We start from the raw sequence: 1,153,433 nt of genomic DNA, 5'->3' as shown, positions 1-1,153,433 counted from the left end.
TTTTTTAATTATTGTGTCTGTTGTTTTTGTCCACCGTTATGTTCTGTTAATTCTGTGGCTTCATTGTTTTCTCCTTGTACTACCTGTGGCTGAAGAGCGGCGTAATGTTGCCGCTGCCGGCCCACCTTGTGTAAGATGTAAAATGATAATAAAGAAAAAAAAAAAAGAAGCAGAGCTGCCATTTGTACTCAGGCGATTCGTGTGAAAAAGTGTCCGACGTGACTGTGTCCGCACGGCGGGAATTTGGAGACTCTGAATGTGGAATGGTAGTCGGAGCTAAGAGCATGGGACATCCATTTTGGAAATCTTTAGGCAATTCAATATTCCGAGATCCACAGTGTCAATAATGTACCGAGAATACCACGGACAACGAAGTGGCCAATGGCTTTCACTAGAGCAGCGGCACTTGTGTGGAGTTGTCAGTGCTAACAGACAAGCAACACTAAGTGAAATAGCCGCAGAAATCAATTTGGGACGAACAACGAACGTATCCGTTAACACCGTGTGGCGAAATCTGGCGTTAATGGGTTATTGCAGCAGACGACCGACGCGAGTGCCTTTGCTAACAGTACATCATCTACGGCGCCTCTCCTCGACAATGTTGGTTAGACCCTAGGCAACTCGAAAACCGTGCCCTGGTCACATGAAACCCGATTTCGGTTGGTAAGAGCTGATGGCAGATCCTACGAACCATGGACTCAGATTGTCAATAAGGCACAGTGCAAGCTAGTAGTGGCTCCATAATTGTGCTGAGCACTATGCGACTTAATTTCTGAGGTCATCAGTCGCCTAGAACTTAGAACTAATTAAATCTAACTAACCTAAGGACATCACACACATCCATGCCCGAGGCAGGATTCGAACCTGCGACCGTAGCGGTCGCTCGGTTCCAGACAGTAGCGCCTAGAACCGCACGGCCACTCCTGCAGGCGTGTGGGTTGTGTTTACATGGAATCGACGGGATCCTCTGGTCCAACTGAAGCGATCATTGAGTGGTAATGGTATTGTTCGGCTACCTTGAGATCATTTGCAAACATTTACGGACTTTATGTTCCCAAATAACAGTGCGCCATGTCTGTTCACTATTGGGCAATTCGAGCGAATGATTTGGCCACCCAGATCGCCAGAAATGAATCCCATCGAACTTTCATGGGACATAATCAAGAGGTCAGTTCGTGCACAAAACCCTGCATCGGCAACACTTTCGCAGGTTTTGGACGGCGTTAGAGGCAGCATGGCTCAATATTTCTGCAGGGGGCTTTCAACGACTTATTGAGTCCATGCGACCTTTAATTGCTGCACGGAGCCGGGCAAAAGGAGGTCCGACACGGTATTAGGAAATACTCCATGACTTTCGTTACCTCAGTGTATAATTCATGCCTGTATCTTTCAGATATGCTGCAATAATGTAATACATCCTTGTATCATCCTTAGTTAATAACACTGTAATGAATGTAGTCAGCGCGGGCCCTCCCGCCGGAGGTTCGAGTCCTCCCTCGGGCATGGGTGTGTGTGTTGTTCTTAGGATAAGTTAGTTTTAGTAGTGTGTAAGTCTAGGGACCGATGACCTCAGCAGTTGGTCCCTTAGGAATTCACACATATTTGAACATTTTGAATGTCGTCAGGGGAATCTACGGCTAGCTCAACTTTTGATATAATTTCGTTTGCTGTGACCGGTATTTGGTGCACGCTATAATTACATAATTTAAGTTGGCTGTTTCTTCGCTGTCTTGGGTGTACGTTGGGCAATCAACAACTTTAATGTTATAAAGGTGACTGCAATAACATCACGTCCTAATCGCAATCTTATTATGGGGCTCTGATGCAGTTTGCTCGTTCTGACTCCGTTAAACCACGGTTTTCTCGGCAGTTCGTGTTGAATATGAGCACAGGATCTTGCTATGTTCCCTTGAGAAATTGGCCATTCACTGTTCCATCGATTCTGTGCTTGGTGCTACATTTTCCGTACAAAATCACTACCGGGTAATCTAATTCCTTGGAATATGCCTTGAGTTTAACTTTTTTCAGCATATCTCCCGGCCATTTCGTTCTCTTAGATACCCGTATGTCCTCTGATCCACAAGAAGTTTACATCGTGATCAACTTTTGTTGCAGCGTATTTCTTGGATATAATCAGGTGTGGTCGCGTTCGGACCTGAATTTTCTATCCACTGGAGAGTGCTTTTTGAGTGTATTAAGATTAAAACTTTTGGAAATACTTTCCTTATTCCGTAGGTAGCAACTTCGTGAACTGCTATTCCCGCAGTAAGCTTCATCTCGTTAGGAATTGCAAATCACCTCGTAGTGTGATAGCATGTTCCTTCTTGTGTCTTGGAGCCATCCGCGTTGATTTGAACGTAATTTGCTCACTTATTTGCTATACCTTGTTACACAGGTAAACTTATTCATATGGGCAGTTGTTCTCCGTTATACTGTTCTCCTGTAATAATGGTAATGATGATCTGATCCGATGACAGCTTGTTATATGGTAAGAAGAGGAGTTTTGTGAGAGTGTTTCTTTTTTGTTTCTGTGCCACATGATTTAATATAACTACTGTTTTTCCTTGATCGTCATGTTATAAGGGTCCGTGTGCCAACTTAGCAAGTATTTCTGTACTAGTAATTACGATCGTCCGCAGCTCGTGGTCGTGCGGTAGCGTTCTCGCTTCCCGCGCCCGGGTTCCCGGGTTCGATTCTCGGCGGGGTCAGGGATTTTCTCTGCCTCGTGATGACTGGGTGTTGTGTGCTGTCCTTAGGTCAGTTAGGTTTAAGTAGTTCTAAGTTCTAGGGGACTGATGACCATAGCTGTTAAGTCCCATAGTGCTCAGAGCCATTTGAACCAATTACGGTCGTCGAGTGTTGAGAGACATTTATTTTCCTTCTACTAGAAGTGCGTTGTTCGGTGATGTCGACATGGCCCCCACACATGTTTTCATTGCTCTGTACCACAATCCGTCCAGTTTCTTTAATACGTATAAGGCTGGTGCACAAGTTAGTAGCGTTTTTATTTTGCATGTTTGTATCCGAGTTACTGTGGGTTTACTCATCGATTGTCATTTTTTATTTGTAATTCGCTGTTGCTAGTTGAGTTTACATATTCTGATTTTGTCATTTGTAGATAGGAGTAGAGGTGTGGACGATAGAAAATGGAGTGACAAGTGGAGAAAGCGTAACAATTCCCACATATCCCTCTGTCTGAGTTCAACCGACGGGTGACAGCAGCGGAGGCAGCCAGAAACATTTAAGCCGTGCATGGGGATAATGCCGTTGGACAGAGCACGGCAAGAGAATGATTTTCTTATTTTAAGAAGGATCGTTTTGACATTAGTGACTCTCCACGTCCAGGAAAACGTTCAGGGTTTGATTCAGAGAGTTTAAACGCATTAATCCACAATGATTCACCTCAGTGTACTCGAGAGCTGGCAAATGTGATCATTCCACCATCGCGCAACATTTGCATGCAATGGGGAATGTTCAAAAATCGGATGTATGGGTACCGCATGTTCCAAGTCAAAATCACAGAAACCAGCGGGTGGCCATATGTACATCTCTGCTTGCTCGTCATCAGTTGGCTCGTGAACAACACCGACCATTCCTATCTTGTATCGTTACTGGTGACGAGAAATGGTGTCTTCATGTTGACGTAAGAAAAAGAAAAAAATAGCTAAGGCCAAAGAAAGCATCAAGTCTCCGTACGAAGTCCTACGAGTACAAAAGGTAACGTTATGCATCTGGTGGAGCAGCGACAGTGTGGTGTACTACCAATTGCTTTCCCGAGGTGTAACCATCACTACTGACATTTATAAACAATTGAGTCGTCTTGCAGACGTAGTCTAAGAACAACGACCAGGAAGGCTGCGTGAAGTGATACTGCCCCGCGATAACGCGCGCCCGCATTCTGCCAGTCTAACAAAAAAACGCTGTACAAGAGTTGGGTTGGGCAGTCATTCCGTTCTCTCTCCAACAACCTTCAAGGAACCTCCTTTTCTGATGGAAGTGCGCCCCGAACATGGCTCGACGAGTTCTTATTCTCAAAACCACGTGATTTCTACAGTCGCAGAATCGAAGAGCTACCCCAGCATTGGCAGACTGTTGTAAATAGTGAAGGAGAATATAATATTGATGACTAAAGTCCCTGATATCTGTATGTGTTGTGCTTTTTAAAACTATGGAAAAACGCTACGAATTTATGCACCAATCCAATATTTTGGTATGTTCTCGTAGAACACGACTATATACCCACAATCTAGTACAGAGCGCATCAATGACATGTAGGGCACCGGAAGTGTCTCTGGCTTAGTTTGCCACCACGTCCGTGTGGTAGATCGAAGAAGTTCAAACTTTGATTAATTTTTAATGTTATTTTTAGTCGATGCGTCTGTACTGTGATAACTTGCTGCCTAGATATAGCCCCAACAACCTGACTGATGGCTTATTAGGTAAAACTTACGTACCCAATTGTATATTATCTTACGTCAGCAGTAACCTTTTCTTTGTAACTATAACTACCTGTGATCTATGTGCTGATAGCGTGAGCCCGATCTCTAGTGACTATGCATGTATTGCTCTCATGGCATCGTTAAGCCAAAACCGATTTTCCTTTAAAGATGCTCAGTTAAATGCATAGATCATCGGCATATTATAACACTTTGATACGGGGGAAAACATATTTCCAAAGTCAACAGCATACAACATACTCTGAGGGGATAAAAGTCATGGGGATAAATCCCAGGTTCGAGTCCCGGTCAGGGCACACATGTTCACCTGTCCCCATCGATATATATCAACGCCCGTCAGCAGCTGAAGGTATTAATATATAATTCTAATTACTTCCTAATATCGTGTCGGACCTCCTTTTGCCTGGCATATAACAGCAACTCGACATGCGATGGACACAACAAGACGTTGGAATCCCTCTGCAGAAATAATGAGCTAAGCTGCCTCTACAGCCGTCCATAATTGCGAAAGTGTTATCGAAGCAGAATTTTGTACACAAACTGACCTCTCGATTAGGTCCCATAAATGTTCAACGGGATTCATGTCGGGCGATCTGGCTGGCCAAATCTTTCGCTGGAACTGTCCACAATGTTTTTCAAACCAATCGCGAACAATTCTGGAACAATGACACTACGCATTGTCATCCATAAAAATTCCATCGTTGTTTGCGAGCATGAAGTCCACGAATGGCTGCAAATGGTTTCCAAGAAGCCGAACATAACCATTTCCCGTCAGAGATCGGTTCAATTGAACCAGAGGACCCAGTCCATTCCATATAAACACAGCCCACACCATCAGAGATCCACCACCAACTTGCACAGTGCTTTGCTGACAACTTGGATCAATGGCTTCGTGGGGGGTGCGCCACAGTCGAATCCTACCATCAGCTTTTACCAAATGAAATCGGGACTCATGTGATTAGGCCACGGTTTTCTAGTCGTCTCGCGTCCAACCAGTACAGTCACGATACCAGGAGAAGCTCTGCAGACGATGTCACGTTGTTAGCAAAGGCACTCGCATCGATCGTCTGCGGCTATAGCCCATTAACGCCAAATTTCGCACTTGGTGGTAACGGGTAAGTTCGTCGTACGTCCCAGATTGATTTCTGCCGTTATTTCACGCAGTATTGCTTGTCTGTTAGCACTGACAACTCTACTCAAACGCCGCTGCTCTCGGTCGTTAACTGAATGCCGTCGGTCACCGCGTTGTACGTGGTGGGAGATAACGCCTGAAATTTGCTATTCTCCGCACTCTTGATACTGTGGATCTCGGATTATTGAATTCCCTGACGATTTTTGACATGGAATGTCGTACGCATCTAACTCCAACTACCATTCCACACCGAAAGTCTGTTAATGCCCGTCGCGCGACCGTATTAACGTAGGGGACCTTATCACATGAATCACCTGAATACAAATGAGTTCCGTCAATGCACTGCCCTTTTGTACCTTGTGTACGCAATACTGCCGCCATATGTATATGTGCATATCGCTATCCCACGACTTTTGCCACCTTATTGTACACAATGTAGGGCTCAGACTGGCCTACCGAGGTAGTCCTTTAATTGCAATGCATGGGTCAAAAAGTGTGTTATCCTGCTATATAAAGTATTCGTTCGGAGAGCATGGCATAAACACCTAGGATCTATATTAATGGTAGCTCTATAATTCGTAGTTTTTGCATCACGACTGCTATCTGCTATCCACACGTTGTCATATGCTCTGTTTACATCATGGAAAGCCGCTTTTAGATGTCCTTGAACTAGAAATGCGTACTCGATGTTCAGTGATAGGCTACTGAGATTATTCATGGTACTTCTATTTCCCAGAAATCTAAATTGTGACTGTGGTAACAAGGTGTGTTTTTCTAACCACCACTTGCCAGGTTAAATAAATAAATAAATAAATTTCATCGATATATCGTAATCCATTCAAATGTCTCACAAACGCACGACGACAGTGAAATGGGCCGATTGGACAAGGCCAAGAATCGATCCTTTCGCTGTTTAAGGCGCTTCAGTCCGAACTACGCGGCTGCTACGGTCGCAGGTTCGAATCCTGCCTCGGGCATGGATGTGTGTGATGTCCTTAGGTTAATTAGGTTTAAGTAGTTCTAAGTCTAGGGGACTGATGGTTCAAATGGTTCAAATGGCTCTGAGCACTATGGGACTCAACTGCTGTGGTCATAAGTCCCCTAGAACTTAGAACTACTTAAACCTAACTAACCTAAGGACAGCACACAACACCCAGCCATCACGAGGCAGAGAAAATCCCTGACCCCGCCGGGAATCGAACCCGGGAACCCGGGCGTGGGAAGCGAGAACGCTACCGCACGACCACGAGATGCGGGCGGGGACTGATGACCTCAGATGTTAAGTCCCATCATATGATTGGAGCCATTTTTGAACTGTTTAAGGATAGGGATGCCTATATGTGTGCTCCATTCAGTCACAAATGTAGCGGTACTCCACGGTGCATTAAAAATTTCGATGAGCTTTTTTTTTTTTTTTTTTTTTTTTTTTTTTTTTTTTTTTTTTTTCTCGGCAGTTTTAGGATCATTGAGTAGGTTAGGTGAGCGACTCTTGGTGCAGCATTAGTCCTTGGCTTCAGAGCTTGTATCGACTTGGCAGTAGGAAATGGTTTATCCAATATCTGTGCCGGTCGTCCCTGGGTGTTAGATGGCTCAAAAATAGGTATCCTATAGGCAATCACTGCGGGCGCTAGTCTATCCGCGAATTCATCTATCCAGCATCTTAAAGAACAGTGTTTATTTGGTTTCTTCTTCAGACGATTGATCGTAGACCAAATGTGAGACAAAGGAGTGTCATTATTGATCTTCTCACAATAATCACACCAACCGTTTCTTTTTAGTTGCTTAAATGGGCGTTTTGATTTAATATCTTCTTGTTTATATTTAATAAAGTTTTCTCATGCGGTATTTGTTTGAATATTTTAAAGGCTTCTTTCCACTTTCTAATAAAGAAGTTGCAATATTCATTCTACCAGGGAGCCAATTTTCTTCTTGGTATGTAGGCTGGATTAATTGTAGGAACTGATGCAGTCACTTGATAATACTAAACAGTTTGTAGTAATTTTCCACCGACGAGATCGATTCTCTATTATTCTTTGATATTTCACCCAGTCTGCTTTGTTAACTTTTCGCTTTCTTGGTGGATAGTGAGACTCGAGTGACGATCTTGAGTTTTCTGTATTTCTGTAGAGTAATGGTGTAATCCGTTAGCATAATCAATGACATTCCATTGAAGATATGTAGTGAGGCTTGATGAACACATAGTTATGTCTATCACGGATAGTCGTTTTTCCCATTTCGGAATCAATGTTGGCGAACCATCGTTCAAAACATAAAGACCAGAGTCATTCACAATTTCAAGTAAAGCTGCTCCGTAACTGTCTTGAGAGTCACAGCCCCAAGCATGACCGCGGGCATTAAAATCTCCACAGATAGTTAATGGTGCTTCTACCTGGCTCAATAAATTGTGCCATTCCCTTCTTGAAATGATAGTTCTCGGTTGGCAGTACAATGATACTGTCAATATTTCTTTGTAGACTTCTCTGGTACTAATAGCCACTGCCTGAAGACCATTTATTTCCTCATAAGACAAATTTGAACATAGTAATATTGCTACTCCCCGTCTTGTATCTACCCGCCTAAAAACACGATAACCTCTTAAATATATTTAAGATCTTACTCTGAACCATGTTTCATAGATACATGACAAGGAAATATCTCTTGCAGTTAATTCACGATGACGGGCATCTTTATTTGCCCAGGCTGAGCGAGCATTCGACTGCAATTTGGTTTTTCCACATTTGATGCGCTCTGTTGTTTGTAGATAACAAGCCAGCAAAGTAACTGTCATATCGGTTCTATAAGAATGGGTCCTGCAGGCATGGACTTAGCTTCAATTATATTTACTCAGTATTTTTTTCTGCCAAGAATTCGTTCCAACTCGGAGAGATCGTGTGATTATAGGGTTGGGGGTGGGGGGGATATGGTAAAATATGACCCACCTAAACGCACCTTTAGCCAAATGTTTGAGCGGAGCGAAGGCAACACACCCCGGAAATTACGCAATGGATTTTTGTAGAATTTTCAAGAACAAACGAAAAGTGCAAAATGGACATCTGGGAGATCAAATTGCCCAGCATGATGTCTAGTTTTGCGAAGAAAGATTTAATTGGTTGAAATAAATCAGGGTAATTAAAAAAATCTTAATTACTGAGTGAAAGGAAAATTTTTGTTGGAATTTTCAGAGCCAAACGAAGGGTTGCAAGCGGACAAATGGGTTATCAAACTAATCAGCACGAGGTCTACTTTTGCAAAAACATACAGTACTGGCCATTGAAATTGCTACACCAAGAGGAAATGCAGATGATAAACGGGTATTCATTGGACAAATATATTATACTAGAACTGACATGTGATTACATTTTTACGCAATTTGGGTGCATAGATCCTGAGAAATCAGTACCCAGAACAACCACCTCTGGCCGTATTAACGGGCTTCATACGCCAGGGCATTGAGTCAAACAGAGCTTGGATGGCGTGTACAGGTACAGCTGCCCATGCAGCTTCAACACAATACCACAGTCCATCAAGAATAGTGACTGGCGTATTGTGATGAGCCAGTTGCTCGGCCGCAATTGACCAGACGTTTTCAATTGGTGAGAGATCTGGAGAATGTGCTGGCCAGGGCAGCAGTCGAACATTTTTTGTATCCAGAAAGGCCCGTACAGGACCTGCAACATGCGGTCGTGCACTATCCTGCTGAAATGTAGAGTTTCGCAGGGATCGAATGAAGGGTAAAGCCACGGGTCGTAACACATCTGAAATGTAACGTCCACTGTTCAAAGTGCCGCACAATGCGAAAGAGAGGTGACCGAGACGTGTAACCAATGGCACCCCATACCATCAAGCCGGGTGATACGCCAGTATGGCGATGACGAATGCACGCTTCCAATTTGCGTTCACCGCGATGTCCCCAAACAGGGATGCGACAATCATGATGGTGTAAACAGAACCTGGATTCATCCGAAAAAATCACGTTTTGCCATTCGTGTACCCAGATTCGTCATTAAGTACACCATCGCAGGTGCTCCTGTCTGTGATGCAGCGTCGAGGGTAACCGCAGCCATGGTCTCCGAGCTGGTAGTCCATGCTGCTGCAAACGTCGTCGAACTGTTCGTGCAGATGGTAGTCGTCTTGCAAACGTCCCCATCTGTTGACTCAGGGATCGAGACGTGGCTGCACGATCCGTTACAGCCATGCGGATAAGATGCCTGTCATCCCGACTGATAATGATACGAGGCCGTTGGGATCCAGCACGGCGTTCTGTATTACCCTCCTGAACCCACCGATTCCATATTCTCCTAACAATCATTGGAAGTCGACCAACGCGAGCAGTAATGTCGCTATACGATAAACCGCAATCGCGATAGGCTACAATCCGACCTTTATCAAAGTCGGAAACGTGATGGTACGCATGGCTCCACCTTACACGAGGCATCACAACAACATTTCACCAGGCAACGCCGGTCAACTGCTCTTTGTGTATGAGAAATCGGTTGGAAACTTTCCTCATGTCAGCACGTTGTAGGTGTCGCCACCGGCGCCAACCTTGTGTGAATGCTCTGAAAAGGTAATCATTTGCATATCATAGCATCTTCTTCCTGTCGGTTAAATTTCGCGTCTGTAGTACGTCATCTTCATGGTGTAGCAATTATAATGGCCAGTAGTGTATTTCATCGCTCTAAAGTAAACAGGGAAACGCATTACATTTCGTGGTTTCTGAACAAAATTTGAAAATAAAAAAGACTGAAAAAATGATCAAATGATCTGTGAAATCCTTTGTCTAAAAGTAAGACACAAAAAGACTAGAGAAATGTTTGACGCACCTTTTAAGGCGTTGACTGCCGCGTGGCTGCGGAGCTGAAACGCTCACCTTGCGCCCTACGGGGCTGATGTGGCATGGCGGTGAAATATCTACCATCAATAAGCTAGGCTTTCGTAGGTGCAGAAATTAATCGCAGCGTGCTGCGGAATATGCTTACATCTTCCGCTGTGCGATGCGGGCCGAAGGACGCTGCGTGTAACGTTTTCAGCGTTTTCCTAAGCGCGGCAGATTATAAAAAGGGAAAGTGGTAGTTTTTTAATTTGGCCTCTGTGCACTATAGAGTGATATAAGAACTACCGTCTGACACACTTTTCTTAATTCAATGAAGTTTTTTGATCTTGAAGTAGAAAAAGTTTAAGTTTTTAAGAAAAGTTGAGTTTCAATATTTCCAATATTTATCATGCCATATCTCTTAAACTGTGTGTCATATAACAACACAACTTTATAATTGCCTTCAGAAGCATAGTATGGTGATGATTTCTGCAGACTTCCTGGCCGATAGTCAATAATAGTGAAGTAATGTATCAAATTCTGACGTCTTACGCGGTATCTTTTGCAAAATCAGCATCCGAAATGTAGTAAGCGACAAACTTTTACCCTTTTCGTTTTTTGTGACGGGTGGTAGCGAGAGTAAAATTCGGAAAGGTTTGAATTTAATTTTACAGTTTGTTGGAAGTCGATGGGTGCTACAGTTTCTCCTGGACGAGAACAGTATTGTGTGGTTCACAGGCGCGACAAGAGTTCTAGCGCAGTGCGAGGAACATTTTGCTAGACGCGGCACAGTAGCGGAGACAGCGGAGGCCATACTTGCAGCACAGTACTTGATCGATTTTGGCACTACGCAACTACATGGAAGTTAGTGAAGAGGAGGAATGCTGTATATGATTGGGAAGAGTGCTTAGGAAGCGCAAAGCAATCAGACGAATGCTCTCACATCATGAAGAAGAAAGAGTGTATAACATTTTACTAACAAAACGTTTGCTCTACGATGCGGACAAGTTTAAGACATTTTCAGATTCACAGCCATCATGTTTCCATATCTTCTTACATTCATTGAAGACAAAGTAAGAAGTAATCAATGTAGCCGAGTGGTGAAACCAATTACACCAGCAGGAAAACTCAGAATTATATTAAGGTATGTTTGTCATTAATAAGTAACTTTAAAGTCAGGTGACGTAGAGTAGTACCTATTGTCGTAGGTACTGCTGGGCCATTGTTCCAGTAAAATGAATACAAATTTGCCGAACTTGTGCTATGGATAGCAAAAGTGTTGACCTTAATGGATCGTATTGGGTTGCTTTCTTTCGACATTAATTAATTTGTTTATACATGCAGTTTTTAATGTTTCCGACGGCAGGGAATGGTACTGAGAACAGTCCAAAAATTCCGCAGTTTGAATGAAATACTTTGCAGCAGAAAGAAAGAAAATAATATTATATGGCCTTAAACAGAAAGCATGCTTCATTTATTGTAGGTGGCGAAGTCTGCAGTAGTGACATTATTGTCATAGTATGTAAAATGCAGGGCCTTATTCACTGTGAACACTGGAGACAGAAGCAGGAAGACAAGATGCCATGTGCCGCTGCAGGTTTCGTGCTGGAACGTGAAGTGGTTGGTATATCCTTGATCTCTCCGGTTTATGATTTCCAGGTCCATATCAACGTTGCAGATTTATTTTTTGGCTTCACATATAAGGTCGTGTCTACATTTTTTGACTGCTGCTGCCATGGATTTGAAGGAGAAATCAGTTTCGTCCTCAATTTCGAAAATGTCCGTCGGTCCACACGTCTTTCTTTGAGGAGTTCCGGTAGTAAATTGTTACTGACCATGTCCGTCGGTCCTCACGTCTTTCTTTAAGGAGTTCCCGTGGTAAATTGTTACTGACGAGTTGTTCTTTTTTTTTTTTTTTTTTTTTTTTTTACCCGACCACGCAAACCGCTGCGACGTCTGGACAGACTCCTCCGGAAGCACGCAAGCGTTTCCCGAGATAGAGCGCGCAGCTGCACTGCTTTGTCCGCACCCAAGGAAAACGGTTTCTATGTTTGTGAGATGTGAGTGCGGCCTCCCACGCGTTTTACGCAGCAAGTTGCGGGAAAATTATCCCGGCTAGGAAAACGTAGCTTAAGCATGCAGCAGTCAATGTGGTGTTAGAAATCGTATACGGCGAAAGAGGTTTCAACAGTGAATTTAGAGTTCAGTGTTTAGCTCAGAATTTTAAAGAGTAGTAGAGGATATTTTTCTGTGCGTCCACATTAGCAACCAGACAAATATCCTCCAGTACTCTTCAAAATTCTAAGTTAAACATTAAATTTTTAGCCAAACCTCACTTGCTGTACCTGCTTTCGAGCATCATACAAAGGTACATTAAATTTTATCTAAGCTATTCTATTTCTTGTCATTTCACAAAATATTTGACTTTTAAATTTAAAATTTTTGATTTCTACTGTTCTGTTGCCGGCAGGTGTGGCGGAGCGGCCCTACGCGCTTCAGTCTGGAACCGCGCGACTGCTACGGTCGCAGGTTCGAATCCTGCCTCGGGCATGGATGTGTGTGATGTTCTTAGGTTAGTTAGTTTTAAGTAGTTCTAAGTTCTAGGGGACTGATCACCTCAGATGTTAAGTCCCATAGTGCTCAGAACCATTTGAACTGTTCTGTCACTCTAGTACATCTGTGTGTAACTATGTGGTGTTATATACAGGGTGAAAATTATTGAACTATATGAAATAGAATCGTCGTAACTTCTGAACTGACTGTATTAGTATATTCAAACTGCACGGTTGGCCGCGGGCAATGATGGGAAATAGTTTGGCTTAGAGACGAAGACCACTTTCATTTGGATGGGTTCGTCAATGAGCAAAATTGGCGCATTTGGGGGACTCTGAATCCGCGTTTCGCAACCGAGAAGTCTCTTTACCCTCAACTGCTGACTGTGTTGTGTGCAATGTCCAATCACCGAATAATCTGTGCGATATTCCTTGATGGCACGGTGACCACCGAATGGTACGTAAAGGTTTTGGAAGATGATTTCATCTCCATTATCCAAAGTGATCCTGATTTCGACAAGTTGTGGTTCATGCAAGACGGAGCTCGAACCCATCGAAGCAGGAGAGTGTTTCATGTCCTGGAGGAGCACTTTGGGGACCGCATTCTTTCTCTAGCTCGGATCTGTACACACGCAACTCCTTTTTGTGGGGCTATATTAAAGACAAGCTATACAGCAACAACCTCAAAACCATGGCTGAGCTTGAAATAGCCATTGAGGAAGTCATTGACAGCTTCTATGTTCCGACAATTCAGTGGATCATGCAGAATTTCTCTATTAGTCTGCGTCACACCATCGCCAATGATAGAAGGCATATCGAACATGTCATAACCTAAATCCAAATATCTGAAGTGACAATCAAAATATCCACGGGTATGCTGCCGGTCTATAGTGTCCAACGGGCACAATATTTCGGCGATCATACATGTAGCCATCATCAGGTGAACTGACGGACTGAGCTCCTGTGAACGTGCCGGCACGGAGATCCGTACGCTATGGCTGCTCAGAGGGAACTGGGTTCGGTCGCGGCGGCGGCCGATTTAAATACCCTCCGCCCGCGGCGCGCTCCCTCCGCCGTCCGCGCCCCGCGCCACGGTCGCGCGGTGGAACAGATTGCGACGGCGTCTGAGATGAATTCGGTGTGATGGCTCTGTCCGCCGTGGTCGTCACAACTATATGTTTGCTCGATTTACTCTTGATTAACCCGATCGCTGGTTCCCAAGCCTTGCTAAGATTATAGCCACAGTCACGGTTTATGAGGTCGTCATTGGTGCTAATTTCGATGGCCTCTATAACAACGCTGTCCCAGTATCTAGACGTCTGTACCAGAATCCTCGTGCGGTCATACTCCATGGCGTGATTTTCCGACAAACAATGTTCAGCGACCGCCGACTTGCTCGGATACATCAGTCGAGTGTGCCTCTGGTGTTCACGGCATCGATCCTCGACGGTACGCATCGTCTGACCAATATACGACTTGCCACATTGACATCTGGTACACGCCGGCCTTCCTCAAACCGAGGTCATCTTTGGCGCTCCCCACCAGTGCACGAGTTTTATTTGGAGGACAAAACACAGTTCCGACCCGGTGTTTCATCAGAATGCAGGCGATTTTCCCCGAGAGTGCGCCTGTGTATGGAATAAATGCAGTGCCTACCTACTTCCTACCTCCTTGCCGGCACGTTCACAGGAGCTCAGTCCGTCAGTTCACCTGATAATGGCGACATGTATGATCGCCGAAATATTGTGCCCGTTGGACACTATAGACCGACAGCATACCCGTGGATATTTTGATTATCAAATACGCCGGGAGAAACTCAAGAATCACATCTGAAGTGACGTTTATATGTCGACTAAAGTGTGTGCACGTTGAACATTGTAACTAATTTAGGTTTTTTTCATATAGTTCAATAATTTCCACTCTATACATCCACGTTTCTTCTAACAACTGGCGAGAGTCATTGAAACTTGTCAGAGAGCTTCACTATGGCATTAATTTTGATTGCTACCTATTTGTTCAACTGATATTCCCGTTGATGACTGAGGTTAGGTTCGGAAGAGAATTTAAGTTGTGTAGACACTCACCTTGACTTTACAGCTGATGGGCGCAGTTCTGCACTTCGTCATCCTGTAAACTTACCGTTCTCGTCCGTGAGTTTCCAGGACTGTGGTTCAACTATAGATAAGAACATACATCAGCGGTAAATTCACAAAAGCCTTTCTACAAAAAATAATTTACTCTAGCATACAATGCGTATCTGTTTTATTATTATTATTATGCCCAGTGTAAGCTCCCCCACTACATGTATCTATATGAAACTGAGCCCAAGTTTAACTCCAGCTCTATAAAAAGTCTACGTATTACCAAAACTATGTACCCACAAACTGTTATTCAACTTGAACTCGTATGCTAACCTTTGACTAAACAAAAGCTAATTTGAATTGAACTGTAACTGGTCTGAATACATCTGGTCTTTATACTAATTGCGCAAGTGCAGCAAAACAGTTATCTGACCCTAATCACAGTTTCCAGTTACCTCGCATCTTGATAACATTGTTGTAGATTTTTCGAAAGCACAAAAGCAAAAGGAAGCAGGCAGCGCCTAATCTAGATTTCTATTTTTAAATTAAATTTCCAAACAATATTCGGACTGTTGCATTCCATACGGTGTAATGTGCTGATGCCTAATGATAAACTTTCTTTAAACAGTGGGACGGGGACAGTAACTATTCCTATGAAATGATATTCCGAGATAACGATTTTAGATTTCAGCATGTATCCAAAAAGACAGAGTAAAATTTCGCTTGATCTTCGCACATAACTTTAATCAGAACGCTTATCATAGTGAACAGTGATTCGAAAAGGGTACACTGTTAACAGAGCATTTCTATAACAACCGCATAAATTAATCACTTGATATCTTAATGTACGACTTAGGGAAGTGGGGTGGGCTTTCTCTCACCTCTGAGCAAGTTAGCTAGCTGACAATAATCACTCCGACAAACTAGCTGCGCAGTCTTATCTCAAACTTCTTCTCTTCAAAAATAATAACATTATTCAAAATTTCCTCCCCTCATGAACCATGGACCTTGCCGTTGGTGGGAAGGCATGCGTGCCTCAACGATACAGATAGCCGTATCGTAGGTGCAGCCACAACGGAGGGGTATCTGTTGAGAGGCCAGACAAACGTGTGGTTCCTGAAGAGGGGCAGCAGCCTTTTCAGTAGTTGCAGGGGCAACAGTCTGGATGATTCACTGATCTGGCCTTGCAACACCAACCAAAACGGCCTTGCTGTGCTGGTACTGCGAACGACTGAAAGCAAGGGGAAACTACAGCCATAATTTTTCCCGAGGGCATGCAGTTTTACTGTATGGTTAAATGATGATGGCGTCCTCTTGGGTAAAATATTCCGGAGGTAAAATAGTCCCCCATTCGGATCTCCGGGCGGGGACTACTCAGGAGGACGTCGTTATCAGGAGAAATAAAACTGGCGTTCTACGGATCGGAGCGTGAAATGTCAGATCCCTTAATCAGACAGGTAGGTTAGAAAATTTAAAAAAGGAAATGGATAGGTTAAAGTTAGATGTAGTGGGAATTAGTGAAGTTCGGTGCCAGGAGGAACAAGACTTCTGGTCATGTGAATACAGGGTTATAAATATAAAATCAAATAGGGGTAATGCAGGAGTAGGTTTAATAATGAATAAAAAAAATAGGAGTGCGGGTAAGCTACTACAAACAGCATAGTGAACGTATTATAGTGGCCAAGATAGACACGAAGCCCATGCCTACTACAGTAGTACAAGTTTATATGCCAACTAGCTCTGCAGATGACGAAGAAATTGATGAAATGTAGCTGGCCGAGGTGGCCGTGCGGTTAAAGGCGCTGCAGTCTGGAACCGCAAGCCCGCTACGGTCGCAGGTTCGAATCCTGCCTCGGGCATGGATGTTTGTGATGTCCTTAGGTTAGTTAGGTTTAACTAGTTCTAAGTTCTAGGGGATTAATGACCTCAGCAGTTGAGTCCCATAGTGCTCAGAGCCATTTGAACCATTTTGATGAAATGTATGATGAGATAAAAGAAATTATTCAGGTAGTGAAGGGAGACGAAAATTTAATAGACATGGGTGACTGAAATTCGACAGTAGGAAAAGGGAGAGAAGGAAACATAGTAGGTGAATATGGATTGGGGCTAAGAGATGAAAGAGGAAGCCGTCTGGTAGAATTTTGCACAGAGCATAACTTAATCATAGCTAACACTTGGTTCAAGAATCATAAAAGAAGGCTGTGTACATGGAAGAATCCTGGAGATACTAAAAGGTATCAGATAGATTATATAATGGTAAGACAGAGACTTTGGAACCAGGTTTTAAATTGTAGGACATTTCCAGGGGCAGATGTGGACTCTGACCACAATCTATTGGTTGTGAACTGTAGATTAAAACTGAAGAAATTGCAAAAAGGTGGGAAATTAAGGAGATGGGACCTGGATAAATTGACTAAACCGGACGTTGTACAGAGTTTCAGGGACAGCATAAGGGAACAGTTGACAGGAATGGGGGAAAGAAATACAGTAGAAGAAGAATGGGTAGCTTTGAGGGATGAAGTAGTGAAGGCAGCAGAGGATCAAGTAGATAAAAAGACGAGGACTAGTAGAAATCCTTGGCTAACAGAAGAAATATTGAATTTAATTGATGAAAGGAGAAAATATAAAAATGCAGTAAATAAAGCAGGGAAAAAGGAATACAAATGTATCAAAAATGGGATTGACAGGAAGTGCAAAATGGCTAAGCAAGCATGGCTAGAGGACAAATGTAAGGATGTAGAGGCTTATCTCACTAGGGGTAAGATGGATACAGCCTACAGGAAAATTAAGGAGACCTTTGGAGAAAAGAGAGCCACTTGTATGAATATCAAGAGCTCAGATGGAAACCCAGTTCTAAGCAAAGAGGGGAAAGCAGAATGGTGGAAGGAGTATACAGAGGGTCTATACAAGGGCGATGTACTTGAGGACAATATTATGGAAATGGAAAAGGATGTAGATGAAGATGAAATGGGAGATACGATATTGCGTGAAGAGTCTGACAGAGCTCTCAAAGACCTGAATCGAAACAAGGCCCCGGGAGTAGACAACATTCCATTAGAACTACTGATGGCCTTGGGAGAGCCAGTCCTGACAAAACTCTACCATCTGGTGAGCAAGATGTACGAGACAGGCGAAATGCCCTCAGACTTCAAGAAGAATATAATAATTCCAATCCCAAAGAAAGCAGGTGTTTTCAGATGTGAAAATTACCGAACTATCAGTTTAATAAGTCACAGCCTCAAAATACTAACGCGAATTATTTTCAGACAAATGGAAAAGCTGGTAGAAGCCGACCTCGGGGAAGATCAGTTTGGATTCCGTAGATATGTTGGAACACGTGAGGGAATTCTGACCTTACGACTTACTTTAGAAGAAAGAATAAGGAAAGGCATACCTACATTTCTAGCGTTTGTAGACTTAGAGAAAGCTTTTGACAATGTTGACTGGAATACTCTCTTTCAAATTCTGAAGTTTGCAGAGGTAAAATACAGGGAGCGAAAGGCTATTTACAATTTGTACAGAAACCAGATGGCAGTTATAAGAGTCGAGGGGCATGAAAGGGAAGCAGTGGTTGGGAAGGGAGTGAGACAGGGTTGTAGCCTCTCCCCGATGTTATTCAATCTGTATATTGAGCAAGCAGTAAAGGAAACAAAAGAAAAATTCGGAGTAGGTATTAAAATCCCGGGAGAAGAAATAAAAACTTTGAGGTTCGCCGATGACAATGTAATTATGTCAGAGACAGCAAAGGACTTGGAAGAGCAGCTGAACAGAATGGACAGTGTCTTGAAAGGAGGATATAAGATGAACATCAACAGAAGTAAAACGAGGATAATGGAATGTAGTCGAATTAAGTCGGGTGATGCTGAGGGAATTAGATTAGGAAATGAGACACTTAAAGTAGTAAAGGAGTTTTGCTATTTGGGGAGCAAAATAAGTGATGATGGTCGAAGTAGAGAGGATATAAAATGTAGACTGGCAATGGCAAGGAAAGCGTTTATGAAGATGATAAATTTGTTAACATCGAGTATAGATTTAAGTGTCAGGAAGTCGTTTCTGAAAGTATTTGTATGGAGTGTAGCCATGTATGGAAGTGAAACATGGACAATAAATAGTTTGGACAAGAAGAGAATAGAAGCTTTCGAAATGTGGTGCTACAGAAGAATGTTGAAGATTAGGTGGGTAGATCACGTAACTAATGAGGAGGTATTGAATAGGATTGGGGAGAAGAGAAGTTTGTGGCACAACTTGACTAGAAGAAGGGATCGGTTGGTAGGACATGTTCTGAGGCATCAAGGGATCACAAATTTTGCATTGGAGGGCAGCGCGGAGGGTAAAAATCGTAGAGGGAGACCAAGAGATGAATACACTAAGCAGATTCAGAAGGATGTAGGTTGCAGTAGGTACTGGGAGATGAAGGAGTTTGCACAGGATAGATTAGCATGGAGAGCTGCATCAAACCAGTCTCAGGACTGAAGACCACAACAACAACAACAACATCATTCAAAATTTATATCCTTCTCACCTTCCAGTATATACACCATATTCATCCTTGTTATCTTTTATAATAAATCTTCCTTCATCTAACAGATACAGTCACAGGTCAACACAGCACTATTGAATACGTCCATCATCTACCACACTTCAGCTAACAATGTATCAGACTGCAGAGAGGCAAAGCCATGCCACAACAAGACCAAAGATTGGTTAAGAATAACATAACTTTCTCTCTACTCTCTCTCTCTCTCTCTCTCTCTCTCTCACACACACACACACACACACACACACACACACGCGCGCGTGCATGTCGATAACTTACAAAGTCAAGGAGACCGTAGACATCTCAACTGAGCGAGTGCGTAATATCCTGCACCGAAACTGTCTATGAAGGAGCTGTGTGCGAGGTGGTTGTTGGTGACAGTAGACCAAAACCGCATCTGGAACATTTCAGTACAATGTCTAGCGACATTTAATCGTAATCCGTAAGACTGTTTGCACCGATTTCTGACTGTTGATGAAACCTGGATCAATCGTTACATACCAGAGTCAAAACGGCAGCCAAAACAATGGATAACGTTTGGTGAAAGTCCACCGAAGAAGGCAAGGATCATTTGCTAGCTCGTAAAGCGATGGTCACTGTTTTTTCGGGATTCCCAAAGAGTAATTCTCACAGATTGCTTGGAAAAAGGCAAAACCATAACTGGATCCTATTGTGCTTCGGTGTTGGATCGTCTGAAAATTGCGTTAGGTGAATAAAGACCATGGTTGGCACCCAAAAATGTTCTCTTTCACCAAGATAATGGATCGTCCCACACATCAGTGATAACAATAGTGAAAGTTCATGAATTGGGCTTCGAATTGGTTTCTTATACATCCTATTCACCAGACATAGCATTGAGGGACTTTTTCCTGTTCCCTAACTTGAAAATTTTTCTTGGGAAGAAATTTTCATCAAATGAGGAAGTGATAGTTGCAGTCAACGATATTGCAGAGTTTGACAGAAGTAATTGTCCCGAAGGGATAAAAAAGCTGGAGGATCGATGGACCAAGTGTATATACCTCAAAGGAGGCTATGTCGAAAACTGAGGTCAGTTGTTCGCGAAGCAAACATTTTTCCTTGCTTTTTTTCGCAGATTTATGAACTACTCTCGTATAATGATTACAGTAGCAAGTGGTGCCAGAGCCACGTGCCACTTTTCGAGAATATTTCGAAAGCATTTCGGTGGTTACGAAGCTAATAGAAGTAGCCCCTTTCCAAATCAATTTTTGGATACGCTGTTGAACGTCACCTAACACTGGTGACACTATCGTAGAAATACGATTATTTCTGTGTCCATGATATCAGTATGTCATCAGTCCAAGCTTCTCTCTGTTCAACTGCCTAGCGTTCCATTTTTATTTTTTCATTTTTTCAACAGTTTTCTGACTGGTTCTATTCGGCTCAGTAGTAATTCCTCTCTTCTGCCAACCTGTTCACCTCATAGTAGCAGTTGCACCCTACGTCCTCAATTATTTGTTGGATGTATTCCAATCTCTATCTTCCTCTATAGTTTTTACCGTCTGCAGCTCCCTCCAGCTCCTTGGAAGTTATTCCCCGATGTCTTAACACATGTCCTATCATTGAGTTCCTACTTCTTCTCTATGTGTTCCCCATGTTCCTCGTTTATTTCTTTTCGTATCAGATCACCCAATTTTCAACATCCTTCTATAGAATCATATCTGAAACACTTCAATACTGTTCTGCTCCGGTTTTCCCATAGTCCATTTTTCATAGCCATTCAGTACTGCGCTCCAAAAATACATTCTCAGAAACTTTTTCTTAAAATAAAACCGATGTTTGATACTAGCAGATTTGTTTGGCCAAGAATTCTCTTTTCGACTGTGCAATTCTACTTTTCATGTCATTCTTTCTTCATTTGTCGTGTTATTTTGGATCCAAAGTAGAAGAATTCTTTTACTTCATCTACTTTATGGTCACCGTTTTGATGTTAGGTTTATCGGTAATCTCATCTCCGCTACTCCTCATTATTTTCGTCTTTCTTCGGTTTACCCACAATCCATTTTCTGTACTCATAAGATTGTTAATATCTTCCAACGCGTTCTGTAATTTTTCTTCCTCAGATTGAGGATAGCAATTTCATCAGCTAACCTTGATAACACTTCACCCCGAATTTTAATCCCTTTCCTGAAGTTTTTTGTTATTTCTGTCATAGCTTCTTCGATGTATGGATGGGCGAAAGACTATATCCCTGTCTTATACTATTTTTAACTGCGTTCTATTACATAGGGAAAAATCACGAAAAACAACAAACCAGTGATGCTCAGTTCTGTGGCGTCATCTGTGTAGTCATCTTTAATGTTGCCGACCTGCCAGTCCCCAGCTGCTAGCAAAATTATATTACTGATGTTGGGGTTATGTGCGTATGTAACTGAAGAAGCGTCATTCATGTCTTGGTATACGTGTTCAAGCATGATTTATTTGAAGCATTTTCAATGACTTACATTGGTGTTCTTGATATTCTGCTAGTGAAGCTATGCTTCTACCTCCAGCACTATAAATACTTGCTGGCACAGAACATATGCCTTATGCAGGTCAAGAGAAAAACAAAATAACATGGGGAGAAGTGTGTATTCTGTGCTGACAAAGGTATTGTTCTGAATGCAGAAGCCGTCACCAACAGTAAAGTAAATATCACTTTTTTTATTCACTCGAAGACTAGCTTCGGACCGGGACCCATTTTCAAATCATCATAACGTAATCCATGTCAAAAACGAAAAATGTGCAAACGAGTAGTTGCAGCGCATACTGTAACTGTTACAGTTATCTGTATGCGCTGTAACTGTTCGTTTTCACATCATTCATTTTTGACATAGTTTTTCCACTTTCGGAAATACCATTTTTGACTATGTTATTATGATTTGAAAATGGGTCCCGTGACCGAAACTAGTCATCGAGTGAATAAAAAAAAGTGAAATTCGCAATTTTGGTTGGTTTTTCGTTGAACTGATTAACAGAAGTTGCTGGCTCACAGCTAGTCAAGGATTCTAGAAGTTCGTACTTTCCATGGTACTTGAACAATACGCACTGTCACATAAGATGCTTGACATAAACGCTAGGCGAAACGCGTGTGGCAAAACGTAAATGGCATTTATGCAGTTGCACACAGACGTGACCTCAGAATTATTACCATGAAGGGGATTCGACAAGTCTCAAAATTTCTGGAACGAATTTTCACTGTACGACGGAGTGTGCATTGTTCTGAAACATCGTCTTAGATTAAAACTGTGTGGCAGACTAGGACTCAAACCTAGGACGTCTGCCCAATCGCGTGCAGGTGTTCTAGCGACTGAGCCATCCAACAACGATGTACAGCACGCACTCACAGTTTTTCTTTCACCAGTACCCCATCTCGTACGCCTCAGACTTCACAGACGTTCTGCATATCGTATCTTGCAGGATGGTAATGTTACAGAGACACGGCTTAGCCACAGCCAAGGAGACTGTTTCAGGGAATGAATTTTCATTCTGCAGCGGAGTGTACGCTGATACGAAACTTACAAAAAGGACACTATGCATGTCTTTTGGTGTGAACCTCGTAATAACTTGCTTACGTCAATGTTAAGTACACCGCTTTAGCATCTATATACACTCCTGGAAATTGAAATAAGAACACCGTGAATTCATTGTCCCAGGAAGGGGAAACTTTATTGACACATTCCTGGGGTCAGATACATCACATGATCACACTGACAGAACCACAGGCACATAGACACAGGCAACAGAGCATGCACAATGTCGGCACTAGTACAGTGTATATCCACCTTTCGCAGCAATGCAGGCTGCTATTCTCCCATGGAGACGATCGTAGAGATGCTGGATGTAGTCCTGTGGAACGGCTTGCCATGCCATTTCCACCTGGCGCCTCAGATGGACCAGCGTTCGTGCTGGACGTGCAGACCGCGTGAGACGACGCTTCATCCAGTCCCAAACATGCTCAATGGGGGACAGATCCGGAGATCTTGCTGGCCAGGGTAGTTGACTTACACCTTCTAGAGCACGTTGGGTGGCACGGGATACATGCGGACGTGCATTGTCCTGTTGGAACAGCAAGTTCCCTTGCCGGTCTAGGAATGGTAGAACGATGGGTTCGATGACGGTTTGGATGTACCGTGCACTATTCGGTGTCCCCTCGACGATCACCAGTGGTGTATGGCCAGTGTAGGAGATCGCTCCCCACACCATGATGCCGGGTGTTGGCCCTGTGTGCCTCGGTCGTATGCAGTCCTGATTGTGGCGCTCACCTGCACGACGCCAAACACGCATACGACCATCATTGGCACCAAGGCAGAAGCGACTCTCATCGCTGAAGACGACACGTCTCCATTCGTCCCTCCATTCACGCCTGTCGCGACACCACTGGAGGCGGGCTGCACGATGTTGGGGCGTGAGCGGAAAACGGCCTAACAGTGTGCGGGACCGTAGCCCAGCTTCATGGAGACGGTTGCGAATGGTCCTCGCCGATACGCCAGGAGCAACAGTGTCCCTAATTTGCTGGGAAGTGGCGGTGCGGTCCCCTACGGCACTGCGTAGGATCCTACGGTCTTGGCGTGCATCCGTGCGTCGCTGCGGTCCGGTCCCAGGTCGACGGGCACGTGCACCTTCCGCCGACCACTGGCGACAACATCGATGTACTGTGGAGACCTCACGCCCCACGTGTTGAGCAATTCGGCGGTACGTCCACCCGGCCTCCCGCATGCCCACTATACGCCCTCGCTCAAAGTCCGCCAACTGCACATACGGTTCACGTCCACGCTGTCGCGGCATGCTACCAGTGTTAAAGACTGCGATGGAGCTCCGTATGCCACGGCAAACTGGCTGACACTGACGGCGGCGGTGCACAAATGCTGCGCAGCTAGCGCCATTCGACGGCCAACACCGCGGTTCCTGAGGTGTCCGCTGTGCCGTGCGTGTGATCATTGCTTGTACAGCCCTCTCGCAGTGTCCGGAGCAAGTATGGTGGGTCTGACACACCGGTGTCAATGTGTTCTTTTTTCCATTTCCAGGAGTGTATATATCTATTATTCCTCTGTCTATGTGTCTACCTACTTCCTGTACATACACTGACGAACAAAATCGCAACACCACGGAGTTGTGCAACATAAACGAAAGTTGGTAAGCGAGTTCCTACACATGAAAGCTGATGTTTACTCACATTTCGCACCAGTCACATAAGAGTGGCGCTAATAGAGTCGCTATGAGAGTGCATATCGGGTTTGCTTTAAACACACGCTGTAACGGTCGTGAGCGTTAGGTAGCTTTGAGATTGGACGTGGTGAGTTGATTTTAGTTAGGAATGCTTTTAAGGAGAAAAAGATGCCATTATCAGTAGCTCAGCGAGTTCGAGCGAGGTTGCGTAACAGGGCTACGAGAAGCTGGACGTTCCTTCTGCAATACTGTAGAAAGTCTTGGTAGGAATGTAGCTACTGTACACGATGGCTGGCAGCGGTGGTCACGAGAATGTACAGGGTTATTACAAATGATTGAAGCGATTTCACAGCTCTACAATAACTTTGAGATATTTTCACAGTGCTTTGCACACACATACAAAAACTCAAAAAGTTTTTTTAGACATTCACAAATGTTCGATATGTGCCCCTTTAGTGATTCGGCAGACATCAAGCCGATAATCAAGTTCCTCCCACACTCGGCGCAGCATGTCCCCGTCAATGAGTTCGAAAGCATCGTTGATGCGAGCTCGCAGTTCTGGCACGTTTCTTGGTAGAGGAGGTTTAAACACTGAATCTTTCACATAACCCCACAGAAAGAAATCGCATGGGGTTAAGTCGGGAGAGCTTGGAGGCCATGACATGAATTGCTGATCATGATCTCCACCACGACCGATCCATCGGTCTTCCAATCTCCTGTTTAAGAAATGCCGAACATCATGATGGAAGTGCGGTGGAGCACCATCCTGTTGAAAGATGAAGTCGGCGCTGTCGGTCTCCAGTTGTGGCATGAGCCAATTTTCCAGCATGTCCAGATACACGTGTCCTGTACCGTTTTTTTCGCAGAAGAAAAAGGGGCCGTAAACTTTAAACCGTGAGATTGCACAAAACACGTTAACTTTTGGTGAATTGCGAATTTGCTGCACGAATACGTGAGGATTCGCTACCGCCCAGATTCGCACATTGTGTCTGTTCACTTCACCATTAAGAAAAAATGTTGCTTCATCACTGAAAACAAGTTTCGCACTGAACGCATCCTCTTCCATGAGCTGTTGCAACCGCGCCAAAATTTCAAAGCGTTTGACTTTGTCATCGGCTGTCAGGGCTTGTAGCAATTGTAAACGGTAAGGCTTCTGCTTTAGCCTTTTCCGTGAGATTTTCCAAACCGTCGGCTGTGGTACGTTTAGTTCCCTGCTTGCTTTATTCGTCGACTTTCGCGGGCTACGCGTGAAACTTGCCAGCACGCGTTCAACCGTTTCTTCGCTCACTGCAGGCCGACCCGTTGATTTCCCCTTACAGAGGCATCCAGAAGCTTTAAACTGCGCATACCATCGCCGAATGGAGTTAGCAGTTGGTGGATCTTTGTTGAACTTCGTCCTGAAGTGTCGTTGCACTGTTATGACTGACTGATGTGAGTGCATTTCAAGCACGGCATACGCTTTCTCGGCTCCTGTCGCCATTTTGTCTCACTGCGCTCTCGAGCGCTCTGGCGGCAGTAAACTGAAGTGTGGCTTCAGCCGAATAAAACTTTATGAGTTTTTCTACGTATCTGTAGAGTGTCGTGACCATATGTCAATGAATGGAGCTACAGTGAATTTATGAAATCGCTTCAATCATTTGTAATAGCCGTGTACGGTCACAAGAATACCGGGCTCCGGACAGCCACGTGGCACTACCAAGAGGAAAGACAACTGTGATCGGCGTATGGCTCTGGCGTGTCGTACTACATCTGCAGCAGCAATCTAAGCAGCAGTTGGCACCAAACTGATACAACGAACTGTTACAAGTCGGTTACTTCAAGGGCAGGTCTGAAACATACGCTATGTAGCATACATTCCACTGAGCCCAAACCAGCGCCGTTTTGCGACATTAGTGGTGTCTATCGACAGCTCATTGGAGGGCAGGGTGGAGGTCTGTTGTGTTTTCTGATGAAAGTTGGTTCTACCCTGGTGCCAGCAGTGGCTGTGTGGTGGTTAGAAGGAGGCTAGTTCAGGACCTGCAACTAACCTGTCTGCGTGCTAGACACAATGGACCTATGTCAGGGATTATGGTCTGGAGTGTGATTTCGTATGACATCAGGAGCACTCTAGTGGTTATCCCACGCATCCTGACTGCAAAACTAAACGTTTGTCTGGTGTTTCGACCCTTTGTACTGCCGTTCTTGAACAGCATTTTAGGGGCTGTTTTCCAGCAGATAACGGTCGCCCACATACGGGTGTTGTAACCCAACAAGCTCTACATAGTGTCGACATGTTGCCTTGGCTTGCTCGATCACCAAATGTGTCTCCAATCGAGTACATATGGGACATCACCGGACGACAACTCTAGCGTCGTTCACAAACAGCATTAACCGTCCCTGTATCGACCGACCAACTGCAACAGGCAGGGAACACTATCTCACAAACTGACATCCGGCACCTGTACAACACAATGGATGCACGTTTGCATACTTGCATTCAATATTCTGGCGGTCACAATGGTTATATGTATGAGCATTTCACATTTGCATTAGCTTATCTCGCGCTTACATTAACCTGTGATCTTGCAATGTTAAACACGTCACCTAGAGAAATATATTCCCGAAATTTCGCTACTCTACATTATTTTTTGGTGTCGCGATTTTCTTTCCGTCAGTGTATACAAATGGATGTCCGGTGCCGCGGTTCTGTCTGTATGTTTGTGCTAATTTAAGGAACTACTGCAGAAATTTTGATACTGGTTTACTAATAGATAAACTTATTTGCGAGGAATAACCGTGGATACAATCTGGGTAAACGATGCCATTGCGATCTAGCTGTGAATGACAGAACTCCCTGGAATCGCGTAACTGAGACGGCGTGGCGCTGCTGTTGGCCGGGTACCAGTGTTACGTAGCAGAGGATGCTTTGCATTGAAGTTACGTGGTGAAGGATGCTCCGTACCGATGTTGCACGACATAGGGTGCTTCTACCAAATTTGTGTGGCAGAGATTGTTTTGCACACATGTTGCGTGGCAAAGGGTGCTTCGTGCCAATGTTTCATGGCACAGGCTGCATCCTACCTATGTTACGTGGCAGAGGGTGCTGCGTAGTGGTGTAACATTTGGAAAAGCGGGAGCAGCTCACAAAGTTCCGGCGAACTGACACGTGTCTGTAGTTCGCACTGGAATTTTAATAATAACTCTACCCAGTGGCCCATAAACGAAATTGCCGATTTACTAGAAAAGCCATCTAGCCGTCGATACTTAGAAGTACCCGTGTGAAGCAGGGGTAGGTCGCTAGTAACTTATAAAAATCGTAAATTTACACGTTATAAAAACGTGGTATTCACTCACTCACTCAGTATTTCACTTAGAAATACAGTTGTAGACTATGGCTAAGTGGAAAACCTAACCTACTAATCATCCAACATAAGGCCCACGGTGGACTAACACTACTAACAGGCCGAACGTTAGTACTACAACCCCCTCCCCCACGCCCCCCCCCCCCCCCCCCCCGTCCCCAACCACCTCATTCGCCACACCTACAAAATCCTGATCCGACCCATTCTCTGCTACGCAAATGTTGCGTGGGTATCCGCCCCACCGAAGTGCTGTAGGTTCCTCCTGATCCTCGAGCGCCATGCACTTCGTCTCACTTTCCGTACCCGTTTAATCTCCCACATGGATCATCTACCATCTTATCAAATTCCTATTTCTGCTCACAAATATCAAACACTTCCGCATCTCCTATACTACACGCAAACTACACTGAATGGCCAAGGAAGCTGGTACACCTGCCTACATCGTGTAGAGCCCCCGCGAGCACGCATAAGTGCCGCAACACGACGTGGCGTGGACTCGACGAATGTCTCAAATAGTGCTGGAGGGAATTCACATCATGAATCCTGCAGGGCTGTCCATAACTCAGTAAGAGTACGAGGGGGTGCAGATCTCATCTGAACAGCAAGACATCCCAGATATGCTTAGTAATATTCATGTCTGGGGAGACTGATGGCCAGTGGAAGTGTTTAAACTCAGAAGACTGTTCTTGGAGCCAATCTGTATCAATTCTGGACGTGTGGGGTGTCGCATTGTCCTGCTGGAGTTGCCCAAGTCCGTCAAAATACACGATGGGCATGAATGGATGCAGGTGATCAGACAGGATACTTACGTATGTGTCACCTGTCAGAGTCGTGTCTAGACGTATCAAGGGTCCCATATCGCTCCAACTGCACATGCCCCACACCACTACAGAGCCTCCACCAGCTTGAACAGTCCCCTGCTGACATGCAGGGTCCATGGATTCATGAGGTTGTCTCCATACCCGTACACTTCCATTCGCTCGATACAATTTGAAACGAGCTTCCTCCGACCAGGTAACATGTTTCAAGTCATCAACAGACCAGTGTCGTCGTTGACGGGCCCAGGCGAGGTGTCGTGCAGTCACCAAGCCTACACGAGTGGGCCTTCGGCTCCGAAAGCCCATATCGATGGTGTTTCGTAGAATGGTTCGCACGCTGACACTTGTTGATGGCCCAGCATTGAAATCTACAGGAATTTGCGAAAGGGCTGCACTTCTGTCATACTGAAAGATTCTCCTCTGACGTCGATAGTACAGTTCTTGCAGGATCTTTTTCCGTCCGCAGCGATGTCGGAGATTTGATGTTTTACCGGATTCCTGATGTTCGCGGCACTCTCGTGGAATGGTCGTGCGGAAAAATTCCCAGTTCATTGCTACCTCGGAGATGCTGTGTCCCATCACTGGTGCGCCGACTATAACACCACGTTGAAACTCACTTAAATCTTGATAAAGTGCCACTGTTCCAGGAGTAACCGATCTAACAACTGCGTCAGACGCTATTGGTCTTATACAGACGCTGCCGACCGCAGCGTCGTATTTTGCCTGTTTAGCTTGTATTTGAATACGCCTGCCTATACCAATTTCTTCGGCGCTTCAGCATAGATTCCAATGACCTCAGTGTCTCTTCTCTGGTCACCAACCCTTGTATGCTGCCGGGCATTCACAAACACGCCTCTCCGTCCTACATCTAAATACACTCCATATGCTACCTTAACGCAGCTTCAACTAGCTTCCCCTGCCAAGAAATGAGATCCAATCCTGTATTTGTCCCTCCTGCGAACTTTAACCCTTCCATTGACATCCCATTCCACATAAGTTCTCCTCACTTAAAAAAAAAAAGCTCAAATGTGTGTGAAATCTTATGGCACTTAACTGCTAAGGTCAGCAGTCCCTAAGCTTACACACTACTGAACCTAAATTATGCTAATGACACACACCCGTGCCCGAGGGAGGACTCGAACCTTCGCCGGGACTAGCCGCACAGTCCATGACTGCAGCGCCTGAGACCGCTCGGCTAATCCCGCGCGGCCCTCCTCACTTCTTTTCCCTCTGCACCCATCTTCTTCCTGTCACTACCCTCCCCACTCAGCATTACCTTCCTCTCCCTCTGTCCTTCCCACCGTCTGTATTTCCATCATCCGCTTCACCTCCTACCTATCATCTCCATAGTTTCCCCACGTAACAGATCCCTATCTCTTTATCCACACCTCTCAACCTCTATGGAGTATATTCTCTGCTGCCACAACACTTCTCGCCCAGTGCAAGTCCTTCAGATGTTAAGTGAAAGTGCAATTCTCCAGTGCTTTTTTCGTAGAGGAATATGGTCTTATCGAAATTGTGTGTTTTTTTAAATTTTTTCGTCCGTTTTGCTGTCCACCATTAATCTTTTTAACTTAGAACGTAACCAATCCTCGTATTTTTTTCTTTATCATCTTTGTTATATCTTTTTGAATGCTCTTGGCTGAAGAACGGAGTACTGTACTGCTGACCGTCCCCCCCCCCCCCCCCCCCCCCCTCATCCCACACCCATATAGGGTGTGGAGGATGAAATGGCAATAAAGAAAAAAAATGTCCATCCGAGCGTGTAAATGACATGATTACTGCCTTCTTTTCGGGTATTTCCGCCGACGCTCAGAAAAGTCAGTGTTTCTGTTACTTCCTTAGTGGAGTACGTGTCCCTCCCTCTCTTGCGTTACTCAACTTCCTGTGGTTTGCCGCTGCTTCCTGTGCACTCACAAACCGTGTCGGATTTGCTGTTGGCAGCAGGTTTGGCTGGTCTGTGAATGGCCGTCGTTATCTCGCCGACACGCTCTCTGCAGCCGGCCGCTCACAAACTTATTCATGAGGGCACGCCCTCAAGCGAGCAACTGAAAAATGTAATTGTCTAGAAATCTTTGCCATATTTAGACTGTTTTCGTGTTACTTTGTTTTCCGAAAATTATCTAACAAACTTCGAAATTAGCACACGCAAAAATATCAAAGCTTGCAGAAAAAAGTTGTTGCGGGGGGGGGGGGGGGGGGCGGGGGGGGGGGATGACGACAATGTTCATGACTCCCATCCTATGCCCCCCTCTCCCTTGGATTACCTCCTGGCAAGTGCCTAATATTTAATATTGCATAGTATACCATAGTGGAACAGAAAATGTAAATTAAACTCTAGTACGGATTTGTAATGTGTAAACCATGATAGAATTATGGCAAATAGAGCTTCAAACGTTCGAGAAGGCACAGTTTTATACGTCTATTTAGTAGGTAAACGCAAGCGTAGCGTCCATGAAGAGCAGGAATATGTGAACACTGAGCAAGATACACTCTAATACAAACTAGCCCGCATCTCGTGGTCGTGCGGTAGCGTTCTCGCTTCCCATGCCCGGGTTCCCGGGTTCGATTCCCGGCGGGGTCAGGGATTTTCTCTGCCTCGTGATGGCTGGGTGTTGTGTGCTGTCCTTAGGTTAGTTAGGTTTAAGTAGTTCTAAGTTCTAGGGGACTTACGACCACAGCAGTTGAGTCCCATAGTGCTCAGAGCCATTTGAACCATTTGAACTAAGACAAACTAAAATAAGACGAACCACGAAGAAGTTTCGCAAATCGTCACAAATTGATATTCGTACTGGTATCGACAGAGTACGCAAAACTGTAAAATTTGGCGGCCAATGGGTGAATGTGTGACGCTGCAGCGCTATTTCACCGTCCAGCTGACAAGGATAGTAAACAGGGGGAATGTCGATACCAGGACATACAGTTTTTGCGAATTTCGTTCTGTCTACTCAGCTGGACAGTAGCTATGCCTCATAGACGGGCGCCTGAACAATATACGCAGGTGTCAGCATCTGAGAGAGGATGAGTAGTCGGGCTCAATGAAGCCAGTTAGAGTAATAGGCGAATCGCTCGACATTTCAATAGGAGCGATACTACTATTCGACGATGTTGGAAGGAATGGGTGAACCGTGGCCGAACGCAGCATCAAGAAGAAAGCGATCGACCTAGAGCAGCGGTTCCCAAACTGGGGATAATTACCCCCTGAGGGGTAAAATGAAATTTTCTGAGGGGTAAAAACTAAACGATTCGATTCTGTTCCAACCACTAAACTAAATTATCTTCAAAATATCATTACTATAAACACAATTTTGTAACATACTAATATTGATTATAGAAGTAATTAATAATTACTTTTTCTCAAATGGTTTAAATGGCTCTAAGCACTATGAGACTTAACATCTGACGTCATCAGTCCCCTAGACTTAAAACTAATTAAATCTCACTAACTTAAGGACATCACACACATCCATGCCCGAGGCAGGATTCGAACCTGCCACCGTAGTGGTCGCGCGGTTCCAGACTGTAGCGCCTAGAACCGTACTTTTTCTCAATTAGTAACATTAATGCGCTGGGGGTTACAGGTTCCTCGCATACTCCACCCACTACACACATATGTTGTGCTTTCCCCCATACATTGTTTATGATAAAAGTGAGACATATATGTAACAAATGCTAAATATCTGAAGAAAATATCCTCCAAGTTGTTGATACCAAAGGCAGTAGTCCAGAAATTGCTTCATTAATCGCTTCGAGACAGATGAATGAATTAATTGACAGAATGACACAGCGGACACAGCAGTAATTACATAAGGACTACTATAGTACTGTATACAGTGTTATTATTATTATTAGAGTGGATGGACACAAGGCATTAACAGCCTGAAGTTCAATCTCTGCCAGTTCAGAAGTAAGGAGAGCAGCAATCAAGTGGTTTACAAAAAGTAAGTATTGTGCCCACTTCTAAATCTGTTTCATTTTAAATGGAATTGCCGTGTGCAGATCAAGAGAGTGCCACAATGGAGAGGAGTAACGCAGAGTTCAATATGGTTCAAATGGCTCTGAGTACTACGGGACTTAACTTCTGAGGTCATCAGTCCCCTAGAACTTAGAACTACTTAAACCTAACGAACCTAAGAACATCACACACATCCATGCCCGAGGCAGGATTCGAACCTGCGAACGTCGCGGTCGCGAGGTTCCAGACTGAATCGCCTAGAACCGCTCGGCCACATCGGCCGGCAACGCAGGGGAAGTATGTCTTGCAACAAGAGCCTAGCCTGACTGTGGATAGTTAGCTTTCTTATGTGAGAACGAAGTGTGGGTACAACTTGCGATGCACCATGAATTCCTTCGTCATTTCATTCTAGCAACCCCCTCCCTCACACACACACACACACACACACACACACACACACACACACACACACACACACAAAGTATTTTCCGTTAATGGTTCTTCATTTTAAAATTAAAGGTGTTCCAAGAAAACTCTTTCAAAAAATCAAATGGTTCAAATGGCTCTGAGCACTATGGGACTTAACTGCTAAGGTCATCAGTCCCCTAGAACTTAGAACTACTTAAACCGAACTAACCTAAGGACATCACACACATTCATGCCCGAGGCTGGATTCGAACCTGCGACCTTAGCAGTCGCGCGGTTCCAGACTGAAGCGCCTAGAACCGCTCGGTTATAACGGCCGGTCAAAAGTCTTTCATTCTACAGTTTAGTTAGTTTATAACGTTGGTGATAATGTGGGGCACGGGTGGAAGGGGGGAGGGTGGTGGTAGTGCGAGAGTACTGTCTGATGTCTGATTGCACTCAGGCGTAACGGTTTAAGAAAGATTGGGAACCACTGACCTAGAGAGACGGAAGAGAACGTGATCTCCAGGCAATCGTCAGAGAGGCACTCAAAGCCCTTGATTCATCATTATCATCGATTCAGCGTGCAACCAGTGCTTCAGTGACCACAAGGTCCATTGATACAGGGTGACAATTCTTGAACTATATGAAATAAAATGGTCATAACTTCCGAACAGTTTGCGTTAGTTCGTTCAAACTGAACGGTTGGCAGCGCGGCATGAAGGGAATTAGTATGCGCATGTATGGTTTAGTTTAGCAACGAAGCCCACATTCATTTGGACGGTTTGGTCAATGAGCAAAGCTGGCGTATTTGAGGGACTGACAATCCACATTTCGCGGTCTTAAAGTCTCTTCACTTTCAACAGGTGACTGTGTAGTGTGCAATGTCCAGTCATGGAATAACTGGTGCGTTATCCTTGATGCCACGTTGACTACCGAACGGTACGTGAAGGTTTTGGAAGATGATTCCATACCCATTGTCCAAAGAGACCCTGATTTCGACAAGATGTGGTTCATTCAAGATGGAGCTCGGCCCCATCGAAGAAAGAGAGTGTTCTATGCCCTGGAGGAGCACCTTGGCGACCGCATTGTGGCATGGGCGTCGAATGGCCGCCATATCCTCCGGATCTGAACATACGTGGCTCCTTTTTGTGGGGCTGTATTAACTACAAGGTGTACAGCAATAGCCCCAAAGCCGTTGCTGAGTTGAAAACAGCCATTCAGGAGGTCATCGACAGCATCGATGGTCCGACACTTCAACGGGTCACAAAGAATTTCGCTGTTCGTCTGCGCCACACCATCGCCAATGATGACAGCTATATCGAACATGTCATAACCTAAATCTGAATATCTGTAGTGACGTTTACATGTTGAGTAAAGTCCGTGTACGACGTAGTTGGTAAATAATTTACGTTTTTTTCATATAGACTCATGCTCATAAATTAAAGATAATGCTGATACATGGTGAAACACGAACTGGTGGGCGGTTTTCAGGTTTAAATCACCTCGGGGTATGACCATGCGGTGCATTTGACCTGCGGTCGTCGCACGGTGGCGCTGGCAGCAGTCCACATACGCAGAGGTGTGTTGATGCATGTCAGAGTACGGTGCAGCGGGAAAGTGTGCAGACGTTCTCAGACGTGCTAATGGTGACCTTGTGTTGAAAATGGCTCAAAGAACACATATTGATGACGTTAAGAGGGGTAGAATATTAGGGCGACTGGAGGCTGGTCAAACACAGCAGGTCGTAGCACGGGCCCTCCGTGTGCCACAATGTTTGATTTCAAGATTATGGCAACAAGTCCAGCAGACAGGAAACGTGTCTAGACGCTACAGTACGGGACGTCCACAGTGTACAAAACCACAAGAAGACCGATATCTCACCATCAGCGCCCGCAGACGGCCACTAAGTACTGCAGGTAGCCTTGCTCAGACACTTACCACAACCACTGGAACAGTTGTCTTCAGACACACAGTCTACAGACGACTGAACAGACATGGTTTATTCGCCCAGAGACCTGTAAGGTGCATTCCACTGACCCCTGGTCACAGGAGAGCCCGTAAAGCCTGGTGTCGAGAACATAGTACATGGTCATTGGAATAATGGTCCTAGGTTATGTTCACAGACGAGTTCAGGTATAGTCTGAACAGTGATTATCGCCGGGTTTTCATCTGGCGTGAACCAGGAACGAGATACCAACCCCTTAATGTCCTTGAAAGGGACCTGTGTGGAGGTCGTGGTTTGATGGTGTGGGATGGGATTATGATTGGTGCATGTACACCCCTGCATGTCTTGTACAGAGGAGCTGTAACAGGTTAGGTGCATCGGGACGTCATTTTCCACAAGTATGTCCGCCTTTTCATGGGTGCAGTGGGTCCCACCTTCCTCCTGATGGATGATAATACACGGCCCCACCGAGCTGCCATCGTGGAGGAGTACCTTGAAACAGAAGATATCAGGCGAATGGAGTGGCCTGCCGGTTCTCCAGACCTAAATCCCTTCGAGCACGTCTGGGATGCTCTCGTTCGACGTATCGCTGCATGTCTTCAAACCCCTACGACACTTCAGGAGCTCCGACAGGAACTGGTGCACGAATGGGAGGCTATACCCCAGCAGCTGCTCGACCACCTGATCCAGAGTATGCCAACTCGTTGTGCGGCCTGTGTACGTGTGCATGGTGATCATATCCCATATTGATGTCGGGGTACATGCGCAGGAAACGGCGGCGTTTTGTAGCACATGTGTTTCGGGATGGTTTTCTCACTTTATCACCAATGCCGTGGACTTACAGATCTGTGTCTTGTGTGTTCCCTATGTGCCTATGCTACTAGCGCCAGTTTTGTGTAGTGCCACGTTGTGTGGCACCACATTCTGCAATTATCCTTAATTTATGAGCATGAATGTAGTTCAATAATTGTCACCCTGTAGGTTCACAGGAAAGGGGAGTGAGGCCTGACCTCTGTACACTAACGGGCTCGTTTACAGTGGTGTCGGGCACACTCGGCTTGGAATCTCATTGAATGGAGTATAACTATTTTCAGTTATGAGTCCCGCTTCGAACTGAGCCCAGATGAGCAGCGACATCATGCCTGGAGACGCTCCAGACGGCAGTGTGATACCAACCTGACTGTCACCGTCATGTGGCCTGACAATTACGAGTGCTGGTCTGGGGTGGCATTTCATTTTATAACAGTACCCCCTTGGTCGTCATCCGCGGCATCCTTAAAGCACAGTGGTAGGTTGACGGTATTCTGCGCTCCGTTTTGTTGCCATTCATGGCAAGCTATACTGGGCTTACATTTCAGCAAAATAATGCCCACCCGCACACGGTGAGACTTCCTGCTGCTTAGCTTCGTGCTTGCCAAACCCTACCCTGGTCAGCAAAGTCTCTGGACCTCTCCACAATCGTGAACGTTTTGAGCATTATCGGCAGGCCCTCCAGCCAGTTCGGGATCTTGACGATCTGATGCACCAGTTGGACAGAATTTGGCACGATGTCCCTCAGGAGTATAAGCAACAGTTCCACCAGTCAGTGCCAAGCCGAATAATTGGTTGAGACAGATGTGGGCCAACTGGTTATTGACTTGCTCAATTTGTGGAGCTCTTTCTCTCGAATAAATCATCCAAATTTTCTGAAATTGTAATCGTTTAATTGTCTGTACGTGTACACCACACTACGGATTTCCATTCGTGGTGCATCGTTTTTTTGTCTTAGCGTTTTTTCACTAGTTTATTCCCAAACACAGGTTACAGTCACACGCGCGCTACACCAAACCGCCATCACTGTGATATGTTTATCACCAACATTTGCAATAATCCTAATAGCATAACTGCCTGAAACTAACCGTTTCGGCAGATTACCAATGTGCTTTTTCCAATTCAATTTCTCATCAATGCACACACCCAGAAATTTTGAACATTCTGCCATAGCAACACACATCTGTTCAAAGTCTATATTCATCAATGGTGTTATGCTACTTGCTATACAGAGCTGTATATTCTGCGTTTTCTCCAAATTCAGGTAGAGTCCATTTGCAGAGAACCGCTTAGTAATTTTCTGAAAGACATTATTTGCAATTTCTTCAGCTAAGTTTTGTTTGTTGGGTGTGATGTTCAAATGGCTCTAAGCACTATGGGACTTAACATCTGAGGTCGTCAGTCCCCTACACTTAGAACTACTTAAACCTAACTAACCTAAGGACCTCACACTCATCCATATCCATGCCCGAGGCAGGATTCGAACCTGCGACTGTAGCAGCAGCGCGATTCCGGACCGAAGCGCCTAGAACCACTCGGCCACAGCGGCCGGCGTTGGGTGTGATTACTACACTTCTATCACCAGCATAAAGAACTAATTTTGCATCTTCATGAATATAGAGTGGCAAGTAATTAATAAATATTAAGATTAGTGAGGGACCCAAGACTATGACACCATTCTTGATATCTCCCCAGTTAGAGTGCTGATTTTTGCTGGCTATTTGTACTGTTAATTCAACCTTTTCCATTCTCCCAGTTAAACATGAATTAAACCCTTTGTGCACTGTCCCACTCATACCACAATACTCACGCTTATCTAGAAGAATTTCATGATTCACACAGTCAAAAGCTTTCAGAGATCACAAAATATGCCAATGGGTGATGTTAGGTTATTCAGAATATTTAATATTTGATCAGTGAGTCGAGAAAGACTGAAGCTCAGTTAGTCAAACAGCTTTTCCGCTGGCGGTCTACCACGTGCACGCGGTCAGCGACCCAACTACCGAGGCATTCTTCAAGGTCACCCACCTGTACTGCCGCGAACAGTTATGTCAATGGTTCCGCGATCGTGGCAGCTTTGGGCGCCCAGGATTTGTGGCCTGTTGCCTTTAATACTTCCGCGGGCAGCGGGAAGTATACTTTTCACCAACTGTATTTCTTTACTGTTTTCTTAGGAATGCGTCGTAGCATCTCTGTTCCCTCATAGCGCCTTGTGGTAATTCGCTCCTTCGCTACACCTACTGTAATTTCTGTTTCTGGTGAGGTATAGCTTCTAATTGTCATCCATTGTGTGCCTTTCAAAGCAAAATAAGGTTGTTTTTAAGACCAGTGGTTGGTATGCTTACCACCCAAGTAATTTTTTCACTGTTCAAATGAACGTAAAATCATTGCTCCAATTAAATTTCAAACTGGATAATTTCTCTTCCAAACAATCATCGCTATAGGCTCAGAAATGATGTTTTACAAGATTGTGAATAACAAAAAAGATACAGAGAGAGCACGGTGATAATCGTACAAGGGATGTCTTACTGTAAACGAAAAATAGTCTTGAATGCACACTGTGATCAGAAAGACGTTTTAGAGCACTTATTTCCACAAAAAGTGAAAATTACCGGATAATGAATTGACGCAAGAAGTTATCCCTCAAATGAGACAAAGCTTAGCAAAAATGTTAAGCAGATGAGTAACCACTAATAAAAATGAGAAAGCTCAGTTGCACACAAAAGAAATTAGCGACCTTCCCCACCTTCCCATAGGTAGCACTAACATTCTGCTGCCGAATGACTTGTCTGGCGTAGTAGTAATAAATTGTATACACAAACCTCCCAACTGGATCAGTTTATCTGCTGGTGAAAAAGAAGCACTCCGTCTTCAGGCCACAAATGGCCCATCGGGACCATCCGACCACCGTGTCACCCTCAGTTGAGGATGCGGATAAGAGGGGTGTGTGGTCAGCATACCGCTCTCCCGGTCGTTATGATGGTTTTCTTTGACCGGAGCCGCTACTATTCGTTCGAGTAGCTCCTCAGTTGGTATCAACTGGGATATACCCAGAAAAATGGCAACAGCACATGGCAGCCCGGATGGTCACCCATCCAAGTGCTGGCCACGCCCGATAACGCTTGATTTCGGTGCTCTGAAGGAAACCAGTGTATCCACCGCAGCAGGGCCGTTGCCCTGGTCGTGGAAACCTTCACATACAGACAGAAAAGTGTAGCGAGGAACTTTAAGTTGGTAATATGTAGAGATTTATGTCCGAAATTACAACAAAGCACAATATAGCTGCTAATTTGATATAGAACAGACATGGTTTATTCGCCCGGAGACCTGCAAGGTGATCTGGCCGCTGTGGCCGAGCGGTTCTAGGCGCTTCAGTCCGGAACCGCGCTGCAGCTACGGTCGCAGGTTCGAATCCTGCCTCGGACATGGATGTGTGTGCTGTCCTTAGGTTAGTTAGGTTTAAGTAGTTCTAAGCCTAGGGGATTGATAACCTGAGATGTTAAGTTCCATAGTGCTTATTAGAGCCATTTGAACCATTTGAAAGATTCGTGCCCAAAAACTGGAAAGTGGCACAGGTTGCACCAATATTCAAGAAAGGTAATAGGAGTAATTCCCTTAATTACAAGCCCATATCCTTAACGTCTATATGCAGCAGGATTTTGGAACATATATTGTGTTCGAACATTACGAATTACCTCGAAGAGAACGGTCTGTTGATGCACAGTCAACAAGAATTTAGAAAACATCGTTCTTGCGAAACACAGTTAGCTCTTTCTCGCACGAAGTGTTGGGTGCTATTGACAAAGGATTTCAAATTGATTCCAGTTTCTAGATTTCCAAAAGACCTTTGACTCATTACCACACAAGCGGCTTGTAGTGAAACTGCGTGCTTGTGGAATGTTGTCTTAGTTTTGAGACTGAATCGTGATTTCCTATCAGAGAGGCCAGAGTTCGTAGTAGTTGACGGGAAGTCATGGAATAAAACACAACTGATTTCTAGCGTTCCCCAAGGCAGTGTTATAGGCCCTCTGCTGTTCCTTGTCTGTATAAACGATTTAGCAGACAATCTGAGCAGCCGTCTATTGTTTCCAGATAATACTGTCGTGTATCGTCTAGTAAACTCATCAGAAAACCAAAGCAAATTGCAAAACGATTTAGAACAGATATCTAAATGGTGCGAAAATTGGCAATTGACCCTAAATAATGAAAAGTGTGAGGTCAGCCACATGAGTGCTACAAGGTATCCGTTAAACTTCGGTTGCACGATAAATCAGTCTGATCTAAATGCCGTAAATTCAACTAAATACTTAGAAATTAAAATTACGAAAAAATTAAATTGGAAAGAACACATAGAAAATGTTGTGGGGAAGGGAAAGCAAAGACTGCCTTTTATTGGCAGAACATAAAAAAATGTAACAGATCTACTAAAGAGACTGCCTACACTACGCCTGTCCGTCCTCTTTTGGAGTACTCCTGCGCGATCTGGGATCCTTACCATATACGATTAACGGAGTACAACGAGAAAGTCCAAAGCACGTTTTGCATCATCTCGAAATAGGGGAGAGATTGTTACGGACATGATACAGGATTTGGGATGGACACCATCAAAAAAATGTGTTTTTCGTTGCGGCGGGATCTTCTCACGAAATTTCATTCACCAACTTTCTCCTCTGAATGCGAGAATACTCTGTTGACGCCGACCTACAGAGGGAGAAACGATCATCATAATAAAATAGGGAAATCAGCGCTCGCACGGAAAGATATAGGTGTTCGTTTTTTCCGTGCGCTGTTTGAGAGTGGAATAATAGAGAATTATTGTAAAGGCGGTTCGATGAATCCTCTGCCAGGCACTTAAGTGTGATTTGCAGAGTATCCACGTAGATGTAAATGTAGATGTGCTGTAACAATTTCATAGTTCAAATGCGTTTTCTTTTTATGATACTTCGACGCCGTCTACAGTGTCATTGAAACGTAATTAATGACAACAGAGATTTGACAATATCAATAAGTCAATAGAAAACCTAAAAAAATAGTTGGCTGTCACTTCTTATCCCATTACTGAAAAATCGTAAACGAAGTGTAACGTGAGCTGTCACACCGTGGCGAAGAAACGCAATACCATTGCTCTTCACATCATTAAGCCAATTTCAGTTCTTGTTATCAAATTGTTAACATGGCTGTAAGACGCGTATGCAAAGTTTCACGGTACTTCTGAAGGTGAGCAGCGAAGTAATAACACTCAAAATACGCTAAACGCTATAGGCCTAAAACGCGCCGTCCCGAAATCACCTGATTTGGGCTGCAGGAATTGTTGCGGACAGAATTGTCGTTCTGCGCAGCCGAATGCTCACTTTATAGATACACTACTGGCCATTAAAATTGCTACACCACGAAGATGACGTGCTACAGACGCGAAATTTAACCGACAGGAAGAACATGCTGTGGTATGCAAATGATAAGTTTTTCAGAGCATTCATCCAATGGTGGCGCCGGTGGCGACACCTACAACGTACTGACATGAGGAAAGTTTCCAACTTTCTGTCAAATAGCTTTGTCAAAGAAATTTGTTGGTGTAATAGAGAACTTTGTCAAATGTCGTCAAATATTTGATCAAATCTAAGGCCTCCTGTAGATATGATCAAAGAAGTCGCTTGTCTTCTGTTAACTGCAATGTGACATGTTACCACGTGGAGCGCTAGCATCGCTGCAGCGTCCTGTCATCTGTAGTGTTTTTATAAACATTGCCGGTAAATACAATCGGTGTGTACCAACAAATATGAAATTAATAGAGATGTATGAAGCTGATGAGGCGCTTTACAGCGTGAGGCACCCTGAATACAAAAATAGAATAAGAAGATTGGAGACCTGACCTAACATAGCCTAAGCTAATTCTCTCCTGTAGCAAGGAATCGGAGTGTTGCAGTGAGCCTGTCTTCTGCAGATACAGCAGTTCTTAAGTGAGTATTGTGCTTTGTGATATATTCTTAAGTAATTGATGTACAACTTGACGTCCTCCACTATAAGCTCACGTGACAAGTTTTGTTGAATGCTTTTATTGTGTCGTAAAACCCACGGCTTCACCCACGTGGGTTCCCCCCCCCCCCCCCCCTCCCCCCCTCCGCTTCTGTTATGCATGCGCACACAGTGCAGTTGTGATACATGCAACTGCTGCGGTTAATAACAAGTTGTTATTGTCAGCCATCTTGAACTTTGACGAAAAATATGATGACAATGTAGTACCCCTTTTTAGAGCCACGTCAAGGATCTTTGTCAAATATATTTGACGAATATTTGATGAAATCTTTGACAAAGAAATTTGATAGTGTAATACTGACCTATGGCAACAGCAGTGAATACAGCAGCTCCAGACAGGCTAGCAAGAGTTTGAAAATCGTTTGGGTGTTTGTCGTGCGTCCGGACGGGAGTATATTGAACATTTGTGAAAGAAAAGAGAAAAGTCTGATCCTGTGACCGTAAAAAGTACTGTAGGATTGTATGGGCATGCGTACAAAAGATAAACCTTTGTAAAGTCGGATGCATATTTTCGAAATTTATCCCAAGTTTCCGTCTCCATTCAAGTGTAAGAAATAGTCTTGAAAAATCGAGTGAACCTTTATCAAACACCATTTTTATTGATCAAGAGTCATTTTAAAATCGATACATTAGAAGCTTCTGCTGCAGCGTTAACTAAATCTGAAAAAGTTAACACGACCTCAGGTTCACAAAATCGAGGGGCGTTCAATAAGTAACGCAACATTTTTTTTTCTCAAAGCAGGTTGCTATTATTCAGGATTCTAGTACACCACATTATACCCCACTCCTTTGGCTACAAAATGCTATTTTTCAACAAAATTGCCGCTTCGTGCGGCGTCCTTACACCACCACACTTGGAATGCCTGCATGCCGCATGGTACCAGTCTTCTGGTCGACGTCGGAGCCAACGTCTTACTGCATCAATAGCGGTGGTGGTGGTTAGAGTTTAACGTCCCGTCGACAACGAGGTCATTAGAGACGGAGCTCATGCTCGGGGTAGGGAAGGATCGGGAAGGAAATCGGCCGTGCCCTTTCAAAGGAACCATCCCGGCATTTGCCTGAAGCGATTTAGGGAAATCACGGAAAACCTAAATCAGGATGGCTGGAGACGGGATTGAACCGTCATCCTCCCGAATGCGAGTCCAGTGTGCTAACCACTGCGCCACCTCGCTCGGTACATCAATAGCCCCACCATCATCCACGTACTGGTCCCCGTGCAGTACATCCTTCATTGTGCTAAACAGATAAAAGTGGTAACCTGCAAGACCAGGGCTGTATGGTGGATGAGGAAGAGCAATCCAGTTTTGTGCGCTCCTCTCGGGTGCGCAAACTTGTGCGGGGCCTTGCGTTGTCATCGAGAGCGAGAAGTTCGTTTGCATTTTTGTGGAGACGAACCCGCTAAAGTCGTTTCTTCAGTTTCCGGTGCGTAGCACAATACATTCAGAGTTGATCGTTGCACCGTGAGGGAATGTATCGAACAGAACAACCTCTTCAGTGTCGCCTTGACTTTACTGGCAGAGAGTGCGGGCTTGAACTTTTTCTTCGGAGGAGTGGCGGTGTGGCGTCACTCCATAAATTGCCGTTTTGTTTCCGGTTCGACGTGATGAACCCATGTTCCATCACCTGTGACGATGTTCGACAAAAAATTGTCACGATCAGCCTCGTAATGCATAAGCAACTCCGTACAGATGGTCCTTCGTTGCTCTTTATGGTCTTCTGTTAGGCGAGGAGGTACCCAGCGGGCAAACGCCTTTGAGTACACCAACTGTTGGATCAATGTGTTAGCACTCGAAACAGAGACGTCCAGTTGTGCAACGAGGTGTTCGATTGTGATCCGCCGACCACCTCGAATGAGTGTGTCTGCACGTTCCGACATTGCAGAAGTGACAGTTGTGTGCGGCTGGCCGGCACACACGAGATAGGACAGATTTGCACGATCTTATTTTTGTGGCGGTGTTCGTAGCGACAAACAATTCGCGGTAGAAACGGCTTACGAAGTCACCGCCACACTTTTAATAGCGGGCCGACCGGTCCGCTGGAACAGTGAACAGAAAGATGAATACCCAAACACTCTGATTAAATAAAAGTCGGTACTTATCTTTATTAATGAAGATACAGTAACACAGTAGTGAACTCGGTGTCTACAGAAATCTGTCTAGTTCGAGTCGGAGCGGCTAGGTCAGCGTCGGCTGACGACAAACAACAACTCGGCTGCGATGAACACACAACTGACGAGCAAGTACACAATTCGGTGGCGAGTATACAACTGAGCGGCGAATACAGAACTGTCCTAGCGCTCGGGACTCCAGCGCTTAAGAAGCCAGAAGCCAGCGGTGGCGCGCGCAGACTTGCGGCGATTTCCTGTCTCGCTGGCGCTGCTTATGCGGACGGCGTCCGGACTTTGATGCTGCCAACCTTTTGGCAGCGGGCTCGGGTGGCATTACTGGCTAGGATATAACACTTATTGCGATCATGACAGACGCCTCGCCTAACGACTCATCGTGCTTTTGTTCACTGCCAGGTCTGCGCAGACATTCCTCAAACGCCTATGAATGTCCGTGGTGCTCTGCTTTTCCGCCAAAACAAACTCAGCGACAGCTCTCGTCTTGGAACGCATCTCCGTTGAGGACACCACTTTGAAGGCTATGTATTGCGCCACCACCTATCGAAAATTCATGAAACTATGGCGACTGAAGCGGTAATATTCCATCCATTTTTCCCCATCTTTTCATCCGAAATTGGTCTCGAGAAAAAAGGTTTTGCATTACTTATTGAACGCCTCTCGTAGCTCCACTATCTAATACAAAAGCCTCAATCAACCAATTACGTGTGCAACACTCGCCAACACAAAAAACATTAACAAACTGACCAGAACGCCACGACGGCGCATGGCAATCAACTGTAAATTCTTGTAAGCTTTCCGTGCTAGAAGATTAACTTTGTCAACGAGTGCGAATCATTAACTCCTGCCTTCAGAAACGTGAAACACACACGAACATCACTCTGTCTCAGAAAATCCAATACTCATGTTTCACAACCAGGAGATCGCGTTACCAGCTCCCAAACTACACAAGCTCCAACCGAAAGCAACTGTTTAAACATTATGACCCTCCAGATAATCAACCCTCAAGATGCAGAAAGATTAGCTTTTGGCTCAAAAGCGATCGTTCTCATTGCTAACCCCTTCTGTTAATACCACTTCTGTGGTAAGAAGTACGTGCTGGATGGACTTCCCATTTACTTCTATTCGTTTAATTTACATCTACATCAAGTGCAAACCACTCTGAGTGCATGGCAGTGGGTACTTCCCATTTCACCCTATACTAAGAAAACCACTTTGAGTGCGTGACAGACGGTACTCCCATTTTATCAGGCATTAAAACTTCTTCCCGTCGCACCATTTCCATTTCCACATAGACTCTATGCTTGATGGGTTGTGCTGAGGCATCAGTCAAGCTTGATAATATTATGTGGAGACACGTATCAATAATTTCCTCAATTCTTATTTGTTTACTTGAGACCACAGACCGACAGTATTTTAGAAATGATATCTTCTGTCTGACAGTTATTTAATTTATTTATTTACGACTGTTGTTTTGGCTGTCCTGCCTTGCTTCTACAAAATGTTTTTGAGAACAGAATGTATCACTCAGATTGACTTTTTAATTACTGTTTTATATCTGCAGTTGCTGTTCTATTGACCTGCTCTGACTTCGCTTGGGGCCGGCCGGTGTGGCCGAGCGGTTCTAGGCGTTTCAGTCTGGAACCGCGCGACCACTACGGTCGCAGGTTCGAATCCTGCCTCGGGCATGGATGTATGTGATGTCCTTAGGTTAGTTAGGTTTAAGTGGCGACTGATGACCTCAGATGTTAAGTCCCATAGTGCTCGGAGCTATTTGAAACATTTTTTTGAACTTCGCTTGGGCGCAAAATGGTATTTACTGCCAGACGACATGTATCGCTTTTACACACAAACCTTGCCCGTGAATCAGTCCATATATTAGTGAAAACCGCATCAAAATCCCTACAACGGTTTCTGAAATTAGCCTTCACATACAGACAGAAAAAACGCGGCGGGTTAATTTAATTTAGTAATACGTATGTTTGTTGTTTCGGCTATTACTCGAGGACGGCACAACAGCGGAAACCTTGATCATAAATGAGCATCCCAGGCAGAACATGTTACCATTTCCGAATCGCCTCCAGTGCTTTTGCGCCGCTTTTTAGTTCGACATCTATAGCGCGAGTTACGCTGCAAGAGGGATCCAACATGTACACCAGTGCTCAAGACCACAGTGGACTGCGGTTCAAGGCAAAGTGCGAAGTTCGCTGCCCATCTCTCTCCTGATAGGAATCTCACTCGCTTTAGCTTTCCCTTTTCTTGGACTATTAACTACTCATATCTGAACATGACGTAACACAGTCAAGTATGCGTGTTTTGAGTGTGTCTGTGTGTGTGTGTGTGTGTGTGTGTGTGTGTGTGTGTGTGTGTGTGTGTGTCTGTGTCTGTGTCTTGATCAGTTGCTCTGGTGCTTGACGTTTAATTTCATTGCAATAACTAACTATAAGTCATTCATATTATTTTTTATCGTGTATCTTTTTCCTAGTTAAGTCTAATTAGGACCCTTCTTTGAATTTATTTATTTGCAATAACGTGTTGTCCTGCAGGGGCTATATACAGGTTGTTTCGCAATGTTTTGGCGATTTTAAATTTGAATAACACACAAACTAATCGTGAAACAGAGTTGAACATTTTACACAAGGTATATTAGTTGTTCAGTTCTGCCCCTGAAATGCTAAATCGGGTAAATGATGACCATTCGCGACTACATATTACTCAAGGCGTTCCACCCAGTTTTTGAACACATCTTTCGTAACAGCTGGAGGAATTCTGGAAATTTCATCGTGAATGCTATCTTTTAATTATTGCAAACTTCTCGGCCCGTCGTTTGGACACGTTTCTTAACGAATTTGTCGCAGTAGATAAGAAACTTAAATTCACCGAGATACAAATTGAAGCTGCAAGTGAGATTGTTGGGGCAAGACTCAGTATCAAAGATGACCATAAAATGATAATGGGATCCTCCTATCGCCCACCAGACTCATTTCCTGAAGTAAACGAAAACCTTAGAGAAACTCTCAGTTCACTTGTACGTAAGTTCCCTAACCATACTGTAATCGTTGGTGGGAACTTTAAGCATCCAACAATTAATTGGGAAAATTACTGTTTTGTTAGCGGTGGGCGTGATAAGACATCCTATGAAACATTGCTAAACGCCTTCTCTGAAAACTACCTAGAACAGATACTTAGGAACCCCACTCATGATGGAAATATATTGGTTCCATTGGCAACGAATAGATCTTACCTCTTTGAGGATGTCCGCATCGAAATTTGTATCAGTGACAATGACGCATTTGTGACAACAGTGATTACCAAAGTGCAAAGGACAACAATAGCAAGCAGAAAGATGTGTATTTTCAGTAAACTAGATAAAAAATCAATAATGGCATATCTCAATGAGGATCTTGAAGCTTTCAGCACAGGTCAGGAGCATGTAGAGGAACTCTCGCTTCTTAAGTTTAAAAGAATAGTTGACCACGCACTGGATAGATACGTACGCAGTAGAACAGTCCATATTGGGAGGGCACCTCCATGGTGTACAGTCACTGTGAAGAAACCTCTAAAGAAACAAAGATTGCTGCGTAATAGATGTAAAACAAAGAGTAGGGCTATATAGAGAGAGAGATGCTGAATGAAACGCGTTTAGCTATCAAGAGAACAAAGCGTGATGCCTCCAACGATTACTGTGGCAGAACATCGTCAAATGATCTTTCACAGAACCCAAAGAAACTCTGGTCGTAAGTAAAGGCTGTTAGTGGTACCAAAGTTAGTGTCCAGTCCCTGACGAATGAGACAGGAAGTAAAATTGCTGGCAGCAAAGCAAAAGCTCAAATTCTTAACTCAAACGTTCCTTTACAAAGGCTTACTAGGATTACTGACCAAGCTTAATTCTTGTACCACTGAAAAGATGAATCAAATAAGTATTAGTGTCAGTGATGTAGAGAAACAGCTGAAATCGTTAAAATTGAACAAATTTCCATGTCCCGGTGGAGTCCCTATCAGATTCTATACTGAATTTGCGGCTCAGTTAGCTCGTCTTCTAACTGTAACGTACCGTAGGTCTCTTAAACAAAGCACCGTGCACAGTTTCTGGAAAACGACACAGGTCACACCCGTCTACAAGAAGAGTAGTAAAAGTGTTCCACAAAACTACCTTCCAATATCCTTAATATCGATTTGTTATAGAATCTTAGAACGGATTCTGAGCTCAAACATAATGAGTTATCTTGAACAGGATGACATCCTCAATATCAGCCTGCATGGATTCTGAAATCATCGATCTTGTGAAGCCCAACTCGCACTCTTCTCACATGACATACTGAAAGCTTTAGATCAAAGCAGTCCGGTAGATGCAGTATTTTTGATTTCCGAAAAGCATTTAACTCAGTACCACACCTACGCTTATTGTCCATAGTACGATCATATGGGGTATCAAGTGAAATTTGTGATTGGATCGAGGAATTTTTGGCAGGGAGCAGGCAACATGTTATATTGGATGGACAGTCATCGTCAGATGTAGAAGTAAATCCGGGTGCACCCCAGGGAAGTGTGTTGGAACCGTTGCGGTTCATGTTGTATATTAATGAACTTGCAGACATCAGAAATAGTAAAATCAGGATTTTTGCAGGTGATGCAGTTATCTAAAATGAAGTGCTATCTGAAAAAATATCCAGTCAGATCTTGATAAGATTTCAAGCTGGTGAAAAGACTGACAGCTTCCTTTAACTGATCAGAAATGTAAAACTGTGCGCTTCACAAAACGAAAAAAACGTAGTATCCTGTGACTATAATACTAGTGAGTTATTGTTGGAATCGGCCAACTCATACAAACACCTGGGTTTAACACTTTGTAGCGATATATAGGTTCAGTTCTGGGTAAAGCAAGTATAATAATAATAATGGCGTGTGGCTAGGGCCTCCCGTCGGGTAGACCGTTCGCCTGGTGCAGGTCTTTCGAGTTGACGCCACTTCGGCGACCTGAGCGTCGATAGGGATGAAATGATGATGATTAGGACAACACAACACCCAGTCCCCGAGTGGAGAAAATCTCCGATCCAGCCGGGAATCGAACCCGGGCCCTTAGGATTGACAGTCTGTCAGGCTGACCACTTTTTTTTAAAATCCCATTTTGTTCATTTTCGTTCGTTGTATCTGCTAGGGGCGGACGTCGTAAGACACCCGTTTCAGTTCGTCGTTGATCCATTAACTCAGTTTTTTTTTTATTACAGAGGGCAGCTAACCCTCTGACCGAACACGCTGAGTTACCGTGCCGGCACCACTCAGCTACAGGGGGCGGACGGTAAAGCAGATGGTAAACTTCTGTTTATTGGTAGAATACTGGGGAAGTGCAACCAGTCTACAAGGGAGATTGCATACAAATCACTCGTGCGACCTATCCTAGAATATTGCTTACGTGTGTGTGTCCCGCACCACATAGGACTAACAGGGGATATTGAATTTATACAGAGAAGGGCAGCACGAATGGTCACAGGTTTGTTTGATCTGTGGCAGCGTGTCACAGAGATACTGAAGGAGCTGAACTGGAAGACTCTTGAAAATAAACGGAAACTACCCCGAGAAAAAGTCTATTAACAAAGTTTCAAGAACCGGCCTCAAATGATGACTCTAGGTATATACTGCAATCCCCTACGTATTGCTCACATAGTGATCGCGAGGATAAGATCAGAATAATTACTGCACGCACAGAGGCATTCAAACAGCCATTATTCCTGCACTCCATACGTGAATGGAACAGGAAGAAACCCTAATAACTGGTGCAATGGAACGTACTGTTTGCCATGCAGCTCACGATGGTTTGTAGAGTATAGATGTAGATGTAGATGTAGATGTAGGACGACTAGCGCTTTCCTGTGAATTGCTACGTGCCGTTCCATATTCTCGTGAGTTAGGACGGTTTCCCGAGGGCCGGTTGACTTTCGATTCGATGCACTAGCAGCTGCACATAAATACGTATATTACCCAAGTCAACATTATTCCACGAGCAGGAGTTGGATGTCGCGGCTCGAAAGGCACGTTGCACGCGCATGGCATATTACCGCGAACGCACGATGTTGCTTCGACCAGTGCGACATGATTACCGACTGTATATGGGGTGAAACTTGACACTGTGCCCTGCCAATAGACTGCCCCGTCGTCGCTGCATATTGTTTTTAGTGCGTGTTATTCAAATTTGGAATAGTCAAAACTTTGCGAAACATCCTGCACAATGTATGTGAACAAAAATTGTCAAGAATAAAAAATTATAACTATATAAGCAAAAATATCTTGTCGACTGTAGACGCCAAAATTATGCCTTCTGATTACCCTTTTCCAGTAGCTTTTTCACTTTGACAGCGAGACTCTAGTCGTTAGGCTGTACAGAGACGATGTACACTGTATAGAGCATGTCTTACCAGTAGCTCTTCGTCTTTGACATCTTCGGATTGGCGTTCAGTATTGTGCTTCGTCAGAGCTAATTCGGCGGGAAATACACAAGCTGTTCCAGAAGTCTTTCCCTAACTACATTAATAAGGCATAAAATATGACACATAGAGAAATAATTTTTATCTGAATTGAGTGTGACGTATTCAAGTTTTTGCGAACATACATACTTACTATTACTTTCTTTGTTACAGGGCCCAGTGACGTAACAACAGCGGAATCGGATACCATTTGCAAAAAAACGTGTACTCCGACTAGGAGAAAGTCCAGTGTTTCATCTAGCATCAGAAACAGTCCACAGAAAATTCCAGACGGCATACCATAGACAGCCACCAGGTCTTAAAGGCATCAAGGTTTGGTATGCGAAGTTTAAGGAAACAGGAAGCATTTGTGATCACGCTAGAGCAGGCAGTCCTGAACCTAGCGCGCACACAGTTCAGACAGTGAGAGATGCCTTCGTGAGAAGTCCAGTGAAGTCAGCCCGCAGAGCCTCACGTGAGTTGCAGATTCCGAAGACATCAATGCACCGCATGCTTCATAAACAACTTCTTTTCCGTGCGTACAAAGTCCAGATAGTGCAGTCCTTCCAACCAAAAAAACAAAACAAAAAAACAAAAACAAAAAACGGATTACAGTGCTCGAAACGACTGTGCTGTTGCCAAGCCTGCTGAGACTGAGGAAGACGAAGACTATCTGAAACATGTCGTTTTATCAGACGACCCCATACTTCATTGGAACGATGTTGTCAGCCGACACTATACTAGGATCTGGGGCTCTGAAAATCCCCACGCTGTGTTTGAGACCGTCAGAAATAGCTCTAAGGTGAACGTTTGGTATGGTCTTAGGCACAATAAAATCGTAGCACCTTTTTTCTTCAGAGAAACGAGAATTACAGACAACACCTCTCATGATATTTTGCAGTTATTCGTTGTGCCATAGGTTCAGGACATTCAGGACTTAATTTTCCAACAAGATGATGGGCCACCTCATTGAGAGTTAGATGTTCGTGCCTATTTTGGTACAACATTTCCAGGAAGATCGGGCGTGATGGTAGCATCAACTGGCCTCCGCGATATAACAGTGCATTTCTTCCTTTGGGATTTTGTCAAGGACCAGGCTTACTCGTATCAAACATCAGTGAACGACAGCCCAGAATTCGAATGACAATTACTGACATTATAACACACATCTCTCACGAAATATTGAGCAACGCGTGGGTAAAATTGTAATATCGCCTGGATATCCTTCGGCCAACGAAAGGAGCACACATCGTAATTTGTTAATTGTGTGTGTCTACTCAGTGACTTGAATATATTACATGAAATTCAAGATAAAAGATATGAGCCCACTTGCTATATTTTCTGACTTATAGATGTTTGTAATCAGGAAAATTCAGTGACACCCTGTATAACGGAACAGTCTTTGTCCCCAGAAGCATCCTCCACGATCTAAGCTCAGGAGGCAAGGACTTGCAGGAAACAAGATCCTGGGTGTGAGACAGCAGAGATCTTCGTCGTGCTACATTTAACTTCCTGCAGACTACTCAGTTTTTCAGGTGATGTCCTATACTACGCCAGGTTCTTACTCCAGATCTACAAACCAAAGCTGTCTTTTCAAATCCTGCTGTGGTAACAGTGCATGCTTTGTCATTCGGCCACCTTCCTTTGTAAGAACGTCAGCTCTGTCAATGAATATCTTATACATTGTATTGGCTGTAGCTCTTAGACGGACCCTTTGCGATTACAAAGGAGGCTATTCTTAACCTCTTCGAAGCATGGAAATGCAGTTTATATGGAAGAGTAGAAACACGCAACAATGGTATATAATTACGCATCGTCAATTACATTAAGGTTTGTAACTGCAAAGTAAAATTCCTGATGGTGAATAGTACAGTGTGTACTTGCCGCTTCTCATTTCTGATGTTCCGCATCATTCATCATTCTCACAAGGGAAACTTCCCATTGCACCCCTCTAAGATTTAGTAGTAAGATGGGGCACTGAATAGCCTGTCAAAAACTGAACACAGATCAAGCATGAAAACAGGAAGAAGGTGAACTGAACCGTGAAAAAAAAGCAAAATAGGAAAAGTGAACGTCGAAGAACAAGAACTGCAATAAAGAACAAACTGAAACACCAAATCCATTCTGGCGCAGCCGAGACGGTAGTTCAGCGTGTTCGGTCAGACTGCTAATTGCACTCCGTAAAACTGAATGAATGAATCAGTAATGAACTTAAACAACCATCGTGGGACGCCCGCCACCGAAAACTAAGGCAACCAGTAACGAATAAAAATGAGATTTAAAAATAAAATAAAAAAAGACGTGGTCATGGTGTTGGACTGCAAACCGCACGAACCCTGTTCAAAACTCTCTCGTGTCTTTTTTTCACATCATTAGGCCTATGAACTGTCCGTCCAGTCATTGAAACTATTGTTCTCTTTCTGTAGACTCGGCAGTACATTGGTTATAGAATATGAGACATGTGGTAAGACTACTTTACCGTCGCGAAGTAAATGTAATGAATAGTGAGAGCAGGCGAGATACCACATAGACGTCTCACAGAAATGAAGTATGAACTACGTTACAACAAAGGAATACAAGAGTCAAGACTTCCAAAACGGAACACAACTTCAAAAACGTCAAAACATATGTTCTGACGGAGCATAGAAAAACTGTGTGATTGTGTAACTGTTGTGTTCATTTGTTGCAGCTTCTGTGACGAGCTACTATATTTTCATCATTTCCTCGGGAGTGATCAGATTCACAGTCAAACACCTATATGGGGCAATGAGGCATATACCGCTCACTTACCAGGTTTACAAATTAGGTGGGGTAAGAGATTCCTATCATATGACACGCGTACTGTCACTAATGCCGTGTATGACACACTAGCCATCTTTTCCAGTCGAGGATTCGGTTGACTTCTCGCCTTGTCATCAAACGTTTGCGCTTCCCATTCGAAAGCCACTTCCTTTGGGCTGCTAACAGAGTAGTTGTGCAGAATCAATGCCATTATAGGTCCCTCGCTTACACCTCGCTGTTGCAAACGGACGCTACTCTACGGCCCAGACACAAATCTGAATAAAGAAAAGAGAGAAAAAAATCGGCAGGAGGAAGGTGTGAACACGGTTATTGCGCTTGGTACCCACCACCGCAACCACTTATCCACGACACCACATGTCTTGATTGGTGCTCTGCATTGCACTGCTTGTTCTTGGATCGTTCACTGTTTTTATTTTGCTTTATTTATCACAGTTCATTACTCCTTCTTCCTGTTTTCATGCTTGATATGTGTTCAGTTTTTGACGCGCTGTCCACTGTTCCCTCTTGGGGAGTTTCCCTTGTAAGCATGAAGCCGATATACCACAATGTTCATCACGCGTTTTAAATTCAGATACTTTTCTCACCTTTGAGAATTTGTCCATGCAACCGGGGAACCATTGCGAAACTTTCACACTTGTATCCTCTTAAATAATGACAGTATTTGGAATTAGCTAAGGATAGTTGTGGGAATGAAGAAAAGCATCTTGAAAAAATTAATAGAATGGTGTGAAATAATAATCATGAGTTTATGATACGTCCTTGTATATGTATATTTCCATGCACGTAATTTTGAACAAAATCCTTTACAGAGTATTACAATACCTCGACATGAACAACATTTGACGTAAGAATGTAATCTTCGTTGCTTTTGTTTTTCATTTTCTTTAAGGGATGCAAAAATGATAGTGGATTTATTTACCACTGAAAAGGCTATATACAATTGTCCGTGAGAAAAGACGGGATTTGGTGAATACCATCCTGCTCTTTGAAGCGTTTGTCACTGCTACTTGTGTATAGTGATCACAAATGCACTTTTAATAGGCAACCGTCTTCCTGTCGGTTCAGAAACCATGCTTGGATCAGATCCCGTTAAGTGTATCTGTGTTATTACAACAGTTTTCTCGGCGTCCATCGGCTGAGCATTAATTGCAAATTCATTAAATTTTGTTAGAACCAAGCGTGCTCCATTGATTAAGCCCTGGTTGGCGTTCAGCTTCAGCCTTCGTATATCAACATGGCAATAGCGTTTTTCTTTAGAATAAGTTTATGTGGCTGTAAACCTGACGGATCTAATGAATATAAGAATTCTACAGGATGGTTGTCGTTTCGGAAAATATATTCGTTTAGAAAAGTCAGCTTGTAGAGCAGAGATAATAGACTACCGCAGTGGTTACGGTTATTACCTATGAGAATGCTGTATACAAATTATCCAATTTATAAGTACTGTAAAACAAATGAAAAGGTATTTGTATTAAGATAATATGAAAAGGAAATCCGTTATTCGTTGTTAATAAACTAGCTTCGTAAAATGTAGATATGAAGCTTGGCATCCATTAAAGTCTTTTATGTTAAAATTTCCCACAACAGTATGTTCTAACGCAAAATCAGTATGGAACATCAGAAGCCGGTTAAGAAACCTTTCTAGCGATACTTCATTCATCCCTGTACGATTAGTATGTGCTGAGGAAAAGGGAAGAATTTAGAAATAATACGCAGTACGTATTGATCGGTGTCGGCTAAAAATATAAGAAGGTAAATTTCAATAAGTATAAGAAAATAAGACAAGGTAGATGCACTGTATAATTAGGTAAACGACAATAACAATAAATAATTAAGCAATAGATGACTTAGAAGATAAATTCCCTATATAATTAGGTAAATGACAAAGGAAACAAGTAGTCAAATGATTAGATACATGACAATAAGTAGAAAAAATAATAAAACAGATACACAGTTTGACTTATGGTTGTACAAAACACTTTTGTTTGTTTATGGTTCTTTTGCATAAGAAATTTAGTTCATTTCCTGAGCTGGAATCTTTATTTTCACCCGTTTTGCAATGCTGGTTTTAAATATATTTATTGCCACTGTGTATGCTGTTTCGGTTAGTTAGGTGAAGCGGACAAGACCAAGATAGTTGTAGCAGTTATGGGTGCTCTGTCGCTGTTGCCATTACATGACTGTATAGCAAACTTGCTGGGTCCAGAGATTCTGCAATAGCTCTGAGATGTATTCTAGTCCGAACCATTCGCAAAATGCTGCGGGCAAAATTCACTACCATACACGCCAGTGTAAGGCTGTTCCCACGTTTTAGAGAATGTGTGGAGCTGCTGTATCGGTAGGATGGAAAAATTTTGTGTTAAAAACATTCGGGGATACCGTTAATGAACGAAAGTGTTTATGGCTTAGTTCTCCAGCCTAATGATGTTTACGGCTCCCTAATTGTCCAACTACGACATTATACTTGCTTCCCACTTTACAGTGGCAGCGCGCACTGTTGTCACACCTGAAGAAGAAAGGAAATGTAGTGCCTCCGCGCGATTTCGTACAATGGGCTCTTTTCAGGTGCCTAGCATGAAAATTCAACACTTCCTTCACAGTTGCTCTGTAGTGCAAATTCTTACTGGAGATGGAGGTACTATTGTCTACTAAATGTTTTTAACACACTTCTCGGTGGAATTATGTTCTTGAATTAGTTATTTCAGATTTACTATGCACAAGTCCTCTACATTCTCTAATTGTTTTGGTATTATTGTAATACAAACATTCCTTTCTAAATGTGGTCCTCCAGAGCCCGCGAACGTTACTGTATATGTAACCTGTAAAAGTTGTCTGGTAAGTTACTTTAGGTAAAGTTCAATCATTAAATTGCCCGCCTTAAGTGAGTTCATCAGTCAGCTAAAACAGGCTAATTCAGAACATCACACGTAAATGCTCAACTTGTAAAGTGGTCTGTCTTTAACATGCACGGCATTACAGAAGACAGCCAATAATAGTTCACATTGCCTTAATCGATTGTCACTACACAGTTCCGCAAATCAAAGCCCCTTACAAGCGTCATCGAAGATTTGTCCAAGTTTTATCACATGTGAGGCAGAGCGCAAGGAGACGCGGAGACTGTGTCTAGTAACATGTGTGACTTCTTCATGGCTCTAACTTCGAAGTCCCTTACAAATCAGATCAAAAATCGAAGTTGCAGCACGTAAGAGAGAGACGTGGAAACTACGTTGAGAAACATGGACGATTCCTGTTGCGATCCACCGGGCCAAACTCCATTCGTAACTGTGGACGCAGCTGCCTTGCCATCAACTGTCTCTGGTAGTTGATCATTAGATTTTGTCATTGCCTTCTGATTTTGGACGCTGAAGTGAACAGAGTTTTTTCTTTTTTTTAGTGAAAGCGGATTCTTCTTGATTAAAGCCTAGTAAAAACTATCACCCTAACTGGCAAGGTTAAACTAAGACAGAGTTTAGCAATAGTGTTGACTCGGGCCACTTTGTGGACAAAGAGGTTAGTGAAGGACGGCACCTTTTAAAATAACTGTATGCATTAGTTAAGTTTACATTTCTGAAAACGTGTAAATTGTTCCACAAAATGACTGACAGTTTTGGGAGGCAGCATAAAAATCATTAGCTGGCCGCATGCGACCCAAGGGCCGCTATTTGGCCACATCTGACATGAGAGAATATTTTAAATACATGGCTCGAACACCAACGATGAAAAAATCCAGGCTGTGCGGAGGATGCTGCAGTATTTCCCAACCATATCGCAAAAGCGTAGCCCTCATGCCATTGGCAGTGCGAGAGCTGGCTGGCTCTGAGCACTATGGGACTTAACTTCTGTGGTCATCAGTCCCCTAGAACTTAGAACTACCTAAACCTAACTAACCTAAAGACATCACACACATCCATGCCCGAGGCAGGATTCGAACCTGCGACCGTAGCAGTCGCGCGGTTCCGGACTGAGCGCCTTACCGCGAGACCACCGCGGCCGGCAGTGCGAGAGCGGGAGCTGTCGTGAAACAGGATGATTCCGTCCGAAAGCATTCATAAAGCCCGAGGGCTAACGGCAAGGCCAACGGTGGAAACATCACACACCTCCCACGCCAAAGAAATCCAAAGCTATTACAAGTTCCAGTACGGTCATGGTGACCACCTCTTGTGACTGAGGGGTCCTCTGCTCGTCGAGTTCCACGAGTATGGAACCACAATCAGTGGGCAGCACAATGAAGACACTTTGCAGAAACTGCGGCGCGCCATAAAGCCAAAACGTCCAGAAATGCTGTCGGACGGATTCATCCAGTTACACGATAACAGCCGCCCCCACACTGCCAGTCGGACGAAAGCTGCGCTTCAGTGATTTGGTTCGCAAACTCTGCAACATCGTCCGTACGGTTCGGATCGTTCACCATGTCATTTACACATCCTTGGCGAGCTGAAGAAAGACAAGCACGGCCTTCAGTTTCAGTCGGACGAGTACGCCCATTAGTGGGTACGGTTCTGGATCCGTCAGCGGCCGACTGCGTTCAACTAAACACGATTTAATCGTCTCGTCTCGCACTGGGATAAATCTCGTAACCGTGTGGTGATTGCTTTTGAATGGATACATTTCATAGTCCCGTTGCGGCGAGTGCTCGGTTTTCATTTGACAGCCCCTTATAATTTCTGGATTAAGAAAGTTATTCGGAAAGTGAGGTCCGACGGATCGCGAAATGGAAACCGTAGTGAGAATGGGATGAAGCTTTGAACAGATGTGTTGGGCAATGTCTGTAGCATGCCCACCGATTGCATCAGGTCGCTTTTTTCCGTTTTGAGGGCACAGTGAGCGCTTAAAGATGCCTAGAAAATAGTGTCTCCCACCAAGTACGGGTGCGTGGCGAGAGATTTCGCCTGATTTCGTGCAACCTACATAACGTAACTGTCGTGCATTTCCTTTTTCAGGGCAGTTCTCAGCCACACACGGCAGCTGCAAAGAGGACACTACTGCAGCGTTTTCGGTGAGAGGTGTTTGATCACCCACCAAACGGCCCGGTCTTGGCTCTCTTTAATTTTCGTCTCTGCTCACGTGAACTGCTAGCTATGAAGACAACATTTTGGCACGAACAACGAGCTGCATACGAGCACAGAGAGTTGGCGGAACCCAAAAAATGTTCAAACGTGTGTGAAATCTTATGGGACTCAACTGCTAAGGTCATCAGTCCCTAAGCTTACACACTACTTAACCTAAATTATCCTAAGGACAAACACACACACCCAAGCCCGAGGGAGGACTCGAACCTGCGCCGGGATCAGCCGCACAGTCCATCAATGCAGCGCCTTAGGCCGCTCGGCGGAACCCACAGGGCAGCTGTCTTCCATGACGAGGATACTGAAAAGTTGTTACACTGCTATGACAAATGTTTAAGTCGGAGTGGCGACTACGTAGAGAAGTAGTTGAAGATGTAGATAACTGTTGCAAATAGAACATTTTTTATTTTCACTGTGGTTTACATTATGTGACGAATCAGACCTTATTTTCCGAATAACACTCGTATTATGACAGGTCAACTAACTTTTAATGAATGCTGCTTTATATTTCAAAGAGAGACAGATACGTCACACTATTTTGCAGCATATTCACCCACGTATCTGCAAACAACGGTCGGAACGTTCTATTAATCGCTCAGTTCCTCGACGACAGAGCTCGGCTCCTTTGTTACGGAGCCACTCGAGAAAAGCCGTGTGAACGTACTCATCATTGGGAATATATGAATATGGTGTCTGTTCTTTCGGACACCATATCCATATAAGTATATAGTTCTGGCAGCACCGGCCATGACCTTCTTCTTCTCTGCAGATGCACACATATTCCCCGAACTCTTACGGAACTTGGTAAGAATGTCTTCCACGAGTAATGAGTGTGTTGGGGTGGGACACTACAAATGTAGTGTGTGGACATACACGGTGAGAATGTGGGTCTCGCGGGAGGCGTGGCCAGATAGTCCCTGCAGTCGCGTTATCCTCTGTGTCCTCGGTGGCTCAGATGGATAGAGCGTCTGCCATGTAAGCAGGAGATCCCGGTCGGGGCACACATTTTCACCTGTCTCCATTGATGTATATCAACGCCCGTTAGCAGCTGAAGGTATTAATATAATTCTAATTTCGTCATTGGAAAATCGCTCACCCCCATATGTTGTCTCAGCTTGCCAAAAAGATCGAAATCGCATGGCGCAAGATCTGGACTTTCCGATCAACATCAAATATTTCGGTGTGGCCTTGGTCTAATTGTTGTCACCATTTCACTACAGCTGGACGCGTCATTAGATTTCTCCATACACCGCCAGAGTTTCACGGCGAGTTTATGTGCAATTTAGACATTTTGCGCACAAGAATCGTACTGTGGTCCCTCGTACTTTAACTCTGCAAAACCTTTGCAGTGGCCGCAACATTTCACTTCCACACTGTGAAGTACCTTTCATCTGTACCGCAGCAGAACTGCGCCTGCAGGAAACCCGGAACATGTACTCTCTTCTGACAATGCGCCACATTTGTCGCGCGATGGTACAGCGTGCGAAACTTTACTTTCTGAAGTTGCTACGTATATGCCAGTTTACATGTCTCTCGCCTATTCGAACTTTCCACCTTATTTTCATGTCAGCCGTAAAAACAATGGAAAACGTAACAATAATTCCAAAACTCCTTACTTGACCTACTTTAAACTTTGGAAAATATTATTTCTTTCTCTCTATCATCACTTACTGATAAAACAGTTGCAATAAAACCAGTTGTTATTAACGTCGGATGACTGCTTGATAACCATGACTTAATACAGTATCGCGGTATGTGGACGGCATTAGAAAGCACTCGTTATTGTAATCAGAACCCTTCGGCGGCGCAGACCGGATACACAGTGCTCTGTAAAAAGATATCAGAGTGTTAAGCAGGGAAGTCTATTCCTGCTTCCCCACAAAAGGAAACTTTTTGCTGGTGGCGGAGCCCCAGCCGTTAGCGATAGGTAGCTGGGCACAAAAACTCAGAACCGGAGACTTGAAAGTTGTAAGTCCTCTAGTTAGTCAGCCTAACTGTAACCACACTGACATGTTTGCGCTGGCCGCTGTGACCGAGCGGTTCTAGGCGCTTCAGTGCGGAACCACGCTGCTGCTATGGTCACAGGTTCGAATCCTGCCTCGGGCATGGATGTGTGTGATGTCCTTAGGTTAGTTAGGTTTAAGTAGTTCTAAGTCTAGCCGACTGATGACCTCAGATGTTAAGTCCCATAGCGCTTAGAACCTTTTTTTTTTTTGCATGTTTGCGACTGACACCATGCACGTACTTGGAAAGAACCCACAACATAAAGGAATGTAACGTTTTGCGCATAAATAGACAAAAATACCTATTGCTGTACGATTGTAGGACAGCAGAACATTCGCTGGAAGCAGTTGCGGCCATTAAACCTCTAGAAATACGCGTACGGAGCAATTTAAAATGTAACGACCACATTAAACTAACAGCGGTAAAGCAGTTGCCAGAGTGAGACTCATTGGAAGGATCCTCAGCAACACAAAGGAGGTATACTATGTGATAAAAAGCGTCAAGACACCCCCCAAAACATATGTTTTTCATATTAGATGCACTGTGCTGCCACCTACTGTCAGGTACTCCATATCAGCGACCTCAGCAGTTATTAAGACGTCGTGAGAGAGCAGAAGGGGGCGCTCCGCGGAACTCACGGACTTCGAACGCGGCTAGGTGATTGGGTGTCATTTGTGTCATACGTCTGTACGCGAGATTTCCGTACTCCTAAAGATCCCTAGGTCCACTGTTCCCGATGTGCGTAGTGAATTGGCAACGTGAAGGGACACGTACAGCACAAAAGTGTACGGACCGACCTCCTCCGTTGACTGACAGAGACCGCCGACAGTTGAAGAGGTTCGTAATGTGTAAGGCAGACATCGATCCAGACCATCACACAGGAATTCCAGACTGCATCAGGATCCACTGCAAATATTATGACAGTTAGGCGGGAGGTGAGAAAACTTGGATTTCACGGTTGAGCGGCTGCTCATAAACCACACATCACGCCGGTAAATGTCAAACGACGCCTCGCTTGGTGTTAGGAGCGTAAACATTGGACGACTGAATAGTGAAAAAACGTTGTGTGGAGTGACAAATCACGGCACACAATGTGGCAATCCGATGGCAGGTTGTGGGTATGACGAATGCCCGATGAACGTCATCTGCCAGCGTGTGTAATGCCAACAGTAAAATTCTGAGGCGGTGGTGTTACGGTGTGGTCGTGTTTTTCATGGAGGGGGCTTGCACCCCTTGTTGGTTTGCGTGACACAATCACAGCACAGGCCTACATTGATATTTTAAACACCTTTCCACAGTCGAAGAACAATTCGGGGATGGCGACTGCATCTTTAAACACGATCGAGCATCTGTTCATAATGCACGGCCTGTGGCGGAGTGGTTACACGACAATAAAATCCCTGTAATGGACTGGCCTGCACAGAGTCCTGACCTGAATCCTATAGGACACGTTTGGAATGTTTTGGAACGCCGACTTAGTGCCAGGCCTCATCGACAGACAACATACCTCTCCTCAGTGCAGCACTCCGTGAAGAATGGGCTGCCGTGCCCCAACAAAACTTGTAAGAGGTCCATGATTAAGGAATTTGTTGCTAGCACACTCGAGCAGATGTAATTTAGATGGATTGCTCACGCGCTGCCTGCGATATGTAAGCTGTAAGAGAATCTCAGACCAGAGAGCAGTGTTGTCAGCAGTAGGAACTGTGTAGCAGTTGTAGTAGTCGTAGCTAGCAGTTTGGTGTATGGAGTTGGCTGGGCCGGTCGTGTGGAGCGATGGCGGTGCCTGAGAGTTGTAGTATAAGGTAAAAGCAGCCTCGCGCATATGTAGTACTGTTACATCAAGTCCTATGTAAATGTTTTTAAAAAGAAATCTCTTAATAATAATCTTTCATATAAAAATTAACTTTTGACAACCATTCATCTCAATTTAAAGAATTTACCAATTTCTCCAATCCATGGTGACAACCATTCATCTCAATTTAAAGAATTTACTAATTTCTCCAATCCATGGTCATCCCGATTATTGTAAAGAAAAATCAGTTGTTCCTTTATACATGACAAATCTATCGGCCAGCATTGCACTGCGCTGTGCCAGAAAAATTTCTTATAGGAGCAGATAGATACGCGTTGTCCGGCGACCCTATTGAGGTAAGAATTTCAATTTATTCAGAATGATCTTTCAGGGCCATGACGCAGCACTGCTGACGTCCAAATTTACCAGTTTAAATTCACAGTCAATTATTGAAAGGTTAACCACGTCGGTCGCAGGTTCGAATCCTGCCTGGGCCATGGATGTGTGTGTTGTCCTTACGTTAGTTAGGTTTAAGTAGTTCTAAGTTCTAGGGGACTGATGACCTCAGAAGTTAAGTCCCATAGTGCTCAGAGCCATTTGAAGCATTTTTTATTGAAAGGTTATAAGTGACCCACAATTTTATTGAGAGGTTGTAAATATTTTTTATCTGTGGAGAGGTTACACTAAATTTAAGTGCCATATACATATTTTTATTGTGGGGAGGTTACTCTAAATGTGAATGTTATATTTATTTTATTTTAATGTTGGGAGGTTACAACCTTCCAGCAGCTGTCTGAACTGTGCCTGCGAGAGTGGAAGCTGTCATCAAGGCTAAGGGTGGGCCAACGCCATATTGAATTCCAGCATTACCGATGGGGCGTGCCACGAACTTGTAAATCATTTTCTGTCAGGTGTCCGGATACTTTCTATCACATAGTGTATCTTACAATACCATCGTTCCACCAATACTTGACTATTGATCGTCATTCTGGGACCTGTATCCGATGGAATTGATAAAGAGCACTGCGTTTCGTTACTGTTTCATTTCGTAAGCACGAAAGTGTCACGGAGACGCTCAGCCAAGTTCAGTGGTAGATGCTACAAGAGAGGTGTTCTGCATTACGGCGTGATTTACTATTAAAATTTGGAAAGAGTGTACTTTTCTAGAAGAACGAAACAATATATTGCTTCCTCCTACGTTTTCATAGCTAGAAGTCCATGTATGCAGAATTAGGGAAATTCGAGCTTACACGCAAGTTTATCAACAATCGTTATTCCTCGGACCATTCTCGACTTCGACAGGAAAAAGGAGAAGTGACAATGATACACGAAGAACTCTTCGCCACACATTATAAGATAGCTTGTGCAGTATAGAAGTAGATATAGAAAGCCACAAGAAAAGAACAGGCAGAAATGAGCCTGACCTCTGGCGCCAGTCCTAGGAGACGAAGAAAGGTGTGGAAAGCCGATTGATCGGGGATTTTCCTTGAATATCTTACTACGCTGTTAAGTGAGGAGCCATCCGCCGCCGCGCAACGGAGCTATGACGTCATATTTCGCCTCAAGCTTCGTGAGCAGCGACAATGTTTTATATGGGCGGGAAGATATCGCCGCTCGCTCATTACGTGAAAACACCAAAGTATCATATTTTTCTAGTGAGTGAATTTATGCCGAGTCTTTCTGGTCCATCAGATTTTAGATGACTGGAGAAAAATATAAAAATACAAGACAGGAAGTGTACTTTACAATCACTACTCAGATGAAGCCATATTTAGACTTATATATGTATATATATATATATATATATATATATATGCTAATGTACAGAAAGTTGAAGCAACGGGATTGAATAAGAAGTTCGGCAGATAAATATTAACAATCCCGTTTAGCCGGCCGCTGTGGCCGAGCGGTTCTAGGCACTTCAGTCTGGAACCGCGTTGCTGCTACAGGCATGGATGCCTCGGGCATGGATGTCCTTAGGTTAGATAGGTTTAAATAGTTCTCGGTCTCGGGGACTGATGACCTCAGATGTTAAGTCCCATAGTGCTTAGAGCCATTTTTTAACCCTTTTAGGTAGCGCTTTGGAGCGCTGTAGATCGTCTAAAATGGGTCCTGGCACTCATGCGAGCCTCCTCCGTACATGTGAGTGACGACAGTGAAGTGGTGTGTACATGGTAGTCAGTTATACGGATCAAGGCAATAAAATAGGCCAAAGTGGACACGTGAATACTGGCAGAAAGAAGCTATTAGGGTCAGAAGTGTCCGTCACCACATCGTCAATAAAGTTGTTCGATTTCTCGGTTTATGAAAGCGGACTTTCCAAAGGGTCTACAAGAAATGGTGTACCACTCGCACTCACGCAGTAAGGCAACGAGCAGCGGCCGTAAGAAGGTCCTAATTGACAAGAACCGAAGACGAGAACCACGCCCTGTGAGTGACAATCAGTTCTAAATCCTACAGGGAGTTGCTGCTGTCAACGTACGCCCATCCCGATCAGTTTGAGTGAACATTGCATGCGGTGGACATTTGGAGTCAGGTACCTAGTGAATGGCCGTTGCTCAAAGCGGCATGTAACTCCCGACAGCATTTGGAATATGTTAATCGGTGACCTACAATGCACCAAGCGCTAGTTGTCACAAAACTGCCTTCCCTTTTTCTGCAAGTCGCAGTAACATTATGGATATCGGATGTCTTTAGATTTACCGTATTTACTCACATTCGTTATTCTAATACCTCCTTGTCAAAGTAAAAGATATCGACGACAGAAGAGCGCACGATAAAGGGCCAGCTGGCAACACTCTGCCTCTGCTGCTCTCAAAGCCACAAGCTCGGCCACAAAAATGCTCCACCTCTGGGAATCTGACGCCAGTAGCCTTGGCTACTACCAATCTCTGCCGCACACGTGGTTGTAGCGGACTCGCCATGAAATAAAAATTTCTGCGTTAAAACCACTACTCCGGTTCGATCGACCTGAGCTCTGAACACAAATCGCTGGAAAACAAAACTGAAAACCGACTCTCGACTTCATGGAAAGCATCAAACCACATATATTAGGGCCAGTCAAATGAATGGATTGGATTTGGATTGTTTGGGGGAAGAGACCAAACAGCGAGGTCATCGGTCTCATCGGATTAGGGAAGGACAGGGAAGGAAGTCGGCCGTGCCCTTTCAAAGGAACCATCCCGGCATTTGCCTGGAGCGATTTAGGGAAATAACGGAAAACCTAAATCAGGACGGCCGGACGCGGGATTGAACCGTCGTCCTCCCGAATGCGAGTCCAGTGTGCTAACCACTGCGCCACCTCGCTCGGTGTGCCAGTAAAATGAAAAGCAAACATCCACCACTATGGGACCGCGGAATGGTTCCATTCAAAAGTAATCACCACATGAGTTAAGACATTTATCCAACTGCGAGACGAGACGATCTATTCCTGTTTCGTAGAACGTGCTCGGCCGCTGACAGATCCACAATCACACCCACTCTTGGACTTCCTCATTCGACCGAAAGCGACTTCCACACATGTCTTTCTTCAAGATACGACAATCACACGGTGAAAGATTCGATGTTGCAGTGTTTCCCAACCAAACTGCTGAAGCGTAACCTTCATCCGATCAGAAGTGTGGGGGCAGAAGTTATCGTGCGACAGTATGAATCTGTCCGACAGCATTCCTGGGCATTTTGACTCTGGCGTGTCGCAGTTTCTGCAGAGTGCCCTCATAGTGCTGCACATTGATTGTGGTTCCACGCTCGAGCAACTCGACGAGCAGAGGGCCCCTGCAGTCGAAGGAGCAGCTCATTACGACCCTACCGGAACTTCTGTGAACAGCTTTGGATCTCCTTGGCGGTTCAAATGGTTCAAATGGCTCTGAGCACTATGGGACTTAACTGCTGAAGTCATCAGTCCCCTAGAACTCAGAACTGCTTAAACCTAACTAACCTAAGGACATCACACACATCCATACCCGAGGCAGGATTCGAACATGCGACCGTAGTGGTCGCGCGGTTCCAGACTGTAGCGCCTAGAACCGCTCGGTCACTCCGGCCGGGTTCCTTGGCGGGGTAGCGGCAGGATGTTTCCACTGTTGGCTTTGCCGTTAGCCAATGTGGTGGGTGTTCGGGTTTCATTCGACTGCCCATTATACAAGAAGAAGAAAGTAAAATGGTAAATGTAATATTAAAATTGCTAATGAAACCCTGTTGAGAGAATTTATCTTTCATGGCTCCAGCAATAAGCCACAATAGCGACGTAATTAATCAAGTGCACGCATTACGAATTACAAAGTTATGAGTAGCCATAAAGTTCACTTTCTTGCGATCTACACGTTGCTTCTTTCAGTGAAATGATCTCAAGCAGCTCCCCAGCTGATTTGATTCTGTTTCACCTTGAAAGTTTTGGGGGAAGTTTATAACCCACAGTCAAAGTTTTGGGAGATGACGAATAAATGGTTTGAATGTTATATTCCCAGAAATGATAAAAAAGCAATTCGGAACCATCGTTACAGAGCTATTGTCGCTTACTAAGAGTTTATTCAGTAAGTCAATGAATTTACAGATCGTTTCACAACATGATGCCGAACCCTTTCTTCACCTGATGCACTGAATGATAGTCATCTTTACGTTTGAGGTGGCCTTACAATGTAGACGTTACGAGCCAACAGCCCGTAATTCTAGCTGGAGTCTCCAAAAAGTAAGGCAGCATGGGGCCGTGCCAGGGCAGTGTCGTATGTTATCAATTCTCGTTGAAGAGCCTCCTACTATCGGCTTCTACAGTCACAAGGTAAACGCTTTCTCTCTCTCTCTCTCTCTCTCGCACACAAACACACATACACACACACACACACACACACACACACACACACACACACATACGCATAGTATCGTGCTTTCGTTTCTGGCCGCTTTCGCTTTCGCCGTCTTATCTGTTACAAAGAACGCACTCTCGTGTTTCTTTCAGCACACCTGCCTCCACCAAGAACCGTTCTGATTGGTTGGCTCTTACAGCCTTGCGTGGTTCAGAATAGTATATGAACGTGGTGTGTACTTTATGTGTTTAAAATGGAGTGTTATATTTTTACTCAGCTATAAACCTAACAGCTTAAGAATTTATAAAATAACGTAAAGAGGTACTGTTTGCATCTGCCTCTCACATTTTCCACCAGTGACCGATTTCTCTTGCGATCTTTGGGACTCTCGATCCTCTGCTTCTTTATTCGCTAAATGAAAGGTGTAAAGATGTCCACCACCGTACCCTGAATGCAGTACTGTATCACATTAGGTGACTTAGATAAAAATGTGATACCAATATATGACAGACGTTACGAATGCCCCCACATTCATTCACGTTATTATGAAGCAATAGCAAGGGGAAGTATGTCGTGCACCAATAACCAATTTTATTCAAAAAAGCATTATTCCAACGGGACAAGGCGCCTTATTAAGGTTTTTTTATTTTCTTGAATTAATTGAGTCTACCTTGCACAAGTTTCCAAACCTTATATGAACAATATATTATCCTTTTCCGCAAAATATTAACTTACTTAATAATACGAAAATTTGTACATGTATTGTGCACATTTTACACACTGATTATTAGAAAAAGTCAGGTACTGATTAAATCTATAAAAGAGAGACGCACACTGGGCAATACTTGAACCAAAAATTAGAAAAATCTGGGTATTAATTTAGCCTAAAAAAGTTAATTACATACAATGCAAATACATTATTCCTCTTAATTTGGACTGATTCAAGCAGTACTTAATACTACTCTTAGCTGGAGAAGAAAAAAGAAATTAATCATCTTAATTTGGGGAAGAAAAGAAAATACAAAACATGATGTACTTGCTTGTCAGCTTATATATCATTCTGTTAAAATTGTTTAAACCTATTACAGTGAGTACTTTTATACACAATTCCTTTAAAAAAAAAATCTCTTCCAAAACTTCCAACAACAGTGGGTGATCGCCTCCATAGTCACTGTCACTTCCTAAAAGCTTGTTATCATCACACTGGAAAGAGTGTTGCCACCGCCACCGCCACCACACTTTCTAGTTACAACTGTAACACCTCCTTTCTCTTAATTATCTTAATTATATGCTCTACTCCCCCTTGATTGCTGTAATGTTTACGCTGATCTTTATTCTGAGTCATAAGAACTGAACCTTAATCCTTGTATAAGATGAAAATATGAATTGGGTCTTCGGATTTGGGATGACAATATGAGTCGATCTTTGCAATTACCAGACTGTAATCGAAGATGAATTAACACAAATCTATGTCTGTTTTGTGGTTTAAAATGCCATTTTGGGTAAGTGTAGTACTTCTCAGCTCGCCAGTCAGTGGTTTGCTACCATGACTTTGAAAGACTCATTGTCTACTTTGTAGCATAAGTACTCACTGCCTATTATGGATAAGCTGTAGGAGACTCTTAAATTATTCCTTGTCTCTCTCTGGACTAAGCATATTAGAACTTCTAACTACTTCATATTCAATAAACTTTTCTGACTTGACCAAAATATTATCTCCTAACCAAATGGTACGTAATTTTCTCCTTACATCATCTCTTTTCTCCACGATTTGACTGTTGTTTCTCACTTTTTCTTTTTCAGTCATTCTATTAATGTTTCAGCGGCTTCCCATTTCATTTTACTGGCAAATGCCTTCTATTTAAAATCTTCGTTTTCATCGCACAGTTCTTTTTTGTCTTCTTATGACTCTTTTGGAGGTTCCTAGACAAGTTTCGAAAGTGATCAATGTATTCTTTAATAGCAAAATCTATTCTGTTATATACCGGTGTAGAGTTTAAAATGGAGATATCAGTGTAGGCTTGAATCGTACTTTGGGAAACAGCCACATCTTCTGATAACTCTTGTTCTTCTGCCACGTCTTCAGCTCCTCCATTCTGAGGTCTTTTCACTTTCTTTTTTATTGTATAGGCTTTCTTATCACTATCTTTAACCAAATCGGTTATCTCCTAAAGTTATGTGAAGTGGAAGCGTGCAGTTCTCATCTCACTCTGTTCTGTTATCAGATTTCCCCCTTCCTCTCTCCTTCTTCCCCTCGCCTTCACCAACTTGATCTTGGCCAGTTGGGTGGCTTAAAAATTATGGGAAATTCAAAACGCGTGTTCTTTTGGCTGGGAAAGTGAACTCATTATTCATGGTAGTCAAATTTAACCCCCCTGGTCCACTTCTCTTGGCCAGATGGGTAACTTAAAAATAGCAGAAACGTTGCAGTTGAATTACCCCCTCTGCTAAAACAGCACATTAGCCATCACTTGTGTTTTGTATACCATAATGAAAGATGTAGAGACCATCCCTCCATTGGGAAAGCCTTATTTTATTTCGTATCTACAACTGCCACAGTCAGACATGAGACATGTATTACGTTAAATTACATAGCCACCAGTCCAAAAATATTTATTCCTAGTTTAAAATGGCATGAAATTTTAAAATAAGCAAGATAGCCTCCTGATTTGTAAAACAACTGTCTACAATCACTACAACCAGTCATTAAGTAAAGACTTTAAACATTGTCTATGCACACTAAACTCCATGTAACATATCAAGTACATCCTCACCATGGAACATGTGCAATATTGATCACAAATGAGAGATCATTAAAATTACGCAGATAGCCCCTATTTATATGTTTTACAATTATTGTGATGTTTCTTATCCAGTTGCTCTGTATCGTTCAGTACTGTAGGAAGGAAGGAATGGCTCAGATGCAATGATTTTAATAGAAGACAAGCACAGCACAACTAAGAGCCACAGTGACTCAGCCTCTACTGCTGCTCTGCAGGGTTGGCAGTGTGAACTAGACCCTAACCCACCAAGTACGTTGACACGAGTCAACACGCCTCTGCCATAAGACAGTGTCTCAATGAACAGAAGAGCGCTCATGCTGTCTCCTTCTCTGCCTCCACCTACCGCCACCAGCCCTCCCGGGCCCCTATATATGCAGCAATTTATCAGCCAACTGACCGATCAATTTCGTGGCTGCCTACACACATCCCGACCAACTGTGCTCAGTGATTACAGACTTGCCCTGTTGCTGTGGTTTGTTTATCTTAAGTTCATTGAGCTTATGTTCTTCGAGATCCTGCTTGGTTTTGCACAGAAACAAAAACAGGGTTTGCCTTGGCTGTTTTTGAGGTGACAAGACCAAAAAGAGGTGAGAGAAAGCTCAGGGCTTAGAAGGATCACGAAAGGAAAGAGATTTACCAACGTTCTGTTACATAATAACGTGGGAGCTAATGATTTTCGTAATTATCTAAGAATGACTGAATTACGCATTTAAGAGTTACTGAACATCATCATTTAATCATTCTTAATGAAAAAGGGGGAGAAGGAGAGGGGAAGGGGGAAATCTGATAACAGAACAGAGTGAGCTGAAAACTGCACTGTTCCACTACACATTCTTACTGAGGAGACGCTGCATTACGATTTCCAGTCAGTGGCAGAAGTTAAAAGGACCTCAGATATCAGTGCAGGTTTATCCCCACAATTATTTACAAAAATGATTCCTGAAACCAGCAACCTGATTTATAGTCGACTGAAGAAATATATCAGGGTAAAATAAAATAAATTAAACAAAAGACGTTCATGTAAACGTTGTCAATGGCCGTGCCAAGGCAGATCCACTGGTCCCTGTTAGATCACTGAAGTTAGGCACGGTTCGTCGTGACTATTACTTGGATGGTTGACTGTCCAAGTACACCTCACACTGTTGACAATTTTCACTTTGTCTTTACGGTGGAGGGGACATGAGGAATGATGGTGTGGAGTCCCTGATCACCAGTCTTTGTGCCAAGTGTCCTAAATTCAATCCCAAACCTCTTTGCAATGTGTCATGGAGCAAGGGCATGTTGAAACGTCCCCTTAGACAAATTATAAACGACTGTTCTTAAACTGACACACAATATTTTTAGCGCCACGCAATCTGACTTTCAATAATCCCTACAAAAGAATGGCCCTGACTAACAATAACCTATACCTTTCATGAATAACTTACCTCACAAAAATCTTCGTTACTCAAACTACTGCAATACAGCGAGCGCCACTACTGCCAGCTAAATAAAAGATTCAAACTACTGAGGGCACTAACTACTGATAGGCATACTTAGAAAATGAAAGATTTTGATATAGAACAAACAATGTATTTACCTTAATAGTGCTCAAAAGTCATAAAATATATATGTATCAGTTCATGATAAACAGAATCACAAATTTACTCTTTCTGGCGGACACACGTCCAGATCGTCCGCTCTTAAAATTCTGCCATCTCTCTCCCCACATCCACCACTGCTGGCGGCTCACCTCCAACTGGGCAATGCTACACGCTGTTAACATTTGTTCCCACATGAGAATCCTATCTAAGCATGCTTTCTGTATTTATATGTTCACTTATTTTTGCCCAAATCTTTTTCATATAACTTCTCAGTGCATTATTTCCCTATTTTTCACAGTTAGTTTCTTATGTAGTATACCCCCTCTTAAGCTAACTTAAATCTACTGAGCTCAGATATATATACTAAGGGACGAGGCAATGCAGCAGCATATAACAAATTAACACAAACAGCAATGACAAAAAATGCAAATTGGCAAAGCAAGCAGCAGTATATCTAAATTAGAAAAGCAAATACAACATTACAACTAATATGAGCCAATATGCAGCAACAAGAAAAATAAATCAGTAGTAAAACTGGCTTAACAGAGTAATACAAAGTGAAATTCAACAAACAGCAGCAGCAAATGCAATAACTTATCTCTAAACATGACAAAGCTCAAGCAGAAAAAATATTACAGTGAAGATATGAAATGTCTAATACCTATGTCAGATCTTAACACTAGAGCGATGCATCACCTTAACTTACACTACTAAAAAGTTACCAAATCATTGAAAAACTTATATATGCAGTTCCTGTGAAGGGAAATGTCTTTTCGTTCTCCCTCGTTTTTTTATATAGAACAAACAATATATTTACCTTAATAGTGTTCAAAAGTCATTATATATATATATATATATATATATATATATATATATATATATATATATATATATATATATACTCCTGGAAATTGAAATAAGAACACCGTGAATTCATTGTCCCAGGAAGGGGAAACTTTATTGACACATTCCTGGGGTCAGATACATCACATGATCACACTGACAGAACCACAGGCACATAGTCACAGGCAACAAAGCATGCACAATGTCGGCACTAGTACAGTGTATATCCACCTTTCGCAGCAATGCAGGCTGCTATTCTCCCATGGAGACGATCGTAGAGATGCTGGATGTAGTCCTGTGGAACGGCTTGCCATGCCATTTCCACCTGGCGCCTCAGTTGGACCAGCGTTCGTGCTGGACGTGCAGACCGCGTGAGACGACGCTTCATCCAGTCCCAAACATGCTCAATGGGGGACAAATCCGGAGATCTTGCTGGCCAGGGTAGTTGACTTACACCTTCTAGAGCACGTTGGGTGGCACGGGATACATGCGGACGTGCATTGTACTGTTGGGACAGCAAGTTCCCTTGCCGGTCTAGGAATGGTAGAACGATGGGTTCGATGACGGTTTGGATGTACCGTGCACTATTCAGTGTCCCCTCGACGATCACCAGTGGTGTACGGCCAGTGTAGGAGATTGCTCCCCACACCATGATGCCGGGTGTTGGCCCTGTGTGCCTCGGTCGTATGCAGTCCTGATTGTGGCGCTCACCTGCACGGCGCCAAACACGCATACGACCATCATTGGCACCAAGGCAGAAGCGACTCTCATCGCTGAAGACGACACGTCTCCATTCGTCCCTCCATTCACGCCTGTCGCGACACCACTGGAGGCGGGCTGCACGATGTTGGGGCGTGAGCGGAAGACGGCCTAACGGTGTGCGGGACCGTAGCCCAGATTCATGGAGACCGTTGCGAATGGTCCTCGCCGATACTCCAGGAGCAACAGTGTCCCTAATTTGCTGGGAAGTGGCGGTGCAGTCCCCTACGGCACTGCGTAGGATCCTACGGTCTTGGCGTGCATCCGTGCGTCGCTGCGGTCTGGTCCCAGGTCGACGGGCACGTGCACCTTTCGCCGACCACTGGCGACAACATCGATGTACTGTGGAGACCTCACGCCCCACGTGTTGAGCAATTCGGCGGTACGTCCACCCGGCCTCCCGCATGCCCACAATACGCCCTCGCTCAAAGTCCGTCAACTGCACATACGGTTCACGTCCACGCTGTCGCGGCATGCTACCAGTGTTAAAGACTGCGATGGAGCTCCGTATGCCACGGCAAACTGACGGCGGCGGTGCACAAATGCTGCGCAGCTAGCGCCATTCGATGGCCAACACCGCGGTTCCTGGTGTGTCCGCTGTGCCGTGCGTGTGATCATTGCTTGTACAGCCCTCTCGCAGTGTCCGGAGCAAGTGTGGTGGGTCTGACACACCGGTGTCAATGTGTTCTTTTTTCCATTTCCAGGAGTGTATATATCAGTTCATGATAAACAGTATCACAAATTTACCCTTTCTGGCAGACACACGTCCAGATCGTCCGCTCTTAAAATTCTGCCATCTCTCTCCCCACATCCACCACTGCTGGCGGCTCACCTCCAACTGCACAATGCTACGCGCTGTTGACAGCCAACTGCCCAACACTACAATAGCAAATTCCAACAATGCAAACCAGCCACAGGCTGCACACAGCACAGTCAGTGATTTTCATATAGAGTGCTACATGGCGTTACCAACATAAAAACCTAGACAGCCTACTTACAATGTGACACTGTTGAGGGTGATCTTGTCAGTTAGATGGGAACGTTAAGCTTGGCAGCTCCCTTGGTGCTCTTTGAGAGGAGTAAGCCACATGCCGACTTCAGGTTTCTCTCTCTCCCTTCTTTCATCATCTCCAACACAAACATCAGACTACACTCCACACACACGTCTTCCAGTGACCTACACTTAACAGATACACTTATATCCACAGTTCCCATACTTCATGCAGGAAAGGTGCCTATGGGCGCAAAGGATGGGGGGAACCTTTCCAATTGTGCAGCTGAACTTGCCCTTTGGGATCTCCCAACTATTCTTGCCATACGACTTTAGTTTACTTTTTATGTATGTGTTATTAATTTATTTATGTATGTAGCACATAAGATAACGTGTAAGTTTCAGATACTCATTTAAAATTCGGAGAAGGACTATGCATGGTGCTGGCAATGTCATCTACCTATACAGCAACAGATACGTACGAAATATAGCATTAAGTAACTGTTAGAACTATAAAAAAAAACCTACACTTTGCTCTTCATAAATGAGTGCTTGGATACAGACTTGAATTTTTTGATACTTATAACAATGAAAGAAGTATATTTTATGACTAATCGTCCTTTGGATGTCGATACTTCAGTTTCTCAGATTTCACTTCCGATAAATATCGGATATAAACCCCAAAAACAGACTTTTATTCTCTCTACGTGCCACATGAAACCATTATGGATTCGTTAAAAATGAGAAAGCTCATTTATTACATCTATATGGCTATAATCCTTGCATGACGTGTCCCGAAAGCAACTGCAGTCTTTAAATTTCTCAAGAAATTGTGTCCTTAAAGTTTCGCTCACTTCTATACTCATACATAGAAAAAAGTTTTGCATCATCTCGGTTCCGAGAGTTGCTCATGAAAACCACACATTGCATGTTGTACCACCATACAGCGAGAACTCCAGAGGTGGTGGTCCCGATTTCTGTACACACCGATACCTCTAATACACAGAAGCACCGTCCTCTTGCATTGATGCATGCCTGTATTCGTCGTGGCATACTATCCGCAAGTTCATCAAGGCACTGTTGGTCCAGATTGTCCCACTCCTCAACGGCGATTCGGTGTAGCTCCCTCAGAGTGGTTGCTGGGTCACGTCGTCCATAAACGGCGCTTTTCAATCTGTCCCAGGTATGTCGATATGGTTCACGTCTGGAGAACATGCTGGCCACTCTAGTCGAGCGATGTCGTTACCCTGAAGGTAACATGTACACGATGGGGGCGCGAATTGTCGTCCATGAAAACGAATGCCTCGCCAATATGCTGCCGATATGGTTGCATTATCGGTCGGAGGATTGCATTCACGCACCGTACAGCCGTTACGACGCCTTCCATGACCACCAGCGGTGTACGTCGGCTCCACATAATGCCACCCCAAAACGGCAGGGAACCTCCACCTTGCTGCACTCGCTGGACAGTGTGTCTTAGGCGTTCAGCCTGACCGGGTTGCCTCCAGACACGTCTCCGACGATTGTTTGGTTGAAGGCATATGGGTGAAGAGAACGTGATGCCAATCCTGAGCGGTCGATTCGGCATGTTGTTGGGCTCATCTGTACCACGCTGCATAGCGTCGTGGTTGTAAAGATGGACCTCGCCATGGATGTCGGGAGTTAATTTTCGTATCATGCACCTTATTGCGCACAGTTTGAATCGTAACACAACGTCCTGTGGCTGCACGAAAAGCATTATTCAACATGGTGACGTTGCTGTCAGGGTTCCCGGCCCATAATCCGTAGGTAGAGATCATCCACTGAAGTAGTAGCCTTTGGACAGCCTGAGCGAGGCATGTCATCGATAGTTCCTGTCTCTCTGTATCTCCTCCATGTCCGAACAACATCGCTTTGGTTCACTCCGAGATGCCTGGACACTTCCCTTATTGAGAGCCCTTCCTGGCACAAAGTAACAACGCGGACGCGATCGAACCGAGGTATTGACCGTCTAGGCATGTTTGAACTACAGACAACACGAGCCATGTACCTCCTTCCTGGTGGAATGACTGGAACTGATCGGCTGTCAGACCCCCTTCGTCTAATAGGCGCTGCTCATGCATGGTTGTTTACATCTTTGGGCGGGTTTAGTGATACAATATCCACAGTCAATGTCTATCTTCAGGAGTTCTGGGAACCGGGGTGATGCAAAACTTTTTTTGATGTGTGTATATTAGAACATCATTTAATGCTGCGCACAGTGACAATAGACGAAATCCTGTCAGTCGGTTGGCAAGAAAGCACTTCACAGGTCACAGTTTGTTGGATGAAGTGTGTGGGGGGGGGGGGGGGTCAACAGCCAAGTGGTCCTACCTGCCCAACAACCCAACAAAGAAAGCTCATCAGTCGTTTGGACAAAACGTCTACACATGTCTAATTTGTCAGTCGGTCAGTCAGTTGATGCATATGGAGGCATGAGTTGCATGCCTGCCACAGCCTTCAAGCAACAAAAAAACCACTTCCTCACATTCTAGTATGGTGCCCTCACTTAAAGGATGTATAGTTAGAATGCCATACTGGCAACAGACTTTGTCACTCTAACGGTTTTGTTTCCACTTTGATGACTCTGCGAGAAGCAGCATGAACATTGACATCATAATTTATTAAATGTTTCACAGTTTTTCACTTTCAAAGTTTCCTTGACTATCATCATTATTTACCGCCCCTCCCCTACAGGCATCAAGCAGGCTCAAACCGCCTGCCACCCTTGTCAGCCGAGTACATACACCCAAGTTTGCTTTGAAAATGCTGAATGGCCACAGCTACTACTGCACAGTAGTGGGACGAGGCTGTTTCTAGTGCAATTTGTTAGTGCAGGTTGCCTACATCGGGGAAAGGGATACATTCAGGGGCAAACCTATTATTCTCTTTTCATTGCAGTTTCTTAACCTATTAATCTGCTAAGAGGATTATGACCCCTGGGGATAATCTGCCTTTTGATTCACAGGTACTTAACCTATTGATCGGTTATGTGGTTTTCCAAGAAATGTCTACCCCTCCCTCTCTCCCTCTTCCTTCCCCTCTCTCTCCCCCTTTTCCTCCAACACTTCCTCCCCCACCCCTCTGGGAACTCCCCTCGCAGACACAAGCACACTTTTGATATACAGGGTGATTCAAAAAGAATTCCACAACTTTAAAAATGTGTATTTAATTAAAGAAACATAATATAACCTTCTGTTATACATCATTACAAAGAGTATTTAAAAAGGTTTTTTTTCACTCAAAAACAAGTTCAGATATGTTCAATATGGCCCCCTCCAGACACACGAGCAATATCAACCTGATACTCCAACTCGTTCCACACTCTCTGTAGCATATCAGGTGTAACAGTTTGGATAGCTGCTGTTATATCTCCTTTCAAATCATCAGTGGTGGCTGGCAGAGGTGGCCAAAACACCATATCCTTAACATTCCCCCATAAGAAAAAATCGCAGGGGGTAAGATCAGGGCTTCTTGGAGGCCAGTGATGAAGTGCTCTGTCACAGGCTGCCTGGCGGCCGATCCATCGCCTCGGGTAGTTGACGTTCAGGTAGTTACGGACAGATAAGTGCCAATGTGGTGGCGCTCCATCCTTCTGAAATATGAATTGTTGTGCTTCTTGTTCGAGCTGAGGGAACAGCCAATTCTCTAACATCTCCAGATACTTTGGTCCAGTTACAGTAGCACCTTCGAAGAAAAAGGGACCAAAAACTTTATTGGCTGAAATGGCACAGAAAACGTTCACCTTAGGCGAGTCACGTTCATACTGAGTTGTTTCCCGCGCATTCTCAGTGCCCCATATACAGACATTGTGACGGTTGACTTTCCCGTTAGTGTGGAAAGTTGCTTCATCACTAAACACAATCTTTGAAACGAAAGATTCATCTGTTTCCATTTGAGCAAGGATAAAATCACAGAAATCGATTCTTTTAATCTTATCAGCTGCAGACAGTGCTTGAACCAATTTCAGACGATAAGGTTTCATAACTAACCTTTTTCGTAGGACTCTCCATACAGTTGATTGTGGAATTTGCAGCTCTCTGCTAGCTCTGCGAGTCGATTTTCCTGGGCTGCGAACAAATGCTTGCTGGATTCGTGCTACATTTTCATCACTCGTTCTTGGCCGTCCAGAACTTTTCCCTTTGCACAAACACCCATTCTCTGTAAACTGTTTATACCAACGTTTAATACACCACCTATCAGGAGGTTTAACACCATACTTCGTTCGAAATGCACGCTGAACAACTGTCGGCGATTCACTTCTGTCGTACTCAATAACACAAAAAGCTTTCTGTTGAGCGGTCGCCATCTTAGCATCAACTGACGCTGACGCCTAGTCAACAGCACCTCAAGCGAACAAATGTACAACTAAATGAAACTTTATAGCTCCCTTAATTTGCCGACAGATAGTGCTTAGCTCTGCCTTTTGTCGTTGCAGAGTTTTAAATTCCTAAAGTTGTGGTACTCTTTTTGAATCACCCTGTATATTTTATTGACTAATTAATTAAATCGATCACTTAATTCACCCCTCCCTCTGTGGGAAAAACCCAGCCCTCCCTCTCACCTCTCACACCTTGAAATTGGCTGGACAAAGATTCAGCTGATTCACCAGTTGGTGGGAAATCAATTGCAGGATATGGAATATTGTTTAAACAATTTATATAATGTGCAGAATATTGTTTATTTAAATAATTTATAGGATACAACGATTTACAGGTCACAGGGTGGTGTATAGAATTTAGCTTATTTAAAGAATGTCATTAAATCGAGTGCACTGTATGAAGTATTTACAAATTGTGGAGCATTTTCATTTGAGTTGCATAAGGAAACCTGTAATTACATCATCACAGATAGCTTAAACATACGTGAAAAACTTTCTCGTGTCTCATCGTCGTGCCCCAGCTGTGCACCCCAGGGCCCATGGCGGCTGTCGGCTGCCTCACCATGCAGGCCTGTGCAGCAGCGCACTCAGCTTATGTGCCAGGAATTGCAACGGACAGTGTCCATCCCAGCCACTACAAGCTAAGCCCTCCTCAAACAAAAGCACACTTCCTGTCAGCATCCGCCGCCATCTCAAGTCATCTGTATACATGAACCAACTTGTGGGATATTGGTGCATGCAAAACGCCTTCCTTCCAAAGCAAATGCCTGGCTGGGAATCAATCCAGAAATACCGCTGAAGTTAATAAATAATTAATTTCTGATCACATGATCGTGATGTAGGGGATATAAGACGGACGAGGTAGCTATTTCACACACAAATTGACAATGTCACAAAACTAGTAGCAGACTGATTTGAAATAAACTTTGAAAAGAGATTGTTGCATGCAAAGAGAGAGGGAGGACTCTAAACTGTCCCCAGCCTTCCTGGAGCATTTTTCTTGTGGTACACTTCACAGAATGCTTCAGAAGTTATTCCATCTGGTGTTTAAGCAATGTGCAGAATATTGTCACGTTTCTCATTTCTACCAGAAAGCAAATTATTATCAGCGACTCTTCTGTGTGGCTATAGAACTAAGACCGTTTTTATGCAGGGTGACAATAATATAGTCATTGTGATCTTGTTTTTAATAGTGTGGTCCTTATGTGAAATGTATGTTGCCAGTGGTCAGCTTCTAATTTTGGTTCCCAATGGTGTTCCTCAAAAAGAACGTTGTCTTCTTTCCAGGTGAGTGTAATACGACTGCTTAAAAAAAATTACTCGCTATGCAAAGTGACTTTCATGACCGACTGTTCCGATTTGTCGCGTAATAAACTGCATAAACAGCCAATCATATTTGATAACAAAAAACTAAACACACTAATAACAAAACTTTGTACACTCAACAAAAAGTACACAATCAAAAATTCATGTACTCTGGCAAGAGATATAGAAGACATACAGATACCACTTAATGGTAAGTTTGTTTCATTTGATGTCACTAATCTATACACCAATGTACCAACAAAGGAAACAATCCAAATAATAAAATATAACTTGATACAATGTAGGAAAATATCCATGGCTGGGACACTTGAAATTATAAATCTTTTGGAAATAGTATTAGCATAAAATTATTTTGAATGTAACAAAAAAATTTATACTCAAGCAGATGGAGTAGCCATGGGTAATAGTGCAGCAGGCACATTAACCGATATATTCCTACATTCTCTAGAAGATAAATTCTTAAACTCAGATTGGCCTACTCTCAACCAAATAGTATACGATTTTACGTACGTAGATGACACCCTCATGCTGGTAGATGGCAGCCACGCAGATATCGAAAATATCCACCAAAAACTCAACCAACTGCACCATAAAATTAAATTCACTATGGAAACTGAGAGAGATAATACCATTAACCATCTAGACCTCAGAATTGGCAAAAATTATAATCACCACACATTTGATATCTATAGAAGAATACCACTTCTGACAATATTGTAAATGCCAATTCCTATTACCCAATGTTTCCAAAACTAGCATTTTTCCATTCAGTGATTAATAGATTAAATAACCTCTCATTAGAATAGCCAGCAATTCAAAAAGAACTTCACACACTTCGTTATACAGCCTATACAAATGATTTTGTCCCCAGCATAATAACAAAATTATATTACAAGCGTAAAACACTAAAGCAGAACACAATACATAGAGAGATATGCCTAACTCGAGAAACATTACAGACACAGAAAATAAGATATGTACCAGTAGTCTACCTTCGTAGAATCTCCAACAGAATTAATGCACTAAGCCACAAATATTCAACTAGCCTTTCTAACCAATAACAACCTTTCAATAAAATTATTTTCCGCCACCACTAGAAAGTCGAAATATGGTAACCCAGGCATATATAAAATCGCATGTGGCAGCTGTAATAGCTTTTCTTTGGCCAAGCAGGAAGAAATTTTAACGTGACATATAAAGAACACACTAGAGAGAGCGAATATAATCAGTCGAGCTTGTTTCTACTCTTGAAAAATCAAAATCACACTGCTGATACAATCGAAAATGCACTACAGATTCTGCACAGAATACCAAAAGGTTTTCGATGAACATTCTTGAGGAATTAGAAATTTGTATGTACACGTGAAAATATCCACAAAAAACATTAAACGACAATACAGAATTTACCACCTTAGAAACTTTATTGAACTTTTAGAACACGAAAATGGATAAATCGGAAGTAATATACGCAACAACCAAAGATAACCGTAACAAATTTTAGTTAATAAAATATTATCGAGTGTTCATCTGAACAGTTCTTGTAAACATATAGCGTCATAAGAGTGGAACTGTCAAACTACTGTCACATCGTAATTAACATTTAATTTCAACATCTTGACAACATTTACACTAACGACGCAATGTGGACGTCAAATCAATCGCCGGCCGCGGTGGTCTCGCGGTTCTAGGCGCGCAGTCCGGAACCGCGTGACTGCTACGGTCGCAGGTTCGAATCCTGCCTCGGGCATGGATGCATGTGATGTCCTTAGGTTAGTTAGGTTTAAGTAGTTCTAAGTTCTAGGGGACTGATGACCACAGCTGTTAAGTCCCATAGTGCTCAGAGCCATTTGAACCATTTTTTTTTTTTTTTCAAATCAATCTAGACGCGAGTACAAGACAGCTACTTTAATATGAATGAATATTGCCATCGATAACTGTTCTCACCAAAATTGTAATTGCAGGTACTTGGAAATGGCGATTAAGCCGAAACAGTCTGTCATAAATAAAGATTACTTATTATAAGCATCTATTTGGTGTATCTACTTTAATAAGCATGTCGTTATCAGACATATATTATGCTGCTGGACCTTAAGAAGAAAAATTAATTAGTTAGCCTATCGATATGATATCAGTGACATGCCACCTGATGGGTGGAAGTGCTGGCTGGGGTGCAATGGCTATGATTTGATAGTGGAAGCGGTAAACAGGCTTTTTTTCGTTGTAACAATATCTTTTAACGATCTTCTAATCTCCCACCTACACAGGGAGAGACGATCATCGTAATAAAATCAGATGTATTACCGAATTTAGGAAGTGATACATATATAAACCTGATATTTACAATTTCTCTGTGCTGTTACCTTAAGAGACTTCGTATGTGGCGAGGCACTTGGTTACATTAAGAGGGATTTCGAAGGTGAGGAGGCGTCATGTGACAGTGGTAAATCTTATCACTCTGTCATGAATTAAAAATGAGTTTAATATTCTAGTCCTGTGATGCATGACGTAACAAATGAGAAAAGGTTTCTTCCTACCTAATGAGAGATGAAATGTAACATATACCATATTGTTACAGAATTTTCACAAGAATTCAAGATACTTTAGCGGTGCGAAAATGCGTATATGCCTCAATTTCTTCTTTCTTCTAAAATAGCACATATGAAAGGGAGAAATTTGCATTGTACATAAGATATTAGAGGTATATGGTCAACAACATCGCTATCTCAGAATGTATTTTTTAAACTGGTGTGTCTATGACAGATCGGGAGTGTTCAGAACTCCTGTATGCATCCAAGTTGCAGCTGTTTGTTTCGCACTGCACCACAGGTGGTGGTATTTGTTTCTCTCCCTCTCGCGGCTGTCAGCAAAACTGGTCAGGAGGCTTCAGCAATCGGACGTTGTGGATTAGCTCAGCCTGTGACAGGCAGTTTGGTACAAAGACTGCTCCTACTTATCTGATCTTGCCCGTGGCAGCGAGGGTTGGCGTAGTGACCAGTGTGAGTGCCACAGAAGCAGATGTGTGTGTTGCATGAGAGAAGATTCAAAATTACGGGTGTTTCCACTGGATGTATTGATAACATGTGAATTGCTACCACTCCAATCATCCCCGAATGTCCTCCATGGGTGGAGGTGGTGCAGTCTGGCATACACGCAAGTCCTCTACTGTGACTGTGGACGCAGCGGTAGTTTTCGCTGACCTCTGAGCGTTAGCGCTGAGGAATTAGCGTGATGCAAGTGAGTAGTGGAGCTACCTTTGTACGGCCCCACCCTCCATTGTTGCTAGATGTGTCCAAGATGGCGGCGATGACGTCATCCAAGATAGCGGCCTGTGAACTTGGAAACAGAGCAGGACAGCCAGCTTGTGTGGCCGAGCAGTTCTAGGCGCTTCAGTCTGGAACTGCGCGACCACTACGGTCGCAGGTTCGAATCCTGCCTCGAGCATGGATATGTGTGATGTCCTTAGGTTAGTTAGGTTTAAGTAGTTCTAAGTTCTAGGGGACTGATGGACTCAGATGTTAAATCCCATAGTGCTCAGAGCCATTTGAACCATTTTTGAACAGAGCATGACATCATCCAAGATGGTGGCTGTGACGTCATCCAAGATGGTGGATTTTTGCGGGAAGATAGGTCAATTGGGCTACCTCCACTAACCTAACCCCCTTCCCCATCCCACCTCCAGAAAATGGCGGGGAGTTCAAATTCTATCAGGACAATGCAACAAACCTCTACAAACCTATGAAGATGGCGGGAAAATAGATTACTTGGGGTACCTCCACTAACCTAAGTCACCTGAGTGCCACCTCTTACTAGGGACTGGTGGGAAAAGGACCCTGCCTGTACTGAACATTAGTCTTTACTTTGCATGCAGTCTTTAATTTAAAAATTTGATCCAGTACAGTCATCCAGTGTCACGAGATCTGGATCTAGTACACAGTGCGCTGTCATCCCTCCCATTACATAATCCAAGATGGGGAAATGGCAGGAACCAATAGGAACCTTTAATACAGTCACGTGTTAGACTTCAGCCATTAGGATGGCACTATCTGGTAACGTCATGGGAGGGGATATAGGGCTGGCTCAGCAGCTCTGGGACATCAGTCTTGCTCAGTCAGTCAGCAGAAGCAGAACCAGGAGAACCATGAAGCATCAACAGCAGTCGCAATCCAACACGGCACTGTAGAACAGGAGGAAACACAAAATTAAGTATCCCATATCACATCTTTCTCTGTGGTTAGCATTATTTTTTTTATTATTCATTGTTTCCATGTATCGGTCCATGTGTAATGCTTCCTCGTCTTTGTTCAGCAGTAGCCCTCAACGCGTCCAAGCCAGGAGGGTCGAGCGCCGACATGCCAATCTCTGCCACGTCCGGACCTGTAGCAACCTCGGCTGAAATCTTGTCGAGACCTGCAACGACCTTTAGACCTGCGACAGCAACAACCTCCAGTACATCTGAACCTGTAGCAACCACGTGGGATCCTGTAGCATACATAACCCACTTGCTGGAACAGGACAAGGAGCTGCTGTAGTCCGTCCCACTGATCAATTTGTGTGATGAGGACATGCGACCTGCCCCCAACACATCGAAAGCTGCTAATGGTTCCAAACAATATCAAGATGGAGGACAGTACTGGTCACCAACATATGACCCATCCCAGCAGAACACACCTGTGATACTGCAGCCACAGAGTGTAGATGCTGTGGATAAGAAAGTATCGAGTGTACCCATCCTTTTCACTTCCACGTACAATTTAGCTCCCAGTGAAACGAAACGTGTAAATGATGGTATAGAAGCACATCATGTCTGGGGCTTGCATGCGAGAATGGAAATTGAAAATGTATCGAAGGGTGTTAAAGTGCCAATTTCCGAGTTCGACTGGGACCAAATATGTCGTGCAGATGGCTACATCAATCAGCAGATGACTACAGAATATTATACCACTCTTTCTCCACCAGACATTTGCCTTACTGGTGTGACACTTTCTATTACAACAACGTATGATGACTGTGCATTACATGTGAAATCGGGTGATAACTGTGTTTATCTAAGGCACGCCTCAGTTATAAAGTTATACGATCTGGATGCTGCCCTACGTCGTGCATTGGAGAGACTGAACCTTTGGTTGCATAGACTCTGCATACAATGGTGTTGTAAACTCCCTATGTGTGCATAGTGTCCATGTTGATGATTTGAAGCAGCACCTTTGTTTGCACATGAACGCCGAACCTAAAGAGAAACAGATTAAATGTGCAGGTGAAAAACGTGAGTACTGTGAGGCATCTATTGGCCTGAGTGAGATACACGCGGAATTTATTGTATGTCAAAAAACTTTGTTTGGGAAATACTGCACAGGTGCGAAGAAGAAGATACATAAAGAGTGTAACTACTTTCCTGAAATACTACATCCTATGTATGATATTTAAATACATAAATAATGTATGTATGTATAATCTCAAACCACGTTTGTGTTTTATTTCATACCTCACTCATTATAGACAAAGTAATTCGCTTATTAATATTTTTTTTCATTCCTATACCAGTTATTGACATAATGAATCATCAAGCTGTTTCCTTTGTGTAGCCAATATAGCCCAGTCAGTTACGTGATGGTGCTATAGTGGTTACACATTCTATTACTGTCTGCTCAAGTGTATATTTCTATATATGTCAACTACTTGTCAATACCTGACGTAGTTATTATCATGGCAGGGAGGGTGAAACATCCTCATCACAAGGACTTTGTTTTCGGTGACTGGTCCTATGAAGATGAAAAATAAGACCTGAAGAAGAAGAAGAACAGAATCCTCCTTCCTGATAATATATGAGCAATTATTGTAGGGTCCGCAGCTCGTGGTCGTGCGGTAGCGTTCTCGCTTCCCACGCCCGGGTTCCCGGGTTCGATTCCCGGCGGGGTCAGGGATTTTCTCTGCCTCGTGATGACTGGGTGTTGTGTGATGTCCTTAGGTTAGTTAGGTTTAAGTAGTTCTAAGTTCTAGGGGACTGATGACCATAGATGTAAGTCCCATAGTGCTCAGAGCCATTTGAACCAATTATTGTAGGTCCATCCAATTGTGAACAGACTAACGTCCTCATGACGCTGCTAACACATGTAGGTGGAGTCCGATTTGAGCATGTTAGTGTACTCTCGAACACACTGTTTCAACCCAAGTATCAGCTATTGCAGGAGATATTACGCGGTGTAGATGGTGTTAAATACACGACATTCAGTGAAAGTGGTGATATCCCTCCACCTGAAAAAAAGCAAAGCCAAACACTGTCTTCATATTTGACGATGTAGTTGTGGAAAACCAAGATCAAATTCGAAAATATTTCTGTTTCGGTCGTCATATGGGTGCTGATGTATTTTATCTAAGCCAGACATATTCCAGAATCCCGAAACAGTTGGTTAGGGATAATGCAAACCTCATTATAGCCTTGTAACAAGACAATCTGAATTTAAAACACATTTACCAGGCACATGTCGGAACTGACATGTCGTTCAATGCTTTTGTAAAGATATGTGCTGATTGCTGGAATCACTCACAATATGGGTTTCTCGTTATTGATAAAACAAGAAAACTGAGTGATGGTAGGTTTAGGCGAAACTTTCAAGAGTTTCTGCATGTATAACACGGTAAGTGGGGTTAGTACATCAGTATACGCTGCACCATGGACAAATTCGGGCTCATGTCTAGCTATCAACCCGAGAGAATGGGTGTACACAGACAGAACATTCGCCTGTACATGGATGCGAAAATTCAGGCTAATGTGCATAAAGTTGGACGTATGCGCAGGGACCTAGAAATGTGTTACCAGACACTTCTGAATGAGTTAGTTAATGAAGTCAGTAAGAAAGTTGCCGACTTAACTGAAAAGGTCGAGGCTGTTGAGGGGAAAATAGATCTAGTGTTCCTTGTTGTTGAGAAATGAAATGAAATGTCGTGTGGCTAGGGCCTCCCGTCGGGTAGACCGTTCGCCTGGTGCAGGTCTTTCGAGTGGACGCCACTTGGGCGACTTGCGCGTCGATGAGGATGAAATGATGATGATTTGGACAACACAACACCCAATCCCTGAGCGGAGAAAATCTCCGACCCGGCCGGGAATCGAACCCGGGCCCTTAGAATTGACAGTCTGTCACGCTGACCACTCAGCTACCGGGGGCGGACTCTTGTTGTTGAGAAGGTGCAGCAGGTACATAGTAAGAGGAAGAAGAAAATGAGCAGATATATAAAGCCTCACGCTGCGAAGATGTCTGATTAGTATACACCGAGTTGTCAACGAAGCAGAAAGTGATTCAAGCGCGGAAAGCAGTTCGTGAGAAATTACGGTTGCTGACATTAGGGCATATGGATCGACAGCAAATACTAAGAGTGACCTTTAAGCCGGTTACTGAATCTCTACGACAGCTCTCAGCAAAAACAAAAACACACGATAACGATGGTGTTGCCATTGACGAATACATCATCCGTCACGCCCCTGGTCAGATAGAATATTCGGCGTTAGCAGGCGAAGACCGTACATGTTGGGTACGCATCCTATAACTGTAACTGATGACACGATACAGATTGGTGATAGGTGGTTTGAGAGAACACCTGGCTTAATGAATCTTATTTTCCTAAGACCTACCAATAAACCTATAAGTTATTCAGTTAATGATAAGGAAACGTACCGTGAAATACTGCACGTGACTGGTATACATAAGATCACGAAAAGCCTAAGCAACAAGAAATATAAAACCATTACAAAACCAATACTTGAAGGTGAAGACAACAACAACAACAGCAGCAGCAGCGGTGATGGTACTGACATTGAGCATAAAGCAGGGAACGATCGAATCCCGCAGTATACATATTATGACGACCCCAACGAGCTAATAGATAGACTACGGCTGCTCATGGTATCAGCTGCTGCAGATGATACAGATCATTAGAATGAAGTTGTTCCAATAATCTCTGAGCTTAGAGAGAGAGGTGTCATCGAATAAGTATGGAGACAGTAGTTCGAGAACTGCACAAACCAGCACACAAAACATACCCTCGTAGGCATATTATGATTAAAGGTTTGGATGACTTATGGCGAGCTGATCTTGTAGCTATGAGGGAATATTCACATGAGAATAATAGATTCAAATATACTTTAATGGTTATTGATACATACTCCAAATTTTCCTGGGCATTCCCTGTCAAAACAAAAACGGGTAGAAATGTCACAGATATTTTTGAGCGTTTGCTACAGACAGGGACGAATCGATGCCCAGAAAGCCTCCAAACCGATCACGGTGGGGAGTTTTACAATAGGTATATCAAGACCGTGATGCAGCGGTACGGAATACATCACTACTCAACATTCACTCACCTGAAGGCAAGTATCATGGAGTGTGTGTGTGTGTGTGTGTTCAAATGTGTGTGTGAAATCTTATGGGACTTAACTGCTAAGGTCATCAGTCCCCAAGCTTACACACTACTTAACCTAAATTATCCTAAGGACAAACACACATACCCAAGCCCGAGGGAGGACTCGAACCTCCGCCGGGACCAGCTGCACAGTCTATGACTGCAACGCCTCAGACCACTCGGCTAATCCCGCGCGGCGTTGTGGTGTGTCTGAACAGAACAATAAAAGGTCGAATGTGGATGCGTTTTAACCTTCGCGGCTCATACAAGTGGACAGATATCCTCCCAGAAATAATTACTCAGTATAATCGAACCAAACATATCACAATAAAAATGAGACCAATCGATGTTCATGATAATGGACTCATGGATACGGTGGACTATCGCATTAAAATGCTGGATCCACGCGGGCAGAAATTTAATGTAGGTGATTTGGTACATATCTCAAAAAACAAGGCGGTATTTGAGAAATCATACCTACCGAACTGGTCAACAGAGATATTTACAGTTTCAAAGGGGCAGAGAACGAATCCTAGAACTTATATATTGAAGGATAGTAAAGGTGAAGAAATTGCAGGCTTCTTCTACACCGAGGAGTTGCAGAAAAGCTCAGAACCGGATGTTTTTCTCGTGGAGAGAGTCATAAGACGTCGTGGAAATAAAGCACTAGTCAAATGGCTTGGCTTTCCTGCTACACAAAACAGTTGGATTGATGCCCACAATTTGCTATATATTGGGCTCACATAGCCCACAACCACCGTAGTGGCATAACATGCGTGCTAGGAGACGTACTAGAGGAAGTGGTGGTATTCTAGATAAGCTGCCAGTGGAAATACACATCCATGGGTATAACTACTGTGGACCTGGGACAAAACTTCAGAAACGCTTGGCACGAGATGATGAGGGGATTAATCTGCTCGACAAAGCGGGTATCGATCATGACATTGCATATGCTGCAAATAAAGATCTATCAAGTCGTCACATAGCAGATACGGTTTTAGCTGATAAGGCTAAGGCGATACGGGAAAGAAAGGGTATTGGTATAGGTCAACGGATCGCAGCATTTGCAGTTGATAAAACCAAGTGAGGAAAAATTAAGTTGGGTTTAGGGGTGATGAATTTCAAGCGAGTTATGAATGCTGCACATTGTGCACTAAACAAGAAGAAGGACAAGGACGGGAAGCAGAGCTGATTGGAGCACTGTATCCTGACAGCGGTGTATGCGGCTAAAAGCCGGCCGCGGTGGCTGAGCGCTTCTAGGAGCTTCAGTCCAGAACCGCACGACTGCTACAGTCGCAGGTTCGAATCCTGCCTCGGGCATGGATGTGTGTGATGTCCTTAGGTTAGTTAGGTTTAAGTAGTTCTAAGTTGGGGGACTGATGACCTCAGATGTTAAGTCCCATAATGCTCAGAGCCATTTGAACCATATGCGGCTAAAAACGCGTGCAGGAAGAAGATGCACCTCGAGTTCTACCAATACCCAAGACATTGGTGGTTTTCTTCCATTTCTCATTCCACCCCTCTCCGTGCTCTCTACGGTAGGGTCACTCGCTGGTGGTGCTGCAGCTATCGCTCAAACGGTCAAGAACGCGCAAAACTCCCAAGCACAGTTAGAAGGAGCGAGAAGACATAACCGCATGATGGAAGCCGCAGCAATCAGAAAAGGACTATACTTGAAGCCATATAGGAAAGGGCTTGGTCTATTCATAAATTTAAAAAAAAATCCCATTAGCGGTCCTACCTGATCGACCACTCACAAATACTGAAACTCTTAAGTTTGTTAGAAACAAATTCAACATACCAAGATTCCGTGGAGTGTTTATGCAGAATACATTACCGAAAACTATGAGGAAAACTGGTGAATCTGGCATTGTGAATTTAGATGTTGCTGGAGGACCTGACACCCACTGGGTATCATATGTTATGAAAAGTGCGGATACCGTCTACTATCTCGACTCATTTTGTAACCTGCAACCATAGAGAAGAATTAAAACGATACTTCACTCATATAAGACGTGTGTTCCACGATTATCGGCGCTATCAGGACTTTAATACACACCTCTGTGAACTTCAATGCATCATGTTTCTCTTGACGTTTACAAAGAAGAAGAAGCACGTTGTATAAGGAGGAGCTTTAAACATTCTTTCATCAGTTGAGGGTCAGATGCAGTGTCGTACACTTTGACGTTAAAAGAATGATCATCTGTATTGCGTGCAAATTACTTCCCGCCAATTTATTTGAGTGTTGATGAATGGAGTATTGCATTGATTGGACTGGAGACGTACAACAGCATCCCAAATATCACTGAGACGAACAGCAAACTTCATCTGGATATTAATGGTGAAAAAGATACTGTGGAAATAGAACCAGGTGCATGCGATATCGACGATTTAAACGAAGTCTTTAAACAGACTGGAAAAGGTATTGAACTGCGTGCAATCATCAATACACTTAAATCTGAAATAAGTATTGTAAATGCAACGATTCACTTTAACCAGAAAGGTTCAATAGGGCGCCTACTGGGTTCCATAAAAGGGCAGATTTTGAAGAAGGATCTAAGCAAATTTTACAAGTTAGATCAGACTGTGACATACTTCCCGTCAGCATAATCCGAGTCGAGTGTAACATTGCAACGAACTCCTATCTCAACGATAGTTTGATTCACACTATTCATGGATTCTTCTCCTCAGTTGCAACGGGGTATAAGATTGTTGACACCCCTGCCAATGTAACATACCTTCCGGTGACAGCTCAGACATTGGACTATTGGAGCTGTGTATTGTGGACCAAAATAACCAACTTGTCGACTTTCGTGGTGAGGAAATCATTGTATGATTACATCTAAGCAGGATGGGCGTACAGTATAAAACAAGTGCAAGCAATCCACAGCACGTCACTTCACTACCGAACAGCAAAGTGAGAACACGTGCGAACTAGGAGTTTTTTAAATCAATTGGTTTTAAGCCGCACAGTGACGTCCTCACTCAATATAACCAGTCCAGTAGAGTATGATGAGAGAATTATATGTCAGGAATACTTCTCTCCTAAACCTTATGCTTCAACCACATTTAACAAGAACGATGAAATTAGGATTGTCATCCAGCACCAAGATGCACTCATGCTCCCATGCAGGAGTTTCATATATCTAGAGGGGTCATTCAAAAAAACCGAGGGCAACAATATAGTGGGATCCAAGCTTAGATGTAACGCTTTAGCATTCCTGTTCCAAGAGATATGCTATGAACTCAATGGGTCTGAGGTCGAGCGTACACGCAATGTCAGCCATAACATCAACCCTTAAAACATACGTCTCTGCATCACCCACAGATTTGCATAATTTAGAAAATGCAGGGTGGTTCATAGACGATCCAGAGGATAGAACAGTTGCAGAATACAAGCGATTTACTGCATGCATACCTCTAAAAATGCTTATGGGGTACTTTGACATGAGACAGATTATTATGAACGCTAAACAGGAACTCATTCTGGTGCAGAGTGCGACTGACAATAACTCATACATTCAAGGAGCTCATGATGAGGAGAATATGATCATAATCAGCAAGATAATATGGAAAATGCCTCACATCAGTGTATCAGACGAGGAGCGTTTGAAGCTTTTAAAAGTCCTGAATTCCGGTATATATCTGTCACTAACATTTCGGTCGTGGGAGGTTTTTGAATACCCAGTGTTACCGACTGTGAGCAGACAAACATGGGCTATTAAAACTTCCTCCCATCTAGAAACACCTAGATTCATCATACTTGCGTTTCAGACTGATAGAAGAGGTAATATAGGAAATGATTCCTCCATGTTCGACAACTGCAAGTTAACTAATCCCAAAGTCTACCTCATTTCAGAATTCAAGCGATATGACTCTTTACATCTGCAGTGGAATCAAAATGTATACAGTCTAGCATATGACATGTATGCAAGGTTTCATGCTTCTTACTATAAAATTGCCGAAGGAGAGGGAGGAGGGTGTCTACGCAGTCCACATAAGTTCAAGGAGCTTTCACGAATCATCGTAATAGATTGCTCAAAACAAAACGGAATAATTCAGTCTGGATCTATAGACGTGCAAATTGAATTTGAATCTTCGACAAATTTCCCAGAACACACTGCCGTGTATGCTCTTGTTCTACATGACCCGTGTTATCAACTACTGCCCACTCACCGGTGCTGTGCAATGAGCTGTATAAATGAGTAGGTGCTGCACCATACCTAGAGCATTTCACAATGGCATCTCAAGGTGTGAACATCATTGCGAATGTAATGATGGTGAGCGTAGACAGTTCATATTTAAAGATGCTGCATTTGTACCGTACACACAAGATGCTGGAATAATAGAGGCATTCTCAGCAAACACTGCATCACCAAGGTCTTTCAACTATGTGAGGTGCAAAGTGGTTTACACATTTCTACCACGGAATTCACTGGGATGATACCGGCATACCCTATAGAGACATGGTGACTGAACTTGAATTATTCGATCACACAGATACCATCATCTATGTGAAGGGGAAGGAGATCTCACAGATGCGTCGAATCTTTAAGTTTGCTGCTATTCAAGACCTGGAATTCTACAGATGTCCTTTTCTCCATCGACTCAAGAACATGTATGAAAGAAGTGTTGCTGCATTTGCTTATGAAAATGTAAAATTACTTTTAAGTTGGATGAGAAAGAAATTAATTTTTACCTCACAACCTCTATGTTCTTCTTTCTCAACCCTGTTCCCACTGTGACAATGCACAGTTTTTCAACCACATGCTATGTCTATGCTCTTCTACAAGCACAGGAGATATAATTTTAGACACATCTGCTGTATACCTTTGGAAGCGGTCACAGTCATGTACCTCCTGCTCCCATAGCCCAATTCGTGCTGTATCATAGGCGTAATTCCATGTCATCATAATCAGTTTTCTGCAATATTAGCAGGTCCTTTGCCTCTCCATATCCTGTGATCCACTGCTTCCTTCTTAAGGCTGCTGTATGTTGTACCGTCCATCACATCATCCAGTATCTGATATCTCTTCTTTCCTCACTTCCTTTTCCCTTCTACATAACCTTCTAAAACTATTTTTATCAGTCCGTCATTCTATCTTAATATATGACCAATCCAATTTCTTTTTCTTCTTTTTATTACATCTAGTAACTGACTTTTCTCTCCCACTCTTCTCAATACCTCTTCGTGTTTTACTCTGTCCATCCTACTTATTCTTTCCATCTTCCACCATGTCCACATCTCAAAAGCCTCCAGCCTTTCTCTGTCTTTCCTCCTCAAAGTCCATGTTTCAGCGCCATACAGAACACTCCATACGAGACATTTTATGAGTTTTTTCTGGGTTCTCTGTCCAGACTGCTGCAGAAAATTCTCCTTTTCTTATAAAATCCATCTTTTGCCACTGCTATCCTTGTTTTAATTTCTGTGCTGCACTTCGAGTCAGTTTCTATCCTGCTTCCAAGATACTTAAAATTTTGCATTTCTCCATTCATAATAATTTTTATTTCTTTATTTCCTCCTAGTGCCAATACTTTTGTTTTCTTTGTGTTACTTTTCATTCCATAATTTTTTCCATTAGCTTCAATGGTGTCCACTAAGTACTGTAATTCTTTTTCCCATGTAGGTAGAAGGACTATGTCATCAGCAAACCTCAAACACCCTACTCTTCTTCTTCCAATTTCTACACCATTTTCATGTAACCATTCTATATATTTTGTTATCTCTCATGTTAAACTTCATCTCCTTAATAGCACTCATCTTCAGCAAAACTAATGTCACTTGAGACATGTACAGTCTTTATATATACATAATCCAAAATAACAACAAAGATGTACGGTAACTAATTTTTTTCTTGATTTATTCAATTCACACAAATACAATATAGTTATTGAGGTACAATATAATTCTTGAGGTACAATATAGGATTCTTGAGGTATGATACAGTATTCTTGAGGTACAAATTCACTCTGCTATTCCAATGCAGAAATACTTTTAACTTACACACTACAACAGTACAACTGGTAGGAATTTTTTTAAAATAAATCTATGCTAAAAAGTAAAGTGGAAGTACTTCCTTTACTACTATAACTAAATTCGACAGCCACAGTAGCATAGCTTTTACAATAATTCTGATGGACTGCGCACGCTTAGAATATAATTAGAAGAGTCCACAATAGCAAAGGTTTTTACAATAACAGTTCTGATGGACTGTGAGCTATATACACTTAAAAAGTATTCTGACTTGGATGGCTAGTGGCAGGTGAAAAATTTAAAAGCTATTCTATTTAAAATACACACATGGTGCATAGATATATTTGCAGCATAGAAATAGTTGTGTATCAACAAATAAATCAGTACATAATTTTCTATTTTTCAAATATTTTTTGTGCTTTTTCTTTCTTTCACATACATGGTGTGCATATATAAAGATAAAAATTTTACTCTTTTTTTTCCGTTTTACCCTTTGTTTTCCACACATTCTCTCTCTCTATGATAGATGTGTACATAGTACACAAAAATAGTCCTTTCTCCACTCTCTCTCTCTCTCTCTCTCTCTCTCTTTATATATATATATATATATATATATATATATATATATATATATATATATATATACACACACATTCCATTCTGCACAAAAATATTTACACGACACACACACACACACACACACACACACACACACACACAAAATAATTGCACTGTGATAAAAGGGTCATACTACTACTCATTGAATACTGGTCTGCCGTACCATATGTGGTGGCTGCAGTGCAGCACCATGAACACCACTGCATAGGCACTGCAAATAGTCTTCAATAGAGAAGGCTCTCGATGCTATGCAACACACACCCTTAGCCTGCCTCTGGGTGGCACCTTTCAATGTGCAATACACATACATTTTTGAGCGTAGACCTACAAACTCCACAATCAGCAATCCATTCAACTCGTCCTTCATAAGACCAATAACCTTCTTGTTCTGTGAAATAATAGCATAAGGATTAACGACCATGTATGAGGACGTGTCAAATTCATTACCATGGCATCTAATTACTTCATATGGATAGCAGTTCTTCACCCAGTAGATGAAGCTATCTGTATCCACATAAAGTAATTTAGGATCTGCGAAATGAGTTTTTGCAAACTCATAATGAAAGCGGTACATGTGGAGTTTGGAAAGGTCTAGTATGCACATCCCCACATAAATAGGTTTCGTAAACTGTACTGCAGTCTTTCCATCTCCACATCAACAAAGTTCTTATTTAATATGGTGGCCCGCTTAAAATTTGGTCTAGAAATGTATTCTCTTATGCCATAACGCCTATCCCATTCGATTCTAATCAAAATTTCACGTCGTTACCTCAAATTCTCCATTGTTTTACCGAAAATTGAATTACTCATTAATTTATAAAAATCTTTCTCAAAGTCACACGTCTTCATCGCCATCTTGGATACATTTGGCAACAATGGACAGTGGGGCCATATGAGTGTTTCAGCAGTCTCTGACAACTACTGCTATGGACTGAATCGTGGTTTAAGTGTGTTCTGTTTAGTGCTTCTCAATATGTCAAAGTGGTATTTGTTATTGTTATTGTTGTTGCCGTTATTACTATCCTATCATGTAATAGACCCTTCCACCTCCTCCTCCTCCTCGTCCTCCTCGTCCTCCTTCCGAAAGTAGTGGAGAGAATCAATTCAGGAATTCTATAGTGGTTCAAAAACCCAATCATTGCAAAAGTGTGTGAAGTGTCTCAGTGAGTCTTCACTTAAAACTTCCGGGCTGATAGGCCATGGTCGAAGTATAAAACTCTCTCCTGACGTTTCGTCTCCGACTGCGGGAGACATCCTCGGAGGTAAAGCGCCGCTTTACCTCCGAGGATGTCTCCTGCAGTCGGAGACGAAACGTCAGGAGAGAGTTTTATACTTCGACCACGGCCTATCAGCCCGGAAGTTTTAAGTGAAGACAATATCGGCCGTGAAAGCTTACATTGTATGTCTCAGTGAGGTTTCACAAGTGTGCCGTGATCTTTTTAGAGCCTGTGTTCAACTATGGTGGTATACATCGCAAAATTGAAATAGAGTATGGTGCTGCGATCATTCTGAAAGTGTATTTAGAGAGATGTTCAATTGGATTTAGTAACTCCTAAAGCGACATGCACTCAAAGACAAGGGAAGCATGTGGTATTTCCCACAAAAGCGAAATGCCGCAGGGAGGTTTCACAAGCGTGCCACGATCTTTTCAGAGTCTTTGTTTAACTATGACGGTATACATAGCAAAATTGAGGCAAAGTATAGTGCAGCGATCTTTTTGAACATGAATTTAAAGACATATTCAGCTGGATTTAGTAACTCTTGAAGTAGCTCATTCTCAAAGACAAGGAAAGGATGATGCATTTCCCACAAAAGTGCACAAAGTGTGTCAGGGGTGCTTCACAAGTGTGCCGCGATCTCTTTTTTAGAGTCCGTCTTCAAGTGTGATGGTGGTATTCCTCGGAACCAAACGTGTAATGACACTCAAATAATTAAAAATATTCTTGCATCATCTGCATAGCTTACTCTCTTTGTGCAATGGTACATTTAATTCCTGTAACATCTTCAAGTTACTTCTGTGACAATATTCCATGTATCCTCCCCCCATGAACCATGGACCTTGCCGTTGGTGGGAGGGCTTGCGTGCCTCTGCGATACAGATAGCAGTACCGTAGGTGCAACCACAACAGAGGGGTATCTGTTGAGAGGCCAGACAAACATGGGGTTCCTGAAGAGGGGCAGCAGCCTTTTCAGTAGTTGCAGGGGCAACAGTCTGGATGATTGACTGATGTGGCCTTGTAACACAAACCAAAACGGCCTTGCTGTGCTGGTAGTGCAAAGGGCTGAAAGCAAGGGGAAACTACGGCCGCAATTTTTCCCGCGGGCATGCAGCTTTACTGTAGGGATAAATGACGATGGCGTCCTCTTGGGTAAAATATTCCGGAGGTAAAATAGTACCCCATTCGGATTTCCGGGCGGGGACTACTCAGGAGGACGTTGTTATCAGGAGAAAGAAAACTGGCGTTCTATGGATCGGATCGTGGAATGTCAGATACCTTAATCGGGCAGGTTGGTTAGAAAATTTGAAAAGGGAAGTCGATAGGTTAAAGTTAGATATAGTGGGAATTAGTGAAGTTCGGTGGCAGGAAGAACAAGACTTCTGGTCAGGTGAATACAGGGTCATAAATACAAAATCAAATAGGGCTAATGCAGGAGTAGGTTTAATAATGAATAGGAAAATAGGAATGCGAGTAAGCTGCTACAAACAACGCAGTGAATGCATTATTCTGGCCAAGATAGATATGAAGCCCACACCTACCACAATAGTACAAGTAATTAAGCCAACTAGCTGCACAGATGACGAAGAGATTGATGAAGTGTATGATGAGATAAAAGAAATTATTCAGGTGGTGAAGGGAGACGAAAATTTAATAGTCATGGGTGACTGCAACTCAATAGTAGGAAAAGGATGAGAAGGAAACGTAGTAGCTGAATATGGAATGGGAGTAAGGAATGAAAGAGGAAGCCGCCTGGTAGAATCTTGCACAGAGCATAACTTAATCATAGCTAACACTTGGTTCAGGAATCATAAAAGAAGGTTGTATACATGGAAGAAGCCTGGAGATACTGTAACGTATCAGATAGATTACATAATGCTAAGACAGAGATTCAAGAACCAGGTTTTAAATTGTAAGACATTTCCAGGGGCAGATGTGGACTCTGGCCACAATCTATTGGTTATGAACTGTAGATTAAAACTGAAGAAATTGCAAAAAGGTGGGTAATTGAGGAAATGAGACATGGATAATCTGAAAGAACCAGAGGTTGTAGACAGCTTCAGGGAGAGCATTAGGGAACGATTGGCAAGAATGGGAGAAAGAAATACAGTAGAAGAAGAATGGGTAGCTTTGACAGATGAAGTAGTGAAGGTAGCAGAGGATCAAGTAGGTAAAAAGACGAGGGCTAATAGAAACCCTTGAGTAACAGAAGAGATATTGAATTTAACTGATGAAAGGAGAAAGTATAAAAGTGCAGTAAATGAGGCAGGCAAAAAGGAATACAAACGTCTCAAAAATGAGATCGACAGGCAGTGCAAAATGGCTAAGCAGGGATGGCTAGAGGACAAATGTAAGGATGTAGAGGCTTATCTCACTAGGGGTAAGATAGATACAGCTTACAGAAAAATTAAAGAGACCTTTTGAGAAAAGAGGACGACTTGCATGAATATCAATAGCACAGATGGGAACCCAGTACTAAGCAAAGAAGAGGAAGCAGGAAGGTGGAAGGAGTATATAGAGGGTCTATACAAGGGCGATGTTCTTGAGGACAATATTATAGAAATGGAAGAGAATGTAGATGAAGGTGAAATGGGAGATATGATATTTCGTGAACAGTTTGACAGAGCAGTGAAAGATCTGAGTCGAAACAAGGCCCCAGGAGTAGACAACATCCCGTTAGAACTAATGACAGCCTTGGGAGAGCCAGGCCTAACAAAACTCTACCATTTAGTGAGCAAGATGTATGAGACAGGCGAAATACCCTCAGACTTCAAGAAGAATATAATAATTCCAATCCGAAAGAAAACAGGTGTTGACAGATGTGAAAATTACCGAACTATCAATTTAATAAGCCACAGCTGCAAAATACTAACGCGAATTCTTTACAGACGAATGGAAAACCTGGTAGAAGCCGACCTCGGGGAAGATCAGTTTGGATTCTGCAGAAATGTTGGAACACGTGAGGCAATACTGAGCCTACGACTTATCTTAGAAAATAGATTAAGGAAAGGCAAACCTACGTTTCTAGCATTTGTAGACTTATCGAAAGCTTTTGACTATGTTGACTGGAATACTCTCTTTCAAATTCTGAAGGTGGCAGGGGCAGGGAGCGAAAGGCTATTTACAATTTGTACAGAAACCAGATGGCAGTTATAAGAGTCGAGAGGCACGAAAGGGAAGCAGTGGTTGGGAAGGGAGTGAGACAGGGTTGTAGCCTATCCCCAAAGTTATTCAATCTGTATATTGAGCGACCAGTAAAGGAAACAAAAGAAAAAGTCGGAGTAGGTATTAAAATCCATGGAGAAGAAATAAAAACTTTGAGGTTCGCCGATAACATTGTAATTCTGTCGGAAACAGTAAAGGACTTGGAAGAGCATTGAACGGAATGGACAGTGTCTTGAAAGGAGGGTATAAGATGAACATCAACAAAAGCAAAACGAGGATAATGGAATGTAGTCGAATTAAATCGGGTGATGCTACCGGTATTAGATTAGGAAATGAGACATTTAAAGTAGTGAAGGAGTTTTGCTATTTGGGGAGCAAAGTAACTGATGATGGTCGAAGTAGAGAGGATATAAAATGTAGACTGGCAATGGCAAGGAAAGCGTTTCTGAATAAGAGAAATTTGTTAACATCGAGTTTAGATTTAAATGTCAGGAAGTCGTTTCTGAAAGTACTTGTATGCAGTGTAGCCATGTATGGAAGTGAAGTGTGGACGATAAATAGTTTAGACAAGAAGAGAATAGAAGCTTTCGAAATGTGGTGCTACAGAAGAATGCTGAAGATTAGATGGGTAGATCACATAACTAATGAGGAGGTATTGAATAGAATTGGGGAGAAGAGAAATTTGTGGCACAACTTGACTAGAAGAAGGGATCGGTTGGTAGGGCATATTCTGAGGCACCAAGGGATCACCAATTTAGTATTGCAGGGCAGCTTGGAGGGTAAAAATCGTAGAGGGAGACCAAGGGATGAGTACACTAAACAGATTCAGATGGATGTAGGTTGCAGTAGGTACTGGGAGATGAAGAAGCTTGCACAGGATAGATTAGCGTGGAGAGGTGCATCAAACCAGTCTCTGGACTGAAGACCACAACAACAACAACATTCCGTGTATTGCTTAAACACAAGATGTAATGACTCCTGAAGCATTCCGTGAAGTGTACCGCAAGAAAAGTGCACCAGGAAGCCTGGAGGCAGTTTAGAGTTCATGACAGAATGAAATAGCTCATGCTAGTTCATATGTCTCTCTCTCTCTCTTTGTATGCAACGATCTCTTTTTAAAGTTTATTTTAAGTCAGCCTGCAATTAGTTTTGTGACATCGTCAATTTGTGTGTGTGAAATAGCTACCTCGTCCACCTTATATCGCCTACATCACGATCATGTGACCAGAAATCAATTATTTATTAACTTCAGCAATATTTCTGGATTGATTCCCAGCCAGGCATTTGCTTTAGAAGGAAGGTGTTTAGCATGCACCAATATCTGATAAGTTGGTGCATGCATACAGACCACTTGAGATGGCAGTGGATGCCGACAGGAAGTTTGCTTTTGTCTGAGGATGGCTTAGCTTGGTACCACTTGTAGCGGCTTGGATGGACACTGTCCGTTGAAATCCCTGGCGCATAAGCTAGAGTGCATGCTGCTACCCAGGCCTGCGCAGTGAGGCACGTCGAAGAAACACGAAAGAACTTTGCACATGTGTTTAAGATATCTGTGACGATGTAATTACATGTTTCCTTATGCAATTGCAATCCAAAAGCACCGACATTGTTTAAATATTTCATACAGTGCAATCGGTTTCCTGACATTCTTGAAATAAACTGTATTCCATACACCACCCTGCATCCAGTAAATTATTTAAATAAACAGTATTCCATACACTGCAGTCAATTTTCCGACTAAATCTTTAAATAAAAGCATTAATTACACTCCAAACACTGTCTTGCATTCCATGAATTGTTTAAATAAACAATATACGTGGTGCGACAATAAAGTAATGAGACTCATGTGAAAAAAATGTTGCTTACTGTTTTAGTCAAGTTTAGAGTCGTCTCCTTCAAAGTAGTACCGTTTTTCCAGCGCTTCTGCCATTGATGGTAACATTTCTGGAACTCATCTTCTGTAATATCCTCCAAGACCCTCGTCACAGCTTTTTGGGCATCTTATGTTGTTTGAAAATGGTGTCCCTTGATCGCCGTTTTGACTCTTGGAAATAGAAAAAAGTCGCACAGAGCGATACCTGGCGAATAAGGTGGCAGTGGTAGTACTGAAATTTGTTTTGAAGTTAAAAATTGCTGTACTGACAGAGCAGTATGGGACGGCGCACCATCGTGATGCACAATTCAATGTTGGCACGGACACGAAGAACTCTTTTATGAAGTCTTTCTAAAATTTCTTTGTAGTAATATTGGTTAACTCTTTGTCCAGGAGGCACCCACTCTTTATGAACAACTCCCTTGGAATCAAAGAAGCACACAAGCATGCATTTCACTTTTGACTTTGACATGCAGCTTTTTTTTGGTCTGTGTGATCGCTTTGAGCACCATTGCGAACTTTGGTGTTTTGTCTCTGGATCGTACTGAAAAAAACAACTTTCATCACCAGTGATAGTATGGCTCGACAATTCAAGGATTGTTTTCCGTTTGCTCTAACAGATTGGCTGCCACATTTTTCTGTGTTTCCCGCTGTTGTGGTGTGAGATTTTTGGGGACCATTTTTGCACAAATAAACCAAGATCTTCAGTTATTATCAAATGAATCGTTTCTCGATTGATGTTCAGTTCTTCTGCAACTATTTTCATGGATAATCTTCGATCAGCTCGTACGAGTTCACACACCCTGGCCAAGTTGACATCTGTCCGTGAGGTTGATTGTCGTCCACTGCAGTCTTCATCTTCAACATTCGTTCTGCCTTCACTAAACATTTTATGCCAACCAAAAACTTGAGCTCTTGACATAACCTCCTCTCCAGAAACCTTCTGAAGCTTACTGTAAATGGTCATCGCCTTTTCACCCAATTTAATGCAAAAAGAAATGGCATACCATTGCGCAATATTATTGGGTTCCATTTCCGTGACGAGAGACACAAACATGTGTTAACTTATTACAGCACAACTCACAACTGAGCAGTTGCATTGATGTGTTGCTTGGACTACAAGCAGATTACAGACCAGGGTCAAAGATATTGTGCCTATGCAAGCCTGCAGGGTTGCCACATCTTGCAAAGAAAATCAGTCTCATTACTTTATTATCGCACCTTATATAAATTGTTTAAACAATATTCCACATGCTATAATCGATTTGCCAACAAATTCTTCAAATAAATAAATAAGCTATATTCTATACATCGCCAATATCCCATAATATGTTTAAATGAACAATATTCCACATATTGTCTAAATTGTTTAAATAATATTCCATACACTGCAATCGATTTCCCGCCAAACAGTCAGTCAACTGAGTCTTTTTCCACCAATTTCAAGTTGGGCGAGGGGGAGGGGCGGGGGTTTCTCAAAGTGGAAGGCGTTAATTAAGTGATTTATTTAATTAATTACTCAATAAAATAGATATCGAAAGTGTGATTGTGGTTGCAAGGGGAGTTCCCAGACGGGTGGGGAGGAGGATGGAGAGGGGAGGAGAGGTGGAGTGGGAGGGGGAGTGGAGGAGCTTTCTTGGAAGACCACTTAATCAAGCAATAGGTTAAGGACCTGTGAATCAAAAGTACAGATTATCACCAGGGGTTCAAAATCCTCTTAGCAGAACACCAGGTTAAGAAACTGTCAGTCAAAAGAGAATAATAGATTTCTCCCTGAATGTATACATCCTCCTGATGTAGGCAACTCGCACTAACAAATTGCACCTGAAATCGCCTTGTCATACTACTCTGCACATCTGTGATGTGAAGCTGTGCCAAACACCCATGCAGAAACATGATATCTTGGTGCAGACATATTTCCCCCGCATTTTATTATGGGGCATATTGTAAGGAACCCGGTCAAATAGTACTAATTGTTTCTTAGAGTGGGAGAAGTACCTCCCTAGTGAAGCCTTGGGTTTGCAGCTTGAGGCAAGAGTTCCAGACCACTATGAGCAGCATCAGAAGATACACAAAACAACATCCCATGACTCCCTAACACAGGACAGACAGCCATGGTTTATCACCGAGCTCTACCCTCTGTGAATAGCTTCCACCAGAGTTACATAGGGTGAGTCACAAACTATTGTCACCAAGAATAACTCCGAAAGTATGATAGGGGCTGAAAAGTTGGTGGGACAAAAGTTGCATGGGACAATGGGGGCCATAATATGACGTTGGTTTTTTGTTGCTAGGTGGGGTCGCTTCACAGATACGAAGATCAATTTTGTTTCTTTTTAATGGGATGCCATAGTTTGGTACTTATTTTCTGATAGCGGCTGTCAGGATGAATCCAATGATGTGTAACAGTAAGATCTTTGAAGGTCAACAAAGGTCACAAAGGCGGCATGAACGTCCATTTACAGAAGGCGTTCGAAGTGATGACCATCAGTATGAATGCAGTGCAGCAATCTTCTTATCATGGATTGAGTGGTATTCTTTATCACACCGGAGCTTATCGAGGCACATGCTCTGACAATTCTCTCTTGCTTATCTTCAAATGCGGTTGGAACGTCTTTATATACAATGTCTTTTTTGAATCCACACAATAAAAAATCCAGAGTCATGACACATCTCCTCCGAGTCCAATCCAACAATTTGGCATTTGTCTTTACAACTCATTTCTAGCCATCACCGAAAAATGTGCCGGACACCCATCGTGTTGCTACCACATTCTGTTCCTTGTTCCTAAAGGTATTTCTTTCAACAACAGATTTAATGTTTCTTGAAGGAATGTGCTGTACTTCCTGCCATTAAGATTTCCTTCGATGAAATAGGGGGCTATAATTCTGTCCTCCAGAATCCCACACCATACATTCACCAACTGCGGTTTTTGGTGTGCAACTTGCCACAGCCAACATGGATTTTCAGTTGCCCAGTAATGCATGTTTTGACAGTTAACATTACCATGGTTCGTGGACGTAGCCTCGTCAGTAAATAAAATCAAATTAATAAATGTGTCATCCCTCTGAATCTGAAGTTGAGCCCTTTGGCAGATTCAGTGCGAAGCATACAATCGGTACCAGTTAATTCTTGGTGGAGACTGATATGATAAGGATGATATTTATGGCGATGCAGAACACGAACAACACTAGTTTGGCTCATGCCAGATTCCCTTGCAATTTGACGCGAACTAGCACGAGGATCTCGAGCCACAGTGGCAAGAGTGCCAATTTCCATTTCCTCGTTAGTAGCTTTACTTTGCCAAATATGTTTCCGATGCGATAAAGATCCAGTTATTCTCAATTTACCATACACGTTTTTAAATGTACGACGTGTAGGGTGAGTACATTGAGGATATCTTTCAGGGTATAAGTCTATAGCTCTCACTGAATTTCGTTGGCATTCGCCGTAAATGAGAAGCATATCGACTTGTTCTTCGAAGGAATACATCATTCACATTAGCTTGATTCGACGATACTAGTCTTACGGCTCCTCTAGTGCTGTCAGCAAAACCGTCGAACGGTGTTTCAATGTCAAATGCACGTCAGATGGATTCGCCGTATTTGGCGAATATTTACTATTTTCACGATATATGGGAGAGAATTGTCAGAGCATGTGCTTGATAAGTGCCGAAGTAATAAGGAATACCACTCAATCCCTGATAAGAAGTTTGCAGCACTGCATTGATACCAATGGTCATCACACCTTTTTGACCTTCGTTGACCTTCAAAGACCTTACTGTTACACATCACTGGATTCGTACCGATAGCCATTATCAGAAAATAAGTACCAAACTGTAGCATCCCATTTAAAAAAAAAAAAAAAAAAAAAAACGAAGTTGACCTTCATATCTCTAACGCGACCCCACCCAGCAACAACTAACCAATGTCATATTGTGGCCCCCCTTGACCCACGCAGCATTTGTCCCTTAAACTTTAAAGCTACTATTATACTTTCGGAGTTATTCTAGGTGGCAGTAGTTAGTGAGTCACCCTATATAGAAAGAAAATCTCCGCTCGATGCCAGCCATAATGTAGAAAGACCATCATGATGCTCAATCCTGTGTCGAAGATGTTTGCAGTTTTGTTTTTGCAATGTGTTGCTAGATTCCGCCCAAGGAAGTACTGCTCACCACGAATTTATTTAGTTTTTCAACAGCAAACTTTATAATATGGGCATCGCAACTAAAAGTATGCATTCTTCAAAATAAACCCAAAGCAGCTGTTGTATGGTCCTTTAATAGTACTACCGGTTTCATAACGGTGGAGTTGCATCTTCAGGTACAACTAAATAAAGAAGAATAACACATTAGGGAATTAAAATTATAATTATTTTATTAGAAGTGACAAGACTCTAGGAAAAAGGAAAAAGAATAACCTGATGTACAATTTGTATCCCACAAAAGCAAGTTTAAACATAGTAGTCAACTTACTTACTTTCAGATCATTTACAGGAAAAGTTGAACCCACTGGACAGGGCACACGCTCAGTATTCTGTTTGCAGCCGCCCGTGACGTTTCTTACAGGAATGCATCAAATGCGTTTCGGTAAGACTTTATTTAATTGTTTTGCATTTCTTTACCATTCTTTTAGTGATTCTGATTTTATTCGACGGCCCCTTTTTTGGTCATTTTCTCAGCGTCCCTTTTTTATGATAACTACTATTTAATATCTCTGTTGTTCCTTAAGTCCCTTTTTCCTGATTTTACAACTTTATTAATCTTGTCGTAACCGACGTGGCTCGCGACATACTTTAGAAGCTCACGCTCATATCAGAGGCGAAGCGGAATTTTGAGGTCATTTCTTGGTACGCAAGCGGCTGCGCACAGGGGTGAAACAGCTACGGGTTCAAGTTCAGATTTTTCAGGTCTCTTTGGTGGGAGACAGTACAAAATGATTCGGATTGCTTCTTCGCATGATAGCGAGGAACATGCAGAAAAGCACAGACACTGGTTTTATTAAAACATAGATGAGGCTTACTAGATTCTGCAAATAAAATAGGGTATACACGGTAATGCAACGTACTACAGACCATGCACCATGGAAGTGCAAGACTATTGTTCTAACCGAACCTTTTATGTTCAAATATTCTTCACAATGTAAGTTACATACAGACGAAAAAAAGAAGCAATGGAAACCAATAACCGTAGTCCAGAGATACATACAGACAAGCTTTTGCGAATCCTCCTTAGTGCACACAGTTAAATGAGTCTGACTGCTCAGCTTACATAACAAATGCTGTACGCTCGTTCCTCCTACGCCATTGTAGCTAGATTTCTCTAATTCTGCCGAACTCTTGAAATCTGCCTCGTTTGGCGTTTAAGTGCATCTACATTTGGCGTTCGATGCTGTTTGCTTGTAGCCGATACTTGACTGAGTCTATTTTTATCTCCAATTCGAATTCCGTGCGCGTCAATTGATCTGTTTCTCAATGCGTGTGACCTCTTAATGGACTGACGCAAGCTAGCACACTGCGTGCGCTACCTAAGTTACAGAACTTACAGCTAATATCCGTACTTGCATGATATTTTTTCTGGCAAATCTTCATGATTCGGTCATTACATTCTTTTTAGAGCTGGTCTTTTTATGGCCGTCTTCTTCTCTCGGCCTGTTTTAAATTTTGCCTTTCGTCACTATTTCGACAAATTTATTAAAACCTGACTGAGAATGATGGGACGTCCAACGCACACAACTTGTTCCCGAAAATGTTCTGAAAATAAGTAAGTAAACTACTAGGTTTAAATTTTCTTTTGTCAGTTACGAATTTTATGTTGTTGTTGTAGTCTTCAGTCCTGAGACTGGTTTGATGCAGCTCTCCATGCTACTCTATCCTGTGCAAGCTTCTTCATCCCCCAGTACCTACTGCAACCTACATCCTTCTGAATCTGCTTAGTGTATTCATCTCTTGGTCTCCCTCTACGATTTTTACCCTCCAATGCTAAATTTATGATCCCCTGATGCCTCAGAACATGTCCTACCAACCGGTCCCTTCTTCTTGTGAAGTTGTGCCACAAACTCCTCTTCTCCCCAATTCTAATCAATACCTCCTCATTAGTTACGTGATCTACCCATCTAATCTTCAGCATTCTTCTGTAGCACCACATTTCGAAAGCGTCTATTCTCTTCTTGTCCAAAGTATTTATCGTCCATGTTTCACTTCTATACTTGGCTACACTCCATACAAATACTTTCAGAAACGACATCTTGACACTTAAATCTATACTCGATGTCAACAATTTTCTCTTCTTCAGAAGCGCTTTCCTTGCCATTGCCAGTCTACATTTTATATCCTCTCTACTTCGACCATCATCAGTTAATTTGCTCCCCAAATAGCAAAACTCCTTTACTACTTTAAGTGTGTTATTTCCTAATCTAATGCCCTCAGCATCACCCGACTTAATTCGACTACACTCCATTATCCTCGGCCGGCCGAAGTGGCCGTGCGGTTAAAGGCGCTGCAGTCTGGAACCGCAAGACCGCTACGGTCGCAGGTTCGAATCCTGCCTCGGGCATGGATGTTTGTGATGTCCTTAGGTTAGTTAGGTTTAACTAGTTCTAAGTTCTAGGGGACTAATGACCTCAGCAGTTGAGTCCCATAGTGCTCAGAGCCATTTGAACCATTATCCTCGTTTTGCTTTTGTTGATGTTCATCTTATACTCTCCTTTCAAGACACTGTCCATTCCGTTCAACTGCTCTTCCAAGTCCTTTGCTGTCTCTGACAGAATTACAATGTCATTGGCGAACCTCAAAGTTTTTATTTCTTCTCCATGGCTTTTAATACCTTCTCCGAATTTTTCTTTTGTTTCCTTTACTGCTTGCTCAATATACAGATTTAATAACATCAGGGAGAGGTTACAACCCTGTCTCAGTCCCTTCCCAACCACTGCTTCCCTTTCGTGCCCCTCGACTCTTATAACTGCCATCTGGTTTATGTGCGAATTTTATACCACGTTACATTTTCTTTTCCCTAGATTCTTCCATTTCTGGAAAAATAAATAATTTTATTGCTCTCGTGAATTATTCTCCTTTATTTAGTTGTACTTGAAGGTGCAACTCTATCGTTTTGAAACCATTAGTGCTACTAAAGTATCATACAATAGCTGTGCACGGTTTATTTTCAAGACTATAGCTTTTTGTCGGCTAGAGATTACCCATAGGTACAGCAAATAGCTACCGACAGATAAAAAAAGGCAACATTGCATTGACACCGACAGCAAACACTTCTCACAGTGTCAGTGTGTTTAGGATGCGTCCACAGCAGTACATCAGTCTTCTCTCGCCAGCAGTCTGTGAGTCGCCTTGTCTCGTCAGACTATGCATGTGCTGCAGTGTCCCCTCTCTTAAATGTACTGCTTAAATTAAGTAAACTGATACCGACAGCCTTTAATACCCACTCCCCCAACATCGCTAACCCCATTTTGGGTCGCCAGCTTCACTATAAATAGTTCGTCCCGTGAGACAAGGGAAGTCATTCTAAACGGGAATCATTGGTGCCTCTGTCAGTCCCGAAGACCCATCGTTCGTTCATAAGGATCGTCGAATCTTGGAGAACCAGCTCAGAAATGTAGACACTATACAAGTGTAGCGTCTGTATTTCCGACTGTACAAGTATAGCGTATCATCATGCAAAGATTACAGCGGACACTGTAAAAGATACAACGGCACGTAGGACACATAACACCTACGAATAGAGAGACTAACTGTTAAGGGGACATGGCAATATGAAAATGAAAAGGGCTTTATTTACATCCTTTAATAACCGTCTCCATCCTTTTACACTTTAGTATATATTGAGATAAACCGCTTCGGTTATTAAAAGGCCTTTATTTTTCCAATATCACGACCGATTTCGGGTAAACAGATGCCCCTTACCAGGTATAACATTACTGGAAACTAGTGTACTACGAAATGATGTAACTGATGGCGAAGGTGCATTAAAATTAAAAAAAAAAAAAAAAAAAAAACATATGGTGAGACAAACATCACATTGACTGTTTTAAAAACTACAAATTTGAAAAAGTGTACTATAAAGTAAATCACGGTGTGGTACGTCGCATTGTATCAGTTATTAGGCTTTCTTCCTGTTCCATTCACGTATGGAGCGCGGGAAGAATGATTGTTTGAATGCCTCAGTCCATGTTGTAATTACTCGTATTCTAATCTTATCCTCACATCCAAATGTGAGCGATACTTGGGGGTTGTAATATATTCCTAAAGTCATCATTTAAAGCCAGTTCTTGAAACTTTGTTAACAGACCTTCTCGGGGTAGTTAACGCTTATCTTCAAGAGCCTTCAGTTCAGTTCCTTCAGTATCTCTGTGACCCCTGCCACGGGTCAAGCAAACCTGTGGCCATTCGTGCTGCCCTTATCTGTATGCGTTCAATACACCTGTTAGTCCTATTTGATATGGGTCCCACACACTTGAGCAATGTTCTACAGCTGGTCTCACGAAAGATTTTTAGGCAATCTCCTTTATAGACTGATTGCACTTCCTCAGTATTTTACCAATAAACCTAAGTCTGTCACCTGCTTTGCCCACAACTGTTCCTATGTGATCATTTCATTTCATATCTGTACAAAGTTTTACACCCAGTTATTTGTATGATTTGACTGATTCCGGTAGTGACTCGCTGATATTACAATGATAGGATACTATGTTCTTTTGTTTTATGAAGTGCAAAATTTTACATTTCTGAATATTTGAAGCAAGTTGCCAATCTTTTTTCAATCTTTGCACCACTCTGAAATCTTATCAAGATCTGACTGAATATTCACGCAGCTTCTTTCAAGCAGTACTTCATCACACATAACTGCATCATCTGCAAGAAGTCTGAGCTTACTATTAATGTTGTCTGGAAGGTCACTGGTATACAACAAGAACAGCCAGGGTCCCAGCCCACTTCCCTGAGACACGCCTGAAGTTGCTTCTACATCTGACAATGTCTCTCCTCCCAAGATAATACGATGCGTCCTCCATACCAAAAAGTCCTCAATCCAGTCCCAAATTTCAGTTGATACCCCATATGACCGCACTTTAGACAGTAAGCATGGATGTGGTACTGAGTCAAATGCTTTTCCGAAATCAAGAAAACTGCATCTGCCTGACTGGCTTGATCCAAAGCTTTCAGTACGTCATGAGAAAAGTGCGAGTTGGGTTTCACATGATCGATGTTTTCGGAGTCCATGCTGGCTGGCACCGTGGAGATCGTTCTATTGAAGATACCTCATTACATTTGAGCTCAGACTATGTCAAGGATATTTGACGATAGTTTTGTGCATCATTTCTACTACTATTCTTGTAGAAGGGTGTGACCTGTGCTTTTTTCCGAGAAATGGTCACGGTTTTTTGTACGGCGGATCTACGATATATTATAGTTAGAAGGGGGACTAACTCAGCTGAAAATTCAGTATAGAATCTGATAGGAATGCCATAGGACCCTGGAGCTTTGTTCAATTTGATCGTTTTCAGCTGTTTCTCAACACCACCGACACTGATACTTATTTCATTCATCTTTTCATTGGTACGAGGGTTAAATTTGGGCAGTTCTCCTGGATTTTTCTTTATAAAAGAACATTTGAAAACGGAGTTACGCATTTCACGTTTTGCTTTGTTATTCTCAGTTTCAGTGCCTGTCTCATTCGATAGGGACTGGACACTAACTTTGGTGTTACTCACAGTCTCGTCGCTGCCCGCTACGGTAAACAGCAAGTTAGTAACACATATTTCGTATCTGAGGAATACGCACGACCTTCCGTGTAAGTTTTTAACTTTTCATTTGTATTATTTATTGTTAAATATTTAATAGTTATTAGTAATTTAAAGTAGTGTACATGGTGAATTTACATGTGTCTCGAATCGACAATGAAATTAAACTAAATTGTATGTGTCAGAGACGCGCGATCTTCAATGCTTGTATCACGTTATTTATTCAGCTTCGTTTCATATTTATTTCTTAGGTACTATGGGAGGCAAAGAGATGTATAATTTAAACAATCCTTAGGATGTTGAAGTTGTGATAAATGCAATTCTGTGCGATACCGACAATTGGGATGATCAGGACAACAGATTTATAGAGGGCAGTGACACTGATGAAGAGGAGCACGTATTGGAAAGAGATGGAAATTCTGATAAGGAACTGAGTGCTCAGTCCAGCTCGGAAGACGACGAAGATGAGAGCACCAAATCGACATTTCAAGCTGTTCAAAGGAAAAATAAAAAAAATAATCGAGGTTTGGTTATGGCAAAAAAAGCTAAGGAACAAGCAAAGACGAGGCAAACAAAATATTTTACTTCATCTGTCCAGAGTAATTGGACCTGCGAAAATCTTGATTAATATTCTAGATTCATGGAAATGTCTTATCTCTGACACAATGTATTGTAGAAAATACAAATAAATTTATTCTGACAATACAAGATAACTATTCTCGTTCAAATGACGTTCAACATACAGAGACAGTGGAAATGAAAGCCTTATTCAGACTACTTTATCTCGCTGGGATGTACCACGCGAATCGTCTGAATCTCGACGACATATGGCGGATGGATGACTTCCTAAGAGTAATGAGTATAAAAAGATTTCAGTTTTTAAGATTTATTCGGTTTGATGATGTGGAAACAAGAGGAGAACAAAGATAAACTGGCCGCCTAGCTCCTATAAGAATTATTTTTGAAGATTTCGTTGTGAACTGCCAAAAATGACATTCACTTGGTGAAAAAGGTCACAATCGATGAAAACTCGAGGCTCTTCGAGGTAGATGCGGTTTCATACAATATATGCCAAACAAACAAGCAAATATGGCTTAAAAAATTTGTGCTATAGTCGACTTTCGGCTATTTTATACATACACAATGAAAATAGACGCTGGAACCCAACCTGAAGGACCATTTAGTGTAAGTAATAAACCTTCCGACGTTGTGAAACGGTTAGCCACACCCATTTTTTACAGTGGGAGAAATATCACGGCCGTCAGTTAGTTTACGGATTACTATTTGGGAAATGAATTGGCATTAAAAAAATTTCATACGTTGGCACTTACGTAAAAATCAGCCTCAAATTCCTCCAGAGTTCACAGCGACCAGAAAACGAGAGCCCCACTCAAGTCTGTTTGGTTTTCGCAAAGAGGCAACACTTGTTTCAGACGTGCCAAAAAGTACAAGAATGTTTTGTTGATATCCAGCCTTCTCAACGATGGAAAAATCGATAAAGGAACAGGTGATTTCAGGGAACCAGAAATTATTACTTTTTATAATCACACAAAAGGAGGCGTTGGTACTGTCAACAAACTTCGTGGGTCTTGCGAGAAACACAGAGCGATGGCCTCTGGTGGAGTTTTTTTCGATGATGAACGTTGCTGCCATAAATTCGTTTATAATCTGGAAAGGAAACACCAGCAATAATCTCAAGAGAAGAAAATATCTCAGATGTCTTTCGAACGAACTTGTGCAGGAACATTAAAAGGAGAAGTACTGAAGTAACTGGAGACCTCCGTGCAGAAGTTTTAAATGTGCCGCACACAGAAGATGAGCACCAACAGCAACAAAGAAGAGGAAAAGATTATCAACCTCAGGAGCTTCTGAAGAAAAGATGTAGGCCATGTTTAGTCAGCAAGAAAACGAGAATCACCCGTTTCAAACGTGAAATATGTGGAGAGTTTAGTTGTTTACAGTATTCAAGAAATGTTTGCAATTATTGTATTTCAGATTCTAAATCATCACTCGTTTCAAATGTGAGGTATATAGATGGTATGTTTTGTTTACACCATTCAAGAAATGATGCATTCATTGTATTTCAACTTCCAAATAACTTTAGTATATTGAGAAACCAAAATTTCAAGCACAATCCTGTATAAATTTGACATTCGTGCACGGAAAGTAAGTATTAGTACCTCGATAGGCTGTGGGAAGAATATGTGTGTTTTGAAACATAACTTTTGTTTAAATATTTTTTACCTTGCTTTTGTTTGTATAACCCGTTAATAATACCTAATATTACTTTTAAGATAAAAATTTAATTTTTAAAAAGACATAAAGTTTATTAACAACAAGTGGTATCAGCAAGATACGCGTGACCACCTTTGTCCGACTAGAAGGTGCGCCTATCGGAAGGTTAATAATTCTGGGTGCAATTTTATATAAACAATGAAGAATTGGTGCTTTGATATTCTATTTTAATGTGTGTGAAATTCCCCTTCTGTACCAAGCAATGACATCATTTTTCAGATCCACCCTCTTTTTTGCATTGTTTTCCAGTTCTGTTCAAAAAATGGTTCAAATGGCTCTGAGCACTATGGGACTCAACTGCTGTGGTCATCAGTCCCCTAGAACTCAGGACTAATTAAACCTAACTAACCTAAGGACATCACACACATCCATGCCCGAGGCAGGATTCGAACCTGCGACCACAGTAGCAGCGCGGCTCCGGACTGGAGCGCCTAGAACCGCACGACCACCGCGGCCGGCTCCACTTCTGTCTTTCTCCTCTAGTATACAAGCTATTCCTACAAGCTGTAAACCACATGAGTCCAATAAATGTCATTTTCACAAAAATGCGGATTCCAGCATCCATTTATATAAGCTACCAAGTTGTGTATGTGCACTTCCTGTGTAAAAACATTTGAGAATATAAGACCATAATCCCCGCAAGAAAACGATTGAAAACGGTCGTTGCCTACGACATTTTTAAAAGTCTCTGCATGCCTGCATCCACACCCTTGCTATTTGTTGTAGTTCAAATTCTGCCAATAGTTGTCACATTAAACCACTGTAGTTTAAAGCTGGGATTATATGATTCCTGTGTATGCTGCGAATCTTATAAGTGATATTTTTCTGGTGGGTGTTTAATTTTGCACTTGAACAGTTGTGAAAAGACAAGAAGATTATTAGTAAGAAAGTTCTTATATAACAATCGATTTCAGAATTCACAATACATTTTTAATATGAATTACTATTACTGTCATCACAAAAAGAATATGGGGCCAAATGTATGTATTTCTCACAAGAAATCCAACATTAAACACTTTAAGTATACATTAAATATATTAACTGAAAAATGCAAATAGTGAGGTAAGGTACAATTTACTGAATGCCAGAAAGTGTCTTAGTTCCAACTTGTCACCTGCTAGTTGAATAAAATGGTTTCTGTCAAAAATCACAGCATCTGTCCTCCATGTGTGTCATGCGAATAAAAACGTATTCTTACAAGACAATATACTACGTGTATCTAGATATTTAATAAGGTTGGAACTACATCGCTCATTGTAGAATCACAAGTCTTCCTTTTCTGTACATTTATTGCATAACAATACTAACACATACAGCCATTAAACGACTGATCAGGAAAGAATAAGTAGTGGTCTATTTTTGAGTTACACTGTGTAAAAAGGAAGACTCAGAAGTGCTCGAAATTTCATTCCATAAATTTCCAGCAAATGACGACTTGCTTGAAAAATGAGTGAAGGCAATATCACCACAGGGACCAGAAGAAAACAGTATTTGCCAGCCTTCCAAAACATCGACAACATGTATACAGCACTTTGAAGATAGCTGCTTTAGTATTTCTACCAAGACTAGGAAACTTCTTTCCAACTATATCTCAACAATGTTCCCTGGATACTCACCAAGAAAATTCACACAGAAAGCAAAATTGCTTCAAGGCTTTCTTCGATGTGCACAAAAGTAGTCTCGGGCATTTCCCCCAAGCTGCACCTGATCACGTGACAATGAAAATTGCAGGTGACATCACCAGCCATGTTCCCAATAAAGTAGAGGTGGGAATTCAAGTAGATATGTCTTGTAAGAGTCACCACTTTTGTAATAGGAATATGGGGAAGTATTATTCATGAGTCATTGCAAGAAAAAACATAATCATAGCTACACAGCATGTACAAAATATAACACTAATGGTAAAACTCCAAGCTATAAACAAAAATCAAAAGCTTATGAAACGTATCATGTTCTACTACGATCCACTGAAGGAAAGAACATGAAACCTATATTTCTATTAGAACAGTTAAAAGCATTTGGAAAAAAGAAAGTCTAGAATAGCAAAGAAGTTATATCGAGTTTTGTTCTCTGCCAAAGAAAGTCTCCAAAAAGATCTGCATCTGACAGAGAAATGGAAATCTTGCACCTGCCCCATAAAAACGCTTTGAAATAAAGTGCCTTGACTGATTTTATGTCAGACAGGAATTACCGAGAACATGCGGAAGAGATTGAAAACTGAAATTGAGGTAGGCCCCTAGTGTCTAATGGACAAGAGAAAGTAGGTTCATTAAGAATTCACAGAATGTCTATTCAAGCAAAATTAAGCAACTTGACCAATGACACAGTAAAGATGAACTTAATGATGAACCTCTCAGGATGGTGAAAAGGTGTAAAACAGTCTGCTACATTTTGTTTTCAGAGCGTTCTCAACTAAATACTGATTACCTATGCCATTCTACTACTGCAGCAACTTAAATGGGCTTCAGTCACATGCAAAAAAGCTGCAGGTACTCGTTGCGGTTGAAGACACAGGATTTCATGTTTTGAGTATTGTGATAGACAATTCAAGAGTTAATGTAGCAGAGTTTGAGAGGATGTGTAATGGCTCAATTAGACCAGAAATAACTCATCCTTTAGATCAGAATCGTAATTTGTTTTTATGTTATGCTGAAAGCTAAATATAATAAAAATATTTGCTCATAATATCTAGACAGAACAGTCAGAATAGATAGGAGACACATATGTGAAAAAAATGTTATAGGTCTCAACAAACTACAAAGTAACCTCGTGTTCAGATCAGTATGTAATTTAATCAGAGAAGTGGTGTATCCATCTAATTTGCAAAAAACTGATGTCAAATGGGCAAAGTTGATGTTTTCAGAATTCATTAGAGTTGCTCATGAACCCTGCACTTCTGTTGCAAGTGAATATTGTCCTGATAACCAAAGTCCTCAACCTACTGTGGAATTCTTGAAAATAATACACAGATGGTATGACTTTCACTATATATACGGTACTATATATCCATATACTGCTTCATACAACCACGACAAACTGCTCTTCTTTGCAGTAACTGATGACCGAAGTTCAGCACTCACCAAAACGTTTCTTGCTTGCATGAAGAAATACAGGAATCTGGATGAAGCAGATAACAGGATTTTAGTTTGGAGACGTGTAATGTCATTATCATCACAACAGAATCGGCAGTAGGATACATGCAATATTAACTGAAAATAGGATTCCACAAAGTGTTGACAAGCAACTTTGCGAGTGATGACACTGAGCTGCTTTTTTAGTCATCTCAGGCAACTTAGAGGCTTCAATAATATGACAGATGCGTGTTCCTGTATGCAAGCAGTAGAGACATCGGCCAAATCTGGTCTGTTATGAACATCTTTGCATGCAAGTGTGGAAACCCCCCCCCCATTCATTCTTCTGAAAAAATGCTTCATAGGGTATCGTCTTCAACACTGATATCGGTGCAACAATTGTCCGAGTCTGTGTTGGAAATACTTAGTCGACCATAGAGTAGTGAGTAAGAACTCTTTATTTTGCATACTTTTTAGATATTGTTTCCAATATTTTAGAGTCATGAAAAGAAAAAAAAAAACATTGTCTAGTCCTAATACATGAGGAAATTATTTTCAGATTAACATAAGTGTGATATTTATAGTATTGATACTAAATTTGTCATCAGCATATTGCTCAGTTGTTTCTTCCACTTTGTGATACACTTTATTTATTCATTTCTTTATTTCAGCTTTCCACATGACGACAAAATCAGCCTCTGTCACCTTTGAATGTGGCTGTCTCGTAAAAGTTGTAGAAGAAAAAACGACGTATTATGCCTGTAGTGACATGTTAACTACAGTTAATAATTGTTCACCACTGAAGATGGGAATAAAAACACGAGATCATGGTGGGCTATGATATTTGTCTCACTTGTGCAGCTGGTAGTGGATTTCTGCACAAGTACTATAAGGTACCTTATCTGCCTAAAGAAAATCGCTAAGCTCACTTTTAGTTAATGTTGGAAGAAAAGTAACACAGAACCATCTTTGCGCAAAACGACTTGTTGCAAGCAATTAACTAGGAACATCCTGAAGATATAAACACATGAGTGCCTACTCAGATTTTTGTTTCATTTGCTTTATGATTGTAATACTGTGCACTATCAGCAGTTTAAAAATAAAGAGTGAACTCATATGGAGCAGCAAAGATAGGGTTTCAAATTATAGTCAGTGTTATGTAGGAAGGTGGAACAATTTTCAGCCGTTCTGCACATCTCATTCCATTAACTGTTTGCAACCAATAAAATTAATTTTCCTTTTGGGCTGCTAGCTGCATGTTACAATTATAATCCATTTCACATATGAAGGCGCTTCTCCACAAAGAGATAGAACAACATGGTAAAGTTTGTGTGTGGCGGCATAGGCCTTGCAAATAATTTCCAGGTTGCCAGACCAGATTGCTACTGACAATAATCAGATTCGTTTGTCTATAATACATCGTATCATGTGTTCAACTGTATGAGGGGATTCATAAATTATAAAAACGACTTCGATCAATCATCTACATAAGAGACATGCTAACGTCATTTCTTCCCCTGCTCCACAGCTACTGTGACCTGTCAGAAGGTGAGAACAGATGATGCAACATTGTTAACATGTCAAATACAATTTTTCTCAAACAGGCGAAAATTTAAAGACGCGGTAATCGAAAGTGGCTACAATATTTGTTATTTTAGTGCAAATTGGAGTGTGTTAAATGTAATACACAACAAAATTAACTTCAAACCCAAACTGAAATCATTATATTTGCTTAACTTCTGCTTCTATTCGATAGAATTTTTAAAAATATGTAGTTTTATAATGCTCATGAATGGGTGTGTTTGAGTGTAGTTGTATGCGAATCACTGTGCTAAAAATGAATTACTGCTAGCAAAGACTAAAGCAAAAGACTATCGTGTAAATTGTGTGATGTGATATTTTAACGACAATTATAGCGTAAACTAACTCAGTCAATATTATGGAGAGACCGCATTTATGATCCATGAAACAAGCAGGCAACTAACTATCTTTTTGAGAAAATCTCGAGTGAACGTTGCCCGATAATGCCAAAACAACCAATGTCTCGAGTGGTAACCCCCCCTCTCTCCCCCCCCCCCCCCCCCCCATCATTTTAAGTAATTTTTCAGTTTGTGCAATGAAAATGACGGTGGGTTGTCAGAGATATTTATGAACGCAACCAGACGAATTATCGCTACTTATTGGAGGGTAGTGCACTCTGAATAAGGCTTAAATATCAGAACTACCTAGCTGATTCTCCTTGGACAATATGTCGCCAATTATAGTTATATCACTCTTAACAAGTTAATGTCTGCATACTTCTTAGCAAGGCGCCTGTATCCATAGGGAAAGGGGCCCCCCTACCCCAGTCTCAGGGAAAGACAAAAAATGTAGGGCGCGATTTAAAAGTCCATATATTCAGACTTTCAACAGGGTCGGCACTGAGAGTTTTCTTATTGCTGCTTAAGTCGCCATGCGTCGTACAATCCCCCTCCCCTCATCTGGACCCCCCCCCCCCACTAACTATTGTATGGGCACTCTTGCTTCTTAGGGTACAAATTTCCAATCAATGAAGGCTAGATAGTTCTCATATACTATTTAGGCAACTGATATGTTCACAAACAAAAACATTCTTTTAAACCATGAATTTCGAAAACGATGAACTGTTATTACCTCACATTGTTCCAAAGTTTACAATGTAACACCATCAGCAATGTACTCGAATCTGTGTCTGAACTTTATGATTACAAATTAACAATGACAGCTCCAAGGTCTGTATCCATCTTCATTTCCAGTTAAGTTTATACGTTTTGTTGCATGACTTGTGTAAATTAACGAGCTCCAGGAGTTCGGCACATGTCTGGTTTATGATGTGCGGAATATTTTTTTATATTTTTAAACCAGAGTACAATATTCGCTTTTCTCATTTTTGTATTTGGTGTTGTCACTGCAGCAGCTGAGTGATAACGCATTGTCCATTACAATGACCGACTTTAGAGTAAGGTATGTCAACAACTGTACAGTTAACCGCTTTATGAAACCGACAGTGCTCATTACCGAATGGCAGTCACTGCTGTTTTCTTACATTTAATGCAAGTTTTGTCAGGAAAAAAAGCAGAAGAAAAGCCAGCATACACAATAATTACCAAGAACTTTTTCGTACGAGAGCTTTAGAACCACCAGCACCATTACTCATTTTCCAGCACATTCTCTTCAACAGACTGTGATCCATCCATGTTTCATCAATATAACGCAGTGTTAAACTACCTTTTTCTCTTATTTCCTGCATCTTTCTCATCAATCGTGGCTCGTGCCACAGCTATGTCACTTCTTTTCATTAAAAACTTTCTTCCATCATTACTTCTAACATATATGAAACCAACAACTTTTAAATTTCGTTACATTGATGGAGCATTTGCTTTGAAGCCCATTTTCTCGTACAAGTTTTTGTGACGTCGCATATTCATCATACTATGCATTTCAAACATGGAGTGCTTTAAAATATTCTTGCCAAAGCCACCCATTTGTGGTATAAGATTTTTGAGACAAGAAACCAACTTTTCTGACATTTCTACAGCTCTGTCACTTTTGTTTACTATTTGTTTATACTACATTTGGCGATTCATCCTTCTGCAACTTGTTCTTGTCATCAAAATGTTAACCATAAGAGTTCCGCTTTCAGTTTCACGTGTGAGAAAATTATAAACACTGTAAATAAAGCTCTTCACCAGCTTGTGAAGCACTTCACATATATTGCAGTCACCTGACGTATTTATGTGGAAGTCAAACTAACACAATTACGACACACTTTCACCGCTACACCGTTACAAGAAAATAATGTCGATCTCTGAATTAATAATTCAGTTAGACTGTGAATGAAACTGAATCGTCGAGAAATCGAAATCATGTAGGAGAGAGATTCTTGACATCTATAGTCTGTGTCATGTAGGAGGGCAGCCCAATTATTAGCCATTCTGTGCATTGCCACCCATTAACTGTTTGCAGTCAATAAAATTCATTCTTTTTTTGAGCACCTAGCCACACATTAAAACTAAATGGCTAGGATCTCTCTCCCACATACTGTGTTGGTTTCAAATATGTTAGAGTAATGATAGAAGAAAGTTTTTGATGAAAAGTAGAGACATAGCTGTAGAATGAGCCCCACTAGTGAGAAAGATGCAGGAAATAAAAGAAGAAAGAACTTCAACAGTGTATGACCTTGATAAAGCATGGGTGAATCACAATCAGCTCAGGAAAACCTGCTGGAAAATGAGTGATGGTACTGGTAGCTTCAAATTTCTCAATGGAAAAAATTCTCGGTAATTGTTGTGTATGCTGGTTTTTCTTCTGCTTTTGTTCCTGACAGATAACTTGAATTTAAGTGTAAGAAAACAGCAGCGACTGCCATTCAGTAATCAGCACTTTCAGTTTCAAGAAGCGGTTCACTGAACAGTTCTTGCCAGAGCTTACCCTAAAGTCGGTCATTGTAATGGACAATGTCGTTTATCATTCAATTGTTACAGTGATAACACCAAGTACAAACATCAGAAAAGCGGATATTGTGCTCTGGCTTAAAAATAAAAAATATTCTGCACATTATGAATCTTGCAGTTTGTTAATTTATACAAGTCATGCAACAAAACATATGAACTTAACTTTGTTGCGCATGATGTGGCACATAATTTTACGTTTACCCCCTCGCCACTGCCATTATAATCCGATTGAATTAGTTTGGACACTGTTTGAAGATAATGTGGCAGGAAAGAGCAAAAGAGAGACACTTTAGCGTCAAACAACAGACAACATTTCCCATTCAGCACTGGCAGACTTCTGGCGGCACACTGAAAGAGGACTTCAATAGGAAGGTGAAGATGGATATAAGCCTTGAACCTATCATCATAAATCTGTAATCATAAACTCGGACGTAGACTCCGACGGCAGTGCAGACAGCATTACACTGTAGACTTTTGAACAAAGTACGTAATAATAGTTCAGCCTTTTCAAGATTCACGGTTAAAAAATGTTTTTGTTTGTGAACATATCAGTTGTATGTATATATATGTATATATGAAAAATTTCTAGCTTTTATTGATTAGGAATTTGTAGCCTAGGAAGCAAGAGAGTCCAAATGATAATTTGTAGGAGGGGATGGTCAAACTGGGGAGGGGAGGGGATATGAAATATGTTTAATACTTTGGAAGTCCAATGACGACTTGTAAATAGCCATAAAAACACTTTGTAGTACCGACTTTTAAATCACACGCTACATTTTTTCCTTTCCATGAGAGCTGGGTGGTGGGGAGAGGGGGAGGGGGGGTGGACCTTGCTAAGAAGGATGCAGACATTAACTTGATATGTGTGACATAACTATAATTTTCAACATATTGTCCAAGGAGAAGCAGCTAGGTAGTTCTGAAATTTTAGCCTTTCCCAATGTGCACTATACCCTGATAATTTGATATTTCGCGAGAATGTGGCCACATACATTTATAAAGATCTCTGATGTTTCGACAGGTAACCACCAGCCATTTTCAGCGCATAAGTTAGCAAATGTCTTAAAATGACAAAAGGGGGGGGGGGGGGGGGGGAGTGCGTTACCTTTTGAGATATCGATGGTTTTAGACGTTATCAAGCAGAATTCCCTCGAGAAGATATTCGCAGGAGATGGTTAGTTGCTTGCTTGTTTCATGGATCATAAATGCGGTCTCACACTGTAATGTCGACTGAGTTAGTTTACACTATAATACACATTAAAAATATGACATGCTCACCGTTTACGCAACACAGTTTTGCATTAGTCTTTGCTAACAGTAATTCTTTTTCATACGCAGTGACTTACATGTAACTACGCTCAAACATGCCCACACATGTGTATTATAAAATTACAGTTCTTTTTTTAAGTATTCTGTTGAGCAGAAGCAGTTGTTAAGCAAATATAGTGATTTCAGTTTATGTTTGAAGTAAAGTTTGTTGTCTATTACGTTTTTACATTGAATAAAGTCCAATTTGCGCTAAAATGACAAATATGTAACCAGTTTCGATAACATTGTCGTTAGACAATCGTCTTTTTGAGAAAAAATTTGTTTGATATCTTAACAAAGCTGTATCATCTGTTCTTAGTGTACGTTTACACTGCCTGCGATGCGATGCGACGCGAGGCGACGCGATGCGAGGCATCATGGCCAGCAGTTGAGTAGTCTCGGCACGATGTCGTGTTTCCTCGACCCAGTAAATTCTTTTTTATTAGAAAACAGTGCTCTGAGAATTCAACGCAGTCGTGAATGGCTGCATGAAATCAACAAGGAGAGTAGGGCTTTAGGAGAATTTCATGATTTGTACAGTGACTTGAGAAAAGATGAGGATAAATTTTGGAGTTATTTCAGAATGAGTACAGAGACATTTGATTATATAGTGTCGTCTGTTTCAAATAGATTACAGAAGCAAAACACAAATTTCAGAATGGCTATTACCCCTGAAGAGAAAGTTATGATCACCATCAGGTAAGTACAATATTAAGTTTACAGCAATCATTTTATTATGAAAAATTTACAAATTGTGTTAGATTCAAACTTTCTTTTAATAAATTTTGACATAGTTGACAATGAGAAGTAAAATACATCACAGTTCACTCACTTAAGTATCAAAGTTTTCAGAATCTTGGTGGCTTGAAATAACAATGTCATCAGGTTGAATTTCAGAAATGACTATTTCATTCTGCGGATTTCCAGCAATTACGATTTCAACTGGATTTTCAGGTGCATAGGGTGACATCAACGAATGTGCAGTGGAAGTGGTTGATTGTTCCAATTCTTCCAAAAGAACCTGCTGAATTTTTATCCTGGCTCTCAACTGAGCTGCTGGTGATAGTTTTCGCATTGCTGACAGCAAACTCACTACAAAATGATAGCTGTCATCTTGCGTTTCTGATTTCGACATTTGTTGCTGAATTAGCTTCAACTTTTGCTTCTCTATATTTAGCAACTCAGAGATTGTCGATTTCTTGGATCTCTTGTTTTAGTTTGTGTGTAGGGTGGGTGAGGGAGGAGGCATCGAAACGCTACCCTCTGAACTTACAGTCTTGAAGAGCTGGCTTGGTTGGTTTCATCAGGTGAAACACTCTCTCTCTCTCTCTGTAAGAGCTGATGAAAATGGTACGTCGTGTTGCGATGCTGTTCTTTTACTGTGATGAACATTAGTCTTCGTCTTCCGTGGCGTCATTATGTCAATCAGGAAGGTCATTAGCTCGTACCAAGGCCAATTGGATTGGAAAGGCGGCATGCCACCTCCGTCTCCTGAACGTTCAGCACGAGTTTTTTTGAGTTCAGAGCGGAAAGTGTCACGTAGGTTCTTCCATTTATTCTTCAGTACCTTGCCTGAAAATATAGACGCGAAATTCCAAAATGACAGAGCAAACAGTAGTGCTTCAAGAGAGCAAGGAGTGTCAGAGAGGCCTTAAAAAACTATGTCAACAGTCATTAACGCAAATATATTTCATGTCGAAATTATCAAATACTGTAACTATTGTGAACGTCATTTCATTATCAAAATATTGTAATAGTATCTATACACAATTAAAATTAGAAAATAAACGAAGTTATTTGTGTTACTTATTTCTTGGAGTCTTGTAGCTACACTCCTGGAAATGGAAAAAAGAACACATTGACACCGGTGTGTCAGACCCACCATACTTGCTCCCGACACTGCGAGAGGGCTGTACAAGCAATGATCACACGCACGGCACAGCGGACACACCAGGAACCGCGGTGTTGGCCGTCGAATGGCGCTAGCTGCGCAGCATTTGTGCACCGCCGCCGTCAGTGTCAGCCAGTTTGCCGTGGCATACGGAGCTCCATCGCAGTCTTTAACACTGGTAGCATGCCGCGACAGCGTGGACGTGAGCCGTGTGTGCAGTTGACGGACTTTGAGCGAGGGCGTATAGTGGGCATGCGGGAGGCCGGGTGGACGTACCGCCGAATTGCTCAACACGTGGGACGTGAGGTCTCCACAGTACATCGATGTTGTCGCCAGTGGTCGGCGGAAGGTGCACGTGCCCGTCGACCTGGGACCGGACCGCAGCGACGCACGGATGCACGCCAAGACCGTAGGATCCTACGCAGTGCCGTAGGGGACCACACCGCCACTTCCCAGCAAATTAGGGACACTGTTGCTCCTGGGGTATCGGCGAGGACCATTCGCAACCGTCTCCATGAAGCTGGGCTACGGTCCCGCACACCGTTAGGCCGTCTTCCGCTCACGCCCCAACATCGTGCAGCCCGCCTCCAGTGGTGTCGCGACAGGCGTGAATGGAGGGACGAATGGAGACGTGTCGTCTTCAGCGATGAGAGTCGCTTCTGCCTTGGTGCCAATGATGGTCGTATGCGTGTTTGGCACAGTGCAGGTGAGCGCCACAATCAGGACTGCATACGACCGAGGCACACAGGGCCAACACCCGGCATCATGGTGTGGGGAGCGATCTCCTACACTGGCCGTACACCACTGGTGATCGTCGAGGGGACACTGAATAGTGCACGGTACATCCAAACCGTCATCGAACCCATCGTTCTACCATTCCTAGACCGGCAAGGGAACTAGCTGTTCCAACAGGACAATGCACGTCCGCATGTATCCCGTGCCACCCAACGTGCTCTAGAAGGTGTAAGTCAACTACCCTGGCCAGCAAGATCTCCGGATCTGTCCCCCATTGAGCATGTTTGGGACTGGATGAAGCGTCGTCTCACGCGGTCTGCACGTCCAGCACGAACGCTGGTCCAACTGAGGCGCCAGGTGGAAATGGCGTGGCAAGCCGTTCCACAGGACTACATCCAGCATCTCTACGATCGTCTCCATGGGAGAATAGCAGCCTGCATTGCTGCGAAAGGTGGATATACACTGTACTAGTGCCGACATTGTGCATGCTCTGTTGCCTGTGTCTATGTGTCTGTGGTCCTGTCAGTGTGATCATGTGATGTATCTGACCCCAGGTATGTGTCAATAAAGTTTCCCCTTCCTGGGACAATGAATTCACGGTGTTCTTATTTCAATTTCCAGGAGTGTATTTATTTTACTTTTTTGTACTTACTTACTGTCTGTTCCACAATCTTCAGCTATTTCATTCCATTCTTGACGAACAAAATCCCTGTTGTGGTAATATTTATTTTTCTGGTCCCACAACACGGGGCGTTCACGCACACTGTTAATTAGTCTTTCGATGTCCATTGCACGCAAGCAATTACTTCAAACGCAAGCGCAAACAAGCAATCGCTACAAACACTCGCGCGAAACGCAAACTCGGTTGCGACTACAGCGGAGTCATCGCATCGCACCGCATCACATCGCTCGGCCCAACCTGCAGTCTAAACGGGCACCGCTCTGTTGCCACTGTTAAACCAAGCCTGCCCATTGTCACGCGATTTCAGCGCTTCATCGCTCCGCTCGGCTCGGCATCGCATCGCATCGCGGGCAGTGTAAATTTAGCCTTATGTTCCGACATGATGCAGAAGTTGTGGAACAGCGGAAGGAACGTCGTCAGTACGTCTCTCATGTAGACGACTGATTGAAATTGGTTCTAAAATGTATTATCACCTAACAGATTTGAATATATAATATGACTTTTTGTAGGCAAACGAACGTGATTTTTGTCAGCAACAACGCGGTTTGGTGACCCAGACATTGTTTTTGGCTGCTATATGCTGCCACACTCACGCAAACATCGTCACCTCCACAATACCCTGTTGATTCATCTCTCTGTAAGGGAGTGTCTTCCTACGTGGCATGGACTACAGTTCAATATTATCCTGCAGTTTTTCTGTATTTCATATTAAACTAGTCTCAGTGAAATACTATACAAACTGTAATGCTAGTGCCTCTGTCGAAATAACAGAGATTTCCAATATTATGCCATTTAGACGCATAATAAAGCACAGGGAAATAAAGTGATATGTAGCGGTCGTATCGGAACTACAGGGGCAGTGCCAACTACGACTCCAAAAATCAGCTCGATACGGAGGCCTTAGGCCAAGGTAACATTGAAATGGCGGGACCACAGACGTCTGTTTCGCGCAACGTACATGTCAACAAACTGAGCAATTCACACAGAGATAGCGTGTGGGGCCGCGTCGCTTAGTCGTCCACACCACGACCTTTTGTAGCCCCGAATGGTGCATTTGGTGCGTTTTAGGACTTAAGTTGCTGCATACGAAATACGGCTAACATACCGTTTGTAGCCTCGAGTGGCGCATTTGGTGGCTTTTAGGACTTAAGTTGCTGCATACGAAATATGACTAACATTTAGCAACTGTTTTTAACGGTGGAAGGAGAGCGCTACACCTTTCTAGCTCCACGTAAATAAGTGATATATTTCGACGTTTGGCCGTAACGCGCAACATTCGACGTTATGGCCGCCTGAAAGCGGATTTATGGCTCATGTTTCTCTATCTTATGTGATTTATGAAGTCAGTTAAAATCCCATTTTAAGTTAATATTGCATCAGGTGCAGAAGATACGGAAAAATTTAACACTAGTCCTATTGAAATTAGGCTAAACATTTACTGTCAGCATTACGTCTTCCATCCTCAGTCAAAGGGGTTTGCCAAACATGTGTAAATCCACTATTCACTTGTACTTGCTCACAGAAATTCTGCTTCTCAGTTGAGTCACACTGTCACAGTCCACGTATGGATTTCTTCTTGGCACTTTTAACTTATCATATGAGATAGTGAAAACTGTAATTTTATCTATCGGTAGAGTTCATTTCCAGCAGCTCTCGGATTCTTCAATGCTTTGAAAAATTCACGGTTACAAAAGAACCATTGCAACAATATTTTCGTCTGATTAAGACTACGTATTCTGATCCATTCATACCGCGACCGTCCCGCGTCTTTGACAGCGTCACTTCAGTGTGAATTTTTCACGTCCTGTCCGTGCCATGTCCCGAACTCGCCACCGCCATGCGTCCGCGACACGCCTTTTCTGTTGTTTTTTTTTTTTTTTTTCTTTATTGAATTTCGATTTCCCCCCTCCCCTCCCCCCTACCGGAGGATGGCGAAAAAGTTGTGAAGAAAAATAAAAAACAAAGAGGTCAGTGATCCTGATTAAAAACACTTAGGAAATAGGCAGGCACAATTAAAAAACACGGCGACAGTGTGGTTTTTGTTCGCAGCAGCGTAAAAAGGGGACGCACAACACTGAACACTCACGGAAAACACTGCACTATATAGTACGAAGGCATATGGATATGGGGAGGGGGGGAAGGGGCCTTTTCTGTGTGAACTGGCGCTTCCGTATTTCATTGAAGGAAGTGGGCGCAATAGACGATCGAGGTCTCCATGTGACGGACTATGTGAATACACTCTGACGTGACGATCAATGTGATTTGACCTTAACATGGTACTTTCAGATTAACTTTGTTTTATAGAGAAATTTTACAGTCTATACAGCATACAACGTGAGTTTTGAAAATGATTAATCTTGATTAACCTTTAAAATCCAAATTGCTAATATCTGATTTTACTGAAAATGCTTCAATTCCGAAGCAATGATTTCATCTTTAATAATGCGTCATCTATGTGAAGTCCGCAGTTAAGCCACAGAGGATATAGTTACAGACTAAGTCTTTACTGTACTGAAAAAATATGGATTACATGAAGAGCAGTGATCCAGACACATTTCTCTGAAGAAAATTTAAAATTATTTGTTCCTTGTATTTTGTATTCTGTACATTTATGTTTCTAACTCGTTTATTTAAACTAGTGACATATCTTCTTATTGTTTCCAGTCCGTGAGCTCAATACTAGTATTGAGCTCACAGCTGGCTTTTACAGTGGTTAATGTGATCTCATACGAATTCTCAATAACTAAGAATTGGAATATGTGCAGAAATAATGTCTTTACTGCTTCTTCGATCATGTGGACAGCATATTACTTTAAGAAGTGAAACTGTGTTCGGAAGATTAAAACAGTTGCAATCCGTTATGAAATATGGTAAGATATACTTGTTTAATTATGAGAAAAATGCTAGGAAGATACAAGTTTTCTGTTTTCTAATTTAAATATTGTGTTTTAGATGTTTCCAATACTTTCAATTCCTTTATTGGCCACTGGATAATTTTTTCGGTGACATTAGCTTTACTTACGTTGTGAAGAGTATAATCTCTGAGATTGCAACAGGTGCTGTGTAGTGTGTACATTGTGGATGAGGTCGTAGAATCGCAGTTATTGACAGTTGGGTTGACGCACTGGTGATGCGAAGTGTGAACACAATTTGTACTTTGACGTCGGTGACGTGTAAACAAGCGGTGCGTATTTATTTTCAGAACATTTCTGTGTAAATAATTCTTCGCGACAAAGACAATACTTATTATGACATTGGTGCGGCTTGCTATATATGTGTTGTACGTAAAGCCGGTAGTCAAGTAGATTCTAGTTTTCTCTGTAATTTTAGCTTTTTGGGCATGATTGTTTATTTAGCAGTACAGGTTTTAATCATTTGACAAATTATATTAAACAACTTATTTTCACGTGCTTCTAGTTTGGCGATATCCATCAGAACGTAAGGCATTAACACTGTCGCAAACAACAGTCTCCTGTGTTTAGGAGAGGTGAGCTTTCGCCAAATATACGCTACGGCGGTGACAATTTGTGTCATATGTAATTGTCAGTGCTTGTGCAGCACATAGCGTCATAGACTTACTTTGCGTCGTTTTTTTGTCAGTTGTGTTGCACGAAATAGTTCCTGCAAAGTAAACCCCAAGTTAAATACCAAACGAAGTGGCGCAGTGGTAATGCACTGGATTCTATTTAGAGAGTAAAATCCCTTCGCGTTGTTTCCCTAGGTCGCTTAACCTAAGGTAGGCACCGGCATAATTCCATTGAAAATGACGCAACCAATTTCCTTCCCAGTTGTTCCCTATCAGGGTTTGTGCGTTTTCCCTAATCTCGTCGTGGACGGTACGTTCAACCTTTGTCTTCCTTCGAACTGGATAGAATTTTTATTACTGTAGAGACCTGGAAAGTCACATGAGGCGTTACGAGCGACAATACAATTACGTCCGTCTCTCTCTCTCTCTCTCTCTCGAATAGTTATTGTTTTTTGTCATTATGTATGACAGAGTATTGCATTATTTTTAATACGTGCATTGTGTTACTATTTACAGACCGCATTCCAATTTTCAAAGTACGTTAATACATATCACTTTCTTGTCCTCAATTAAGAATTCATCAACTTCTTAGGGATGTAAGGACTCGGGAATAAAATCCTCTGATTTTTATTTTGAACTGTTGATGTGATAGCTCCCTGAAAAACAAATGTATGGCAATGAGTATAATTGATTTGTTAGCAAAACAGTTTTTTTTTAGTTGTACAATGGAATGATGCCAGGTCACAATTATTTCTGGTACTGTTTTTAAGGCATATGTTGTATTGCTGGTGTCTTCAATGCCTCTTCTTCACGAGAATTGTGCTGCAAAAATTTCAGAGTGATGTTAATGATATCTGGATGGCATGCTGTTATATTATCCTCAGATACATTGCTTGCATTCTTTCGGTGGTCCCACATACTGCCACTGTATGATATGACTATATTTAGGCACAATAGACAATTTTCATCTCTGGATGCGAACACAAAGGTGAAAATATACTGCTGTTAATTTCTCACAGACTACCACTTGTTCTGTGTTATCCCAAGGAAGTTTAGAATTCGTGGTTATCTCAAGGGAATTAACAGCCCTCAATCCTTATTACACGTAATATTTCAATCGTATGCCATATTTTGATTGATTCATAGGAAGTTTTCATTCCACCAAGCTTCAACATTGTCAGTGGTTTGATCTGTTTCATATTTCAACTTCTCTGTTGTTTCTGATGTTGTTCAGACAGCTGTATCTGAGAGTAAATGACTACAAGTAGATGGTCCTATTTTTATGTGGCAAGTCATTACTATAAATAATACTGGGTCGAGTAAAAACATGTAAGGAATGTCGGAAATACGGAAGCGTCCGATCCCGCCCGTCTGCATTGATCCATGACGTCACGAATATGGCGGAAACGACCATAAACCACGATTCCAATATGGCGCACATAAAGTCGGTACGTACACATTATGAGGACGAAAATACATCGAAACACACACACACACACACACACACACACACACACACACACACACACACTCTTTCCACAAAAAGTCTAATGACACTAACGGGACAAGCGCAGGAAATGGGGTGTTTTTAGGTGGGGCAAACTAAATATAAACAAATTTAGACACCCACCCCCATACAAAACCACACAAAACAACGAAAAAACCGATATCACAAAACTCCCCAAATACCACGAAACAATATCATCTGGAATCGGACACTTCCCTTGATGTATATAGCTCAACAGCAGCTCCCGATCACATAAATTAGGCTCAAACACTTCCCTTGGCCTATGTAGCTCAAAAACATCTCACAATACCAATATCAACAACATACACAGCCACACATTGGGATCTAACACTTCCCTTGACCTGCGCACTGTTAATTTTATCCGTCATATCCACTCCTGGACAAAAACAACCGATTAATTTTACTAAAATTACCACACGATGTACAGCGAAAAACACTAAATTAACCTTCCCACAAAATCTTTAACTCACTAAAACGAATTCCACTACAAAAACAGCCGACGCACTAGCAATTCTGGATAATGAGCAAAAGCAAACTGCGCATTACACCACACAAACGAGAACCCTGAACATACCACCAGAGAGCACAAATAAACCACAACACGACGACATCTACAAACACGCCACACACAAACCAAACTCCGCGCCGTCATGACGTCACACACAACACCCTTACGTCACGGGTCAAAGCCGACGCGTGGGATCGGACGCTTCTGTCGACCCGGAATGTCCACACGTACTTGCAAGTGGCCAGATTCTGTACCGTTAACAATAACTAAGTTCATTCTACTATGTAAATACATCTTTACTAATGCAACGGTATTTAAGTGATACAACTGCAGTTCATTTTGTAATGTCTTGGGAGAGTGTCACTAGCTTTTGCCAAATCAAAAAAGTCTGCTCTGAATCAATGTTTGTTCTCTAGTTGATTAATGCACTATGACAAATGACACAGAAGCCTTAGCAGCACCCGTACCTTATCTAAAACCAAGCTTTCAGTAAAGATCTGGGTTTCCCTTCATTTATGTTTAATTTGGTTACTGTAGTATTTGGAGGAGGAGGGGGGAGGGGTAAGCCTTACATTCTATTTAGTCTAGTCATTCAGATTTTTGGAAGAGTGACTTTCTAAAAGGGGACTGTTTTCGCTGTCCAGTGTCTGCTACTTGGTGTGTTCCCATGTTCCGTGGATCATTTGTGCAAATAATATTGCAGTGAGATGGAATCAGTCATTTGACATTCATTTTTACCCATTTCTTCTTCCGGTTCTGTAACAATATTAAACATTGTTTCTTCTGAACTACTTTGAACTATTTAAACAAACTTCAAGAGGGGATAAATATAGGCTACTGTGAAGTACTACTCAAAATGCATAACTCCTTAAACAGGTGATCATGTGTTTGACCAATGAACATTTTCTTCCTTAAAGCTGATCTACTCCAGAACATTATTGCTTATGACATCATTGAATGAAAATACTCCAAATATGTCAACTTACTAATTTGTCTCTCCCCAAGATTTGCAGTGATTCTAACAAGGGAACCTCCCCATCGCATCCCCCCCCCCTCCCCCCCCCCCCCCCCCCTCAGATTTAGTTATAATTTGGCACAGTGAATAGGCCTTGAAAAACTGAACACAGATCAATCGAGAAAACAGGAAGAAGTTGTGTGGAACTGTGAAAAAAATAAGCAAAATATACAAACTGAGTAGTCCATGCACAAGATAGACAACATCAAGGATACTGCGAGCTCAGGAGCGCCGTGGTCCCGTGGTTAGCGTGAACAGCTGCTGAACGACAGGTCCTTGGTTCAAGACTTCCCTCGAGTGAAATTTTACTTTCTTCATTTTTTTAAAGTTATGACCTGTCCGTTCGTTCATTGACGTCTGTGTTCACTGTAATAAGTTTAGTGTTTGTTTTGCGACCGCACCGCAAAACCGTGTGATTAGTAGACGAAAGGACGTGCCTCTCCATTGGGAACCGAAAACATTTGATCGCGACGTCATAGATCAACCGATTCCTCCACAGGAAAACACATTTGATACATTCTATACGACACTGGTGGCTGCATGTGCGTCACATGACAGGAGTATGTTATCAACCCACCTAACTTGTACACTTGGCGAATGAGTAAAAAGATTCTTCTACCTTGCCCACTTTAGGTTTTCTTGTGGATGTGATAATCACTCCCAAAAAAGTGATGAAAACATAAAAGTTTGTCACATAAACTGCAACAATTTCACAGTCGCACAGTTTTCCCTGTGCTCTGTCAAAACATATGTTTTTAACTTTTTCAAATTTTTCAGTGTGTAGACTGTCAAATCCTGCATATGTCCAAGCAAATCTGAACATGTCCTGGAATTTTGGAGAGCAAAGTTGATTATGTGTGAGTGCCGGAACTTTGATAATTGACTCACGTAAACAATACTGCTGTGTGTACCTGTGCAGCTTTGCAAAATAATTGTCTGGAGAAAAAAAAAAAAATTAAGCTTTTCACTCGAGGTAAGACTTGAACCAAGGACCTCTCGTTCCGCAGCTCTTCACGCTAACCACGGGACCACGGCGTTCCTTAGCTCGCGCTATTCATGATGTTGTCTATCTTGCGTATGGACTACTCAGTTTGCATATTTTACTTATTTTTTTCATAGTTCTACACAACTTCTTCCTGTTTTCTCAAGTGATCTGTGTTCAGTTTTTCAAGGCCTATCCACTGTGCCAACTTATAACTAAATCTGATGGGGGTGCGATGGGGAGGTTCCCTTGTAAGTGCAAATGTGGCTGAACTAATTTGTCTCAAGACATCCAGAATGTGTTTTTTCCAGATTAAATTCTTATCTGTAGAGATACCTAAAAATTTTGGCATTCCCACCGTGGTTATTATTTCCTTGCCACAAATTACACTTGTGCAGAAAACCACTCAGCAATCAATAATACTCTTTGAAGAACATTAGCTACCATTTCTTCTTTTGCTATGTATGTATGCGAGCATGGATTGATTACAGTACTAGTGTTATCTGCAGAAGTTACTTACTTGCTGCACAGTATTTTCGATGGGAGGTCATTTAGATGTATGAGAAACAGTAGTGAACCTACGATTGAGACCTATGGAGCTCCATAAATGATTTCTCCCCAGTCAGAAGAATCTCCCCTGCTTACATTGGTTGAGTTGTTACATATAACTTTCTGCATTCTTTTAGTTGGATATGATACTTGAAAAAAGCCAACTCTCTCTCTCTCTCTCTCTCTCTCTCTCTCTCTCTCTCTCACACACACACACACACACACACACACACACACACACACACACACACACACACTCAGTGGTCGTGTGTAAACAAAGAAATCACAGTGCCTGATAAAAGTTGCTCAAATATTTGCAGACATTTCATACAGGGTGTTTCAAAAATGGCCGGTATATTTGAAACGGCAATAAAAACTAAACGAGCAGCGATAGAAATACACCGTTTGTTGCAATATGCTTGGGACAACAGTACATTTTCAGGCAGACAAACTTTCGAAATTACAGTAGTTACAATTTTCAACAACAGATGGCGCTGCAAGCGATGTGAAAGATACAGAAGACAACGCAGTCTGTGGGTGCGCCATTCTGTACGTCGTCTTTCTGCTGTAAGCGTGTGCTGTTCACAACGTGCAAGTGTGCTGTGGACAACATGGTTTATTCCTTAGAACAGAGGATTTTTCTGGTGTTGGAATTTCACTGCCTAGAACACAGTGTTCTTGCAACAAGACGGAGTTTTCAACGGAGGTTTAATGTAAGCAAAGGACCGAAAAGCGATACAATAAAGGATCTGTTTGACAAATTTCAATGGACTGGGAACGTGACGGATGAACGTGCTGGAAAGGTAGGGCGACCGTGTACGGCAACCACAGAGGGCAATGCGCAGCTAGTGCAGCAGGTGATCCAACAGCGGCCTCGGGTTTTCGTTCGCCGTGTTGCAGCTGCGGTCCAAATGACGCCAATGTCCACGTATCGTCTCATGCGCCAGAGTTTACACCTCTATCCATACAAAATTCAAACGCGGCAACCCCTCAGCGCCGCTACCATTGCTGCATGAGAGACATTCGCTAACGATATAGTGCACAGGATTGATGACGGCAATATGCATGTGGGCAGCATTTGGTTTACTGACGAAGCTTATTTTTACCTGGACGGCTTTGTCAATAAACAGAACTGGCGCATATGGGGAATGGGGAACCGAAAAGCCCCATGTTGCAGTCCCATCGTCCCCGCATCCTCAAAAAGTACTGGTCTGGGCCGCCATTTCTTCCAAAGGAATCATTGGCCCATTTTTCAGATCCGAAACGATTACTGCATCACGCTATCTGGACATTCTTCGTGAATTTGTTGCGGTACAAACTGCCTTAGACGACACTGCGAACACCTCGTGGTTTATGCAAGATGGTGCCCGGCCACATCGCACGGCCGACGTCTTTAATTTCCTGAATGAATATTTCGATGATCGTGTGATTGCTTTGGGCTATCCGAGACATACAGGAGGCGGCGTGGATTGGCCTCCCTATTCGCCAGACATGAACCCCTGTGACTTCTTTCTGTGGGGACACTTGAAAGACCAGGTGTACCGCCAGAATCCAGAAACAATTGAACAGCTGAAGCAGTACATCTCATCTGCATGTGAAGCCATTCTGCCAGACACGTTGTCAAAGGTTTCGGGTAATTTCATTCAGAGACTACGCCATATTATTGCTACGCATGGTGGATATGTGGAAAATATCGTACTATAGAGTTTCCCAGACCGCAGCGCCATCTGTTGTTGACAATTGTAACTACTGTAATTTCGAAAGTTTGTCTGCCTGAAAATGTACTGTTGTCTCAAGCATATTGCAACAAACGGTGTATTTCTATCGCTGCTCGTTTAGTTTGTATTGCCGTTTCAAATATACCGGTCATTTTTGAAACACCCTGTAAATGTCCAGATTGACACAATATGTATTTGCCCCAGGTTTTATTACTCATAGTTTGCATCTTAACATATTGGGTAAGTAACTGATAGCCAAACAAATTGTCAACATTGTTACAACAACAGTAAAAGCAGCTATACCAAGGACAGTATTGGTAGCAACAATATCACCAACCTCACAACCACCTGCAACAGCAGAAGAATCTTCATAACTGGTGTCAAGTAAGGAACACCACCTTCAAAACCCTACAGCTGATACATCATCAACCACATTAGTTGCAAATTAAGGATCACCTGAGGATAAGCCAGCACCTCCACCAAGTCCAATAAAAACACCAGCAACTGTAGCAAAAGCAGCACCAACAGTAACAGCAGCAGTACCATCAAAAGGAGGGAAGAGTGCTATGGTAGGGGAAGAAATTAAAAGTAAAAGAAACAGGGTCAACTATTGTGCACAGGAGGAAAATAGTGCTGTCTGACAGTTTGAGCTTTTACCTGCCATGTTTCCAATGGGTGTGAACCATTCATCACCTTGGCTTCATGCAGTGGCCGGTGTTCATCTTAGACTTCATTTGCTTCCTAAGGAAACTCTACTCTGGGTTTGATCTATCACTGTGTCTCAACATTTACACACAACTTGGTGATAGCACCTTCATGTACACTGATGGGTGTAACACACTATGGCGTTGGTTATGCCTTCATCATTGGCACTGACCGTTTTCAGTATCGGCTTCAGGAACATTGCTCAATATTTACAGCAGAGCTCTTTGCCTTTTATGAGGCCATGCATTACATCCAGTGACACAGGCTTATTAATTGTCGTATGCCCCAATTATCTGTCCCCTTCAGAGTGTCTGTGTGTTGTACACAGTCAATTCCTTAGTGCAAGGGGTCCAAAAAAGCTTCCACATGCTCGCTTTTGATGGACCTGATGTGATTTTTGTGGGTGCTTGGTCACTTCGGTCTGACAAACAAGGCTGCAGTCCTCCTACCTTGGCCCTCTAGCTCTTCCATTCCTTAGAATGATCTCCATATTGGCATCTGTTGACGTCATTTGTTAGATGGTGATCTTCCACCACTGTGTGCTCATTGTCATCAACCTTTGATGGTCTGCCATTTTCTGACCAAATGCTTTTTTTAAAAACCACTTACATTCTAGTGTATGCCTGCTGTCTGAGTTACCAGCCATGTCAGTGAATGATACTCAGGCTGTCAACCGCATTTTACTTTTTACCCATTGTAGCAATATGGCAAAGGACATTTAATCTTTAGTTCAGGATCTCCACTGTCTCTACAGTGTATTTTGTGGACCTTCCTCCAAGAGGAAGATCCTTGTTCTTGGTTCCCTTGCCCCCCTGTCAATTTTGGTTAACATGTAGTCGTTTTTAACTTCTTTCTCGTATTAGTGTTCTAAGGTTGACATGGGCACTAGTGACCTCAGTTGTTTTTGTGTCCTAAAACAAACCCAAAACAGTTTGGTTTTTTAGTCGTAGGCAGAAGGAAGGGTAAACACACAAGGTAAGTGGTGTGTGTGAAAATAATATATTGAGTAATGGAATTACTAATTTAGACACTGGTATAAAGGTGCCATCTGTATTACAAAGGACTACATAAGCAAATCTCAGATACACATCCAATGTAGCTGACAGGAGAATCGCTGGAAAAGGTTTTGAAGTTAAAGTACTTCACCAAAATGTGCGATATGCCTCCATTAAATAAAATGAAATTGATGTATTATTAGCTACTGAGATGCCAAACATTTTTATAGCGGCAGAGCTACAGGAAAATAAACTAATCTGAAAGTACCGGGTGATAAATTTGAAAACTGAATAAATCACGGAATAATGAAGATAGAGAGGTACAAATTGACAGACATGCTTGGAATTACATGAGGTTTTATTAGAACCAAAAAAATACAAAAGTTCAAGAAATGTCAGACAGATGGCACTTCATCTGATTAGAATAGCAATAATCAGCATAACAAAGTAAGACAAAGCAAAGATGATGTTCTTTACAGGAAATGCTCAATATGCCCACAATCATCCCTCAACAATAGCTGTAGTCGAGGAATAATGTTGTGAACAGCTCTGTAAAGCATGTCTGGAGTTATGGTGAGGCATTGGTGTCGGATATTGTCTTTCAGCTTCCCTACACATGTCGGTCGATCACGACACACTTGAGACTTCAGGTAACACCAAAGCCAATAATCGCACGGTCTGAGGTCTGGGGACGTGGGAGGCCAAGCATGACGAAAATGGCAGATGAGCACACGATCATCACCAAACGACGTGCAAGATATCTTTCACGCGCCATCTGTCGGACATTTTATGAACCTTTTTTTTCCCCTAATAAAACCCCATGTCATTCCAAGAATGTGTGTCAATTTTTACCTCTCTATCTACATTATTCCGTAGTTTATTAAGTTTTCAAATTTATACTGACCTTTTGATCACCCGGTATATAAAATATGGCACATATTGTAGAAGTAACAAACAAAAGTGATGGTGTAGCTATGTGTACTGAGATGACAAGTCATAGAATATCTCCTAATATTGTGTTGGACCTCCTTTTTGGCCGGCGTAGTGCAGCAACTCAACATGACATGGATTCCACAAGTCACCGGAAGTCCTCTGGAGAAACACTGAGTCATGATGCCTCTATAGCAACCCAGAACTGCAAGAGTTTTGCTGATGCAGGATTTTGTGCACAAACTGACCTCTCAATTGTGTCCTACATCAGGAAGTCTGGATGGCCAAATCATTTGGTTGAATTGTTTGGAATGTTCATCAAACCAAACAAATGGTGTCAAAGTAGCCGAACATTTCCAGTCAATGATTGATTCAGTTGGACCAGAGAACCCAGTCCAATCCATGTAAACACAGCCCACACCATTATGGAGCCACCACCAGCTTGCATAGTGCCTTGTTGACAACTTGCATCCATGGCTTTATGGGTCTGCACTACACTGGAACCCTGCCATCAGCTCTTACCAACTGAAACCAGTACTCATATGACCGAACCACGGTTTTCCAGTCCTCTAGGGTGCAACCGATATGGTCAAGAGCCCAAGAGTGTCATAGGCGATGTCTGTTGGGCTCTTAACAAAGGTATTCACATCAATCACCTGCTGCCATAGCGCATTAATGCCAAATTTTGCCACACTATCCTAATGGGTACATTTGTTGTACATCCCACATTGAGTTTTGGTATTATTTCACATGATATTGCTTGTCTGTTAGTACTGAAAACTCTATGCAAACACTGCTGATCGTGGTTGTTAAGTGAACGGCATCGGCAACTACGCTGTCCATTCAGAAATGGAGTGCCCTATGCGTCTATCTCCAACTATCAGCCCTCATTCAATGTCTCTTAAGTCCCATTGTGTGGTTATAGTTACATCAGAAACCTTTTCCTTGACTTACTGAGTATGAATGACAGCTGTGCCGATGCACTGCCCTTTTATACCTTGTGTACACGATACTACTGCCATCTTTATCTGTGTGTATTGCTATTTCGTGACTCTTTTCAGTTTTGTGTATGTTGATGGTAATATAATTGATGGTACTGCATATCATATACTTAACTGTACAGAACTAGTGATTGAAGCAGTAGCTGCTAGGAAAAAAGTGTGTTGTGCTGTGTCTGTATCACTCACCAATCTCAAGAGTGGATAGTTTCCTCTTTGAATTTGAGATATTACTAGGCAGACTTACCAAAGAATTCACTTTTTTAATGGTAGATGACTTTAATATTAATGACAATGAGGGGGAATATTTGTGCAAGAGCTTCCTTGTTATCTGAAGCTCATTCAACCTGCAGACACACAGAAAAAGTCCAGCATGATGTACAGATACTGTACACACTATTATATGTTGTGTAATCACTAACATATCAGAGAACATATTGAATTTACTGTACATGAACACGATAATTGCTGACTATTATGGCCAATCAATTGAAGTGCATGGTAATGTTACAATGAAGCAGACCAGACCAGGAAACCTGTCTTGGAAGTTTCACTGAAAACAGAAAACTGGGAGATTATAGTGAAAAAATTAGAAAAGAGTTGGAAAAATTTTCTGTGAAACTGTTATTTTATAAATATTAGCTGTCCAAAAGTACCTAGTAATGACAAGAAAAGCTCAGTAAAAACTAGATGACAGCAAAAATTTGGAGTAGGGAAGAATTAAAAGAAGCATATAAATATTAATATTAATCAGGAGGATAAATGTTTACTGAAGGGTGGGGTATGTAAAGACATGAAGCAAGCCTACAGCAGTTCGATAAGGGAGAGAAAAGCCAGCTCTTATAAACATATAATAAAAACTTTGTCAGATATCTCTAAAACTGTGTGGGCACAGGCAGGTAAGAGACAAAATACCAGCTCATGTTATCACACTTAACAAAGGAAGGAACACAACTAAAAGATCGATATGAAGTATGTGAAATTTTCAGTCAGTGCTACGTGGCTGTAGTGGATGGATTGGTCAAAAACCAAAACACTGAAGTAGTAAATAATATAAAAACTCCAGAAAATTAACAGGTTGTGTTTATTCCTATCACCTACAGATGAGTCATAAGCCATAACTAAATGCTTAAAAAGGCAGATGGATTGGATGGGATATCTCTTTAAAGTATTAAGCATATTTCTAAAAACCTAACAAAACCTATCATGTTCCTTATAAATCAAATACTGCAGGAAGGAATATTTACAAATTGCTTAAAGAAAAGCAAAGTAATCCTTCTATATAAAAGAGGAGACGAAGGGAATTCTGGCAACTACAGACCTATCAACATCACATCTGTTCTGTTGAAAATTGTAGAAATAGTCATAAAGGATAGAATAGTAAATTTCATAGAGAAACATAAAATGATAAGTAGGGCACAGAATGGTTTCAGAAAAGGCCAATCTACAAATACAACTGTTGTGTACATAGTTCCGCGTAGTCAGCGGCTCGAAACAGCATATCCAGACACTACGGGATGATGATGGCATTGAAACAGAGGATGACACGCGTAAAGCTGAAGTACTAAACACCTTTTTCCAAAGCTGTTTCACAGAGGAAGACCGCACTGCAGTTCCTTCTCTAAATCCTCGCACAAACGAAAAAATGGCTGACATCGAAATAAGTGTCCAAGGAATAGAAAAGCAACTGGAATCACTCAATAGAGGAAAGTCCACTGGACCTGACGGGATACCAATTCGATTCTACACAGAGTACGCGAAAGAACTTGCCCCCCTTCTAACAGCCGTGTACCGCAAGTCTCTAGAGGAACGGAGGGTTCCAAATGATTGGAAAAGAGCACAGATAGCCCCAGTCTTCAAGAAGGGTCGTCGAGCAGATGCGCAAAACTATAGACCTATATCTCTTACGTCGATTTCTTGTAGAATTTTAGAACATGTTTTTTGCTCGCGTATCATGTCATTTCTGGAAACCCAGAATCTACTATGTAGGAATCAACATGGATTCCGGAAACAGCGATCGTGTGAGACCCAGCTCGCCTTATTTGTTCATGAGACCCAGAAAATATTAGATACAGGCTCCCAGGTAGATGCTATCTTTCTTGACTTCCGGAAGGCGTTCGATACAGTTCCGCACTGTCGCCTGATAAACAAAGTAAGAGCCTACGGAATATCAGACCAGCTGTGTGGCTGGATTGAAGAGTTTTTAGCAAACAGAACACAGCATGTTGTTATCAATGGAGAGACGTCTACAGACGTTAAAGTAACCTCTGGCGTGCCACAGGGGAGTGTTATGGGACCATTGCTTTTCACAATATATATAAATGACTTAGTAGATAGTATCGGAAGTTCCATGCGGCTTTTCGCGGATGATGCTGTAGTATACAGAGAAGTTGCAGCATTAGAAAATTGTAGCGAAATGCAGGAAGATCTGCAGCGGATAGGCACTTGGTGCAGGGAGTGGCAACTGACCCTTAACATAGACAAATGTAATGTATTGCGAATACATAGAAAGAAGGATCCTTTATTGTATGATTATATGATAGCGGAACAAACACTGGTAGCAGTTACTTCTGTAAAATATCTGGGAGTATGCGTGCGGAACGATTTGAAGTGGAATGATCATATAAAATTAATTGTTGGTAAGGCGGGTACCAGATTGAGATTCATTGGGAGAGTCCTTAGAAAATGTAGTCCATCAACAAAGGAGGTGGCTTACAAAGCACTCGTTCGGCCTATACTTGAGTATTGCTCATCAGTGTGGGATCCGTACCAGATCGGGTTGACGGAGGAGACAGAAAAGATCCAAAGAAGAGCGGCGCGTTTCGTCACAGGGTTATTTGGTAACCGTGATAGCGTTACGGAGATGTTTAACAAACTCAAGTGGCAGACTCTGCAAGAGAGGCGCTCTGCATCGCGGTGTAGCTTGCTCGCCAGGTTTCGAGAGGGTGCATTTCTGGATGAGGTATTGAATATATTGCTTCTCCCTACTTATACCTCCCGAGGAGATCACGAATGTAAAATTAGAGAGATTAGAGCGCGCACGGAGGCTTTCAGACAGTCGTTCTTCCCGCGAACCATACGCGACTGGAACAGGAAAGGGAGGTAATGACAGTGGCACGTAAAGTGCCCTCCGCCACACACCGTTGGGTGGCTTGCGGAGTATCAATGTAGATGTAGATGTACACAACTTTCCCACTAGAGCGCGCCCCGCTAAGCACAACAGTGCAGGCGCAGCGTTCGTCCGTCTCCGCACTAGGAGATGGCACCGCCTAAGAGACGGACCAAATTCTGCTTCCGCCGATCCGCGTATTAATATGTAATGCAGCCTATGAGATCGCTGCTAACGTAGAACCTTTTCTCCTCGCGGATCACACTCGCGCAGTGATACCTGAATACGCGAGGTATTATAACGAGTGTACAGACCTCCGATTAGTCAGTCTGCATTTCTCTGCACCAGTCTACATTTATCTGCACCTGTCTGTTACATTAGTCTCCACCAGTCTATAGTCAAGTTTCAGTTTGCGCCTAATAAGATTACCGTATTCCTGTACATAGCCATGAAGATAAATGAATAAACACTTTGTCAAGTATCAGAGGTATGTGAGAAGAAGATTAACGTACCAAGACCAAAGGAACTTCAGATTGTCAATTGTAAACAGCATCCAGAATCAAGTTACGTAACGTCTATGCTTTTTATTATTTTAATAAATGTGTGTGAAAATTAATCAAGTTCTGTTTAAAGTTGGTCACCGTCAATCTGCTACTCTAAGTGTGCAATTGGCATTTCTATCATCTGACCTAACGACAGAAGATAAACACGCCACGATAAGACCACAACAGATATTGCTGACACTCGCCTACTTCGTTAGAGCAACGAGTCAAATAATCTGATAGTGTGTGTACCGAAGGTCTTACAGTACGCACACCAGTACGCACACCACAACAACAGTTGCAGACTTCACTACATATGTAATCAAAAACAGGAACAAGTTTATAGTCAAATGTTTTCACTCTTTAATGAGCATTTTTATTTTCAAAGTTTCTAGTTTGATTTATTCTTTGTGAATGTTGCACTCACAATACAGATGTATTTTGTGATTCGTTTCTGAATCATGTACCGAGTGAGATGGTTATGCCTCTTAATGTACGGGACACGCTTTTGTGAGGACTGGGATTTATTACCTGCCCAACCATCTTGATGTGGGATTTGCATGGTTTCGCCTTGTTGCTAAGGTGAATACGGGGATGGTTCCTGTGAGTAAGCCATTTACAACTTCTTGCCTTATCCTCCCCTTACCCTATCCTACTTTGTTAACTTTTTATACATATGCTAGCGAACATGGAAATGCTCTGCAATTGCTAAATGTGTGTGGGGAATTTTATATGCATCCTAATCTCCTTCTCTCTGTCCATCTCCTCCTGCCCCCCCCCCCCCCCCCCTGTCCTTCTCACCATCTTCCTTAGCTCTTTGTCCATCTTGTCCCCCTCCCTCCCAATCTTTCTCCATCTCCTCCTTCCCCCTCTTTCTACCCATCTCCTTCTTCCCCTTCTCTCTGTCAGTTTCCTTCTCCTACACCTCTCTGCCCACCTCACCTTCCCCACTCTCTCTGACCTTGAGCCTTGTTTATTGTTATTGCAATTGAAACCTTGACTGGGAAAAGAAGTCACTTAACATTAATGGGTAAATTGGTTGGGATCATTAATGTAAGGGCTACAGGAGAGACCTCTTCAGCTGCTAGAATTGTGAGGATAGCGGCTTTAATGACTGTGTTGCTCATATTTTTAATATATGAATTGGTAGTATTGCAGTTTTGATGCAATTGTGTCCATTTTAGTGTTTATTGCCCGTCTGTCATTCTTATGGTTTTCTCCTTTCTTCCACCTGTGTTTTGTATGTCTCAATTATTTTACTCCCACCCTTGTGGAATTATTTTAATTGGAACGAGGGCCTGATGACGTAGCAGTTTGGTCCCTCCCCCCCTCTTTCAAACTAACCAACCATGGACTCAGGCTAATGTCTGAAGTAGTTATGGAGGGAATTGACACCATGAATACTGCAGGCCTGTCCATAAATCCGTAAGAGCATGATGGGGTGGATATCCCTTCTGAACAGCACATTACAAGGCATCTCAGATAAGCTCAACAGTGTTCATGTCTGGGAAGTTTGGTGGCCAGTGGAAGTGTTTAAACTTGGAAGAGTGTTCCTGGAGCTGCTCTGTAGCAGTTCTGGACATGTGGTGTTTCACATTGCCCTCCTGGAATTGCCTGAGTCTGTTGGAATGCACTATGGACTTAAACAGATGCAGGAGATGAGACAGGATGCTTACATGTGTGTCACCTGTCGGTCGTATTTAGATGTATCATGGGTCCCGTATCCCTCCAACTACACGTGCCCCAACCATTACAGAGCCTCCACCAGCTTGAACAGTACCCTGCTGACACACAGGGTCCGTGGTTTCACGATTTTGTCCTCTTAGCTGTACATGTCCAGCTGATTGATAAAATTTGAAACGAGACTCATCCGACCAGGCAACTGTTTCCAGTCAACAGTCCAATGTCAGTGTTGATGGGCCCAGGCGAGGCAAAAAGCTTTGTGTCATGCAGTCATAAAGGGAACACGAGTGGGCCTCCGGCTCCGAAAGCCCATATCGATGATATTTTGTCAGATGATTCAGACACTGACCCTTGTTGATGGCGCCACATAGAAATCTGTAGCAATTTGTGGAAGGGTGACACTTCTGTCACATTGAACGATTCTCTTCAGTCATCGTTGGTCCCTTTTTTCATGATCTTTTACCACCCGCAGAGATGTTGGAGATTTGATGTGTTACCAGATTCCCGATATTCACGGTACACTCATGAAATGATCATATAGGAAAATCCACACTTTATCGCTACCTGTGTTCCATCGCTCATGCGCCAACTATAACACCACGTTCAGATGCGCTTAAATCTTGATAACTTGCAATTGTAGCTGCAGTAACAGATTTAACAACTGCCCAAGACACTTGTCATCTTATATAGGCATTGCTGACTGCAGCACTGTATTCTGCCTGTTTACATCTCTGTGTGTTTCAATACGCATGCCTGTACCAGTTTCTTTGGGACTTCAGTGTAAATTGAGCAAGAACATAACATGATTTTTGCTAACAATGTTTCCTCCTTATGTATTATATATATTTATTTACCTCATACGTTGAAAAATTAGTATCCTATGTCTGTCAGTGTTTATTAGAGCAAACTATAAAAAATTGAAGTAAATTGGTCAAGAACTTTTGAAAAATTTTGATAACAACTTTTCTCTGATAAATAGTATGAATATATTTACATACCACATATTTTTAAAAAGTAGCACATATCTGTCTGTTCATCAGAGTTTTGTGCAAAAATCTGTAGTAATTTTGTCAAGTACTTTTCGAGATTGTTGTGAATCTTTCCCATTTACATATTCTATACATAGTTACACATTGTTTCTATTTTAAAAGGGTGTAGCATATGTGCATCTGATTGTTTATTGGAATATCATGTAAAATTTTTAAGTAAACAAATCATGAACTTTGACGTTTTTGGTAACAACGTTAAACTAAAACTTCTCTTTGTATAGTAGTATAGATGATATGTCTTCAATGTCTGACACGTTCGATGTTATTGTACTGAATGGTCTATGGATAAATAAATAAATAGACCTGTCAGACTTTTTATTGTGTGTTCAGAGTCCTGTTAGAAAAATTAAACCACTATGGCATAAGAGGCCGAGCAAACAATATTATCAAGGCCTTTACTGAAAATAGGCAGCAGTTTGTAGAGATAAAATATAAATAGTTTTATGTCTGCCTGGAGAGGCAAACATAAGTTGGAATTGGTAGCAGGATGCGACCGGGGTGTGATGCAAGATCTGATGACCGAGAAAGATATTAGTCTCCAAGTAAGGCACCAGAGATCAGGAAAATTACTTAGCCTTATTCTCCACTCTGAAGCAGGCACCGTCTATTGCTCTCATAGCAAGTAGCTAGATAATTAAGTTCACAATACAATTCACAAATCCACAGTGCAATTCCAATCATAGCTAAGTTCTAAGCACAAGGTTGTCATATAAGATCTATACAATAACACTTAAATATTAACACAGCTAGTGAGCGAGAGCGAGTTGCCGTGTCGTCAGGTCTGTGCTCCTGTTATATCTTGTGGCCATAGAGGGAGCTGCAGGCAAAAATTTTTGAATGGCCCGACGTCTTCAGCTGGAGATCACACCTTGAACCTACGGCGGCCGTGACTTGAAGCTAAGGCTGACCACCACGCATGTGCGGCCGGTCTGAGCAGCCACAGGGCACGCGTGAATCGTTTAGGTCTGCGGACATAGCAAATGGGGCAGCTGATGGGGAAATGTGCTTTCAACATTCAAAGAGGTAAAACATCGTGTACCCAGAGTTGGGTGTTGAGGCCATTACTATCTATTTTATATGTAATTGATATGCCAGAATGTGTAAATGAACACACATGTTGATATACTTCAACTAATTATCAGTAAATGTGCAGATGACCTCGAAATGAGGACGTATTTAGAGGTGGAGAGGGCTTCAAATATTTAGGGGATCCAAACTTTTTATAAATGGAAGTACGGGGGGCGTTTGAAAAGTCTGTGCAAAAATAAAACTGCTTACGTGTTTGGGGTAAACCTTTATTATTTTTTGACATAGTCTCCTTTCAGACTTACACACTTCGTTCAACGCTGTTTTAATTTGTTGATCCCTTCCGAATAATAGAAATTGTCAAAGTCTGAAAAATAGCTATTAGTTGCTGCAATCACCTCCTCGTGTGACTAAAATCTTTGTCTCGCCAGCCATTCCTTCAAATTGGGGAACAAATAGTAGTTCGAGGGAGCCAAGTCTGGAGAATAGGGGGGATGTGAAACAAGTTGGAATCCTATTTCCATTAATTTTGCGACCACAATTGCTGAGGTGTGTGCTGGTGCATTGTTGTAATGGAAAAGAACTTCTTTGCGGTCCAATCCCCAGCATTTTTCTTGCAGCTCAGTTTTCAAATGGTCCAGTAACGATGAATAATATTCACCTGTAATAGTTTTACCCTTTTCCAGATAGCCGATAAGGATTATCCCTTGCGGATCCCAAAAGACAGTTGCCATAGCCTGTTTTGGTGCAGATTCTCCCTTGGTAACCCATTGTTTTGATTGTTGTTTGGTCTCAGGAGTATGGTAATGTATGCATGTTTCATCCACAGTGACGAAACAATATTTAAAGTTCTGCTGATTCTTCCTAAATATCTGCAAACCATCCTTGCAACACTTCACACGATTCCGTTTTTGGTCAAGCGTGAGCAATCGCGGAACCCCTCTTCCGGGTAGCTTTCTCCTGTCCAAATATTTATGCAAAATATTTTGTACCCATTCATTCGAGATGCTCGCAGCACTAGCAATCTAACACACCTTAACTCTTCTATCATCCATCACCATATCATGGATTTTATCAGTGATTTCTGGAGTCATAACCTCCACATGGCGTCCAGATCGTTCAGCATCACTTGTACCCATATGGCCACTCTGAAAATTTTGAAACAGCTTATAAACTGTTCTAATTGAAAGTGCAGAGTCACTGTAATGTTTATCAAGCTTATCTTTAGTCTCCTGAAGTGTTTTGCCTTTCATAAAGTAATGTTGAATCACCACATGAAATTATTTTTTCATCCATTTTTTTGGACAATCACTCAACTTCCTTGATTCACATGGATGCCAAACACAAAGAAATAGACAAATATGGCTGAAACTTGGTGTGCGTTCTTTCCAAAGATGCTACTAACTAAACACGACCTCAATACACGCTGGTGGTGCCATCTCTTGGACTTTGCACAGACTTTTCAAACGTCCCTCGTAAAACAACTTTCATGAGAACACAAGCAAATAGGGCAGTCAAAGCAGATGATCTAGATATCAAGCTTTGGGGATTAAGGTATTTCAGAAATTCGTTGCAAGAAGTCTCTGGGATTGATGGACAGTTTCATGACAAGGAAGATTCATACTGATAAAACATGCTCAAAAATTAGCACAGATACATTTCTCGTGAGAAAAATGTCACAAACTGTTGATCAAGATGCTTTACTAACAATATATTGTGGACTAATTTTCCTGCATACCTCATACTCTATATCCTCTTGTTTCCCCCCATGAACCATGGACCTTGCCGTTGGTGGGGAGGCTTGCATGCCTCAACGATACAGATAGCCGTACCGTAGGTGCAACCACAACGGAGGGGTTTCTGTTGAGAGGCCAGACAAACATGTGGTTCCTGAAGAGAGGCAGCAACCTTTTCAGTAGTTGCAGGGGCAACAGTCTGGATGATTGACTGATCTGGCCTTGTAACACTAACCAAAATGGCCTTGCTGTTCTGGTACTGCGAACAGCTGAAAGCAAGGGGAAACTACAGCCGTAATTTTTCCTGAGGGCATGCAGCTTTACTGTATGATTAAGTGATGATGGCGTCCTCTTGGGTAAAATGTTCCGGAGGTAAAATAGTCCCCCATTCAGATCTCCGGGCGGGGACTACTCAAGAGAACGTCATTATCAGGAGAAAGAATACCGGCGTTCTACGGATCGGAGCGTGGAATGTCAGATCCCTTAATCGGGCAGGTAGGTTAGAAAATTTAAAAAGGGAAATGGATAGGTTAAAGTTAGATATAGTGGTAATTAGTGAAGTTCGGTGGCAGGAGAAACAAGACTTTTGGTCAGGTGAATACAGGGTTATAAATACAAAATCAAATAGGGGTAATGCAGGAGTAGGTTTAATAATGAATAAAAAAATAGGAGTACAGGTAAGCTATTACAAACAGCATAGTGAACGCATTATTGTGGCCAAGATAGACATGAAGCCAACATCTACTACAGTAGTACAAGTTTGTATGCCAACTGGCTCTGCAGATGATGAAGAAATTGATGAAATGTATGATGAGATAAAAGAAATTATTCAGGTAGTGAAGTGAGACGAAAATTTAATAGTCATGGGTGATTGGAATTCAAGCATAGGAAAAGGGAGAGAAGGAAACATAGTAGGTGAATGTGGATTGGGGCTAGGAAATGAAAGAGGAAGCCGCCTGCTAGAATTTTGCGCAGAGCATAACTTAATCATAGCTAACACTTGGTTCTAAAATCATGAAAGCAGGTTGTATACATGGAAGAACCCTGGAGATACTAAAAGGTATCAGATAGATTATATAATGGTAAGACAGAGATTTAGGAACCAGGTTTTAAATTGTAAGACATTTCTAGGGGCAGATGTGGACTCTGACCACAATCTATTGGTTATGAACTGTAGATTAAAACTGAAGAAACTGCAAAAAGGTGGGAATTTAAGGAGGTGGGACCTGGATAAACTGAAAGAACCAGAGGTTGTACAGAGTTTCAGGGAGAGCATAAGGGAACAATTGTCGGGAATGTGGGAAAGAAATACAGTAGAAGAAGAATGGGTAGCTTTGAGGGATGAAATAGTGAAGGCAGCAGAGGATCAAATAGGTAAGAAGACGAGGGCTAGTAGAAACCCTTGGGTAACAGAAGAAATATTGAATTTAATTGATGAAAGGAGAAAATATAAAAATGCAGTAAATGAAGCAGGCAAAAAGGAATAAAAATGTCTCAAAAATGATATCGACAGGAAGTGCAAAATGGCTAAGCAGGGATGGCTGGAGGACAAATGTGAGGATGTAGAGGCTTATCTCACTAGGGGTAAGGTAGATACTGCCTACAGGAAAATTAAAGAGACCTTTGGAGAGAACAGAACCACTTGTATGAATATCAACAGCACAGATGGCAACCCAGTTCTAAGCAAAGAAGGAAAGGCAGAAAGGTGGAAGGAGTATATAGAGGGTTTATACAAGGGCGATGTACTTGAGGACAATATTATGGAAATGGAAGAGGATGTAGATGAAGACGAAATGGGAGATAAGATACTGCGTGAAGAGTTTGACAGAGCACTGAAAGACCTGAGTCGAAACAAGGCCCCGGGAATAGACAACATTCCATTAGAACTACTGACGGCCTTGGAAGAGCCAGTCCTGACAAAACTCGACCATCTGGTGAGCAAGATGTATGGGACAGGCGAAATACCCTCAGACTTCAAGTAGAATATAATAATTCCAATCCCAAAGAAAGCAGGTGTTGACCGATGTGAAAATTACCGAACTATCAGCTTAATAAATCACGGCTACAAAATACTAACGCGAATTCTTTACAGACAAATGGAAAAACTGATAGAAGCCGACCTCGGGGAAGATCAATTTGGATTCCGTAGAAATGTTGGAACACATGAGGCAATACTGACCCTACAACTTATCTTAGAAGAAAGATTAAGGAAAGGCAAACCTACGATTCTAGTATTTGTAGACTTAGAGAAAGCTTTTGACAATGTTGACTGGAATACTCTCTTTCAAATTCTGAAGGTGGCGGGGGTAAAATACAGGGAGCAAAAGGCTATTTACAATTTGTACAGAAAGCAGATGGCAGTTATAAGAGTCGAGGGGTATGAAAGGGAAGCAGTGGTTGGGAAGGGAGTGAGACAGGGTTGTAGCCTATCACCGATGTTATTCAATCTGTATATTGAGCAAGCAATAAAGGAAACAAAGGAAAAGTTCGGAGTAGATATTAAAATCCATTGAGAAGAAATAAAAACTTTGGGGTTCGCTGATGACATTGTAATTCTGTCAGAGACAGCAGAGGACTTGGAAGAGCAGCTGAATGGAATGGACAGTGTCTTGAATGGAGGGTATAAGATGAACATCAACAAAAGCAAAACGAGGATCATGGAATGTAGTCGAATTAAGTCTGGTGATGCTGACGGTATTAGATTAGGAAATGAGACACTTGAAGTAGTAAAGGAGTTTTGCTATTTTGGGAGCAAAATAACTGATGATGGTCGAAGTAGAGAGGATATAAAATGTAGACTGCCAATGGGAAGGAAAGCATTTCTGAACAAGAGAAATTTGTTAATATCGAGTATAGATTTAAGTGTCAGGAAGTCGTTTCTGAAAGTATTTGTATGGAGTGTAGCCGTGTATGGAAGTGAAACATGGACGATAAATAGTTTGGACAGGAAGAGAATAGAAGCTTTCGAAATGTGGTGCTACAGAAGAATGCTGAAGATTAGATGGGTAGATCACATAACTAATGAGGAGGTATTGAATAGAATTGGGGAGAAGAGGAGTTTGTGGCACAACTTGACTAGAAGAAGGGATCGGTTGGTAGGACATGTTCTGAGACATCGAGGGATCACCAATTTAGTATTGGAGGGCAGCGTGGAGGGTAAAAATCGTAGAGGGAGACCAAGAGATGAATACACTAAGCAGATTCAGAAGGATGTAGGCTGCAGTAGGTTTTGGGAGATGAAGAAGCTTGCACAGGATAGGGTAGCATGGAGAGCTGCATCAAACCAGTCTCAGGACTGAAGACCACAACAACAACAATATCTGTGTTGGACAATGCAGATAATATACACACAGGTACACTACTTAAACTGCAAAAGAAAGTTATTAGGTGTGTCGGAAACCTTTCGCTGCACAAGGTGTACAGAAAAGTACCACATGTATACAGACAGACTTAAGGCAAATAACAAAGAATCTAAAATAGCTGGATGTATATTTTATAACAAACTTCCAAGTAGTATAAAGAACTTAAAAACGCTGTCTGCTTTCAAAGAAAAACCAAGGTGTCATCTGGTCCCAGCGTGTTGTTACAGTGTAAAGGGGTTCCTAGATAAAAGTATAGTGGTGTAAAGTTCTTACATGCTATTATACAAAATTATTAAATATGAGATTCTTCTGCAAATGTTGTGTAAATAATGCAAAGACATTGTGCTGGGCGCTGTATCTACGCACAATTGTATATACCTTTCTTAACTCCGATTCTACACTGTGTAGGTATGTTTGTAATCTTATTTATATTGTATAAACTCTAAATTTCTTGTACAAATACCTGAAGACTAGTGCATACCTTTTTTGTATACATACCAAATACTTTGTTACACATCCATGCATATCATTACATATTCAATATCAAAACCAAAAGTGATCAAAGGAAGGATGGATGGATGGATGGATGGATGGATGGATAAATAGTAAACATTATGCATTGGTTTATTATAACATCAATTTCATAAAACCTCAGTTTAACCAGGATAATATTGTGATTTATGCAGTCAAGTGCCGTAGATAGGTCACACCAAATACCAACTGATGTATTTTGTTATTTGGTGAGTGAATGTGAAAATGGAATTTCCAGGTGCAACTTTTATGAAATCCAAACTGTGATTTACTGAGGATCTTACTGTTGTGCAGTTAAGATGTGTTCTGGAATACAAGACCTCAAAAATTTTGAAAAATGTCATATGGAAATGAGTCAGTAGTTATTGAGATTTCTCCTACCACCTTTCTTATAGAAGGGTTTAACAATGGGATATTTCAATCTCTGTGAAAAAGTGTGCTGAATTATTGCTGCATTACATATTCCAGAAAAGAAAGTGCTTATTATATGGAAACAAGTGTTCAGTGTTCTGTTGGAAACTCCATTAAATCCAAATGAGCTCTTATTTTTGAGAGAATACATAATTTTGTTAATTTTAGAAGTGCGTGTGACACCACACAAATTTTCTCCTGAACTGTTTGCCCCCATATTTTCTGCTATATTTGAGAAATAATTAATAAACATATCCACTACCAGTGACTGACCATTTATAGCCATTCCATTTAAATTAATACTCCTTACGAATGTTGAGGAACTTCTGTAGTGTGTAACTACTGCAAGATCTTTACTTGTTCTTGCCAACAGATAAAATTCCCTTTTCTGTTCACAAGTTCCATAGCTTTTTTTACATAGCTGTTTGTCATTTCCAAGTAGTATATGTGGAAAGCCATTTTCAAATAGTAATATGAATTTATCATGGAAAAGACTAAATTTAATGTCAGGATTTGGTCCATTAGCTATGAATTTCATACCAGATAATTTCTTGTAAACTATTCTTAAAAACATTTGTGCTGGAGTCATTAATTATTCTTACATTTCCACGGAGGTGTATCTATAGTGTGTTATCCCAACAATGCAACATGGTCAGCAAGAGCATTTGTTGTTGGGTGTACACCTATTTTCTTGTTTTGAGCTTCATCGGAGAAAATATTATCAATTATAATTTCCAACCATCTTTCTCCACCATAGTTGGAAAGTTAATTAATGAGATCAAATTGTAGGATCCAAATAAGGTATCCAGATCATTTTCCCTATTAGAATCCTTTAGAAAATCTAGAGCGAAATCACTGTGAACTGTTAGACACTTGCTGCTGTCTGACAGCTTGCATAGTGGGGAATCCATATTCCTCATAAATATTGTAGTTCAAAATTTCGTAGTGGGGATCTATAATATATAGTTACAATTAAAAGTTAACTAATTTTCAGTATTAATCCACAAGCATACACTTATATGTGCTGATCAGTACAAAATCTACTTGTCTCGGTATTTTTGAACCTGTGTTCTGGCTTGATATGTGTAACAAATCTTCCTCTTCCCATGTTAGTTTTACCTGAATAAGACACTAGGTCATAATCTTTTGCATTTAACCTTGTGTTTATGTGGTGCTTAGACAGGCATGGGATATCTAGCTTCTCAGAGCCCACTGAATTTTCCAAACAGGCAGAAGCTCTTCTACCTTATTATTCAATCCTCTAATATTCTGATGAAGTAAGCTAACCTTGCTTCTGTGTGTATTCCTTGTGGGACTCTTTTGTTCTAACTTATTTCACAAGAGGGTGCCTGATTCCTGACTGAAACCTTAAAAAGAAAAAAAGTTTCCCCTCGGTCTCCCTCAGCCATAGGTATATTTGACTTTGTATTGCTCCCATCCACCCCACCTCACCCCCTCTCGTACATTTTCTACAAGAAGTTCAGCTAACACATCTTTCACTCTATTATTCAAGTGTATACCATGTCCATTATATGCCCATCTCAGGTTGTAGCCAACAGCACTGCACTTGAGAAATTTCAGGCAGTAGCAGCTTGCTCAGCTCTGTGATCACAAGGCTCACAGCAGTGTTAACACAGCACTGATCATGATGATGTAGGACTACCACAAGACTCAAAACTTGTGTGTGAAGCTGCTGCTCCTATTCCATCCAGGTTACCTGTAATGCTATTGTTGATAATAATTTGATAGTGTCTTACAGTATACTAACTACCGTACATGGTAGCCAGGCTAGCCATTTAAATCGCAACAGTACCCAAAAATAGTTCCCAATTGAAATATCATCAATGGATAATCATACAACTTGTAAGTTTTTTTTACAGTAAGTATGCTGTGTAGAACAATTATATAGGCAAGATGTGCTGGACCAAGACTTGAACTTGGGACCTTTGCCTTTTGCGGGCAAGTGCTGTACCAACTGAGCTAGCCCAAGCATGACTCATGCCCCGTCCTCACAGCTTTACTTCTACCAATACCTCAGCTGTGAGGACAGGGTGTTAGTCGTGCTTGGGTAGCTCAGTTGGTAGAGCACTTGCCCGCGAAAGGCAAAGGTCTCGAGTTAGCCTCGATCTGGCACACAGTTTTAATCTGCCAGGAAGTTTCATATCAGCGCACAGTCCACTGCAGAGTGAAAATCTCATTCCAATTATAGAGGCATTTTGTTAAACAACTATTAGTTTTCTAATGTGGTAATGAAACTTTTCAGGAATGTCTACAGAAGACAGAAGACTAGACCTGGTTGTATTTGGTGCCAGTGGATTTACGGGAAGATATGCTGCTGAGGAAGCTTTCAGATTATCAAAAGACAAGAATTTTACATGGGGAGTTGCTGGAAGGAGTGCGACAAAACTACAGCAAGTTTTAAAAGATATCAGTAAAAAGACAGGTAAATGTATTTTGTTAACTTATTGTGACATTTCCTCTTGTTGCTGGTGTAAAATTCTGCCTTATGATTTATACATACAAAGGCACAAACACTTCTGCATCTTTTCAGTTATTTAACTTCTGGTATATTATCTATTGAAAGTAACTTTTACCTTAAGTTGCAGAATTCAGTAGTTGATGGCTTATATTTTCAGGCCTTCAGTTGCCAGAAAAATATTCTTACTAAATGGCATTTAGTGTAATTGTTTTCAATTGTTTTTAAAGTAAATTAACATTCACAATTGGTGACATTCCCCAGCAAAATGAAAGATGTATTGGGAAACTGTAATGGTCAAATACTAATAAAATTTGTTTTGGAAAATTATCATAGAGATAACGATTTTTAAGGTTGTGTAACTGTATGTGAATGTGTTAAATCGGAGTATGACTTGTATCATCACATAAAGTGTAAACCTATCAATCCATAATGTTTCTTCAATAGTAGCGGGTACAGTACAGGTGGAATGTGATGTCTTTACGTGAGAATGCTTTACTATTGTTGTTCAGATATATTGGGGGGGGGGGGGGGGGGGAGCTGTTCTGTGGTGCTCATGTATTTAAATCCCACCTCTTGAGAATGAAACATCCCACTTTTAATTTGCTGCAAGGAACAGTTGTGAGAGAGGCGGCTATGCGTTGCTTTTACTACTTTGCTGTCAAGTACATGAGAGCTGTTTTGGTGGCCACAATGATGGCAGTGAAAGTGATTCTCTGTGTCATTGAAGTGCTGTTGTTCTTGGTATAGCCTCTAGACAGTCAGTTACAAGTTTTTTTTCCTTATTTATTAGGAAATCTATTTCTTAACATTTGCCGTGTGAGAATAAGCATTTATTTAGTGGGGGTTACTCACCTGTATGTATGTAATTATCTCATCTATGTATAGATTGTATTGACAGCTGCTGCTGTACTGCATACCAAAGCCCTCCTCGCCACAAAAAAAGGCAATGATGACAATAACGTAGACGTGTGATTTGTTACATTTGTGGTAAATGTGCTGCATTACTAATCAGCCATGTAGCCCTTCTGCCAGTATCATCTATCAGTCAGCTGTTTTATTTGAATTATAACTTTACGCTGATACAATAGCTCTCTACTTAGCAATCGTATACAACCGCTCGCTCATCGATAGATCTGTACCTACAGATTGGAAAATTGCACAGGTCGCACCAGTGTTTAAAAGGGTAGTAGGAGTAATCCATCGAACTACAGACCTATATCATTGACGTCGGTTTGCAGTAGGGTTTTGGAGCATATATTGTATTCAAACATTATGAATCACCTCGAAGGGAACGATCTATTGATACGTAATGAGCATGGTTTCAGAAAACATCGTTGTTGTGCAACACAGCTAGCTCTTTATTCGCACGAAGTAATGGCCGCATCAACATGGGATCTCAAGTTGATTCCGTATTTCTAGATTTCCGGAAAGCTTTTGACACCGTTCCTCACAAGTGACTTCTAATCAAGCTGCGGGCCTATGGGGTATCATCTCAGTTGTGCGACTGGATTCGTGATTTCCTGTCAGGAAGGTCACAGTTCGTAGTAATAGACGGCAAATCATAGAGTAAAACTGAAGTGATATCAGGTGTTCCCCAGGGAAGCGTCCTGGGACCTCTACTGTTCCTGATGACCTGGGTGACAATCTGAGCAGTTCTCTTAGGTTGTTCGCAGATGATGCTGTAATTTACCATCTAGTAAGGTCATCCGAAGACCAGTATCAGTTGCAAAGCGATTTAGAAAAGATTGCTGTATGGTGTGGCAGGTGGCAGTTGACGCTAAATAATGAAAAGTGTGAGGTGATCCACACGAGTTCCAAAAGAAATGCGTTGGAATTCGATTACTTGATAAATAGTACAATTCTCAAGGCTGTCAATTCAACTAAGTACCTGGGTGTTAAAATTACGAACAACTTCAGTTGGAAAGACCACATAGATAATATTGTGGGGAAGGTGAGCCAAAGGTTGCATTTCATTGGCAGGACACTTAGAAGATGCAACAAGTCCACTAAAGAGATGGCTTACACTACACTCGTTCATCCTGTGTTAGAGTATTGCTGCGTGATGTGGGATCCTTACCAGGTGGGATTGACGAAGGACATTGAAAGGGTGCAAAAAAGGGCAGCTCATTTTGTATTATCACGTAATAGGGGAGAGAGTGTGGCAGATATGATACGCGAGCTGGGATGGAAGTCATTAAAGCAAAGACGTTTTTCGTCGTGGCGAGATCTATTTACGAAATTTCAGTCACCAACTTTCTCTTCCGAATGCGAAAATATTTTGTTGAGCCCAACCTACATAGATAGGAACGATCATCAAAATAAGATAAGAGAAATCAGAGCTCGAACAGAAAGGGTTAGGTGTTCGTTTTTCCCGCGTGCTGTTCGGAGTGGAATGGTAGAGAGATAGTATGATTGTGGTTCGATAAACCCTCTGCCAAGCACTTAAATGTGAATTGCAGAGTAATCATGTAGATGTAGATCATTTGTCACCCAACAGAAAATTGATAGATTACGGGTCTAACAGTAACACATTGCATTGATCATAGAACAAATGGAAAGATGTTCAGTTGTGGATTTAAGCACTTGGTTGGGAGCAGGTAGTTCTTGGAATAATAATACATGTAAGTGAAGGCTTGTTTATTCACTTGAATTACTTTTTTTGCGTGTTCTCAGTGGGGCCTCATTTCAAATAAAAGTTCAGTTTTCGTAAACAGTGGTCTGAATGCCACTGTAAGTTGTTAGCCAGAGCACTGCTGGAGGTAGTATGCCTTGAAGAGGAGACTAAATTGTTACTGCTAGTTTTAATGGCATGGCAAAATTTGTAACTTCCATTCTGTTGCTAACAGTGTGGGCTGGGGCAGTAGTATGGCTGTGAAGGAGACTAAAGAGATGTAAGTGAAATAAAAAGGCACTTGTATGTACTTTCGGCTATGAAGACTTTACTGTCTGAAACCATTCAGAAAGTTGTTACAGTAGACTTCAAGATGTCCATTAGCTATATGAACATAATTGCTATATGAGCACTGTAGGAAGGATAAGCTGTTGAAAAGTGCCAAAGAAGAAATATTAGTAATACTGGATTTGGAAATTGCAGTGATAAACTCAATTGGCTGGTTACGGGTTGCTTTTCCGTTCTACATTTGAAAGAGGTGGTGGCGGGCACACAGATACAGTAGATGAAATTGTTCAAAAATGAAACATATTCTGTATATATCTTTGTTAATTACATATTTTTCACATTGCCTTTAGTATTCTTCAAATAAATTACCTCCTTATAAAGATCTGTTCTTCCTCTGCAAAGACCAGTATATTAAAAAAAACCTGTAAAGATGGGCCAGTAATTGGCCAGAACCACTTTATCTAATGAAGCGTGAATAACTCCAGAGTAAAATGTTTGGAGCATCTGTCACAAAATAATAATGGATATAAGTTGTCAGAACAAAATATGAATCACTTCTTAAGAGCACAGTAGTCACTTTTGGGGTGATGTAGATGGTGTGGAACTGGTACCAAGCAGCCATGTGATCTGTCAACCACTGATGTAAAATGTATCTATGAAGTGGCATTTATGTGCCGGTTAGTTATATAGAATTGGCTCAGTGAGTGGGTCGATGTGGAGATGTAAGAATGGCTGAGAGGAGATATCATATTCGGATGTGCCCGTAGCCAAAGCATGAATGAAATTGTCTGATTTATTGGTCTGTTAACATGGCCTGTCCCAGTTGTTCAAAAGGAATGGTGTACCAATCGCAGCCATGTAACATGGCCTAAGAACACTGATAGAGAGAGAGAGAGAGAGAGAGAGAGAGAGAGAGAGAGAGAGAGAGAGAGAGAGAGAAATTGTAACTGGTTGTGACCAGAGATGTCATGATTTGTCAATGACAGTTCATTTCACACCGAACAATTATTGCTATTGTCAGTGAATGCAGGTCCATCTTAACTTGTTCCTAAGGAAACATTGTGAAGGCGAACTGCATGCAATCAACATTTAGAGTTTGCTGCCTTGCAAAAGGCCATTTCTCACTGTGTCACATAAAGCTGCACGCCTTTAATAGGCTGAGCAATAAAGAAACAGGACAGAAACTGACTGAAGGCATGTAGCTTTGTCCAGTAAGTCATGATTGTGTGTCTCTTCAAATGCTGCGAAGAGTTGAGTGCACGGATGGCTCAGTAAGGCATTTAACCTGCTGTGTGTGGGGTGGGTATGATGTCTGAATCTTCGGTGTACCGTGACTTGGGCCTTCTTGTTCAGGTTACTGCGAACACGAATCGGGATATTCACTTCATCATGTTTGGTGACTAGCTATTACCCTTTCTTCTGTCTTTGTGGCGAGTATGCTGTGGACACATCCATCTTCAGAGATGACAGCCCTCTTCACTGGTTTCCATGTGTATGTTCATGGTAAGGTGAACTTGGGTACTCTATTGCCTTTTGAGTGGCTTGCCAAGTCACCTGATCTTAATCCTATGTCTGTTTGAACAGTGTATGAAATGTTGCAATCAACATCTCTGCAATTTGGTAGCTGTATTGTGTCTAATCATAAAGTGGCTTCAGCTGAATATAGCATACCTTAAGAAACTTGTGGACACTCTTTCTCACTGAATCTAGGTTGTTATTGAGGCTACAGATGGTTACATGGTGTGGTGGTGGTGGGTGGGGGGGGGGGGGGGGGGGGGGGGAGTGCAGGCTAATAGTATGTGTGTTGTTTTTATAACAATGTTAGTAATACTGGATTTGGAAATCGCAATGATAGACTCAATTGGTGGGTTATGGGTCACTTTTCCCTTCTACATTTGAAGTGATGGTGGCAGACGCATAGGTTAAAAAGAATCATTGGCAACTACTTACAGGCTCCTGTGAGCCATCTGAGTGCACTCCTGACATCAACTATTTCAGTCAGATTCAGAGACCTCTTTACCCAGGCAATTAATTGAACTTTTGTCTGTTAGAAAGTTATCTACCCCAGCAGAACAATCAGGTTGGACATAGTCAGGGAAGAAGATACTGTTACATTAATTCATGATATTGTGGACTCCAGTGAATCACCCAGCTCCTGCACTGTAGCAAATGGCACCTCAAAACAAGTCTTCAGAATGGCACTTTGTGATGAGTAATTTTGAAACTGTGTACCATGTCCCATCTTACACCAAAGTATGCAATGATTTTACCAAACAAAACAAAGCTCAAATGGTGTCTTTATGACATTATATTCTAAACTTCACTGAGATGATATGGGTGTGATAAATTGTGTTTTAATATCTTTGGATTGCAAGCATATTTGCTGCAAGGGAGTAGCCTTATTATTTACAGCTGTAGTAGGCTTTTGAAAAATATTGACACTAATTTTCAGTGATTGTTTAATTTTTCTATTTCCATATTCAGGTGTACTTAATTTTTGGGACACTTATGTGAAAGCCATTTAAGGACTTTGTTTCCTGATGATATCAGTACAATATTAAATTTCAGATTACTAGCCTGGTGTCACAGTAAAGGTAGTAGATTTGCGGAGAATGTAGATGTAAATATTCATTATTTTTAAGAGGATATTGACCTCTTGTCAACCGTATTTGCATATTTTGCATGACATGCATTTGATAAGTATGTAAAACCAAATTTACATATTTTGCATCACATGCATATGATAAGTATGTAAATACAGTTGACAAGAGATCAATATCCTCTTAATGTTATGGAATATGCATTGACACACTTCAATGGCTGTTACCTGACAAAGGCATAATAGCCAAAATTACAATCATAAATAAATAAATTTAATAGCATTCCAGCCAGAATAGATTGTCATTTCTAAAATATAGAAATAGCACACTTTTTATTCCATAGTTTGTTGCAAAGCATTGTTATGGGCCTCAGATTTGTATTTTACTCAGAGAGGAAATTTCAGTAGCTTTCAGCTAGCAATTTGCTTGGAACACAGACAATATGTCGGAACCCAGTGTAATCGCGATGAAGAACTGCAAACATTTGTTGGGATAATGTAATTATTTGTGTTCGTCCGTTCTTTACTGTAATCGCACCCACCTTTCATTTTGTTAGTTTTTCTTTTTTCTGACTCATCAGTGTTTCTTTTTTTAATATATATATATTTTTTGGGGGAGAGGGTGGGGAGTCTTTCTGCTCCTGGGATTGGAATGAGTCCTTACCCTCTCCCTTAAAACCCACATCCTTTCGTCTTTCCCTCTCCTTCGCTCTTTCGTGACGAAGCAACCGTTGGTTGCGAAAGCTAGAATTTTGTGTGTCTATCGACCTCCCAGCACTTTTGTTTTATATACTAACCTGGTCATTATTACTTTGTTCTTTTATTGTTTTAATACATTACTCCATGTAGATGATGGGATGTGTTATTTAGGAAGGATATATCATTATTGAATCGTAAAGAAGTGAGAAAGATTAAGTTCCAAACATTGTGTTTGTTTCTGTAAATTAGATTTATTAATTTTGCACTTTTCTGTTTTTGCCGAATGTCACTATCACACATGTTAATAATTGTTACTGTAGGTGCAGACTTGTCAGAAGTCCCAGTCATAGAAGCAGATGTGAAGGATTTTGAGTCTCTGCTTCGTCTAGCCTTGAGAGCTCATGTGATCGTTAACTGTGTGGGCCCTTACAGATTTTATGGTGAACCAGTTGTGAAAGCTTGTATTGAAAGTGGAGCACATCAGGTTGATGTTACTGGTGAACCTCAGGCAAGTAAAATATTTCCATGAAATGGAACTTCTTATCAGATATCTATAGGATAGGTTATCGGATAGAATAGGCATTAAGCTGGAAACTACTGTACAGTGAAGGCCAGTGACTAGCTGAGATATTCTCCCAAAACTCCAACCTATGCAGACGTAATATTTGCATTCCATTCACATTTTTTTTTACCAACTTCTTAAGTCTTACAACAGGGATTTAAAAGTGAAGAACTATGCAGTGGATATTTGTACATATTACACATTTACTGTAGCCCTTAGTACTCTTCTGTGCATTGTATTCTGTTGTTTACATTTCACTGGTTCGTTCAAGTCTTATGGTATTTATCTGGTTACAAGATGAGGTTTTTCCTAAATTTGTCACTCAAAAAATACAGGGTTGTCTTACATTCATAGCTTAAAACTTTTGCTGCTGAGGTCACATTTTTACATTGCTTAAGAGTATGTAGGGGTCATCTTACATTTGCAATTGAAGTTCTGGCTGCTGACGTCATATACAGATTTATTTTGAAAAATTCAGAAGGGCAAGAGTCGGCAGATTATATTTGCACTCAAATAGGCTCAAGATTTCCAGATACACCTGATCACTCTATACAGAATCAATGTTACTCGAACAGTCACATGACATTTGACTTACATGGTGCTAGTGCAAGGAATATGTGAGAAACTGTGAACTAGCTACTACAACAATCTATTGCTCTGCTTACAATTTGACAATTTTGTGAAACACAGGAGGAAATAGAATTTAGTGCTATTGTATTAGAGAGTCTTGTTGTATCTGAACAGGTTTGCAACAAAAGGCCTCATGCTAAGAGATTGTATTGATGTATCAAAGTGATGTGCAAATGAGAAATTCAGTCACTTTTAATTCGGGATAAAACATTACCAGCTTTCAATCAGCTTTAGAATATGATGGTCATATTAAGATAAAATAAGAAGGAAAATTAATCCAGAATAAAATGTATAACAAATGAAATAAATTATATTACAATGACTGATTGTTGTCATGAGAATAATTCCAGCGGCAAGACCCATAATAGAGATACTACCATAAGGCATCACTAGATCACAAGATGAGAATAAATTCAAAAATTGGACTATATCATTATCGTGAGCTGTTCTTTATGTATTAGTTGCTGTTATTACTTACGACTTGCACCCTAGAAGATATTGCAGTCCCTCTCGCACTTGCTCAAGCACAGCACTATGGAAGGGTTGCAAGGGGAACAGTGATACCAGCTTGACCAAAATCTAGATGAGAATGGGGAGGGGAGTATGAGTGGGGAGCAAATTATGTCATGTTGCCAACAGTGGGAATCTATACAGTGTACTTCAGTTTTTTAGGAAAATCGACCATGTTAAAACTGCTGTTTGCTTGAATGGATTTATAGTCAGCATTGAATTGACTTTAAAATTGGACAACAGTCTTCATTTCTGCACTAGACAGTAAAAGTCTAGATAGGAGCCAGTGGAATACTTAGCAGTTTCATGCTGCAATATCATCGACAGTCACTGTGGTGTATGATGGGAACGAAAGGGTGTGTGTGGCCCTATGCAGCCAATGAGTGAGCAGCGGACAGACAATAAGTTTGGAAGTGAGATATATTGTCTTATCCTCACATCAGCACAGAAACGAAATATGATACATATTCAGACAGAAACAGCTGTGTTCTCACATGCCACAGTAACCACAGCCTCAGAAATCGCTACATATTCAGAAAAGAGGGCCAAATATTTGCAACAACAAAGACATTAATTTCATAGCTGTGCTATTAGGATGATGATAGTTAAAAACAGTTATGCCAAAGACGGTAGGGTTAATAAGTGATAAATGTAGAAAAGAAGTCATCAAATTAATGTAAAGCATTTCTTATCGTTTATTTCATTTCTCGCTGTATTGTAAAAATGTGCACAATAAATACATGGCCTAAATTTAGAGTAGGTGAAGTGTTAATTTTTTCATTAGATTCTTTGTCAATAAAATGGTTTGCAATTTGGATTAGCCAAAATATGTTAAAAATAATTTTTTCTCAAGAAGCCTCTGAAAAAAGGGGGTTGTCTTATAATCAGGGCCTTCTTATACTTGGGTAAATATGGTATTTTTGAAATGTCCTTTCCCCAGGGGAAGTTTAGAAAGTTGTATACTTCTTTTCTGTACCTTAGGTATTCTTCTGTAGATAATCACATATTTGTTATTCTTTAAACTCTGTGTTCGACTGTTAAATATGAGAGTTTTAATGAAATGTTTCTTTCTTTCTGAAACAGTATATGGAAAGAATGCAGCTAGACTACAACAAGTCTGCAGAAGAGAAAGGTGTTTACATTGTAAGTGCTTGTGGTTTTGATAGCATTCCAGCAGACATGGGTGTTGTATTTTTGCAAGATAAATTTGGAGGTATATACACAGTACAATTCTTATGGTCTAAAATGTAAAATTTTAATTCACATCCACTTTGCATTCTGTAGTGTTTGTTTGCCCATTTTATTTTTAAGTTTTACTTCATAGCTTTCTAAATGAGGGACATTTACCATTTCATAAAATTGTTTGTATGTGGAACTAAAATGCTCCAGTTGTAGATTTTTGGTGACAAACTCAAGCTGTAAATAAAATAACTGTTTATATTAAACATATTTAGAAGTCAATGATACCTGTCAGTTGTTTCAGATTATATTTTTATGTAGGTTGTTAAGCATTTTTACATGATGTTAGTTGTTTGAAATAGATTAGGGTGATATCACGGGATTTAAAAAGGAAATCTTTTTCACTGTATTGGTTAGTTCCTGGTGGAGGATTTTGTTATTCTTTGAGTCATTTGTTTGATGGTGGATAGAAAAGACACACATCAAATTCCTCCCTCCCCCTAAAAAATATTCCCTCTTAAAAGTTTCATTTCCATTTTCTCAAATAATGTTGGTAAACTATTACAGTACCTCGAATCTTACTTTTGAGCCAATAAAAATGAAATAGTTTTCTTATTACATACTGAACTCATCCTTAAGAATTATTTTGTCATTGTCATCTTGAAGTTAAAAATTAAATCACAGAACGTTTTTCTCATCACAAAGAGTGATTAACCGTATTTTGGAATGAGATTTCATGAAATGTAAAGTGTGGACTTCTTATTCAGAATGAAAGTAAAATAGAATGACTCCATTAGTCTGAAGAGGGTTTGATACACATCTGTAATGTAATTGTTGAATACTGCAATTACTGTTTATTGCTGTCACATTTTGTTATTTATTATAACTGCAATTTTAAGCAGTCCTCATATTAAAGAAAATATGCACACAGGCATAAAGACAGTTGCTATTCCAAACTTCAAGCAAGTGGGAGCTGTGAAAGTGGCTGACCTGGAAGCAAACTGAAATAGTTTTAAAATAAATTTGTTCACTCTTGACTTGTTTTTGAATTCTGTACTCCAATGACTCCTGAATGCTGCATAGTCTCCACCATCCCTCCCTCCCCTCCCTCAAATCGCCTCCCCTCCCTCCAATTGCCTCCCCTCCCTATTTTCCTTTGTGCTTGTACTCCAATGACTCCTGAAGAGAGCAAATGAAGTTTCTAATTTTGCTTATGTGGGACGTTGACATGGTGACACCCATGAAGTATGCGTGTTTATATATTTTTCTCATTTATTAGTCACATCTTATCTTCATGTAGACTGTACAGCTTCCATAAAGATCTTCATATTTCACATAACTATGTTTAGATCTTTTCCAGTGGCAGCAAAAGAACTTTGTTATTGATTTTCAATTCAGGACAGTACCAGTATATACTTTCATTATTTTAAATTTAATATGGTACATGTATTTACGTTTACTTTTTGTTTTCCTTTTTTAGGTGATGTCAACTCTGTGGAAGCATACCTAGAGTCTAAACTTGATTGTGCTCCAAAGGTATACTGTTCGTTTTTACTGAAGTATATTTAGTTTCTCTATGTTAATATATTGCAGTTTTGTAACATGTAAGTTACTAAATTCAGCTTTTAGTCAAGTCTTTTCTCCCTTTAGCCCTTAGTTCTCAATTTATTTTCTAATTTATGTATCACAGCAATTTTGTTTCCTTGACCTCTAGTTTCAAAGATCACCTCGCACTGCAAGATAAGGGGCATTTAATTATACGTATTTGGACTAATAGTATTGCTATTGGACAAATAAATGGTTCCTACCTAGACATTCATTAGTTACCACCTCCTCCTCCGCCTCCTACTACTACTACTACTACTACTACAAACACCTAAAACTTAGGGCAAGACATTTACATCTGTTAGTCTCTGTCAGTGTCCGTTGATGTTTGAAATTTGCCCTTTAACTGTACATGGGAAAAGACTGGCATCATTTGGCTTTATAGTAACATTTTAGTTGAGGGAAACATTGCAACCAGTTGTTGGGTGATGAGACAGCTTTACAGGCTTAGACAGTCATATTGTTGGGAATTGGCAAGGTAATAAATAATATATACAGAGAAGCAGCATTCTTGAAAAAATGCACTTTGATCAAATCATAATGTATTATTAATCACAACCTTCAGTATATTCTACATTTGTGTACTCAAGGCCATAGTTTGCAACTTAATTTTCTGAGATCAATTACCATAATAAAGAAATTGTGGCATATGGTGTACAAAAGCTTTAGCTGTCTGCTTTCCTACAAATTGGAAAAGAATATAGCTGGGATGTTTGTCACCTCTTTTGTGCATGTACTTTCATGGATAGTTTACCCAGTAGTATAAGGATATTGATCTTACGTGACCACATTGTTGATCCTTTTATTGTGTTTTCCTGAGATCATACAAAGCAAATGGTTTACTTTCTAAAACCGAAGTATTGAATTTGTGTGTCTAGGATAAATGAATTTACTGATTTCATTTTGCTTGTTCAAAACTTAATGACATTGCTTTGCTTCTTTCAGTAGGTTTTATTTATATTTTTACAAAAGAATGTATTAAGTTTGCTTTATGATGTGAGTGGCTAGTCATTATATTTTGATTTTGTTTTGTTTATGAATAAAAAAGCCTAGAAAATGGTAGTCCTTCTGGATAAACAAGAATGGTTAAAAGATTGAGAACTATATAGTGTTAAGAATCCAATCAATATCATGAAGTGAGACTTGCTGTAGCTTGAGAATATCAGGCTTGAACTTGCTCCTTGCAAAAGTGAGGCACGATGTAATTCTGATAGAGAGCACCATGAATTGTCTCGCTCCTCAGAACATTTAACTAACAGACTTAGTTACCTCTCTCCCTTTCAACAAATCATCATAGAAGCATAAATTTTAATGGGAAGTGGCACAGATGAGCGAGTTTTTATACACCAAATTAATTTAACATTTTGCTTCAACACTTAGAGCACGGCGCCCATATGCCATACAGGTGTGCTCAGTGGGGCGTTGCCAGCAGTGCCCATATCCCATAGGGGCGAGCATCTACCAGCCACCTGAATGTCATTTAGTGCCTTGCGGAAGCTGTTTCCTCGCTTGGTGTGGAGATGTTCATTTTTTTGGTGCCAGAGGTCAGCATTTACTATCTCAGCCTAGGGGCAACTGAGAAAAGTACAAGGTACGAGTGTTTCGAAGTTCATTCACGCATGTTTATAAAGGTAAAAATGGCACTTATCAAGCTGACAAGAGTTTGATATCTTGGATATTTTATATGGGGATCTACACTCAGAAATTGAAGACTGACAGAGAGGATACACTCTCTCCAGAAGAAAGTAAGAGTGCTGATTCAGGTACATGTCTATTTCAGTTTCTGTAGAGTGAGTAGTTTATTCCCGCATTTTGTAGTGTAAGCATTGCTCACTACTTCTTTTCCATTTCTGATGTTTGACTGTTGATGTACGCATTTATTTCATGTAGACTGAGGTACAGACCATCAGTCACCATCTGTGGTACTGGTACCTGGTCATATGCCTATCAATAAGGAAGGACAGAAAGATTTTTGTTGCCCTTGGCAGCTACAACTGGTACCTGGTTATGGGATACTTGCTTGATAATACAGACAATTAAATTTGCGTTCTTTCGTACACAAATAATTCTTTAGAATGTACCCCTTATGAACACTGACATAAAATTTATAAAAAATGCCTACTTATGACATTAAAGAAACAAATGTTTTTAGCCATTTACTACCTTTTTCAGTTATGAATGCCTTTACCTAAAAGGGAAGAGCACGACTTGGGAAATTCAGTTTGGAATGAGGCTTGGTTGGCTTGTAGTTTACCTAAAGGGTGGTATCCTGTAATAGTTGTAAAACGCACTGGCCAGCCAGTTCCCAGAAAAAAGATTTAAAAGTTTTATTCTCACTTTATATACTAATTTAATAAACACCTTGAATTGTGTAAAAATAGCTCATTGGAAGCACGCTTGATTTTTAATTTGCTGATCTGGGATCAAGCCTAGCTTTTTAATTTTTTTCTTTAGTAATAATTAGAAGTAGTTTTAAAAAAAATGAATAACCAAACCTACTGGAAATTAAGGCATTAATGATTTTATTTTATATATGATGCAATGAAATGAGTTAAAATTAATATTGTGTTTTAAAATAGTTAAGTAGTAGTACACCCATTTTTTAGAGGAGAGGTAAATATTAATACAGTACTGTTCTCATTAAAAAATCGTTAATATTGCCAAAAACTATTATTCATAAGATCTAACAAATTATTGCATTATATATAAAATAAAATCATTAATGTTTTAATTTATAATAATTTTGGTTATTCATTTTATTTAAAATCCTTCTAATTATTACTAAAGGAAAAATTTGACGGAAGCTGGGATTGTGCCTGGATGAGCAGATTAAAAATAAAGTGTGTTAACAATAAGCTATTTTCACACAGTTTCAAGTGCTCATTAAACTATTATATAAAGTGCAGGTAAAACTTTGAAGCCTTTTTTCTGGTGACTGGCTGGCCAGTGCATTTGAGTACTGCTACAGGATAACACCGTTTAGGTATACTACAGGGCAACCAAGCCTCATTCCAATCTGAATTTCCCAAATTGTACTATCCCCTTTTTTGTAAAACACATGTCCCAACTAATTGTGAAACAAGAAAGCAACTCGGTAATTCAAACAATTCATCTTCAGATAGCTTTGTTGGGCTACAGAGAACACACACAGAATTGAGAGGGAGAGGACATTTTCTCCTGATCACAATAAATTTTGTCTCAAACAGAACAAGTCCCATTACATATAATGTGTTTATTACCATAACAAGAGCAGGAGGCACATATCAACCTCCCACTTCCCCCGTCACCTTCTTTCATTTGTATCTACAGAAAGTGCTTAAAGGGATGAAAGGAAGGATGAAATCCATAAAAAGCTCACAATTGATTTTAGTGTAATCAGAAAATGGTTTTAGTCTAATTAGAATAATGAAGTATAATCAAACAGCACTATTCTAGATATACATCCCTACATTCTGAAAAACACAACATTGAGTTATTGTAAAGGGGTAGTAATACATCATGACACCTCAGTTGAAATCAGTGAATTAAAAGAATGAAGGAATGTTGGAACTAAGAAATAGCACAAATGAAATGAAAGGAGACCAGGAGAATACAATCAATGTTTTACTTGCGGTTTCTTCACTGGAACATGCTGGAGACATAAATAAAAGATTTTTTGTATGTGAAATACCACAGTTAATTCCTGTTCCATTGCTTATCTACAAATAATAATTCTTTGCCCATATGACCTTGGAATGTAAGGGCCTAGTGGTGTTCAGTAAATCTAAAACTGGAGGGAATGTATTGTGCCTAATTTTTTAGAGAAGCCATCTGGTATGTACAATGAGGCAACACCATCACCTTAGTCATTTTTTTGCAGAAATGATAAGTAGAAAGTGTGGCACAGTAAGTTTCCTTATACAAACGTAGGGCATTAATGTTAAGTCCTGACACCTGCAAACTATCGGAAAGTAATTCATTGTCTCCAAGTATCACCTGAGACAGCTGGTAGAAATGTTAACATTATGCGGACTAGTGGTTCCTTGCATCCAAAGCAATATTTGGTAGCTTCAAGTGAAGCAAAAAATCATTTTACACTAGTTCTGTTATGCCCTCATGAATTTGCAGTAAACAGAATGAGGAAAATCACTTAGATGACTCTTCTCCTGCAGTGAAGCAATGGTGGATACAGGAATTGTGTGAAGGAATCGGAACTCTGTAATACGGAACATGCACACATATGAGGGTACTAAAGACATTCTTCAGTTATATAAATTTGGGCCAAGGATTGTTGTCTCCAAAATAAGGCTGACCTCACTGGCAACAGAGCTGAAGGTGGAATGGCTATTTCTGTACAGGTCTAATTTCACTCCATACTAACTGCCCTTATTACAGATGTGCAAGCAGTTTGTGACAGTTCATTTTCCAATTAATCAAAATTTGATTTATATTGATGCCCTTACTAAGTTTTCTTCAGTCCCTCCCACACAGTCTTCCTTGTATTTTTTGACTATAATGTGCACCGTATGTAACATGGCTCAAGATCTACTTCTTCAAGGGGTTGCATTGTGAACGAGCTCATAATGTGTAGGGAAGTGTGTGTTCTCTGTAATGGACAAAATGTAAACTTTCAGCCGTATTACACTCTCCTGCCTTCACTGACACTGCTCATTTGGAAGTTAGCAGCAAATTGTCTTCCAGTTATGACTTCCCAAACTGGATACAACTAAAATATCAAGCATGGTCCAAAATGAAGTCAACTGGACACTTAACAGCCAACTGTATGCTGTGGCAGTGTCCAGGAGTGAATTACTCATATTATAACCTTAATCCACTATCTCACTCGTGTATGTATGTCAAAGACATCTGTTGACTGAGAAACGTCCTTTGTGATCAGGTGGAGGCTCGCAACTCTGTGCAAGTTGAAGTGCTGACCACTTGCTGATAATCTTGCAATTATTCTGGTGATACGGACCAAATGTCATGAATCATTAATACAAGTAAAAATAAAGTGTGACTGAGTTCCTGAATTCCATAAATCTTTCCACAAGCTTGGCATTAGTGTGAGGACCATTGGCAGCATTTGATTTCTAAGCATGGTGGGAAATGCCCAGTTTCTATGTGATATGGAACTTGTTGTGTAACATATCATTATGGGGAAAATGATGTTATGCAGTATCTGTCAGACCAACAAATGATGGTTGCAAAATTTGAAAGCATTTGTTTAGTTAGTAAAGTAATTTATAATCGCGTACAGTTAAGAAATTTGTTTCTTAATTGTGCATGTACAGGGGTTTGGATGGATGCAAAGTGCCTGCAAGACAGGATGATGACAGCAGCTTTATTACACTTTGTGGCACCTTCTGCTCTGGCAATTTATTCTGTGCTACAGTGCCCTGGCTTGGAGATGTGCTTTGAACAGGAGTGGTTTGAGCCTAAGCTCACAGAAGAGAAAGCTTAATCAAGACACAGAAATAAAAATAAGTGATCGTAATCTAAACATACTATCACACAAAAGTTAAAACACTTCAGACTATGCTCTCCAGACAAACTGTAGTTGCATAGTGCAGGCCATGGCTGTATGTTGTTTCACACTAATAATCACCACTGCCTGTCTGGATCCAGTCTACTGACAACACAGAAAAATTGCTGAGGGTGGCAGTTGGGACATTTCATCCAACAACTGAGCGACTTGCAAATGCCCTTTGTCTGCTTAAGGTGTAGCTTTGGCATGATCAGTTGCTCCTGACATGGCACCTGATAAAGAGAAGTGCGTTGCTTCATGTTGTTATACTCACTAGGATGGAAAAAGGAATTATCCTTGCACTGTTCAGCTGACTCTAGAAAACAGGACAAAATTCCATGCCATGTACAGAGCCAGCATAATCCTTCTGAAAACAGCAAAGCACTATATATATTGTGTGTGTGTGTGTGTGTGTGTGTGTGTGTGTGTGTGTGTGTGTGTGTGTGTGTCATAATGTGGTACTCACATGCTGTATTGGAAAGACTTTTGTGCAGGTGGTTATCTGTTGTTTTGTTTATTAGTTTTTTCAGTGGTATCCTTATACTATTGATAACCTGGTCTGCTAGAGGCAGATGTCAGACAAGATCTCCTACACATTGTAGGTGTTGGCTATGTTACCATTTGACAACACAGAATCCTCTGACAGTTTCCCGTGTTTATAATGACTTCTGAAATGTTGCCAAGACAGGAAGGATAAGTCAGGGAAGGCTTTTCAGACTTTTTTTTGACAGAACAACAATGTCCCCTAATGGTCACTACTTTTGCCATGGCCTCCATTGCATGATATTCACAATAAGAATGCCAGTATCATTTGTAATTTTCTCCTTCTACAAGCCTGCAACATCGAGCTAGTTCAAACTGCCATGGAAGTTATTGACAGAGTGAACTGCACATTTAAGCTAAAAGTTCTTGGCAATTGTATGTGGATCAGCAGGATCTGGTCATCTGAAGGTCATACATGCTACCTACCAAGAGGAGATATTATTAGTAGTTACAGACAAACACTATACCAAGCATCTGTCTGGAGGCCTTGTATTACACAATTTCCCATCTTGTGTCAGTATTACACATTGTTGTCTGATATGCAAGCAGTATTCAACCTGTTCGAGCACCCATCAATTTAAATGACTTCCATAAATTGCTAGACTCATTGGGATCTACATCTTTACTATGCAAACCACAGTGAGGTGCATGGCAGAGTGTCCATCCCATTGTACTGGTTATTAGAGTTTCTTCCTATTCCATTCTCCTATGGAGCGCAGGAAAAATGATCGTTTGAACCTCTGTGTTATTCTCATGATCCCTGTGTGAGCAATACGCAGGGGTTGTAGTATATCCCTAGTGTAATCATTTAAAGTCGGTTCTTGAAACTTTAACGGGCTTTTTCAGGATAGATCACATCTGTCTTCAAGAGTCTGCCATTCCAATTCCTTCTGTATCTCTGTAACACTCTCCCATGGATTAAACTAACCTGTGACAATTCGTGCTGCCCTTATCTATGTACACCCAATATCCCCTGTTGGGTTTAGTCCCCCTTAAACATCCCAACAACCACCACCACCATCCCCTGTTGGTCCTATCTGGTAGGGTCCCACACACTTGACCAATTTTCTAGGATGGGTCGCATGAGTGATTTGTAAGCAATCTCTTTTGTAGACATATTGCAGTTCCCCAGTATTTTACCAATAAACCAAAGTCTACCACCAGCTTTACCAGTGACTGAACCTATGTGATCATTCCAACTCATATTCCTGCAAAGTGTTACATGCAGGTATTTGTATGAGTTGGCCAATTCCAACAGTGACTCATTGATATTGCAGTCATTTTGTGAAGTGCAAAATTTAACATTTCTGAACATTTAAAGCAAGTTGCCAGTCTCTGCACCATGTTGAAATCTTATCAAGATCTGATTGCGTATTTATGCAGCTTCTCACAGATAGAACTTCATTATAGACAACTGCAACATCTGCAAAAAGCCTGATTTTACTATTAATATTGTCTGCAAGTCAATATACAGCATGAACAGCAAGGGTCCAACACACTTCCCAGGAGCACATCCAAAGTTACTTCTACAATTGACGATGACTCTCCATTCAAGATAACATGCTGTGTCCTGCCCACCCGAAGGTCCTCAATCCAGTCACAAATTTCATTTTATACCGTATATGATTGTACTTTTGAGAATAAACATACCGTATTTACTCGAATCTAAGCCGCACTTTTTTTCCGGTTTTTGTAATCCAAAAAACCGCCTGCGGCTTAGAATCGAGTGCAAAGCAAGCGGAAGTTCTTAAAAATGTCGGTGGGTGCCGCCACAACTTAGTTCTGCCGTCGAATATATGTAGCACTACACAGGCATGCTTTGTTGGGTGCTGTTTGTAGGCACAAAGAGTTTCGACCACTGCATTTTCATACATTATCCAACGAAGTAAATACTAATTCCGTATTGTTCATCTTCGAATGTAGCAGCATTTCAATGTACTACGAAAACCCGACTGGCAAGAATGTTTAGGATGTTTGTCAATATGGCCAACTCTATGTTCTGAATTTTTTCCTATCTGTGAGAAGAGATGGTTGCTAATACGAACTTTTATAAATTGTGAATCACTTGCAGTATTCTCGTCACCATAAGAATAATACGAATATAAACATTTTGCCATGTATTGTTTCGTGTTTGCTACTATCTCATTTAAATCATGTCTGCGTAATAAACCACAAAACTAGAGTGAGACAACAGCAAACGCGGAAGAATATGCATATCATGTCATGTGTATATTCGTATTATTCTTATGCTAAACAGTGATACAGTCAGAAATGAAGCGAGGCAATTGCCTAGATTTTTAAATCTAAGATGACTCTAATTTCTGTGCAGAATGTAATGTACTAAAGAGGCGCCTGCAAAGATTTTCAAACGGAGAAAAATTTTCGCTAAACTCTCGTTCAGAACATCTTCTATCATACGCAGTCTATTATTTGGTTCTTTCTAATCATTATCAAAGAAAGCAGCAGTGTAAGTAACAATAAGTAGCAGTCTCTTGCCATTGTTTCGCTAATGAGACGATTCCTCTCTCTCTCTTTTTCTTTTTTTTTATTTGTAAGCGGCGGTAGCACGCTCAAAAGCAAGCCATGCCGCGATCGGCGACAGGCCGAAAATACGCAGTATCAGAGTACAACAAACAATGCATGACACAGTACAATAATGCATTTTCAGCGTAGAGTGACGTAAACACCTGTAACAAAGAAAACTGCGCTTATCAGATCAAAGAAAAATAAGCAATCAATTCAAACCAGACGAAGCATGTGAAAAAGAAAGGGTACCCGTATAATTACGGACGGAGCGCCTGACGCATAGCAATGGCTACCTGGTAAAGCTTAACTGCTAAGCTTAAGACTCGAACCAAACTACTGTAGCTGTATTGTCATTCATTCGACCTAAATTGTCTCATTACAGTGGACCAACTTTGTTTCGATTTGGAGATGCTGCCTAAAACTTTTCTCTCCCCTTGAATTTAGAGTCTCAAATTTCAGGTGCAGCTTAGATTCGGGAAATTTTTTTTCCTTGATTTCGAGTCTCATTTTTCAGGTGCGGCTTAGATTCGAGTGCGGCTTAGACTCGAGTAAATACGGTAGGTGTGGTTCTGAATCAAATGCTTTTTGGTAATCAAGAAACACTGCATCTATCTGGTTGCCCAGATCCAAAGCTTTCAGTGTCTCAATGTGACAAAAGTACGAGTTGGGTCTCACATGATTGATGTTTTTGAAAACCATACTGGTTGGCATTGAGGAGGTAATTCTGTTCAAGATACCTCATTATGTTTGAGCTCAGAATATGTTATAAGATTCTACAACAAATTGATGTCAAGGGTATTGGATGGTAGTGTCATGTATCACTACTACTGCTGCTGCTACTACTACTACTACTACTACTACTACGCCTCTTCTTGTAGGCGGGTGTGACCTGAGCCTTTTTTGAATAACTGGGCATCGTTTTCTGTTCAAGGGATCAACGATAGATTATAGGGAGAAGAGGGACTAACTCAGATGCAGATTCAGAATAAATCTGACAGGAATTCCAGTGGGGTCTGGAGCTTTGTTCATTTTTAAAGATTTCAGCTGTTTCTCAACACCACTGACACTAATAGTTATTTCATTCATCTTTTCAGTGGTTGTTGTTGTTGTTGTTGTTGTTGTTGTGATGATCTTCAGTCCTGAGACTGGTTTGATACAGCTCTCCATGCTACCCTATCCTGTGCAAGTTTCTTCATCTCCCAGTACCTACTGCAACCTACATCCTTCTGAATCTGCTTAGTGTATTCATCTCTTGGTCACCCTCCACGCTGCCCTCCAATGCTAGATTTGAGATCCCTTGATGCCTCAGAACATGTCCTACCAACCGGTCTCTTCTTCTCGTCCTTTCAAGACACTGTCCATTCCGTTCAACTGCTCTCCCAAGTCCTTTGCTGTCTCTGACAGAATTACAATGTCATCGGCGAACCTCAACGTTTTTACTTCTTCTCCATGAATTTTAATACCTACTCCGAATTTGTCTTTTGTTTCCTTTACTGCTTGCTCAATATACAGATTGAATAACATCGGTGATAGGCTACAACCCTGTCTCACTCGCTTCCCAACAACTGCTTCCCTTTCATACCCCTCGACTCTTATAACTGCCATCTGGTTTCTGTACAAATTGTAAATAGCCTTCTGCTCCTTGTATTTTACCACTGCCACCTTTAGAATTTGAAAGAGAGTGTTCCAGTCAACATTGTCAAAAGCTTTCCCTAAGTCTACAAATGCTAGAAACGTAGGTTTGCCTTTCCTTAATCTTTCTTTTAAGATAAGTTGTAAGGTCAGTATTGCCTCACGTGTTCCAATATTTCTACGGAATCCAAACTGATCTTCCCCGATGTCTGCTTCTACCAGTTTTTCCATTCGTCTGTAAAGCATTCGTGTTAGTATTTTGCAGCTGTGTCTTATTAAACTGATAGTTCGGTAATTTTCACATCTGTCAACACCTGCTTTCTTTGGGATTGGAATTATTATATTCTTCTTGAAGTCTGTGGGTACTACGCCTGTCTCATACATCTTGCTACCAGATGGTAGAGTTTTGTCAGGACTGGCTCTCCCAAGGCTGTCAGTAGTTCTAATGGAATGTTGTCTACTCCCGGTGCCTTGTTTCGACTCAGGTCTTTCAGTGCTCTGTCAAACTCTTCACGCAGTATCTTATCTCCCATTTCCTCTTCATCTACATTCTCTTCCATTTCTATAATATTGTCCTCAAGTACATCGCCCTTGTATAGACCCTCTATATAATCCTTCCACCTTTCTGCTTTCCCTTCTTTGGTTAGAACTGGGTTTCCATCTGAGCTCTTGATATTCATACAAGTGGTTCTCTTTTCTCCAAAGGTCTCTTTAATTTTCCTGTAGGCAGTATCTATCTTACCCCTAGTGAGATAAGCCTCTACATCCTTACATTTGTCCTCCAGCCATCCCTGCTTAGCCATTTTGCACTTCCTGTCGATCTCATTTTTGAGACGTTTGTATTCCTTTTTGCCTGCTTCATTTACTGCATTTTTATATTTTCTCCTTTCATCAATTAAATTCAATATTTCTTCTGTTAACCAACGGTTTCTATAAGCCCTCGTCTTTTTACGTACATGATCCTCTGCTGCCTTCACTACTTCATCCCTCAGAGCTACCCATTCTTCTACTGTACTTCTTTCCCCCACTGCTGTCAATTGTTCCCTTATGCTCTCCCTGAAACTCTGTACAACCTCTGGTGCTTTCAGTTTATCCAGGTCCCATCTCCTTAAATTCCCACCTTTTTGCAGTTCCTTCAATTTTAATCTGCAGTTCATAACCAATAGATTGTGGTCAGAGTCCACATCTACCCCTGGAAATGTCTTACAATTTAAAACCTAGTTCCTAAATCTCTGTCTTACCATTATATAATCTATCTGATACCTTTTAGTATCTCCGGGATTCTTCCATGTATACAACCTTCTTTTATGATTCTTGAACCAAGTGTTAGCTATGATTAAGTTATGCTCTGTGCAAAATTCTACCAGACAGCTTCCTCTTTCATTTCTTACCCCCAATCCATATTCACCTACTATGTTTCCTTCTCTCCCTTTTCCTACACTCGAATTCCAGTCACCCATGACTATTAAATTTTTGTCTCCCGTCACTATCTGAATAATTTCTTTTATCTCATCATACATTTCGTCAATTTCTTCATCATCTGCAGAGCTAGTTGGCATATAAACTTGTACTACTGTAGTAGGCGTGGGCTTTGTGTCTATTTTGGCCACAATAATGCGTCCACTATGCTGTTTGCAGTAGCTTACCCGCACGCCCTTTTTTTTTTTTTTTTTTTTTAATTCGTTATTAAACCTACTCCTGCATTCACCTGACCAAAAGTCTCATTCCTCCTGCCACCGAACTTCACTAATTCCTACTATATCTAACTTTAACCTATCCATTTCCCTTTTTAAATTTTCTAACCTACCTGCTCGATTAAGGGACCTGACATTCCATGCTCCGATCCGTAGAACGCCAGTTTTCTTCCTCCTGATAACAACGTCCTCTTGAGTAGTCCCCACCTGGAGATCCGAATGGGGGACTATTTTACCTCTGGAATATTTTACCCAAGACAATGCCATCATCATTTAACCATACAGTATCAGTGGTATGATGGTTAAATTGGGGCAGTTCCCCTGGGTTTTCCCTTGTAAAGGAACATTTGAAAATGGGATTAGACATTTCAGCTGTATCTTTGCTACTTTCAGTTTCAGTTCCTGTCTCATTTTCTAGGGACTGGACATTGACTATGGCCACTAACAACCTTTACATACTACCAGAATTTCTTTGGGTTTTGTGCAATGTCATTTGACAATGTTCTGCTACGTTACTCATTGTGAAGGCATCACCCATTGCTATCTTGACAGTGAAACACATTTCATTCAGCATCTCTCTATCTGTAACCTAACCTTTTACACATGTTATGCAGTAACCTCAGTTTCTTTAGAAGATTATTTATGGTGAGTGTATGCCATGGAGGTTTCCTCCCATTACAAATTGTTCTACTGAGTACATATCTATCCAGTGCATGGTAAACTATTCTTTTAAACTTGAGTAAGAGTTCTTCTTACATGCTCCTAACCTGTGCTGGAAGTTCCTGGTTCCTCATTGAGACATGACATTACTGATTTTTTTTTTTATTTAGTTTACTAAACATATATATCTTTCTGCTTGTTTTATTAGTCCTTCGTACTTTGGTAATCATTGTTGCCACAACCATATCATGGTCACTGATACCAGTTTGGATGTGGACATCCTCAAAATGGTAATGCCTGTTTGTTGCCGTTAGATCCAATATACACTGAAGGGCCAAAGAAACTGTTAAACTTGCCTAATATTTCATAGGGCCCCCGCGAGCACGCAGAAGTTCTGCAACATGACATGGATGGACTTGACTAATGTCTGGGATAGTGCTGGAGGGAACTGACACCATGAATCCTGTAGGGCTGTCCATAAACCCATAAGAGTATGAGGGAGTGGAGATATCTTCTGAACAGCAAGTAGCAAGGCATCCCAGATTTGCTCAATTATGTTCATTTCTGGGAAGTTTGGTGGCCAGCAGAAGTGTTTAAACTCAGAAGAGTGTTCCTGAAGCCACATAGCAATTCTGGATATGTAAGGTGTCACATTGTCCTGCTGCAATTGCCCAAGTCTGTCGGAATGAACAATGAACATGACAGGTCACCTGTCAGAGTTGTATCTAGACATTTCAAAGGTCTCATATCACTCAAACTGCACATGCCCCACACCATTACAGAGCCTCCACCAACTTGAATAGTCCCCTGCTGACTTTCTGGGTCCATGGATTCATGAGGTTGTTTCCATACCTGTGCACGCCCATACCCTCGATACAATTTGAAATGAGACTCGTCCGACCAGGTAACACGTTTTCAGTCAGCAACAGTCCAATGTCAATGTTGACGGGCCCAGGCAAGGTGTAAAGCTTTGTATCATGCAGTCATAAAGGGTACACGAATGGGCCTTCAGCCTCGAAAGCCAATATTCATGATGTTTTGTTGAATGGCTCACACGCTGACACTTATTGATCGCCCAGCATTGAAATCTGCAGCAATTTGCAGAAGGGTTGCAGTTCTGTCATGCTGAATGATTCTCTTCAGTCATTGTTTGTCCCATTCTTGCAGGATCTTTTTCCGGATGCAGCGATGTTGGAGATGTGATGTTTTACCGGATTCCTGATATTCATGGTACACTCATGAAATGGTCGTACGGGAACGCTACCTCAGAGATGCTGTGTTCCATCACTCATGTGCTAACTATACGACCATGTACAAACTCACTTAAATCTTGATAACCTGTGGTAACAGCAGTTACTGATCTAACAACTGTGCCAGACATTTTTTTGTCTTGTATAGGCATTTCTGACCATAGCACCGTATTCTGCCTGTTCACATGTATCTGTATTTGAATACGCATGCCTGTATCAGTTTCTTTGGTGCTTCAGTATATTTACGTCATGGGTGGGGTTTGTAACTATCTGTTCTAGTTAGTTTTCAGAGAACCACTAACAAAATTGTAATTTTTCCAATTAATTGTTGGCTGATTTAAGTGTCCACCAATGATTACAGTATGTTTGGGGAACTTACGTTCAACTGAACCAAGGTTTTCTCTAAGTTTTTGGTTACATCAGGAGGCTCCAATTATCATTTTATGCACACCTATGATACTGATTCTTGCCCAACCAATCTCACATGCAGCTTCAATTTCTATCTCTGTGGATTTAAGTTTTTTGTCTGTGACACACGCCACCTCCATTTCCCATTTGTTTAGCCTTGGGTACACACTTAAATTTTCTCCAAAAATCTCACTGGTGTCAATTTTGGTTTAATACTCTCATCTATGGGAGGCATTTCTTTCGATCTTACATGGATACTTCTGAATTTCCTATAGCTATTGTTATCTGGAATGGATGGAGATGTGCCTAATATGAAAAATCCTTGTGTGCAGCCCACATACAGCCTCTATATGCAGAACCTCACCTATTTAGGGGAACCTTACAGTTCTCAAGCCTATGGCACAAGTCAAGGAAGTTGCTGCCTACCTTGGTCACAGAACTTTCAAAGTCTTTGGTTCAGTCCTTCCACTCAATTCAGAACCAAATGGCCACAATCACTTTTGAGGACAATGTTGCAAATTGTGGGCTTAACTGAAACTCCATGCGCAAGCCTGGTCTTCTCAACCTTCTCTGCCAGTTGCTGGAATGGCCCGGGAATGACTTCGGAGCCCAGACGACAGGCATCATTTGTTTCAACATATGCCACAATCTGCAGTTGGTTGCACACTGTTCCCTCAATGGGTGCTGGAAAACCCTCTTCAACATGTTGTATGAGGTCCCCAGTTTCAGTGGAAGACAGCACCTCAAACTAGTTAGTTAAGGGGGATTAGTACAACATCCTGAGTCTGTGCAAAAGTGGCATTGGTGTGCATTGTATCTTTGTCCTTGCACACGAGTGACTGCTGTTGGTCATAATCAGTTGTTTGACATCCACTGCTGGAAAAAGCTACCTCCAATGTCGCCCTCCTCTACACGATAGGACAAACTGTGGTTGGAGTTATGACAGTTAACATTATTTGACAGATAGCAGCTTCAAAGATATTACATTTTGACTCAATTGTAAGCAAAAAATGCTTTCACACAAAGTATTTATCACCTATTTGTTACACTGGACTCGCATTCGGGAGGACGACGGTTCAATCCCGTCTCCAGCCATCCTGATTTAGGTTTTCCGTGATTTCCCTAAATCGTTTCAGGCAAATGCCGGGATGGTTCCTTTGAAAGGGCACGGCCGATTTCCTTCCCAATCCTTCCCTAACCTGAGCTTGCGCTCCGTCTCTAATGACCTCGTTGTCGACGGGACGTTAAACACTAACCTAACCTAACCTAACCTATTTGTTGATGTGCAGTGTAATTTTTGTCAATCGGTCTGCCTATGCTTGCAGACCATGTATATATCTTATGTGAATTTGGGAGGGACAGAGGAGCAGAAAACGTACATGCCTTTCCCTACTCCTGCTCTCCCCTCCCCAAGACTTTGAAGTGGGGGTGCACAAGTGCCCCTTCTGTCCCCCCATGGTGATATGCTGTTGCACTGGTATCATCATTAGTCATCATTTATATTAAATTACAACCTATATGGAAATAACAGTAATGAAGTGGAGTGGCATACCCATCCCAGGAAATGTACGTATCAACTGTTTCAGTTTTCTGTAACGGAACAAGGACTTCCATGTTAATTGCTTTAAAGCACAAACTGCACTTCAGAAGGCCCATGACTTGCCACCACATCTGCTTGATGGCTGCCTGCTGACCCTCAATTTTGTGAGCTTCAAGACTGCTGACCATCAATTCCACAAGCTACCAAACTGCTTCACAAACTCAAAGATGCAGGCCGTTGGGCCAATCGACGTCCAGAGAAGAATGTGGGTACTTAGAGTAGCCATTTCCTGTTAACCCTCCAGACCACCACCCACCTATCTGGATTAAGGGAAGATTTCCTTATCATATCCAGGTTGAGGAATAACCCCCGTCTCCCGGGAAACAGAAAACTAGAACTGCTGCTCACTGTAGCGACCAGCACTAACCAACGGGAGTAATCTGAAATAATGTGTTACCTCATGTTCTGATCCCTCAACTTTACCCCTTTTTCTGTTAGGGACCCTCTGAAATTAATTTTTTGCGTCTATAAATTCTTTATTTTATAATGTAACATTGAATCAAATTTGGTATTTCTTTTCAGGGAGCTTCAATTCACTATACTACATGGGAATCAGCTGTTCACGGAGTAGCCAATTATGGAGAACTTCGACCTCTACGGCAGAAGCTTTTTCCTAACAGATTACCAAGGTTCTCTCCAAGAATGAAACGCCGGTAACTATTTATATAAATTTTTCATAAAAGATTTCATTGTATTGCCTTTGGTTTTATACTTTCGAAATTTTTTCTTCTTGTAGGGTGCTGCCACACAAACAGACTGGTGTCAATGGTTGGTGCTTACCATTCCCTGGAAGTGATCGCACTGTTGTCTACCGTTCCCAGAGACATTTTTATGAGCATGATAAGAAATGCCCTATACAGTTCGAAGCATATGCTGTATTTCCATCGTTAATAGTTTCATTTCTTGTGATAATGATGGCTTTCGTATTTGGTATTTTGACCAGATTCAAGCTTGGTGTCAAATTACTGCTTGATGTAAGTATTCATCTAATAAAGTCAATGAGACTTTCGCATAATGACACCTTTAATTGCTGCTGTTTCTGGGTATTAGAAAGTTAGTGGAACAAACCCTGAAGAACTTGCCATATCACAGTTATCAACTGCCCTTGTCTGCAATCATATAAGTGTGTGGTACTGTGTCTTTAATTTGTTTTCATGTACATGATAGAAAGTAGAGCAGACAAAATCTGAAGCTAAATTGGAATATCATGTTTCAGTTGGCAAGGTACTAATGAAGATATTGTGCCCTCATTTTCCTCGTCCTTCACAAATCTCACCTGTTCAAAAAAATATGACACAATAAAATCATTTTAAGGTCATTTGTAGCTGAATTTCTGTGAATAATTAGCAGCTTCAGCTAATTCCTTAATAGACTAAAACTATTTGCCTCATGCGAACTCAAATCTTTGTGCAACATGAAAAAATTTCAATCTCCAGTACCTCTCAGTCTGCAGCTTGTGATCTCGCAGTTGCATTCTCACTCCCCGAGCACAGGGTCCCGGGTTCAATTCCCGGCGGGGTCAGGAATTTTCACCTGCCTCGAGATGACTGGTTGTTTGTGTTGTCCTCATCATTTCATCATCATTCATGAAAGTGGCAAGTTTGGACTGAGCAAAGGTTGGGAATTTGTACCGGTGCTGATAACTGCGCAATTGAGTGCCCCAAACACCAATCATCATCATCATCATCATCATCATCATCATCATCATCATCGTCATCCAGTACCTCTCTTTTACACTTGACGTTGTTACATTATATGCAAGACCCATTTTATAAAGAGATTTCATTGCACTGTTCAGTTTATTTTCTAATTTTTTTTTTAGGACGGTGCCATCTGTATTCACTTCCTATTTGTGTTTGAAATGTATTGTGAAGGTACATAAATTCTTACTTCTGGATTATTAATTTTCATGTCTACACGTAGTCTGAGGCAAATTATGAGAGTTTTATTTGTGGGTGGCAAGTTGTTTCCACTGTCAGAAAAGTGAGTTATATGCAACTTCATCAGGAAAATTTTCATTTGCTCCTTCTTACTTTCCTTCTGCATATTACGTAGGCCCTAACAACCCTGCTTAGTAATAATTGTCTGGTTTACTATGTGTTTTATCACATCAATCACTATTCTTCCAGAGATTGTGGATGCTGAGCTACATTCTTTGCTGTATGCCTGCTTATTGTGTATCAAGGTAAAATTTTATTGCATCATAGAACCAGTTCATACAATGCCAGTGATTCTCTGGATGCTTCCAGATGTTCTTCATAATAGTCAGACATATTGATGCATTACTTCTTGGCTTTCTGAAGTTTCACTAGTGGTCATCCACTTGAGGAATCTGTTATGCTCTAAAATTATTTCATCTGAACATGCATATCACAGCACCTAATTAAATGTTGAGAGTCGCTTTATTTGCAATGGAACACACAAAATTTATGTAAATAATAGGCTGTAAGATGAAAATAACAAGAGCATATGCACACAAAAGTCCTGTTCCAGATAGCTAAGTATTAAGAGTGTGAGTGAATATGAGATAACAAACAGCTATCAAATGTGCTACAGGTAAGGAAGTTCTCAGTAAGTATGTAAGGAAGTGAGAGGATATACATGGAAAATTGAACACCAATTGGGTATCACTTCTGTTAGAAATTACTGTTCTCACTTCCTAGAGGATAAGCAGGAGTAGAAGAAGAAAGACTCTTTGCTCAACACATAACAAATAATGAAAGGATTGCGCTCTCTGAAACACGGACTTGTATAAAATTGTAACTTATAGTTACGAAGGGAAATAAAAAGAGAGTAAAGTATAAGATGGACTGTGTGTGTAGTAATCTGATCATTAAAGTGCTTTACTGAAAAATCTGAAAGTAAATAATGTGTAAAAATTATGGAATTTGTGAATGTATAGTTAATATTAATTTAAAATGTTTGTTTGGTCAGTAAATAGTTCTGATAGGTAAATTACCGGTGTGTGTGTGTGTGTGTGTGTGTGTGTGTGTGTGTGTGTGTGTGTGTGTGTGTGTGTGTGTGTGTGTGTGTCGGGGGGGGGGGGGGGGGGGGTGGTCATGTCTATTTTTAGCAAAGGCCTGGTTGGCCGAAAGATTATTTTGTGATAGTCTCTTTGTTGTTCCTATCTGCAACTCGGCATCATCTTCACTATATGGCGAATAGCAACTATCCTTTTCATAACATTGTTACATTCCATCCTCAATTTTTAAGGCTCTAGATTTTTGTTTCAGCCACTTGATAGTAATGAACAATGTTAATAATGAAATGGCAAAGAGTCTGCTATGTGTAACAAGAATATATAATGTTTCAGCCATGTAAGATATTCTGAAGGGATACAAAACACTTCATAATTTAGTGGGAAAGCAACTTCCTATGCCAGCAGCACATGTGAATAGTGTCAAATGTCTTATGGTGTGCTGACAGCAGTTTATGTTCAAATTAAGACTCCAGATGGCTTTTTTTCACACTACAGTGAAATAGTGATTGATCAGCAACATAATATCTCAGAACAGAACTTTAAATTATGCTAATGCTTCTTTTCCCCCAAAAGCTTTATCTATGTATGGTTGCAAAGTTTTTTTATTTGATTTGATTAGATTTAATGGATTTAATATAAATCATGTCTTTCTTTCAATAATTTGTCTATAAATATACTGTAACCAATGGGCATATTTTCAACATAATACTGAAAAACAAAGAAATAAGACAAATTATGGTCACATGTTACTTCAAAGATAAGGTGTCAGTAACTGGCACCAAAATGGCAGAAAATAACACTAAAATTGTTAAAAAAAACACTAAATCAAACAATGGAAAATCCAGGATGGAATGTAACAATACAAGAGAAGGAAAGTTGCTACTCACCATATAGCGAAGATGCTGAGCCGCGATAAGCACAATAAAAAGATTGATTGTGTGAATCTTTTTATTGTGCCTATTGCGGCTCAGCATGTCCGCTATATGGTGAGTAGCAACTTTCCTTCTCTCCATTGTTAAAAAACACTAAAATTGTTAAAAAATGCCAAAATTGGCAATTAAATAAAATAATATTTTCTGTCCTTTCTTCTCAGAAGCAACATATGTATGTAGTATGCTGTCGCAACAGACAAGGAAAAAGTTTTTCTTTGAGACCTTAACCTTTGAGTCGTAAATAATTGTATTTCTTCAATATGACAGTTTCTGGCTATGCTAAACATAACTACTGGCAAGTCAGTTTGTAATTCTGTAGTGAAGTGTAATGTGACAGAACCTCCACAGTACAATGTTGATCAAGCCTACAACACTTTTATCACCAGAGGCTATTGAAGTCCCCCACCCCGGAGCAGGGGATAGGGGAAGGGGGGTGGTGGGAAGGAAAGAAGAAAAACCTGACAGTCTTGCATATTCTCCATTTGCAGATTATATTGTGAGCTGCACCTACTAGTCCATATCGAAATGTGCAGTTTGGAGTGTCAGTATATAATCTTTATCGCATAGAAGGCTTTGGACTTTTAACTCTATTGTTCCTGAGATCACGATATCATGATATTTTTTAAATGACTGTTGTGTGCACCAACATGAAAGAATATACAGTCATATTGTATGGTGTACATGAAAGGGTTTTCATAGCAACCAAGTCATTCTGGTTATGGGCCGATCGTCATCAGGTACTGATATTAACATGATGGTTGGTTTGGAAATTAATCGTGTACCACAGACATAAAATTCTGTGGAGAATGTGCAGTCATTTTCCATTAAATAAGCATTACTACCTTGACTGAAAATGTATCTGCAAGAATGGGATGTCGCGCAAAAATAAGCAAAGGACCCATCCCATACTGGATTCCACTACATGAGACGTACTTATGGGTGAACATGAAGTGCTAGACACTTCAGTCAGATAATGTTTGTCAAATTGGAAGTGTACATTAGGTGTAGGATGTCATATGCTGTATTTTAAGTGTGTGTCAGTCTTCTATATTTAAACTTTCCTTGGTTGTTATTGTTATTAACTTAGGTGAAACAATATACACTTTGTAACATAGTTTCCGTTACGAAGTTTGGTCTATGGCTATACAAGGCTCCCAAAAAATACAAAAACTCAAGATCATTCAGTGCGAAAATGACCGGAAAGAAATCTAACTCTAACTTCCTAACCAGCCAAATATGTTTCATTGAACTCTTTGGTAACCAATCTTCTATTTCGGTTATGTGATGAACATACATTCTCTCTGTGTCAAAAACACTGTTTTTTGCATGCGGATATTTCTGTTTACTGCCTGATTAAATTTCATTAAGTCTCTAAGGAGGAGGTACATACTCAAAAGTGTACTTATCCAACATCCACAGGAGGAAAACTTCATGTTCGGAAGAGAGAGGAAAAAAAAACCATGGAAACTTTACTTAAAAAATTATGAGTAGTTTCATAATGTTAGTTACATCTTGAGGTGAAGTCCTGAATACAAAGAAACCATGAAATAATACCAGGAAGTGACAACTGTGGATTAAAAAAGTTAGATCATTGTCAGAAATGGCTGAAGGCAAGTAATACAAAATGTGACAATCGGTACTTACAGTTACCCATGATGCTGGAGTAGAGTTGCTGTTAAACTTTACCCAATTCCTAGAATTTAATTCAATTCTAAAAACAGTGTCACAACCCACAACAGGCTAATGTAGACAGGGGCCCAATAGCTGGAACCTAAAAAGGAATACAAATGAACTATTATAGTACGGTACAGTGGAGGAAATGGAAGAAAACAGAGGAAACCATATCGTGTACTAGTGTATCAGTGAGTACAGGACAGTAGTGAGTACAGGGCAACACCACAGCTGACTGCAAACTAATGCAGAAACTTATGATGGGCCACTAGACACGTGGTGCATGCGCAGAAGAGATAAGACTGACTCAGTGTGAGAAAAATATAAGGAATCAGGTGCACACAGGATTATAAAGGCAAATACTTGCAATAGAAAATATGAAGTAGATCCTCTGAAAAGACCCATACGGGGGGGACAAAGGAAGTGGCAGTGCACAAACAGGTAAATAGTTTGGGTTATCCACTGAGATAGTCAAAATTATCCAAGATCTATTTATGTTTCATTTCATCTTGGTATTGAGAGTATGACTAGGAGATTGCTTGAAGGCATGCTAAATCTCTTTCTAGAACATTTAGAACATTGCCCTTAAATTCCCTATGTAACACTGAATGGGTGGATGAAATACTAGGAACAGTCACCCGTCTCAGAAAAATGGGTACCTAAAGCTAAGTTAGAGCCTGAGCCAGATGAATGTTTCCCTAAATCTGACCCATCTGGCCGATATATTTGTACAGGCAGTCATTATGCGTGATTCTGTAAACCCCCAGAGACTAAAAAGTATCATCCCTCATTTTGTCACCATGTCTGAATCTCTGGCTGTTATTCCTAGGAATGAAATGTGCTGGGACAATCTTGAGTCGAAAGCAGTTTCTCAGCATGAGATGAAATCCTACCATAGTATGGAACTCTTAAGATACAAAACCATCTGAAGGGTACATGTACTTAATGGAACTATTGTAATTAGACACTCTTGCCAGTCCAAGGATGGAGTTGAGAAACCTTTAAGTTTCTTAAGAATGCTTGTATTAGTATCCTATACAAAGTCATTTCCTGATATTATTTCACAGTTTGTTTCTATTCAGGTTTTAGGCTGATAATGTAACAAACATTACAAAAGATGTCATGCTTTTTAAATAAAGTAACCATTCAGCTGCAGGGCTGTTTTTTACTCAACAGAAAGTGTATTGATAAAAGTGAAACTATGAAATTTGAATGATAAACAAAAATGCTGCAATTATGTAGAAAAAAAGTGAAGCACCAGAACCAAATTAAAATAAATGCAAACAATGAATATTGAGTTAAACAAGTCATCTTCCTCCAAATATAACCAAAGTGAGGGGAGAACAATATGTAGTAGTATCTTGAAGTAAGAAAAACAATATCAGGGTGCAATTTTAGTGAAAATTTTTGTCACTGCTGTGAAATTTAATTTTATCATAAATGTAAATATGTTCTAGGCTCCGGATTTTTGATTACTGCTAATATTATCACATTATTTACTTTTATAAAATGGTTATTTCACACAACTACATTTAAACTCAGTGTTTGTACTTTGTTTCTAGTACCCAAAAGTATTTTCGTGTGGTTTTGTAAGTCACGAAGGCCCAACTGAAGAGATGATGAAAAATACTCATTTCAAATTTACACTTTTTGCTGAAGGATGGAAGGAAAAATTATCAGAGCCAACAGATCAACATGCAACGCCCATGAATAAGAAAGTAACTGCCCAGGTACAGTAATGTAGCACTGTTGTTTACAGTAAGAAAAGTTCTGACAGAAAAAGAGCGCACGCGCACCTTTATTCTTTAAATTGTTCATTGTTTATATCCTGTCAGGACTTTCTAGTGTCATATGAATGTGCTGTATCATTGTTTTTAGTGTAAAAATATGATAACCAGTTTCATTTAAATATTTGTTTGAAAAGAATGGAATTCTGTTAAGATTTAATCAATAACTGCCTAAAAACTTTTGTGTTTATTTATTTATTTATTTATTTCGTGTTCTGGTGATCCGTTTTGCAAATATATCACAGGTTTGTTGCAGTTACCTTCTATGGCATTATGTAAACAGTGCCAATCAGTTATAAATTAAAGTATCTTCAACTTAAATTTTATTATGGAAAATAAATATTATAGAAATAAATCTATAATGGAAAAATATTTACGTTTACAAAAGTAAATGGACATGCCCACAAATAAGGATTTGGGAATGCATCTGATTCTTAAAAGTACATGGATACTAGACTTCGTCATTCAGGAACCCTTTTGTAGCATAAAATGACCCTTAAGAATCCACTAAACACTTAATTTTATGAAGGACCAGGGGCATTAGCAGTTTTAATGCTGCTGAAATGGGGGCCCCCTTGTGAAACATACTAAGATTTGCATGCTTGTAATTGATAACATATTTTCTTTTAGTATCATGGCTGATACACCCTATTACCTTCAAAAAGGGGGTTTCCTCCCCTATGAACCACACCAGGGAGAATATTTAATACGCAGTGGATGTGAGGATTTAAAGTTCCGTAGAAAGATTTTTGCACATGGCTGTAGAGTAGACTCCACTCAGGATCCTTATTGCTCATTTCTGTGCATATAGCACTTTTCTAGCTGATGGTTGATTTCCCCAAAATGATTCCATGTGCTATAATAGCATGACAGTAACCATAAGAAGCTGATTCAATAGTTCCCAGCTGGCCGGGGTGGCCGAGCCATTCTAGGCACTACAGTCTGGAACCGTGCGACCGCTACGGTCGCAGGTTCGAATCCTGCCTCGGGTATGGATGTGTGTGATGTCCTTAGGTTAGTTAGGTTTAAGTAATTCTAAGTTCTAGGGGATTGATGACCTCTGATGTTAAGTCCCATAGTGCTCAGAGCCATTTGAACCACATTTTCACGGGATCAAATTATGCACAAACTGGAAGTTACAGGACGCAGTCTTTTTACACAGATCCAGGATTTGGTTTGTTCCTTCATCTTTAAACTGAACAATGTAGTGGCTTTCAGAGTATGTATGCAGGTGTAAAAAATTTATTTTTATGTGATTGACAGAGACCAGTTTTAGTAAACCAGTTCACAATGTTCCTAAAAACCATATTAGCTGGCACCTCAAGTTTGTGTAATAATTATCAATTACTAGCATAGTCTCACCATTAAAAATGATGAATTTACAATAGTCTTTACAGAGAGGTGCATCATTAATGAAAATAGTAAAAGCCAATGGATCCAGGACTGAGCTCTGTGATGTGATATGACATTATTTCACTCCGGTATCGAAATAAGTTTTAGAATGTCCAGTGCAGCTTTCTGCTAGAAAGGTAGAAATAAAGGCATTTCCATGCTGCTCCAATTATACCAAAGTATGTACCATTGTGTAAAAGTATTTAGTCACTTGACACAGACTTTCGTCTCCAAAACATTGACAGAAAATGCAAATATCACACATTCTTTTGATAGCCGTTTCTGAAATTCTAAATTATTTTCGCTGATGACACTGTAGTTACTAAGGTGCTTCACAATTGTGCCATGCATTAGTCTCTGAAACCTCGGAAAAACTTAACAGTAGTGAGATTGGCCAATAGTTAGCAGTATCTGCCTTATCTCTCTCTCCTTAAACAATAATTTTTGCAACTGTATACTTAATCGTTTCAGGAAGTATTCCTTGCTTAAGTGAGGCATTGAAAATATGACAAAGGATTTTACTTACATGGTTGTAGCAGTAGTTTAATAATTTACTATATAGGGTGGTCCATTGATAGTGATCATGCCAAATATCTCACGAAATAAGCATCAAACGAAAAAACTACAAAGAACGAAACTCGTCTAGCTTGAAGGGAGAAACCAGATGGCGCTATGGTTGGCCCGCTAGATGTCACTGCCATAGGTCAAACAGATATCAACTCAGTTTTTTTTTTAAAATAGGAACCCCCATTTTTTATTACATATTCATGTACTACGTAAAGAGAATGTTTTAGTTGAACCACTTTTTTCACTTTGTGATAGATGGCGCTGTAATAGTCACAAACATATATAAGTACGTGGTATCACGTAACATTCCGCCAGTGCGTACGGTATTTGCTTCGTGATACATTACCTGTGTTAAAATGGACTGTTTACCAATTGCAGAAAAGGTCGATACCGTGTTAATGTTTGGCTATTGTGGTCAAAATGCCCAACGGGCATGTGCTATGTATGCTGTTTGTTATCCTGGATGACACCATCCAAGTATCCAGACCGTTTGCTGTATAGTTAAGTTATTTAAGGAAACAGGAAGTGTTCAGCCACCTGTGAAACATCAACCACGACCTGCAACAAATGATGATGCCCAAGTAGGTGTTTTAGCTGCTGTCGCGGCTAATCCGCACATCAGTAGCAGACAAATTGCACGAGAATCGAGAATCTCAAAAACGTCAGTGTTGAGAATGCTACATAAAAATAGATTGCACCTTTTCTATGCACCAGGAATTGCATGGTGGCGACTTTGAACATCGTGTACAGTTCTGCCACTGGGTGCAAGAGAAAATACGGGACGATGACAGTTTTTTTGCACGCGTTCTGTTTAGCGACGAAGCGTCATTCACCAACAGCAGTAATATAAATCGGCATGATATGCATTATTGGGCAACGGAAAATCCACAATGGCTACGACAAGCGAAACATAAGCGACCTTGGTGGTTTAATGTATGGTGCGGCATTATGGGAGGAAGGATAATTGGCCTCCATTTTATCAATGGCAATCTAAATGGTGCAATGTATTCTGATTTCCTACATAATGTGATTTCCTACGTAATGTTCTACCAATGTTACTACAAGATGTTTCACTGCATGACAGAAAGGCGATGTACTTCCAACATCATGGATGTCCGGCACATAGATCGCGTGCGGTTGAAGTGGTATTGAATAGCATATTTCTTGACTGGTGGATTGGTCGTCAAAGCACCATACCATGGCCCGCATGTTCACCGGATCTGACGTCCCCAGATTTCTTTCTGTTGAAGGATATTTGCTATCGTGATCCACCAACAACGCCTGTCAATATGCTTCAGTGCATTGTCAGTGCATGTACGAACATTACGGAAGGCGAACTACTCACTGTTGAGAGTAATGTCGTTACACGTATTGCCAAATGCATTGAGGTTGACGGACATCATTTTGAGCATTTATTGCATTAATGTGGTATTTACTGGTAATCATGCTGTAACAGCATGCATTCTCAGAAATGATAAGTTCACAAAGGTATATGTATCACATTGGAACAACCAAAATAAAATGTTCAAACGTACCTACGTTCTGTATTTTAATTTAAAAAACCTACCTGTTACCAACTGTTCGTCTAAAATTGTGAGCTATATGTTTGTGTCTATTTCAGCGCCATCTATCACAAAGCGAAAAAAGTGGTCCAACTAAAGCATTCATATTTCTTTACATACTACACGAATATGTAAAAAAGAAGGTTCTTATTTAAAAAATCGCAGTTGATATCCATTTGACCTATGGCAAAGCCATCTAGTGGGCCAACCATAGCGCCATCTGGTTTCCCCCTTCAAGCTAGACAAGTTTCGTTCTTTGTAGTTTTTTCATTTGACACTTATTTCGTGAGATATTTGGTCCGGTCACGATCAATGGCCTACCCTGTACAAGTTGTCAGGTTTGGTACAGTTATTATTTTTCAGGTATTTAATGATTCTTTAAATTTCCTTTATAGTTGACTGTTCTTACTATGATCTGTTGTACTGTACTAAGTACACTGGTTTATAGAAAATTCGTGGCTTGATTTATGTAGCCTTGCAATCTATTTGTAATGTCACTGTTAAAAAATGTTTGCTGAATATATCAGCTACTGTTTTTGTATAAAAAGTTGAACCTCATTTTTTAACACATTTTTATTTGGTTGATTTCTTGTCTGTGTGCAGTTCAAATTTTGCAGATAATTTTAAATTAATTTCCTGATGAGCTAGAGACTTGATATTTGAAATATATCTCAGAACTGGATGATAGTGCAATATCAACTCGTTTTCTTGCCTGTCTGATCCACTTAGTTCCTACAGGGGTGAGATGGGGGATGAAAAGAATTGGCAACATTGCTCTGCAGGACTGGCTTGCTGTGTGGGTAGTATTGGAATGCATTCCAGACATTTTCTGTGTGTTAGGCTTTTGCTCTTGGATCACTCGCTTGAACATTGTTATTCTGTTGTACCATCTCCATTGTCCATTTTCCTCCTGTTCCCACTTGGCTAAATGCTGTTGACAGCCTCTGGCCAGTTAGTCAGTCTCTGCTGGTTCTTTAAGTTTTTCCCAATCCTTGTCAATTTCTGGTCACAATATAATAATAATATTAATAGTGCATTAGTGACCATTTTTATGTCTGTGGTTGAGGAGAAGGCACCTCATGCAAGCTTCATTTAGAGAAGGAGAGGCAAGAACAACAAGGGAATCTTCAGCAGGAACCAGAAGCAAATAAATCCCCAAGATTAGCCAAATGGTGTAGGTGAGCTAAAGGAAGTTTCTTGACTTCTTAGTGATGCACTTAGTCATGCTCAAATAAGACCAACTGAGACTACTGAAGCACCTATATCTCAGCTGGAATGAGGTATATTGAGACACTCTGAATTACAAGCTAGACAGACAAGTCAGGGATGTGAACAAGACTATGAAGTCAATGTGAGGTGTATGCTCAACGGGAAGCTGTTGAGGCAGACTTTCACTCTACCATAAACAGGTTTTGTGACAAGATCTTTGCTATATGCCAGAAAAAATGTTGCCCTAATTAGGTAGTGAAATAATGTCTGTCTGCACCAAAGTCATACTTAACACTGAAACTTGCCACTACAATTTATTTGCTTGTTTGCCATTGAAGGAAGAAACACTTGAAGAGCTCAAAGATGCGCATTAGAGTATCTAGCTACCAGGTGATATTCCTGATGAAATCGCAGTACTAACTGAACCAGGATGGCATTTGTTTCAACATTCCATTCCATACATCAAAGCAGTCAAATTTTCAGCCATATATACTAAATTCAGTTTCAAAGGAAAAGCAATATTCTCAAACTCTTCCATAAACAAATAGGCAATAATAGGTGATAATGGGCTTCCCATCACAACTCAGCCTGTGTGATCATAGTACTAGTCATTGAGTAAAAAGTAAGTGGAAGTCAACATGTGTCACAATAGGTTTGTTAATTCATCACCAACCTAACCACGGTTAACCATAATGAATGAGAGGGACACGAGTGGCAGGAGAAACCACACCGAAACAAGTGACAAAAAAGGTGACACGACATTTGCCATCTTCTGAATGCTCTGTGTCAGTGAGTTGAAGACACCCCCCCCCCCCCCCCAACAATTGGAGCTATTGATGTCGACATTGCTGACGAAGGCTTGTACTGATTTGGATTTGGGTAGAATAATTCACACATATCCTACTCGAGCACAAGTTGATGCACATAACAAAGCTGTCATTGAACAATATCAAGGGCAAGGAGTGTGAACTTCAGAAATGCGTAATCAGGATGTGCTAGTGAATACAACAAGAAATACTGACAATGTATGCTTGGACAACATTGTATTAGGTGTTATAAGCAAGACCGGAGGATTACAAAAGAAGTTGGAAATTTTCAGTGGAATGAGAGTTAAGCTTTGCTCAAATATTAACATGAAATAAGGAGTTGTGAATGGTGCAATGGTTACTGCCACTGAAACTGTTCGGCCTTTATCCTATCGTGATCAGATGTATGACACCAGCATTCCATCTGTTCGTATCTACTTTGGCAGAGATGGAATTCATTTAATCAGTCCACAATCAATACAGTTTTAGGCACTCCGAAACTTAAGGATGTTTAGTGAACCAAGCTGTTTTAAACCTTTCTAAAGGCCAGGAATATGTTGCATTAAGTTGTGTCAGCACATTGGATGGATTACGAATAGAGCGACAGCTATGGAAAGGATATATTGCTGCTCACCGTAAAGATGACACATTGAGTTGCAAATTGGCACAACAAAAAGACTATTACACATTAAGCTTTTGGCCAAAGCCTTCATCAGAATCCACACGAGCAAGAATATTTCACACACATATGACCACTATCTCTGACTGGTCTGGCCAGAGCAGCCAGAGATAGCAGTCGTGTGTGTGAGATGTGCTTGCTTGTGTGGATTCTGATGAAGGCTTTGGCCGAAAGCTTAATGTGTAATAGTCTTTTTGTTGTGCCAGTCTGCAACTCAACGTGTCATTTTAATGGTGAGTAGCAGTATATCCTTTCCATAATTGTTGATATTCAAACCTGAACTTTCCATTATGAATAGAGCAGCTAGATTGTTCAAGAATAAAGATTACAATGTTGCTAACATTTGTTTTATTTAAAAAGCTTTCAGAGATTTCACAATAAAAAAAGTGGAGGTATTACACCCTGGTACTATGAATAAAAAAGGAGCATCAACATTGTCTGGGTGTAAAAGTCACTGTCTTGTTGTGACAAGTACAGCATTTTTTGTGAAAAAATTTTGCCCATTTGTTTTCAGTAAGAAATCACATTTACTTTAATCTTTCATTTTTGTTTTAAGTATCTCTGCAACTCCTCTTTTGCAGTAAGAGTATCTTACACATATGCCGACAAAGCAAACTTCTTTACTTTTGCTGGTACTGGAGATTTGTGGAATCTGATGAAGAGTTGCCTTTTTGTGGCTCATACATGCCTCTTTCACTGTAATTCTTTGACATGATTGAAAAAATTCCAAAACTTTGTAATATATCGTTTTGCAAATCCATGTCAGTGTGAGTCCTACTCTAAAGGTGCAAGTATATTGAAAAAGCACCAAATGTTCTGATATTGAAGGTATTTGAAGTATTTCATTGAATTGAAGTGCTCTGCCCAAGTCACTCACTCTTGATCAGGTGATTTGATAAAGTATTTCCATATATTCAGGTATTCTTTAGGCAAGGGAACATTGAATCTGATCTGACGTTGTGTATCCTCGATTCTGTGACCAGCCTCGGTTCTGATTGAGAGTTGGCAGTTCCCTTTGGAATCGACCAGTGGGGAGCTATTAAAATAGCAGTGCACTGACTGACTGACTGACTGACTGTCTGTCTGTCTGTCTTACCTCTCCATGATTTCATGTCTCTTACCTGAGATATCATGTTCTATGACAAAATGGTGGCCAGAGAAAAGTTGCTACATCATGGCACCTCTGGATAATTAACTTCACCTCCAAGTGCAAATTGAGGTGTTTCCATAAAAGTCCTATTTCAGAGGCTTCTTTTTTCTGAGGCATCTGACTAAGTTGCTGTAATAATGTAATTTTTCATGGCAGCAGAGGGTTCAGTATAGGTGATCCCTCCAGTTCTAATATTTTAAAAGGGTCACTATAAATTAAACACTAATCTATAAGATTTATAGTACTAGAATAATATATAAACCATGAGAAGAGAAATTAGTTCATTCATCAGTGTGATATCACTTCCTCCAATTCAAGCTATTTTTCCCTTCTCATACAGCTGTTTGCACTAAACTGTATTTTGGCTTTCAGCTGATACTAACAATTTTAACTGTGTATGCCAATGAGTATCTTTGAACTGTTTTAGTGATCAAGGGCAATGAGAAGGCTACTTTTCTTTTTGCCGCAGTCAAAAGAGCATGAACTGGTAGACATACATAAAAAGCATTTCACAGCACTATATTTAGCATATGACAGGGACAGTTCAATCATGAATAATCACACAATGCAGCGACAATGTTGCCATGTTGATCAGTCATAAAAGGCATATCTTTCAAAGCAGTCTTGTGGATACAAAGAGACAGAAATGGTCTCAACAATTCTCTTAAAGTGTTATTGCCTGGTTTTGCTTCATCAGTAAACTGGGTTCTAAACAAAAATGGAGAGTGATTAAAATTCTTCTGGGTATTATGCCGTGTCATTGCTAATAAACTAACAACAATAATAAACTAAAACCAAGTTTTCGGCCGAATTGCTATGGCCTTCCTCAGGGCATGACTGGTTTTGGATGGGGATAGGTGCTTCTATTTATTACAGACTACCAATGTCTGACGTCACTGTTGTAAAACTTTTAATTGGCCCTCTAATATGATTGGCTAGTCATGACATAAGGGAAGACGGAAGGAAAGAGGCTATTCGTGGATGTCCATGTCATCAACGATTGGTAGCTGTCCGCCAATCAGCGTTCAGCTTCCGGTCGGCAAGTTTTCCTCCTGGTGTGCGTGGAAGTGGACTGACAGTTGCTCTACAGCTGTTTGTGCAGATACAGCCGTGTCCCATGTAGCTTCTGCCTCGCGACCGCTCATGGCCCGTTGGACCGGGATAGCCAGCAGCCAGGATGCCGGGAGTTTGTAGCCATCTTCTCTGTCGATGTTGTTAGGCTGCTTAATAATTTCGATCACCTCCCGTATTTTGCATTCTCGCATCCATGATTCTTTCGCCAGTACTCGGGCTTCCTGAAACCTGATAGGTTGTCCACAGTCACAGTGGTGTTCCGCTATCGCCTATTTATTATGTTGTTGTAATCGTACATAGCGTTGGTGTTCTGCTACTCGTAAGCTGACGGATCACCTTGTTTCTCCTATGTAGGCAGCTCTGCACTCACACCGTAGTTTGTAAACACCTGCAGTGTTAAGATTGTTGACTACATCCTTCGTGGAACCTATCATTTTGTGGATCCTGTGACTGCTTCAAAAAATCGGTTTGAAACCTCGGCGGCGGAGGATGTTGCCTAGCCGTTCACTGACGCCTTTTACATATGGTAAGTGTACCAGTGGAAGCTTCTCTTCTTTGCCTTCTTCTCGTGTTCTGCTCCCTTTGGTTTTAGCTACCTTTCTTATGATGTTGTCATCATAGCCATTGGCACAAAATGTGTGTTGTAGCTCCTTTAATTCTTCTTTGATGTTATTTTTGTCGCTTATCCGGTAGGCTCAGGCAGTTAACGTATGCGGAACTGAATACTTTTGAGCTGGGTGGTGGTGGCTCTCCGTGTGCAGGTACAGATAAGTGTGCGTTGGTTTCCGGTACACTTTGTGTCCCAGTTTACCTTCGGTAGCTCTGTATACTTCCACATCTAGAAATGGCAAGGTACTATTGTTTTCAGTCTCATGTGTGAACTTTATATTTTTGGGTAGGCTATTTAAGTGCTGGAGGAAGTTTCCCAATTTCGCTTCACCGTGAGACCAGATAACGAACGTTTTGTCCACAGATCTGACAGTAAAGACAACAAAATGACAGTACATGTGATGTTGTATCCTGTCTACTCGTCAATTGTGGTGTGCCTAGGAAACCTACCTTTTCGGATCGCTAGACAACAATTCAAGCAAATCGTATTAATGATTTTATTTACAGAAAATAAATGACAATATTTAACTTTGAGAAATTTACAGTGATGTGTCGCAAGCAAAGGTCAACATGCAACACAAGCAGTCTCTTCGGTATATACAGTTCATGATACAAGGAGTAATACAGTTCCTAAGCCCCTGCTGTGGAACTCTGCAACTGGCTAGTCTTCAAACTGGGTCGTGGCCAGGCGACACAGCGCTTGTATCCTCTTCATGTCATGGACACTGCTGTTGGTTTGTCATCCTAGAGAAGGGTCGGTCCGCATGCAGTTGGCTGATGTCTTCTTCACAGCCCTCTCTGCTCTAATGTTCCCTACCAGCACTTGACTTTGTTGGAACATGTTAGATAATGGTTTCTTCTTGTGCTACATGTCTGCATATCTGTAATTGCTGTGCATTCACCTCTAGTTATAAGCAGTTACTTAAGACATAATTATACCTATTAGGCTTTTAGCACCTTCTTCCATGTGCTGCGACACATTTGAGAGATTAGGTGTAGTAGCATTTGCAGTTACTTTACCATAAGTGTCAACTAATGTCTGAACAAGATCCAAAAAACCTTTCCTCCTATGATGCCATGTGCACACAATCACGCAGTTATCATGAATTATGTCCAGAGCAACTTTAGGAAGGCGTTTCTTGTTCAAACAAGACTCTTGTGTATTAGACATGCATAGGTGACCACCCGTTACTATGAGCATTAATTTCAGTACACAGTAAACAAAATTAACTTTCTACTCACTGCCATCCACTATAGGGTTAAATACCATCCAAACTGAACTTTTAAGATCAGTTTCAGGCTGTGTGCTTCTATATTCACTACTGATTAATTTTTCTTTCACTTCCCTTTTCTTAGTATGCTTACTTTCCTTTCCCAACCATGTTTAGTTTACGTATTAATTGTCTGCGATAAGAAAAAATGGAGAAGCCATGACACTCCATTAAGCACTGCTCACCTCGGTGCTCATAGATGGTAGCTTACAACGGTGGTCAGTGCCACCACGAACCCCTAGGCTGCAGCACAACAGTGCTTGTGCATAGCACTGCCCAGCCCATGCAGTGACGTCATGGGCTCCCTCAGTGCATCTGTGGTCTGTGCGCAAATCTGCTGAACCCATAGCACATTGGTGCTTACAGCATTGCTCAGCCCATGTGATGACATCACTGGCTTGCTTCATCAGAGACTGTGGTAATCTATTGCAGCTGCAGCCAGCAGGTCAGGCTTCTGATCATGATTGTGATACAGACTATTTCACAGATACCTGATGACTGTATTTTGATATTGCTATATAGAATGGAAGAGAGACTTTTTTAACCAGGCAGATATTGTCTTTGGGAGCCACAACATTGATAAAATTTATCAAAATAAGAATTTTAATTCTGCATGTTGGCAGACACACTAACAAAGACTGCCAAATGGGTTGTACAGCCTGCATACAAAATTTCAAGAAATGTTTTTAAAACCATTAACAATCATTGAATACTGGTGTTGTTTATAATGAATGTTGTTTTTCCAGATTAAAGGACAAAATCCAGGCTATGGAGCCACGTGTACTGCACTTATTCTTTCTGCAGTAACTATTATTAAAGAACATGACAAAATGCCTTTCAGGTAAGTTTTTTTACTCTTGAAGGTTTCAAAACATTACATTCCCTTTGTAAATAATGACATGTTTTTTTTTTTTTTCTGAGCAAAAGTGACTTTTTTTCAGTTTTGGATTCTGTTTCTGATAAAATGTGATAAAAATTATGGATAACAATTATAGGTCAGATTGTTTTTCTAAAGAAAAGATAACAACCGCCATAAATAGAAACAAAATTTCACATTTTAATAGCTCAAAAATTCTAAGGCTAGTTTTTTTATTTGTGGCTACGTTCTACCTGTGGATCTATTTTTACTCTCCATCTTGCATGTGTATGATCACTTGCTGCCCAGAAGTGATTTAGGAGCCACTCTGTAGCAATTCTGGGCATATGGGTGTCGCATTGTCCTGCTGGAATTTCCCAAGTTCATGGGAATACACAATGGACATGAATGGAGGCAGGTGATCAGGCAGGATGCTTATGTATGTGTCACCTGTCAATCGTACCTATCAGGCGTCTCATATCACTTAAACTGCACACACCCCATACCATTATAGACCCTCCATCAGCTTGAACACTCCCCTGCTGACATGCAGGGCCCATGGATTTGTGAGGTTGTCTCCATATCCGTATACAACCATCCACTCAATACAGGTTGAAATGAGACTCGTCCGACCAGACAGCATGTTTCCAGTCATCAACAGTCCAATATCGATGTTGACGGGCCAAGGCGAGGTGATCCATTTTTTATCACAGCATGAGATTTTATCCAGGGTATAGTTACTATAACCTGATTTTCCATGCGTACCAACTGAGTAGCCGATTTGGATAGACTTGTATAGGTTGGGTTCTCATTATGTAAAAGTGCACACTTGAGGCTGTGTTGTAGTATATTTCCTTACACCCAGTTTCATTAGCACTCCTTGTACATTCTTAGACAAAACAAATTTGTTTTCTTATGTGAAGAATGGCAAAAAAATTATCTTTTTTTCTGTTATGATAGATTGTGATTTTTCAAACTCAGTAACAATAATTGTTTCTCAATCAGCCCAGAAGCTAATAATTTAACTTCTTTGAGAGATTTGTATTTTGAATGAGATAGTTAAATTTGTCTTGATTGAAACTGGGTGAAGTTGATGACGGTCAGTCAAAATCACGGTCACTTTTGCTTGGCTATAGTTTGGTCTTCAGCAGCTTATTCATCTTCCTCTTCAGATAACTCTGGGAGAAAGGTAAATATGGGAACAGGTATCTGTGGTGTCACAGCCAGACACCACACTTGCTAGGTGGTAGCTTTAAATGGGCCGCGGTCCATTAGTACATGTCGGACCCGCGTGTCGCCACTGTCAGTGATCGACACGCATGTCTGACATGTACTAATGGACCGCGGCCGATTTAAAGCTACCACCTAGCAAGTGTGGTGTCTGGCTGTGACACCACAGTATCTTCTCTCAATATTGAATAGGGCTTTAGCATAGTCTAGGTTGGAATATTCAGTTAATGTGCTTATTTCTATTGATTCCCTTTGAATTCACTGAAATAAGAACATCCTTGTGGTTTATTTGTCCTCGCCATACCATTGGCAATCTAAATTTCATGCATTTCCATTCGCCACTTGACCACTGTCGCAAATGTTCTTTGCAATGTGTTGCGCTCAAAATGGGGAGCCCAAGCCATGTCTTGATCCCAGTTTTAATTTGTAATAGGTGAAATATACTCTTCATACAAAGTTATTTACATGTTTCCTTTGCTGAGGAAATGTATACTCACCACAAATGTGTGTGAGAGAGAGAGAGAGAGAGAGAGAGAGAGAGAGAGAGAGAGATATGTCATTATGTACAAGAGAGTTGAACTATCCACTAAGTCCTTACTGGAGTAGTTGTTGTGTCAACAATATTTTGAAAAAGATAGATTGTTACTCATCATGTAGTAGAGACCTTCAGCTGCAGACATACACAATGAAAAAGACTGTGAAAAGGAAAGTTACTACTCACCATATAGCGGAGATGCGGAGTCACATACAGGCCCAAGAAAAGGCTGTCATAAATATAGCTTTCGGCCAGGAAGGCCTTCATCAAAATCACACACACACACACACACACACACACACACACACACACACACACACACGACTGTTTCTCAGACAACTGAGGCCACACTGCAAGCAGCACCAGTGCATGATGAGAATGGCAACTGGGTGGGGTAAGGAGGAGGCTGGGGCAGGGAGGGGGGGAGGGATAGTGAGGTAGGGGTGGCAGACAGTGATGTGCTGTTGGGAGCAAGCAGGTACAAGCTGGAAAGAGAATTGGGCCGCTATGCACAGTCGGGGAGTCAGATAGATGGCAACAGAGAAGGGGGGAAGGGGGTGGGGATAGTGGAAAAGGAGAGAAGTAAAAAGACTCGGTGCAATGGAGGAATTATGGCTGTGTAGTGCTGGAGTTGGAACAGAGAAGAGGCTGGATGGGAGAGGACAATGACTAATGAAGTTTGAGGTCAGGAGCGTTACAGGAAAGTTTGTACCTGGTCAATTCAGAAAAGCTGGTGTTGGTAGGAAGGATCCGTATGGCACAGGCTGTGAAGCAGTCATTGAAAAGAAGGATGTCATGTTTGTCAGTGTGCTCAGCAACAGGGTGGTCCACTTGTTTCTTGGCTACAATTTGTCAATGGCCATTCTTGTGGACAGTCAGCTTGTTGGTTGTCATGTCCACGTAGAATGCAGCAAGGTAGTTGCAGCTTGCCTTGTAGATCACATGACTGGTTTCACAGTAGCCCTGCCTTTGATGGGATGGATGATGTTTGTGATAGGACTGGAGTAGGTGGTAGTGGGAGGAACCATGGGACAGGTCTTGTATCCAGGTCTACCACAGGGATATGAACCATGAGGCAAGGGGTTGGGAGCAGGAGTTGTGTAGAGACTAATGATATTGTGTAGGTTTGGTAGACGGCAGAATACCATTGTGGGGGACGGAGGGGTGGGTTGGAAGGGTAGTGGGCAAAACATTTCTCATTTCAGGGCACAACAAGAGGTTGTTGAAACACTGGTGGAGAATGTAATAGTTGCTCCAGTCCTGGGTGGTACTGAGTTACGAGGGGAATGCTCCTCTGTGGCCTCATGGTGGGACTTCGTGAGATGGTGGGAGACTGGAAAGATAAGGCGATTTGTTTTTGTACAAGGTTGGGAGGATAGTTACGGTTGTGGTGTTTCACTATTTGCCATCTGCAGTTTGATTGTGGTAGCAATAACTGTTTCAGCTACAGCTGCAGTTTTGTACTGATCATCTTTATATACTCCTTGACAACATGCAATATTGAGGTTACTTTGGCATAACAACAATAGCTTTATCATTTTAAGAAAAACCTTGATTTAAATAATTCATAAAATGTTTGTTATTTGTATAGGTCTAAAGCAACTCAGTGTGTAGTGTCTGTTACAATAATCATTATATTCCACATTTTAAGTTGTGTATTCTGTACAGAAGGTGTGCTCGAACAGATCTGTATCGTTCATGATACTATGGAGCTAATAACATTAGAGGAGATTAAACTGTTCACAGTAGCTTGCATAACAAAACACATTTGCACAGACAGCAAGCTGTGTGTTGTTGAAAAACATTATTTCAGTCAAAATGTATAATGTAAACTGACTGATAACACAATAAATGCAATTATGGTAGAGGGTGTGTGCCATTCTGTTCATTCGTTAATGCTTCTGTTAACAACTTGAGAACACCTGCTACACTAAACGTTTTATTATTGTTGCTCTCAATGCTTTATCTTCTTCCAAATCTTTCAGTGTTATTGAATAGCAGTGAATGGGGGAAGCCAGACAATGATCTGACTACACTTTTGCCAAGTCATCAACAGTGTACCAAGGAAACTGTGGCTTGTTTTGTTTCACAAGTTCCAAGAGCTCTGTCTCCCCCATATCATCCTTAACATGCAAATTGTGGTACATTAACCCAAATGGTGACATATTAACCAGTGAAGTGTCACCTTATTTTTTGTTGTTGGTGGTGGTGGTGGTGGTGGTGGTGGTGGTGAATCTTAACAACTGAATGAAATGGGGCATTATCCACAATAGATACAGGTGGCATGTTTGTTTTCCATTAATTGTCCCTTGAACCAATTAAAAAAGCTCTAGTAATTCAGCTCTTTGAATGAGTTGCTTGATTTCTTTGACTTGTAAACAAGAAGACACTTTGGTAAAGATCCAGATGTAGTTCTAGTGTGTGGTAATGTTTGCACTTTGCTATTCCTTAGGTTTTCCCGGCAATCTATTGACGTGTTTAGTTCAACATGTTTGCACCTTGTTTCCCAAAACAAAGTACCTCAGTTAATATTGTCGCCAACCTAAATTTTATATATATATATATATATATATATATATATATATATATATATATATATATATATATATATATATATAAAAAAACAAAGATGATGTGACTTACCAAACGAAAGTGCTGGCACGTCGATAGACACACAAACATACACACAAAATTCTAGCTTTTGCAACCAACGGTTGCTTCGTCAGGAAAGAGGGAAGGAGAGGGAAAGACGAAAGGATGTGGGTTTTAAGGGAGAGGGTAAGGAGTCATTCCAATCCCGGGAGCGGAAAGACTTACCTTAGGGGGAAAAAAGGACGGGTATACACTCGCGAGCGAGCGCGCGCGCACACACATATCCATCCACACATATACAGACATATATATATATTACATATATTAGAATGATTGTCATTAATCTGTGTTTCATCTAACAAGAGAATGTCATCAGTGGATACTTTTATAATGTCTCAACAATTGAGGGCTCCTTGCAGTGATGCCACTTCATTACATAACAGTTCTGTGACTGTTATTTTCTTTGCCTCTGAAACAAAGGTATTGCACAACTGCTAATAAAGAAGTCTTCCTGCCATTTAATAATCTAACCCCACGAACAGTAACATACAATTGTTTGAGGTGAATGTTCAGTTTTTTCATAATAACCGTGTATGAGCTGACAAACTGCGTGTTTCTGAAATATGTCAGAATTCATAACTCATTGTTATGTCTTCCACATTACTGAGTGTCCACATCTTAGATGAGCTTCCCTTATCTTGTTCTGCACTCTTTCTCCTTTGCTAACCATCAATAGGCTGTTTTTGTGTACCTTCAAGGCATCTAGATTTCACTACACTATCATTGTTAGGGGCACTACAGTCATTTCATTGCCTTTCTCTTTTGAAAGATTCGCACAAGGAGGACACACACTCTTGCACCTGACCATACAAAATATGAACAGATTGCTGAACTTTCCATTTGGCAACCAGAAAAAAATCCACATTGAAAATGGGTCATTACAGTTACTTTATTGACTGCAAATGAAATCAGCTTCTGACTTGCAATGGGCACCTAAGGTGACAGAGGAAGGCAGTATGACAACAGTGTGCAAAAAGATGGAATTGAGAGCATTCACTAATTGGTTGTTTCTTTGGTGACTGCCCTGTAAACAAGTTGCCATCAATTCACTTGTGTGTGTGTGTGTGTGTGTGTGTGTGTGTGTGTGTGTGTGTGTGTGTGTGTGTTTGTTTGTGTTTTATGCATTTGCCACAAAATCTACACTTCCTACTATGAAGGAATTAGTTTGACCACTATTGCATACACAATTAGCTCCACATCCTCCTTTAGTGCTAAGGCTCCATAACTGCCATTAATCACCTGGCAGCAGCTCCATGTACATTTTTAACTCTACATGTTATGTGATTTTAAACGAGGGCTGCTACTACATTTAGACCCATCTGGAACATTGCCTTGGTGCAAATATGTGGATGCTCTAGTATTTTTCCTGAATGTGTTTTCAAGATATGTTTGCCAAACAATTTATTGTGTTTGAACCGGTCAGCACACTATCATGAGGGGTCTAAAGCAGATCATTCATTCATCCTGCCAAACTCGACCATTCAAGCTATACAGTGCATATACATAACAAATTAACCAGTCCAGACTGTCCATGGCAACCTACTGCGCCTACAGAAGCCAGGAAATGGTGTATGATTATGCTGGGTATCAGGTAATTCATAGTAACAAGTTATCAGATGTAACAGTGAAGCAAACAGGTACTGAAAATTTCTTTGGTCCAGGATGCTGCCTTCTTTTCAGTATTATCTCACTGTTGAAGTGCAGAGCAGTGCATCAGTAGGAAGAAACATGACTTGAATTAAAGTATAAGAAGTTGATAAAATAAGCTACAGAGCTGTTGATTGATGTGAGACAATCCAACAGCACATGCAACCTTATTTTAGTACATGAGTAGAAGATACTAATGTCATAAAACTTGTAAGACTTTGTAAACAGTCAGCCCTCCTTGGTAAATTATTAGAGAGTAACTCTAGTGTTCTCACATTGGCTGGCTCGTATAAATTTTTTTGAGTGATCAGCCAGCCAGCAGTACATTTCTGATATTTACTCTGTCTCCTCTTCTTGTCAATGTTTTTAATAGTTGTAGCAAAATGACCGTATTTGCACTTTGTGGTGTGGATGAAAGTGAGTAGTAATTTTTGACAGAGAATATATTTTATGCTTTTATACTTCCGTAAAATAAAATTTTTACACGTTTTAACCAAATATATCGGACTATTTTAACATGGGTGTTAATAATGGGCACATGCAACACACTTGTTTTTTCTTATAAATCAGACACTATTACTCATATAGTTGTTACAGACCTAAAAATGTTTAATTTATTCTTATTATCTGGTTTTGCATTTCAGTGGTGGTGTGTTTACTCCAGGTGCTGCATTTGCAAAGACTTCATTAATAGAAGAACTGAATAAACATGGCCTCACATTTGAAATAACTTCAACAGAAGAGAAGTGAGGTTCACTTTATATATGCATCTACTTGTTTGGAATTTGTATGCATTTATCAATTTTTTACTGATCTTGTCATCAAGAGAGGGTGCAGAAGCTTAACATTTTGTCTAAGGAAGCTGAGAGCTATTTTATTCACATGGATAATTCTTATATTTTGTACTGCTTGTAGTTGAGCTCTATTAATAAATATATCTCTGATAAATAGTCAATATTTTATTCTCCTAGTTAAGTGCTCTAAGCAGTTGGTCTCTTGTGGTTTCATCATGTGGTAAACAAATGTCTTGGTTGCCACCCCCATCCCCCCTTTTCAACTATGAAGAGCCCCAGAAACCAAATCAATGGACTCTGAGCAATCTCCTCAGCAGCACAGTTTAAACATGTCTCCAGCTATTTACCAACCGCCCTTCTTTTTTTTTTTTTTCCGTGTGCCTCACAATAAAATGTGACCATATGGCAAAATATAGTGATGTGAATTGTCCTGTTCCCTTTCACAACTGTTATGTTTTTATGCATGCAGTGCTAGTATCCAGTGTATAATTTATTTGTTATTGTGACTAAAGTGCTGCAAATCTCTGGATGCTAATTTACTAAACCTCTGCCATGAAAGTTATGTCTTTCTCTGTGCTGATAAGTTGGTTCAGTTAGCTATTGAAGATACATAATCAGTATTTGGATAGACAGTAACAGAATTAATAAAATATGTTTATTTATTTATTTATTTATTTTGGGGTAATGTTGTGATTACTCAGCTCCATAAGAAAGGAGACAGTATGTAAAAATCTATAGACCTACCAGCCTTCTCTTTTTAATGTACAGGTTTTGCATTAAAATTATCACCAACTTCAAAATCGTTATTTAATCAAGTAAAGAGATACTTTATCATCGAAACTATTCTTAGCCTTTCTAGAGAAAGTGTTTAGGTCCTTAAACTGTGAAAATAAAGATGAAATACATGTTACTGGATCATAGGTGAACACCATTTTGTTCATGATATCACACTATTGGCCTTTAGTATAAATAAACTTCAACAACAAATGGAACAACTTAATCGTACAAGTTTGACAGAAGTCTCAAAATAAATTACAAAAAGATTAAAATAATTGGTAATGGACACAAAAGAACGGAATTAGTAGAACTTAACAATGAACTTGTAGAAGGAGTTCATTTTTTTAAATTCAGGTCATTGGAAGACACCTGGACTGACAGGAAAATAAGTAAATAAATACCCACCAATGGATGTCAAGTGGCTGACAGTGTCTGAAATGGAAAAATGTTGAAAATGCTTCAAACTCATATTGTGAAATTTTGATTTGTACATTTCAGACTGCTCCCTTGAGCTGCCCAGTGCAGAAATGAAAAATCAGATCTATTGTAGTTTACGATTACATAGGTTTCCATACCGTTTGTATTGGCTCCAGCTCATTTCATAAGCTTTTAATGCAGTAGAAACACTCAGAACATGGTAGTCTTGATGTATGGATTTGTGGATAGTTGAGTCCAAACACAGAAGAGCTTACTTACACAAGATTGTTGGAGATGAAACAGAGTACACTTTTAGTTCAAGGCATCACTGATGTTGATTTATGGTGACCTTATGGCATAAACTTGAGGAATGAAAACACATCAGTTTCAAATAAAACACACCCCAATATTGACCTCTCTGCTGGTGCAAAAATTCATGTCTTAGTTGATAGTGGGTGCTAGTCCCTTTTCAAATACCTCCTCAGGTGACTGATACGATAATGTTCTTCATATGTGACTGATAGGATAATGTTCTTCATATACGGTTGGAAATTGATTGGAGAATGTTCTTCAGATACGGTTGGAAATTGGTGATACAAAATACACAGGGCAAACCAAAATTAACATAATTATTACTTCTGTACCCAGACTAAGTGGCCAGTATTTGCAGGCCAAGAATTGAAGATCCGATGTGAAAGAAGGCAACGAGATATCATCTACATTATCCTTTCCATGACTATCACATTGAGTACATTCAAATCAGAAATTTCTGGAAGTTTGAGTAGATACAAGTTATATGTCAACTAGGTCTGCAGATGATGAAGAGACTAAAAGATTGTATGATGGGATAAAAGAAATTATTAAGATAAATGAAGGAGAGGAAAATTTAATTGTGATTGGTGACTGGCATCTGATAGTAACAAGAGGAAGAGAAGGAAAAGTGGTAGGAGAAGATGGACTGGAGGAAAGTAACGAAAGAGGAATCCACCTGAAAGAATTTTGCACAGAGCATAATGTGATCATTGTTAACACTTGATTTAAGAATCATGTAAAAAGGTTGTGTGTGTGTGTGTGTGTGTGTGTGTGTGTGTGTGTGTGTGTGTGTGTGTAAGTGATCTGGAGACACAGGAAGACTTCAGATTAACTATATTATGGTAAGACAGAGATTTCAGAAGCAGATTTTAATCTGAAAGACATATCCAGGGTCATATATGGACTCTGACTGTAATTTGTTGGTTATGAAGCAAAGATTAAAACTGAAGAATTTGAAAAAGTCTAAAATTAAGGAGATGGGTCTTGGATAAGTTGAAAAAACAAGAGGTTGTTGGGAGTTCCAAAAGGAGCCAATGAAGTAGTTTCATGAGATAAAATGGTGAAGGCAGCAGAGGATCAAATCAGTAAACAGATAAGACCTAGTAGAAATCCTTGAATATCATGGGAAATACTGAATTTATTTGATGAAAGGGGAAAATATAAAAATGTAGCAAATGAAGCAGGTGTATGGGAGTACAAATATCTAAAAAATTAGATTGACAGAAATTGCAAAATGACTAAGCAGGAATAGCTAGAAAACAAATGTAAGTCAATAGAAGCATGTATAATTAGGAGCAGATAGATACAACCTACGAGAAAATTAAAGATTCCTTCGGAGTAAAGAGAAGTAGCTGTGGATGGATGGATTTTACTTTCATTCCGATTGATCCATAGTGAGGAGGTCCTCCAGGATGTAGAACATGTCAGAAAAACAATATATGACAAATATTTACAACTAAAACAAATAAGCTAATGTACCATTCCACAGGTCGCAAGTGGAATGATCGTCATTTTGTAATGAACACTATATGAAAGTCATTTTACAAATACTAATGCACTGAATTTAAAATAAAAAAGTTTTTTTTATTATTTATTAGGTAAAAAACGTGTAATACAACTACTATAATACTTATTAGATTGAACACATTACTGCACTGAAATGGTGCAGAAGTTAGATTGTACTTACTCTTACTTACTTAAACACACACACAATGAACACATTATGGTTTGAAAAAGTGATATATTTTTAATGACAAATTTCATTAAGGAATAAATATGTTGGGAAGCAGTAGTTAGTATCCCTAGTTCCCTAAACAGGCTTCTGCAGGATGTTCTTGAGTTCACACCACATATAACTCTCACTGCATGTTTTCGTTCCTGGAAAACTTTAGGTTGGCTTGATGAATTACCCCAAAAAATAATCCCATATGACATGGAATGAACTTAAGCGTAGTATGCCAGCTTTTTCATTTCTATATCCCCTCTGTCCCACGCAATTCACATTGCAAATAGAGATTTGTTAAGACGCTGCAGCAGTTCGGTGATGTGCTCCTCCCAGTTGAATTTATTATCAAGCTGTAATCCCAAGAATTTAACACTGTCCACTTCTTCTATCTGCTTGTCATCGTATGTTAGGTATATACTCGTGGGACACCCCTTCCAAGTTCTAAACTGCATGTAGTGTGTTTTTTCGAAGTTTAGTGACAAATAATTGGCTAGGAACCAGTGATTAATATCCACAAATATTTTATTAGCTGATCTTTCTAAGACTACACTTGATTTGCTATTTATTGCAATGTTTGTATCATTGGCAAACAAAACGAACTTGGCATCTGGTAATGTTACTGATGAAAGGTCATTAATATACACAAGAAAAAGTAAAGGCCCCAAAATGGAATCTTGTGGGACCCCAAATGTAATTAGTTCCCAGTTGGATGATGCCTGATAGCTTGATACATGTATCTTTCCTAATAACACCCTTTGTTTCCTGCCAGAGATATAAGATTTGAACCATTTTGCAGCATTTCCTATTACACTATAATATTCTAATTTAGTTAAAAGGCTATTGTGATTCACAAAGTCAAATGCCTTTGACAGATCACAAAATATACCAGTTGCCTGCAATTTTTTGTCTAATGAATTAAGAACATTTTCACTGTAAGTGTACATAGGCTTCTCAATATCAGAACCCTTTAGAAATCCAAACTGTGACTTTGACAGTATGTTATTTGAGATAAGATGGTTATAAAGCCGATTGTATGTAACTTTTTCTAAAATTTTTGAGAATGCTGGCAACAGTGAAATTGGATGGAAATTTGATGCCATTTCTTTATCTCCCTTCTTAAGCAGTGGCTTAACTTCAGCATATTTCAACCATTCAGTAAATATTCCACTGATAAACGACTGGTTACGCAGATAGCTTAATATGTTACTTGTCAACTGTCGAAGCTGCGTTGGTAAAGTACCGGAACTTCAAGCGCTGATAGAAAGCACCGAAGCTGAAATCGTTATAGGTACAGAAAGCTGGCTTAAGCCAGAGATAAATTCTGCCGAAATTTTTACAAAGGTACAGACGGTGTTTAGAAAGGATAGATTGCATGCAACTGGTGGTGGAGTGTTCGTCGCTGTTAGTAGTAGTTTATCCTGTAGTGAAGTAGAAGTGGATAGTTCCTGTGAATTATTATGGGTGGAGGTTACACTAAACAACCGAACTAGGTTAATAATTGGCTCCTTTTACCGACCTCCCGACTCAGCAGCATTAGTGGCAGAACAACTGAGAGAAAATTTGGAATACATTTCACATAAATTTTCTCAGCATGTTATAGTCTTAGGTGGAGATTTCAATTTACCAGATATAGACTGGGACACTCAGATGTTTAGGACGGGTGGTAGGGACAGAGCATCGAGTGACATTATACTGAGTGCACTATCCGAAAATTACCTCGAGCAATTAAACAGAGAACCGACTCGTGGAGATAACATCTTGGACCTACTGATAACAAACAGACCCGAACTTTTCGACTCTGTATGTACAGAACAGGGAATCAGTGATCATAAGGCCGTTGCAGCATCCCTGAATATGGAAGTTAATAGGAATATAAAAAAAGGGAGGAAGGTTTATCTGTTTAGCAAGAGTAATAGAAGGCAGATTTCAGACTACCTAACAGATCAAAACGAAAATTTCTGTTCCGACACTGACAATGTTGAGTGTTTATGGAAAAAGTTCAAGGCAATCGTAAAATGCATTTTAGACAGGTACGTGCCGAGTAAAACTGTGAGGGACGGGAAAAACCCACCGTGGTACAACAACAAAGTTAGGAAACTACTGCGAAAGCAAAGAGAGCTCCACTCCAAGTTTAAACGCAGCCAAAACCTCTCAGACAAACAGAAGCTAAACGATGTCAAAGTTAGCGTAAGGAGGGCTATGCGTGAAGCGTTCATTGAATTCGAAAGTAAAATTCTATGTACCGACTTGACAGAAAATCCTAGGAAGTTCTGGTCTTACGTTAAATCAGTAAGTGGCTCGAAACAGCATATCCAGACACTACGGGATGATGATGGCATTGAAACAGAGGATGACACGCGTAAAGCTGAAATACTAAACACCTTTTTCCAAAGCTGTTTCACAGAGGAAGACCGCACTGCAGTTCCTTCTCTAAATCCTCGCACAAATGAAAAAATGGCTGACATCGAAATAAGTGTCCAAGGAATAGAAAAGCAACTGGAATCACTCAATAGAGGAAAGTCCACTGGACCTGACGGGATACCAATTCGATTCTACACAGAGTACGCGAAAGAACTTGCCCCCCTTCTAACAGCCGTGTACCGCAAGTCTCTAGAGGAACGGAGGGTTCCAAATGATTGGAAAAGAGCACAGATAGTCCCAGTCTTCAAGAAGGGTCGTCGAGCAGATGCGCAAAACTATAGACCTATATCTCTTACGTCGATCTCTTGTAGAATTTTAGAACACGTTTCTTGCTCGCGTATCATGTCATTTCTGGAAACCCAGAATCTACTATGTAGGAATCAACATGGATTCCGGAAACAGCGATCGTGTGAGACCCAGCTCGCCTTATTTGTTCATGAGACCCAGAAAATATTAGATACAGGCTCCCAGGTAGATGCTATCTTTCTTGACTTCCGGAAGGCGTTCGATACAGTTCCGCACTGTCGCCTGATAAACAAAGTAAGAGCCGACGGAATATCAGACCAGCTGTGTGGCTGGATTGAAGAGTTTTTAGCAAACAGAACACAGCATGTTGTTATCAATGGAGAGACGTCTACAGACGTTAAAGTAACCTCTGGCGTGCCACAGGGGAGTGTTATGGGACCATTGCTTTTCACAATATATATAAATGACTTAGTAGATAGTGTCGGAAGTTCCATGCGGCTTTTCGCGGATGATGGTGTAGTATACAGAGAAGTTGCTGCATTAGAAAATTGTAGCGAAATACAGGAAGATCTGCAGCGGATAGGCACTTGGTGCAGGGAGTGGCAACTGACCCTTAACATAGACAAATGTAATGTATTGCGAATACATAGAAAGAAGGATCCTTTATTGTATGATTATATGATAGCGGAACAAACACTGGTAGCAGTTACTTCTGTAAAATATCTGGGAGTATGCGTACGGAACGATTTGAAGTGGAATGATCATATAAAATTAATTGTTGGTAAGGCTGGTACCAGGTTGAGATTCATTGGGAGAGTGCTTAGAAAATGTAGTCCATCAACAAAGGAGGTGGCTTACAAAACACTCGTTCAACCTATACTTGAGTATTGCTCATCAGTGTGGGATCCGTACCAGGTCGGGTTGACGGAGGAGATAGAAAAGATCCAAAGAAGAGCGGCGCGTTTCGTCACCGGGTTATTTGGTAACCGTGATAGCGTTACGGAGATGTTTAATGAACTCAAGTGGCAGACTCTGCAAGAGAGGCGCTCTGCATCGCGGTGTAGCTTGCTGTCCAGGTTTCGAGAGGGTGCGTTTCTGGATGAGGTATCGAATATATTGCTTCCCCCTACTTATACCTCCCGAGGAGATCACGAATGTAAAATTAGAGAGATTAGAGCGTGCACGGAGGCTTTCAGACAGTCGTTCTTCCCGCGAACCATACGCGACTGGAACAGGAAAGGGAGGTAATGACAGTGGCACGTAAAGTGCCCTCCGCCACACACCGTTGGGTGGCTTGCGGAGTATCAATGTAGATGTAGCTCAGAATCACATTCTTTAATTAACTTTGTTGATATTTCATCATACCCACTAGATGTTTTTGATTTTAAAGATTTTATGATGGACACTATTTCTGCTGGGGTAGTGAGGGTCAAATTCATATCATGGAAGTTATTTGAAATGTCTGGTCTGAGGTATTCCATAGCAGCATCTACCAAACCTGACAACACCATATTTTCAGTAACAGTTATAAAATGTTTGTCAAAAAGTTCTGCAACACTATACTCATCTGTCACCAATGTATCATTTACTCTTTATGCTATTTGTTCCTCTTCATGTCTGGTTCTACCAGTCTCCTCCTTCACTATATCCCTTATTGTCTTTATTTTGTTATCTGATATGACTATCTTTTTCTTGTGATATATTTGCTTTGATGTCCATGTTACAGTCTTTAATATTTTGCAGTATTTCTTGTAATGTGCTATAGCATCAACATCGGAACTGTTTCGGATTGACAGATACAGTTTTCTTTTTGTTTCAGAAGATACCCCTTGAGTAATCCTTGGCTTAATTCCTTGAGTAATCCACGGCTATATGAATATCAAAAGCTCAAATAGAAAACCTGTGCTAAGCAAAGAAAGGAAAGTTGAAAGGTGGAAAGAATATGTGAAGGGCTATACAAGGGAAATGAATGTGAAGACAATACTGTCTTTGTGTTAGAGGAAGTAGATGGCATGGAGTTACTATACTGCAAGAAGGATTTGACAGAACACTGAAAGATGTAGGCTGAAACAAGGCCCTTGCAGTAGACATTTCCTCAGGCTTGCTGATATCCTAGGGAGAGCCAGCCATGACAAAACTTTTACACCTGATGTGCAAGATATGAGATGGGAAATACTCTCAGAAAGTTAAGAAGGATGTAATAATTCCATTTCCAAAGAAGACAGTTGTGAGTTTTACCAAACTGTCACTTCAGTAAGTCATGGTTGCAGAATCCTAATATGAATTATCTATCAAAGAGTGGAAAAGCAGATAGAAGGTGACTTGGGGAAAGATCAGTGTGGATTGTGGAGAAATGTACCCAAAGCAGCACTGGCTCTAAAACTTATCTGACTTACATTAAAAGATAGATTAAGGGAAGGTAAATCCACGTTCATAGTGTAGATTTTGGGAAAGTGTTTGACAATGTCAACTGGAATACAATCCTTGAAATTCTTAAGGTAGCAGGGATAAAATACAGGGAGTGAAAGGTTGTATACAACTTGTACACAAACCAGACTGCAGTTATGAGTGTCTAGGTACATGAAAGGGAAGCAGTGACTGAGAAGGGGGTAGACAGTTGTTGCCTATCACCGATGTTATTCAATATGTACATTGAGCAAACAGTAAAGGAAACTAAAGAAGAAATTGGAGAAGGAATTAAAATTCAGGGAGAAGAAATAAAAATTTGAGGTTTGCTGACGAATTAGCAATTCTGTCAGAAACAGCAGTGGACTTGGAAGAGCAGTTGAACGGAATTGGAAGTGTCTTGAAAGATGAACATTAACAAAAGCGAAACAAGGGTAATGGAATGTACTCAAATGAAATCAGGTGATGCTGAAGGAATTAGTTTAGAAAATGAGACAGTAAAAGTATTAGTAGTTTTTTTATTTTTTACTTTTTTTTGCAGTTAAATAACTCATGATAGCCAAAGTACAGAGGATTTAAAATGTAGAATGGCAGTGGCAAGAAAAATGTTTCTGAAGAATAGAAATTTGTCAACATATAATATAAATTTAAGTATTAGGAAGTCGTTTCTGAAGGCATTTGTCTGGAGTGTAGCATTGTGTAAGGAAGTGAAATGTGGATGATAAGCAGTTCAGACAAGAAGAGAATAGAAGCTTTTGGAATGTGGTGCTAAAGAGGAAAGTTGAAGGTTACTTACAGTCTTGTAGGCCCTTATAATTTGCATTTTAAGCTTATGCTTCGCATATATTTCCTACATCTGTTTCAGTGTAAGCTTCTGAACAATGTGTGTGTGTGTGTGTGTGTGTGTGTGTGTGTGTGTGTGTGTGTGTCCTTCTCATCTTTTTTCTGATTTGGCGGAGACAGTTCATTCATAGTTATCTTCAAGATCAGAATATTTCCATCAATTAAAGTGAAAAAAATTATATGACGAGATCCAGAAATACCAGTCTAGTAATCTTCATAAAGAATGTTACTTGAAATGGTGAAACTTTCAGATTCAGTACACTCGGATATTACATTTTAAAGAATTGAGAAGCAGAATGAAAAAGAATCTTCTGTTTGGAAACCAGTACTAAGATGATTACTTAATGTGACGCTATTTGTTGATCGAGTGGCTTGGCTTTCAGAGGTACATCTCAATGAGCAAGGTCAGAGACGTACAAGAAGCTGGAAAGCATTAACAGTTGCATTATCTGTTTAGCGATACTCAGAATGGATTTAATTCTAGTTGTGGCTGTCATGTTAAGAGTGCCATCTTGGAACAGACAGAAAATGTGAAGTATTATTCAGTTATTGTTGATGCAACTCCTTATTCTGATCATGTTGAACAGACAACATTCCTCGTGCATTTTATGTACTTCTATAAGGAACTAGACAAATAAGAAATAAATGAATTTTTGGAAATCATAGATTGTAATCAGAAAACAAGAGTTGCTATGGCACATTTAATATGACCAACACCTGTAAAACAGTCAATTCCTGTCTGAATGCTGAGGACAAGGTTATGATGATGGAAATAATATGAGTGGGGCTTACAAAGGAGCTCAGACAAATTTCCTTCTATAGGTTCCACTTGCAAAATGTTCTCCACGTGCTTTTGACAACATTCTCTTTGAATCTAAAGTGGCTGCCATTGCATTTAATATTGATTCTTAATTTTTGGGAGTGCACACAAAGAAAAGGAAATTTCATGACAAAACCATGACTGAAGTGAGTTCAGAAGGTTAATTCAAGAAAAATGTTTTTTTATGTCATTACTGACAATCTTCTGTCTAATTAGAAAACCTGATATGAAGCATTGAAGATTTTAGATGACACATTTGGTTTTTTACGGAAATACACACAGATGACTAACAATCAGGTCACTGAAACACACAAGTTACTTATCAATGTATATCATAACAATTCCACAATAGAATTAGAAGATGAAATCAGATATTTGAAAAAAAAATCATGCTTCAAACTTTAAAGACATCTTGAATAAAAGGCATGAATTTAAAATTTCGATCTAAATTCCATATGGAGGTATAGCTTTGTGCATCATTTGCACTCTTGCAGTGATCGTAGCTCAAGGAGGAAGGTTATCCAGCACTATGGTCATGTTAAAAACTGTCTCAGATCAACTAAACATCAGTGCCATCTCACAGAGTTGGGGATTAGCATGGCAACTGAATCTAATTTGGCAAGGCAACTAGACTTTGATAATGTGAGTCAAACATTTGAGGAATGAGAGACTTGCAAAATGTCATTGATAGCATGATAGACAAATAGGTATAATATACTACCCTTTGTGTGACTCATTGTGGTTTACATTTGAATGTGCTGATGTCTGTTTTTCAATGTGTGGGCACACCAGTAAATGAATGCAGACAGAGCACTCCACATTGCATTGTTACTGATGCTAGACATTCCTCAACGTACAAATCAATATAATACTGAGCCTTTTGTTTTAAAGTTAAAGTAAATTAAGCCAATTAAAAAAAAAAAAAAACAGTGAAATGGATCATACATACATTTTACAATAACTCATTGTTGATTAGCATTTGAACTTGAATTTGTAAGTATGTCAGACATATTAGTTTTCTCTCTTCCTGCACAGGTCTCAGTTAGGCTATTATCCAGTTCCCTAGTTGTTGTTTCTTGGGTTCCTGACAACTGTTTTCATCCCGACTATCCAAACCAATACTCATTACTATTTCTTCAGTCTCTTATTCCATGAAAGCGTAAGGGAGCAAGTATTCTTTCTTGAAATATTTAACCTCTACACATTCATTTATGCTTTCAAAGCTGCATTGAGGAACTGGAGACATGATGATATTCTTGTAAGCAGCTGCCAGCAATCTCATGTGCACATGCAGAGCTAATTTAAGACTGTTTTTTTATATACTAAATCCCAAATTATTTTGATTTTAACAGAATGTTACACAAGGCATTTCATAATAACTGTTCTTAATTTTCTGAAATAATAGAGATCATGAAAATAAACATTTTTCTTAATAAAAAAAGCTAAGAAACGCATCATTTTGAACATACACTGGGATAAAGGATACATTATATTGTAATAAAAATTTGGAAGGACTTCATTGCAAAATGACTGTGAAATTTATAAGAGTATAAGAGTCTTTATTAGCCGTTCAGTATTTTCTTATACAATGGGCTTCGTCAATGAGTTCAATTACAGTATTTTCTTATAACAATGTATATATAAATCCTATGAATGTTAGTGTAGTACAATAGCACACATTTTATATATTGTTAATTGTACAATAAAAAAGAAAACATTATACAAATTTATATTAAGTGGGGAGAATTCATGTTGATGACATTGTCATTATCATATACATGTTGATAACACTATGTCATTATCCTACGATATTGATACAAATATATAACACTCAAAATAGGTCTATTATGCTTATATGTTAGATATTGTATTTCCAAATTTAGGTCCTGCTACAGGCACAGGTACCTTTCTGTATGTTAAAACAGCAAATCTGCCATATTACAATCTTTATATTCATTAAATATGCTTTGCCTTTGAGCCATTGACCCAATGTTGTCTTAAATTTATTTTTAGATACTGTTTGTTATAGTACAATCATAGAATGACACACCGTGCAAGTGTGCTGTGAACTGTTGTCTTTGTACAAAATTAATATAATTAAATATAATGAAAATTGCAGTTATGTTTATAAATATTATCTTGATTTGTAGCTACCACAATCTGTTCAAATTCTGAGTGGAAATATGGATGGAAATCAGAAATGTGGTTGCAGAAAATGTGCTCTGATAAAGTTATGTGCTGGAGCCAGGAAATTAAACTTTCAGTAACAAGGGATTCTATCTTTCTGCACTTCAATAGAAAAACAATGTTATGAATTTTAACATCCAAAACTAACTAAGCAAATTTTGTAGAAGATATTCTGTCTCTTATAACAACAAATTAATTTCAGTAGCTCACTGTTTCCACAGTTACAACAAGAACCAAAACAAAAACATATAAAATGTGAGTGATAAGCACTAGATTTTGTTTATAAAATGAAGCTTTTGCAGACACTGTATTACTGATAAGTAATGTTTATGTTGATGTCCTTTGACATCAGTAAATTAGGAAGAGTTATTCAGATACAACTGCATACAAACTGTCTACACTGTGTTAAAACATTGCACACAATTTTTTTGGTTGTGCTTGCTTTCTAGATACAATGCAGTGATATGTTATAGTTCACGTAATTTCCTTGAATGTTTACAGGCTGTGTAACACAGTAACACTGCATCCAACATATGACCAAACTTCTACAATTTACAGTGGCTCATCAGTACACTACTGCATGCTCTGATTGAGCATATTGCACATGAAACAACTGTAAGTTTGCTCGAATTCTGCTGGCACTGTTTTGTTCAACATATGATACCCTAGTATAAACTGCGTTTGTGAACTACTGTCAACTGTTAATAAGAACTATATTCTTTCTGTATCACATCCTAATGGGTATTTTTTTTGCATACTGCCAATTATTTTTCCCCCAATTATGTTAGGTTTAAATCATGTCAAACCTTCTTTAAACTATCAATAAAATTGCAAATGGGGCCCAATCACACATCCTGCCTCAGACCTAGTACTGGCTCTCTGTGGTGCTGTTCTGCAGTCAAGGCGGATGTGGATAATAACCAGCTACAATGCAGAGTCCAATATTCTTAGGTTTGTGGATTTTGGGCAGATGAAGATGTGTATGCAGGGTGTCATGGGGTTGGGGAGGGAAATCAGTTCAAGGGAGAGGTTCTGGTCTAAGCTAATGCTTTAAGCAGGAATTGGTGGTTATGTTGTACTTGTGGCATGGGATCAGTCTGGCAGTGTTTATAGGTGGAGGAGTCAGACAATTGACAGATGCCTTCTGCTAGGTGGTCACTGTGATTTGTAATGACAGTGGTGGAACATTTGTCTGCAGGTAGGATGAGAGGCTCCTGAAGTTACCTCGCCTCAACCTATGATAACCTACTTTTCCCACACCATCCACCCAACAATTTCCACTCCCTCTGTGCTATCACCTCCTCAGTTCACTCCCTCCCCCCCCCCCCTCCCCCACATACACACTTATTGTGCACTGATCTCTGGTAATGTCCCCCCCACCCACCCTCTCTTTGCCCCTTATCTCCTCTTATTGTTTTCCACTCCCCATTCCCCACACTCCCACTCCCATAGCCTCCCAACACTGCACCTTGCACCTTTGTCCTGCCACCGTTTAGCTTCTGAACTCTTCGAGGCAGCTCTAACTTCTTTCCTCCCACCTATATTCTGCTATCCTCTCCCCTTCCCTGCCCCTTGCTGGATTGGTGCTGTCATTCAACACAACAGGCGCATTCTGGCCATAGCAGCTTTAGGTAGTGGTCATGTGTGCATGAGGTATGCATGCTTCTCTGAATGTGTGTGTGTGTGTTTTCTTTTCTGGAGGAGGTTTTGGCCAAAAGCTCATGTGTCTTCTCACTGAGCCTGCCTGTAGCTCAACATGTCATCTTCATGGTGTATAGCAATCTGTCCTCCTCATAGTATTGATTATATTGTCGATATTCCAACCTGGACTTCCCTCAGTTTGATATATGAATAAATAAATATAATTTTCTGAATATTTTCCAGTTTTATTTGCTGACTTGTTGGATATCTTTAATTTCATCATATGAGGGTGTAATTTCAGATCTTTGAATTAAAAAGATGGCATAATAATATATTAATAATAATAATAATAAAATAATAATAATGACATACATTCTGCATATACTGATGTGTGCACTCTTCAGTTGTCAAAACAATCTACCTCAAAAATATTGAGTGAATAGCAATCGGTCATTTAAGATAAAATAAGTTTTGAGCACTTTCTGTAAAACTTAGTTCTTTGGGCATCATGAGTTTTTAAACTCACCAAATAAGTTACATCAATATGGGTAGTTATAAAATCTTTTTCACTCAATGATAAATTTCTGCAGAGACCCATTCCTGACCAGCTGCAATTTCGAAGAAGAATGGTCTAATGACGTCTCCAGCCCAAAACCTGCACTGAACAGTGACACATTGTGGATGTATTTGTTTCTCAAGAATCACTCATCTTCTAACCCCAAATGTGACAATTTTGTTGATTAACCAAGCCAGCAAGATGAAAATAAGTTGTAGGTGGTTGTGTTTGAAAAATCATCATTCTCTTCTTGTTGTTCTGTAATCCATTCAATGGACTGAATTTACTGTGCGGGATCAGTAGGCCTCATTTATTGAGTCAGTTGAGCTCTGTAGGCATGAGATGCAAATCTTTCATGAGAATGCACTGTAGATAGCTTCGTAAAATGTCCAATTTTCGACCATGGTGCTAAACTGATGTACCTGGACTTTCAGCAACACACTCACACACTGCTTTGATGTTTCATGCTGAAAAACTCGTTGGAAGATGGCCAAAGTGTTTAGGATCACAAATTGGTCCAGTATTCCTAATTTTTGTAAATTAATATCTTCACAGTTGAAGTTAAATCACATACATTTTGTATGTAAATAGTGAACTGTAGCTTCCAAACCTTCATTTTTTAAAATATTGCTCAACAGTGAACACATGTTGTTCTTTCATGTAGGGCACTATTTTTAATAGGAAAACGGTACATTAGTCAAAGTGCTGAAGCACAGTGTTTCAGCAGTGGAGCCCCAGGTTGTTGTGTATGGCTTAGTAGGATGTTGTTCCTATTTCACATCTTTGCAGTGGTGATTTCCATACACTTTTTGTAGGACAGTGCCCAGACCAGTGTAACCCCCGGACATTTTGGATGCCAATTATGGTGAAGTAGTGTGTGAGAAAAATAGACCTGGAGCTGCCTATTCACCTCCCTGTTGGACAAATGAAAGCAAGCCATCTCAATCTTATTACAGTTTGGTTTCAGTCTCCATCTTCAAAAGTATGACTTCATTATCACCAGATCAGATGTTAAAATGGTTTCTGGTTCTTCAAAATTTTGGAAGCCATCCTAACATCTGATCTGGTGATAATGGAGACATGCTTTCAGAGATGGAGACTGAAATCAAACCATATCAAGACAGAGAAGGTTTGCTTTCATTTGTGCAGCAGAGCAGCGAGAAGACAGCTCCAGGTCCATTTTGGTGACAGACTACTTCACCACAGTCAGTGCCCAAAATATCTGTGGGTTGTATTGGACTGGACACTAATCTACAACAAGCATCTGGAAATGACCGCTGCAAAGATACAAGCTAGGAACAACATTCTTCATAAGTTGTGCGAAACAACCTGGGGCTCTGCTGCTGAAATTCTACACACTTCACCACTTGGACTAGTCTACTCTAATGCAGATTATGGTGCTTCTGTATGGCTCAGTGGTGTACGTACACAAACTTTTGATGCATAGCTGAAGAACACTATGAGAATTATCAGTGGTACACTAAGATCAACACTCTCAGATGGCTGTCCATATTGAGCCACAACTGCATCACTAATGACCAAAACACAGCAAAGGATATAATGGTCTCTTGGATTTTCTTTGATGATATGAGCATGAGTACCACTTCTTCTTTCCCTTAATGTTGCTTCCATTGTCGTAAGATTGTCCTGACAATCTGGAATTGGTATGCCAAAGTTATGTACTATTTCTGCGAGATCTTTTCCAGTAGTGTCACTCCCATAAGAAAATTTGTCAATTTGCAACTACTGAAATCCACACTTAATTGCTCCTTGTGACTTAAATCTGGCATGCAGTCCAATACTATTGAATAATATTGATTTTTAAGAGTGGTGTTCTTCCGGATGAGACCCTAGATACACTTTCATCACAAATTATGTTAATCATTTCATTTTGTATGCTTTTACTCAACTAAGTAACCAATCTTCCAGGTCTAGGAATAGGGCTAATATGATCATTTAATATGGGACTGGATTTACCAACATCTCTGAACAGATGATTTCTTTCAGCAAGGAAACATACTATGGAAAATAACTGTAACAAAACCAATCTCCAGCTCTTTTCTTCATGATCAATTTCACCTTCAGTTGCCTGATCTATTAATATTGAGTTTTTAATTCTCTGCAACATCTTGCACATCTAAATAGTATGATTGACAACTCAGGTAAGAGAGAATTTTTGGACAAGCTTTGCCAGTCTCTTAAACCATTTCTTGTGAGAGAATCAGCACTTGTATTAAACAACTTCCAACAAAAACAATACACAGCATCTTTTGTTCAAAAATATATGAGCCTCATTTTCTTAACTTTCTCATCATTTGAAGTGACAATGGAAGTAGTTGAAAACAGTAAACGACCTCTTGTCTCTCGATCAAGTTGAGCCCACAGCCAACATTAATGTTAACGATTACATATAAGGTTGTTATCAGTAGGAGTCATCTATTTTATTCATTAAAATGCTGTACCTTTAATCTAATTTCTTGTTTTGTTTAATTAAAGGCAACCTGAAGGTGTTCAAAGGAACTAAACTGGCTGTAACACAATAAATGTGTAAAAATACAGCCGAGATGGTTTTCATTAACATTAATGTCAACTGTGGGCTCAATATAATCAAGAGACAAAAGGCCTTTCACTGTTTCTCATTGTTTCCATCGTCATTTCAAATGACAAAAAATTTAAGTAAATATGATGTGTATTCTTGAACAAAAGATGCTGTGTATTGCTTTGGTTGCAAGTTGTTTAATTTGATTGCTGAGTCTCTCACAAGAAATTGTTTAAGAGACTGGCAAAGCTAGTCAAAATTTTTCTCTATCCATGAAATGTCCCACAACCGTATTATTGAAACATGCAAGTGGAAGTGGAAAGAGCTTTTACAGAGAATTAAAAACTCAAAATTAATGGATCAGGCAACTCAAGATGAAACGGATCAGGAAGAAAAGAGCTGGAGATCAGTTTTGTTAAGGTTATTTTCCATAGAATGCTTCCTTGCTGAACAAAACCACTCATTGACCATGAAATATTGGATGCAGTGTTACTGTATCACACAGCCTGTAAACATTCAAGGAAATTACATGAACTATAACATATCACTGCATTGTATCTAGAAAGCAGGCACAACCAAAGAAAATGTGTGCAATGTTTTAACACAGTGTAGAGAGCTTGTATACAGGTGTATCTGAATAACTCTCCCAATTTACTGAAACTATTTAGGACAAGTATCATTAATGGCCAAGACTAACCCCATATTAAATGATCATATTTACCCTGCATGTCGTGTCTTTTCACTAAGTTGGGCAAAAGAAGGACTGACATGATGTTAAGAGCTATTCCATGATGTTTTTCATCTCAGTGTAAATCTGGCGTACAGTCAAATATTACTGAATATTTATTTTTGAGTATTATATACTTCTGGGTAGACCTTACATAAAACCTCATCAAAAATTATGGTAATAATTTCATTTTGTGTTTCTTTACTTAAGTGATAACCAATCTTCCAGGTTTAGGTGCAGGCTATGTAGTGCTGTTGGAAAAGGCACTTGCATCGTGCATCTGCTGCCATAGCCCAATAATATTGAATTTCACTGCACTGTCCTAATAGATATGTTCATCATATTTCCCATATTGATATCTGTGGTTATTTCACGCAGTGTTACCTGTCTGTTAGCACTAACAACTCTACGCAAACGCCACTGGTCTCGGTCATTAAGTGAAAGCCATTGGCCACTATGTGGTCTGTGGCGAGAGGTAATGCTTGCAATTTCGTATTCTCAACATACATTTGACACTGTGGATTTCAGAATATTGAATTCCCTAATGATTTGTGAAATGGAATGTTCCATGCATCTAGCTATAACTACTATTCCATGTTCAAAGACTGTTAGTTCATGTCATGCAGCCTTAAACATACTGGAAACCATGTCACATGAATCATCTGAGTACAAAGAACAGCTCCACCAATGCACTGCCCTTTTATATCTCGTGTACACGATACTATCACCATCTGTATATGTACATATTGCTATTCCATTAGTTTTGTCACCTCAGTTACCCCAATTAAGTGTAGGTTTAAGTGTGATACATGTTTCCCAAGAAAGTTGCAATTGAATATATATATGAATATAATAGAGGGAAACATTCCACGTGGGAAAAATATATCTAAAAAGAAAGATGATGAAACTTACCAAACAAAAGCGCTGGCAGGTCGATAGACACACAAACAAACACAAACATACACACAAAATTCTAGCTTTCGCAACCAATGGTTGCCTCGTCAGGAAAGAGGGAAGGAGAAGGAAAGACAAAAGGATATGGGTTTTAAGGGAGAGGGTAAGGAGTCATTCCAATCCCGGGAGCGGAAAGACTTACCTTAGGGGGAAAAAAGGACAGGTATACACTCGCACACACACATATCCATCCACACATACACAGACACAAGCAGACATTTGTAAAGGCAAAGAGTTTTCAAAACTCTTTGCCTTTACAAATGTCTGCTTGTGTCTGTGTATGTGTGGATGGATATGTGTGTGTGTGCGAGTGTATACCTGTCCTTTTTTCCCCCTAAGGTAAGTCTTTCCGCTCCCGGGATTGGAATGACTCCTTACCCTCTCCCTTAAAACCCATATCCTTTTGTCTTTCCTTCTCCTTCCCTCTTTCCTGACGAGGCAACCATTGGTTGCGAAAGCTAGAATTTTGTGTGTATGTTTGTGTTTGTTTGTGTGTCTATCGACCTGCCAGCGCTTTTGTTTGGTAAGTTTCATCATCTTTCTTTTTTTATATATATATATATATATATATATATATATATATATATATATATATATATATATATATATATATATATATATATATATAATTTTTTTTTATGTGAGTGGCACTATTGGAAAAGATCTAGCAGAATTGTTGCTTTCAATAGCACTTAATTTTGGCATACCGCTTCCAGATTGCTGGGGACAATCTTACAACAGCAGAACAACATTAACGAGAAGTGGTACTCAAGTTTGTACCATCCAAGGAAATCCAAGAATTCATTATATCCTCTGTTGTGCTTTAGTTGTCATTTGCAGCCCCACATTGCTATCTACCCTATCCAAAAGATCATTTATGTAGATAGAAAACAACAGCGGACCTACCACATTTCCCTGGGGCACTCCAGATGATACCCTCACCTCCGATGAACACTCACCATCGAGGACAACGTACTGGGTTCTATTACTTAAAAAGTCTACAAGCCACTCACATACTTGGGAACCAGTCCCATATGCTCATACCTTAGTTAGGAGTCTGCAGTGGGGCACCGAGTCAAACGCTTTCCGGAAGTCAAGATATATGGCATCCGTCTGATACCCTTCATCCATAGTTCGCAAGATATCATGTGAAAAGAGGTCGAGTTGCGTTTCGCAGGAGTGATGCTTTCTAAAGCCGTGCTGATGCATGGGTAACAACTTCTCTGTCTCAAGGAAATTCATTGTATTCGAACTGAGAATATGTTCGAGAATCCTGCAACAAACTGATGTTAAGAATATTGGTCTGTAATTTTGAGGATCCGTCCTACCCTTCTTATATACAGGCGTCACCTGCGTTTTTTTCCAGTTGCTCGGGACTTTGTTGGGCAAGAGATTCGCGATAAATGCAAGCTAAGTAAGGAGCCAATGCAGTAGAGTACTCTCTGTAAAACCGAATTGGAATCCCATCAGGACCTGGCGATTTATTTATTTTCAACCCATTCAGCTGCTTCACAACCCCAGGGATGTCTATCACTATGTCCTCCATACGGGAATCTGTACGAGACTCAAACGGCGGTATGTTTGTATGAGATACTCCTGCGTGAAATATTTCTCAAATGCTAAATTTAAAATTTCAGCTTTCATTTTGCTGTTTTCCATTGCCAGTGAGTGACTGGATGGAAGCCTTCGACCCACTTACCGATTTTACGTAAGACCAGAATTTCCTTGGGTTTTCAGCAAGATCTTTTGCTAAGGTATGATGGTGGTAGTGGTTGTATGCTTTGCGCATCGCTCTTTTTACAGCAGCACGAATCTCTACTAACTTTTGCCTGTCCTCATTCTCCCGATCTTTCTTGTACCGCAAGTGCAACTGCCTTTGCTTCCAGAGCATTCTCCGAACTGTGCTGTTAAACCACGGTGGGTCTTTTCCGTCCATAACCCACTTTTTCAGCGCACACTTGTTCAATGTGTGATTTAAAATGTGTTTAAAATTTGCCCATAATTCTTCCCTGTCCATCGTACCGGAAGTAAATGAAGTCGATTCATTTACTAAGTGGGATGCTAAGTACTGCTTATCTGCTCTTTCTAGTAAGAATACTCTCCTAGCCTTCTTGACCAACTTTTTAACTTTGGTAACCATAGTCGTAATGACAACATCATGATCACTAATCCCTGTCTCAACACTGACACCGTCGATGAGGTCTGGTTTGTTCGTGGCTACCAGATCTAAGATATTTCCATTACGGGTTGGCTGTCGATTTAGCTGCTCAAGACAGTTTTCGGATAATGTGTTCAAAAGTAATTCACACGACGACTTGTCTGTACCACCTGTAATGAATCCATAGACATCCCAGTCTATACTAGGTAGGTTGAAGTCGCTTCTGACTAATATAGAGCATGATCCGGGTACTTCTGCGATACAGAATGTAGACTCCATTTGAATGATTCTAGAACTGTTACGGTGGACCTTGGTGGCCGGAAATAACACCCCACAATTAACTTTATTTCCCCTAGCCCTGTTAAACGTGTCCAGATAACTTCACAATCACACTCTACTTCGACCTCAGTAGACACAATATTTTTGTCAACTGCAATGAAGACACCACCTCCTATGGTGTCTAATCTGTCTTTCCGAAACGTGTTCCAACCCTCACTAAATATTTCAGAACTTCCTATCTCAGGGTTCAGCCAGGTCTCAGTCCCGAGAATAATTTGCGCGCCTCACGCTTCCTGGGGGGCAGTAAATTCAGGAACTTTATTCCGAACACCCTGAAAATTTACTGCTAATATCTTGATAGCTGAAGTGTCTTTACACTGAGCGTGTCCTGATTTCTCTGCCTGCACGCCGACTGGTGAGTGTTCATCAGGACACCTCGCACTACTGCCTAGCCTAAAAAAATCCCCATGTGCACGTCTTGTTCCCATTGACGGCGCTTTGAACAGTGGACATTACATTTCAGATGTGTTACGACCCATGGCTCTATCCTTCATTCGATCCCTGCAAAACCCTACATTTCAGCAGGATAATGCACGACCGCATGTTGCAGGTCCTGTACGGGCCTTTCTGGATACAAAAAACGTTCGACTGCTGCCCTGGCCAGCACATTCTCCAGATCTCTCACCAATTGAAAATGTCTGGTCAATGGTGACCGACCAACTGGCTCGTCACAATACGCCAGTCACCACTCTTGATGAACTGTGGTATCGTGTTGAAGCTGCATGAGCAGCTGTACCTGTACACGCCATCCAAGCTCTGTTTGACTCAATGCCCAGGCATATCAAGGCCGTAGTTACGGCCAGAGTTGGTTGCTCTGGGTACTGATTTCTCGGAATCTATGCACCCAGATTGCGTGAAAGTGTAATCACAAGTCAGTTCCAGTATAATATATTTGTCCAATGAATACCCATTTATGATCTGCATTTCTTCTTGGTGTAGCAATTTTAATGGCCAGTAGTGTACTTTATAGCTAAACCGGACAAATGGCAACATGAATGCAGCCTATCAAGATCCTGCAAATTTTCTTGATGCCTGTCAGCGTGTTTGGGAAAAGGTGCTCCCCAAAATTATCAATGACCCGTAGTGTCCTTCCATTAAGTGTAACACAGTTCTATACGGTGAGCTCATGCTCCCCTCCTGAAAGAAGGGAGAGAGGCTGGGGAGCAGAAGAACACTGTCAAAATTTGTGGAAATACAGGCATGATATCATGGGGTGATTAATCACAGAGTTGTTCAGAACTTTTTTTTCAGGTGTATGTTACGTGACTGGTTTTTCCAAAACTTTCAAGTAACATATATAAAATCAGAGTATAAAGATCCATTTGACTGGAACAGTTAATCGATACTGAGAAATGTATTGCATAACAGTACCAGTGACTGTCAGTAGTCAATTATTGTAACTTACATTTTTATTCCAATTCACATGCTTTATATAAGTAAGAGGACATTGAGCAGACTGGAATGAGCCAACAGTGCTCAGGCGAACAATGAAATCACACATGCAAATCGAGGGACCACCCCCATAGCATTTCTCAGGAGGATATGCTAGGAGGGGCACAGGTTAATGCCATGCAGTCCACCAGACATTGTAGTGCCACGCTGGGAGGGGGGCGACACATGTAGCAGGCAACACAGCTTCTTCATTCAGAGCCTTCATTGTCTCCTGGAGCCTCCATTGCCACTGGACAGTGATGCCAGAGATGATGAGCTGAGGGACTTGGAAAGATTTCAGGCTCATTTGAAATGAGTCCCTGGTGAAGGTAATTGGCGTGCTGCCAATGACTGTTGCTGCTGTCATTTCAACCTTCACCTACAGTTTGATATGGTGAGATCAAGAAGCAACTGAGAGATCATACGTAAGAACAGTAAAATCGTTTTTCCAGAATTACAATAACTTCAAGCTTCACTTTGAAGACTTCCAATCAGATTCAGACAACCAGTTTGGTTTCAACTCTGACCATAGATGCAATGCATTCCATTCTCTAGTAATATCTGTCCTTTATACTAACGTCATGACAGCTGTGGTACAACTTTGCGACTGCAGTTGTTTCATTTATTGTATTATCAGAACTGTACTTCAGACCATTTTACCAAATGTGCCAATGTTTTACTTTAATATTATTATTGCTTGTCAAATGTTTTGCGAGTCACTCAGGTGGAAAGAACTGAATTAAGTGTAATTCTTGTTACATTTAGTAGCCATTTAATTCCTAATTTATTATTTTGGAGGGTGCCTAAATAATTTAGGTCAGATTACAGAGCCAATTTACATTCTTTCACTCTAGAAAGTGGCGACTCCTGCACGGGATTTGTTGACTACGATCTCCAGATGTCACGGTTAGATCTGCAAATTAATATTGGCAGAAAGCCTTGCATTGCTGTCTGAAAAATTAAATTCACTAAACCGAAACGCTGTTCTGAGCTGCTGACTTATAACTATTTTTGTATTCTTTTTGGTAAAGTAAGGCTGGTCTATGTCCATCGTTGTCCAGCTGAAAAACTATAGTTGAACTTTTGGGCTGTTTTCGTGCCATATGTTGTGTTCTAAATGTGTGTGCAAATGGATTAAGAAATTTTATATGTTAATTAGTTTCTTCTTCAAGGCAGGTGTGTTAAAATTTTAGTATTTGTGTACAGAAATGCCAAGGTTTATTGGAGTGAGGGCTGAAATTTAGCATGGTTGAGTGAGGTAGAGAGATAAGTTTCAGAAAACTTAGAAACAGTCGGCAGTGATTCAGTTATGGAGGCCCCAAAAGAAAATATTCAAGGTGTAAATATTAACAATCATTGTGAAGTAGCATCTCGGGACGAAACTAAAATGGATAATGGCTAAAGTCAGCAGCAAATTAATAATGAAGTATCTGAAATGGAGCTTAGGAGTGCAGAGGACAGTGAAACATTATCCGCAGTGGAAAATTCGGAAACTACAACCCGCGAAAGTTCTGCACAAAGCGATGCCTCTCATAAGCCCATAGCTCCATCTTCGGCAGCATTTGATATAAGAAGCCCACGATTTTTCTAGTAGGACAGCTTACAAAGAAATGGAGAAAGTGGTAGAGCAAGTCAAGGTGCTAACCGCCATCGTGGAGCAGCTATCGAATCATAATGAAGCAGCAACTGATGGAAAGATACGAGTAAAAATAAATGAACATGCTGAGATAAGAGATTTAGTGCAATTTAAGGATGCATGGGTAGCCATTAATCATAAGAACAGAGAAACATTAGATGTCCTGATAAAAGGAAAGGAGAGTAGTAGATTTTCGACGAGTAATAACGGAAGAGAGAACTTAAAGATTTAAAGTGAGGAGGAGTGCAACAGGGAAGAACAAAAGATCCGAGATCTAACCAAAAGATTACGCCGCATCAGGGCTGTGCAATCACATTCTGGTCCACCAGTAATTATTATTGTGACTGCCGAAACTGTATCGTGTTCGATAGATGAAGAGGAAGTTAGGAAGCAGTACCGGTACGTGTCAGAACGAAAACTTTTATTATTTCCGGATGCTACAAACGACCTACACCTGAAGCTATGGATTGAAGAATACCATGAAACATTACCGAAATCTTGACCACATATTATAAAAATTAGGTTTGTTTGTGCTCACTTGTACATGATTCATGACAGATAAATAACAGAAATGGAGACAGGTTGACCAGAGACATTGGAAGAACTACTGCAGAGATTCCATGGAGCACATGTCCTAACACTGATCGATTTGCGGACTCGCTGCTGGCAAATAGAACTGTACCTGGACTGTTGCCAGTACACAGCATTTTTGTGTTTTGTTAAACGTTTTTGTCATCCGCCTTTATTAGAGGCTAGGATCTGTAATCCCAGAGTCACTGAAGGATAAACTCGCACTGTATGTTGACGATATACTCATTGCAGGGAGGACATGATGAAATTTAGCGTCAATTACTTGAAGCCTTTGAGAAACAAAGTGTCACCATCAACTTGGGAAAAATCAGAATTTTGATGCGAGGAAGTAGACGTCTTAGGGCATGCAATATCCGCTGATGGAATCTGATTAGATCTGAAGAAATTAGAGGTCACTGAGAAATAGTCTCTACCTACAACAAAGTGCCAAGTATATGCATTTTTAGGAGTAACGAATTTCTACAAGCGATTTATAAAGGACACTATAATTATGCCAAAATTGTACCGCTTGACAGGGAAGAATATCACAGGAAGTGTACGAAAGACTTGAAGCGAGCACTACTGATATCACCAATTTTGTTTCATCTCGGTCTATGCAAGGAATTTTGTATGCATGCTGATGTGTCAACATCAGGTGGTGCTGTGCATCTATTTCAGGAAATTGAACTAGATGGAGAAGTAGTAAAGAGAACCACAGCATTTAGAAACCACATTCTGAGTAAAACAGAGAAAAATTATTCCATGACAGAAGCTCTGGACGCTGTTTGGGGATCTTGTAAATTCAGATACTTTTTGACAGGACAGGTGTCAGAAGTGTACACAATCCATAAACCTTTAAAATTTTTAATGACAGTCAAACAGATGGATTGACAACTCTCGCAGTGGGCAACTTACCTGTAAGAGTTTACACTGAGGTGATAAACGTCATGTGATATGTCCAAATGTTGTGCCGGACCTCCATTTGCCCAGTGTAGTGCAGCAACTCGATGTGACATGGGCTCAGCAAGTCATTGCAAGTGCCCTGCAGAAATATTCAGGCATGTTGCCTCTATAGGCAACCATAACTGTGGAAGTGTTGCCAGTTCAGGATTTTGCACACACACACTGACTGCTTGATTATGCCCCATAAATGTTCAATGGGATTCACGTCAGGCAATCTGGGTGGCCAAATCATCCACTTGAAATGTCCAGAATGTAATCCAAACCAATCACAAACAGTTGTTCCCAGAGACACTGTGCACTGACATCCATAAAAATTACATAATTGTTTGGGAACCTAAAGTCCATGAATGGTTGCAAGCGATCTCCAAGTAGTTGAATGTAACAATTTCCAGTCAATGGTAGGTTCAGTCGGAACAGAGCACCCAGTCTACTCCATGTAAACATAGTCCACACCATTATGGAGCCACCACCAGCTTGCGCAGTGCCTTGTTGACTACTTGGGTCCATGGCTTCTTGCGATCTGCACCTCACTTTAACCATACCGTCAGCTCCCTCCAACAGAAATTTGGACTCATCTGACCAGGTCATGGTTTTCCAGTCGTCTGAGGTCCAGTTAGTATGGTCGTGAGCCCAGGAGAGGGTGCTGCAAGTGATGTCCCTTCTGTTAGGAAAGGCACTCCTGTCGTTTGTCTACTGCCACGGCTCGTTAATACCCAATTTTGCCACACTATCTTACTGGATACATTCATCGTACATCCCGCATTGATTTCTGCAGTTACTTCACGCAGCACTGCTTGTCTGTTACCTCTGACAAGTCTACACAAGTGCTGCTGCTCTTGGTCGTTAAGTGAAGGCCACTGGGCCACTGCATTGTTTATGGTGAGAGCTAATGCCTGAAATTTGGTATTGTCGGCACGATCTTGACACTGGACCTCAGAATATTGATTTCCCTAATGATTTCCGAAATGAAATCTTCCATGTGTCTAGTTCTAACTACAATCGCGCATTCCATGTCTGCTAATCCCTGTCATGCAGCCGTAATCAGTCGAACACCATTTCACATGAATCACTTGGAGTAAAAATGATGGCTCTCCCAATGCATTGGCCTCTGATAGTGTCTGCGCAGAATACAATGTCCGGTAGGGCAAGCATAGGGAGAGCGCTAGTGGTGGGGGTTGCAGGGAGACACTGGAGGGGAAGTTCCATTCTAACCCGAAGCCTACGCTCACATTTTTCGTAAATATTAAATGGAGGCGCTCGCTCCACGCCCACACTCTCGTGGAGACCATTCGGAAAGATCTACTGTCACCTCTGCTTTGGTTAGTTTCTAAGAAGAATTCCATTGAAAATACAACGATTTATTTTTGCATAGCTTGTTAACCATTTGTAACTTTCAGAGAAGCGTCATGAGTGGCGAATTTTCGGAAGCCTACACATTTCTAATGTTGCCATGTTAAAATTTGTTTCATTTGCCACAACACAGCGGAGTTTAGACAAAGTGACCTTAAAACATATTGTGCAGATGCAACTGCGAGAGACTTCTGAAACAGTGGTTTATTTGGTTCATTGAGTGAGGAACTGAGGAAAAGTAATGTCAGTAGCTTATGAACAAGCAAATCCTTCGTACAAAATAAACGTGCAATATCGACACACTTGTTGTTCTGGGATATTTCACTCAGACTTTATCGCTGGCGCGGCGCGTTCGCAAATGAGTGTGATACATCAGATCAATTTTCGAATTTCGCTCAGTGTACGATATCTGTTCAAAAATTCCGTAACTTCGTCCACAAAATTTTTCTGTGCTTACTTTACTTACTGTGCATGTTCTTCTTCGGAATACTGTCCTCCACAATTGATACACCGCTCCCAACACAATTTCCACTTCCCGAAGCAGTCTTGGTACACTGGATTGCGCGAAGCGCCGTTTGCGAATTTTCTGTTATCTCGTCTATCGTTGCAAATCTTCGTCCATTACTTTGTAGATAAAGACAAGTCCGCAGGCGCGAGGTATGGAGAGAGTGGAGCATGAGACAGCACAATTATTTCGTTTTTTGCGCAATAGTCTCGCATCAGTAGGGATGAATGTGCGCGTGCGTTATCTTGATGTAAGAACCATAAATTGTCTCCCCACATTTCAGGCCGTTTCGTTCTCATATTTTCTTGCAGTCGTCACAACACGTCTTCAGGTCCAGAACTATGGAAAGGGGGGGGGGGGGGGGCAAACGGGAGTATCGGCCCCGGGTGGCAATTTCAGGGGGGCACCAAATCCATATCCTTGGAAAGGGGGGGAGGGGGTGGGGAGAACCATTGATTCACAAATCGCCTAGCATCCAACGCACTTTGCTCTCGATTATTCATATGATTTTGAAACGCATCCCTTTTGGTTTTTGAACATTTATGAACACATTCTATTTTAATTATTCTGAACGAACCATATGTTGACTTTTGAATGCGTGCACAGTGTTCGTGATGTCTCTGTCAGGGGAATCCCCGTCGAATCAAGAAATAAAAGGCTTTCCCGCAGACATAAGGCGACGGGGCTATACGAGCTGAGGTGAATAAACGGAACGGGTGGATACCAATCGCTGTTTATTTATGTGGTTTATTGGGTGTGCGAATGACAAACGTTGTTATAATTATTACCGAAATCCATAGATTCAGACTGCCAGAGAGGAAATAAACGACTAACAGGAATAACAGGCAAGAAAAATTACGTATTATCTTATAGGTATATCCAAGAAAATCAAGTTTTGGCAGAAAACGTTTGCCAGATCTTAACACAACTTCTCGGAACAGCGTGGAAAACACATTGTACGAACACGTTTTAACGCCTAACAAGGGAATAAACGCGGGATAACTAAACCTGCGATTCCGGCACACTTAGTGAAGTTAACTGGAGAATAAGTGATCGACAATGGCAGGAACAGTGACGCTATTAGTGGTAACAAAATTGTATGTTAGAACGAGGAAGGAGAAGAAACGGGGAAATCACACAAAATATATGGACGATTCCAAATTTATATAAAAATTTTGTACTACTACTACTACTACTACTACTATTCGATCTCATGCTTGAGGAACTGGAGTATATGAATGAAATGTGAACCTACTTCCCAATATAAAGCTGTTTGGTTGTAATAGGCCTAATAGGCATTTGATATTGGTACTTCGTGAATTATATTCTTTCGTGTTATTTATGTAAATGAGGTAAATAAAAAGACCATTTGTGCCAAAACAGTCTCGCTTATTTGACGTATGTTACAATTGCCGTGTTAGAAAGGCCTATTTCGTTTTATATAGCAGACTGTTTCCAAAATAGACATAATCAAATCGAGAAACCACACGTATTGGGTATTATTCGTATTAACAGCTTTTGCAATAACCTATTAGACGACACTTTGATTTTTCCTGTAGCAAAACATTTGGCGAACTTTGATGAGATAATAAATTCTTTCGCAGAAAGGAAATCACGCCTTGTAAAACTGTAGCAAGTTTAGAGAGAGAGAAAAAAATGCTGGGATCTAAGACTTGAAGAAATGTGTACTGTCTTGCTTGTCTTTACTGGTTTTGTGTATCCTATATTTAATTTTATATTACACAAAAGAGAAAGTTATTAGCTGATATTCAATAACGAGAACATAATTTCTGAAGAATTCTTACTCTCCACAGGCCTGTGTGGCCGAGCGGTTCTAGGCACTCCAGTCTGGAACCGCGCGACCGCTACGGTCGCAGGCTCGAATCCTGCTTCGGGCATGGATGTGTGTGTTGTCCTTAGGTTAGTTAGGTTTAAGTAGTTCTAGGGGACTGATGACCTCAAATGTCAATTCCCATAGTGCTCAGAGCCATTTGAACAATTTTCTTATTCTCCCAGTCGCAAATAATCCCATCCAGTATTAATTGTGAACTTGGTTTTTTTGTGGCTTCCTGGGAGTAAGAGGGCACCACATTTTAATATCCACTGTCCTGAATACAGGTTTGATGGCTTCCATTACAAAATATACACGTTTGAATACCACAGATCGAAATACAGTGACATGCGATACATAGAAGAATGCTGTTTGAGACATGAATTGCACCTTGATACACTTAAGACCAAACAACATGCCTTACATTTCCTCGGACATACATGTTTTACTACAAAAAGAACATATTTTCGAAAGATCGATTATATTTTTATTTTTGACGTCCTGTCTCAATCGCTCAAGTGGGAGAGGTGGTGGTGCCACTATCAAGTTTTTGCGCCGGTTCGGAAATGTCTTAGAATGGGGGCTGCGCGTCCCGATAGTACCATCGACTAACAGTTTGTCCCTGTGGCACTAATTAATGATGAACTAATCCTTTAAAGTCAAAGAAAACTATCGGAATGTCTTGGACGTTTGACCTGACCTGACGAGCTTCTTTTGGTCTTGGAGAACCTTCCCGACCCATTGTGAAGATTGAACTTTAGTCTTAACATAATAACTGTAGACCCATGTCTCATCACCATTTATGATTCGGTTAAGGTACATCTCGTTCTCATTTCCGCGATCCAAAAGCTCGTCACAAATTGCAAGGCGGAGGTTTTTCTGGTGTTGAGTCGTGAGCCGAGAGACGAACTTGGCAGCAGCACTATGTATTCCAAGATTCTGTGTCAGGATTTCATGACATGATCCAACTGAAATGTTACATTCTTCTGCAGTCTCTCAGACGATCAGTCTTCGAATGGCACACACAGTTTCGTTGACGTTCTTCACATGAGTGTCGCCGGTAAACGTCGAAGGGTATCATGAACGAGGGTCATCTTTAACTTCCGTCCAGCCATTTTTAAACGGTGTGAATCATTCGTAACACCGAGTACGGCTTAAGAACTCGATCGCCGTGGGTTTCCTCCATCATTTGGTGTGCCTCCGTAAAGGTTTTGCGCCAGTTACACATTAAACACAGGCGTGTGCAGGGATGCCATCTATATTTCGATCCTACACGCCATTGGTGCGTAATTACAAATGTTCCGGAATTTTTTGAACAGACATCATAAAAACTGTGACCATTAACGAAATGATGGGCGCCTCGTTATGAGCCTGATATACTAAGCTGTCACAAGTCGATTGAAAACGACCGTATTTAGCACATCAAAGTATTTAAGAAAAGAGAAGTATTGGAAAAAAATGAAGAGGATTACGATATCTATTTTCCAGTCTGTCGTTAAAAGAGCCAGCGGCATTATCTTGAAGTGATCCTAGGGAACAGAAGAGATGTATTTGAAGAAAAAGTTTTCACATGAAACAAACGCAATTTTTGGCAGAAGGCGTCAGGAAGATGACGCAGGACATACTGAGAAGCATTGGTTGTAGTTGTCCTGAAAAAGAGATGCGTGTTAATTGAAGATTAGATTTTGGAGGTAAGCCACATGGCGATGTTGCACTGAGCAAGAAGCCACGATTTACTAGCAGACATGAAAAAAATGGTTCAAATGACTCTGAGCACTGTGGGACTTAACTTCTGAGGTCATCAGTCGCCTAGAACTTAGAATAACTTAAAACTGACTAACCTAAGGACATCACACACATCCATGCCCGAGGCAGGAGTCGAACCTGCGACCGTAGAGGTCGCGGGGTTCCAGACTGTAGCGCCTAGAACCGCTCGTCCACCCCGGCCGGCGCAGGCGTGAAGAAACGCTACAAAGTTAGGGTTTAGCAGATGTAAAGGAACACTGCAGTTAGGATTTAAGGGACGTGAGGGACGCTGCCATGTTTGAGTGATTCTGTGAGAATTGATATATGAGAGTTTTGATACTCTGATTTAGACGAGTATTTTTAGGAGTTGATGAGAGTGTGAGGTAATGATATATCTCTTTGGACTGTTGACAGGTCAGAAAAGTGAATCATTAATCATAACCAATGTCGAAAGTAAAAAAATAGAGAAGAGGATAAAGGGTTTCCGATCCATGCTGAAGGAAGGAACATTTAAAATTTTGTGGATATACTGTTAAACAGAGAGACAGACTACGAATCATGGTAAAATATGGATTCAAGTAACATTTAAGAGTGACAAGAGGTAAGGTAAACAACCACTAATTAAGGACGTAGAAAATAAAGTGAACCGATGTAGAATATATTTTGTATGTGTCGAGTGCCGAATTATTCTTGCGATCTTTTTGTTGCAGATTTACAATCTCCAATTTTAAGAGAACCTACAACGTGAGTAGCAAGTGAGTTGAGGAAAGCCGCATTTTTAGAGACAAAATACACTGACGGAAAAAATCGCAGTATTAAAATATAATTAATGCAATGAAATTTCAGGAATACATTTGTCTAGGTAACATATATAAATGCTTAACATCATAACATCACAGGTTAATGTGAGAGCGAAATACCCTATTGTAAATGTATTATGTTGGTACATGAACAACCTGTATAGCTGCCAGAATGTTGACTGCAAGAATCCAAACGTGCACGCGTTTTGTGTAAAGTTCCTTCATATCGGTTTTGGGATGGAGTTCTGTGCTTGTATCACTTGATTGGTCAATACAGGGACAGTTAAAGCTGGTTGTGGATAACGCTGAAATTGTCGTGCAATGATGTCCCGTATGTGCTCGATTGGAGACAGATCTGGTAATTTAGCAGACCGAGGCAACATGTCATCACTCTGTAGAGCATGTTGGGGTACAACAGCGGCATCTGGGCGAGCGTTATCCTGTTGGAAAACATTCCCTGGAATGCTGTTCATGAATAGTAGCACAGCAGGTCGAATCACCAGATTGGCGTACAAATTTGCAATCAGGGTTCGTGCAGTAGCCATAAGAGTGCTCCTGCTGTCGTATGAAGTTGTACCCCAGACTGTAACTCTAGGTGTAGGTCCAGTGTGTCTAGTGCGGCGACAGGTTGGTTGCAGGCTCAACTGGCCTTCTTCTAACCAACACACGGCCATCGCTGGCACCGAGGCAGAACCAGCTTTCATCAGAAAACAAAAAAGACCTCCACCCTGTCCTCCAGTGGGCTCTCATTTGACACCACTCGAGTCACAAATGGCGGTGGCTTCGGGTCAGTGGAATGCAAGCTACAGGGTGTCTGGCTCAGAACAGTCCTTGAAGCAAACGGTTTGAAACAGTTCGTGGTGTCACTGTGGTTCCAACTGGTGTTCAAATTGCTGCTGCAGATGCAGTACAATGCGCCAGCGCCATACATCGACATGACGATCTTCCCTGTTTGTAGTGCCACATGGCTGTCCAAAGTCCAGTCTTCTTTTAACTATACACTCTCGTGACCACTGCAGTCTGCAGACATGTACAGTGGATTCCTGCCAAGCCTTCCTGCAATATCGCTGAAGGAACATCCAGCTTCTCGTAACCCTACTACACGAACTTATTCAAACTCAGCGAGGTGTTGATAACAGCATATTTGTTGCCTTAAAGGCATTCTTGACTAACATCAGTTCATTGTGTCCGATGTCAGAGGTAACTAACACCCACAACCATTACTGCCTGTATTTAAATCAAACCTGATTCGCATCCTCAGTGGCGCTACTAGCACCACTCTTATGCTACTGGCACGAAATTGGAGTAGACTTCATCTTTCAGATGCAGAAACACTCCTACCAATTTCTGTTTATGTCGGACAACTCCTTACTTGTGTTGCGATTTTTTTCCATCAGTGTAATACATATAAGGACTGAAATAACAGAACTAGTAAGAAAAAAGGTAAATGTAGTGTAGCCACAGTAGCCCTGGAGTAAAGGATATGGCAGTGCACAGGTAATTGAGAGAGAAATCCTGACTATCAGTAGACCTCTCTGGTATAACGTGTAGTGCATGAAATCAAGAGTTACTATCCTCATGAATAACTAACAACTACCTACCCTGACCAGCGATGCCAACCAAAAGAATTTTGTACAGTATTTTAAAAACCATCTAAGATACATTGACTTATTGTGGAAAATTGTAAACATGGCTACTACTAGTAATTAATATTTAGTAACGATGTGAGCTAATTTCTTTTGAAAAATCGAGTAGTAAACGGATAAGAGTTAATAAATATTTAAAGTTTTACAAATGACCTATAATTTAAGGTTTAAGTGGTGTCAGTGAAGGTAATATGACATAAAATGGGGTAAAATTAAAGTAACAGTTGAGTAAAGTCATTGAAAGTAACAGTAAAGGAAAACTTATATTGAATGTAAAAGTAATTATGGGAAGATTGTAAGAACAGATTATAATTGGTTTGATGTGAGTTGTTCCCCAAAATTCATAGCACAAAGCTGTACTGTGTTCCTTTGTTGTACTACCGAATTCATTTACAAACCATCATCTGGTAGAAAACTCGAATAAATACAACTTACATAATTATTATGAAAAAGAAAACATAGGAATACAGCTATTGATACATTCCTTGACAAAAATAGGTCGCCAGATTCAGATCCAAAAATAACATAACAGGGTATTGGAAACCGACAAGGCTAGCTGCATGCATATGCAGCTACACAACTGAGCTAATTATGAAGGATGATAAGAGGGGGGGGGGGGGGGGAGCTCGAATCTTATTGGTTCATGCGGTCTTCTGCTATTTTAATATGCTCCCATTGGTCCACGGGTTTCTCGCCAATTTTATGTCATGTGACCAGTATCTAGTTATGTCATGATCTCGAATGTAAGTAGTCCACTTCCTTAAGGTGTGTGGGGGTTCTGCTGGATGACTTTGATCAATTACCAGTGATTCCTCAGGGAAAGGGAGTGCGAGGTGACTTTGAATATAAGTCACCCAAGTTTGTAGCCTGACACCGGAAGTATAACCTTATACCTCCTTATCGTATCATTGGGCTTGAGATAAACGTCCCTTTAAATCTAGAATGCCCACTGATAACAAAATGCTAATCACTAACAACACTATTATATCACCATGTGCATTGGTTGCTTCTCCCACTTGCTCCTAAGATTGAACCGGTCCTTAATAACTACTAATAATTACACATGAAATGTTTTAATATAATAATTATTATTATTTACTTATGTCAGTGCTTAGTACATACCTTTAATTTAACTTCAAAAATTTGCAATATAAAGAAGTCAATATAGAGCGTGATATATATATATATATATATATATATATATATATATATATGCTGCATTTTAAGTATATAGATATTACATGAACCATAACAGTTATAGATATACAAGATACTCAGTTAGGACAATTAAAATGTACACATTTCAGTATGAAATACACCTAGTCTGAACAAGTGCAATAAAAAAAAACACAAAGTAAAAAACCTAACCAGTTATATCCACATCAGAGAGCAAAGCGAATGATGCTGGAGAAGTGCAATGCAGCTCCATGATGCTGCCTGGGAGTGATCTACCAGGACTCTCATTTAGAATGTGGTCCCTAGTCTGATTGAGTGCTCAACAATTACACTTTGGTGAGCTTTCCATGCCCCATTTGAACAACATCTCTAGACATCTACCAATGCCTACTCTAAATTGGTTCAGGCAGCTCCGTATCTGACAGGGTGATAATGTCTAAATTCCTAATTTCTTTATCGCTGGCAACATGCTCAGTCCATTTGGCAAAAATGTCATAGTTGCTTTCCAAATCAGTGTCTACCCAGACAGGGTGATGAGCCTAAGACGATTTATTGGAGAAGGTTGGAAGCTTTATGGATGGGGTGATAATTTTCGCTGTGGTTACTTTTAACCACTCCTTTTGAGCCACCGAGCGAGATGGCACACTGTACTCACATTCTGGAGGACGTTGGTTCAAACCCAAGTCCAGCCATCCTGATTTAGGTTTTCCATGCTTCAGGTAAATGCCGGGATGGTTCCTGTCAAAGGGCATGGCCGACTTCCCTTCCCATTCTTCCCTAATCTGATGGGACTGACGACCTCACTGTTTGGTCCCTTCCCCCTGAATCAAGCGACCATCCTTTTGAGCTGTGGCCATTCTGCGGATTTGAGGGGGTGCAATATTGGCTAGGATCAGAATCCAAGCAATAGGAGTGAATTTCAGTGTGTCTGTTAACAATCCTCACTGCTTCATTCAGCTGGACGTCGACTTTGTTGGTATGATGGCTCCTATACCACACCACAGTATTCTGTGGCAGAATAGGTTAAGGCCAGCATAGTGCTTCTCAATGTCTTTCCATTTGCTCCCAATGAGGTTGCTGCTGGTTTGCTGAGAATGTTGTTCCTAGACTTTATTTTCTGCGCAGTTACTTTCAGATGTTGCTTATTCCTCAGTGATCTGTCCAAAGTGACGTCTAGGCATGTGGGGCAGTTGTTGTCCTGCACTCTTTCTCCGCTAAAGTAAACGTCAAACTTTTGTGGGGCAACTTGTTGCTAAGATGGAAATCACTTCACATTTTAGAGGATTGGGTTTGAGGCACCATTTCATGTAGTATTTGTGCATTATTTCTAGGTCTTCTGTTAGCTGCTCACTTCCTTCCTCTAACGTTTGATGTTGGATTGTCAGTGCCATATCGTCAGCATAGATAAATTTCATTGATCTTGTATGTGATACATCATTTGTATATATATTAAAAAGAGGTGGTGCCAGGACTGTCCCCTGGAGTATGCCATTTTTTAGAGTATGGGTAGAATTGGATCTTCCATTGACATGTTCTGTAACTCTTCTATTACTAAGCATATTCTGGATTAATGTGATGATCTTTTTACATGGAATTGCTTGTGTAGTTTGTATATCATACCCTTTTTCGAGTCCATGTCATATGCCGAAGATATATCTATAAACGTGCATGTGGTTTTAAGTCCTTTTTGAAAAACAGCTCCTATAAATGAGGTTACTGCCAGAACATGGTTGGCACAGCATCGACCACTTCTAAAGTCACCCTGTTCCTGAATTATTAATTTATCGATCGTGAGGGAAATTCTGTTATACAACAATCTCTCCAGAAGTTTATAGCATATGCTTGGCAGTGCTATGGTGCCGATAGCTCGATGGACTATCTGCTGGCTCTCCTGTTCGGAGAAGAGCAAGGATTTTGGATTTTCTAAAATCATTGGGGATGTCACTGGTCTGGAGGCTCTCATTGTAGAAATTCAGCAACCACTGTTTGGCAGTCCCATCTAGGTTCTTCAAGAACTCAGGGAACACACTGTCTGGGCCAGCGCGTTTCTGAGTTTCATTTGCTTCAGGGCTGAATTTAGGTCTTCCATGGAGAATGTTTTTGACCATAGGGAATCATGTGGGAGTGAACAAGCCATTAGAGTTACTGCCTGTATTCATTTCCCTGATGAACATTTTGTCTGAAGATGAAGGTTTTGGAATTTCCACTAGGCGATCAGCAATTTTGTTGAAGTTTAAATGATCTGTCTTCTCTGATGGGGGAGCAGCAGCACCCAAATGACTAAGGCAGCTCCATCCCTTCCTACTGGAATGCGTGAGGTTTACTTCTTCAGTAGCCTCTTTCCATGTCTGTGCCCTGGTGAAATTTATTAATTCTATTATTTGGTTTTCTAACAGCGGATCTCCAGTTTCTTCATACCTCTTTAGCAACACTTCCATATCCTTGCCCAGCGCGGTATATAATCCTTATGAAAACCACGACGTACATTTTTTTTGGCTCCCTTTTTCAGGATGGCTACAGATGTCTTATACACTCCTGGAAATTGAAATAAGAACACCGTGAATTCATTGTCCCAGGAAGGGGAAACTTTATTGACACGTTCCTGGGGTCAGATACATCACATGATCACACTGACAGAACCACAGGCACATAGACACAGGCAACAGAGCATGCACAATGTCGGCACTAGTACAGTGTATATCCACCTTTCGCAGCAATGCAGGCTGCTATTCTCCCATGGAGACGATCGTAGAGATGCTGGATGTAGTCCTGTGGAACGGCTTGCCATGCCATTTCCACCTGGCGCCTCAGTTGGACCAGCGTTCGTGCTGGACGTGCAGACCGCGTGAGACGACGCTTCATCCAGTCCCAAACATGCTCAATGGGGGACAGATCCGGAGATCTTGCTGGCCAGGGTAGTTGACTTACACCTTCTAGAGCACGTTGGGTGGCACGGGATACATGCGGACGTGCATTGTCCTGTTGGAACAGCAAGTTCCCTTGCCGGTCTAGGAATGGTAGAACGATGGGTTCGATGACGGTTTGGATGTACCGTGCACTATTCAGTGTCCCCTCGACGATCACCAGTGGTGTACGGCCAGTGTAGGAGATCGCTCCCCAGACCATGATGCCGGGTGTTGGCCCTGTGTGCCTCGGTCGTATGCAGTCCTGATTGTGGCGCTCACCTGCACGGCGCCAAACGCGCATACGACCATCATTGGCACCAAGGCAGAAGCGACTCTCATCGCTGAAGACGACACGTCTCCAGTCGTCCCTCCATTCACGCCTGTCGCGACACCACTGGAGGCGGGCTGCACGATGTTGGGGCGTGAGCGGAAGACGGCCTAACGGTGTGCGGGACCGTAGCCCAGCTTCATGGAGACGGTTGCGAATGGTCCTCGCCGATACCCCAGGAGCAACAGTGTCCCTAATTTGCTGGGAAGTGGCGGTGCGGTCCCCTACGGCACTGCGTAGGATCCTACGGTCTTGGCGTGCATCCGTGCGTCGCTGCGGTCCGGTCCCAGGTCGACGGGCACGTGCACCTTCCGCCGACCACTGGCGACAACATCGATGTACTGTGGAGACCTCACGCCCCACGTGTTGAGCAATTCGGCGGTACGTCCACCCGGCCTCCCGCATGCCCACTATACGCCCTCGCTCAAAGTCCGTCAACTGCACATACGGTTCACGTCCACTCTGTCGCGGCATGCTACCAGTGTTAAAGACTGCGATGGAGCTCCGTATGCCACGGCAAACTGGCTGACACTACGGTGGCGGTGCACAAATGCTGCGCAGCTAGCGCCATTCGACGGCCAACACCGCGGTTCCTGCAGTGTCCGCTGTGCCGTGCGTGTGATCCTTGCTTGTACAGCCCTCTCGCAGTGTCCGGAGCAACTATGGTGGGTCTGACACACCGGTGTCAATGTGTTCTTTTTTCCATTTCCAGGAGTGTAGTTTCCTATAGTATTAAGAACGTTTGAATGTTCAAATGTACATCTTTACGGAATGTGTCCCAGTATTGTTTTTCTAAAATTCCATCACTTTAGTTTTGCTGCTTTAGTGGTTGGCACTTCGAAGGCCTATTCATGACAATATAAATTGTGAACTCATTACCGGGGCGTTAGCAAGTGTGTGTGTGTGTGTGTGTGTGTGTGTGTGTGTGTGTGTGTGTGTGTGCATGCAGAGAGTGGGAGAGGAGGCATCTGACCCTTGTGAGAATTTATAAGAGGAGTTAAAAATTATACAGCTCGAAAAAAGGAAGTGAACTGTTTATTATTTCGAAAGGAATCGTCACTTCTGTTATTACATTTATCCCACTGTGAGACAAACTGTTCAAGGCCTTGATGAAAAAATGTTTGTGGTTGCCTGCAGAACCATGACTCTATCCAGGCGTGCACGTCTTTTCCCAAAGCAAATAGATGGCCATGAATTTCTTTCTTCATGCCTGCAAAAATATGGAAATCATGTGGGGAGTGGTCGGGTTCCAATGGAGGCTGTGGAAAGGCTGCCCATGGAAATTTCTGCAGCTTTGTAGAAACAACCTTGGCTAAATGCGAACGGGAATTATCCTGCGACAGAATGACGTCATCCGTCAGCATTCCTGGGCGTCTGGACTTGATGGCGCGCTTCAATTTTTGCAAAGTGTCCATGTATTGCTGGGCGTTAATTGAGGCGTAGTGTTACAGAATGTCAGTGACAAACACCTGGAGACAGCGTCTACCGCTAAATATCTAGGCGTAATTATCCAGAGCTATCTTAAGTGGAATGGGCACATAAATCAGATAGTGGGAAAAGCAGACATCAGACTCAGATTCCTCGGAAGAATCTTAAGGAAATGTTAACTCATCCACGAAAGAAGTGGCTTATAAGGCGCTTGTTCGCCCGATTCTTGAGTATTGTTCATCTATCTGGGATTCCTGCCAGGTAAGACTGATAGAGGAGACCCAAGGAAGATATGCGCGTTTCGTCACGGGATCGTTTAGCTGGCGAGAGAGCGTTACGGAGACGCTAAACGAACTCAACTGTCAGACGTTACAAGAGAGGCACTGTGCATCACGGAGAGATTTATTATTGAAATTTCGGGACAGCACTTTTCAGGAGTCAGATAACATATTACTTACCCTCACATACATCTCACGTATTGACCACGGGGAGAAAATTCGAGAAATTAGAGCCAATAAAGAGGCCTACCGACCATCATTCTTCCCACGTACTATTCGCAAGTGGAACAGGGTTGGAGGGATCAGATAGTGGCACCGAAAGCACCCTCCACCACACACCATTAGGTGGCTTGCGGAGTATGATGTAGATGTAAATAGCGGGCTCTTGCGGTCAGACAAGAAGGTTATCGTGACTCCCAGTGCTGGGTGCATGACTTTGGATTTTTTCGTTGGGGGTAAATCCACTTGCATCCATTGTTAGCTCTGAAGCTTCTTCTCCGACTGAAAATGACATTACGGGACACGAAACAATATTCTTCATCGCGATACCATTCCAGGCGCTGGAGTGATGTCAACATTCTGTTCAGCATCTGCTCCTCCGTCAGGCTATGGGAAACCCATTGCGCGCAGATTTTCCAGAACTTCAGATGGTCTGTCAAGGTGGCGTGAGTGGTACCATGATTGATGCCCAACAAGAGCCCAATGTCGTGCGCCGTCGGTCATTTCTGACTGCAGCAAGCACCGCAGCAAAGACAGAATGGGTAATGAATGACGCGATGTGCCTGTCTTGGTCGACTGCTGTTTTTCAATGACACCCGACCTTCTCGCAGTCGTTTATTCCACACACACACACACACACACACACACACACACACACACACACACACGTGACATACTGTCTTCGCCGTACATAGCAGAAACTTGACCCCGAATTTCACTTCCTGGAGTCAAAAACTGCACTACATTTCGCTGTTCCTCTTTTCCAGCCTCCATAGTGAAGTCGGACGCACACACGACTCACTGACCTCAAGCGCGTCTAACTGGCAAGTGGCACAGCGGTGAACCTTAGACAATTCCTCCCTGAACCCAAATAGAGGGCACTTTTGTATATACACCTACCTGCGTTACCAGCATCTGCGACACGCTCGTTGTATAATTCACCGCATTATCATTTAACTGTCCCTTACATTTAGTTTATAATAATGAAAAATGACTTCTAGCCTCAGTGCTCGGACTTTTATGGCCTTATATACGTGGAGATTTATCACTAAAATGAACTGAAAATATGGATAAAATGGCTTAAAAATGACACAGAACATACGTAAAATGAGTTATAAAAAGGAACTAGAGTAACGAGAAACTTTATAAGAGTTTGGAACTGAAATTACAAAAACAATAATTAATTTAAAATCGCTAGTTAGTAGAGCACTTGCCCGCGAAAGGCAAATGTCCCGAGTTTGGGTCTCGGTCCGACACACAGTTTTAATCTGCCAGAAAGTTTCATATCAGCGCACACTTCGCTGCAGAGTGAAATTTTCGTTCTGGAAACATCCCCCAGGCTGTGGCTAAGCTATGTCTCCACAATATCCTTTCTTCCAGGAGTGCTAGTTCTGCAAGTTTCGCAGGAGAGCTTCTGTGAAGTTTGGATGGTTGGAGACGAAGTACTGGCAGAAGTGAAGCTGTGAGGAAGGGGTGTGAATCGTGCTGGGGTAGCTCAGTTGGTAGAGCACTTGCCTGCGACAGGCAAAGGTCCCGAGTTCGAGTGTCGGTCTTGCACACAGTGCCAGGAAGTTTCAGTTTTTTTAAATCGATATGTTTTTCTTTAAGAAATTTCGTTTTACTTTTTTGTGTAGATGTACGAAAATTGTTGCTCAACTATTTTAGGATTATTGCAGCGTCTGGCAGTCACCATGCAGAGGTTTCGGAAGTAAGGGAATTTCTGTTGCCAGACAAAGAGCACTTATAGCTATAAAATTTGTCTACATTTACTGAAACAACTGAATAGTATCCTTCAGTTTCAAAACCGAATCTGCAAAATTGGCACACTTCACAAATGGACATTACGTTTGGTACAATATGGATACAAAAATCAAAATTTTTGTTTCAATAGCCCTTACCAGGTGTGAGTTACCAACGGCAAGTGATGCAACAAGGGCAACAAACACATGAACCATCAATTTATTTTCAGGCAGGAGTTCATCCTTGAACAATGTTGTTGCGTTTTTCCAAGAGATAAGTGAATTGCTCGTTGTTGTCAACATTAAAATTATAAACTGTGTTGTCATAAATGGATGATAAACACAAGTAGGTAAAAAATGAAGTAAAATATTTAACTTGTACAGTTTAGCATTATCCTACAGATTGTCTCGAATAAACGCTTTTAGTCAAATTTTCTTTCGCACACTGGGGAGGGGAGGGGAGGTCATTATCTCCAACACAATCCATCCCCTTTTTCCTTTGAGTACACACCTGGATACTTTGAGAAAAAGCCAATCGCTCAGTCTCCACTGAGACCTGAAAATAGATCCCCATGCCTCTGGATGTCCAGTGCGCAATGGATGCTGACCTCAGAGGATTTGGCTCTAGTCATAGCATTGAGGGTTCTGAACAACACAAAGCCAAAGAAAAGTTATCTCATTCACCAGCTCGTACAGTGGCTAGAACTACCTACTTCTTGTAAACACAAATGCAAGTGCTGCCTCATCAGTCTCTTTATTCTTCTAGAATTTTTTACTGCCTGTACATGTAAAGACCCCTTTCAGATTTGGAAATTTGTGGTAAGAACTTACGGGACCAAACTGCTGAGGTCATCGGTCCCTAAGCCTACACATTACTTAATCTAACTTAAACTAACTTACGCTATGGGCAACACACACACCCATGACCGAGGGAGGACTCGAACCTCCGACGGGACTCCTTTCAGATTGCGCCTTTCGGTCTTTTTGGGTTTAAAGTACCATCGACGACGAGGGCATGAACGAGGTACTTCATACTCGAATTGGGGTAAGGAAATCGGCAGTGTCATTTTCGAAGAAACTGTTCCAGAATTTGACTTCAGCGGTTTAGGGACCCCACGAAAAACGCGAGTGTGGATTGGTCGAACGATCTGAATCGTCATCTTCCCGAATCACCGCTAATCACTGCAACACCTCATTCAGTAGAGTATCTCAGAGCAGCTCTTTATGTCGAACGAAGAGGCTGCAGAACTACACAGAATGACACGTAACGACAAGTGTCCATCACACGTTTTATAATTTGTTTAGAGTCTTAACTTGTGTAATATCCCATGAGAGTATTTAAAAACAAGTACGGTAGCAAATTATGGAATAAATTCATTATGCCTTAGTCAGTTAAAATCACTCGGGGTGCTCGTCTTGGATACAGAGGGCAGCATAATCGGCCACAGGCTAATTTAGGGACAACGTCGAAAGAGCGCTGCAGAATCTAAAGCGACAGGCATTTTAAGAAAAACGCCTGTACTCCCAAAAACGGCTTTTTAAAGAGTCGGCTTGCCAGGGGCGGAGGGGGAAGGGTGGTGTAGGTGGGACCAGGAATTTCTTGCTACCCCCTGCATATCACCCTTGTCGGAGACGCCCTAACCTACCTGTTTTCACCGGGGTGAGAACACCACGAGTGTAAAACCCTTATAGCGATTTCTTATAACAGGACCTTAGTTCCCTGCCAGGCCACTTGGAGTGCTGTAAGCTTATCACCCCTTCGTCATCCCGTTTTCTTATTGTGTGGTTTAAAGTTTTCCATATTCGATTTTATATCGTAGTAAAGAGAAGTTGGTTTCATCACGTTTCCAATTACAACTTCTGGTGTGTATTTCATTCTGAATAACATTGTAAATATGTTGCTTGTGTTCTACTTGATTTCTGCCCGCATCTGTAATACTGGGTGTAGTAAAATGATTCCATTTTAGTTTCTTTTTCATCTAATACAAATGCTGTTTTCGTCACAGGGATCTCTGTGGACTTACGTGTATTTGTTAACACTTACTCCTCGGTCAAAATGCATTTTATATAGAGTGCCTTTATTCTACTTCATTTTTGTTTGTATCCGTTTTCTGTACTTTCAAGAATTTAGTAGAACTCCATGTCAGCAGCTTTTGACAGAACTAGAATTCATCTTTATTACATCTTGTTGGAGAATGAGTTTATAATTCTGCTTCCAATAGTGCTCCTTCTGGCCACTCAGTACCTTGCATTTCACTGTTAGCCGCAGAGTAAGCTCGTAGATGAGTTTGCTTCATAGCCTTAGTGACTAGAGCATTCTTCCTTCACGCGTTATTAACAGGTACTACAAACAACACATTTTGGCAAAAATCAATCAGCTAGACTCATCCTCTCACTCCAATGTAAATTTCAGAGGTCTCAGTTAAATGCAAGAAAGTTCGAGAAACGGATCGAACAAAAATAACGTAAATTGCGAAAAATATACGTAACAATAAATTTAAATCAGCATTTCAAACATGGATTCCTAAGTAATAACAAACAGACGTGATTCCACAAACGAAACCCCCTTCTGTCTTACATGGAGCGAAAATACTATGGATGCGAGCAACATATTTACAATGCAATTCAATGAGCGCAGTGCACCGAAGTCGATCATAATCAGGGACAGAACGCGACCAAACCATCTTCTGAGTCATGAGATACCAGATGATTTTTAGGTTTTGACAGGTTCTAAAGCAGAATTATTTCCACTTGATGATGGCCACATCGTCGAAATTGCAATATTGGCTTTTAAGGCTAAATAATTTTGTAGTCAAAAGGCGATCTTGTAAAGATGTCATTTACAAAATTTTACACGACTGTGAACTAGGAGAAGTTCATCTTTGTTTTTGGTTGAGATTTCTCGAATATATTACTTTATCTTACAAAAAGGTTTCCAATTAAACACTTAACGCCAGACTACGAAGTCCACCCAATAAATATAAATGAAAATTATCATAATCTTCTAATCGTATTTCGCAAAGCAAGAAACGAATCTTTCCCACATTCGAAGTCCATTGTCAGGCCACTATGAGCACCACTATCGTTCTGTTTCCATTTCGTAGCATGGGCCTTGCAGTTCTTATAATTTGGTGTGTTTTGGGAACACTACACTACCTAGGCGCCGTCACTTGATGTCAGATTGACCGCTACTCTAGCCATAGTATTAAAAACTTATGGAGCTATTGATTTTGCTTTATGATTTACACAAAACGATTTTGTATTATCTTCATTTACTATCACTCTTACAAAACAAAAACAACGAATTAGACATTCAGATTAGAAATTAACACAAATATTTACATAAATTCTACTTCCCAGGATTTAGTATCCGCAAAGTCCTCGTCGTGTGACTAATTTCAATTAAACTCAAAGAAGTTTATAACTGAACAAGTGTTCATTAGCATGTAACTATTTATACTCCACGAGTCCCTTTCTGATCCTTGTGATGAACGTGAAGATAGGCTTCATCCATGTAAGGAATAGGAAGAAATTGAAGTGTACAGTAGGATAAATCCTACCCTCTGCATTACACTTCACTGTATTCTGCAGAGCAATAAACATGCTTGTTGAAAACAGATAACCATCGTACTCTGTGTCTCAGCAGGTGTGCTGAAGAAAAATAAAATAAAAAATTTCAAAAAAAAAAACTCTTTCACTCATTGTCCTATCGACAGACAGCAATTTTAAGTAGTGACGCGAACAGTTCGGAAAACTTAGAATGCAAAGACCATTTTGCTCTGTTTTTCAGTGCGATGAAATGAAATTAGAATGCTAAAATTATCAATAGTCGGTATTTACAGGTTTAAAGCGACAGTCTGTATAGACATCGGGAGATTATGTATTATTGACAGCTGTCTTGTATACACAGCGCAACAGCTGCGTCACAATAAAGCGGACAGAAACGAACAAAAGAAGAACCCTGAATCGCCATAACAAATCAGGGAAATCAGCTGTTTTACAATGCATGTTTTCCTCATTTTCTTGTCACTTTGAAGTACTAAAATGTGTGCGCGAATTATGAAGTGTCTCTTAAGCCAGTGATCGGCAGACTCACTGCGCAAAAGAGTGAAATACACTCCTGGAAATGGAAAAAAGAACACATTGACACCGGTGTGTCAGACCCACCATACTTGCTCCGCACACTGCGAGAGGGCTGTACAAGCGATGATCACACGCACGGCACAGCGGACACACCAGGAACCGCGGTGTTGGCCGTCGAATGGCGCTAGCTGCGCAGCATTTGTGCTCCGCCGCCGTCAGTGTCAGCCAGTTTGCCGTGGCATACGGAGCTCCATCGCAGTCTTTAACACTGGTAGCATGCCGCGACAGCGTGGACGTGAACCGTATGTGCAGTTGACGGACTTTGAGCGAGGGCGTATAGTGGGCATGCGGGAGGCCGGGTGGACGTACCGCCGAATTGCTCAACACGTGGGGCGTGAGGTCTCCACAGTACATCGATGTTGTCGCCAGTGGTCGGCGGAAGGTGCACGTGCCCGTCGACCTGGGACCGGACCGCAGCGACGCACGGATGCACGCCAAGACCGTAGGATCCTACGCAGTGCCGTAGGGGACCGCACCGCCACTTCCCAGCAAATTAGGGACACTGTTGCTCCTGGGGTATCGGCGAGGACCATTCGCAACCGTCTCCATGAAGCTGGGCTACGGTCCCGCACACCGTTAGGCCGTCTTCCGCTCACGCCCCAACATCGTGCAGCCCGCCTCCAGTGGTGTCGCGACAGGCGTGAATGGAGGGACGAATGGAGACGTGTCGTCTTCAGCGATGAGAGTCGCTTCTGCCTTGGTGCCAATGATGGTCGTATGCGTGTTTGGCGCCGTGCAGGTGAGCGCCACAATCAGGACTGCATACGACCGAGGCACACAGGGCAAACACCCGGCATCATGGTGTGGGGAGCGATCTCCTACACTGGCCGTACGCCACTGGTGATCGTCGAGGGGACACTGAATAGTGCACGGTACATCCAAACCGTCATCGAACCCATCGTTCTACCATTCCTAGACCGGCAAGGGAACTTGCTGTTCCAACAGGACAATGCACGTCCGCATGTATCCCGTGCCACCCAAAGTGCTCTAGAAGGTGTAAGTCAACTACCCTGGCCAGCAAGATCTCCGGATCTGTCCCCCATTGAGCATGTTTGGGACTGGATGAAGCGTCGTCTCACGCGGTCTGCACGTCCAGCACGAACGCTGGTCCAACTGAGGCGCCAGGTGGAAATGGCATGGCAAGCCGTTCCACAGGACTACATCCAGCATCTCTACGATCGTCTCCATGGGAGAATAGCAGCCTGCATTGCTGCGAAAGGTGGATATACACTGTACTAGTGCCGACATTGTGCATGCTCTGTTGCCTGTGTCTATGTGCCTGTGGTTCTGTCAGTGTGATCATGTGATGTATCTGACCCCAGGAATGTGTCATTAAAGTTTCCCCTTCCTGGGACAATGAATTCACGGTGTTATTATTTCAATTTCCAGGAGTGTATCAACAGCACAACGATTGAAATTACCTTTGAGAGGCAAATTTTTAAAATTAAACCGTGTATGCAGGTATATCATTATTTACTTAATTAGTGTACTCCTTAGGTGACCTTTGCTAAAAATGCCCTCGATCTGTACAGGTACTCTCCAATCAACAATTTTCTTATACATAATTATTTCGTCTGTCTTCTTTCATTCATCCTGTCCGAATGTCCAAATCATCTCGCAATACCTTTCTTAATACTCGACACTGCATCTTCTTTCACTCCACAATACTCCCTAAAATTAACTTAATAAACTTTATTTGATGTTTTGAGTCTTAGTTAAACTTCGAGTACCTTGGATGAAACATGATGTTACACATAATAACGATAGTTTTTGTAGATAAAATTAAGCTGTAAGGTATCCATACAACATAAAAAGTAATGTGAAGAATGGCCTAGCATCTCCTTCAAAGTTTGTGTAATTAGGTTTGCATGTTCTTTTTTAGTTTTACGCGCTATTCTAGATTTTCAGCAATTAGATGACTACTCAATTTACTCTTGACAAGGTTCATGTTTGAAAATGACTGTCCGCATGAATATGTAGCCCTAATAAGGAAACAACAGAAAACGCTATCTCACTTCAGACCGCTCGCCTAAAGATAACTGTACACCAACTATGTAAAAGCAGAAATAAGAAAACCAATCACTAGAAGCACGTGTATTCGTTATTCCTCACGGTTATATTTCTTTGTCATTGTCATCGTCTGTTTCACTTATTCCAACTCAGTTAATCGCTTTCCAAATAATCCATTGTTAGTTCATTAAAACATAATTATCTTCTTCTTTCGTCATATCGCACGATTTTTTCCACATTTCACGAGAAACTGTTCCACACCCTTCAACGAGATAGATATTCCTTCAACTGTTTCAACTTAAGGGAACGTTTACTATCTTTTGGTTCAAAAAAATCGATTTTTTAAAAATTGCGTTTTGGATCCATAAACGTGTTTAGAATCCACCCCTGTAACGATTTTTCCGAATACGGAACAGAAATGTTTGTTATTCGCAGTTGCACAAAAAATCCGACGGCATTACAATTTGGTGGAACAGATGAAGAAGGCAATTTGGGAAACGTATGTCCACAAGTGTTCGACGGATGACCACCCACAACACCAAAATTGTCCGGCCGGGGAAACTAGTTGGTGCAAATGGCGCTTTGCAGAGGCTACCGGACATCTGGACGAATGTCAACACGACCAGCCGCTCTCCAAAGAAGTGCAAAAAGTGATTCATCCGATCTACGAGGCCCCTTCGGAGGATGAGTCATTGTACCGGTACTTGGGAGGAAACACAAAATTCAAATGAAAGTTTGAACGCGTGTATTTGGAAGTTAGCTCCCAAGCATTTGCATTCTGGTGCGAAGACTGTGGAGATTGCGACATTCCTGGCAGTGAGCAGCTTCAACGAAGGGTATTCAGCAATTCTGAAGACCATGACAACGATGGACGTCACCCTGGGACTCTATTCGACGCAGTTCGGCAAGCATTCGGACGACCACCAGATTCAAGGGGCCGAAAACCGCTTGTCACGGTCCGTACGAGTGGCTCTGGAGCAGCGCAAGATGGCCCAGATCGAACAGAACGCCCTCTATGAGGAAGAGGAAGGACTAGTTTATGGACCCGGAATAGCAGATTGAGCGTACGTTGCATAATATTGCATTTATATGTAGTAAAAGTTTCAAACTCTCGTTTCTCGAAATGACTTTTTTTTATCGCGCGGTATAGTAACATCAAACTACTGAACCGATTGGCATGATTCTTTGTTTCCGACGAAGCTAACTAAATTGTCCTGCAGCTGTGCCACTTTTATTCCGATCCATCAGCTATAAATATTTTTACTTGTCCGATGAAGTCGAAAAATCGAGGAAAAAAACTATCTTTTTTTTCAAATGGCCGCCATTTTGTTTCCTGTGGTCCAAATAACTTCAGCGAGCTACAACTCCTAAAGAATCTTATACACTTCGTTAACGTCAACTCAATTCTGGTTTCGGACGAGCCGGCTGACCTGTGACATACCGCGCGTGGTGGTCTACATCGAAATTTTGTTTCGTTCCGACGGCACTTCTGGCTTTGCTCTTCTACATTTCCGATCGAAAAAATTCCAGTTTGTAGAGGAAATATCAATAAACATTTTGACAAAATTTGACATTGATATCTATAACACATCCCGAGAAAAAAATTCTCAAAGGACATGTTTTTTTCGGGCCAAAGATAGAAACCTCCCCTTAAGCACGTTAAAAATTATCTCACGCACCTTACTTCGAAGTACTATCTGCCCCCTCCCTCCCCTCAATTTCGAGCTTACTTTAACAATAGTGAAGCACGTGCAAGCGAAAACTGACTTCTGTTTACGGACCACAAAGTTTCTGCGCTGTTCGCTGAGTGTCCGCCCTTATATTTTCTGGAAGAGCTTCACTCATGTGGCTCGCGGGCCCCGGTTTGCGGACAGATGTCTAAAGCCGACAAAATTAATTCCTTCGAGGTCGATTTTAGCATTTTGCAGTTATGTTTTAGCTCCTTCTTTTCTTTGGAAGTTCCCAGTAACCGTATTGGCTTTCGAATAACCGCCTCTCCTCTCCAATACGTGCCGCTGCTATCGCGCAGCCGCGTGGCTCATTTGTTACCAGGGAGGCGAGTAGGGAGCAGGCAGCACGCGATGGGCCCGCCAAGGCCATTGGCCTGACAGTCGTGTAGCGGCAGGCATGGAGAACGGAAGGAGGTGGGATGAGAGCGAAGACGCTGACGCGTTCCTGGCGCGGGTTCTGCAGCTGCTGCGAGAAGAGGGCGCGCTCAATCCCGGAACCGACCAGCCCGTCGTGCGCTTCAGACACCCCGCCGAGCTCCAGGTGCACACTGGCTTCTCTAACCGTCACCGGGGATTAACACCGCACGCTAAACGACGCCTTGCACTATTAACAAAAAAAAGCCACAGCCTCAGACATTAAAGGCAACTGCATGTAAAATAGACTTGCCCTACCGCCTGTCAAGTCTGCTTTTAAAACTGATGTTTCCAATATGCTAATTATGGCTTCTACTTCTCCAGGAGTCGATACTTCAAGATATATATTTAGAATTTTTCTTGTTTTGCCTTCACCTTCCTTGCACCATCCATAATACCGCTATGCTTCAGATCAAAGGCACGGAAACATTTACCATCCTACCAAACTATTGATGTGTTTCAAGATCTACCAAATACAAAAAGGCAGAGTGTATTAGACAATAATCAACTTTAAGCGGAAAAAAATGTAGCTGTCGCAGTGGTAAGTATATTATCTTCCACGACCAACGTTGTTAAGAGCCATTGTATAAAAAAACTAGTACGTAAGTAGCGACTTTTATTTCTTGCAATTTTCTCGTCGTTTTCGACTGAGAACAGTAGATCTTCTTCGGACTAGATACATCAACTTCAATGTCCAGATTTTGTTTTTTCCGTATGTTTTGCTGTCCATTTAGACTATCGAAAAACTCATCCTCTACATTTATTTTGATGCTGCTCTAATGAAATTTAGCGCCGATTGCTGCTGCCACCTACTGGAAAGCCGACAATAGGTAGTTTCAACAGTTGTATTTCGTTCAAGTTCGGCGGGCTGTCTCAAACGAAAAGCTCAACTCGGCGTTAGTACAGAGTATCAGAAATAAATACGACTACTGCGGTGGGTATACGTCACGAGAATGTATTATTTTCTTTAACGTACTTACCTAAACATGAATAGCTGCAACCTCCATTTTCAACCGCTCGATTATGACCCAGGACCTAATGCCAAACGCTCTTCTCGTTTTCACGACAAAGAATTTCATTTCGCGTTGATTTTTTTGTACACTTACGCTACCAGTATGCGCGGGTTTAGAAGAGAAGCATCCGGATGCTATATGCCGTATCTAGAGCTTTTGTTTAGAGTGTTCTGACTTTCAGATGAATTTCCTAGTTCTGAAAGACGATTGTAGTTCGCAGTTCTAAAAGTCTGACAAGTCATTTGCATCGCAGAATTATTCTTCCAGTCCTACAATCGAAACATTTTGTTGTGTTTTTGGAATTAGGGGATGGATGGTGAACTTTGGTCGAGCGTTTATATTTCAAAGTATATCGTCTGAAAAAAAGACTCCCGATGAGAGCAGTGCGTTTCGTATCAGTGACTTGCAGATTTACGATAAGTTTAAGCACTTAGTTATCGTTTGCTGTAATAAACCCTGTACTCAACAACGGAAACAGTTTTACGCGCAATCATTGTTAGACTTAAAGCATTGGATGTCATATGACATCACTGAATGAATGGGAATCATAGCGGATGTGAACTTAGTGTCTTTCTCCTAACGCGGATGATAATTCCTGGGCGTAGACTCGTGTTCACAGTTAGTAATAAACTGCGTGTATATCTACGAATAACACCCAAAATCTACTAGTTATTGTAGAAGAAAAATCGATCTTGATAATCTGCAATGTATTCAGTACCAAGAGTTTCGAGCTGATTTTTGGAATTCTAGTGTGACTATTTTTGTTCCGACAACCAGGTCAGCATAGCGCTGGGCTATTGATTGATGGAGCCGCTACCTTATAGCAAGCTGACGTGTCTCTTTTCGCACGTATCTGTTCTTTCGCACTTATTACGGAGAGGAGTCAAATGTTCTTCACATCAACCTAGAGACTCTACTGTGACTCCTCCCGTTATGTGCTAATTTCGCGAAATACAGAGAAGCATAAAGGGTTAAGCATATTTTTAAAATTCATTCTCATTTATGGCAATGTCATTCTCTTACTCAGCGATATAACAACTAAAGAAATTGTAAGCATTAAAATCAGTCGCAGCAATAAGTCTGCAAGGCGTGATCCACCGTGTGATTTTCGCGCTTACATGTTCAGTGATTGCTAGCGGGAGATACAGCACTTCATTTCCTGTAGGTTGACTGTGAACTGCCCAATGTGTGATTGAAGAACACTATTACACCCATTTCTTTGTGTGTTTCTACACTATGCACCCTGTTTAAGATTAATGTCTTGACTGAGCAGCCGGCCGCAGTGGCCGACCGGTTCTAGGCGCTACAGTCTGGAGCCGCGCGACAGCTACGGTCGCAGGTTCGAATCCTGCCTCGGGCATGGATGTGTGTGATGCCTTTTGGTTAGTTAGGTTTAAGTAGTTCTAAGTTCTAGGGGACTGATGACCTCAGAAGTTAAGTCCCATAGTGCTCAGAGCCATTTGACTGAGCAGCTGTAACCCTTACTGAATGTGATGCGATTTAGAACAATTTTCATTGTTCTGTTGGTGGAATTCTGGTGAAGAAGCTGTTGCCCTCTACCGACTCTTAGATAATGAGACAGATGTGTAACTGTAACTTTTTGATGACCCAGATGAGCGTTGCAGTGTAGTTTATGTTGTTATAAATTAACAAGTATCGGCAGCTGAAACGAAAGGTACACTTTGTTATGTATCTGTCACATTCACTCAGTTCTGGAGAGCCCGCAGAGAGCTCTATATCTTCTAGTGAATAAACGCTCCGTAGAAAAGATACGAAATTTCTATTACTACCGGAAACTAGGATTCTGATATGCCGGCATCCTGAATCATAAGTCAAGGAAGTAATAAAAATCTGTTGGAAGATATACTCCCAGTGTCCCCATAGGTGTTGATCTGGTTTGAAGGGTCCCTCCTGCTGTATTGTCTTGTACTTCGCCACTGCTGTGGGCGGTTACAGAGAAGTGTTTGACAACTCCAGCGTGCATCTAATATTGCAGATATCTGGATTAATTGCCATAGACGTACATCTGCAAAGTCAACAATCATTATTAAGATATTATGTGGATAATACAATTATTGTAAGAAAAATGTGATTAGTATGCATTCTGATTTTCTGAACGAAAGTTGTGATGAAGCTAACACTACTAAGAGCCATTATGAGACGTTATAGTGATAGCTTAGTGGCTATAAAAGTGAATTTTGTACTCTCTGCGTCCTGGTGTCTCTCGTAATTACAACGAACAATATTGTTATTTGGTTGTTAATTGTGATACGTGACATTTGACACAAAGATCTACGGTCTTCTTTACCTACGCGTAGCTGCATTTACGTAAGCCTGTCCTACGTTTCGCTTATGGATACTGCGTGTGCTTTTACCAGTGACAAGGCGTTTTCACCGCTCTTCCATGTCCCGTTTTGGGATAAATCTGTCACAGCCGGTAGACATCAGGATGGACACTGAAAGCCATGACCAGACAACACTCATCCCTGCATTTCTGAAAACTTTATCTTTACATTTTCTCATACTATTTTCCTTCAATTTGATAACACAGTTACGGCTTCTGAAGTCCCATACTGGAGGTTCCATGGCAGATCATCTTGGCCAGGTTGTCCAGGGACACTCCAGGTAGGTATAATTGCGCACAGATGCTCAGAGCGATAAACTCATTATTATTATTACCAGGTAAGATTGCACAGTGATTAGCAGGCTGGACTCGCATTCAGGAGAAAGACGGCCTGCCATCCAAATCGCTTAAAGCAAATACTAGAACGGTTTCTTTGAAAAGGACACTTCCTACTTCCTTCTCACATCTCTGAGAAATTGTTGACCTGCAGATTAAAATTTAATGTTACTTTTTTAAAATATTTTTAAGGCCTTGCAGTATAGTCCGAACTTCCCTCACGGTGAACGGACATGTCGTCTAGGATCTTTGTTTGGTATCTTGTTCGTCGACGCATCTTTGTATCACGTGTAGCAACTTTTTTATGCTTCAACAACGTTGCCTCACGTATCGTTTCTCTGTTCAAATGGTTCAACTGGCTCTGAGCACTATGGGACTTAACATCTGAGGTCATCAGTCCTCTAGGACTTAGAACTACTTAAAACTAACTAACCTAAGGACATCACACACATCCATGCCCGAGGCAGGATTCGAAATGCGACCCTAGCAGTCGCGCGGTTCGGGACTGAAGCGCCTAAAACCGCTCGGCCACAACGGCCGGCGTTTCTGTGTCCTCGATAAGAACACGTTATTAAAGCAATTGGAAAACTTAAATTAAAATTTTAACGAGTTTTCGACAGTCCTTTTGATTTAATCTCTGTGCTGCATTATCAAAAATGAAAGTAATGGTGTACTATCGTAGTACTAGGAAGTTTAATAACGCTGCTGTTGTAAACAAACGAAAAGTTGCATTTGATACGTCACGTCTTCCTTGTGTGAGACAAAAGAAAGTATGTTAACCATTTTCGTCAACAGAACTGACGAATGTGCTCTATAAGGGAATTCAGAGAATTTTTCCATGTGCCATGCCAGCACACGTCGGCGCGACGTGCCTCGGTTTCTAATCTTTGTTCTCTTCGTCTTCAGCATTGGAATCGTCTACAGATTCTATCACAAAACCTGCCTTTGAATGCTGCCAAGATTGCCTTAGAGTGATTTAATCATCGGTAGTTGTCAATAAGGTGTATGCCAGTCGTACACGGGAATAGTTTTGCTAGGTGAAGCGAAGCTTATTCCTTATATTGCCTGATGTAACAGTTGAAGTCCTTTCTGATGTGGTCATTGACTGTACACTCGCAATAACATTATGAGGCTCAAAACGGCCTCAGCTGCGCATACAGCATTTAGTTACTGCTTCGCCTTGGATAGTTCCAACAGTAGATTCTGGGAACGAAAAACTGAATGTAGCTGAACCACTGAGAGTCCATCATAATTTGACTAAGGTGATATATATATAATTTTCATCAAGTGATAATACAAATTCTCAGAGTATAGATTTAAGTTAAAAGATTTTAACTAGATTTTTCAGAATGTGAATCTGAGAAATTCGATGGAGTAGATTCTTTAAAAGCAACTCGTATATGTGTCATTCACGGAAACCGCTCTTGGCTGTGAAGAGCCAGCCGCATGGGCACCTCGCTCCCCAGACTTCATACTACGGGATTTCTTTCTCTGGGATTTCGTTAAAGACCAAGTGTATGAGCCGGCCGAAGTGGCCGTGCGGTCGCAGGTTCGAATCCTGCCTCGGGCATGGATGTGTGTGATGTCCTTTGCTTAGTTAGGTTTAAGTAGTTCTAAGTTCCAGGGGACTAATGACCTCAGAAGTTGAGTCCCATAGTGCTCAGAGCCATTTGAACCATGTGCATGTTGCTCCTCTACCAAACAATTTAACCGACCTGAAAAATCGAATCTACGCTGCCGTTGCACAAGTTATGCCTGGTTTGCTGAACGAGTGTGGGAAGAAACTGATTACCGGTGGGATGTTTGACGCACCACACACGGTAGTCACATCTCACATCAAACCAAAATGACACTTGGCACTTTTATCCGAAAGCTGAGGTTGTTTGCTTAAAAATTGACACATCGACCGATTTTGTAAGTTATATCAATAAATTTCTGTATCATTCCAAAGTTGTAAAGTCTTTTTTTAACTCACCATGAATATCCAGAGCGAATAAATATATCGAGGTGCTAGATGCGTTTAGTCTGGTGAGTGTGCAGACCACTTCGCGTTTCTTAAGGGGATCTGTCACCTAGATTCGCGGTTTGGGGCGGATATCTATCATGTTGGTACCACACCGATTGCCTTACGTCCAGTGGGATGTCTTCAATAACTCGGCAGCAGCATATCTTAGGAACTCAAGATAATTTAGTGCATTTACATTCCCATCAATAAAAGAAGGACCAGTGATGCAGGTCTTGAAAAACACGCACCAAACGTTAATGCTACGGCGTAAAGTGAAGCGCAGACCCGCCAGTCGGGAACGATAGCGCGGAGATGGCTGTGAGAAGACGTCAGCCAATCGCACGCTGACCGACCCCTCTCCAGGAAGACAACGCGACAGCATCGGCCCATATGCGAAGAGGACATAAGCGCCGCGCCCGACTGGTAACGGCGCAGTTCTACAGAAGCTTCAAGATTAGCGCCGTGAATAGAAGCGTCAACTGTATTACTTCACTTGTATCAGAAGTGTTATTCTGAATAGGCTTGTTTGTTTCGGATGTCGCCCTTTGCTTGCGATATATCTGTGTAATTCTAAAAGTTATATATTGTCATTTACTTTTCGTAATAAAACTCTTTAATACGATTTGGCCGGCTGCTGTGGACGATCGGTTCTGTGCTGTTCAGTCCAGAACCGCGCTGCTGCTACGGTCTCAGGTTCGGATCCTGCCTCGGACATGGATGTGTGTGATGCCCTTAGGTTAGTTAAGTTTAAGTAGTTCTAAGTCTAGGGGATTGATGACCTCAGATGTTAAGTCCTATAGCGCTTAGAGCCATTTGAACCAATACGATTTGTTAGAATGTTGTCTAGTGACATGAGAAAGCAAATTTCCTAGACTCCCCATTTATGACGACTAGGTAGGATTTAACATTTAAGACCAACAGCGCTGTTTTTATTCCCTTCTATGAGTCAGAGTGGATTTTTAGCTGACGATTGGTGCGAAGCTTGACTTGCCCATGGTTTGTTAACGGTGCTTCTTCGTTAAACAAAATTTTGCATAGATATACCACATCAGTTTGCACTTTTCGTAGATAACATTCGGTGAACTGTTACCAATTTTGGAAGTGTTGCCGTGAAGCTGTAGATGCAGTGAACTATGAAGAGCGTGAAATGTGATGCAATCTAGTGTTTGCAGAACGCTTTCTTGGGTGATCCTTCCTGTACTTGCGTGATGCCTCTTAGTGACATTTGCACTGTGTGCTACTGTTACTAAAATATTAGTTTCTTTTCTTTCATAAGTTGCTCTTCTTTTCCCTTGACGTATTTTATTCTCTCTAGTTGCAGTTTCTAGAACATTTTTTTGTAATTTTTCTAAAGACAGATTACGAGTGCTTGGCACAGATACTTTTCGGCATATAATCGTACAGCTACACTAATAGTTTGGCGACATGCGTTATAAACGATATTCACAGTATTGTATACATTGTGAGCCTCTCAATAGCATTGCGAGTAAGCTATCTGATTGCTACAGCAGCTGAAAATACACCGATCATCCAGAGCATTACGATCACCTACTTAATAACCGGTATGTCCACCTTTGGCACAGGTAACAGCAGCGATGCGTCATGGGATGGAGGTAGGGAGACCTTGGTAGGTCGCTGGAGGGAGTTGGCATCATATCTGCACGCACAAGCCACACAATTCCCATAAATTTCGGTGAGGGAGGCGATCAGCTCTGACGCCAGGTTCAATCACATCCCAGACGATCGGTGAGTTGGGGTGGCAGCACATCAAGTGGAACCCGCCACTATGTTCTTCGAAGCATCCATCACACTCCTGGCCTTGAGACAGGGCGCGTTATCTTGTTGAAAAACGTCACTGCCGTGAGGAAACATGATCGTCATGAAGGCGTGTACGTGTTGTGCAACCAGTGTACGATACTCCTTGAACGTCAAGGTACCTTGCACGAACTCCACTTGACCCATCGAAGCCCTGGTGAATATTCCCCAGAGCGTAATAGAGCTGCCACCAGCTTATCTCCTTCCCGCAGTACAGGTATCAAGGAGCTGTTCCCCTGGAAGACGACGGGATCGCGACCTCCCATCGGTGTGGTGAAGAAGGTGTCGGGAGTCATCAGACCGTGCAACGCTCTGCCACCGCACCAACGTCCAGTACCGACGGTCATGAGCTCATTTCAATCGTAGTTGCTGGTGTCGGACATGGATGTGTGTGATGCCCTTAGGTTAGTTAGGTTTAAGTGGTTCTAAGTCTAGGGGATTGATGACCTCAGATGTTAAGTCCTATAGCGCTTAGAGCCATTTGAACCAATACGATTTGTTTGAATGTTGTCTAGTGACCCGAGAAAGCATCAGCTGCGGCGGTCCATCGTTAGGAGCGTTAGGTCCACTGTGTGTTCAGACATACTTGTACTCTGCCTAGCATTAAAGTTTCGCTGCAGTTTACCGCCTGTCCTGTTTTACCAGTCTGACAGAGACTACGACGTCCGATATGTGTATGATGGGCGCCCGCCCAACCTCACAACGTCTGGACGTGGTTTCACCTTGGTTTCACCACATGCTGAAGACACTCACCACAGCACTCCTCGAACATCCAACAAGTCTTGCAGTTTCCGAAATGTTCGTGCCGAGGCTTCGGACCATCGCAATCTGCGCTCAGTCAGATAGCTCGCGCGCCTTCCCCACTCTACTCACGGACAGCACACGCACTGATAATACATCCAAATGCTCGTGTCTGGCTAGCAGTGATTCCTCGCCAGGTGACGCTGCTATCGCCTGGGCGGGTTCATATCGATGGTAGGTCGGTGGTCATAATGTTCTGGCTGATAAGTATACACTGATGGGCTTCAAACGCACAGACAAACACAAGAATCATGCTAGAATTACGTGTTTGTTTACATTCACTATAATGGAGCATACGTTTGTGGAATCACTTCTTCTGACTGTGGGACAGTGGTCTGCGACGCTGTTATCTTGATACTATTCGATCAAGTCCCACACAAATTAATTCGGTGAAATTTTCTTAGAAGCTTCTTTCAATGCCACAGAAAAAAGTATATAGTTCTAGCAGAAAAAAAAACAAACCCGTTGTCGCATTTCGGTAACTATAAACGATAAAAGTTACTGCGAATGTTAGGAAGTTCACCATATTGTCCGCTGTAACTTGTCGAAAACCGCACCTCGGTGTATTTATTCATTCTGGATATATTAGTGGTGGCGTGTTTTAGCTGCCTCACCCCGTATATTGTAAACAGTAACGGCTCTATCAAATTCCTTGTCATATTCGATAAATTACCTTTCAAATTGTCAGCGTTTTCCATTAAGGGCCACGCCTTCAATTCTGTCTGCAAGTAAGCTCTGAATCGAATCACAAATATGCACCAATCCTTGGCAAACCCACATTTTTTTGCACTAAATGGCAGTGCGGAACGGTACCGAACGACTTAGAGTCGAGGTACACGGCAACAACCTGGGCGCCGTAGTCCACAACGCGCTATATCCCACTGACAAACACAGGGAGTTCAGTTTCGCAAGATCCCTGTTTGCGGAAATTGATTTTTACAGGTGAGATTTTCGTTCTCCAAAAACGTAATAAGAGCACACGAGTAAATCAACTTCCGTATTTCTACGTCTGACTGACGTCTGTGATGTAGGGCTGAAGTTATCTGCAAAGACTACGTGGACAGTAACACAGCCAAGCTCCATCTTCAGTATCGTGCGTATGGGGTGCGTAGGATCGTCGCCCGCGCTACCTGATGGAGTAGAAATATCGTGAAGGAGTGTGAATTGTCTAGCCGCACAGGATACCAATAAAACTGAGTGGGGTGGCGCAGTGCTAAAATATTGGACTCGCACTCGGGAGGACGACGGTTCGAGTACCCACCTGCCCATACGCACATAGGATTACCGTGGTTTGCCTAGATCAGTTTAGGCAAAGCGGTGCTTCCTTCGGAAAGCACACGCAACGATTCCTTTCCCAACCCTTAACGCTCCATTCCTTCATCTCTAGTAATCAAAGCCAGTAGAAACATCAGAACGACAGAAAAATTGTATTCTTTTTCTCCTTAACTGTGCACTTGAAATCCGCTACAGCACTGTGGCTAGCAACGCAACACTTGAGCGGACGCGTGACATACTTTGTACACGTGTAAAGAATAGCTGCCTTTCTGTTATCTGGATTAACATGTACGAGTAAAATCACAATTTAGTTTTAGTTTAATTAATCAACGATAAAATAAACTTCCGTTATGCGATCTAATCCGCTGTTTCATTGAACAATAATAAAATAAACTTCCGTTATATGACTATGTCGCCGTGTACAAGTGTTACTTCACAGTAATGACCCACGCGACGCATTAAATATCGCAATTGTATCAGATCCCAGCCGACCGCTTATTCGATTTCTAATTATCTTGTAGACAACTGGCTCATTGTAGGATTCAGCCGCTAGCTCTGAATCTGGGTCATTTTCTTATAACGATGCTAAAGTTTTCCTCATTTAGCTCTTCTTTTATTGCATATTACTGTTGCTCACTTGGATGTATGGTAGCACAGCTTAGCACTCTGTTAGCTGAAGCAATAATGAGTGAATATGTACGAGTACGCAGTTGTAAAACAGCAATGGAACGGCACAAGACAACGATATTTGTGGACGGTGCACTATATACACATGAGCATCCACTTGAGGAAATGTTCCGCTGCTGTTGAAGAGTAGTCTTAGGCGCCGTTGAAGACAGAAGCACACAAAGACAAGCTCACGCTGCTAGCGCTTGCCAGGTGTGTCACTCCTTTCAATTGTTTTTATCTGTGTTTTGCCGATAACGATAATAGCAAAATACTGGTTACATATTTTTATGTTGTCGGATCAAGTACAAGTAGCTCACGCGTTTAATTCTGACCACCTTGATAATGATGTTTTAATAAGAATGTAATTTGATCATTCACGGTCACCGCCGTCAGTTGTAAAAATGTTCCATAGTTAATAATTGGTCATTAGGATTCTAATTTTATCTTTCTTGGGCAAGGGTCGGGGGTATTCTGACCCTGTGAATGGCTATGTAATGGGAGGAGAGACCTTGTTTGGCCGGAGGAGTCGATACGGAAGGAGCCGTTGCAACAAATATAGTAACGGTTCAGATAGAACAGGCTGGGGTATGCCTTAAGCCGTCCAGCGCACATTCATGTGTGATCTCTCCTTGAGCGGTATCAACAGGTTTTTCTTTCTTATCTCCTTACTCTGGAACAGCTTCTCAGGGACTGGCATTGAACTTCGAATGGAAAAGTACTGGATACTACTGCAACAGGACGCACAGAAGGCAATATATGGCTTCTTGTTTTCTTTGGGACGTAACCTTATGTTGGTAGCGATATCGTTAAAAGCGGACCTCTAATGCCGTTGAGACAGGGTCAAGGAAGAAATATCCTCAGCTTTTTTTATGGGTCCTGAGAAAAATTTAAAAACACAGAAAAATCAGATATGGACTGATGGTCCATTTAAAGCGTGCTTCATCCAAGCATGAGTTTAGGGTATTAACTGCTGAGTCATCTAGTTAATTGTGACACTTAGGAAATATCTGTACTCTACGTAAGTGGATGGAGCCGGAAGAATGTTGGGCATAAGAAAGGAGATGTAGAAAATCGGTGTGTGCGTCTTTGCCAACCCAGTCTTGTTCCCACATACTTTTTTCCCCATTGGTCCAGAAAACTTACGCATTGTTTGGCATTTATTATTTTTTCCGTTATAAAGGTAATCAACAGGATGAACCCGTTTTCAATCCCAAAAAACCCAATTTGACACAATGAAACACGAAAAGATGTTGGGCATAAGAAGGCCAATGTCAGTAATTAATGATTATGATCTGTATGTCAAGTATGTGTTTCCTTCGTTATCTCTCGACTTTGGTAACCGGGCTGCGCCGTAGGCATAATGCTCTGCTTATCGGTTTCCTATTGTGTGACCGATTGAGAGAGTGCAGTGAGAGACAAAGCACTCACATTCGGAGCTCTGCTTATCGGTTTCCTATTGTGTGACCGATTGAGAGAGTGCAGTGAGAGACAAAGCACTCACATTCGGAAGGAGAACGTTTTCCGTGTTCTCCCCTAAATCACTCAATCCAAATGCTCAGATGGCTCCTTTCTAAAGGTCACGATCAATTTCTTTTCTCATCCTTCCCCAGGTCTGTGCATCTGCTCCGTGTCTAATATGACACCGTCATAGACGGCACGTTAAACCTGAATCTGCCTTTATTTCTGTTGTGTGTGACATCATCAGAGGCCGTACATACAGATGATTTAAGTCTTAGAAATTTCCTGTAGCATAACAAGTATAGTTCGTACACTATTTTTGTAGGAATAGCGCGAAGAACGTAACTATTCGTGCAACGGCTATCCCAGCGTGGTGTTACCCAGACGTTGAATACTGCCAAAGTGGAGCAGTAGTGGATGCAGTTCTTTTTCGGCCGCTAAGTTAGCACTGAGGCCAGCAAGTTGTCTGCATTGAGTCCTCTTTCTTTCCCGTTGAAATTGCTGTTTTAATTTTTATAAACGCTGTATGTTCTAAGAGGTGTAGTGACTAGACTAGGACGAAACTTTGGTGTCGGAGAATCGTACTTTGTGGTCCCTTGGCACCAGCGCATAATCTGTTGATGACGACTTACCTGTGTTGCCTGGCCTTCGATAGCTGTCACGTTTCTTGCAGCAGTTTCAGGTTTTTTAAAAAAATTGAAACGTGTGATATTTTGCGAAGTATCGAGTGGTTATAATTAAACTGCAAATAACTCACAGAATGTCCAGTGTGGGCTGTAACTATCATATGGCAAAGAAACATGGTAAATACCTTAACACGGAACCGGTTTACGCTGTAAAGTAATTAGTTTCAGTTTTGGACACCAAATGCGAATCTGGCGCTCTGAATGCAAGAAAGACATATAGAAATTATATGAATGCGTGGTGTCCGTTCTTTCGGACATATCCGAAAGAACAAACACCACGCATTCATATAACTGATAAGCCTGGCTGGGCAATGGATCCTCCTTCTTCAGTGTGGATGCGCGAGTACGTCCGACCTCCTGTGGGAATCTCTGAGTAGCGAACGGGAGTACAATGGACAGGGAATGCGGATAGGTGGCTCTCGGTGGGAATGTGGATCGGCCGTGAAGGTTGCCGAGATGGTCCAAGCAGTTGCGATAACGCTGTGTCCCGGTTGCACAGTGGTTACCGCGCCTACCTAGTAAGCAGGACATCCCTGGTTCGAATCCCGGTCCGGTACAAATTTACGCTCCCCGCCGCTGATTCCGCTTTAAGTTCCGCTGCAGCTAACACCAGTGACCCCCATCCTATATACGTACAGAAATGTTTCCACATGTAATGGATTACGAATGGGACGTGATTAGAGAAGACCAACCCGTGAGAAAGGCATAATGTCGATTTTATCATTAACCAGTACTTGCACAATTTGTACAATACGAGCACCGGAGACGTCGACGAAATGCTGTACCAAATTCGCATCTGGTGGCCAAAGTTGCAACGAATTTTTTTTCACCGTAAAGCAATCCCGCATTAACACATTACCATACTACCAAGTTTCGCTGCCGTACCATAATTATTGCCCACATGGGACCTCTGTGAATAGCTTCACTTTAATTATGACCACCCAGTACTTAGGTACCGTTTTAGAATGTGCTTGGCATTTTTACAACTCTGAGCTGTAGCGCGGATAGAAACCACCAGAAGAGAATCATACTGTCATAACGATGAAGGACATATGACTTAAAGTGTCACCTACGTTCACGGCTGGACTTCTGCGCGCTCCACACAGTATATCAACCACCAGTAGGTACTGCCTTCGTGAGCGCGGCTGAAAGGTCGATAGCTCATTTAATGTGTGGTTAATCAAATTATCAAATTAAAAATCTCATGAGTTAAGTAGGCAGAAACAGCAGATGCTGCCTCAAAACTAAACAGAAGGAATACAGAAAGTATCAGAGAAAAAAATGCTAAATTTCATTCTCTCTCTTCTGCTATACAAAGCTAGACAAACAGAACTCGATTATCTTCTTTTACACATTCTCTAATCTACGTACTGAGCAAGCCGTACACGGCGTAATCGCTTACTTTTCGGCAGAAAATATTCTGTGTACTGACATGTACGCTCTATGGCACCAAGATCAAGCGAGGTGACATGGTCCTTAGAAAGCGTGGCTCGTATTCGAAAGGAGTTGGGGCCAAATTATATGCTGCCTTCCTGATGTGTCTGTTACGTAGTTTCCCTAAATCAAATGGTTCAAATGGCTCTGAGCACTGTGGGACTTAACTTCTGAGGTCATCAGTACTCTAGAAAGTAGAACTACTTAAACCTAACTAACCTAAGGACATCACACACATCCATGCCCGAGGCAGGATTCGAACCTGCGACCGTAGCGGTCGCGCGGTTCCAGACTGAAGCGCCTAGAACCGCTCGGCCACCCCGGCCGGCTCCCTAAATCATTTTAAGTGACTAATAGGATTCTTCCCTCGAGGAGATACCAGTTCTTACCTTTTCCATTCCTTCTTCAACTGATCTAGAGTTAGCCTCTAACAACCTATCTGTCGAAGAAAAAAAAAAAACATGATAATAAACTTCTCTAGATAGATAACAGTGCGCTATGCTGTACACGCCAACGATGAGATGAGACTTCGTACCGTACGTTAATCCCAGTATCCTCGACGCACGTTTGATAAGAGCAACGAGGCTAGTGCATGACAGACACTATCTAGTCGACATGAAGCTAGCTCGTGTTTCTGCATGCACTTCTTCAGAAACTTTTACGAGGCACGCTTTCCAAGCAGCATCTTCAAGTGGCTGAAATTACGAAGAGGTTCTAAGCAAACAGCTTTCAATCGCCCGTTGACATTCGGATTCCAGAATTGAATCACCAGGAAGTACCAGAGGAAAGACAAGAATGAATCATGGAATTAAGCGTTCGTTATACACGCAACATGTTCTACCACAACTGTACTTCTCAAACCACTGTGAAGTGCGTGGCAGAGGGTGCTTCCCATTTTGTCACGGGTTTCTTCTCGTTCCATTCGCGTACGGGTTGCGGGAAGACTGAACATTTAACTGACTCTGTGAACTTTGTAAGTACGCAGTCTTATCTTTGCGGTCCCTGCGGAAGCGGTGTTTAGGGGATTGTGGCTTATTCCTAGATTCCTCACTTAATACTGGTTGTTGAAATTTTGTTAGTAGGCTTCTGCGGGACAGTTAGCGTCTTCCAGTTCAGCTCCTCCCGTAACTCTGTCTCATGAGTCAAACCAAGCTGTGCCCATTTGCACTGCCCTTATTTGAATACGTTCAACGTCCCCTCCGACAGTCCTGTTTGTTTTGAGTCTCACGTACTACTAACCTTATTTGCGACACTTTTTTCATATGGTATTCACATACCATGTATCAGCAAAAATATATCATTGAGCGACACTTGGGTCAAGAGATATGAAGTCATACACGCTGAGATGGGCCAAAAATTGGCGAATCAGGCAAGATATAATAAATATGTTACTTCGTTGCTACTAACTCTACTCGCAACGCTTTGCGCAGACAGTATCTGCATCTGCCACTGAATGTACCTAGAAAAACATATTGCTGTACGACACATAGTTCAATAGATATGTCATAAATACTGAGATGCGCGAAAACTGTCGGATCATGTATGACATTTTAATTTATTACCTCTTTGCTACTGTTCCGGCTAACGACAAGCCGTCGCGACGATCAAGAATGGTAGAGCAGAGAGGGCTGTGAGACGACTTCAGCCATTAGTACGCTGACGAATCCCTCTCTAGGACGACACCGAGACAGCAGTGGAAGATGAGCTGTCATACAAATGCTATAGCAGTGACTTATGAACTGTATCGTTTTGCTTGCAATGAAATTGTATATACCGAAGGACACTCATTATTTGCATGTCGCCATTTGCTTGCGACACACCTTTGTGAATACGCGAAGTATTGTCAGTTTAACTTACTCTAATAATCTCCATTAATACGATTACTTGAATTGTCGTCTAGCGATCCGAGACAACAGCTTCCTAGGCACCCTATATTACACGACTGGCAAGAACACAATAGCTACTAACTCTGTTTGCAACCCATTTCACAGACAGTATAATAATGTAGCATTGAGTGTACTTGAAAAATGATATCATTGTACGACACATTGCTCACCAGATATGACGCCATAGAGAATGAGCTGCCCGAAATGGAAACTGCAAGGTAAAATTCGCTACAGACACAGGTGAAATATGTGTACAAATATGTGTAAAAAAACGTTAAATATGTGTGACATGAGCGTACTTTGGAAAAACCCCGGCTAAAAAGCTCCTCCTAAAGCCTTTGCTTGATTTCTACCAAGCGTGGTACACGTATTACTATCTGGATAGAAATCCTCTAGGCTAGGAACCAGAAACCTTCTATTGGATTGGGGATGATAATGTGGAGAGTGAAGGAGAGGAAGAGACGGACAGAGAGGGGGGGGGGGGGAAGGAGATAGACAGAGTGAGGGGGAGGAGGAAATTGACAAAGAAAGGGAAGAGGAGGAGATGGGAGAGGAGCAGACGAAGGAAAGTGGAGGAGATGGACAGGGAGGGGGAGGAGGAAATCAACAGCAAAAGGGAAGAGGATATGGACAGAGGGAGACAGGAGGAGGAGATAGTTGGAGGGGAGTAGAGGAGATGGACAGAGAGTGGAGGGAGGAGGGGAGAAGGCGAGTGAGGAGGGAACAGAAGGCCAGGAGGAAATGAAATCAGAGGGGAGGGGGGTGGAGGAAATAAAAAGAGGGGAAGAAGCATATGGAAGAGAGGGTGGGGAAGAGGAGGTGGACAGAGAGGGGGAGGAGCAATAGTCTAAGAAGGAGTGCACAAGTGATTTCTAAGCAAACTCCTTTGTAGACTATATTTCCCCCATATTCTGCCACTTGATTTCCTAGGATTGAGTCTATGTGGTCATTCCATTACATCTATCTACACCATCCATAAATCAACAACTGTTCTGCAACATGTTGATGGCAAACAAATCCGTAACAGTTGTAAAATACTTTTTGACCGAAGTCTTGCACGATAGAAGTCGCTATACACACCTGATGATGGGACTAAGAACCCGAAAACTGTGGTAGTGTGTAGCGTTTTCTATCGTGCAAGACTTCGGTCAATAAAGTATTTGCTGGCCGGAGTGGCCATGCGGTTCTGGGCGCTACAGTCTGGAGCCGAGCGAGCGCTACGGTCGCAGGTTCGACTCCTGCCTCAGGCATGGATGTGTGTGATGTCCTTAGGTTAGTTAGGTTTAATTAGTTCTAAGTTCTAGGCGACTGATGACCTCAGAAGTTAAGTCACATAGTGCTCAGAGCCATCAATAAAGTATTTTACAACTGTGGTGGATTTGTTTACCATGAACATATACGATCCAGTAACATTAATGTGACCATCTGTCAAATGCCCAAATAACCACCTTTTGCAGCACAGATGTGCCGAAAGATGGTTAGTGAGGTTATGGAAGGTGCTGACAGGGATGTGGAGACATGCCGACTCCAGTGCCGTGCCAGCCGCGTCAGGTGAGGATCCACAGCGCGAACGTCTCTGTCGAGGTGATCCCACAGATTCTCGATTGTTTTTAAACCCGGCTTGTTTTGTGACCGAGGGAATACAGTAAAATCATCCTGGTGCTCTTCTAACCACACACGTACACTACGAGCTCTGTTGCACGTTGCATTGTCCAGCTGGTAGAGGCTATCGTGCCAAGAAAAAAAAAGAAATTGCATGTAGGGGCGGACGTGGTCCCTAGGGATAGATTCTGTTGTGTACATAGTTCCGTGTAGTCAGCGCTTACATAACTTCCCCTCTAGAGCGCGCCCCGCTAAGCACAACAGCGCAGGCGCAGCGGTCATCCGTCTCCGCACTACGAGATGGTGCTGTCTTAGAGACGGGCCAAATTCTGCTTCCGCCGATCCGCATATTAATATATAACGCAGCCAATGAGATTGCTGCTAACGTAAAACCTTTCCTCCTCGCGGATCACACTCGCGCAGTGAGACCTGAATGCTCGAGGTATTATAACAAGGGTACAGACCTCCGATTAGTCAGTCTGCATTAGTGTGTAGTCAAGTTTCAGTCTGCGCCTAATAAGATTATCATATTCCTGTACATAGCCATGAAGATAAATGTATAGACATTTTTTTTCAAGTATCAGAGATGTGCGAATTAGATTAGCGTACCAAGACTAAAGGAACTTCAGATTGTCCATTGTAAGCAGCATCCAGAATCAAGTTACGTAATATCTACGCCTTTTTATTATTTTAATAAATGTGTGTGAAAATTAATCAAGTTCTGTTTAGTGTTGGTCACCGTCAATCTGCTACTCTAAGCGTGCAAGTGGCATTTCTATTGTCTGACCTAATGGCAGAAAATAAACACGCCACGGTAAGACCACGAGACATATTGCTGACACTCGCCTACTTCGTTAGAGCGACAAGTCAAATAATCTAATGGTGTGTGTACCGAAGGTCTTACAGTATGCACACCACGGTGTACTAATGTGACCACTTGTCAAAAGCCCTAATAACAACCTTTTGCAGCACATACGTGGTGAAAGGTAATCAGTGAGATTATGAAAGTTGCCGATAGGGATGTGGAGACATGCCGACTCCAGTGGCGTGGCCAGCTGCATTAGGTTCCTCGTGTGAGGATCCACGGCGTGAACAGTCCTATCCAGTTGGTCCCACATATTCTAGATTGTTTTTAAACTTGGTTAGTTTTGTGACCAAGGGAATACAGTAAAATCATCCTGGTGCTCTTCTAACCACACACGTACACTACGAGCTCTGTTGCATGTTGCATTGTCCTGTTGGTAGATGGTATCGTGCCAAGGAAAAAAACAGACTGCATGTAGGGGCGGACGTGATCCCTAGGGATAGATTCATACTTGTGTTGAACCACTGTGCCTTCCAGAATGACGAGATCATCCAGTTGCCACAAAGACATTCCTCAGACCACAACATTCCCCTCTTCGGCCTGGACCATACATGCAAATGGACATGTGTCCGTTGGAACATAAACCGTGATTCACCTGAAAAGTCCACCTGTCGCCACTCAGTGGACGACCAATTGCGGAAATGGCGTGAAAATTCTGTCCTTTGTCACCGATGAGCAGCCGCCGCCATGGGTGAATGAGCCAGGCACCTGCTGCGGAGGCTCATACGCAGCAACGTTCGCTTGACCGTCGTTGACGAGACACTATTGGTAGCCCCTTGATTCATCTGGGTGGTCACTTCGTTCGACGAAAGATCCGTGCCCAAAGACTGGAAAGTTGCGCAGGTCACACCAATATTCAAGTAGGAGTAAGCCACTAAATTACAGGCCCATATCGTTAACATCGAATGCAGCAGGGTTTTGGAACATAAATTGTGTTCGAACATTGTGAATTACCTCGAAGAAAACGGTATACTGACACACAGTCAAAATGGGTTTACAAAACATCGTTCCTGTGAAACACAATGTGGTGTGCGTACTGTAAGACCTTCGGTACACACACCATCAGATTATTTGACTTGTCGCTCTAACGAAGTAGGCGAGTGTCAGCAATATGTCTTGTGGTCTTATTGTGACGTGTTTATCTTCTGCCGTTAGGTCAGACGATAGAAATGCTTAGAGCAGCAGATTGACTGTGACCAACTTTAAACAGAACTTGATTAATTTTCACACACATTTATTAAAATAATAACAAACATAAAAATAACTTAACTTGGTTCTGGATGCTGTTTACAATTGACAATCTGAAGTTCCTTTGGTCTTGGTACGTTAATCTTATTCTCACATATCTCTGGTACTTGACAAAGTGTCTATACATTTATCTTCATGGCTATGTACAGGAATATGATAATCTTATCAGGCACAGACTGAAACTCGACTATAGACTAATGCAGACTAATGCAGACTGGTACAGACTGGTGCAGACAAATGCAGACTGACTAATCGGAGGTCTGTACACTCGTTATAATGCCTCGCACGTTCAGGTATCACTGTGCGAGTGTGATCCGCGAGGAGAAAAGGTTCTACGTTAGCAGCAAACTCATTGGCTGCGTTATATATTAATATGCGGATCGACGGAAGCAGAATTTGGTCCGTCTCTAAGACAGCGCCATCTCGTAGTGCGGAGATGGACGAGCGCTGCGCCTGCGCTATTGTGCTTAGCGGGGCGCGCTCTATTGGGAAAGTTGTGTGCGTGCTGACTACGTGGAATTATGTACACAACACACAACTAGCTGTTTATTCACATGAAGTGTCAAGTGCTATTAACAAGGGATTTCAGATCGATTCCGTATTTCTGGATTTCAGGAAGGCTTTTGACACTGTACCACACAAGCGGTTCGTAGTGAAATTGCGTGCTTATGGAGTATCGTCTCAGTTATGTGACTGCACTTGTGATTTCCTGTCAGAGAGGTCACAGTTCGTAGTAATTGAAGGAAAGTCATCCAGTAAAACAGAAGTGATTTCTGGCGTTCCCCAAGGTAGTGTTATAGACCCATTGCTGTTCCTTATCTATATAGACGATTTGGGAGACAATCTGAGCAGCCGTCTTCCGTTGTTTGCAGATGATGCTGTCGTTTATCGACTAATAAAGTAATCAGAAGATCGAAACAAACTGCAAAACGATTTAGAAAAGATATCTGAATGGTGCGAAAAGTGGCAGTTGACCCTAAATAGCGAAAAGTGTGAGATCACCCACACGAGTGCCAAAAGGAACTCGTTAAACTTCGGTTACACGATAAATCAGTCTAATGTAAAAGCCATAAATTCAACTAAATACATAGGTATTACAATTACGAACAACTTAAATTTAAAAGAACACATAGAAAATGTTGTGGGGAAGGCTACTAAAGACTGCGTTTTATTGGCAGGACACTTAGAAAACGCAACAGACCTACTAAGGACACTGCCTACACTACGCTTGTCCGTCCTCTTTTAGAATACTGCTGCGTGGTGTGAAATCCTTTCCAGATAGGACTGACGGAATACATCGAAAAAGTTCAAAGAAAGGCAGCACGTTTTGTATTATCGCGAAATATGGGAGAGAGTGTCACAGAAATAATACAGGATTTGGGCTGGACATCATTAAAAGAATGGCGTTTTTCGTTGCGACGGAATCTTCTTACGAAATTCCAATCCCTAACTTTCTCCTCCGAATTCGAAAATATTTTATTGACACCGATCTACATAGGGAGGAACGATCACCACGATAAAATAAGGGAAATTAAAGCTCGGACAGAAAGGTATAGGTGTTCATTCTTTCCGCGCGCTATACGAGATTGGAATACTAGAGAATTGTTAAGGTGGTTCGATAAACCCTCTGCCAGGCACTTAAATGTGATTTGCAGAGTATCCATGTAGATGTAGATCCGTTCGCCCATAAAAGCAGTCGTTCACCCCTGTCATCTGTGGTCCATGCTGCAGCACATTTACCTTGCCGCCAGTTTTGGCTGGCGCCATTTTACCGTGCACGGTGTAGTTGACCTACGGCGGCAGGCGAACTATTTACTAACTTGGCTGTTTCGGAATTGCTTCCACCCGTGGCCCGAAAGCCAATGATCATACCCGTTTGGACGTCACATAAATCACTCCGTCTCCACGTCACGACGACAACTGCACTGTTTACCATGTCGTCCTGTCCCTCCCTCACAACACTGTTTGTATACCCTCCACTGCTAATGCTGCCACCTGCCGCCTCTGAGTAGTTATTGTACGTTGACTTCGAACATAGGTGTGGTCACGTTAATCTGAATACCTGTTACACCCAGTACGATTGACTGAATCCATTAGTGACACACTGATGCTGGGGTAGTACGGCTTTCATTTTTATGAAGTGCACAACAATTTATCATTTATAAACATTTAAAGCAAACTGCCAATCTTTACACCACTTTGAGGTCGTTTCAAAATCTCTCAGAATATTTCTTCAGCTCTTCTTTTTCAGATAGCATTTCATTACAAACAATCATACCATTTGGAAAACAGTCTGTGATTATTATTAATGTTTCCAGATGCAGATAATGTTGGAAGGTAGGAGGCGAGGTACTGGCAGAAATTGGAGCTGTGAGGATGGGGCGCGAGTCGTGCTTGGGTAGCTCAGATGGTAGAGAACTTTTCTGCGACAGGCAAAGGTCCCGAGTTCGAGTCTCAGTCCGGCATACAGTTTCAGTCTGACAGGAAATTTTATTATTAATGTTGTCTGACAGGTCATTAATATATAGCATTAACAATAAGGGTCCCAAAAACTTCCCTGGGGAACACTTGAAGCTGCTATTACAACTCCACTCACCTAAGATATGCTGCATCCTCGCTGCCTAGAAATCCACAATCCAGTCACAAATTTTGTTTGATCGTACTTTCGTTAAAAACTACTGGTGTCAAGTGCTTTTTGGAAATCAAGTAATAGTGTCTATCTGATTACTTTCATCCATAGCTGTCAGAATGTCATGTGAGAAAAGTGCGAGTTGCTGGTTGGTAGTTCTGCTCGAGCTTTCTCGTTGCTTTTGTTGTAGATAGAGTTTCAGTATGAATGATAGCTGGAGCAGACACAAAGTAAGAATCCATAATAACGAGCGCAACTTTACGCCTTCACATAGTTGGAAAAGTAACTGGGTAGCATCCGTCTGATGGAGTTTTTGGATTTATTTTTCAAGAGGTTGCGGTTCATTCATGGCAGCTTATGAACAATCATAAGAAAAACCATTTGTAATAGTGTAACGTGAGTGAGAAACCGAAGAGCATAGTCACAGGTGCCCACTGCTCACAAAATGAATCCAAGCTACACAGGCTCGCCAGTTATCACTATGCAGTGTACTGCTAGAACTTCAGAACTTCACTGAAGAACCCCTTAAAGCAGCAGTTTCCTACTGATTGAGGGGAATGAACTCGGCACAGCTGCTAACCATTCCCTATATGGAAACTTCTAAGGATCGTAGATCCTCCCGTCACTTCATGCAGCTGTGGAAAAATCATCTGAAGAAATCCGCATATTGCGTCAGAGACCAACCTTGGAAATCAGCGTATTATCGTCTGGTGTGAGATTGCACTTCAAAAATGCCTTAACTGAAAAAAACGCAGATGTCAGACTGGTGCAAGGTTGGGAGATGAAGGATTCTTTAGATGCTTCTGTAGCGTTCATTTTATCCACACACTTTTGGCCAACATACTACGTCCAGAGTTTCTGCGAAGGGGAGGGGGGACCATAATGCGTCTCATTACTTCCGAAAAGACGTTCCTCAACTCTGTTCTGTGATCACTCAAAAAGCCTCTTCTCATGCTTTTGCTTTCTGCGTGTCTCTTTTGGTAGCTCTAAATCATTGTGTTTTTGTTATTTCAGTTCGATATTAGTTTCTGAATTGTAAGGAAGGATCACCATTAACTTTCATCCAACTGATTTATCTGTTGACTGGCTGACTACTTGATATGGTCCAAGTATGTATTTACACCAATTCCGTTCTCCAATCTCTTCCTTCCTCCTCCTCTCTGTCCACCATCTCCTCCACCCCACTCTCTCTGTCCTTCTCCTGCTCCCCTCGCTGTCCATCTCCTGGTCCCCTCTCCCCCATCTCCTCCTCTCACCTGCTTTCTGTCCTTCTCCTGCTCCCCTCTCTGTCCGTCTCCTGCTCCCCTCTCCCCCATCTCCTCCTCTCGCCTGCTTTCTGTCCTTCTCCTGCTCCCTCCTCTGACAGTCTCCTCCTCCTCTCTCTGCCCTTCTCCCCCTTCTCTCTGCCCATCTCCTTCTCCCCCTCTCTATGTCCACCTCCTCCTCCCCACTTTCTCTGTTCATGTGCTCCTTCCTCTCTTTCTGCCTTCTCCACCCCCTCACCTCTGAGTTCATTTCCTCCTGTCCCTCTATCTCCTTTTCACTCCCTTTATCACGTCCTCTCATCCTCTTCCTGTCCATCTCCTCCTCCTCCTCTCTGTTCATTCCTACTCCCCTCTATGTCGATCTGCTCCTCCCCTCTCTGTTCATCTCCTCCCCCCTCTCTCTGCCCATCTCCTCTTCCTCACCCTCTCTTCCATCTGCTTCTTTCCCTCTTTTCATCTCCTCCACCCCCGTCCCCTCTGATTTCATTTCCTCCTGACATTCTGTTCCCTCCTACTCGCCTTCTCCCCTCCTCCCCCCACTCTCTGTCCATCTCCTCCCCCTCCTTTCTCTGCCCATCTACTTCCCTCCTCTCCATCCATTTCCTCCTCCCTTCTCCCTCTGTCCATATCCTCTTCCCTTTCGCTGTTAATTTCCTCCTCCCCCTCCCTGGCCATCTCCTCCACTTTCCTTCATCTGTCTGTCTGCTCCTCTCCCCTCTCTCTATCCATCTCCTCCTTTTCCCTTTCTTTGTCCATTTCCTGCTCCCACTCACTCCTCCGTCATATCTGCGTCCATGTCGTCCTTCCCACCCCCTCACTCTGTCCATCTGGTTCCTCCCCTTCACTCTCCACATTATCATCCCCACTCCAGGAGAGGGTTTCTGGTTCTTACCCTAGAGGATTTCTATCCAGATACGAATATGTGTAGCCGCGCGGGATTAGCCGAGTGGTCTTGGGCGCTGCAGTCATGGACTGTGTGGCTGATCCCGGCAGAGGTTCGAGCCCTCCCTCGGGCATGGGTGTGTGTGTTTGTCGATAGGTTAATTTAGGTTAAGTAGTGTGTAAGCTTAGGGACCGATGACCTTAGCAGTTAAGTCCCATAAGGTTTCACACACATTTGAAATGTAATACGTGTACCATGCTTGGTAGAAATCGATCAAAGGCTTTAGGAGGAGCCGGGGCTTTTCCAAAGTACGCTCATGTCACTCATATTTAACGTTTTTTATACATATTTGTACACATATTTCACCTGTCTGTAGCGAATTTTATCTTGCAGTTTCCATTTCGGGCAGCTCATTCTCTATGACGCCATATCTCGTGAGCAATGTGTCGTACAATGATATAACTTTTCAAGTACACTCAATGCTACATTCTTATCCTGCCTGCGAACAGAGTTAGTAGCTGTTGTGTTCTTCCCACTTTTGTAATATAGGTTGCCTAGGAAGCTGTTGTCTCGGATCGCTAGACAACAATTCAAGTAGTCGTATTAATGGAGCTTATTACAGAAAGTTAAAATGACAATACTTTGCGTATGCACAAAGGTGTGTCGCCAGTTTTTGGCGCATCTCAGTGTGTTTGACTTCATATCTCTTGACCCATGTGTCGCACAATGATATAGTTTTGCTGATACATTCAGCGGTGTATGTGAATACCATCTGAAAAAAGTGTCGCAAATAAGGTCAGTAGTGAAGAAGTAATGAACTGAAACGTCATGCTCCACGCAGCCGTTCTACTGCATGAAAAGCGAAAATGTTGTAAGCGATCATTTTTTTTTTTTTTTTTGTTTCATCGTTTTGTGAGTGTCGTTAGCGAGAAAAAGTTTCGTAAGGGTTGAAAATATGTGTTAAGTTCGTTGCACGTCGCGAAGTGCTGTCATTCTCAAATACAGAATGACTCAGGTGTGGGTATTGGCGCGTCCTGGACTACACTGCTTTTTGACCCCCAGCCCTCACCCCTTTGATAGGTATGTTGCTCTTATCCCCACAGCGATTATTTCCAGACAGTAAGTAATATGTGTACCAACTTTGTTTGAAATCGGTCCAGTGGTCTATGAGGAGATATGAAAAATATATGTATACATACATCTATTTTTACACTACTGGCCATTAAAATTGCTACACCAAGAAGAAATGCAGATGATAAGGGGTATTCATTGGACAAATATATTATACTAGAACTGCCATGTCATTACTTTTTCACGCAATTTGGGTGCATAGATCCTGAGAAATCAGTACCCGGAACAACCACCTCTAGCCATAATAACGGCCTTGATACGCATGGGCATTGAGTCAAACAGAGCTTGGATGGCGTGTACAGGTACACCTGCCCATGCAGCTTCAACAGGATACCACAATTCATCAAGAGTAGTGACTGGCGTAGTGTGACGAGGCAGTTGCTCGGCCACCATTGACCAGACGTTTTCAATTGGTGAGAGATCTGGAGACTGTGCTGGCCAGGGCAGCAGTCGAACATTTTCTGTATCCAGAAAGGCCCGTACAGGGCCTGCAACATGCGGTCCTGCATTATCCAGCTGAAATGTAGGGTTTCGCAGGGATCGAATGAAGGGTAGAGCCACGGGTCGTAACACATCTGAAATGTAACGTCCACTGTTCAAAGTGCCGTCAATGCGAACGAGAGGTGACCGAGACGTGTAACCAATGACACCAGATACCATCACGCCGGGTGGCATGCCAGTATGGCGATGACGAATACACGCTTCCAATGTGCGTTCACCGCGATGTCGCCAAACACGGATGCGACCAACATGATGATGTAAACAGAACCTGGATTCATCAGAAAAAATGACGTTTTGCCATTCGTGCACCCAGGTTCGTCGTTGAGTACACCATCGCAGGCGCTCCTGTTTGTGATGCAGCGTCAAGGGTAACCGCAACCATGGTCTCAGAGCTGATAGTCCATGCTGCTGCAAACGTCGTCGAACTGTTCGTGCAGATGGTTGTTGTCTTTGCAAACATCCCCATCTGTTGACTCAGGGATGGAGACGTGGCTGCACGATCCGTTACAGCCATGCGGATAAGATGCCTGCCATCTCGACTGCTAGTGATGCGAGGCCGTTGGTATCCAGCACGGCGTTCCGTAGTAACCTGCTGAACGCACCGATTCCATATTCTGCTAACAGTCATTGGATCTCGACCAACGCGAGCAGCAATGTCGCGATACGATAAACCGCAATCGCGATAGGCTACAATCCGACCTTTATCAAAGTCGGAAACGTGATGGTACGCATTTCTCCTCCTTACATGAGGCATCACAACAACATTTCACCAGGCAACGCCGGTCAACTGCTGTTTATGTATGAGAAATCAGTTGGAAACTTTCCTCATGTCAGTACGTTGTAGGTGTCGCCACCGGTGCCAACCTTGTGTGAATGCTCTGAAAAGCTAATTATTTGCATATCACAGCATCTTCTTCCTTCGGTTAAATTTCGCGTCTGTAGCACGTCATCTTCGTGGTGTAGCCATTTCAATGGCCAGTTGTGTATAATATGTATGAATATAATCCTCCGGCTCTTTCGGCAGTATCGAAAAAGAAAATGTTCCTACTTATAGAAAGTACTTAATACCTGGCTAACTCATTGTACATCCGCAGCACGAGATGCAGGATTAGCTAGTGATCAGAATGATATAGATGACGACACCATAGCACGGGTAACGAGATATCTCGATGGTGATGCGGGAATGTAGTCGGTCGTAGTTTTCTACCACACATGATATTTCATCTGGAGACCTTCCAGAAACCTTCGACGGCCCAGTCCTGGCATTTACCCAGATGAAGATGCGTGGTAGACAGAAAACGACAATGAATCGCACTCCCAGAACAACACTGGGTTTTTATGCTCCAGGAAAATTTCAATATTCACAGAATGTGGGGTGTATGCTTGGTGAAATGTCTCCAGCTACTTGTAGCGTCTGGTCTATGGAAATCTGATGACCATTCTGCTTTCATAGGCTCTTATAATGACACTTTACTTCAGCTAAGGAATTGTAAGAGAGAGACTATTAGGAAAATTGGAAAAAGCAGATTAGCACATGACATCTAGAGAAATCAGTCCGTACATGTGTTACTCCGTACATCCATTACCTAAACGTGCATCTTTGGAAATATGTAGGTAGCATTTATCGCGTGAATAACTGGCGAAAACTCTCTTAGCGTGAGAATGGTGTAACTGTGGATGACGCTGAACGACATTGCACTTGCTGCTGGGCCGACAGACTATGCCAGATGCACGTCTTCTATATTACGTTTGTGTTGTAGCGATGTATCTGCCTGAAGGTGCTGTTGAAAGACGCTCAATATCGGTCAGTCCCAGAAGTGCACGCAACAGGACTATCTGTGGCCTTTAAAACAGAACAATAATATTCTGGAAGTCTACTTGTGTACCGCACAGGCCAGTCAGAATTTGTGCAACTAGGTGGTTGTAGGATGGCTCCAAGGCGTAAAATGAATTATTTTGATCATTGAGGGGTAAATGGTTAGTACACGTCGATTTGCCATTACTACTGCAAGTGCGAAGGGAATAGCAAAAAATGTGACCAAACCACTGCAGACATCTGCTGATACCAGAGAAAGAAAAGTGCGAGTGTGGACTATGGAAACTGCGGAAACTGTATCGATGAATCGATGAAACCAACAGGTGCAACGCTCCCGCACAAACTGCTTCACATGCTGCAAGAGCTACAGGCACTGTCTGCCTGAGAAACATCTGCCAAGTGGAGTACACAACTGCGTACAATACTCGTCCACCACAGACTATCGTTTTGTGTTGTAGTTGTGGTTATATGAAACTGCTGAAATTCGGACTAAGTTATGAGATTAAAGAAAAGTGGAAATTAGGGATTAATGTTCCATCGACAGTGATGTCATTGAAGACATAGCACAAGCTCAGATTATACAAGGAATGTCAAGAAAGTCGTTTCTGATGGAACCATGCCCACATTTGCCTTGACTGGCTGAAGGAAACTACAGGAAACATAAATTTGGGCGACCAGACGGGGATGTGAACCACATTCCTCCCAAGTTGAAGTCCAGTGATTCCGGGCACTAAATGTATTTTAAATCCCTTGTTTGGAAATTAGATGCTTTACAGAATTAATCGAATTTGCCACATGAAACGTCACGCACAGGCATGTTCCATTCATATAAATTAACACTGCTCGTAAACTTTGAACGCTCCCAATCAAGAGCTTTTTGAGTTAATTATTGCACTTTCATTTGTTCATATCGTATGTTCTGCAGTGTAGTTTTTCTATAAATTTCACAGTTATTATAAGTGAAGTACTATAGTAGGCCGATTAAAAGATATCAAAACTTTTGATTATCCTATCTGGATTAGCTTGCGATTATTCGACTTTATTCGGCAATGAGTGACCTCCCATCGATTATCCGAGGCTTGCAGGAGACGAACAAATTCAAATTGCAATCCAAATTTTACGTGAGTCGATGTGGAGGTTTTACTCATGGTAAATGATTATCAAAATGGTTCAAATGGCTCTGAGCACTATGGGACTTCTAAGGTCATCAGTCCTCTAGAACTTAGAACTACTTAAACCTAACTAACCTAAGGACATCATACACATCCATGCCCGAAGCAGGATTCGAGTCTGCGATCTTAGCCGTCGCGCGGCTCCAGACTGTAGCGCTTAGAACCGCTCGGTCACCCCGGCCGGCAAATGATTATCATTTCAATTCAGTTGTGCATACGAGACCTGCTAACTACTCTCTCGTGCTACCTTAACAAATTCTACTCTCTTTACACACAGAGTTACCAAACTTGTCTTAAAAAGGAATACACAGTCGCTTTTTTTCCAGACTGATTGCCTCAAGAAATCGGAATTACAAACCTGACAAACATTTAAAAATCCCCGTCGCTTCCAAACAGTCCAATGCTTGTGCATTGTGCAAGCTTTAATATTTACTTCAAATTCAAGGAGAACAGGGATTTGCATCTTTTGCCAGCTTTGTTGTTGTGATGCGAAACAAGCAAGAGAGGGGAAATAAAATAAAATGGAAAACGTATTCACAAAATAAGTTACTCTGTGAATTGATGTTCATATACGTATCATTATTTCAGAATCAAAGCGAAACATGTTTGGCTCTCCTATCAATAGTAACACTATCGATTAAAAAGTAGAATACAATCATAAGAGAAGCCATAATATTAAACAAAAGACTGATAGCAATTTTGCAATTTCTCGTGAGTTGGAGGAGCTATGAAACCACAAATACGAAACTATACACGCACAGTATGTAAAACGCCAGTGTTGACTTGTGTCTCTAATCTGTTACTGACCCCGATTTAAAAAATCCTCATTTTCCCCCCCTCAAGCAATTGGTTCTGGGAGACTTTATCTCTTTAATAACGATATGTTTTTCTATGACATGGTCAATTTTGTTTCGTATTTTGTTGAAAGTAGATATAACATATGCCATATCCCTCTTCGCCTTACCATGATATGCTTCGATTTCATGCTGATGAAACAAGGGAAGCTTTCGTATGCTCCAGGAAATTTATATAGCGATTTGCTATTGATCTGCTGCATGCAGTTTCAAACACATACAGAGTGTTTTTCATCTTGCTAAATTTGATAAATGTTCGTACTTTGATAACTTCGATTCAGTTTCCACCACCGACAGAAACCAGAACTAATATATTTTTGTTGTTATCGTCCTCAAAGGCTAATAATCGGCAGCAAAAACAGTACAGTTTCTTTTTTGATGGTGAGCATCCTTTTCCTTAAGTATTTAGTCGGGTTGAAGTGTGAGTAAAACCACGACAAAGTTAAAAACAATGTGTTCCTGTAGTATGTTCACCTAGTCTTTCTATAGGTTCCCTCCCCATTTTGATATATCTCACTAACCTTTTCAATAATTCAATCCTGGTATGCTTTGAAAGAGTTACAGGCCAATGTGCACTATCTTTCAATAAAGACGAGTCGTAGTTAGATGCATCAGAAATATGTTCCTTCTCACAAGGGGAGGCCGGCAATTGTGAAATTCAGATTCGATTCATACTGCGCATAATAAAAGCTCATGGCCAGAGGTGTAATGTGGTAAAGCACCAAGATGCACTTCTCAGCCGTTGTCGAGAAAATCGACAGTTAAAAGAAACCGTTGCGGTGAAATACTCTCTATTAATAATGTCGCCTTACAGCGTCGTAGCGCAGGGGTAAGCGCTTGGGTTCGTAACCCAAAAGTCGCCGGATCGAATCCCGCAGCATGCAACTTTTTTTCATTATTAGTTTTTTGTAATTCAAATATATATATATATATATATATATATATATATATATATATATATATATATAAAAACTATTGATGAATTGCTTATGCATGTTGGAGAAGGCGGATCGCTCTCCAATTGTACCGCCTCCATTTTTCCGTTTGTTTAACAGGGTGTACCAAAACTCTCACGTCCGCACTGATTTTCAACGATGTTATAAGTTGCGCTAGGGACCGCATCTACCTTCTTTCGAAGTTAGCATTCAACTACTCTGTTATGCGGCGGCTGGTTTCGGCCCATTCAACATCTGTCCATCAAGTGTAACGAGCGAGTAACGGAGTTTGTATTTCATACGTGCCACAGCAAATTTGTGTTCGTGGGGTCTCTATTCTAATTCGAACGTTTTACTTACGCTATACGTATTCGTTTCGGAATATCGTTTCTACGTCTTCCGTTAACTATACGTGGTAAACATTATGAAGACAATTAATAACATTTGTGAAATACAACTTTATTTGTGGAAAACATAATGATGTTCGAAGTCGCCAGTTTTTCCACGACAAACGACTTTCAACAACTTATTATATGCATAATTGTTGCAACTGATTGCCGGGAATTTTATATATATATATATATATATATATATATATATATATATATATATATATATATTTGAATTACAAAAAACAAATACAAAAAAAAAAGGTTCCATGGCGCGAGATTCGATCCGGCAAACCCGAGCGCTTACCGCTGCGCCACGACGCTGTAGAAAACTATTAATCGTAGAGAGTATTTCACCGCAACGGTTTCTTTTAACTCGGTTTTCTCGACAACGGCTGAGAAGTGCATCTTGGTGCTTTGCCACATTACACCTCTGGCCATGATCTTTCATTATGCGCAGTATGAATCGAATCTGAATTTCACAATTGGCGGCCTCCCCTTGTCAGTAATTTCCCCATCATTAATATCTTTGTCATCTTTTTTTCACTTTCACTTACGTCACAGTCTTAATGAAAATCACATACACCAGGCTTTTTACCTGTGTTTGTTGTCTCAATCGTTTATCTCTACACTGGAGCCAGATTCAATACTTTCATTACTATTTTTGGAAATTTGATGTTGTTATCAGGAGAAAGAAAACTGGCGTTCTACGGATCGGAGCATGGAATGTCAGATCCCTTAATCGGGCAGGTAGGTTAGAAAATTTAAAAAGGGAAATGGATGGGTTAAAGTTAGAAATAGTAGGAATTAGTGAAGTTCGGTGGCAGGAGGAGCAAGACTTTTGGACAGGTGAATACAGGGTTATAAGTACAAAATCAAATAGGGGTAATGCAGGAGTAGGTTTAATAATGAATAAAAAAAATAGGAGTACTGCAAGCTACTACAAACAGCATAGTGAACGCATTATTGTGGCCAAGATAGACACGAAGCCCACGCCTACTGCAGTAGTACAAGTTTATATGCCAACTAGCTCTGCAGATGACGAAGAAATTGATGAAATGTGTGATGAGATAAAAGAAATTATTCAGGTAGTGAAGAGAGACGAAAATTTAATAGTCATGGGTGACTGCAATTCAAGAGTAGGAAAAGGGAGAGAAGGAAACATAGTAGGTGAATATGGATTGGAGCTAAGAAATGAAAGAGGAAGCCGCCTGGTAGAATTTTGCGCAGAGCATAACTTAATCATAGCTAACACTTGGTTTAAGAATCATGAAAGAAGGTTGTATACATGGAAGAACCCTGGAGATACTAAAAGGTATCAGATAGATTGTATAATGGTAAGACAGAGATTAAGGAACCAGGTTTGAAATTGTAAGACATTTCCAGGGGCAGATGTGGACTCTGATCACAATCTATTGGTTATGAACTGTAGATTAAAACTGAAGAAACTGCAAAAATGTGGGAATTTAAGGAGATGGGACCTGGATAAACTGACTAAACCAGAGGTCATACAGAATTTCAAGGAGAGCATAAGGGAACAATGGACAGGAATGGGGGAAAGAAATACAGTAGAAGAAGAATGGGTAGCTTTGAGGGAAGAAATAGTGAAGGCAGCAGAGGATCAAATAGGAAAAAGACGAGGGTTAGTAGATACCCTTGGGTAACAGAAGAAATATTGAATTTAATTGATGAAAGGAGAAAATATAAAAATGCAGTAAATGAAGCAGGCAAAAAGTAATACAAACGTCTCAAAAATGAGATGGACAGGAAGTGCAAAATGGCTAAGCAGGGATGGCTAGAGGACAAATGCAATGATGCAGAGGCCTATCTCACTAGGGGTACGATAGATACTGCCTACAGGAAAATTAAAGAGACCTTTGGAGAAAGGAAAACCACTTGCATGAATGTCAAGATCTTTGATGGAAACCCAGTTCTAAGCAAAGAAGGGAAAGCAGAAAGGTGGAAGGAGTATGTAGAGGGTCTATATAAGGGCGATGTACTTGAGGACAATATTATGGAAATGGAAGAGGATGTAGATGAAGATGAAATGGGAGATATGATACTGTGTGAAGAGTTTGACAGAGCACTGAAAGACCTGAGTCGAAACAAGGCCCCCGGAGTAGACAACATTCCAGTAGAACTACTGACAGTCTTGGGAGAGCCAGTCCTGACAAAACTCGACCATCTGGTGAGCAAGATGTATGAGACAGGCGAAATACCCTCAGACTTCAAGAAAAATATAATAATTCCAATCCCAAAAAAGCAGGTGTTGACAGATGTGGAAATTACCTAACTATCAGTTTAATAAGTCACAGCTGAAAAATACTAACGCTAATTCTGCACAGACGAATGGAAAAACTGATAAAAGCCGACCTCGTGGATGATCAGTTTGGATTCCGTAGAAATGTTGGAACACGGAAGGCAATACTGACCCTACGACATATCTTAGAAGAAAGATTAAGGAAAGGCAAACCTACATTTCTAGCATTTGTAGACTTAGAGAGAGCTTTTGACAATGTTGATTGGAATACTCTCTTTCAAATCCTGAAGGTGGCAGGTGTAAAATACAGGGAGCGAAAGGCTATTTACAATTTGTACAGAAAGCAGATGGCAGTTATAAGAGTCGAGGAGTATGAAAGGGAAGCAGTGGTTGGGAAGGGAGTGAGACACTAGACTATTCAAGAATACTCTGCTTGAATATAATGTAAGATACCTGATAAACACTGCAACCAGGGAGACTGAAACATGCCAGTCTGCAATAGATAACATAATCACTGGTATTCATCTTTACGATCTTACATCTTCTGTTATTATAAGTGTTTTGTCAGACCACCATGCAGTAGAACTAAGTGTGCACATAAAAAAGGTTAATACGCACAGTTGCTACAGATATATTAGGATGAATACAGACCAAAATATAACTCAGTTGAATAATATGCTAAGGAATGTGGATTGGAACAGTGTTCTAACGACACTTCACAGTTATGGCAAATTCTCAAGTGAACTATTCTACATTCTTAACCAAGCCTGCCCATTAATAAAAAAGAGAATTCAGTCACATGCTGTAACCCGAAACTGGATATCAAGTTCAGTCACTGCGGCTAGAGAAAAACTAAGATGGTTTGAGTGTGCTATGTTAAATGACTTGAGCAATAAAAAATTAAAAAAAGAGTTCAAAAAATATCAGTAATACTATGTAGACCTCCTAATTTCAGAAAAACAGAAACATTTTGAAAGTGTCATTCAGAACTCAAATAATATCTCCAAAACATCATGGTCACTAGTAAATAGAGAAATAGGCAAATCTGGGAACCATACAACTGAAAATCACTTGCTGATAAATGGCACAATAGAAACTGATCAGAATAAGATAGCAGATCTATTTAACAATTACTTTTCTTCTGTTGGCTCCAGCATAAACAATCAGCTTAAAAATCATAAATACAAATTCAGAGGAACACCAGTGTCAGGAAGTATATTTTTGATGCCAACAAGTAAAGAAGAAATAATTAAAATAGTGAGTAGCTTAAAGAATTCCCATGCCGCAGGATATGATGGTCTTAGTCTGGACACTCTTAAGAAATGTATACATAAAATTGCATCACCTTTATCAACAATTATCAATTCTCATATGGAAGATGGTCTATTTCCAGATGAGTTGAAAATTGCCCGAGTTGTGACTGTTTTCAAAAAAGGAAAGAGGAATTTAGTAGAAAACTTTCAATCCATTTCTGTTCTTCCAATAGTATCCAAAATCTTTGAGAAAGTAATATACATAAGAATCTGGAACTTCCTCGTATGCATAAAAGTGATTTCTAAGGGGCAGTATGGGTTTGTCAAGGGGTCATTCACCATTACAGCAGCATCCAACTTAATCGAAAGTGTCACTCAAGCAATAGATAATAAAGAACATGTACGTGGCATTTTTGTAGACTTACAAAAAGCATTTGACTGTGTTGATACAACCATATTGCTGGACAAACTGTGGAACTATGGCATTCGAGGCACAGCCCATAATCTGATGAGGTCCTACTTGACAAATAGGAAGCAGTTTGCGTCTGTTAGCACTACAGAGGGAACATACAAATCAAACACCACTGACATAAATTTCGGTATTCCACAGGGGTCAATATTAGGACCACTACTTTTTATTATCTATGTAAATGATATTCAGTCCATAACAAACCATGCAACAGCTATCTTATATGCAGATGATACCACATTAATATGCAGCAATCCAAGCTATTCACAGCTCGACGAGGAATCCAATACTGCAGCAGGCTTAATTCTGCAGTATTTTAATGAAAACAAACTAAAATTAAACACAAATAAATCTGTCTATATTGAATTTGATCTTGGGAGGCAAAAAACTCATGAAAACCAAATCTTAATGGGTGACGAATACATTAAAAAACAATACTCGACCAAATTTCTTGGCCTGAGACTAGATGCAGAGTTAAACTGGTCTGATCATGAGAATGATATTTGCAAAAAGCTATGTACTACCATATATGTCCTAAGAAAACTGACACCTTTTTGTAACATCACCACTCTGAGGCAAATATATTTTGCACTATTTGAATCCCATCTAAGTTATGGGATAGAGGTATGGGGATCCAGCAGTAAAGGTAATATGAAAAGTGTACTTACCTTACAAAAGAAGGCACTTAGAATTATGGGAAAGAAATGTGCCAGGGAGTCCTGCAGAAATTTGTTTAAAGAATTTAAAGTACTAACTGTTCATAACCTGTATGTGCTGAAGATAATCATTATGGCAGTAAACAGTAACAAAACACTTAATAAAGAAATACACAATCACAACACTAGAGGTAGAGAGAGACCCCACATCATCTCTCATAGAACAACACTTTCTGAGAAAAGCCCTCACTATGAAGGTAATAAAACTACTGAATTGCTTCCATCATAATATCTCCAAATTGCCCATTACTAAACTAAAAATGAAATTAAAATTATGGCTCCTAAACAATCCTGTATATTCAATAGATGAGTTTCTAGATTTAGTACACTCATATGATGGAAGACTGTCTATCTAAAAATATATGTAATCTCAGATCTTAGACTGTGTCACAAACTGTAAATATTTGTCAGATATGAATACTGTGTTACAAACTGTAGATTTCTTAATCTAAGTATGGCAATAACAATTTTTTTATGTATAGTCCATATATGTAACTCTGTTCTCTCAACTAAATTTAGAAAAAGTTGTGTAGATAAAAGTGCCAGCCAATAATATGTAACCCTAGTAAGTAAGGCTCTGACTTATCCAGAAGACTGAAACAAAAAAAACCTTTTTTGTAATCAGTTGATGTTGGATCAAAATAAAATAAATAAATAAAAGACAGGGTTGTAGCCTCTCCCCATTGTTGAGACACTTAAAGTAGTAAAGGAGTTTTGCTATTTGGGGAGCAAAATAACTGATGATGGTCGAAGTAGAAAGGATATAAAATGTAGACTGGCAATGGCGAGGAAAACGTTTCTGAAGAAGAAAAATTTATTAACGTCGAGTATAGATTTAAATGTCAGGAAGTCGTTTCTGAAAGTATTTGTATGGAGTGTAGCCATGTATGGAAGTGAAACGTGGACGATAAATAGTTTGGACAAGAAGCGAATAGAAGCTTTCGAAATGTGGTGCTACAGAAGAATGCTGAAGGTTAGATGGGTAGATCACATAACTAATGAGGAGGTATTGAATAGAATTGGGGAGAAGAGGAGCTTGTGGCACAACTTGACTAGAAGAAGGGATCGGTTGGTAGGACATGTTCTGAGACATCGAGGGATCACCAATTTAGTATTGGAGGGCAGCGTGGAGGGTAAAAATCGTAGAGGGAGACCAAGAGATGAATACACTAACCAGATTCAGAGGGATGCAAGCTGCAGTAGGTACTGGGAGATGAAGAAGTTTGCACAGGATAGAGGAGCATGGAGAGCTGCATCAAACCAGCCTCATGACCGAAGACCAATACAACAACATTGTCAACAGCCGTTAAGTAATGCATAAAGTGCGCATTTGAACCATCAACTGTGTTTATTTTACACCCAAACAGCTACCGGTTTCGGTTTTAGACCAGCTGAATGGATGATGGGTTAAAATGTTTTAAGCCACCGTATTGCATTAGTCATTATATAAAATGTATAGTGCATGCCTTGAATGTAAATATATGACACAGAATTTTGCAAACATGCGAATACTATTTCGTATTCACATGTTTGCTGCTAAAGTCGCGGTTGCTACATTTTCGATTTTACGCGCTAGGAGTGCTGCTGTCGTGACACGTGGCGAGGTTGCCCGCGAACTTAATTATGTAGATCAGGCCCACGAATCACCAAAGGTTGCCCATGTCTGGTTTAAGGTGTGGCTTGAAGCTCTTCGTGTCGCCAAGCCATTACAGCCCGGGATGAAAAGATGAATCCCAACTGTCTGCGACGGGTGTTACTCATATGATAGATAGTCTTCTAGATATTTGGGTATCTTGTAAGGATAGGAAATATGCTGTTGTTGGGAGATACATTGTAACAGACATTTAACAATGGTCCGGCCCATTCAAACGCGATAAGCGTGGGAAGCCGGCAGCCATGGAGTGGCTGTTGTGGGGCATTGTTGTCGTTCACATCTGGCGATATCTGACGTTTGTTGTTCCAGTTGTCACTGCTTTGTGTTCTTCCTGAAATTATAATTGGTGATGGTAAGTTCCTATGGGACCAAATTGCGGAGGTCATCGGTCCCTAGGCTTACACCCTACAGGGCTCGTCGTCCGGAGGGGGATGCCGCGCGAACCGTGGCAAGGCGCCCCAAACAACGCGGCTATGTCGTGCAAAATATACTTTTTCTTACCTGTTTTTATCGTGGTTGAAGCAAAGACCAGAAGTAAGTGATCGATACATTTTATGAGACAAAACTCAAGATTTTTAAACAAGAAATGCTTGGACAGATGAAGCCAATGAGTTAAGTGACGACTTTGAAGAAATGGGTGAAAACGAAAAAGAAAAATTGACATGTCTTTAACTATAGCAAAAATCTATGAATCTATACATCTGACAGAAATTTTCCAAATCAGTGTCATATGACATTTATCTAACCTTGCAAACGGCAACATACGATGGTTGTATAATAGTATCATTATATCACTGAATTAAAACAAAAAAAATTATAAAATTTTAAAAAACCAACTTTACTTAAAACAAGAAAAGGAAACCAGCGCCAGTTGAACTTGAACTAATTAGTGCCTTGAAGCAAAAGCCACGTCTGTAAACGTCGATTTTCAGTGGGATGATTCCGTCCTTTGACGGTTTTGACAACGATGAAGTAGTGGAGATAAAAAAAACGCAAAAAACATCAGTAAATGCATGTGTGGCACTAGCATGTCCCATGAATACCACTCAGCATTGTGTATCATGCATTGTACTCAATACTTACGTTACCAAAACTTCACAGGAACGTTTGCACATCCCTCGCGGTCTCAGACCACTCTGAAACGTCATCAGTTTGTTCACTTAGTTTATAAATTAAATATTTAAAGATTTTTTTTTCAAGCATCGTTTTGCTTTGGAGATTTATGTCGCTTACTATACTGTATTGTAATAGATACGTCTTTGGTTCTTAAGTGAGTTTCACATACACAATAATATTGAAGTCCCCTGAAAAAGGAGTAAAAATTACAATAGAATTTTAAATGTGCCATGTCTTTCACTCATTTGGGTAGGTTAGACACACGCTCTGAAAGATTGCATTGGCATTTGGCAGAATCTTTTATTCTTTCACGCAGATCGCCAAAGTTTGCACACTGAGCCTAGAATAGTTGAAAAATTTGTCCTTTATTCTTACGTGCAGATCGTCAAAAGTTTACTTACTCATCCTAAGTTGTTGAAAAATTTCTCATCATCATCTCTCAAGTCCTCAAAAAGTATAAGGGATGCCACAAAATCGTCTCATCTCATTTTGACTAGATGAACCCACTGCATCCTATTTCTTCTTTTATTCTTCAAGCATCTCTAAAAGACCACCCATCGCAGTAATTTATTGTGATCCATTTGCTTAATTCTGTGTCAGCTTTGAAAATACATCTACAAGTGCCAATGTCTGAGGCGCTACTGCTGCTACAGCCCATCAGGTACTGTCGGCACCAGCTACCGCGCTGTTTACGCAACAGCCATGTTGTGGAAAGTGCCCACCCAGCAGCCGTGCACCCGGCGCCGTTTCACATGGCAGCCAGACAATTGTGAAAAGAGCATTTCGGGACTGAGGTGCCAGCCTGGTATTTACTTAGCGAGATGTGGGAAACAACCTAAAAACCACATCCATACTGGCCAGCACACTGACCTCGTCCTTAATCCACCGGCGCACCTCCCTGTCCTGGAAGTGGTGCTTTAACACACACTGCTAGCCGGGCAGGTAACATTTCTGTGGCATAGGTATCAAAAAAAGTTTTGTATACAATAATTGCTTCTAGCACACAACTGCTTATCATTCTACATTCATTTAAGTTTCATGCAACATTTTAACATTTAAAAAAAAATTCTAAATGTTCTGGACACAGCCATTGGTAATTGCCCTGGCCTGATAGTAGGCAGGTAGGTATTTTTGCTTTGTTTGGGATTTGATTAAAAATGGTCTGGTCCTTGTATCTCCAACTCTCGAGGGCCTCGAGATTTTGAGGCTGCTCTAGGACCTGGATCCTCCCCCCTACTCCCTACTCCCCACGATCGGACCCAGCGTTATCCCCCCCCCCCCCCTTTCCCTTCCCGTCCCGCCGGATACTCCACTCCCCCCTTTAGTCCGCCACTGATAGACTGTGACCTGTGCAAGTATCACGTGTTGTCAGATGTGAATACAATGTCGTGTTTCCTTAGCCACCATATCTGACCTCAGAAATTTCAATCGCGAATTGTTGGCGATCATTTGTAGCTATGAAAGGCATCCATTCTTATGGAATGTAAAGACTATCAAGACAAAGGAAAGAGAGAAGCTGCATAAGAAATGCTTCTCCAGAGAAACGGCGATAATATAAATGAATTCTTGCAGAACAAATTACAGAAATTATAGATCTGTATCTGTTGTCTTTGTACCTTCTTCCTGTCGCCATAAGTCGCAATGTTGCAGTTAGTCTTTCATGTGGCATTACAGCGTCTCTCATGACCGTATCCTGCTTTAGAATCAAAGGCGTAACGAATGACAGGTATACTATTTTCTTTTCTTTAACCACTCTTTACATATCGAGTTTTCTTCTTTTGATTTTTTCGTAATACAAGCAGAAAGGGCAGCAAAGCCAGCGTATCGTCGCTTGGCTTAGACGTTTTCTGGTAAACACACTGATGCTTGCACAAACATGTTTGAGCAAGATGGATACATTCTTGAGCAAGCTCCTTTGCGGAAGCATGCTTGTCAAAGTTGCAGTTAGGTGCCGGGCCAGCAGCTCCCCTACAACAAAGTGCGGCACGTGTAACCAACAGTTAGCGACAATGTTGTATGTGCTCTGTATGATGTGCAAAGTTATAGTAACCGCAGAAGGTTTTGTGCGTAGATACTAGTTTCAAGTGCCGAGTTGAAAATTAATGAATTTCCAGTGCACAACGCTGTTCTGTGAGAGAATGGCTGTTTTATTGATCATTATTGTCACAATTTCTTATAACAAATGGCAAACTTCGTACAATGTCAGTCGCAAGTACGTTATAAAATGGAAAGAAAGATAAGTTTGGATTAAAAAACCACTGGCAATGGGTTGGACGCAGTGTACTGCTATTTCTGCCACTGCAGCTTTCTACATAACGTAGCAATCCATTATAACATGAAAAATCAGATGTACAAACAAAATATTCCAAAAAATGACACATGCAATTACAGAAGCAGAAATTTCCAAAGTAAGATGATAATGTAAAGATAGAGCAGTAATTATAGCCTGTCGTTGCACTAAACATGCAGTCAAATATTTGATTGTAATTATGGTACGTAGCTCAAGGGCATGGTAGCACTCTGCAGCAAATTAAATTACATGGAACCAAATGTGCTCCATTGATTAAAAAATGGGCTAAGGCAAGGGCTAAAGTCACTTAGGGTGTCGGAAGCTCCTGCGTTGCTTGCTGGGGTTGGCAATTCGTTGTGTTGGTCGTTGCCTATCGGGTGATAACATAACGGTAGCAAATGACAATCGCTGATTCAAAAATTTCTTTCGGCGGAAGATACGAAATGATTAGACTTGTTTTCGACGTGGAGAGCGCCAGAGCATCTTTTACTGATCTGGTTATTATGGATTTTTAGGTTAGTTATTAATTTTCGTATATATTTGGTGGCTGAAAAAAATAAAGAAACGAAACTGATTGTTCTGCTAGACTGACCTGCAGCGAAGCCCGAGACCTAGCCCTTAACTACTATGGCCATTCACAGGAACATAATTACTATGGAGGGGTCTCACAGACCGCATTTTTCTATTTTATATATTAAACCAGAGTTTTGCTGGATATATATAGTTTCTTGACTTCCAGTCATTCATTACACTTCTTAGAGGTGGCTTCTGTAGAAATTTGATTTTTTTTAAACACTGCGGTATTTTAAACACTTTGACAATTAAAACAAAGCGAAATCTGGAGTATATTTTTATTTTATGAGTTACGAAAATAACAGCAAATAGTTAGCTCTCTACTCACACGTAGATTTTCATCAGAGAGATTATATTACAAATTGACAATATAACTAGGTGGAAAAATCCGACATTACTTACAATAAATTGTGTGCGAAGTCAGCTTTCAGTTTACGAATCACATTGCTGTGTAGAGCGAATATTTCAGTCCATAAGTCTATGAATGGAGAAGCTTTGCCACCATTTTACTTCTAAAATTACAAGTAAAAACTAAATACTTTTTCTCATGTGCCACTGCATCATACTTTAGTCAATTTCCACCTGCAAACACTTCACGCAGACCTTCCTGGAACACTCCAAACAAATCGGAACACCATGCTGTTGACATGGATACCTTGTTTTCCTCTTCAGACAAGGAGGGCAAAAGGTGCACGTTTTTCGATTTTCGAGTCCTTCTTTCGGTTTCTGAGGCTCATCTTGCAAGTGAAGACATCTGTCTCACATAACACACGTTGCACAAAAGGCCCAGCTTTCCCCGCCATGGAGAAACAGTAGCATGCAATAAAAACGTGGCACGCAAACACTATGGTACGTCTGTGAGACCTCTCAAGGCTAATAATTGCGAAACAAAGAGCAGCAACAGTGCAAGAATGCTGGCACGTGTAGCTTGACAGCCAATAGGAAGGTACTTGGAAGAGTCCATTTGGCTCTGCAGGGGTGTGAGAAATATCTTGACACAAAAATTAGTAGCGGTTGAGAGACGGTCGATAGTAGTTAAGGGCTAGATTAGGTTGGAATGTGTGAAGTTAGGTGTGATTTAACAAAAACAACAATGTGAATGGAAGAAAACTACATTAGGTTAACATACTGACCTGTAGAGTAGACTAGGGCTACGTTAGGCTGAAATGTACTAGCGAACTTTATTTACGAAAGATAAGTACGAACGAACATTCTGACTGGCCACCGACAACTGACTCACGATTCGTCGTATCAAGTTCCTGCCACTCATCACGCGAGTTTTTACCAACATCGGCACGCGACATAACACTAAAAAAGTGATGGAAGTGCGGACCTTTCGGAATTAGATGTGCACTTTTTTGTGGATGAGCCTCCGTCGCAAAGTTCCCACTACAAATGCTTGTGCGATTCAGTCAGATTTTTGTGTGATAGACGATAGGAAATTTTAACTGTTTTTCAAAGTATGATTCCGATTAGAGAGGGTGGAAAAATCATTTTCAGGGTGGCAACTCTTCTCAATCTTCTGGAAAACCTGGAGTTCTCAGGAAATTACATTTTATGTGGAAAAATAGGGGTAATCTGATTTTGTCTGAATGATCCGGGATGAAAAGCATAAAAGGACTTGTGTGGTGTGATGAATGCAGGTGCAGAATTTAAGTCAATTTGAACATCGTCACTGCTCTTTGGAAAGCTTTCCACTACTCGATGGCTCATGTGTGGGAATGTTCTATTTAATGTTTTGAGCTGCAGGTACATTTTAATAGTGAGGAACTACTGAATTAAAATTCAATCCGAGATGATGCCTGTAATGTGGTAATGCTTCAGGCAACTCATTTATAGCCTCTAGTAACTCATCAAAGCCAAGAGCTCCAAAAAAACTTGACCTCTAGTGTCCCTGCCTGCTACAAAACTAATCGGAATGCATTGATATATGCAGATTTTTTTTGGTTTGCTTCCTCTGTGAGTTGGTGGGCTTACATCTGAGGAGCTGCCAGGGAGACCCCTACTCCTGTTGGACAATGCTTCACATCATTCAGTTGAAACTCAGTTGAAAAATGGGCAAATAATTATGAATTTTTCCCACTCAATATCGCAAGCCTAATACAACCCATTAATCAAGGAATTATTCGTTCCTTAAAATGAACGTTATTAGAAACTTGTCTTTTAAGGACTGTTTATGTATTGCCAGGATGAAGACCATTAGAAGGACTTATGCGAGACAGCAACAATGGTGTTGTACATGGTGTTATTGAGTGTGTTGTTCAAAATCTGAGTGTTCTATAGAGTTACGTTTTGAACATTTTTCATCTTGGAGCACTTGACCTACAATGAGTATAAAATATCTACATTGTCACGGGTTGTTTGAACTCCCAATCCTTCAGTAACTCTGCTACCATCCAATGATTCAGGTAGAACAATGTAAACATGAGTAAGAAGGTAAACATGCACATTGTCAGAGTCATTGTATAGTTGTTTGCTCGTTGGACCTTGTATCTATGTACCTACCTCCATAATGTCAACTGACTTGAAAACAATCTGTCATCTTACAGGTAACTATATATTATCACTACTTAGCCTACTGATGATGCATTTGTATTATGGACAAGCACATGAGAATGTCAGTGCAACTTGTCGGTTGTAAATAGAAAGATGTCTGACAGGACTTGTTGGGGAATTTTCTGGAGTATGTCTAGCTTGAGCTACTGATGGATAATTCCTTGTAATTTGTGTGCCAGAATATGCTACGAGCATAGTGATGATACAGTACACTTCCATCATTTGGTCTTAGCATATCTCACAAGCAGAGTATATTTGGAAGTAGATGTCCAGTATTTTGCCTACACACTACCCTGGCCTCGTTCCTCCCTACATTTTCCTGTGAGACTAGGAAGATTAGAGCTTAACATCTACAACAATGTCATTAGAGACAAAACAGAAGCTCAGGTTGGGTGAGGAAGGGGAAGGATGTTGGCCATGTTATTTTAAAGGAAAAGTTCTGGTATTTGTTGTAGGGATTTAGGGAAAAAGTGAGAATCCTAAATTTTGTGTATGACATCATACACATTGGTAAGGAGAGGTCGACTACAGGGTGGTGTGGCAACTGTTGTCGTAGGAAAACTAGGCAGGAGGTTGGGTTGGGTTGTTTAGGGAGGGAGACCAGACAGCGAGGTCATTGGTCTTATCAGATTAGAGAAGGATGGAGAAGGAAGTCGGCCGTGCCCTTTCAAAGGAACCATCCTTGCATTTGCCTGGAGTGATTTAGGGAAATCACGGAAAACCTAAATCAGGATTGCCGGACGCGGGATTGAACCGTCGTCCTCCCGAATGCGAGTCCAGTGTCTAACCACTGCGCCACCTCGCTCGGTAACTAGGCAGGAGCAGAAGTGATTAGCGAACAAGTTAACACAACAAACAAAAGATTTGCTTGGCTTGTATTTCTCCAATAGCAACAATGACGATGCTCTCTGAAGTAAAGCACAAATGATGGAATCAGAGCCACAACTAGGCAGCGTATGTGTAGCATCACATAACAAAGAGGCTCCAACTGTGAGTGGAACTGTGTGGCTGCCGCAAGCTGTCCTATATTGTGGTGGCATAAGGTGCTCATAGTATGGTGCTGCGGGAGGAATGTCTCAGCAGGTGCACTCCACTGGGTCCGCCAGAACCTGTGCAACTGTGATCAGCATCTAACAGAAACTTGCAATTCCATTGCCAACTTTGACACATGTGGATTGGTATCGATACGTGATGTGTGGCACCAAATCCCTCGCGCACAAACCTACTTACTGTTGTCGTGTAGTGTAGATGAGTGAGTGATGACAGGAGGAGGGTTGATGCAGGTGGCAATGAACAGAAACAAGCCAAAACTGAGGCCCGTGCCCTGGCATAAACCTGCCTGGGAACACCAGCTGTAAAACCGGGCAGAGGGCATGCATCCACATTCTGAGGCGGAGCAGCAAATGAAGACAGAGACATCTTGACAACTGTAGAGGGATCTGAGGAGGCACATGGGACAGCCACTGGGAAGAGGGGCCCATCCCCAGACAATGCTGGCCATTGGGAGGACGATGACTGAAAGGGCATCGACTTACACTGTTTGTGGTTGATGGGACTGGTGCTCACTGTGCACGACCTGCAGGAACTGGATACAGCAAGGGCTACTACTTCTAGGCAGGCACTGAATATGAAAGCACAGAGCTCACAGCAGGATCATGCAATTCACTTTGACGGATTTGATTTTGGTGGCATTGCAGCAATCCTCTCGGTACCTGCAGGAGAAACACAGAAAACATACAAATGGTGCCTCATTCCCAGCACTTCCATCCACTGTACAATCTGTAAAAGACAAAACTGTTAGTGTGATGCTTTACCTGTCTTGGTGGAGTGGGCACGAGTGCAGCAACTAAAGCAAAGTATGGTGGTACTGTCCATGTAACAACTCCGCTGGTGATGGTACATCAAGTGGCTGAGAATGGTAGGAAGACAAGAGGAGCAACAGAGTGATCCTGTCTGTGGGATGTGTGAAGTTTGTTGATTTGTTGCTTAAATGTTTGTACACAGCATTCAGCTCTGCTGCTGCATTTTGGATGGAATGCTACACTCATGATGTGGTGCAAAACTGTTCAAACTATGAGGCAGCAAATTGAGGTCTGTTGTTAGTTTCTACCACTTCAGGCAGTTCCTTGAGGCAAAATATCAACAACAAGGATTGTGAATGAGCTGTAATAGAATGCTATGAATCATGAAGAGACTGGTCATTATCAATGTAAAGTAGAATGACGTCTTGGTGAACTGTAAGAGCATGCTGATGGACAAAATATTGGCCAATCACAGGGGCTACAAATCTGTTTGGCTTAGTATGGCTGACCATTATGGATGTAGGGCAACAGAATCTGCAGATCAGGACCCACAGCTGTGGCCTGGGCAATTTTCCACTGATTATTTGGAAAGCTATGCGAATCATCTGTGTTTTGTGCATCAGTGTAGCAACAAAAAGCAGAGGAGTCTTCAAATGTTGAACTGAGACTGACTGAGAAGGGCTAAACAAAGACTGAAGAAGTTTATGGTCAGTCAACAAGTATAATTTTCTGCCAAAAAGATATGATGAAACTGAGTGACACCATAGTCAATGGCAAGATCCTCTTTTTCAATTTGTGAATCATTAGAGTGAGCTTTGTTCTATAACTTTGAAGCAGAGGCAATCAGCCTGTCAACAGCACCAAATTTATGTGACAAAATTGCACCAGTGCTGTAAGAAGACACATCCACAGCCAAGACGCCAGGTTTGGCAGGATCAAAATTAACAAAGCATCGATCAGTAAGCAAAGCATCCCTCAACTTCGGGAAAGCAGACTGACACTCATGTGAGCAAATGAAAGGAACATTCTTCCTGCACAAGGGATGCAAGGAAGCCATGATTTGAGCAGTGTCATGAATAAACTGGGTGTAATATGTGAGCTTTCCTAACACAGACTGTAATTCCTGCACAGTGTATGGGGATGGAAGGTCACAGATAAACACAAATATCTGAGCAAACACAAACCTGTGTATCAGCTGTTCCAAGAACTGCTGAAATATGGTGGGTGCAGATGCACTGCCAAATGGCAGTCACAAAACTTTGAAGAGACCCAGATGAGTGTTAACAACAAAGACTTGTTACAACTGCTCATCCAGAGGTATTTGGAAATGTGTCACACAAATCAGTTTTAGAAACGTAACTACTGGCATTCGATTATCCATTAGTTCTTCCAGGTGCAGCAGGAGATAACTGACAATGACTGTTTGAGGATACACTGTTTTCTTAAAATCAGTGAACAGCTGGAGTCTGCTGGACAGTTTCTTTAGAATAATAAGAGGGGATGCCCATTGATGGCCAGGAATGGGTGCTTGACCCCACTATCCTGCAGTGCAGAAAGTTTCTTACCCACCTGTTGTTGAGGAGCATGAGGAACAGGATGATCTCTGAGGAAACATGGCTGTGCATTGTCCTTCATCGTGACATGGGCAACAAAATTATTCGTTTTGCATAAGCCCTCAGAAAACAAACCTTGAAATTCTACACGTAACTTAGCAACACTGTCATGAGGATCAAAGAAGAACAGAAAGTACTTTGTCCTGAATGCTTAACCCAAACAAATCAAGTGAGTTTAGATCAAAAGTATTAGCACTATCTTGGGAGAAAAGTACCGTGAATGTCACTGTCTTTGTCAAATTTCAGAAAGTTGCAGTAAGGCTACAAGTGCTTAAGATGAATGTCTTGGCTAAAGTTTGTTGTCTTCGCGTAGAACTGCAGATGAGTTGGGAGCCTTTCCTGGATGGCTATTACATTGTTGTTATGCACACCTTGGGGCTTTGAAAATACAGTACACACTATTCGTGACTTAGATTTGCATGAAGGAGTAGCAGAAGAATGAGCCTTATATTATTTCTGTAAGCACACAGACTTTACATGTTCCTTTTTGCTGCAAAAAACAAAAGTCACTTCACATGAAGGGCAAGATTGGCAACCATGTGCTCTATTACAGCAATGGCATGACTTCACACCGTGTGCCGGATGCAACACTCGTTTGCCTGAGCACGGCGGCTGTGGCTGTGACTGTGGCTGGGCAGGCCACTGTTTATGAACTGGTGGTGAGGCCTTGTCTGTCTACAGAACAAAGAGGTGCTACCACAAAATTGTCTGCTGCACTTTCACAGGAATCTTGATAGTCAAAAATCTGCAGAACTTGTTGCAAGAAAGCATCTGGGTATTTAAGAATCTGCTATCAAATTTGAGAGTCAGCTACAATGTACTTGATGGCATCACAAATCATAGCATTTGCCACAGTCACTTTTGAATCTATACTCTCTTGTAAGGTCTTGCAAATCAGTCACCCACTGACGGTACGTCTGTTCTCATTGCTTACACAATCTAAAGAATTTGTAATGGACAGCAGTCACTTTTCCCTGTCCTCACAATACTTTGTAAGTGCCTACAAGAAATACTCATGTTGTATTAGAGCAGGGTGCAACGTGGGAAAAAGTTTTGTGCAAAGCCTACAAATAGTCACTCCTGCCATGGTGCAGAAACAAGAATATTTGTCAGTACCTTATATGTGATGTGCTGTGATATACATGCTGAACTGTGCAATGTACTCTGTTCAACCTTCCTTCCCATCATCAAATTCACAAAATGGCGACACATATGCAGGCTGTGCAGCCCGTGGCACTGCCATTGGTCTGGCGTCTTGTGTGAAATAATCTGTGCTGTCATGAAGTGATTCATCACTTCAACTAGTTGCATCATTTGTTGACTCTGAAACTGACTAAATTGAGTTAGATCAATTTTATGCACCACAGCAAGTGATTGTGCCTGAGTAGCTATTATCAGTTAAGCAATGTACCAAGACAGACAGCAAAAGGCAAACATAGCACAAAGAGAAAAGAGAGGAAGAGGAGGAGTGCAAAAGCAGCAACCTTGTAACCTACAACATAAAGAGCACAAGCAAGGCAAACACTGTGGACACAAAAGAATAAGCAAGTGAAAAAAGTTAACCAAAAAGATGACAGAACAGGAAGAAAGCAATTAGATTTGATGATGGCCACATGTAGACTCTAGTACTCATCACCAGGTATGTTGTGCATGACTTCATAGACAATGGTAAGGAGAGGTGGGCTACAGAGTGATGTGACAACTGTTGTCATAGGAAAACTGGACAGGAGTAGAAATCATTAGCAAACAATTTAACACAGCAAATAAAAGATTTACTGAACTCATATTTCTCCTAGCATATGAAGACTCACTGCAAACATTGCAGCGTGATATAGAGTAGCAAAAATTGTGATGGTCTTTGAGCTAAAGCATGAACAATAGTGTTGGAGCTGTGACTGAGTGGCATCTGCATAGCGTCACATAACATAGAGGCTCTAAGTGCAAGTGGGGCCGTGTGGCTGCCACTGGCTGAGGTATATCACGGTGGCAGAGGGCGGATTCCACACAACCACTTTTGGCATCTGATGGAAACTTGCAGTTCCATTACCAACTTTGATGCCCTTGAGGTGGTATTGATATGTGATACCACACTAAATACAGGTGGGAAGATTAGAATTTAACCCAACCATCCACTCAAATTCAAGCTCAGTGTCATACCTTTAAATCATCTGGTCATGTGACTAACTCAGTGTCAGTTGAATAAAGTGTAATACAAAACAGGGTATGGCATAGCCTGATCTGAAATATACCTGCAATATAGTTTTTAGTTTTAATTCTGAACCTTTACTGTAATGTATTTTGGCATTCCAAAGCTGTGAAGGCAAAGACTTGATTTGTCATTTGATTGGAGCTGTCATTAAAGTTCTGTACCAAATTCTTAGCAGATTTGTCAAAAAACAGGAAAGGAAACATAATTCCCATTTCACTGTAAAAACTTTTTCATTTATCTGGAAATAGGGTTCTTGTTTAAAAATGTTTAAAATTTATCCCTACATGTCCACAAATCTTGAAAACTCATTCAGTAACGTCCTGTACATGGGACACAGCCAGAGGGTATAGCTAAGGAAAACATAATTAAAGCCTTGTGGATTTCAATTTATCTTCTACTCACATCTCATCATTTTATGTACATTGACATTGTCAATAAAGTATAAATTACAGTAATATTTTTTAACAATATGCTACAATTAAATGATTCAAATAGTGGAAGCACAATTCATTTGATAGTGAACAGTTCATTTTATGTGCACTTTACTACTAATTTCTATGACATGATTGTTGCTTGTGTTACTATTCATATTAAATCCAGTTACATGCACATTTATCGATACGTCACTGTTTGAGTCACTTTTTAAAAGTATCTGCACTCGACATCTTAAGACCATTTGATAATAAATTATGAAAAACAGCTCCTTAGACAGAAAGACATTTTGTTGTTGAAGTTAATCTTCTGTTAACCATATGGCTGGTATTATAGTTGTGAATTTCTGGGTTCCTGTCTGTGACCTTAATGTCCTCTTTCACTAGCATAGTGATTTCTAGCATGCACATGGCATAAACCAACATAAATTATTCTGTTTATCAACATTTTGAGGCCTGCTGGATTCAGTTCCCTGTTAATACAATGTCTATTTTTTTGTGATTACTGCTTACAGAGCTCTCTCAGGAAAGCTGAATATATTTCTCAATAAATTAGAATCTCTTTTAACATGGCTTTTTTCAAAAACTAAGGAAATAATCACGCTTTGTGATTTTAATGTAAATTTTCTTTCCTCTAATAGTGACAGGACAGATTTTGAGAATGTAATAAGCTCTTTTAATCTGAGGACAGTCGTCAACTTTCCCACAAGAATGCCAAAAAACTGCACAAATCTAATTGATAATTTTTTTGCAGATGATTACAGAATTGGTAACATTTGTATAACACTAATCTGAAATGAATCAGTGGGAAAAGGATAGATTGCAACTCACTGTATGGAAGAGACCCTGAGCTGCAGACAGGCACAATGAATAGACTGTTATACTTTTTAAGCTTTTAGCCAAAGGCCTTCTTCTGAAGCAGAAAAAACACACACACAAGCACAACTCACACCAACACACATGACAACTCTCTCTGACAAATGAGGTCAGACTGTGGACTGCAATTGCACCTCATGGGAGAATCAATCTGGCATCGGTGATGCGGGTAAGGGGAAGGGGTGCGATAGCAGGGTAGGGGCAAAGCGCTCCTAAGAAACGCTAGATGTCACATAATTTTAGGCAAAGAAAGCTGGTTAAAACCTGCAGTTGATGGTAGTGAGATCTTTGAGCAAAAGTTAAGTATATACCAAGATGATAGGGAACCAGGAAACATAGGTGGTGTATTTGCTGCAGTGGACAAGAAACTGAAGCCATATGTGAGATTGTTTGAATGAGGCTCAGTATCAAGGATGGGCAAAATATTGTAGTAGGGTCCTTCTGCAACTATCAGATTCTCCTCTTGATGTAGCCAAAAGTTTTAGAGAAAACCTCAGTTCACTTGCACATAGGTTCCCTAATGATACTGTAATCATTGGAGGACACTTTGATCATCCAGCAATGAATTGGGATAATTATAGTTTTAATAGTGGTGGGCGTGACAAGACATCCTGTGAATTGTTACAGAATGCCTTCTCTGAAAACTACCTAGAACAGATAGTTCAGAACCCCACCCATGATGTAAATATATTAGATCTAATGCCAACAAACAGACCTGACTTCATTGAGGAAGTCCATACTGAAACTGGTATCAGTGACAATGAGACAGTTATAGCAACACTGAACACCAAAACACTAAGGGCAACTAAAATGAGCAGAAAGATTTATATGTTCAACAAACTAGAGAAACAATGGTGTCATACCTCAATGAGGAACTTGAAACTTTTAGCTCAGAACTGGAACATTTAGATGAACTATGACTCAAGTGTAAAAAAAATAGTTGACCATGCACTGGATAGTTATATACCTGGTAGGACAGTTCATTGTGGGAGAGTTCATCCTTGGTATGCAGTATCTGCAAAGAAAATTCTAAAGAAACAGAGAATACTTTGTAATTGGTATAGAACAAAGAAGGGGGCTATAGATAGAGAGATACCAAATGAAACGTGTTTGTCAGTCAAAAGAGCAATGCCTGAAGCCTTCAGTGACTACTGTATCAAAATATTGTGAAATGATTTGTCGCAAAATCCAAAGAAATTCTGGTTGTATGTAAAGGCTGTTAGTGACACCAAAGTTAGTGTCGAGCCACTCATGGATGAGACTGGAACCGAAGTTGAGATTAGCTAAGCAAAAGCAGAAATGCCTAACTCTCTTTTCAAATGTTCATTTACTATGGAAAACCCAGGAGTATTGCTCTAACTTAATTCTCATACCACTGAAAACATTAGTTAAATAGATATTAGAGTCAGTGGCAAAGATTTCGAAGTGGTACAGTCACTGGCAGCTTGCTTTAAATATCCAAAAATGTAAAACTGTGCACCTCACAAAACAAAACAAAAACAAACAAAAAAACAAAAAAAAACACAACATAGTACCCTATGAAATAAAATGATCAAATTTCATCAACCAAGTTGCAAGTCTTTTCAGATGGCACCACATTAGCTGATTTGCATGTCAATGATGATGAAATGATGATGAGGACAACACAACACCCAGTTCCCGAGCAGAGAAAGTCTCCAATATAACTGGGAACCTCGCCCAGGCCTGTTGTATGGCAGTGACACACACTGACCACTCAGCCAAGGAGGCAGACGTCCTGTGAATATAATATTAGTGAGTGACAGCTGGAATCTGTAAACTCATACAAATACTTAAGTGTAACACTTAGTAGTAACATGAAGGTGGCTGATCACATAGGTTTAGTCAAGGGAAAGTAGGTAGCAGACTTTGGTCTATTGGTAGAATACCAGGGAAAGGCAGTCAGTCAAACAAAGGAGAATGCTTTTAAATCACTAGTGTGACCCATCCTAGAATAATGCTCAAGTGTGTGAGCCCTGTGCCAAATAGACTAGCAGGGATTGTTGAATGTATACAGACAAGGGCAGCATGAATGGTCACAGCTTTGTCTGACCCAAGAGAGAGTATCACTGAGGTGTTGAAAGAACTGAAATTGCATACTCTTAAGTATAGATGGAAACTATCTTGAGAAAGTCTACTAACAAACTTTCAAGAACCAGATTTAGATAATGACTCTATGAATATACCACAACCTCCTATATATCGCTCCCATAAGGATCGCGAGGATAAAATTAAATTATTTACAGTATGCACAGTGGCATTTAAACTACTATTTTTCCCATGCCCCATATTTGAATGGAATGGGTAAAAACCTGGGGTGTATTTTTCCCCCTTTTCTTGCTGTTGTTTATTTTGTAGGGTTTGTGGTGGGTCTTATACCAACACTAGCAGGAAGTTGCGTCCCTGGCTGATATAACTGGGCATATTTTGCCGACCCTAATACACCACCAGATGAAAGTAGTATTATCTTTATCCTCTCTTCTCTGAGTAGTTGTCTGATGGTCTGAATCCTTCCGTGCCACCTCCCTGTCGATCCAACAGCAGTGAAGATTCGTGGAATGCTTCCGCAAATTCTCTCTACTGTGCTACTAAATAAATAGCCACACTTCTCACAAACAGGGGTATATTTTCTCCAACATTTTCACTATTTTTTTAAACAACACAACAAGCAATTGCTATGGTATACGACTCTCTTGAGTACATTCAAAAATGTCCGTACATGCATACTTTAGGACCTGAGAGAGCAAACAAAAACGGATTAAAAAACTACTGCTCTTCAAATGTTCATTATGCCCTGGTTGGTGCATTCAGGATTCAGGCACTTGCTGCACCATGGCACAAATGACTCCTGGACGACCAGTTGTTCTAATACCATTTTTACTGGTCCTCCTCACCGGCTCCACAACTGCTCCACATTCACTGCATAGAAGAAAGGAAAACACACAGTTTCCCTTTCCCACTGCATTTTATTTTCAACTTACTCACGAGCATCTCTTGTTGATGGCTTCCCAATGTGGTATTGGGATGTTTACAAATATCCTGAAACACTACGAACCCTTATAACCAATACAAGAGGCTGTACCCTCTGGCATGTGCTTCACAACGGTTCACAGAGAGTGGATGTAGATATAGAGTGGGGGAAGGTGTAGTATGGCATGTGGGAGCATGCAGGGACATAATAGGAACAGGGTAGTGCTGTGCTAGGTGCAGTCAGGAGTTTCTTTCTTTTTCTTTTTTTTGGGGGGGGGGGGGGGGGGGGGGGCTAATGGAAACAGAGATAAGCAGAGAAGGATAAAACACAAGTGAGTGGATTTCTGTAAGTCCGTCTTTATATTGGATTGTTGTGGGACCTTGGCTGTTCAGTATAAAATGTCAAATCAAAATACCTTCAGCCATATAAATTTCCAGTTTTATTTTATTTTTGCTGCCAGTTTCAACATTAAACTCCATCTTCAGCCCCCTTGACTGGCATATAGGATGAATCCCACCTCTTGTACAATCAAAATAGGAACCAGTATACAGTCTTTGGTGTCTGTAGACTTTGAACAAAGCAATCCCTTCAATCATCAGCTGCAGACACATGTGATCTTAAGTCGTTTCAGCTGCTCTCCTGTGTTACAAAAATTATTTTGGTTCTCACAGGCAAACATTTGTCATAATGTTTAACAATTTATGCTTTCCTCAGCTAAAGACAGATACAGATAGTGTGTTTGAGTTGTGGGGAGAGGCTGGGTGGGGAGGGGGAGAAGGACAGTGCACATGCACAAAAGGGAGAAAAATAGGAAAGAGAGAGAAAGTATATGCATCTTAGTTCCAGTAAATGATGTAGCCTGTGGAACTTTGTGGCAGATTGTAACTGTGTGCCGGATTGAGCCTTGAACTCAGGACCTTTACCTAGCAAGTGCTCTACTGACTGAGCAACTAAAGCATGACTCATGACCCAGTCCTCACAGCTTTATTTCCGTCAGCTTCTCATCTCCTACTTGTGAGGACTGGGGAATGAGACATTCTTGAATAGCTCAGTCAATAGAGTACTTGCACATGATAGGCAATGATCCCAAGTTCAAACCTCAGTCCGGCATAACTGTTTAACCAAGAGGAAGTTTCTTCCAGAATGAGATTTTCACTCTGCAGCGGAGTGTGCGCTGCAGGTCCTGAGTTCGAGTCTCTGTCTGGCAAACAGTTTTAATCTGCCAGGAAGTTTCATATAAGGAAGTTTCTTATCAGTGCACACTCTGCTGTGGAATGAAAGTCTCATCTGATGTATTCTATGATTTGTAAAGATTTTTGTTTTTGTTTCAATAAGAAATTTAAAAAATCAAACTTTTCTGTCTACTGCTTGTACCCTATCACAGATAGTACTTAAGAATTTCAAAATCCTTATTTTAAATCTGTACTTTTTTCCCAACAGGAACTGTTGTCTCTGGATTTGGGAACTGCTGTGAAGTCTCAGGAAAAATTATTGGCCCTTTGCAGAGCTGTAATTCAATACTCTGTTAAAACTAATCACAGACATTTTTATAACCAGCTGTATGGTGGCACAGATACTTATGGACTGGCAGGTGCCTGGATAACTGAATCACTAAATACTAATCAGTGAGTGCTGTACTTGTATCTAAAAGACAGAGTTGATGTTTTATGTACACAAACTCACACAATTTGCTGTTGTATGTGTGAATTCCACTTGAAGTAACATGTCACTTTGGTTTTTCTTGATGTGAGGACATTTTTTTCTACTGCTGAAGCTGTAAACACAAAGCTTAAAACAATATTGGAATAAAGGCAGAACAAGGTAATATTTATAAAAATTAAAATTCTTACAGTTGATCAAAGCTAATTGGTATAAATGCATTGGGTGTGTTCATATTTTAATGTAGTAAAAGCTTGTTAAGGTACAGTTCAAAAGTCATTAGGAAAAGTTCATATTATATGGGGAAAATGTCTATATTAGGACGCAATTTTTGGCATCATAGTAGCAACTTCCATAATAAGTAACATTAATATTTAATTACAGAAGATATTCCAGGCTTTACAAAAACAGGCAAATGCTACATAATGACCAAAATTTAATTAATGAACTCAAAGAGTGCAAATTAATTTTGGAGCTTAGAAATTAGGTAACGTGTGAAGTGTCTGTTACTTCAGTCTCCACTGGTGTTAAAAGTAAGTGATTAAGTTTATAATTCATAACATCAGCAAGGTCAATATTTCCTGGAAAAATGTAATCCATGAATCACATTGATATAATTCAAAACTTGACTTTTTGAAAGAATAGTTTTTACTCAGATTCCTACTCTGCTTTATCTCCAATACATATGCTGTAACTTCATCTATGTCCAGCACCTCAAGTTATCATAATATTATCGTTAACTGAAACAAAATCTTGAAAACACACAGATTCCTACTCTGCTTTATCTCCAATACATATGCTGTAACATCATCTATGTCCAGCACCTCAAGTTATCATAATATTATCGTTAACTGAAACAATATCTTGAAAACACACATTAGAGTGTTTTTTACATGCTACCAGTGAGTCCCAGCCATCATAGTCATTTATAAGATCTGACATCATCAAGTGAGGGAGACACAGTGATCTGTATTATTTATTATAAATTTTAATGGTATTGATTGCAATACAGTGTAGTTACAACCAGATGATAACAGGTTTCTGTTGACTAACAACCATCCTCAGATCATGCTTGCACAATAAACATTACCTAAGCAACAGCACTGTTCAAGAGAGTGATACTCTCATCTAAAAACTGTGGACTTCCAAAAATGGTTTCTTGTGACTTGATGTTTGGTAGTGTTGTGGTTGGCAAGAGAGCCTACACCATTTTACTAAAGGAGGCCGAAATGCACGCGCTTTAGCTCATGCAGGTTGGCGTGAGGTCTGGAAAGTGACAAGGAAATTAGAATTTAGAAAAAAACAGATGTAGCTGGTGGAATACTTAACTTTAATCCATTAATGACGAAGGTCGCTCTTGACGGTACATGATTCGCAATATCAATAGTAACTGGATATGGCGCCTTGCTAGTCGTAGCAAATGGCATAGCTGAAGGCTATGCTAAACTGTCGTCTTGGTAAATGAGAGCGTATTTTGTCAGTGAACCATCGCTAGCAAAGTTGGTTGTAGAACTGGGGCGAGTGCTAGGAAGTCTCTCTAGACCTGCCAGCACACCTCACCAGAGGCCCCCAAAACCAGATACATAGCGCGTCCGAGGCAGCGTAGAATGCACCCTGCGAGCCAACACCGTGAACCTCGGTAGTGGCGGTAGTAGACAACGTCGCCTGGGGCAAAAGCAGGTGTTTGCCGCTGCACAGGAACCTGATGCGGTGGATCTGCCAAAGCCATCAAGGTTCGATGATGACGACCGTGGAGCAACTCAGCTGGCGAGCGACCATCTCGGGGCTGAGAGCGATAAGAGGACAAAAAGAACAATAACGCGTCCTCCCGAGAATGCGACTCTTTCAACTTCAACATCTGTGACTTGCAAGTCCTGACCAATCGTTCAGCGGCACCATTTGACTGTGGCAAAAACAGTGCGGACGTCAGATGTTGAATACCATTGGCCTTGCAGAATGACTGAAATTCTGCGGACATGAATTGTGGGCTATTGTCAGAAACAATAGTCTGTGGAAGACCTTCAATGCAAAAGATAGCAGATAACGCTTGGATGGTGGCAGATGATGTCGTGGAAGACATCCGGACAACAAAGGGAAAATTACTGAATGAATCTACCACAACCAACCATCGAGCATTCCAGAATGGACCAGCAAAATCGATGTGCAAGTGTTGCTAAGGGGAAATGGCTTTTGGCCATGCAAAGAATTTCTGCGGTGGTGCTGATTGTTGTTCGGCACACACCATGCAAGAAGAGCACATATTCGTAATCGCGGCATCGATTCCGAACCAAGTACAGTGCTGACGAGCAAGTTGTTTCATTCTCAGTATACCCCAATGTCCTTGGTGGAGAAGCTGTAAGACAGAGGACTGTAATGAACGTGGGACCACGACCCTGGACTGATCATTATCAGAACGCAACAGCAAAACACCACGCCGAACAAAAAGTCTCTCCTTGTGAGCAAAAAATCAGCGAACCAACGGGTCCCCGATCCATGACTTTGACAAGGGCCATTGCGTAGAAACAAAACACAGAACGGTAGCAAGGACAGCCGGCCGAAGTGGCCGTGCGGTTAAAGGCGCTGCAGTCTGGAACCGCAAGACCGCTACGGTCGCAGGTTCGAATCCTGCCTCGGGCGTGGATGTTTGTGATGTCCTTCGGTTAGTTAGGTTTAACTAGTTCTAAGTTCTAGGGGACTAATTACCTCAGCAGTTGAGTCCCATAGTGCTCAGAGCCATTTGAACCATTTTTTTGGTAGCAAGGACAGGGTCGGCAGCTGTGGCTGTAGCTACACGACGAAAATCGATCGGAAATGATTCGACCACGTCATTGGTTTCCGCATCAATGAACATGCAAGCAAGTTCGGAGGAATCGAATGCTGTATCCTCAGCAACAGGCAAACAAGACAACGCATCGGCGTTTCCGTGCTTAGCAGTGGACCGATACAAGATATCGCAGTGGTACTGCGAGAGGAAAATAGACCAGCGAATGAATTTCTGTGCTGTACATGGAGGTACAGGCTTGTTCGGATGAAAAAGCGATGTCAAAGGTTTGTGGTCTGTGATGATGGTAAAGTGACGACCATACAAGAAATCATGAAACTCTGTAACACCAAATACGAGAGCCAATGCTTCTTTCTCGATCTGTGAATAATTTCTTCGCGTAGACAAGAGCAATTTGGACTCAAAGGCAATAGAGCGATCGTGCGATCCATCTTTGTGCGCAAGCACAGCACTGATCCCAAATCTGATGCATCCACCATCAACAAAAGGGGTTTCTGGGGATCGAATGGCGTAAGGCAAGTATTGGAAAGCAACGCCGATTTCAACTGGCAAAAGGTGCATTCGCATTCCATCTTCCAGACGAACGGAACACCTTAACGGCGTAAGTGATGAAGCGGAGCTGAAATGGAAGAGGCATGTGGCACATATCTGTTATAGTAATTTATTTTTCCCACCACACTCTGTAGCCGCTTCAAATTTTGCGGCGAAGGCAAGTCTCATATGGCACAAAGGTGCGTGGGACTGAGATGTATGCCTTTGGCATTGAGTACATGTCCCAGGTATGGCAAATCACGAGCAAAAAACACACATTTGTCCTTCCGCAAGTGAAGACCATTTTGTCGCAAGACCTGAAATAATGTTCTGAGATTGGCTAAATGTTCTTCTTCCGTCTTTCCGGAGATCACAATATCGCCCAGATAGTTTGCTGCAGTAGGGACCTATGCACAAACAGTTTGTAGATATTGCTGAAACAATGCAGGGGCGGATGCACATCCGAATGGCAGTCGTTTAAATCGATACAAACCAAGATGCGTGTTAACCACCAAAATGCGCTGGGATTCTTCATCCACCGGTATTTGCAAGTACGCATCTGCGAGGTCCAACTTTGAAAAATATTTACCCGGGCACAGTTTGTCAAAAAGATCTTCCGGGCGGGGTAAAGGAAAAGTTGCAATCACTAGTTGTGGATTCACTGTTGCCTTGAAGCCCACACAAAGTCTCAATTTCCCTGACGGTTTTGGCAAAATTACTAAGGGTGATGCCCAGAGAGAAGTCTGCACACGTTCAATTACACCTTGTGATTCCTAATCGTGTAACCTCATCCCGCAATGCATGGGGAACATTGCACGCTCTGAAAAATTTCGGTTGCACATTTACTTTCAGTTCCAAATTTGCTTTATAGTTCTTAGCGCAACCAAGGCCCGGTGCAAAAATGTCTGCAAATTCTTCACATAGACGAGAAACACTGTCTGAAGGCACAGTCTGGTTCACTGATAGGACATGATATACAGGGCTATTACAAATGATTGAAGCGATTTCATAAATTCACTGTAGCTCCATTCATTGACATATGGTCACAAAACACTACAGATACGTAGAAAAACTCATAAAGTTTTGTTCGGCTGAAGCCGCACTTCAGGTTTCTGCCGCCAGAGCGCTCAAGAGCGCAGTGAGACAAAATGGCGACAGGAGCCGAGAAAGCGTATGTCGTGCTTGAAATGCACTCACATCAGTCAGTCATAACAGTGCAACGACACTTCAGGACAAAGTTCAACAAAGATCCACCAACTGCTAACTCCATTTGGCGATGGTATGCGCAGTTTAAAGCTTCTGGATGCCTCTGTAAGGGGAAAGCAATGGGTCGGCCTGCAGTGAGCGAAGAAACGGTTGAACGCGTGTGGGCAAGTGTCATGCATAGCCCGTGGAAGTCAATGAATAAAGCAAGCAGGGAGCTAAATGTACCACAGCCGACGGTTTGGAAAATCTTACGGAAAAGGCTGAAGCAGAAGCCTTACCATTTACAATTGCTACAAGCCCTGACACCCGATGACAAAGTCAAACGCTTTGAATTTTCGGCACGGTTGCAACAGCTCATGGGAGAGGATGCATTCAGTGCGAAACTTGTTTTCCGTGATGAAGCAACATTTTTTCTTAATGGTGAAGTGAACAGACACAATGTGCGAATCTGGGCGGTAGAGAATCCTCACGCATTTGTGCAGCAAATTCGCAATTCACCAAAAGTTAACGTGTTTTGTGCAATCTCACGGTTCAAAGTTTATTACGGCCCCTTTTTCTTCAGTGAAAAAAACGTTACAGGACATGTGTATCTGGACATGCTGGAAAATTGGCTCATTCTACAACTGGAGACTGACAGCGCCAACTTCATCTTTCAACAGGATGGTGCTCCACAGCACTTCCATCATGATGTTCGGCATTTCTTAAACAGGAGATTGGAAAACCGATGGATCGGTCGTGGTGGAGATCATGATCAGCAATTCATGTCATGGCCTCCACGCTCTCCCGACTTAACCCCATGTGATTTCTTTCTGTGTGGTTATGTGAAAGATTCAGTGTTTAAACCTCCTCTACCAAGAAACGTGCCAGAACTGCGAGCTCGCATCAATGATGCTTTCGAACTCATTGATGGGGACATGCTGCGCCGAGTGTGGGAGGAACTTGATTATTGGCTTGATGTCTGCCAAATCACTAAAGAGGCACATATCAAACATTTGTGAATGCCTAAAAAAACTTTTTGAGTTTCTGTATGTGTGTGCAAAGCATTGTGAAAATATCTCAAATAATAAAGTTATTGTAGAGCTGTGAAATCGCTTCAATCATTTGTAATAACCCTGTACTATAGACAAGTTAAACAACTGAAATAAATCGAAACCAAACAAGTTCACTGCAGAAGAAGAACGAAGGACGTAAAATGACACAAGTTTTGTTTGTCCTTTATATGTTGCAAGAAGGCTGCACTGTCCTAAACTTAACATTCGCGGCACACAACGGAGGTGTGCCCAGCAGTTCTACATCTACATCTACATTTATACTCCGCAAGCCACCCAACGGTGTGCGGCGGAGGGCACTTTACGTGCCACAGTCATTACCTCCCTTTCCTGTTCCAGTCGCGTATGGTTCGCGGGAAGAACGACTGTCTGAAAGCCTCCGTGCGTGCTCTAATCTCTCTAATTTTACATTCGTGATCTCCTCGGGAGGTATAAGTAGGGGGAAGCAATATATTCGATACCTCATCCAGAAACGCACCCTCTCGAAACCTGGCGAGCAAGCTACACCGCGATGCAGAACGCCTCTTTTGCAGAGTCTGCCACTTGAGTTTGTTAAACATCTCCATAACGGTATTACGGTTACCAAATAACCCTGTGATGAAGCGCACCGCTCTTCTTTGGATCTTCTCTATCTCCTCCGTCAACCCGATCTGGTACGGATCCCACACTGATGAGCAGTACTCAAGTATAGGTCGAACGAGTGTTTTGTAAGCCACCTCCTTTGTTGATGGACTACATTTACTAAGGACTCTCCCAATGAATCTCAACCTGGTACCCGCCTTACCAACAATTAATTTTATTTGATCATTCCACTTCAAATCGTTCCGCACGCATACTCCCAGATATTTTACAGAAGTAACTGCTACCAGTGTTTGTTCCGCTATCATATAATCATACAATAAAGGATCCTTCTTTCTATGTATTCACAATACATTACATTTGTGTATGTTAAGGGTCAGTTGCCACTACCTGCACCAAGTGCCTATCCGCTGCAGATCTTCCTGCATTTCGCTACAATTTAATAATGCTGCAACTTCTCTGTATCTACAGCATCATCCGCGAAAAGCCGCATGGAAATTCCGACACTATCTACTAGGTCATTTATATATATTATGAAAAGCAATGGTCCCATAACACTCCCCTGTGGCATGGCAGAGGTTACTTTAACGCCCGTAGACGTCTCTCCATTGATAACAACATGCTGTGTTCTGTTTGCTAAAAACTCTTCAATCCAGCCACACAGCTGGTCTGATATTCCGTAGGCTCTTACTTTGTTTATCAGGCGACAGTGCGGAACTGTATCGAACGCCTTCTGGAAGTCAAGAAAAATAGCATCTACCTGGGAGCCTGTATCTAATATTTTCTGCGTCTCATGAACAAATAAAGTGAGTTGGGTCTCACACGATCGCTGTTTCCGGAATCCATGTTGATTCCTACATAGTAGATTCTGGGTTTCCAAAAACGACATGATACTCGAGCAAAAATCTAAAATTCTACAACAGATCGACGTCAGAGATATAGGTCTATAGTTTTGCGCATCTGCTCGACGACCCTTCTTGAAGACTGGGACTACCTGTGCTCTTTTCCAATCATTTGGAACCTTCCGTTCCTCTAGAGACTTGCGGTACACGGCTGTTAGAAGGGGGGCAAGTTCTTTCACGTACTCTGTGTAGCATCGAATTGGTATCCCGTCAGGTCCAGTGGACTTTCCTCTGTTGAGTGACTCCAGTTGCTTTTCTATTCCTTGGACACTTATTTCGATGTCAGCCATTTTTTCGTTTGTGCGAGGATTTAGAGAAGGAACTGCAGTGCGGTCTTCCTCTGTGAAACAGCTTTGGAAGAAGGTGTTTAGTATTTCAGCTTTACGCGTGTCATCCTCTGTTTCAATGCCATCATCATCCCAGAGTGTCTGGATATGCTGTTTCGAGCCACTTACTGATTTAACGTAAGACCAGAACTTCCTAGGATCTTCTGTCAAGTCGGTACATAGAATTTTACTTTCGAATTCACTGAACGCTTCATGCATAGCCCTCCTTACACTAACTTTGACATCGTTTAGCTTCTGTTTGTCTGAGAGGTTTTGGCTGCGTTTAAACTTGGAGTGAAGCTCTCTTTGCTTTCACAGTAGTTTCCTAACTTTGTTGTTGTACCACGGTGGGTTTTTCCCGTCCCTCACAGTTTTACTTGGCACGTACCTGTCTAAAACGCATTTTACGATTGCCTTGAACTTTTTCCATAAACACTCAACATTGTCAGTGTCGGAAAAGAAATTTTCGTTTTGATCTGTTAGGTAGTCTGAAATCTGCCTTCTATTACTCTTGCTAAACAGATAAACCTTCCTCCCTTTTTTTATATTCCTATTAACTTCCATATTCAGGAATGCTGCAACGGCCTTATGATCACTGATTCCCTGTTCTGCACATACAGAGTCGAAAAGTTCGGATCTGTTTGTTATCAGTAGGTCCAAGATATTATCTCCACGAGTCGGTTCTCTGTTTAATTGCTCGAGGTAATTTTCGGATAGTGCACTCAGTATAATGTCACTCGATGCTCTGTCCCTACCACCCGTCCTAAATATCTGAGTGTCCCAGTCTATATCTGGTAAATTGAAATCTCCACCTAAGACTATAACAAGCTGAGAAAATTTATGTGAAATGTATTACAAATTTTCTCTCAGTTGTTCTGCCACTAATGCTGCTGAGTCGGGAGGTCGGTAAAAGGAACCAATTATTAATGTAGCTCAGTTGTTGAGTGTAACCTCCACTCATAATAATTCATAGGAACTATCCACTTCTACTTCACTACAGAATAAACTACTACTAATAGCGATGAACACTCCACCATCGGTTGCATGCAATCTATCCTTTCTAAACACTGTCTGTACCTTTGTAAAAATTTTGGCAGAATTTATCTCTGGCTTCAGCCAGCTTTCTGTACCTATAACGATTTCAGCTTTGGTGCTTTCTATCAGCGCTTGAAGTTCCGGTACTTTACCAATGCAGCTTCGACAGTTTACAATTACAATACCGATTGCTGATTGGTCCCCGCCTGTCCTGACTTTACCCCGCACCCGTTGAGGCTGTGCCCTGTACTTGCCCAAGGCCATCTAACCTAAAAAACCACCCAGCCCACGCCACACAACCCCTGCTACCCGTGTAGCCACTTGTTGCATGTAGTGGACTCCTGACCTATCCAGCGGAACCCGAAACCCCACCACCCTATGGCGCTAGTCGAGGAATCTGCAGCCCTTACGGTCGCAGAACCATCTCAGCCTCTGATTCAGACCCTCCACTCGGCTCTGTACCAAAGGTCCGCAGTCAGTCCTTTCGACGATGCTGCAGATGGTGAGCTCTACTTTCATCCCGCTAGCGAGACTGGCAGTCTTCACCAAATCAGATAGCCGCCGGAAGCCAGAGAGGATTTCCTCTGATCCATAGCGACACACATCATTGGTGCCGACATGAGCGACCACCTGCAGGTGGGTGCACCCTGTACCCTTCATGGCATCCGGAAGGACCCTTTCCACATCTGGAATGACTCCCCCCGGTATGCACACGGAGTGCACATTGGTTTTCTTCCCCTCTCTTGCTGCCAATCCCTAAGGGGCCCCATTACACGCCTGATGTTGGAGCTCCCAACTACCAGTAAGCCCACCCTCTGCGACTGCCCGGATCTTGCAGACTGAGGGGCAACCTCTGGAACAGGACAAGCAGCCATGTCAGGCCGAAGATCAGTATCAGCCTGAGACAGAGCCTGAAACCGGTTCGTCAGACAAACTGGAGAGGCCTTCCGTTCAGCTCTCCGGAATGTCTTTTGCCCCCTGCCACACCTTGAGACGACCTCCCACTCTACCACTGCTGAGGGATCAGCCTCAATGCGGGCAGTATCCCGGGCAACCACAGTCGTAGTCTGATCTGGGGATGCGTGTGACGAGCTGGTCGTCCCCGACAAACCCCCATCCGGACCCCCACAGTGATGCCCATTGGCAACAGCCTCAAGCTGTGTGACCGAAGCCAACACTGCTTGAAGCTGGGAGCAAAGGGATGCCAACTCAGCCTGCATCCAAACACAGCAATTGCAGTCCCTATCCATGCTAAAAACTGTTGTGCTAAGAACGTCTGAACTAATCTACAGAGGCACAAACAAATCGACACAAGATTTAAACAGTTATTAAAATACAAGATTGCCTAGTAAATGCAGTAATGCTGCTACTTGCGCACTGCTGACACACTGATCGGCAGTGGAAGGAGACTATGCGATTTTACACTATTCAGGTACTAAAACGCAATGCTACAACTCTCAAATACTATAATACGCCCGAAATTTATGAATTAAACAATGCAAGTACCAAAAACATGCAAAGAAATTAAGAATTAAACTATGTAACAAATGAGTGAGCTAGGAGTATACGACTTGCTGCTGCAGCTGCTTATCCAACGGCGGCAGGGAGCACACTGTTTGTAAGTGTCTTGATTGATCAGTGAAACTGCAGCCCCAGTATCAAGCTGGAATGGTATCACTTTGCCATTAATGTCCAAGTCCACAAAAAGTTTATTGTCCTGCTGATGACAAGAGTGACTGTCTCGTGCAATGTGAACTGACACTGGTACAAAATCACTTGCGACTTGACGGGAGTTCCGGTGATGTCAACGCACACTATTTGTGGGATGAACACAGTCACTGTTAGAGAGAGTGGCACTGGGTGGACTGAAATGAACTACATGAATTTCCATGGGCGAAGTTTCGCGAGCCTGAGTATCCTTGGTTCGATTCTGATTCCAGCACAAAGCAAAGGGCCTGGAATGGTTGTGAGTTTGCAATCGGAGCTTTTTCTGGCAAACACTCTGAACATGTCCTTTTTAATTACAGAAAAAGCAAATAGCTTGGCGTGATGGGCAATTCTCACGCGAATGCCTAGTAGCCCTCCGCGGGCATGATTTTAGCACTGCATTTGCTTGCCGGCGTGGCACAGGTGGCTGAGAGCCTAGCGGCAGCGGCGCGGCCGGGCGCGAGGGCTGTTTACTGCTCCGTGCAGCACGCCCGGCAGGCCGGTTAACCTGACACACAGCTGGTGAAGTTTCAAATGATTCCTGAGCAAAGTCAAGTGTGTCCTGCCGATCCAATATGTCCATAACTTGTTGAAGGAAGGGATTGACTAGTTTCAAAATCTGTTCCCTTATACAAACATCAGAAATGTTCTGTGCAATTGCATCACATACCATAGTATCTGAATAAGGGAGTCCACATTGACACTCAAAAGCACAATCCCTAGTAAGGCCTTGCAAGGTTGCAACCCACTCCCAATTAGTCTGACCTGCCGTACGTTTTGTACTAAAGAAGGTAAACCTTTTCGCAACTACATTGACTGATTCTTTGAAATATGCATCTAATGCAGACAAAATTTCTTCGTAGGACAGAGTTGCTACGTCGTGTCAGGGAAATAATTTGACTATCACACCGTACGTGTTCACCTCAACTGATGATAATAAAAAAGGCTGCCACTCATTACCTTGAATTTTGTAGGCGGCAAGGTGGAATCCAAATTGGCGTGACTACTCCGTCCAGCTTTCCAGTGCAGCATCAAAAGGTCGAAAAGTTGGTGCAACTGCGTGTTGTGGCTGCATTAGCAGTGGAGCGGCTGCTGCCGCATCGTTTTGCATCGCACATTGACCCTGGACAAGCTGTCCAAGGGCATCCAGTAAGGCCTGCGTCTGTTGATTCTGTAAGCAATAAAATTCGGACAGTACATCTGGAGATTGTGGCGAAGCCATTACACAAGGAAATCAGGGCAGTATCGATAAAAACGCGGTTTTGCCTCGTCACCAATGTTGTGGTTGGCAAGAGATCCAACACCGTTTTATTAAAGGAGGCCGAAATGCACACGTTTTAGCTCACGCAGGCTGGCGTGAGGTCCGGAACATGACAAGGAAATTAGAATTTAGAAAAAACAGATGTAGCTGGTGGAATACTTAATTTTAATCCATTAATGATGAACGTTGCTCTTGACGGTACATGATTCACAATATCAATAGTAACTGGATATGGCGCCTTGCTAGTCATAGCAAATGACGTAGCTGAAGGCTATGCTAAACTATCGTCTCGGTAAATGAGAGCGTATTTTGTCAGTGAACCATCACTAGCAAAGTCGGTTGTAGAACTGGGGCGAGTGCTAGGAAGTCTCTCTAGACCTGCCGTGTGGCGGCGCTCGGTCTGCAATCACTGATAGTGGCGACACGCGGTTCCGACATATACTAATGGACCGCGGCCGATTTAAAGGCTACCACCTAGCAAGTGTGGTGTCTGGTGGTGACAACACAGGTAGTATCTTACACAGTAGGAAAATGCTCAGTGACATCACAGAATCTGACAAACTAAATGTGCTGTAGATAACTTTTGAACAAGATGTTCATATAAAACTATTTTTTCATTCTTTAAAATCTTTTGACCAATGGGCTAAAATTTACTGGCTAAACTGGGAAGAAGAAAAGCATGGTCAGTGTTTTACAGTGAAAAAGAAATCACATAATATTCTTACTACTGTCTTTAAATCAATCAATCTCTTTATTCATCCATTAGCAATATACATTGTATGGATGTAGTCAATTACAATATAGTTTCTTATCTTTAATTTGTTTCAAAAACTTGGATAATAAATACAAATATTTTATATCAGTGTGTATGAATAATATTACTTTTCCATATTCGGATATTCTTCAATGCTATAAAAACTATGTGTTAGTAAAAATTGTTTAAGATCTACCTTGAATTTATGAAAGTCTTTAATTTTCTTTATTGTAAAAGGCAATGCACTAAAAAGTATTTTGGGCTGCTAGTTTACACTTTTTAAGTAGAGTGCTCCTTTGTGGGTGTCTCTGTGAAAATCATCCCTGTTCCTTGTTTCATGGTCTTGAACCTGAGTATTTAATGTTGAAAATTCCTGGTGAGTTTTCAGAAAGTATACACATTCATAGATATATAAGCTAGGAAGAGTCATTATTTTAAATTCTTCAAATATTTCCCTGCATGAATAGCCACTCTTTCCCCAAAATCATGACTGATTGCACTACTGAATGAGCAACGTGTGAGTATGTAAAGGTTCACGACCAGCAAGCACTCATATAGCACATTAAGTCAGATTGTGTTAAAGTCTGCAATTGGGAATTAATCACACCATATCAAAGTGTAACTTTTCTAAAAATGATCTTTAAGGGATGATTTAATTATGAAGCAAACTGTATGTACACTGTATTTGTTAAAAGTGGATGAAGCTATTGTGTCAAATTTTCATTGTGGATTTGTTACTTTGGTGAAGCTATTCTGCTCTTGTAACGTCTGTGCTAATTGTCCTTTGCTGCACAAAACTATTGCTAGCTATTTCATCAAGAGTATGGTTACTATATGAAACCTTGATAGCCAGAATAGTAATGAAGTGCAGTATGTAGTTTTCCCTGCATACAAACAGAAAATTATGAAACCCGAATTGGTCATTGGTTTAGAATATGTCAGAAGTGGAAGTAAAAGTGATTGGTTTCTAACATTACATACTGTGTGAACACCTTTGGAACTATACTTCTGTCATTGACAGATTTTAGCTTGTGACAGTGATCAAAAGAATAGATTTCACCTACCAAGAGTGCACATGCAGATAAAGTGGATTAGCTACAAGTGCTGTAATCACTGCACCAGTTTCATCTGATATCAAATTTTGAGTGGATAGCACAGATGTTTGGAAAAAGCAGTATCTTGTTGTTTTCATTGGTGCTTCATGTAGAAAAGTAGATTAAAGTACAGGCTGTCTTGTAAAAATGGAACTGCTAAGGAAAGGCCACTTGTTTTACTTTCATTTCAAAATTGAAGTTAACTGAAAAATAATCCTCGTAAAACATTGTTTGAAGTTGCCAACATTGCTTCTGACAGTGTTTACAGCATTTTTGTTTCCACTGTTCTTGTCTCTGTGTGCACTGATTGCAAATTTTTCTCACAGTGAACTCACATTATATCCTGTGAAGATGACTCAGTAATCTATACTCCTCCATTAATAACACTCAAATGTATTAAAAGACAGGGCAGGAGTAACTCGCTGTGCAAACTGAATGTTTAAGATCTCATTATTCTCCATGCATTCACTAGGCTAACTTTGCTTGCTTTTTTTTAAATTCTGGGGCTATGGCAGTATCATTTCTACAAAAAGAAAGACTAGATGCAGGAAATTAGTTTCAGTCAACCAGCAATTGGCTGTTATTATTTGTTTTGTGACAATACGAGATTCTTACAGAGGCTGAAATAATTCTTCTTGGTCTGAACCCAACCTGTATCTCAAATAGTGCAAGAAGGTTGTTGATCATTGATTAGGAGTTTGAATAATTGTATATAGGTAACTGTATGTAGAGAACTGTAATAGATAATTAACTACATGGAAGTACATAATGTAATGTACTATAATTAATATAAACCTGCAAACTGACCACTTACAATTACACAACCCTTTCTTGTTAGATGATGATATTCCTGTAACTTCCTTAATCTTGAACAGCTCTCCTTTTGTGTGTGTGTGGGGGGGGGGGGGGGGGGGGAGGAGGTAATCATAAAAACTGAAATAAAAAAAATTGATTGAGTTACCAGAGACTGAAAATGACTTAGAGGAAAAAACTAATGTATGTCGCTAAGTACTCAACATCTTCCACTGAGTGGGAGTATGTAGTATTGTTCTGCTTCTTGTAACTGACACTGACAACAATTTTGTTCCTAATTATTGGCTGGAAACTTAGAATCATGGATGGAGACATGTTTCAGACTGCCTCAACGAGAAAACTTCATTCAGAATTTATCACTGTGAGAATATTTACACTGGGACCAGATGTACTACAATATGTTTCCTTGGCACATTTTTAATGCTTTTCCACTGCAGAAAAATGTAATGAGCCATATCCAAAAAGGTACAATAGATGGTCAAACATAAGAATTTTGATAATTGATTGTCAAGGGCATGGATGATTGTAAGCAGTATTTAGTATTAAGAATTTATGGTCTCAACTTTTCATGTCTTCCAAAAAACATTGTCTCCTTAGAAATCCAAAACCACTGTCTCCCTATAATCAAAGAAGGCATAAATATCACCCTGCAGCAATGTATCTCCAGAATTTCAGGAGGAGTTTGTTCCTACAGTTTTCTGGCAAGTAAAGTAATCTTAGGCAAATGTAAATGAGACAATGATGCTTTGTCAATTACTGCATGTTGTATGTATTACGGAGAGTTTTGTAGACGGAACTCAAAATTTATTTCCATAGTAAAGTCATAACAAACACACAAAATAAACACAGTAGGAAACAGATAATTTTATCAGAAGTGAAGGGAAGCATGTCACGGTAAGAAAATTTATTACGGTCTAAATGCAAGCATAAGTGCAGCAGCAGCAGCTACAGGTGAAAATTGAATGCCAAGTCAATCACAGTCCAAGGAATCACACAGTTCTCTATGAAATGGCACCCTGAGATCACAGCAGAAGAACTGAAGTGGTTTACAGCAGGCTGTGGTCAGATGTTTATCAGCCCCAATGACCAGCACATGTAATATGCTGCCACCAACATTGTGCTGGGTAGCTCCTAGTGTATCTGCCATACATCACTGTACATCAGAATCTGACCCTTAAAGCCTAATCTTCCTTTCTTCCTTTAGAAGCAACTGACTGTCTTCTGCTTTGGGCCATCCTTGAAGGTGGAAGGCACTGGAGATACTGGCAATACTGAATGATCAAGTTTCCTTAGTGATGGCACTGTCTTGGAGTAGAATGTCATGAGAGCCAGTCACGAGTCATCACAGGGAAGCTGCTGGTTGTCCTGGGGTCCTTGAGGTGACACCTGCTGTAGTGGTCCTTCAAAAAGGTTGATGAGAGCTGACAGCATTTAGCCCAAATAGCACAAGTGCAGCTGATTCTGGTATTAGAGTTGGACCCAGGATGTTGTAACTGTCACCATCTAGTAGCCATGATGGGCCGTGATGGACCTGCAGACATTACCTGTGTGGTCCAAAACATGTGTGCCCACTCTTGTGTGCTGACTGGGAATGGTGTAATGTTATCCTCCTCTCTCTGCAGTGGAAGGAGGGGTGGGGGGTGGCATGGAAAACAAAGGAGTATCCAGAGAGAGTAACCTTGAAGCAGTTTAGCCAGAATGTGCCCATTCATGTGTGTTGTTCTGAGGATGGAATAACAACCTTGCTTACTTAATTTTCTGATGTTAAAGAGAAGAATGCCTTTGGAATATTGAAGTTATGTTGTTTTGCAAAATACTGAGGAAGATAGGAAAGTTCCACTGTCAGTAGGGTGGTTGGCCGTCTGTATTGCATATAGCGTAGTACTTTGTTGAGAATGGGATCTTGCCTTTCAGGTGTTCCTATATTCTAAAAAGTGATGGGAAAATTCTTCCAGGTTTGTATTATGTGACAATCTACTTGGAAGCATAGAGTTCATGGGCTAGTGTACTCTGAACCTGGTCCCATAAGCAATCTAAATAAAACAAATGCTTTTGAGTGAGCTACAGCTTGTGATAATAAATGAAATAATTGAAAATTTGACAATGGTAAAGCCCAGAGCTGGAGCCAATCTGCATTATAATTGATCAGTTTGAATTTTGGCCCAGGAGGGAGAGTAAAGGTATTTTGTCAGCAATTAGATGAAATTGGTTCTGATATAAAAACATTTTAAATTTTTGAAAATCGAAACTAATGGCTGGAGCCTCCTTTTTTATTTCAAAATATTATTCTTGTGTTGTTGATCATGTGTTTTGTGCAAAAGCCAAAGGCTTCTCATTTGGAAATTAATGTGATAAGCTGCCACTGAACCCATGTGTAGAGGTGTTGGTTGCTAGTCAGCTCATGATTTTAGCTTGTTTTGTAGTTTCTGAAATGTCTGTTGACATGCCTTTCTGGCATAAAGAGGTTCAGATTATGAGAGCTCTTCATTACTTTGGGTGTGAATTGAGTATAATAATTGATTTTACACAGGAATCCTTACAAATCCATAAGGCCAGTGAGAGCAGGCAATTTCACAATTGCTTCATATTCTGTGGCTGATTTGAAACCTTTCTTGCTTATGATTTACCCTAAATATGTGACAGAGATTAATTAAAGGAACATTTGGAAAGCTTACTTTTAAGGCTGTGCACTGCAAGAGTCTCAGACTTAAACAATGGAAACTACAGATTGGAATATCAACAATGTTATGAAAAGGATAGATTGCTATTCATCACAAAGATGACATATCGAGTTGAAGACAGGTGCAACCAGGAGGCTGTCACACACTGAGCTTTCAGTCAAAGGCCTGTTTCTTCAAAAAAGAAAGCACACACACACGCACACACACACACACACACACACACACACACACATAAAGAAACACACCTCATCCACATATAATAGCTCTCTCTAGTTTGCTGCTGGGTGAGAGACTGGACCTGAACAGCAGTCATAGGGGAGAAATATAGCGAGTCCTGTTGGTCCATGGCATGTGACACAGGGTGCAACAAATCCAGAAGACCCCATCGCTGGTGCCTGTGCCGAAGTTCCCCACAAACTGCACCTGTTGTCTGGTGTCAACTGGTATGTTGCCAGAGAATCGACAAGGCATCATTGCAGGAAGAAGCAGGTACTGACTTCTTCATCTGGTTCTTGAATGTATGCACCAAACGTTCCACCTCTGAGTTATAAGCTGAGTGAAACAGGGTGGTAGTCAGATGCTGGATATGGTTGCGAATGCAGAAGTCTTCAAACTCCCCGACTGTTGTAGGACACGAGGGTTCTGGAGATGCGTCAGTGGTAATAATGACCTGCAACATGCTAATAGTGTTAGTCAGTGATGTGGAGGACAGCTTGGATGCATACAGGAAACTTGGCAAAGCATTGACCACCAACACATTCTGCCCAAAATGGACCCACGAAATCGACGTGCACCCTGTCCCAAGAGAGCTCCGAGACTGGCCAAGAGGAAAACTGGCAGAGCAGTATAGCCCTGGTTCAGCATACAAGCTCCACAAGCCTGCATCAGATGTTCAATGTCATGATCAATCAGAACCAGTAGATGTGACATCACACTAATGCGTTCATATGAGTGATATCCCAGTGCAAGGCATGCAGCAGCTGGAGTACACGAGATTGCTACACTGAGGGGGTTACCACCTGACAGCTGTACTCCTCCATAGCAAGCAAGAGGACCAAGGGGTAATTTTGAGTCAATCACAGAGGATAAAAATGTACACCAGGCCAAATCTATATATGAAGAGATGCATTCTGGTCAGCACACCTGGACAGACAAAGCGACTTTTTGGAAAAAGTGGTCACGACCTCTTGTACCGTTAACAGAAAATCCTACAAGGTTTACTACAATGTATTATCCAACACAATCAAGAGAGCCTCCTGCCTATCAAACTCCAGATCGAGACCTAGCGGCACATCAGCATTTGCATCCTGGGTGGAGGAGCAGTCATGAATTTATAACAATAATTACTGCGAAATAGGGAAGCTGCATATGGTAGTGTGGAATGAGGGCCAAATAAGGAAACTAGCAGCTTGTGGCTGGTGATGAGGAGGAACCTATACTCATACAAGAAAAAGTGAAACTTTTGAATTCCAAAAACAACAGCGGCATCAACACACCTGGAGTACCCGTGGGGCACTGGGGGGTGTTTAACATGCACACCTAACTGTGCCACTTCCCAGTTGTCAGAAAGGACAGACCTTGCTACCTCTGCAAGTTCATGGAATTCTGCAGTCTGGGCAGTGTTGGCTAAGAGGAGGTCAAAAACCTAGTCTGGACATCAGGATCAGGTGCTAACCAGACAATTATGTCCCATATCAGTGAGTCTGCATATGAGGTAGCACATTGAGGACACTCAAATCGCCAGTTATGCAAAAGTTTGTGAAAGGGGAGTTTCTCAGTTTCAGTAGAGAGCTTTATATTTTGCACAGCTTCACATAACCCTGCAGTGCCGGCCAGTAACAAGGTGGCTTTATTGACTGGGTCAACGGTATATCTTAACTGGCAGTCTAGCAAGTACTGGTGCAAGTAATTTTTGCACCTTTCTATAGACTCATCTAAACTTCCAAATAGAATTGGGGCCAGTGGGGGTAGGAAAGAAAACTGCACAGTGTGTGCATGGCTTACCACGTGCATGACATGCTGAACAAGCTGCCAAACATGATATTCATCATGTTAATGACTGCTTCACATCATGTGCCATATGGATCCTTCCCACCAACACCAGCTTTTCTGAATTGCGCAGGTGTGAACTTTCCATGCAATACATCCTACGTCCCCATAACCTTCCTGGCCTCAGCCTTCATTAGTCACAGTCCTCACCCATCCAGCCCCTTCCCTGTTCCCATTCCAGCACTACACAGCCATCATTCCACCATCACACCCAGTCTTTTTTACTTCTCTCCTTTTCTGCTACTCCCCCCCTCCCCCTCTTCTCCCATGCCCTCTGTCCTGTCTAACCTCCAGCACCTCACTGTCTGCCACCCCCACCATATTATCACTCCACCTCCCCACCCCATCCTCCTCCTTACCCCCATCCAGTTGACACTCCCATCATGCACTGGTGCTGTTGCTTACAGTGTGGTTTCAGTTGCCTGAGACTGCATTCATGTGTGCAAGTTGTGTTTAAGTAAGTGTGCATATGTGTGTGTGTGTATGTGTGTGTGTGTGTGTGTGTGTGTGTGTGTGTGTGTGTGTGCCTCTATTGTTGACAGAGGCCTTAATAAATAAATAAATAAAATGGCCAAAACCCTTAATTGTGAGAGTCTTTTTGTTGTGCCTATCTGCGATTCAGCATCTCCGCTATAGGGTGAATAACAACTTGCGTTTTCATAATAATGTTACATTCCATCCTGGATTTTCCATTGTTTGAAGTTTGTAATGGAACACTTGAGTCCTGTGAGAATGGTAAAGACAAAGACATTCTGTTTTTTGTCTCAGTGTACATCATGTCAGAGAAAAATAATACAATTATTGGAATGCTCTCTCTTTGCATAAGAAAAAGAAATATACTACAAAGTCTAGAATATTTGTTATTTATAGGGACAGTGTTTGGTTATACCATTGTTGGGCAAGTTATGGAAAACATTTGAAAAGACATTTCTGCAAACTGTATTTAATAAATACAGTGTTTTGCTGTATACATTATTATTAATTACATTATTGTTGTTACTGTTACTATTATTACTGTTATTACTTGTTAAATTTTAAAATAGTAATTATTTACTGTATTTAATAAATACAGTGTTTTGCTGTGTACATTATTATTATTATTATTGTTATTATTACTGCTATTACTTGTTAAATCTTAAAATAGTGGTTATTTAAACTAACAATGGAAAACCCAGGATGGAATATAACAGTATTTTAAAAGTAGAGCTGCTACTCACAATATAATGGAGATTCTGAGTCACAGATAGGCACAACAAAAAGACTATCAGAAAGTGAGCTGTCAGCCAACAAGGCCGTCTTCAGAAATAGATGAGGATACACACACACATACATACACTCACTCAAATACAGCTTACACCACATGACCACAGTCTCTGGCTCCTGGTCTCAGCAGACAGAGACTGTGGTCGTGCAAGTGTTAGCTGCGTTTGCGTGATTGTATGTGTGTATATGTTAACTATTTCCACAGGAGTCCTGGCTGCCCAAAAGTTCACTTTCTGACAGTATTTTTGTTGTGCCTATCCGTGACTCAGCATCTCTGCTATATGGTGAGTACCAACTATCCTTTTCAAAGTTTTGTTAATTATTTGATTTAATTGTCCTGTTTCACTTCGTAATCAGATAGAGTGTCATACTGAAAAAAATGAAATTAATTACATCAGAAAATTAATTATCTCTTTTGTTTGATGTTATAGGCATACATTTGAGGTGAGCCCAGCATTTACACTTGTGGAGAATGCTGTTCTACAGCACATGTTGAAGATATTTGGATATACCAATGGAGATGGTATCTTTGCTCCAGGTAACAACTTAATTAAGTTTAAAATGCACCAAAGGAATATGAAGAATCAGTTTCTTCTATGAGAAACATATTTGTACACTTCCTTGCCTGTCAGATTTGCAAATGGATTGTGATTTTTGCATCTGCTAGTGTATGCTTAACACAAACAATCGGTAGGATGTTGTATTTGTATTCTAATGATGTGAATCATATTCATTTTATTTTCCTGTCCTAAGTTATCTGGGGTTCCCTCATACCAGAGTAGAAGTATGTTCAACTAATTAACTGAAAAAGATGAGTTCTTTCTCCTTTTTGTAATTAGGAATTAGGTGTGGTTAATTGGGTTCTTGAAATAGGACACTTATTTTGCACCCATAATGTTTTATGTAGTGGCTATACCGCTAAGATCTAATTTTATAGTGAACAATTTTTACTATTTTTAAAACTCAACATGCGACAATATAATATTTAGAAAGTGACATCCAGTATCATCATTCGAACACATTTATATTAGAGAATAGTATTGTATTTAAAAATCACAATTAAAAGTGATAGTTTGCTGACCAATACCTTTTTTATGAGTGAGAAATGATTTTGCAATCTCTGAGAGTAGTTCCCTTGCAGTAAAACAAAGGAAGTCCATGTTAGGTATGCCCAAAAATTTTTAGTTACTGAATGAAAGAACATTTTACAAAGTTCTCAAGTCAGAAATTAAAGATGGATTTTGAAAAAAGGTCTTCCACTTGCTATTGCATGTGTTTGGATTTATCAGATCACAGACTTTTGCACCCTTTCAAATACCCCTGACCAGTGTCAAATAATTTTTAGGCTTCCATGACATGTTGATAAACATCTCTGAATTAGAAATGTCTGATGCATAATTACAATATCTGATGCATAAACCAATTGTTATAGGATACCCCACTGATATTTTAGCATAAGATTGATGTCAAGAGAATGCAGAGGCCATGGAACTAGTCATCACATACCTCTCCATCTCTCATGTTAGATATCACCCACTGAGTCATGGAATTAGTCCTCACATACCTCTCCTCTTCCATGATAGATCTCACCCAAAGCATCTCAAATAATGTGACCAAAACATGGTGGAGATCCATATTCATAAGACTCATGCTGCTTCTTATTTGCTAGTGTACATCTTGTAGCAAGTGTGCAAGGGTGTTGCGAAGAAAGCTCTTGTGGACACTACCTCTAAGATGTGTTGGGAGAGCATATGGTCCTACCAGAAAATTGTCTACAATCCCATCTCATTTGCTGATTTTAAAACATTGTTGATATCTAACCTGAATTCTACCATGAGAAATTTCATCAATCAATAAATGATAATTGTGAAATTTTGTTCTCCCATTGTGGCATAGTGCCATACATCACCCATATAGAAGTGGATAGAGGTTAGCTGCATACAAGCTATGACTCATGGCTTAACTGTAACTGATGTTTTCTCATGTGAGCCAGCCTGCACCTTCAGCCTAGAGATGTCACTACCTTACAAGCAGTGAAATGTGAAATACACTACTGTAAACTGAATTTCACCTTTACCATACATCAAATGGAATGAAATTTTATATAATTTGTAGTGTCAGTAGCTAAGGATTGCAATAATATTAGCGTCAGTACATTGGGAAGTACAAAAACTTACTTAAAGCACAGAATTTATAGCTTTGACATTTCAGTAACATTCTGAATGAAGAAGTTTAACAAATATCTAGCTTTTCAGTACCAGGGAAAAAACAATTCTCTGTAAAACATATATTTTTACATATTTTTAACATTTTTTTGTTGACATTATGTTTTATGTAAAATAATGCCAGTTGCATTTCTCTTAATACATCAGTGATTGAAGGAATGTGTGTGGTATGTATGTGACATATGAATATTTGGAGTTGTATGTTACTGATCATATTAAACATGTTAACATGGATGTCTATTGAGTGAATAAATAATGCCAGTTGCATTTCTCTTAATACTTCAGTGAATGAAGGAATGTGTGTGGTATGTATGTGACATATGAATATTTGGAGTTGTAAGTTACTGATCAAATTAAACATGTTAACATGGATGTGTATTGAGTGAATAAGTCATGTGCAACAGGATATTTGTGTGTTATAAAATGCCGGCTTACAGTATTTGGGAAACTAGATATGTAGTTCAGTCATTTAAATAGAGGATAAATTTGACTATTTTATTTTTTGAAACATATTATTTAATAGAACTGGTCTATAATAATTTGGCGCCGTGATTGGTGCGACAAACAAAAAAAAAAAAAAAAAAAAAAACAGGATAGTATAGATCTGTCTCAAACCCTGATTGATTACATTTGGATGTCCCAATCACATGGAATGAAATTTTATATGATAATTTATAGTGTCAGTAGCCAAGGATTGCATTAATATTAGTGTCAGTACAATGGGAAGTATAAAAAATTACTTAAAGCACAGAATTTATAGCTTTCACATTTCAGTAACATTCTGAATTAAGAAGTTTAACAAATGTCTAGCTTTTCAATTTTGTGTACTTTAGGAAGGAGAGTCTGAGTGCAGTCAGCAATAAAAGAGAATTCATTGTATGAAGCTTATGATGATCAGGCATGTTTGCACTGAGCTCTACAACAATGTTTTAATTTGAGCAATCATGAGATTTAAAAGATTGTGGAGTGTCAGAATGTGTTACTTGAGGATGGAAAATAAAGTTTGTGTAAATTTTGGATTTCTTGTGTGTAAACTGTGGATTTATTTCAAATAACTTTAATTCATCATTGTGTACTGTGCATTCATAATTTAGAACAGATAGTTTGAAGTGAACTTTGCAAAGTATTGAGCAGACATTCTAAACCATAGAGATCCACGTATATTTTCAGTTGCAAGACAGGGTGGAAACTGTTATCTGGCAGCACTTGCACATGATGAAAAGACTGAACATTTACAAATGTGTACCTCAAGTTTCCATTGTGAAAAAATACATCTGTTGCAGCTAAGACACAGTAAAAGTTAATGTAGACAGTTTCTTCTGCTGTTACTACCTTCTTGTAGACAACCACATCATCTGCAAACAATCTTAAATGTACAAAATGTAATATATAAGTATAAGCAAAGATACACTCATTATACTGACAAAAATTACACTCTTTAAACTAGAAAGTAATCAGCAAGATTATGCTGATGAAAGCACAGTGCCTGCAGAATAATCATGTTTCTCTCACACAGTTATGAGAAATTTAGTGCTGAGAATGTGAATTGTAAAAATAAACGAAATCTGGTTTCACTGAAGCCCTTAAAATAAGTGCACTGTTGCAGAAATTATTAGCAGATAGTTATTTTACCTATGCACTAAAAAGCTCCATTGGGCCTGATGGTTTAGTGGTAAAAGTGCTTGGTGGAAATTGAGAGATTATGGGATTGAATCCCACTCGGACCAGGGAAATTTTCAGTCTACCTTTAATCTAGCTTTCATCTCTCAAAATTGTGATAAGTCACCAAGAATGATATGTGGTTCAGATTCCACATTAAACTCTAGGTCCCATTTCCATGGTTATATAACTGGAGTAGATTAGGGTCATGCAAGTCGCCCAAGTGGGACTTGCACCCGGCCATTGAGCCACATGAAGTTAGTATTATTACTGTTATTATTGTTATTATTATTATTGCTGTCACTAAAAACTCTTGGAATTAATGGGTTCTTCTTTATATTAGCACTGTTTTGTTGCAGGTGGAAGTTTATCTAACATGTATGCAATGGTCCTGGCAAGATACAGAGCTGTTCCAGATGTTAAGATGAAGGGTATATGTGGCTCTCAGCCACTTGTTGCATTTGTGTCTGAAGATGTATGTATGCAATGAGTTTACATAAAATTTATTGTTAACTTATGTATTTAAAGCAACATGTTGTAAAAATCACAGCAGTCAGAACTAATGACTGGGTTATAATAAAATTCCCTATAGTACAAATGTTTTCAACACAAAATTCCATTCAAGTTTCTCTCTGTTAATACATAGGAATTTTACAATGGAACAATTAAATGAATGTAGCTTTTGTACAAAGAAATGTAAGTTTATAAATAGTGCAGCATTAACTGAAAAATTTTCAGATACTCTCCTGCTACATGGAATGATACATTGTTTCACTGCTAGTTCACACCAAACAAGCCAAGGTGAAGGCCACACAGATGAGGCTGTTTTCTCTTACCTTTTAAGACCTTAAGAGGAGATTTGTGGATACTCCAAACAAAATACTAGTCCTGATTTCATTACCCCCTTTAAAAGATACAAATGAATCCTTTAAAAAAATAAAATAAAAAAAAAATAAAAAACTTGAAAATGTCAAACTAATGTGTAATTCCAAGAATAAAACCAAAGCAATCTGGCAAATTATAAGAGAAATAGGTGCAAGGTCAGTTAATCGCTGTGTAGTAGAGCTGATTCTAACTGACCCTGTGACGAAGCAAGTTGGGATCTTGTTACTTCCTCACTTGTTTTGCCATCTCCTTCCTAAAGTTCATTTTTTCATTTTAACTAATTACCATTAACATACACGAGTGTAATCTTCATATTCATAAAAGAGAAAGGTTGGCCCTCAGTTTTAAAGAATATAACACCAGATCTAATTTTGTGCTTAGATTTGTGTATGTCATAAATTTTGTAATTTATTTTGACTGTTCCTAGTTAATATCTTTCGTTATAGGGTGAAATCAATATTGTTCCGTGACCTAGATTCTATTGTTGACTTATAAACAAATATAAATTGTGTAATAATTATAAACATTTGGAAAAAGAATCACTAGGATTCTTAAAGTATTTATTTGGCTCTATTCAAAAACATATTAGCAAATCCAGCCTGTAATTAATTCCAAAATAATTACCAGGTTTGTCAAAAGTATTGTTTCTATAACTATATCTGTTAATTTCATCATTTAAACAAATAATTCAGCAGCCTAACCCTTGCAGTAGAAGAAGCTTTTAAAGAGAAGGTTTTTTTATATATATATTCAGTTAATTGAATGAGTTATGTTTTAATTGTAATTTCTGTAAATTAAACATAGAACAATGTGTAGTTTCAGTGCCTGTTATTGTGATGATATATAAAGGCATGATTTTTAGTCACACGATAGTCAGTCCATGGCCGGTTTTCAGATGAGGAACCTATGCTGGTTAGAACAACAACAATGCATCAACTTAATCATGAAATAAGTGTTACACCAATAGGTCGTGTGTTGAAACAATGACAGTGTCTGTTCAATTTATTTGAAAGACTATGAACTGTGTGGTTAGGTTTCTACTGGCCATAGATATATGACAGTAAATTATTGTAGCAGTATGCTGATGCTTGCCTGTGAGCTATTAATGAGGCTTATCAAAGGTTAACCAATGATGAACTGGCCATATAACTAATATTGGGGGGGGGAGGGGGGTTGTGAACAGTGAAAGTAAAGAACTGTGAAACGCCGCTGTGCAACTGTTGGCTACATCATTTACCATAGTCAGTGTTCAACTAATGTTGAATTCCTGGACCAAATCTCTATATAAAAAGCAATATCCTGAGTGACTGACTCATCATTGCCCAGCCCAAACCACTAAGGATAGAAACTTGAAATTCAGAGAAGGTGTTGATCTTATACTGCAGGCATTGTTTAAGAAGGGATTTTTCAAAATTCCAACCCTAATGGGGTGAAATAGGGTATGAAGGGTTTCTTTAAAAAATGTTACTATGAAGGCAATTCTGAAGCTAGGCCTATGAAAACTGGTATTTGGTTTCTCAGTCAGAAATAAAGAAATATGTGTTTCAGCATTTTTGAAAATTTAGCTCTAAGGTTCTGAAATAGTGGGTGAAAGTCTTTCTTTTGAAAATATAACATTATAAAAGAACTACTGAAGTATTTTTAAAGCTCCATTTATGAACATTGATATTTGACTTCTCGATTACAAATAAAAAAAATATGTCCAGACTGAGATATTCACTCTGCAGAAGAGTGTGCACTGATATGAAACTTCCTGGAAGATTAAAACTGTGTGCCAGACTGAGACTTGAACTCAGGACCTTTGCCTTCCGCGGGCAAGTGCTCTACCATCTGAGCTACCTAAGCACGACTCACTCCCCATCCTCACAGCTTCTGTAAAGTTTGGAAGGTAGGAGACGAGGTACTGGCAGAAATGAAGCTGTGAGGACGGGGCATGAGTCGTGCTTGGGTAGCTCAGATGGTAGAGCACTTGCCCACGAAAGGCAAAGGTCCCAAATTCGAGTTTTGGTCCAGCACACAGTTTTAATCTGCCAGGAAGTTTCAAAAAAATTTGTGTTTCACTGTTTTGTAAACTGAAACTCCAAGTGTGTGAAATAGGGGATGAGACCTTTTACGAAAATATTTTATTATGAAAACAATTTAAAACTAAATCTATGAAAATTTAAATCTGGCTTCTCAGTTAAAAAAAAAAGTATGTGTTTCACTATTTTTGGAAATTCAACCCTTTTGGGGGTGAAAAAGGGGATGAGAGTTTTTATGAGAATATTTCATTGTGCAAGCGTTTTTGAAGCTAAATCTATGAAAATTTGTATTTGGCTTCTCTGTTAGAAATAAAACACAAAAATGTCACTGGTTTTGGAAATTCAATGTCTAATGGGTTGAAATAGAGGGTGAAATGTTTTATGGAAATATTTCATTGCAAAAGCATTTTTAAAGCTAAATTTTTGAAAATTGGTGTTTGACTTTTTGGTTAGAGATGAAAAAATACATGTTTCACTGTTTTTTGAAATTCTGCCCCTAAGGGACTGAAATAGGGTTGGCCTGATTCACTGGCTCATCGTTGCCCAGCCCAAACTGCTAAGGTTACAAACTTGAAGTTTGGAGAGGGTGTGGATTTTATACTGTAAGGATCATTTACGAAGCCATTGTCGAAAATTCCACTCCTAACTGGGTGAAATAGGGAATGAAAGGCTTTTTGAAAGTATGTTGCTATTAAGGAAATTTTGAAGCTAGAACTATGAAAACTAGTATTTGGTTTCTCAGTCAGAAAACAAAAATTCTTGTTTCAGCATTTTTGGAAATTAAAGTACTAAGTGGTAAAATAGTGGGTGAAAATTTTTTGAAAATAAATAATTACTAAAGAACTACTAAAGGATTTTTAAGGCTACATCTATGACAATTGTGTTTGACTTCTCGATTAGAAATTTAAAAAAAGTACATGTTTCAGTCTTTCTGGAAATTCAACCCCTAAGGGAGTGCAATAGGGGAAGAAAATTTTTAAGAAAATATTTTGTTATACTAAAAAGATTTTAAAACTAAATTTATGAAAATTGGTATTTCACTTCTTGGTTAGATGCAAATAAATATTTGTAATGGGATGTAAGTTGCTTTGGAAATATCTCCACAAGAACACAAAAGGCATGATTAACAAAAACTTTGGACTTCAGCTACCAGACCATGCTTATATGGCCTTAATTAGCGTGAAAAGCATAGAAGGTGTTGCACTTTGTGAACAAAATTTGACTGAATAAAGACAAACAAAAAAGATCTCTGCAAGTCATATAGTCTACATGAGTGAAGCAGTGGGCGCTAAGCTAGTAAATAAATAAATAACCCTTTGGCAAGCCCAACAACATTTAGCAGGATATTATTGCATTGGAAGATTGTACTGTGACTCTAGTGTCGAAAGGATCCAGTCTCAGTCAGTACTGTTCTGGCATATCACAGTGCAATAAGATGTCCAGAGATGTTTACCAAGAAGGATTGTGAATAGTCCTGAAAGTATTTCCAAACTGTGAATTGGGCCTATACGTCAGTGTGGCATTAATGATTCCATGTTACTAAGTATCTCTTACTAAAAGGTTGTTAAATATACAAGTGTTCCATTTGACAGCTAAAGGAATACGTCACAAATCTTCACTTCACTATTCATATTTATTGCTCCATTGCAATTGACAATGTCAAAAGTCAGACTAGTTTCCACAATATACGAAAGAAGAGGCTTCTCGGAGAAGGCAGTGACAAAAATGGCTACTGGGCAAATCATGAACTATAACTACACTACAACACTGCAACATCGTATTTGGATGTTACAAAGCCATTTGCAATATTCATGCTCTAGAAGTACTTATCCTTGTTTTTAGAATTACCTATTAGTTACAGCACTGTGACATTAATGTGGTGGCCATCATCTGATCAATGACTCCACATCACCATTACTGTACTGATAATGCATCCAAATGACTAATTTGCTGCAAAGAGAAATCAGGTACTTACAGCCCAACATTTCTACCATGTGAAAACCTATCATTTATACATAGTTTGCATCTTATTATAAATACTCTATTTGGACAAGACATAGTGGAATCATGAAATTCACTTGCAGTCTGAGAATTCACTGTTTACCATTTGTAGCGTCCCAAGTCTTATTTCTTTATTTTCAAGCTTTGGACATTGAGATATTGGTGCTACTATGAAATTAATCTACATCTACATCTTTCTTCTGCAAACTGCTCTGAAGTGCATGGCAAGGGATATGACTCATTATACCAATTATTAGGGTTTCTCCCATCCTTTCATGTATGGAGTGCAGGATGAATGATTATTTAAATGCCTCCATGCATGCTGTAATTAATCTAATCTAATCTCCTCACAATGACTTAAGTACTGTCATTTGTAAAAAAAATAACATTGCATGGCTACACTGCAACATCCACTGCTCTTCTAGGTGTACATAGCAGTTTTCACATAGAAGTGTACAGAAACTAGTTGGCAAAAGCTGTATGTAAGACACTGTATATGAAGTCGTTTCTTTATGGTGTCACCTACACAACAGTATATATTTTTAAGTTGGTGTTTGTTGCAGTTAATGTTGCAAAGTTGAAAGCATGTATTGCATGTTTATGTAATATTTTTTTCCATAAGACTTATAAATATATCCTAAATTAATATCTTGTTTTCTGCATGTGTTTCAGGCTCATTACTCATTCTCGAAGGCTGCACATTGGTTGGGTATTGGTACTGACAATCTGATTTCAGTAAAGACTGATGAGATGGGCAGGATGATTGTAGATGAACTAGAGCTCAGAATTCAGGAAGCAGTATCAGATGGAAAACGCCCATTTTTTGTTTGTGCTACTGCAGGGACTACAGTTCTTGGTGCATTTGATCCAATAGATCAATTAGCGAATGTATGCAGGAAACACAAATTATGGTTGCATGTAGATGTAAGTGACAACCTGATATTTTTAGTTCAATAAAAAACTGTAAATTCAGAAAATTTTCAGAGAATGATAAACAACTCATATTCTAGATGTAATTCTCTTTATATAATAAAAGTTTTGTTAATGCTTTTATCACATTAACTTTAAACATCGTGCCAAGTAATTTAATTACAAGACAGGATGGTTGGCCAATGCTTACCTTCAGGAGGTGAAATTCTTAGTTTTGCCAATAGATATACACTGCCTGACCAAAAAAGTAAAGGATCCAGAAGACATGGGTTGGATGCCAATGAAACTTTGCACATGAACACACCATCAGGAGGAATGCAAATGATTAGATTTACAATTCTCCATTATAGGAAGAACAGCCACCAGAATTTGTTAGTGTTGTTCATGTTTAGTGTTGTTACCGAACCTGGTAGGCCACAAATACGTTCAGATGTTGAGGTATCAGTATGAAGGACTTGGACATGCTGCACATTCATGTGACACAGTGTTATCAGCATCTGTCAGAGTTTGAAAGGGCCTCTTGTAGGTTTCCATTTGGCCAGCTGATCAAATTGTGCAATATCCAGAATTATGGAGTATTTGGTTGCGGCAGTTTCCCAGTGTTGGGCTGTATGGGACTTTTGAGGGTAGGCATACCCATTGTCTAGGTTCCGGTTGACGACGTCTGACCACCACAAGGGAGGTTCAACATACCGTGTACCAAACACAATTTAGCCCCTGTACTTCTGCTCCTGCCATCTGCGAACAAATAATGGACTCCCTTCAACACTCTGATCATCCCATACCATTGGTCAGAAATTAGCACCACCTGAATTAGGGAGTTACTGTCCTGTGTGTGGGTTACTGTTAACATCACAACACAAACAGCTGCATTTGGAGTGATGCCATGACCAGATAACACGGATTACTGATGAATGTCATTATGCAGGGTTACTGTAAATGATTAATTTATTTTCAAAGCTCTATATTTTCCTAAGTATTACACTCATGAAGTCTGGATTTTGCACTCTATAAATGTTCTATGTGTGCTCCTTTTGTCACACGACACACAGCCAAGCAGTATCCAAGGTCATGTGACTTGGGGAGGGGGGCAATATGCGGAATCGAGTGATGTGGAAGTTAGAAGGTAGCAATGCTCCAGTGAGGGGGTGCCTTGTTTTGTAGGAAGATGAAATTCTCAGAATCAGCAGTCAGTTGTGGAAACAACCACAGCTGCAACATATTAAGCTAAGAGCTACCCATCACAGTCTTCTCACAGGAGGAAAATGGTCCATACAGCTCTCTTTGTGACACTGCACAGAAACGTCAATCTTCGGCAAATCTCATTCGTGCACCACAATTTCATAAGGATTTTCAGTGTCCCACACTTACACATTGTGCAACTAACCTCTCCAGATAAATGAAAGATTGCTTCATTGCTGAGTGTCATCTTGCTTGGAGATGAAGTTGTCATCCTCAAGTGGTTCATACATAGTGATACAAAACTGAAGGCACTGGCCATAATCTTCTAGTTTGAATTGTTGCACAAGCTGCGGATGGTATGGTTTCAAATGCATAATCTTCCACACAGTTTTCTGTGGTATTCCAAGTTTTTGGTGTGCGTGGACTGTTGATTTTTTGGACTACATATGAAACTTTTTGTCACCCAACCCACAGTTGCATCTGGCACACTTGGTTGACTGGTACTTTTATTTTTACAGAGACAATCAGTCTTCCTAAATTGTCAAGGCCAACACACAAAACTCTGTTTATGTGGTGGTTCTTTTCCATAATTACTTCTGAATGCATGCTGTAATACTGTAACAGATAAACACTCACATATTCCAACACCAAAAACTCTTTTCTTGCTTTGTCACCATTTTGTCAAGACACTGCACTTGTGGGCATAATGCAAACTTAGTGAGTTTATGGTTCTATTCATGCATCAGTCATATTTGTATGTGTAATACTTTGGAAAATATGGAACTTTGAAAATAAATGAATCATTTATAGTAGCCCTGTATACTGTTCAGTGATGAACTGCAGTTCAGCACTACCCAGAATAATAATCGTCGATGAGTATGGCCATTTTGGTGAGAGGTCTCATTATTTCAGTGCTTTGAAAAGGCACAGCATTGTTGATTCTGACATCATGGGGTGGAGAGCATCAGATATGACTTCAGGTCATTGCTAATGGTGACTGAGTGAACTCTGATGGCACAACAACATGTCACCGATATCCTGTGTCTTCATATGTTTCTCCTCATGTGACGGTATCGTAGTGTCATGAAAATGCTCCTCCACACATGGGAAGTGTCTCTATGAACATCCTGTGTGTCGTTGAGGTACTCCCTTGGCCAGCAAAATTCCCAGACCTGTCCCCAATAGCACGTGTGCGAAATCAGCTCGAATGTCAACTCCATGCCACAGCCAGGTGCGGTGATACATTTTACAACTGAGTCATTGCATCAGTGCATGCATGCAACCAAGAATGTGTGCAATATCATATTGATAAGTGGGCTCATATTGCCAAGTTCTCTGTAAATTTGACTCAGTTTTGTAATTGCTGATATAATCCCACATCCCCCCTCAGTCCATGAAATTTTGTTTCATTTCCTCCTTCACTTCTGGGTGCTTCATTTATTTTTTATCAGATACCATATATAAAAGTACAATAAAATATCCTAGTTTTTGGAACTATTAGTTCCTTACCTGGGAAAATAAGAGCAAAAGATAAGGAAATAGTAGAAAGGAGTAGCAGTTCTCTCATCTCCAAGGATGAGAGGACCCATCTATTATAAGAACAAGGACAGACAAAGATTAAAGGTGAGGCAGCAAGGAGAGTAATAGGTCAAGGATAATACTAGATAACTATCTCTGTCTAGGTAGCTATCTTTTCCTTCCTATTCTCTCTGATGTCTCCCTCTTCATCTTTTCTCTTTTTGCATTCACAACAGGCTGGTCCATCTCAACCTGAGGTCAGAGTGATTTGCCTCTCCTTTCTCACCTTCCCCAACTTATTCCTCATTCCTCTTTGAGGAAAATTCTGAAAGCTACATATATCTTTTTTTTTACTTTTAAATGTTTCTTTTTGCATTTATTTGGAATTGCACTTCCAGAATGTAAGCAGTAGCCAATCATTCTGTATCCATTGTAACAGAAAGGTGGATGTAAAGGTGCGGAGCGGTTTATTGAGTGTGAGTGAGGATACAACTTTGAAATACATTTATTAACATATACCATGTTGAGTCAATCTTAAGAAAACATCAACAAAATATCACATTTTGCAAATACAAACTAGACTCGAGCAGACTGAGGCATTGGAATAAATACCTGAGCTGGCATAAAAACACATGAACTAGGAACCATTGATATAGTAGATCCAAACTGTCTGTCAATGTGTCAATAATAAACTTCCTCAGTAACATACAAGTAATTGAAAAAAACACCCATGCACCTGGAAATTAATCATTATTGACATTACAAAGAAGTAGCTAATGGGCACAAAATTACTCACTCCTTATACCAACATTAATCTCATAAGCATGAGAAATGGATTTAACAAAACCTTTGAAATGTAGCAGTTCTCAAAGTGGAAAACTGATAATTAACATCAATGCATTAGAATGACTCTGTTAGGAAAATCATCATGTTGAGCACTCAGCAGTTCAGTCTTAGTGAAATAATCGTACATTACAGCTGACACCTTGAAATGCACCACCTTCAAGAATCCATGACAGGTAAATAACACGAGTGCATTAAAATGATTCCATTAAATACATCATCACCTTGAGTAGTTTATGAATTAGACTTCCCAGAACAAGCACATGCTAAATCAGTACCATAAGATTTACAAGACAAAACATATATTCCCTTATTCTCTATGTGTTGCCAAGAGGCCAAGTTCCTCCCAAAATCACAACACATCTGCACCAGTCATGTCTTGTGGAAGTTATACAACTTCTGACATGTCTTACTTTGGCACTATGATGTGCATCCACAACATGCAAGTCTGAAGGGCAATAGAATGCCCCAGTGGATAAACAATATCAATTCAGCCAGGGCTAATGCATGCCTCCAAGTCCAACTGTCATACCCAGTTCTCAGAGCTGTTCCATGATTCCAGAGACTAGCAGTGCTGTTTGCACCACACAATCCACTGTCTGTCCAAGTTTTCTGTTACATTATAACTGTCCAACTCTCTGCTCCACGCACCACCTTACCCTCTGGCGCACCGTGGCTCCATGCGACTTCGTTGCACCATCAGATGAAGCAGACCACAAACTCCATTCTTACAGAAGGAGGAAGATAGAAAATAGCCAGCACCAGTGCCGACACAGCAGATATTCCTACTGCCCCCCCCCCTTTCACCACCACCACTACTACTCTAAATCTTGGCTGGGGTGAGCTGTAACATCCTTACCAGTGTTCTGAGCTCCTAACAGCAGCATTACTGGGGTAAGAAATCTTCTAATACACAATGGTCTTCTGTATCGGGTCAACAGTTTTTTAGAGATTCCTTCCACCCATTTACTAAATTCTTAATGTAGAGAATATCACCAACTTGGTAAGCATTTGGCCACTGCTGCTGGTTGTGATTTGTGGCTTCCTTCCTGTGGACCTCCCAGATATTTCTCCTGGCCAATCTCTCTTGCACAGCAACCTGTTGAGGATTATTCCCTTCAGGCAATAGATCCTCAATTGCCACAAGCTGCACTGTGGAGTTGCTACCTGATAACCCAGAAATAACTTGGCTGGTGTAGATCCACGAGCCTCATAATCCACTGTATTAAATTCTGTGTCCAACTAGAGCAGAGAACTGTCCCAATTGCTTTGATCCATATGATGGTAGGTGATCAGGCCAGATCTGACATTGTAATTAAGGTGCTCAGCATAATAGGTTTAGGATAGTATGGGGTTGTGGTCATGTGTTGCACTCCAGTTTCTAAATAAAGTTGTTTAAATGCCTTGGCAGTAATACAGCTCACATTATCACTAATGATGGATTTTGGCAGTCCAAAGGTCCCAAAAATCCTACTTAACTGGGTGATTGTGTGCATTATCACCCCTTTGGTAGGCAACAGCCATACAAATCTGGTACAGGCATCAATACAAACCAAAATATACTTGTTACCATCCCTAGATCTCTACATGGGCTGACAAAATCAATATGCACCCACTGAAATGTCTTATCAACAGGTTTCAAAGCCAAGTACTCGACCTTGGTATTCTGAGCAGATTTACTCAGAGCATATCCTCTTGCAACTCTTCATGCCCATTTTCCACTATAAGAAGAAGTCCCAGACCTTATGTACCCTCAAATGACACCTCCCCCTCCCTCTCTGGGGATTCAAGGAAATATTTAAATAACAGTGGGACCAGTTCATCAGTGCTACAACCTTCCTTTGTCCTATGCCACATACCTTACAACATAACATCTGATTTTCATTAATTAATGGTCTACACACTGATCATCCTGAATGCTCTGCATGACAACCTTCAGAAGTCCATCCTAATCTTGAAATTCTCTGATATCTTTTATCTCACTAGGGATCTGAGTCAGGATGGAACTAATTTTATCTGCCTATCCTGTTCCCCCTTTGGTGGATGATCTGTTCGACTATTGTCCTCCTGTACATACATGCGGCTTAAACCATTAGCCAACACATTCTAAGAGCTCTTGATATTGTGGACCTCAAATTTAAATGTAAGAATCCTGGTAGCCCACCTTCAATTTGTACTGTCTTTTAGGGCCTAGCGAATACCCAACTCAATGCTCAATTGTCTGTTTCCAGGATAAATTTGTGGTGTTCCAGGTAGTACTTAAATTTCTCCATCCCCAAACACAACAGTGAGAGCTTCTAGCTCACGCATGGAATACTTCCTTTCCAACTCATTTAACCCCTGAGAGGCATAAGCAGTTACCCTGCACTCCCCTTCTTTTTTATGTAACTGAGCCCCACCAAATCCTTGTCCTGAGGCATCAGTTTGTAAAATAAATTCTCTATCAAAAACCGGTAGAGCTAACACTGGTGCAGACTGTGATGCATGTTTAAGTGCTAAGAATGCAGCCTCCTCAGAGGGACCCCATGGAAATGTACATCCCTTCCAGCACAATTCATTCAGAGGAGAAACTTTCTCAGCAAACCCCTCAGTGAACTTGCAGAAGAAATTCTCCATCCCAATGAACTGGCAACCTGTTTAACATTACATGGATGAGGCACTTGATTTATAACCTCCACTCAGTCAGGACTGATGAAATCCCCTCTTCTGACACAATATGTCCCATGAATTTCACTGAAGGAGAAGCAAAACTCACCTTCTCAGGATTTACCGTCAGGCCCACTTTTTGTAACTGCCCAAACACTTCCTCCAAATTTATCAGATGTTCCTGAATAAATTTACTGTATTCACTCCATCATCTTAATAGTGGTACACAAACTTGAACTTCACATCAGAAAATACAATGTCTGTCAATTGTGACAGGACAGCAGCCCCTATTGCAAGCCCAAAAGGAACTCTATTAAATTCAAATAAATTTAAATCAGTGCTAAAAGCAGTGACTGGCTTGAATTCTTTGTCTAAATGTACCTGGTTGTAATCTTGGTTAAGATCTAATATGGTAAAAACTGAGCCACTCGGAACTGCCCAAAGCACAAGTGAACGTCCGGCAAAGGTACTGACCTCAACAGGACCTTTTTATTTAATTCCCGATAATCCACTACTGGCCGATATTCCACGTTCAATTTGGTCACCACAAATATTGGTGCCATGTAGGGTGTTTTAGAGGGACAAATGACACCTTGATCCAACATTTTCTTTATTTTTTCTCTTAATATCATCATAGGCAGAGATAACCTTTACAGTGTCAATGTAACTGGCACCTGGTCCAGTAGCTCAGTGCCATACTTGGGGATGTGCATGACTTCCAGTTTCTTTGTTAGCACTGCTGGAAATTAGGAACAAAGAGCTTTGATTTTGTTCTTAACAGACACATTGAAATGGTTTGACTGATCATTACATTTACCCGACTCCCCTTCAACCTGTTTTCCAGGGATTGCTCCTTCCCAACTATTGTGACAACACCCTCACTAAAATGGCAGAATTTGAACAGAGCTCCCAGTTTAAATTTTAAATAATAGCTCCTCCCAGCCCAATCCGAAATTAATCCCACCTTCCCACTGAAGTCAGCTCCAAGTATGCAAGATGTGGCCAAATTTTTAACAAGCATCATATTAATTTTCCATAAAAAATCTCGCAAGGACACCTTAACCAGCAAACTCCCTTTAACTGTTAAACTTGATTTGTCTGCCATCATAAACAATTCCTTTTATGATGACAGTCCTTCCCACTTACATTTACCTTGATGATGGGTGAACCAGTCATAATCAATTGCCAAGACTGTACTTCCTACATCCAGGAGTGCACAACCTGGCTCGATATTTTTATAGCAATACATACAAAGGCAGTAGTTTATTCAACGTATCCCTAATCACACATATTAGTTTATTCTGACCATGATACAATAATTGTCATGTCTTCCCCATACAATCCATCTTCATAGGACCTGGTCTCTTACAATTCAAATATTTCAGTTTTGAGTTTTCCCCTCTGACAGAATATCATTCCTCACTACCTATTGATTGTATACCTACCTGGACAGTCTTTCTTCCCGTATTCACTTTCTTGCTCACAAAATTCTTCCCTTTCCATTTATTCCTCTGCTAGTTGAGGTACTCCCTAGCTTGCATCTGCCTGATCAGATTCTCTAATTGTAGAAATATCCTGAATGTTTGACAGAATACCACCCTCTGCCTACTTTCAGGGATCAACCCTTCTAATAAGTGTGTTACAACCTGTTCATCCATGTGATCGAGAACCAGTGCCAATATGCTTCTTTTAACTTGGGCAACATATTCCACTAATGGGTCATTACAACCTATTTCCTTTTCATACTGCCAATAAACCATTTCCCTCAAAGCTCGGGGAGGAATGACCCTAATTATTCAGTGCCTACACCCTTGCCATGTCTTCTTATTTTGTATAGCTTGCAAAATCTCCTTGCATAGTCTATCTTTCACTGTTATGGCAATTAATCTTGAGGCATCAGTTTCACTTATTTCCATGGTCAACACCTTTTGCTGAAATTCTAATGAAAAATACAAAAACTTCACCATTGAATCCACTGACTCAAGCAACATACTAGCACACTGCTTTAAAATATCTTGCAACAGATCTTACAGCATGGTAAACATAATGTTCAGGACAGCTACCATCATGTCCCCATTGTGTGCCTCTGAATTATTGACAGGGTGCAGATCCTGCACATCTGTGGCTCTATCACTCTTACACAACCATTCCCAAATAGTCCCACTTTAATTCCATAGCTCTGTGGCCTGTCCCAGATCAACAACAACCACATCATTCATTATACTGAGATAATGATGGAATCGGGCTGAACCTATGAACCTGACTAGCCATACAACCCTCTGAGTCCTGGGTAATTTCTACAATCTCTTCAAAAGCTTCACAAATGAAAGCAGCGGCTTAGGTTGCCTCATTGATATGGCTGCTTTACATACCACTGGTAGAAGTATTTGTTCAGTCAATTTCTCTATCATACCCATGGGTTCAAGCCTCCATCATTCCAATTCAGAAACAAGCTCACTTCACCTCAGACAAGCCGGATGCCTAACAATGCCAGGCATTCTGAAAAATACAAAATAATGAGTACCCACAACTTAATATTAGCCACCACCCATTGCCCCCTGCTGCTTAATCAACCATTCAACCATGCTCAGCTATCCAGTTTGTAACGGAAAGGTGGATGTAGAGGTGCAGAGTGATTGATTGAATGTGAGTTGGGATAATATTTTGATATACATTTATTAAGATAGACCAAGTTGAGACAATCTTAAGAAAACAGCAATAAAATACCACATTTTGTTCATAAAGACTAGACTTGAGTAGACTGATGCATCGGAATGAGTACCTGAGCTGGCATAAAAGCACAATAATAAACTAAGAACTGTTGATACAGCAGATCCAAAGAGTCCACCAATGTATCAATCATAAGCTTTCACAGTAATGCACAAGTAATTGAAAAAACACACTTGCACTTGAAAATTAATCATTATTGGACATTACAAGGAAGCAGCTAATGGGCACAAAAATACCATTTCTTATATCAGCATTAATCTCATAAGCATGAGAAATGGATTTAGAAAAACCTTTGAAATGTAGCAGTTCTCAAAGTAGAAAACTGATAATTAACATTAATGCATTAAAATGACTCTGTTAGGTAAATCATCATGTTGAGTGTTCAGCAATTCAGCCTTGGCAAAATAATTGTACTATACACTTTGAAATGCACCACCCTCAAGGATCCGTGACAGGTAAATAACATGGGTGCAGTAAAATGATTCCATCAAATACATCATCACCTTAAGTACTTCATGAACTAGACTTTCTGGAACAAGCATACACTGAAACAGGACCCTAAGGTTTAAAATACAAAACACATATTCCCTCATTGTCTGTGTGTAACCAAGAAGCCAAGTTCCTCCCACAGTCATAACATGTCTGCACCAGTCGTGTCTCATGGAAGTTATACAACTTCTGACATGTCTTACTTTTCCACTACGATGTGCATCCACCCTGTGCAAGTCTGAAGGGTGATAGAGTGCCCCAGTGGATAAACAATATCAATTCAGCCAGAGCTAATGCACACCTCCAAGTACAACCATCACACCCAGTTCTCGAAGCTGTTCCTCCAAATCACCAGGACTGATAGACAGTAATAGACAGCTGGGGCACGTGATTCCAAAGATGAGCACACTGCACAATCCACAGACCGCCGAAGTTAGCCATCACATTGTAACTGTCCCCCTTTGTCCGGACTGTCACTCCCCATCCCACCCATTGCCATGCCCTCTGGTGCACTGGTGCTGTGCAACCTCATCGTACTATCAGGCAGTGCAGATCACAAACTCCATCCTTACAGAAGGAGGAAGATAGAAAATAGGTGGCACCAGTGCTGACAGGGCACACCATATAGCATTAAAAAATTTTTGACTGAGTTTTCTATTTGATAAAATGTTGCCAAAATATAGAGAAACTAATCAAGTAGCTCAGTTCAGCATGTTCTGCTCTTAGAATTGTCTCGTATTGTGTTGACCTAAATACAAGGGTGTTGACTTTTTTGCATATTTTCACTCCCTGTTGAATTATCCACTGTGGCTACATGCCTGTCATAAATAAATAATTTATTCAACACAGGATTCTTTTAATGTTTTTGATATTCTTACACTCACTTCTCAGTACATTTACATATTACTAGTTTCAGCAGAATTGTGATTTGCACAATCATAATAGAAGACACAAAAATAATGTTCTCATAAATTATCCCTTCTTCTCCAGGGTTCAGAATGGAATTATCTACTCTGGTGGAAATGTCTTCAGCAATACACAGTAAATGGCAGATCCTTACCAATTTAAAAGAAAATGAAAAGGAGTAGCTCCTTACTTACTCCTTATACAAAATAGCTGTCTAGAGTCAGGTCTTGAAATTTGCTGTTAGCTTCATGGAAAGTAATGATGTTCCAATAAATCTGCAAGACAAATGGTAATTTACTGTAAAATGGCCTCAGTTGTTACAGATGTAGGTAACTGTGCAGCCTGAAAAATACCAATGTAATCAAGTAAATATTAATATATCTAAAAACAAAGATGATGTGACTTACCAAACGAAAGCGCTGGCATGTCGATAGACACACAAACAAACACAAACATACACACAAAATACTAGCTTTCGCAACCAACGGTTGCTTCGTCAGGAAAGAGGGAAGGAGAGGGAAAGACGAAAGGATTTGGGTTTTAAGGGAGAGGGTAAGGAGTCATTCCAGTCCCGGGAGCGGAAAGACTTACCTTGGGGGAAAAAAGGACGGGTATACACTCGCACACACACACATATCCATCCACACATATACAGACACAAGCAGACATATACAGAGGCAAAGAGTTTGGACAGAGATGTCAGTCGAGGCGGAAGTGCAGAGGCATTTAATAATTCTGCCGGTGACATCCTGACCTGTGGCAAGGAGCGGCAGGATAAAAGAAAAATCTTTAAGGTCTGCTCCCATGTGTGAGAGGAACGGAGTTTCTCCATGTGATTTTTGAAATGGTCAAAGGAACCATTCAGCTTCATCATTATATGGAGGGCAAAAAGGTACAGTAATTGCTTGGTTATGCCATTGTCAGCACAAAACTATTGAAAATTGGCTGATGTGAATTGTGCTCCAGTGTCCAAGACAAGGGTCTCAGGAAGACCTATAAGACAAAAAAATAGAAGACAAAGCTGATACCATACTAGCAGTAATGGTGTATGTTAAGCAGATTACAAAAGGAAATTTACTGTATGTGTCTACCACTAACACCCATCACATGTTTTAGCATGGACCCATGAAGTCAATGTGATATGTTGCCATGGTCCGGACAGATGTGGCCACTGATAAAAGCATTACAGTGGAGCAAAATGGAGCTCTGCACAAACAGTACAATGAGAGGTCATTTGCTGAATTTGGGCTTCCATGTCCTGCCAAGTACAATAATGTTGGGCAAGTTGCTTTGTGTGAACTATACCCCAGTGACCTTGGTGCAACAAAGACAAAACTTTCTGCCAGAGGAAATGAGGACTCACACCCATTCATCAGCATTCTCTGTATGCAACGGTGGAGCACCTGACACCATGCGGATAGTGCTTGATGATGTGGATAATAGTGACGTGGATTGGGAATTTCTTTCAAAGTATGGCACGATCCTTGGCACACGTATCGCAAAACTACCTGAAGAGCTATGTTGGAAGCATTTGCTCCAGCAATAAGCTGAAAATCAAGTGAAAAATTTTAAAAATTTCAAAATTCTGAGTATTGGTTTGATAACATGATTCCTCAGATGAATCAAAAGCTGTGTTGGTACCAATTGGTAACGGAGACAAGAAGTAAGCGTTCAGATGTTGTGCAGCTGGACCTGTACAACAACTCATATTGATAATTAGACAATAACAGAGCCCAACATTGCAATTTTTGTGTTGTCCATGGCAGGATGAACTTGGAAAAATTGAACAAATATTGGTGGCACTTGGTAATGTCATAGTTGATGGCGAGAACGTCTTTTTCAAGCTGACTATAACTGCACTGCTTTTTGTTGAGGCCTTTCAAGGCAAATGGTATGGATTGATCTGATGAACCAATTCTATAGGAGAGCATGGCTCCAATCCCATAAGATGTATCCATAGTAACACAACAAACTTAGCTAGATCAAAATGAATTAGATGATGATGACTTCACAATGCATCCTAAAACCACTGAAATGCAAACTGACATTCTTGAGACCACACAAAAGGAGCACCTTTCTGGCATAGCTCATTCAGCAGAGCAGCAGTTTTCACCCATCTGCAATAAACTTAATATAATATGCGAGGTTCCCTCTAACTACTGTAGTTCCTTGATGTTATGGAGCACTGGCAGATATTTAGTCACAGACAAGTGCAAATAAGCAGGATGGATATGCTGTGTATGTATGACACATCATAAATATTCAAGTTCTTCATGGAAGGAGAAGCACTTTTCCTTGTTACACTTAAGCTAGTCACCCAATGCACTTTAAACAAACTTTCTAAATTTCCCAACTCTTCAGCAGGCATATGACCCATGACAAAAATATCGCCCAGATAGTTTGTAGATTAAGGGACGTTTGCTGTTAACTGTTCCAGGAAGCACTGAGAAATAGCATGAGTGGAAACACTTCTCAACATTAGATGAGTGTTGATCACAAAATATTCCTTGGAATGCTCATCCAGTGGTAACTGTAAGGATGCATCACGTAAATCTATCTAGGAGAAGGATCTGCCCTGTACCAATCTGTCCATTAATGGCTCTCTGGAATTAATCCACAACAGTTTGTGGGTTTACTGTGGTTTTGAAATCATCAAACATATGTAAACCTCTGGATGAATGTTTGAGAATGACTAAGGGTGATGCCCACTGACTTGCAGAAATTGGTTATATCACCCCACTGTCTTTCCACCATTGCAGTTCTTAAGCAACCTGCTCACAGATTGCGTGGAGATCAGACCAAGGATGATACAATTGTGGTTGCACATTGTCTTTAACAGTAATGTGTGACTTGAAATCTGTAGCTCTTCCTAATCCTGCTTCAAAAAGTTCACTCTAGTTATTGCACTAGTAGGAAACATTGGTTTGTAGGCACTGAAACACTGATTTGCAACACATTCTCTTGCATGCACAGGCTGGACAAATCAAACAAGTCTAAACCAAAAATGTTTGCACTGTTGCTAAAAGATAGTGCATGAAATGAAACATTCTTTGTAAAGACAGAAAAAGTTGCTGGCAAAGTCCATGTTCCAAGTACTGATATTTTCTGTCAGTTATATGCAAACAAAAGATAAGAAGGCTTTTGTAGCTGTGGGCTACTGATCATTTCATATGCATCTTTATTGATGAGGGAAACAGATGCACCTGTGTCTAACTGGAATTTAATTGTCTTTTGAACCTCCATTAACTGGACAACAAGTTTGTTCTTCTGTCTGTGAACTGCAGGAAAAGTTTTCCGCGATGCGGAAAAGTGAGTCTTCGTTGGTGCCTGCTGTAATGATTGTGCCAACATGACATTCACTTACCAAAAGTTATGCTGTAGCTGTGCACTAGACTGATGCCTACCCTGGCTGCCTTGTAAACAGACTGTGTGGATATGATCTTGTTTACGACATGTGAAACACTTTGCATCACAACAAGGACAAGCTTTTCTATCATGGTTTGGAAAAAACTGAGGATAAGACTTCCCCACTTTATTCTGATGTACACCTCATGTACCACATGACTGAAAAGTTTTATCTGTACACTTACTGTTTATCTGAGCCCTCTTTTTATTCACTTTAACATTAGTGTGAACTTTAGACTGAGTGCCTTGTGCACTATGAACAAGAGAAACAGATGGAGCCTCAAAATCAACTTCAGTTGTGTCCACAGTACTTTAAGACTCTACAATTGATGAAACTGTTTTCAGATTCACATCTCCTAATTTAAGGACAGCAGTGCAAATGTGTATATCTGACACCTTTTGGATGATTGCATCACATAACACATCATAATAAATGACTCCACAAGAACACTTGAACCTACAATATCTTGTTAGCCCTTTGAATTCAGCAATCCACTGTTCATGGTACTTCTTAAGATGAAAAAATTTAAATCTCACCATAGTGATGTGAATTTGTATATTATAATATTACGAGCAATGCCTTCTGGATGAAAGTTGGGGCACAATTTAAGGCACAGTCCATACAAGTTGGCTCTGATAGTTGATAAAAAGAAAGCTATGTAGACCATACCTATAATGTTGTAAGTTGTGAAATGTACTTCAAATTGGGCATGATATTCCAACCAGTCCTCTTCTTTATCTTTAAACTAGTGAAACTTAGGAGAGTAAGGTTGTCGTCTGTTGTGTATTGAGTTGTTCAATGTGCCACACGTGAAACTGAACAACTTCATTTAGAGACATTTCTCGTGGGAGCTCAGACATTGTTAAACACTTTATAGGATGCACAAAAATGTAGTAATATTATATTGGGCACTGTGATTTGAGGGAGACCAGAAATAACCACAAGGCAGACCAGAGCAGAATTCAGTGCATGGGAATAAATGTCCACACATCATTGTCACCATTGTGAAGCATGTGATAGATGGAACAACACACCGTAGTACACTAGCAACCATCCTTGTCACCATTTTAGTGCTGGCTGAAAAAATACTTGAGACATTTGCATTGGTACTGAAGTGGGTTCTAGCATGACTGGATGTACTTCAGGAGGAGGTTGAGTGGATACTACAATACACACAAAATATTAGCTCACTTTATTTAAGTTTGAACAATATGAAATACTTAACTTGGGAACAACCCATATCCAAAGGAATGTCGCTTTGTATCTGTTTTTGTTGCTGAACACTACAACTTATCACCTGATGCATTTCAGAGTGATAGTCTCATCTCAATGTACAACTGCCTATAAACTCCTTTAATTGAACAGATAAAAAATCTACTCACCAAGCAGTGGCAGAACACACCATTAAAAGACGGTTGTGATTGGCAAGCTTTCTGAGCCAGTGGCTTCTTCTTCAGGCAGTAGGGTTGAAGGGGAAGGAATAAGAGAGAGGAAAAAAGACTGGAGAGGTCTAGCAAAAGGGGTACATTTTGGGAAAGTCACCCAGAACCACACGCCAGGGGAGACTTACCATACGGTAAGGGCTTTACAACAACTGCTCAAAAGTAATGTGCTCCTAAAATAGTATAAAACATCTCGGATTTATTTTATGAGCATAACATGGAGTCATAGAAGGAATGACATCAAGGCATAATTTACTACTAAAAATCATCAATAAAATATTTGAAAATGGCCTAAGGCTGAAATTGTACAATCGTACATAAAATAAAGAGAGTGGCGACTGAAGGCATCATAAAATCTTTCAAAAAATGCATTTGTGAATAGTGAATCCTTGGGAAGCACTTTCAGCTATGTTTCTCCTCTCTTTCTTTATTCTCTTTATTGTACTGTTAGAATATCCAGCAGTCCTGCAGTCCTCTCAAGTGCCGACAGTTTTTAATGAGGTTTTCATTTCCTTGTTTGCCTCTTCTTACACAAATTTAATGGCACTGCACATAATCACACTTGCCTGAGTGTGAAGAACTTCCATATACCTACAGTGCATGAAGACTGTGATACCATGCTATGTAGTGAAGTGATAACAAAGAAACTGCTCAAAGCTTGCAGGTCAGTGTGCAACAGGCAGCTGAGGCTGCTGCCTCTCTGGAACGAGATGCACTTGCCATTGATTAGAATGAAAATGCATTTCTGCACATTGGTCACCTTATATTGTGCAAGCTCTGCATGGATACTATGAATTACGGAACAAGTCAATTTGCAAGCATAATGATATGATTATTTTATCAATGTGCAGCTTACCCCAATAAATATGCACCTACATTGTAAAACAGTTTAAAAGATATGTTTTAAGAGCTGCATTTATTATTTTTTAAATATGGTTTGGTTGTTAATCATTGCTTTTGCCTAGTAATGGAGCCCTATTTTCCTTACTCAAAATATATTATGTGAGTGGACAGCTTCACTTTTTACGTTAGTTTGCATTCAGAGTATGTTATTTTTTAATGAAGTGTGGGAGAACTTTCATATCTTAAAAAGTTCCAACTCTTTTTTTTTTCCGGACCATGCAGCATCTTTATTGGAAGGTGAATTTTCTCAAAAACTGCCACAGAATCCACCTGTGCACAGTATGCAGTTTTTATTATTTATTATGTGCTCTGTGTAATGCCTTCAGTAAGGACTGTCATACAAATTTTAGTAAATATGAAAGCTACAGTAACTTACTAAATCATGATGACCGAAGTCTCACAGTTTTCTAACTTTAATGTCTCCTGAAATATTGTGGAAATCTTCTTTGTACTCTTTTTATGTTACCGCTTTATACTAATCTTCGTTGTCTACAAACTAAGACTTCACTTTGGTCTGTAAGGTTAGATTGTTGTCATAATTTAGAACCAGTCCTTATTTGTTCTGCAGTGTGGGGAAATTAAAAATGACCCAGAAAATATTTATAAGACTGGTGCAGAACTGATCCTAGTTAATGAACAGGAGAAACGCCCATCACAGAAAATGCTGGAGACCAAGATTTTGATGTACCAATTGGTTGCTGTAACATGTCTGTGCATGCACATCTCCTGCATGCTCTGTCCTGATTGCTTTACTCTTTTTTTACGTTTGAGTGAGTGAGGGGAGTAGACATGTTTATTGATCAGTTGAACACAACGCAAAATGATGCTTATCATAAAAAAGTGTGTATTCATTGTTAGCACAATTGTGGAAAACCTGTGTTGAACTGCTTGGCTGGTGTTAAATCTGGAAGTATTTTGGCAAAATGTGTAGGAAAGTCTACAGTGCAAAACTTAGTGGCAAAATGGTGGTGCATCAATGTCAGTGGTGTCCATTTACAGCATCTTCTGTGATGTTCATTAAAACATTAGTCCCACATCGGTCTTACTGTAAATATTTTTTGACCAGTTTTATTTTGCCCACTCTGTGTGCCTATCATGTCAGTGGTTACCAGTTATGAATTGCTTCTGTCACATGTACTTTCTGTTGAGTGCAAGCTTTACTTTTGACTGTTTTGTGCTTCATAAACCCATTGAATAAATGTTTAATATCTTCAGTGTTTTTCTTTTTGTTCTGGCCTGCAGGTGTAAAGCATAAATTTTATTTTCAGGCTTGCTGGGGTGGAAGCTTAATCCTCTCAAAGAAGTATTCACATAGGTTAACAGGAATTGACCGGTACAGTATTTCAGAAGGAAAACATTTTAATAAGTATTAAAATGAAGCAAAAGATTTGATGACCTACTGCTTTGGTATCTAATGATATTTCGTCACAGACTTTATAAAGATACAAACTTTATCGAATTTTTGTATAGGTTGGTAACTTTAGATATAATAAGAGTAAAATAAACATTCATTTTTGTACATATGTGATCATTATGTGGTGTGATATAAATATTTTAGTGACCTTTTAGTAGAATAAGGTGTATTTTTGCTGTTTGTCTTATTGCTGAAATGGGCAGCTGATTCCATGTTTGATGCATCTTTTAGAAGATATAAATATAGTAGGAAGGTTATGGCAGAACGTAAATAATTTGGGACTGAAGGAGATCAATCACCGAATAGTAGACGCATTGAGTGATTGAGGAGCACACACAAAAGAGAAAGAAAATATGCTGGTTTTTGGAATCACACACACCCTCACACACACACACACACACACACACACATACACACACCTGTGCCCCTACATAGTGCTGGCTGGGCATACAATGCTATGACTGCAGTTTGCCAGGTGGACTGCATGAGGTGGGAGGTTGTGTCGGGTGTGGTAGGTAGAGGGAGAGAGAGCCAGGAGGCAGGAAGGGTGGTTGGGGTGGACAGTTAGCAACTTTGATGGCTGTAGCCACAACTTCAATACCTTCTCTCCCATCTGCTTCACTTGGTCCTCTTCGACCCAATATGCCACATTGCTGGGTGTTGACCCCCGCCTCTGTGATGGCTTCATTCACACCTGTGTCCATATTAAACCCACTAATCACAAACAGCATCTGCATTTCAGTGCCTTTCATCCTTTCCACAGCATAAAATTTGTCCCATACAGTCCTGCCAACAGTAGTCTTCAGTGACAGTAGAGAACTCTTGTGCCTAATATGCTGAAGATGACACAAGGGCCTTCGCAGACAGGCATTACTGCCAAACCTTATCTGCAAACAGATTTTCCGTATCATATCCTCACACATCCCTAATCCCCCCGCCACTCTCGAGGCTCATCTACAAAGGAGTGCCCTTCTTGTCACCCGGTACCACTCTGGACTGGAACAACTGAATCATATCCTTAGGCAAGACTTTGATTATTTACACTCATGGCTTGAAATGAGGGACATCTTACCCAAGATCCTTCCCACCCATCCTAAAGTGGCATCTGTCATCCACCCAACCTACACAGCGTAGTCCATTCCTATGCCATTCCCACTCCCAACCTCTTGCCACAGTGATTATATCATGTGGGAGACCCAGGTGCAAGATCTGCCTAATCCACCCACTGAGCACTTCCTACACTTCCTGTCACTGGCTTATCATACCCCATAAGAGACCGGGCCATGTGTGAAAACAGCCAGGCCATATACCAACTCTACTACAATCACTCTCAGCTTTCTTATTCATCCCAACCATGTACACTAGAATGAATGGCCACCTACAAACTGTGGCCAAAAAAAAGGTTGACCGCCCTGTGGTACAACATGTGCCTGAGCACAGCTAGCTTGATTTCAGTGGCTGCTTCACAACCCAGACCATCTGCATCCTTTATTCTACCATGAACTTTTCTAAACTATGTGGGTTGGAGTTATGCTTGCAATATATCCTTCACTCCTGTAACCCTCCTGGTCTGTCTCCGTTAACCCACTGTCTCCACACCCTCCACTCAGTTTCCCCTTTTTTTTATTTTATCAGCCCCTCTCAATTCAAACCTCCACATCACCTTCATTGTATGCTGCTCCTCACTGGCTCCAGCACCTGTGCATCACACACCTAACTCATACATCTACCCCCGCTCCCCTCTACATTTCTTGTCAAAAAATCGGCTACCAACCTCTGAGCTGCTGGCTACCCACTCCCAACCCTGCTTCCTGTCTTGCACCTCTCCCTCCCTCTACACTCCACCCTCAACACTAACCACTTCCCACATAGACCACCTGCCGAACTCCAATCACTGCCACCTGTCATTATGCAGGGGCACAGGTGTGTGTGTGTGTGTGTGTGTGTGTGTGTGTGTGTGTGTGTGTGTGTGTGTGTTGTAGCTCATGAAAGGATTGATTCCAATACTAGCAAGTTTTCTTTGTCTTTTGTGTGTGCCTGTCAATGGCTCATAGGAACTTTTCCATAAAATAGTTATGAGCAGAATAAGCAGAGATGAAATGCTATGTGGAAACTGTGGTTTGGCTGATGGGTTCCCTATACCTGAATTGGTAGAGGAGGGAATCTTCGACTGGCAGTCATTTGTTTTTAATTGCAGTCAACACTGCCTAGCTGACAGTATTGTTTGGTGTAGTCACTGTTGTCTGCTGTGTTGATGTTTTTTACAACACTGTTCTGAGTTTTTCCTCATGATAAACTTTTGTAGTTGTTGTGGTCAGGATCTTTATTAAATACCTCAGGATTATGAGTGACATTCAAGTGACATTTACCTCCATGCACGACTTCTGCTGTCCCAGAAGGAAGAAGCGCATGTTAAGGTGCCTGCACTGCACAAGGCAGGTGGGGCTCTCTTCCCCCTGCACTGAGGCTCATCCTGTGGTGGTCAGTGTGGGGTCTGTTCTGCTCCTTGCAGTGCCCTCTGACAACAGACCAACTTACAGTTAACAAACAGTTTAATTTTCCTGTTGGCAGTCACTGACAGTGATATCTAAATCTACTTGTACATCTACATATGTACTCTGCAAGCCGCCATGTGGTATCTGGCAGAGGATACCTTGTGCCACAACTAGTCATTTCCTTTCTCGCTCCAGTCGGAAATAGAGTGAGGCAAAAACAGCTGTCTATATGCCTCCATAAGAGCCCTAATTTCTCTGCCTTACATTTGTAGTGCTTATGCAAAATGTATGTTGGCAGTAGCGGGACTGTTCTGTAGTCAGTCTCAAATGATGGTTCTCTAAATTTTCTCAGTAGTGTTCCTCAAAAAGAACATCACCTTCCCTCAAGGGATTCCCATTTCTCTTGCATGTTCATCACACCTACCAGTAGCAAATCTAGCACACCACCTCTGAATTGCTTTGATATCTTCCTTTCATACAAACTGATGGATATCCCGAACACCCGAGCAGTACTCAATAATGGATCAACTAGTGTTCCATATGCATTCTCCTTTACTTATGAACCACACTTTCTCCCACTGGACCAAAGTTGACTATTTACCTTCCCTGCTACAACCCATACATGCTCATTCCATTACGTTATCTCTTTGTAACATTATGTGTAGATATTTAATTGATGATACTGTGTCAGGCACTACACTACTAATGCGGTATTCAAATATTACGGGATTGTTTTTCCTTCTCATCTGCATTAACTTAATTTTTCTACATTTAGACCTAGCTGTCATTCATCACACCAACTAGAAATTTTCTCTATGTAATCTAGTATCCTTCTACAGACACTCATGACGACACCTTCCTGTACAACACAGCTTCATCAGGAAACAGATGCAAACTGGTATTCACCCTGTCCATCAGATAATTTGTATGTAGAGAGAGAATAAAAGCAGTTCTACCACACTTTCTGTGGCACTCCCAATAATACTGGTGTACTCCCAATAATATTGGTGTCGATGATGAACACTAGCTATTGAGGACAATATACTGGATTCTTGACAGAGATTCGGTATGTACTGGATTCTGTTACTTAAGAAGTCTTCGAGATACTCACCTACAGTATCTGTAAACCTATTCTATATGCTCATACCTTTGTTAACGGTCTGCAGTGGGGCACTTTGTTAAACACTTTTCAAAAATCTAGTAATATGGGATCTGCCTGTTGCCCTTCAGGTTTACAGGATATTGTGTGAGAAAAGGGCAAGCTGAGTTTTGTACAAATGATGCTTTCTAAAATGGTGGTGGTGTGTGAATACATACTTTTCCATCTCAAGAAAATTTATTGTATTCGAACTTAGAGTATGTTCAAGAATTCTGCAGCAAACTGATGATAAGGGTATTAGTCTGTAATTTTGTGGGCCCCTCTTGTACATCTCTCATACGTAGGAGTCACCTGCAGTTTTTTCCATTTGCTTGGGACTTTGCACTGTGTGAGAGATTCACAATAAAAGCAAACTAAATAAGGAGTCAATGTCATGGAGTACTCTCTGTAAAACCAAATAAGGATTCCATCCAGACCTGGTGACATATTGGTTTTCAACTCTTTGAGTTGCTTCTTTTTGCAAATGATGTCTATTACTATATCCTCCACAAGGGAGTCTGTGCAACTATCAAACAACAGTATGTTTTTTAGTGATTTCTTAAACATGAAATTTAAAACTTCAGATTTCCTGTTGCCATAGCAGACTGATCAATGAGTGACTCAATAGAAGCCTATGATCCACTTGGCTATTTTATGTAGGACCAGAATTTTCTTGGTTGCTTGCAAGATCTTTTGCTAAGATATGGTGGTGGAAGCTGTCGTATGCTTCATGCATTGATCTTTCTACAGATACATGAATTTCTACTAACTCTTGCCTGTCATTATTTGCTCATTCGTTTTTGAACCAAGAATTTAGCAGACTCTGCTTCTTCAGCATTTTCCACATTTTTTTAATTAAACAACAGTGGGTCTTTTCCAGCCTTAGTCCACTTATTCGGCATATATTTCACCACAGTGCAATTTATGCTTTGTCCATAATTCGTCTGTGTCCATCATATTGAAACTAAATGATGTTCATCCGTTGTATAAGTGGGATTAACAAGTGTTTATTTGCTTTTTCTAGCAGAACTGCTCTCATAACTTTTTTGAGGAATTTATTAATTTCAGTAGCCACCCTCCCTTTGATAGCACTATGATCACAAATCCCTTTCTGTATACTAACACTGTCAGAAAGGTCAGGCCTCTTTGTAGAGATCTAAAATATTTCTGTTGTGTGTGGGCTGTTGATCTACATGTTTAAAACAGTCTTTGGAACATAATATTGAAAATTACTTCACAAGACTGTCCATCCATACCACCTCCAATTGATCCATAGATGTCACAGTCTATACTCTGTAGATAAAAGTCACCTCCAAAATTGCATGCTCAGGGTATTTCTGCTCTACTAACCATAAACTTTGTTTCAATATTTCTAAAACTGTCACAGAGGAATCATGCAATCACTAAAACATCCAATAATTAACTTGAATTCATGTAGGCCAGTTACTCGCATCCAGATAACTTCACAGTTGGACTCAATTGCAACCTCCATAGACACAATATCTTTGTTGACTGCAATGAACACTCCCCCTCCTATGGTGTCTAATCTTTAGTTTTGATATATGTTCCAGGCCTTGCTAAATATTTCAGAGCTTTCTAATTTGGGTTTCAGGCAGCCCTCCAATCTGTAAATAACTCGAGTGTGATGGGTTCCCTGGAGGGAGATTCAGGAATTTTGTTACAGATATTTTGACAATTTTCTGTTAAAATGTTGACAGCAAAAGTGTGTTTACTTTGCATGTGATATGATCGACTGATGAGTGCTTGTCTAAGGACCTCAAACTACCGCATGGCCTAGCGTACTAAAATTGTAATTACCACATTGTTTATTTTTAATGTCTCGATTTAAAAAAAGTAATAATAAGTTATCTGGTTACTATAAGTCTTCTACCACCCTATTTCTCTATGTTTTTCCATTGCTGCGTTATCTTGGAAGCTTTCTCATGAAATAGCTTTTTCCCCTCTTGAAATGATAAGAATTCAAGAAGAATGTTGTACTTAACACCAAAGGCACACACATTTAGGGCAATCATGCATGTCAGCAACCACTAACCAGTATTTAGCAGTACGCATTTCATGAATTTCAGCTAAAAATATGCCTGCACTCAATTGTGGGAATTCATCATAAAAGAATCCATTGAAATCTAAGTAATCATAAACCTTGTCAAACACAATTCAAAGTACCACATCAATAAACCTTGGGACCTGGTGCTAAATCTGCTTATAAAACAGCAGGAACCTATCAACCAGAGCTCAAAGAACAAGCAAACAAAGGACTCCTGGGGACGTGGACAGAATGACAGTGAGCCAAGTGCGGTGCTGAGGCTTATACATAGGACAGAATACTTCATCCACCGCTGGATATATGGAAGAAGGAGGGAACACTTCCACTCTTGGCACATCTCGTAGCATGTCTGATTGTAACAGTGGAATCTATTGTCAAATTGTTGTGCATGTTTGTCACAACAACCTTTCTGTTTGCCAAGAACCTTTCACTCATGATATATGCTGGGGAATACCGAAGAACCATCTGCCATGCCTTTTCTTATACTTGTTGGCATTATAGCAAATAGTCAGAGCAGATCATGGGAACCTATTTTTTGCATTTTCTACGTCTTTCCAGTTAGGTCCTACTGATTTCCCGTTTTGTTCTAGTTCCATGTCCACTGTCCTTATTCTTAAATATTTTAACCTACTAATAAGCTCTCCCTTCAGTAACGCTGTTTCCACTTTGACAAATATTCTGTCTGTTGTATGTTTCACACCTTCTGAAGACAGAAACAAAAATATCTATTATTTTATCACATTTCAGTGCTTACGCTGAATGGTTGTGCTACATGAGCTATTATTCAGTTGTGTCACTTTAACATCACCCATGTTGAGCACATTGATTGGGAGTAAATTTGGTGTTGAATAAAATTTTGTCTAGTCACATTTTCTAGATGGCTTGGATTGAAATCTCCAGTGGTTAATGACTGTTCATATGCATATCTGATGTTCTGCATTTGATTTCAAAACATTCTTTCTGACTGAGCAGTATATTATATTCTTTATATTTTGTCATTTTTTCATTTAATAGTCTTAAAGTAAATGGCTGCAAATGTGCTCTTTAAAAAGATAAATTACACTTATCCTTTTTCTAGGACTGATTCTGTCTCCTGGAATGCTCACAAAATGCTTGGTGCTCCACTTCAGTGTTCTGCCTTCCTTCTTAAAGAAAAAGTGAGTTAAGTTTGGTAAAAGTTTATTTTTTAACTGATCACTTAATGTGTATGAGCATATCAACATGTAGAATGAAACTTCTTTTTAAAAAAACACTTACCTTTTATATTCTCCTGCAGACAGAATTATTGTGCATATTGCAAATTTCCATTACCTCATGGTTTACTAGTTATATATTTTTATGCTAATTTAGCAGTGATAAATAACATATTGATGGGAAAAAAGAGTAATAAGACAACTGTGTATAGTTGGTGATTGAAAAACCTGCAGAAGCCTCTTCAAAACCTTGTATTTCTTACAATCACTAGTCAGCAGTCAGCATTTTTTGTTTGTTAGTAGTATGACTAAATGAAAAACTGTTTCACATTAATTAAGGAATATGGAACTATTACATAAAGCATGTGAGCCATTCAAATCCATTTAACTCTCTCTGTCTTAAGATTAGACTAGCATTTTGTGTCCTTGTCCTACTATCTGTAACAAATGTCCACATATGTAAGACAGTAAAATGAAAATTCATAAACATATGAAAGACATAACACCTTCTTAGTCAGTCTTTGGGAGGAGACTGTCAACCATGGCGCGTTAGCAGGAACAATTCCCATAAGTGTAAGTAATTGTAGTTCCAGGTTACATACAGGACAGCAAGGTAAAGGAATGGAAAAAGGAAAGTGGTAGGGGGGAGCAGGAAGGGTAGAAAGAAAGAGAATTCTAAGAAAACAGTAGGAAGGAGGGTAGAGAACAGCCAACAACAGAATGAACCCAGTGAGAGTAGTAAATGTGTATGCTGAACCAGAAAATACCATCTTAATTTTATTAAGATATAGGGAGAAAATTTATGCTGGTGATCGAAGCAGGAAGAGTTCGGTAGAGATGTAAAGGAATGAGGGCAGGTGCTACAGGGGACTGAGGAGAGGCCAGAGGAGCCCGTGGAATAGTTGAGATTAAGGACAGCAGGTTTGCAGTACCAGAATGTGTGTGGTTGAGAGAATCTGGTTTTTGTAAAGAGAGGCCAAATCAGATTGGATGAATTCAATGTGACAGTAGCAGTTTATCAGACTATGCTGAGTAGCATTCACTGTAACAGGTGCTTAAGCTTGTCCTCATTTTATTAATGATCATTCATACAGAAGGACTGTTGATTGTGGTGGTGCCAAACAAGAAAACTGCACAATAATTGCAGCAATATTGGTGAATGACATGGATGCTTTCACAAGTGCTATGGTATATGCTATGCCTCTAGTAGGGCTGAAATGGGAGGTGATGGAAAGATCCATGGGACAGATTTTGGAAGCAAGTCTATCACAAGAATATCATTCATGGAATAAGGTAACTGGAGAAGCAATAATGTAAAGATGAAAAGAATGTGTGGTAATTTGGGTATAAAGTGGGCATCCTCCTTGGGAGGAGTACAAAGAACTTTTGGGAAGCTATTCATTTTTTGAGGATATAGCAAGAAGTATTTGCTGACCACATTTCACTTGTTCCAGTCGATGTAATGTGATGCAAGTGCTTCTGGGTGTTCAGCTGAGTTGTTATTTCCATTTCACGTACAATATTTCATCAGCTGACCCAGCTGTTTTCTTCATGTACTGGGAGTTGTTCTGTTGTGTGAACATGCTGCCTGGACTCCGACCAAACTGTGAACTATTGTTGGCCTTGTACTGCTATTTAAGTCTGTGTTCGATTCTCGATGCCCACTACACCTTTTGAAGCTCTTGTTTTTCAGAGCTGACATTGACATTCTGTGGAGCACACATTCTCTCAGTGTTTCCCAGCTATTGTTGCTTTGACAGTCAGTGAGGTTTTAATAACTTGATTACTGGATCCCCAACCCTTGTTTAAATTGAAACCCCTGCCCACTCCAAAATTGCTGCTAATAGCAAATTACCTAAGCTCAGTGGGGCATGCTGCAGCATTACTCCCTCTGGAAGCAGCATAGGATGTACAGAGCAAATCTGTAGAGTAGTCAACAAGGTGCCAGTGATAAGTTCCAACATGTCCAAGAAAGAATGAATAGCATTGACAAATCTGTGGAAGAACAAGGAAACTAATTCTGACAGCAGGCAGGGGTAATGCTATGATCTTAATGTCACATATGGGCTATAGTAAGAAGATTTTTGTTCTTTTGTATGAAGTTGCCTGTAGGTAGAGAGAAAGATGGTATGAATAAAATTGAGAGGAAAGTGATGATTATTCTTAAAGAATAAGACATGCTTCATAACACCATTAACAGTCTTAGAATACAAGCAGCTGTGCCACCATGACTACCGCATTCCTAAAGTATGCAGAAAGGCATTCCTCTAAGACCCATAGTAATATTAGTGCACTTGCAAACCAGCAGGCAAAGTACCTGAAACACATTCTCAATGAGGAACTATGAACATCACATTCACAGCTCAGTTCACCTCTATCAGCTTTGGCCCTGGGATATGAATATTATGGTCAATTTTGATGTATAATCCCCCATTACAAGAGTTCTACTTTCAAAGTCCTTGGAACTAATTGTGGAAAAGTTCAATGATTGTTTCACCGAACTCCTTTGGCAAGTTTTGATGCCAACTTAATTCCTACTGGATGGAAAATATTATGAACAAACTAATGGCATGGTACTGTGTAGTCCACTGTTGCCTGTCAAGGTGAACCTGTACATGGAACACTTCAAACCAAGGGCACTACAATCCCACAAATTCAAATCATTGTGCTTCTATCAATAGATGGACATCAAGTTTGCGATGTGGCCACATGGAATGAAACAACCTAAAGAGTTCCTGGTAACATTTAAACTCTGTCCATCACAATATAAAATTCAGTATCTGGATAGATTGGTAGACTCTTGTTGAGACATAGCATCCCAAGTATTTTGTTCTTGTCAACAGAGATAAAAGGTCTTCTTTTGTAACGTTAAAGAAGGTCTAGGTCTCCAAAACCAGGTATATACAACATTCCATTCAAATGAGGCATGTCTTACATGGGGCAGACTATTACAACAGTTGAAGAGAAATGTAAGGAACATCAGTGGCACACACAACTAAAACAACCAAGCAAATGAGCACTTACTCAAATATAATCATGAAATTAAACAATTAGACTAATAATGTCATGCAAATGCCAAGTTCCTGTAATACACTGCAGCTTGCTACCATTCCATAATTTGCATTTGTTGATTCAGATGTTGGTAAACAATCATTGAAAATATGAGAGGCTATCTTCTTCTGGTGCATTTTTCACTGATTGTGTCAGATTTGACTGTACTTCTGTATTTGAGATACATATATCTCTGTCTTACATAGTTAACATGACTTTATTTGAACTTATGTTGATTGAGTGTATCATTTTAAAGGGACTGCTGCATCACTGCAATTCTGCATCTGCCACATATCTTTTCCAACAAGACAAATTCTATGATGTGTCTTATGATACCGGTGACAAAAGTGTGCAGTGTGGACGAAAAGTTGATGCGTTCAAGTTATGGATAATGTGGAAAGCTAGAGGGAATGAAGGATTTGAATATTTAGTGAACAATGCTATGGACTGTGCACAGTAAGTATCCACAATTAGATGCAAAACTTTATAGTTAACAATAGGTGAGCAGAGAATCATCACATGAGATGAAAGCAGAATTAAGTTATAGTTTCATATTGCTGATGTCATCTTGCTGCTGTTTATTTGAATAGCATGTACTTCCAGGGAAAAATGGGTTTATTCATGGAAAAGAAAGGGAGCTTAGAGTTTAATGTCTACATCAACAGTAAAGGCCATTAGACATGGAGCACTGACTCAAATAGAAAAGAATGGAGAAAAAAGTTGGACATGGCCATGGCCTATCATTTGCTGATCTGGATTAGAGAATCCACAGAAAATGTAAATTTTGATGTGTAGATGGGGATTTCAGCCTTGCTCCTCCTATAGTTGAGATGGTGTAAGAAGATCCCTAACAACTCATATCACTGTTACAAGCTTTCAATTGCAATGTGCCAACAGATGGCTGTTTACAGAGTTGTGACAATGCTGAGATGTTTCTGTAGAGGTGTTTACAAAATCACGTTATGTTATTGGTTGAGGTAGGCTTGCAAAGCTGCTGGGCTCAGCCCACTACAACTATCAGGACTCAAATTACACAGATTCAACTACAAATGCAAACATGGTGTATTAACCATTGTACTGAGTGATGGCACATTGATTAAAAATAATGTTTGGAACTTTTCTCTTTATACAGCTGTGTTGAGTTTGGTTTTCTGTGGTTTTCTTAAATCACCTAAGATTAATGCTGGGGTGATTCCTATAACAAATCTATTGCCAATCTTGTTTCCCAACTTTAAGATAGCCAATGTTCTGTTTCTAATTTTTCTATTACTGATGAGCAGTTATATCAAAACTTTTTTCCATCTTAACCACTGTGTCACCTTATTCTGCATACCCATGGCAATAATCATAGATTTTAGAAGAAGCAGTCATGAAAACATAATTGTTACACCTTACAAATGCATAATATGTGGTACCGTTAATGCGGATATCCATGAATGTATTGAATATTCCAAATGGACAATTCTTAATGAATGAGGGGAGTATGTCATGTTAGAAAACAGTATAAGACTATACAAACCATTTTGAGGCACTTTGCAGTAGTCATGCAGTATGTGTAATTGTTTGCAATTTTCAGAGAAGTGTAGCAAGGAGTGTAGCAAGCAAGTTCCACTCAGCACAGTAGCATTTCACGAAATGGGAGGAGTGAACTTCACATTGCTCTTGTAGTCATGTCAACAATAGAAATGAAACACAACAATGGGAAATCCAGGATGGAATGTTACAATATTATGAAAAGGTTAGTTGTTACTCATTGCATAGTGGAGATGCTGAGTCACAGACAGGCACAACAAAAAGATTGTCAGAAAATGAGCTTTTGGCCAACAAGGCCTTTGTTGGAGATAGAACATACACGCACATGCACGCAGATGCAACTCACACGCATGACTGCTGTCTCTGACTGCTGAGGCCTCACTCATGGTGACAGATAAGTCCATCAACACTTGATAAACTGCGCCAAAAACCACACTCTCCAAGTTGTGAAGCTTCTCCTTTTGATCCTGAAGCAAAACTCAGAGATGTGGCACAGCAGTTAGCACACTGGACTTGCATTCAGGAGGTGTTTCAAATCCACATCTGACCATCTGATTTAGGTTTTCTGTGATTCTCCTAAATCATCCCAGGTAAATGCCAGAATGGTTCTGTTGAAAGGGCGCAGCTGATTTCCTGCCCCATCCCTGAAACAGTCTCAGCATGTGGTCTTCTTCTAATGACCACGTTGTTGACAGGACGTTAAATACTAATCTCTCATGGTTCCTGAAGCAACATACAGTCTTTGCTAAGCCACCACTGGCTACTCAGTGCTGGTGGCTATAGCACTTTCTGAGTGCTGCATTAGACCAACTGCTGGTTCTTGTTAGTGAGAGCAGGCATTCCCTTCTTCATGCTGCATTGGGGTTTGGGTGTTGACATGGTCTACAGTGGCATGTCTACAGTGACATGGCATGACTTCATGCACTCATATCTTTGTTAACCTGGCAGTATATTCTCCTTTGGTTCCACCATCTGAGTTAGGACTTCTTTTTACCTAGGGCCGCTTGCTGCTCTCACAGCGCTTCACAGCTGTGTCTGGCGGTCATACCATTTCTGCCATACCTAATGGTATTATGGCAGGTGTTCTATATTGGTCATGCAAGTCATGCAGTCTCAGCTAATGTGAGTACCCATACAGCACACACATACTGGCTCAACATGGCAGTACTTAGCAAAGCACTCCAGTGACAGACCCCAGAAACATTGTGAATGCCAGCAGAATTGTGGTTGTTGCACTTTTGCCCTGCAATGCATGCCAAGCAATTCAGCCAAGAGGTGGATCTCTCCATCCCTTTGCCTCCTCACGTTGACTGTATGGGCAGCCAGATGATGAGTAGTGGCTTGAGGATGACCTTTGCTGCTGTTATTTGTCTTCTCGGGTAGCTGCACTTTTGCTCCACCAGAACACAGCTCATGGAGGAGATCAGTAATGTGTTTGGATGTCACTACCCAAGGATAGGATAGCTCATTTTGCTGGAGAACTTTTCTTTTATGGTGGTGAAGATGCTCTAAGTGTGGCTCAAGGATGGCCTATGCTGCTGAGTATTCCTCATGGTTCTGTACTGTGATCATCATAGTCACACTATCCTTAAAATGTGCAAATTATGGGCGCTGACATGTGGAGGAAGAGTGGGCAGTTTGCAAACTGTTATCATCTGGAAAGGCAGGACTCTCTGGCAGATTGAACCTCTTCATTGTTGACAATGTTTACAGTGACAAATTTTTCAGCTGTGATGTCCATCACTGTCTCTAGTCTTATCTGCTTGTTGCCAAAATCAGTGATTCGTTGACGAAAATCCACGTGATCTGCAGGCTCTATTAGGCCTCCCTTTGGCATATTGATCACAGGGTCATAGAGTAGTACATGCATATAAATACCATACATGGTCCACTTTGCATTAGATATTTACCATCTTATGTTACACTGAGAGATGAGCCTAGTCTCTTCTCAGTTTTCCTTGCTTAGATCAGATGCACTGATGACCTTGTATCCTAATTTCTTGATCTCCTCAGGACACATAATGTCCTTTGTGAAGTCCATCTAGCCTTGGACTGCTGTTAGACACGCCTCAGTGATTGAGCAGTACATATCCAGCACAAAATGGAACCGTGTTGCAATAATTGCATACGCAATTTTCTTCACTTGGCAGTGACTGTAATATCTTTCTGGGGCAAGAACTTATTCTTCATCCATTTTCCATACAAATATAACAAAATGAAGGGCTCTGTTCAATTACAGGGTTAAAGCTGTTATAGTATTGAGGATTTTCTATCAACTTTGACTAGTCTCCAGGCAGAAATAATCAACAGTTACGATCAAACACTCTTCATTCACACACAGTAACCAGAAAAAAATGCACATCAAGTGAAAACAAACATAGTGCAGAAACAAGATCCAAAGCTCAATGACTCTGAAGATAGAGCACTCCTCGTTCTAGAGTCATTGGCAGCCAATGGTTGCCACAGTATTATTTGATGGAAATATAATGAAGAGGCAAAAGAGCTCATTAATTCAACTTTTGCTCAGTTGAAAACTTAGATCTTCAGCAGCTGGTTTTGATATCTTCAAACACTGGTTAAAATTTTATTGTTATTTAATACTACTTTTTGAAGGAATGTGTCACATCTATTTTCTTGTGCAATGAGTTATTGCTAATTTCACAAATCTGTCTTGTTTATTTTTCACATTTGCGTCTATTATTTTTTCTTAAATGACAATATTTTATTGTGGCTTGTTTGTTATCCAGTATATCGATATAACTATTTGTCAGGTTCAGTTAACCAGAAAAAATTTAAGGCTGCAGAATCTATCCTCTTATTTTGACAAGTAAATAAAATATCCAAATGTGCTAAGTAGAAAATAAAATCACATCATTTACAGGTGGACTGAAGGTACTTACTTGAAAATTATCAATCAGAAATTGTTAGTTGTGAATTATAAACTTTCAGTTCTGAGAGTTCTATCACTGATACCATAAAGCTGAAGAAAGAAAGAGGAAATCCTCCAGATTGACTATTTAACTCCGTCCTGTTCCTAATGGGCACATTATATATCACAATTATTCTAGGTATTGAGTATCTCCACTCCATACTCCACATTGTCATTCATTCAGATGCATGTGCCAGTTCCCCCAGGGCCCTTGCAACCCTTGTGAGTACATACTTGGCTACGGTGGGGCCCCAGCCTTTGCAGCATTACTTCCTTACCATGCTGCATGCCTATACTTCCACTATCCCTTTCTCCCTCAGCCTCTCCATCGGAAGGTTTTCATGGTGCTGACCCTGCTTGGACCTGGTTTGTGATTGGGCCCCGAGTTTCCACTCCTTATGTGTTCTACAACTTTTCATCAAATAAACAGATGGTCCCCATTGTTGGGTTTGACCTGCCACCAATTTCCAAAATTTTCCAGAAGTGTGAATTGTGCACGGAAGGTCACCCAATGTGGTGTGTGCTCCACCTTTGTGTCTTTCCTTCTGTGCATCTTTCCCATTAATACAGTAATACATGCAAAACCCAGTGTGGTAGCCATCCTGTTGTGAGGGGAGTCATCAAGTACCTGCATGCTGGAAGCCCCGTGACCACAAAGGGATCACACAGTTGGTGCCTAAGCTGGAAACTCTCCATGTCTGCCAAGGAGTATATGCTCATCATGATTGTGGCACAGGGACTCTGAGAAATGGATTACTGGCAAGGTAGCTGTTGCTGAGGCTGGTTGGTGCCCGCGGAGAAAACCCTCATTCAGAGTGAGTGGTACAATGGCAGATCAACTGCAAACAAAGTGGATGAAGCTATTTCCCACTGGTGGCCATATGGCCCCAAAAGTCTATTTGAAAGGACAGTCCTCTTTCAGTGTAGAGAGACATATGACAGTAAATTGTTCCATTCCCTGTCTCTACTATGGGAGGAACATAGGGCTAAGCAGCAAGCAGGGCAATGCTGCCCGCAATACTTGGTTTGTACAAGGGCTGATGGTGATTCCTTCTTGGCCACAAAGCCCTAGTTCTTTGTGGAGAACTTAGAAGACAAGTTTGGGGAACTGGCAGCCGTATCTACAATGAAAAGTAGGTCAATTCTTATCAAAACAGTATCCCCTGCCTCAGTTGTAACAAGCTGGGTGGCATACTGTTGAATGTCATTCCCCATAACAGCCTAAATTTAGTTCAGTGCATCATTTTCCACAGAGACCTGCTCTTACAATCTGATGAAGAGCTACACTTCAACTTGGAGCAAGGGGGTGTACACTTTGTCCATCGTTTACATAGGGGGCCAAAGGATTATAGGATTGCTATCGGTACCTTCATCTTGGCTTTTGAGGACGATTCATTGCCTGAAAAGGTCAATGTGATGGTTTCCCTATGCAGTGTGAAACCGTCGTGCCCCCCCTCCCCCATGTGGTGCATCAGGTGCTTAAATTTGGGCACACGTCTTCACGTTGCAATACTCCCACCTAAAGAGTCTGTGGACAAGCGCTGCATATGAATGCTCCCTGTGCACCTCTCCCCATCTGTGTCAACTGTGGAAACACCATTCTCCCTGGTCACCACACTGTGCTGTTTTCAGAGAGAAAAGAAAATACAAGAGTACAAGACTCGGAACAAACTCAGTTATCAAGAGGCCAAGAAGAAGTATGAGCTGTTGCACCCAGCATGTCAAATAATGTCATATAACAACAACAAAAAGATCAATTATTGACAATATAATGCAGATGGATAGATAAAAAAATCTACTCACCCAAAGGCAGCAGGAGGACACACACACAAAAAAAAAGTTCAACTTTTACAAGATTTTGAAGCCAGTGGTTTCTCTCTCTGGCAGAAGAGATGAAGGGGAATGGAAAGAAGTGAAGGAAAATGAGTGGAGAGGCGCCTCATTGCCTACAAGTGGCTCCGTGCCTGGGTCCACCATCTATGAGGGGTGTTCAAAAAGAAACGAGCCGGAGGCATAATTACAGAAACCAGTACCTGTAGGTTAAAAGTATTGACGCTGGCTGTTGAGACACTTGTCCCACTGTGACACAAGTGAATTTCTATCTTATAAAATTCCTGTGGCTGCGATATTAACCAGTTCTGCATGTACAGCTGGATGTCGTCGTCCGAGGTGAATCGTTTGCCAATCAGAACCTTTTTAAGGGAACCAAAAATGGTTTAATCACAGGGAGAGAGGTCCGGATTGTATGTAGGGTGGCCAACAACCTCCCATTTGAATTTCTGCAGGAGTGCCATTACTGTGTTAGCCGTATGAGGTTTTGCATTGTCGTGGAGCAGAATGACCCCATGGGTGAGACAGCCTGGTCGTTTTGATTTTATTGCTTAGCGAAGGTTGGTCAAGGTTTGCAAGTAATGCTGGGCATTCACTGTTGTCTCCTGCTGCAGGAAGTGAATCAGAAGGGGGCCATTTCTGGTCCCCTTAAAAAGGTTCTGAGTGGCAAATGATTCACCTCGTACGACAATGTCCAGCTGTACGTGCAGAACTGATTAACATCGCAACCCTGGGAATTTTATGAGACAGCCATTCATCACCTTGTGTCATAGTGGGACAAGTGTCTCAACAGCCAGTGTTAATACTTATAACATACAGGTACTGTTTTCTGTAATTATGCCTCTGGCTCGTTTTGTTTTGAATGCCCCTTATAATAAAAAGACGGAAGTGAGAATGCTTGGAATGGTATGTTTCAACCATTGGACCATGTACCTATCCTTCACAGATTTGGTCTAAGATCAGACATCTCCATGCATTCCAGACACGTGCAGGTGTACCTGGTAGTACCTTGAATGGCCCTTTCTACACTGACCCAGAAGCCGTTGCAAAACATTTTAGTTTGCACTATGCTCATCTATGCTATCAGCATCTGAGAATTATCAACTGGCTTTTTGTGTCCCAAAACAGCAGTTGTAACAAAAGCAATTATCTTTTACTGCACACCAGCTGGAGCACCATTTAGTGAGTGGGAATGGGTCAGTGTCGTCGCCCAGTGTGCAGGGCCAATGTGCATCCACAGCCAAATGATCAAGCACCTACCAGTGGATTGTCAGGGTCATATACTTGCCATCTTTAACTGCATCTGGAGTAAGGGTGAGTTCCCATCACAGTGACGAGAAAGCATCATTGTCCCAATACTGAAACCAGGTAAGCACCCTCTAGATATAGACAGTTATCACCCAGTAGGTTTCACCAATGTTCTTTGTAGGTTGCTAGAATGTGTGGTGAGCCAGCGGCTCTGTTGGCTCCTTAAGCCTTTGAGTTCTGGCTCCATCCCAGGGTGGTTTTCACCAAGGCTGTTCCACTACTGGTAATCTGGTTTATCTGGAGTCTGCCATCCAAACAGCTTCTGCCTGATGCCAACACATTATAGCTGTCTCCTTCGACCTGCAAAATGCTTATGACACCACATGGTGACACCACATCCTTGCTTCCTTACATGAGTGTGGTCTCTAGGGTGCACTCCCAATTTTCATTGAGAACTTTCTGTTACACTGTACATTATTCATTCGAGTTGGTGGTTCCCACAGTACTCCACATGTCCAAGAGAATGGGGTCCTGCCGGGCTCTATAATGAGTGTCCCTGTCTTTATAATAGTCATCAGTGGTCTGGCAGCAGTTGTGGGGTCCTCAGTATCACTCTCCTTGTATGCTGACAACTTTTTCCTCTACTATTCCTCCTCTAGTGTGGGTGCTGCTGAACATTGACTGCAAGAATAGGTGCAAGCATGGACCCTCACCCATGGCTTTCAATTTTCCACTGCCAAGACTCATGCCATGCACTTCTGTTGATGTCATACCATTCACACACAACCAGAACTTCACCTCAATGAACAACTAGTCAATGTTGTGGAGACTTGCTGCTTTTTAGGCTCGGTCTTCGATTCTCGGTTGACATGGATTCCCCATCTTCACCAACTTAAGCATCTCGATACACTTTGCTGCCTGAGTAATGCCATCTGGGGTGCAGATCACACTACCCTTCTGAGCTTCACAAAGCCTTGATGCAATTCCCCCTCAATTATGTCTAGCATATGGTTCAATGTCATTCTCAGCATTGTGGATACTGGATCCGATACACCAGTGCAGGGTTCAACTTGCGACAGGAGCCTTTCAAACTAGCCCTGTGATCAGCTTACTTGTTGAGGCTGGGGTCCCTTCACTGTGGATCAGGCACCAACAACAGCTTGTCAATTATACTACCCATGTTCGCAGCTCTCCTAAGCATTTGAACTACCATCTCCTCTTTCCAAACATGGTAATCCATCTCTCGCAGTGACAGTCCCCATCAGGAATTACGATTGCAATCTTTGTCCAGTCTATCCTCTCTGAACTTAAGTTGTTTCCTCTTCCTGCTCTCCTCAGGACCCACTCCCGTACACCTCCAGGGTGCATCGCTGGGCCACAACTTCTTCATGACCTGTAACAAGACTTGAAAGACTCAATTTGTCCTGAGGCCCTCCACTGCCGATTTTTCTTCACCCTTGGTGCATCCCAGGTTCAGAAGTCACCTACACCAATGGCTTGATGGTTGCCAGTCATGTAGGTTCATTCATGTGGAATATACTGAACTGCTCTCCTTTCCAGATGACTGTAGGATTTTCACTGCGGAGTTGGTAATCACCTCTCGTGCTCTTAAGCATATCTGTTCCTGCACTGGTGGGGTCCTTTCTCATCTGCAGTGACTCCTTGAGCACTTTGTAAGCTCTCAGCCAGTGCTACTCTTACCATCCCTTGGTCATTGCTATCTAGAATTCCCTGTATGCCCTTGAATAGTGTGGATGCTCAATGACATTCATGTGGACCCCATGCCATGTCGGGATCCCAGGGAATGAACTCATTGATAGCCTGGCCAAATTGGCTACCAGTATACTGTTTCTTGAGATCGGTACTCTGGAAACAGACTTCCAATTGGTATTACGCTGTCAAGTTTTTGGTGCCTGGAATACGGAATAGCTCTCCCTGACTTCACCAATCCTCCATACAGGCCTCTTGCTAGGACTCTACCATCTTTCACCCACTCTGAATCAGCCGTACTTGGCTGACTCGTAGGCATCTCCTCCACAGCAAAGACCCACTCCACTGACATTGTGGAGCCCATTTGATGGTGGTCCACATTTTGCTGGACTGTCACAACCTAGTTACCCTTTGGCAGACTCTTAATCTCCCTGATGTGCTACCTCTAATTCTAGGAGACAGTGGCCCAACAGCTTAGTTACATTTTATTCATGAAGCAGACTTTTGCACTCTCTTTAAGGAAGGGTGGCTTAACCTCATTGGCCCATTGAGGGTTGGCAGAACAGTCTGTCACCTCTTCTGCCGACACCGGGCTGCAGCTGTCTGGACTTGGTGATCCAGCCTGGTCCTCATTCTACCTGCTCTTTTACTCTTCTTTCCCCCATCTTCTGTGGTCTGTTAGACTTGTTCATCTTTTGTCTCTCTGTGCTTCTCTTGCCCTGTCCTTGTAGCTAGTCTTTCTGAGGTAGTCAGTAGTTGGAGGCTGACAGATGTATGTCCTCTCATTGCGCTCTGCTTTTAGGAGCTTCCGACTGCTCTCTTGCTTGCCTTTCTTCTTCTGTCTCCCTTTCCTCTATTTGTCTCTTAACTCAGCCTCACTGACATTGATAGGTCTTGGGGTTTTCTTTTCCTATGTTTTGTATGTTAGGCTAGCTCTGATCTACTGTCATATAGACCTATCTGTTTGAGGAAAAGGGGACTGATGACCTAGTGGCTTTGTCCCTTTAAGCATCCAACCAAGCAACCAACCAACCAACCAGCCATGTGCCACAATTTTGTTACAATAAATAACATCCTGCTTCTTACCTCTCATTCATAAAAATAATAATGCACTGTTCCTTTCAAATCTGTATCAGCTATTTGTGAAGGGACACAATTTACTGTTTCTGTGTTACTAATAAGGTGATTTCAATATAATAGAAGGAAACATTCCACGTGGGAAAAATTATATATAAAATCAAAGATGAGGTGATTTGGTACTTAATTCTAAAATTTATGTATAAAAATACATCTTTGTATTTTCTAAATACAAAACAATTTTATTTCTTAATCCACAGGTATTTCAAAAAAGAAATTTCAAAGAGAAAAGGGTATAGGCTTGTTATACCTGAATTTGAATGTACCAATGTGTGTTTTTGGTTCATTCCCCCAAGACTGAGAGATAAAAAAGAAAACGAAGAATGGTGGAATGAAGTAGATATGGTGAGTAAGCATGAGATGGTGGAATATTTATTTACATTTAAGAGTAAAGGAGACCACTCACTGAACAGTAGAGGTGCAGAGTCATTGAGAGTCACAAACAAAAGGAAAAAAAAGAAAAAACTTATCTAGCATTTGCTTTGCATGTGCCCTCTCCTCTCCCCCTCCCCCCCCCCCCCCCCCCCCCCCCCCACACACACACTTGAACATCTACACTGTACCAGCAGGACATACCAGATGTGCATGTGTGTGTGTTTGTGTGTCTGGCAGGGTGGGGGGGAGGGGGGCATGCGTGCATGTGTCTGGTAAATTCTTTTTTGTTTGTGCCTTTGATGACTCAATGCCTCTGTCATTATTCAGTAAGTGGTCTACTTTACTGCTAAATATTTACATTCTGCCAGAACTTTCCTACATATTTACAGCAGAATATTTTGTTTATTTGATTAGCTTGAAGAAAAGCATCATTGTATGTACAAGTATTTTAGCATCTAATTTGTTTCAAGTACTTGTCTTTGCAGTTTCTTGAGTGTATATGTGGATTTCTTTATATCTGAGGGGAGTAGTATACTTTGATAATTTTTTTGTTTATTTCTAATCAGTGGCATAATAATTTTGACACATCATGTTTCTGGGTGAACAGATTCAATGGAACAAAACTTTGTAGTGCCACACTCAATCAGTAACTAAAGACAAGCATGGGACAACAGTAGTGTATGGTATCTTCCATTCAGGGATCAATAATAATTGCAATCCTTCCTCTACATCACATAAATTTTGTTTTTATTCTGAATATTGTTGCCACAAATGGTGACCCCCACAGGAGCTATGGATACGAGAAAATCATCAAGTGTGAATCTACAGCACCAATTACAATGGGCCTATTTTACTGGAACAACCAGTGAATGAATTGATTGCCAATCTTCACTCTCCTATCCATGCAGCTGATGGACATTTACCAAAAACATCATGCTTACTGCAGCCCCCGAACATTTCCTCTGTTGGCTGCATTGCATCATCTGTACCGTAACATCATGATTCTGCTGCAGTTGACAGAGCAACCAACCTGTGGTTCAAAATGCAGGAAGTTTTGTTTCCTGCTTATGATGTGTGTGACAACAATATACCGTTTATACTTACCATTGGCGCATTGGATGCTCAGAGTATCCTATTACTGTCAAATGTTATTCATGTCACTCCCACTGTCTGCAGATATCAGCAACTCAAGACCACGTGCTTCGCCGTGTATGCAAATCAAGGGACCAGTGGATACAAGTCTTAAGTAATAAAGTCTTTGGTGACAAATCATTGTCAGTGGTCATCACCTGTGAATGTTAAATACAGACACTTACATTTCAGAAACATTCCCATGTTAAATGTGTTTCAGACAACTCCCTTTCACCATTAAAAGTTCTGTGATTTCAAACAACAGTGAGGACAGTCTTCTCAGAAGAATTTGGCTGATCAAATGAACAGCACATGCAAAATGACAATGTGGGTGTGGTACCTCAATAGGTTATAGTGTTGCAGTGATATTTTCAACCAGTGCTACTAGAGGGCAGCAAATCCACATTCTCCAGCAAGACTTGGGCACTCTCCAGGGACAAAGCAAGAAAAAAACATTCCACAGTGTTGACTGACACAAGCCAAAGGGCAGTGGCCATTGGGGAGCATGCAGAAGTATCAACAAATGGCAGTAGATGTGGTGTTGGTACCATTTACATTTCAGACAGCAAACAAAGATGTGCACCTCATCTTACAGTAACCCAAATGACAACAGCAACTGGGTTTAGGTGTGACCAGTTTTTCTTAGAAGAATCTCCTGTTTGTCTATAGATGGAAAAAAAACACATCAGAAATTACCAATACTTTCAATGTTGGCCACAATCAGCAGTTGGTCAGTGCCAAATCAGCCAAGATATCAGTCATTACACCCAGCATTGGTAATGTAAGACTAAATGAAATACCAGCTCGATATTACAGTCCAGGTATTTCCTACGAACCATGCCAACTGTACATCACTGATACTTTTATTTCATGCACTTACTTCATCGACTTAGGATCATACCAGACTCACTTCAGCTAACTCTTGGCTTACAACTGCTAAAAACTTCAAAATTCCTACATTTGGTGTGGAGACTGTGGTACTGAATCTAGGTTTCAAAAAAGCATTACAGTGGTCTTTTGTGATTGCTGATGTTACAGAACCCATTCCAGGTGCCAATTTTTTGCGTTATTATAACATTTGCTATGAATATACAGTTCGATGTCTATGATACCCTTACATATCTCTACATTACACAACATGACTTATAAACCTCAATTATGACAGTGAACAATTAATTTCATATGATAGGTGAAACAATGTTTGGCTAGAAATCACAGAGGCTCACTTTTGGTGACCAGTATGTCAGAAACTGGCAGCAATCTAGAAATTCTGTGGCAGCAGTTCTCACTTCTATGAGGTATGTGAAGGAAAAATATTAATAATGCAAAAACTCTTCAGTGTAGTCTCTATTGTAATCACACCAGATTTATTGATGGATCGATCAATGTAATTACACATACATCTGGTAAGGTAAATAGGCGTGGCACTGAGTGATACATCACTAGTACCACATCACGTGGGTAAACAACAGCACTAATTTAAGGACTGGCACAGACTGTCTCAGCCTCATTTGCCTCAGCTCACCAATGTATATTACCTGCCCTCCAGTGGACTTATTTACAACAACCTTGTGATACTCTGCTAATTCCTGGACATGGATTTGTGCTCTGTTATTCCTGGTCATCGATGTTTGGCTTTCACATGGATATGTGTACTTTTCTGATATGCTACTGTCTGCATTTGTAGTTCAAGCACATTTTGTATTTACTGTGAGTGCATTGATGGTGTGTGTGTGTGCACTGAGAGACTGGTTGATATTACAGTATTTCCCAGCCTGGCAAATTTGCAGTGTTCTCCAGAACTAATGTTTGTTGTATTCAGTAAATCTCCAGAGAACTTTAATTGCCAAGACCTTTAGAAATGTCTGGCTCTGTTTAGTTCAATACAAATCGGGATCTACTATTTTCTGTGATGTATTTGTATTTAACTGATGTTGAATAAAACCAGTTTTGTTGAAGAAGCAGACTTATGAGAGTTTCCATGATACTGTTTAATAATAATAACAATAATGTATTCATAATGAATTACCATAGTAAACTATTGCTGCTGGAACAACTTCACAGTAGCAGTATTAGAGAGTTACTTGTGGCACTCTTTTGTTTGCCATTTTTAGAAAAAAATCTGAGTTGTAGTAAACTACTTGCAAAATATCTTGTCTTCATATTCAGAAGTACACAATGATTGCTTTTTAACAGAATTGAAGGTTTAATGCAAAAAGCGCCACAGGGCGCATGAATCATAGAACTATAACAATAATGTATTCACAATTAAATACCATAAACAATTGCTACTGACATAGCTCTGCATTAACAGTATTAGCCGCTAACCAATTATTTGTACAGTTCTTTTGTTACCATTTGTAGAAAATATTCTGTGTTATAATAAATTAGTTTTAAAATATACTTTCTGCTTGTTTGAAAACCATGGAATGATTACATCACAACAGAATGTAAAGCTTAATGCAAAAATTAAGTTCCACAGGGCACTTGGACCAAAGTACTTGATGCACCTGCAAATATTGCCTGCAGCCTTTGAGCTCGGTTATCTTGATGTAACGTCCTGTAAAGCATCAGATCTAAATAGACAAAACTGGAGAGAGAAAATTGCAAAACTATTTAGTAATAATAAAGTCAATTGTAAATAAAAAAATTCTAATATTTTATTTTTAGCCAATATTTTCTTCAGAATATGATTGTCTGGTATGGTGCATATACAGAACACAATATTTGTGAGTACAAAGCCCTCAGGCTTGAAATGCTTAATAGAATAGGTGATCAGCTTGTGGTAGCCACGTATAATCACATTGTATGCAATGCTATAATCCCTTAAGTGCAACAACTGCATCCTGAGGTACTAATCAGTTTTCACCTGTACCAGTCTCCAACATATGAGTCAGCCATGAATAGAAATCCATTGGGAAGGATACTAAGTCCCAGTCAGATTTTTAGGATTTCAGGCAGAGTATGGTTTATTCAGATTTTGAATAGGACAAAAATACTTTTTCTTAAATGGCAGAGGTTTCATGGAGGGTTTGGCTAGTAATGGGAAATAATTACTGAAATAAGTTATTGTTGGCATCTTCAATGTTTGTAGTCCTGTCTTCCTCAGTTGCGTGTAATATTACAGTATATTGATAATTTTTACTTATGGACCGTCTGACAGCAACTGAATAAAACACAATTTTAGTGCCATACGCGTTTCGCCTTTATTTTCTGCAAGGCATCATCAGTGGCAAGTTGTGTGGACAATTTCTTACATATTATGCTCCTGTTGCATTTTTGGTGTTGTTCTTCTTCTTATGAATGCCAATTTGTGGTTTTTTCGCACATTCCACAGCACTATAAACTGAATGCTTGTTTCAATGCAACATTTTGGTTTCTGTTATTATTGTGATATAAAGTAGATAAGAAGGAAATTAGATTGTTAATAATGCATAGATGACAGTGTAAAAGTTGCACAATAGCAAAAAAAAAGTAAATGATCAGTTTCAAATATACGTGTTCTAGAGAATATGCACATGATAATTATTAATTATGTAGGATTGATAAATTGGGATTGGCATGATGGAACACAGCTTTTTTGTGTAGCATGTATGTGACAGGACTAGTTAAGAAAACAGAGATAAAATAAGTAGGATTACGTATAGCATACACAGAACCTTGGGTTATCATTGGGATCCAGCTAAGTAACAAGTTGAAATGTCTACCAGTCATTTGACTGGTTTGATGCAGCCCACCATGAATTCCTCTCCTGTGTCAACCCCTTCATCTCAGAGTAGCACTTGCAACCTATGTACTCAGTTTTTGCTGGATGTATTCCAATCTCTGTTTCTTGTCAGTGTTTTCTACATATTCCTTTCCTCAATGATTCTTCAGAGGACCTCCTCCTTTCTTACCTTACCAGTCCACCTAATTTTTAACGTTCTTTTGTAGCACCGCATCTCAAATGCTTTGATTCTTTTCTTCCCCAGTCTTTCCACAGTCCATGTTTCACTATCATACAATGCTGTGCTCCATACATACATTTTCAGAAATTTCTTTCTCAAATTAAGGCCTATGTTTGATATTCGTAGACTTCTTTTGGCCAGAAATGCCACCACTAGTTGCTCCGTTTCTCATTAATTACTTTGCTGCCTAGGTAGCAGGGCTCCTTAACCAATCATGATGTAAAGTTTCTCACTGTCCTCATTTCTGCTTCTTCTCACTACTTTCGTCTTTCTTCAATTTATTCTTGACCCATATTCTGCACTTATTAGAGTCATCATTCCATTCAGCAGATCCTGTAATTCTTTTTCACTTTTACTGAGGATAGCGATATCATTAGGGAATTTTATTATTGATATCCTTTCACTTTGAATTTTAGTTCCACCCTTGAACCTTTCTTTTATTTCCACCATTGCTTCTTTGATATACAGATTGAACAGTATGTGTGAAAAGCTACATCCCTGTCTTACAACCTTTTTAATCTGAGCACTTCATTCCAGGCCTTCCAGTCTTATTGTTCCCTCTTGGCTCTTGTACATATTGTGTATTACCCTTCTTTTCCTATAACTTACCCCCTATTTTTCTCAGACTTTCAAATATCATACATTGTTTGACATTCTCAATTGCTTTTTCCAGATTGACAAATTTTATGAAAATGTCTTGATTTTTCTTCAGTTTGCTTCCATTATCAACAGCAACATCAGAATTGCCTCTCTTGTGCCTTTACCTTTCCTGAAGCCAAACTGATCATCATCTGACACATCCTCAATTTTCTGTTCCATTCTTCTGTAAACTATTCTTGTCAGCAATTTAGATGCATGAGCTGTTAAGCTGATGGCACGATAATTCTTGCACTTGTTGGCTCTTGCAATCTTCAGAATTGTGTGGATGATATTTCTACGAAGGTCAGATGTTATATTGCCAGACTCATACATTCCACACACCAATGTGAACTGTCATTTTGTTGCCAATCCTCCCAATGATTTTAGAAATACTGATGGAATGTTATCTATCCCTTTGCCTTATTCATCTTAAGTCTTCCAAAGCTCTTTTAAATTCTGATTCTTATACTTCATTGTACCCTTTCCACCTATCCACCCTGTTCTCTGTATTTAACAGTAGAATTCCCATTGCACACTTCATGTTATCATACTTGTTTTTAATTTCAATGAAGATTGTTTTGACTTTTCTGTGTCCCGAGTCAGTCTTCTGGCAATCATTTCTTTTTCGATTTCTTCACATTTTTCATGCAGCCATTTCACCTTAGCTTCTTTGCATTTCCTGTTTATTTCATTTCTAAGTGACTTTTTTCTGTATTCCTGAATTTCCTTGAACATTTTTGTACTTCTTTCCTTCATCAATCGATAGTGATTTACAAATCAATAAACATAGTTTAGAAAGTTTTCCTAGTAAACTGTGTTAATGAAAGACAAAAGTGTTGGCTTATTTTTCACATTTCATTCCCTACTGCCTTCCAGAATTATCCTCTGGAAGAATGTGTATAAAGTAAAGAAATTATTTATTCAACAGAAATGAGCCATAAGAACATTATGTGTGGAGCACTTTTCAAGGATCTTGGAAACCTTTGTACTTACTTTCTAGTATATTTGCTCCACAATTGTTTTCATTGTAGATAATAAAAATCAGTTTACACCAAACAATTGCAATACAAGAAACAAACACTATTTTCAAACAATGGAAAGTCCAGAATTCAATAATGACAATATTATGAAAAAGATGGATTGCTACTCATCATATAGCAGAGATTTTGAGTCGCAGACAAGCAATACAAAAAGACTACTAAACACCTTAGCTTTCAGCCAGAAGATCTTCTTCTGAAATAGGCAACATACACACACAAACACACATATTCATGTAAATGCAGCTGACACACACGAGTGCTGTCCCTCGCTGCCAGGGCCAGACTGCGAAACGAGCAACTGCTCATGGTGGGAGGAAGGTGGTGGTGGTAAGGAGGAGGCTGGGGTGGGGAGGAGGGAGAGAGAGCAGGGTACAGATGTGTGGGAGGGGAGGGGGAGATAGAAAAGGAGAGAAGTGGAAAGACTGTGGGTGGGCGTGAGGAATAGAAGGCTCTGAAGTGGAAATAGAGAAGGGATACGTGGGTGCAGGACAATGACTAATGAAGGCTGAGATCAGGACGGTTATGGGAATGTGGGATAAATTGCAGGGAGAGTTTCCACCTGTAAAATTCAGAAAAGCTGGTGTTGGCAGGAAGGATCCAGATGGTACAGGCTGTGAATCAGTCACTAAAGTGAAGAACAATATGATGAGCAGCATGCTCAGCAACTCGGTGGTCCAGCTGTTTCTAAGCCACAGTTTGTTGGTGGCCAGTCATGAAGACAGATAGCTGGTTGGTTGTCACAGTTTGTAGTTTAGCTAGTAGATCACTTGACAGGTCTCACAGACTGCTCTGCCTTTGATGGGACAAGTGATGCTTGTGAAGGCTGGAGTAATTAGTGGTGGGAGGATGTATGAGAGGCCTTGCATGTTGGTCTATTATAGGGATATGAGCCTTGGGGCAAGGAGTTGGGAGGAGGGTTTGTGTACGGATGAGGGAGGATATTGTATAAGTTCAGTGGGTGACAGAATAGCACTGTGGGATGGATGGGGAGGGTAGCAGATAGGACGTTTCTCATTTTGGGGCATGACGAGAGGTAGTTATAAAAAAAAATAGTTGTCAATAGATATTGCCTCGTTATCTAAAATCTGTATGGAGAAAGAAGAACCCTGACAGTTAAATTATGCTTGGTGCAGGTACTGTGAGCACCCTCCACAGTGTACCATGTAACATAATTTTTTTACTCCTTTAAGGAGACACCTCATTATTATGACAACCATATAGACAGCTATTGTTTTTAGTCACTTAGCTTCAGCACTAACAGCTGCCTTCTGTGTGTGGCTACACACTGCGAGCTTTCAGGGCTTGTGTTTCACATAGAAATAAAGGATTATGTAAGAGGGAAAGGTGTTCAGCATTAATATTAAGGAAGAAATTGGAAATACCTACCAAACCAATGGAAATTTAAAAACCTATTTCATTAGCCACTCTTTGTAGACATTATCTGTTATTTACATTCAGGGATGTAGCTGTATGACAAGTAGCAGTATTGATCATAAAGCTTCAAGGCCTGTAGTAGTGCATTATAAATACACCTCAGTTGTTACAGATGTCAGTATAATAAAGTAAATATTAAGGTAAAAGTAGAAGATAAACATCAGTTATTTGATATAATTGAGGAAGTAGTAGTAGTTTTTTTCCAGGCTTTCACTCTAATGTTTTAAGTGAAATGTAGCTGGGCTAAGGACAAATAGTGTCAAGCTGTGCAGTGATAGTGCATTGTAAAATACAGGGTCTGCCCCATAAAACCAGTACGCCTCACACCCGGGATCCAAGTAACTATGAACTGACTTTAAAAGTGTAGATAATAGTGATGTTAGGAAACATGTAGTTACTGTTTATTATAAGAGATGCTGAAAGTGTTGGCCATGAACATTCAGGCATCGGTGACTTTGTGTGGTGATGTTACCATGTTACCAGCAACACAGACTAATTCTGCAGGTGTGATGTTTTTAATTATTCTTGTGATGTACTGTTTAAGATCATCTGTTGTGTGAGGGTTGAGGATTGTCAGTATACACTTTGCTCTTTAAGGTTCCCCCGTAAATAAAAATCACGTGATGTTTAGACAGGGGACCTTGGCGGCCAGATATCTCTACTGACAGGTCTGTCTCCAGGGAACACATTGGTGATGCGGGCCATACTTTGCTTGGATATGTGAGCTGCTGCTCCATCTTGTTGGAATACTGCACACAGTCTCTCTGCATCTGTTAACTGTGCATAGAAAGTGTCAAAGATCTTTAGATATACGACACTGTTTAAGGTGTAATTGAAAAATATGGGACCAACAGTGGGCATGTCAGACAATGCACACCAAACACACACCTATCTTCTCTGAGTGGAGAGGTTCTCCGTGTATAATATGTGAGTTGTCCAGTGACTGGTATATGCAATTATGGAAGTGTATACAATCTGACAAATGAAACCGCGCTTCATATGACATGAAGTGAAGGAAGGGGTCCAAGTAATGGTTAGTAATTGAAGTTAACAGCCATTTACAACAATGAACTCTCTTTTTCTGATCCTCAGATTTCAACTCTTGCACCACACTTTTAATTTCATATCCTTTAGTACAAGACAATACGATGTGAGAGATACACCAACCCGCTGTGATAACCTCATTACCAGCTTGCAGGGACTTCTTGTAGTCCATGAAAATTAAGTCTATAGTTTCAGAGGTCATCACTAAAGGTTGCCAGTTCCTCTGCACATTGTGTACAGATTCTACAACCCTCCATTTTGTGTGCAGATCTTGAACAGTATTGCTCATTGGGAGTTTCCTACCATGATATTTTGCTTAAAACATTTCTTTACATTCCTTAATGGAGCCTGTCTTTTTTGGAACACTGCACAATACCAATTCGCTGTTCTAATGCAAACTGACTCATTTATATAACAACTCAACAATATGAGCTTTTCACAACTGATGCACAGACACACAGCTGCACTCAAATTTCCAATAAAATGCAGTGTAACCAACTTTTGAGACAATGTTGCCACTTCACAAGCAGTTGGACTAGAATTGATTAACTGGTAAGTGGGGCATTCTGGTCTTATGTGGGACACTCTGTAGTATAAGTACAAAGGTCTTTTTCTCAACATATACCTTGACTCAGTCCACATCCCTGAATGTTATAAGGTTATGTTTCCTGAAGTTCTCTAAAAGATACAATGAATGAAAGAATGAATGTGTAAAATAAGGAACATGGTGTAGAGGGGAATGGCTTGGCAGTATGGCAGTCACTTGTGTAATTGACTATCTCAACAACAGGCGCTTGAAATGTGCAACCACAAATGAGTTAGGAAAAGACTATGTTTCTGGAAGGAAGAATGCCAATCAGAAGAAAATAGTATGACAATGGAAATTCCAGAATGGAAACAGCAAACAAACAAAAAGGATAGTCAGTCACTTACCAGCAGAAAACATCTGTATGGTACAGAGGCACACACAAAAATGTGGGCATAGATGGCTTTGAGCACTATGGGACTCAACTGCTGAGGTCATTAGTCCCCTAGAACTTAGAACTAGTTAAACCTAACTAACCTAAGGACATCACACACATCCATGCCCGAGGCAGGATTCGAACGTGCGACCGTAGCGGTCTCGCGGTTCCAGACTGCAGCGCTAGAACCGCGCGGCCACTTCGGCCGGCTGTGGGCATAGAGGTGGACAGATAAGAAGAGGGGGTAATAGAGGAAGAATACAATTTCAAGAATGGAATTAAATATAAAATGAGAGAGAGGAGAGGAAAGGATTTGGGGGGAGGGGGTAGAGACAAAATTTGCTGATTAGTATAGATTCTGGTTATAAGGATTGTGAGAATGAAAAATGTGCCGGAGGGATAGTTCCCACTTGTACAGTTTAGGGGAGCTGGTGCATTGTGGGTAGGGGGATCCATGTGGCACGGATGTTGTTGATGTCACTGATGTTGTACCCTGCAGCATGTTTGACAAGTTTATGGATGGTTACAGCTGGTAGATGATATGGCTGCTTTCACATGTGGCCCTAAGATCAGACAACTAATAGCTGTGTCTGGATTGCAGTAATAGGATATAGTGGGCAGGTATATGAGTATGAGCTGTCTGCAGGAAATGACTCATGTGGCGCAGGATTGGAAGTAGGAATGGTGTAGGGATGGACTGGAATACTATATAGTTAGGATGGTCAATTTTATATCATTTCTACATCTACATCTACATCCACAACTATATTCTGCAAACCGCTGTGAAGTGCGTGGAAAAGGGTACATCCCACTGTGCAAGTTATAAGGGTTTCTTCCCATTACATTCACTTTTGGAGTACAGGAAGAAAGATTGTTTAAATGCCTCTGTGTGTGCTGTAATTAATCTTATCATCAAGATTCCTTTGGGACTGATACATATGGGGTTGTAGTGTTTTCCCAGAGTCATCATTTAAAGCCAGTTTTTGAAATGTCGTAAGTAGACTTTCTTGGGATGGTTTACATTTATCTTCAAGAGGCTCCTAGTTCAGTTTCTGCAGCATCACTGTGACACTCTCCCACAAGACAAACAAACCTGTGACCATTCATGCTGCCTTTTTCTGTGTATTTTCAATATCCTATCTGCAGAAAAACGTTCCACCATTGTTGTTATGAACTGCAGTGACTACCTGGTGGCCCATTATCTGATTCCTCCATCTATAAACTCTACCAGAGTAATCACATCCCAGAACTCCAACATAACCTGCAATCCCTGCTTAAAATCTTAGGCCCTTCCCAGATCCTCTACCCTGAATCCATTTCCCTCCTCACCCCTGTGACACCCTGTACACCCATCGTCAATATGCTTCCCAAAATCCATGAACCCAAAAATCTTTTATGCCCCCTGTAGCAGATTATTGCACTCCACTGAAAGAATTTGAGCCCTCGTGGAACAACACCTCCAACCAATTACCCATAATCTACCCTTCCACGTCAAAGAAACCAACCACTTCCTTCTTCAACTCTCCACCATCCTGTCCCTTTACCTCCTGGATCCCTAACTGTCACTGTTGATGCAACCTCCCTATACACCAACGTCCCTCATGCCCTTGGTCTTATTGCTATTGAACACTATCTTTCCCTATGTCCTTCAGACTCCAAACCCACTTCCTCATTTCTCAAACACTTGACTAACTTTAACCTAACTCACAACTACTACTCCTTTGAAGGAGCAGTATATAAACAAATCTGCAGCACAGCTAAGGGCCCTGCATGGCACCCTCCTATGCCAACCTGTTTATGGGCCATCTAGAAGAGACCTACCTAGTCTCACAAAATGCCAGACCCCTAGTTTTGTTAAGGTTCATTGATGATATCTTCGTGACCTAGACTCAGGGCCAAGAGACCCTGTCTTCATTTCATCAAAACCTCAACATCTTCTCTCCCAACCATTTCACCTGTCCTCCTCAACACAGCATGATACCTTTCTGGACGTTGAACTCCTTGAACTCCTCCTCTCTGATGGCTCCCTCTACACCTCTACTCACTTTAAACCCATTAATCACCAACAGTACCTGATTTTCAGCAGCTGTCATCCCTTCCACACCAAAAAGCCTCCCATACAGCCAGGCCACTTGGAGATGGTGTACCTGCACTGACAAAAACTCCCTTGTCCAGTATGCTGAGGGTCTCACCTATGCCTTCATAGGCATGCACTACCCCAGGCCTAGTCCACAGACATATCTCCCATGCCATTTCCCCTCACATCCCCCATCCTCACCCCCCACCCCCCGAGGACCAGGTACGAAGGAGTGCCCCCTTAGTCATTCAGTATCACACCAGACTGGAACAACTGAACCACATCCTTCACCAGGGCTTTGATTATCTTTCATCATGCACTGAAATCTACATCTACATCTACATCCATACTCTGCAAGCCACCTGACGATGTGTGGCGGAGGGTACCCTGAGTACCTCTATCGGTTCTCCCTTCTATTCCAGTCTCGTATTGTTCGTGGAAAGAAGGATTGTCGGTATGCTTCTGTGTGGGCTCTAATCTCTCTGATTTTATCCTCATGGTCTCTTCGCGAGATATACGTAGGAGGGAGCTATATACTGCTTGACTCTTCGGTGAAGGTATGTTCTCAAAACTTTAACAAAAGCCCGTACCAAGCTACTGAGCGTCTCTCCTGCAGAGTCTTCCACTGGAGTTTATCTATCATCTCTGTAACACTTTCGCGATTACTAAATGATCATGTAACGAAGCGCACTGCTCTCCGTTGGTTCTTCTCTATCTCCTCTATCAACCCTATCTGGTACGGATCCCACACTGCTGAGCAGTATTCAAGCAGTGGGCGAACAAGCGTACTGTAACCTACTTCCTTTGTTTTCGGATTGCATTTCCTTAGGATTCTTCCAATGAATCTCAGTCTGGCATTTGCTTTACCGACGATCAACTTTATATGATCATTCCATTTTAAATCACTCCTAATGCGTACTCCCAGATGATTTATGGGATTAACTGCTTCCAGTTGCTGACCTGCTATTTTATACCTAAATGATAAGGGATCTATCTTTCTATGTATTCGCAGCACCTCCTGAATGAGGGACATCCTACCCAAGATCCTTCCCACCCCTTCAAAATGTGGCGTTCCATCGGCCACCCAATGTCCTCAACATCCTAGTCCATCCGTATGCCGCTCACAATCCCAACCCCTTGCCACAAGGCTCATATCCTGTGAAGACTGAGGTGCAAGACCTGTCCAATCCACCTGCCCAGCACTTCCTGTTCCAGTCCTGTCTAGTCTTATCCTACCCCATCAGAGCAGCCATGTCATATACCAACTCTGCTGCAATCATTGCACAGGTTTTTATATTGGTATGACTACCATCCAGCTATCCACAAGGATGAACAGCCACTGCCAAACCCACCTAGTCTCACAAAATACCAGCCCCCTAGTTGTGTTAAGGTTCATTGATGATATCTTCATGACCTGGACTCAGGGCCAAGAGACGCTGTCTTCATTTCATCACAACCTCAACATCTTCTCTCCCAACCGTTTCACCTGTCCTCCTCAACACAGCATGATACCTTTCTGGACGTTGAACTCGTTGAACTCCTCCTCTCTGATGGCTCCTTCTACACCTCTACTCACTTTAAACCCATTAATCACCACCTTTGATTATCTTTCATCATGCACTGAAATGAGGGACATGCTACGCAAGATCCTTCCCACCCCTTCAAAATGTGGTGTTCCATTGGCCACCTAATGTCCTCAACATCCTAGTCCATCCGTATGCCACTCCCAATCCCAACCCCTTGCCACAAGATTGAGGTGCAAGACCTGTCCAATCCACCTGCCCAGCACTTCCTGTTCCAGTCCTGTCTAGACTTATCCTACCCCATCAGAGCAGCCATGTCATACACCAACTCTGCTGCAATCATTGCACAGCTTTTTATATTGGCATGACTACCATCCAGCTATCCACAAGGATGAACAGCCACTGCCAAACTGTGGCCAAGAGCAAGGTAGACTACCCTCTGGCACAAGGAGTTAAACATAATATACTCGATTTCAGTAGCTACTTTGTTATGCAAGCCATCTGGCCACCACCAGCTCTTCCAAACTACGCAGGTGGAAGTTATCCACTATCCACACAACAAATTCTGCACTCCTGAAATTATCCCAGCCTAAACCTACAGTAACCTACTGTACCTACACCCTTCACCCAACAGTTTCCATTCCCTCTGTCCTATTATTTCCTCCCTATTTTCATCTCCCATTGTCTCTGTGTACCACCCTCTGCCAGTGCACCTGCCCATCTTTCCCTTTCCCCATCCCTCTCCTGTTGTGCTCCCCATTCCCGCCCACCCCACACCCACACCCTCATTGCCCAGTTCCCTGCTCCACAGCCTCCTGACACTGTGCCTGTGGTGAGTCTAGCGTCTGCTCACTTCGCCACACAGCATTCTTCTCTCTCCCTACCTGTATCCTGCTATCCCATCCCTTTCCCCACCCCTACCAGATTGTTGCTTCCATTCTATGTGACAGCTGTGTCCAGTCCAAGCTGCTGTAGATGTTGGTCATGTGTGCCTGAGGTGTGCTTGCTTGAATGAATGAATGCGTGTGTGTTTCCTTTTCTGATGACGGCGTTGGCCAAACATAATGTGTAAGTGTCTTTCCAGTGTGCCTGACTGAAACTTAATGTGTCTTATTTGGTATTGGTCTCACAGACTTGAGCAATATTTTATAATGGGGCACCTGAGTGACTTTTGAGCAATCTTCATTGTAGACTGATTGTATTTCCTCAGTATTCTACCAATAAACCGAAGTCTACTACCTGCTTTATCTGCAATTGAGCCTATGTGATCATTCCATTTCATATCCCTATAAAGTGTTACACCCACGCGTTTGTGGGAGTTGGCCAATTCACACTTCCCTGAAGCACACCCAAAGTTACTTCTACATCTGATGATGACTCTCCATCCAAGATAACAAGCTGTGTCCTCCCTACCAAAAAATTCTCAGTTCAGTTGCAAATGTCACTTGGTATGCCCTAAGATTGTACTTCTAGCAATAATCGTACATGTGGTACTGAGTCAAATGCATTTTGGAAATCGAGAAATACTGCATCTTCCTAACTGCCTTGATCCATAACTTCTACTATGTCATGTGAGAAAAGTGTGACTTGGGTTTCACATGATTGATTTTTGCAGAATCCATTCTGGTTGGCTTGGAGGAGGTCATTCTCTTCGAGGTACCTCAGTATGCTTGAGTTCAGAATATGTTCTAAGATTCTACAACAAATCACTGTCAAGGATATTGGATGGTAGTTTTGTGGATCACGTCTATTACTCTTCTTGTAAAAATGTGTGCCTGTATTTTCTTCAGACTACTGGAGTTGGTTTTATGTTCACTGGATCTACAGTACATTATAATTAAAGGAGTGGTTAACTCAATCTCAGATTCAGTATCAAGTCTGATAGGGGTTCCATTGGGCTCTGGAGTGCTGCAGTAATGACTTCAGCTGTTTCTAAACACTACTGACACTAATATGTATTTCACTCACTTTATCATTGGTGTGAAGATTAAACTGGGGCAATACATCTGGGTTTTCTTTTGTAAAGGAACATTTCAAGCCAGAGTTAGGCATTTCAGCTTTTGCTTTGCTACCCTCAGTTTTAGTTCCTGTCTCATTCATGAGTGACTGGACACTAACTTTGGTGCCACTGACCGCCTTTGCATATGACCACAGTTTCTTTGGGTTCTGTGAAAGATCTTTTTATTGTATTCTGCTACAGTACTCATTGAAGGCTTCATGCATTGCTCTCTTGAGAGCTCAATGTGTTTCATTCAGCATATCTCTGTCTGCTGTGTCATGTTTTGTTTTACACCTATTATGCAGTAATTTCTGTTTATTCAGAAGTTTCTTTATAGTGGCTGGATATTATAGAGGGCCCACCCTTAGTAACTGTACATGCTCATGTTCTGTGCTGAATGTTTCAAGCTTCTTATTGGCATGCAACCCTGCTGCTTTTCTTTTTTTCCCCCTCTTTCTCTTTTTTTTATTTTGGTTACTGAATATATATATCTTTCTACTTGTAGTTGCTGTTTATACTTTTGTAATCATTTTTGTCACAACCACCGCATGATCACTGATACCAGTTTCAGTGTACTCATCCTCAATGAGGTCAGGTCTGTTTGTTGCCATTAGATCTAGTATATTTCCATCTTGAGTAGAGTTCCAAACTAATTTCCTACCTTTTGTAATCTCTTCAACATTAACCTGCTTTTCGTAACCAATAAACTATAATCAGAGTCTGTAATTGCTCCTGGCTCCTAAATCCATGCCTCATCATGATGTAAACTTCTTGAAACCTTCCAGTGTATCCTAGAGTCTTCCATATATACAACCTTCTTTCATAATTCTCAAATCATGTATCAGGAATGTGTGCAAAATTCTACCAGGTGACTTCCCTTCTGTCCATTTTTCCCAGTCCATTTTCTCGTACTAGTTAACCGTCTCTTCCTTTTTACACTATAAAATTCCAGTCCTCCATCACAATTAAATTTTCATACCTCTTTATGTACTGAACAATATCTTTCATTTCATCAAACATTTTTTCTCAATCTCTTCATAAACTGTGGAATTAGTAGACATGCCTCTTATACTGTTGTGGTGTTCCCTGAATTAGTGTCTGTGTTGGGTGGGATCCACTCACTATGCTGTTCATAGTAGTTCACATACATTTCTAATTCCTTGTTCATTTTTAGACCTACTTATATATGTCTTTATTTAATCTTGTGTTGGTAACCCTCTACTCCCCTGACCAGAAAATCAGTTTCTACAGACAACACACTAAGTTTACTGTATCTAACCTCAATCTACCCATTTCTCCACCTACACATTTAAGGGCTCTGATATTCAACGTTCCAACCTGTAAACACCAGTTTTTTATTTCATTTTTTATGAGCAGTCTTCACCCAGAGTTCATAATAGACGTTGGCTTTACCTCAGGAGTATATTAATCAGGAGAATGCCATCTTCTTTAAGGCATACAAAAGAGCTGCAAATGCTTGGGAATAAAAAAAAAAGTTTAGTTTCCCCTTGCTTTCAGTTGTGCTGCAGTACCAACATAACAAGGCCACATTGACCAGTGTTAAAAGGCCTGGTCAGTCAGTCATCCGTACTGTTGCCCCTGCAACTAATGAAAAGGCTGCTACCCATTGTCAGGAACAATATGTCTCTCCACAAATACTCTTTCTGCTTGATTGCACCTACAGTTTGGCTATCTCATCATTGATCTACACAGACCATCCCATCAAGTCAAATGTCATGGTTCAAGGGAGAGGGGGGGGAGTTGATTAGATTATTATTTTTATTTGATTTCAATTTGTAATTCGTAATCCAGTTGGACCAAAGGAATGAAACACATGGATACTCATTTAATGTATTTAATTACTTTCATGATGGTTACTTGTTTGGAAATATATGAAATGAGTATTCTTTACTAAAGACCCAGTTACAAGCCTGATCAACTACAATGTTGACTGCAAACCATTGATTACTATTCTCATGACATAAGCAAACATTACAATTTTAAAAGCTTTTGTTTTGTTCTTATTTCTGTTTCATACAGTTGAGATGATTATGTTCCAATTATAGAGCAAAACTCCAATTATGTAAATGGTGAAAGTGTTTCATTGACATACAGTGAGTAAGTAAACCATGAATGTCTTCCAGTAAAACTGGAACACCACCAAAGTTAGCCTCGAGATAAATTTTCTTTTATAGATATAGTAATTTTCAGTATGCCTTCTCTTTTAGAGTAACCTTCAATGAAACCAAAATAAAACAGCTTCAACGTTGTAGTGTGTGAAAAATTGATAAGTAATTTAAGTAAAGCACGAGATCTGCTGATCTACTTCAACATACATAATCTACAAACCATTGTGAAGTCCATGGCAGAGGGTACATAGTGTGGTAGCACATTTATGGTTTCTTCAAGTTCCAAATGTGTGTGGAGCATTGAAAAAATGATTGCTTAAATACCTCCATAAGTGCTGTAATTAGTCTAATTTTGTCTTCATGGAACTTATGGGAGCAATATGTAGAGAGCTGAGGAATATCTTTAGATTCTTCATGTAATATTGGTTCTTGAAATTTTGTATGTAGGTTTTTGATGAATAATTTGCATGTAACTTCAGGAGTCTGCCACAAACAAAACTGTGACCATTTGTATGTCCTTTCTTTGTATATATTCAGTATCCCTTGTTAGTTCTATTTGGCATACCAATCTACACTACACAACACAGTTAAAGGGTCACTTTCTCAAAACCCTGTAGTAATCCCTCATTGCTACACAGAAGTTTTAAATTTGGCTTAAAGGTGCCTACAACATTCCCCTGTAATGGTGCAAAAGCATGGCTTGAGGTCTCAGCAACACTTTAAACAGCAAGGTGTTCACACATGTGAAAAAAGGCCACACCTCAGAAGTTAATGTGAGCTGTAATGTGGTTAATGATGGTACTTTGGCACCAAATTTCACACAACCCTGCCCAGTGCCACTGTGGATGCGTCACACGATGGGAAGGTTGTCACTCTCCCTCTTAGCCATATTTGAATTCTTCCTTTGACACTTTTGTAATGGAGGTCAGAACCAGAATGCCCAGCATTGAAATCATGCCGTTTTCTTGTGGGTGGCTGAGGTAAAAATTTCACGCACACTGACACTCAGTATCAACATGAAAAGACCTCACAGGGTGCCACAAAGGATGTCATTGAAATAATCTGTGTCTTTGGGGCATTGATACCCACACATTTTGCAGTCAAAAACGAAAATCTGCAGTGTGATGAGCAACATGATGGCATTCTTGACAACCTTTGACTCTGCTGACATCCAGTGGACAATTGAACCCTCCTGTAAGGACATCGTGGGCCTACAACCCCACTTAACGTGACTGCACTCATTCAACTAGAGTGTGATTGCAGTTTTTGTTCTGGTGTACAGGGTGGAACCATTACGGACTATTCAAAACCATTAGACAAAATTTGAATGTGACCTGAAGCAACAACAGGTATTTATGCTTTTTCGGTCCTCCTGTTTCACACCCTCCTCTGACATGACCAAAGCGGGGTTGATTATGACACTGATGCATGTGCAAATAGTATGAATGACACTGCAAAGGGTCTCTCTGAGGCATTTCAGTTTAGTGCCACCCATGCACCTTTACTGAGCGCTTTAAAAATTTACCTATACAGAGACAGCCAGACACTGTTTACTAGGCACCTGCGTGACAAGCAAAAATTTGGACACCCCCGAATTGAGTGGCACTATGCTGCTCACCTAGCACCGGGTGGCTGCATGCAGAATCTAAGGAGTGTCGAAAGTGAAGCCTGTCACGCCATTACCTTGTGATCAGCGACTGGCTGTCCCTGTATAGGTACATTTTTAAAGTGCTCAACAAAGGTGTGTGGGTGGCACCAAGGGTGTTGCTGGTCTGGGGCTCTCAGAAGGGCCCTTTGCCATTGTTTCACACATGTGTCAATGCCATCCCCTCCTTCTTCACTTTGGTCATGCCACAAGAGGGCGTAAAACAGGAGTTATAAGAAAAACATAAATACCCTTTGCTGCTTCGTATCATGTTCAAGTTTTGTCGGATTGTTTTGAATGGTCCCAACTGGTTCCACCCTGTACACCAGAACAAAATTGCAATCACACTGCAGTTCAGTGGGTTCGATCACTTTCAGTGAGGTTGAAGGCCCACAACATCCTTAGAGAAGGGGTGAATCATATGGAGGATATCAGAAATGTCTAAGGTAGTCAAGAACAATGTCCTGTTGCTCATACCACTGCAAACTGTCAGACAGTGAAATATGTGAGAATCAATGCCCCAGTGAAGGAGTGTTTTCATTGCGGACTTTATGGCATCCCCGATGCCATTTCATCTCAATATTGAGTGGTGGTCTGTCTGAAATTGTTTCCTCAGCCAGCTGTAAGAAAACTCTGTGACTTAAATGAAGGGCATTGCAATTCTGATCTTCATCCCAGAGGTGTCAAAAGAAGTGGTGAAATCTGGTTAAGAGGGAATATGGCACAATGTAATATAACTAACCCACATTACTTCTCACACGCATTTTTGAGCTCTTGCTGTTTGAAGTGTTGCCAAGCCCAACAGTGATTTTGTAGGATGACATGCTTTTGTACCATTACAGAGGAAGATTGTGGACAACTTTGACTCAGATTTGAAACTAATGCATCACAATGAAAGACAGTTATGGGGTTTCTAAAAAGTAACCCTTTAATAGTGCTGCACAGTGTATTTGTTAAAATTTTACTGGCTATTTTATTCATCAGAACTGGAAATCACCAAGGGGAAGTGCATTGCACAGAACTACAACACAGGTGCAGAATGCTGAATATTTAAAGTTTATTGGTACATAAATATGATATTTTAACAGCACACATAGGTACTTTCCATGATCATTATGTTTATGTTTCATGAATTTACTTTGTCATGACAGTTATGAATGACAGTCATAACAGTTGTTATCATAAAAATCAAAATTTTAATATGAGAAATTAAAGGACAAGAAAGAAAACCAATTTCTACTTCATTGCTGTATTCTTAATTTTATGTCATTGCAGGGTTCTATATTATGGTACATGAGCAATTTTTTAATTGACTGCAAACATTAGGGAAATCTACAAAGATTCCAAAATAAATTAAAATTATACCTTACTAGAAGTTGTCCAAATATTTTTTATATTCTTGGGACTAACAATTTGAGTAAATCAAGCCTTCCCATGGGGGGGGCAGGGGGGGGGGGGGGGGGACAAGACAAACATGGAAATACCAAAAACAAAACATATTACCATTTACCATGCCGAATATGAAGCAGGGAAACCATTGACATTCAAAACAGCTTCCGATCATCTCATAATGGGTAAGCAGAGGTCATGTACATTTTTCAAGGGAATATTGTACCTTTCTTCCTGCAAAAGAGTGGCAAGTTCAGGTAATGATGATGCTGGTACATAGTGATCACACGCCCTTTTCTTTAAAGTAGATCGTAAAGGTTCAGTAAAATTGAGACCTTTTGACTCTGGTGGCCAGTGGAGATGTGACAAATCATTCTTTTGGTCATAAAACTGGCCCTGGGCAATGTGACCTATATGAGAAGGGTCTCTGTTGCCTTGGAACGCAGCATCACCATTTGGGAACAAATATTGTACCATGGGACAGACTTGATCATCCAAAATACACTAGACTCTTGCTAAACTGGCCATTCCTTGCACATATGGGTCGAATTAGCAGAAGTGCTGGATTCTTGAGTGTGTCTAAAATTTAGTATAAACACACTTCATCAAATCAAAAAATGCACTCATTTTTACAGAAAATTTAATCCTTGAGTGTATACATACATATTAGTATCACTCAACATTCACTATGAAACATGTCCCAAAGTTTTAGTTGTCACAATGATGATACGCAATGATAGTATGCTTTATCACACAACGGCTTTACAAGCATTTCATAGGTCCTGCCATGTTTGTGATTGTTGCATAATGTACTCAAGGAAGACATCTCCAGCTTCAGAACTAGCAGTTTGAGATATCCTCATGTCCCCTTCTTCATCAGTTTCATCATAATTTTCCTGTGAGCTTATGATTAACTCTTTTCTGCTGAAGTTTGCTCATAAATAGTTGCTCATCCAACACTGTTGCCAGCAACAATGATTTTCTGCAAAGAGCCTCAGTTCAGTTTATATCTAATTTTGAGTTTCTGCTTGAGGTCTAGCATAACATGTTTCCCTTTAGAAGCCATGATAATCATCCATAAGGAAAGCCACAATTTCAAGCGGTACAGGAATGTTGAACACTATAATTAACTAACAACATTGCAGCAGATAAAATTTCATTATCGTAAGCATCATTTCAGATGGAACAACTATAAGCAGGAAGTGTGCCAGATTACTGAGAGGCCAGACTACTTAGGCCGTATTACCGAGAGTTTAGTGAAGTCACATAATCCTTGGCAGTAATTCTACCATGCAGAGTAACCATGGGATGCATGGAATACCATTCTATGGCTGTCCAAATCATCACAGAGCCCCACCATATTTTACACTTGGCAACAAGCATTCTGCATCATACACTGGGAATGGTGTACACCAGATGTAAACTTGGTCAGAAGTTGGAGACAGTGTGAAACAAGACTCTTCTGGCCAAACAGCATTCTTCCATTGCTACATAGTACCAGGTTTTATGGCTTTGGTACTTTGTTTTCCTGTAACACACATTTGCGTCACTGAAGAGTAGTTTTGGAATTCCACCTTGCCCTGCAATTCCCAGTTTATCCAGCTCTCTGTGTGTAGGTTTGATGCTAACATGGTTCACAAGTGTGTCATTCAGTTCTGCTGTGACTTTTGCAGCTCTCGTCTTTTTTGTTACAATCCTCTTCATTAACCATCTGTCAAGATCACTCAATGCACTCTTTCATCTGCATTGTTATTTACAGATGGTGTTTTTCCACTTTTCCTGTAAGTGAAATAAATCTTTGATGTGGTTGCTCTTGAAAAACCAGACACTTCAGCTACCTTTGGTATGCAAGCGCCCATCATACGGGCACCAACAGTTTGTCCACATCAGAATTCACCCAGCTCCAACATAAGCACTCACAACTGCACAGAACTCAGTTCTTACCACAACTGATACTTGCAACATATTGAGGACTTTTTGAAGATGCTGTTGGTCATCTAGTACAACAGCACCACTTGCAGGCATGGATAGCATCTGCAGTTACGTTCAAGCATGCAGTGTTTCCATATTTTTGTCCAGTCTGTGTACTTAATGTACAGTGTCGCTTAGTAGCCTCTCACTTATAAATTGTCTGAACTTGGGAATTAAAAATCATAGCTGCCATTACTCAGGATGAATTCCTAATAAAGTCAAGTTGCATCTGCACTGGTACAAGACAGACTGGTTTCTTTTGTTTAATGTCTAACTTTTTCACTGCAAATAACTTTTGACTTGTTAGGGATCTTTATGACTTCTTTTCACTTACATAAGTAATAACCAGGTCTTATGAAACACAGAATACTGAATTTTTTGAACACCATTAATCACCAAGATTATTTTAATAGCACCATTGTGTTTTTTTTTTTTTTTGTACAGAATAACAAATCTGTATGAGACAGTTCAATGAAGTAATTCTTGAATAGGTCTGACAAGATATTGCAGAGTGAAAAGACATTGAATTAGGCGATCTTTATGTTGTTGTTGTTGTGAGTATTTGAATGGTTGTAAACTAGTACTGCCAAGGCAAGCAATACATGATTGTTACACCACGTTTTAGTCTCCACTGAAAGTGTTGTAAACTTGCAGATGGTGTGCCATTGAAACGGTTGCTATGGAAGCACACATTTTCATGTATACCACGTATATTTACTCCATCTGCTATTCTCATTCAATACATTGCCATCTTTCCATTTAAAAAAGAAAACAAAATCAGTGCCTATATGATTAAAGAAAAAGATCCTGTAAATATCTTCAGTGACTCAAAAGTTAATCAACGTGAAAAAGATAGGTGGTTCACTTCATGTATGTGAAGTGTGTAATGGTAATAAACAGAAGTTAATGCTTTCCTGTGTAATGGATAAAACTTTTGAATAGAAAATGAAACTAACAAATGTCCTTAATTAAACAGTATATTATAGAAGATTGTTGGTAGTTTGTTTAACATACAGAAACTGCTTGTCATTGTTTTTCGTGCTAGCAGTTTTGCACATCCCAGAGGAAAATGCAGTGTTTGAATCACTAATGAAAATTATAGGCTCCTGACCAGATGTTCATGTTATTTGGATGTGTTTGTAAATATGGACACACTTACTAATTTGCTGATTTGCAGTTAATTTTTCTTTACAGGTGGCACCAAGACTGAAAGAATCTCTTGTTACATCAGGCACTGTGATGATTAATTACCAGCCGTTAAAACAAAAGAAATTTCGGAATTTCTTTCGTCTTATCACTACATGTCATCCCCCACCCACACACCATGATATGGATTTCATAATTAGTCAAATAGACCTCTATGGCTCACAACTGTGATGTCGGTTTCATTGACACTGACTCCATTTGATTGTCATTTTGTGTCTGATGTGAACAGGTAAGAGAAAACTTCATTTGTTAGTCAGGTAATAAGTGTAACATTGTCATACAATATAAACTTTTATGTTACATTCTCCATGTATCTCAAAACATTTTAAAATAAGCATTCAGAGTAGAAATTCAAGTTTACATCCTCCAAAAGAAATAAAAGGATTTCTCATGATTCCTTACTATGATCTTTATTTTAAGTCTATTTCATTTTGTTGTAATAAAGTTATTGACTTGTGTGGAAAATTTCAAGACTGTAGCTGCCTGTAAATAGTAGGTCATAGTTGGTATTCTCCTGAAAATCCTAGCATGATAGTTTAAGGGCAAGGAGTTTGTGAGCCAAAGAAACTAAAACTGTTATATTTTATAATTCTTTATTAATAAAATATTTAAAAATAAGTTCATTTTTCAGACTCAATATGAGTCACATAGATTATTAATACAACTATGTACATCTGATGTTGCCTCTTTTAGCTTAAAAGATACTCGACCCTGCAGTTAGACATAACCATAGTTAAAAAGTAAGAATGATATACAGATCAATTCTGTACCACACTATTTGACAAACATATAAAAATTCTTGTATAAAATAGTTGTTAGAGAAATTTATGCTGTGATCGTCAGAATACATTTTACGTACAAACTGCATAATCTGGAAATAATGACCTGACATACAAATTGTTTTCTCTGTCTTGAATTATTGCTATGATATTGCCTGTTATGAACTTGTGTCAAATTATTTAGTAAACTTCTTATCCATTAATGTATTCTAGAGAATTCATATCAAATCCAAAAACCAGAATATAATGACAGTTTGCAGTAATACTTTGTAAAGAATAAAAGAGCAGAACAGTCAAATCCAAAAGACAAAATTGGTTCAAGAAATCCTGTTTTTCAGCTTAAGCTGTATTTTTTGTCTTTGTGGACAGAAATGCTAATGAGGTTCAGAACTATTATATACCATCACAATTACAAATCATTTTCTTTACAACTTGCAAAAAACAAATTTAGAGTATGTGTCACAATTGTTTATTATTTATCTTTTTTTCTGTCATTATTATGAAAAATCACCACTCTACACTATTTGGTTTTCGACAGCTTCTCAATTCCTTGTTACTTTTGAGAAAAATGTTTCCAAATAACTGGGAATGATAGCAAGTTTAGTAATAGAGATACATACAGTATTAAACAAAGATGAAACACATAGTTGTGTAATATACTGAACATAGCTGTTGAAATACCAGGCTGACTTTTGGAGTTTTTAGTATGACACAGATGAAGATCTATTGCCAGCTCTCACAATATTATACGTCAGTAACAGCTGTGTTCATCTCTATCCTTCTGTAACACTGATGGCGGAGACGATAAAACAACAGACAATAACTGCTGCTCATAAATTTAGAGAGACATATGAAAATTTATATCATGACTGTGACTCCAACCTTGATTTCCTGCTTTTATTATTAGCTTCCTTAATCATTTGGTTCTCCAAATGTGCCTCCTGGACTGATACAAATTCTCACTGTCACTTCATGATAATAATTTTCATGAATCATTGTGGATGTATATTACTGTGATGAGTGGTGTGACTTTATTTCATGTTTACATATGTAATTTTTGCATATTGAGCTATTATGGAAAATATATTTCAGTAGAATATCCCATTGCATTACATCTGTAATTTTTTTTTGCTGGTGTCTGCAGGGAATGTTAGATTTCAAATTCTCTGTGATGTTGAAATATTCTAAGGAATATAGAGAAGGGTTTAGACCTTGTACATTGTGCTGTAAAAGTATCTATAATAGTTTGTAGCCTTGTTTAAAAAATTCCTGCAACTGCATGAGAATATAAATAGCTATATGTGACAAATATATAGAATGCTATGAATATCACAGAAAAATGTTTAACATTTGGGATCAAACGAACAATAAATTTCTAAAGATAATTGTCTTTTTCTGTCGCAGGAATGCACAAGAAGACAGCAACACAGCAGGTTAACAGTGACAGTGGAGCCATATTAATTTTGTTGCTGTATAATGTCTTTCATAAAAAAAAGTCTGGAAATTTACTGATATGTGTAAAGTCTTATGAAAATAATAAAACTCTTAATACTATTTACACAAAATATACAAATATTTATAACATTCTGTTCAGAATTTGTCAATTCATCAAATGAAGATATGTACATATATACACACTTATAACAAGAAACAGTTCATTGGCACAAAGTATGAAGATAAGACTTCCATATGCAGTCTACACTTAAGATATCACCAGATAATCTCTTTGTGGGACTTGTAAATTCTTTCACCATCCATAACATTGTTATAGAACAGTTTGATACCACTTATAACAAGTGTCCACTCAAGTCATTCATTTTATGTACATACATTTGAAGGAACCATTGTTTCTTTTTTGAAATACTGAAAAACAGACATTACATCAGCAGTCAACAACTTTAGAAGTCATTTATTAGCACCAGCAGTGTGTCAGATGCACTGAAATCTTGAGGGGGTAGTTGTCACAATCGAGATGAAATGTTCATCTACTTAATCCTCCATATCATTCAAGTCACTGTATCAAAAACGGAAGTGGGCATGCACTAGTGCGTGCACATGTGCGCACACCCACCCGCCCACCCACCCACCCACCCACACACACACACACACACACACACGCACACGCACACACACACACACACACACACACACACACGTGAAAAACTGTTAAATTATGTTGCTTGCACACTGAAACAGAAATTCACTTCATCCCAAACAATTTCTCTGTTATCGCATCAGAGAAATGATTCACTTTGCATTTAGTCAGAAGAATTTGTCCTGCTGATCCAGATCGGCTCGTATTTGCCCATTTGCTAGGCTATGACTGTTCCTTTTTATAGTTGCAGTTTCATACTCAACTGCTGGTTTTGAGAACAGCTTTGGTGTACCCAGTGAGATACCTCCACTAGGGTTACTTGCACTCCTATGAGGACTGCTGGTGGAGCCATTGCTACTATTTGAAGGTGCCCGCTTTGAATGGCTGCTTGTTTCCTTTAGTGGCACTGTAACATAAGGATTTTGCTTCGATGAAATGTAATGTGGGCTGCCAGGTATCCGCGGTCTTCGCCTCTTCTGGTAATAATAGCTAACTGCAGCAGCCAGAATTACACCCAGTATGAAGGCAGCTACACAAGAACCTAGAATAACTCCAACAGACAGAGATTCAGCTTTCTTGAGGTCAAGGCTGCTCTGAACACCAAGTGGGTTGAGATCTACAAAGAAAACAAAAGATTATTAATAAACATGTTCTTGAATTCAAGTTGCAGGACTTTAAGTGTGTGATTAAATTACCATTTTCAGTTGTCTGAACACACATTCTTGTCTCCTGATCATGGCCCTGGCACAGCTGAGGTCCAGGGTTCGTTGTCTGACATTTTCTGCGTCTGTGCTGCTCTCCAGCATCATCACACAAAGACCAAACTGACCAGGATTCCCATCCCATAAGTGCTGTGACAAAAGCACAATGCAATATTAGTAGCTTGCCTCAGCAGACACATAATGAACTATGCTTTGACTAAAAACATGGAATTGTTTGTTGGTGGGGATGTTTTCTATGATTCTACATGATTGAAAAGTCTTCATTACTTTGGAATGACCCATAGTTCTCAACCAGAAAAGCATTCTTCAAGTGACCCAAGAAAATGTTGTAGTAAAAGGTCTTTGTAATGGTTCCCAAAGGTGCAAAGCGGATCTGTTTTTGAGTTTTGCCTCAGTGATGAATCATTTAAAAATGAATGTAAAGCTGATCAATGGGAGCAGGAAGGAAATTTTAGGTTGTTTAGGTAGAAGAAATGTTGATATAGCATAACAGGTGACCAACAAGGTAACAGTTGCCCAGATTTAAGATATTCCAACAAACCATTCATTCATTTAATAAATGAAGTAAGTTATTAGGCAGTAGGTATCAAATGTTGATCAATGGAAATTCATGCACTTTCCTATGTGCTTTGACTTCTTCAAAAGAAGATTGAAAACTTCACTATACAGTTTAAGGGAAATAATAAGAGTCATTTATTAATGTCAATGTCTTGGATAGTGCCTAAAGCTTTTAGGAGCTACTGTGAATCTGTCCAAATCCTGAAGATGAAGTAACAAAGATATATGCTGCACACATTAACATTGGAAAGCTGACACACATTGTACTTCACATGGTCCTGTCAAGTAGGTACAATAGCACTGCACCCATTGCCTGCTGAAATCTGCTGCGTATCAGATGAACATAATCCTTATTACATCACTATCTTGGTTTGTTTAAGATTAGTGTTTTCCTACAAGTTCCTTTCCAGTTCTGTCAGTACAAACAACAAACCATAATCCATTCCTGAAAAATCACTCCAGCTCATTGAATCTCTCCTGACACTAACACAGTTTGTCCAACCTGAGGTTATCCAAAACCAGAACTGTCAGCAATGATACAGTGTCATAAACTATCTTCGCAGGCAATCACTCCTGTTTAATTGTTTGTACTAGGGGCATAATTCATTTTAGCACTAAGAGAGACTTAAATGAAAAAATTTTCTTGTTAAGAATTCATTTTTTTCTCACAATCTGAATGCAAATTATCACTTTTTCATCTCAATGAAGAAGATCCCTGATATTTGACTTCAAATTTAACAACACTGTGACTGTTTTGTGCTAACTTCAACTTGATACATCTCCGATAGGAACACCCCTTAAAGACACTTGGGGAACTTTGTACCTCCAGTCAGCACGGTCCAACAGATGCCAGGTGTCTTTAAGGTTTTTACAACTTAACTAATTCATATTGGGCAATATCTCCCCTCTAAACTACAACCTGGAATGTGGAAAGGTACACCAACAGGAGTAGTAAACCGTTTTTGCACAGTTGAAATTGCATAGTAAGATTCTACATTATCCTACCGTCTTCCAAAGATGAACACACCTGCCCATTATGGCCACACTAAAACTGCTGGCTTCAAACCAGTTGCTGAATGTATGGCTGATTTGTCTTAATTGATCAACATCTACAACCAGATTCTCTAAACCATCATTTATGTATGTGCAGTCATCACACATACCATTTCAAACCCACATGTATGATGTCACCACTGATTCCCTCTTTCTCAACAATATCATTCCCAATTTAAATGGTCTGCACATCACTGAAAGCTTTTTCATTTTAAACCCAAAGAAAACCTTTGAATTTTTTCTTTGTAATGGTGAGTGATTTCAGAGTGGAATTAGCTTTGGTTTGGATACACTAATACTGTTCAACTTCAGACTTGTGATTAAGATTCAGTTTACACTTTTCTGAATAATGCAAAATTCCTCAGTGGAGATCTTCCAATGGCAAATGCAAGATGTATTGATGAATCAGGTGAATTTTTGCAATACAGTCGTCACTTTTGCTAAGCTGCATGCCAGTAGGAAAGTGTGATTCTTGTAATTACTTAGTTTAAATTTTCAAACAGATGTAACACACACTGGTTTGTTGGTAGCTGTGAGGGAAAGGCCAAACATTTCACAAAAATGGATACATCGCTCCCTAGTTATAGACCTTCATTTTCCACATGCGAGTCTGCTGCTCTCTGTTCTCTATACTAGTTTAGAATCCATCCTGGATTTTTCAGTTAATTTTACTCAGTTACATGAAATATTGTGTACAGTGTACATTCATCAATTAACAAAAGACAATTTAGCAAAAATGATGCCAGCAATATGAATAAAGGCTTACATTCACAGCTCGTCAGCTCACATGGCTCCTGGCTGACAGAAGGTCCATCGCAGCCTGAGTCAACCTGTGCTCTGTTGCTGACACTTAGGCAGATGCGAGTACGCTGCCGCAGACCTTGTCCACACGTTGCAGAACATCCAGACCACTCTGACCAGCAGCCCCATTCCGCTGTGAAAGCATATGTCACACATAAGTAGGAGGCAAAGTTATCAGCTGTCTTTAAAAAAAAGTAGTTTTGAGTTCTGGAGATAACGTGACAGAAACTCACAGCATGGACATGAGAATACTTATTCATATTAACAGATTTATTCTTCCTCTCACGCACTTACACTTTGTATTCCATAGCTCCGTAGCACAACTGTAAGAGATATGGAATGAGAAATGAACATACTAACCCATAAAAGCAGCTAATGTAAACTGTTCCTACATTCTATATCCAGCTGATAATCAACTTATAAAAGGAAAATAATTATCTGTATACCTATTACAGGAAAGGGAACTTAGTATTTGTTTTCTACAGAATCACCCAGTTACCTGTGACTGTGTGGTAAACAGCCAGTAATTCATTTGTGTATAGTTTGTATACATCTTGTTTTTCGCAACAGCTATGTATGATTCTGACCATGTAACTGTAGAGACATCACCACATTGGTTTTAATATGGTCTGCATACACACTTAAGCACTTTCGTGAAGATTGGTAAAATACAGTAAAATTCCAGGTTGTACTAATAGGTATTAGCAGTTCTTGATATGCAAAAAAAAAGAAGTTCTGGTACTTTGACCATTTGGGGGGGGGGGGGGACTTTTATATTCTGCATATTTTAAAAGTGTGAATTCAATATTTGTACTGGCATACCGGTGCGTACCATTACAATTCAAGCACTGGGTATTAGCATAAGTAATATGTACATATGAAGACTATTTATAACAGACATAGCAAATACTTATTGTCGTATGTCTGTAAGCAACTTTATCAGAGTACAGTACCCTGGAGAACCATCCTGTTCTGAGCTGAAACAATTTTTATGTCTTGATTGTGCAGTGTATTTTACACTTAAAAAAACTAAATTCATGATTGTCATTAGGGAGCATATATGCATATATACAACCATTTTTAAATTGAATGAAAATGTTATTGATTGGACATGGTACTGTACTAGTTATTGTGAGCTGACTGTGATAAGACTAAGTGGGTACTAACCCAAGGAAGAAGGAAGGCTAGAGTTCACTTTATTGCTGATATCAATGTCAATTCCTGGGTGGAATACAGACAATGCAAGGAAAAAATGTAGCAACTCACAGAACTGAAGAGGTGAATATGAACATAAACAAAACTGAAAATATTGCTGAGCTTTTAGACAAAGTGTGTGTGTGTGTGTGGGGAGGGGGGGGGGGGGGGGATGGAAGAGAGAGAGAGAGAGAGAGAGAGAGAGAGAGAGAGATACCGACCATAAGCATAAGCTTGTTTGATTAAGAGGAAGATGGAGATGTAGCATACGTGGTTAAAATACTGTTAGTAGTTTTGGAGCACTCGAGGGCAAAGTTGGAGGTAAAAGCAACAAGTGCGATAATGATAACTCTGCAGTATTGAGCAAACAACAAACTTTCAATTTCTGTTCATAAGACAACCTATTTACAGCTGAAAGCTGTGGTCACCAACTAGAATTTGTACCCTCAAACTAGGAGGAATTTTCATATAGATGTATAGTTTTGCATTTAAATGAGAACAGATACTTTTGGCTCACCTCAGTATAGTCAGGAAGAAGCCTAAAAATCGAACAAAAACTAGCTCTGTCTGGAGCTTTGATGTATAGCAATTCTAGAAACATGTACTGGCGATATAACTGTCACATACAGACTCAGGTTACTGGTTGCATAAAGGTGGCAATGAAAAAGTGACGCACATGGTGACCAAATCACGAATAAAGTGTGAGAATGGATATGTAGAAAAGGCACTCGGACAAGTCCACAGAGGTTTGTGAAATAAAAACTGCAATATAAATATGATACTGGAATCTCCTGGGTGAAGTATGAATAATGGCGAGAGTAAATGTAACAACTAACAATATAGAAGTTACTGAACCATCACTGCAGCTAGACTGTGGTGAGTATCTGCATCAGATGGAGTGTACATGAGAAGAAAGGATGTTGTTGAGGGGGAGGGAATGTTGGCTGTCAGACGGGGCATCTATATAATGCAGATAAGCTGTTATTGGGGTAGTGGGAATTTCAAGCGGTAGGGTGGTGAAGCAGGCACTGGAGTAGAGCATACATAATCAGAAAAAACTAATTTGGTCAACTATTAGTTAGCTACTTCCCTGTTATAATAAATACTAACCTTTGCATTTGTGAGTGTTACACTGTCGAGACATGCGTGACAACCCTTCACAGTTTTCTGGCTTGTCCTCGCAGACCCTTGTCCTGTGTTGCTGTCCACCTCCACATTCTTCTGAACAAGGTGACCAGCTAGACCACTCAGACCACAAGTCATCAGACTCACCTCTGCCTATAAAACGGAAACTTCTTATTTAGACTGAGTTATCTAATACATTAATTTTTTGTATTTATCTCTTAACAGTTGCCTACAAGCTATAACAAATAGGTAACCATATGTTGCAGATAATCTACTGGTTTCACAGCTTACACCATGTCATTCATAAAGACAGAGAAAATAGGTAGATCTGATCAACAGACAGTAACAAAATTCTGTTACCTACCTAGGAATCAACAGTGAAGTCAATTTGTTGTTGTTATGTACAAGACAATTCATATAATATTTACACATGTTTTATAAGTTTGCAATAGTCTAGTGTTACACAAATTATTCCTTATAAACATATAAATGACATTGACAAACTGCAGGGACAAAATCCTGACTGGAAATGGGGTAAAAAAGGTCATATGATGTCCAGACATGGACAGAGTGCATGCAACATCAACAAATTGTCCCAGAACACAGTACAGAGTTGCACTGATACACATCACAATAGATGGTCAAACTCCATGGGATGCAATGCGCACTTTCACGCATCACATCATGTTATTACCATGTTCTTCTGCATGTTCTGACCTCTCTCTGAATAGTGTCACAGGAATCATGAACAGACTGTTGAAGGTTCAGCATCCACAACACTTTTCAGATGCCCCCAGAGGTAAAAATCCTGGGGGTTTAAGTGATCTAGCAGGCCATGCCGCAGGGCCTCTGTATTCTATCCTACATTGAGGAAGATTCTGTTGCGGTATCAACAAACTGTAGTGTGGAAGAGGGGTGGTGCTCCATCAAGCAGAAATTACATAACCTGTCATTTTGCCAAAGCCGCATTCTCAAGCAGCCCAGGTAGAGTATCCCACAGGAAGTCCAAGTTCGTTCCTCCATTGAGGTTTTGTGGAATAATAACTAGTCCAAGTATATGGCCACCAAGAATCCCTGCCCACACATTGATGCTGAATCGATGCTGATAAGATGCCACAACCACTGCCTGAGGATTGTCTGTAGCCCATAGATGAAGACTTTGCAGACGGATGATCTCAGTTCTGGCAAAGTTGGCTTCTTCAGTAAAGAGGACTGATGACCCACATAACTGTACATTGGCTTACACCATGTTGGCAGGCCACTTGCCCGGAGCTTGTACTAGGATTCATCTCAATATCCTGTAGAACGCGGTTCTCCAAATCTGGTGTGTGTACAGTCCACCACCTTTCTGCACATTTATCTGTCTGAAAGAACCCATGATCACACAAACACCCACAAAGAGCTTGAAATGTTGTGTGATGTGGTTGTTGTCTGTGAAGGTACTTGTTTTAGAACAGCCATACTGCCTCTTGACTGTTTCCATCTGCTTGGCAGCACACAAACACCATCTTGGCTTGTGCCTTACATGAACACTGTACCATTCTGCGGCTTACAGTATGCTGCGTCAATCACACAGCCTCCAACACACAAAGAACACATGGCACATGGCCAGACGAACTTTCATTCGTCAGTGCCATCTGACATGGCAGCGATGCATTACCAGACACATGTTCACAGGATCTTTTTTCCTCCATTTCCAGTTGGGAATCGGTCCCTGCAATTTGTTGGTTTTACTAATGTTTACCCTGTATTTATGAATACATGAAACAGGATGTGAGGCAAATCTGATGCTCTTAACAGTAACTTAAATGTCAAAAGAGATGCCCTCCCAGTCAAGTGACACAGTGCTTTTGGAGTTGTTCTCCATATTCTGCAAAAAAGTGTGGCCCAGAAGACAGTAGAATTGTAAGCTGAGTAATATGCATGCAGAGATAGTACTGAAGGCAAGAGAAAACCAATAGGTCAGTGAGGCCTCCCTATTTGCTTCTGTTTTGATTTTATTCAAATGTGTATTCTTGTACAATGCCTATTAGAAATTAATATTATACTGAAATGAACAAATAAACTGGAAGCTATCAAACTAAATAACATCTCATTCCCAAAGGCAATGTACAAAACAGAATAAATTGAGGAGAAATTTTGTAGAATCAGACAATACATGACTCTTAATAGAGACAAAATAAATAGAAGGGTCACTTGAATGCTGTTTTTTAAATTGAAACTAAAATTTTGTCATAGTATTAACATGTTTAAAAAAAAAAAAAAAAAAAAAAAAAAACCGAAGTGCAAGTGGGTGACATGAAAAAGAGATAATACAATTTGGATGCTATTAACTATGGAGCAACATACCAAGAAGAGGGAAAATAATGGCATATGCTGCACATAATAAGTAAGAATAACTAAAAATAATTATGCACTTATGTCATGTACTCATCAACAGTGGAAAAAATTTCTGTGTTACACTGAGCAATAGCCTCTTTGGTGCTGAACAAACATGTAAAAGTGTCCTCTATCAGTCCAGGGAACCAAAAAACCCCTGCATGTCTGTATAACACTAAGTTGATAATAATCAACAAGTAAAGGAGACAATGAGAAGCACACATAGAAAGGACAAAAAAATATTTAGTTTTCAGATGAAGGTTCTATTTCACCGAGACTTAAGACAAAACACACACACACACACACACACACACACACACACACACACAGAACCCCTGTCATTTTCCTACACTACTGCATGGAGCAGCTCTATGCATGTGTATACGTTTAGAAAAGATTTTTTTCCAAAAGGTCCCATTTTTTAGCTTCTTACATTACTGTCTGTTGTTTAATGTCCCCTCATATTATGTAGCTAGTGAATCTAATTAAAGTATTTGTACAAAATGTTTAATAGAATATTTTGTAGAAGTTTTATGCAAGCATAGTGTGTGAAGATTTATAACACATGATTAATGAAAACTGTTTTTAAAAACCACATCCAGATTCATTGGTATGATCTGATTTGTATATCAGTAGGCTGAACAACTAAAAGATTTTTAAAAGCTTGCTCCACTAGGAAAATGGTGTTAGATTTCTTTAACTGACTTTTTCCCAAGTAAAACAACAATTTGTCATTTACTGTGAACTGACTAATACAATAAAGTGTTTCAGAGTAATATTTAAATAAAACAATTTATGGTTAGGTTGTGTTGTGTAAAAAAATTCAATGGAATCAACATTCACCCCTGAAACTTGAACGTACCAGTTCTGTAGCATGAACCATTGAGATGACAGAATCTCTCCTCTTCTTTGTGTTGAGATATCTTGATATGTGTGGGATCAGATACAGGAGCCTTGCAAATGAATCTGAATCTTCTCTCCACATAGCCTGTCTCTGCTGCAAGGCTACTAAGAGGCAACCAAGGAGTCCATGTAGAGAATCTCTTGCTGTCTTGACAAGCATGCATATTACATGTCTCAAAGTCAAGATTACACCCTTGGCAGTCCCGACCTCCATTCTCTGGTGGAGGACTGTTACACAGTCGCCTCCTCGTTCGGAAACCTCCACCGCATGGAACAGAACACTCTTCCCATTCTCCCCAGGCACTCCACTGGCCATCCCTGGGAGGCAGTGTCAAAGCTGAAACAGAAAATCTGTTACGTGTCTGTCTGTCAGATTAAAATTAAAAGGATTTCAAGGAATTCTCTCAACTGCTGAATCAGAAATTCATTGTAGAAAATCTTTTAAACACTCTGATGTAATTACTGAGTTGAATTTCAAAGAGAAGAAAAATGAATGATTTACAGAAACCATAAAACTGAAATACAATGGATTAAGTTACAATTAACATACAAACATTGCACAATAAATTATAATTTAATTGGACAGATAAAATATCTGCTCACCAAGTGGCAGCAGGAGAACACACGCATAAGAGGTATTACAGTTTGCAATCTTTCAGAGCTCTTGGCTCCTTCTTCTGGCAGAATGGTCAAAGGGGGCAGAAGAAGGATGAAGGAAAAAGACTGGTGAGGTTTAGAAAAAGGGGCAAGGTTTTGCAAAAATTGCCCAGAACCTTGGATCAGGGGAGACTTATCGGATGGCAAGTCACCCCTGACCTGGGGTTCTGGGCAACTTTTTTGAACCCTACCCCTTTTCCTAAACCCCATCAGTCCTTTTACTTCACTCCTCTTCCTTCCCGTTCAACCTTTCTGCCAGAACAAGGAGCCAAGGGCTCCTAAAGCTTGGAAACTGTAATACCTCTTATAAGCGTGTTCTCCTGCTGCCGCTTGGTGGAGTACATTTTTTACTATCCAGTTACGTTATATGTGCACAATAAATTATGGTTACTAGATTGTATAATTTAACAGAAGGTTTGCATTCTCACCAGGACACGGTGGATTTGAAGTGCAGTAAATTTCACTACGATCCTGCCCAACACACACTCTCCCGCCGTGGGCTGGTGCAGGGTTACCACAGATGCGACGCCGTGTCTTGACAGCCACTCCACATGTCTGAGAACAAGCTGACCAAGCTGACCAGGCTGTCCATCCACCGTGCACTGTGCAGTTTGTTACTCGAATGGATGTGCCGACACACTGTGAGCCCCCATTCTGCGGTGCAGGATTGTTGCATTGCCGTGAGCTGCACAAGCATTCATCCCCTGACTCAGTTTCTCCAGAATGTGAGCATGGGAACCAACTTGACCAACTGCTCCAACCTCCATCCACTATAAGTTTTATTATTTTACCATTAGACAATTGTAAAGATTGTATATGTTCTCATAAATTAATTTTACAATGACTATACTTTGTTCAGTGTGAAAATGTGGCCACAGAGATATGTAATACCTGGAGCAGTGAGTACAGGGCACTGTGTCACACTTTGCTGCCAGTGATGAGTGAGAGGATTATCATTAGGAGCTGTCTGACATTTCTCGAGAATTTCATTCCATCCACAGTATGGATCCATGGCATTCAAACAAGCAGCTTTATTTGTCAGTCTAGAACAGTGTTGCGCAGGAATCCTAATAATGCCATTATCAGAGCCAATATATACAGAGTCCTGAAAATAATAAGATTCCATTAAATCCGATTTGATACATATTAAGTAAGCAGTGATAAAACTTGAAACTTCCTGGCAGATTAAACTTGTGTGTGTGTGTGTGTGTGTGTGTGTGTGTGTGTGTGTGTGCGACCCAGAACCTTGCCTGGATTGTCCAGTCAGTAAGAGTATTGCTTGTGAAAGGCAAGGTTCTGGGAATTCGGTCTTGGTCCAGCACAAAGTTTTAATCTGCCAGGAAGTTCCAAAACAGCACACATTCTGTTTCATTTATTTATTGAAGTTAGCAAATAGCTACAGAACACAATTATATAAGTATTTGCTATTTTATTTATTTGATATTTCATTTAACTTGGTTCTAGATTCTGCACCACTTGAAACATTCTGGCAGATTAAACTTGGACTTCGTCAAATAAATAAACTATCTGTCATTTAATTGAAGTTAAGGAATCTAGAATACTGAGAAAGTGGAAGAAGAAAACACTGGTGCTAAACTTTAGATGTAGGTGAGAGTTAGAACCTCAGTTGTAGGATATGTTAGTAGCAGAGTGCACCATATACATATGTAAGTTAACCAGTGGAACAATTAATATATTCAGAATGAGATTTTCACTCTGCAGCGGAGTGTGCGCTGAAATGAAACTTCCTGGCAGATTAAAACTGTGTGCCCAACCGAGACTCGAACTCGGGACCTCTGCCTTTCACGGGCAAGTGCTCTCCATATTTAATTAATATATTGTTTTAAATATATCATGTGAATGAATATTGACTGGCAATTGAAATGTGATGAATAGATGAGAATATTATAAAATAAAAACTAACGCAATTATCGTATGATGGCATCAGGGTCCTGTTGCATAAACTGCTTTTTTAATCACTTTATTTATGCTTTTAACATTCTTATATTTATATGTTATATTTTAGTTGTTGATCTAGGGCCCAGATACTAATGTAATGAGTTATCAAATGAGTTTCAGTGACTGAAACATGATAGAAGTTTCCCAATAGTTGATGACAAATGAGTTTACCTTTATTATACTCACGTCTTGAAAGCAATATTTAGAACTATACTACCAAAACTGGGAACATACCATTGTTCCCTATTATTGAAAGTAAATTTTGTTTATTTTTTAAAATTTGAAATATAGGTATAATATTTAAAGGAAGATGGATATGACTGGATAATTATTATCATCATCATCATCCATGTAGTCTAAGAAACTATATGCAGCCCTTAAATTTTAATGACATATCATTAATTACTGTTAAAAACAGCAAAATGGCATCTAATTGCATTTAATGACTTACAGCTGATTTTAGATAGTGAAGTGCCTTTATCGGTACTACTGTATTCCCCGGGTATGGTTTCCATATTTCTACAACACAGGTTTCCTGTGTTCTTGGTAAAACTGATATCTTCTTGACAAGTCCTTCAGAGGTTGCAGCGTAAATTATATGCACAGCTCTGAAATTAAACACACCAACTGAAATGCTTCAACACACTAAACAAAAAATTCTGTATGCCACTACTATACTTAGACAAAATATTGAATAAGTATGTTTTTACCAACAACAGTAACAATGGTGGTAGATGTAATTACAAAACTGAACTACGCACACTTAGTAGTGCAATGATCATTGTATTTGAGCTGTCATATAATTTACTAATGAAATGTAAAATCTGATGATACCTGTGTAGCTTGGTGGGTATCACATGTATTGCTATGTGGGTGAGTGTCTCAAGCTGTCCTGTGTAGAGTGGTTTCGTTGTAGCAGGCTGCACAGCACTGTCCATCAGTTGGTAGCGCGAGGAATCCAGTAGCAAGTGAGAATGTGGGGCAGCCTGGCATTCTAGCAACTGTTTGTGTTGATTGTGGTGCCGCTCCCATGCAGATCCTGGCTTATCTTGGTGTTTGAATGGGCCTAAAAATGCTGCTTCCACAGCAGTCATATTGAATGCACATATGGCTGATCCAGGAATGCTGTTTCTGTGAAGGAAAACCAAACAATTTCATATAAAAGTAGAGGAATTTGGAACTTTTTTTTAATGGTACCCCTCAGCAACTTTGTAAGTGTCAACATTGGGGTTTAGTTTCTGAAACTGAGAAACAAGATGTTGAAAATATTTGACAGAGGATTACTGCCAAGAAAATGACAATAAACTTCTGACATAATCAAAACATAATTTTCTTCTTTTTTCAGATCTGATTTAGGAATTATATTATTTAGTGTTAATTTGTGGCTTGCAGAAAGGACTTCCTTTCTTCTGAATTTTGTGATAACTGAAAGTTCTATATCGTAAAATTATTGTCTTTAAAGAGAAGGATGGTACGTTCTCATAACCCCTTTTCAGCTGGGCACTAACAGAAATTTATATAAATTAGTCAAATATCATTAATCCTAATTGTCTTTTAATCTCAATAAAGTTATACTTGTATCAGCAGGTACAAGCCATCATCATCATCATTATAACATTTTTGTACTTACGGAGGAGTTGTGAAAGTTGCATATATTGTCTCTTCCTCTTCAACATATGACATTCCCTGAATTTCATCAAAATAGAATGGATATTCGCCAGGAATGGAACAATTAAGTCGAGCTTTGACAAAAGTTGTCCAATTGTCTTTTAACATTAGCTGTCCACCACTATCATTCTTGCAGACTCTTGCTATGCGTGAGTACACTATCTGCAACAACAGGTACGCAGAATGGGCTATAGAGTATATCTATATTTTCTTGCAGTGTGGATTCAAAACAAAAAATACAGTTTATTAATTACAGAGGTTCACACATTCATTCATCAAAACTGTGAGAAGTAATATTCTCTCTGATAACCTGCACAAGGTCCTACAGCTTACCTTTCCACAATTAATGTATTCCACAGCACTTTCTCTAAAGAGAAAGTATACAAAATTGTCTTTCTCAAAAGACCCCACAAATTGTGGGTCATTCAGCCACTTGCTGTTGTACTGATTGGTCCGAAGTGTGGTAGACCCAGCTCCAAGGCTCCTGTAGATTGCTGGATCTGCTCCTGAGAAATCCATAGGACTTCCCACAAAATACTGACCATTTTGGGTCATCAAGGCAGTAATATTGTACGTGGGACTGAATGGACATTTTGCAACTCCTTTCACCCATTCAAGTACATTATTCACATTCTCAATCTGAAATTAAAATAAAAAAACAATATTCAGAACTGAAACACAATTCACCATCATTTTAACACAAAATAATATTAAAAAAATTGTATTAAAATGTTGAAGTTCTTGACTGCATTAAAGTCTGAAATTCTGTGAAGTTCTGGAAGTGCACAACCATCTTTGTCTCTTGAATTTAAGAAGCAAGAAAAAAAATGTTTATGATTTCTGAGCTTAGTTTGCTGTTTTGTTGTGGTCTTCAGTCCTGAGACTGGTTTGATGCAGCTCTCCATGCTACTCTATCCTATGAAAGCTGCTTCATCTCCCAGAACGTACTGCAGACTACATCCTTCTGAATCTGCTTAGTGTATTCATCTCTTGGTCTCCCGCTATGATTTTTACCCTCCACGTTGCCCTCAAATACTAAATTGGTGACCCCTTGATGCCTCAGAACATGTCCTACCAACCGATCCCTTCTTCTAGTCAAGTTGTGCCACAAACTCCTCTTCTCCCCAATTCTATTCAATACCTCCTCATTAGTTATGTGATCACATCTAGTTATGTGATCAAATCACATAATCATCACATAAATCTTCAGCATTTGCTGTATGTATAGAAATACCCTACAGTACTGCCACTGCTTACCTCCCTCCAGGTGCACTGTGGTGAGAAGGCACTTGTGCCACAGGCAAATATCCGCTTGCCATTGCGTAGCAGGACGCGGACAAAATTGTGGCACTGGTACTCCGTCTGTCCTTTGGCCTGGCAGAGAGCAGTCTTGTTTGCAGGTGCCGGCCAGTCTGCTTTTTCCAGCTGCCGCAGATCAGGAATTGCAAGTCGGTACAGTGCATCCCTAAAACACAGGAAATGAGGTATTTAAATACATATATCTGAAGGATGGAAAAAAATGTAGTTTAGAACTGTGACTTACTTATTGACCTATTCACAAATTAAAATCTTTCTATTATACACGCATGGACTGGCTGTTGCAGCATAGCAATGGTACTGACATCCATATATATATATATACACTCCTGGAAATGGAAAAAAGAACACATTGACACCGGTGTGTCAGACCCACCATACTTGCTCCGGACACTGCGAGAGGGCTGTACAAGCAATGATCACACGCACGGCACAGCGGACACACCAGGAACCGCGGTGTTGGCCGTCGAATGGCGCTAGCTGCGCAGCATTTGTGCACCGCCGCCGTCAGTGTCAGCCAGTTTGCCGTGGCATACGGAGCTCCATCGCAGTCTTTAACACTGGTAGCATGCCGCGACAGCGTGGACGTGAACCGTATGTGCAGTTGACGGACTTTGAGCGAGGGCGTATAGTGGGCATGCGGGAGGCCGGGTGGACGTACCGCCGAATTGCTCAACACGTGGGGCATGAGGTCTCCACAGTACATCGATGTTGTCGCCAGTGGTCGGCAGAAGGTGCACGTGCCCGTCGACCTGGGACCGGACCGCAGCGACGCACGGATGCACGCCAAGACCGTAGGATCCTACGCAGTGCCGTAGGGGACCGCACCGCCACTTCCCAGCAAATTAGGGACACTGTTGCTCCTGGGGTATCGGCGAGGACCATTCGCAACCGTCTCCATGAAGCTGGGCTACGGTCCCGCACACCGTTAGGCTGTCTTCCGCTCACGCCCCAACATCGTGCAGCCCGCCTCCAGTGGTGTCGCGACAGGCGTGAATGGAGGGACGAATGGAGACGTGTCGTCTTCAGCGATGAGAGTCGCTTCTGCCTTGGTGCCAATGATGGTCGTATGCGTGTTTGGCGCCGTGCAGGTGAGCGCCACAATCAGGACTGCATACGACCGAGGCACACAGGGCCAACACCTGGCATCATGGTGTGGGGAGCAATCTCCTACACTGGCCGTACACCACTGGTGATCGTCGAGGGGACACTGAATAGTGCACGGTACATCCAAACCGTCATCGAACCCATCGTTCTACCATTCCTAGACCGGCAAGGGAACTTGCTGTTCCAACAGGACAATGCACGTCCGCATGTATCCCGTGCCACCCAACGTGCTCTAGAAGGTGTAAGTCAACTACCCTGGCCAGCAAGATCTCCAGATCTGTCCCCCATTGAGCATGTTTGGGACTGGATGAAGCGTCGTCTCACGCGGTCTGCACGTCCAGCACGAACGCTGGTCCAACTGAGGCGCCAGGTGGAAATGGCATGGCAAGCCGTTCCACAGGACTACATCCAGCATCTCTACGATCGTCTCCATGGGAGAATAGCAGCCTGCATTGCTGCGAAAGGTGGATATACACTGTACTAGTGCCGACATTGTGCATGCTCTGTTGCCTGTGTCTATGTGCCTGTGGTTCTGTCAGTGTGATCATGTGATGTATCTGACCCCAGGAATGTGTCAATAAAGTTTCCCCTTCCTGGGACAATGAATTCACGGTGTTATTATTTCAATTTCCTGGAGTGTATATATGAAAGAAGAAGTAAATGGGCAAATAGGCTAAACGGATAGGAACCAAATAACTGCATACAGCAAAAATGAATAAGTAATGCAAATAAATATTTCCATAGTTGATATGTTCTTCTTTAAATAAGGTAGAATTATTTGGTCAGTAGGAACACGAGTCCCGCTAATATTTGACAGATGGTAGCAGCAATAGTAGTGGTCATAAGAGCCCCAACAGATAATTTTGGATTTCAATTTGTAATATTGTGCACCATATTACTGGTCGAATTTGCGATCCAACAGACATGCAGTGTGCCTCAGATTTCAGACAAAATTCTTATCTGATACGTGGAGGGAACAAGCCCTATCTCCTTGTCTCACCAAAGCACACTGGAATCAGCACTGCATTCACCATGCCTGTTACAATGCTATGGGATGCTACATAGTATCTTAGTTAAGACTTGCCAATGGGCTCATACCTAGCAATTCCTGTGCTCCCAGAAAAGTGCCCATTTACATTGTGCATATAGTAATTTCCACACCTTGCAGTGGACACCATAGTGTTGCTCTTTCTCATCTGTCTCCACCTGCTTGACGTCAGGCAGTGAAGAACACAGAGTATTCCACAAAATGGTCAGAATCAGAATTTTATTGTCTCATAACGTACAAGTTAAATTATTGATTTTATGGACAGGAGATTTGTCAGCTTATAACCATGATAAATTATACATGGAATACAATATTTTATATAATCACAATAAAATCTGAATATTATTTATTATTAATGTTTTTATCCTGTTCAGATGGTCAGATCACTAAAAAATTCATCAACAGAGTAATAACAATTCTGAACCAGTGTGATATACAATTCTCTTTTTACTGCCTCAGTTTGGACCTTTCTAAAATTTGTGTCTTTCAGTTTATTGTATACTTTCATTCCCATATATTGTAGAGTCTGTGCAAAAAGATTAAGTCTGTGCAACATGAAGCTTTATTTGTTTCTAGTTTCGTAACTATGCTGGAAATTATCTGACAAAAAGAGTTTAGGGTTGTTACTTGTGAAAAAAATTATTTCGTACAGATACAATAAGGGAACGCTTGGTATCTTAAGATCTCTTAATAATGGCCGACAAGATTCTCTTGGCTTTGCACTGCATATGTCTCTGATAATTTTTTCTGCAAAGTTAATATTTTTGTCATGTTGCTAGCATGTTGTCATGTTGGTTTCCATTGTTTGAACAGAAATAGCTGAAGAGGCATTAACAATAACCTGATCCATTTGCTCTCATGACTATTACGTTGCTTTTGTTTATTGTCAGTTGCCAGTAAATACAGGGCTATTACAAATGATTGAAGTGATTTCATAAATTCACTGTAGCTCCATTAATTGACATATGGTCACAACACACTACAGATACGTAGAAAAACTCATAAAGTTTTGTTCGGCTGAAGCCGCACTTCAGGTTTCTGCCGCCAGAGCGCTCGAGAGCGCAGTGAGACAAAATGGCGACAGGAGCCGAGAAAGCGTATGTCGTGCTTGAAATGCACTCACATCAGTCAGTCATAACAGTGCAACGACGCTTCAGGACGAAGTTCAACAAAGATCCACCAACTGCTAACTCCATTCGGCGATGGTATGCGCAGTTTAAAGCTTCTGGATGCCTCTGTAAGGGGAAATCAACGGGTCGGCCTGCAGTGAGCGAAGAAACGGTTGAACGCGTGCGGACAAGTTTCACGCGTAACCCGCGGAAGTCGACGAATAAAGCAAGCAGGGAGCTAAGCGTACCACAGCCGACGGTTTGGAAAATCTCACGGAAAAGGCTAAAGCAGAAGCCTTACCGTTTACAATTGCTACAAGCCCTGACACCCGATGACAAAGTCAAACGCTTTGAATTTTCGGCGCGGTTGCAACAGCTCATGGAAGAGGATGCGTTCAGTGCGAAACTTGTTTTCAGTGATGAAGCAACATTTTCCTTAATGGTGAAGTGAACAGACACAATGTGCGAATGTGGGCGGTAGAGAATCCTCACGCATTCGTGCAGCAAATTCGCAATTCACCAAAAGTTAAGGTGTGTTGTGCAATCTCACGGTTTAAAGTTTACGGCCCCTTTTTCTTCTGCGAAAAAAACGTTACAGGACACGTGTATCTGGACATGCTGGAAAATTGGCTCATGCCACAACTGGAGACCGACAGCGCCGACTTCATCTTTCAACAAGATGGTGCTCCACCGCACTTCCATCATGATGTTCGGCATTTCTTAAACAGGAGATTGGAAAACCGGTGGATCGGTCGTGGTGGAGATCATGATCAGCAATTCATGTCATGGCCTCCACGCTCTCCCAACTTAACCCCATGTGATTTCTTTCTGTGGGGTTATGTGAAAGATTCAGTGTTTAAACCTCCTCTACCAAGAAACGTGCCAGAACTGCGAGCTCACATCAACGATGCTTTCGAACTCATTGATGGGGACATGCTGCGCCGAGTGTGGGAGGAACTTGATTATCGGCTTGATGTCTGCCGAATCACTAAAGGGGTCCGGCCCCGGTAGCTGAGTGGTCAGCGTGACGGAATGTCAATCCTAAGGTCCCGGGTTCGATTCCCGGCTGGGTCGGAGGTTTTCTCCACTCAGGGACTGGGTGTTGTGTTGTACTAATCATCATCATTTCATCCTCATCGACGCGCAGGTCGCTGAAGTGGCGTCAAATTGAAAGACCTGCACCAGGCGAACGGTCTACCCGACGGGAGGCCCTAGCCACACGACATTTCATTTCATTTCACTAAAGGGGCACATATCGAACATTAGTGAATGCCTAAAAAATCTTTTTGAGTTTTTGTATGTGTGTGCAAAGCACTGTGAAAATATTTCAAATTATAAAGTTATTGTAGAGCTGTGAAAGCGCTTCAATCATTTGTAATAACGCTGTACAAGTAAATAACAGGATGACTGACAACTTGTATGAAAGGATGCGTGTTTTAAAGTGTCTGTGGAAACGTGAAAACATGACAGAAGTGCAGAGATGATGGCGGGCAGAATTTTAGCTTGCACCACTCTCACGCATAACAATAACGAAATTGAGCGGAAATTTTATGAGGAAAGGAAGTGTGCATGATCTGAAGAAGGGACAGTGTAACAAGAAGAAATCAATAGCGGGTGAAAGAGGGGTGGTCACAGTGGTACAGGCTTTCATAAGATGCCCAAAGAAGTCCATAGCGCCCCAAAGAAGTCCACAGGCTACACTGCGCATGAATCAAGTGTAAGCAAACCAAGTTCACCGTATTTGAAGACAAGCAAAGCAGAAACCGTATGTTCTCAGGCTGCGTCTCACGATGAAAGAAGACAATCTGAATAGGCGCCTTGAATTTTGTGAAAGAATTTGCAATAATGAACAGTTGACTGGTGGCATTTTTGGTCAGGTGAGGCAACTTTTAAATTGAATGGAACCATCAATCACCACTGCTGTGTGTACTGAGCAAGAGATAATCCTTATGTTATGAAGAATGAGTTGTTAATCATCCTTGTTTAACGGTGTGGTGTGGCATGTCTGTCAGAGGACTTCTAGGGCCAGTCTTTTTTGAAAGATCAGTGGCAGGTGTAAAGTACCTTACCGTGTTCCAGGGACGAATTGAACCAGCTGTTCACCAAATGTAGAGAGATGAATTTCTTTTTTTCTACACGACAGTTTATCGTTACATTACCATCGTGTCATGCAACAATTCCTGGATGAAACGTTTGTAGAGAGGTGGACAGGCCGACGGGGAAGTGCTGAGTTTCCACCCAGATCTCACTATGTAACGCCGTTAGACTTCTTTCTGCGGGGAATTCTGGACACATGTACCAGGTGTACCGGTATGAAATGAGCGTTTTTCTGTGAAAATGAAACACTAATTTTGAATTGAAAAGTAAAAACATTTTATTCAAAGTACTGAACACTGCTTTCTATACATTTTGACCACCTTTCTGGCAATTTGTGGACATCACGCCAATAGAAATGTTCGTCTTTTGAAGCAAACCAAACAGACACCCAATTTTTGACTTCTTCGTAGGAATGGAAGTGTTCCTCAGCCAATGCGAGTCCCATTGATGAAAACAAATGGTAGTCGGAAGGGGCCAAGTCTGGTGAATACGGCGGGTGGGGCAGCAGCTCCCAGCCAAGTGTTTTGATTGTATCCTGAACCAGTTTTGCTTTGTGTGCAGGTGCATTGTCGGGGGAAAAAAAAATTACTTTGCCATGTCGTCTGGCCCATTCTGGTCTTTTTTCGATCAATGCATAGTTCAAATTGATCATTTGTTGTCTGTAGCAATTAGTATTCACAGTTTCACCGGGTTTTAGAAGCTCATGGTACACCACACCTTTTTGATCCCACCAAACACAGAGGATTGCCTTCTTGCCGAATCGATCTGGTTCTGCAGTCGATGTTGACGGTTGTCCCGGATTAACCCATGATTTTTGGAAGTTTAGGACTCTTAAAAGAAATCCATTTTTCATCGCCAGTAACAATTCGATGCAAAATTGATTTTCTTTCATGTCTTTGAAGCAAAATTTGACAAATGGTTTTTCGGTTTTCCATCTGTCTTTCATTCAATTCATGTGGCACCCATTTTCCACACTTTTTGATCTTTCCCATACCTTTCAAACGGTTAAAAAATGGTTTGTTGTGCAACATTTAGCATTGCTGTCATTTGCTTCTGACTCAAAGTGTCATCTTCATCCAATATTGCTTGCAATTCGGCGTCTTCGAACTTTTTTGGTGGTCTTCCACGTTCTTCATTTCTTACATCAAAATCATTATTTCTGAACCGTTGAAACCATCTTTTGCATGTTGCTTCTGATAGAGCATGATCACCATATGCCTCGACAAGCATTCGATGCGACTCTGCAGCACTTTCTTTCAAATGAAAACAAAAAATTAATGCTTTCCGCAAATCATCAATTTCTGGTACAAAATTCGACATTGTTAACACGATGAAAACATATGATGTTGTTCGTTCCGTGTCTTGATGTATACTAAATATCTTTGACAGATGTCATACCAACCAAACAAAAAAAATTAAGGCTCGTTCACAACAAATGTTCCCTATCGACACATTTGTATCTTAACGCTCATTTCATACCGGTACACCTGGTACGCGCGAAAGCTAAGTACGCTGGATGACATGAGGGAGGCGATTGTGATTACCTGTGAATCCATTCCAGCGGCAACATACTACATGTGTGTCGGTCTTTTGCGCGGCGTTGCAGACACCGTAGTGCTGCCGACGGGGGACATTTTGAACATCTTCGACAGTAAACCATCACAGTACTGTCGTGACCATCTATGTGACTTGAAATTCATAATTTTTGTTATTTTTGTTCGAGTTATCAAAATTCAAACAGTGTAAACCCCTTTGTGAGGCACCCTGTATTTAACTGACCGTAGAGCTTAGCCTGTCATGACATCTATGTGATTTGAAATTCATAGTTTTTGTTATTTTTGTTCGAGTTATTAAAATACAAACAGTGTAAACCCCTTTGTGAGGCACCCTGTATTTAACTGCCCGTAGAGAGTAGCATCTCAGGGCGGTGGCTGGCAGTGCATTTAACCTCGGCACGAGGGCTGCCGCAATACAAATGTGCCCTTCCATAGGCCACGGGGCGAGACAGTTCGTGCAGCGGCCGACCTTGGCTCTGATGTATGCGGCCGAGTACCCAGCCACCTGCCAACGCAGCGTCTATATCGCGCCCGATTTAAACTTCCAGCATGATCGATGTGGTCCGTGCGCCTGTGGGTGTGGCGCTCTTGCTTACAAGCTCCGTCCGCGACCTCCCGGCACTGGAAATACTCCGATAGCTCCTCCCAGAACCGAGTACACTGTTCAACCGGATAATACATCAGTAGGAACTAGCGTGTGGCGTGTTAACTGGATGTTCCCAGTTCCGTGACACCGGACAGGATGAAAAGTGGGCTCGGTATTCCGTAGCGGGAAACGTAATGCGTTACACATGACAGTAGCGCGGGGCATTTCTAACGTTCCTCTATGTTCTTCTTTTCGTTCTCTCTTTCTGTTAACCAAAGCTTTGAGTTTTCGAGTTTTTCACCGTCCCACTGCCGTGCAATGTGCAATGTGTACCGGGTGTGTCTCCTAAAAGCCATCAGGCACATTTTGTCTAGTATTTAGGCAGATATTCGCAATTCCGTTTTTGCAGTGCATAGATCGAGTCAGTCCAAAGAAATACTGCTCAACACCAGGGCCGGTTCTCGAATGGGTCGAATCGTACCACAGGGCGACAAATTTTTGGGAACGGCAAAATCTGGATTTTTAATATGTTTCGAAAAAGGCTGAACTACCCGAGACAAACTTTTTACATAAATGAAGGAGTGTGAAAGTAAGTTTGAAATACAAATCTTTCATAAGGTCTAGTGTCTTACCAGAAATTATCTACGGAATTGTGAAACAGGTGACAAATGAAGCGCTAGATTTGGTCACCTTGGGTGCGACTTTCAAAAATTTTGGCTCCGTGAACGGAGTCAAAGATTCTGTAGTGATGGTATTAAAAAACTGGTCTTCGTTGAGAGCAAAGTGTTCGTCGCATGGGTAACTATATTGCGAAATAAATATGTAGACATGAAGAACAGGGATGTAGTGTGTTAATGAAGTTTGTTTTGTTTAAAATGCTTTAAGACTTTTCACATAAAAAATTCGGAGGCATTGTGTTTCAGCTCGCTCTCGATAGGTTCCGCAGTTCTCTGGAATTCTGCTGCAAATACGTCACGTTTGTTGAGTGAGCAAGATAAATGTCAACATATGATGGCCTAACAGTTCCTATACAGCAAACTTAAACACTTGTAGTAGTACCGCCGAGAAAAAACACTTTGTAATACATAAACAAAGAATAAGTAAAATCTGCACTGTAAGCATTTCACTTATGTTTCACTAATTGGTGCATGATTACTGGCTCTGGTCTTAAAAACGTATTCACGTCAGAAAGACGTAGGGGGTATGTGTGGTGTGTGTGAAAATAAAACGTCATGGATGAATGACTTTATTCTGAAAAAGGTTCACTATGGAGAGGGGGCAGGGGGGAGCGGCGCTTAGAAATCTTCGTACGGGGTGGCGAGATCCCTGGAAACAGCACTGCTCAACATGACGCGATGGCCGGTGTCGACGAAAAGCGTCTGTTTGTTTCCCGTTACATACATAATTATGTATTACTTGCCCATTCGACAGAACGGTCCCAAACTAGTCCAGTGCGATATTCGGTGTAGGGATACGTATTAACACTTTGGAGACCAATCCCGAACGCAGCTCGGGCCGCGACTGTGTTACAAAGACCGTGCCCGAGTAGAGGTCGGCCGCGATTTTATGGACGCGCGAACCACCTGTCGCTTTAAAACTGGACTCATTTCACGTAACAACAATGTACGGAAGTCTCGCAAGCCGCTTCTTGACTGGTGCTGCCTTGTTTTGTTCATTTCTAGAATTATTGCGAAAGAAACACTGAACGTAATAGCTACTGTCGTTAACCTCTCAGCCAATATCATCACTGACGTAATTTTTTGCGTGTACTCGATAGGTTCCGCAGTTCTCTGGAATTCTGCTGCAAATACGTCACGTTTGTTGAGTGAGCAAGTATTTTGGAAGTTCAAGAGGAAGAAATTTGCTCATTAGCTCGCCTCGCACTTCTTTTCTTTTTTTTAGGGGGCCGAGGGGGGGGGGGGTGAATAGTTATACTTTCTGTCATATTAAAATTTGTGATCTATCGAAGAACTAAAGTAAATATAAAAAATAAATCTTGAAGCTTGGCTTCAAGCCATCCTGGGCTTACATTTCAGCGAGATAATGCCCATCCACACACAGCGACAGTTTCTACTGCTTGTGTTGGTGCTTGCCAAACCCCACCAAAGCCAGCAAGGTCACCGGATCTCTCACCAGTCGAGAACGTTTGGAGCGTTGGGCAGGACCCTCCAACTAGCTCGGGATTTTGACGATGTAACGCCCCAATTGAACAGAATTTGCCACGATATCAGCCGGCCGCGGCGGTCGAGCTGTTCTAGGCGCTTCAGTCCAGAACCGCGCGACTGCTACGGTCGCAGGTTCGAATCCTGCCTCGGGCATGGATGTGTGTGATGTCCTTAGGTTACTTAGGTTTAAGTAGTTCTAGGTCTAGGGGACTGATGACCTCAGATGTTAAGTCCCATAGTGCTCAGAGCCATTTTGAACCACGATATCCCTCAAGAGGATATGCAACGACTATATCAATCAATGCCAAGCCGAATAACTGCTTACCTAAGGGCCAAAGGGGGACCAACGCGTGATTGACTTACTCACTTTGTGAAGTTTTTTCCGTTGAATATATCATCCAACTTTTCTGAAATTGTAGTTCTGAAATTGTAATCATTTGTTAGTCTGTAGCTGTGACAGCTATAGATTTTCGCCCCATTCGGATAATTCCTTCGTGGTGCGTTTTTATTTATTTATTTTACTTATAGTGTCTTATGACGTTGATCTGTATTGGGCAGACACAGCTGCAACGTTTCCGCCGCTACTCCACTTAACGAATGGGGTGCACCATTTTGTTTTGGCCGCTCTAGCGCCATGCTACGGTGCTGCGGCGTGGGAATTTTAACGTGTACCAGAACTGCAGACATATACCTGCAAACAATTAATTAATTAATTACATAACTTACGACCACCCGTCGTAAACTTCTATCGAGCAAGAATGTCCTCTCTGCCTGTGTTACTCTGGTTGTTTCTTCCGGACGGGCGCAGTTGCTGGGTAGTAGGTAGCGACGACTGAAGGTCCGCTCAGACATGTCAGGACCGAGCGTCGGAATAGTGATCCCGTGCTCCAGCCCGTTCCTCCAGGAACCACACACACATAACTGAGGCTTGTCAGCCACTGTTGTTCCTCATAATGACTCGGAATTGCTGGTTGCTTCTGTTTGTGAAAGTTGTAAATATGTTCACTAATTTTCGTAATAGTGAATTAGGACTTGCAGCACTTGCTTTAGAGGAAGAAGAAAGAGAAGCATGGCAAAAAAAGAAGAAATCTGTGGATCCACAGAGCCTGGGAAACAAGACCAGTACAGGAAGAGTTTCGAACATTATTTCCTCGTATCACGGATGATAAGAGAAAGTTTTATGAATATTTTAAGATGATGCACATCTTATGTCAACTTTTAAGCAAATTAGAACCAAAATTGACAGAAAACTACACTTTCTGGAGACTACCAATTTCACCCAAAGACTCTTCTATCTTCTAGCCTCTGTCTTTGTACTCGGCATTCCGGTATTTTGCATTTGTCTGTTCATAAAGGACAGGAAACTCCTGTTAGACTTTCCACATCCATTTTTGTACGAAAAATAGTCTTGCACAGTTGCACAACTTGCAAAACAGTTCTGCCGTTGCATCGTTCGTCAGGAGAAATTCCGAAATTAATCATCTGAAATACGTGTTTCGAAAGACCGGTTATGTGTCACGTGATATGAAGTCAGCATTGTCCAAGAAAAGAAAACGTGAAAATGTTGATCATTCACGTGACGAGCCACCGATTGCCTTCCTTCCTTTCTCTGGCGCTACATCCAGCAAAATAGGCACACTCCTGAAAGACGAGGTGTCAGCATCCTAAGAAGATAAAGGAGATACTGTGCCCTGTTAAGGACAGTCTCGGCCTCAGGATTCCTGGGATTTACAACATCCTTTGTGATGTGCGGAAGAAATTACGTCGGTCAGTCCCACCGCACCGTTTCATCAGAGGCATATTAAAAATAGAGAACTGAAGAAAGCTGCAGTTGCTGAGTAGAGCCTCACAAACAAAAATAAAATACTGTTTGACGAAACAAGAGTTGTCCCAGGATCTCATACACTAGGGTCCTGTAAATTAAAGAGGCTGTAGAAATGAGAATGTGTGAGAAAATGTTCAAGCGTGCCAGCGGATATAGTCTGAGTGGTGCACGGAAGCGAGCTCTCGACGCAGAGAAGAGCCAGAGATATTCGTCGCGATGTTTACGCTACGAAGGGAGCGGTGGCGCCACCAGCGCAGATATTGTCACTATCTGCGACAGCAAGACATAATTATCGATCAATCAGAAGTCGTCTTTGAGCTATATAATGCCACCACAGCAGCAGTTTTGACGCCCCCCCACACTTCGTTTTTTCCTCTCCTTCCCCACTTTTCTCTTCCATCATCCGTCCAAGTTCCCCCTGTCTGCCCTCGGCTGTGGTATGTCATATTTGTGCCAATGTTTCAGTGCAGTGTTCAAGTGAGTGTTCAGTGTTGTGCGTCTTTCCAGAGTGTTGCGAACAGAAATCATGCTGTCGCTGGGTGTGATTCTTATAAACCAGACTGTCGCCACGTTTTTTTAATTGTCTGTCTATTATTTTACCTGTCTGCTTCCTGTGTATTTTATTAGTGTCACCAACCCTTTGTTTTATGTTTTAAGTTCCACAATTTTCCGCCATTTTACCATTTAAGTCGCCGATTTTATGTCTTGCTTTTATTATTTATTATCTTCATTTTTTAAAAACAAATTCTGTAGACGAGAGCGGCGTACAAATGTGCTGCCAGCCAGCCCCCCTTCGGGGGCAATCGAAATTCAATAAAGGAAAAGAAAGTTTTGATAGTCAGTTGCTCCTGACGAAGACGCCCTAAATTGACGCGGCAGAAAGTCCGAGAATGTTTTATGTAACAGACACAGCAAAGGGCTTGGAAGAGCAGTTGAACGGAATGGAGAGTGTCTTGAAACGAGGATATAAGATGAACATCAACAAAAGCAAAACGAGGATAATGGAGTGTAGTCGAATTAAGTCGGGTGATGCTGAGGGAATTAGATTAGGAAATGAGACACTTAAAGTAGTAAAGGAGTTTTGCTATTTGGGGAGCAAAATATCTGATGATGGTCGAAGTAGAGAGGATATAAAATGTAGACTGGCACTGGGAAGGAAAGCGTTTCTGAAGAAGAGAAATTTGTTAACATCGAGTATAGATTTAATTGTCAGGAAGTCGTTTCTGAAAGTATCTGTATGGAGTGTAGCCATGTAAGGAAGTGAAACATGGGCGATAAATACAGGGTGTTTCAAAAATGACCGGTATATTTGAAACGGCAATAAAAACTAAACGAGCAGCGATAGAAATACACCGTTTGTTGCAATATGTTTGGGACAACAGTACATTTTCAGGCGGACAAACTTTCGAAATTACAGTAGTTACAATTTTCAACAACAGATGGCGCTGCAAGTGATGTGAAAGATATAGAAGACAACGCAGTCTGTGGGTGCGCCATTCTGTACGTCGTCTTTCTGCTGTAAGCGTGTGCTGTTCACAACGTGCAAGTGTGCTGTAGACAACATGGTTTATTCCTTAGAACAGAGGATTTTTCTGGTGTTGGAATTCCACCACCTAGAACACAGTGTTGTTGCAACAAGACGAAGTTTTCAACGGAGGTTTAATGTAACCAAAGGACCGAAAAGCGATACAATAAAGGATCTGTTTGAAAAATTTCAACGGACTGGGAACGTGACGGATGAACGTGCTGGAAAGGTAGGGCGACCGCGTACGGCAACCACAGAGGGCAACGCGCAGCTAGTGCAGCAGGTGATCCAACAGCGGCCTCGGGTTTCCGTTCGCCGTGTTGCAGCTGCGGTCCAAATGACGCCAACATCCACGTATCGTCTCATGCGCCAGAGTTTACACCTCTATCCACACAAAATTCAAACGTGGCAACCCCTCAGCGCCGCTACCATTGCTGCACGAGAGACATTCGCTAACGATATAGTGCACAGGATTGATGACGGCGATATGCATGTGGGCAGCATTTGGTTTGCTGACGAAGCTTATTTTTACCTGGACGGCTTCGTCAATAAACAGAACTGGCGCATATGGGGAACCGAAAAGCCCCATGTTGCAGTCCCATCGTCCCTGCATCCTCAAAAAGTACTGGTCTGGGCCGCCATTTCTTCCAAAGGAATCATTGGCCCATTTTTCAGATCCGAAACGATTACTGCATCACGCTATCTGGACATTCTTCGTGAATTTGTGGCGGTACAAACTGCCTTAGACGACACTGCGAACACCTCGTGGTTTATGCAAGATGGTGCCCGGCCACATCGCATGGCCGACGTCTTTAATTTCCTGAATGAATATTTCGATGATCGTGTGATTGCTTTGGGCTATCCGAAACATACAGGAGGCGGCGTGGATTGGCCTCCCTATTCGCCAGACATGAACCCCTGTGACTTCTTTCTGTGGGGACACTTGAAAGACCAGGTGTACCGCCAGAATCTAGAAACAATTGAACAGCTGAAGCAGTACATCTCATCTGCATGTGAAGCCATTCCGCCAGACACGTTGTCAAAGGTTTCGGGTAATTTCATTCAGAGACTACGCCATATTATTGCTAAGCATGGTGGATATGTGGAAAATATCGTACTATAGAGTTTCCCAGACCGCAGCGCCATCTGTTGTTGAAAATTGTAACTACTGTAATTTCGAAAGTTTGTCTGCCTGAAAATGTACTGTTGTCCCAAGCATATTGCAACAAACGGTGTATTTCTATCGCTGCTCGTTTAGTTTTTATTGCCGTTTCGAATATACCGGTCATTTTTGATGCACCCTGTAGTTTGGACAAGAAGAGAATAGAAGCTTTCGAAATGTGGTGCTACAGAAGAATGCTGAAGATTGGATGGGTAGATCACATAACTAATGAGGCGGTATTGAATAGAATTGGGGAGAAGAGGAGTTTGTGGCACAACTTGACAAGAAGAAGGGACCGGTTGGTAGGACATGTTCTAAGGCATCAAGGGATCACAAATTTAGCATTGGAGGGCAGCGTTGAGGGTAAAAATTGTAAAGGGAGACCAAGAGATGAATACACTAAGCAGATTCAGAAGGATGTAGTAGGTTGCAGTAAGTACTGGGAGATGAAGAAGCTTGCACAGGATAGAGTAACATGGAGAGCTGCATCAAACCAGTCTCAGGACTGATGACCACAACAACAACAACAACAACAACAACAGAGCCGTCGCGAACGACTCGGTTCCTATACGTGAAAAATTAAACGTATCAAATTCCACCCGGCACGCTCTCGATTCGCTGGGGTTCCTCGAGCACGGCCCGATCGTGTCTCGACCGCTACATTTATTTTAATGCTATATTTCGTCCTCCGAGTATCTCTGCCACGGACACGCCCGGACTCGTTACTGAAGTTTCGGCCTGGAGTAGCCCCGGACCTTTGAACCGCATGTGGAGTTTCCCGATAGTAGTCCGTGGTTTCAGCCGTGAGCCCCGAGGCGTTGGAGCGACAAAGGAGCTGGGCGAGCTGTGGAAGGGCAGGGCGTCCTTGCGCCGGCCTGCAGGCCGTGGGCGGCGCCGGCCGTGTTTTATTGTGCGCCGTCCAGCGGCGGATATTTCAGGCTGTTTACTCGTAATCCGCGGCCGCGGGCACGCCCTCTTCTCAGGCCGCCGCCCCGGCGCATCCATCAGTGTCCGGCGCCGGCTGGAGGGCCCGCTACTCGCTACCGGCTCCGCGGGGCAATCCCCGTGCGCCTCAACGACCCACCGTCCTCGCTGTCGTTGTGCCTCCCGGTAGAAGAGTCTGACCAAATAAATGATTAGTAAAATAGCAGGCGGGAAGACTCACTACCGTGAGTGCTCCGTGCGACAAGAAAGCTGACACAGTCAGCATGTATGGTCACGGGTAGAGTTGTATAACTACCGTAGGCTACCGTAGACTTTCGTAAGTAGACTACAGTAGTTTTATGTAAACTAAAGGTGGGGGGGGGGGGGGGGCGAGAAAGGAAAGGAAAGGAACTATTAATGTCACCTGGGTCGGGACGAGTTTATGCGGAAACTTCGGCGACAGCTAGAGATGTGTTCCGGATCGGGTTTCGAACCTGGGTTCTTAGGCTTACTAGGCAGTTGCATATCTGCGCAGACTTATCTCGACGCTCCTTCCGGCCGACCCACGTCCCCACCAATCCATAGTCCCCGCCCATGTCTTCCATGCTCGCTACTTTGAGATTCCCGCAGGAGTTCAAACGCTCTTGTGCATACGCACTGAACGTGGTGGATTCATTGCCCATCGACGCAAATCATTTACATGAATGGGTGGTGTCTGTTCTTTCGGACATCGGATTGAGGAGGAAACAGATGACAGAGATAAAACGGTGCATGCAGAAAACGTAGAGACCTCTCCTCGTCAGGAATAAGAAACTTCGCATCAACACAATTTAAGGCGCCAGGAAGTAGGCCAAATACTATCTAACACAGTTTCAGAATCATAGTTGACGATACAGTTCAAAAAATGGTTCAAATGGCTCTGAGCACTATGCGACTTAACTTCTGAGGTCATCAGTCGCCTAGAACTTAGAACTAATTAAACCTAACTAACCTAAGGACATCACACACATCCATGCCCGAGGCAGGATTCGAACCTGCGACCGTAGCGGTCGCTCGGCTCCAGACTGTAGCGCCTAGAACCGCACGGGCGATACAGTTATAAATATACAATGTTAATATTACTTTATCTATCAATAGCTAAAAAGAGCATTCATAACAGTCACAAGCTTGCGCAATACATAAGCGTAATATTTAGTAAGTAAAGTTTGTCATCCCATCATTTCTTTTGAGCAAGCAAAGGTCAATAAAATGATGCAATTAATAGTTGAGTCCTGTTTTGTACACTTCCTAGATAACAGAACGCAGCATGTCATTCTCAACGGAGAGAAGTCTTCCGAAGTAAGAGTGATTTCAGGTGTGCCACAGGGGAGTATCGTAGGACCTTGTGGATAACATCGGAAGTTCACTGACGCTTTCTGCGGATGATGCTGTAGTATATCGAGAGGTTGTAACACTGCAAAATTGTACTGAAATGCAGGAGGATCTGCAACGAATTGACGCATTGTGCAGGGAATGGCAATTGAACCTCAATGTAGACAAGTGTAATGTGCTGCGAATACATAGAAAGAATGATCCTTTATCTCTTAGGTACAATATAGCAGGTCAGCAACTGGAAGCAGTTAATTCCATAAATTATCTGGGAGTACGCATTAAGAGTGATTTAAAATGGAATGGCCATATAAAATTAATTGTCGGTAAAGCAGATGCCAGACTGAGATTCATTGGAAGAATCCTAGGGAAATGCAATCTGAAAACAAAGGAAGTAGGTTAAAGTGCACTTGTTCGCCCACTGCTTGAATACTGCTCACCGGTGTGTGATCCATGCCAGAAAGGGTTGATAGAAGAGATAGAGAAGACCCAACGGCGAGCAGCGCGCTTCGTTACAGGATCATTTAGCAATCACGAAAGCGTTACGGAGATGATAGATAAAGTCCAGTGGAAGACTGCAAGAGAGACGCTCAGTAACTCGGTACGGGCTTTGTTGAAGTTTCGAGAACATACCTTCACCGAGGAGTCGAGCAGTATATTGCTCCCTCCAACGTACGTCTCGCGAAGAGACCACGAGGATAAAATCAGAGAGATTAGAGCCCACACAGAGGCATACCGACAATCTTTCTTTCCACGAACAATACGAGACTGGAATAGAAGGGAGTACCGACAGAGGTACTCAAAGTACCCTCTGCCACACACCTTCAGGTGGCTTGCGGAGTATGGATGTAGATGTAGAATGAAGAATATGCAGGTTATGTAATTTTGAAATCCATCTTCACAAGGATCCGATCAAACTCTTATTATTCACTACGTAGTAAAGTTATTTCTCAACGCGGGTAAAACGAGACGGAACAAAACTGAACAACCACGCTTGAGAAGTAGAGAAATGAATCGCAGCCAGATTGCAAGTAAGAATCGCACGCCATCCATCAGCTTGGCCGGTATTTCCATGCGACCAGCGACCGCTCGCTGCGATATGCCCACGCACGTGCGTTCTACGAAGCGACAGGTCGCGCATGTGACGGATCGCTGCACCCGTCGCTCGTGTGTGAGGTCCTTACTACTCGGTAGTTCCAGTAAGCTCTTTGTACGATGCAGCAGCAGTGTATGGAAACATTCTTCTGCTGTTATGTTCCGATGTCTGTGTGTGGAAACGAGTTTGTAAAACGGAGACAAGATAATGTGCAAAAAGCATGAAGGGCAATGAAGAACAAAAATTAAACAACTACTGTTTCATTTATACGAGGGAAGGAGACTGGTAACCTGCCAGACAATTATACCAGCTACAAACAGCTGTCTTCAAGTGAAGATGAGTTTTAATTGTTTTTTAACGTTTGCCTTTCATCTACATCTACATCTACATTGATACTCCGCAAGCCACCCAACGGTGTGTGGCGGAGGGCACTTTACGTGCCACTGTCATTACCTCCCTTTCCTGTTCCAGTCGCGTATGGTTCGCGGGAAGAACGACTGTCTGAAAGCCTCCGTGCGCGCTCTAATCTCTCTAATTTTACATTCGTGATCTCCTCGGGAAGTATAAGTAGGGGGAAGCAATATATTCGATACCTCATCCAGAAACGCACCCTCTCGAAACCTGGCGAGCAAGCTACACCGCGATGCAGAGCGCCTCTCTTGCAGAGTCTGCCACTTGAGTTTATTAAACATCTCCGTAACGCTATCACGGTTACCAAATAACCCGGTGACGAAACGCGCCGCTCTTCTTTGGATCTTCTCTATCTCCTCCGTCAACCCGACCTGGTACGGATCCCACACTGATGAGCAATACTCAAGTATAGGTCGAACGAGTGTTTTGTAAGCCACCTCCTTTGTTGATGGACTACATTTTCTAAGCACTCTCCCAATGAATCTCAACCTGGTACCCGCCTTTCCTGTTGGATAATATCGCATGCCAAATTAGTGATGGACTTGAATAGAATGACACTTGTATCCTGCCCCCTCCTTCCTAATTCCAACTATTGTCCACAATAAGCAAAGTCTTTTATGAAAACTTTGAGACGAGCGGAGATTACAATAAACTTTCTAGTTTATTTAGCTTTTCTTGTAGATTTGGCTCCGGTTCTTCTTGTTTAGGGGTCTGATTCTTGAAGATGAAATTCTCACATTTTAAGTCCTCGTCACTGAAGTGATCTAAATAAATTTGAAGATTGTTGTTGCTGAATTTTTTTTGTTACGTTAATATATCTTGTCACATTTCAGTATATCATACAGTCTTTTGAATTTTCACATTAACAGAGCCGAAATTACATTGTTCACCCAAAATACAAAAATACGTTCGGTCACATCAGAGGCATGCTTATTACTATCTCACTCAGCGGAAATAACTGTATTCCAAAGGGTTTACAAGTTTTTTTTGACAAATGAATTTCTATTAGTTTCGATTATTATGTCATAAATGAATCGAGAAATAAACATAGTAAACAGTACTAGATTGCTTAATTAATGATAGAAATTTTAATTTTGCCAAATTATTCGTAATTTCAAGTGTTTCTAAAAAAATATTTTTAACAATACATTCAGAGAAATTACCGACTGTAACATCGAAAATAAAGTAATTCCTTTACATAAATTTTAGCTTGAAATACAAAAAATTGTGTATAAAATTATATGAAAGTTTTCAGAAGAGCAGCTGAGCTAATATTAACCTGTCCAAAATTTGAAAAATAGTTCTGGTATCGACAACTACCGTTGAGGAAAAAATAATGCTAGAAGAGGTCTCCCGTTACACACTTTTACAACTAACTAATTAACTGAAATAAATGCAACTTATAAAATTTGCTGTGAAATGTTTTGCATGTTTGAAACATTACGAAAACAGCGCTTGTTGTGGGAAGAAGTGTTTCAACGAGAAGGACCGTTACCATTGATGTCTCCAACATTTATACGCAGACTTTTCATAAGTGTGACATATGTTGGGTACAACTGTAATGTCACAAAGCGAAAAATTATCGAATTTCGTAGGAGTATGAAGGGCTCGTAATGTGCACCTCGTTTTCACTTCTGACCTTTTTTTTACTTGTACATTTGATCAGAAAATTAAAGCTCATAGCACAGTTAACTTTTGTATACAGATGTACCCTTTGTTGCAGACAGGATCGTTGCGGCTATATACGTGTGGCAGTGTGGTGTGCAACGCCCCTCGGAACTGGGCGCGAGGTTGGCAGCAGTGCGGGCTGGGCCCACGCGACTCTCCCGACTCTCCGCGCTCGCCCACGGAGGGCGGGCCGCGCATCGCAGCGTTCAATTAGTGGCCGCACTACACTACAACACACTACACCTGCGACACCACGCCACGGGAAACTCAACGGCCGTAACGAGAAGGCGTGCCAACCGCTCTCACTGCCTCCTGCACCACTTAGCCCTTCAAAACTATCGCACTCTCGCAACATCAGATTGCATTCCTTTCCAAACGAACAGTTCTCGTATTATTAATATTTGTCATTTCCCTGTGTTTATCTCGGTGGCTTAGCGACACTGACAGACGCCTCACATATGATGAAGTGGTTACGCTGCGGCATAGATTGACTTGAACGCTGCCATATTCCGCCGGCCTGACTCAGAGTCCTGTCCACAAACAAAACCAATACTGCCATGTGGACGCTAGGTAATTATGTAAACTACACTGAAGCGCCAAAGAAACTGGTAGAGGCGTGCGTATTCAAATACAGAGATATGTAAACAAGCAGAATACGGCGCTGCGGTTGGCAACTCCTGTATAAGACAACAGGTGTGTGGCTCAGTTGTTAGATCGATTACTGCTGCTACAGTGGCAGGTTATCAAGTTTGAACGTGGCGTCGTAGTCGGCACACGAGCGATGGGACACAGCATCTCCGAGGTAGCGATGAAGTGGGGATTTTCCCGTACGGCCATTTCATGTGTGTACCGTGAATATCAGGAATCCGGTGAAGCATCAAATCTCCGACATCGCAGCGGCCGGGAAAATATCCTGCACGAACGTGACCCAACGAAGACTGCAGAAAATCGTTCAACGTGACAGAACTGTAACCCTTCCGCAGATTACTGCAGATTTCAATGATGCTGGGCCATCAACATGTGTCAGCATGGGAACCATTCAACGAAACATCATCGACATGGGCTTTTGGAGCCGAAAGCTCACTCGTGTGCTCCTCATGACTGCACGACATAAAGCTTAACGAGTCGCCTGGGCCCATCAACACAGACATTGGACTGTGGGTGACTCAAAACATGTTGCCTGGTCCGACGTGTCTCGCTTCAAACTGTATCGAGCGAATGGACATGTATGGGCATGGAGACAACCTCATTAATCCATGGACACTGCGTGTCAGGGCAGGGCTGTTCAAGCTGGTGGAGGCTCTGTAATGGTGTGGGGCGTGTGCGGCTGGAGTGATATGGGACCCCTGATACGCCTAGATATAACTGACAGGTGGCACGTACGCAGGCATCCTGTCTGATCACCTGCATCCATTTGTGTCCATTGTGCATTCCGACGGACTTGAGCATTTCCAGCAGGACAGTGCGACACCCCACACTTCCAGAATACCTACAGAGTAGTTCCAGAGTTTAAATATTTCCGCTGGCCACCACACTCCGAAGACATGAACATTATTGAGCATATCTAGGATGCCTTACAACGTGCTGTTCAGAAGAGATCTCCATCCCCTCGTGTTCTCACTGATTTATGGAAAGCCCTGCAGGACTCATGGTGTCAGTTACCTCCAGCACTACTTCAGGCTTTAGCCGAGTCCACGCCATGTCGTGTTGCGGCACTTCTGCGTGCTCGCGGGGGCCCTACACGACATTAGTCAGGTGTACCAGTTTATATGGCTCTTCAGTTATATGATAAACAGAAACGGCGAAGATAGCATCACCACATTTCTAGTTTAGGAGCCTATTGTCGAATGACGCAGTTTCCGAATCTCAAAAAGTATTTCTCAAACACGCCGACGATTGGATTGTTCATCAATCTAGGATCCTTACTGTGTACGACTTACGTAGAAGAAATAGAGAAGATCCAACAACGAGTGGCGCGTTTCGTCATGGGATCGCTCGGTAGGACAAACTCCAGTGGCATTATTGAGCATATTTGGGATGCCTTGCAACGTGCTGTTCAGAAGATTTCCGCAGGATTCATGGTGCCAATTCCCTCCAGCACAATTTCTGCATCATTAGATTGGAAAACAAAGAACGAAGTGCTAGGTTTGAAAGGGTGTACGGCAGAGATGAAGTCAGCCCCTCCCCCCTCCCCTCTGTTCTACCTGTGCATCGAAGAAGCAATGACGGAAATAAAAGAAAGGTTCAAGTTGGATTAAAATTCAAGGATACCAATAACAAGATTCTCTGTTGTCATTGCTATCCTTAGGGAAAGTAAAGAAGAATTGCAGGATCTGTTGGATGGAATGAACAGTCTCATGAGTACAGAATATAGATTGAGAGTAAACTGGAAAAAGTCAAAGGTAATGAGATTTAACAGAAACGACAATAACGAGAAGCTTAACATCGAAATTGGTGATCAGTAAGTAGACGAAGTTAAGGAATTCTGATATCCAAGCAGCAATATATCCCATGACTGACGATGTGAGGAGGGCGTAGAAAGCAGGCTAGCACAGGCAAAGCGGCGATTCGTGTGAGAAGTACGGCATCACGTACTGCTTTCCATCCCCTCTGACCGTCGAAGAATTTGCGTGGCAGACGATTCGCAACCGATTCAGGAGTTATCACGCCGTCATTACTTTGCTGTGGCGTCTTTATGGGGATTTTACAAAGACGGCTATCGATGCCTAGGGAGATAGGAAAGGATATTTTACCATTTACAAGCTTGGAAAAAGCTTTTAAAACAGTTGACAGGAATACATTTTTATAGAATTCAGACATTGTCAGGGATAAAATGCGAACAACGCGGGTTAGCTTCTTCCCATGTCATTCAGCACAAACGTTACGTTTTCTTCGTGACACTAATTCTGTCAGAGAAGGCGAAACTTTTGGAAGCTTAGTTGGAAGGAATGGATACTGTGTCACTTGTATCAGGATTGGTACTACATCAACATCCAAGTTCTGTGTTCCATAGAAAATTTTTGAGACAATTATTACTTCTACAACGAAATTTCACTTTTATTCTGGAGACAACTAGTAACCAGAGAAACAAAATGAGAATTGCCACATCTCTCGTTTTGGTATTTTAAATTCCTTCCCTTGCAGTCTTAGATCTTTCTACATAAATCGTAGACCAAAGTGTTTTTGTAAACAACGCAATGTCTCAGCCACCTCTCGCAGTAACTTTGGTAACAATTATTCTGGCAATTATCCGCACAGGCTGAGCAGAAGATTCGCGTCAGGTAAAGTGGGTGACGCCAGTCTTCATGGAGTAGCTGTTAGTTATCCTGCTTACAGCCCAGTGAGTCATACCAGGTTTGTCAGTAGCTCCTTTCGGCGTTGCGATAACACTTTTACGACAGCATTATGCAGGCAGATGAAAGTTGTGGCTGTTATACGATCCTCGTTACGGTGGATGATAAATACTAGGTCTAGTTTCGCCGGTTCCTACTCGTCGCTCAAGACACGTGCGGCACTCTCCTCTATGTATAAATCTGGAATAAGTCAAATAATGTAACTTGTTACAGAGTTAAGTGCTCATCTCTTGCGTGAGATGAAACTTGCGAGAAACCTACAGAGCTTTCTTCTTTACCAGTAACTGTCAAAGACGTACGCTGTAACCAAGAGGTCAATCCAGACGTCTTTTTTAACCGTTTAGATTGGCCTCACACAGCTGCAAAATTTCCGCTGCTATAGAATACAAATTATCGCACGACGCTCCACTTTATTGATAGACTGAGCTAGGTTTTTTTCTTTTCTGTTCTTGTCGTCTATCGGCGTATTACATTAGAGCGTGTTTCGAAAGTCTGCGAACAATTTACAAAATTCATTTTAGCGGAATGAGTTGCATTACAAAATAGCAATATACATAATTCGAAAGAGTAAACTTGTAAGTTTTTTCCCTCATTGCAGGGGCGACGTGTAGTTCGATGTATGGTCGCTAGATGGTATCATAGTCAAGATGGAGTTTTCTGGCGGTGAGAAGGCTTTCTGCGTGCTAGAACTTGACAAAACAAATAGTGCAAAGGAGGTCCAACGAAAATTTAGGATGAAGTACGGAAAAGCAGCACCAACCAGAAAGGCATTGCCGGCCGAAGTGGCCGTGCGGTTAAAGGCGCTGCAGCCTGGAACCGCAAGACCGCTACGGTCGCAGGTTCGAATCCTGCCTCGGGCATGGATGTTTGTGATGTCCTTAGGTTAGTTAGGTTTAACTAGTTCTAAGTTCTAGGGGACTAATGACCTCAGCAGTTGAGTCCCATAGTGCTCAGAGCCATTTTGAACCAGAAAGGCATTCTACAGGCGGCACGTAAAGTTCGTTGAAACTGGGTGTTTGTGTGACAAGCAGAGAATTGGTCGGCCAGGTATGAATTCAGTTGACACTGAACGAGTAAGAGAAGCTTTTACAAGGAGTCCGGCGACATCTCTATGCAGAGCTTCGCGTGATGAAATGTAAACAACGGCTGTGTGGCGTGTTTTGTGTAAAACATGAAACATGATATCATCCAGACTACGGTAATGTAAAAGATATATCCTGAAGACGAAGACCAACGATTCGAGTTTTGCTGTGCACTACAGATTGAAGTTGATGGATTTTGTGCAATTCCATATTTTTTTCGGACGAAGCAACGTTTGATACTAATGGGAAAGTAAACAGGCGCAATTGTAGGATTTAGGGAACAGAAAGTGTACATAATATTATGGAATAGGAGCGAGATTCTCCGAAAGTCTATGTTTTTGGTGCCATGTGTCACCGAAACTTCATGAGCCTTTCTTCTTAGAAGAACAAACTGTTCCTTCCTTCAGACGTTGAGGATTGGTTAATGCCACTGTTGCAAGCAGAATCAGAGTTTCGTCCTTCAGTTAGATGGTAGACGCCAACATTTTCACCGTGATGTTAGGGCATATCTGAAGTCAGTATACTTACTTGGACTTAACTCTTGTGATTTCTTTTTATGGGGATATGTAGGGGACCTTGCTCCTCCTCTTCCAGATGATGTTGTGGAACTGAGAAAGGGAACTGAACAAGCGACAGCCCAGTCTCGGAAGAGATATTGGCCCGTGTGTGGCAAGAGTTCGAGTCTCGCGTCGACTTTTGTAGGATCACACATTGTTCCCACTTGGAGTGTATGTGAAGTAAAAATTGTTGAAAAAGACCTTACGAGCTTACTCATTTAAATTATGTATATTAGTCTATTACTTTGTAATGCCTCCTTCAGCTACAGTAAAGTTTTTAAAGTGCTCCTGGACTTTTGAAACATGCTGCATTATGTCGTGGGGATTTCATTGTTTCTCTGGATTGCAGACAATTAACTGAAACAAACATTAATCATGTAACTTTATTTTTCCAAATTAATAACAATGATGATAATAATAACTTCGTGTAGCTCAGTACCCCGAGTCAAGTCTTTCAGCTGGAAATCACTTCGGCAACTTGCGTGTCCGCAACCTACCCCAGCTATCCGACCACGATAAAGGTACGTACACTTTAATCGTGGAATCCGACCTACGTGTCGTCTCTCGTGAATTTTCACTTCACTGAGAGGTGAATGGTAGGTTAAAGGCAAACTGAAAAAAAAAAAAAAATCCGTGGTCCGAGCAGGAATTCTCTCCCGCGACCTTTCGGTTTCCAAGCACACTGTCTCCGCTGGACCACCAGGCTCGACTTTTAGAGGTGATAATCAAAACTCTATTATCATCCCTCCTGCGTATGTGTTTCACCTGTGACACACTTCCAAATGCATGGAGAGATGATCAGCAGTTGATTTTAATAGTCTATACAGTGTGATTTCGTGATGATGTTACAAACTTTCAGGGATGATGAAAAAGGGTAAATATATCAATTTGAGGTAAGGGACCCTGGTATGGAAACTTCCGAGTCAAAAGTTAAGAGCGAAAATCGTTCTGATACCTCTGACAGTGGATTACATGTATCGGTACTGTTGTTGCTAAGATTGTAGTGTAGGCGAGTTTCAAAGGCGATATGGACCGAAGCAAGACAAAAATGTCCAGTAAACATGCACTCGAAAATGCATACCTGAAGAGCTATGAGCACTTGTTCATCTTCGCTACTGTGAAACACATCGCTTCTACTGAACAAGTGTCCATCTCTTAAGGTATGCAATTTACAACCCATATTTGTTGGGTATTTTTTCGTTTTAGAAATACTACCTCCTCCAAAAATATGGAACCAAAGAGCATGCAGCAGAAGAGATGTCTTTCACAGAGCTCACAGCTCATAGGGTGCGTATTTTCGAACCCATGTTTACTGGACATTTTTGTCTTGTTTTGGTCCACTGAAAATTGCATGTCCTTCTTCGTTCAACTCGTACAATTAAATACAGGAGTGTAATCCAAATTCTGCTCCATCAACTTCACCGTCGAAGTAAGGCGGCAGCAGTTTAGTGGCCAAGCTTTTTTCATTACGTATATCCTCTCACAAGTCGACTATTACTTCTCGTTTATCTCAAAGAGTACTAGTACATATATTCCACTGTCAGAGATAACAGAACGATTTTCGCTTTTAACTTTCGACTCCGTCGTTTCTGGACCAGGGCTTCATATTGATACGCTTACACTTCTCCAACATCCTTGAAAATTCGTAACATAGAGAATCACCCTGTAGATTAAAACTATGCGACAAGTTGGGACTGGAAACCGGTAACTTTAACTTTCGCAGGAAACTTTTTTCACATAAATTCTCACATTTTCTTTGCAGTACTCTAAGTTTTCGCAGAATAAAAGAGAACCAAACAGACAGGGTTACTGGAAGTTGGAGATTTTATAAATAACCCATACACGGAACAATAAAACTCAGCCATGCACAGTTTGGGAACCACTGTTTGAGACAAACGAGACGTAATGGTGTTAGTTGACTTGTGAGCAGACATAATGAAACAAGCGCGGTAACTAAACTGCTGTCGCCTTGCTTTGACGGTGTAGCTGATAAAGCAGAACTTGGATTACATTCCCGTATTTCATTGTAAGAGTTGAGAGACGCACAACAGTTATACAGATTCTAGTCTAACAGGAACGTATTAGCGCCCAAGCGCTACCGGGTTATGAAGCAGCGGAAAACTTTTTATCTGTCTGTCTGCACTCTATACTGAAAAGAACTGTAGCCTTGTTCTTATCATCCTCACTGTTGTTATTATTTCAATTTCTTTTGCGAATATGCTTTAAAAGACGAGGACGAAAGAAAAAATAAATGTACATAAAAACCGGCCGGGGTGGCCGAGCGGTTCTAGGCGCTACAGTCTGGAGCCGCGCGACCGCTACGGTCACAGGTTCGAATCCTGCCTTGGGCATGGACGTGTGTGATGTCCTTAGGTTAGTTAGGTTTAAATAATTCTAAGTTCTAGGGGACTGATGACCTCAGAGGCTAAGTCCCATAGTGCTCAGATCCATTTGAACCATTTGTACATAAAATTTTGCAAGACATTTTGCTAATGTGATTTGTGATAGCTAGTCGAGATAAACTGTTTCAATGTCCTTGGACTCCAGACTACTGCAGTACAAGAACTTTCTTCGATACGTTTGTAGCAACGATAAAATGTAATTGCGATAAAATCTGTTCGGTACATTATGTGACGCCTTTCGCGCATTAATCTACGTTACAGTTGCTTGTTTACGTCTTCTCTAATAGAATCATTCAGGGAGTTTTGGAATCTATACGAGTTGTTTCCCATCTAGATGAGTAATCAATGTCTTTTACGTGGAAAATTATCCACCAGAAATTAATTAAAAAATTGCTTTGAAAGTCTACGACCTGTAGAACACCGGTACGTGTAAATGAAGTGAAAACGTTTGATGACCGGCGAATTCCACAGGCGTAAACTTGTTGAAATAGATATCTCCTTTATGACCAATTTAAAAATAGTTGCGGAACTCCTATTTCATGTACAATGAATTTTCAGATGTAATTTTCGTGTGGTTCAGTTTTCAAGCGGAATGAATTAGCTGAAAACATTTTATTTCAATGCTTTGGTACAGGTGCGCGAGCGAAGAGGACTGCGCTAGCAACGGCTGGCGCCAATTCCAGAATTTCATTATTCAAATAAGTGGCCGCTTTCTCCGGACTGCAGTGCCGTACTCTTGTCACGTGAGAGTGTTTCTGTGCTTTGGAGTAACAATGGTATCTCATTAGCACGTTACAAAAATGACAAATCACACCAATTATCGTCTGCTGAACGAACAGGTGGAAAGGGATAGTTCAACGCACTCCGCTGGAAAGAAACTAAGCAGCGAGGTCGCCGGTGCATTGTGTAATAGTTGGCTCGCGGCTCCAACAGATGGAAGCACATGACATTTCTCGGAGAACGTGCCGCTCGCCACCAACGGAATAGTAGATGTGTTCATCCAGCAAGCAAAAAGAAAAAGAGTACAGCAGTACAGCACAGTTATCACCTCGATTTCTATCATTTCGCCCAGTTAAGAACAGTATATCACTGATACAAAAAAAAAAAAAACCTTTGCTGGAAGGCAGATGTTCTTTTCGACCTTATTCGTTTTCAAATTGTAAATCACTAAAATTGTGTTCCTAAAAAAGAGTTACAGACTTTTGGCAGCTCTCTAAATGATTTCGACCAAACTTCGATAAATGTTAAAAGTATTCGCTGGAAACCAACACGTGTGGCTTTACAGGAAAGGTAATTTGTGTACGGAAAATTATCTATAATGCATACTAATAATTCCTTGCGTCATAATATAGCAGAAGTCTTTCTGACAAATTTAGAAGTAAGAAACTAAAATTATGAAAAATGTTACTGCAGTGGCAATGTAATATTGCCGATGCTAGATATCGAAATTTTCTGTGTGACTTGTAGACATTCACAACATATTTTCAACGGTAGATCAGTGCTGTTCATTGTTGTTGGTCAGAACATTAGGGACCTTTGTATGAAGAGCTGTGCATCGATGCCATCCAAAAGCTCGATTCATTTGTAGGTAACGTAATCAGAGAAGTGGCCGTCTTGTTTTATTCTTATAACAACGTACACGGATGACAGGTTTCTAGATTTGTTTGTACTGGGAATTCGCGGCAGAATAGCGTATCTATAGAATTTGTTATTATTACAGAATATGCACTTCCTCATATCCACAGGAATGTCTTCTAATAATACTGGTAAGTCAGGTGCCAGCAAGTCTCCACATTCGTGATATCTGCAATACATTCGATAAGATAACAAGTCCAATTTACCAGCCGTCGATCACACTGCAGCACAAAATTCTGAGAGAAATGATGCTGTCTATTTATCTCCACAGTAACATGACTTTCACCACTATCCATGTGAGTTTGGGCGTTGTTGAAGCTGTAGCCTCAGCAATGAACAGCGAATAATATTAATCAGCTTTCTACTGAGAAAACTTTCAGCAGTGGATGATCTCCACCTGCACCCTGTGTAGAAGAAATCATACAGATCCGTTGACGTAATATTCGCCATACCTTTGTATGTAGTGCATCGACATTGAAATTCTTGTGCTTGTTGGAAGTCTAGAAAATACGGCTGTTCATCTACGTCTTGTTTAGTTGCACGTTCAGGAAATGATGGTTTACTGATAACAGTATCTATCATGCCCTTCACAGGCAGCAACAACATTTACATTTTAGTGTACGTAAACAAATATTACGGTGGAGTGCAACAAGTGGCGGAATGGCTTTAAATTCTTGTATTATTACTGACAGTAAGCTTGAAATTCCAGCTATGTTAGACTCACTCAAGATTTAAAGAGCCACGAATGTTGTTTTCTCCCGACTGCTGTCTACTATATACTTCAAAAGCGAATCCCTACTGAAATGCACTTCCAAAAAATATAAAATTAGTACACCCTTTCCGAGGTTTACAATTCACTGAAGATTTATTGCTGCGACAGTGCATATGGAGTACATGAAATGATTACATTTACAGATCAATAGCACAAGCAGTTATGAGGTACCACGTGTTGACCCACAGTGAAACACCCATTTTAGTATGTAGTGTAGCCTCCAAAAGCGGCAATACAGGCGCTGGCTTTGGCATCCAGTCGATCGCACAGATGGTAAATACTGTCCTGGGATACGTTGTACCACGTCTGCTCGACCTGTTCAGGTAGTTCTGCATGAGTTGTTGGCTGACGAGTCGCACGAGTCACTTCTCATCTCATCATACCCCACACGTTCTCGATCGGAGACAAGTCCGGAGATCTTTCTGCCCAGGGAAGTTGCTGCACATCTTGCAGAGCACAGTGTGTTTCACGGGCAGTGTGTGGGCGAGCATTATCCTGTTGGAACAACACACCACCTTCCTGTTGCAAGAACGGCAAAAGAACGGTCTAACAACAATCTGCATGTACCGAGTGTTGGTTAGCGTCCCCTCCAGAAACTACGAGTGTAGTAGCATATCACACCCCAGACCTTAAGGTCTGAGGTGGCGCCAGTGGGTACTGGACGAATGTACTCGATGCGCAAACGACCATCACTTGTGTGCAGGCAGAATGTGCTTTAATGGCTAAAGACCACGGCGCGCCGCTCCATCTTCCAAGTGATTCTCTGACGGCACCAGTTGAGCCGTGTACGTCGATGTGATGCTGTGGCATGAGTTGAAGACGGGCTAGAGGTGTGCATGCCCACTGTCCCATTGCTAATAACCGGTTCTCAACACGTCTGGGCTCACAATCCTCTTCTCTGTGCTGTGGTAACTGTACAACCTACCCCTGCTGCCCTTACAATATGACGATCCTGGCAGACGTTTGTGCTGCTCACACGTTCAGAACCTCGTCTACGGGTGTGAGAATGTTCACGTGACCACTGGTACCAGCATCGTTGCACAACTAACGCAACACGCCAAACTTGTGTGGCAGTTCTCCACAAGGACCATCCCGCCATTCGAAATGCCACAATTCGACTCCTTTCAGACTCGCTCATTTGGCTTTAGGAAGCACGAATGTGTCTCTGTGGCAGGGTTGCCCGTTTGATTTACACTCTGCACCACACTGAGCCTTCTGGCTGTGAGCATTGCCTGTTAATTGATAGATACAGATGACGCTCAGGTAACTATGCCGCTACGCTATCTGTTGGCGGACGACGCTTGAAGCATTATCAGTACATCTACTTTGCCCCAGATGCATACGCCGTCATCGCACCAAAATCGACGTTTTTCCAAGTGTACTATTTTTTTTCGGCAGTATATTTACCATTTCTCCAGAAACAATGTTTATATGGGAAACTCATAGCCAGGTAACAAGTGCAGGAATCCTAAATTTCAGTGTGTGTGCGCGGTGTCCAATCTTTATGTCGATGGAGCGAACATGTAATTTACGGAAGTTTTCTAGGCTGTTCTGTTGCTCCTTTTCCTAAGCAGCCAATTCTCACTGCCAGAACAAGGATGCACATCAAGAAGTCTAGTCATCAGTACTGGCACACACATCGTTGCTGTTTTCATGGACGGCCGTGTCAGGTACCATGGAAGGCCGTCTCATGTTTCCTTGCTGCAGTGTGTGGAGCGTATATCTCTGTCATGTGTATGAATCTAATGCGTGCTTCTGCATTGTGATGCAGCCTTTGTGCTGTACTGGAGGACTGCTTGGGGGGAGGGAGGGGCGGGGGTTCAGGGGCAGGTACTTAAGCCTTTGCGTCTCTTGTGCATCTCCAGGGGTCGCCAAGCTTGGCTGCTCCATACGACGGGCAAATCAACAATGGCAGCGTAACTCGCCCTCATCCACGAGGCAGAGGGTTTGGATCTAAAGACCTGTGCCCACTAAGCTTCCGCAAGTCCGTTGCAGAAGCGACTTCTGTAAATTCTTTGATGTGGAAGCACCTTCAGTAAGTCTCGACTTCAGGAAGTAGTTTCCACAAGTTAGTGGAAACAATTTCTTGCATCTTCCTGCAAGTACCTGCTGAACTTGCCAATTGGTGGAAGTTCTTCCCGATTTCTTTTTTTTTCCTTCAAAAAGTGACGAATATGTCAGAGTGGAATAGCGATACGAAAATGTCAGAATCGAAAAGGAGAATTGACCAAAGACACATGGTTTTTGTGTTTCCATCCTTTTGGCTGGAGGTCGTCCTTATGATCTTATTTATCGAGCAGCTCAGAGCCATTTGAACAAATTTACGAAATGGCTTAAGCGGCCCTTATCGTGCACAAAAAGGGGAGTTAAATGGTCTTAGGTGACTTAGAAGGAGGGTAGGATACCAAGGCAAACATTACAAACATAAACATTTTCCCTCAAGCAAGAGCACAACACACACACACACACACACACACACACAAGGGCACTGGGCGCGGCATCCCAGATGCTTCTAACGAACCTCGGTAAATTTCTGACCTGCCAATGTAACAGCACGCCAGGCAACTAAGAATATATCGTCTCGGAGAAAGAAAACCCGTAAATATACTTCAAGGAATCGGAAAAAAAGTTGCCGCGTGAACGTAAAAATCCTCTACGGCGGAGACGTTTTTACGAGCGCGCTACAGTTTGCGTCGTGGGCGTAGCCGAGAGAACGCGAGAGACGACATGTCTGCGCCGTTAGCAGCCTCCTTCCTCCTCCCCCCGGCACAAGTTAATTTTAAAAGCGTACCTGCTTTATCTTGCCCCCGGTGTTACGTGGGCCGCGGTACGTTCTAAATATATGAAGCGTAGGGTTTACAGCGATCGGCGGATAAATCGTGGCGGCCGGCCGTCCTCGCTAGAGGGTCCTGTCGCGTGCCGTGGGCGGCGGCCTAATGAACACGTCTCGCGGCCGGACACTCGCTAATCCGCGACGCATCTGGCAGCGTGGCTGACGGCCGGCGCGCCGCGGCCAGGCGGAGCGGAAGACGCGCGGGGCGTTCGGCGGCGGTGACAGCCGCCACCCGGGCCCACTCCGAGAAAGCCTTGTCGCTCTGGTCTGGCGCCAGCGTCCGTCAACCGCTGCGACTCTAAAGCCCGGTCCACAAGGGCCGTTTTGTCGTCAGTCCTGAACGGTCATGCCAAATTTATCAAATGAAACGTTACGCGTGGACAGAAGTTTCGTCAGTCATCCATTAACTGAATGAAGTTTGAAAGACTGGTGGGCTGGCTGGCTCTGAGCACTATGGGACTCAACTTCTGAGGTCATTAGTCCCCTAGAACTTGGAACTAGTTAAACCTAACTAACCCAAGGACATCACACACATCCACGCCCGAGGCAGGATTCGAACCTGCGACCGTAGCGGTCTCGCGGTTCCAGACTGCAGCGCCTAGAACCGCACGGCCACTTCGGCCGGCACTGGTGGGCTGGAACTTTGCGTACATGTAAGACTGCCGACAAGTCCTTGCATATAGCCGCACGTCAGTCTTATTGCTCAAACCTAACTCCACTGCCGGTGTACTACACTACTGGCCATTAAAATTGCTACACCACGAAGATGACGTGCTACAGACGCGAAATTTAACTGACAGCAAGAAGATGCTGTGATATGCAAATCATTAGCTTTTCAGAGCATTCACACAAGGTTGGCGCCGGTGGCGACACCTACAACGAGAGGAAAGTTTCCAACCAGCTTCTCATACACAAACAGCAGTTGACCGGCGTTGCCTGGTGAAACGTTGTTGTGATGCCTCGTGGAAGGAGGAGAAACGCGTAACATTACGTTTCCGACTTTGATAAAGGTCGGATTGTAGCACACCCCGATTGCGGTTTATCGTATCGCGACATTTCTGATCCCGTTGGTCGAGATCCAATGACTGTTAGCAGAATATGGAATCGGTGGGTTCGGGAGGCTAATACGGAACGCCGTGCTGGATCCCAACGGCCTCGTATCACTAGAAGTCGAGATGACAGGCATCTTATCCGCATGGCTGTAACGGATCGTGCAGCCACGTCTCGATCCCCGAGTCAGAGATGGGGACGTTTGCAAGACAACAACCATCTGCACGAACAGTTCGACGACGTTTGCAGCAGCATGGACTACCAGCTCGGAGACCGTGGCTGCGGTTACCCTTCACGCTGCATCACAGACAGGAGCGCCTGCGATGGTGTACTCGACGACGAACCTGGGTGCACGAATGGCAAAACATCATTTTTTCGGATGAACCCAGGTTGTGTTTTTAGCATCATCATGGTCGCATCCGAGTTTGGCGACATCGCGGTGAACGCACATTGGAAGCGTGTATTCGTCATCGCCATACTGGCGTATCACCCGGCGTGATGGTATGGGGTGCCATTGGTTACCCGTCTCGGTCACCTCCTGTTCGCATCGACGACACTTTGAACAGTGGACGTTACATTTCAGATGTGTTACGACCAGTGGCTCTACCCTTCATTCGATCCCTACGAAACCCTACATTTCAGCAGGACAATGCACGACCGCATGTTGCATGTCCTGTACTGCCATTTCTAGTTACAGAAAATGTTCGACTGCTGCGCTGGCCAGCACATTCTCCAGATCTCTCACCAACTGAAAAGTCTGGTCAATGGTGGCCGAGAACTGGCCCGTCACAATGCGCCGGTCACTATTCTTGATGAACTGTGGTAATCGTGTTGAAGCTGCATGGGCAGCTGTACCTGTACACGCCATCCAAGCTCTGTTTGACTCAATGCCCAGGCATATCAAAGCCGTTATTACGGCCAGAGGTGGTTGTTATGGGTACTGATTTCTCAGGATGTATGCACCCAAATTGCGTGGAAATGTAATCACATGTCAGTTCTAGTATAATATACTTGTCCAACGAATACCCGTTTATCATCTGCATTTCTTCTTGGTGTAGCAATTTTAACGGCCAGTAGTGTATTTATCCACGATAAGGCCGAAACAAATGTACCTCTGGAACTCCTAAACCACGTAACTGGCACCACCAGCCACGGTAGTGCGACATGAATTTACCAGTCGACTTGTTTCACCTGAAGGGAAAGTCGACTGGCAGTACAGACGTCATTAAACTTTGGGTCATTTTATAATGGTCCCGTAAACATTTTGGTGTACTGTTATCGAATATTTGATTTTACAGTCGACAAGCGATGTAAGAAATTTGCATTCGACAGCCTTTGAAAGCTTTTAATCCAGGTGAAGTCCTCTAATTTTAGTTTATTCAACAGTGTTTCTTGATAACATCGATACGTAATCCATGGTATCCATTCCTTCGACCTCACTTTCCTCTTTTTCTGTTTCTTTTTTTTGTACTTCATAACGATTTTTATTCATTGATAGTAATGCAAAACAACGTTAGCGACTGCTCTGGTTTTTAAGCACGACAGTACGTTCCTCGTCGGAAGGGAATAGTGAGGCAACTACTGGGGAGGGGAAGTCGTCTGAGGTGTCAGACTACCCATTAAATTACCTGCAGTGGTTCAGGTACTGATTCAAGTAACTACACTGGTGCACAAGTAAGTCCACTTGAACCCCACAACCACTGTTCTGCAAACATGAAATGAGACGTGAAAAGAATCGGAACAAACAACTGCAAGAAATGCCTTATACTAATGAAGAAAATCTACCACCTCCACAAAGTCGTTGCCGACAACGAACATAATAATCAACAAGTACAGACTCTCAGACTCAAGAGAGTCAATACAGACGCTCTACTAAACTTAACAGAAGAAATGACAAGATAAAAAAGAATCCATTTGTACACACAAAGTATATATAGCATATTACACTGTAGGAAATACTAAACACTGCAACCAGACGCAGGTTTTCTTGAAATTATTTTATTGTACCATTACTAGTTTCGGGCCTGAGCCCGTCGTCCGATGGTAGCGTTCATTTCATTCCAAGTTTTGCACTTGTGTCCTAAAAACAACAACATTTTTGTGACGCGTAGTTTACAAAAGATTTTACATTTTCGTCCTGAAATATAATACAGCTTTTTTGTGACTAGTTAAGTGCTCTATATATTGTACTTACTTCTTGAAGAGCCCTCCTTCACATAGTACAGGACAGACGTTTGATTTTCTTTTATAATTCCTATTGATCAATAGACTGAACTAAAAACAAGATGCATCACAACCATTTTGTTTTCTTCGGACACAAATTTAAGACTTCGAAAGAAGTCAACGCTACCACCTGACGGGCCCAGGGCCGAAACTAGTAATGGTATAATAAAATAATTTCAAGAAAACTTGAGGGTAGTTGTTGTATATTCTACAGAGCAATTTACGAAAACAGCTGCGGCGTTCTCCAGCCAGAGTGGATAAAGTAATATATAATATACACCCACACCTAACCATACCAAAACAAATGCTAGTTCACACACACACACACACACACACACACACACACACACACACACTGTCTTTTCCCATTCCTTCAACTGTCTTTTGTTGCGAGGCCAGCTCCATTTGGCGCTAGAGTCACGCTGACCTCACGCCGTATGACGTCCAGCTGTCTGTGCACTACTGCGTGACCTCTGGCAACTCTCGCACTCCACTCCACTCATTTCCACAGAGTTCTTAATGCGTTGCATTACTTTGTCTGACTCGTCCTTATTTTGCAGACCTGTAGTGTCCGAGTTCTCCTTGAGGGACACGATGCAGTCCCTTGGCCCACCGCACGGTGTTTACCCCTAAAACTGCCTGAAATTAGGCTATACCTGGTATCGCCTTCAGGGCAAAAAAAATGGTTCAAATGGCTCTGAGCACTATGGGACTTAACTTCTGTGGTCATCAGTCCCCTAGAACTTAGAACTACTTAAACCTAACTAACCTAAGGACATCACACACATCCATGCCCGAGGTAGGATTCGAACCTGCGACCGTAGCGGTCACGCGGTTCCAGACTGAAGCGCTTAGAACCGCACAGCCACACCGGCCGGCCCTTCAGGACAACAGGCGTTCTTAGAGAGTACGAGAAGCGTGGTAGAGGATGTGAGCTCGTTTCTCGGCGATAACTCGTCAAACGCCGTGGCACCAAACATACAGACACGAGTAGTAATGTACCCACTCCGAGTCTACACAATCTGGGACTTGGCATGAGACTAGCAATCGAGTGTTAACTGGGTGCAGCTGGGCGAAACCTGGCGATACTTAGGGTACGCGAGTACCTGCGAACACCGAAGCTGAACGATTCAGCCGAGGTGGCACTGAATCCTCTTTAAGGTCTCAGAACATAGCGGAAAGCTTTTATTAAATTTCAGTGATGTCCAAGACACTTTGTTATTCGCTTGGCGTCGGGCAGCAATGCGTGGCTCGAGGCTTTTGTCCACATTATGTAATTCGAACGTGCGGCATCAGGTATCTATTACTACGGGGAGAAACAGCCATAAAAGTCGTTTTAAGTCGAACGATACGGGGGCCCCGTGTTCCCTGTTGGTTCGTTACAGAGTCATCCAGATTCGATTGATTTCTCAGCCCCATTTATCTTCGTATCTCTGTTGCAGGGGATAATGTGTGCAACAACGACAATGCGGATGGTATACTCTGAGTGTCTCGAAATAAACTTGTTTCATTCGCGCACAGTACTTGCTGTTGACGACAGTAACCCTCCTAAGGTTGCATTCAGCACTGCTCGATTCCGTCTCTGGTTTATTCACTGGCAACGTTAGTTACATGTTAACGTTGGTAGACAGTAGTATACGTAGATAGATTTATTGATGAAGAGTTGGCACATATGCACTTCATGTTGGCGTTCACGGAGGAACGACGCCATGGTGAGCTGTTCCCGGAGAGATGATTACTACATTACAGCACTTTTGCATCTGAGGGATCAGTTTCGTGTTGTACGCTTTTGTTATTGCATGTTAATGACATTTTCATAGTCACTTTTTCTGCCTTTATCTCCTACCACCATAGCTATGTGTTCAGCTTTCCCATTACCCATCATTTTTTTAAGCCTTCGTGTTTTTTAATTTCTCTCTCCCCCCTCCCTCCACATGTTTATCATCGCTTATCTTTTCCCCTTTCACACACACCCTGCCCTCCTCTTCTCCTTCCCAGTTTATACTTACATTGACTTTTCGGTCCATCTCAGTAGCTGGCAGTTCACTGGTATGTCACCAGTAGTTCGTCAATTTGTAATCTTTGACATTATTTCATTCTATTCCATTATTTTAATTGGCTCTGTTCAGCATTTACTTTATTTAAATTTCTTTTTACAATGAAAGCCGCCCCTCCGCGATTTCACTAACATTCGTTCTCAAGCGGGTCTGCTGTGCGGCCCACTCGCTTCAACGTATGCGTTGTATAGAGCAGTATTTGTTGACCGCTGTGATTCATGGCTGTGATCGCTAACCTCTCTTTACACTGCATATTGCCATGGTTTGGTGAGTTTCTTTTTGGTTCCTAATCCTGCACCCATGCAGGTTTAATTTTTTATTACATAGTAATTTCACGCTTTTATCTTAGAGGTTTTTGCTTGCCATTTCAGGCTTTGCTATGTTTATATTTGACAATCGCGACCTTCACCATCAAATCGATTGCTTTTACATATGACTAATGGGGTCTCCACTGTTGACGCCGTCATATCAAAAGCTATTAAATGTGATTAACGCGGTCTCCGCTGTTCAAGGCGATTGAATCACTTTACTTCTCACCTTTAAGTTAGCTATCCCATTAATCAGTGCTAGACAGGCTCACTAATAAACTGTTATGTAACAAGGTTGTTATTACTAATTACAGATAATCTGAAGATGCGCTAACCGCACGAAAATGCGTCATTATTAATAAAACACTTGCAACTAACTGTGTTTTCCATTTTTCTGAACCTAATGCGTACGTCATCTCAAAGAATCTCTCGTCAAGCGATGACACAATATTGTTGGAAGATGGAGTGTGGAGAGACCGAGGATGATATGGTGAGGCCGGGACAAGCCAGAAGGCCTAGTCCTGGATTGGCAGAAGACGAACGAACGTCCGTGAACAACGCCAGAAATATTGTCGCCGGGGGTCCAGGTTCACTTCGTACAGACAAAGCAGGTTCAAAATGGCTCTGAGCACTATGGGACTTAACACGTGAGGTCATCAGTCCCCTAGAACTTAGAACTACTTACACCTAACTAACCTAAGGACATCACACACATCCATGCGCGAGGCAGGATTCGAACCTGCGACCGTAGCGGTCGCGCGGTTCCAGACTGAAGCGCCTAGAACCGCTCGGCCACCGCGGCCAGCTTCTCATTTAAACCTGTATTTGATGGAGGGCGCTGTTTCCGGAATAATGTCATATTTTCGTGCTATAAGCAAACTCTTTACAGGTCGTATTCAAGATGTATTTACAGATGTATTCACAGATAACACGATTCTTCCAAAAATGTCAGAATACGTTTCAATTACAGAATCCAGCCGGCGACAAAGCAGGGATGCGGCGAATTCGTACGCTGCAGCTGTATTTGGCTAGCCAGTAACAAAGTTAGGCCTGTAAAAGCGCGCGTTATGAACGCGAGGTGCGTGGAGACGGAAGGGAAGAGCCCGCGTTATGGGCCGTGGGCCGAGTGGACGGCTCCTCCCACGACGCGCTGCGCCGCTTACGAAACACGGCGGCGTGGCGCCACGCCTAACGGCTATCGCCTCATCAACACAGCGCCACCGGCTCGCTCCTCCACGGAACAATGTTTACGAGAAGAGAGCGCGTCTCTAAATGGCTGCTTTCCCCGGCGTCGATTAAGTACCGTCCGTGTTGTCGACAGCCGCGTCCACTCCAGACGTCCGGCGACGCCTCGGACGCTGGCGCCGGCGCCGGCTCTGGAAACCTCGCCCTTGTCCTCGGCCTCGGCTCCAGCCGTGTTGCACAACGTACGGCGCCAACTCGGGTGCACTGCCGTCGCTGGCATCGCACAGTGGTACGAGCATGCTAATGCCGGCTCGAGAAAGGAGCTTAGAATCGACCTGCAGTGTCCCCTCTCTGGCTGTGAAGTAAATCATTCTGTCTACAAACTTGAAATATATACGAGGGGCGTTTGAAAAGTCCGTGCGGAAATAAAAACTACTTTCGTGTTTGGGGTAAACCATTTTTATTTTTCGACATAGTCTCCATTTAGACTTATAAACTTCATTCAACACTGTTCTAATTTGTTGATCCCCTCCGAATAATAGAAATTGTCCAAGTCTGCAAAATAGCTATTAGTTGCTGCAATCACCTCCTCGTCTGAATAAAATCTTTTTCCCGCCAGGCATTTCTTCAAATCGGAGAGAGCCAAGTCTGGAGAATAGGGGGGATGTGGAATCCTATTTCCAATAATTCTGTGACCACAACTGCTGAGGTATGTGCTGGTGCATTGTCGTGATGGGAAAGGACTTTTTTGCGGTCCAATTGCCGACGTTTTTCTTGCAGCTCGGTTTTCAGACGGTCCAATAACGATATGCACCTGTAATAGTTTTACCCTTTTCCAGATAGCTGATGAGGATTATCCCTTGTGAATCCCAAAAGACAGTCGCCATAACCTTTCCGGCCGAAGGAATGGTCTTCGCCTTTTTTTGGTGCAGATTCTCCCTTGGTAACCCATTGTTTAGATTGTTGTTTGATCTCGGGAGTATAGTAATGTATCCATGTTTCATCCACAGTGACGAAACGACACTTAAGGTCCTGCGGATTCTTCCTGAACAGCTGCAAACCATCCTGGCAACGCTTAACACGATTCCGTTTTTGGTCAAGCGTGAGCAATCGCGGAATCCATCTTGCGGATAACTTTCTCATGTCCAAATGTGTATGCAAAATATTATCTACCCGTTCATTCGAGATGTCCACAGCGCTAGCAATCTCACGCACCTTAACTCCTCTGTCATCCATCACCATATTATGGATTTTATCAATGATTTCTGGAGTCGTAACCTCCACAGGGCGTCCAGAACGTTCAGCATCACTTGTGCCGATATGGCCACTCCGAAAACTTTGAAACCACTTATAAACCGTTCTAATCGAAGCTGCAGAGTCACCGTAATGTTTATCAAGCTTCTCTTTAGTCTCCTGAGGCGTTTTGCCTTTCATAAAGTAATGTTTAATCACCACACAAAATTCTTTTTCGTCCATTTTTTGACAATCACTCGACTTCCTTGATTCATACGAATGCCAAACACAAATAAATAGACCATTGTGGCAGAAACTTGGTGTGCGTTCTTTCCAAAGATGCTACTAACTAAATATGACCTCTATATGCGCCGATGGTACCATCTCTCGGACTCTGTAAGGACTTCTCAAACGCCAGTCATATATATTCTTTCCGAATTTGGCTAACTATGGGGCATGTAGACTTTACAGCTCCTTAGCCTTTCGTTTCCTCTCTTCCGAGAATCTCTTCAGTCTCTCACTTCTTTTCTTTCTGTCCTCCTAGGAAATGTAATCTGTGGACCTCCTTTTTATGGTTTTCCCTTCAAATGATTTTATGTTGTTAACTGCTTCCGAGTTCTTCTCTGGTTTGGATCATTTGTGGTATCGTCCAGAGGCCACATCAAAGTCGGCTACGCAAAGCGATGTCACAGATATTAGCGAAGGATTGCTGCAATCCGCAACAACCAACGGGAGACTCTCCTGAAGACCACGCCTCCCCTTTCATCATAGCAGTGGTCAATGTAGTGAGGAGCTGAGGAGCATGCAACATCTCAGCCCACATCTAGACCACAGCTGCAGCAGTCAACGGAATCGTGTAGGACAGTGACAGTTAAGGTTTATGATGACATGTACTTTCGTAAATGTTGCATTTTGTACTGCAAGAGAACAGTTTGTTAACAACTCAATGGCAGCTGTAAATTATACAAGAATCCTGTGGCAAATAAGGCGTCAAAGCTAAGGAAATCTTTTATTTATTTGTGTAATAAAGTGAACTGATGTTTCATGTGTTCTAGTTTGACGAGCCTTCTCCCAGAGCAACAAAATAATCCACAGTCTATGCCGGAACGAAAGCAGCTCCGCCTTGTCGCAACACACTTGTATCGCAATACTAGTTTCTTGTGCATCTCCTTTGACCTCCTCTGCCCACATCGAGATGAACTTTGATGAAGTCATGCAAATGAAGAGTTTTTTTCCTCAGTCGGCTCTCGTCCATTCTTACAAAGTATCCACAAAAATTTAACCGTCGTTTCTGCATTGTGTCCCCGATCTTTCCGGCATACTTGTAGGGCTCCTCGTTTCTCGTATTCTGCCAAGTCTTACGCGATCCTGGAATTTTCCGGAGCGTCTTCCTTTCATTCTCTTCTATTGCGCGTTTTTATTTAAAATATCATACACCGAAACGCTGAGTCCTTGTGGTTTTATAACTGAATTTGGCGTTTTAGGATATCGCTCGTTTCTTGAAACATCTCTGTTATTTTGAAGCAAGGTCTAATTTTCTGGCCCTTCTTCTGACTGCTTCTTAAACCAGTCCAGTGGATTGTGTCCATTATCCTCTTTTAACTTATCTGCCTTCTAATCTTCCAATATTTTTAAAAAAATGGTTCAAATGGCTCTGAGCACTATGGGACTCAACTGCTGAGGTCATTAGTCCCCTAGAACTTAGAACTAGTTAAACCTAACTAACCTAAGGACATCACAAACATCCACGCCCGAGGCAGGATTCGAACCTGCGACCGTAGCGGTCTTGCGGTTCCAGACTGCAGCGCCTTTAACCGCACGGCCGCTTCGGCCGGCCCAATATTTTACCTCCACGTATTTCTCGCCTCGGTGTCCACGTTCCATAAGCTCCATTCTCCCAGCGATTTCATGCAAGATCTCCAGCAATCGTTGCCCCTCTTTCCAGTTTCTGGCAAGAAGGGCAATGTCATCGGCAAAAGCTGAACACCTGATTTCCGGGTTGTTTCCTTTCTTCCCAAGATGTATTCCACTGCCGGCCGCTGTGGCCGTGCGGTTCTAGGCGCTTCAGTTCGGAGCTGCGCTGCTGCTACGGTCGCAGGTTCGAATCCTGCCTCGGGCATGGATGTGTGTGATGTCCTTAGGTTAGTTAGGTTTAAGTAGTTTAAGTCTAGGAGGCTGATGACCTCAAATGTTAAGTCCCATGGTGCTCAGAGCCATTTTCAACCATTTTTGTTCTCCACTTATTCCTTCCAACCTCAGAGCTTCTTCCAGAGTTTTCGTTATTCTCTCCAGGGCTATATTCAAGAAATTTGGGGATAATCCGCCACGTGCCTAACCGTGTCTTTATTTCAAACGGCTCAGAGAGTTCTCCAACAGTTTTGAACAAGGCTATTATTCAGCAACCGTATACTAGTTTCAACATAGAATTAAACAGCCAACCAATTGCAGCTAAACGGTAGATACATTGACCTAGGTCTAGACACCTACTAGGGATGTCTTCATCAGAATTTGGAGCAGCTATGCTCATGTTAAAAGTAAAATGTTACGTTCTAGCCTTCGCCACGTGTGCCCAGCTGGGAACAACATCAGACTCAGAATCTGTAATATTGCCTCAGACACGTTAGCTGTGTGTGCCCGCACATTGTCCAGTATTAACTCTGTGGCGCATAGCGTCCACTACAGTGGACAGATGTTAACGGTCGCTTCTTTGGCATTTTGAATCAGTCCTGAGGCTGCAAATGCACACAGTTCACTGCAGTGGGCACTCCCTAGTGGTGTTGTGTCCTGCATGCATTTGCAGCCTCATGAATGATTGAAAACGTCAGAGAATTGGCTATTAAAATTTGTCCACTGCAGTGAAATTCATACACCACAGGGTTAAATACCACAATGTCGTTATTGTCTGAGTCTGATGTTGTTCCCAGCTGGGCACACGTGGCAAACCAACCAGATGTTGGTTTCCACACATATCGTTCTAGGAAGTTTACTTCCAGTTTTGACGAGTACTACCTGCTGTACGATTATGTGACACTTTTTTACTCATGCTACAAGCATTATGGTCTAATCATGGAAGGCAGGTGCGGGTGCGTACAGCCTTTTCCTTTTCGGCGCAGACGTCTGAAGGTAGCCTCGGCTGCGGAAGCTCGTGCCGGGCCAGCCAAAATTCGCCATTCGAGTGCGCCGTGCGACTGGACACCGGCGCTTATCGGCAGATGGCCATCTCCCGCAGACCGGGCGCACCTTTTTGCCCGGCGCCGATCGGCCTGGGAGGACAGGCGAGGTGGACGGCGGACGTAATGTATTCGGCGAGCCGGCGAGCTGTAATTGGCCGACGCCGCTTTTGGAAGTCGGAATTAGCGGCGCGTTGTGTTGCACCGTGCCGTGCTGCGCCTGCCCACAGCCCGGCGACGGACAGCCGCGGCTCACGGCGGCCGAGGGAGCGTGTAGGCAGGCACTGAGCGACTGCCCGAGTCAGAAAGTCCGACACCGTGCGAGGTGCTCATTCCAGTTACAGGAACGTGCTAGCGTGTATGTCGGTCCTCGCGCGGCGGGCGTTGCACGGAGGCGACGAATCAAATTCTCGTCCGCCTTAGAAATAAAATATTATATGTTTTTGTTTTGACGGAAAAAGTTGCGCAAAAACGTAATCATTAAAAAAAATCTGTATAGCCTGAGACACTTTAGCTGTGTGTGCTCGCACATTGTCCAGTATTAAATACTTCAATGTCGTTATAGTCTCACCGTATACTAGGCTATTCGTTAACTGAGGTCCGATCGGTCGTGAAATAGAAACCACAGTGAAAATCAAAACTCTTTTTTTTTTTTTTTTTTCAGAGATACCTGCACCTTCCAGCTACCTCTCTATACGTTTTATCATGTCCATCCTTCTGACTGATAGTCTGTGGGTCGGGTCTTCAACAGTTCGGTTACTCAATCGTCGTTTTTTTTTTTCCCCGTAAACAATTTCAGTTCCTCTTCTTCCTCTGTTGTTGTTTCCTGTTTCTCCAGCGTTCCCTCATTTTCTCCCCATGAAGTCTCTTCCTTTCTTCTGTCCATGTTGTTCCCGATTTTTTATTCCTTCTGCTTTGAAAACGTTCCAAATTTATTATTTTATTTTTAAAACAGTTTCTTTCTGCTATTTCTGATTCTTTGATGCTGTTTCTTTCTAGATCTTTCCTTGCTTCTGTAATCAATGCTATTGTCGATTTCTTCTTCCAGAAATATAGTAGTATTTGTTTTGCTAGTCTGTTTCCATCCATTCGTTAGAGGTGTCCGAAAAAGGTTAATCTTCGTTTGGCCATTACTTCATATATTTTCTCATAGTTTTGTAGATCTCCTCATTACTTCTTATTTTCGAACCATCTGCAGTTTTTATTGCACACACTATTTTTCTAATAATCCTTCTTTCCAGCACCAAACGTGAAGTTGTCAATGTTTAATTCAGGTTTTTAATCGAAAATTGTTGCTTTGAGGCGTGAAACAGAGGGACGTTGTAATAAAAATAAAGAAAACAGTACAGACTTCTTGTGCTGGCCGTTTTAGCAGCAGCCGTATATAAGTTACAGTAGTTCAAAATACAAACGCCTTCTGCATGCTGCACATATATTTGCACCTAGACGCGTATCGCGGTATGTACATCTACTTCTACTTCTACTTCTACGTGATTACTCTGCTATTCACAATAAAGTGCCTGGGAGAGGGTTCAATAAACAACCTTCAAGCTGCCTTCTTTATACTTTTTCGATGTCATCCGTCAGTCCTATCTGATGCGGATCCCACACCGTGCAGCAATACTCCAGAATAGAGTGGACGAGCGTGGTGTAAGCAGTCTCTTTAATAGACCTGTTGCACTTTCTAAGTGTTCTGCCAATGAATCGCAGTCTTTGGTTTACTCTACCCACAACATTATCAATGAGATCGTTGCAATTTAGGTTATTTGTAATTAGTGAAATTACAGCCTTCAGATTTATGTGTGATTCTCTTGAAATATTACACTACATAAAGGTTATAGATTTAAAACAGTACGTTGAAGTTTTTATGATAAAATGGAAATGTACTTACAGATCAGCGTCCATTTCATTATTTTTAGGCCAAACAGCTTTCTCTCAGGTGGCAGAATGATTGAAAGTTTATACTATTCTTTTTGGTCATTGTTTTCAACCTACAGAAATTTAACTGCCGTTTACTGTGTGAACAGTATAATTTGTTTCTATAAGAGTTGCCAACTTTCTCAGATTTTGGTTTCAACTGTTTTTTTTCTTCTGTGACTATGCGTGCTGATGTAAGCTGTGTGTGTGTGTGTGTGTGTGTGTGTGTGTGTGTGTGTGTGAGAGAGAGAGAGAGAGAGAGAGAGAGAGAGAGAGAGAGAGAGAATTTTTTCATACATTTATATTCTTGCATCAAGCAAAAGGCGTTTTTCTTTTAACTATTGTAATTTAAAAGAATGCAGATTTATCACACAGCGTTAGAAAACGCAATTCTCTCAAAAAAGGTAATATTTAAAAAAACGCAAAGCAAAAATGTATCAAATATCGCATCAGTATCCCGTTGAACTTACATAAAAATGTTTCTATTATTGCTAAACATCTTTCTAATTTATCTATAATAACTGGACACTCTTGTCTTTGGTCATGATGAAGAACGTTCTATTGAGTACAAAATAATTACAATAATTATATACATATATTTTTATGCTTGTGCATGTAAACTGTACTTACAACAAAAGTAATTGCTTACGTTATATAAAAGCGGAGTAGTTACGCGATCAACGACCTTTTATTACGTATAAACTTACTGTGTGGATATAAATTACACAGTGGAGTAACGCTGAATTATATGCGATTCTAATTATGTGCAAAACAAACAAAAAGAAGAAGTCGTCGGCTCCCAGTTTCTCTCTTACATTTTCATTTATGTTTCTTTCACTCTCAGTGCTACCAACACTACCGGTAATCCTACCATTTACTACGTCATTTACCTAGTGCACCAGAACTGTAGTTTTGGTAGAGCGCAACTCTAGTCGAGTGTTCTACGAAACTCCAATACTCTCGTCATAGAAGGCAGCCGTCTGTGCTTTCCGCTATTTCTCTAAATTGGTCTGCAGCTAGTTGTCTGTGCAAAATTTCTTCATAGCCAGAGGTTCATTTCAAATTGGAGGAAGCCAAGTCCGGGCTGTATGGTGAGTAATGAAACACTTCCCACTGAAAACGCTGCTGGAGCATCTACTTAGTCCCTGGTGTGTGCGACCAAGAATTGTCATGAAGAAAGAAATCCAAGACAGTTACGTCATGTGGGCTGCATGAAATCAGGCGAAATCTCTCAGTGGGCACTCGTACTTGGCGGGGCATCTTTACGCGCTCACTGTACTCTCAGATCTGAAAAGAGGGACATGACGCGATCGACAGTTGGTACTAGAGACCCTAACACAAATGTGTAACGCTTCGTCTGATTCCAAAGGTCTTTTCCATTTCGAGACTCATAGAACCTTAATAAATGAATAGCCCTCTCAGACAACAAAAATTTCCTCCTTTCCTGCTGAATGTTTTATTTGCGAGTACCAAACGTGTTTCGTCTGGCTACGCTAGCCATCTCCAGTGATCTGTAAGATAAATAAAATTATTTAATTTAACATATTCTGAGAGGATATTTGTAGTGGTTCTTGGCAAATCATTTAAATTATCTGTTTACAAATAAATAGTAATATTTTTTATACTTTATCCGTGTGTTCCTCTGTCTGTACTGGGAGCACATAGTACAGGTTCCTTCCAGTTAATAGTTTCACATTTAAGCAGTTCTTTGCACATAGTCTGTACTGTAGCACACTGCACATGGTCTTGCTTTAGAACTGACTGAGGGATCATGGGAATCGCAGAATCAGGTGTTGGGGTGCGGCTGGACAAGGGGTGGGTGGTTGGGCACTGAATTTATATTTTTTATACTGTTTAGTTTCTAATGGTAAACTGTAAGTTATTGTTCCTCTGTTATTTCTCTTTTGATCATTGAGCATATTTTCATGTTTATTTACGAAACATTCTTCCTGTAGAGTGAAGATTCCTTTTCTTTAAGACTGCCCTGCTATCCACCCCAACACACCACTCTGCTCTCACCTCCTATAGTTTCCAACGCCTCTCACAGTCCTACAGCACGTGAGCAAGATCATGTGCAGTGTGTTACGGTGTACGTTACGGGTACTGAAATGTTTGAATGAGGCCTATCAGTTAGAAGCAACCGTTGGTACGTGAACTTAGTACACACACAAGGACGTACGAATAAATTAAAATGAGGTAAAAATGGATGTAACTATAAAAAATCACAATAATGTATTTGTAAATAGGTAGGTAATTTCAATGATCTTTCAAGAACCACTACATATCTCGTGCGAAAATACGTATAAATAATTTTTTTTATATTATAGACCACTGAAGATGTCTAGCATGAATAGGCGAAACAAGTTTGGTACACACAAATAAAACATTCACTTGAAAAAACAAGGAATTTTTCCTGTCTATTCGATAAAGCAATACTGAAACAGCGACTGAGGAAAAACGGGTGGCAATATTTAGGATAACTGTATGTCTGTTCGATAGCTGTTACTTCTCTGGAAAAAAAGAAAACAAAACAAAACGATTTTCGTCTATTTTTTTCATTACAAACAATCGATAATAATTGCTAGGAAGGTACGAGACAAGGTACTGGCGGAAATAAAGCTATGAGGACGGTCGTAAATAGTGCTTGGGTACCTCAAACGTCAGAGAACTTGCCCGCGAAAGACAAAGGTCTCGAGTTTGACTCTCGCTTCAGCATATTGTTTTAATCTGCCAGGGCGTTTCAGGTTTCAATGGTTATCATTCTTAGAGTCATTACTGTCATCCGTTCTGGATGGAATGTTGCCATGCCATAGTGGATGGAAAGTACGATGACTTGAAGAGCATAGTTGCGTTGCTATGAGAAGTTATGGTTTTATGGAAAATTATTTCCCAGTGCTAGCTGTTCACCAAACGCCTGTGTTCACAATATTTAGAGGCTCTTCATGTAACGACTGAGCGAAGTGGCGCAAGGATAAGGCCCTAGACTAGGATTCGTGAAGACGACAGCTCAGACCCACATTTCGACTCATACGCACACAATTTCATGATTTTTAATGCAGACATTTTATCCTTTCCCCACTGTATATCCAGCAGATGGCCATACATGATTGAAACCGGTAATGGTTGTAATAATATTCTATGACTGTATCTAAAAGAGACGAACTATATAACTCATCGTGATACACCAGTATAAGAAGGCCAAAAGCCCTTTTTTAAACCTCACAGTTGTCAAAGAAATGGCTGCCAATTTGTTTCGTATAGGAAAAGTAAGCTTCAGTTATCCGGGACCCATCCTCCGCCCGCAGCCGCGATACCGATCAGGCCAAGAAACAAACGAAATCCGTTGCCGCTGTCAGGCGTGAAATATCTGGCCGGTAATGATGCCCTGGGCGCACGACTTGTTCTCGTTTGGGGAACAATAGTCGGCTTAGTTAGGCTGGCAGCGGGGATGAAATAGCGAGCTGCCACGCCGCTACAGAATCCGGACGGAGAAATTAATGTGGGGACTCCGGACGCATTAGATAAACAAGGACTCGAATTAAAAGGACTCTAGTGTTAAGATTAAGGACTCTTTCCTAACGAACGTATAAAGTGTGTGGGCGTAACCCGGCTCCGTACTTATTTACATACGACTGAGAACAGAGATCCTACTTAAATATTAATAAGAGAATAATTCCTTTAACCGTAACACGCAGCGCTACATATATTATGCCGTCATTAGGTTCTGCGAGAATACGCAACACGTCTTTGCGATTAGCATCTAGAATAATTAACAGTATATCGTTTCTCAATTCGCAGGACCCTAGTGCGTCGGACAGCTAATAGATGGCAGCGTGCACGCATCCTGCTCCATTATGCGTGGCGCCTGGCTACCGAAAACCAGTTCCCTCTCCCCCGTCCTTCGGCGGAGCGTTCTTCTCCGCTTCCCTCACCCACTGCTTCGTTTGGTTGTCAAAGTAGCGCTACGAGATCTCGGCCTGTTTTGATTCCACTGCGAAATTCACGAGTGTCGCTTCGCTCAGACAGGTTTGCGACAGCATCCTTTGAAAATACGAGAATTTCGCAAACGGAACACGAGAAGGAACGATGTATTGGGCAATTACGTAATCATCAACTTACTAGAATTTATTTCCTTAAGAAATACTCGTCGCTAGCGCGCCGACAAGGGCAGACACTCTCCCACGAGATATAACCTGAAAAAAGGGAGATGGCGAAACTGAAACTGCAGACAGCTTACGAAATTTACTGTTCTCGACACAACTGTAGATGTAGCGTTAGCGTAACCGGAAATGTCAGTTCTCATTTCACTCGAGAGGCCGTAAAGCTGTGCTTCTGATAGTGTTAACAGGCCGGCATTATACACGGTCCAGTCACGCTAATGAGACCACCGCCCATGTTCGACGTCAGCGTACAATAACCACTCATAGACGGCTGGTGGCATCACTAGCAGTGGAGTATATAATTAATAAGCATGTCGGAGGGATTCGTAAAACTGTGCAATCGTTGTCGTAATGCGGGAAGGGAGTGTTTTCTGACATCGAAAGACCATGGACATTCGCTTTAAGCATTTCACACATCACATAGTGTAGGTACGTGGTTCAAAGCGCACCAGAATGAGTTTACGGTACACCTCTGACCAACAAACTCTCTGAGCTTAAGCCCAATCGAGAATCTGTGGGACCACCTCGATCCGGCTGGTCACGCCGTGGATCCCCAACCGAGAAACTTACCCCGGCTGGGCCGGCCACGGCTTAGCTCCACATCGTTGTCGGTAGCTTCCACAACCTTACTGACTCTCTTCCTGAATGTCTCGCAGCGTATCGTTTCAATCAGTGGTTTATATGAGACAATGTCCAAGGGCATTGACCAGTTTCAGTTGAAAAATATGCGGAATTTGTTGTGCGACATCGGGGAATATTCCCCCTTCAGCCCCTATGGTTTCACGAAGTTCTGGTAGATGGCGGCGCTATACTAGCGATCAAAATGGCGTCAGTAACGGAGGTCGTTCCAAGCAGAGGGCTGTCGTTGAGCGTCTTTCGGCGGAATTCAGAGCATCGCAGATATTCATAGGCTCTTGGAGAATGCCTACGGAGACCTGTCAGTGATCAAAAGCACGGTGAATCGTTGGGCGAGGCGTATGTCATCATCGAACGAGGTCGCCCAAACCTGTCTGATCTATGGCGTGCAGGCCGGCCGCACACAGTTGTGACTCCTACAGTGTTGGAACGTGCGGACACTCTCATTCGAGGTTATCGATGGACCACAATCAACCGCCTCGTAGCACAACTGGACGTCTCTGTTGGTAGTGCTGACACACCTGTCCACCAGTTGGGGTATTCACAGGTGTCTGCCTGCTGGGACCTTCGCCGCCTTACAGAGGACCATATAGAGCATCTGTTTGGCCCAGTGAGGGTAATGCTTTGCGGGAAACAGTACGTGGATGATGGGGAGGTTACTGTTGCAGCAAGACATTGGCATCGACGTTGACCAGTAAAGTAGTACCATGCGGTCATACAGGCCCCTCCAGTAAAGTAGTGTAAGGTCGCCGCCTTGAAGGGAGATTTTGTTGAAAAATATGGTTTTGTAGCCAACATAGTGGGGTATCATCAGCTGCGACATAGTCGCGTATATTAACAGCGATCCAATACTGTCAAATGCTTTTTATTCCAGTCTTTGATCACAATATCAATTCTGACGATGACCGGTTTCACTTACTAATGACCATCCTCAGATCTTTTCTACACCACGTCCCAAAGTGACATGGTGTAGAAAAGATCTGAGGATGGTCATTACTGACTGAAACCAGTCATAGTCAAAAGAATTGATAATCAAAGACTGGAATAAAATACATTTGATAGTGGTCAATAATATATGGTATTGGAATCTTGAATAAAACCAACCTGCTTTAAGAAAAAGATGTGTATGTTGATTACTTATTAAATGCCCCTCGTATTAGAAAAAAGGCTCCAAGTAGGAAAAAGAGAGCCACTTTTACAAAATTTACAGATATTTAAGAACTTTATCTGCTCGTATAGCGTGACGTACAGCGTGCTAGCTTGCGACACAGGGATGTGAACCACACCAGGATCGAACCTGCGCGGCAGGTTAACGACTGTGGCCGATACACTGGCCAGCCCCAGGTTTTAGGCGGTTTCAGACGTTCGTTTAGGTAAATGCTGGGCTGGTCCCCAAATTGAGTCTCATAATCAGGTAACACCGAGGGCTTCCCTCCCTTACGTAACAGCCGACTACAGCGTACGGTGACAGGCAGGGCATGCGGCCACAGAGTTAAAAAAAGAATTTGCAAAAAAAAAAAAAAAAAAAAGGAAAGCTAGTGTTTAAGACTTCCTAAATATAATGACTGTTCCCGTGTACAACGACAAAAGTGATGCATCTGAACGAAAACCCCTGCGAAAAATCGATGGGCATGTGGGAGATCGAGAATAGGGTATGAATTACAGCAACTTATATGACGGAAAGGTGTAGCTAAATTTATCAAATCTCTGAGCACGTAGAGGACATATAGAGAGGGTGGCAAATGAAAGGTTGTCCAGGAGAGTACCAGAAGAAAAACTGTATTCTGCCATTTGCATTTTGTATTCTCATTAGCTGTAGAGGGATGGTGAGTCAGTTTCCATGCTAACAAATGGGAACCTGAGGTGCAGGAAATGTCCTGACGTCACCTGATAGTGTGTGAAGTACTATAAAACAATGTGTGTGTAGTGCACTCATTTAGTACATGACCGGACGGTCATTTTAAAAGTCGTCCTGCCGAATGAGGATCCAGTGTGGTAATCACTGCGCTACCTCGTTCAGTGAAATTGCGTTTATCGGTATTTCTGTTACGATATTATCGAGGTTGTTGTTGTCGTAGTCTTCAGTCCAGAGACTGGCTTGATGCAGCTCTCCAGGCTACTTTATCCTGTGCAAGCTTCTTCATCTCTCAGTACCTACTGCAACCTACATCCTTCTGAATCTGCTTAGTGTATTCATCTCTTCGTCTCCCCCTATGATTTTTACCCTCTACGATTTTTACCGTCCACGTTGCCCTCCAACACTAAATTGGTGATCCCTTGATGCCTCAGAATATGCGCTACAAAGCGATCCCTTCTTCTAGGCAAGTTGTGCGACAAATTTCTCTTCTCCCCAATTCTGTTCAATACCTCCTCGTTAGTTATGTGATGTACCCATCTAATCATCAGCATTCTTCTGTAGCACCACATTGCGAAAGCTTCTATTCTCTTCTTGTGCAAACTATTTATCGTCCACGTTTCACTTCCATACATAGCCACACTCCATACAAATACTTTCAGAAACGACTTCCTGACACTTAAATCTATACTCGCTGTTAACAAATTTCTCTTCTTCAGAAACGCTTTCCTTGCAATTGCCAGTCTACATTTAATATCCTCTCCACTTCGACCATCATCAGTTATTTTGCTCCCCAAATAGAAAAACTCATTTACTACTTTAAGCGTCTCATTTCCTAATCTAATACCATCAGCATCACCCGATTTAATTCGATTACATTCCATTATCCTCGTTTTGCTTTTGTTGATGTTCATCTTATATCCTCCTTTCACGACTCTGTCCATTTCGTTCAGCTGCTCTTCCAGGTCCTTTGCTGTCTCTGACAGAATTACAATGTCATCACCGAACGTCAAAGTTTTTATTTCTTCTCCATGGATTTTAATTCCTTTACTGCTTGCTCAATATACAGATTGAATAACATCGGGGAGAGGCTACAACCCTGTCTCACTCCATTCCCAACCACTGCTTCCCTTTCATGTACCTCGACTCTTATAACTGCTATCTGGTTTCTTACAAATTGTAAATAGCCTTTCGCTCCCTGTATTTTACCCCTGCCACCTTCAGAATTTGAATGAGAGTATTCCAGTCAACATTGTCGAAAGCTTTCACTAACTCTATGAATGCTAGAAATGTAGGTTTGCCTTTTCTTAATCTATTTTCTAAGATAAGTCGTAGGGTCAGTATTGCCTGACGTTTTCCAACATTTCTACGGAATCCAAATTGATCTTCCCCGAGGTCGGCTTCTACCAGTTTTTCCATTCGTCTGTAAAGAATTCGTGTTAGTATTTTGCAGCCGTGGCTTATTAAACTGATAGTATCGATACACATTTAAACAGCGGTAACAATACCAAATATCGTATCAAATCTAGAATCCACGACTAACACACAACGAGGCTGTTTGCGGCCTTTTTCCGCAGTGCTGCCAGCTGCAGGTGTCCGTGACGATGTATTTCAAAGGTACGAATTTTCTTTGTAGCTCCGTGAACGTGGCGAATATGGAAACGCGAAAAACAGGCGCGGGGACGTAATACGAGCAGCGGCGTGCGGTGGAGGCGGCGAGCGGCGGAGGCTGCAGCCTTGCAATGCCGCGGCCCACCCTGCAGACGGCGCGACCCGCTTTCTACGGCGGCGGCGCGGCGCTCCTTATAAAGAGAGCGGCCGCCATCTTTTTATTGTGACCGTTAGAGGCGCGCCGTGTTCTCCTGTCACGCCTGCAATCCTCCCGCAGCATCCGGTAGTCGGCTCGCCATCGGCGATACCGCGGCGATATCGCGACGCGCCAGCAGGTGGCTTTCAAAATAGTCAACGCGGTAGCAGAATATCGCCGCGGCTGTTGTGCGAGGACCGGCGGAACCGGTCTCCCGAAAAGAAAAGAAAACGCGGAGAATAATAAAATACGTACGGCGACGGCGGCAGTAATGTTATCTGCGTCGGCCTCAGCGTGGCGCCCGACATTAACAATACTCGAGGCGTCCGGCGCCGCCGCTGCAGACCACGGACGGCACCCCGGCTACCGGCTGCTCCCGGCACAGCCGCAACGAGCTGACCCCTCGCACTTGGAACATCTGCCAAAGCTATCCCGATACCCTTTTCCTCGTCAAACTGCTTTTGCAATTTTTTCCAGGCACATACTCAACACGGATTTACACTACTGGCCATTAAAATTGCTACACCAAGAAGAAATGCAGATGATAAACGGGTACTCATTCGCAAAATATATTATACTAGAACTGACATGTGATTACATTTTCACTCAATTTGGGTGCATAGACCCTGAGAAATCAGTACCCAGAACAACCGCTTCTGGCCATAATAACGGCCTTGATACGCCTGGGCATTCAGTCAAACAGAGCTTGGATGGGGTGTACAGGTACAGCTGCCCATGCAGCTTCAACACGATCCCACAGTTCATCAACAGTAGTGACTGGCGTATTGCGACGAGTCAGTTGTTCGGCCACCATTGACCAGACGTTTTCAATTGGTGAGAGATCTGGAGAATGTGCTGGCCAGGGCAGCGGTCGAACATTTTCTGAATCCAGAAAGACCCGTACAGGACCTGCAACATGCGGTCGTGCATTATCCTGCTGAAATGTAGAGTTTCGCAGGGAACGAATGAAGGGTAGAGCCACGGGTCGTAACACATCTGAAATGTAACGTCCACTGTTCCAACTGCCGTAAATGCGAACAAGAGGTGACCGACACGTGTAACCAATGGCACCCCATACCATTTCGCCGGGTGATACGCCAGTATGGCGATGACGAATACACGCTTCCAATGTGCGTTCACCGAGATGTCGCCAAACACGGATGCGACCATCATGATGCTGTAAACAGAACCTGGATTCATCCGAAAAAATTACGTTTTGCCATTCGTGCACCCAGGTTCGTCGTTGAGTATACCATCGCAGGCGCTCCTGTCTGTGATGCAGCGTCAAGGGTAACCGCAGCCATGGTCTCCGATCTGACAGTCGATGCTGCTGCAAACGTCGTCGAACTGTTCGTGCAGACCGTTGTTGTCTTGAAAACGTCCCCATCTGTTGACTCAGGGATCGAGACGTGGCTGCACGATCCGTTACAGCCATGCGGATAAGATGCCTGTCATCTCGACTGCTAGTGATACGAGGCCATTGGGATCCAGCACGGTGTTCCGTATTACCCTCCTGAGCCCACCGATTCCATATTCTGCTAACAGTCATTGGAACTCGACCAACGGGATCAGAAATGTCACGATACGATAAACCGCAATCGCGATAGGCTACAATCCGACCTTTATCAAAGTCGGAGACGTGATGCATTTCTCCTCCTTACACGAGGCATCACAACAACATTTCACCAGGCAAAGCCGGTCAACTGCTGTTTGTGTATGGGAGATCGGTTGGAAACTTTCCTCATGTCAGTACGTTGTAGGTATCGCCACCGGCGCCCACCTTGTGTGAATGCTCTGAAAAGCTAATCATTTGCGTATCACAGCATCTTCTTCCTGTCGGTTAAATTTCGCGTCTGTAGCACGTCATCTTTGTGGTGTAGCAATTTTAATGGCCAGTAGTGTAGAAAACATCGTTCTTGCGAAACACAACTAGCTAACACCAAAGTACGCCCCCGGTCGATGAACACCGTCTGACATGCGCCTCTTCGGAAGATGTATGGCACTTCGTGCAGCAAATCATTGCCTTCTATCTCCGGGTGCCACCAGACACAATCGAACCTTGAATGTTTCTATACCCGGAGGACAGACATTTTCCCGCCGCCAAATGTCACGCTATTACGTGGGTCAAAGGATGGGCGGTCGCTTATCTCTTTCATGAGGGACCTAAATCCCGCCTCGACTTCTGGACCTATTTACGAACAGCCCATGCAGCTCTCGAAAACACGCCACGTTACCGAACATTATTAGCTATCTAACTTCGAGGGGTCTTTGTTAGACCTCCACTGAGTTGGGGGGTGCCTGGCTCGGAGGGCACCTACCCCTCCACCTCCGGTGATGTCTGAGTTTAAGCCGCCTATGATCGATTCTACTTCTGACCTCCGCGAATGGGAGAGCGCGTCGCAGATTGCGCGGATTTTATTTCTTTTTGCATTTCCTTTTTATTTACCCAGAATTTATATATATTTTCTCTGTCGCCGATGTGTTCCACATAATTTCATCATAACGGTGAATATTACAAAAACACAATGCAAATAAATAAATAACAACAACGCCTTCCACTTCTGTTGATTCCTGTGTCTCCCACTTCCCTAAGCACCACAGGCTCGGTGGTGGTGAGGGGGACCCTGTGGGGCGGCGGGTGGAATAGTTGTTACAGTTCCTATTATTTATTTAATGCTGTTGTTTGCCGTTCTCAACACTGGCTCTCTAACTACAATATTGGCAACCAGAAAGTGATTAGCAAAACGTGAAGCCTGTAATTAGAATTCCTAGTGCCCACTTCATCTGAGAAAAACATTTATAGCTACAGCTTATAGCTCTGAGGAATTAGGAGATTGTCTGGGATTCATACTCAAAAACCATTCTCTCTAAAATGTTCACTATATTCTGAAAGTCACAGACCAAAAAGAATCCACACAATCCAAATACCAGAGCAGTTCAGAGTCTAATGCGCTGATACAACTATAACTGTTCAAATTAAATGTTTAAGTGAATGCTCGCCATAATTTGATGATAATGTTCATCAAACACCACGCTAAATAATGGTAGAATGTCTGTTTTGCGGCGGCACGTGAAAATACGACATACGCAAACTGAAGATAGATCATTGAAGTCATCCCAGAATTAACACTTCACTCGAAAACGATTTCATGGTTACGCGTATCTTATTACGGCATCCGAGGCTGTTTATAGCAATGATACCGACGCTACGCGACGCGACTCCCGGCACAGGTGGTGCGCTAATCAGCGTCTGGAGAGAACTGGGGCATTCCTCCTCTCGCGCAGCGTTCTTACATATAAAGCCGCGGTGCGGACGGCTAAGGGAACGCCTGATCAAATCTGCTCTCCCGACTAGCCGCTGGGCTTGTAATGCACCACTTTAAGTTATCGAATAAATCATTGCTTCCTTTGCTGATGGCCGATGAAGCTTTCAATTTAATTGTGCAATCAGCACACGAGTAAGTAATCATAATAAAAGTCTGACGTGGCTAAGTCTAATATTTTGGGCGAGAGAATTAATTTAATTACACTACACGCAGTAGACCAGCTCTGAACTTGCTCTTTGGAGATACGCTATAGCTATAGTTTTATAGTTATTCTGTTGAAACTTCTCACATGTTTATGATTATAGCGGATCTTCCTTCTACTTAAATTTAAACATCCTAGCTTTATTTATTCGCCTACTTAATCTATCTTGCTTCCTTAATTTCTAAGACAAAAACCAGAAAATCATGAATTTCAACTAAAATTTTAATTTGTGAGATCCAGAATACTGTTTCTACTAAATTATTATGCAAAAGGAATCTAAATATAAATTTTTAAGTTTCTAGCTCTTTTCTGATGCGCCAATGATTTTTACAGAAAAACGTCCAAATTTCGAAAATGGTTAAAGTTACTGAACTGATATTCAACACACATTGATTTAATATTACCCCTGACATGCTAGAAACGTTTCAGGTTATTTACTTGATTTTTAAAGTATTGCGCAATATTTATGACGTCAGAGCTAGTTACAGCGGATTAGGCTGGCACACAATGGAAAGACTGATGTGAATTTTATAAGGCGTGAGTATGCTGCTTCCCTAAAACCCTGTGGCCAGGCCTCGGGTTTCGACCCCTGCCCACTTTGCCCCCCCCCCCCCCCGAGCCCCCACCGGTCCACTATCTCCCCCTCCCCCCCCCCAAAAAAAATTTAAAAAATAAGCAAATAGAAAATATATATATATAATGAAATTATAAAAAAAAGTGGTCAGCGCGACGGAATGTCAATCCCAAGGGCCCTGGTTAGATTCCCGGCTGCGTCGGAGATTTTTTCCGCTCAGGGATTGGGTGTTGTGGCGTCAAATCGAAAGACTTGCACCCGGCGAATGGTCTACCCGACGCGATGCCCTAGTCGCACGACACGACTCACACGAACTGTTGAATGCTATCGACAGAGGATTTCATATTGATTCCGTATTTCTAGATTTTCCGAAGGCTTTTGACACGGTATATCACAAGCGTCTTGTAATCAAACTGCGTGCTTGTGGAATATCGTCTCAGTTATGCGACTGGATTACTGACGTGTCAGAGAGGTCACACTTCGTAGTAAATAACGGAAAGTCATCGACTAAAACAGAAGTGATATCTGGCGTTCCTCAGGGCCTCTGCTGTTCCTCATCTATAAAAACGATTTAGGAGACAATCTGAGCAGTCGTCTTAGACTGTCTGCAGATGATGTTGTCGTTTATTGTCTAATAAAGTCATCAGAAGATCAAAGCCAGTTACAAGACGATTTAGATAAGATATCTGTATGGTGCGAAAACTGGCAATTGACTTTAAATAATGAAAAGTGTGAGATCACCCACATGAGTGCTAAAAAGATCCGTTAAACTTCGGTTGCTCGATAAATCAGTCAAATCTAAAGGCCGTAAATTCTACTAAATTCCTAGGAGTTATACTTACGAACAACTTAAATTGCAAAGAACACATAGAGAATTATGTGGGGAAGGCGAACGAAGGACTGCGTTTTATTGGCAGAACACTTGTAAGATGCATATCTTCTAAAGAGACTGCCTACACTACGCTTGTCCGTCATCTTTTGGAGTACTGCTGCGCTGTTGGGGATCCTTACCAGATAGAAATATCGGGGTACATCGAGAAAGTACACAGAAGGACAATACGTTTTTTACTATCGAGAAATAGGCGGGAGAGTGTCACGGACATGATACGGGATTTGGGATGGAAATCATTAAAACACAGGCAGTTTTCGTAACGGTCGTGTCTTGTCTCTCTGAGCACTATGGGACTTAACACGTGAGGTCATCAGTCCCCTAGAACTTAGAACTGCTTAAGCCTAACTAACCTAAGGACATCACACACATCCATGCCCGAGGCAGCAATCGAAACCTCGACCGTAGCGGTCGCGCGGTTCCTGACTGAAGAGCCTAGAACCGCTCGGCTACAGCGGTCGGCAGGTGGTGTGTTCTCTTGAAGTTTCATCACCAGCTTTCTCCACCGAATGTGAAAATATTTTGTTGACGCCGACTTACATAGTGAGAAACGATCATCATAATGAAATAAGAGAAATCAGAGCTCGCACGAGAAGATACAGAGTTCGTTTTTCCCGCGCACTCTTCGAGACTGGAATAATAGAGAATTTGTGTGAAGGAGGTTCGATGAACCCTCTGCCAGGCAGGTAAGCGTGATTTGCATAGCAGCCATGTAGATGTAGATGTATATTTGAAGAATATTATTTGAATGAACTACATTGACGAAAATATGTAGTGTCATTTCCGTAGCGGAATAGTTGTTAGTATGGACATGCTGTTTAACATCGGCTACGAGTCTCTCACCCTCCCGAGGGACAGAGGGGGCTAAGGCCTTTTTCATGTCCAGGACAGAGCGAAGGTCTTATCTGTAAACTCCCACATGAAGATGTTGCGACGTTGTCCGACGTGACTTACAAGCCTGCTGCTGGAGGCCTTAGTGCCGATCTCTCTCTCTCCACAACTGTCGTTATTGGACATCCCAGCGCCTTTCTTCTCTACTGGCCAATTCTTTCTTGAACTAAGTTACATCCGCACCGAACTATTGCCCACATCGCTCGACATGGGCGAAAGCGATATACACCAACCAGCAACACAGTAGGGCGCCGAACGTGACTGAAAGGAAATACTTCCATATGGAGCGGCGTGCTGTGTGGCAGGCGGTGAGCGCCGGCACTCTTGTTACGGACGTTCAGTCCGCTTGGTACGTAGCGGTTAACGGGAGGCAGGTGCGCCGGTCTCGCCTGCATCAAATTCACCTCGCGGATTCTCCACTGCGAGTCACCTGCGGAGTGACGGATGCGGATGACCGTCGCCTTTTCAGCGGGTCGGCGAAGAATGTTGGGCACCTGGTGCGCCGGATGTTGGCTTTCCTCACACGCGCGACTACCGACCGGGTAACTGCACAATTGCTCCTCTTACCGGATAAGGTGTATTTTTCGAGAGCAAAAACGAAATCCGTTACAAGGATACGCGGACACCGTTATGTTTGGTCGCAATGAGAAGACAGTCCTCGATTTCTGGCACTACTTAAAAGAGCTACCCTGTGCGGTCGTAGGGGATCTCAAGTGCCAGCAATATTTCTCAAATTTTCTCTGAAGCGCTTTCCATAGCCCACCTCGCAGCTGGCTTATCCATGACAGGAGAAGTTGAAGCGTGGACCCATTTTGTTAGGATTGAGCTGTCAACGGCGTCCACATTAATACGAGAAGATATGCATCCACAGTGAGTAGCAACACGGAACGTCCTCATGTCGTAAGTAAGAGGACCTCTTTTGTTTGTCTTCCTGTTTGGTAGCAGAAATTGACATACTTCGGTGATGAAAAAAAAGTTTTTAAAAATTCTTTACTCCTCTTCATTGATGCGTTTTTATCCTCGTGGTTCCTATGCCCTCCACCCTTCTTAGTTCTAATGGGGAGAAAGGGACTTCGTGGTCAGGCCTCAAATTGTGACCCCTGCCCACTTTGCCCCTCCCCCCCCCCCCCATCTAAAAAAAAGGTCTGGTAGAGAAACAAAACGCGGTCAAGGCAATAGAGTTACAATCAGCTGATTCGTGTTCGATGTTTGGTCGTGGCTACACGTTAAAAAAGTCTGATAGAGCAGCTGCCCACGGAAGGGAAAGGTCTCAGGCTGGAGTCCCACAAAGCTTTATATCATAATTCTGTTTTCATCCAGATGATCTGTAGGAAAGTTCTCGCTAAATCCTGTAAAGTTTCTTTTCATCAATGATGGAGATAATTTTTTAGTTAATGATGGAGATTTAAAAGAAATCGTTAGCGAGCGTCACTGTGTTTGGTGTGGAAGGACCCAAGGTCCTAGGTTCGATTCCCGGTACCTCTTCAAACTTTTTTTTGAGGCAGTAAGCTCTACAACAGGATCCACTCAGCCTCGTGAGGTCAAATCAGGAGGTGCTTGAGTAATAAAGCAGTGGCAAAGTCAGAATTCAACTACTGGGAATAACGGCTGGAGAGACTGGCGACATTCTGATCACGTCTCACTCCTCGGACTGCCTTAAGGCAGCAGTTGGCCAGTCGGAAGACGCTTAAGGCGTAATCCCTGAATGGTGTTTACGTTTTTATGTACTGATTAAAAATTTAAAAAAAATTAATAACAAAAAAAATCTGTATCTTATTGATGTTAGCAAATGTTCGGTGGCTTCTTTATAATGCACAATAAAAAAACATATTTTATTCGATGCTCACAAATTACTAATGGTGCATAAGTTTTATCAGTTTACTCAAAAAGCCTCTAAGCAGATTTACGACCATATTGGCACTAAATGGTAAAACACTGGTCCTGATCGCCAAAACAATTTTATCATCGCGTGACGCGTTTCGGAAGTATCTCATTACCGGATACGTGTCATGATGTAAGAGAAGATATTAAAAGGAATACATTATGACAATGTAGTACATAGAATAAAATATTCACTCTTCATCAGCGAGTAGGCTGATATGAAATTTCCTAGCAGATTAAAACCGTACGCCGGACCTAGACTCGAGCTCGGGACCTTTGCCTTTCGCGGGCAAGTGCTCTACCGACTAAAGCTACCCAGGCACGACTCACGACCCGTCCTCACAGCTTTATCCCCGTCCGTGCATCTCCTACCTTCCAAACATCACAGAAGCTCTCTTGTACTGAAATCTATATAGACACAACACCACCAGTGCTCAATTGATATAGGCAGTTCGACACTGTACAACGAAAACAATTTCACCAGTAGGTGAAATGACAGTAATGCCCATGACAGCAGGGATAATCGTTGTATGACAAATGTTTATTATTAGATAATACACACAGGGTGTCTCGTAATTAATGGCGTAAACGCATTTAGTTGAAAGTACAAAATACCAGAATCGAAAAAGTGGCAGTAAAAATGGGCTCTAAAACGCTCACCTTAAGAGCTATGAACACTTCCTCGATAATGTGAAACAAATCTCTTCTACTGACAGCTCTCTGCTTTCTGTATTTTGAGAGGTGATAGTATGGACCAAAACAAAAAAAGAATGACTAGTAAATATGGACTCTAAAGTACATACGTTATGAGCTATGAACACTATCTTACTATGACACATATCTCTTCTACAGAACAAGTATTCGTAACCCTTAACGTATGACTTTAGAGCCACTGTTTACTGGACTCTCTTTTCTTGTTTTGGTCAATACTAGATCGTCCCAAAACATGGAAAGCAAAGAGATCGCAGTACAAGAGATCTGATTCACAGTACCGGAAACAGACAAGAGCTCTTAAAGTACACGTTTCAGGGCCCATGTTTAGTGAGACTTCGAGTCTAGTATACTGTACTTTCAACTGTATGCTTTTAATTATGGTACTCTGTACAGCTTCTTTTCCGTGCTCTTTGTCCCGTATTTTCACGTTGTCGGAATGCTATATATATATATATATATATATATATATATATATATATATATATATATTTTTTTTTTGATTTGGTAATGCTAGTGGTATAGGGTGGCCGGAAGCCCTTCCTGAGAGAGAGAGAGAGAGAGAGAGAGAAAAGAATATAAATAATAGACAACGTGTGTAATTTTTTTCTTTCTCCATCATTCATTCCTACAACTTTTCCTAAATGCATGGTACAGCTGCCACACCTATCCTTAATTTATTACTGAAGTTTCATGTATGTGACTTGCAGCTCACGGTGATTTTGAGATGCATTATAAACTGTTCCATTGAAAAAGAAATCGAATTACTTTATTGACCCTGCCGTTCAGTTCGCTGTCACACAAAGAAAAAGAACTTTGATTAGTCACGCTAGGACGATCTGTGCTTGCTACAGAGAAGGCAAAAGCTGACCGCTGTTGACAGTCGAATTTTCTGCCAGTCTGTCGTTGCTTTTGAGACGCTTCTCTTACTCCCCCGAATGAAACAATCCTTTTTCGTGGCAACCCTCGTTTTCATACTCGCCGCGGTTATTCACCGCCAGAAGTTTTTGAGCAGCCTCGGGGTGGTGACTCACCTGCGTGGTGTTGCGCCGAGAGAACCGCGGCAGTTTGAGATTAAATCAAAAGCACTGCACTTTCTGACATGACTCATGTACGCGAAGTTTCGTGTACGACATGAAAGTCGCTTTACTGGTCCTAGCTGGGATTCGAACAGACGGTCGTTTCACACGCGTGCTGCTATCTTAGAGCAGCCTATCGAAAACGCTCCGACTGCAGAGCTACTTTCATCATCAAACCTGACGGTAGCGACGGAACAGTGCAACGTTCTGGCCTTTGAAACAGAAAGGCGTTATGCTTTACGATTTGAGCCGCAGATTAGCAAAGCAGTGCTGCTTCTGGGTGGCCACTGATTTAAGATCACTGTCCTTTTTTTTCCTTACTTTCCCTCACTTAATATGCAAAAATTTGCTGGTGCTTGTGCCAGTTTCAATTTAAATGATAATTTTTTAAGTAGCTCGCGGGCTGCCCGGCACAGCGGGAGGTGGAAAACGCGTCTTGTTGCTGCTGCGACTCTGCTGTTCCGTTTCGCTCTCACGGAGCATCGTTACGAGCGCTGAAGGCGAAACGGAAATCACTACGATTCGTAACCGCTGCTAGGTACAGAAAGTTGTTCTTGCTGATTGGGAAAGGACTGGGTTCGTTGCCATAATATTAACGAAGACTAAAAAGCTATAGTCGAAGTACCTTTCGCCAGCGCTCACACATGAGATTTAGTCATTATTCACTCAGACAAGATGTTCACGCGCTTTGGCATAAAGTTTCAGAGATTGTGCTCTTGGTTTAATACCAGCTTTGGAGGTACCTATGCTCACAGCACAAAAAATTAATCACTCCCAGAGAAATTACTACCAGCATCGTTTAATAACGTGTAGTTCCGCTCCCGGACTGGATCACCGCCTGGATTTAGTTACGAAGTGAGTGCACCAGGTTGTGTAGTTGTGCAGGTACGTCGGATCCATGTTAAGCCACTCGCTGAGGGTTTGTTCGCGCAACTCGCCCAAATTGCGAGGAGGCTGAGGTAGGCATTTTACCAGCTGTTCCAACATGTTGTAATATTTCTGGCTTTACAGCCATCACATTCCGTTACATGAAGTAGTAGAGAAGGCAGCAGTGGGAAGATGATGTAATGTGGTGCGTTGTATCGATGGTAGATAGTTTGTTCGGTACGGGTATCGTGACAAAGAACGCCTAAATTGTGGTCCTCCTCCGCGATTGGCTGCTGCGTTCGGAAGTTACGCGCCAAAATGATAATCTTCTGTTATTAACATTAGAAAAACTAAACAACCGAGCGGCTCTAGGCGCTTCAGTCCGGAACCACACGACTGTTACGGTCGCAGGTTCGAATCCTGCCTCGGGCACGGATGTGTGTGATGTCCTTAGGTCAGTTAGGTTTAAGTAGTTCTACGTTCTAAGGGACTGATGGCCTCCGATGTTAAGTCCCATAGTGCTCAGAGCCATTTGAACCTACTGAGTCAAATCAGGGAAAAAGAAATTTATGGCACAACTCGATTAAAAAATGGACGTTTATGTCACATCATTGTCAACGTTGCTATGTTTTAATTCACAGCATAGGGAGATTTTGTTACGGGAGGCTAGCGAATAGGTAGGGTCACAAGGAAGACTCAACTAACGACGTGCCAGGTGGTCACATAGCGTGAGAATGGCCGGGCGAACATGAGCCGCATCGTACTGGAGCAGAGACAGATATTGGAGATTCAGCTACAACGCTGGGGGCCACGAAGCGAATTTTTTTTTATGTTTCCTACTTACATGTTAACATACAGCCGGCCGCAGTGGCCGAGCGGTTCTAGGCGCTTCAGTCTGGAACCGCGCGACTGCTAGGGTCGCAGGTTCGCAGGTTCCATGCCTCGGGCATGGAAGTGTGTGATGTTCTTAGGTTAGTTAGGTTTAAGTTGGAACCATTTTGTTAACATACTGCTTCAACCGCGCTTATGACATTACTTGCACTGTGAACTTGTTATTAATAATTTCAGTATCACTCAATTCATTAGGGAATCAACTTTTAGTTACTTTTAGTGCTTATTGATGTCCGCCTCCGGTAGCTGAGTGGCCAGCGCGACTGAATGTCAATCCTATGGACCCGGGTTCGATTCCCGGCTGGGTCGGAGAGTTTCTCCGCTCAGGGACTGGGTGTTGTGTTGTCCTAATCATCATCATTTCATCCCCATCGACGCGCAAGTAGCCGAAGTGGCGTCAAATCGAAAGACCTGCACCCGGCGAACGGTCACACGACATTTCCGTTTCCAGTGCTTAGTGATGAAAAGGATGGACCAGTCACTAGTGCGCCCTGGAAGAAGAGGCGCCAAACTGTTAAGATAGCTCACTACCAGTCTACGGTCGGTGCTCGAGGTGGTAACACGAGAACTAGTGTGTGAACTGCAATGTCGCGTAAAGACGGAATTAATTGTTAAATTTGTCCCGGAAAACATATTTGTGCGACCTCATGTTGATTCGAAGCTCTTGTGAAGTATTGTTGTGACTTTTGCAGTGTTCGGGAACTCAGAGTACCCTCCAGCACACACCGTCAGGTGGCTTGCGGAGTATGGATGTAGATGTAGATGTAATGGCTAATGACCGGGAATCTCGTATGGTTAACGATAGATCGGCTCTCACAAAAGTTTTCTTGACTTTTTTGGCTTATATGAATAGGAACAAAATCCAGTGGTATCCCAATACTCGACAATTTCAATTTTAATAGCACTGAATTCTTTCCCATTTGCCACTTCGTAATGCACCGTTTACCGCATGCGCGTTAGAGCCTACGACCACCGCAGAAGAAACTAATGGGACGACAGCTACATCTTTACCAGACGAGAGGCAAGGGAGTTGCCTCTAGTTATGCTAGGGATAGTGAGCGCGGACATTATTTGCTGAAATTCACCCTGTTTGTTGATCCTGGCACATACTTTTTCGTGGGAAGTGTTATATTCAGGGTCCCACTGTGTAGTACTTGAGGGTAACAATTTGCATCTTATCGGAGCTACGGTTTACATACCCTCGTGAATACTTTACACTTGGCATCCCTGTGCGTGCCCACATCTCGTGGTCGTGTGGTAGCGTTCTCGCTTCCCACGCCCGGGTTCCCGGGTTCGATTCCCGGCGGGGTCAGGGATTTTCTCTGCCTCGTGATGGCTGGGTGTCGTGTGCTGTCCTTAGGTTAGTTAGGTTTAAGTAGTTCTAAGTTCTAGGGGACTGATGACCATAGATGTTAAGTCCCATAGTGCTCAGAGCCATCCCTGTGCGTGGAAGTGTGACTAAGGTGGCAGACTGCATTTTGAACAGGTGCTTTTGTAGCTCTTATGTATTACAAACTGCCTATTGGCTTCTGTCTCGGGTTCTTCGGCCGACGTTCATCTAATGATTTTTCTGACGTTTCGCCAGCACGAGTGGCTGGCATTGTCAAAGCTTCACCCTTCATTGCCGGTGGTGAACTGGAGGCGAGCTCGCGGCCGCAGACTATATGTAGCTGGCGCGCCAACGTCCGAGGGCTTCTCCGCGGTCATTTCCGGTGCGGTTCTCCTCTTGCTACCTGCGACGGTCGTTCGCTGCAGTACGGGAAGCCAGGATCCGTTTACCTTAAGGCTTTCCTCTTTCTTGTTGAAACTTTCGTGGTGTGGAGCCATGGTGAAGAACAGCTCGGTGAATTTCTGAGACATTTGAACAGCCTCCATGCCAACATAACATTTACCATGGAAGTAGAAAAGGACAAGAAACTGCCATTTCTAGATGTGCTGGTCACAAGGGACAGCGAAAACCTGGGACACAGCGTGTATCGAAAACCGACACACACGGACCGATACCTGCACAAACTGTCAAACCACCACCCGAAGCCGGCCGAAGTGGCCGTGCGGTTAAAGGCACTGCAGTCTGGAACCGCAAGACCGCTACGGTCGCAGGTTCGAATCCTGCCTCGGGCATGGATGTTTGTGATGTCCTTAGGTTAGTTAGGTTTAACTAGTTCTAAGTTCTAGGGGACTAATGACCTCAGCAGTTGAGTCCCATAGTGCTCAGAGCCATTTGAACCATTTGACTCACCACCCGAGCCAGAAAAGAGGCATGATTAGTACGCTCGTAACGAGAGCAGGACGAATATGTGAGCCTCAACGCCTCAAACGAGAAATGCAACACCTGGAAACTGTTCTGAGGAGCAATGGGTACTCCACAAATTACATTAGAAATGCAACAGAGCCAAACACTCGGCGAAGTAAGGAACCAGAAAAAGAAATGTCGGGTACGGCCTTTCTGCCATACATTCCCAGAGTGACGGACAGAATCGGCCGTATATTGCGCAAACACGGCGTAAAGACGATTTTCAAACCGACAAGGAAGATCAAAGAGTGTCTTAGATCGGCGAAGGAGAAAAGAGACCCACTTGCAATGTCGGGAATATACCGTATACCATGCACACGCGGAAAAGTTTATGTCGGAATGACTGGACGATCAATTAACACCAGGATCAAAGAGCATAAGCGACATTGCAGGTTGGGGCAGGTGGAGAAATCGGCCGTGGCAGAGCACGCACTGAATGAGACCGACCACGTAATAAAATTCGCCGACACGGAAGTTCTGGCTGTAAAGAAGCACTATCACACGCGCTTGTTCAGAGAAGCTGTAGAAATACAAAAACACGCGAACAGTTTCATCAAGAAAGAGGAAAGCCTTAAGATAAACGGATCCTGGCTTCCCGTACTGCAGCGAACGACCGTCGCAGGTAGCAAGAGGAGAACCGCACCGGAAATGACCGCGGAGAAGCCCTCGGACGTTGGCGCGCCAGCTACATATAGTCTGCGGCCGCGAGCTCGCCTCCAGTTCACCACCGGCAATGAAGGGTGAAGCTTTGACAATGCCAGCCACTCGTGCTGGCGAAACGTCAGAAAAATCATTAGATGAACGTCGGCCGAAGAACCCGAGACAGAAGCCAATAGGCAGTTTGTCAACAAGTGGCCACGAAAGCCTTAACAATTTTGTCTTATGTATTAGTTTACAACATCCTAAGGCATGAAGGTATCGTCAGTTTGATAAAGAAGGGACGCATGGAGGATTAAAATTGAAGACGAAGACCAAGGAATAAATATATCCAGCAAGTTCAAATGGATGTAGGTTCCAGTTGTTATTCGGAAATGAAGAGCCCTGCACAGGATAGAGTAGCGTGGAGAGCTGCATCGGACAATTCTTCGGACTGAAGGCCGAAACGACATCAGAGTAACAAGGAGACGGCCGGTGGGACTCGGCTACTCGAGTTGCGCATGCCCACAGGCCACTCTGCTGACAGCGGACTTGTTGGTCGTGCCGCGACCGTAGCGGGCGTTCAGGCGGAGTACACGTATGACGCCCGGGGCAGGGTCGGCGGGTCAGCGCGTCTCCCACGGTGCGGCGCCGCACCAGACACGATCATTTGGACGGTAGCAGCCAGTGGCTAGCGGCACCTTCTGTAAACACGGCCGGGCTCGTTACCGGACAACCAATATCCAGCCTAACTGATATTACAGGCGCATTCCGCCGCGATTAACTCGCAGATAAACCACCCGGCCAATACAACGCGTGCAGGGAAGAGGCCACGTTCTCACCATTACGACGGCTTTTGTTGGTACTTTTCCTATACGAAAATACGTTTCTCGAGGCATTCATCAACACCTGTAACAACCTCCGTTACGGAACGACCGTCGACGCTTACCCGGCTTGGCCAGTTGCTGCATTCTCTTCAGGTCAGCTGTAGAAGCACAGCAAATAAGGACGGCAATCCGAGAGGTATAAGATCCCCTCATCGCATAGTACTGAATTATCGACTGTGTATCAGAATGGACAGGCTACTAAGTAGTAAGAAGACCTCATAAAAAAATTTCTGCTGAGTTTGCATAGGATTTAGGACCGCAACTTCATTAAGAAACAATAAACTAATACATTCATCACCTTCAAAGAGTTTGGCACTGACAACACATTAGAGGGAATTATAAAAGAAAAATAACAAATACAAAATGGAAAATTAAATTTTTAGGCGAAGCCTTCGAGGCTTTTGAAATCAAAACCAGTGTAAGAAAAGGAGATGGATTATCCCCACTTCTGTTCAGTTCTATACTAGAAAAGGTAATCAGGGACTGAAGGTTCAAAAATGGCTCTAACCACTATGTGACTTAACATATGGGGTCATCAGTCCCCAAGACCTAGAAATACTTAAACCTAACTAACCTAAGGACATCACACACATCCATGCCCGAGGCAGGATTCGAACCTGCGACCGTAGTAGCAACGCGGTTCCGGACTAAAGCGCCTAGAACCGCTCAGCCACAGCGGCCGGCTATGACTGAAGGGAAGAAACAAAAGAAGAAGGAAATTAAAAAATCGTAATTGGTTGAGAAATGGGTAATTTGAGATTTGATTGTTTGGTTTTTACCGTCGATCTTGCCATCTTAACTTAATCTATAGAGGAAGCAACGATGAATATCAATTTCATACAAGAGACGTCTTCAAAAGCGGGCCTCTGTACGTCTTCTGAAGAAACAGAATATATGACAGATTCGAAGGAGGCATCGAAATACACGGAAACTGATTATGGAAGAATTTAAAAAAGCTACAAAATTTAAATTTCTGGGTGAAATAATACAACCAAACGCTCTAGACCAAGGATCTAACTTAGCAAAGGCTAGGAAAATGGAAATGGCTTTTCAACTAACAAAAAACGCTTATAAGAAAAAATCTTTGTCGATAAATGCAAAATCGAGCATTGTCACACTGTCGTTGAACCAGAATGCCTTGATGCTTCAGAATGCCTTTCGTTAAATATAGCTTGACAATTAGGTGAAATAGAAAAGAAAGACAGGAATATAATGACGAAAATCTTGGGACCAGAGTAGGACAATGGTAAGTGGATATTACGGAGTAAAAAATGACTTGTGTTCAAAATTAAAGCAGCAAACTGCCATTCCCCCGTCCTGTGTCTGGTTCACGATATAGTCCTTCAAACTGTCAACAGATCGTGTTGTGCACGACAGGTGGCATTCCGGTCAACGGACAAACACGCCAGCGATGACGTCAGGGCACCTATAAAATGGAGTACAGTTTGCCGGGTAGTCCACATCCACAATCGCTGTGTACGCAAACGGTGCAGTATGGCATTGACAAAGACGCCTACCAGACTCTGTGGTGGAGGGCCATAGAAAGAATGGAAGCAGGAGAGTTGCAAACTCATGTGGTGCGATGGCTTAATGTGAATCGTTCTGCTGTTTATCGGGTGTAGCGACAGTTTAGAGACCGAAACTTATTCTGAAGACCAGAGGAGGGCCCACCACGTGTGTCAGAAAGAGAGGACCGTCATTTAGCTGTAAGGATCGACGGTATCACCTTAGTACTGCACAGCAACTTACATCTGACCTCGCAGCTTCCACATGACGCGTTGTATCGAGGCGAACGGTGTACAGAAGGCTTCGGGAGAGTGGCCTTTATTCTCAGAGACCTGCTGTATTACTTCTGACGCGTCTTTACAGATGAGAACGTATAGAGGTGTGTCGTCAACGTGGCTGCCGGACGATCGAAGAATGGGCCAATGTTCTTTTCACAGATGAGTCCCGATTTGATCTGAAGAGTGATTCTCGACGGATTCGCATCTGCAGGGAACCTGGAACACGATTTCAGGATTCAAACATTGTGGAAAGAAACCGATACCGAGGTGGATCCCTAAGGGTGTGGGCGGGGATTACGATGACCGCTCGAACACCTCTTCATGAAATTGTACGGGTGAATCGGTAAGGTTTAACTGCTATCAGGTATCATGACGAGATCTTGGGACCTCATGTGCGGTTGTTGCGAGGTGCTGTGTGCCAAGGCTTCGGATTGATGGACGATAATGCTCGACTTCATAGAGCACGGGTGCTTGATGTTTCCTTGGGAACAGAAGATATTGTACGCATGTCCTGGCCTGCTCGCTCTCCCGATTTGAGTCCCATAGATCATATCTGGGACGTACTAGGGAGACGGGTTGCATCACGTCAGCATCCACCAGCCACCTGCTTATACTGTTTTGCGAGCAGTTCTGCAGGAAGAATGGTCGATATTGCCTCAACATGACATTCATAACTTCATTCACAGCACGATCCGTCAGGCGTGTATTGCTGCCAGAGGTGGTCACATCCCATGCTGAGCACATTAGTTGTCGGAATGTGTGTCAAAATCCATTAAGCTGGAAAAAACGAAGAAGATTTTTGTCTAACGTTAGGCATGTTGTAGTTGTTTACGTTCCGTATTCTTTACATTGTTTCTACTTTATTATCACCTGTTTATACTGCAAAATTTCGGTTTGTTGCTTTAATTTTGGACACCAGTGTAAGTTCGCGAAAGACTAGAACGAGTATTAGATACATCGAAGAAGAAAAGAATTTTATTCTATGGACACCCAAAAGGCTAGATGAAAAACAGATACCAAAAAGAATTTTTAAATTTTGACAGAAATCCGAGACCAACAATGACGTGGATCGAAGAAGTTAAAGCAGACCTGAGGGGAAACGGAAATAAAGGAGCAAGAAATAGGAGAAATAGAAAAGTTCACAGCGAAAGTAAAACGTTTCAAGGATTTCCCTGGGAAAACAAAGAAAAAGACAGGCGAAACATGGACAGAAGGAAGAAGAGAACAACAAAGTGAAATAACGAAAATATACTGAAAAAAAGAAAGGAGACAAGTTTCACTGTGATGTACCTTGATAAAGCTCAATGGGGCGAAATCGGCTACGAGCTGAATTATGTAATAAAGAGTTCATTCCCAAATAAAATAATATTCTACACAGGAAAATTACTTTCTTCAAGAAATTCATAGCGGCTGTGGATCTGTACATATAAAATGACTATAAACGCAATTACCCTGTAAGTGCCACCGAAGACCACCGCTCATTTATACGAAAATTCTCAAAAAAAAAAAAGAAGGTTCAAATGCCTCTGAGCACTATGGGACTTAACATCATCAGTCCCTTAGAACTTAGAACTAATTAAACCTAACTAACCTAAGGACATTACACACAGTCATGCCCGAGGCAGGATTCGAACCTGCGACCGTGGCGGTCGCGCGGTTCCTGACTGAAGCGCCTAGAACCGCTCGGCCACTCCTGCCGGCGAAAATTCTCAAAAAATATCGTTGAATAACCTCTGAAATGCTGTGGATTCCGGGCTGACTGTGTATATTCAGGAGAGCCAGGAAGTTCTATGCTGGATTCCAAGAGACAGCAGGGGTGGACAAAACGAACTAATGGAAAGAGTGTAAATGACAGAAAAAGCTTTGGGCACAACATAGACACGAACAGGATGAGACGATAACACTTGGGAAATGCAAGTGGAAGCCATTATCCAGCAGTGGGTGTCGAACACCAAATGATGATTATAATGATGATGGTAGTGGTAGTGGTGGTGGTGGTGGTGGTGTTAGTAACACAAGGTGTGTCAAAAATGGGTAAATGAACGCATATCGAACTGGGGGAGTGTTTTGCTGTTACAATTACGTGGATACTGATACGTGTAAAGAGAGAGAGAGTCAGAAAAGCTGCGTAGCGCCGGTCTATCTTAATTCAGAGCAGGCTTGCCTGCTGCGTCCGGTAGACACACCGCAATGGAGAAACGCAGAAACATCACGTTTTGTTACAACATGCGTCGAAAGGCGACAGGGGCGGATGTGAAGTCTGTTAAAGTGAACGGAACAGAAGCCGCGAGCTGAGATCGCGTTTACGATTGGTTCAAATACCTGCGAGGCGGACACGAAACAGCTGGTGATGGGTCACGTTCGTGCCTGCCTTCAGCAAGAATGGCCGCGGGCGGCATCCTACAAATGTGACATACGCTGGCACCGCTGCTATATTACCACAAGAGATGTCTGTTGCAACATCCGTTCTAGTTAAGCCTTATACCGTAGTAACAGCCTTATTGCACCCACCGCACCGTAAGAACTATGACGGCTGAACCAATGGCACAGAGGGGAGTTGCAGTTGAGGAAGCTCTATCTTCTATAGTCAATCGCCGGCCGGTGTGGCCGTGCGGTCCTAGGCGCATCATTCTGGAACCGCGTGACCGCTAAGGTCGCAGATTCGAATCCTGCCTCGGGCATGGATATGTGTGATGTCCTTAGGTTAGTTAGGTTTAAATAGTTCTAAGTTCAGGGGGCTGATGACCACAGATGTTAAGTCCCATAGTGCTCAGAGCCATTTGAACCATTTGTAGTCAATCGCTAGCACCAGAAATTCCTTGCCTCTTACCGCGGCGTTAACTCCGTTGCTCCCCGGAATCGGGTTACTGGAGACAATCAAGATATAGATGGCTTTTGCTAGCGATGCGGGTAACTGTTGTACGAACGACTTAAACGGATTGTAGAACACTGTAGTTTTTCAGTACCACATTCGGCAGGAGTGTCTGGCGGTGACATTCCACATACAATATTAAATCTCGCAGTTAACTCAAAATATTAAGACAAACCTCTGATGTATATGTTATTACTGATCTGCACACCTAAGTTTAGCAGGATAATGAATAATTCTAAGATACAAAGCTCAAGCACACGCAGATTTGTTTACGTGTATGCAGGAATGTGTCAGAGTATAGACAGACCACTTATGTTAATATTGTACGCACTGCAGATCTGAAATGACAGATATCGAGGTAAAATGCAAATTTGTAAATTTTAGCGGGCAATGGATGAAGGTGTGCGGCTACAGCGCAATTTCACCGCGCTGATGGCAATGATAGTAAACTTGGGACACGCCATTACCGGGGCATAAGATCTTTGCCAGTTTCACTCCATGTACTCAGCTGGACTGTAACTATGTCTTACAGACAGGACGGTGGACAATATACGCTGAGGACAGCATTTTAGATGGGAAGTGTTTTGGGCTCTAAGAAGCCATTTGGAGTAATCGCTTGACATTTGAATAGGAGCGATGCCACTATTCGACGATGACGAGACGAGTGGGTGGACCACGGCCAAACAGTGTCAAGATGGAAGCGCTTAATCTTGAGAGACGACAGAACGTAAGGACCGAGTAATCGTCACAGAGGCACTTAGAGCCCCGGATTCGTCATTATCACTGATCCGAAGTGTGACTGATGCTTAAGTGACCACAAGGACCATTAATAGGCTGGTCAAAGGAAATAGGTTGAGCTCAAGGCGCCCCTTGCGCCGACTACCGTCGACCTCTGTTCATCCACAAGCTCGTTTCGGACACATTCGGCATGGAATCTCGTTGACTGTAGTAGAATTGTCCTCAGTGATGACCCCCGCTTCGAATTGAGCCCCAATGTCCAGCAGAGACTCTCCGTACAGCGGTTTGGTACCTACCTAGGTATAACCCACCATACGGCCCGACAACCAGGAATGTTAGTGTGAGATTAGAGGTGTACATGTTCCGCTTTTCACCCGCCCATGCTTGCCCGGTGGCCAGGTGGGCAGGCCGCCGCTCGTTGTCAACAGAACGGGCAGGCTGCTTCACTCCCAGCCAAGCCAAGCAGAACCCAACCCGGGCAGGCTGCGGGAAACTTGCTTGCCTGCCCATATTACTGCTGAGCTGCGCTACGCAGCCGTTTAGTCTGCGCGCTTCAACAAATGGTTCAAATGGCTCTGAGCACTATGGGACTCAACTGCTGAGGTCATTAGTCCCCTAGAACTTAGAACTAGTTAAACCTAACTAACCTAAGGACATCACAAACATCCATGCCCGAGGCAGGATTCGAACCTGTGACCGTAGCGGTCTTGCGGTTCCAGACTGCAGCGCCTTTAACCGCACGGCCACTTCGGCCGGCCTGCGCGCTTCATTGTCGTACTATGAACGTTAATTAAAAGTTTTTATTTTACCTGAGCACCAAAAGACAAACCCCAGCGTTATATATATATTAATTTCAGGTCAAAAAATATTCGGTTTTATTTGTACATTCTTCCTTTACTCGTATATTTCGGGCTTATTATCTATATAAATAAAAATGAATTGCCAAATGCGTTGATAAGCGTAAAACTCGAGAACGGCTGGACCAATTCGGCAATTTTTTTTTTTTTGCTGTGTTCGTAATTCTCAGGACAAGGTTTTTATGAAATAAAATTTTTCGAAAATCGACCGTAAATTTGAAAATTTGGAAAATTTCAGAAAAACTGAAAGTGTGTTTTCATTGTGTCCATGTGTTTGTATTGCATACAATCTTGATGAAATTTTGTACACTATATCTTGAAACCAAGAGGGAGGTCACAGTCTACTTAAAATTTCGTAGGGTGCATGGCAGAGGTTACTTTACCTAACGGAATTCGACAAATTGTACGTTTTTATTCCGATCTTGATGAAATTTGGCATACTTGATATTCAAAGCAGGATGAAGGGCGCTGTCTGCTTAAAATTCTGAATGGTACATGGCGGAGGGTACTTTACTTACACACTTCTACACCAACCTACAGTTTTATTCCGATCTTGAAGAAATTTTGCACACTTGACCATCAAGAGGGACATTACTGTCTACATAATACTTCGAACAGTGCATGGAAAAGAGCACCTTACAAAAGATTTTGACATCGTTTGCGGGTTACCATGAAATCCTTCTCCCTCTATACTGCTAAATGGTCTCGGGTCCTTAGCACACATTTCGACGCCATTTTCGGCCACTAAATCTTTGTTCTCTTTCAAGAAATTTCCGGAGTGAGGGAACTGCTTGTCAAATTTGCACACATGTCGTAACATACTTGAGACTCTAGTCACGGTAGCTTGACAGCGCAACCTGTTGTCAGGCGCAGCAAGCTGAGCGGGTCCCGTGAAGCTTGGCAGGCCTGCGGGAACCCAGGTAGCCCGGGCTTGCGGGAGCCCAAGTCGGTCGCATTACCCACTATGCCTCAGTACATGCGTACTCTTGTGTTTACGTCGCGGCAGGCTGACCAGCATGAATGGTTGCAGAGGAGCTAGGGGCAAGCAGGCTGCAATGGGAATTTGTACACCTCTGTGTGGGATGCCATTTCTTTCCATAGGAGGACCCCTTTGGTTGTCATCCGTGGCACAGCGGTACGTCGACGACATTCTACGCCCCGTTTTGTTGCGCTTCGTGGCAAGCCATCATAGGCTTACATTACAACAAGAAAATGGCTTCCCACACAAGGCGAGAGTTTCCACTGCTTATTGTCGTGCTCGCCAAACCCTACATGGCCAGCAACGTCACCAGTCCTGTATCTAAATGAGAAAGTTTGGGGCTTTCTGGGCTGGGCACTCCAACCATATCGGAATTGTTACCGACCAATGCACCATTTAGATAGAAATTGGCACGATATCCCTCAGAACATCTTATGACTCTGTCAATCAACAACGAATCGAATAACTGCTTGTACAGAGACCAGACATGGACCAATAGATTACTGACTCGCTCAATTTGTGAAGCTTTTCTCTTGAATAAACAACCAATTTTTCTGGAATTGTAGTTATTTGTTTGTCTGTACATATGGATCACATCTACCGATTTCCGTCCCATTCGGATAATTCTTTCGTGGTGGGTCTTTTTTTGGTCTTAGAGTATATGTTGTTCAGTTCTTCCCAGAAAGAACTCTCTCGAAATATCAATACTAAATCTCTCCGTGTTGCATAACGTCTCTCTTGTAGCGTCGACGACTGGACTTGTCAGGCATCGCTTTAACGCTCTGATGGCGACTTACGGTCCCTCGACGAAATGCGCCGCTCTTCGTTGTTTGTTCTGTATCTCTCCTATCAGTCCTACCTGGTAAGGATCCTCAAGCAAAATCGGAGGAAAAAAATGGTGCCAGCTCTATGGTGCAGAGTGAAGCAGCGAAATGACTGGGCCCGCGGGTGGGCGAGCTGGAATGCGGTGGCTAGTGCGGCTCGGCTGTGGACAGGAGTTGCTCGACCGCCACAGCCACCGCGACCGCAAGACCTCGGGCTCCGCCGGTAACCGAATCCCCGGCAGAGGCAGCTGCGGCTGCGGCTGAGGCGTGGCTCGTCTGCGCACGTGTGGCAGCCCCGCAGCACAGCTGGACACTCCGTCGCTCATCTCGCAGCTGCGCGTCCCAAGACCTCGCCCCAACCCTAGCCAGTGACCGCTGCTGGGAACGCAAATTCACAGGACAAGTTGTCACCCCTAGGATGAGGTTCACGCCGTCTCTGCACCATATCTGATGGCCATTTACTTTTTTAATGAATTTAAACGTTGTCGGACAAGCACCAAAGATGAAGCGCGCTCTGGCCGTCCAATCGGGGCCACCACAAAGGAAACCCTTGACAAAATCCATGATACGGTAATGCAACACCGCGGGAAAAAATCTTCGTGTGACTGCCGAGACTGTAGGCACCTCAAATGAGCGAGTGCATAGTATCCCGCGAGGAGAAATGGCTATGAAGAAGCTGTCTGTGCGATGGGCGTCGCAACTGTTCACAGTCGACCAAAAGCGCAACCGACACCTCATTTCAACACAACGTCTGGCGATGTTTAATCGCGGTTCGCAAGTCCTTCTGCGCTGATTTGTAACTGCTGATAAAACATGGCTCCATTATTACACCAGAGTTAAAACGGCAGCAAAAAAAAATAAAATAAAGAAACGGACAAAGGCTGGTGAAAGTGCACCGAAGAAGGTAAAGACCATTTTGTCAGTTGGCAAGGTGATGGCCACTGTTTTTTGAGATTCCTAAGGAGTAATCCTCACAGATTACTTGGGAAAAGGCAGGACCATAGCTGGACCCTATTATGCTTCATTGCTGGATCCTTTGAAACTCGAGTTAGCTGAAAAAAAATACAAGGTTGTCATGAAAAAAGTGCTCTTTCACTAGGATAATGCACCATCCCACATGTCAGCAGTAACAATGGCGAAAGTGCGTGAACTGGGCTTTTAATTGGTTCCTCGTCCATTCTACTCCAGACGTAGCCCCAGTGATCTCTTCCCGTTGCTCAAGTTCAAACATTGGCTTTCTGGGAAGAAAGTTTCATCAAATGGGGAAGTGATAATTGCAGTCAACGAGTACTTTGCATAGTCTGACACAACCCATTTTTCCGCTGGCATGAAAAAGCCGGGCCGGCCACTGTGGCCGAGTGGTTGTAGGCGCTTCAATCCGGAACCGCGCGCCTGCTACGGTCGCAGGTTCGAATCCTGCCTCGGGCATGGATAGTGCTCTTTCACTAGGATAATGCACCATCCCACATGTCAGCAGTAACAATGGCGAAAGTGCATGAATTGGGCTTTTAATTGGTTCCTCGTCCATTCTACTCCAGACGTAGCCACAGTGACCTCTTCCTGTTGCGTAATTTGAAACATTGACTTTCTCGGAAGAAATTGTCATCAAATGGGGAAGTGATAATTGTAGTCAACGAGTATTTTGCAGAGTCTGGTCTGACACAACCCATTTTTCCGCTGGCATGAAAAAGCCGGGCCGGCCGCTGTGGCCGAGTGGTTCTAGGCGCTTCAATCCGGAACCGCGCGCCTACTACGGTCGCAGGTTCGAATCCTGCCTCGAGCATGGATGTGTGTGATGTCCATAGGTTAGGTAGGTTTAAGTAGTTCTAAGTGTAGGGGACTTACGACCTCAGATGTTAAGTCCCACAGTACTTAGAGCAATTTTTTTTTTTTGAGCAAAGTTGGAGAATCAAAGAACACTAGGTCGAGAAGTAAGGTGAGTTTTTTTAAGAACAAACACTTTTCTTTCTTTTTTACCAGACTTATCAAACCACCGTCGTATGCAGGTCAATCGTGACCACTTGGGTATGTTCTCGCCTTGTAAAGAAGAGTCTGTCAAAGTCTCCGGCCTGAGTCGGCTAGACGCTGACCTGCCGCAGGCTGCGGTTGTCGGAGCGCGTAAACAAGCAGACGCTAACCACCATCATGAGGCGGCTGATGGCCGGTTATTTAACGCCACACAATCCATGCCACCTCCCGCATTTACTGCCACCAAATTGCTCGTTCCGCTCCACAAATAACTTTTTACGGTTGTCGTGTATTTTAATGTGGCCCTCCTGCGGTCGGCCGAATGCGCGATTGTAACAAGTGGCCGCGAGAGGCGAAAAATAATTCATTAAGCGGCCTAATCAGTTTTAACAGCGTTCCTGCTGCTCCTTTTTTTGCCTCGGACTTTCCGCCCAGGCTGTTTTCTGTTTTTTATTTCCGGAGCGGTGGCCCACTCGGTCAGCGCTGTGCATTCTCGACGAGACACCGCAGTAAGGAACAAACCAGTGCTTTGCTATTCGCCTGAGAAACCAAGCTCGAGGAATGCTTCCAGCAATCTACACACCTCTTGACAGATTAGAGCTTAGTTTTGGACCGGAATATTCTGTTTACTTGTCAACTATACACATACATCAACAGCTACACTCAGCAAGCGTGATACACAATGCTTTTCTTGTCGCGTATGTTTCATGACTTACACAAGTATCCCTGTAACGTGTTGGTTCTTACTAAATGAATCTGAGACGAAACGTGCTTCTTTTCTGGGGATCTTCTCTGCTTCCCACATGTCTCCTAGGTGGTAAGAGTCCCAGAATGAAGAGCAATAGGAAAGTACCTGTCGAACAATGGTTCTGGAACCTACGTTCGTGGGTGAATTATAGTTCTTAAGAAATCTTCCAATGAATTTCAGACTGGCATCTGCCTTACCGGCGATTAGTTTCTTGTGGCCGTCCCATTTTACATCACTCCCTACCATATTCTCAGAAATTTAATGGATGTGACTGCTTCCGGTGACTGGCAATCGAGCAATCAAACAATAACGATTCTTCCCGTGAGCATGTGTGTGTGTGGATTTCGCTACTTCTCGTCCGTCCTCACGAGACTGAGTGGTGCCTGTTTGAGAGCTTCGCAACTTCAGAAAAATTTTGCGTGATATCCGAGAACTGAAGGCAGGGTCTCTGTGTCAGGACCACAGACGCTGACCGACAGAGACCAGGCACTTTGCTTAGGTGATTTATCGATGCCTTTTTCAATCGGTGGGTGGGATGGTTAGTTTTAATTAGCTATTCGTATGTTCAGTGGATCGTATCCGCTACAGCTCGCTTTGATCTGGAACGTTTCTGCAGGTTTACGAATACGATACATTCTCTTAGTGAAAATATGGCTACGTGTTCGTAATTTACAAAACTTGAATTTTATTTTACTCATAATCTGCAGCAAAATATATGCTAACCACACAGATATACGCTGAGGTGAAAAAGTCATGGTATACCTCCTAATATTGCATCGGACCTCGTTATGCACGGTCTAGTGCAGCAACTCGACGTGGAATCCCTGCATAAATACTGAGCCATGATACCTCTGCAGCCATCCATAAATGCGATAGTGCAGGATTCTGTGCACGAACTGATTTCTCGATTATGTCTCATAAATGTTCGATGGGATTCATTTCGGGAGATCTGCGTGGCCAAACTATCTGCCCGAATTGTCCATAAAATTTTTCAATCCAATCGGGAACAATAGGTGACATGGCTCATTGTCATCCATAAAAATTACATCGCTGTTTGGAAACATGCAGTCCACGAATGGCTGCAAATGGTCTCCAAATAGCAGAACGTAAGTAACTATTGCCAGTCAGTGATCGGTTCAGTTGGACCAGCAGAACCAAGCTGTTCCACATAAACACAGCCCACACCATTATAGAGCCACCACCAGCTTGCTCAGTGCCTTATTCACAACTTACGTCCATGGCTTCGTGGGGTCTGCGCCCAAGCCTACCGTCAGCTGTTACGAACTGAAATCGTGTATCGTCTGACCAGGACATGGGTTTTCAGTCGTCGAGGGTCCAACCGATATGGTCACCCAGTAGAGGCGCTGCAGGCAATGTCGTGCTGTTAGCAATGGCACTTGCGTCGATCGCTTGTTTCCATGGTCCATAAACACTAATTTCACAGCGCTATTCTAACGGACACGTTCGTCGTACGTCCCACATTTATTTCTGGGGTTATTTACCGCAGTGTTGCTTGTCTGTCAACAGTGACAACTCTACGCAAACGCCGCTGCTCTCGGCCGTTAAGTGAAGGCCGTCGGCCACTGCCTGGCCGTGGTGAGACGTAATGCCCAATTTGGTATTCTCGGCACATTCTTAACACTGTGGATATCAGAATACTGAATTCTCTAGTGACTTCCGAAATGGAATGTCCTAAGCGTCTATCTCCAACTACCACTCTGCAGGTTAGACACTGGACTCGCATTCGGAAGGACGACGGTTCAATCCCGCGTCCGGACATCCTGATTTAGGTTTTCCGTGATTTCCCTAAATCAGTCCAGGCAAATGCCGGGATGGTTCCTCTGAAAGGGCACGGGCGACTTCCTTCCCCATCCTTCCCTAATCCGATGAGACCGATGACCACGCTGTCTGGTCTCCTTCCCCAAACCAACCAACCAACCAACCACTCTGCATTCAAACTCTGTTAATGCCAGTCATGTGGCCATAATCACGCCGGAAAGCTTCTCACATGAATCACCCGAGTACAAATGACACCTTTTTATGTCTTGTGTACAGGAGATGTGCATATCGCTACCCCATGACTCTGGTCATATCCATTCAGAAATCAATCCACTGAGTGCAAGGAGATGTCAAGTAGAAATAATTTCAATATCTTTTTAAAGCTGTTTTTTTTTGTCTGACTGCTCCTTTAACTCACAAGGGAGGGGTATTGTTATTGATGCATTCTTTGCTCGTTTCTGCTCAAGAGTAAGGTTATCTTGTGGACAGTGGAGGCTATTTTTGTTCCTAATGGTACATTTAAGAACGCTACTACTATTGCGAATAGTTCTTTGCAACAAACGTCATAAGAAAGTAGATACAGGCTGACGCTGTTTTTACTATGCCTATCTTCTTAAACAGTTCTCCAGTTTTTAGGATAGACGTAAGATATTGCACTTGCAGCACATTTCTTTGCAGTCAATACTTTGCGTCCAAGTATGCGATTGTCGCAGAAAAGTTTTTCACGTGACATTAATGAATAGAGGTATGCAAAGTAAGGCAGCTTTCCGATGCTCTCATCACAAAAATGCAAAATCACACGGTGACCAAATGACGCTAAACTCAAATATTTGATAAATTCTATAATACGTAAATCTGAATACAAGTTGTGTTCAGTACGCACACCCACCAACATTTCAAGTTCAGCTTCACTATTTCCTTTGCTCATATTCTAATTTATTTGATATAAAAATAACCACGTTGTTATATGGCTCTGAGCACTATGTGACTGAGGTCATCAGTCCCCTAGAACTTAGAACTACTTAAACCTAACTAACCTAAGGATATCACACACATCCATGCCCGAGGCAGGATTCGAACCTGCTACCGTAGTGGTCGCGCAGTTCCACACTGTAGCGCCTAGAATCGCTCGGTCACCCCCGCCGGCTCACGCTGTTATATTATAAATATCTACCTATTAACATTTCACTCGGCGTCGACGTCGTAATCATTCCAGTCAGAGCACCTTCTAACATTCCAATTCCGGTGTTCTTTTCCAATACCGATTCAGGTAGAGGATACGCAGAAAAGTCAAAACTTTGTATAACCGATATACAATGTATGTCTAACATCGCGACCTGTTGTGGTAGATTAACGATTCTTACAAAATATATTCGCGAAATTTGACTGAGCGTAGGAAAGACAATGTCAAGACAATGAAACATGCAGCATAACCGATCTTCGACAGCGGCAGTACACGGATCAAGGCAGGCGAGGTGTGACGGACACAGTGCTTCCTGATTACAGAGTCACGTCTCTGTACCATCTCAACCGATCTTATCCTTTTTTCAAAACCCTAGACCTCACTCAACTGAGGAGAGTAAGTAGTCACAATTAAGAGTCAACGCAGTCACAACACCACTTCTACTTGCCGAAGACGCCAGACACGGTGAACTCCCTCCAACAGCGACTTGGTTGTAAGTGGCTCATTGTGGACGTGAATAATGCGTCACGCGCGGCAACAGCTGCGGGTAGGTTATGAAGATTTCACAAGTCGGAGCGGGCAGCCATCACTCGAAACGGCGGCAGGGGCCGCTAGACTGCGTGGCTCTCGCCGTTTCTTCATGTCGGTGGCCTCATCACTACAATACCGCAAATGTCAGTTGTTTACGGGCACCGTTAAGGCAGCCGTTAGCCCAGAATTTACTGCCAGCAAAAAGAAACCTGACTTAATGTACACAAGGCGACGCAGATCTTGCGCGTTTACTCTACCACCACGAATACTGTATCTCTTTTTCTTTATTTCGTGCTCCGAATGGGTGCCGGAATCCAGGCGTCAGTGTGTTTGGAATGGTCCTTTTCTGCATCTCGGTAAGCGCTGTACGTTGGACACCAAATCTACGAGGGATCTTCAAGAAGTAAGCTGCACATTTTTATGGCAAGCCAAGTAATTTTTACTGAATGCTGCACTATGCTTCAAAGTGGCACAAATACGTGACACTATTCTTCAACATAGTCAACAAGTTTCTGGAAACAGCGGTCGAAGTGATCGACCAACAGTTCAATTCCTCGACTATAGAAATCCACCTTCTTGGTCACGAACTGTGAACACCCTCATCCTTGGAAATTCTTCTCCCCCCACCACCTCCTCCTTTCAGCAGTTCTTTCAAATATGGAAATCGCGTGGTGCAAAATCTGTAGTTATGGCAGATGCTTCGAAATCTCCCATCAATGGCAAGTGCTCCGAAACCTCCAATCGAAAACGCTGAAGCAAAGCTTGTATGTTGGGTGTCACATTGTCTTGTAGGAGAACAATGCCTCTCCCTAATTCTCAGATCTCTGGTTCTTTATGCCGTTACGCAGCGACGTTTAGTGTTGCACAGTGCAAATCAGTATTAATGGTTTTGCAGCCATTAAAATCCGAATACACAACTCCTTCGCAGTAAAAGAAAACAAAGCGCATGACCTTCCTATTGATGACGCACCTTTGCAATTCTTCTTCAGAGCCGACAGGCTGTGCCTCCATTGTATAGACGCTCTCTTTGTTGGAGGTGTGAAATGATGAAACAACGTCTCATCGCGAGCAGTGATGCAGCTTAGGAAGTCATTTTCTTCCACGGGGTAACGCCCAACGATGCTCAGAGACGCTATAAACTTGTGTTTGTGCGCAGATGACAGTGATCGCGGAATCCGTCATCAGCACAATTTCCGACACTGCAGATGATCTCGGAACACGGAATTAGCACTTCCTATTGAGATGCGGGTGTCTTGAGCAATGTCTGCAGTAATCACTCTGCGAATCAGTACCTGAACTGCCTTGAGTAGTTGTCTGTGGTCCACGACTATGGTCTTCCTTCCCGAACAGCATTACCATCACACTCCGCAAGGTGGCCAAAGGTGCGTGGCGGAGGATACTTCTGGTACCACTAACTGATCCCCGTTGCCGTGTTCCACTCGCGAACGGCGCGCAGAAACAACGACTGTCGGTAGGCGTCTATATTGACTCTAATTTATCGAATTTTGTCATCGTGGTCATTTCGCGAGATGTATCTGGGAGGAAGTACTATGATGTCCGATTCTTTCTGAAAAGTGTTCTCCAAAAATTTCAATAGGAAATCTGTGAAGCACAAGGCCTCTCTTGTAACTTCTGCCATGTTTTGTTGAGCATGTGTGTAACGCCCTCGCGCTGGCTAAGCGATCCCGTGACAAAGCGCGCTGCTCTCTCTCTTCAATCAGTCCTGCCTGGCAGTGATCCCACCTCTCTGCGGCCTTGGTCAAATCGATGCCACCACTTGACTACCGCTGGAGGCGACAATGCATTTGGTCCACATAATGCCTGAATTTAGCTTTGAATCTGTGTGCATTTGAGACGTTTATGCCACAAATATGGTATTGCACAGGAAACATGAGTCATATACACTCAAGCGCCGAGGAAACTGGTATTGGCATACGTATTCAAATACAGAGATATGTAAGCAGGCAGAATACGGCGCTGCGATGGGCTACGCTTATATAAGAGAAAAAGTGTCTGGCGCAGTTGTTAGATCGGTTACTGCTGTTACAATGGCAGGTTATCAAGATTTAACTGAGTTTGAACGTGGTTTTATAGTCGGCGCACAAGCGATGGGACACAGCATCTCCGTTGAAGTGGGGATTTTCCCGTACGACCATTTCACGAGTTTACCGTGAATATCAGGAATCCGGTAAAACATCAAATCTCCGACATCGCTGAGGGCGGAAAAAGATCCTGCAAGAACGGGACCAACGACGACTGAAGAGAATCGTTCAACGTGGCAGGAGTACAACCCTTCCGCAAATTGCTGAAGATTTCATTGCTGGGCCATCAACAAGTGTCAGTGTTCGAACCATTCAACGAAACATCATGGATATGTGCTTTAGGAACCGAAGGCCCACTCGTGTACCCTCGATGACTGCACGACAAAAAGGCTTACGCCACGGCTGGGCCCGTCAATACCGACACTGGACTGTTGACGACTAGAAACATATTGCCTGGTCGGACGAGTCTCGTTTCAAATTGTATCGAGCGGATGGATGTGTATGAGTATGGAGACAACGTCATGAATCCATGGACCCTGCATTTCAGGAAGGGGACTGTTCAAGCTGGTGGAAGGTCTGTAATGGTGTGGGGTATGTGCACTTTGAGTGATATGGGATCCCCGATACATCTAAATACGACTCTGACACGTACGTAAACATCCTCTTTGATCATCTCCATCCATTCATGTCCATTGTGCATTCCGATGGACTTGGCCAATACCACCAGGATTATACAACACTCCACACGTCCAGAATTGCTGCATAGTGGTTCCAGGAACACTCTTCTGAATTTAAATTTCCGCTGGTCAGCAAACTCCCCGGACATGAACATTATTGAGCACACCTGTGGTGGGCAGCAACGTGCTGTTCAGAAGAAGTCTCGATCCACTCGTACTGTTACGGATTTATGGACAGTCCTGCAGGATTCATGGTGTCAATCCCCTTCAGCACTACTTCAGACATTAGTCGAGTCCGTGCCATGTCGTGTTGCGACACTTCTGCGTGCTCGCGTGGCTGCACGATATTAAGCAGGTGTGCCAGTTTCTTTGGCTCTTCGGCGTATATACTAGTGTCAATAGTGTTGAGTAACAGCTGAAATCGCTCATACTGAACAAAGCACCAGGGCTGAATAGAGCCAAATAGCATAATAGCATCAGCAATTGCTTTGTTTCTCAACGATTTCAGTGATGACTTTCTAGTAACCGAGTCATATGTTTTTCAAGTCTACGAGTGCCAGAGAAAGTGATAATTATCAAATCAACAGGTAAACAATCCTCAGGAGGACCTAAGATGAGGTAAAGATACTTGAAGACGGCGAACGGGCCTGAAACCTTGATAGACGCGGGATAGGCGTGTGGGGTGGTGTGTGTCACTTGTGATGCCGGACAGAGAGGGCCAACGTGGCCACGACGGACGACACTTCCGACCGAGGCGGCGGCTGCACCGCGCCCACGGCCCACACCGCGGCCCGGGGTCGTTCACTCGCGCCACGCCTCTGGCGCTGGTCACCCTTCCGCCCAGCACACCGCCATTACCACGCACCGTGTGAGCCGGCCGATTTCGTAGGCAGTGCGGGCCGAGTGATAAGCTTCGGCGAGCGTACCCCTTCTTTCCCTATTATCAGAGATCGTTTAAGAATGACTCACGTCACACCCAGGAGGGGTGTGGCTCAGTTCCCGACGGGTCGCGGCCCCTATCCTACTTGGCTCCAACGCGCCAGCCTCAGAAATGGAGGAGACTGTGAACGCTGCTGCGCTACGAGTCACCCGTGAGTCACAGAAAATACGAGGGTTTGCTGAAAAGTAATGTCTCCGTAATTTTTAAATAAAACAGAGTTTGTTAACATTCTACTTTTCATTCTTCAGTTCTACATATTGATTTCTCCAACATCGTCACCCTCGCTACGAACACTTTGCTGCCGACGACAGACCCGCTTGTTGACATTGTCTCTCTAGAAAGTTTGGCTGTGTTCACGGAGCCACGGTCTCACCTCTGCTTGTACCGCTTCCAGTCCAAGGCGTCGGACTGTTGCAGATTCCTCAGCGCACGTACGTGGTCACCGAACACAGCTTCAGTTCTTAGGCTTGTAGGCACGTTTTCTGCTGTTAGAAACTCGATTGCCTCTCGCTGTTTCTCAAGTATCGATATACGTTACAGGTTAAGTTTCATTGTTAACCCTCTGCTTCGTATTGTTGCGTCTAGTGAGTTCCCTCCTGCACACAGGCAACCCAATGAAGAGATTTGCAAAGCGGGCTGCTGTCGCGCTTTCCCAGACAACTGGTGTCAGTGAACTGCACGCTCGTATTGACGTTTGGCGCGTCACGAACGTTGCCCGTAGTGAGCACCTGTAATGTGAGTTGAAAGTTTGGAGAGATGTTTTGTCCACTGATGTGTGTCTGTATGTTTTATAATTTTTGCGTAGTCTTTCTTTGAAACGCAGGAAGTACTTATGAAGAACCGTAGATGTCCCACCACTCACCGCGTTGGAAAACGAAACGATATGAATTTTTTTCGTGTTGTTATTCTTGACTACGACATGAATGATAATAACGACGCAATAATTTCTTTTACTCCACGACAAACCAGTAATGAAAACACCATTAAAAAAAACCTACAACACTGATAAACCTGATAATAAGGTCAGTGAGGGGCAGGGCACAACGAACAGAGCAAAATTTTGCAAATAAGTTTAGGTCAGAAAAAGACCGTTCTGGAGCTACGACCAAAAGACGACAGGCAATCAATAACAATCCCTAATGCTACTATAAGGTGAAGAACAGGCACAGGGAGTACTAGGTAGAGAGATACAATGAGACGGTTTTCTAAAGTTTTGAACGGAATGTTTTAAATGCTATATAACCCTATTCGGTGTTGTTACAGCTTTCTCTTCGTACCTAAAATAAACAAGTTTAAGAAGAAAGAAAGAGAGAGAGAGAGAGAGGGAGAGAGACTATAATGATAGAAACAATGAGTCACGATGACGTCCAGAAAGTACCTTTACTACATCTTCATCAATTCTATGTCCTGACAGTCATTTACATTTTGAATTTCGTAACCAGTGTTCGCTTTAAGATATACAGTAACTGAAACTTCCGCGAGAAAGTATTGTACCCAATAACATATCGAAGTACGATTCACGATCCGCCCGCCTAGCTTTGCTTCCGCCAGTAACCCCATCTCCTATCTTCCAAGCCCCGCAGCAGTCCTCCTGCATGTTTTGAACTTCTGGAAAGAAAGGATAATGCGGAGACATGACTTAGCTACAGCCTAAGGTATTGCTCCCAGAATGGATTTCAACTCTCCAGCAGAGTGTCTGTTGATTCGAAACGTCTTGGCACTTTCCTGTTTGGATAGCTCAGTCGGTACAGGCGGGGGCTTGAAACGTCGTGCTGCTAAATGGGCTCATACCGTTAAGTCCTTTGTAAATCTGACTCGATCTTGTAATCACTGAAAGAACATCACATACCCTCCTAAACTGTGAAGTTTTATTTATTTTCGTCCTTCCTTTCTGGGTGTTTCACTTTGGCAGATAGTGTATATATCACAACTCTACAACAACTGTATGTCTGTAATACACTGAAGTGCCTAAGAAACTGGTATAGGCATGCGTATTCAAATACAGAGATATGTAAACAAACAGGCTACGGCGCTGCGGTTGGCAACGCCTATATAAGACAAGTGTCTGACGCAGTTGTTAGATGGGTTATTGCTGCTACAGTAGCAGGTTACCAAGATTTAAGTGAGTTTGAACGTGGTGTTATAGTCTGCGCAACAGCGATGGGACACAGCATCTCCGATGTGGCGATAAAGTGGGGAATTTCCCGTACGACCATTTCACGAGTGTACATCATCGCTGCGGCCGGAAAAAAATCCTGCAAAAACGGGACCAACGACTACTGAAGAGAATCGTTCAAGATCACACATGTGCAACAGAAGTGCGACCCTTCCGGAAATTGCTGCAGATTTAAATGCTGGGCCATCAACAAGTGTCAGCGTGCGAACGATTCAACGGAACATCATCGATATGGACTTTCGGAGCCGAAGGTCCACTCGTGTGCCCTTGATGTAAGCACGTCGCAAAACTTTACGTCTCACCTGGGTGCATCAACACCGACATTGGACTGTTGATAGCTGGAAAGATGTTGCCTGGTCGGGCGAGTCTCGTTTCAAATTGTAGCGAGCGGATGGACTTGCATGGGTATGGAGACAACCTCATGAATCCATGGACCCTGCGTGTCAGCAGGGGTCTGTTCAAGCTAGTGGAGGCTCTGTAACGGTGTGGGGCGTGTGCAGTTGGAGTGATATGCCTAGACACGACTCTGACAGGTGACACTTACATAAGCATCCTGCCTGATCACCTGCATCCATTCATGTCCATTGTGCATTCCGACGGCCTTGGGCAGTTGGTTCAAATGGCTCTGAGCACTATGGGACTTAAACATCTGAGGTCATCAGTACCCTATAACTTAGAACTACTTAAACCTAACTAACCTAAGGACATCACACACATCCATGCCCCAGGCAGGATTCGAACCTGCGACCGTAGCGCTCGCGCGGTTCCAGACTGAAGAGCCTAGAACCGCTCGGCCACTTCGGCCGGCTCTTGGGCATTTCTAGCAGGACAATGCAACATCCCAAGTGTCCAGAGTACTGGAGAGTGGCTCTAGGTACACTCTTTGGAGCTTAAACATTTCCGCCGGCCACCAAAGTCCCCAAATATGAACATTATTGAGCATATCTGTGATGCCTTGCAACGTGCTGTTCAGAAGAGATGTCCACCCCTTCGTACTCTTACGGATTTACGGACAGCCCTGCAGGATTCATGATGTTAGTTCCCTCCATCACTGCTTCAGACATTAGTCGAATCCATACCACGTCGTGTTGCGCCACTTCTGCGTGTAGCAGGGGCCGTGCACGATATTATGCATGTGTATCAGTTTCTTTAGCACTTCAGTGTATAACCCTGTAGTTCTGTCGTCTTTAAGAATGCTGCTATTTGCATATTCATGCGATCATTTACTGTTTCGTTCTTCCAAATACATACAAGAATACTCTGTTGGTAGAGCGGCCAGTCGCTCAACACGATCGGTGTCGGATCTACCAGGCACCACGTCAGGTCCAGTAGCCTTCCGTCATCAATCGACTTTGGTGGCCTTTCGATTCCGTATTCATTCGCCTGCCTGTCCTGTGCCTGGGAATATCCTGCAGGAAGAGAGATGAGGCCGCGGGGCCGGCGGTGGCTGTGGGACAGATGAATGATGCCGGTTGGCCGCTTCCTGCGCCTCCTTTTGCAGGATCCGGAGAAACTGGCCGGGGGCGCGTTGCCTTATCCGCCGCGGCATGCCCTCGTATGCTCGACACGCCTCTACGAGCCGCACTCTGCGATTACTGTCCGCGGAGATCGCGGCGTGGGCACGAGCTCTGCGTGGCTGGATTCACCTCCCAGCCGCAGCTGCAACTGACCGACATAAGGGCACTCTCCGTTTTCGTTCCCTCAAACACCCCTGTTCCCTCTGAAAACATCTACTGTGCCGTTGCCAGCAAGTTCTGCTATATAGAACAAATTTAGCCTGTTCAAATGTGTGTGAAATCTCATGGGACTTAACTGCTAAGGTCATCAGTCCCTAAGCTTACACACCACTTAACCTAAACTATCCTAAGGACAAACACACACACCCATGCCCGAGGGAGGACTCGAACCTCCGCCGGAACCAGCCGGACAGTCCATGACTGCAGCGCCTTAGACCGTTCGGCTAATCCCGCGCGGCCTGTTCTCAGTAATGATACATACATAATATTTGGCCTGTTTCTAGGCCTTGGTAACAAATTAAGAGAAGAACCATTAGTACAGATTTTATATTGATACCTTCGGATGGAGCCAACTTACACCAACTTTCTTCAAATGGTTCAAATGGCTCTGAGCACTATGGGACTCAACTGCTGAGGTCATTAGTCCCCTAGAACTTAGAACTAGTTAAACCTAACTAACCTAAGGACATCACAAACATCCATGCCCGAGGCAGGATTCGAACCTGCGACCGTAGCGGTCTTGCGGTTCCAGACTGCAGCGCCTTTAACCGCACGGCCACTTCGGCCGGCACACCAACTTTCTCTTGAAGTACTTAGTGTGATGTGCGACTCCTGCAGGCATATTGCTACATTTCGGTTCTCACACCACTGAAAAGATGATTGATATAGAGATAAGTGTCATTGATATTGGGAAACAGTTGAAATCGCTAAAATTAAACAGAGCTCCAAGGGTCCCATGGAATCTCTATCAGATTCAATACTGAATTTGTGGATGAATTAGTCTCACTCTTTTAACCATTACATACCGTAGATCCCTCGAACAAAAATATCGTGCCCAGTAGTGTGAAGAAAACACAGTTCACTCCCGCCTACAAGACGCGTAGTAGAAGAGATAAACAACACCTCCGACCAATATTCTGCACATCTATTTGTTGTAGAATCTTAGAACGTATCCTGAACTCAAACGTAAGCAGATACCTAGAAGAGAATGATCGACCCCCCGAACCCCTTGTCAACCAACATGGATTCCGAAAACATCGGTCATATTAGTAGCAACTCGCTCTTTTCGAACGTGAAATTCTGAAAGCCTTGGAACAAGGCAGTCAAATAGATGCAGTATTTATCGATGTCTGAAAAGCATTTAAGCATTTCACTCAGTAACACACCTACGCTTATCATCAAAAGTACGATTGTATGGGGTATAAAGCGAACGTTGTGACTGGACTGAGGATTTTGTAGTAGGGTAGACGCAGCATATTATCTTGGATCGAGAGTCATCGACTTCGGGTGTGCCTCAGGCAAGTATGTTGGGAATCTCGCTGTGCATGTTGTATATCAATGACTTTGTAGGCAATATAAATACTGACCTCATATTTTTCGCAGATGATGCAATTACTCATAATGAAGTACTGTCTGAAATAATGTGCACAAATTTTCGATCGGATGCTGATAAGATTTCAAAGTGACGCAAAGACTGGCAGGTGCCTGAAATGTTCAGAAATGTAAAATTTTGCACTTCACAAGACGATAAAAAAAAACAGAGTCTCATGAGTACAGTATTAACGCGTCCGAAATGGGATCAACCAGCTCACACGAATACCTGGATGTAACACTTCGCAGGTATTTGAAATGGAACCATGACATAGTCTCAGACGTAAGTGATATACTAAGGAAATGCAATCTGTCTACAAAGGAGCAAACTTACAATTCATTCATGCGACCCATCCTAGAATATTGCTCAAGTGCGTGGTACCCGTACCAGATAGGACTAACAGGGAATATTAGACGTGTGCACAGAAAGGAAGAACGAATAGTCACAGGTCTCATGGGAGAGTGTCACAGACATGCTGAAGAAACTAAACTGGCAAACACTTGATGATAGAACTTATTCCGAAAAAGCCTACTTATAAGTTTGAAAGAAAAAGCTTTAAATTGTGAATCTAGGAACATACTACAACCCATCTACGTTTCGTTTCCGTAGGGATGGCGACGACTAGCTTGCACAGAGGCCTTTAAAAAGCCATTCTTCCTGCGCTCCATACGTGAGAGCAACAGATACAAGCGTTAACAACTGGTACAACGGAAAGCACCCTCTGCCATGCACTTCACAATGGTTTGCAGAAATTGATGTAGATGTAGATCTAACATATTTCACATTGTGAAAGCTGCTTTAGTATATTTGCGAAGAAGTGGCGACTTGCATTCTGTATATTTGAGTTTTGGATGGTTTACGGAAATTATAGATTTTAAAGGGGCAGTGATCTTTGGATGCAAAAACAGTAGGTCGTCATTTAATGCGAAAACGATTCAAAAGTACTTGTTCATTATTTCGATGGAGGTGTAACGACCATCAGACGAACGATTGCTATCAAAGTATTACATTCATTCACTCCACGAGACATTACAGACAGATTTGTCATCTAACTTCACACACCGTACACAGCTTGGTGAACAGAAACTGGCCGACAGGTTCCGATTTCTTTTCCTAGCGGGATTCGAACCGGCTAGATTTAAATGTATCAGCTATCTCAATTACCATATGTTGTTAGATGTGTACTACCCATGCTGCAAGAGTGGTCCATTGCTTAAAATGAATCTCAAACTACTAACAGGCTAAGTACTGTATGACGTTAGCGTGACTATTTGCTGGGATCCCATCTCGCTGCAAGAGGTAACATTGTTTGACCTCCCACGTGGATTGTGGTATAATATTCTATGTCCAATTACACGTACCCTGTAATAGCTTTCTCAGCACAGAAAAATGGACCAAATACGCCGATTACAGACGCCAAACTATGCGTTTACTTTGGTTCTGTAACTTTCGATCACAGTGGCAGAACAGCTTTTCTCAGAGCGTGCTATCCAAACTTAATGCCTACTGACTTCCGGCGTAATTAAATACGCCATCTATCGTAATGATTGATTCCAGCTACCTGTTATCTTGTTTCATCTGGACCCAATTGAATCATTCCTGTCTCTTTACGTTGGCAACTACACGTGTTGGCTGGCTACGACTTCTGACAGTTTCTAGCACAGCCCACATCTACATTAGCATGTAAAACGCAACACACACAGACACAGACACACACATATTATTTACGCTCGGTAAGTGACGTTTGGAGGACAGCATTGTTGGTACTGAAACTTGGGCTGTGGGAAAACCGGAACAGAAGAGAATCGAAGCATTTGAGATGTGCTCCTACAGACGAATGTTGAAAATCAGGTGGACTGATAAGATGAGGAATGAGGTTATTCGCAGAATCGGGGAGGAAAAGGATATGTGGAAAACCCTGACGAGAAGGGACAGGATGAGATGACATTTGTTAAGACTTCAAGGAATGAGTTCCATGGTACTAGAGGGAGCTGTGAAGGGCAAAAGCTGAAGATAGAGGCTGGAATGTACCCAGCAAATAATTGAGGACGTAGGCTGCAAGTGCTACTCTGAGATGAAGAGGTTGGCACAGGAGAGGAATTCGTGGCGGGCCGCATCAAACGAATCAGAAGACTGATGACACAAAAAAAAGTGACACCGAACCGTTCGCCAACAACAATAACAATGCGCATATTTCTTGCTATACTCAGACCAGAATAACAGCTAGTTGTTTACAAGTGAGCTTCCATGGCAACAAACAGCCAGAGAAGAAGTGTGGTTGCGCCTTCTGTTGTGTTCACCGTTCTACCTATTGTGGCATATGCTGTAGACCATCATGGTTCTGACCAAGTTCTTGAAATGTTGGTGTTTTCATGGCGTCTATTAAGGAGGATGATGGAGTAGTTTAACGACTTCGGAAATCGATCGTCAAGAGTACAACTGTTTTTTGGGAGATAAATTTTGTGGATACAGAGAGAGGAGAAAAAAATTGGCAAGACAATATAATCGAACACTTTTTCGCAAAAGTAACATTTGTTATCACAGTAACTAACGAATACGAGAAGAAACAGGGAAAAAGTAACGCTCACTTGTTTTAACGAGGTGTTTTGACTACATCTACATCTACATCTACATGATTACTCTGCAATTCACATTTAAGTGCTTGGCAGAGGGTTCGTCGAACCACAATCATACTATCTCTCTACCACTCCACTCCCGAACAGCGCGCGGGAAAAACGAACACCTAAACCTTTCTGTTCGAGCTCTGATTTCTCTTATTTTATTTTGATGATCATTCCTACCTATGTAGGTTGGGCTCAACAAAATATTTTCGCATTCGGAAGAGAAAGTTGGTGACTGAAATTTCGTAAATAGATCTCGCCGCGACGAAAAAGGTCTTTGGTTTAATGACTTCCATCCCAACTCGCGTATCATATCTGCCACACTCTCTCCCCTATTAGGTGATTGACTTTGGTACATAATTTTAAAATTAACCTTTATTTTTACAGTAAGCAACGAATACAAGAAGAAACTGGCAGAGTGCAAACATTCAACTGTCTTAAAGAGGTAGTTTCAGTTTGGAACAACTAGGAGATACAGTTTTAAACCACCCACCATTATATACATCTGAAAGCAAATTCGCATGTTTCCTAGACACAGTCCCACATCTTGAAACGTTCACGAACTCATAATCCCTAAAACAAATTATAGTGCTAAATAAGAAGGAAAAATGGGACTAAATTAAATGCATTTCGTATCAAAACTACAAACGGCTCGAGTCATTTCATTTAGAAACCAACTATAAAAGTTGTATTACAAACTCAAATTTATGTTAAGATGTACTTACTTTCACTATCAATGGTTTCCTGATTATGGCCAAAAAAAAAAGTGTGTCGCAATCTCATGCAGTCACGTAGCACAATGTGGGGGCGGACTGTTGCTTCGAACGACGTAAGTTACTGCCAGGATGTACTTCCTTCGGAGTAGTACCTCAATGTACCACTAGAGGTCTCTGTATTGCAACAGTATCGGTGGTTTTTTGCTACAGACACTGGTATTTCAAAAAATTAATAAAATGATAGTTTCAGACACAAAGCACTGGTACTCAAAGGGTTAAAGACGCATGCAAACTTTCCCCTCGAATGGGTAATCTAAAATCAATATCGGGTTGCCTCCGGATCTGAAGCACTGATCCGACTCGCTACGCCGGCTTCAGGGTGGCGTGCTTTTTATAATCTCCGCGCTTAGGAGCCAGTAAAAAGAAAGAGAAAACTAGTTGCCCAGTAGCCATTTGCTTTAACGCGGCGCCGAGAGCGGGCAACGACGACACCGAATCTAATCAGCGCGCCGCCGACATAAATCACGTCGTCATTAGCGGGCGCGTTACTTCTCCAGAGGCGTGGATACTCGGAGCTAACAGTGATTGTTTACGGCTGCTAAAAGGCCATCTTTCAGGCGCTTACTCCGGAAAGCGAAATACACACTGTGTCCATAATTAGGGGAGGTGTGCGCCTCTTCAGTGTCGCGGACGTGAATTATAGGGCGATTAATCCCCCATTTCTAGCTCGCCGGGTTATAGGTCAATTAATCCCCTGTTGCAGTCGGGTCGCGGGTGTACCGCGCGGGCGAGCAGTGCATCAGCCGTTCCGTAAATCAGCGAGAACAATGCGGGACAGGGTGTGCGGGGGGAGGGGGAGGGGGCGTTTTTTCAGCTCGCCGGAGATTTACAGCGACGTCCTCGCGGAACGAGCCAGCGAGCCGGCTCTCCAGCCGCTCCTTTGAGAGCGAATTCTTCGCCGCTCCTTCGTTAGGTCTTAATTCGTCTTACCGCCGGCCGCACCGAATCTGAATGGCTCCCTTGTCTTAATTCAGCAGCTTTCTCGCGGGTGCCCCCCGGCGAGCAGGCCACTGTACTGCCAGATGCCACAAAAACGCGCGGCGTGTAACTGAGGAAGCGAATCGACGGGAGCGGGATTTCACCAAGTCGCTGGAAGGTGAAACGCCGTTCAGAGGGATTTTCGCCCCGGTTTTTTTCTACCACCGGAGAGGGTAACGAAACGGCGACCTGCTGCGAGACCGATGCCCGCCCACGCCGTGGCAATGCGAGAACTGCGCGCTTAGCGCCTGCTGCAAACGCTACCTCGCACACACCGCCCACGAGACCGCCTCGTATTTACCTTCTAGAGCACTGGGAGACGCCTTCGTTTCTTCGCGAGAACATCTCATCGATGATAAAATCTGAGTCGTCAGACCGCGACCTATTCCATTTCACTGCTCGACGTTTCGATCCCCCTGCTGGCATGCTCTTCATGATTCCACTGGTATCTCTCGATGGGTGAACGCTGCCGAAAGACAGTGTCGCGGTCGTTTGTAAAACGCTATTTTCTCACGCTTTCTCGGAAAAGTAGTGTTACTAGGTTAAAATCTTCCGTCTGCTATTGGCGGACCGTCGTTATTGGGTCAATGCTCAATGTAGATACTCACAAAGAGGGACAATACATTACTGCTGCTATGCCGCGTAGTCGACTAATGGTATCTGTTTATATTCCTCGATCGCCGTGGTTGTGTGTTCTCTTCTGTGATTGCAGGCAGCCGTGATCTCTATCGATATCCCGTTCAACCATTGATATTTAGACTGCCTCAAGGACTTTTTTCTGTAAGTATTATCTTCTCTGATCAGCATGAATATATTCCATTCACCCGTAACCTAGAGACATTCATTTAGGTTACCCGCTACCACGGAAGTAAACATCCAGCCGCAGTGAGCGAAGAACATAGACTGAAGCGACAAAAGTCGTGGAATAGCGATTTGCACATATACATATGGTAGCAGAATTACGTACACAAGATATAAAAGGACAGTGCGTTGGTGGAGCTGTCATTTGTATTCAGGAGATGCCGGCCGCAGTGACCGAGCGGTTGTAGTTGCTTCAGTCCGGAACCGCGCTGCTGCTACGGTCGCAGGTTCGAATCCTGCCTCGAGCATGGATGTGTGTGATGTCCTTAGGTTTAAGTAGTTCTAAGTTTAGGGGACTGCTGACCTCAGATGTTAAGTCCCATAGTGCTCAGAGCCATTTTTTAACCATTCAGGTGACTTTGAACGCGGAGTGGTAGTTGGAGATAGACGAGTGCGACATTCCATTTCGGAAATGTTAGGGAATTCAGCATTACGAGATCCGCAGAGTCGAGAGTGTGCCGAGAATACCAAATTTTCGGCATCACCTCTCACCACGGACAACGCAGTGGCCAATGGCATTCACTTAACGATCGAGAGCAGCGGCGTTTTTTAGAGTAGCCAACAGACAAGCAACACTGCGTGAAATAAACGCAGATATCAATGTGGGGCTACGCCGAACGTATGCGCTAGGACAGGGCTGCGAAATGTGGCGTTAATGGGCTACGGCAGCAGACAACAGACGTGTCTGCCTTTGCTAACACTACGGCATCGCCTGCAGCGCCTCTCGTGGCCTCGTCAAGATGTCGGTGGGACCCTAGACGAAAAAAAATGGTTCAAATGACTCTGAGCACTATGGGACTTAACATCTGAGGTCATCAGTCCCTTAGAACTTAGAACTACTTAAACCTAACTAACCTAAGGACATCACACACATCCATGCCCGAGGCAGGATTCGAACCTGCGACCGCCAAACTGAAGCGCCTAGAACTGCTCGACTACAACAGCCGGCGGACCCTAGACGAGTGGAATGAGTAGAAAACCGTGGCCTCCTCATATAAGTCCCGATTTCAATTGGTGAGAGCTGTTGGTAGGGTTCGAATGTGAGGCAGAGCGAACGCAGTCATAGAGCCAAATTGTCAACAAGGCACTGTGTAAACTGGTGGTGACTCCATAAAGGTGTCAGCTGTGTTTCATTGGAATGGACTGGATCCTCTGGTCCAACTGAACCGATGACTGACAGCAAATATTTACGTTCGGCTACTTTGAGACCATTCACGGACTTCATGTTCCCAAACAAGTCGCTGGGACTCAGTTGTTTGAAGAATATTCTGGACAAATCGAGCGAATGAGTTGGGCACCCAAGTCGCCCATCATAAATCCCATCGAAAATTTATGAGACATAATGGACAGGTCAGTTCGTGCACGAACTCCTGCACCGGCGACACTTTCGCAGTTATGGGCAGCTATAGAGGCAGCATGGCTTAATAGTTCTGCAGTAGAGTTCCAACGACTTTTTGAGACCATGCGACGCCGAGTTGCTGCACTATTCCGCGGAAAAGGAAGTCCGACGCGATATCGGGAGGTGTCGCACGTTTTTTGTCACCTCAGTGTAAACTGCTACCTGGAAACATACTACGCGGCACAACATCAATTCTCCCTCTCTGTGTATCCGCTGCCATTCAAGAACAGCATTCCTGGGGTGTTTTCCAACAGGATAACGTTCGCCCACATACCGCTATTGTAACCGGACGTGCACTACAGAACGTCGGCATGTTGCCTTGGCCTGCTCGATCACCATCTACATCTACATGGTTGCTCTGCAATTCACACTTAAGTGCCTGGCAGAGTGTTCAAATGGCTCTGAGCACTATGGGACTCAACATCTGTGGTCATTAGTCCCCTAGAACTTAGAACTACTTAAACCTAACTAACCTAAGGACATCACACACATCCATGCCCGAGGCAGGATTCGAACCTGCGACCGTAGCGCTCACGCGGTTCCGGACTGAAGCGTCTTTAACCGCACGGCCACACCGGCCGGCTGGCAGAGTGTTCATCGAACCATTTTCATACTACTTCTCTACCATTCCACTCTCGAATGGCGCGTGGGAAAAAGGAACACCTACATCTTTCCGTTCGAGCTCTGATTTCTCTTATTTTATTATGACGATCATTTGTCCCTACGTAGGTGGGTGTGAACAAAATATTTTCGCATTCGGAAGAGAAAGTTGGTGATTGAAATTTCGTGAATACATCTCGCCACAAAGAAAACCGCCTTTGTTTCAATGACTGCCACCCCAACTAGCGTACCATATCAGTGACACTCTCGCCCTATTGCGCAATAACACGAAACGAGCGCCCTTCTTTGCACTTTATCGATGTCCTCCGTCAATCCTACCTGGTAAGGATCCCATACCGCGAGGCAATATTCCAGCAGACAAGTGTAATGTAGGCTGTCTCTTTAATGGGTTTTTCGCATCTTCTAAGTGTTATGCCAACAAAGCGTAGTCTTTGTTTCGCCTTCCCCACAATATTATCTATGTGGTCTTTCCAATTTAAGTTGCTCGTAATTGTAATTCCTAGGTATGTAGTCGAATTGAGAACCCTTAGATTTGTGCGATTTATCGTATACCCAAAATTTATCGGATTTCTTTTAGTACCCATGTGGGTGACCTCGCACTTTTCTTTGTTTAGTGCTAATTGCCACTTTTTCGCACCATACAGAAATTCTCTCTAGATCATTTTGTAATTGGAATTGATCGTCTGATGATTTTACTAGACGGTAAATTACAGCGTCATCTGCAAACAATCTAAGAGGGCTGCTCCGATTATCACCTAGGTCATTTACATAAATCAGGAACAGCAGAGGCCTATGACACTACCTTGCGGAGCGCCAGATATCACTTCAGTTCTACTCGATGATTTACTGTCTATCACTACGAACTGTGACCTCTCTGAGAGGAAATCACGAATCCAGTCACACATCTGAGACGATACTCCATATGCACGCAATCTGATTAACAGTCGCTTGTGGGGAAGGGTATCAAAAGCCTCTGCATCAGTCTCCAGTCGAGTACATATGAGACGTCATCCACAAACAGAATTAACCGTCCGTGTATTGACCGACCAAGTGCATCAGACATGGAACTTCATCACACAATCTGACATCCGATACCTGTACCACACAATGGTTATTAACGTACCAGCATTTCACTTTTGCAATGGCTTATCTCGCGTGTACATTAACCCGTGACCTTGTAATGTTGTTAAGGGGGGTAGGACGTCAAACGGGCCGAATTCGAGAAGGAGAGGCACCACAGGACATTTTAATTTGCACTGTCTATACTTTTACAAATAAACTCATAAAACTTTGTCAGCATGACCAGGAAGGATTCAGGATTCACATTCATAGCAGTGGAAGTTCAAAAATGCGAAAAAAATATTTTTAAATGTGAAATTTCATGATTTTTTTCACTTACTGTTGGCTGCATTTGTTGCTATAGGTACACTTTTCTTCATAAGTAAGAGAGGTTCTTCGATGAATTTTGCACAGCTTACAAACCATACTTAGAGGTGTATGAAACTCTAGAATTTATTTAATCTATGGAAAAATGAATTGGCTGTTACGTTTTAAGTTCGTGTTTAGAGAAAACTCGAATTTTATAGTTATTTATCTCAATTTTTAGCACAGTTTTTAACAGATTTGGGAAATTCTAGAGTTTCATACACCTGTAAGTATGGTTTGTACGCTGTGCAAAATTCATCGAAGAATCTCTCTTACTTATGACGAAAAGTGTACCTACAGCAACAAATGCAGCCAATAAGTGAAAAAATGATGAAATTTCACATGTAAAAAAAAATTTGTTTTGTTATCTTTTTGAACTTCCTCTGCTACGAGTGTGAATCCTGAATCTTTCCTGGTCATGCTGACAAAGTTTTATAAATTTACTTGTAAAAGTATAGACAGTGCAAATTAAAATGTCCTGTGGTGCCTCTCCTGCACCAAGTCGCCCCGTTTCACGTCCTACCCCCCTTAATCACTTAAATATGTTACCTAAACGAATGTATTTCTGAAATTTCATTTCTCCACTTTAATAATTTTTTGGTGCTGCAATTTCTTTCCGTCAGTGTATGTCTAAATTGAAGGAAAAGTGCCACCTATTTTGTTCACCCTAAAAAGCGCCTGAGTGTAGGCGGTGAGTGGTGACAGCTGTGAGCATCGTGATTTGAGATGCGGCGATGGCACGCGGCCTGTGTTTGGCGGGGCAGGGCAGCGCCGCAGAGGCTCGACCCACGCGCCGCGGCGCGGCTATCGCGGGGCCAGGCGACGCCCAGGACCTCGCGCCCCGCCCACAGGGACGCGGTCGCCGGCCGGCTACTCAGGTGCGACGGATCTGCATTCTTGCCGCTGCTATATTTAACCCAGCCACGGCATAAGGAGTCCACCACGCGCACCCGCTGCTGCAAATCTCTCCCCTCGTGGGCACTCGTCCAGGCATCTCGTGAAGAGTGGAACAACCCATATGCGACTCAGTTGTCTGGAACGAAGAAGACAGCTCGGCACACTTACACTGACGCAACGGTCCCGTGAGCCACGTCTCTCTTTCCTAAGCAATAATCCAAGAACAGTCTTAACGTTTCCTGCCGTTATGTAGACAGGAGTGACACCACCAGCAGTCGAACAATGGTGTAAACGCCCAGAAGATGACCCCTACGTCGGGTTTAAACCGGTTGGCGGTATTATAACAATAACAAATGCGATTAAGACTGTTCTTGAATTATTGATTAATCATACTAATCGCTGCTTCTCTCCACAACCATGTTGTCCAAAAATCTCTTTCCTAAGGGCTAAGTCACCTGCTTTCCGTGCAGACACATATTAGCGGACATTAATATGAAAGGTGTCCACCCTACGCTCCTTATGACGGTTGGAACTGTGTCTGGGACACCTCAATTAGGAAGCTGAATGTCTCTGGGGAAATGGCTGCCCATTCTTCCTTAAGAGCCAAAAATACAGAAGGTAGTCATATTGGACGCTATTTTCTGGAGCGAAATCGACGTTCCAAATTACCCCAAATGAGATTCAATAGGTTCAGGTTGCGTCTTTGAGCAGGCCAACCCATTTCAGAACCATTGCTCATAGACGCTTCATTACACTGAATGAAAAAATCTATGTACTACCGATATGCACATATATAGGTGGTGGTAGCATCGCCTAATCAGGGCATAAAAGGGCAGTGCTTATATGAAAAAGGTTCCTGATGAGATTATGGCCGCACGACGGGAACTAACAGGAATGGGACGGGAACTAACAGGAATGGGACGGGAACTAACAGGAATGGGAGTTGGAGCTAAGTGCATGAGATGTTCCATTTCGGAAATCGTTATATATTCCGAGAACCACAGAGTCGGGAGTGTGCCGAGTATACCAAATTTCAGACATTACCTCTCACCACGGACAGTGCACTTAACGACCATAAACAGTGGCGTCTGCGTAGATTTATCAGTGCTAGCAGAGAAGCAGCACTGTGTGAAATAATCACAGAAGGCAATGTAGGACGTACGACGAATGTATCCGATAGGTCTACGGCGAAATTTGCCGTTAATGGCTATGGCTGCAGATGACCGATCGAATGCCTCTGCTAACAGCGCGACATCGCCTACAGCGCCTCTCCTGGGTTCGTAACCACATAGGTTGAGCCCTAGACTAGTGGAAAACCGTAGCCTCGTCAGATTAATTCCGATTTCAATTGGTGAGAGCTGATGGTGGGGTTCGAGTGTGCCGCATACCACACGAAGCCAAGGACTCAAGTTGTCAACAACGCACTGCGCAAGCTTGTCCTGGCTCCATTATGGTGTGGGTTGTGTTTACATGGAATCGACTAGGTCCTCTGGTCCAACTGAACCGATCATTAACCGCAAATGGTTATGTTCGGTTACTTGGAGCCCATTTGCACCCATTCGAAGATGGAATTTTTATGGACAGCAATGTTCCATGTCTCCGGGCCACATTGGTTCGTGACTGGTTTGAAGAACGTTCTGGACAGTTCGAGCGAATGATTTGGCCGCCCAGATCTCCTGACATGAATTTCATCGAAGATTTATGGGACATAATCGAGAGGTCACTTCGTGCACAAAATCGTGCACCAGCAATTATGGACGGGTACAGAGGCAACTTGGCTCAATATTTCTGCAGGGACTTCCAAGGACTTGTTGATTCGATGCCGTGTCGAGTTGCTATTGGGCAAAAGGAGGTCCGACACGATGTTATTAGATAATAACCGGCCATCAGCAGCCTCATGATGGTGGTCAGAGTCTGTTTGTTTACGCGCTCCGACAATCGCAGCCTGCGGCAGGTCAGCGTCTAGCCGACACAGGCCGGAGACTTTGCCAGACTCTTACTTACAAAGCAACAACACACCCAAGTTCGAAATGGTTGGAATGGCTCTAAGCACTATGGGACGTAACTGCTGAGGTCATCAGTACCCTAGAACTTAGCACTACTTACACCTAACTAACCTAAGGACATCACACACATCCATGCCCGAGGTAGGATTCGAACCTGCGACCGTAGCGGTCGCGCGGTTTCGGACTGAAGCGCCTAGAACCGCTCGGCCACAGCGGCCGGCGTACCTTCAACACTTATGATAGTCTACGGTGTTTTACAACTCTCGTAGTTAGCGATGTGTATTGAGCGTTGATAGTATATTCACATATTGTAACGAGTACTGAGGACTTTTAATCGTCAATTTGACTGAATGAAATATGTTTTTCCACATCAGTATTCGATATTTCTGGTGTGGCGGGAGAAGGTTTCCGCGTTGCCATATCGTATAAATCAATTGAATTCGCCACCGACCGAACGCGGAGTACTGCATTACAGTCTCCGAACGGCAGACCACAACAGCATACGAGAAGCCAGTCGCTAGGAAACGGAGCTGCAGCGTTCGCCGAAATCGTCGCCGCGACCTGTTGGCGGGGATGGCTCGGTCTTTTGTTGGGAGCGGGCCTCGCGCCGTTAGTCACGTCCCTCGGACACTCCGCGTCGCACTGCTGTAAAAGTAGCCGGGAAGGAGCAATAAAGCGCTCCCGACTGCCGGACCGCCGATCATATTTATCTCCCGGGGAAATAGGCCCGGCACATACATACCATTAACCGTGAATTCCAGCAGGCGCGCCTTGAAATACGGCGACAATTGTTTTGATGGATGGAACGGTACTTAGGCCACTAAATTACGTTCCCCCGTCGCTCGCCCCGCGCCCGATAAATTAGAGCGACGCGGGCGCGGGCCCACTCGGAGATACGCCTACCCGGCGCGCCTCTATAAATACCGCATACAGCGCGGCGGTGCAGTACGACTACAGGGGACCTGCGGCCTGTGTACGCCGGCCCGGCCGGCCATAAAACACGATCGCTAGATTAGGCCGGAGGTGTGGCCCTGCATTCTATCGTGACACCGACACCTCGGCCCGCCACACCTGATAGTGGCGACAGGTCCGCGGCGGTCGGAGGTCCCGTATAACGGGCCGCCATTACAGCTGACCTCGTGTCCCGCTGCGACTTACAGTGCTGAGCAACTGCTAGCGACGCCTACCCGCCACACTGCGCAGCTAGCAGATGCTTTAGTAGTCGGTCTGATTTCCCCTTCAGCCTATTGCGTTGCTGACACACAACATATCCTGCTTTATGAAATGGATTTACCACTACCAGTCACAAAATTTGTTGGCTACCTAGACTACACTACTGGCCCTTAAAATTGCTACACCAAGAAGAAATATAGATGATAAACGGGTGTTCATCGAACAAATATATTATACTAGAACTGACATGGGATTACATTTTCACGGAATTTGGGTGCATAGATCCTGAGAAATCAGTACCCAGAACAACCACCTCTGGCCGTAATAAGGGCCTTGATACGCCTGGGCATTGAGTCAAACAGAGCTTGGATGACGTGTAAAGGTACAGATGCCCATGCAGCTTCAACACGATACCACAGTTCATCAAGAGTAGTGACTGGCGTATTGTGACGAGCCAGTTGCTCGGTCACCGTTGACCAGACGTTTTCAGTTGGTGAGAGATCTGGAGAATGTGCTGGCCAGGGCAGCAGTCGAACATTTTCTGTATCCAGAAAGGCCCGTACAGGACTTGCAACATGCGGTCGTGCATTATCCTGCTGAAATGTAGCGTTTCGCAGGGATCGAATGAAGGGTAGAGCCATGGGTTGTAACACATCTGAAATGTAACGTCCACTGTTAAAAGTGCCGTCAATGCGAACAAGAGGTGACCGAGACGGTCCGCAGCTCGTGGTCGTGCGGTAGCGTTCTCGCTTCCCGCGCCCGGGTTCCCGGGTTCGATTCCCGGCGGCGTCAGGGATTTTCTCTGCCTCGTGATGACTGGGTGTTGTGTGATGTCCTTAGGTTAGTTAGGTTTAAGTAGTTTTAAGTTCTAGTGGACTGATGACCATAGATGTTAGGTCGCATAGTGCTCAGAGCCATTTCAACCATTTTTTGACCGCGACGTGTAACCGATTGCACCCCATACCATCTCGCCGGGTGATACGCCAGTATGGCGATGACGAATACACGCTTCCAATGTGCGTTCACCGCGATGTCGCCAAACACGGATGCGACCATCATAATGCTGTAAACAGAACCTGGATTCATTCGAAAAAATGACGTTTTCCCATTCGTGCGCCCAGGTTCGTCGTTGAGGACACCATCGCAGGCGCTCCTGTCTGTGATGCAGCGTCAAGGGTAACCGCAGCCACGGTCTCCGAGCTGATAGTCCATGCTGCTGCAAACGTCGTCGAACTGTTCGTGCAGATGGTTGTTGTCTTGCAAACGTCACCATCTGTTGACTCAGGGATCGAGACGTGACTGCACGATCCGTTACGGCCATGCGGATAAGATGCCTGTCATCTCGACTGCTAGTGATAAAAGGCCGTTGGGATCCAGAAAGGCGTTCCGTATTACCCTCCTGAACCTACCGATTCCATATTCTGCTAACAGTCATTGGATCTCGACCAACGCGCGCAGCAATGTCGCGATTCGATAAACCGCAATCGCGATAGGCTACAATATGACCTTTATCAAAGTCGGAAACGTGATGTTACGCATTTCTCCTCCTTACACAAGGCATCACAACAACGTTTCACGAGGCAACGCCGGTCAACTGCTGTTTGTGTATGAGAAATCGGTTGGAAACTTTCCTCATGTCAGCACGTTGTAGGTGTCGCCACCTTGTGTGAATGCTCTGAAAAGTTAATCATTTGCATATGACAGTGTCTTCTTCCTGTCGGTTAAATTTCGCGTCTGTAGCACGTCATCTTCGTGGTGTAACAATTTTAATGGCCAGTAGTGTATGTAATTAATAACATGTTTCGAGGTTAGACAGCATCACGCTACACTAGCAGTATAGTAACATTTGGCATACACTGAGGTGACAAAAGTCATGGGATGTCTCCTACAGTCATGTTCATAAATTATGTATAATGATGTTACATGGTGAAACAACGCTCTGGTGGGCGGTTTGCGGGTTTAAATCACCTCGGGGTATGACCATAAGGTGCATTTTACTGCGGTCGTCGCACGGTGGCGCTGGCAGCAGTCCACATACGCAGAGGTGTGTTGGTGCATGTCAGAGTACGGTGCAGCGAGTAAGTGTGCAGACGTTTCGAGACGTGCTAATGGTGACTGTGTGTTGAAAATTGCTCAAAGAAACATATTGATGACGTTATGAGGGGTAGAATACTAGGGCGACTGGAGAGTGGTCAAATACAGCAGGTCGTAGCACGGGCCCTCCGTGTGCCACAACGTGTGATCTCAAGGTTATGGCAACGATTCCAGCAGACAGGAAACGTGTCCAAGCCCTACAGTACGGGACGTCCACAGTGTTCAAATGGCTCTGAGCACTATGGGACTTAACTTGTGAGGTCATCAGTCCCCTAGAACTTAGAACTACTTAAACCTAACTAACCTAAGGACATCACACACATCCATGCCCGAGGCAGGATTCGAACCTGCGACCGTAGCGGTCGCATGGTTCCAGACTGTAGCGCCTAGAACCGCTCGGCCACGCCGGCCGGCGTCCACAGTGTACAACACCACAAGGAGACCGATATCTCACCATCAGTGCCCGCAGACGGCCACGGAATACTGCAGGTAGTCTTGCTGGGGACCTCACCGCAGCCACTGGAAGAGTTGTCTCCAGACACACAGTCTACAGACGACAGACCTGCAAGGTGCATTCCACTGACCCCTGGTCACAGGAGAGCCCGTACAGCCTGGTGTCAAGAATACAGTACAAGGTCATTGGAACTGTGGTCCCAGGTTAAGTTCACGGACGAGTCCAGGTATAGTCTGAACAGTGATTCTCGCCGGGTTTTCATCTGGCGTGAACCGGGAACCAGTTTCTTAAGATGTGTTCGGGTGCCTCCAGATCTATGGCTCTTTTGAACTTGATAGAAATTGTTCACAAACTCTTCAAAAGCTAACCTGAAGCACGATATCACAATCATCTTAGTAGTGCAGAAAATAAGATGGCAGTCGAAACAAAGCTTGTTTATCGATTGTCGATCCCGGCGGTGTTCACTTGCAATGTCTTCTGCGCATCTTGCTGTCACATCACCTACGTTGTTCGGCGAAACATATTACAAAAAAGACGACTGTGACAACTGTTGAATTAAAAATGACGGTAGAAAAATTTTAGTTTAAATAATTTCAAAGATAATGCTCGGACAGATTCGTGGATAGTATTAATTTTTATGTTTTTTTATTTTAAGAGTATTGAATTAAATCCGATGAAGAAATGTGAATTCTTAAACTCATTTCATTCAGGATCTCGTTTTTCTACATTTGACCATGGATGAATATTTATATTTCCTCCAAAACGTCCATTTTCCAGTCCTTGGCTTTAAATATCCTGGTTTATTGCACAGGATAGACTTGCATGGAGAAATGCATCAACTGAAGACTGCAACAAAATCGTTCAAATGGCTCTGAGCACTATGCGACTTAACTTCTGCGGTCATCAGTCGCCTAGAACTTAGAACTAATTAAACCTAACTAACCTAAGGACATCACACACATCCATGCCCGAGGCAGGATTCGAACCTGCGACCGTAGCGGTCGCTCGGCTCCAGACTGTAGCGCCTAGAACCGCACGGCCACTCCGGCCGGCAAAGTGCAACAACAACAACAATAACAGAAATATATAACTTTCTATTTATTGTTTCCCATATTTGGTACGTGCGTGTTAGCATGAGCTGCAGTGAGTTGTTATTTTCTGCAGATTTCCTGAAACGCAGTACTTCCTCCATTCTCACAGAAACGATTGTCTTGTAGGGTAATCAACGACGACGTTTTACAGTCTAAGTAAGAACGGCTAAACATCTTTTCGTCGCCAAGTCAATTTGAGATTAAATACGAAATCATTTGTAGAATTAATGGGGCGGGGGAGGGGAGCGAGGGGAGGGGGGACCACAACAATATAGCCCACAATGAACGGAACTACTACTTTACAGCCAAACCAGCTACGTTAGATCATTCAGATCGGTGTACCATTGTCGATGGCAAATACTGGTCTCTCATGCTTCCCTCAACAAGTACGCTTCGCACAATTTGCGTAACGAAAAGCTCACTTGCCTTGGTAATACGACACATGCAAGCGATACGCAAGGTCACCACGGCGTTATTCTGTGGTCAGCGTGCTGACGTCATTCGTGCAACGGCTGTTTTGATTTCATCTTAACAACGCATTCTTCAGGACTCACGGCTGTTTTCCACGCGGTATCGTAGTGGCAGCCTTCAAGGCTATCCCTCCCAGACATGTGTCAATTAAAGTCTTTTAATTGATAAATTAGTAATGTTTCATAAGAACGTGCAAAACAGCAAGCAACGAGGTTCACGCCTGCGCACAATTCCACTATCAGTAAGAAAAAAATATTAAATTCCAGTACATAATTGGCACTATGTAAAGTAGTTTATATCCAGTGAGCTAATGTGTTAAAGGGACACCTCCTGTTATAATACAGCCTGTCGCTACCTTGAATTATTATTTCCCACCCTTCCTTAATCAAAAGTTACGACAGAATGGTTAGGCTACATCAAAAAATGAAATTGATCTTTGTCTTCAAATGGCTCTGAGCACTATGGGACTCAACAGCTGTGGTCATAAGTCCCCTAGAACTTAGAACTACTTAAACCTAACTAACCTAAGGACATCACACACATCCATGCCCGAGGCAGGATTCGAACCGGCGATCGTAGCGGTCGTGCGGTTCCAGACTGTAGCGCCTTTAACCGCTCGGCCACTCCGGCCGGCCTTTGTCTTCACTACAAGTTCAAGTGCAACGACTGTAGTGAATGTTACTCCTTTTACATATCACCGACGTTTTCGTTCAGCTTGTATGAAATTAGAAAATATCGGCTAGGCTCACAATCTGTATGGAATCGATCCGTTTAATAACTGCTCGACCGTGTTCTAATTAAACGGTATTCTTTATATAAAAATCTCATTTGGTACAATATTCAGACTTCGTTTCTTAATTATGCAGGTTCGGTTTTTAAAACTGTAGTGAATAAACTCGAGCCAAATGGTGCTAAAAGTTTTGTACGAGACGAATTGATTCCTTTTTAAAGATGGCCACATTTGAAACTATTCAATTGGTTTCTCATTAATACTTCCTGAAAGATAATTTTGGAATAATATCACGACACGATCAAAGCAGAGGTGAATTATTATTTAAAGAACATTACATATATCTCACTTTTAGTCTGGGCGAAATCCACAAGAATAATAAGATAATATCAATAGATATTATTCATTTAATCTGTCCAAAAACACAAAGATTTTCTTTCTTTATTACTAATTATAAAAGTTTTGCCCTTAGGTATCTCTGGGTCTTTTATTGTCTCTGCTTATATCTTTCGCCCTAGGACGGCGACAAAAAAAAGCTTTTTTTGTAGTGATAGTCATGGATACTATGTTTTTAGGATGTCTTAACATTTAAAGCAAGTAGCCAACCAATGCACCAGTCTGAAGTCTTACCAAGATATGGCTGGACGGTAGTAGTTTATTTAAATGACCCGTCGAGACTGATTCATAAAAGACGACGTAACGTTACAGGTTTACATGTGATACCAAACTACTCTCACCTGAAAATTGTTTGTAAAACAAACCGCTGCACGTTCTGCGCATCGAACAAAAGTTAGAAAGTTATACCTAGAGTTTTTCACTGTAAACACTGCTTGTTTTTTCTTTCTAAGTGCCAAACATCGTAATAAGATGGTTTTTTTCCTCCTCTTAACAGAGGGCATGTGGAAAAGTAATGCCTCCAATTTTTTTTTCGTGAAAACTCTTACATCTTTTTAATTAAAACAAATGTGATTAACATTCTACAACTTTATTCTTCATATCTACATATTTATTTCTCAACAGAGTTGTCGTGACGATGAACACATTTCTCCCAACGAGAGAACACTTTGTTGATGCCGCCACTATAGAATGTTTGGCTTTGTTGACAGCGCCACTTCTTCACTTCCCCAGTGAAGTCCTCGAAGGGGTTCTTTAAGTTTTGGAAACAAGTGAAAAATCTGATGGGGCTAAGTCGGATTTGTATGGAGGATGATCGATTATGGTGAACCAAAGGCGACGGATTATTGCAGGTGTCGCAGCCCTCGTGAGTGGTCTGGCATTGTCATGCTGAAGCAGAGTACGGACGAATTCTTCGAATTCGAAATTCAATTGGAGCACACTGTTTATCACACAACGGCGTAGTTACGTTGCTCTCCATTACGTTACACGCTACAGTGGGAAGCCCTCTAGCGGGCTGCAAATATGTAGTCATGAAGAATAAAAATGTAGAATGTCAATAATGTTTGTTTTATTTTAAAAGCATTAAGAGTTTTCGAGTAGAAAATGCGAATGCAATACGTTTCTGCACGCCCGCGTTATAAAAGGTTATTTGATTACAATTGTTTTATGAATCTGTTTAACTATTTATGGGCAATGTTGGCTTTTTCGTTCAGGTTACAACCTAAATGATTTTCGTTTTCAGATGTATGGCCTCTTTAGTGGAAGAATACTCATGGAAAAAATATCCAGGTCGTCGTGGAACACATTTGTAATGCGTCACGAAATAAAAGTAACAATGTAATGAAGACGTAGACGGAAAAGCTCTACGTCCACTACTATAACACGGGCGAGCGCGGCGCCAGTAGGTCCCCTTCAGACGTCACCGTCACCCCACCAATGTCAACGTCAAAAATTTCTTTACGAGAAACGATGGCGTTGACGTCCAGTCCCGTTCCGTTCTGTTGACTACCTGCGTAAATGCTGCCATTCGATACGCACTGTGGAACGTTTTGACGTTCCGTTCCGCAGCTAGACGCAAGGTGAGTTGACGCGGACGCCTCTAGCGCCAGCTGACGCAGCACGCAGCGCAGAGCCTCGGTGCGTTAAGCCGGGACGGCGTTGTAGGGGCTCCCTCTGACGATGCCAGGGCTTCCTTCCGGCAACAGAAGCGCGGACACGTCAGCGGAGCCAGCCGTGCTATATTAATTCTGTTAAGGGGTACATTTGATCTCAACTTACTGACGATCACTGCTTGTCTTATTTCTCGTGTGAATGAGAGGCAAAATTTCTGTTGCCTTTCGTACGGCGCTGTCTACTGACCGAGTCGCCGTCTTTCTACTTTACCTCACCGTGTGCAGTTGTTAGTTTATCAAGTAGTGACTTCTCATGCTAGATTTTATAAAATAAAAATACAAAAAGCGAATTACAGCTTGCTGACACGTTTCATTGTGTTTGTGAAAGGACAAATAGCAACACAATTTGGACACCACAGGGGATTCAAATTCTTCTTAAAAAAAATTGGCCCTCTTTTAGAAAAAAAAAACACTTTCCCAACAGAACTCTGATTGTTAACTAGATAAAACACATTAAATTTTGTGCCAGGAGTTGTTTAACCCTGATTGACAGCTTCTTTCAAATGGTTCAAATGGCTCTGAGCACTATGGGACTCAACATCTTAGGTCATAAGTCCCCTAGAACTTAGAACTACTTAAACCTAACTAACCTAAGGACATCACACACACCCATGCCCGAGGCAGGATTCGAACCTGCGACCGTAGCAGTCCCGCGGTTCCAGACTGCAGCGCCAGAACCGCTAGACCACCGCGGCCGGCTGACAGCTTCTTTCCAGCCGATTTCTAAAGGCTGCGACCTTTTCAGTTTAGTGACATCTTCCCACTGCTACTGATTTCAGGTAATTTGTTGGCATATGAAAATATCGTGTCCTACTAAGTATGAAGATAACGTGACCTAATAACGTGAAGTGGTACCCTTCCACATGTAGACATCGTGCGACACATCCTTCCACACTCAACATTTTTCAGACATTGTGTTTTCTTATGTACCAACAAATGATAAGAATTGCGGGCAATGAAGATAAATACAGCTCATGGGAACATACCCTTAACATAACGTCGTAAACGAGCATTCTGTGAGGGTGTCATGCCTCTTACACCTGAGTTTAATTTGTTCACTACCTAGAGTTTTTATGTTTTTCATACTTATTTGACGTGTGTTAGCCTACCCCTTAAGTTGTACACACCTGCAACATAATGTAGCCACAGATCGTGACTGTAATATGGGCGATCACATCGTCTGTGTTATCCACAGTCACTGCAATTATTTTATTATTTGCATACGTGGTAATTACTTAGATTGGCACACGCAGTGTAGATTTCTGTCCATATGACACAGTGGAAGCCCACCTTGTAACTTTACTTCTGCAGATTTTTCATATGATTTTACAATTATATCTGCAGATTTGTACAAATAACAAAAATATTGTCATACAGCAGTTTATTACATATCAGTTTGTGGATGTTGCACCAAGTTGTAAAGCAGCTTCTACATAGGCGCGCTAGTGCAAGTGAACGTAATAAGAATAATTTTTTGCTTCTGTTATAATAACTATTTTACAATAATGTAAAGAAGGTGTTTAGGTAGCTTTTATCGACACGGAACAGGAATCGTTCGGTAATTGAAATAAACGAATAATTTTAAATGAGGAGGACACGAATACACTAACGACACCTGTTGGTGCCAATTGTCAACTTTCCGGAAAGTTCCGGCCACGAACTGCCATCTAGCGATGCCCTGGCTGCAATGTAGTGCACAGTAGTGAGTCGTGTGGGACACGAGCATTAGACGTATTACTCTGTATACTGTGGTTTTAACCTTGACTTGCCGATGCATCGTTCATCTCGTCCCTCACACGCCTGGCAATGCTTTAGACAGAGTACTTGTGCAGCTGGTATAGGAGACATCTAATAATCTTTTATCGAGCTATGTTGTAAATACAGTTTTGCTATTACAATGCATCTACGATTACACGTAATTTTATTTCTGTATAAAGTCACATGTTATGAATGCATTCACAGATCTGAAAGCCATAACCATGCTTACAAGCGATCTTGGCTAAGAATTTCACCTTCTCTCAAGTAATTTTTACAGGGCATACAAAAGAATTTTATTGTTAATTTAGTTACATAGTCTTTAATATTTATTGAATCGGATTTATCCTAAACGTGCAGCAGAGGCGATTTATCACTTCTTACTGTGCCGCCAGTAGAATTTTTCCAGAATAATGTAGAAGTCTTGCAGAATAATATCTCTATGTATTCTGTGTTCCATTTTCATCTTGCCGGCCTCGGTGGCCGAGCGGTTCTAGGCGCTTCAGTCCGGAACCGCGCGACTGCTACGGTCGCAGGTTCGAATCCTGCCTCGGGCATGGATGTATGTGATGTCCTTAGGTTAGTTAGGTTTAAGTAGTTCTAAGTTCTAGGGGACTGATGACCTCAGATGTTGAGCCCCATAGTACTCAGAGCCATTTGAACCATTTTTGAATCATTTTCGTCTTGTTGACCCATTTCAGTCTAGTGTGAATGTAAAATTGGTTTCCTGGTGGAATCTGTCGTTTGTTAAGCCTATGTAACTTCATACCAGCGTACGACTTAAACTTGTGTACACTATGAATTATAAAAACCAACTGTCGTGTAACACATCCAGTGTTAACATGGCTCTATGGACATGTTACGAAAGCCAAAAAATAGAAAATAAAACCTGCACCGGGTCACTGAGGCGGGTCAGTGAAGGCAGGGTAGGGGACATTCTGCTGGGCTTCCATGGGTTCTGCGGTAGCAATCGAACATTATCGCAGACCACCTGCGTCTTTTCGTGCTTGATCTCTTCCCCGACTGCGATGGCATTTCGCAGTTAGATAACTGTCGGTGTCACAAAGCCAGAGTGTTGCGCCAGTGGTTTGAGGAGGATGATGGTGAATTCAAACGGTGATGTCTTGACCACCAAATTCGCCTCTTCTGTATCGCAGGTGGTCTGCGATAATGTTCGATTGCTACCGCTGACTGTATCGACGGAATACAGTTAGGTCGCTATCGGACGCTAACTCTGCGCTGGCAAACCACCACGGAACGTATGTGACCTGTGTGTAGTCGTCTGGTGCCCCGTCTCCTGGAAAATCTACCAGGGTCTTGTCGAATCCATGTGCATGCGCAATCGCTGCTGTATTTATTATGCCTGCATCGTCAAATATGTAGAGTCTAATAATCCTACGTACTCGGTTCGCTAGACAAACAATTCGAACAAATCGTATTACTGAGTTTTATTACAAAAAAGTAAATGAAAACAGTTAACTTTGACAACTGCACAGATGTATCGCAAGCAAAGGGTGACATACAAAGTAAGCAATCTCTTGTGTATAACAATTCCCAAGTCTGTGTTACATAGAGCGTGTGCCGGCACTTGAGCGACGTAACGAGCGGTGACGCTTGTATCCAAGTCGCTAACCTCGAAGGTCCTACTCAACTGGCCGTCGCCAGTCTGTCGCCGCGCCTAAGTCCTCTCCACATAGGGGCCTCTGCTGTCGCGTTATCCTCCTGGAGAAGGGTCGGTTCCTGTGCGATTGGCTGACGTCTCACAGCCGTCTGTTCTCTATCGTTCCCGACTGGCGTGCCAGCACTTGACTTTAGGTCGTAACAGTATTGAATTCCTAATGTATTAAGTGGCTGGTCATAAATGTTTCGGCTCATTAGTGTACCAGCGGGAAAATGCTCCTGTAGTAGAAAAAAAAATGCGAATAGGCTCCTCTTCGACAGATTCTGACAGAAAAGTGGAGAACGAGCTGCCTCAATCGCATTCTGCCTTCCTAAACAAAACTTTTGGCATGCGAACATATTCGTGCTTTTTTTTAACGCAGAACATTCTAAATCTTTCTACTCAGCATCTCCCTGCAGCTGCCACTGTCTACACATATACCTCTCTCTCCCACTGTCTCCTTTTTTCCCCCACTGACTTACAGTGCATCCCACCGCCACTGTCGCCCCCCCCCCCCTCTCTCTCTTTTTTACACTGTCTCCTTTTGCCTTTCTTTCCCCACTGGCACTGTCTCCAGGATACTTCGGCATCTCAGAAAATTCTGTGAGTCCAACTTACTTATCCTCTTGTTCGATGTGAAATGAGCCCCCCCTGTTTCTACACGTTGAAATTCACCAGTCTGACAGAGTTCCGACCCCCTCCCCCCAAGTCTATGTACGCTCACCACTCACCTATATTTTTTCATTTCCACTCTCTCCTCTCTATTTTGCTCCCACAGCTGCTATCTCCGTCCATCTCTCTTTTACTACCATAGCATCTCAGCTGACCACCATTATCTCCTCTCTGTTTGTATCCCACTGCTACTGCCTTCATCCACCTCTCTCTCTTTCACAGCCACCTTCTCTATTCCATCATCACTGTCTCCATTATCTCTCCAAGTAGCACTGTCTCCGATCGCTGCCATTGTCTCTCTGTTACTCTCTTCTACCACAAAAAAAAAAAAACGCGAAGACGTACGCATGCCAAAATTCTTGCTTAGGAAGGCGGAATAAGGATTGAAGCAGCTGGTTTCCCACTTTTCTGTCAGAGTGCTTTAAAGAGGAAGATATTCACCTTTCTTGTACCCCGACAGAAACATTTTTCCGCTAGTTTCCTTCTTATCTGCTATATTGGGGAGTGCTGCTCATATAAAACGAATTCTAAGGTCCGTAAAGTGTCGACAGTATTTATATAACTCGACATATTTATATACTTCGACACATATAAACAACAAATAATTACTTATCTTATAAGGCTAACACAAAATCGTTTGCTTTACTTTCTTTCTGGATGCTTTGTTCATCCATTTCAATTCATCCAAAACGCCCACCATATGATTTGTATCTGCAAAGAGTAAACAGCTATTAGAAATATTTTACCGAATTTGACGTCTTTCTAATGTTACATAATTTTTGTCAGTCATTTTACATTCTTTTCAGGCATGTTACGAGTCTTTCACTCCATTTTTTGTCACTGTAGTACCACTTTGGGCATAGTGTGTATAGCCGTGAAGTGCCCATTACACAGAGACAGCACGTCATAAAGTTTTATTGGTGAAAAAATGCTGACTAAAAAAACATTGTTTGGTGACCTTAGAACCCTTGCGTTGATGCTAGAACACCTGTTATGTGTTCACTGCGTCAGTTAATACTACATTTGCGTTTCAGATGGGGCATTACGTGCATATTTTACATGCTTAGGTACGGTAATTGTGAACCCCTGGATATCGCTAAAGGATAATGATTTCGAAAAAAGTTTTAAGTCACCTAAAGTCCACCGTAAACAATACCTATTGCAAAAGAACCCAACGGTTTGCCTGGGATGGAGGAAGTGCGGAATGTTTAAAGTTTGACCCTGTACTGTAAGACAGCTACAGTACGCCCATTCTTCCGATAAGTGTACAAATTGTCGCTAGGCCAAGGGGTATCTAAAACACTTGACGCTTTATCTCTATGACCAATAGAATCCGAGATACGGCCCCCTAAATAAATCGCATTTTAGCTCGCGGACGACAGTAATTTTTTCATCCCCCATCCATACAGAGCTGGAATAGGGAAAGGAGTGGTATTAAGTACGGTCCACTACGCAGCGTACTGTGGCTTGCAGAGTGTGTGGGTCCGGCAGGGGAGGAGAAGGAGGAGATTAAGTGTTTAACGTCCCGTCTACAACGAGGTCATTAGAGACGGAGCACAAGCTCGGATTAGGGAAGGATGGGGAAGGAAATCTGCCGTGCCCTTTCAAAAGAACCATCCCGGCATTTGCCTGAAACTATTTAGGGAAATCACGAAAAACCTAAATTGGGATGGCCGGAGACGGGTTTGAACCGCCGTCCTCCCGAATGCGAGTCCAGTGTACTAATCTGGCAGGAAGAAGCCTCGGACACAACAGCACCGAAATGCACCCGCCTCGCAAGGCAGAGACGGCGGTCGGCGCACTTAGCTGTACTTGATGGTCCGAGGGCGTGGGGGAGTCAGTGTTAAAGGTGCCGCCTGCGGAGCGGCGGTAATTGTGGTCGCCCGGGACCGTGGCGGCGCAGCGCAGCGCGGCCTAATCACCCGCCGTAAAGCCTCGTTCTCCTACGAATTCATTTAACGCCCTGGCCGTGAAACGCCCCGGCTAATAAGCCAAATTAATAACGCGCCCTCTCGCTGCACCGACGCCCTAACCGACTCTATGGCGCACCGGCCACCGGCTCTCGGGCGGCCCGACTCTACAACCGCTGTCGTAATTCCCGTTGCACTGCCTCCTCACTCCTTAATGTACTACATAAATGCTCGAGGAGTTAACTAAACTTGCTGTCCCTGATTATAGCGTGTACTTAACACCGTGTGCTTCCTTTGCATCGCTCGTTTTCGTGTCTGCAACCTCCCAGTAGGTTTCAGCATCTGCTTGAAGAAAAGTGTTTTGTCACAATGTCAGCGTAGCTTCGAGACAAAAGGCAATCTCTGTTTTTAGTAATTTTGAACTATAAGTTTACAATACGCTGTAATGTTCTAATATAGTCCACACAATCGAATAAGTATTTCATCACAACAATACGGCGATACTTTTTTTCGTTGTAGCACTAGGCCTATAAACGGCAACGATGTGTACCTCCATCTTAACAAAAGGAAAATAATCAAAACAAACAAGAGATTGAAGAAGAGTGTGTAGCCGAGCGGTTCTAGGCGCTTCACTCTGGAACCGCGCGGCCGCTACGGTCGCAGGTTCGAATCCTGCCTCGGGCATGGATGTGTGTGATGTCCTTAGGTTAGTTAGGTTTAAGTAGTTCTAAGTTCTAGGGGACTGATGACCTCAGATGTTAAGTCCGATAGTGCTTGGAGCGCTTTGAATCTAACTTGCATCAAAAGTCCTGTGATACTTCATGACACTTTTGACTGTTTGTGAAGAAGCTCATATTTCGCGGGATAATAAGCGATATTCAGCTACGAGGACGTGCTGAAAAGTAATGCCTCCGAAATTTTTATTCTCTTCTCGAAATCGAATAAGGTATTGTGATATCTGCAGCAATCCGACGCCTTGGGTTCCCTGTCATCGATCATCCTCCATACAGCTCGACTTGAGCCATACGATTTTCATGTGTTTCTAAAACTTCAAGAACATCTTCAAGGACTTCACGTTGATAGTGGTGAAGGGCTGCAAGCAGAGGCGAGGTAGTGGCTCCATTAACAGTGTCAGACATTGTAAAGTGACAGTATTAGCAAACTGGACTCTCGATGGGAGAATCCCTGGCAGATAAACGACCTTATTTTCGCGAAACACGATTGAGAAAATTTAGAGAACGGTCATTTACAGAAGTATTCTATTGGTGCCAACGTACATTTCGCGTGAGGACCGCGAAGACAAGGTAAGAGACATTAGAGCTCATACAGACAGTTTTCTTTCCGTCGCTTCGTTTGCGAGTGGAACAGGAAAGGAAAGTAGTGGTCCCCCCCCCCCCCCCAACCTCTTGCAGCATATGGTGGCTTTCCTGCTTGTTTAAGGAATGCTTAAATGGTACGGTCAGTTCCACAAGAAAGTGTATGCCGTTATCTGTACCGAATAAAAGACACTATTATAAATATATGTTTACATGAAAATACATGTCATAACCAAATTGCACAATTCAAATGTGTGTGAAATCTCATGGGACTTAACTGCTAAGGTCATCAGTCCCTAAGCTTACACACTCCTTAACCTAAATTATCCTAAGGACAAGCACACACACCCATGCCCGAGGGAGGACTCGAACCTCCGCCGGGACCAGCCGCACAGTCCATGACCGCACAATTCAAAAAAGTGGTTCAAATGGCTCTGAGCACTATGGGACTTAGCATCGGAGGCCATCAGACCCCCAGAACTTAGAACTACTTAAACCTAACTAACCTAAGAACATCGCACACATCCATGCCCGAGGCAGGATTCGAACCTGCGACCGTAGCAGTCGCGCGGTTCTGGACTGAAGCGCCTAGAACCACTCTGCCACCGCGGCCGGTTAAATTGCACAATTACCTAATAGTAATGCAATCCCCGCCATTGTTGATTATAGCTTCGCATCTTTTTGGCATACTTTTCACAAGATTTTCTACATATTCCTTCGTTAACGACCTCCATATCTTCCTGATTTTATATGACAACTGCTTCGAAGTATATATTTATCTTTCCTTTAAGCTTCATCTTAGTGCACGACTAAACATTTTCGATCGGATTTGCAGCCGGAGATATTGCAGACCTATCCACCATGGACACCCCATTGTCCTGTTGTGTTTCGGATCATTATCATCTAGAAGGACCCATTTTGCCTCGTTCGAACCAAATAGCTCCTTCATGGACCGCAGAAGGTATTTTTGATAAATACTATAGATTTTTCAGCGTTTAAACTTGCTGTAAATAAGTGCAAATAGCCAAAACTACAACCGACAAAAGAAAACATTCAACTCTAACACTGGGGGGGTAACTGTACACTGTGCAAAACGCATTGATTACAGATTCGGGACCACTACCAGAGATGCCGCTACAGACGTTGCACTTTGTTGTGGAACTGACTGTAGATCTTCTCCTCCTCGCCTATTGTTTACTTCTCTACGGCTCTTCCCGTTGCCTGTGTCTACTTGTTTAGTACGAATCCGCGATAGTTCCCTCTCCCACGTGGCACATTTACAATCATCGTAGCCAATTACGCTGGCCCCACTTATGACGACAGTTTACAAGCGGCCGCCAGCCTTTCTGGAGACGGAGCAGATAAACGGCGCCGCTAGCAGGCGTCCTCCTAACGAGAATCGACTGTCGTAGCGGCGAGCATTAGCCGGCCACAGGGGCAGACGGACGACGCCGCGCCGTCGGCCAATCGGCAAACTGTAGCTCTTGCCGTCCATTACACGCTGGTCCTCGTTCGACGTCTCCGCAGCCTAGCTGGATATATGACGAAATGAAACCAGCTTTCGTTACGAGCCTTACACTAAATCAAAAGATAATGCAGAAGGTAGGCCCTCCCTGACGTGCAAGGTTGCAGCCGCGCAGTAGCACATTATGTGCCTTACTCCCTAAGACGCTACTCGCGACGCCGGCTCTGTATTTCTTTTACACAACAGTCGTACGTAGTAGGCGAGACGGGCTACCACCAGTGGAGCCCTACGCGTCGAAACGGCCAACTGCGTGCATTAGCATAAGTGCTTCCATTACGGAGGTATACAGTTTATTTTATTGAGATGCTCGCCATAAACATTACTTTGTCTGCTACTTGCCTCGGTAGCTGGCCAACTTTAACTGCCCCATATACTCTGAGATGGAACACATTAGTATTTCTTTGCTGTCTTCCTGGTCGCTATGTGACTGTATGCTTCTAATTTTTCTTCACTACTTCGTGCTATTATTAACTGTAGAGTCGTTCCTTCATTCTGTTTACAAGGGCTACCAACGTCTTTCAGTATACTGCCATTACCACCCTCGTCCCTCACCTTCTAATCCACTTCTTTAAAGAATCGAACTCTCTAGTATGAAGCAGCTTCTAACGTCTGATTACTTTACAAACGATTTAGATATTTGACGTTAAGCATGTAAAACTTTCGAATTATTCATTCATAGACTAATGAAGATTTTAATTATAACTGAAAAAACAAAAGAACAGAAAGAATTCACTATAGCATTACACGGGACCTGATGTTATGATTTACCTTGCGAACTTTCTGTTATAACGTTTATGAACGTACATCTTGTAACTGCTCTGACTGACAAATTCTTTGGTACCGTCCTGTTTTCTAAAGCGCCATCTTTTTTTTTACCGGGAAACCCTTCAAGCTTTTTAAATAAAACGACTGTTATTAACATACTACATCATTTTTCTTCATGTCTACATATTTATATTTCTACAGAGTCTCCCTGGCGATAACAGATTTCTCTCATCGAGAGTCCAGTTTGCTAATACTGTCACTTTACAATGTCGGACACTGTTAATGGAGCCACTACCTCGCCTCTGCTTGCACCCCTTCACCACTATCAACGTGAAGTCCTTGAAGATGTTCCTGAAGTTGTAGAAACACATGAAAATCGTATGGCTCAAGTCGAGCTGTATGGAGGATGATCGATGACAGGGAACCCAAGGCGTCGGATTGCTGCAGATATCACAATACCTTATTCGATTTCGAGAAGAGAATAAAAATTTCGGAGGCATTACTTTTCAGCACGTCCTCGTAGTTGAATATCGCTTATTATTCCGCGAAATATGAGCTTCTTCACAAACAGTCAAAAGTGTCATGAAGTATCACAGGACTTTTGATGCAAGTTAGATTCAAAGCGCTCCAAGCACTATCGGACTTAACATCTGAGGTCATCAGTCCCCTAGAACTTAGAACTACTTAAACCTAACTAACCTAAGGACATCACACACATCCATGCCGGAGGCAGGATTCGAACCTGCAACCGAAGCAGCAGCGCGGTTCCGGACTGAAGCGCCTAGAACCGCTAGGCCACAGCGGCCGGCTGCAGGTTAGACGAAACCTAACCTAGTCTTATCTTGGAAAGCATCAGCGTTGTTTTATTAATTGTTAGGTCGGATTAAAGTAGTCATTTTTCTTACCTAGTTTTTTGCTGTAGGCACCACTACCGCGAGGAAAAGTCAACATCTCGTGTTTAAGTCAAACTAAATTAAATTATAAATGGGAATAGTAATCTGACTATGAACCTATCGGCAAGAAACTGATGATAGCGCTATTTTTTTTCTAAATAAGTATCACCGTTAACAATGACTGCATACTGTTTTTTACTTTTTTTTAAGGATTAATCTTTATATATAAAACGAAATGTGACTCATCATCGCCCAGCCCAAGCTGCTAAGGATAGAAATTTGAAATTTGGAGAGGGTCTTGATCTTACATTGCAGGCTTCATTTAAGTAGGGACTTTTTTGAAACTGTACCCCTAAGGGAGTAAAGTAAGGGATGAGAAGTTTTTTGAAAAAGTTCGATATTAAGGTAATTTTAAAGTGACAACTTGGTTTCTCGGTCAGAAATAAAAAATACATGTTTCAGCATTTTTTATAAATTCTTCCCCTAAAAAATAGGATGAAAAGTTTAGCGAAAGTATTTCATTATGAATGATTTTTAAAAGTAAATCTTCGAAAAATTGTATTCGGCTTTTCGGGTAACAATAAAAAATTAGTTGTTCTATAGTTTTTGGAAATTCAGCACCTAAGGAGGTGAAATAGGGATGAGAGTTTTTGTGGAAATCTATGGAAATTTGTAACTGGCTACTAGGTTAGAGATAAAAAAAGGGGGTTTCGGTGTTTTTGGAAATTCAAGGGAGTGAAATAGGGGATGAAAGTTTTTATGAAAATGTTACGTTGTATTTTTAAAGTTAAATCTATGAACACTAATATTTGACTTCTCGGTTAGAAATAAAGAAATATATTTTAGGGGACGAAAGTTTCTATGGAAATATCACCGAAAGAACTCAAAAGGCAGGATTGACAAAAACTTTCGACTCCAACAACCAGAATCACTTTTTGGTCAGAAGTACAATAGGAAAAGAACAGTAGCGTGAAAAAGTTTAGAAGGCTAAATCAAAAAATGCTATGTACGTCACAACTACAAATCGGCTTTGTCAAATCTGCACTAAAGGAGAAATGGATCTTTAATACATTAATTTTGCAGTAGCCCTAATATATGTCTATCAATTTATTTTTGTTGTAATTACTTTGCAAACGCGACCGAAGCAGCGGGCAGCAAGCTATTCTAAAAACAGCCACGGTTTCGTCGTTGCAGTTTACGACAAGCCAGCATTAAGTGCTATATTAGTTTACGAGGCTGTGTAAAAGAGCATACAAAACCATAACCTCGCTAGCCACGGCGGTGAGCGCCGGACTTACCCGTGTGTGGGCTGCCCGGCTGGTCGTTACCGAGCCCTCGGCGTGTTTCGCTACTTGCGCGAGGGAATTAGGGAGAGCGTTTCACGCCAATTACTGTTTCCGCGAGCACTCGTTACGTCGCGGCAAAGCGCAGTTCTGCTCTCTAGGGCCTTATCCTTAGGAGAGCTACAAACAGCCGTCTGACTGCGCGGGAAATAGTTTTACTAAACGCCTCGTCTCGCAGTCGCCGGCGTGCTACAAAGACCGCCGCCCAGTGCTTAACGGCCAGCTTCTCAAAATGCATACTTAAAACCTAACTCTTAAGGACAATGGGGACCGAAGACTACCTGTATTAGCAGTCACCCTGGTTCAGCCAAAGGCCTTGTCAAAGAAGGCGGAGGCCCGGAAAGAGGTTCAGGGTATACTCTTGCCCTTGGGGCGAGGAACTGCCCGCAAAAGGAGAAAGACCCCATGGAAAACACTGTGTCAAAGACACACAACGTGCACCCACAGCACGTAACTGGTAAGTGGCGGACCACCTCAAACCGGTCAGAATATTGACGAGAAACTTGGAAACGTGATTAATAGGAAGTTGAGTGTAAATGGCACCGATAACATACATTCAGCTCTGTTTTGTGAAACTCACTGTTGGTACAGACGAGTCGTGCAGTTTCTGGAGGTTTATTTAATAATATTACTGGTCCAATGTGACGCATTCATGTTGTAGGGTTACTTAGGGCAGTGTCCTATATACTGAAAGGTTGGCTAGTGCCTGAGGTGGGGAAGTCGCCCTGCAGTGGACTTTTTTTCACATTTATCAGACCCTGGTCAATACAGTTTGCCGGACTGTTCCGCAAGCTTGTTCTTTGCAAAAACAATATCTCAAGTTTATGGAATGTTTTCCATTTTGCGAATATGGACAACCATCAGCTGTATAATGGAATGACAACAATGAACATTTTTACCGGACCGGGACTTGAACCCGAATTTCCATCTTATCGGGAGTGGTCTCCTTACCAGTTTTCTTTTTTTATCTCATTTTGTTCGCTTTCGTTCGTTGTATCTGCTCGGGGCTGCCGTCGCAAGACACCCGTTTCAGATCGCCGTCGATTCATTCACTCAGTTTTTTTTTTTTTATTACAGAGGGCAGTTAACCCTCTGACCGAACACGCTGAGTTACCGTGGCGCCTACCATTAGGCTATCCGAGCACGACACGGTCAGACCCAGTCTTTCCATATGTCGTCAATGCACTCGTACAGTCATTATGTACGTTCACATACAGGGGAGGAATTTCAACTGGAACTCGGTTGCCCAGTGTCTGTGGATAAGTACGTACGTCTGAACAACACGGGCACTGTTACATCGTATATACCGGTAACCCAAGCTGGTTGTCAGTGGGGCAGGTTAATCCCAATTACGATTGTATGCGAAATGATTTCCAGTTTCGGCGTTACCCTGATGACCTCCTACAAGCGAGTTATTTCAACTGAATGTCGCTATCATAAATACGATGTTGCATCGTACTGTGTGAACAACAGAGGCACTGTATCGTAAATACCGGTACGCCAAACTGATTGCCAGTGGGGCAGATTGTAGAAAGCCACCATAATTGCTCCTTAGCAATTATATTACAAGTAAGCTACGCTACATATTTGTAGCTGCGTGAACACTGAAAAGTTTCTGCACATATTCGTGTCAGACAAAGGTCGCTTTCGTAGATTTTACTAGATGAGTTTCTGTACGTATCTGTAGGTGACGGTTCTCCGTTTTGTTAGCAGTTCTGGACTCAGAAATGTCGTAATGTCCGAGAGGGAAACAGAGAAATAGGGTCTCATTTTGTTCCAGTTTCCCCGTGCAAAGACAGAAGAATGTCGATTAATATACTGCTTGCAAAATCATCTCGCTCGAAGTTATTTTGTTTTGAGCTCTGAAAACTTAGCACTTCATTCCCAGATTGCCGAAAAGTCTTCGAAACCATACTACACTGTCTTCTATTAACCAAAACACGGAGCCCTTCTCTACGGGGAAGTATCGTCGCTGGCCGATCGTAATGAAATGCCGGAAAGGTTGGTTAAAGTTTTCACTAGTGCAGCGAATGGCAGCTCTCTCTAAATGTGGATAAATTTAAGATAACGCCCTTAACAAAGAGAAAGAACCCTATCGAATACGATTACCAGACTAACGGTCAACAACCGTAGTACATCACATCATTTAAACATTTAGAAGTAGTACTAAGAAGTGCTATTAAAAAGGTCAAAAGCATAAAATCTGTAGTAGGAAAGACGAATGGGAGACTGGCATTTGTTAGAAGGGTTCTGGAAAGCCGGTGGACCTGTATATTAAATCGTATACAAAACGCTAACGTGACGGTTTTGAAGTTCGCGTCGGACGAATACAAAAAAGGCCTTTTAGGATCGTAATTGGTCGGCATAGCAATAGAAAAATGTAGCACGGAAGCTCTGGAAATTTATTTGGGAATGTCTGGACGAAAGACGATGTTGTTCTCCCGACATATTGTCGGGCGCATTTAGGGAATGTGTATTCGCTGATGACTGCGCGACTCCTGTGGTGTCATCATCGTATATCTCCCGTGCAAAGGCGTTCTTCCCTCAGCCGTGCGCTGTCGCTGTCTCAGGGGAGAAGTGACTTCTCACACGTGTGATGCTCCCCCCACATAGTTGGTATGTTTCTGCACGACGCGGCGAGAAGATAAATGACTCTCGAAGCTCTGGGCGACAGTAATATTCACAACAGCACGTGTTGGCGCTCCTTATGTGTCTCGGCAAAAGATGCGGCAGCACACACACTTGCTTCTTATGTAGCGACGAATGTGTCAGGTTGCTAGAACGAAGTGGAAACGGAATTTTACGACGAGGCAAAACATATTTGAAAACATCACAAACCCATTACAACAGCGCTGATACATCTAGCGCTAATACATCTACGTGAACAGATTTTCCTCTGCGAATCATCCACTACTGTTACGTGCGCTGACACATTTTCGTATTTACTTCCTCCAATGAATCCCTTAAAATACAACACAAGAATGGAGAGAAGTTAAAGGAGAGGTTTCCAGGAGGTTGCAACACCGCCCGTGCTAACGCATGAAGTAACCTGCAGTACCTAGCGTCACATTAAAAACATGAATGTGTCGGCTTCTGCATGCCTCATCTCAAGATGAGTTTGAAGAGGATCGAAAACTAGTTCCCGGAAATAAAGAAGTATTTCATAAATGACTGGTGGCAGGTGTCTGTCAATGATTATCTAGTCACGATATCCATAATAGGTAAGCTTAGTCTCGGGAACCATTTTTTTAAATGTTTCGTTTTGCAAACAAAATTTTTATTCCAGTGTACCGTCTTTAATTAATTCATGCCAAGCTTCAAAGCCCTGTATAGACCAAATGAACTCACAGTCAACCAAAATTCTTCGTTGCACACGCTTTTCTTTGTGTGGTAAGTTAGTCGTTGCTGTGATATAGACTGCGATACGGAAGGGCACAGAACGGCTGACGTACTTGAAGATCTGGATCATTCAAAGCGAATGAAGCAGAATACAAAATTAAAATGGAAACATTACAAGATTTGCACTTGAGATATTTTTGGTCACCGGACGCGAGTGACCCGAATAACGGCAGCAACAACAATCCGCAGAAATAACAACTACGGAATGGAACAACAAGGAGGATCCGGAGAAATCAAATGCGTAGAGAAAGCTCTTGTCGATGTGTGAGACAGTTGTACCATATGAAACTGGGGTCTATAAGAGGAAGAAAAAGAAGTGGAAATGTTTGTGTGAGACCTGTGGAAATTCTAACACATTTGTTAAGAAACGAATTACGCGCTCAGCAGCAAAATTATCAACCGTTAAAACAAAAAGGAAAAAAATTATGTAAAATGTACGGAGCTCTCACGACTAGCAAATATATTAGTTGTTATATAGGGTGCTCTAAAATTCCCCTTACAAACTTCTAGGACCCATGTCCGGAAACGGTAGCTGGCTGGGTAGCTACGCAACAAGGTAGTCATGGTGGTGGGGTTCTTACATCGGATCGGCTGATGTCATTTAACTTATATCCTACCTCTCTGACCTGGATGGACCCTCATTTACGTGTCTGCGAGTGTTACAGCAAGCTGTTTGAATACATGTTTGCAGAATACACTGACAGGATTGTCTTCCATTGCAAAAACTCACGGTAATGGAACAGCAGCTCGTCGCCTTTATCAAGATCGTTATCCAGAACGTCCGACTCCGTCGCACACCCTTCTCGCCACAATTACGCAACGTCTTCGAGAAAGGTGCACCGTCAGGGAGCGTAAGTGTGGTGGTCCAGGGGACGCTGCATTCCTTAATCGGGTTGGGTTGTTTGGGGGAGGAGACCAAACAGCGAGGTCATCGGTCTCATCGGGTAGGGAAGGACGGGGAAGGAAGTCGGCCGTGCCCTTTCAAAGGAACCATCCCGGCATCTGCCTGGAGCGATTTAGGGAAGGCACGGAAAATGTAAATCAGGATGGCCGGACGCGGGATTGAACCGTCGTCCTCCTGAAAGCTCGTCCAGTGTGCTAGCCACTGCGCCACCCCGCTCGGTCGCACCCGAATCAGGAGAGGCCGTACTGCATCACGTTGATGAAGTTTCGTTTTTGTTTCATTGGCTATTAATGAGTTCAATTGTAAAACAAGTGATGTACTGGGTCACGCCTAATAACTTACTTGTAAAAGTGCTCGCGTTACCATCACGTTTTCAAATTGCTGCAGGACGGAAACGGTACGTTTCCCGACATGGCTTCCAAATCAAAATATTATCTGCTCAGTCCTCTAGAAGTCCTAGAAGCCAGTAGCGGAAATTTTAGAACATCATATATAAGACAACATCGCATTGTGGTGTCTTCATTGCGTCGTCACAGAGACGGAGACGGTCTGTACAGTAAGAATCAGTGGTGCTTCTTTCAACAATCGAAGACGTATTACATAAACGCGAATACATATTTTACGGAGAAGTTGGAGGTAACTGTACGTTGGGGAAAAGCTAATAGTTCACTGTCGCAATAAGCAATGTTTTACCGCCGCAACTGCTGAGCAATGGACAGGTACAAGTTGGCAGTTATTAGAAGAGACACGAGAATTAACAAGTGGGTCAGGGAACAGAGAGTAATCTGTCACTTCCTTCACGCCTGGCAACGTCTGTTAATGCTAGAATTTCTGACTTCCATCGTGGATCGGAGTCTTCGTCAAACTGTAGGTTTCCCCTACAGCAGGCTAGGTGAAACGTTTCAAAGGTCGGAGGAAGGCAACGGCATACCACCTCCAACAGGACGACGCCTAATAAAGACAATGGTTTCAAATCAAGCTTACGCTTAAGGACGGGTTTACCATTTTTTTAATGAAAATGAAACGGAAGTTGGTGGAACATACCCATGTGAATGGTTGGTAAGTGGACCAGGACCTTCTTCGTCGGCTTTTAGCAGAGAGAAGAACCGGGAATATGACGGAACGGGAAACAGGTGGACAAACCTGTAGAAGCAACATGGCTTTAGATAGCTGAAGTCTGTAATGCTTGCAAAAATATACAGGAGTGCTTGATACAGGAGAGGATCATCATCGAGATGAAGCCCTACGAACATTTTGGCCATTTTCTTTTCAGAACCTTTTTCGCCGAAAAAATAAAAGAATTGCTTTTCACTATACTATTTATTTTGCAATGACTGAGAGAGTAACCAGCAGTTGTAACTATTGTTGTTGTTGTGATCTTCAGCCGGCCGCGGTGGTCTAGCGGTTCTAGACGCTCAGTCCGGAACCGCGCGACTGCTACGGTCGCAGGTTCGAATCCTGCCTCGGGCATGGATGTGTGTGATGTCCTTAGGTTAGTTAGGTTTAAGTAGTTCTAAGTTCTAGGGGACTGATGACCACAGATGTTAAGTCCCATAGTGCTCAGAGCCATTTGAACCATTTTTTTGTTGTGATCTTCAGTCCGAACACTGACGTGATGCATGTGTCCACTCTGTTATGTCCCGTGCAAGCCTCTTCCTCTCTGAGAAACCACTACAAAATGGTTCAAATGGCTCTGAGCAGTACGGGACTTAACTTCTAAGGTCATCAGTCCCCTATAACTTAGAACTACTTAAACCTAACTAACCTAAGGACATCACACACATTCATGCCCGAGGCAGGATTCGAACCTGCGACCGTAGCGGTCGCGCGGTTCCAGACTGTAGCGCCTAGAACCACTCGGCAACTCCGCCCGGCAGAAACCACTGCAGCATGCATCTACTTCAGCCTGACTACAGTACTGAAGCATCACAGTTTACACCCGCCACACCTCCATCCGTTACCAGACTCACTATTTCTTGATGTCTCGGAATCCGGCCTATCATCCGATCCCTTCTTTTAGTCTAGTTGCGCGTACAATTCTTTTGTACCCAGTTCGATCCCTAACCTGTTTTTTTTAATTCTCCAGTCTGCCCATCTAATCTTCAGAATCCTCCTGTAGTACCACTTTTCAAGAGCTTCTGTTTTCTTCTTTCTAAACTGTTTATCTTCCACGTATCTCTTCCTTGTAAGGCAACACTCCAGACAAACACCTTCAGAGAAAACTTTCTACTACATAAATTTAAATTCGATGTTAACAAAATTAATTTCTTTGTTTTAGAAATGATTTTGTTGTTACCAGTCTGCGCTTTATATCCTCTCTACTTCGGTTGTCAGTGATTTCGTTGTTAAAATAGCAGAACTCATCTACTCACCTAATCTAATTCTCTCAGCATTCCCTGATTTAATTCGACTATATTTTATTACCCTTGTTTTACTTTCATTCTGAGACAATATTCATCCCATACAACTAACTTTCCAAGATCTTAGCTCTGACACAATTACGTCATCGGCAAACCCTGAAGTTTTCATTTCTTTGCGCTGAAATTTCTTTTCGTTTAATTCACTGGCTTTCGGGGCGTGCCCATACAACCATCTCAACAACGGAATGTCAATAATGGCGATACGAACGTAATGACAACACAATCCCCAGTCCCCGAGCGTGGGAAAATATCCGACCCGCCCGCGACTCAATCCCAGGCCCCTTAGATTAGGAATCCGCCGCTCTGATCGGGCAGCCACTAAGGCGGACGAAAACTTCGGTTTGTTATCAAATTTTCTGTGCTTTCCTGTAATGTTTGCTCAGTGTACACATCGAATAACATTGACGATGGGTTACAAACCTGTAGAACGCTCTTCTTTACTTCCCCTTCCCTTTCACGTCTACGTACAATAATCCGCAAGCCACAGTGAGGCGCGCAGCGAAGGATACGCTGTAACACTACTGCTCATGTCCCTTTCTGTTCCACTCACAAATAGAGCGAGGGAAAGACGACTGACTATATGCTTCAGTACGCGCGCTAATTTCTTGACTGTCTATTTGCCTCCATGCGAGCGTTAATTTCTCTTAAGCCTAGTTTACACGACGACACTAGGTTGCAGGCAACTGCGCTACCGGCCACTGCGCATGCGCGCCCCGCGTTTGCGCAACTCATTGGCGAAACTAAACAGTTTCGTTGTGTTCCAACTTTGGCGACACTAGTTGCATGAGTTTTGAGGTTATGTGTGTTCGTAGTGTGTAGACAAACTGAAATATGAAGTGGGGAACGGAGAATAATGTTCGCTTTATGGATATCTATGCTTTGTATATGTGTTTGTGGGATTTCAGAGATGCTGATAACAAAAATAAGCAACATATTGCTGCCGCAGAGACCGTCATGTGCGATCATAACATAGATGGTTTGACAATATCTGAGCTTCGGGGCAAAATTTGTTGAGTTAGGAGCAGATATACAACTGAATTAAGAAAAATACAAGCAAGTGTGATTCTAGCTGTGGCAATGCTCTCGTCTACATGACTAAAATCCCCTCGTTCGAGTTGGCCAACTCTTTGTTAAGGAATATTGTTGACAAGAGGGAAGGCTATACAAATTCAAGAAGCTGCATCCTTTATTCAATATTCATCTATTTATAACGTCGCTGCAGTGCTCCCCATTCACATATATTAGAATTTTGAAATATTGCCACTGTAAAGATGTGTCTTCAAGAGAGTAGTTTTCAAAGCATTCTCTTCTTAATGCGGCCTGCTTCGAGTAATTATTGTTGCTAATGTTAATAATTATTACTGTTAATGTTAATAATTATTGGTGTTAATGAAATAGTGTCATCAGCAACTAAAACCGTATCTTATAGCATGCCGAGTGTTCTCGATTGTAATGCACGCAATATGATATGTAATTTCAGTTCTGGCGACAGTGCTTCATGCATTACAGTACCTTTATTCCTTATCGCATAACTAATTCTGTTTAGAAGGAACGTGAACAGTTCAGGTGACATTCTAAGATAATTAAAAGAACTTCTTGGATCTTCCGTTATAAATTATTTCAGCAAGGATGCTGAGCAACCGAGCTAACGTCTTTTCTTCATCCAGTCACGAATTGAAACACGTTTCTCATTTTTTTTCCTTATGCAGCGATTCCACGCAACAAGCTTTAACTCTATCACAACTCGTGCGACGTGCAGCTGGCAGAACTTTCATTTCAGACACGACTCAAGGACCCACAAAAAGACGAAACTGAAGTGCATAATGGTGTCGCAGTGTCTACAGTCATATACGAAACCACTTGTGTGCAACTCATTCCACGCAACGAGTGGTGCGACACAATGTCGTCGTGTAAACTAGGCTTTATGTTCGTGGTCCATGCGCGAAATGTACTTTTGCGGCAGCACAGTCGGTCTACAGTCAGCTTCAAATGCCGGTTCTCTGGATTTTCTAAATAACGTTCCTCAAAAGAAACGTAGCCTTCCCTCCATGGATTCCCATTTGAGTTCATCTACGTAATACTGGCACGTTGATCGACTCTAAAGGTAACAAATCAGCAGCCCGCCTCTGAATAACTTCGATGTCCTCCTCTAGTGCGACATGGTGCTGATCCCAAGCACTTGAGCAGTTCTTTACAGAGGAACCATACTTTCCCAACACAATAAAGCGAAGTCGACCATTCGCCTTCTCCACTACAATCCTTACGTGCTCGTTCCATTCCATAACTTGTAAGTTCTCCGAGGCACTCTGATTTCTGTATGCACTGTAGAGAACCTTTCACTCCGCGCTATATTCAGGATTTCAAAGAGCGTATTTCCGTGAACGGCGCTAAAGGCTTTCTCTACATCTACAAATGATATGACCTCAATTTTGCATTTCTAGTCTCACCTTCTAAGAGAAGTCGTAGATTCAATAGTGTCTCGCGTTTTCCTACATTTCTACGGAACTGAAATTGATCTTCCTGGAGGTCAGGTTGTTGCTAGTTTTTCTGCTCGTCTGCAAATGATTCGTGTTAGTATTTTGCTAGAAGAACTCATTAAATTGATAATTTAGTAATAGTATCGTGTGCCTTCTCTGGGTCTGAAGTTATCACAGTCTCGAGTTTGCCATGCTCTGTAAATAAAACCCGAGATCTGCCGGTTCGACCAGAAAGAATCTTCATTACCTTCCTCTCCTGTCAGTACACGAGCATACGTAATAGGTTGTCAAAGACGTGGCTGATTAGAAGATTCTTTCAGTTACTGAACCCAATACGTTGTTCTGGAGAAGGAGTGTTAATCAAAGACAAAAGTAATTTGATCCAGTATTTCTTGATTAGTTACCTGAAGTAATTTAATATATGACATTCTTCTAGAGTAATTAAAAGCTTATAAATAATTGCGGACGAGAAATGAGATCAAAGCAATTTATTTCAGACGATTGGTTTCTGAGCAACTCTTACACCATCTTCAGGTTCACTATAACGAAAAGAGTACTTTCATTCCTTGGCCCGTCTATCGTACAACCCATATAATACTACCACTGTCAGTGGTGTAGAGTATACACTCCTGATGTGCGCAATCCACAGTAACTAATATTATATGGCCCAAGGAATGAAAGAACTCTTTTCGTTTAAGGTGGGCCTGAAGATGGCGTAAAAATGCGCCGAAACTAGTCGTCTGAAATAAGCTGCTTTGATGATACGGCAGTGGTGGTTCGTTTTGTTTATTTATATCATCAGCAGCAGTTGGAAGCTGAAAATGAGTTACGTTCCATCCCTCCATATGAGATATTTGATCCACGGCGTCTGACGCGGAGTGAATGACAGAACGACAACGCTGTTCCATCCAGTGACTTCCAAACATAATCAATCCCAATGAAAATGCCCCTAATACTTCTCCGGCGAAAGATGTACCAGAATTCGTTACGCTATAGTATTCAGTCGCACGCAACAACCAAATTTCAAATGTACAAGTATGCACAACAAAGACAAAGAGACAAGAGTCAAAGTAGGTTAGGCCTCTGAGAGTCCGCAGCGCGGCCACCTCGACGTCTGAGGCCGACGGGAGCACTCAGTCACTGTCACCCGGGACGCCCACCGACAATTACGGACCGCGAAAGGAAATCCGATAAGCGAACTCGTTCCCGGGGCCACCTTATTGGCTCATTACGCTACCAGTGCATGAAATCATTTTCTCGTAAAGCGAGCGGAGATTTGCGTCGCTCAGTGCCGGGCGCGTGGGCGGACTACGTCCTTGCCCCCCCCCCCCCCCCCCCCGCCACGCTGGCTCCATTACTGTCTCCTAAATGGAGCTCCGAGGTAAACGCGTCCACCTCAAGACCGAGGAGTAACCGTTATGTAAGGCGCGGCAGCACGCGCCCGATTTAAATCGGCAGTTTCCATGTTCTGCTTTCCGGAGACGCGGTTATGTACTGCTTCTCGTAGTCGAGGCAATGTACGAGGGCGTTAATCGTAAGAGTTCGAAAATCACCTCGAAGAAATAAGGTTACGTAATTAATTCTTTGTATATTTGAGGCTACACGTTCTTTGCAAACGGCTTCTAATAAAATTGCGTGCCTGTGGAGAATCGTCTCTGTTAAGGGACTGGATTTGTGATTTCCTCTCAGAATGCTGACAGTTCGCAGTAACCGACGGAAAGTCATAGAGTTAAACAAAAATGATATTTGGCGGTCACCGAGGAAGTATTATACGCCTTCTGCAGTTCCTGACGTATATAAATCATTTAGGAGACAACATGCGCAGCCCTCTCAGGTTCTTTGCAGATGATGCTGCCATTTATTGTCAAGTAAAATCACCAGAAGATCAAAACCAATCGTAAAATGTCTTAGACAAGATATGCGTACGGTGCAAAAAATTGACTAAATAATGAATAGTGTGAGGCGATCCACATGAGCATTGAAAGGAATCCGTTAAATTTTGTGTAATCGCACTAAATAACTACCGATTACAGCTACAAACAACTTAAACTGGGACGATCACATAGATAATATTGTGCAGAAGGCGAACAAAAGACTATTTTATTGGCAGAACACTTCGAAGATGCAACAGGTCTACTACAGAGACCGCCTACATAACGCGTATCCCAGCTCTGCTACAGTATTGCTCTGCGGTATGGGATCCTTACCAGATGAAATTGACGGAGACAGACGAACAAGTTCAAAGAAAGGCAGCTCGTTTTGTACTATCGCAAAATAGTGCAGAGAATGTCGCGGATGAGGTACGCGCGTTGGTGTGGCAGTCATTGAAACGAAGGAGTTTCTCGTTGCGACGAGATCTTTTCACGAAATTTCAATCACGAACTTTCCGCTCCGAATGCGAAAACATTCTTTTGACGCCCTTCTGCATAGAGAGAAATAATCATTGCAGTAAATAAGAGAAATCAGAGCTCGCACGGAAAGATTTGAGTGTTCCTTTTTCCCACGCGCTGTTCGAGAATGGAACGGTACCTGAAAATGTGTGAAAGTGGTTCGATGAAGCTTATGCCAGGACCTGAGTGTGAACTGGAGAGCGGTCATGTGGATGTAGATGTATTAGTCGACCACAATATTACTGAATCAGGGAGCGAGAGCGATTCGGTCCTCTTATCGTGAGTGCGTACTCGAGGTTCATTGTATATGCACAACTAACCTCATAGCATTCACAGTACGATGCATTTTACTTGTTCACTGCTGTACTTGTTTACTGTAAGATCGCCACGTGTATCCGATAACGGCCAAGTGGAGTAATACAAGGTGCGTCACAAAGGACTTTACAGCTTTGGAATGATGTAGAAATTTATTGAGGTAACTTACAGATTCGGCAGTTGTGTCATCTTGTAGGAGACAACCTCCAGTTTGATTCACGTAGTGCATCAGTACCACATTCCGCCACCAGGAACGCCAGTGTAGTGCACATTTAAAATGGCATCCTTCCATTGGTGCGGAACGTGCACACTGTGTGTTTTGGTTTCATGGAACGAACTCTGCAGCAACTGTTAGTCGTAAATTTTGCATCGAACACGCGAAGAACCTACAAGCAAGTCTACAATTTACTCTTGGCACAAGAGCTTTGTTGAGACGGATTGTTCACAGCAACATGGTAAATCACCAGGTCATCCACGTGTTGATGATTATGTCGAACACGTTTGCCCGCAGCGCGCAGAGATCAACACGACGTGCGTCTCGCGAGACTGGCATTACACGAAAGATTGTTTGACAAGTATTGCGTAGATGGTTGCACTTGAAACCATACAGATCCACAATGGCACAGCACATTCGTGGTGCAAATAAGGTTGCTCGTGCGGAGTTCTGTGTGGAAATGCTGCATCGGATAGAGAACGACGAGGCATCCCTGAACACAATAATCTTCAGCGATGAGTCAACGTTTATATCAGTGATACAGTGAACACTCACAACTGCAGAATATGGGCCAGCTAAAATCCACAGGCCCCATAGTTAATGTGTTTTGTACCCATAGCAAATTGAAAGTGTAAGGTCTTTTCTTCTTCATGGATAAAACTGTCACTGGTATTGTGCATCAGGATATGCTTGAAAACGTTTTAAATCCACAGATCGATGAAGATGACCGAGATAGGATGGTTTACTACCAGCAAGACTGTGCACCACCTCACCATCATGAAAGTTCGAGGTATCCTCGATAATCACTTCCCACGTCGGTGGATTGGCCGTGACGGGCCAGTCACATGGCCATCTCGCTTCCCCAGACTTGACATCACTGGATTTCTTTTTCTGGGGTTTCATTTAAGACTGTCTGTATGTTCTTCCTTTAGCCGACCTGAAAAATCGTATGTAGGCCTACGCTGCGGTAACTAGTGGTTACGCCCGAGTGCAACGAGTATGGGGAGAAATTGATTACCGGTAGGATGTTAGTCACATCACACATGGTAGTCACGCGGAATCAAAATGACACTTGACACTTTTATGTGAAACTTAAGGTTGTTCATAGATAGTCTGACGACCATTTTTGTGATCAGAGGCAAATTTCTGTAAATGGTTATCAGATGTGGGTGAGCTGAGACTGCTTTCTTTAATTTATTTTCAGTGGCGGCCGTAACAGCCCGACTATAGCTGAGAGTGATGTACTGGCTGCTTTATCTTGTTGAAGGCTGTTGCGACTAACGGTCTCTATCGCTTCCCAGTAAATACTGCGTGAACGAGCCTCGTGACAAGTTGCAATCTTGCCTGACGCCGTGATTATAGATTTCATTACGAGCTCATTATTGGAAACAACGGTTGTGCATTTGTCTCCTAACAGCTTTCACCACGTTGCTGAAGGCCTTTACCTGCAAGTAGTTATTACCCAGTTCGCTTCGCCTTGTCGAATGGTAATTATTACATAGTGTTGCATTGTTCTGAAATTACGTCTGTCGTTATGCGGACTGTTTGGTTTGCAGAAAGATTATTTTATTTCCAATTGTGTCAAAAACAACGTTACCTGTACAGTGTCTGCCATTTACTGGATTTGTTTCAGCAATTTCGTCACGGTATTGTCTTTGAAAATGACAATCGGATGTTGCCTTTGCTGGCCCCAAATAATAAACTGTAGCCAGAATGTGTCTTTCAATGTGCGCGCTGATTCGCAACTTCCTAGCATATCCTGCGAAGTCCAGCGACATACATTGGTCGATAAAACGTAACCAGATGCCTACTGGCGGACATTAATATGGGGTGTGTCTATCCTTTACCTGTACAACGGCCTTAACTCTGTTGGGGACACTTTCACTGGGATGTCTGAACATCTGTGAAGGGATGGCAGCCCGTCGTTCCTAAAGAGTCGAAACCAGAAAAGGTGGTGATGAACGCCGGGGTAAGGAGCGAAGTCGGCGATATAACTCATCCCACAACTGTTCCATCAGGTTCAGATCACGACTTCTGCAGGCCAGTCCGTTTCAGGAAATTTCAGTTCAAAAACCATCGTCTCACAGAGCCTCCTTTACTACACAGAGCACTGTCATTCTAATACAAACTAACATTGTTTTCGAACTGTTCCTTTGCTGTACACAGTATATAATGCAGTAAAACGTGTTCATATCCTCCCGCATTTAGCATTTTCTTAATCGGCATAGGTGGGCTACACTCTAATCACGAAAAACATCCCCATACTGTAACACTTCCTTTTCCGTCGTTCACTGATGCACTGTACATAAGGAAGGTAACGTTCTATAATCATTCGTCGAATCCAGACACATCGGATTGTCGTACTGTATAACGAGATTCATCTCTCCGAATCGCTTGTTCCCAGTCATCCACTGTCCAGTGGTTTCACTCGAGTTTCTACTTCGTCTCTAATGATGTCATAGACGATATATTGAACCCTAATATTCCCTCGCTTTTCTCCGTTCGATGTATCGTTGCATGAAACCTAAGGAGTGTCCTGACCTTCAAATGTTAATGGTCACTCTCGCTTCAGAGGAGATACTTTGGAAATCCAGGGAGCTTGTAGACTTAAGGCACTTGTAACATAGTATTGTTCACTGTATTTAGTAGCACTAAGCAAAGCGATTACAGATGTAAAACTACGGTAGACTACAGTGGACTGTTGTAAGTAAGGGTACACTACGGTAGTTTTTCTAGCACCTTCTGTCAGTTAAGATCGTAACTGCGTTACCTGTACGTAAGCTGTGTTGCATACCTATCGGACCTTACCTCATTTCGATTTCTTTGTTTGCGTGTGAGATAAGCCTCTCACTAGATTCCTCTAGGAATTGTAATCGGTGAACCATCTAGGAACTGTGGATATATACAGTGCCGCATAACCTATAGAACATCTTTGTTCTGTATATTTATAGTTATATTTCTCTCTGTTATTTAAAAGTAAACACTATTAATAGCAAAAATGAAATTGTCAATGTTTAATTCAGGTTTTATTCGAAAGTTGTAGATTTGTAACATGAAACAGAGGGATTTTCTACATCTACATCTACATGGATACTTTGCAAATCACATTTAAAAGTCTGGCAGAGGCTTCATCGAACCACCTTCACAATTCTCTATTATTCCAACCTCGTATAGCGCGCGGAAAGAATGAACTCCTATATCTTTCCGTATGAGCTCTGATTTTCCTTATTTTATCGTGGCGATCGTTCCTCCCTATGTAGGTTCGTGTCAACAAAATATTTTCGCATTCGGAGGAGAAAGTTGGTGATTGAAATTTCGTCAGACGATTCCGTCGCAACGATAAACGCCTTTCTTTTAATGATGTCCAGCCCAAATCCTGTATCATTTCTGTGACACTCTCTCCCATATTTCGCGATAATACAAAACGCTGCCTTTCTTTGAGCTTTTTCGATGTACTCCATCAGTCCTATCTGGTAAGGATCCCACACCGTGCAGCAGCAATCGTATTCTAAAAGAGGACTGACAAGCATAGTGTAGGGAGTCTCCTTAGTAGGTCTGTTACATTTTCTAAGTGTCCTGCCAATAAAACGCAGTCTTTGATTAGCCTTCCCCACAACATTTTCTGTGTTCCTTTCAATTTAAGTTGTTCGTCATTGTAATACCTAGGTATTTAGTTGAATTTACGGCTTTTAGATTAGGCTGATTTATCGCGTAACCGACGTTTAACGAGTTCCTTTTAGCAAGACCTTGTAGGCTAGTCAAACTAAAGAAAACAATAGAGATTTATCTACAGCGCTAGAAAATACAATTTCCTCAAAAAAAGTAAAATTTAAAAACACGCAAACAAAAACGTATCAAACATAGCTTTAAAACTTCGTCGAGCTTACATAAAACATGTTTCAGTTATTGCTAAACAACTTCCGCACTTATCAATAACAACAGTAAACTCTTGTCTTTGATTATGGTGAAGAACGTTCTATTAAGTACAAAATAACGACAACACTTGTATCATTTTTTTATGTTTGTGCATGTAAACTATACTCTAATCAAAACTAACTGGTTTAGGTACATAAAAGTGCACAAGTTACATAAGCAACTAATTTTTATTACTTATAAAATACTTATAAAATAATATAGTTTTATTTTGTAAGGAAATAAAGTACACAATGGACTAAATGAACAGTGTGCGGTTCTAATCATGTGGAGAAAAAAAATGAAGAGAGAAGTGGTCGGCTCCCAGTTTCCATTGCACACATTCATTTATTTACGTTTCTTTCCCTATCAGTGCTACCAATACTACCGTAATCTTACCATTTGCTACGTCATTTATGTACTGAAGCAGAACCACTGAAACCTACTTTTGGTAGTGCGCAATTCTAAAAGCGACACAAGGATTACGGCGCAGGACTTCGCTTTTTCACTTTCCCCGATTGAGAGAAATGCCGCGAAGAGCAACAGGTGTTCAACCTGCTACCGCCGATACCGCCCATGTGAACTGTCGCTCCGTATCTAGGGACAGGACATGAAACTGCTAACGTCTTTATCGTCTACATCTACATCAAAATCTACATCCATACTCCGCAAGCCACCTGACGGTGTGTGGCGGAGGGTACCTTGAGTACCTCTATCGGTTCTCCCATCTATTCCATTCTCGTATTGTTCGTGGAAAGAAGGATTGTCGGTATGCCTCTGTGTGAGCTCTAATCTCTCTGATTTTATCCTCATGGTCTCTTCGCGAGATATACGTAGGAGGGAGCAATATACTGCTTGACTCTTCGGTGAAGGTATGTTCTCGAAACTTTGACAAAAGCCCGTACCGTGCTACTGAGCGTCTCTCCTGCAGAGTCTTCCACTGGAGTTTATCTATCATTTCCGTAACGCTTTCGCGATTACTAAATGATCCTGTAACGAAGCGCGCTGCTCTCCGTGGGATCTTCTCTATATCTTCTATCAACCCTATCTGGTACGGATCCCACACTGCTGAGCAGTATTCAAGCAGTGGGCGAACAAGCGTACTGTAACCTACTTCCTTTGTTTTCGGATTGCATTTCCTTAGGATTCTTCCAATGAATCTCATTCTGGCATCTCCTTTACCGACGATCAACATTATATGATCATTCCATTTTAAATCATTCCTAATGCGTACTCCCAGATAATTTATGGTATTAACTGCTTCCAGTTGCTGACCTGCTATTTTGTAGCTAAATGATAAAGGATCTCTCTTTCTGTGTATTCGCAGCATATTACACTTGTCTACATTGAGATTCAATTGCCATTCGTCCTCGAGTGAGCAGCGTTGCAGGGCAGTGACACGCAGACAGCCCGGTGCCACAAACCCCATCGATGCGTGAGGGCGACGACCACGGCTGAGCGTCCGCACACGCACGTGCGTCGCCGGCTGTTTACGTATCACGAATTATCGGAACGCAGACGACGCAACCGTGCAGCTGCTGACGCAGCCATGCGCCGATCCGATACCGCTCTGCCGTGACCAAACGCTACCGTCCTGCTTAAATTTTATTTGCACAACGCGTTTCGAAGTGTCAACATCATCGTGAAGAACACAAGAGAGTGACTTCGTAAATACCTATTTTGATAATAGGTCAATGAAAGAAGTACACGCGAAGGCAACGAATGGTTCAAATGGCTCTAAGCTCTATGGGACTTAACATCTGGGGTCATCAGTCCCCTAGACTTAGAACTACTTAAACCTAACTAACCTAAGGACATCACACACATCCATTTTCGTGGCAGGATTCGAACCTGCGACCGTAGCAGCAGCGGGGTTCCGGGCTGAAGTGCCTAGAACTGCTCGGCCACAGCGGTCGGCGCGAAGGCAACAACATATCGGAAAAATCATTGTACACTCAGGATAATTTGTGTTTTCTTTTTTCTTTTTCATGGTCATCTGACGATGAGGTTTACAAGTCGAGCTATATTGCACGATAAAATTGAAGAAATAGTCAAATAATTGTGACCGGCACCAGCTGCTATAAAAAGCTCCGTCCGAACAGGCCCTGGAAGGCCCAAGGATACCGACCGACCGCCGTTTCATCCTCAGACGATAGGCCACACTGGATGCGGAGAAAGAGGGGCATGTGGTCAGCAAACCGGCCGCTGTCAGTTTCGTGGTTGGAGCAGCTGTCTCTCAATCGAGTAGCTCCTCAATTGGCCTCACAAGAGCCAACAGCACTCGGCGGACTTTTGGCTCAAATGGCTCTGAGCACTATGGGACTTAACTTCTGTGGTCATCAGTCCCCTAGAAGTTAGAACTACTTAAACCTAACTAACCTAAGGACAACACACACATCCATGCCCGAGGCAGGATTCGAACCTGCGACAGTGGCGGTCACGCGGTTCCAGACTGTAGCGCCTAGAACCGCTCGGCCACCACGACCGGCTCACTCGGCGGACTAAGCTCGACAATGTTTAACTCCACTGATCTGAAGACAACCGGTGTTACCACTGCGACAAGGCCGTTAGCTAGGTACCGTAAAACCTGCGTGATCAGTACGAATGGTAATGAAGGGACCAAAGAATATTCTTAGATTTCAACCCTAACATCTGTATTTTTAAATTTGCTACCTTAGTTTCGTGAAATGTTAAACGTGTTTTAACAAACAGTCACGGCCGAAAAATAGCAAATATTGCTGCATAAAGGTAAATTACCAGTAGGTTTTAGAAAAAAAAACTCACACATAGGCATTCGCAATCATTTTCACAAGTTGCAGTCATGATTGATGCGATGAGATGGAAGAAACCGGGTGAAAAACATCCCTTCTAGAAAGTATTTAACAGCTATGTAAATGTAGCCCTTACCATACTTATCGAAATGTAACCCTTAGCATACTTATAAAAAACAATATATAACATTTTATCTACAGCTTCGAAGCTGGTGTATGACTGCATATCGAAGTCAGGGGAGGAATATGAAACGTGCAGTCTATAGCGAGATCATCAGAGACGGAATGCTAGTTTACTTGGAGAAGGAAGCAGCCATGTCCAACTCCAGCAATCATCCAGGGATTGGCAGAGACTGGTGTAACGAAACGATAAAAACTCATATCGTAATGGAAGTCAGGGAATTTTGAATCTGATTGTCCTGTTTGCAAGCCCAGTGTGTCGTCCACGCTGCTAACTTTCTGAAGTCAACAATCATTTGCCTTCTAAGACACTTAAGGATTTCAACCTTTACGGTTTCTTTCTTGAGTATTTAAAAATTAAACAACTTAAGCAAAGTTGTAAAAAATGCGCGACGCTACTTTTCGTCGATGAGATGGCTTTATCTGTATCAACGGACACTGCAGCAGAATGCAGTATTTGAAACAATAAAAGTTTATCATACAATACGGTGAATGTAGTCAGTCAAATTTGTGTCTAGAAACTGGAAATGTTTCCATGCAAGACATGAAATCTCAGTGTTGTGACTATTTCGTCCGTTAAAGGGCGGCAGAGTGAAGACGAAGGAAATCGACAGTGTTCTTTTAACCATCCCGGCCTGTATAGCAGAAGTTCGTTTTCAAATGACGTCCCCCTGGAAGCAGGTCCAGTGTCTTCGCAGGCTGCGCCATTTCGTTGAGTTATAGGAAGGAAGAGAGAGAGAGAGAGAGATATATATATATGAGTGGGAGAACGCAAAATAGTGTGCCTATTTTCTCATAAGGGTCTAACGTTGATAGATTACTCTAAGCACCTGCATTTATTTAATCTCTCTCTCTCTCTCTCTCTCACACACACAGCACACTGTGCACTCTTTAAGCTCTCCCCCCCCCCCCCCCTCCCCCTTCACCGGCCTCCTGGCTCCGCCTCCACACTGACATAATGTGGACTCTGTGCGCTCGTATCCAGACTGAAACAGACCTGCCACAGTTCGTGCTCTTGCCGAGAAATCTCAGCAACACGTGCAGTGTCTGAAGTGAAAACTGGAGTGCGGTTAGTTCTGAATGGTTTGTCACCACGGTTTGTAGCAGACGACGACGTAAACGCACAGTGACGTTGTTGGCCGCTAATACGAGAAAGACACAACCCGCAATCTTTTTGAAGCTAAATGCGAAGAATCGCACTGTTCAAGATGATAGATTGTAGAAGATGAGAATCTAATTTTCGTAAGGAACACTCGACAGAATTCTTTCCTTCTTCTTCTTCTTTTTCTTCACCAGTGCCTATTCATTCTGAAAATCATCATCACTCCTATATCACCTTTGCTTGTTCGAAAAAGTTCCGCCCTCGTGTCTAAAGTCCATGTCGTTAAGTTTCCGAGACGAGATGTTGTTGTTCTTTCTCGTCCTCTCTTGGTATCTTTCCTTGAAGAATGTTATGCAGCAGTTAATAGCTGTTTCCATTCCTCATTACATGGGAGAGTAATTTTCTGCATTTTGCTGTTTTAAGGACTTTTTTCTTTCTTCACAGAAAGGCGTTGTCAGTGATTTTGTCTGTGCACGGCACTCTTCGCTTTCTCCTGTACAGCCACATCTCAAATGCCTCAAGTCGTTTGCCTGTCGATTCGGTCAAGGTCCTTGTCTCAGCTCCATATAAAAAGATTGGAAATATGTAGTAACGTAGAAATCTGAAATTTGTTTCGACTGAAAGGTAATGCGTCTCGAACACGTTATCATTTTACAAAACGCGGCTCTATCTTTTCCAATACAGAGTTATCCCACTGGTTGTTAATGTTAGTTACCAGATATGTGTATTGGTTTATTTGTTCATTAAGTTTACCATTCATGTTAAGATGATATTCTAGTATGTGTTTCTTGCTGATAACCATTAATTATGGTTCACTTGTGTTGAGTTTTAGGCCATAATGCTCACTACTTTCGTTGATTCGGGATACAAGATGTTGAAGACTATTTAAGCTGTCAGCAAATAGAATAGAATCATCAGTGTACTGGATATTGTCCATCTTGTCTCCATTCAAGACGATTCCTTCTCAGAAATTTTCAAGAGTTTCTTTGAGGGTATATTCCGAATGAAAAGTAAATATAAGTGGCGACAAAACACAGCCCTGTCCCACTCCTCGGCATATCTTCACTGTGCCATAGTTCTCATTTTCTGCTCTTACAGCAGAGTATTGAACCAACACAGAATCATTATGATCCGGAGGTATTTGTCAATTATCACACTCCTTTTCAACATTTTAGGGTGTACTTCTAACAATTAATAGAACAGGCATAGGGGTCACAGTTCATACCTCTACCACGGTGGAAAAAGATCTGAATGCAGAACCGTTTCTCTCGAGTACCGACAGCATCTCTGAAGCCAAATTATATGGGTGTCATTTGTTCTACACAAACTTCGTAGATTCTTTCGTGAATAATTTTTAGAAATATTTTCAGGAGATGGCAGGGAAGTGAAACACAACATAACTTTCTTTGAAGGACGGACGACAGTTGCAACGAATTTCTTAAATTATTCCATACCTCCTGCAACTGTTGAATTCTAATTTATTTACGCACTGTTCCACAATTTCGGTCTTAGTCAACGAATGGCTATATAATTTCAGCCTTAGCGTATGAATGGAACTTGAAATTGGCCAATGGCTGAAATTATGCGTCAGTGCATAAAAACTGTACAATCAACAGTTGTTGGTGGCACGAAGTCACTTAAGGATACAGACCATGTGACTAAGGCATTATCATTGCAAGAAAGAAACACGGAAAGCTGTGATGGACAGTGCGTGCCCTTTATCGCCGTAAACTCTTGCGTAGAAAGTGAGATGCGACATTCACAAACGATAGGCCGAGGAAATTAACCCTTGTCGCGTGTTTGTCTTGTGGCACCGGCCCGGCAAGTTCGGCGAAACCGCTTGCAGGGTACAAAAGCACACAAGCAATTTTTCTCCGCGTGCTGCACGGTTGGGTCTTGTGTTAGGGATTGCGGACAGCGGAGAAAGCAACGCGCCGCTTTCCTTGCGTTTATCACATGTAAATCCCACACATTTGTCATTGTGACACTTATCTGCAGGTGAACGAACGTTGCTCAGCAAGCAGACTACACATTATGCCAGTTGTTTTAATATTAGTCGCTCCCAGTGGTAATTTACGTTGCAGCTGCGCGCACGGCTGTGTGTGTGTATGTGTAATCTGCCCCTCTCCTTCGCATCCCCCCTCATTCCACCCTGTCCTCCTCACGTTCTCTCTCTCTCTCTCTCTCTGTCTGCTGTGCGATTGCATGCATGCATGTGTGTGTGTGTGTGTGTGTGTGTGTGTGTGTGTGTGACTGAGAAATGCGTTGGGCCTCTAGTTCGGCCGAGTAAAGGCGGGTGGTGGGTACTAAGAGCAAACTGTTAAAATTACTCATGCTTCCAAGTCTCTCGCCAAACTAAACCACCGTGTTATCGCCATCCCACAAACCCGCTGTCTACCGTGCAAGTCTCTCAACAGTCCATCCGTCTTTGCTTTCCTTGAAGAGACCCAACATGACCGTTGTCTTATGTGTACGAACAGCTGCACGGCGTGAACTTCTGGACCGGACATTGGAATCTGCCCAGATTGAGTCCTGTAATCCTCACTAACAGGAAATTAAGCTCCTCGTAAAGTTACCGTTTGCACACACTGGATTCCATAAAGTATATACGATCAAACTATGAAATCGTCATCAAATCGAAGGTTTCTTTACATACGGTAGTGATCATCAAGTCCTTATTAGTTAGAGGACTTAACTTTCCTCAAAGAGTCTGCGATCGCTGTGGATTTGTGAACGAAGCTACCTAAATCTTCTCTTTTATACAATCGTTTCGATAAAGCCCGACTGCGATCACGAGATCAAAACTTAGACTTGTAAAACAACCTTCAGTGACACTTTCAATAAAATCGAAACGCATACGTTTTATTGAAACTGACACTGAAGTTTGTTTTACAAGTTTTAAGTTACAATATGATGACAGCAGTAGACGAAACATCACTGTAAATAAAGAAATACAGGGCGATTCAAAAAGAATACCACAACTTTAAAAATGTGTATTTAATGAAAGAAACATAATATAACCTTCTGTTATACATCATTACAAAGAGTATTTAAAAAGGTTTTTTTTCACTCGAAAACAAGTTCAGAGACGTTCAATATGGCCCCCTCCAGACACACGAGCAATATCAACCCGATACTCCAACTCGTTCCACACTCTCTGTAGCATATCAGGCGTAATAGTTTGGATAGCTGCTGTTATTTCACATTTCAAATCATCAATGGTGGCTGGGAGAGGTAGCCGAAACGCCATATCTTTAACATACCCCCATAAGAAAAAATCGCAGGGGGTAAGATCAGGGCTTCTTGGAGGCCAGTGATGAAGTGCTCTGTCACGGGCTGCCTCGGGTAGTTTGGTTTTCAGCCTAGTCAACAGCGCCTCAAGCGAACAAATGTACAACTAAATGAAACTTTATAGCTCCCTTAATTCGCCGACAGATAGTGCTTAGCTCTGCCTTTTGTCGTTGCAGAGTTTTAAATTCCTAAAGTTGTGGTATTCTTTTTGAATCACCCTGTATATTAAGCGATAGAGATGGCTTTATGCACAAAACTTCCAAAGTCGAAGTTGATATGCTCGTCTTGTTCCGAGCTGTGAAGAAGTTTTTGCTGACATGGGAGAAAATTAATTGTAACACTGAATTGCATCGGCGTTGTAAGATCGTACTTTTTATTTCCAGATATCAAAATCATATTAAAAGCTATTATCATTCTAGAACAAACAGTGGTTCGAACGCTAACCGTTCGTTCTCGCTCTTCCTCTGATCGGTCAACTTCTTGTCCACGTTGATTCTTTCTGTACTGTTGTGGCACATTTATGCTCGACGTGATTATTCACATTCGATAAGGATATTTATGACAAAATTGCTTAAAACAATGTTGATAAGACTGATGTTTTCTTAAACTCCATGTATTCAATCTTATTATTATTAGCATTATATATTGGACATGTACTATACAAATTGTAAAGTTGGTTGACTGAGCATGTCTAATTAGATATGAGAGAGACCCTGTAGGCTCTTTCCAGGTGAAATAAATGCACGAATAAATAAATTTTGGAACACTCTCGTACTACTGCTACTATGTGTCGCAGGACAACGAAAACAACAGGGCATGAGCGGGAAAATTCAAAAATTGGTACAACACAAACATAATCTGGCTAGGACACTCAAAGTCAACAAAAGAATTAGGAGATATTAACATCTTCAGTTTTTGCGGTCCTAACATACCCAGTTGCGTATAACATTAAGATATGTTGAAAATTATTACTTTGGTACTGTCTAATCAATACTGAATAAAACACAGTTTTTGTGCCACACGCGTTTCGCCTTTATCGTTTGCAAGGCATCTTCAGTGAACTGTAATAAGTACAGATTACTGTTTATACTATTTATTTTAGATGTAGGACGTTGTATATATGTTACACATTGAGTAGTTGGCAATAACACTTGACAGTTGGCAACGCCATCCAAAACATAACATCAGAACGAGCGTTGAATGCCTAGTGCTGTGAAGGGTGAAAACGAAATTTCAAATGGCAGCAAGCATACCACGAACAGCTGTAACAGAAGAACAGGAACACAAGTAGACCAGCATCCACGAAATCGGTAAGGAAAACTTTACATTATTACTGTCTGCTGTAAAAGCAAAAGTGCCAGAATTGTTACACTGAAGTTGCGAAAGTTAAGGGATAGCACAAAATTGTTGGGGCTTTCATGCCCACTTGTTGACAAACTGCCTGTTGGCTTCTGTCTCTGGTTCTTCGGTAGGCGTTTGTTTGACGATTTTTCTGACGTTTCGCCATCACGAGTGGCTGGAATTGTCAAAACTTCACCCTCCTTTCAGTCCACCGCCAGCAATGGGGGGATCAAGCTGTGACAATGCCAGCCACTCGTGCTTGCGTAAAGTCAGAAAAATTATCAAACAAACGTCGGCCGAAGGACCGAGACAGAAGCCGACAGGCAGTTTGTCATCAAGGGGTAGCGATATGCACATAAACAGGTGGCGTTAGTATCGCGTACACAAGGCGTAAAAGAGCAGTGCATTGGCGGAGCTGTCACCCGTATTGAGGTGACTCACGTGAAAAGGTTCCCGATGTGAGTACCGCTGCATAACGAGAATCAACAGACTCTGATCGTGGAGTGGAGTGAGAGCTAGACGCACAGGACATTATGCACTACTGGCCATTAAAATTGCTACACCACGAAGATGACGTGCTACAGACGCGAAATTTAACCGACAGGAGGAAGATGCTATGATATGCAAATGATTTGCTTTTCAGAGCATTCACACAAGGTTGGCGCCGGTGGCGACACCTACAATGTGCTGACATGAGGAACGTTTCCAACCGATTTCTCATACACAAACAGCAGTTGACCGGCGTTGCCTGGTGAAACGTTATTGTGATGCCTCGTGTAAGGAGGAGAAATGCGTACCATCACGTTTCCGACTTTGATAAAGGTCGGATTGTAGCCTACCGCGATTGCGATTTATCGAATCGCGACATTGCTGCGCGCGTTGGTCGAGATCCAATGACTGTTAGCAGAATATGGAATCGGTAGGTTCAGGAGGGTAATACGGAACGCCTTGCTGGATCCCAACGGCCTTGTATCACTAGCAGTCGAGATGACAGGCATCTTACCCGCATGGCTGTAATGTATTGTGCAGCCACGTCTCAATCCCTAAGTCAACAGATGGAGACGTTTGCAAGACATCAACCATCTGCACGAACAGTTCGACGATGTTTGCAGCAGCATGGACTATCAGCTCGGAGACCGTGGCTGCGGTTACCCTTGACGCTGCATCACAGACAGGAGCGCCTGCGATGGTGTACTCGACGACGAACCTGGGTGCACGAATGGCAAAATATTTTTTCGGATGAATCCAGGTTCTGTTTACAGCATGATGATGGTCGCATCCGTGTTTGGCGACATCGCGGTGAACGCACATTGGAAGCGTGTATTCGTCATCGCCATACTGACGTATCACCCGGCGTGATGGTATGGGGTGCCATTGGTTACACGTCTCGGTCATCTCTTGTTCGCATTGACGGCACTTTGAACAGTGGACGTTACATTTCAGATGTGCTGCTACCCGTGGCTCTACCCTTCATTCGTTCCCTGTGAAACTCTACATTTCGGCAGGATAATGCACGACCGCATGTTGCAGGTCCTGTACGGGCCTTTCTGGATACAGAAAATGTTCGACTGCTGCCCTGGCCAGCACATTATCCAGATCTTCTTACCAATTGAAAACGTCTGGTCAATGGTGGCCGAGCAACTGGCTCGTCACAGTATACCAGTCACTCCTCTTGATGAACTGTAGTATCGTGTTGAAGCTGCATGGGCAGCTGTACCTGTACACGCCATCCAAGCTCTGTTTGACTCAATGCGCAGGCGTATCAAGGCCGTTATTACCGCCAGAGGTGATTGTTCTGGGTACTGATTTCTCCTGATCTATGCACCCTAATTGCGTGAAAATGTAATCACATGTCAGTTCTAGTATAATATATTTGTCCAATGAATACCCGTTTATCATCTGCATTTCTTCTTGGTGTAGCAATTTTAATGGCCAGTAGTGTATTTGCGAAATCTCTAGAGAATTCAGTATTCCAAGGACCACAGTATCAAGAATGTGGTGAGAATACAAAATTTCAGACATTATCTCCCATCACGGACAACACTTAACGACCGAGGGCACTGGCGTTTGCGGAGAGTTGTCAGTGCTAACAGACAAGCAACACTGCGTGAAATAACCGCATAAATCAATGTGGGACGTGAGGAACGTATTCGTTAGGACAACGCGGCGCAATTTAGCGTACTGGCCTATGGCAGCAAACGTCCGATGCGAGTCTCTTTTGTGAAATCCTGCCCACTCGTCTAACATGGGGTGCCTAGGAAACTAGACAACATACAAGCAAATCTTATTAATGAAGTTTATTACAGTAAAATGAATTGACAATACTTAACTTAGTGGACGTACAATGAGGTGTTGCAAGCAATTGCGAACATGCAAATAATCAATGTCCTTCGATATATAGAATTTCCATGCAAGCAATTGATACTGTTGACAAGTTACGGCTAAATCGTCTGGATCATGGCTCGTCTTGTAGTGCGGTCAAGGCTTTGTTTTTTTTTTTTTGGCACTTTTGATTGCCACCTCTGAGGGAGGAGGGCGGGCTGTTTGAGGGCATGCTGGCGTTCCTTTTCAGCCATCGGCTAGCTGGAGCGGTGCTTATATTCTCTTCGTATAGGCGCCGCTCCTGTCGTGGTTTCGTCCTAGTCAGCGTGCTATTGGCTGACGCCGTCTCGCAGCCTTCTCTGCTGTTTCGTTAAGACCGACGTGCCGGCACTAGATGTTACGCCGGACATCGCGTGCAACGCCTCTCGTGGGCTCGTGACAATATTGGCTGAATCTAGACGAATGGAAAACCGTGGCTTGGTCAGACTGGATCTGATTTCAGGTCGTAGGAGCTGATGGTAGGGTTCGAGTGTGGCGCAGACCCCACGAGGCCACGGACTCAGGTTGTCAACAAAGTACGGTGCACGCTGGTGGTGAAATTTCCTGGCAGATTAAAACTGTGTGCCGGACCGAGACTCGAACTCGGGTCCTTTGCCTTTCGCGGGCAAGTGCTCTACCATCTGAGTTACCCAAGCACGACTCACGCCCCGTCCTCACAGCTTTAATTCCGCCAGTACCTCGCCTCCTACCTTCCAAACTTCACAGAAGCTCTCCTGCGAACCTTTCAGAACTAGCACTCCTGGAAGAAAGGATATAGCGGAGACATGGCTTAGCCACAGCTTGGGGGTTGTTTCTAGAATGAAATTTTCACTCTACAGCGGAGTGTGCGCTGATATGAAACTTCCTTGGGTAGCTCAGTTGGTAGAACACTTGCCCGCGAAAGGCAAAGGTCCAGAGTTCGAGTCTCGGTCCGGCACACAGTTTTAATCTGCCAGGAAGTTTCATATCAGCGCACACTCAGAAACACGCTGGTAACGCTTCCATAATGGTGTGGGCTGTGTTCACACGGAATGAACTGCGTCCTCTGCTCAGACTGAACCGATCATTTATTGGAAATCGTTATGTCCGGCTACTTGGAGACCATTTGCAGTCATTTCCAAACAACGATGTAATTTCACCGGGCCATCCTGTTTGCTATTGATATGGAGAACGTTCTGGACAATTCGAGCGAATGATTTGGCAACCCAGGTCGCCCGACATGAATCCCATCGAACATTTATAGGACACGATACAGAGGTTAGCTCTTGCACAAAATCCTGCACCGGCAACAGTTTCGCAAACATGGAAGGCTTTAGAGGCAGCATGGCTCAAGAGTTCTGTAGGGGACTTCCAACGACTTGTTGAGTCCATGCCACGTCGAGTTACTTCACTATGCCGGGAAAAAGAAAGTACGACACTATAGGAGGAGGTATCTCATGAGCTTTGTGACATCCTAAATGTAAACTAAATAGTTTAAACAAAAACCCATACATATTGCAAGCCACTCAAGATGCGCTGCAAACTGTAAAGGCGAAACGAGTATCGCACAAAAATTGTTTTTTATTCCGTTGCGAAAGGCTATTTACAATTTGCACAGAAACCAGATGGTTATAAGAGTCGAGGGACATGAAAGGGAAGCAGTGGTTGGGAAGGGAGTGAGACAGGGTTGTAGCCTCTCGCCGATGTTATTCAATCTGTATATTGAGCAAGCAGTGAAGGAAACAAAAGAAAAATTCGGAGTAGGTACTGAAATCCATGGAGAAGAAATAAAAAATTTGAGGTTCGCCGTTGACATTGTAATTCTGTCAGAGACAGCAAAGGACTTGGAAGAGCAGTTGAAAGGAATGGATAGTGTCTTGAAAGGAGGATATAAGATGAACATCAACAAAACCAAAACGAGGATAATGGAATGCAGTACAATTAAATCGGGTGATGCTGAGGGGAATTAGATTAGGAAATGAGACACTTAAAGTAGTAAAGGAGTTTTGCTATTTGGGGAGCAAAATAACTGATGATGATCGAAATAGAGAGGGCATAAAATGTAGACTGGCAATGGCAAGGAAAGCGTTTTTGAAGAAGAGAAATTTGTTAACAACGAGTATAGATTTGTCAGGATGTCGTTTCTGAAAGTATTTGTATGACGTGTAGCCACGTTTGGACAAGAAGAGAATAGAAGCTTTCGAAATGTGGTGGGACAGAAGAATGCTGAAGATTAGATGGGTAGGTCACATAACTAATGAGGAGGTATTGAAAATGTTTGGGGAGAAGAGAAATTTGTGGTACAACTTGACTAGAAGAAGGGATCGGTTGGTAGGACATGTGCTGAGGCATCAAGGGATCACCAATTTAGTACTGGAGGGCAGCGTGGAGGGTAAAAATCGTAGAGGGAGACCAAGAGATGAATACACTAAGCAGATTCAGAAGGATGTAGGTTGCAGTACGTACTGGGAGATGAAGAAGCTTGCACAGGATAGAGTAGCATGGAGAGCTGCATCAAACCAGTCTCAGGACTGAAGACCACAACAACAACAACAACAATGTGATTAGTAGTTATTAATTTGGGAGTGGTTTTTAGAGAACGGTTTTAGCTAGGTTTCGCAGACAGAGGGTTGTCCGGCACGTGTTTGGCCGGCTGTGGCTGCCAGTAGGTGTGTGGGCAACCGGCGGCGCGGTGTCCGGCGCTGGCCCAGCCTCCAGAGGCAGGCGTTGCCACGTCTGGCCGGCCTCCCGGCAACGCCGCGCTGCTCCAGCCTCCAGCCTCCAGCCGCATGCCGGGCTGCCGCTCAGCTGGCCACTCTCCTGCCCCCTCTGCAGCACGCAGCCGTGAGGTGCTCGCCAGAGGTTATGTCCCACTGTACCAGTAATCTGGGCTTCTTCCCATTCCATTCACGGATGGAGCACGGGAAGAATGATTGTTCGAATGCCTCTGTCCGTGCTATCTTATCCTCAAGATCGCTATGTTAGCGGTATGTAGGGGGTTGTAATATATTCCTAGGCTCATCATTTAAAGCCGGGGTTGAAACTTGTGTTAATAGGCGTTCTAGGGGTAGCTAACGTCTATCTTCCAAGGGTCTGCCAATTCAGTTTCCGCCACATCCACTTGACACTCCCACGGCTCAAACAAACCTGTAAACATTCGTGCGGCCTTTCTCTGTATACGGTCAATGTCCCCAATTAATCCTATTTGGTACGGGTCCGACACACTTGAGAAATATTCCAGGACCAGTCGCACTAGTGATTTGTAAGCAATCTATTTAACTTTTCGTAACTAGGATTCACAGCCATATGAAATTTTTTGAAAGACATCATGTTTACGCCATTGACTGTTAAACTTTTTATTTCCACTATTGCAATTTCGGCCTTAGACCATTATCAAGTGCAGATGTTTCGGCTTTAAGCCATGTCAACTTTATACAGGCTGACACATTTATATATCGTTGTCATTCGCTGTTATATATTTTCGTAACGCTACTAAGTAGTGCGAGCACACATGTCTGGACACGTGCATCACCACTATAGTAGGATTTGGGGCTCCATAAAACCACACAACATACGTGAAGACATCCTTCATACCTAGAAGCGTAACGTTTGGCGTGGCCTAATGCACAGTATGATACTAGTCCAATTTTTCTTCGCAGATAAAACCGTAACGGGAAATGTTTGCCTGGACATGGTCGAACAATTCCGTCGAACAATTCTCTACCATAGATCGAAGAGCTGCAGCTGTCCATCATGTTCCAGCACGATGGTATACCCCCCCCCCCCCCCCCCGCCCCCCACGTTGGAACGTACGGTATGTGCTGAATGACGCATTTCCTGAGAGATGGATGGTTCGTGATGATTTCCGTCGCATGACCACAATGCTCTGCAGATGTCACGTCAATAGACTTCTTTTTGTGGAGTTATGTCTAGGTTCCTGTGTGCATAACAGCCATCAATGACAACACTAGCCTTCATGCACGAATTAATGAAGTAAAGAGAATAGTTGATGTTACAGTGCTGACATGCATATGGGCAGAAATAGAATATCGCTTGATGTTCTTCGAAAGACGAGTGTGACACACATTGTAATTCTTGCGCAACAGAATAATTCTTTGAGAGCTACTAAACATTTTACAATAATCTACAATGTTCTCTTTCTAATAGTTTCCAAGTTCCGATTTTTTTAAAATTATAGTGGGACTTTAAGGAAACCCTATAGATTATGCAACTGTCCTGTGGTATATAAGCAATATATTTCCTGAACGAAGTGTAATTTTCTCTATTTTGCACCCAGAGCAGAACAGTGACACAACTAAAAAATGCAATCCTTGACAAAACTCGAAGGAAGGAAGGAAGATTGACAGAGATGGAGCAAAAGCTCTGATTGTGTCAAGGATGGGGAACCATCCCGGCATTTGCCTCGAGCGATTTAGGGAGGTCAGAGAGATGGTTCAAATGGCTCTGAGCACTATGGGACTTAAAATCTGAGGTCATCAGTCCCCTAGAACTTAGAACTACTTAAACCTAACTAACCTAAGGACATCACACACAACCATGCCCGAGGCAGGATTCGAACCTGCGACCGTAGCGGTCATGTTGCTCCAGACTGAAGCGCCTAGAACCGCTCGGCCACACCGGCCGGCAGGTCAAAGAGAACCTAAATCTGGGTGGCCGGACGCAGATTTGAATCGTCGTCCTCCCGAACGCGAGTCCACTGTGCTAACTACTGCGCCACCTCACTCGGTAGAAAACTCTATTTAAAGAATTAAGTCTATAAAACGTATTCTGAAATTGTATAAGCTTGCTTTGAATTCCTTGGTAAACATTGTTGAGAGTAAATTCCATAACGTTATTCGTGCACGTTGCGGCACTTCACGCATATTTTTCAGTGACATAAACTGAAGATGTCGTTTTTCGACTCGTGTCACTTTTCTTGCAAGGGTGCGATATATCGCAAACGAAGCGGTGTCTGCTTTCCGCTCTACCTAAAACTTAGCTACGAGTCCGTTCAATTTCATATTTGAGTGAGCTCGTAGTAAATGAGCCTTATAATGAAATCTACATCTACATCTACATGAATACTCTGCAAATCACATTTAAGTGCCTGGCAAAGGGTTCATCGAGCCACCTTCACAGTTCTCTGTTATTCCAATCTCGTATAGCGCGCGGAAAGAACCAACACCTATATCTTTCCGTACGAGCTCTGATTTCCCTTATTTTACCGTGGTGACCGTTTCTCCCTATGTAGGCCGGTGTCAGCAAAATATTTTCGCATTCGGAGGAGAAAGTTGGCGATTGGAATTTCGTGAGAAGATTCCGTCGCAACGAATGATGTCCAGCCCAAATCCTGTATCATATCTGTGACACTCTTTCCCATATTTCGCGATAATAAAAATCGTGTTGCCCTTCTTTGAACTTTTTCGATGTACTCCGTCAGTCCTATCTGGTATGGATCCCACACCGCGCAGCAGTATTCTAAAAGAGGACGGACAAGCGTAGTGTAGGCAGTCTCCTTAGTAGGTCTGTTACATTTTCTAACTGTCCTGCCAATAAAACGCAGTCTTTGGTTAGCCTTCTCCACAACATTTTCTATGTGTTCCTTCCAATTTAAGTTGTTCGTAATTGTAATACCTAGGTATTTAGTTGAATTTACGGCTTTTAGATTAGACTGATTTATCGTGTAGCCGAGGTTTAACGGGTTCCTTTTAGCACTCATGTGGTTGACCTCATACTTTTCGTTATTTAGGGTCAACTGTCAATTTTCGCACCTTTCAGATATCTTTTCTACATCGTTTTGCAATTTGTTTTGATCTTCTGATGTCTTTATTAGTCGATAAACGACAGCGTCATCTGCAAAGAACCGAAGACGGCTGCTCAGATTGTCTCCCAAATCGTTTATATAGATAAGGAACAGCAAAGGACCTATAACACTACCTTGGGGAACGCCAGAAATCACTTCTGTTTTAAAAATTTTTCTTTTTAAAATTCAATCTTGATCGCACCACGTATGCTACAAGAACATAGGTGACCGGTTTCGGTCATATCACATATCACATATCAGACCCATAGCATCCTTCGAAGATGGTAGGTCGAGCTCTCTTCTCAGCTGCTGTGATGTCAACTGTTTTACTCGATGACTTTCCGACAATTACTACGAACTGTGACCTCTCTGACAAAAAATCACAAATCCAGTCACATAACTGAGACGATATTCCATAAGCAGGCAATTTCACTACAAGCCGCTTGTGTGGTACGGTGTCAAAAGCCTTCCGGAAATCCAGAAATACGGAATCGATCTGAAATCCCTTGTCAACAGCACTCAACACTTCATGTGAATAAAGAGCTAGTTATGTTTGACAGAAAAGATGTTTTCTAAAGCCATGTTGACTGTGTGTCAATAGACCGTTTTCTTCGAGGTAATTCATAATGTTCGAACACAATATATGTTCTAAAATCCTGCTGCATATCGACGTTAATGATATGGGCCTGTAATTTATTGGATTACTCCTACTACCTTTCTTGAATATTGGTGTGACCTGTGCAACTTTCCATTCTTTGGGTACGGATCTTTCGTCGAGCGAACGGTTGTATTTGATTGTTAAGTATGGAGCTAATGCATCAACATACTCCGAAAGGAACCTAATTGGTGCACAGTCTGGACCAGAAGACTTGCTTTTATTAAGTAATTTAAGTTGCTTCACTACTCCGAGGATATTTACTTCTACGTTACTCATGTTGTTAGCTGTTCTCGATTCGAATTCTGGAATATTTACTTCGTCTTCTTTTGTGAAGGCATTTCGCAAGGCTGTGTTTAGTAACCCTGCTTTGGCAGCGCTGTCTACGATAGTATCTCCATTGCTATCGCGAGGAGAAGGCATTGATTGTTTCTTGCCGCTAACATACTTCACATATGACCAGAATCTCTTTGTATTTTCTGCCAGGTTTCGAGACAAAGTTTTGTTGTGGAAACTGTTATAGGCATTCCGCCTTGAAGTCCGTGCTAAATTTCGAGCTTCTGTAAAACATCGCCAATCGTGGAGATCTTGCGTCTGTTTAAATTTGGCATGTTTGTTTCGTTGTTTCTGGTTCAAATGGCTCTGAGCACTATGGGACTTAACTTCTGAGGTCATCAGTCCCCTAGAACTTAGAGCTACTTAAACCTAACTAACCTAAGGACATCACACACATCCATGCCCGAAGCGGGATTCGAACCTGCGACCGTAGCGGTCGCGCAGTTCCGGACTGTAGCGCCTAGAACCGCTCGGCCACTCCGGCCGGCCGTCGTTTCTGCAACAGTGTTCTAACTCGTTTTGGGTACCAAGGAGGATCAGCTCCGTCGTTTGTTAATTTATTTGGTATAAATCTCTCAATTGCTGCCGATACTGTTTCTTTGAATTCAAGCCACATCTGGTCTACACTTATATTATTAATTTGGAATGAGTGGAGATTGTCTCTCAGGAATGCGTCAAGTGAATTTTTATCTGCTTTTTTGAATAGGTATATTTTTCGCTTATTTTTGGAGGATTTGGGGATTACAATATTCAATCTCGCTACAACAACACTGTGTTCACTAATCCCTCTATCGGTTTTGATGTTCGTTATTAACTCAGGATTATTTGTTGCTAAGAGGTCAAGTGTGAATATGTCGAAAGAATAAACAACGTAAGCGGTGTCTTAGCGTGAGAACACTGGACTCACATTCAGAAGCCCTGTCCACCCATACAGATTTAGGTTGTCTGGTTCTCCGAAATCACTTACGGCAAATGTCGGGATGGTTCCTTCAAAAGGCCTCGGTGGAATTCCTACTCTATCCTTTCCCAGTACACGCTTGTGCCACGTTAATGATGTCTCGGACGACGTGGCATTAAAGCTAATTTTCCTTTTTTTTGCGAAGGGACGGAAGTGAAGTGAGTTGAAGAGAAGCGCCGCTGGCTGTTGGAGGTGATCAGGTGACCGCGAGCCCGCGTCCTTCCGGGCTGACAAGGGCAAGGGCAAGGGCACGCGGGAGAACGCGTTGCTCGCTCGCTGCACTTGCTGGCCATCTGTGTAGTTTCTGTGGCTAATTGGATTTAAACCGCGTAAGTCACCAGGCCTTAATCACTCTATTCTTACATAACGGGTTTAATCACACATTCTCTGCACTGTATCCTGCATATGAAGTGGTTCAGACACGAGACATGTGAAATACACTGTCCACGCGTTAGTCGCCTTCCCTAGTTGCTCCTAGTCGGAGTGGACACGCCGTATGATTTATACTTTTAACTTATTGAGCACAGAGGCAGTGTCGAAAGCTAACAATACTCCCTCGACAGTCCGAAGTGTTTGCTCTCTGTGATATAAGATGTACCAAATACGTAACTGCATAGCAAGAGCGGTAGTGGAAACACTTCAGCTTATCTTACATCTCATACCTTCATTATCGTCAACAGGTAGACATATAATTTTGTGGCGTTAATGAGGCAGTAAAGAATTTCTGAAAAAGAAGACTTGGTTAACATCTAATACAGATTTTAGGGGAGGTTTATTATCTTTTGGTACAAAAAATCGATTTTTTAAACTGTATCTTTGGATCCATAAAAGTGTTTAGAATCCACCCCTGAAACGGTTTTTCCGAATACGGAACGGAAATGTTTGTTATTCACAGTTGAACAAAAAAATGCACCTGCCTGAAATCGGCCTTTTTCACGCATCAGTTTTTCTTCGTTCGGAGGACGAGTTATTGTAGCGGTGTTTGGGAGGAAACACACAAAATTCAAATGAAAGTTTGGACGCGTGTGTTTGGAAGTTCGCTCCCAAGCATTTGCATTCTGGTGCGAAGACTGTGGAGATTGCGACTTCCCTGGCAGTGAGCAGCTTCAGCGAAGGGTATTCAGCAATTCTGAAGACCATGACAACGATGGACGTCACCCTGGGACTCTATTCGACAAAGTTCGCCAAGCATTCGGACGACCACTGGACTCAAGCGGCCGAAAACCTCTTGTCACCGGCCGTAAGAGCGGATCTGCAGCAGCGCAGGATGGCCCAGATCGAGCAGAACGCTCTGTATGAGGAAGAGGCAGGACTAGTTTATGGAGCCGGAATAGCAGACTGAACGTGCGTTGCATAATATTGCATTTATATGTAGTCAAAACTTCAAACGCTTTTTTCTCGAAATGACGTTTTTCTTATTGCGAGGTATGGTAACTTCAAACCTACTGAACCGATTGGCATGATTCTTTGTTTCCGACGAAGCTAACTAAATTGTCTAGCAGTTGTACCACTTTTATCCGATCCATCAACTATAAATATTTTTACTTGGCCGACGAAGTCGAAAAATCGATGAATAAACACAATTTTTTTCAAATGGGCGCATTTTGTTTCCTACGCTTCAAATAACTTAAGCGCGGTACAACTCCTAAGGAATCTCATATACTTCGCTAACGTCAACTGAATTTTGATTTCAGACGAGCCGGGTGACCTGTGACCTACCGCGCATGAAGGTCTACATCGAAATTTTGTTTCGTTCCGACGGCACTTCCGCCTTTGCTCTTAAGACATTTGCGGTCGAAAAAATTCCAGTTTGTAGAGGAAATATCAAATTTGACATTGATATCTATAACACATCCTGAGAAAACAAATCTCAAAGAAAATGCTTTTATCGGGCCAAAGATAGTAAACCTCCCCTTAAGTGTTAACAAGTTTTTTTTAAAGGTATTTGTCTGGACTGTAGCCTTCCGGGAATTTGAAGCGTCGAGAGTAAAAAGTTCAGAGCTCTTGAAATGTAGTGCAACAGAAGAATACTGAATATTAGATGGGAAGGGCGAATAATTAATGAAGATGTACTGAGTCGAATTGGTCAGAAAAGAGATTCATGGTGGCACAGTTTGACTAAAAGAAAGGCTCTGTTGATAGGACTCATTGTAAGATGTCAATAAATCATCAATGTAGCACTCGAGAGCAGTGTCAAAAAGGTAAAAATTGCAGGCAAGACAAACATATGAATACACGACACAGGTTTTGTAACTATGCGGGGGTGAAGAGGCCTGCACAGGGTATGCTAACATGGGGAACCGTCTCAAACCAGTTTTCGAAATGAAGACTGCAAAAACAACACTTAGTGTAAAGTGTAGACTGCGAACAATACTCTTAAACGTCTGGCTGTCGTGGCAACGATGGAGCAATGTCATCTCTACCACTCATTCCAACTTCTGTACCAAACTGACAGTTACAGTTTTATACCATTTGGACGTTGTCAAGGCTATTCCTATGCAAAAAAAAGAAAGTATAAACTACATGATAGTTCTATTTTGTGCGGAATCTTCAATCAGATGCCCGAACGAGGTGGCGCAGTGGTTAGACACTGGACTCGCATTCGGGAGGACGACGATTCAATCCTGCGTCCGGCCATCCTGATTTAGGTTTTCCGTGATTTCCCTAAATCACTCCAGGCAAATGCCGAGATGGTTCCTCTGAAAGGGCACGGCCGACTTCCTTCCCCATCCTTCCCTAATACGATGAGACCGATGACCACGCTGTCTGGTCTCCTTCCCCAATCAACCTTCAGTTCAGATGGAAACCTAAAAGCGTATCATACGTATATTGAATGTATCACTTAGATTATAGTACTCAACATTAAATTTTCCTTTTCTTGACGTGGTAGGGTTCCTGCTGTGGCAATGATTCACAGAGCTAACTGTGGTTTGAGTACGAGTCACATGATATGTGCATTAATCAGCTCCACCTCAACAAACTGGTTTCTAAAGATAGTTATTTATTGATAACTAAGGTAACAAAATAATTCACACAGTGTGACATAGTTGGAAGCTAATGTTGAGGTTCTTTTTTCGTGTATTCGAATCAAACATGAACACACGCACACACACACACACACACAGATATACATATATACGAATGAAACGTTTGTTTGATATTTTTGCTGTTTGATATTTTTGCACAAATAAAACCGAGACCCCCAGTCAGTGACTCATAGATGTCGAAACATATATGGGTATAACAAAAGGCGAAATCGAAACATGATATTTTGCAGGGCTTTCTTCTTTTTAGATCACACTAATTCACACGTCCTCTGCATTTGTAATCTGACGTTTACATTTAATAACTAATACTTGCAAGCCGTGTCATTCTGTCCCACTGATTTGAACGGTACAATTCTCCCCGAGATTCGTTTCCTCCTGAGAGGACAAGACGGCAGATCGATAAGGAAATTAATCTCGGAATGAGTCGCCTTCGTACAAAACCTTAGTACATTTTTCTTTTGCGTCCATCCACTCACGCCGAAAACGATCGTCTGTAAATAATGCATCTCGTAGACGCCATTATTTGTCTCCGTGTTTACTGACCGTTGCACAAACTTAAATCTTGTTGGTCGACCACTCACACCAGAGCCTTATTGGACCCGTTTCTATTGTGTACAATTTTGTGCAAATTTACATTTTCGACGATTACAACAAGGAGTACGTCCTAGATTCCATAGAGACAGTGTTTGTTGTTCCGAGAGCTTGTGGCGTCCTTAGGGTGGGTACACAGAACACCTGTCTGCCACCGGAGTAAACAGACTTCGTGAGAGCGCTGGTTTTAAAAGCTGCGTCAACAGCACTTTGCATGGGGAACATCTCTAAAGGAGCAGCCTCTGTAGGCATAGTGTAGTCAAGTTGCTTATCGATAGCCGCAACGAGGACATATGTGCGCAGTGACTGGATGATGACTCGTTGCAGATCCGCGGAATTGAGCTGACGCGTTTTAAATGATTGAGGATATGTAACTCCTTGTCAGTCTACTGCAGGACTCACACTGTAGAGATAAAAAGCATGCGAAATATTTCTGCTGCCAATTCTTCTTTTGACATTACAACCCTGCCTGAATCTTAGCCTCTTCAACAAGTTTCCCCCATTTTGCCCTCTCCAGTGCGGTTCTTCGCCATCTAGCTCAAAGAGTCTTTATGTTCTCTTCCATATCGCCTATCCACCGCTTTCGTGGTCTTCCTGTATGTTTGTTTAGTTCCTTAGCACCAGTTGACCGCCATTCATTTGCCTTCTTTGTCGCTTTTTCAGCAACAATCCAAAGAACATGTCCAAGCCACGCTAGGCTCCAACTTTTCGGTATTCTTACAGCTACTGGTATAAGGCGGTCTAACTCAGCATTTGCTCTAGATCTCTATCTACTGGTACTATCCCAAACTGCCCTATAAGTTTCGCGCAGCACCCTGCCTTCACGTATTCTAGCGCTGCTACCCATTTGCTGTCGATTGGCGACTCCATAGAGTGCTGTGTGCACAACGACCATATACGCGAAATTAGAAGGAAGGTCAGCGTTGGCCGTAATTTTCATAGTTTATTGATAGCAAAATCGATCATAGTGATCATCTTCAGTGCTGTAGTGTACAAATTAAACTCATAGGCACTGGTGTCAAGTTATTATCAGTAACCAAAGCTAAGAAACGACCAGAATAGCTGAAGCCGCTGTTTATTCACCTATACAGCAGACTTCGGTGTGACAGGTGTGCTTTTAAATCATGAAAATGAAAAAACGCACAGAACGTTTATACAACTTTCAAAAAAGATCTTACGGGATGTTCTTCAAGTTGCGCGTCTCATTGGCTACAATGTCAGTTATGTCGTCAAGGCATTGACCCTTCGTGTGGATTTCTGCACTTCATTGTTTTGTGGTAGTTTCATATTGATAAGGTCAAGTCGCATCACCCATGATTTTTTTTTCCCCTGCAGAAAAGAAGTGTCCGCATTTTGTGTTTCAATCATGTCGCGGCAGACGACCACTTATCTTTGGTTTTGTTTCAGAGTCAAGGTGTGCGGGACAAACTTTACATACTCTTTTCTGTTCTTCAGAACATTCTGTAGAATGTCTTCAACACTTCATGTACAGATGTCGCTTCATTGCAACAGCGTTGACGCATTGCGACTGTACGCCCACTACGTAACCCAGTCTGCTCACAACTGCCTGGTCCAATGCATATCTACTGTTCGTAGTTGGTGGTTTAAAGCTGCCACCGTACTACTTGCAGCGCTGATGTCGCTTACACAACCAGTAGCTTTTTGGCTGGACTGCGTAAGTTCTAAACTCTGATTTCTGCACCCGGGCAGTATAGACATCAACGTCACTCCGCTACAGTAAACACAGAGAAGTTGCTGCCCTACGACAGCTCTTAATCAGTAGTGGCATCGCTTCCGTTTATAGGCATACATAATGGAGCTGTTCCCGGGAGACGCAGAATCTCTCGCCAATTATCGAAGCGGCAGAGCGCCCTGGCGAAAGAGAGCGCGCAGCTAACGGCGCACGCGCGCCGGGCGACTGTCGCGCTTAAATCGGCGCTTTATGGCTCTCCTGGTGGCCCCGGCCACAAAAAAGATTTAACGGACTGCCGACTTATTGCCTCGGCCCCGCAGGAAACAGGAGAAGGTGCTAACTTACCGCGCGCAGGCCCGCCCACAACGGTGCCTGTGTTCTGCCGGCCGCAGGGGGGACAACCCTCCCCTGCGTCAGCTCGCGTTTCGGGGGCAATGATCCTCCGTGCAATAAAGATTGTCCAAGAGATTTCTGTGCGAACATAATGGGAAACGAGGATATGATAAACACTTATCCGCTCTGCGCATTTAACACTGTGGCCCTGGTTGAAATAGCTGTCGTAGTGGTAGCAGTAGTATTTGTAGTACCTGTCGAAGAACATGAAAAGGAAGCAGTGGTTGACAACACAGAGAGACAGTGTAGTAATTACGAAGGCTTTCCCGGCGTAATAATTGATAATATTCTTCTCGGACGTGCAGCCAGATAAAAAAAAATGGCTCTGAGCACTATGGGACTTAACATCTGTGGTCATCAGTCCCCTAGAACTTAGAACTACTTAAACCTAACTAACCTAAGGACATGGGACACATCAATGCCCGAGGCAGGATTCGAATCTGCGACCGTAGCAGCCGCGCGGTTTCGGACTGCGCGCCTAGAACCGCTAGACCACTCAGCCGGATCAGAACGTCATCTTGACACAATATTTCAGCGGTCCAACTGGCCGCCATCTTCAGGTGAGAGTGCTGGTACACGATCTACATCTACATCTACATTTATACTCCGCTAGCCACCCAACGGTGTGTGGCGGAGGGCACTTTACGTGCCACTGACATTACCTCCCTTCCCTGTTCCAGTCACGTATGGTTCGCGGGAAGAACGACTGCCGGAAAACCTCCGTGCACGCTCGAATCTCTCTAATTTTACATTCGTGATCTCCTCTGGAGGTATAAGTACGGGGAACGATACCTCATCCAGAAACGCACCCTAGCAAAACCTGGACAGCAAGCTACACCGCGATGCAGAGTGCCTGTCGTGCAGTCTGCCACTTGAGTTTATTAAACATCTCCGTAACGCTATCACGCTTACCAAATAACCCTGTGACGAAACGCGCCGCTCTTCTTTGGATCTTCTCTATCTCCTCCATCAACCCGACCTGGTACGGATCCCACACTGATGAGCAATACTCAAGTATAGGTCGAACGAGTGTTTTGTAAGCCACCTCCTTTGTTGATGGACTACATTTTCTAAGGACTCTCCCAATGAATCTCAACCTGGTACCCGCCTTACCAACAATTAATTTTATATGATCATTCCACTTCAAATCGTTCCGCACGCATACTCCCAGATATTTTACAGAAGTAACTGCTACGAGTGTTTATTCCGCTATCATATAATCATACAGTAAATGATCCTTCTTTCTATGTATTCGCAATACATTACATTTGTCTATGTTAAGGGTCAGATGCCACTCCCTCCACCAAGTGCCTATTCGCTGCAGATCTTCCTGCATTTCGCTACAATTTTCTAATGTTGCAACTTCTCTGTATACTACAGCATCATCCGCGAAAAACCGCATGAAACTTCAGACACTATCTACTGGGTCATTTATATATATTTTGAAAAGCAATGGTCCCACAACACTCCCCTGTGGCACGTCAGAGGTTACTTTAACGTCTGTAGACGTCTCTCCATTGATAACAACATAGTGTGTTCTGTTTGCTAAAAACTCTTCAATCCAACCACACAGCTGGTCTGATATTCCGTAGGCTCTTACTTTGTTTATCAGGCGACAGTGCGGAACTGTATCGAACGCCTTCCGGAAGTCAAGGAAAATAGCATCTACCTAGGAGCCTGTATCTAATATTTTCTGGGTCTCATGAACAAATAAAGCGAGTTGGGTCTCACACGATCGCTGTTTCCGGAATCCATGTTGATTCCTACAGAGTAGATTCTGGGTTTCCAGAAACGACATGATACGCGAGCAAAAAACATGTTCTAAAATTCTACAACAGATCAACGTCTGAGATATAGGTCTATAGTTTTGTGCATCAGCTCGACGACCCTTCTTGAAGACTAGGACTACCTGTGCTCTTTTCCGATCATTTGGAACCTTCCGTTCCTCTAGAGACTTGCGGTACACGGCTGTTAGAAGGGGGTCAAGTTCTTTCGCGTACTCTGTGTAGAATAGAATTGGTATCCCGTCAGGTCCAGTGGACTTTCCTCTCTCTCCGGAACTCACTTCTCAGCGGATGAGGAAACAACCAAGCTTTGTCGCCATGTGCTGACGTCGACGTACTTTTTATTCAATGGCAAATATTTTGGACAGACTGACAGAGTGGCTATGGGGAGCCCATTGTCCCCAATAGTCGCCAATCTTTTTATGGAGGATTTTGAGCACATAGCGCTGAAGACGGCGTCTTTAAACCCAACCTTTTTCTGGAGGTACATCGACGATACGTTTATGGTATGGCCTCGTGGGAGAGAAGCTCTTGACCGCCTCCTAGATCATTTTAATTCCCTGCATCCTAGCATCAAGTTTACCATACAGGTGGAAAGTGATGGAATGCTTCCGTTTCTGGATGTTCTGGTGTACAGAAAGGATGATGGGACACTGGGACACAGTGTTTATCGAAAGCCTACGCACGCGGACCGTTACCTGCATGCTTCTAGCTGTCATCCATCGTTCCAGCGTACGGGGATCCTGTGGTTGTTGGCGAGGAGAGCTTATGCCATTTCAGACGGAGAAAGCTTGACACAAGAATTGGACCATCTCAAGGTTGTGTTCAAGCAGAATGGCTACACAGATAAACAGATCCGTCGTGCTTTCCAGTTTGGACCTTCGCCTGAACCACCAGAAGATACCTGCAAATCGGTGGCCTCTCTGCCTTTTTCTGGGAGCATTTCCTCGAAGATAGGAAGAATTCTGAAAAGATATCATATCAAAAGTATTTTTCGTCCGCCAGCCAAGATTGGAGCGCGTCTTGGCTCCGTTAAGGATGACTTGGGTTTGAGGAAGCCCGGTGTGTACAAGATCCCTTGCCACTGTGAAAAGGCTTATATTGGTCAGACAATCCGGACCATTCAGGACCGATGTGCTGAGCACCAGCGGCACACACGGCACACGGTTGCTTCAGCCTGAGAAATCTGCAGTGGCGGAGCACTGTCTCACCGAGGGACATAGAATGCTGTATGATGAGACAAAAATGGTTGCCCCTGCATCTCGCTATTGGGACTGTTTTAAAATAATCCATAGAGATTTGTTTATCTGATAGTCTTATTAATAGAGACAAGGGTTACCTTTTAAGTAAGACTTGGAACCCGGTGTTATCAGACATAAAAAAACAACGGTCTGTGTTTCGATCGCCGGAATAATTTTTAATTTTTGATAGCGATATTTCTTCTTCAGATGGAGTGGACGTCACATGATGGTACAGTAGGTTAGCTGAAACCGAGCGGCTCTTGTCATATATAAAATTGACAAAAATAAGAATTATCCCAAGCCATTGCTTTAGATAGCAGCCAGATTACATTTACTTCAGAATGAATGCTCACTAGTAAATGCCCACAGGTAGAGCCTCTTGTCAACAGAAAATTGTAACAGGAGTCACGGCATAAAATATTTGCATAAGTTACGTGTGCATCAAAGGAGAGATAAAGACAACTTTATACATGCCAAGAGCCGCTCGGCTTCAGCTAATGGGATGTACCAACATGTGATGTAACTAGGCCCACAATATCGAAACCTAGGTCAAGGGCTAATAAACCTTCGTTTGCAATTCGTTGGCTGATTTTTTCAACCTCTTCAGATTTACACAGTTGCTGTTTCGCAGTCATGTCTAAGATTTCTCTTGTTATCTGAACTTGTCTAGCCAAACAGCTCTTTCCATCTAGAAAAGACAATCGTATCATGAAAACGGAGTGTTCGAGAAACCACACTACCTCCATAATTTCCAGAGCCCCCATTGCTGTCTCCTCTCCCTTCTTTGTTCCATCGTTATGAAGGGGCGTATAGCTACGAAATGTTAAACAAATATGGTAAAGTTTAAATTCCATCTTAATTCGAATTATGTGTCTGCTCTCTATCTCGGTTTTTGCGTCATTTAGAAATTACTGCCGAAGCGTGACGGAAGAGATGATAAATGTAAATTTTCTTCTAATTACAAGCTTCAGTTGCTGTCTCTGCGTCATTGCCCGTTTGAAGTGAGTTCATAACTGTCATTCCACCTTAATTGTAAGCTCTACAAAATTCACGACTTCTATTTCTGTATGCAGCAGAACATGTAATTACATTGCCGTCATCTATCTTCTATAGACGCATTACTGCATTAGCATTACGAGACGCAATTTCAAGAAATGGCAAGCTATGTTCACGAAGGTGGCCGTTTCCTCTGCTCCAACAGCGTACCTTTGCCGTATGGCGCCCTTGGACGATGTCCAGGAACGTTTATCACTGATACATACCGACATACACCTATAGCTCACTACATGAAGTGTGCGACATAATGTGGACAGTGTTAATTGTTCAATATTGGGGACTCGAAACGAATTCATAATGTTTTGGCTCGTCAGCTATTGGAAATTCACAACTCCAGAAAACTACAGGCTAATGCATGAAGAACTTCCTTGCGTCCGCAACGAAGTTGCTCATGGACAATTTGGTACAGAATCCACGTTTTTTTTTTTTTTTTTAATTATTAGTTTTCGGAGATGTCCATACAGCTATCCACACACCTGAATGTTACACCGTGTATTAGAATTGGTATGTCATAATACAATTGGTTTCGACAATTCATGGTACGATGTAACATAGTATTAACAAAAGACTGATTCGACATAAAATCGCTGTTGGCACATGTTTGGAATTTTTCTAGTCCAGTCCACATTAATGATTACATATCTAAATTAACATAAAAATGTTCTTTGTATGTCCCGCTGAGGGCAGAGGATTGAATATTTGTGCAAGTCGGAAAAATATGGTCTAGACAGAACAAGAGAACAGCTTACAACAATCACAGTTGTACAGCTATTCGTTTAAATACACCATAATTCAGACACGTACACATGGGAGGTACAGAGTGACATACATTTAGAGGCTGAACGTTCTGCATTCTGCAGAGGATCACGTGGGGATGTAATCAGCTAATACAGCATCGGTCTGCCCCTGGCTGGCGCATTAAGCGCCTATTAGGCGATACGCGTAAACCGTACGCCAATGCTCCAGCGTTCCAGGCGTGCATATCTGTAACTACATGCTGGTTCACGTAGATCAAGGACACCATCCACGCGGGACATACCTGGCGCACACGCGCAGTAGACGGTAATAACGCGCGAAACGCAAATAGAACCGTCTGCTCTCTTGTATAGTCTTTCGTTCTACCGTGCGAAACACCGTGTGACATATTGGTACGTCATTCGTTCAAATTATTTATGTAAACTCTAGAATCCTATTTTATAAGAAATTGTTTTCATCATTATTCATGAAGTAATTGTTATTCTATTATGTAGGTTACTGCTGTTCCGAATTACAGACTCGACAGTTAATTTTGTATTACGACACTTGGTTACACAGGTACATGTATACCAAAATTTACAATCTGCACATGGAGAACCGACTTGTTTTTGGAGCTATTGCCCTGGCAGTGACAGTAAATTTTCGGATTAGGGCAGAACGACGACAAAGACGATGTCGTTGAGTTCGACCCTGGCTGAAAAGAAGGAACGAAGGCAGAGGATTATATTGCTTATAAAAGAAGTGAGGCCCGAAGATCCGCAAGCATTTCGAAACTTCGTGAGGATGGACGCGGCCTGTTTCGAGAAGCTGCTGTCTATGATAGAAGGTGCAATCAGCAAGTGTGACACAGTCATGAGAGAGATTATCTAACCTTCTCGAAAGTAAGAACTGAATCATATGTTTATACGTTTTGTGATCATACCAGCCTAGATCACTGATAAAATACCAGTACATGCCCTGTTATGTTGCAGGCTGATAGTAACATTACGTTTCCTGACGACTGAGCAATCTTTTAAGAGTCTGGCTTTTAGCTGCAGAATAGCACAGTCCATCATTTCAAAAGTTGCTAATTTTCGTAGTTTCGCCCGTTCTACCGCTAGATGGCTATCGCGCTAGACCAGTACCTTTCGCGGCGCATCGCCGTGTCTTGTAATATCCGCTTTACACGACGGATCTTCGGGCCTCAGTGCTTTCATAAGCAGTATCATCCGCTGCCTCCGTTTCTTCTTTTCAGCCAGGGTCGAACTCAACAATGTCTGGCTTTTCGTTTTCGTTGTCGTTCTTTCCTAATCCGAAGATTTACTGTCACTGCCAAGTCAATAGCTCCAAAAACAAGTGGGTCCTCCAGGTACAAAACGTAAATTTAGATACACATGTACCTGTGTAAACAAGTGTCGTAATATAAGACTAATTGTTGAGTCTGTAATTCAGAACAGTAGTAACCTACATAACAGAATAACAATTACTTAATAAATAATGGTAAAAAACAATTTCTTATTAAATAGGAACCTTGATTTCACATTAATTATTTGAACGAATGACGTTACAATATGTCACACTGTCCCCTTGTGTTTCGTGCTGTAGAACGAACGATTTTGCAAATCAGACAGTTCTATATTCGTTTCGCGCGTTATTACTGTCTACTGCGCATCTGCGCCAGGTATATCCCGCGTGGATTGTGTAATAGGTCTACATGAACCAGACTGTAATTACAGATATGCACGCTTGGGGCGCTGGTGCATAGGTGTACGATTTACGCGCATCGTGTAATAGGAGCTTTAGACTGGCAGCGCAGGGAGCACTGTTGACGAACTTGTACAGTAGCTTCTACGTTTCTACATCTTTGGACGCTAACAAGGTTTGCAGGCCGCTTGGGATCTGATGACTAAGAGTCCGAGATTACTTGCATGGGCGTTTATGTGATATGTGCTCAGAGGACACTGCAGAAATGCGGGGTGACTCAAAAAGGAATTTACAACTTTGGAATGACATAGTAATTTACAGAGATAACTTACAGAATCCGTAGATGTGCTGTTTTGTAGCAAATAACATCAAGTTTGATTCACGTAGTGCACCATTACCGCACCCCGCCACCAGGAGCGCCAGCGTAGTGCACAGTTAAAATGGCTGCTTTTACCGTTGCGGAGCGTGCATGCTGTGTGTTTCGGTTTCATCCAACCATGTGGCACGGTGAACACCAACAACTGAAGATTACGCAACCCTGGAACACGTTCGTGACAGCCCCATAGTTAATGTGTTTAGTGCCCTTAGCAAATTGAAAGTGTACATCCCTTTCGTCTTCATGGAGAAAACTGTCACCGGTATTGTGTATCTAGATAGGCTTGAAAACTTTTTAATTCCACAGATCGAAGAAGTTGACCGAGACGGGATGATTCATTACCAGCAAGATGGTGCACCATCTCATTTCCTCACGGAAACTGGAAGTTTCCTCGATAATCACTTGCCGGCCGGTGTGGTCGAGCGGTTCTAGGCGCTTCAGTCCAGAAGCGCGCGGCTGCTACGGTCGCAGGTTCGAATCCTGCCTCAAGCATGGATGCGTGTGATGTCCTTAGCTTAGTTAGGTTTTAGTAGTTCTAGGTCTAGGCGGCAACGGGCTTGCCGCAGTGGATACACCGGTTCCTGTGAGATCACCGAAGTTAAGCGCTGATGGGCGTGGCCGGCACTTGGATGGGTGACCATCCAGCCGCCATGCGCTGTTGCCATTTTTCGGGGTGCACTCAGCCTCGTGATGTCAATTGATGAGCTACTCGACCGAATAGTAGCTTCGGTCAAGAATACCATCATAACGACTGGGAGAGCGATGTGCTGACCCCACACCCCTGCCATCCGCATCCTCCTTGAGGATGACACGGCGGTCGGTTGGTGCCGGTGGGCCACTCGTGGCGTGAAGACGGAGTGCTTAGTTCTAGGGGACTGACGACCTCGGATGTTAAGTCCCATAGTGCTTAGAGCCATTTGAACGATTTTTGAGATCACTTCCCAGGTCGGTGTATGGGCTGTGAAGGGCCAATCGCATGGCTACCTTGCTCCATAGACTTGACATCACTGGATTTCTTTATCTGCGGTTTCACAGAAGACCGTGTCTATGTTCCTGCCCTGCCATGCAATTTAACCGACCTGAAAAATGGAATCTACGCTACCACAGCACAGGTTACCCCCCGACCTTCTTCGACGATTGTGGAAAGAAACTATTTTCCAGTAGGATATTTCCGCATCACGAACGGTAGTCACATCGAACCAAGAATTGACACTTACTTAAGTTGTTTGCTACATAATACAGATTCGGTAAGTTATCTCAATAAATTTCTACATCATTCCAAAAATGTAAAGGCCTTTGTGAGTCACTCTGTTTATGATTTGGATATTCTTCCTCTCCGCATCAGTCAGTAACAACGCGGCTGCTACGGACGCAGGTTCGAATCCTGCCTCGGGCATGGATGTGTGTGATTTTTTTAGGTTAGTTAGGTTTAAGTAGTTCTAAGTCTAGGGGACTGATGACCTCAGATGTTAAGTCCTATAGTGCTTGGAGCCATTTGAACCATTTTTCCTCTCCGCAAACACATAGAGGGGTGCCGCTTGGGCTGAGCCAAAATCCACCGTTGATGTTAGTGTTAATACAAATTTTATGGGTGTCTTCGATATACATGATACAGTGTTAAGCACGATCTTACTCGTTGCCGCTGTGTTGCAAGTAACTGGAATGGTATGAACAGTGTTAGAGTGCCTTTCTGCCCCATTTTACACGGATCCTTATCCAATCTGCAAGAACTTCTCTGTCACGGTGTTCCTTATTTAATCAGCTGTTCGAAGCACTCTAGATTGTCGATTCGTTTGACCACCAGTCGTGAGGCGCTTACAGTTCGTCAAGCTTCAAACGGCGGCTAGTCTGGATACCAGCTGGTCATTACACTAATGTGAATCGACATACCAGTCCAATACCTACTGGGCGTTACGAAAGCCATCGCCGACGGTTGCGCAGCGAGGGCAGCCTCCGCGTAGGCAAATGCCGAGTTGGACCAAACATAGGATCAGTAAATTAGGCCTAATGGCGGGGTGTGGGAACGCGGCGGCAGCGGTTACAGAAGCGGCGATACAATCGGGGCCGAGTGGCAGCGCTCGTTTCGTGGAAGCGTCCGAGTGAGGCGAGATTTCGGCCTTCGACCCGGTTCCGGAGAAGCACGGCGAGGCGCGTGGGACGTCGCTGGCGCCACTCCGCCGGCGCAGCGCCACAACTCACCTGCTCAGTGTCTGGACCGCGCGAGCGGACTCACCGCGGCTCTGCTGCTAATCCCGATGGACAGCACTGCGCGTCGCAGCCGTCTTCATCAGTCTGTACACGAGTGACTGGGAGTTTCTTGCAGCGACGTCCATATACAAAATTTTCTCAGTGGTCAGCCCGCGACATGCCTCAGCTAAAACGCCGGCCTTCGCAAATATTCATCATATTGATAACCGTTAGCTGCATGACAACAGGGACCGATGTGTTTCTCTCTTATACAGGGTGACTTGCCGACGCTTAGAAAAAGGCCACCAGCTCGAAATATCGCAAATGTTGTAACGTGGCTATAATTTCGCACCTTACAAGCACTCATCCACATACTGATGATTTTCACGGGTTTGCAGCCGGGTTCCATCGTCCTGACGACAACACGATATTTCGGCGGACCATCTCGCCGCCATCTTCAGATCACCAAATCACTGGTACTTTTCAATTTGGACCCCCACGAGAACCAACGGTGGACACTTCCAAATCAGTTGCTTTTTTACCCTTCGTGGGAAGTATTTCTTCGAAAATTTCAAGAATTCCCAGGAAATATGATATTAAAAGCGTCCTTATGCCTTTGGCCAAAACTAGATCCCTTCTTGGATCGGTTAAAGACGATTTGGGTCTGAGGAAGCTTGGGGTATACAAGATTCCCTGTCACTGCGGAAAGGCCTACATTGGACAGACTGTTCGTACAGTTCAAGATCGATGTGTGGAACATCAATGGCATACACGTCTGCTCCAGCCGGAAAAATCAGCCGTTGCTGAACACTGTCTTAATGAAAGGCACAATATGTCGTTTAATGAGACGCAAATTATTGCCTCGGCTTCTCGTTACTGGGATTGCGTATTGAAAGAATCAACTGAAATACATCTGTCTGATCACATTATTAATAGAGATAAAGGTTTTTCTTTAACTAAGACGTGGAATCCTATTTTATCACACTTCAAACAACAACGGTCTGGTTTCCGACCGGGTGCATTTTAATTTTGCGATTCCTCGCGTTTGACACCGCTGGCGCTGCTGCAATCCTTCGCCTCACAGAGGGCAGCTCTTCCGTTGCTCGCGCACGCGCAACGGCCAGTACCCGCAGTACAAAGGAGCCGCCGAATCTTAGGTCTCTTCAGTTCCGGCGTGATTGTGCACTCAATCTCACCTGAAGATGGCGGCCAGATGGTCCGCCGAAATATCGTGTTGTCGTCAGGACGATGGAACCCGGAGCCGGCCAGTGTAGCCGAGCGGTTCTAGGCGCTTCAGTCCGGAACCGCGCGACCGCTACGGTCGCAGGTTCGAATCCTGCCTCGGGCATGGATGTGTGTGATGTCCTTAGGTTACTTAGGTTTAGGTAGTTCTAAGTTCTAGGGGACTGATGACCTAAGATGTTAAGTCCCATAGTGCTCAGAGCCATTTGAACCATTTTTTTTTATGGAACCCGGCTGCAAACCCGTGAAAATCATCAGTATTTGATACGCCGGGAAAATCTACGTTATCACACTCATCCACATACTTTGCCGTGATCTACAAACACAATTAGGTATCATGTGATAGGTTGTACATCGTATATATGAATATATAAAGGAGTCTGACATTGTCACTTCCGTCTTGTAAATAACTGTTAACGCTTATTGCATGAAAGGTGACGAAAAAGGTGGCTGAGTGTCTTCATTATAAAAACGGCGTAATGAATGATTGCCTATACTAGTAGAGGTTGGAACGCCAGTGGAAATGAAACTGTTGGCGGAACTGAAGCCTAGGGTGGGAGGCCCACACAGGTGTGTCGGTCCTGCTTAAACACAGGAAATAGCAAGACGGACGTCGTAGCACCTAAGCGCTGGGGCACAATAGATTCGCGACCGGCCGATAATGTACTCAAATGGTTCAAATGGCTCTGAGCACTATGGCACTCAACATCTTAGGTCATCAGTCCCCTATAACTTAGAACTACTTAAACCTAACTAACCTAAGGACATCACCCACATCCATGCCCGAGGCAGGATTCAAACCTGCGACCGTAGCGGTCGCGCGGTTCCAGACTGTAGCGCCTAGAACCGCTCGGCCACAATGGCTGGCGATAATGTAGTCGAACCGGAAGGACTATACTTCGGAAACGCTGAAAATCTTGGACGCAGGTGAGAGGAACGAAGAAGCGGCACCTCGGAGACCACACAGGCTGGGTTATTTCCAAGGATTTTTACTCAGGCGCATACCAATGCACGAGTATAAGTTTTTCCTCACAAACTTTCCGTGCTGGACGGCAAAAGACTAAAATATGGTTGGTTGGCGTTCGGAAGAATCTGTAGAGAGGGAGAATATTCTTTGGTTTCGGGAATATGATTCGTTTTCGGAATTTCGAGGGTGGGGTGCCAAGCCTTCCTGTGAAGACGTGGTCTTCCCTTTTGAGCTCCTGTGTGTGACGGTCGCTCAGTATTAGCTGCTTGTTGGTGCAGCCGGACTTGCTGTCTTTGCTCCCACGAGATTTTATAGTCAGAACGGTTAGGCATTGCACTGTTGTGAACTTATACGAGTCTGGACAATGCCTCCGGGTTGGAAGTCGTCGTTGAGTATGCAGCGATCAGTGATTGAGAGCACTTCTTCTGCCTACACTTACGTTGAGACGTTATCTGAACCCCTTCCTTGTGGCTGGGAGTTCGCGTTTCTCGTCTGTAGAACACAGAGTGGAGAAGACAGTATTACAGTATAGTAGTCAGAGGACGGCCTTCAGCCGTCCTACTGTTTGAAAGAGTTTATTTTGTGGCTGGAGTTTTTCCATCGTCACAGACGTGTACGAGAACCATCACTTCGACGCACCTGTCACAGTACATACAGTGATATTGCTAATTACTTTGGCTTATTAAGGACTATAAGGCTAAACAGCTGTCATCACGGCCGCGCGGGATTAGCCGAGCGGTCTAGGATGCTGCAGTAATGGACTGTGCGGCTGGTCCCGGCGGAGGTTCGAGTCCTCCCTCGGGCATGGGTGTGTGTGTTTGTCCTAGGGGTAATTTATGTTAAGTAGTGTATAAGATTAGGGACTGATGACCTTAGCAGTTAAGTCACATAAGAATTCACACACATTTGAACATTTTTTTGAGCTGTCATCACGTAGGATTTATTTCCGCTGACGCTGCACTCCATTGTAGATCATCTTTAAAAGCAGTGTCTTCTCGTGTCTGGTACATAGATGATGCCAGTCATTTCGCGTTATTTATATTAGATCGCGCAGTCATAATAAAAGGGCAGAGTTGGTCAATGGATCAGTAATTTTAGTTGGGAAATATAAACATTTCTGATACAGATTGTTTTAATATACAATAAATGTATAAGCAGCAACAACGTTTATCATTTAGTATAATAAGTTCCCTGTTAAAGAGCATTAAGAGATCCTAAGATCTGCTTCAGGTGGTAGTCAGACAGGGCCAAATCTTCATTTTAGCGTTAGTTAATTTCCGTTGCGCACAGTCATTTAACACCCGCCTGCAGTAGCATCTTGGAATGTCTAGACGAAAATTCCTCCTCTAGTTATTTTGTTTGGATAACAGTTTAGTTTATAACGAACAACAAGATATTTGTTGATAGGAGTGCCATTTGTGGAACGCCTATGCCTGCAAATGGCAGTTGCGTGCGGTGGCACGACAAGCAGCCGCGCGTGCGACTTCGTGGATCGTGTCGACAACACGTGACGGATGCTTACAACAAAAATTGTGGCATACTCTCCTGACGACATATGCCAAACAGCTCTGCCGGACAAGCGTGGAGCAATGGCCGGGTTTCCAAAGTTACAACTCTCTGTTGTTTGCCCTACCAACTGTGATCTCCAAGCACTGGGACCTGTCCTTACAGCTTTACTTCCGCCGTACCTCATCCCCACCCTCTTTCGTTCGATTGAGTACTGAAAGTTTCCATGTATTTTGCAACCAACGTGCTTCTTTTAGACGGTCAGGAACCAGTGGCCAGCTTTGTCTGTGACTTAGCTATTTTCCACCCTTTTCTCCGCAGCTTCGCCCATGTGCGAGTATGACATACAATGCACACATCTACTTCTCCCCTTCTGTTGGCTCGTCTCCTCCTCTTCTCCCTCTGCCAGTCTGCTCTTCACCCTTTGGTAATCTTCTCTGTCCATCTCCTCCATCTCCACTCTCTTTCCATCTCCTCGTCCCCTCTCTCTGTCCATCCCCTCATGCCCCTCTCTCTGTATCTATCTCCTCCTGCCCCCCCTTTCTTCCAATCTGTCCTGTCACAACTATGGCCATCCACATGTGTAGTTCCTACAAAAGAAGTTGATAAACCAGGCAGCACTACTCCACCACAACAAGCCTACATGTCAAGGGTTTGAAAACCGTTTCTTGCCCATGGTTGGTAGGCTGCCATGCAAAGCAGGTCGACACAGCAGGTCGATACTGTTCGCACACATACGGCTGTTGTGCATGGCAGCCAATAGGACAGGGTCTGAAAAAATATCTTTTTTCCTGTATCTCCGCACCTATTGGAGCTAGGATGTTATAAATCCCATGGTGCTAATACTGGTTAAGTTTGGCAATTACCTATTAAATTTGGCTGAAATTGATCCAAAGGTTTGGGAGGAGGTGCAAGGCAGACATACTTATACATACTTGCAGTACAGAGAGGGGGCAGCTTCTCCTGCAGACACATTGACACATATATTACTCGAATCTCTTCCTTCTTCCTCTCTTGTCCATCTCCTTCTCCCCACACCATCAATGTCCAGCATCACTTCCCCCTTTCTCTGACCAACCCCTCAGTTAATGCTCATGGAATTGTTTGGTGTCTATAGTGATTTGGAGTGTCTAGTTATTGTCAACAGAAATATCTATGAGCTGTTGATAATAACTGCCCACTCAGACAGCCGAGCACATTAACGCTTCTGGGACACAGGGAAGAGTGCCCGCCCCAAATCGAATCCACTCGCCACATTAACTACGAGGGTCGGTGTGCTGGAGAGCCTGCATGTGGTTTTTAGGTGGTTTCTCACATCCGACTAGATGAATACTGTGTACTCACATCTCGCCTCGCATGATTCGCAAACATTTAGAAAACTTTCTCACACTTGCACATGTAATAGCACAAGACGCCAAAAGGTGTGGTGTACAACTTCTATCTAGTGGAGAAGTGTTGACGTCAGCAAGGGCACCTGCTACCATTAGCAAGCCGAAATACGACGTATCACGCTCAACCCATGCAGGCACAGGATAAGCCAGAAAGAAGAAGAAGATTGGTAACAACTAGACAGTCTAAACCGCTGCAGCCGCTACAAAATTCTGTGAGCACTGACTGAAATAAACTTTACAGCTAAAACTAATGTTTTACTGAAGCTCTGCTGGCCGTTGTAGCCGAGCGGTTCTAGGAGCTGCAGTTTGGAACCGCGCGACCGTTACGGTCGCAGGTTCGAATCCTATCTCGGGCATGGATGTGTGTGATGTTCTTAGGTTTAAGTAGTTCTAACTTCTAGGGGACTGATGACCTCAGAAGTTAAGTCCCGTAGTGCTTAGAGCCATTTGAACCATTTTTTTTTTTTACTGAAGCTCTCAGCCAACAACATGGAAAATATAAACTAAATGGAATAACTAAAAACCCAGCGACTGAAAAGAGCACTGTGTATACGCTGTCGAATAGCCATCCACCTCCTTAAAAGGAAGAAAATAAAATAACCAGTGTCAGAATTTCATCGAAGTGCGGCTTATCCTGTTTGCAACGTTGTCTTCCTGTGCAGCTACATCTACATTAATACCCCGAAAGCGACTTAACGGTATGTGACGGGGGGTACTTTCCTGTTCCATTCCCGAATGGCGCTTGGGGACAATGATTGTCGATAAAAATATTGTTTGGACACTTTTCAACCTTTATCCTGTAAGTCTCAACTAATGATGTGTAGCCGTGGTTTGAAGACGTGAAGTGCCCAAAAAACATCCAATGGCCTTTCGATTCGAGCCATGGCGTATTGCAACTTATGTCTTAGTTCAGTAAAATAATGATCCTATGCAGTGGGACTATTGGTCTGATAGTTCCATACCACAGTATCGCTTCTCAATTCCTTACGACTGCAACGTGGTACTGTAGTTTTTATTTGCGCACTAAAAGTGCAGTTAGACAGGGGAGAGATGACACGAGTAGACGGCAGGCCCCACGCCGAACAACATTGAGCTGCCAACTGCGCAGGGCACGTCCGCCGTAGCGCATCGTGCAGGCAGCAGGCGCACCACGGCACGCCCGTCTCCATTCGCAGTGCGTACCCATGCGGCGCACGCACTCTACGCCGACGCCTTCATATAGGCCTGCTTGCGCGCATGACACTATGCGCGTCAGCAGCAGCACTCATTTGTGACAGCCAGCTCGTAAGAGGCAATCAACGACACATAGCATATCACACACTTTCTAAACCATACTGATAAACGTTACTCTCTCCAGCCCAGGCTGCCGCGAAGAGCAAGCATGTACCAGTTACGCTCATTTTCTAGGAGGGGACGAGAATGTTCCCTATGACAAGGATCACCACAAACAGCTGCGCAGTAACTGGAAACGCGGTGGCACTAAAGCGATTCAGTGTAGATTCCTTTGAATCAATAATTTTACCTTGGAACTCTTCCATTTGGTCCGTGTTTGCACAGAAAAACAACAATATCAGAAATTGAGTCCGCCTTGATGCAAAACACCTTGTTATTCGTTTATTTATTTATTTTCCCAAACTAGTTTAGGCAACAAATATCACCATCCTCAATGGGTTTTTTAATCTAAAACATGCAGAAAATAGCATGGTTATACAAACACAGTGACACATTATTACATTTTTACTATTCGTTTTTTGAAATATAGTTTTCTATGGATACTTTCAAACCACCTCATTTATTGTATGTTACAGCATATCCACAGGAAACTATAGTTCAAAAAACGAATAGTAAAAATGTAATAATGTGTGACTGTGTTTGTATAGCCATGCTATTTTCTGCATGTTTTAGATTAAAAAACCCACTGATGATGGTGATATTTGTCGCTGAAACTAGTTTGGGAAAATAAAGAAATAAACGAATAACAGGGTGTTTTGCATCAAGGCGGACTCAATGTCTGATATTGTTGTTTTTCCTTTGAACCAGTATTTTAAAGCTGTGACAAGAAACTCAAGGTCTGCTCGCACGTATTTGTTTGCAAGAGAGAGAAATGGGGCAGAGCGCTTCATGTCAATTGTTTATGAGCAAATGAGAGATAGTATTAAACAAACAAGAGCACGAAAACGTAAAGAACCTTTGTCCGATTGAAAATACGGAATATTTACTGTCGCCCATCAGTATTAGACACCCAGTCAACAGAAATGTATTTCAAACTAACTGTGACTTCTGCAGCCATAATAGAAAACATAGTTTTCACTAAGCCTCTACATCTTTACAAAAGTCCTAAGGAAACACACGTGCTCTCAAATACAAGCACTATAGTGTATTAATAAGTTTATAGGGATTCAGAAGAATCTGAAAGCGTTTGTCATTGAACATTCCTCTTACAGCAGAAGGTATTTTAAAATCGTAAAATATTAACGACAATCAGTGTGCACAGGATAAGTTGAGCTACAATTGGAGTCGATGCCAGTTGTGGTAAGACAATTGTAGTCTACGTTCATATATCTGTATTTTCAATACATGTAAGCTACGGGGAACACGTAATAATTCATGATACAATTATCTCTCATGCATAAAGGCGATAGCTTTTACGAAAGAGCTGACATTTGCAGCTTAAAGAGTAAATAAGATGTGTGCACAACCTCTAAAGATGGTAGACGTTAGGTTTTGCAAGTCAAATCGAAGTTGAGTGTCTCACCTTTAAAAGCTTAAAAGGAAAGGTTTAAGTCCACGGCCATGCTACTGTTCGTACGGCGTCTATCTTCTAAAACAGATCGTATCGTCTCTAAAAGTAAAATCAAGGTTATTTTTCTTGTTGGCTGTGTGAAGGATGACCTGATTCTACAGAATGCGGGCGTGTATAAGATTCCCTGTCAGTGTGGTTTTCATATATGAGACGTAGTTCAGGTACGGTTCAAGAATGATTGATGGATCATCGAAGCCATACCCCCGCCTGCTAAAGCCTCGTAAATATGCCGTGGTCGAACACTGTACCTACGCAGGCCCAGGTACGGACTACGAAAGTCCAAATTTTTAACATCTGTCTTATTCTCCAGTCCTCCAGTCTTCCACGAAGCCAATGAAGTTCGTTCGACGAGTGATTAATTAATATTTATGATGGTTTTAATCTTCATAAAATGACAATAGTTAGCTCTATTAGATAACAGTACCCCTGCCGACCAGAATTTGTAACACTGTAACACAGAGGGCGTCATGGCGGCATATATCTCTACCTCCTACGTGACATTTCTTCCGCTATGATCTTTCTTGGACGCATGCGTAATTTGGTCTCCCTATCGGCATACAAGGTAGACGGGAGCGTTTTACCATCCTCGAGTCTACACTCTCATTATACAATTAGGCAACACTTACAGACAATCGTCCATTTATCAAAACATCAAGAGAAAACAAAGCAAAACCCATACGAAAACTATTACTTCGTCCGACAACCACACCAGTTCCTTCGTCCAAGAACAGCTAAATTCGCTTCATGAACGTCCAAAACACACTTTACACATTACGTAAACAGTAACATCATACACACTTACAGCCTCTCTTTTTCCTGCTCATCCATAGCACAGTCTGAATTCGAAGAGAAAGCTTTTGACAATGTTGACTGGAATACTCACTTTCAAATTCTGAAGGTGGCAGGGGTAAAATACAGGGAGCGAAAGGCTATTTACAATTTGTACAGAAACCAGATGGCAGTTATAAGAGTCGAGGGGCATGAAAGGGAAGCAGTGGTTGGGAAGGGAGTGAGACAGGGTTGTAGCCTCTCCCCGATGTTATTCAATCTGTATATTGAACAAGCAGTAAAGGAAACAAAAGAAAAATTCGGAGTAGGAATTAAAATCCATGGAGAAGAAACAAAAACTTTGAGGTTCGCCGATGACATTGTAATTCTGTCAGAGACAGCAAAGGACTTGGAAGAGCAATTGAACAGAATGGACAGTGTCTTGAAAGGAGGATATAAGATGAACATCAACAAAAGCAAAACGAGGATAATGGAATGTAGTAGAATTAAATCGGGCGATGCTGAGGGTATTAGATTAGGAAATGAGACGCTTAAAGTAGTAAATGAGTTTAGCTATTTGGGGAGCAAAATAACTGATGTTGGTCGAAGTAGAGAGGATATAAAATGTAGACTGGCAATGGCAAGGAAAGCGTTTATGAAGAAGAGAAATTTGGTAACATCGAATATAGATTTACGTGTCAGGAAGTCGTTTCTGAAAGTATTTGTATGGAGTGTAGCCGTGTATGGAAGTGAAACGTGGACGATAACTAGTTTGGACAAGAAGAGAATAGAAGCTTTCGAAATGTGGTGCTACAGAGGAATGCTGAGGATTGGATGGGTTGATCACATAACTAATGAGGAGATATTGAATAGAATTGGATAGAGGAGAAATTTGTGGCACAACTTGACTAGAAGAAGGGATCGGTTGGTAGGGCATATTCTGTGGCATCAAGAGATCACCAATTTAGTATTGGATTGCAGCGTGGAGGGTAAAAATCGTAGAGGGAGACCAAGAGATGAATACACTAAACAGATTCAGAAGGATGTAGGTTGCAGTAGGTACTGGGAAATGAAGAAGCTTGCACAAGATAGAGTAGCATGGAGAGCTGCATCAAAACAGTCTCTGGACTGAAGACCACAACAACAACAGTGCTCTGTGACACTTTGCTAGTGTTACGTGATCAGTATGTTAGGTTCGCTCTGAAGATAGCTGAGTGAGTTACAGCCGAAATATTAGCGGAAGGCAAAGTGTGGTTACGTCACAATGTATCCTTGGGTCTAGCCTAAAAGCTTTTGAAAACCCCAAAATCACTTAATTTTTATATTAAAATGGAATGTGTAAGAGAAATCGCCGTTGTACTCTCGTTGTGGGCCTACGCCCGTAATTAGTTACGAAGTAATCGATTATTCATTCAGAACAGCATAGTTGGTTGCAGTTTTCTTCTTCACCGCGATTTCGCTCCTGCGTCTTCACAGTGCGTCGGGTAGTATTCATCGTACAATCAGGGAAAGCAGAGAAATCCTCTGTACCAAACACACTAGATGCAAACCTTCTCCTGTAACAAATACTTCCCGCCGCATTTCCCCTTGTTAGATACATTTGTCGGCAGTTTAAACTAAAGAATAAACACCTAAACAGGTTTATAGCTATTCTCCGTAAACAATCAGCTCCAATTGGGCGCACCTGCCTGCATGTTACGAGACGTGAGTTGCCATCCCGTGGGAAAGGAACCGCCATTGTGCGGCGGTGTGCAGGTCAGTCAGGTAAGGAGACTCGGCTGGACACGGGAAGGGTGTGCCCCATTGTCAGGACTGGCGCCGAGGCGTCCCACTGCGAACCGCCGCAGAGAAGGCCAGACTACGGTCTCCAAGTCGTGAAGGCTGCAGCGCCGGTGGGGATTAACGCACAGCCAGAAACCGGCGCCAGCCCCTTGGGTGGTCCCTCCAGGTTTCGCAGAAAAATGTCGCCCATCACTTCCCAGCCAAGAGCGCTGCTTCCAAACGTCTGCATCTACATATGTACTCTGCAAGCCAACTTCCAGGGTGTGGCGAAGGATGTTTCGTGCACCACTGTCAGTTTCCCAATTTGCATCTACATCCATACTCCCAAAATCACTGTGAAGTACATGGCTGAGGGTATTCTACCAATTGTTATGGCTTTTTCCTATTCCATTAACGTGTCGAATGCGGTAAGAATAACTCTTTATACGCCTCTGCAGGTGCTGTAATTCAATTCATCTTGTCCTCACGATTCCTATGGGAGGGATGTGTAGGGGCTTGTAGCTGGTAGCCGGTTCTCGAAACTCTCTAAGCAGGCAACTTCGGGAACGTCTGTCAGTTAGTTCTTTCGACGTCTCTGTCACACTCTCCCGCGGGTCAGACGAACCTGTAACAATTTGTGCTGTCCCTTTTCTATGCTCGCTCGGTATCCCCTTTTACTCCTATTAGGTATGAGTCCCAAACACTGGAGCAATATTCTACGATGGGTTCCACAAGTGGATTGTAAGCAATCTCCTTTGTAGACTGATTGCATTTCCGCAGTATTCTAACAACAAAGCGAAGTTTGCTACTTGCCTTACCCATGACTGAGCCAACATGATCGTTCCATTTCGTGTCCCTACACAGTGTAACACACGGGCATTTGTATGAGTTTATCGGCTCCAACTGTGTCTCACTAATATTACAGTTACAGGACACTAAGTATTTTTTTTCGTTTTGTGAAGTGCACTATTTTACGTTTCTGCACATTTAGAGCAAGTTGCTATTTTTTGCACCACTTTGAAATCTTATCAAGATCTGACTGAATAATTGTCCAATTTCTTTCACACTGTACTTCATAACTCTTCTCGGGACGTACGGTCTGAGAATTTTAACAGTAATCCAAAGGATGAAACGCAAACCCTGTCTCTTGGCATCTGCCACTGAAACTGGATGAGCACCTCCGGGGCGCTTTCACTCATGCTGAACGACCAAGTGATTAAACGATTTTCTTCATACATGTATCTTCTCTTTTTCCTACATTAATCCTATCTGATAAGAGGCCCGGACTGCCGAATGATACTCAACTGGCAGTCGAGCAAGGGTTTTCTAAGCTACGTTCTTCGTACGTTGACTACACTCCCTGAGGATCTGCCTTTCCGACGACTTGTAATGTCGTTCCGCTTTAAATCACTCCGTACTATTTTTAGATTTTTATTTTTGAATCAGGCTACAGACAGACTGTCTTGAAAGAAATCAGAACAGAACAGGATCATAATATGTATAACAACTTCCAAAACAGGAAAATTTGTTTGTTTTATCAGAACATTAGGAGTCTGGAAAACAAGGCAAATGAGCTGGTTGTATGTAGAGAAGATGTGGAAAATTCTGACGTGATAGATGTCCTGTGCCTCTGTGAACGCCACCTAACCACAGGGACAGAGGAGTTACATATAAGGGATTATGGACTAGTATTAATTTCGTGTAGAGTTAACATGAATAAAGGAGTAACTGCTATATTCAATATCTTTTGTAAAACTGCGACCTTTTTTTGTTAGGATTTAGCACGTCTTTACTGATATCGAGTAAAACAAGTTTACTGTCAGCCATCACTATCCATTTATTTTCACTACGCGTTTCTAAGGTATAAACCTTCATCATCAGGCGGATTTATGTGGATTAATATGGCACGCATGTTCTGTTGTGTGACTTTCGAGTAACCTATGGCGCGTCCTAGTAGGGAAAAACAATCTATGTGTTTCTACTCCGTTGATATCAACGTGGTAAACTCCAGTTCTAGCCAACATCACAGGTGTTTCTTCACGAATCTGTTGTAACTTGCTACTGGATTAATGATTTTTATCCCTACTTGCACTTATTTTAGAATTATTTTTAGAAACATCTATGTCTTCTGAGAATATACAAACTCTTGGAAGACAAAAAAATTCGGGTATTTCGTAAATCACGTAGGAAAGGGATGCAAAACAAACATTATGCTTATGACGCATCTGAAGTTCTTCTTTCTCGCCGCTTGGAGCGCTGGTGTCGCTCCACCTGTCAAATGGTAACTACTTTTACAGCAGTGAGTGTCGCAACCGTTATGTTGGACTGTGGTATTTTCCTGGGGTGTTACGTCACATACAGCAACACACTTTGCGAACAGAGATGGATGACTAGAATAATAAGTGCAAAGAACATATAGCAAAACAAAACACTATTTCGGAGCAAGACTCAAAGCATTGTGCACATTGTTCGTTGCATCTCCACAAAATCTATCGTTTTATGTCGGATACAATATGTAATATGTTCAATTAGTGTAAGTGTGCAGGCGGCGCGTCAAACCACGTCTACATCTTTAGCCCACGAGCCGAGTTGCGGTATGTCACACAAGGTAATACTTCAAGTACCGATGGTGCTTCAACCTTCCCTATTCCAGTTGCGAATGATGCGCGGATACAGCGACTGTTGGTAAGTCTGCGTATGAGCTCGAACCACCACCATTTTATCTTCATGGTCTCCTCACAATATATACACAGGGTGTCTCAGCAGGGATACGATAAGAACGATTATTCGAAGCAAAAATGTCCATTCAAATGTCCAAGAGCTAAGAGCCTGTGTTCATTTTCGCAACTGTAAAGCACCTCTCTTCTTGTGAAGAAGTGCTTTTAGCTGTTAAGGTATCCATTTTAGAGGCAACTAAACAACTACTCCTCCCAAAATATGGGAAGCAAAGAGCTTGCACTAGAAGAGATTCACAGTATCGAAGATGAATAAATGGATTTTAGGGCCAATGTTTACTAGATTTTACTGTTGCGACCGTCCTTGTCATATCCCCCAATGCTGACCATTCCTCCTGGGACATACATAATAGAATATAGCAATAGACTGGTTGTATCTTCTAGGAACGTACGCTCTCGGAATTTTTACACCTCTTCGAGGGGCATTTGAACAAGTCAGAGGCTATACGTTGTTGATTTGATTCGGTCTCTAGCGGTATCGATGTCGTTAATCTTTTAGCTCCACAATATCACTCTCATCCGTACCGCATCGCTGGTTTTTATCGACGTCATCTCAGATTGAATGGCAGACTTGCCATCGGGACTATGCGTATCTATGAATGCAAAGAGTCACAGATAAGAGTTTTCATGAAAACTGATATCGTAACGAACATTAAAAAAAATGAAATCTTGACGTCTTTCCATCCTTTTTGAACAGACTGCAAGTTTGAATTCGATAAAGTACTTCATCTGTAAGGACTGGTCCGATGAACGTGACGGTGATCCTGGGGTAATTTCCAAGAATGATTGCCTAACGAAGTCGCTGGGTCCAAACGAAACATATCGAACGTGCGATGGTAAATCGATCATGCGACTCTGGCGGGCGTTGTCAGTATGTTTACGTTGGTCACTACAGCCACGACAAAAGAAGAGCGTGACAAAAATACCTGTAATTGCAAAGGAGGCGACTTACCTTACTCGACGTCGTTGTTGTCGTCATTATGGTGATCTGGATGGATAATTTGGAAGAGTCGAACCATGTATTCTTCCTGATACTCGTTCGTTTTCCGCACTGTCCACAATGAAATTGTTCTTACAGAGTTTCACACACTTCGCACCACCACAGTCTACACAGTCCCTTCTTTTCTTGTCTGGTAGTACTCCATATTTGCTACAAAAGTCGAACAATTTTCTACGCTGCATAAACATGGAATTAAATTCTGCCATGTGAGAGAATCCGCCGAAGAAACGTCAAGAACACCAGACATCCCACTCAGTAACGACATAATTCATCTGGGTTTCCCTAGCAACTCACAAATAATTCGCGGAGATATGTAATTTGTAGCAAGTACGGGAACGACGGAAAACAGATAAAAATGACGATCACAAATAACTGATCACAACGACCACCACCGGGGACGCATGATCGATTTACGATCGCACGTTCGATATGTTTCGTTTGGACCCAGCGACTTCGATAGGCAATCATTCTTGGAAATTACCGATCCTGGCTCTATCTGGAACGAATCAAAAACTTACGCAAAATCTTGTTGTCTTCGAGACGCGTGCCTTGCCTTACGCCTGGCTGTTTGGTGGAGGCAGGCGGTATGCACGACGCCAAGCGAGTCGCTGCTCAGACTGCGTGCAAAGATTGCAAAAATCTGCTTAGGGAACGTCTGACGACTACAGACGTCGATTGTTATTCACGTCGACCCAGATCTCGTTGTACGAGTACCTCGGCTCGTAGTCGTCGGCGCTTACATAATGAATGCGACCGATTTATTTATAACATCTTCGGATACTGGGAACATGGCGTGATACCAGACGAGAATAGTATACACAATTAAACAGCTAGTTTTTGTCCACTTAGCCTGCGTGTACAGAAGGAACAGAGAAAACTGAAGTATGCCTTTGTCGTATCACCTGTGCTGTGCCGGCCGGTGTGGCCGACCGGTTCTAGGCGCTTCAGTCTGGAACCGCGCTGCTGCTACGGTCGCAGGTTCGAATCCTGCCTCGGGCATTTATGTGTGTGATGTCCTTAGGTTAGTTAGGTTTAAGTAGTTCTAAGTCTAGGGGACTGATGACCTCATATGTTAAGTCCCATAGTGCTTAGAGCCATTTGAACCATTTTTTGAACCTGTGCTGTGCATTTGCTGACCACACGAAGCTGCATTCTTGCTTTTCCAGTACACTGACAAATCTCGAAGCAAATGAAAGCTTAATTCGGTAAATCATATTTGCTTACGTTATCTGCTGAAATGTATCCGTATTTATAGAAGTGCCACGATAGTTTTCCAACTACCATAGCAGAACGGCGAAGACGGTGAATTTTGATTCGGGTGAAGCCGAAGTCGTACCTGAACTAATTTGTCCTGATTTAGGTTTTCCGGACACCACCTGAGTTACTTCTGGTGGCACATGAGTAGGCCTCGCCATTAACTGCGTTGCTGCCTTTGAGGCATTAAATCTGCACAAATCAAATTAATTCTTTATTTAGAGACCATACATATGTTGGTTAACTGTCGGTATTTGTTCTTCGGTGGAACACCTACAACTTCACTTGAGGATTCTCTGAACTTCATGGAAGTGCAGAAAATTCAGTGACAATTCATTCATACATAAAAGTAAAAAATACTTTTGTGAAACGAGTTTCACAGCTGTATTACACATGAAGAAATTCACGTTACCACCATAAGATGCTAGTAGTGATCAACGCTTCATTAACGTGTAGTTTCAATAATAAGTACCACTTTCAGTTACTCTTATACAATATATAAATACCCAGTAACATAATTAAATAGAATAATACACACAAACAATGTTGGTAACACCACAAAATGCAATACAAACGTAGAATATTACAAATAAGCAGTGAAGAGTGGTGTACGGAATTCCGGTGTCTGGAACGTAAAAAATGCATAGTTCTGCAAAGCAGCGTAAAGTTAGACTAAAATGATTAGTGCCCAACGAACACAGAAACCAAATGTGCTAGCAGACGGCATTTCCTGATGTAGGCGAAAAAGCAAGTAGAAATTACCGTAAGTAAAAACCAATAATTTGCTAACGAACTGTTTCGGTCTAGAAAACAAATCATACTGTAAATATCTTTAATTACAGACCACTGATGATGCTTTACTTCAATGAAGCGGAACGCAACTGCTGAGAAAAACACGCATCTTCTCGTAGTTGTAACGACGGAACAAAAATACCTCAAGAGCTGTAAAATAAACGAAGTGGTAGGATAGCTTAACACGTAAAAAATCAGATCCAACTCGTTTTGGCCAAAATATTTACATAAAGACCTTCTGTTCTGCTGTCATAAGTTCCGATGGCATTTAAATTTTAAAATCCGGCTAGGAATTTTATTTCTACATGCCACACTGCTTGTAATTTTATTTAAACGGTATAATTAGTTTACACTGAGATTTTTTAGAAGCCTCGTAACTGTCTCCCTCTGCGATAAGAAAGTTTGAAATTTGGCTCAAAGGTGGCTACAACTTTCCTCTGTAAGGACGCAAATGCGTAGCGCCCTGCGACGTCGCCCTCCGGTTCGGCGACGCTGTCGACACCTGCAGTGTGTGCAGTTTATTTAATCGGTGGAACTGACTTGTGAGACAGTCATTTATTCCTTACTTTGTCATTTAGTATTCTGTTTCAATACCTTTATTGGTGGATCAGCCGAGACAAACTAGGAAAAGCTCGGGTTACAATCCTCATTTTATTTTTATGGAAAAGGCAGCCGCCACAGCTTTCGAAAACCTCAGCAGGAAAGGCGTATGCAATAAGTGAAGACGGGTAGTACAGAATACGTACAAGAATCAAGGGGAAGAAAGTGCTCGGGTTCAATAGAGCTTAAGACAAGAACGTCGTGTTTCGCTCCTACGTTTCTATACGCACTTTGAAGAAGCAATGCCGGACCTAAACAAAAGATTCAAGGGTGCGATTGAAATTCAGGGTGAATCGAGATCAATGACAGGGTTCGCTGAAGAAATTGCATTCTCACTTCAAGTCAGGAGAAAGTACAGAAGCTGTTGAATGGAACAGTCTTATGAGCATATGGAAGTAATGAGGCGTAGCAGAAATGAGGTTAATGATAAACTTAGCATTGAAATTGGGGACCACAAAATAGAAGAAGTGACGGAATTCTGTAGCCTTGGAAGCAAAATAACACATGATGAACGAAGCGAGCAGAACATAAAAAGCAGACTAGTACATGCAAAGAGGGCATTCCTGCAGAAGAGACGTCTGCTAGTATCTAACAGTGTCCTTAATTTGAGGAAGAAGTTTCTGAGAATGTACGCTTGGAGAATAGCATTGCATGAAAATAAGAGAATCGAAGTATTTAAGATGCACCGCTATAGAAAGACGTTGAAAGTCAAGCGGACTGATAAAATAAGAAACGAGGAGGTTCTCCACAGAATCGGTAAGGAGAGAAATATGTGGAAAACTGGTAAGAAGGAGGGACAGGACGATAGAATATGTTTTAAGACATCAAGGGATAACTATTCTCCAGGTACTTGACGGAGCCGTAGAAGGTAAATCCTGTAAAGAAAGGCAGAGATTGGAAAGAAGCCAACAGATAAGTAACGATGTTTTTACGAGCTCGCAGCTTGCTCCGGGTGAAAATAACTTCGCAACTTGTATTATAATTGAAATAAATGATTATAGGTCCGTCAAAGCTGCATTAAGAAGTATCTTTTTTATTTCTTGATGGTGGCTAGTTCCGACACCTGTGTCTATTTTCAAACCATCCGTACCAATACAGTCGAAAGCCACTGTACTAAAATTGCCCCTTCAGTAACGATCAAAGCTGCACTACGGCCGAAACAGTAAATAGATCTCACTGGACACAGTTCTCCAACGTCTGTCCTATGTAGTATATTTGATTGATTGATTGATTTTAACAGGGAAGCTAAAACAGCTTAGGTCTGATCCACCACTGCCCGCACCGAAACTAGGTTTATTGTGCGGTATCGCTCCCTGCATATCTAGTAAAGCCAACCAGTGCCCTTAAATAGCGCAAGGAGTCCCTTTACCAGTTTTTTGTTAGACACAATTTCTACGGGTCTAGTTGTTCCGAAGATTCTGTATCTTTCACTCGCCAATGCCATGCATTCGAAGATTAGGTGTGATGCAATTTCTTCACCATCACCGATCCTACATTTAGGGTCCTCTTCCGTTGTACCCATTGTGTGTAGGTGGTTTTTGAAATTGCCATGGCCGATCATCAGTTCAGTCATGAGTTTGATCTCTTTCCTATAATTCTGGGATTGAACAGGATAGTCTGTTTACTGTCGTTGAGTCGGCCGTAGTGCAGGCACAATTTTTGTACATAGGCTATCGCCTGTATTGTCACACTTACGATACGGATGGTTAGAAAATGGACATAGGTGTCCAAAGTCAGTTAACATCAAGAAATAAAAACGATGGTTCTTAATGCAACTTATGCCGGAGCTACAACGATTTATTCCAACTGACTGTGTTTTGTTGCAAGTGCTGTTCTGATGGTTCAAATGGCTCTGAGCAGTTGGGACTTAACATCTGAGGTCGTCAGCCCCCTAAACTTAGAACTACTTAAACCTAACCAACCTAAGGACATCACACACATCCATGACCGAGGCACGATTCGAGCCTGCGACCGTAGCAGCTGCGCGGTTCCGGACTGAAGCGCCCACAACCGCTCGGTCACAGCGGCCGTAGCTGTTCTGATATGAATAGATTGTCGCAGGAGAGAAATTCGTGGTGGGCCACGTCAGACTGGTCAGGATGTAGAAAAACAAAAGAAACAAACTGATAATTACCTATAGTTTTATTCTCGTGTACTACCAGTGAATGGAATAACAAGGAAATGGAGATTACGCATGTACCCTCCGTAAAACACCACTAGGCTGTTAGCTGCGTACGTACGTAGATAGTTAGCTGAGTACATATGTAGATGGAGACTCTGTGTACAACTTGTTTATGTCCTCACCTCGACACACGTGTTCCACTTCTTTTTTCATCGCTGCGCTAGGGGCACCGAGATAGTGTTGGTGGGGCAGCGCGTCCTTGTACAATCATCATCGGAGGAGATCTATCTCGGAAGCACGACAGTAGCTGTCGGCGGAAAAAGGGGGGGAGGGTAAAGGGGAGGGGGAGGGGCGGTGCGCGGGCGTGCCGGCATGCATTATTCAGCAGGTGGCGTGGGCCCAGCACGTGCCCGCAGCAGAGTCAAGGACCCGGGCGCAGCCTCACAGCTAGCCGGGCTCCATTAGACTCCGGCCAGCGGGGCTGTGACCGCCACTGGAGATAGCGCCGCTCTTTGTAGCGTGCACACTTCGACGTCTCCATTGACGCCGACGCCGAGGAGCCCGGGGTCCGCTTGCGCCGAAAGGAGCGCTGCGTCAGCCTTTTTGTACATCTTCTTTCAGGCCCACTCGTAAAACGGAGGAAAGTATTGGACCCTACAGAGAGGTTATTATTGCCTGTATTTCGTACTTCCCACACGAGTAAGATCTCAACGCACGCAAGTACTCAATGCATCTCTGACTCTCAAGTCCTCACACCTTTCCACACCTCTTCCCTCTTAAACCCGTTCCCCCCTCACCTCCCTCCTCTCTCTCACTTACACACACACACATCGAGTGACGTGGCTCAGTGCTAAGACTCTACTAGACTCACGTTCAGGCAAACGGTACGAATCCCTGTCCGATAATACAGGTTTAGGTTTTCCGTGGTTTCCCTAAATCGCTCTAAATAAATGCCGATATTGAGCAAGCTATAAAGGAAACAAAAGAAAAGTTCGGAGTAGGTATTAAAATCCATGGAGAAGAAATAAAAACTTTGAGGTTCGCCGTTGACATTTTAATTCTGTCAGAGACAGCAAAGGACTTGGAAGAGCAGTTGAACGGAATGGACAGTGTCTTGATAGGAGGGTATAAGATGAACATCAACAAAAGCAAAACGAGGATAATGGAATGTAGTCGAATTAAGTCCGGTGATGCTGAGGGAATTAGATTAGGAAATGAGACACTTAAAGTAGTAAAGGAGTTTTGCTATTTGGGGAGCAAAATAACTGATGATGGTCGAAGTAGAGAGGATATAAAATGTAGACTGGCAATGGCAAGGAAAGCGTTTCTGAAGAAGAAAAATTTGTTAACATCGAGTATAGATTTAAATGTCAGGAAGTCGTTTCTGAAAGTATTTGTATGGAGTGTAGCCATGTATGGAAGTGAAACGTGGACGATAAATAGTTTAGACAAGAAGAGAATAGAAGCTTTCGAAATGTGGTGCTACAGAAGAATGCTGAAGATTAGATGGGTAGATCACATAACTAATGAGGAGGTATTGAATAGAATTGGGGAGAAGAGGAGCTTGTGGCATAACTTAACTAGAAGAAGGGATCGGTTGGTAGGATATGTTCTGAGACATCGAGGGATCACCAATTTAGTATTGGAGGGCAGCGTGGAGGGTAAAAATCGTAGAGGGAGACCAAGAGATGAATACACTAAGCAGATTCAGAAGGATGTAGGCTGCAGTAGGTACTGGGAGATGAAGCAGCTTGCACAGGATAGAGTAGCATGGAGAGCTGCATCAAACCAGTCTCAGGACTGAAGACCACAACAACAACAACAACAACAATGGTGCATTTGGAAAGAAAGACGGCCGATTTCCTTCCCAGGATTTCCCAATCCCAGCTTGTCCCCCCGCCTCTAATGACTCCATCGCCGACAAGACATTACGCCCCAGTCTTATCTCCTCTCATCTCTTGCTCCCTATCATTCTCGCTTAAGATCCATTCACACTGCACGCCAACGAACCGGCAACGCCCCACTGCCTTGCCTAGTACTGAACGGTGAAAGAGAAATTATGAGAAACGGTCCGTCTTACGCAGTCATGTTAAAAAGTTTTTATGTGAAAACTCGTAAGTCTTTTTAAATAAAACAAACGTTATTAACTTTCTGTACCCTTATTCCTCATGTCTACATTTTTATTCCTCCTGGCGACGACCACACTTCTCCCAATGATAGACCAGTTTTTTGATACTGTCACTGTAGAATGGTTGACTTTGTTGGAGGAGTCGCAACCTCACCTCTGCTTGATCCACTTCATCACTGTCAACGCGAAGTTCTGGAACCAGATGAAAATCTGATGTTGCCAAGTCGGGGCTGTATGCAGTATGATCGATGACCGTGAATCCGAACTGTCGAAATTGTGGCAGATGTCACAGCCCTCGTGTCTGCTCTAGCATTCTCATGCCGAAGGAGTGGGTACTCTATGCTCTATGTGTGGACGAATTCTTCGAATTCAAAATTCGATTACAGCACGCTGCTTCTAACGCAACGATACGTTACACACCGCCATGTTATACGCTACAATTCGGAGCCCTCTCACGGCAGAGGGCTGCAAATATATAGACCCGAGGAATAACCATGTATGTTCCATTTAAAAAGCTTTAAAAATTTTCGCACAATAAAATAAGAGGCATTACTTTTCAGCACGCCCTCGCAAGTGCAAGAAGCACTTGTCACCTGTTGCAGCTGACAACAAGTGGCTCTTGCACTTCAACGGCTTCGCGCATCGTCTCCATGCGTCGCCAGTGTAGCCGTTACTGGTCTGATGATTGTCTATGTACGACTGAAACAGTTTACCATACCATAAAAATAAAACCATTTGAGATCTGGACTGACTGTGTTTGTTACATTGAGCACTAGTCCCCCTTCTCTCACTCCCCCTCACTTGGTCTCCTTTAGGATCCATTTACACTGGACGCCAATGGACAGGGAACGCCCCATCACACTTGTTAGTACTGAACGATGAAAGTGAAATTACGTGAGACTGCCCTTCTTACAAACAAGTGGGATTCTCAGTCCTTTAACGGAACTACCAATGTTTGAGTTGGAAGAAGATGAATAATATTTAGCTTAGGGCATCCTTTGGCATCTGACCAGATCGGTTTCCCGTCTGAACCGCACCACATAGTTGCAAGGGGCAACGAGGTGCACAAACATCCAACCCGCATTCGCATCAATATGCATTCTACACGTGCATGTTGTATATAGCCCACAAACTGCTCTACAATGCATGGCGGAGGATACTTCGTACCGATATCAGAGATTTCGTGATCTATCCCAAATTGAAGGAGGGAAGGATGACTATGTGTTAAGTTACCCGAGCATTTCTGTCACACTGTCATATGGACTGCATCGACCTATTACGATCCTAACAGCGCGATGAGATCGTTTGCTATGCCTAATTGATGAGGTCTCGGGACAGTGGAACAAGTCTGTGTAGTTGCTCGTACTATCGTCCCGTATGTGATTTCCTTTCCTCCTGCGCTATGGTTTCTGCAGACGGCTCACAACTAAAGAATCGCAGTACGATCAACATTCTGTAATGAGAACTTTAACTTCAAAGGAAGTTGACATTGGCATACCGGACGGTAGATACCTCATACTTCATGGTTCCTTAAATCTGGCCTGAACCAGAAAGATACAGTCACCATCAATAGGTTAACAGCAGCGTGCATAGTTACCAACAAGGTGAAGCATCAGTTAAAGGCGCTGTGTAGCTGAAGAGAGCAATGACCATTGTTAGTGGAGCGTGTAAAATATAATAAAGCGTACTCCTTATTCACATTCGTTCTGTCGTCTGAACAGTGAAGGTTGTAAATGTATTTATTTATAAGTTCACTAGACTTTGGAAAAAATTTGCAAATTTGTGGTAAGTTGCTATAGGACTGCTAAGGTCATCGGTCCCTAGGCTTACACACTACTTAACCTAACTTACACTAACGACAACACACACATCCATGCCCGAGGGAGGACTTGAACCTCCGTCAGATTTGGGGGGGGGGGGGGGGGAGGGGGAGCCGCGCGAACCGTGGCAAGGCGCCCCTGACCCAACGGCTACCTCGCGCGTCCACTGTAAAAGGGATCTGTAACAATAATTTTTTACTTGTTATACGACTGATTCCTTAATTTTCTTGATCATTTTATATATTATAAAAACGCGCATAGATTTCTCCAATGTTACAGACCTATTTCCTGTTCATCTACGCAAGGAAAGACCATCACAATAAAAAATATTGGCTCTGAGCACTATGGGACTTAACATCTGAGCTCATCAGTCCCCTAGAACTTAGAACAACTTAAACCCAACTAACCTAAGGACATCACACACATCTATGCCCGACGCAGGATTCGAACCTGCGACCGTAGCGGTCGCGCGATTCCAGACTGTAGCGCCTAGAACCGCTCGGCCATACCGGCCGGCACCATCACAATATTTTGATAGTTGTTCCGCAATAGTGTATTTTTGTCTCTGTTTGCAACATTATTATTTTATATGTTCTTTGCTCTTATTAGATTCTGCATGCGATCTTTACTCTCTTCGACGTATTTCTTGTATTCAATGAAACATACAAAAAAAAAGAACCTGTGACTCCTGCAAGTATTTTTTGTGTTTACATTTTTTATATATTTGTTCGTCTGTTCAGTCAAAGACGTACAGAAAACTATGAGTTATGTGTTAAAATAATGTTTTGTTTTCGTCTTTTTTCTGCTAGAGTGTGCCACAGGTTACTCCAAAACCATAAACACAAGACACACATTAATTGACATGAATCCACCGGATGATGGAGGTTCAATAATACAGAACGCTGAGATGTACAATGAGGTGACAAAAGTCATGGGACACCTCCCAATATCGCGTCGGACCTGCTTTAGTGCAACATCTCGATGCTGCATAGACTCAACAAGTCGCTGGAACTCTCTTGCTCAAATATTGAGTCATGCTGTCTCTTATAGACGTCTGTAATCGCGAAAGAGTTGCCGATGCAGAATTACGTCCCATAAATGTTCGATGGGATTCTTACAGGGCGATCTGCGTGGCCAAATGCTTTTGCTCGAATCACACAGAATTGTATTCAAACCAGTCGGGAAGAAGTGTGGCCCGGTGACACGGCACACTCTCACCCATAAAAATTCCATCGTTGTTCAGGAACATGAAGTCGATGAAGACCTGTAGACGAGCATAAACATTTCCAGTCAATGATTGGTTCAGTTGGACCAGAGGACTCAGTCCATTCCATGTAAAGACAACCTGCACCATTATGGAGACACCAACAACTCACACAATGCCTGGGACCATGGCTTCGTGGGGTGTGCGCCACACTCGAACCCTACCATCAGCTCTTACCAAGAGAGATCAGGACTCATGTGATCAGACCACGGTTTTCCATTCGTCTAGGGTCCAACCGATGTGCTCGCGAGACCAGGAGAAGCGCTGCAGGCAACATCGTGCTATTAGCAAAGGCACTCGCGTCGGTCGTCTGCTGCCATACCCGATTAGCGCTAAATTTCGCCGCACGGATACGTTCGTCGTGCGTCCTACATTGATTTCTGCGGTTATTTCGCGCAGTGTTGCTTGTCTGATGTCACTGACAACTCTATGTAAACGACGCTGCTGTCGCCGGCCGGTGTGGCCGTGCGGTTAAAGGCGCTTCAGTCTGGAACAGCGTGACCGCTACGGTCGCAGGTTCGAATCCTGCCTCGGGCATGGATGTGTGTGATGTCCTTAGGTTGGTTAGGTTTAATTAGTTCTAAGTTCTAGGCGACTGATGACCTCGGACGTTAAGTCGCATAGTGCTCAGAGCCATTTTTGACGCTGCTGTCGGTCGTTAAGTGATGTCCCCATGCGTCCAGCTCCAACGACCATTCAGCGTTGAAAGTGCTTTGATTCCCACCGTACGGCCATAGCACATAAATCACCTGATTTCGAATGACAGCTTCGGCAACGCACTGCCCGTTTATGCCTTGTGTACGCGATACTACCGCCGTCTACAGATGCATATGTGTCCCACGACTTTTGGCAGCTGCGCGTAGTTTTTGAGAAAGTGCGGACGGCGCATCGTAAATATTCTGTGCGCAGCGTACGATCTGGTGAGCCGTGAGCGAGGAAAGCAGTTGGTTTTTGTGGCACGGGCTGCGCGACGGAAGCGGCTCTCGGTTCAGGGTCAGCAGTGGGAGCGGCGGCCGTGTTTACTCGCCGCGGCCCGCCGACGGCGCCGGCCGCACGTGACCCAGCGCCACCGCTCGTCACCAGTGAGGGACGCAGCTGGCTCCCAATCGCACCCCCTCAGATTTAGTGGTGAACTCGCCCAGTGGATAGCCCGTCAGAAACTGAACACAGATCGAGCACGAAAACAAGAAGAACTGTGAAAAAAGAAGCAAAATAGAAACGGTGAACGATCGAAGCTCAAGACATGCAACGTGGAGCGACACGCAAGAAACGCTGCGTGGTGGTTGCGTGGGCACAGCGTTGGACTCGGAAGTAGGAGCTCAGTGTTCAAACCTCTCTTCTGGTCTCCCGCACCCTCCCTTTTTTTCACAAAGTTATGAACTGTCCGTTCGATCATGGACGTGTCTGTTCTCCTTCTATAGTCTTAGCAACTGTCATAACGTACACTGGTTACAAAATATGAGTCACGTGGTACAAATATAGTACTGTCGCAAGTAAATGTGATGGATACTACGAGCAGGCGAGGTGACACATACACCTCTCACAGAAATGAAAACAACAAATAAACGAGTGTGGGCTATATGTAAACTGTAGGTGGAGAGGGAAAGAAAGCACAGGAAAGGGGAGGGATCACTCCTTTGGAACATTAAGCACAATCGGCGGCGACGAGTGAAAATGTGTACCGGAGCGGAATTCGAACCCGAGATCGCCTGCTTACTACGCTGGTGCGGTAACCACTGCGCCATCCGGATCACAGTGCTACCGCCAGTGCACGGACTATTTCGGCTCGCCTGAGGGTCGATCCACACTCCTATCGACCGCCACCTCTTCGCAGCCCCTGTCCATTTGCTCCATATTCGCTATCTGAGATTTCCACCTGTGGTCGAACGTATATGTGCATCCGTACTGAAGGCGGTGGATTCATTACCCAGCTAGGACTAACAAAGTTTATGAATGTGTGGTTTTTGTTCTTCTGGACTTGTTATACGTTACATGTAATTTGAACGTTGCGAGGGGAAGAAAGGAATGGAAACGGGAGGGATCACTTCTGTCAGGCATGTCCGAAAGAACTGACACCACACATTCATATAACTGTGTGAACTATATTACAACGAGCTGATGTCCTCGTTCCCTCCATATATCCCTCCTATCAGATCTAATCCTCTCCTTCTCCTCCTTCCCCCTTTTCCTCCAGGGCTCCCTCTCTCCTTCCTCACCTTCCTTTCTCCCTCCCCCCTCCTCTCTCCCAGTTTCCCATTCCCTCCCCCTCCTTCCTCCCCGGGCTTCCACACCCAACCTCACCCTCTCAGCTCCCCTCACACTCCCTTTCTCTCATTAGCTTCTTTCTCCCCCTCCCCCTTCCTGTGCCCCCGCCCGTGGCAGACCCCCCCCCCCCCACCCCGCCTTGCGTTTAGTGTTCTCAGCACTGAAGGTCATCTCCAGTGTTTTGTGCAACAGTGTTCTTCGTCGTTACTATGCGTCAGCGTTCTGTTCGGTGTGCTCCTTCGTTCGGTGGACAACTGGCTGCCCTCGTATGTGTGCTCTGTCGACCTTGTTTATGTGTCATGTGCCGTGCACCGAACGCCTCCATCACATTCTTATACGTACCAACTGTTTTAACATTCATGTCTATCTCTTTTTATGTCTTCATGTACGATTTATGTTATTCTATAGGCTGAAGAGCGGCGTCCATAAGCTGCTGCCTTTACAATAAAGGAAAAAAATGTTACAATGAAGGAATTCAAAAGTCAAAACTTCCACAACGGAGCGCAAGAGGCATAACATGTGGTTTTTGTTTATGGGAGGCACGTACGTCTGGAGGTCCCTTCCTTACACGCCGCTGCTGCAAACGGACGTTACAACACGATGCAGACACAAATCTGAATACCGAAATGAGCGGACGCACAGTTCAAATTTTTGTGAAAAATGGTGGAGCACGGGGCAGATTTGAACCTGTATCCCTTCGTAGTTCAACACCGTGACGAGATGACCACGTCGCGAAAGTCATTCGTGGTCGCTCGATGTTGCACATCTTCAGTTCCCACCGTTCACTGTTTCTATTTAGCTCCTTTTCCACAGTTCAGTACTCTTTCTTCCTGTTTTCACGCTTGATCTGTGTTCAGTTTTGGAAAATGGACCATCTTACCACTAAATCTGAGGGCGCTGTGATGGGGAGTTTCCCTCGTCAGAGCGAAGCGGCATTCTGAACAGTGCAGCACACCTTCCTCGAAGCTCCCGTGCCCTTGGGCCTAGTTTTACTTACGAGACAAATTACGCAGCTCCGCAGATTTACTCGGAAATGTTTACTGGCGGGCCCAGGACAATTATCTGCACTTAAGCAATGTTGCTTAACTATGGATCGCCAGCCTCATTTCGACCCACGACCCACTTACATCTTCTTGTGTTCATCCGCATCTACAACTACATTTACATTTATGCTCTGGAAAAGTACTGCGAAATGCGTTGTACACGTTATTACTGTTTCTTCCCGTTCCATTCGCCTGTGGATCGTGGGAAGAATGATTGCTTAAACGCTTCTGTGCGCGATTTAATCAGTCTAAATTGTCTTCACCACCCCTACAGGGTTGATACCTAAGGGATTGCATTATACTCTTTGATTCGTCAGTAAAATCTGTTTCTTGAAACTTCGCCAGTAGGCTTTCTCAGGATAGGGGAAATGTATTCGCAATACGATTAGACATCTGCTGTACAATTTGTTAGTGACACATGAAAATTAGTCCGAACCGGGACTCGAACCTGGGTTTCGGGGTTATCGCGGGCGATCGCTTTAACCAGTTGGGTTATTCGTGCACGCCTCCAAACTTCCTTGTGTCACCCGCGTCCACGTTCTGTACTCGCACACTTGCTGTGTTTCCCGGAACATGGAGACACTTTATTACTATTGTGGCAGTCTGCCTACGCATAAAATACAGTTTTGTAGTTTCTGTATTTGTGTTCCTCAGCACAGTCTGCGTCTATCTTCAGTTGAGTCTCCTCACCATCTCTGTGGCACTGTCCCATGGTTCAATGAAACCTGCCCTTCTTTGCATCCGTTCAATAGCCCTTGTCAAATTTGACTGATACTGGTCCCACACACTTGAGATTTATTCTAGGACGTCGTACGAGTATTTTGTAAGCAGTCTCTTTTATAGACTGCTCCATTCCCTAAGTATTCTACCAAACAAAGGAAATTTGCCTCTTGCTTTATCTACAACACAGCATATCTAATCGGTCCACTTCACATCCCGTCAAATTGTTACAGCCAGGTATCTGCATGAGTTTACTGATTCCACTTGCTACTCGTTGATGCTGTAATCATAAGATACCACGTTTTTTCGTTATCTGAAATTTACAATTTTACATTTCTGAACATTTAAAGGAAGTTGCCAATCTTTGTACCACTTTAAAATCTCATTAAGAGGCCACGGAATATTTGTGTAGCATTTTTCAAACAGTACTTGATTATAGATAACTGGAGTCCTCAGTCGTCTCAAATTTCGCTTGAAGCCCCATAGATTCTCCGTAGGTGTCTTGCTGAGTCAAACATTTCTCGGAACTCGATAAATATTCCATCTCCCTGACTGCCCTGAACCATGGCTTTCAAGGTATCATCTGAGAAAATTGCGAGTTGTTTCACACGATCGACGTTTCTGAAATCCATGCTGTGTGGCATGGAAGAGTCCATTCTGTTCGAGATACGTCATTAAGTTTGATCTCAGGATATATTCAAAGATTCTACAAGAAATGGACATCAAGGACGTTTGACGGTCTTATCTAATTAAAGTCCTGTAGCTATGTACCTACTTGAAGAAATACTCCGAAATTCTGTCGCTAGACTGGAAATAACATTGGAACAGTTTATTCACCGTCACCATCTGGCTCCTGACAACTTCGGACCATATACGCTACGAACACAACACAGGAATTAGTTCAAAGTTGACAGGTAAAAGGAACGTAAAAGCACCACATTTCACGTTTCCATAGAAAAAAAACTGTAATTTATTTGCTTCTCGTAAACCTCGTCAAGTTGCCATTTGGGCAGCAGACTAACTACGATGGTCAAAATTGGGACGACATAAAATGCAGACTCGCTGTAGCTAGAAAAGCTAACCCGAGAAAGAGAGATCTGTTAACATCGAATACAAATGTAAGTGTTCGAAAGTCTTTTCTGAATGTATTAGTGTCTTTTACCGTGGACGATAACAGATTCAGGGTTCTTGAAATGTGGTGCCACAGATAAATGCTGAAGAGTAAATGAGTTGGTCCAATAACGAATGAGGATGTACTGAGTCGAATTAGAGAGAAGAGAGAGTTGTGGCACAATGTGACTAAAAGAAGAGTTCGGTTGATAGGACAGGTCCTGAGGCGTCAAGGAATCATTAGTTTGGGAAAGAGGATTGTTGTGTTTGTTGGGGGGGGGGGGGGGGGCGGGGGGGGGGGTATTCCAGAGGGAGACCAAAACTTGAGCTCAGTGAAGAGTCTCAAATAGATGCAGATTATCGTTGTTACATCTTCATCTACATACATACTCCGCAATCCACCATACGGTGCGTGGCGGAGGGTACCTCGTACCACAACTAGCATCTTCTCTCCCTGTTCCACTCCCAAACAGAACGAGGGAAAAATGACTGCCTATATGCCTCTGTACGAGCCCTAATCTCTCTTATCTTATCTATGTGGGCTTTCCGCGAAATGTAAGTTGGCGGCAGTAAAATTGTACTGCAGTCAGCCTCAAATGCTGGTTCTCTAAATTTCCTCAGTAGCGATTGTTATGCAGAGATGAAGAAGACAACGATGAATCGACTAGGGTGGAGAGCTGAACAAACTAGTTGTCAGACCGAAGACGACAACTTCTAAAGGAATGTGCGAGGTGAAGACCAGTGTGACGTCCATGGCAGAGGTGCCTGGAGCAGATCAAAGAACACCTCGAAAAGAAAAAAGTTGGGATGCTGTGATGTGAGGGGAACTCTACCCAGACATAAACAGGTGGAGGCCAATTGTTTCGAAAACACTTTGCTGCATGGACTCCCTCGATGATGATAATGATGAATGAACTTCCGTGTTGTCTCCTCTGCCCTGTTCAGAAGCGACTGAGGCGTCCTTGCCCGCTAATGGCAACGGATGGCGCGCACCTGGAAGTGGCATGAAACTGGAGATGAAAGGCCTCCTGCGAGATGATGGCGCAAGCAGAATGAAACAGCGCGGCGCTTCTGGCCTCCGGGCAGTGACTCGGGTGCGTGATGCGGCTGCCGACGTCGTTTTGCGGAATTAGGCCGCGCTGGAAGGGGTCGCGCGGGCGGGCGCGGTGGTCGTTAGTCGCCCACGACCGCGGGCGTCTGCCGTTGATTCAAATTGCTGCCACTCGGCTCCGCCTATCTGGGCTGAGGCAGAGGGCCGGCCGAATGTGGTGGCCCGGTTCGCGGGGTCACTCACCTCCAGCCGGCAGCGGCTGCCTGCGCCGGCCGCCGACCTGCCCTCGTCAAATGTGCATCTTCACATTTTCGCAGCGCAGTGGTTCTTACGTAAAACTACGGGCGTGCACGCGTATAAATTTCACTTCTTCTTCTGATATTTCGGTTGTATACCGTCCAGCCATCTTCAGAGTGAGCCGATGTGACTCAGCCCTTGTCAAAAGTTCACCTTGTAACGTCCGCTTAGAAAAATTTATAAATGACAGGGCTGGAAAACCTCTTACGTTATTTTATTTTCAAACAGCTGAGCAAAATTGAACGTACTCAGACATTTCTCTCTCTCCTTATTCTCATCATCACTAAACTGACACACAATATTTTTTTTAGCGCAACGCAATCTGACTGTAAATAATCCCTACAAAAGAATGGCCCTGACTAAGAAATAACCTATACCTTTCATGAATCACTTACCTCACAAATATCTTCGTTACTCGAACTACTGCAATACAGCCAGCGCCAATACTGCCAGCTAAATGAAAGATTGTAACTACTGAAGGCAATAACTACTGGCCACAGACTGCACACAGCACAGTCAGTGAATTTCATACAGAGCGTTACGTGGCGTTAGCATCATAAAAACCTAAACAGCCTACTTACAACCTACACAAATGCGCGTAATCACTTAATAAAGCTCGTGATTGATCACTTCGGCGCTATAAATCTAATATCAACGAATAGCCAATTTACAAAACCGTTGACACCAAAGAGTCATAAGTGACAGTGCGTTTTAACTCCAAAGGACACACACGTCCACGCTGAATTACGATTATGAGGACGTCGCTTCTTTACAGATTCAATAACGGGCTGGCTATATAAGCTTGAGATAAGTAAACCTAGTAAGCAACCCTCCCCGCCCTCCCCCGCTTCCAACCATAGTTCTTTTGAAGAATCTAACTCCTATGTACAAAATCGCTTCAATTGCTCTGATGTAACAAAAGCTAATTTTTCATGCACCTCATTGCTTATGTCGTCATATCTCGTGAGTTGTGTCGTACAATGATATAAAATTATAATACGTAAAAGGAGGAAAGTTACTTCATTTATTGAGTAGAACGAGCTGTCGTTCAGAAATTCTTTTAATTTGCTTTTAGGGGCTGGTTAGCTATCTGTCAGACTTTTGACGCTATTTGGTAAGTGACCAGATACTTTTGGGGCAGCATAAAGTTGGATTTAACCGAGAACAATGAAGCATCTTCTTGAATACAAAGTGTCAAGTCATTAATATACATTAGGAATAATAAGGGAACCGAGATTGAACCCTGTAAGACGCCACTCTTAATGTCTCCCCAATCTGAGAAACCTGATGATTTTTCCCGCGTTATGTGAACTAGTTATTTCAACTTGTGCACTCTTCTAGTTAAATGTGAATTAAACCATTTGTACTGTCCCACTCATACCAAAATACTGAAGCTTATCTAGAAGAATTCTGTGACTCATACAATCAAAGGCGTTCCGAGAGATCACAAAAAAAAAAAAACTAGTGGGCAATGTTCGGTTACAGAGTATTTAATATTTGATCAGTGAAAGCATATACAGCATTTTCTGTTGAAATGCCTATCTCAAAACGAAACTGAGAATTTCTTATTACATCATTCTTACAAATACATGAAGCTACTCTTGAATTCATTACTTCACAGTCATTGCAAATTTGTAGGATATACATTCAGAATATCATTGTCAGAGGGAAATTTATACATTAGTTCACTGTGAAATTATTTACAGGTTATGACTGGAAACATATGGAACCGTGCTAAAGAGAGAGAATGAACACAGGTACGCGAAAGCACGCTTCGTACGGGAGTACGATCACGTCAATGATTAGGCAAGAAGTCCCTTGTACGGGACACCGCGAAAGAAGCCTGTCTCCGCCCCAGCTGCTGGCCTAAGTGGATATAATTACGGCCCATGAAACGCAGCCGTAAATCCGTGTTGTGTGCCGTCTGCGCTGGGTTTAATTTAGGACAGGCCGAAAGCTCAGCGTGGCCAGTGGGACAGCGAGTGGTCGGGCGGCCGTTGGCAGCTTGAGGGATTGTCCCGGGGGCGGAGGCCCTAACGGTCCGCACCCTCCCATAACACTCCCTCAGCCGACCCTAGGCACAACAAAAAACAGATCTGCTCCACCCCTGCGTGGCTGCCGGCTGTTGGAATAGGCGCGTGGGGGAAAGCGCTTGCTATTACATGGGGGTTAACATACGTATATGTGGGCTGACAAGATCTGTAACTGGTCCAGCACATCAAGAAGCAACCATGTTGTAAAAACTACGAGTATTACCTTTCGCACGTCGGAAATGGGATGTAATCACAGAAGAGGTATTATCTTCTAATGGTATTTTATTGGCATCGTTCTCTCTGCTTTTTTTTCCCCACCCGTCTCGTAACCGGTTTGCTGCGGCCCACAACGAATTCCTCACCTGTACCAACCTTTTCATCTCACAGTAGCAATTGTAACCTACAGTTTTTAACCTCTACAGTTCCCTCTACTACCGTGAAGGTCACTCCCTGATGTCTTAAACATGTGTCCTATCATGCTGTCCATTCTTTAATGTCTTCCATATATTCCTTCTCTCGCCAATTCTGCAGAGAGTCTCCTCGTTTTTTGCCTTGTCAGTCCACCTAATTTTCAAAACTCTTCAGTAGCACCACACCTCAAATCTTTCGATTCTCTTCTGTTCAGCTTACACTACCTTACAGTGCATGACAGTCTCAGAAATTTCTTCCTCGCATTAAGGTCAGTTACTAGTACACTTCTATTTGCCAGGAATGCCCTTTTTGTCAGCGCTAGTCTGCTTTTTATGTCCTGCTTCCTCCGTCCATCATGAATTATTTTGCCTCCTAGGGAGCAGAATTCCTTAATATAGTCTACTTCCCGATTCCTTATCCTGATATTAAGTTTCTCGCTGTTTTCATTTCTGCTGCTTCTCGTTACTTTAGTCTTTCTTCGATTTATTCTCAGTCCATATTCTGTACTCATTAGACTGTTCGTTCCATTCAGCAGATCATGCAATTATTCTTCATCTCCACTGAGGATAGCAATGTCGTCAGCGAATTTTATCATTGACAGAGTTTTAACCTGAATTTTAATCTCATTCTCAAGTTTTCTTCCATTTCCGTAATTCCTTCTTCGATGTACAGATTGAACAGTAGGGGCGAAAGACTACATTCCTGTCTCACACTCTTTTTAATCCGAGCACGTCGTTCTTGGGCTTCCATTGTTATTTTTCCCTCTTCGTTCTTGTACTTTTTGTATATTACCCGTCTTTCCCTGTAGATTACCCAGATTTTTCTCAGAATTTCAAACATCTTGCACCATGATACATGGTTGAAGGCTTTTTCCAGGTCTACAAATTCTATGGACGTGTCTTGATTCTTCTTCAGTCTTGCTTCCATTATCAACCGCTAGGTGAGAACTGCCTCTCTGATGCGTTTACCTTTCCTAAAGCCAAATTCTTACATTCTTCTGTTGTCAGCAACTTGGATGCATGAGCTGTTAAGCCGATTGTGCGATAATTCTCGCACTTGTCGGCTCTCGCTATATTTGGAATTGTGTGGATAGTGTTTTTCCGGAAGTCTGATATATCATGAGTCACATACATGCTACACACAAACCTGAATAGTCGTTTCGTTGCCACTTCCCCCAGTGCCAAAGAAGCAGCAAATGAAGAGTAGTTTTAATACTGGACGCAGTCAACCAGAGCCTTGACAATGAGTCTGCCTGCCCTTGCGTTCCCGTGCACTCGTGCAGTTCAACACTCAACCACTGTTTCATCCGAATGCCTCACCAGTCTGGATGTAGCACGATTCGGTCACCCGGCCAAACGGAGACCCACAATGAGGCCTCTTTCAAACTGTGTCACGTGCTGATGACGCTATCTCACACAGGTTCGCAGCATCTGTAAGTCCTTCATAGTGGTCACTCAACATCTGACGCTGTCCACACCTCTTATACACCCTATCAAGTCTGGTACCAACACCAAACACGAATAACACTAATGCACTTTGGTAACCATTGCACCTGTCAGAGAGTTGCAACTCTAATTATTCAATTGTAATTGCGACATAAAATCACGCAGGAAGAATGCAACCACACTGTAAATTAATATGAGTGCTGCAAAATTGCTAAACTGGTCGCTAAATGAAATGTCCCTCGATGAAAAAAAACCAATGGCTTTATTTGATGCGTTACGGGATACACCCATCATCAGATAGTCTGGAAAGCAAAGTACAAATGACAGAAAATGTACGAAGGTATACAGAGCAACATGACAAGAGTACAAGCATTAAAAAGTTTTGACATATTGAGGACTGACATATACACCTTGATCAACTAGGTATTCATATTCATAAAGACACGTTGTAACTGATACAGCTGTTTTGGCAGCCTATTTTCGAAACTACACCATGCTTTCTAGATAGACAATTTACGGCACCAGAGGGCGGTGAAACATACGTAGATGGTGCCTCACAGCGGCGAAGACAAAATGATAAAATTTTAATTTACTTACATAAAAACTGTTGAATATATAACACGACTTTCAGGAAGGTATGCAAAGCAAGAAACTTATACAACACGCCGTAAAACAATTTTTACATTGGTATAAAGTGCCATCACTAGAATAGACATAGAAAATAGTATGCGTCAGGTATATCAAACAATTACACGAAATCAAAAACATGCGCAAATGATGTACTGACAAAAATTGTGAACCATACCACATAGTGGTATACAGTTAAATGTGTGAAATTCTAATGTTAAAAAAAAAAAAAAAATTCATGGATGGTAACTACATATATTGAAATCCGTCGACGTTTCTGGCTGCTTGACACTTTTTTGTCAAGCAGTTTATAAATGTAGACGTAAAAAGCTGTGCGTTATTCAGTCCTTTTTCATTTGTTTTATGTGGAATGCAAACAGAATTTAAAAAAGGATTCGGGTACTTGTAATGTTACCATCACTGGCGCAGCTTAAATTTATTTCTGCGTTACATTACCTGTAGTCTACATCTTTCGTAAATTCTTATTTCGTAACTAAACCGAAGAGGTCACTGAAGTACAGTACGATTGTTGCCACCTACTGATGCTTGATCGCACTGTCATTTTGGCACATCCAAATTCGGAATTTATAAGGGTGGTTCGGGAAGCAGTCAAGGTTATAGGCACTCGGATAATGGACGTCATGAAACCTCCGGGCAGCACACAATAGTTACATCATGCACATGCATTTCTCTTTTCTCTTGCCACTGACAAGTTGAAGATTTTTCGAAACTGATCACCAACAGTCATACAGGCAATCTTCAAAACCATTGGTTCGCCAGTGTGTGCTGCCATTTTCGACAGCCGGTCTGGTTTTAATTGTGTATAATATCTTTACATATCGATACAAATTCTACATTTTTTGGCTTCTCTTGACTTATTATACTCGTTGGTAATTGTTTTTAAGTTGCTAATGTTGAGCCGTTCATATCACTGCAAGCACTACTCAAAATGTGTGTAGTTCTTGAAGGTAATAGCAACACAGACATACTAAATCGCTCTACACTGAGTATACTGCGATGAGAACACAATACATTGATCCTTTTGTTAATGATGTCCAAGGGCTATACAGATGTACATCTACGCAGTGAATGAGCGTGGAAATGACAAATTCTTATGGATGCCTCGTCCACAGCTTCACAAACATCTCTGTTTGGTAATTCTACGGAATTACATCAGTACCACAGATAGGGCGCAGCTGGTTTGTAAATTCGATTCACCCGTCTAGTATCATATTACAATCAAAGATTATGAATGGTATTTTTAACTTATGTAAGCAATATTTCTCATGCGTAGTTATCATACTGTTCTTCTGTACCGAAGTAGTCAGTTCTATTGGTAGTTCAGAGAGTTAGTTATACTAGTCAGCTTGATTCTTAAAATGAAAGCTCACATATTCCGAACTGTGTAATGGGCGTGTTGCACCTAAGCAGACTGGCTATTCTCTCTTTGTGCCTACTATTATTTTGTTATTTTATGAGTGATCAGTTCGCGAAAGATCTCACATATTTCTATCAAACATTGTTTCTTGATCTAGTATAAAAGTGGATTGCGTGTACGAAAGCAAATTCGCGAGTGGTAGTTTTTCATCACTGTTCATAAACATTGTTATATCTCGAGTCGTTAAGGCTGCATTGTGCAACCCATGGTTGCTTTACAATTACTGCCCTGTCGATTCAAATAAAGATGTCAGCTGGCTCATTACCAGTTGCAAGTTTTTCTGTTATATGGTAGTTTGACACGCAAGGCTACAACGTGGGTGCTTCTTTATTCGAACTGATATCCACCTGGCCACATTCGACTAACTGCTACCAGGCATTCTAACGCAGGAAAAATCAGAAGCAGTTAGGAGGAATCGAACTCGGGACCTCGGTGACAATAGTCGGCGACGCTAACTATTACAGCGTAAGGCGGCGTGTATGTCCAACTTACTGCTCCGAAAGTAGAATGTGCTGTCTCACATCAGTGAATGGAACCATCTCCTGATGGTCCAATGAAGTGTCAACAACATACTGCTTAGCAAAGGGCACTTGAATGTTCACGTAAGTTCTAAGCACTAGATTGAAATTTGTTGTTTTCAATGTATAGCAGCGGTTTTATTTACTTAAAAACACAATTGTGTGGAGTGTCCAATTTTTAGAATCTTAGATTACGATAGACACAATGCGAGAATTCTAACGATTTGACGGACTACACAACTAACAGCAGACGAAGTTAGCGCCAACAACAAATCTAATCACTGCTAACAACATTAAGAATAGTTGCCTGCTGGTGTGTGAGCAGACCTGAAGTTCTTTGCAGGAGACTCACATAACTAGCGGCAATCTGCAGGTTATCTCTTTTAAGAAATCTTTGCAAGGTCAACCCTCGTTTCTGGTTTCTAATTTTGTTTTAAAATTCACGATAATTTTAAATTTTTAGATTACTTTTAGCTGTAAACTGTAGTCATGAAACAATTATTATACAAACTAAGGTTTTCGCAGCATGTCACGTAATGAAATTTTCTAAGGGTTTCTCGCCGCGTCAATGCGTACTGTATCCGCGACGTTTCGGTAAGTATAGACTCTTCTTCCATCTTCTGGCAAAGAGGAGCAGACTTTAGATCATATATTCCGAATCGCCATGGGCGCGATGAGAACACGAGAAAGTTTTTTTTTTTTCCATTTCAACATAGTGACTTTCGGTTCGTGCCCACGAGCCATCTCAGTAATACAAAGACGATACGACCGTGTGTTTGAGGTGACTTTTGTGTCTGTAATGACGTACGGATGTCAGGAGTCAGAACTTTGGTCTCCAAACAGAGAAAATCTTCAAGCCAGCCAGGAACCGATCCCAGCCCCTCCCCCTCCCCCCCCTCCCTGACTGCACAGCTTCTGAGGTGGACCACAGAACATTTCAATCGAGCTGTAGTAGTAGTAGTAGTTGTTGTTGTTGTGTTCACTCCGAGGACTGCTGTGAGCAGCTCTCTATGCAATACAGTTGCTTCTTCGGGAAATACAGAGCGATTTTGTTAAATGGGAACGAACTACAGAAAACCATCCCTAAAAGAACAAGGAACAAAAAAGGTCATAAGCACATATGGCCAGATACGTGTTCGAAGGGAGGTACATCCACTTAACAGTGGAGATAAAAGATCTTAATGTAGCTTTCAATGATTGAAAGCTCCCTTTAGAACACACCAGGAAAGTGGAAGTGTTCTGTACAGGTGTTTTCGTGGCATGGTGGCAGTGAACCGTCAGCTTAGGTTCAGCCTATGTGTGGCCGAGGATTATTGGCGACAGCCTTGTGGGACCAGTCATCCCTCCATAACATCTCACAGGCGACCCGTAGCTGCCGTTTCTGGAGTGCCGTACAGTACCGATACCAACCAACCAGGACGCTTCCTGAGGTTGTCAGCAAACCGTGTGGCGGCATCGCCAACCTACGGCCGTCTTGAAGTAGCGTCCCCGTTTTGCGCACACGTAGCGCCATCACCGAGCCGGCATAGGAAGGCGTCGCAACGAGGTGGAGTCTGCCGAACCCTCAACACTGATTATAGTGGTGTCTCTGTATTGTGATCGCTTCCGACGGACTCTCTTGGACTTGCTGCCCGAAATGAAGTCACTGTGCCTTCCAGATTATGTGTGCTTCTAATCATTCCCGCTTTCCATCTAAGCACCCACGCATTCAGCGGCCCCCACCTCCAGCGGATCGAACATTTCCTGCGGGTGATCCTGCTGGTAAACGTGGCTCTGATGGTACGAAAGGTAAGGTGGTTACTACATCGTGGTGCGTCAGCTCAGAGCCCTCTCGAGTGTACAGCTGTAACACTGGCACAGACAGAACATTCCCACTTGCCAGGTGTGTTTTCTTACGTGCCGTAGATCACTGAGACCCACACTGTCAAAGCTCTTTCATTTCCACCTTAAAATGGGCATACTTCGGTAGGAACGCATTTCCGATCGTATGTTGATACACTTTTTTTCGTTATCCTTCCAGGGATCGTTTCTTGCAATTTGTCCCCATTTAGTAAACTTATCCTGCATAACGGCTGTGGTATCAAAAAAAAAAAAAAAAAAAAAAAAATGGTTGAAATGGCTCTGAGCACTATGGTATTTAACTTCTGAGGTCATCAGTCCCTTAGAACTTAGAACTACTTAAACCTAACTAACCTAAGGACATCACACACACACACACATCCATGCCCGAGGCAGGATTCGAACCTGCGACCGTAGCGGTCGCGCGGCTCCAGACTGTAGCGCCTAGAACCGCCCGGCCTCTCCGGCCGGCTGTGGTATCTCTATGCTCTATATAATGGTTGTGGTTTTTCCTTGCTTTCAGCTGATCGAAGTAACAACACAGCGAAGTCATATTAGTTACAAGCCAGATCAAAGATGCAGACTGTTGCCCCTGCAACTACTTCCCACAGCCGTCCGAAGAAATTTGTCGGGGGTGGGAGGAGCGGTGGTTGCGGGGGAGGGAGACTTTAAAGTTGTCAAAAAAATACTTTTTACAGTAATTGCTAAAGCCTTAGTACTGTCTCACTGCATTCATCGATTTAATGCTTCAACTGGCTAAGCGAGAGGTGTAGTGGAATCAATTCTAGAAGTTTATGCAAATACTGTAATGAATAAAAACTATGTACACATTCCAGGGAGGGGGAGGGGTATAAGTGCCCACTCTGTCGCACCCCCCCCCCCCCCTTCCCAGTTATGGACGCTTATGCTGCTGTCACTCTTCAGTGATCATGTGTTAGTCTTTCGTCTACAAAGATAACCCTCGGATGTGGTTGCACCCACGGTACGGCTATCTCTGTCGAAAAGGCGTGTAAGCTACCCCATCGTGGCTATATCCTTGGTTCGTGGAACTATTACGATGTAAATTTCTCAGGTTGTGTAGATAAAAACCCATGACAAAGCAGCAGGTTTAAAAAATACCGAGTGGCTATAATTAAAGTGCAGCTACACACGGAGGTCCAGTGTGGGCTTTAATTATCGTATGGCAGCGAAACTCGATAGATATGCTAATGTGTTAATGCAGAACAGTTTTACGCTGGAAAAAAATTAATTCCAGTTTTCACCACCAGGTGTATACCTGGCGCTATACAGCATCTCGTCGACGTCTTCCGTGCTTATACTGAGCACACTGTGTAAGCCGCGGTTGATAATAAAATCAATATTTTGTCTTTCTCACTTATTTGACTTTTCCTGCCCGTGCCCCTTCCCTAATCCATTACATATGGAAACATTTCTATAGGTCTTTCTTGCATTCACAACGCAAGTTTTCCACCTGGTGTCCCATACTTGGAACCAACTTTTCCCAGCGTAAATCGGTTCGCCATTGACGCATTAGAATATTTACGAAGTTTCGCTGCCTTAGGATTATTACATCCCACACTAGACCTTTGTGAGTAGGTGCACTTTAATTATAACCACCTAGTTCAACAATAAGTAAAATAAAAAACCGGAACAAGACGAGAAGCCAAGTGCGCGACCACGGGGAACAGGTTTCAGCGTCCAGGCAGCACAGTTGGCACCGTGCAGTAGGTTCAATGAGACAGCGGTATGCAGTGTGCAGCCAGGAAGCGGAGTGGAGTGCTCCTGTTTGCTCGCGCGATGTGTACACACGGGAGAGCGGCCGTGACTCCGCCGTTATAATACCTGCGGAGCACGGACAGCCATACCGCAGCGCCGCGGCTGTGACGCACGCAGCCTAACTGGTCCCCGTGCACAACCCTTCCTCGTAAAAGTCTGGAACAATACTGCTCAAGCATTGCTGTGCTCGACTCCTGGAGGGACAACGACGAACATAATGCAGGCGATAAATGACTTGCAGCGGTGCGGATCTCGGGTTAGCTTTCTCTGGATCGCATCGCACCAACAAAAAGAGTTCGTTGAACTCCTCGCAAAGGACCCAACGCGCAATCGGCACTTAGCTACGCCTTTTTTCCAACACTCCCGACAAAATCCCTGAACATAATGCGAGAACATACAGCGCGTGGAAAGGAAAGCTGTAAAGGCTCGTTTACACGGGCAGTAGAAATTGCACGTTGCCGACAATATAACACGGAACTTTGCCCGACTACATTACAGTATACATTACAACTGCAGCCACGTACTGGCAATACTGGCGGCCAATGTTACCCGGCTGTATTTGTAGCACTGCATTTCGGGATTAGTGGAGTGTTAGACGGGCCACAGTACTGCCGTGAAATACAAGTAAGCTAGTTACTGGAAGTTACTACGGTGTTTCTGTGTCTGCACTGTACAATGAAAAACATTAGCAAGATAAACGGGATTTCGCCGGTGCGTTCTGTCTTAAGTAAGCGAACTTCTTCCGAAACTTTAAGTGTACAACTTATTCTTAATGCACACCTCTTCCAGAATATTCAAACACGACTTAAATTTATCGTAATATTAGTTGTTCAAACAATTGGTAAGACTCTGTACTAGCTGCCACCCTGACTGGCTATCACCCTTCGGTTTTTGGCGTCTGATGATTCATAAACAAGTTTGATGTAAGTCTTCAAAGTACTCCTTTCACCAATATGCCCCTTGCTACTGGGCCGGCCGGTGTGGCCGATCGGTTCTAGGCGCTTCAGTCTGGAACCACGCGACCGCTACGGTCGCAGGTTCGAATCCTGCCTCGGGCATGTATGTGTGTGATGTCCTTAGGTTAGTTAGGTTTAATTAGTTCTAAGTTCTAGGGGACTGATGACCTCAGATGTTAAGTCCCATAGTGCTCAGAGCCATTTGAACCATTTTTTTGAACCTTGCTACCGGACATTACAACGCTCTGGTGGAAGGACTCAAGAGTCATATTTTTAGGTTAATATTTTACTGACGGTCACCAGTACAAGGAGAGAACCATGAATTTCATAAACGAGATACATCTACGACCAGCATTATGGGACGTGAAAAGTAATGTTTATCAAAACAGTAATAAAAAGGACATTTGGCTAGTTGCTGCCCATGAACATGAAACACATGCGATGAAACCTGAAAAGTTTTGGAAGACTTATCCTGTGTAAAATAGAATTACGGCTCAGTGTTTGCAGATCTGTTAGGACGGTCAAGTAACGTAGCTCTTTGAAATTCGGACCATACACAGAAAGAACCGCCACAGTATAGCACAGAGGTTAAATGAATGAATTACGCAGTGAGACGAACAGAAACGACACTTCTATTCAAAGACAACGTGATTCACGATGGTCTCCTGGACACTACAAAAGATGGCAAACGGGCAGGCCAGTATTCACCGGATATCCTCTTGGTTCCAAATGCCCCTTTACCGCCGCTGTTCATTGCGGTTGCGTATTGTCATTCACAAGAACGAAGTCAGGGCCAAATGCACTCAGGGAAAGACGCACATGAAGATGGAGTACAGGATCACCGTAACGTTGACCCGTGAGCGTACGGTATTTGAAGATTTGAAGGTCAGCAGGTCCGTGCAATATTATGCCTCCTCACATCATAACACCTGAAGTACGTAATGCACCCAGTAACACTGTCGAAAACAGGTTTTGTGGTCCAGGTGTAATGGCGTGGAAAGGCGTAATGTACTGACCTGGAAATGGTGAACTAATTTCCAAAAATTATTGCATCTAATATTATCCAGAATGCCGCCGTTGTAATGACCTGTAGAACTGTGAAAAACAGTAAAAAGAAGTGCCTGTTTAAAATATTCACTTACAGTTTTCAGATTCGAGCTTATCTCCTAAGTTCGCGACATAAATTACTTCTTTGCATGACGGTCTCACTGACACAATACGGAGGAAATGAAGTATACAAACGAGATTCTTTACAAAGTACTCGAGCAATCTGTCCCGAAATATCGTTCATGAGGTTAGATCATAACAGACAGGACTGTCAGCAAATACTGAACGTGCACAAAGAAAAGAAGGGCAGCACGAATAGTCAGTCACAGCTTCGCTTCACCTACGGGAGAGCGACACAGTAACACTGGAAAAAGGTGAAATGGCTGGCTCTTAGAGGTTACGTTTTCCGCACTCCATGCTAGAACGGAACAGGAAGAAAAAAAGGTGTAGTGTAATGAGAAGGACCCTCTGCCATGCACTTGACAGTGTTTTTGAAGTGTATGGATAAAGATCATAAACAAGGAGCAGCCCTCTAATCAATGGCTCCGCTAGAGTGACCTGAAAGAAGCCAAATAAAGCTCAAGTTTCAGGAAGACCAGTTTGGTATCGTAGCAAATAGAGCGGCTTGGAGCGATGCTGCAGGTTACATGCATCAGCAATTTGCGAGCAGCGAGGTTGCAGCACAAATGTCTTGTAGGTAGGAGAGGGACATCTGTGTACCTAGGTGTACGCTATATGTGTACACATGGTGAATCAGCTGCCCCTACCGATGTCGTTTTATGCAACCTACAATGTTACATCTGGCCTTCAAAATGCACGCGCGCTGTTTTCGTATTTTCTCGCTCTCTATGCGCAAACTGTTAGTCCTACAGGCCAAATGAGCAGTACCTTTTCACAAGAAATTCAATGTGGTTAAATTTTGTATTGGGATCGTTTTAACTAGAGGTAGTTTTCCAGTTATTCAAGAAAACCATACTAAGCTTACCTTCAAACGCATCCCCCCTCCTACACTCAGGCCCCACGGGTCAGGATTTTTACTACGTTGTTCATGGCACTCCATCGTACCATTGTACAAAAACGTTTGACTGCACGAATTATTTCATACATTCGATATTTTTTGGGCTTCACTGCCTGGTCTTGTTGTGCCACCAGCTTCGTCGAGCCCTTACAAATTGTATAACTGTCGTTTGTGTTAATTTTATCTAAGTTTTGTGAATTTTAAAAGCATAAAATAAACAATTACATTGTTGTAATCGTCAAACTACTACATAACTATTGTGCTTGTAAGGGTTAGTTTTATATCGAATTGTCAGTGTAATTAGTTTTAGTGTAACATTTACAAAAGTCGTTTTTCCTTCATTACACTCACGAGCACATTTAAATTAACAATGTCAATAAAATAGCTGACTATATTGGCTAATAGCCCAATCAGTAGAGGCCAAAATGGCCAAATATGCCGGCCGGGGTGGCAGAGCGGTTCTAGGCGCTACGGTCTGGAACCGCGCGACCGCTACGGCGGCAGGTTCGAATCCTGCCTCAGGCATGGATGTGTGATGTCTTTAGGTTAGTAGTTCTAAGTTCTAGGCGACTGTTGACCTCAGAAGTTAAGTCCAATAATGGTCAGAGCCATTTGAACAATTTTTTTGGTCTAATACTGGGAATAGTTCCCGTAGTCGCAAATATTTGTACAGTGGTAGGAGGGAGTGCTACGAACAACATATTAGAAATCATGACGGTGGGAAAAGAGTGTAGGAGTAGGGGTACATTTGAAAGTAACTTTTGGAAATTTTTAGTCGAATAACTTGAAAACTATGAAACTTCCTGGCAGATTAAAACTGTGTGCCCGACCGAGACTCGAACTCGGGACCTTTGCCTTTCGCGGGCAAGTGCTCTACCATCTGAGCTACCGAAGCACGACTCACGCCCGGTACTCACAGCTTTACTTCTGCCAGGATCTCGTCTCCTACCTTCCAAACCCCCCATTCCCCCATTCTGGAAACTTGAAAACTAGTCTGTAGAGGAAACGTATCCTGGTACAAAATTTACCTGCATTCAAAATGGTTCAGATGGCTCTGAGCACTAAGGGACTTAACTACTGAGGTCATCAGTCCCCTAGAACTACTTAAACGTAACTAACCTAAGGACATTACACACATCCATGCGTGAGGCAGGATTCGAACCTGCGACCGTTTACCTGCATTAAATTTTCTACAAAAACGTCTTGATCATTTTTTCTGTAAGACTAATAGTTTCTGGGTAGCGAGCGAGAGAATATGAAGACCTCACTCGTGTTTTTGGAGGCGTTGTGGGTTGCATAAAACGACGTCTGTGGGGGCAGCTGACTCGCCCTGTATAGAAATATAGACGTGCCCGCGTTCTGCACAGAGCCACGCAGCTGGTGTCGCCGAACCGCGTGTGTTGTACGGCGCTGCTGGCGGAGTAGACAAGTGAGGCGGCCCTGAATGGACGCGAGCCGTGCGCGTGCGCTCGCCGCTGGCACGCGGACAATTACTGCGGCACGCCGAGCCGTAAATTGCGCACCTGTCGCCTCCTCACAGCGCTGACACACAACGCATCCAGCACCCCGAAACGAATGACGCTATTCTACCTTACGGAGCTGCTCTCCGGGAACGTAACCTACTCCGTGCTGTAACAGATGGGCTGCAGAGAGGACAGAATCCATTTGAAAATCTGAGGCTTTTCCGTGACTTACTATCCACACGCGGAGAGCACTACGCGGCTCTGTCGTCCAGCCCTTACAAAGAAAAGCCGCTTAATTATTCGATAATTCTGTTATCCGCAGCCTATACTACTTTATTTTTAGCTAATTATTTGCTACAGTTTTTATTTTTTGACGAATAGCTATTTCATAGCAATTTTACGATGTATCTTATCTATAACTCTTTTTCAAATCTTAGTAATATAGATTCTGTGAAAAACAGCAAAGGACTTGGAAGAGCAGTTGAATGGAATGAACAGTGTCTTGAAAGGAGGATATAAGATGATCAACAAAAGCAAAACGAGGATAATGGAATGTTGTGGAGTTAACTCGGGTGATGCTGAGGGAATTAGATTAGGAAATGAGACACTTAAAGTAGTAAAGGAGTTATGCTATTTGGGGAACAAAATAACTGATGATGGTCGAACTAGAGAGGATATAAAATGTAGGCTGGCAATGGCAAGGAAAGCGTTTCTGAAGAAGAAAAATTTGCTAACATCGAGTATAGATTTAAACGTCAGGAAGCCGTTTCTGAAAGTATTTGTATGGAGTGTAGCCATGTATGGAAGTGAAACGTGGACAATAAATAGTTTAGACAAAAAGAGAATAGAAGCTTTCGAAATGTGGTGCTACAGAAGAATGCTGAAGATTAGATGGGTAGATCACATAACTAATGAGGAGGTATTGAATAGAATTGGGGAGAAGAGGAGCTTGTGGCATAACTTAACTAGAAGAAGGGATCGGTTGGTAGGATATGTTCTGAGACATCGAGGGATCACCAATTTAGTATTGGAGGGCAGCGTGGAGGGTAAAAATCGTAGACGGAGACCAAGAGATGAATACACTAAGCAAATTCAGAAGGATGTAGGTTGCAGTACGTACTGGGAGGTGAAGCAGCTTGCACAGGATAGAGTAGCATGGAGAGCTGCATCAAACCAGTCTCAGGACTGAAGATCATAACAACAACAGTAATATAGGCTATTGTAATACATTTTATGCTAATAGTACACACTGAACTTCTGATTTGTTAACACTGGTGTCATACACAGGACGGTGAGTGGGATTAGTGCTATTTAAGACCACTCCCTGCCTATCCATTTAGCAGTCAGTTCACCGTCGTGGATCGGCGCAGCCTGCTCCACGGAAGTCCACCTGCCGCCTGGGTATATGTAGTTCGTAATCTTATTTCAGTGTATATACGTTACTGTAAGGATCGCTCTGCCTGTACGTGTGTTATTTCAGAGCCAGAAGATGATCCTTAAGGACTGAGACCGGACACCCCGATTAAAAGAAATTTGCGATCAAGACTGTTTTTTAATCAGCAAAACTTTGATCGTTGAGCTTATGACTGATTCAACGTTCTGGCACTGAAGATGACTTTCCAGTGCTGATACATATTTCGTTTGCAGCGTTCTCACGAATGAGTGAGTTTGCCTTCCGTTACGGAAAGAGACTTTGCCGTCTCCATAGAGCTTCTTCAGGACGGGCGCTCAAATTCCTGCGTCTCGGATCCCGGGAGATAGAACGCGCGGCCTAGATGCTATGAATATCAAAGGCAAGCACAAGAGTCAACCTCAGGAGAAACTGGGATGGCTGACGGGCGTGCCGCAGGTAGCGGCACACTGGGCGTTTGTCAAACAGAAAGCGAGGCAGCCGGCTGTGGCGCATACCGCCGCCCCACCGTCCTTCCTCTCGCAAACAGGCCTAACACTCGGCACGCGCCGGAGGCAGCTTTCCTGCGCGGACACACACTACCGTCACTGCTCGCGCTGTCATCGCGCAGTTACGGTACGCAGGACATGCATGCGGTCTAGCCAAGGCTTTCTCCGACTGTGAGGCGGATGGCAGAATGTCTTCCGAGTCCGCCATATACGAAGGTCAGCTGAAAAGTAACGCCTCCGAATTTTTTATGTGAAAACTCTTAAAGCTTTTTCAATAAAACAAATACTATTAACACTCTATAGTACGCACGAGAGAGGCAATTCTGACGTTCTACTTCTACATTTACATCCATACTCCGCGAGCCACCTGTCGGTGTGCGGCGGAGGGTACTTTGAGTGCCTCTGTCGGTTCTCCCTTCTATTCCAGTCTCGTATTGTTCGTGGAAAGAAAGATTGTCGGTATGCCTCTGTGTGGGCTTTAATCTCTCTGATTTTATCCACATGGTCTCTTCGCGAGATATACGTAGGAGGGAGCAATATACTCTTTGACTCCTCGGTGAAGATATGTTCTCGGAACTTCAACAAAAGCCCGTACCGAGCTACTGAGTGCCTCTCTTGCAGAGTCTTCCACTGTAGTTTGTTTATCATCTTCGTAACGCTTTCGCGATTACTAAATGATCCTGTAACGAAGTGCGCTGCTCTCCGTTGGATCTTCTCTATCTCTTCTATCAACCCCATCTGGTACGGATCCCACACTGGTGAGCAGTATTCAAGCAGTGGGCGAACAAGTGTACTGTAACCTACTTCCTTTGTATTCGGATTGCATTTCCTTAGGATTCTTCCAATGAATCTCAGTCTGGCATCTGCTTTACCGACGATTAATTATATATGGTCATTCCCTTTAGATCACTCCTAATGCCTACTCCCAGATAATTTATGGAATTAGCTGCTTCCAGTTGCTGATCCGCTATATGATTAAGGATCTTTCTTTCTATGTATTCGCAGCACGTTACACTTGTCTACATTGAGATTCAATTGTCATTCCCTGCACCATGCGTCAATTCGTTGCAGATCCTCCTGCATTTCAGTACAATTTTCCATTGTTACAACCTCTCGATATACTACAGCATCATCCGAAAAAAGCCTCAGTGAACTTACGATGTTAATAAAGAAAGCAAGACTAAAGAAAAATCCAGACACGTTCACACGATTTGTCGACCTGGAAAAAGCGTTCGACAGTGTAAAATGGTGCAAGATGTTCGAAATTCTGAGAAAAATACGGGTAAGCTACAGGGAGAGACGGGTCATATGCAATATGTACAACAGGCAAGAGGGAATAATAAGAGTGAACGACCAAGAACGAAGTGCTCGTATTAAAAAGGGGTAAGACAAGGATGTCGTCTTTCGCCCCTTCTGTTCAATCTGTACATCGAGGAAGCAGTGATGGAAATAAAAGAAAGGTTCAGGAGTGGAATTAAAATTCAAGGTGAAAGAATATCGATGATAATGCTATCCTGAGTGAAAGTGAAGAAGAATTACGTGATCTGCTGAATGGTATGAACCGTCTAATGAGTACAGAGTATGCATTGAGGGTAAATCGAAAGAAGACGATGGTTATGAGAAGCAGCATAAATGAGAACTGCGAGAAACTTAACATCAGTATTGACGGTCACAAAGTAGATGAAGTTAAGGATTTCTACTACCTAGGAAGTAACCAATGACGGATGGAACAAGGAGGACATCAAAAGCAGACAAGCAACGGCAAAAAGGGCGTTCCTGGCCAAGAGAAGTCTATTACTATCAAATACCGGCCTTAATTTGAGGAAGAAATTTCTGAGAATGTACGTCTGGAGTACAGCATTGTATGGTAGTGAAGCCCGCCCGGTTGGCCGTGCGTTCTAACGCACGGCTTTCCGGGCGGGAAGGAGCGCCTGGTCCCCGGCACGAATTCACCCGGCGGATTTGTGTCGAGGTCCGGTGAACCGGTCAGTCTGTGGACGGTTTTTAAGCGGTTTTCCATCTGCCTCGGCGAATGCGGGCTGGTTCCCCTTATTACGCCTCAGTTACACTATGTCAGCGGTTGCTGCGCAAGCCGGCTGGGTCGCCGATCGGTTCTAGGTGCTACAGTCTGGAACCGCGCGACCGCTACGGTCGCAGGTTCGAATCCTTCCTCGGGCATGGATGTGTGTGATGTCCTTAGGTTAGTTAGGTTTAACTAGTTCTAAGTTCTAGGGGATTGATGACCTCAGAAGTTAAGTCCCATAGTGCTCAGAGCCATTTTTTGGTTGCTGCGCAAACAAGTTCTCCACCATTACTCTACCACGCAAACGTAGGGGTCACACTCGTCTGGTGTGAGACGATCCCTGGGGGGTCCACCGGGGGCGGAACCGCACAACAACCCTAGGTTCGCTGTGGGGCGGCGGAGGGGTGAAGTGGACTGCGGTAGTCGTCGTGGGGTTGTGGACTACTGCGGCTGCGGCGGGGTCGGAGCCTCTCCGTCGTTTCTAGGTCCCCGGTTAACATACAATACAATACAATGGTAGTGAAACATGGACTGTGGGAAAACCGGAACAGAAGAGAATCGAAGCATTTGAGATGTGGCGCTACAGACGACCGTTGAAAATAATGTGGACTGATAAGGTGAGTAATGTGGAGGTTCTGTACAGAATAGGAGAGGAAAGGAATATGTGGAAAACACTGATAAGGATGATAGGACATCTGTTAAGACATGATGGAACATGGTATTTGAGGGAACTGTAGAAGGCAAAAACTGTAGAGGAAGACAGAGACTGGAATACATCCAGAAAATAATAGATGGCGGAGGTTGCAATGCTACTCTGAGATAAAGAGGTTGGCACAGGAGAGGAATTCGTGGCGGGCCGCATCAACCAGTCAGAGGACTGAAGACCCCCCTCCCCCCCCAAAGAAAAACCTTTTCTTTTCCGCATTGTGTCCCTGATCCTCCAGAATCCGATGATCAGGTGAGTCCGGTCTATCGACTGGTGCTTGGGGTAGTTATTCAATGATCATCTTTTCCATCATGCTTTCAAGTTGAATTTTAGTTTTTGTGGTGATCTCGACTGAGATCACATGTTTACAGTTTGATTTCTGAGTTCGAGAGGACTTTAGTGCAGCCGCCTCAACTAGAGGAACAGACGTCGACCAGTGACCGTCGGATCCCAAACAGATGTCAGTGGGTTTGTGATGTTTGTTAGTTTTTGGACCACTCTGGGTATTTCATTTCCCCAGTACCTCCTATATCGAGGAGGCTTTCCCATATCCGCCCCCCCGGGGAGGCGCCCGATGGGGGTACTAACAACCCCACACTATTACAGGAAAGCTTATTACTCAATAGACCGCGAAACCCTCTTTAAAACCATGGAAGAATTCGGAAGCGTCCGAATGACCCAGAAAATCATAGAATATACGCTTACAAGAACAACCTCCTAAGTGAAATTCATGGGTGACCCTTTGAAATTAGACCATGAGTAAGGAAGAGGGATGGATTATCCTCGGTTCTTTTCAATATTGTTCGGGAAAAGATCAACAGAAAATGGTAACCTCACGTAAAAGGTGTCCAAATTGGTATCAGAAAAGAAAACCGTACTAAAGTACAATGCCTTGCCTTCGCGGACGATATTGCGATTATCGCAAACAATAGGACGGAAGCGATTCACGCCAGTCGGGCCGGCTGGTAGTGAATTTGAGTCCTACTATGCTCCAAAGTCCAGATGACGATCATTATGGCTTCGGAAAGGTACGAACAGACGAGCACTTTTGATGTTGCGACTGATAATAGAAACAATAAGAATTAATACACGTTAGTAGGATTTGTCGATTTGGAAACCGTGTTCGGCACTGCAAAATGGTGCAGATCGTTTGAGATTCTGAGAAAAACAGGAGTAAGGTATAAGGAAGGATGGATACTATACAAAATATAGAAGAAACAAAACGGAACAATAAGAACGGAAGTTCAAGAACGAAATGCCTGCATTAAAAAGGGGTGTAAGACGGGATGTAATCTCTCGCCCCTAATGTTCAATCTACAAGGTGTTACAAAAAGGTACGGCTTAACTTTCAGGAAGCATTCCTCACACACAAATAAAGAAAAGATGTTATGTGGACATGTGTCCGGAAACGCTTAATTTCCATGTTAGAGCTCATTTTAGTTTCGTCAGAATGTACTGTACTTACTCGATTCACCGCCAGTTGGCCCAATTGAAGGAAGGTAATGTTGACTTCGGTGCTTGTGTTGACATGCGACTCATTGCTCTACAGTACTAAAATCAAGCACATCAGTACGTAGCATCAACAGGTTAGTGTTCATCACGAACGTGGTTTTGCAGTCAGTACAATGTTTACAAATGCGGAGTTGGCAGATCCCCATTTGATGTATGGATTAGCACGGGGCAATAGCCGTGGCGCGGTACGTTTGTATCGAGACAGATTTCCAGAACGAAGGTGTCCCGACAGGAAGAAGTTCGAAGCAATTGATTGGCGTCTTAGGGACCACGGAACATTCCAGCCTATGACTCGCGACTGGGAAAGACCTAGAACGACGAGGACACCTGCAATGGACGAGGCAATTCTTCGTGCAGTTGACGATAACCCTAATGTCAGCGTCAGAGAAGTTGCTGCTGTACAAGGTAACGTTGACCACGTCACTGTATGGAGAGTGCTTAGAGAGAAACCAGTTGTTTCCGTACCATCTACAGCGTGTGCAGGCACTATCAGCAGCTGATTGGCCTCCACGGGTACACTTCTGCGAATTGTTCATCCAACAATGTGTCAATCCTCATTTCAGTGCAAATGTTCTCTTTACGGATGAGACTACATTCCAACATGATCAAATTGTAAATTTTCGCAATCGACATGTGTGGGCTGACGAGAATCCGCACGCAATTGTGCAATCACGTCATCAACACAGATTTTCTGTGAACGTGTGGGCAGGCATTGTTGGTGATGTCTTGATTGGGCCCCATGTTCTTCCACCTACGCTCAATGGAGCACGTTATCATGATTTCATACGGGATACTCTACCCGTGCTGCTAGAACATGTGCCTTTACAAGTACGACACAACATGTGGTTCATGCACGATGGAGCTCCTGCACATTTCAGTCGAAGTGTTCGTACGCTTCTCAACAACAGATTCGGTGACCGATGGATTGGTAGAGGCGGACCAATTCCATGACCTCCACGCTCTCCTGACCCCAACCCTCTTTTTATGGGGGCATTTGAAAGCTCTTGTCTACGCAACCCCGGTACCAAATGTAGAGACTCTTCATGCCCGTATTGCGGACGGCTGTGATACAATACGCCATTCTCCAGGGCTGCATCAGCGCATCAGGGATTCCATGCGACGGAGGGTGTATGCATGTATCCTCGCTAACGGAGGACATTTTGAACATTTCCTGTAACAAAGTGTTTGAAGTCACGCTGGTACGTTCTGTTGCTGTGTGTTTCCATTCCATGATTAATGTGATTTGAGGAGAAGTAATAAAATGAGCTCTAACATGGAAAGTAAGCGTTTCCGGACACATGTCCACATAACATATTTTCTTTCTTTGTGTGTGAGGAATGTTTCCTGAAAGTTTGGCCGTACCTTTTTGTAACACCCTGCATACATGGAAGAAGCAATGGCGGAAATGAAAGAGAGGTTCAAGAATGGTGTTAAAATACGAAGTGGAAGGATATCAATGAAAAGTGAATGCGGACTTTGGCGACGTATATTGGTGATGATATCTTCTCGGGCTTCCATGTGGGTGGTTGCGTGGAAATTCCACGACGTTTCGATGAGTGTCACATTCATCATCTTCTGGTGAAGAATATTTCATCATCAATGACAAGATTCAATGATGAAATTGCTGTCCTCGGCGAAAGCTAAGAAGAATTACAGGACGTTATGCGTAAAGAATATCGACTGACAGTTAACCGAAGAAAGACGGTACTAATGACGAGTAGCAGAAATGGAGATTAATGAGAAGCTTAACATCGAAATTGGGGACCACGAAGTAGATGAGCTGAAGAAATCCTGTTACCTTGAAAGTAAAATAACACACGAGAGACGAAGCGAGGACAACCTAAAAATCAGATTAGCAAAGGGAAAGAGGGCATTCCTGGGCAAGAGAAGTCTGCTAGTATCAAATATCGGCCTCAATCTGAAGAATAAATTTCTGAGAATGTTTTTGAAGCACAGCGTTATATGGTTGTGGGACATGGACTGAGGGAAAATCAAAAAGACAGACAATCGAACCGTTTGAGATTTGGTGCTTTAGCAGGGTGTTGAAAATTACGAGGAATGACAAAATAAGACATGAGAAGGTTCACGGCAGAATCTGCGAAGAAAGGAACGTACGGAAAACACCTGCAAGATGAAGGAACAGAATGACAGGACATGCGCAAAGACACCAGCGAATAGCTTCTATGGTACGAGAGGGAACTGAAGAGAGTAAGACCTATAGGAGAAGACAGAGACTGGAATTCACCCAAAAAATAACTGAGTAAGTAGAGTGCAAGTACCACTCTGAAATGAATAGATTGTCACAAGAGAGAAATTCGTGGGGGGTTGCACCGAAGCAGAAAGCCGATCTGGAAAAGAAAGAAAGAAAATATCCTGCAACGCATGTCAGCGATGTTAGCCAATGCGCCACTCGGCTCGGCCGGTGCCTCGGCCTCTGCAGCCTAGTGATTCCGAAGCCTGAGGACCCGACGCGTTCGGTCCGCGCAGCGTGCATTTACAGCGAGAGCCGCAGACGGCGCTGATTCACGTCCTCCCGGCAGAGCACTAAAATTTTACGAGTCAAAACGATTTCCACCGCTCATTCCGGCGGCGTAACCCTCGGAGCCGTAATAAAATCCAGATACCCGAGAAGAAATTAGACGCAGAATTCGGCGGGCGTGCCCGGGCTTATTGTGAGATGGACGCGGCGGTCCGGCGGCCGGTCGGCAGCTGCTGGCCAGCGGTATCGATAATAGAATCTCGCCTGTATTTGGGCAGCGGCGCGTTTACTGCCGCCGCCCCCACCTCTGCCTCTGCCGTCCCTCACAGACCTCACGCAGTTCGAGGGACAGACGGGCCCCGCCTGCGCTGCGCTGTGGCAAGCTCCAGGTATCGAAGCGGGGCGCGCAAGGTTGAAAAGCGCCTTTACTTAACGACGGTAAGCAACACAGAAAGAGACTAGTCGTTCCCAAGAAGCATCCCGCTAATATCCTGTAACAGCGTCTTGTGTGGGACTGTTGATATTTTTAAAAATGTCAGGAATATGATATACCGATATTTAATCAATATCGATAAGACTCCGCAAAATATTGAAGAAATGTATCGATGTATCGACCGTAAATATACACTACTACCATTAAAATTGCTACACCACGAAGATGACGTGCTACAGACGCGAAATTTAACCGACAAGAAGAAGATGCTGTGATATGCGAATGATTAGCTTTTCAGAGTATTCACACAAGGTTGGCGCCGGTGACTACTCCTACAACGTGCTGACATGAGGAAAGTTTCCAACCGATTTCTCATACACAAACAGCAGTTGACCGGCGTTGCCTGGTGAAACGTTGTTATGATGCCTCGTGTAAGGAGGAGAAATGCGTACCATCGCGTTTCCGACTTTGATAAAGCTCGGATTGTAGCCTATCGCGATTGCGGCTTATCGTATCGGGACATTGCTGCTCGCGTTGGTCGAGATCCAATGGCTGTTAGCAGAATATGGAATCGGTGGGTTCAGGAGGGTAATACGGAACGCCGTGCTGGATCCCAACGGCCTCGTATCACTAGCAGTCGAGATGACAGGCATCTTATCCGCATGGCTGTAACGGATCGTGCAGCCACGTCTCGATCCCTGAGTCAACAGATGGGGCGTTTGCAAGACAACAACCATCTGCACGAACAGTTCGACGACGTTTGCAGCAGCATGGTCTATCAGCTCGGAGGCCATGGCTGCGGTTACCCTTGACGCTGCATCACAGCATCATGATGGTCGCATCCGTGTTTGGCGACACCGCGGTGAGCGCACATTGGAAGCGTGTATTCCTCATCGTCATACTGGCGTCTCACCCGGCGTGATGGTATGGGGTGCCATTGGTTACACGTCTCGGTCACCTCTTGTTCGCATTGACGCCACTTTGAACAGTCGACGTTACATTTCATATGTGTTACGACCCGTGGCTCTACCCATCATTCGATCCCTGCGAAACCCTACAGTTCAGCAGGATAATGCACGACCGCATGTTGCAGCTCCTTTCTGGATACAGAAAATGTTCGACTGCTGCCCTGGACAGCACATTCTCCAGATCTCTCACCAATTGAAAACGTCTGGTCAATGGTGGCCGAGCAACTGGCTCGTCATAATACGCCAGTTACTACTCTTGATGAACTGTGGTATCGTGTTGAAGCTGCATGGGCAGCTGTACCTGTACACACCATCCAAGCTCTGTTTGACTCAATGCCCAGGCGATCAAGGCCGTTATTACGGCCAAAGGTGGTTGTTGTGGGTACTGATTTCTCAGGATCTATGCACCCAAATTGCGTGGAAATGTAATCACATGTCAGTTCTAGTAAAATATATTTGTCCAATGAATACTCGTTTGTCATCTGGATTTCTTCTTGGGGTAGCAGTTTTAATGGCCAGCAGTGTATGGACGGACAGGCCCATAAAAATAACTGCTGCACATTGTAAACGTACTGCCAGTTTTAGAGCTGCACATTTAGGTATTCATTTATTGTCAGATATTCCGTACATCAACATGATAGTAGCCTGCTTATTCCCCTCCTTACAGCAAGAATTGAAAGAAAAACGATGCACGTTCACGCTTTGCTAACAATGGTAACCGCGTGTGAGTGGCACAATAGAAGGTGTCCAGTAGATTTGTCGTTCGGTTTCGTCACATATCGGATCTGTCCAGAGCACTTCATGTCGACGTCCCTGTTTTTTCACTTCTGCCAACGCCAGCGACGTAGCAGTTGTAGAGTCAAAATTGCGCCGTGAAGTTCAATGTTGCCGATTACGTCAAAATTTCCCCTCACACATCTGCGCCCACCGCAAAGACAAATCTTGTCATTCACATTTTTGTTCATCATTTTTGGCAACTATTTTTGAAGAATGCCGCTGTGAAGAAATAGCACACTAGTTGCGTTAAAAATCGTTTTTCACCGCAAGTGGTGTGCTATATCCTCACATCGGAAATCTTGTTGTTCCATACACAGCTCCTACCCCCCTCCCCTCCCCCCACCCAGTGTAATCGGACTTCTTCTTTGTGCCACCTGTACTTACTTCACAAAGGCAAAGAGAAAGACGGAACGCGATAAAAGCCCAAAAAGTAGTAAGACTCCTTCACACAGTGAAAGTAAAATTATGTTCTACTATAATTTCAAATATTTATCTAAAACAACGAAAAAATATAATGTAAAATAAAAATATCGGCACTCAGTATTGTCATTACGATATCCATATATTTCGGGAAATATATTTCCCATATTTAACGATATTTATTTGAAAAGCATCGATATATCAATATTTTATCAACAGCCCTATTGTAGTGTAGCCGTTACCTCTACAAGTATGCCTTCGGTAGCTGCGACTCCGTCGAACCTGGCTGAAAATGTGTTAAAAGCAGGCTATTATCAGTAATGCAGGCTACACCAGATTTGTAGTTCAGACGCGTTGCTTGTATTGAGATGTTGAATAAAATACTATTTACACCCAGACCATCTGTTACAGTCACGCACAGATAAACAGCTAGTCACATATTGCACTGATGTTATGCAACATTATTCGAGCGCGGTAATATAACGTAACCGTCACTGTTCACAAAAGTTCACGTGCGGCAAAAATATGTAATTAACACAGTCACTGAATAAGTCCTTAAATCGCTGTTCTTGAAGTCTTACAGTCATATTAATACGAAAACGTGGCGTACAGTAAGTAACTATTGGAAACAACACGTTTCACATTTCACCCTATTGTCGCAGCAGACGAAATCTGAAGTTTGATACAGTCCATGATACTAATTACACATTCACAATAGTATTAATCATATAACACAGTCACCAAACTATTATATAAACTCCTGGACACAAAATGTTGGTCAATTCCGGAGTTTTATTCGCTCTGTCCACATTCGTTCCTTTTAATGTGTGTCAAGGCGCTGATGTCCTCGACGTTGAGCGACCATAACCCACCCCCAACACACACAAACACACACACCTAAATTCCGGTACATCTGAGTTGTAATCTGTAATGCATCAAACACAGATGGTGGCTGTGAGTCTCGGGAACGACCGTAGTCCACTGCTTGAGTATGTGGGCCAGTGTTATTACAGAACAACGTCGTCGACTGAAAGAGCAGGAAAAAGGCGCGATTGTCAACACCTCGGCCTTCATAAGGGACACACAACTTTATAAAGAATCGTACTGCACAAATACAACGTACCTGGCACATAATTAAAAATATTACAAAAAACCGCATTAGTGGGCAGCAAAAGGAAAACCAAAATGCTGTTTACAACTCCTTTCATAATTTACTAAGATATTTTACAATCCTATAGTCCCACGGAACTATTCTCTGATGTTTTAACATATGTCCTATCCTCATATTCATATTAAAATTTCTGTTTTCCCCTGCTAGTTTTGCCCTATACGGCTCCTAACACTTCCACGGAACCTGTTACCTGACGCCTTAACACTGCTCTATTATTTCCCTTGTTGTTAGTTTCACATAAATCCTTTTTTCCCCGATTCTGTGGCGCATCTCGTTCCTTATCTTACAAGGTCGCTGTATTTTCAGGGTCCTATCCGCTTCTCTTCCTTTTCGGTCTTCGCACAGTCCACAATCACTTCACTTTATACCATACTGTACCGTCTCAGCCTAGGGCTCACGATGGCACGAACAAACTTGTTTTGGAGAGGTACGCTATTTTTGTCTGTGCCACTCTGCATCTTACATCCTTCTTGCTTCTTCCGTGACGCGTGATTTTGCATCTAAGGTAGCAGAATTGCTTTATTACTTCTATTATAGGTCCTAATTTGATGTTAAATTATTACTAAACTTATATCTGCTGCTCTCTAATACTTTCGTCTTCGTTTGAATTTCTCTCAGTCGATATTCCGTGTTCTGTTCATTCCATTCAATAGCTCCCGTAATACTTTCTCACTTTCAGAGAGGACAACAATGTCATCATCGAATATTATTGACATCATTCCGAATTTTAAACCCACTTCTCAGTCACATTTTTATTTCCTTCTGTTATTACACACACACACACACACACACACACACACACACACACACACACACACACACATACACACGGTGTTACGGGTATTTTGATCTCTGGTATCTTAATATGCACCCCACTGTTGTGAGTTAGTTGTTTTTCCTCTGTACCTCACATCTGATGTTTTCTGCTCCGTCCTAACTGCGCCACGAAGTGGGCAATGCCTGTCAGTATAGACTTGGCCGTTTTGCGTCCATACATCCCCACTTCAGTATCTGGCCTGATGTCATGGGAGAAGTAAACATTAAAGTCTTACTACTGCGTACGTGAAGGCGCTAAGCAGCCTAAAAACCTACTACTTGTAATAGCTATGATCATTAGTCTGCAAGTGAAGTTAATACTGATGCAAAGTTGTTCAGCACACGGTCCTTAGTGATCAACAGAAATTTCTGCACTTATACCCCAAACAGCGCTATAGATAAAAAAAGATATCTTCTGAAAGAAGGTCTGGAGATAACAGGTGAACGGTATCGGTGCAGATGAAACAAATCTAACCATTCAGTATTACGTCAGAATTTCATTTTGTCTTGAGAATCTTAAGCGGACAGCAAGCACAGTGTCACACTGTTCGAAAAAAAAAAAAAAAATTCCAAGACAAAACTAATATTAATCTTCAAACTAGCTTATGAATGCGGTCACCTGAGGCTGACAATTCTGTAAGTGAGCATGAACTGAATACCACATTTCTTTCAGGATGTCAATGTTAATTTCAGCGATATAGTTGACGAATTCCGATTTCTTACCATGTTGTGATACTAACGTTTAATGAATGTAAATTTTCACTGTTATTTACTCGACTGTGTGTGTGTGTAAACGAAGACACAATATATTTTTTTTTGGGGGGGGGGGGGGGAGATAACTATCAACGTAGTACTAACACTGATGACGAGGACAAGAGTGACCGTGTGTCCTGTTAAACGATACACAACAGGGAGCTGGCACAGCTGAAATCAGTGTGTATGCTCGATGGTCTTGTTTCGCCTCGCAATCTCTTTCTTTGTTGAACCTTTTGCAGGAAGACTGGCCCTTTGTAGACGGAAGGATGGCGAAAATTTTTTGAAAATAGATTAATCAAAATCGAAAGAAGTTGGGTTCCGATACCAAACTGGTAACACTGGTTGGTATTGTCTTGACAAAACAATTCCAGACGAATGCCTAATGGTTCCTCCATTAATGCCTCAAGTCTTCATCAGATAAGTTAGAACTTAGTCTGTTGTGGTCCTGGACCGGAATGAACAAAATAGAAAACTTGACGTTCGTACACGTTGGTCGAATAGTAGAGCCGCGTGATTTCGGTTTCTTGTACGCAACTGAAATTAGGTGTACGGGCGAAGATTATCGCGTTATGTTGACTATACTTTTATTAATCTTTAAAGAGCTGTCAGTCTGTAGAAGCCATTAGCCCGTATCGACGACAGCGATAGAACAGGTGCAAACAAGGACAGGGCGTTGAGCAACCGGTTCCAGCAGCCCACACGAGACCGTCAACGGAGGCCGTCCCTCACTGCGGCGGAGCGCTTTCACGCTCACTGCAAGCAAGCCTCCTTGGCGTCGAAATCCCCGTATGGCGTGCGTTCTTATTCTAATGAAATAGGCAAAAATTCACACAGAAATGATACAGGTATCAGAAGTATAGACTATTTTTTTTCTTTGTTGTATTTCAATTCCTCCCCCCATGAGGAGATATAACAATAAAAAGAGGTGATAAACTGGTGACCGTTTATAACTAGTGCATGGCGAAAAAGTTGTGAAGGAAATATAAAAAACAAAGGGGTCAATGATGCGGATTAAAAACACTTAGGGACTGGACAGACACAATTAAAAAACACGGCGACAGTCTGGTTTCTGTTAGCAACGCTTTAAAATGGGGACGCACAACACTGAACACTCACGGAAAACTCTGCACTAGAGTGTATGAAGGCATAGGGGTATCGGGGGGGGGGGGGGGGGGGGGGAGGACCCGGACAGATGAGGGGGAAAGGGGGTGCAGCCGAAGGAGAGGGCACCGAGAAAGGGGAGGGGGGCAGGACGGATGCGAGAAGGAGCAGGGTAGGCAGTGGAGAGGAAAGTAAAAGGACTTGGGAGAGAGAAAGGAGTCAAAGAGAGGGTAGATGGAGAAAAAAAAAAAAACAGGATGGAAGGGGCAGGGAGCCCGGGAAAAGGACAGAGGGAGGAAGGGGAAATGAGGATCATAGTTGATAAGAGGGATAAATGGAGGGAGAGAAGGCATCATCCGGAGGGGGAGTTGACGGAAGCCACCTCGGGAAAAGAGATGAAGGCTGTAGAGGTGGAGGGTAGGGGGGACACAATGGTGATGGCGCGGCAGCGGGGGGGGGGGGGGAGTTGGAGAGGAGAGGAACAACCAGGGGATGAGGGGGATCAAGTTGGCAGGAGCTGTAGAGGATGCGGACGTGTTCGAGGAATAGGAGCATATGGGTGAAAGGAGTCAGGCCATAGAGGATTCACATGGGGGACGGGAGGCGTATACGGAAGGCGAGGCGGAGTGCATAGCGCTCGAGGATCTGTTGAGATATAGACGTAGTTGTAGAGAAAGAATATTGCGTTGGGGGAGCCGTGTCATAACGAAAATCGTATATTGTGTTGTAAGTAGGCTGTTTATGTTTTCTCTATGTAAGTAGGCTGATTATGTTTTCTCTATGTAAGTAGGCTGTTTATGTTTTCTTATTGGCAACGTTACGTAGCGCTCAATATGAAAATCACTGGCTGTGCTGTGTGCAGTCTGTGGCTGCTTTGCATTGTTGTAATACTCGCCATTGTAGTGTTAGGCAGCTGGCTGTGAACAGCGCGTAGCGTTGCGCAGTTGGAGGTGAGCCGCCAGCAGTGGTGGATGTGGGGAGAGAGATGGCGGAGCTTTGCAGTTTGTCATGAACTGATATATATATATTATGATTTGTGATGATATTAAGGTAAATACATTGTTTGCTCTCTATTAATATCTTTCATTTGCTAACTACCCCTATCAGTAGTTAGTGCCTTCAGTAGTTTGAATCTTTTATTTAGCTGGCAGTAGTGGCGCTCGCTGTATTGCAGTAGCTTGAGCAGCGAAGATTTTTGTGAGGTAAGTGATTTGTGAAAGGTATAGTTTAATGTTTGTCAGGGCCATTCTTTAGTAGGGAGTTTTGAAAGTCAGATTGCGTTGCGCTAAAAATATTGTGTGTCAGGTTAAGCACAGTCATGTAAAATTGTTCAAAGTGGACGCTTCATATGTCGACCCTTAGCCTAGGATACCTCACTGGAATCTTCTGATTTTTTCTTGTAGTTTGTGTAATTAGTGTAGATTTTGTTTATTGCTAGCGCGTAATTGTAGAGAAAATCTCCTTTGTAGTTGCAGTCTTTCATTGTTGTACAGTAAAACAGTTGTGGCATGCATGTAGATTTGCACCAAGTATTTCGCAGCTGCAATTAACTAGATATTATTTTCAGTGCTATGTTAATGTGTTCTCTTATTTTTGATCTTCAAATTGTGTTTTTCTGTGTTGTCGTGTGAAATACTGTGACAATAATGGCGTGTGAAAAACGTAATACTAGGCTCCAAAGTAAACTGAGAAATGACAGTGAAGACGAAGGCAGTGTGTTAGCGCCGCAGAGTAATGAATTAACTGATGTTCAAAGTAGTAATTTGGTAATTGTGAATAGGGAAATGGAGCGGGCTGCAAACAATAGTGCAGACAGTGAAACAGGTAGTGAACAGGGAAGCATTATCGATCGATCGGTCGGCAACAGCTCGCCTCAGGAATCCGAAATGACAGGACACAATTTCGCAAATACTGTAGATTCAGGTTTTGGGTTATCACCGTTTTCTCAAATAAGTCAAGACGCATTTTCTGCTTGTCAAAATGTGAATGTTGCCGGTGCAAATGCACTGCCGAAAAGCGCAGAGAAACAGATTCCAGACACTAATACATTATTATTGCAATTAATGCAACAAATGGAACAAAATCAGAGACAAACACAGCAAAAGCTTGAAAAGTTAGACACAATGGAACAACACCAGAGACAAACACAGCAACAGTTAGACACAGTGGAACAAAATCTCAAAAAGTTAGACTCATTGGAACAAACTCTCGAACAAACACGTGAGGATTTAACTGCTGAGTTACATAACATTGAATCGAAATGTCAAAAAGTCTGTAATGACGTAAAAACTCAAATTTGTGAGCATTTTCAACCTATTTTTTCGCGTCATGAAAATGCATTACAGAATCATGAAGCAGCTATAAAAGAACTGCAAACTATTGTTCATGAAAATCACAACACCTTGCAAGCTAAAATTGACTCAGTTGCATCTACCGATTCGGTTACGCAACTTGCAAAAACTCAGGATAACTTAAAGGACACAGTAGATTCGATTTCAACACAAATGGACACTCTGAAACTTGGTTCAGAAAAACACACTGAGGAAATGTGTTCATTATCAGAGAAAGTAGTTGAACTTTCGGATCAGCTAAATAATTTATCTGCGAAGGTAGATGATAATCTGAATGACGCAAAACCGGTAGTCTTTAATGACACAGAACAGAACGCACAAATTAGGAAACTGAAACAAAATCTGAATCAAATTGATACGCAACACCAAAGAGAAATCCGGGAAGTACAAGATCAGCTGACACAGGTAATACAAGAATTACGTATTTCAGAAGACACTCGCGCTCCAACACGGGAAGAGGGACTTAGAAACACAGAAAAGCCGCAAAATAATAACACAGGGCATTTCGGAAGTTATGAAAGAAATTGGCAATGTGCACCGAATTTTGAGATGGAACGGCCGACACGACCTAACAATGACCGATATGCGACTCGCCGACATGATGATTTTGACTATAAGCTGTTCATTACTACACGTAAATTCAAAACATTTAAGAATTCTGGCAACGACATTCATCCACAAGCATGGCTCCATCAATTCTCTCATTGTTTTCCTCCCAACTGGTCGTTGGAACACAGATTAGAATTTATGTGTGGCTACTTAGAGAATGAACCAGCTGTAAGAATGCGATCGGTAATTCACGATTGCCACAGTGAAGGAGAGTTTTACCATGCCTTCCTCTCAGCATATTGGTCTCAAGCCACACAAGACCGTGTAAAACATAGCATCATAATGATGAAACGTTTCGAACAATCTGAATTTTCCAGTCTTATGAAATATTTTGAAGACATGTTGCATAAGAATCAGTATCTTTCAAACCCATACAGCCCCTCAGAACTCATCCGCATTTGCTTAATCAAACTGCCTGAACATTTACGACATATTATTTTGGCAGGACGTTGCAAAGACGACATTGAAGCATTTCAGGGACTCTTACAAGAATTAGAAATTGACACTGACAGTCGCCGGATGCGAAAACAGGAAAACAATCACTACAGGTCACATACGTCACAATTCCGTGACGACAGAAACAATAACTGGACACGACAAGGCTATTCTTACAACGCAAATCGTGACCAAATCAGACACCACCCGTATGACAACCGTTGGCAGAGTAGTAACAGGGAAAGATCACCTCTCCGTGGTAATGACTATCACAGAGACAATAAGATAAACAGACAATACGGGAACCAAAATAAATACTATCAAGGGAGACAGAATAACTTCAGACGCAACAGTTCAGCGCGGAGTTACGATTCAGGGAGAAATTCTCCACCACGTGACCGACAAGGAAGAAACTATGGAATCTACCGACATGACGACAGACGATATGATCATAACGACAGACGTCAATTGCATCAGAACTGGCGAGCTTTAAACAGAGCTGGGCCCTCTCGGCAAGGCGAATTTGTGGAAGTTAGGCCTCCTAATCCCAGTAACGACGCGCAGCAACAAAGAGACAGACAATGACTCGCGCCGCAGGCACCCACGTGCGCCGGCTGGCTCAGAGAAAAATAACATAGAAGCTAACCTTGAGAAAAATTCCAGTATTCTTTACCGACGTATACCACATGATAATTGCGTTGAAGTTGAAACTCTGCGTACTAGGAAGAGTAAAGGTTTACACCACATTTCTCATGTAAAACCATTTATTGACAGATAATCTGCCTTTTAACTTTGTCTTTGCCATAAAACGTTTCACTTCACGTTACTAGTATGCTTTAGAAACTGTTACCATGCAACAATGTTTGAAGTTAAATATCCAATCAAGAACCAAGAGAACTTATTTAAACAGAAATGACGAATGCATTGTTATAGTAAACAGACGTCACAGTGTTATTGTGTGTGTACATTCTTGCTTGTTTGTTGCACGATTACGTAACGACTATAAGGCTCACATACTTAGAACATTTACCAGTACTGCTAATGAGATTTTAATGCAACATTTTGGTTTATTTGAAAATACATTCTGAATTTAAAGTGCTTTCTGAGAGATACCAGATGACACAGAGGTTAGTTTATGTGACAGCTACACGATTTTTATCACGACGCTACTAATGAGTGACAATTTACAATGTTGCTTTTGCGGTGTATCTGTTTTATATCTGCACAGTTTTCTGAATTCTTCTGGAAATCAAAACATGTTTTATTAGTAACTTTTGTGGTATAGCTACAAGGAGACAGCCTTTTCCATAGCACAACAATACGTTACAGCACAGTACTTTCATCATCACAACAATAAGCGTAATAACTAAGATATCTCTACGCAAAGCATTTCACTTTTGTTTATCATGAGGTAAGTACATTGGCTTCTGCAGAACTTAGCTTTCAGAGGACGATAACTACGACACTTCCACACAGATTATGTTGCAACAAGACGCACATTTAGCGCTACAGTACACGTATTTGAGTGATTAATTTTGTACTTGAAACATTTATTTTTAAAGATTTTTTAATTACAAAGAAAGTTTTCCGTGATACATTTCATTCCATTGCTGTAATTTGTAACACCTGAGGGCATAATTACATTTATCCTCAGGGGGGTACACGCTTACTTTGTGTACCATGTGTGTGGCAACCACAAGGAACCCTAGCTAATATGGTATTTGCTTATACAACTTTACACATCGGTACCATATTTCTCCAACACATAATTACACAGCTATCTGATCATTTAACTGAGACAGACAAACGTTTTTACTATATCAGTGACAGATGTTTACGTAATTACACAGCTGGATAACTTCACACTTATGAAACTGTATTTTGTCTGTACTTTGTGAAACTGTTCATATTTTTTTGGAACCATTGTGATACTATGAGAGCTTTGAATGATGTATTTGGTATGGATTCATGATTTTTAAAGTACGTTTGAGGTAGATGACATTATTTAAATGAGCAGAGGATTCTTTTTACGTTTTGAAATTTTTGGAGGAAGTTACGACGATTTTAAGAGTTGACTGAAGTGTTATGATGTTATTATTACGACGACGATGTGTACTATGCTGTTGAGGTATGTTTATGATAAATAAGCTGATGCTATATGAGGAATCTGATTATGCTATGTAGCTATTATGATGAAATATTGAAGACGTGTTGATGAATATGAATATGTATATGTGTAATAAGGTAAGGAATAAGGAGTAGGGGTTAGGGACTCTGATTTCTGAAAAGGTTGTTGGAAACCAAGAATCGTACTTTAAGAGTTATGAAATGTGTGTGTATATGCATGAATGTATTACAATGCAGACGAAAATTTTTTGGACACTGTTATATCAATAGCATTTTGTTTCTACAGATTTGCAACGCTAATTCTTGACCTGTGAAATATTTCTATGTGAGACTACCACGGTAGCAGAATCTCCTGTCGTAAATATTTCCGTACGAAAGTTAAGTGACCACCTGCACGTAATGCGTCGCAGGCACCCAGCTGTGTCAGACACCTGGAGAACAAGCCATTAGGGTGTGCCTTTCATCGCTAATGCGACACCCTTGTTACTTGAAAACATATGATTACTCGCACTTTGTGCTAATTACTGAAATGCTTATGAATTGATGGGAAATATTCGTACATCTGCACACTTGATTACGACAAGCGTCTTTCTACGAGAGTTGAGAGCTACTAACTTATGAAATGTCACATGACTACTGAATGATATTTTTATGCTTTGCTTTTCATAGTTGCTTATTTCATTTGACATCTGTTTTCCAGCTGTGTTGCAGCATTGCTTTTATAAAATAAAATGCATTTGCTAATGTGAACACTTTCTGTCAACAGATCTATTAAATAATTATTTTATGATCCACATTCTTTAAAAAAGGAGCACTTGGAAAGGAAAGAACAATAAGAAGGATCTAGTAACAGTAACACATAATTTTCTTTTCAAGTACTTGGTAATTTCTTTTGTAGAATAAATTGTGATGCATCACTCTAATGTTAAGATGTGACATAGGTATTAGACATGGCCATTTTAGTGTAATATTTTTTCTGCTTGCGCTATGTCATGTTTAGGTATAAGTTGCTGCTGTTTGCCAGGCATAGTGTTATTGAATTTGACTTTTGCTAATTTATACTGTAGCTTGCTTTGCAATTTTCCATTTTTTTCATTGCTGTTTATATTAATTGTTTTGTGCTGCTGCATTGCCTCGTTCCTTAGTTTAGCATCTGAGCTCAGTAGATTTAAGTTTGCTTAAGAGGGGGTAGACTATATGAGAAACTGACTATGGAGAATAGGTAAAGAATGCATTGCGAAGTTATATAAAAAGGATTTGGGCCCAAATGAGTATTGTACAATCAGAAATAATTATTTTGAAAGAAATATGAACAGAATACAGAAAGCATGCTTGGATAGGATTTTTTTGGTGGAAACAAAGGATGAAATAAGAGGAAAGATGTATGAAGTTTTGGGTTGGACTGCAGTACCAAATGTTACACTGAAAACGAACCCTGTCCTTTCCTATTGGTGTTATCCCACTATGTGTGTGTGTACCCTTGTGTATTTGTTTTCTTCCTGTCTCTGTGTAATTTCATAGAATTTTTTCTTTTAATATTAAGCTACATTCACTATGATGAGGAATACTGTTATCCTCAAATACAATTGGCATTAATAATGTGTTATTTACTTTGTAAAGATGTTTAGACATTGTTTATTGTTTTGTTTTAATGCTCATGTGTAAAGTTGATGTTTCAATAATTATTCTGATCTATGTATGTACTTATGTCATAATTCCTGTAACATTGATGTATATGTTTATTTCTATTCTTTTGTAAAGCCTGTTTTACTACAAATGTTATCTGTATTGTTATGTTTTTAATAATGTATTTTGTACCTTTGTTATTGTATTCTTATGTTATAAAATTGTAATTGTCACCAGTTCATGATATTATTAACATGTAAGTTACATTTCACTGCACACGTTTCTGTTGGTCATAGTACATGGACAATATGTGAGAAGTAGGGACTGTTAGTGTTTGCACGTTTGTTAATAATTCTGCAAGGGACTGGATAACAGCATTGCTGGTTCTAAGGACAATTCCAAAAACTTTGTGAGTGCACAAGTGATGGTTTATGGACTTGCTATATTATCCGCAAGACTCTTCAATGGTGATTGTGCACCTGCACAGTCACAACAGATGGCTGCTGGCTATCTCTACAAGGACTACAGTGGGTCTACATCTTTGATGATCCATCAATACCATTATCTCTACAAGGACTAGAGTGGGTCTGCACCTCTGATGGCCCACCAATACCATACTCTCTACCAGGACTACAGTGGGTCTGCTCTGTGATGACCTACCTACCAATATTCTTCCAAACTACGACTGACTCTGCTGTGGGTTTGCTCTGTTGTGGCCCGTTATCTGTCAGCATGTCAAGAGTCAGCACTGTCTTTCCGTTAGAAGGACAACACTACTTCTTCAAGACTGCATGGAAATCCACTACTTCTGTGTGCAATTTCTTTTACTAATGAGACTTTGTGAAAAAAAAAACTGTAATTACTGTTATGATGTACGATTAGGACTGTCTTTATGGTCTGTGAGACAATTTTAGCTTTTGACCAACATAATATCAATAAGTGTGTGCATTTGATTTCTTTGTTATTGTAATTATGAAAAATTTTTTCAAATCTGTACTGGCCACTACCCCATCCAATTTGTAAAAATTTTTGTGGGGAGCATGGGGGCTATGTAAGTAGGCTGTTTATGTTTTCTCTATGTAAGTAGGCTGATTATGTTTTCTCTATGTAAGTAGGCTGTTTATGTTTTCTTATTGGCAACGTTACGTAGCGCTCAATATGAAAATCACTGGCTGTGCTGTGTGCAGTCTGTGGCTGCTTTGCATTGTTGTAATACTCGCCATTGTAGTGTTAGGCAGCTGGCTGTGAACAGCGCGTAGCGTTGCGCAGTTGGAGGTGAGCCGCCAGCAGTGGTGGATGTGGGGAGAGAGATGGCGGAGCTTTGCAGTTTGTCATGAACTGATATATATATATTATGATTTGTGATGATATTAAGGTAAATACATTGTTTGCTCTCTATTAATATCTTTCATTTGCTAACTACCCCTATCAGTAGTTAGTGCCTTCAGTAGTTTGAATCTTTTATTTAGCTGGCAGTAGTGGCGCTTGCTGTATTGCAGTAGCTTGAGCAGCGAAGATTTTTGTGAGGTAAGTGATTTGTGAAAGGTATAGTTTAATGTTTGTCAGGGCCATTCTTTAGTAGGGAGTTTTGAAAGTCAGATTGCGTTGCGCTAAAAATATTGTGTGTCAGGTTAAGCACAGTCATGTAAAATTGTTCAAAGGGGACGTTTCAGTGTTAGCGTCACACAAATATTATCATTAACGGTTGCGACTTCTAAGTAAGTTATCGGATGACTTCAATATGTTCCATGGGAACCACACACAGTTCAACTAAGACATGTGCAGAAAGATGGGCCAACCCTCAAATGTAAAATCTTGGAGATAAGTGTTGCCATCTGTTGCTGAGTACGGGAACTATCTAAATTGACATTGGTTTCCAACCTATGTAATATTTAAGGGTGAGACCAACCCATGCCCAGCAACAGATGGAAACACTTACGTTTTTACATTTGAGGGTTAGCCCACTTTTCCGCACATGTCTTCAATTGAACAGGTGAGGAGAGTGCTTACAATGTGGCATCTTCTGCTGCACGGCCCCTCCCATAGGAGGCTCGAGTCCTCCCTCAGGCATGGGTGTGTGTGTTGTTCTTAGCATAAGTTAGTTTAAGTAGCGTCTGAGTCTAGGGACCGATGACCTCTGCAGTTTGGTCCCTTAGACATTCACACACGTTTGAACATTTGGCATCTTCTGTTGTACTATGATGAGTTACTAGGTAAGGTATTCAGATCATCGTTTGGTGACTTGTTAATGAGCCTAAACTGGTGTTGATCTAAATTTTTATCATATAGATAAAAAATATCCGTCTTTCAGAACAACGTTTATTTTGTTTGTAGGAGAACGTATTTCACTTCTTTACAGCTCAACTCCCATGATCTCTCAGTCAACCCTACAGCAAGTGAACACTTACAACAGGAAGGGTTGTGTACAGTGAAATGTATGAAACCTGTACTGTGTGGCTCTTGTGCTTACAGAAGAACCAGTGGATACACGAAAAGAATATAAAATTGAGAATAAGTGATAAATCAAACCACGTATTGAAATGTGCTGCCAAGAAACACTACAGATCTCCCACTAAAAATGTGTAAATAAATAATTTCCTTTACATTATGGTGATGATACCTTACGGGTGAAACATATTCGCTTGGAAAAAAACTAAACATTCACTTGCAGAAGACGTGATTTTTATTATTAAAACGATAACATACAAGGGACGATCAAAAATTTTCCGTTTGTGGTGTAGCTGCAGCATATATACAACGTAGCGCGACTCTGATCTGGGTATATAAGCTCCGACATGTAGATCAGGGATCAGTGTGGTATTAATGTCTATCCGACGCGATTGCGGTAAATGCGGAAACGTGAACTATGGTGACATTATTACCAAATGCGTCCAAACAGACCATACTGCTGGTATTCTTTTCTTGCTTGCTGAAGGACAAACATCGGTAGATATGCAACATCTCTGTCGGAAACCACCATTGTGGAATGGTGCGCCAAGTTCCGTGCGACAAGGGGCGCTGCTGCTTCATGATAACGCTCGTCCCTGTATCGCAAATCCCCACGTAATTATAACGCCTCCGCTCCCTTAAAAAAAGGCCTCGAAGGGTCGACAATTCCTGTCGGACGACGATATGCAACAGGCTGCTACGGACTTCTTCACGCAGCAGCACAGACACGGTGTTTTAGCAGAGACGCATCTTCAACCTGGTGTGTCGGTGGGATGACTGCCTCAACGCTCAGGACGATTTTCCCTGCTTAGTTTACATGTTCTGGTCTGTACAGCCTTAGAATGGAAATTATTTGATCACCCCTTATAACTGAGGTAGCAACTGAGTAAGAATGGCGTCAAATACTTGAACTCTTGCTACTGACATTGTTTGTATACCGTCTGAGGCTGGACAATACAGTAAAATAATTTAGACACAATTCAGCTTTAGCCGACACATTGGTCGGCAAATGAAAATAAAATGGATGGAAACATTTGTCCCTACGATATCTGCCGAATAATACTTTTCGAATAGAGAAGCACAGACAGTTCTTGTTTCAAAAGTTGTTCTATGAATGATGTATTCAGAGATTCAGAGTCAACACTGTTTCTATATTTTACAACATTCTGTCAACATATTAGTTTAAGACCCTGGTTGCGAGGGCTAGGTCAATAAGGCATAACTGTAGTATTCTACATCTTTAAGCATTTAGTTCATCAGAGATACACTGAGTTGTTTCGATTTAATTGGTACATTCATTGTAATTTGCTACGAGTGTATCTCTTCATATTTAACATATATATTTATTCTCGCTTCCCGTAATTGTGTATTTGAGACGAAAACGTGAATCAGTCAACAGAGTGTAAGTTCCAATATACTCTCAGTGAACCTGGAACTTGGGAAGCTCTCGTAAAAATGCAGACTAACGACATCCCTAACCGCCACAGTGTCAACTGCGACTTAATCTCTGTTCTTGCTGTTCTTCCATTGTGTGATACAGCTGCGTAACCGTACGTGACCTTACACTACGCGACGCAATTATGTGACATAATAGAAGACCTGTTAAGAAAAAGAGACTTCAATGCTCTGCCAAGCGAGGAACTCCTGCGGAGTAAAATGCACATACTTGCACGTCCAGAAAAAGAGATACTTTTTTTCTGTAGTTTTGACTTTGGACTCTTATTTTGACTATGTGGGTAGAGATAGTTTCGACTGCATTCAATCTCAATAACACTGGCATTCCAGGACAGACTCGGCGATTGGCTGTGAGAGTGTGAAACGTAGTACATCTCCAGAATGCGCCACTGATGTCGTCATATTCTTCTACAATGATTTCATGAGCTTGAAGATCAAATAACAGAATTCACTGGCCTTCTCAGTTGCCACATTTGAACAGTAAAGAACCGCCGCGTCCTGTATTGAAAAAGAAAAGTAAGAGACCGTTACGATCATCAGTATTTTTTGTTTACTGGAGCTCTTTCTTTGTGAGAAATGGTAATTTTAAGTTATTACTACGACATAGACAAGCCAACTACCAGAACTGTTTTTAACTTTATATATATATATATATATATATATATATATATATATATATATATATATATATAGTCACAAAATATAAACCAAATACTATAAACAAAAATATGTACACATTACAGGCCACTGAAGATGCTTTGCAAAAAATAAAGGCAAACGCGTATGGCACGAAAACTGTGTTTCATTCGGTTGTAATTAGAAGGTCCCAAAGTAAAAATTATCAACATACCGTAATATAACACGCAAATGAGGACTACAAAAATTCAACGTATAAAAGCCATTTGACCGCCATTCCTATTATATATGAATCTACCTTATGAGGACATATGTGTTGTTTTGAGTGCGAAAAATGTCCGTACACCTCATTAAAAGAATGTCCATAACATTTTCTTAAATCCCTAAATTTTTTCAGGCTTCAAGAAAGGTACGACGCACAAGTTCAAGTATAATTGCCCTAAAGTTGAACAAGATTTCCCAGCTGTAAAAACGCTGCAGACGTAAGTGAGATGTTGTTGCAGAGAACTGTTTATAAATTACGATTTGTTAAGAGGGTGTCAATGACAGTCTTCATTGCTTTTAATATCCTTGTTCCCAGGCGCCACAGAAAGTTAGGAAAGCACATGGTAACTTGTTACCCGGATGGTTTCACAAAGCAATAACAGTAACCGCTGTTAAGTCTGATATAAACGGTGTTCGTGACTGTCGTTTTCAGGCGTAAAAGTGAAAGGCTTGCACCTAACTGCTAGTGACACTGTGCGCATAGTACTCATCACCAGAGCCGAACTCTGCAAATTGGCAGTTGTTAAACCGCTGCTGTCGTTACCACATTCGCACACACGTTTCTCTACGACGCCCTCACACAGTAATGAGCTTTAATTAGAAAGCTGTGTCATTCACTAGCGCAAAAACTTCCACATATCTGTAGTTACACGGAGAATATTGCTAACTGCAACATTGTTCTCTGCACATGAGCGAGGTGGCGCAGTGGTTAGCACACTGGACTCGCATTCGGGAGGACAACGGTTCAATACCGCGTCCGGCCATCCTGATTTAGGTTTAACGTGATTTCCCTCAATCGCTCCAGGTAAATGCCGGGATGGTTCCTTTGAAAGGGCACGGTCAACTTCCTTCCCTAATCTGATGACCTCGCTGTTTGGTCTCCTCCCCCAAACAACCACAACCCCAACCTTTTAAATCAGTTAAACTTCTCTGCAGACAGAGAATTAAGGGCGAGGGAGTCAGTATTGGATCATTCTTCATGTTAAACGATAACAGTCGAGCTCATAAAGATATATGTCAGTTGATTTTTTTTATGTTTTTCCGCCCTTTACATTTTGGTCGTTTAAAATTTTCGAGGGTTGTATGGGACACAAAATTTTAATTCGTAAAGAAGTCATTTTTGTTACAAAAAAGTTTTAATTGGAGCTCATACGGCTATAGCTTAAGACTTACGACTTCGTGTCTTTTCATAAAAACATAGCAGAAGCCATAACCCGCTTTCATTTTTGTCTTATTAAACCAATGATTTATTTTCAATCGCTCTGCATATTTGTACTATAGATTTAAGACCTCTTCTTTACTCAAAGACATAAGTTGGCTATCTAAAATTTTAAGACGGTCTTACGATACAGATTTCTGTTCATTACTGAATGTTTTATGGCCACCTCCTTGTAAATCTTAAAACATATCTCCTAATGCACTTTTTGGAACAGTATTTCTTGCTAGCTTCTCTGATCGTCAAGAAGTCTGACTTTTTCTACGGCTTCCTTCAAGTTATTTTCATCCCACTTATGTTCGGACTTCTCGATGCTTGCCTGTCAAAGATAAAAACCATAAAATTAAGTTTTTATGCTATACGTTTTGTCCGATACAACCCGAACGCACCGTTGCGGTAGTTTACCATTCCCGCTGTTTTTACCTAGGTTACACATTGTCACACTCTACACTGTACAGCGTAATATAAAGTGTATATAAAGATATATCGAAATTTAGTATTACTAACTTGCAAACAAAACACTCCAAAGTTAAGTCTGTGCAACGAAAACAGACAACTTGTTGCCATTTCGACACACACCGCTGTTTTAATTCAAAATCGCGCGAGCGGTCTTCAGTAAACATTTCTGCTCATCAGAACTACCGTTACAGCTTCACGGTGGGCAGTTCCCGAAATAAACGCGAAAAAGAGATTAATGATCCACGAAATTACGATTTGCGCTTGAGGGTATGGGTAGAGGACGCTGATAAACTTCCTAAAATACTATTAATTTTTTCGGTACAACTTTAGTGAAGATATCCGATTCGATTTTCCTTGTTATTTTATGATATCATTCAGAAGAGGAATTTGCAGTCGGAAAAAACGAATAGCATAATACAGGAGGAACAACTGTACCTTTCGAATAAATGGAGATAGTTACGCTTCAGGACAAGTCGTGTTCGTCACTGATGAATGTTACGATCACCGGTTGCTTTTTCCTATCGTGATATTAATATTTTCCAATTCTATTTTTAAAAATAAATCTTTATCTTTGAGATTTAATTGAATGCATGATTTAATTGAATGCATGATTTAATTGAATGCATGATTTAATTCAATGCATTTAATTTAATGCATTTCCTGTGTAAGATACAATAAGGTCTGAAAATCTAATCCCCATCAAGGCAAACGATTCCACGTTATGTCATACTGTGAACTGTCGCCCGCCCCAATTTCCGAACGTTTAAGTCATGCAAGACAACAGCTGGCTTTTTGAAAATTGTAATGATAACGACACACTATCGCCATGTAAGGTAGGTTATTTCCCATCCAGCAAAATTTTTGTCAAAGTGAAGTTCAAGACTGCCAGCGCGATAAAAAAGATATGCAGTAGCTGATAGTTCTGGCAAGTGTTTTAAACATACAAATCCCGTGGTTAGTGAGACAGCACCGGAGTTGCAATTTAAGTTACACAGCTTCTGGAATCATAAGGCAACTACCAGCACTACAGATAAGCTGTCGCAGCATAAGAACTAGAAGAATTTGTGCAGTATTTCTTCCTCCATATTCGGAGTATACGCAGGTACACAAAAACTTCCAATTCCTGCCGTATATTTTGATATTTCTTCCTGTACAGGGACAAGAAGATAGAATAACAGACAAGCACAGGTTGCTGTTGCATATAATGTGTGTGCCCCTTTCCAGACGTTGGTCAACTTGACATACGTGGCTCGAACCATTGCCAGGAGTCTCCTGATTTATTCAGAGCATGCTCCTCCTATGTAAATGGCAGACCCCAGGTGTACGGAACTATGCGCCAGTTGTCGCTAGTTGTAGTTTCGCTGGCACACGATTACAACGTTAATTTAGAGTAGTAAAGGGGTACTTTATCCACACCTTTCGAAAATTCTGTAATCTAGTCAATTACTTTATTTTTTGAAGGTCTGAAAAAATATTTATAGTTTTTAATTAATTCTTTAACAGATTTTTATACGTTTTAAATTTTTCACTTAAACGTAACTTAAGAATTTAAGCCCTAATAATAGATGTCACTTTCTGCAGTGATATATGAAGGCGTGGTGTCTATTTTTTTCGGACATGTCCAAAAGAACAGACACCACTCGTTCATACAGTTCATTTGCCTCGATGAGCAATGAATCCACAACCTTCAGTTCGAATGCAAAGTTACGTTCGACCTCCTGTCGAAATCTCGAAGTAGCGAGCATGGAGGACACGGACGGGAAATGCGGATAGGTAGCGCTCGGTGGAAGTGTGGGTCGGCCGGGAGGTGCGCGGGCATAGTCCGCGCCATTGCGATAAACTGTGTGTCCAGGTGGTGCAGTGGTTAACACACCTGCCTAGTAAGCGGGAGATCCTGCGTTGAGTCCAGGCCCGGCACAAATTTTCACTTTTCGCTGCTGCTTTCGCGTGAAGTTCCGAAACAGCTGATATCGATAGTTCCTTCTCTTTCCTTTCCTTTCCATTCTCCCTTCCCCACCTTCAATTTACATAATGTTTCTCCAATGACTGCCATACCCAGTGTTTCCAGGTTCCGGTCGTTACTTACACATCAATATCTCTTTAAAGGGTATTTTGGGAGTAAAAGTCAACAATAACGATCTAAATTTGAATTTAAAATATTTTTGTGGTGATCATAAAGTCCGCCCCCCTTAACCCTCATTCTTCTCCTCCTGCTGCTGGTATTGTAAGTGTGACGATATGTTAAGAGTGAGCTAAAAGATATTTTCAGGTTATGGAACCCATTTACAAATTGACACCTTTTTAAAAAGTACGTTATTAATATAAATCAACAACAACTGACGAATATTGTTTTTTTTAAATTTTTATAAGGTTGTCATTAAGTGCTCCCCCCCCTCCCCGCCCCTACCCTACCCTTTTGGCTATGTGCTATGGAAAATGCTTTGCTATTCCTAGGTTTATTATAGGTTTGCTTATAAATAAGTAAATCTTCTGCTACCAGTCACGATTTTTCTTTAGTTTACTTTTCGCACGACGCGTTTCGAGAAATAATTCCCATTTTTAAGTGCGTTTTTTGTGTGTATTAAGCCATTTCTTTTGATGTTGTCATTGTGTGTGAGTCTGCTTCATTTCGTTGACTTTTACTGCAATACATAAGAAACACGCGATTTTTAGTTGGGTATTAATTCTTTTTGTGAAGTTAGATGCGAAATTTATGTATGCAGTAAAAGTCAACGAAATTAAGCAGACTCACACACACTGACAACATCAAAAGAAATGGCTTAATACACACAAAAAACGATCTTGAAAATGGGAATTATTTCTCGAAACGCGTCTTACGAAAAGTAAAATAAAGAAAAATCGGGACTGGTAGCAGAAAGTTTATTTATTTATAAACAAACCTATTGTTTCCACAGTCGCAGGCTTTCAAAAACCATTTATAATGGATCAAATCAGCTAGGTTTATTGTATGCTTTTTAGTGGCCATGTTTTCTTATTTTGAAATACCTTTATTTAAAAACCGTGTTTACATATATACCGCTGGCTATTTGAAGTGTGGGAGGATGTAATGTCTCTTGCAGCGGTCTCTCCGCGATATTTTCAGAAATTTTATAAATTATATAACTCAGTACATATCTCGTCTTATCTTACCGATTCCTAAACTTTAATATACGATGATTATCAATGCAAAGTAGTTTCAAGCCCTATTATTCCTTGGAGCGTCCATTTACTCCATGGAATAGCTTCTCTGCTATCTATGTTTTCTCTTATGAAAAGAAGGATTCAGATCTTGCCGATTAGCCGTGAAAGAACGAAGATGTATATGTATGTATTGTCGAGCTAGTCGCCATCTTCATGAGATTCTGTATGAGAAGGAATTTAATACATGGACTAAACTAAAGTAAGTGTGTTCGCGTATTATTTAACTGATTATTATTGACAGTGTCTGCTTACTGCGCTGTGTTGCACGGGATCAGTGGGGAACGTCTGATTTACACTGGACGAACCCGCCGTTTTGTATGCTCAAGATATCCAGTTTATTACTTCCAATAAATAGGCTAACACGGTCTTACCAGCAGATCTCCGGTCTTCCCCAAGGGATCACCGAAAGTTAATAATTATTACAAATGTTTTCAGGAGATCGACTGACAATTTTCGTCGCACCGAGACTTCGAAATTGCTTCACTGCCTTATGGAATTTAAGTTAAGCTCAATTTAATCAGCATAGAACAGTATTGAACTGTGTGAATGTGATAAGCCTTTGTGAATGAAAATTCCCTTAATATACACATGTTTTTTACTATCCTGATCAGTGAAGCTAAATCAGGCCGGTGTGAGAGAGGTTTTTATATTTTAGATCCAACAAAAAATATTAAAAGGTGAAGGGATGCAGAACGATGATACGAGCTAACAGTAGCAGCAGTTGGATGCCGGTGGCAGCCGATCACTTTAGAGCGACCTCCCTCTGCGAGTTACTGCCTCCACCCTTCTGTTGGCGAGTGAAAAAAACGGTGATGAAAAGTGGGTGACCTTGAGTGTGGGGCGAGGGACACAGGTGTGGCCTTACCTGGCGCCCACGAGGAGCTGCTGGCGCGCCGGGTCGAACAGCAGCTGCGAGAAGTCGCGGCCCGCGGGGTCGCTGAACCGGTCCGCCGCGCTCAGCAGGTCTGCAACACACACGCCGGGCCGTCAGCGCGCAAGCTACGCCAAAACACACACACCTCCTTAAACCTGATTCATAAAGCACCGGGCGCGGTGGCGGCATTCGCAATAGCCTTCAGTGGAGCGTAAAGTTGACAACACGCCGTGTCGAGCATCCTTGGCGGGAACGTTTCGGCGTAATATCCACAGCAAGAGCGTTGCCAAGATCTGAACTGGGGGAGGAGGGTGGACAGGGGGGGGGGGGGGACTGGAAGGGGGCGGGGTTGGAGCGGTAGCTATCTATTTTCCGGGAAGGAAACGAGTGGAGGAAATAAAGCACAATTCCTTACAAAATAATACTGAAGACTATGCCTCTAAGCACTATGGGACTTAACATCTGAGGTCATCAGTCCACTAGACTTAGAACTACGTAAACCTAACTACATCTACATCTACATGATTACTCTGCAATTCACATTTAAGTGCTTGGCAGAGGGTTCATCGAACCACAATCATACTATCTCTCTACCATTCCACTCCCGAACAGCGCGTGGGAAAAACGAACACCTAAACCTTTCTGTTCGAGCTCTGATGTCTCTTATTTTATTTTGATTATCATTCCTACCTATGTAGGTTGGGTTCAACAAAATATTTTCGCATTCGGAAGAGAAAGTTGGTGACTGAAATTTCGTAAATACATCTCGCCGCGACGAAAAACGTCTTTGCTTTAATGACTTTCATCCCACCTCGCGTATCAAATCTGCCACACTCTCTCCCCTATTACGTGATAATACAAAACGATCTGCCCTTTTATGCACCCTTTCGATGTCCTCCGCCAATCCCACCTGGTAAGGATCCCACACCGCGCAGCAATATTCTAACAGAGGACGAACGAGTGCAGTGTAAGCTGTCTCTTTAGTGGACTTGTTGCATCTTCTAAGTGTCCTGCCAATGAAACGCAACCTTTGGCTCGCCTTCCCCACAATATTATCTATGTGGTCTTTCCAAATGAAGTTGTTCGTAATTTTAACACCCAGGTACTTAGTTGAATTGACAGCCTTGAGAATTGTACTATTTATCGAGTAATCGAATTCCAACAGATTTCTTTTGGAACTCATGTGGATCACCTCACACTTTTCGTTATTTAGCGTCAACTCCCACCTGCCACACCATACAGCAATCTTTTCTAAATCGCTTTGCAACTGATACTGGTCTTCGGATGACCTTACTAGACGATAAATTACAGCATCATCTGCGAACAACCTAAGAGAACTGCTCAGATTGTCGCCCAGGTCATTTATATGGATCAGGAACAGCAGAGGTCCCAGGACGCTTCCCTGGGGAACACCTGATATCACTTCAGTTTTACTCGATGATTTGCCGTCTATTACTACGAACTACGACGACCTTCCTGACAGGAAATCACGAATCCAGTCGCACAGCTGAGACGATACCCCATAGGCCCGCAGCTTGATTAGAAGCCGCTTGTGAGGAACGGTGTCAAAAGCTTTCCGGAAATCTAGAAATACGGAATCAACTTGAGATCCCCTGTCGATAGCGGCCATTACTTCTTGCGAATAAAGAGCTGCGTTGCACAAGAACGATGTTTTCTGAAACCATGCTGATTACGTATCAATAGATCGTTCCCTTCGAGGTGATTCATAATGTTTGAATACAGTATATGCTCCAAAACCCTACTGCAAACCGACGACAGTGATATAGGTCTGTAGTTCAATGGATTACTCCTACTACCCTTCTTAAACACTGGTGCGACCTGCGCAATTTTCCAATCTATAGGTACAGATCTATCGGTGAGCGAGCGTTTGTATATGATTGCTAAGTAGGGAGCTATTTGTATCAGCGTAATCTGAAAGGAACCTAATCGGTATACAATCTGGACCTGAAGACTTGCCCGTATCAAGTGATTTGAGTTGCTTCGCAACCTCTAAGGTATCTACTTCTAAGAAACTCATGCTAGCAGCTGTTCGTGTTTCAAATTCTGGAATATTCCATTCGTCTTCCCTGGTTAACTAACCTAAGGACATCACACACATCCATGCCCGAGGCAGGATTCGAACTTGCGACCGTAGCAGCAGCGCAGTTCCGGACTGGAGCGCCTAGTAACACTCGTCCACAGCGGCCGGCTACTGAAGACTATTGATAAGCTTCATTTATTAATCATGACCAGTAATGCTACGAAGTAATGACATTACCGCAGAACATTATCGTCGAACCTCGATTACCCGACCTTTGATTAACTGATTCCTCGGATTACCCGACCACGTATCTGACCACCCGTCTGTGCTGAGCGCTGAGTAGCGTGCCAGCGTTATCTATCGATTTTACTCAAAAAACCTACCACCTACTGCGACTGTATTGCTAGATAAGGCCCAAGTCAACTCCCTGAATCTGAAAATGGTTCAGATGGCTCCGAGCATTATGGGACTTAACATCTGAGGTCATCAGTCCCCTAGAACTTAATACTACTTAAACCTAACTAACCTAAAGACATCACAAACATCCATGCCCGAGGCAGGATTCGAACCTGCGACCGTAGCAGAAAAAATTGTTCCTATGGTTCTAAGCACTGAGGTCATCAGTCCCCTGCACTCAGAACTATTTAAACCTAACTAACCTAATTCTTAATGCGGCCTGCTTCGAATAATTATTGTTGCTAATGTTAATAATTATTACTGTTAACGTTAATAATTATTGGTGTTAATGAAATAGCGTCGTCACCAACTAAAACCGTATCTTATAGCATGCCGAGTGTTCTCGAATGTAATGCACGTAATATGATACGTAATTTCAGTTCTGGCGACAGTGCTTCATGCATTACAGTACCTTTATTCCTTATCGCATAACTAACTCTGTTTAGAAGAAACAGTTCTGGTGACATTCTAAGATAATTAAAAGAACTTCTTGGATCTTCCCTTATAAATTATTTCAGAAAGGATGCTGAGCAACCGAGCTGACGTCTTTTCTTCATCCATTCACGAATCGAAACACGTTTCTCTTTTTTTTGCCTTATGCAGCGATTCCACGCAACAAGCTTTAACTCCACACAACTCATACGACGGGCAGCTGCCAAAACTTTAATTTCAGACACGACCCAGGGACCCACAAAACGACGAAACTGAAGTGAATACTGGTGTCGCCGTGTCTATAGCCATATATGAAACCACTTGCGTGCAACTCATTCCACGCAACGAGTGGCGCAACCCAATGTCGTCGTGTAAACTAGGCTTTACAGTTGCAGATAGCTGAACATGGGTCTGGACAAGGTGAGCAGGGCTTTACTCGTAAATCTGTTTTATCAAAACAACAGCAATACCGCTGCTGCTCTTCGCGAATATCGACGCTTTAAAGCAGGGGTGTCCAAACTTTTTAGTCCGCGGGCCACATTGACTCCTCCACGAAGTCATGAGGGCCAAGATCTACCTAGTGGGATTAAAGCACCCTAGCACTCCATGATCACCGTAATGTAACGTTAAAGGAAAGATGAAATCGCAAAAATCTAAGGTTGTGGGAATAGCTAGCACTGAAACGAACTACGGTTTTTATTTAATTACATAATTTTGATTGGTGGACGTACCTGATCGAAATTCTGGCGTATTTTATTCTGGAGAATTTCACCGACAAAAAAGTATGTCACTGCACATTCTTCACGAAAGCGTCCTGCAAAGTTAACGAAATCTCAAAATCATTGTTAGCAACACTATTACTGCAAGACGTAACAGAGGTGGAGTATGTCAACGCATTGTTATTTCAAGCGGCGCAACAATAAGTTTAGTTATGTAGTTTTGTAGCGAGTAGCAGAGCCAATGTCGTGGTGTATTGGTCGCGATAGGCCTCGAAACTAAATTGTTGGCAGTATAGGTACCACCTCAAATATTTGGCGGCCGCACACCGGGGATGCCCGGCCAGCTAGCGCGGGCCGGTTTGCCGGACCTCGCGGGCCGGTCTTGGCCCGCGGGCCGTAGTTTGGAGACCCCTGCTTTAAAGAATATGGAGGGATCTTCTTTCAGGCCGGTGTTGAACAACTTGATTCGGAAGATAGAATTAACCGGTGGTTTTGGAATCGGTCCTGGGAGACCCCGACGGCCAGTTGCGCCACAAATTGTTGCCATGACTACAAGCAGTGAACGGGTTGTGTCACGACAGCTGGAAATCCCGTGGCCCACCGTTCGAAAAATGCTACGAACAGCTGTGAAACGGTATCCGCACAAGCTTCCAGGCCGTCGTCGATGCAGATGTTTGTCACATTGAGCAACTTTTGTAACTTGGAACGTAAACATGGTTCGCAATTAACAGATGTTAACCTCTCACGCAGAAATTAAAATGTGTTTCTTTCAATGGTTTATTCGTTATTTCTCTTCCTTATGTCCTTACAAATGTTTCGACAGAGTTCCATGGAACTACGATGACTCAATTTTTATGGGGCCCCTCTCAAGTAGCCAAAGTTTAATTATAACCACGCCGTACATTCTTGACATATGAGATTAGCGTTCGTGACAGCAAAAATTATTCATAACTGCTGCTACTAATAACTAAATGTGTAAAAGCAGGACAACTTTAGGTGCTACTGAAGTTTTAGTTTTAGAGCAAATTATAGAAAAATAGCGTCATATCTGATATGCCAAAGACGGCTTGATATGGGCGCCATGCCCAGTACAGTTTGTTCACTGCATGGTTACTGCTACTCTTTGTCACAACTACAAGATGTTTACGTAGCCCATACTAAAGTCTAGAAGATGTGTCAAAGAAGGTAATTGGGAAACTTTGTTGGGTGCATTTATGGAGATCCAGTGTCCTAGATACAAGGCCTTCGGTTACCTCCTGTAAAACAGCCGATCACATCATTCTTCGAAGCACGGAGCAAGTCTAACACAAATGTAAGACGTGCAAGAAAATTGCAGTTCGAAAAGAAGAGAGAGCAGTGAGAGAGAAACAGATGTTTACATTGGAAATCTGACACACGTTGGTGAATGGTACGATCGTCTGACAAAGTAATTACATAGAAGCGGAATGAATAAATTGTGTCGCAACTGATTGATCTGCGAGCTACCCAGTAACGAAAATAGCCTTGCGGGCAAGTTTCCTTTTGCGTCGTGCGTACGGTCATGGAATTTGTATTTCAGTCACGTGCGCGTCTACGAAAGCGATCCGGCGGAGAAAGTATTCTGGCAAGGGGCCTAGCGCATAAACGGCGGGACCCAACCTGCTGTCGTAAGCACCTGTAGTGTGTTTACACCTAATTTCTTTGTCACTCTAATGTTAGATATTTTGTTTTCTCTCAAGCGTCCATATCAATTAGCAAGCTTTCTCGTCATTTTGGTGGGTAAATAGCTTGTTCTTTCCCTTTCTATAATACTTCCTGATATTTTGGGAAACGTAGTCTGGTGTTTTGCTGAGTATATCCGTATTTCTCTTTTGATGTGTGTGGTGTCGTCGTGAGCAATGGTTTTTTACGGGGTACGAGACTAAAAATTTTCATTGCATGTACAGTCTAAGAAAAAATGAAAAAACACACCACGAAGGAATTGTACAAACGGGACGGAAGTCAGTAGACGTCATGTACACGTACAGACAAACAAATGATTACAAACGAAACTTCCTGGCAGATTAAAACTGTGTGCCGGACCGAAACTCGAACTCGGGACCTTTGTCTTTCGCGGGCAACTGCTCTACCATCTGAGCTACCCAAGCACGACCCGTCCTCACAGCCTTAATTCCGGCAGAGCACTTGTCCGCGAAAGGCAAAGGTCCCGAGTTCGAGTCTTGGTCCGGCACACAGTTTTAATCTGTCACGAAGTTTTTAATCAACTGTTTGGCTGTACATGTACATCGCATATAGCGATTTCCGTCCCATTCGTATAATTCTTTAGTGGTAGGTCTTTTTTTTTTTTGCCTTAGAGAGTAGCTCACTTCGCAAAGTTTGTTGGGAAACTAATGGAGACTGACTTCCACACACTGACAGCAATTCCTGTCAGACTGTAAACCGAGTGTCGTTGACACTCCTCCCCGCTCCCGGTCGATTAGGATTTTTGTACGACCACTGTCCTCACGCCGCGTTACGTGGCTGAGAGTGGAACATCGGTCCTTGTAGATACGTTGGAGAGTCCGCACTGATACACCAACAAATCGGTCAGCTTCGTTGACGGTCTGGTCACGGTCACGTCCAAACACACCAGTTCCTTTCTGCCATTGTATCACGTCTCCAAATCGATCCATCTTACTGCCCTCATTCCAAAAACCTATTTCCACATACTGACATAAATTACGACAGATATGGAAGGTGACATGACCGTGTGGTAACAGTCCTTCAACAACTACAGCACCCTAAAGCGATCAGTGTGCTCCCTTCAGGGTGTAGCCAATATTTTATCCTGTGACTTTATTTTATTGCCGTCCGCCCCCAGTAGGAGACTGGTCAGCGCGACGGTCAATCCTCTGCTCCCGGGTTCGATTCCTGGCTGGGTCGGGGAATTTTCTCCGCCCAGGTGTTGGGCTGTCATCATCCTACCATTCTCATCGACTGCGCGTCGCCGAAGTGGCGTCAAATTGTAAGACCGGCACCCCGCGAACGGCCTGTCCGACGGGGGGCCTTAGCCATACGATTAAATAAATACATTTTATTGCCAATGGCCCTCCCATCAGATCACCGAAGGTAAGCGCTGTTGGGCTTGGCCAACACTTGGATCGGTGATCGTCCGGTCTGCCGAGCGCTGTTGGCAAGCGGGGTGCACTCAGCCCTTGTGAGGCAAACAGAGGAGCTACTTGACTTGACTCCGGTCACGAAAACTGAATGGCCGGGAGAGCATTGTGCTTACCACATGTCCCTCCAGGTCCGCACCCAATGACGCAATTAGCTGAGGACAACAAGGCGGTCGGCCAGTACCGTTCGGCCTTCCGACACCTCTTCGGACGGGGTTTAGCTTTCGGAGACTTTATTTTGTTTATTAATATATGCTGAAATATAAATAACGAGATTTTATCTTCCAGAGACAATGCGAAAATCAAATCATATTGTTCCCTATTCGAAGTTCACGCCGTTTGGTGTCAAGTTACAGATTATGTACCAAGCATTTCATCTGCATTTCGCAGTGTCGTCTCACTCAAACTTGCTTCTACTTTATCAAAAACTGCATGTAATATTCTTTGAAAAAGCTTCATCTTTTCCTTTTGTAATGGATTACGAACTTAATGCAGCAGATTTCGTCTCTTACGTACGTAAAACATTTAGGAGACAATCTGAGTGGCCCTCTTAAGATTGTCTGCAGATGATGCTGTATCTTAAAGTTCAAATGGTTCAAATGGCTCTGAGCACTATGGGACTTAACTTCTGAGGTCATCAGTCCCCTAGAACTTAGAACTAATTAAACCTAACTAACCTAAGGACATCACACACATCCATGCCCGAGGCAGGATTCGAACCTGCGACCGTAGCGGTCATGTGGTTCCAGACTGTAGCGCCTAGAACCGCTCGGCCACTCTGGCCGTCTATCTTAAAGTAATCAGATGATTTAGACAAGATAAGTGTATGGTGCAAAAAGTAACAGTTGACTCTAATGAAGTGAAAAGTGTAAGGTGAGCCACGATAAATCACACAAATCTAAAGGCTGTAAACTGAACTAAATACGTAGGGATTACAATTGCGAATAACTTAAATTGGAACGATCACACAGATAGTGTTGTAGGGAAAGCAAACAAAGACTGCAATTTATTGGTAGAACACTCAGAAAGTGCAACAGATCTACAAAAGAGACCGCTTACCCGCTTACACCGGGCTTGTCCGCCCTCTTCTGGGATACTACTGAGCGGTGTGGGATCTGCATCAAATACGACTGACGAGTATCTGTGCCGCATTGTCACCGCGACATGAGGGCCTGTCGAAAGCAGAAAATGTGTCGTGTGACACGGTCGGCGCTCTCTCTGTGTACATATCGTTAAAAGGTAAAGCTGTTATCAGCCCGATGGCTGGTTTCAACTCCATACACTTTTACTAGGCGTGGTCCTACTGGGGATGGCACGCAGTTGCTTCCTTACGTCCTTTGAACTGATTTATCCAACAAGTTGTAGGAGGAATTGGGGGGGGGGGGGGGTGCAGGGCTACTGTTAAACGTCGTCTCCCAACAATGGTGCATTCCGCCATTTTGCAGGTTGACAAACGGTGCGAGAAGGGAAATAAGTGATAAGCGACAGATAACAACCTTATATTTGACCGAGGATCGAACATGAGACCATTGGACGTGTAGTCTGGCTCTTTTTTTTTAATTACTGCAATGTTCTTACATATTTATACAATAAATCGAACTTTAGACACAAATTAAACGATTTAGAGACATTAGAATACGCCACAATTAGAAAAAAACTATCGGAGCTGAAATATGGATCCAGGACTTTCTGCATACGAAGTAGACACCCCCTTGCATGAAAAGTTCTTGATCAAAAGCTTAAAACTTTGTTCATAAAAGCGGTTTGCCTTTGTTTCAAACATCATTATTCTATTCCATCTTTCTCTAAAGCAATTTCTAACATACTGCCGAAGATAGTTTTGATATTACCATATGGTTTTGGCTTCCAAAATGCTGTCTCCATGCTGTCTGTATGTTGTCACTGCTGCATCTATTGCGCAGTTACCTATGAACCAAACCATTGTGTAGTAGTATCTCCGTAGTATAACTTCTTGCCGCACTTCTCCCGAGCACTGCTAATTTCTGTCGCATCCATTTCTATTCGCTTATCTGTCCACCACAAGTAAAATTATGGTGTTGTGTGTGCGTTAGCCCACATTTCAAACACTTCTCTCTGTCGTTATGAGCCACCAGACTACATTAGCGCTAAAACAACAACCAAATACCTGGCACATAGATGGGGATCTATTTCCAGTGTCGTCACACTAATTATAAATTGTTTTCACGTCCGTCGATTTCGACCTGTTAAGAATAACGTATTGAATTCTAGCACCTAGAATGTCTTGAATCCTGTCACAAATCTTGTCTGTAAGTTTGTAGTTTGTTCAGTGCGGAATGGTACTGAATGCCTTCCAGAAGCGAAGGAACGCGGCATCAACCTGTACGCCTTTCCGTACAGCGCTCTGGATTTCATGAGCGAACAGAAGGAGCTGTGTTTAGCGAGATGCCACGGAATCCATATTGCTTTATATAGTGGTGATTTTCGTTCTCCACATAAAGCGTTCAGTCTGGATTATACAGGATTTACTGTCGCATTCAGTGTAAGTAGCAAAAGTTTTGTATCTGCCTGCATGTAGTGACGTCGTGACTCGTGCAGCAAACGAGAGAGCGATTGGTAACGATTAAGATCACGTAGTGAACGTCTGACCACCATAAGGCCGTCATAAGTGTTCAGGATCAATCCAGAGCGAATACTGCAAAGCAAGCACTGTAGCACATGTAAGTCTAAGCCTTCCGTTATAGTGAAGAAGAACGGAAAACAAACCTGAGGATGTGTAAGATGACGATCAGTTTGGCTCCAGGAAAGATAAATATGATAGAGATGCAGTTCTGACGCTGCGGTTGATAGTGGAAGGAAGACTGAAGGAAAACTAAATACGTTCGTAGGATTTGTCGACGTGGAAAAAGTGTTCGACAATCGAAAATGGTGCAAGATGTTGGAAATTCTAAGAAAAATAGGGGTAAGCTATAGGAAAGACAAATAATATATACAATATGTGCATGAACCGAGACGGAATAATAAGACTGGAAGATCAAGAACGAAGTGCCTGGATTAAAAAGCGTGTAAGACAGGAATGTGGTCTTTCATCCCTACCGTTCAATCTACACATGGAAGAAGCAATAACAAGCATGAAAGGTTCAGGAGAGCAACTGGTTGATGGTTGTTTGATTTGGGGGAGAGGGACCAAAGAGCGAAGTCATCGGTCCCATCGGATTGGGGCAGGATAGGGAACGAAGTCAGCCATGCCCTTTCATAGCCACCATCCCGGCATTTGCCTGAAGCGATTTACGGAAATCACGGAAAACCTAAATCAGGATGGCAGGACGCGGATTTGAACCGTAGTCCTTCCGAATGCGAGCCCATTGTGATAACCATTGCGCGACCTCGTTCGGTAAAGGAATAGAAATTCAAGGTGAAATGTTATCAATGAAAAAATTGGCTGATGAGACTGCTGTACATAGCAAAAGTGAAGAATAATTACAGAGTCTGTTGAATGGAATGAAGGCCGGCCGGAGTGGCCAAGCAGTTCTAAGCGCTTCAGTCTGGAACCGCGCGACCGCTACGGTCGCAGGTTCGAATCCTGCCTCGGGCACGGATGTGTTTGATGGCCTTACGTTAGTTAGGTTTAAGTAATTCTAAGTTCTAGGGGACTGATGACCTCAGATGTTAAGTCCCATAGTGCTCAGAGCCGTTTGAAACGTTTTTTGAATGGAATAAACAGTCTACTGAGTACAGAATATAGACTGAGAGTAAATCGAAGAAAGACGGAAGTAATGAGAAGTAACAGAAATGAGAACAGCGACGATCTTAACATCAGGACTGGGGATATCGAAGTAGACGAAGTAAGGAAATCTGATAAGTAGGCAACAAATTAACCCATGACGCTGGATGAAGGAGGACGTACATAGCAGAACAGCACTGGTAAAAACAAGATTCCTGGCCAAGAGATGTCTGCTGGTATCAAAAATAGGGCTTAAGTTGAGGAAAAGATTTCTGAGAATGTCCGTTTGGTCCACAGGATTGTATGATAGTGAAACACGGACCTTGGTAAAATCGGAACAAATGGAAATCAAAGCTTTTGAAATGTGGTGTTACAGAAGAACGTTAAAAATTTGGTGGACTGACAAGGTAAGAAATGAGGAGGTTCCCCACAGAATCGACGAGGGAAGGAGTACATGGAACACACTGAAAAGAATAATGGACAGGGTGATACATCTGTTAATACACCAGGGAATAACTTCCGTGGTACTAGAGGGAGCGGTAGATGTTGAAAACTGTAGAGGAAGACGGAGATTGGCATACATCTGAGACGAAAAGTGTGGCACAGGAAAAGAATTCGTGGCGGGCCGCACCAAACCAGTTTTAAAAGGAAGTCGGAAAAGGAATATGAGGCGGCGTAACGACTCAGAAGATTTTATCACCATTACTATCATATGTTGCAGTTTAACGCTTCAAGCGATAACAAACTATTGTCAGCATGCGGCCGCGCGCGCGTATTTAAGCACCGAACCGCGCCAGAGTAGGAAAGGGGGAGGAGGCAGGGGAGGGGGGTGACGCGGTGCGCGGCCGAAGTCGGCCGACTTTTAACGACCTCTGTCGATCCAGAACTAGGCAGCCTTGATGCGAATTGCTGTGAGCGAATAGTAATTGCCAGCTGCAGTATCTGAAACTCTACATCGGTACAACTCTACATCGGTACTGCGGCTTGTAGAGAATCTGATTCACTGCCGGATACAAGGTTTTTTGTCAGGTAAAGACGCCTAGAAGCCGTTTGCTGTCACACAGGTCATAAGGGAACATACCGCTGTGGTGCGACGACGGAATGTGGACGCGGTTGAGCGACACTGGCGCAGAGGTGCGGCGCTGACGTTGTCCAGTTTTGTTGGGAGTCGGAGTGACCGGAGGCAGGTCCCACACCGTGCGGCGCTGAAGGTCGGGACCCTGGCGGTGTGTGGGACCTTTAATTACAGGTACGGCCGGTAGCCGCCTGTGGCCGCTATCGAACATCGCCCCGCACGCGAGCAGCAGCTCTCCGTTTAAGCCCCGTGGCCAGCCTTAGCGGTGAACGCCGCATCCGGTCATGTGTACCTGCACCGCCCACTTCATCTCCAGAAGCTGGTGGCGATGTAACGAGAAGCAAACATACTGACATCAGCTGCTGTTAAATGCGAGCAACAGAACACAGCACCTACCGAACATTCATCAAGATGTGCGCGGGAGGCTTAACGCAGAACGCTGGAACCACTCATCTCGGATATACGCACGGTCCACGCACTGGCGAAATACCAAGTATCGTGATGACATAACTATTTCGTCAATTTATTGCCATAGCGTGTTACCATATTCAGTACTCACGATGACATTCACTAAAGTGATAAACGTCATGGAATACGTCGTAATATCGTGGTGGACCTCCTTTCGCCCTGCGTAGTGCAGCAACCCGACGGGGCATGGACTCAACACGTCATTGGAAGTAAAAAAAAAAATGTTTCAAACGGTTCTAAGCACTACAGGACTTAACATCTGAGGTCATCAGTCCTCTAGAAATTAGAAGTACTTAAACCTAGCTAAGCTAAGGACATCACACACATCCATGGCCGAGGCAGGATGGCAATGACGCATACACGCTTCCAATGTGCGTTCACCGCGATGTCGCCAAACACGGATGTGACCATCATGATGCTGTAAACAGAACCTGGATTCATCCGAAAAAAATGACGTTTTGCCATTCGTGCACACACGTTCGTCGTTGAGTACGCCATTGCAGGCGCTCCTGTCTGTGATGCAGCGTCAAGGGTAACCGCAGCCATGGTCTGTGAGCTGATATTCCATGCTGTTGCAAACGTCGTCGAACTGTTCGTGCAGATGATTGTTGTCTCGCAAACGTCCCCATCTGCTGATTCAGGGATCGAGACGTGGCTGCACGATCCGTTACAGCCATGCGGATAAGGTGCCTGTCATCTCGACTGCTAGTGATACGAGGCCGTTGGGATCCAGCACGGCGTTCCGTATTAGCCTCCTTAACCCACCCATTCCATGCTCTAACAGTCATTGGATCTCGACCAACGCGAGCAGCAATGTCGCGATAGGCTACAATATGACCTTTATCAAAGTCGGAAACGTGATGGTACGCATTTCTCCTCCTTACACATCACAACAACGTTTCACCAGGCAACGCCGGTCAAATGCTGTTTGTGTATGAGAAATCGGTTGGAAACTTTCCTCATGTCAGCACGGTGTAGGTGTCGCCACCGGTGCCATCCTTGTGTGAATGTTCTGAAAAGCTAATCTTTTGCATATCACAGCATCTTCTTCCTGTTGGTTAAATTTCGCGCTTGTAGCACGTCGTCTTCGTGATGTAGCAATTTTAATGGCCAGTAGTGTATTTGATTTTGTTTGATGTTATGAGGTACGAAGCTGTGAGCACCGCGGCACCAGTACTACGCACTGGAAGCGAACTGCGACGCTCGGTTTTTTACGGCTCCATTCGCGCTAAATGGCTACTCCGCAAGGCGACCATGTTGGTGATTACTCCCGTCGCCACTTCCTGTTTTTCTCGCAGATTCGTGGAACTGGACGGTTGCGCGACAAAGATGACGGCATTGGCCGGCGCGTCGCCGCGGCCCGTGATTGCGGAGACAGCCGGCCGGATTTCAATTTGTCGTCACAATGGCCGCGGGGGCTTGGCGGGGTGGAGAGGCGGGTGCGGGTGCACGCATTCACAGGGCGCGCCGGCCGTGTCACCGAACCCTTTTTCCGCTTTCCGCAGCAGGGCCCCCGGCTTTGTGGCTCTGACGTTGCGGCACAGAGAGTCGTCACGGCTCGGGCACAAGCGCATGTCGTAGCGACGGCACGGTGAATCAGCATCAGCACTGGCGTCGAATAACCAGACGGAGGTCGACGGTCGTAATAATAATGAAAAATAATGTTGGGTGATTCCCACACTGGTGCTAGCCTTCCGATTTGACTCCACTTTGCCGGCCGCGGTGGCCGAGCGGTTCTAGGCGCTTCAGTCCGGAACCGCGAGACTGCTACAGTCGCAGGTTCGAATCCTGCCTCGGGCATGGATGTGTGTGATGTCCTTAGGTTAGTTAGGTTTAAGTAGTTCTAAGTTCTAGGGGACTGATGACCTCAGATGTTAACTCCCATTGTGCTCAGAGCCATTTGAACCATTTTTTTTTTTTTTTTTTTTTTTTTTTTTTTTTTTTTTTTTTTTTTTTTTTTTTGACTCCACTTTGGCGACTCGCGCGTCAATTCTGCAGCTTCTCATTTCGCGTCAATGGACTCGACTTTCTAGCAGAGGAAAATTTGAGGTAGTTGCTAAGGATCGAAAGTGAGACCTCCGCGTCATTAATCAATAACAGCAACCACTACCCCGCAGCCAAAGTCCACTACACCGCGGCAAAAGAAAAACAATGGCATATAAAGCCGTTGACAAATGCAAATGAAATACTGCATATACGTTAACTTGACCTCGAACGTTGTGACCTAACTACAAAGAATAAAATGATCTCACTTTCATCTCGTCTCAGAAATACGAAAAAAATCATTATCCACATACCGGCAGATGTTAATTAGTTATTCGCCCCATAACATAAGCAAACGGACAAAACATTATTCAACCCTAAAAACATCGCGGTAATAGCGTGTAATATCACCCCATCCTCGATAACGGCCGTACTTTACTTTTTCATGTCCGGAAAATTCCTTTTAAAGTTTTTCAGGACAATATCGAGCTACTTTCAGTATTTCATTCTTGTATAGCCCTAGGTCGTCAAGGGTGTATCGCGTGGGGCAGTCGGGAAATCGTAGGTCTACTAAAGAGACTTCTTTCTGTCCTCTTCTGGAATACTGCTGCGCGGTGTGGGCTCCGAAGGTTTCGAGAGGACTGACGGAGGATATCGAAAAAGTTGAGAAAAGGTTAGCTCTTTTTGTATTATCGCGAAATAGGGGAGAGAGTGTCACGGATGTGATACGCCACAGAGGGTGGCAATCATTAGAACAAACGCGTTTTTTTTGTGGCAGGATTTTTTCAGCGAATTTTAATCACCAGCTTTCTCGTCCCAATGAGAAAATATTTTTTTGGCGCCCGCCTGCAAAGGGAGAAACAATCATCGTAATAAAATAAGAGAAATCAGAGTTCGCACGGGAAGATTTAAGTGTTCGTTTTACCTGTGCGATGTTCGAGAGAGGAACAATAGAGAAATAGCTTGAAAGTGGTTCGATGAACCCTCTGCCAGGCACTTACTTGTGAAATGCGGACTAGTCATGTAGATGCAGATGTCCCATGTCCTGGACTTCCCCACAATCGGATTTGTTGTCTGCTTCGTCGAGAAGGCCCAATTTGATTAGATTTGGTTTCGCTGGCGCTAAAGCAATTCTGACGCTATTCAGTATTCTCCAAATCTTCCAGCTGGATGTATTGTCGCTTGACATCTTTTGTGAGTCAGAACAGTCCTATGGGGGTCATTTTGTTTAGTACTAAGGAATTTCTTGCGGGATTAAAGTCTGCCAGTCCAAAATGAAGTACCGTGGAGGGGGTGTAGGTCATCGAATGTCTGTTTAAATTTTTCTGTATGCTTACGTGCAATTCTTCGGGAATCAGAATCTGAGGATCCGTTCGCTGTATATAGCTTCCTAAATGGCGTGGGTTCTATGCTTCCTTATGTGAGGCTGCGTACTAGGTACTACGCATGTTTTTTTTGGTGTGTGCATAACTGGACCATACGGGGCGTGAATACAACTGGGGTTCTTGTTCTTAAAACACTTTGTCCGGCTCCCGATTTCAAAAAAATGGTTCAAATGGCTCTGAGCACTATGGGACTCAACATCTTAGGTCATAAGTCCCCTAGAACTTAGAGCTACTTAAACCTAACTAACCTAAGGACATCACACACACACCCATGCCCGAGGCAGGATTCGAACCTGCGACCGTAGCAGCCTTGCGGCTCCGGACTGCAGCGCCAGAACCGCACGGCCACCGCGGCCGGCGGCTCCCGATTTACTTTTCGCTAGTTTCCTCAAGATGTCGCGGCTCGCGGTAACTTATTGGCGGGTCCTGTCGCAATGATCTGTACGTCAGTGAAAAGATAACGGCCTTAATTCAGTGAAGAAGGGAATCGACATGTGTCTTCAGGTATGCCACATCGAGCTATAACCCTTATTGGTAACTACATCCCGTAGAGCAACCAAATGGCCGGGATACTGGCTGTTACGTTTCATCCACTGTCATAAATAGCCCCAGAATTCTTTTACGCAACTCGTTGCTTATTATTTCGTTATAGTTTTACTAATGTTTATTAACAGCACGCGTTTCGACAACACGCTGACGTCATCAGATGCATTACAGCTATGTATATACTAAAAGCGGCGCTTTATCGCACGCGGCTGCATGGGCTCAACCAGTTCCGTACAACATGGATAAATTTAAGCTACTATTCTGTCCTCTGTATACTCCGGCGTGCCACACTTGGCAGCTCTTGCCGCGTGGTTCGGCCCGCCCTGTCGTCTGTCATTCGCGGGCGGCCGGCGCGGCTCTGCGGTCTGCTACCTCAGCCGGCGTGGCGTCGGGCGCGAGGTGGTTACGCAATGCCCCGCTGCGCTGCGCTGCACTCGCAGCGACACGCTGCATGGCGACGGGCCCCACTCTCCACACAGAGTCACGGGGAGCGGGTGTTATACGTTAGTGGTGGGCGCAATCAACAACTCTCTTCTCCCTAACCAAATGGACTCGAATACACGTCCCACCACCGGGAACAGCCCAGCTGCTAGGGGCACACTGCAGGCGGCGTACCGTTCTCGCTCTTCGGGTGCGTTTCTGCCGTGTCTGCGTCCATAAAGCAGCATTTCAGGGCATTTGTCGCAAGCTTGAGCTTCTACTGTGGTGTCACCGCCAGACACCACACTTGCTAGGTGGTAGCCTTTAAATCGGCCGCGGTCCGGTAGTATACGTCGGACCCGCGTGTCGCCACTATCAGTGATTGCAGACAGAGCGCCGCCACACGGCAGGTCTAGAGAGACTTCCTAGCACCCGCCCAGTTGTACAACCGACTTTGCTAGCGATGGTTCACTGACAAAATACGCTCTCATTTGGCGAGACGATAGTTAGCATAGCCTTCAGCTACGTTATTTGCTACGACCTAGCAAGGCGCCATTATCAGTTACCATTGATATTGTGAATCATGTACCGGCACGACCGACGCTCATCATTAATGGATTAAAGTTAAGTATTCCACCAGCTACGTCCGTTTTTCTAAATTCTAATTTCCTTGTCCTGTTCTAGACCTCACGCTAGCCTGCGTGAACTAAAACGCGTGCCTTTCGGCTTCCTCTAGTAAAACGGTGTTGACTCTCCTGCCAACCACAACATCTACCGTCGGAGAGTGGAATATCAGTATCGAAATCGCAATATCGAGAGCTGATATTTGGATCTTTTATTATTCTTTTTCATAACTTTCGGTGAATATTTGAAAGAGTTCTTTTGAAATTGTAGTAATAATTTTGGTTTCATCGTGTGGCGGAGTCTTCTTACTTTTTATCTTTTATCACGTCTTATAATTTTTAATGCAGTTGGTGTGCTGTTTCTTCATATCGGCATTCTTCAAAAACAGTTGCTGAAAATTTGCGGTTGCCGGAGACGTGTGAGGGGAAATACTGACATATTCGGTGCTCGACGGAAACTGCAACGTTTAACTTCAACACGCAATTTGGACCCTACCGCTGTTAGTTGGCTGGCGTTTGCAGAAATGAAAAAGCACGGATGTCGACATGAAGTGTTCGATACGAATCCGACATGTGGCGAAACCGAACAATGGACCCATCGGACACCTTCTGTTGTGCAACTTACATGCAGTCACCATTGTTAGTAAAGTGGTTGTTGTCAAGTGTGAACGAGCATCGTTTTCCTTTCAATTCTTGCTCTAAATGGGATAAGGAGGCTGCTAGCTTGTTGATGTACAGAATATGTAACAATAAATCAATGCGGCAGTATATTTACAATGTGCAACCGAAATTTTTGTGGGTGGGTAGTCGATAATTTTTCAGTCATAGTTTCTCTCGGGCGATTTTGATATTCTTTAAATATCGATGTATCGAATTCCCGAAAGTTATGAAAGTATCAGCAGTCCTAGTGCACTTGAATGATGTTATTGCAATAATCTAATTGTAAGATAGGAAAATTTTACCCCTAGCCCAAGACAGTAAGAGCGCTATCCACTGGTGACGCAGTACCACAAGCCACCACAAAAAAGTCATTTGTCGACCCTCTATAGAAAACTGTTAAATAAACGAAGCAAAGTTACACCCGTTTCTAAAGTTAGTTTTTCCAATATCACTTTACTCTTTGTTTAAAAATAAAATAATACTGTTATTGGATTAGTATGACATCTTTACTACACAGGATACTAAACGGTAAGAAAATAGTGGCAATCCAAATTTATTTCCAATTCTATTCATGTTTATTTTAAGTGAAAATAACGTTGTGCTTAATGCCTTGCTTCCGGATGTTCAGCCGAGTTGTTATTTCCATTCTATCTACAATATTTCGACGGGCAACTAAGATCGAATAAAATGAATTCCCTTCTGATACAAAAGCTTCTGTCCACAAATCAGCACAGATTTAGGAAGCATCGCTCGTGCAAAGTTCAGTTTGTCCTTCTCTCACATGATATTCTGCGAATCATGGACGAAGGACAACAGGCAGGTTCCACAGTCCTAGGTTGCCGGAAAGCGTTTGACGCAACGCCCCAACGCCAACGAAGGTTCAAGCATACGGAATAGGTTCTCGAGTATGTTGGTGGCTTGATGACTTTTTAAGTAACACAACACAGTACGCTGTTCTGGAGTTGTCGAGTGTTTATTAGAGACATTGATATCGTCAGAAATGCCCCAGGGAAGTGTGACAGGGCCGCTCTTGTACTCTGTGTACATAACGATCTTACAGACAGGGTGAGCAGCAAAGTGCAACTGTTTACCTATAAAGCCGTAGTGCACTGGAAACTGATGACTGTAGGAGGAAACAGAATGACTTTCTCTGAATGCACAACAGTGCAAGTCAAAGGAAATGAACAGGAAAAACAATCCTGCAATGAAACTTCCTGACATATTAAAACTGTGTACCGGACCGAGACCCGAGCTCATGACATTTGCCTTTCGCAGGCAAGTGCTCTACCAGCTGAGCTCTCCTACGAAACTTGAAAGACCAGCACTCGTGGAAGAAAGGAAAGACATGGCTTAGACACATCGTGAGGGATGTTTCTAGAATGAAATTTTCACTCTGCAGCTGGTAGAGAACTTGGCCGCGAAAGGCAAAAGTACCGAGATCGCGTCTCGGTGCGGCACACAATTTTAATCTGCCACGAATTTTCACACCAGCGCCGAGTGAAAATTTCATTCGGGAACCATTCCTGTTATGTTCGTATACAATATTAGTGGTTTACTGCTTGACACCTCCACGGCAGTTAAATATCTTAGCGGTTTCGTAGCATCAGAGGTTTCATACTAAAAGAACTGGTACTTCAAAACAAAATGAATAAAATGATGTCTTGCGGCAGAAACCACTGTGACTGAAACGGTTAAAGAAAGACATCGACGGAGTTCAAAGGCGTGATTTCTTACCCACGTTGGTATAACGGAAATTCTTCGTGAATTCAAATGGGAATTCCTTGGGGGAATACGACGTTCTTTTCGCGAAACGCTATTTAGAAAAGTTAAGAGACCGCATTTGCGGTTGGCTACAGTACGATTGTGCAGCCGCCGACATAAACTTCGTGTAAGGACCATGACGTCACGAGAAATTAGAGGCCGTACAGAGGCTTCATTTCAGAGTGGAACAATGAAGGATATAAACTGTACTGGTGCAAAGTACCCTTTGCTAAGCACCATATGGTGGCTTGCGTGCTAAGTATCTAGAAGTAAGTGTAGACCTCTCCTTCAGGTGCTGTGAGTTACGCTACTTGGACTCCAAATAAATCTGCAAATTATTGTTGGCTTCGCGTCGCTATTTATAGCTCCGTTCGATTTCTGACGCCCACTACTACCATTCATGACCAATGATGCGCACTGATATTCCTTCCAACGCAAATATTCTCAGCATTTCCCAAGGTTGGTGGATGTTACGGCTGTCGAATTCTTAATCAATCGAGACCGGCAACCTTATTTAATAAACTGAAACCTCCGTCTCAGCTTATTAGGATTTCGACAGATTCATTTCGATAGTCTCCTTAACTACGTGTAATTAAGAAGGCATACGATTGATAAACAGACCGAGAAAATCTTGTCACATAACTGAATGGTTTTTATCTGTTACAACAGAGCCTAAATATTTCTCTAGAACTGAAAATAAAACCGTGTTCGTATTATTATCAAAACTTGTCTTCCAAATATTTTGTTTTTCTCTGAGTTCATATCATTTTCTGAAATCGTTTGGAAAATACCTAACGCGACTTTGGTGGTCATGTTAAAATGCACTATCGTGACAAAAGTCGTGAGACACCTGCTAATATCGTGTCTGGCCTCCTTTTCCCGGTAGTGCAGCAACTCCACGTGACATGGACTCAACAAGCCCCCCGCAGAAGTATTCAGCCATGCTGCCTCTATAGCGTTTTATAATTGCAAAAGTGTTGTTGATGCAGGATTTTGTGCACGAACTGGATTATGCCCTATAAATGTTCGGTGGGAAACATGTCGGTCGATCTGGGTGACCACGTCGTTCATTCGAATTTTCCAGAATGTTGTTCAAACAACTGTCGCAGACAATTGTGGCCCGGTAACATAATTTTTTTTTTTTTTTTTTTTTTTGAAACATTAGGTTGATGAATGGCTGCAAATGGTCTGCAAGTAGCCGAACAAGCCATTCCAGCAATAATCTGTTCAGTTGGACCAAAGGGCGCAGTCCATTCGATGTAAACACAGCCCACAGTATTATGGAGCCACTATCAAACTTGGGTCCATCACTTCGTGAGGTCTGCGCCGCACTCAAACCCAACCATTAGCTGTCACCAACTGAAATCGGGACTCATCTGACAGGCAACGGTTTTTCAGTTGTCTGGGTCCAACGGATGTGGTCAGAGCCGAGGAAAGGCGCTGCAGGTGATGTACTGTTAGCAAAGACACACTCGTCGGTCATCTGCCTCCTTAGATCGTGTCGGGCCTCCTTTTGCCTGCCGTAGTGCAGCAACTCGACGTGGAGTGGACTCAACAAGAAATGCCCTGCAGAAATACCGAGCCCTGCTGCCTCTATAGCCATACATGATTGCGGAAGTGTTGCCGGGGCAGGATTCTGTGCACGAACTCAGCTCTCCAATATGTCCCACAAATCTTTCACGGGATTCATGTCGGGCGATCTGGACGGCCAAATCATTTGCTCGAACTGTTTACAATGCTTTTCCAACCAGTCACGAACAATTGTGACCGGTGACATGGCACACTGTCATGAAGTGCATGGGTGGTTGCAAATGGTCTCCAAGTAGCCGAACATAACCATTTCCAGTCAATGATCGGTTCAGCTGGACCAGAGGATCCAGTGCATTGCATGTTAACACTGCCAACACCATTATGGAGCTGCCACCAGCTTGCACAGAGCCATCTTTACAACTGTGGTCAATGGCTTCGCGGGATCTGCGCCACATTCGAACCTTACCACCAGCTCTTATCAACTGAAATTGGGACTCATCCGAGCTGGCCACGGTTTTTCAGTCATCTAGTGTCCAGCCGATATGGTCACGAGCCCAGGAGAGGAGGAGGAGATTAGTGTTTAACGTCCCGTCGACAACGAGGTCATTAGAGACGGAGCGCAAGCTCGGGTGAGGGAAGGATGGGGAAGGAAATCGGCCGTGCCCTTTCAAAGGAACCATCCCGGCATTTGCCTGAAGCGATTTAGGAAAATCACGGAAAACCTAAATCAGGATGACCGGAGACGGGATTGAACCGTCGTCCTCCCGAATGCGAGTCCAGTGTGCTAACCACTGCGCCACCTCACTCGGTGAGCCCAGGAGAGGCGCTGCAGGCGATGCGCTGTTAGCAGAGGCACGGTCGACGGTCATCTGCTGCCATAGCCAATTAACGGCAAATGTCGCCGCACCGTCCGAACAGATACGTTCGTCGTACGTCACACATTGATTTCTGTGGTTGCTTGTCTGTTAGCACTGACAACTCTACTCAAACGCCGCTGCTCTCGGTGGCAAAGCGAAAGCCGTCTGCCACCACGTTGTCCGCGGTGAGAGGTAATGCATAAAACTTGGTATTCTCGGCACGCTGTTGACACTGGGGATCCTGGAATATCGAATTTCCTAACAGTTTGCGAAATGGAGTGTTCTATGTGTCTAGCTCCAACCACCATTCTGCATTCAAAGTGAACGCGATACTACCGCCAACTGTATACGTGCGCAATGTAAGGTACGCGTGATGCAACGTTGTGTTCAGAAAAAAATCCTCATTTAACGAAAGATGCACGGTGTGAGGGTACGTCACAATATGGTCCACGGACAGGGAAGGCAACGGTACGCTGCCTTGACTAGGGCCTCGTCCCTCGTCAAGAGAAAGATATGGTAGTCACACATTTTGGGCACGCTCGCCAATGAGTTAGGTGTTGAGTACGGCTACTGGCAGGCTGCTCGTTACTGGTGAGGAGAGCAGAAAAAGACAGCTGCGGGAGACCGCAGAGAAGCGCGCGGCCCTTGACCGAGGCGTGACCGCAAGCGCAGCCGCCGGCTGGTGGCTGGTGGCTCGTGGGTAGGTAGGGGCCGGGGGCGCCGCCAACTCCTCCAACAGCTGCTTCCTCAGCGCCCTCGCACCTGTCTCTAAAAGCCCGAGCCTGCATTGTTATTGGGCGATCATTTTCCGTTAAGCGTAAAGGCCAAAACAGACGGAACAGTAACTGAGGTGACAAAAGTCATGGGATAGCATATACACATACACTACTGGCCATTAAAATTGCTACACCAAGAAGAAATGCAGATGATACGGGGTATTCATTGGACAAATATATTATACTAGAACTGACATGTGATTACATCTTCACGCAGTTTGGGTGCATAGATCCGGAGGAATCAGTACCCAGAACAACCACCTCTGGCCGTAATAACGGCCTTGATGCGCCTGGGTATTGAGTCAAACAGAGCTTGGATGGCGTGTTCAGGTACAGCTGCCCGAGCATGTGGAATAAGTAAAAAAAATATTTTCATTGAAAAGGTGATAATTCTTAAGCTATTGTAGCCACACTTGAAATAGAATAATCATTTGCAACACTTGTTTGCGTTGTTCGCATTACTACAATAAAGTATGATGGCTCAGAGTGTACGATTATCTGCATTATTTGATATTATTAATAACACATAAACATCAATCGGTTCTGCTAATAAATTCGTCAATGGAGTAGGAGATGATCACCAGTAAACCCTTAAGGCTCCTTTTAAAATGAACCTTATTAGTAGTTAAGCCTTTTACGGCTTCTGGAAAGTTGTTGAAAATATCTGTTCCTGAATAATGGACACCTTTCTGGATCAAAGTTAAGTGACTTTAAATCATTGTGAAAATTATTCTTATTTGTAGTGTTCATTCAATGATCTAAGCCTTTGGTTTGGAAAACTGATATCTATTTTAACAACAAATTTCATTAAGGAATATGTATATTGGGGAGCAGTAGTTAGTGTCCCTAGTTCCTCAAACTTAAAAAGTTATCCAAAAGTGTTCCCGTATGACACTAGAGAATGAAAGCAAACAAAAATATATTAGCCTCTTTTTATTTTTACATCACCTATGTATGACGATATCCTCGTTGTAAACAGATTTCTGACGATATAGGCTAACCCCGCTGGAATTTATTGCCACTTTCAGTAAAGAAAATCTTTTAGGCTTGTCTACTACGAACGACCGTTTCTTTTGCCAGTACTAGTCACAAAAAATTCGTAATGTTATAGTTTACATGGCATGGATCATTTAAAATCTCATGACATAGTTAGGCAACCATTTAGAATATTTTAACGCAATCCTAAGCCGGTGACGGAAATTGATGTCCTTCTACCCGCTGTTGGTAAAGAAATAAACTGGTTTTCCATGACGACAATTAATTACAAAATTGACATGTCTCAGCAAAAAAACTAAATAATGCCGGAACGTGGCAACTAGAAATTTAGTGTTCATTGGCCTGAGATGTTGACAGATGCAACCGCTGGATCTGAGGCTTTCTGGTGCCTACGTTATGGGATAAGGCCTCCGTGCTAGGTCACACGCCGTCTGTTTCCTCGTGCAACAGGCAAGAGGGATCTCCACGACGGGCAATATTCCACGCATCGTAGTGATGCTAGCGTCGGAATTAGTTATCGCCACACTGAACAATAACGTTGAATTATACGTTGATTGAGAAACTACGTATAGCATCACCTTAAAACAAATAAGGCGTGCATTCTATACGTACAGTTCTATTGCTTTATTATTTATGGTGTAAAATCAAGCGTGGTATTTCATACTTATGCATCGGATAGCGGTGTTTAAAAATTAAGCCTCGCTGCGAGTGGTACTACCTCCCTATAATCCATCTCCCTTTGATTTTCTGCCTCACGTACTAAGCCCACACATCTTCCTTTTTCAGCAAGAGGGGTCCATTATGTCATACCTGATCCGTCTTTTCAACAGGAGAACTGACAAATTGACCACCATTATAAAACTTCTTTCTGTTAGCCTCAGAGATGAATTGCGGTCACCCGGTGGAAATGGCACAAAATACTAGCACAAACGAAGGAACCAAGAAATCTGCTTATTGCATATCACATTACTAAATATATAAAGCGAACAGTAACTGTGTTCACTAAAAAATAATCCACTTATTGTAAGCTATTAATTAGTAAAAAGTTGAAACCATTGCTGCTCGCTTGCAAAACTTTGTTTATGCCAAAATACCAACAGAACACCGGTCTTTCTCCATATGTAATCCTGTGTTGACCATATTGTAAAATGTACATTTTCACGGCCTGAATTGTCACAATTAATAGAACATTCCGGACTATTGTGCCGTGGTCGAATGGATTTCGCTTTAAAACCCAAAGTTTCGTCCCCACCTGCGGAGGACATTTTCAAGAGCGATCGTATCTTTGTTGAATATCCCATTCACACTCTGGTTCGCTACTTGGCTAATTGTTGACCATTTAGATAAAAACGGTAGCAAGTTGTCATCAAAGCTCATTGTCTTAAACATACAATTATATACTTTAGCTCATAAGTCAGTATGACAAGCAAACGATCCTATATAGTATACACTGTTGCATTACTATATAGCAAGTCAAGCTGTGGTAACGAAATGAAAAATCTCTCGTCACTCAACACCTTTGAGCGCCAAAACATGTAGAGTTCAACTTGTGTTCGTGTGTTGTGTTGATGTGCGAATATAATGTGTTAGCCTCGTACAAGGTGATTCCGTGATGATGTTACAAGCTTTCAGGGATGATGGATAAGGATAAATGTATCCGTCTGAGTTGAGGGACACTGGAGCGGAAATGACCGAGTCGGAAGTTTCAGGCGAAAATCGTTATAGACCTGTGACAGCGGATCTCTTCCACTGCACGTTCTTTGCTTTTCGTATTGTGAGAGGTGGTTGTATGGACTAAAACAAGAAAAAAAATGTTGGCTCTAAAGTGCTATGAGTACTTATTCATCTTCGCTCTTGCGAAACACACCTCCTCTACTGAACATACTCTTTAGGTATGCATTTTAGAACCCACGTTTACTAGAATTTTTTGCTTCGAATGATCGTTCCTGTCATACAAATGAATATGACCACTCTTCCTGGGACACCCTGATTAGCGTAACCACACACGAAGAGCCCGCTTGTACGTCTGCACCAAAATTTTTCACATCGTAGGCTGCCGTTTCTTTCAATGAAAGCAATTTGGGAAAGCGACTGCGAAGTACTCTTCCACCCAGAATCTCGTAGTTGTTTAACAACGGGTTTGATGGTTTGTACTAAAATTCTATTGCCGTTTACTGACGTTTTCATGAAATAAGCAGTCTACGAGGACTCTTTGACCTATACTTTCAACCTAGTCCCCACCCCCCCACCCCCATTATCTTGTTGGTGCCACAGTCTTATGCAAGTCATTAATACCATGGGCTGTTATCATGGTATCCATGGTATTGCAGAACAAAATGAGAGTGGTGCACGTGCCACAATCGTTCGTGGAAAAAACTGAACACCACATCTCTTGTAGTGACCTTGCGAAAATGTTATCATTTCACCCGGAGAAAATGTTATCATTTCATGAGTCATGGATTTATGTTGTTAAAGTTGCCGGTCCGACCAATCAAACAAAAACTCTTGTTTTCACATTTGGTATTTGCATCATGGTTTAACATCGACATAAGAAACATCTCATTAATTGTTATTTTCGACCCGATTTCTGACTGAATAATCACGTTGTGAAAGGCTCATCGGTATTACGACCGGTCCGTAATGGGGTGCACTGAGCGGACAGCGAAGGTCGTGATGGCAGAGTGAGGTCGCAGAAATTAGAAACGAAATCCGTGACTCGAGTCAAACAGCACTGACCTATGGCGCAGCCGCGGACGGTAATACTCTGCGGCTATGAGAAGACGCGCCGTCTAACGCGAAGACACGCTCCACGGCCTACTAAGAGCTGCTATTAGGGACGGTGCTTTGCAGCCCGCTAAACTCCCTCCGATCTGTATCGCCAGATCGCGTCGGCGCACGACCGGAGGTTTGCCGGTTTGAGTCCCGGTGATGCAAGCTGTTTTCACAATTGGCGGTTTGTCATCAGCGTGGAAAAGTCAGTCGTGTAGCAACAGCGTTGTTTAAAACTCGGAATTAGTCACGCCGCTTTCGCGAGTGACTAGTGATGAAGGACGTCTCTTTTCATAATGGGTTTGCCGCCCCCATTTCTACACGTGTAGGTTTCGCGCACTGTATCTCATGCTGTTCCTAACTTTCACTCCGATAACCACCTGCATTTGTCGACGAGGTGCTTAAGACAATCTAGCTCGATGGTGCTCACTCCAGGGATTCCGGTTCGAATCCCGTCCCAAATTTTTTGTTGTCTTCAGCTTCCTGATTACTCACCAGTTCAGGCTTAAAGAAGTTGCACATGTTGCTGGGCGTGATTTGATGTTTGATAATAAATAAGAATTTTTGCAGCTAAGATCGCACTTTGAAATATTCTTATTTCCTCAATGATGGGTTTCGACAGAGTCTACCTGTCATCATCGGGCCTTCTGGAAATAAAATCACTATGCGTGAATCGTACAAACACGAGTTATGGTTGTGCAATTCATGCATAGTGATTTTATTTCCACACCATCCGAAAATGATAGCTTGACTCTATCGAAACCAGTCACGGAGGAAATAATATTTAAACACGCGATATTGACCACAGAAAAAGAACTACATTCAGAATATTTCTCTACGGTTTGATTCTAGAAAAGAACATGAAAAATTGAACACCTAAATCTTACCACGGGAGCTCTGATTTCTCCTATTATATCACAATGGTCATTTCTCTCTGTGTAGATGGAAGTTAACAAGATACGTTTTGCGTCTGGAGGAGAAACTGATGATTGAAATTGCGTGAGACGATCTCGCCTCAACGAAAAACGCCTTTATTTTAATGACAGCCGTCTCAGCTCCCATGGCACACTCTACCCTATTTCGTGATAAATCAAAATGAGCTGGTCTTTTTTGAACTTTTTCCACGAGCCTCGACGATCCTGTCGGGTAAACTTCCTATACCGAGCAGTAATAGTCTAGAAGAGGATGGACAAATATGCTGTAGGTAGTGTCTTTAGTTGATTTCCTGCACCTTTCAAGTATCGGTGCTAACAAAATGCAGTCTTCAGTTAATCTTCCGCAAATTTCCTATGTCTACGTGACGCTTCCAATTTAAGTTCGTAGTCGTAATTCCCACGAACTGACCACCAGAAGAACGAACGGTGGTTGGTGGTTCGGTTGCGGTTTGTTCACTTGTGGTTTGTGGAAGAAAATTTCTTTTCAAAGATTTAGTAGGCAAGTGAAGGATAAAACTACTAAACTCCGCGATCGGGCACTGAAGACCACGCGAAGTCGATCGGCCGCCGTGTCATCCTCTGCCATGTGCCTTGACACTAGGGATGAAGACTTTTCTACGCGTGACCTTTTTAACTGTACATCTATGGCTGTATATAAGCCACACAGGCATCTGACTGCAAAGAGTCTCAGTGAATATCTTTCGAAGGCAATTATGGTACATCACGTTGTCCTCTGTACCAGAAAAATGGTTCAAATGGCACTGAGCACTATAGGACTTAACTGCTGAGGTCATCAATCCCCTAAAACATCTGAAGTCATCAGTCCCCTAGAACTCAGAACTACTTAAACCTAACCAACCTAAGGACATCACACACATCCATGCCCGAGGCAGGATTCGAACCTGCGACCGTAGCGGTCACGCGGTTCCAGACTGTAACGCCTAGAACCGCTCGGCAACCCCGGCCGGCTCTGTAGCAGAAACAAAGTCATCTGCTATTTGGTAGGTTTTACTTTACAGTTAAGCCCCTCTGCAACCGGCTGAAGAGGTCATTTCACAGTTAGTAGGAAGCTAGTGGCATCAACACGTTCTAGTGCTCAAACTAGCATTTCACCTGAACAGAGATGAACTTTTACGCCACACAGGATTTAAAGCAAACAGTCTGTTTATTTACGTGTAACAGTTAAAAATGGTTCAAATGGCTCTGAGCAATATGAGACTTAACATCTGAGGTCATGAGTCCCCTAGAACTTAGAACTACTTAAACGTAACTAAGCTAAGGACAAAACACACATCCATGCCCGAGGCAGGATTCGAACCTGCGACCGTAGCGGTCGCGCAGTTCCAGACTGGAGCGCCTAGAAGCACTCGGCCGCGTGTAATAGTTATGTATCTCAAATTTTGCATAATGACTGTCCTCAAGTAGTGTCGGTATTGTAAGTCCGGAAAATCTGTGTTCAAACTCAAATGTTCTTGGATGATCTCCCTCTCTCACACGTAAGTTTAATAACTTCACCATTGGTTACTGCAGTCGTCACCATCGGTTACTGCAGCCGTTCAGTAGGTAAAGGCACAACCACATTAGAATGAAACTAGTAGTCAGTTCAGCTCTTAGCAAAAGCTATAAATGCCGTTAAAAAACATTTCGTCGTGCGCCTATCACAAATACAGCTTCGAAGCTGGAAATATTTTTAATATTTATTTGCCGTATTTGTATTTAAGTCCAACCCGTTTTGCCTTAATAAGCTAATTTCTGTTAAAGTCTACTGCGCTAATGTTCTGTTTAAGTCAAAGCACGTGGGACGTCAGTGGAAACAAAAAACATGGTGACGGGAGACAGCGTACAACAGCAAAAATATTTCTAACCTAGAATATTCCGTGGCAGGACTGATCGAGAAATGCTCTTGCAGTAAGATGAGAGAAATGTTAGTTATTCCGCTTCAGAGGGATGCACACTGCAACACTATTTTATCATAAGTATCCGAACAGCAATGCATAAGGAGGAACTGACTACTAGATGTCACAAGAAGCGAACCCGCCACTGAGAAAGGAGGCGGGGAGTACTGTGTTTTCAGCAACGAAGCACTAATAACACACTGGGTCGGCCAGCTGAGCTCATTGACTTCGAAACTGGACCAGTCATCGCATGTTACCTGAGTATCAAATCCACAAGTCGACTGTTGGTGACGTGACTGAAATGGAAATGCGAAGGACCAACCACAGATAACCGAGACCAGGCAAAGTCGACCCGACACACGGGGCCGTCGAGCATTGGGTTGGTTATAAAACATCGCGTGAAATCAGCGGAAGGAATCACCTTTGTGTTCGAAAGTTCAACCAGCTGTCCAGGTAGCACAATGGCTGAACGTAAGGAGTTAAAAAAAATGGCTCTGAGCACTATGGGACTTAACATCTTATGTCATCAGTCCCCTAGAACTTAGAACTACTTAAACCTAACTAACCTAAGGACATCACACACATCCATGCCCGAGGCAGGATTCGAACCTGCGACCGTAGCAGTCCCACGGTTCCGGACTGCAGTGCCTAGAACCGCGCGGCCACCGCGGCCGGCAAGGAGTTAAAAAAAGAATGGAGTGCAATGGCCGAGCACCTTCACACAAGCCACACATTTCTGTAAGCGACGCTTGAATTGGTGTAAACAGCGAGGCCACTGGTCGGTGGATGTCTGAAAAATAGTAATTTGGCCTGCTGAACCACGCCATACCCGGTGCAAGTGTTTGGGTTCAGCGAATGCTTAGAGAACGGAGAAACTTATGTTGTGGTATGGGGATATTTTTTGTGGTCAGACTGTGGTACCCTTTTTGCGAATACGAGAACGACAAATGCGGAAGAATGTGAACACAATTTACATTGTTTAATGCGCTCAGGACAGGAACAGTTGGGAGACTACGGTTGTTTACATCCATCTGACAATGCACCCTGTCATAACCAGCATCTGTGAGGCAGTGGTTTGTGGGCAATAACCTTCCTGAAATGGACTGGCTCGGACAGAAAGCAACCAGGGCGCAGTGGATGAGAACGTAGACTTCGCTCTAGACCCCAGCGTCCAAAGTCATTACCTTTTCTGGTTTCTCTCTTTGCAACACTTTCTTATTTTGATTACGCGTTTCGGCTAACTCCCATCATCGGGTCAAATACTTTAAAACATCAATACAATGTATATCGTTAAATAGTGCACTTTTGTACGAAGTGTAGCTCCTGCCTGCTATTTTTTGAGGAATAACAGGCTGCTATTTCTCCGCAGGCATTCAGACACCTGACTGAAAGAGCCTCCAGCAGATGTGGACACATCCCGTATTTGCTTTTGATACGATCGTGTAAGTTGTGTGTTTATAAGCCTAGCGTTTTTACTGACATGTAGAGCCCTCATTCACAGATATATAAAATGAGTGGACAGTGCTTTGTGACTGGCATATTTTTCGTAATAAAGAATAGTTTTGCACCTGAACAACAGTACACATAACCATCAAAGAAACAGGCTACCACTCATTTTACAAGGAACTTTCATAATTAAGAGACACCGCAGAAATAAATGACACCGGAATGTGTGTGTGCGAGTGTGTATTGTGTGCGGTGTTAGGAAAAGCAGATAGTTCTCGTACGGTTACCAGAGGCGAGTGTTTCTGGTGGGAGGTGGGTGTAATGTGCGCGGCTGGAGGGCCACAGGTGTTCAACCGCAAATGCGACGTAGAGGGGATCAAGAGATCGTCTTGCGGTCGAGATCAGTGACACGACAAACTTTACACGGACTCTGCTTACACGGCAGCCGGTGGCGAACCAGCATTGTCAGCGTGTGTCGTTTGGAGTCCACAAAAACCAACCTACCGACAACGTACTACGGATCCTGCTGGCATCAGCAGTAACTTATACAGTTAGGAAAAGGTAGAGCTGTCAACCCGAAGTTTGGTTTGAACACCACTGTGCTTTAGTAGGCACAGACCTGTTGGAGGTGGTATGCTGTTGCTTTTCTCGAAACTTTAACGCAGCCAGTCGTCCGAACCGTGGTCTACATTGCCAGTTTGAAACTGCTTAAAAAAATTGTTACTTAAACTGCTGAATGCTTACTCCTTAAAAAAAATTTACTTAAACTGCTGAATGCTTGCTCAATGTTCTTAAACTGCTGAGTGAAACTAACGTACTGTCACGTTGCTTGTCTTTGTCATCTCAACACTGACCTCCAGAATTTGCCCTGACAAATACGGCTCAAACTTCTCTTATACATTAATTACCCACAATATTCAACGGTAACGTGATATGACTGCTTTCAAATTAACTCAAAAGAATGGCTCTGAATTAGTAGAAATCCTAACAATAACCTATACATTTCATAAGTCACTTACCTCACAAAAATCTTCATTACACAAACTACAGCAACGCTGCAAGCACCAATACCGCCAGATAAATAAGATTCTAACTACTGAAGGCTCTAACTACTAACAGGCATCTGGTTATCAAAGGAAAGATTTTTTTGCAGAGCAAACAATGTATTTACCTTTAGAATATGGCAACCAGTTCAAAAATTATATAATCATCAGTAATAAATCTCAATGACGGATATACATTCAGACGGTCCACTCGTGCTAATACTGTAAACCTCCAACACTGCTAATTATTAACCTCTAAACTCCATCACTGCTGAATATTCACTCTCAACTTCCATCAATGCTGGCTGTTCACCTCCAACTGCCATCACCACTGACTGTTAACTTCCAACTGCTAGTGCAACCAGCCACAGAGTCTCTTACAGAGTGCGCACAGCGCTGTCACAGTTATTAATGCAGAGCCCTACATAGCGCTGCCAACATACAAACACATAAACAGCCTACTTACAAGTTGCACTGCACTCCACAAGTTCAGTTTAAATATTGGTAACTGGACCGTGATTTCTTTTAGCTTTTTCCAGAGGAATGCAATTGCATCGCAACAGCATGTTTATCCGTTGTCGCACAGGTAAGCCATCTGATTATCAGGGCCAGAATTGAACACAGTTTTTTGCTCTTAGGAAATAGTGATTCAATGAGTCAGATTACATTCCGTGAAACAATAACTGGTTTGATATACATTCTAATATTATTAAGTTCAGTGGTTGTGCAAATGTTTTGCATCGGGAATCTAAATATTTAGATTAAGTGCAGTGTTTATACAGGAAAATAACAATGACATGTGGTAGGCCAGATACCTTGTGCCCGTAAGTAATTTAAACGTAGAAGCTTCATATGCAGTACAATTGTGGTTACATACAGCGGCTAGTGATAATAAAGTTACACCATGTACACAGTCAGGTTAAAGCGTAAGTGTTTCACTGGTGAGGAGACCACGGCAAGTGTTATAACCTGATTTTCCAGAAAATTCGCTCCTTGGAAGAGGAGTTAAAGTAAGCGAAAACATGTCTCGGCTTATCCCTAGATACTAGACCGTTTCTGAGAAAACGACGGTCAAAGTTTGCGAGGTATTGTCCGGATACTTTGTGTACGTTTTAGCACGCGATATCCCCAGACGAAATGTTGACGCAGTGGTTAGGGTCGCGGCTTCTTAATTTTTCGCCCAATCTTCGAAACCCGGTTATTGTTTTTATTTTGGTTTTTACATGGCCATGTCTGTAGAAGATTACTACAAGAATATTTTCCATTGTGTATTGACATAACGTTGTCCTTATTCGTCTATTGATTGTATTTCAGATGAATGAATTTTTAAAAACTGAGAAAATTATTTTAAATTGTTTTCGGTGAAATACATGTAGTGTAATCTTGATTGATAATAAATTTCAATCGCCAGTTTTCGGAAAAGTGATCCGTTATGCATGGTCTGCCGCGAAATTTTTGCCAACGCGCTAAATCTTCACGAATGTTAAGGACGTTTCTTTCCCGAGTATGAGTCATACAAAGAAACGTCACTGTGGCAAACCTGCCTTCGCATGATGCTCGAGGTGTTCCGAATCGCTATCATCCAAGGGAACGTACCAAATCTTTCTGAGGAATAAACATACGAATAAAACGTAAGAATTAATGTAAGAATTGGTATGAGAATGAAATATCAGAATATGAGAATTTAAAAAGATGGTAACCCCTCAACGTACCGTACACACGTATTATATGACATGTGTGACACATTTTATGAAATCCAGCTACAATTTTACATTTAATATAACACCCTTGTATCTCATAATTGGATAAGAAACACTCGTGTAGTAACGATCTACGGACGTGGGTAGATAAATAAAAAATTTGAAAATGAAATAAAAAAAAAATAAAAACAATAATCGGCTTTTGAACACGGGCGGCAAAATTAAGAAGCCCCAACGCTGACCACTGAGCCACCATTAAGGTTGAGGAGATCGCGCGGTAAAGGCACCTAAAGTACCTCGAAAATACCTCGCAAACTTTGACCGTCGTTTTTTCAGAAACGGTCGGATAAGCTGAGACATGTTTTGCTTATTTTGACTCCTCTCCCACTGAGCGAAGTTTCTGGGAAAACGGGTGATGGCACTTGCCGTGGTCTCCACGTGAGAAACAAAACTAAAAACTCTCTTTCGGAAAATTACACTGAGTAGCAAGTATAAAAGTTACAAGCTGAGTGAGGGTAACTACACTACTGGCCATTAAAATTGCTGCACCACGAAGATGACGTGCTACAGACGCGAAATTTAACCGACAGAAAGAAGATGCTGTGATAGGCAAATGATTAGCTTTTCAGAGCATTCACACAAGGTTGGCGCCGGTGGCGACACCTACAACGTGCTGACATGAGGAAAGTTTCCAACCGATTTCTCATACACAAACAGCAGTTGCCGGCGTTGCCTGGTGAAACGTTGTTGTGATGCCTCATGTAAGGAGGAGAAATGTGTACCATCACGTTTCCGACTTTGATAAATGTCGGATTGTAGCCTATCGCGATTGCGGTTTATCGTATTGCGATATTGCTGCTCGCGTTGGTCGAGATCCAATGACTGTTAGCAGAATATGGAATCAGTGGGTTCAGGAGAGTAATACGGAACGCCGTGCTGGATCCCAACGGCCTCGTATCACTAGCAGTCGGGATGACAGTCATCTTATCCGCATGGCTGTAACGGATCGTGCAGCCACGTCTCGATCCCTGAGTCAACAGATCGGGACGTTTGGAAGACAACAACCATCTGCAAGAACAGTTCGACGACGTTTGCAGCAGCATGGACTATCAGCTCGGAGACCATGGCTGCGGTTACCCTTGACGCTGCATCATATACAGGAGCGCCTGCGATGGTGTACTCATCGACGAACCTGGGTGCACGAATGGCAAAACGTCATTTTTAACGGATGAATCCAGGTTCTGTCTACAGCGTCATGATGGTCGCATCCGTATTTGGTGTCATCGCGGTGAACGCACACTGGAAGCGTGTATTCGTCATCACCATACTGGCGTATCACCCGACGTGATGGTATGGGGTGCCATTGGTTACATGTCTCGGTCACCTCTTGTTCGCATTGACGGCACTTTCAACAGTGGACATTATATTTCAGATGTGTTACGACCAGTGGCTCTACCCTTCATTCGATCCCTGCGAAACCCTACATTTCAGCAGGATAATGCACGACCGCATGTTGTAGGTCCTGTACGGGCCTTACTGGATACAGAAAATGTTCGACTGCTGCCCTGGCCAGCACATTCTCCAGATTCTCACCAATTGAAAACGTCTGGTCAATGGTGGTGGAGCAACTGGCTCGTTACAATACGCCAGTCACTACTCTCGATGAACTGTGGTATCGTGTTGAAGCTGCATGGGCAGCTGTACCTGTACACTCCATCCACGCTCTGTTGGACTCAATGCCCAGACGTATCAAGGCCGTTGTTACGGCCAGACGTGGTTGTTATGGGTACTGATTTCTCAGGATCTATGCACCCAAATTGCGTGAAAAGGTAATCACATGTCATTTCTCGTATAATATATTTGTCCAATGAATACCCGTCTATCATCTGCATTTCTTCTTGGTGTAGCAATTTTAATGGCCAGTGTATATTGTTGCGCTTCCGCGAACAGCAGAGAATGGGTAATGCAGCCGCTGTGTACGCTGCGTCGAGTGAAACGAGAGCGCCGTTGCTGCCCCCCTCCCGCCCTACTAAGGCAGGCGAGCTGCGTTGTGAAGGACGGCCGCTGACCCGCACAGCAGCCCGCCGGCGACGGCCGCCTTGCGTGTTGCCTGCCCTGCGGGGCCACACCGCCCCCCTCCACCTGTGCCTCATCATATTTTTCCTGCCGTCTCCTCCGTAATGAAAGAGTCCGGCCAGGGTGCCACAGAGCACCAAAACGAAAGCCGACTCGCGGCACGGCCGGGGTTTTCTGACATGCAGCGCCGAGAATAGCGTCTATACATGCCTCGCAATTACGTCTCACCGACGGCTGGAAGCAATCGCCATAAAACGTAATTGTGCACTATTTTCCATCAATTAGGCCGAACTCGCATAAACAAAAACTCGTTCGACTATAAAGCAAATTAAATGTGTTGTTAGCACCGTAGTACTACTCACCACGCCGCAAGCGTTACGTTATGGTTTTACCATCTATACGGAGTAGTCGATTGCTTTGAGAATAGTCCGGCATCAGGGACTCCAGGCTGAGAGGGCTCAAGCGGGACAGCCAAGTCTGTCAAATTATATCGAATCAACGTTATTTACTGAACCAAATGGAATGAAGAGTCTCCGATAAACGTGGAGATAATATATACTGAAGAGATAAAGAAACTGATACATCTGCCTAATATCGTGTAGGGCCCCCGCGAGCACGCGAAAGTGCCACAACACGACGTGGCATGTCCTCAACTAATGTCTGAACTACTGCTGGAGGGAATTGACACCATGAATCCTGCAGGGCTGTCCATAAATCCGTAAGAGTAAGAGGGGGTGGAGATCTCTTCTGAACAGCACGTTGCAAGGCATCCCAGATATGATCAATAATGTTATGGGGAGTTTGGTGGCAAGCGGAAGTGTTTAAACTCAGAGGAGTGTTCAAAAAGTGGTTCAAATGGCTCTGAGCACTATGGGACTCAACTGCTGTGGTCATAAGTCCCCTAGAACTTAGAACTACTTAAACCTAACTAACCTAAGGACATCACACACATCCATGCCCGAGGCAGGATTCGAACCTGCGACCGTAGCGGTCGTGCGGTTCCAGACTGTAGCGCCTTTAACCGCTCGGCCAATCCGGCCGGCAGAGGAGTGTTCCTGGGACCACTCTGTAGCAATTCTGGACGTGTGGGGTGTCGCATTGTCCTTCTGGAATTGCCCAAGTCCGTCTGAATGCACAATGGACATGAGTGGATGCAGGTGATTAGACAGGATGCTTATGTACGTGTCACCTTCAGAGTCATATCTAGACGTATCAGGGATCCCATATCGCTCCAACTGCGCACGCCTCACACCATTACAGAGCCTGCATTAGCTTGAACAGTCTAATGCCGACATGCAGGGTCCATGGATTCATGACGTTGTCTCCATACCCGTGCACGTCCATCCGCTCGATAGAATTTGAAATGAGACTCGTCTGACCAGGGAACATGTCTCCAATTATCAACAATCCAATGTCGGTGTTAACGGGCCCAGACGAGGCGTAAAGCTTTGTGTCGTGCGGTGAAAATGAAACGTAGTGTGGCTTGGGCATCCTGAAAGGTAGACCGGTCACCTGGTGCAAGTCCTTCTAGTTGACGCCACTTCGGCGACTTTCTCGTCCATGGGGATGAGATGATGATGATGAACACAACACAACACCCAGTCCCTGAGCGTAGAAAATCTCCGAACCAGCCGGGTATCGAACCCGGACGCTTAGCATGTCATTCCGTCACGCTGACCACGCAGCTATCGAGGCGGTTATCAAGGCTACACGAGTGGGCCTTCGGCTACGAAAGCCCGTATCTATGATGTTTCGTTGAATGGTTCGCACGCTGACACTTGTTGATGGTTCAGCATTGAAGTCTGCAGCAATTTGAGGAAGGGCTGCACTTCTGTCGCATTGAAAGGTTCAGTCGTCGTTGGTCCCGTTCTTGCGAGATCTTTTTCCGGCCGCAGCGATGTCGCAGATTTGATGTTTTACCGCATTCCTGATATTCACGGTACACTCGTGAAATGGTAGTAGTACGGGAAAATCCTCATTTCATCGCCACCTCGGAGAAGCAGTGTTCCACCGCTCGTGCGCCGACTATAACACCACGTTCAAACTCACTTAAGTCCACAACTTCCCATTGTAGCAGCAGTAACAGACCTAACAACTGCGCCAGACACTTGTTGTCTTATATAGGCGTTGCCGACCACAGCGCCGTATCCTGTCTGTTTACATATCTCTGTATTTGAATACGTATGCCTATACCAGATTCTTTGGCACTTCAGTACATATTTTGTATTTCAATTAAAACTTTTTTTTTAATTGAGACAAGATTTGCTTAGCTAAAATCGCTTGTAAACAACTTTTATTGCCGATTTTCGGTTTCGGTAAGAATGGTTATCATTTTCAGATCTCGATAACAGGGTACTGCATGTCTCCTGTACCAGCTGCCAGGAATGTGAGGACCGACATGAATGATGCATCGGTAAGTCAACGTTAAAATCACAATGTACAGAGTAATTCACAAAATTCCACACACAACTGTATATTCGTTGCAGCCAGGGCACCTCTAGACTTGTAGAGCGCTAGAGGCTAGAATCCAGCGGTGCCCTGGTACAATGAGGTGAGTCAGCTCCACCACGACTGAAACATCGACGGCAGGCCCACAAGGGATTAGGCGATAATATGGAAACACCAAAAACACAAGACACTACCATGCCTAACAAGGTGTAGGGAAGCCTCTGGCATTCAAAACAGCTTCCAGTCGTCACGGAATAGATAAATACAGGTCAGTGGTGCTAAAACGTTAAAAACGCTTTTCTTGGATTATGTGTATTTACACTATTTTGCACATATTTTCCGCGTTTGACTAACGAAATTCATAACCTGACAATAAACATTTTCGTGACAGGAATATGCTTTTCACCTCATTCAAGAGAGGAAATAAAGCATGTATTGAGACAAATTACATCTGATAATGGACTCATAGGGTCCAAAATGCATCGTATACTGAATAAAACACGAAAAGTTGTGACTGAAGGCGTTTTTTAATTCATGCCTCCAATCCATCCTGTATCGTTGCTGGTGGCGAAAATTGGAGACTTTATACAAACATAGACAAAAGGAAGGAATGGTTGATCCCAAACAAAGCAGCAATTCACCGTAAAGAGACCTGCGCAGATCCACAAAAGATAATATGCATCTTTCGGAACAGCGATAGTGTGGAGTACTAAGAATTGCTTACCCGAGGTCGATGTTTATTCAGGAACAACGGCGAGAAAGACAACGTGAACTGATACTACTCCACGCTAATGGCCGCCCGCATTCTACTACACTGACAAAAAGCACTACACACTACACAGGACTTGGGTTGAAAAGTCATTCCGCGCCTGCCTTATTCACTTGATCTCGCGCCCTCGGATTTTCATCTTTACCGCTCTCCATCCAACAACTTTCAAGGAACTTCCTTTCCGGATGAAAATGCGCTCCGAACATGACTCGACCAGTTCTTCGCCTCAAAACCACGCGATTTCTACAGCCGCGGGCTCGAAAAGATACCCCAGCATTGGGAGACTGTTGTAAATAGTGAAGGTGAACATATTATTGATGACTAAAGTCTCTCCTATGTATATCTGCACTGTTTATTAAACTCAGGCACCAGTTACGTGTAGTTAGGATGTGCAACCAAATATTTAGTTACAATAAATAAACTACGTGAAAGATAAATTCCTTGGTGTCGATCTTACCCCCTTACGCCGATTTCCAATCCTGAATTAATCAAGTTGCTTCATGCACGACATGGAGTGCTATTTATCTGGCTGCTTAAAGAAATTTGCGTACTTGTAATTAAATTATTAAAGTAATTAAACTAATAATTTTCCAGCTCCGTTTTTTTCCTAAATGGTTAAGAAGGGCTTGGGCTGGTGGCGACCCTGGATTTCTGAATTTTTATCATTATTTGTGTGAGAGAAGCAGCTAGAAATGCGAGATAACGTATATGGCTCGATGAGAAACGTCGTAAACATAGTAATACGTTACAACTATCGTAGATCCTCGAAGAAAAAGCCGTGGCCAGTTCCTGGAAGAAAGAAGAGGTCACTACCGTCTACAAGAGAGCTAGTGGAAGTGATCCACAAAACTACCATACAATATCCTCGATATCGATTTGTTATAGAATATTAGAATATATTATGAACTCAGACATAATGAGGTATCTTGAACAGAATGACCTCCTCAACTCCAACCAGCATGGAATCAGAAAACATTCATTACGTGAAACCCAACTTCCACTTTTCTCACGTGGCGTACTGAAAGCTTTTGATCAACGCAGTCAGATAGATGCAATATTTCTTGATTTCAGTAAAGTACCACACCCACGTTTACTGCCAAAAGTACGATCATATGTGTGGACTGAGGTTGCAGAATGTTATCTTGGATGGAGAGTATTGTCAGATGTAGAAGTAACCAGGTGTGCCCCTCTGAAGTGTGCTGAGACCCTTGTTGTTCATGTTTCATATTAATGAGCTTGCAGAAAATATTAATAGTAACCTCAGAGTTTTTACACGTTATGCAGTTATCTACGTTGCATAAATATTAAGTGAGATCTTGGTAAGATTTCAAAGGGATGCAAAGATCGGCAACTTGCTGTAAATGTTTAGAAATATAAAATTGTGCACTTCACAAAACGAAGAAACGTTGTATCGTATAACTATAAAATCAGTGAGTCACTGTTGGAATTGCCCAACTCACAAAAATATCTGGTTGTAACACTTTGTACGGATACGAAATGGAATGATCGCATGCGATCAGTTGCGGGTAAAGCAGGTGGTAGACTTCGGTTTATTGGTAGAACACTGGGGAAGTGCAATCAGTGTACAAAGGAGACTGCTTACAAATCACTGCCGGCCGAGGTGGCCGAGCGGTTCTAGGCGCTACAGTCTGGAACCGCGCGATCGCTACGGTCGCAGGTTCGAATCCTGCCTCGGGCACGGATGTGTGTGATGTCCTTGGGTTAGTTAAGTTTAAGTAGTTCTAAGTTCTAGGGGACTGATGACCTCAGAAGTTGAGTCCCATAGTGCTCAGAGCCATTTGAACCATTTTTGCTTACAAATCACTCATGCGATCAGTTCTAGTATATTGCTCAGGTGTGTGGGACCCGTACCAAATAGGCAAATAGGACTAACTGTGTGTATATAGAACGCATACAAAGAAGGGAAGCACGAACGCTTACAAGTTTGTTTGAGCCGTGGGAGAGTATCACAGAGATGCTGAAGAAACTGAACGGGCAGACACTTGGAAGGTTGACGTAAACTATCCCGAGACACATCTTCAACTTTTGTAGTTCTGTCTTCCTTAGTTGCGTGTAATATTGTGGTATGTACATAATTTTTACTTTTCGGACCGTCTGACTACAACTGAATGAAACACAATTTTCGAGCCATACGCGTTTCGCCTTTATTTTCTGCAAGGCATCTTCAGTGGCAGCAATTAATATCCTTGTAATTCGGTAGCTCTGCGGCATCTACTCATCAGTGACTGGCTTCAGTGGGATACGGGATACCGGAAGAAATCTCTGGATTGCATTTGTTTACGAGCAGAGTTGATTATGGAAGCTACAGACTTGCAGAAACCAAATGGCAGTTGTAGGAGTCGAAAGGCATGAAAGGGAACCAGGGGTTGAGAAAGGAATAAGACAGGGTTCTAGCCTATTCTTGATGCTACTCAATTTGTATATTGAGGCAACTGCAAAACAAACCAAGGAAGTAAAGCTCAGGAAGAAGAAATAAAAACTTTTGAGTCTGTCAGTTCATTCAGAGACAGCAAAAGGACTTGGAAGAGCACTTGAATAGGATGGCCAGTGTTTTGAAATGAGGATATACGATGAGCAGTAACGAAAGCAAAAGAAGAATAATGGAGTATTGTCGAATTTGATTTAATTCGACAACACTCCAGTACGATGCTGAGAGAATTAGATTAGGAAACGAGACTCTGGAAGTAGCAGATGAGTTTTGAATTTGGGCAGCAAAAAACTGATTATGGCAGAAGTGGAGAGAATATAAAATGTAGATCGGCAATGGCAAGAAAAGCGCTTCTGAAGAAGAGAAATATATTAATATGGTATATCGATTTAAGTGTTAGGAAGTCTTTTCTGAAGGTATCTGTATGGCGTGCAGCCGTGTACGGAATGAAACATGGACGATGCACAGTTTAGACCAGAAGACAATAGAAGGTTTGGAAATGTGGTGCTACAGAAGAATGCTGAAGATTATATGGGTAGATCGCGTAACTGATTCTGAGCTATTGAAGAGAACTGGGGAGACATGAAATTTGTGGCAAAACTTGATTAAATTAAGGGGCTGGTTAACAGGGCACATTCTGAGACATCAAAGGATCACCAGCTTAGATTGTGGGCGGGGGGGGGGGGGGGGGGGGAGGGGGGAATCGTAGAGGGCGACCAGCAAGCATATTCAGAAGGATGTAGATTGCAGTAGTTACTTGGATATGAAGAGACTTGCACAGAATTGAGTCGCATGGACAGCTGCATCAAACCAGTCTTCAGACTGGAGACGACAACAAAAACACGATAGCTGGAGTTAGTTTTGTAGGTACTGGCGTTTTGTCGTCTTTGGGTTTACGTAAGTGGGGCGGAGAGGTTATTTACAAAGCAGTCCTTGTTCTTGTTTCACACTTGTCACAGCCCACCATTTCCAACGAGATTAGTATCAATAGGCTTAAAGTTTGCCACATCGTCTTACCTAACACCTTGATATTACGTCTTTCCCACTGCAGAATGTAAAGCAAAAGCAAGGAATGGACGGGATCGGATTACAAGATGTATTGTTCCGCGTGCAACAACGCAATCGCACCAGAGCGCTGTCCGTTGTTTCCATTAGTCCACCCACGCGCTCTGTCTCTATTCTCCCGACTCCATTACGGCCATATTACATGCAGATCTCTCGGAACAACATCCACAAGGCATGTCCGGCCTGGGAAGATGCGTGTCGTAAATAAGACGCCAGTGGCGCAAGAGCACGCGCGTGTGTGGGCTTTCCTCTGCCCACCTCGTTCCCCGCTTCCATATTTATGACCGCCAAAGTGAAATAAATTAATGACTCCAGCTCGGCAGTCGCTCATAACAAAGCTCGAACACAACTGCACCCCTAGGAAAGCCGAAAGGAATGCGAGGTATTCATTTACGATTTCGTATGCCCTATAACAACGACCTTGCCGGCTAGCAACGCGTCCTTAAAATTCAGACAATTAAAACGCATTATCATCATTCTTTAGCGTCCTTACGCGCCGAGAGCCTAATCGGATATGCGCGCCGCATTCCTCTGGTATGCGCCTAAACAGGATCTGAATCGTTTACCATAAATTAAGGCAAATTGAATAAACATGTAAATTGTGTCGCACAGAGCGCGTTATGGCCGATTCACGGGGAGCACACCCCGCCATCTACGACTGCATTATGCACCGCTTTGTTTGCTTTCAAACACTTCCTTTGTGCTCTGCTGCACGACAACAGTTCATAGATGTAGATATGTCACTGTTATGTGAAAAGGTCTCCCGTAGTGCTTTGTTTGTTTTGTCTCGTAGTTACGTGCTCCATCAGGTGCCTAAGTGGAGGAGGCACACTTGACACAGATACATCTCCTGCGTCCCCCGTTGTACTTCGGGAAGTAATGGTCCTAAAGTAGCATTTAGATCGCGTGAGAAACATAGCCCTGCAAGGCTGCATGTTGCGTTTATAAATATAACAAAATTTATATAAATTAATGAAAAGCCGCCCTAGTTGCTTTTTTAGGACTTTATTAACTTCTAACGACCGGTTTTGATCCACATATTACGCCTTATTGAGTGCATCTGGATGTTTTGCCGTAGAGAAGCAACGTCAAACGCTTCTCTAAATCATAACTTTCAGCTGCATGGTGTAATATAACGTACGAAACCGGTCGGGGGTGTGAACTTAATAAAAGTTCCAAAAAAGCAACTCGAGCGACTTTTAGTTAACTGAACAACTTTCGGATTCATCATCTTCATCCAGAAAGTGCGAAAGTAAAAAAATTATATGTGGTGTTTTCTGACCGTTGTTGTAGTGGTCTTCACCTCTCCAAGCTACCGTATCGTGTGCAAGCTTCTCATCTCCGAACTTAAATTGAAAGGAACACATAGAAAATGTTGTGGAAAAGGCTAACCAATGACTGCATTTTATTGGTAGGACACTTAGAAAATGTAACAGGCCTACTAAGGAGATTGGCCGGTCCGGGTGGCCGAGCGGTTCTAGGCGCTACAGTCTGGAACCGCGCGACCCCTACGGTCGCAGGTTCGAATCCTGTCACTGGCATGGATGTGTGTGATGTCCTTAGGTTAGTTAGGTTTACGTAGTTCTACGTTCTAGGGGACTGATGACCTCAGAAGTTAAGTCCCATAGTGCTCAGAGCTATTTGAACCATTTTACTAAGGAGATTGCCTACACTATGCTTGTCCGTCCTCTTTTAGAATAGTGCTGCGTGGTGTGGGATCCTTACCAGATAGGACTGGCGGAGTACATCGGAAAAGTTCAAAGAAAGGCAGCACGTTTTGTATTATCGCGAAATTGGGAGAGAGTGTCACACAAATGATACAGGATTTGGGATGGAAATCATTAAAAGAAAGGCGTTTTTCATTGCGACGGAATCCTCTCACGAAATTCCAATCACCAACTTTCTCTTCCGAATGCGAAAATATTTTGTTGACACCGACTTACATAGGGAGGAATGATGACCAAGATAAAATAAGGGAAATCAGAGCTCGTACGGCAAGGTATAGGTGTTCATTCTTTCCGCGCGCTATACGAGAATGGAATAATAGAGAATTGTGAAGGTGGTTCGATGAACCCTCTGCCAGGCACTTAAATGTGATTTGCAGAGTATCCATGTACATGTAGATGTAGCTACTGTAGCCCAAATTGATTTGAACCCGCTTACTTTACTCGTCTCTTGGTATTCCTCTGCAATTTTTACCGCCACACTTCCCACCAGTACTAAACTGACGAACTGGCGATTTTTTGGTATATTAGAATGTGTCCTATCAACCACTCGCTTTCTTTAGTCAAGTTATGCCACAAATTTCTTTTCTCCCCAATTATATTCAGCACTTCCTGATTAGTTGTACGATATACCCATGTAATCTACAGCATCCTTTTGCACAACCACATTTCAGAAGCTTCAGTTCTCTTCTTATATGAACTGCTTGTCGTCCATATTTCACTTCGACACAATGCTACACTCCAGACAAATCTCGTCAGAAAAGACTCGCTAACACTTAAATTCATGTTCACTGTTAACAAATTTCACTTCTTCAGAAACGTTTTCCTTGCCATAGCCAGTCTACATTTTATATCCGCTCTACTTCAGGCAGCAGCAGTTATAGAAAAACTCATTTATTACTTTTAGTGCCAAACTTCCTAATCTAATTCCCTCAGCATCGTCTCCTTTAATTCAACTGCATTCCTTTACCCTTGTTTTGCTTTCGTTAATTTTCTTCTTGTGTTTTTCCTTTGCTGCCTCTGACAGAATTATAGTGTCATCGACAAACCTCAAAGCTTTAATTTCTTTCACTAACTTTTAATTCCTCCTCCGAACTTTTCTTTAGTTTCCTTTACTGCTTGCTTAGTGTACAGAATGAATAATATTGGGCAGTCTCATAAAAAAAAACGGGCCCCCATTTAAGATACAGAGCTAGAAATAAAAATCTGAGAGTAATGTGTCTGTCAGCAGCGCGTAGAAGTGAGCTACCGGAGCAAGCACGAGTTCTCACATTTTGTTGAATTAAGTGACATTCTTTGCAGGTTGTGTGGCCTTTCGAGCGAGTGAATTAAGCGGCTGCGAAATTCAGGGAACGCAGAGGGAATGTGGAGCGCGGCGCGCACTTTTTGCAGACCCCGGACGCCTGGGGCCCGGCTTTCCCCCGGACTATCCATCTGCACGCATTTTCCGCTACATTAGGAGAATTTCCTGCCCAGGCTCTGAAGCTTCTGGGAAGTGTGACCGAAGGCTAACTGTCGAGAAAAACGAATCTTACAGTGGCTCAGGGAACGGTCAGATCTCAAAGACGCCACTTTTAGAAGTCCCAGGTTGACAACGTTTACGTCTTGAAGTCTGTCATGCGTTGTTAGCTAGTGTGCTGTTAAACAGACGCTTTGAAACAGCGCCTCCTGCGGAGTTATTAATAACAAGCACGATTTGTTTCCTCCGAAAATGGTGGTAGTATGTGAAGTTCGTTCCACTGTGCAGCGGTAAGGCAAGTTGCTGACATTTAAGACTCGTGCCGTGCTAGCACTTGCTCACTTCCTCGCCGCTCGTGGGCAGTGGTTTGGTAACTGAGGCAAGCCAATCACGTAAGAGGCAAACTAGAACATCCAAACGGACCATTGCTCGCAGAAACATGTGTGCCAGTACCAACGGATGAAGGAGTTTCTGAATGTGTACGTTTGGATCCCAGTGAATCAGGACTATAAAAAAAGAGGAGAACCTAAACGCTTGACAGGTGGTATGGTATGACAAAACCATGCTGTAAATTCAGCTGTCTCGCAAGAAATGAAAGCGAATTTCTCCGGAAACTCGGCGAGGAAAGGAATACGCAGAAAGCATTAGCTATAAAAGAGGCACGATGATGAGATACGTGTTGTCAGGGCGTAGCTTCCATGGTACTAGAGGGATCCATGGAGGACCAAAATTCTAGGGCCAAGGGGAATACAGAGAGCTGAGCGTACATTGTGTAACAAAACTGAAGGAATGCAAAACCAAAGTGGGGATCTGTTAGATGAAAATTTGTTTGGTTTTTGGAAATCTAAGGGCACCAGAGAGGCAGTTCTGACGTTGTCATTGATAATGAGACCAAGACTTCAGAAAAATCAAGAGACGTTCAAAGTACTGGCCAATCTGGAAAAAGTACTCGATAATGTAAAACAGAGCAAGATGTACTGCATTCTGAGAAAAATATAAGTCAGATATGGGGAAAGACAGGTAATGTGCAATATGTAGAAGAACCAAGAGGGAACAGTGGAGAATGAAGACCAATGAGAGACTGCTCCGATTGAAAACGGTGTGAGACAAGGTTCAAATTGCTCTAAGCACTATGGGACTTAACATCTGAGGTCATCAGTCCACTAGACTTAGAACTACTTAAACCTAACTAACCTAAGGACGTCACACACATCCATGACCGAGGCAGGATTCGAAACTGCGACCGTAGCAGCAGCGCGGTTCCCGCCTAGAACAGCTCGGCCACAGCGGCCGGCTGTGAGACAAGGATGCAGTCTTTCGCCCCTACTGTTCAATCTATACGTCGAATAATTAATAACGGAAACAAAAGGTAGGTGCAGGAATGGGATTAAAACACAGATTGAAAGAATATCGGATATAGAATATGATCTGCTACCAGTCACAATTGCAGGTGATTTATTTCAGACACGACCGGTTTCCAGCTTGTGCCCATCTTCAGGCGGTTATACGTTCATTTACAGATTTCCACATTCGGTGTAGGAGTTCACTGTTTAAATAAAAGGGAAATTACGAGATGTTGATTCAGAAACACAACTGAAACATTTGAAAATGGCGAAGTGACGTGTGTAATTTCATGTAGCAGGAGTCTCCAAATCGTATTGCACAGTTTCAGTTGTGTTATTGAGTGAGCGTGTCGTAATTTTCCTTTATTTAAAGAGAAAACTCCAATACTGAATGCAAAACTATGTAAATAAATCAATAATCACGTGAAGATGGGCACAAGCTCGAAACCGGTTGCATCTTAAATCACCTTCTGTTATGATTGGTAGCGGATCTTATTTTACACCCTATTTCCGATCACGGAGTTCAAAAGCTTACACTATGGGTGCAATTGACTGAAAGAATGTCATTGAAAAAAATTCGGAAAACATTGAATGGAATGAAGTCTGCAAAGCACATAATACGGACTGAAAATAAAGCGAAGACAGACGAGAGTAGTATGGAACAGCAGAAATGAAATTAATGAGAATTAAACTTCGAACTACGAAGCAGAGAAGTGAAGCCAAATGGTTCAAATGGGTCTAAGCCCTATGGGACTTAACATCTGAGGTCATCAGTCCGCTAGACTTAGAACTACTTAAACCTAACTAACCTAAGGACATCACAAACAGCCATGCCCGAGGCAGGATTCGAACCTGCGACCGTAGCAGTCGCGTGGTTGCGGACTGAAGCACTTAGAACTGCTCGCCCACAGCGGCCGACAAAGTGAAGTCATTCTTCTACGTTGGAAGCAAAATAACCCATAGCGGGGGAAGCAAGGAGGATATAAAAAGCACGCAAGAATTCTTGAGGCATCCTGAAATTTGAGTTCGTTGTGAAACTTTCATCAGAGTTACTGTTGGGTACTTATTACAGCTTAAAGAGAAGCGGGGAAAAACAGAAGTAAGAAATAGAAGTAAGTAACACACGTGTAATGAAGAAATTGAAATGTGCAGACGTGTCAACGACAAGCTGAGAAGCGAGTCGACTGTACGAACAGTGGGTAATACGAAGAGAAAAGGAAAAAGCGACGTGTGGTGAATGTTGGAGGGAAGACCAGGAGGTGCGACACCTGGCCGTGCTGAGGCGGCGGCTGTCAGCAAACACCGGTATCGCTACGCCGCTCTTCCTCTCCGGCACAGGAGGGGGGAGGGGAGGGGAGGGTTTCAGATAAGGTGGCGAGGGACGCGCTGCAGACGCCAGCCGCTGTGCAGCCCTGTGCACCACTCCACTCCTCTCTGCTTAGGCCTCGGCCTGCACAATATAACAAGTTGGTAGCAGGCTGTCTTCGGCACTCATGTGACGTTCTCCGCACACGTTTTAAGAATCCCTACATTTTTTGACGATCCTTACTTCTTTCGACTACGCACAAGTCACGCAATTCCCCTAAATTACGGATGGGTGACTAGTGCAACTGGTAAACAGAGAAACAGTGACAGCGGCAACTCAGTATATAGTGTTTGACAGTGATGAAGATGAAGAAAAAGAAAATGTATAAGTGGTTGCAGATGACAAACTGTAGAAACACAACACATCAGAAAAACCACACCATGTGGTAAAAAGATGAAAAATAAAAGCCCACTGAAGATGCTGCAACTGCAGTGAAACATGTTTGAGTTAAGAAACAAAATTGTGCTTTGCTAAAGGCGGACCCTGTCCAAAAACATACGTAATGTAAGGAATGCTCAAATGAAAAGGTACAGAAAGTCGTAACAACAAAACCGGATGAATTTAGCTTACGCCACTTTGGTATAAAGTAGTGATGCATCTAGGAACGCGAACGACGCGCCATCACATCTCCCTAAAAAATTCGAAGCTCTGTGCCTTCAGCAGGCAAGGTCATACTCACCGCCTCTTTCGATGTCCGAGGTCCTATACTCGTCGAATACCTCCAGCCCGGAAAATCCGTTAACAGTGATGCGTACTGTGAGACACCCCGTAGCCTACGCAAGTCTGTCAACAGCAAACGGCCTGGGTTGTTCACAAAGTGCAGTGGTCCAGTTCAGGCGGGAGCAGCTTGAATATCTGCCCTGCCCTACGAAACTAGGAATGGGAAAAACCGACCGGTTGAAACCGATACCGGTATTTTAGTTCCGAATAGACGATATTTTTCGTTATTTGTTTGGTCTCATTATAACCGGTGTTAATTATTTTTACTAATAACCGAATAAAAAACCTGAATAACAATTATCCACAGCAGCAATGCTGAAATTTTTCCTTTTTAAATTTTTTTCAGAAAAGAAGTAATTTTTATTCGTGAGTTTTGCATTGGCTTGAAATATTGCGTTATTACAGAAAATGGGGATAGTGCCAGTACTGTTTTACTATCAATGCCGACAGAAACGAGGAACAAACGCATGGCATAAGAAGTGGCACAGCATTGCTGAATAACAACGGCCCTGTTGCCGTGTGTCATGGTTTAAGGTACGCGTGTATGTGCACTGTGCAACACTTGCTTCCCCCTAGTCTGTGCCATACTTTGTCTCTGCCGTCCGTTGTTTTGCAGAATGACACCAAACCTAGCCTGGAAATACTTTCACGAAGTGACTTAATAATGAAGTACAAAAGCTCCATTTGCTTTAAAGGAAAAGATTTGTCTGGCAATTCTATGAAACAATAAAAGAGGAAGAAAATTATGGTAAAAGCAATAAATTCGAAACTTAACCACGATTCATTCAGACTACACGATAAAAATAGAAAATAGCTGACCTGCTGCCTCTATCTACATAACAAGCCTGTATGTGGGTAACCCTTGAAAATGGCAAATTAGCACGAAAAACAAAGTCCTTGAACCTCAGTTTTTACCTAGTAACGCTGACTATTCGTAATGCCCAAATAGTGATATGATCCCGACTACATGATTTTTTAGAAGAGTTTCAAAAAATTGCAATCAGTAGGGCGATACTGGTGATTTTTTGTAGTAGTCAACCACTTACCACTTTTCGAGAATAGCAGCGAAAGGTGGACGCACTAACTTGTCTTTTATTTGCCTATTTATTTTAATATTTTGAATCTATACATGTTGAAACTGAGAAAATTAAAAATGTTCAGTCTCTGTTGCATTTCCACGTTTATTACAGGAAATAACAGGAATAAGAAAACCGAAAATCGGTTGTTACAGAAACCGGTTATTTTTAGCGGTTTTACCAAATTGGCGTGGAAAAAATCCGATATAATCGAAAACTGCTTGTTCCAGCGATAACCGCCGTACCTACCAGCGACATGTCGCCCTGCGACTTCCAGGTGTTGTTGTTGTTGTTGTTGTTGTTGTGGTCTTCAGTCCTGAGACTGGTTTGATGCAGCTCTCCGTGCTACTCTTCCTGTGCAAGCTTCTTCATCTACCAGTACCTACTGCAGCCTACATCCTTCTGAATCTGCCTAGTGTATTCATCTGTTGGTCTCCTTCTACGATTTTACCCTCCACGCTGCCCTCCAGTACTAAATTGGTGATCCCTTGATGCCCCAGAACATGTCCTACCTACCGATCCCTTCTTCTAGTCAAGTTGTGCCACAAACTTCTCTTCTCCCCAATCCTATTCAATACCTCCTCATTAGTTACGTGATCTACCAACCTAAAATTCAACATTCTTCTGTAGCACCACATTTCGAAAGCTTCTATTCTCTTCTTGTCTAAACTATTTATCGTCCATGTTTCACTTACATACATGGCTACACTTCATACAAATACTTTCAGAAACGACTTCCTGACACTTAAATCTATACTCGATGTTAACAAATTTCTCTTTTTCAGAAACGCTTTCCTTGCCATTGCCAGTCTACATTTGATATCCTCTCTACTTCGACCATCATCAGTCATTTTGCTTCCCAAATAGCAAAACTCATTACTACCTTAAGTGTCCCATTTCCTAATCTAATTCCCTCAGCATCACCCGACTTAATTCGACTACATTCCATTATCCTCGTTTTGCTTTTGTTGATGTTCATCTTATACCCTCCTATCAAGACACTGTCCATTCCGTTCAACTGCTCTTCCAAGTCCTTTGCTGTCTCTGACAGAATTACAATGTCATCAGCGAACGTCAAAGTTTTTATTTCTTCTCTATGGATTTTAATACGTACTCCAAATTTTTCTTTTGTTTCCTTTACTGCTTAGGTCCGCTAAAAAATCGCCTCAAAGGGAAATATTTCAACTCGGACGACGGACGGAAGGACACAGTGGAGGACTGGCTGCTGTCACAGTCACAGGAATTCTGGGCACAGGGAATCCATCGGGTCGTGAAACAGTGCGGTTTTGGTGCTCAGGCTTCTGGTAATTTCTTTGGAATAAAGACTCCCAAGTACATTCAAAGTGTTTCTTCTTACCTTTTCTTTCGAATAACCCTGATATATTAACTGACCTTGATGGTTTTATTCATATAATGCCCTAGTTATGCCTCTGGTACGAAGGCCGGAGCCGTGTGTCATTACAACCAGTGGCGGAACTGATATCTGAGAAAAATATGCGACCATTCACGCAGTTCTTTTCGCTTCGTTTAGGACAGTGTGGATGAGTGTGGTAAGAATGGAGACCGGCACGCACGCCTCTCATCTACCTGAACTTGACGGCTCATCTCGAGCGGCGCCTTACACCGGTGTCCCATACGATACGGCGTACCCACGGCTGTCTCCGTAGTAAGCAGAGGCCTGGGAAGCGCCACGACAGGAGCACACTTCCGTAACCTACACCACAGGCCGCGAGCTGCGAGTCAGCACCGCGCAGGCACAGCACGCGACTCGCTCCCAGCCGCCAGCACACACGACCATGCATTCAAGTTCTAAGGCCTCTGATTTTTTTTCCGGACTGGAAAGAGATAGAAACATGCGCATTGTTTTAAAATGAGGCCGCGTTCATTGTCAATATGTCCCAGAGATGGCAGCACCGTACGGCAGATGGAATTTTACCGCCAGCGGCGAGAATGAGAACTGTTTCAAATACTTAAAATGGCGACGTTTTCCTTACTTGAACAGCGTGCAATCATTCGTTTTCTGAATTTGCGTGGTGTGAAACCAATTGAAATTCATAGTTGAAGGAGACTTGTGGTGATGGAGTTATGGATGTGTCGAAAGTGCGTTCGTGGGTGCGACAGTTTAATGAAGGCAGAACATGGTGTGACAACAAACCGAAACAACCTCGGGCTCGCACAAGCCGGTCTGACGACATGATCGAGAAAGTGGAGAGAATTGTTTTGGGGGATCGCCGAATGACTGTTGAACAGATCGCCTCCAGAGTTGGCATTTCTGTGGGTTCTGTGCACACAATCCTGCGTGACGACCTGAAAATGCGAAAAGTGTCATCCAGGTGGGTGCCACAAATGCTGACGGACGACCACATGGCTGCCCGTGTGGCATGTTGCCAAGCAATGTTGACGTGAAACGACAGCATGAATGGGACTTTCTTCTCGTCGGTTGTGACAATGGATGAGACGTGGATGCCATTTTTCAATCCAGAAACAAAGCGCCAGTCAGCTCAATGGAAGCACACAGATTCACCGCCACCAAAAAAATTTAGGGTAACCGCCAGTGCTGAAAAAATGATGGTGTCCATGTTCTGGGACAGCGAGGGCGTAATCCTTACTCATTGCGTTCGAAAGGACAGTACGGTAACAGGTGCATCCTACGAAAATGTTTTGAAGAACTAATTCCTTCCAGCACTGCAACAAAAACGTCCGGGAAGCGCTGCGCGTGTGCTGTTTCACCAAGACAACGCACCCGCACATCGAGCTAACGTTACGCAACAGTTTCTTCGTGATAACAACTTTGAAGTGATTCCTGATGCTCCCTACTCACCTGACCTGGCTCCTAGTGGCTTTTGGCTTTTTCCAACAATGAAAGACACTCTCCGTGGCCGCACATTCACCAGGCGTGCTGCTATTGCCTCAGCGATTTTCCACTGGTCAAAACAGACTCCTAAAGAAGCCTTCGCCGCTGCCATGGAATCATGGCGTCAGCGTTGTGAAAAATGTGTACGTCTGCAGGGCGATTACGTCGAGAAGTAACGCCAGTTTCATCGATTTCGGGTGAGTAGTTAATTAGGAAAAAAATCGGAGGCCTTAGAACTTGAATGCACCTCGTACTGCGTTCGCTTCCGCGGCGGAGCACTACCCTCAACATGCAGGACTGTGTGGTTTCCAGCGCCTCGCTTGCCTTACCCTCCGAGGCAGCATTACACGTAAATTAAGAATGTTCGGAAGGACCAGCGTCTAATTAGTTCCCCGCCTGAATAAATCTTATTTGACATGGAAAGCCGGAATTGCTTCTTACACTTATTCACGACAGACTGGCCTCATCCTTGTCCATTCCCAAGTGGTATTCCTCCTATAATGACCTCAACATCAACGAGACCTTTTTTTGTCCCAGCAACATCGCTTAACAGTTTGAGTACATTGGCAAAAACACACGCTCTGATTTTCGCCTAGTGTTTAACGAGCTGAATTTTCCATTCATATTTATTATTATTAAATGCTGATATGAGAAAACGAACACTTACATTTTATAGTCACATTAAAAGAATGTCACCCATTAGATTGACAACACAAATCGTAGAATTCTATGAAAACAGACGTAAGGCCAAAACAGCCAATTAAATGCTCAAATGGTTCAAATGGCTCTAAGCACTATGGGACTTAACATCTGAGGTCATCAGTCCCCTAGAACATAGAACTACTTAAACCTAACTAAACTAAGGACATCACACACATCCATGTCCGAGGCAGGATTCGAACCTGCGACCGTAGCAGCAGCGCGGTTCAGGACTGAAGCCCCTAGAACCGCTCGGTCACAGCGGTCGGCAATTAAATTCATCGCTGCGATTAAGGAGGATATTAAAGAAGCCGGCATAACTCACGCAGACTTTACAGACTAAAGGTATTTGCTTGGAAAGTTGGTCAGAGGGAAATTAGTAAACGAACGGGAACACCGTGGTCTGATGAAAGAAAGAGACTTCATTCTGAAAGGAATTTGGACGCAAACGAAGTCCAACCATCAAGTGACATTATTGGACTGTACCTCGCGTGGTCCTGTTGGGCCTATACGTGAAAAATAATTATTACTATTTTAGTGTTGTGGCACGTAATTTACCGTCAGCGCACCCTTGCCGTTAGTTTGAATTACAGACGCTTAATTTTGTACACTCTCTTGTATGTTCTTTCTTCAAAATCGAACCAATCTTATGCAGGTGGGCGGAGAAACGGTCATGTCGAGTAATCAAGCCGAGTACGACTACTGCTTGTCTTCTTGGTCCACAAGGAATTACCAGGCCGTCCATGAGTTTCCTTCAGATCAATCCTAGCCATAGCACCCGCTGGCGGGTTAAAATATTATTTGAACAATCATCAAGGCGACCTGCAATTGTTTTAGCGTGATACTTTAATATGAAAACGCACTGCAGCAATAGCAAACTTCAGCGCGGAAGAGGAACTAGCCTAAATTTAACTTCTAATATTAGCGTAGTTGGATCTAACCATTGTTAGGAATTGTATTAGGCCTACTTACGTTCTCAATTACGATGCAACTGGTATGAAATGTTACCGTTTCGAAGCAACTTCTTTCACTTAAAACTCAAGAACTTTTTAAAAAAGAGAAACATCTTTTCGTTTTCGGCAAGACGGCCAGGTTTGTCACGAAGCGTGTTCTCTCTGTTTCGCCAAAAAGAAATCTGTTTCAAACAAGAATCAGCAAAATATGTCGGAAGGAAGATTACAATGCCGCCAAAATTCGTCTCGAGGAAGAACAAAATAAGGGAGATTTGATGTCCTTCAGAGGTATGTTGGTAACTGTTTCCCTCTAGCCTCATTTACAAGCGGAATTGGAATCGGAATGAGTAGAAACGGCACAAAACACCTTCCAGCATGCAATGAACAGCGGTTTGTTGGAGTGTTTTTGTAGACGTAGGTCTATGACCAGAAAGACTCCCACATATACGGACATTCTTTGGGAGGAAGAGCACACACGTCCGGGTGTGTCTAACGGAAGACGATCACTCAGAGTAGGACTGTTGATATTTTTAAAAATATCAGGAATCCGATATGTCGATATTTAAAAGAAACATCGTTTTATGCCATCGACAAATCGACAAAAACTATCGATTTATCGGCGTTCCGGCATAAAAGTAAAAGAAAAAGTCGGCTACAAATTGTAAATACACTGCCAGTATTGGGAATGTATATTTAAGTATTGATTTGTTATTAGAAATTCTGTACATCAACAAGCTAGCAGCCTACTTATCCCCGCTAGAGCACCAATTGAAAGGAAACGAAGCACGTTCACGCTTGGCGATAACCACTTTGCTAACAATGATAACTGCATGTAAGTGGCACAATAAAAGGTGCCCGATGGATCCGCCGTTCGATTTCGTCACATATAGGATTTGTCCGGAACTTCATGTCGACTTTCCTGTTTTTTTTCTTTTTTTAATTTCTGCAGACGCCAGTGACCTAACAATTGCAGTGTCAAAATTGCGTGTTGAAGATAAACGTTACAGTTTCTGTTGACAGCACCGAGTCCGGATTACGTCAGCATTTCCTCTCACACGTCTCCGCCCACCGCAAGGACGAATCTTGTCATTCAGATTTTTGTTCGCCATTTTCAGCAACTGTTCTTGAAGAATGTCGCGATGTGAAGGCATAGTACACTAGTTGCGTTAAAAATTGTTTTTCACCGCAACTGGAACGCTATTTCATCACATCGAAAATCCTGTAATTCCGTTCATTCCCCCCCCCCCCCCCCCGAGTGTGATCGGTATTCCATTCATACCACAACGCCACAATGCTATCGGAATTCGGGCGACCGGGGTGGCCGAGCGGTTCTAGGCGCTACAGTCTGGAAACGCGCGACCGCTAGGGTCGCAGGTTCAAATCCTGCCTCGGGCATGGATGTGTGTGATGTCCTTAGGTTAGTTAGGTTTAAGTAGTTCTAAGTTCTAGGAGACTGATGATCTCAGAAGTAAAGCCACATAGTACTCAGAGCCATTTTGTAATCGGACTTCTTCTTTGTCAATTACTCAAAATGATAGTCACAATCGCATTATTTATTTTGCCGACAACCAGTTTCAACCCGCGATGGGGTCATCTTCAGGGCAATTTACACCATTTGGTTGCTCGCTGGAATCGTCATCCTGCCACTGCACGGTCGGTGACAGTTACCAACAACTATGTTGTCTAAAAACTTCTTCTTTGTGACACCTGTACTTGCTTTGCACAGTCAAAGAGAAAGACGGGACGTGATGAAAGCTCAAAAAGTAATAAGACTCCTTCTCACAGTAAAAGTAAAATTATGTTTTACTACAATTTCAAAAGAACAACATTTATCGAAAATTGCGAAAAAAATATAATGCAAAATAAAAATATCGGCACACGATACTGCCATATCGATGTTGATATATCGATATTTCTGTGAAGAAAGTATCGCCGATATATACTGACATTTTTTGGAAAGAAATATCTGTACCTCGATATTGTATCAACAGCCCTGACTGAGAGGGCTTTGCTGCTTTTTAGGGTTTCGTGCCTCAATCGGTAAAAATGGAACCCTTATAAGATCACTTTGTTGTCCATCTGTACGACTGTGTAGACACCTTTCAAGATCTATGGTCACTTGAGGGTGAAAAATGTTATAGCTTCTGCGTCAATCCGCCCATTTGCGTCACATATTTCGATATATAGCCAGTACCGATATCGGTGACTGGTAAAAATCATCGAGATGATCGATTCCGGGATGGATGAACTATGTATACACGTAATTAAGTTTGTTCCGAACCCTCAGTACTCGTATCCTACTCACACTTACCCGTTTTTTTCTTCTTTTTTGGAAAGTGTGGCTACACTGCATTGTCGCAGAGTACCCAGCCCTCGTACGTGACTTCGTGAGGGCTGCGTTATCTTCTTCGTCATATGTACGTTAATGACATTTAGCGCGCTTCATCGCTCGTGTGCTCCAGATCCATTAACTGACAAGCGAGCGCTTTTAACTTACAAGCACCATCTGATACGGCACATCGGCTTTGCTAACAGCGGAACGCAGCATCGCAAGGTCGGCGACGTAACAATGTGAGTCCGACGCAGCGCGCTGTTTACCCGCCAGCCCCGTTCCCCCATAATTAGCGCGGGCGCTTCCTGATTAGTGAAAGAAACAAAACGGCCTAAGGAGCCCAGTTAGTCTCGTTATTAATCGACAGAGCCGCGAGGCCCGCGATGCGAGATTACATTTCAATTGATGCGCGGTTGCTCGCCAAATGCGCGGACAAAAACGCGAGCCCGGCTAATTACTGGCAACTAACGAGCTCCGTACGTGAGCCCACTTACGCCACAGGCGTTTCTGGCTCGCGATGACTTCTCGTTTTGCTGCCCTTTAGCGCTGGTTAGGAATCGCCCCGACGCTCAGACTCCCGCAGCTTGCTGCATCGCGGGAAAACTTTAAGAGCCACAACCTTGCAGTTTTAAACGGCTCGTGCAGCAGAAGCCTGAGTAATAATAAGGAGAACCGAGAAAGAAAAGCGAATAAGCACCATTTAACACTGGCGTGTAGTAGCTAATAGCAGGAAATCAGCGGTCTGCAACACTTACGTTTGAGCAAAACAGTAGGCTACACCTCGCAACAAAATATATTATACACAACTGGATGCAGGAACTCGAATTTTTTAATATTTACTGTAGCTGTTAACAGGCTTTTCACGAAAGGCTTTCCGTGACTTAACTTACCGGTCAGGAATATTTTTGTTAGAATTATTCCGTCTTCAATCCCGATATTCTGTTTTTAAGTTTTAATTCAACGCCTTTCATCGTTACAAAAAAACAGTCAAAGTAGTCCTCGGAGTTGCAGATCAGAAACGCGTTGGACAAAAAAAGAATATTAAAATAGTCCCTTCTTTGCATGGCCTTCTCCCGTAGCAGCTTTTATAATCACTTCTGATTGGTTTTTCTGTCTTAAGCATACCGCAGTTTAAGAGTACTTTTGGCCACTTCTTTTTTCACCAGGCGTTTTTCGCTTTTATTTACAAAGCATTTTCAGTGGTCATCCTTGTGATACTGATACATCATGTCTTTCATCGGGTGTATTTGGATTAAAACAGTATTTCCTCACAAAATTGGTGGCCAGTTTACTTATTGTGTGTTTTCCTCTTGTTTACACACTAGCGGAGTTGTTAGCGGAGATTGAGGACGATAAACTGGGTTGCACATTCACTTTTGGTAACTTTCTCTTTTTCTTCAGCCGATTTTTACTTACGCGCACTGTTATTTTACCCACTTCACAAGGGAAATATTACTGTTGCTCTATGTGTTCCGCAATGAGCACAGTGTTCATTCTTATTCATTTATTTTCTATGTAGGCTGCGAGTTTTGCGCAACCTGAGAATGCATCTTATTTCGTTGTCGCGCGCACGAGTGAGCATGCGTGCGTGCTTGTGAGTGCGTGTGTGTGTAAATTATGAGTAAATTAATGATAAATGGATATGTGTTACACGTTCAGCAGAAATGGGAGTGGTGGGAATGGGGCGAAAACTGTTGTTTCTGCTTTCGGGAGGAGGGACAGCTATTACAAATAAAACATTGGGAGTAGATGGTAACGCTGAATATGAAAATTACTATTTAACTGCACTAAGCTTAAGACTAAAAAAACAACGTCTGATTAAAATATTAAGATGAAGACGGCGTAGTACTAGTGAAAATAATCCTACGTTATTTACTTAGGCTATCAAATTACATGAACTGCTCACTGACGCCTATAGTAGTTTTTGTGGTGTGACAGTGATAGCACTCTATACAGACGACGCTATGTACAGTAAAGCCAGACTATACATGCCACCTTGTAAATGATTTTTTCTCGTAAACGACTTTTAGTACTATATCAGCGTCACGCCAGGCGAATAATGAAGCAGTGCAAAAATTCCACCAACGAAAGCACGAAAAGTGCTGAAACATGTTTGGGTGAAGAACAACTGAACAGACGGTATCTTGCACAAGGCGGAGCATCTCTCCAATGCTAACAATACCGGTTTTTAGCAAATCTTCAGATGATCTGTTTAAAAACAAAGAAAAAAGGGGATAGTGAAATGTAAGGACAGCAAATTACAAAACAAAGTAACTTATATACACAACCACTCATAACTGAATACGCTACGTTATTGGCGCGCTCGTATAAGACTAAGTGCTCGCTTATCATTCAATAGATCTCGAGGATACGAGTGGTGAAGCGCGCTAAATGTCGTTAACTAACGATGAAGATGATAAAAGGCCAGTTACAAGTCACGTACGATGGTGGGAAAATCTGCGACAATGCAGTGTAGGAGAAAAAATTACAACATGTCTCTGAGTGATCATTTTCCGTCATTTACATCGCTCTGTAACTCCCGTGGATGGTCAGTATTTCTAGAAGTCTTCTGGCTGTAGATCTGTATCTACATACAATCTCTATGGGTCATTTCTCAGAGCACGGCGAAGTGTTCTTTACACCGTTGGTACTTGTACCATTACTATGTAACGTATTCAATTGCTTCTACTTGTGTTCAGAAGTTACATCTTCGTAATTTAGTTTTCTGGTATTTACTACCAAGTTGCTCTTTATTTGTTTTTTACAGGTCATCTGATGCTGAATTGCTGAAAAGCCTAACGCAACTGACACGAATATTAGTGAAACGAAGAAATTTAGGACTTATTAGTACGACCTCAGTAATGAACCAATAAGAAGACTTCTACTGACAGTTTTCATCTCTCGATTGCTCTGAAATATTGTCAACGTTTTTGGATTACCCTTCATTTTGATCATGTGCAACAAATTAACATTGGTTGTCGTTTCGGGGCGCGAAATGCGGGTCGTACGTATGAGTGGCATTGCCAGAAGACGCCCCCAGAACCCGTGTGAACTCAAGGCTTCACTCTACCACGGACTTCTCACCATCCTTTGAGGAGATTAGAGGAAAATGAACACTTCCGAGACTAATGTTCTTTTCAAACGTATTTCACATTTCCGTTTGCATTTGGACACTCTGATTCTTCCTCTGTTTTAAATAATAACAACAATAATGCTTGCAGCGCGTAAGGCGCAGCCGGTTCCGTCGCACGAATAAGGAAGCAGGCGCTTCCACAGCACGGAATGTCTAGTGAAATGATCAGCGCTTCCGAGTAAAAGGTTTTTTGGGCCTCCTCGTTATTGTTCTTCGGTGCGGCTCTCAGCACGAACCAACGGAGGGAGTATATGTTTCACTTAAATTATCTGTGGGCCATATTTGGAAGGACCGGAATGTTAATTCCGTTCAGTTATTGTGCGGCGCGCTTTCTCTGCCACGCCACTCCTCGCTTAGCGGTCTGTAATGAGAGGGGCCAGTGTCTTCTCCACATACACACACACACACGCACGCACACACACACACACACACACACACAAGCACACAAGCAGAGACGTTCTCGTGCGCTTTCTCCGCTCCACACCCACCACCCACCACGCCGGGCCGATGCTGTCGCGTGCTGGCCTTCTGCCCAAAACACTCGTGTTCCGATTCGCAGGCTCTTCCGCTGTTCTCAACCGCTGATGCATTTCCATCACTATGCCATCTCGCACATCCTGCGTAACAGCTTAACTAAATTACAGGGAAAAGAAATTAGTACACCTGGAGAGGTGACGTCGATTTTGATCCGATGACGCCATGTGCCACCTGGGGCACAGTACACTACTGGCCATTAAAATTGCTACACCAAGAAGAAATGCAGATGATAAACGCGTATTCATTGGACAAATATATTATACTAAAACTGACATGTGATTACATTTTCACGCAATTTGGGTGCACAGATCCTGAGAAATCAGTACCCAGAACAGCCACCTCTGGCCGTAATAACGGCCTTGATACGTTTGGGCATTGAGTCAAACAGAGCTTGGATGGCGTGTACAGGTATAGCTGCCCATGCAGCTTCAACACGATACCACAGTTCATCAAGAGTAGTGACTGGCGTATTGTGACGAGCCAGTTGCTCGGCCACCATCGACCAGATCTTTTCATTTGGTGACAGATCTGGAGAATGTACTGGCCAGGGCAGCAGTCGAACATTTTCTGTATCCAGAAAGGCCCGTACAGGACCTGCAACATGCGGTCGTGCATTATCCTGCTGAAATGTAGGGTTTCGCAGGGATCGAATGAAGGGTAGAGCCATTGGTCGTAACATATCTGAAATATAATGTCCACTGTTGAAAGTGCCGTCAATGCGAACAAGAGGTGACCGAGACGTGTAACCAATGGCACCCCCTACCATCACGTCGGGTGATACGCCAGTATGGTGATGACGAATACACGCTTCCAGTGTGCGTTCACCGCGATGACGCCAAATACAGATGCGACCATCATGATGCTGTAGACAGAACCTGGATTCATCCCTTAAAATGACGTTTTGCCATTCGTGCACCCAGGTTCGTCGATGAGTACACCATCGCAGGCGCTCCTGTATATGATGCAGCGTGAAGGGTAATCGCAGTCATGGTCTCCGAGCTGATAGTCCATGCTGCTGCAAACGTCGTCGAACTGTTCTTGCAGATGGTTGTTGTCTTCCAAACGTCCCCATCTGTTGACTCAGGGATCGAGACGTGGCTGCACGATCCGTTACAGCCATGCGGATAAGATGACTGTCATCTCGACTGCTAGTGATACGAGGCCGTTGGGATCCAGCACGGCGTTCCGTATTACCCTCCTGAACCCACCGATTCCATATTCTGTTAACAGTCATTGGATCTCGACCAACGCGAGCAGCAATGTCGCGATACCATAAACCGTAATTGCGATTTGCTACAATCCGACCTTTATCAAAGTCGGAAACGTGATGGTACGCATTTGTCCTCCTTACACGAGGCATCCCAACAACGTTTCACCAGGCAACGCCGGTCAACTGCTGTTTGTGTATGAGAAATCGGTTGGAAACTTTCGTGATGTTAGCACGTTGTAGGTGTCGCCACCGGCGCCAACCTTGTGTGAATGCTCTGAAGGGCTAATGATTTGCATATCACAGCATCTTCTTCCTGACGGCTAAATTTCTCGTCTGTTGCACGTCATCTTCGTGGTGTAGCAATTTTAATGGCCAGTAGTGCAGGTGTACCGATAATGGTGTCAACGTCGTCAGCCGACAGACAGCGTAGTGGCGTAGCTGTCAGAGCGCCGCCTGTGTCTACCCTTTAGTAGGGAATGCTCATAGCCGGAAGGCTCAGTGTGGTTCAGACGTTTGTAGCAAGCAGGCACTCGTGCTCCACACAACCAAATGAGCGAGTTTGAAAGGGGTCAGATTGCGGCCTTCCGTGTGGCGGGATGGGGATTTTGGAGAATTGCCACAAAAGTTGGATGTACGGCTTCAGTTGCGCACGATGCTCGTAGTGGTCGTGTAAATATTTTCACACCCGTAGCTTTTAGGCGTCCACGCATCTTGGACACCCGCCAGGATCGTCGCATTGTAAGAGCGGCAGTGGCAAACTGTACAACCACAACAGCACACATAAGAGGACCCGTGACTACAGACTTCTCAACATGAACCGCTGTGAACCAATTATTGGCAGTGGACTACAGGTACGCACACCTCAAGCCCGCTAGCCCGTCTTCCGCTCAAGCCACAGCATCTACATAGTGTCGTCAGAGGATAACTTGGAGAATGGAATAGCGCGCAGCAATCTTCAGCGTTGAAAGCTGATTTTGTCTGCACACATGAGACGGTCGTTTGCGAGCACGAAGTATACGCAGGCTTGGTGAGCGCTGTCTCGTAGACAGACACGCTGGTCCCATCCCAGGCCTCGTGGTGGTCTAGCGGTTCTAGGCTCTCAGTCCGGAACCGCGCGACTGCTACGGTCGCAGGTTCGAATCCTGCCTCGGGCATGGATGTGTGTGATGTCCTTAGGTTAGTTAGGTTTAAGTAGTTCTAAGTTCTAAGGGACTGATGACCGCAGATGTTAAGTCCCATAGTGCTCAGAGCCATTTGAACCATTTAGAAATGAGGCAGGGTCCCATCTTGCGTGAATATGAATTATCTTCAACTTGAGGAAATCATCAGTTCTGAAGTATGTCTAGCTAGGTTAGTCACAGTTTTGTCCATGAAGAAGAAAGCAACAGCGCCAACGCGGCCGTGATTGGAACATCGACTGGGACTCTTCACATTTTAAACTGTCTGTGCGGGAAAGCCGGAATTACGGTGCTAGCTTTTATAATTTGGAAGATATAAATGTTTGAAAATTGTTGCTTCTTTTTGAATAGCCATGTAGATTGCTACATAGTGCATTACGTAAATTTTTAAATGCCGTTTTGAATTAGATTTTTTGGTGCTGTTAAACTCGATAACTTATCCTATTTACTTTTTCCACATGTCACTGTTTTGCGGTCTGTTTTGGGTTTCTCACACAATGTGCCATATGCAACACGAGCGCGTGTTATTCATCAATTTTTTAAACTATCAGTTTAAATAATGCCTCGATTCCGAAACGACAAAAATGACCGTAACTCAAAGATTTACTGATTCTTGGGAGAGTATATTATAGTTAACTCAAATGTTGGCCATTGGAATCAACATTTATGCACAAAAGCGCTGCTAAACGGTCCTCTGTTACTGCAACAGTTTGCAGGCTGGGGCGGTTTGTAATGTTTGTGTGACGCTGTACCAGAAGACTGGGATAGAATGTATTCAGTTGGTGTACTCTCATCTCCTGGTCGTCTTTCTGTTCCGGAGAACATAGTTGCTAAGCATTGTTGAGCCAAAACATTTTACGACCACCGCCAAGCGCGAGATTGGGGAGGGGTGGGAGGGGGGGGGGAAGTGGGGGCGACACGTGACGCGATAAGGAAAATCAGAAAATCGTAAACGCAGCACAGACCAGTGGGGAACCATTGTAACAATGATCCAGGCCGCAAATGGGACACCCACAGATGTAAGCGACTTTGAGAAAGGGCATCATGTTACGGACCGGCGCCTCGGAACGAGCATATCGGAACAGTGAATCTGGCAGCTGTTCGCGTGCTACAGCCGAGACCACCTGTACCAAGTGGTTGGAGCACTGTGAAAGCACGAACAGGCAACAAGGTGTTGGACGCATACGCCACGCGCAGGTCGGAAGCTTGTTCACTCTGGTAAGTGCAGCAGTTTTTTGGAACATGCAGTCTGTTCGAACGTTATGAATTACCTCGAAGAAAGCGACTTGACGAATAGTCAACATGTATTCAGAAAATATCGTTCTTATGAAACACGACCAGAAAGGTCGCAGTTCTTAGTAACTGACGGAAAGTCATCGATTAAAACGGAAGGGACGTCCAGCTTTCCACAAGGAAGTGTTAGGTTTCTGTTGTTTCTAATCTACATAAACCACTTAGGAGACAATCTGAGCAGCCCTCTTAGACTGTTTGCAGATAGTGCTGTCATTTATCGTCTCGTAAAGACATCACATGATCAAAACCAATCACAAATTGATTTAGAGAAGATTCCTGCATACTCCGAAAAGCGACAAATGACTTTAAATAATGAAAAGTGCGAAGTTATTTACATTAGTACTGTAAAGGAATCGGCTAAATTACGGTTACACAATATATCTCACAAATCTAAAGGCTGTAAATCCAACTAAATACTTAGGCATTACATTTACGAATAACTTAAACTGGAACAATCACATACATGACGTTGTGGAGCAAGGGATCCAAAGACTGCGATTTTTTCGCAGAACACATAGAAGATGCAACAGGTCTACGCCACGCTTGTCTGCCCTCTTCTCGCGTCAGATAGGGCTGACGGAGGAAATGGTAGAAGTTGAAAGGGGGGCATCTTGTTTTGTACTATTGCGACACAGGGGAGAGAGTGTCATGGATATCATACGCGAATTGGGGTGGCAATCATTAAAACAAAGGCATTTTTTACGAAATTTCGATCACCAATTTTCTCCTCCGATGCGAAAATATTTTGTTGGCACCCACATGCTTAGGGAATAATGATCAAAATAAAATAACAGAAATCTGAGCTCGCACGGAAAGATTTAAGTTTTCGATTTTCCCGCACGCTGTTCGTGAGTGGAACGGTAAGGAAATGGTTTGACGTGTTTCTATGAACCCTCTGTCAGGCCCTTAATTGTGACTTGCGGAGTAATCATGTAGATGTAGACGTAAAGCAGGGCAGGATAGGACATCAGTGGCAGATGTGACGACAGTGTACACCGCTGGTGCAGACGAAAGTGTTTCGGGGTATACCATTCAGGCGCGTGTTGTTGAACATGGAGCTACGTAACAGATGACCGCCTCCGTGTTCCTATGCCGACACAACGACATCGTGAATTTACGATTCCAGTAGAGACACCATAATCGAGAACATGAGCATTATTGAGCTGCTGAGAATTCCACCGGGTTGTATGGCCGTGGTCCATGGAACTCTTCTACCCCTGACATTTCGTCCAAGTCTGCGTAGGACATCTTCGGACGTGCTCGTGGTTGTGCTGCGTCTTGCCGACTTACAACCCGGAAGAATTCTCAGCAGCTGAAACATCCGGTCGTGAAAGCCTTCATTGTGTGATGTGTATTACTGCTGATCATTTGCATCCCTTTTACGATACATATCTTCTTCAGCGACGGTGGCATCTTCCTGCAGGACAACTGCCCGAGTCGCAAGAGCAAAATCGTGTGCAGCGGTTAGGGAAGTACTATCTAGGCTACCAAATTCTGCCGATGTGAAACCGATAGAAGTCATCTAGAGAACTATTGGGAGGTGGTTCCGCGCCCAGAAAGTGCCAACCAGTCCGTAATTTAGGGGAATTGTGTGAGCTGTGCGCAGTAGGGATGCCGGTAATCGCTGAAAATGTTCAAATGTGTGTGAAATCTTATGGGACTTAACTGCGAAGGTCATCAGTCCCTAAGCTTACACACTACTTAACCTAAATTATCCTAAGGACAAACACACACACCCATGCCCGAGGGAGGACTCGAACCTCCGCCGGGACCAGCCGCACAGTCCATGACTGCAGCGCCCTAGACCGCTCGGCTATTGCCGCGCGGCAATCGCTGAAACAACCGATTTTCGACTATATCTTTTTTTTTTTTCCACGCCAGTTTAACCTGACCGTTAAAAGCCGCTCAAAATAACTGGTTTCTGAAGTAACCGACTTTCGGTTTTTTATTTCTGATTTCTGTTGTGTTGGCAGAAGAGCCAACACCGTGTTACTAGAGGAGGCCGAAATGCACGCGTTTTAGCTCACGCAGGCTGGCGTGAGAAGGGAAGGACTATACTGACGTGAGGTCTGGAACATGATAAGGAATTAGAATTCAGAAAGCGGACGTAATTAGTTTGATACTTAACTTTAATCCATTAATGATGAACGTCGCTCTTGACGATACATGATTCACAGTATTATCTGTTCAGAATACATTCGTAGTAACTGAATATGGCGCCTTGCTAGGTCGTAGCAAATGACGTAGCTTGAAGGCTATGCTAAACTGTCGTCTCTGCAAATGAGAGCGTATGTAGTCAGTGAATCATCGCTAGCAAAGTCGGCTGTAGAACTGGGGCGAGTGCTACGGAGTCTCTCTAGACCTGCCGTGTGGCGGCGCTCGGTCTGCAATCACTGATAGTGGCGACACGCGGGTCCGACGTATACTAACGGACCGCGGCCGATTTAAAGGCTACCACTTAACAAGTGTGGTGTCTGGCGATGACACCACAATTTCCTGTAATAAACGCAGAAATCGAATAAACATCGAACAAATTTGACTCTCCCAGTTTCAAAAAAAATTTCGTTGTTATCTGGTACTAAACTATTACGAAGAAAATATGACAAAGGATATAGCAAAACGTCGCCATTCACTGTGTTCTGCATTTTGTCTGATGTGTTCGCTAGTCTGTATTTTCTCGAGCACATAAGTGCATATGTTCTGAGATGTATGGATGACACTTCTACTATTCTTACATTTCTCACGAGCGTGAACAGTTTAGCACAAGACGTTTGACAGCAACTTCCACTATCAATTCTACTTTTGGCATTAATCAACTCTATTGTCATTGCTTGTTCCTACATTTTGTTACCATATTTCAATTTTGTCGTACAGATAGACCCTCGTAACCTCAGTTTCACGATGCACATGCCAAATTGCACAGCGGGCAGCTCTCACAACACGTTCAGTTTTGATGCAGACGAGACTCAGTACGGTAATACAACGCCAGGGGCGCTGCTGTAGACGCACTTGTCTCGCGTAGTCAGTTGATGGTGTAGAAGGTTTCTTGGGCAGGCAGTGGCCGGCGCTGCGATGCTTCGCGCCTGCCGCAGGGTCAGCGGGCGGCCACAGCCGCAGCCGCAGCCGCGGCCGCTATCGCCGCATCTGGGAGCACAGTTAGCGCGCCACGCCGTAATTAAGTTTTTTGCCGGCCGCAGCGCACAGGGACAGGTCGGCCGGCCGCGGGCGACCCGCAGCGGATGGCCGGCTCGGTCACGCCACGCGGCGGGCCGCGATGCCGGCCACACCGGCACACCACACCACCTCAACCCACCTCTCTGTCTCCACTGCTCCTCCTCAGCGAGGCTCACAACGCGTGACCTTACAGATAGGGCCACGTTGTTTCAATTGTTTGACAGTTTTTATTACTTTTTGCAAATCTGGGTCATATTGCCCGGCTGGTGTGGCCGAGTGGTCCTACGCGCTTCAGTCTGGAACCGCGCGATCGCTACAGTCGCAGGTTCGAATCCTGCCTCGGACATGGATGTGTGTGATGTCTTTAGGTTAGTTAGGTTTAACTAGTTCTAAGTTCTAGGGGACTGATGGCCTCAGATGTTAAGTCCCATAGTGCTCAGAGTCATTTTTTTGGGTCATATTTTCGAAAATTTCGGTGTTAATTTCCGTCAATTTCGGTCATGTTTTATACCACTCTCAGTATTACTTTCCGACAGATTATCTCTGAAGTACCGTCAGTTGTTTATTTTTGTCTTACTTCATAGTTTTACAGTGTTGTGTTAAAAATGAAAACATACCTATCAATCACGTTCCACACGGTGTCCCTTTCAAATCTCCCACATTTCGAAGAAAAAATTCTGCGGTGTCTTCGGAGGTATAACACTATGTTAAGATTAAACGCAAGCGTCTAAACTTAATGTCGCATTGCTTACAAGTTTAGAGTACCTCTTTTGAAATCTATAAAAAGCAGCACTATTGCCGGGTTAGGAACTTCAAGTCCAAGATCAGACACACGAGTATTAATTTATAACACTTCAGTGCGGGATGCCTAGCCACAGTTACAGCTTACTTATCGGCAGTGTGATGGGCAGTTGAATGATGAATTTCGTAATAAAATCTGTCTTGTACACTAGTATCAAAATTTTCTTGAAAGTTAATTTCCGTAACTTCACAAATTTACAATTACAATATGTCGATGTTTGGGCCTACGTACTTGTGCGAGCAACTTGTCCCTCCGCAATGAAGAAAACGAAATCCACCCATACTAGGTCAATGATTGACTTCAATTTACAAATTTATCTTCGAACTAGCAGTGTTCAAGAAATGGTACCATACATTGGCGCTTTAGTGAAAACAGAAATAAAGGTAGCTTTTCACTGGGAGACAGTGTCTCTATTTTTAACGTGTCGCTAAAATAGTCTCCAAATACAAGTTGATCCCAATTTAAGCTTCGTCCGAAAAAGACATTCATCATAAGGCTGCATCAATCGCAATAAATATCATGTTTTTATTGATCCAAGAATTTACCAACAGCCGAATGTATTGTAGAAATTTATTATATGAACTTCTTATATGCTACCAGTTTCGGCATTACATTGATGCTATCTTCAGGCCGCTGTACAACGAGTAGAACAAATGTACTATTATAAAAAATATAGAACATACGTTAACAGTTGACAGGTACCATGTTAACTATGTAAGTGGCTCAAAAAGACATATTGTATGTCATTAAAACTATATGTAACATTAGGCCAAATTTGCTTCTGCCTATGTCATGCTGTTGTCAATAGTTTTCACTGTTTTACTCGAGTATGGCATGATAGATGAACATATGTATACGCTATTATTCATAAATCCGTACCACACAGTTGTAATAGGCCATGCAACACAAAAATCAAATGGACTGCATACAATCGTATGTCCAGCAGAAGAATTTTTTTAAAATAATTAACTAATATAAATAAGTAATAAAATAAATTAAAATACGAGAAAATGTGGCATAACTATGTCAGAATACATAAGTGTAGCCTAGGTCGTATTATGTGTGGTACGACAAATAGCTGCCGCAATATTAACGATAAAAAGCATAAAAGAGAGTGCCTTAAAACCCAATTTCATCCACGACTTAAACCAATGCAATCATACTATAAAAACCATCAAACACCTGGTCACCGTAGGCACTTCATTTGAACCACTATCTAAGACCACCCCGCACTGTGCTGACAAGAGAACCTCCCCATCGCACCCCCCTCATATTTAGTTATAAGCTGGCACAGTGGATAGGCCTTGAAAAACGGAACACAGATCAATCGAGAAAACAGGAAAAAGTTATGTGGAACTATGAAAAAATAAGCAAAATCTACAAACTCAGTAGTCCATGTGCAAGACATGCAACATTAAGGATAATGTGAACTCAGGAGCACCGTGGTCCCGTGGTTAGCGTGAGCAGCTGCGGAACGAGAGGTCCTTCGTTCAAGTCTTCCCTCGAGTGAAAAGTTTAATTTTTTATTTTCAGACAATTATTTTCTGTCCGTCCGTCCTTCCGATGCGAGGTAACTGCGCCGCACTATAGGGACGCTACGCCTAAACAAACATCGAAACAGGTAGAAGAATCTTTTTACCCATTCGCCAAGTGTACAAGTTAGGTGGGTCGACAACATATTCCTGTCATGTGACGCACATGGCGTCACCAGTGTCGTATAGAATATATCAGACGTGTTTTCCTGTGGAGGAATCGGTTGACCTATGGCCTTGCGATTAAATGTTTTCGGTTCCCATTGGAGAGGCACGTCCTTTCGTCTAGTAATCGCACGGTTTTGCGGTGCGGTCGCAAAACACAGAGACTAAACTTATTACAGTGAACAGAGACGTCAATGAACGAACGGACAGATCATAACTTTGCGAAAATAAAGAAAGCAAACTTTTCACTCGTGGGAGAACTTGAACCAAGGACCTCTCGTTCCGGAGCTGCTCGCGCTAACGACGGGACCACGGCGCTCCTGAGCAGACACTATCCTTAATGTTGCCTATCTTGCGCATGGACTACTCAGTTTGTATATTTTCCTTTTTTTTCATAGTTCCACACAACTTCTTCCTGTTTTCTCGATTGATCTGTGTTCAGGTTTTCAAGGCCTATCCACTGTGCCAACTTATAACTAAATCTGAAGGGGGTGCGATGGGGAGGTTCCCTTGTGAGTGGATTAATGCAACGACAGTAGCTGCCTCATATAGTCATAGTTACAAAGAAGATTCTCCATCTCTGTGTATCAAGAAACGTCTATCTCCCTACATATAAGTCCTATACAATTTTGTAAGATTATACCAAGTGAAATCGAACGAATGAAAAGGAAAGGAAGAAAAAGAAAAATATAGGAGGCCGCCTGTAAGTACGAACACCCTTTCACACGAAGCAGCTCAGTAAAAAATGACACCCCCGCCAATGTATTGCTCTTTTATACCTTGTCTACGCGATACTGTCGCCATCCGTATATGTTTACTTCGCTGTACCACAACTTTCGACACCTCAGTGCATGAGCAGTGAACATGATACTTCCGAAAGTGTCAACATATATGTGCTGGCGCCAAGTTTGAAATACAATATTTACTGAATACATAAAGTCGTCGTTGGAAGTATTGACACGTTCCCAGAAACTGTACGTGCTCACATTCGTAGTGTCAAACAAGTCAGACTGCCACAATCACAGTTTCATATTGCGCGAGTACGGTCACGCTGCAGTAGTCTGTAGCGGCCGAGATGGACGGGTAAGGTTCGCGTCGGCGGGGCAGCGAGGCGGCCGGTGTCTGGTCTGCGGAGCCGGTCCGCCGCCTGCGGAATGCCCCCAGAGGACAGCGCGGCTCAGGAGGGGACAGGCGCGCCCGCAGACGACAATGGGGCCGCTTTGTGGCGGCAGGCGGGCAGGCGAGCTTTTTGCGGCGCGCGCAGGTGGCCGCCGACCCGTCCTGCAGCGAGGGCTGTACACTGAAGCCGTGCATCCGAACGTTGAGCGTTGAGTGTGCCGCGTTTCTGACGTCATGGGGTGGAATAGCACGTTCGGGAGTCTTTCCGAACGTGCAGAGCACTATCTAGCATGTCAGATATTATGAGCGTGCGTCTGAGCGTTGACCAATGATATGGCACAACGCCATCTACGTCACTTGCACGCCATCTCCGTTCTGCACGGAGTTGTGAGGCGCCATATTGGCATTCACTACAAGCCTCTACTTGTATATGCCGTTTCTGAGCACCAGCGAATTGAGAATCACTCGAAAACCCGTTGTTGACTGTGTAGTTCGTTGCAATAAAATAATAAGAAACATCATATTCGTGTCAAAAGAATTACTGTAACTTGCGTATTATGAGAGTATGCCATTTGAAGGCAGCGACACACTGAAGATCCACTACAAAATTTTTCTGGGTACAATTTGTTATAATTAAATTTCAATTAAAAGTATAACTAAGATGTAAGCTTTTACGCAGTCATAACATAGTATAATTGGCTATCAGAAAAGTGTCTTCTTGTAGCGTAGAGAGTAGCGTCACTGATTATAAACGAAATGCGCGTTCTACCGGTGGTTCGCGTCCCACTAAATCTTTATCTTTTTCCCTAACTTTCGTGTTTTTAATAGGTTCTGATGCTTTGTTATTAGTTTAATATATGTATATACTATAATATTTGTTGTTATGAAAATATAAGTTCACCCTTTATTGAGGAGTGAGTTTGTTAGATTGGCTTAATTTACAGGACAGCTTGCGCTATTTGTAACAGAAAAAGGAGCAAAATATCTTTATACGTTTGTAATTTACATGTTGCAAAGATTCAGCTACTGGGTAGGAACAGTGATCAAGAAAGAATGACCTTGGGATTTTACTAAAATGTGGGTATGATGAAACAATGTTTATCTATGTGGAGAACTATCGCAAATTTGTATCGCACTGTTTGTAATGGGATTTTTGTAAGCTTGTGTCCTTACCGATTGGACATGGTACTTTCCCTTTCGTCTTAAAACATGGGTATGGATACTGAAGTTTTTATTTGTGTGTATTACATTTAGAAGAACGTCACTAGACAATGGAGGAAATGTGCGTTTTAATAGAGCTAATGTGGGAATTTTAGGTGCGCCCGTTTAGTAAACAGTGTGATTTACGGACTAGAAACATCCCGCAACTGCCGCTGGAATGCATTGTGATCGCGTATACCACGCTGGGGCCCACGTTTCTAACCAGGGAACCTCCCCATCGCACCCCCCTCAGATTAAGTTGTAAGTTGGCACAGTGGAGAGGCCTTGATAAACTGAACACAGATCAACTGAGAAAACAGGAAGAAGTTGTGTGGAACTGTGAAAAAATAAGCAAAATATACAAACTGAGTAGTCCATGGGCTACATATGCAACATCATGGACACTGAGAGCACAGGAGCCTCGTAGTCCCGTGGTAGTGCGAGCAGCTGCAGAACGATAGGTCCTTGATTCAAGTCTTCCCTCGAGTGAAAATTTTACCTTCTTTATTTTTGCATGGTTATTATCTGTCCGTTCGTTCAATGACATCTCTGTTCACTGTAATAAGTTTAGTGTCTGTATTTTGCGACCGCATTGCAAAACCGTGCGATTAATAGACGAAAGGACGTGCCTCTCCAATGGGAACCGAAAACATTTGATCGCAAGGTCATAGGTCAACCGATTCCTCCACAGGAAAACACGTCTGATATATTCTATATGACACTGGTGACGGCATATGCGTCACATGACAGGAATATCTTGTCGACCCACCTAACTTGTACACTTAGCGAATGGGTAAAAAGATTCTTCTACCTTGCCCGATTTAGGTTTTCTTGTGGATGTGATAATCACTCTCAAAAAAGTGATGAAAACATAAGAGTTTGTAACATAAACTGAAAATAAAAAATTAAACTTCTTACTCGATGGAAGATTTGAACCAAGGACCTTTGGTTCCGTAGCTCCTCACGTTACCACGAGACCACGGCGCTCCTGCGTTCCGTGTGTCCTTGATGTTGCCTATCTTCCCATAAACTACTCAGTTTGCATATTTTGCTTATTTTTTTCATACTTCCACACAACTTCTTCCTGTTTTCTCAATTGATCTGTGTTCAGTTTTTCAAGGCCTATCCACTGTGCCAACTTATAACTAAATCTGAGGGGGGTGCGATGGGGAGGTTCCCTTGTAAGACTACACAGCAGCCCCTCTCTCCTGCCAGCAGACGGCTGCGTGACGGCCTAAACGTGTTCCCGCGCTGTGTGTGTGTTTATGCACGTCGCATTCTGCACCACACGCCTAATAGCTACTGCTGAAAGCGAATGACGGAAAATTAACGACTGCCCTAGGAAGGTACTTACAGCTATAAAAATATACTGCTGCGCTATAAAATTACAACACCATGAAGTCGGCGTGCCGTAAACGTCAGACTGGCACGAAGTGTACTTACTACATGCTTCTTCTATGTGCAAATGACTAGCATTTCAGCAGTTAGGTTCAAAAAAATGGCTATGAGCACTATGCGACTGAACTTCTGAGGTCATCAGTCGCCTAGAACTTACAACTACTTAAACCTAACTAATCTAAGGACATCACACACATCCATGCCCGAGGCACGATTTGAACCTGCGACCGTAGTGGTCGCGCGGTTCCAGACTGAAGCGCCTAGAACCGCTCGGCCACACCGGCCAGCGAAGTAACACACTTCGAATGCGGAATGGTAGTTGGAGCTAGACGCATGGGACACATTCCATTTCGGAAATCGTTGCGGAATTCGATATTCCGAGATCCGCAGTGTCAAGACAGTGCCGAGATTACCAAATTTCAGGCATTACCTCTCATCGCGGACAAAGCAGTGGCTGTTGGCGTTCACCTAACGACCGAGAGCAGCAGCTTTTGCGTAGAATTGTCAGTGCTAACAGACAAGCAACTCTGTGTGAAGTAACCGTAGAAATCACTGTGGGACATACGACGAACGAATCCGTTAGGACAGTGTGGTGAAACTTAGCATTAATGGGATACGGTAGCAGACGACCGACGCTTTTGCCTTTGCTAACACCACGACATCGCATGCAACGCCTCTCCTGGGCTGTTGGGGCCCAGACGACTGGAAAACCGTGGCCTGGTTAAATGAGTCTCGATTTCAGTTCGTAAGAGCTGATGGCAGGGTTCGAGTGTGGCGCAGAACCCACGAAACCGTAGACCCAAGTTTTCTAAAAGACACTGTGCAAGCCGGTGGTGGCTCCATAATGGTGTGGGACATGTTTAAGTGAAATGGACTCCGCCTTCTGGACCAACTGAGCCGATCCATGACTGGAAATCGTTATTTGCAGACATTCACGGATTTCATTACCAAACGACGATGGACTATTTATCGATGAAAATGACCCATGTCACCGGGCCACAGTTGTACGCGATTGCTCTAAAGAACTTTCTCGACAATTCGAGCGAATTGTATAGCCACACACATCGCCCGACATGAACTCCATCGAATACTTAGGGAACATAATCGAGAGGTCAGTTCGTGCACAGGATCCTGCACCGGCAACACTTTCGCAGTTATGGACGGCTATAGAGGCAACATGGCTCAATATTTCTGCTGGTGACTTCCAACGAATTGTCGAGTCAATGACATCTCGAGTTGCTGCAGTACGCCGGACAAACGGAGATCCGACAACATGTTAGCTGGAATCCCATGACCGTTGTCACGTTGCAGGATTCTCATTCAGAAACTGCATTCGACTGTATGTTGTTTACGAGATGATCGTGTCATGCCTAACGAATAAAGACAAATCTCCACCATCACGTTCAGAATCAGATAGGGGCAGTATCATGACTTACAATCATTGTAGTTTTCTACTCGCGTTGGTCGGAATCCCACAATTCTCGAATATATAATCGGCGGGTTCAGTTTGCTGCTCGCATTGCTCGAAATCCCATGATTCTCATGCGAATATGGAATCCATGGATTCAGTTTGCTGCGCACATTGGTCGGAATCCCAAGATTCTCATGCGAAAAAGGAATCCATTGGTTCAGTTTGCTGCTCGCACTGGTCGGAGTTCCATGATTCTCATGTGAATATGGGATCGGTGGGTTCAGTTTGCTGCTCCCGTTGCTCGGAATCCTACGATTTTCATAAGACTGTGGAAACAATGGGCTCAGTTTATGTTGGCGTTGGTCAGAATACCATGACTCTCATGCGAATATGGAATCTATGGGTTAAGTTTGCTGCTGAGGTTACCAGGAATACCACAATACTCATGCGAATACAGAATCGATTGGCTTAATTTGCTACTCACATTGGTCAGAATTCCATGATGCTGAGGCTCATATGGAAACGATAGGTTCAGTTTGCTGATCGGATTGCTTGGAATCCCACTATTCTCATGCGAATATGGAATCGATGGATTCAGTTTGCTTTACACAATGGTCGGAGTCCCTTGATTCTCACTTGAATATGGAATCGATGGGTTCAGTTCCTTGCTCCCGTTACTCGGAATCCCATGATTCTCAAGAATATGAAATCGATGACTTCAATTTCCTGTGTCCGTTGGTCGGAATCCCATGATTCTCGTGGGAATATGGCATCAATGGGTTGGGTTTAGCAGGGACATACTCAAGCCACGCAGCATCTCAACGGCCCCCCAGCCCCCCACGTGACGCACCCTTCTTCTCCCTCCCCTCTCCCCCCCCCCCCCCCCCGACACACACACACACACACACACACACACACACACACACACACACACACACACACTGCTGAGCACTGTCGTACGCAAAAAAATTATAGAGGAGGGAGGGGGGAAAATGAGAAAATTTCAATTTTTTATATAAATGAGTTGGTCATTTTCGAGACATAAAAATTCTATAGTTAACATAAATTTACAAAACTCATTGTAACCGAGAGAAGAGATGGTTTTTCCATTCACTTCTACGAGTGTCTCCTGAAAAGTAATATCTCCGAATCTTTTACGGGAAAACTCTTAAAGTTTTTAAAAATAAACTAACCTCCATTAACATTCTGTACGTTTATTCTTCAGGTCTACATGTGTATTTCTCAACATAGTCAACCCAGCGATAAACATATTTCTCTCAAAGAGAAACCAGTTTGTCGATATCGTCAGTGTAGAAAGTTTGACTTTGCTGACGGAGCCACAGCCTCACTTCCGCTTGTACCGCTTCAGTGAAATCCGCGAAGTTGTTCCTTAAATTCTGGAAACAGATGAAGATCGGCTGGGGCCACGTCAGGACTCTATGGAAGATGATCGATGATTGATGTCGGTGAACCAAAGGCTTCGGATTCTTACAGATGTTGTAGAGTTCGTGTCTGGTCTGGCACTGCTATTGGAGGAGATCGATTTCGAATTGTGGCACGTTTTGTGGAGTTAGAAAATCGATTACAGCACTTTGTGCCTCAGGCACCGACATAGTTATGTTACACATCGCCACGTAACGTTATAATTCGGAGGCCTCTAGCGGCGGAGGACTGCAAATATGTAGACACGAAGAAATAAAGGTATAGAACGTCAATAACCTTTGTTTTATTTGAAAAGTTTTTAAGAGTTTTCACATAAAAAATTCGGAGGCATTATTTTTCAGAACGCCCTCGTATATGTTACAGTTCCCAGAAAATAAAATTTTTTGTTTCATCAGAACATTAAGTAGCTGAAAGAGAACTCTGCGTGTGGTCCATGTCATGTAGGTATTTAATCATGTACACTATGTGATCAAAACTATCCGTACAACCCCCAAAACATACGTTTTGAAATTAGGTGCATTGTGCTGTCACCTACTGCCAGGTACTCCATATCAGCGACCTCAGTAGCCGTTACACATCGTGAGAGAGCAGAATGGGGCGCTCTGCGGATCTCATGGACTTCCAACGTGATCAGGTGATTGGGTGTCGCTTGTGTCATACGTGTGTACGCGAGATTTACACACTCCTATGACAGAGACCGCCGACAGTTGAAGAGGGTCGCAATGTGTAATAGGCAGACATCTATCCAGACCATCACACAGGAATTCCAGACTGCATCAGGATCCACTGCAAGTACTGTGACAGTTAGGAGGGAGGTGAGAAAACTTGGATTTCATGGTGGAGCGGCTGCTCATAAGCCACACACCATGCCGGTAAATGCCAAACGACGCCTCGCTTGGTGTAAGGAGCGTAAACATTGGGCGATTGCAGAGTGGAAAAACGTTGTGTGGGGTGACGAATCGCGGTACACAATGTGGCGATCCGATGGCAGGGTGTGGATACGGCGAATGTCCTGTGAACGTCATCTGCCAGCGTGTGTAGTGCCAACAGTAAAATTCGGAGGCGGTGGTGTTATGGTGTGGTCGTATTTTTCATTAAGGTGGCTTGTACTCTTCGTTGTTTTGCGTGGCACTATCACAGCAAAGGCCTACATTGATATTTTAAGCACCTTCTTGCCTCCCACTGTTGAAGAGGAATTCGGGGATGGTGATTGCATCTTTTAACACGATCGAGCACCTGTTCGTAACGCACGGCCTGTGTCGAAGTGGTTACACGACAATAAGATCCCTGTAATGGACTGGCCTGCACAGAGTCCTGACCTGAATCCTATAGAACAGCTTTGGGATGTTTTGGAACGCCTACTTCGTGCCAGGCCTCACCGACCGACATCGATACCTCTTCTCAGCGCAGCACTCCGTGAAGAATGGGCTGCCATTCCCCAAGAAGCCTGTCATCATCTGATTGAACGTATGCCTGCGTGAGTGGAAGCTGTCATCGAGGCTAAGGGTGGGCCAACACCATATTGAATTCCAGCGCTACCGTTGGATGGCGCCACCAACTATTTATCACACAGTGTACTCTTCAGACTGCACTGTACATGCAAAATAAGTAGAATTCCGTTATTTGATATCCTTCCTGGCTTTACAGTTTTGATGGCTGACAGTGTAATTAGTAGACTACCAGATTTGTCCACTCCGTCTCTTTTTCTCTGTCTGGTTACAGAGGTGGTCCCCACATAAGATGTCACAAACACTGTAATGAAATTTCGAAAGGATTTTGCTTTTTTTCACCCATACAGGTTTCGGTAATGTGGCGTAGCCATGAGTGTATTATTTTTATTCTTCTATCGGACAGAAAGTAAAATATTACATGGGAATAATTTATGTAATTGTGGGATTGTGGTAATTATATTCAAAGTGTTTTAGCATACACCTTAATTCAAATACTGTTGTCCATGTAGCTGACTGTCATCTAAATATAGATTTCTCACAGATGACAATCTGTGCTGAAATATTTTCTATAATGCAGAGCAGTGTGTGCTTTTACCTTATATATTTTGTTAAAACGCTTTAAATAGAATAACTACAATCCCAAAACTTTACGCCCGCATCTCGTGGTCGTGCGGTAGCGTTCTCGCTTCCCACGCCCGGGTTCCCGGGTTCGATTCCCGGCGGGGTCAGGGATTTTCTCTGCCTCGTGATGGCTGGGTGTTCTGTGCTGTCCTTAGGTTAGTTAGGTTTAAGTAGTTCTAAGTTCTAGGGGACTTATGACCACAGCAGTTGAGTCCCATAGTGCTCAGAGCCATTTGAACCAAAACTTTACAGACTATAATTACTGTCATGTAAATTTTTACTTGTTCTTCTTTTGCATGGCCGTACAGACCGTAGTTGCTTTACAATTATTAGTGGTACTTACAATCCGATCTTGCAACGGCTAAACAATGCGTCATCGTTTTACCAAGCACTTTTCAATATACTGATGTAAAACTTCGCCAAACATTTCTGTCTGATTTTCGCTTACGTCTGGAAGTATCGCCTGCTTCCTCATTTCCCAGGTATTTTTTCGTTTGGCAAATTTTTCGGTTTATTTCGCGTTCACCTGCAGCACTATACATTTCTTGAGATTATTTAAGACCAGTTACTCACAACATACAAGCAAACACACGTTTATCCAGCAGAATGTAAATAACCGTTAGTGGACACAAATGATACTGTGGGCCCCACTATATCAAAACACTCATAAACTGTCAAAAAAATGGTTCAAATGGCTCTGAGCACTATGGGACTTAATCTGAGATCATCAGTCCCCTAGACCTTAGAACTACTTAAACCTAACTAACCTAAGGACACCACACACATCCATGCCCGAACGCGGTCCAGAACCTATTTGTCTTTTTTGTGCTATGATAGAGGCAGCCTATTTTTTATTCTGGTTCCCAATTTTTACTTTACCATTATTCCGATATTAAAGCGCCAAAGCTTGCAAACCGATATAAGGCAAAATGACAACCATTAATTACATGTATCTGCTTACTTTACTACAAGTTGAACCGATTCCCACAAATTTGAAACATAGAAGTGGCGTGCGTAAAAAAACTGGCAAAATCCGTGATTTTTACACGTGAAATCCGAATGAAGCTCTTGAAAGCGAGTTTTCAATTTCGTCGTAAGAATGCATTTTTTACTTATTTAATTTACTTTCAAATCGTTTCCATGCATTCAGTAAGAACGAATATATGCACCATTTCTCCCGACTTTAAACCATAGTATCTCGACAACCGCTGAAGATTGCTGAATTAAAAAGTTTCATTTTGACTTCATCCATTTACCTACCTACGTGCAAAGTTTGATCTGATTCGTACAACTTCAAAGTACAGAAGTGGCGTGCTTCAAAAAGCTCCCAGAGAAACAGAGCAAGATTTTTTGAAATGGTTAGTTTTATGTTGGACAAAGGCTCCTCACACAAAAGGTGCCATTAGTTGAGCATTTATTTCTACATCTACATCCATACTTCGCAAGCCACCTGACGGTGTGTGGATGAGGGTACCTTGAGTACCTCTATCGGTTCTCCCTTCTATTCCAGTCTCGTATTGTTCGTGGAAAGAAGGATTGTCGGTATGCCTCTGTGTGGGCTCTAATCTCTCTGATTTTATCCTCATGGTCTCTTCGCGAGATATACGTAGGAGGGAGCAATATACTGCTTGACTCTTCGGTGAAGCTATGTTCACGAAACTTCAACAAAAGCCCGTACCGAGCTACTGAGCGTTTCTCCTGCAGAGTCTTCCACTGGAGTTTATGAGGCAAAAGGACAACCATTAATTACATGTATCTGCCTACTTTACTACAAAATTTGAACCGATTCCCACAAGTTAGAAACATAGAAGTGGCGTGCGTAAAAAAAACTCGCAAAATACGTGACTTTTGCACGTAAAACCCGAATGAAACTCTATCAGCCCAATTAAAATCTTTTACAAAAGAAAGTAATCGATTCGCACAATCTGCCTGGGTGCCATCTCCGGTTCGTCGTTCAAAACTTGTTTCACATACTGTAACATAGCTACAGTAAGACAGATTTTCGAATGGCTATATAAATGCATGCTGGTGGGGGCAAACCCAAGAACTTTGTACCCCATGTTCCTAGCTCAAACAGGAACCGAGGACCAAGAACCCCGGCCTCTCAAACCGCGATACTGCGCGCGACGTTTTCAGACATACCGGGTGATCAAAAAGTCAGTATAAATTTCAGAACTGAATAAATCACGGAATACTGTAGATAGAAAGGTACAAATTGACACATGCTTGGAATGACATGGGGTTTTATTAGAACCAAAAAAATACAAACGTTCAAAAAATGTCCGACAGATGGCGCTTCATCTCATCAGAATAGCAATAATTAGCATAACAAAGTAAGACAAAGCAAAGATGATGTTCTTTACAGGAAATACTTAGTATGTCCTCCATCATTCCTCAACAATAGCTGTAGTCGAGGATTAATGTTGTGAACAGCACTGTAAAGCATGTCCTGAGTTATGGTGAGGCATTGGCGTCGGATATTGTCTTTCAGCATCCCTAGAGATGTCGGTCGATCACGATACACTTGCAACTTCAGGTAACCCCAAAGCCAATAATCGCACGGACTGAGGTCTGGGGACCTAGGAGGCCAAGCATGACGAAAGTGGCGGCTGAGCACACGATCATCACCAAACGACGCTCGCAAGAGACCTTTCACGCGTCTAGCAATATGAGGTGGAGCGCCGGCCGGAGTGGCGGAGCGGTTCTAGGCGCTTCAGTCTGGAACCGCGCTACCGCTACGGTCGCAGGTTCGAATCCTGCTTCGGGCATGGATGTGTGTGATGTCCTTAGGTTAGTTAGGTTTAGGTAGTCCTAAGTTCTAGGGGACTGATGACCTCAGATGTTAAGTCCCATAGTGCTCAGAGCCATTTGAACCAATTTGAGGTGGAGCGCCATCCTGCATAAATATCGTACGTTCCAACAGGTGTTTATCAGCCAGGCTGGGGATGATGCGATTCTGTAATATAGCGGCGTACCTCTCACCCCTCATGGTAGCAGTTTTGCTGTCCAGCACCATCTGTCGGACATTTTGTGAACTTTGTTTTTTTTTTTTTTTTTTTTTTTTTTTTTTTTTTGTTCTAATAAAACCCAATGTCATTCCAAGCATGTGTGTCAATTTTTACCTCTCTATCTACATTATTCCGTGGTTTGTTACGTTTTAAAATTCATACTGACTTTTTGATCACCCGGTATTTGTTAACAGCGCTTCTGCGGTGTGACGATAAATTGCACAAGAATCGCATTAACGTCCCTCACATAACTCTGACGTAGTGGACACAGAGGTGAAACAGTTTTTTTTTGCCAAACGGAGCACGTAGGTTACTGTGCTTACCTACCAAATCCGCAACCCAGGTATGGTGACCGCACGCCTGCCTCTGCGACTGTTGTTTTCACCATGATGCATGTCAAAATATATGCCCCTATCTGCATTTCAATCTCCCCATCTCATTCACTAGACAAATTTTTTTCGCTGACTCGATGCAGGACTACTTCATCCCTTACTCGATCAAGTCATGTCGTCTTCAGCAGTCTCCTGTAACATCACGAATCAGTGGCTTCTAATTGTTTCATTTCTGTGTTCTCCACTGTCCATGTTTTACATCCATACAGAGCTGTAATCCGAAGATGGTTGTACCTAATTTTTTTTCTGGTTTGAAGTTTTGGATATTAATAGCTGCTTATTTGTACAGGAAGCCCTTTTGTAACGTGAAGTCCTTGCCACAATATCTTTCTCTAATATTATTCCCCTGTACTGATTCACCCACCTATCCAATAGTTCACTGTGAAAGTTAAACATTTGTCTGTCTACGACTTTCATCTGCTGCGCACACCATCAAATTGCATTTATTTTTGTTTATGTGCACATTATAGCAAATGTGCCAGTTCATTAAGCACCCGACGCAGATACCGCAGTATTAACTTTCTGCTAGTACTGCGAACCTGTCGTGTAGATTTCCTGTCCGTGATTAAGTCCTCCAACATCTAGATACACTTTAACGTGCCTCACTGCTTCTTCTAAATGGTGTGTCACAATTAACAACGAAAACTGACACCGTTGAAAATATACGATAATACGAGCAATAAAATTCCAGTAAACATCAGTCCGCAAACGAGCCAGTTGCGAGATAATGGCCCACGGCTGGAGACTGTGGTACAGGCATGATGATGCAGCGCTACATTTCGCTGTTAATGTGAGACGACGTCTAAAGCGCTAATATGATCCAAGACGAATACGTCGACCAAATCTTGCATCTTGACCTCTAAGATCAGCTGATCTTAATTCTAATCTATATCTGCGTGATTATTCTGCAACTCAGTTTGACGTAGGATTCACAGAATTACCTTCAGACTATTTGTCCACCGTTCCACTCTCTAATTGCACGTGGAAAAAATGAACATCTAAATCTTCCCGTATGCGCTCTAATTTTTATTATTTTATTACGATGGTCATTTTTGCTACGTAGGTGGGCTGCTGTAATGCTCTGTCCGCGCCGTGTCAACGCCACCGTGCAAATGACCAGCAACGATACACACTTGTACAACCGCATATTGCAGAGGTTCTAGTTGTTTTTACGTTGAAATGGAAATAGAAATCAGCGTTTGGCGTCATTGGCCGGGAGGCCCCTTGCCGGTCAGGTCCTGCCGCCTTGGTGCAGGTCTTATTACATTCGATGCCACATTGGGTGACCTGCGCGCCGGATGGGGATGAAATGACGAAGACGACACAACATCCAGTCCCTGAGCGGAGAAAATCTCTGACCCAGCCGGGAATCGAACCCGTGCCAGTAGGACGGCAATCCGTCACGCGGACCACTCAGCTATCGGGGCGGATGTTTTTACTTTTACATCCTGCTTTTCCTTCGTTTATTATGTGTACTCTGTCCTAATGCGAAAAATCGTAAAGGGTTCTCACCTTTAAAATTGTTTTGGTTGCTATCAGGCAGGTTGTTTTATGTAGCATACTCTGTCCTTTTAAATTATATATTACTTCGAATATAATTTTATAATGTTTATAAATTTTCCATTTGGCAACCACAAGAATTATATGATGAATTATAAATATACAAAAATTTTTCGTGTTTTTAAGTCATATACATAGAATGCGCGAATTTAGCGCTAGGAGTGGTAGAAGAATTTAGATAGCTGTCGTTTGAAGCCGACTGTAGAGCGTTTCTACTGCCGTCACCCTATATTTCGCGTAAGGACCACGAGGATAAGACAATTAGGGCTCATAAGGAAGCATACAGCCTCACGGGATTAGCCGAGCGGTCTCAGGCGCTGCAGTCATGGACTGTGCGGCTGGTCCCGGCGGAGGTTCGAGTCCTCCCTCGGGCATGGGTATGTGTGTTTGTCCTTAGGATAATTTTGGTTAACTAGTGTGTAAGCTTAGGGACTGATGACCTTAGCAGTTAAGTCCCATAAGATTTCACACACATTTGAACATTTTTGGAAGCATACACTCAGTTGTTCTTCCCTTGCTCTATTTGCGAGTGGAACAGGACGAGATGAATGTTAATGGTACAAGGTACCCTCCGCCACTCTCCATAGAGTGGTTTGCGGAATATGTAAGTAGATGTAGGTGTAGCTGCAGATGCAGACGCAAAAGGTAGGTACACCTTATATCACCTATATACGTGCATACTCCTAGCCCCTTACATTAGATGCACGATGTGCTGGTCCATTGATTCGGACCACATTTTATTTCATATTTATTTTAATGTAAGCTTTGTGGTAGTACGATTTTTAAATTCTGTTTGTAATTCGGTTTCCATATTTTCCGTTATAGATTCTTAAGATTCGGCCGCAAGTAACAAATTTTTCGATTACAACAGACTGAAAATAAAATAAATTGTGACCTCTTCGGAATATAAAAGTGTTGGTATTATAGTTGCTGCTAGAGCATCTGTAATCCTCTTCATCAGTACGCCACGTATGAGCCCTCGGCTCTTCTACATGCTGGGCAGCTTGTGGAGTTGGGACCGGGGTATGAGTGGATCTTTCCTCGACCTATTCTAGGCGCAGTTTACAGGACAGCCAGTATCTGTCAGTGGCAGCTCGCGGTTTTCTCGCAAACTACGCCTTTGCGGATTCACGTTTACTTTAACGTTTTTGCTTCTATTATTGTACACTTCCACCCGAGTCAGTTTTCGCTATTACTCATCCCCCGTACGCACAAATGGATTGGTAAGGGAGGAAATGTCTCTTTCATTGTTGTTGTTACGGTCTTCAGTCTGAAGACTGGTTAGATGAAGCTCTCCATGCTGCTCTATACCGTGCAAGCGTCCTCATCTCCGAATAACTGCTGCATACTACATCCTTCTCAATCTGCTTACTGTATTCATCTCTTGCCGTGCTTCTACAACTTTTAGTCCCCACGCTTCTCTTCAGTATTAAACTGATGATCCCTTGATGTCTCAGAATGTCTTCTATCAACCTATCCGTTCTTCTAGTCAGATTGTGCCACAAATTTCTTTCCTCCTCAATTCTATTCAGCACCTCCTCAGTAGTTACAATATCTTCCCATCTAATCTTCAGCATTCTTAGCCGCCCGGAGTGGCTGGAACCGCGCGACTGCTACGGTCGCAGTTTCGAATCCTGCCTCGGGCATGGATGTGAGTGATGTTCCTAGGTTAGTTAAGTTTAAGTAGTTCTAAGTTCTAGGGGACTGATGACCTCAGATGTTTAGTCCCATAGTGCTCAGAGCCATTTCAACCATTTTTTTTTCAGCATTCTTCTGTAGCACTACAGTTCAAAAGTTTCAATTTTCTTCTTTTCTAAACTGTTTGTCCTCTATGTTTCGCTTCCATACATGACTAAGCTAAATAAGAATATCTTCAGAAAAGAGTTCCTATCACTTAAATCTATATTGCAAGTTAGCAAATTTGTCTTCTTCAGAAACGCTTTTCTTGCCATTGCCAATCTACTTTTTATATCCGCTCTATTTTGGCTATTCATTTGCTGCGCAAATAACGAAACTCATCTACTACTTTAAGAGTCTCGTTTGCTAACAAAATTCTCTCAGCATCACCTGATTTAATTCGACTACATTCCATTATCCTAGTTTTGCTCTTGTTCATCTTCATCTTACATCCTCTTTTCAAGACACTATCCATCCCGTTCAGCTGGTCTCCCAAGTCCTTCGCCGTCTTTGACAGAATCACAGTGTCATCGGCAAACCTCAAAATTTTTATTCCTTCTCCCTGAACTTAAGTTCCTTCTCCAAATTATTCTTTGGTTTCCTCTACTGCTTGCTCAATGTGCAGATTGAATAACAAAGGCGACAAGCTATAACACTCCCTCCCTTCTCAATCACTGCTTTCCTTTCATGCCCCTCGGCTCTTATAACTGCCATCGGGTTTTTGTCCCTTGTATATAGCCGTTCGCTCTATTTATTTCACCCCTGCTACCTTCATGGCCGAGCGGTTCTAGGCGCTTCAGTCCAGAACCGCGAGACTGCTACGGTCGTAGTTTCGAATCCTGCCTCGGGCATGGATGTGTGTGATGTCCTAAGGTTAGTTAGGTTTAAGTAGTTCTAAGTTCTAGGGGACTGATGACCTCAGATGTTAAGTCCCATAGTGCTCAGAGCCATTTGAACCATTTTGAAAGCTACCTTCAGAATTTCAAAGAGGGTATTCCAGTCAACTCAGTCAAAAGCTTTTCCTAATTTACAAATGCTATGAACGCACGCTTGCCTTTTGTTAACCTTTCTTCTAAGAGAAGCCGTAGAGACAGTATTGCCTCGCGTGTTCCTACATTTCACGGGATCTTCCCCGAGGTGGTCTTCTAACAATTTTTCCTTTCTTCTGTAAAGAATTCGTGTTAATATTTTGCAACCACGACGTATTAAGATGATAGTTCGGTAATATTCACAGCTGTCAGCACCTGTTTTTTTTCGAATTGGAATTACTATATTCTTCTTGAGTTCGCCTGTGTCACACATCTTGCATAGCAGATGCAAGAGTTTTGCACTAGCTAACCTAGGCTGTGTACTGCACGCAGAGTAACTGCAGGTACAGACAGACGACTTGTGAATGATGAGACGGCGGCAGTAAGGTGAAAGAGCGGGCAGAGCGCGCTGCGGTTTGTGTGCGGCAGCAGCAGCAGCAGTAGCTCTCTGTGTTTTTGCGCGGCCGCACCGTTACCCGCCATTCCTGGCGCCGGTGTCCCCTCCTGCCGCTCCTGAGGGTCGTGGCACAGGGACTGCCTCGCATCCCCCCCCCCCCCACCCCCCCCCCCGTACATCATGACTGCAGCGCGTGCCAGGGGTCGCGCAGGCCTTGGCCGGAGATCACTGTCAAGTGCACCTCAGCCGTCCGTCCACTCTCCAGCTTCTCTACCTTCTTCTGCTCGTTCTTCCCCTCCTCCTCCTCTTTCTCCTGACATCCTCTGATCATCAGTCCCTCTCTTCCTACATTGTCCGTCTTTCCCAGCTAAGAGGCTTGACGTAAGAGCACAAGCTTTCCCGCAAAATGCCCTCGCCTCTCATTCACTAATACCTACTGTCCGTTTGGGTAATTCTGGAAAAACGAAGGATGATCTCTGTCAGTAATCAGCGTTTTGCATGTATAATTACAAAAAGTAAATGTCGATAATGAGTTGCTATCTTCGCTTCACAAAAGAGTAATTGACGACCGTTTCCACAAAAGTCAACACCTAAAAAAAAAAATTATAAAAAATTAAAAAAGATCAAGAATCACTTTTTATTGAATTGCTTGAATAGTATACAATGCTGATGTTTTGCAAAATTACATTTCACAAATAAACTTTAGATACATGACAGAATGGCGGAAAAGAATTTCTATGAGCTTTCAGTTGCAAATAAAAAACATGTAAAAATTACGAAGATTTTTTCCAAAACTGAACATCTATAGATTATTTTGTAGCAGTAACGTTTTACCCAAGCACGACTCACGCACGGTCATCACAGTTTTACTGCTGCCAGTATCTCGTCTCGTACCTTCCAAACTTAACAGAAGCTCTCCTGCGAACCTTGCAGAACTCGTTTGGTAGAGCACTTGCCCGCGAAAGGCAAAGGTCCCGAGTTCGTGTCTCTGTCCGGCACACAGTTTTAATCTGCCAGTAAGTTTCGTATCAGCGCACACTCCGCTGCAGAGTGAAAATCTCATTCCAGTAACGTTTTAGTTTATTTTAAACTACTGAACAAATAATAATTTAAGAAACTGGTTCATTAAGGTACTCTACTTCATTATTTTCATTGTCACGTTCATCGCAACAGTCTAAGAGCTTCCCGTAGAACTCTCGGGCTTCTTCTGACGATGTACCAAAAAAAAAAAGAAAATCTTTAGTTTCGTTACATAGTCAACTTTTTTGACACTCAAATGATTTCAATGTCCTTGAAACTATGTTAGTTTTCTTCATTTCAGCAATGAAAGGAGAGGCTTATCTTGTTTCGACTTTACAGATGGCACTACCTTCGTTTCTCTCTCTCTCTCTCTCTCTCTCTCTCTCTCTCTCTCTCTCTTTTCAATAAGGATTCTGGCTTCAGGCATTTTGAGTGGTAGCTTCTCTTTATGAAATTGTCCGCGTTGATCTTGAAATCGTACACAAGCTGGTCCTTGCCTAGTATCACGACACTGTGATGGTAAGGATATGGTTTCAAATTTCCTCAATTCCAATTTTTATAATATGATATACGCTATCAGGGGGAATGTAACAGTGACACCTGATCGGGAATTACGGTAGTGACCTACTTTGTCTAAAACTAAAGATAAAAGTCTACGACAAGCATTAAATTTCCACATTTGGGAAACTCGTTTTTGTAGATGTCTAGTTTAGAAAAATTTCACAGTTTAGTGTGAAAGATTGAACAGGCAAATAGTCAGTTTTCTTCAAATCCGTGTACTGCAGTGGATTCGTCTCATTTCGAAGTACACGAATAACGTTTACCTCATTTTTGCAATTTTCTAGTTGCTGTGAAAACGGTCGTCAGTTGGTATACGGAAAAAATCCAACCATCAGAACGGGCATGTAAAGGGAACAGGACAGGGAGTAGCGAAAAACTCTGCTTACCTGCTCAGTGTGGAAGACTACGAGGAAGATAAAGGAAACGGTGAGTAGACATACTCAATGAAAATATGAGTATTGGAAACGCACGTTCTGGAAACCAGTTTGCTCGAAAAAGCTTGCGAGTGGCGCTATACAATGGGACTCCGTGACTACTGACCAACGCTAGCAGGAAGAAAAAGAGGAAAACTAAAAAGTAAAGGGAAGAAAATGCAAATCACAGAACTTATCAGGAGATGTGCCCCTCTGGAAATTCAGGCAGACAAGAAGTCTATTGCTTACGTGCCGGACTGCAACTCGAAACTGGCAGCTCTGCCTTTCGCGAACTAGTGCTCGATCGAAAGAGTTAGCCAAGCGCAACTCACGATCCGCCCTTGCAGCTTTACCTCCACCAGGATCTCATATCGCACATTCCAGAAAGTTTAAAATCAGCGCACTCTCCGCCGCAGAGAGAAAATCCATTCTGAAAACAATTCCCAGGCTGTGGCTAAGTCGTGTCTCCACAATATCCTTTCTTCCAGGAGTGCTCGTTCCGCAAGATAGTGAAGCGGAACTTCTGTCAACTTTGGCAGGTAGGAGACTAGTGTACACAGCTTTTACTCAGCCTTGCCTTGCTCCTGCCAGACGGTCGTTGGAGTGTTTACATGAACGTCATGTTCTATACTTCGCCTTTAACGTTACATAAGATAACTTAATTTCTTAATTCATGACGTTGGCACAACTCTGGGAGGATTTCTTTTGAAGACTGTTGCACCGTAATTTGATGTTCCTCTGAACGAAACCGGTCGTGACACACTAAATAGCTATCAACATAGCTGTGGTGATTTCTTATTAATATTGACAAGTATCAGCTGTGGAGCTCAAGATGATCAAGATTAATTACAGTTTCAAAATATTGACACGAATTATTTACAGAAGAATGGAAGAATTCCTAGAAGCAAATCTCGGGGTAGATCAGTTTGGGTTCTGGAAAAATGTATGAACAGGCGAGGCACTACTGTCTTTACGTCTCATTCTAGAAGACAGATTGAAGCAAGGCTACGTTTATAGCACTGGTAGATGTAGGGACAGCTTTTGACAATGTTCACTGGACTACGCTCATAGAACGTAACAGGGGCAAAATACAAGAAGCGAAAGGTTATTTACAACTTGCACAGAAACTTCACTGCAGTTGTAGGAGCCAAAGGATGTGTAAAGAAAGCAGCTATTGAGAAGGGAGTCAGACAGGGCTATAACGTATCTCCGATATTATGCAGTCTATACAACAAGGAGAAATTTGAAAAAGAAGTTGAAGTTCAAGGTCAAAAAATAAAAACTTTTAGATTTGTCGATGATATAGTAATTCTGTCACAGAAAGCAAAGCACTTGACAGAGCGGTTGCAATCAACTGATAGTACCCTGGAAAAGGATTGTGAGATAAAGATCAATGGAAGGTAGCCGAATTAAATCACACGATGCTGAGAGGATTACATTAGAAAATGAGACATAAATTTTGCTATTGGGACAGTGATGGCCGAAATACAGAAAATATAAAATGCAGACAGGCAATGGCAAGAAATGCATTTCTGAAAAAGAGGATTCTGTTTACATTAAGTGTTAGGAAGTCTTTCTTGAGGGTATTTGTCTGGAGCGTAGCGTGGTTCAAAAGTGAAACGTGGACGATAAACAGACAAGACGAGAATACAAGCTTTTGAAACGTAGTGTTAGTGAAGATTCCAGAACATGAGAGAGGTCGTTCGAACAACAAATACGGAGGTACTGAATAGAACTGGGGGAAAAAAATGGCACAACGCGTCTAAAAGAAGGGATCGGTCAATAGCACACAGGCTGAGGTGTCAAAGAGTTGTGTATCGGTGAGGAGTAAAAACTATAGAGGGAGACAATAGGTTAAACGCATTAAGTAGCCTCAAATGCGTAGTTATTCGAAGATGAAGAGGTTCGCACAGGCTAGACTGGCGTGGACAGCTACGTCAGACCTGTGTTCGGACTGGGGACTAGAGATGGTCAAAGGCTTGAGATTTCCCGATGCTCCGCAGCGTTCGATACAGTATGGAGCTTGTTCGAACAGTCACGTGACATTTGCCTCGCGCTGCGCCAAGTGCAGGGGATACGCAAGTAACTACGAACTAACCACAACAATAAGCTATGCCACTGCTTAAACTTTGACAATTTCGTGAAGTAGAGGACAGAATACAGGAGCTAATGGCATTAAATCTTACCACTGCACACACTCCTATTATATTTGAACAAAATTACTACTTCTCATTCAGTACCAGTATGTATAGACATGTAAACATTTACGTTGGTTTTTAGGAAAGGGTAACAAAGATGAAACTGTTGTCCTCCAAAATATGCTACTTAACTGAACCCAGTAGCATATTTTAACTGCTTATGAGAGGAGTTAATGATTTACCGAGCAGGTACGAAAAAAGCAATTCAGTCACTGTTTACATATTAGAATAACAGATAAATACGTCACCAGACTTTGAACAGTTTGAAAAGATTACGGCAACATTCAGATGAGACACTCAAGACATTGTCGAACAAATGAAATAAATCGTGATAAAGTTACTGTAATTTTTATCGCGAGAATAAATTTCGGCGGCAAGACCCGTCTTGGAGATAGTACCATCAGAAGCCACAAGATCGCGGGACGAGCGGAAGCTTGAGAATTGGACGGAATCATAATTGCAGTCTTTTGTTTATTCGTTAGTTGCCGTTTTTACGCATGATCTGCACCCTCTAAGCTATTTCAGTCTGTGTTTCACAGTTATTTTTATTATTAAAAACGCTAACACAGGTCGTCATGATAGTACGAACATAAATCACCAGATCGCAGGCTGATCAAAAGATCGAACAGAACCGGAGATCTCCCGAACTGTAACGTAAACTGTTCGAGTCGTGTTCAAACACAGCCCTACGGGAGATCACAACACAACAACAATAACAACACGTGGTATAGAGTGTGCTTTGTTCATATTATTATAAAACAATATCTGTTTTTCTCATGACGAATCAATGTCGCCTTCCCGGTAAAAAACGTTTAGTCAGAAGTGGGATCTATCAGATTGCTGTAGGATAGGCGTTGTGTCTCACGCTGAGGATTAATGTTGAAATTCCGAGAGCGAGCGTTCCTAGAAGTGTTGGGCTACATAATACTCCCTCCCACACACGTCTCGCGAGAGACAAACCGGAAAATTCAGAGCTCATACGGAGGCCTAACGACAGCCGTTCTTCCCACGCAACATTCGCGAATGGAACAGGGAATTGATAATGGTATCGCAAGTACCTTTCGCCATACACCGAAAAGCGGCTTGTGTGTTACTGGTGTGGATGCATACATTAGTTGTGATCTCGTTATAGATCTCTGAATGGTGAGAGGAGTGAACTGATGAGCAATATATCTTCCCTCAGAAAAGCGTCTGTCAACAAATCGGCACGGAATTAGGAAACATCGCTCGTAGAAACTCAGCTTGCTCTTTTCTCACATGCCTGCAAACCATGTATAAAGGGAACAGGCAGATTCCGTATTCCTAGATTTCCGAAAAACATTCGACACAGTGCCCTGCAGCAAACTGTTAACGATGGTCTGAGCATACGAATCAAGTTCTCAGGTTATGTGAGTGGCTGGAAGAGTTCTTGAGTGATAGTACGTTGTCTCGGACGGCGAGTCTTCATTACACACAAGAGTATCGTCAGGAAAGTGATACGACTAATCTTGTTCTCTATACCATATACATAAACGATCTAACTGGTAGTTTTAGCAGCAATCTGCAACTGTTTGTTGATGACGCAGAAATGTATGGAAATGTGTGGTCGTTGTGTGTGACTGTAGGAGGATGCAGGATGTCGCAGACAGAATTTCTACACACATCAAAAAAAGTTTTGCAAACCCCTCAGTTCCGAGAGTTGCGGAAGTTGTACAGAAAATTGGAATACACATCAACATAAACATCATTTCCGCCCTTTTTACTGCTCACGAAAACTGCACATTGCATGTTGTATCACCATACAGCGAGATCTTCAGAGGTGGTGGTCCAGATTTATGTACACACCGGTACCTCTAATATCCAGTAGCACGTCCTCTTGCATTGATGGATGCCTGTGTTCATTGTGGCATACTATCCACACGTTCACCAAGGCACTGTTGGCCCAGATTGTACCACTCCTCAACAGCGATTCGGCGTAGACCCGTCAGAGTGGTTGGCGCGTCACGTCGTCCGTAAACAGCCGTTTTCAATCCACCCCATGCATGTTCGATAGGGTTCATGTCTGGAGAACATACTGGCCCCTCTAGTCGAGCGACATCGTTATCCTGAAGGAAGTCATTCACAAGATGTGCACGATGGGGGCGCGAATTTTCGCCAATACGCTGCAGATATGGTTGCACTATCGGTCGGAGGATGGCATTCACGTATCGTACAGCCATTACGGCGCCTCCCATGACCACCAGCGACGTACTTCGGCTCCATATAATGCCACACCATAACATCAGGGAACCTACAACCTTGCTGCACTCGCTTGACAGTGTGTCTAAGGCGTTCAGCCTGACCAGGTTGCCTCCAAACACGTCTCCGACGATTGTCTGGTTGAATGCATATGCGACACTCATCGGTGAAGAGAACGTGATGCCAATCCTAAGCGGTCCATTCGGCATGTTGTTGGGCCCATATGTACCGCGCTGCATGGTGTCGTGGTTAAAAAGATGAACCTCGCCACGGCCGGCGGGAGTGAAGTTGCGCATCATGCAGCCTATTGCGCATAGTCTGAGTCGTTACACGACGTCCTATGGCTGCACGAAAAGTATTATTCAGCATGGTGGCGTAGCTGTCAGGGTTCCTCCGAGCCGAGTTAACGGTCATCCACTGCAGTGGTAATCCTTGGGCGGCCTGAGCGAGGCATGTCATCGACAGTTCCTGTCTCTCTGTATCACCTCCATGTCCGAACAACATCGATTTGATTCACTCCGAGACGCCTAGACACTTCCCTTGTTAAGAGCCCTTCCTGGCACAAAGGAAAAAAGCGGTATTGACCGTCTAGACATCGTTGAACTACAGACAACACGAGCTGTATGGTTCCTTCCTGGTGGAATGACTGGAACTGATCGGCTGTCGGACCCCCTCCGTCTAATAGGCGCTAATAGGCGCATGGTTGTTTAAACTTGGGGCGGGTTTAGTGACTTCTCTGAACAGTCAGAGGGTCTGTAGCTGTGATGAAATATCCACAGTCAACATCTATCTTCAGGAGTTCTGAGAATCGGGGTGATACGAAACTTCTTTGATATGTGTATTTGCTGTGATGAGTGGCAGCTTGCTCTAAATGTAGAGTAATGTAAATTAATAAAGATGAGTAGGATAAACAGCCGTGTAACGCTCCAATACAGTATTAGCGGTATGCTGCTTGACACAGTCACGTCGATTAAATGAGCATGCCTATCGTTTTCAAAGCGATATCAAATGAAACGAGGCGAATAGCAGGCTTCGGTTTCTGGGAGAATTTTAGGATCGTGTAGCTCACCGATGAATGAGATCGCTTATAGGACTCTAGTCCAATCCACTCTTTAGTATGGCACGAATGTTTGGGATCCCCACCAGGCCAGACTAAAGAAAGACATCGGAGGAGTTCAGAGGCGTGCTGCTAGATTTTTTACCGGTAGGTTCGATGAACATGCAGGTGCTACGGAAATGCTTCGTGAACTCAAATGGGAACCTCTGAAGGATAGGGGACATTGTTTTCGTGAAACGCAACTGGGAATATATAACTAGGGTCTGTTCTTTCGGACATGTCCGAAACAACAGACGCGGCCAATGAAGCCTTCAATCCAGACGCACAGAAAACTCGAACTCGTACGGAAGGCGGCCAGAAGTCGCCAGTAATGAGGCTAATAAACAGGGGCACTACATCAGCAGCGTGTGGTGTAAACTGAGAATTTGGGTCTGACGGGTGGTCCGTGAGGCTGTGGTGACCACTGTTTCCGAATGGCGTAATGCTCAGGCATCTGCCTTGTAAGCGAGGTACTCCTGTTCGAATTACGGTTCATTGAGATAGACCAACGCTCACTGGCAGCTAATGTCTTTAAAATTGAGAGAACCGCCATTTGCGGCTGACTTCAGAACTAATGTACTGCCGCTAACGTAAATTTCTCGTAAGGGGAAGCGAAGACAAGATAAAAGAAATTAGGGTTCGTACGGAAGCATGCAGACAGTTACTTTTCCCTCGCTCCAATTGCGAGAGGAACGGAATGATTAGTAGTGGCAGAAGGTACCCTCCGCAATGTCCCATATGGTGAGTTACGAAGAACATATGTAGTGCAGATGTAGGTGCCCACCCACCCTCTCGAACGTGCAGCAGGACGTGGGATTTCCCGCGCCGACTGCCCTGGCGTGCAAATTTGCTGATCGTCGCTCCACATCGGAGAGCGGGCAGCAGGTGGGGCTGGGCGTGCGATCTGGAGCGGTGACCTGGCGGATGCGTGTGTGCTGGAGAAAGCAGAGGCCGGCCCGGCACACGCGACCATTACGGTCCGCTTCCAAACCGCAATCACGGCTGTCCCCTGGGGCCCTGCCTCGGCCGCTGTGGCGCGTGATCGCACGTCCTCCGCAGGCCGAGAAAATGCCACAGCCGCGCCTCACTGAAAGCTGATTGCTCTATCAACACCGGTGTCACTTCCACCACGCGGCGTCAGAGGTGGCTCGCAGCCGCAGACCGGAGAGCTAATTTGTTTTGTTTAAGTAAAGGTGGCACTTTGCTCCAAGTGATACTTCTGCGCAGCCTGTGGTAGTGAAGGTTCGAATGTGACAGGCAAAAAACTGGCAAAGCCAACCAATATGAAAGCCAAGAACTACTTGAAGTGTCTTGGGTTCCACACGAACTCCAACACATTTCCCACTTCTGCGACTTGCGCGTCGATGGGGATGAAATGATGATGATTAGGACAACACAACACGCAGTCCCGGACCGGAGAAAATCTCCGACCCAGCCGGGAATCGAACCCGGACACTCAGGATTGACATTCTGTCGCGCTGACCAATTTTTTTTTATGCTCTACCTTCGTTTTTTTTCCCTCTCTGTTTGTTCTTCATTGTTCGTTGTATTTGATCGTAGCGGGCGTCAGGTGGCATTGGTTGGAGTTCGTTGTTGATCCGTTCACTCAGTTTTCAGCTACCGGGGACGGATACTGTATTGGTGTTGATTGCTCACACAACATACGTGCTCGTTTTCGGAACGCATATGTCATCATTAGATGTACATAGAGACCAATCACATCGAATCTGTAGCCGCTGTTGCAGCGATACTGTGTGGAATGTGGCGGCGTGTCTGCGGAGGCTGATACACTTCAGGTAGGTTTTGCATCCACACTCCAACCTAACTAGGGCTATACTACAGGCCAGTCCGTCACCACAATCAGGTTTTTCTCTGTCTCATACTCCAACCTAAACTAGAATTCATTCTGACGCTGGCGAAACCAGGCTGAAAGTGAAAAATACAAAATAAGTTATCATAAAACAACGACTGGTCGCAGTTTTTTTTTTTTAATTTCAGTCCTTTTAAGACTAATTCCTGGTAACACGAGTCGACGACTACAGCATGCTACATTACACTGCTAGACAGGAAACAAATTCTTAGTTTTCCTGCACGCTACCACTGAAAATCCTGTTATCCGAGCAAGAAGCCCAGGTTCCGCAGAAAAGTATCTCCGCAGAGGTGTCCCTAGCCGCAAGTGTTCCAACTCCAGTCACATCAAATGGCTCTGAGCACTATGGGACTTAACATCTGAGGCCATCAGTCCCCTAGAACTTAGAGCTACTTAAACCTAACTAACCCAAGGACATCACACACATCCATGCCCGAGGCAGGATTCGAACCTGCGACCGTAGCGGTCGCGCGGTTCCAGTATGAAGGGCCTAGAGCCGCTCTCCAGTCACATCTCCATCGATTCAATGAAACACGCCCATGCGCGGACACGACATAATCACAGTTATCCTGCAGTACCACTTTGTCGCGCAGGTAAAATCACGTACGTAAAAGAAAGTTACCTCGTAACTTTAGGTGAGTTGCCCAATTGACCTCCCGAGCAAGCGTCGTTTCGCCCCTCTGATTGGTGCCAGAGGCGGGAGTCGAGCCCGTATAAGCGGAAAACCGTGCCAGTCCCGCTGTCAGTGGTTTTTACTCCCGGCGACGATGGCAGAGATAGCTACCGAAAAGTCGAGTATTTTATTCGAACAGATGCGGCTTGGAAACTCAGAAGATTTTATTCATTTTGAACACGTTCTGAATTTTTTGCGAATAGCACCAATTTTTTAAATTCAGTATTTTAACCTTATTTTGTCCCAGAGCAATGCATCGACCACCAATAGAAACTTTTCGTAAAATGTAAGCATATCACTGACGATGTTATTGCACACATTGCTGCCGCGCATTATGACGTTTATTGGATCCTGACGATATCTTTAACCTATAATCACGAGCGTAGGAGGAATTTTCAAGAGATCATATCACGCTTATCAGTGCATCGAACACAGTTGTACGGTGTAAAAGTTCTAAGGCAGTTAGCTCGACTAAATCGAGGTCACTGTGGAAAGAGGTAATTTGCCGAGAACGAGCCGGAATGCGGAAGGTATCAGGTGCGATCTCTGCAAGGTAGCGTGGCCGGCTGCATTCGCTGCGAGGATATATATATACAGGGGCGGCAGCGACATAAATCAGCAGAACAGAGCAGCGAGTGCGAATGCGGAGGCAGCTAGCGGCAGCGTAGCGCGTGCTCAGCGCGTGGCGGCCGCACCGCGCCGATGGCTATCTGGCCGTGGCGGTGGCGGTGGGCGGCGCGAGAAAAAAACCTCTCAGCAGGGGCCGGCAGCCGCTGAAAGCAACCGCCATCGCGCCTCACTTCTCCCTGAAATAATGCGCAGGAAAAAATGCGGCTGAAAGCTCTGAAATTCATCTTCCGAATATTACGTTCACCAATGACACCGAATCGCACGCAGCCAAATTGTGGTGCGCCGACTTGAGTTTGTCGTGATCTTCATTTTATTTTATGTACTTGTTTGTTTATTTATTTATTCAACCCGAGCTGATTAGGGCTATCAGGTCCTCTCTTACGTCGGACCAGGGTTTCACACATAAAATACCTTTTTATATCACAGTTTCCTAAAAAATAACAATTTGACATATAGAATGAAATTTTCACTCTACAGTGGAGTGTGCGCTGATATGAAACTACCTGGCAGATTAAAACTGTGTGCCGGACCGAGACCCGAACTCGGGACCTTTGCCTTTCGCGGGCAAGTGCTCTACCAACTGAACTACCCAAGCACGACTCACGCCCCGTCCTCACAGCTTTAAGTTTGGAAGGTAGGAGACGAGGTACTGGCGGAATTAAAGCTCTGAGTACGGGGCGTGAGTCGTGCTTGAGTAGCTCAGTTGGTTGAGCACTTGCCCGCGAAAGGCAAAGGTCCAGAGTTCGGGTCTCGGTCCGGCACACAGTTTTAATCTGCCAGGTAGTTTCATATCAGCGCACACTCCGCTGTAGAGTGAAAATTTCATTCTAGAAACATCCCCCAGGCTGTGGCTAAGCCATGTCTCCGCAGTATCCTTTCTTCCAGGAGTGCTAGTTCTGCAAGGTTCGCAGGAGAGCTTCTGTGACGTTTGGAAGGTAGGAGACGAGGTACTGGCAGAAGTAAAGCTGTGAGGACGGGGTGTGAGTCGTGCTTGGGTAGCTCAGTTGGTAGAGCACTTGCCCGCGAAAGGCAAAGGTGCCGAGTTCGAGTCTCGGTCCGGCACACAGTTTTAATCTGCCAGGAAGTTTCATTCTAGAAACATCCCCCAGGCTGTGGCTAAGCCATGTCTCCGCAATATCCTTTCTTCCAGGAGTGCTAGTTCTGCAAGGTGCGCAGGAGAGCTTCTGTGAAGTTTGGAAGGTAGGAGACGAGAGACTGCCGGAATTAAAGCTCTGAGGACGGGGCTTGAGTCGTGCTTGGGTAGCTCAGTTGGTAGAGCACTTGCCTGCGAAAGGCCAAGGTCCTGAGTTCGGGTCTCGGTCCGGCACACACTTTTAATCTGCCAGGAAGTTTGAATTTGACAAACAGTTATTAAAATGATTTGAGTGTCAGATGTGTCATTGTCAGTAAATAGTACCGACTGTGAACTAATAAAGTTAATACTGGCAGTACTTATACTATTGCAGACTCTCCCATTAAAAGCGATAACAGTAAAAGTAATGACAATAATAACAATAATGGTAATGGCAGATATAAAAATAATTTATTACTCAGATGTTCTCTGATATGGCGAGTACTGTGGAAAGAAAATTTAAGGAGACTGCGAAGGGTAAGAATACTGGGGAAAAGTTGAAACTCTGGTTGGAAAGAAGGATATACGCCGCGCGATTAGAAGCGCCATGTCACTGAATGCGCGGCCCCTCCCACCGGAGGTTCGAGTCCTCCCTCGAGCATGGCTGTGAGTGTTGCTCTTAGCATAGGTTAGTCTAGGGATCGATGACCTCTGCGGTTTGGTCCCTTAAGAACTCCCGCACATTTGAACATTTGAAGAATATACAAGGGTAACGAGTGCTTAGAGGGACAATGGTAATCATTATTGTTGCTTTAGTAGACATATCATTAACAGTCTTCCGAAGCTGTAGATGTTATTCAGTTCTCTAATATCATGCAGGTGCTCATTCCAGAGTCGGGCTCTTGCTACTGAGAAGGACTTCGAGAAAGGTGCTGAACGCTTCAAGTATCATACTTCTACACAACTCCTCCTTGGTGGGCAGCATCGCCCATCTCAAACGTTTACGAGATCGTTACCTCCGCGCAACAGGTTTAATTCCATAGATATCTATTTGGAGTGCAGCCTTGTATTCAGACGAGAAGAGAGTAGAAGCTTTTGAAATATGATGGTACACAAGCATGCTGAAGATTACATGCGCATATTGAGTAACCAATGAGAAGGCACTGAATCGAACTGGGAAGAAAAGAATTTTCTGACGCAGCTTGAGTAAAAGAAGGAGTCGCTTAATAGGACACATTCACGGAATCGTCAGTTTGGTCATGGTTGCCAGTGCCATTGGGTAAAAATTGCGGAGGAGAGCAACGCTTCACTACAATAAGCAAGCTCAAATGATGTAGGCAGCAGTAGTTATGCAAAGATAAAGAGGCCTAAATAGGACAGACATCCATGCAGAATTGAGTCAAACAAGTCTTAATACTGAATAGCATATCAAAAGCAACAAGAGCAAACAAAGGAATGTTTCTCTTTGTAGCTCTTCACTGGGAAGGTGGGTATTATTTCTCTGGCTACTCGCAACCTGTACTCTACTTGACTCCTTGCTAACGGGACATACGGAAGGGAAAATGAACCAGCGCTGGAGTTTAACATTATGTTGTGGACGTGGTAAGACAGACTGAACATTTGCTCGGTTGTGTAAAATACGAAATGATCGTGGGCATGTTTTATTTCACTCCTCTTCTGCCGAGCATACGACACGTCACTTTTTTTAGGAGAAAGCGCGTTTCTAACTGGACGGCTAGGTTAACAAGCATAACTGTCAGGTCTTGGGGCGACGAGAATTTTCTCACGAGTTTCTTTGGACCTTGATAGCAAGTGATTCTAGCAAGATGGAACAGCATGTTATACCGCGTATGAGTCACGCGCATTGTTTCAGGGGAATTTTCTGGGTCGTGTCATCTCATCACTATTGGCCTCCAAGATCATATGATGCCAAGTGGCTATTTCCTGTGAAACTACGTGAAATTACGGGACCAAATAGAGCCTTTTATTGCGGAAATCGATACAGAAATGTATGAAAATATTTATGTAACAGTAATTTTTGGCAGATATTCACGCGATATGACTTTCCGTACGTGCACGCATGATATTCTGAACGTTTAAAATAAAAATACCTTAACTTTTGGAGTAACTGACGTATCTTCTTTCTCAAAAATCAATTTGTGCTTTGTTTGTTACGTTCAAAGAAAGGCAACAAGAGGTGGAGAGTACATGCAGTAAGTTCGGGGTGTGCTTTGAGGGTTGACGGTGTGACGTCGTATCGTCACAGCAGGTTCCGGCGATATACTGTAGGGAGGCGGACGGTTGGGAGCAAACACAGACCCTCTTCTGCCCCCCACAGCCTGACGGGCAGGTTATCTGCTACGAGGGAAAGCGACTCCCACCTTAAACGAGATAAACGGCCTTCAACGACGCCCACGACGCTTCGACAGAAGACCGCTTCACGAGGCGGCTGTCTGTCGTCTTCGTTGCATTATGGAGCGTCGCTATGTGAAAGCTGTTTATGCTCGCCTCTACATGACTTCCCCTCAATACCTGCGTGTCTGTATAGAGATGCATTTTCACACGTAACGTTAGGATATGGCGTGTACAATTTCACGTATATTATTTCTACTGCAGGGTGATCGAAACATCCCAAACAGTAGGAATCAGAACTTCGCTGACAAAGTTTCAGAGATGGTAGTACGAACCGAAAAAGGAAAAAAAAATCCATTAAACATAGCCTCTACAACGCATACCTAAAGATCCATTTGTTCAGCAGGAGACATAAGTTTCACAGTAGTGAAGATGAATAAGTGCTCATAGCTCTTACAGTATGCACTTTACAGCCCATGTTGACTGGACATTTTTTCCTTGTTTTGGTCCTTCTACCACCTCTCAAAATATGGAAAGCAAAGAGCTTTCAGTAGGAGAGGAGTGTCTCAAAATAGCGCAGATGAGGATCTGCTCATAGCTCTTAATGTATACGCTATAGAATCCATGTTCACTAGACTTTTGTTGTTGTTTGGCACTTACTACCACCTCTGAAAACTTGTCAATGAAGTTCGTTTCAGACTATGCACAGAGCAAACCAGAATTCTGCAGACGGTATTTTGGTGTAAGGGACCCACGGTGTTCGGCCACTCGTACAGAGTTCTTGCATTTCCTTTGGTTTCTTGCCTCACTTAGCATCGTGTCTTTATTACACTGAAAATATTGCACAGGAGCAATTGTCGACGGTATGCGCTTTGTGTCTTGTTTCCAATCGCTCATGGTGCCTATTGTTGACAACAGTAATACCCATTTTACACTTCGCCCTTGAGCTTGTACTCAGTGGTGCTCGATTCTGTCTGGGGCGTGTTAGTTGGAGGTGAACAGTGATGGATAGGTTTACTGACCAAGAGTATGCCAATACGCACCACGTGTAGGGGTTCACTCAATGCACTGTTAAAGCCGCACAACTACGCTATGCTGAGGTCCTCCCGCAGCGACGGGTACCACACCACACCACTGTGTTTCCTCTGAGTGTTGTTGCACTACTCTGTGTTTTGCGGTGTACGCTTTGGTTATTGTGTTTCACAGATTTCTTCACTGTTGTGAAGATATATTCTTAGTAACAGCGGTAACAAACCGAGTAAATCATAATTACAGTATTACCCTGTAACGAGTCACCAGAGAACAGGGGTCCCTTATAGCAAAATACTCAGGAGGTATCCCTGAGCAACCTCTGAAAGTTTGTCCATGGAGTTCCGGTTCACCATGTATTTTATTCCATAACCTCACACACACTGTTTACAACGTATGCCCAAAACCACTGGCCGGCGAGGGTGGCCGAGCGGTTCTAGGCGCTACGGTCGCAGGTTCGAATCCTGCCTCGGATGTGTGTGACGTCCTTAGGTTAGTTAGGTTTAAGTAGTTCTAAGTTCTAGGGGACTGATGACCTCAGCAGTTAAGTCCCATAGTGCTCAGAGCCATTTTTTGAACCCAAAACCACTGCCCTGTTGAGTAACGCTTGCACGAATATGTTTTGGCACGTTTGAGGCGACTTTGTGGAGCACATTGACACTGGCATGGTTAATCTCCGTTGTTACGTTTATATTTAGTTCCAACGGTGTATGCGGCCTATTTTTGTAAGCCATTTGCTTAAGTTAGTCCTAAAGACGTCTGGAGGCCTTAAATCTTGAGAACATAGGGGCCAGATGATTCGACCACCAAAAACTTCGCTTAAGAAACGATTAACACGTGCGACAAGTGGCGGCGTCCTGTTACAACCAACAACGGCATACATCTTTTTCAACAAACGTCATAAACTGTGCGATTATGTCTCGGAACACAACACCGTTCAGTGCCGTTTCCAATAAAATAGCATCCAGTATTCGAGCGACGCGATAAGCACACCACACTCAAATTTTCTGACAGTGCAAGGTATTTTCCTGAAAGACGTCTGGATTTTGGGTTGACCAAATTATTATGTTTTGAACATTCTCGTATACACTAAGGTGAATCAGCGCCTCAAGACTGAAGAAAACGTGGTTCATTTGTTTTACTTTAAATTTCAGATACGCCTGATGAGGGGCTAAGACTCCAAAAACTGTGGTAGTTTATTCCGATTTCTGTCGTGTAAGACATCGGTTTATAAAAAACATTTTAGAACTGTGACAAATTTGTTTACCACGAACATGTAATGAGTTGCTTTCAGTGGGTGACAGACCAGGGGAATGTGTTGACCAGGGCAACAATACCTTCTGGCACGATAGAACGGGAGTCTCGCGGTCTTGCGTTATATCGTTGACAGGAAACGTCACGCACATCTCAAGACTATGGCATAGCAACTGGCCTTAATACGCCTGGTATCCGAATCACAATCTCTACGAACTAGAGGCCATCCTTTTCTGTACAATATGGTACCTCATACTATGAAGCAAGGTTTGGGTCAGTGTGACGACGAGAGTTTCGGTCTGGTAACGTTCACTCTCAGTGGAGCTTCCTTATATGGGTATACCTGTCGTGATACTATGAAAGAACGAAGTCGTGTCTTCCGTGTGTTCAGTCTTGATCTTGGGTGCACCACTGTTTCCATGCCTCTCTCTGCTGCCGCCTCAGTGGAAGATCCAACTGTGGTCCCCTTAGTAACAGTCCGTGGTCTCCAAACGTCGTACTGTCTGTGTGGATGCTTTTCCAGCTGCAAACAAGCACAGACAAACACATTTCCTGACTCGAGGTTGTAACTATACCATCTTGCACAGCCGAACGAATAAAAAATCCGTTCACTCGGACGCTAATCGCGTGGGGCTGTTGAGATCCTACAGTAATGGGGTTAACTATGACCCTCCTGAACCCATCACATGACACCCATGGGAACCTGATCAACGAAGGCAGACATGTCACAGTACGACAAAGTGCAGGGCAAGATTCTGCCGATGTGGAATTAGACGCGTACTGGTGGACTGTTCTCCCTAGACGAGTCATAACACCATCTTCTCAGAGACAACAACCAGTTGCGATTTTTTTAATGAGAATCTTTGTTGCATACAGAATGTGAATGGCGTTTCTCCTGCCAACTTCGTGAGGTTGCAATTGAAATTAATCATCTGCATATCCAAGCACGTACCCCCCTTCATGCTATTTTACGTGCCACCTTCATAAGGTTGCGGTATTAATGGCCAACAGTGTACCTCGGAATGTTGCTATAGATATTAGCAATGAATGAAAAGAGTAGCGCTGGACTGCCTTCAGGAAAGAGTGAGCGGCTTGTTAAGAAGCGGCCATTCCTCTGGCCATGTATTGCGAGACGCGAGTAGCACGTTTATCCCGAGACGACCTTGCGGGCATCTGGACCGCGGTGGGCCTGGGAGACAAAGGCTGCGTCCAAGGCCGGCACCTGCTGAGCTGTTTTGCGTCCGTACCGTTATGTTAGCAGCGGACCAGGACAGGCCAAAAAGCGACGCTCCGCTCCGCACCATTCACAGCCAGTGGCCGTGGTGCGGCATTCCATCGCGTGCCCGCTGACATCGGCCTGGCCGCCGACGGCCGTTCTGCGCTAATCGCGGACTTCCGCCGCCGTCACCAGCCATCTCTCCTCACCGAGGAGTCTGCAGCCACAGTCTTCCTCCCATTCCGCCCTCTCGTCTACATTTGCTCAAACACACCGGTCAAAATACTTACCGCCCTTAAAGGAGCACAGGTTTGGTACCAGGCGGTCATGTGACCCTCTTGCCAATGCTGTAAGCCGTGCCAATGAAGTGGTATGTACACTGTCTGATCAATCAGTGATGTTAGCCATACCACTGAAGAGGTGTATATACTATCTGATAATCCAGTGTTGTAAGTTACACTTACGTGGTGCCGGCCACTGTGGCCGAGCCGTTCTAGGCGCTTCAGTCCGGAACCACGCGGCTGCTACAGTCGCAGGTTCGAATCCTGCCTCGGGCATGGATGTGTCTGACGTCAATAGATTAGTTAGGTTTAAGTAGTTCTAAGTCTAGGGGACTGGTAACCTCAGAAGTTAAGTCCTATAGCGCTTAGAGCCATTTGAACCACTTGAACTTAAGTGGTGTGTACATTATCCGATCATCCAGTGTTGCAAGCCATGCCACTGAATTGATGTGTACACTAGCTGATCAATCAGCGTTGCAAACCATGCCACTGAAGTGGTGTTTACACTGTCTGATCAACCAGTGTTGCAACCCATGCCACTGAAGTGGTGTGTACACTGTCTGATCAACCAGTGTTGGAAGCCAAGCTACTGAAGTGGTGTGTACGGTATCAGATCAGCCAGTGTTGCAAGCCATGCCACTGAAGTGGTGTGTACACTATCTGATCAGCCACTGTTGCAAGCCATGCCAGTGAAGTGGTGTGTACACTATCTGATCAACCAGTGTTGCAAGCCATGCTACTTGAAGTGGTGTGTACAGTATCGGCCCAGCCAGTGTTGCAAGCCATCCCACAGAAGTGGTGTGTACACTATCTGATCAACCAGTGAAATAAGCTATCCCACAGAAGCGGTGTGTGTACTATCTGATCAAAAGTACCCAGACACATATTAGTAGATGTTAATATGGGCTGTATCCACACTGCGCGTTCATGACGACCTGGACTCTGCGAGGGGCCCTTCGAATGAGGCGTCTAAATGGCTGCGGAGAAATGGCAGCCTATTTTTCCTCGACGTTCTAACTCTTCTCATTGGGTTCATGTCGGTAATCTGTACAGGACAGTCCATTTCAGGAATTTCATTGTTCACAGATCATTGTCTCACAGATGCTGCTTTATGACTGGGTACAATGTTACGCTGATACAATCATCGTCTCTGAACTGTTCCTCTACTTTACGCAGTACACAGTGCTGTAAAATGTGTCCATAAACTTCTGGATTTGGTCTTATCTTAAGCGGAATAATTAGAACACATCCCAACCACGAAAAACACCACCATACCGTAGCACCACGTCCTTTGTACATCATTGTTGGCACTACACACGACGACACGTAACGTTTTACAGGCATTTGCCAAACTCAAAACATTCCATTGGATTGCCACACGGTACAGAGTGATTCATCTCTCCAAATAATTCGTTTCCACTCTCGCTATTTACACCTCATGTGGTGCTTAGCATCAAAGTGGTGCTTAGAAATGTGTGGCTTATGAGGAGCTGCTAGAATATTTTTAACACCAAACGCACTGTAATTGTGAAGGTAGCACTTTGGGACTCGAGAGTTATTCCTTCTGTTCATTTCGCGATTTTTTTACAAGCGCTCTCCATAATGCTCGACGTTCCCTTCCGTCAGTTTAGTTCTGTACGGGTTGTGATGTACCAGTGATTGTTCTTTCGCATTTCCACTTCACACATCACCAACAGTCGACTTGGGTAGCTTCAGAAGGGTTGATGTGTCACTGACGGTTTAGTTACTCAGGTGACAGCTCGAGGTGACTGAGCTCTCCCGATCGACGCATTCGTATTCTCCGCCTCCTTTTACATTGACGAATCCGTCTCTCGTCACATCTAGTGGCCAATTCCGCATTACATAAGGGTGTCAGGTTATTTTGATCAGAGAATAAATATATGTATGTGTGTGTATTTTTTCTGAAGGTGCATATAAAATTCCTATTTCGTAGAAGAGGTACAACATGACTACAGGTGAACACTACAAACTAGCTTTTCAGTTGCTGTGTCGATCGTTGGTAAGGGTGTTGATACAGCAGCCTTACAACCTCGTCTGACATCTATGCAGAAATTGGATTGATTTTCGAGGAATGGTCCATAATGACAAAAAATGGTTCAAATGGCTCTGAGCACTATGGGACTTAACACCTGAGGTCATCAGTTCCCTAGAACTTAGAACTACTTAAACCTAACTAACCTAAGGACATCACACACATCCATGCCCGAGCCAGGATTCGAACCTGCGACCGTAGCGGTCGCGCGGTTCCAGACTGACGGGCCTAAAACCGCTCGGCCACATCGGCCGGCCCATAATGACAGTGACAGCCTCCAGAATTTATGTCTAGATCCCCAGGAGGACAACGGGCCTCGCCGCAGTGGTAACACCGGTTCTTGTCAGGTCACCGAAGTTAAGCGCTGTCGGACTAGGCTAGCACTTGGATGGGTGACCATCTGGTCTGCCGAGTGCTGTTGGTAGGCGGGGTGCTCTCAACCCTTGTGAGGCAAACTGAGGAGCTACTTGTATGAGAAGTAGCGGCTACGGTCGAGAGTAAACTGAGATACGGCAGGGAGAGCGGTGTGCTGATAACATGCCCCTCCATATACGCATCCAGTGACGCCTGTGGACTGAGGTCGGTACCGTTGGGCCTTCCAAGGCCTGTTCGGGTGGAGTTTAGTTTAGTTTTATCCCCAAGAGAAATGTGGCTCCTTTGCACAGCCAGGTTCTGCCATCGCAGGTACACGTGCGATTCCAGCGCGGCTTGGAGCAGTGAGTGTGACAGCGGAGGCAGTGGCGGCTGTCTGTGCGGACAATGGGGGGCGGCTCCGCGCTGCCCGCAGCCGGCTGCCTGCGCCTGCCCAGCCCGTGTTCGCCTCGACAGTGACGACGCCCCTGACACGGGTCTCGAGAGCCCAGCTCTCGCACTTGATCAGCGGGCATCCCGGCTTCGAGCGAATGTTCAGCCTAGCACTGCAGCCGTACATTCCACACGGAGAAGTGTGAAAAAAGTTACTCAGACAGACTGTACAAATATCAGGCTGTAGCGGACCGAGAGGCACATATTAAACTTTTTAATCTTCGTACATCCGTAGTTGAAATGGAGGACAGCTGGTATAAATTTATATTAAAAATGAAGAAATTCCTCCAGCTTTATTTAAGGTGTCGATTTTATTTTGGCAACTAGTTTCAACGTTGTAACAACGTCGTCTTCAGGCCCATACACTTGTTGACGTCAGCTGCGTGCGGCTGATACTAGAAGTCAGTGGTGAGATACGGACGTGCTATTCGATACCAGACCAAGTTCGCTATCCGAGACACATTTTTTCACATTCGTAAGCACTTTGACTAATGATCTTATGTAATTGTTATTGCTATTTGCTGATCACTACGTCAACCTTAAACACATGCAATGCAGGTTTTGTCAAATACGTAAACATTGTCACATTTTCTATTCACACGTAATTTCTGACGTAAGCTAACAGAACACTTAAAAATATCCAGCGTCGTAACACAGCAAAGAAAGTACCTGTTTCAGATCTGATGAATCCTAACTTTTAAAATGAGAAACATTATAAATAAGCAGTTCGCCTATTGTCCTCGGAGGATGCCTTCCGAAGTCGAACGCGAAACGTCAGGATATATGGACCACGGCATCTCAGCCCGGAAGTTTTAAGTGATGATTATAAATAAGCCTTAACATCACTCGGGGATTAGATCTCGTGCGTGTTTCAACTGGCTGACTGCTCCCTACAAGGCAGAAAGAAGAGCGATCTATGATCGTAGGGCAAATGCCGCCAATCCCTGCAGCCATAACTCACGGAATATTAATGCTGATGCCGCAGCTTCTTCATGCAATCAGCTCCTCTTCTGGCCTCAAGAAGCTGTGTGGACTCTGTTCCAAAACTATCTAATCAAGAAAAAACTGGAGGAAGTAGCGAGAATCGAACCCGCGTCCTTGTACACGGAAGGCAGCAACGCTAACCTTTTTTTTTTTTATTTTGTGGTAGCGGACGTCACATGACATCCGTTGAAGTCCGTTGTTGATCCTTTCACTCAGTTTTTTTATTACAGAGGCCAGTCAGCTCTGACCGAACACGCTCAGCTACCGTGCCGGTACCATTTGGCCGCGGAAGTGGTCTTAATATTAAAAATCTGAAACTGTATTTTTGCTTATTGTTTCCTTCTTTCTAGAGAACCTGCTTTTAAACTTCATTATATGCGCCATGGAGCGTCCTATCTAAATTGTAATTGACTCTCATAATTACGCTCTAAGGCGACAAAGAACAAGAACAAACGACGCATCACGAAGGAATTATCCGAATGATACGTAGATCGTTAGATGTGATGTACATACACATTCCAACAAATGATTACAATTTCGGAAAAAAATCATCATTTGTTCAAGAGAAAGAGCTTCACAAATTGAGCAAGTCAATAACGCGTTAGTCCACCTATCCACCTATGGCCCATTTATTCGGTTTCGCATTGATTGACAGAGTTGTTGGATGTCCTAAGGGATATCGTGCCAAACTCTGTCCAATTGTGTTATGTCGTCAAAATCCCGAGATGGTTGCAGAGCCCTGCCCATAATGCTCCAAACTTTCTCAGTAGGGGAGAGGTCCCGCTGTCTTGCTCGCCAAGGTAGGCTTCGGCAAGCTCGAACACAGCAGTGCGGGCGGGCATTATCTTGTTGGAATATAAGCCCAAGCTGCCTTGCCTTGAAGGGCAACAAAGGGGGGCGTAGGACATGGCCGACGTATCGCTGTGCTGTAAGGGTGTCGAGGATGACAGCAAAAGGGGCCCTGCTATGAACAGAAATCCAGACCGTCATTCCTGCTTGTCGGGCAGTATGGCAGGCGACAGTCAGGTTAGTATCACATCGCTGTCCGGGATGTCTCCAGACACGTCTTCAGTCTGTAATCTTATTGACCGGAATGGAACTGTCTTGATCCCCGCTTTCAATCGATCTCTGATGACCGGCGAAGACACGTCTGGAGGTGCGCGTGTTAGCTGTGGGGTATCAACTTGACTGTTGCTCGCCATACGGCCTGACAACCAGCCTGATTTGCCTTTTCTGCGCTGCGATAGGAGCATTTTTCCGCTGGTTCTCCTCTTTTCCCCTGCCACAGCAGGCACGTCACTCATACGAGAAGAATTTTATGGGTCACCATAATTTTGATAGTTTCAAATGGTTCTGAGCACTATGGGACTTAACATCTGAGGTCATCAGTCCCGTAGAACTTAGAACTACTTAAACCTAACTAACCTAAGGACATCACACACATCCATGGCCGAGGCAGGATTCGAACCTGCGACTGTAGCGGTCGCGCGGTTCCAGACTGAAGCGGCTAGAACCGCTCGGCCACTCCGGCCGGCCATAGTTTATTTGTATGGAATTGAAACAACGCAAAATTTGTTTTACAGCTGAGACCAAATTCTAGATGCACATAAACTTTGGATATGTTACAATACTACGATTTGGGATTCACAGAACCCTTCCGATGATAACGGAGACGCTTTACAGTACATTTCTCCGCGGTACGCCACTGTGTCAACTACGTTTTCGCATTACACCGGATATTACGTGCGTATTTTACGTGTTCAGGTACGGTAACTTCGAACCTCTGTATCTCGCAAACGGATAACGATATCGAGAAAATTTTCATGGTTGTTCCAGATCGGAATCTTAGGAATCACAAAAATTTCAGTCATTTGCTGTGCTTAGCCATCTTTAAATCTGCGGCTCGATTTCGGTGCCCAAAAACCTTGGCTCGTCCATAATCTCCTCAAGATGCAGTATAATCCACACAAAATTCAAAAAGAACCAACGGATTTTCTCCATTTGCCTATGTTGGAGGATGTGTGTAATATTCATATTTTGACCCTGTACTGGAGGATAGTTACAGTAAGAGAAAAATGTTCAGATGTGTGTGAAATCTTATCGGACTTAACTGCTAAGGTCATCAGTCCCTAAGCTTACACACTACTTAACCTAAATTATCCTAAGGACAAACACACACACCCATGCCCGAGGGAGGACTCGAACCTCCGCCGGGACCAGCCACACAGTCTATGACTGCAGCGCCTCAGACCGCTCGGCTAATCCCGCACGGCTACAGTAAGACGATCCTTCAGTTCGGGATACAAACAGTCCATAGACCCAGGGCTATCGGCAACACTGGAACATATTGGGCAGCGCTTACTGTAGCAGGCGTACCGATATCGAATAATAAAATAGGGACGTTGAGTGTAACTGCTACGTCGGCCGCTGTGGCCGAGCGGTTCTAGGCGCTTCAGTGTGGAACAGCGCTGCTGCTACGGTCGCAGGTTCGAATCCTGCCTCGGCCATGGCTGTGTGTGATGTCCTTAGGTTAGTTACGTTTAAGTAGTTCTAACTCTAGGGGACTGATGACCTCAGATGTTTCCATAGTGCTTAGATCCATTTGAACCATTTGTAACTGCTACTCTGAAATGAAGAGATTGGTCCTCAAAAAATGGTTCAAATGCCTCTCAGCTCTATGAGATTTAACTTCTGAGGTCATCAGTCCCTAGAACTTAGAACTACTTAAACCTAACTAACCTAAGGACATCACACACTTCCATGCCCGAGGCAGGATTCGAACCTGCGACCTTAGCTGTCTCGCGGCTCCAGAGTGAAGCGCCTAGAACCGCTCGGCCAACCCGGCCGGCTACATTGGTACAGAAGAGGGAATCGTTGAGAGTAGCGTCAAACCGGTCAGGAGACCAATGAGAAGAAAAGTATCGCAGTGCGCCTGTCGGGTGTGGCTATTAGTGGTAGTGCTTCAGTACGAGGCTTTGCGTTACCCTACATTTCACGGTCTCCGTTCCGGGCAAGTTTCTCTACATTGCCCCGTCGCAGACATTCCATTTGCTCCGCAGAGACCTTGAGAAGCTGCACCGACACAAGAGTGAGAGAGCGGCGATGCGGTATTTATACGAGCGCAGAAATAAAACGGGCGAGCGTAGCTCGGACAAGAAAAGCCGTCGCGACACTATCGGGCGGCCGTAACGTCCGGGGTGGGAACGCGAGTGCCGTCGAAGCGGGCGCGCCGCCCCAGCCCCGCGACGGCAGCGCCGTATATTACGCGCGCGCTGACGGCATCAAACGGCAATAGCGCACGGCGTCCGGCGCGGGTAAATCTCGCGTCAGCGTTTACGGGCGGCGTATTTTAGTTGCAGAGGTCCGCCGCGAGAGGGCCGGCGCTGCGGCGACGGCGACGCCCGCCGCGGCAGGAATTGGGCGCGCCTTTAAAAAAGGTTTAAACCGCGGAGGCAGAGGCAGCGGACTCTCGGAGTATCAATATTTATGAGCGGCGCGGCCCGTGGGCGGCGCCAACCTGCCGGCCGCTGACAACGGCGCGTGGGCCCCGGCAGCCGCAACACCGACAGACAGCGCAGCAACGCCCGACGCCGGCCGACCGCGGCCGCGGCCGCTCCCGTGCTGCGCAAATCACGGCCGCTCTGCGCTCCCCAGTCGCCGGGGCACCAGACGCAACACGTGCGGGACAAAGACGCGTCTCGGCCGCCTACGCTTCACGAGGAGCCAGCAGCACACTAGGCTACGTTTTCCTACAGTGCGTTTAAATAGTGTAGTCGCCTGCGTGTACTCAACACGGAACCTGTCAGGCTCCCTTGACCGCGTGAACATCAAACCGGCCGATCTGCAGTCTTCCACAAACGATTTTGATGAAACTATTCGGTAATAAACTCTGATTCTCGCACATCTTACAGCTTCATTCGACGGCCTCATGATAAATTGCCTATCATTTAGTTAATGGACGTAGTCATTGCGATATTTCGATATTAGGTAAACTACAAGGGTCAGTCCAAAAATTATGCACACTATCTTTGTAAAAATACACTTTTCATTCTGCGTGTGTGAATGTTTTACAGAGTGTGGATACATCCTTCCCACTTGTTTTCAAACTTAGTTCAACCTGTTCCCGTGTTTGGCGCCGTCACAGCATGTCTTCAAGAAGGTTCAAATGGCTCTGAGCACTATGGGACTTAACATCTATGGTCATCAGTCCCCTAGAACTTAGAACTACTTAAACCTAACTAACCTAAGGACAGCACACAACACCCAGCCATCACGAGGCAGAGAAAATCCCTGACCCCGCCGGGAATCGAACCCGGGAACCCGGGCGTGGGAAGCGAGAACGCTACCGCACGACCACGAGATGCGGGCATCTTCAAGAAGGCTGCTACAAAAATGGCTCTGAGCACTATGGGACTCAACTTCTGAGGTATGCAGCGAACTTTAGCAACAGTCCGAGAATGGTGGAGATGTATTTCTTGGAAGAATTGTGACAGGTGATGAAAAATGGCTCCATCATTTTTCACCAGAGACGAAGAGGCAATCAATGGAGTGGCATCATGCAAATTCACCCAAGAAAAAAAAAAAAATTCAAAACCACACCTTCTGCTGGAAAAGTTATGGCTACGGTGTTTTTCGATTCCGAAGGACTCTTGCTTGTCGACATCATGCCAAGTGGAACCACCATAAATTCTGATGCATATGTGACACGACACTGAAGAAGCTTCAAGCTCGACTGAGTTGTGTTCGACCACATCGGCAAAAGTAGGATGTTTTGCTGTTGCACGACAATGCACGGCCTCATGTCAGTCAAAAAACCGTGGAAGCGATCACAAAACTCGGATGGGCAACACTGAAACACCAGCCTTACAGTCCTGACCTGGCTCCATGTGGCTGTCATCTCTTTGGGAAACCGAAAAACTCTCTTCGTGAGACAAGGTTTGAAGATGATGACTCCCTTGTGCACGCTGCCAAACAGTGGCTCCAACACGTTGGTCCGGAATTTTACCTTGCGGGTATACAGGCGCTGGTTCCAAGATGGCGTAAGGCAGTTGAGAGGGATGGAAATTACGTGGAGAAATGAAAATATTGTTCCTAAAGGATGTATATACACACTGTACAACTTTCAAACATGTAGAATAAAAGAGGGATTTAAAAAAAATAATGTGCATTTCTTATGAAGTGACCCTCGTACTACACGAAATTCTTAAGTTTGCAGTGAAAACTATGTGTCGCTATGAATTTGCGTTTGGTGCATGTTAGAGCATATGTTACTGCGTATTACATTTAGATAACATATTGAATTATTCTTTAAACTTGGAAGGATACCACTATATGTCTCCGTCGAGCATGGAGTATATGTAAGGGGCTCCATCACGAACGCACGCACCTTTGAAAAAAACCACGATGAAATACTTATAAACCCCTAGTATCTCATAAACGGTCTGAGATATCGAAACAAGATTTCGGCAAATGATAGCACACAAAGTCGAATATTTTGCCATATGATTAATATGCGAAACTTCGATATCTAACGCTGTATTCAAGGAACCCCTAAAATCTGCTGGATAACATAGTGTTAGTTTTAAGGCCCATCAACAGCTCGAGAAACAAGAATTGCTGTGGGTTTTGCAACAACATAAGCTAAAAAGTTAACCATTTAGTTTTATACTCAGAATGAGCTTGCTCATAACAGTTGACCTATCTCACCCTCAGTTGCTAGTTTAATAGTACACAGTTTCAGTACTCTGTCACAATATAGACTGCATTAGGATGTTAGTGAGATGATTATTTGTAAACTCTGCTGTTTTTAGGCAAAAGAAGCAGATTTTAGCATGGCGCAAGAGAAGTTACGTATTACTCAAAACTCGTCATAGTCCTTCGTGTATGCATGTCTGCTCAACTACCTTCTTGGTTTGGCTGATAACTCGAGAACAATCCTGAGGTGTAACATTTCCAGTGGCTTCTTTTGTCACCATTCCAGGCTCACTGAGCGTTAAATTCCTTGTTGTTTTTTTTTTGCTTTTTGCCACATTACTTTTCACCTAGGCTCATATATTCTCAATCTGATTTAAATGAGCAGTATTGCGGAGGAAACCTCATTAAACTATGCCCTTTAGCGTTAGCCAGTTCGTCCACCTGGTAACGTGGCGTTTTTGGCTTATACAAAAGAACCATTAACAAAATGGTTCTAATGGCTCTGGGACTTAACATCTGAAGTGATCAGTCCCCTAAACTTAGAACTACTTAAACCTAACTAACCTAAGGACACCACAGACATCCATGCCCGAGGCAGGATTCGAACCTGCGACCGTAAGAGCAGCGCGGTTTCGGACTGTGGGGGTTCAAAGCAAGAAAATATTTCAGAAAGGTTTGAATTTATTTTTACAGTTTTTTGGGAGTCTTTGGGTGCTATAGTTTCCCGAAGACGACGGCAGTATTGTGTGGTTCATTGGTGCGACGTGAGTTCCAGCGGGCTACGAGGAACATTTTGCTGTTACAGGCGCAGTGAAGTGCAGCGGAGGCAGCGAAGGCAAAACATAACGTGCAGTGATCGATCTAAAAACATGTTGATTTTGGCACTTCGAAAGTACATGAGAAGGAGAAGGAAGACTGCATATTATTGGGAAGAGTACTCATGAGGCGCAAAACAGTCAGAGAAATATTCTTATAACGTGAAATTCATGAAGCGCTAAGCAATCAGAAAAATTTTGTCGCTCACTGCATTTCGAACGTTGGTTTTCTGAAAATTCCGCTTCATGCGTGACATTTTAATTTATTACTTTAGTGTTACTGACAAAAATTGGCCAGAAAGTTTGAACACGTTATCTACATGGACTACTGAAGCCAATCATGTTCAAATGTGCGTGAATTCCTAAGGGACCAAACTGCTAAGGTCATCGGTCCCTAGACTTACACACTACTTAAACTAACTTATGCTAAAAACAACACACACACCTATGCCCGAGGGAGGACTCGAACCTCCGGCGGGAGGAAGGCAATATTTTTTTTTTTTTTTTTTTTTTTTTTTTTACGACACTTGGTTTGGAAGATATGGGGTGATAATCATTGAGTAGTCCGGAAAACCAACTTTTCTTAAAAGTTTCTTAGAAGCTTAAATATTTCTCGATTTCAAAAGCACAATATTTCAACTGAATAAAAACAGGTATCAGAAGTTATTTCTAGTATCACTCTATCATGTACAGTTGTCAAATAGTAAAAAATGCCACTATCACTTTTTTTACCTTCTGCCACGCACCGCCCCGCGCCTAGGAAAACGTTTCACGTAGCGTCCTGCGGCCCGCAACAGAAAGCGATAGACGCAAGCGCATTCCGCAGCACACTGCGATAAATTTTCGCACCTATGAAGATATAGCTTTAGGGTTACCGTTGAGTCGTTCGAGAAGTAGAGTGTCAAAAGGAACGGTTCAATAAACTGAACGAAAGGCCCCAGGAACGACTTCTAAAGATGCGTCATTTATCATTCCCTTAACACCACTTTCGTCCATGCCGTGGACTCGTTCAGTCAGTCTCATTCTTTTTCGGCTGGTCACTCGTCCGTCGTTCCATTTCTGTCGTCCTTTGAGTAGAGGAGAGCATTGCACCTTGGAAATTTTTTCAGTTCGTCGCCTCTAGGCCACCCAATAACATATTTCATTATCCAATATTTGAATAATAGCATTCATTTTTTGTGCGCTGCAGTCTTTTCCAGCAATTGCAAAAATTATTTCGGAATAGTTAGATTTTCCGAAAGTGAAAAAAGTTTAACGCTACAACATGCTCATGCACCTAGGAACAAATATGTCACGTATCAAGTCCGGTATATATTTCATAGAACAAAATAGGGCGGTTGCTGTGTCAATCCAGTATCATTTAGTGCACTTGATTTGCATCATAAACCTTCGCCTCACTTTCGTGAGCTCTTTAACGGTAATTTGTGTTTCATCCATGTTAGTCAGAAATATTTTGCTTTAATAATTTTTTAAAAAAACAGACATATGCGTGTAAGACTCAGCGATCAAAAATGATTTATTTGAAAACAGTTTTATTTCCGTCAGCGATCTGGCGGAATCGGTTATTGTAAAGAAAATTTAGCGATCGCTGACGTAAATAATATTTTCCAGTTAATGTACTTGCATATTTTTGAAGCTATAATGTATTACGCCTACCACAAACTGATTATTTATGTTCCAACAAAGAGGTTCAGGAGCAGGCACTTCTTACTATGTGTGAATGTCCTATTAAGCACACAATACGTATATCGAATCTTCGCACTGGAAATGTATCGTGTAATCCATTCGCTATTGATTGCGTTGAGTCGCAAGTATAACATATGGTAATTACGCGTGTTCCATATGGAAAAATCAGAAGTATACGTTTACAAATACATCTCTCGCACCATTATGTGTACTAGAGATATTTCATTTAGCTAACAGAGTTTCCAAGAAGGAAGATCTGGGTTTAACGTCCCGTCGACAACGAGGTCATTAGCGATGGCAGTGTTCCCAAGTTAGTACTTACTCCTCTGCAGAATAACAAGTTAGACACTCTTCTGGAACATGTATTTTTACATTTGCAAACGTGTACCGTTCAAGCAAATTGCGACGTCAAGGATACTCGCGGCTTACAGATATTATAGTTTCCACTTACGCTAATGAATACAGTTGTTCAGATGGCCGATATCGTTCTAAGACGGAGAGCGCTTGTTGTTACGTGTACCACTCTCGAGGTGATTTTCATACTATACACAGCATTTATTTAGTAACGCGGATGAATGTTCTCTTGGAAGATCACAAAGTTAATCTCATTAAGGAACTAGGTTCGCAGTACTGTAAGCGCGTCAGTTCTCCTTTCACCTCAGTACACTAAGAGATGTTACATACATTCAACACGCCTGTTCGAAAATATTACATACTGTTCTTACATACTGATTAATTTTAATTTACATGTGACCGTGCAGTAATCCAGCTCGGTCGCTAGTAACAACTGCGTCTTATGCTACGAGTATAACCGTAAACGACATATTTTTAGGTGGTTTCTGATTTACCTCTACACAATGTGGAACCAACTAATTCTTTTCATTGTCCAAGGCAATCGCGAGAGATTAGCAAAGGAAACAAATTTCTGGTACGAATCCGCGATCAGCCTGAATATTTTATGAATATAACCGTCTACATCGCTGGATAAAAGTCTTTACTTATTACGAAGTTTCGGCATCTGCCGTCATCAGATACCAAATAAACTTTGCTTGCTAAAGAAGGCTCAAAATTGACACTGAACCTTTTTTTAGGAAGTTCGAAGCTTTTTTAGTCATGCTGGCAGACGCCGAGACGTCGTAATAATAAATACATTTTATTTAGCGATCAAGACGGTTTTAATCATAAAATCACGAGAGAGACGCTGTATTCTTTACGTGCGCTTTGTTAGCGCTGTATTACAAGCCCATTGAATTAAGCCTGTACACGTTATTTCTGCTCCATTATTACATGGCGTCTAACTGCCCAGCTGCTTAAGCAACTACATAGTAATTTGTTATATTTACTGTCATTTATCCATACAGTGCACTCATCTAATAAACTTTTTATGTCTTCCTTCACAAGTGAAATTACAAACAATCCTGTGACACGGTTAATAAGTTTTAGTGGGGTCATCAATAGATACACATAATTAACAGATTAGAGCTCTTGTTCAGTAGAAGTGATGCGTTTCATAATAGCAAAGATGAACAATTGCTCATACCTCTTAAGGTATGCACTGTTTACTGGACTTTTTTTTCCTTGTTTTGGTACGTACTACCTCCTCCCAAAATGGAAAGCGAAGGCCTTGCAGTAGAACAGGTCCACTATAAGAGGTGTCAGAACGATTTTCTCTTATAAGTTTCGAGTCGGTCGTTTCCAAACCAGGGTCCCCTACCTCAAACTGATACCTTTACCCTTCTCCATCATCCCTGAAAGTTTGCAACATCGTCACGAAATCGCCCTGTATTTACAAACATGAACACTAGTTTCGATAAACATAATTTGTGAAAACTAAAATGGAAATTATTACCAATTTATTTTCAAAAACTATGGATTAGAATGTCTAAAAGTGAGTTCAAGCGAATCGTGACCTCTTGATGAAATTTTAATGCATAACTATAACAACGATATTAACTACCGGTTGTGGACGCTGAGCGACGTAGGCGATAGTGCTGTACCTTGAGGATACTGTATCCGTTTTCACACGACGTTTTTTATTCAGTGTTTCAATTTAGTGACCAATTTTAGATTCACATGAATGAATGCGTCCTAGAGACCACCATAAGCAGCTTCGCCCGTTTTCTGCAGTTTTTGTTTGACCTTAGGTGTTTTATGCGAAATTTCTAAATAATTTGAGTTGTACACATTTAGTGCTGTGTAATACATTAAAGCTATTTGGAAGATATTGCAAATTTTCCACTTACAGAATCTTATGTTAAGCAAAATTCTGTATATTTTGAGAACTAGTCGTATAACATGTAGACGGTTATGCAATACTTCGTCGGAAAGAGGTCTTCTACCACGAAATACGCGGTAGGCGTAAACGAACAGTTTCTTTTAATGTCCTAACAATTTTTCCTGTCTTGAAACCGTAAAACTGTGTTCGTTTTCAACAGTTTCTATTTGAAAATGTACATAACTTATAACTTATTAGTCAGAATACTTCTACTTAATTTAAGTTCATTTACTGTTTATCGCTATGTAGTAGAATAATAACATAACAGATAGTCTACGTACGCACCGCATTTTTCTACTCAAAACTTTTCGTACAATGAATACTTATGGAGCAGATATTAGGAACCACTGCTCTCAACAGGCATTAGTTCATGAGCGCCGTGTTAGAAGACTGCGTAGGACTCTGCAACGCACGGAACGCGACAGCGAGTGATCACCTGGAAGGTAGGCAGCGCCGCACTACACATCGGTCTGCGCCACAATATGCTGCCAATGCGTCCTCTCCCGATGCTCTATTGTTTTGGCGATAAAGAAAAATTCGAGACCTGCTACAATGATTTAGGAACGTTTTGCACATATTCGTTGAACTCTTCGTTTTCTATTCATTAGTGAAACTTCCTGATTCAACGGTCCAGTCAGTTGTCTCATCTTGAGAAGCAAGCAAAAATCAAACAAAAATGTGTCACTGCCCCTACCTCATTTTCAGTATTTGTTGGAACTGTATTGCATCTCGTTGAAGGAAAAGTACCATCGGGATTTGAAATACTGTAGAGAACGGAAGGTGGATTTTTAAATATGAGCAGACTAAGAGCTATGAAAGACGTAATCACAATCTCTGTCATCGAACTCCAGTGCGCAGGTGAAAATATTGTTGTGGGTTACTCAGAGGAAACACTTGCAGCATTTGGATGTATTCAGTGAGGCATACATGAGCATCGGCCAAGATTTTAACATCAGGAAATCTCAAATTTTCCATCAACCTTCGCCAAATACCAACTACACAGATCTGCCGACAACATTAAATGATGAAATCATGCAGAATGTTGAGCACTTTCCTTATCTCGGCAGACTTCTCTCAAATAAAGCAAAAGTTGAAGATGAAATCTAGTATCGCATAAGATGTGCTGGCGCAGCTTTTGGCCGTTTGCGGTACTGGGTCTGCGACAACCATGATCCGTCTGCCAGCCCATCATTATAACAACTCTCACTTATGGGTATGATGCTTGGATCATCTATAGAAGGCGTGAAACTCCTCGAGAAACATCATCACCGACGATTCAGGAATCAGCGTGGGAATAGAAGTTTCCTGGAGGAAAAATTGGCAAACGCCAACTTCTCTGGGCTGGTCACGTTACCCCCTTGCCCGGCAGACGTCTATCGAAATAAATATTGCGTTTCCAACAACACCCTGAAGCTACGCTTTAAAAAAGTGGCAAATATACACCGGAAATTAGGAAACGAAAGTAACTGACAATCCGACATGGCTTCCGACTGTTTACTTCAAACAACAGTGGCGGTTTGGCATGGACAGGCCGTGCACTCACTGAAGTAGTTAATATAGTTCCAGGTTTGATATCCTCATACAGTCGTAAACTCATAAAGGACAATGGTTCTCAGGGAAGATAAAAAACTATGATTTTGAGGTAAGTAGAAGATGACCAATAGGCGGGGAAATCGAGGAGTAGGTATTTGTTAGCTCCATGAGTAGTATCAATTATTCTAGGCAGCGCTCGGCAACATCAGTGCTACGGAAATTCGCAACTGTGCCGTCTCAATCATCCGAGATACAGTAGCGGTTTACTCAAAATAGCATCGCGCATCTCGCCTTGCCGTGATTTTTACCGTTGTTTGGAATCTGAAGGAGTCTCGTGACTACTCTTCTACCGCTACACTTTATATTTTACTTATTTATTCCTATTGAATTCGAGTCAGTTGACCATTATAATAATATTTTCGTGTCACTCAATGTCCAGGAGCGAGTCTTCCAATTGGACGCCACTTCGACAGCTTGTGTCCCTAAACCCCTCCAGTTATCGAACTTGGGAAAGAAAACCTACAGTTTAAAGTCGAACCCGAAGCACGTCTCGTTCCTGACAACTTCTCACATCGCTGATATGTGGAGGCTAGGTAAGACGCAGACTGAAAGTTTCCGTGATCCGACGGGAGACAGTCGCGCGACCTCTTAGATTCTAGACACGCGCTTCGCCACTAGATCACCGGGCCCGACAGTTAACCGGTGATGAGACGCGGGTTAGATGTAGGTTGATTCATATGTGTGGCGGGTAGTATGAAAAAAGCTTGAGTCTGGCTTCAACGAGCATGAGCGACTCGTGAGGACGCTCCGGCCATCAAACTACACCTCGATTAAAATAAAGTTCTGACTGACGTTTCAGAGACTCGAGCAGCGACGGCCAGCCCTCAGCCAGCCGTAGCGCCGCGTGCTCGCTGTGTTTTGCTGTTTTGTAGGTACGTGCAGGGCCTTGTTGACGGTGGCTGGCTGCACGCTGGTAGCACTGACCCCGCAGTTGTTGTCTCTCAGTCACAAGGTTATTTTATTCGACTTATAGTTGCGACTAAGTAAACAATAAAATCAAGTGTAGCTATGACAGAGTTTTTTTTTCTGCAAAAATGTCGTCTACAGACCCTTAATAAAAACGTATTTTTATAAAATAGAGGCGGCTATGAATATTCCCCAAATATTGAATTATGGCACAAACTGAATTACAGTATTTTTATGATTGGGATCTTATGTAGAAAACTTTCTGAAAGTAAAAGCCTTTCGTCTGGTGTGCGCAGCTTTGTCACCTACTTCAGCAGACTCCAACGGCAGTCGCTACGAGTGACACGTTTTGCACAACGGAGAAAGTTACGGTTGGAATTCTGAGAGCGTACATCCGAAGAAGAGTTCGAGTACATATCACTAACTCCAGCATACGTTTCACAAAATGTTGACGAAGGAAAAAGTCATAGAAATTGGGTCACAGACTTCCTTTCCATACGCGCCTTCACTGAGATATACTTCCTGTATCATGTATATTCTGGCGGTATTTTATTTGATTTACTCACTTCTGACGTACAAGGTTTGAAACTTGACTTATTGTCATTCGCCTTCTTTCTCCCCAATAGCCAGCCGGTGTGGCCGATTCTAGGCGCTTCAGTCTGGAACCGCGAGACCGCTGCAGTCGCAGGTTCAAATCCTGCCTCGGGCATGGATGTGTGTGATGTCCTTAGGTTGAAGTAGTTCTAAGTTCTAGGGGTTGATGACCTCCCATAGTGCTCAGAGCCATTTGAGCCATCTCCCCAATACAGTGTCGTTCAGTCTGAATTACAATCCGTTCATTTTGTACACTCTTTCAAATGTACTTTACTCATTATCGAACCAATTTTGCGCCACAGAATACATGTTGGAGACGGGGAGGATGGAGTTCTTATGCAGATAGGCGGCCAAACAACCATGTCCAGTAATCAAGCTGAATATGGCTACTGCTTCTCTTCTTCGTCCTTTAGGCATTTTTCCCCATATTATCCCATTTCTTTTATTGGATCGTTTTAATTCTTCTTAATATGTGTTGTTAATAACGCGTTTCAATGCAATATATGACACCTTAGTTTTTCCAGTCTGTTTAATTTTTGTGCCGTTTTTGGCTAGACAATCTGCGTTTACATTACCATCGAGACCACAGTAACTGTCTTGTCTTTCTGTTCTAGACATTTAATTACTTCTTGGAATTCTTTAGCTTGAACGATTTTTTGCTCTTGCGTGTTGATAAGTGCCAGTATTGCTGCTCTGGTACCACTGCTTTATCGAATGCGCGCAAATAGATGTTACTTGTTACAACTCTTATGGCATGAACTTCACCTTACAAGTTTGAATGGTGTAGTCCTAAAGTTCGATAGAAAGAGAAAATATAACGTATACTGCTTCCGTCTGGTTTAGCAACCAGATGCACGATGGATAACGCAAAATTGTCTATAAAGATGTTCAAGATGCGTCTCAACACAGTGACACAAATTCTTCATATAGACCAGTAGGTACACCTGCTTGAGACAGAATGCTCCAGCACTTTTCACGTCATGGTTACTTCGCGTGGGCCAACTGTCAACGGCAAATCATAACATATAAGGACTGCACAAATTGTTGAAAACGCACTGCTTCTATTACTGCTTATATGACGGTGCTGAATGACTATCTGTTCCTACAGCTCCATTTTTTAAATATAAACACTGTCTTCGTGTACAAAGCGATTGGAGCTCTTGCATGAAACATGAACGGTGGACGTAACGATACCAAAAAGAGCGTGGATTGCTGGTGTAATGGTGAATGTTTAACGGGAGCACCTGTTACAAAGGTACTATGTTATTAAATTCTGAATGGCACAGCGTGTGTAGGTAGGACAGGTACACAAAATACTGGTCCCGGGCGTCAATCATCGCAAAAAGGAATCAATAATGGATAAGGTAGTACGATACAAACTCAGGCCCACCACAATGTTCGTACAAGCAGAGATTAACGAACATGTGTCAGAAGACAGTTCATAATATCTCTTCGTCAAACTGGGACAGAGTGTCTTTATGTGTTACCACTAAAGGCAGTGCTGTAAGTTACGAAAGGTACAGGTATGAACTTCAGAGCTGTCAGTCACTGTCTCCAGAACACGAAAGCGAGCTGCAGCGGATTCTGTGGCCCAGTTTCAGTATTACTGAGTGACGGTCAACTGTTATAAAAGAGGAATAAAAGAAGGCTTAAAGGTTAGCACTTGATGTCGCGTCCATTCTGAGGTCTTTTGACATAGCTGGATATGGAACCAATCGACATTCGCCTCTAGTGTTTCGAGAAACCACTTTAACCAAACTCTGGCCGGTTCCACGAGTATTTGAACCCCACTTTTGGCGAATATAAGTCCAGCGCCTTGACCACTGCGTCCCCTTTCTCGATCACAGTGCAACCTACAGTACCTCTCCGCTGCAGTAACTCAGACGCACTTCACGAAATACAGAATGACGCCCGTCACGGCGAGTGATATCTGCTATGCATCTACATCCATACTCCGCAAGCCATCTTACGCTGTATGGTGAAGGGTACTTCGGGTAACAATTCGCGAATAGCTCGTGTGAAGAATGATTGTCGTTAAAACTCCGTGTTAGTCCCGATTTCTTGGATATTATCGTTGTGGTAGCTTCGCGAGACGTATGTGGGAGGAAGTAATACGTCGCCCGACGCTCTCGGGATTTCAATAGTAAGCTTCATCGTGATGCACGACGCCTCTCTTGTAACGTCTGCTGCTGGAGTTCGCTGGGTATCTTCGTAATTCCCTCGCTCCGACTAAACGATTCCGCGACGAAAAACGTGGCCCTTCATTGATTTTTTTTAAATATCTTCTCTATTATTCTAACTTGTTAAGGGTCCCAGCAGCCCGATGAACAGTATTCAAGAATTGATCGAACAAGGGTTTTGCATGCCACTTCTTTCGTGGCTGAGTCACCTTTTCTTAAGATGCTTCCTACGAATCTCAGCCTGTCATACATTCTTCCTACAGTTTGTTTTATGTGGTCGTTCCATATCAGATCGCTTTGGCTGGGTGGTCCTGATATCGTACAGTAGTTGCTGCTTGCAGTGATTTGTCGACAACAGAGTAATGGAGCACTAGTGGATTTATGCGTCTTGCATTACATTTATTTACATTCATGGTCGACTGCCAGTGCTTGTGTCAATCATGAATCCTCTCCAGGATTTCTTGAATTTCGCTACAGTTTTCTTACAGATGACCGCATCGTCTGCGATCAGTCTCATGGAGTTCCCGACGTAATCCAATCGATCGTTTACGTGTATATCGTAAAATATTAACAGCCCTATTACACTTCTTTGGGACATTTTTGAAATTACCTTTACATCTTTTGGGAAAAATTAATGTTTAGTGCCATTCGCTTCTGGTTTCGGTATTGGTCACCATCTTCACAGGAAATAATAATGTAGATAATCACTTGAAGAAAACCTCTACATCTCTTGATTTTGTAGAGTAAAAGTTCTATCTGCAAGAAAGTCGTACATCCAGTGACAAATCTGGTTCGATACTCGATCTCGTAATACTCGAGAGTGGGGTTATCAATAAGGAAATATCGTCACGTTCATCAAGTGTGTAATGTGACAAGCGACGAGGATCAATTTTAAGTGAAGCTGCCCGACTGAAAGGAGACTTAAGCGTACGTGCGCGTCCTCGTAGGTAGATTCCTTCGAGACGTCGAACCCCCCACTGACCGGTTACACCAGATAATGGTGGGTTTCTCAGTAAAAGGAACTGGTTCGCTCGCCTACCTTCGCTGTAGCTGCCTCCTGAAGCTGAACGTTATTGGCGGGATGAGTAAGCCTCTGGGAGAAGTTCTGCAGTAAGTCGCACGGCGGGGTGGACTGTCCCCCTCGACACAGAATGGCCGATGTCCAGCGCGCACGAAGGGACACAACGGCGTGGATCCTCTTTTGTTTTCATATTTGTCTAGTCCTTATCTTTACATATTCTCCAGAATACGACCCACGTGTCTTCCTCTACATTATATACAAACTTCGCAAGCAACCATCTGGTGTACGGTGGGGGATACCTTGTACGACTTTCTTGTTCCACTTGCAAACGGAGCGAGGGAAAAGAAACTCTCGGTTTGCTTGCGTGTGAGCTCTAAGTTACCTTGTCTTCGCGATCCCTATACGAAATGTATGTTGCTGGCAGCGGGGTCTGTTTGCAGCCTGCCGCAAAGTCCCATCCTCTCGTAACAAATATTATAGATAATAAACTTTTTTAAAAAACAAGCTGTTAACCCATGTTGCAGTATTACATTTGGCCTAGTTCCACACAATCTTCAATGGTGACAAGTTTCGAACGCTTGCGTTCATTTTGAAATCGCCGTCTTCATCAAGACACAACATTAATAAAAGGATAAAATATATGTTAGTACATAAATAGTTTTCAAGCACTCTGTATGCACGGACACGTTAGTACTGTTATGGCATACCAGCATCTCTAATGTTTGTAACAAAATTGCAGTGGAACATTCACAATACTTGTTCGTGCAACAGTCCAACTTAACAAATGTGATAGGACGACTTGACATGCGTGGTCAGTCGTAAGCTGTCGTCATGGAAGGGTATGACTTTGCGAACAGGCAGTAAACAACTGAGGGTAACTAACTAGTTCTCCTGTTAAGATGACCTGGTGTACGGTCAAGTCTTTTGAATGTTCCACTGCAATTTTGTTACAGTCAAACATTTCATTTGTACGTATGTCCAACCGAAGTTTTGCACTGATGTGATCTGTGGACACGGAATGCTTGAAAACTATTTATGTATTTTAATCATCTGTGTTTTATATTTCTTATTAATATTTTATCATTTGATGTAAGCAATGGTATCAAAATGAACGCAGTCGTTCGAAACTATCCACCTTTAAAAATTATATGCAACTGCATCAGAATACTAAATAAATAATAGAGAAATTGAGTGGCTACTCCTTTATGCTAACGCCATGTTGGAACTATAATTAAATGTCGTGTGACTAGGGCCTCCCGTCGGGTAGACCGTTCGCCGGGTGCAGGTCTCTCGATTTGACGGCACTTCGGCGACTTGCGCGTCGATGGGGATGAAATGATGCTGATGAGGACAACACAACACCCAGTCCCTGAGAGGAGAAAATCTTCGACCCAGCCGGGAATCGAACCCATGTCTCTTTTTTTTTTTTTTTTTTTGATCATAGCGGACGCCAGCTGACATCCACTGAAGTTCGTTGTTGATTTGTTGATCCTTTCACTCAGAGTTTTTTTTTTTTTAATTACAGAGGCCATTTAGCCTTCTGACCGAACACGCTGAGCTACCGTGCGGGCATTCCCTAGGACTGACATTCTGTCGCGCTGACCACTCAGCTACCGTGGGCGGACATGTTGGAACTGCATACTCTACGTTGTTTGAAGGAGGAGAGTTTCGCACACACGTGGAGTTGTCAGAAGAAAGAATGGCTTGGCACAACGGCGCGTCGAGACAGGTAGGTTAGTAAAATGAAAATGAGTAATACTCGTCAATAATTATGCGTTTCTTGCCAACTGAAATTAATTTGTTACAACCTTTTCCCTTTGAACTAAATGAAGCTTAAAATGGTGATAGACAATCTCGGCAATTTACTTCCGCGAAAAAATTTTCGTTCCAAAGAAAGACATTATTACTCTGCCAACGGGACAGAAGATTACATAGAAGACTATTATTTACTTGAGGAAGAAAGTATCTCAATTCCCAAAGCCTTTGTGTCGAAATCGTTGGTTTCAGCCAATAATCCACTGAATCGCAGACTCACAGCGCTGGATGCAGTAACATCTGAAATGTGAATCCTTCGGCGTACTATGAGCTGCCGACTGATGCAATATTGAACAACCTCGGTCCACAACAGATCAAGTGCGCAGTAAATAAGCTGTCGTGTGAACCTCGCCCAGCACTTGGCAGAACGTTAAACTCCCACCGACAGCTCGCTCTTATTCGTAGACGGCCGCTCGGACACGTTGTCCAGCCATAACGACACCGTTAAACACTCGTAAGCAGTGCTCCGCTCCAGTAGTTCCCGTAGTGAGTTAACTTCCCGGGTGTGTTTCACACGGATACGCGCGTCGCCAGGACTTCGGGATTTAATTTGCCATTAACAACGCCCGAGGTATTACAGCCCGCTCTTAATACTTCCCAGCGAGCACCACGTTGTGTACACAGGTCGTTCCCCGCAGCGAGAAAGGAGCTTTGACAATTGCCGAGTCGCTGACACTCGTAAATGTGTTTTGTTTCTGCACAACGTGTGCACGCCTCGATTGTGTGAAGTTAGTGGCTTTGCTACAATAGAGGTCTTCTTCGCGGTTGTATAAATACGGCGCCCGCAAACGCTACTCGCGGCGGCAACCGTGCTTGCGCATGCGCACAGCACAGCGACGCACTCCCGCTAATTCCTGCGGCAGTAAACGCCTTCATCTGCAACCGAGCGGTCTGCGGTTAGCCGCCGTCCACAGCGCCGCAGCCTCCGGGCCTGTCCGCGCATACTCCGCACTCATCCGCAGAAACACGACACCCTGCCTTACGAATCCTTTCGATTCGCACAAGTCGCCGTTCGGGAGGAAAATTGTTGTTACGACCAGACCGGCGCTCGAAGGGATCGGTTTCACTTCTGCAGTTGGAGACAGTAGCGCCCGCAAGGAACAATTACCCGCGACGCTTTGTCCGGGACAGCGTGGGGACGCGAATGCTCGGGGGATTGAACTCATCACGCTTGGCTGGTCAGCAGAACGGTAACTACCGTGATCCTGCGCCCCTGCTACCTCGCTGGAACGTTTTCTACACAAAATTAGAAAATTTCATAATTTGTTAGAAGATTTAATAAAAATTAAGCATTTTTGAATAATATTACTTAAATCAACTATATTGATCAAATTATTACACAAAACAAATCAATGTATCGTTATAGTATATTACAAGTTTTATATGGAAGGAGAGACAGATGGTGTCTTGCCTTTTCTAGACGTCCTCGTCCGCCGAAAAGAAAATGGGTGTCTCAGCCACAGTGTTTATCGGAAACCCGTCCACACAGATCGATACCTGTATGCTACTAGTTACCACCACCGTTCGCAGAAAAGGTCTGGTCTGAGGACATTGGTGCATAGAGCGGATGACGTTTCAGTCGCTGAAAGCCTTCCGAAGGCTGGTTCAAATGGCTCTGAGGACTATGCGACTTAACTTCTGAGGTCATCAGTCGCCGAGAACTTAGAACTATTTAAACCTAACTAACCAAAGGACACCACACACATCCATACCCGAGGCAGGATTCGAACTTGCGACCGTAGCGGTCGCTTGGCTCCAGACTGTAGCGCCTAGAACCGCACGGCCACTCCTGCCGGCCCTTCCGAAGGAGCTGAGCCACTTATGGAAAGTCTCCAAAGAAAACGCCCATAACAACCGCCATATTTCGCAAGCCATCTCGCCGACGAAACATAAGCAGAAGACCTCCGAGGAGGGCACGAGGCAACTGGCGCTCTTGCCGTTCTGTGACTCCATAACAGGAAAGATTAGCCGGCTTCTCAAAATGTTCAAATTTGTGCGAATACCTAAGGGAATAAACTGCTTAGGTCATCGGTCCCTAGAATTACGCACTACTTAAAGTAAAGCTAACTTATGCTAAGAACAAAACACACACACACACACACACACACACACACCCATGCCCGAGGGAGGATTCGAACCTCCGGCAGGAGGGGCCGCGCAGTCCGTGCCAGGACGCCTCAAAACGCACGGCCACTCCGCGCGGCTAGCCAGTTTCTAAACAAGCACTAAATCGATACGGTTTTTAGGGCACCGGCTAAAATTCGACAGCTAATGAGGAATGTGAAAGACGATATTGGACCCAGAACGCCAGGAGTAAATAAAATACCGTGTGGATGTAGACAGTTCTGTATTGGACAGGCTGTACGTACTATTGAACAGCGCCATGTGGAACGCGAGAGACAATCAGCGGTTGGGGAACATGCTTTAGAAAACGAACACTATACTGCATTTGCCGAGACATCTGTCGCTACGCGGGTTACTAGTTTTTGGGACACTGCTATAAAAGAAGCGATCGATTTAAAAATTTCTGACAGCACCCACAATAAAGACGATGTCCTGCAGCTAAGCACAGCTTGGAAACAGGCCATCGGAAAGCTGAAGCGGGGGCGGCTGGCACGCAATCAAAACATTACGATATATGGCGCTAGAGTGAGCACCAGTGAGGTCATTGAAGACTGCGCGCAGTCATTCGACAGTCACCACTTCACAATGGGCGAGGAGAACTCCGCCGAAAGCTGGTGGATTTTAAACCACTGGACGGGGCTGGAAGACCGAGAAAGTTTTGTTGTTGTTGTTGTGGTCTTCAGTCCTGAGACTGGTTTGATGCAGCTCTCCATGCTACTCTATCCTGTGCAAACTTCTTCATCTCCCAGTACCTACTGCAACCTACATCCTTCTGAATCTGCTTAGTGTATTCATCTCTTGGTCTCCCTCTACGATTTTTATCCTCCACGCTGCCCTCCAATACTAAATTGGTGATCCCTTGATGCCTCAGAACATGTCCTACCAGCCGATCCCTTCTTCTGGCCAAGTTGTGCCACAAACTTCTCTTCTCCCCAATCCTATTCAATACTTCCTCATTAGTTATTTGATCTATCCATCTAATCTTCAGCATTCTTCTGTAGCACCACATTTCGAAAGCTTCTATTCTCTTCTTGTCCAAACTATTTATCGTCCATGTTTCACTTCCATACATGGCTACACTCCATATACTTTCAGAAATGAGTTCCTGACACTTAAATCTATACTCGATGTTAACAAATTTCTCTTCTTCAGAAACGCTTTCCTTGCCATTGCCAGTCTACATTTTATATCCTCTCTACTTCGACCATCATCAGTTATTTTGCTCTCCAAATAGCAAAACTCGTTTACTACTTTATGTGTCTCATTTCCTAATCTAATTCCCTCAGCATCACCCGACTTAATTCGACTACATTCCATTATCCTCGTTTTGCTTTTGTTGATGTTCATCTTATATCCCCCTTATTAAAAATTATATATTCTTTCTAAAAACCTGTAAGTAAAAAAATATCTATACCTTATTTTTTGGGGCAAGTGCTGTTCACTGAGATGACAAAAGTCATGGAGTACCGACATGAAGATATACATATAGCGATAGCATCGCGGATAAAAGATATACAAGGGCACTTCATTGTACTCATGTGAAAACGTTTCCGACGTGATTATGGCTGCACGACGTGAATCAACAGACGTTGAATGCGGAATTGTAGTTGGAACTAGACGTATGGGACATTCCATTTCGAAAATGGTTAGTGAATTGGATGCTCCGAGATTCACAATGTCAAGTGTATGTCACCGACGACCAACACTTAACGAGCGAGAGCAGCGGCGTTTTCGTCGACTTGCCGGTGCTAACAGACAAGCAACACTGCGTGAAATAACTGCAGAAATCAATGAGGGGCGTACGACGAACGTATCCGTTAGGACAGGACGGCGACATTTGGCGTTAATGGGCTATGGCAGCGGACAACCGACGAGTGTGTCTTTGCTAACAGCGCGACATCGCCTGCAGCGCCTCTCCTGGGCTCGTGAATATATCGGTTGGACACTGGATGAAAAACCGTGGCCAGCTCGGATGAGTACAAATTTCAGTAGGGTTCGACTGTGGCGCAGATCCCTCGAAGCCCTTGACCGCAGTTGTAAACACGCCACTGTGCAAGCTAGTGGTAGTTCCATAATTGTGTTGGCAGTGTTAACATGGAATGGACTGGATCCTCTGGTCCAGCTGAACCGATCATTGACTGGAAATGGTTATGTTCGGCTACCTGAGGACCATTTACAACCGTTCGCGACTGGTTTGAAGAACATTCTAGACAGTTGGAGCGAATGATTTGGCCTCCCAGATCGCCCGACACGAATCCCGTGAAACATTTGTGGGACATATTGGAGAGGTCATTTCGCGCACAAAATGCTGCCCCGGCAAACACTTTCGCAGTTATGGATGGCTATAGAGGCAGCATGGCTCAGTATTTCTGCAGGGCATTTCGAACAACTTGTTGAGTTCATTCCACGTCGAGTTTCTCCACTATGACGGGCAAAAGGAGGTCAGATGCGATGTAAGGAGGTATTCCATGACTTTTGTCACCTCAGTGTACATTGGTTATAGTAGATGTACGAGGCGTGTTTTTTAAGTAAAATTCCGTGCTGTTGTAGACTCTAGTAGTTCGCGCGCATACCGCAACGAGAGCGTGCGTCGTGTACCGGCATGCCTCAGGAACAACTGTGCTCAGTTTCAGCTCTGTAGCTAACCTGTACAGTTCTGTTCTGTGCTTTCAAAATGTTTTAAGACTATCAACTCGCCTGCTGGGTGTGAGGTTCGCTCAGTGATACGGTTTTTGTCAAATGGCTCTGAGCACTATGGGACTTAACATCTATGGTCATCAGTCCCCTAGAACTTAGAACTACTTAAACCCAACTAACCTAAGGACAGCACACAACACCCAGCCATCACGAGGCAGAGAAAATCCCTGACCCCGCCGGGAATCGAACCCGGAAACCCGGGCGTGGGAAGCGAGAACGCTACCGCACGACCACGAGATGCGGGCACGGTTTTTGTCAGCAATGACCCTGTCTGCTGCAGAAATTCATTGACAGATTTGCGAACTGTACGGTGATACCGTTATGAGTGAAAGCAAAGTGCGTAAGTGGGTACGACAATTCAAAGATGGCCGTGACAACGTCCATAATGAGGACCGCTTCAGTCGCCCTTCTTTGATTAAAGACGATTTGGTGGCTTCAGTTGAAGCGAGGATTCGTTAGAATAGGCGCTTCACAATTACGGGTCTCACAAACGAATTTCCTGACGTGTCGAGATCACTGCTTTAAAACATTGTTTCTGAACACCTAAAGTTTAGGAAACTTTGCTCCCGTTAGGTCCCGAAACTCCTAACAGAGGACCACAAAAACCAAAGATTTGAGTGTGCTATGAAGTTCTTGACTCGTTTTCACGAAGAAAGTGACGGCGTCTTGAGTCAGATGGTAACTGGAGATGAAACAGGTTTCGCATATCACACTCGAATCGAGCATGGAATGGACACACACACACTCGCCTGTAAAGGTGAAGGCCAAACAGACTCTGTCCCAGCGCAAAATCTTGGCGTCAGTGTTTTGGGATAGGCATGGTGTTTTGTTGGTCGACTTCATGCAGCGAGGAACCACTATCAATGCAGAAGCATACTGCCAAACCCTGAGAAAGCAACGCAGAGCGATTCAAAACAAAAGAAGTGGCATGTTGACAAAGGGAATTGTCGTTCTCCATGCCAATGCAAGATCTCACGCTGCAGGTCAGACCGGCGATTTATTGGACAGTTTTGGTTGGGAAGGTTTAGACCACCCATCTTACAGTCTTGATCTTGCGCCGAGCGATTACCATCTGTTCCTCTGCCTCAAACAACACCTCAGTGGCAACCGTTACAATGATGACAACGACAGAGAACTCTTGGTTATCGATCGGAGCAGGCGGCAAGGTTTTATGAAAAGGGTATTCTAAAATTGGTTAAGAGGTATGATACGTGTTTGAACAAACTTCGCAACTATGTCGAAAAATAGAATGAAGTATGTACTTTCTGAAAATAAATTTACTTTTTTGAAATAACCTTTCGTTGTGTACTTATGTTCAAACGGACCTTACTTAAAAACACGTCTCGTATAATGATGATGATAATGCAAATTATTAACAGTGCGTAAATTATGTAATAGAAATAAAAGGGAAGGAAGTATAATTAAGAATGGAGAAAATATCCGTTTTCAGGGATTGTGTTTTTCTAATACTGTTATTTCACTTTGCATTTCTTTTATTTGATCCTGCTGTGTTTACCATTGACATAAATATCCTCATAGCGTTTTCAATGCTTGGGTAAGCATTTCTTATCTCAGTCTTTGAAAAAATGAGAAGCTTGTTTGCTTCAGCGCCCTCTCACCGACCTTTAAGCTCCTATAATATCGTAGCGAAGTAGCAGCATGAGCTCCATTGTTCAACACGAGGGAGCCGTGTAGGCGGCAGCTGTGTGAACCGAGCGTACTGTTGCACGTAAACCATGTCAGCGATAGACATCTGTTCGGTAGTAGTCGTTTCTTTATGCTGCTGCTTGAACGAAATGACAGCTTAGAAGTGGCACTGTGACCAGAGGCGTCCGCAAACGTTCGCACTTGCCCCTCTTGGACTGTTTTTTTTTAATTTTATTTCACAATTCTCACGTATTTATATAATTAATAGTGTCTGATCTTACTCAACCGCATGCAAGTGGCTATAGGAAAGACTACTTTGTTTGTTTGCCAGTTTCATACGGAATAATACCGATTTCTTGTCTCCCGGTCACTTCTTAAACTCCTCCTTTTTCTTGTTTTTCAGCTCAGTCTTTGGGCCCTCTCTGCGTCCTTAGCGGAAACCTATCTTGCCACGCCCTCGGTACGCCTGTACAAGTGAGTTGGCAAGTTCAGCATACATGTGGTCTATTAGGAAAAAAAATGGACAAGTGCGATTAGGACTCGCGCTCCGGGGGTTCCATACAAACTAAACTATGTATGTAGGTAGTTAATTCATCCCGGGAGTCGAGAAGCTCGACAAATTTTTGCCTGTTATCGATATCGATGCTAAACAGATAGCCGAATAACGAAAGAGAATACAATTTTTTTCAGGTGATATAATTACAAATTAACATTTATAGGATTTTTCGTTTTTTTGTACTGTGAAACCTTGCTTCCTGCAGAATTTCCGATTCTAGGTCAACGGGAAGAGTCGTATAGGTTTTGATGACTGACTTTACCAGGATCAAAAAATGTGACATAAGCAATCGTACCTTTTGATTGCATTGACCTAGAAACTTAAATTTTTTACATCGCCATGGCATCACAGACCTTAGTCTGTGAGCTAATATTCAACTTGATACATCTGTAAGTTCCTCAGAAAAAGGTGTCTTAACTGACGGACAATAAAATGATCCAACAACGTTTCCGTTTTTACAGATTGAGGTATTGTTAAAAAGACTCGCAATCACTATACTGGCTAAAGAAAATGGAAAAGCTGCCTACCATTTTCCCCGTAAACTGATCATTAGGAAGCTGTCGCTACTGTTATGTAGTTCACAAGTAACAAATCAGAAGAATACAGAACTAACTAATACAAACCAAAACGATAACATTATAAAGATTTGATGGAAGAATAAAGAACAATTAGGAATTAAGGCCCCGCCGGTGACAAGGACATATGGCGGGCCACGAGCTCAGACTGGGTAAGGATATGAATGCAGGTCGGCTGTTCTCTTTTCAAAGGAACAATATAAGCATACCGGCCTAAAAAGAATCAACGTCAACGAGACATTACGAGTAACACCGCCTCTAACGTTGACATCCGTCTCAATTCGACGAGGAAGAATTCCCTTCGGATGTACCACAAACAGCTGAGCCAGTCATTGATGATTGTAACCCATATACCTGTGGCTACCAAACTACCGGGACGTTGTTGCTGTGCCTCATTCGCCGTTCAAGTAGTCTCAGCTATTTTCTACGGGATTACGATCGGGTGATTTTGTGGGGCAGTCGAGGAGCAATAGTGTGCCTAAATGTTCACCAAACCAGGGCTGTTGTCATCTCGCAGGACGCAAGTGTCCGAAGGATATTCATCATAAATACGTAGAAGAAAGGGCAACTCGTTGTCACCGATAACGCTGAAGTAAAAAATCTTAGTTCACGTTCGCGGTACCCTGAACGAATGGACCAAGTCGTAGTATGAAAAACATCCGCAAAACATCAGAGAACCACCATCGGTTGAATAAACTGCAGGGTTAAACGCCTCGTTGAATGGTCGCTGCTCTCGACCCTTGCATCATTTGAAAGAGAGGCAAAATCCGTATTCGCCGGACCCCATCACACGCCTGTAGCTACTTACTCTACTGTAGCTGTGTTGTCCGCCCCAGAAAAGATACGCTGTTTTATTAGCCACTTTGAAAAATGGAAAATGCCCTTTTACGAAGTATCGCACTCCAAATGCCCACTGCGTGAAGTTACCTTCGAGATGTTCGCTCGGAAACTGGCTGATATGGACCTGTATTCACGGGCAGCAGCGGTTGTTGATGGGTTTGAAACCGATCGTCATTGGCAAGGCGTGACACGGCTGCGGGCCCTGTCGTTTACGACGAGTGCGCCACCGCAGTGTTACGTGCCGGCCAGTGGCACGCCACTGCTGGTTGACACGCTGGTCTGCCAACGTTGTTTCACGGCCACACGGGGCAACTAATTTCACGGTACGGTCGTAGGGTGGAGTAATTTTTCCCCGGCGAGTTTACGCTGAATAAATGTTTTACTGTCAAAACCAATAACTACCCTTTTTGTGCGAAGACTCCCTTCGTACTAGAGAACGCATCACACGCAAGATACTAATAAATGTACTGTTACACCAAAGGTATCCGGACACCGCTACGCAATACAGCATTGACGAATAAATGTCACAAAGGCCCACCCACCAGTATAAAAGGCGGCGGGGGGGTATTGAAACGTCATTAGAGAATCAATAATAGCCGAATGCGTTCTTCAAGAGAACTCAGTGACTTCGAACGACGAGCGTGATGAAAATAAAAAACCCATCAGGGACATTTCAACCCTTCTAGAGCTGCTCAAGACGACTGTTGTGATGCGATTGTCCAGTGGAAAAGCGAAGGAGCAACGACAATTAAACCAAGACCAGGCAGACCTCATGCACTTAAAAACAGGGACCATCGAGCATTGCGGAGAGAGATTCTAAAAATGTCATGAAAACAGCAGCAGGAATCACTCGTGAGTCCCAAGGTGGTATCAGCAGTTCAGCTAGCACAGTTACTGTGCCTGGGAGTAAAAAATGACGGAGCAGCTCCTCATAGACCCCACATTTCTGTAGTCAAGGCTAAGCAAGACCTCAGGGGTGTAAAGAACGACGCCACTGGACAGTGGATGCCTGCAGTCGAATGATTTGATCGCGCTACACGCTGTGGCAAGCCGGTGGGAAGGTTTAGGTTCGGCGAAGGCCTGGAGAACGTTGCCTGCCATCGGTGTAGTGCCAGTATGGTGTGCGGTGGAGGTGGTGTTGGAGTTTGGGGTGCGTTTCGTGGTTAGGGTGTGGTCCCGTTAAAACAACGCTAAACGGAGACCGATATCAACACATCTTACAGCATTGTGTACTGCCTAAAGTAGGATGACCATAGATGTTAAGTTCCATAGTACTCAGAGCCATTTGAACCTAAAGTAGGGAAACAGTTTAGTGACTAAGACTGTGTCAGAATGACAGTGCCGTCTGTCATAAAGCAGCATCTTTGAGTGGTTTGTGGGCAATATTTTTGAAATGGGCTGTCTGCCTAGAGTCTGACCTGAACGCAATGGGTCGCCTTCAGCATGAGTTAGAACGTCGTCTTTGCTCCAGACACTCCTGAAGACATGTCCTTTCTCTCAGCACCGCAGCGCCATCACACGGAGATCAATACAGAGCCGAGCACTAGCTTATCTGGTTTCGGATCTTAATGAAGAATGGTCTGCCATTCCTACACAGACATTCACAAACTTCACTGACAGTGGCCCAGCAGAATTCAAGCCGTCGAAAAGGAGAGGGATGGACACACCCTGTTATGACCTGACGAAACTACATTCGTCCAATCACGACTACGGGTTCGTTGATCGATCTCGAAGATCGTTGATCGGAACTACAACCTACCAAACATTATTGCACTTTATTACAAGAATGATAAAAAAAATTTAATAAAATTTAATAAAATCCATTGTCACAGCAGTGTATGAAATATTTACAACTGTCTTTGGACATTATGCATCGTCTGATGCACACAATTAAAAACTCATCTTTTGAAGTATATGTTCAATGTACAGTTGCATCTGAGGCTTGAGTATCACTGTTGTTCTCCTCAGATGATGCTCACTGCTTTTTGCAAGGTCACAAACTGGGCAGAGCGAGTCCATGCTCAGCTCTGTATTGATCTCCTTGTGATGGCGCTGCGGTGCTGAGAGAAAGGACATGTCCTCAGGAGTGTCTCTCGTTTGACATTGCGGATTACAACGAGACATCGCAAACGTCTGTGGTATTGATGCTATTTGACGACTTTGGTGTGGAGCCGTGATCTTTGGACGACAGCATACTCTAATACACTCATGCTCATAAATTAAGGATAATGCTGATACATGGTGAAACAACGCTCTCGTGGGCGGTTTGCGGGTTAAATCACCTCGGGATATGACCATGTGGTGCACTGGACCTGCAGTCGTCGCACGGTGGCGCTGGCAGCAGTCCACATACGCAAAGGTGTGTTGGTGCATGTCAGAGTACGGTGCAGCGAGTAAGTGTGCAGACGTTTTCAGACGTGCTAATGGTGACTGTGTTTTGAAAATCGCTCAAACAACACATATTGATGACGTTATGAGGTGCAGAATACTAGGGCGACTGGAGACTGGTCGAACACTTCAGGTCGTAGCACAGGCCCTCCGTGTACCACAAAGTTTGATCTCAAGATTATGGCAACGATTCCAGCAGACAGGAAACGTGTCCAGGCCCTACAGTACGGGACGTCCAGAGTGTACAACACCACAAGGAGACCGATATCTCAACATCAGTGCCCGCAGACGGCCACGGAGTACTGCTGGTAGCCTTGCTCGGGACCTCACCGCGGCCACTGGAAGAGTTGTCTCCAGACACACAGTCTACAGACGACTGAACAGACATGGTTTATTCGCCCGGAGACCTGCAAGGTGCATTCCACTGGCCCTTGGTCACACGAGAGCCCGTAAAGCCTGGTATCAAGAACACAGTATATGGTCATTGGAACAGTGGTCTCAGGTTATGTTCACGGACGAGTCCAGGTACAGTCTGAACACTGATTCTCGCCGAGTTTTCATCTGGCGTGAACCAGGAACCAGATACCAATCAGTTAGTGCCCTTGAAAGGGACCTGATGGAGGTCGTGGTTTGAGGTGTGGGGTGGGATTATGATTGGTGCACGTACACCCCTGCATGTCTTTGACAGAGGAACTGTAACGGGTTAGGTGCATCGGGACGTCATTTTGCACCAGTATGTCCGCCTTTTCAGGGATGCAGTGGGTCCCACCTTCCTCCTGATGGATGATAACGCACAGCCCCACCGAGCTGCCATCGTGGAGGAGTACCTTGAAACAGAAGATATTAGGCGGCTGGAGTGGCCTGCCTGTTCTCCAGACCTAAACCCCATCGAACGCGTCTGGGATGGTCTCGGTCGACGTATCGCTGCACGTCTTCAAACACCCCTCAGGGGCTCCGACAGGCACTGGTGCAAGAATGGGAGGCTATACTTCAGCAGCTGCTCGACCACCTGATCCAGAATATGCCTACAGTGATTATGATGATGTTAGTTTGTGGGGCGCTCAACTACGTGGTTATCAGCACCCATACAAATTCACCATCTATGTACTACCCAGTCTCGCCACTTTACCAAATGGTGATAAAGTGACGAACACAACGCAAACACCCAGTCTCCGGGTGGAGAAAATCCCCGACCCGGCCGGGAATCGAACCCGGGACCCCGTGATCCAGATGCAGCAACGCTAGCCGCTGGACCACGATCTGATGACGAGAAGGAAGACTAGAAGGAGTAAGAAATGGAAATCCGTAGCGTTATGCAGCACATCTATATCTACATTTATACTCCGCAAGCCACCCAACGGTGCGTGGCGGAGGGCACTTTACGTGCTACTGTCATTACCTCCCTTTTCTGTTCCAGTCGCGTATGGTTCGCGGGAAGAACGACTGTCTGAAAGCCTCCGCGCGCGCTCGAATCTATCTAATTTTACATTCGTGATCTCCTCGGGAGGTATAAGTAGGGGGAAGCAATATATTCGATACCTCATCCAGAAACGCACCCTCTCGAAACCTGGCGAGCAAGCTACACCGCGATGCAGAGCGCCTCTCTTGCAGAGTCTGCCACTTGAGTTTGCTAAACATCTCCGTAACGCTATCACGCTTACCAAATAACCCTGTGCGAAACGCGCCGCTCTTCTTTGGATCTATCTCCTCCGTCAACCCGACCTGGTACGGATCCCACACTGATGAGCAATACTCAAGTATAGGTCGAACGAGTGTTTTGTAAGCCACCTCCTTTGTTGATGGACTACATTTTCTAAGGACTCTCCCAATGAATCTCAACCTGGTACCCGCCTTACCAACAATTAATTTTATATGATCATTCCACATCAAATCGTTCCGCACGCATACTCCCAGATATTTTACAGAAGTAACTGCTACCAGTGTTTGTTCCGCTATCATATAATCATACAATAAAGGATCCTTCTTTCTATGTATTCGCAATTCATTACATTTGTCTATGTTAGGGGTCAGTCGCCACTTGCTGCACCAAGTGCCTATCCGCTGCAGATCTTCCTGCATTTCGCTACAATTTTCTAATGCTGCAACTTCTCTGCATACTACAGCATCATCCGCGAAAAGCCGCATGGAACTTCCGACACTATCTACTAGGTCATTTATATATATTGTGAAAAGCAACGGTCCCATAACACTCCCCTGTGGCACGCCAGAGGTTACTTTAAGGTCTGTAGACGTCTCTCCATTGATAACAACATGCTGTGTTCTGTTTGCTAAAAACTCTTCAATCCAGCCACACACCTGGCCTGATATTCCGTAGGCTCTTACTTTGTTTATCAGGCGACAGTGCGGGACTGTATGGAACGCCTTCCGGAAGTCAAGAAAAATAGCATCTACCTGGAAGCCTGTATCTAATATTTTCTGGGTCTCATGAACAAATAAAGCGAGTTGGGTCTGACACGATCGCTGTTTCCGGAACCCATGTTGATTCCTACAGAGTAGATTCTGGGTTTCCAAAAACGACATGATACGCGAGCAAAAAACATGTTCTAAAATTCTACAACAGATCGACGTCAGAGATATAGGTTTTGCGCATCTGCTCGACTACCCTTCTTGAAGATATTTGGTTTGTGGGGCGCTCAACTACGTGGTTGTCAGCACCCATACAAATTCACCATCTATGTACTACCCAGTCTCGCCACTTTCCCAAATGATGATAAAGTGACGAGGACAACGCAAACACCCAGTCTCCGGATGGATAAAATCCCCGACCCGGCCGGCACAAGGCAGAAGTGAATCAAAAGAGGCGTCAGGCTGTTGGCTATCTGAGCACTGTGCGTTGCAGGCGACGGGGGTGCTGTGGGTGCCTGCCACATGCAGACTGGCCGCCGGCCACGGCAGCGACGCACGGCCCGCGGCGGCGGCGGAAGTCGGCGTCAGCGGCGGAGAGCGCCGGAGACTGTGGCGCAGCCCGCGGCCTTGGCCGCCCTTGCCTTTCGCCGTGCCTGCGGCGTCCAGTGGCGAACAACCCACCGGCGGCGGCAAGGCCGCTGCAGCCGGAAGCTCCGCCAATGCCGCAGCCGCGGACCCACGGTTTTGCTACTCCTTAATCTCACTCAAGTACGGCCACGTCTCCAGCGGCCACTTCCTTTCCACACCGAAGCGCCGAAGAAACTGGTTTAGGCATGCGCATTCAGATACAGAGGTATGTAAACAGGCAGCATACGCCTACATAAGACAACAAGTGTCTCGCGCAGATGTTATATCTGTCAGTGCTGCTACAGCGGCTGGTTACCAAGATTTAAGTGATTCTGAACGTAGTGTTGCAGTCGCCCCACGAGTTATGGGACACAGTATCTCCGAGGTAGCGATCAAGTGGGGATTTTCCCGTACGACCATTTCACAAGTGTACCGTGAATATCGGAATCCGGTAAAACATCGAATCTCCGACACCGCTGCGGCCGGAAAAAGATCCTGCAAGAACGGGACCAACGACGACTGAAGAGACTCGTTCAACGTGACAGAAGTGCAACCCTTCCCCAAATTTCTGCAGATTTGAATGCTGGGCCATCAACGAGTGTCAGCGTGCGAACCATTCAACGAAACGTAATCGATATGGGCTTTCGGAGACGAAGGCCCACTCTTGTATCCTCGACGACTACACGACAGAAAGCATTACACCTCGCCTGGGCCCGCCAGCACTGACATTAGACTGATGATGACTGGAAACGTGTTGCCTGGTCGGACGAGTCTCGTTTCAAATTGTATCGAGTGGATGGACGTGTATGAGTATGGAGACCTCCTCATGAATGCATGCACCCTGCATGTCAGGAGAGGACTGTTCAAGTTGGTGGAGGCTCTGTAATGGTGTGGGGCCGGTGCAGTTAGGGTGATATGGGATCCCTGATACGTCTAGATACGCCTCTGACAGGTGACACGAACGTAAGCATCCTGTCTGATCACCTGCATCCATTCATGTCCATTGTGCTTTGCAACGGACTTGGGCAATTGCGGCAGGACAATGCGACACCCCACATGGTTCAAAACGGGTCATATGGCTCTGAGCACTATGGGACACAATTTCTGAGGTCATCACTCCCCTACAACTTAGAACTACTTAAACCTAACTAACCTAAGGACACCACACACATCCATGCCTCAGGCAGGATTCGAATCTGCGACCGTAGCGGTCGCGCGGTTCCGAACTGAAGCGCCTAGAACCACTCGGCCACACCGGCCGGCCTCCCCACATGTCCATAATTGCTACAGAGTGGCTCCAGGAACACCCTTCTGAGTTTAAACACTTCCGTCGACCACAAAACTCCCCAAACATGAACATTATTGAGCATATCTAAGATGCGTTGCAACGTGTGTTCAGAAAAGATCTCCATCCCTTCGTACTCTTACAGATTAATAGACAGGCCTGCAAGATTCGTTGTGCCAGTTCCCTCCAGCACTACTTCCGACATTAGTCGAGTCCATGTCGCGTCGTGTTGCGGCACTTCCGCGTGCTCGGGGGAGCTTTACACGATTTTAAGCAGCTGTACCAGTTTATTTGGCTCTTCGTGTATATTGTCTCTCCCTTCCGCTGTTTGCTGCTAACGAGCGAAGGATAGCCCTCGTGACCACCGCTATCGCACCCTACTTAGGGGACGTTCGAAACAGATGTAATCGTTTCGTAAATACAGCGTACTATTTTATCATACTTGACCCACTGTTAATTTCTATTAATGAAATAAATACAAACTATAAATCGATAAGACTACACGTTCCGTACCTAATTACACTCCTGGAAATGGAAAAAAGAACACATTGACACCGGTGTGTCAGACCCACCATACTTGCTCCGGACACTGCGAGAGGGCTGTACAAGCAATGATCACACGCACGGCACAGCGGACACACCAGGAACCGCGGTGTTGGCCGTCGAATGGCGCTAGCTGCGCAGCATTTGTGCACCGCCGCCGTCAGTGTCAGCCAGTTTGCCGTGGCATACGGAGCTCCATCGCAGTCTTTAACACTGGTAGCATGCCGCGACAGCGTGGACGTGAACCGTATGTGCAGTTGACGGACTTTGAGCGAGGGCGTATAGTGGGCATGCGGGAGACCGGATGGACGTACCGCCGAATTGCTCAACACGTGGGGCGTGAGGTCTCCACAGTACATCGATGTTGTCGCCAGTGGTCGGCGGAAGGTGCACGTGCCCGTCGACCTGGGACCGGACCGCAGCGACGCACGGATGCACGCCAAGACCGTAGGATCCTACGCAGTGCCGTAGGGGACCGCACCGCCACTTCCCAGCAAATTAGGGACACTGTTGCTCCTGGGGTATCGGCGAGGACCATTCGCAACCGTCTCCATGAAGCTGGGCTACGGTCCCGCACACCGTTAGGCCGTCTTCCGCTCACGCCCCAACATCGTGCAGCCCGCCTCCAGTGGTGTCGCGACAGGCGTGAATGGAGGGACGAATGGAGACGTGTCGTCTTCAGCGATGAGAGTCGCTTCTGCCTTGGTGCCAATGATGGTCGTATGCGTGTTTGGCGCCGTGCAGGTGAGCGCCACAATCAGGACTGCATACGACCGAGGCACACAGGGCCAACACCCGGCATCATGGTGTGGGGAGCGATCTCCTACACTGGCCGTACGCCACTGGTGATCGTCGAGGGGACACTGAATAGTGCACGGTACATCCAAACCGTCATCGAACCCATCGTTCTACCATTCCTAGACCGACAAGGGAACTTGCTGTTCCAACAGGACAATGCACGTCCGCACGTATCCCGCGCCACCCAACGTGCTCTAGAAGGTGTAAGTCAACTACCCTGGCCAGCAAGATCTCCGGATCTGTCCCCCATTGAGCATGTTTGGGACTGGATGAAACGTCGTCTCACGCGGTCTGCACGTCCAGCACGAACGCTGGTCCAACTGAGGCGCCAGGTGGAAATGGCATGGCAAGCCGTTCCACAGGACTACATCCAGCATCTCTACGATCGTCTCCATGGGAGAATAGCAGCCTGCATTGCTGCGAAAGGTGGATATACACTGTACTAGTGCCGACATTGTGCATGCTCTGTTGCCTGTATCTATGTGGCTGTGGTTCTGTCAGTGTGATCATGTGATGTATCTGACCCCAGGAATGTGTCAATAAAGTTTCCCCTTCCTGGGACAATGAATTCACGGTGTTCTTATTTCAATTTCCAGGAGTGTATTTAGTCGACGCGACAGCATCACAGAATTACTCATGCTGCACTGCTAAGTGCAAGAAATAAATTTGCATCCCAAAAAAGATTTACAGGTTCAATCAATCGGACGAAAAAGATGTGTGACGTAAAGGAACGATAAATGGCGGTTTAAAACAGACACAACGTCATCATAACGTTATGTCGCACTGGCCAATACTGAACGGTGTGGAGGCACTCAAGGATTGTTTGCCTTACAAAATATTTAAACGCAGTCTTAGCATTACTTGTCTAGCAAAGGTAGCCGAACTTTTATGACGGCGAACGCAAAATTCATAATCAGCTTTCTTGACAAAGGTCGTGTGACATGTTGTAGAGTGTATCTTGAGAGGAATAAATCGTGGATAGCAACCCCTGTCCAGAGACGTCATCTACAGAGCTCGAAGTTACAGGCGCCAGCTCCGGCTACTAGGCCGCACCTTCGGCAAAAAATATGAAAGTGGTATCTGTTCTTTCGGTCATGTCCGAAACAACAGATACCATCGGTGACCATGCAGCTCTCTTAGAATGAAATAGTAATTAAATCAAGACCCTAAGCTGTCGACAGCGTTGATATACATCAACGGGGACAGCTGAAAATGTGTGCCCCGACTGGGACTCGAAACCCGGAATCTCCTGCTTACATGGCAGACGCTCTATCCATTTGAGCCACCGAGGGCACAGAGGATAGCGCGGCTGCAGGGATTCATCCCTTGCACGCTCCCCGTGAGACCCACATTCCCAACTTAATGTCCACACACGACATTCGTTGTGCCCCTGCCCATTACACTCATTACTCGCGGCAGACAATCTTATCGAGTCCCGTGAGAGTTCGGGCAACGCATGTGCATCCAGCACAGAAGAAGAAGGTCGATGGCCGGTTAGCCTTAACTATATGAAGATGGTATCTTTTCTTTCGGAGATGTCCGAAAGAACATTTTCAACTGTCCCCATTGATGTATATCAACGCCTGTCGACAGCTTAGGGTCTTGATTTAATTATCATTGGAGGCATGAATTAAACAACGCCTTCAGTTACAACGTTTTCGTGTTTTATTAACTACACGATGCATTTCGGACCCTTTGGGTCCATCGTCAGGTGTACTTTGTCTTAATACATATTTCATTTCTTCTCCTGAATGAGGTGAAATGCATATTCCTGTCACGAAAAGGTTTAATGTTAGGTTATCAATTTCGTAAGTCGAACGCGGGAAATATGTGCAAAATGAACAGTGTAAACTTACCACTTAATCCAAGGAAACCATTTTCAACGTTTTAGTACCGGCAAACATTCTTTTCTCCCTCGTTTTAGTACATGTCACTTCATTCAGGATGTACATTTGCACACACATGTTTATAAACACTTCACAGATGTTTCTGTACATGGTATTGTCAAAGATGAATTTATTGGTAATGCTAAAGATATAACTATAAACGAATGACATATGCAAGGAATAACTTTAGAATAGGTCTTTAAAATTATCATTTCATTCGGCATAAAACGTGACTGTGTGCGTTGATGGACCGTAGGCGGGACCTTTTGCTGTCCAGAGCTCGTGACTGACTGCCACGACCACCAGTGCAGCTAGCTGCTGCGTAGTCAGGCCTTGTGTCGTATGAACGCGATGCTTTGTTGTTTTGAAGGGTGACGATTTCGGACAGGAGTTTCCACCTGCAGTTTGTTTTTCTCCTGTATACCGAAAAATACTTGAGATTCTAGACAGATGCAGGAGAAAAATAAACTGCAGATGGAAACTAGTGTCTGAAACCGTCACCCACTGAGGCAACAGGGTACCGTATTCTTGGGAGACGCAGCAGCTAGCTCCGTCTCCTCCACTGCCAACTGACGCAATAGGTCGCGATCACTCAGTAACAAACAGCATTGCGAGACGTTCCGCCCACGACCCGTCCCGACAGCGTATACTGCGAGAGGTGTGGCCTGCAGCAGGAGCCGCCGGTTACAACTTCGACGCTCCATAGCGTAGCTGGATGAATTTTCCGGACACGGGTACCCGCCCTCGATTTGTTCCTCAAGACACCCTCTACAACGCCTCGAAGCTTGTCGCAACATTTTTGGAACACACTGTATATATGCGAGCAAAATAATAATGCTTGCAAAGCGGTACATATCACCCATCTGCTTTACCGTGCGAACGTATTATCTTTCTAAGTATCAAATAAGGTCAAAAATGATCCCCCTCCCCATCGCACCCATGGCAATGTCTGTTTCACTCCTAAAGCAACAATATTTTTGAAACAACTTTTGCAGGCATTCTACACTCCTGGAAATGGAAAAAAGAACACATTGACACCGGTGTGTTAGACCCACCATACTTGCTCCGGACACTGCGAGAGGGCTGTACAAGCAATGATCACACGCACGGCATAGCGGACACACCAGGAACCGCGGTGTTGGCCGTCGAATGGCGCTAGCTGCGCAGCATTTGTGCACCGCCGCCGTCAGTGTCAGCCAGTTTGCCGTGGCATACGGAGCTCCATCGCAGTCTTTAACACTGGTAGCATGCCGCGACAGCGTGGACGTGAACCGTATGTGCAGTTGACGGACTTTGAGCGAGGGCGTATAGTGGGCATGCGGGAGGCCGGGTGGACGTACCGCCGAATTGCTCAACACGTGGGGCGTGAGGTCTCCACAGTACATCGATGTTGTCGCCAGTGGTCTGCGGAAGGTGCACGTGCCCGTCGACCTGGGACCGGACCGCAGCGACGCACGGATGCACGCCAAGACCGTAGGATCCTACGCAGTGCCGTAGGGGACCGCACCCCCACTTCCCAGCAAATTAGGGACACTGTTGCTCCTGGGGTATCGGCGAGGACCATTCGCAACCGTCTCCATGAAGCTGGGCTACGGTCCCGCACACCGTTAGGCCGTCTTTCGCTCACGCCCCAACATCGTGCAGCCCGCCTCCAGTGGTGTCGCGACAGGCGTGAATGGAGGGACGAATGGAGACGTGTCGTCTTCAGCGATGAGAGTCGCTTCTGCCTTGGTGCCAATGATGGTCGTATGCGTGTTTGGCGCCGTGCAGGTGAGCGCCACAATCAGAACTGCATACGACCGAGGCACACAGGGCCAACACCCGGCATCATGGTGTGGGGAGCGATCTCCTACACTGGCCGTACACCACAGGTGATCGTCGAGGGGACACTGAATAGTGCACGGTACATCCAAACCGTCATCGAACCCATAGTTCTACCATTCCTAGACCGGCAAGGGAACTTGCTGTTCCAACAGGACAATGCACGTCCGCATGTATCCCGTGTCACCCAACGTGCTCTAGAAGGTGTAAGTCAACTACCCTGGCCAGCAAGATCTCCGGATCTGTCCGCCATTGAGCATGTTTGGGACTGGATGAAGCGTCGTCTCACGCGGTCTGCACGTCCAGCACGAACGCTGGTCCAACTGAGGCGCCAGGTGGAAATGGCATGGCAAGCCGTTCCACAGGACTACATCCAGCATCTCTACGATCGTCTCCATGGGAGAATAGCAGCCTGCATTGCTGCGAAAGGTGGATATACACTGTACTAGTGCCGACATTGTGCATGCTCTGTTGCCTGTATCTATGTGCCTGTGGTTCTGTCAGTGTGATCATGTGACGTATCTGACCCCAGGAATGTGTCAATAAAGTTTCCCCTTCCTGGGACAATGAATTCACGGTGTTCTTATTTCAATTTCCAGGAGTGTATTTATGTTATTATTTATGCACAATGCGGCTTTTTTCTTCGTTTACTTACTATAAAACCTTAATCATTTTTCACCTCCGTGTGTTTTGTGGCAGAATATTCGTTTGAAACGCATCAAGGCCTTTCGCAACGCCGACCGGGGTGGCCGAGCGGTTCTAAGCGCTACAGTTTGGAACCGCGCAACCGCTACAGTCGCAGGTTCGAATCCTGCCTCGGTCATGGATGTGTGTGATGTCCTTAGGTTAGTTAGGTTTAAGTAGTTCTAAGTTCTAGGGGACTGATGACCTCAGAAGTTGAGTCCCATAGTGCTCAGAGCCATTTTGAACCTTTCACAACCTTTTAATGTGCCACAAAAACAATGAAAACAATCAAATTAAAATTAAGACGCACAAAAGTGCAAAACTCACAACAGTAACAACGGTAATTCATATGAGAATATATTAAGTTTTGTTATTAGCAGACGTCGTCACAGTGATATCAAATCGTAAGTGGGCTGCTTCTGTGTTGGCAGCGCTGTGTAGCGCTTCGCATTGGATCTCTGACTGCGCTTTCTCTGTATGAGACTCTGTGGCTGGTTGGACTCATTGTTGGAAGTTAATCGCCAGTGTTGTTGAGCAGTAGGAAGTTAGTCGCCAGCAGTGATGGAAGTACTGTTGGGCAGTTGAAGGTGAACCGCCAGCAGTGATGGATGTTAGATGTGAGAAGTTAACATTGATGGAGGATAGACGTCCGAAGTGTTAGCGTAGGCTAACGACCTGGAAGTATCCGACTTGGAGATTGAGAATTATTCATGGGTATATATCTTTGTACTGGATGTCAATGACGATTTATATTCGTGTCTGAACTGAATGTCACATTATTAAGGTAAAAAAATACATTATTTGGTTTGCAACAAAATCTTTCCTTTCCTAAACACATGCCTATTAGTAGTTAGAGGCTTCACTAGTTAGAATCTTTTATTTAGCTGGCAGTATTGACGCTCGCTGTATCGCAGTAGTACGCGTAATGAATATTTTTGTGAGGTACGTGCTTAATGAAATATATAGGTTATTGTTAAGATTTCTTTTTAGTTAGGGCCCTTCTTTTGGATTAATTATTTGAAATCAGGTTTTAATTTTCTTGAGCAGTCAGATTTCGTTGCGCTAGAATATTGTGGGCCAGTGTTGACACGATAAGAAAAAGTAAAGAGAAAGTAGGCTCCGTACGTTCAGTTTTACTCAGACGTTTCAGAATCAAATAGCGTAGAAGTTTCATCTTCTCAGTCATTCAGCAATTTAAGTACAGACACATACGCATTCAAATAAAGAAGTTACAAACCTCAAAACTTCCTTCCAGAGAATCCTTGACGTTGACTTATCGTAGTGCGAAGTGAAGTCGTGAATCGCACTTTCTTTTCGAAAATATGAGTGTGGTCGTTCCAAGAGAGATACTATAAATAAAGTGTCAGGGCAGCAGCAATCACCAAACAGGTAATAATGCCACAAATTAAATGCACGTTGAAGCGTTGTTCTCGTACGTGTCAACACAGTATTTATTGTATTACAGTAGAGTCCCATTGGTCAGTGTTCTCGTTTCTGCTATTCCCGTTAAAGTGATTTATATCGATTTTACGCTTGCCTGCTTAAGTTTTATGTTGCACCGCCATATACTGCTGGCTGGAGCTCGTCGTCTCTTGCTCTTGCACGTCAACTAACGCTTCAGAATGGCATACAAGCCATTAGTGGAACACTCGCAGTCACAATTCCTGCTTCAAACGTCAGATTTCTTTTATGTCTGAAATTATAAGTCTGTTAGAAGTAGCTAAGTGCTCTCATTATTAAGCCCTTAGTGTGGGCTATTTTCGCTCCGTTTCAAGAAAAGCCAGTGAATGTTTATGACGGTATGTCTCCTGAACTCTGTGTCAGTCAATGATATAATTTTGCAGGTACATTCAGTGGTGTATGTGGATATTTCCTGTGAAATGCGGTTCGAACAGATTTAGTGGGAAATATGCAATAAATCAAATAATCGTGCCTAAAATTTGAACTTTTACTCCATGAACAGATTAAATGTAGTAAGAGATAAAGTATTTTCCTATCATTATTTGGGGCGAGGAGTTAGAAACAAAAAGTTTAGAAATAGTTTGCAGCTGTGTAAAAAGTTTATTGAAAGTCACTAAGTGTTCTCATTCTGAAATAATGGACGAATGTAGTCTGCTAAGTTGAGCGCTGTGTGTTACGCTGCCTCAGGACATATACACTGAAGAGCCAAAGAAACTGGTACACTTGCCTAATATCGTATAGGACCTTCGCGAGCACGCAGAAGTGCAACACGACGTGGCAGGGACTCGACTAATGTCTGAAGGTCTTTTTTTTTCTCTGTGTAGCTGTTGCTTAATGATTTGATTCACAGATCCAGTTACATGGCTCCTTCGGTGTATAGCGTTTTACGACTGTGACGTGTGGGGCCTGAAGAAGGCATCAATGTAATGCCGAAACTAGTGGCACATAAGAAGTCCATAAAATAAATTTCCACAATACGTACGGCTGTTGGTAAATTACTGCATCAAGAAATGTCTGAAGTAGTGCTGAAGGGAGTAAGCACCATGAATCCTGCAGGGCTGTCCATAAATCCGTAACAGTACGAGGGGGTGGAAACCTCTTCTGAACAGCACGTTGAAAGGCGTCCCAGATATGCTCAATAATGTTGATGTCTGGGTAGTGTTCCTGGAGCCACTCTGTAACAATTATGGACTCATGGTGTGTCGCATTGTCCTGCTCGAATTGCCAAGTTCGTCGAAATGCACAGTGGACATAAATAGATACAGGTGATCAGACGGGATGCTTACGTACGTGTCACCTGTCACAGTCGTATCTAGACATATCAGGGGTCCCATATCACTCCAACTGCACACTTCCACACCATTACAGAGCCACCAGCAGCTTGAACAATCCCCTGCTGACATCCAGGGTTCATGGATTCACGAGGCTGTTTCCATACCCGTACGCGTCCATCCGCTCGATACAATTTGAATCGAGACTCGTCCGACCAGGCAACATGTTTCCAGTCATCAACAGTCCAATGTCGGTGTTGACGACCGGGCGAGGTGGCCCAGTGGTTAGTTCACTGGACTCACATTCTGGGGGACGACGGTTCAAACCCGTCTCCGGCCATCCTGATTTAGGTTTTCCGTGATTTCCCTAAATCGTTTCAGGCAAATGCCGGGATGGTTCCCCTGAAAGGTCACGGCCGATTTCCTTCCCCATCCTACCCCAATCCGAGCTTGTGCTCCGTCTCTAATGACCTCGTTGTCGACGTGACGTTAAACACAAATCTCCTCCTCTCCTCGGTGTTGACGGGCCCAGACGAGGTGTAAAGCTTTGTGTCGAGCAGTCATCAAGGGTACACGATCAGGCCTTCGACTCCGAAAGCCCATATCGATGATATTTCGTTGAACGGTTCGCACGCTGTTGTTGATGGCCCAGCATTGAAATCTGCAGAAATTTGGAGAAGGGTTGCACTTCTGTTACGTTGAACGATTCTCTTCAATCGTCGTTGGCCCGTTCTTGCAGGATCTTTTCCGACGGCAGCGATGCCGGAGATTTCATGTTTTGCCAGATTCCTGACATTCGCGGTACATTCCTGAAACGGTCGTACGGGAAAATCCCCACTTGACCGTTGCCTCGGAGATGCTGCGTTCTATCGCTGGTGCACCGACCGTACCACCACCTTCACACTCCCTTAAATCTTGATAACCTGCCATTGTAGCAGCAGCGACCAACCTAACTGCGTCAGACACTTGTCTTATATAGGCGTTGCCGACTGCAGCGCTGCATTCTGCCTGTTTACATGTCTCTGTATTTGAACACTCATACCTACAGTATACCAGTTTCCTTGGCGCTACAGTGTATATGTATTTTCTAACTTTAATGATTGCGTTATTGCGTTATACATTCAACGTAAGATCGTTGCTCTTAACGAGTAGATAATAACAGCATTTTAAATTTTTAAATTAGCTCAGTAATTACGTGAATTACTGAAAATCCTATTTCTGTTGTTCCTGGAAGCCGTTGGATACGCAACTGTGTTCAAAAATGGCTCTGAGCACTATGGGACTTAACATCTGAAGTCATCAGTCCCCTAGAACTTAGAACTACTTAAACCTAACTAACCTAAGGACATCACACACATCCATGCCCAAGGCAGGATTCGAACCTGCGACCGTAGCGGTCGCGCAGGTCCAGATTGTAGCGCCTAGAATCGCTCGGCCACCACGGCCGGCGCAACTGTGTTAGCTGTTTAGTAATACAGATTAACAATAATGTCAGTCAATGGCGCAAATGCTGTCGTTCCAAAATTAGAGAATAACTGTAGATAAGGTTTGCGTCAGGTAGCTCTTGACAAGGCTACAAGCTGTGTTCCGGTCAGTCACTAATGGCAAGGAATCTCGAGCTCCCCAAGCGCCCAGACCGATCGTTAATGAGCGAAAAAGCGGCGCGGTTCGGGAGGCGCAAGGAATGCCATCCCTAAAGGGAACAGGCTGCGCGTGCATTTTGGTGCCTTTTCTTTTATTTCTTCTTCTCTCTGGTGCCGCTGCCGCCGAATCTCGCGGGGAGTGGGACAGGCTGCGAAATCCGGCCGGGTGTTTGCATTATTCCCTAGAAGAAGGTGCGCTGCAGAACCCGCATTTGGCGCAAGTCTGAAAATTGGTCCGCAGTGGCCACATAAGGTGCGCCGCTCGTTTTTACTCGAAAGCGCAGCCTTGCGCGATGCTTTGCCCACGAGAGGAGGGGCTCCCGGCTGGCCCGAATAAGACCTTCCTTGTGTGCTTTAGGGGAAGCACGGAAACCTCACTGTGGATGACCAGACGGAATCCAAATCCAGCTGGAAAGTTTTTCCAGTCTTCTGACTGATCTGAGTCTGTCCGCCATGAATTATTCTCCCGTGCTGATCTCTTCAAGTGCGTGCCTGGAAGCCGAAAGGTTGCGGGATAAAATCTCGGTCGGACCTCGGACCATTTGCGTCTGCCTTCAACCTTGCATTCAGCTCTCAGCGATGTGAGGAGCCGCTAGAAACGCCACGTGGTTAGGATTCCACGTTAAACTGTAGGGTCTCTTGCTGTGGCTGGATAACTGGTGTAGGTTAGTGATACGCAAGTCGCCAAAGTGATTTGCAGTTGAAAGACTTGCACCAGATTGTTGAGCTACACGGAACTGTTATGGGGTGAATAGAAACAATGGGGTGAGTAGAAACGGAACTTCCAAAGAGCTTGTATGTTATCATGTTGGAAGGCAAATGGAAACATCATTCAATGGTTTGTCTTTCTGACTTGAAAAGGAACCAATCTAATAGGAAAAATTTGAATTTCGAAGTTGACGACCCCGTCGGCTTATGTTTTGTTCACACTATGGCACACATCGGATATGGTGCTGAATTAAGTCGAACTTCATTTGAAGGACTTATTTCAATAGTGGTACAAGTCCATTTTTGTTCATCTTGAGATACAGAGTCCTAAAGTAAAATGAGCGCTGAAAAATCTGCATATGAGATACCAGAAATATTCAAGCATATGGCTTCTTGCTAGAGACGAACCTTTCTTTCTGTTTGTTTGGGTCATTAATTTCAGAATCATTATAGGCAGAAAAGTGGAGGTAATGGACTTCTACCACTATTGAAATAAGCCCTGCATTTGTAAGTACCAATCTAAGTTGCGCTGCTTTAATTTAAGTATGGTAATCAAATCTGCAGTCCCGTTTTAGTAACCAAAAGTTCAGCTTTACAGTATACTTTAACCTGGCTTGGGTTTCGGCTAACTGAAAATGTACGGTTGTGTATTCGGAATTTGTTTGGTTCAAAAAATGGCTCTGAGCACTATGGGACTCAACTGCTGTGGTCATAAGTCCCCTAGAACTTAGAACTACTTAAACCTAACTAACCTAAGGACATCACACACATCCATGCCCGAAGCAGGATTCGAACCTGCGACCGCAGCGGTCGTGCGGTTCCAGACTGTAGCGCCTTTAACCGCTCGGCCACTCCGGCCGGCTATTTGTTTGGTGTACAGAAACAGTAACTGTCAGTGTTTCCTCAGAAGAAGAGAAAAATTTGAGGGAAACGAACGACATGCCTCAACCCTAAAGATTATTTTATATTAAAAAACTAAAAACCCGCCTCGATTGCGAAAAAAGCACCTAGTGTTAACCCAGGTTTCGGCGTAAATAACTACACCTTATTCAGAACAACAATAAAACCCACAAGTGCCTAAGAAGATCTTTTAGTCATTGACAAAGATCTTAGGCACTTGTGGGTTTTATTGTTGTTCTGAATAAGGTGTAGTTATCTACGCCGAAACCTGGGTTAACACTAGGTGCTTTTTTCGCAATCGAGGCGGGTTTTTAGTTTTTTAATATTTTAACCAACGATTGCTGACGCGCTGCGATGTTGAAGGTTCTAGAGATTATTCTCTGATTAAAATATACGGAAGAAGTAAGCAGTCATTTAGATTGTATGCATGTATCTGTGGGATCACCTCGAATGGAGTGTTCGCGCCATGGATCGTCAACACAGAAAACGAGCACATCTGGCCACAACACAAGAGTTGGCGTGGCTCCACTTCCCTGCCACTACCTTCCAGGGCCTCACTGACTATTCGTGCGCGCCTCACGGCGATCCGCGCTGCGCCGGCCGCAGTGGCCGAGCGGTTCTAGGCGCTTCAGTCTGGAACCGCGCGACTGATACGGTCGCAGGTTCGAATCCTGCCTCGGGCATGTATGTGTGTGATGTCCTTAGGTTAGTTAGGTTTAAGTAGTTCTAAGTTCTATGGGACTGATGACCTCAGCTGTTAAGTCCCATAGTGCTTAGAGCCATTTGATCCGCGCTGCCAAAAGTGATTATTCAAACTTTTGACGAGTGGTCACGTTAACGTTACTACACAGCGTTCAGTCCACTATGTAAAATTTTCGTAGGGATCGCGAAAACAAAATCAGTCCAATTACAGCGCACACAAGGGCATTTAACCAATCATTGTTCCCGCGCTTCATACGTGAATAGAGAGGGAAGAAGCCGTAACAACTGGTGCACTGGCCAGTACCCTTCGCCATGTACTAACAGTGGTCTGCAGAGTAAGGAGGTAGATATAGGGATGACGCATCGGTTAAGAATCTGGGCTTCCGTTACGGAGTACGGGGTTCAAATTCCACTTACGCGATCAAGATGTTTATTGTAACTCAGTGAATGCGAGCGCCACTCTGGTTTGTCTGAAAAGGACACGGACAGTTTCTTTCCCCATTCTTGCACCAATGGATTCGACTTCGACGCTAAACTTTTCCACGTTCGCTGCTGCAATCTTCTACTTCGTGACTCTGACAACTTTCTGCTCATGGTTTGCATCTGTAAATCATGTGACTGTTGTGGTTTATAGGTGCTGAAAGTTTTTAAATAAGTCAAATTATTTTCTTTCTAAATACAAAGAAGAAAAAACAATTTTTGAGAGCGATAATATGCACAAGTAGTCGTGATATATTTCCTTGATTTGTTGTACTTTTTTTTTCAGAAATGAAAACTTTCATTAAGTTTCATAGGCTGTCTCTTGCAAACTGCTTTGAGCTCTCCGGTTTGCGTGTCAACTTAAGTGGGAAAATTGCCGTGTTTTCTAACCCTGCTCCGCATTCTTCATCAGAGGGGACTCGAAATAATGACATAGCTTTCGACAGTGTGTGGTCATCTGTGGTACTTACGGCAGCAATTAACTTGTCACTAGACTCATCTCGAACGTTGACTTCCTTAGACATGAGTTTCTTGGACTCGAACTGTAATTAACTGTAACCTGTTGGAAAAGTAATTACCGGTGAAAACACGAAGCACATTTTTAGGGGCTTAAACGCCACTTTTTCAGTATATGAAGGTAGATTATTATCGATTAAAGTTCATCATTTAATACAGATTAACATCTCATGAAACAATTTTTTATGCTTCCGGTGGTTTTTTTTCTGTAATCTCACAAATGAAAAGATGATTATGAAAGCAATCTATTAAAAGCCATCAGTGTCATTTCTGCCTCTTTATCAATCTATAGCCCTTCAGAATGCTGGTGAAGTCGACAGACCGTTCAATACATTTATTTTACTCTCCTGGTTTGCTATGTATTGTAAAGTGAAGATGAGTGATACTATATTACCGAACAGCGATTGGGGTCGTCGTAGTGGACGTTCTAATCAGTTCAAAGGAAAAACCACGGTTGTCTTTTTACTCGAAACTTTCCATAAACAGGTTAATCTGAGTTTCCTCCTGCTGCCGGCATCTGTATCGTTTCTCGGTTTATGTTACATTTAACGAGAGTAGAAGATATTTGTACTGAACAGACTACAAAACTTGTTTATTTTGATAGCTAGTTAGCACGCAGCGAAGAAAATCTATTAAGGCTACTATTTTTTACAGTTCGTGATCTATTTTCCGAGACTGTCAATGAATTTCTTTCCATACCAATATCCTTAGGTTATCTACGTTAAATTGAGCTCTACAGACAAAGCACCTTCTGCTGATGGGCTGCCTTGTCCCTCTGCACGCCCAACTAACATAGTCGTACAAAGTGTGGCGTTTGCAGTCTGTTCCGTTTAATGTGTGCAAAGGTTAGAAAGGCGGTATATTCGCCGTGAAATTACGATTTTTTATCGCAATCGTTCCGCTCCACAATGTACTCGTTAAGATTTTCACAGCAACTAATGTAAGGAATATCGGTAGCTTGATGAAAAACGATCCTGACGTTGGAGGGAACAGGTAGATTACAGTTAAGCTGCCGTGGAGAATTGAGTTGGTAAAAGTGAAAGATCCACGGCACGATAACCTTATTTGCAAATTAAGCGTCACGGAAGTTGGATAACGCACACGCGCCAAATACCGACATACTAATCGACAAGTTTTTACCAATAATCAAAGTTTGTAGCTGGTAAAAGGCACGTGTATGTTGCTAACAGAGACTGTAAATGTGGATACAGGTTTCTGCATGGTGTTATGTATCACTCATTTTCTCCTAGCAAACAACAAAATTACCATAAAAATATGCCAGTGAAGCTCTACCTTTGCAAAATACAATTATTTCCACTTTTGTTGTTTTGCTCCAAACACCTTTCGATGAAACACACTGTCATTGCTGCAACCTCTTTATTCCATAAAGTGGAATTTTATTATTTCACAAGGGGAACCTCCATACTGTAAATGACGGATTTCGATGCGTTTCAGATGTGTTGTAGAGGCACTCACCCAGAGTACCTGGCTATCCGGTTTTCCAGCGACGTGCCTTTGTTTTTGAGAAAATCGATTTTGAAGTTCATTGGAAGCTTTGTACACCCGTAACATTACAAATATTCCGAGCAAGTCAGCGTAGCGCAGCGGTGAAGGTTCACGGCTACCGCGCTGAAGGTACCGTGTTCGAATCCTGCTCGTGTACTAATCGACCGGATTTTTCAATTTTATTTCGAAGAATATCAACAAACAGTGTAAGTTGTGCGAAATTATAAAGATGTATTCAGTCCCACCAAAGTGCACTCCTTATTGCCCGTTCTGCGAGGTTTATTTTTACCAACAGGTGAAATTCTTCATGAAAATTATTCAGAATGCTCACGACTTGATGACAATAGAGAGATCGCTTCTAGGGAAAATTCGATAAAATTACATTCGCTAATCCTACATCAGTTCAGCACACATAATTTTGAAAGCATGATTAGATACGCATAGTTCGCATCGAAATTAGTGGATAAAAGAGAAATCTTTTTGAGTGCAAAAGATTTGTGTTTCCCGGTATCGCTCATGAAGAAACGGTCCGCCTGCAAGATGGCTTCTTTCATAAAATGCTGCGAAAATTTGTGTTTCGCTTGTTTCTATGGTAAGTTGTAGTTGTTGTTGTGGTCTTCAGTCCTGAGACTGGTTTGATGCAGCTCTCCATGCTACTCTATCCTTTGCAAGCTTCTTCATCTCCCAGTACCTACTGCAACCTACATCCTTCTGAATCTGCTTAGTGTATTCATCTCTTGGTCTCCCCCTACGATTTTTACCCTCCACACTGCCCTCCAATACTAAATTGGTGATCCCTTGATGCCTCAGAACATTTCCTACCAACCGATCCCTTCTACTGGTCAAGTTGTGCCACAAGCTTCTCTTCTCCCCAATCCTATTCAATACCTCCTCATTAGTTATGTGATCTACCCATCTAATCTTCAGCATTCTTCTGTAGCACCACATTTCGAAAGCTTCTATTCTCTTCTTGTCCAAACTATTTACCGTCCATGTTTCACTTCCATACATGGCTACACTCCATACAAATACTTTCAGAAATGACTTCCTGACACTTAAATCTATACCCGAAGTTAACAAATTTCTCTTCTTCAGAAACGCTTTCCTTGCCATTGCCAGTCTACATTTTATATCCTCTCTACTTCGACCATCATCAGTTATTTTGCTCCCCAAATAGCAAAACTCCTTTACTATTTTAAGTGTCTCATTTCCTAATCTAATACCCTCAACATCACCCGACTTAATTCGACTACATTCCATTATCCTCGTTTTGCTTTTGTTGATGTTCATCTTATATCCTCCCTTCAAGACACTGTCCATTCCGTTCAACTGCTCTTCCAGGTCCTTTGCTGTCTCTGACAGAATTACAATGTCATCGGCGAACCTCAAAGTTTTTATTTCTTCTCCATGGATTTTAATACCTACTCCGAATTTTTCTTTTGTTTCCTTTACTGCTTGCTCAATATACAGATTGAATAACACCGGGGCGAGGCTACAACCCTGTCTTACTCCCTTCCCAACCACTGCTTCCCTTTCATGTCACTCGACTCTTATAACTGCCATCTGGTTTCTGTACAAATTGTAAATAGCCTTTCGCTCCCTGTATTTTACCCCTGCCACCTTTAGAATTTGAAAGAGAGTATTCCAATCAACATTGTCAAAAGCTTTCTCTAAGTCTACAAATGCTAGAAACGTAGGTTTGCCTTTCCTTAATCTTTCTTCTAAGATAAGTCGTAAGGTCAGTATTGCCTCACGTGTTCCAATATTTCTACGGAATCCAAACTGATCTTCCCCGAGGTCGGCTTCTACTAGTTTTTCCATTCGTCTCTAAAGAATTCGTGTTAGTATTTTGCAGCTGTGGGTTATTAAACTGATTGTTCGGTAATTTTCACATCTGTCAACACCTGCTTTCTTTGGGATTGGTATTATTATATTCTTCTTGAAGTCTGAGGGTATTTCGCCTGTTTCATACATCTTGCTCACCAGATGGTAGAGTTTTGTCAGGACTGGCTCTCCCAAGACTATGGTAAGAATCACCCACAATATTGTTCTGGCACATCAAGCAATGTGGACGATGAAAAATAAGATTTTGTAATATTGTATGACAGAAAAAATTAATAACTGAATATATCTTTATAATTTCGCTCACCTTACACTGTTTGTTGATATTCTTTGAAATAAAATTGAAAAATTCGGTCGATTTTGAAAAAAAAAAGTGCACGAGTAGGATTCGAACACGGTACCTCCAATGCGGTATCCGCGAACCCTCACCTCTGCGCTAAGCTGACTTGATCGGAATATAAGTAATGTTACGGATATACAAAACTCGCAATGAAGTTCAAATCGATTTTCTCAAAGACCAAGGAACGTCGCCAAAAACCGGATAGCCACGTACTCAGGGTGAGTGCCTCTACAACATATTTGAAACGTATCAAGATCCGTAATTTACAGTTTGGAGGGTCCCCTTGTCAGAACACAATCACAATATAGTCCTTCAAAAACAAAATGTCAGTGTCATATGGCGTTGTTGGCTGGGATATCCCACGTGGATAGTTTAGCTGTCTGTCGGAAAGGATGTTCTTCCTCCGCGTACGAAGGTCCCTTTCCTTGCGGATGTGTCGTGTGCATATTTGGGTAATGTTGATCAAATGCGTGTGGATTCCTAAGGGACCAAACTGCTGTGGTCATCGGTCACTAGACTTACACACTACTTAAACTAACGTTAAGGACAACACTGACACCCATGCCCAGGGAGGACTCGAACCTCCGGCTGGAGGGACCGCAAGATTAGTGACAGCGCCTCTAACCGCGCGGCCACTCCGCGCGGCTTGGGAATGGTAGGTGACTAATGAAAGCGTGTATGCTGTAGTGCTACGTTTGTGTTACATGATGACACTGATGATGATTATGATGGCACAAGGGAGATGGTGAAACCTGGTACCAGAACATAGCTTCTCCTCCGGAATAGCACCAAGAAGATGCTTCAAATAGCTCTAAGCACTATGGGACTTAACATCTGAGGTCATCAGTCCCCTAGACTTAGAAGTACTTAAACCTAACTAACCTAAGGACATCTCACACATCCGTGCCAAAGGTAGGATTCGAACCTGCGACCGCAGCAGCAGCGCGGTTCCGGCCTGAAGCGCCTAGAACCGCTCGGTCACAGCGGCCGGCACCAAGAGGACAGTCGAGTTTATCGTCCACGTTCGACGGACTCTCACTTCGTGACGAACTGCTGATAGGTTTGGAACTTAAGGTAACATGTTGGCGCAGGGACTAATGATCATGAAGTGAACGTCATAACCCATCTTCCTTTGCCTGTCAAATACTAGCAGTGAAAGTTTCATCCACCACCAGGATTCGAACCGGCTTACCTCCGAGTCGAGTATCACCAGACAGGCGTACGTTACTAACCTCGGATACGGAGGCGGGACTCAAAAACCAAATTTATAGGGTAATAAGAGATGGAAAAAAATAAAAGCGCCTCAAAGTATGTTCATATATCTGTTCTTGATACTATTTTGGAACAAAATCTGAGATTACTAAATAAAGATCACACACTATAGAGCACGCAACTGCGTTGAGACCTTTTTACGCAACAAATTGAAATAACAGTACAACGAACAACTAGGGTAAAGTCGCAAATTTAACTATTTTTATTCATTCGATGACTAGTACGCGCTCTAAGTGTTCGTTTCCATATTTTCTACATGTTTTTGCTTTTTCGGAAATACCAGTTTTTACTATATTACGATGATTCGAAAATGGGTCCCGGCCCGAAACCAGTCATTGAGTGAATAAAAAAAAGCGAATTTTGCAACTCTGGAATGGTTTTTCGTTGTACTGAGTAACAGAAGTTGCTGACCCACAACTATTGCTGCAAGCTGGAAGCCCGTGAAATAATAGTGTTTCACTAATGATGATGATGTCCGATACTCCGAGGAGCGTAGGGGACGATGCGGGAGACCCGCACCGCTGTACTAGGCAAGGTCCTAGTGGAGGTGGTTTGCCGTTGCCTTCCTCCTACCGAAATGGGGATGAATGATGATGAACACGACACAACAACACCCAGTCAACACGAGGCAGGGAAAACCCCTGACCCCGCCGGGAATCAAACCCGGGATCCCGTGCGCGAGAAGCGAGAACGCTACCGCAAGACCACGAGCTGCGGACTGTTTCACTAAAACAGACCTCAATTAACACATTTTTCCCAGCTACGGCCTGACTCGTCCAATCAGAAGGTGACTTTCATGACTACTAACTGTTAACTACTTTGATGGCTATAGCGTTCTCATAACAACCTGTAAGTTGTATCAAATGAAGCGAAAAATATAATGTGAGTTCCTAGAGACGCCGTCATTCGACTATACACGTTGTAACTAGATTCCCTTTACAGATTTGAGGACAGGCTCTTTAAAAAGAAAAAAAGTTCTGGTAAATATGGGCTCTAAAACGCACAGCTTAAGCGCTGTGAGCACTCCCTCATCTTCGTTACAGTGGAACACATGTATTGCTAGCTCTTTGTTTCTCATATTTCGGAGAAGATAATATGGATTAAAGCAAGAAAAAAATATGCAGTAACCATTGGCTCTAAAATGGATTCCTTAAAAGCTACGAGTAGTTGTTCAATAGAAAAGATGTCTTTCACAGCAGCGAAGAAGAGCAAGTGGTCATACCTCTTAAGGTATGCACTTTAGAGCCCACGTTTACTGGACATACGTTTTCTTGTTTTGGTACATATTACGTCCTCCCAAAATATGGAAAGCAAAGAGCTTGAAGAAAAAGGGATGTGTTTCGCAGTATCGAAGATGAACGAGTGCTCGTAGCGCTTAAGGTATGCATTTTAGAGCCCACATTTACGAGAAATTTTGTGCTTGTTTCGGTGTAAGGAGACCTCAAAGATTTTAAAGGATATTTAGTTACACCCTGTATTCGTCGCTCTTACAGCCTTCGGTCCGAAGACTGGTTTGATGCAGCTCTCCAACACTATCTCTCCTGTGAAAGGCTGTTCATCTCTGCATAACTGCTGCAACCTACATCCGTTTGGAGCTGCTTGTATTCACGCCTTTGTCTGCCTCCACTGCTCGTACGCGCGGACTCCTTTCCAATTCCTTGATGTCTCAGGATGTTTATTATCAGTCGATCCCTTCTTTCAGACAGATTCTTCCATAAATTTCTTTTCTCACTGATTCCGTTTAGTTCCTATTCATTAGTTACCCAATCTACCCAGCTAATCTTCAGAATTTTTCTCTTGCAACTCATTTCAATCCATTTATTCTTTTCATGTCTGAACTGTTTATCGCCGACGTATCATTACGCCCACTACTCCAGACAGACATCTTCAGCTAAGTCTTCCTAACACATTAATTTATATTTGATATTACCAAATTCCTCGTTTTCATAAATCAGCCTACAAATACACACATAAAAAAAGTTTTGCATCACAACGGTTCAAAGAACTCCAGAAGACAGACGTTGATTGTGGATATTGTATCACAGACACAGTCCCTTTCACTGTTCAGAGACGTCACTAAACCCGCGACAGAGCGAGGTGGCGCAGTGGTTAGACACTGGACTCGCATTCGGGAGGACGACGGTTCAATCCCGCGTCCGGCCATCCTGATTTAGGTTTTCCGTGATTTCCCTAAATCGCTCCAGGCAAATGCCGGGATGGTTCCTTTCAAAGGGCACGGCCGACTTCCTTCACCGTCCTTCCCTAATCCGATGAGACCGATGACCTCGCTGTCTGGTCTCCTTCCCCAAACCAACCAACCAACCACTAAACCCGCCCAAAGATGTAAACAACCATGCATGACCAGCGTCTACTAAACGGAGTGTGTCCGACGGCCGATCAGTTCCAGTCAGTCCACCATCAAGGAGGTACACGGCTCCTGTTGTCTGCAGTTCAACCACGCCTAGACGGTCAATACCGCGGTTCGATCGCGACCGCATTGTTACTTTGTTCCAGGAAGGGCTCTCAACAAGGGACGTGTCCAGGCGTCTCGGAATGAACCAAAGCGATGTTGTTCGGACATGGAGGAGATACAGTGAGACAGGAACTGTCGGTGACATGCCTCGCTCAGGCCGCCCAAGGCCTACTACTGCAGTGGGTGACCACTGCCTACGGATTGTGGCTGAGAGGAACCCTGACAGCAACGCCACCACTTTTTATAATGCTTTTCGTGGAGCCACAGGACGTCGTGTTACGACTCAAACTGTGCGCAATACGCTGCATGATGCACAACTTAACTCCCGACGTCCATGGCGGGGTCCATCTTTGCTACCACGACACCACGCAGCGCGGCACACATGGGCGCAACAACATGCCGAATGGACCGCTCATGATTGGCATCACGTTCTCTTCCTCGATGAGTGTCGCATATGCCTTCAACCAGACAATCGTCGGAGACGTATTTGGAGGCAACCCGGCCAGGCTGAACGCCTTAGACACACTGTCGAGCAAATGCAGCAAGGTGGAGGTTCCCTGCTGTTTTGGGGCAGCATTATGTGGGGCCGACGTACGCCGTTGAGGGTCATGGAAGGCGCCGTAACGGCTGTATGATACGTGAATGCCACCCTCCGACCGATAGTGCAACCATATCGGCAGCATATTGGCGAAGCATTCGTCTTAATGGACGACAATTCGCACCCCAATCGTGCACATCTTGTGAATGACTTCCTTCAGGATAACGACATCACTCGACTAGAGTGGCCAGCATGTTCTCCAGACATGAACCCTATAGAACATGCCTGAGATAGATTGAAAAGGGCTGTTTACGGACGACGTGACCCATCAACCACTCTGAGAGATCTTCGCCGAATCGCTGTTGAGGAGTGGGACAATCTGGACCAACACTGCCTTGCTGAACTTGTGGATGGCATGCATCAATGCAAGAGGACGTGCTACTGGGTATTAGAGGTACCGGTGTGTACAGCAATCTGGACCACCATCTCTGAAGGTCTCGCTATATGGTAGTATAACATGCAACGTGTGGTTTTCGTGAGCAGTAAAAGGGCGGTTATGATATTTATGTTTATCTCTATTACAATTTTCTGTACAGGTTCCGGAGCTCTCGGAACCGAGGTGATGCAAAACTTTTTTTTTGCTATGTGTACGTACGCAAGTAATCGATTAGACATGTGTATATTGATTGAAAGAAGCTACATGTAAACTACAAACAGTTGGGTAGTTACTATCTGTTTACGAGACAGTAGTGAATGAATTTAGTAGACCAGATCAGTGTCTGCTCCGCAGTGTCTTGCGTGACGTTACTGCGAGTACATCGTTTTAAGTGCACGCACAGCTGTGGATCCTGTCCGACATACAGTACAGACCGGCAACCGCTGCCGCTCGGAAATTTACGAGTGGCGCGCATGCGCACGATGCGTCATCGGCTCGTTGGGTCTGCCATGCCGCCCGGCCACATCTGCGCATGCGCGAGCGTCGGCGGTGCTGACAAACGACGCTACAAATTCTGCGATTGCGGTAGCCGCGCGCTCGTGCTCGCTGCCAGCGGTGGCTCCCTCGCCAGTCGCCAGTTATCTCGGCCGCGGCACGCCAGCCCGAGAACCTGCAGCCATGTGTCTCGCCCGCCAGTTAGACAAGACAGGATGCGGACACGCGCTTGCGTGCCTCGCGTGTGCGTGTGTGTCCCCCTCCATAATGGCAGTCCGGCTGCCGAACGCCTGGGCGGCCGATCAGGGACCCACTCATCTCCCTTCTTTGCCTTCAATCTCTGCTCTTCCGCCTCTGCATGTCGGAGGATGAAGCAGAGGGGGGCGGACAACGATAGAGAAGGAGAGAGAAAGAGAGGTAATGACCGGACCGAGGACCTTCGCCACTGCTCATTAGTTGCCTCACCGTGTAATCAACATACTGGTTTCACGCACGATCCTTTCTTGTAGTAAGCAATTTTGAAAGATGAAATTTAAATGCGGAAAAATTCGCAGCAGTAGGTAGTTTGGAGTCCCATGTAAGAGATGATCGTAGGAATAACTACTGCACCTCTGTCCGCACAACACTGAGTGGTTTTTAACTCAGAACATCAGATACAATAAAATCTCCTAATAGCTACAAGGGTTACCATGCTCATATGTTCTACGCAAAGAAATCTGAGCACACAGCTTCAGGTACTGCTTTTCTTCGTTAACGATGAAATCTGCTACAGTTGTAAAAATTATTTATCTCTAAAAAGGAAAGCACAACCCGATTGCAGGACATGTGTCATCTTCAGTTGCATCTGCAAAATTGTAAATCAATAATAACAGTGGTCCACATCGTTGAGAGAACCAAAGCTAAACAGAACCAACAGGAATTCTTGGAAAAAAGCGCCCTATACGTACATTAAAATGTGAGTCTACAAATGATGCATAGCTGAGGTTAAAATAGATTAAAACATATTCAAATGGTGCATGCCTGGTACGTGGCATGCAAGGAGATATCTTTTTGAATCCCAGGTCTGCCAGAAAACCTCTCGCAGAGGACAAAGGCCCCAATTAAAAGAGTGGAAACCACCTTTAATTGGAATAACATACACGAGATATTAACGGCCCGACATCTATTTTCACCGTCAGATAGAGTGAGCAGTCCAATCGTCTTTCAATCTACGGATTAATGTACCCGCCAACAACAGGTCTAAGAAACCACGAACTATCGTCCGCTGCAGTGAAAACTAATTTCTCTCACGTACCAGCGAGTCAGTAATTACAGGTTAAAGATTATCGCCTCTACGGAAGACCAATGGATTGGGTTAAACCAAAGTAAATTGACATAATTCCTGTGATGTCTCTGAATTCTTCAGTGACATTAGAGGAATTATGTCCCAAATTGTCATTAATATGTAGCTGTACGAAGCTGTGGAACAACTAATGCAAAAGGAAGGAAACATATAAAGCAATTACAGCCTAACAGTAATTACAGCAGATACAGCTAACTTAGAACATTATGGATCACATTAATAATAACCATTACAATAAAAAATGTTTGGCAGCAGCACTGACCACTTCAACAAAACTCACGATAAAACCAAAATAACAAAAATCATTGACAGCAATCAAAGCCATAAAATACACAGTAACCTCCAATAAGGAAGAGCGTAAACGTACTACGGTGTAAAGGTTGCACCCCCCCCCCCCCCCTTTCACCAGTAAGAACTACTAATTTAATTTCAAAACTACAGAACACAATGTAACAGTAAAGTGATCGTAAGATAATAGCTGCTTTTTTTCTGAGCAAACGAAGCTAAACGTCATCTACCACTTGTAGGGGAGAATGTCGTTGGTGAGAGCAGCCAACCGTATTTTCAAGAACGTGCCGCGTCAGCAGTCCAAGTCGCTAAATCACGCCTATGTAGTGAAGCTCGACTGGTTCGAATTTTGATGATCGAAAAAATTTTCTGCGTCAGTATTTAGCTCTCAAGGGGCGGAGGGGTGGTAGCGTAAATTTGCTGAGCATCATACTTTGCGCCCGTGTATTAGCATATTATCTGGAGGAATTTACACAGCAACGTTCTATCATCCAATGTTAAACATGTCTGGTACATGATCGTCATCGAAAAAATAGTAGCAACCAACGAAAAATTGTACAACGTTCACTTCAGCTCCACCTTCACGTGTGAAATATGTCTGGTTGATACGTTAACTCTCAAGTTCACTTGCGCAACCGCATCTGAGACCTACATTTACATATACATCATACTCGGCAAACCATCCAACTATGTGTGGCTGAGAGTAACTAATAACTGACCCCCCCTTTCCCGCTCCGCTCGCGAACGGCGCCTCCGTATTAGCTTTAATTTATCGAATTTTGTCGTTGTGGTCATATGGCGAGATGTATGCGGGAGGAAGTGATATGCTGTTCGAAATGATGTCCGCGATGTTGTGGCGCCTGCCGCTGGAATTGGTTGCGTATCTTCTCTGCAGCGCCCCCGCGTCGACTATACGATCCCGTGACGAAACGCGCCGCTCTTCGTTGGATCTTGTCTATCTCTTCTATCAGCCTTACCTGGTAAGGATTCCGTACTGATGAACAAGACTCAGGAATCGGTCGAAAAAGCGCCATGTACGACTTCTTTTGTGGATGAGTTACATTTACTTAACACTCTACCCACGAACCTCAGTCTGGCGTCTACTTTTACGACTGTTTTTTTTTTTATGTGGTCGTTCCACTTCAGGTCGCTGTGGATAGCTACTCCTAGATATTTTATGGTATGTAGTGTTTCCAGCAATTAAGCATCAAAGTGTAGTTGTACAGTAGTAGATTTCTTTTCGTATGTGTGGGCAACATGTTACATGCATTTGCGTTATGGACCAACTGCCACAGCTAGGACCATTCATCAGCTCCCTGCAGGTCATTCTAGAAATCGATATTGCCTTGGCATTGCTACTTTCTTAGAGACAACCGCGTCATCTGCAAACAGTCTCAAAGAGCTTCCGTCGCTTTCTGTTAGATCATTTATATACATTGTAAACAGCAATTGGTCCTGAACGAGATTTTCACTCTGCACCGGAGTGTGCACTGGTATGAAACTTACTGGCAGATTAAAACTGTGTGCCGCAACGAGAGTCGAACTCTGGACCTTTGCCTTTCGCGGGCAAGTGCTCTACCATCTGAGCTACCCAAGCACGGCTCACGCCCCGTCCTCAAAGCTTTACTTCTACCAGTACCTCGTCTCCTACCTTCCAAACTTTATAGAAGCTCTCCTGCGCACCTTGCAGAACTAGCACTCCTGAAAAAAAAATATTGCGGAGACATGGCTTAGCCACAGCCTGGGGGATGTTTCCAGAATGAGAATTTCACTCTGCACCGGAGTGTGCGCCGATGTGAAACTTCCTGGCAGATTAAAACTGTGTGCCGGACCGAGACTCAGATGGTAGAGCACTTGCTCGCGAAAGGCAACGGTCTGAGCTCGTGTCTCGGTCCGGCACACAGTTTTAATCTGCCAGGAAGTTTCAGTAACGGTCCTATCACACTTTCTTGGGGTACTCCAGAAAGTATAGTTACATCTGCTGATTTTATTCCGCTAAGAACGACGTGTCAAGCTCTATCTGCAAGGAAGGCTTGATCCAATCGCACATTTGTCCGATACTCGGTAAACTTGTGTTTCTTTTTTTTTCTTTCTCGCTAAACGGCGGTGCGGGACGGTGTCAAATACCTTCCTGAAATGAAGGGACACGGCATCAATTAAAGCGCCGTTGTTTATATGTAGCTGCCGGCCGTTGTGACCGAGCGGTTCTAGGAGCTTCAGTCCGTAACCGCGCTGCCGCTACGGTCGCAGGTTCGAACCCTGCCTCGGGCATTGACGTGTGTGATGTCCTTAGGTTAGTTAGGTTTAACTAGTTCTAAGTGTAGGGGACTGATGACCTCAGATTTTAAGTCCACATAATGCTTGGAGCCATTTTAATTTGTCTACATAGCTGTGGTTCTTATGGAGGAATAGAGTGACCTTAGTTTCACAAGATCTCTGTTTGCGGAATCCATGTTGGTTTTTATGGAGGAGATTTTAGTTGTCCAAAAACATCATAAGTTTTGAGCACAGAACATGCTTCACAATTCTACAACAGACTGACGTCAACGATGTTGGCCTGTAACTATCGCCTTATAGACGAAGGAGTCTGGCGATTATAGTTCGCCCAACCCCTAAATGTACTGAAGTAATGGAAATGATAAGGTAGCAGAAGTTGCGTTCTTAATCAACGCTGCAATGTGGATGACCGGACACGCGGCTGCTTAACGTAATTCACAATCGATAAGTCGTTTTCAACGTTTGTTACTTATACATACAGTTAGAACATCAAACAATAAGAAATATGTAGAATTATCTTGCAACTGGCTGAACACAATGATAAGACCACCATAAGTAAAAAAGAAGAAGAAAATTATGATTAAATAGAGAAACAAGAAGACGAACGAAAAAAAAGGCTGCAGTAATGGTCGTTTGAGATTGAATGTTCCAAAGCGTAGAACTTTCATTCACATGAAGGAAGAAACCCAAGATACATCACAGGGCTGAAATTGAGTTATTATTCTACTTTTGTTGTTGTAATATCACTATACACAATAATTTACAAAGTTATTAGTAATAAATTTCGTTGAAAAAGTTCCAGACCTCTCCGCAACATCTCATGAGTTGATATGACTCTGTCGATGATAATACAAAAGCTACCGGATGCGGGCGTTAAGCTCTGTGGTCATATGGGCGCTGTTCAAGAAGAGCCAGCAACGAGTTTCACTCCCTCCCTTCCGTCACCATCAGGCAAGACAACCGTGACGCCACACTACACCCTAACACATTGCGACCACCTACATTCAAGACACATGCTTAAGACGCAAGGAGTCACTCTTCTTAGAGGAATAAACCTCTTCCGATTACGAGGGTGCAAGAATCCTCGATATTTTTCTGCCGAACACGTCATAAATCTCCCTCTCCCTTTTTGAAACATGTCAAATATGCGATTTTCTACAGTAACCAAGTCGATCGAGCTTTCACGAAGAGCCGGCGGGGGGGGGGGGGGGGGGGCGAGCGGTTCTAGGCGCTATAGTCTGGAACCGCGTGACCGCTACGGTCGCAGGTTCGAATCCTGCCTCGGGCATGGGTGCGTGTGATGTCCTTAGGTTAGTTAGGTTTAAGTCGTTCTAAGTTCTAGGGGACTGATGACCTCAGAAGTTAAGTCCCATAGTGCTCAGAGCCATTTGAACCAGTTTCACGAAGAACGTCCAAACATTACAATCCACATGGATCAGCGTCCGAGTATTATAAGTGATAGATTGTGCCTAGCGAACCAACGCGCTTGATTTCTAATCTATGCGCAAGGCACGTAAATCTGGTGCCTTACCATCGCTCTTTATCAATAGAGACTATAAAAATCAGCGATTAACCATTTCTGCTTGCCAGGTTGTCAATTAGCTTATGAGGAATACTGAGTTCTGTTATCCAAGGTTCTTACCAGTAACCGTAAATGGTACACTTACATCAACAGCAAATATAGAGATGAGTAGCTGAGCTCTGACAAAAAAAGTAATATCCGTAAAAGTTCACGTCCACCCACTGTAAATGATGTGACACATATAGCGGGATAAGGAACAGTCCTGTAGTACGAGATGGTCTGCAGGAATGTAGCCATTAATGCTGGCATTTATTGCCAATAACGCTGACAGTTTGCGGCTTCAATAGGAGACAAACGACCTGGAAGACCTGAATCGCACATGCTGTGCAATAATTCACTCCCATTCGCGTCTAACTTGAATATATCAGCTGTACGCCATCTCGGTTGGAAGGTGATTCGAGATACTCCTGAACACTCCCTTCCACATTCACTTTTTCGTTCTCTGTCTAACCTTCTTTAAGCGAACTCAAGCCGACAGTGAGGCTGCGTTTCAAACGAGCTGACAACTTCTTCAGCTCTAGCAGAGCTCTTCGAACATAGAATCGAGTACTAGCTATCCCAGTATTGGAGAAATGTCGTGGGTGATACAGGAAAAGCTGTAATAATTAATTTATGTGTGGCGTTAATGTCATACAAAAATCGTGCAACAGCCTGAAGGCACTATGATCCTCGAGCTGTATCACTTGTCAGCGGCAAACGACACCACGTAAAGCTGAACATTACAGTAAATCATTGTGTTCATAGACTGATTAAAAACAACCAATAACATTTAGACAGGAAATCCACCACATCACGCAGTTTCTTTACAAATGTTTCGTTTCTGTATGTGTTAAGGGAGAACATCTATTCTTTGAAAAATCAGCATGTACTCGTTCCCACCCTACAGTGAATGGCACCTGTATTTCATATGAGCTATCTGAGCTCTATTACAGAAGGAAACTTCTATTATTTACATTTTTATAATTTCAGATGCAAAGGAATAATATACTTTTAGGTAGTAAAAATATGTAGATATACTTAAATAGCCGGCCGCGGTGGCCGAGCGGTTCTAGGCGCTGCAGTCCGGAGCTGCGCGACTGCTACGGTCGCAGGTTCGAATCCTGCCTCGGGCATGGATGTGTGTGATGTCCTCAGGTTAGTTAGGTTTAAGTAGTTCTAAGTTCTAGAGGACTGATGACCTCAGATGTTAAGTCCCATAGTGCTCAGAACCATACTTAAATAATTCGATATTTTTACTGATATAAATAACATGACAGAAGAGCCCTTTAAATTTATTACGTTGCAATTTACCTCAGAGGAAATAAGTTTATTTTTAGTCGTAAAGTGTTCTCCTTCAAGGCCGATAAAAATTATTTTTTGGCAAAGAACCATTATTTTATTGTTATAAGAAGAAATTGCATTATTGCTGGGCCAGAAAGAGAATATGCAGGGACAACGGCAAAGAAGCCAGGCCGAGACGGCAAGAAAAGAGGAGCTAAGGAAAAGACGCTGTCTGCACTCCCCTTCCACCCGAAAAGAAAGAGAGAGAGAGAGAGAGAGAGAGCGAGAATGGTTAGCCTCGCTGCCTTCGGTGCAGAAGGACCTGCGTTCGATTCCATGTGCCTCAGACTTTTTTCTGAGGTCTGGAGGTCTGGAACGGGCTCCGTTCAGGTTCGTGAGGCCAAATAAAGTGCTGTTTGAGAAAAAAAAGGAACAAGCTTTATCTCCAGGATTCATTCATTGAAAATGACGGCTCGAGGGATTGGCGACATGCAGATTACACGTCCCTGGGTCACAGATCGCTCTTCATACTATCTTGTAGCCAGCAGTCGGACAGTGGGAAAAAGCCTAAACCCGAGTAGCTGAGTGGTGTTTACGTTAAATTGTTTATGTACGAGGCCTGTTCAGAAAGTAAGCTCCGATTGATTGCCAAATTGAAACCACAGTGAACATCAGAAATGTTTTACTTGTAACAATTAGCTACACCTTTCAGCTACTTCTCTACGTAGTCGCCGTTCTGACTTAGACTTTTGTCATAGCGTTGTACCAACTTTTCAATAGCCTCATCATAGAAGGCAGCCGCCAGTGCTTTCCGCCAATTCTCCACGCTGGCCTACACCTTGTTGTCTGTGTCAAAATGTTGTCTTCAAAGACAGCGGTTCATGTGACCAGAGATGAAACTCAGGGGGAGACAATTGCGGACTGTATTGTGGGTAATCTCACATTTCCATTTGAAAACGATGCAGGAGCATCTTCATTGCCCCTGCAGAATGCGGCTGAGAATTGTCTTGAAGAAGAAACAGCACGACAGTTATGTAATGTTAGCTGCATAGCTTCAGGCGAAATTTCTCACCAGGCCCTCGTACTTGGCGGCAGACACTATTTTCTAGACATCTTTACGCACTCACTGCGAGCTCAGAAATGAGAAGAGCGACGTGATGCTAACTGTTGTTACACTAGAGACACTACCCAACACATCTGTGCAAAGCTTTATCGGATTTTCATAGTCGTTTCCATTTCGCGACCGATCGGAGCTTACTTTCTGAACGCCCCTCGTATATTGAAGGCATTAGAAGCACTACTACACTCCCCGCGGCACACCCCAATCACTTTCGTCTCTGTGGACCATACGCATTCCAGCATAGCCTACCAGGTTTCATTAGTCAGATATTACTCGATTTTGTCACACATTTGCTAAAATACTCCGTGTCGTGTTTCTTGCTTCGTAATGGACGACGTGGCGCAGTGTTCGAAAACCTTTAACAAACTCAGCAGTAACACCCACATTCGAGGTCAGCATACAATGGATACTCGCTCTCCTTGCTGTGGGACTCTATTTTGTGTCGCCGGGCACCTTTCTAGTCGCTACAGCGTCACGTAGACCTAAGAGAGGAACGAATTTCGAGTCCACCACACTTTTGCAATTAGTGGAAACTCTTTTGCGTGAATATTCATGTTTCAACTGTTTATCTCGTTCCTGAGGAAGAGCTTGCGAATAATCCGGGAATTCGCCTAGAAAGGAGTGGGGAACCGCACAGGAACGAGACTCACGCTGCTCGATATTCAAGAACATCAGCCATTAATGCGGTGATGTAGTGACAAAGCAGCTTAATAGTTCAAATGGCTCTAAGCAGTATGGGGCTTAATATCTGAGGTCATCAGACCCCTATAGAACTACTTAAACCTAACTAACCTACGGACATCACACACATCCATGCCCGAGGCAGGAGTCGAACCTGCGACCGTAGCAGCAGTGCGGTTCCGGACTGAAGCGCCTAGAACCACTCGTCCACGGCGGCAGATTCATCTCTAGCGCACTTCCTTATTGTTATCTACTACGCGGCGAATATAGTTAAAGCATAGACATTCAACACGTACTCGTCTTCTTCTTCTTCGGTTATCAACCCACAGGTTGGTTGGCAGCAGCACGCCATTCCGTTCTTTTGTCAACTTTCTTCTTCATATCTGCATAGGTCTGGCACCCGATGTCATTTATTACTTGTTGAATGTAGCTTAATCTAGGTCGTCCTCGGCGAGTTCTTCCTTCAATGATTCCTTCTAATATTCTCTTAATGAAATTGTTATGCCGTAAAATGTGACCTATGAAGGTTATTCTTCTTTTCTGTATATTTCGCCAAAGAGATCTGTTTTCTTTCACTCTTCTGAGGACATCTTCGTTTGTAGCCTTGTCTCGCCAGCTGATTTTTTCCATTCTCCGGTAGCACCACATTTCGAATGCCTCTAATCTTCTCTTTTCTTCTTTTCCACTAGTCCAAGTTTCACATCCGTAAAGGGCTGTACTCCACACATAGGTTTTCATGACTCTCTTTCTTACGTCTAAACTAACATTTCTACTCGTCAGTAAGTTTCTTTTTCCATTGAATGCTATTTTGGCAAGTTGTATTCTGTTTTTAATGTCACTTTTGCTCCTTCCATCTGCTGTTATTTTGCTACCTAAGTAGTTAAATTCTGTAACCTGCCCTAGTTTCTCTCCCTTTATTGTTATTCGTATGGGTTCATTGTAGTTCAGGGCGCCACTCACCATCACTTTAGTCTTTTTCTTATTTATTTTCATTCCATACTGTTCTTTTAAGGTGTTTTCCATTTCATTGAGTGCGGCTTCTAAATCTTCTTTCCTTTCTGTAATTATGGCGATATCATCTGCATATCGCAACATATCTATTTTCATTCCGTTAAGTTTTATTCCTACTTCAATATTCTCTCTTATTTTGTCTATTGCTTCTTGGATATATGCGTTGAAAATTACTGGAGATAGTGGGCATCCCTGTCTCACTCCTTTCCTTATTCTTGCTGTTTCTTCTTTGTTTTCCTTCTTAACTAAGGCTGTTTCATTTTGGTATATTTTAAAGATTATCCTTCTATCATTATATTTCAGACCAGCCTTCTTCAGAATTCTAAACATTTCTGGCCATACAACATTGTCAAATGCCTTTTCGAGGTCTACGAAGGCTATAAATACTTGTTTGTTTTTGGAAATTTGTTTCTCAATTATTAGTCTTAAAGATAAGATTGCTTCCCTCGTCCCTACACCGCTTCTAAAACCGAATTGGTCTTCACTTAGAGTGCTATTCAATTGGTTTTCAACTCTTTTCAAAATTATTCTTATTAGAATTTTTGATGCGTGTGAAAGAAGACTGAGTGTTCGATGGTTTTCACAGTCCATAGTAGATGCTTTCTTAGGTATGGGGAATATGATGCATTTCTGATAGTCTTCAGGAACTTCACCTGTTTTGTATATTTTCTGTATGAGTTGCAGTAATGTAGCTTTCATTTTGTCTCCTGATTTCTTAATTAGTTCAGAAGGTATATCATCAACACCTGCCGCTTTCTTATCTGGTAGTTCTTTTAGTGCTTTTTCAAATTCATCTTTCAGAATTGTGTCCCCTAGTTCTTCTTTCTCTACTTCTTCGCTTAATTCTATCATATTATCTGTTAGAGGGTCTCCTTGATATAGCTCTTCAATGTATTCTTGCCATCTCTTCAGCGTGTCATATCCAAATAGTACCTTGCCCTCTTTGTTCTTTATAGTTCCTGAAGATTTTACTTTCCGTTTAGCAAAGTTTTGTTTTATTGTTCTGTAGGCCAAGTCAGTTTTTCCTTTAACCATGTTTTCCTCCACCTCTTTACAAATGCTGTTGAGGTAATTTTCTTTTGCTTTCCTAGATTCTCTGTTTATTTGGTTTCTAAGCTTTCTATATTTGTTTTCGCTTTGCTCGTCAGAGGCATTTTTGTATAGTCTTCTTTCTTCCATTAGACAAATTATTTCAGGTGTTATCCACTCTTTCCTGTTTACAGGTTTGGCTTTCCCAATAGATTCTTCTGCTGCTTTATGTATGCCTTCTTTGATTTGTTTCCACTCCTCGTTAGTACTCCCGGGAATAATGTTTGATGCCATCTCATCAGTTTTCCGTGCATAAGGGATCACTAGTTCTTCAGACTTTAGGTTATCTCTGTTCCATACTTTGTTCGTTTTTCTCTCTAATCGCTTGAGTTTGAGTAAGCATTTCATCATTACAAGGTTGTGATCACTATTAATATCCGCAGACGGGTAGCTTCTGCAATCCTTGATTTGGTTTTTAAAACGCGATTTTACTAATATATAGTCGATTTGGTGTCTTCTAGTATCTCCTGGGGCTTTCCACGTGTACCTTCTTCTTTTATGGTGGTTGAAAAGGGAGTTCGCTATGACCAACTTGTTTTTGGCACAAAATTCAATTAGCCGGCTTCCTCTTTCGTTTCTATCTCCTAGACCATATTTCCCTACAATTCCGTCAACTTTCTCTTCTCCAACACTAGCATTCCAATCTCCCATTATAATTAAGTTCTCTTCACCTTTAACATAATTTATAACTTTGTTGATGTCTTCATACACTGTTTCTATTACATCGTCTTCTTCTGCCGATGTCGGCATATAGACTTGTACTATTACCGTGTTCTTTGGTTTGGTTCCAATTTTGACTAGTATTATCCTAGAGTTAAATTGCACATATCCTGTGACTAGATTCCCGAGTTTTCCTTTTAGAATTATTCCAACTCCACCGATTCCAGTTGTTCCTTGGTTAGTACCTGTATGAATGATACGATAATTTCCTGATCTGAAGTCTCCTGGTTCAGGCCATCGCATCTCAGATATTCCTATTATGTCTGTTCCCATTCTGTCCATCTCTAGTTTGAGGTTCTCTAATTTCCCGCATTGGAGGAGTGTTCTTACATTCCATGTTGCTATTTTTAGTGTATTCTTCAACTTTGCCTGACCTTCCATTGTCCCCACCCGGAGATCCGATTGGGGGACTATTACTCCGGATTTATGTTTAACAGAAGATTCTGGCATGGTGCGCTACTGATTCTTGGGATATCTTGAGTGATCTTTAATGGAGTGGTTTCCCGTTGCCTTCTCCATCCTATGCCGTTGACTGTGAAGTTCTTCCGCCTTTAGGAGCAATTTCTCACTCCAAGGACAAGAGAGTGCCCTGCCTCTATCCGCTCATCCGCTCTCTTTGAGACCGTTGGCACTTGATAGGGGGCGTTTCCTTATCCCGGGAAACACTCGGTCGTCAGAGCCTCGTTAGCACTAACAGGGTGTACCGTGCAGCAATCCTTAGCTGCAACTCGGGTAGGTGAGGTTGACATTTGTACAGGAGAGGCTGTTAGAGTCGCTTCACTGTACTCGTATATGGTCTGAATTAGATCCACCTGCACCTGTCTGTCTCACAAGTTAGCGAATTACGCGTAAAAGCTACACTAGCAAGTTAATTGTTTGACGACTGGTCGTAATTGCATTTAAGAAGTCTCTCAGCTGTCTTAATTCCAGCACTACAAACACCATTTTGTTCCTTAAACAGTGCCGTAAGTCGTATAAGGTCTGAAAACTTCTTATTCATTTTACATCTACATCCACACTCCACAAGCCACCTTACGGTGTGTGGCGGGAGGTACTTCGGACATACCCTGTTCCATTAGGGAATGGTACATGCGTACACGGCTGCTGCTAAGCCTCCGTATAACCTCTAATTTCTCTGATTTTCTCGCCGTGCTTATTTCTCGAGACGTATATGGGAGGAAGTTACATGTTCCCCGATTCTTCTTGGAATGTACTTCCTTGGAATTTTAACTTGATGGACGACACTTCTCTTATAGTACGCCGGCCGGTGTAGTCGAGCGGTTCTAGGCGCTTCAGTCTGGAACCGCGCGACCGCTACGGTTCTAAGTTCTAGGGGACTGATGACCTCAGAAGTTAAGTCCCATAGTGCTCAGAGCCATTTGAACCATTTTGATTTGTCTCTTCTACTAATAGAACCAGGTAAGGGTCACCATCTGTTAAGTAATACTCAAGAATCGGTCGCATGAGTGTTTGGTAAGTTACTTCTTTCGTGGCTCATTTACAAGTGTAATTATTTGAAGATGGGCACAATGTTCCGAAACTGTACAATGAAGTAAACCTTTTACAGTTGTAGTTGCAACTCGTTGCAGTTTCCCTCAACAATCTTTTTGAAACCTTAGTATTTAGCTAGAGGGCAGAATGTTACTTATATCGACCTGCATGCGTCAAGCTGAAAAGTCCTTGAACGTGTACTGCACGTCTGTTACGTGATCTTCAAAATTTCAAGGATAATTTCTATCTGGAACCACTGAAGCAGCCTGTGATTTGATATAGCTTTTGATGTGGAGTTGAGACGACCTCGTGCTGCAGTTAGAAGAAAAAAAAGCTTAAGCACGAGTAAAACAAATGGCAGACAGCACTACATGTTTCAGACAGATTTGTGAATGTAATGTCGTGTGTAGGTCCGCTGCTGCCTGGTTGGTAGATATGGGGGAGGGGACCAAACAGCGACGTCATCGGTCCCATCGGATTATGGAAGGATGTTAGACGGCTGTCAGACGCTCCATAAGTAAAAATTATCAATATACCGTAATATTACACGCAACTGAGGAAGACAGGACTGCAAAAGTTGAAGATGGGAAAGGAAGTCGGCCGCGCCCTTTCAAGCCCTGATGAGATTTAGGGAAATCACGGAATACCTAAACCAGGATGGTCGGTTGCGGGTTAGAATCGTCATCCTCCAGCTGGCGGCTGCACCACTCTGGCACACGACGTAGTTAGTATTGGCAGCGAAAGTTGCTGGCGCGTTACCTTGGCAACGCCGTCAGGCGGCCGCAGGTCGGTCTCGCTAGAAGTAATCCGAAGCCGTATTCCTTCCAGCGACGGGAGTTTCCCACTTTCCGCGAAGAACAAGTGACTAACAGCAACCGCAGCTTCGGTTCAATTTAGTTAGTGGACTGGGGCAGACGTGCCTCTCGACAGGTAAGCGTTGTAGTACTTTCAACACGAACTCTGAGACCGCAGACAAAGCTGTAATTTTAAATCTTAAGTTTAAATAATTATTCACGCAGGAGGATCGTAGAGACGCACTATCGTTTTACGCTCATACAGACTCCTGTATGGAGGATGTAGGAGTAGGTACTCCTGGCGTTTAGATCACTGGATTTTTTGTCACACGCTTCTATTAGTCTAGATCTATAAAAAAAGTTTCAATTTAAAAATAAAGTTCAAGACTGTATCTCGGTGATTAATTAAATGTATAGGTTTTTCTTATCTTTTATTCTTTTTTCCTTCAGACCATGGTCACTAATCGTCAAGGTGAAAATCGATTACAAATATCTTTAACGAATATGATGTTATATTGAATGAGTAAGTTGCGTGTCTCGTACAGTATACGGCCGCAACCGGTAACATATTTTGAAAAGATTTTTGTTCTTATTTTGCTGTTGGCTGCTGCTATCTGTGATTCGAAGGTGCGAGTGGTACACCGCTGTCATTTGTAAAAATGTACTTCGGTATTTCCAGACAGCGTACATTTTTTTAATTAACTAAAATCCAAGATACCACATTTAAAGTGATTCTCAAACTTACAAGAAATTAAAAGAGTATTATACAAGGTGGCAAAATATATCTGTTCCAGAAGGTATTTCATGGACTGTAATATAGGCAGCCCAATTTACGCCATGCACACCCAAGACAGAAGATGTAATTGGAGTTGCTTGTTACACACTGAAGAGCCAAAGAAACTGGTACACTTTCCTAATATCGTGTAGGGACCCCGCGAGCACGCAGAAGTGCCGAACACGGCGAGACATGGACTCGACCAATATCTGAAGTAGTGCTGGGAAGAACTGATACCATGAATCTTGCAGCGCTGTCCATACGTCCGTAAGAGTGCGAGTGGGCGTGTGGGGTGTCGTATTGTCATGCTGGAATTACCCAAGTCCATCGGAATGCACAATTCACATTAATGAATGCAGGTGATCAAAGAGGATGCTTACGTGCGTCTCATCTCTCGGAGTCGTATCTAGACGTATCAAGGGTCCCTTAGGCCAACTGCACACGCCCCACACCATTACAGAGCCTCCACCAGCGTGAACAGTCCCTTGCTGACATGCAGGGTCCATGGATTCACGAGATTGTTTCCATACCCGTACACGTCCATCCGCTCGATACAATTTGAAACGAAACTCGTCCGTCCAGGCGACATGTTCCCAGTCATCAACAGTCCAATGTCGGTGTTGACGGACCCATGCGAGGCGTAAAGCTTTGTGCAGTCATCAATGCTACACGAGTAGGCCTTCGGCTCCGAAAGCCCATATCGACGATGTTTCGTTGAAAGGTTCGCACGTTGACACTTGTTGATGGCCCAGCACTGGGATCTGCAGCAATTTCCGAAAGGGTTGCACTTCTGTCACGTTGAACGATTGTCTTCAATCATCATTGGTCCCGTTCTTGCAGGATCTTTTTCCGGCCGATGTCAGTGATTTGAAGTTTTACCGGATTCCTGATATTCAGCTCGCAGATGTTGTGTACCACCGTTCGTGCTCCGACTATAACACGACATTCAAACTCACTTAAATCTTGATAAACTGTCATTGTAACAGCAGTAACCGATCTATCAATTGCGCCAGACACTTGTTGTTTTATATAGGCGTTGCCGACCGAAGCGCCGTATTCTCCCTTTTTATATATCTCTGTATTTGAATACGCATACCTATTCCAGTTTCTTTGGCACTTTGACGTATTTTGCCCACCCTTGTGTCTTGGCTTGCGACCACTTTGACAGCTGTATGTTCGTCACATTCACGATTACTGAAACACTGATATGATCTTAAAAATATCTAGGAAAGATTATATGCTACGGGAGTACGAAGAACGAATTTATATTTATCGCTGTTAGAAAAGAGGTATTTAGCTCGCAATATATTCGCCTCGATTATAAGTGACGCAATGCGCAAGTGTAATAGAACGCTCTCTTTTTGCGGGAAGGCTACAAACACAGCATCACGTTCGCTCACTACAAGAATCTAATCTAACCGGTTTTAACAGGAAACAGACAAATCGTATGAACGGAATAAAAGCAAGTTGAGGTGTATTATTATGAATAATCCTACAGTTGTTAAAATTAAAAGGTTCCATTTCTGCAAAAGGTGGGTAGACTGAAATTTCGTAATGGTATACATTCCCAAACGATCACGAATCCGAAGATTGGTTACAGACACCGCCACGTTGTGCCAGGCACGGTTCTGCTGAAGGTGGGAAGGCCGTGTTTTCTTACGGACTGGGTACCGGCGCATCAAGCCAGTTAAGTGCTGACCTGTACTCTAATGTTATATTAGAAAGTCCACTGCATGTCAGTACATTCAATTAACTACTTCGCGAAACGCACCCAGCTGCATAAGTCTAGAATAAATGTTCTGCTAAGACTCTAGAATGAACCAGTATGTATCCTCCAGGCCTCAGGCTGCAATGGATACGTGCAAACCTCTTTTCTGTTTAAGAGATCGTCTCTAAAATCTCTACAATACGATACAATGTTTTTCTTCTGTTGCTACAGGCTTGTCCTTGGGTAGTTAATTTGAAAATCTTAGTCCTTCGGTATTGATTAAAATATCAGTTGTTTGGTATATTCGTTTTAGTATTTGAATTGAATGGCAGGGGTGTCCCGTGGGCCAATACTTTCCATTATTCTAAATCTGTTTACTTTATCAAAGGCCTTTTTTTAAGTCGATAAATACAATATGAGGTCCCCAATTGGAATCTCGGTGCTTTTTTCTGTTATTTATTTTACAGTGAAGATGTTATCGTTGCATGTACAACCTATTAAGAATCTTTCTCATACTTCCTTTAATATTACATCAGTTATTATATTGTTGTTGTTGTTGTTGTTGTGGTCTTCAGTCCTGAGACTGGTTTGATGCAGCTATCCTGTGCAAGCTTCTTCATCTCTCTGTACTTACTGCAACCTACATCCTTCTGAATCTGCTTAGTGTATTCATCTCATTTTTACCCTCCACGCAGCCATCCAATGCTAAATTTGTGATCCCTTGATGCCTCAGAACATGTCCTACTAACCGGCCCATTCTTTTTGTCAAGTTGTGCCACAAAGTCCTCTTCTCCCCAATTCTATTCAATACCTCCTCATTAGTTATTTGCTCTACCCATCTAATCTTCAGCATTCTTCTGTAGCACCACATTTCGAAAGCTTCTATTCTTTTCTTGTCCAAACTATTTATCGTCCATGTTTCACTTCCATACATGGCTACACTCCATACAAATACTATCAGAAACGACTTCCTGACACTTACATCTATACTCGATGTTAACAAATTTCTCTTCTTCAGAAACGATTTCCTTGCCATTGCCAGTCTACATTTTATATCTTCTCTACTTCGACCATCATCAGTTATTTTGCTCCCCAAATAGCAAAACTCCTTTACTACTTTAAGTGTCTCATTTCCTAATCTAATTCCCTCAGCATCACCCAACTTAATTCGACTACATTCCATTATCCTCGTTTTGCTTTTGTTGATGTTCATCTCATATCCTCCTTTCAAGACACTATCCATTCCGTTCAACTGCTCTTCCAAGTCCTTTGCTGTCTCTGACAGAATTAAGATGTCATCGGCGCACCCCAAAGTTTTTATTTCTTCTGTACGGATTTAATACCTACTCCGAATTTTTCTTTTGTTTGCTTTACTGCTTGCTCAATATACAGATTGAATAACATCGGGGAGAGGCTACAACCCTGTCTCACTCCTTTCGCAACCACTGCTTCCCTTTCATGCCCCTCGACTCTTATAACTGCCATCTGGTTTCTGTACAAATTGTAAATAGCCTTTCGCTCCCTGTATTTTACCTCTGCCATCTTTAGAATTTGAAAGAGAGTATTCCAGTCAACATTGTCAAAAGCTTTCTCTAAGTCTACAAATGCTAGAAACGTAGGTTTGCCTTTCCTTAATCTTTCTTCTAAGATAAGTCGTAAGGTCAGTATTGCCTCACGTGTTCCAATATTTCTACGAAATCCAAACTGATCTTCCCCGAGGTGGGCTTCTACCAGTTTTTCCATTCGTCTGTAAAGAATTTCGTGTTAGTATTTTGCAGCTGTGACTTATTAAACTGATAGTTCGATAATTTTCACATCTGTCAACACCTGCTTTCTTTGGGATTGGAATTATTATATTCTTCTTGAAGTCTGAGGGTATTTCGCCTGTCTCAGACATCTTGCTCACCAGATGGTAGAGTTTTGTCAGGACTGGCTCTCCCAAGGCCGTCAGTAGTTCTAATGGAATGTTGTCTACTCCTGGGGCCTTGTTTCGACTCATGTCTTTTAGTTATTATATTAAGCCAACTATTTCTTACCCTTAGTCTGCTTAACTCTGAATTAAGCAGACTTATTTTCTTCATCTCTTAAATAGAGGCCGGCCGTGTGACTGAACGGTTCTAGGCTCTTCAGTCCGGAACCGCGCTGCTGCTACGGCCGCAGGTTCGAATCCTGTCTTGGGCATGGATGTGTGTGATGTCCTTAGGTTAGTTATGTTTAATTAGTTCTAAGTCTATGGGACTGTTGACCTCAGATGTTAAGTCCCATACTGCTTAGAGCCTGTCTTAAATATAAGTATAAATAAGATCGCAGTGTGAACGCGGCGTTTCGGAAAGTCTACGCTTTCATTTTCTGGCGAACTGCCAGTGTATCACAGTCCGTCTCCTCATACAGTTAACGGCGGCGGGCATTTAAATATCGAAGCGGCCGCTCCACAACAGTTTAAGGCCAGGTTCTCATGGAAATTATTAGAAGACAAGCAATGTTTGGAATTTTATTTTGAAACAACGAAATGACATACAAAGGAACTGTTTGGGGATTATGACTGATCATACTTTAAACTTTATTTTAGATTTTCAGCACAAAAAATAGCGCTCGTAATTATGGTTTGATCAAAGGTCTGCGAGTTTGAGGTACGCAGAGTGCATGCGGTGTAGCCCCTCAAGAGTTATCTGGAACCAAAAATGGATAACATCAGTCGATACTACATTAAATTTATGGGAGTTTATACCTAACCACAACGAAATAACCTTAAATTTAACGCTCTTTATGGCTTTAAAAAATAGTTAATATTGACAAATTTCATGTATTATAGGTATAAGTTCCCACGAAAAGTGGCTACCTTTCGGTTGTCAAAGGTAGAAGGTAATGTGTTGAACCGTTTTCATTTTATGCTGCACGCAGTTTTGAAATATCGTTTATCGAGAAAACCTGTTTGAAGTTTAGGGAAAACTTTCATATATATTATTAGTTCAGTTTGCATAAAAACTACGTGTTATATATTTTTGATGTCACTGAACACAAATCTGAAGTCAGATTTTCAAAGATCAAAATTGCTATTCCAATATGGCGGACCAAAAATTATGTTTTGATCAACTTTGACCAAATTAGACCAAAAAAGTTTTCGCTACGACTAATCTGCTATTTCAGAGCCATATATTAACCCTTCCTCTAACTCGATTTGTTTCTGGAAAGCAATTCCCTCGTTCTCCCTGGCGAGAAAAGCCGATGTGGCTGAGACGGATATGTTGCATTCGGCAGCCTGTACACGTCGTTCGTCAGCTTTTTCGGCGAATATGTCGGCATGCATACTGCAGTATAATCATTCCTGAGAGAGTCCCATGGCGGTCGTGACACTGCTACGAATAATGGGCTGTAGAAACTTCTGTAACGCACAGGTTAAAAAACCTTTTCGTCCCAGCATTCTAGACACATATGCTCTCAAAAAATGCAATTAAAAAATCGAATTTTCGACCATTTTGAATGAAAACCTGGCCTTAACGGCGATCTGGCCGATTGTTTACAAGTTGCCCTGTCTGTGCTGCTCGCCAACTTGCCTTGAGGGCAAAACACGTACCTCGACTAACAAGATTCTTGGCAAGTGATCTGAAAACATGTAGTTGGAAATGGATCGCAATTCTTCCAGACGAAGGATAATGTTTGCAGTTCGCTGGAGCGTGCAATGATGACAAACACTCGAATCTGCGACCGGAGCAGTCTCGCGGTTCCGAACTGAAGCGCCTAGAGCCGCTCGGCCACATCGGCCGGCTATGATATTCTTTCTGGACCAGTAAAGACGATTAGTAGCCCAAGAGCGTCGTCGGTCCTCGTTCAGTTCCAGCTTAAATGGTTCAAATGGCTCTGAGCACCATGGGACTTAACTTCTGAGGTCATCAGTCCCCTAGAACTTAGCACTACTTACACCTAACTAACCTAAGGACATCACACACATCTGTGCCCGAGGCAGGAATCGTACCTGCGACCGTGGCGGTCGCGCGGTTCCAGACTGTAGCGCCTAGAACCACTCGGCAACTCCGGCCGGCAATTCCAGCTTATATTGCTCGCTAATGCAAACCAAGAAAGATTATTGAAAACTTTTCGGAACGACACAACATACTCTAAGTGATCAGAAGTATCCGGACACCTGACTGAAAATGACTTACAAGTTCGTGGCGCCCTCCAGCGGTAATACTGGAATTCAGTATGGTGTTGCCCACCCTTAGCCTTGATGACAGCTTCCACTCTTGCAGGCATACGTTCAATCAGGTGCTGGAAGGTTTCTTGGCGAATGGCAGCCCATTCTTCACGGAGTGCTGCACTGAGGAGAGGTATCGATGTCGGTCGGTCAGACCTGGCACGAAGTAGGCGTTCCAAAACATCCCAAAGCTGTTCTAGAGGATTCAGGTCAGGACTCTGTGCAGGCATGTCCATTACAGTGATGTTACTGTCGTGTAACCACCCCGCCACAGGCCGTGCATTATGAACAGGTGCTCGATCGTGTTGAAAGATGCAATCGCCATCTCTAGTTGCTCTTCAATAGTGGGAAGCAAGAAGGTGCTTAAAACATCAATGTAGGACTGTGCTGTGATAGTGTCACGCAAAACAACAAGGACACATGCTGGAAGATGACGTTCACCGGGCATTCACCATACCCACACCCTGCCACTGCATCGCCACATTGTGTACCATTACTCGTCACAACACACAACTTTTTTTACTGTTCAATTGTCCAATGTATGCGCTCCTTACACCAAGCGAGGCGTTGTCTGGCATTTACCGGCGTGATGTGTGGCTTATTAGCAGCCGCTCCACCATGAAATCCAAGTTATTTCACCTCCCACCTATCTGTCATAGTACTTGCAGTGGATCCTGATGCCGTTTGGTTCAAAAATGGCTCTGAGCACTATGGGACTTAACTTCTGAGGTCATCAGTTCCCTAGAACTTAGAACTACTTAAACCAAACTAGCCTAAGGACATCACACACACCCATGCCCGAGGCAGGATTCGAACCTGCGATCGTAGCGGTCGCGCGGTTCCAGACTGTAGCGCCTAGAACCACTCGGCCACCCCGGCCGGCGATGCCGTTTGGAATTCATGTGTGATGGTGTGGATAGATGTCTTCCTATTACACAATGCGACCCTCTTCGACTGTCGGTGGTCTCTGTCAGCCAAGAGGCGAGGTCGGCCTGTACGCTTTTGTGCTGTATGTGTCCCGTCACGTTTCCACTTCACTATCACATCAGAAAAAGTGGACCTAGGGATGTTTAGAAGGGTGGAAATCTCGCTTACAGATATATCACACAAGTGACTCCCAATCACCTGCCCACGTTCGAAGTCCGTGAGTTCCGCGGAGCGCCCCCTTCTGCTCTCTCAGGATGGCTAATGACTACTGAGGTCGCTGATTTGGAGTACCTGGCAGCCCAATGCACGTACTTTGAAAAATGTATGTGTTTGGGGGGTGTCCGGATACTTTTGATTACTCAGTGTATTTACTCCCGCGCTTTTGTCGCATGATTCAATGTTGCTGTTGCAGATAAGGGTGGTAGTCTAATATGTCCAGAGTAGCTGTGGTTATTGAATGGTGAATGGAATTAATGACATAACAAGTATGCGGTTGGTATTGTGTCCCCGGAAACATATGTGAAGAAATGTCATGTAATGTCGCAAAGTGTCCCTGTGGATCCTAATCCCAGGACGTTAGTGATGAAAAGTTGGTCTCCAGCAGCGCATGGGCGGTTGTGCTTACGACTAACAGTTTTACTCCATTGTATTTGTAAGCAATTATTATTTATTATCAATCTCGTATCAAATGTTTCTTGAAAGTTTATCTTTCTTTGGTCCCTTTTCCGAATGTACTTGAGTAAAAACAGTTGTGCAAGCTATAGACTCTCAAGTACCTTCGTATACGCATTTACCTTAAGTGAAACATTAAAGAGGTTGCTCTCCATCCCGTTAAGAGTATATTGCAACATCTCGTTATCACATAACACCTTTTGTAATCTTATCGCAGATGAAAAAAATGGCGGTAGTTATTCGTAGTCACGTAGCAACTCTAGAGTTGTCTCGAATTTCGTACTCTGTAACCAAGTAACCAATTGCATCGACGACACTAGAAAAAAAAGTAAAGAAAAAAATTACTCTTAAAACAATGACGCATCGGGACAATTTCTGCCAGGACCTCATTGCACTAGGAGATATCAGCATACTCACAATGAAATGAATAGTATGTTATACCCCGTAAAGTACGACGGGTTATGGTGGTAATACGAACGGGACGTGGTGATAACTTGCGTACTTGCATACTCGCTCCATAACTTCTGGAACGGGCACTCCACGTCCCCTCCGTTAGATGATGGTAGAAATTGCCAGTCCATCTGGTACGGAGCCTATCCTTAGAGAGGTACGTATGAAAACCTTGCAGGGCAAGGTCAAACCTCTGTAACTGGAAAGTACAGCAAACGTCCTGGCCACCTACAATTTGTGCCCACGGGGTAGCTTTGATGTTAAAGAAGCGAGTTCGCTACTTCATGTATTGATAAGGTAGGGAACTGGCTTCAGACCGAACGCCTCCAATCCTAAGAAAAAAATTTGGAAAAATATATTTTGTGACGAGGATAAACCACAGCAGAAATCTAGCTTCCTGCCTTCTGATGTCGGAACCGAGCGAAACGGCGAAGTGGTTAGTACACCGGACTCGCATTCGGGAGGACGACGATTCCAATTCGCGCCTGGCCGTCCAGATTTAGGCTTTTCGTGATTGCCCTAAATTACTGTAGGCAGATGCCGGGGTGGTTCCCGAGAAGGGACACGACCGATTTCCTTCCCCGTCCTTGCAACATTCCGAGCGTGTGCTCCAATGACCTCAATGTCCAAGGCTGCTTAAACTCCAATCTTCCTTCTTTATAGCAGCGAAAGTACAGCCGAAAGCCCGAATGTCTGGCAGATGAAGAGGGGACAAGGATGGTCATGTTTCGCCACACGCAGCTTTAGGACAAGGTAGCATGTCAGCGCAAAACAGGTAGCCCTGCGACTAAAACAAGAAGGCAGCTGTTACTCTGTTGGAAAAAGGGGTTGCATCAGTTCTGTAAAAGAGTGAAGACACGTGATGGCAGTATTCCGCTTGGAAGTGTTGGGGACGTGGAGTGGGGTATGATGGTGTCCACCGTCATTACATCGTTCCCCTTTTGAAGCCTGGCTCTCACTAAAGCAGTGAAGAAGTCTCGGTCGGCGTTGGCCTCAACCGGCCTCGAGAAAAAGCACCAACTTGTTGCTGAACACTTCTGGAGACGACTCACCAGTCGCACACGAGATGTGTGTCTGCTGAGCCGACGTAGTCGGTGCAGAGACGGCATATCATGTTCCGCAGCGCGACTTCGACTTCCTATCTGTGGGCGCGAAATTGCATTAGAATTAGGCAACATAGATAAAAGGAGTTATACGTGCAACTCTTCTGTCCTGTGACCGAGGGAGCATCGGAGTTTGGTTCCTAGAGCGTTTACGCCAGAAAAAGTCAGATAATGAGGTGCTGTGTGAAGGCCACAATGTCATAACAGACAAATGGTAAATTAGTGAATATTAATACACTGACTTTTCAAAAACAAGCTTAAACGCAAGGCATCCGTTTACAGCATGGGAAAACAACAGTCTACAATTCTGAACTACTTGTCGGCAGCCAGTCCTTTGTACGAAATGAAAGTAATATGAGAAAACAATGGAACAGAAATATAAATGTGTGCAGTTCCTAGACTGTTCCAACTAGTGAGACGTGACATACCATCATAAGAAACATATAGGAGAAGTTGTGACTACTGTGAGAGACGAACGATTCGGATACAAAGGGCGATAAGTTTGGCAAACAACTCTTATCTCACCAGCACCCGTGAGTGGTGTGCTGGCTGTCACATGGAAGATGGAAGCGTATGTGATTTCTGCATTCAAGATCTGCGCGTGCATACATTTGGAGCAACAGGTTCCTGTCAATATGATCTTACCACCTGATTGATTCCGAAGTAATGGAAACCACTCCACGTTAACTAAATATGGAAATGCCTTTCACTCTACAAATTAACAACAAAGTAGAATAAACATATGGCGTGAGTGGTTGAGAGGTTCAGTTGCCTACCTTTCGCGCCCGCTGGCACTTTCTTGCGCGAAAAATGAGAGCTGTGTGTGCAAGAGAACCTGTTAAGTGTAGATGACTAATGTGTACCTGTATTGTAGTGTCGTGTCTGAGATGATGAGAGAAGGGAGAGGGTGAAGGCCAGTGCCGGCGCATAGCACCAAGAAGGGTCGCCGAGCTTAAAATTCCCAACCGACGGATGGACCACCGTCAACAGAGTCAAATGCCTCAATTTATGAGACACTGCTGAGAGGTTTGGAATTTAACCCAGGACATTGGCGCAAAGACCAAAGAGCAGAAACTTTATGTCACGTCTCCTGCCCTTGTCGGCCAAATACTAGCAGGGAAAATTGTCCCCAACCAGGATTACAGCCGGCTTACTTCAAAGTCAAACGCCACCGCAGAGGCATGCGTAAGCGACTTTGGCTACGGAGGCGCGTGTGAACAACAAACCGCAGTCGAATCGGCTCTTTGTGTAGTCTGAGTGCACTCGGAGAGCAGGTCTCCAGGATTTTTCCCGTAGGAAAGTTAGTAGAGAGCGTACACCACAAAGACGTGTCCGCCTTGATAGCTGAGTGATAGTCAGCACGGTAGCTCGGCGTGCTCGATCAGAAGGTTAGCTACCCTCTGTTAGAAAAAACTGAGTGAACGGATCAACGAAGAACTTGAACGGGTGTCATCGGACGTCCGCCACGAACAATATAGAACATACTGATGGTCAGCGTGACGGATTGCCGTCCAACGGGCCCGGGTGCGATTCCCGGCTGAGTCGGGGATTTTCTCAGCTCAAGGACTGGCTGTTGTGCTGTCTTCATCATTATTTATCCCCATCCGGCACGCAGGTCGCCCAATGTGGCGTCGAATGTAATAAGACCTGCACCACGGCTGCCGGACCTGGCCCGCAAGTGGCCTCCCGGTCAATGACGCCAAACGCTCACTTCCATTTTACCACAAAGACATAGCTGTAGCAGAGGGGAGGGGGGTCAGCACTCACCTTTCCAGCGACTTTTGGACAAAGAGGCGGGAAAAGACTCCCTGGCGTTTTAGTAGGTAGTAGCGCCAAGAGAGCGACTCCTATGTCTCCTTCTGACTGGCGTGTCTGCGTTGCGAACTTGAACGTAACAGGCCTTTTACCGATTTCTGGCGTCCTGCAACTTTTTCGAATTAATTATTTGGCTGATATTAATATTGATTAATCACCACCGTTTAAAGGTCTAGCGGTTCTAGGCGCTCAGTCCGGAACCGCGCGACTGCTACGGTCGCAGGTTCGAATCCCGCCTCGGCCATGGATGTGTGTGATGTCCTTAAGTTCGTTAGGTTTAAGTAGTTCTAAGTCCTAGGGGACTGATGACCACAGATGTTAAGTCCCATAGTGCTCAGAGCCATCAACGCAACGCGTCTGTCGGTCCAGGAGGTCGAAGAAAATTGATATTATTAGTGATATTGGCCTATTAAGTTCTCTGACTTCTTCAATATTTACTTAATCGGTCCGTCACTGGATTCGTAATTTTGCTTCCTGTATGAATTTGTAATTGAAAATATTATTAATCAGTTCATTGTATGTTCAGGAGAATGGAGAGAATAAGTTGGATGGAAAGAGTGAGAAGTCAAAGAGTATTGGAAAGAGTTGGGGAGAGAAGATGTCTGCTGAAGGTTGTAAGAGAAACGAAAAAGAACTGGTTGGGACACTCATTGAGAAGGGAGTGCTTACTAGCAGATGCTTTGGAAGGGTTGGTTTGTGGGAGAAGACTGAGAGGAAGAAGGAGACACAAGATGTTGGACGACATAAAGGAAAGAGGAAATTATGCAGACCTGAAGAGGATGGCAGAAGACCGGACACCCTGGAGAGTTTACCATGTGAAAACCCGCCTTTTGGCAGAACACTGATGATGATTAGTTAATTGTATACTGAAAGTAAAATCGTCTAGGATATAAGATCGTCTCATGTTCAATTTTTTCTACACGATCGTCATTTCGACCGCTCTACTGCGATCTTTTTCAGAATCTTGTGGTATTCGCGGTTAGCTGACCGACAACATCAAAGAGCGCCAGTAGAGGAATCGGAACGTCAGTCGTGTACACGAAACTGAACCTGAGGCGTCTACGAAAGTCCGCATTACGTAACTGACTATTCTTCATTTGCAAGGGAGTGGACCGTACAGTCGCTGAGGCGTCTCCGAGTGTGAGTGCTACACCGCGGAAAAGTCTCAGGTTTCCAACACCTCCCACAGACGTACAACTAGGAACGGCACGAGGGGCCAGTGATAACGGAAAGGCCCGCAGAAGTTGCGCGAGACGGCAGACGTGCGCCTCGGAGGCTGCAGCCGCAGCTGTAAGCGCGCGGCCTTCGCCGGCAAGTCAAACAAAAAGCCGGCTTTTATGCGGCCGTCACGCGCGCCCGTCCATCCGTGTCCCATTTGCCGGAAAGCGGCTAACTAGTTCGAACCTCGGCGCGCCCTGCGGTGTCGCGGCTGGCTTCTTCTGCACGCCCGCTGCTTCAGCACGTAACCACTCGCACTGCTGGCACCTCCGCGCTCTGCACAACGTTCGACAAGTAGGTGGCTAGATGAGGCCAGACGCGGTTCGTTTTTAGCGCTGCGTACCTCAGTCGGTAGAAACTGAACCACTATAGGACAACTTCGTTGTTCGTCTGTCTATCCGTCGGCAGCGCGGGGTACCCGTGCAATCTATGGAGCCTTGCCACGGTTCGCGCGGGAATGGATGTGTGTAATGTCCTTAGGTTAGTCAAATTTAAGTAGTTCTAAGTTCTAGGGGACTGATGACGTCTGATGTTAAGTCCCATAGTGCTCAAAGCCATTTGAACCATTTGAAGGAATAATCTCGAAGATGGAAAATTTAATTTTGAACACTAAGATGAAAAATAGACAAAGAAGAGAAGAAAAAAGTGTGGTGTAACCGCCAGACACCACACTTGCTAGGGGGTAGCCTTTAAATTGGCCGCGGTCCGTTAGTATACGTCGGGCCCGCGTGTCGCCACTATCAGTGATTGCAGACCGAGCGCCGCCACACGGCAGGTCTAGTCTAGAGAGACTCCCTAGAGCACTCGTCCCAGTTGTACAGCCGACTTTGCTAGCGATGGTTCGCTGACTACATACGCTCGCATTTGCAGTGACGACAGTTTAGCATAGCCTTCAGCTACGTCATTTGCTACGACCTAGCAAGGCGCCATATTCTTCAATAATGTATTCTGAACAGATAATATTGTGAATCTTGTACCGTCAAGAGCGACGTTCATCATTAATGGATTAAAGTTAAGTATGAAACTAATTACGTCCGCTTTCCGAATTCTAATTCCTTGTCATGTTCCAGACCTCACGTCAGTATAGTTCTTCCCTCCTCACGCCAGCCTGCGTGAGCTAAAACGCGTGCATTTCGGCCTCCAGTAGTAACACGGTGTTGGCTCTTCAGCCAACACAACAAAAAGAAACGATAAAATTGGTCTAGTGGTTGCCGCTGCTGCTTCTAGATCGCGGGGCCCCAGGTTCGATTCGCGACAGGGTCCAGGACTTCCTCTCCGCTCTGGACTAGGTGTGTGTGTGTATATATGTGATGTCCTCATGATTCGTCTTATCTTCATCAGATGCATAAGTCGCCGAAGAGGCGTCTAAGAGAGAATTTTGCACCCGACGGCTAACAACCCCAGACGGCGTCTCCCAACCCCCGACCAATAAAGCCATGCGATCATTACATTTTTGCTCCAGTTAATCACATCGTCTGTCACTGATTTCCTGGTTCATAAATCTAATAATCATCATATTCTCTAATTTGAATTCAAAGAGTGTCACCGTACCGGTCGTAGCAAGAACTGCACCGCTAGCGACAGCTGCAACGAGTTTCTTACGGCCGGCTGCCTGCGAGGCCCTCAACTGCCGTGGCCGGCTGTGTTTTCACCGCTCGCCCGAGGTGTGTATTACGCAACAGAGTTTCCCGGTAGAAGTTTAATGGCGCAGGTCGGTGTTGGTGTCAGCTCGGCGCTTACTTCACGCCAGATCGCGCGAGCTGGAGGTGAGGTGCTGCAGAGGTAAAAGGCGGGCTATCGGCGGGGAGGGGGTGGTGACGGGAAGGGCGGGGGGGGGGGGGGGGGGTCAGATCAGGCGCGCGTGGGCTCGGGTCAAGGGGGCTGCCCACGGACCCACTACCGTCCGCAGCTCGTACACGCCTACGTCGCCGCTCAGGCAAACAGCCGCGGCGCGCCGCGATCTTCTCTTGTTAAGCACGAGATCGAAAAAACTGCTCTCAACCACAATAACTTCTATTGGCGTTGTGAGCGTCTACAGTGAATTTCCCAGGTCGTATACGCCGCGTTGGAGTACGTTTGTGTTGGAACTGCGACAAACGATAAGTGTGTCGAAGAGAGCAACGATGGAAGCAAAGCGTAGCTTTCGTGTAAGCGAGGCATTCTTGAAGCAGCTCTGGTAACAACGTACAGCACATAACTGATCGGTGTAGTTATCGGAGAGAGGAATGACCTGTAAACCTTCATATCCGGCTCTTTAACATATCGCCTGCAAAGTATAAAACCTCATACTTCCCTCATTATCTGTCGTACAATTACTTTCTGCATAATGTGTTAAGAGTTACTACGAGGGGCGTTCTGCAAGTAATGCAATCCATTTTTTTCTCGGCCAATTTCGGCTGACAAAATACACAGTTTGTTGTGGAACATCGATAAATAGTACTGCTTCGGCCCTGTTGCTTCATGACGTTCCGACAGCCTTCAAAATGACGTCTGTAACGGAGGTAACTTACAAACAGAGAGCTGTCATTGAGTTTATCTTGGCGGAAAACCAGAGCATCGCAGATATTCATAGGCGCATGCAGAATGTCTACGGAGACCTGGCAGTGAACAAAAGCACGCCGAGTCATTGGGCGAGGCATCTGCAACACGGTCCGCTCTCCCGCCTGCCGGTCGGCTTCACACAGCTGTGATTTCTGCAATGTTGGAACGTGCGGACATTCTCATTCGTCCACACAAAGATACAAACGAATTTCTCCATTTCTGTGACAAGGCTAGGCCTCATGCAAGTCTGAGCACTAGAGAGGAGCTCACTGAACTTCACAGGACGAATCGTTCCCATCCGCCCTGCAGCCCGGATCTCTCACCTTCCAACTTCCATCTGTGTGGCCCAATGAAGGATGGACTCCACGGTAAGCAGTACGTGGCTGATGGTTGGTTGTTGATGCAGCAAGACTTTGACCAGTAGGGCGGTACCATACGGGCATACAGGGCCTCCTAGAAAAGTGGGGCAAGACCGTCGCAGTGGACGGAGATTATGATGAAAAACAGTGTTTTGTACCCAAAGGACTGAGGAATATTATGGTGTACCGGAATCTTCAGTAAAACCTATCTCCTTTAAGAAAAAAAAGTGTTGCATTATTTATTGAACGCCTCTCGTGTAAAACAAATCTCCCAAACTATGAGTCTTACAATTATTTAAATTTGCAGCTACACTCAATGGTACATGTGGGCTCTGTCCGGTAAACGTGTCGCGAATAGAGTTACTATTAAATAAATGATAAACTCTAACGTCATGCTGCATATTGAAGTTCCACTGCATGAACAGCGAAAATGTAGTAGACGATAAACATTCTTCTTTTCATTATTTTGTGTCAGCGAGAAAAGTTTCGAAACAGTTTGAAATTATGTGTAAAGTTTGTTGGAAGCCGTTAATTGCTCTCATTTTTAAACACCGGATAAATGTATTCTGGGTATATTCTGAGTTACATTCTGGTCTGCAGTCTCCACGTTAGCCTGTCTTGTGCAAACCTCTTCGTCTCTACATTACTACTGTACCTACATCCATTTCCAACTGCTTACTATGGTCAAGACTTCGGAGCCCTTTACAATTTTTACCCCGCACACTTCCCTCCATTAGTGAAGTTTGTTTCACTGGTGCTTCAGGTGCTACCAATGTTGCGTGCCAGAAATTTCTTTTTTCTGCACTTTGATTCACAATGTCTACATTGCTTATCTGGTGTACTCATCCAACCAACGTTCTTCTGTAGGACCATATTTCAGAAGCTTTTATTCTCTCCTTGTCTGAACTGGTTACATCGGTAACATAATTAACTCGTTCATATTTGAGAACTCTGTTCAACGACTATTATCCTTTGAAAGTCTAACGTTGACCTTCCTTCCTGTAAGTCATAGCAGACTCTGTGAGATTCAAGATTAAATTCGTTCTTAATGGTTCACCTAATACACATTTTTCCCGTCCATTACGCACGTCCAAATCGGACAGTGCACCAATCATAAACACCTCGACATCGCTCGTCAGCGCATTATCCACTACTGGCCATTGAAATTGCTACACCAAGAAGAAATGCAGATGATAAACGTGTATTCATTCGACAAATATACTATACTGGAACACACATGTGATTACATTTTCACGCAATTTGGGTGCATAGATCCTGAGAAATCAGTATCCAGAACAACCAGCTCTGGCCGTAATATCGGCATCGATATGCCTGGGCATTGAGTTAAACATAGCTTGGATGGCGTGTACAGGTACAGCTGCTCATGCAGCTTCAACACTATACCACAGTTCATCAACAGTAGTGACTGCCGTATTGTGACGAGCCAGTTGCTCGGCACCATTGACCAGACGTTTTTAATTGGTGAGAGATCTGGAGAATGTGCTGGCCAGGGCAGCAGTTGAACATTTTCTGTACTCAGAAAGGCCAGTACAGGACCTGCAACATACAGTCGTGCATTATCTTGCTGAAATATAGGGTTTCGCAGGGATCGAATGAAGGGTAGAGCCACGGGTCGTAACACATCTGAAATGTAACGTCCACTGTTCAAAGTGCTGTCAATGCGAACAAGAGGTGACCGAGACGTGTAACCAATGGCACCCCATACCATCACGCCGGGTGATACGCCAGTATGGCGATGACGAATACACGCTTCCAATGTGCGTTCATCGCGATGTAGCCAAACACGGACGCGACCATCATGATGCTGTACACATAACCTGGATTTATCCGAAAAAATGACGTTTTGCCATTGGTGCACCCAGGTTTGTCGTTGAGTACACCATCGCAGGCGCTTCTGTCTGTGATGCAGCGTCAAGGGTAACCGCAGCCATTGTCTCCGAGCTGATAGTCCATGCTACTGCAAACGTCGTCGAACTGTTCGTGCAGATGGTTATCTTGCAAGCGTCCCCATCTGTTGCCTCAGGGATCGAGACGTGGCTGCACGATCCGTTACAGCCGTGCGGGTAAGATGCCTGTCATCTCGACTGCTAGTGATACGAGGCCGTTGGCATCCAGCACGGCGTTCCGTATTACCCTCCTGAGCCCACCGATTCCATATTCTGCTAACAGTCATTGGATCTCGACCAACACGAGGAGCAATGTCGCGATACGATAAACCGCAATCGCCATAGGCTACAATCCGGAAATGTGATGGTACGCATTTCTCCTCCTTACACGAGGCATCACAACAACATTTCACCAGGCAACGCCGGTCAACTGCAGTTTGTGTATGAGAATCGGTTGGAAACTTTTCTTCTGTCAGTACGTTGTAGGTGTCGCCACTGGCGCCAACCTTGTGTGAATGCTCTGAAAAGCTAATCATTTCCATATCACAGCATCTTCTTCCTGTCGGTTAAATTTCGCGTCTGTAGCACGTCATCTTCGTGGTGTAGCAATTTTAAAGGCCAGTAGTGTGCTGTCCAACACTACCAGATGGACCTAAGTCCGAACACAGATTCACATATCCAAACACGCAAAGCCCGTTCTTATCGAAGTGTGCACACAGATCACTGTATCGGTAAGCTGGCTGTCAGCAGCCGCTGATAATTCAGAGCGACTGGTGGCAGAACCAGACCAGAGAAAGCGGGCGCGGCGCTTTCCAGCCGGTGCTGTGCGCTGCCTGCCGCACTGCGAAGCAGTGTCTCATCAGTAAACACGGATCTGCCTCACTCCGCTACGGCTAAGCACCGGCACGCGAGATAACCTGGCGCCTGCCAGCCGACTTCCACAGCTGGCCACTAAAACTGCGAAACCAGGGACGACAGAAAATAACGAAACTCAACATCCATGTCTAGATGGACGTTCAATAAGTAACGCAATATACGAGGGTCACTCCAAAAGAATTTTTTTAAAAAATCCATCTTTTATTCTACATGTTTGAAAGTTTTACAAAGTCTACATACATCCTTTAGGAACAATATTTTCATTTCTTCACATTATTTGCATCCCTCTCAACTGCCTTACGCCATCTTGGAACCAGCGCCCGTATACCCGCACGGTAAAATTCTGGACCAACCTGTTGGAACCACTGTTTGGCAGCGTGCACAAGGGAGTGATCATCTTCAAATCTTGTTCTTCGAAGAGAGTCTTTTAGTTTCAAAAGAGATGATTGATAGTCACATGGAGCCAGGTCAGGACTGTAAGGCGGGTGTTTCAGTGTTGTCCATCCGAGTTTTGTGATCGCTTCCGTGGTTTTTTGACTGACATGTGGCCGTGCATTGTCGTGCAACAGTAAAACATCCTGCTTTTGCCGATGTGGTCGAACACGACTCAGTCGAGCTTGAAGTTTCTTCAGTGTCGTCACATATGCATCAGAATTTATGGTGGTTCCACTTGGCATGATGTCCACAAGCAAGAGTCCTTCGGAATCGAAAAACACCGTAACTATAACTTTTCCAGCATAAGGTGTGGTTTTGAATTTTGTGCCGCGCGGGATTAGCCGAGCGGTCTGGGGCGCTGTAGTCATGGACTGGGCGGCTGTTCCCGGCGGAGGTTCGAGTTCTCCCTCGGGCATGGGTGTGTGAGTTTGGCCTTAGGATAATTTAGGTTAAGTAGTGTGTAAGCTTAGGGACTGATGTCCTTAGCAGTTAAGTCCCGTAAGATTTCACACACATTTGAACATTTTGAATTTTGTTTTCTTGGGTGAATCTGCATGATGCTACTCCATTGATTGCCTTTTCATCCGTGGTGAAAAATGATGGAGCCATGTTTCATCACCTACCACAATTCTTCCAAGAAATTCATCTCCACCATTCTCGTACTGTTCCAAAAGTTCGCTGCACAGCGTTTTTCTTGTTTCTTTGTGAGCCACTGTCAACATACTGGGAACCCACCTGGCACAAACCTTTTTTAATGCCAACACTCTCAGTATTTTGCAAACACTTCCTTCTCCTATTCCAACGTAGCGTGACAATTCGTTCACTGTGATGCGTCTGTCAAATTCGTTAACTCTCTGCACATTGTCTGGAGTGTGTGCAGTACGAGGCCTGCCGCTGCGAGGACGATCCTCAATATTGCCGTTTTCACAGCACAGGAATTCTATGACAGCAAGTTGCTTCTGACGAACGTCAAGTGTAGCAGCCATCTTGAAGACATGCTGTGACGGCGCCACTCACGGGAATAGGTTGAACTAAGTTTGAAAACAAGCGGGAAGGATGTATCTACACATTGTAAAACTTTCACACATGCAGAATGAAAACTGTATTTTTATAAAAACAGTGTGCATTTCTTTTGGAGTGACCCTGGTAATTATTTTCTCGGTGAATTTCGGTTGAAAAAATGCGTAATTCGTTATGGGACATCGTGGGATATTCGCACTTCAGCCCCTATGGTTTCAAGAAGTGCGCTATACGTAACCCTCAAAATAGCGTCTGTAACGGAGACGCATTTCAAGCAGAGAGCTGCCATTGAGTTTTTTTTGCTGGAAAACCAGAGTATCGCAGATAGTCAAAGGCGCTTACGGAATGTCTACGGAGACCTGCAGTGAACAAAAGCGCGGAGAGTCTTTGCGCGAGGCTGTGTCGCCATCGCAATGAGGTCGCGCAAGCCTGTCCCATCTCCCGCGTGGCAGCCGGCCGCACACAGCGTTCGCTGGCGGTACACAGCGTCCTATATTCGTCCATCACGGCGAACGGGGCTACAGCACAAAGTTGTCACACCTGGTGATGGGCTTGCAAGAGCCCGAACTGGTCGTGCTTCAAGTACTGAAAAATAAAAACAACCTTCAACTGAAGCGCTGTCTTCAACCTCTACTGTGATGCTGAGTTGCGGATGTTCCTCCAGCAGGATTGTTTGTTGTCATGTTGGCTGCCGTAAATAACTTCGTCGTACCTGGAAATCGCCTGAAGATAGTAACGGGTTATACGAGGGCGAGTCAAATGAAAACCTTAAATTTGTAATAACAAATCGAAATTTCGCGCCGTTATCCTGTAAGTTGGTAAGAGTGCTACAAACAGAGTGCAGAATGGCCTGTAGGTGGCAGCATAGTGCAGATGCACACATACCGTCGAAGTATCAGTATAAAGATGGCCGCCCCACTTGCGACTTGCACCAGGGAAGAACAGCGTTCTGTTATTCGGTTTTTGCGTAGTGAAGGTGTGAAACGTATTGAAATTCATCGAGGAATGAAGGTTCAGTACGGTGATGCATGTTTGTCACAGCAGCAAGTCTACGAATGGAGTAGGAAGTTCGCAAATGGTGTGACTTCAGAGGAAGATGCTCCTCGTCCAGGTCAGGCACAACGAGTTGTGACTCCACAGAACATTGCAGCAGTTGAAGCCATAGTGAAGGAAAGCCGCAGAGTGACACTGAATGACATTGCAGGATGTTTACAGATTAGTCACGGGTCAGCACACCACATTGTGCATGATGTGCTCCAGTTTCACAAAGTGTCTGCAAGATGGGTGCCACGGCATCTGACTCCTGAAATGAGAGAACGAGGTGTTGATGCATGTGAAGAACTTCTTCGGCGCTTTGAACGAAAAGGTGATAGCTTCTTGCAAGAATCGTTACTGGGGACGAAACCTGGGTTCACTTCCACCAACCGGAAACGAAGAGAGCGAGCAAGGAATGGCGCCATTCCTCAACACCAAGTGATTTCGATATGTTTAGACCACTCAGAGACGCAATGGGAGGAAATAAGCTCCGTTCTGATGAAGAGGTACGCCACGCGGTGCATTAGTGGTTGCACGGACTACCAAAAGAATTTTTTTCTAAAGGAATTTATGCACTTTGTAAGCGCTGGAGGACTTGAGCGTGGGGGCGATTATGTTGAAAAGTGATACAGCTTTGTGCCACTTCTGCACAATAAATAATATTTTTAAAAAAATATTTAAGGTCTTCATTTGACTCACCCTCGTAGTAGTGAGCAGAACAGAAGCCAAGTGCCTCTTGTCACTTGAAAACGGGGAGCCTATGAGTAATAGGTGTAAGAAGTTTCGACAGTAAAAATTTAGTAAAAAGCTTGGCTTATGTACAAAAGGTGATCAGAAACACTTAGAAAAGCTTCTAGTGTGCTGCAGGGTAGGTTGTGATGATAAATAATTGTTAAGAAACAACTGGATACTTTGCGCTGTTCCCGAGTTAATTGGCATTGAGGTTAGCGACACACACAACTGCGCACGCAGGTTCATACGACCCTCCAGAGACGGTACTACGGTTGGTTTTCTAAAACCGAACAAGAGAGCGATACAAAAATTGGACACGGAGTGGTAATAAGGACCAAATGCGAGCCAAAGGCTGAGCAGTCTCGTGCGCTATCGTGTACGCTATGAGAACAACTAATTGTATCTGGTGGGCCGCTTTATTCTGCGCGCACAACGGCCTGATTGCCTAACTTCAGTGCTAATGAACACGGAAACGGGGCAACGTATCGAGTTTTCTTCACAAAAAATTATTTCTCAGCATAATCTGCGTTGCAACACCTTTACAAAATTTCGAGACTGCTTCTGATCACCCTATATACGTTAGTTGGTCAGCCACATCACATTTCAATATGTCTCATGGTGAATACATCAGTTTACAGAGTTCGAATCATTTTGCTGCTTTGGCAGATCATCTCTGTCAGAGATCCTTCTCTTTTCCCAACACCAACCCCAAGGAGCCTCTACGGCCTCACGACTCCGTCCAGAAGTTTACTTACGGAAAACACAGCAGAACAATATTGACTCGACGTCTTGATTGTGCCAACAGGTAACAGCAACTCTATACTGGTAGTTTGCACCTGTGCCAGGATGCGACAAAGATTTTTAAAATATTGGAGGAAAGAAATTTGGGAAGGGGAACCAATGGACACCAAAAAAGGAAACAGTATGTCTATCTAAGGTAAAGAAATTATGTTAAAATAACCAAGAAATGACGAGAATAACACGGAACTGAAGATTTGGTAGCAGTCCCTCGGAAGGTGCGGTGGCCTGGGGAGAAACGAAACGTAGGCAGGGGCGCAGCACTTCCCGACCCCAACACCTGTCCGCGGGCCCGCAGGCATTGTGGTGCCTTATGACATACGACGCCCCGCGGCTCGGGCCGGCTAGCCCCTCGCCGCCATGTTTTATGCATGAAAGCCCTACCGCCGACCGGCGCTCCCCGTATATGAAAGCTCCGCGCCACCAGCGTCCGATCAAAAAACACGCTCCGCCGGCGAGCTCTCTGAATTATATTCAGCCGTCCGTCCGCCGGCATCCACGTTGCACCAGAATCAGATACTAACGAAGCAAGTTTTTCCGCTTCGTAGAACAAAATACTCAATTCAGCTTCTTATTGTGATTTTCTGTTTTCGTAAAAAAGCTTCAGGACGGAGGTGGACATCATTGTACCGGCAAAGAAGCAAATTGCTCATTCGAGAAGACGTAGGTTGGTGGTGTTGCTGTTGTTAAGTACAGTTTCGTAGATCCGGGGTGCGAGTCTCGTGATGTCGTAGCATTTTCTTCCGACTTAATAGGACGTTCTCTTACGGCAATCCCTTGTAAACATGGTGTCTCTCCTGAGAGTTGTCAGGCGCAAGATGTCCGGTGTTTCAGCAGACATTTGCAGTCACGTTTTTACACTGTGCAGCAGGAATCAGCCCAGACACATAGCGCTCACCACGTCTTTCATGCGATGTCCAGCGTCGACGGAAAGCGTCGGTCTGTTTCCCGTTACTAACAACATGATTTTTAAATCGGAATGTTGCGTGTTCAATCGATAAGCGCTCCCAGATACGTGTAGTGCGATATTTGTTTTATGGATATGTATCAACAGGGACAGTAGAACACGAAAGAATAACCAGTACCGAGCGAGGTGGCGCAGTGGTTAGACACTGTACTCGCATTCGGGAGGACAACGGTTCAATCCCGCGTCCGTCCATCCTGATTTAGGTTTTCCGTGATTTCCCTAAAATCTCTCCAGGCAAATGCCGGGATGGTTCCTTTGAAAGGGCACGGCCGACTTCCTTCCCCATCCTTCCCTAATTCGATGAGACCGATGACCTCGCTGTCTGGTCTCCTTCCCGAAACAACCCAACCAAACCAACCAACCAATAACCAGTACTCTAGCAGCAACACAGCAGCGCTGCATGCTTGACGGCAGCAGTCAGCGCAGACCAGGGCGCTGCTGGAGTTTATTCGAAATGTAAACGTCACTACAGTTATTCGGATTTAGGTTATTACATGTTCGAGGCCGGCCGGAGTGGCTGTGCGGTTCTAGGCGCTACAGTCTGGAACCGAGCGACCGCTACGGTCGCAGGTTCGAATCCTGCCTCGGGCATGGATGTGTGTGATATCCTTAGGTTAGTTAGGTTTAATTAGTTCTAGGTTCTAGGCGACTCATGACCTCAGAAGTTAAGTCGCATAGTGTTCGGAGTGAGCCATTTGTGGATTATGATTCAGGCTGTTAGATTTAAACACAATGTTAATCTCAGTATATATTGTTAAAAATTTAAGTCATGTACAAAAACTGCCATTTCCTACATTTTTGCAGCACGAATCATTCTTACCAAAAAATTTTACAAAACGCTTACTGCGTCAAAACTTGGACATACAAACCCTAGCTATGAACATTATCTAACAAAAACCATTTTGAAATCATTTTATAGCTTCTCCCATTAACGTGCTAAAGTTTGTTCAGTGTACAGCCTGGAAAATGCGTAGCGCGAATCCTACCTTAAAGCTATCGCCACAAGCCTGCTTCCTCCGGGCACCTAGCTGCGACGACCCGAGTTTTTTACTGCGCGCGCCCGGCTCTCTTAACCATCAAAGATCCTCCTACTCAAACGTATTATACTCATTCCACCTTGCGGTTGGCAACTATCGACTTTATTTTCTGGATCTACCCTGATCAGGCCTTAGCACATACCTTTCAATTGTTACCTTCGGGGTTTATGGAGTGGCTCATATTTGTATCTTGCTAGCAGGTATATTTTTCACGGATAGTGAGCAGGTTAAAAAATATCTCCTCTTCCATTCGAATTAAATTACGAAACGAATCTCGATGTTGGAAACTGTGCGATGTAGTTCGATATTTCAGAGTGTCGGCAGTCAGTGCAACATGGAGAATATGATATTACGCATGCGCAAACTGACATTAGACACTATACCTTAACTATGATCGATTTAAAACCGAAAATGACATTAAACTTTAATTGAGTTAATGAATAACTTCTGCTCGTATGTATCTCAGATCATTGTGCAGCATTAAGTAGTGTTCCTCTACCACGAAATACGCTGTTCAAACCATCGACGAGTCCAAAATCTTCTTCCTGATTTTCTACGGTCCTCTTCCACAATGGCTAACAGACATTTCACGCGCAACCATTTTCGTAAGGAAATCGTTTTTTTATTTTTTTTAATAATATAGTGTGTAGTGTGGACTGAAGAGATCATCCTTGGTGACTTATTCTTCTAGGATGGGATGTAAGGATAAAACGAAAACACTTCATTTATTACACATTCATTTAGGCTTGGGCACGCAATGGGTCCTTTAGCCTTCTGTCTTAGGTGATGTCTACCTCCTGTGGAGGGTGAAATGTGTCAAGGCTGTTATGTGTGACTGCTTCCTCGTGTTATGACAGATTGCCTATGGGGGGTGAAACGTTATTGACTTCGGTACTCGATACTTGTGCCATCTTGCAGGGTTTACCGTTCCTACCGATTCTAATTGTCGAACTTCGTCCCTAAGGGCATCGATCTTGTCAAAAACTCGTAGAGCCTTGTCACGGACCTTCTCTTGTATAGTGGTCTCGTGGAGTGCGGTGCGGATGTCGACGTTTCTTGTCCACCATGGAGCTCCTGTGATCCATCGATAGCAAATGTTTTGCAGCGCTTGGAGTTTGTTGTAGTTGGAGACGCACGTAGTTCCCCGCGAGGTGGAGCCATACAACATTGTGGGTTCCACCGTTGCCTTATACAATTGGAGTATAGTCTTAGGTTTGAGATCCTTACTCTTCAGGAACAGAATCAATGACCTGGCCATCTTCTGGGCTGCCGTCTTCTTGTCGGCAATATGCTGCGTAAAGAGTAATTTTTTGTCGAGGTAGACACCGAGATACTTCACTCCCGGCGACCATGGGATAAATTGGCCAGCTATTTGGAGTCTGTCGTTCAGAACTGGTTTCCTCCGTGCGAACAGAACGGCTGCCGTCTTCGTCGGGTTGATCGTTATCTTATTTTGCAGCGCCCAGCGTTCCATTACAGCAAGTTGCCGTTGCATCCTAGCGATTAGCTGGTCCAAGTGTCGTCCAGTTGTCAGAAAGGCCGTGTCGTCCGCATAAAAACTCGCCATAACAAGGGGGACTGTTGGGATGTCATTTATATATAAGTTGAAAAGCAGAGGCGAAATGACAGAGCCCTGCGGAATTCCTGCGGAGATCAGTTTCATTTCGGAGTTTAAGGAAATCGTGTGGCCTACGGGCCAAATAAAGCCGAAAACTGCCGCTGGAGAGCGCTGACAGCACAAATCGTGTTAATCAGCTCGTCCCTTGTGCCAACGGCGTCTTTCGTGACGCGTCCACGTCAACGTTAGCTGCCCTGTCCCGTGTGGGGACGGCTTTAGACACAGGAACACGCAGAAACAATGCGCGTGGGACACGTGAGGCTGGCATCCGCCGCGCTGTTGTGGGGAGGCGAGAACCTGCTGCGCAGCGCTGTCCTTTAGCAGCGCGGCCCAGGCGGCGTGCTAGGTGGCGCCCGCGTTTATCTGGCGCGTTCTCCGGAAGGCTCATTGTGCAGCTTCTGCGAGCGGCCTTTGTCTGCGGCGCGGAACAGCCGCGCTATCTCCCCGCGACCCGAGAGTCCGCAAACAAGTCTCACCTACCTTCCTACCTACCGAGACGCAGCTTCCAGGAACACTCGCAACTGCGCCGTCTTCCTTTGTGACGACAGTAAATACAGTTTCGTTCGCACTGGCGCCTCATTACACACTAAATGTACTTGTCTCCCCAGTCTCCATTTATTACAACAACAAACTCGACTATCATTTGCTTCAATTTCAACATTTTATCTCTACTGTCGTAGTTGTTCCCACAACGAACTACAGGGCGAACCGGAAATCCACCGACAAAATTTCAGGGACTGCTCCACCAACAAAATATCGGAGATCATTCAGAGACATTTTCTGAGTGTTTAGGGTGGGTTGGTCTCTGGTGGCTCGCTACTGAATAATTAAATCTCGTTCAATCTATTGTCAATATTTATCTCTGTATCTGTATTTTTGTGTTACGAGTGGAGGCCGAAGTGCACGCGTTTTAGATCACGCAGGCTGGCGTGAGGAAGCAAGAACTATACTGACGTGAGGTCTGGAACATGGCAAGGAATGAGAATTCAGAAAGCGGACTTAATTAGTTTCATACTTAACTTTAATCCATTAATGATGAACGTCGCTCTTGACGGTACATGAGTCACAATATTATCTGTTCAGAATACATTCTTGAAGTAATTATAGTAGCTGAATATGGCGCCTTGCTAGATCGTAGCAAATGACGTAGATGAAGGCTATGCTAAACTGTCGTCTCTGCAAATGACAGCGTATGTAGACAGTGAACCATCGCTAGCAAAGTCGGCTGTACAACTGGGGCGAGTGCTAGGAAGTGTCTAGACCTGCCGTGTGGCGGCGTTCGGTCTGCAATCACTGATAGTGGCGACACGCGGGTCCGACGTATACTAACGGACCGCGGCCGATTTAAAGGCTACCACCTAGCAAGGGTGGTGTCTGGCGGTGACACCACATGTATAAATTTCTTTCTCCTTGCCTTTTCTCGTTATAGGGGATCGGCTTTTCTAATCATGTGGCACCATCAAATGGTTCAAATGGCTCTGAGCACTATGGGACTTCACATCTGAGGTCATCAGTCCCATAGACTTAGAACTACTTAAACGTAACTAACCTAAGGACATCACACACATCCATGCCCGAGGCAGGATTCGAACCTGCGACCGTAGCAGCAGCGCGGTTCCGGACTGAAGCGCCCAGAACCGCTCGGTCACAACGGCCAGCTTGGCACCATCTATCCCTCTCGCACGCATCATCTATATTAACTAAACGTTTAACCCTAGGCACGATGCCAGTTGGAGCTTGCGTATCTAAAGGCTTCCACGGGCAACAAAATTTTGTTTTTCAATGTTAAACACGGTTATTGACCGATTTCAAAAATTTCAATCGACAGGTTGCTCTATAACTGTAACAAATGATCTGAAGATCGGCAGCTGGCCCGAAACCGGTCATACGGAAATAAAGGTAAGATAGCATATGGAGACAGTATTTGGTCACTTTTTTTTTTTTTTTTTTTATAAGTAACGGTCGCGGTAACTCCATCACGACGAATACGTCTAGTTTTGACGAACTGAAAATGACTTGCCTGAGCAATTACGCAGGTCCTGCAGTCTAAGGTGGCACCGGAACTGTGTTCTGACTTAACGCTTTTCGCATAACCGTACTGTTTCTGCAGGAGAAAGTCACAAATGCTCAGGGAGAGCAGGATCCAAACACGAACCTCCATTACTAACGTTGCACATAAAGCAGTCCTCCACCGAGCCTTTATGTCTGCAGCGTATTGCTGAGACGCAGGTGTGACACTAATTATTGGCAGAGGTGGAGCAACACGGTTAATAAGGCGATAAATTACCTTCCCTCTGGCGTGTAGCAGCGATTCGTCACAGGACGGGTGTGTAAAAGTCGCGAGTGGTTTCCACAGGAAATCCGCACTAAGCGTCATCGAGTACGGCGTTCAGCATCCTACGTTAAAGAGCGGAAAATTTCCCGCGGGTTCTCTTTTGAGAAAATAAAGATATTCAATAACTGTCACGTCAGTTATTCGCCAGCACAGAGAAGATGGAGACAGGTCGCATATTAGGCAAACAGTAACCGAATAGAGCTAGTCCGTGCAACTGATGTCCAGTCAAGCGTCCTCTTAGGAAGAAACAGTGCTCCCTCCACCACCTTCGATTCTTTAAGGAACCATATTCCGTTAAAAAAAAAGTTTTCACGCATCTGACTGTTCATGACGTCATATCTCCTGAACTACGAGGGTTGAGTGAAGAGTAAAGCCTCCACCTTCGTAACTCTTCAACAGTTGGTAGCATTGGTATGCAGCAGGTACTGGCTTATTCTGTAGCCTCTTCTCTACAGCTCCAGTTGGCGGGAAGCCTTAGCACTGAACGGTTGTGTTGTTGCAGTGTAAAGTTTGGGACCTTGCGCAGACGGTCGGTCAAGGCGATTTAAGAAACGTGCAGTCATTGAATTCTTGATAACCGAAGGTGTCACCCCAAAGGAGATTCATCAGAGAATGAGAGCAGTTTATGGTGATTGTGTTGATGTGAGTACTGTGCGTCGTTGGGCGAGTAAGTTTAAAGATGTTGAGGCGGGAACATCTGATCTGCGTGACAAACGAAGAGTTGGACGTCCTGTGACAGCAACCACCGAGTTTCACAGGCAAAATGTTGACAGATTGACTCAGGACGATCGTTGTATCACTCTGAGAGAAACTGCAAGCACAATCAGCATTTCACAAGAACGTATGGATCACATTATTGCTTTGCTTGGCTATCGGAAAATCTGTGCACGATGGGTACCCCCGATGCTGACTCCTGAAATGAAAGCGCAGACTTGAAATTTGCCAGGAACTCCTCTTGTGTTACGAGAATGGAGGTGACGCCTTTCTCCACACAATTGTGACAGGAGACGAAACGTGGGTACACCATTACGACCCGAAGGCGAAACGCCAGTGTATGGGATATCGACAAAAGACTCGCCGCAGAAAAAGAAATGCAAGACGCAGCCCCTGAGCTGGAAAAATCATGGCCAGTGTTCTGGGACGCAGATGGTGCTATCCATGTTGTTTTCCTTGATCGTGGAACAACAATAAACTCAGAGCGTTACTCCACAACGCTGCGAGCTCTGAAACGACGGCTAACAAGGGTCCGAAAGGAAAAGGGAAATGTTTTCCTGCAGCATGACAATGCCAAACCACACACTTCACGTGCCACCACAGCAGAACTTCAGAGACTGAATCTCACCACCGTACGGTATCCTGCATACAGTCCAGATTTGGCTGACTTCCATCCGTTCCCGATAATGAAAGACGATCTGCGGGGACATCATGATGCTTCTGATGAAGACGTTGAGAGAACTGTGAGACTGTGGTTGCGGAAACAGAGTGTCGACTTCTTCCGTGACGGCTTCAGAAAACTTGTTCATCGCTGACAGAAATGTCTCCAATTGGCTGGTGATTATGTGGAAAAGTGAATATTGGTAATTAAAGATGACATTCTAAGGATTATTTCTGCGTTTGATTTATTAAAATATTTCCATCCAATCCCAATTAACGAAGGTGGAGGCATTACTTTGCATTGAACCCTCGTATATATCGTTGTTGTTGTGGTCTTCGGTCCTGAGACTGGTTTGATCCAGCTCTCCATGCTATTCTTCAAAATGGCTCTGAGCACTATGGGACTTAACATCTGTGGTCATCAGTCCCCTAGAGCTTAGAACTACTTAAACCTAACTAACCTAAGGACATCACACACATCCATGCCCGAGGCAGGATTCGAACCTGCGACCGTAGCAGTCGCGCGGTTCCGGACTGCGCGCCTAGAACCGCTAGACCACCGCGGCCGGCTACTCTATCCTGTGCAAGATTCTTCATCCCCCAGTACTTACTGCAACCTACATCCTTCTGAATCTGCTTAGTGTGTTCGTCTCTTGGTCTCCCTCTACGATTTTTACCCTCCACGCTGCCCTCCAATGGTAAATTTGTGATCCCCTGATGCCTCAGAATATGTCCTACCAACCGGTCCCTTTTTCTTGTCAAGTTGTGCCACAGACCCCTCTTCTCCCCAATTCTATTCAATACCTCCTCATTAGTTATGTGATCTACCCATCTAATCTTCAGCATTCTTCTGTAGCACCACATTTAAAGCTGCATGCCCTCGGGAAAAATTACGGCTGTAGTTTCCCCTTGGTTTCGTATATATCGTACAATGATATAATTTTGTAGTTACAATTAGTGGTATATGTGTATGCTGTCTGCAAAAGTATTGCGAATAGACTTAAGTGTAAAGAAGTAATTTTTCGGAATTTGTCGTAAGTTCCTACGGGACCAAACCGCTGAGATAAAAGGTCCCTAGGCGTACACAATACTTTATCTAACTTAAACTAAGTTACGCTAAGGACAACACACACACCCACGCCCGAGGGAGGACTGGAACCTCCGACTGGGGGAACCGTGCGAACCGTGGCAAAGCGCCCCAGACCGCGCGGCAAATAATAAATGAAAACGTGATACCTGATGCTGAAGTTTTATTATGTGAATAGAGAAAAATGTAGCAAGTGATAAACTTTTTTTCTTTCTTTACTTTGTGGTGGTTTCATGGAGAAAAAGTTTAGAAATGTGCTGAAATTATTTCTGACGTTTGTTGAAGTTGGCTATGCGGTCTTATTCTCAAATATTGGATCAATATAGTCTGGGTAACATGTGCGCTTCTGCCTCAAGACGTGTACAGTTTCTAAGTTTAATACTTGAATTATTGTGGTAAGCCTTTAATGTAAGATTATACGTCGTAACGAACGGGTTATGACATCATTTTAAATTCGATGAGTAATTATGCGAAATATTGAAATCAAATTTTTGTTTCGTCAGTAATGCGTTCGAGTCGAAACCTGAAGTTGGCACTGCGCTGCATTTTAACCGTTCAGTGACATAGATGCGTCTAGTTGCCTCAGAGTCCCCATAGTACTCGGCCCAAATTCTTCCTCGAACTGCGGCCCATGTCATCACACACGGTTTACGTTTGGGAACAAGGTACCTCGGCGCATTAGCCGGAATGGCATCCGCCAATCGTAAATGCAACCACTTCAAATTCTTGTCGGGCCTTCAGCCGGATCAAACTGTCATCAACACACCAGCCGATTATCGGCGAGAGCGGCTTAGCTTTTCTCATCTGATGACGGCTGCCACGTGGACCGCGGAATTATTGTGTGCTGATGACAGTTTGATCCTACCGAAGACCCGACAAGAATCTGATCTGTTAATACGCTGGCAAACTCTACATAGTCACAATGTAACCACTCGTTGGCAACGAAGTGATGGACAACGCATCAGTGCACGTTACCCGTTTCCACAATATATTTTACACTTTGTGATCTTTTTCCTTTACACACACACACACACACACACACATATATATATATATATATATATATATATATATATATATATATATATATATATATATCCTTTACGCACACACATATATATATATATATATATATATATATATATATATATATATATATATATAAAGGAAAAAGAGCGCAAAGTGTAAAATATATTGTGGAAACGGGTAACATACACTGACTCGTTGTCCATCACTTTGTCGCCAACGAGTGCTTATGTATATGTGAATATCCACTCTGATTCAAAGTACTTTACCTTATAGAATCATGATTCTTTTCCCACAATGGATTAAATAAGTAAATAACACTGTGGCTATGTCGCATATAACAGATAAAAGAATTGTAACAACTGGTCACTGTTTATGTTACCAGACTTACTTTATTAATCACGACATTCTTCATATATCTACGAGCTGTATTTACCGGTTTGGGCACTTTTAAACTCTGTGGTCGGAAGAAGCACACTTGAGTTATTTCAGAAAACAAACAGTAGCTCAAATATTTGTGAACAATCACGATTTTCTCTCTTTTCATACGCGTGGGTAACGAAATATGAGCACAGTGCACTGTAAACGCAGTGTACATGTCTTTTCTTTTCTTTTCAGTGCTGAACCTGTCTTTCTAAAGTCCACATACAGTTGAATGGTTTTTCTATCCGGGACATGATCATGTCGGCAAAGTTCGAATAGTCTCCAAAACGCCCGCTGAGTGCTAATCACAGAACCACTGTTCCGAGTAAATTCCTCCACAACGAACGCACGATGCTCACCAAGCCACGCCATGGCGCACACTGAAAACGGCACGTACACCGCTTTCAAACAAAACTCACTCCACATCAGTATCCTCACTACAACTCGCACGCCGGCTACGTCAAATGCGGGAGGTTTGATTGCCGGACCCTGTATTTGCTATCGTAAACACAAGTGCAGTTTTTCCGTTACACTCCACAAAAAACTTTTCGCGCGATTATCTCAGTTACCTTATAAAAATATAATAAGCCTCACTTTGCTAACTGATAGACTATGAAAGCCTCGATTACGTCATTGGTGTATGACGGCATACCCAGCAGCACTCAGAGATACGCATCTCCGACACATGTGCGTCGCCTGCCGCCCATACAGAACAAGGACCTACACATCGCAAGCAATGCTCCATGCAATTCACGCACCGCGCACATGCACAGGGAATTCTGCCTCGAGTCCTAGTGGAGGTATTCCACCAACTGGCCACCTAATTGCACGGGAATTCAAAGACTCAAAGACAATCTGAACCTGGCAAATCACAGATCATAGGTGGAAGCGGAACTGGCCAGAAACCCTTTTATGTAGGAGCACTTAAACATTGATGTCAAGTTCAAACCGCTCTATGAAAACACGATGCTAACGAATCCCTGTACCTAACCAAATCTGACTATAGGAGCTATGTTCATGTAGTCTGGCACCTGGCTGCAACAAGGAAGCCGATACCACAAAAAAAGCCAGGCGTAACCCATATACCAATCATAGAGAGAGGCCGGTTCAATATAATATGATCCATCAGGCGACGAGTTAGGTACGTTACAGGGGGACAGCTTCAGACGGCCCGGGAGCGGGAGTTATCATAGGTACCGACAAAGATCGATAGTTATGCACTTACTAGCAAACTCATGCATGAACTATCGTTGCTGGCAATAGTCCGCCAGATACTCCACTACCCACCAAAAATATTGCAGAGGATTTTTTTCCCCGTGGATTACTTTGCCACATTGCCCTCTCTTCACTAAAAAGCTACGCTTCAAAAGCTTTCTGTCTACTGTCTTCAAGAGCGGAGCTTATTAATCAGTACACGCAACGAGAGGTATGGCCAATATCTTAAAACCGCTTCGGTAATTCCTTGGTAGGAACTAGTCCTTTCACGAAGGTAATTTATAAAATATAGTACAGGTTAATTATCAGAAAAAAGTAAAAACAGCAATCATCCACTGTTAAAAATCCTGTCCATTTGAAAAATAACGTGGTCAAAAGTAGTCATTTGTGTTGTAAAACGACATAGGATTTTCATTATAAGTAACATGAAAACATGAAACTATCTCAGCACTTCAGAATGGAGTATGTGCGAATATATGCTGGAACGAGATTCGACCTCAGACGAGGTACTGGCGGAAGTACAGCTGTGAGGAAGGGTCGTGAGTTGTGCTCGGGTAGCTCAATTGGTACAGCAGTTGCTCGCGAAGGTAAATGTCTCGAGTTCGAGTCTCGGTGCGGCATACCGTTTTAATCAGCCAGGAAGTTTCAGCTCAGTTCTTATCTTAGAAAGCTGTTTTTGTTCACTGTTAGGTCCAGCTAAAGTAAAGGAGGTCCTTTTACCACATCGTTGTTTTCCGTAGGGCATCTGCACCTCAAGAAACCTTCACCACAACCAAAAACAATTAACTTGCACGTATAGCATAAGCTAAACGAAACTTAAAACATGAATAAGTGCCTGAGGATGAAACTGTCAGAACGAAAACGTAATAAAGCTATTTATTTTTAATAAACAGCATTGTTAACAGTTTCTGGCTACCGTTTTAACATTTTTGAAGGAATCAACCTGTACTTTCAGACATCCACTATCTCACTATGTCAATTTTCTAAAAAACAGCGTTATAAATTATAGTGTTTATTCGACCATTTAAATCAGATATTACGGCTATGTAATACAGTTTCCCTCTGCAAAAACAGTATTAGTTTTCTACGGAAGCTGACACCCGTTGGCGCGCTAGACTTCGGCACTGCTGGTCCCTGGTGCCAACAATTTAGATAACACCCTAAGGCCTAGAGAACTTTCAGTGAATAATAGTACTCTATTTCGTCTAACTTCCTTGCACAAATGTCTGCAAACTGTCTGACGCGCAGCCGGCCCGGTTGGCCGAGCGGTTCTAGGCGCTACAGTCTGGAACCGCGCGACCGCTACGGTCGCAGGTTCGAATCCTGCCTCGGGCATGGACGTGTGTGATGTCCTTAGGTTAGTTAGGTTCAAGTAGTTCTAAGTTCTAGGGGACTGATGACCTCAGAAGTTAAGTCCCATAGTGCTCAGAGCCATTTGAACCATTTTGTCTGACTCGCAAATGGAGAACCGTCCCGGAATTCGCCTATTTGGATGCGAAAATCGACAAAGGAAACAAAAGAAATCAAGCTGTTCGATGTATCGTACTAACAAATCTAACAACTGCTTAATCTTGACGAGCAAACAATAGTAGTGCGCCTTGTGGTATACCAATAACTACTAATCACGCCACATGATTTATTTACAAAATTTAGTGAAACAAATAGAATGATTCATTCTAAAAATGTATATATATTTCAACTGAAAAAGAAGAAGCACAAAGGTTCTCCTGTAGGCATGTATTACTCTCCGCGCAACTTCGCTGTTTCTACTGACCAGTCGCCGTGATTTCGCATTCAGCATATCCCCGGGTGGCTGCGTACGTGTGTGCCTTACAGATATACGGGCCCCGGCCACAGGATGGGGCGGGAGGCGACTTCCGGCGGGCATTAACTATGGCGTCTTCAAGATTTACGACGGTTTGCCTGCAAGAGGCCAGAGAGCAGTGAAAACCGGAAACAGATTCCGATGTGCTTACTACCACAGTTCTGCAAAGTCATAGTAACTTTATTTGTGTGTGTGTGTGTGTGTGTGTGTGTGTGTGTGTGTGTGTGTGTGTGTGTGAATTTTTAAAGGACTAAACTGCTGAGGTCATCGGTCCCTAGACTTACACACTACTTAAAAAGTCATGGTAAATTGTTCAAATGGCTCTGAGCACTATGCGACTTAACATCTGAGGACATCAGTCCCCTAGAACTTAGAACTACTTAAACCTAACTAACCTAAGGACATCACACACATCCATGCCCGAGGCAGGATTCGAACCTGCGACCGTAGCGGTCGCGCGGTTCCAGACTGTAGCGCCTAGAACAGCTTGGCCACCCCGGCCGGCCATGGTAACTCTTGTATGTATTCTGAGAGAATACAATTTTTTAATTTAAAACAAATGTAATGAGTTACCATCTCGAAGAGACAGCTTCAACGTTGAAGAGAATATTTCGTGCTCCACGTATTTCACATCTGTATATGTGGAAACGTCTAATGAAAGAAATTCACCGTCGCAGTGCGATAAAACAGACACGGTAATATCCGGTAATTATAACAAAATAAAATAAATACTCCCTATGCAGGAAATTTCCTACAGAGCGCTGTAAATAAAAACGAAAATAGGGTCAATGACAAAATAGCAATAGAAGAGGGGTAATATTTTCACAGATTTATTAATTACCATAAAACAAAATACCAATTAAAAATTAACAGAAAAGTAACGAAAAAATTACTTAAAAATTAAAAATAGGAAATAAAATAAAAAGAAAATTTCAAATACACACACACAAAATGAACCTACCACCAACCGTCCCTTCATAGCAACCCCAAAATCCGACTTCATTCTCGCCTTCTGCTGCCCTCATGATTTCTCAGTGACCATGTAGCGAGGTAACTAAGGTAATGTGCCATGCACTGAAATGTATAAATGTGATGTACTATTAACGGGAAACGTATACTATTTGTATCTAGTGCCTGCAAAATAACCAGTACACATACGGAAAGTATAGCAAGATGAATGTACGAGTTAAAACACAGCCACATATTTGTAAATAGTTCGATAATTTAAAAGTGTTGTCAGGAAACACCACACATTTCCTGATAAGTTATCTATAATTAATGAGTTTTATTTGTGTTATGGACCAGTACACCCGGTACGAAATCCCTGAAACGTGGCCGGCCTCTGTGGCAGAGCCGTTCTAGTCGCTTCAGTCTGGAACCGCGCGACCGCTACGGTCGCAGGTTAGAATCCTGCCTCGGGCATGGGTGTGTGTTATGTCCTTAGGTTAGTTAGGTTTAAGTAGTTCTAAGTTGTAGGCGACTGATGACCTCAGATGTAAAGTCTCATTGTGCCCAGAGCCATTTTTTGAACCTGAAACGAACCTCCGCCGGCACCAGCCGCACAGTCCATGACTCAAACAGCTCGGCTAATCCCGCACGGCGCCGGGGTGATTATGTTGAGAAATAAATATGCAGACACGAAGAATAAAGATGTAGAATGTTAATAACGACTGTTTCACTTAAAAAGATTTAAGAGTTTTCACTTTAAAAGTCTGCGGCGTTGCTTTTCACCCCGCCCTCGAATTAACACCATTATTAGCTTACTGTTGTTCTTCTTAAGACGTGATATGTTTACACTTTTACAGCAGAGAACCGTCTACGACGTAAACGGGACCGGTAAGAAATGTTTCAGTTGCTAAACATTCGTCAGTAGACAGTGGTTAATACCCTCCCGGATAGCCGTGCGCATTAAAGGGCCGCATCCGGGACGGGGAGAAGCGCCGACTTCGGCTGGAGTCCGCCGGGCGGATTAAGGACGAGGCTCGTGTGTCGACCAGCCAGTATGTAGTTTTTAGGCGGTTTCCCACACCACACTAGGTTAATACCGGGCTGGTACCCACCTCACGCCTTAGTTACACGATTCGCAAACATTTCGAAAACTTTCGCGTCACTCCCACGTGAATGACACTACACGCAGACAGTTTGGGTGCACATATTCCATCCCGAGAGTAAACGGGGTGGCAGTAGAAGACCACCCCTTAAATTAACAATGTCGGCCCTACGCCGATGTGGGACAAAAACACAAGAAAAAGAAGAGTACACTGGCTTTAATAGACTGGTATAATCCTGAAACTGTTGGTATTGCATTTCATTACTGAATTAACATATTTCTGTTTGAATAATTGCTCCCTTTTGAAGATGAGAATTATTAGATGAACGAATGTCATCTGCATCTAACCGCCTTCTGTAGGCCGAAATACCTGTAACTGCGTCAGCGAAGTGTACTAGGGTCAAATGGTTCAAATGGCTCTGAGCACTATGGGACTCAACTGCTATGGTCATAAGTCCCCTAGAACTTAGAACTACTTAAACCTAACTAACCTAAGGACATCACACACATCCATGCCCGAGGCAGGATTCGAACCTGCGACCGTAGCGGTCGTGCGGTTCCAGACTGTAGCGCCTTTAACCGCTCGGCCACTCCGGCCGGCTGTACAAGGGTTCCTGACACGGGAGCCATTTTATGTGTGTGAAAGGTGTAGAACCGGAATGTCGCCGTTGTACTTGGCCTTACGCCGTCTAAGCCTAGTAACCAGAAATACTGCAGGTTTTTAAGGTTACTACGCAGTTAAAACGAAACCAAGTGTCAGAGCACAAGGTCAAAAGAAAGATAAATTTCATTCCTTTCGTCATTTTCTCTTGAAGGTTCACAACCGGACGATACGAGTCGAAAATAACTTAAGCTTAATTTGCTATTTGTTTTACTCCGTTCAGAGTATTTTCTGCGATGAATGTATGTGACAAGATGAAATTGTATGCCCGACCTACAGTCAAACCCGGTTTCCTGCCTATCGCGGGCAACTAATCACGCCGTACGAACATTCATTAGCCTTAATGCCTTGTTACGGGTTCTTTCCGTCTCGTTTGAAGCTTTGGGTCAGTTCGATTTAAAATTCTGCTAAAGTACAAGATTTTTTAATTACCACAAAAATTTATCTTACTTTGGTTTACTTGTTCTCTTCTTCACGTAGAAAAATGTGGTGATCAGCCTGTCCTGTTGCCAAATCGAATAAAATCTTCTTTTTTGCAGGTACAAAGTCTCGTTTTTGCGACAGTGTTAATGTTGTTGTTGTTGTGGTCTTCAGTCCTGAGACTGGTTTCATGCAACTCTCCATGCTGCTCTATCCTGTGCAAGCTTCTTCATCTCTCAGTAACTACTGCAACCTACATCCTTCTGAATCTGCTTAGTGTATTCATCATCTCTTGGTATCCCTCTACGATTTCTACCCTACACGCTGCCCTCCAATACTAAATTGGTGATCCTTGATGCCTCAGAAGATATCCTACCAACCGATCCCTTCTTCTAGTCAAGTTGTGCCACAAACTCCTCTTCTCCCCAATCCTATTCAATACCTCCACATTAGTTATGTGATCTACCCATCTAATCTTCAGCATTCGTCTGTAGCACCACATTTCAAAAGCTTCTATTCTCTTCTTGTTCAAACTATTTATCGTCCATGTTTCACTTCCATACATGGCTACGCTCCATACAAATAGTTTCAGAAACGACTTCCAGGCACTTAAATCTATACTCGATGTTAACAAATTTCTCTTCTTCAGAAACGCTTTCCTTGCCATTGCCAGTCTACATTTCATATCCTCTCTACTTCGACCATCATCAGTTATTTTGCTCAACGAAAGTACTGAAACGGACAGAAGAGAGCCAATACATATGCATAATATTTACGGAGGGAAGATTCAGGCTAAATTAAATTGCCTAGGGGAAATCTGCTTAGACTGGACATGTCTTCACAAATGAATTCCAGATAAATAGACATACCATAAAGATATAATTTTCTTTGCATAGATTTATAGTGAGGAGATTCTCAACGACGTAGAACATATCATAAAAAATTAAATGCAAAATACGCATTTAGACAAGAAGAGAGAAGACTTAAGCGAAACAGCTCTCGAGGAAGTAGGATAAGTCAGTAATTAGAAATATACTTCCGCTTACTAGAAGAAGACATCGGTTGGTAGGACATATTCTGAGACATCAAGGGATCACCAATTTAGTATTGGAGGGCAGCGTGGAGGGTAAAAATCGTAGAGGGAGACCAAGAGATGAATACACTAAGTAGATTCAGAAGGATGTAGGTTGCAGTAGGTACTGGGAGATGAAGAAGCTTGCACAGGATAGAGTAGCATGGAGAGCTGCATCTAACCAGTCTCAGGACTGAAGACCACAACAACAACAACCTTCGTTTACAAGTTCACATCAAGAATGCCACAAACATGTCAGTGTAAAGACACTCAGGTTCACAGGATAATTTTGCAACACTTACGTAGACCGACCCATGCAGCGGAAACTTGGGCGATGTAGACGGCGGACCGTCGCAGGACGGATGCTCTGGATATGTGGTACTTCGAGTACCATAGACAGCACATCGAACCAATGAGTCAGCTCGGCGTAAGTACTGAATTTTCGACTCTTGTCACCCAAAATTGGTTAAAACATTTTGGTCACATTGCCAGATGGCAAGAGGCAATGGAAAAAACAATGACACAGGAAAAAGTCGACGGCCGAAAGACCTAGAGGACGCGTACCATTGCGTTGGATAGACCGGATTGAGAGCTTGACCGGGATGGGCTTGCAGCAGGCAAGTCACGACGCCCACGACAGACCTTCCGAGAGAGAGGTCGTAATCGGGCTTACCACGTGACGCCACTACGCCCTTGCGTAGAGTTAGACCAAACAGAGAGAGAGAGAGAGACATAGGACATATTATCACATTGATGATGTGCTGAGCTGATAATACCTTTATGTTAGGCTGTGGAAGAAGATGTATCCAACTTCTAGATTACTGGAGAGATAGAAGGCAGTGCTACGTGACGAAGAAGGAAGCAGAACGTTAAAAGAGCTGAAGATGAAATTCACAAACCATGTCCGTGGGCACGCTTTTAAACAGAACGCCTATTAACGTAAGACTTAAGTTGGAAACGTTCCTGTAACCAAAACAGTACTGAGATAGACCAATAGGATTGCAACAAACGGATTTCGAACCGAGCAACTGACCACATCCTCAGAATAAAGTTTGCTAGATGGCGCTACCTCCACAAAAGAAACTGAAAAAAATTCAAATCTAACAATACAGTTCTGCGCATTCAATGTTCTAGAGATAAAAGGTAATGTGGAAGAAAAATCACTTGGATGTCATGCCGCATTTCGTGACACTAAACAGATTCTCGACCTGCTGAATCAGTTATTTTGTCGAAGGCTTATGGCGGAATGTATACTTGTTTGAAAACAGTCAGCAGTGAACAAAAGGACGCAAGAATTTAGATGTAAGCAACACAAAACTAATACAGTTCTTCTCTTAGGAAGTCGCTTACGTTATTGCGATTAATGTCAGGCTCATCTGGAATGAAGTACTTTTTTCTCCTTTTGACGTAGGGCATCACCAGCGCCACATTTAGCGAACATCTCCTGTACAACAAATGTAATTTCAAATACGAACAGCCGTTTCATGATAAGCTGTCGGTTCGAAACTGGCAACGGTGCTATGTGTCCTCACGAAATAGCCTTATTAACAGTGGCTGTTAGCTGTTTTTGCTTTTATTGTAAGAATTAACGTGTATCTTCTGAAACTACTCCACCACTAGCCCCGAATACCATACAGTGTCTCATGACATAGTATCACTGCCTTGTTTGAGTGCAAAGGCGACCACGCAAACCAGTCGGAAGCAGAGCCTTGGAAATATACCTGGAGTGTCGACTGGGCGTGTCTGGGGGTTGGACGTCCCTGGTGAAACGAGGTAGCGCGATGGGGGCTAAGCAGCGGCCGGTTTACGAGCCGGGGCAGGTGTTATCGTGATTTAGGGGGAGGAGGGGGAGGGAGCCCACAAAAACTACAGGGACTGCGTCTCCCGCCTCCAGCCTCTTGCTACCAAGTAGAAGATGTTGGGGTTGGCTGCCACAACAGTAATAGCTCGCTGCCTCTGAGCGAGACAAAAACGTCGGCTCTACTCCCAGACGATCCTAGTTTTGTAGGCACTTAAAGTGACTTTCACCTTTGGCACTGTTTCGCTTACGTGATAAATGCTTAGCATGCGATTGATTTAGGTTCCACGTTACGCATTAGAAGTACCCTATTACCGGCGTGGTAAGCTGGATTATAGATTGAAGCAAAACTTGAGAGCACATGTCTAATGAACCAATGTTGTTGTCGCTATGGTCTTAAATTCGAAGGTTCATTTGATGCAGTTCTCCACAATAGTTCATCCTGTACAAGTCTCTTCATATTAGCGTAGTTACTGCAACCTGGGCCCACTTGAGTTTACTGTACTCAAGACTTTGTGTCCTTCTATATATTCCCTCCATAACCAAACTGACCGTTCCTTGATGGATCATGATGTCTCGTATCAACTGAGTCATGATACTCAAACTTGATCATGTTTTTTGAAGTGGAAGTGAACACAATGTGACCTATTGAAAGGAAGGGGTTTCTAATTACGGCCATTTAGAACGAATAGATGACAATGTATGACACAAAAAGGTAGGGAGATGGATCCTAGAGGGACAAACGAAAAGAGGTCGATCGCCTACAAGGTGGGTGACAGATGAGAAGGGGACTGTTGACACCAAGATTCTCCAAGATGAGAATTGGAAAGTCTGTAAACTGAGGAGGTTGAGAAGTGATTGTAAACAACTCTCAAGTCAACTACTCAGTTCTTGCTTATATCTCTGGTCATCCACAATGAAATTTCACTCTGCAGCGGAATGTGTGCTGATTTGAAACTTCCTGGGAGATCAGATCAGAGTGCTGGACTGGGACTCGAACCTTGCCTGTCATTGGCGAGTGCTCCATCGACTGAGCTATCCAGCCTTGACTCACGATCCGTCCTCACAGAAGGGCAAAGATCCGGCTCACATATTTGATCAACCAGGAAATTTCAAATCAGCCCATTCTCCGTTGTATCCCAGAATACAGGACTGTGAAGTCTGGTAGGTCGGAGAAGAGGTACCGGTGGATGTAATGCTGTGAGGGACGGGGTTAGGACAGCTCAGTCGGTAAAGCACTTGCCTGCAAAATGCAAAGGTCCGAAGTTCGAGTCTCGTCCAGTACACTGTTTTGATCTGCCGTGATATTTCTTCTCTGGTCATACTCGTGACGAGTTTCTGGTATGAGTGAAGTGAAATTAGCGACAGTGTCATCTAAAGATAAAATTTAATAGCGGCTTGAGTAACGTGTATCACAGTACTCCAACTGCCATTGACGTACTGAGTGCCTTCATGGTTGTGAAGATAATTACTGCACCACGACATCCATCTCTCTTTAAAACAATGTTGTGTGAAACATTGAGATAAGTTTTTAGAGCTTGTGGATCGGCTTGTGGTTCAAATCGGACCCTTTTAGGAATTTAGTAATAGTGTCCAAAAAGAAGAACTGTAATATCTTTGATACCAGATCTTAGAAATTGCTATCTCACCGTCCCCCCACCCCCTCCTACCGAAAGTATCAAAAGCGTCGGTAGGCTTAGTATGCTTAATATTATCGTCAGTGGTGTCATCTTATACTTATAAGGTGGTGGTGGTGGTATGTTGTTCGGCACCGAAAGCTTCAGCAGACATCCTACAATATCATAAGGTGAGTGTGTTTAAAACTGATAAAACAAAATGTACCACTATAACATTTGAATGAAACAGTCATTCAAACACGACACTTCTTCGCACACTACAGCGTCATTAGCAAACATTCGCAGATTGCTCTCTCCCTATTCGTCATATCGTTTGTGTATATAGGTAACAATAGCTGTCCTATCACAACGTAAACCAACATCTGAAGGTAGAATTGATTTATTTTTTTCCTTGGACACGACCCTTGTTTCTGATGAACACTTGTCATCCAGTACGATGTACTGGATTCCACTATTTAAAATGTCTTCTAGGTACGTTGCAGATAAGAGCGCATTTTACTTTATTTCCGGTTTCTCTATTTCGCATACCTGAAGTGAATGTATGTACGCTGCAGTACGTAAGGAGTAAGAAGCAAGCGGTAGGTTCTACGCCAGCTAGCAGAGGCGGTTGGCCGTCTGGCGTTTTCAAAGCCAGAGGAATGAGGTGCCGATACAGAAATCGTTCGTGACGTCAGAAAGATATACATAGGGAAAGTACATTTATTCTGCCGCGAATCAAGTAATTGTTATTAATAAATATTTGCTAAGAAAGTTGCCTTTGACCACACAGAGACTAGGAGGAATCGTGCAGATCATAAATCCTTTCAGTAATTTTACGATTTCAGGAAACGTTCATATTAATAAGTAATTGAATAGCTCTGGCATAATCAAAGATCTTTTACGAACTATACGAATTGTACGTTTAAGTTACAGACTGTACGCCGTAGTTAGCAGACGTCGATAGGATGCCTTTCGGTATAGTCATGCTCTCTTGCCGTTAATAGTTAGCTTATAATCAGGGTGAAGAAGTTCATTTTACGGTGTTTCTTAAACAAATGCACCATAATGGCATTCCATACAAAAATCATTGCACAAAAAACTTGTCCCCTATTCATTACGTCAAACATAGACAGTAGTATTGCACTTTCAAAATCCAATGGCGCTGCTATGGCTCTGCAAGGGGACATAAAACTACGCCAGCATGTCCATATATGAGGTGGAAATAATAGCTATGGCCGGCCGGAGTGGCCGTGCGATTCTGGGCGCTACAGTCTGGAGCCGAGCGACCGCTACGGTCGCAGGTTCGAATCCTACATCGGGCATGGATGTGTGTGATGTCCTTAGGTTAGTTAGGTTTAATTAGTTCTAAGTTCTAGGCGACTGATGACCTCAGAAGTTAAGTCGCATAGTGCTCAGAGGCATTTGAACCATTTTGAACCAATAATAACTATGCGCCGGCTCACTAAGTCAGTTCAAGGACAGACTGGCCTAATTATCGCAATACTTGGGTGGGAAGGCGTGCCTGTTACACTGTACGTCGTTTATAGCACCACTTACGAACTCACCCACTAAACTGAGACATTTCTGGACGTTTAGTACGAGTGAGGGAGTTCTTCCACGCGCAGATACACTGAAGCGCCTATATAAGACACTAAGTGTCTTCAAATGGTTCCAATGGCTCTGAGCACTATGGGACTTAACATCTGAGGTGATCAGTTCCCTAGACTTAGAACTACTTAAAAACTAACCTAAGGACATTATACACATCGATGCCCGAGGCAGGATTCGAACCTGCGACCGTAGCGGTCGCGCGGTTCCAGACTGTAGCGCCTAGAACCGCTCGGTCACTCCGGCCGGCTACACTAAAATCTCCAGCGTAAAACCTTAGCCACAGTCGTCGCATCATCAGCTAAAATAGAGGGCAGATCCCCACCGAGCGAGACGGTCGCGTGATGGGCTGATCCCTGCAGTGCAGTAGGGCCTCGAGGCGCCGTGAGTTGGGAGAGCGAGGCAGGCGGGCGGCTAGCTGGCTGGCCCGCCAGACAGCTGGGCTGGTGCGACCTCGCGGACGGCCGCGGGCGTTGCGCAAAAGCGGGAACGTGCCGGTTGCCGGCCGGCGCGGCTACGTGACCGGGGCGCCTCAGCTGAGGCCCCATACCTCACGCCCCGGCCTCATTCAGGCCGCCTCAGATGAAACGCCTCGGTACGGCTGACTCATTTCCTCACATCCAGTAGCCTGGGGATAAGACAAAGGCAAGCTGCCACTGGAGATCGGCCGGCGACGTGCTGCGCTCACCTTAAGGCGACACCATTCTGAGAGCACGTGCGGGGCCTCCGACAATTCTCAGTACACTGTCATGTGATAGACTTGAGCATGGAGAGACCATTACCAACTTGGATTCTTTCTTTTTGTAACAACCCTACATACCTCAATACTTGGCTTGAAGTTTTCCGCTTGCTTCTTCCCTCAATCAAACTGGCTCCTCCAAGCGATGTCCGCCCCTGGTAGGTCAGTGGTCAGTGCGACGGAATGTCTTACCTAACGGCCCGGGTTCGATTCCCGCAGGGGTCGGAGATTTTCTCCGCTCAGGGACTGGGTGTTGTGTTGTCCTTATCATTTCATCTCCATCGACACGCAAGTCGCCGAAGTGGCGTCAACTCGAAAGACTTTCACCAGGCGAACGGTCTACCCGACGGGAGGCCCTAGCCACCAGGCATTTCCATCCATGCGATTCACGTCTGAACAGATAAGCACTTTTTATAGAGGGTGTTTCAAAGTCTGTGCATCAAACATGTAGGGGCGACAGATCACGTCACGGGCAACAACTCTTGCTAGAGACAAAATGTTCTGTGACGCATCTTTCAGTATTCGCCTACTCCAGGAAGACAAGATTTGATCAAACTAACAGGGTTTAGTAACCAGGTATGCTGCATACTGCCTACCTCAGTGAACTGACGAGAAAATCTTAAGAATGAGTCTCTCTAACCGGAGAAAGTTTCTTAAGACGCGAACGAGAAACTAATTTTGCTGTGCCAACCAAATGGTTCAAATGGCTCTGAGCACTATGGGACTTAACATCTATGGTCATCAGTCCCCTAGAACTTAGAACTACTTAAACCGAACTAACCTAAGGACAGCACACAACACCCAGCCATCACGAGGCAGAGAAAATCCCTGACCCCGCCGGGAATCGAACCCGGGAACCCGGGCGTGGGAAGCGAGAACGCTACCGCACGACCACGAGATGCTGCTGTGCCAACCCCCTTTCATACAGAGCAGATGACTGGATTATACGAAACGCACATTGAATACACACGCTGCAGACCGGTTGCGCCCCGCAGCCTTTGAGGGGCATAACCAGTACAAAACGACGGCTAGCGTCGCCGGGAACTGTCAGTAAACATTTCGTTTTTAACAAAGGTTGTTTCCCGCGACGTGATCTATCGCCCCTAGACGTTTTATGCAAAGACTTAAAGACCCCGAATATGTATATGTCATAACTTCTGTATCATATAATATATTCGCATGTATTTTGGTGCCTCAGCCCCAGACTGAATTCAAAGTTCAAGGGGTCGATCCCTAACTAGTCCCAGAATTTCTGTGTGTCACTTATCGCGTCTTTCTCCTCTGGCGATCTTTGTTAATGCATAAAAATACAGAGTTGCATCATCGTTCTGTCTTTTTCCTGGAACTGAGGCTTATTAAGTCAGTCCAAGGGCCAGAAAAAGGCAACGGCTTACCATCTCCAACAGCACTACGTCTAGTAAAGCACTGTGGTGTCCAAACCAACCTTCGGGCTGGCGACAGCTTATTTTAATAATATCTATATTAGTTCTATACCTCATTTGTCTAAGTCAGTTGTCACCTTATGGGGCCCTAAGATGCCGAAAAGGAGTTCAACAAATAAAACGAATTGCGTAGTATCATCCAAATACCATATTTTCTTTTGTAATGATTGAGTGGCCCAGAAATTCAGTGAAGAACGGATCTCTTCTAAATATTAAAAGAAAGGGCCGATTGACTAGCAAGTCAGACGGACTGCATCGATTTGTTAGTGCTTGCACAATTCTGTCTTCCTTTAACATTTTCTCTTGGTAGCAGACGTTTCACTTGTGGTTTCGGCGTTCCTAGCTTCGTTTTCCTGTAATTCGTGCTGGAACCATTACATTGTGTTGTCGAACTGCTCAGCTGTTCAAATGGCTCTGAGCACCTTGGGACTTAACTTCTAAGGTCATCAGTCCCCTAAAACTTAGAACTACTTAAACCTAACCATCCTAAGGACATCACACACATTCATGCCCGCGGCAGGATTCGAACCTGCGGCCGTAGCGATTGCGCGGTTCCAGACTGTAGCGCCTAGAACCGCTCGGCCACTTCGGCCGGCTTGACGACAGAAGTGCGTGGCTTACGAGGAGTTGCTCGACCATTGTACCGCATACTTTTTAACTCCCTGCGCACAGTCATTGTGCCAATCGGACTGCTGGCAGCACTTTGCAACTCACAACTGATTCCTTCCGCTGATTTTATGAATTTTTTTTTTCAGTCATCCTCTGCAATGTTTGACGCCCCTGTCCGTCCGTTCATGAGTTCTTCCTGGTCTTGGTTTACCTGTGTTGTGCACTTGACAATCAACAAAAGTTGACTTGCGCCTGTTACTCAGGCGACACGCAATGACTCATCCACGTTCGGAGGTGACCGATTCATTCTGCTGTTACTGCTTCTGTACTCCCCTCCTGTTATACCGGCGGGTCTGCCTCGCTTGACACCTAGTGGTGAGTTCCGCATTACACGTGGATGTCCGGATACTTTTGACCACACGACGCAGCGACTGCAGCTGCAGTGAGGTAGAAGAGGCGGAACTGGCGCCAGCTGCCCGGCTGGCGCGCCAGTGGTCCAGATCGCTAAGAGGGACGGTGCTTTAAACGCGGGCCGGCGTCGCATTACTCATGCCAATCTGTGACCTCCCGCCGAGCAGAGCGCTCAACAATCGTTCCCGGTGCCATTAAGTCTAATGATTTCGAGTAGTTGGGCAATAAAGGCAAATAGCCAATTCCGGAACGACGCCAAACGGGTTTCCGATGCGGCACTAATGATATTGGAAGAGGGCCGTATCGCGTGTGGACGGGACGCCTTTGCCGGAGCGATCCTTATCTGGGCGCCCCATTAAGGCCCGAGGACGCACACGTAGACGGCGCCTCTGGCCGCTCTCGGGCACCACACACGGCGCCGCTCTCGTACTTGAGGACGCATTCCAGGTCTGCCACGGTACGAGGAGCGGGTTAGCTTATTTGTATCTGCAACGGAGATAACCGCTGCGCCCTGCTAAGATGGCCGGCAGAGCAGTGTAATTAATACGCAGTTCGGTCGCGTCTTTATGTCAGCTATTACCAGGCCCTTATTTAGAAGCGGGTAACGCGAGCACTCCTTTTGTCTGGCTGCGCCGGATCTGGTTTCCAGTGAGGTCAAATATACTTCCTGTGTGGGCGGAATGTAATTCAGAATCTTCGGGATAACTGATGACCTATCTGAAAGAGAAGAAGGAGGTGTGTTTCATCATTGATGACCCAGAGAATTACGGATACTCTGAATCGTGCCAGTTACGGATAGTCTGAATCATGCCGGTTTTGGACGAGCTTGCCTAATATGACTAACACAACGTTAATGTGATTTCTTTCTAACTGGTTCGCATACTGCATTGGTACGTGTATCACTGTCATCATTCAGTCCGATTCTACATTGACAGCCATCAAAACTGTAGCTGCAAGAGTAGTAAATAACGAAATTTTACAAGAAAACTGCCTTTTCCATGCTGCACGTTAACCTTTTATTTCATTTATGCATCCAGAGCAGTGCGTCTTTTGACAATACGCCTTCAGAGGATGTCCTGCAATATTCAATTTGTTTTTTCGTCCGCATGATAAAACACATCGGAACCATTATTTATGAGAGCGATCGTGTCCTGAGTTTCCATCTACACACTTAAAGATGATTGTCTGTGTAGGGAGGGCTACATTTGGCACTGTTACTCGTATTATTCGAATCCTCATTTTCCCCTTGCTTTTTACGCGTACTTTTCCTTCCCGTCTAATAATTATGCCATTTGCAAGGGTCATCAGGATTGTTAAACGTAATTAGAGTCATATTTGAAATTATTTCACCGTCTTTTGCAGGAGAAACTTCGTGTCGTGTTAATAAACTGACCTACCAATTCATTAACTGTATATTTTTCAGTCCGAAATGACACGAACAATATTCGAGAACAACTGTCAGTCACATGTATCGTAAAACCAGTTCAGTAGAAGATAAGATACAAATTCCAAGAATTGTTTTCCCGATACTCGGCAAGATGGCGCTGTGTTTAGCACACTGGACTCGCATTTGGGCGGACGACGGCACAAACCCGCGACCGGCCATCAAGGTTTGGGTTTTCAGTGATTCCCTTAAATCGCTTCAGGCAAATGCCGGGATGGTTCCTTTGAAAGCTCACGGCCTTCTTCCTTCCCCATCTTTTCTTAAGCCCATGACCTCGCTGTTTGGTCTCCTCCCCACAAATCAACCAACCAACCATTTTCCCGACGCAAGATCAACATTTTTAATTTGACGCCACACGTTCGCTACACATCGTTTGTAGCCGCAATAGTGTGCCGTCGTTTAACTGATGTGACATGCTATTTCCTTATTTTCATTCTAACGGAAAACCTCTTCAGGTCTTAATATGCTATTTCAACAGTTTTCTAGCACTGATTTCGTGCGTAGTCAGAGATACATTTCTAAGATAGATCTAACCACAACGGACTATAAAATGGCCTCTTGCGAGGTATTCGACTCCAAGAGTCCATTGGAGTTGCCTTCGTGATTTTCGTTCGGTAACTGGTACAGATGAACCTGCATTCAATAACATTGAGAAATGATTGTAGTGGCCAGCAAAGGTAAGACAATTCATGGTCATGCCCATAATACCAGTCCTGGACGAAGCGAGCTGTGTGAACGTGGGCTTTGTCGCATTGGAACAAAACATCACCAATGGTGAACATTGTACCATGGCATGGCCCTGGTCACCCAAAATTGTCACGTAACGCTTGGCACTAATGCGACCTCGAAGAGTAATCGTAGGCTCCATAGAATACCAAAAACTGGCTGCCCAAATCATCACCGAACACTTGCCATGGGTCACTCTTGGGACGTAAACTCGGCCAGCAGTTGGAAACCGCATGAAAGACAACTCTTCCGAACGAATGACGTTCTTCCATTGGTCCACAGTCCAGGTTTTGTGGCTTAGGCATTAGGTTTTCCCTTTACGGGCATTTTCGTTAGTGATGAGTGGTTCTGGAATTCCAGGTCGCCGTGCAAGTCCCTTGGCGTTGGCTTTTTTTTTGTGTGCTAATAGGGTTCGCGCGTGTGACATTCAGTTCTGCAGTGACTTTAGCAACCGTCGTCCTCTTAGTTTTCGTTACAACCCTCTTCAATGTCTGTCCATCACGATCAGTCAACACACACTTTCGTCTGCGTTGTGACTTGGCGGTTGATGTTTCTCCGCTTTCCCTCTGTATGCGATGTATGTCTCCGGCACGGTGCCTCTTGCAACGCCAAACGTTTTGGTTCGCTTGATTATGGAAGTACCCACAATACGAGCATCAAAAATTCGCCGACTTTCGAATTCATTTAGCTCCGACATAATGCGCTCTAATCTACACAGAGAACTGTTCTGCCCACGACTGACACTCGCAACGCACTGAGGACATTGCACAGGTGACGAGGTGCTTTTCGTGGTCAAATATAATAGCGCCACCTGCACACTTGGCTGTCATCTGCACTTGCGTTCAGCAATGCATTTCTCGCGTTGTCTCCATATTTTTGTCCAACCCCTGTACACACCACTTTACAGCCATGGCTTACGTCAGCACTGGAGAGTCACGTGATCGCCTGGTCGAACTCTCCATCATCTCTCTCTCTGTAAAATCTCTCTCTCTCTCTCTCTATTTTCCCTTTTTTTTTTTTTTTTCTTCTACCGATTTGATGAGACCCGCCACGAATTCTTCTCGCGTGCCTACCCTTTCATCTGAGAGTAGCAATTGCAACCAGAATTCCTCAACTATTTGCTGGATGTATCCCAGACTCTGCCTTCCTCTACAGGTACCATGGATGCTATTTCCTGATGTTCTGACAGATGTCCTTTCATCCTGTCTCTTCTTCTTCTTAGTATTTTGCATATATTCGTTTCCTCGTCGATTCTGCGGAGAAGATCCTCATTCCTTACCTGATCAGTCCACCTAATTTTCAATATACTTCTGTAACATCACATCTCAAATGCTCCCACTCGCTTCTGTTTTGGTTTTCCCACCGCTCTTGTATCTCTGGTAAACAACTGTGCTCCAAGCATATATTCTCGAAAATTTCTTCCTCAAATTACGACCTATGTTTGATACTAGTAGACTTCTCTTGGCCAGGAATGCCCCTTTTGCTTGTGCTAGTCTACTTTTTTTTGTCCTCCTTGCTCTCTCCGTCATGCGTTATTTTACTACCTATGTAGCAGAAGTCCTTAACTTCATCTACTTTGTGACCTCCAATTATGACGTTAAGTTTGTTGCTGTTCTCATTTCTGCTACTTCTCATTACTTACGTCTTTCTTCGATTTACTCTCAGTCCATGTTCTGTACTCATTAGAGCAATGACTCCATTGAACACATTCTGTAATTAGTTTCCTTTAATTTACGTCTATGGTCACAAACCTTTTGTTAACAGATTACCGGTTTCGGTCTTTAATGACCATCATCAGATCCGTTTCAATAAAAACAAAGTCCTAAACAAATGAAACAGGTCTGATGATGGCCATTAAAGGCCGAAACCGGTAGTCTGTTAACAAAAAGTTTGTGACTATAGACATAAATTAAAGGAAACTTATTACATATGCGGGTCACTGTTTTTTCGCGACGATGTCGCAGCTTGTGAAACATCCTGTAATTCTTATTCACTGTCAGTGAGGATAGCAATGTCACCAGCGAATCTTATCATTGACGCCCTTTCACCTTTCTTCAATTTCCCTCATTCCTTCTTCGATGTAAAAATTGAACAGTAGAGACGAAAAACTAAAGTCCTTTCTTGCATCCTTTTTAATCGGAGAACTTCGTTCTTGGTCTATCACTCCTACTGTTCCCTCTTGTTTCTTGAACATATTGTATATTACCCATCTTTCCGTCTTACCTCTATTTTTCCGCAGAATTTCGAACATCTTGTACCATTTTATATTGTCGAACGCTTTTCCGAGGTCGGTAAATCCTATCTATGAACGTATCCTAATTTTTCTTTAGTCTAGCTTCCATTATCAACAATAACGTCATAACTGCCTCTTTGGTGCTTTTACCTTTCCTAAAGCCAAACTGATCATTATGTAACAGATTCCCAATTTTCCATTCTTCTTTATATTATTCTTGTCAGCCACTCGGATGCACGAGCTGTTAAGCTTCAGAGCGCCCAGGCGGTTCTTTTAAGGAAGTGTCTAATATTTCGTTCCGTGAACTTATATGCTGCACAGCTACTTTTACAGCACACCAGACAGAAGATGGCGTTTCACGAGTTCGCTTCTACCCACGTGCGGTATACATGAAAATAACTGAGCAGTTGAATCGAGATAGGAAAAAATAAAATCGGAAGGAAGACACGAGCAGTTGGGGCATTTCGTGACAGGCAAACAGCCGTTAGGTTGGTTACGGCACAGCGAATGGGGTGTACGAATCTGCTACCCAGGAGCGAGGCCTGTAACCCGTGAACAACATTAAGTTATACGGCATTAGGAGTATATCCGGGAGATGAGACTGAAGCGTCGTGCGTGAGCAGCGCCTGCTACAGCCAGCGAAACGGAATGACCGGGGTCTGCACAGGTGTTGGTCTGCAGTGAGCCGGGACGTGTTTAGGGCGGCGGCGCTGACAGGCGGCGACGCGGCGGGAGCCGCCGTAACTCGCCGCGCAACGGCCGAATGTGGGCCGGCTCTGGGCCCGGCCGCTGCTGGCGGACGTTTCACGGGGCGTAACTCGCAGCTGTCGTGAGGCGGAGGCTGCCGCTCAAAGGGAACGGGAATGGCGGCCGTGACCTCAGACGTAACGGCTAGTACGTGTCACCAAGCCGGAACATTCCGAGGAACCCACCGGCGAAAAATATGGCATTCTCATAACTTAAAAAACGAACTGAATAATCGGCTGGGGGCCACCGAAATCTAGATGTGATGATAATCTTCAAGAATTGAACTTTCTTTAAAAGCAAACTACACCGCACAACAAAATTAAAGGATCAGTTTTTCAGAACCCCGTAACTGCCCCCCATTCCAAAGCAAAAATTTGAAATTTGGCTCAAAACCGCCCACAACCTTCATCTGTATTCGTGCCAGAGGATGGCACGATAAGACGTGACTCTCGGCTGCGGCGGCGCTTCAAACAGCAACGTGTCGTCGCGTGCAAAAATAAATAAATAAATAAATAAATAAATAAAATAAATAAATAAAAAAAGGGGTCACAACCCACAAGATCATGTGAGCTGTAGGGTGAGTTAATGATGCCGCATTTGCACCAATTTTTTCCAAACTTTTGCCGAACCCCATTATGAACGTGTCACACGATGCCTTCTTGCCAACATATCACCACTTTTTTGACACCTCAGCGATAGAGGTCTGAAGCGCGATTATATAGTTCGAATGGCTCTGAGAACTATGGAACTTAACATCTGAGGTCGTCAGTCCCCGCCGGCCTGTGTGGCTGAGCGGTTCTAGGCGCTTCAGTCTGGAACCGCGCGACCGCTACGTCGCAGGTTCGAATCCTGCTTCGGGCATGGATATGTGTGTGTGTGTGATGTCCTTAGGTTAGTTAGGTTTAAGTTGTTCTAAGTTCTAGGGGTCTGATGACCTCAGCTGTCAAGTCCCATAGTGCTCAGAGCCATTTGAACCATTTCATCAGTCCCCTAGACTTAGAACTACTTAAACCTAACTAGCCTGAGGACATCACACACATCCATGCCCGAGGCTGGATTCGAACCTGCGACCGTAGTAGCAGCGCGGTTCCGGAGAAGCGCCATTACCAGTGTTGAAATCACGTGGTTTTTGGAAAGATTTGGGGGGGGGGGGGGGGTGAGAAGCATGAAGACACCTAAGGGGGTGGCATAAATTAAATCACCCCTTCGCTTGCGACGTTGGTTCTCACATACACACACACACATTACGCGGTCGAAGATTAGGCAACCCTTCGAAACACCTGAGATGGTGTTTGCCCGCCTTCAGGCGCTAGAGCAGCCACAAGGCAGAATGTGTATCGAAGTGTCTTACAGGTACATATGTAAAGTTTATTACTTTTGAATACATTGTGGGAGCAGCCACTGATTAGTGTTATCACAAATATTTACTACCAAAGACAGTCTTGATAACAAATTATTTGTTCCGGTGACCGGTTTCGAACAGAACTGTGATCATCTTCAGACCAATGAGCAAGACCTCCTTCTGCTGGTAAATCACTACGAAATTTACCACCAAAAGTAGGTTCTTGCTCATTGGTCACCGGAATAAATAATTTGTGATCAAGACTGTTTTCGATAGTAAACATATGTAAAGTGCTCAGCTAAGGTGCTTGGGTGGCACCGAGGGTGTTGCCAAACTGGGGCTGGGGGTTCTTAAGTAGTGACCCTTTGCTGTTTTATTCACGCAGATGTCACTGCCGTACATCCCCCCACCGCCGTGATAACGCCATAGGAGAGCGCGAAAAACGAGGGATGAAAAATAATATGAACCCTTTCCTGCTTCGGGTTTCTCATCACGTTCAGATTTCGTCGAATGGATTTTAACAGTCGCTAAAGACTCCAGTCTGTACAGCAGAGCAAAAACTGCGTTACCGCCTGCACTCCAGAGGGATCACATCACGACCAATGGCCGCAACGATGTCCTTAGAGAAGGGTAGAAACGGCCAGGGGGCGGTAGCAGTGTCGAACGGTGTCAAGAACGTCGACCTGTTGCTTATCGCACTACGAACTGTAGTTTTCGATCGCCAAATCTGTGGAAACCAACGTCCCAGGAAAGGGGTGCTTTCATTGAGGTCCTTTATGTCACCCCCTACGCCCTTTTCGTGTCGATTCCGAGCGACGGGGGTCCCTGAATGTTTTCCTCGGGCACACATACGAAAACCACGTGATTTCAACGCTGAGTGTCGCGGTTCTGACCACTATCGCAGAGGCGTTAAACTCCTCCCGAACAGGCCATGAAGACCCAACGGTACCGACCGGCCGCAGTGTCATCCTCACCCACAATGGTCACTGGATGCGGATATGTAGGGGCATGTGGTCAGCACACCGCTCTCCCGGCCGTATGTCAGTTTCCGATACTGGAGCCGCTACTTCTCTATCAAGTAGTTCCTCAGTTTGAGAGGCGTTAAAGGAAGGGGTGAAATGTGGATAAGACGGGGTGTGACGACCTTCCCATCGTGTGACACATGCATAGAAGGATTGGGCGGAGTTGTGGTGCCAACGTGACATCATTAATTCGCCTTACAGCTCAAATGAACTTCTGGGCTGTGTTCTTTATTTTTGCATGTGTCGACATCTTGCTGTTTTAGCGTCAGCCAGTCCCAGGGCGACGTCACAGAGCGCCACGCTTTTTGCACCATTAAAGAGTAAATTTCTGGGAGTTTTCGAGCCAAATTTCGGACATGCGTCGGAATGGAAGACAATTACGCGGTTTCGAAAAGCTGATCCTTTTGTTTTATCGCGCAGTGTACAAATATGCAGCCGATATGCCGCTGTATAGTCGTTAAGAACATAAACCTGCACGCAATAACGGAGTGGACTATGCTAGGGGACATGGATCAGAGTACGTAATAAAGGCATATGGCATTCGGCAATTCAGGAATAAATTCTACGCAACCCTTGGTTTCTCAACTTGGCGCTCACGAGAAAGGAAACTGTTATAAATAACAGACCAATGGTAGGTCACACCAACACTAATAAAATGAGACATTTGTTAAAATTAATACCCTCTACCAATTGTGACTCCTGCCTCACTGAAGAGAACATTGTACAGCTTTTTTTTTTTTTTTAATAGAAAACGATAAACACTGGAACATTGAACAATATTTTAAAACTTAAAGATTGTTTTAATCTTAGAGTAACTCTTAGTTCCATGAATAGGCTTGTTACTAAATGTAACTCCCCTTTAGTACGTTAGTGTAAAAGAGAATTAAAATTGGACGAGGTTTTCTGAAGTTTCAATACGCATATCTACATCTACATCTACATGATTACTCTGCAATTCACATTTAAGTGCTTGGCAGAGGGTTCATCTAACCACAATCATACTATCTCTCTACCATTCCACTCCCGAACTGCGCGAGGGAAATACGAACACCTAAACCTTTCTGTTCGAGCTCTGATTACTCTTATTTTATTTTGATGATCATTCCTACCTACGTAGGTTGGGCTCAACAAAATATTTCCGCATTCGGAAGAGAAAGTTGGTGACTGAAATTTCGTAAATAGATCTCGCCGCGACGAAAAACGTCTTTGCTTTAATGACTTCCATGCCAACTTGCGTGTCATATCTGCCACACTCTCTCCCCTATTACGTGATAATACAAAATGAGCTGCCCCTTTTTGCACCCTTTCGATGTCCTCCGTCAATCCCCCCTGGTAATGATCCCACACCGCGCAGCAATATTCTAACACAGGACGAACGAGTGTAGTGTAAGCTGTCTCTTTACTGGACTTGTTGCATCTTCTAAGTGTCCTGCCAATGAAACGCAACCTTTGGCTCGCCTTCCCCACAATATTATCTATGTGGTCTTTCCAACTGAAATTGTTCGTAATTTTAACACCCAGGTACTTAGTTGGATTGACAGCCTTGAGAATTGTACTATTTACCGAGTAATCGAATTCCAACGGATTTCTTTTGGAACTCATGTGGATCACCTCACACTTTTCGTTATTTAGCGTCAACTGCCACCTGCCACACCATACAGCAAACTTTCCTAAATCGCTTTGCAACTGATACTGGTCTTCGGATGACCTTACTAGACGGTAAATTACAGCATCATCTGCGAACAACCTAAGAGAACTGCTCAGATTGTCATCCAGGTCATTTATATAGATCAGGAACAGCAGAGGTCCCAGGACGCTTCCCTGGGGAACACCTGATATCACTTCAGTTTTACTCGATGATTTGCCGTCTATTACTACGAACTGCGACCTTCCTGACAGGAAATCAGGAATCCAGTCGCACAACTGAGACGATACCCCATAGGCCCGCAGCTTGATTAGAAGTCGCTTGTGAGGAACGGTGTCGAAAGCTTTCCGGAAACCTGGAAATACGGAATCAACTTGAGATCCCTTGTCGATAGCGGCCATTACTTCGTGCGAATAAAGAGCTAGCTGCGTTGCACAAGAACGATGTTTTCTGAAACCATGATGATTACGTATCAATAGATCGTTCCCTTCGAGGTGATTCATAATGTTTGAATACAGTATATGCTCCAAAACCCTACTGCAAACCGACGTCAATGATATAGGTCTGTAGTTCGATGGATTACTCCTACTACCCTTCTTAAACACTGGTGCGACCTGCGCAATTTTCCAATCTGTAGGTACAGATCTATCGGTGAGCGAGCGGTTGTATATGATTGCTAAGTAGGGAGCTATTGTATCAGCGTAATGTGAAAGGGACCTAATCGGTATATAATCTGGACCTGAAGACTTGTCCGTATCAAGCGATTTGAGTTGCTTCGCAACCCCTAAGGTATCTACTTCTAAGAAACTCATGCTATCAGCTGTTCGTGTTTCAAATTCTGGAATATTCCATTCGTCTTCCCTGGTGAAGGAATTTCGGAAAACTGCGTTCAATAACTCCGCTCTTGTCTCGCTTTAGAGAAATGTTCTTTGTAGACTTCGTACTTTTGTTGATGTTCATTGCACAAATCTCTTTTCAAAGCACAATCCATTCCATTCAAATGACGGTTTTTCAGAACGAGATTATTGGGTTCATACTCTAGATGAGGATCGCATTTCAGCTCGCCTTTAAGTTATTAGAAGGCTTGTAATAGTGACACAACAAATTTACCGTCACTGGGAGCCCCTTGATCACAGAGTAATTGGATGTACGAAAGTTTTACGATCCATGGGGTCCTCAAACGGGGAGATACAGATCTCACAGAACTGACAAACTGGCTCCTACACAGAGGAACACATAATATTTTTTACTTGATTTCATACTTTTACTTTTTGTTTTTACCTATTTTGAATATTCGCAGAAATATTTGGGGGATACAAAAATTTCTTGGGCCTAGAGGTGTAACGCAGTTTAACACCAGTGTGCTGGTGACTACAAGAAAAGTTGTTTGAATAAGAAACATTCCTGTAGAGACAAGTTTTTGCTTATGGCCTGGACAAATGAATAATTCCAGTATTTAGGAAAGGATGGAATTTTATATTTCTTTCTATTTTAGACTCACATTATAAACGATTTCGGCCATAAATGGAACTGTGATGTGTAGAATCTGAAAATGGCCGAAACCGATGAATGTTATCATTATGTTTTTTTGCTTGAAATAAAAAGAAATGTATAACACTTCTGTCATTCACCTCCGTAACAGAACGCCGCTTTTTCCAAAAGAATGTAATTCGATGCTCTGTTAATTGTGACATTTTGAAAGACTTCACGGGAAAGCTACCAGGCCTGGCAATGTGCGGTGGCGGCGAGGTACCTGTTGCACGGTTGCGCGGCTGCTGCATCAGCTACTCACCCTCGTACGAGATGAAGCGGAAGTCGTGGGCAGGCGACGGTGGGGAGGGGGCGGAAGCTGCGCATGCGCACGAGCTCCACAGCGACGCCAGAGCTGCAGCCGACACCAGCAGTGGCCACGCCGCCATCTCGCCACTCTGCAACACAGCAGCGAGTACGAGATCAGCACCGGGGCACTATACAAAAAATACACAGCTGCGCTCTTCTGTTCGTAGCCGAGGCTGCGCAGTGTGACGGGTTTTGGTTCGAAGCTTTTCTTTTTCTTTAAATGCACTCAAAAACGGCTCTAATTCTCTGCGAGGCAAGGGGGTACCTGGCGCAGCAAAAGCAGCTTTCTGAATAATAATTGCGTTCCGTTCATACAAACTAAAAATACACGTAAACAAAAAACGTAAGGGAGACGGAGGGGCAGCGAAGTCGGAAAGAGAAAGCAGGTTTACTGCAAATTAACGTTTTTAAGTTGCGACATTCACTCCTTTCAGCCGACAAAAAAAATCTTGCCGCACAACTATAAATAAACAGATACGACGTAACCAGTCGCCAAACTTTAACGATGTGTTCCGGAGGCTTTGCTCTTAGGTCAAGTGACAGTTTTTGATTCTAGTTCAGTAGCAGAGCTCCCAAGAAAGCAACCGTGTCAAAATTTTTGCAGTTCTGTGTATCTGCGTTGCGTATTTTCCTCGAGAGCACTGCATTTGATCGTAGTACACTCAACGACAAAGTTTGCTCGGAATTCGTGGACATCAAGTGCTAAGTTCCCTCTTAATTTTCGTAGTTTTGTGTTGTTTCTTGGGCCGGCCGGAGTGGCCGAGCGGTTCTAGGCGCTACAGTCTGGAACCGCGAGACCGCTACGGTCGCAGGTTCGAATCCTGCCGCGGGCATGGATGTGTGTGATGTCCTTAGGTTAGTTAGGTTTAAGTAGTTCTAAGTTCTAGGGGACTGACGACCTCAGAAAAGTCCCATAGTGCTCAGAGCCATTTGAACCTTTTTTTGTTGCTTTTTTTTAAATTTATAACATAGTTTATAGTCTGATTTCAGTTAGTTGGCATCTGACCTTCAAGGTCCAAAGCTACGATGTTGTCGTCATAAGTACTGTCTTGCAGGCAGCCGCCACGGCGCTTCACTATCCATGGCAATAGAAAACGGCTTTAAAATCCGAATCTCCAAAAAAGTCACTTAAAAACCTGAAATTTATGTTAGTGTATATCTATATAGCATCTTTAATCATATCAAAAACCTGTTCTTAATTTTAATAAGCATCAAAATTACATGAAATTTTTTGAAGTAGGTGGAATTTTATCGTCAAACTAATCACGTCGGATCCCGAAAACAATTGAACTCTGTGAAATTTTTTGATGTTGGTTACCAAAATTAATATTTCCATATTTGCGTATCGCACTGCATGTGGTATCTATAACTTTCGGAAAAGTCGTTTTTTTTTTCTTTTTTTCATATTGAACTCACACCAAGTATGAAGTTTCAAGTCTCTATCTTCTACAAAGAAACACGTAAAAATTCTGAATTTGGTATATAGTGTAGATTATTATTATTATTATTATTATTATTATTATTATTGGTGTTTTGCCCTTAAAGAGCGCATTTGGACTAAACTACATGGCCAGTTCCTTTTGCTGCCTTCCTTGCTGCCCAAACTTCCCTCATTCGCTCGCTGTGTTTCTGTTTCCGGTCCTCTGTCCATGCTTCTTGTCGGCTTTGTGTCTTCGGCTCCATCTTGATTGCCTTTTTGGTTGCCCATATTTCTTTCATCTTCCGGCTGTGATCTTGCTTGCGTTCTTCAGTCCATTTTACGCCTGTTCGTTTGTCACATTGTATCTCACGTAGTTTACTTTTCTTAATGATGTTTCTGAATTTTATTCTGTCGTTTATTGTGTCTGCTGTTGTGTTGAGTTGGTTCAGGTCGTTTTTTACCTCTGCCACCCATTTGTTGTTTCTAGTGGTTACCCAGTCAAAGATCCGTTTGGTCAGCCTGTGTGATGGCATTCTGTACAGGTGTCCATAGAATTGTAGTCTGCGTTTTCTAATCTTTTCTGTGATTGTCTCCGTATGTTTGTATAGTTCCTCTGTAGGTTTCTTGATCCATATTCATTGTTGTTAGTTGCACCAAATATTTTCCTAAGTATTTTCCGTTCTACTTTTTCTAGTTCTCTGATACGTGTATGCCCTAGGATTAGTGTGGTCTCTGCTGCATATAGTGCCTCGGGGAACACCACCGTCTCGTAGTGGCGTAATTTGGCTTTTTGTAAGATAGACTTCTTGTTGTAATGATTCCACACTACTCTGTATGCCTTGTCCAGTTTAGTCTTTCTTTCCTCGTTTGAGTCTCTGTTATGTCCACTCATTTGTAGTGTTTCACCGAGGTATTTGAAGTTTACCGTTTTGTAAATCGTACCATACTTTGTGTTCAGAGATGAGAGTTTCTTTGTGCTTATAAACTGTGTCTTTTCGTAAGAGATCTGTAGTCCAGTTTTGGAAGCGATTTCGTGCAGTTTTTCAATAGTGTAGATATTTATAGTGCACATATTTAGTGTTTTTAATCTTTTCTCAATTATAATTAAAGCCGTAGAAAAGTTCTATAAATAAAAATATCTACACCACTACTGCGCATTTCACACCGAACTGTTTGGCAGATGCAGTGTAGAACCACTTTTAAACTATTTCGCTACCGCTCCACTCTCAAACAGCTAGCGGGAAAAATGAACACATATATCTTTCCGTACAAGCTCCGATTTCTCTTATTTTGTCGTGATGGTAACTTCTCCGTCTGTAGGTAGGAGTCAATAAACGACTTTGACATTCGGAGACGAAAGATCCCTTTGTTTTAACAAATGCTCGCTCATATTATCTGTGACACTTCTCCCCTCCTCCCCTCCACCACTACTACGCAATAATAAAACACGAGCTGCCATTATCTGAACTTTTTCGATGTCCTCCGTCATTCCTACTTCGTACCGCACAACAGTACTTCAGAAGAGGACGGACAAGCGCAGTGTACTGTAGGCAACCTCCTCAGTAGATTTGTTGCACCTTCTAATTGTTTTGCCAATAAAACGCGGTCTTTGGTTCGCCTTCCCCACATCATTTTGTATGTGATGGTTCCAGCTTCATTTGTTCGTTATTGTAGTCCCTAGGTATTTAGTTGAATCTATAACTGCAGGTCCATTTTCCCGGCTCAATGGTCAGCGCATCTGGTAATTATGCGTAGGCCAGGGTTCGAGTCCTGACCCTACCAAGGATTTGTGCTTGTGGAAGAGCTGTTCGTATGAGAAGTGACGGCTCCAAGGTAAATAAAGCCGTCAACGTCCGGGAGATCGGTGTGCTGGCCTCACGAAACGACCCGCCCCTTGCCCCCTCCCCCCCCCCCCCCTCCCCCGAAAACACACACCGCATCCGATGACGTCATTGGTAGAGGTTGACACGGTGTCCAGAACGCGGAGTTATGCTTGCTTGCAAGTTTTGAATTTGTGTGATTTACCGTGTAACCAAAATTTAACGGAATTTTTTAGTGCTCATGTGGTGGATCGCACACTTTTTATTGCTCATGATCAACTATCATTTTTGCACCATGCAGATATCTTGCCTTAAACATTTTGTAATTAGTTTGGATCCACTGATGACTTCACTAGACAGTACACGATAGCTTCATTCCAAACATGTAAGATTGTCTCCGCAACCGTTTATATAGCTTAAGAACAGGAAATGGCCTATAAAGCTTCCTTGCGGAACCCCTGACATACCTTCGGTTTCACTAGATGACTTCCCGCCAGTTCGTACATATCATGTTTTAAACAGGAAATCACGGATCCAGTTGCACAGTTGAAACGATACCCTATCGGTGCTCAACGTAATTAGAAGCCGCCTGTAAGGAACGTTGGCAGTAGCAATTCAGTCCATCGGCTGTCAAGTACCAATTAATTTAAATCAGAATATAGTCAACGTTGTAGTATCTTGGGGTGAATAGCACCGTTGGAGACTCTGTACCAGGCAAGGAAAAACTTAGGTGACCTGCGGGCCTGATTCACGAGCCCTTAGGCTCGCGGGCCACGTCGTCAACGTGACGCGGCAGCAGAGATTCTAGCATAGTGGTTCCCACTCTGGGGCCAATCACCCCCTGACGGTTAAAATGAAAAACTAAACGATTCAGTTCAGCCACGAAACTAAATTATTTTCTGAAGATCATTGCTATCATAACGTCCGCAGCTCGTGGTCTTGCGGTAGCGTTCTCGCTTCCCGCGCACGGGGTCCCGGGTTCGATTTCCGGCGGGGTTAGAGATTTTTCGTTGCCTCCAGATGACTGGCTGTTGTTGTATCATCTTCGTCATCATCATTCATCCCCATTACGGACGGAGGAAGACAATGGCAAACCACCTCCACTAGGACCTTGCCTAGTAAGGCGGCGCGGGACTCCCGCGTCGTTCCAAAGCTCGTAGGAGTTTGGGACCTCATCATCGTTACTATCATCACAGTTTTATTAGACACTAATATTGATTATATAAGTTATCAATAATTACTTTTTCTCAATTAGTAGCATTAATGAGGCGGAGATTACAAGTTCCCCACATAGTCCACCTACTACACACATGTTGTGCTTTGTCCCGTACATCGCCTGATGATAAAAGGGAGAGATATACGTAATAAATACTAAATATATCAAGAAAATATCTTCTCCAAGTTGTTGACAGTACCTGCAGTAGTCAGGAATTGCTTCATTACTCGCTTCGAAACAAATAAATTAATTGACAGCACGACGCAGCAGTAACTACATAAGGGCTACTATAATGCTGTGCACAGTATTATTATTATTTCTTTCATTTCTCAGACGTTATGTCTGGTTAAAAATGGAAAGTGACGCGGACCTTGATCAAGCGTGAGTTCCTTTTAACTGTACTGTATATGTTACATTGCTTTTATGGACTTTCGGGTAATTGAACATGTATCAATAATTACAGATTTCTGTAGTTGTATATATACATTTGGATGTACCTGTATTGCGTTGATGTACTGGTGGATATTGTGTGGTATGGCTCCTGTAGTTGATAGTATAATTGGTATAATGTCAACTTTATCCTGATGCCACATGTCCTTGACTTCCTCAGCCAGTTGGATGTATTTATTATTATTATTATTATTATTATCATCATCATTACTATTAGTGGCTGTGGTCAGACACAAAGCATTAACAGCCTGAAGTCTTCCGATTATTGCCAGTTAAGAAGTAAAAAGACCAGCAATCAAGTGATTTACAAACAGTAAGTATAGTGCACGCATTTTAACTTGGTTGATTTTAAGTGGGATTGCAGTGTGCTGGCCAAGCAAGTGCCGCAACGTAGAGCAGTAACGCAGGGTAAGTATGTTTTGTAACAAGTGTCTACCCTTACTGTGAATAGCTAGCTTCCTTATCTGAGAAGGAGTTGTGGGTAGCAACTGCGATGCACCACAAATTCCTTTGTCATTCATTCTAACACAAACAGACACAAACACAAATTAAATATCATTCATCTTTCATCATTTAAAAAATAAAAGTGTTCCAAGAAAAGTTTTCATTCTACAGTTTAATTAGCTACTGAAGTTGGTGATAATGTGAGGAGGGGAGATGGGGAATGGCAACAGACAGGAGGGGTACCAGAGGGCGGGGGTACTAGCTAATGTCTAAGTGCGCTCAGGGATTGTTATTGTTGTGGTCTTCAGTCCTGAGATTGGTTTGATGCGGGTCTCCATGCTACTCTATCCTGTGCAAGCTTCATCATCTCCCATCACCTACTGCAACCTACATCCTTCTGAATCTGTTTAGTGTATTCATCTCTTGGTCTCCCTCTACGATTTTTACCCTCCACGCTGCCCTCCAATACTAAATTGGTGATTCCTTGATGCCTCAGAACATGACCTACCAACCGATCCCTTCTTCTAGTCAAGTTGTGCCAGAAATTTCTCTTCCCCCCAATTCTATTCAATACCTCCTCATTAGTTATGTGGTGTACCCATCTAATCTTCAGCATTCTTCTGTAGCACCACATTTCGAAAGCTTCTATTCTCTTCTTGTCTAAACTATTTATCCTCCATGTTTCACTTACATGGCGACACTCCGTATAAATACTTTCAGAAACGACTTCCTGACATTTAAATGTATACTCGATGTTAACAGATTTCTCTTCTTCAGAAATGGTTTCCTTGCCATTACCAGTGTATCTTCTATATCCTCTCCGACCATCATCAATTATTTTGATCCCAAATAGCAAAACTCATTTACTACTTTAAGCGTCTCATTTCCTAATCTAATTCCCTCAGTATCATGGGATAATGGTATAAAAAAGGTTGGGAACCACTGTCCTAGAGCATGAAGTCAAAAATATATCGCCGGTGACGTTAATGTCTATGGGGTAACGATATGAATGGCACCCCTTTCCGACACGTCACACCTACCACGAAACATTTTGTTTTTGAGAGCATTTTATGTTCCCCCATCGTCAGCTGTTTATATTTATTTATGCGTCTTGATCATTGTGTCTTCACAAACGATGCTTTTACGTTTTTTCTCTTCAAAATTTCCGTTATAAAGTTCTGCGGCGCCTCTCTCTCTCCCACGAATTTCTTCCGCGGGTCGCCGGATGCTCGGCCGTGCTCTGTATGTTTCGTGCCTTCGCCGCCAGTGGCGCTTCCGCCTGCGTATAGAATGTATGCGCCGAACTGGACGGATCCTGAGGAGGCAGAGCGATGACAGGAGCTGGGAGGGTCGGTGAAAGCAGAAAACGGACCGCCTAGCCCCAGCCCGGCCCGCCGTGCCGTGCCACCAGTAGGACATTAAGAAAAAGAAATGAAACACCACACGTCTGGCAGGCTGACCAGCGCCGCCGTCTCCTGCTCCGGCTCGTCCACAGCTTCATATGAGTACGAGCTATCACAGAACAGGCCCAATGCGGACAGCCAGTTGCAAGTGGAACCGAAAATTTGTTTAATGTTATGCAACAGGTCTGTGAGCGTTTGTTACTTTCTACACTAATGACTGGTAGCATTCGACCGTATTTCTGTCCTACGTAGAACTTAACAATGCGTTTCAAGGGACAGTGCTCTAATCACTAGGCTATGAAAACTTAACTCATGAGGCTAAAGCAGTAAAAAGTCAACCAACACAGTTGGGGAGCTCCTAAAATAAAATGTCCGCGCTTGTTGTGTTCACCTCCGCAGAAGCGTCTACTTCACTCTCCTGGAGGCCATAGGAAGTCAGCATGACGCGGCCTGGTGTTGTGTGTGGTGTGAGATAAGACGGTTACTGACCGAAGTCGGCGATTTTATTAAGAAAGAGCATATACATTGGACGCATTTCATAAGTTCAGATGTAACACTTGACATAAAAGTTTTAATTTGGTATTATAGAACCCGGAAATGGTCATATACATTTAAATACTGTAAAGATATTTTTGTTGTAAAACGTGTTCATCACGCACAAGATGTCAAGTGGATTAAATCAGTACATTATAAAATGTTTGCCATCGCTAAAATATTTAAAAACAGAAAGCACCTTCTGCAAAAGACCATGTCCCTATACATATTGCTCACAAATGCTTGTTACGTCATACAAACATGATGCACAAAAGCACACCTCTTTACATACGCTGGACATACTCTAAACAGTGCGAATCAACTATAAACGGCGTATAAGGTACAACTTACAGGTATTATTGCAAAGATAACATTTGTATAGTGTGTTCATCCACTAAGCGGTTCTTACATCGGAACCATACAACACCTCGCAAATAATTCTCTTTTCATATTTAAAATTAATTACTTTAGTGAGTGGCCGTTAAGACTACTAGTAAAGATTACAAAACTGTCCTGTACTAACAACTGAAACACATATTTAAGCCTCACAATCCCCTTTGCACGCTCAAAATTAAGGTATCTACTGTGCAATAGTTTGTTTTGTTGTTTTTGCTGCTGCTGTTGTTACCTGCCGCAAAAGCGACAGGCGCACAAGCAAACTGCAGCAGCTGGGAGGGAGGTGCCGGACCGGGAACATGCACCCGACACAACGAAAAAGCAATATTCGCAGTGCTTAACTTCAGTAGACACAAAGCCCTCACAAACTCTCCAAAAGCAGACAACTGAAGCCTTGAAGCGTAATTATTCACAGACAGCTACTCATAATGGCGTAGAAAACAAATCTTAAGTAGTGAGCCTGGGGAGACAAGAAAGGACTGCAGTTCAAGCGCGACACGGACAGATCTATCCTTGGTTGAGCACAGCTGTACCAAAACTTACTATAGATAGACGCAAGTCATTCTCTGTAATGTTGGGTTGTGCATACATAGGTTTTTACCAGCAGAGTGAAATGACCTGCGCTTGACCGGCAAGTCTCGGCTAGCAAATTGACAGGATTTCAAGGACGCTTCAATCGCGTTGGAATGCAAGAGGTGGAATAACACGGCATTTCTCGTATCAGTAGTGGCACTGAAGATGGCTACACAGTAGCTAGAATTGATGTGCAGTATACAGATTAAAATTTGTCGGCCGATGCTGTCCTCCCTCCTGTCTTGGATCGCAACTTTGAGTTGTATATTATCCAACAGCAGCCCTTACACTTAGATGACAAAAGTCACGGGATAGCGATTTGTACATATACAGATGGCGGTAGTAACGCTTGCACCAGGTACGAAAGGGCAGTGCGTTGCCGGAGATGTCACTTGTGCCCAGGTGATTCATGTGAAAAGGTGTCCGACGTGATTATGGCCGCGCGACCGGAATTAACAGACTTTGAACGCGGAATTTTACTTGGAGCGATACGCACGGATCATTCCACTTCGGAAATCGTTAGGGAATTCAGTAATCTGAGATCCATAGTGTCAAGAACGTGCGAGAATACCAAACACCAAGCCTTACCTCTCACCACGGACAATGCAGTGGCCGAGGGCTATCACTTAACGACCGAGAGCTGCGGTGTTTGCGTAGAGTTGTCAGTGCTAACAGAAAAGTAACACTGTGTGAAAGAACCACTGAAATCAATATGGGCCGTATGACAAACATATCCGTTAGGACAGCGCGGCGAAATTTACTATCTTTTGGTTCAAAAAATCGATTTTTTTAAAATTGCATTTTTGGACTCATAAAAGTGTTTAGAGTCCACCCCTGAAATGGTTTTTCCGAATACGGAACGGAAATGTTTGTTATTCGCGGTTGAACAAAAAAATGCACCTGCCTGAAATAGGCCTTTTTCACGCACCAGTTTTTTTCTTTCGGAGGACGAGTTATTGTACCGGTGCCTGGGAGGAAACACACAAAATTCAAATGAAAGTTTGGACGCCTGTGTTTGGAAGTTAGCCCCCATGCATTTGCATTCTGGTGCGAAGACTGTGGAATTGCGACTTTCCTGGCAGTGAGCAGCTTCAACGAAGGGTATTCAGCAATTCTAAGACCATGACAACGATGGACGTCACCCTGGGACTCTATTCGACGCAGTTCGCCAAGCATTCGGACGACCACTGGACTCAAGCGGCCGAAAACCGCTTGTCACCGGCCATACGAGCGGCTCCAGAGCAACGCAGGATGGCCCAAATCGAGCAGAACGCTCTGTATGAGGAAGCGGCAGGACTAGTTTATGGACCCGGAGTAGCAGACTGAACGTACGTTGCATAATATTGCATTTATATGTAGTCAAACTTCAAACGCGTTTTTCTCGAAATGACCTTTTTTTTTTTTTACCGCGCGGTATGGTAGCTTTGAATCTACTGAACCGATTGTCATGATTCTTTGTTTCCGACGAAGCTAACTAAATTGTATAGGAGTTTTATTCTGATCCATCAACATTAAATATTTTTACTTGGCCGACGAAGTCGAAAAATCGATTAAAAAACCCTATATTTCTTCAAATGGCCTCCATTTTGTTTCCTACGGTCCAAATAACTTAAGCGAGGTACAACTCCTAAAGAATCTTATAGACTTCGCTAACGTCAACTCAATTTTGATTTCAGATGAGCCGGCTGACCTGTGACATACCGTGCGTGGAGGTCTACATCGAAAGTTCGTTTAGTCCCGGCGGCACTTCCGCCTTTGCTCTTCGACATTTCCAGTCGAAAAAATTCCTGTTTCTAGAGGAAATATCAATAAGCATTTTGACCAAATCTGACATTGATATCTATAACACATCCCGAGAAACAATTGTCAAAGAACATGCTTTTTTCGGGCCAAAGATGGTAAACGTCCCATTAATGAGCTACGGCAGCAGACGACCGACGCGAGTTATATTGCTAACAGCACGACTTCGCTTGCAACGCCTCTCCTGGGCTCGTGATCATATCGTTGGACCCTAGACGACTGGAAAACCGTGGACTGTTCAGATGAGTCCTGATTTTAGTTGGTGAGAACTGATGTTAGCGTTCTAGTGTGGTGCAGATCCTTCGAAACCATGGAACCAACAAGGCGCTGTGCAAGGTCGTGGTGGCTCCATAATGTTGTGAGCGGTATTTACATGGAATGGACTAGGTCCTCTGGTCTAGCTGAAGTTCTGGACAATTCGGGCGAATGATTTGGCCACTCAGATCGTCCGACATGAATCCCACCGAACATTCATGGGACATAATCGTGAGGTCAGTTCGTGCACAACATCCACCACTTGCAACACCTTCGCAATTACGGGCGGCTACAGAGGCAGCATGGCTCAATATTTCTGTAGGGGACTTCCAATGACTTGTTGAGTAGATACCACGTAGAGTTTCTGCACTACGCCAAGCAAAAGGAGGTCCGACACGATATTAGGAGGTATTCGTAGTAATTGACGGAAAGACATCAAGTAAAACAGAAGGGATCTCTGGCGTTCCCCGAGGTAGTGTTATAGGTCCTTTGCTGCTCCTTATTTAAATAAACGATTTGCGAGACAATCTGAGCAGCCGTCTTCGGTTGTTTGCAGATGACGACCTCGTTTATCGACTAATAAAGTCATCAGGAGATCAAAACAAACTGCAAAACGATTTAGAAAAATATCTGAATGGTGCGAAAAGTGGCAGTTGACCCTAAATAACGAAAAGTGTGAAGTCATCCACATGAGTGCTAAAAGGAACTCATTAAACTTTTGTCACACGATAACTCAGTCTAATCTAAAAGCGGTAAATTCAACAAAATACCTAGGTATTACAATTACGAAGAACTTAAATTGGAAGGAACACATGGATTAAATAGTGAATGGTATTATTATTTCATTCCACTTTTTGTTATTGTCGGTATCGATATTATTTAGCGATATCATCGAGGTATTGACACAAATTTAGGTACTGATGTCAACAACAAATATACAGTCTGAGAAGCCTGTAACAATGTTCCAGGGTAGGTTGTGCAGGAAAATAACTGTTCTGAGAAGAATTCGGCACATTGAGCCGTTTCCGATTTACTTTGCGTTGAAGTTAGGCAGCCAGGCAGTTACGCGCGCAAACTCAAGCGGACCACCAGAGACGGTATCGCCAAACGAGTTTCGTTTGGTTTCTTAGAACCTCTGGAGGGAGCGATACAAAAACTAAACATGGGTCAGTAGTAAGGATCGAACCCGAGCCAAAGGCTGAGGAGGAGTCTCGTGCACTATCATCTACACTATGACAACAAAAATGCTTCAAATGGCTCTAAGCACTATGGGACTTAACATCTGAGGTCATCTGTCTCCTAGACTTAGAACTACTTAAACCTAACTAACCTAAGAACATCACACACAGCCATGCGTGAGGCAGAATTCGAGCCTGCGATTGCTGCGGTCGCGCGGTTCCGGAATGAAGCGCCTAGAATGCTCGGCCACAGCGGCCGGCACTATGACAGTAACTGACACTATTTGTTTATTATATCTACATGGATACTCTGCAAATCACATTTAAGTGCCTGGCAGAGAGTTCATCGAACCACCTTCACAATTCTCTATTATTCCAATCTCGTATAGCGCGCGGAAAGAATGTACACCTATATCTTTCCGTACGAGCTCTGATTTCCCTTATTTTATCGTGGTGATTTTCCTCCCTACGTAGGTCGGTGTCAACAAAATATTTTCGCATTCGGAGGAGAAAGTTGGTGATTGGAATTTCGTGAGAGTATTCCATCACAACGAAAACCGCCTTTTTTTTAACGATTTCCAGCTCAAATCCTGTATCATTTCTGTGACACCCTCTCCCATATTTCGCGATAATACAAAATGTGCTGCCTTTCTTTGAACTTTTTCGATGTACTCCGTCAGTCCTATCTGGTAACGATAGTATTCTAAAAGACGTCGGACAAGCGTAGTATAATAGGCAGTCTCCTTAGTAGGTCTGTTACATTTTCTAAGTGTCGTGCCAATAAAACACAGTCTTTGGTTAGCCTTCCCCACAACATTTTCTATGTATTCCTTCCAATTTATGTTGTTCGTAATTGTAATACCTAGGTATTTAGTTGAATTTACGGCTTTTAGATTAGACTGATTTATCGTGTAACCGAAGTTTAACGAGTTCCTTTTAGCACTCATGTGGATGATCTCACACTTTTCGTTATTTAGGGTCAACTGCCACTTTTCGCACCATTCCGATATTTCTTCTAAATCGTTTTTCAGTTTGTTTTGATCTTCTGATGACTTTATTAGTCGATAAACGACAGCGTCATCTGCAAACAACCGAATACGGCTGCTCAGATTTTCTCCCAAATCGTTTATGTAGATAAGGAACAGCAAAGGGCCTCTAACACTACCTTGGGGAACGCCAGAAATCGCTTCTGCTTTACTCGATGTTGCCCGCATCTCGTGGTCGTGCGGTAGCGTTCTCGCTTCCCACGCCCGGGTTCCCGGATTCGATTCCCGGCGGGGTCAGGGATTTTCTCTGCCTCGTGATGGCTGGGTGTTGTGTGCTGTCCTTAGGTTAGTTAGGTTTGAGTAGTTCTAAGTTCTAGGGGACTGATGACTATAGATGTTAAGTCCCACAGTGCTCAGAGCCATTTGAACCATTTTTTTACTCGATGACTTTCCGTCAATTACTAAAAACTGTGACCTCTCTGACAGGAAATCACAGATACAGTCACATAACTGAGACGATATTCCGTAAGTACACAATTTCACTACGAGCCGCTTGTGTGGTACAGTGTCAAAAGCCTTCCGAAAATCCATAAATACGGAATCGATCTGAAATCCCTTGTCAATAGCACTCAACACTTCGTGTGAGTGAAGAGCTAGTTGTGTTTTACAGGAACGACGTTTTCTAAACCCTTGTTGACTTGTGTCAATAGACCGCTTTCTTCGATGTAATTGATAATGTTCGAACACAATATATATTCTAAAATCCTGCTACATGTCGACGTTAACGATACGGGCCTGTAATTTAGTGGATTACTACTACTACCATATGAAGCGATGGTGTCTGTTTTTTCGAACATGTCCGGAGGAACAGACACCACGCGGGATGCACAACTGTGATACAATTTATGTAAACTGAAGGTGGAGGAGGCTGGGAGAGAGAGAGAGAGAGAGAGAGAGAGAGAGAGAGAGAGGAAAGGAAAGGGAGGAAAGGGAAGGAACTGTTGATATTAGCAGCATGGGGACTTTGTGGGGAATCAGTGACAACGAATGGAAATGAGTACCGGACCGGTTGTGGAACCCGGCATCTCTTGTTTACTTGGCAGTGCGTTAAACACAGCGCCACTCGGGCACAGTGTTTACCGGAATTGCGTGGACTACATGGGCACGCACCCCGGCCGACCCACACTCCTGCCGAGCTCCACCTATCCACAGTCTCCGTCCATGGCCTCCACACTCTCTACTTTGAGATTCCTACAGGAGGTCGAATCAGTTGTATGAATGATGATTTTGCTCTGAGTGTTTAATAAAAGAATACATTGTTACACGCTGTATTGTGCTTTGTTAAAATCAAATGGTTCAAATGGCTCTGAACACTACGGGACTTAAATTCTGAGGTCATCAGTCCCCTAGCACTTAGAACTACTTAAACCTAACGAACCTAAGGACATCACACACATCCATACCCGAGGCAGGATTCGAACCTGCGATCGTAGCGGTCGCGCGGTTACAGACTGTAGCGCCTAGAACCGCTCGGCCATTCGGCCAGCTGTTGAAATCATGCTATCAGCCAATTTCGGCCGTGAGCCATTATCAGGCACATCTGCATGTTACGTTTTACATACAATGTGATGAGCATGATACGTAACACATGACATTGCAAATGTGCTTGATAATGGCTCAAGGCTGAAATTCGCTAATAGCACTATTTTAATAAAATGCCATACAGCCTATAACGGACAATGTATTCTTTTATTAAATTGTATGAGTGTACGGTGTCCGTTCCTTCGGACATACCTCGATGGGCAGTAAATCTAGCACCTTCAGTGCGGGTGAAGAAATACGTCGACCTCCTGTGGGAATCTCAAAGTAGCGAGCACGGAGCACACGGACGGCGTCCGCAGATAGCTGGCGCTAGGTGGGGGTGTGGGTCGGCTGGGAAGCGTGCCGAGGTAGTCCGCGCAATTCCGGTAAGTACTGTGTCCGGGTGGCGCAGCGGTTAGCGTGACTGCCTAGTAAGCCGGAGCAGGTTCGAATCCCAGTCCGGCACACAATTCCTCTCGTCACCACTGATTCCGCATAAAGTCCTGATGCAGCTGATGTCATTAATTCCTTCCTTTTCATTTCTCCCCCTCCACCATCAAATTACATTACATTAATTGTACTAGCTGACTGCTAACTGGGAAAAGGCGCAACGTATCTAAATTTTTTTCGTAACAAATATTTCCCGGTACAACCTACAACACATAAGCGTTTCAGGCTGTTTCTGACCACACTGTAGAAATGCACGTGGTACTGGAACCATGGCACAATGCACTGCACTGTACGCATTTAGATATGGACAGCAGTGTTAAAACAATGTTACACGATATTGATAGGACAGCGGCTGGCGTACAAGGAAGCTGTAGCCGGGCTAGAAAAGAGAAAAGAGGAGGGGAGGGGCGGCGCTGGCTGGAGGCTGGTCCAGGTCGAGCAGCTGTTGGCAGTCGTGACGCGCGCCGCCGCCGGCCTTGGGCACTGACCCGGCCAGAGCCGACCGACTGCAGCCACTACAAGATGCCGCTGCCACTCTACACGTGTTCTCGCCCCCTACCAGCACCTCGCGTGCAGGCCACATCGGAGATCCAGCTCCTTACACGAGTAAACCTAGTAGCGGAAACAACCTTCCGTAGTTTAGCGATTACCATAATGAACCAACAAAAAGAAGCAGTAGTACCAACAGTACTGGGGGAGAGTGATGTACGTCGGTACTCTCATCAGAGAAAAGCTTTTGGTGGCGCTGAGACACAATCATGAAATAATTTCGGAAAGAATAAACCGCATTACTGTATTTATCTTCTGCACTATCTACATTTCGGCTTTTACTCCATTGTCGAGTACAATGGTAAAGTTCTTAGACGATTAATACGCAATGTCTGTTAAGGCAGTCCGAAACAGGTAGGATTTACCACGCAGCAGTCACTCTAGCCGTCCGCTGGCGGGCATTATCTTGCTGAAATGTAAGCCCAGGATGGCTTGTCATGTAGGACAACAAAAACGGGGCGTAGAATACCGTCGACGTATCGATATGCGGTAAGGGTGCCGCGGATGATAATCAAAGGGGACCTTGTATGTATTGCATTGCATATTAACCGGGGGCCTAGAAACGACGGAGAGGCTCCGTCCTCGCCACAGCCGCAGTGGTCCACAACCCCAGGACGACTACCGCAGTCCACTTCACCCCTCCGCCACCCCACACCGAAACACTCTTTCAGGATTATTGTGCGGTTCGGCCCCCGGTGGACCCCCCAGGAAACGTCTCACACCAGACGAGTGTAACCCCTATGTTTGCATGGTAGAGAAAAGGTGGCGTACGCGTACGTGGAGAACTTGTTTGCGCAGCAATCGCCGACATAGTGTAACTGAGGCGGAATAAGGGGAACCAGCTCGCATTCGCCGAGGCAGATGGAAAACCGCCTGAAAACCATCCACAGACTGGCCGGTTCACCGGACCTCGACACAAATCGCCGGGCGGATTCGTGCCGCGGACCAGGCGCTCCTTCCCGCCCGGAAAGCCGTGCGTTACACCGCACGGCCAACCGGGCAAAGGGGATCTTACTATGAAACGAAATGGCACCCCAGACCACCACTCTTGGCTGTCGGACCGTATGGTGGGCGGCAGTCAGGTTGGCTTCCCACTGCAGTCCAGGGAGTACCCAGACACGTCTCCGCTGGTCACCGGGGTTCATTTTGAAACAGGACTCATCATTAAAGACAATTCTGCTCCAGCCCGAATAGGTCTCTGGAGACGTCCGTGTCAGCAGTGGTTTACCGACCTGACTGTCGCCTTCGATACGGCCGACAGCCAGGAGTGATGGTCTGGCCTGCCATTTCTTTTCATAGCAGGAGCCCTTTCGTTATCACCTCCGCCACCCTTACACAAGAGCGGTACGCTTATTGGACAGAATTTGGCACGATATCCCTCAAGAAGACACCCAACAACTCTGTCCATCAACGCCAAGCCGAACAACTTCTTGCATAACGGCCAGAGGTGGACCAACGTTAATGACTTACTCAATTTATACAGCTCTTTCTCTTGAATAAATCACACAGCGTTTGTGAAACTGTAATCATTTGTTTGTCTGTACATAAACATCACATCTACCGATTTCCGTCCCATTCAGTTAATTCCTTCGTGAGGCGTCGTTTTTAGTTTATTTTGATTTAGAGTATACTGTTCATTTTTACATTCAGCTGTCTGTATTTTAAACATTAAGTAGCCTACTATATTTACGGCTACTAGATGGCACAATGTTCACCTGCCCGCACTTGCTAACGCGCGCGCCTCAGTCTTGCTACCTGTGGCTTTATAGGTATGAGCAGCCCACGGTGGTTCGCCTTCCATGTATTCTTTTTTAAAATTTTTGTGACTAAATCCTTTCTGGCTTGATATCTGTTTTATACGTGACAAGTAAGTACTGACTCTTTCTTGTACTGTTAGTCAGTACTTACACGTTTACATTTAAAAAAAATTTCATAAATTTGTAGTGATATTGTAGGCTACCTTAAATATTTAATTTCTGATGAAGGCACTCATAGAAGCGTTGAAACCTGGTCAAAAAGACTAAAAATTGTGACCGAGGGCTTATTTAGTTAAACATTATTGTTGAGTACATTTTTTATTCCCTTCGTAAATGATGGCATTCTCTTTTGTGTGCTGCGGTCTTTTTTTCTGAAATTACAAGAAACGCTCTGGAAAACTAAGGTTTTCCAAATGTGAAAGCTGTTCCAAGTGTAACGGCACAAATTTTCGATTGAAATTTAAAAGCGTTGCAATCGAGAAAATTTTATCGATACTGAATTTGATAGTCTATGTGTTACGTTATTATTTATCTTGAAACACGTATGTAACGCAGCAGCGATGGCGAGGCATTGTAGCATCTGTGACCAGAGAGTATGCGCTTGACCGCGCGAGTGTTGCGAGCGGTTCTCAGTCTGTAGTCGTCATGCAGAGCGGTCGGTTAGTAGTAGCAGTCAGTCAGTCGTTGCGAGTCTGTCAGTCAGTCGTTGCGAGTCTGTAGCTCTGTCTAGTTGAGAGCAGTACTCAGTCAGTAGTCGTCGCGTGCAGTACGCCAATAGTCGTCATGGAGAGCGGTCGGCAACACTGGTCAAGATGGTGAATAAGGTATACTGTTAATTAATATAATCATTAGATAATGAAAAATTTTATTTATTGTAATTATTCTCCAACAAGTCTCCCAATAATAATTTTTTATTTCAAAAGCATTTTCTCAAAAATTTAATTTTTTATTGAACTCAAGATTTCGTTGCACTTCCCATTTCATTCCACTTCTTTTGAAAAAAAATTCCACTAAAATCACAAAAAAAAAAGAGAATATTATTATTTGCAATGCAGTTCCTCCAAGCGGTGCGCAACAACAAGAGCAGATATGTGACATCCATTTATTCTGAGGTAAGACTTTAATTCTGATTGTTTTACACAGGGCCAAAGACCGATATTTCGGTTTAATTGAATTTTCTTGTCACTGAATGGACTTTAATTTTTTGAAGGATTTATATTTGAGTCAGATTGCGAATTTCACATTTTTGTTGCCATAGTCAGTACATTTCATTGTGGGCAGGTTACGCTTAGAGCAATGTCCATCAGCATTTCTAATTAGTATCGTCTTTTCTTTAAAAATATTGTGCGGAGGTTACACTTGGCTCCCCATTTCTATTAAGTATTGTCCTTTTTATTTCTTTTAAAATTTTTGTGGGGAGGTTACACTTGGCGACACCCAGTCCAGGATCGTATTTCGTTGAGAGTCTTTTGAGCGACAGTCAGATATCTGCTCTTATTTGCTTAGATAATTAGGATTTGGCGCAACGCTTTTAATAATATTGTGACTTTCTTTCTACAGGTCAACGGCAATTTGCTGCTTTGTTGTATTTGTGTGTTGCTTTTGCATTGTGCTTATTTGTTTTGTGAAAAATTTTGACTATTGTAAAAATGCCGCGAAAGACTGTGAATAGTGTATCGCGAAGTATTGTGAATGAAATTACCGACTTAAACAACGTGACCGATAGTAATTGTGATACGCAACATAATGATGACAATCCTGCGTTCACTAACAATCAGTGCATTCCAACCACTAATGATGACTTTCACCTTAATGATGAACAAACGAACTCAATTGTCTCGTCTGTTAACTTGACGACAATTGATGACGCAGAATGCTCTATGGTAATGAGCGCTGCAGAGCTTAACACACCCGATTTGGAAAATTCAAGTAACGTACAGGCAAATTTGTCTAAAGAAAGTGATCAGGATACACAAAGTACGACGGATTTATTTAATTCCGGAACAGTGTCTGACAATGTACATCCGACTGATAAACGTTTTTGTAAATTACAGAATGACCAAATGGTCACACAAAACGCGACAATTGTAGATACACCATCAAACAGTAGTGAGAATAAAGTAGGTAATGTTACTTTGGAACAATTTATGACAATAATGCTACAGTCTAAGAACAAAAATGACGAAAATTTCAAACAACTTAGGGAAGATAACAAACACTTAAATGAAAAACTTGACAATAATGACAAAAAACAAGACAAACTTAGTGAACAGGTCCGACAACAGAGTGAAAATTTCAAACAACTTAGGGAACAGAACAGACAGCTTAGTGAACAAATTAGAGACGTTGCCGCGCAGTGCCATGACACTAAGGAACAGTTGCGCGTGGAAATTGAGGCTTGTTCACGAAAAAATAGCGAAGAAATAAAGTCTGTTGCACAAGAATTAAGGGAAATGCAAACACCCGCAACAGATACACTCAGAGACGAAATTAGCGGAGTCGCCAAACAGTGCTCTGAAAAAGCTACACAATTACGGGACGAGTTTAGAGCAATGACGGTAGAACTTTCGCGCACTATGGACGCAAAGATAGACGCGAAATTCGAACAGCAGAACACTCAGATTAACGAGCGCTTTAATCAGCACATACAGAACAGTGATACGCGTTTCCGCAGATTTATTCAGGATCAAAACAAAGTAAAACGACAAGTCATGGAAACAATCACTGCACAAAGACAAGAGGACAAACGTAAAATATTCGCGAAAGCAAAGACGTATGTAGACAATAATATTACTACTGTGTCCGACAAAATTAATACCATAGAACAATTGAACGCGGAATTACGGGATGAAATTTCTGACCTTAAATCAAAAACAGATACACACACAGTAAATATTCAAACAGTGACAGATAGATTCGAACAATTAGATCTAACACAGGATTGTGATGTTATCAAAGCTGATGTTAAAAAACTGAGCGAAGCCACGCGCAAGTTGCAAAAACAGATTAATGCGTCTGATTCTAAAACCGATGATCAGGTTAAAATACTGACTGAAAAATGTGATGAATTGGCCAGTCGTATTGATATTATCGAAAATGCTAATGACAATAAATCAGACGATACTGCACCGGTTTCATTTATCCAAACGCCTGAATTTCAAAATTTACAGCAGACTATTAATGAGATCGATTCATCTAACAACACGTTACGTAGGAAGTTATCAAATTTACAACAAGAAGTAACAGAAATGAAAAACACTTCTGTTAATAATACACAACAGACGCCACTTTATGAACATGTGTCAGACTTACGCAGCGAGTATAATGTGAGTAATTTACAGAGACTACGAGACGTAAAATCCGAAAAGCCACGCGACTTAAAATCTGAAAAGCTACGCAACTTGAAATCCGAAATGACACAGGCGAACAGATTCACACACAAACCTGAACGTGTTCTCAAACTAAGTGACGAGAACGTAGATTTCGAGCAATTTGCATTTGTAAGAAAATGTAAGGAATTTAATAATGGCAGAACACAGATACACGATTTGCACTGTATACGACAATTTATCTTTGTACATTCATCGCTACTGCCTGTAAATGACAGCGTACAGGCACACGCTTTGCACTGTATACGACAATTTATCTTTGTACATTCACCGCTACTGCCTGTAATGCAGAAGCGAGCTTTGAGCCTGATGCGACAATTTTCTATTTTATTTTTAACAGCATTGCCTATAATGCAGAAATTTGAATTAACATGGATACAACTATTTGCTTTTGAATTTTTACCGCTATTGCGTGCAACGCGAAAGCTAAAATTTATTTGCAGTGCGTAAAAGACCTCAGGGGATTCATTACGCTTTAATGAATATGTGCCGTAGCGAGCATAGGGCCCCGAGCTGTAGTAGTGCTGTTTCATCTTTAGTTTTCTGCACTGCTGCCTTCTCTTCTACTATCCTTTATATCTATCCAAACTGCTCTTTAACTATTGCTCTATTTAGGATTAAGAATATGTAATGAAAACCGGATATGACAAATCTTTACCGAATGTGACAATTTTAGTAGGCACTCCAGAACCACCGTAACTTTATTAACAGATAAAATCGTAATCATCAGTATGTACAAAATTTTCGGCAGTCGCAACCACATTTTTGTAACAATAGATGTTTTTCACCACAATAGCATGAAAGTCAGCCGCTTAGCATACCTAACCAACAATGTAGTCTACAAGGTCAACCAAACTTTAATGTTTCGCCGCGTGCACGTATAGTCCCAGCTCCAACAAATGGTAACGCATGGCAGCAAAGAAACAACTACGTACAGATAACACACTATTTCAACTCGTATCGCAATGCGCCGTATAGAAATTACTATCATGACAGACGTAAAAAAATGATGAGCACAATTTTCAGCGTACATTTAATAACAGTCGATCTTATGAGCAGCAACAACATCAGCAACAACAAATAATCATGAATGGAACAGACAATAGGTGTCATCCATAGTGTAACACATCAGTAAGAAATAACAAAGCAGTTCATATAGTGGATATGCCACAACATTCTCCCGTAAATAATAATACGTACGATAGATTTTAACCAGATACAGCACAGATTGCATATTACAGTAACGCAAACATTACTTTTGACACGCAGAATTTTGCTCACGAGAATGTTATTTGAAACATGCTTTGTTGAATGCACCACTATTATTGCACCCCGATCTTACTAGAAATTTTTCCATTGCTACCGACAGTTCCAACACCGCTTTAGGCGTACATATTTTCCAGGAAATAGAAGAAGATGGTTCAACAGTTATTAAAAACATCGCATTTGCAAGCCGCATTTTGTCACCTGCTGAGCGAAATTATTCTGTTACAGAACTTGAAACATTATGTGTTGTATGGGCTTTCACGAGGTTTAGGCATTTTCTTTATGGCAAACATACCACCGTTTACACAGACCACAGAGCGATACAATTTTTACTCTCGGCTAAATTTACTCACGACAGGTTAAGTAGATGGAAACTTTATTTACAGGAATTTAATTTTACGATTGTTCACATTCCCGGCACACAAAATGTTATAGCAGACGCACTATCGCGTTCTCTCGGCAACAATCAGCAAGACGTAGCAACCAACTTCTGCAAAACAAATTTCAGTGTCATGTACATTCAGCAAGTTGCATTTGAAAATTTTATTTCATCGTCATTACAGGACATAGCACAAGAACAAAATAAAGACAATGTGTGGAAAGAAATTAAACAGCTTTGGCAAGATAAGAATAATGTTACGATTAGAAACCACTACACTGTGCGCAATGACATTCTGTTTCGCCGCTCTCATCCTGATAGCAACAATTGGTTATTATGCATTCCTGACGAACTGGTTAACAAATTAATTTGGTACACTCATTTAAGTTACGCACATTACGGAGCACGAAAATGTTTTCTTATACTGAGACAGAACTGTTATTTTACTAACATGGAAAAACGTATACGACGAGTTTTAGCGTCTTGTAAAATTTGCCAGAAAGCTAAATCAGACACCACTTCACATATTCCTCCTTTATATCCCATAATACCTGTTAAATTAAGACATATGGCCGCAGTAGATATTTTTGGTCCGATTCCGAGAACTAACAGAGGTTTTTGCTACATTTTTGTCGCTGTTGAGCTCACTTCAAAATTTGTTACTTTCACTCCGTTACGCAAAGCTACTGCTAAAACTGTTTCTAAAGCATTTGTAAAACATTTTCTATTTCATGTAGGGCATGTGATGAAAGTAATTTCTGACAATGGATCACAATTTCGTAGTAGCGTATGGACACGCATGTTACGAGCTAGAAACATTTCTCCGATCTATATATCCAAGTACCACGCTTCTTCGAACCCCTGTGAAAGATTAATGAAAGAAATTGGTAAACTGTGCCGAATATACTGCCACAAAAGACATATTGATTGGGATACACACATACTCTCATTCCAAGATGTAATTAATTCCATTCCAAATGAATCCACTATGCTATCTCCGACTGTTATACTGAAAAACGTTGAACCACCGAACAAAATTAAAGAATTAATAGAATTTCCCAAAAGTCGTCGCCTACGACACCACGAAATAATTGACATTGCGCTGAAGAACATCAAACGTGCCGCAGAGCGCCGGAGAAGACAGCAAAAACAGGTTTGTACACGCCGCGACTTTCACGTTGGACAGAAGATACTAGTACGTACACACTATTTATCCAGCAAATTAAAAGGTAAGTGCAGTAAATTTGAACTTCTATACGCAGGTCCGTATCGGATTCGCAGCATCCCTCACCCCAATGTTGTACACGTCGAAACTTTGAGAACCAGAAAATCGAAAGGCAATCACCATATCTCAAACATTAAACCGTTTATTGAGTGAAACCACTGTATGATTCAACACACTATGATGCCATTTACTAATGCAATTATTTCACGTGACTAATTACTGATGATTATCGTATTTTTTCTTGGCAAGTGCCCGGCAAGGTAAGGTTAGCAGGTCGCTCTTCTTGTCGTCACACATCAGACCATGCATATTTTTCCAGATGAATTTACACATTTATGACTATTTCTGCAATTATATTTATGTGACTACTTATTGATGATTATCGTATTTTTTCTTGGCAAGTGCCCGGCAAGGTAAGGTTAGCAGGTCGCTTTTCTTGTCGTTACACATCAGACCGTGCACATTTTCCATTTTTTTGTGTATATGATTGTACTCCAGTTTTGTTTGTATGTATTGTGAAATAGTTAAGATATAACACACACCAGTCGACTTTGACATTTTTTTTGCCTTATGACATCTCAACATCGTGACTGTTTCACATTTTTTTTGCTGCTGCATTGTATTATTATGTGTACATTTTTGCATCTGAACACTGTCAACGTCTTTAACATATTACGTTTTCTGTCATGTTATGCTGTATGGTTAATTATGTCACCATAAACCAGTCATTATTTAGTGGGTATATGATTTAAATGCAAGACATTAATCTTTGTTCATCAATTTCAGAAAGGAATGATGATTCTAAGAAATAAATTTAACAAAAATGGGAATTTCACCTACGGAATAAACGAAGGGAGATGCAGTAACTTTATGAGGAAGAGTAAATGGATCAGGATTGACAAGCATTAACAAGAATATACTATACTCATCGTAGAATAGCAGTCTTAACTAATTTTTTCTTTCAGAATACAAGGTGATTGATGCAGGCTGTCAGACTGAACTACACATTTTAGTTTTAGTGATGAAATATGCTAGTGATAAGGAATAGTTATGTAATGAGTAATGAAGTGATTTTTTTTGCAGATGATAGTGAATACTGATGAATAATGATGAAGGAAATGGTATTATGAATAATGAAGTTTTTCTTTACAGGTGATGATAATAGTGAAGTTATGATGATATGGATAATGAAGTTTTTTTTCTTTACAGATGAGGATAATGTTGAAGTAATGTATTTATGCTACGTAGTTATTTAAGTATTTGTTGCAGTTTGCTTTGACAGCAGGTGTTATATTGCATAGTAGGATGACGGAAAGTTTTGGAAAGGACAGCTATGGAACACATTTTTATACACATTTCGCTACCTGTTAATTCGAAGTTCACTACTTTTCAGCATAGTGTGCGTTTCTTCTTTCAGGTCAATAATCCGTTTTTGTATTTTTTCCAGGAGAAGTTTTTCATGACACTTACTAAACCTGTTACTTATTATACCTGTTCTAGTACTTGCATTTTTATATTTTTTACCCATTTGTGTCTATCGTTTATAAATGTGATCACATGTACTGCCTTGTTACATAATCTTGCTACAGCTGACTCATGACGAATGACGTTACCTATCCTCATTTGCTGCAATAGGTCAAAAGCAAATAGTGTTATGTTTCAGCAATTAATTATCGATCCCAACGCAATGCATTGCTGACAAAAAAAAAAAATAAAATGTGTTAACAGTCCCAAATAGTGATACCAGTTTGAGAAAATTCTGAATAATACTGATCAACTCTGAATAGCATGTCACTTGATTAATGACCTCTTAATGAGACTATATTCATAATGATGCTTTGTCACTAGCTAATAACTGCCACTGTTTATTGTAATGATACCACTTATAATGCCTGTGATTATTAATGATTTGACTGTAATTAACTGATTTTTAATAATGACTTCGTAATAACCTGAATAATACTGAATGATGATTCTATTCAATACTTGCTGGCCACTGAGTGCCAATAATTAATGTCACTCCACGAATTGTTATTAATTATGCCATTGATTAGCTCTTGTTTCCAATGTTGATACTTTGTAATTTGAAAGGAATGTGACTGTTTAATAATGCTTTGTAATTAGAAAAAGGCTAATGATTATTATTGGAACGACAAATGATTAATTACCTGTAATTAGACAAATGATTAATTAACGACAAATGATTAATTAACTGTAATTAGACAAACGATTAATTAACTGTAATTAGACAAATGATTAATTAACTGTAATTAGACAAATGATTAATTCACGACAAATGATTAATCAACTGTAGTTAGGAAAAGGCTAATGATTATTATTGGAATGACAAATGATTAATTAACTGTAATTAGGAGAAGGTTAATGATCCTTAATTATACTCTGTAACTGAAAAGAATGCGATTATTTCATAATACTTTGTAACCAGGAAAAGAAGGCTACTGATTCTATGTACAACAATTAATGAACATTTTTTCTGTAATACTACATACTTGGTACAGAAATGTTCAATAACTGGGCTATGAATGCCACAAACTACTAATTAAGTCTGTAATTGTCAATATTATGTGACTTGATGTCCTTCACCTCATAAGCTGACTACCCTGAATTACTGCAATGTCCATTTGTCCTGTTTATCCCAGTGATCATGGAGCACTATATTTGATTTTGGACTAATTCTACGTTGGTGTGCCTTGTAAGAGTGTGGTGTTGACACGACATGCTGTCCACCACCATGAGCGATGAAGACATTATTATGGTCCCACTGTTTGGTGTACCTAATGTACTGCCAAAATGAAAACATGGAACGTTACTACGACAGTTCAGTGTCTTGGCTACACTGATAAATTCTGATGGGAAAAGAACTTCAAGTTGTGTCACTTGGTGTTGTACTTCTGTGGAAAGATATGGACTTTCAGAGCAGCTGTGTGCAATCTAAAGTGCTACAACCATGATGCAATCCTTCCCTTCCCTATCCTGATTCTTGTCACATAAAGAAAAAATTTTTTGGTAACATCATTTATGTTCATAGGTTATACATTTTTCGATTCGCTAAACTCCAGTGTGAGTACACTTATGTCACTGGTCGACATGATGTTTGCCATTATGTTTATTTGTTGTGAAAATACTAAAGACATTTTTCAGTGCATGTGCACTTTGGACATGATTTTTTTTTTTTGCCATTATGTTTATTTGTTGTGAAAATGCTAAAGACATTTTTCAGTGCATGTACACTTGTCAACATAATATTTTTTGCCAGTCTGTTTATTTGTTCTGAATATGCTAAAGAATTTTTTCAGTGCCTGTGCACTTTATCTGTCAAAAAAATTTGTATATAGTTTTTTCTGATTTGCTACTATGTTTAGTATTCACATTTTGTCTTTGTCTGATATATTTTGTACTTAGTGCGTGTGCACAACATTTAAATATTCTGTAAGTTGTAGGATTTTGTTAATTAAAGAAAAATTTTGCCGCGATTGGCAAGTCCAAATGACTCACCATCGCTGCCAAATTTTTGCCCCCCCAGTGGAGGGTTATGAAACACGTATGTAACGCAGCAGCGATGGCGAGGCATTGTAGCATCTGTGACCAGAGAGTATGCGCTTGACCGCGCGAGTGTTGCGAGCGGTTCTCAGTCTGTAGTCGTCATGCAGAGCGGTCGGTTAGTAGTAGCAGTCAGTCAGTCGTTGCGAGTCTGTCAGTCAGTCGTTGCGAGTCTGTAGCTCTGTCTAGTTGAGAGCAGTACTCAGTCAGTAGTCGTCGCGTGCAGTACGCCAATAGTCGTCATGGAGAGCGGTCGGCAACACTGGTCAAGATGGTGAATAAGGTATACTGTTAATTAATATAATCATTAGATAATGAAAAATTTTATTTATTGTAATTATTCTCCAACAAGTCTCCCAATAATAATTTTTTATTTCAAAAGCATTTTCTCAAAAATTTAATTTTTTATTGAACTCAAGATTTCGTTGCACTTCCCATTTCATTCCACTTCTTTTGAAAAAAAATTCCACTAAAATCACAAAAAAAAAGAGAATATTATTATTTGCAATGCAGTTCCTCCAAGCGGTGCGCAACAACAAGAGCAGATATGTGACATCCATTTATTCTGAGGTAAGACTTTAATTCTGATTGTTTTACACAGGGCCAAAGACCGATATTTCGGTTTAATTGAATTTTCTTGTCACTGAATGGACTTTAATTTTTTGAAGGATTTATATTTGAATCAGATTGCGAATTTCACATTTTTGTTGCCATAGTCAGTACATTTCATTGTGGGCAGGTTACGCTTAGAGCAATGTCCATCAGCATTTCTAATTAGTATCGTCTTTTCTTTAAAAATATTGTGCGGAGGTTACACTTGGCTCCCCATTTCTATTAAGTATTGTCCTTTTTATTTCTTTTAAAATTTTTGTGGGGAGGTTACAATCTACACATCAATAATCAGTAAGTGAAATCACATTAAATAGAAGTATTATAAAAACCCAGGTGGAAGTTAAACACATTTTGAAATAGAATGTGTTGGAAAATAACGCAAATTTCCATTTTCAAAACAGGTAAAATAGCCAGGTATCAAAGAAACTTAGTTCACTTGCAAGCGTCACATGTTCCATGGTAAAATATCTTCTTCTGTTTGAAGGTACAAGATGGTGCACGACCGACGAAGCATGGCTTAGCTGTCCACATGTCATATATTTCATTCTAAAAATACAGTGCATTTTATTCAAGCAAAATTCTGTACCTGAATAATTAAGAATATTTTCTAAATAGCTTTAATATGGTATACTCATATGAGGTTCGATAAAGGCAAACTTCACTACGGAATTATAAGGGTGAGCGTCATAAGAGTGAGCATCTATGAAATAAAGTCTGTTCCTTGCCCGTGGTTTGATTGTTTGGCTGGGTTTCCGTCCTGTGACCAACTGCAATGGCTTTTATTAGCTCTACGTTAATATATTTTCTTGTCTGTTACGTTTATTAGCCAATGTGCTGCCTGTAATTAAAAGACAGGGTTTGTTATTGCACCAACCACCGATTCCCGAGCTCGGGACGGGTGTTAATCTTTGATAGCATGGATTTTAAAATAACCGCGTTTTAGGTGTTATAAGTTTGTTGTTCTAGAGGTCACCTGCACCACCCTGTGACAAGACCGTTCTTGTTACTGTAGGCGGTAGCTGTCGGCATTATAAGCGGCCTGGGGGCGTGTTGTGCCCGTCTCTCGTAACAGATGATTGAACAGTCTTGTAAAATGATGCTTTCAGTTACAGCTCTTTAGTTAGTGTAAAGTCTACGTAATAATATATTGAGAATTTTAAAATTTGTTTCCTCTGGGTTATGTTCCTGGCATCCCCAATTTAAACTTAGCTAGCCGGCCGCTGTGGCCGAGTGGTTCTAGGCGCTTCAGTCCGGAACCGCGCTGCTGTTGCGGTCGCAGGTTCGATTCCTGCCTCGGGCATGAATGTGTGTGATGTGCTTAGGTTAGTTAGGTTTAAGTAGTTGTAAGTCTAGGGGACTGATGACCTCAGATGGTAAGTCCCATAGTGCTTAGAGCCATTTGAACCATTTTTAAACTTAGCTTGTCCTTTCACTGGTCCTCAAAAAATGGTTCAAATGGCTCTGAGCACTATGGGACTTAATTTCTGAGGTCATCAGTCCCCTAGAACTTAGAACTACTTAAACCTAACTAACCTAAGGACATCACACACATTCATGCCCGAGGCAGCATTCGAACCTGCGACCGTAGCGGTTGCGCGGTTCCAGACTGTAGCGCCTAAAACCGCTGGGCCACCCCGGCTGGCTCCACTTGTGTTCATTATTGCCCTTATGCTGTGTTCCAGTTGCTTGAAGTTTAATGCTAAATTGATAGAGATACACACTTAGTCTCAAGGAAGTCTTAAAGTTTTATTATTCAGAGGAGGGGTGACAGTTCGTAACAGGTACACCTCCCCTTACGCCTCGAGTCGCCATATCGTGAAGACAGCGGCCGCCTGTCGCCTGTTGGTGTTAATAGTGACGCGTAAAGAGATCTTTTGAGTTTTGCTCATAATCAAGTATTTGCTTTTGCTACAATTCTTTTTGAGGCCAAAACAGTTGTTGACTCTATTAATTTCTTCGACAGTGCCTATAGCTGCGTTACATTTCCTACCAGTAGCAGTGTGTCGTCAGCATAGGGTGTATTTACCCTAGACTTGTTTATTTAGGAGCGATAGTTTTTCAGAGAAACGCGGAAAGGAAGCCAGCAGGTATGAAAAACGAGGCGAGGGAAGTGTAAGAGGCCAGCCAGAGCGGTGATCCAGAAGCCCCATTTCTTGTCGGCGTTATTAAATAATTTCCCGTGCGGAGGGTTGGCTGTTGTTTTATGCGGACTATTGCCCCAAGTGGAGCAGTCGGGTCTGTCCGCAACACTGGCGGGAGAAATACGGCCGCAATTACCCCGTTTTAAATAGCCGCTGCGCCGCGAGGGAAAATAAAAAGGCGGCGTCGTGGAAACATTAAGAGGGCCCGTATTTCATACGCGCAAGCGGCCACTAAAGCTTTCGGAGCCTCGCCGCCTCCCGCGCTAACTCGACGCCCTGTGCAGAGCTGCGAGTGGCCCGGCGTGCGCGCCACCCACCGGCGGACTGGCCGAGTTTTGTTGCGTTACGACATGGAATATCACGTTGTGGGGAGCTGCCAAGCGTGTAAGGCAGAACATTTTAAGTAGTGTGTGAGTCTAGGGATCGATGACCTCAGCAGTGTGTCCCTTAGGAATTCACACACATTTGAACATGTGCCGCGCGGGATTAGCCGAGCGGTCTCAGGCGCTGCAGTCATAGACTGTGCGGCTGGTCCCGGCGGAGGTTCGAGTCCTCCCTCGGGCTTGGGTGTGTGTGTTTGTCCTTAGGATAATTTAGGTTAAGTAGTGTGCAAGCTTAGGGACTGATGGCCTTAGCAGTTAAGCCCCATAAGATTTCACACACATTTGAACTTTTTTTTTTTAACATTTAGATGCGACATCGTTTTTACTTCACAAGCGGAGCTTAGGAACCGTCATGTTGTACACTGAAGAACCAAAGAAACTGGTACACCTGCCTAATATCGTGTAGGACCCCCACGAGCACGCAGGAGTGCCGCAAAACGACGTGGCGTGGGCTCGACGAATGTCTGAAGTAGTGCTGGAGGGAAATGACAACATTAATCCTGCAGGGCTGTCCATGAATCCGTAACAGTACGAGGGGGTGGAGATTTCTTCTGAACAGCACGTTGCGAGGCAGCCCAGGTATGCTCAATAATGTTCTTGTCTTCGGAGTCTCGTGGCTAGTGGAAGTGTTAAAACTAAGAAGAGTGTTCCTGGAGGCACTGTATACCAATTCTGGACGTGTGGGGTGTCACATCGTCCTGCTGGCATTGCCCAAGTCTGTCGGAACGCACAATGGACATGAATGGATGCAGGTCATCAGACAGGATGCGTACGTACGTGTCACCCGTCAAGAGTCGTATCTAGACGTATCAGAAGTCCCACGTCACCCCAACTGTACACACCTCACTCTATTACAGTGCCTCCACCACCTAGAACAGTCCCCTGCTGACATGCAGGGACTATGGAGTCATGAGGTTGTCTCCATACCCGTACACGTCCATCTGCTCGATACAATTTCAAACGAGACTCGTCCGAACAGGCAACATGCTTCAAGTCATCAACAGTCCAATGTCGGTGTTGACGGGCCTAGGCGAGGCGTAAAGCTTTGTGTCATATAATCATCAAGGGTACACGAGTGGGCCTTCGACTGCGAAAGCCCATATCGATGATATTTCATAGAACGGTTCGCACGCTGTTGTTGATGGCCCAGCATTGAAATCTGCAGCAATTTGGGGAAGGGTTGCACTTCTATCACGTTGAACGATTCTCTTCAGTCTTCTTTGGTCCCGTTCTTGCAGGATTGTTTTCCGTCCGCAGAAATGTTGTAGATTTGATGTTTTACCGGATTTCTGAGACTCACGGAACACTCGTGAAATGGTCGTATGGGAAAATCCCCACTTCACTGTTACCTCGGAGATGCAGTGTCCCATCGCCCGTGCGTTGATTATAACACCACGTTCAAAAATGGTTCAAATGGCTCTCAGCACTATGGGACTCAACATCTTAGGTCATAAGTCCCCTAGAACTTAGAACTACTTAAACCTAACTAACCTAAGGACATCACACACACCCATGCCCGAGGCAGGATTCGAACCTGCGACCGTAGCAGTCCCGCGGTTCCGGACTGCAGCGCCAGAACCGCTAGACCACCGCGGCCGGCCACGTTCAAAATCCTTTAAATCTTGATTACCTGCCACTATAGCAGCAGTAACGGATCTAATAACTTCGCCAGACACTTGTTGTCTTATATAGATGTTTCCGACCACATCGCTGTACTCTACATTTTACATATCTCTGTATTTGAATACGCATGCCTATACCAGTTTCTTTGGCGGTTCAGTGAAAACATTGTAAAACGTTACTATATGTGTAGAATAATTTCATAATACCTTATTCACTATATACGTCACAGCATGATTTTACAATTGTTGCTGCTGTTTGGGACATATTTAACTGCATTTTTTTGTTGCCGTTTTTCTCGGTATACATCAAGTCATCTGCAACTGTACTGAGCGGCTATTAATAAGCAAATACAAAAAAACGTGAACTTATGTATGTCAGCGTTACACAAATGCGACTGCGATGTGCTGTAGATACGGCTTTGGTGTGTACTACGTTGTTACGTAGTTTTTCATGTACTCACTTTCGTTGGACGGTTTACAGTTACTTTTGGACACACAGAAACGTAACTTACACACCTTTTTCCTGGTCCAAAACTTTTCTCCATCTTGCGTGTGTCGCGAGGTACGCATCGCATATTGCGAAAGATTATCAAAACTGTAGCGGGAGTTCTGACTTCTGTTCCTTATTTATGTATCTGTGTATTGGGGGGAGTGGGTTTTGTGTGTGTGTGTGTGTGTGTGTGTGTGTATGTGTGTGTGTGTTTTCCTGTTCAGTGTCCTACATCAGTTCTCTTAGGTCGGTGAAGAGTGTGTTGTTGCAAAGTGTTGTGTTTTTGTTTATTACGCTTTTTCCTTCCACTATCGGCTTTTAAACCACGTATTTGGTGGTATTAGTATAAGCGGTTTCAGAGCATCAGGAAACTGAGGATCTCTCGAAAACGCTACGAGACATTATAATAAAATGACAGGAAAGTACATACTGGCAGATACAGGCCTCCTGTATTTGATGTTCCTAGTGTTATAACTTGTGTGCTACGAAAGGATGCCGTTCCAAAGCTACGGCACAATAATGATCTATCAAAAGCACTTCGTTCTGAAACATTCTGTCATAGTCAAATATCAAACAATAAGATTTGTAGATACAGTCTTTAGACTGCGTATACCATATACGAAGGCGCAGCTGCTATGCTGAAGCTGTAGCATAGTTGAAAGTGTCATGTGCTGTGAAAAGAAAGATTGCAGGTAGGTGTCCACCTCTTTCCAAATATTTGTTTTTATCCTTTTCTTTTCTGAAATATTCCGTGTCTTTCTTATTAATTTAACAGAAATATTTACCTGCGGTAGTCGATGTTATTCATTATACTGGCGTAGGCATGCGTATTCAAATACAGATATATTAAACAGGCAGAAAACGGCACTGCTGCAGGCAACGCCTATATAAGACAACCAGTGTCTGACACAGTTATTAGATCCGTTACTGCTGCTACAAAGGCAAGTTATCAAGAATTAATTGAGTTTGAACGTGGTGTTATAGTCGGCGCTCGAGCGATGGGACCCTGCGTCTCCGAAGTAGTGAAGTGGGGAATTTCCCGTACGACCATTTCACCAGTGTACCGTGAATATCTGGAATCCGGTAAAACATCAAATCTCCGACATCTCTGAGGTCGGAAAAAGATACTGCAAGAACGGGACAAACGACGGCTGAAGAGAATCGTTCAACGTGATAGACGTGCAACCCTTCCGCAAATTGCTGCAGATTTCAATGCTGGGCCATGAACAAGTGTCAGCGTGCGAACCATTCAACGAGACATCATCGATTTCAGCTTTCGGAGTCGAAGGCCCGCTCGTGTACCCTTGATGACTGTACGACACAAAGCTTTACGCCTCGCCTGGGCCCGTCAACAGCGACATTTGTCTGTTGATGAGTGGAAACATGTTGCCAGATCGGACGAGTCTCGTTCCAAATTATATCGAGCAGATGGACGTGTACAGGTATGGAGATACAGACCCTGCATGTCATCAGGTGACAGTTCAATCTGGTGGAGGCTCTGTTCAAAAATGTTCAAATGTGTGTGAATTCCTAAGGGATCAAACAGCTGAAGTCATCGGTCCCTAGACTTACACACCACTTAAACTAACTTATGCTAAGAACAACACTCACACCCATGCCCGAGGGAGGACTCGAACTTCCGGCGGGAGGGGCCGCAATACGTGACATGGCGTCTCAAACTACGCGGCCAATCCGCGCGGCAGAGGCCCAGTAATGGTGTGGGACATGTGCAGTAGGAGTGATATGCGATCCCTGATACGTTTAGATACGACTCTGACGAGTGATGCGTACGTAAGCATCCTGTCCGGTTACCTACATCAACTCATGTCCAATGTGCATTCTGACGGCCTTGGGCAGTTCCGGCAGGACCATGCGACTCCCACACGTCCAGAACAGCTACAGAGTGGCTCCAGGAACACTCTTCTGAGTATAAACACTTCTGCTACCACCAAATCTCCGGATATGAACATTGTTGAGCATATCTGGGATGTTTTGCAAACTTGCTTTTCAGAAAAGGTCTCCACCTCCTCTTACTCTTACTGATTTACGGACAGGTTTGCTGGATTCGCGGTCTCATTTCCCTCCAGCACTTCTTCAGACCTTAGTCGAATCCATGCCAGTCATGTTGCGAAACTTCTGCGAGACGCCGGGGGCCCTACACGATATTAGGCAGGTGTACCAGTTTCTTTGGCTCTTCAGTTTATATAATGTATTTATTGCAGTTCGTGTTACAAGGACAAACGATTGGTATGTTACCACAATGGCCACAAATCTTCGTGTGCTGCCAGTCTATATGAACACGAACACAAGATATACACTGGAAGTTTTTGCTGCCATGAAACATTGTGTAAAATATACATATTTATTCTTGGTTTTATGGACTGCCTCATGTTTGTATCATGTCGGCAAATATCTTGTTCTACATGATGAAAATAAATCTCCTCTTCCATTCAACTGGAATTACGAAATGAATAACGATCTTGAAATCTATGTGATGAGGTACGTTACTTCAAAGTCATTGCAACATCGAGAATACGGTTGCTAGCATGTGCAAACTGGCATTAGACACTGTAGTTTAACTACATTCACTTTGAAACTGAAAATAAAGTTGTGTTAAAGAATAACTTCTAGTTCGATCGTCGTAGAGCATTGTTCGCTGTTCGAGCCATCGGCGAGTCCAGAATCTTCTTCACAATTCCCGTTCGACAATCCTTAACAAAGTTAACGCAGCTATTTTACGCGCGTCCATTTTCGCATACAAATTGTTTGACTTTACGCGCGAGATGCCGAAGACTGCCGTTAGACGCGCTGAAGTCGCAAATCATTATGGAGAGCACGTTATGTTCGGTGAGATGCAGCAGGTCGTTTCAGCGCATGTGGCAACCACGACGGACAGCACGTCTGGAGTTCTTCGCCATGGCAAACACGTCCCGTGTGAGGACAGCTTTACATTTTTGCTTCGTGGAGTGGAACGTGGCCAAAGACATGCAAGATGGGCTCTCTACGACACAGGCAGAACTTAGGAGATGCCATATTAATTACGTCGTTTGCAGCTGAAGCTCGTATTTGATGGTTTACGACTTCACGTGGTACGAATACTCACTGTTTCAAAACAGTGGAACGTTGAGAATATCACAAAAACGCGTCGTTTTTTCTACGATCTGTTACAATAAAATGACGGGAAACGATATACCGGTGGTTAAATCGCTTCGTAATTGGTACTTTCCGTATTATAATATGCATGTTAAGAAAGTATGCGTTTCAAGGCTCCGGCGTATTCAAGATTTACAAAAAAACTGCTCGTTTTTGGTGCGCACTGAAGGATTGCAGGTTAGCAACCAGCCTTATGCAAATATTTTTTATTCGCTACCGTGTTTTCTAAATCATTCTGGCGCTTTAATAGAAGTGTGTCGTGGAGTGTTAGATGTGACGGTTCAGGACTGAGTTTGTTCGATTTTGTGGACGTGCCAGGGAACATGGATCAATGAATTGCAAGATATCTATCTACGTTACAGGATGATTCCATTTCAATTCAATAAAGTGTATATAGTACATGGAGGACAACTTGGCTAGCGTCTAGACAAGGGAGCAAATGTGCATTTCAATACGAGCATGATCGTCTGATGTTTAAAATAACACATGCGACGTTCCTTTTCCAGCAGTTGGCTTCCCGTTCCATCGACGTGTTCACAGTCTTCATCGCGATTTACCCCGTCTACCTGCGACGATTGCTGACAGACTTATTTATTTATAGTATGCCAATACACATACAAAGATTAAAATTTTCCTACACGTCAACACTTAAGCACAGCTCTCCAGCATAAAATAACACAAATGACAAAAAAATGGTTCAAATGGCTCTAAGTACTATGGGACTTAACATCTGAGGTCGTTAGTCCCCTAGACTTAGAACTACTTAAACCTAACTAACCTACGGACATCACACACATCCATGTCCGAGGCAGGATTCGAACCTGCGACCGTAGCAGCTGCGTGATTCCGTACTGAAGCGCCTAAAACCGCTCGGCCACAGCGGGTGGCTCACAAACGACAACAGCTATGTATGGATATTAAGGTCTTTTATGTATTCTATAACGTCGCTTGACGCTGTCAGGAACTCTTCGAAAGGATCATTGTAGGCACGTGCGGGACCTATCGATACAACATGAGCAGCTGTCTGTCGTACCGCGTCACAGTCATACAGCGATGAAGATTTTCCCCACTTGTAGAGGGTCTGCACGTCGTCCATGTGGTTTAAGGTAATTCAAATTTCCCGAGGCTCGTCGAATCCAGGAGATTTCTTCTGCATACAAGACATCTTCAGGCATTGTGGAGAACAGTTTAGCTGTCAGCAATGTTTCCACTCATCTATGGAAGTGAATTCAGGTTCCATGAGAGTACCGGCTGTGACGAGAGTGCAATGTCTTGATCTTAGTCATTTCCGCTCCGCAGAAAATACGTCGTCCACTATTGGAAGGTCGGTGTTATTAGCAGTCTTCTGGTACACACGCAATAGCGCGCTCTTCCGTCTGATATCAGGAGATGGAATGCCGTCAGGTTAGGTAGCCAGTATGTGAGAGTAGATCGTGTTGACCCACAAACAATTCGTATGGCCTCGTTAAGTTGTACGTCTATCAATAATTTTGTCTTGGAACTCTTCCATTTGGTCCACGTTTGCATAGAAAAACATTAATATCAGACAATAAGTCCGCCTTGATGCAAAACACCTTGTTGTTCGTTTATTTCTTTATTCTCGCAAACTAGTTTCGGCGACAAATATCACCATCATCAGTGGGGTTATTTAATCTCAAACATGCAGAAAATAGCATTGTTATACAAACACAGTAGCACATTATTACATTTTTACCATTCGTTTTTTGAAATATAGTTTTCTATGAATACTTTCATAACTACCTTATTTATTGTATGTTACAGCATGTTTTAAGAATTATTGTCGCTGTTTGCGACATATTTTCTGTGCGCTTTTTTCTGTTGCCGAATTTTACTCAGCGAACATCATGTCATCTGCAAGCGCGTGAGCGGCTGTTAGTAAACAAAATACTAAAAGGTGAATATCGTATGTCAGCAATATATACTTGGGTTTGTGGTACTGTTGTGGAATCCAGTTATTCGGTGTGTAATGAGCTGTTACTTAGCTATTCGTGTACTCACGTTCGTTGGATGGTATGTAGCTGCTTTTATACACAGAAAAACAAAATTTTCGCACTTGGTTTCTGATCCAGAATATTACGCCATCTTGCTGTTCGCGTATGTCGCGAGAGGTGTATCGCATGTGGCATGAAAGACTATGAAAAACTGTAGCGCGAATCACGACGACTTCTGTTCATTATTTACGTCGCGCTACATATTTTGTCCCTGATAATAAATTTATCAATTCCTGATGAATTTTTTAAATTATATCGCTCTGAAGACGTAAAATAATGTCTCATGTCACGCAGAAACAAAAAAAAATAGACTTAAGGAACAGTATAGATCCCCCACTATCGCTACTCGAAGATCTTGTTAAGACGTGGACCGATAGGGAGCGCCATTGTAGAGCAGCAGGAGAGAGCCATCTAGTGCCGTAATCAGAAGTTACTTTCACAAAATGCTGGAATTCAACATACCGATCACTCACTTAATACGTGATCTATTGTTACCCCGTTGTTTTTCATTTGTTTTACATTCAGAATTTACAAATCTCGCGACACTGTTGATGCTAGTGCTCTGTGGAAAGTAGGGCTGTTGACAAAATATCGATATATTTTCCAAAAAAAATGTTGGAATTCAAGATAACGATCATTCATTTATTACGTGATCTATTATTAGACTGTTCTATTTAACTAGTTATACTTTCTGAATTTACAAATGTCGCGACACTGTTGATGCAAATGCTCGATACTACTTTCCCACAAATTATCGATATATAACGCCGACAGTATTTTTCCGTATATATCAATATTAAAACGGCAATATCGAGAACGATATTCTTATTATATATTGTATTTTTTCACAATTTTCGGAAAATATATGAAGTTTTTCTTTTGAAACTGTAGTAGAACATAATTATATATACCTGTATGAAGATGGTGTCTGTTCTCTTGGACATGTCCGACAGAACAGACACCATCTTCATATATATATTTAAGGCTCACCGGCCATTTGACCATCTGTGCGGATGCACACGGATTGCACGAACTCCTACGGGAATCGGTAAAGTCGCGAGTAATGAGTGTAATGGGAAAGGACACTACGAATACAGTGCGGGACAATGAGTTGGGAATGTGAGTCTCACGGGAGGCGTGCCAGAGATAAGTCTCTGCAGTCGCACTATGCTCCGTGTCCTCGATGGCTCAGATGGATACCGGCACGGTAGCTCAGCGTTTTCGATCATAGGGTTAGCTACGCTCTGTAATAAAAAAACTGAGTGAATGGATCAACTAACAACCTAAACGGGTGTCATCTGACGTCCACCCCGAACAAATTCGACGAACAATATATAACAAAATGAGAAAAAAAAATGGATAGAGCATATGCCATGTAAGCAGGAGATCCCGGGTTCGAATCCCGTTAGGGGCACACATTTTCAACTGTCCTCGTGGACGTATATCAACGCCTATATGCAGCTAAGGGTATTCATTTCATTGTATTGAACATAATTATGCTTTCACTGTGTGAAGCAAGTGCATACGGCACAAAACAATAACAGCGATTGCTCTAGGGGTTGGCGGTGGGAGTGGAATAACAAGGTTTCCGATGTGAACAAACAGGACATTAGTTTCGTTAAAAAACAATATTTAACGCAAATAGTGTGTAATTTCTTCACATAGACATTCTTCAAAAACAGTTGCTGGAAATGAAAATCTAAATGACAAGATTGGTCGTTGCAGTGGGCAGAGACATGTAAGGGGAAACGCTGACGTAAGCGGCGCTACCAACAGAAACCGCGACGTTTAGCTTCACCACACAGTTTTGACACTTCAGCTGCTAGGATGCTAGCGTTTGCAGGAATGAAAAAAAAAAAAAAAAAAACAGAAAACAAAAAAAACCAGGGAAGTCAATATTAAGTGTTCCGGACAAATCAAATATACGACGAAACAGAACGATGGAGCCATCAGACACCTTCCATTGTGCCAGTTACCTGCAGCTTCCACTGTTAGCAAGGTGGTAATTACCTAGCGTGAACGTGCATCGTTTTCCTATCAGTTCCTGTTCTAAGGGGGATAGGCAGGCTGCTAACTTGTTGATTTACAGAACATCTGATAGCAAATCAATACTTAAATATACAGCTCTAAAACTGGCAATACATTTAGAATGTGCAACCGATATTTTTATAGGCAAGTACGTCGATGCTTTTTACGCCGATACGTAGGCCTATCGATACTTTTTCCCTGTATATAGACGGCCGTTAACGATACCTTTTTTAATATCGATATTTCGGATCTGATATTTTTAGAAATATCAACAGTTCTAGGCGAGCGTCAGCCAGCGGGCACTGCGCTCGGGCCCCCTCCGCAGCACTGTGCTGTGCTGTGGAGGGGCAGCCGCTGCCGTGCCGTGTTGCGGTAGGCGCCACGGCGCGCCGCTGCTTACAGTTTTTGTGCCGGCACGTGGCAGGGACCCACGTGGCGGCGGTATTTTTACGGCACCTCCGCCGACAGACGCACGCTCTTTTTGTGGTCCCCGGCGGTGCGTCTGGCCCGCGTTTAAATACCTGCGAGGCACGCGCTCACTTTCTGTCCTTGCAAATATAAGCTTGTCAACAAACGCGACACTGTGGTACCGCTCTTCCCGACAGACTCCTTACTGCGACCGGCCAGCGTGACGCTTAATGACTCGACACGTCGTGACCAGCGAAGGATGAGTTCCCGCCTCCGACAAGTTTTTCTTAATATAAAAAAAAAGAATTGAAATTAATTTCAGTCTTTAAAACGGATTCTTCCTGTTTAGTGGCTGTAATTTCTTTTTATTGTTGCCTTGGCGAATCAGGTACAACATAGGGCACACACCGCCGGCGGACGGGCCGAACGGTTCTAGGCGCTACAGTCTGGAACCGCACGACCGCTACGGTCGCAGGTTCAAATCCTCCCTCGGGCATGAATGTGTGTGCTGTCCTTAGGTTAGTTAGGTTTAAGTAGTTCTAAGTTCAAGGGGACTGATGACCTCAAAAGTTAAGTCCCATAGTGCTCAGAGCCCTTTGAACCATTTTTGTTAAGTCCCATAGTGCTTAGAACCATTTGAAATATTTTTGAACGAACCTACTCCGTTCTCAGAATGAATCTTTCACTCTGCAGCGAGGTGAGCGCTGTTTTGGAACATGGTGATAGATTAAAACTCGGTGCCGGACCGGAACAAGAAACTGGGACCTTCTCCTTTTGCAGGCAAATCCTTTACCGATTGAGCTATCCGAGCGTGACTCGCGACTCGCCTTCACTGCTTTCTTTGCACCACCACCTGTCGAGCCGCCTAAACTTTCAGAAGTTCTTCTGTGTACCTTGCAGGAGTAGCACTCCAGAAAGAAACAAGTGGTACTCCTGCAAGATATGCGGAAGAACGTCAGTGAAGTTTAAACGGCATGGGAAAGTTACTGGTACAGTTACTGCCGTGACGGCAAGTCGCGGAAATTAATCATCGAATGCAAACGTGGTATGGTTCAAATGGCTCTGAGCACTATGGGACTTAACATCTGAGGTCATCAGTCCCCTAGAACTTAGAACTACTTAAACGTAACTAACCTAAGGACATCACACACATCCATGCCCGAGGCAGGATTCGAACCTGCGACCGCAGCGGTCACGCGGTTCCAGACTGCAGCGCCTAGAGCCGCTCGGCTACCCCGCCGGCAAGCGTAGTATGGTGACAGGCGTTTATCGCGAAGCAAGGTCTACGAACGGACAGAGCTCTTCAAACAGGAGCCGGCCGCTGTGGAAGAGCGGTTTTAGGCGCTTCAGTCCGGAACCACGCTGCTGCTACGGTCGCAGGTTCGAATCCTGCCTCGGGCATGGATGTGTGTGATGTACTTAGGTTAGTTAGGTTTAAGTAGTTCTAAGTCCAGGGGACTGATAACCTCAGATGTTAAGTCCCATATTGCTTAGAGCCATTTGAATCATTTTTCTTGAAACAGGGAAGAACTTCTCTGTGTGACAAGAAAAGATCACGCAGGCCATCGACGTCAACAACTGAAGACAACTTGGTAGTCATCAAGGCTATGGCGATGGAAAACAGTGGACGAAATCACCAATACTTTACTTATCAGTCATGGTTCAGCGTATTCCACCTTCCAGGACAGACTACATTTTCGGAAAGTGCGTGCAAGGTAGGTCCTGAAAGAACTGTTAGAACAGCATAAGGCGCAAAGGATGGACGTCTTTCTTTAACATTTGACCCGTTGTAATCGCAAGGATATGGATTTTTACAGACCTTTTTACGTTACTGTACACGAAACGTGGGTGTGTCATCAAGAAACGGAAAGTAAGGCTGCGAGCATGGATCGCCAGAATTTAAGAAATTTAAACGTCAACCATCAGCTGGTAAGAGTATGCTGACACTACCTGGGACATGGAAAGTGTAGTTGCTACTGGTTTCACCCCAAGAGGCGAAACTGTGAACATTAAGAACTATTGCAATGTGCTGCAAACAGATCCAGACGTCCCGGAAATTTACGAAAATGTGTCATCCTCAGTAAGATAACGCTCGGCCACATTCTGCATACGGCTGAAACAATAAAGAAGTTGGGATTCGAATTGCTGGAACACCCGCCATACAGCCCAGATCTGGCTCCCAGCGATTACCGTAAGTTTGGACGACTGAAGGAAGTGCTCAGAGGAATAAGATTTGCAGCCGTTTGGAAGTCACTGAGGCGGTGCAAATCTGGTTTACAGGTGCAACCAAAAAACCTTTTCCCGACGTAAGCAAGAAACTTGTGAAACGGTGGACAAAGTGCGTTGAACTGCTGGGCGATTATGTAGAAAAATAATGTATGTTCCAGATTTCTATCATTAGAATTAATATTCCTTTCCTGAAAAGCCCTTTATTTTTTGACTTCCCCTTGTATTACATTCAGCTACCTAACTAACCTAAGAACATCACACACATCCATGCCCGAACAGGATTCGAACCTGCCACCGTAGCGGTCGGGCGGTTCCAGACTGAAGCGCCTAAAACCGCTCGGGCACACCGGCCGGCATAGTCCTTAATATCTATAGTACAAGGAGGAATGTGGCTCGTTTCGTAAACGGACTCTCTGGTGATTCGAAGGTTGCCATGAGGAGTTCTCGGGCACGTCTGCTAATATTTACAGTTAAACGTGTTCCAGACTGATTGGAAAACGACTAAAGATTGACAACGGATGTGTATAACTGTCTAAAACTAAAAATGGATAAGTCACTCAGCCGACCGGAGTGGCCGAGCGGTTCTAGGCGCTACAGTCCGGAACTGCGTGACCGCTACGGTCGCAGGTTCGAATCCTGCCTCGGGCATGGATGTATGTGATGTCCTTAGGTTAGATAGGTTTAAGTAGTTTTAAGTTCTAGGGGACTGATGACCTCAGAAGTTAAGTCCCATAGTGCTCAGAGCTAATTGAACCATTTTTGATAAGTCACTCACTCTGCAACACCCTACAGTTTACTAACAAACTTACTCAACTATATCATAAATATGTTCCCCTGAAGACCGGAAGGGTAAGAATGAAACCTTCACTTTGGCTACCTGAAGAATTAAAACTGCTCACGTACCTCAGAGTCGTCCCGCACATGAAAATCGCATTGCTTACAAGCAGAAGCGCAACAGAGTCGGTCAAGCTGCGAGAAATTCAAAACGCAGGCAGGCCCATACAATAACCGACAAACGGAAATAGACCAGCTGTCCTGTGGAAAAACCTGCGTGGTCTTGGTATAGTAAAAGCTGCAGCTGTTCTCGTTGTTCCAGTGGAACAAATGAACCAGTACTTCATGTTACCTACAGCCACAACTGAACCACAAACGAAACAGGGATTCAATCATTACTCCGTGGTGGTAAACGACTGCAGCCACGAAAACTTCTATCTAAAGCATGTAACTAGCAAAACCGTCGAAAAAGCCATCATGCATATCAAATCAGCATCTACTGGACACGATGGAATCGCAGTCTAAATGATGAAGCTTATTAGTGACGCGCTACTGTCCACTATAACAGAGTCCACTCCTTAACCTCAAGTGTTTTCCCTGACGCCTGAGAACAGGGACTAGTTAAGCCACTACCTAAAATGGACGTTGATGGAGCAGCCTCTGATTACCGACCTATTTGCATTCTTCCTGCACTTTCCAAGGCCTTAGAATATATAGTCCACGACCAACTAACAAACTACCTAACTACAAAACAACTTACAAGACGAATACCAATCAGGTTGCCGTAAACATCGCAGCACATCTGCCTTAGTAAAGATAACGGATGACCCGAAGCTTGCCATTAACGCGCAAGAGGCAACTCTCGTGTGCTTCTTAGACTTCAGCAAAGCCTTTGACACTGTCGACTTCGATATTTTACTTGCCAAACTTAGCAGCCTAAATTTCTCTCCAAGTGCAGTGTAAATGGTTTCCCTCGCACTTGACGTCTCACCAGCAATGCGTCATGTCCGGCGCCATAAAGTCACAATGGAGGCAGGTAATATTACGCGTCCCCCACGGTTCAGTATTAGGCCTTATACTCTTTCCATTACACGTAAATGATGTCATCAGTTCTGTGTTACTGCAAATAATGCATGTACGCTGCTGACCTCTAGTTGTATCTAAGTGCGAGACCTATAAACCTGAACACAGTTATCGAGAATATCAATACCTACCTGTGTGAAATATTAAAATGGGCGCAACCAAAACCGAAGCGATGCTGTTGTTCATTCTAGGCTCGTTAGCCCAAGACATTTGGAATCACTACTATCTTTAATCCTAAATGCGGCAAATATCAACTTCTCTCCTTCAGCAAAGAGTCTAAGAGTAATAGTAGATGAAAATCTAAATTCGACTGAGCACCTAACAGCAATGTGCAAGAAGGAATCAGCATCCGTCCATGTCCTACAAAAATATACAAATCTCTCTTGGCCTGAAAAAGAAACTTGTAGAAACACCTATACTTCCAGTTACTGATTACAGCGATATTACCCTGCAAGGCCTTTCTCAGGAAAGCTCGCGGCGCGTGGAACTGGTTATGAATGCCTATATTCTTTACATCTACGATGTTCGTCTCTTTGATCATATTTCTCCATCATACGTACAGCTATCCTAGCTGCGTGCAGATAAGCGCAGAGATTTCCATACCCTCTGTCTTCTCTACTGTCTTACCAACGAAAACTGTCCCTCATATATCTCCTCGATCTTAACGCTCTTGTGGGAACAACATGGCAGAAACACCCGAGCCCATCAGAGCAAAATCCTTCCTATCCCACTCCATCGTTCAGCTACTTTTCCTAAAATCTTCTCAGTAGCCGGAAATCGACTGTGGAATAATCTCGCGCATCGTCTTACGGAACTGAATTACATCTCCAGCTTCAGAAGACAGTTAATGACGTACGTACTAAAGCAAGAATAATTATTACCATTGTCCATGTACACACTCATTACCCCTGTACATCCTTCTTTCCAGCCAGATCTTTCTCATTTCCCAGTATTCTTAGCTGGTGCAGTCTCTTTAAATTTCCTTTCCCCAGAACTCCCTGTATAAGAAAACATCTATTTTGTACACACATCAATTCTTTTTATATATGCCACTATCATTCTGATAATAAAAAAAATGGTTCAAATGACTCTGAGCACTATGGGACTTAACATCTGAGGTCATCAGTCCCCCAGAACTTAGAACTACTTAAACCTAACTAACCTAAAGACATCACACACATCCATGCCCGAGGCAGGATTCGAACCTGCGACCGTAGCGGTCGCGCGGTGCCGGACGGAAGCGCCTAGAACCGCTCGGCCACCCCGCCCGGCTTCAGTTAATATTGTCATTATTATTATTATTATTATCACTATCGTTATTATTACTACAGTCATTATTAGTGGCAGCAGCTGCAGTAGTGGAAGTGCTATCTTTAATATTGTTTGCCATATTAAAATTACTTTTTCTTAGGTAACTATGATGTAAAAAAGGATACTGTTTGTGTGAAACTTTGGTCCGATCTAAGAGAGGTCCTGATTGTCCTAATCATATTAGGGTAAATAATACGAGTAAATAACATAAACAAATAAAATGTACACCCTTGAAACTAGACAAGATCTGCCTTGATGAATGATATTCTGGGATAGGAGTTGTGTATAGTGTACTGACGGGAATTTTAGTCCATGCAGCTGGTTCGTGGCAAAAAAAGAGAGAGAGAGGAAAAGAAAAGAAAAGTAAATAAATCGAAATCATTTTCCGTGTTAGTGAAGCTGAAAACTGTACGAAAGCTTTTTTTGGTTGGTGTCTGACTTTCTCGCGCGTGTAATATTGGACATCGCATGGCACCCTCCACGGACGGAACGTTGAGTGGCACAGATGCGCGTCCGAAGTTACACGAATACAGTCATTGCAGCTATCGAGGAAAAACAATTATTGTCGCAAAAACGGTTATGTATCTCGTCGGATGATATGTAAAACGAGTCTAAATTAGAAATGATGGACTTGTAGAGCACCGTTTGCATAAACACAACGCCAACGTAATTGCGAGCTATGTCAGTGGCGGTTGTGAACCACGAACACAGACACGAAAAGCAGCACAGGCATTAATTCTGTAATTAATGCTGCAAAAAGCACGCGTCTCGTTGGCTGATCACATGCAGCTACTGAGAGCGCAAAAATGCTGCCAGCGAGCTCGCAGCATAATGTACTAACCGTTTTGTAATCAGCGCTGTTCGATATAAAACGGCCATAAATAAATCGCGCAACTATGAATGCTAATTAAGAGCTGTCGCGCTTAGCTGCTTAACCTTAATCACCGCCCCAGTGCCATATTCCTTAGCGGCACTCGTTAAAATTTGGCTTACGGCATTGCGGGACGGTGTTAGCGCGAAGTAAGGGCGTTATAAGGCATCTAAAACAAACAGGTAATCTCGAGGGGGAGGAGTGCGTGCAAAGTGGAGTGAATGAACGATTAACATTCCCGCGTGCTGCTGTAAGCAGAAAAGCTGCGCACGCTTCGGCGAAGGACGACGTAGCACAGGGCAGAGCCGTTAATTGGCCCAGCCTTCCGGCCACCTAAAGGGCTTCCTCACACACAACGGCTGAAGCCCTACAGTAATGCCCTCTTAAGCTTCCCACGGATGTAAAGCGCTTATAGGAAGTCATTTTCCTGTGTAGCCCGTATTCGTATTTTGAAATAAACACTCTGTTTCATTATTTAGCAGTTCGCTAATTCCGGCCCTTTCGACATTATCAACCTAACTAAAACTGAAGTCCGTCCGAACAAGTTTCGGAAGGCCCAACGGTACCTACCGACCGCCGTGTCACCCTCAACCGATAGGCGTCACTGGATACGAATATAGAGGAGCATGTGGTCAGAACACCGCTCCCTCAGCCGTTATCAGTTTTTCGTGCCATCTCGCTAAAAATTACTACGTTATGACTCAAACAGTAGTGGGAAGGGGGGGAGGTGGGGGCGGGGGGGGGGGGGGGGGAAGCAACATTAGCTGGCGATCCTAATACAAGCTTCGCACATCCATAATACATACGAGCATAATTTAACACAAACGTGAAGTCCGTATGTAACATGTAAAAAGTGAAATTACATATGGACTTCGTGTTTATAATAGTTGGGACCGTACCTGTTATCGCTTTACGAAACTCTTCTTACATACGAGATTGCTCGTTGCTTTCCCTCACATTCATATGTGACCGTAACATGCTGTAAGAATAACAGTTTTTTGCGATGTATCTTGATAACGTCCAAGAAGGTGAAATTTGCTAATTGTGAAATGATTAAATAAACTGTTTATTCAAATTAACAGGAACAGCCTGCACAGGGAAAATATTTTATTTTAGAAGAATACAACAGCTGTGGATTCATTGGGGGGGGGGGGAGGGGGGGGGAACTATTGGTATAAGGACCCTTTATATCTACCAGTTGGCAGTAATCCTAAAACACATTATCTATCTTTTGTTACTGGGCAAAGGGAGAGCGATAGACTTGTTAGCTCAGCTGAAGTTACAAAACTTTAACAAACTCCGCTTTTGTTCTTTGTAGCTTACGCTTTATTCGTAGATGGTAATTCTCGCTGTGCACATGTCACGTCGTCATACTGACAGGCATCAACTCCGTGATGCGGCCGGAAAACACAAGAACTGTCACTTGCACACGACCACAGGCAGGCGATGCAAGTCAACGGCTACAACAAAGAGAAAGAACCCCGTAGTGTGCTATTAAAAGATTAGCGGCGAACATGTCGAACACATCATATAGTCTGTGTAGTAATCTGGCTCTAACCAGTATCAACGTGCCGAACCAGAAATTTGATTTTGGGAAGAAGGGAAACGCCCCAACAGTTTCGCAATTTTTTGTCCCGATAACCCTGCCCTGATCAGATGTCACATCGAAAGTGTTACTCCACCTAAAACCGCCCTTTTAATTGAGAATAATACTATCAGGCTTATTTTCATATAGGAGAGAGGTGATAATTAATATCCGAAGTAAGTAATAGCAGTGAAAAAGTTTTAATTAAAATTATCGATATACAGACTCTCATCAGAAAAACGCCCGCGGCAAAGTAGCGCTTCAAGGAAATCAGAGAGGGTGCAATGCGGCTATTTCTGTTTCTAAATTCTACTATAAGAATGCTGCGCGGGTATTGTTATTTCTCTTGTTTTTTTGCGCTCTGCGTTAAGTCTATGTAGCTGCGGCGTGCAATTTAGCTGGCATTCCCGCATGATATGCTACGGAAGGGACCAGGGCACTTTTGTTAAACTGCAAGAAAACTGGCTATAGTTAATGTATACGGGACAGACTTTTGCCGGAAAGTCACGGACTAAGAATGTCTGAGGAATTGTGTGCGCGAGATAAAGTAGCGCTCAGTATTAAATTCTATTACATGCCGAATAACCGATAATAGGCCCTGATACGCAGGGTCGTTAAATTGAATATAAGAACGGAACTAGATACTTAGCTTTGTGAAAGTAAAAGCGTACGAAGTTTGAATGACTGTAACGAAGTATCGTAATGGACCACAGTCCTTGCTATAATATCTTTGAGTGCTATAAAAATCACGCACATTTTAGTTGCCGTAATTGCTGAGAGTAATTATAGGATCAACCCTCCTTTTCCCTATGTATAAAACGATATCATTCACGATCATTTAATTATTATTAATTTTGTTAGTAAAAAAACTAAAGTGATTTGCACAATAGCGTGAGTATTAGCAAATAATAACTAACATTCACAGACGTTATTAACTATCTTGTCTTGGGTAACGCATCAATAAATGAAGGGTGATCGACTGAGCAAAATTAGTATTAAAACCCGAAATTTAGTTGCCGTTACAGTAAAGATGTTTGTGACTGCTCCATCTGATGTGTAGATATAACGAAAAGTCGGGCATATACTGCAGATAACAACATCAACATCTTACGCCAGAGAAGTCGACGAAAGCAGATCGACGGAGGGCGGCTACAAGTGGTGTGCAAAACTTAAGGATAAAGTAATATTAGTATTATGTGTCACTGCCAAATAACATATCTAGATGCAACTTGCAGGATATGTAGAAATAACTGCTACAATGTAGTACTGATGATAACGGAAAGAAATACGCAATGAGACGAAGAGAAACGGCATTTTTATTTAAAGGCAATAATTACGCTGATATATTAGCGTCTCATAATGATCTCCTGGACATTACACAAGGCGGGATGTGGTTCTTATTAGGATGTGTGATTACAACGGACGGTGGTGCATAGTCCGCAACGGGCTCGCATGCTGGCCCCAAACTCGGTGAGAAGTTTTGGTAGGGCGTTCCATTCCTCCACCAGAGTGGTTCACAACTCTGAGTAACCGTTGCTGCATGTGGATGTGCTGCAGAACGTCTCCCCACACGTGCTCGATGGGATTTAACTCGGGAGGGAAGAGGTGGAAAGGGAGGCAGGGAGGGGAGAGAAGGGTAGGCCAGTCCATACGCCGAACATCCTCTCGCTCCATGAACTCCTCTACCTGCAATGTTCAATGCGGCCGTGCGCTGTCATCCATAAAAACGGGGCCAAATGCACCCTGCGAAGAGATGCATACGGAGAAAGATTACAGCGTCACAGTAACGCTGGTGAGTGCACCGGCCTCAGAATTTGGAGGTCAGTACGCTCATCAAACATTGTGCCTACCCACACTATATTATCTGGACCAGCAAAACGATCGTGTTCGACAATGTTCCTGGGAGAATTACGTGTTCCCAAATCTCACCAAATGAGGGTACGTCCAGAACCACTACTCAGGCTGATGCTGCTCTCATACGAGAAGAGCACGCGAACCCACTCCCCGATGCTCCAGTCCCTATGCCGTTGGCACCATCGCAAATCTCTGAACACGGTACACTCACCAATCAGTGTTATTGCGACATTGTACTCCTTCCCCACTTGCGTCTTTTCAGATGCGTATTAGGCCCTGACATCGTTTTTATAAATAACAATGCACAACTGCATTGAACAGCACTGGTGGTGCAGCTTGGAACGAGAGGGTATTCGGTGTGCGAACTGGCCGGCCCGTTCCCCCCACCTAAACCCCATCGAGCACGTGTTGGATGCATTAGGAAATACACCTCCACGTGCACCAACGCCCTATCACAGAACTGCTTACGAACCTTGTGATCAGGATGGGAGCACGTTGGAAAGCATGCATCGCCGTCCGTGGCGAGCACAAACCCTACTGAGACGACAATCACGTCCCGTCTTTTGTAACGCCCACGGGACCATCGCTAATCGCCGTAATTTCAATGTTGTCTTTGAATTAAGGTTGCTGTAATTCCATCGTGTGTAAATGTGAATAAAAGTCTCATTGAGCTATGTTATCTGACTTGACATATAATGCAAAAGTTACTTTCGTCCTTACACCAATATAAAAGTAAATTAAAATTTAAGTCTGTTCACGTGTCGAGTGATGGCACAGACGACAAGAGAACTGCAGCCAAAAAGCAGGCGCCTAGTTGTGAATGCCTTTAAAGCAGGCAATTTTAATTTCTAGTAAACGTTTCTCCGATGTCAGCTTTGTTTTACACATACTTTGTATGCACGTCAGTCCACCGACGTCACGCCGGCGTGGCGCCTAGAGTTGATTAACATGTGCATCTGCTTTCTTTGCTGTAAATAGTCGGACGTCACCATGAAAGAAAGATTAGACCTCTATCAGAATACATTCATCAGTCGTTGCTGTGCTACTTACATATGACGTTGTTCGAAGCTCATTCGTGTCTTTAGACACAAACACTCTTCGCATGTGACTGAACGGTCTGCTGAATGTGATGACACGAAAATCGCTCTTTCCGACAGACAAAGATTCTTCGTTCAAAGCATTACGAAACAAGTGTGATAAAAACGAGTTGGCATTTATTTTTGACAACAGTTGGAAACAATAAGTTGCGAGAATAAAAATACGAGGGCTGGAACTCTAACAGTGGCAACTATTTATTTACAGCTCGTACAAAATAGATGCGTGTTTCAAAGTTTTACTGAACTTCAAAGTAGTCACTAGCATTGTGTATAACCCGTTGCCAGCGGTGTGGAAGTTGTAGGATACTCGTAGCAGTGCCAGTTATGTTGACACTTCTAGCGGCGCGGTCTGTTGCCCGACGAATTTGTACCAGTTCTGAAGCGAATGCCGTGAAGTGTTTCCTACAATTTAGGAATCCCCTGCAAAAGTTAATGAGCCTTACTATCGCTCAACTCAAAGGCCGTTAAAAAAACATTTTTTGTTTTAAAAAAGTCTACTTGTAGTAACTTCAGTACCCCTATAGATACAGAAGTTACACAAAAATTAACCAAGAAGAACACACTCGTCTTTTTGGTACTGATACAATCACTTGTCAAAGCTCTACCGACATCTAGTAGAGCTGTGGATACACTATGTACGACCGTAGGCGAGAAGTAGTTTAATATGGGACGACAGCCTTGGGAGGGAAACGAAAGCCAGTCTGATTCATCGAAAGATAAGTGTATTCTTCTATGATGTAATGAACACTGTGCTCAGATTAAAAATGGATGTATACCCTTATTTATTTTACGACGTTGACTGTCATTTGCACCCAATGTCAACGTTTGGTCCGTCGAATTGTCGTATTACCATTGTCAACGTTTGGTTCGTCGAATTGTGGTATTACTGTTTGCTGATCAGCAGATTACCCCATAACTGTAAAAACTGGATTGATAGCTCAATTGGAAAAAAAAAAGTTAGAAAGCGCCACATTACAATTCCAAGGAACTGGAGTTCGATCATGGGTCCTTCCAATAATAACTATTTTCTGTCGCATACCACTTCTTTCTTCTGTGGCAACGATTTGTTGACGTTAGAAAACGCCAAGATGCACCGTAGTGCAGAGTCAATGGTTTTTTGTGAAGCCCTTTGGTAATCTACAGCGTGATTCAAACGTAACAGAAAAAACTGGCAAGGAAAGAAACAAATCTAAAAATACTGCAAGTTGCCGCTCCAGCAATAACAGGGAAATTCACACGTAGCCATTTTCTTTTAGACTGGAAGAGATGTATTGCCAGAATAATTAGTTCTGAGGCGACAGGACTCCCCAAGCTGATGTTAATCTCACCTAAATATATCTACTGTCTGTTGTAAGTGATTCACTTCGTAGTTAAGCTTCTGTGCGTGTATTCTGATTAATGAAAGAGCAAACGCACGCAACAGTGAACTGCACTGCGTCACCACAGAAGCTACTGAAGCTCGAGCAGTCGAGTTTTTCATCGGTAACTCAAAGATTAGGCGTCAGACTAAAAACATAAAGGTCTGGTGTTGGATCCCCAATAATTCCCAGTACACTTCGCTGTCCCTTATCACCTCTTTCACCTCCGAGAGTGATTTGTGTCTGTGGAAAATACTGAGTCGCACCGTGGTTCGGAGAGCACTTCTTATTTCCGAGGATCGCGTATGCCAAACACCATCTACGACACTGCTGCCCTTCGTGCAGGAATAAATAAACCAATAGGAACTGTTAATGTTGCGGCGCACACCGGTACATGGGCGTAGCTAGAATATCACCCTGATTTTCTAGAAGCGACGACTAGGGCACACGCTGAAGATCTGGTACAACGTTCTGTCTCTAGCATTTCCCAACTTATGATTTTTTGTACTGATAGCGGGACTTTATGGACACCCTGTGTTAATTCAAAGAGAGTCAAAAACAGCTGGTTAGAAGAACCTGACGACGATTCACAAGACATGAACATCAGAGAAGGAAGCATAATAAACCGTCTAATCTTTCGAACGCTAGTGAGAAAGAACAGATTCACGTAAAAATTAAAAAAAAAAAAGCAGACTGGCAAAATGCTATCAAGATGAACGCTTACACATGTAATGAATTCATATGGAAGGACGAGAAGGCAAAAACCTTCAAGCCAAATATCAAGTTCAGTCCCGTTCTTTAAGCAGGCAAAACGAAGATAGAGAGAAATAAGGAGAAGAAGAAAGAAAATATAAGTGATTAACATAGGTGGTCGTGCGACCCACTACTGCGAATCTTTCACCTGTGCATCCATACGAAAGTAAACTGACACACAGGTAATGTTTTATCCTAACCGAATCGCTGATAAATAGCAAAATATGTGGATGAAGGTCACACTTCGTGAATTTTTTTCATCCTCGAGACGTGCACGCGGAAAATGCTGATCTCCGTGGTCCAACATTTGCGATGACGCAGCCGCGGCGGATGAGTCGGCTCGTGCTGCCTGCTGCTTCTGCAGACTCCGCCAAGGCCGGCCGTGATCAAGGCCACGGCGCGGACCCCTCTCTTCCTGCAAAACCTGACGCCAGTCACGTCCCGCCACACACTTCACACCAAAATTCATCATTTCGTATAACCGTCTTAACGCGGGAGCAGTATTTGAGAAGCTGCGCAGCAGCAACGGCTTACACAACTTCACTGATGAGCACGTCAGCTCTTTGAAGGTCCTACGCCAGAGTGAACCACCAAGAAAGTGTATGTTTCGAGATATTCAGCTCTAAAGATCAACCCAGAAGGAAAGTCACTTAATATCCAACTGACTCCTAACATATTATGATCAATGTTGCTTGCTGGCTTTTCAAATAGAACACATACATTACAGGACTGAAAATATCGTGGCCATTACAAGGACGTGCAATAAAAATTGAACAACTTAACAGTCTCATAGCAGATGTTGTTACCTGTACAGAAGTCTTGGTCATTCATCAAAGCAAAATGCGATGTGCTGTTAAGACACAATAACTTGCACAATTTAAACAGAATTTTAGTGACTCTCAGTCATCTTCTGCCAACGGCCTTGTCGCAGTGGTAACACCGGTCCCCGCCAGATAACCGAAGTTGAATGCGTCGGGCTTCGCTGGCACTTGGGTGGCTGACCGTCTAGGCTACGGGACGCAGTTGGCCAGTGGGGTGCTGGCCGCTGTGGCCGAGCGGTTCTAGGCGCTTCAGTGCGGAACAGCGCTGCCTCGGGCATGGATGTGTGTGATGTCCTTAGGTCAGTTAGGTTCACGTAGTTCTAAGTTCTAGGGGACTGACGACCTTCACATGGGCAAACAAATAGCAAGAGACGCCTTCTGGCAAGGCACCTGAGTGATATGATTTAGTATTAACAGGTTACTCACAAGCAGCGAACAGGACTAAGGAAACAGAATTAGTTTCGTTAAAAGACCGCCAGCGAAACAGTTTGGTAAATAAAATCTTTTTTACGCTTCCATTAGTCACAAGATAAATTTCATGAGAATCGGATTCAAATTACAAATCTTAAATCGACCGGCACAATCTGTATATTGAAAGAAGGACTCATAATTGAAACACTTTCGTATAACAAGCGACGCACCATTCTTATCAACATCTGTACTACGCCTGTTCGTAGAAAATGACATGTGAGGAAAAAAGAACTCGCGATATCGCAAGTCTATGGCTTAACTGATCAGTGTCGACACTGATAGTCTCATCAGTGCTGTCTTTTCCTGGAAACATTCTCGAGCAGACTGTAACAAACAATGCACTGCTGTGAACGCAGTCAAGCACAAGCCATGCGTAAACGAGGTGAAAGGAACTGAGAGAGTCGGAGAGCACGTAGAAGAAAATCGAATGGACGATATTCTTTCAATAATATTTGGTATTCTACCGATTATCATTAATATTATAATTATTATTTCTGGAGAATCCCTCAAAATACAGGTGAGAAAGTCTGAGCCTGTTTCAAGTTGCCTCTCAAAACTGTCGTTTACATAGGAAACAATATTGGTATATAATTTGTGTTCGATGTTGAAATTATATCCGAAACGCTTTCTGTGAGACTTAGTCTAATTGAAACTGTTCAGTTAGGTGGCCAGGGAGCACCCGACGTGACCAACATATCCGAAGATGCGTTCGAAGCCGTATGTAATGACTGCACACAGTCTGATCTATACCTACATGCTGGTTACCAATACTTTCGAACATCTTTCCAGCTCACCTTCGTCGAAAGGAGACTCTCTACAATCTGTATCAGCAAGTTTGTAAAAATAAATCACTCCCTCTTGACGAAAATTCACTGTTGCTGCCTAGAAGACGTCTCCGTTAAAGAAGGTTACCATATGAAGAAGGAATCCAAATGTTCTGCACTGGGATTAACAGGAACGCTGAATGGAAACATGAGTGCCAAGCCGCGAAAACACGGGAGCACAAACTCATTGACAATCCAGCTGTTACTGTTCCAGAGTCCTTAGAAGATGATGGTACAGCTCAATAGATTCCGATTGTAGAGGATACGTGCAAATGGAAAATGTACAAGGGGAGCTTTTGCACTGACACTATGTGCGGCAGTAGTGATAGCCAGACAAGGATCCCCATTGCAAATGAATGTCCTAACAGAAATTTCCATGATGGTATCAGGAGCCTACGTGAAACTTCCGACAATGCGCTCCATTGGATTGTCTTCCGACATTCGTGTATAATCTGGGCCGTGGGTTGAAGTGTTTATGTAGCATAAGCAGTTGTACATACGTATTTTTTGTTAAGTATGTAAAAACAGTTTTGTTGTTGTAAGCTAAATGATGCATACGATATATATATATATATATATATATATATATATATATATATATATATATATATATATTATACAGAGTGAACATTAATAAAACCGACTAACTTCAGGGACAGATTCCTGACTGAAAATGAAGGGAAAAAGGTCCTATGAACACGCTGATTCACGACAGTTCCTCTGACCACGTGCCGTATGTCCGTTGTGTGCTGCACGCTGTGTGATTGACGTAGCGCACTCTAAGCTGCAGAATGGTCCGGCATTCACGTCGGAAACAAGCCGAGAAGGTGTTTGTGTACGGCCAAGCAAATGAAAACAGTCGAGAAGCAGAACAGCTCTACTAAACAAATACCCTCAAGCACACCAACCACATCACACAACATTTAAAGGGCTTTTTAGGCGTTTGTGTTATCTTGCGTCCTTGCACACAAACGAACGTGCAAAGAGGCGGCGAAGTATGCATACACCAGATCTGGAGGATCCCGATCCTCAGGTTCTACAGGACATTCAGACGATTCATAGCACAAGCTCTACGCAAGCGGCGCCGGCCGGTGTGGCCGAGCGGTTCTAGGAGCTTCAGTCTGTAACCGAGCGACCGGTACGGTCGCAGGTTCGAATCCTGCCTCAGGCATGGATGTGTGTGATATCCTTAGGTTAGTTAGGTTGAAGTATTTCTAAGTTCTAGGGCACTGATGACCATAGCTGTTGAGTCCCATAGTGCTCAGAGCCATTTGAACCATTTTTTTGTTGTCCTTGCATGCACACCGTCCATTTCCGGAAATTTGTTCATAGCACATTTTTTTCCCATTTCCAGTCAGGGATCCGTCCCTGCAGTTTGTCGGTTTATTGATGTTCACCCTGTATAATACATTATTATTATCATTATCATCGTCATCATCATCGTATGATATCACAGAACACATACACATATACACACAATGTATTAACAAGTTAATGTTGACAACTGATAGCCAGATGACAGCACTCTTGGTCACTTTTTGCAAATCTTTCAGGCCTCCTTTACAAGCATGAGTGGACAGATCTTCATAGTATATCCTTTTGTAACTTACTCCGCACAGTCGTAAGCAGCACTTTAACAATAACATCACTTCCTCCAGATGTAGACACACCCTTCTTTTCCGTTCTGATGTGCTTGAGTTTTGAACACTAGGGACAGCCTTCTTCGCTGGATATTGAATTAGGGGCCTTCTGGGGTGGATCTTAATTCTAGCGTTCTTTCCACTTCCTGTTGACATCGGGAACGACTGTGTCCCTAAGGCTGGTGGTTTCTGGTAAGGGCTATTTAGGAGTGCCTTATTATGGGATTCTGTCTTCTTAGAAATTCTCATCCCGTCAGTTTTTCCGTTCAGACCCAGAGGTGTAGCTGTGAGCAGAACAGGCAACCTACTCAGAGGGAGTAGACCTGACAATGCAAGTAAAAGTACTTGAGGTTTCATTCAGACGTGCGTCTGTCTTAGTTGTTATTGCGTTGATTCCCGAAACAGGGACACAATATTCCGGCGATTTTGTGAAGCAGAGTTGTTTAAATGTCAGTGCAGCACTAAGATATTTAAGAAATTAATTACGGGACACTTCCATCGCATCAAAAAGCAAATGTAGCTTTCTGTCTTATATGGAGATGGAACGCGACAACTGTTTTACTTGAGTGGGCTGGTTTCTCCATTTGCAAAAGTACGCATTCATCATGGTGAGGTAATGTAACAGTGCACTACTCCTGTGATATTGAGCGGCACCGAATTTAACTGTAACTGCGATCTGCTTTTCTGCGAAATGGAATGAAACGCTGTTCAAGATTTACAGTTAGCAAAACGCAAATCATCTTTAGTCTGAGGCTTAAAAAACTCCACTGTTTATCAGATATTAAAGTAGAAAACAATTTACACGATGAGAAACAGTTGATTATTTTTCATATTCTCTTCAGTAGTAACTAATTTAGTATACTTTGAGTACAATAGTATTAAGGGCTTTATCAGTTTATAATTCTGACGGATTTCAGTCTCAATCAGAATATTCAATAGGCGTAAATACAGGTGTGGTCTTGGCAGTGCATCTCACATAAATTTCAGGAGCTAACAAAACCTGGCTATGTTTGCTTGTCGCTTGAGAATCATAAGCATTGCTTGGATCATAAATCGATCAGCACTCGAGCGGTGTGTATTTACCAACGCACCCTTCGCTCACCTACGCTGCGCGCAGCAGTAGTGTTTTAAATCATGCATGCTCGAAAACAATAGCTACGGGTCCTGGAATGCGCATAATCACACCACCTGCGCCTTGTAGACCTCCCATGTGAAATTGTAATAATGTCATAGACAATGTCGTGTTGCTTTACTTCGTTTGCTGTGAACAAACGTAACGTTCTAACAAATGCAGATAACGAAAGACAAAAGAAGCAATAAAGAACAGTTTGAACAATGAGTACATGACTGTCCCTCGCTTCTGTACGAGATACACACGGACGTAAAACAACGAGGTCTAATCGACCAGAGGAGTAATGCATTATGGAGAATAAAGCTAAGATTTCGAATAACCGTACGTCTATTGGCAATGGGGACACAGTAACTAGTTACTTTCTTCTTTCAGTACAGTTACTTGATCATGTTCAGGAATGACTAGTAAAGGTCGTTGTCCTCTGTATTTTTTCCTTCTCCCAACGTGACATTTTCGTGACTCTAGAAATGTCTGTAGCGAATTTTCACAGTTAAAGTACCGTTGTTGCAGAGGTCATTACACACGAAGTACCAGTTTAGTTCCCGGAAAATAGGAGAGAGTGAGTTGAGTCGCCGTGCTCAATATACCGTCCTATCGTTGGGCTGCAGTTTATATCACTCAGGGTAACTCAGCGCAGTTTCCCCAGAAACACGTGCTCTTCCCTCGCTGCACCAAGTTCCGGGTCGCACTACTTGAAATTGGGCCTGTTCCTGTCACAAAGAAATGTAAAAACTCAAACACATTCTCGTTAGTTTCCGACTCATTTGGTACGTAGTCGTGCGTCATTTACAATAAGAGAGATACTTGACGATAGATGCTGGTTCGTACCTATTCTCTTCTGTCGTAGTAGTAGTAGTAGTAGTTCTGGTACAACTTGTTGTTGTTGTTGTCGTCGTCGTTTTCAGTCCTAAGAGTGGTTCGATACACTTATCCACATTAGTCTATCCTATGCAAGCCTTTGCGTCTCTGCATAACGTATGCAATCCACTTGCATTTGAACCTGCTTATTGTAGGCAAGCCTTGGTTTCCTCTAAATGTTTACACTCCGCTTCCTTCCCCCCACCCCTCCCCCCCACCCCCCACATACTCACCATTACCAAATTACTCTTTCTTGGTGCATATTATATGCATTCGCAGTTGCGCATACGAACAACCATCAACCGTAAAAGGAAACGACGTAAATGAAACTTTGTGCTAGAACGGCACTCGAATCCGGATTTCCCGCTTTACGCGAGTGGTCGCCTTAACCTCTTCGGCTATCCGTGCACAACACACGGCCAGACCCAAATTTCCATATGGCATGTCAAATCAAACACCTTCCAGCCGTCTAAATTTCCATATTGTTATTTTATTGGAGTTCCAGTTTCGGCAATATATTATGGTGCCTGACCGACGTGTAGGAAGATTCCAACCTCGATTCCAGTAATAATAGGGGCCAGCATTCAAAGACTGGTATCTGTACATTTTTGCGACAGCGGTCACTTAAAACATCACCAGTTCACAGTGGGACACAGCAACCAGCTATCTTCTTATTTCTGCACAGTTACTTGATCATGTTTAGGAATGACTAGTCTACTAGACTTGATTGTCATATGTGTTTGCCGGCCACTGTAGCCGAGCGGTTCTAGGCGCTTCAGTCCGGAACCGCGCTGCTGCTACAGTCACATGTCCTGCCTCGGACATGGTTGTGTTTGATATCCTTAGGTTAGTTAGGTTTAAGTACTTCTAAGTCTAGGGGACTGATGACCTCAGATGTTAAGTCCCATAGTGCTCAGAGCCATTTGAACCATTTCCTCTGTATTTTCTCCTTCTCCCAACATGAAATTTTTGTAACGCTGGAAAACATCTTTCATCCGTCCAAATTTCCAAATTGTTATTTTATAGGGCTACAGTTTCGGCGATATATTGCTCCATCTTCAGGACCCCGGACAGACGTGTAGGAAGATTCCAACCTCGGTTCCGGTCAAAATATGGTCGGCAGGTGATGTCTGAAGTGATCGATGTCTCTAAAACCTACAGATACCACTCTTTGAATGCTATCTGTTGCCCAATAAAATGAAAGTTTGGAAATATAGACGGCTGGAAGGTGTTTGATTTGGCATTTTGTACTGAACGGCCGAAAAGATGGACATAGAGAAATTTTCATATCGTCGTTCCTGCATCATAGCACATTTTGTAATTCTCGTGCAAGGGATGACATTTTAATCACATGAACGACGACAAATGGAAGTTTGGGTCTGGTCGTGTGTCGCGCACGGATAGTCAAAGCGGTTAAGGCCACTGCTCTCGTTAAGAGGGAAATCAGGGGTCGAGTCCCGCCCAGGTACACATTTTTATTGTGGTCTTCCCTTATACAACTGATAGCTGTTCTAATTCGCAACTGGGAATATATCTCGCGTATTTCATAACGGCTGCAGTCGCCGTAGTGCTTCTGAACAACACAGGCACTGCAATATCCTATTTATTCGCCGATACCAGGCAGCGACTTTCATTTAAAACATTCTCCCCTGTACGGGAATTACGTAATGTGTATACAAGTGCAGGTTGTGACGCAGGGACGACGGCATGTGGAAGTTTTTTGTTTTGTTTTTTAATTTATTGCCTTTCGGGATGTTCCTATACTGTCACTCAATATCAACATCAATTATGATGATACCGGATGCGAGGGTATCCAGTACCCTAGCGGAGAAAATTTCCTACCCGGCCGGGAACCGAACCCGAGCGCCATCGGTTAGGTACCCGCCGCACTCTCCGCGCAGCTACGGAGGCAGACCACATGGAAGTCTGGGGGTGGAAGTGGGTCCTGCACGAATAGTCAAAGCGGTTAAGGCGAACGCTCTCGTAAAGCAGCAGATCCGGGTTCGAGTCCCGGTGCCGCACAAATTTTCACGGTCGTCGTTCCGTTATACAGCTGATAGTCGTGCGTATTCGCAACTGCGAGTACATATTATTTATTTCGTAATGACTGCAGTCGCCGCATCCCTTTCTCGTACAGCATGCAGCAACTGGAAACAACTTTGCATTCACAGTGCCTACAACAATCTATGGTGTGTCGTATTCTTCAGTAACTAAGGTTGGCAACGGGCGGAAATATTCCGCACCGGCCCGAAGTCATCATCCCAACACCGATTCCTTCGCTGCCAGAACAGCGCCAAGTTGCTATTTTGTCGAACACTGATATTTTGAGACTGTGGTCATGCACAAAATACAAGTTCAATCTCACGAAGAAGACAACAGGAACCAAACACTGTTGATAATGCTACTTATATACACAAATAGTGCCGTTGCCGGTTTGGAACCGACATGCCCGTCTTCAGACAGCTGTTCATGTTTAGATTATATTTGTCGTTGTGTACATTAGTAGTCCTCTTTTTCCTCCTGTGCGGCGAAAGTACTTTGGTGATACTTTAAAGCAAAAAACAGTGTGCGGAACAGGCTATTTAACGGTAAAAGTTCCAAATAACGAAATGAACTCCCGAGTCATTATGTTGTGTTCACGGATTAGTAAAAAATATATGAAGCAGTTTTTGATATATAAATATTCACCCCCACCCACAAACACACAGACACACACACACACACACACACACACACACACACAACATAGTTTTCGCGAAACGGAAGACTGAACACACAGACAGTGATATCACAGATACATTAATGACAAAGAATTTCTCTCTCAGAGATGTTACGATACGAGGGGCGTTTGAAAAGCCCGTGCAAAAATAAAAACTACTTACGTGTTTTGGATAAACCTTTTTTATTTGTCGACATAGTCTCTTTTTAGACTTATACACTTCGTCCAACGCTGTTCTAATTTGTCGATCCCTTCCGAATAATAGGAATTGTCCAAGCCTGCAAAATAGCTATTAGTTGCTGCAATCACTTCCTCGTTTGAATAAAATCTTTGTCCCGCCAGCCATTCCTTCAAATTGGGCAACAAATAATAGTCCGAGGGAGCCAAGTGTGGAGAATAGGGGGGATGTGAAACGAGTTGGAATCCTATTTACATCAATTTTGCGACCACAACTGCTAAGGTGTATGATGGTGCATTGTTGTGATGGAAAATGACTTTTTTGCGGTCTAATTGTCGGCGTTTTTCTTGCAGCTCGGTTTTCAAATGGTCCAATAACGATGATTAATATGCACTTGTAATATTTTTACCCTTTTCCAGATAGTCTATGAGGATTATCCCTTGCGAATCCCAAAAGACAGTCGCCATAGCCTTTCCGGTGGAAAGAATGGTCTTCACCTTTTTTGGTGCAGATTCTCCCTTGGTAACCCATTCCTTAGATTGTTGTTTGGTCTCAGGAGTATAGTAATGCATCCACGTTTCATCCACAGTGACGAAACGACGCTTAGAGTCTTGCGAATTCTTCCTGAACAGCTGCAAACAGTCCTTGCAACACTTCACACGATTCCGTTTTTGGCCAAGCGTGAGCAATCGCGGAAGCCATCTTGCGGATAGCTTTCTCATGTCCAAATGTTTATGGAAAATATTATGTACCCGTTCATTCGAGATGCCTACAGCACTAGCAATCTCACGCATCTTAACTCTTCTGTCATCCATCACCATATCATGGTTTTTATCAACGATTTGTGGAGTCGTAACCTCCCCAGGGGGTCCATAACGTTCAGCATCACTTGTGCCCATATGGCTACTCCGAAAATTTTTAAACCACTTATAAACTATTCTAATCGAAGGTGCAGAGTTACCGTAATGTTTATCAAGCTTCTCTTTAGTCTCCTGAGGCGTTTTTCCTTTCATAAAATAATGTTTAATCACCACACGAAGTTCCGAAATCCTTTTTCGTCCTTTTTTTGACAATCAGTCGACTTCCTTGATTCACACGAATATCAAACACAAAGAAATAGACCAATATGGCTGAAACTTGGTGTGCGTTCTTTCCAAAGATGCTACTAACTAAATATGACCTCTCGGACTTTGCACGGACTTTTCAAACGCCCTCGTATGTAGGCTACACTGATGTGACATCAGAAAATTTACAATGTATAAAGGTGTCATTAGCTGCAATTTACACTGAATGAGCATTAGTTACAATTGAAACTCTTTCTCTATTAGAGCGGGCCCTCATACGGCCCAACGGTATCGATTGACCGCCGTGTCATCCTCTGCCGATAGGCATCATCTGATGCGGTTATGTAGGGGCATGTGGTCAGTACACCCTTCTCCCGGCCGTTATGTTTTCGTGACCAGAGCCGCTATTTCGCACTAATGTAACTCCTCAGTTGACTTCACAAGGGTTTAGTGTACCCCGCTTGCCAACAGAGTTCGGCAGACCCGGACGGTGACCCATCCAAGTGCTAGCCAAGCCTAACAGCACTTAGCTTTGGTGATATGACGGGAACCGGTGTCACCACTGCAGCAAGGCTGTTGGCTAGTTACAATTAAAATAGACAAATAAAGAAATCTATTTGTTAGATAATATTATAGAAATAGGTATTACGTAGATATTGATGTATGCAAAAGGAAACAAATTATGACTAACAGTTAAACATAAATCACGCATTATATTAACTTGTGATAGCTACTTTACAGTTTAAATTAAATTATCTATTGTATTTACGAATAAGGCAACGGCCTTGCCGCAGTGGCTACACCGGTTCCCGTGAGATCACCGAAGTTAGGCGCTGTCGGGCGTGGTCGGCACTTGGATGGGTGACCATCCAGGCCGCCATGCGCTGTTGCCATTTTACGCGGTGCACTCAGCCTCGTGATGCCAATTGAGGAGCTACTCGACCGAACAGTAGCGGCTTCGGTCAAGAAAACCATCACAACGACCGGGAGAGCGGTGTGCTGACCCCACGCCCCTCCTATCCGCATCCTCCATGAGGATGACACGGCGGTCGGATGGTCCCGGTAGGCCACTCGTGGCCTGACGACGGAGTGATTTTTGTATTTATGAATGGCTAAGCGGACCACTAAGGGCAAATAAACAGCTGACAACTAATGTAAACAACAAGAAAAGTAATCCGAACGTGAACAGCCGACTGAAAATGAACCTGTAAATAAATAGCATTATTAATAGCAGCTGGTTGCCGTTTCTTCTTTGCAACGATCGTCTTGTATTAAGTCCAAAGTTATCTTGTGCATACATCTGTATCTACATCTACATCCATACTCCGCAAGCCACCTGACGGTGTGTGGCGGAGGGTACCTTGAGTACCTCTATCTATACAGTAGACAATTAGACTTACTGAACTGAAATACACCTGCTATGTTCTGCCTCGTTCAGAAATCTAAAAACGCTTCGCAAAGAGTAAGAAGAGAGCCCAAATGGGCGGGCAGTCATCCCGCGGGTGCGAGCAGCAGTGTGCAGGAGATTACGAGCAGCAACGCGGAACTGCGGCCGCCCGCGGCAGCCGCGGCGTTCCCACGGAAGCCGTGAATCACCGCTCAAGCGCAGATAGGCGCAAGCGGCCGGCGCATCTCGCCGCATTAACATCCCGCGGTAACGGCCCGCACTAATAACACCTGCAAGGCCGCCGACCCACATCCAGCGATTCTAAACAAAGTCTTATAAGCCCGGGGAAAGCCGCGCTGCTGACACCGGCCGCGCCGCTCGTAAACGGCGTCGGCCGAGTAACGGCGACGTTTCGTTCGCCACGTCTCTAGGAAATGGCCACTACGGTCGTCGAAAAATAAAGTTCCTAGCAGCGGAACTGTTACGTATTTCCTCAACGTGGCTGAAAGGAAGTGTCTCCCTCGCACTGTTTACGATATGTAATAAGTCAATATAAGAAATGGAGGCGGAACAGAACAGTACCGTAGTAAAGTTTTATAGACCTTTAGACTGAACGTGTGTTGCAGGAAAATTTGTGAAAATTATCTCTAAAAAATACATTTTCGCATTAAAAGCCTATTCAACAACACTGGGGGTTTATTATTTAGCTCTATAAAATTTTAGCACACAGTTGTATGATTTAAGGAATCAATAAAATATTATACAGGGTGACAACCGTTCCAACCTAAGGGTTTTATGCAACCCGCAACGCCGTCAAATAGCACACGCAAAATTTTCATATTCTCTCGCTCGTTACTTGCAAACTATAAGTAGTACAGAAAAAATGAGTAGGACCTTTCTATAGGAAATTTAATTTAGTTAAATTTTGTACAGGGATACGTTTTCGCTAGAGGCAGTAGTTTTGAATTATTCAAGAAAACGAACAAAAGTTACCTTCAAAAGTGTTTATCTTCAATAACTTGAAGACAGTGGCCTCCAGCAGAAACATATCACAGAACAAACTTTACCTACATTAAATTTCCTACAAAAAGGTCCTCTTTATTTTTTCTGTAGGACTAATAGTTTGTGTGTAGCGACTGAGAGAATATAAAAATCTCGCACATGGTTTCTGAAGGCATTGCGGCCTGCATAAAACAGATAGGGGCAGCTGAGTATATATATATGCAGGGTGTTCCAGGAGGAATGATCAGTACTCAGGAACGATCATTCAAACGAAACAGTCTAGTAAACATGAGGACATCTTCTCCCAGGAGGAATGATCAGTACTCAGGGATCATTCAAATCAAAATAGTCTAGTAAACATGAGGAATTCTTCAACTTGAGTACTGTGAAACACATCTCTCCTACAGCACAAGTGCCCATAGTTCTTAAGGTATGCAGTTTATAACTTATGTTTATTAGCCAGTTTTTTATTTGTTTTTGGTCCGTACTACCTGCTCCCAGAATGTGGAAAGCAAAAAGCTTGCAGTGTTGAAGATGAAGAAGTGCTTGTAGCTGTTAAGGGATGTATTTTAGAGCCCGTGTTTAGTAGACAATTTTGCTCCAAATGATAGTTCCTGCAGTATCCGTGAATATTAACCATTCCTCCTGGGAAAGCATATATAGAGGGACTCAGCTGCCCCTATCTGTTTTATGCAAGTCGCAGTGCCTTCAGAAACCATGTGGGAGATTTTTATATTCTCTCAGTCGCTACACACAAACTATTAGTCCTACAGAAAAACTAAAGAGGACCTTTTTGTAGGAAATTTAATGTAGGTAAAGTTTGTTCTGTGATATTTGTTCTGTGATACGTTTCTGCTGGAGGCCACGGTCTTCGAGTTATTGAAGATAAACACTTTTGAAGGCCACTTTTGTTCGTTTTCTTAAATTATTCAAAAGTACGGCCTGTAGCGAAAACGTATCCCTGTACAAAATTTAACTTCATTAAATTTCGTAGAGAAATGTCCTGCACATTTTTTCTGTACGGCTAATAGTTTGCAAGTAACGAGCGAGAGAATATGAAAATTTTGCGTGTGCTATTTGACGGCGTTGCGGGTTGCATACAACTCTTAGTTTCGGACGGATGAATCACCCTGTATAATATTTTATTGATTCCTTAAATCATACAATTGTGTGCTAAAGTTTTATACAGTTAAATAATAAACCCACAGTGTCGCTGAATAGGCTTTTAATGCGAAAATGCATTTTTGAGAGATAATTTTCATAAAATTTCCTGCAACACACGTTCAGTCTAAAGGTCTATAAAACTTTACTATGGTACTGTTCTGTTCCGCCACCAGTTCTTATTTTAACTTATTACATATCGTATACATATATATGCAGCTCTGTCCGCTGCTGTCTTCAGCCAGTTGAAGCCCGCAACTTTCCTGAGTTCCTTATCCCAGCGATGAGGTGGTCTCCCTGGGAGTCTTCGTTTTTCTCTGCGACTCCACTCTAAAACTGATTTTGTCCATCTTCCATCCTTCGTTCGTGCAATATGTCCTGCCCACTGCCGTTTTAGAGTCTTAACCCGTTCTATAATATCTTTTATTCCTGTTATTGCTCGAATGTCTTCAATTTTCTGTCGATCTTTCTTAGTGGGACCTAACATTGACCTGTCCATAGCTCTCTGAGAAGTTCTAAGTTTCCTTTTGAAAAATTCATTTGAAGTCCAAGTTTCAAACCCATACGTTTAAACCGGTAGGACACACCGATCAAAAACTGGTTTCTTTATGAAGAGCGGCATATATACATATATATGTGTGTGTGTGTGTTTCAATTTTAAAAATAACGCGTTATAACTATCTGTATTTGATACTAATATAACAGGCACAACAAAAAATATTTTGTATAAAAATATAAACTTACCTTTTTTCTAAAGGAATTTGTTTATTTGGTTTACGAATATCCCGCTAAAAGGTTCACGGCGGGTGGTGATATCACCAGCCAGTAAGCTACCCGTCAGACGCTACGGATTTTAAGAAATTCTGTGCTGTAATGTTCCATCTGATGTTTTTTGGTAATCTTCAGCCAATAACCGGCATTTCTCAAAAGAAATATTCTGTTATTATATTATTATATATCGTTAATAAGTGAAGGTAGTTTTCGCCGGCTTCAAGTGCTCAAGAATCCGCGCCTCGCGACAGTAGGTCAAAACTTTGTGTGTTCTGATTTGGATAATATTAGGTGTGGAAGGATTCCCTTAACGATTCTTTGAAAAGTCTTAGCAATATTTCCTAAGCAAATGCTACTCGTTTGACTGGCCGCCACTGGGAATTTGACGTGACGGAGCGGGCGGGGGCTATGAATGTTGAATGCTGACAATAATTCATATCAGCTTTTCACCGAACCATTCCGCCGATTAAGCCCACACATAAAAATTGTCTGTCTTTTATGATTTTAAGAGGGACCGCGCTTTAATATAAAAACCAAGACTTTCTAATTTTAAATACAGGGTGATTCATAAGTACCATTGGGTTTCAGAAGACAACTGTGCGGAAGGTACAACACATACATGAAAACAACTCAATCCGTCGATAGAGCTTATCTGCAAATTTCGATTCGTAACATGCCCCATGGCGTAGTTGCAGAAGTGGCAGGTGTGTCAGAACATGTAGACAAATCATTTGCTCCCTATTGTCGCATCGAATAAGTTCACTCCTGCATATAGGCAACCAATAAACAGATTTCCAAAGCGGATTGCAGTCGTTGCGCCTCCCCTGGAAGCCCAAGCAGCGACTTCAATGAATTGCGAAAGTGCTTATAATGATCTTCATCTGCTTCATGCATTAAGCTGTCTGGTATTTTCAGGTTGCCTGTCCTCCCTCTCTCTCTCTCTCTCTCTCTCTCCCCTTGGACGTTCTCCGCTACTGTTGGTTGAGGAAGACGACGCGAGTCATATATTTACGTCCTAATTCTGTTATACTTTGCTACATTTTACCTGTTGATCAGTCCTTTGGAGTACGTGACGGTCTAATTTATTTTGACTCATTCTGAGATACTATGTTTTATTATCTTTGTATCTCTAACTGATATCGATTATAAAATCGAAGTTGCGCCACCTTCCTCCTTCGCTTTTAATCTGTTCTACGTATCTGCCACAGATTCAGGAACGCGTTGCTACATTGGCACTGATACCCCACGCATGCCGATAGGTGACGCTACAGACGAGATATTTACAGATGTGGAGCCTCTTAGATCACAATGTCGAATGGAGGTCTCATCTGGTAATACTAATTTCTTTGTAAACATTACGTGTTCTACAAGTCGTCAACAGTTTCTGCAGACAATTCTTTGAAGTTATTAACATTAATATTGCTTGATAACGACCAATTAAAAATTTCACTTCGTCAAAGGTGATGATTTTTTTTTTAAAAATCACACATATGTGGGAGATTAATAACGCATTACATTAAAGTTTAAAAAAAGTGAGATTATGTCGAACAATGAAATACGTATCTCATGTACTCAAAGGTGCTCTCGATGACAGTGGAACGGACGCAGACATATTGTTTAAGCAACTGTGTTATAGTTAATGTAAAGCATTTGTTAGCGAAGGCAATATTAATAAACTGATCAACGAGGGCGTAAATTTCTGCGATTTTTAAACATAAGGAGAAAGTAGTTTTATCCATGTATCAAAACAATATTCGTCTGAAACAGACTCATTCAAAAGATAAATAGAAAAGATAATAAAGTAAAAATACACATTCATCACTTATTATCTTCAGGAAGAGGTGCAGTGCAGGAACTCAATTTTCTTCTGTGCTGCACGTGACCAGGGTTGGAGAGGAGAAATGTTGCCCTACTGTGTCTAAATTATGTCACCTCAGGGGGCTGGCTCTGAGCACTATGGGACTTAACATCTATGGTCATCAGTCCCCTAGAACTTAGAACTACTTGAATCTAACTAACCTAAGGACATCACACAACACCCAGTCATCACGAGGCAGAGAAAATCCATGACCCCGCCGGGAATCGAACCCGGGAACCCGGGCGCGCCTCAGGGGGCCACAAGAGAAAGATTACAGCTTCATCTCTCTGCACATGCTGCTGCTCTCCGGATGATACTCTTAATTCCAAGGTTGGAAACTAGGATCGTCACTGCCATATCGTTAACGTGGCTGCGCCCTCCACCATTGAGGCGACGCGATGACGTGCAGGTACTGCGAAGCGTTTTGCAAGCCTAGTTTATCGAGCGTGGGCTGCATTACTTGGAATTACGTACGTAGTCTAGTTATCTCCATTATATTTAATATTCATTACCTGGTGATCACAACTGATCACAGAAGCACGCAACATTGAATGGATATTTGCAAGAATTACGAGACAGCGAATTTTCATTAATATTCATTCATAGCGTTATAATTTCACTGACATTCTAATTACCTATTTGCATTTGTGTCGTCTCCCATTACAGAGGCATGCTGGAACTATCTACATTGTCGTTACGTTCGACAAAGTTTACGTCTAAAATATGCGACGTTTAAAGTACTGAATACATCCTCTCCGAATATAAACAAACTCTTCTATTTCTATCGTCTAAGTACTTTCACGGACAACAATTTTCTGTTTTTACTGCACTGCGAGTGGTTTATATATTCGATGAAGAAACTGTCGTAAGAGTGGTGATGCACGAGTTCGTGTCCAGGTAATGTGAAACTGTCGCTGAATTGTTCTTACACGGAAGGAAATTCCGTAAATAAGCAACGCAATGGCGTAATGTGGGCAGAGCAGGCGTGAAGTAGTGGCCGTGTACAAAGGACCTTTGAAACAAGGTACAGAGGTCGAACTTCTGTTAAAGGAAAGAGTTTTGTGACAAATACTCAACGTCTAACTCAAAATTCGAGTGGTGTTCACGGTTGTATGTAGTGCAAGGGCGTGCATCCCTTTTGAGATATTTGTGACAGTAAAATATCGGGGAATGTCACTCCTCCAGATAGGACAGTTACTGATGGAAGGAAGAAAGGCTGGGGTTTAATTTTTTGTCTACAACCAGATTATTAGAGACGGAGTTATATCTTTGCCACAGAGGACAAGGGAATTAGTGATGGCCTTCCACGCTGCGTACGCATTGTACTAGGTATTAGATCTTCTTCTAGTTCCATTCGCGCCTGACGCGCGGAATGAACGACTGCTTAAATGGATTAATTAGTCTGAGCTTGCCTGCGCGGTCCCTACGAAAGGGTTGTATATCTCCAGATTCCTCTCTTAATATTGGTACTTGAAACTTACTAAATAGCATTTCGTGGGATAGTTGTCGTCAGTCTTGAAGAGTTTACCAGTTTTCTTTTTCCTATTACTGATCCTATGTGACCATACTATTTCATATCCCAGCCTTGGATTTCAGCGTGTCATTCATTATTAAAAACGATGAGCTGAGTGCTGGCCGACTGATTCTTTCGATAACGTCTTTGAACACCTGGACATCAAACCACCGTTGCGGAATACGAAATTTTATGCATGTCCGAAGGAACAGTGAATCGTAGTTCTGAATAACGCAGGCACTGTTAAATGGTTCAAATGGCTCTGAGCACTATGGGACTTAACATCTGAGGTCATCAGTCCCCTAGAATTTAGAACTACTTAAACGTAACTAACCTAAGGACATCAGACACATCCATGCCCGAGGCAGGATTCGAACCTGCGACCGTAGCAGTCGCGCGGTTCCAGACTGAAGCGCCTAGAACCGCTCGGCCACCCTGGCCGGCAAGGAGACAATCATCACATCTAAAAGAAACTACTTTGCCTGTGGATGACACGAGGTTCAAAATGGCTCTAAGCACTGTGGGACTTAACACCTGAGGTCATCAGTCCCCTAGACTTAGAACTACTTAAACCTAACTAACCTAAGGACATCACACACATCCATGTCCTAGGCAGGATTCGAACCTGCGACCGTAGCAGTCGCGCGGTTCCGGACTGAAGCGCCTAGAACCGTTGGAGCACCGCGGCCGGCGCAGGCACTGTTACTTCGTATTTATTTGCCAGTACCAGGCCCCCAACTCTCAATAAATATGTCCTACGTAACGTACGAGCCCAGGCTGTGACACGTGGACAACATATGAAAATTTGGATCTGACCGTGATTCGTGCACGGATAGCCGAAGCGGCTAAGGCTACCGCTCGCGTAAGGCGGGAAATCCGGATTCGGGTCCAGGTCCGGCACAAATTTTCACTGTCGTTATTCAAATATACAGACGATGGTGGTTCGTATTTCGCAGTTGCGAATACATTTCCTGTAAATCACCGTTGCATTGGAAGAGGAGATCTGTCTCATGGTGAGCACTATCGCCAGACCCCCTCTTACAGACTCCTTCCTGTGAGATAGTTGTATGAGGCTGAAGAACAGCGGGGTAGTAGGGTTGTGCACGTGGCTGCCTTATTTACTGCACTATAGAAAACACTCATAATTGAGAGAGTGAAGAAGAATTTTAAGCATCGACTCACTTTTATCACAGTCACAAGATACGATTTTTTTTTTTCGATTCGTGAAGTACAAAAATTAACGTTTATGAACTTGTAAAACAAGTTGTCAACCTCTACATCACTTTATAATCGTATCTAGATCTGACTCAACATCTGTAGGAACTTTAGTTTTTTTTTCAGATAGTATGTTATTGTATACACTGCCTCATCTAAAAATGTGTTAGGTATGAAATGTCGTGTGACGAGGGCCTCCCGTCGGGTAGACCGTTCTGAACTCCGCGGCACCGACTATTAATGTTGTCCGCCAGTCACCAAGACACAACATTAAACAGCAAGTGTCTAAACACATTTATTGTTACTTCTACATTATCTGATCAACAGTATCCGTACAGCTGTTAGTAAATAAGAGGTATGTCGATTCTTCGGGTTTATGAGAGCTTGAAAATGTCTTTGGAGGAATGGCAGCCTATTCTTGCTCAAGAGCTGAAACAAGGAAAGATAGTGATGTTGGAAACTGGAGTCTGGAGCGGAGGTGACTCTCTAACTCATCCCAAAGATGTTCCATTGGGTGCCGGCCGGAGTGGCCGAGCGGTTCTAGGCGCTACAGATTGGAACCGCGCGACCGCCACGGTCGCAGGTTCGAATCCTGCCTCGGGCATGGCTGTGTGTGATATCCTTAGGTTAGTTAGGTTTAAGTAGTTCTAAGTTCTAGGGGACTGATGACCTCAGAAGTTAAGTCCCATAGTGCTCAGAGCCATTTTTTTGTTCCATTGGATTCAGGTAAAGACCGGGCTGGCCAGTCTATTTCAGGAACGTTGATGTCCACAAACCATTGACGCACGGATGCTACTTAATGAAAGGATGCTTTGTCAGGCTGATGTAAACAATCATCGTCCCCGAACTGTTGTTCCACTACTGTACGCAGTGCACAATGTTGTAAAATGTGTTCATATCCCTCCGCATTTAGCGTTTTCTAAGCGCAATAACACTAATACTAACCACGGAAACACGCCCGCAGCGTAACAGCACGACCTCTGTAGTTCAGTGTTGGCACTGCGCATGATGGTATGTAACGTTGTCCAGACATTCGCCAAACCCAAGACGTTCCATCGGGTTGCCGCGGGGTACAGTGCGATTCATCACTCCAAACCATTCGTTTCCAGTTCATTCCAGTCTAGCAAGGCGCTCTCCTCGTCACACCGAGTACCCTTTGGCATCGAATACAGAAATGTGTGGCTCACAAGGAGCTGCTGGACCATTAAACCCCCGGCACAGTCATTGGGCCAGTTGTACTCCTGGTAGCACTTTGGAAATCACTTCCGCTAAATTAAGGCCATTTTTTTACAACCACCCTCTGGAATGCCCGACGGCTGCTACCTGGTCTTGGTTTAGCTGTGTTTGTTCTTTCACCTTTGCACTTCACAATCACACCACCAACAGCTGACTAGGGGAGCTTTGGATTTATCACTCAGCTGCCATTGATTGACGGGTCTACGTTCGCAGTCCCTCGGCTCTTCTGATCGATCGAGTCTGCTGTTACTGCTGGCTCCCCGCCTCCTTTTATGGTGACGAGGCCGTTTCCCGTGAGCTCTAGCTGTCAACTCCGCATGACAGACGGATGTCCAGATACTTGCCATCAGATGGGGCACATCTACGATGACTCTCTAGCCAGCATGACACGCTCCGTACTCAATTTGGTCACAAAACTTTTTCTGCTCTTCCAATGAAGAAATCCCTTATGTAGTCACAAACCCTTTTCTGCATCCCCCCAACGAAGAAATCCTCGACCATTATAAAATTTACAGAATCTCCACAGTAATCCTTATCGAAAGAATCTGAAGTGGTTAAGTGACTCACGGGAAACAAACATTTTGGTGGTGGAATGTTTTTTTTTTTTTTTTTCAATTGCCGCCCTGATTTTACGACCCACCACCTAACTGCTTACGGTGGGCCTTTATTGACCACTTGTCCACTGCGATCGGTATATGGGCGCTGATGTGACTGAACCTCCACACCAGTTCCCGCATCCGATCGCACCGTTGCCCGTGTCCCGCCACGTGGAAGCAGACCATAGTTGATCGTGTTTTGTTTTTGTCTCTTTTATTTGGTTTTCTTTTACTTGGTTATCTTTGATTGCTATTTGTCTTCCTTTTCTTTTCTTTTCTTTTCTTTTCTTTATGGCAGCTTTTCCAAAACGTTTGACAAAAATTTACATGAAATTTAAATTTTGAAAAAGAAATACAAAAATATAGTTTAGAATGAAGAAGAGAAAAGAAGATAGGAAAGGAAGAAGTTTATAGTCCCTCTACCATGGGGAACTTTGGATGAAAGCCTTGGAATTAGTCGTCAAGCCATTGATCCTCAGTCTCCAATCCTTTGCTTACCTTAAACTAAGAAGATTTATGCTAATCTATAATTACTATGATAATTACTAAAGCTCTTACTAAGATAATTAGACTATTGACTGGTTTAAAGTGCCGAGTTTGCCTGTGGCAATTGCGACGGTATGCCGACACTGTTTACATCTATTCACGTTGAGCTTTAGTTACGTGTAATCTATTGTGATATCTGTACATTATGTTTAGACTAATGCATTTCTGTCGGTCTTCTTTCTGTCTCGGTTTTCATCCTCCACACTATGGCGTCTATGTAGCTGCTGCATCTAGGTTTGTCGTCTGTACGGTCTCTCGCGCCTGTACTCTTTATGGCATTCATCCGAAATTTTTTCTGACAGTACGTTTAGTTCGTCCCATAATTCTGGTGTTCCGATTGCATCGTATATGTGTCATTCAGTTTGTAAGTGTTGTATTCCTGGTGTGTTCCTGTGATGTCTGTATTTCCCGCAGAGTAGGATTGTGTGTTCGGGGGTTCCCATACCTCTCCGCATGTACAGCCGTGCACAAAACGAGCGAGACCCCTCGCCTTTTCGTTAAGCTGATCCGCACAGCTTTAAAGCCTGCTACACAGCATAACAGGCAAGGCGACGAAGTGCTACCAACATACTCGTACTATGCACAGGCGTGACATTGAAAAACTATAGAACTTTGTCAGACTGTTTTCAATCATGTGTAAGACTATATTAATGCTGATAAGTGTGTTAAACAGAACTCGTAAATATAAGATATAAATGAAAGAAGAAACGCTAATTAGTATGAACTGTACTAATAAAAATGAATTTCAGATTATCTAGATAACGTAACTGTTTTAGTAAGACAAAGTACCCCAGACCGTTACGAATTAGCAAAATATTATGCGCATTCGACCGCGAAATGGTCTGTGTCAACGTTCACACCAGTCATACTGGATTACCTTTGCTGACCTACCATGAAAGTGTGCAAATTTACCAATGCGTGAAGATTCATAACGAAATTCAGTTAAAAATCGCTCAGTGCCACACTTGAGTCAATTCAATTACTGACAGAAGCGGAAAAAGTAGGCAGTAACAAGTATGAAATTCTACAAGTGTTTCATACTGACATCCACAGGGTGCCAGTACAGAATAAAGGTAGCAATAAAAGTATTGGGGTCGCAAGAATTTCTTAAAATTGCTTTACTGATAGTCTATCTGCGTCCATCGAGATTCGAGCCGAAAACAAACCAGACCTCCCTTGCAGTAGCAAACACCGTTCACTACGCTAGCAGACAACCCAGGCAAACAGCCCTGTATTATTACGCCAGACATGAATAAGCCGGCAATTTCGCAATGAATATGGCAAAATGATCTGCAGTTTCTGTTGCATAGAGCTTTCGGGACTGAAAAACATGAATTTTCGACCTTTATGTCACCGCTTATGTGACAATAATTCTGGATGTTTATCGAACTAACAAAATACTGTTATTAGCGAGTAAATTTAGTACGATAATTCTGCACCACCCCAGTAAATAAACGGAAACTTAGCTGCCAAACGTATTCTACAATGTTTCGAATTCTCCATTAGACTCGTCACAGCCAGAAAACGTTCATTAGCCGAAGTGTTTCTTAAGCTAGCTAGCAGTGGGAATGCTCGGACTTCTAAAACGCGGTGGCATTAATACTGGGATCTGAATTACCACGTGTATAGGCAAATGGATTTTATTTGCATTCCTGTAAACGTGATTTGGATCGAAAGCGCAGCAACGATTAATATGCTGAAGTATCGACTGCAACTAAAGGATTTAGAATAAAGAGTAGGGGGAATTATTTAAGCGGCCCACATCTTCAGTAACTGTCGTAGCTATTTTCGTTGTTAGGATTTCGTCACCTAAATATTTTTATTGCTACCTTTATTCTGTACTGGCGCCTTGTGGATGTCAATATGAAACACTTGTAGAATATCATACTTGTTACTGCCTACTTTTTCCGCTTCTGTCAGTAATTGAATTGACTCAAGTGTGGCACTGAGCGATTTTTAACTGAATTTCGTTATGAATCTTCACGCATTGGTAAATTTGCACACTTTCATGGTAGGTCAGCAAAGGTAATCCAGTATGACTGGTGTGAACGTTGACACAGACCATTTCGCGGTCGAATGCGCATACTATTTTGCTAATTCGTAACGGTCTGGGATACTTTGTCTTACTAAAACAGTTATGTTATCTAGATAATCTGAAATTCATTTTTATTAGTACAGTTCATACTAATTAGCGTTTCTTCTTTCATTTATATCTTAAATTTACGAGTTCTGTTTAACACACTTATCAGCATTAATATAGTCTTACACATGATTGAAAACAGTCTGACAAAGTTCTATAGTTTTTCAATGTCACGCCTGTGCATAGTATGTTGGTAGCCCTTCGTCGCCTTGCCTTTTATGCTGTGTAGCAGACTTTAAAGCTGTGCGGAACAGCATAACGAAAAGGCGAGGGGTCTCGCTCGTTTGGTCCACGACTGTACATGTAGATGTGTCTCTTAGACATACGCGGTTCGGGTGCGTGGGATATGGTCCGTGCGCTGTGGGATTGCGGGCGCAGCGCCACCTTAATACAGGAAGCAGCCAGATGCGCAGCGTGGGTCTCCGGCGTCGGGAATAGCAGGCCGGCAGGCGCCGGCCAGAGCGTCTCCCGCGGCGCCGCTGTCTCCACAGCTGTCTGTGCGGCCCATCACCTGCTCACTGAAGCCGTGGTCCAGTGTGTATTCGCACAGTATAGCCAAACCGTACCGAGCTGAGTGCTGCGGTATCTTGACTGCTGGACTCACTGCTAAGTCATATTACAAGTTGCGATCAATAAGTAATGTAACACTTTTTTTCTCGGTGGTTGAAAAATGCGATATTTGTTGCGGGGCATCGTGGAATATTCCCGCTTCAGCCTTTGTAGTCTTATTAACTTCCATTAGGTACCTGCGCTATACGTAGCCTTCAAAATGGCGGCTGCAACGGAGGTGCGTTCCAAGCAGGAAGTTTCTTTTGGCGGAAAACCAGACCCTTATAGATATTCATTGGCGCTTGTAGAATGTCTACGGAGCCCTGGCAGTGAACAAAAGCGCGGTGAGTCGTCAGGTGAGGCGTCTGTCATCATCGCAACGAGGTCGCGAAAACCTGACCGAATTTTCGCGTGCCGGCAGGCCATACACAGCCGCGACTCCTGCAATGTCGGAACGTGCGGACACTCTCGCTCAGGTGAACAACGGATCACAATCAAACACCTCGCTACTCAACTGGACGTCTCTCTTGGTAGTGCTGACAAACTTGTCCACCAGTTGGTGTACACAAAGGTGTGTGCCCGCTGAGTTCCTTGCTGACTAGCAGGACACCATTAAGAGCAATGAGTTTGGCCCCATGAAGGACGCACTCCGCGGGAAGCAGTACGTGGATGATGGGGAAGTTACTGGTGCAGCAAGACCTTGGCTCCGACGTCGACCAGTAGAGTGGTACCAGGCCCTCCCAGCAAGGTGGCGTAAGGCCGTCGCATTGAACAGAGATTATGTTGAAAAATAGGATTTTATAGCCAAAAGAATGGGGAATAATGTGGTATGTTGGTATCCTAATGAAACCAACCTGCTTTCAAAAAATATGTGTTGCATTTCTTATTGAACGGCCTTCATATACGACCAGGTCCTGATACCTAGCGTAGCCGGTACACGAGCGGCAAGTGTTTCTGTCAGGTACTGTTAGATCTCTCCACCTATCAGGAGCAGTGCTGAAGAAAACTGCATGGCGCAATTTTCACACGGCCCACTTCGGCGATGCTGTTCCAGCCATTTGCAGACTTACCAAGCCGTGTGGCAAAGGCACATTCTGTTACTGGTAGATGCCATACTCTCGGTGGTAGACAGTCACTAAGGACATGAAAAAATAATCTTCTAGTAACTTTTTTCACCTGGAGCTAATTTTTCAATCTCGAAGAAAATACTACACTCAACATCGTCTATAATCTGTTTGCATGATCTACCCTTTCTGTGCCCTTATTATTTTCCCCGTTACTGCTCCTCCCAGCACAAACCGGACTGTTCCTCGATGCCGTAGCAGAGGTACCATAACCTGTCTCATGTATATACAAGGGTGTCCCTAAAAGAGTTGTCAGGTGAATTTTATATAGTGTTTCGCAAATATTTGTAAATTCGTTTTTCCGAACGGTAGCTGGACTCAGCCCAAACAAATATTGCGCATCACGTCTTTCATGCGCCCTGTGTCGACAGAAAGCTTTGGTACAAACAAAATGATTTTTAAAGAGCAATTTTACATGTCCGTTCCATAGAGCAGTCCCAATTAGTTTAACGTGAGATTCGCTTTATTGCTATGTATTAACAGGGACAGTAAAACACGAAAAATAACCCGTACTCCAGCAGAGGCTCCCGTGCACTCCTGCCCCGCGCTGTCTGCTACCATCATGCAGCAGCGCTACTCAGTCGCTGCTGGAGTATGGGTTATTCTTCATATTTTACTGCACATGTTAATACATAGCAATAAAATGAATATTGCGCTAGACTAATATTGGACCGCTCTATCGCATGGGGACGTAAAATTCCGCTTTAACAATCACTGTGGTTAGAATGGGAAAAGAGCTAAAGCTTTCCGTCGAGGCTGGGCGTCGCATGAGAGATGCAATAAGCAATTTTGTTTAGCCTGAGTCCAGCTACACATGGTAACTACGAATCTGCAGGTATGTGCCGAAATGCGCCTGACATCTCTTAGGAGGGACGCCCTGCATATGCTGAACTACTAGATAGTGTAACCGAAACCATTTAAAGCGACTTCGATTGTTTTGAGATTCGTTTTGTATCATCAGCCGCTGACGTTCCACAGACGTTGTGTCTAAATTTGAATAGAGAATATTTTATGCAGTATCAGATTTTTTCCGTTGTTTTCATTTAATGTAAGCTGTAAAGTTTTATATCAGGAGACGGTTGTTTCTTTATTTAAGACTTTTTTCTCGTCTTGTATGTTATTTTTTTCCGACGTGAGCTTTCTCTTATTGGTTAATTTATGTTCTCACAGCAGGAAACCCCACTTCCACAATCACTCAGATCTCGGATCCTTGCTGTATAGTCCGGACTGAAAACGATTGGCCTGAATCATTAACAAAAGTAGAGCAGTGGCGAATTGTAGCACTGCTTAGGATTGTGGCAGCCTTTTCCCTAGGGAAGGGAGAAGTTTGGCACGAGGAAGAGGCGCCCAGACAGCGATCGTGGAGGAAATCCGCTGGACCGCGCTCCCATGGTTCGCGCCGGACGTGACACAGTCCGTCTGATAATCCGTGAAATACACTTCTTGCTACACTTCTCGCCGGTCGGGCCTGCTTCTGGAAGTACTTTCTGAGCTCGTGACACTTTCCAGAACCAAATGTTGACACGTGAGGTGAACTTGGGTTGTGGGTCTCCATCACTCACACCTAACTATAGCGGGCGTGACTTTTTAGAGATGTTAACGCACAGACTTACTGTTTCAATATTTACTGTTTCAGTAAATCAGAGATGGTGACCGATATGCTACAAAAAAATTCACATTGGACAGTGTACCGGACGCCGACGAAGAAAAATTAACTAATAAGAGCGTTTAACTTCTTGTAAAAACTAAAGGAATATTAAGATTCAACATCCTGTCGACGACTAAGTCAGAGATGGAACACAAGCTCGAATTGAGGAACGATGTGGAAAGAAATCGACTACCCCCTCCCAAAGAAACCATACCGTATTTATCTTAAGCAACATCGGTAAATCAGGAAAAAGATAACTATGGACTGCCGGAAGGTGACGCTGACCAAGAAGTGATTCGTACGAGGTCCACTAGAAAGAGCACGTGACACCGCAGGTCTTACGAGTACCACCAGCTGTCTCCGGCGGGGAGCGAGTAACTATTTCAGACGAGTTTAATAATTCTTGACTGTGCATTTAAATATGTACAAGCCATCGATAGCACGCGACAAAGTTTAGACCTTTAGTGGGAATCTCTTCAATTACATACTGATTTCCCGTGGGTTCTGCACGGAGCCTTGCGTTCGCGAAGTGTGACGTCACAAGTTCGTTGCGAGGGCCGTATTTCTCAGGGCTCCGGATTCGCTGTAAGCACGTCTGATATACGGCTCAGACGGTGTTGTTGAAACTTCGCAGCACTGGTTACTGAGTCCCATATCGCGTATTATGCAACAAATCCAAATATGTCATTCATGAGCTGCATTTATTTACAACGTATGCAGGATGGCTGAGGACGTATAATCCATCACGAAAGAGATACAAGTTTGCTGCCGCACGAATTTGTAGCGGCGTCCTCTGAAGCATGGCACTTCGAAGAATAAGCGAAATGTACTATTCACGTAACTCGTATATCGTCATCACTTCATCCGATACTTGTCTGATAACAAAACCTGCTGCCAGGTCCTGAGTCATTAGCTGTAGTCCAACAACGATCGAGCTGGATGCTAATGGTCACCATGTGTTATCACAGAAAATCATGATGCCTATAAACTGTGGAACTGTCAGCAGCGACAAATACCGAATACCACACTTAAATTTTAGTTGTCAAACTTGTAGCCCTCCTTGGTCAACTTCGGCAGTCAAACACTGCCTTCGCATTTGTTTCTTCGTTTGAAATCCCTCTGGGGAACAGCTTTGGCCTGTGGCCATTAGAAAGTCGCCCTTCAGCCGGAGCAGTTTCGCAATCGAAGCTTTCAGAAATACGTCAGGCGACTTTTATAGCTGGTATCGTAACATGTAGGAGATCTTATTTCAGGTGAGTGATCGTGAAGCGTTTGAAAAATTATTTATTTATGCCATCGTAGATCTGTAACATCAGTGTTATATTTTTTTTCTCTTGTAGTGTGACAGCTAAAATGTAGTTTCTTGAATTCTGAATACAACAAAATATTTTTCTCCTCTTGATCGCCCAGATTAGACGGGGATTTAACCGAAAAGTTTACATTTCAACTACATGTCTACTAAATAGGACAATATTTCATCAGTGGCGGCTTATAAACACATGTTCGCAGTCTTTTGGGGACCATTGCTTATAACGTCTTGCTTCTGCTATTCTACATTTTCTCCAGGTTTCGCTATTAATTACGATATATCCTTTACATACCTAAACTATAATAATTATGTTCCAATAGGTTTGTTTATAAATAACTCTTCTGCTACCAGTCACGATTTTTCTTTATTTACTTTTCGCAGGACGAGTTTCGGGAAAAGATTCCCATTTTCAAGTGCGTTTTTTTGTGTGCATTAAGCGATTTTCATTCATGTTGTCAATGTCTGAGCTCTATTGACAACATCAATAGAAATTGCTTAATTCACACAAAAAAACGCATTTGAAAATGGGAATCGTTTCTCGAAACGCGTCGTGCGAAAAGTAAATAAAGAAAAATCGTGACTGGTAGCAGAAGATTTATTTATAAACAAACCTATTGTTTTCACAGTGGCGGGCTTTCAAAAGCCATTTACAATGGATCAAATCAAATTATGTTCCACACAAAAATTATAAGGTCTGGTGTCTGTTAGAATGTCTGTCTGTGTGTTAGAATAAAGGCGCTGACTTTCTTACCACGTACAGTGTGGACGAATCGGAGAGAAATTTCGCTTTATGTCAGATATTGATTAATTTTGTTTCACCAAAACATGTTCCAGCACTTTCTTTGCTATCTTTAGCGCGTTTTGTTAATTGTTCTTTCTGAAAATTACTATGACATAATAGCATCTTGTGGAGGTTGTATGATTTTCGCCTGAAAGCTATTTATTTGTTAAAAGGAGGCGTTAAATTTTACGATTGTTTACATATACAGTGACATATGTCACAAACTTGAAGCATTAAATGTCGTACCCTTATTCTATATCGAAAATTAAGCTTAGGATAGCAATTTAGAAGTACGATAGTTATACAGTTGTTCACATACCTCAGCTATTTATGTTGGAAATTTTATATATACAACGAATTCTTCGGGTTGTTAGGCATCTGCAAACAACAGAAACGTTTTCAGTTTTTCTATTTTTGTATTTTTCAAACTGAAAATTGCTATAATGTGTCGCGCTACTTACTGTGTCACTTACGGTTTTAGACGCTGTGGTTTTGCTTCCCTTCGTTAACGTTATTTTGCAGACAAAACCTAATGTGGGGAACGTTATACACAATTATGCGTTTCGGTTGTCAAGCCCCCGTCATTTGGATGTCTGCATTCAACCCATCATACACATGCACTTAAAAACGCACAAAACAATAGTGAAATAAAATAAAGATATTCGGATATAAAGTCCTTGTCTTAGTTTAAAATCGGCAACTCTCAGTCCTGGTTCAAAATGGCTCTGAGCACTATGGGACTCAACTGCTGAGGTCATTAGTCCCCTAGAACTGAGAACTAGTTAAACCTAACTAACCTAAGGACATCACAAACATCTATGCCCGAGGCAGGATTCGAACCTGCGACCGTAGCGGTCTTGCGGTTCCAGACTGCAGCGCCTTTAACCGCACGGCCACTTCGGCCGGCTCTCAGTCCTGGGTTTTGCCTCTTCTTACTACCGCCTGTTCGCCAAAGTATCATCGACCACATCTGCTTGAAGTCGCACCAGCTGCCTTCTCGTATGCTGGCTTGTTCCGCAAACAAGCTTGGCTCCCGCAACGCGCAGTTGTGGATAACATTCATCACATTTGTATGGTGTATGCTAAATAACGACAACGATTATCTTCACAACCGCTTCCTCTAATGTTCAAGATGGATAATATTCAAACTGCAGTAGTTCACAAGAAAAATGCATTTTGCATGCTGCACATTTTTTATTTTAATTAATAAAAAGAAAATAATATGCAACATGCAAAAGTCGCTTTTCTTGTAAACTATTGCAATTTATATACGGCTGCTGCGAAAACGGCCACCATAAGAAACTTGTTGTATAAAATCTGTTTGCTTCCCTTGTTTTAGACGTGTTAGAAAGGTTATTTCTTTTGCTACTACTATTCAAACTGTTACTCACGAATTTCATGTACTTTATTAGTAAAACACGTGGTTTTTGCCCTCAGTTAACTTGCTATTGTAGGTATATGGCTCTGAGCACTATGCGACTTAACTTATGAGGTCATCAGTCGCCTAGAACTTAGAACTAATTAAACCTAACTAACCTAAGGACATCACACACATCTATGTCCGAGGCAGGATTCGAACCTACGACCGTAGCGATCGCTCGGTTCCAGACTGTAGCGCCTAGAACCGCACGGCCACTCCGACCGGCTGTGTAGGTATATGGCTTTCATTTGTTTTGTTGTGTGTTTGACTGATGGTAATATAGCGATCTTCAGTTTCAAACAGACACACAAAAGAAAAATAGAAAAAGTTTTTGCTATTTATAGATGACAAGTTGTAGACTGGATGGTAGATAAGTCATAGCGTCACGTGAGCTAGGTGAAAAACTGTGTAACTGCTGTATTTCCAAATTAGTCGCAAAGGATTTAATGACATAAGCTGCAGTGGGCATTGATTTAAATTAATGGGGAAAGTTGAAAATTTGTACAGGGCCAGGATTCAAACACGGTCTCCTGCTTACTACGCAGATGCGCTGACCACTGCGCCATCCGGACGCAGTGATAGGCGCCACAGGACGGACTGCCCTATTACTCCTCCCGCCAGACCCAAATTCTCAACTTATCCATACACTACTGGTGTAGTGCCCCTTGTCCTTGTCTGTTATTCTCATTACTCGCGGGAGGCGTGCAAGGGTAGTCCTTGCAGTTGCGACGGCCACTGTGTCCGGATGGCGCAATGGTCGTAGTGGCTGCAGGATCAAAATGGTGTCTGTTCTTTCGGAGATGCTCGAAAGAACAGCCGCCAACATAACATTCCAAATTAGCATCGTAAGCTTAATTTTCAACATTGCGCAAACGTAAATTTAATGCCCCAACTCTGTGACATGTTTCTTTACCTGTATATGAAAATAAAATTTAACGCCTAATTGCCGTTGCTTCGTACATCATGCATAACCTCCACAAGATGCTGTTGTTACTATGGCCGCCGCTGTCCTGTCTCTACAGTGGATCAACAGAGATTTAATTACCTAGCGTCTAGCATAAAGTGGAGTTTCTCTGCAAGTTTTCTCACCAAGCACAGAATGTAAGAAGAGCTATAACACCCATAGAGAGGATGATGTGCAGTGTGCCTGCGATGTCGCTACTGTGTACTGGGTAGGTGTCGGGGTGTCGCCTGCGAGGCTTCGGCAGCAGAGCGGCGGCCCGCGGCGGAGAAAGCCGCTGAGACGGATGCGGCGTGGCGTGGAGCGCGGGGCAGCCGCCGGTTCGCGAAATCGGATTAGGGGCAGCAGGCGCAGTGCCTTGGCTGGGAACCGCCCGCGCAGCTGCACTCGCGCCGAAACCACCACCGCTCCCCCGACTCCTCTTTTTATCCGCCGGGCTCGGGTTTCGCCCATCAGCCTGTGACTTTCGAGTTAAATACATTACCACTTAAACGTCCGGCCGAGCTTATTTGAATCTGTCCGCTCCCCTGCGCCTTGCCGGCCCAGTTTGGCTCGGCTTCCCACACACACATCTGGCCGAGGATTCGTAAGCGGCCTGCTTTGCATAATACTCTGCGTCTGCTTCAAGTCTTCCTCCGGATCAGCGAACCGTGTGCAAATGTGGCGGGCACGCATTCGTGCCTCACTACAGAACAGCCAATTTGAAATCCCGCTCGGTTTTCTCAGTTTATCTCGGGGGTATGGTGGGCTGGTGCATTCGACAAGGTCACGGTCGATATCTTCCTGCCTTTCTTGCGCAGCTCAGTGGTTCGTTGCTCAAGTCTCGAACTGCCTTCTCCTAGAAAGGGACTGCAGCCTCGATAAGTTTAAAAAACGTCACTTCCACCAGGATCTATTTCCAACCAATACTAGCTGGTTTCGATTTTGCTCTTCTTCTCTTGCATAATACATGTGGTGGTTGTTGTTGTTCTTATCTTCACTCAGACGAAAAAAGAGGCGACTGCCGTGTCCTCCTGTCCCGCGCTGACGGCCAGCGCCAGGCACCAACGCTATTCAGTCGGTGCTGGAGTACTGGTTATTCTTCCTGTTTTATTGCTCCTGCTAATACATTTAGATAAAACCAGTATCGCACTAGACTAATTTGTGGCCACTCTATCGAATGAGCGCGCAAAATTTTGCTTTTTAAATCATTTTGCTTCTGACAGGAACATACCGACGCTTTCCATAGACATTGGGCGTCGCATGAAAGGCGTCGTGAGCAGTATCTGTTTGGGCTGACTCCAGCCGCATATTGCAAAGGCAAAATTGCACGTATCTACCGAAACATCAGAAAAAATGTGTGATGATTCTTAGGAGGTACACCCGATATGTAATTAAATGTTAGGTTAAAAATGTATATATTTTATTGTAACGGCGCAATCAGACTAACGTAATTTTTAGACAAGCTATTCTTACGATTGTTAATTTTTGTTTATATAATCCGGTTTTATGTAATACTTTACGTTTTATATTTTGTTTTTAAGTCAGACAAATGCCCTGTCCTACAATTGTGACATCCATTAACATCGGTCTGAGACATACTGCAGTGTGATGACTTCAATACAGCTATCCACTCCACATATATCCCACATACAAAACACGTAAGTACTTAGCATATGATCCACATTATCAGTGATATCTTTATTATCCGTATTCGACACTTCCACTGATAACAAAAAAAAAAAATGTCCAAATGGCTCTGAGCACTATGGGACTTAACTTCTAAGGTCACCAGTCCCCTAGAACTTAGAACTACTTAAACATAACTAACCAAAGGACATCACACACATCCATGACCGAGGCAGGATTCGAACCTGCGACCGTAGCGGTCGCTCGGTTCCAGGCTGTAGCGCCTAGAACCGCTCGGCCACACCGGCCGGCCCACAGATAACAAAATCTGCTCTCTGTAATAAGCGATTTGTGAAAATGGCAAGGGCCTAAACAAGTCAGACAGGAAATAAATAGCAGCTTTGGTGTTAAAAATGATTTTCTTCACTATTTCAGAGCTGCAAGACACGACCCAGTTAAAACATTTAAAGTATGCTTTGCTGCGCAGAGGTTTAAATCTTTTATTATGGTGCAAAGGTAGTTTCGGTTTGTTTACCAGAAAGTAGCACGGGACGGTAAAAGCATGTCATACCAGCTTCTGGACAGTGCCAGAATTCCGAAGCCGCATGCAGGGTGTGGGCGTGTTAAGAACAAGTTGAGAACGTCCGCCGAGCTTTCCATCGAAGTCCATGCAAATCAATTCCTCAGACTTCACGGAAATTTCAGTTGCGACGTGCATCTATTCATAAGGTCCTGAAAAAGCAATTGCGTCTGTATTCGTACAAGGTGCAGATTCTGCAGGGAACAAAGGCCAATGGCATGCATTGGCGCTATAAATTTGCATCTGAAATGCTTAACCGAATCGATCGGAATGTTTTTGTAAATAAAGCCGCACTCCACATCTCTGGAGCCGTGAATAAGAATAACGGTTCCCTTTGGATTCACAGAATCCACACAGTGTCAGGGAAGAGGTGATGGGCACACCGAAAGTGAACGCTTGGTGTGGCCTCACGTGCGACAGAATGACTGGACCGCTCTTTTTGCTGAGAAGACTGTCACAACGACGTTCCTAGACAAGATGGAGATATTTGCTTTTCCCCAGGTAGAAACCTGCAACCAAACCTTTGGTTTTAACAAGGCGGTGCTCCACCACATTCGTCGTTGGATGTTCGGATAACTCTGAGTCGAACACCTAAAGGACTCTGCATCGGAAGATATGGACTCGTGAATTGGCCTCCACGTTCTCCTAAAATCGCGTCATTGACTTTTTACCTCTGGAGCTATGTGAAGTTCAAATAGTTCAAATGACTCTAAGCATTATGGGACTTACCATCTGAGGTCATCAGTCCCCTAGACTTAGAACTACTTAAACCTAACTAACCGAAGGACATCGCACACATCCATGCCCGAGGCAGGATTCGAACCTGCAACCGTAGCAGCAGCGCGGTTCCGGACTGAAGCGCCTAGAACCACTCGGCCACAGCGGCCGGCCTATGTGAAGTACCGAGTGTTCGCCGCTCTAGTGCGGGACCTTCAAGACCGCCGTACTTGGATTGTGGGAGTCACCCGTACCATCATTTCGGACATGTTGGAGCGAACCTGGATGGAAACTGAATACAGACTGCACATTGTTCGCGTTAATACAGAGGCTCACGTGGAAATGTTTTGATTTGATGTTCAATTTTTTTTATTCAGCTTGACACACAATTTATTTTTTGAAGGGAATACAGTGATTTCATTTCATTTTATATTTGGATCAAACTGAAAACAGGGTATCTCTGTGTATATGGCCTGCAAATTTTACTGAACCTGGAACAGTAGTCTACTTTCATTTGCTTTACTAAAAGCTTTTAAAGATCTCAGGTAGTACATTAAATGAAAATAAATTGTGTCTTATTTTAATATTTATCATTGGAATAAAATCCATAAAGGTGTTTTTGTTACGGTGGAATTATGTAATAATTATTTTAAAAGAAAGTACAGCCCTTTTCTACGATCACTGGACTTGGATTTTAAAGACATTACAGAGAGCCCGAGGAAAGTTGGCGGAATGTATGACACATCTCTTGTACGGTAGAATGTTATCAAACCGGACCTGCGCGTTCTCCGCAACACGTCGTAAGCGCAAACTGGAAAGAGCGACTCGGCCGTTGACTCGCGGCGCGGCAGATCTGCGACTGCGCAACAGGTGCCGCCAGACCCCCTGCAGACAGCGTGGCGGGCCGCGGCTGTCGGCCGCACCGGGGAGCGGAGGGTCGCGGTCCTGAACAGTGAACCAAGAGCTACGCGGTGTGAACACTGGTTTTCTATAAGTAAATGGAAGGGTGAGCACTGCCGTCAGCTGCAGCGGGGCATTAAGCGGAATCAGCGGCGACGAGCGAAAATGTGAACCGGACCGGGATTCGAACCCGGGATCTCCTGCTGTTCTTTCCTAGGAACAGACATTGTAAGTAGGCTGTTTAGGTTTTTTTTTTATTGGTAACGCCACGTAGCGCTCTGTATGAAAATCACTGGCTGTGCTGTGTGCATTCTGTGGCTGGTTTGCACTGTTGTTTTCTGTTGTAGTGTTCGGCAGCTGGATGTTAACAGCACGTAGCGTTGCGCAGTTGGAGGTGAGCCGCCAACAGTGGTGGATGTGGGGAGTGAGATGGCGGAGTTTCGAGAGCGGATGATCTGGACAGAGACAGTAAATTTGTAAGACTGGATGTCATGAACTGATATATATATTTTGACTTTTGAACACTATTAAGGTAAATACATTGTTTGTCCTCTATCAAAATATTTTATTTGCTAACTATGCCTATCAGTAGTTAGTGCCTTCAGTAGTTAGAATCTTTTATTTAGCTGGCAGTATTGGCGCTCGCTGTATTGCAGTAGTTCGAGTAACGAAGATTTTTGTGAGGTAAGAATTCATGAAAGGTATAGGTTATTGTTAGTCAGGGCCATTCTTTTGTAGGGATTACTGAAAGTCAGATTTTTTTTCTTTCTTTATTGTGATTTTAAAACCTGGATAACAGGTAGGCTGGCAGCAGCACAATACGCCGCTCTTCAGCCAAAGATAGCACAACGATATAAACAAAGAAGATACATGACTTGGAAAAACGGCGGGAAAAAACAGTAGACACATGAACATAAAAAACATGAAGCCGTTCACACTCGATGACAATCCACACGACAAACCGGTAACACGAAGCACAAACACTGAAGATGACGATGGCACTGGTGAAAGATGGAGTGTGACGGTGAACACTGAACACTAAACACGACGGCACACACAAGACACTGATGGCGATGATCTCCGGCGCGCGAATTTTCACTTAGCGTGTGTGAGTCCGGGGACCTGCCAAGAGGGGAATAAGGGCGAGGTGGGGGAGAGGGGAGAACAAGGATGCCAATGGCTGAGGAGATGGGGGGAGGAGGAGAGGGACAGGGGAGGGGAAGCCCGGGGAGGAGAGGGGTGAAAAGGAGGAGGGAGGGAAAAGGGAGAGAAGGGAGGGAGGGTGCCCAGAGGAGCAAACACAGGAGGAGGGTGGGAGGATCAAAGTTGGTAGGAGGGGTAGATGCAGGGGAGGAGGGCATCATCAGGGAGAGGGAGCTGGCGAAAGCCACCTTGGGAGAGGGTAAGGAGGGTGGAGAGATGGAGACCGGGTGGGACGTGGGAATACAGGCGCGGCAGCGAGCGGGGATGGGAGAGGATCGGGGAGACTAGCGGGTGAGGGTCAAAGGTTCAAATGGCTCTGAGCACTATGGCACTCAACTGCTGAGGTCATCAGTCCCCTAGAACTTAGAACTACTTAAACCTAACTAACCTAAGGACATCACACACATCCATGCCCGTGGCAGGATTTGAACCTGCCACCGTAGCGATCGCGCGGTTCCAGACTGTAGCGCCTAGAACCGCACGGCCACTTCGCATTTTGGACAGAGTAACTTTTACTTCTCGCATGGGGGGGGGGGGGGGGGTCTTAATGATGACTGAATTTCTTTAAACGTTAAATGTTGTCCAAGAATCAATAAATAGTGTCTCAAAGGATTTATGTTGATTGATTCATTAGTTTTTCCAAAAAGACATCGTAAGAATCGCTTATTTTATAGGGGAAAAACGTGAAGTGTAACAATTACACCGATTGAACATAGGAGAGAACACGAAACGCGTCTCTATATAGAGTAAATTTTAATAGAAGAAAAGCAGTCAACCTGCTTTTCAAGTTGAATAAAAGCCAATGGCATTGCTTCTTTGAATGGACCAGTTCTCGTAAGATCACCAGACTTAACGCTAATGTCCTAGATTAAATTCCAAATCTCTCCGCAGTGTCTTATGAAGCGAACGCATGCGACACTGATGATGGTGATCCATCCGTCGAATGGGAACATTAAACTGGGCCGCCCCATCTGTGCTATTCGAGAGGAGTATGCTATGCGCCGGTCCCGATTTGAGTTCGTAAGAGCTGATGGTAGAGTTCGAATGTGGCGCAGACCCCAAGAAGCCGTGGACGCAACTTGTCAACAAGGCACTGTGCAAGCTGGTGGGGGCTCCAAAACGTTGTTTACATAGAAGGAACTGGGTCCTCTGGTCCAACTGAACTGCTTGGAGACCATCTGCAGCCATTCATTGACTTCAGGTTCCCAAAAATGGTTCAAATGGCTCTGAGCACTATGGGACTCAACTGCTGTGGTCATTAGTCCCCTAGAACTTAGAACTAGTTAAACCTAACTAACCGAAGGACATCACAAACATCCATGCCCGAGGCAGAATTCGAACCTGCGACCGTAGCGGTCTTGCAGTTCCAGACTGCAGCGTCTTTAACCACACGGCCACTTCGGCCGGCTTCAGGTCCCCAAACAACGATGGAATTGTTATGTATGACAATGCGCCATGTCATCGGATCACAAGTGTTCGTATTGGGTTTGACGAATATGCTGGACATTTCGAGCGAATAATGTGGCCACCCAGATCGCACGACATGAATCTTATCGAACATTTATGGGACAGAATCGAGAGCTCATTTCGTGCAAGACATCCCCCACTGGCAATACTTCCATAATTATGGGTGGCTGTAGAGGCAACACGACTCAATATTTCTGCAGGGGACTTCGAACGACTTGTTGAGTCTATGCCGCGTTGAGTTGCTGCACTACGTAAAGCAGAATGAGGTCCGAGACGATATTGGGAGGTATCCCATGAGTTTTGTCACCTAAAGATATTCACGCGCGCATTATGGTCACCTACAAATCCCAGGTACACTTAAACACGGAACTCCCACACTTCGCGAAGGAAAGGTGCCGTTGCGCGCGACAGACAGGAAAAACTTTCCAATTAGGCGACTGCACCTGCCCTTCGGGGCTGCCAGGCAGCAATCCTATTCAACTGTACTTAACATTGAATATGAATCTGTTGAAGTGAAACGTGGACGATAAATAATTTAGACAAAAAGAGAATAGAATCTTTCGAAATGTGGTGCTACGGAAGAATGCTGAAGGTTAGATGGGTAGATCACATAACTAATGAGGAGGTGCTGAATAGAACTGGAGAGAAGAGGAGCCTGTGGCACAACTTGACTAGAAGAAGGGATCGGTTGGTAGAACATATTCTGAGGCATCAAGGGATCACCAATTTAATATTGGAAGGCAGCTCGGAAGGTAAAAATCGTAGAGGGAGACCAAGAGATGAATACATTAAACATATTCAGAAGAATGTAGGCTGCAGTAGGTACTGGGAGATGAAGAAGCTTGCACAGGATACAGTAGCATGGAGAGCTGCATCAAACCAGTCTCTGGACTGAAGACCAAAACACGCATGAATCTGTTCTACAAGAACTGACAGCTAAAGCCATTAATAAGAATAAAACTGGAGCGCAATAGCAGAGCAGTTTGAATATATAAATACAAAGGGCCAGGGCATAAGTAGTATTTATTTACTGCCGTGAAAGTCTTAGTAGCCGGTGCCTCCACCTCTTGCACCACTATGGAAGCCGCAAGGCTACACGAGCAGGTACTACTTAGCGCAGGCTCTGGGCGTGTGTGTGTATAGATGCTGACAGCGGAGCCCCGTGGTACTCGCGTCTGCTTTTAAAAAAGGAGTGGCCACACCTGGCAAGGCACTGCCGTCGTTCATCTCGGCTCGCAGTATTACTACGGCCCACACAGCACAAAGCAGAACAGGACCGATGCAGGTAAACCCGTTCCCCTTGTTCCGCGAAGTAATTCCCGCCCACGTGCGCCTGCATTCAGCTGGCGGCGACCCAACCCGTCCATCAGACCGTTCTCTGCTCTCCCGGGGAGGTCACGTGCTATTCTTAGCGCGCGTGCAACGGCTGTGAGCTGGACACGCCGCCACGGAATTGCAATGATGTCGCGAACCGTCACCCAGCCTCATCTCTGACTCGTCTTTGTCATACACGCGAGTTACCGCCTTTCTGCTCGTTACTTCATTGTATACTTGTATACCCTTCGCGCAGCTGCCCCCGCGGGCATGGATGTGTATGTTGTCTTTAGCTTAAGTTAGTTTAAGTTAGATTAAGTAGTGTGTAAGCTTAGGGACCGATGACCTCAGCAGTACGATCCCATAGCCTCTGATCACAAATTTCCAAAATTCTTGTATACCAAGTGAGATGATGACAGATCACGCGAGGTTTCACGCCTCTGATTCCGACTGACGCGCAAACGTATCAGCGGTAACATTACAGATACGGGACGAGCTGCTCACTTCTTAGAAACTCACTTGTCAATTTGTTAACCTAACTAACATCCGTACTGCAGACTGACCCTCTTCCTAATATCCATCCTACCTCTACGTGATTACTCTGCAGTTCGCACTTAAGTTTTGGCCAAGAGTTCACACAACTACTTTCAGACTATTTCTCGTTCGATCCACTTTCGAACCAGGGAAAAATGAATACCTAAATCTTTTCGAGCCAACTGTTATTTCTCTTTTTTTATTACGACAGTCATTTCTCTCTATGTAGGTCGTAGTAAAAAAAAAAAAAAAAATATACCTGTTATAGTTGCATACATTCGCCGTAGTAGAGACTAGCACGAACGAGCCCGTGCATTTTCGAACAATTAATGCCAAGAACAGAAACTTCGAATGTGTGCTATACGAACGGAATAAAACTGTATATATTACGCTCGAATTCTTTTATAATCACTTTATAAAGACGCTGTCGACAGTTCGAAAATTAACGGACTCTGTCGAAACCATTAAGGAATATGTATGCAGCTGCGATAGGAAACGAAATAAATAATAAAACATAGTTGTTGGTCCTTTATGCACACCTCAGAGCCAATAGCAGCTAAATTAACTAAATTAAATTACTATCAAATCTACCTGCATTACAAAACTATTTTGGTATTCTGACGACAAAGTTGATGACTGAGATTTCCTGAAAAGATCTTCCTGCAACGAAAATCGCCATTGTTTTAATAATTGCTATCCCATCTCGCTTATCACATGCGAGAGACTCTCTCACCTACTCCGCGACAATACAAACTGATTTGCCTTACTTTGAACTTTTTCGATGTCCTCCGTCAGTTCTACCCGGTAAGGATCCACTATCGAGCAGCAGTACTCCAAAAGATAACTGACTACTGTAGTGTAGGCAGTTCGATTCTCATTCGATTCTCACATGACAAAACAGAATGGAAGGTCAAAATATGCCAAAATGCACTGCGAATTGCGGCATTCACACAACCCATCGACGATACGACACGTCAACGTCGAAGTTCTTCAGAAAAAAAGTTACGTCGGTGACGTTTTTGTTATTGTTGAGGATTTTGCATCTTCTTGATCTTTATTTCGTTGTTTGCTGTGTTTTCGTTACACATTGCAACGATTCCAAGAGGATTTGGTCATTTTTCCTATGAGCGTTCTTTCACAAAAGAGGCCAGGTACCTGAAAACGAAATGTTATTCAGGCTTTACAGTAATTGAACGAAGAATCCTTTAGTTTTGGCATTAATCTGTACTAGCAGGAAAATAAAACACATGGGGTCTGAGAAAAATGCTATTATACACATTTCTATCCATGTGCAGTCTCTAGTAAATAAATGTAGATGTTTGAGATATTTCGACAGCACTATTCTAGCTGTTTCACGCTGCAGCTGTCTAACATGCAAACTTTTTCAAGAACCTCTGTTATCCATTTTCGTTTGGGAGCTCATAAATTTTATCATAGTTAGTGTCTTTACTCTAATACTACACTATCTGATCGAAAGTGTCCGGACATCCCTACGTAATGAAGAACTAATCACTAGATGTCACTAGAGGAGGACTTGTCATTATAAAAGGAGGTCGAGAATGCTGAGTTGTCAGTACACAAACAGCGACAACAGCGGTCAGCAGACTTCAGCCATGTCACTGGACGTCACCAGGGACATTTCCACCCTTCTAAAGCTGCCCAAGTCGACTCTTGGCGAAGTGATTGTGTAGTGGAAACGAGAAGGAACAACCGCAGTTAAACCGAGACGAGGCAGACCGTATGTACCGGCGGACAGGGACCAGTGAGCACTGTAGAGGGTGGCTGTAAAAAATGGCATGAAATCAGCAGAAGGAATCAGTCGTGCGTTCCAGAGTGTTATCAGCAGCGTAGCTGGCACACTGACTGTCCGTAGGGAGTTAAAAAGAATGGAATGCACTGGTCAAGTAGCTCTTCATAAGCCTCACATTTCTGCTGCCAATGGTAAGCGAGCTTGAGGTGGTGTAAAGAGCGACGACAGTGGACAGTGGGTGACTGGAAACGAGTGATTTAGAGTAATGAAATCAGGCTACACCCTGTGCCGTTTCGATGGATGGCTTTTAGCGTTTGGAGAATTCCTAAAGTGTGTTATCTGCCGTAATGTGTAGTGCCAACAGTGAAGAACGGATGTGGTGGTGTTACGGAATGGCAGTGTTTTTTGGGATTATGGTGTGGCCCTCCTATTGCGCTTAAGTAAATGGTAAATACTAAAAGATATGAACACATATCCTCAGCACTGTATACGGCGTATAGTTCGGAGACGATGATTGTATCATCAGGGCAATGCACACCCTCATAAAGCACCTCTGAGACAATAGTTTGCGGACAACTCCTGAAATGAACTGGCCTGTGCAGAATCTTGCCCTGCACCCAACGGTACACCTTTGGGATGATTTAGAACGTCGACTTAGCTCCGGACCCCAGTGTCCAACATCACTACCTTCTTTGTCTTCAAATGGTTCAAATGACTCTGAGTGCTATGGGACTTAACATCTGAGGTCACCAGTCCCCTAGACTTAGAACTACTTAAACCTAACTAACCTAAGGAGATAACACACATCCATGCCCAAGGTAGGATTCGAACCTGCGACCGTAGCAGCAGCGCAGTTCCGGACTGAAGCGCCTAGAACCGCTCGGCCACAACGGCCGGCTCTTTGTCTTCGGCTCATGAGGAAGAATGGGCTATCACTCCTCCATAGACATTTAGGCACCTACTTGACCGAGCGAGGTGGCGCAGTGGTTCGACACTGGACTCGCATTCGGGATGACGACGGTTCAATCCCGCGTCCGGCTATCCTGATTTAGGTTTTCCGTGATTTCCCTAAATCGCTCCAGGCAAATGCCGGAATGGTTCCTTTCAAAGGGCACGGCCGACTTCCTTCCCCGTCCTTCCCTAATCCGATGAGAGCGATGATCTCGCTTTCTGGTCTCCTTCCCCGAAAAACAACCAACAACCTACTTGAAAACGTTCCCAGCTGAGCCGTCAAAAAGCGAAGGGTGGACATACTTACTTTTAATGAGAAACTGTGTTTTTATTGGTTTATCACCCCAATTTGTTTCTGTGAAACTACCTTCCCAAAAGTGAAAAGGCATGTAATATATGCGAACACCAAAACACAAAACCCATGTAGCTACATATCACTCATAACTTACAATCAACACTCCCACAGTAAACAAACCCGAGGCAGAACCGAGCAATACTGAATGCAGGATTGAGGATGAAGAGTAAAGTGAGCATTACTGTTGTAAACAGCAAGTATCATGGGTAAATGGAAGGAGTTTGTCTCCACACTACACACACAGCTAATATCATCGACACTTTCAGTACAATACAGGTACAAAAATAAATAGACCTACGAAATCAGTAAAATGCAATTACTCTGTAACAAACCACTGGAGAGCACGTGTCTCTTACACCAAAATACGCATAAAATATAGACGAACTGCCTCCGAAATTTTTTTCGTTGAGATTTCGGGGTTACACTGTATATTGACATAATTATTTAACAAGTGTGGCAAGAAATACTTCAGGAACGCCTTTCAAAAGTGACGAGTTATCTTAACAAAAACCCTGAAATGAGAACCAAAGTAGATTAGGTTATCAGAAGGTAATTACTTGAAATTGGAAGCTTAAGTGGGGAATCCAGTACTTTTTTCCTCTCATGTTACAATTTTATCGGTACCATATACTGGCCGTTTAAAAATTAGAAGAGGCGGGAGACTAAAAGGTGAATTTGCTTTTTATCCCGCAACCGCTCATTTCCGGGAACAGTGCCATACACTTCTGAGCGGCCATCATTGAACTTCCTTTCCTTGTACCATTGTACGGTATCGGCATGGTTGCTGACGGATTTGGTATGGTTAATTTGAGAGGTGGTGGGATGCCCGCCCTGTAGCCACGCCCCACCCCTCCAACCCCCGCCTCCAAACCCCCTCCAGGAACGCAATACATGTACCCCACCTGTCCGCGTGTAGTGCTAATTATGTGGAAGTGATCGACAATTTTCTAAATGTTTGCGAGTCGCGTAATTAACGAGAGACCTCGAAACCAGCCCGATATTCACCTAGTGGGATGTGGGAAACTGCCTAAAATCCACATGCGGTCTGGCTGGCGTATTTGATCTGGGGCCGACGCACCACCCGGTCCCAGAAGCTGCGCTTTAACACGCACGGCTATCCGGGCAGGTCATATCTCAAAACTTTGCCTGATTTGTATTTATTTTTAGTCCTTGATTTGTTGTGAGGTCCTGCCAAATAACTGTATGGCTGTATTTGTATCGCTGGGAAACTGATATTCTGGGGCTAATGCGTAACATAGAGCTATCTGGAAAAACAAAGCTATTATTTCTATCTCGGCGGCCAATTAGGTTACGAAAAGACATAGGTCACTATTTTATGAGCCCCTTCCGATTATTCGATTACTCTAAAACGGCTACACAATGCAGGCTGCCAAATACATCGAAGACTAGCGGAGACAGTGACAGATATTTGCTTCTACAGTACAGCAGACCGAAAGATCAATGATTACCGAGAGCCAGGTTAGCTCTCCACCTCAATATTTCATGGCACAGCGATTGAAATATTGAAACTTGAGTACTGAGACACTGCTCGCTCTGTTCGTCCACGAGACCCAGCAGCAGACACCGTCGCTCAGGTTGATGCCCAGTTCCTTCGATTTCCCGACGGTGTTCGATACAGTTCTGCATTATCGTCTAACGAATAAAATACCGTCTTATGGAATATCAGACCAATTTTCTGATTGGACGGAAGAGTTCCTAACAAACAGAACACAGCATGTCTCTCTTGAAAGAGAGATCTCTGCAGACGTGTAAATAGCTTCGGGCGTGCCCGAAGGGAGTAGTACAGGACTATTACTATTCTTTATACATAAATGTAAGTAGAAAATTTCGGAAGCTCCATGAGGCAATCTGCAGATGATGATCTTATACAGGATGGTCCATTGATAGTGACCGGCCCAAATATCTCACGAAATAAGCACCAAACGAAAAAATTACAAAGAACGAAACTCGCCTAGCTAGGAGGGGGAAACCAGATGGCGCTATGGTTGGCCCACTAGATGGCGCTGCGATAGGTCAAACGGATATCAAAATGGTTCGAATGGCTTTGAGCACTATGGGACTTAACTTCTGAGGTTATCAGTCCCCTAGAACTTAGAACTACTTAACCTAACTAACCTAAGGACATCACACACGTCCATTCCCTAGGCAGGATTCGAACCTGCGACCGTAGCGGTTGCTCGGTTCCAGACTGTAGCACCTAGAACGGCTCGACCACTCCGGCCAACCAAATGGATATCAACTGCGTTTTTAATAGGAACCCTATTTAAATAGGAACCTTCTATTTATGATGGTTATACCGTGTGTGTGTATGAGTCAGAGTCTTGAACATAGACTTGTTAGGTTGGCAACAAACAGGTAAACATATCAAACAAGATGAAACACGTAATGGAGTCGCAATATTTACGTATTACGTAATTACGCAATATTACGAAATAGTTGTATCGAGTGACAAAAGAACAATAGTACACCACAAAAAAGAGTGAGAAACATGGTGAACTGTGTGAGGAAGGCCAGAACACAAAGACGTGATTATATGGCAGTGGTGAAAGTGGTAGTGCGACCTCCAGACCAGATGTGAGGAAATGCAGATCATCAAATCGTAAATAATTACCTTTTTACAAAAAAATCGCGAAGTGAACTGTTTAATAATGTAAAACTAACAAAACTGTATCGTTATAGATCGCCGGTCGGTGTGGCCGAGCGGTTCTAGGCGCTTGAGTCTGGCAGGTTCGAATCCTGCCTCGGGCATGGATGTGTTTGATGTCCTTAGGTTAGTTAGGTTTAAGTAGTTCTAAGTTCTAGGGGCTGATGACCTCAGCTGTTAAGTCCCACAGTGTTCAGAGCCATTTTATCGTTATAGATCCCAGTGATGATGCCTTAGAACAGGAAAAGGCGAAACGCGTATGGGATAAATAAAGTAACTAGCAGCAGGAAAAGGCAGTTTTACAGTAGTAGTAGTAGTAGTAGTAGAGGGTTTTGTGGACGCACGACAGCAAGGTCTTCAGCGCCCGCTCAGAAACAGATTGACGCGGGTGTCAAGAAAATACTAAGAACAGTAAGATAAAACAGAACGTAAAACACAGGTAACAAGGTTTAAAAAATATGTGCCTACCCACACCGAAGTGTGGGACGAAGCATGTCGTCAGCAGTAAAACATGGACAACACAGGAAGAAAGAGGTTGAGGGAGCTAAAACAATATAGCAGATGGAAGTGGCTGGCTGACCGCAAGGAAAAAAGGGAGGAGCTAGCCACTCTGCAATACACTAAAACCTCCAGCCTAAAAGTTTAGGCCAGAGTCCAGACACATCACAAAACTTTAAAACCCTAGACACACACGTCTGATCGTTAGCTAAAACACAGGGCAGATCCCCTTCAACTTGTGCTTCTGCTCTTGCATCGCGGTATAAAATGCAATCTGTTAAAATGTGCCGGACAGGGATGTGCACACCACAAGCATCACAAAACGGGGGATCCTCCCGCCGTAATAAAAAGCTATGTGTGAGAGGACAGTGCCCGATCCGAAGACGCGTGAGGGTCACTTCTTCCTGCCTGAGCAACTGGCAGGAGGAACGCCACGGCCGAGTTGTTGACTTCACCAACCGCAGTTTATTGGTCGTCACCGCGAACCATTGTTCCTCCCACAACTCCATGCACTTCTTCCTCCCACAACTCCATGCACTTCTTGTGGAGTGTGTAATGGAACTTGAATTACGTAACCATTACGGCAGCTCAACTCAACCTCTCGATACCAGCAATATTCTACTGTGTTTAAAGTAGTTGACATATTTCTGAGACAACATTCAGATTTGATTTCATTAATGTAGAAGTACTTTGATTCATCGATATGTTTATATTGCAATGATATTATTCTTATGTGTAGTCTTTCTTTTGCCACTATGATCTTTGACGTACATGTAACTCTGATATTTGGGCGCTTAGGCGATTATTAGAGAGTCGGACCTTTAGAAAGTCAAGTCTTGGACGTCATGTTGAAAAGACGCATATTGTAGCCAGTTTATAAAATGTGAACTTTAACAGTGAGGAAGATGTTTTCAAGTATGTTTTGTATTGTGATGTTTTGTGTGTTACGTGATATTGCAGCGAAAGTAATAAAAAAGAAGTGTAACTTAAATTTGGAGTGCTGATTACTTTTTTACATCACCTTTTTGCTAACTTTCAAAGGTTTAATCTTCAGGAATGGTTTGTGTAACACATCTATAAAACTTTTGAATATAGCAGAATAAAACCTAGGCCTCTTTGCATCCGAGCTTGGAATCATCACCACCTAGGTTTTCGACGATTGAGCCATGATTTTACAACGAGACCAGCGTGGGAAACACGAAAAGATGAGTGCCTAGTTTATTCGTTATTACATGAAATGACTTTATTAACTGTGCTGTAATGACACCTGCCACACAATAACTTTGTTGTTCCCTGAAAATGCAGTATTTAGCAGCGTGAGCAACACCACGATCACTATTAAATTTTGCCGGCCGAAGTGGCCGTGCGGTTAAAGGCGCTGCAGTCTGGAACCGCAAGACCGCTACGGTCGCAGGTTCGAATCCTGCCTCGGGCATGGATGTTTGTGATGTCCTTAGGTTAGTTAGGTTTAACTAGTTCTAAGTTCTAGGGGACTAATGACCACAGCAGTTGAGTCCCATAGTGCTCAGAGCCATTTGAACCATTTGAACTATTAAATTTTGACCTTTGTTGTGGTAGGGTTGTTAGAAGTGTAGAAATGACAGACTGCAAGGGAATAGGATACTGGACCACATCCTGCCCTCTGCAGGCCTCCTTGGCAGCCGATCGGCCCGTTCATTGCCCCATATTCCGACATGACCAGGCACCCAGCAGAAGGATACCTCCTTACCCCGCCGTTGGAGCAAGTACAGTTGGTCATATATCAGCTGGACCATCGCCTCAGTTGGGTACAGATTCTGCAGTGATTGTAAGGCACTAAGAGAATCGGAGCAGAGGAGAAATCGATTGCCCCGAACACGATTCATCAGCTCCAGTGCCTTCAGGATCGCGTGGAGCCCCGCTGCGAAAACGGTATATTCATCAGGGAGGCGAATCCGGGCAACATGGTCAGGGAACACTACAAAACAGCCAAGGAAATTCTCCTGTTTGGAGCCATCAGTGTAAACGACAGTAAAATCGTGATGCACATCTAAAATGTTAAAAAACAGAGATTGAAATGTAAAATCTGGTGTACTATCTTTCTTAAAATTAGTCAAATCTAAAATAAGTCTTGGTCTCCGGAGCAGCCAAGGTAGAAATCTGCTCCAACCGCGACGTAAAACATGAGGATCAGCCATATCCATCGCTGAGAGGCAATCCTGTGCGTGAATCCCATGGGGCCGCGTCGCACGTTGGCGGTTATGAAATAGCCGTGCCAGAGGAAGCTAACAAGGGAACGTCTCCATCGCACCCCCTTCAGATTTAGTTATAAGTTGGCACAGTGGATAGGCCTTGAAAAACTGAACACACATCAATCGAGAAAACAGGAAGAGGTTGTGTGGAACTATGAAAAAAATAAGCAAAATATACAAACTGAGTAGTCCATGCGCAAGATGGGCGACATCAAGGAGAGTCTGAGCTCAGGAGCGCCGTGGTCCCGTGGTTAGCGTGAGCAGCTGCAGAACGAGAGATCCTTGGTTCAAGTCTTTCCTCGAGTGAAAAGTTTACTTTCTTTATTTTCGCAAAGTTATGATCTGTCCGTTCGTTCATTCACCTTGTTATTGAAGTCGCGAGCTATATTTGCTGGATTCATATTGTCCACGGAATACATCTCACGTATTTAATGCACTCTCGTCCAAAGTGGCGAACAGTCAACTGCCAGCCAAGGAGCGTCGTTAGCAGGAATACTCTCTCTTCCGTGCGCTGTAGTCGACTGACTTCGTGTGTTTCGATGTTTGTTTAGGTGTAGCGTCCCCATACTACGGCGCAGTTACCTCACATCGGACGGACGGATGCACAGATAATAATTGTCTGAAAATAAAAAAAAATTAAACTTTTCACTCGAGGGAAGACTTGAACCAAGGACCTCTCGTGCCGCAGTTGCTCACGCTGACCACGGGACCACGGCGCACCTGAGCTCAAACTATCCTTGATGTTGCCTATCTTTCGCATGGACTACTCAGTTTGTATATTTTGCTTACTTTTTTCTTAGTTCCACACAACTTCTTCCTGTTTTCTCGATCGATCTGTGTTCAGTTTTTCGAGGCCTATCCACTGTGCCATCTTATAACTAAATCTAAGGGGGATGCGATGGGGATGTTCCCTTGTAAGCAACGGTATGGTATACAGGTGTGTATGGTGTGGACAAAGTATTAGACGCCTGGCGCACCGTAAGTAGCCGTCGCCGCATATAAAGTGGCGGTTCACCAGCCTCTGCACAGAGGCTTGGTATGGGGCTTGTTTTATTTACAAAACAAGCCTTTCACAGTATTCGTGTAGGTACATATACAAATTTGCCGTGCGGTGCAGGAAACTGTGTTAATGGAGGTACCCTAAATGTGATAGTAATGATGCCTCGCACGAGGTGCAGAACTGAGTTGCTCGGCCCTCGGACGGCAGCGCTGGCAGATGCGTGCCGGGCCACAGCACAGCAGACACCGGCTACGGGGCCGGTGTGTGGCATTTCCGCCGGCGAACGAACACGTCGGATCTCCTCTCCGCCGCCGCACGCGTTCCGAGAACGCGGCTGGGACGTCTGCGCACACGAGGAAAGAGACCGGTTCCCTGGGATTAGCTGTCGCTCCTCGGAATCGGCACGCCCACACCGGCTGCCGAGGGCCACCTGTCTACGTGAAACGCAAGTGTCACGTGGCGACGGCCTCTTTTCAAGCGTTCTCTTGTCGGATGTTTTCGGGTGAGAAATAAATGCTAGTTATTTCTTTTTCATTTCGATATCCAAACATCTGTATTTATCTAAGTCTGCAGATTTTCATGTCAGTTGTCACTGATGATAAAATCTGGGTGTGTCACTAAACGGTTACATCAGCCACTAGGTGCCGGCTGCTGGCTGGTTTCCTATTCAATGGCTTCCAGAGGCAACAAATATCTGATTACCAGTGCTTCATATAATTACTGACCAAATTTAAAAATATAAAACACTGAAACTTCCTGGCAGATTAAAACTGTGTGCCGGACCGAGACTCGAACTCGGGACCTTTGCCTTTCGCGGGCAAGTGTTCTACCAACTGAGTCTCGGTCCGGCACACAGTTTCAATCTGCCAGTAAGTTTCATATCAGCGCACATTCCGCTGCAGAGTGAAAATCTCATTCTGGAAACATCCCCCAGGCTGTGGCTAAGCCATGTCTCCGCAATATCCTTTCTTTCAGGAGTCCAGTTCTGCAAGGTGCGCAGGAGAGCTTCTGTAAAGTTTAGAAGGTAGGAGACGAGGTACTGGCAGAAGTAAAGCTGTGAGGAGGGGGCGTGAGTCGTGCTTGGGTAGCTCAGTTGGTAGAGCACTTGCCCGCGAAAGGCAAAGGTTCCGAGTTCGAATATCGGTCCGGCACACAGTTTTAATCTGCCAGGAAGTTTCATATCAGCGTACACTTCGCTGCAGAGTAAAAATCTCATTCTGGATATAAAATACTGTTATGATCAAGTCATTAAGAGGTACAGTCTAACGTTAAAGGTCTAACTCAATGGAGTAAGTATTGTAGTCACAAATTTTGCATATGTCTCGAGGTAGTGTTGACTCATAGCGCGCTTATCACCTATGAGGAATGGTCAGTATCCAGGGATATGACAGGAACGACCATTCGAAGCAAAAGAGTCTAGTAAACACGATCTCGAAAATGCTTTCCTTAATACCTATGAGCACTTCATCTTCGCTACTGTGAAACGCATCTATTCTACTGAACAAGGGCGCACAGTTCCTAAGATGTTCATTTCAGGGCCCATGTGTACTCGACAATTTTTTCTTGTTTTCATCCATACTATCTTCCCCCAAAATACGGAAAGAAAGAGCTTGCAGTAAAAGAGATTTGTTTTAGAGTATCGCAGATGAAGCAGTGCTCAAAGCTATTCAGGTATCCATTTTAGAACCCAGTATAAATAAACTTTTTTTTTTCTTTTTTGCTTCGAATGATTGATTGTGTCATGTATCTGAATGCCGACCATTCCTCCTGGGACACCCTGTATATTCACGCAATATTTGAGACAGAGGGCAGTTTGCGACTTCCAGCGCACATCACGCGTATTTTTTTTTCCAAACATTTCCTCCCCTATAGCCCCACAAAATAAAGAAAGGAAAACACATTACCGTTTCCCAAATATTCGTTGTTCATGCGGTATTTCTTTACTACTAAGTCTATTCACTACCCATTCCGCAAACAATATCCATGTATACTACAAAATTATATCATTGTTTGATACACATTTCACGTGAAAATTTAGCTTTTCAGAAAAATGTGAATATGTAACACATTAACGTATTTTTAAAGTAATCGGACGTTTGAAGCCGTTATAAGCATGGGACTTGGATCTTTTATGAATCGTATTTGGGTTGGTGGGGGTGGGGTGGGGCGGGGGGAGAGGAGGCTGGCGGGTTGATTTGGGAGAGGGGACCAAACAGCGAGGTCATCGGTCCCAACGGATTAGGGTTCAAATGGCTCTGAGCACTATGGAATTTAACATATGAGGTCATCAGTCCCCTAGAACTTAGAACTACTTAAACCTAACTAACCTAAGGACATCACACACAACCTGCGACCGTAGCGGTCGGGCGGTTCCAGGCTGTACCGCCTAGAACCGCTCGGCCACCCCGACCGGCTCGGATTAGGAAAGGATGGTGACGGAATTCGGCTGTGTCCTTTTCAAAGGAACCATCCCGGCGTTTCCCTGAAGGGATTTAAAGAAATCGCAGAAAACCAAAAACAGGATGGCCGGACGCGGGTTTGAACCGTCGTCCTCCCGAATGCGAGTCCAGTGTGCTAACCACTGCGCCACCTCGCTCGGTGAGGGGAGGGGGGGGGGCGATATTACTGGTCCAGGACTGTTGTTGTGGCGCAGTCTTAACATTTGACGGTACACGGCGGCAACGCCAACTTGCATTAGCAGAAGGGCCGGTTCGACAACATTTTTCCACACAAGCGAGTTATGATTTGGCGCATCTCCTACTCCTCCCCCTCCCCAACACCCCTTTTCTCGGATACACTTTCACCCTTGCCCTTTCTCGATACTAATTGTGCTACAACTGTTTACAAATCTTATACTCGGGCGGTCCTCTCAGCATGGCCGCCCAACCCGCCCCGCACAGAAATCTTACAGCTGCGACGCCTCTGGTGCCCCTCACATCTTAGAGCCCCACGCGGCGGTTTGTGTCGGTTGCGACGGCACCGGTTAGCAGTGACATCTATTTTCAAACTCGCGTACTCGCCAAGCCGCCTTCGTAAAGCGAGGCGACCGAAGCCGACTGGGAACGCTTATCTCGAACAGGAGCCGAAGCAACCGATCTGTGTTGGCACATGAGGGATATACGAGAGCAGATCGTAAACGTCAGCGCTCTGAGACGGCTCGGCAGCCGGAACAGGTACCGGTATGTTGTAGGCCGGCTTTACGAGTACCAGGGGCGACCCCGCGTGTCGCCGGACGAGCAGCGGAAGCTCACGGGCACGGAAGGCGCGTGCTGCGGGCGCGCCTCTCTCTACACACTGCTTACTCGGCCGATATCGCGGCTGACCTCGATACAGTAGCGCGCTGTTGCTAACATTATCTAATCGCTGATTTGTGAACACACGAGACCGCGCCCACACACACACGAGTAAGGGGAAACTAAACTACGAGTTTTCAACTGCGAAGTAAGCTCTCCTTCGTGCTAGTGGCTTGTAACAAACTAACGAGCTGTTGCCTTTTCTCGAAAAGGTTCTGGAGACAGGAGGCGTGATGTCTCAGAAATTCTTGCGACCAGCTCTTCACAGCTGTTTAACATCTTCAGCGAGTGATCCGCTTTTTGCGCTTAAGGAAACTCTAAATGCACAAGGATATGAATGCATTTCACAACATTGCGTACTGTGAACAGTAGAGGAACATTTCAGAGACGGTGAGTGTTTGTATCAATATGACAGGGCACCATCTGATAAAGCATTTTGGAAAGAATCAACATTTCTTCCATTTCCTGTGTCATTGGCGAATGCTGCGCGGAAAGAAAGCGCGTATTGCTCAGCGTTTCTCGTCACGTTTATTTCGCGAGATGTATATACCACGCTGCAGCATCTCGATTTATTCTCCTTGAAGCTTACGCTCTACGAATTTGAATACCAAAACTCTAGGTAATGCAACTCTCTTGCTCGTAGGGATAAGCATAGTTCTCCTTCGGATCTTCTCCTTTTCCTTTACTAATTCTACCTGGTTAGCACGTCGCAAGAATTTGTCGAACGAGTCTTTTGTAAGCCACAACCACCATTCATGAATTACATTTCCTCAGTTTTCCTCACTCTCGTGTTAATCAGCTTGTAATATATCATAAAAACATTCCCCAAATTTCTATCTACATAGCTTCATTCGAAAAATAAGAATTTAAAAAGTGTTGATTAAAGACATAAATTAAAATACAAAAACCGAGCGAGGTGGCGCAGTTGTTAGACACTGGACTCGCATTCGGGAGGACGACGGTTCAATCCCGCGTCCGGCCATCCTGATTTAGGTTTTCCGTGATTTCCCTAAATCACTCCAGGCAAATGCCGGGATGGTTCCTCGGAAAGGGCACGGCCGACTTCCTTCCCCATCCTTCCCTAATCCGATGAGACCGATGACCACGCTGTCTGGTCTCCTTCCCCAAACAACCAAACCAAACTAGAACACAAAAAGACGATTAACTTGGACATTTTTATGTATAGTCGCTACAAAGACGCTAAAATCTTTTAGTATTCTGCAGCTATTTCTGAGAGTGTGTCATCGCTTCAAAATTTCAAAATAGCGTCTGCCGCACTGGTAACATTTGTTTCCGTCAGATGACGGGAGTTAAGCGCTGTCGGGCTTGGCTATCACTTGGATGGATCGCCGTCCTGGTCTGCGGAGTGATGTTGGCAAGCGGAGTGCACTCAGCCACTGAAGAGCTACTTGACTGAGAAGTAGCGGCCCCGGTCACGTAAACTGACAACGGCCGGAGAGCGATGTGCTGACCACACGCCCCTCCGTATCCACATTCCGAGACGCCTGTGGGCTGAGGATGACACGGCGGCCGGTTGGTGCCGTTGGGCCGGTTGGTGCCGTTGGGCCTTCAAGGCCTGTTCGGATTTTGTTTGCTTACTTTTTTCCCTGCTGTCGAACTAATTCCGGAATAAAGGATATTAGCAGCATTATGGCGCTTATGTGTAAAAAGGTCTTTCATAAAAGTTGCGAAGCACAGCTCAAAAAAGATATACTTAGGCTAAGATACACCATAATTGACCAATACTGTAACTTAATCAAACTTCATACGTGATAATGTGAAGGTTGTCCAGAAAGTGAGTTCCGATCGGTAGCGAAATGGAAACCGAGGTCAAAATCAGAATTTTTTTTCTTTCTTTTTTTCCAACAGTTAGGTACACTTTCCAGCTACTTCTCTACATACTTGTCGCTCCAGCCGCCTCTGCTTTCCACAAATTCTCTACGATAGTCTGTAGCACGACGTCTGTGTCAAAATGTTGTCTTCATAACCAGCATTTCATGTGAACAGAGATGAAAATCAGAGGAAGCCATGCCCGGGCAGTATGATGTGTGATCAAACACTAATCGTCGAAAACGCTGCAGGAGCGCCTTCATTGCCCCTGCATTGTGCAACCGAGAATTTACATAAAGAAGAAAATGCATGACAGATACGTTACGTAGGGTGGCATGAAATCAGGCGAAATCTCTCGGCAAGCATCCGTACTTGGCGGGAGACACTACTTCCTAAGCATCTTTACATGCTCATTGAGCGTTCAGATCTGCAACGAGCGACATGACGCTATCGACGGGCGTATGAGAGACACAAAGCTTCATCGAATTTTTACTTGGTTTCCGCTTCGCGACCGATCAGAACTTACATTGCACATACCATTCGTAATGTTAGGACGCTGCAAAATCAGTCACTGATCAGTATCGCTGAATGCTGATAGTCGGAAATAACAAACACATACACGCACGCCTAGTTTCCAGCAAGCGAAAATGATCTGGAGCTGACTGAGAACAAGATCTTGACATTTCTTTTTTCAAAAGCTGGTTGGGTATATTTTTACCTCGTCCATGTATAGGCTCCTATTAAAATATATATAATGTCCTATACTAATGCTCGTTGTTTATTTCTAACAGAAAGCATACAGCCATCTCTGAGTGGATAAATTCCTCTCAAAACTCTATACTTCTAATTCTAAGCAAAATGTCCTTTCGGTTTCAACTGATAAGGGACACAGCGGTGGGTAGAGTACCAGACTAGTTCACCGCCGCACGCTGTAACTACGTGACCGCTGTGTGGAACGGTGGGCTTTTTACGCACAGCGAGATACAATACGGGTGCAGCAAGTCGAAGCGGATCTGCAGCTTCCAGGCAGTGCAGCGGCATCGCTGCAAAGGCGACAGTGGCGCCGCGGTTGATGACCCGGCAAACTGAACTTCCACCACGCGACAATCGCTGGTCGCGTCGCACAGCCACCAGTACCTCCGTGTGTGTGTGTGTGTGTGTGTGTGTGTGTGTGTGTGTGTGTGTGTCTGTGTGTGTGAGCAGCAGCTGGGCGGGAGGGGGGAGTGGGGGAGGGAGGGTAGTGATCAGGCGTCTGCGACCCGCTTTCCCGCCTCCAGATGCTGTTTGCCCAGTGTGGGTCGGACACATGGTGACAATTTGACACCGCTTGCGCGACCTAACTTACTAATTTCGTGGTGTACGTTTAACATACCCCCGCAATGTTGTAAAGTAACCCTCTTTCAAAAGATACCTCTTTACGATCACGGAGCGTGGAATTACAGGTGAAAATATCCACTTCTGCTATGGACACCGTTAGCACTCTCTCTCCCTATCTCTCTCTCTCTCTCTTTCTGCAGATTAACTTCTTTTACAGCCTTTGATGTTCGATTCGAAGTAGAAATCTCGTTTCAGATATAAAACATGATCAGTGTGCCAGAGATCTTCTCAATAAGACTCAAATAATTGGTTTGGTGGTGGCTGTGCATGCTTCACCAGACATGAAAAGAAAAGTGTAATTACGATATTTAGATTGAGCCAGATATTTAGATTGAACCAGAAGTCCGCCAACAATTTCATCTTATTCTTCACGACGGCATCTTTCGTCATTCCGTATCGAATAACAGCCAGTTTCATAAAATTGCTTTCGAGAAATATTTTGTGTTTCGTAAGAAAAAATTCAAAAGTTATCAAACCACGAGAGGAACGCTTCAACCCCAATACTTCGCACTACTGACCAAATACTTACGAAGGGGATATTAGAAAGGAAGTTACACGATAAGACCACAGCGATTCAAGAGTCGCGCACTGTCAGAAAAAAATGCAATACCGTTCTGAGTTTCGTGCAGACGCGATTCTGCTGCGGGCAGTTAATAAGTGCACCACAGGGTCGGAGTGAAATGGCTCGGCAATTGGAAACTTAACTACATAGTTTTCCTTGGCCGAAATCACGATGATTAAAATGCTTTTGTATGTTGTATCGCGTCAATGTATAAAATACTTGAATTATAAATTATAAAATCGACGTTTCGACCGTGTTACAACGGCCTTCCTCAGCGCAAGGTTGAGGCAGGCAGTTGTAATAGGTCGAAATGTCGGTTTAATAATTTATACGTTGACGCGGTACAACACCCAGAAGAATTATAATCATGGCAACTGGAAACGTACTCAAGATTCAAGCACGCGGGACAGTACAAGTCTTGTGGGAAAAACGTCGAAATTGCACATAGATTTACTGTGAAGTTCTGACGGTATATAGACCAAATGTAGTATCGGTCCAGCCGTAGTGAAAAGGTGCTAACAATCTAGCGAAGGCCATACAAATGTGAGTGATGCTGATCGGGAAGGAAGGCCATTGATAGCGACCACAGACAACAATATCTGAGCTACCTATGAACTGATTCGGAGCAGTCACAAATTTTCCGACGATGAGGACTTTCAGACAGCGTTTCTTGAATGGCTCTGTGACCAAGTGCAGATTTGTGTCACGGAGGAAATGAACGACTGGTACATTGTTCCAACTGTTGTTTACACACGCTGGTTGCTATGTTGAAAAATAGTGTCATGTTATCTCTGTCACTTTGAATTGTAGTGCAGTATTCAATAAAAGTTACTTGGCCTGCTATAATAATGTGTAGCTTCCTTTCAGATTTCCCCTTGTATGATCTCATCGTAATTGTAATACAAGGTCTCACTCATGTAGAATCCTAGCTGTTCCCACCAGTAGTATAAGAGCTTTCACAAACTCCTGGTCCGGTATTACTGTTCGTCTATGGAACAAGCTACCCTGATTTCTTCTGCGTTCAATTCAGTGCCTTGTTGCGTTTAATAAGAAGTTGAAGCGCTTTCTTTTGTCGGCCGTATAACTTTTCCGTAAAAAACTTAACACACACAGCCTGTTTCTCTGTGTCAAATACTTCTGCCTTCTCGCTTTTACGCTTCTTTCTCTATTCGTTTCGGAGTCATCCATACCACTCTCTTTTCTGCTCTCTTTATTGCTTGTGTTCTAACACGTGCCTAATTCTTCCCCTCTACCACGTCCACTGCTGCTAGTACTCAGAGTTTTAACCTACATGCTTTTAGCTTCCCTTTATTATTCTACTGTGCAAACTTACTTTCTGCTATAACCACTGCTGTTACCACTACTTACGCCATCATGATTTTTTCAAGTCTTGCATTCCTCTTACATACCCTAACAAACGCAACGCAGAATATGTAGAACGCCTGGCCAAATGTGAGAGATATCGGACGTAATCATGTCAGAAAACTAATAATACAATGTCGCTCAACTGTCTGGTGCAAGTCTATCTATCTGATGCCACTTCGGCGACTTTGATTTCCGCAATTTACCCGAGCAATCCCACCAGGTTCAAAATGGCTCTGAGCACCATGGGACTTAACATCTGAGGTCATCAGTCCCCTAGAACTTATAACTACTTAAACCTAACTAACCTAAGGACAGCACACACATCCATGCCCGAGGCAGTATTCGAACCTGCAACCGCTGCGGTCGTGCGGCTCCGGACTGAAGCGCCGAGAACCGCACAGCCACACCGGCCGGCAATCCCACCAGGGAAATAGGGGTCTACAGTACATATAAATTGAAGGTGGAGAAGGAAAGAAAGGAAAGGAAAGGGTGGGGATCACTGCTGTCAGCTGCTTCGGGAATTAGCGGCGATGACTGAAAATGTGTACCGGACTGGGATTCGAACTGGGGCTCTCCTGCCTACTTGGCAGATGCGGTAGCCCTGTCCATTTCCTCCAAGTTGTCTCTTTGAGGTTCCCACAGCAGGTCGGACGAATTTGTGCGTCCGCACTGAAGAAGCTGAATCCATTGTCCCGCTAGGCCAATCAAATTATACGAATGCGCGGTATCTGCTCTTTCGTACATGTCCGAAGGAACAGACACCACTCATTCGTATAATGGCATCTACAGTTGAGCGTGAAATCCGAAGCACATGTCGTTCCTGGTGAATCTTCACATCAGTGAGAGGTGAAGGTTGTATTGGGTTAAAGGTGTAAGTAGGCTGTTTATGTTTTCTTATTGGCAACGTTACGTAGCGCTCAATATGAAAATCACTGGCTGTGCTGTGTGCAGTCTGTGGCTAGTTTTGCATTGTTGTCTGCCATTGTAGTGTTGGGCAGCGGCAGCTGGATGTGAACAGCGCGTAGCGTTGTGCAGTTGGAGGTGAGCCGCCAGCAGTGGTGGATGTGGGGAGAGAGATGGCGGAGTTTTGAAATTTGTCATGAACTGCTATATTTATATATGATGATATCAAGGTAAATACATTGTTTGTTCTCTATTAATATCTTTCATTTGCTAACTATCCCTATCAGTAGTTAGTGCCTTCAGTAGTTTGAATCTTTTATTTAGCTGGCAGTAGTGGCGCTCGCTGTACTGCAGTAGTTCGAGTAACCAAGATTTTTGTGAGGTAAGTGATTTGTGAAACGTATAGGTTAATGTTAGTCAGGGCCATTCCTTTGTAGGGATTTTTGAAAGTCAGATTGCGTTGCGCTAAAAACATTGTGTGTCAGTTTAAGCACAGTCTTGTATAATTCTCCAAAGGGGACGTTTCAAAGGCAGGCTGAATACTCCGTGGACCGACCGGGATTCGATCTCGCGACCTTTCAGTTTCCTGACACGCGCTTAAAAGATCACCAGGCCCGACCTTTCCAGGACAAATAAATACTGAAATGGTGAGCTGTGATTGCGCGCGTGTTGCAACTCAGTGTGAGCCATCGAGGCGACACGTCGGCCTTGGACTTCACCGTGGCATTCAGTGCTAAAGACGGCGTCGCTAAGCGCCGTCCGACTACTGTTGCTTTTTTTAACGTCCTCGGGCACCTGAACTACATCTACTTTTATCGCTGGATTGGAAGGAGAGATCTTTCCCCGTGGCCAGCACGATCGCCAGTCTCCCCCTTATCGATTCTGTCTTGTGGGTTCGCTGTTTGAAACCTCACTTCAAACTGAGGACTAAGTGCTGACTAGGTTTGTAGTTGTGCGCTTTATTGTACAACGAACAACAGCGATAGGTTGCTAAGCCAGTGTAATGCATGCATTGAGACTTGCGGTCCACATCTGCATCTACATCTACATTCTGCAAACCACATCGTACCATTTATTAGAGCTCCTTCCTGTTTCATTCGTGTATGGGCGCGAGTCTAAATGCCTGTGAGAGCACTGCAATTAGTCTAATCTTTGCTGCCTCAAGTCAACAACACGTAGGAGGTTGTGTTATATTCCTAGTTAATTCAGTTAATGCTGTTTCTTGAAACTTGTTCAGTATCCTTTGGCTCGATAGTTGTCATTTGCAGTAGGTGGACAGAAATATGAAAACACCACAAACATAACACATTACGATACAGTGTAGCCAACTCGTTGCCATTCTAAATGTTGTGGATTGGCAAGAGAGCCAACCCACTATGAGAGGAAGCCGAAAGGCACGCGTTTTAGCTCACGCAGGCTGGCGTGAGGTCTGGAACAGGTCGAGGAGATGAGACTAACAAAAAACGTACGTAGCTGCTGGAATACTTAACTTTAATCCATAATTGGTGAACATCGCTCTTCACGGTACATGTTTTACAGCATCAATAGTAACTGGTAATGGCGCTTTGCTAGGTCGTAGCAAATGACGTAGCTGAAGGCTATGCTATCGTCTCGGCAAATGAGAGCGTATTTTGTCAGTGAACCATCGCTAGCAAAGTCGGCTGTACAACTGGGCCGAGTGCTAGGAAGTCTCTCTAGACCTGCCGTGTGGCGGCGCTCGGTCTGCAATCACTGATAGTGGCGACACGCAGGTCCGACGTATACTAACGGACCGCGGCCGATTTACAGGCTACCACCTACCAAGTGTGGTGTCTGGCGGTGACACCACACTAAACAGCTTCCAGTCGTCACGGGATGGATAAATACGAGACCTGCATGATTTTCAAGGGTAATTCTGTAAAATAGTGGCGAATTCAGGTAACGACGATGGAGATGGAGGATAGCGGTCACGTATCCTTCTGTCCAAAGTAGAACAAAAGCGCTCAATGATACTGAAGTCGGATGACTGTGGTGGCCAAAGGGGTGCGACAATATATCCTCGTGCTCACAAAACAAGTCCTGGAGATAGTTTGTGAATTGGGCCCCTCTCATCTTGGAACACATCATCACGATAGACAACAAGTATTGTACCATGGGATGGACAGCTGAAAAGGCCACATAACAGATGTATGTGTGTGTGTGTGTGTGTGTGTGTGTGAATTGCGAAGGGACGAAACTGCTGAGGTCATCGGTCTTTAGACTTACACACTACTCCAACAAATTTAAACTAACTTATGTTTTGAACAACACACACACACATGCCCGAGGGAGGACTCGAACCTCCGCGGGAGGGGCCGCGCAATCCGTGACATGGAGCCTCAAACCGCACGTCCACTCCGCGCGGCATCCACATAATCCTTGGCAGTAGTGCAATCATACAAATCAACCGAGGGGCCCATGGAATACCGCGATAAGGCTGTCCAAATCATCACCAGACCCCCGCCATGTATCACTCTTGGGACATAAACTCGGCCAAAAGTTGGAAACAGTCTGAAACAAAACTAATCCGACCAAATGGTTTTCTTCCATTCTTCCATAGTCCATGTTTTATGGCTTCGGAACCACGTTCTGTTACGCGCATTTGCGTTACCGATGAATTGTTTTGGAATTTCATTTCGCCTTGGATTTCTCTGCTTATGGAGCTCCCTTCCTCTTGTTTTGGCGCTGACAGAGTTCGCGAGTGCGACATTCAGTTCTACAGGGACTTTTGCAGCTGTCGTCCCCTTATTTTTGGTAACAATCCTCTTCAATGAACGTTCGTTAAGATCACCCAACACACGCTTTTCGTTGTGACTTAGTGGATAACGATGTTTTCCGCTTTCCCTGTACGCGGTATAATTCTTCGATACAGAGCCTCTTGACGCACAAAACATTTCGATTCCCTCGTTTACGGAACCACCAACCATACAAGCACCAACAATTTGCCCACTTCCGAATTCACGTACCTCCGATACAATATGCTCACAACAACACAAAAAATTGTTCTTACCACCAATGCCACTTGTGATGTATTGAGACCAGTGAACACGCGCCGTTCGTGGACAAATACAAGAGTGCCACCTACGGGACCGGCTAGCACCTGCATTTATGTTCATGCAATGCAGCATGTGTGGTGCGACTTCAGACCTGAACTGCCTTAGACATTTACCTGCAGCAGTCACCGTTGTCTAGTTTCACTCATAGATCTGTCGGGATTCTTCCCGTTATTCCCCATTTATTTTATTATTTCCTGCTGTACTTTGTCGTGAGTCTTGGAACTGAGAGATAAAACAGTCAGTGTAGTAACCCCCCTGGGTGGCCACCCATTACGACCGTTTCACGAGAAGGGTGTGCAGGAAAAACCACTACCTCGAGTCCCATCGGAAAACGCGTCAGCGCACAAGAGAAGAAAGATAAACGTAGAAATGTGAAAATAATGAAGGCTTTCACGCCGTAAATGCCTGTAATCTTTCCGAAAATAAGCTTACAACTAGTTATACACTCTAACGTATCTATGTACACGGTGCGTTCCCGCTGATGCAGATGTAGCAACACTGGACTCGCATTCGGGAGGACGACGGTTCAATCCCGTCTCCGGCCATCCTGATTTAGGTTTTCCGTGATTTCCCTAAATCGTTTCAGGCAAATGCCGGGATGGTTCCTTTGAAAGGGCACGGCCGATTTCCTTCCCAATCCTACCCTAACTCGAGCTTGCGCTCCGTCTCTAATGACCTCGTTGTCGACGGGACGTTAAACACTAACCACCACCACCACCACCACCAGATGTAGCATATAGACACAGGTGCCCTGCCATGTTCGAAATTTAAGTTCGCCACCCGGAAGGTCAAAACAACCGACATTTAGAATTCTGAGACATAAAATATAGAATAGGTTTTAGATCAATGAAGGTATTCGCTAGAACTAATGCCATGACGACCCCATTGACGAAGTTCTTAGCAGAACCAACCGATACGTATACTATGTATATCATAAAATTTACGATTAGGGCCATTAGGTCCTCTCTTACGGTCAAAAATGGTTCAAATGGCTCTGAGCACTATGGGACTTAACATCTGTGGTCATCAGTCCCCTAGAACTTAGAACTACTTAAACCTAACTAACCTAAGGACATCACACACATCCATGCCCGAGGCAGGATTCGAACCTGCGACCGTAGCGGTCGCGCGGTTCCGGACTGAAGCGCCTAGAACCGCTTGGCCACAGCGGCCGGCTCTCTTACGTCGTACCAGGGTTTCAAACATACATTATCCTTTTTATTTCAGAGTTAACTAAGAAATGACAGCTTTAACTCGAAAATAGTATTAAAATGATTTGAGTGTCTACAGTTACAGTGTGAGTAAATAATACTGACTATGAACTAATAATGTTAATAGTAGCAGTACTTGTAATAGCCGGCCGGAGTGGCCGTGCGGTTCTAGGCGCTACAGTCTGGAGCCGAGCGACCGCTACGGTCGCAGGTCCGAATCCTACCTCGGGCATGGATGTGTGTGATGTCCTTAGGTTAGTTAGGTTTAATTAGTTCTAAGTTCTAGGCGACTGATGACCGCAGAAGTTAAGTCGCATAGTGCTCAGAGCCATTTGAAAAATTTGAACTTGTAACACTGCTGCTGCTGCTGCCACTAATAGTGATGATAGTAATAATAATAGACAATAATGATAACAATGATAGTGGCAGACATAAATAGAATTTATATGTGTTAGAAAGTAGATCTTTTCTGGAAAAAAGAAATTTAAGGAGACTGCACGAGCTTAGAATATTGGGGAATAAACATCTGGCTGGAAGAAGGATGTACAAGAGTGACAAGTGTGTACAGGGACAAAAGTAATCCTTATTGTTGCTTTAGAAGGTAAATCATTAACTATCTTCTAAAGCAGATGTTATTAGGCTCTCTAATACTCTAATGTTGGAGGTTATTCCAGAGTCAGGTTACTGCTACTAAGAAGGACTTCTGAAAAGTGGCTGAACGATGTAGTGGAACAGAAAGGTTTTGCCCTGATAGGAACGGGTGTTTCTGCCATGTTGTTCAGACAAGAGCGATAAGATCAATGAGATATGTGGAGGACGGTGTACATTGATAAGACAGCAGAGAAGACAGAGGGTATGGAAATCTCTGCGCTTGTCTGCATGCAGCCAGGATAGCTGTGCACACGATAGTCAAATACTCGTATGAGCAAAGAGTCGAACATCACAGATATAACGAAGACAGGCATTCATGACCAGTTTGAGATGCCGTGAGCTTTCCCGAGAAATGTCCTGCAGGATAACATCGCTGTAGTCAATAATGGAAAGTGTGCTGGCGTAAGCTGTCGCCAGCACAACGGTGGGCAAAGAGGTTGCATGAAGGCCGATAATAGGCACTTGATAAAGCGCACGTATCAAGAAAGAGGCCAAAGGCAAACTCGCAAGCAACGTGCCTCCAACGCCTTCTCGACCACGAGTATTTAGATCGCCCAAAAAGTCACAGACAGCCTAGTCACAGATAGTCAGTCGCAGTCGGAGTCAGCTGAGTTATTTGCTCAGTCACTATTCTAGCTGGCGTCTGTCAGTTCACGTCACCGGCTACGAGAGTGTGGTGTTTATAGTAGAACTTGTACTTCAGCAGCAGTAAGGCTAACGTACACTATTACGGGAGAGCTTGTACCACAGCAACTTGCTTGAAGATAAGTAGCTCTCTGTTTATGTTAATAAAGAACCCTGTTAATACATGTGTGCAGTTGTATTGTAGAAAGAGGATACCGGCCACCAAAAAAGATCCTCTCATTGCTTCCCATGATACAAGTCTCTGCAGTGCCGACGACGACATAAAAGAAGTTTTCTTCTTCAGGTCAACAAGGACATGTTTTTATATTTTCGTAGGGCATGGCGAGATGCCGACGCCTTCTTGCAAACTGCAGTTACGCACTCAGTCGAATTTAGTTTTTCATCTACTATTACTACTATATTGTTTGATGAAGTAGAGAAGGTGATATTTGTCCCACTGAGGGTTGAAGATGGTAGGGATTCCTAATTAATGGTGCTAATGATAGTAGAGATAACGCACGTGTTTGCGAAAATCTGACTTCTGCACATACATTGATTTTTTGTGTGTGTAATGGTGTGAGTCAACAATAGCCTAAGAATAATCGTATACACCTCGTGTATGGTCATTCACATGTTTTGTGACACATTTGTTATTGCCTCATAAATGATAATGTTCTTCCAATTTCATATAGGATCTTTGTAGTGGGCATCAGCTTATCGTTTTTTTTAATGTATTATGTATTATTGTTTTATATGTTCTACGACCTTCAGGAGCTTCACACTATGGACCTAGACAGTAAGATCTACATGTCATCTATTCTATCGAAAACTTATGTGAAGCCCTACAGAGCAATGACTTCATACGATGCTCCGTCGTTTGAGTGTTGCTTCAATTGTGTACAGGTTTCTGCGCACCAAAATTAAAATTAATACCATTTCGTAACACGCTGTCTACTGGAATTTACTTTATTCGGCATTTATTTCTTGAATTGCATAGTGTTTTTTTAGTGTAACCAGATACCGAGATAGAATAGTGTAGGTATTGCATTCCATACCAGTTTCCTGTTTTCGCATTCTTAAACTGGTTTCCTTGCAAGTGTAGCGGACAAAACTTCAGATCATTATGTAGGTATATAACATCCTACCTTACAACAGAGCATGTCTCCTGCATTTCTTGCTCTTAAAATGGAACGTTATTCTTCACTTAATGCCTGTAAGAAGAGAAGGATTGCTAAAGTGTCCTGTAATGTAGTGTTTCGTATCACTCATGATCCACAGCAAGTGTAAGAATAACATACGTGGTACGTTATTTTTGTTAATGTTGTGAATAATTGTACGACATAGGATTCCTTTAGTAAAATTCATGTTTCAAATCAACATAAACCCTTCTATTCGGTTTCTGCGGATACCGCATTCAACAGTGCAGTTTACCAGCGACTTGGAGCTCTGCTGTAATAGTGCATAAAACAAGAATGAGCGCTAGTGTCGCGATTCCAGTATCAAGCTTTAACGTTCGATTATATAACGTGCGTGCGTGTGTGTGAGTGTGTGTGTGTGTGTGCGTGTGATTATTTTTATTCAACGCGCGTCAAGATCCAGAAAGGAAGCAATTATGTCGGCGAACAAGAATCGCAGAATGTGTCAGCGCGAGATTTTTTATTGCCGTATTGCGTCATCGGCGTGCAGCTACCGCGGCCATAATTCTCCGCTTCTCCTTGGAGATCGCGCCCGGGGGGATGAGTTTCTTCTTCACCTTTGTCTGCATCTCTAGCGAGGTCTTTTGCAGCGGCCTTATTTCTTTTGCTATCGGGTTGGACGCTCCGTTATCTGCTACTCTTACCATATTCGTTATCAGCCTTCCTACGGATCGCTTTGATGTTCTGAACCTTCTAGCCGATGCTGTCTCAGAAAAGGTAAGGCGTAGCTATAGTCAACAGGCACCACAGCAAAGACCTTTGAACGAGCAAAGGGAACGAGAAACGGATCCCCTACAGCACTACGCTGACTTGGCCGCAGTGAAGTGTGGTGGGCACATGAGCAGGCCTACCAGAGAAGAACAAGAAGGGGTCAGTGAAAGATAGGTATGTGGTCTGGAGGCAACCACACGTTTTTGGTCCCGATAGCATGTCAGATCAGGTACAAGACGTGCAGAGACACCGGAGGAACAATGCAGTCTGTTAATAGAAAAGTCATGTGTGTGTATTTGTCAGTCTACGAGGTCTGTCTTTAAAATTCGGGAAATTTGTCCACAAAATTTTTTTTTCGCTTACCTTCCTCTTATTGTGCAGGGTCTCCTTCAAAATTCTCTCCTTCATAACCGATCCACCGCTCCCAACGCTTTTTCCACTTCCGGAAGCAGTCTTGGTACGCCTTTTGCTGGATCGCGCGAAGCGCCATCTGCGAATTTTCTTTTATCTATTCTATTTGCACATGTTCGTCCTTTCAACGGGGAAATAAAAAAATTCCACAGGGGCCATGTCTGGAGAGTACGGAGGATGAGGCAGCCAGTGATTTCGTTTTTTGTACAATGGTCACGCACCAACAGGGATGAATGTGAGGGTGCGTTATCGTGACGCAAGACCCATGAATTGTCTCGCCGCATTTCAGGCCGTTTCCTCCTCACACTTTCTCGCAGGCGTCACAGCACATTCCGATAGTACGATCGATTAACATTTTGTCTCTCTGGCACGAATTCATGATGAACTAATCTTTCAAAGTTCAAATGGTTCAAATGGCTCTGAGCACTATGAGACAACATCTCAGGTCTTCAGTCCCCTAGAACTTAGAACTACTTAAACCTAACTAACCTAAGGACATCACACACATCCATGCCCCAGGCAGGATTCGAACCTGCGACCGTAGCGGTCACGCGGTTCCAGACTGAGGCGCCTAGAACCGCACGGCCACACCGGCCGACAATCTCTCAAAGTCAAAGAAAACTGTCAGAATGGCTTTGACATTTGATCTGACCTCACGAGCTTCTTTTGGTGTTGAAGAAACTTTCCCAACCCATTGTCAAGACTGAATCTTGGTCTCAACATCGTAACCGTAGACCTGCGCCTCATCACCAGTTATGATTCTCAAAAGCAGGGGTCTCCAAACTTTTTAGTCCGCGGGCCACATTGACTCCTCCATGAAGTCATAAGGGCCAAGATCTACGTAGTGGGATTAAAGCACCCTAGCACTCCATGATCACCGTAACGTAAGGCTAAAGGAAAGATGAAATCGCAAAAATCTAACTTTGTGGGAATAGCTAGCATTGAAACGAACTACGATTTTTATTTAATTACATAATTTTGATTTGTGGACGTACCTGACCGAAATTCTGGCGTATTTTATTCTGGCGAATTTCACCGACAAAAAAGTATGTCACTGCACATTCTTCACGAAAGCGTCCTACAAAGTTAACGAAATCTCAAAATCCGACAATGTCGCGGTGTATTGGTCGCGATAGGCCTTGAAACTCAATTGTTGTCAGTATAGGTACCACCTCAAATATTTGGCGGGCCGGACACCGGGGATGTCCGGCCAGGTAACGCGGGCCGGTTTGCGGCCCTCGCGGGCCGGTTTCGGCCCGCGGGCCGCAGTTTGGAGATCCCTGCTCTAAAGGAACACATCGTTCTCATTTGCGCGATCCTAAAGCTCATCACAGATTGCAAGGCGAAGGTCTTCCTGGTACTGACTCAAGATTCGTGGGACGAACTTGGTGGCAACACGATACATTCCAATATTCTGTGTCAGGATATCATGACATGATACAACTGAAATGTTACATTCTTCTGCAATCTCTCGGACAGTCTTCGATTGGCATGTACAATTTCGTTGACGTTCCTAACATGAGCGTCATCGGCAGACGTCGAAGGGCCTTCTGAACGAGGGTCATCTTTAACTTCCGTCGGCCATTTTTAAATCGCATGAACCTTTCTTAACTCCGAGTACGGCTTAAGCACTCATCACCTTAGGCTTCCTGCAACATTTTGTGTGTCTCTGTAAAGATTTTCTTGAGTCTGACGCAAAATTTAATGCAGTCGCGTTGCTCCTCTAGCTCCGCCATCTCGAAATTCGCAAACTGTGAGACGTAACGTTCTACTCAATGCAGCAGTGAACAATAACTAACATACATACAACGATGAAACTTCTGTCAGTTACACATTAAACACAGGTGTGCGCAGGAATACCAACCGCATTTCCCTCCAACACACCATTGGCGCGAAATTACGAATGATCCGGAATTTTTTGAACACACCTCGTATAGCGAAGACATAATGTGGGTAACGATACGAAACAACGCAGTCTAACTGTGCTCTGCGGACCAAACATTGCCTTGAGTCTCATCGCGGAACTCGCTAAGGCACAAATGGAAAAAAGACAAACGTAGAAATGTGAAAATAATGAAGGTTTTCACGCTTAAATGCCATTTATGCACTCTAACATTTATATGCGCGTCATGCGTTCCAGTTGATGCAGACACGGAAATAGTCACTGGTGGCGAGCTATGTTCGAAATCTTACTTATATCACTCAGTTGTGGTGACGGTCTTGACCGAAGTCAACGCTGAATGATTTTCTAACGTTACAAAGAATAAGAGAAGAGCTCTATTTTAGCATATTATACCATCAGTGGTAAACTTGTGAAGACCATCACATCGTTCGAATGCTGAAACTTACATCCATTTTAATCTGCTTATTCACCTCTCGACCTCCCTCAACAATTTTTACACCTTCCCCCCCCCCCCCCCCCCCCCCACACACACACACACACACACTTCCCTCTATATCAGATGACTATTCCTTGATCGTTTTAGTCAGGTTGTGCCATAACTGTGATCAAACGAAATCGTAGTGCAAGTATAGAATTGGTTTTAGTGTTGGTAACATACTGTTTAGTAGCAATAGTTGCTGTAAAAATCCAATGTTGTGGTATTAGTAATATACACTGCTAGCTCTTGTAATAGAAGTGGTTGTTGTTGTTGTATACACAGTTGCAGTCACAGTTGCTATAATGGCAGTAATAGCGCCGGGTGACAAGGATAGTAATAAAATTAATTTAAACAGATTGAAATAACGAACACAAATAAGGGTAAAGTAATATTATAGATACTGTTATTTCAGTTCAGTATATAAGAAAGCACTGTAAAAATTATTGTAATGATGGCCTACATAAATGCAATATGTTCTGTAATGGTCAATTGTTATCAGGGGAATTGACTAGAATAAATAAATACGGAGTTCGGACACGAGTCACTACCATCATTTATTTTTCTGTGTACTGCTATCGGATTAACTGAGCGAATGGAATTGGAAAGAAACTACATGCCACAGGTGCCTGGATAACCTTAACGCCAATTTACTTTTATGGGAGAAATACTTTACTTCGCGTACTTTCATCTGAGTTCTGAAATTGCACATACAGTTTGGTACTTGCGCGTTCGATTAATAACTGTTTAAACATGAAGTGAGACTTGTTTCAGTGTTTACGTCTGGTTTTGTTTGACTTTGTTTCCGAGGTCAGTGTATCAGTGTTATACAAAGCGGCAAGGAGGCCACTGTCGCAGAGATCAAAGAGCATTCACGTCCGGCGCACAGCATTTTGCTAAGGCCATTCCTTGTTCACAAACAGTCAGTTAGTTGAGCAGACACTTTGGTTTTATGTTAAAACTGTACAGCTAAGTGCGTGCGCACGTCGTTTGTGTGTGTGTGTGTGTGTGTGTGTGTGTGTGTGTGTGTGTGTGTGTGTGTGTGTGTGTCAAGAGATATAGAGACAGAGTAGTTAGTAGTGGTCCGGCAACGCTCCCGTGGACTAGGCCCGAAACTGTATTTACATCTGACGATTTCTTCTCGTCGACAGCCACGTGCAGAATTCTATTTGACTAAAAGTCTTCACAACTGGTTCTATATCCTGTAAGTCCTAAGAGTTACGTACCAGTACAGTAGATGACTTAACAGAACAACACATTATCCGTAAGTGCTGTGCGGTACAATTGTTAACGGTGTCTTGGACCAGCAAAAGCTTATTTTCCTCTACGATTTCAGTAAAGAAAAAGCTACAGTAGAACTGTGAGTCACATTGGTTCCTGATTGCCCTTGTCGGTAACGAATGTATCTACAGGCCTGTAGTGAGCTATTGAGTTTAATGAAGTTAACTGGACTGCAAATTAATGAGGAATGTTTGTTGATTGTAATCTCACTTCTGAACCTTTTTTTTAAATTCTCTTTATTGCTTCTTAGGTAAACCACTTGAACAGTAGAGAAGAAAGATCACATCCCTGCCTTTTTTAATCCGACCACTGCTCTGTTGGTCTTACATCCTTATTTTCACCTTGATCCTATTATCAGTTCCTCTTTGCGTCTTCGTAGCGTTACTCTCAGTCGTAGCGTTTGAAGTGTTCACTGTGGTCTTCTGGCAATAAAAATGGTTCAAAATGGCTCTGAGCGCTATGGGACTTAACTTCTCAGGTCATCAGTCCCCTAGAACTTAGGACTACTTAAGCCTAACTAACCTAAGGACATCACACACATCCATGCCCGAGGCAGGATTCGAACCTGTGACCGTAGGGGTCGCGCGGTTCCAGACTGTAGCGCCTAGAACCGCTCGGCCACCCCGGCCGGCTTCTGGCAATAAAGTGACATTAAATTTTAAGCGAAATTAATTGTTTCTTGAAATATTTTAACAATGCGTCTTGTGTCTCAACTTGAACTTATCACTTGACAAAATCGTATTTAGTATCACGAACGTTTAAGAACACCAGTGGTATCAATGAAATACTTTTTTGTGGAGCGGTACAATGAATCTAGAATTAAGAATGATGTAATTAACGTCGAAATTAGCTCCATGCCGGCCGGAGTGGCCGTGCGGTTCTAGGCGCTACAGTCTGGAACCGAGCGACCGCTACGGTCGCAGGTTCGAATCCTGCCTCGGGCATGGATGTGTGTGATGTCCTTAGGTTAGTTAGGTTTAATTAGTTCTAGGTTCTAGGCGACTGATGACCTCAGAAGTTAAGTTGCATAGTGCTCAGAGCCATTTTTGAATTAGCTCCATGCCGCCGGATTAAAAGCAATCGTAATGGACTTTCCAGCGCCCCAGCGAATGAACTCACACAATGCACGCCGTTGTGTACAAACAGTGTACTGGTGCGCATGCGCGAGTGCGACCTTCGCTTACCAGCGCTGGCTGCTGGAGCTGCTGGCGTCAGCAGTGGACCGCGGACCTCTGCTGGCGCACGATCCAACCGACAGTCTTGTGGAGACAATGCCGGGGCATCCGCAGCAAAGGCCACGAAACGTATCTAGCCGATCCCGCATTTGCCGGTTCGTGAGATACCCCGCTAATGAGATCGTAATTCAATGCCCCGTCTCTGGAATCGTGCCAAAATCTTGCCATTGTTCTTCCCTGTCTGTAGCTGGGGGAAGGTCTCTCGCGTGACTAATGGCTGCTGATGTTCTGAAAAGCTCAGGGTGATTTACAATTACCAAATAAATGTTTAAGAACGAAATTGGCTTATGAAAACATATGCTGGTGTGCAAAGCTGAAGGACGGAAGTAACTTCCGCGTGATCCAGAATGAAATTTTCACTCTGCAGCGGAGTGTGAGCTGATTTGAAACTTCATGGCAAATTAAAACAGTACATCTACTCTGCAATTCACACTTAAGTGCCTGGCAGAGGGTTCATCGAACCATTTTTCATAGTACTTCTCTACCATTCCACTCTCGAATGGTGCATGGGAAAAAAGAACACTTAAACCTTCCCGTTCGAGCTCTGATTTCTCTTATTTTATAATGACGATCATTTCTCCATACGTAGGTGGGTGTCAACAAAATATTTACAGATTCGGAAGAGAAAGCTGGTGATTAAAATTTCGTAAATAGATCTTGCCGCAAAGAAAACCGCCTTTGCTTCAGTGACTGCCACCCCAACTCGCGCATCGTATCATTGACACTCTCACCCCCACTGCGCGATAACACGAAACGAGCTGCCCTTCTTTGCACTTTTTCGGTGTCCTCCGCCAATCCTACCTGGTAAGGATCCAATACCGCGCAGCAATATTCCAGCAGAGGACGGACAAGTGTAATGTAGGCTGTCTCTTTAGTGGGTTTGTCGCATCTTCTAAGTGCTCTGACAACAAAGCGCAGTCTTTGTTTCGCCTTCCCCACAATATTATCAATGTGGTCTTTCCAACTTAAGTTGCTCGTAATTGTAATTCCTAGGTATTTAGTCGAATTGACAGCCCTTAGATTTGTGCGATTTATCGTATACCCTAAATTTATCGGATTTCTTTTAGTACCCATGTGAATGACGTTGCACTTTTCTTTGTTTAGTGCTAATTGCCACTTTTCGCAACATACAGAAATTCTCTCTAGATCATTTTATAATTGGAATTGATAGTCTCATAATTTTACTAGACGGTAAATTACAGCGTCATCTGCAAACAGTCTAAGGGGGCTGTTCAGATTGTCACCTACATCATTTATATAAATCAGGAACATCAGAGAGCCTATGACACTACCTTGCGGAACGCCAGATATAACTTCTGTTCTACTCGATGATTTACCGTCTATCACTACGAACTGTGACCTCTCTGAGAGGAAATCATGAATCCAGTCACACAACTGTGACGATACTCGATATGCACGTAATTTGATTAATAGTCGCTTGTGAGGAACGGTTTCAAAAGCCTTCTGGAAATCTAGGAATATGGAATCGACCTGAGATCCCTTGTCGGCAGCACTCATTACTTCATGGGAATGAAGAGCTAGCTGTCTTGAACAAGAACGATATTTAAGAATCCGTGTTGGGTATGTATCAATAAATCATTTTCTTCAAGGCGATTCATAATGTTCGAGTAAAGTATATGCTCCAAAATCCTACTGCAAATTGTGGTCAGTGACATGGGTCTGTAATTCAATGGGTCACTCCTATTTCCTTTCTTGAATATTGGTGTGACCCGTGCTACTTTCCAGTCGTTAGGTACAGACTTTTCGTCAAGTGAGCGGTTGTATATGATTGCTAAGAAAGGCGCCATTGTGTCTGCTTACTCTGAGAGGAGCCTGGTTGGTATACCATCCGGACCGGAAGACTTGCCTTTCTTAAGTGATTTGAGTTGTTTCGCAACACCTAAGATATCTACTTTTACGTCACTCATGCTAACAGTTGTTCTGGTTTCGAATTCTGGAATATTTACTTCGTCTTCTTTCGTGAAGGAGCCTGGTTGGTATACCATCTGGACCGGAAGACTTGCCTGTCTTAAGTGATTTGAGTTGTTTCGCAACACCTAAGATATCTACTTTTACGTCACTCATGCTAACAGTTGTTCTGGTTTCGAATTCTGGAATATTTACTTCGTCTTCTTTCGTGAAGGAATTACGAAAAACTGTATTTAGTAACTCCGCTTTAGTGGCACCAACGTCGGTAACATTTCCATCGCTATCGTGCAGTGACGGTATTGACTGTTTTTTGCCACTGGTGTACTTTACAATCGACCAGAATCTCTTTGCGTTTTCTACCATATTTTGAGACAATGTTTCGCTGTGGAAACTATTAAAAGCATCCCGCATTGATGTCCGCACTAAATTTCGAGCTTCCGTGAAACTTAGCCAGACTTGGGGATTTTGCGTTCTTCTGAATTTGGTACGCTTTTTTCGTATGCCGGACCGAGATCCGAACTCCGGACCTTTGCCTTTCACGGGCAAGTGCTCTAACAACAGGGCTACAGGCAAAGGTCCCAACTTCGAGTCTCGGCACGGCACACAGTTTTAATCTGCCAGGAACTTACAAATCAGCGCATACTCCACTGCAGAGTGAAAATATCATTCTGGAAACATCCCCCAGGGTGTGCCTGAGCCATGTCTCTGCAACATTCTTTCTTCCAGTAGTGCTCGTCCCGCAGGTTTCGCAGGAGAACTTCTGTGACATTTGGAAGGTAGAAGACGAGGCACTGGCGGAAGTAAAATTGTGAGTAGGGGTCGTGAGTCGTGTTTGGGTAGCTCAGTTGGTAGAGAACTTGCTCCAGAAAGGCAAAGGTTCCGAGTTCGATTCTCGGTCCGGCACACAGTTTTAATCTGCCAGGAAGTTTCAAATTCCGCGTGATGTCTCACCGTCAAGTAACATAGCTTGCCGAGACTCGGACCATACACAGAAAAGAACTGCTGCAGTATAGTATAAAACGTAACTGAAAGAAATATGCAATGAGAAGAATGGTATTGACGCTTTTGTTCAAACACAATAATTACACTGAAGTCACCACGATTTACGACGGTCCGCTGGACATTACAAAAGGCTCGACGTGGTTCTTAATAGGATGTGTGAACGTCATAGACGGCAGTACATCCTCTGCAACGTGCTCCCTTGCTGACTATAGACTGATGTGGATTTCCAGAGGGCAGGGCGTTCCATTGCTCCATCAGCGAGGTGGATGGTCGTTGGTGCTTGCGGACGTGCAATACGTCCCGCACGAGCTCAATTGGATTTAAGTCTTAGAAACTGGCAGGCCAGTCCACTGATTTCAAGAGCTTCTCCACGTGCACAGTTCGATGCGATCACTCTTTATAATTCGTAAAAATGAAGTCAGGGTAAGTTACAGTACACTTGTTCGCCCACTGCTTGAATATTGCTCAACAGTGTGGGATCCGTACCAGACAGGGTTTATAAAAGAGATAGAGAAGATCCAATGGAGAGCAGCGCGCTTCGTTACAGGATCATTTAGCAATCGCGAAAGCGTTACGGAGATGATAGACAAACTCCAGTGGAAGACTCTGCAGGAGAGACGCTCAGTAGCACGGTACGGGCTTTTGTTGAAGTTTCGAGAACATACCTTCACCGAGGAGTCAAGCAGTATATTGCTCCCTCCTACGTATATCTCCCGAAGAGACCACGAGGATAAAATCAGAGAGATTAGTGCCCACACAGAGGCATACCGACAATCTTTCTTTCCACGAACAATACGAGACTGGAATAGAAGGGAGAACCGATAGAGGTACTCAAAGTACCCTCCGCCACACACCGTCAGTTGGCTTGCGGAGTACGGATGTAGATGTAGATGTAGATTCACGCACCTGGAGAACGAGTACAGTGTCACAATAGCGCTGATAGATGAATGTACCGTGTTGGAAGATTTTTGAGTTCAGTCTGCCTATACAACATTACACCTTCCACACAATAGCACTTGACAACCAAAACGATTATGTTCGGCAATGGTGGACGTACCCTACTTTGGCCTTGGGAACACGTAATGCAGCTAGAAACATAGCCGGACGGTTCGGCAATGGTGGACGTACCCTTCTTTGGCCTTGGGAACACGTAATGCAACTAGGAACATGGCCGGGCAATGTACGATATCCCAACGTCCCATCTAGCCTTACGAAGTGAAAACTTATTATCACCTGAGGATGCAATTCTAACTACGGGACCTGTTTGTGTTGCGTAGTAAAGAAACGTCTATGCAGCTAATGTGGCATGCAAAATTTTCATTTATTTTCAAAAATAAATTTTAAAGGATTTTTTAAGATTGTTTGGAGAATTTTTGGAAATTTCTTTTAAGGGGGTGACCAATCTTGTGCCCAGAGAACTGACTTACAATTACTGTGGTGTCATCGCCAGACACCACACTTGCTAGGTGGTAGCCTTTAAATCGGCCGCGGTCCGTTAGTATACGTCGGACCCGCGTGTCGCCACTATCAGTGATTGCAGACAGAGCGCCGCCACACGGCAGGTCTAGAGAGACTTCCTAGCATTCGCCCCAGTTGCACAACCGACTTTGCTAGCGATGGTTCACTGACAAAATACGCTCTCATTTGCCGAGACGATAGTTTAGCATAGCCTTCAGCTACGTCATTTTCTACGACCTAGCAAGGCGCCATTATCAGTTACTATTGATATTGTGAATCATGTACCGTCCAAACCGACGTTCACCATTAATGGATTAAAGTTAAGTATTCCACCAGCTACGTCAGTTTTTCTAAATTCTAATTTCCTTGTCCTGTTCCAGACCTCACGCCAGCCTGCGTGAGCTAAAACGCGTGCCTTTCGGCCTCCTCTAGTAACACGGTGTTGGCTCTCCTGCCAACCAAATCAATTCCAGAATGAGATTTTCACTCTGCAGCGGAGTGTCCGCTGATATGAAACTCTCTGGCAGATTAAAACTGTATGCCGGACCGAGACTCGAACTCGGGACCTTTGCCTTTCGCGGGCAAATGCTCTACCAACTGATCTACCCAAGCACGACTCACGGCCCGTCCTCACAGCTTTAATTCCGCCAGTACCTCGTCTCCTACCTTCCAAACTTCACAGAAGCTCTCCTGCGAACCATGCAGAACTAGCACTCCAGGAAGAAAGGATACTGCGGACACATGGCTTAGCCACAGCCTAGGGGATGTTTCCAGGATGAGATTTTTACTCTGTAGCTGTGTGTGTGTGTGTGTGTGCTGATATGAAACTTCCTGGCAGATTAGAATTGTGAGCTGTCCGTCTCAGCTGGGATATGGTAACAATTGTAAGTCAAATTAAAACTGTGTGCCGGACCGAGACTCGAACTTGCAGAAGAGCTTCTGTGAAGTTTGGAAGATAGGAGACGAGGTACTGGCGGAATTAAAGCTGTGAGGACGGGCCGTGAGTCGTGCTTGGGTAGCTCAGTTGGTAGAGCACTTGCCCGCGAAAGGCAAAGGTCCCGAGTTCGAGTCTCGGTCCGGCACACAGTTTTAATTTGACTTACAATTGTTACCATATCCCAATTGAGACGGACAGCTGACAACTGACTTTTTACGGCGAGTAAAAGCAAGACTTCACAAGGCCGTCTACAGAGCTTTCTGCAGCTATACTTGGTAAGGCGGGTGGTTAGAGACGTGGCCGCCGTATCACTTCAACACTTGTGACCTGCTTCTGTAACTGCGTAGAGCAGCCTGCTGCGCTCTCTGGGAAGGTCACGACTCCGCGTCTAGGCCCATATATAGCTGCTAGCCGTTGCCTCCTTATCAGCGACTGTGAGCGGCTGACCACAGCTGTGGACAGACTCATACGGAGCCAAAGATTCCCCAACACCGATCCTCCGCTGTTAAAGTCGCGCACTGATACGTTACAGCGCTGCCTTGCCTCCATGTCGAGCATTACAAACAAATCATTTACGTCTCTGTAGCCGCCAAGCTAGACAATTTTCTTCAAAAAATCCTGAGCAGTGCTTTTCGTCACGACCATCTAACAAAAAAAATTAACTTCTTTTTACGGAAGATAATTCGATGTCTTCGTACGGGGTGGCTACTTCGTTTGATCAAATGATTTTCCTGGGATCCCCAGGCTTTTCCAGGTTGAAATTCCAAATTTCCCTGAACCAGTCTTTGGTTTATGTGAAAACTAGTATTACGTTACTAGTTTTCATGGCCGCAAATACAGTTATCGAGGTGTCACGTCACTTACGAGTTCTTATTCCGCGATAGGACAACAAACGTCGTGTCGCTACCCGCCTGTTACAAGCATTCCTAATTGACGCACTTCTCATGCGGCATGTGTGTCAGTTTTTCCTTAATTCAAGCGGTTTCTCAGTTGGTTTCACTACTCTGAGTGAACACTGTTACAGAGCTTAGAAAAATTTGAACTGGATTCCTCGATCTCCGAGTTAATAGCCAGCGACGCTAGCCACAAGGTGACGGAGGCGTTCATTCTGCTACAACTTCATATACGAGAAATTCTCGCAGGAATACGCTTCGAACTATTGTCTCTGCAATGTAGAATCGGAAGACATTGTTAGCAAAGGCACAAGTTTCAAACGGGAGGATCTGAGGTCACTTCAGACTTTATACATGATACTCTGAGAAAGCGAGCAAGCACTGCTTTCAATTTACAGTTGTGTTAAAAAGAGAAAGACAGAGAGAGAAAGAGAGAGAGAGAGAGAGAGAGAGAGAGAGAGAGAAAACTGAAGCATGAATAGTCAGTGCTGATCTACATAGTATGCGTGTTTGATAATGCATCCTTATTTCAATTTGTTATTTAATTTAAAAAAAAGCTACTTTTACTTTTGTTTGAATGACGAATTCGCAACTACGTGATAAATTCTCACACGCACATACACTGTTGCATTGACGACCGTGCAATGGGAAATAACGAAGATACACAAGGACAGCAAATGCGCCAGAAGCAGCTATCGAGCAATAAACTACATCAACTCGGTGCCCCTTCCTTCACAACCGGTTGTTTCCGAATCAAAACTCAGTCAACGAACAATTCAACTCCCCTTATAGTCGATCAGAATTCCCTAAGTCAGAGTTCCCTGGGATATTCCAGACGTTTCCAATAAATTCAGTTTCCCTAGGAATTCTAGATTTTTCAGGTTTTCAAGACAAGTCGGTATCCTATTATACAGATCTGGAATGTTCAAAAATGGTTCAAATGGCTCTGAGCACTATGGGACTTAACATCTATGGTCATCAGTCCCCTAGAACTTAGAACTACTTAAACCTTACTAACCTAAGGACATCACACACGTCCATGCCCGAGGCAGGATTCGAACCTGCGACCGTAGCAGTCGCGCGGCTCCGGACTGAGCGCCTAGAACCGCTAGACCACCGCGGCCGGCGATCTGGAATGTATTCAGGATTTGAGCGACTCTGATTGTAGATATATTTCATATTACATCTGTATGAGAAAGCTAGGAATTACTTTGCACGTGACACTTTGCGAAGACTTACATGTTCTATGTCGTTGGAGGCTTTCTATCAGTTTGCTTCAATTTGAAAACGATCGTTCTGAAAGATAACTTCTTTTATTTGAAATCTTGGTAAATCAAATGCAGGTGTCTCCTTTCGACGTATGAGAAACAGGCATGCTGCCGAAATTTAGAGTATGTTGTCAGAAGTGTCTGAGCAAATCACATTTCGCCACATTTAGTGTAAGTGCAGGTGAGGTGAAGTAGTGAGTGGAAATTTGTGATAAACTGAGTGAAGGCAATGCTCTAAACAGCAGCTGATTGAGACACCAACCAGGGACACGAAACAGGACGGAAAATTTTGCAGATAACATGCTGTCAAAAAGCCGACGAAAACGAGCACTAAAATCGATGTATAATAATGCATTTCAGTTAGCGATGTAATTTTAAGTAATAAAAATTTGACCCACAGAAGATAACACATTCGTGTCGAAACATGTCTGGGTAAATATAAAAAAATAAACTAATTGTGTTTGCATAAGGCTGATTTCCAAAACCACCCAGTATTTAAATCGCAAACACGGAAGAAAGAAAATAGGTGCTTCAAACCTTAGTAAAATGAGTATTAGTAGACTTCTTTAAAATGGATTTGTTTATAAAATAACATTTTTTTAATTCCACTCACGATTTTCGTTTTATTTATGTTTCTGACATGTGTTTCTGGGAATGATGGCCATTCTCAAGAGGGTTTTTCGTGTACTATGGCGTTTATTCGTCATGTTTTGGGTGTGTGAGGTGCTGCATGGTTCGGCTGTCTTTCCTATAATATATCAACATGCTCAATTGTGGCATTAATGAACGATCTTTATATACAGTTAGTGATTAATTTGAAAATTTACTTGCGATTTTCTTGTAGTCCACTCACACATACACTGCCGGAAAAAAATCGGAACACCCGAAAATAATTAAAGTAGAGTAATGAAATCTGAGAGATTCATTTGTCTGGGTAACATATGTAAGTGACTGGCAGATCTCACGTTAACGTAAGCGCGAGATAACCCATTGAAAATGTGAAATGCTGCTGCCTTAATATCCGTGTAACCGCCAGAATACTGAATGCAAGCATGCAAACGTGCATGCATTGTGTTGTACATGTGCCGGATGTCAGTTTGTGGTATGGAGTTCCGTGCCTGTTGCACTTACTCGGTCAGTACAGAGACGGTATGATGCTGGAGTTGTTGTCTGATTATGTCCCATATGTGGTCTACTGGAGGCAGACCTGGTGATCGAGCAGACCGAGGTGACATGTCAACACACTGTAGAGCATGTTGGGTTACAACACCGGTACGTGGGCGAGCGTTATCCTGTTGGAATCGCTTGAAATGTAGTTCATTACTGGCAGCAAACCAGGTCGAATCACCAGAATGATGTACAAATTTGCAGTCAGGATGGGTGGGATAAACACGAGAGAGCTCCTGCTGTCAGACGAAATCGCACCTCATACCATAATTCCAGTTGTTGGTCCAGTGTGTCTAGCACGCAGACAGGTTGGTTTCAAGCCCTCAACTGGCCTCCTTCTAGCCGACACACCGGCACCGAGGCAGGAAACACAACCTGCCCTCCAGTCAGCTCTCGATTGATACATACGAAGTCCCAAATGGCGGTGGCTTGGGTTCAGTGGAAAGCACGCTACAGGACGTTTGGCTCGGAGCTCTGCTTGAAGTAATCGATTTGCAGCAGTTCCTTGTGTCACTATGAAGCCAACTGCTGCTCAGATTGCTGCTGTAGATGCAGTACGACGCGCCAGAGCCATACGCCAAACCCTACGGCCTTCCCTCTCGGTAGCGCCACGTGGCCGACCGAAGTCCGGTCTTCTTGCGACCGCACATTCCCGTGACAACCGCTGCCAGCAGTCATGTGCAGTGGCTACATTCTTGCCAAGTCTTTCTCCAGTAGCGTTGAAGAAACATCCAGTTTGTCGTACCCCTCTTACACGACCTCGTCCCAACTCAGTGGGGTGTTAATAATGGCGTCTTTGTCGCCTTAAAGGCATTCTTGACTGTCACCAACTCACCGCGTCCAATCTCAAAGGTAACCAGCGCTAACGACCGTTATAGCAAACCTGATTTGCATCTTCGAAGTGATGCTACTACTGCCACTCTTATGCGACTGGTGCGAAATTTGATTAGACATCGTCTTTCACGTGTAGAAACACGCCTACTAACTTTCGTTTATGTCGCACAACTTCTTGGTGTTACGATTTTTTTCGTTATCGTGCTTGACAGCTCACACAATTTACTGTGCGCAACAGGCGCGAAAAACAGCAAACGTACACAAACAAAATAGTCACGAAGATACCTTTTTATATGTTCAACAGAGATGACCAAAGAGAGGCATTTGGAGTCAGCTATAGCACACACTCAACTAATTACACAGACATTCACAGTAGTAGGGGCATTTAATTCATCATAGTTCAGCCCATTTGCACGAAATATTTAGGAATTATGTACACATACTGTTGTGTTCTGGCAACAGTATGCAGAAGAATGGAAAAGAAAACAATTCTGACGTTACGGCTAATAATGGAAGCAAGGCTAAAGAAAAATCAAGACACTTTCATAGGATTTGTCGACCTGGAAAAAGCGTTCGACAATATAAAATGGTGCAAGCTGTTCGAGATTCTGAAAAAAGTAGGGGTAAGCTATAGGGAGAGACGGGTCATATACAATATGTACAACAACCAAGAGGGAATAATAAGAGTGGACGATCAAGAACGAAGTGCTCGTATTAAGAAGGGTGTAAGACAAGGCTGTAGCCTTTCGCCCCTACTCTTCAATCTGTACATAGAGGAAGCAATGATGGAAATAAAAGAAAGGTTCAGGAGTGGAATTAAAATTCAGGGTGAAAGGATATCAATGATACGATTCGCTGATGACATTGCTATCCTGAGTGAAAGTGAAGAAGAACTAAATGATCTGCTGAACGGAATGAACAGTCTAATGAGTAGACAGTATGGTTTGAGAGTAAATCGGAGAAAGACGAAGGTAATGAGAAGTAGTAGAAATGAGAACAGCGAGAAGCTTAACATCAGGATTGATGGTCACGAAGTCAATGAAGTTACGGAATTCTGCTACCTAGGCAGTAAAATAACCAATGACGGACGGAGCAAGGAGGACATCAAAAGCAGACTCGCTATGGCAAAAAAGGCGTTTCCGGCCAAGAGAAGTCTACTAATATCAAATACCGGCCTTAATTTAAGGAAGAAATTTCTGAGGATGTACGTCTGGAGTACTGCATTGTATGGTAGTGAAACATGGACTATGGGAAAACCGGAACAGAAGAGAATCGAAGCATCTGAGATGTGGTGCTATAGACGAATGTTGAAAATTAGGTGGACTGATAAGGTAAGGAATGAGGAGATTCTATGCAGAATCGGAGAGGAAAGGAATATGTGGAAAACACTGATAAGGAAAAGGGACAGGATGATAGGACATCTGCTAAGACATGAGGGAATGACTTCCATGGTACTAGAGGGAGCTGTAGAGGGCAAAAACTGTAGAGGAAGACAGAGATTGGAATACGTCAAGCAAATAATTGAGGACGTTGGTTGCAAGTGCTACTCTGAGATGAAAAGGTTAGCACAGGAAAGGAATTCGTGGCGGGCCGCATCAAACCAGTCAGTAGACTGATGACCAAAAAAAAAACTGTTGTGTTGGCAGAAGAGCCAACACCGTGTTACTAGTGGATGCCGAAATGCACGCGTTTTAGCTCACGCAGGCTGGCGTGAGGAGGGAAGAACTATACTGACGTGAGGTCTGGAACATGACAAGGAATTAGAATTCAGAAAGCGGACGTAATTAGTTTGATACTTAACTTTAATCCATTAATGATGAACGTCGCTCTTGACGGTACATGATTCACAATATTATCTGTTCAGAATACATTCGTAGTAACTGAATATGACGCCTTGCTAGGTCGTAGCAAATGACGTAGCTGAAGGCTATGCTAAACGGTCGTCTCTGCAAATGAGAGCGTATGTAGACAGTGAACCATCGCTAGCAAAGTCGGCTGTACAACTGGGACGAGTGCTCTAGGGAGTCTCTCTAGACTAGACCTGCCGTGTGGCGGCGCTCGGTCTGCAATCACTGATAGTGGCGACACGCGGGTCCGACGTATACTAACGGACCGCGGCCGATTTAAAGGCTACCCCCTAGCAAGTGTGGTGTCTGGCGGTGACACCACACATACCTTCATCGTGTATCCATCTGTCTATTAACGAAAACCGATTCAAAATGCCTAGAGTCACTACTGAGAGTAGACCGAAGGTAACAGAAGCCGTGATGAGGGACGTAATACGCTGCCCAGCCACGTTAATGTGACCACCTGTCAAACGCCTTAATAACCACCTTTCCAGCGCGGACCACCGTGAGACTTGCAGGAATAGAGTCAGTGAGGCTCTGGAAGATATCGACAGGGATGCAGAGCCATGCAGACACCACTCTAATGGCCAACTGTGCAAGGTTTCTCAGCTGAGCAAACAGACCTACCGAGGTGATCCCATTCGCGATTGAGTTTAAATCCGCGGAGTTAGGTGGCCAGGGAAGGATGGCAAACTCATTCTGGTGCTCTTCCGACCACGTACGTACACTGCGCTGAGTAACATGTTGTATTGTCCTGCTGGTACATGCCATTGTGCCGAGGAAATACAAACTCCACATACGGATGCACGTGGTCCCCAAGGATACATGCATACTTGTGTTGATCTAGTGTGTCTTCCAGAATGACGATATCACCCAGGGAGTGCCAGACCAAAGCGCTCCCTCCTCTAGCCTTGATCCTTCTGACGACTGTTTCAGTGTGTTGGCTTTCATACGTTTCACGCGGCATACGCCAATGGCCATCTGTCTGATGGAGCATAAAATGTGATTTATTTGAAAAGACCACCTATTGCCACTCAGTGGATGACCAGTCGTAGTATTGGTGTGCAAATTCCAGCAGTCAGCACTGTAATTATCCAGAATGTAACAGAAACCGTGATGAGGGACCTTATACATCGTCCAGTCACGTTAATGTGACCACCTGCCAAAAGCCTTAATAAACACTTTTTTCAGAGCGGACCACCTTGAGGAAGTGGCCAGCTGCATTAGGTTCTCAGCTGAGGATCCATGGTGCGAACAGCCCGATCGAGGTGGTCCCATTCTCGATTGGATTTAAATCTGGCGATCTTCCATCTTCCAAACCAGGCATCTTCTGCGGAGGCCCATACTCTGCAACGTTCGCTGAACGGTCTTTGAGGAGACATTGCTGGTTGCCCCTTGGTTCACCTGCGCGGTTAGTTGCTCGATAGTTGCACGTTTATTCGCCCGTACACATCTCCGTAGCCGTCGTGCACTCTGACATCTATGACCCCTGGTACACCACTGTTGCCTCGGCGCCAGTTTTGGATAGCGCCATTTTGTCATGCCCGGTTTACTTTAGATATGGCGGCACACGAACAGTTTACACACCTAGCCGTTTCGATAGTGGTTCCACCATCAACCCGAAAGCCAATGATCGTGCCCTTTTGGGCGCCGGATAATCGCTCCGTTTCGCATTACGACGAGTGCAGTGGTTTCCGCGTCCCCCTGACTGGCTTAAAATATCCTCCACTGCTAGTGTTGTTGCCACCTGTGAGTAGCTGTTTCATGTTGACATCGAATATAGGAGGTGGTCACATTAATGTGAATGGACCTTGTATTTGTTTAAGAGACAGATAGAAGGTATACAACACAAACTGTGAAACTGATGAGAATGGTGCAAAAATTCTTTTGAGCAGTTTCTGTCAATGAATAGGAGACTAAATTTACACCGCTATTTAATAGCAAATAAGTATCTGATACTGTGCACAATTTTCGGTCTTCTTAAACTGAAGCAAGTGTCCAGAAACAGTAAAAAAGGACAGTATCAGTCCGTTGGTAGTATCAGAAGACACGTTTTCTCATTTAAAGCAGCGGTTCCGTTTATTTCCGGAATATTGTAGCTATCGATCTGTTTCCAAACACTTTACCCAGCGGCGACAGTCGGTATTGGTTTATCGTCTGGGGTCTGGAGGCAGAGGACTCGAGAGTGCTCCTCTTCCGGCATTCGGCGATAAGATACGAGGGAGCGCTCCGTTTCTGATAGGACAGGAGGCGTCCAGACATCGGAAAACTCACAAGTTCCTCAAGAATCACAGGTGCCGTCACAAGAATTATGAACTCCACTATGACAACAAACACCGTCGCAGGCGACATAAACAGTTTGCAGTCAACTCGTTGTGACACAAAAGTCGGAGTTGCACAATGGAAAGATTCCGCCAGATGGTACTAGTGTGTTCGGAATCGTCCTTGTAGTCTTGCAAGACAGTTGGGCGCCGGTGTGGCAAGGGATAATGTGAGATAACATGGACTTAGCTCGTATACGGCTACTTCTTTTTTACGAGTATAAACTTGATAACTACGCAGCAGGTATATCACCGGACCACTTGAAACTGGTGTAGTAAACAAAAGATAGGAGCCGAGGGGCAGAGGCCGTACATGCTCCAGTAGCTGCTACATCTGCATCTACTTCTACGCAACGCAAGTCAGCCCAAGGTATGTGGCGGAGGGTACTTTGTGTAGCACTCTCAGTTTCTCCCTTTCCTGTTCCAGTCATGAACGGTGCGCGGGAAGAACTATTGCTGGTAAGCCTCCCGTGTAAGACCGAATCTCCCTGATTTTACCATCACGATGTTTTCGTGAGGTATAGCTAGGCCGAAGCAATATACTGGTTGACTCTTCTAGGAGCTTATACTCTCAGAATTTCAACAACAAACCACACCGTGATGCACACCGGCTCTCTTGCAGCGACTACCACTGGGTTTGATTGAGCACATCCGTGACGCTTTCGTGCCTGCTAAATGTACAGTGAGGAACTATGCCGCTCTTCGTCGGATCTTCTCGACTTCCTCTATCAATCCTGTCTGGTACACGTCACATATTAAAGAGAATGTTCAGGTATCGGTCGAAAGAGGGTTTTGTAACCTAACTCCTTTGTGAGTGCATTTTACTTCCTGAAGACTGGCATCTCACTTACCTGTGATTAGTTTTATGTGGTCGTTCCACATTAAATCGCTCCCTATGCGTACTCCCAGATACGAGGGCTATTCGGAAAGTAAGTTCCGATCGGTCGCGAAATGGAAACCACAGTGAAAATCCGATGAAATTTTGCACAGATGCATTGGGCAGTGTCTCTAGTATGCCCGTCGATCGCGCACGTTGCTCTTTTCAATTTTAAGCGCACAGTGAACACGTGAAGATGCCTAGAAAATAGTGTCTCCCGCCAAGTATGACGGCCTGGTGTGAGATTTCGCTTGATATCGTGCAGCTCACATAACATAACTGTCATGCGCTTCCCTTCTGCTTCTCGGCCGCGCGCTGCAGTTTGATCACCCACAAAACAGCCCGTTATTGGCTCGTCCTGAATTCTAAGCTCACATGAACCGCTGGCACAGGCAACGAGCTGTAGACGAGCGTAGAGAATTGGTGGAAAGCACAAGCGGCTGCGTTCTATGGCGAGGGTATTGGAAAGTTGGTACAACGCTACAACAAATGTCTAAGTCGCAGCGGCGACTGTGTAGAGAAGTAGCTGTAAGGTGTAGCTAACTATTCCAAATAAAACATAGATCGGAACTTTATTTCCGAATAGCCCTTGTATGTGGCGAATGTGGCTGCTTCCAGTGACTATTCTTCAATCGAGTCGTCACACAGTAATAGTTCCTTCCGTCTGTTTATACGCACTACATCTACATCTACATGGTTACTCTGCAGTTCGCACTCTAATGTCTGGCAGAGGGTTCATCGAACCACTTTGGCACTTATTTCTCTACCGTTCTACTCTCGAGCAGCGCGCGGGAGAAAGCGAACATTTACTCTTTCCGTACTAATTGTGATTTCTCTTATTTTAGCCAATGATCGTTTCTTCCTATGTAGATGGGGATCAACAAAATATCTTCGTATTAGGAGGGGAAAGCTGTAAATTTTATTTCGTCAAAGATTCTCGCCGCAATTAAAAACGCCTTTATTTTAATGATTGCTACCCCAACTCACATATCATATTCGTGACACTCTGTCACGTATTTCGCGATAACACAAACGAGCAGTTCTTTTTTTTAACTTTTTCCTTGTTATCCACGAAATGTACTCGTAGCTGGGAGTATGGACTACTATCAGCCGTATTTTACAATTTATACAGAAACCAGATGGCAGTTATAAGAGTCGAGGGACATGAAAGGGAAGCAGTGGTTGGGGAGGGAGTAAGACGGGGTTGTAGCCTCTGCCCGATGTTATTCAATCTGTATACTGAGCAAGCAGTAAAGGAAACAAGAGAAACATTCGGAGTAGGTATTAACAACCATGGAGAAGAAATAAAAAATTTGAGATTCACCGATGACATTGCAATTCTATCAGAGACAGCAAAGGACTTGGAAGAGCAGTTGAACGGAATGAACAGTGTCCGGAAAAGAGGATACAAGATGAATACCAACAAAAGCAAAAGGAGGATAATGGAATATAGTCGAATTAAGTCGGGTGATGCTGAGGGAACTACATTAGGAAATGAGACACTTAAAGTAGTAAAGGAGTTTTGCTATTTGGGGAGCAAAATAACTGATGATGGCCGAGGTAGAGAGGATATAAAATGTAGACTGACAATGGCAAGGAAAGTGTTTCTGAAGAAAAGAAATTTGTTAACGTCGAGTATAGATTTAAGTGTCAGGAAGTCGTTTCTGAAAGTATTTGTATGGAGTGTAGCATTGTATGGAAGTGAAATGTGGACGATAAATAGTTTGAACAAGAAGAGAATAGAAGCTTTCGAAATGTGGTGCTACAGAAGAATGCTGAAGATTAGATGGGTAGATCACATAACTAATGAGGAGGTATTGAACAGAATTGGAGAGAAGAGAAATTTGTGGCACAACTTGACCAGAAGAAGGGATCGGTTGGTAGGACATATTCTGAGGCATCAAGGGATCACCAATTTAGTATTGGAGGGCAGCGTGGAGGGAAAAAATCATAGAGGGAGATCAAGAAATGAATACACTAAACAGATTCAGAAGGATGTAGGTTGCAGTAGGTACTGGGAGATGAAGAAGCTTTCACAGAATAGAGTAGCATGGAGAACTGCATCAAACCAGTCTCAGGACTGAAGACAACAACAACAACAACAGCTGTATAATGGAATGACAACAAGGAAAATTTGTGCGGGACCGCGACTAGAACTCTGATTTTTCCGTTTATCACGAGCGGTCGTCTCACCGTTTGATCATCTGAGCACGACTCACCGCCAGACCCGAACTTCCACGTGTCGACCACCTCGTGTCTACAACCCGTACTCGCGCATCCATTATGTATAATGCCGTACAGAGGAGACATTTTACTTGGAAGTCGCTGTCCCGGTGCAGCCAAGTAACGATGTAATTTCCTTCGAACATGCATGCAAGTACTTTTTCGTGCGAAAAGTGTACTGTAAAAAACGTAAGAAATGCACAGTTCTGCAGACGCAATTCCCGATGTAGGAGAGAAACGAAGCAGAAGTCACCGCCACTATGATACTTTCCGTCAATAAAGCGAAACGCGTCTAGGGAGAAAAATACGCATTTTCTCGTAGTTGGAACGACGGAACGTAAATACCCTCAGGACCAAGATGGCGGCTGTAGCCCCGCCCACCGCCGCGACAGACCAAAACATGTGTTTTTTCTGGTCAGCCTCGTATTTGCTCTTTAACTTTTGAACTTCAAAATTTTTGTGAAAATGCTTTTGTTGCTTGATACGATTTATATAACACTTAGTTTTCAACCCAGTGAGTACCATGGCTATACAAGCATAAACGTGTTTAATCCATACTAATATTATTGAATGTGAAAGTAACTCTGTCTCACATCTAGCCCGCTGTACCGATTTCGATGAAATTTGGTATGGAGACAGGCTAAAGCCCGAGGAAGAACGTTGAATACTTTAGAAAGTTAAAATAAAAAATATCGATCCCTGAGAATATGAAGTGGGGAACGGAACATCTTGCTTTGCATCAGTAAACGTAAATCATTTAATAAATGTATTGCCGGCCGAAGTGGCCGTGCGGTTAAAGGCGCTGCAGTCTGGAACCGCGAGACCGCTACGGTCACAGGTTCGAATCCTGCCTCGGGCATAGATGTTTGTGATGTCCTTAGGTTAGTTAGGTTTAACTAGTTCTAAGTTCTAGGGGACTAATGACCTCAGCAGTTGAGTCCCATAGTGCTCAGAGCCATTTGAACCATTTGAATAAATGTATTCAGCTTGTTGTAGAAATGTACATGTCGTATAGTATACAGCTACTTCAATAGCACGATGCATAGACGCAAGCTCCTGCCCGTACCCCTCCGCACGCACTGCTTGGCAGCGACGATTTCCGTGGCTACGAGCTGCCATGGCGTGAGCTGATGCTATCAACAGCATCTGGAGACATCTGCAATTCTTCTTCCGTGGGTCCTTCTCCACACATCAACTTTGGCGTACGATCTGAAGAGGCTCCGCCTTTGGACTGAAACGGGTCACCACCAAATGTGATTTATGCGATATAGATTGTTTTTCTAAGTGCATTTCCTCTAAGTGTTATCGTATTTGAACTGTTTGTGTATTGTACTCTTTGAAGCGGAAAGTGGGGACCAGCCCAGAATTTGCCTAATCGAGCGAGAGAAACCGCCTAAAAACGACGCGCAGGCTGCTCGAAGTACCAGCCCAGTCTCGTTCAGGCGCAGCGCGGCTTCGATGCGGGTCTGGCTCCCCTTGCAGTCTCGTGAACTACCGTGCTGCGCATTATGCTGTACGAGTAGGTGTCGAGAAAGCTTCATATGAGCTCTAATTTTTTTTCTGATCTCGTCGTGGTCATTTTGCTCAATGTACGCATCTGGGAGGAAGTCTCTTCTCGAGACGTGCGCCCTCGGTATATGAACCCGAGACCTCTAGGTGGCCCACAGCTCATCTCCTGCAGCGTCTGACACTACGGTTCGAAGAACATCTTCACAAAGCTCTCGCACTTACCAAACGAAAACATCAAGAAAGAGACATAGAATGAAGAACAATCCCTTCGTGCATGATAACACTTCCATGGGATTCCTCCAATGAATCTCAGTCCGATCATTACTTTTTGTGCAACTAGCTCTATGAGTTCGTTCCACTTTAGATTGGATTACTGTCTACGGTTGCCTCGAGGCCAGCCAAACGTTTTAATGGGAACTCTTTACAAGTTACAAATCCGACTCGAAAGCAGCCAAAATAGCGTCCTACGGAAATGTTTGCACCAGGCAATAAGCTACGCGGAAACATGGTCTCGTTGAAACGGCAGCTCACGAACAAAGGAAGATCAGACAAGATAAGGCATAAAATTATTTCAGAAAAATATACGCCTCGAAACACCAAGAACGATGCCTTCAAAAGGAGACGACCAGTTTTCTACATCTACGTGATTACTCTGCTATTCACAATAAAGTGCCTGGCAGAGGGTTCAATGAACCACCTTCATGCTGTCTCTCTACCGTTCCACTCTCGAACGGCGCGCGGGAAAAAATGGTTCAAATGGCTCTGAGCACTATGGGACTTAACTTCTGAGGTCATCAGAACCTAAGGACATCACACACATCCATGCCGGAGGCAGGACTCGAACCTGCGACCGTAGTGGTCGCGCGATTCCAGACGGCGCGCGGGAAAAACGAGCACTTAAATTTTCCTGTGCGAGCCCTGATTTCTCTTATTTCATCGTGATGATCATTTCTCCTTATGTAGGTGGGCCCCAAAAGAATATTTTCGCAATCGGAGGAGAAAACTGGTGATTGAAATTTCATGAGAAGATCCCGCCGCAACGAAAAACGCCTTTGTTTTAATGATTGCCACTCCAATTCATGTATCATGTCAGTGGCACTATCTCCCCTATGTCGCGATAATACAAAACGAACTGCTCTTCTTTGTACTTTTTCGATGTCATCCGTCAGTCCCACCTGATGCGGATCCCACACTGCACAGCAATACTCCAGAATAGGGCGGACAAGCGTGGTGTAAGCAGTCTCTTTGGTAGACCTGATGCACCTTCTAAGTGTTCTGGTAATGAATCGCAGTCTTTGGTTTGCTCTACCCACAATATTATCTTTGTGATCGTTCCAATTTGGGTTATTTGTAATTGTAATCCCTAAGTATTTAGTTTCTACGGACATCTGTACAGAATGAACCCCAACAGGCTGTCCTATAAAATTTTGAAAATAGCCATAACAGGGAAGGCCATTAGGTCCCTCTGGATCATGCAAATAGAAAAAGGCCTTGCAGAACTTCATATTGAGCAGGACATAATAACTAACAGGCGTAACTGGCACTTAGCTGCTGAAATCACGCCCTTCCTAACATCCCTTACGGAAATTAACCACAATGAGATGAGGTTAGAGTTCAGCAGGAAAATTAAGGAATACAGAGCTAAAAGAAAAGCTGGGGGTACCAACCAGAAAACGCCTACTAAATTTCACCAACAGCACAGCACAGCAAGGCAAAAGCACCGCGGTCCACAGGCGCCGTAAACGAGACGCGCAAACGCCGCCATAGTACTCCGGGTGTTCTGAATCCTCCCTCCCGTAAAAAGCGCGAAGGGTGAAATTAATTTTGGTGAAGCCAAAGTGTCGGTGAAGTAAGCAGATACTGTACGTGTCCACCTGCTAAGTGGAGACGGCGGGCGTGTGGGCAGCGGCTCCGCCAGCTGTGGACAAAGGTGCATTGTTTGGAGGCGGCCGGGTTGCCAGGCGGGCGTCGGCCAGCCGTTACCCTCCTGCGTAGGCCCACCGCACGGGTCCCTGGTGCGTCGTCCGACTCCGCTGCTTATTTATAGGTAGTGGACATCGGTGGATTCCGCCGACGACCGACGTCGGCTGAAGACAGCCGATCCTTTCAAATCAGTACGCCACTACCTGCGCGGTCTCACTGCAGCCGATCTCATCGTCCGAAACGTACAGATTTCGGACGAAAATCGGTGAAATTCAAATCAGTTTGTCGACATAAAAGTTTTCTGGGTATGGTACCGCGTCATAATGTAAAAAGAAAAAAAAACTACTGCTGCTGGAGAAAAACCAACGTTTCGGCCACGGTTGCGCCTAATGAACCGAAGGCTGCTCGGAGTACCAGCCCTGTCTCGTTCAGGCGCGGTACCATACCCAGAAAACTTTTATGTCGACTGGCTCTGGCCGCGGAAGCCTACGCAATTATATCAGATCAGTTTGTTTTCTTCGGTCAAATCGACCGACGTTCTCACACACTCTGAGAAGCTGAGAGGTTTAGTCCAAGAAAATGTGAGTTCGTGGGATGCCGCGGATAAAAAAGTACTATAATCGGGTTTACTAAGGAATCGATGGACTGAAATCGCTGTTCTATTGGAAACCACGAGTAAGAAAAATCTTTATCGGAAATTTTGAGCGTAAATTATAACCTCAAAAAATAATTCGAAAATAATTCGTTAAAGTGAGAATGGTGGCGTTCCTATGCTTGGGCCTATTTTTGCTGTACTGGTTCTTTTTTGGATTGTAGTAGGTTGGTGCTAAGTGTCTACAGATTAGTATTACTGGTTGTTGGCCTTCTTACGCTAGTAGGTTGGTGATTCTGTTGCATGACGTGGTTTGCAAATGTAGAGTGTGTGTTTCCAGTTTTCAGCGTTGCAGGTGTTCAGAGTTTTTATTCTAAGCTGTGCGCATGTTTTCACACGTATGCTCAATTAGTTTCATTGAAGGTTAACTGACGATGTCCGCACAACCCCAAATAAATACAGCAAAAAATGGTGTCTGTATTATTACTTTTCAAGATCACCACGAATCGTTTACAGTATGTACCAGAACGTTTCTCCCTTCATCTCATATATCCTTAAAACTAGTCCGGTAATTCCAGTGACTGAGGACAGTTTATACAGCACTCGCCACGTTCTTTTAAAGACACTTACAGCTCATTAACATGCATTCGACTCGTTTTTAATAGCAAAAGCCGCATAGCTGCACTCGTCTCCAAGCACAGAAATGTAGTGGTATCCACACCCCCTAGGAGGGTAAAATGTCATCTGGTTCATACACAGAGGAGATTCTAACCTAATTTAACCTCCGCGGCCCAGTCAAAAACTGAGGAATGAGATCAAAAATGGCTCTGAGCACTATGCGACTTAACTTCTGAGGTCATCAGTCGCCTAGAACTTAGAACTAATTAAACCTAACTAACCTAAGGACATCACACACATCCATGCCCGAGGCAGGATTGGAACCTGCGACCGTGGCGGTCGCGCGGTTCTAGACTGTAGCGCCTAGAACCGCTCGGCCACTCCGGCCGCCGAGGAATGAGATCGGAAGCACTGCGGTCAAGTTGTCGTCCGATGTTATCTGGCGACCTCTGGCACAGCGTTTGGCAACTGTTGTCTGTGCCACAGTGAACGTCCTAACGCGACCTTAGGCTGCGTTCACATTTGCACCGATAACGGTCGTCGGACACCGGCGCCATAAAAACGCCAATAATCAGACATAATAATTTGTATACGGCTAACGTCCGCCTACAACAATCCAAAAATGATCCAGGACTATACCTTTAAGCATAAGATACGCCATTTGATGTTATTATTTACGCCTAAAATTTCCGATAAATGTTTTGCCTACTTGTCGTATCAGCTAAACCTGACATTTCAGTCCATATATTCCGAGCTATATCCCATTATGATATTTTTCATCCTCAAAATGCTACAAACTCCTTCTTTGACTATAGTTATCAGTAAATAAAGGAAACGAACCACCACAGCCATACCATCAAAGAAAAATATTTCAAGTGACTAGTTTCGGCGCAACACTTACACCATTTTCAGGTGCAATATAAACCAAAAAATACTTTCATTCCTTGGCCTATGTATCGTAGAACCCATATAATACTAGTTGTCGTGTATTGCATACATCAGCAGTGTATGTCGGTCGTCGGTGGAATCCACCGATATCGGTGACCGCTGCCTTAGACGATTGAATGAAAGTAAATAAAATGAGGTAGTTCCACACCATCATTGGCTCTGTGATTTTATTTCTCATATCTATAACAATTTCGGTGTTCGTGTATAGATTCTTCACAGCACTTGTATGATGAGACGGATAACCTCTTTCAGTCACAATATTCCATAGCATTTTCCTGTTCGCGTTATCAAATGCTTTTTCAGTATCTAAAAAGCCAGAATTCTTTCTTAATTCTCGTCCCTTTTCTGTTACTTATTGCAGCGTAACAAAAAAAAAAAAAAAAAAAAAACATTGTCAACAATATCAAAAAGTAAAAACACTTCCTAATGTTCTGCAAATTTATATTTATTTGATCGCGAACCGCTTTCGGCTTCTCAGGTTATCATCAGGTGACAACTGAATATCGCGAACACAGATAAACATGATTTGCGACTTACATAGATGTTATTTGTACAAAATATACAAAAATGACAGACTGTTTTCACAGGAAAAGATTACATTAACTAAAAGAGTGGTAAATAAAATTTTTTATGTGGAGATACATTTAACAAATGATGAGAAATACGATGAATTTACAGTATGAATCTACTATTTGTAGCAAAAAATTTAACGAAGGGGAAAATGGAAATTTAGTCCGATCGTTTAATGCTAGGCTGGCATTCTGTGTCAAGTGTTTGTTGATTTCCAGTATTTCCAGTAGGGTCATCTTTCTACTTTTCTTGACAGAATGCAAAACTTCACGTTCTACTTCATATGAGTGGTTTTGTGCTGAAAGATGATTAGTAAAGATAGAATCTTTCTTCCTTAGTCGGCAACTTCTCTCACGTTGACGTAGCCTAATTGCCACAGCTCTTCCTGACTGACCAATATAAACTTTTACGCCGCTTGCAAATCTTTTTTTAGTTAATGCAATTATTGTAATGTTTTCCAATGTAAGCCGGCCGCGGTGGTCTAGCGGTTCTAGGCGCTCAGTCCGGAACCGCGCGACTGCTACGGTCGCAGGTTCGAATCCTGCCTCGGGCATGGATGTGTGTGATGTCCTTAGGTTAGTTAGGTTTAAGTAGTTTTAATTTCTAGGGGACTGATGACCACAGATGTTAAGTCCCATAGTGCTCAGAGCCATTTTTTTCCGATGTAAACATTTTGTCATTTTTGTATCTTCTGTACAAATAATATCTGTGTAAGTCGGAGATCATGTTTATCTGTGTTCGCCACATTCAGTTGTCACCCGATAATGGCCTGAGAAGCCGAAAGCCGGTTCGTGACCAGACAAATATAATTCTGCAGAATATTAGGTAGTGTTTTTCCTTTTTAATATTATTATCATGTATGCCAAGCACCAACGGAAAAATTTAGTTAAAATTGTCAATACTTGATCGTCCCTTTCTATAACCTGATTTTTCTCCAGACTTCTCCGTTAGTTACTTAATGATATGATAGGAATATTCGAAAAAAGTATTTCGTACGTCCACATTGATGGTGAGAACTGCTTAATGCAGTTAGAGTTGCCCTTAACGCGAGTATTCCGGAAACATCTGAGTGGTGCTGTGCTCGGCGTCAGATCAGACAGCGCAGAGACGCGGAGTGGCTCGCCTCTTGCTGTGCGCAAACAACGTCCACTGCCGCCTGCCGCTCTTTGACACTTCCTGCTCGGCCAAAGATCAGCCGGATGGACGCTAGCTACGAACTACGCACCGTTAGGCAAGCAGCCCTATCAGCAGTCGAGTGGTGTCTCCGTATTTCCTCTAAACTTCTCCTCAAAAGTGCACCGACACATGTGCCTAGAGATACTGCAGCCAAATGCTTCGTTTCACGGGAACAGCAGCTGCCGCGCTGACAGTCACTGGAAGAATCTCAAGGAAATGTACTTCATCCACAAAGAAGTGCCTTACAAAACATTTGTAACACCGACTCTCGAATATTGATGATTACACTAGGAGTCTTACCTGTTTGGTTTAATAGAGGATACAGGGAAGATCCAGCAAAGAAAAAAAAATGGTTCAAATGGCTCTGATCACTATGGGACTTAACTTCTGAGGTCATCAGTCCCCTAGAACTTAGAACTACTTAAACCTAACTAACCTAAGGACATCACACACATCCATGCCCGAGACAGGATTCGAACCTGCGACCGTAGCAGTCGCGCGACTACGGACTGAAGTGCCTAGAACCGCTCGGCCACCGCGGCCGACTCCAGCGAAGAGCGCCGGCCTTCGGGGCCGAGCGGTTCTAGGCGCTCCAGTCTGGAACCGCGCGACCGCTACGGTCGCAGGTTCGAATCCTGCCTCGGGCATGGATGTGTGTGATGTCCTTAGGTTAGTTAGGTTTAAGTAGTTTAAGTCTAGGGGACTGATGACCTCAGAAGTTAAGTCCCATAGTGATCAGAGCCATTTGAACCATTTCAACCATTGCTGGCCGACAAGTAAGGTATCTCAGTCATGTACAACAGCAGAAGTAATATCTCTGTTCAAGATAGTGCACGGAAAGATTGTAAGATTTATTGACTGTAAAAAAGATTATAAAACTTATTCTCAGCTCAGTATATAAGTTTTATGTAAGAATAATAAATAAAAGACTTAAAACGGTTGCGGAAATTCTCGTTAGTGAAGAACAAACTGGATTTAGAAATGGAAGAACAATCACAAACAGTGTATTTACTCTGCGACAGGTAACAGAAAAAATATGAGAATTACAAACACGTATAGCCTTTAGAGATTTGGTCAAATTATATGACAAAGAGAACAGACACAAACTTGGACTGTAATCGAAAGCAATGGATATCCTAGTGAATTAGTAAAGGCCATAAGATGCCTATCAAAAAATTATAATACATACTTGTGAAACAAGAACAGGAGAAATTTGAATAAATAGAGGAATGTTGTGTACGACTTCATACACAATGATAACGAGGGGTGGGCTAAAGAGTGGCGCAGCAAATGTCATTGTAGGAAAGATGGATAGGAGCGGAAATGATTAGTTAACAAGTTATCACGGTGAACCGAAGATTCACTTAATTTGTACTTCTCAAAGTGTACGAAGACTCATTACAAATAATGCAGCAGGAGAGAAACTCCAGCTCTTGACATCTGTTCCGTCGTACCGACAAACGCGGACACGAAAATGAAGAGCGCAAGAGCAGAGAAGGCTGCGATACGACGTCAGCCAATAGAATGCTGACTAGGACGACACCGCATAGGAGCGGCCCCTGTACGAACAGAATATAAGCGCCGCTCCCGCCAGCCTCGGCCGGACAGTAGAAGAAACCACGCAGTATGAAGAGAGGCACTAGAAGAGCCGTTATTAGTGATCCACAGCAACTTGTGTAGATCACTTGCTCAATTCCTGACTGGTCAGAGATTTTCTTCACTTTGAGGTCTGGGTGCTGTGTTGTCCTCCTCATCATTTCATCATCATCGACACACGAGTCACCCAACATGGCATGAACTGGAAAGACTTGCAGCTCGGTGGCTGAATTCCCCCGGTGGAAACGCCCAACCATCAATGCCATACGATCACTTCATTTCATTTCAAATGAAAACGAGACAGGAAAAAAGTAAATAAACTGTTTATTATTTCAAAAGTAATTTTCACAACTATCAATACTGTACATTTATCTCACTGTGAGACAAGGTGGCCAACACCTACAAGGAAAAATGTTTGCGGTTGCCTAGAGAACCATGACTGTCTCAGGTTGGCGACTCTTCATCCGAAGCAAATTGACGGCCACGAGTGTATTTCTTCAGGGCTCCAAAAATATGGAAATCGCAGGGGGAGAGATTGGGACTGTATGGAGAATGTGTGAAGTCTTTCCAGCGAAACTTCTGCAGCATACCCGAAGCAATCTTGGCAACATGTGAGCGGGCATTTTGTTGGCAGGCTGTTTCGACTATTATTATGCATGTTTGCAGGTGCAGCCGCCAAATAACTGTTAAAATTCTTAGTGAATCTTCAGCTGTCCTTTATTTTGCACAACGCGCTTCACTACAAGTTTCAGTCAAATGACCATTATCAAGCATTGCTTCGTATGAACAGATGGAAACTTGTACCATAATAAGAGTAATTTGCTCTTTTGGGCCTACCATTGTAACACTTTTTTTTTTTTTTTTTACAGTTTTGAGTGTGTGGCTAGTTGTCGCCGTGAACTCTGCTTGTTTATGGAATCTCTTGTACACAGCTTTTATTGTAAAAAGTTATGTACTACTATGGCGGGCTCAAAAGAGCAAATTACTCTTATTATGGTACAACTTTCCAGCTGTTCATGCCAGCTTATGCTAGATAATGGTCATTTGGCCGAAACTAGTAGCGAAGTTAAGCACTGTCAGGCTGGGCTAGCACTTGGATGGGTGACCATCCGGTCTGCCGAGAGCTTTTGTCCTGCGGGCTGCACACAACCCTTGTGAGGCGAACTGAGGAGCTACTTGATTGAGAAGTAGCGGCTCCAGTCTCGTAAACTGACATGCGGCCGGGAGAACGGTGTGCTGACCACATGCCCCTCCATATCCGCATCCAGTGACGCTTGCGGACGGAGGAAGACACGGCAGCCAGTCGGTACCATTGGACCTCCATGGTTTGTTCGGGCGGAGTTTAGTAGCGAAGCGCATTGTGCAAAATAAAGGACAGCTGAAGGTTCACCACGAATTTTCACAATAGTTTCCACTCTGCTCCAAAGGTTTCGCTGGGAAGCCCTTACACACTCTCCGTACAGTCACAATCACACTTCATCCGACTTCCATATTTTTGGAGGCCTGAAGAAATGGATTCATAGTCGTTTGCTTTGGAGGAAGAGATGCACGCCTGGGTACAATCATGGTGCCACAGGAAACTGCAAATATTTTCTCATGAAGCGATTGGCCGTTTTTGTAAAAAATGGGATGTTGAGATTTCCAAAAACAAGGCTAAAGTGACGGCTTTCTGGGGCAAAGATCTGGTTCGATCCAAAATCATTGGTCGGCCGGGGTGGCCGAGCTGTTCTAGGCGCTACAGTCTGGAACCGCGCGACCACTACGGTCGCAGGTTCGAATCCTGCCTCGGGCATGGATGTGTGTGATGTCCTTAGGTTAGTTAGGTTTAAGTAGTTCTAAGTTCTAGGGGACTGATGACCTCAGAAGTTAAGTCCCATAGTGCTCAGAGCCATTTGAACCAAAATCATTGTGGATAATATGATTTTAGATCCAGTGTCGTCCTTCACTTATTTGGGATGTCAAATAGGCGTACACAATAGTAAAGAGCTAGTCGTAAAATTAGCTAAATCTTTTAGGTTCAGTAAGAGTGTAATGGACATGCTCAAGCGTCTTCCACGGTAGACGTTACAAGGGATAGCCGTATCAGACCAGTCTTCGGACTGAAGACCATAGCAACAACGACAACGCATGCTCGGCCTCTGGTGATACGCCTACTCTAGTGCTCAGTGCAGAGCTGCTACACAGGGAGGGAGTGTTATATTGTATTATCTGGCCCAGTGCCCTGTAGATCCTGACGCCGCAGCCGATACCGATCGCCTCGCTTGCTCTCTACTCCGCCGTCGTCATGCAGCGCTGACGCCCTTCTCGCGATTTCACGCGCAATATCGCAGGCCTTCGGAAAGACCAATCAGACCGATCGTGTCCGTGCACCGTTGCCGGAAGGCGATTTCAGCCATCACGTGCAAACTGCTCCTTCGTGCAGCCCCGAACCCAATGCTTTGAAACACAGTACAAGGGCAAAAATGTCGATCAGAAAATTTTAGATGTTTCGCGATTTGACCTGAGGAAGAAACTGATCGAGATACACTTTTGAAACAATGATCGTCAAAACCGCAAGTTTTCTTCCGTTACGCAGTTTGGATCACGTACATCTTAAGTTGATTCAACGGTCTTGGAACAAGTACTTAGTCATGTCATATAACAATGAGAATTTTTTGTGGTAAGGTCCTATGGGAGCAAACTGCTGTGGTCATCGGTCCCTAGGCTTACACACTACTTAATCTAACTTACGCTAAGGATAACACACACACACACGCCCGAGGAAGGACTCGAACCTCCGACGGGGTAACCGCGCGAACCGTGGCGAGGCGCCCGTAGACCGCACGGCTAACCCGCGCGGCAAAAAATGAGACCTCCCCAGTAAACAAATCAACAGAACCAAAATTGCTCTTGTTGGAACCTATAAGATCCTTGCTTTCATAAAACACTGTCCAGTGACATTAAAGTGACCGCCTGTCAAAAGCAAGAATAACCATATTTCGCAGAGCACGAAAAGAGTGAGGATCTGGAAGGTACCGACAGGATGTGGAAACACGCCGAATGCAATACTGTGGCCAGCTGCACTTGGTTTCTCGCCTGAGAAGCCTTGGCGCAACAGCCCGATCGAGATGGTCCCACAGACTCTCGACTAGCTCTAAATCCGGAGAGTTTAGTGGAAAGACGGGTACTGTTAAATCACCCGCACGGTCTAACACACTGCTTCCCGATCGGTAAGGCGTACCGGGGCCTGCCACGAATCCGCCCGGCGGATTTATGTCGACGTCCGGTGTGCCAGCCACACTGTGGATGGTTTTTAAGGCGGTTTTTCATCTACCTCGGGGAATGCAGGCTGGTTCCCCTTATTCCGCCTCAGTTACACTGTGTCGGCGATTGCTGCACAAACACCTTTCCACGTACACATACACCACCATTACTGTACCATGCAAACATTTGGGGTTACATTCGTCTGGTATGAGACGTTACCGGAGCGGTTCACTGGGGGCCGAACGGCACAGTATCCCTGGGTTCGGTGCGGAGCGGCAGTGGGGTGGGTGGACTGCTGTGGCCTGTTGTGGCATTGTGAACCACTGAGGGCTATGGCTCCTCGTCGTTTCTAGGTCCCCGGTTTGATACATACATATATACATACAGCTAAATCACCCTTGTGTTCTTTGAACCACGCACGTACACTGTGAGCTGAAACGTTGCATTGTCCTGCTGGTAAATGGCGTCGTGCCAAGAAAAAACAAACTGCCTGTAGGAGTGGACGTGGTCCCCAACTATAGTTGCATACTTGTGTTGATCCATTGTGGCTTTCAGAATGACGAGCTCACTCTGGGAATGCCCTGAAAGCACTCCCCAGACTATAACACCCTCCTCCGCCCTGGACACTTGCGACTATAGTTGCAGGGCCGTACATGCCAGCTGCCTTCTGTCCAATGGAACACACAACATGATTCATCTGAATGGGCCACATGTCGCCAGTCAGTGGATGTCCAGTTGCGCTATTGGCGTACAAATTCCAACCTTCGTCACCGATGAACAGCAGTCAGCATGGGTGCGTGAACTAGGCGCCTGTTCGCTGAACAGTCTTCGAGGAGACGCTGTTCGTAGCCTCTTTGTTCATCTGGGCGGCCAGTTGCCCTCAACAGTTGCACGTCTCTTCACCCGTATATATCTCCGCAGCCGTCGTTCACACTGCGACCAATGGTGCACCTCAGCTCCAGTTTTCGATAGCACCACTTTGCCATGTACTCTATACTTTAAGTACGGCGGCAAGCGAATAGTTTTAAAATTTAGCTGTTTCGGGAACGCTTCCACCCTTGACCCGTAAGCCAATGACCATGCCTTTTTGGACGTCAGATAATTCGCTACGTTTCCGCATTACGACGCCTGCACTGTTCCTGCCCCCCCCCCCCCCCCCCCCCACGCCCCAATCCGGTACTACCTCTTTACATACCCTCCACTACTAGTGCTGCCGCCCGCCGTGTGTGAGTGGTTGTCCCACGTTGACCTTGAACATACGCGATGGTCACATTAGTGTGACTGGACGCATATAATAGTCAGCCTGTAGCCATGACTCGTTCCACACACACTACTGGCCATTAAAATTGCTACACCACGAAGACGACGTTCTACAGACGCGAAATTTAACCGACAGGAAGGAGATGCTGCAATACGCAAATGATTAGCTTTTCAGAGCATTCACACAAGATTGGCGCCGGTGGCGACACCTACAACGTGCTCACATGAGGAAAGTTTCCGACCGATTTCTCATACACAAACAGCAGTTGACCGGCGTTCCCTGGTGAAACGCTGTTGTGATGCCTCGTGCAAGGAGGAGAAATGCGTACCATCACGTTTCCGACTTTGATAAAGGTCGGATTGTGGCCTATCGCGATTGCGGTTTATCGTATCGCGTCACTGCTGCTCGCGTTGGTGGAGATCCAATGACTGTTAGCAGAATATGGAATCGGTGGGTTCAGGAGGGTAATACGGAACGCCGTGCTGGATCTCAACGGCCTCGTATCACTAGCACTCGAGATGAAAGGCATGACTGTAACGGATTGTCGAGCCACGTCTCGATCCATGAGTCAACAGATGGAGACGTTTGCAAGACAACAACCTGCACGAACAGTTCGACGACGTTTGCAGTAGCATGGACTATCAGCTCGGAGACCGTGGCTGCGGTTACCCTTGACGCTGCATCACAGACAGGAGCGCCTGCGATGGTGTACTCAACGACGAACCTGGGTGCACGAATGGCAAAATGCCATTTTTTCGGATGAATCCGGGTTCTGTTTACAGCATCATGATGGTCGCGTCCGTGTTTGGCGACATCGCCGTGAACGCACATTGGAAGCGTGTATCCGTCATCGCCATACTGGCATATCACCCGGCGTGATGGTATGGGGTGCCACTGGTTACACGTCTCGGTCACCTCTTGTTCGCATTGATGGCAATTTGAAAAGTGGACGTTACATTTCAGATGCGTTACGACCCGTGGCTATACCCTTCATTCGATCCCTGCGAAACCCTACATTTCAGCAGGATAATGCACGACCGCATGTTGCTGGTCCTGTACGGGCCTTTCTGGATACAGAAAATGTTCGACTGCTGCCCTGGCCAGCACATTCTGCAGATCTCTCACCAACTGAAAACGTCTGGTCAATGGTGGCCGAGCAACTGGCTCGTCACAATACGCCAGTCACTGCTCTTGATGAACTGTGGTATCGTGTTGAAGCTGCATGGGCAGCTGTACCTGTACATCCCATCCAAGCTCTGTTTGACTCAATGCCCGGGCGTATCAAGGCCGTTATTACGGCCAAAGGTGGTTGTTCTGGGTACTGATTTCTCAGGATCTATGCACCCAAATTTAGTGAAAATGTAATCACATGTCAGTTCTAGTATAATGTATTTGTGCAATGAATACCCGTTTATCATCTGCATTTCTTCTTGGTGTAGCAATTTTAATGGCCAGTAGTGTAATAACGATCAATCGTAAAAAATGATCCACGGGACATGAAACTAACTGACAGGCAGGATACCGGTAGCAGTACCGTTAGCATTAGCTTTTAGTAAGCGCACAATGTGAGCATTTTCGAACCGAAAAGAACCCCGCGAAAACGAAACTACTACGCTACGACGTGAATCACAACGCGTCCTTATCTGTGACATGTTACGGTTAGGCAAAGGATCATTACCGGCGTCGCTTAAGAAAGTTGTTCTCGTTTTTATTTAAACAGTATCGTCTTACAGTTATCGCGAGAGGAGAGATAACAGCAAGGCATCGGTCGCGTTATTTCTCTTTCTGTTAAGGGGCTCTTATCGGATAAAGATAAACGGCAAAAAAAATTGAGTACGTGCGTTTTTTTCCATTTGCGGCAGCGACGGACACATTATAACACAGCGGGGTCGTTGTACTTGATTTCTCTCTACGCTAACGCCGTTGTTAACGCAGTCTTCCTGCGTGTATCTGCGTAAAATTTAACACAGATGTACTGTGTCGTGTTCTTACAAGTGACCTGTACTACTTCTTCTTTGGTGTATCTATCTTATGACAGGTTTCAATTGGAAGCTTTCCAGGGTGTCCTGTTTAGAGCATTTTGCTTCATCTGTTTGTATGTTCGTCCCCTTCTAATGCCATCCATCATTTCAATTCTCTTCCTACACCTTCCTGTCATTCCTTCCACCTTTCCCTCTACATGTCCTTGTTCCAGACCATTCCTACGCAGCGTATGTTCCAGGCAAGATTTTTTTACTCTTTCAGATCATTTCTAGTAATTCCCGTGTTTTCCTCACTACTCCTTGATTCTTATGTCTGTCAGTCCACTTCAGCTAACATTCTTTTCCACATTCACATTTCAGAAGTTTTTAAATATACTTCCTCTTTCTTTTTAACTGTCCATGACGTAACAATACACTCAACACCCAAAATTTAGTAAATCTTCTTTCTCAGCCCCAATGGAATTCTTCTAGATGTCAGTAATGTCTTCACCTTCTGCTTTACCTTTTCAAATTCTCTCTTATTTCTTCTGTGCAGTTTCCTGCTATGTCATTATTCCGTCTAGGAATGTGTTAAATGGAGCTTCCTTCTCGCTTATTCTCATCACTTTAGTCTTTTCTATATTTATCTTCATTCCATACTCCTTGCCCTTGCAGTATTCTTCAACATCTTCTGTAGCTCCTCTTCTGATAGCGCCAGCACTGCTTGATCACACGCGAATTTTACTGTCTTTCTCCTTTCTCCTGCAATTACAATGCCTCTTGCATCCCAGTGGCCTTAATCCAAATATCACGCTCCCGGCTAGAACAGTAACACGACTCAAAAATGCAACACTTGAGAAAAAACCGACTACGAAAACTATTGCATAACATATAATGGAATTTACTGCCAAAAATATTTGCCTGAGGAAGCTTATATGACTTCAGCATAAGTTGTATACTATTCTTTAAGTAGACTTTTCTCAGGCATTGCATTTTTGAGATGTGTCACTGTTCTTGCCGGTGTGCGATAAGCTGAATAGCTTCATGAGTTCTTTGACGTTTCCGACACAATTACGACACTTGTAAACCTTTAAATTTTTATTTATTTTCCCTCGATTTATAAGACCCTTTCTATACTTCTTTGCTTCCTTTACTGACTGCTGAATGTACATACTGAATACAAGGGGGATAGGCAACAAGCCTGTCTCCTCTACTACTGCTGCTCTTTCACTCCTTCGACTCTATATTAGATCAAAATGTTGACTCTATGACGCATGCAGAAACTTTGTTCTATCACTTCATCGATTTCAACTGACCAGGAATGCCCAAATCACATGGAACGATGTGTACAGTACCATTATGTTCAACCCGGAAATGTAATATTAAAGTCCATAATGACAACCCATTTTATCAAAAGAGATGCTAGTTCCAATGAGCGACTAAATGTCATGTTCTCTCAATTAATGAGCAATCCCCTTACGAATGTGGCCTTTTCAACTTAAACGGTTGACATTTTGAAAAAGCTTGAAGAGACAATTAGCACTGTGATAACACGTCATGCTTTCGATTGAACAGCCAATGGTTGTTCTATATTTATTTATGTGACCCTTGATATTTATTTCGTAGAATGATTTGAAAATATGGTTTCACAGACGAGACTTCGCAGTAATGAAAGCATAATAACGGGACGCAGGATGGTTATAGCGTACAGAAGCAACCAGATATCGGAAAACGTAAAACACAACATATTATTTATTGGCAAACCTCCCTGCCATTTGTCTGCAGGGGCAATAACTCTTTTATGCTGTGATAAAGTTTAGGTCAGTTGTAACACAAGAGTATTAACTTGACTCAAGTCTTGACTGCAAGATTAGACGCTCTTTGGTTCAAATGCCTCTCAGCACTATGGGACTCAACTGCTGTGGTCATAAGTCCCCTAGAACTTAGAACTACTTAAACCGAACTAATCTAAGGATATCACACACATCCATGCCCGAGGCAGGATTCGAACCTGCGACCGTAGCGGTCGTGCGGTTCCAGACTGTAGCGCCTTTAACCGAGACGCTCTTTGGATGTAGCTCTATTTTGTGGAGTTTATCATTATTCACCAAGTTAACGTAATGTAAAAAAAAAAAAAAAAACACTTTTGTCTTGAGCTTGGAGCGAAGAGTACATTAATTGTGATTAGTCTCATTTTGTGCGAGAAAAGCATTGTTGGTCACCGACGCAAATGGTGTCAGATGTTTATTCTCCGTCTTTGAGCCAATGTAAAAGGAGTTGTAGAACACGTTTGTCGATTGTAAAGGTATGATACAGTTTTCTTTAACAAGATACAGATTCATCACTGTGGAAATTGAGTATGCCAACAGACTGTTCCAGTCTATGATACTGGACGCGCAGAACGGTCGAACGTGCACTCACGGTCATTAATTCTTTGGGAATAATTATTATCTCGTTTCTAATATATGAAATCCTACTCCTGCCTGAAGCTAGCATGCAAATTTCATCGAAGAGCTGTACTTGCACGCAGACTCCGATCATTCTACGAGTATAGATAAACCTGATTTTTTCGATTACAGCTGCACTACGTTTTTCTAGAGTCGTAGCTGAGGAACCATGAGACTTGACTGAAAACAGTTCGACGACTTACGACATTTTGAACTATTTAGCTACCTACAGAAATCGTCGATTATTAATTAAAGCCGGCCGCTGTGGCCGAGCCGTTCTAGGCGCTTCAGTCCGGAACCGCGCTGCTGCTACGGTCGCAGGTTCGAATCCTGCCCCGGGCATGGATGTGTGTGACGTCCTTAGGTTAGTTAGGTTTAATTAGTTCTAAGTCTAGCGGACTGATGACCTCAGATGTTAAGTCCCATAGTGCTTAGAGCCATTTTATTAATTAAAGCAATGCTCTTTAACTAATATGTAACGAGAGATCTAAATAACTTCCAGTTCTAAACATAAACTATAAACCAAACAAGATTTCTTTAAATAATAATTCTTTAAATAAATAAGAATATATTTTAAAGAATAAGTACATAACCGATAAACAAAAATATATCTGCTTCAGTATCTTACTGGTAGTGGATATAAACGTTGACTTTGTGTTTGTTTTAGTTTATTGAAAAAGTACCGTTCCCCTTTTATAATTTACTCATTCATCGTCAGACGGCTAGCATGCTTTTATTAAAACGACATGGCGCGTTGGTTTGTATGTGAGTTGCCCAGGGACAAATAGAGATTTTAGCTTCACAAGTGTAACAATGACAGCTGCGCTACAAGTTTGATGCAGAATGAAACTGACACCAATGTCGGATAAGCAGTCATTTCATTCTCAATCGAGTTTTCAGCTCAACCATAATCACCATGCTGTGCAGCTCTGTTCATTGTAGGGCTAAACATCTATAAACTAAAGTATCATGTGCTCTGCGAAAAATGTACAAGTCATCTATTTATGTATTTGTAAATCCAATACCATTAACGGCAAGTTTTCAATAAAGCAAACACAACTGCGACGGGTCTCTAACAGTGCCATTATTTGACAACAGAGCAAAATAAAGGGTGTTTTAATCCATCAAATGACTGCCAGTTGGCAGAATGTTATTGTGCAGATATTTAAACTGTATCTGAATGTGTGCACATCGAGATTGTCTGCTTCATTCACACAGGATCGCTAGAGATACTGTGAAAAGTGCCCAAGTGTCGGCCCTGTTTTGAACGCGCGATCCAAGGAACCGTGTCACTGAGCTGATGCTGGCTCTGGTTTGGTCAGCACGCGGCGAGGGACGCAGGGCCTCTCCCGCCGTCTTCGTCTTTTTTGCCGACCGCGAAGGGTGACCAAAAGCCGTGCGTGGCCATGTGGCGCATCTGGCTCCGCCTTCGGAGATTTAAACACATGTGCAGGTGGCGCGCCGACAGGCTAGCTTCGCCAAGGCCGGGTTTAAAAGACGCCCGCAGTTTGGGCGGATCTGCAACGATACTCCCATGCAAGCTGTACCCATGATCCTACGAAATTCATTTCGTTACTCGCGGCTTACTTCGTTGAAGAACGATACATATTATTGGTTCACTGTTAGAAGTGTTACGGTGGAGTAGTCTATAGGTGTGTGACTGCGGACCGATATTCACTTGTTTCCGGTCGTTACCAAACATAGCTTTCAATACCATGTGCCAAGAGCATCTTAACTGAATATATCAACAAATTTATACCATTTCAAATTCAGTTACATATAACATTTCTATAACTCAGTGTTATGTCTCCTTTTGCATGTAGACAACATCCACCCCCCCTTTTCCCGAACATATCAAATATTATTTTTTTGAAAGCAATTCTTTGATACAAGCTGCAACGTATAATGTTGACTATTTTGTTAACAGATTTTTTTTAATAGAAATAAATAATACAGTTTTTTCCTATGATGGTCATAAATTCACGAACAGCAAACAATTGGCTGAATTCATCATCTCATAATCATGTACTTAACCCTTTCCTTCAAAACTATGAAACACTGTACCAGATATTTGGGGAAATTATGATCCAACGAACTAAGATCAGAGTAGTGCGCCGTAACAGACGTACTTGTTTTAACTTATGCACAAAACAGAACTTTTAAATCCACCTCATCTGAAACGCTTTGATATCCAAATAAACTGGAGGAAATTAAAGCTTGGGAGGCAGACATTTGAGTTGGAGGCAGAACTGCTTCAAAGAAGATGAAAATCTCTTCTATTGGCGCTGAAGTGCAATGGCACTTAAGTTACATTGCAAGACGCCGGCAAAAGTTTAATCAAGAACTGGACTAAAGTGCTAACAAATGTACAGCTTGTAGCAAGATTTTGCATTCTTTCTTTAACTGATGGGTTTAGAACGATTCTATTTTATTTTATTATGCTTACCATCCGTTGCTGTAAATATCATCAAGACCAATTTGAACAATAAGAGATTGTCTGCATATCATCAGCTTGTGCATCGAAATGCCTGGATATAGACACAAAAGACTGCTAATAATTTTATCTACTAACACTTGATTTTTGCTAACAAAGACGCACCAGCGCCACATTTGGCTGCTGAGAATTAAGGTTTACGTAAATGATTTTGTGTTTTGATATGTAATGTAATGATCACGCTAAGTAAGTAACTTCATGCAAATCTTGAATGAGATGAGCAAGATAGATTGGGCACAATCATCCCGTTCTGTGGCCAGTTCGATCACCACATGCCACATTTCGGTTTGCTGAAAATGGAATATCTCATGGGATATTAGTCGAGATACTTGATTAAGAAGATCTATGGACGCCAATAGGAGTAAGGCTTTCCAATTAATTTACTCATGTCCAAATTATGTGTTAATTTCTGCTACTGTCATGTATTCCACACATACAAAACAAAGAAACGAAATTACAATGTAAAGAGATTCCTGCCACAACTGATACATAATATCAGACCACCTAGTCGGCATTTCTGGCAGAGTCTGAAAGCTGTTCGTTTGCACATTGCACGGTAACTAGTACGAAAGGTCGCTTGGATACAACATTCTAAAAATGTTGGGTGCTATGAAAGCAAAGTGAGCCGGAATGTAAATACGACCCACTTGACAAAACAGGGAGGGGGGTGGCCTATGCGCCAGCAGATGTAAACAGCGTCGGCCTTTCGCAGAACCAGAAGGCCAAGTTCTTCGTACCTGCTCTTGAAATGTCACTGATAAGGGGTGGTATTTTGAAGAGTGCGAAAAAAAGTTAGTGTAAGTAATCTAGTGCTGTGAGACACACACCTATCGGAATTTGCTGTAAAAAAAAAGTGTATATATTCATACAGTAGTCGCAAATAACATAGGAAGTGTATAGATTGCTAATGCAGATTAAAACGCGTTCACCTGAAGAAATGTAACTGCACATAACAGTCATTTTATATGTTTTCATCTGCATGCCCGTTAGCATATTTTTCTGTATTATGCAAGTCGTCTGCATAGCATATGAAGCATTGCGCTTACTTCATAAAATTCTTATGCAACACGGGAGCACAGAACATATTGTTGGCAACTCTAATGAAACAAGTGTAGCCATCTGAAGATGGGCATAACGACTGAAACAGGTCAGTAAAATTATTCTTTTAAAAAGTACTTGAAGCTGATTGCGTTCTGCGTCAACCAAATAATAGGACAGAGTTCAACAACTCCAGCATGGATAAAATAACACGGAAAGTGGTACAACACCGTAACAGTTGACCGAAGTTGTCGGCAAACGCGACATGTAAACAAAGCTCGCACGTCCACGTGCAGTCCGGAATCACGTTTCTCCTGATGTTGCTGGCATTTGACTGTCTTTTTTTTTTTCTATAGGATAAATCTTGCTTCAGAGTTTGAAACAAGGTGCAAGGGTGGTGTGCGAATTACCTGCCTCGCCCCAAACCGTATATTAATAAATTGGTTTCAAGAGGATGCGGTGCTTCATTTACTGGTGACAATAGACATTTTTGCGGGCGCGCGTGTGTGGCTCAGTAGCCACACTTGCGTTGCTGCATCAGAAAACACCGACAAATGTGAAATCGATGAAAATTGTACAGGCCCGACGCCTCAGTTAGCTTATAAACAAATTAACAGCGCGTCTCTTGCGAGGGCGGACGCACTGGTGGTGTTGTCCACTCACCGGCAGACGCGGCTGTAGTTTAGCGGCGCGCAGGCGGGTGCAGCAGCATCGCTCGCGTGGTTTCTTTCGGCGTCAGACACTGGCTCGGCGGGCACTCACAACACACAACACCAGCAACCAGATCAGATCGCGTCGGACGGCGCGAAGCGACTGCGGGTGCGGCCTTGAGCACCGCCTCTGCGGGCTGAGGCTGCACTCCCCCCCCTCTCCTCCCCCCCCCCTCCAGAGCTGTACAGTCCTGCCCCCTCCACAGACCGCAAGGACGCAACGCATGGGCTTACCTGCACCCGACCGGCGACCGGTTCCTCTCGGGACGCGGTAGCCGTCACTGCCTGGACCTCAAACAATACCAGCCCTAACCACAAACCAGACATCGGCTGCCTCCCAAATCCTTTTACACACCGTCATATTTACGAATGCTGGACATTTGCCACTACGGACATTTGCCACGCCGGACATTTGCCACACTTGCTCCTTCATCAGGTAGCGATCCCTCAGGTAAGGGACACCCTTCTTCGTATTTCTGTCCGCTTTCTAACCTCCGTCTCCAGTTCTTACTCGATACAACCAGTATGTAAGGGACCTTCTTCTTCGATATCTTGGCGAAATACAGAGCTTCTTCTCCGAAATTGAAATATTTATAACTTTTGGGAAACGAAAGCAATACCGACGATTATGTCAGTATGTAAATAGTCCTGCCAGGTATATACAGGGTGTTACAAAAAGGTACGGCCAAACTTTCAGGAAACATTCCTCAAACACAAAGAAAGAAAATATGTTATGTGGACATATGTCCGGAAACGCTTACTTTCCATGTTAGAGCTCATTTTATTACTTCTCTTCAAATCACATTAATCATGGAATGGAAACACACAGCAACAGAACGTACCAGCGTGACTTCAAACACATTGTTACAGGAAATGTTCAAAATGTCCTCCGTTAGCGAGGATACATGCATCCACCCTCCGTCGCATGGAATCCCTGATGCGCTGATGCAGCCCTGGAGAATGGCGTATTGTATCACAGCCGTCCACAATACGAGCACGAAAAGTCTCTACATTTGGTACCGGGGTTGCGTAAACAAGAGCTTTCAAATGCCCCCATAAATGAAAGTCAAGACGGTTGGGGTCAGGAGAGCGTGGAGGCCATGGAATTGGTCCGCCTCTACCAATCCATCGATTACCGAATCTGTTGTTGAGAAGCGTACGAACACTTCGACTGAAATGTGCAGGAGCTCCATCGTGCATGAACCACATGTTGTGTCGTACTTGTAAAGGCACATGTTCTAGCAGCACAGGTAGAGTCTCCCGTATGAAATCATGATAACGTGCTCCATTGAGCATAGGTGGAAGAACATGGGGCCCAATCAAGACATCACCAACAATGCCTGCCCAAACGTTCACAGAAAATCTGTGTTGATGACGTGATTGCACAATTGCGTGCGGATTCTTGTCAGCCCACACATGTCGATTGTGAAAATTTACAATTTGATCACGTTGGAATGAAGCCTCATCCGTAAAGAGAACATTTGCACTGAAATGAGGATTGACACATTGTTGGATGAACCATTCGCAGAAGTGTACCCGTGGAGGTTAATCAGCTGCTGATAGTGCCTGCACACGCTGTACACGGTACGGAAACAACTGGTTCTCCCGTAGCACTCTCCATACAGTGACGTGGTCAACGTTACCTTGTACAGCAGCAAATTCTCTGACGCTGACATTAGGGTTATCGTCAACTGCACGAAGAATTGCCTCATCCATTGCAGGTGTCCTCGTCGTTTTAGGTCTTCCCCAGTCGCGAGTCATAGGCTGGAATGTTCCGTGCTCCCTAAGACGCCGATCAATTGCTTCGAACGTCTTCCTGTCGGGACACCTTCGTTCTGGAAATCTGTCTCGATACAAACGTACTGCGCCACGGCTATTGCCCCGTGCTAATCCATACATCAAATGGGCATCTGCCAACTCCGCATTTGTAAACATTGCACTGACTGCAAAACCACGATCGTGATGAACACTAACCTGTTGATACTACGTACTGATGTGCTTGATGCTAGTACTGTAGAGCAATGAGTCGCATGTCAACACAAGCTCCGAAGTCAACATTACCCTCCTTCAAATAGGCCAACAGGGGGTGAATCGAGGAAGTACAGTACATACTGACGGAACTAAAATGAGCTCTAAGATGGAAATTAAGCGTTTCCGGACACATGTCCACATAACATCTTTTCTTTATTTGTGTGTGAGGAATGTTTCCTGAAAGTTTGGCCGTACCTTTTTGTAACACCCTGTATATTTACCTTTCAGACGTGTTTGTGACATTGAAATAAGTCTATGGCGACAGATGAAAATTTGTGAAGACCCACAAGAAGGGTCGTCGAGCATATGCGCAAAACTATAGGCCTATATCTCTGACATCGATCTGTTGTAGAATTTTAGAACATGTTTTTTGCTCGAGTATCATGTCATTTCTGGAAACCCAGAATCTACTCTGTAGGAATCAACAGGAATTCCGGAAACAGCGATCGTGTGAGACCCAACTCGCTTTATTTATTCATGAGACCCAAAAAATATTAGATACAGGCTCCCAGGTAGATACCATTTTCCTTGACTTCCGGAAGGCGTTTGATACAGTTCCGCACTGTCGCCTGATAAACAAAGTAAGAGCCTACGGAATATCAGACCACCTGTGTGGCTGGATTGAAGAGTTTTTAGCGAACAGAACACAGCATGTTGTTCTGAATGGACAGACGTCTACAGACGTTAAAGTAACCTCTGGCGTGCCACAATGGAGTGTTATGGGACCATTGCTTTTCACAATATATATAAATGACCTAGTTGATAGTGTCGGAAGTTCCATGCGGTTTTTCGCGGATGATGCTGTAGTATACAGATACGTTGCAGCATTAGAAAATGGCAGCGAAATGCAGGAAGATCTGTAGCGGATAGGCACGTGGCGGAGAGAGTGGCAACTGACCCTTAACATAGACAAATGTAATGTATTGCGAATACATAGAAAGAAGGATCCTTTATTGTATGTTTATATGATAGCGGAACAAACACTGGTAGCGGATACTTCTATAAAATATCTGGGAGTATGCGTACGGAACGATTTGATGTGGAATGATCATATAAAATTAATTGTTCGTAAGGCGGGTGCCAGGTTGAGATTCATTGGGAGAGTCCTTCGAAAATGTAGTCCATCAACAAAGGAGGTGGCTTACAAAACACTTGTTCGACCTATACTTGAGTATTGCTCATCAGTGTGGGATCCCTACCAGGTCGGGTTGACAGAGGAGATAGAGAAGATCCAAAGAAGAGCGGCGCGTTTCGTCAAAGGATTATTTGGTAAACGTGATAGCATTACGGAGATGTTTAGCAAACTCAATTGGCAGACTCTGCAAGAGAAGCGCTCTGCATCGCGGTGTAGCTTGCTGTCCAGGTTTCGAGAGGGTGCGTTTCCGGATGAGGTATCGAATATATTGCTTCCCCCTACTTATACCTCCCGAGCAGATCACGAATGTAAAATTAGAGAGATTCGAGCGCGCACGGAGGCTTTCCGGCAATCGTTCTTCCCGCGAACCATACGCGACTGGAACAGGAAAGGGAGATAATGGCAGTGGCACGTAAAATGCCCTCCGCCACACATTTTTGGGTGGCTTGCGAGTATAAATGTAGATGTAGATGTAGAATAATGTCCGACTTCTCGCGGGAATGCAGTAGCGTCCGAGCGAAGAGCGGGGGCAAATGCGCACGGGGCAACGATCCGAATCTAGTGCTTTTTTCTGCTTGTGAGTGTAGTGTGGCAGACCTGTATATAAAAATTAGGGTTTTTATGGTATAAGAGTCAGGTGTGTTGTGTTCCTTGTTTGCACTATGAAGCTTTCGAGATATGAGGTGAGTTAGTTTTTTGAAACTTGCGAGCTAAGAGTTTGCCACGCAATTGATAGCTATCTGTCTGCTATAACAGGATCCCAAAGAATTACCAGTATCTCACATGTACGTACATAACCTAACTCTCACTTTAAACTTCCTTGTTAGTTTAACAAGTTGCCATATACGGCAGCTGCCGGCCGGAGTGGCCGAGCGGTTATAGGCGCTACAGTCTGGAACCGCGCGACCGCTACGGCCGCAGGTTCGAATCCTGCCTCGGGCATGGATGTGTGTGGTGTCCTTAGGTTAGGTTTAAGTAGTTCTAAGTTGTAGGGGACTGATGATCTCAGTCTTACTATTAAACACTTCCGACATTCAGCATATCAATTTGTCGAAAGTAATGACGCAAACCACCCGTTTAATAAAGAAACCCGAGTGGCAAGGGAAGACTGGACTCACTCAATCATCGCTCGTCATAACTTAAGTTTGAGGCAACCGTAGAAAATCAATATCTGGAGGATAACGGGATGTAATAAAGCAAAAGTAGAACTTTCTTTTCAGCAACTTTGAAACTTTACAATCTAAATATAATTTTCCGCCCCATCGGGTCCATAAAAAAAGGCGAAACAGGAACACAGACCGTATCGGGAAAACTGCAGATAAGTGTGGCAAGAAAAGGCCAAATAATAATAATATAATGTGATTCCGTGTGTTAAAGTGTTTTGCATTTAAATTAGTTAGTGTCATGTTTTGATGTTTAATATGATCACGATGATGGAGATAATGACAATTTTCTTTGTGTGGAATTTTGTCCCATAACAATAGGATGTTTACTCTAGGCCTGGTGCGAAGATCCATTTTCTTCAATATCTTTTTCTTTTAATATATTTAAATATAACTTTAATACATCGTATAAGTAATCTTGTACGTATGGTATCGTGTAAAGTACGATCTTAGGTGTATTGTATACAACTTTCATTGTCATGTAACCAGAAAAGCGGAAGGGAAAAATAGGAAAGTGTTAAGTGCGCACCTTTGCCCGAGCGTACCCTTATGGCCAGGGGAGACCACTCCGTAGAGAGCGGCATATGGCAAATTTGGGTCGGACGGGAGACGTGGCCGGATAGGTGCGACAGCTCGCATAAAGAGGGTTCGAATCATGGTCTGACACAAATTTTCTTCTGTCGCCATTGAGTTAGTTCAATGCCCAAATGAAGCAAAAGTCGGAAATTTCTTTTGTCAAATGCGAATTGGGGAGAAGGTAGCTTCTCCGATCAACGAACAAACTGCACTCACTATGTTACTGTGTAGCCACTCAGCATGTGTCACTGACTATTGGAAAACTATTAAAATTATCTACTACGTCATACCATGGCTTCCGTGGGACACAATGCGCAAAAGCTCACAACTCAACATAAAACTCTTAAGCGATGTTGACATTGTTTTGTCTGTTTTATTTAGCTTTAGTGCGCAAAAACAACTGGGGTCCTACGCGCCCAAGTTAAAACTATAGGGCACGAAGATAGACAGGAGTTAAAAAACAACTATACGTCAGTCCAAATTGACATAACAGAAGACAGCTAAAAACAGGCATGTGGAAAAAGGGAGGTCCAAAACTAAAAATTAAATGGCCTTTGCCATATTGTTTCGACAGATAAAAATTAAAACGCAGTCGATATAAAACGGCTGATAAATTAGGCGGCAAACCCAAGCTGGAACGTAAATGGTTAAAAAAGGGGCATTCCATCAGGAAGCGGCGGACAGTTAAAATTTGGGCGCAATGTGTACAAAGTGGTGGGGTAGCGCCACTTAGCAAATGACGATGGCTAAAACGGCAGTGCCCAATACGCAGCAGAGTTAAAATAATCTCCTCCAGGCGGGAGGGCCGAGAAGAGGTCTTCCAAGGCGCTGGGAGAGGCTTAATAAGCCGGAGCTTATTCCTGTGAAGGGAGGACCATTGGCGATGCCAAAGCAACACCAACGCCTGACAGACGGCAATGCAGAGATCATCGGAGGGAATATAGGTATATGCTCAGCGGCCTTGACAGTGTTCCCGTAGGTATGCCAAGCAAGGCCCCCGAATCGTTGAGAAGTCCAATGAAGCAACTGATAATTCAAGCTATATCATGTACCTGGACGCGAACAATTTATACGGACATGCTACGCAGCAGTCTCTGCCTACTGGAGGGTTTCGATGGCTTTCTCGTAAATAAATCGCCTGATTAGGTAGATTCGGGTGTAGAACATGCATCAGAGGCAGACTTGGCGTATTCTAAGAGTTTGCATGACATACACAGCGATTTGTCATTACGTCCATAGCACTCTAGTGCACCGAAACTGTTCCCTCCCCTAGCTGTTGACGATACTGGAGGGTAAGAGAAGAAATATACTGCATTATGAAAACCTCCAGCAATGTCTCACTATGGGGATGAAAGTGACTAGAGGCACTCGTGCTATTAAATTCGACTAGTCATAGTGGCTGAAGAAGTACGTTGGTAACAGAGCTTCCATAACGTGTGCCTTTGAGAAAGGCTTTTAAAAATTCATGAGTAATGCAATTTTTGGGAATACAATGCAGAATGTTAGAAATCATCGCAATATTTATTTAGTCAGTTGGTGGGGGGGGGGGGGGGGGGCGTTGTAGTGGAAGGCAACTGATTGCCAAGCTAAATTTTAAATGGGCGACAATCTTCAACAAAAATTTCGTGGCCCTAGAGATGGCTAAGGTTGCTGTGGAGTTCACGAAACCTGTTTATTGGACCTATTCAAAGCCCGTATGGGCCGGCCGCGGTGACCGAGCGGTTCTAGGCGTTTCAGGCCGGAACCGCGCGACTGCTACGGTCGCAGGTTCGGATCCTGCCTCGAGCATGGATGTGTGTGATGTCCTTAGGTTAGTTAGGTTTAAGTAGTTTTGCAAAGACGCACTTTGTAAAACCGAAGTTATATTATATGGATACGGACAGTTTTATCTATTGGGTGAAGGGTTGCAGTTCATACAAAGTGACAATGTACCATCCCAACACGTTCCACACGTCTGGACGAGGGGTCGATAATCCTTATGGCATGAAGCATGATAACAACAAGTTTATCGGTCTAATGAAAGACGAGACGAATGGGTCGCAGATTATGGAGTTTGTGGGTCTTATCGAAAATGGTTGAAATGGTTCTGAGCACTATGGGACTTAACTGCTGAGGTCATCAGTCCCCTAGAACTTAGAACTACTTAAACCTAACTAACCTAAGGACATCACACACATCCATGCCCGAGGCAGGATTCGAACCTACGACCGTAGCGGCAGTGCGGTTCCAGACTGTAGCGCCTAGAACCCCTCGGCCACTTCGGCCGGCTTGTGGCTCTTATATCGAAAATATCTGCATACCGTACAGGCACCCAAAGGTGGCTCAATGGCTCCGAAGGTTGATGGTTACTTGGAATTATGGGGTACCAGGTTGTTCCAATCAGATGAAAGATGGTGCAAAACCGTCCTTTAGGTAGTTAGCATGTAGAGCAGGGCTGGCCAAGACTGATGCTTACTGAGCTCGCTCGCGCTGCTCCAGCGCAGCCTAGTCTGTTCCCTGCTCCGGCTTCCCCCACCACTGAGCTGTTCTAAGCAAGTGTGTGAAAAAGACAGCTATATGCTGAAAGTTGCACACGCGGGAAGACCTGTTTGCAACACAGTGTGACCACTTCTAAGAGACTGTAATATTTATGACTTATTCAGCCATCATATTGGGCTCCAGGAAGCTATTCCCAGGGCAGTGGAGATGCAAGAAGCAAGAGATGGCGCAAAGTGGGATGAGGTACCGGTGACAGATGTTAGATTCGGTACCATTCCTGTGAGAAAGACTGCCTGCATGATGCTGCTGCTCTGTGATTGGCTGCTGTGTTCGGCGGCAGGGCGCCAAAACGCTACTATTATTAATTAAACCTGTCATCCAAATTACTTCATTTTTTTAAAATAAACATCTCTCAACAGCCAGCTATCAATCAGTCATTTCAAAATTATTAAAATAAAAGTATTACTAAAACAAAAGACTGGCGGTATTACTGCCGATGCACTTCGGTGGCGTTCGGGTCAGGCCTTGCTGGCTTGGCGCCCGGACTGTCTCGGGCAGTCCGGCTCTCCAGTTCTGACCGTTGTAGTATACAGACATTTTGTCTGTTATAGCAGTATGTGTTTCATGCAATTTTATTTACTACAGTTCCGACCGGCGCTAGGTACAGACTTGTTGTGTGTAATAGTGGTATTTGATTCATGTAATTTTATTCTCCAGTTCTGACGGTTCCAGTAGACAGACATGTTGTCTGTGACAGGATGTATTTCATGTTATTTTAGCCAGATATAATGACTGTTGAAAGATATGTTCAATACGTTGTGATCAAGAATAGTTTCTCGTGTCTATATCAATAAAAACGCGAGTGGCATCCCAAATGAGTTATAGTTTATTCGTAGGAGCAGTTCCTTGCGAAGTTAATTTCAGCCTCAAGAAAAAGAATCCTCGACCTGGGTGCTGTTTTCTGCGCTGGGGACATCATCATAATGAAGACAGCAGGTTAGTGAAGTGTACATGTGGCCATGTTTGCAAGTGAAACGTGGACGATAAATGGTTTGGACAAGAAGAGAATAGAAGCTTTCGAAATGTGGTGCTACTGAAGAATGCTGAAGATTAGATGGGTAGATCACATAATTAATGAGGAGGTACTGAATAGGATTGGGGAGAAGAGGAGTTTGTGGCACAACTTGACTAGAAGAAGGTATCGGTTGGTAGGACATGTTATGTGGCATCAAGGGATCACCAATTTAGTATTGGAGGGCAGCGTGGAGGGTAAAAATCGTAGAGGGAGACCAAGAGATGAATACACTAAGCAGGTTCAAAAGGATGTAGGCCGCAGTACGTACTGGGAGATGAAGAAGCTTGCACAGGATAGAGTAGTATGGAGAGCTGCATCAAACCAGTCTCAGGACTGAAGACCATAACAACAAACCCGTTGTGTTAAATTAGATTTACGTCCCACGTCAGAAATACGGTGGCCCCTACATACTTTGTTCAAATAAAGAAAAAGTAGAGAAGGCACACCATTAAATGCTGAATGGGGATTACTTTACTTTTCGTATGGTTTGAAGGCCATGAAAAATGCTTAGTGTGCCATCGCACTGTTATGACCTGGAAAAACATTTATTGGAAGAACATTACAAAACCAGCCACAGAGACGATATGATGCAGTTGTCTTCTGATGAAGCCATAAGGATGACATGATGTACTTGGTTCTTACAAACGAAAGTGAACGCTATCTGAACTTAAGGCGGCCATTAGGATAAAAACTAAGTAAAAGGTATGTAAAGTAGTGAGAAAATCTATTATGGTTGACATCAGAAATTATTTGATTTCATTAACACTTTTAATGCAAGGGGAGAATAATTACGTAACAGCGGACATTGATGCTATCAAACAAAACTTAATCCTGTGGAAAAATCTGCTTCAAGTTCTTAACATGACACATTTTCCAGAACTCAAGGCAGTCACTTTGTGGACCAGACATGACTGACTACCTTTCAGTATTTGAAACTTTTCATTATGAGTTCTCATACAGGTTCCAAGACTTTGCACATTGAAGACTCATTTCGATTTATTTGTCACACCGTTCTCACTTTTGGTTACCGATTTACCTCCTCATTACCTCCAGTTTGAGCTAATAGGTGTAGAGTGTAGCACCCGGCTAAGTGACCTGCTTGTCCAGTCCCATAGTGCTCAGAGCCATTTGAATCATTTTTGAACATAATTTGATACAAACAATGAAATAACTTTAAACTTTAGAGACTTGTCTGCGTAGTCCGGGATAGTGCTGTTGGGATAACATTATATAAGATCTTGTAAATTCCCGGACCTCAGATGTTAAGTCTCATAGTGCTCAGAGCCATTTTAACAATTTTTTTAACATCAAGCTGAAAAATGGCTCTGAGCACTATGGGACTCAACTTCTGAGGTCAGTAGTCCCCTAGAACTTAGAACTAGTTAAACCTAACTAACCTAAGGACATCACACACATCCATGCCCGAGGCAGGATTCGAACCTGCGACCGTAGCGGTCTCGCGGTTCCAGACTGGAGCGCCTAGAACCGCACGACCACTGCGGCCGGCTCATCAAGCTGACATATCGTTACTGAAGTTGTTGGTTGAATTACAACCCGCAACTTGAGCTCCGAAACATTTCATTTCGCCACCGAAGGTGAAGGATGTGCATAAGAGGCACTGAAATAAGAGAGCTTTTGTGATAAAAAAATATTTTTCAAGTAACAGCGAAAGAATGTACGACGTCGCCTACAGCAACGCGAAGTAAACAACGAGGAAGATGTAGTTGAGCACTCACTGTGGTGTCGCTCAGTACAGTCACAGTATTTAAGAAATAAGTCCATGATTTGGTAAAAACCAAACAAAAGTGAATTGTCTCACCATAAGAGATAAACGAGATTAGTTGAACATAGCAAGCACGCTAACAACAAGAAACATTTATATGTTGAAATAACTGTCGACATCTTAAGCGGCCCATACTGCGCAGTATTATTGACGTTTTCCATAGGCTGCCCAAAAATAATGTGTTTCGAAATGTTGACGATAGAGAAGCTGTTGCTGTCATAATTGCTCAACTTTTTTGCATCAGAAAAGAAGGTGGATGAAAAATCTGGTCAAACGTATCTCAGGAAAACTTGTTGAGAGAATTGAGGTTGAACGAAGGAAAAGAGTCTTTTCAGGTGTTGATGGTCCAACATCTGATGTTTTGAAACTTCCTGGCAGATTAAAACTGTGTGCCCGACCGAGACTCGAACTCGGGACCTTTGCCTTTCGCGGGCAAGTGCTCTACCATCTGAGCTACCGAAGCACGACTCACGCCCGGTACTCACAGCTTTACTTCTGCCAGTATCTCGTCTCCTACCTTCCATACCTTACAGAAGCTCTCCTGCGAACCTTGCAGAACTAGCACTCCTGAAAGAAAGGATAATGCGGAGACATGGCTTAGCCACAGCCTGGGGGATGTTTCCAGAATGAGATTTTCACTCTGCAGCGGAGTGTGCGCTGATATGAAAAGTACCGGGCGTGAGTCGTGCTTCGGTAGCTCAGATGGTAGAACACTTGCCTGCGAAAGGCAAAGGTCCCGAGTTCGAGTCTCGGTCGGGCACACAGTTTTAATCTGCCAGGAAGTTTCATATCAGCGCACACTTCGCTGCAGAGTGAAAATCTCAATCTGATGTTTTACTGGAAATGGCGGTCAAGATGCATAGGCGTCCCCATGCATAGGCACTTGCACCCTCCTCCCCCCTTGGAATCTGGCGTACAGCGTTTTTATTCATTACAAAATTCTTATACACTTCTAGGAGTGATTTCCTGTGAAAACCCTCGTTTAGCCAAGTGTAGCACTACGTGGCTGACCTCAGTGAAACGACAGTGTGCTTTTAGCAATTACTGTTTAACTGTTTGTTGTTTTAAATATCTAAGTAATGTACATGTAACAGATATCGAGTGGATAACCATGAGTTCCCTGTGATATAACGTTTTTTGTGTCATCTATAAAATTTACTTCTTACAGCATGATACGTTTCAAAATTGACATACTGACCAACTCACCTACACTCCCCCTCCCCCTTGGATAAATAGTTCCCCATTACAGTATTTGAGACATGCTAATGGAAACGTGTAGCGTTATGCATAGCACATGCACAAACCAATTATACAGGGTGTTACAAAAAGGTACGGCCAAACTTTCAGGAAATATTCCTCTAACACAAAGAAAGAAAATATGTTATGTGGACATGTGTCCGGAAACGCTTACTTTCCCTGTTAGAGCTCATTTTATTACTTCTCTTCAAATCACATTAATCATGCAATGGAAACACACAGCAACATAACGTACCAGCGTGACTTTAAACACTTTGTTACAGGAAATGTTCAAAATGTCCTCCGTAGCGAGGATACATGCATCCACCCTCCATCGCAAGGAATCCCTGATGCACTGATGCAGCCCTGGAGAGTGGCGTATTGTATCACAGCCGTCCACAATACGAGCACGAAGAGTCTCTACATTTGGTACCGGGGTTGCGTAGACAAGAGCTTTCAAATGCCCCCATAAATGAAAGTCAAGAGGGTTGAGGTCAGGAGAGCGTGGAGGCCATGGAACTGGTCCACCTCTACCAATCCATCGGTCACCGAATCTGTTGTTGAGAAGCGTACGAACACTTTGACTGAAATGTGCAGGAGCTCCATCGTGCATGAACCACATGTTGTGTCGTACTTGTAAAGGCACATGTTCTAGCAGCACAAGTAGAGTATCCCATATGAAATCGTGATAACGTGCTCCATTGAGCGTAGGTGGAAGAAACTAAAATGAGCTTTAACATGGAAATTAAGCGTTTCCGGACACATGTCCACATAACATCTTTTCTTTATTTGTGTGTGAGGAATGTTTCCTGAAAGTTTGGCCGTACCTTTTTTTAACACCCTGTATATGGGTAGTTAGTGTATATGCACAAATAAATATCTATATATTTTTTCATCCATAATTATGCATTAATTAATTGCTTTAAAATATCGTTCTTTGCGGGATTTCACCATACTTCCTGAGAAACAAATCATATCATTCGTTTTCTGATTGCCGTGTGCAGATGTGAGCCGAGTTGGTGACACTTCGTTCTCAGCTCCAGGTTGTGATGCCTTCGGTTACACAGCTTGAAGCTGCAGTGGAGGGGCACCACTGTTGTGGGCTGGCCATGGGGATCCAACAGATGTCCAGTACATCCGAGTCAGCCGATCGGTCTGCACCGGTGGCCATCCCAGTTACTGTACACTGTAAGGTTGACCCGTCACCTGAAGTCGAGCAGGACGCCGCCTTTGGCAGGGGGCGAAAGACTTCCCCGGGGTTCGAACGTAAGGCCTCCCTGGTTAGTCTGACAAACACGTTCCAGGTGCTGCCTGTGGCTGACACTCTCCCTCAGCCAGATGGAATCACTTGCCCTATTTCAGAGGAAACCTCTCAGCCTGCAAGATCTGGGCAATCACAGAAGGCGGATTACTGGAAACTGGAAGCTCCAATGTTAGGTGCGCTATGGGGTTTCTTAGGGACACAGATGGCAAGGAGGGGAAGAGAGCCATTGTGCACTCCGCGTGCATACCGGGTGGAGTTATTTCAGCCTTGGAACGGATCCTTCTAGATTTCATTAAGAGCACAGCGTGCAGCCAACTGCAGATGGTGGCTCAGATCAGCAATGACTTGTATCGCTTTGGATCAGAAGAGATTCTCTCTGGTTTCGAGCGGCTGTCAGAAGTGGTAAAGGTTGCCAGTCTTGTTTGCAAGATGAAATCAGAGATCACCATTTGCAGCATAGTCGACAGAACCGATTGCGAACCTCTGGTACAGAGCCAATTGGAGTGTCTGAATCAGAGGCTCAGACAATTCTGCGACCGTGTAGGCTGCAGATTCCTCGACTTGTGCCGTAGGGTGGTTGGGCTTCAGGTTCCGCTAAACAGGTCAGGAGTCCACACACGTAGGAGGCGGCTACACCGGTATCAGGGGCTGTGTGGCGTGGACTGAACGGTTTTTTAGGTTGGGGGGTCTCGGGGGAAACAAAAAGGACTTCAGTCTCAAAGGGTGCAGGTAGAACACAGGAAGAACCCATATCCAGGAACCATCGGTATAACAGTTGAAAATTGTCGCAGCTGTGTCGCTATAGGCATTGAAATTTGGCTAAAGCTGGAGATAAGATCAGCCGAAATTTTTGCGAAAAACCTAACTGTATTCCGAAAGGATAGGCTAAACACGGTTGGCGGTGCCGTGTTTGTTTCTGTTAGAAGTAGTTTATCTAGTACCGAAATTGAAGTAGATAGTTCCTGTGAGTTAGCATGTACAGAGGTCAGTCTTGGCAGCTAGAATAAAATAATAACTGGATCCTTTTACTGACCTCCCAACTCAGATGATACAACTGCTGAAAGGTTCATAGAAAATTTGAATCTAATTTCAAAAACTTACCCAACTCACACAGCTATGGTTGGTGGTGACTTCAATTTACCCCCAATATGTTGGCGAAAATACACGTTTAAATCCGGAGGTACGCATAAAACATCGTCCGAAATTGTGCTAAACACAATCTCTAAAAATTATTTCGAGCAGTGAGTTGATGAGTCCACCCGAATAGTAAACGGTTGTGAAAACATACTTGAGCTCTTAGCAATAAACAATACTGAACTAACAACGAACATCAAAACGGATACAGCGATTAGTGAACACAGGGTTGTGTAGCGAGACTGAATATTTTAACTCCCAAATCGTCGAAAAGTGAACGAAAAATATACCTAATCAAGAAAGTAGATAAAAATTCGCCTAACGCCTCCTGAGAGACAGTCTCCACTCCTTCCAAATTAATAATATAAGCGTAGATCAGATGTAGCTTGAATTCAAAGAAATAGAATCCACAGCAATTGAGAGATTTATAAGAAATAAATTAATAAACGACGGAACTGATCCCCCTTGGTACACAACCAGGTCAGAACACTGTTGCAGGAACAACGGAAAAAGCATGCCAAATTTAAACGAACGCAAAATCTACAACGCTGGCCATCTTTTACAGAAGCCCGAAATTTAGCGAAATGTTTACAATACAACGAAACTTTCTCTCGAAACCTGGCAGAAAATCCAAAGAGATTCTAGTTGTATGTAAAGTATGCTAGCGGCAAGATACAATCAATGGCTTCTCTGCATGATGGCAGAGGAAATACTATCGACGACTGTGCTACTAAAGCAGAGTTGCTAAACACAGCTTTCCGAAATTCCTTCGCCAAAGAAGACGAAGTAAATATTCGACAATTCGAATGAAGAACAGCTGCCACCATGAGTAACTTAGAAGTAGGTATCCTCGGAGTAGTGACGCAACTTAAATCACTTAATACAGTCAAGGCTTCCAGTGCAGACTGTATACCAATTAGGTTCCTTTCAGAGTATGCTGATGAATAGCCCCGTACTTAACAGTCATACACAACCGCTCACTCGACGAAAGATCCGTACCCAAAGACAGGGAGGTTGCACAGGTCACACCAATATTTAAGAAAACCAGTAGGAATAATCCACTAAATTACAGGCCCTTGCAGCAGGATTTTGGAACGTATATTGCGTTCGAACTTAATGAATTGCCTCAAAGAGAACGTTCTAATAACAGACAGTCAACAAGGATTTAGAAAAAAATCGTCCACGTGGAGCACAACTGGCGCTTTACTGACACGAAGTGCTGAGTGTTATTAGCAAGGGGTTTCAAACTTACCCTGTATTTCTAGATTTCCAGAAAGTATTTGACGCTGCAACTCAGAAGCGGCTTGTAATCAAATTGTGTGCTTATGGAACATGGTCTCAGTTATGAGACTGGATTCGTGATTCCCTGTCAGCTCACAGCTCACACTGATTGACGGGAAGTCATCGAGTAAAACAGAAGTGATTTCTCGCATTCCCCAAGGAAGCGTTATAGGCCCTCGGCTGTTCCTTATCTTTTTAAACGATTTAGGAGACAATCTAGGCAGCCCTCTTAGGTTCTTTCCAGATGGTGTTGTCGTTCATCGTCTAGTATAGACATTAGAAGATCACAACAAATTTCAGAACGATTTAGGAAAGACATCTGAATGATACGAAAATTGAAAATTGACCATAAATTAAGAAAAGTGTGAGATCATCCACATCAGTGCTAAAAGTAATCTGTTAAACTTTGGATAGACGATAAATCAATCAAATCTAAAGGCTGTAAATTCAAGTAAGTATCTAGGTTTTGCGATTACGAACAACTTAAATTGGAAAGAAAACGTAGAAAATGTTGTGGGGGAAGGCGAACCAAAGACTGCATTTTTTTGGCAGAACACTTAAAAATACAAGAGATGTATTAAGAGACTGCTTACACTATGCTTATCCGTTCTCTTTTGGAGTACTGCTTCGCGGCGTGGGATTCTTACCAGATAAGATTAACAGAGCAATGGAGTACATCGAGAAATTTCAAAGAAGAGCAGCACGTTTTGTACTATCGAGAAATAGGGGAGAGAGTGTCACGGACATGATACAGGATTTGGGGTGGACATAATTAAAACAAAGGCGCTTCTCGTTGCGGCAGGATTTTCTTACAAAATTTCAATCACCAACTTTCTCCTCCCACTGCGAAAATATTTTGTTGACGCCGGGCTACATAGGGAGAAACTACCATCAGAATAAAATAAGGAAAATCATCGCTCGTACGGAAAGATAAAAGTTTTGTTTTTTTCCGCGCGCTGTTCGAGAGTGCAAAAATGAGAATTATTGTGAAGGTCGTTCGACGAACCCTATGCGAGGCACTTACGTGTGATTTGGAGAGTATCCCTGTAGATGCAGATGTAACATTTCTGTTTTTGTACTCAACTGCCCTAACATCCCCCATGGCGGCAGTTTCTTTATACATTTCGACGCATTCCAATCACAAAACTTTTCGTTACTTTGAATTCATTTTCAATACCACAACAAAACGAACAGTGAACACACTGATACCCACAGTCTGTAGCATGCGGCAGACTGGTAAGGATATCGTCAAGACTGCCCACAATATTTCCGGACAGCGCAAAATATTTCAAACGTTTTCGATGTTGTGATTATTATTGCGCAACTTCTCAGTCTCATCCCTAGACGTTCAATGTAAACTTTATGGTGTCGCTAGTATTGAAGGAATCCGCAGCCGAGCGACCAAGCGCCTAGTTTCATAAGTAGAAGGTCTTTTGATCGAATCCCACTGCGGCTCCTTTTCTTTACTTTTATTCCCAATAATTTTAACAACCTGCTGTTACCCTATCCGGAAAATTTTTCTAACCACCATACTGAAGCCATTTCTGAGAGAAGAACAATATCTTTTGCTTCTCGATTCATGTGGAGGACAAATGAACCGGGCTTTGTACGACGTAACTTTTCACGATGATGAGGATCTGCCAACGTGCAGTATTAAAGTAATTTGTCCAAAAGGTACTCTGCCGGTACAGCCTTGCACCGTTTATTTTTACAGGCAAGCGAAAAACATTAGGTGAAAAACATTATAAAACCAGTAGGGTAGAGAGAGCTAGCTTGTAGAGGAGACGGCATGAAAGTTCAATGTATCGTTCAAAAAATGTTCAAATGTGTGTGAAATGTTATGGGACTTAACTGCTAAGGTCATCAGTCCCTAAGCTTACAAACTACTTAACTTAAATTATCCTAAGGACAAATACACACACCCATGCCCGAGGGAGGACTTTTTAATCTCATTTTGCTCGTTATAGTTCGTTGCAATTGTTCGTGGCGGACGTCCCCTGACGCCCATTGAAGTCCGTTATTGATCCATTTACTCAGTTTTTTTTTTCTTACAGAGGACAGCTAACCCTCTGACCGAACACACTGAGCTACCGTGCCGGCTATCTTGGTTCATTACATATGCTGTATATCACAATAATTATTGATTCCATATTTTTACAATCAGTATCAACCTGATGCGTGCAGTGCCCCGTAGGTTACACATTACACTTGCCACAAATGTACACACAAAAAATATAAATAAAAAAGGACTATACTGATTTGTGTGAAAACTCTCGTGTAACCAAATTATTTTATCCTTGTTTTGGAATAAGGATTATGAAAGTAACAAGTGAAATACTAAATACTGATAATTAGTACAGCCAAAATAAATCTGAAGTTAGAATTCGAACGAAAAAAGTATCTGCAGCGAGATTCGATCCAGAGTCCTTAGGCTTACGATGCTGAGCGCTTACTCGCTCAGCTACGGACTTCTTAAATACTGGCTACCAAACATAGTACCTAAGCACGCATAAAATTTCCAAATTCGCTTTTCTCGAAAACGGTTGAGGGTTGTGTCTGCTTGTTTTCATATATTGAAGTCCTAATCGTGCCCTACACACGCAGTCAGTATGAATCAAATTGGTGAGGGGAAGGTCCTACGGTCCTGTTGTTAGCAGTGCGGCAGCCGGTCAGCTGACTGGCAACAGATACACAACGGCTCATCGAGACGTCGCTACGCCCACGCACGACGCATCAGCAGAGCAGAGCAGAGCAGCCTGCTGTGCACCCCATTAGGTGAGCTGTAAAAGAACCTAGCCGAGATTTTTGTTTTAGTTATTTGAAGTGTGGAATTGTAGAGAAGTACTTTTTCTAGTATTGTGTAGTAGTGTTAGTATTTCATTGCTATTTAGCGGGCATACTGTTGTCCTTACACTTCAAACTCAAGGGAGGAATAAAAAAGTAGTATTAAAACCAGAAAGGAGAATTATCTAGTAATATTAATAAACAAAGACAAGCCTTAGGAAGTAGCTACAGAAGTAGACTCTTGAGGTAGCAAAATTTTCGATACAGTCGCGACCACGGCCAAATTACTTAAGAGTTATAAACACAAAAGCAAAGCGACTTAGCCAGGAACGAGGTTACGGAACAGTTTAAAAAAGTGAATAATATGATATTACAGATGAGGCGCTGAGAACGATAAGGGCCTAAAGCACACAGTCACCGATTTTGAGATGGCAGCATGTACGCATGATCCAGATACATGTTGGTTTTACGGTGAACCAGATTTATCTATAGCTGTAGCGCCACAGTGCACATATGAACATTCACAACTAGCTGTCTCACCGATTTCTCGGATTTTCATTTTCCTAGGGGCCCGAAGCACAAAGCATTATTTTGTTGCTCTGCGTTGCTCAATTGTTATCTAGGATTCACAACATAATTCAGTGTCTACGTCACGTACGTAGCAGTAATACTTCATAATCGGGAGTATATCGGCAGTATTGTCTGAACCTGAACCCACAGAATATGCTTAATTAAAAATATGATAATAGAACTGTGCAGCTAAACGAGTGTGCACGTCGTTTTGTGTGTGTGTGTGTGTGTGTGTGTGTGTGTGGTGTGTGTGTGTGTGTGTGTGTGTGTGTGTGTCACATTTAGCATCTGTTCTTTATGTTATGATTCTAGTTTCACATTTATTACAAACTTTACAATTGTCAAAAGACACTTCTGTCCCTAGCATTTATTCGGAAATTATGTCTATCAACATTAATAGCCATTATGGATGAGAAGTCCCGAGCCAGGAGTTTGAAGATATAGTCAAATCTAAAAACCACAAAACCGACCAGAAGCCTTAGAACAAAGTAAACATTTGGCGAAGTAATTGGTACCCTAAATGCTTTGACTAGCCTGGAGGAGCGTCTACAAGAGTTAGTTGAAGGGAAGGAACAAGAGAATGAGCGGAGTAAAATCCGATGTGAGGCGAAATCTAAATTATAGATAACTGCAGAAAATTGCTCAGATTTATCTGAAAGTGCCATCTTCCCATTTCCAAAAACCTTTATCCGTTATCAAGAAACAATCCAAAAACATGGTTTTTGGGTACGAAAACCGAGCCGCAGATTCCAAGATGGCTATGCATAGCAAATGGGTATAATTTTTACGATATGTTAGTAAGATTCTGATCTCGAAAAATCTTGAAAATTTTCCTGATATCTTTATCCGTTTCTGAGATACAGAGGTTCACAGTTACCTTACTTGTACCTGTAAAATACGCTCGTAAAATCCGGTGTGAGGCAAAAACATAGTTTGTAAAGTAACGAAACACGGAGAAACATGCTGTAAAGTGCCTTCGTTTTCATCAGAAGATTTCTGGGAATCCCATTTCGTAGTACTGAAGCGCATGCAAAAGTTTCGTGCGCTTAAAATCCGAGGGGTAAAATTATTTTGCGTTATTTCAATTTCACTTAAGTCAATTATCAAACTTTTATTGAGACACATGAGTGACATATGAGTGACATATGAGTGACATGCCCTACTGTAGCACAGAAAAGAAGGGAACCAGCGGAAAAATGTTCCTCTCGTAGCACAAAAAAGGCTAATATGGTCCTTTTTTTGAAAGACTCTCACTGAAAAATGGGGTACCACATACTTCATTCTACCTCCTTTCGCAAAAATATTTCCATGCTAGCATATTCGCGTTTTTTTGTGTGTTGAAAGAGGAGGAGACATTGGCAATGGGAAAGAGGCGGGAAAGTAATAAATACTGGAAATAGTAGACAGTGGTTGTGGTACAGAAATAGCGAAAGAGACAATGGCAGTGTGTGTGTGAGAGAGAGACAGATAGTGCATTGGAACATAGTTGACGTTGACAGAATAGTGCTAAAAAAAAGAGTGAAGGAAACTGAAATAGAGAGAATGAGAAAGTAGAATTGGGTAAGAGCTAGAGATAATGAGATACAGAGTTTATGACATTGACAGCGAGGAGGAGAGAGATAGTGACAGTGGCAAGGGACAGCAACGGTGGGAAGGAACGAATGAGAGAGTAGCAGTAAGATAGGGCAAGAGGGAGACACTGAAAGTGAGAGGAGACTGTAGTAGTTGCGCACTTGAAAAGTTCCTTCTCCTCCGTTGTCTCGGATCTTCTGTAGTAGCTGACGAAGTTCCATCACGGCTGCGGCCAAAACACATGGACTCTCAGGGCTGTGCTGGGTGCGAGACAAATCCAGAGAAGTACTTCTCCTTAGACTCCGGCTGAAGCGTTTGTTGGTGGACGTAGGTAGTTTCTAGACCTTACACTATAAAGCCAAAAATGGGTGGCCAGCCTCACGAGACAGAGTTAAAACCCTCACTTTCTCTATACCACTATTCACTGCGTTGAAGTCATCTGACTACCTTCAAAAGCCCCAAGGTCCTAGCACTGAATTGGAAGCAGACATCGCAGTCAGCCACCACAAGATCAGCAAGCGGATTCTTCCATCTCCTCTGCAATCTACAGGAAAAGAGTTAAAAGTTAAAGGGAGTAAGGACGTACATGAGAACTCGACACCTCAAATTTTTCTTGGAGCAGAACTCAATTCATTTTTCTTCTAATAACCTTCGCAAAGTCCACTTCGTTCGTTACGCAACGCCTCCAGCTGGCCAAGTGCTCCACACTCTGATGGATGGACTCTTACTTAACATCTATGTACGCTAGTAGTAGGATAATGGAGGTTCTGAGACAGTTTGTTAGTGTGGGTGGCATACATTCAGGGACAAGCATATACATTGAGGGCAGAAATCCTCAACCCCTCTCCCCTCCCACTCACAGATACAAGCACACTTTTGATATCAAATGAACTGACAAATTAAATAACCCCTCCCCCTCCTAGGAAATCCCTGAGCCCTCCCTTCCCATCCTTTCCCATCCCATCCCACGGCCGTTATCATACCTTGAAGGAACAACGTAAATTTACTACAAAGAAGAAAAATAATCGCTACACCAATACATAATTAATGTAGAGTAATGAAGTTTCGGAAACACATTTGTCTAGGTAACATACTTAAGTGATAAACATTGCAAGATCTCAGGTTAATGTAAGTGTGACATTAACCATTTCAAATGTGGAATGCTGGTATATTAATAACCAATATAACCGCCAGAATGTTGAATGCAGCATGTAAATGTGCGTGCATTGCGTTGCACATGTACCGGATGTCAGTTTGTGGGACGGAGTTCCATGCCTGTTGCAGTGGCTCGATCTGTACAGAGAAGGCTAATGATATTTGTGGATGACTCTGAAGTTGTTGCACAATGACGTCCCATATGCGCTCGACTGAGGGCATATCTTGTTATCAAGCTGGCCAAGGTAACATGTTGACATACAGAAGAACAATTTGGGTTATAACAGCAGTATGTGAGCAAGTGTTGGAAAAAACCTCTTGTTGTTCGTGGATAGCAGCACAAAAGGTCGAATCACCAGATTAATGTACAAATTTGCAGTCAGGGTGGATGGGATAACCACAATAGTGCTCCTGCTGGCATATGAGATCACACCCCAGACCATAACTCCAGGTGTAGGTCCAGTGTGTCTAACACACAGACAGGTTGGTTGCAGGCCTTCAATTGGCTTCCTTCTAGTTAACACACGGCTGTAACTGGCACCGAGGCTGAACTAGCTTTCATCAGACAAAACAAGAGACTCTCCCAGCGCTCTAACCATGTTTCACTTGACGCTACTGAAGTCGCAAATGATGGTGGTTTGGGGTGAGTGGAATGCACACTATAGGGCATCTGGTTCAGGGCTGCCCTTGACGTAACCGATTTGTAACAGTTCGTTGTGTAGGTGTGTTGTCAACTGCAGCTCAGATTTCTGCAGCAGATGCAGTAGGATGCGCCAGAGCCATATGTCGAACATGATGTACTCACTGTCGATAGTGCCATGTGGTCGTCCGGAGTCCGGTCAACTTGCTACCGTATATTCTCATGACCACCGCTGCCAGCAATCGTGTACAGTGGCTATATTCCTGCCATGTTTTTCTGCAATAGCACACAAGGAACATACAGCTTCTCGTAGCCCTGTTACACAACCTTGTTGAAACTCACACCCACTAGCTCACTGCTGGAAGTCGCTCATACCCATCCACTCCCACTCTTACTCATTCATCTGGCCCAAATCATTATCATTATCCCTTTCCATCTCTCAAAATGTCACTGTCTCCCATCTCATAATAACAGTCTGTAATGGATCATTTAAGGGCTGCGACCATTGGCGAATGCTCGGCGCTATTATGATTGACAGCAATGGTTTCTGAATGACTTTAAAAATGTAGCTATTCTCTAGCCAGAAGATAAACGATTGGGTTCCACGAATTCCACTAATGTGTAGTGACCCAGTCCTACTGGGTAGTCTTCAAAGGAGAGTATGTCCCACAAAATGGGTGATGTTTCCTGGTACCTTTTGGGAAACAAACTGCTGAAAGTGTTGGCAGACAGCAGCACTTCACAATATTACAATGAGCATTAGCTGTAAACGGCGAACCACAGTGCCTGCTCTCTGCTCCGGGATCTGATTGGTCGAAAAGTCCTCATGTGAAAGGAATGTCATGGAGCTGGCAACAGCTTCACAATTGAGGAGTCGCTCGGTGGCCCAGGTAGGGTGTACGAGGTGAGTTTGAGCCCCCTTGGGCGGTGGTGGTGAGAAGAGGTATTTCGGAACTTTGTAGTCAGGGGCCACTAAGGCTGTTTTCGTGTAGGGAAGATTCTGAAAGTGTTCAGAAAGGCGTTCTCTCTCAAGCACATGGGACATGTTTTCATCTATTGCCTGCTTTGCAGGTGGGTGTTGATGTTAGCGAGTGTACACTGTCTGTTAAGCAAGAGACCACCTAATAGAGTGTGGAGCACTTGGATAGTTCGAGGCATTGTGCAACTTGGCGACAGTTATTAGAAGAAGAATAAATTGAATTTTGCTCCAACAGAAATTTGAAGTGTGGAGTTCTTGTGTATGTCCTTACCCTCTTTGAGTCTTAGGGTCTGTTCCTGTGGGTTACGGAAGACATGGGAGAAACTGGTTGTTGATGGTGTGGTGGTTGACAGCGGTGCTTTTTGTCCAGTCTAGCAATCCAGTGGTGGGATGTGTGAGCTTTTTGAAGGTAGTGAGATGTAGTGGAACAAAAACCACCAGCGCATTTTGTTACTGTGGGTTGTCTACATCAGGGGCAGGTATGCACTCAGGGTCAAACCTATCGTTCTCCTTTGATTGACAGGTCATTAACATATTGTTCTCCTTTAATTAACAGATCCTTACCTAGTGTTCTGCTAAAAGGATCCTTTCTTTTGATTGACAGGTCCTTAACCTATTGTTCAATAGCCAAGTAATATGCTATTACTTTTTTATGACCTATTTCTTTACTTCATGGTTTCTGTGATGATGAGTGTATAGGATCTAAATAAGGCTGCATCACTATGTCACCATTTCTTCCACATGTAACAAACAAACTCTTTGTATGACATTCTAAGAGGCACTTTTGTTTTTTTGTAACAAACTCTATTTCGCCAGTTGTAACAACAGAACCGTCTTGTGATGATCCTCCTCCTGCTCCAAAGTGATAAAACAGGTACAGTGCTTAGCAACACGAACATAAAAATTCGCTTAGACTACAACAGTTTTGCGGTTTCTCCACCCACCTGCCCCGCCTGTGAAAATTAACTCTGAATGAACGTACGCTAGTATATTTTGCACTCACAATGATTTCTTAGTCAGGGGAAAATTATGTGATCTGGGTGGTGGAAGCTATGCATGGAACGCACGACGCAAAACCCGCCTTGGCTGTCTGAATATATAAAAGACGCCACTGTGTGTTGGCTGGATTTACAAGAATTCAAAATACCAAAAGGTTTCGTGGAAGTGGTGAAACCGATAAACCTAAAAGACTCTAGGGCTTTTTTTAAAAAAATTGTAATTACATCTATTATTCATCGATAAGTCTGTGATGCCAGGCTTTTTCACAGTGCGTAAACGACACCCAGATGGTGCAAGTATGGACGTATCATAATTTTTTTATACACCTATAACTGATAGCCAGAAATATTGTGCTGCTGCTTGAACGTAAAGGGACTGTGGCTTATGTTCCAACAGATCACCAGACGTTTGTGAGACGTAATCAAACTACTATTCGTGTAAAAAAGAAAATTACGTATGTCTTGTTGTAAGGGAAGGATACATTTGACATGGTGAATTGTGGTTTCAGTGCATTGAAGAATATATCCGAACGTAAGGGTTGATAGATTCATTTCGTAAATGGCTGCACAATATAGCATTGCAAGGGCTCAACTGGACCTTCTGTAGTGTACAAACAGGATAGGCAATGTGGCTGTAAAAAAAGTCCCCTCGTCGGCACCCCCTAAGTGTATCCTCGCGTTTTCAAAGTCGCATTATCGACAATGATGTTGATTACTGTACACCAACCTGTATCGGTTATATCTTTATAACCCTTTCGATCGTGGGGGCGTTGTTGATTATCGCATAGTGCCAGACGCCTGTGCTTTATAACACTTGTTTGAGACAGTCTTGACAGAATGCAGCACCTTCCAAAAGCACTAACTGGAAAATTTAAACGTCAGATACCTTCCAAGGATTGAGGAGAATCGAAACATGTATCTGGCGTGAATGTGGGCATGCTATAATTTTTTTGCGTGCTGCACTGTTCGTCTGAAATGTGTACATGTTGCAGTGTAACGTTATTGTGGCTTATGTTCCGGCATGTCCGGAGAAAATCACTGTGTGTCTTATCGTGAGGCAGGTATAGATCCAGCACATCGATAGCCGTAAGGGGATTGAATTATTTATTTTTTACGTGGAAAATTACGTGCCCTATAGATACTGAGATTCGTTCCAAAATCAAGGCCGTTGAGAGGATATATTTCCAGTACATTGCTCGATGTCAGACTGCAGCAGCAGTCCTATTTAATTGTAGTTACACTAATATGTGCCTGGTTCTTAATATTCTTGGGAGTCCGGAGATGGCCGTAGAAAGCATAGCAGCAAGCAAGCAGGTCAGGGCTGGAAACAGTAATGCCTTTGTTCCAAGATGGGGATTACCCATCCTTTGTACACCTGTTCAAAGAGTCTGAGAAAGCTTCTGGCTTACGACAATTTGGCTCACGGCTCCTCTTGGGTGGGTGAATAGTGAACTAATACACAGTTTGCGCTGAGTTGTCTTTGGGGCCGCAAGTGTCATGTGCATACTCTGTGTAAATTTGAGAAGGTTCGATACGACGAGTGTCTGCGCAGGGAGTATTGATAGCATTCGAGCTCCTACCACTTACAAGGGATCCTCCCCATCGCACCCCCCTCAGATTTAGTTGTAAGTTGGCACAGTGGATAGGCCTTGGAAAACTGAACACAGATCAATCGAGAAAACAGGAAGAAGTTGTGTGGAACTAAGAAAAAAGTAACCAAAATATACAAACTGAGTAGTCCATGCGAAGATAGGTAACATCAAGGACAATCTGAACTGAGGAGCGCCGTGGTCCCGTGGTTAGCGTGAGCAGCTGCGGAACGAGAGGTCCTTGGTTCAAGTCTCTCGTCAAGTGAAAAGTTTTTCTTTATTTTCGCAAAGTTATGATCTATCCATTCGTTCATTGACGTCTCTGTTCACTCTAATAAGTTACGTGTCTGTGTTTTGCGACCGCACCGCAAAACCGTGCGATTAGTAGACGAAAGGACGTGCCTCTCCAATGGGAACCGAAAACATTTGATCGCAAGGTCATAGGTCAACCGATTCCTCCACAGGAAAACACGTCTGATATATTCTATACGACACTGGTGAGGGCATGTGCGTCACATGACAGGAATATGTTGTCGACCCACCTAACTTGTACACTTGGCGAATGGGTAAAAAGATTCTTCTACATTGCCCGATTTAGGTTTGTGGATGTGAGAATTACTCCCAAAAAAGTGATGAAAACATAAGAGTTTGTCACATAAACTGCAACAAATGAATCGAATAGTTTCACAGTCGTACACTTTTCCCTGTGCTCTGTCAAAACATATGTTTTTAACGTTTTCAAATTTTTCCGTGTGTAGACCGTCAAATCCTGCATATGTCCAAGCAAATATGAACATGTCCTGAAATTTTAGAGAGCGAAGTTGATTATGTGTGAGTGCCTGAACTTTGATAATTGTCTGAAAATAAAAAATAAAACTTTACGTTCGAAGGAAGACTTGAACCAAGGACCTCTCGTTCCGCAGCTGCTCACGTTAACCACGGGATCACGGCGCTCCTCATCTCAGATCATCCTTGATGTTACCTATCTTCGTATGGACTATCAGTTTGTATATTTTGCTTATTTTTTTCATAGTTGCACACAACTTCTTCCTGTTTTCTCGATTTATCTGTGTTCAGTTTTTAAAGGCCTGTCCACTGTGCCAACTTATAACTAAATCTGAGGGGGGTGCGATAGGGAGGTTCCCTTGTTAGATCCTTCTGGGATGGGCGCTAGTCCACGGCCTGTTGGCCTCTCTCTGGCTGACATGCTCTTCTGCGGCTGCTGTCATGGGCTGTGTTTGTGGCGGCAGTCTCCTTCGTCAGCGCTGCACTGCACCACGGTGAGTACATGGGATGTATTTGACGATCTGTAGACCACTTTTTGCAGGGTTTACTTGTCAGTGCAATATGTCGATCTGTACAAAATAGTTTTTTGCCCCTGAAAGTCTCATCTGCAGAAAAAAAGGCGGACAGTGCTTCCACACTGGCAGAAGCAGTTTGACGGGTAAATTCAGTAAGAGATGGGCTGTCCCATTAGGATCAACAGGAAGAATGCATTCGGTGTTATTCGGGCTATTTTTTGTAAACAGTTCCTGTTAGGACAAGAATTTCCATGCAGGCAAGCTGAGACATCATGAAAGCACCTACAAATGCGACCGTTAACTATTTCTGTGGTAGTTTACAATTTCTGAGAGGTCGACTTGGCTCTTATTTACATAGCCATGTGATTTCAGTAGAACACTGAGAACCTTTTAGATGTACCTGTGATGGTGAGTCACTACACTAACATTTCGCGACAATGTGTCAGCTACGCTGGGCAAGTAAACACGCGTGCATGGCTAGACGCAGCTTGCATGTCCCATTAGGATCGCAAGGAACAATACACCCTGTGCTATTCTGGGAAGGATTGGAACAGATTTCTACAGCACTGGACCTGCAGCTCTCTGTCATTGCACCAGCAACGGCACCTAGGTAAACACTTATTTCCACAGGTATTTCTCAGGTGTCATGTATCAAAGGGATGTCGCCACCTCATTCTTGCGGGACCCGAACTGACATCTGAGCATGGTTCAGCACCTGACGGCAGTGATGTCACTTCAGGGGTGCCTCCGGTGCATCCCGACTCCTGGGTGCCTGTGCGGTAGCGTCCTGAGCGGTCCAGTGGACAGGGGACGGCGGGCAGTGGGTGCTTCGTGACCGAAAGATTTTTAACTGTGTGTAATCGCGTGTGATGTGTGTTTCATGATGGTATTTCTTGTGCAATCGGAATAAAAAAGAAATGCAATCGATGTAATTACTTCTCTCAAGACCTGCATCTTTTCAAACAGCAGAGAATGATGAGAAAGTGAAATCCAAGCCCCGCAATCTGATTTTTTTAATAAAAGACACTATACTCTCAAATTTTCCTTTGTGTGAGCCTTCCTCTCCTCTGCAGATTTCCAGGTAGAGGAGGGGAGGGGGGTGGGATGATGGAGATGGTGATCGATTTCCTGAAAAATTCTTTAAATAAATAAATAAACTATATTTTATACACTGCCTTGAATCCCCTAAATTGCTTAAATAAATCAATTTAATTAAGTAGTCAATCAAATTGATAAGAGTGAGAGGGGCTATCCATTAACTCAGACCTGAAAGTGTACCTGTAGCAGCGAGGGGGGGATGTTTCCTGATGGGGGGAGGGGGGGGGGGGAACAATAGGTTAAGGACCTGTCAATTAAAAGAAATGATTCTTTTACAGAACAATAGGTTAAGGACCTGTCAATCAAAGGAGAACAATAAGGGGAGAACAATAGGATTGCCCCAGAGTGAATATCTGCCCCTGATGTTGGCAACCCTCACTAACAAAATGCGCTGGTGGCGACTTTGTTCCACTACTGTCAGATGGCTTCAACACATTGAATAGTGTTGTAGAGGAAGAGAGTGTTTTAATCTTGTCTCACAGGTGTAAGCAGGGTTGGCGACCCTTATTTCGCTTTCTAGCACAGGGTCTAGAAACTACCCAGGCGTGTCAACAAACGTTTTAGCAAAAGTCTAAGGAGAAGTACGTAAGAAAGAAAGGGAGGCGGGAAAGGAAAAGGAGCTAGGAGAGAATAGTTGGAGGCAGATAAGAAAGAAAGGGAAGCGGAAAAGAAAAAGGAGCCAGGAGAGCACAGTTGGAAGCAGATAAGCAAGAAAGGGAGGCGGAAAAGAAAAAGGGACTAGGAGAGCGCGAAAGGAGGTAAAAGGAACGAGACAGAGTCGAGAAGAGGTTTGAGGAAGAGTGTAAGCTGAAGGAATGGGTGGAAGAAAGAAACAGGTGGCTTGGAAGTCTAGCAGAGCAGTTCAGATCAATGCAGCAAGCTTGTAAAAATGAACTAAAGGAGCAAATGGTATCGGGAACGATGAATTAGACGTCGAAAATTTAATGTTACTAGATGAATAAAGTTTCATATGCACAAGAAGTAAATGTTGTATTCTCCGGTGTCTCTAATAGCAAAGAGTTACAAACCAAGGGAGAGGAAAGTTCACATGAATTAGAATATGGATCTGAAGAGAGGAGATTTGGTTTTGAAAGAATTTGGAGCAGCTATTATTGAGGATTTGCAATGACAGTTAATAATGAGCTCCAAGAAAAAAGTTCTCTACAAAAGGCAAGAGTGGAAGATGAATAGTAGATCTGTGGCGAAAAAACTGTTGACCAGTTGTCAAGGATGGAAGGGTTTTTCCGGAAATATTCCAGATTGAAAGACTAGTACAGGCCTGGCCAAACGGCGCTCAAGCCGCGCTCCTACCTAACGCTCTGAGCTCACTGGTGAATGGGGCTCAGGGGCGAGGAGGAAAAGCAGGACAGAAGCCGGTCGCCGCTAGAGGCAGTCACCTTGTCAGACGCCAGGCAGTGTGCCCCCAGTACTACCTGCGTTAAATTAGATACATGTTCTGCATTAGGAGTGCTACGGCGTCTACACACTTGTCCAAAAAAGAAAAAAGTGGAAAAACCACTCTTTCACTGCCGAATGGGAACTGCCTTACTTTTCGTATCGATAAAGACCAAGGAAAGGACTTAATATGCCATCGCGCTATTATGAGCTGGAAAAACATGTGTTGGAACGTCGTTGCATTTCCAGCCACAAAGATAAAGGATGCACTTTTTTTCTGATGAACAGCAGCGACTGCTGGCTGAAGGCGGCCATTGGGGATTAAAACTGTGGTGGTAAATTCTTTTATTGCTGACATCGCAAATTATGTTATTTTTTCAAGTGTCTTAACCCAGGGGGAGAATCATATGGTAACAGATGTAGCAGACGAGACTGATGCTCTCAAACAAAATTTAATCCTGTGGAAAAATCACCTTCAAGTTCATGACATGAAACATTTACCATTACTCAAGGCAGTTGTTTGTGGACTATACACGACTGAATACTTTGCAGTAATTGGATCGTTTCATCATGAGTTCTCAAATAAACTGCAAGACACTGGAGGACTGAAGATGGTTCCAATTTATTTGTCAAACCATTTTTGCTTTTCGCTGCTGATGTACCTCATTACTTCCCACTTCATGTGGTAGAAGCACAGGGGGAGCAACCAGATCAGTGATCTGTTTGTCCAATCCATGAATTTACAAGACTTTTATAAAATTTTATCCCAAGAGCAATATCATCTACTGCACAGACAAGCTGCTGAATTTATTTCAGTGTGCGGTTCAAAAAATGGTTCAAATGGCTCTGAGCACTATGGGACTCAACTTCTGAGGTCATCAGTCCCCTAGAACTTAGAACTACTTACACCTAACTAAGGACATCACACACATCCATGCCCGAGGTGTGCGGTTCAACAATGTCTGTGAACATTTTTTCTTCTCTTCCGATATTGGCGAAGTCCTGCCAACGTCCAGGTATAACAGATTCTAATCTGCATAACTCTATGTGTTTGACTATATAGCGAATCATAGCTCCAGAATTATTACATATTCTGAAGCCGAAATATGTATAAGTTTATAAACAGCGAACGTAGTTTTAAATGGCTGTGTATAATGTTTCTTGTAGTTGTGATCACTGTATTAGCACTATGTAATGTATTTATTTAACTGGGTAATAAAAGTAATTGCTTTGGCAGAGAAATAAAAAGCTGAAAATAGACGCACATGATAAACACCTGCTTATAAAAGCATGCTGGAATATTCGTCTCTTAGAAGTTGCCACACTGTGTTCCGAACTCATCTTCCTAAATTTCCCACGTTTGTAGCCTATAGCATGTAGCCGTCTCGCTCACAGCTCAACGGAATAGCGCAGTGGTGGGGAAGTCGGAGTGCTCAGCAAATTGGACTGCGCTTGCAGAGCCTGAGCGTGTTCCGGGAGCGAAAATGTTGGCCAGGCCTGGATTAGTAGGAACAAGAAATGAGGAAAATGTATGCCAGGAGGTGGAGAATTTTTAGTTCATGTAGGGATCAGGGGAAATCGAAATGAAACTAAGAAATCGGAATATTTCTGCTGGCGCGAGGCTACAGAGAGCGGCCGATAGCAAGTTCAATTGTGGGCACCAGACCAAACGGCTCAGTATTTGGCGCATCTGCGAGCAAGGCGAGATAAGGAGCGGAGCTCGAAGTTGAAGCCGGTGGCGAAACGCAGACGAACCTGGAACAAGACTGGATTCCCATCAGTGCATCATCGATCAACGAAACCGCTCGGCAACGATTCAAATCCTCCCTGACGGCCTTGGCGACCACCACCATATCGCATGTTGTGCCCTCCCGAATCCTCCCCGCCATCCCTATTCAGGGATGTTGAAACTCTATTGGTAATTATTTTTGTAAGACTTTTCATCTCTGACAATAATGTAATTCTGACGGAAAACAAAATAGCAACAGAACATTAATTACTCTTCATACAAATTATAAAGAAATCAATTCTCAACTATCTGACTGCAAGTTTTAGAAGAAATTCTCTAACGTCTCCTAACAATTGTTCTGCAATGCTCCTGTGTGCAACAGATAACTTACCTCAGCTTGTCTCTGCAACTGCGTGATCAGCAACATGCTAAAATATTTCAAAAGCAATACTGTGATCCATGCAGAGAGCAATGCATGGGCTAATTGCAACAACTACTGCCATATTTTTCATACATAGAAATTGAATTATTAGGACGGGTTTGGTCAATTAACCTTAAACGGTATAAAGAAAAATGAAAGAAACCAATAAAGTCTATAGTCTATTACATTTTCAATATATTACTTAAACACTGACAAACTTGTCACCGATTTGTGATTATTCCACAATGTCTGTACTTAATAAACGCATTTCTGGCCACAGCAAAAATACGAATATTACTCTCAATACACAAATCTGACAAAATCGCTCCAGTGCAGAAGCAGCCTAAAAGTACGTGCAGCAAAAAGGCAAATTACCAAAAATCCTCAATTAATACTAACACTACTAGCAAGATCACGGCAGGCTGCGACCTCTCATCTCACATGGCTTCTCTACACCACACACTGTGTCGAACCACTTCCGAATCCCCTCCACAATTGCTCGCTCGCTACTACACACGATAATAATATCTCAGACTCAGAGTTTGTACATGCACTCTGCAGAATCTTAGATGTCCAACATCATAACCCGCACCCTCATTTTTTAAAATTCTGTAGGATATTTCTTGCCTAACATGTTGGTAAGGAGCAAATGCAAAACTCTTACATAACAAAATTGAGAAGAATAGCATCCAACGTTTTACAAAAGTGGAAGAATACATAAACATAAGCATAAGATTACACAATTTATGTACATAATAGGAAATTGATAAGCTGTAAAATGTAGTGAAGAAAAAATAATGTACAAGTATCATCTTGTGCATGTAAGCACCCATCTCCAGCTGACATTGATAGTACTTAATTTGAAAGGATAACAAAATGTTACTTATAGTTCTCCAAGAGCGTAAAAAAAGTCTTTCAGTTGTGTAGATACAAATATTTCATAGAACTGTACATAGCACAAAGAAAGAGAAAATATTTATGCAGGTATTATTGAACTGGTGATTGATGTTTAGATGATGGTCATCGAACAGAAAATAGCGGTAGCAACACGTGGTCAATATCGTCAGATGTCAAATGACAACTTGTCCGTGTGTGGAGTCAGGATTGTACGCCTGGCCGGCCGGAGTGGCCAAGCGGTTCTAGGCGCTACAGTCCGGAACCGCGCGACCGCTACGGTCGCAGGTTCGAATCCTGCCTCGGGCGTGGATGTGTGTGGTGTCCTTAGGTTAGTTAGGTTTAAGTAGTTCTAAGTTCTAGGGGACTGATGACCTCAGATATTAAGTCCCATAGTGCTCAGAGCCATTTGGACCATTTTGTACGCCTGGAGTTATGGTCGTGGGGTGCGATCTCACGTGACAGCAGGAGCACTATCGTGGTTATCCCACGCGCCCTGACTGCAAATTTATACATTAATCTGGTGATTCGACCTGTTGTACTGACACAACTTATTCTAAGATGCAACACGAAAAAGATTTATCCTCGAACTATTTATACAGGTATTATTGTACTGGTGAGGACTCAAATCTGCCTGATATTTGCGGTAGTTCATTTGACAAGATAACAAAATGTTATTTACAACTCTCTAACAGAGTAAAAATCATCTGGCAATAGAAAACCAGGTAAAGGAACACATGTTTTAGGTGCAGCAGACTCTGGAACAACTCACACTATGTCCACTGATAACCACACCAAAAATGATTTAGTGTGTCACTCCTTTTCATATTCAGGTAAAGATACAGTACAGAATCAGTAGTACTAGTGTACAGTACAAGTATACCTTCTTGAATACGAAAGAATTCATGATTATCATGAAACTTTGGTGTCGTATCCTTTGAGAAAACAGGCTCTAATAATTGATCTAGGAGATCAAAAGTCTCATAAATGACCTGGTAACAGAAACAAATAATAGTGAATAAATGAATAATAATAAGTTACATGCACTTGAATATAAAAGTCAACATTGTGCGAATAGGCACATAAACTCAGTACTCAGTAAATTACTCAAATGCGTATGACCACTGATAATTACATAAGTGTGGCAAATTCCTTTAAACACAGTTGTAAATATGACGTTTAGGTCAAATCGTGCTATAGAAATTCATTTTCTGATGGTACAGCACACAGTGTACCATAATGTACATGTCTTGATCCAGAACATACTAAATATGTGGCATGTAACAAGAATGCCATACAGATTTGTGTAAAGACATTAATGGTAACATATTTAAAAACGTTACAATTAATCATAGATCCCAGAGCTGATATATACATGTCGTTACATGTAATTTAAATTATCATACAATAAAAAATTAGTGTTTCTCGAAGATACATTTGCATACACAGCAAAAATTGCAGTTAAACAATCAAAATATGTTCATAAAATCCAATTTCTGTGGTAAATATGTGAGTATACATGCAATTCCATCTTATACAGTATAAATCACTTGAGCTCCAGTTGACATAAGTTAGTAAACAATGTCATTTCTTACGACTGCATATTCAATTTACTTCTCATAACGTACTATATATTGTCATTGAGCAATGGGTCTGTGATTATCACAAGTACTTCCTTATTATTATAACATAATTATTTCATTTCTCAAAAATTATATTGGTGTTTTGATGATGGTCATCGAACAGAAAATAGCGGTAGCAACACGTGGTCAATATCGTCAGATGTCAAATGACAACTTGTCCGTGTGTGGAGTCAGGATTGTACGCCTGGCCGGCCGGAGTGGCCAAGCGGTTCTAGACGCTACAGTCCGGAACCGCGCGACCGCTACGGTCGCAGGTTCGAATCCTGCCTCGGGCGTGGATGTGTGTGGTGTCCTTAGGTTAGTTAGATTTAAGTAGTTCTAAGTTCTAGGGGACTGATGACCTCAGATATTAAGTCCCATAGTGCTCAGAGCCATTTGGACCATTTTGTACGCCTGGAGTTATGGTCGTGGGGTGCGATCTCACGTGACAGCAGGAGCACTATCGTGGTTATCCCACGCGCCCTGACTGCAAATTTATACATTAATCTGGTGATTCGACCTGTTGTACTGACACAACTTATTCTAAGATGCAACACGAAAAAGATTTATCCTCGAACTGTTCAGTAGTAGCTGAAAGAAATGGTTTATTAACGGAAAATGAAGCAAAGAACTTCTCTTGAGCTTCAGTATTGCTTAATGATAAGAGGAAAAAAATCATCATCTCACCATCATTAACTGAACGTGATAGAATCGGCCTGCATCACTGCTATAGCAGAACCATAAGAGAAAGTCTGAAATAAAATTGTTTAAATAGAAAGACACTAAGGTATTGAAGTAATTTATTTTACACCGAACAATACCATGGAAGTTATGCATACCTCGAAGTGTGGAAGAAGATGTAGTGTGGTTGTATATAAGGGATACAGCCATTTCGGTATCCGCAAGTGCATCAAACACTCTACATCTGAAAGATGATATCTATTCAAATTTCGTGCCAGTCACATCAGAGCGGCGCTAGTACTGCCACTAAGAGGATGCAAATCAACTTTGCTCTAAATACACGCTGTAATGGTCGTGAGCATTAGTTACCTTTGAGATTGGAAGTGTGAGTTGATACTACCCAAGAATGCCTTTAAGGCGGCAAAGACGCCATTATCAACATCTCACTGAGTTTGAACAAGGCCATGTAAGAGGGCTACGAGAAGCTGGATGTTCTTTCTGTGATATTGCAGAAACACTTGGCAGGAACGCAGCCACTGTACATGATAGCTGGCAGCGGTGGTCACGAGAATATACGATAGCAAGTTGACCGGACTCCAGGAGGCCACGTGGCACTATCGACAGTGAGTACATCATGTTCGACATATGGCTCTGGCGCATCCTACTGCATCTGCTGCAGAAATCTGAGCTGCAGTTGACAACACACCTACACAACGAACTGTTACAAATCGGTTACGTCAAGGGCAGCCCTGAACCAGATGCCCTACAGTGTGCATTCCACTCACCCCAAGCCACCATCATTTGCGACTTCAGTAGCGTCAAGTGAAACATCGTTAGAGAGCAGGGAGGTCTCTTGTTTCGTCTGATGAAAGCTGGTTGTGCCTCGATGCCAGTGATGGATGTGTGTTGACTAGACGGAAGCCAATTGAAAGCCTGCAACCAACGTGTCTGCGTGCTGGACACACTGGACCTACACCTGGAGTTATGGTCTGGGGTGCGATCTCATATGCCAGCAGGAGCACTATCGTGGTTATCCCACGCAGCCTGACTGCAAATTTAGGCATTAATGTGGTGATTCGACCCGTTGTGCTGCTATTCGTGAACAAGTGGAGGTGTTTTCCAACGCTCGCCCACATAGTGCTGTTGTAACCCAACAAGCTCTACAGTATGTCGACATGTTACCTTGGCCTGCTCGATCACCAGATCACATATGGAATATCATCGGACGGCAACTCCAGAGTCATCCACAAATATCATTAACTGTCCCTGTACTGACCGAACCACTGCAACAGGCATTGAACTCCATCCCACAAACTGACACCGGTACATGTGCAACGCAATGCACGCATATTTACATGCTGCATTCAACATTCTGGCGGTTATATTGGTTATTAATGTACCAGCATTTCACGTTTGCAATGGCCTATGTCACACTTACAGTAACCCGTGATATTACAGTATTTATCAATTAAATGTGTTACCTAGACAAAAGTATTTCCGAAATTTCATTACTTTACATTAATTGTATTTTTGTGTTGCGATTTTTTTGATCAGTGTAGCAAATTTACTGTGCTCCTTTGAGGTATGATAACGGCCATCTAAGACGGAAGTTATATTCGCTTATACCGAAAGACATACACGATTTGGCTGCTGATGACTTTTTGGACAATTACATACAGGTTGAGTAGGGGAAACTTACATCTTTATGATTACAGAATATTGATGGAAGTATATACAACTTTATCCTATTAAACAAACCATCACAGATACAGTATTTAGTTTTACGTGGAGAAATTTCTTACTGATCATCTATCCTATTGTCTATAATTTACAGCCCTGCTACTATCTTGTAACATGAAAGCGACAGGAAAAGTCTGTTATTCAAGTGTAAAGAACATACATTATTAAATAATGATTATAAGCTGTGTTTGAAAGTAATTTGCATGTTTTCTATGTGGGATATCCTCCTTTTCCTTTCCTTTTCTGAACAATGGTTGAGTTTTGCATATCTTTTATATGGGAGATTAGGTAATCTAAGACGTTAATTATGTACTGTAAGTCATTAAGTGCAGAGTAATTTATGACCAAGGCTGCATTTTTTAATGCATCAAGTACATTATATGTTTCACAGAGGTGAAATAATGTGAACGACCGTTGACTTATAGACTGACGAATGAAAGACTAATTACTACAGACGACTGACGTGTAGTTACTCAGCCTCCACTGGATGCTCATGGGAGTGCATTTAGGATCAGTTTTAGAAGACTGTACAGATGAAAATAGGACAAGTCCGTTCTGTAGGGCTCGCAGGCCACATTTCTTCCTCTGCGTCTTGGTGAAGAACCCATCAGCAAGAATACCTTGGAGTGGGAGGTGGTGTGGTAAGCTGTCTTTGGGGATCTATCTTCTTTATTTCGTCGGTCCAAACGCACTTCATTTCCTTTCCTTCTCCTCCATATAGAGTACCGGTTCTATCTTCCTTCTTTCCAGATTCATACGTTTCTATCGCTGAAGCCCTTCTTTTATCCAGGCCACATAGTAGTAACTGTAACCTGTTTTTACATCTGGAGCCAAGAGATACGAGGCAACTCACATAAGACGTAATGACAAATAAAGTTTTTTTTTTTTTTCGACGCAAAGTAAACGAGGAAATAGTTTATACGGGGTGGCGCTGTAAAGAGTGCGACGGTAGTATCTAGATTTCTGAAATAGAGTAAACAGCTACAACGATGGGCAGTTTTATGCAGTAATCGATTGTTAGCATTCTTTTGTCAGCGTTTCGGTTTCTTTCATCATGGAAGTTACACGTTTCTCTTTGCTGTCTGTAAAATGACTTTATCGATAGAGGAAAGAACTGAAATTGTGGAAGCATATGTGATAACAGCATCGATTAAGGAAACCCGCAAAAGTATCCGGATAGAGGACTACCAGCAAAGAGAGCAATGCAGAGTCTGTACGAAAACTGGCGCACCTAGGGATCTGTGCAAAATGTAAAACGACAAAGAATTCCCCCAGGAGTTGTTGCAGACATTCGCCAAAGAATTATTCAGAGCCCAGAGAAGTCTACACGTAAACTGGCCCAACAGGTGCATGCAAGTAAGAGGAGTTGCAAAGCGGATATCGAAAAGCCTTAATGTGAGGCCGTATGCCGTATGGTGTTACGGTTGTGCAGCAATTACGGGAGGACGACAGTCAGAATGGTGTAGATGACTGCACATGGCTTTTGAATAACATCAACGTTAGTTTGTTAGACCCTTCCGATTACATCTTTAGTGATGAAGCATGGTTTCATCTTTCAGATCATATACTTCACAGAACGCGAGGTACTGGGCAACGGAGAACCTAACACTGTGTGTCAGTAATTATTCCATGATGAAAACATCAGCGCTTGATTATGTGTAACAGGAATGCGCGTCAGTGGACCGATATTTTTTGACGTTACTCTCAACATGGTTGCATACATGGAAATTATTTGTCCATTTTGTACTCAACACATTGACTATGAAAGACAATACTGCTTATTCTAGCAAGACGGTGCAACATGCCACATGTCTAAGGTACCCCTGGAACGAGTCCGTGACGTCTTCACTGAGGAACGAACTGTCAGCAAGCATTTATGTCCATCACGAATTCCGGATCTAACGTGTGATTTTTGCTGTGGGGACACTCAAGAGCGAGGCTATGAAACAAATTCACACACAATACAGAAACTGAACGACAAGATCAGCCGTGAAGTTGTCGCCATCAGTATCCGAACTTTACGCCGAGTGTATGTGAATATGCTTAGATGTACACAGCTGTGTATTGATGTTGCAGGAGCAATGTACAGGGCGACAATTATTGAAAAATATGAAATAAAATCGTCGTAACATCTGAACGGTTTGTGTAAGGACGTTCAAACTGCACGGTTGGCCGCGGGGCATGATGGGAATTAGTATGTGCATTATGGTTTGGTTTAGCGACGATGCCCACTTTCATTTGCATGGGTTCGTCAATAAGCAAAACTGGAGCATTTGGCAATCGAGAAGTCTCTTCACTCTCAACGGGCGACTATATGGTGTGCAATGCCCAGTCGGTGCGATATTCCTTGATGGCACGGTGACTACTGAAAGGTACATGAAGGTTTTGGAAGGTGATTTCGTCCCCATTATTCAAAGTGACTCTGATTTCGACAAGTTGTAGTTCATGCAAGACAGAGCTCGACCCCATCGAAGCAGGAGAGTGTTTGATGTCCTGAAGGAGCACTTTGGCGACCGCATTCCAGTTCTGGTGTACCCAGAGGCCGCTGACGTGGGCCTAGATTGGTCGCCATATTCTCCGGATCTGAACACATGCGACTCCTTTTTGTGGAGCTATATTAAAGACAAGGTTTACAGCAATAACCCCAAATCCATTGCTGAGCTAAAAGCAGCCATTCAGGAGGTCATCGACGGCATCGATGTTGCGACACTTCAGCAGATCATGCAGAATTTCGCTATTCGTCTGCGCCACATCATCGCCAATGATGCCAGACATATTGAACACGTCATAATCTAAATCCGAATATCTGTAGTGAGGTTTACATGCTGAATAAAGTGTGTCCACGCCATAGTTTGAAACTAATTTGTGTTTCGTTTCATGTTGTTGTTGTTGTCTTTAGTCCTGAGACTGGTTTGATGCAGCTCTCCCTGCTACTCTATCCTGTGCAAGCTTCTTCATCTCCCAGTACCTACTGCAACCTACATCCTTCTGAATCTGCTTAGTGTATTCATCTCTTGGTCTCCCTCTACGATTTTTACCCTCCACGCTGCCCTCCAATGCTAAATTTGTGATCCCCTGATGCCTCAGAACATGTCCTACCAACCGGTCCCTTCTTCTTGTCAAGTTGTGCCACAAACTCCTCTTCTCCTCAATTCAATTCAATACCTCCTCATCAGTTATGTGATCTCCCCATCTAATCTTCAGCATTCTTCTGTAGCACCACATTTCGAAAGTTTCTATTCTCTTCTTGTCCAAACTACTTATCGTCCATGTTTCACTTCCACACATGGCTACACTCCATACAAATACTTTCAGAAACGACTTCCTGACACTTAAATCAATACTCGATGTCAACAAATTTCTCTTCTTCAGAAACGCTTTCCTTGCCTTTGCCAGTCTACATTTTATATCCTCTCTACTTCGACCATCATCAGTTATTTTGCTCCCCAAATAGCAAAACTCCTTTACTATATATAGTTCAATAATTGTCACCATGTATTTTTCACAGTATTTTTCGTTGTAAATAAATGGTAAGTTTATTTTAGCTCTTCGTTTCTATGACTTCACTGCGTTCCCTTTATACTTACATGAGCGACTTTTATCTGCGCCATCCAGTATTATGGCGATATGGATATGTTAACAATGTCGATTGAATTAGGGGTAAAAGAGAGTACTAACACTAACCCTTAAAGGAGAAGGTAATGTACAACATATAAGTGAAAATGAGATACTAAAATAGATCTTCCACTTCATTAGTGAGCACATAGAACATTTGAATCAAAAACAGTCTTGGTTGCAATTTATTCTTTTATTAACAATACATTTCGCCTTCAGGGAGCATCTTCAGATTATCGATAGGGATAACAAAAAAAGGAAAAATTAGGGTATGGTCCTAGCATGCTTGTTTCTAAATGTACAACATTAAAAAAAATTAGATTGAAGCACCTGTTGTATCAGATGAGCCCACAGACGCCCAGCCAAAAACAACTGATATAATACTATATATAAACTTTTTGGGATTTTTTGGAGCAATATTTCCATATTATTAAATTTATAAAAATATATATTACATGTATTAAAAATTGACACACAAAAACACACGTGTACTCCAATGCTACGTTGGGTCAAAATTTCAAAGCATTCGATCAAAAGCATACGGAGATTTGCGATTATGAAGATTTACAGTTTCGATATGAGTACAAACGTAGCTATTTCCTTCTTCAATCGCTTTCCACGCCCGGGTTCCCGGGTTCGATTCCCGGCGGGGTCAGGGATTTTCTCTGCCTCGTGACGGCTGGGTGTTGTGCGATGTCTTTAGGTTAGTTAGGTTTAAGTAGTTCTAAGTTCTAGGGGACTGATGACCATAGACGTTAAGTCCCATAGTGCTCAGAGCCATTTGAACCATTTTTTGCTTCTTCAAAATCTCAAAATCTCCGAAAGTTCTTCACGGATTGCTTTGAAAATTTGACACAACATTGCATTCGAATATCACCTGTTTTTATATATCTACTGTAACGACATCTTATATACATGTAATATGTATGTAATAAAAGGGAAAACTTTATAAAAATGTAAATGTCGGTTTGTTCAAAACCGTTGATCTCCGAAAGTTCTTGACCGATTGCTCTGAAACTTAAACAACAAGGGGTGCAATCTCCCTCCATGAAAAACACGACCACACTGTAACACCACCACCTCCGAATTTTACTGTCGGCACTACACACGCTGGCAAATGACATTTACCGGTCATTCGCCATACCCACACCCTGCCATCGGATCGCCACATTGTGTACCGTGATTCGTCACTCCACACAACTGTTTTCCACTGTTCAGTCGTCCAATGTTTACGCTCAAGCGAGGCGTCGTTTCGCATTTATCGGCGTGATGTTTGGCTTTTGAGCAGCAGCTCGACCATGAAATCCAAGTTTTCTCACCTCCCGCCTACGTGTCATAGTGGATCCTGATGCAGTTTCGAATTCCTGTATGATGGTCTTGATAGATGTCTGCCTATTACACATTTCGACCCTCTTCAACAGTCGACGGTCTCTGTCAGTCAACAGACAAGGTCGGCCTGTACCCCTTTGCGCTGTACGTGTCCCTTCACATTTCCACTTTACTAGCACATCGGAAACAGTGAAGCTAGGGATGTTTAGGGGTGTGGAAGTCTCGCGTACAGACATATGACACAATCACCTGACGACGTTCGAAGTCCACGAGTGCCGCGGAGTGCCCCCTTCTGCTCTCTCACGATGTCTAATGACTACTGAGGTCGCTGATACGGAGTACCTGGCAGTAGGTGGAAGCACAATGCACCTAATATGAAAAACTTACGTTTTTGGGGGTGTCTGGATACTTTTGATCACATAGTATCACAAGGGGCGTTTGAAAAGTCCGTGCAAAGTCCGAGAGATGGCACCACCAGTGCGTATCGAGGTCATGTTTAGTTAGTAGCATCTTTGGAAAGAACGCACACCAAGTTTCAGCCATATTGGTCTATTTATTTGTGTTTAGTATTCGTGTGAATCAAGCAAGTCGAGTGATTGTTAAAAAATGGACGAAAAAGAACTTCGTTTGGTGATTAATCATTCCTTTATGAAAGGCAAAACGCCTCAGGAGACTAAAGAGAAGCTTGATAAACATTACGGTGACTCTGCACCTTCCATCAGAACAGTTTATAAGTAGTTTCAAAATTTTCGGAATGGCCATTGGGCACAAGTGATGCTGAACGTTCTGGACGCCCTGTGGAGGTTACGACTCCAGAAATCATTGATAAAATCCATGAATGGTGATGGGTGACAGAAGAGTTAAGGTGCGTGAGATTGCTAGTGCTGTGGGCATCTTGAATGAACGGGTACATAATATTTTGCATAAACATTTGGACATGAGAAAGCTATCCACAAGATGGGTTCCGCAATTGCTCACACTTGATGAAAAACGGAATTGTGTGAAGTGATGCAAGGATGATTTGCAGCTGTTCAAGAATAATCCGCAGGACTTTAAGCATCGTTTCGTCACTGTGGATGAAACATGGATACATTACTATACTCCTCAAGGACAATCTAAACAATGGGTTACCAAGGGAGAATCTACACAAAAAAAGGTGAAGACCTCTCCTTCGGCCGGAAAGGTTATGGCGACTGTCTTTTGGGATTCACAAGGAATAATCCTCATCGACTATCTGGGAAAGGGTAAAACTATTACAGGTACATATTATTCATTGTTAATGGACCGTTTGGAAACCGAGCTGCAAGAAAAACACCGGCGATTGGACGGCAAAAAAGTACTTTTCCATCCTGACAATGCACCAGCACACACCTCAGCAGTTGTGGTCACAAAATTAATGGAAATAGTATTCCACCTCGTTTCACATCCCCCCTATTCTCCAGACTTGGCTCCCTTGAACTGCTATTTGTTCCCCAGTTTGAAGAAATGGTTGGCGGGACAAAGATTTTATTCAAATGAAGAGGTGATTGCCGCAACTGATAGCTGATTCGAAGACTTGGGCAATTCCTATGATTCAGAAGGGATCAACAAATTAGAACAGCGTTGGCCGAAGTGTATAAGTCTAAAAGGATACTATGTCAAAAAATAAAAAAAAGGTTTAGCCTAAACACGTAAGTAGTTTTTATTTTTGTATGGACTTTATACATGTAAATAATATGTGTGTGTGAGTGTGTAAAGTATATGGTCTATATGTGCCTAAACTTTTATTACAGTAATGTGTAACAACAACAGTAAGCACGGTTCAAGGACAGAGAGAGCAGAGAAGAAGAGATGGACAAAGGGGTGGGAAGAAATAGACACAGAAACGGGAAGAAGGAGATAGACAGAGAGAGGCAGGAGGTAATGGAGAGAGAGGAATGGGGGAGGACAAGATGGACAGAGAAAGGGCGAAGGAGGTGCTGGACTGAGAGAGGGGCAAGAAGAGATGGGGAGAGAGAGAGAGGGGGGGGGACAGGAAGATGCACAGAGAGAAGGGAGGAGGTGATGGACAGAGACAGGGGGAAGGAGAAGGAGATGAACAAAGAGAGGGGAGGAGGAGACAGAAGAGAAGGAGATTAGGACATGTATCCTGTTCCCATACATATTAGAAACGTGGGCGATCTCTCTTCTTTCTCTTCCATTTAAGCAGACAGAGCCACAGAAAAGTGCGGCCAGGTACAGCTAGTGTTAAGTAAATAATGAAATTGAACGAAACTTACCTCAATAAAGTCGTACCAGCAGACTAGACTAGTTCAATGGTAGACCACACTAACAAGAAGTATACCCATTTAAACCGAATGCATTGAGGTATCGCCACAATCTCACAGGAGATGCGTTAAGTGTGAACACAGATGAGCAACGGAGTGAGGCTTCCTTACAGTGACTGCAAAGCACACACATAGGTGTCACTTATATGACAATGAGCATATTTAACGCTTACAAAAAACATCTAAAAATGGTTGAGTCTTTGTAATGAAATTAAGAGGTTACAATTAATCGACACATAGTCGTACATAGATGTAAACTGTAAATTACTCCAAATAAATATAATAGTAACACCAGCAGTACCTAAATACAACCGTGAGACAACCACCAAAGATGGTCGCCATCCCGATAACTGGGATAAAACAAATTCTTAAAATAGCAAGTCACCACTATACTTGAAAAGTATAATGCCTAAGAATCAATCAGCTGAGGAGCAGGGATGGAATAAATAAACCGAAATGGCAACCCATTAAAAAACATAACCAGATTACGTAGAAATGTTAAAAATTGACGTCACTGAATAGTAATAACATTGGTTCCGACTTGTGAGTTGGTCGCTCAGCAAGTGTTCGTCTACCTTACATGTATGTTTAAGGACTTCCAACTTTTCCAATAAACGAAGCTTTTTGCCTTTGCGACCACAATGTCAGAAGCAGTGATCATCGAGTGTGGGTTACTGGTGCCCTGTAGTATTCAGGCATTCAGCAAACGCAAAGTGCTGCTTTATTTGAATTTTTTCTGTTAACAGAGATGATGCTGAAGTGCTTGTCTTCTTATAGTTTCTTGATCCATGTTTCTTGTTAGTATTTAAGCCTTTGGTTTTCTATGAGGGTTGGAACTTAAACAGTGGCAACTATTTATTCACAACCGATACAAAAGAGCTACATGTTTGCATCTGTTACTGTCCTTCAAAGTAGTCTCCAACGTTGTGTAGAGCCCGTTGCCAGCGATGTAGAATGCGTCGCATACCGTTAGCAGAGCCTGTTCTGTTGATGGTGCAAATGGAGTGGTCTACTGCCTGTCGAATCTCTGGAACAGTTCTGAAGCGAATACCACGAAGTGGTTCCTTCATCTTGGGAATCAAATCAAAGTCAGAAGGACTTAAGTCTGAGGAGTATGATGGATGGTACAGTGCTTCCCAGTCCCATCGACTGAAGAGAGCAACCACAGGCTGCACTGTACGCGCCCGCTCATTGTCGTGCAAAATGATGGGTGGGTTGCGGAGAGAGTGTCGCCGCTTCTTTCGCAAAGCTGGTCGCAGGTGACGCTCAAAAAACGAATAGGAATAGTGCGCATTGAAGGTCTGCCGTGGAGGAACGTAATGCGTTAGGATAACATCACCACAGTCGTACACGAGAATCACCACAACTTTCACCATACTGGGCCTCTGACGCACTTTCGACTATCGCGGCGACCCATAATGACGCCATTCGTTGGATTGCCGTTTCAGTTTTGGCTCGTAAGATGTGGCCCATGTCTCATCCAGTATTGCGATACGGCGTAAGAAATCCTCTCCTCGCGCTCATAGCGCTCCAAGTGCGTCTGAGCAGCGTCGTAACGCATCCATTTCTTCATTTCCGTCAAGTCATGCGGAACCCATCGTGATGCAATTTTCCGCATGCGCAGGCGTTTCTTCAGGATGCGAAGCGCAATCGTATGAGCTAATCCGGTTTCATGGGCGTGCTCACGAATCGTATGGCGTCGATCACTGTCCACTAACGCGGCAACAGCATGCACTACTACTTCACACATGCTAGGACGACCTGCCCAATGCATGTCTGCCACATTTGCCGACCTTCGTTGAAGGCTTTTACCCAACATGCCACTGTTCTGTACGGCAATGCCGATTCCCCGCACGCCTCTTCAAGACTTTGATGACACTGTCGTGCTGTACGACCTCTGACACGTTCAATCTCGATCCAACTCCGTTGTTCTTGTTTCGAAAGCAGTGACACCGTACGTTAACACCGCTCGCTCACACTTGCCTGTTTTCCCCCTCGATTGTGCGCACGCCGGTGACGTGGGAGGGGCGAGTCCATTTGCTCGGAGGTAAGGAAGGTATGTCAACAACGTGTACTATCAGCGACAATAGTAGATTCCATTGCATAGTGTCTCCACAGCAGTGTTGCCGCTATTTAAGTTCCAACCTACGTATATTGTGCTGCATCGTGAGGAACGTTTTATGCGAGGCTACCTGCACTTTTTTTTCAGTAGGTGTTGGCTAAGCTGCTACATTTTTCTTTTAGCTGTTTGTTTAGTGAGGCTCTGCATCGTCTTCTGGTAGGCGAGCGCAAGGCTGCTCGCCAGTGTGGACTGTGGTCAAGGTCTCTTATTAGTGGGTTCTGAGAGGTGTCGGCTTTCTTGTAGAACGTTGTAGCCATCTGCTCGAACCTCCTGCACAGTGGCAGGATGTCAGCGAACACGTGGGTGTCCTCGATCGGGAAGTCGCGCGGGATGTGAAGCGCCGCCTTGAGCGCCCAGTTTTGAAGAGTTTGTAGGCGCTGGAGGCTGCTGTGAGCCGGGTTGCCCCACACTACGGACGCTTATTTGAGCAGAGGTCGAATGACGGGCTTTTATAGTGCGCGGGAAGCGTCGAGGTGGGATTTCGCGGTGGGTAGAGCAGCCGAGTCTACCCATGCTTTGTCCCTGACGATCTCGATGTGTGGCCGCCACGTCAGGTGGCCTATCCACTAGAAATCCTTTCCTAGTGTAGGGCTGATAAAAAAATCAGTTGAATAACTTTGTTTCCGTTAAGACTCGTACTTTTCCCGTTAAAACCGGAGTTTTTGTTACAGAGCGTTAATACGGCTGATTCGCTCAACATGCTCCAGCAACGATTCGTACATAAAGAAGAACGTAATTTAAAAAAATGAATGTAGCCCAAACTCCGACTTTCGTTGATGACTTCAAAGATATTGTGTTTCCTTAGTTCCTGCTACTACGTACAGATAAAAATAAGTGTTACAAACTAATAAAATTTACCGTAAAACAGTTCTTTCTTCTCCCTTCTTTCCCAGATGCTTTACAGTATGTATACTTTAATAGAGGAAAGACAAATGATTCTAAGTTGTACTTCAAAATACACAGTGCATGGGTCGAATAAACAGTGTAAAAATATGTCGTCAAATTAGATTACGCTGCAACGTAACAATGAGATGCACCACATATCTATACTTTAATAGAGGAATGATGAAACATTCTAAGTTATACATCAAATTATGCGTTGTAGGGCTTGACTAAATAAGATTATAATGTAGAAGAGAAATGACACCATATGCACCACTGGCCGTCAAAATTGCTACACCAAGAAGAAATGCAGATGACAAACGGATATTCATTGGACAAATATATTATACTAGAACTGACATGTGATTACATTTTCACGCAATTTGGGTGCATAGATCCTGAGAAATCAGTACCCATAACAACCACCTCTGGCCGTAATAACGGCTTTGATATGCCTGGGCATTGAGTCAAACAGAGCTTGTATGGCGTGTACAGGTATAGCTGCCAATGCAGCTTCAACACGATACCACAGTTCATCGAGAGTAGTGACTGTCGTATTGTGACGAGCAGTTGCTCGGCCACCATTGACCAGACGTTTTCAGTTAGTGAGAGATCTGGAGAATGTGCTGGCCAGGGCAGCAGTCGAACATCATCTGTATCCAGAAAGGCCCGTACAGGACCTGCAACATGCGGTCGTGCATTATCCTGCTGAAATGTAGGGTTTCGCAGGATCGAATGAAGGGTAGAGCCACGGGTTGTAACACATCTGAAATGTAACGTCCACTGTTCAAAGCGCCGTCATTGGGAACAAGAGGTGACCGAGACGTGTAACTATGGCACCCCATACCATCACGCCGGGTGATACGCCACTATGGCGATGACGAATACACGCTTCCAATGTGCGTTCACGGCGATGTCGCCAAACACGGATGCGACCATCATCACGCTGTAAACAGAACCTGGATTCATCCGAAAAAGTGACGTTTTGCCATTCGTGCACCCAGGTTCGTCGTTGAGTACACCATTGCATGCGCTCCTGTCTGTGATACAGCGTCAAGAGTAACCGTAGCCATGTTATCCGAGCTGATAGTCCATGCTGCTGCAAACGTCGTCGAACTGTTCGTGCAGATGGTTGTTGTCTTGCAAACGTCCCCATCTGTTGACTCAGCGATTGAGACGTGGCTGCACGATCCGTTACAGCCATGCGGATAAGATGCCTGTCATCTCGACTGCTAGTGATACGAGCCGTTGGGATCCAACACGGCGTTCCTTATTACCCTCCTGAACCCACCGATTCCATATTCTGCTAATAGTCATTGGATCTCGACCAACGCGAGCAGCAACGTCGCGATACGATAAACCGCAATCGTGATAGGCTACAATCCGACCTTTATCAAAGTCGGAAACGTGATGGTACGCATTTCTCCTCTTTACACGAGCCATCACAACAACGTTTCACCAGGCAACGCCGGTCACCTGCTGTTTGTGTATGAGAAATCGGTTGGAAACTTTCCTCATGTGAGCACGTTGTAGGTGTCGCCACCGGCGCCAACCTTGTGTGAATGCTCTGAAAAGCTAATCATTTGCATATCACAGCATCTCCTTCCTGTCGGTTAAATTTCGCGTCTGCGAATCTATGGTTTTTTTCGAAAATCCGGTTCAGATTAATGCTTTTCTGTAGCTTCTGACTTCAATTAAGGCTCTTCGGCAATGGTTCACTCATTATTAAATCATGTCCTCTTCCAGTCAGTATTCAAAAATCCATTGGAATGTTTATAAAGACTCACATCTAATAATGAGGGTAGATGTGTAGTTTATTATGACCATCAACTTACTATCGATAAATCCATCCAGGCGATAGCAGCGTCACCTGATGGAGAATGACTGTTAGTCAGACAAACGTACTGTGCATGTAGTATCAGTGAGTGTGCTAACCGTGTATAGAATGGGGAAGACGCGCGATCTGTATGAGTTTGACTGAGGGCAGATTATGACAAGCACTTCGAATCTGCACGATTTGTCAGGCTTTCGAGGAGAGCCGTGGTGAATTTCATCCATACGTGGCGAAACCAAGGTGAAACCACGTCCGGACGTCGTGAGTTTGGGCTGCCGACCCTTATTACAGATGTCGGACGTCGTAGGCTGGACAGACTAGCAAAACAGGACAGGCGGCGAACTGTGATGGAACAAACATCAGACTTTTAAGTTGGCCAGAGTGCAAGTGAGTCCGAACACATAGTGTACTGAACATTCCTAATAGTGTGCCTCCGCAGTTGATGAACCATTCAAGTGCCAGTGTTAACACCATGGCATCAGCAACTATGACTGAAATGGGCACGTGATGGTCAGCAGTGAACATTAGTCGCAGTGCCCAAATGTTACATGGTTCTATGAATCTCGATACCTTCATCATCAAGCAGATGGGAAACCTCGAATCCATTAGCTTCCAGAGCAACAGCTCCTAGACAACCGTACTGTGGGACAGAGACAAGCTGGCGGCGGCTCCATTATGCTATGGGAAACATTCACGTTGACATCCATGGGTCTAGTGGAGCTCGTCCAAGGCACATGACGGCCAAGGAATATTGTACACTGGTTGCAGACCACATATACCCCTTCATGACAATCATGTTTCCCAGGTTGCAGATCTCATACACCCTTTCATGACGATCATGTTTCCCGACGGCAGTGGCATTTTTCAATAAGATAATGCGCCGACACGATGCCAGGAATGTAATGGAGTGGTTCGAGGAACACAATGGCGTATTCCAGTTGATGTGCTGACCCCCAAAATTCGCCAGATCTGAACCCAATCGAGCACATCTGGGATGTGACCGAACGTGGCCTCAAAGCTCATTGTCACCCTCCCCAGAATTTACGGGAATTTGATGACTTGTGTGTGCAGATGTGGTGCCACTCCCTGCTGCGACCTACCGAGGCCTCATTGGCTTCCATGCCATGACACATCGCTGCTGCTATCAGTGCCAAAGATGGACATACCAGCTGTTAGACAGCTGGTCATAATGTTCTGGCTGATCAGTGTATATTATCCGATTAATCATACTACATACATTGAAGATTTACTTCTCTCACAGACCATTTATAATTAATACATTCTGTCATCTTGCAGCTAAACATCACTAAATGAGATATTTTAATACATTTTTTAACATCACATTCCATTACGATAGTTCACTCCATAAGCCGCTATGTTAAGCACATTTGTAAAAAACTAATCTGCAGTTCACATCCAAGTTCTCGGCAAAAGAGTCACAGGCTATATCTCAACCACTCCAGTCTCGAATAATGCACCATGTCACAAGGCCAGGAGTGTGATGGAGTGGTTCGAGAAACACAGTGGCGAGTTCCAGTTGATGAGCTGGCCATCAACTCGCCAGATCTGCGGGAGTGGGTTACATCTGTCGATTTTGTCCACGTATTGATGTTCCATCCAGTAGGAAGTTTCTGAATCCAGTCACAAATCTAACCCAAAACTCATATGTTGTTGTTCGCTTAAGACTTAATGTGATCAACCAAATCACCCACTGCACGGTATGTAGGTCTATGGGGGAGGCGGAAGAAACCAACACCTGAATCTCTCTGTGTGAGCTCCGATTTCTCATATTTTGATACGATGGTCATTTCTTCCTTTGTAGAAGGGGTCACCAAAATATTTTCGCAATGTTTTACAGATTGTTATTCCATGACGCTCTCTCCCCTGTGTGTAAATGTGTTATTTAAAAACGAACAAGTTGCTCACTGTAACGTACAAATATGATTTCAGATCTTTGATTGCCAACAAAAAATTCATTTGACAATGTTCTTTCCACATCTAAACTGCCTGTATTATTTTGTCAAAAAACTCGTCTTAGTTCTGATAAAACGGATACCGAAGTCATTCATACATTACAGTCACTCTCATGCTAGGGTGGATTGCGATGTTAACAGTTGGTTGGCATTACCTCATTGTTTCTTTGATTGTTCTATACAGTTGCCTGGATTGGATGTAATGTTCATTTGGGAGTAACATCTCACATGAAAAAAAGATACCGAGCGTGATACTTTAATAAATATATGTGACTAAATTTCCTACCTACTTAGGTGTTTTGAGCTGTAGAGTAACAGTGTATACAAAAAAAAGATACATGCATGGTGCTTGTCGTAATGCACACGTATGAGTACAGATTTTAGACTGCTGGTCAAAATCGACAATAACATCACAAATAGAATGGGGCCTTGCAGTATGTACTGCTTTGACGCATAAGGATACAAACTAGCTGTCGAGTTGCATTATAAGTGAGGAGGCGGGTGGGGTGGTGTCGCTTCAATTAACATACAGTGCTAAATTTCTGTCCCAAGTAAGTGTTTTTGAGTGAAGGGTAACTATGGTTACGTATCTCTGATTGCGAACGATAAAAATTCGATCTTGTGTCATAACAAAATTTTCTGCATTATTACTTACCAACATACATAATATTTCGAGTACAAAACATCATGCTGCTACTGTTCTAACTTATTCTTTAGCAGAAAAAGATACATGTCGAACACATATTGGCACTACTGACAAAGTCATGTAACATGGTTGATTGATTGTGGCATGCCTGCCACGGAGCCACACCAATATAAATGATTCAGTAGATAATGCCAAAAGATCTATGATGCTCGTCATAGATGATGTGGTTGTCCATAAGAAGATAGCAGCAGCAAAAGATAGTAGTGCATTGCCCGAAGACCTGTGGAGGATCGATGATTGATACAGAGACTGAGAGTTGACACAAAATGTAAGTAACTGTAATGTGGGATGCATTAGTATGCTAATAAATGCAATACTGTACGATCACACTGTTGACGACAAATCACTAGAAATAATATGAATCATAAAATACGTGGCAGTAACCATCCATTGTGGCCTAAAGTGCAGTGATCACAAAAACAAACTGTAGGAGAAGAGCAGATGCCAGGCTGAGATTCATTGCAGGAATCTTAAGGAAATGTAATTCATCAATGAAAGAAGTAGTTTGCAATACACTTGATCTACAGATTTTTGAGGATTGCTCATCACTTTCAGTTTCTTACCAGATCACAATAATTGAAGTGGTAGAAAAGACCCAACAGCAGGCAACACACACATGATCAATCAGTCAGCACGAGGGTATGGAGATGGTATATAAACTCCAGTGGCAGACAACAGAGGTGTTATGCATCACAGAGAGGTTTACTGTTGAAAATGCAAGAGAGCACATTCTGATAAGTCAGGCAAAATGTTACTTCCTCCCATATACATCTTGCGAAATAATCACTGCAAGAAAATCTGAGAGATCTGCAACTAATACACAGGTTTACCAGTGATCATTTTTGCCACACACCATTTGCATATGGAATATGGATGTGAGTTAAATGATAGACATGTATATATGGTGTCTGTTCTTTTGAACTTGTCCCAAAGAACAGACACCTTATGTAATCCAGGAGCCATACAAATACATGTACAAAACACCCACCCATGTGTAGGAGACACTATGCTAGTAGTGTGTAACAACTTGGGAATTTGGGTTGGACGGGAAGTGTGCTCGGATGGCTGAGGTGGCTGAAGCAACCGCTTGCATAAAGTGGGAGATTCAAAGTCAAGTCCTGGTTCGGCAAAATTTTTCATCTGTTGCCATTGATATATTTCAACACCCAAATGTGGCTACATCACTGAAAACCATTGAATAAGTTATTACATGACAGAGGTTTCTTACCAGAAGTACTCTCCATCACACACTGTATGGTGCAAGCACGTGGTATGCATATGATTTTTACCAGAGTTTTCATACACACTAGTAATCATCAGATTGTCAATCATGAACAACTGGCAGGTCATATGGACATTTTTTGTACATTATGGTAACTCTCAGGCTAGCTAATCAGGACTGCTCTACTGAGCTCATATTGTGCTCATGACTACAACTGCTTGTTTCTCTTGTGCAGCTTCCATTGTCAGTCAATAATGCTACATTGTGAGTCAATAATACTACATTGTCAGGCTCTTAGCTGACTGTATAGGCATGAGGTTGTGCACATTAGGTTTTTTGTGTGTATGTCAAACATTTACTAACCTGGGTAATTTGATTTAGGCATTGATACTTAGTTGGTTTGTTCTAATGATGATGTGTTCAAGCAAACACCAATAAACTTATCACTTTCATTCAGAATGGGTAACTATTTCATTACCCATGTAAGAACAAATGTGACTGTTTACTGCGCTGTGCAAGTGTATCAGCTGAGAAGTAAGGGAACATCACTTCAAAATCATTCACTCAGGAATTGAAAATGATTTCTCACTGCATTCTGCACTAAGGAAAAAAGAGGTAAGGCAGCTATAGACCAAACTTAATGTTCAACAATCAAATTTTTTAAAACCCTTTATGTACTGAATTACCCATTCAATATTCTCATGTATGTTCTCTTTCTCTTTGTCCTTTGGGCTTGTATATATGAACTAAAGCTGTTGGTGTTGACTTATTACTGATTCTGATGAGAACAACCCTGTCACTGAACTGTTCGCGGTAACTCACTCTCTGACCTACATTCCTATTCGTAACGAATCCTGCTCCATACCATTTTCTGCTGCTGTTGATATTACCTTATACTCATCTGACCAGAAATCCTTGTTTTCTTCCCATTTTTATTCATTGGCACCCAGTATATCTAGATTGAGCCTTAGCATTTCCCTTTTCAGATTTTCTAGCTTCCATACAATGTTCAAACGCCTAACATTCCATGCCACAACTCACAGAACATTAGCCTTTCATTGCTTATTTAATCTTTTTCTCATTGTGACCTCTACCTTGGCAGTCTCCTCTTGAAGCTCTGAATGAGGGACTAGTCAAGAATCTTTTGACAATGGAGAGATCATCATGACACTTTTTCAGCAATAAGAATCCTTGACAAATACCCACAGCCTGCCCTGGTGATAAATTCTAGAGATAAGAATCCAAAATAAACACCCACAGCCTGGGTAATAAGTTATAATGATAAGAATTGTAAATAAACACTGTTCCAAAACCACAGGATAACAGCCCACCATTTATATGTAAGGCAATTAGCTTAGAGGGGGAGGAGGAGGGGTGGGGGAGGAGAGGATCATACGAGGTGCATTCAAGTTCTAAGGCCTCCGATTTTTTTTCTCCGGACTGGAAAGAGATAGAAACATGCACATTGTTTTAAAATGAGGCCGCGTTCATTGTCAATACGTCCCAGAGATGGCAGCACCGTATGGCAGATGGAATTTTACCACCAGCGGCGAGAATGAGAACTGTTTTAAATACTTAAAATGGCGACGTTTTCCTTACTTGAACAGCATGCAATCATTCGTTTTCTGAATTTGCGTGGTGTGAAACCAATTGAAATTCATCGACAGTTGAAGGAGACATGTGTTGATGGAGTTATGGATGTGTCGAAAGTGCGTTCCTGGGTGCGACAGTTTAATGAAGGCAGAACACCGTGTGACAACAAACCGAAACAACCTCGGGCTCGCACAAGCCGGTCTGACGACATGATCGAGAAAGTGGAGAGAATTGTTTTGGGGGATCGCCGAATGACTGTTGAACAGATCGCCTCCAGAGTTGGCATTTCTGTGGGTTCTGTGCACACAATCCTGCATGACGACCTGAAAATGCAAAAAGTGTCATCCAGGTGGGTGCCACGAAAGCTGACGGACGACCACATGACTGCCCGTGTGGCATGTTGCCAAGCAATGTTGACGCGCAACAACAGCATGAATGGGACTTTCTTTTCGTCGGTTGTGACAATGGATGAGACGTGGATGCCATTTTTCAATCCAGAAACAAAGCGCCAGTCAGCTCAATGGAAACACACAGATTTACCGCCACCAAAAAAATTTCGGGTAACCGCCAGTGCTGAAAAAATGATGGTGTCCATGTTCTGGGACAGCGAGGGCGTAATCCTTACCCATTGCATTCCAAAGGGCACTACGGTAACAGGTGCATCCTACGAAAATGTTTTGAAGAACAAATTCCTTCCTGCACTGCAACAAAAACGTCCGGGAAGGGCTGCGCGTGTGCTGTTTCACCAAGACAACGCACCCGCACATTGAGCTAATGTTACGCAACAGTTTCTTCGTGATAACAACTTTGAAGTGATTCCTGATGCTCCCTACTCACCTGACCTGGCTCCTAGTGACTTCTGGCTTTTTCCAACAATGAAAGACACTCTCCGTGGCCGCACATTCACCAGCCATGCCGCTATTGCCTCAGCGATTTTCCAGTGGTCAAAACAGACTCCTAAAGAAGCCTTCGCCGCTGCCATGGAATCATGGCATCAGCTTTGTGAAAAATGTGTACGTCTGCAGGGCGATTACGTCGAGAAGTAACGCCAGTTTCATCGATTTCGGGTGAGTAGTTAATTAGAAAAAAAATCGGAGGCCTTAGAACTTGAATGCACCTCGTAAATCACCCAGGACCCTCATGATGCAGACATAGATGGGATGGAAAATGCAAGCCCCCATACCTTCACACCCCTTATATAACCAACCAGGCTTGGTAACACCACCAAACACAGACAAGACTAATGCACAACCATGTCTTCTGGGTGCTTAAATGTAGTTTGATGAAATTGCAGCCTGATAGCAGTTACCTGCAGGCCAAAATGTCTGCATACAACTCTTCACTACCCAGATCATGACAGTAAACTTGGCCAAAACTTTTGCACTATAGCACAATCCTCTTGTGCTGAAAAGAAACCTAATAGTTTTGTCTCTTCCATTCAATGAGGAGAACCTACTGTCCAGTATGACGGCTCAATGTGGCTTTCCATGTATTATCAGCTGTCAGTCTGGGACCTCTGGGCTTCTCACCAGCCAACGGCTTTCTTTGTGTGACTTGCTTTGCAATGTTGACATCCCATTCCTTGCAGAGGGGTAACGCTCCTTTAAGTTACTTAGTCACCAACACCATTTTTTTCTGAGCCATGGAAGGATCATGGAGCTTTTTCTGAACTCTGAGCATGTGAGTTGAGTATTTCACCTTAGAATCGTAGTCATAAAATTGTAGTTCAGCACTTGACTTGGTCAGATCTTGTCTTTTTGGTCTCATAGTTATCTTCTGTCATGTCCTGGTAATCTGTAACTACCTTTGCAAGATAAGGCCTAATGAGATGTACAGCTTTTCTTCTCACACCCTGATTCAAACTTAAGGGTAAACACACTGATTTTGTATATATCAGAAAAAGAGAAAAGAAAATCTGAAGTGTTTGAATAATTCAAAACAAAAATACTATAATCACGTCATGGTTTGCGAAATGGTACTAAATTCATATAGTGGCCATCATAGTCCTCAAAGAGAGCTGTATTATTTTTGTCCTTGATCTGTGACTAATTCAACTCTTGTGGCCAGCCTGCAGCAGTGTTCTAACAATGTGACTTACAATCTTGGCTATCCAACCTGCTCTCTTTCTGTTAACCTATGATGTCATTCATGATGCTTTCATCACTTTTCTGGCTTATGTCAATGAAACCAAGACAAGTTGAACGAAGACGTATTGTCTTTCTTTCAAAATATATATCCACACATCTGACAACTTGTGACATCTGCTCATGGTGCACATGATCAGTAGTTGAGTCTAACAAAAGCTCATAGTATTTGTTTTTACATATCTTCCCGAGTTAATTTCGATGAGGGAAACCATCAGTTGAATGAGCATATTCCGGACAACTGGGGATAGGTAAGATGTGGTACCTAGTTAGTTTCCCACACAGATGAGATGTTCTTTCGTGAGAGGATCAAAATCAGCAAGTAGTTTCAATAGACCAAGAAAGTTTCCTGCATTCATGACATTGTCTGCCCTAAGCCAAAATTTGTGTTTTCAGCTGTTTATGTTCTTCAGATATTGCACCATTTTCTTACATCTTTGATCTCTTTCTTAATTAATCATTCCAAATTCACATGATTTCTCAGAAATGCCTTCCACTGTTTGTTTTCGATATGGACTATTGTTTCAGGTACTTTCCATTACGTAACTCCATCCCCTGTTATACAGAAGACAAGTGCCTAAAAGCATGCTTTCAAAGATGTGGAGGAAATCAATGATAGTAGTGCTATTGAAACCTGAGAAAGAGGCAGGCCAACAGAAGAACTACTGGCCAATAGCACTTCTATGCCATCTGTATTAGCTGTATGAACGAATGATTTTAAACTGCATAGAAAATCTCACCGACCAGAAGCTAATTCCCCAACAGCATGGGCTTGAACCCGAAAAATCAGATGCCAGTCAAATCATGTCCCTTAGAGAACACGTAGAGAAAGGGTTTGTTTTCAAACAAATAACAGGTTTAGCTCTAGCAGAGTTAAGTTCTACATATGACATTGTCCACCTCAGAGCGCTCTTGAAAAAACTCTACAACGTATTTAAGAATCAATATCTCACAAAAATTATGTAGTCTATTAGAAAACAATCTATTTTATGTAATGCTAAAGGGCATCGACAAAAGAACAGCCTCACCAGGGCAGTGTCATGGCCCCTTTTCATTTAATTTACATAAAAGTTATCAATTAACACCAGAACATACTAACCATTTCTCGTATGCCAATGATGTGAGCTTTGAGGAACTGGAAGGGAAACTGGAAATCCTGCTAAACATCAAGTCTGAATATTACCAAGAGAGTTCCCTCAAACCAAACCCCTCATAGATACAAGTCAGCACTTTCCATCTTACTCAAAACAGGAAAACAGAAAGCTGAATGTCATCTGGAATGGCAAAACCTTGGAACATACAGACAAACCAACATACCTGGGTGTCGTGCCGGGATCATAGACATACAAATATCACTGTGAGAAGACCTGCCAAAAAAGTTTGCTCCTATGAACATCATCTTGAGAAACCTAGTGAACAGTAAATGGGGACCCAGACCATGTGTATTGGGGACGACTGGCCAAGCACTTTGATAGCCCACGTCGAAATACACATGCCCTGCGTGGTCCAGATCCACATGTGTCAAAAAAGTCAATACAAGCCTAAATGACACATGCAGGTTAAAACAGAAACACACACCACTTGCGGAACTAAATAAAGCAACTGAATTCTCAGAGCCTGAATCGTGAAGAATTGCAAATGAGCGTACAGAAAAATTTAAACAGACTTTCGATGAGCACCACTCCCTCGATTGTGCTTCATGTGGACCTGGAAGACTTAAATCCTGCAAGAAATCCATTAGTACTGATTTAAATGAGCTCCTGAAGGTCTATCCTGGCTCACAAGAGATGCCCAATGGCAATATATCCGGCTGGAAGATTTGGAGAACTCTGAATTGCATAAGAAATGGTGTAACACCAGTGAAAAGAAATCTAATTAAATGAGCCTCAAAGATGAAGTAGATAGCAAATGTGAATGTTGTGAAGTCCAGGACATGGAGCATCATCTACAATGTTCCAACTCCATCATGAGAGGTACCCTTGATAACCTATGGCTTGAGAAGAAAATGGCACTGGATGTGGCGTGATAATATGATGAAAAGCTTCAAAATAAATTTTCTGTAATACATACAAAATGCTGAGTTTTTGGACAGAGAAGATGCTAACTATGAATGTGCCTCTATAGCATCGTAACCACTGCGCAGTTTCACTTTCAATCATTGTTATCTTATTGACCAATTATTTGTTGAGTGAAGTGTTTCATTTGATTGTAAGGCACATAAATGTGCAGCAAAGCTGGCATTACTATCCCATGTCGTACTTTCCTATAATGTGCAAGAGAGAACACCACCAGAGCCTCACACTTCAAGTATGACTCTCATAATTCAAAGAAGTGTGAGACTAACCAAGATGACATTGAGGCCTGCCAATTCAAAACAACAACCAAGACAGATATCCCAATATAACAGCATGATCAACACAGCAGACAATAAACTCACAAAAATGAACAGCTTAAAACATCTCTGCAAAATGACTTGGCAATGTTTTTGTTCCCATTCATCATTTCACACCTCTTATGGAGGAGTGAGGTCTAAATGAGGGCTTTCAGTTTGCCCTTTGCAGCCATAAGGGTTTTCAGTTTTGTGATTCTTTATTACATTCTCTTGTTTGATTCTACGGGAAAGTTAATTTTTAAGTTACTACATATTAATCCTTTGTGTCTTTGATAATTTTGTTGCTTAAAAGAATTATTAAGCCACTTCTCTGAGACTTTTATATCTTATCTTGTTAGTGATATTGGACTTGTTATAGGATAGATTGCTACTCACTACATAGAGGAGGCACTGAGTCACACACAAGTACAATGAAACAGAATGCATACCACAACCCAGCACTGTTTCCTTTTTGGCTATTTTCTATAACATTAAATTACATAGTGTCTGTATTTTTCTGTCTCTACTTTCCTATGTCTTGCAGTACCACAATCCAGTGCTGCTTCCCTTCGTTACTATTCTATATCACATCATATTTCTCAGTGTTCATCCCTTTCTGTCTTCCTAAGTTTTATTATCCCACAATATAGTGCTGTCTCCCTTTGTTACTATTCTCTATTGCATTACAAAACTCAGTATTTCTCCTATACTTTCTCTACTTCTCTATGTTTTATTAATTCTTTCTAGCATTCCTTTTCATGGTATCTGTCTGTAATTCAGTAATTTCTTCCTGGACTTTCCACAGACCCAAACAATAAACTCTCAGAGCTTCTTTCTCCCACTTTGTTTTTGCTGCTGAAAATTTTTCTTTAACCTGAGAATGGTCGCAATAATCTCACATCACAACACAAGTGTAGTACACAATGTGCTGTTCGAACATTGCAAGTGCTGGACTATTAACTGTTGTGAAAGATAGTCATCAGTTTCAATGGTGCTGAACAATGTCTGGAAAAGGTGTTAACGACAACAGAAACTAGAAATAATATGCAAAATAAAAGAAGGCAGTACGGATACAAGAAATCTTATTTGCAATGTGGGTGAAACTATGAGCCATTATATTTGGAAAAACAAAGACAAAATAATTCAATTTGGTAGCAGTTGTGACTAATCTAAAGCTTTGTCACAGCAGAAGGCTATGAAAATATCAACATACACAAAACTGGGTAAAGCCATGGTGGAGTGGTTTCAAAAGGAAACAGCAGAGTGCATGTAAGTATCTGGCCTAATATGCTCCAAACAGCTCCAATTTTTCTTCAAAATCTTGGGGATTGAATGGGATTTAAATGCGTCTTCTGGTTGTTTAACAAAATTTAAATAGTGTCATGGTATACGAGAGATTGCGATCCAAGGGAAAAAGTTAAGTGAGGACATATTTCCAGCAGTTTATTGCATGAGAAAATTTAGAGCTTGAGCAAATAAACAAAGTGGACAAAACCAAGTTATTTTGGAAGTGTCTACCAACAAAGATTTTAACATTCAAAACAGAGCATAGTGTGCCTGGTTATAAACCAAACAAACAGAGAATAACTGTGTTATTGGATCACAGGAAGTTAAGCTTGGTGTAATAGGTAAAGCTTAAAAATCAACACTGTTTCAAAAGAAAATAAATGCACAATTTACCTGTCCATTATTTTTACTAGACACGGTTCCATAATCGCTTTGTGCCACAGGTGTGAGGACATTTAATGCTGAAGGGTCTACCTGCAAGGGCTGTATTGTTACTGGACAATGCACCATCACATCCGTATGAAAACGTTCTTAATCGTGTGATGGGATGATATTTGTAAGATATTTATCCCCTAATGTGATAGCCTTAATCCAGCTAAGGATCAGGCTGTCACTGCTGGCATGAAGAAAACTTATAGTGGAAGTCTGCTGCAAAAACTTAATGATGTGGGCAGCAATCTTCACATTTTGCAAATAACTAACTATACTAGAAGCAGTTTACAAAGTGTGGCATAAGGTAAACTGAACATCATACACAATTACAGCACAATGACTAGTTTAAAGTTTTTTCTACAACCAGTTCTTTTCTACAACCATCTTCAGATCATAAAAAGGGAGTGAACATGCATTGAAAAACATCATCATTAACTGTCTTCATGCTGTGAAATGCATCCATATTGTGGGCCAACAAGACTATGGCAGTAATTAGTTGAAAACTTCATCATGAGCGAGACAGGTTGTTAACCAAGGAAAATTGACAGTTGCATTAGCAAAATCCCCATATCACGTTTGCAACTGTACAGCAGGTATTGTAGTGAGAACAGTGTATGAAACGGTACACAAATTGTCAGCTGTTCCATAGCGTGGCTTACAAAGGTGCTATTCAGCTTAGCATATAAAATACACTCCTGGAAATGGAAAAAAGAACACATTGACACCGGTGTGTCAGACCCACCATACTTGCTCCGGACACTGCGAGAGGGCTGTACAAGCAATGATCACACACACGGCACAGCGGACACACCAGGAACCGCGGTGTTGGCCGTCGAATGGCGCTAGCTGCGCAGCATTTGTGCACCGCCGCCGTCAGTGTCAGCCAGTTTGCCGTGGCATACGGAGCTCCATCGCAGTCTTTAACACTGGTAGCATGCCGCGACAGCGTGGACGTGAACCGTATGTGCAGTTGACGGACTTTGAGCGAGGGCGTATAGTGGGCATGCGGGAGGCCGGGTGGACGTACCGCCGAATTGCTCAACACGTGGGGCGTGAGGTCTCCACAGTACATCGGTGTTGTCGCCAGTGGTCGGCGGAAGGTGCACGTGCCCGTCGACCTGGGACCGGACCGCAGCGACGCACGGATGCACGCCAAGACCGTAGGATCCTACGCAGTGCCGTAGGGGACCGCACCGCCACTTCCCAGCAAATTAGGGACACTGTTGCTCCTGGGGTATCGGCGAGGACCATTCGCAACCGTCTCCATGAAGCTGGGCTACGGTCCCGCACACCGTTAGGCCGTCTTCCGCTCACGCCCCAACATCGTGCAGCCCGCCTCCAGTGGTGTCGCGACAGGCGTGAATGGAGGGACGAATGGAGACGTGTCGTCTTCAGCGATGAGAGTCGCTTCTGCCTTGGTGCCAATGATGGTCGTATGCGTGTTTGGCGCCGTGCAGGTGAGTGCCACAATCAGGACTGCATACGACCGAGGCACACAGGGCCAACACCCGGCATCATGGTGTGGGGAGCGATCTCCTACACTGGCCGTACACCACTGGTGATCGTCGAGGGGACACTGAATAGTGCACGGTACATCCAAACTGTCATCGAACCCATCGTTCTACCATTCCTAGACCGGCAAGGGAACTTGCTGTTCCAACAGGACAATGCATGTCCGCATGTATCCTGTGCCACCCAACGTGCTCTAGAAGGTGTACCCTGGCCAGCAAGATCTCCGGATCTGTCCCCCATTGAGCATGTTTGGGACTGGATGAAGCGTCGTCTCACGCGGTCTGCACGTCCAGCACGAACGCTGGTCCAACTGAGGCGCCAGGTGGAAATGGCATGGCAAGCCTTTCCACAGGACTACATCCAGCATCTCTACGATCGTCTCCATGGGAGAATAGCAGCCTGCATTGCTGCGAAAGGTGGATATACACTGTACTAGCGCCGACATTGTGCATGCTCTGTTGCCTGTGTCTATGTGCCTGTGGTTCTGTCAGTGTGATCATGTGATGTATCTGACCCCAGGAATGTGTCAATAAAGTTTCCCCTTCCTGGGACAATGAATTCACGGTGTTCTTATTTCAATTTCCAGGAGTGTAGTTATCCTATTAAAATGTGACAGTTTGAAAAAGTAAAATGCCACAAATCCAACCTGCCTGTCAAGACATATAAAAAATGTCTAGTACCCAGATTCTTGAATTGGTAGCCTCCATACCCCCTTTCCCTTTATCATCATACTTCATTTCTAAACCCCCTCTACCCTCTCAACTCTAGTCACCCCTGGCATTTCATTTTCTGTGTTTATTTCTTATTCTAACCTTTGATTACTTTTCTGCTGACATTTGCAGCACTTATTGGCCCATCTTCGTCAGCTAGGTGCACCGTAGTTCGGAGTCCAGGTTAAACTGTAGGTCACCATACAATTGGTTGGGTAAGTAGTTCAAAGATCACATGGAAGTAATGGCATACCACTTAAAACACACTCCAGCTCTCAGCTGATACACATCAACAGAGCAGCAAGTTAATTGTTTATCTTCTCATCTTCTCCTCATAGTATATTTCTAAAACTTTGTGCATGTTACTGTTTAAGACATGTAAGCTTGCATTTTGTAAGTGTAAATTCAAGCAGTCTGTAGTGCAGTTTTCATTTCTTCTGAAGAGCCAACTACACTACATAGCTCACTGAGGCACCAGTGTGCATTCGCGACAAATCAGGAGCGCAGCAAGTTGCATATCTAGGATTCTGTCTGCTTTTATAGTTCACTTTTTCAGTTAGTCTTGTTAGGATGGGTAGGATGTGTGCGGACGCAGGAGGAGCAAACCACAGTTTGTGAACAGCTGATTGTGCTTTGGGCTGCTGCCTCGGAGTGTAGTGTGGCGGAGAATTTGGCATGTCACATACGACACCTCAGGTGTTGCTCGTTTCGTCCACGGGCGCCACTATCAAGGCATCTTCTAACGTACCTGACACAGTGGATCTGCCCTCACAGCAGAGTGAGTGGTGGGTCTTAACGAGTTCGTGTCGCTCAAGGTGGCCAATGAAGAGACTGGTCATCTGGTCTCACTGGTTCACCCAGTGAGTGGACAGTTGACTGAGCGGGCACATGGGGAGGGGGGAAGGTTATTAGTTATTGGGAGCTCCAATGTTAGGCACAAGTCTCTTATGCAGATAGCATTCAGGGCTGGAAACAAAGCCAATGCACACTCGATGTCTGCCTGGGGGCCTCAGCTGAAATGTGGAGCTGGCCTTGCCAGGGGATATCAAGTGTGCAGGGTGCAGTCATCTACAAGTTGTGGCTCATGTCAGCACCAATGACACCTGTCACATGTGTGGTTTCTGAGACCATGCTCATTTCATAGAGGTGGCTGGCGGAAATGGTGAAGGCTGCTGGCCTAAAGCATGGAGTGCAAGTAGAGGTCAAAATTTACATCATCATTCCCAGAGTTGAACAGGGTCCTAAGCAAAGGTTTTGTCGACTCTGAGACGGTCTTGGCTGCAGATTTCTAGACCCGCGTAATCGTCTGTGTATTCGTAGGACTTCCCCTGATAGGTCAGGGATGCACTGCCCAAAAGAAACAGCTACTTGAGTAGCAGAGTACTTGCAGAGTGCACATTAGGCTTTTTGGGCTGGGCGGTAGTTGAAGTCAGACCACGTTCAGAGTATAGAAACTTTGACTGTCAAAATTTTATCAGTAAATTGTCGGTGTATTCATAACAACATTCCTGAATTTACTGCCCTCCAGGTAAGTTCTTGCATGCAAATTATTCTCAGGACCGAGAGCTGGCTGAAACCCAAAGCGAAAAGCTCTGAGATATTCAGTGAGTTGTGAAATGTATATAGAAAAAGACAGATTACAGGCCATAGGAGGGTGGGGGGTTCATTGCAGCTGATAAAAATATTGTCTCTATTGAGATCAAAGTTGAGTGTCACAGTGAAGTTATCTGCTTGTGTGTATCACAGATCATGCATTACTAGTTGTAGGCGACTTTAACCTACCAAGTATTGGCTGGAATATCTATGGATTCGGTGCAGGGGGTACAGACAGACAGCCTTGCAAAGTACTTTTGAACTCGTGCGAAGTACTTTTGCACATGTTTTCTGTAAACTGTCTTGAACAGCTAGTTTGGCAGCCCACGCACAATGGAAATATCGTAGACCTGTTAACTACAAAGATGCCGAACCTTACCGACAAAGTCAGTATATACACGGGGCTCAGTGATCATGATGTCACTATGGCAGCTATGGTTACAAAAGTTAATAATTCAGTTAAGAAGATTAGGAGAGAGTTTCTGCTAGAAAGAACAGATAAGCTGTTGTCAGAATCTCACTTAGACAGTGAACTGAAATCACTTAGTTCCAGTAAGATGGACATAGAGGAATTAAGGGCAAAGTTTAAGCAGATTGTAAATCATGGTCTGGAGAATTTTGTGGCAAGTAAGTGGATTAAAGACAGAAAATACCCACTGTGGTTTAGTAATGAGACTTGGAAAATGCTGAGGAAGCAGAGTCTGTCACTCTTTGTTCAAAAGAGAATGTGCAAATGACGAAAAGGAAATGTTAGCAGAGATTTGTGCATCTGAAAAGATCTGTGTGTGAAGCATAAAACTACTAGCACTGTCATATCCTAGCAAAAGTTCTGGCAGGGAACCCAAGAAAATTCTGGTCCTACACAAAATCACTAAGTGGGTCTAAGGCTTCCATCCAGTCACTTGTTGACCAGTCTGATATGGCAACTGATGACAGCAAAACAAAAGCCAAAGTTTTAAATTTCATATTCAAGAAATCATTCCCGTAAAAGAACTGCACAAACTTATCATCGTTTTTAATGTATCCGCCGTATGTGGATAGGAAAATCTCAGAGTGTGAGTTATAGCAGTTTTATTTAAACTAAAGTCTTTCTTCAAAATTTACAAAACAATATTCGTGAGGTAGGACTGATCCTCCAAGCCTACCAATAACTAAAACAGAGATTCTTTCAAACATAAACTGTCTGTAGTAACGATACAACTTCAACAAACCCAGCCCCGGGCATCTCGTGAAGAGCGGCGCGGAGTCCACGTTGCCGTCACCTGAGTCCGAGGACGAGTAGAGGCCCTGCGAGGATGGCTCCGGTACGCTGGCAGCGGTGGATGATAACACGGCGGCTACGATGACACCAGTGGGCTCGCTCGGCGTGAACTGCCTCTCCGGGCTCCTGCGCCAGCCTAAATACTGCTTAGCGCATTGATATGGCTGGCTCTATTTGCAGTCACGTGTCGAGCGGAAGGAAAGAGGTCCGCAGCTGTAGCGACCTCTTGTGGTGCCGTGAACGCCTCCTGGTGGTCTCTGGGAAGCATCTGTGTTTCTGGGACGACCGGCCAGGCTGACTCCTACTCGGTCCGTGGCCTGCTGTACCGGTCTGCATCGCAGGAAGCGAGAGCTGCAGGCGCTTAGTCTGGACACAGTACTCTTCCCCCCCCCCCCCCCTCCCCATGAGGGAGGACAGGGCACATCGCATCTCGACGTCATGTGCTTCTGTCAGCCTCGCTTCGGTGGCTGGGGTGGCTGGAATATGTGGGTCCACCTCCATTGGGGTTGGTGCTGCTGTTGGAGGAGACGTGACGTTTGGTTACCGGCTATCTAAACTCGGCCGTGGTGGAAGGCGCCCCTCTGACTCTGGGGAAGGAGGATCGCTATCGGGAATAAAAGAAGACGGTAAGGGCCTAGGAACAGAAGTCTCCCCACGACGGGTCCGCAGTTGGTGTATACGTTTGTGACAGACAGGCCTGCAAGGAGGGTAACTTCAGCCATAGCCTGTCCTAGCAGGCGGGATATAACTCCTGGGGCCCAATGAGGACGACCTTTGGGATACATTAACGCCCAAACCAGATCTTTCAGTGCAAAGCGGTGATGACGGGTTCGTCGATTAGAAGATTGAGATGGGGACGGCTGCATTAATGGTAGTAATGTTCGATGTGCACGGCCGAAAACGTTCTGCTGGTGTTGCTCCTTCTTGTGGGGTAGCCCGATACAAAGCCAAAAATAGCGGTAGAGCCGTTTCTAATGGATAGTACTGTATAAGCTTGGACATTTGAGTTTTAGAAGTGTGGACAAATCGTTCCGCTCTCCCATTAGATGTCGGATGGAAAGGGACAGTGTGGAATAGTTCAATGCCATTGGCAGCGCAAAAGGTAGTAAATTCCACCGATGTGAATTGGGGCCCATTATCAGTAACAATAGTTTCTGGCAATCCTTCGATGGCAAAAATGCGTTCAAGTACTTGTACGGTTTGCCCTGTGGATGTGTTGGACATTTGGGAAATGTATGGAAAACCAGTACCAGCATCGACAAGTATGAGCCATGCGTGTCCCAGGAAGGGTCCCGCAAAATCCAGGTGGAGTCAAGACCAAGGGCTTGAGGTATCCAGCCAAGAGAAGAACTGCCCGGGGGGGGGGGGGGGGGGGGGGGCTGCTTGTTTACTGTGGCATGTCTGACAGGAGGTTACGGGTTATGAGTTTGGTGATGTCCATGTCCATACCTCGCCAATAGACATGTTGACAACCCAGTCTCTTGGTAAGCACCACACCCCAGTGACCCTCATGGAGTAATGTGAAGACCCGATGTTGGAGGGCGAAGGGGATGATGACCCTGGTTCTCCCATTGTCTCCTTGGAGAAGAAGCACCCCCTGGCAAGAGGATAACTCGTGCCGGCGATATCAGTAGGCTTGCACGTCTGGGTAGTGAAGCTGTCGACGATCGGTTGGCCACCCCACTTTTGCCCAGTGTAATACCTCCCGCAGGACCGGGTCTGTGGCTGTGTGTTTGGCAATGAGCTTGGCATCCAGCAGCAGGTTGGCAATGGCTTCTTCTTCTGCAACTCGATGTGGAAGCACACATCAGGATCTTCATCGAACTCCAGGTCCTGTCCAAGGGGTAAGCGGGAAAGCAGATCCGCATTAGAATGATGGGTGGTCGACCAATATTGAATCTCATAGTGATAACTAGACAAGAACAAGGCCCATCGCTGAAGGCATCTGGCTGTCTTTGTTGGAACAGAAGCTGACATTCTGAAGAGGGGAAGCAAAGGCTTATGGTCTGTAAGTAACGTGAATTTTCTGCCATATACATAATCATGAAATTTTTTTAGTGCAAATATAATGGCTAACACTTCTTTTTCAATTTGGCTATAGTTCTTTTGTGCATTTGATAAGGCTTTGGAGACAAAAGCTATGGGCAGCTCTACACCATCCATAACTTGGGACAGGACGGCACCCAAGCCGTAATCTGATGCATCCGCTGCTAAGACCAGATGTTTGGATGGGTCATAAGGGGTGAGACAAGTGGGCCGGAGGAGGGCCTTTTTAAGTGCCTGGAAGGCCTTGTTACATTCAGGTGACCAATGCCATTTCACATTCTTGTAAAGTAGTCTGCGTAATGGTTCAGCAATGGCTGCTGCATGGGGAATAAACTTGCGACAATAGTTTAATTGGCCCAGGACGGACTTTAATTGACTGGTGTTGGAAGGAGGTGGAAGCTGCTGGATGGCCTCTACATGTTGGGCCATCGGCCTGATCCCTGCAGTGCTGAACACATGGCCAAAATACTCGACCTGGTTCACAAAAAAGGATCACTTATCCTTGTTGGCCTTAAGGTTTGCTTGTAGGAGTACTGAAAATAGGGCACGAAAGTTGTTTACTAGATCCCAAGCGTATTTTCCTGCAACCAGGATATCATCTAAATAGTTGGCAATGCTTGGTACCTCTCGAATCAGCTGTTCCAGAAACCGTTGAAAAATGGCTGGTGCACTGGCTATGCCAAAAGGCAACCGGTTGTACTGGAAGAGACCGAATGGTGTATTGATTACAAGAAGCTGCCGAGAGTCAGCATCAAGCGGTATCGGAAGATAGGCATCCTTTAAGTCGATTTTTGGCGAAGATACGCCCGCCAGCGAGGCGTGAGTAGATATCTTCAACTTTGGGAAGGGGTACGAGTCAACAACTGACTGGGTGTTTATTATATGCTTGAAGTCCCCACAAATGTGCAACGCACTGTTAGGTTTTTCCACCAGAACGATTGGTGATGCCCACAAACTGTGAGGCACTGGCGTCAGGATTTTCTCATCTTGAAGCTCCTGGCCTAGTGCATCCAAGAGAGCAAAGGGCACATTATGCACCTTGAAGAATTTAGGTACTGCTGTGAGCAGGAGGGCGATATGAGCTTGGAACCCGACTATGCCGGTAGTGGGTCGTTCAAACACCGAACTGAACTGTGCCATCAACTCTTGAAGGTAGGAGTGATTGGCAATGGGCCGAACGGAGGGGGTCGCATACTGGATCTCCAAACCTAAAATGTTGAAAAGATCCACGCCTAAGAGGTTGTTGGCGCCAGGAGAATTGATGACCAATATGCGAGCAGTCAAGGCAGTAGAATGATATCGGATTGGTGCCGAAAACTGTCCACAGACCTTGAGGATGTCATTGCTATAGCTGCGAAGAGAGATGTCAAAGGGACGCAAAGGTGGGGAGCCAACCGGTACATAGGACTTCCAGCCAATGATGGTTACAGACGAGCCAGTATCTATCTGAAAGTCGAGAGGAACAGCATTAATCGACAGACGGAGGGATATAGCCTTTGTAAAGTGTGGAAAAACACTTTGGATCAATCAGACCATTGGCAACCCACTGGTCGAGTCCTCCTCTTCGGTATCAAATTGATCTAAGTGAGTAGAATCGACCACCATTTTAGTGAAAGACTGGCAGACCTCGGCTTGATGACCAATCTTACCACAGGCGGCGAATTTGGCACGCCTATGGGGGCACTGAGGTTGAGGGTGCTGGGAAAAACAATGTCGACAGGAGGGCAATGCTTGTGGGCGTTGACCAAACGTGAAAGCAGTACCAGAGCCCGGTGTGTCCCTCTGGCCTGGAGGAGGACGTGACCGACGTGTAGAGCAGGTGGCATATACAGAAGATGGGTCCTGGAAAGAGGAAGTTGAACAAACCGACTGCTCGAATGCCCGTATGATCAAAAGACATGCTTCCAAAGAAGGATCTTTCAATTTCAGCAGGTCGGTACGGAGACTGTCATCTGGTGCGTGAACCAGAATCATGTCACGCACCAGGGAAGCTGCGTAAGATTGTTTGCAGGCAGGATCTTGACAGACAAAACGGCAGTCCCGGGATAACCCTTGTAAATGGGCAATCCACTCCCAGTAAGACTGCCCCGTGGCCTTGTGGCTGCTAAAGAATTTATGCCGGGCAGCAGCCATGTGAATTTGGGAATCAAAATAATCTGACAGCATCTCGTAAGGGAGAGCATGGGGTTCCATCTCCAGGTGTAATTGCTGCAGGAGGCGGTAGATCTCAGGCCCCGCATATGCCAGGAGGTAAGCACGCTGTTGGGCGTCCCCAGCGAAGCCGTGGGCCACGAAGTGCTGCTCCATACGCGCCACGTAGTTGGTCCATGTTTCCACCTTCTTGTCAAACTGCTGGAAAGGGGGCGTCGTTGTCCAGAAATTCTTGACCATGGTGTCGATCCGTGCAAGATGCTGTGAGACCTCTGGAGGGGTGCTAGCCATTGACTCTAGACGTTCAACCAGAAGCTGGTTCGTCCGCTGCATCTGCTGGAGCAGGAGGAGCATCTGCTGGGACACATCTATTTGTTCGTTCATACTTGAGCAACTGAAACAGTCCAAGAGAAGAAACTATGTCTCCACTGGAGAGATGCACACATAGAAAATTCGTAAAGTTCCTCGTCGCCTCTAATGTATCCGCCGTCCGCAGATAGGAAAATCTCAGAGTGTGAGTTACAGCGGTTTTATTTAAACTAAAGTCTTTCTTCAAAATTTACAAAACAATATTCGTGAGGTAGGACTGATCCTCCAAGCCTACCAATAACTATATCAGAGATTCTTTCAAACATAAACTGTCTGTAGTAACCATACAACTTCACCAAACCAAGCCCTGGGCATCTCATGAAGAGTGGTGCGGAGTCCACGTTGCCGTCACCTGAGTCCGAGGACGAGTAGAGGCCCTGCGAAGATGGCTCCGGTGCTCTGGCAGCGGTGGATGATGATGCGGCAGCTACGATGACACCAGTGGGCTCGCTCGGCATGAACTGTCTCTCCAGGCTCCTCCGCCAGCCTAAATACTGCTTGGCGCATGGATATGGCTGGCTCTATTTGCAGTCACGTGTCGAACGGAAGGCTGTAGCGACCTCTTACAGTGCCATGGACGCCTCCTGGTGGTCTCTGGGAAGCGTCTGTGTTTCTGGGACGACCGGCCAGGCTGACCTCTACTCGGTCCGGGGCCCGCTGTACCGGTCTGCTTCGCGGGAAGCAAGAGTTGCAGGCGCTTAGTCTGGACACAGTAGATTTACCATCAAACACCTCCCATATGGTCAACTTAGTAGTAAGTCATAATTGAAAACAAAAAAGTCACCCGTTCTGGATGGAATCTCAGTTTGGTTTTTGAAAGAGTACTCTACGGCACTGGCCCCTAACTTAGCTTGCATTTATTGTGAATCTCTCGCCCGGTGCACAGTCCCAAGTGACTGGAAAAATGTGCATGTGACTCCCACGCCATGTGACTCCTGTGTATAAGAAGGGCAATAGAATGGACCCTCAAAATTACAGACCAGTATCCCTAATTTTGGTTTGCTGCAGAATCCTTGAACGTCTTCTCACTTCAAATATAATGAATTTTCTTGAGACTGAGAAGCTTATGTCCACAAATCAGTACAGTTTTAGAAAGCACCACTCATGCGAAACTCAGCTTGCCAGTTTCTCACATGTTATACTTTGAACTACGGATGAAGAACAACAGACAGACTCGTTTCTAGACCTCTGGAAAGCATTTGACACAGTGCCCCACTGCAGGCTGTTACAGAAAGTACGAGCATGTGGAATAGGTTCACAGATATGTGTGTAGCTCAAAGACTACTTAAATTATAGGACTCAGTATGTTGTCCTCAACTGCAAGTGTTCATCAAAGACACGGGTATTGTCAAGAGTGCCCCAGGGGAGTGTGATATGACTGGTATTATTCTCTATATACATAAACGATTTGGCAGACAGGGTAGGCAGTAATCTGTGATTATTTGCTGATGATGTGGTGGTGCACGATAAGGTGTCGAAGTGACTGTAGCCCATAATGTTTGGCTACAGCATTAGCAGTGTCCTGCTTGACATGCTCATATCATTTAAATATCTGGGCATAACATTGCAAAGTGATACGAAATGGAACTATCAAGTGAGGATTGTAGTACAAAAGGTGAATGGTCGACTTTGGTTTATTGGGAGAGTTCTGGAAAGAGTGGTTCTTCTGTGAAGGAGACCACTCACGGGACACTAGTGTGACCTATTCTTGAGTACTGCTTGAAGTTTGAGATCCCTACTTGGTCAGTATAAAGGAAGATGTTGAAACAATTCAGTGGTTGGCTGCTAGATTTCTTACTGGTAGGTTCGTACAATGTTACGGAGGTGTTGTGGGAACTTAAATGGGAATTCCTGGAGGGAAGGAAACGTTCTTCTCAAGGAACGCTATGAAGAACATTTAGAGAATTGGTATCTGAAGCTGACTGACCATTTTGCTGTCTCCAACATACATTGCATGGAAGGATCATGAAGATAAGGAAAAGAAATTAGGGCTCATACGGAGACATATAGATAGTTGTCTCTCCCTCATTCTGTTTTCAAGTGGAAAAGGAAAGGAAATGACTAGTAGTGGTGAAGGGTACCCTCCACCATACACTGTAAGGTGGATTGCTGAGCATCATTGTGGATGAAGACCTTGCCCAGCAAAGCACTGTGGTATGATGACAGCATCACCTTTTTTATCTTTGATTATATAATCTCTTTGGTACTCGTGGTGTGATGGCAGCATGACCTTTTTTATTTTTATCTTATCCCTCTTGGTGCCTTTTCCTTAATAATTGCCTCCCTTCTTGTGGAGCATGGTTGTTTTCAAAAGACAAGACATTTTGTGCCCCCTAACCCTGCATATCTCTCTCTTTTTGTCCTGAAGATTCCATATGGATTTGAAAGTTATATACTGTGATTTAACTGTGTTTATTTTATCAACTGTACAAAGACACACACGTCATGAATATTAAGTATTTTCTTTCTGTTAATTTAACAACGTTCTGGGTGTGATTTTCCTTTATAAAGAGCAGATAAAGTAATCAGCCATATCTTCAATGTATCAGTGGGCATTTACTGATAAATGACAATAAGGCATTGTAAAAAATTTCCCAACATGAGAACAACCATTGAAGCATGTAAGTACTGACTGAGTTAACTTCTAGCATTGTTTTATTTTCTTTTTTTTAAATATTCATTTTAGTGTCTGCTATCTTAAGGGCCCCAAGGAAGAACAGTTAGTTATTTCTTGTTATGTGACAGATGCCTGTAGTTTTCTTCATCACATATCACTGGTAGAGAAAGTCTATGACAGTAGCATCAAGGGCCTATAGCTGACCTACTGAAGTAAACCGCAGACCTTCATCCATTGGATTTTAGCATTAGAATAAAGTTACCTCCATTTTTGAAAATTATTTTCCCCTAAAGGTAACTCAAATCACACAGAAGTCAAAAAATAAACTGTGGATTACACAAGGAATAAAGATATCATGTGGGACAAAAAGGAGACTGTATCAACTATCTATGAACAGCTCTGATGTTGGAATTGTAACATATTAAAAAAATACAGCGAAATATTGAAGCAAGTAATCCAAAACTGAAGCAGCTTTATTATGAGAAAAAAATAATTACATCAGGCAACAAAATAAAAACTATATGGGATATAGTGAAGACAGAGACAGATGGGGTCAAAAAGAAAGAGGAACAGATAGCTCTAAAAATAAATGAGGCTTTGGTAACAAGTACATTGTTGTTGTTGTTGTTGTTGTGGTCTTCAGTCCTGAGACTGGTTTGATGCAGCTCTCCATGTTACTCTATCCTGTGCAAGCTTTTTCATCTCCCAGTACCTACTGCAACCTACATCCTTCTGAATCTGCTTACTGTATTCATCTCTTGGTCTCCCTCTAGGATTTTTACCCTCCACGCTGCCCTCCAATACTAAATTGGTGATCCCTTGATGCCTCAGAACATGTCCTACCAACCGATCCCTTCTTCTGGTCAAGTTGTGCCACAAACTTCTCTTCTCCCCAATCCTATTCAATACTTCCTCATTAGTTATGTGATCTACCCATCTAATCTTCAGCATTCTTCTGTAGCACCACATTTCGAAAGCTTCTATTCTCTTCTTGTCCAAACTCTTTATCGTCCATGTTTCACTTCCATACATGGCTACACTCCATACGAATACTTTCAGAAATGACTTCCTGACACTTAAATCAATACTGGATGTTAACAAATTTCTCTTCTTCAGAAACGCTTTCCTTGCCATTGCCAGCCTACATTTTATATCCTCTCTACTTCGACCATCATCAGTTATTTTGCTCCCCAAATAGCAAAACTCCTTTACTACTTTAAGTGCCTCATTTCCTAATCTAATTCCCTCAGCATCACCCGATTTAATTACACTACATTCCATTATCCTTGTTTTGCTTTTGTTGATGTTCATCTTATATCCTCCTTTCAAGACACTGTCCATTCCATTCAACTGCTCTTCCAAGTCCTTTGCTGTCTCTGACAGAATTACAATGTCATCGGCGAACCTCAAAGTTTTTATTTCTTCTCCATGAATTTTAATACCTACTCTGAATTTTTCTTTTGTTTCCTTTACTGCTTGCTCAATATACAGATTGAACAACATCGGGGAGAGGCTACAACCCCGTCTTACTCCCTTCCCAACCACTGCTTCCCTTTCATGTCCCTCGACTCTTATAACTGCCATCTGGTTTCTGTACAAATTGTAAATAGCCTTTCGCTCCCTGTATTTTACCCCTGCCACCTTTAGAATTTGAAAGAGAGTACTCCAGTCAACATTGTCAAAAGCTTTCTCTAAGTCTACAAATGCTAGAAATGTAGGTTTGCCTTTCCTTAATCTTTCTTCTAAGATAAGTCGTAAGGTCAGTATTGCCTCACGTGTTCCAGTGTTTCTACGGAATCCAAACTGATCTTCCCCGAGGTTGGCTTCTACTAGTTTTTCCATTCGTCTGTAAAGAATTCGTGTTAGTATTTTGCAGCTGTGACTTATTAAACTGATAGTTCGGTAATTTTCACATCTGTCAACACCTGCTTTCTTTGGGATTGGAATTATTATATTCTTCTTGAAGTCTGAGGGTATTTCGCCTGTTTCATACATCTTGCTCACCAGATGGTAGAGTTTTGTCAGGTTTGGCTCTCCCAAGGCCGTCAGTAGTTCCAATGGAATGTTGTCTACTCCGGGGGCCTTGTTTCGACTCAGGTCTTTCAGTGCTCTGTCAAACTCTTCACGCAGTATCATATCTCCCATTTCATCTTCATCTACATCCTCTTCCATTTCCATAATATTGTCCTCAAGTACATCGCCCTTGTATAGACCCTCTATATACTCCTTCCACCTTTCTGCTTTCCCTGCTTAGCCATTTTGCACTTCCTGTTGATCTCATTTTTGAGACGTTTGTATTCCTTTTTGCCTGCTTCATTTACTGCGTTTTTGTATTTTCTCCTTTCATCAATTAAATTCAATATTTCTTCTGTTACCCAAGGATTTCTACTAGCCCTCGTCTTTTTACCTACTTGATCCTCTGCTGCCTTCGCTACTTCGTCCCTCAAAGCTACCCATTCTTCTTCTACTGTACTTCTTTCCCCCATTCCTGTCAATTGTTCCCTTATGCTCTCCCTGAAACTCTGTACAACCTCTGGTTCTTTCAGTTTATCCAGGTCCCATCTCCTTAAATTCCCACCTTTTTGCAGTTTCTTCAGTTTTAATCTACAGGTCATAACCAATAGATTGTGGTCAGAGTCCACATCTGCCCCTGGAAATGTCTTACAATTTAAAACCTGGTTCCTAAATCTCTGTCTTACCATTATATAATCTATCTGATACCTTTTAGTATCTCCAGGGTTCTTCCATGTATACAACCTTCTTTTATGATTCTTGAACCAAGTGTTAGTTATGATTATGTTGTGCTCTGTGCAAAATTCTACCAGGCAGCTTCCTCTTTCATTTCTTAGCCCCAATCCATATTCACCTACTATGTTTCCTTCTCTCCCTTTTCCTACACTTGAATTCCAGTCACCCATGACTATTAAATTTTCGTCTCCCTTCACAATCTTAATAATTTCTTTTATTTCATCATACATTTCTTCAATTTCTTCGTCATCTGCAGAGCTAGTTGGCATATAAACTTGTACTACTGTAGTAGGTGTGGGCTTTGTATCTATCTTGGCCACAATAATGTGTTCACTATGCTGTTTGTAGTAGCTTACCCGCATTCCTATTTTCCTATTCATTATTAAACCTACTCCTGCATTACCCCTATTTGATTTTGTGTTTATAACCCTGTAGTCACCTGACCAGAAGTCTTGTTCCTCCTGCCACCGAACTGCACTAATTCCCACTATATCTAACAAGTACATGTAGTGTTGAAAACCTCTTAAACAAGTACGTCATTTCTGTTACTGACAGCTTGGGGTTATCAGGTTTGATGAACAGTGCAATGGAGTATCTGAGAACAGTCTTTAAAAATAACTTCAGTAAAATGGAAATCACACTTACATCTCCCAAGCATTTCAGTGGGTACTATAACATATCAGCAAAGTTGATCAAAGAGTGCTCATGCAAGTTGAGTCTTACTTCAAGTTATTTGTGTAATCAGTCTCTTATCAGCGGAACATTTCTAGACTGGCTAAAATATGCTGAAGTTAAGCCTCTTTACAAGGAGGAGGATAATGAGATACCATCAAATTATCAACCATTTCATTTTTTTTTCTTTTTTTTTTCTTTTTTTTTTTGCCTTTCTTAAAAATATTTGGAAAGGTTGTGTTCAAGCATCTCCTTAAGCATCTGATTGCAAATAATATATTGTCAAAGTCACAGTTTGTATTTCTTAAAGGTTCTGATATAGAGAAAGCTATTTACACTTACAGTGAGAATGTACTTAATTCATTAGATAATAGATTAGAGGCTACTAACATTTTCTGTGACCTGTCAAATGCCTTTGATTGCGTGAACCACAGCATTCTCGTAAGTAAATTAGTATATTGTGGTGTCACTGGCAATGCTACGAAATGGTTTGAGTCTTATCTATCTTACAGGAAACAAAGGGTGTCATTGCAAAATACCTGTGCAGTAAGCAGTCAGTCCTCATCTGACTGGGAATTAATTACATGTGGTGTTCCTCAAGGTTCCATCTTGGGTCCATTGCTTTTGCTTGTGTACATTAATGACCTCTCATCTGTTTCACTGCCAGATGCTAAGTTTAGTTTGCTTGCAGATGATACAAACATTGCAATAAGCAGCAAGTCAAGTACAAATTTAGAAATAGCTGCTAATCAAATTTTCACTGACACGAAGCTAATTCACTGTCATTAAACTTTGAGAAGATCCACTATATGCAGTTCAGAACCTGTAAGAGATTTCCTTTTGGCACGTGTATAACATATGAAGACATGCAGATCGAAGATGCTGACAGTGTTAAATTTCTGGGATTACAGCTCGATAATAAATTCAGTTGGGAAGGGCATATCACAGAATTGTTTGAAGTGCCTAGACAAGTCTGTATTTGTTGTGAGAATGATGTCAGATGTAAGAGATATAAAAAAAATTTGCATACTTTGCTTACTTTCATTCTATTATGTCGTATGGGAGCATATTCTGGGGCAACTCATCAAACTGAATACAAGTATTTAAAAATCACTTACCTTGGTCCAAAACAGGGTCCAATACTCAAGAACACACATTTTCAATAAATTGCCAGCAACCAAAAAAAAAAAAAAAAAAAAAAAAAAAAAAAAAAAAAAAAAAAAAAAAAAAAAAAAAAAAAACCTTCATTTCAGATAAAGTACAATTTAAACAGAGTTTGAAAGGCTTTATGATAGGCAACTCCTCCTCCTCCATAAATGAATATCTTAACAGAGACTGTTAAGCCAGCTTAAGTAAAAATATCTGTTAGATTTCAGTTTTGACAGCACTTGGTCACAACAGTCAAGATTAGGTATTTTGTGTATGATAAATTTATTAATAGTGCATAACAGTGTTTCATTCTGACAACGTGTTAATTCTGTAAATATTAGCTGTTCCAGTTTACTGCATTGTATTCACCTATTTCGACAATCTCCTGCCAAATGATCAGGGTAGTAAGTATTATATTCAATCGTTCTATGTTTTTATGTTATATTTTCTGACATGTTCCACACCCACGGGAATCATCTCATTTTTTGGGTCTATGGAACGAAAACTGAAAAAAAAAGTGTTATAAATGTTGCGGGACGTTCTAGGAATGACAGACGTCCAAAGATTTTCGGATAATTTGAACTGGGGTGTTCATACAAGTATTAGGTTCTAAAACCTCATTTACATGTCAAAATTACTGCTTTCTAACTAGAAGTAGAAAGGCACACACACAAAAATTAATACATAAATCTTTAGTAAACAACCTGCCGCTTTATTAAGTTTCTATTGAGAACACGAAAATAACAAAGCAAGCGATTTAAACATTCTGCTCTTCATAAATGGTTTAAATTTAGAGATCGTATTTCCAGCTAAATGCATTATTTATGAAAATAATTTTAATTGTGGATAATATTTCATACAAAAATATTTCACACGACTTAAAATACTGTTTACGATAATTATGTCGGAACAGCTCTAAACAAATTAATCTTTAATTTCTGATACACTTTCCTAGTTCAATTAAAATAGGTTTTATTTCAAGCCACGAAAGAGAGAGTGCTTTACATTGAACTTTTCTATTTTACATAACACAACAATGCTTAAAGACTATAAAAATGTTAATTAGCAAATATAAAGCACCATCAGATTTAGTTTATGAAGAATATAGATTCTAGGCAGGATCAGCACCAACAATTACTCACTGCATGTGAAAATTTCTAATTACCACATAACTAAATACAATTTTCAAGTAATCTGGTAACTAGATGATGTCGGATAGATAGCTGTACAGAAAATGTAGTACTGCCTATATCTATACAACATTACGCAGTAAGTCAAAAGAGCAAAACTCACCCATAAATTCTCATATCAAGAGACTTACAGTTAAGGCATAACAGTAACAATGAATGAGTTGCACAAGATGATACTGCAATTTCAGGGCATAACCAATAGCTAAAATTAATTAACAGATCAAAACTCAAAACTGAAGATCTTATGCAAACAAACAAAAAGTTGTGGTGCAAGAGGAGCACAGAAAAGTAAATCATGATATGATAATTAAGCAAGGCAAAAGAAAGCTGTAAGACTGAAATGCAATTTCATAATAATAATACAGGGAAGAAGAGGGAAACAAGAAAGAAAATTGTGAAATAGTGACCTCAAAAGGATGAAAGAGCCAAGGCACTTATGCAATGTAAGATAGGACAGAGGGAGAGAAACAAGTACGTGATCGAGACCCAGAGACCATTTCTGTTGGTGTGAGAGGAGACAGGAAATTTCAGTCTTGCAGTTACACTTAATTACTTCATCAGCATCTGGCACCTGTTCTCTCCCCCGTTCCAGGATATTTTCCTGGCTTTTGCAGTAGTTAGGCAGATGTGTTTATAAGGGTGCAAAAGCTTAAAATACAATTTCCTGTTTCTGTATCTGTAGTACTGACTAAGATACAACTGCCACTATTTCAGCAGTTTGTACACAGAAGCTCTTTGTGGCTTCGTGTCAACATGCACATGACTTTGGATTTACAAACAACAGAATAAATCTAAGTACTGTAGTTACCCATGTCATTTGTTCTTGATGAGATATGGGCAGGATGTTTGAGAGGGGGCTCTCTTTTTATGAAGTTACATGCACTATTAGATAGATCAGAACCACTTACAATATGTGCAAAAAAATAAGAAATAACTTCTTTTTCATCACATACATTAACTGAGATTAATTTTCATGTTAAAATTGTGATGCTGAAATGTACTCTATTAAGTAACAATAATAAATAAGAATTCACCAAGACTGTGGACTGGATAGATTACTGCAAAACTGGGGGTGGATGGAAGCATAGAAAAAAGCTTCTGAAGAGGACTATTCAAAACAACGTTAAACAGCAACCAACAACTTATCTACAGAAAAATTTAATTTGCATGGTTTCTGTAGCACGAACATAACTTTGATATGAAAAACTTCTATCAGCTGTTAATAGTGCAAAAAATTGTAACTTCTGTAATAAAGAGGGTGCTGCTGTAGAAGATGTGATTCCTCAGAAGTATTTTGTACAAATAAATATTAGTTGTTAATATCATTCATTCATTAAAGTTATATCATGGACATTCCACAGAACACAAAATCCCACAGACTGGACAAGGATGGAGGCAATTAGCAATACAATAAAGTGCATAAGGGTGTTATATGAAGACAGGATGTGGTGTTTTACACACCTACTGTACAGATGTATTGTCATTAAAGTATTTACATGACAAAAGTTATATAACAGGTCAGACATACAAACTGGAAATATATGTTGGATCTACTGGACTATTTCACTCATCTGTGGACAAGTAACACAATCTACATATAAATTTTTGACAGTTTATATACAAGCAACAACAATTTTTCAGCACTTTCCAAAATGGAAGAAATGACAAAGAGATAAGTGAATGTGAGAGGCCAGTTGATAGCTTTATGAGTGTGAGAGGAACAACATAGAAGATTCAGAATGGAATAACAACAATACAGAAAGCACATACTGCTAATGATCACACAGGAGGAAGCACTGAGTCACAGACAGGCACAATGAAGAATAATGTTAGAAATATTCAGCCCTTGGACTAAGTTCCACTTCCAACATAGAAAACTCACACCCATTCACACAAACACAACTCTTACATCTGGCCACATCTTCTATTTGGTGCTAAGGCCTTAGCACATGGAGACTACAGGTACCATATGTGTTTGAGTTGTGCTTTAATGAATGTGTGCAAGTTTTCTATATCCGATGAAGGACTTAGTCCAATAGCAGAATATTTCTAGCATCCTTTTTCATTGAGCCTGTCTATGAATCAACATCACCTCTATGTGATGAGTAGGAATTTAACATTGCAATATTGTTGTTAAAAATGTTACATACAAATTCTGATGTATACAACAGGAAAAAGTAATGAGTAAGCAAATGAAATTAAATTACTGAGAAGTCAGATAGGTGTTAAAAAGTGTTTTGTATATGATTTAGGAAAGAAATGGTTGGGCTAGGGAGATAACATACGAAGAACTTTCGCAGGATAATAGTGAGGAAAAAAGATTTAAATCATAAGTGTATGTGAAAAGAATGGATGCGGCGATGATGTCTAGAAAGATGCGTGACATGCAGATGGAAGGCAAGAGAGCGACGGACAAGTTGCTACAGGAGTCGAATAAAGCATTTGGAGAGAGGAGAATACGAGAGTACATGGAGAGGCTTGTGTTTAAAGGAGACCTTGCTAGTGGCTAGAAATTGTACAAGATCAGGATCATGTTGATAAACATTTCAACTTCTGAAGAACTAAATCCCCTGGTCAAGACAGTACAGTAATCTGTTGACAAGATTAAAAAAAATGGGGCAGGAATATATCGATGTGCTGTATTCCTTGTGTACAAGCATATGAGAAACTGGGGAGGGGCCAGAAGACTGGGCGAAGTCTTTCACCACATCCTCCTACACAGGAAATGGTCAATCAGGAACTGCTCCAACTACTGAACCATTGCTCTCACATTCCAAGCACTCAAAATTTTGCACTTGAAGCTGTGGATTCAATCTCACATACATACAGAACAAGCAAGTTTTGTTGAAGTAAAAGACACTGATATACATATTCTCATGTATAATAAATAATCGAGAAATTGCAATAGTTCTGTGTTCCTGTTTTTATCTGGTTCCTTAATTGTATGGAAGCCTCTGATTGTACTGCCTGGGAAAAGTTGTGCCGGGTGCCTGCAGAGTTCAGTCTCCACCAGATTTGACAGCACTGATCAGAAGTCTATAAACTAATAAGCATGCAGCTATGAAGACAAGGGATGGCATGTCTGATTTCTTCAGTGTATCAAATGGTGTAAGACAGGGTTGTGTCCTACGACCACAACCATACAATAAGCATAAGATGTCATTAAGAATCATCTTGGTAGTTGGACTAAACCTCTGGTCTGCTGGTGACACCATACTTTTAACCAGTAATCAGGATAAACTTGCTGAGTTACTAACAAAAGTAAAGGACATTAGTCCATCATATGGATATCAATCTCAGCAAATCCAAACTAATGATAATTGCACCAATAGCACTGGTCCAACTCAGAGGTCAATTAAAGGAACTGGAAATCATGAAATTAAAGGAACGGGAAGTTGTGCATTCTTTCATCTATCTTGGGTCGACCATCTGTGATGTGCAAAGCTGTAAAGACAAGACAAGATGTCAGATCATGCTAGGTTGAGTGGCTATGAAGTCGCTCAGTAAGATTTGGCAGAAAAGTGTGATGATAAATTCCACAAAGGTCTGGCTTGTTGCAACACTTGTGAAACTTAGATCCTCAAGACAAAAGACAAGCGGCATATTGATGGGTTTGAACTTTACTGCTGATGCAGGAAATTGTGCACAAAATTGACTGGAAGAACAATGGAAGTGCCCATTACTGAGCAACTCAGTATCTCTATGTGCCTTTCTTCTCACATTAACCAACTAAATCTTCAGTTCTTTAACAATATTATGAGAAGAGATGGAGAAGATCTAGAAAAAATAATCATTGATGATAAGATTGAGGGCAACACACCAAGGGAAAGGGCAGCAAGCAAGTGAACAGATCAAATCAAGCAGATCTCCAGTCTTTCTCTTCAGCAAGCTGTAAGAGAAGCTGGAAGCCATCATGGATAGAGACACTTGGTTCGTGAGGTCACAGCATTCTGTGATGAGGACAACTTGTGTAATATTTCTTACTTTGCCTTGACATTACTAAATTAATTTCATGAAATGTGTAAACTGTTTTTTGTTCACAGCCCTCTACAAATAT

At 43.0% G+C, this 1,153,433-nt stretch overlaps 4 protein-coding genes and 1 pseudogene across 4 annotated transcripts; 3 read left to right on the top strand and 2 right to left on the bottom strand.

Moving 5' to 3' along the window:
* Positions 1-122,749: 122,749 nt before the first annotated feature.
* LOC124613380 lies at positions 122,750-125,332 on the bottom strand. The gene is made up of 3 exons (XM_047142082.1): positions 125,200-125,332; positions 123,298-123,489; positions 122,750-123,084 (listed from the first exon to the last, which is right to left on the bottom strand). Exons 1-3 carry the CDS (start codon positions 125,330-125,332, stop codon positions 122,750-122,752), a joined length of 660 nt encoding a protein of 219 aa, XP_046998038.1.
* A 2,938-nt stretch (positions 125,333-128,270) lies between these two features.
* On the top strand, positions 128,271-206,663 carry LOC124612603 (saccharopine dehydrogenase-like oxidoreductase). The gene is made up of 10 exons (XM_047140893.1): positions 128,271-128,409; positions 154,392-154,571; positions 161,125-161,312; positions 163,590-163,719; positions 165,166-165,221; positions 181,629-181,759; positions 181,843-182,080; positions 188,252-188,419; positions 199,542-199,636; positions 206,360-206,663. Exons 2-10 carry the CDS (start codon positions 154,394-154,396, stop codon positions 206,463-206,465), a joined length of 1,290 nt encoding a protein of 429 aa, XP_046996849.1. The 5' UTR covers positions 128,271-128,409; positions 154,392-154,393; the 3' UTR covers positions 206,466-206,663.
* A 49,721-nt stretch (positions 206,664-256,384) lies between these two features.
* LOC124612974 (acidic amino acid decarboxylase GADL1) lies at positions 256,385-406,321 on the top strand. The gene is made up of 11 exons (XM_047141503.1): positions 256,385-256,554; positions 311,687-311,871; positions 332,369-332,475; positions 336,181-336,296; positions 341,401-341,652; positions 358,992-359,056; positions 365,914-365,992; positions 369,336-369,535; positions 379,667-379,811; positions 403,966-404,206; positions 406,161-406,321. The coding sequence occupies exons 1-10, from the start codon at positions 256,411-256,413 to the stop codon at positions 404,146-404,148; spliced, it is 1,476 nt and encodes a 491-aa protein (XP_046997459.1). The 5' UTR covers positions 256,385-256,410; the 3' UTR covers positions 404,149-404,206; positions 406,161-406,321.
* A 535-nt stretch (positions 406,322-406,856) lies between these two features.
* LOC124612431 (semaphorin-5A) lies at positions 406,857-1,071,307 on the bottom strand. The gene is made up of 15 exons (XM_047140638.1): positions 1,071,172-1,071,307; positions 909,135-909,270; positions 672,486-672,585; positions 421,128-421,335; positions 420,204-420,509; positions 419,833-420,032; positions 419,037-419,333; positions 418,654-418,810; positions 417,135-417,348; positions 416,672-417,013; positions 415,546-415,923; positions 412,290-412,457; positions 409,951-410,118; positions 407,547-407,702; positions 406,857-407,467 (listed from the first exon to the last, which is right to left on the bottom strand). Exons 2-15 carry the CDS (start codon positions 909,259-909,261, stop codon positions 407,019-407,021), a joined length of 3,270 nt encoding a protein of 1,089 aa, XP_046996594.1. The 5' UTR covers positions 909,262-909,270; positions 1,071,172-1,071,307; the 3' UTR covers positions 406,857-407,018.
* LOC124614679 lies at positions 972,060-972,177 on the top strand (annotated as a pseudogene).
* Positions 1,071,308-1,153,433: the final 82,126 nt, after the last annotated feature.

The sequence above is a fragment of the Schistocerca americana genome, chromosome 4 (assembly GCF_021461395.2).
Source record: "Schistocerca americana isolate TAMUIC-IGC-003095 chromosome 4, iqSchAmer2.1, whole genome shotgun sequence".
Classification (NCBI taxonomy): Eukaryota; Metazoa; Arthropoda; class Insecta; order Orthoptera; family Acrididae; genus Schistocerca; species Schistocerca americana.
Note: the sequence above shows the minus strand (reverse complement) of the source record. Positions and strands in the feature narration are given on the sequence as shown.

Bases quoted from the DNA above. Each gene is read 5' to 3' on its own strand.
- LOC124613380 (XM_047142082.1), bottom strand. From the start codon at position 125,332: ATGGACATCGAAAGACTAATTAACAGTGTGCGTGAACGCCCCGTGTTG. The intron at 123,490-125,199 runs GTAAGTAAGTAC...CTATATTTTCAG, and splicing joins TGAAGATTGTGGAACAGACA to GCAAGGTACTGAAGAATAAA. The intron at 123,085-123,297 runs GTAAAAGAACAG...TGCTAAATATAG, and splicing joins GAAGACTAATGTTCATCACA to AGAAGCAAAAGTTGAAGCTA.
- LOC124612603 (XM_047140893.1), top strand. From the start codon at position 154,394: ATGTCTACAGAAGACAGAAGACTAGACCTGGTTGTATTTGGTGCCAGT. The intron at 182,081-188,251 runs GTAAGTATTCAT...CTTTGTTTCTAG, and splicing joins GTGTCAAATTACTGCTTGAT to TACCCAAAAGTATTTTCGTG. The intron at 199,637-206,359 runs GTAAGTTTTTTT...TTTGCATTTCAG, and splicing joins CATGACAAAATGCCTTTCAG to TGGTGGTGTGTTTACTCCAG.
- LOC124612974 (XM_047141503.1), top strand. From the start codon at position 256,411: ATGGAGAACGGAAGGAGGTGGGATGAGAGCGAAGACGCTGACGCGTTC. The intron at 311,872-332,368 runs GTGAGTGCTGTA...TTGATGTTATAG, and splicing joins GAATCACTAAATACTAATCA to GCATACATTTGAGGTGAGCC. The intron at 379,812-403,965 runs GTGAGTAAGCAT...TTTTCTTTACAG, and splicing joins GGTGGAATGAAGTAGATATG to GTGGCACCAAGACTGAAAGA.
- LOC124612431 (XM_047140638.1), bottom strand. From the start codon at position 909,261: ATGGCGGCGTGGCCACTGCTGGTGTCGGCTGCAGCTCTGGCGTCGCTG. The intron at 421,336-672,485 runs GTAAGGCCACAC...CCTGTGTTTTAG, and splicing joins CAGCTCCTCGTGGGCGCCAG to GGATGCACTGTACCGACTTG. The intron at 417,349-418,653 runs GTAAGTCATTAA...TATTATTTTCAG, and splicing joins TTCACTATCTAAAATCAGCT to GACTCTGTATATATTGGCTC.